Source organism: Schistocerca cancellata, chromosome 1, assembly GCF_023864275.1.
Source record: "Schistocerca cancellata isolate TAMUIC-IGC-003103 chromosome 1, iqSchCanc2.1, whole genome shotgun sequence".
Lineage (NCBI taxonomy): Eukaryota > Metazoa > Arthropoda > Insecta > Orthoptera > Acrididae > Schistocerca > Schistocerca cancellata.
Window position 1 is genome coordinate 971,775,990 of NC_064626.1, and position 1,153,433 is coordinate 972,929,422.

General features: G+C 42.2%; 1 protein-coding gene, 3 non-coding genes and 1 pseudogene across 6 annotated transcripts; 2 read left to right on the forward strand and 3 right to left on the reverse strand.

Annotated features, from left to right (window-relative positions):
• Positions 1 to 43,762: 43,762 nt before the first annotated feature.
• Positions 43,763 to 926,787, reverse strand: LOC126088407 (discoidin domain-containing receptor 2-like). 3 transcript variants are annotated; one of them, XM_049906568.1, is made up of 18 exons: positions 926,637 to 926,787; positions 602,346 to 602,432; positions 418,357 to 418,462; positions 319,565 to 319,796; positions 269,883 to 270,030; positions 251,770 to 251,937; positions 244,842 to 244,981; positions 219,119 to 219,329; positions 184,331 to 184,746; positions 169,570 to 169,699; positions 153,311 to 153,453; positions 137,849 to 138,046; positions 125,527 to 125,636; positions 112,424 to 112,615; positions 101,049 to 101,141; positions 92,653 to 92,794; positions 65,719 to 65,868; positions 43,763 to 45,453 (listed from the first exon to the last, which is right to left on the reverse strand). In XM_049906568.1, the coding sequence occupies exons 2-18, from the start codon at positions 602,410 to 602,412 to the stop codon at positions 45,301 to 45,303; spliced, it is 2,799 nt and encodes a 932-aa protein (XP_049762525.1). In that variant the 5' UTR covers positions 602,413 to 602,432; positions 926,637 to 926,787; the 3' UTR covers positions 43,763 to 45,300. The 3 variants fall into 3 exon arrangements, with proteins under 3 accessions (XP_049762525.1, XP_049762515.1, XP_049762507.1); XM_049906558.1 differs by having other exon boundaries at positions 169,570 to 169,741; XM_049906550.1 differs by having other exon boundaries at positions 169,570 to 169,750.
• Positions 211,618 to 211,735, reverse strand: LOC126102475 (5S ribosomal RNA; annotated as a pseudogene).
• Positions 464,191 to 464,265, reverse strand: Trnat-ugu (transfer RNA threonine (anticodon UGU)). Its single transcript has one exon. It is a non-coding gene; the product is annotated as a tRNA-Thr (tRNA).
• Trnat-ugu (transfer RNA threonine (anticodon UGU)) lies at positions 596,601 to 596,675 on the forward strand. Its single transcript has one exon. It is a non-coding gene; the product is annotated as a tRNA-Thr (tRNA).
• Trnat-ugu (transfer RNA threonine (anticodon UGU)) lies at positions 702,142 to 702,216 on the forward strand. The gene has a single exon. It is a non-coding gene; the product is annotated as a tRNA-Thr (tRNA).
• Positions 926,788 to 1,153,433: the final 226,646 nt, after the last annotated feature.

The window sequence follows — 1,153,433 nt, forward strand, 5'->3', positions numbered from 1 at the left end:
TATATGCATCTGTATCCAGTCTTTCATAGAAACATTTCTTTTTCTCTTAATTTTCTTTTTCGTAATGATTTATCTCCACTAATATTAATACAAAAATGGTGGCGGCTGCTCTGATTTTAACCACGATACTGTAAGCTCCATTTGCCTATCTCACAACGTAACCGTGGTGGAAACACTTCTGCAAGTACTTGCAGCAAGTTCCTTAAATTAACTTGCCAAAGCGACTCGCACAAGGAAACTTGCGTAAGTCTTTGTTCTAATGTAAACAACTCAGCATATGCATGCAGAAGTTACTTGCTGGTGAACACATGCGTTAAGACTGTGAGGACCGTGGTCTTATTCGCAGAAACCAGAACACGTCCTTATTTGGTGAAGAGCGAGGGGGGGGGGGGGGAGGGGCGGGGGGAAATCAGCCGTGTTACACCCACTCATCACTCATTACATTTACATGCGACATATCTTCCGGAAGACGAAAACCGATTTTCGGAAACCCTTTCTCGTTGTTGAGGTTTACATTTTAAGACTTGAAGCGGTCCTGCTAACCCACTCAAATATGGCGTCTGGAAATCGGCTGCTCCAGTTTCTGATTTAGTCAGTACAATCACTATTTCCCTTCCATTAAATATTAGAAGTAGACAGCTTCATGTTCAGTGTAATATTTCAACTTCTCCTTCACTGTGAAAAAAGTCACTCCACACTAGTCGATTTTTTTTAAACAATTCATAACCTGACAGCCAAAGCACAATACAAAAATAGTAGCGCGTTTACATGGTAGCGAAAATCGATTGCGTAAGTAGAAAGCCTGCAGCAAGAAGCGGATTTCCAGAATCCATTCTGGAGTGTTGCTGCGGTTTATTGGTAGAATACTATGGAAGTGCAATCACTCTAGACAAGAGATTGCTTACAAATCACTCTTGTGACCCATCCTAGAATATTGCTCAAGTGTGTGGAACCCATACCAGATAGGACTAACAGGGGATTTTGAAGGTACACAGAGAAGGGCCGCACGAATCGTCACAGGTTTGTTTAATCCGCGGGAGTGTCACAGAGATACTGAAGGAACTAACTGGCAGACTTTTGAAGACAGATGTAAACTATGCCTAGAAAGCATGTTAACAAAGTTTCAAGAACCGACTTTAAACGATTACTCTAGGGATATATTGCAACCCCCTATCTGTCGCTCATCTAGGGATCGTGAGGGTAAGACCAGAATAATTACTGCGCTCCATAGATGAATGGAACAGGAAGAAACCCTAATAACTGGTACAATGGGATATGTCCTCTGCCATGCACCTAACGGTGGTTTGCAGAGTATAACTGCAGTGGCGACTCGTGGGTATACATTCTGTGTGTTTACAAATTTTTGAATCCTGATAAATATGCGAGTGCGAAATTAATAGCATCTGCTGTATAACAGTTAACTTCACTCGTTGTCAATAATAATAACAATAATAATAATAATAATATGCATAACTTGTCCGAAAAAAATGAAGGATGGTTTTTGTGGTATTCTTTTGAACATAATTAAGTACAATTAATGCCAAGAACGAAATAATGTATAAGCTTTCGCTACTTTCCGTTCCGCATTTTTGTGTAAGTGAAGTTTTCGTGCTTTTTTTATTTTTTCGGACAAATTTACAAAATCCCTAATACATGTATTAGTTAAGGAATTAACTTCAGGGCTGAAAATCAGGCATTCTTACATTGCACCCACACAATAATTTACGCTTTTATATTCTTCTTTTGTAAATGTTCGCTTGTAGTCAAGCTTATTTGATTTCGTAACTTTCTCAGACAACGGATCTGGTCTGGGAGGCCCTACTTACTTTGCGGCTAACTTTTCCTGAGAATTTTCTTTCCTGTTAGCGCTTAATAGAGGTTCAACAGAGTTCATGTTGACACTGCACAGGAAAGCAGATTCCTGCACGGTAAACAACCAACTCCAAACACAAATTGCCGTTTGCGGAAATGATTAAATGCGAGTAGTACCACCTACCAACAAGGTTACTTGACTAAAATACGGATGAGGCGCTGAGAACCGTAAGGGCCAAAGGCACACCGTCTTCGACCCTTCATATTTAAGTGAATAGAGGAGAAACCAGTCAGACAGCTTTTCGTGAATGTTCAGATACACGTACAATGCGGACCTACAGTACAGTTCTAGACGCTTCAGTCTGGAACCGCGCGACCGTTACGGTCGCAGGTTTGAATCCTGCCTCGGGCATGGATGTGTGTGATGTCCTTAGGTTAGTTAGGTTTAAGTAGTTTCTAACTTCCAGGGGACTGATGACCTCAGACGTTGAGTCCCGTAGTCCTCAGAGCCTGACACACCGTAAGATCAACCGATGTCGGAAGCATGAATAAATGCTCCAGTCTCACAATCGACGTTGATGTACTTTATGGTACTCAGCGCCTCAAATATATTACTGTATGATAAAATCCAAAACTTAACATACCGTATCTCATTCAGAATCTCACAATATAGGTTCTTCTGTGAGGTTAACTATAACATACACTGATATCCGATCTAATTTTACTTTATAGTGAGTGAATTGGCATATCTGGGGAGTTTGCTATTGCCTAGCGGCACTTTAAGGCCTAACGAACTTTGATAAGTATGCTTCAGTGTAATTCCACCTGGTGGCACTGACGTTAACTTGTAGTTGCGTAGTAAGAGCTAGCAGTGTACGCCATGAACCGTGCACATTGTTTATCAAATCCGTATGTATTTGGCCCTTAAGGCAATTATGTCAGGCCAGTTGCGCATCCGCAGGAGCTCCTAAAAACCTGCACAAGTGAAGGCGTGCTCGCGACTCCGACTCTTATGCCAAGTTTCACCGAGTCTAGAGGAGCAATGTAGCACAGCGCCGTAGATTTATTGCCGTGTATTTCAGATTACCGCATCTTCATTACGTGTAACAGTATTCAAAGAAAAATAACCAATAAATCCGTAAGGTGACAGAAGTCTGAGTGTTCAAGTGCTCTTACACCGCATAGATGTAAGAAAATCTTGAATATGGTCCAGTGTATAGGTATTAGGGTTCTTCCGCTGGAAAGACATATTTAGCTTGGTGATCCTCAAATGCAGACTGATTCCGCAAAGCCGTTGACCGCGTTTCCAGATCCGTTTAAAGTATTGTGACTGTAATCAACTAGATGAATTGCAAGTCCTCGTTAAATGACATAGAGACACTTTTCACAGCTCTATTAATTACAGATATATTGGTATCAACTTCGATTTCTCAAATGGAACTACAGTGTAGTAAAATCTGCAGATAGTGTCGTAGTTATAAAAGAGAGGTGGTCAACGGCGTTTCACTCTTCAAAATTCGATTTCTAGTTTCAAAGTAACTACAATATTTAGAAATTAGAATTTATCTGTTTTGAACATGAAACCGATAGCTGTCTTATTTGGAAGTTCGTGTTGTTTTACGGAATTGTTACGTCAGGCTAACGGAGCGCTTTAGCTTGATGCATCAAGGAGTATCAACTTACAAAAGCGGAATAGTGGAGAAAAGTTTGACTTAAAACTGACACTGTTCACACTTGACTACATGTCGTTTGACCGACACACCAACTAGAAGGTAAAGGACATCGCATCTAAGGATGATAGGATGATTTTCCAGCTAACTAGAGTAGTAAAGTTCTGCTTTTGTTTGAATAGATACATAGTTTATAATCATAAAAATAATACCGTACCGTAACATCCGTAACATACAAAGCAATGAGTCATGTCATAGCATGTGACCAAACACTCTAGCTCTTCTTTCATTATGTCCTTAGACTTTTTTTTTTTTTTTTTTTTTTTACTCGTTCCAGTGCATGTGGGTTCATCACTCGATCAATCCATTGCCCATTCTCGCAACCATACAGATCCGTGCTCCAAACAAAGCTTTTCATATTCATTAATCCTTTTCATATGTCTGTTCATATTTTTGGATGTTTGTGACGCTTTCCAACACCACTTGCAGCACGTCATACGGGCCTCGCGCTGTACCGCAGCAGCTTTGCCCAGTTTTTAAATGGAAAATTAACCGTTATCAGTGCTGAGTTGAAAATAATGAAGTTTCAGATTATGTGCGTATGATGACAGCATTTTTAAATCACCGAAAATAATACATCGCTGACATAAAATTACACGCATTTTCGAACTTTTTGAAGAATGCGGTATATTTGTTGTAATTCGACATTATTAAACCACATTTTAAACATTACGGATTGATATAAAAGTTTCATATACGCATTCTGATCCACTTTGGTCTGCTGTGTGTAATTATAAGCTTGCTTCGCAATTTGTAGTTACAGAGTCTTTGCTTTACATTGTTAGCAAAGCTCGCGTATAAACCATTCTTTTATATAAAATAGTGTATTGCGTTGATTGCAGCGAAATAGAGAATTGAGGTCCACGTAGTCAGAGACAACTATTCGTTTGATAAAAGGTAAGTCACAATCTCGTGTACCGCTGTTTTTACGAATCCTTTTTACACAACTTTCACTAATTTTAAGTTCAGCCAAAGTGGGCTGACAGTTTACAGTATTTCGTCGAATGTCGCAGTGTTTAGACCAGACTTTCCCAACCCGCGTGTCCCGATGTTTAACATTTTTAAATTCTGCTATGGAGTGTGTCGGGAAATTTTGTTCCGCCCCGATGTGTAAACTTTACATGTTTAAAATAAGACATACAGAATTTAACTTTGTAATGTGAACTGTGTTAATTTAAACCATTTTCGAGACAATTAGTACAAGTCAACGGTGGATCTTTATCAGTTACGCCTTCTGGTAATTCGAAGGATGCAAAAAATTTGGATCGGTGACATTTATACTACGAAAAAATTACTTGGTTATTGACAGAGTGCATTGGCGGGACCAGTGTTGCCGGCATGCTCAAGTGGCAGAGTGACATTTCTCCCGTAGCTTTCAAGAAAATTTGGTGTAGAACATGTCATTAGTTTTGTTTGTCCAGAGTATAAAATTTTATTCGAAAGGAACATAAGTCTAAAATGGATACAATTTAACTTAATCAAAAATGATTATGCTTGTCAAGTGCAGTGTTAATATTTGAGCTTAACTTTGTTACACAAGAGACACGAGAATTTTAGTTCCGAGTAAGACTACAGCAGTAGTGACCAACTAAATGATAATTATTTAACTGTAGAGTTGTTTTAATAATACCGGTACAGGAAAATTTTCTCGTTAGTGATGCAACAAATTACTAGATATTCTACATATCACTGTGATACTTTGTTGTTAAAAAAAGGGAGAGCAAATAATCTAGGTTCAACGTGCCACAAAAATTGGGATTAATTAATCCATGAGGGTAAGAAATCCTTAAGCCAAATATGTATATCGACCACTAGACTAACGACATCATGGCACAGTTTACACCCTACATTTTATTCTTGACATAGAACCACTTGTTTCTCTCACAGGAGTGACTTAACTGCAACAGCAGCCAACATTCAGGCTAGTCATAATCAGAATCCTCCTTTTCTTGACCATGTGCATATTGGACAATTAAATATCTGCTTCTTCAGCCTTCATTTTTTTACTAAGTGGCATAAAGAAACTACTTATTTAACTCATTTTGAAGAATGATTGCTCTGATTTAAGTTGGACTCGCTGAGAACTGATGTGTACAGCTCCCAAACATCTGTTTGTAACAGTGAAAACACCACATAACTAGCAACATCGATATAGCAAGTGTAATTAGTGCAACTTTCTTTTTCCATTACTAACACATGACACAAAGAAGTGTTGTCCCACATCATAAGGAATAAAACTGCAAATTGCAACAATGTGCAAAAAGCCAGATTGCTACTTGCCATAAAGAAGATGCATCAAGTGGCAGACAGGCACGACACATACATACAGCTTCTGGCCGCAGCTTTCATCAGTAAAACACACACACACGCAAAAAAAGCAATCAAGCACACCTCATGCACATATAACTGCCAATTCCAGCATAAGCAAGCACATCTCATGCACACATGATCACCAATTCCAATATCTTGGACCGGAATGCAGACACGAATAGGTGCTTGTAACTGCAGTGCTGATTACATGTGCTCTACACACCATGTATTGGAGCAGCTTGTGTCCTGAGACATTGTGGCAGATGCAGGAGGTCTGGCAGCAAACAGCTTAGCGAGTTATCTGTTAACAATCAACATTCCACGAAGCACATCTTTGAGTGTGGTGGCTGAATGTGTGGGAGCCCACCTCTGAATTTACTACAGCTAGAAAAGAAGCACTGGTTTTGAGTCCAAAATAGAAAATTAAGCAAACGTTTGTATGAAAGTTTTACAGAAATAAAAGTAATACCTACACAAGATGACACACAGAGGTGGAACCATGTTCAAGTACAGAAAAAAGGTTATGTTTTACATTAGGCAGTTTTAATAAATAGTGTTAATCTAGCTTTCTCAGCACTGTTCAGCCATGCTCATTTATTCACCATATTCCATGGATCCTACTATTATGCAGAACCATAAAGGATGTAGGAAATACAGATTAACGAAATCAGTCAACTGTTGGAAACTGCATTAAATAATTAATATCTTCAGACTGCTACACACTTTTTGAGCTTTCTACAGCTAAATCTAACCTCAGTTACATTAAATAGCTGTTGAGTTGTATTACTAGATAAATTTAGCTGGTGTTTATGGTACAAAATCCATAATCTATGTACCACAAGAATAGAAGCCTGTTTAACAACGTGCAGCTAAAGCAACCTTCAGTGTGTAAATCTAGATAATCAGGCAATGTATGGAAAGATTACTAATAACAAATATTTGTAATTTATATAGATTTTCAATTTCCTTAATGTATTTCTTCTTAGCATTTATCCAGCACTAGCAGGGTCTGCTTGTGAAAACACATCTGCCTCCATTGGGGTCTGTCATGGGCATCTTCATAGGTAGTATTGATGAATTCCATATCCTTCTTCATATGGTCCATTCATCATGTCTAGCTCCAGCCACAAGGTTGTCAGACATTTATGTTCAGGTGCACAGGTTTTCTTGCCACCAAGTCTTCTTTACTGCACATGATGTGTCTGTACCATCTTAACCTGCTTTCCAGTTGTTTGTCTGAGATGGGTGCAATTTCAAGTCACCATCAAATGTCGATGTTTGTTGCATGGCCAAATTAGGTAAGCCCTAGGAACCACTGAAGCATACGCATTTCTATCAAATGGAGAGCCTGCTCATGATTTGTTGCCGTTGGCCAACACTCTGACCCACAAAGTGCGACTGGGCTTACTACAGTCTTATAAACCGTTGACTTAAGGCGTAAAGGCACAGAGTGATCACACAGGACGCTGATCGCTTGGCACCATTTCATCCAGGTTGTGTTAACACAGGCACGAACATCTGGTAGACTTTCACCATCACTGCATATGAGTAAGCCAAGATGTTTGAATTGTTCCATCTTTCTTCAGGTCTTCTCCATTGACTTTAATGGCACCATCAGTTTGAATAGCACACTCCATGTATTCTGTCCACTTGATATTCAGTTGGAGGCCAAATTTATCAAGTTGTTGATTTCATTGCTGCTTCTGTTCCTAGAGGTCTTCACGGTGTTTGCTTGCCAGTAAAACATTGTCATCATGTAAGAGTTACCAAGGGTGGGGTGACTGTAGGTCATATGTCACAGTGTCTGCACAGAGGATAAATATTAGAGATGACGGTACTGAACCTTGATTTACTCCGACATTGATTGTAAAAGAGGGTGATGTTTCCACTGCAAGTCGGACATTACTAAAGACATTTTGATACAGCAGTTGGACCGATGGGTCATAGGCTTCAAGGATATTGTGAGATCATAATGCTTGCCAAATAAGCAGACGTGAGATACAGCTGAAGGCCTTTTCCAGATCTAGAAATAACATCTGAATATCCGTGTTCTTCTCAAGGTGTTCCTCAATAAGTAACCAAGTGGCATGAGTAGCATCTGTGGTTCACATTCTTTGACAAGCCCCTATTGATCTAGGGTGAAAGAAACAATTGCATCGACCACCCGCTCAAAGATCTTCACGGTGTGACAAAACAGTCGAATTGAATGATACTGTGAGCATTCTGTCTCATCGCCTTTTCCCTTCCAGGTTGGCAATGTGACACTAGTTGTCGAGACTGCTGGGACTATATCCTCATCAATGATTCTGTTGAAGAGGGCAGTAGGAATTGTGGCACCATCATTGACAAGGATCTTCCATACGTTGGCGGGAGTTTCATTGGGGGTAGCAGCCTTCCCATTTTTCATCTTGACCACTTCCTTGCCTTCCTGGATGGTAATTGGTAGTACAGGTCTGGCAACTGGGTCAGCACTCAGTAATGAAGGATGGTCAAATTCCTCATTATTAATTTTGCGGAAATGATCAGTCCATCTCTGGAGAATGTTGAGAGAGTCTCGAAGGAGTTGATGGTTTTTGTCCTTTATGTGTCTGACGTGACCAATTTCCTGGGTGGCTCAGTGGCATGCTTTGGCGAGCCAATACATTTTATTTACTCCTTCAGGTGTGTCTAGTTCATCATACACATGGTCGTAGTTTTGGCTGCTGCAACTGCTCTCACCAGACTTCTTTATTGATTGCTCATTTGCCTGGGTTCATCATGCCAAGACTGTTATTCACTGCACAGTGGGTGTCGCTGGTAATGCTGTCCCATATGCCTGATAATGGCTTGTCTGTGTCTACTTTGATGACCTTAAGAGCAGTGGCGAGCTGAGTTTTATATTTTGACATGTGCCACCATTTGATTCTCTGCACTCCAATGATTTGGGGACCATTTTGGTTGTGGATATTCAACTTGAGGTCCATGACAAGAGACCGGGTAATCTACATCATGTAGAAAACATTTGCATCCAAATAGAGAACATCACTTTGAACCCTAAACCAGGAAGCACCACCTATATGAGGGTGGACCTAAAAGTAACCAGAATCGTAATGCTGCGCTTTGTGTACTTGTAGTACCATGTTGTGTGCCACAGGACTGCTGTAGGACCTCTTTAAGTCATTCTGCCAGATTGCATCACTGGACAGTGACTAGTGTGGTTTCTCTCGCAGTTGTCTGTGAGTGGGTGTATAGAGCAGACATGACCTGAGAAAATGGCTACTTCTTATCAACAATGTGCGGCAGTGAAGTTTTGTATTTTACTCAACGAGAATGCAGTGGAAACTGTTGTGATGATACAAGCAGCTTACAAAAACATGCCCTTGTTAACACTCAAGTGTGCAAATAGTTTTTGTGGTTCACAAAGGGAGGAATGGCCATTAAAGATCAGCCCTGCACTGATCACCCTTTAACTGCTCGAAGTGACGAGAGCATCGGCAAAATCCGTGATCTGATCAACAAGCATCAATGCAGGACAATGGATCAACTCGAGGGCTTTTCCAGGTTGTTCTGGAGCTCAATTCAGCACATTTTGGCCATTGATTTGGGGATGTGAGGAGTGGCAGCAAAGTTCATGCCAAGACATCTCAGCAGAGATCAAAGGCATTTTCAAGTTGAAGCCTGTCATTAAATGAAGAAAGCATTCAAAGACAATCCAGATTTTTTCAATAAAGTCATCATATGGGATAAGTCTGGTGCTATGGGTATGATCCAGAAAATAAACAATAGGCAACACAGTGGAAGTCAAATGGCTCACCTCATCCATAAAAACTTGACAGGTGAAATTGAATGAGAAGACAAAAGAAATTTTTGGTCCCTCCTTGTAGTTTTGTATTGCAGTAGACAGTATGGTATTGTAAATCACAATGTAAGTGATTTTTATTCTTAGCAATAAATATCATTAAGGAATGTATGGATTGGGAAGAGACATCTGCAAGGTATCGGTTGATCTACTTTAAACAGTGCTCTTGCTACTCACGTAAGCTGAATTAATTACTTGTTTACTTCAGGTGTATTGACCTGAAAAATATGAAATAAGCCAGCACCATGGCTTCCGGAGCCACACACAACAAGATCTATTTCTAAGAGAAAAGTATGTCAGACTGACTTTCTTGATAGTTTCACTGTGTGTTGACGATTATATGTTAATCTGTTCTTCTTTTGGAGCATAAGGTATTTTCCACATATTGTTTCCTTTGACATATTATCATTGATGCCTTTCTCCGGCAACAAAAGGTCATTTCTGTTTGTTTGGTATTAAATAATAGTACTCTTTGTAAGATTAATAGTTAAATAATTTACTGTGAACTTGTTCAGTCATTGTCTGAGCTGTGTCCAGTATGGCTGAGTTTGGAACACTTAACTTATGTCATATTCAAACATAATCTATTTCAACAGTCTTTCAAAGTCAGTTGCAGGTTATTTATACAAGTCAAGAACAAACATGGATCCAATATCGTACCTTGTGGAATTCTGCACCATGTTCTTCATACAGAGTGCAGTTATACTTTTGTAGGTATGTATATCAGCATGACCATATGCTTTCTGTAATAAATGTGTAATCTTATCCACGCAAAACAGGTCCCATTAATATCATAGCATCTTCTTGTATGAAGCAGAATTTTAGGGTTCACACTGTGAAACACCTTCTCAAGGACACAGAACATACAGACAGGATAGTTTCTTTTTATCTCTGCCAGCACTACATTTGTGTAAGCATGTGTGGCCTACTCTGCAGAGAATGCTTTTAATGTAATTTCATTTAAAGAATAAAAAAATAATCATAATCAGTTACAACAGTTACCTTTTCTTTTTTAAATTTGTTTTTAGTTAATTTGCCTTTCTTTCCTTCTGTACGTACGAACTTTGTTGTAGAACCTCTTATTTACGTGTGGTAATAAAAATTCATTTACACAGTATTAAGTACATTTAAAATTACGTGAATTCATATTAACTGATTAAGAATATTTAGTTGAGAATTAAATCCTTTACATAATTCGGCCTTGGCACACATTTTCTAAATGCAGTGGTTTTTTTTTTTTTTAATATTTACTGAATTCTTTCCCGGCGTTAGCTATGGAACACAAGACTGTCTCTATTAGCAGAAAATGGTTAAATATTGCCAAGCCAACGTTTAATTATCATTGATAAAACTCACTTCACTATACATTTAAGTTATTTGAAAGAACCAAAATTGTTCAATTTCAACGTTAACTATCCGCCTATGAATGCACAAATGTGAAACTAGTAATAAATTCCGTCAGTGTCAGGATCACTGTAAAAGAAGAACATTTTTTTAATTCACTGCTAATTTTTATCTGTTCCCGATTTACGGGTTTGGTTAATTTTTCTTAGCGGAACAATTTTTTTAATGTGCCGCCGCTGCAAATCGTTCGGTCGCGGCACAGCCCAGCAACACCGCTAAAAATGCTGAAAATTCTTTAAAGAAATATTATAGATGACATGGGCAAGCTAATTTACATTAATAATACACACTTTTGATAAATTGTAATGTATTTAGACCACAACAATAATTCAACTTACATTAGTTTGTAATTTCTCCTCTAATGGCGGCTAAATCTAGATACAGACAAAAGAAGTCTACCCATTCATAAAATGCTACGTCACAGGTTCCTCGCACTTTCAGCTCTACTGGGAGATGACAAAGAACGCACACCATTCAGTGTTATTTATATTATTGCTGACCATTAACATCTCTTTGTAATCTTACAACATTATTTTCCTCTGTGGCTGAATTTTACATTTTTGTTATCGCAGATATTGACACATTTTGCAATTACATTATGACTATAGAAACATTACAATCATGAATACATCGAGAATATTACTACAGAAAATATTACAATAATAACGAATGTCCTTTACACAAAATTCAATAATATTTTTTGTTAAATAATTACAGTATATACAAATTGCTTCATAGCGGCGTATATGGTACAATTAAATTTTAGTTTATTAATAGTGTGAGTTTGCCAGGGAACGTTACATGCTACATGGGAAACAAAAAGCAGTTAGCAAGTTTCGTGTGAAAAACATGTCACTATCTGTCAGAAAATATCTGGGCCATAGAAGATTGCAAGGATCACTCAAAGGTGGTCTTAAGTTAGTAGATTTTAGTATCTGCTAGTAACTCTAAAATAACTGGAAGTACTGCAATTCATTAGTAGGATAATGGTTTGTATAATTTGCTTAGCGGCAGTACAGGATTATTCTAAGTAATGGACCCATTTTCAAAAATTCGTGTGTGTTCAAGTACAAATCCAACATGAAGCTTTACACCAAGGAAAAGAGGAAGTTTCAAAGTTTTTGGTGGGCTGTGGCAGGCGGATGGTGATGGTTTCCGAAGCAGCCAGTAGCGTTCGCACGGCAATAGGGCCATCATTCCATTTCACTGTCAGTTGTGAGTGAGATGGCGACTGTGAAGCACAAGGGTTTCTGCGTTCTTGAGTTCGTAAAAAGTGAATCACAAATTGCAGTGTAGCGGGCATTTTGTACCAAACCTGGTATTCAACCACCACATCACAAAAGCATTATCCATTGTTTTAAGCAAATTAAACATACTGGGAGTGTGTGCAAAGGAAAAAGCACAGGCCGGCGGCATGTGTCAGAGGGTGAAGTCCAACAGATTCAATAAAGTTTTATGCACAGTCCCAGTAAGTCTACCAATAGAGCCAGTTGAGAACTTGGAATACTCCAACCAAATGTATGGAAAGTTCTGAGACAGCATTTGCTGAACAATCTCTACCGATTACAACTTATGCACTCTCTCAAACCCAGTGACAAAGAGAAGCATCTTGTTTTTTGTAGTTGTGTGCTAGCAAAGGCAGAGGATGACGCATTTCCATAGTGTGTAATTTTTAGCGATGAAGCAACGTTCCACCTTAGGGCAAAAGTCAACAGACACAATTTTCACATATGGGGTTTGGAAAATCCACATTCACCATTGCAACATGAAAGAGACTCACCGAAGATTAACGTGTTCTGTGCCGTATCCCGTACAAAGGTTAATGGACCATTTTTCTTTGTGGAAAGAACTGTAACGGGAATCATGTACCTGGGCATGTTGGAACAGTAGCTGTTTGGTCAAGGTGTGAAAGATTCCCAGGACTTTATTTTCCAACAGGATGGAGCTCCGCCCCCTTGGTACTGTGATGGACAAGTCTTTTTGTATGACTTCCTTCCTCAGCACTGGATCCGTTGCAGAGCACTTGAGGACCTGCCTCTGCACTTATGGCCTCCAAGATCTCCCGATCTCACATCCTGCAAGTATTTCTTATCGGGTCAGGTGAAGGAACCTGTTTACGTCCTGCCTCTACCAACCACTCTGAACAATCTGCAGAACCTGATCACTGTTGCCATGAACTCAATAACAGCAGATATGCATTCGTGTGCGTGGGACAAGTTTGGCTACTGTGTCAGTGTTAGCCATGCAGCCAACAGTGGCCACATTGAACATTTATAACATTTATCACATTTTTAATTATTAAGTAATTGTTAAAAAATTATTAATTACAAATTATTAAATTTATCAGTCTGATATCAAACATTATGAAAAGAACCTTCGAAACTTCCTCTTTTCATTGGTATAAAAGCTTGTTCATTTTGGAACTGTACTTGAATAAATATAAAGTTTTGAAAAAGGGTCCATTGTTTAGAATAAACCTGTATTTTGGATTGTAATGTTGTTGTGATACTTTAGTTTCTCCCAGCATATTTGTTGCTCAAACAGTCCACGGGTGTACTGCTTGTCCATAGTGTCCAATGGGCACAATATTTCGGTGATCAGACATGTTGCCATCGTCAGGTGCGATGACGAATTGAGCTCCTGAGGGCGGGCGGCTGTCTTAAATCCCCTCACGAGGCGTTCTCTCCGCGGTCTGTGCCCGTGCGTCAGCAGTCAGTGAGACACTGGCATCGGCATCTGTGGTGGTGTCGGTGTAATTGCCTCCTCCGCCCTAGTCACCTGCTCATTTTCTCTGTTCAGTGAAACAAATGGGTGACTAGAGCAGACGAGGCAATTAAACCAACGCCACCACAGACACTGACGCCAGCATCTCACCGACCGCTGACACATGGACGTGGACCACGGAGAGAACGCCTCGTGAGGGGATTTAAGACGGCCGCCTGCCCTCAGGAGCTCAGTTCGTCAGCGCACCTGACGATGGCGACATGTCTGATTGCCAAAATATTGTGCCTGTTGGACACTATGTTGTTGTTGTTGTTGTTGGTGGTGGTGGTGGTGGTGGTGGCGCTGATGTTTGTCACTAAAATCTGTGGCCAGAGGATCAAAATGTCATAAGAGATAGAGGGATTTTACAATACTTATGATAATGGAGTTTTAACCCTTTATTACAGCTTGTCCTGAGAACTGACTAGAAACTGCTATTCAGGGTACAAGACACTTTAATTCCTAAGTATTTATCTCTTGTCCCTTCTGCTTCAAGTTTACATTTATTTATTTTAGAGAAACCCAGACTCACTGATAAATGGATGTGTTTAAAAAAGAGTTAAACCTCTCCCCCCCCCCCCCCAAAAAAAAAAAAAAAAAAAAAATCAATGCCAAAACCTACATTGTTGTAAACCTCTGCCCATTCACTCCTGTGTATTTGTGAGTGAACGAAATTCATGTTCAAAAAAGTTGAGCTCGAATCCATACAGGTAAAGGAAAGAGCAGAATTAAGTATTGTTTTAGGTTGCTATGAATGTGTTAGACAACACGTATACTTAGAGCAGTGTTTTTATTGTTTACTGTTTACTAATGTCTATATTTCAATAGTGTTGTAAATTCTTACAGAGCATTGTAGTGTCTTGAGCTGTTTGTAGCATGCAGCAGCAGCCTGATTCATTCACCACAATAGATACGCAGTCACAGCTGCCAATCAATGAACATAATGTGGAAGTGGCCTCCTGAACAATTATGAAGGAGCAAGCTTTTGAGAACAGGCACATGGAATTTAAAATGTTTGTTATTGTGCTTCACAATTCTTGCATTAAAGGAGTTTCAACCCTTTATTACAATTTGTCCTACGAAAGAGAAAATAATTAAGCATAGTTTACCTTCACTCATGAGTACAGTAATGGAGACAGGCCACAGGGAGCTAGTTTTAAACTGTGAGTGCTACTAGTACCAGTGGGCATGAGAGGAAGGGTGGGAAAGGGAGAGAGAGAGACAGAGAGAGAGAGAGGAACATGACACAATGTTATGGAAATGGGGGAAAGAAAGTGATGTGACTGACTGAGAAATTAAAAGAGAGAGAAGTGTAACAGGGAAAAGATGGGAGCATTTACTTTACTGTTTGACAGAGGGAAAACAGGCAAATACATTAGTTTTTGAGAAACCATTATGTAGGTGACAGGCAGGTGTGTTTCAGTTTCTTCTTAAGAGCAGCAGAGCATTTAATTGTGTGCAGAAGGAAATGTAGCTTATTCCAGAGGCAGATGACAGCAGCAGGGAAGGAGTTTGCAAACGTTTTTGTTTTATGAGTTGGCACAGCTGGGGTACTAGATAAATGAGACCTTGTATATCAATTATGATGAGATAATATGTACTTAAGCCTGATTCGAGGTATAGGGGTGCTTGTGCACTGAGGACCACTTGAAGTAATCATAATATATGGTAGTTGAGTAGCTGGTCTAGCTGCAACTGATCTAAATGGACACATGGGGCACTAACAGGGTCGTATAGATGGATGTTGTAGATGTAACACAGACAGGTCTTCATAATTAGTTCTAGCCATCTAGTGTTCTCACTACTTTTATCATTTTGGATTAAGTCACAAAAGTGAAGGTTTGGTAGAATGAGTGATTGCACAAATTTATGTTTCACATCCTGTAGAAATATCATCTGAAACTTTTCTTGCATGTGAAGACAATGTTTAATGCCCAGTTGAGATGCCCATCCAAAATTCCATCAAAGTTCTTTGCTGATTTTTGATAAGATACTAGAATACTGCTGAGATGAATAGGAGGCAGTTATTTGCAAAACTGAGCATTTAGTGATTTTTGGTGGGATACTAAACTCATGTGTTACTTTTTCACATTTAGTTTAAGACCCAGGTTTTTTGCCCATCTCACCACTGAAGGGAGATCATCTTTCATGTGGATGGTCACATTATTCATATCTTCAGGTCTAGCACTTAGGTTAAGTTGGAGATCATCATTAAAGAAATTATATTTGCAGGAGGGTGGAACTGACGAGATATCTTGTTGTCATATAAAGAAAATACTTGTGGAACCAGAGCTGACTCCTGAGGCACTCCGAAAGAACATGCTTCCAGAACAACTTTTCATTCCAAAAGACAAGTTGCTGTCCATTTCTCAAGTGCTTTCAAATCATTTCAGCAGATTTCAAGTGTTGGCTTTTTTTGAGCATTATGTCTCAGTTGATGGATCAAACGCTTTGCAGAAGTCAAGCAGTGTCAATATTGGGGCCTCACAGGTGTCCATGGCATATTTCATGTTAAAGGTTATTTTAATTAATGCAGTGTTCCTGCTATGGTTTTAACCAGTCTTTGAACAATTATGAACAGGGTAGATTGCTACTCACCATAAAGATGACATGTTGAGTTGCAGACATGCACAACAAAAGACTGTTACACAGTTGCCTTTTGTCCAAAGGCTTCTTCAGAAAATAAAGGAAAAACACACACACACACACACCCTCCCCTTAGAGAGACTGCCAAGCTGAAACTGCTGGAGATAGTGATCACAGGTGTGCCTGCTTGTGTGAATGTGTTTGTGTTTTCCTTTCTTTCATGAAGAAGGCTTGAGCCGAAAGTTTAGTTTGTAGCAGTCTTTGCATTGTGCCTATCTGCAACTCAGTGTATCCTCTTGGCAGTATCAATCTATCCTTTTCATAATTGTTGATATTCTCCTGTGGGCATTTAAGTGTTTGATCCAGACTGGTCTTTGTCATACAAATTGAAGTTACATAATTATTCTGTAATTTGGTCATAAACAATATATTCCAGGGCTATGGATACAGTGGGTAAGATGCTGATTGGATGGTAATCACAAGGTACTTGTGTGTTTCCATTCTTAGGGACAATTCGGACTACGGTTCTTTTCAGTGGCATGGTGTATGCTCCATTCAGAAGAGAGAAATTAGTTATGTCTTTTGAAACAGATACTAAGCTATCTGCAACATTTTTTGCCATATTTTGTCTGGACCATCATTGCCTGTTGCTTCAGAACACTTGTTGTGTTTGTTGTATTGTGTTTTGCGTGGAAATTGTCATAGTCAGTTATGCAATTTTGTGATTCAGTGGGCTATAGTTTCTTGCAACATAGGGGCTGGGAAAAATTAATTCAGTTCATCAGCTAAGATTTGATATACAGATTTCGATTTTGCCTTTCCCACGCCCACACTAAGAAGCTCTTCCTCAGAGTCATGGGTGTCATATCACTGGACACAAACGAATGAATGTGCCTGATTTTGGCATTGTGAAAGCACTGCTTGGCCATGTCTTGTAGCTTCCTGTATACTACGCAGCATTTTGGTTTCAGATTTGCTTTGGAATGTCTATGAGCAGCATCCCTGTTGTTCACCATTTGACGTTAAGTCAGTTTTCAGCCAAGAAGCAGGACCTTTTCTTACATGGATTGCATATTGTAAGAATGTGTTTGTCATATAGAATTGCAAGTTTTTCAGTAAATTTATGGAGCACTCTGATCATTTTATGCCATTAGGTTTATGAGAAGTCAGCCATTACAGCATCTCAATCTGTATGTTTAATGTTCCTGCAAGTTATGTGATGGAATGTAAGCTGGGGGGGGGGGGGGGGGCTGTGAGAAATACACTGCCATCATGTGCTGTGAGGCCTGGATGCAAGTTTTAACTTATATCTCTTACTTTAATCAAACTTTTTAGTCTCAGTTACATCTGTAAGAATATGACTCGTATTGTGTGGCATCTGGGGTGCAATGGGAGAATGCTCATATTATTGCAACTAGGGAATATTCTTGGTTTATTATGGAGGGAGTGTCTTTCAACAAGTTCATGTCTTCCATTACAACATTACAATTAGGTGAAACTTCCTGGCAGATTAAACTGTGTGCCGGACCGAGACTCGAACTCGGGACCTTTGCCTTTCGCGGGCAAGTGCTCTACCAGGAGAGCTTCTGTAAAGTTTGGAAGGTAGGAGACGAGGTACTGGTGGAAGTAAAGCTGTGAGGACGGGGCGTGAGTTGTGCTTGGGTAGCTCAGTTGGTAGAGCACTTGCCCGCGAAAGGCAAAGGTCCCGAGTTCGAGTCTCGGTCCGGCACACAGTTTTAATCTGCCAGGAAGTTTCGTATCAGTGCACACTCCGCTGCAGAGTGAAAATCTCATTCTGATTACAATCAGGTGTTTGTAATGATGATGGACTGAATGTAATTCCAACTGGAAACACCAGTTAAGCACTTCTGGCTCTGTAGACTTATTTCAGTGAACATGAATTCTACCTGTCTTTCTTGTTATAGCTCAGAATGCTTAAGACTTGTGGATTTGAGGTCAGATTGTTTATCCCCACTGACACCCACCACCACCACCACTGTTTGTTTTGTATATGAGTCCTAAGGAACATGTATCCTGGGTGATTAACAGATACAGGTGATACGTGTGGTTTCACTCAAGGTACAAACATGAGGATTGCATGATTCTTTGACAGTTATTCATAATGTGCTGAGAAGGACTGAATATACAGTGTGGTACTGTAGTCTAATGAAAAAATGATTGCAGTTTGTGCTGGTCACACCGCACAGGCAGGGATTACATCATTGCTGGTTCCAAGTGACAATACGATACACAAATACACGTGATTTTCTCTTGCAGAAAGCTTGTATCCTGCAAATTATGTCTCCCAATTGCTTGTGTATAATTTTTCAGTTACCACCAACATCAGCAATGAAACTTACAACAAATGGAATAAAAGCTCACTACACTCATGTTTAACTTCACATTGGCTATGACATTCACAGCAGAGCCCTGCGAATGCCAATGAATGTTCATTGGCTGTCACAGAATGCAAGACACAGGTGCACAGAACAAGCCTATACTCAGCCACCACTGATCATGACTCCAACAGCTCTGATGCAGGGTTCAAGGCGGCCTGCAGGAGTCTGCTTGACAAGTATGCCTCTACCTGTGATAAAAGAGACTGACCCACATTCCTAGGTTGCACAGAATTTTGTACAATTGATGGTTTTTATCTACAATCACTGAAGGAGAGGAGATAGCAGAGTTAAGATTTTCTGATGTTCCATATGTGTGGGAGAGATAGAAGAATTTCACTGTGAGGAGATATGGCTGAGATAATGAAAAGGATGAAAAAATTAACCCTAGAAATAATTGTTGGAATGTGGTACATTTTACGGGGATCTCAATAATGTTGAGAGTGTTCTTGACAATGAGTGTATATGTATTTACAACACAACAGTTAGTCAGTTCTGTACTGTGAACTTGTTCAGAATGTGAAGAGCAATTTATATTGTATTTACCTTGTTGTTAATAACCATTCTTAACATGGTAATACTCCCTGGTTTTCAGACAAAAAAAGAAGATTGTTGTTCAGAAAAGTAGTGATCTACATCTACATCCATACTCCACAAGCTACCTGACAGTGTGTGATGGAGGGTACCTTTGACAATGAGTGTATATGTATTTACAACACAACAGTTAGTCAGTTCTGTACTGCGAACTTGTTCAGAATGTGAAGAGCAATTTATATTGTATTTACCTTGTTGTTAATAACTATTCTTAACATGGTAATACTCCCTGGTTTTCAGACAAAAAAGAAGATTGTTGTTCAGAAAAGTAGTGATCTACATCTACATCTACATCCATACTCTGCAAGCTACCTGACAGTGTGTGGCGGAGGGTACCTTGAGTACCTCTATTGGTTCTCCCTTCTATTCCAGTCTCGTGTTGTTTGTGGAAAGAAAGATTGTCGGTATGCCTCTGTGTAGGCTCTAATCTCTCTGATTTTATCCTCAAGGTCTCTTCGCGAAATATACGTAGGAGGGAGCAATATACTGTTTGACTCCTTGGTGAAGATATGTTCTCGAAACTTCAACAAAAGCCCATAGCGAGCTACTGACTGTCTCTCCTGCAGACTCTTCCACTGGAGTTTATCTATCATCTCCGTAACACTTTCACAATTACTAAATGATCCTGTAATGAAGCGCGCTGCTCTCTGTTGGATCTTCTCTATCTCGTCTATCAACCTTATCTGGTACGGATCCCACACTGGTGAGCAATATTCAAGCAGTGGGCGAAAAAGTGTACTGTAACCTACTTCCTTTGTTTTTGGATTGCATTTCCTTAGGATTCTTCCAATGAATCTCAGTCTGGCATCTGCTTTACCGATGATCAACTTTATATGATCATTCCATTTTAAATCACTCCTAATGCCTACTCCCAGATAATTTATGGAATTAACTGCTTCCAGTTGCTAAATGATAAGGGATCTTTCTTTCTATGTATTTGTAGCACATTACACTTGTCTACATTGAGATTCAATTGCCATTCCCTGCACCATGCGTCAATTCGCTGCAGATCCTCCTGCATTTCGGTACAATTTTCCATTGCTACAACCTCTCAATATACCACAGCATCATCCGCAAAAAGCCTCAGTGAACTTCCGATGTTATCCCTAAGGTCATTTATGTATATTGTGATCATTGTGAACTAAAACAAAGACTGTTATTTGAAAAGTGTGCTTTGTGAAATTGGATGTGGCTGACATTAAGATGTCAGAGAGTCTGATGGACTGACTGTGAGAACTTGAAAGAGTGAATGTAAACGTATTTCAAAATGAAGTGGCGTCAGGAGCTGGGAAGATGCAGATACGGGGACAAAGAATGAAGTAATGAGTCAAAATCCTGGAAACAGCTACAAGGAAATTGTATGTTAAAACAAAAATAAAAGAACTTGTGAACTAATAATTAAATCAGCAAATGTAAATGTTCTTGATATAAAGTGGGTTTCTATGAGAAAATCAGATAACAGTTGTAAAGCAAGATTGGTTGTAAGGGGAAAATTTGGGAATTTGTGGTAAGGTCTTATGGGACGAAACTGCGGAGGTCATCGGTCCTTAAGCTTACACACTGCTTAATCTAACTTAAACTAACTTACGCTGAGGATGACACACACACCCATGCCTGAGGGAGGACTGGAACCTCCGAAGGGGTGGGGGGGGGGGGGGGGGGGGGGCACATGGACCGTAACAAGATGCTTCAGACTGCACGGCGGTTGTGAGGGGCTTCCAACAAAAAGAAATTGTGGACGATATTTATTGATCAGTTGCTATGACGCAAACATTGAAACTTTTATTGTCTTTCTGCTGTCAGAAGGGTTTAACTGTAGAACAAATGAATGTACAGACTGCATATCTTAAAGGTGATGATTCCTCAGAAATTTATGTAAACCAACCTCCAGGATGTGAGGATGGAAGTGGTAGAATTTGTACATTATTTAACGCATTATAAGGTTTGACAGAGACTCCTCGAGCATGGTGTGATTTTTTGGATGGGTTTTTAAAAGGTCTAGGTTTTAAAAGAGGTAAATATGATTATTGCCCATCTATATTGCTAACCGCATTTTATGGCATCTGTATAATTGTGCTGTAAAAGTAAACAGAAAATTGAAAAAAAGAATATCGAATCTAAGCGATTTAAGATGAATAGGGGGAATACCAAGTGGGCTGAGGTGTGAGTGGCAATTTGGGCTGAGGAGGGAGGAAGCATACTAGGGAGACCGTGTAGCTGTGCAGAGCCACTTTGCTCTGGTAATGTAGTGGCTAGTGCACCTGCCTAATGAGCAGGCGACTCAGTTTCAAATCCTGGCCTTGGTACAATTTTTCATTCATTATTCAGTCTGCATTTATACATAATAGATGTTTGAGACTTGAAAAGGTCTCTGGAACCAGATAGTTTCATTTGATCAAATGGAAGACTCAGGTGAAGGAAAGAATTATTTTGGGATAAATATTGACTATAAGTATGCAAAGAATGTAATTACTTTTAGTCAGGAAAGCTATAATGTACCTCTAACTAAGATATATCAGATTGAACATTCAGAGCCATACACTATCACACCAGTTAAAGTTAATTTGAGATTACAACCAGCACAAGATGCGAGACACACTATTAACTATAGAAACCTGATGGGTTCTCTCCTGTATATTATTTCACTAACATGGCCACATGTAAGTAATAGTATACACTATTTGAATAGATTTCAAAATTGTTGCAGTAACACTTTAATTATGTGTTGTGGGTACTGAAATATTTGTTCCTAACAGAAGTTTGAAATTAACATATGGAAGGTCTGAAAATACTGATTTCTTAGATTGTTTTGTAGATGCGGATTTGGCAGGTGATAGTATAGAACATAAGTCCACGTCAGGTTATGTATGTAGATTACCTGGAATTTGGAATTTTAAGTAATGAGGATGTTCCACAAAATCATCTACTTTTGCTGAGTATGTAGTATTGTCAGAAGCTGTCACTGAGTTTAAGTTAATTCTAAATATTTTGAATATTTCTGATGCGAGGTCCAATGAGCCTGTTAAAGTATGTGAAGACAACTCAGGGACAGTCAGTATGGCTAGATATGTTAACTTTAATAAAAATTCAAAGTATATAAAAGTACACTACAATTTTGTGAAAGAACATTGAGAGTCCTACTAGTACAACACAACAGTCAGTTCCTTGATGTGAAAGACTGATCTATGTTATATTTAACTTGAAGTCATTGAGCTGATTTTTGGTGGCTTGTGGATGGCACCAGTTAAGCACTTCTCGATCTGTAGGCTTATTTCAGTGTGCCTGTCTTTCTTTGTTACGGATCGACACACTTAAGAGTTTAGGTTTTGTCATATTTACACAGCAACACTCCCACCCCATTTGTTTGGTATTTAAGCCATAAGAAACGTATATCTTGGGGAAAAAATGAGCGTATGGCATTGTTGGCTGGGAGGCCCCATCCAGGGAAGTTTGGCTGCAAAGTGCAGGTCTTATTTCAGCTGATGCCACATGGGGCCACTTGTGCGCCAGTGATCAGGATGAAATGATCATGAGGACAACACAATACCCAGTCCTCAAGCGGAGAAAATCTCTTACCCAGCCGGGAATTGAACCTGGGCCCACTGGCCGGGGAAGCGAGCACGTTACCACCTGGCTGAGTAGGCGGACGTATCGTGGGAGCCATGTCTCCGCAATATCCTTTCTTTCAGGAGTGCTAGTTCTGCAAGGTTTGCAGGAGAGCTTCTGTAAAGTTTGGAAGGTAGGAGACGAGGTACTGGCAGAAGTAAAGCTGTGAGTACCGGGCGTGAGTCGTGCTTCGGTAGCTCAGATGGTAGAGCACTTGCCCACGAAAGGCAAAGGTCCCGAGTTTGAGTCTCGGTCGGGCACACAGTTTTAATCTGCCAGGAAGTTTGAAGACGGGAAATGACTGATAGTGGTATAACATACCCTCCACTATGCATCATTTGGTGGCTAGCAGAGTATGTATGTAGATGTACTGGTGCCATTGTTAGTTATTTTACTGACTGTATATCAAAACTTGTCCACTAATTATATAATGTCCTTTTATAATTTCATTTCCTATCGGCAGATAATATGACTGCATTCCATAAAGTTTGGTTTACTTTTGTTGATGTTCATCTTACACTCTCTTTACAGTACACATCTGTTCCCTTCAGCTGATGATGTGAGTCCTTTGTCATCATGTATAGAATTACAGTAACATCAGCAAACTGCAAAGTTTTTATTTCTTCTCCCTGAACTTCATTTCCCTTTCTGTTTTCCTCTTTAGTTTCTTTCACTGCTGGCTCAGTGCACAGATCTAGTAACATGGGAGATATGCTACAACATTGTCTCATTCCCTAATCTATTACGGCTTCCATCAACCCTTGCTACTGTGTCATGTGTCTAATGCTCACAAGGATACATTGAATCTATCCTGCCTGTTACATATGTCCTCCCAGATCTCACATGACTTGTGGAGAGTTGATATGTTTGCTAATATCTTCAGGATGCTATGGTCGTCTACAAATTTGTCTTGTAGAACTGGTCCTGCTATTATTCCCAGCTGATAATATCCTTTGCCATGTGTGGATCATCTTCCCTGAAGATTTCACAAATTAACTGGAAAAAAGAGCTCATTTTGTAACCAGAGTTCCATCAACTCAAACATATATTGTCAGATCAACAATTAACACAATGCACTTTACAATGACCACTAGACTCCTATATGGCCCGTATACAATATGTTTTAAATAGCAGAGTTTGAAAACACTGCTTCAGTTGTAAGATTCTTTTTATTTTTCTGTACTTAATCAGGACTGATTTTGGGCTGTTACATATCCATCATCAGGTGCTATAACTTTTTCCTATGACCCCAAGTGCCTTGATGGACTAGTATCACTAGCAAGCACAGAGCACAGTTTATGTAACATTCATTGCAGATCACAGTTTAAATGACATTCATCGCTAATACATGCTCTTTCGTTATTTCTTGGCTGGCCACCACAACACCTTCCATCAGCGGCTGAGTAGAATAGCACATCTACCACAGCAAGTGACAATGTCTGTTCACCACTCATGCCCATGGGAGGTGCAACTCCTTCCTATATTCTTGCCCTTGCATAAAGAGAAGTCAGAAATAGTGCTTTGCTTCACTCTAGCTTAATTAACTTAAAGTAATAGTGTTTATCTCTGTATTCAAGCGAATATCTCCCATTTCTCGAAGAGCTCAAGGGTGTACCGTGGCATTTCCTAATGAAATGTCATGTTACATTACAACTATAGTCTTGTATGTGTACAATTATAGATAACCTTTTGCTCGCTGTATTTTATCCCTGGTAATTTCATAATTTCAAAGACTCCACTCCTGTCAATGTTGTAATCAGTTTTACTTTGTGAATTTCTACTTTTCTTCCAAATTTAAACTAATCTTCCCCCAAATTGGCTTGTGTCAGTCATTGTATCCTTCTGGAGATAACTCCTAGTAATATTTTACAATCAGAACTTACTGAACTGATAATTCAGTAATGCCAACACCTGCCTATCCTTTGTAATTTCTGATGCAACTGAATTCTTCTACTGTTTTTCTTTATACAAATTCTAAATTGAACTGAAGCTTCTTCCCATATCTGAAGGCTCTGTTAGTCACACACTGACCCAGCTTTCTTTGATTGTATAGTTAATGTCTGTCATAGCCTGACTTAACAGTATTGTCACTAAATTTCATTAATAGCCCATTATGCTCCAAAGTAGCTGTGTTTGATACCTGCATTGTTTGCTTGCTCTATAGTGTTTGTGGTTGCATGGCCTAGCAATGATACTGAGTTTTTACTTCACCTTGTAACTACTTATATTAAATTTTAAATTGTGGGTACTGATCAGACCACATAATGGCCTTTCTTTTGAAAGAGCACTGGTATTTCCCCTGTTTCATACATGCTATGCACTAACTTTAAGAATCTTTTGGCTGCCACTTCCTCTGATGACTGTAGAAATTGCTACTGCCTTGGGCAGTCACATGCCTTCCAAAGATCTGTCAAATCCTGACTCTAACACTAGATTCCTGTGTCTTCAAAATCAACACCATTTCTTCTGATACATTAGCAGATGGTTCCTGCAACCCTCTTAGAGGCCCTCAGTATACTCTTCCCACTTCTGTACTCTCCCCTCTGTGTTTAACAGTGGAGTCTCCATTGCACTCATAATATTGATACATTTGCCTTTGATTTTACAGGAAGTTGTTCTGACTTTTTCTGTATGCTGAATCTCTCCTGACAACCATTAAATTTAAATTTATGATAAAAGTGATATAAATATGATAATCTTCCTGCAGCCATTTTACTTTTAACTTCCCTTCACATCGTATTGGTTTCACTCCTAAGTGACTTATACTGCTGTTTTCCTGCCACTTCCTGAATCTCTTTTTTTAATTGAAGTATTTCTTCTGTTATGAAAAGGTTTCATCACAGTTAACTTCCCAATATCTGTATTTGTTTGTCTTATTTCAGAGATTATCCACTTTAGCGATGTCAGTGTCTGTTTCACTGAACTGCCCACTTTGGTTTTCATCATCTACTGTGTCTACTGCCTCGTTGTTGTTGTTGTTGTTGTTGTTGTTGTGGTCTTAAGTCCTGAGACTGGTTTGATGCAGCTCTCCATGCTACTCTATCCTGTGCAAGTTTCTTCATCTCCCAGTACTTACGGCAACCTACATCCTTCTGAATCTCCTTAGTGTATTCATCTCTTGGTCTCCCTCTACGATTTTTACCCTCCACACTGCCCTCCAATGCTAAATTTGTGATCCCCCGATGCCTCAGAACATGTCCTACCAACCGGTCCCCTCTTCTTGTCAAGTTGTGCCACAAACTCCTCCCCAATTCTATTCAATACCTCCTCATTAGTTATGTGATCGACCCATCTAATCTTCAGCATTCTTCTGTAGCACCACATTTCGAAAGCTTCTATCCTCTTCTTGTCCAAAGTATTTATCATCCATGTTTCACTTCCATACATAGCTGCAATCCATACAAATACTTTCAGAAACGATTTCCTAACACTTAATCTATACTCGATGTTAACAAATTTCTCTTCTTCAGAAACGCTTTCCTTGCCATTGCTAGTCTACATTTTATATCCTCTCTACTTCAACCATCATCAGTTATTATGCTCCCCAAATAGCAAAACTCCATTACTACTTTAAGTGTCTCATTTCCTAATCTAATTCCCTCAGCATCACCCGACTTAATTCGACTACATTCCATTATCCTCGTATAGCTTTTGTTGATGTTCATCTTATATCCTCCTTTCAAGACACTGTCCATTCCATTCAACTGCCCTTCCAAGTCCTTTGCTGTCTCTGACAGAATTACAATGTCATCAGCGAACCTCAAAGTTTTTATTTCTTCCCCATGGATTTTAATACCTACACCAAATTTTTCTTTTGTTTCCTTTACTGCTTGCTCAATATACAGATTGAATAACATTGGGGAGAGGCTACAACCCTGTCTCACTCCCTTCCCAACCACTGCTTCCCTTTCATGCCCCTCGACTCTTATATCTGCCATCTGGTTTTTGTTCAAATTGTAAATAGGCTTTCGCTCCCTGTATTTTACCCCTGCCACCTTTAGAATTTGAAAGAGAGTATTCCAGTCAACATTGTCAAAAGCTTTCTCTAAGTCTACAAATGCTATAAATGTAGGTTTGCCTTTCCTTAACCTTTCTTCTAAGATAAGTCGTAAGGTCAGTATTGCCTCATGTGTTCCAACATTTCTATGGAATCCAAACTGATCCCCGAGGTCGGCTTCTACCAGTTTTTCCATTCGTCTGTAAAGAATTCACGTTAGTATTTTGCATCCATGACTTATTAAGCTGATAGTTTGGTAATTTTCACATCTGTCAACACCTGTTTTCTTTGGGATTGGAATTATTATATTCTTCTTGAAGTGTGAGGGTATTTCGCCTATCTCATAGATCTTGCTCAGCAGATGGTAGAGTTTTGTCAGGACTGGCTCTCCCAAGGCTGTCAGCAGTTTTAATGGAATATTGTCTACTCCTGGGGCCTTGTTTCGACTTAGGTCTTTCAGTGCTCTGTCAAACTCTTCATGCAGTATCGTATCTCCCATTTCATCTTCATCTACATCCTCTTCTATTTCTATGATATTGTCCTCAAGTACATCGCCCTTGTATAGACCCTCTGTATACTCCTTCCACCTTTCTGCTTTCCCTTCTTTGCTTAGAACTGGGTTTCCATCAAAGCTCTTGATATTCAGCTCTTCTCCCCATGTCGAGTCCCATTGAGCACATGTGGGATGCATTAAGGAGATACACTACTGCAAATCCAGCAGTTGTCAGCCATGCTTGTGGAGGAATGGAATACCCTACCCCAAGAACTCCTTACCAACTGCCTTTTGACCAGTATTTGGAGCATCTGTGGTGATCACACATGCTATTAAGAACAATGTGCCACATTTTTTAATGTCTGGGGGACCATAATAGGTCATGGTAATGTCAGTGTAATTATTTGTCTTTGAATAAAAGTGACATCTCTGTTTGTCTCATTGCATATTTCTTTCAGTTCTGTTAGTATTACACCTCCACAGTTCTTTTTATGTATGGTCCATGTTTCATTGAGCTATGTTACTTGGCAGTGACACATCATCTGAAAGTTACTTTCATTCTTAAGTTTTGCACAACAGTGTGGTTCCATATCTGAATCTAGACCCTTCGTCATTCATAACAGAAGTCGTGTGTGTGGTTAAGGATAGTTTTCTATAGAGAATACCATGTATCATATTTTTTATTGTTTCATCATGGTCTGATAATCTCTGGACAGAATAGGGTCAGACATAGCTGGTTAACTATATATATCTTCCAGAATGAAATTTTCATTCTGCAGTAGAATGTGCACTGATATGAAACTTCCTGGCAGATTTAAACTGTGTGCCAGATAGAGATAACATAAAACAATGGAGTGTCTAAATACATGAAGTTAAATACAGGTATGGGGTAGGGGGTACTTCCACCAATGAAACTAAAATTTATATAAATCTTCCTGGCACTTTTGCATTGCATTTCACAGGCAAGTACTCTACCGACTGAGGTACCCCAACTTGGATCATGATCTGTCCTCACAGCTTTATTTTCACCAGTACCTCATCTCCTGCCTTTCAAATTTCACAGAAGTGCTCCTGCGAAATTTGAAGAAGTAGCACAACTGTAAGAAAGGATATTGTGGAGACATGGCTTAGCCGCACCCTGGAGGATTTCATCCTGGTTGTGAGTCATACTTGGGTAACTCAGTCAGTACAGCACTTGCCCATGAAAGGTAAAAGTCCTGAGTTTGAATCTCGATTCAGCTCACAGTTTTAATCTGTCAGGAAGATTTATATAAATTTTAGTTTCATTGGTGGAAGTACCCCCCACCCCATACCTGTAATTTGGTAGCCTGTGAACATTTTAAAATTACATTGGATAAGCCAATAACACAAGTTAATAACATAAAAAAATGGAGTGTCTAAATACATGAAGTTAAATACAACTCAGATTACATAATTTCACATTTCATTTAGTTACTTCGATACTATACTGTAACAGTTCTCTCTATGCATGGTCCAGGTTTCATCAAGCGATGTTACTCAACAGTGACACATCATGTGAAAGTTACTTTTGTCATTTAATTTTGCATATCAGTGTATGATGTGGTTCTTAAAATTAAGCCAGAAACATTTTTGCTGCTTATGTAGGTCTAAATTAGCTCACCGATTTTTCGGAATTTCTGAAACTTTCTGCTTCAAAATAAATTTTTTGTGTGGAAAAGATGTAAAAAAATTATATTAAACCATAGGAATACAAACTATTTTCTGTGTTATACTACATAAATACACAACACTGTCTGTCAGTTCAGAGCATTTTATGAAATCACCATAAAGGTGTCACATGAAAAGTAAAATAATTAGAGCTGGGCCATCATCAGGCCACTGCCACCACCTGTACATACATCCATGACTGGTGGGTTGCCATACTCCAGGCATTGTCCGCCAACACCAGCTTGCATACAGCAACTCTAAATTCTGGTTGAACACATTGTGTAGTCACTAACATTGTCAGATGACAACAGCAACATGCTAATTTGGGTACACTCAGACACCAACAGCAACACATTGCTCTGTGTACACTTAGACGCCAACAGCAACACATTGCTCTGTGTACACACCAGACTCCAGTGGGCTCCATGAGAGGCATTAGCAGCCTGCACATCCTCAGGCACGGCATTGTGAGCACAGCATTATGTTCCATCCACACGTCGTGTATCACTTCACAGGCATACTTCTGCCAGATTATTTAAAATGACATGCAACCACTAATTGACTACATTTATCCACATTCTGAGCTCAATGCAAGCTGTACCCCACAATGCATCTAGTGGTAGCTTTCACCAGCGGCATTCTCAGTGCAGCGAACGACTCTGGTCGGAAACCATTCCAGCCCAGCCCAGGATTCCAACTGGACACCAATCCAGCGTGGCCCATGATTCAAACTGGACTCAATCTTACACAGAAGATGGACACTGCCTCAGACATTGAACCCTAACTGAGCTCTTCTGCATCCTTGAGTCCCTTCGTTTCAAGTCCTGGTCTCCCAACGGCCGCTGATACTCTGTCAATGTCCCATTGGCCAGCCTGCACCTGATCAAGCCAGATACCACCTGGACACCAGCCAACATGGTGTAGGACACCAATTGATGTCTGTGTAGGATTCCTGTTGAGAGACTGTATCACTGTTGAGAGATTGCATTATTTATGTGCTTCACTGCCTTCATGGGAAATGGCTGTTATTACATGGTGCCCTTCCCACCATGTAAGGACAAAAATGTTGGTGATGAGATGGGCCAGCTCCACTGCAACATACCATCTGGCAATGTAGCTATCGACTACAATCACACACACCCATTTTGTCTGCTGCTGCTGTCTTGCCTGGTGACTGTCCTACAAAGGCTGTGCTGATCTGCTCGCACTTTCACCCAAAAGCCTGCAGCCGTGACTGGCCTCTCCTCCATAGGGTGGCTTGACACTCAGGATCCCACCACAAGCTTGCAATAAGTTCTCCATTGGCATTCCCAGGGCGCTCGTCTGGTGCCATCATGTCTGGATGGGATTTTCTCTATCCAGGGGCTGGGTGTTTGTATTGTCACCATCATCATCATCATTTGTGACAGTGGCTAGATTTAACTGTGTAAAAATTGGGACTTTGTATGGGCACTGATGACTGTGCAGTTGAGTGCCTCACAAACTGATCATCATCATGTCTGCACTTGGCTGCTGTTGCATCCTCTCTTGACATCACTACCTGGCCCAGCCTGTCAATACCGTCATGTCACCAAGAGAATTCATGAGCATCCATTGATCCAACCTCCTCTCTCTCATTTAATGCCTTTGCCTGGCTAGCATCCCACCAACCAACCTGCATCCGGCCATACCAAAAGTGTCATGTTGCTCACCACAGTTCCACACTGCCGTTCCAAGTGTCTTCATGCAGTTCCTGGTGCTGCCTCCTCACTAGGACTCTGGTCTCTTCTGCCATTGCTGCGGCTCCTTTTACCACTGGTGCAGTTTTCCCTTGTGCTGTCGAGATGGCCTTCTCTTCTGCTCCCAGCACAGCTCCTGCTGCTGCCAGCAAGGCTTCTTCTGCTTCTGGCATCACCCCTTACCAGATTGGATGCCAAATTCCATACAGGTCTTGAGTTTTCCATTTTTGTGCCTAATCAATACACAGGTTTTCTAGTCTCCTTTTGGTGTCTGTTTCTTCATACGTTCCAATCCAATTCTTCCTTATGCACCAACGGCACCACTGCTTCGAAACAGCTTGTTCATCTCTGACACTTCCACAGCTCAAACCCATCATTCTGCGTATTTTTCTTTTTCAGTGCCCACAGTGAACCCACTGCCCGGGACCCATATCTTTGCCCATCTGGTCATCTCCTCCTTTCCTCCATCCCAGCCCACTGGCAGTTGCCATCATTGAAGCTCACCTTCCAATGGCCGCCAGTGCCTCACCAAAGCCGTAACAGATTCTTGACTCCAGCTGAGTCCATCAGTGCCTTGATGGCTTTGCCATCTTTTTAAAGGGAAAGAGGTAATGTACCCAGGCCAGCCATTGACCACTGCCTCTGCCTGCACATATTGCCATGGCCAGTAGGTTGCCATACTCTAGGTGTCATCTGCTGAAGCCAGCCATGTGGGCAGTCTAAAATCTGGTCAGACATGCCACGTGCTTACTAATCTTGAAGGATCACAACAGCAACACATCACTCTGTGTACACACAAAACTTTGGCAGGCCCCATAAGCAGCAATAACATTGCCCCCCGCAACGCACTCATCTGCAACCACTTTGCTTCAAGCTCAGCATTACACTGCTTCTGTCACATGTCACCTCATAGAAATTCTTCCGTTGTATTATTTAAGATGCTCCACGACCAGTAGCTGACAGCATTTGCTCATGCTCTGGGCTCAATGGGAGATGCACCCCACAGCCCATCTATTGCTGACTTTCACCAGCAGTTGTTCCAGCACAGCCCACGACTCCAACTGAATACAAATCCAGTGCAGCTAATGATTCCAACTGTACTTGTAATGTAGACACCAGCCATACATCGCCTAGGACATTGCCTTCTGCACATTGACACTCTCATGTCCCAGTAGCCATTGCTGGTTCGACTTCAAATCTATCATCAGCCACTGGTGTTTTGCTAATGTCCCACCAACTAGTCTGTGCCTGACTGAGCCAGACACCAAACTGGACACTGGTTGACACGCCATCTGGGACACCAAGGACACTGAGGGTGATTGTATCATTCTACCTGAAGTGGCTGTTATTTATATTCTCACATAAGAACTTTTCATTTATGTGCTTACCAATAAATTTATTTCTTTCATTTTCGCCCTGAGAGTTGGCATTTATTACATGCTGCTGATGTCACCTTATGAGGACACAAAAGAAATTATATGTTGTTGACCATTAAATTGTAATATCACAGAGGTAGCATGCAACATGTATCACATTGGACTGAAGTACCCTACATGTTTGATTATCAAAAATATTAGCATTTCATTACAACCACACATAGTAGAAAGAAATACTGCCATCTACATTCTGTATACAAGAAAACAAGCCAACAGCCATTTGCCAAATGATAACACTAGACACAGCAGTGGCACCACATCATTTTTCCAGATGAGTTTCGATTCTGCACAAGGTATCCAAAGAGAACTAACATTGCTGGATTTTATAGAAGTTGTACACTGTTCACTATTAAAATTTTAACACCATAAAAAACCACGTAGCAAATATCACATTGGAACGTGGTGTGATATACAGGGTGATATTTTCCACCGAGTACAAACTCTAGGGATTGATTGATGAGAGGATACAGAACGAAAAAGTTCTAATGAACTTATGTCCTGATATGCCTAGTTTCCATGGTAGAGACCAGTTACAGACTGTGGTCTAATATGTGCTGTACCATGCACCCACAGTTACAGTATGCATGGTATCCTCCCATGGGCTGGTACTGTTCCTCACACCTCATGCCCTAGCACCCTATGCTGCCATAGTAATTGGTAATGTGTCTGATTCACTTCTCTTGCTGGCTCACCTTACCGTGGATGTGATACAGTGTTGTACACAATGGTTACGTATTCAAATAGCTTGCCAACATGGTGTTTACTTACGGAAAGGCAAATGGCAATGGGCTGGTCATATCAGGAGACCTTTCCCTGTTGACAACCACCACAGTATCCAATGAATGCAACAGTGTTTTGCCTTTGTCTGAGACAGGATCATTTCAGAAAGCAGGAAATCATGAAGAACATATATCCGAAATGTTCGGACACGAGACTTGGAGGTAAATGTGACACGAGACTTGGAGGTAAATGTGATTAACACTATGGAAGGTGACCGCTGCATCAGTACCAGGCAGTTGGCCTGCCAGTACAAGGTAAGCCAGACGACCGTGTGGAATATTCTCCATGACACTGATTACTACACTTATCACTTATAGTCATGCAGGGTTTATTAGCAATAGACTTTTCACATTGGGTGCAGCTTTGCCACAGGTTTCTCCACCAGGAAACCACAATTCTGGGATTTGTGTCATCCATCCTATTAACAGATGAGACCACCTGCACAAAAAGTGGTATCTTCAACTTTTCAACAGTCATCTCTGTGATAATATGCAGAACCCCCAAGGTACGGTGACAGCGAATCATCAGCATCGGTGCAGCCGGGATGTGTGTGCCAGATAATTGGCAACCATATTTACGGACCAGTCTTCCTTACACGTCGCCTAACAGGCCAAGCCATCTGCAGTTCTTGTGGGTGACTTTTCCTGCCCTGCTAGGAGAAGTGCCATTGATGATTCAAAGGGTTATGTGACTGCTACATGATGGTGCTCCAGCCTACTTCACCGTTAATGTCCGGGCGCATCTCAGTTGTGTCTTCCCTGGTCAATGGATCAGATGCGGGGGTCCAGTTGTGTAGCCTACTCATTAACCGGATCTCAACCAGTGTGATTTCTGGTTATGGGGCCATCTCAAAAGTATCATGTATACAGAGCCCATTCCAGATGTGGAGACAGTGGAGCAGCGTATTCATGTTGCCTTTGACACTGTTCAGATGCAGCCTGGCCGATGTGTGATACAGAACATGCTACAGCACGTACACACATGCACTGGGGTACATGGATATTATTTTCAACATGTACTGTAACTGTGGCTGCCTGGTACAGCATGTACTAGACTGCAGTCTCTGTAACAATGTATGATTGAATAAATGGTCTCTAGCATGGAAACCATGCATTTCTGGACATAATATCAGTCGACCTTTTTTGTTCTATATCCTCTCATTGATCAATCCCTAGAGTTTGTAAACGGCGGAAAAAATCACCTTTTATATGGTTGTATGTTGCCAAGAAACCAGCATGCCACCATTACGATTGATGAACTCTGGCACAGGGTTGAAACAGCATGAAATGAGAAAGCCTTATGTCATCTGTGCACTCACAGCAACTCAATGCATAGCCAGGTTGGAAGTCATTTTTCCTGTCAGCGGAGGCAGTTCTGTTTATCTAATTTCAGATTCTGCATACCCCATACCACCTACATATCATGTATTCATCTACTATACCAAATACGCACAATAAGTAAAATTGTTATTTGCTATCCTTATTGGCATTGCAATTTTAATGGGCAACAGTGTATTTTTAAAAAATTAGACAAGAGAAGAGCAATTGTGATAAGTGTTTTGCTTCTGCTGAGGCATGGATAGCTTTGTAACTTTCATTACATTTAAGCTGATGAACAAAATCAATTGACGTTTCAAGACAACAGAGTGGAGGTAAATCCAGTGAGGAAGTGATGCAAGGCATTAAGAAATGAAATTTCGCAAAGGGCAAGTGGAAAAGAGAGTTAAAACTTCGAGGTTCTCAAAATGGAATGAAAAGAAGCAAAATTCAGATTAAAGGAAGGAACCACCAAAGAATGAAAAGAACTTCCCAAAGATTACCCTATGATCATTACAGTTACACTTAATCTCAGTATCATACCTGGAGTAATCATTGTACCAAACTCAATTTGTGTAGAAGGAAATAAATTACTTTTAAAAATAAAATTCAGAGATATGTTTTGGAAGAACTTCATTTATATTCTGTTTTGTATCATCGAAGGTATATATGAAGGTCCCTCACAAATGCAGTAAATTCCCAGAAACTTTAAAATTATAATTTACTGAACAATTAGCATTTTTTTATCCTGTGTACTAATCAGGAACAAATTATGGAAACAAATATCATTTCAGAAATGTTATAGATTCTGATATGTCCACAGAATAACACATAGGAAAATTCCAGGACATGGGATTAGTGCTGAACGCAGAGACCCTACACAGCCTCTTCACTGCATGCTCTACATTGTCTACCAGTACTTTTGTCTCCATAGTGCTATAGGATACTGAAATAGCTTTTACCCTAAAGAGACTCATTGCTGTTAACTAATTTTTGATGGACTGTGTACAGCTTCACAACTGTTGTGTGCCTGCTACTTGAACTTGATAAGGATACTGCAGAACTGCTGATCTCCTTTCTTACATCTACATCTACATTTATACTCCGCAAGCCAACCAACGGTGTGTGGCGGAGGGCACTTTACGTGCCACTGTCATTACCTCCCTTTCCTGTTCCAGTCGCGTATGGTTCGCAGGAAGAACGACTGCTGGGAAGCCTCCGTGCGCGCCCTCGGGAGGTATAAGTAGGGGGAAGCAATATATTCGATACCTCATCCAGAAACGCACCCTCTCAAAACCTGGACAGCAAGCTAAATCGCGATGCAGAGCGCCTCTCTTGCAGATTCTGCCACTTGAGTTTGCTAAACATCTCCATAAAGCTATCACGCTTACCAAATACCCCTGTGACGAAACGCGCCACTCTGCTTTGGATCTTCTCTATCTCCTCCGTCAACCTGACCTGGTACAGATCCCACACTGATGAGCAATACTCAAGTATAGGTCGAATGAGTGTTTTGTAAGCCACCTCCTTTGTTGATGGACTACATTTTCTAAGGACTCTCCCAATGAATCTCAACCTGGCACCTGTCTTACCAACAATTAATTTTGTATGATCATTCCATTTCAAATCGTTCCATACGCATACTCCCAGATATTTTACAGATGTAACTGCTACCAGTGTTTGCCCCACTATCATATAATCATACAATAAAGGATCCTTCTTTCTATGTATTCGCAATACATTACATTTGTCTATGTTAAGGGTCAGTTGCCACTACCTGCACCAGGTGCCTATCCACTGCAAATCTTCCTGCATTACGCTGCAATTTTCTAATGCTGCAACTTCTCTGTATACTACAGCATCATCCACAAAAAGCCGCATGGAACTTCCGACACTATCCACTAGGTCATTTATATACCGGGTGATCAAAAAGTCAGTATAAATTTGAAAACTGAATAAATCACGGAATAATGTAGATAGAGAGGTACAAATTGACACACATGCTTGGAATGACATGGGGTTTTATTAAAACCAAAAAAATACAAAAGTTCACCAAATGTCCGAGAGATGGCACTTCATCTGATCAGAATAGCAATAAATAGCATAACAAAGTAAGACAAAGCAAAGATCCACCATCATTCCTCAACAATAGCTGTAGTCGAGGAATAATGTTGTGTACAGCACTGTAAAGAATGTCTGGAGTTATGGTGAGGCATTGGTGTCGGATGTTGTCTTTCAGCATCCCTAGAGATGTCGGTCAATCACAATATACTTGCGACTTCAGGTAACCCCAAAGCCAATAATCACATGGACTGAGGTCTGGGGACCTGGGAGGCCAAGCATGACAAAAGTGGCGCCTGAGCACACTATCGTCACCAAACGACACGCGCAAGAGATCTTTCATGCGTCTAGCACTTTTTTTTTTTTTTTTTTTCCCCTTCTAATGAAACCCCATGTCATTCCAAGCATGTGTGTCACTGTTTACCTCTCTATCTACATTAATACGTGGTTTATTAAGTTTTCAAATTTATTTGCCACATTCATCAGGAACTGTCATAAATTTAAGAACATAGACATTCATAAATTTTGCCTAGAACAGCATATGGAAGCATGTGCAACAGAATTAGATTTTCACAAAAAATCTTTCATAATATTAAGTGTATATCGAGCACCTGCAGGTAACTTTAATCTGTTTGTAAACCACCTTGAAGCTGTACTGGCCCATTTAACAACCAAAAACAAAGAAATAGTGGTTGCTGGTGATTTCAATGTAGATTTCCTTAAAGATTCTCCCAATAAGAACTTATTTGAGTTAGTAACACTATCATTCAACTTAATTCCCACAGTAAAGTTCCCCACTAGGATAGCCACTTGCTCACAAACAGCCATTGATAATATCTTTATAGAAAAGTCCAATGAACAAAATTATATTACAAAACCAATAGTCAATGGCCTCTCAGACCATGACATGCAGTTCCTTCTCTTAAATGTTAATACTGAACAGGATATAAAATCTGTTAAATCTGAGCTCAAGAGGGTAATCAATAAGCCAAAAATTGAGTATTTTAGGACACTCCTCAGAGACATTCACTGGACTGATGTTTACAGTGCTCATGGCATGAATGAAAAATATAACATTTTTGCTAATAAAGTGCTTACCTTATTTGAACACTGCTTTCTCCCAAAACTTACCAAGGTTAGAGCAAAGTCTACAAAGAAGCCATGGATTACTCGAGGAATAGGGGTATCTTGTAAAACAAAAAGAAAACTGTATCTGTCAATCCGAAACATTTCCAATGTTGATGCTATAGCACATTATAAGAAATACTGCAAAATATTAAAGACTGTAATACGGATGTCAAAGCAAATATATTACAAGGAAAAGATAGTCATATCAGATAACAAAATGAAGACAATATGGGATATAGTGAAGGAGGAGACCGGTAGAACCAGACATGAAGAGGAACAAATAGCATTAAGAGTAAATGATACATTGGTGACAGATGTGTATAGTGTTGCAGAACTTTTTAACAAACATTTTATAACTGTTACTGAAAAGGTGGGGTTGTCAGGTTCGGTAGATGCTGCTATGGATTACCTTAGACCAGACATTTCAAGTAACTTCCATAATATGAATTTGACCCTCACTACCCCAACAGAAATAATGTCCATCATAAAATCTTTAAAATCAAAAACATCTAGTGGGTATGATGAAATATCAACAAAGTTAATTAAAGAATGTGATTCTGAGCTAAGTAACATATTAAGCTATCTGTGTAACCAGTCGTTTATCAGTGGAATATTTCCTGAATGGCTGAAATATGCTGAAGTTAAGCCACTGTTTAAGAAGGGAGATAAAGAAATAGCATCAAATTTCCGTCCAATTTCACTGTTGCCAGCATTCTCAAAAATTTTCGAAAAAGTAATGTACAGTCGTCTTTATAACCATCTTATCTCAAATAACATACTGTCAAAGTCACAGTTTGGATTTCTAAAAGGTTCTGATATTGAGAAGGCTATCTTCACTTACAGTGAAAATGTGCTTAATTCATTAGACAAAAAATTGCAGGCAACTGGTATATTTTGTGATCTGTTCATTTGACTGTGTAAATCACAATATCCTTTTAAGTAAACTAGAATATTATAGTGTATCAGGAAATGCTGCAAAATGGTTCAAATCTTATATCTCTGGCAGGAAACAAAGGGTGTTATTAGGAAAGAGACATGTATCAAGCTATCGGGCATCATCCAACTGGGAACTAATTACATGTGGGGTCCCACAAGGTTCCATTTTGGGGCCCTTACTTTTCCTTGTGTATATCAATGACCTTTCATCAGTAACATTACCAGATGCCAAGTTTGTTTTGTTTGCCGATGATACAAACATTGCAATAAATAGCAAATCAAGTGTAGTCTTAGAAAGATCAGCCAATAAAATATTTGTGGACATTAATCACTGGTTCCTAGCCAATTCTTTGTCACTAAACTTTGAAAAAACACACTACATGCAGTTCAGAACTTGTAAGGGGTGTCACAAGAGTATATGTCTAACATACAATGACAAGAAGATATAAGAAGTGGACAGTGTTAAATTCTTGGGATTACAGCTTGATAATAAATTCAGCTGGGAGGAGCACACCACAGAACTGCTGAAGCGTCTTAACAAATCTCTGTTTGCAATGCGAATTTTGTCAGACATAGGGGATATAAAAATGAAAAAGCTGGCATACTATGCTTACTTTCATTCCATAATGTCATATGGGATTATTTTTTGGGGTAATTCATCAAGCCAAGCTAAAGTTTTCCGGGCACAAAAACGTGCAGTAAGAATTATATGTGGTGTGAACTCAAGAACATCCTGTAGAAGCCTGTTTAGGGAACTAGGGATACTAACTACAGCTTCCCAATATATTTATTCCTTAATGAAATTTGTCATTAAAAATATATCACTTTTTCAAACCAACAGCTCAATTCATGGAATCAATACTAGAAATAAGAATAATCTTCACAAGGATTTAAAGTCACTTAGTCTTGCACAAAAAGGTGTGCATTATTCAGGAACACACATTTTCAATAACTTGCCAGCAGCCATAAAAAGCTTAACAACCAATGAAATTCAGTTTAAGAGAAGCCTAAAGGATTTATTGGTGGCCAACTCCTTCTACTCCATTGATGAATTTCTTAGTAAAACCAGCTGATTTGTATATAAGTACAACATAACTTCTGCACAATTTCAGTGCAGTAATGTGTTCATTGTAAATAAGTATTACAGTAGTTGTATTATATGTTTATTACCTTATAAACAAATAAAAAACTTTTTTATTTTAAATTCAGTGCATTAGTATTTGTAAAATGACTCTTAGTGTTCATTAAAAAATGACGATCATTCCACTTGGGACCTGTGGAATGGTACATTAGCTTATTTGTTTTAGTTGTAAATATTTGTCATGTATTGTTGTTTTTCTGACATGTTCCACATCCTGGAGGACCTCCTCACTATGGATCAATTGGAATGAAAGTAAATCTAATCTAATCTAATACTGACTTTTTGATCACCTGGTATATTGTGAAAAGCAATGGTCCCATAACACTCCACTGTGGCACACCAGAGGTTACTTTAACGTCTGTAGACATCTCACCATTGAGAACAACATGCTGTGTTCTGTTTGCTAAAAATGCTTCAATCCAGGCGCAAAGCTGGTAAAATACTCCATAGGCTCTTTCTTTGTTTATCAGGTGACAGTGCGGAACTGAATAAAAAGCCTTCCGAAAGTCAAGGAAAATGGCATCTACCTGGGAGCCTGTATCTAATATTTTCTGGGTCTCATGATCAAATAAAGCGAGCTGGGTCTCACACGATCGCTGTTTCCAGAATCCATGTTGATTCCTACAGGGTAGATTCTGGGTTTCCAGAAATGACATGGTACGTGAGCAAAAAACATGTTCTAAAATTCTACAACAGATCGATGTCAGTGATATAGGCCTATAGTTTTGCGCATCTGCTCGACGACCCTTCTTGAAAACTGGAACTACCTGTGCTCTTTTCCAATCATTTGGAACCTTCCGTTCCTCTAGAGACTTGCGGTACACGGCTGTTAGAAGGGGGGCAAGTTCTTTCGCGTACTCTGTGTAGAATCAAATTGGTATCCCATCAGGTCCAGTGGACTTTCCTCTGTTGAGTGATTTCAGTTGCTTTTCTATTCCTTGGACACTTATTTCAATATCAACCATTTTTCTGTTCGTGCGAGGATTTAGAGAAGGAACTGCAATGCGGTCTTCCTCTGTGAAACAGCTTTGGAAAAAGGTGTTTAGTATTTCAGCTTTACATGTGTCATCCTCTGTTTCAATGCCATTATCATCCCAGAGCGTCTAGATATGCTGTTTCGATCCACTTACTGATTTAACGTAAGACCAGAACTTCCTAGGATTTTCTGTCAAGTTGGTACATGGAATTTTACTTTCGAATTCACTGAACGCTTCATGCATAGCCCTCCTTATGCTAACTTTGACATCATTTAGCTTCTGTTTGTCTGAGAGGTTTTGGCTGCATTTAAATTTGCAGTGAAGCTCTCTTTGCTTTCGCAGTAGTTTCCTAACTTTGTTGTTGAACCACAGTGTGTTTTTCCCGTCCCTCAGAGTACCTGTCTAAAAAGCATTTTACAGTAGTCTTGAACTTTTTCCATAAATGCTCAACATTGTCAGTGTCGGAACAGAAATTTTCGTTTTGATCTATTAGGTAGTCCGAAATCTGTCTCCTATTACTCTTGCTAAACAGATAAACATCCCTCCCTTTTTTTATATTCCTATTTACTTCCATATTCAGGGATGCTGCAACGGCCTTATGATCACTGTTCTGCACTTAATAAGTCAAAAAGTTCGAGTCTGTTTGTTATCAGTATGTCCAAGATGTTATCTCCACGAGTCAGTTCTCTGTTTAATCACTCGGGGTAATTTTCGGATAGTGCACTCAGTATAATGTCACTCGATGCTCCGTCCCTACCACCCGTCCTAAAAATCTGAGTGTCCCAGTCTATATCTGGTAAATTGAAATCTCCACCTGAGACTATAACATGCTAGGGAAATTTATGTGAAATGTATTCCATATTTTCTCTCAGTTGTTCTGCCACTAACGCTGCTGAGTCGGGAGGTCAGTAAAAGGAGCCAATTATTAACCTAGCTCGGTTGTTCAATATAAACTCCACCCATAATAATTCACAGGAACTATCCAATTCTATTTCACTACAGGATAAACTACTACTAACAACGACAAACACGCCACCACCGGTGGCAGCAATCTATCCTTTCTAAACACCGTCTATGCCTCTGTAAAAATTTTGGCAGAATTTATCTCTGGCTTCAGCCAGTTTTCCGTACCTATAACGATTTCAGCTTTGGTGCGTTCTAGCAGCGCTTGAAGTTCCGGTACTTTACCAACGCAGCTTTGACTGTTTACAGTGACAATACTGATTGCTGCTTGGTCCCCGCATGTCCTGACTTTGCTCCACACCCTTTGAGGCTGTTGCTCTTTCTGTACTTGCCTGAGGCCATCTAACCTAAAAAAACCACCCAGTCCATGCCACACAACCCCTGCTACCCGTGTACCCACCTGCTGTGTGTAGTGGACTCCTGACCTATCCAGCGGAACCTGAAACCCCACCACCCAATGGCGCAAGTCGAGGAATCTGCAGTCCACACAGTTGCAGAACCGTGTCAGCCTTTGATTCAGACCCTCCACTCGGCTCTGTACCAAAAGTCTGCAGTCAGTCCTGTTGACGATGCTGCAGATGGTGAGCTCTGCTTTCATCCCACTAGCGAGACTGGCAGTCTTCACTAAATCAGATAGCCGCCAGAAGCCAGGGAGGATTTCCTCCAATCCATAACAACACACATCACTGGTGCCGACATGAGCGACCACTTGCAGATGGGTGCACCCACCCTGTACCCTTCTGGCATCCGGAAGGATCCTTTCCACATCTGGAATGACACCCCCCCCCCCCCCCCCCCCCGGTATGCACACGGAGTGCACATTGGTTTTCTTCCCCTCCCTTGTAGCCATATCCTTAAGGGGTCCCATTACGTGCCTGACGTTGGAGCTCCCAACTACCAGTAAGCCTACCCTCTGCGACCACCTGGATCTTGCAGACTGAAAGGCAACTTCTGGAACACGACAAGCAGCCATGTCTGGCTGTAGATCAGTATCAGCCTGAGACAGAGTCTGAAACCGGTTTGTCCGACAAACTGGAGAGGCCTTCCGTTCAGCCCTCCGGAATGTCTTTCGCCCCCTGCCACACCTCGAGATGACCTCCCCCTCTACCACAGGTGAGGGGTCAGCCTCAATGTTGGCAGTATCGCGGGCAACCACAGCCATAGTCCGATCGGGGGATGCGTGGGACGAGCTGGCCGTCCCCGACAAACCCCCATCTGGACCCCTACAGTGATGCCCATTGGCAACAGCCTCAAGCTGTGTGACCGAAGCCAACACTACCTGAAGCTGGGAGCGAAGGGATGCCAACTCAGCCTGCATCCGAGCACAGCAGTCACTGTCCCTATCCATGCTAATACTGTTGTGCAAAGAACGCCTGAACTAATCTACAGAGAGCACAAACAATTCAACACAAAATTTAAATGGTTATTAAAATACAAGACTGCCTAGTAAATGCAGTAGTGCTACTACTTGCGCACTGCTGACACACTGCTCGATGGCAGAAGGCTAACTGTACTGTCAGTAACGTACCAAGACTATTTGAAAGAAATAAATTAATGACAGACGACTACGTGTCTTTACACGTCACAGATATTAAAATGCAAATCTGCCCCTGCTTATTAGGAAACTACATAATGATTTGACAGATTAAACTAAACAAGTGCTCTAAGAACACTCAAACAAATTTTCAACTTGACTACTACACTTATATGAACGCTAAATAAGCCACTTGCTGCTACTTGCGCACTGCTGACACAGCTTGGCGGCAAAGGCTAACTGTACTGTCAGTAACGTAATGGCCTAGCTTGAATTTGTCAGGTCTCCATCTAGTAGAGACACAAAATTTAAATTTGCAATATGCAAATGAACTGCCTATGTTTTAGTTATCCTGTTGCTGAGAATTATTATCATACTTACCTACAGCATTAAAATGTACATTGTAATTGACACATCTAGGTGAAACAAGTACCACCTATTATCCTTTCTTTTCAATTACATCAATTTTCATATTTTCAAAATCAATATTACTGATATTGAACAGAAGAAACAAAATGAAAAAGAACGCACCAGAAATACCATCCATTCAGAAATATATTTTCCAAACAGGTTTTCATCAGTTTATCATTTCAGTAATAAAAATCTGTAATATCTGAAAAAACAATAACTAACACATTTTGTAAGTTAACATCTTTCACATTAGGAGATAGTTCTCTTCAACAAGTGCAACATGTAATTGTTGGTCCAAGGAGATCAAGCCAGCTCATCACCATTACAAACTATGCACAATAGAACAAAACCTGTACATAACATTTCGTAAATTTACATACATCCATTGTTATTTTACAATACACAGTTTTAAAACATTCTCTTAGTATAAAATTACTTTACATTTATTTACAAGCATTTATAACATTTATTATTTTGTATATTTTTATACTTATAAGAGGCACATGAAAGAAACGTACACTGAGTAAATTGTGACAAGTATTTCTTCCTGATCATATGGAAATGGAGATTATTATGAAAAAGTGTCATTTTTGTATAAGAATGTAGTTACACTTTGTGCTGCCTGACATTACATTTACAACAGCTTCAGAATAGTGCTCCATACCCAGTGGAAAACCAGTTTTCAAGAGGAAAATCTATTGTCTCATTGTGAAGAAAGAAGGCACAAGGACAGTTCATATCATCTACCCTTTTCTGGTATTTATAAAGGAATGTCAGTATGCACTGAGAAGGGTTTTTGGTATTTCTCATTATAATCCAGTATCCTACTCATTTTTTTCAGTATGTACTGCTAATAGATTGATGATCGCTGACAACTAAAAGGTTGATTAAAGAACATATTCCATCACAGAACCCAGTATGAAAAGAAAACTGGTAAATGGAACAAAAGTTAATTATAATTCAGCCCAAGGGACCAATTTCAGTGTAACACATTGTCATAGAAAACTGAAGAAGACACTGATATAGCAAATACTAATTCAGATTATTTTTTGGACAAAGAAATTAATGCATTGTATCTCATCACAATGCTGTGACTTTTTGAGCATTGAATAACACCAAAAAAAATTCCATCTAAAAGGACTGATAAAAAGTACAAAAATTTTTTACTGAACCTGAAGTAATTGTTGAGGAGTCCCGTAAGACAATACTCTAATATCACTGAATAATAATGAACTCACATGATCCTTGCCAAACAGACAATCATAGCAGCCTTCTTATATTAGACCCAAAATAATCTGTAGTGAAATAACCCTCTACAGTAAAACAGTACTCTTATTACTGACGTTAATGAAAATTTTCAAAAGTTACAAAAAATTTCAGTCTTATTGCAACTCACATCAGGAAATGAATGCCACAACACAGCAATTTCCAACAACTTCACACTATCTGTCTATCAGTAACTGTAAACTGCTTATTTAGCACTGTGTAGTGGGTATCAGACCAAATTAATTTTATGGTGTGAACATCTCACATTTTATGCTATGAGATGATTTTAGTCACAACACATTCTGGTTTGTACCCAACCAGGCTTCTTTGGGTTACTTTGAGCAGATCATATAATTATATTTACAGCTTTCAAACTGCTGAAACACTTTAGGCACGGACTCAAAAATTTAAAATGTCAATTCATTTCTGGCTTGTATCCAAGATTTTTCCTTTGTAGAAACAAATAGATTTCTTGAAAGTTTGGTCGGTCTGATTCATTCCGTTGCCAACATTCACACATTAGGTCATAAATTTCTCTTGGACATTTTATTGGAAGAGGCAAAAGTACCTGTGAAAAAAGAATAAAAGTTGAAACAACAATAGCACACATTGTATGCACAAAATAGCTGTAAAAGGTAAAGCAAGAAACTGTAATGTATATATATATATATATATATATATATATATATATATATATATATATAATTCAGAAATGTTCTAGAGACACTGTTCTCTATTGATATTGACTGGAAGTATTGTCACATTTCAAGCACAATCAAATCCAAATCTGAATGCTGGCTTGTCAGTGACGTAGAAAACTGAACCATATTTATGACCAACATCAACTTATATCCAGAACAGAACTGATTATCTGGGTGGAGAGAGCAATTATTTATACAGACATCGACTCTTCCAAAATGCTAGGCAACCCACAGCATACCAGCTAGTGACAGTAATCATTACACCACAATACATGCATCAAAGCTTGCGGCAATATGACAGCAGCAAATAATCTGAGGCTGGTTTAGTTCAAGGAGTCTGCAAACCGAGACACCTCAAGTTGTTGAAAGAGTGTAGAGGAGTAGCTGTTACTAATGATAATCCTTGAAATATGCATTTACATCTACAAAAATATTGCATCACCACTGTAGAGTGCATGGTGGAAGTGTGCAATTGCAAGTTATTCCCTTTTCCGTTCTATCTGCAAACAGAGCGAGGGGAAAAAATTAATGCCTGTACACCTCTGTATCAGCTCTAACCTCACTTATATTCTCACAGACCTTATGCAAAATGTGTCTTGGAAATAGTAGAATTTTTCTGCAGTCTCTTGGATACACTGGTTCTAAAAACTTGATCAGTAACATTTCAAGAAAAGTGTGTCTTTTACCTTCCAGGAATTCTGATTTGCAAGACATTTGTCAATTCACCATACAAAAAATTCCTCATTGCATACTTTTGCACTTAGATATATTGCAACAAAACAAGTTAATAATTTATTCAGTCATATAATCTCAAACGGTCCCTAGAATAATAAAATTGTAGGACATCATACAGATTATTCACCTGAATTCATTAATTTTGCTTAAAGTCTTATAGTATTCTCCTGGGAAATAAAATGTACTTTTGGTCCAACTTAGTTCAAACTTTGCTATTAATTTGGTAGTAGGAAAGACTGTGAGAACTCTAGCCAGAACATCATTTAAAATCAGAGCTGCAAATGTTGCTGTTGTATAACAACTAAGATAGTATTTTGATTTGATTCTAGTATTTTACTGATGTATTTCACAATTTAAGTTTGACAGAATTGTTTTAGCAAACAATACTATTGTTAAATTGCAGGGTGCCCCACTTCAAATGTTTAGAGATGTGCAGTAGCAGTGTGTTTCATTTATTTGAAGCATCAACTTTGTTTTGCAATTTTCTGGGATGTAATTGACGTATTGTGATGCAATTAACGCCATTCTATTTGTAATTTTTGGTGTTATTGATTACGAAAGAAATAATGTGGGTTTTTCATTTAAAAGAATTAAGTTTGTGTAGAAATTTACATTTGCTTACATTCTAGAATGTCTCATAGTATTAATTTTCATGATCCCATCTTATGTTCATACTAGTGAAAGTCGTTTTTCAATATCTATTTTTATTCCACAGATATTTGCACTGAAAAATTTAAGTGGGCCGCCCTGTAGAGAATGTTATAACGGTAAGCAGATCCATTTTTGGGGAACTAAGTTACCAAATGAATTCATGACACTCCTGCACCATAAATAATTTCTGCAATTTTTTCCCTTTTACTGAACTACTAGTGATATATTTAGACTGATTACATTATATTTATCATTTAATTCTGTTTATGTAATATGCATACTGGTATCATTGGATAAAGACTGAATATACTTAGTAAGCAGTCTGAGGTCAATACTGTACCACATGCATCACAAGCAAACAATAACTGCCAGATTATGTTTAATCTACCAGTTATTGATGGTTTGTGACACAGACTGATCTTTATCGAGTTTCTGTGTAATGTAGTTGAAATTAAATGGGCAGAAAGTGTGATGTACGACTGCAGGCTTGTATGTGAAATTTACTACTATCAACAAACTATGATCTTACACAGTTTCCAGGCCAAGGAGCCTATTTGTATGTCCTACCTCGAATTCCGTTAGAGCAACCCTTTATAGTGTTTATACTTAAAAGAGTTTCACTGAAATGTGTAACTATTTATTTATTATTGCAGTTGTACAAAATTTCCATTTGTCATAAGCTTTGTGTTTGCACACATTGTATGTATCATCTGCCTACAACACATTATTGGAGCGTTCACCATTTTAACATCATTTGCATAAACCAATAAGAGAAAGGGATATCGTACAGTCTTTTGGCACTCAAATAAAAGTTATTTTGGATCTGAACAATGCTCTTCTAGTTTTAATTGATACAAACTGTTTTTTTTTTCACATTGACACTTACATCAACTAATAGCCAGTTCCTCTAATCCAAACTGTTCGGGGAATGGACACCTGAAGCTAGTCCTTTGGGTAGACATGTGGTATATGGCCATACTTCACTGCATCCAAGCCTTGTTTGTTGAGTTGTGGTGACATCCCTTCGTACAAACTTCACAACTCATGGCAAAAAAGGCAAGCTAGCTGCGTATGAAACCCTGCTGCCAGAGCTGCAATACTGCTGAAGCAGTATGGTGGAAGACCCCAGTTTGCCACAGTGGTGAGCTAAATTTCCTCATGCTGTGGCTCAGTGCTGTTCTAGCCTGGTCACTTATGTGACTGAAGGCAGAGCCCACTCACAACAAAGCTGAGAGTAACCACTACAGGTACTTGCCACTCAAACCCTAGTAGTATCTTGTCTTCAACTACTGCTGATCCTGAGATGTACTCCACACCCGCCACTGGTCCATGTGGGACTTACCAACTTTGTCTACATGTAGCCATATTGTACATTAGTCTATCAGCCACTGCTAGATCTGATGACACTGAGGCCTGAGCCAATGCCACCAAGAGGAGACCACCTCCACATGACTTTGGGCAGTCCCTGGGCATTTCCAAGAGAGCTTGATTTGGGATCCATGTGCCTCATGTCTGACTGACTGCTGGAGCAGCCGGCTGTACAGTACAAGTGCAAGTTCCTGCAAAATGCCTGCTGTCAGTTCCGCATTTGCATGGCCACACTAGCTGCTGTCACTTTGCTGAGGCAACACTCCTACCTAGCGTCCTCACACTGCCACAGCCGAGCGTGCGATCATGTGCAATGCTGAGTTAACAGCCACTGCCTTTGGGTCTTTGCATGCCACTGTCTACCTTTGTACGAGAGTCTTACTAAATAAAGAACCTATATTACTAAATGACTATCCCAGATACTGGGGCACGATACTTCTGCCTATTTACAGGTTTCCTATCTAACAGCTTCCAGGGCCAACAAAAATTTTATTTTCAATATTTCACACAATTATTGACCAAACCTAATGTAGTCCTAGTCTAATTATTAAGAGGCATAACCTTATGTTAAAAGTTTAACACAATGAGACAAGTACTACAGTTAGAAACTGTGTTTGCCTTGATGCAGCATATCTGATGGTGCAGAAATGAGAATGAGAGCACTTAGTGACTTCCATCAAACTTAACATACAATTTAAAAACTTTTTCTTGCTGACACTCTCACAAAATGATGAAAGGAAAAATGTTTATCACTTACTGCTTTTCCATGTTTTAATTTATTACTTCTTTGCTTCTAACTCTATTCACAATACACTTTGGTTACAGCATCTACATATATCACTGAATGTACATCCAAAATTATATCTATGTATGACACAGAAGATATGACATCACAAACATTGAGATGCATGATAAACTAGATTCACTTTAAAATGCAGCACAAATTACTCAGTTTATATTCATCCTGGGTTTCATAATGAGAGAACATAGCAAGAGAATTTGATTCTTTAAAGGATTGGGGTTTACTGGTATTATTGCTAACTGAGCTCCTGTTATTCGATAAACACCAGTTAGATGATAACACAGAACCTATCAACCTGGACACACCATGCTGAGACAACTAACCAGACTGGCATTAATGGTGTTCACACCCTGACACCATCACTGTTACAAGCATACAGTCTTTCTCACTGATCTAACAAGAAATTGAAATAACTTAGATTAATACTTCAAGTGAATAATGTACTCATTGTTGCCATGTTCAATAAAATTAATGCATTCGTGAACAAACTGCATCTATTTGAAAGGCAGCTTAGTACAGGAAACTTAATTTTTTTAAATGTCTTTCATCATAACAATTACTTCCAGACATTTTATGGTTTATCAAAAAACATTGTGAAACTGTCAGAATGCTGAGAACTTATGTGACCTAGAAAATGAAGTGAAATTAGTTAACACAAGGTTTTCAGTTGAACCATATACTGAACCTTTGTAAATGCAGTTAAATATGATTGATTTATAAAATTGCACTCTTCATTAGTACATGTGCTGCAGCAGTTCAAATTTGTTATGATAGTATCATAACATAGTTCAAATTTGTTATGATAGTATCATAACATGAATGTATAAATTTTTTATTTGGGACAACTATGTTGTGAACAATTTTCTTTTGCCTTGAGAAGGATAAAAGCTGTAGATAGATCCAAGCACCAGGCCCAATGCTGCAGCAGAAAGGGCCTGGGCACCAAATATTTTGTCACTTGCAAATGAAAACAAATGTCATGTTACACAAATGTAATAAAATTGCTTACTTAACTTGAATTGTTCCTTTATACATCCCGTTAAAATCAGATAAATGTAGTATCCTCACTCGTTACTATTGTCCTGATCAAAGTGTTGGTAACCCAGGCATGAGCTGTTTGCTGGAATCTGCCCATATGTGAGCACTCAACCTAGAACAGTCTAACCTTATGCCTATATTCCTCAAAGTTGCAAGCAACATGCCGATTTTTTTTTTTGTAAAGTCAAAGCATACAACAATACATTTGCTTTCCCCTGTAGTAATAATTATCCATTAATTGCCCATGTAGATGTTGGCTTGTTTTTCCTAGAGACATTCTGAATTTGAAATATTAAACTTGGTTTACTCAGAAAAGTCTGCAACCAATTGAAGATGACTTTCCCAGTTACTGTAGATGTATAATAGTCTACTAGCTACAGAAAACTGGCTAAAACTCAAAATTGACAACAGTCAGATTTTAGGGATAGCTCTAAGAGTATATGGAAAATATAGCTAATGGTGATGGAGGTGGTGTATTTGTCACAGTAGACGAAACTCAAAGCCTCAGAGATAGAAACTGGAGCTGCATGTGACATTGTGCGTAACACTGATGTTAAGGATGGGAATAAACTCATAATGGATACTTCTGTCAGCCACCAGATTCACCCCCCCCCCCCCCCCAAATGGAAATGAAAATCTTGGAGGAAACCTCATCTCTCTAGTACATTTGTTCCCCAACAAAACTATCATCACTGGAGAGAACTCAATCAATTGGGATTGTTGCAGTTTTGCAATGGGATGGCATGACAAGATAGACTAAAAAACAATAGTAAATGCTTCATGTTAGCAGTCTAGATGGTTTTGCATTATTACATGTAAGTCCAACATTATTGTTTTAAATAGTCTTTCTTGGGTCTACTTAGAGCCCCCTTTGGATCTTCCTCACCTTTATTTTTATAATACTTTGGAACATCTGGTTCTTTCCAAAAGTAAATTATCAGTGACAACTGACATCATTGACTTTGACTTCTATTGGTAGTTGTGTCAGTAGTAGCCCTCACTGCACTTTCAAACACAGATTAAGCCATTTAGATAACATAGGACATTAGACCTTGTAAGTAATTATATATGAGTGGTTCATGCCTGGTGTTGTTAATTCACATGCCAGGGAATTTAATTTTGGTGTTTAGAATTATGAAATTAGTATAGCACAGTTCTTATAAAGTTTTGTACAAATGTTCTTTTACAGTATAGCACAGTTCTTATAAAGTTTTGTACAAATATTCTTTTACACAGAAATGGACCTGAGGATGACCCTGAATGTTACACAGCTGGTTCTGCCAGTCTCTTTAAGTGACTACAATAAAACAGGTAATATCACAAATTAGACTCTCAATCAATTTTACCAGCATTTCAACACCTCAGTATATTTTAAATTGTTTTGAGTGTTTTTTTTCAGTATGCACACTGAAAATGATATCAGTGACCACAAGGCAGTTGATGCAACAATGATTTCTGAAATTCAAAGGGGAACCAAACCAAGTAGAAAGATTTATATATTCAGTAAACTAGATGAAGATGCTGTAGTGTCATATGTCAGTGAGGAATGTGGAACAATCAGCTATGGGTATGGGCATTTAGAGAAACTGTGGCTCAAGTTTCCAAGAATAGTAAACCAAGTACTGAATAGATATGTACTTAGCAGAACAATTTGTGATTGAAAGTGCCCTCCACAGTACACAGTCTCTGAAAGAAACAGCATAAGTTTAAAACAAAGTGTGGAGCAATTGACAGAGGTACTGAATGAAATACATTTAGCTGTCAATTCCAGAATCCTTTAATGGCTACCTTACCTGAATGTTGTCAAAACACACTGTAAGTGACACAAAAGATGGTGTGCAGACACTCATGGCTAGCTGGAGTTGAAATTGAGGATAGCAGAGCAAGAGCAGAAGTGCTGAACTTTGTTTTCAAATGTTCATTTACAAAGGATGATTCAGGAGTAATGCCACAGTTTAATTCTCACTCTACTATATAGATAAGTGATACATATATTAGTGTCAGTGGTGTTGGAAAACAGCTGAAATTGCCACAATTGAGCAATTCTGCTGAGTAGACCTCTCTTTTACTATAATATAATGTAGATCCTTGAACAAAAAGGCTTTGCCCAGGAGTTGACTGGAAGCAGAGGCAACAATCATCTACAAGACGGATAGCAAAGTGACCCACATAATAGCTTTAAAATCCACCTGTTGTAGAATCTTAGTACATATTCTGGGCCCAGACCTAATAAGGTATCTCAAACTGAATTACCTACTCCCTATATATAGAGCAATCTTCAACTAGCAACTAGAATTCGTAAGTGATAAGGAAACTATTTGAGATACTGAAAAATTTCGAAGAATTATACTCCAAGGAATCAACAGCACTGCAAATTTTGTACAGAAAACACAGCAACATTCTTTAGTAATTCTGAAAAAACAGTGAATGAATTCGAATTAGCAGGGGTGAAAGTAGGGAATCCTTGAGCTCTTTATTGGGAACTTCATCAATATTTTGAAAGAAGATCAGACAGTTGAATGTAACTTCAGACGATGAATTTAAAATACAATGATGGAGGGTAAAGTATAAAACCCATGAAAAGAAAAATGATACAAGCTACTAGGAGCAGTTGTGTAATGTATATGGCAAACCAGGACTTCTGAAGAGTGACTGTCACCAGTCAGGAGCATGCAGAGATTCATGGACATGTTGTGGACATCGTCAAGGGGGCTATCACAGCAGTTGGCAACATGGGCAAAGTGATTAGTGCAGCAGGGACAATGACTGGTCTCATGGTCGACGTTTTCATTATAGTTCAAGAGGCAGTCGTCATGCAGAATGTCAAGGATGTCAACAGAAAGGTACCAGCATAAGCAGTTTTGTAATGAAGGTAAAACCTATTGTGGTGTGTACAAAGGCTGAGTCAGGTAACAGTGTACAGACAGTAGGTACTGTATAGTGATTCCATAGATCATTTTGTTAATGACAAAAAGTATTTTTCCGCAACCTTAAAAGAGCTTGTGAATGTAAAAACTGTGGATGGTTAAGTTTTGCAAGCTACAAATGTAGGCAATATAATTAGTTGTTTTACAATTATGATGAGATGATTCCAATCAAAATGAAAAATGTATTTGACATGGAAGGCGTGGACAGAAATTTCATTAGATACGCTAAAGTAAAAGAACAATCTAAAATTGTAATCATCGGCTACCTTAGAGGATTTTGATAAAGACAATAACTTACTTGTGATTGCTTTGCAAGTAGATAGGCTGTATAAAATGACAAGTAAATTGCGCAAGCAAGAGATTAATGTAAATAGAGTCAGTAATAAAGATAGCATGTCAGTAAAGAAAAAATAGCATCGTACACGTGGACATGTAAATTGTAACAATTTGAATATGTTGTGTAAACATCAGATAGCAGATGGATTGACGACAAATTTAGAATTGGAATTTATTAAGTGTAAAGTTTGTATTGATAATGAAACACACAGTTTAACTTTTGAAAACAACAGAAGCAGAGCAAAAGAAACATTAGAGATTATTCATACTGGTTTGAACAGACCACACTCAGCTCATGGTTTGCATGGGGGAAGATATTTTCTCACTCTTACTGATGATTACAGTACAACAGTTAGAGGCTACATAATCAAATCTAAAAATCAAGTTTATGATTATTTTGTGGAATATGTTAATGAAACTTAAAAAATTATTAATGAAATTGAGAATTTAACTGATAAAACTATTAAGAAATTGAGATTTGACAATGGGAAACAGTCTGTGTCTCAGCTTACAAGACAGAAAGGAATCATTTTAAATGCATGTCCTCCTTATGAACATGAATTAAATGGTATAGCTGAAAGATACAACAGATCAATTATGAATATTTCAAGAGATGCCTGTTAGTTGAAGCGAGAGTAGATAGGAGAGTTTGGCCTGAAGTAATTTGTGCAGCTGTATACCTTAAAAACAGAACTTTAGCTAATACTATTGAAAGCGAAACTTCTTATGAGATGTTGTTTGGGATAGAGCCTAATGTTAAACATTTAAAGTTGTGTATGAAAGTAGGCTTTTTGCACATGTGCCACAACAGCAGAGAAAGTCAAAGGAGGATTGTAAAACAGACTGGGAATTTTAATAGAATACAATGAAGATGGATACAGCGTACTGATTAACAACAATGTTATCATTGCCAGGCATGTTGATTTGTGGAAGATGACATCAGAGGTATTGATATTAAGGGATATTCAGGGATAGAACATTTTAGCAATTCTGAGTGGAAAAGCATAGACAGTGAATTGGTAAATGAGCAAATGGAAGAAAGGGTTATTGAAGGGTGTCCAAGCAATCATAAAGAAAACCAGGAACAAGAGTTGAGAAGGTCAACTAGAGAATGTAGAATGCCTGATACATTTAATGATTATGTCATGAGTTAACTTCATTTATATAAACTTCTGTAGTGCTGATAAGCCAGAAAACTTTGAGGAGGCAATAATAGTAATGATTCAAATTTGGAAGTGAGCCATGGATAAGGAAATCGAGAGTTTAAATCTAAATAAAGCCTGGAAACTAGTAATTAAACCATTGAATGTAAATGCTATTGATGTAGAGTCATTTTTTTACACGAAAATCAGATAACACTTAAAAGCAAGTGTAGTTGTAAGGGGCTTTCAGCAAAAAGAAATCCTGGACGACATTTATTCGCCAGTTGCTTTGACGCAAAAATTGAAAGTTTTGTAGGCATTCAGTTGTCAAAAGCATTTAATTGTAGAGCAAATGGATGTACAAGCTGCATTTCTTAATGATAAAGTTTTTTCGGAAACTTATTTGAAGCAACTTCCTGGATACAAGGATGGAACAGAAAAGAAATATTTAAGGCATTATATGGCTCAAGGGAAAGTCCCAGAGTATGGTATGATTGTTTGGATGAGTTTATAAAAGGTCTAGGTTTCAAAAGAAGTACATATAGTTATTGACTACATGAACTGATGACAACATATCACATGGTCTATATAATTGTGTTCACTGATGATTTGCTAATTTGTTGTAAAAGTAAAGGCAAAATACGAGAAATCAAAGATAAAAATCTGTTATTCAAGCAGTTTCTGATGAAAAGCTTAGGTGAAGCAAAGAATTATCTTGGGATAAATATTAATTACAATTATGCAAAGATTGTAATGACTCTGAGTCAGGAAAGCTGTTTTCAATGTCTAGCTGAGGAATATCAGATTGAACGTTCAAACTTGTACAATACTCCAATGGAAATAAATTTGAAACTAAAAGTAGCATGAGATAAAAGTTATAATATTATAATATTAATTACAGGAAGTTCGTAGGTGCTCTCCTGTACATTAGCTTAGAAACATGGCCAGATATGAGTTACACTGTGAACTATTTGAGTAGATTTCAAAACTGTTGCATTCTTACTCACTTTAAGTATGCTTTGCAAGTACTTCAATATTTGTATCAAACAGAAGTTTGAAGTTAACATATAAAATGCTGGAATTATCAATTTCTTAGAGTTTTTTGTAGATGAGGATTGGGCTGGCAATTCTGTAGATCATAAGTTCACATCACATTATGAATTAGGTTATTTGGAAATGCAATATTTTGGAAGTCTAAGAAACAATGAAGTGTTACAAAATCTTCTATTTTTGATGAATATGTAGAATTGTCAGAACTGTCTCAGAGATTAAGTTAATTTTAGAAATTTTGAATATTTTTGACATGAAGTCTGACAAGCCTGTTAAAGTATGTGAAGAAGACTCGAGAGCAGTCAGTACTGCTAGATACAGAAAACCATACTAAAGATTCAGAGTACATTAAAGTACTCTTATCATTCTGTGAATGAATGACATATGAATGGAATTTTAGACATGTGCAAAGTAGATTCAGAAAGCAATTTCCTTTTTTATCAAGTCTTTGAGCAAGGATGAATTTTTGAATTTTGAGAAATGGTGAATGTAATTTGATTGTGATGTAAATGTAAGGATGCATGTTGGAGTGTGCTACATTTATGTTGATAGTATCTACTGTGTTGATAGGATTGCAACAAGAATATTACATTTTTACTGCACAACAGTTAGTTAGTTCCATTCCATGAATGTGCTTTTTATGTACAGACATACATTTTTATATACCTTTTTCTAAATAAATATTCTCGACAGCAACATTTCCTGACTGCCAAATATCATTTGACTCACTACCACACCAGAGCTCACTAAAGAAGGGAAGATAATATGGTACATTAAACAAAATTTGAGGAATGCTTACTATGGAGAATGCAGCATTTTATCTTGGACGGAGAGTCATGGCCGGAAGTAGAAGCAAATGCATGCCCCAGATAATTGTATTGGAACCCTTGCTACCCATGTTGTATATTAATGACCTTTCATACAATATTAATAATGGCCTCAGAATTTTTTCAGACGATGCAGTTATCTGTAATGAATTACTATTTGAAAACAGCTGCCCAAATATCCAATCAGATCTTAATATGACTACAAAATGGTGCAAAGATTAGCAACTTGCTTTAAATGTCCATAAATCTAAAACTGTGGAGTTACAAAATACCAAAATGTAGTATCCAATGAATACAGTATCAGTGGGTCACAACTGAAATCACTGAATTCATAGAATTGCTTAGGTGCAACTATTTGTGGGAATATGAAGTGGAACAATAACAAACTCAAAGTTATAGGTAAAACCAAGTAGCAGATTTAGGTTCATTTGTAGAATACTGGGAAAATGCAATCAGTTAACAAAGGAGACTGCTCTTAAAACATTTGTACATCCCATCGTAAAATATTGCTAAGGAGACTCTCAGGGGATATCAAACATATAGAAAGAAGGGAGCATAAATTGTTCGGCTCCTGGGAAAACAACATGGTAGTGCTTGAAAACCTCAACTGGTAAACATTGTCCCATGAAAACATATTTAAAATGTTTCAAGAACCAGTATTGAGTGAGCAATCTAATTGCAGCCCTGTATGTATTGCTCTATTTCATAAAGAGATCTGATTAAGTACAGGGGGGCAGAGACGCACTTAAGTAGCCATTCTTCCCACACTACATATGTGAATGGAACAGGAAGCAGCTGCAGCACTCTTGAACATATTCTAAGTTCAAATGTAATAAGGTTCCTTTACAGAGAAAACCGTATATCCACAAACAATAGGAATTTAAAAAGCTCATGTGGAACTCAGCTTGTCCATTTCTTCCACAATATCCTGCAAGCTATGGATGAAGGGCCACAGGCAGGTTCTGTATTCCTAGATTCTGGAAAGTGTTTTACACAGTACCAGACAGTGAAGGTGATAATATACAAAATAGGTTCTAAGTCACGTGAGTGGCTCAAAGACCTTTTACATAATAGAACAAGGCATGTTGTCCTGGATGGCTGTTCATTGGAAGCTAGGATATCATCAGGCATTCCACAGGAAGTGTAATAGGACTGCTCTTGTTCTCTATACACACAAACAGTCTGGTGGATAGGGTGAGCAGCAGTCTGCAACTGCTGATGAAACTCCAGTATATGTGTCATCGTTGGGTGACTGCAGGTAGATATGGGATATCTTGCATAGTATTTCTATTTCATGAAGAATGACAGCTTTCTCTAAATGTGGAAAATTTTAATGCAGATCAGCATTAAAAATAAACCTGATTTGTTTGAATTCTGTATCAGTGGTGTGATGCCCGAGATAGTTGAATTGATTAAATATCTAGGTGTTATGTTGCAAAGCAACATGAAGTAGGATGAGTACATAAGGTTGGTTTTAGGGAAGGCAAATGGTTCACTTTGGTTTATTGGGAAAATTCTTGGAAAGTGCAGTTCATCTATGAAGGTGTGTGTGAATGGAACACTTGAGGATCCCATTTTTGTGTGCTGGTGAAGTGTTTGGGATCACCTACAGGTCAGATAAAAGGAATACCTCAAAGCATTTCAGAGGCATGCTTCTAGATTTGTTACTGGTAGTTTCAAACAACATGCAAGTATTATGGATGTGCTCCGTGAATTCAAATGGAAATCCATGGAAGGAAGAAGATGTTCTTTTCGCAAAATACTACTGAGAATGTTTAGAAAACCATTGTTTGTGACAGAATGCAGAACTATCGTGCTGCCACCAAAATACATCTTGCATAAGGACCATGAAGACAAGATAAAAGAAATCAGGGCTTGTGCGGAAGCATACAGTGTTGTTTGTCCCTCACTTCAGTTGTGAGTGGAACAAGAAAGGGAAGGCTAGCAATGGTACAAGATACCCTCCATCATGCTCATAGAGGTTTGTGGAGTATGTAGATGCAGAAACCAAGGGTGTGAGTACACTGTTAACTTCTTCACTATACAGTGGTCTGCAGATTATGGATGATTGTATACACAGAATAGAAATTAGTAGGTATTTTTCAGCTCTAGAATTACTGCCTTGTTTTATAATTGGCCTTAAGTGAGCTATTTTTAGTGTATATTGAAAACTGATTGAAAAAAATTTTATTTACTGATGCTGTATTTAACGTGAATGCCTCTACTGGAGAGTATCAAAGTGGTCACTGATGGAGTTTCCAGCAGAAGAAAAATATTCATAAAAATGGAATTTCCTGGCAGATAAAAATGGTTGCAATTTTGTGCTGGAATTTTAGGAAATTGTTGTTTTGGTTAATAGTAAGTCTACCCGATGATTCCTTACAGTCTGTCCAGCTATTTACAATATTTCCAATACCTACACTATGTGATCAAAAGTATCCGGACACCTGGCTGAAAATGACGTATAAGTTTGTGGTGCCCTCCACCACTAATGCTGGAATGCAATTTGGTGTTGGCCCACCATTAGCCTTGATAACAGCTTATATGCAGGCATACATTCGTCAGGTGCTGGAAGATTTCTTGGGGTATGGCAGCCCATTCTGCACAGAGTGCTCTGCACTGAGGAGGGTTATCGATGTCAGTCAGTGAGGCCTGGCACGAATTCAGTGTTCCAAAACATCTCAACAGTGTTGTATAGGATTCAGGTCAGGACTCGGTGCTGGCCAGTCATTACAGGGTTGCTACTGTCGTGTAACCACTCCGCCACAGGCCATGCATTATGAGCAAGTGCTTGATCATGTTGAAAGTTGCAATCACCATCCCCGAATTGCTCTTCAACTATGGGAATCAAGAAGGTGTTTAAAACATCAATGTAGGTCTGTGCTGTGATAATGCCACACAGAACAACAGGAGGTGCAAGCACCTTCCATGAAAAACACAACCACACCATAACACCACCGCCTCCGAATTTTACTGTTGGCACTACACATGCTGGCAGATGACATTCACCAACATTCGCCATACCCACATCCTGCCATTGGATCAACACATTGTGTACCATGATTCGTCACTCCACACAACATTTTTCCACTGTTCAGTCATCCAGTGTGTACGCTCCTTACATCAAGTGATGTGTCGTTTGGCATTTGCCGGTGTGATTTGTGGCGTATGAGCAGCCGCTGGACCAGGGAATCCAAGTTTTCTCACCTACTGCCTAACTGGTACTTGAAATGGATCCTGATGCAGTTTGGAATTCCTGTGTGATGGTCTGGATAGATATCTGCCTATTACACATTATGACCCTCTTCAACTGGCCGCAGTCTATGTCAGTCAACAGTCGAGGTCGGCCTGTACGCTTTTGTGCTGTAGGTGTCCCTACACGTTTCCACTTGACTATCACATTGCAAACCGTGGACCTAGGGATGTTTAGGAGTGTGGAAATCTCGCATACAGATGTATGACCCAAATGACACTCGATCACCTGCCCACATTCGAAGCCCGTGAGTTTTGCAGAGTGCCCCATTCTTCTCTCTCACAATGTCTAATGACTGTGAGGTCACTGATATGGAGTACCTGGCAGTATGTGGCACCACAATGCACCTAATACGAAAAACGTATGTTTTTGGGGGTGTTGAGATACTTTTGATCACATAGTGTACTCCCATGTTCCTTTAATTTCTAACACTGTGACTTAGTCTTTACATATCTTGATAATTCATATATAATGCCTTTAGTCTGTAACTTGCAATATCTTACCACTGCATAGTAGAACAGTCTCAGTGTTCCACGTGTCCTTTTCACTTCATTAATTTGTCAAACTACTTTTTTGTGGTTAGCGACAGTCCTTAACTGGAAGGATCACTTTCAGCACGAAAGGTTAAAGCAGTACTGAAAGTCATATGCATATTTACTAAATGTAATACACCATATTTTTCCAATGTGGTAAGCACATAAAATTGTCACATATGATAGCAGGAATCAATAATAATCTGTCTTCATATCTGGAGAGAAAATCCATATTTTGATTGCCTCTAAAGTATTAACTCATGTAGGCTGTCCTCATGTTCCTGATACGTTAACAAGATAAGAGAGAAACTCCCCTTTTCTCTTCAACTTCATTGTCAAGTAATATTGCACATCTTCCATGCAATTTCACAACAATTGATAGTAGTATACAAATATTATACTTAATGAGGACAAGATCTCATCATTGCTGAAATAAAATGTGACTGAAATATTGGATTCTGTTTGTTATAACTTATGTTGATCTGACTGTACTGCATTTGGCCCAAGATGTCTGCTAGTGTAAAAATTCGATGTACGACTCTGTGAAATAATGTCAATTTGCTACTAAAAAAAAAATCTGTGACAGTTGTAAAGAGGAAATAACAAAGCTGAAAGAAAAAGTGCCTAGATTAGAATATATTATCAGTTCATTGTAAATGGATATCAAGAATGTTGAAGAAGAAAAAAGTGTACTGAACACGACAAAATCGCGGCTTGAAAGCAAAATCATGGCATGAAAGTTCGGTTTTGTCAGAGATTGGATAGAAGTAAAGTTCAAAGACACATGCAAACCACTTTCAAGCTCTTTCTACTATGGATTGTGATAGTGTTGTTAACAGTTTGAGTGTAACACGTGTAAGACAAAATAACTTTGTAAATGATGTAGAATATGGAATATTTCAGCAGCAGTTAAGTAAAAGATCATATGCAAAATTGCTCTCAGAAAATTTGCCACCTATAAGCTGTTTGCCTGAGATGTTATTGACTTATATTAACAAAAAAGACAAAATAAATAGTTATAAACAAGACATCGCGCACAGATAAAAGGTAGAAAGAAAATCAGTAAGCTCTGAACACCAAGTACATGTAAAACTGAGCTGCCAAGGGCTAAGTATAGCCACTTTTCCATCTTCCTAGTAGCAGCAAATGATGTCGCAACGAGGTTTTTTTAGTGTCACATCATGATGACTTGAGAAAATAGTCCTGTGTAAACAAGGAAATTGAAAGTGCAAAAAAAGAGATGCAAAATATTTGCAAGCAGTTTGAAAATGTAACATTAGTGAACAATAGCAATTTGTGGAAAAGATTCCACACAACATACGGTTTTCATCTAAATAAACTTAGAAAATACTTTGTAGTAACGAAAATTTTAGATGTAATAAATAAAATCTCAAATGTGCAGTGTGATGATATAGGAGACTCGAATGTGAAATCTGCTGTCAGCTAAGCTACACCCCTCCAAGACAAATGTGAGATTTTGTTAACGCAAGTGAATGCCCCAAATGCAAGCACTCACAGAATAGCACAGTAGTTGTAGAAGAGCAAACACTTGAAGGAAGTGAAACCAGCAGCACCATCATCATCAGAGGCAGTAGCAGCAGCAGTAACAACAACAACAGTAGCAGTGCAGCACAGCTTAAGGAGGAGCCAAAGGCAAAATACGTCTGTGTCATTCAGTGATAATTTTTCATAGTTGCAAGCCAGGAAGAAAATAAAAATGCGAAAAATCAGCCTGCTAACTCACAGATAAGTCACAGTAACATCTTATTTTTAAACAGTCAGGGTCTTGAAAGTAAAGTAGAAATACTGGAGAAGTCATTGCCATAAAATAAGAACTCTTTCCTGTGTTTATCTGAACATTGGCTTAAACCACGACAGATTGAATACTACATACCAGAAGGTTATAAACATGGAGGCAGTTTTTGCAGATCTGAGTACCATAATGGCAGTACTGTTATCCATGTTTCAAATGATATAGAGTTTACAGCACTAGATCATAGTTTGGCTTGTGTAGAGAAACATTGTGAAATTACTGGGATCATATGTGATGTAATGAAACTTATCTTCGTATGTATTTATCATTCCCCTGATTCAGATGAAAAACACTTTTTTAGACAATTTAGACAGTGTACTCTGCTACATAACAAACTGGAAACAGTATGTAACTATAACTGGGGGAGACTTTAATTCAAGCTTTGATGTAACACGTAACAAACCTGGTGTAATCATAGCGTGTAGGCTTTCACGGCCGTTGTAGACTCACCTCAGATGATGTTGCCCGCAGCTGGCAACGAAACGTCAGGGGAAGTATTTCTACTATTGGACCACGGCCTCTTAGCCCGGAAGTTTTAATTACTGAAACCTGGTGTAAATTATTTACTGAATATGCTAAGGCAGCACAACTTCAATCACATAAGTTCAGCATAGACAAGACTAAAACCATGCTTAGATAATGCTTTTGTCAACTGTGCTGATGATATATACTCCACGAGTGTAAAGGAATTTGATTTCTCAGACCACTGCACGTTATCAGTAGAGTTAATACATTTTATAAACTGGGATGGAAAGAAGACTATACAAAAGTTATCAAAACCTTACACCTTAATACTAACAAAAAACAGTCTCAGAAAACTAACACAGCATCTAAGCATAACTAACCGGAACAAATTATTTCAAAGGTGTGATTCCAGTCACCAAACAGTTTATAAAAAACTCAAGAGCTACTTAATAAGTACATTAAAAACTCATCTTGTTCCAAAGAAATATCATAAAACAAGAAAGGGTAAATTGTGGCATACCAAAGAGTTGGAGAATTTAAAAAATAAGCTACTTCTGTTAAAATGCCTTGGAAAAGTAAATAATTGTAATGAAATTAAGGACTTCAAAATAACCACTAAGAAACCGTATAAGAAATAGCTACAGTTGGCTAAACAAAGATGCAAAACTAATCTCATAAAAAAATAGTAAAAATCTGTGTAAAATAGCCTTGTCAGTAATTAATACTGTTAAAGGTGTAATCAGAAATTTTGTTAAAACAGAGTCAATACCAGAAGATACGTTCAACAAATATTTCGTCAAGAAGTTGATCAGTAAACCCAGTGTAACATATATAGATTATCGTAAGAGCTCAAACCTAAGTCGTAATCATGCCAGACCTTCGTTGAAACACTTCAAAGAGGCATGCCAAGATGCAGTTCTTAAAATTGTTAAAGAAATGAAAAATTGATATAATACAGATATTTTTAACATGTCAAACAATCTACTGAAAAACTAATACATTACACTGCAGCACCATTAACATTTTCCATATACTTCTGTCTCATGGAAGGTTTTTTTTTTTTTTTTTTGTGATACTCTCGAACTATTCAAAGTCTTTAAGAGGGTAGCAAATCTGATCCAGCAAACAACAAGCCAATTTCATTAATTCCAGTCCTAGCCAAAGTCTTTTAATGTATGATGTATCAGCAGATGTATGAGTACCTAGAACTAAATGATATGTTATTTACATCACAGTTTGGTTACAGAAAAGAAAAGTCAACTATATGTGCAATAGAACTCTTTAGTGAGAGACATTTTAGCAGCATTTGAAGACCATGCTCACATACAGGTAACCTTATGTGATCTAAGTAAGGCCTTTGACTGCGCTGACTATTTTTGCTCTGTAAACTTGAATACCATTGAATATGTGACGAAAGTTTAAAACTCGTCAAATCATACTTTAATAAAAGGAAGCAGGTGGTAAGTTCAGGAAGTCATCTGTCAAACACAGATAATGTTCAACATGGAGGGGCGATCTAAATTAGGACCACTTATATTCCTTGTACATATAAACGATTTACTGTGAAACATGGACGTAAAGATGTATATGTATGCAGATGATACAACTTTTCTGTCTGTAAACCATTTATTCGATAACCTTGTTAGTAACACGAATTTGACAAAAAAAAAAAAAAAATGCAAAATTTTTAGGTATCACAGTTGACAAGTAAACTAACATGGAACTTTCATGTTGAACATGTAGAGGTTAGGCTGTCAAGAGTTATATATCTGCTGAAGAGACTAATGTGCTGTGTGGCATATGTAAGGACAGTGTACTTGCTTTTTTTTCCCAAATTGTTTTAAGGTAAGGGTTAATACACTGGGGAAACAGCAAAAAGATACCGTAAGTGAAATTCTGGTTATCCAGAAGAAAGCAATCAGAGTAATGCGAAAGGTGGCTAACAGGACACATTATAAACCATTGTTCATTAAATATAGAATATAAATGGTTATTAATCTGTATATTCTGTATAGTGTTAACTATATATTTGCTGAAGTACCAAATTTAGGTGTAACGAATCACAGGCACAACTACAATTAAGAATCTGTACTCCTGTGCTCTATCAAAAACTAACAATAGCCATAAGTACATGGCAATTAAAATACATAACAAATCGTATAAATATGCCTAAGGCATGCCAGTCAAAGTATTTATGGAAAAGAACTTCTTGTTAACTAACCCATTCTATTCATTAGAAAAGTTTTTAGAAATGCTCAATATCAACTTGTGGCGGCATGCAGTTGGTCGAGTGACCTATCTTTGGACTGCCTTCTTTGGGTTTGTGGCTGATAGTGCGCGAGCCTTCAGTTTGTTGCAGAGATTTAATTGTACTGATTGTGTGTTGATTTATAGCAGTATCAAGTCAATTATTAAAGTACGTGGAATCTTAGCGTATTCATTTAAGCCACCATACCTACTTCCACAAACTTAAATATGTAGAAATGTATTTTATAAAATAAACAGGTTAAGTGAACTGACAAAGTCTATTGCATGTAATAACATTGAATGACTGATAAAGAATCTGAATCTGAGGTACTCAGAGCCAAAAATTGTATTAAAAAAAGTCATCTTTCTATGTGGATTTGTTGGACTCCTGTAGGAAGAAATTGCAGCTTTCTGAAAAACAAGCAGGAATATAGGAGTGAATACTGCTACAAAAGTCATAATTGGCAAACAGCTATTTGTTGAGACTTATGAGTGAAATGTGTTTATAATTAATTATCAGACTTTCATTTATCCTCTGCATTCAGTCAGTAAATTTTGTGTTAGGTATGCAATGAACTATCAGGAAGAGAGATAACATTAAACAGAGCACATATATAAAATAACTGCATCATATGGATAGACGACCCTGTACAAGAAACAACTGGGCACATGGATACGCTACTTTTTCAGATACTAGGTCAAGGCTGGCAGTGTGCTAATAATGGAACAATTAAAGTGTTTCACAACTTTTAAATTATTTTTTTTTTAAATTTGAAAATAGTCAAGACTCAGTTTGACCAGTTCCCTTTATTATTTAAGATAATATAAAAACTCAGAAAAGGAATAACAAAAAGCAAAATTATTGACTGTATCTCATATTTATATTTTTTATGGTCATGAATCATTCAGCAAGTTTCTTTATTGTCTAACTCATTTGTTACATACCTGCTTGCCATCATTTTCATAGAAATGGGTCAAGTTTTCTATGACTTGAGAGTCATTCATGTCTTCGTATGGCTGCTCTCGGGCAAATGTCAGTATTTCCCATAGAGTTACAGCAAATGACCAGACATCACTTTTGGATGTAAACTTCCCCTGAAATATCGATTTTTATTACATCAGATAACTTTAATAAATTTAGTTATATACCTTTGCCAACATCTACAGGGTGTTTCAAAAATGACCGGTATATTTGAAACGGCGATACAAACTAAACGAGCAGCGATAGAAATACACCGATTGTTGCAATATGCTTGGGACAACAGTACATTTTCAGGCAGACAAACTTTCGAAATTACAGTAGTTACAATTGTCAACAACAGATGGCGCTGTGGTCTGGGAAACTCTATAGTACGATATTTTCCACATATCCACCATGCGTAGCAATAATATGGCGTAGTCTCTGAATGAAATTACCCGAAACCTTTGACAACGTGTCTGGCGGAATGGCTTCACATGCAGATGAGATGTACTGCTTCAGCTGTTCAATTGTTTCTGGATTCTGGCGGTACACCTGGTCTTTCAAGTGTCCCCACAGAAAGAAGTCATAGGGGTTCATGTCTGGCGAATAGGGAGGCCAATCCACGCCGCCTCCTGTATGTTTCGGATAGCCCAAAGCAATCACACAATCAACGAAACATTCATTCAGGAAATTAAAGACGTCGGCCGTGCGATGTGGCCGGGCACCATCTTGCATAAACCACGAGGTGTTCGCAGTGTCGTCTAAGGCAGTTTGTACCGCCACAAATTCACGAAGAATGTCCAGATAGCGTGATGCAGTAATCGTTTCGGATCTGCAAAATGGGCCAATGATTCCTTTGGAAGAAATGGCGGCCCAGACCAGTACTTTTTGAGGATGCAGGGACGATGGGACTGCAACATGGGGCTTTTCGGTTCCCCATATGCGCCAGTTCTGTTTATTGACGAAGCCGTCCAGGTAAAAATAAGCTTCGTCAGTAAACCAAATGCTGCCCACATGCATATCGCCGTCATCAATCCTGTGCACTATATCGTTAGCGAATGTCTCTCGTGCAGCAATGGTAGCGGCGCTGAGGGGTTGCCGCGTTTGAATTTTGTATGGATAGAGGTGTAAACTCTGGCGCATGAGACGATACGTGGACGTTGGCGTCATTTGGACCGCAGCTGCAACACGGCGAACGGAAACCCGAGGCCGCTGTTGGATCACCTGCTGCACTAGCTGCGTGTTGCCCTCTGTGGTTGCCGTACGCGGTCGCCCTACCTTTCCAGCATGTTCATCCGTCACGTTCCCAGTCCATTGAAATTTTTCAAACAGATCCTTTATTGTATCGCTTTTCGGTCCTTTGGTTACATTAAACCTCCGTTGAAAACTTCGTCTTGTTGCAACAACACTGTGTTCTAGACGGTGGAAGTCCAACACCAGAAAAATCCTCTGTTCTAAGGAATAAACCATGTTGTCCACAGCACACTTGCACTTTGTGAACAGCACACACTTACAGCAGAAAGACGACGTACAGAATGGCGCACCCACAGACTGCGTTGTCTTCTATATCTTTCACATCACTTGCAGTGCCATCTGTTGTTGAAAATTGTAACTACTGTAATTTCGAAAGTTTGTCCGCCTGAAAATGTACTGTTGTCCCAAGCATATTGCAACAAACGGTGTATTTCTATCGCTGCTCGTTTAGTTTTTATTGCCGTTTCAAATATACCGGTCATTTTTGAAACACGCTGTATAATGTTACATGATAAAACCATACATAAAGTAATAAAAGAATGATGTTGAATTAATTTACAATTTATGAGGCCAGTGAAAAAAATGAAATTAAGATTACTAAATAGCTATTTATTAAGGTGCTGTAGAACATAAAAGCTTTTTTAAATGCATATGTGTTGAATTATGGGCTTACACATTAAAAATTTCACCACAATTGTTCAATTCAGAGTCAGTGGATAAGCAGAGCAGTTTACTACAGAAATGTCCTTGCACTCCACCAGAAAATATCGCGTTCCATTTGTAACACAAAAAATTAGACTGATACTCCCATTTCATGTACTTACCAAACATGTTCAGTCATTGGTAGCCTCCGTCAAAGTAAGACCCATTTGAATCCATGAATAAAAACTCCTTCCATTGCTCAAAACCCTTTGAGTGTCTTTTCAGTAATACTACACAGAAGCTCACATGTTTTTGACTTAGAGTGTAAGAACATTTGTGTAGTAAAGTCCTCATCTTGTGCCATCGAATCAATCTATTTTTATGAAAGCAGTCACTGAATAAGGGCACAGTGAAATGTTGAAAATGAAGTCCCATGCATCATGACAGAGCGTAGGGGAACAATGCGGGAGACCTACACTGCTGTACCAGGCAAGGTCCTAATGGAGGTGGTTTGCTGTTGCCTTCCTCTGACTGTAAAGGGGATGAATGATGATTATGCAGACAGCACAACAACACACAGTTATCTACGGGCAGGTGAAAAACCTGACCCCACCGGAAATCAAACCTGGGACCCCGTGCTCGGGAAGCGAGAATGTGAGACCACAAGTTGCAGATAGTTAAACATTAAGAGCAAGAAACTTCCTGGCAGATTAAAACTGTGTGCTGGACCGAGACTTGAACTCAGGACCTTTGCCTTCCGCAGGCAAGTGCTCTACCACCTGAGCTACCCAAACAGGACTCACGGCCCGTCCTCACAGCTTTACTTTGCGCCAGTACCTTGTCTCCTACCTTCCAAACTTCACAGAAGCTCTCCTGCGAAACTTGCAGAAGTAGCACTCCTGAAAGAAAGGACATTGTGAAGACATGGTTTTCCCACAGCCTGGGGGATTTTTCCAGAAAGGCAAAGGTCCCAAGTTCGAGTCTCAGTCCAGCACACAGTTTTAATCTACCAAGAAGTTTTATATCAGTGCACACGCCACTTCCGAGTGAAAATTTCATTCTGTTGCCATGGAAAATAGTTCATTATTTATATAGTTGATCTCATTTCTCTTTTGTCAAGGTAAGCATATTGGAACACAAATTAAGTTTAACAGCAGGGTAGCCTATTCATTGTAGCAGCCTACTTTTAAGGCAGACTGGCATCAGGTGAAAATATTAAATAGAACATAGCAGATGTAGTGAAATACATAATTTTCATCTTTATTCTACATTCCTTTCTTCGCTTATCTCTCTCATAACTCACACTACTTATCATATTGTAAGAGACAAACAACAGCAGAGCCACAATGGACCAAAGTTTATTTGTCTACTACCTACAAGTGAATAACAGTTGAGAACATGGACACAAACACAGAAACAATCCAGGAACTGATACAAGCAGTTGTTGACAATAACTATGGACACTGTATGAGAGTGAGTGCCTGTTTCATTGGGCTCATAAAGAGGAGGGCTCTGGTAGATAGTATACCATGTGCATAAGTCATGTGGCCCACCACCACAGGTGGTGCTCTCGGATGCCATTGGTGGAACATTCAAAGTGTAGCGCACCGGCAGCATTTATCCAAGTATTGCGTACAGGGTTATAGCACCCCTTCCCCTTTGGGAATGGATGTCCCATCGATTAGGGCATCAGGGCGACTTTTGAAACATCCATAGTCTTTGTGGCAGATGCCACAGGCAATAACGGCCACAATGGAAGGAGATTCTGAGCTAGAACCAGTGAGTAAGGGCAGAAGTGGCACAGCAGTGGACACGCATGGCAGCTGCTCCCCTGCAAAGTAACATAAGACAGAAAGGTGACAAAAGCGTTGGTAGTATTCAGTGCATGGTTCCTCAATGTGGTGGAGGCATGGTCGCTTGGTTAGGGGTGCCAGGGGTGGTGGTGTTGAAGGGTCGAAGCACCAGCCCAGCCAATGGCAAAATCACTGGTGGTAGCAAACCATCATGGAAAGGTGAGGCAGCGGGCACAAGGGGGCTGGACCCCAGAGGAGAGGCAGGAGGCTGTAACATTCACAAGGAGGGCAGGTCCAGCCCCACAGCAGGCACACCCCAGGAGGCCTTGACAGGCACTGAGGGAGGATGTGGTATTGGTGGCCCTGCAGCTCTCACTGTGGCTACAGGACATAGCTGGTTGTGGTGGCATGCCACCAGGCTATCAGTGGTACACACCATACAGAGGCAGCAGCCTCAGCAGCTGTGGACCATGACCAGAATCAACTCTGGTTGGTGACTGATTCCCTGAGCCCTGACCGTGTAGCCAGGAGCAAACTGCAATGAGGCGGTGACAGGCTTTGGTGATGCAGCATGAGTAGATGCAGAAGGGTTCGTGGCTGGCAGCCATGGAGCTGTTTGGCCATACTCTGATCACCCACCAGTGTAAATGTGTAGGAACTCAAGAAGCATGTTAAAGCATTGTCCATGAAGGAGTCCATAATGTTCTTCATTTGAAGCCTGAACATCTAGATGAGACATTCTACCTCATCATTAGATTGGGGATTAAATGGAGGAGCAGCTACATGGTGAATGTCTTGGATGGGTGCAATAATCTGGAATGCTTGAGACACAAACTGTGGACCATTGTCCATCACAAGCACATAAGGCAATCCTCCAATAGAAAAAAAAAATGGAGGGGGCCTGAATCATTGCTGCAGCTGACATCAAAGAATAGTGGAAATTTAGAGAAAACATCAACAACCATGTGAAACAAACATGGACGCATTCCCATGTATGCTGCCATGGGTAGCACACTGAGGGCAGGCTTTGGCAAATGTACAATGTCACTGATGGTGCCAGGCCAGAACACATGCCAATGGGCCAATAACTTGGTAAGTGAGACTCCCAAATGTCCTCAATGTAGGAGTTGAAACATATACCAAAAGGCAGGGACAGAGGGCAAAGTAGTTATGCAAAGGACCAGAAGCCGTGTCTGGAGGCTTGTCCGAGCAACCATGCTAAATGAGATGAACTACCTGACACAAAAGTGGATGGCGGCCAGGATGGAAAGAAGCCAAACAAGAAGCAGAAAGTAATTTAGATTTCAAAAGTGCGAAAGTATGCTCACATGTGAGTGTCCACTGAAAAGGCATGTTCTTGTGGAGTAACTCCAAGAGGGGATGGGCCAATGTGGCTGCACTTGGAATAAATTTGTGATAGTAAGATGTTTTACCTAAAAATGTTTGGAGTTGTCTGACATTTTCAGGGTGATGCACAACTATGACTGTAGTAAAAGGATGATGTAAAAACTCCACACCATCACAAGAATCATCAAACCCCAAACACACAATGAATGGCTGAATAAAGTGTGACTTGGCCGAGTTGCATTTTGACCCTGGAGTACATAAAACCATGAACGACATAAGACAGGGTAAAATGCAAGGCATAGATTACAATGATGTTTTAGTAGTAATCTCTGTCTTACTTATTACCCTGTCTTCCACCTTTAAGCTCTCAGGTTTTCAAATCTCATCCGGTACAGTTTCCAACAATCAGTCTTTTCTTCTCATCCCATCCGGTAAATCTCCACTGACCCTTAGCTCTAGGTGACTCTTCTGAACCGTACCCCTTTCCCTAAAACCCTCCAGTCCTTTTCCTTAAACTCTTCTGCCAGAAAAAGGAGCCACTGGCTCCAAAAGCTTGTAAAAGTTAAATCCTTTTGTGTGTGTATGTGTTCCCCTGCCACCGCTTGGCGAGTAGATTTCTTTATCTATCCATTTACAGTGTTTACATAATTGGCTTCACTATATAGTTCTGGCCAAATTAAAAGTGTACTCTGAACCAGGACTTGAACCTAGACATTTGGCTTTCATGACCAGACCAGTGTTCTAGTAACTGAAGTATTTGGGTATTCCGAGCGACTAACACCAGTTTTTTATTTGCCACTACTTCCTTTCCATATCTCCCAAACTTCAATATGGACAGGCACAAGTTGAGTCCAGATGATGTGGAAATATGGGTCAACTGAATGAACACAGCCTACAAAACATAAATATCCAAGTTTCAGTTGCAATGCTTTTGGCTCTCTGTGCTTAATTTTGGGCAAGCTGGAACTAACAAATAAAACACAATAGATTTTAATTAAATGCATATTGTGTCCATGTGAATATATATAATGCTAGAATGAAGTTACTCTGTACTGACATGCGGGATATGGACATGAGTCTTCCTGGTAACCAACGCAAGATGTGATTGAATTTTTGGATAGCTAATTTAAGTCATTCCAGATTCCACTGTTTCATACATAATGATGAAATGCTCACATTAATCTCAGTGAATACTTTTAGCTCTTACTATTAATTCTGTCCTACATAACTGAGACAGTAGAGATCATCATCATCAACAACAACAACAATAAAATCAACAACAACAACAAAAAACAACAGTGATTGGTGTTTTGCTTTCTCGTATTCTTTTTGCATGCACTTTCCATTTGTTCTTTACTTCAATATTTCTTCATTCAGATTAAATATGTTCAACTGTTTCATGATATCCTCATTTCTCTTCCTATCAATGTGTATCCAGCTAATGTTCTTAGAAATTACATTCATCCACTTTCTATCATTTTGACCTATCATTTAGTAAGTGTTCAACATTCACTTATGTAGTTGAAAGCAAGTTATCTTCTCTGTTACTTTTAAAATGTTGTTTGATAGTGACACCTAAATGCTGGAATTTCTGTAGTTTTTTATTCTGATTATTAATGTGATAATTCTTCTACCAGAAGAAGGAGCCACTGGTTCCAAAAGTTAGCACATTTCCTTAACTTTTATATATGTTTTCTCCAACTGCCACTTGGTGAGCAGATTATTTTTTCCATCCGGTTGTATTAAATTTTCATTATATTCTCATTGATATATCAATGAGGTATGCAAGTAATGTCACAACCAGAGTAAAGGAATTTGTTAACTTGCTCTGTTATTTCATTATTAATGGCTATTTTTTGCCTAAAAAGTTCACATCCTTAACATGCAATCACGTTTGTTTCTGATGGGTGTGGTATTTAAATTTAACACCAGGAAACAACAATACGAGTATTAGGATAGATTGCTACTCAAATAGGCACATTTAACAGTGCAGGCTGTTAGACTTTCAGCTGTCAGACAAAGTCGACCATCATGTGAAGGAAGATACACAACACACGTTTACACATTTGCACCCCCCCCCCCCCCCCCCCCCGCTCCATTTCTCTCTCTCACACAAACACACACAGTGCCATGACCTCATTGGGGCAAGTAGTGATATCAGAAGGGGTGGGCAGAAGTGGGAATAGAAGAGATATCTAGCATTGAGGAGAGGGATATCTGGGTAGGGGTGGGGGAAGATGCTAGGTTGCGTTGCTTTGTACAATATCGGGATGCTGTGCTGGGGAGGGGGGGGAGGTGAAGCAGAGAATTGAAAAAGACTTTGCAGATGAGCTGGTGGGGTTGAAGGCATGCGTAAGGCACTGTGCGAGGCTGGAGTGGAAGCAGGGAAAGACAAAGAGACAGGCACAGGGCATGGACTAGTGAAGGTTGAGGACTGGGGGGAGGGGAGGGGGGGCTTGTCATGAGAGCAAGCATGAAAAGCTGGTGTTGTTGGTGCTGAGGACAAAGATGTAGAACAAAAATGGAAAAAGCTCAAAAGCATCAATCATTTGATATGCCTTAGACAAATATGTTACAAGCCAGATCTTAAGCAGCAGGAAAGATCCACCTTGGTCTGACAACAATGTTAGAAAACTACTGCATAAACCAAGAGAGCTCCATCATAGATGCAAGAGAAGTCTAAACCTAGCTGAATGGAGTGAAAATAAGCATAAGGACAGCAATGAGAAAAGTGTTCAATGACTTGATGAAAGTAAAATTTTTGAAAGCAATCTGACTAAAAATACTAAGAGATTTTGGTCTTAACATAAAATCAGTAAATGGATGAAAATCATCTATTCAGTCACTCGCAGACCATATTGGAGACCAAAATAGGAGATGAAAGGGAGAAGGCTGAAATCGTTTCACTGTATTAGATTGTAATACAGTCCCTCCTTTCAATCAACATATGGACATTGAAATGGCAGATATTGAGATAAGTGATTGCAGAATAGAAAAGCAACTATACTGCATAGTAGTGGAAAGGCATTAAGTCCACATGTGATACCAGTAAAATTATCCAGAGGACATGCGAATGAACTTCCTCCCCTACTAGCTGCAGTTAATCATTGACTGCTGGAGCAATTAAGCATACGTAGTGACTGGAAAAAAATGCAGTTCATTCCTGTTTGCAATAGGGGTCGTAGGACAGATGCACTTAATTATAAGCCTATGTTGCTGACATCATTCTGTTGCAGAATTATGGGACATGTATTATTCCCAAAATCATGACATTTTTGGAGACATACGACCTCCTCCATAAAAAATCAGCATGGATTCCACAAACAGAGATATTGCGAAACTCAGCTCTCTCCATTTCTCCTTGAGATCCACAGTTCTGTTGAAATCAGTGCCCGTATTGATGCCATGTTCCTCGACTTCAGAAAGCCATTTGCCACAATCCCACATTGCCGTTCAGTGAAAAAAAATACAAGCCTACCAAGTATCAAAGCAGATTTACAACTGGTTTGAGACTTCCTTGCTGAGAGAACTCAACATGTCACTCTCAATGGAGCAAAATCAACGGATGTAAAAGTAATTTCTGGAATACCTGAAGGAAATGTTAAAGGACCTTTAATATACAAATGATTTAATAGAAAATGTTGGAAGTTCTACAAGGCTATTTGCAGATGATGTGGTTTCTACAGGAAAATACCAACACCAGAAGATCACAGCAATTTTCCAAAGGACCTACTGACGATTTATGAATGCTGCAGTGACTGTCAGTTGACCCTGAATGTAAATAAATGTAACATATTGCACATACATAGGAAACTATTTTCATTACTGCACAACTAGACCATCATGACAGATTGCTGGAAACAATATGTACTGTCAAGTATCTGGGAGTAATCATCCACAGGAACCATAAGTGAAATGACCACATGAAAATAAATAGTAGGCGAAGCAGATGCTAGATTGATATTCATAGGAAGAATCTTAAGGAAATGTAACTTACGGATGAAAGAAATGGCTTACAAATCAACTTGTTCAACCATTTCTTGAGTATTGCTCATCACTCTGGGACCCTTTCCAGGTATGACTGATAGAAAAGCTAAAGAAGATTCAACGAAGAGCAAAGAAGTGCATTTCATCACATGGTTATTTAGTCAGCACGAGAGCATTGCAGGCATACTCAACAAACTTCAGTGGCAGACACTACAAGAGAGACCTGCATCACAGAGTGATTTATTATTGAGATTCTGAGTGTGACCTCTGAAAAGAGTTAGATAACATACTTCCTGCCACATACGTCATGTGAAATGTGTACAAGAAATAATCAACAATCATTCTTCTCATGCACCATTTGCAAATAGTGCAGGTAAGGGAAGATGGTGGCTTGCAAAGTACTGATATACATGCAGCTAAAGAAGGATCCATATGATGCAGGCTGTGAAACAGGCATTCATGTCAAGCACACCATACTGCGCAGCATGTTGGCCACTGAGTGATCTGTCTCATGGCCACAGTTTGGTGGTGACCAATCATGAGGGCAGCGTGTTAGTGGTCATGTCCACATATGATGATACAAAGTGTTTAGAACTAAGTTGGTAGACTACATGGCTGCTATAACAGGACTGGAGTTATTTGTCCTACATGAAGGTTCTGACTGATTTATTGTTACTGATTGCATTCTCCCATATAACCAAAATTCACTACTACTGTACAGTATTGCCTTTCTTGTCTCCTTTCCTCTGTATCTCTACCTCTTTTATCTCTACCCTCTGAACTCCTTTTGATTTGTGAAGCTGCTGATTCACACCAACCCATTACCTCCTTCTCACCCAGTGTGTCCTTCCCAACTACACCTTTCTCACCTCCATATACTCAGGCAACTGCCCTCAGTTATCAATATTCAAGACAGTCTCACCATAGGCATTAGCATTTGAGTGGTTGTTTGTGTGAATGTATGTACTTTTACTAGAGAAAGAGGAAGGGTTTGAAAGCTAGTGTAAATACTGTATTCTGTTGAATGTTTCTATGTGCCACACAGCGGTCAGCTGTAGGTGAGTTGCTATTTATTTTATTAAGTGTTTTGGTAATGATTTTTACCATTTATTTATGACAAAAATTAAAAAGAGTATGCAATAGGGTGGCCCCTTGTCTAAGTCCTCAGATTAATTCAGATTGTGTCATTCCACTTAAAATTTTTATATGTATGTTCTATCATACGTACTTGCTGCATGTTATGAAATGTGGAAGACCCTGTCCAGTAAAATTTAATGTAATGTGTTTTTTGTTATTTTTTAATGTCGTAAACGTGCAGGCCGGCTACCTTGTATAGCAACGATCATTCTGTGGTAGGGGGTTCGCTTCCTGCTACCTAGGACGTTGGAGGAGCTTTTCAGTTGCTTTTTCATAGTCAATAAAATCAATGTATATAAAATTCTTGATGTTTCTCTGTTAACTGTTTTATGGTGTAAAAACAATCTGTACACAAGTGGACTTGTAAAAACTGTCTGTGCAGCACTTATAACTGCTTCTGCCAGGATATGAATGCTTATCTGTGCTACCTTTGCCTATATTTCATAAGCTGTAAGTAACAAGCACACAGGCCTATAATTTGCTGTTTTAGTTTTCTTGGAGCATCAAACGCTCCTTTGTTAAGCTATCAATATTATCTTGTTCCAAATTTATATTTCTTTGTTCAGATGTGTTTTCCATTACCCTCCCTACTCTTTGTTGGCAGAGATACTGAAGTTATCTTCCTTTAAGAAATAAATTTCTAACATTTCTTCTTATGGCTTATTATCCTCTTGAACTTTCTGCCGTCTGTGAGGGATTGATGATTTCATGATAAGCATTATTGACCTCTTTCCCTCTATATATCCTTGCTTTATATGCTAATTTGACTAATTTCATATATGCTGTAGTGAAGTCAATGCTGGATCTACCACTCTTTGTCCTTCTCATACTCCCTCCCCCTGTCCATCACCTCTTTTCTTCTCCCTCTCTGTCCTTCACCTCCTCTCCCTCTCTTGGCCCTCTCCTCCTCTTCCATTTCTCTGCCCATTTCGAACTCCCCCTCTTTTGTCCACCTCCTCCTCCCCCTTACATATCTTCATCTCCTTTCCCCTCTCTGTCTGTCCATATCTCCTTCCCGACTTCTCTCTCCATGTTATCGCCCCATCCAAATGGGAGATTGCTGGTCCTTACCCCAAAAGAATTTTTTTCCAGATAGCAAGTAATAAGTGCACCAAGTTTGGTTGAAATCAATCCAGGTGTTTAGAAGGAGCTTTTTACTGGTGGCTTTGCCTCATATGCACATGCCACATATTTGTAACATATTTCACCTATAGCTGTAGCAAATATTGCCCTGCAGTTTCGTTTTTATGGTGCTCAGTGTTTACAATGTCATATCTAAGTAACTATGTGTCATACAGTGATATAATTTTACAGGTACATACAGTGGTATAGGGCTGTTTGGACATGACTCGCTGTTCGAGTAGTTTGTCATAGTTTTGAAAATATTGGGTTTTGTCTGCAAAATGTGCTGCGAATAGAGTTATTAGTGAAAAAGTAATAAATTAAAAGGTCATGCCTGTTGTGGCAGTTTTACTGAATAAACAGCAAAAATGTAGTTAGTGATAATTTTGTTTCCTTGCATCATTTTGTGGGGGATGTGAGCGCAGAAAGGTGTTGTAAAGATCTGAAATTATGCATCATGCCTGTTACAAGTCACCAAGTGCTCTCATTCTCAAATACTGGAAGAATATAGTCTGACTATTTGTGCATCACTCCTTTGGGGAGGTAGGTGGTTCTTACCTCTGAAGTAGTTCTTTCCACACAGTAAGTAATAAGTGTACCTAATTTGGTAAAAATTGATCCAATGCTTTAGAAGAAGTGAAACATACATATGTATGTACATATCTGCTACTAAATCTCACTATACACAACAGTTACATTCTGCGGAATCACCGTTCACATCAAATTGATGTAAATTGACAGTCATTTTATAAAACTGTGAAAATAAGAACTATATTCACATGTTAAGTTTAAAATAGCAGTTTCTTAATGTTATTCCCAAAAATAATGATTATCATCTTTCTGGTGTGTATTTTAATGCAAAATTTACACATTTAAAAATTTAACACTGAAATGCATAATAATACACTAAAATCATTTTCATTAAGTCTACACCCTAAATAGCCATCTACATCATATGACTTTGCACCATATACAGTGGCTAGATGTCCTCAATACCTTCACTGCACTATAGCGATGGTGATGTTACTGATGACAGTGCCACCAAAGCAGAGTTACTAAACATGGTTTCCTGCAATTCCTTCACAAAAGAAGACAAAGTAAATGCTCCAGAATTTGAATCAAGAATAACTACCAACAAGAATAAATCAGAGGTAGATATCCTCTGTGTAGCGAAGCAGCTTAAAACACTTAGAAAGGCAAGGCTCATGATCCAGATTATATACAGTCAGATTTCTTTCAGAGTATGCTGATATAATAGTGCCATACTTAGAAAACTTATACAACCACTTGCTCAGAGAAGGGTTCATACCCAAAGAGTGGAATGGTTGTACAAGTCGCACCAATTCCCAAGACAGGAAACAGGAGTAATCCAGTGGATTTTTGGCCCATATCACCAACGTTGATTTGCAGTACAATTCTGGAATACATACTGAGCTTGAACATCATGAATCACCTAGAAGAAAGTGATTTATTGATTTTGATAAGATGATCAAAATGATTTGCAAAATGATTTAGACAGTATATCTATATGGTGCAAAAAGTGGCAATTGAATCTAAATAATGAAAAGTGTGAAGTCATCAACATGTACACTAAAATCAATCTGCCAAATTTCAGTTATATGATAAACCACACAAATCTAAAGGCTGCAAACTCAACTAAATACAGTAGGGTCCTGTTAATCCGAACTAATTGGTACTGTACCTTGTTCGGGTTATAGATTTGTTCGGATTAGCTGGAATTATGGTGACAAGTTTCTAGAATGAAGTATACCAAGCAGATAAGTAGCTCCACCATGGTAACAAATGGGATCAAGTGTGGGAACAATCTCCCTGCCCTTGTTGTTGTGCATTGTTGAGACCTTTGTGGTGTCTTACAGGGGAACCTCCCCATCGCACCCCCCTCAGATTTAGTTGGTACGCACCCCCCTCAGATTTAGTTGGTACAGTGGATAGGCCTTGAAAAACTGAACACAGATAAATCGAGAAAACAAAAAGTAGTTGTGTGGAACTATGAAAAAAATAAGAAAAATATACAAATTGAGTAGTCCATGTGCAAGATAGGCAACATCAAGGATGGAGTGAGCTCAGGAGCACTGTGGTCCCGTGGTTAGCGTGAGCAGCTGCGGAACGAGAGGTCCTTGGTCAAGTCTTCCCTCGAGTGAAAAGTTTAATTTTTTATTTTCAGACAATTATTATCTATCCGTCTGATGCAAGGTAACTGCGCCATAGTATGGGGACGCTACACCTAACCAAACATCGAAACACACGACGTCAGTCGACTACAGCGCATGGAAGAGAGAGTATTCCTGCTAACGAGGCTCCCTGGCTGGCAGTTGACTGTTCGCTACTTTGGACGAGAGTGCATTAAATACATGAGATGGATTCCATGGGCAATATGAATCCAGCAAATATAGCTCGCAACTTCAATAACAAGGTCAATGAATATTTTCCGAACTGTAAGGAAACGGAAAGTTCCTTAAGGGATCGAACTATTGCCGAACATTTGTATGATTATTTCCTACATTTGTTGATAAACAGTACATGTGGTGATGACGATACCTTGCCGATTGCTGCAGGGCTGTATGTACCAGATGATGAGATTGTTGACGATCCGTACAAAGAACACGAAGAAGAAATACTGCGACTTCAATCTGATGGTATTTCTTTGGGTTACATGAAGGAAATGCTCCAATACAGGTTACTCTCCAAACCAATTAAAAGACACAAATATAGATTATGAAGTGAAGCAACAAATAAATTAAAGAAATTTAAAGGTATGGAGGAAAAAAGCACAATTAAATATTGCAAAGATGTCATAGAACGAGGTGGAACCTGAAGACAGAAGTTCAGTGAACTAGAAAACCATGTATATCAACAATTTATTAAAGCCAGATATGAATTAAGTGCAGTGCATGATACAGACCTACAGATTTGGGGATTGCATTACGCTAAACAAATCGACCTGGACTTAAAGGCTTCATCTCATTGGCTTGTCACGTTCAAAAGAAAATACAAAATTACAAGCAGGAAGATTACAAAATATGTAAGCAAGAACTATGTGAATAAACTGGAAGAACTTTCAGAGTGTTCCAAGACGTTTGTTACTGAAACTAACATCAGATTACAACAGTATGAAGACGCATATATTATCAACACAGATCAGTCCGGTTTTAACTATGAAATGAAATCGACCTGTACGTTATCGTTAGTTGGAGAAGGCGACACGGTATGTACTGTAGACCAGCTGCATGCCACTTCACATAGTTATAGCATACAATATGCTCTGAACAAAGCAGGATTTCTTTTACCTACATTTTATTTATGTTTGCAGGGAAAAAAATGGTGTATTTGGACCGCAAGTTCAGTAACAGGTGAATAGGGTACTTGAGCAAACGCCGAATGTCATTGTGAATTGCAATGCGTCAGGAAAAATGGAGAAAAGACTTTAATGAACGTATGATTGCTCCTTACGCGGACAAAGATTTTGCCTCACTCCTTGACAGCTATACAGGACAGAAGGATCAGGCATTGTACAATTTTAGTGTGGGAGTAGATGTGATTACCATTCCTCCAGGTTGTACACCTCTTGTGCAACCGTTAGATGTGTTTGGTTTTCGGCAAGTGAAATACTTTGTGAAAAGATTCTATGATTTTGTGAAGCTACACAGGTACACAGAGCAGTATTGTTTACGTGATCGTGTGTCAGTTATCAAAGTTTAGGCAGTCACACATAATCAACTTCGCTTTCCAAAATTCCAGGACACGTTCAGATTTGTTTGGACATAGGCAGGATTTGACGGTCTACACACAGAAAAATTTGAAAATGTTAAAAACATATGTTTTGACAGAGTACAGGGAAAACTGTGTGACTGTGAAACTGTTGCATTCATTTGTTGCAGTTTATGTGACAAACTCTTATGTTTTCATCACTTTTTTGGGAGTGATTATCACATCCACAAGAAAACCTAAATCGGGCAAGGTAGAAAAATCTTTTTACCCATTTGCCAAGTGTACAAGTTAGGTGGGTCGACAACATATTCCTGTCATGTGACACACAGAATATATCAGACATGTTTTCCTGTGGAGGAATCGGTTGACCTATGACCTTGCGATCAAATATTTTCGGTTCCCATTGGAGAGGCACATCCTTTCGTCTACTAATTGCACGGTTTTGTGGTGCAGTCACAAAACACAGGCACTAAACTTATTACAGTGAACAGAGACGTCAATGAACGAACGGACAGATAATAACTTTGCGAAAATAAAGAAAGTAAACTTTTCACTCGAGGGAAGACTTGAACCAAGGACCTCTCATTCCGCAGCTGCTCACCCTAATCATGGGACCAAGGCGCTCCTGAGCTCCTACTATCCTTGATGGTGCCTATCTTGCACATGGACTACTCAGTTTGTATATTTTGCTTTTTTTTTTTTTTTTTCGTAGTTCAACACAACTTATTCCTGTTTTCTTGATTGATCTGTGTTCAGTTTTTCAAGGCCTATCCGCTGTGCCAACTAATAACTAAATCTGAGGGAGGTGCGATGGGGAGGTTCCCTTGTTAGGTCAGTGCACTGCCAGTTGGCTTGCAAAGTGCTTGGTTACGTTAGTTATCGATTGCTGGCACAGGTAACAGTTGTATTGTATTCGTTCAGGTGTACTGGTGTATGTATTTTCATCATGAGTAAACGGAAACATACAAAGTTAACTCTCAAAGAAAAACTGAATGCTTTGAAGCGGATAGACGGTGGTGACAATGTATCTAAACTGGCAATGGAAATGGGTGTTGGTAAAGCAACCATTTGTGATTGGAAGAAGAACTGAGTGAAGCTTGAACACTCCTGTGCGACATCTTTGGGAAAAACACTCGAAATTCGGCAGTCTTTGAAACAGTCCCAGTACGATAAAGTGGATGAAGCTCTTTTCCTTTGGTTTACGCGGGAAAGAGAAAGAGGAACTCCTTTGAGTGGAGCACTGGTTCAGGAGAAGGCTGTTTACCTGAACAAGTTAATGAATGGTGTTGAGTCTTTTTTAGTGTGAGTACAGGTTTGTTGAACAGATTCAAAAAACGTCATGGAATCAGTCAGCTAACAATTACTGGAGAGCTTTCTTCTGACCATGATGCAGTGAAGAAATACTTGGGTGACCTTGAAAAAATGATAAGAGAGGGAAAGTATTCTCCCCACCAAATTTATAACACTGACGAGACTGGCCTTAATTTAGTGCATTGCCAACAAAAAGCCTGGCATCAAAAGCAGGTGGCGGTTTTAAAATGTGCAAAGATCGTGTGACTCTATTAGCACACAGCAACGCTGCTGGGTAATCACAAGCTGCCTTTAATGCTGATCAGCAAATCTGATAGGCCCAGAGCTTTTAAAAACTGCAACATGAAGCCCCTGCCCGTTTATTATCGCAACCAGAAAAAAGCATGTATGGATGGTAAGCTGTTCAAAGAATGGTTTCACGGCTAGTTTGTTCCCTCTGTTTGACAGTTTTCTGTGGAAAATAATTTCTCTGCCCATGCATCCTTTTCATTGATGACGCGCTATCTCACCCCAGCACTGAGGAATTATGTGATGGGGAAATTGTAGCTAAGTTTTTGCTGCCGAATGTGACACCACTCCTATAGCTGATTGACTAGGGCATACTGCAAACATTAAAACAGATTTACAGATTTTTAAGAATGCTGAACCAAGATGATAGATGGCTTTAGTGGACAAAATAAAAACGACCAATGTGAGGGGCTGCTGAGGCATAGCAGAATATTTCATAAAATACACTCCTGGAAATTGAATTAAGAACACCGTGAATTCATTGTCCCAGGAAGGGGAAACTTTATTGACACATTCCTGGGGTCAGATACATCACATGATCACACTGACAGAACCACAGGCACATAGACACAGGCAACAGAGCATGCACAATGTCGGCACTAGTACAGTGTATATCCACCTTTCGCAGCAATGCAGGCTGCTATTCTCCCATGGAGACGATCGTAGAGATGCTGGATGTAGTCCTGTGGAACGGCTTGCCATGCCATTTCCACCTGGCGCCTCAGTTGGACCAGCGTTCGTGCTGGACGTGCAGACCGCGTGAGACGACGCTTCATCCAGTCCCAAACATGCTCAATGGGGGACAGATCCGGAGATCTTGCTGGCCAGGGTAGTTGACTTACACCTTCTAGAGCACGTTGGGTGGCACGGGATACATGCGGATGTGCATTGTCCTGTTGGAACAGCAAGTTCCCTTGCCAGTCTAGGAATGGTAGAATGATGGGTTCAATGACGGTTTGGATGTACCGTGCACTATTCAGTGTCCCCTCGACGATCACCAGTGGTTTACGGCCAGTGTAGGAGATCGCTCCCCACACCATGATGCCGGGTGTTGGCCCTGTGTGCCTCGGTCGTATGCAGTCCTGATTGTGGCGCTCACCTGCACGGCGCCAAACACGCATACGACCATCATTGGCACCAAGGCAGAAGCGACTCTCATCGCTGAAGACAACAAGTCTCCATTCGTCCCTCCATTCATGCCTGTCGCGACACCACTGGAGGCGGGCTGCACGATGTTGGGGCGTGAGCGGAAGATGGCCTAACGGTGTGCGGGACCGTAGCCCAGCTTCATGGAGACGGTTGCGAATGGTCCTCGCCGATACCCCAGGAGCAACAGTGTCCCTAATTTGCTGGGAAGTGGCGGTGCGGTCCCCTACGGCACTGCGTAGGATCCTACGGTCTTGGCGTGCGTCCGTGCGTCGCTGCGGTCTGGTCCCAGGTCGACGGGCACGTGCACCTTCCGCCGACCACTGGCGACAACATCGATGTACTGTGGAGACCTCACGCCCCACGTGTTGAGCAATTCGGCGGTACGTCCACCCGGCCTCCCGCATGCCCACTATACGCCCTCGCTCAAAGTCCGTCAACTGCACATACAGTTCACGTCCACGCTGTCGCGGCATGCTACCAGTGTTAAAGACTGCGATGGAGCTCTGTATGCCACGGCAAACTGGCTGACACTGACGGCGGCGGTGCACAAATGCTGCGCAGCTAGCGCCATTCGACGGCCAACACCGCGGTTCCTGGTGTGTCCGCTGTGCCGTGCGTGTGATCATTGCTTGTACAGCCCTCTCGCAGTGTCCGGAGCAAGTATGGTGGGTCTGACACACCGGTGTCAATGTGTTCTTTTTTCCATTTCCAGGAGTGTACTTTGATAAAATCACGGAGAAAACTGTGGACATTTCTTGAATTTCAAGTCAACCTATTTGAAAATGAAGAGGAAAATCTACTACAAATGATAGAGACAATCCCTGGATGTGAAGAAGCTAGTGAAGGAGACATAGATGAGTGGATGGCAGCGGATAGGGCATGTGTTGAGAACCTGACAGTGATTTAGTTGCTGCTGTGAAAAAGAAGTGGAAGAAGTGGACTGCTGTGACAGAAGTGACAACGAAGCTGAAAGTGACAAAGGAGAGCTGGTGTGCCACACAGTGAGAGGACTTTGAAAAAGTTCAAAGAATGCTAGTTTATTTTGTATTACCATGAAATGGAGTGAGAGTGCCTTGGACATTACACACAAATTGGGATGGTGGCAGTTATTAAAACAAAGGCATTTTTCATTGCGGCAGGACTTCCTTATGAAATTTCAATCAACAACTTTCTCCTCAGAGTCAGAAAATATTTTTTTGGTGCCCATCTTCTTATGGATAAATGATCACCATAATAATATAACAGAAATCAGAGGTCTGACACAAAGGTTTAAGTGTTCATTTCTCCCACTCATTCTCTGAGAGAGAAGTAGCTTAAAGGTGATTCGATGAACATGCTGTCAGGAACTCTATTGTGAATTGCAGAGTAATCATGTAGATGTAGATGTAGGTGAAGAATTTGGTGATGCTACAGTCCACTTACACTATGTGAGCAAAAGTATCCTGACACCTGGCTGAAAATGACTCAAGTTCTTGGCATCCTTCATTGGTAATGCAGGAATTCAATATGGTGTTGGCCCATCCTTATTCTTGATGACAGCTTCCACTCTCACAGGCATATGGTCAGTCAGGTGCAGGAAGTTTTCTTGGGGTATGGCAGCCCATTCTTCATGGAGTGCTGCACTGAGGAGAGGTATCAATGTCAGTTGGTGGGGCCTGGCATGAAGTCGACTCTCCAAAACATCCCAAAGGTGTTGTATAGGATTCAGGTCAGGACTCTGTGCAGTCCTGTCCATTACAGGGACGTTATTGACATGCAACCACTCCGCCACAGGCCGTGCATTATGAACGTTGCACAATCATGTTGAAAGATGCAATCGCATTCTCCGAAATGCTCTTCAACATTGGGAAGCAAGAAGATGACATTCACTGGGTACTCGCCATACCCACACCTTGCCATCGGATTGCTACATTGTGTACCGTGATTCATAACTCCACACATTTTTCCACTGTTCAGTCATCCAATGTGTATGCTCCTTACACCAAGCGAGGCATTGTTTGGCATTTACTGTTGTGATTTGTGGCTTATGACAGCCGCTCAACCATGAAATCCAAGTTGTCTCACCTCCCACCTAACTGTCATAGTACTTGCAATGTATCCTGATGCAGTTTGGAATTCTTCTGTGATGGTCTGGGTAGATGTCTGCCTATTACACATTATGACTCTCTTCAACAGTTGGCAGTCTCTGTCAGTCAACAGACGACGTCGGCCTGTACGTTTTTGTGCTGTACATGTCCCTTCACATTTCCATTTGACTATCACATCGGAAATAGTGGACCTAGGGATGTTTAGGAGTGTGGAAATCTCGCGTACAAACATATTACACAGGTGGCACCCAATCACCTGACCACGTTCGAAGTCCGTGAGTTCTGCGGAGCGCCCCACTCTGCTCTCTCACAATGTCTAATGACTACAAAGGTCGCTGATATGGAGAATATGGCAGCACAATGCACCTGATATAAAAAATATGTGTTTTGGGGAGATACTTTTAATCACAGTGTAGTTTATGTGAAGAATTTCATTACGTGTAGACCCTTTGTAGCAGAAGTGTTCTAACTAGGCACTTGACATTCATTTGAAGTGTCACACTGTTCTGCCCAGAAATTTTTAATTCCCAGTTTGTAGTCTCCTTTGCTAGTTGATTATACAACTCCTTTAACACTGAAGGGAATGTCAACATCTCTCTTTACTATTGCACATCTTACAGGATCATGTTCCTCAAAAACTGCCATTGCAGTGTCAATCATGCTAAAGGAATCAGCCATTTTCTTCATTGCCTGTTTTCTAATAGGCTGAATTTCCTCATCATCTGCTGCTTCTTTATTACAATTCTTGCTGAAAACTATTAAATCTTGATTGCTCAGATCTTTGGAGTGACACACCAGTGGCCACACACTCTCTTCATCAACATCAGTGAAAGCAATCTGCCATGTTCAGTCCACAATTTCTGACATTGCAATGGTGGTGTTAGTGATCACTTCATGTTCTAGGACTGACACAACATCAGGGCACTGTTTCCTCTATACAATATTCTTACATTTTGGAATGACATTAGCCCATGTGTCCCCAATAACATCAATTGCCATCTTAATATTAAACTGTTGCCATAAGATCTTGATGGTAAGTTTGCCACACGAATCACATTCTTCTATGACAAGAGAAAATTTTATGCAATTAATATGCCTTGAATGTAGAAATAACTCCCTGGTTTACTGGTTGCAAAATAGATGTATTGTTCAATGGTTGATACAGAACCTCACTGTTTTTGTTGGGGTCCATAATGGAAAGTAGGTGGCTGGGAACATTATGAAGAAGAAGAAGAAGAATTTTGAAAGAGGTTTTTTCTTTATCACTGCAGGCCTTCAATACTCTATTTAGTTCATTAAAAATAGTCATTTAAAATAACAGAAGTCATCCAACCTTTTTTATTTCATCTCCAATAAACAACCACCCTGCACTTGTCACAACACTTTAGTGCCGTAGAATTTTGAGAGCAGTAGACCAAAAGAGGTTTTAATATGCAATCCCCTGTAACATTTCCTCCAGGAAGAAGGGCACATCAATCATTGGCAATCTTAAACACTGGAGCTCTTTTTCTTAAATAGAACACATCCCGCAGCTAGGCATTCAATTCAAAAATGAGCTTGGTTCATGAGAATTAAAAACGTGCCTTGTAGCACACTCTTCTTCTGTCACAATTTCTTTAAATATTATTTTAAATTTCTCAGCTGCTGCTTTTTTTTCTGGCGCTCCTGTCATTTACATGTTGTGAAAACCAAAACAAAAGCTTGAAGTGATCAAACCAACCTGAGCTAGCTGAGAAAGGTATTGAACCGTCCCCTTTCATTGAATCTGCATACAAGCTCTTCACTTTAACTTAAGTAGCAGCTGTTGGTTTGGTGCCCAATGCAGTTGCTTAGCCTTTCATACATTCTTTCGATTGCCTCTGAGTGGGATCTGGTCCCTCTAGTCATATTTAAGTTAGTGGAAGATTTAGCAGTTTTTCGAACTGGTTCCTCAGTGTCAGAAATAGCTCTCACAATGGATTCACTAAGTACCAAAGCACGCTGAATGTCACATAACTTCCAACTTTGTTTCTGCTGAGCATGACCTTCATACACACCTCTTTACCATGACAGACAGACTTTCTTTCCTTTTACCAAATTTTTTAAATACAGACACTGTCAAGTGCAATATCACAGCTTTACTGACCTGAACTGAGTATTGACATCCCAACAAATATGACAGAAAAAGTATAAGTATCTTTATGACTACAGTAAGTGCTTGTTATTTTTTAGTCATTGAAACTAAAAAACTTTATCAATGTTCTTGCACTTGAATTTAACACATGCTTACCATTAGGTCCCATAACACTTGGTAAAGGCAAGTTTCTTATTCTAGCATTCGCATCTCCTGCTGTAAGGATGTGGTATTGAGGGTGAATGTTCTCAGCACACCACTCTCCTAGACGCTGTCAGGGTTTTTTCTACTTTGGACCCGGTACTAACCAGTCAAGTAGCTCCTCTCCCCAAGGTATCACCATATTTGCTGATGATGGCCTCATTAGGTAGTGCAGAACCACAGTTAATCCTTGAACACAATGTGACACCATTCATCAGCAAGCCTTGCTCCTGGTCACAGCACCACTCCAACTGCAGCTGCATGGGACAGTAATTCCCTGGTCTGGCTGCTGCTAGTCTCTGACCAATGGTGCAGTACAACACAGAATGCTGCTGGGAGTCCATTACTTGTTCTTAGGTGGCAGTCACTGATGTGAAGAGGTTGTTGTGTACTTGGTGCACAATATGATGCCCCTGTCACATTTGAAAGCCCTAAAAATCTGGATATTGCAGAATTTTACCAGCTGGTGAAATATAGACCCACAATGATGCCCCTTTGAAATTCTTATCAGGTGCTGATAATGCAGTCTCATATGAATACACAGAACCCCCCTTGTCATTCACAGTGATCACTCAACATATAATGCTGTTCACACCTCTTACATACCCTACCAGGCCTCCTAACACTAAGCATGAACAATACTATCAACACTACTGCATTCTGGAGACCATTCTACCAGTCACAGAGAACTGTAACTCTTATCATTTTCATACCGTGTTGTGTACGTGTATGAAGTAATGCTGACATCCAACTATGTGTTCTTGATGCTTTACTTTTTTCATCAGGCAGTGTATTACAAAAAACTTCTTCTTTTCACTCAATTAATTCTAAGATGGCTGCTACAAAGGAAACTTTTGATCGCCCTATAGATCAAACAAGCTAACTAGTGTCAAAATGTTTTTGGGTACAAATTAGCACTTACAAATCTACTGTCCACATCATTACCCTAAGAAAATCTGTAATAACAGTCACTTGTTTGCTACACATTAGTAAGTATGTGTCCAACTGCAATGTGTGCGTAACAGCAGAAATTTCAGTTGTTGGCCCACTTCAATAAAGAAAATGAGACAGAGCCATAAACTATACATGAAAGTATTAAACAAATGTTTACTACCAATCAATAATTAGGTCTATTAATTGATTCACAAATAATGAGTGTTGTTGTTGTTGTTGTTGTTGTGGTGTTCTTCAGTCCTGAGACTGGTTTCAGTCCTGAGACTGCTACTCTATCCTGTGCAAGCTTCTTCATCTCCCAGTACCTACTGCAACCTACATCCTTCTGAATCTGCTTGGTGTATTCATCTCTTGGTCTCCCTCTATGATTTTTACCCTCCACGCTGACCTCCAATACTACATTTGTGATCCCTTGATGCCTCAGAACATGTCCTACCAACCGATCCCTTCTTCTAGTCAAGTTGTGCCACAAACTTCTCTTCTCCCCAATCCTATTCAACACCTCCTCATTAGTTATGTGATCTTCAGCATTCTTCTGTAGCACCACATTTCGAAAGCTTCTTTCTCTTCTTGTCTAAATTATTTATCGTCCATGTTTCACTTCCATACATGGCTACACTCCATACAAATACTTCCTGACACTCAAATCTGTACTCAATGTTAACAAATTTCTCTTCTTCAGAAACGCTTTCCTTCCCATTGCCAGTCTACATTTTATATCCTCTCTACTTCGACCATCATCAGTTATTTTGCTCCCCCAATAGCAAAACTCCTTTACTACTTTAAGTGTCTCATTTCCAAATCTAATTCCCTCAGCATCACCCGACTTAATTCGACTACATTCCATTATCCTCGTTTTGTTTTTGTTGATGTTCATCTCATATCCTCCTTTCAAGACATTATCCATTCCGTTCAACTGCTCTTCCAAGTCCTTTGCTGTCTCTGACAGAATTACAATGTCATCGGCAAACCTCAAAGTTTTTATTTCTTCTCCATGGATTTTAATACCTACTCCGAATTTTTCTTTTGTTTCCTTCACTGCTTGCTCAATATACAGATTGAATAACATTGGGGAGATGCTACAACCCTGTCTCACTCCCTTCCCAACCACTGCTTCCCTTTCATGCCCCTCGACTCTAATAACTGCCATCTGGTTTCTATACAAATTGTAAATAGCCTTTCGCTCCCTATATTTTACCCCTGCCACCTTCAGAATTTGAAAGAGAGTATTCCAGTCAACATTGTCAAAAGCTTTCTCTAAGTCTACAAATGCTAGAAACGTAGGTTTGTCTTTCTTTAATCTAGCTTCTAAGATAAGTCGTAGGGTCAGTATTGCCTCATGTGTTCCACTATTTCTACGGAATCCAAACTGATCATCCCCTAGGTCGGCTTCTACTAGTTTTTCCATTCGTCTGTAAAGAATTCGCATTAGTATTTTGCAGCCGTGACTTATTAAACTAATTGTTCGGTAATTTTCACATCTGTTAACACCTGCTTTCTTTGGGATTGGAATTATTATATTCTTCTTGAAGTCTGAGGGTATTTCGTCTGTCTCATAGATCTTGCTCACCAGATGGTAGAGTTTTGTCAGGACTGGCTCTCCCAAGGCTGTCAGTAGTTCTAATGGAATGTCGTCTACTCCTGGGGCCTTGTTTTGATTCAGGTCTTTCAGTGCTCTGTCAAACTCTTCACGCACTATCAAATCTCCCATTTCATCTTCATCTACATCCTCTTCCATTTCCATAATATTGTCCTCCAGTACGTCGCCTTTGTATAGACCCTCTATATACACCATCCACCTTTCTGCTTTCCCTTCTTTGCTTAGAACTGGGTTTTCATCTGAGCTGTTGATATTCATACAAGTGGTTCTCTTTTCTCCAAAGGTCTCTTTAATTTTCCTGTAGCCAGTATCTATCTTACCCCTAGTGAGGTAAGCCTCTACATCCTTACATTTATCCTCTTGCCATGCCTGCTTAGCCATTTTGCACTTCCTGTCGATCTCATTTCTGAGGCGTTTATATTCCTTTTTGCCTGCTTCATTTACTGCATTTTTATATTTTATCCTTTCATCAATTAAATTTAATATTTCTTCTGTTACCCAAGGATTTCTACTAGCCCTCGACTTTTTACCTACTTGATCCTCTGCTGCCTTCACTACTTCATCCTTCAAAGCTACCCATTCTTCTTCTATTGTATTTCTTTCCCCCATTCCTGCCATTTGTTCCCTTACGATCTCCCTTAAACTCTGTACAACCTCTGGTTTAGTCAGTTTATCCAGGTCCCATCTCCTTAAATTCCCACCTTTTTGCAGTTTCTTCAGTTTTAATCTACAGTTCATAACCAATAGATTGTGGTCAGAGTCCACCTCTGCCCCTGGAAATGTCTTACAATTTAAAACCTGGTTCCTAAATCTCTGTCTTACCATTATATAATCTATCTGAAATCTGTCAGTATCTCCAGGCTTCTTCCATGTATACAATCTTCTTTTATGATTCTTGAACCAAGTGTTAGCTATGATTAAGTTGTGCTCTGTGCAAAATTCTACCAGGCAGCTTCCTCTTTCATTTCTTACCCCCAATTCATATTCACCTACTACGTTTCCTTCTCTCCCTGTTCCTACTACCAAATTCCAGTCACCGATGTCTATTAAATTTTCATCTCCCTTCACTATCTGAATAATTTCTTTTATTTCGTCATACATTTCTTCAATTTCTTCGTCATCTGCAGAGGTAGTTGGCATATAAACTTGTACTACTGTAGTAGGCGTGGGCTTCGTGTCTATCTTGGCCACAATAATGCGTTCACTATGCTGTTTGTAGTAGCTTACCCGCATTCCTATTTTTTTATTCATTATTAAACCTACTCCTGCATTACCCCTATTTGACTTTGTATTTATAACCCTGTATTCGCCTGACCAAAAGTCTTGTTCCTCCTGCCACCGAACTTCGCTAATTCCCACTATATCTGACTTTAATCTGTCCATTTCCTTTTTAAGTTTTCTAACCTACCTGCCCGATTAAGGGATCTGACATTCCACACTCCAATCTGCAGAATGCCAGTTTTCTTTCTCCTGATAACGCCGTCCTCTTGAGTAGTCCCCGCCCGGAGATCCGAATGGGGGACTATTTTACCTCCGGAATATTTTACCCAAGAGGACGCCATCATCATTAACCATACAGTAAAGCTGCATGCTCTCGGGAAAAATTACGGCTGTAGTTTCCCCTTGCTTTCAACTGTTCGCAGTACCAGCACAGCAAGGCTGTTTTGGTTAGTGTTACAAGGTCAGATCAATCAATCATCCAGACTGTTGCCCCTGCAACTACTGAAAAGGCTGCTGCCCCTCTTCAGGAACCGCTCGTTTGTCTGGCCTCTCAACAGATACCCCTCCGTTGTGGTTGCACCTACGGTATGGCTATCTGTATCGCTGAGGCACGCAAGCCTCCCCACCAACGGCAAGGTCCATGGTTCATGGGGGGGGGGGGGGGGGTAATGAGTGTAGGGATAATTATTCCTTACATTTTGAGGAACTGTGCTTTTAATTTCTCTCAGTCCAGGAAAGATAAACAAACCAAGTAAAACGTGAAATTCAATTTCTCTTAAATTGATCCTCCTAGCCCCTATAGATTGTATTTTTCACTGATATTTGAAGATACCCTTGTTCATCAGTTCTTAATCATCTTGCTATTGTATAACTTTACTTGTGCTTTTACTCAGATTATTTTATTTACAACCTGTAAATGTTACCAGCAAAGTCTATGTGTTATCTGTTAAGTTTTGATTCAACAGTTATTGGTTTATACTTACAAGTAATATGCTCTCCCAAGCCATCCATCTTATAGGCAGCATTGCCCAGTCTTCAAGTTTATAGTAGTCTGCTGAATATGGACTGCGGCTCATTCCAAAATAGGAAACTTTGATGTGATAGTTCTTGCCAACTAAGCAGTTTCTAAAATAACAAATATGAATTTATGCTTAACAACACAACTACAACTGAAAACATGAATTTTAAGAAAAGTCACACCTGAATACAACAGTAAATACTGCACAAATGGCATATATTTTATACACGGTAGGCTGAGAAATAACGCAACAAGTATCTAAGAGTGAGCTGGGCCTAAGAGAGAAAGAAAAATGTGCTTTAATACAAATGGCCTACAGCCCTTCCACTTCTGAGTTACAGTCAGTGGTATGTTTACGATGTGTTACAAGTAGCTGTTCCTTGAACTATATCCTCAAATATGTGAAGTGTACTTTTTTATTTCTTCTTGTCCTTTTATGAACCAACTGAGCAACTTAAGGTAGACTTAAGTAAAACTCAACAACTGGCACATGATCACTAGAGTGGAAGAAAAGGAAAGAAGAAAGGTAAGGTTTTAATGTCCCATCAACAATGAGGTTGTAAATAGTCTTCATGGGTTTGCCAGATCACGTTGTGCAAATTCCACAATATATCCTCGGAGCAACTGTCCAACATCTTCAGATGGTTCAACCTTGCTGGTGGCTAGGTACAACTGAAAGTATCCACACGCCCACACCCTGTTTCTAGAACATGCTTAAAAAGAACGTGCAGGTGTTGAAATCATGTATGCATAATGATTTGCAGATAGATGGTGCCATATTCAAACCCCCTCTGCCAAAAATTGCAGAGCGGCTCTCCTGTGCATGCACTGTACGCTGTGTTTGCCAACAGTGTGGCCAGCCGTTACTTACCAACAGCCGTACTAGACCAATGTTATGACGGGCCTGTTAGCAAAGAATCTTCATTTTTCGCTTCATGATTTAATAGCAGCCAATGCAGGGTTCCAGACTGTGCTCAGTTGAAATCCCGCATCCTTGTTGATGAGATTATCAGCTGTACGGATATGTTTTGCTTCCTTAATGATGCAATCCCAGAAAGATAATGCCTTAGATAAAACTTCCGACTTTTCATAAATCATCCGATGTCCTGTATTCAGACAGTGTTCCGTAACTGCCAACTTTTCCGGTTGACAAAGGCTTGTATGACACTGATGTTCATTGCAGCATTCTTGTACTGTGCAGCACATCTGGCCTATATACTTTGCCCCACATTGACAAGGAATCTTGTACACACCACATTTCCTCAGGCCAAGGTCATCCTTAATCAAACCCAACAGATTTCTCAGTTTTGCAGATGGTTGAAAAACACACTTAATTCCATATCTTCCAAGGACTCTTCCGATTCTTGACATCATAGCACCAAAATATGGCTAAAAGGCTAGAGTGGTGGGTGTCTTCATATCTTCATTCTGCCCCATAGGTTAAATTTGAACGTGAAAATGAAGATTCTTTTGTAACAGGATCGTCATAACATTGGTCTAGTGCAGCCGTTGGTGAGTAACATATGGCTGCACGGTTGGTAAATGCAGCATACAGCGCATGCACAGGAGAGCCGCTCTGCGATTTTCGGCAGAGGGAGTTTGAATATGGTACCTATGCAAATCATTGCACATGCACTATTTCTGCACCTGCACATTCTTCAGAAGCATGTTCTACAAATGGGACATCAATGTGCAGATCCCGTCAGTCGTACCTAGTCACCAGAAAGGTTGAACCACCCGAAGATGTCAGACAGTCGCTCCAAGGAGATATTGTGGCATTTGCACAAAGTGATCTAGCGGCAAACCCGTGAAGACTATTTACAGCACATGTGCTGGGAAAGGCTGAAGAGTCACAACAATGAGGTTATAAGAGATGTGTGACAAGCTCAGATAAGGAGGGAGAATGGGGTATATGTGGTACATACATGACTTTTTGGAAGGAACAGTGCTGGTATTCATGCTGATCAGTATACGGAAACCTTGTACACTTACATCAGCTTGGCTAGATAGGAATTTCAATACCTTTCCCCCAAAATGCAGAGTCAGTCTCTTGTACTATGTCTATCAGTCATTGCAGTGTTATATAAAGTCTAATGAGTTTACATGCCAAAGTTAAATTATTAAAAAGAATTCAAGGTTGCTTCCAAGATGTTAAAGGCTGGCGTGGAGATGATGTTCAGAAAGTTACTTTGGTAAAGGAATCTGCTCTCAATGGAAGACTTCTGTACACCTAAAGATTTCAGTACACAACACAAATTTTAACTCTTCCAAGAGAGGACTGATCTGGAATATCTTGGAAGTAGTTCCCAAAATAGTTGTATTTTATTCTCAAATTATGGACAATAACTAGTTAGGAAAAATAACTGTTTTGCATCATTTTTCTGTGCTTGCTGGTACTGAATGACAAATTATGAACAGTGATTTGCCTTTACATTGACAGACTTTCAACTCAAAAATGTTTTCGGATCAGTTATTATCCAATCTAACCAGTAATGAACAGAAACAGTGGTTCTCGGCCTGGGATGCCACACACTGCTGGCACTACCCACCAACATTTGGCACTGGTGGTCATTTTCATGTTCAGCCCAACTCAGCATGGTAGGAAGTTGTAATGAGTAGCTGATATAGCATTATGCTTTCTTTGTCCTAGTTCCTAAGAATAGCACAGCTGACTGGTTATGCATTTAATCTCCAGTATTCAGGTCTTTATCTGCAGGTGGTACAACTTAATTTGCAAATAAAACAGCTTAATATGAAATTTACTGTCTTAATTCATGATTTTGATGGTCTTCCTCATAATTTGTCAGCCAGCAAGTTAGAATTCTGAATGTTGCAGCTGCAACAGAAAAAAGAAGGAAGAAGATTAGGGTTTAATATCTAGGTGACAAGGTGTTTAATAGATACAAAGCACAAGCATGAATTGGAGAAGGATAGGGAAGGAAATCAGCCATGTCTTTTTCAAATGAACCTATCTCAGATATGCCATAAGTGATTTAGGCAAGCAGTAGTAAACCTAGACCTGAATGGTCAGATTTTGATTCAAATTGCTGTCCTGTCTCAGCCTTTTCCCTCAAATGTTTTCTCATAACATTTTCAGCATGTATGTCAGTGCTGTGTCACAGATGTTCTTGAATTACGTCAATATTCCTTACTCTTAGGGCTTCATAAACACCCTCTTGAAACTTCCATTATTATTTACAGGGGTTGGGCAAAAATACAGAAACACCATGAGAGATTCATACTTCAACATAAATGCAGATGCTAGCTTTTTTCACCACAAATAAGTTCTGTGCAATGTCCTCAATACATTACGAGTGTCAGTCATGGTCAAAACATTGTTCTGTGTAGTCGTGAGTGCATCATGTCAGAGTTAATGAATTCGGTCATGGGAAAATGAATGGGCAGATTGTTAGTACTTGTATGAAGGGTGCTTTCATAATCAAAGTAACTGTCGTGTTTTCTGTTTCAAGAGGCACTCTATTGAAGATTTATACCACATGCAGGGAAAGTGGAAAAACATCACCTGCTAAGTCACAACCCAGATGGAAGTGTGTATTGAGTGATCCTGACAAATGGCCATTCATGAGGATTGTGGAGAAAAATAAGATGATGGCAGTTGCAAAAGTCACTGCAGAACTAAATCTCACACTCTTGAACCCTGTCAGCACCAAAACAACTTGGAGGAAGCTCCATAAGCTCAGAATTGCAGGGTAAGCTGAAATTCCAAAACCACACATCAATGATGCCAGTGCCCATAATGAGAAAGAGTAGTGAGTCTTGTTTACATCTTCTGGTTGAGTTTATGTCTGGCATATGCTGCCCGAAAACTTACGATGCACACTGCTTCTTGCCAAGGAAAATAAGGTGGGTGTTTGGTGATGATTTGTACAGCCATATCATGGTATTCTATGGGCCCCACAATTACTCTGCAAAGCTGCATTACTGCCAAGGATTATGTGGCCATTTTGGCTGATCAAATCCATCCCATGGTACAATATTTGTATCCCAATGGTGATACTGTGTTTCAAGATGACTGGGCTCCAGTTCACACAGCTTATTTTGCCAAGGATGTTATGCTCCACTGTGGAGAGAAGGGTGCACATTCGCTATCCACCTCCATCATCATTACCTGAAATTGCCACTATTTTGAATGAAGAATGGCACAAGGTTCCATTGAAAACCTTACAGAACCTGTGTTTATTCATTCCAAGACGACTGAAAGCTGTTTTGAATGCCAATGATTCCTACACTGTTTTATGCATGGTAATGTGTTGTTTTTTGGTGTTTCCACATTTTTGTCAACCCCCTGCATGTGGCAACATCTGTACTTCTATGATAATTGAAAATTCTGGGTGAAGCATAAGTAAATCTCTGAGCAAAGGCAAAAAAATCTCACTTGGAAGAAGTAGAGAGTAGACAGCAATCATATAAGCAAGACATCAGACATAGTAAATCAGTTTTCAAACACACATTCTTACTGACAATGGGTCACATCAAATTTTTGTTGATGTTTGTACAGCTATCAATTATTCAGTATTACTTCTACATGGCATTTGCTTGTCTTGACTCATTCTGTTGTAAATACACTTCCAGTTTATTGAATCAGCTGTATTTATTTGTGCTATGTACTAATAACACTTTTTACAGCAGTATAAACAGATAAAAATTTCCCAAACTTCCTGCTGTGCAAACCGGTTAATTATCTATTAGATTTTGACAGAATGCGCCTTGGCTACTGTCAAGCAGTGACAGTTGCCTCTTGACAATGCTCAAGAAATGCTCTACTAGAAGCTCATGGAAGCCTACAATTGACTTTTAATCTCCTCAGTTCTCATGTACTGTTGATGCTACAGTCAATTTTTATTTTTTTCTAGCTTAGGCTGTTAACTAAACTTGCTGTGCCTGATTGTAGTGTGTGCTTTACACCATGTGCTTTCTGTACATGACTTGTTTTCATTTCTGAAAGCTCCCAGTAAGTTTTAGCACATGACTGAAGAAAGCTGTTTATTACAGTATTAGCATAGCTTTGAGAAATAAAGGCAATTTCTGCTTGTTTTTCACAATCTTGAACTAGAAACTGTTTAGAATATGGTGTAACATGCTTATGTACCCTAGAGTATTGAATAAGTCATTGATTATTTCCTGACAGGAATACAGCGACACTTTTTTTAATGTAGCACTGGTAATGCATTCAGTAATGACCTATACTTTAACATTCACATGGAGGAGAGAATACAAGAGGAAGAAGAGAAAGAATGTAATGTCAAAGATGATGCATTTCCGATAAGGAAACACCCCAGAACACCTAGCTTTTTCCGTAACTAACACAAGTATGTTCCATGCCATGCATCTACCTGAGACGATGAACAAACCCCAGCCAGAAAAGTTATCTCAGATCTCAGTTGCCTGGGTGTAAGTGTTTCACATTTGTGCATTGCACTGAATGCAAAATGTATTTTTGTTTCACAGTAAAAAGGAATCTTCCATTCAGTTCTATAAAAATAAATAGCAGAAAGTGTCATATACATAGGGACTTCAAAAAGTAAAGTTATGTATGTTGTCCCATGCTAAGATCATTGTGCAAAAAGAATGGCACATGTTAGAAGAGAGAACACATCCTTCTTGTGGGCAAAATCTGTTAATTGCACACAGATACTCCATGAAATTCTGGCAGTACATGGACCAAATGCAGTATCACATCCAGCCATAGTGCAGTGGTTCCAATAATTTCATCAAGGCTCCACAGACATGGGTGATGCTGTTCAGGAACAAAGGACATTGACATCAACCAAAGATACCAATATCCTGGCAGTCAAAGGAAGTGATTCACAGCAACTGAAGATTTTCCAATGACGAAGAAATTCACACACCAGTTCTCAAATGGCTTCTTCACCAAGGAGTGGATTTCTATTGTTAAGGAACTGAACAATTCTTAGAACACTTTAGCTGATTTTTACAGGGTCTTGGTGACTAAGCTGAAAAATAATGTTATGTATCGGTGTCACTTTAAGGTGTAGTACAGCATTCAATAAAAGTTACATGACCTACCAGTTAACTTACATTTTGAAGTCCCCTCGTATGAACAATTTTCTGTTGTATGTTTAGATGTAATAACAAATTAATTTTAGTTTTTAGTCTATAAATAAAATTCATCAAAGGTATGCCTGAAAACAAGTCACAAATATTTGAGACCTGACGTAGCACATATGCTACAAGCCCTAGTAACACTCGCCCTTGTACAACCCAAGGGGGGGGGGGGGGGGGGGGGGGACAACAAACACCGTACAAAGGAATTATCTGAACAGGATGGAAATCAGTAGATGTGATGCACATGCACAGATAAAACAATTGATTGCAATTTCAGAAAAATGTATGATTTACTCAAGAGAAAAAGCTTCACAAATTGAGCACATCAGTAACGCATTGGACTACTTCTGGCCCTTTTGCAAGCAATTGTATAGCTTGGTATTTATTCACAGAGTTGTTGGATGTCCTCATGAGGGATATCATGCCAAATTCTGACCAAATGGTGCTAAATTGTCAAAATCCTGAGCTGGTTAAAGGGCCCTGCCCATAATGCTCAAAATGTTCTCAGTTGGGGAGAGATCCAGCTGCCTCATTGATTAAGGTAGGGTTTGGCAGGCATGAAGACAAACAGTGTGCAGGGATTATCTTGCTGAAATGTAGCCCATGTGGTTTGTCATGAAGGGCAACGAAATGGAGCGTAGAATATCGTCAACATACCACTGTGCTGTAAGGGTGCCATGGATGACAATCAAAGGGATCCTGCTATGATAAGAAATGGCGCCCCAGAGCATCATTCCTGGTTGTTAGCCTTATGGTGGGAGACAGTCAAGTTGGTCGCCCACTGTCGTCTGCATGTTTTCAGACATGTTATAGGCCTGGGGTTCAGCAAGCTAATACCCGCACATATGGCAAGTTTCTACTGCTTGTCTTCCTGCTTGCCAAACCTTACCTGAGCCAAAAAGATCATCAGAACTCTCCTCTAATGTGAATGTTTGGAGCATTATTGGCAGGGCTCTTCAACCATCTCAGGATTTTGACACTCTGACACACAAATTGGACAGAAGTTGGCATGTCTCTCACGAGGATATCTAACAACTCTGCCAATCAATGTTAAGCCTAATAACTCCTTGCATAAGGACCAGAGGTGGATCAACATGTTGTTGACTTACTCAATTTGTAAAGTTCTTTCTCTTGAATAAATCATCCATTTTTGTCTGAAATTGTAATCATTTGTTTCTATGTACTTGCAAATCTTATCTACCAATTTCCATCTCATTATTAGGATAATTCCTTCATGGTGTGCCATTTGTTTTGTCTCAAAGTGTATTTTGATGAATTACAATCATTGCTTAAATTCAGTATTTAAATTTTATTTTATCCCAGAGCAGCACACTGACAACCAGTATAAACTTTAAGTTTGCAGAAATTTTTTGGAAAGCTTTGTTAAATCTCAGGATCAAAGTACAACTCCAAAATTCCATTCATAAAAGTAGAAAATGCTTTCTCAGAGGTAGTTAAGCATTTGTTAATTACACTACATGACCTAATGTGTGTTTATATTTTCCCAGTGTTGTAAATTAATACTGAAGGTGACTTATGAGGAACATATTCAGTCCAGTCAGTGAACTCATGTACAGCAGGAAATAAATTTAACTGATACTTTTTTCATGCTCACTTTCCATTTGGGTGTGTGTGGGTGTGGGGGGGGGGGGGGGCGGGGGGGGGGGGGGGGGCGTCAAGAAGACACTACTCTATTATAGCGCCCTGTGTTAACTTAAAACATTGAATTTAAGAGTTTCTGTGAAGATTTTCTTCAGTGAAGTAGAGTTCACCAACAAGAAGTCTTTGAGTTAAACTAGTGGTGGTGGTTATATTTTCATATGGCACTTGACAGCAATACCTGTTGTGCTGGTGATAAAGTTGTTATGATGAGAATGTGATTAAAAATACATAGAGTCATTTGTGAAATGGACCAGGAAAGGATACTGGAAAACAGAAGCAAAAAGTACTCTTAAGACATGACTGACTGAACACAGAAATAAAAATGCATGTGCCAGAAATTCAAAATTTTCAAATTTCAGTTAAAAATAAAATTTGGAGTTGCATGAATTCTGAACTATTTGCATCATCTTTTTCGTGGAAGAATACAATTATTTGATGGATAAAGTATCTTTTCAGATGATAAATGTTATTTTGTTGTTGGAGTAAGTGACTTTTAATGTGCAAACACAAATAAAACAGGCTGTAAGTTCCGCTTGCAGTAGATTTTTATGTGGGCTATTAATAGAAAAATACCCTATGAACAAATACTTTTAAAATACAGAACACACTCACCTGGTTGCTAAGTCTCTGTGGACAATTTTCAGAGACTCAAGATATTTCATTGCTGATGCTATCTGTGTGGCCATATAAATCAGGCATCCAAAACTAAAACAGAAATAAAAGTAAATCGATAATATAAACTTCCATATAAATCACACACAGTGGCAAGGTTTCTTATACCATTCTTTATCACCTCTCTCTCAGAAAAGTTATTTCTCTTTCAAGATTTTTTATTGACACATTTTTGGAAATGAACTGAATTAACTAATCACATAATTTTGAAATATTAAAAAAAATGCATATGAGAGCAAACTGGTGCTAAACAAATTATTATGTGAATCATTGTCATGAAGCTTATGAAAAACTTACATGAGTAGTGGAAGAGCAGTATGGAGAGCATACAGTGAAATAAATACAAAAAAAGAATGTTTAGTAGCTGTGACTTGATTTTATTTGATTTTTTTATTTTGTCCTGTTGATTACTCATTATATAAGTTATGTTCTACTAATATAGGACAAGTCAAGTGAAAGAATACAGAATTACAAGAGCATTTTAGATATCATATGTTTATTGCTTTACCTAATTTGTAAGAAAATTAGTTGCAGATAATTTACAATCTGCAGTTTAGGCTATAGCTTTAAGTGAATGCTTAAAAAAAGAGAATAAATAAAAGTACTCATTTTTATCCTAATGACATAACTAAATAAATTTCTGTTTTTTATTATCATAATTTAAAAATATAACTTGCCTAAAAACATTATGAGCTACTCTTCTTAGAGGGAAAGTGAAGCCATTGCTATTAACCATGAGAATGTGAAAGGGGATAAATATCTGACAGTCCTGAAAATATCACTGGCAAATATATGTTGCAAAGTGAAATGAGTAAAAATTAATACTTATGAATTCCTGTAAAAAAATACATATGAATTTCTGTAAAAGATTTCACATGGTTGAAGAAACATACTTATATTCCTCAAAAATGACAAGAGAAAAGACTGGGAGAGGTCACCTACATAGTATTAAAGTTAAATGAACTAGTAATTAAACTGCAGAGAATATTTATGTACAGATATGGATTCCAGTCATAACCCAGAAGAAAATGAGGTACCATATGGGCTAGTGGAATACTGATAAAAGGGAAAGTAGGCAAAGTGGAAATTAAATGGAGACTATGAGTAATGATCTAAGTAACTGTAAGGAATGCTACATTAAAACTATAGCTATCACAGGAGCTGAAGGGCTTATATAATAAAAAAGAAGTAGAAAAAACTCAGAAACAAAACTCTTGAAAAACTCTGACATATCTACAACAGAAAAAAAATACAGGGTGTTCAAAAAAAAGTGTTGAACACTTTGAGAGGTGGTAGTACTCACTGAAAAAAGAAAAATAAGTCCAATAAACATGGGTCTGGAAACACATACTTTCCAAGATAAACATACTTTACAGATTGTGCTGCACAACACTGATTGCAGATATTAGCACAGTTGTTGCATTGGTGCTCCATCAAATGTGTCGGCAGGGTATTAAGATGTACTCACAGTGCTCTACCTACCATTAAGTGGTTTGCAGTCAGTCTTGTGGTCCGAGTCATGTTGTAGGCTATGTTAGTTTTTGTTGGGTTTGTGTGCCTTATTATACACACTGTCAACCCTGGGTGTGTATCATGGTGTTTAGCATCTTCCAAATGTGGACTCACTTATGTGTTTACTGTTTGTATATACAAATGGTGTAGTACATTTACATTTTCTCTCTTCCACAACTTGTAGCAATGGAAGCCTACTACTCAAGAAGTGAAATGGTGATGTGATATTCTGCTATGGTTTAGCAAATGGACATAGCCTACCAGCCTGTGTCCTTTATGCTGAAAAATATCTGTAGCACAGAGTCCCTCTGATAAGCTGTTTCACAGATTTTTCCAGCATCTTAGGGACACTGGTACCCTTGCACCTCGGAAGACTGACAGTGGACTGTGGAAGACCCTGCACAGTCTGCATGTGTGATATGGAGGAGCCTGTGCTATGTTCAGTGGAAGAAACCTCTAGGACTAGTGTGTGGCAATCAGCAGCAGCAGACACCATGTCCCACTCTCTTATCTGAGGGTTACTTCATGAGCAATTGCTGTACCCATATAATCTACAGTGCATTCAGGCCCTAAGGCCACGCTATCATCATGGCAGATGGTGGTTCTGCCAATAGCTGTTGCAGAAGTATGCTGCAGATCCATTGTTCACATCAAGATATTATTTACCGATGAGGAAGGGTTCACAAGAGACAGTGTTGTGAATTTACTTGACCAGCATGTATAGGCAGATGTAAATCCCCAAGAAATTCAGGAAAGAGGGCATCAACAACGATTCTCAATCAACATATGGGTAGGCGTACTTGGCGAAAGATCAATAGGGCCATATGTGCTATCACAAACATTAAGCGGGGTGTGTTATCTGGACTTTCTCATTAGTATGCTGCCTACCTTGGTATTGGCACTGGAAAGCCTCACTTTACATACAGAAAGAGTTAATTCATTTAGGGTGAAAATAAAAAGTAAAGGTGAAGTATATGAAATGCATTTAGGAAATCTCAGTTGAAAGCATAAGAAAGGGCAGAGAGACAGCAGACACATATTAATGTTTCTTTGCTGGAGAAGGGTTCCATACAGTGATAGAAGACCTGGAAGAAATAGGTAATCTAGTAATGCATTTAGAATTAATGCTCACACAAATTGCCACAATACAGAATAGAGCTACAGAAATCAGTGGGTGGTATAAGAAGTGGAAGTTAATTTGATCTCTGGTTGAGAATCAATGGAACAGATGAGGTACCAGTACAATTTCAGAAACATATTAACATCACACTAGCATACTATACACTAATACATCATCAGATTAACATGTAATAACAATAGCACATTCCACCACTAAATGGTACATTCAAGAAGACGATAGAAACTCTTGAAACCTGGTATTACAGAAAAGTTTGAATATTAAATGGGTAGATTGAGTAGCTAATGAAGACGTACTGAATGAAATCAATGAGAAGAGAAGTTTAAGGCACATTTTGCCAAAATAAGAGGGCAGGCATCAAGAAACAAACATTTGGTAATGTGAGGATGTTTGCGAGGAAAAAATTGTTGAGGAAGACCATTGCTTGGATAGAAACAGTAGGTTGAAAAGGATGTGGTAACTTGCAGTAGTTACGCAAAGAAGAAGAGACCTGCACAGTACACACTAACATGGAGAGCTGCATAAAACCAGTTTTGAGACTGAAGACATCAACAAACAGCAGCAGCACATTGCACTCTACACATACACAAACACACACACAGTGTCTTTTGCAATGTATATGACATATTTGCACAAATTATAGATTATTTTCACAGAGCTTACAGATGGAAGACAATCACCTACAAGTTTTACTACACTGTATCGCCTGATCAAGTGAATTGGCAAATCCTACTCTTCAGTTAAAAATGATAAATGTTCCAACAATGTTGTTTAAGAGTGACAAGACAAATTCTTTAAGTCTCCAAACACTAACACAATATGTAGCTCTTTGGTTCATCTGGGTGGTCACTTGCTGAACTGTTGTACTTCTGTTCACCCGTACACATCACAGCCATTATTCACCCCTGTCATTAGGGCTCATGGTGCACTACAGTTGCCTCGGCATCAGTTTTGGATAGCACCATTTTGCCATGCATGTTATATTTTAACCACAGTGGCACAAGAGCAGTTTACAAACTTAGCTCTTTCGGAAATGCTTCCACCCTTGGCCTAAAAGCCAAAGATCATGCCCTTTTGGACATCAGATAAATCATTCAATTTGTGCTTTGCTGTAACAACTGCTCTGTTTGCTGCATTTCCCAACATGTTTTATATTCCCTCCATTGCTAGTGCAGTCACCTACCGTTTGTGAGAGGTTACTGCACATTGACGTCAAACATAGATGGTGGTCATGTTAATGTGACTGGATTGTTTAGTTTATTATTAGCAACATTAAACATCTAAAATTTACAAGACTATTTCTTGTTATATGCTTGTGGTTTCATCTATCTCATTTTACTTACTGGTTCTCCAATACCATATTGTGTACTTCCTCTATATTTTCATGTATGGTAGAAGATTGTGGTATCCTCCATGTGGATCCACTTTAAGAGAAGTAAGTGTCCATTTGAATCCACTCATTTCTTAACTCTTGAAGATAGCATGGCAGACTCCACATAAATCTTTACAAACTTTGGAATATCATGGCTCTTTGTTTTGTCATTCATTCACCAATGGTTATTCATCCAGTTCTCATTTATGAACAAAACACACACAACTCAATGGCTTTAAAGAGTTATGTACACAGGACCACTCTACAGACCAAACTGACAATTTATGTACATTACTACTCGGAATATACACAATAAAAACAAAACTTCACTGATATAAACACAAGTCTCTGCTATTTCAAAAATATATTTTTTCTTGTTGCTCTCCTAGAAATCAAAACATAAAGTTACCACTATGTGGCACTAAAAATGCAAAAACTCATTTGTACCCATGATGAAAGGATGACTTTAATTTAATGAGAAAATTCTAGAAGATAGCATACCTACTTGGACACCACACAGAAGACTTCAGCATGACATTTTCATGTTTTTGGTCTATTCATATCCACAAAGAGAGTGAAAGAACACAGAAATAAACTGCTAGTGATGCAACTTGCCAGTTCACTTAGAAGAAAAGTGTTAGGAAAATGTTGCAAGAAATTACACAAAAAGATAATGTTCTTTTGTAAAACAAGGCTTGATGTCTTTTGGCAATGAGTAACCAAGGCAGGCTGTAAAATAATTATATTATCTCAATCCTGTATCTCTGAAAAGAGCTAGAGGAACAAGGTACTGATCATAGCATATGTATTGTGGCATAAACAACCTCTTGATTAATTCACAAATAGAATGAAAATGGCAGTGAATAACAGAGGTATGAATTAACAATAATCATGTGCTGTACAGTTACATTTGCTCTTGTGACAACTATTGATAAGTAAAAAGTTTGTTTTATCTATTAATGACTTTCTTTGGGGCAGTCCAATGCCTGGCTTTCCCTCCTGCTGTAACACTCATATTTTCTGTTGTATTGTGTCTAGTTATTTAGTGTCTAATAAATGTATTTCCATCAAAACATGTGTTTTTAGCGACCAGTGTTGCCTTAACTGTGTTAATAACCACAATGATGATCCTGACAACTGTTAGTAACATTAAAAAACTGTGAGTGTTTATGACCTTTGTTTCATATGCTTTGGTTCCCATTGATCACTGGCAACATGGACCATATTAGTCCTTCATGTTCGGACTTCTCCATGCCTACAGTGACTGTGAATCTGCTATCGTATCTATCTCGTCACTCACTGCTAAGGTGGAACTAAATGACTTCATTTCAACAGTTTCTGAGGCCACCAAGCAAGCTTCACCCAGCACAATAAGGCTCCCCTGCTGCCGACCACATCATGCAGAGCAGCCTGCTCATTGACCTTATCCTTATAAAGGTTGTCACCTCGCTGTTCCACTCTGTATCGCTGGCCCATGGACAAGATTGGAGCTAAATGGCCCATTTGGTGAGTCTTCAGCATGCTGCCTCATTCCACTTGGCTCCTCATTCTGCACTGTTCTCATAATCCACACACAGTGCCCCCACCCCCCACCACGATGGACTCCTGTCACATGGTTTTATTTTCACATGCTTACTCGGCGATGACAGTTGCCTCGGCCATGTTGGTCCATCTGCATGCTCACCAGGTATCACATTTTGCCTCTTCCGTGTTGGTTCTGCCACCTGCTTTAGTGGCAACATCAGTTCTCTCCATTGCATCACACACCTGCACCCCTGTGGATCTCACCTCCCACCCACACAGATTTTCGGAGATGCCTGTCACTAATGCCACACCAGATGCCTCCACTCTCACACTTGCTGTGCTTCTCACCTCTCACCCACTGGTCATTCCTGTCATGCCAGACACCTTTGCTCTCACACCTTGCGTGCCAACTTGCTGGCTCCGACTATGGTGCCACTGCCTTGTCCACACTTGCACAGCTTGCTGCTGCTACTGCCCACATGCCCGGCCCTGCTGTTATGGACTACAGCACCCCTGCTCTGCCTGTGCATGCTCTTCCTGCAATGCCCCCGTTGCCAGCGTATCTGTTTGGATCGCACCTGTTCTGGACATTATCGGACTTCAACATGCATACAACTACAAGCCAGGCCAGACTTTTGCTGGTTGAGTCACCGGTTTGATAACAATCCTGTATCACTCAGTCACAATTTCACACCACAGGCCGATATGGCTCCCCTGCCTCAGTGCATGTCAGCTGCTTCCTTGCCCATTTGTAATACTTCCCCTCTGAGGTTTCTTAAAGCGCCAGCCTTGCAAAAAGATAATCCTACAATGTGGTTTGCCCTACTGGACAATATTCTAGATTTCAATGGTATCTCAGATGATAGCATGAAGTTAATTTGCTTAATCAGTCATCTGCATGACTACATCAACCTTGTCAATGATCTACTGCTTGCACCAACTAAGGACTGCAAATATATGTTGGCTAAAATTACTTCATCAAGCGCCTCTCCCATCATCCCATGGAAGCCATACACCACATTATTCACGATGAGCTATTGGGCAAGTGCATGCCGTCCCAGCTCTGGTGGCACCTTCGCTCCCAATTCGACAGTGAAGTTATGCCCGACTTCACTCTCTGGACCCTGTGGCTAGTCAAACTTCCTTACGAGCTACAGCTGCAATTGTTCTCACATATCATGGCCCCTCTGAAGTCACACCTCCATTTCACTGACCAAGCATTCACTATTATTCAACACAGGGAACACATGCCTCGAGCATCATCACTGACCACCGTGGTGGGGGCAGCGTACTCCACAGTACCCTCTCCCCTACACAGTGGCTGCAGCCTTTCCTCCCTGGGCCAGTCTGCTATTGCTATGCCACTGCTGCCTAGTGCCCTCCAGCCTGCACTGCCTGCATCAACAACCCAATGTACACCAACTTCAACTGAAGCCACGCCCAACCGGCACTCGAGCACTCAGCAATGGCCCAGCCCATCCACACGGCATCCCCACACTACTTATTTGTACTGTTGGCTTCAAGCAACATTTGGTGCTGCTGCTCGCAACAGCAGGCCTCCTTGCAGTCACCCAAATGCCAACAACAGGCACGTTTACGTTCCATGTCCCGCCTCGAAGCTACATGGCACCTCCAGCCCAGGTCATACAGCGTCTGCCTCAGGCACACACTCACTGTCTCTGTGTGCATGACATCACGTCTGGCCTCCACTTCCTTGTGGACACAGGAGCAGATGTCAGCATCACCCCAGCCACAGCAATGGCTTCTCTACAGCTTCGTTACCTCTTGCTGTTGCAAACAGGTCACATATCGCCATTCACAGCTGCATCAGGTTATCACTCTGCCTTTCTCACAATAAGTTTTTTCCATGGACTTTGTATGTGTCAGAAATCGATGAACCTGCCATAAGGTTGGACTTCCTCCACCACTATGACCTCTTGCCTGACCTTCAGGCCATCGTACTTCACCATTCTACAGGTGCTTTGATCTCCTGTGACAACTGCCACATACTGCACCCAATGCCTGTACCTTTAGCACTGCAACTGGCAACCCTCATGCAATGCTCTTAGATCATAATCACACTCTCCAATCTCTCGTAAAAGCGCTCTCAGGCAGCAGCCTTCTGTGCACAAAACTTGGAGCTGCTCTCCCATGAACTGTCACGTGTACTTGGAGATTTCTGTTGCCTCTGTACCAACACCTGCGCTTCTGAGCACGATCTTGCCATGACATTTGCAACCTGGGCTGACACATCACTCGCTCCATACACAGCAACTACACAGACACTACTACATGAGGTCCAGCAACTGCACCTGCTTCCACATGACATGCATAGCAATTGCAACATTGTCCTTGCTGCTAGCGTGCCATCACACTTAGCACCTGCCGTCACAGGGCACCTTGCTTGCGATCTCTCGATATCAGCTGACACATCACTTGCACCACTGGCGAACCCAATCCCACCTCCCACATGCCAACAATCCGCCTCCTGTCAATGCTGTGTTTTATCAGCTACCAGTGACCCCCAGCTCATGTCACATGACACCCCCTCCCACCTCATCTGCTGCTTAGGCACCATCACCAGTGGCAACTGTCATAAAATAAATACCACAGAGAGGGCTTCTGTTCAACATAACATCTCAACACGTTCAAGCTATGCTATGCTAAAGAGTCAAAGACTCACTCAGCACAAGTATCCTACAGCCCTCAGGCAGCAACTGGTGCACGCCAGTAAACCTCGTGTTAAAGAAAGGTGGTACGTTCCTTATGTGTGGTGATTACAGAACTCTAAATTCTCATACGGTCATCGATAACTAGCCTATTTAACTACCCTGTTCTCCACATCCAAGACTTCACACAGTTGCTACATGGTGCCTGAGTGTTTTCAGAGCTCAACACCATAAGTCGTACCACCAAATTTCCAAGCACCCACATGACATATCTAAGATTGCTATCATTACATTGTTTGGGCTCTGAGTATCTATTCATGCCATGTGGTGTTAAAAATGCCGCACAAACGCGACATTTTAGTGGCTCAGTGTTGTTTAACTTTCTCCTTTGGTATGCAGGCCTCAAATGATACTCTCATGTTATCATCATCTGTCAGCAAGCATCATCAGCACCTTGAACAAGTTCATGTGGCCATGGAATCAAACAGTGTCAAGATGAAACATGAAAAGTCACAGCTTAGTAGCACCACCATCACTTTCCTGGGTTACACTTTTCCGTCTGATGGTTGACTGGGACAAGCTCATTCCAGCCTGTCCCTCCCAGAAGATGCTCTGTAGACATGGTCAGTTTTTATCACTAAGACCTTCCCCACATAGCTCCCATACAGATACCTTTGACTGACGCACTGATGGGAAGGACACGTCCGGCAAATGACATCTCCCTTGGACAAATGACCTGATTGACGCATTCAACAATCTGAAGTCCGCACTTTCCGAGGCCATTATCCTTGCCCACCCCATCCCAGAAGCACAAGTGTCCCTATCCACATTGTGGTACAGCAGCATATGGGTGATACGACAGAACCACTCCAGTTCCTCTCAAAAAAACTGACAACTTCTCAGTGCAAGTGGTCAGTATTTGATCAACATCTTTTAGCAGTTTATGATTCGATCAAATACTTCCATGCTAATATCAAAGGGTGTCCCTTCACTATATACATGGACATAAACTTCTTGCTGATACCACTCGCAACTCATCTCAGGATCTCCCTCCATGCAGGTTTTGCCACACTGGCCTCATAAGCCAGTATTCCACAGATGCACAACATATCTGCAGGGTAGAGAACATGGTGGTGGACTACCTCTCATGGATCAATATAATCACTGCTCCTATCGACCTTTAGGACCTGATTGATGACTCCTGTGCCCTGCGACACATCAGCATGTAGGGTCCGACCAGTCATCTCGACCAAACTGTGATGTGACATCTTCAATGCCTTACACAACTTGGCCCACCTGAGCATAAGAGCAACCAACACATTGGTAACCAAAAGTTATGTCTGGCCAGGAGTCAAGCATGACTGCCAACTACTGCACATGGGCAAGGGTTTTCACTCCCTGCCAACGTAGAAAGGTTGGCAGGCATGCCTCTCCCCCCGGGGCAGGCTGAGGCATGTCCACATCCATCTTATGGCCCACTCACTCTGTCCAAAGGTTTCAAATACATACTGTCTGCAATGGACCGGGGCACCTGACGGGTTGAGGCAGTTCCACTGGAGGACATCATGGTTGACACTGTTGCCTGCGTGTCATCAACATGTGGATCTCCTGATTTGGATGTCCTTCGTCCCTGGCGATGGACAGTCTAACATGTTTGACTGGCTGTGTGCTCTGTGTGGTGTGTCGAAGTTCCACACCATGCCCTACCACCCGCAGAGCATTGGCATGGTCGAATGCTGGCACTGGTCACTCAAACTGAGCTCATGTGCCACGGTAGTCTCTGGCCCGAGGCACTTCCCTGGGTACTTCTAGCCATATATGGAGAGCACAGGGAAGGCCTGGATGCATCACTCACAGAAACCCTGTATAGTGAGTCACTAATCCTGCCTGCAAAGTTTGTGGATGGCATCCCACCTCCCTCTCAAGACTCACTATTCGTCCTGGTCGAGCATGTACGAGCACATCTCTAACCTTCAAACACCACCACCTAAGCATCACAGCACTCCACACATGTTCCTTAATAAGAACTTGGGCATGTTATGGGATGATTTCGTACATGTGGCTCTTGAACCCCTTACGAGGCCACGTAGATTGCTCGCAAGTGGCATCTTGGTCAATGCCAAACCTTGAACAGTATCATTGCACATGCTTGGACCCTGGGACACTTCCCCAAGGCACTGTCTCCCACATTGCCCCAAGATGATGCTCTCTCAGGCCTCCCCTCAGTGCACAAAAATGATGACAGTGCTCCCTGTGATCTGAGACAAGCTGATGTGCCTCCCATCTCCAGAGCCGGACCCATATTCAACTGCACCTCTGGCATGAGGATTACTACATCTTGCTGCAGCCAGTCTCCTATGCACCTCCATAGGGCCTCCGGATAACCTCTCCGCCATGCTCCGCACTTACCGGTATGTGGGGAGAGGGAGCATGTGGGCCTGGGATGACTACTGATAAGTGAAAAGTGTTTTTTGTCTGAGGATGACTTTCTTTGGACAGTCTGATACCAGTTTTCTCACACACTGTAACACTCATGTTTTCTGCTGTATTGTGTCTAGATTTTCAGAGTTAAAAAGATGTACATTATCTTAACTGCATTAATAACCACACTGCATATGCATGAGGATATAGGTCTACAAGTGATACAGAAAATATTAGGTGTGTTATATTAAATTATTTGTTGATGAAAGAAACAGAACATACAAATAAGTATAAAAGTGACAGGGATTCATGTGACTATCTATTCATTATTATGTTTGAAATTTCTACATATTTCTGAAAGCATAAAAATGACAGAGGAACCATGTAAGAAAGACAGTATGAATGAGGAATACTCCAAGCTATTCCTCCCTCTGAAAGTTTGTGACCCCTACTTGTGTTGCAAATATTTTCCAATACACTGCAGCTTATTTACTCTATAGATCACTGTAGTTTATCTAAGTCATTTTAACACTAGATAGCTGGTCCATAATCTGTTACAAAAACTGCAAAAGTGAATTACGTATATGGATTCAAGATATTTCCTTTTAGCAACATTTACTTAAAAATTAAAGTTTCCTTTTATGGTTACATAAAAATTATCTGCATGCCCTTATCTTACCTCAATGTCTTGGTGGTACGAGGCAGTGATGTGTCAGCAACATGCTCCTGTAGAAATTGATTCAGGTCTCCACAGGAAGAGTACTCAAATACAAGACATGGTGGCTCAGTGGTGAGACTGGCACCTAGTAGTTGCACAATGTTACGATCTTTAAGCCGTGCTAAAATATGTGCTTCACTTTCAAAATCATGCCTGGAAAGAAAAAATGAGAAATGCGCTGAGTTTTATGTTCAGTTAGGGAAGGATCAAAGACTGCAAAAAAATATTGCATGGCTTTTTTAATAATGAATTTTATTATAGTATTATAAATTTTGTGTATTACTGCTGCTGCTGATTATGATGATGAGACATAATATTTCATGTCACCTTCTTAACTTCAGTCTGAAACACTGAAATAGATGCTAGACAGCAACTACCATGTGAAGAGTTTGCACAAACATGTGCAAAGAAATTTTCAGAGGCATTTCTGCAAAATATTACTGTGACGTTCTACATCGATATCTACATCTATACACTGCAGACCACTGTCAGGTCCATGGCAGAGGGTATGTCCTAATGCATCAGTCATTTAAAGCCAGTTCTTGAAACTTTCTTAACAGACTTTCTCGCGACAGTTTATATCTGTCTTAAAGAGTTTCCCAGTTCAGAGGGTCTCTGTACACTCTCAACCGATCAGACAAAAAATGGTATTTGTATGAGTTGGCTAATTCCAACTGTTACTCATTGATATTACAGTCATAAGGTACTACGTTTTTATCATTTTGTGAAGAGTGCAGTTTTACATTTCTCAACATTTAAAGCCAGCTGCCAATCTTTGTACCACTTTGAAATCTTTCTAACATCTGACTGAAATGTATGCAGCTTCTTTTGGGCTGTAGTTCATTGAAGATAACTCCATTGTCTGCAAAAAGTCTGAGGTTGCCATTAATGCCATTAACATTGTTGGCAAGGTCATTAATATACAACATGAACAGCAAGAGTCCCAACACACTTCCCTGGAGCACACCCAAAGTTACTTCTACATCTGACAGTGACTCTCCATCCAAGATACAGGGTGTACATGTGGACTGGGGGAAAAAAAAAAAAAAAAAAAAAAACTCAGATTTTTCCCGGATCTCCCAGTTAAAACAAGCACTTTTTACCACATGAAAGTACACTTCTTCCAAGGTGAAAATACACTTTTTCCACGATAAGCAACAGTATACTTTCCTCCGGAGCTATAAAAATATCAGTTCTTTGAATGGTAGAGATTTTACACACCAGCGTAGAGCTTCTCGACACTTTCGAAAACGATACTCGACAAGGGGAAGAAAAACACATTTTGGAAAGATTTTCGATGCGCTGCAACGTATATGCTCTATATTTTCATATCACGAAAGTATAAATTCGAATTCCACCAAACACAGCACATTATTTTCTGAAGCATTGAATTAGAGACTACGATGCACTTTTGTAAGCTAATCATAGCTCATGTCATATGATCTCGTAATGACAGCAGGTATAGGAGCACAGGACACGTGATGTAGTCAGCCAATAGAAACATCACTGTTAAGTAGCATGAACATATAAATAGGAAAAGTTAATAGTTTAAATTAATATACATAGTGTAGCAACAAGAAAAGCTAAGCTTTCACATATAATATTGGTCTTGAAGATTAATAAACTACAAGAAAAGCTGAGCTTTCCTATACAATATTGGTCATTTTCACGTGTGTTACACTTTAACATACGTCACACAGCTGTACTAATACAATTTTAAACAATGGTATTAATGCCTGGTCTTCTGGGCTCAAAATTATTGTAGGTGGCTGGTCCTCAAAGTGTTCAGTTTTAAATGAGAGTCAAATGCCCTGTGATTTAAGAAATTCATTGCACATTCTCACACTAACGTAATTCATCTTGTGTAAAAGGAAATTTCCTTTGAAAGTAATGCTTTTCAAAGAACCATTCGCAATATTTTCCCGCAACCTCTTAGACATGGGTTTGTTTCAACAGTTGCCAGAGAGCACCAGAAAACACGCGGTACTGCGCGTCGGCAGCTATGATGAGATAGGAAGCCCGTATGTTCGTAGACATGTAACATTAAGAGATCTTACATGACATCATAAAAGAAATAAGACATCAGAGGATACTCCAAGAACATAGTAATTTCGTAAACCAAACTAAAACATGTAATTTGATTTAAAGGGCACATGCATATGTGCAGATCCACAATGAAGTAGGCCTCTTTTCAGGATGCAAATTTTCTTGGAGCACCAGTACTGTACTGTCTCATGTTTGGTTCTTTATTATGATATAGGCTATATGTGCCAGAAGATGAAATGAGCACTTGAAATCCAGTGAACAGTTGAAACTAGCCAACAGTGTGGAATGAAACACTTCATTTCTTATAAATTGACTGCATCTGTGGAAAAGATTAATAAAAGCCACATATATTTAGCAAAACAACAAAAATAACTTCATTGTTGTGCAAGGTGATTACTGCTTGATTGGTAAAAAAACTTTGAAATAAAATAAAATCAGAAAACTGAAACTAATAACATATTTTAGCCTTCTGTAATTTGGGGAATGTATTTTAATTCACTTGTTAGCTCCCAGACCACAGAAATCTGTTTTTGTTAGACTATCAGTTCTTACCAGTCAAAATTACAAAAATCTTCTTATAGGTAGGTGTGATCTGTGCTTTTTTCCAAGACTTGGGCCCAGTTTTTTGTTCAAGGGATCTATGATAGATTAATTTAGAAGAGGGGCTAACTCAGCTTAAAATTCAGTATACAAACTGACAGGGATTCCATCAGGTTCTGGAGATTTGTTCAATTTTAATGATTTCTGCTGTTTCTCAACACCTCTGACCTCTTATTTCATTGATCTTCTCAGTGCTGTGAGGATTAAATTGAGGCAATTCTCCTGTGTTTTTCATTGTTAAAGGAACATTTGAAAACAGAATTAAGCATTGTAGCTTTTGATTTGCTACCCTCTGTTCTAGTTCCTGTCTCATTCACTAGAAACTGGAAACTAACTTTGACAGCCAAACACCTTTCATTGAGCATCTCTCTATCTGTAATCCTGCACTTGGTTTTTACACCTATTTTGCAATAGTCTCTGTTTCTTTAGAATTTTCTTTGCAATAACTGTATTCCATGGAGCATCCCTCCCATTATTAAGTGTTGTTCTGGGTACATTTCTATCCAGTGCATGGTTAACTATTCCTTTAAACTTGAGCCATAGTTCCTCTACGTGCTCCTGCCCTGTGCTGGAAGTTTCAAGTTCCACATTGAGATATGACACTACTGATTTTTTATATAGTTTGCTGAATATATATATATATATATATATATATATATATATATATATATATATATATATATATATATATATATATATATATATATATATATATATATATATTGTTTGGTATTCGTCTTTCCCTCTCCTTCCCTCTTTCCTGATGAGGCAACAGTTTGTTGCGAAAGCTTGAATTTTGTGTGTATGTTTGTGTTCGTTTGTGTGTCTGTCGACCTGCCAGCACTTTCATTTGGTAAGTCACATCATCTTTGTTTTTAGGTATATTTTTCCTTCGTGGAATGTTTCCTTCTATTATAACCATATCATATATATATATATATATATATATAGACTTACCCAACAAAAGCGCTGGCAGGTCGATAGACACACAAATAAACACAAACATACACACAAAACTCTTGCTTTCGCAACCAACGGTTGCCTCGTCAGGAAAGAGGGAAGGAGAAGGAAAGACAAAAGGATTGGGTTTTAAGGGAGAGGGTAAGGAGTCATTCCAATCCCGGGAGCGGAAAGACTTACCTTAGGGGGAAAAAAGGACAGGTTTACACTCGCACACACACACATATCCATCCACACATACACAGACACAAGCAGACATTTGTAAAGGCAAAGAGTTTGGGGCTAAACTCTTTGCCTTTACAAATGTCTGCTTGTGTCTGTGTATGTGTGGATGGATATGTGTGTGTGTGCGAGTGTAAACCTGTCCTTTTTTCCCCCTAAGGTAAGTCTTTCCGCTCCCGGGATTGGAATGACTCCTTACCCTCTCCCTTAAAACCCAATCCTTTTGTCTTTCCTTCTCCTTCCCTCTTTCCTGACGAGGCAACCGTTGGTTGCGAAAGCAAGAGTTTTGTGTGTATGTTTGTGTTTATTTGTGTGTCTATCGACCTGCCAGCGCTTTTGTTGGGTAAGTCTCATCATCTTTCTTTTTAAATATATTTTTCCCACGTGGAATGTTTCCCTCTATTATATATATATATATATATATATATATATATAGTTATAATAGAAGGAAACATTCCACGAAGGAAAAATATATCTAAAAATAAAGATGATGTGACTTACCAAATGAAAGTGCTGGCAGGTCGACAGACACACAAACGAACACAAACATACACACAAAATTCAAGCTTTCGCAACCAACGGTTGCCTCGTCAGGAAAGAGGGAAGGAGAAGGAAAGACAAAAGGATATGGGTTTTAAGGGAGAGGGTAAGGAGTCATTCCAATCCCGGGAGCGGAAAGACTTACCTTAGGGGGAAAAAAGGACAGGTATACACTCGCACACACACACATATCCATCCACACATACACAGACACAAGCTGCTTGTGTCTGTGTATGTGTGGATGGATATGTGTGTGTGTGCGAGTGTATACCTGTCCTTTTTTCCCCCTAAGGTAAGTCTTTCCGCTCCCGGGATTGGAATGACTCCTTACCCTCTCCCTTAAAACCCATATCCTTTTGTCTTTCCTTCTCCTTCCCTCTTTCCTGACGAGGCAACCGTTGGTTGCGAAAGCTTGAATTTTGTGTGTATGTTTGTGTTCGTTTGTGTGTCTGTCGACCTGCCAGCACTTTCATTTGGTAAGTCACATCATCTTTATTTTTAGATATATATATATATATATCGGCTTCTTTTAGTTGTCCTTTGTACTTTGGTAACCATTGCTACCTCAACCACATCACGGTCACTGATACTAGTTGCGATGTGGACATCATCAAAGAGATCAGGTTATTTGTTGCCATCACATCCAATGTATTTCCATCATGAGTGGGGTTCCTAATTATCTGTTCTAGGTAGTTTTGAGAGAAGGTAATTAGTAATGTTCCACAAGATGTCTTATCAAATAATGGAAACTCCAGGTATTAATACCAACATGTAGGAAAAGAAAGATTGCTACTTTCTGTGAAGAAGACACGTTAACTTGCAGACAGGCACAATTAAAAGATACTTAACATACTGAATGGCATATCTGCAGTGACAAAAACTCTCTTCCTCAGTATGCTACAGGTCTCACCAAGGCCTTCATAGACAGGCACTATTCCCCAGACCTAGTCTGCAAACAAATCTCCCAAACCATTTTACCCTCACACCCTCAGTTCTCCCACCACCCCCAAACACCAGCCAAAAAGGAGTGTCCCCTTCATTACTCAGTACCACCCTGGGCTGGAACAACTGAACCACATCTTTTGCCAGGGGTTGATTACCTATCATCACACCCTGAAATGAGGGACATCCTACCTGAGATACTTCCCACCCCGCTTAAAGTGGTGTTCCATCACCCACCCAACCTCCACATCATCCTCATCCATCCCTACACCACTCCCAATCCCAACCCTTGCCACAAGAATCATATCCCAGTGGCAGATGTAGTTGCAAAACCTGCCCAATCCGACCACCCAGCACTTCCTATTACAGTCCTGTCACAGGTTTATCGTAGCCCATCAGGGGCCGGGCCACCTGTGAAAGCAGCCATGTCATTTACCAGCTCTGCTGCAATCATTACACAGCTTTTAATATTGGTATGTCTACCAAACAGCTGCTCACCAAGATGACCAGCCACTGCCAAACTGTGGCCAAGAGCAAAGTGGATCACACTGTGGCACAACATGCTGATGAACATAACACATTTAATTCCAATGGCTGCTTCACTACGCTAGTCATCTGGATCCCACCATCCACCACTAGCTTTTCTGAACTGTGCAGATGGGAGTTATCGTTACAATATGTTCTCCACTCCTGTAATCATCCCAGCCTCAGCCTACAGTAACATACTGTACCCACACCCTCCACACAACCGGCTCCCATCCCCTCTGTCCAGCCATCTCCTTCCCATTCTCATCTCCCAACTTGTTTATTTGTAGCCCTCTGCTACCACATCCGCCCATCTTTCCACGCTCCTCTCCACTTTTGCTCCTTTATTCCCCACCTCCCTGCCCACAACCTCCTGATGCTGCACCTGCTGGCAATCTAGTCCCTGCACACTCCACCAGACAGCATTCATCTCTCTCCCCACTACTATCCCACCCCCTTCCCTGTCCTCTCCAGATTGCTGCTTCCATATCACATGATAGTGTTGCATTCTGGCCCAAGGTGCCGAAGTTAAGGGTCATGTATGCGTGAGGTGTGCTTGCTTGTATGAGTGAATGGTTTGTGTCTCTCTTTTATTGATGAAGGCTGAAAGTTTTATGTAGGTGTCTGCAACTTGTGTCTTCTTTATGGTATGTAGCAATCTGTCTTTTCTTTATGGTATGTAGCAATCTGTCTTTTCCTACAGGATGTCTTATCATGCTCTCCACTAACAGAACGGTAATTTTCCTAATTAATTGTTGGATGATTAAAGTCTCCACTGATGTGTGATACAAGGATTCAGTTATCGTTTTATGCCCACCCCTGATACTGAATCTTCCCCAAACAATCTCACATGCAGCTTCAGTTTCTATCTCGGTGGATTTGAGTTTCTTGTCTACTGCACCAAATACACCACCTCCATTTCCCATTTGCCTATCCTTTTGATATACACTTGAATTTTCCCCAAAAACCTCACTGCTATCAATTTTAGGTTTCGATAAGCTTTCTGTACCTAGTATTATGTGAGCTTGACTGCTTTTCATGAGCACTTCAAACTCTGGCACTTTGTTGCAAATGCTTTGGCAGTTTACCATCAGGATTTTAATATCTTATCTATGGGAGGCATTTCTTTTGCTCTTACACTGATGCTTTGGGTTTCCTACAGCTTTCATTATATGGATTGGTGAGAGTTGCCTAATCTAAGAAACCCTTGTGTAAACCCACGCACAGTCAGCTACCTGAGTAGCAGCCTCCAATGTGTAGTGCACACCTGACTCATATAGAGGGACCCTACAGTTTTCAAACCTATGGCACAAGATAAAAAGACTCAGCCTAGCTTTTCACAGAATCTTCAAAGTCTCTGGTTCAGTCATTCCATTCAACTCAAAACCAATGAGGACAATGCAGCAAATTGTTAGCTTCATTGAAACTCCATGCACAAGGTGGGTCTTCTCAACCTTTTCTGCCCGTCTCTCTAATGACCCAAGTATGACCTCAGAGTGCAGATGACAGGCATCATTTATCCAACACACGCCACAATATGCAGTTGGTTGAATCCCATTCCCACAGTGGCTGCTGGAATAGTCTATTCACCATTTTGAATGAGGCCTCCAATTCATTGGTGTCTTTTGGTGTCCCTTGCTGCTATTTCCCTAATTTTAAGGGAGAACAGTTGAGTGTCAGACTCGAGAGTTGATAGCCTACTACTGCAATAAGGGTGCATAAGTAACAAACTAACAATAACAGCATAATAATACTTTTTTTCTGAAAAGTAGACTGACCCCAAATAGTAGTTGTACCCTCAAATTAGTATTGTGACAGTGTAACATTTCTGACTGGAAGAAAGAAAGATCGCTGCCGTAAGAGGCAAGGAGAGTTAGTATGCTCTACATGCTTATAATGTTTACACAGGTTACGTATACTGTGCCTAGCAATAAACAATCTGGAAATTGTATCTCTATGGTGTGTCACTATCCTGCTATCACACCTATGATACCCCATCTTCCACCGTGGCGAGCCTGAATTTCTGTGCCATGCCGCAATTCTGCTGTTAAGTAGAAAATCTGCCACGTTGGTTGCACCATCAAGAATGCTGCCATTATAAATGGTACAACCTCACTGTTTCTTCGGCAATGTCAACAATATCTCTCAACTTGTGCTTGTGAATTCCATGAACATTCCCTGTGCATATGAACATTCCCTGTGTAAAATTGCTAATTATCTGCCACAGCTTGGATGATACTAGAGTTCTGAATGACATAGCAACAATGCCTTCATTGTTCATGATATCTTTGGATCAACCTTGCTTCACTGCCAATGCCAAGTAGTGAATTATGCTACAATCAGTGTCAAATTACTGAGTGACTTCATGATAAATATTTCGGATTTGATATCAAGTGAATCTATTGCTGGTACTTCAGACAAAAGTGCTGCAGAGAATCACAATAAATTATGGCCACCTGCATCTGTAATGAACATTAATCTAAGAGCCTTCAAGCTTCACACAGGACAAAACATCATGTGTTCCAGTGCTAGTGATTATGAGTGCTATGACACTCATATTAATGACCTGAACCATACGGACGCCTCCCACAATGCCATTACTAATGAACAACAATGGCCTGCATTCCAAGAACATGTTTTTCATAACCTCACATCAGCAAGGTCAGGTACCGCTGCCTCCCAGTTTGAACATCACACCCGTGTCAGCCATGTCGCAAACCAAAAAACTGTATCACCCACCATTTATTCACATTTTATAGTTAAATTAAGCAATCTTTAAAGAATTTAACAGCTTTTATATTGTTAAAATACTTTAAAAAGGAGGTGTAATGAATGTAGATGATGTTGGTAGCACTGCTGAAAAACATTTGCTGGCGAAAAAGGTTTATTTTATTTTTATCTCAACAGAGGGTGTTATGTTTACTGTCAAACTAACTTCACTTTCCTGTTTCCTGTACATGTGCTCAGTACAATGTCTAACCATGACTGTAAAAACTCTGCTGACAAGTTTTGTTATATTTGTGGTGAATTTGTGATTTAAAAACACCAAAGAAACATTACAGACTTTGTGAAAAAGGTTTATCTATCATACTTTGGATCTAAACTTGGTGATCAAAATAAATCTTGGGCGCCACATAAGGTGTTATGTGTATGTTGAAGATCTGAGAAAATGGTCCAAAAAGGAGAAAAAAACCTTTAGATTTGCTGTTCCTATGATATGGAGGGAGCCAAGAAATCATTCTGATGACTGCTACTTTTAGTGTTGATATTATTGGTCATAATTCGAAAAACAAGAGGGTAATAACCTACCCTACCCTATCCTTCCGTCCGCCATCCAACCAGTAGGGCATGGTGTAGATTTTCTGGTTCCTGAACCAACAGATGATTTAAATTCTATTCCAACAGAAGTATTTTCTGATGTACAATCTGATTTAGAAGAATCAGATGATGATGAATTCCATTGTAATAAAGAAAGTCTAGAGCCCAAATTGTTTACTAAGACTGAGCTTAACGATTTGGTTAGGGATTTGGGCTTAACAAAAAGCTTAATTGCTTGACTCTAGATTAAAAGAAATGGCAGCTGTAACCAGCATATACATGTATTGAAAGAGACAGCAGAAATTTTCCAAGTTTTTTCTACAAGAAGGTGATTTAGTGTACTGCTCTGACATTCCCGGTCTGACAAATGAGTTTAGTATTGAATACAAAAAGGAAGATTGGGGCTGTTTATTGATTCATCAAAAACTAGTTTAAACCTGTTTTATTACACAATGGTAATCTATACCTGTTGGACATTCTGTACATATGAATGAAAGCTATGAAAACCTAGAAATATTGCTAAATAAAATAGGCTATTCTGCTCTTGGTTGGATGATATGTGGCGATCTAAAAGTAACATGCATGCTCCTTGGTCAGCAATGCGGCTTTACCAAAGTTCTGTGTTTCTTGTGTGAATGGGACAGTAGTGTTATGGATCAACACTCGTGCAGAAAGAACTGGCCTCTGAGGGAGTGTTTAAAACCTGGTGAGAAGAACATTCTACTCACAAACCTTGTAGATCCAAAAACTGTACTCCTACCACCTCTACATATAAAGTTAGGCCCAATGAAACAGTTTCTAAAGGCTTTGACTAAAGCGAGACAATGTTTTAAGTATCTCTGCCAAAAGTTTCCACACTTTCAGAAGCTACACTAAAAGAAGGCATCTTTGTCATACCTGACATTAGAAAATTGATGTTTGATGTTAACTGTGAATCCATTCTTTTAAGTAAATTGGAATATTATAGTGTAACAGGAAATGCTGCAAAATTGTTCAAATCTTATATCTCTGGGAGGAAACACAGGCTGTTATTAGGAAAGAGACATGTATCAAGCTATCAGGCATCATCCAATTGGGAACTAATTACATGTGGGGTCCAACAAGGTTCCATTTTAGGGCCTTTACTTTTTCTTGTTTATATCAATGACCTTTCATCAGTAACATTACCAGAAGCCAAGTTTGTCTCTGTTGCCGATGATACAAACATTGCAATAAATAGCAAATGAAGTGTAGTCTTAGAAAGGTCAGCTAATAAAATATTTGTGGACATTAATCACTGGTTCCTAGCCAATTCTTTGTCACTAAACTTTGAAAAAACACACTACATGCAGTTCAGAACTTGTAAGGGGTGTCCCACGAGTATATGCCTAACATATGATGACAAGCAGATAGAAGAAGTGGACAGTGTTAAATTCTTGGGATTACAGCTTGATAATAAATTCAACTGGGAGGAGCACACCACAGAACTGCTGAAGTGTCTTAACAAATCTCTATTTGCAATGCGAATTGTGTCAGACATAGGGGATATAAAAATGAGAAAGCTGGCGTACTATGCTTACTTTCATTCCATAATGTCATATGGGATTATTTTTTGGAGCAATTCATCAAGCCAAGCTTAAGTTTTCCAGACACGAAAACGTGCAGTAAGAGTTATACGTGGTGTGAACTCAAGAACATCCTGCAGAAGCCTGTTTAGGGAACTAGGGATACTAACTACTGCTTCCCAATATATTTATTCCTTAATGAAATTTGTCATTAAAAATATATCACTTTTTTCAAACCAACAGTTCAGTTCATATAATCAATACTAGAAATAAGAATCTTCACAAGGATTTGAAGTCACTTAGTCTTGTACAAAAATATATATAAGTAAAATCTAACTTCTGCACCAGTTCAGTGCAGTAATGTTACACGTTTATTACCTTATAAATAAAAAACTTTTTTTATTTTAAATTCAGTGCATTAGTATTTGTAAAATGATTCTTTCATATAGCGTTCATTAAAAAATGACGACCATGCCACTTGGGACCTGTGGAATGGTACATTAGCTTATTTGTATGAGTTGTAAATATGTGTCATGTATTGTTGTTTTTCTGACATTTTCTACATCCTGGAGGACCTCCTCACTACATATCAACTGGAATGAAAGTAAATCTAATCTAATCTAATCCACAATGACCTTAAATGAGAAAGAAGCATGGGTATCATTCAAGCAAGTCATTACAAACTTCTTGGGACATGAAAAAGAACCAAAATATGTTTCTATTATAGCTACAATGTTAAAGAAGTTTAAAACTTTAGGATGTTTAATGAGCCTGAAAGTTCACTTTTTGAACAATCACCTTGATTGCTTCCCAGACAATATGGGAGATGTTAAAGAGGAGCAAGGTGAGCATTTTCACCAGCACATTAAAGTGATGGAAAAATGCTACCAAGGCCGCTGGAACACCACCAGTAGTCCCCCAGATTACTGTTGGTCACTTCACCGAGAAGTTCATCAAGCGACTCATCTTAGAAAAAGCTACATAAGAAGCTTCAATGCAAAAAGAGAAAGAAAATACAAACCAATTCCAGCTAACACGTAAAACCTCTATTAGCACATATCATTGTTTTAAGTAGCTTACTGTAAATACAAACCATGCTTATGTTGTAACAAAGCATTTCATTAATTTCCCCGTTTACGGTATAGCTTAGGATTTTTATACTATATAATAAAAAGCATATTGCTTGAAAACTATGGGTGATACAAAAAAACTAAGGCTACATTTCGATTCAGCTCATAAAAATCTCTGAAGATCAGCTGTCAATGTAAAAAAAGTTTATAAAACAAAAATTTCGTTGGCCTGTGTATTGTAAGCCATAAGGTTATGTGCACTCTCCAATGCCAGTTCAGAAATCTCCTTTTATAACTTGAAAAATCAGAGAGAGGCACTGTGGCTGACACTAAATTAACTTAGTCTTTTATTGTGAACCCAAAAATTTTAAGGTGTCAGCCAAAAATATTAATAGCAATAGGACAGCACGCAACTCAGAGGGTTGTCTGTCTAGGTTTAAGAAGGGAAATGTACGTTTTGATGCCACACTCCAGCAGACATCAGGCATGGAACTGAAAATCTCCAAGCATTAAAAACTTAAGAAAAGAATGCCTTATTAGCCACTACTCCTATAAATTATGAGAATAATGGGATTCAGGTATGAAAAATTTAAAATTATGTTCATCTTAAGTTTTTAACTTTCTCAGTATACAGAGAGCTAACAGTGTTTGTGCTGCATTATATTTATGCTTAGTTTGAAATGTTAGTTAAAAACAGCAGCTGAGTAGTATAAGAGAAAGTACAGAGGCTCCTGGTAAGGAATCTGCTTTTCTCCTAATATAATTATACTTAATTTGTAAATGTAATCAAGAAGTAATTTCCATAATTTTCAGTGAGAATAGACTAGCACATGCCAATGCCCTTGCCGCAGTGGTAACATTGGTTTCCATCAGATCATCAAAGTTAAGCACTGTCGGGCTTGGCTAGAACTTGGATGGGCCACCAACCGCATCTGCCGAGTGCTGTAGGTAAGTGGCAGGGTGCACTCAGCTCTTGTGAGATCAGTTGAGGAGCTGCTTAATTGAGAGGTAGTGACACCAATCACATAAACTGATAACGGCCAGGAGAGTGCTGTGCTGACCATGCGCACCGTCCGTATCTGCATCAGGTGACGTCTAAGGGCTGAGGGTGACACGGTGGCTGGGCCTTCAAGACCCATTTGGACGGTGTTTGTTTGTTGGTTTATTTTAATACATTAGCACTAATTTTAACAGGTTGTTAGTATATTTCACACAAGCAGCTTGCAGTTGCTGTTTCTTGATGGTATTGATGCAATATAAGAAAAACAATAAAGAGAATGGAACTGAGAAAGCATACCGTTTTGATTCTGATGCACCTTGTCTCAAAATCTTCACAGCTACAAGATCATAGTCAGAGCAGTCAGAATTGATGTCCTCTGGATATCTGCTTGTTGTACATAAGTTTATCTGAAATCAAACAGGTTTTATAAGAGAATTGCCCTGTTAAATTCTTATTTAGTTGTTAAAAACATATCCACATTTTTTTTTACATGTTCATCTTGTGTTAATTATTTCTAATATTATTTACTACTTATTTTACCAGCACTTCCACTGAAATATAACATATGTACAATGTTATAAGAAATATGAAGCTCTGCAGATAGAGGGAAAATGCTAAGGAATTCTTTATCTTTCTTTGACACAAATGCCATGTTCAGTTTTTCATTTAGTGTTTGATTATAAGGTATGGTCTTAAATCAAGAAATAGTCTTGTTTTTCTTATAGAAAAAGAACAACAATTGTGCTTCTTAAGTCATGCAATTGTGAGATCATTACAGACAGTAAACAGGCTCAGTTTTAAACACCAGAATATGAATTGGTTAGGCCATTCCACAGGGACTATCATGGCTTTCACATGGAATTAGCAACTCCAGGTTTGAAGTCGGTCTTTAGGAATTCATTGTTTCTGTCTTTGACCAGCTGTTTCATTCAAGTTTTCCACAGACATATACATACACACACACAATGGATGAAAACCATTGTGTACATTTATGTCATACTACATAGTGATAGTCTAATAGCCTCTGCTCCCTGCATTTCAAAACAAATGTATGACTGTCAGTTCTGTACCTTCACAGTATGTGTTTTATCAGGCATCTCTGACTATTTTAATGCTGTTTGTTGATGCACTGTGGAAAGTTATATGATTTGTATTATGTAGTGCCCTGCAATTCTATACAATGAGTTTAATTAAACTTAAACGTGTGAAGTATCAAAGCGATGCAAGTGAGACAACTGTATCTGCTGTGTAATAATTTGACTACGGCTGTATCTACTTTTCTTCATATCCACTTATGGTCACAGAAATTGCAGCACAAGGAAGGCAGCACACAACAAACAAAATTCAACAACAACAGGATCATGGCCTGTTAAGACTGCTGTTTACCATTCCACAACATTCTTGCTCACATCGGTTGGGATGTGATGACTGTCATACCCTACTCCATACCAAATAGGCTCTCAACAACCCCACTTGTCTAGTGGTATAGTGCCAGCTCTTATTGCCATTGTATGGGTGCCATCAGGCACACAACACGATAATGTCTGGTTGACACAGCTGATTACTTGGGTAGCAGCCTTTACATTTCTGAGACCTTAAGCCAGATGGCTGTATCCTATTTCTGGTGTCTCCATGACATTATTTATCAACAAGATAATGTAAGACCACATACTGCCCACACTATCCTGACCTACTTTGATACAGAGAATGTTTGACTGTTACCCTAACCAGGACATTCTTGAAATCTCTCACTCATTTAAAGCATGCAGTTTGCTGAGAGACTGTTATTCCACCACTCACCAAGCACTGAGGCTGATGAATGGACTTAAAGTTGACCTGTATCTGTCATTCAAACCCAGTTTTACTTCATGCCTACCTGTGTTTAAGCCACTGTTGCTGCCAGAGGTGTCAGGTATTTGTACAATATTTCACATTCTGCATACCCTCTAATAACCAATAAATTTCATATGTATTCTTCATGCTATAATATATATGTGCAAGAGATAAAATTTTATTGCTTTCTGTCCTTCCTGACATAGAAATTTTAAAAGCCAGCAGTGAATTTTCTTAAGTCTTCCAAATTCTTCTACTTCTTGAGTTGTGTTGTGTGGTGGTCAAGAGTTGTTTGCACAGGGAAGAAGTTCATAATCACCATGTATGTATGTGCAAGGACAGCACCATTGTTGGGTCTTAGCAGCACTTTATAATCTCATAATTTGTTTAGTTAGAAATCTATGTTCCTATTTACGAGGCAGTTGTTTAGATGAAATCATATTGCTACCTGTTTTTTACAGACTCAAAGGAATGGCAGATACCCTATTTTTTAGTCTCAACATAGTGGTGCACTTTCTGAGGGATGATTTATATCCTATTGTTCGAGTCTCACTTTAAGAGAAACGAAATTCTGTAGCATTGAAAAATTGGGAGTGACTGATACTTTTTAAGCTGCCACAGTTCTTTTACTCATTTTCCTTTGATTGTGTAAGTACACCAACTTAAATGTTGGAAAGGCTAAATATGTTCTAACAAAAAGTATTCCTCTAGTCTTTGATTATCATTAACCAGTTTTAATCTCACCTCAGTGACTCTTTTAGCCTAATGAATAAAATTACTGACAGATAAAAAAAGGTAGAAAATATCATCTCCAAAGCAAAATGAGCAAGTTCAACATCTCGGGTCCCCAGTGTTGCTAATTCTTCTGAGAAACAGAGGATGAATCTTACACTAATGATGATCAAACTCTTCTGGTACCAAGGCAGCAATACGTGCATAATTTATGAAAGACATGTGGAGCCACTAGTCATTTTGAAGAGGAAAAATGTTGCATAGCTACAGGACATGACAAGAATTACAACAGCAATGGAATTCTGTTGCAGGTACCTTTCTTTTTGGGCTGTGCAGTGTGAATTATGTCTTACTGAAATTGGTGATCTGCCCTGTTAATGAGGAGACTTCAGTAATGAGACCTATCAGTGAACAATTCTGTCACACTACTTATTATTACACACATCAAAAAAAGTTTTGCATCACCCCACTTCCCAGAACTCCTGAAGACAGAAGTTGACTGTGGATGTTGTATCACAGACAAAGTCCCTTTGACTGTTTAGACTTGCCCAAAGATGTAAACAACCATGCATGAGCAGCACCTATTAGACAGAGGGGGTCCGACTGCCAATCAGTTCCAGTCATTCCACCAAGGTGGAGGTATGCGGCTCGTGTTGTCTGTAGTTCAACCATGCCTAGACGGTGAATACCACAGTTCAATCATGTCCGCATTGTTACTTTGTGCCAGGAAGGGCTCTCAACAAGGGTAGTGTCCAGACGTCACAGAGTGAACCAAAACGATGTTGTTTGGATGTGGAGGAGATACAGAGAGGCAGGAACTGTCAATTACATGCCTCGCTCAGGCTGCCCAAGGGCTACTACTGCAGTGGATGACCACTACCTACAGATTATGGCTCGAGGGAACCCTGACAACATCTCCACCACGTTGACTAATGCTTTTCATGCAGCCATAGGACATTGTTTTACAACTCAAACTGTGCGCAATAGGCTGCATGACGTGCAACTTCACTCCTGATGTCCATGGCGAAGTCCATCTTTGCAACCATGATACCATGCAGCACCATACAGATGGGCCCAACAACATGCCACATGGACCGCTCAGGATTGGCATCATGTTCTCTTCACCGATGAGTGTCCCATGTGCCTTCAACCAGACAATCGTCGGAGACTTGTTTCAAGGCAACCCAGTCAGGATGAACGCCTTAGACACGCTGTGCAGCAAGGTGGAGGTTTCCTGCTGTTTTGGAGTGGCACTATGTGGGGGTGACGTATGCTGCTGGTGGTCATGGAAGGCGCAGTAACGGCTGTATGGTACATGAAGGCCATCCTGCAACCAATAGTGCAGCCATATTGGCAGCATATTGTTGAGGCATTTGTCTTCATGGATGACAATTCGTACCCTCCATCATGCACATCTTGTGAATGACTTCCTTCAGGATAATGACTTCGCTCGACTACAGTGGCCAGAATGTTCTCCAGACATGAACCCTATCGAACATGCCTGGGATAGACTGAAAAGGGCCATTTATGGATGATGTGACCCACCAACCAGGCTGAGAGATCTACGCTGAATCACCATTGAGGAGTGGAACAATCTGGACTGACAGTGCCTTGATGAACTTGTGGATAGTATGCCACGATGAATACAGGCACACATCAATGCAAGATGACGTGCTACTGGGTGTTACAGGTATTGCTGTGCGCAGCAATCTGGACCACCACCTCTGAACATCTTGCTGTATGGTGGTACAAATTGCAATATATGGTTTTCATGAGCAATAAAAAGGGCAGAAATGATGTTTATGTTGATCTCTATTCCAATTTTCTGTACAGGTTCCAGAACTCTCGGAACTGAGGTGATGCAAAACTTTTTTTGATGTGTGTTCATGGAACTGTAGTGACAAGATGACAAAACTTCAACTGGCTGTGATTTTTCTGTAATCAGTTTTGATAAATCATCTGCAGATAACAGCAGAGTATCCTCTTGGAACATCACTTAGTAACCTCAAGTACATCCAGCTGTATACTGAAAATGAGTGTACAGTGACTTTTTCTGAACATTTATACATTCTATATGCCAGTACAAAGAATATCAAAGTATTTAGCTGAAACATTTATGAGAAATTAAATTGGGAATGTTTGTGAAATTGTAGACTATGGTTTCATTGTGGCAACTTTAATGGGATGCTTAGTCTAACTCTTCCATTGAAGTGCAATGCTAAACAGAGCGTGGCAATTTGTTAGAATAGTGATAGACAATGTGAAATTTAAATTTTACAAGCTAAAGAGAAGAAAAACAGAATGGCCACTGAAAAACTATGACAAACAAATGTTTCACGAAAGATGGAACTTTTTTCATACTCATACTTTAGCTAATCAACAAAAAAGTGAAACACTCAGAGGGGAGAAGGAAACAAAATAGAACTTCATGGGTTTAGAGGGTGTCTGATGTTATTTCAGTGATTACAAAATTGAGTCAAATTTACAAAACCTTTTGGCAGTATGAGCCTGCACAGTTTGACATTGCAACCCCTCTGGCCTGCATGCATACAGTGATTCGATTGGGAAGGGTGTCATAAAGCCATTGCATCTTTTTGTGAGGCCACAACTGCTGAAATTGGTTCTTAACTCTTAACTTACGAGGTGCGGTCTCTCAGACCACGTGAAAATTTTCGGAGTCACTATTCAAAGTCAGTTTTTGCAAAATGCTTCTGTACTCCCTCCTTCCCTTGTTTAACTGCCAATTGTGCAATGTTTTGTTTTTGGATGCAATATTGCCTTCTTTGTTTGTTGCTGTCGTGTTAATCACATGTATTGGGGTCTCCTAGGTTGCACCTCGTAAAATACGTACCCATTTCCTTATGTAGAGTACAAAATGTATTTGCAGGGAAGTGTTAGTTTTAATGATCCTAGGTTTGATAAAATTGTTAGTTGATGGTTGGAGTAAGATGCTTATGATAGAGAGCAAGGAACAGACAAAAAAGATGACAATTTTACAAGACAGTGGTCACAACTGTGCTAGTGGAGGGCAATTCAGAGGAACAACTTCAGGACAATTGTGATGGGGACCTCTCTGTTTCATCAATAAAGTACTTAGTGTTAGTCAAAATCAATTGTGTTCAAAGTGCTGATAGAGGAATATGTGGAACCCAAAGCTGAATGTCAACCTTGCAGGTTTTATTTTTGTCCCTACCAAGTGCTATTTTTAAGTGCATGTTTAATATGTGATATTCAGTTTTATGTGAAAATTCACTTGCTATAGAGCTACTATAATTTATCAGAATGTAATTCATTTCACTTATGTGGACTATTTAAAAATGCACAAAAGAATGTAATTTTGTGTGATGGGAAATAAAATACCACAGGCTTTATTTAGTGCACCAAAATCAACAAAGATTATTTAAACAACACTTAAATAAATGCAAAATTAATGTCATATAACTCAAATTAAAAATTTCAAATGATTTACCCCTTAAATCTCAGTTCAAACATAGGTGTCTGAGAGGCCACACCTCATGATACGAGGTGCATTCAAGTTCTAAGGCCTCCGATTTTTTTTCTCCGGACTGGAAAGAGATAGAAACATGCGCATTGTTTTAAAATGAGGCCGTGTTCATTGTCAATACGTCCCAGAGATGGCAGCACCGTACGGCAGATGGAATTTTACCGCCAGCAGCGAGAATGAGAACTGTTTTAAATACTTAAAATGGCGACGTTTTCCTTACTGGAACAGTGTGCAATCATTCGTTTTCTGAATTTGCGTGGTGTGAAACCAATTGAAATTCATCGACAGTTGAAGGAGACATGTGGTGATGGAGTTATGGATGTGTCGAAAGTGCGTTCATGGGTGCAACAGTTTAATGAAGGCAGAACATTGTGTAACAACAAACCGAAACAACGTCGGGCTCGCACAAGCCGGTCTGACGACATGATCGAGAAAGTGGAGAGAATTGTTTTGGGGGATCGCCAAATGACTGTTGAACAGATCGCCTCCAGAGTTGGCGTTTCTGTGGGTTCTGTGCACACAATCCTGCATGACGACCTGAAAATGCGAAAAGTGTCATCCAGGTGGGTGCCACGAATGCTGACGGACGACCACATGGCTGCCCGTGTGACATGTTGCCAAGCAATGTTGACGTGCAACAACAGCATGAATGGGACTTTCTTTTCATCGGTTGTGACAATGGATGAGACGTGGATGCCATTTTTCAATCCAGAAACAAAGCGCCAGTCAGCTCAATGGAAGCACACAGATTCACCGCCACCAAAAAAATTTCTGGTAACCGCCAGTGCTGAAAAGACGATGGTGTCCATGTTCTGAGACAGCGAGGGCATAATCCTTACCCATTGCATTCCAAAGGGCACTACGGTAACAGGTGCACCCTACGAAAATGTTTTGAAGAACAAATTCCTTCCTGCACTGCAACAAAAACGTCCAGGAAGGGCTGCGCGTGTGCTGTTTCACCAAGAAAATGCACCCGCACATCAAGATAACGTTACGCAACAGTTTCTTCGTGATAACAACTTTGAAGTGATTCCTCATGCTCCCTACTCACCTGACCTGGCTCCTAGTGACTTTTGGCTTTTTCCAACAATGAAAGACACTCTCCGTGGCCGCACATTCACCAGCCGTGCTGCTATTGCCTCAGCGATTTTTCAGTGGTCAAAACAGACTCCTAAAGAAGCCTTCGCCGCTGCCATGGAATCATGGCATCAGTGTTGTGAAAAATGTGTACGTCTGCAGGGCGATTACGTCGAGAAGTAATGCCAGTTTCATCGATTTCGGGTGAGTAGTTAATTAGAAAAAAAATCTGAGGCCTTAGAACTTGAATACACCTCGTATATGTTAGAGAAAGGACACCTCATGAGTTAAGGTTTCATATGCTCAATAACGGCACTGGGGTTCAAACATAAGTGTCTCTGATGTCCAAGCTGGTCTCATGTATACTCTGTCAGGGATTGATTTGGTGATCTTGCTGGCCACAGGAATGCCTCAAAATCATGCAGATAGTTTACAGAGACATGAACAATGTGTGGCCCAGCATTGTCCTGTTGACAAGTGACTCATGAGAGCTAACACATGAGGATGCAGGGTGTTCAAGACATACCATTGTGCCATAAGAGTTCCCTCAACCACTACTACTAGCTATGACCTCAAGTCACATCCAATGCCTCCCCACATCATGACACCAGGAGAAACACCACTGTGCCTCTTCAAGTCATTACAAGAATGGGAGCTTGCTCAGGTCGTCACCATACTTGATGATGGTCATCTGGGGGCAGTAAAGGGCCACACAACACAACAGTCCTGGCACTCCAAATGCAAATGTATTTTTCGTGGTGCTAACAGCAACCTACAAATGGGACAGTAATTCTCTTAGTGTGACTGCTGCAAGGCTTGCTGCTAGTCTTCAACCAGTGGTGAAAGGACATTGCAGGGACACCAGTACTTGTTCTCAGATGGCAGGCATAGAGGTGATGGGGTCACAATGTACTTGGTGCTCAATACGGGAATCTTCCCTTGTGGTGGTCAGATGCAGTAGAGCAGAATCTTAACAACAAGTACACCTGCCCTTATGTTCCCATGCAGTCCACCATCTGAATGACTGACAAATCTGGATAGTGCACAATTCAACCAGTCATCCAAATGGAGACCCACAATGAGGCCCTTTCAAACCCTGTCAGGTGCTGATAACGCTGACATGAGCTGCACCATCTCAATGTCGTTCAAAGTTATCACTCAATATCTGATGCTGCTCATGTCCCTTATGTATGCTACCATGCATAGTAACAACAGTAAACACTAACAACACAAATGCATCCTGGTGTCCACTCTACCTGCCACAGAGAATTGCTACTCTCTCCATCTGCATAAACGCCAATGGTATATATGTGTACAAAGTTACATTGAAATCCAATCATGCCCTCTAGTTACATTGAAATCCAATCATGCCCCCCCCCCCCCCCCCCCCCCCCGTCAATGCATTTGCCTTCTTGTCTCTTGATCTAGGTGAAACTTTCTGTATATCACGTGTGTGTACAGGAGAGTAGAGCATGATGGGATAGAAGAAATTCTGTAGCCTTATTGCAGCAAATAGCACAGAAAAAAGGGTTCTGCTGTTAAGCAACATCTGTAAAGGGATGTAAGCATCCATTGCAGAAGAGATTAGTTCCTGGGTATTAGAACACAATTTTTCAGAAACCTGTGTGTTGGTTTTATTCAGGTAACTAAGTTTACTGAGGTAAAATATTTCCATAATGGTGCTAGAACAGCTGGTGACTTTTGAGAAGCCAGAACTAGGGCAGCTACCAATGTATTAGGTATGACAAACATGAAAGTAATGAATGAACAAATATGCTGTTTTAGGACTCATGGTACCATAATGAATCATGATATGAAAAAATACCAACTTGAGGGACACAGAAATCTGTAAGCTGATGTATTCTGCTGTTGTCTGTTGTCTAAAAGGATAATATTTTGGGAAAATCAAGGGAAAACATTTTTAAGGCTCTCTCTCTCTCTCTCTCTCTCTCTCTCTCTAAAACCATCTATCTCTATCTCTCTACACTGTATGCAACTGTTAAGTGCTTGACAGGGGGTAACTCCCACTGTATCACATATTAGGGTCTCTTCTAATTCCCTTTGTGTATGTAGTGTGGAATGAATTACTGTAATTTGTCTAATATAGTCTTTGTGGTTCCTAAGGCTGCATTAGGTAGGGGGCTGTTCTATATTTCTAGATTCCTCCTTAATATTGATTGTTGAAACCAGGCTCTCATGGGACATTTAGCATATTTGTTCAAATGTCTGTAAGCTCAGTTTCACAAACTGTTACATCCAGGTATTTATAAGTACTATGTTTTGTTTATTATTATTATTATTACTATTATTATTATTATTATTATTATTATTTTGTGAAGTGTACAATCTCATATTTCAGAACATTAAAGCAAGTACTTATGTTTGCATGCTTTGAATTATGATCAAGATCTAACTGGATATTTGTGCATTGTTTTCAAGTAGTTCTTCATTGTAGATAATAACATCACTTGCAAAATGTCTGAAATTATTATTGATATTGTTTGTCAGACAAGTAATATACAATAAGAACAATAATGGTCCCAACACACATCCTTGGGGAACACCTGAGGTTAGTTCTAGGACGTGTGTTTTTTAAGTAAGTACCATTTTGAAATTAAAAATAGACTTGCTAAGATATCTCAATAATTTTATTTTTACATGAAAGCCTGTACCTTACTCTACTTTTCTACATAATTTCTGTCAATATTGAGGCACTTGTCATAATGTTGTACCAGTTTTTGAATACCCCCTCATACAAGTCTGCCACCTGACTTGTTAACCACTCACCACTGTTTTGACTTTGTCATCGTCTTGAAGATGCTGACCGCTCAAGTGTTTCTTCAAGTGCAGGAACAGATGGTAGTCACTGGGCACAAGATTGGGGCTGTACAGGGGATGATCTAGAGTTTCCCATTGAAAAGATGTGATGAGATCTTTGGTCTGATTCACCACATGCAGACGAGCATTGTCTTGCAGCAAAACAATGCTCTTGCTCAACTTCGATGGACTGTTGCTTTGATTCTGGTGTGACGTAGGCCAGCCATGTTTCATCGTCCATAACAATTTGGCTTAAGAAACCATCACCGTCGTTGTGGTACCGCTCAAGGAAAGTCAATGTACTGTCTAAACATTTGGTTTTGTGTACATCCGTCAACATTTTTGGTACCCAACGTGCACACAATATTTTGTAATTCAAGTGCTCAGTCACAATACCATACAAAACACTATGAGAAAAATTAGGAAAGTCATCCTGCAGGGAGGATCGTAAAGCATCTGTTTTTTCTCACCTTATTGTCTACTTCCTGCACCAAGCTTGCTTTCATTAACGACCGAAGGATGCCCACTCCATTGTTCATCACGCACATTTGTGCGGCCATCTTTAAGTGCTCTCACCCACTTTCTTACCATTCCTTCACTCATAATGTTTTCTCTGTAAACTGCACCGATCTCACGATGAATATCGATCGCTTTTAGGCCTTGAGCACTAAGAAATCTTATAACAGCCTGCACTTCACAGTTGGCGGGACTCACGATTATCGGAGGCATCTTAAACACTCAGTACACAACGTAAACAAGGAAGAATCAGACTGTAATGGCAACAGTGTGTAGATTAAGGTACAGGCTTTCAAGTAAAAATAAAATTATTGAGATATCTTAGCGCATCTTTTTTTAATTTCAAAATGGTACTTACTTAAAAAACACACCTCATACATCTGTCAATAATTCTCCACCCAAGAAAGAGTGCTGTGTTTTTCCCACCGAGAAACCCTCAAACCAGTGACAAATTTCATTTGATTCATCATACAACCACACTGTAATTAATAATCACTGGTAATCTACCAAGGCAAACAGTCTTTGGAATTCAAGAAATGCTGCATCCACCTCATTACTTTGACCCACAGCTTTCAGGATGTAATGAGAGAGGAGTGTGATTTGTATTTTACGTGATGTATAATTATGAAATCCATGATGCTTGACATGGAGGAGGTCATTCTGTTTGAGATACCTTTTTACATTTGAGCTCAGAGTATATTCTGTGATTGTAGAACAAATAGATGTAAATGATTTGGACAGTATTTTTGTGAGTCACTTCTATACCCTTCTTCCTGCAATCTGTGTGGCAAGCTATATGTAGATCAATCAGGTAGAGCTACAACTACTACACTGACGTAACTTAGAAGGAATTGGAGACTGAAAAAGAAAGATGTCACCTTTGCTGAGCTTGCTCTGAATGAGTCTCATTTTATGATATTAAATGTTACATTGTCTGTAGAGTAAATAAAGGCAGAAAATTAATGTTACTGGAAACTCTGGCTATCAATAAATACCATTCACAGAATCTTGACTTAACTATTTAATTAACAGATTCAGTTCTACTGTTCACCCTGGCTGAAGTAGTAGCAGCCAGTTGCAATTTTTCTCACTGTAGGACATACACTCAGTGTAAATAGCACAACTATTCTCCATTTCTAATGTTCCATTAAATCCTTTCTCCCCTCTGCCCCTTTTTTGTGTCTGTTCATCACATTCTCCAGTAATTTTGTCCATGCAACATAGATGATGCCCATACACAGTGGTGTACTGTTTTTGCCATTATTTTCAAATACTTTTAATCTTTGAGTGCAATGTAATATACGGTTTATTTGTTCATACCTTCTTTGTGTATATATGCTTATTGAGATGCTTATAACAATTTATCAGATTGTTTATAATGGAGAGACTTTAACCAATATCTGTGTAACTAGTGTAGTTCAATTGTTTATGCCAGTCAGTCACTGGGTTTAGGCATTTATACTCATATTTTTACAGTCTAAAACATTTAGTACATCACTACAGAATATTTCTTGTTTTTGTACCCATGTCATATTGAAGCACTGCAATTTGTGTTTATCAGATACACACATAGTCATAAAAATGATCACATATCTTTGGAAATAACAATCTTTGCATAGTTAGAAGCTCTCACTGATATTGTGTGGACTGCCTGTTCAGTCTTAAGTTGCCTGATGATGGCCTAGAAAGCTGGAAGCTCTTTCAGAACAAAAATACATTAAATATTGTTGTGGGACATTAGTATTGTGTGTTTCAGTCTTTAATGTGCCTATATTTTCCAAGTACCAACAGAACATTCCATAAATGGTACTTTATCAACTAGCAACTTGGGGAAATTGGATGGTAATAATATGTAATATCTGTACAGTACTTAAAATGAAGGAATGGTATTTAACTGTGTTCAAGGATGGTTCCTTTGCATAAGAAATGACATTTTGTATATGTAAAATAATGATTTAATATGTATGGGGATAGGAAAGACATATTTGAGACTATGCAGTATTTTGTTAGTTACTTCATGTCATGGTATGAAAAGAGATTGTAAATTAAATTTAAACCCTATTTAAGTAACCAATCTAAAGTAAAAGGCAGCCACTTTTCTGTAATTTAGACTATTACCAAAAAAAGAAGATAATATACCTCTCCATATTGCCCGACACCTAGTCTTTCAATTACACGTAGCTGATCAAGTGGAAATGCTGGTAACCCTTGTTGCTCTTCCTCATCTTCAGCTTCTGTAGCAGTGGTACCATCATCACATACACTTAAAGAATCTCCACTATAATGCGATGTGATTGGTGGTGGAGGCAATGGTGGCGGAGAAGTTGGAGGAGGGGGCTGAAAAACAAAAACTGATGGTTTACAATGATCTATTAATGAGTTCTGCATCAGCAACTAGAACACTCCTTTTCAAACAACACATGACTCCAGTTTAGAAAATTTAAACAGTTATGATGATGAATTGTATCAACACAGTCATAATAAAAGATTACCACTTTATTACATTTTAAATATTGCACGGAGATGGCTGTTGTAGAATTGTAACAGAGCAAGATGGGAGTATCCTACTTGTTCTCATACCATTCCTGACATCAATATTATTGTTTTCTTTATTTGATTCTGTTTTGTTACTAGTATCTAAACTAGTTCATCATCATTAATTCCATTAATGGGCCTTTAAGGCCTACAGCAGAATAAAAAAAGGACACAAACCACTGTATAAAAAGAACACAACAAACTGCACATCATAAAAATTTGTAAAGCTACACACTACAAAAAGAAAAAAAACACTAGTTAGTCACAATCTCAGTATAGGAGACATTTATCGCAGATGGCAGTCCATCGCTGATGGTCCCCAATCTCTTTTCATTAAAATAGCTCGTTAGTTTGTTAATTATTCAAATTAGCAAGTTCACTTTCTTGATATTTTACTTGTAAACTTTCGGAATCCTCTTTTTGTTAATATTACTCTCCCACAAAATAGTACTGCTGCTTTGATAATTTCCTAATTACACAGCTATTAGTTAAATTTAAGTCACTTTTTATTGTGTCTTTGTCTCTCTTAATTTTCCTGCTTTATGTCATTATTTAACATGTAATAACTGTGTATTTTCCCATTTTGTGATTCCTGTCTTATGAGCATCTATAAATAGGCATGGTGGACAAAGCCTCAGTCAGTCAGAGCTTGACAGTGAATCATGAATAATCTATGTGTCATTAAATCAGAGTTTACGAATCATAATGTGAACTTACTATATTATTCAGTAATTGAAATGGTGACTACTATGTTAATTTGCACTTAAACATCATGTGTTTCTTAGTAAAATGTAATGTCATATGGCTTGCTTGGTTGGGAGACCCTGAGGAGCAGGTTCAGTCATCTAATTGCAAAACTTTTTCCAATCCTTTGAGCACACTGGAAACTTTCCTTCAGGAATTGTGAGACTTGTGTGTTAAGTTTGTCTGCTAAATGACATAAATAAGTAAAGGGTGTGTATGTAATGTAGAGTTATGCTTGCATTGTATGATAATGAGAAAAGGAGGGGGGTGAAACTTCTCCTGGCACACTGCCTACTCCTCTCGAATATCACCAAGGGGCCCATCAAGCTTAATGTCCTAATCTGCTGGACGTGTCACATGTCCTCACATTCCTTGAGGCACTGTGAAAAGGATTGGAATTTAATCCAGGACATTGGCACAAAGTCTAGTGATTGGGACTTTATGCCACCACCCCTCCTCCTTGTCACTGGGAAGACAAAGAGAAAGCTGCCAGCCACCACCCTTACTCCTTGTCACTGGGAAGACAAGGAGAAAGCTGCCAACAGCATGTGGCATACCTTTCCATCCAGGTACTGGTGATGTCCGACATTTCTGAACCTCGGTGATCTGATGGGGACTTCAACAAGGCAAGGCTGTTTGCATGTTTCTCAGTTATTCCACATTAGAGTGTTTGAAATGCAAAGCTACTTAGCATATCAGCATTTTGAGAATTAATACATTAATCTACCACCAGTAAACTTTGTGAATGTTGTTAATGTCTTTAGCTTACCAATCTGGCCAAATATTGAGATTCCTGCATCTTATACAAAGCTGATCATCAGAAAGGGAACATTATGCGTCAATAAATATGCAGAGATGGAATACTATTTGCAGCAGTGTTGTGTACATTCTTTAACAAATGTTAATTAGGCCCCTTTGTAGTAGGAGGTTGATTCAAGATAACAGGTTATGAGTCTAAAGGGCGTGAAGTTCCAGGTCAGGTGAGTTATTAGACAAACAGCAATATTGTCAAGACGAGTGAGATCTTCAGTGAAATGTTTTGTTTAGGAGTCAAATGTTAAGGTATTAAGCACAATGAACTATAGTTTTTGCTGTCTATGGAGTATAGTTATGTCTCATATAGCATCAGCAACTCCAAAATAACGCAAGTCAGCTACATCAGTGTAATGATGCAGCGGAGGACAGCACTACATCAACTGGTGAGGTTTCAGTTACAGACTGTGTAAATCAGGACAAGAAATCTATGTCAGAGGGCTCTGAGATTAGGTTTTTCAGTACAGCCACTACAATAACAATTTGTAAATATGCACAATATTATGAAAAGAAAGTTGCTGCTCACCATGTAGCAGAGATGCTGTGTTGCAGATAGGCACAACAAAAAGACTGTCACAAATATAGCTTTCGGCCAGTAAAGCCTTCATCAAAATTAGATGACAAACACACACATACACAGTCACTCATGCAGATGCAACTCTCACACACAAGGGTGCAGTCTCAGGTTATATTTGTGGCAGTCTTTTTGTTGTGCCTATCTGCGACTCAGTATCTCCGCTATATGGTGAATAGCAACTTTCCTTTTCACATTCCATCCTGGATTGTCCATTGTTTATAAATAAGCACAATGTGTGAGCAGAGTGATTTGTTGATCTGTATATTATAATCCACAATTAAACTCTGACATCTTCTGAAAGTGAAGGAACCTATTTACCATGAGAAACTTGTTCTTTCTGGTACAGATCATCCCATTCAAGGGACAGTCATCTTTGAGAACAGAAATGTCATATTGCAACTCCACTGAACCACTGTCATTCAGTCTGGAAATTCTCTTTTCATTCTTTAACACATCACGTTCTGTCAATCCCATCATGTAGGAGAGCCTTTAGGTATGTGAAACAAGTCAAGTTATATATTAAGATGCTGAAGCAAGCATTGCTAGCGACTTCTATAATGTGTACTGGTAGCAAACCATGACTAGTACTTATCTACTCAAAATTGGTAGTCATGGTAATTACTTGCAGATAACTGAAAGTATATAAGTTTGGAGAGACGTCAACTCTAGCTAAGTTGAACCTTGATAAATTTGAATATTCATCTAGTCCCTACAAAAATCACTGATAAATTAAAGAAATACACACAACAAAATTGAAGTGATTGTTATGACAGACCACCCACAAATACACTGTAATTTGATATCAGCAGCTAACACTCAGTAATTAAAATTATTTCATTGATTGTTCCCATATGTGTTTTGTAATTCAACTCTTCCCTACACTGCTTTGTTTACTCAACAATGTGCAATATATTGCAGTACATAAATCAAGTTTGAAAAATTACTTTAAGGAAATACAAATATTTGACTCTTTTAGAGAAGAAGCAGGTTACTGAGGCTGTGAAATGTGTGGTGAAAGGAAAAGGGAGTAACAAAAACTTTTGAGATTCCATCATCCATGCTGTCCAGAATCATGAAGAACAAAGAGTAGTTTGCTGAAAACATACCATATGAAGGGGTGAGATGGCAATGAGCTCCCATGTCTTCCTGATCACACACTGACTTTTAAAGAATAAAAATGTCATTGTGGAAAACTGAGGAAAGAAAGAATAATGCTGTTGCATACAGTTAACATCGGCAGGTCTCAGAAATGAAACTCTTGCTTAATACCACTAGTTGCTAAACCTAAATTTTTCAATGGTATGAGACGAGTTCCTGAGTCTTACAGCTCCAACTTCAAGTATACGATATCATTTCCTGTATTGTACTGCTACAATAAAAAAGACATGGATGACAGCAGAATTATATAAAGAGTGACATAAGAGGTAACAAAGAAAGGGAAAAAAAAACAGAAGCAAAAATTCTTGTTTTTCCTGGACAATTGGGAATTAACAAGGAGCCACCACCTCCAGATAAAATTAAACTTCATTTTTTCCCTTGTGAAATTGTAATTTAAAAATTACAGTTGTTTGATGAAAGAATGATTCAGAAATTTAAAACTTTTTATGCAAAGAAGTTATGAAGACAGTGTCAGGTAGCATCAAAGATGGTCAGATGCCCAACATAATAGTTTTGGTAGTGTTGCTCTCTCTCTCTCTCTCTCTCTCTCTCTCTCTCTCTCTCTCTCTGTGTGTGTGTGTGTGTGTGTGTGTGGAGTTTATGGGCACTTAATTTTGAGGTTATCAGCACCCTTACACTCATTAAAACAAACAAATGTGGAGAAAATCTCTAATATTGTTGCACACAGTGAGAAGCAAATCTGTAAAGTGATACTCATACACTCGCCCCCACCTAATGTGAATTGACCACAAGATGCTAAGTGAATGGAGAAAGAAAGAAAGATTAAAATACTAGTAAAATGACAAAAAAAGACACATGGAAATTTCACCGACTGGCCATTTACAAAAGACATGAATGAGCCAGTCACATTGTTAACACATTAAAATCATTTCCCTAAAATGTAGGAAAAATGTTGTACAATTCTTAAAATTTAAACTCAACCACATTCATTTGAACATTACTAAAATAGAGGACAGATGCATCAGTAAATGCGCTGCAGCCCACTGGTTGGAAACCTAAAACACAGTCCAATAACGTGTGGCGCATAGTGATCTGTATGCCGCAAGCACTACATATTGGAGGATCCTTTCACCAGAGCAAGAAGTATGCATCACAGGCCTGTGGCCTATGCAAAGATGAGGACCTCGCCCCATTTACATGGCTGGAAGGAAGTACACTACGGTCGTGCTCTGGGCTTTATTAGATGAAGCTTATCATCTGTCCTTTGAAGCACCCATCCTTGCACTGATGCAAGACTCTGGATTTCAACAGTGTGGCTATAGCATGCAGGAGGATGATACACTGAAATAAATTGGTTTCAAATGTTATAGAGAGTGAAGGGCACTGAGAGAATCAGAACAGACAAGAAATTTAACACTAGAAGAACATCTCATCTGCTTCAGTGCCTACAAGATCGCATATAATTCTGTGTTGAAGACAGTAAAGTCTTGTCAGATCTTGAGCCCAACATCTGGGGGAACAACAGAGTAACCAACAGAGTCCCCCTTTTTAGACACATCTGTAAAAACAGCTACATAGTTGTGAGGCTCATATGAAATGTTAAATAATACCACATTAAAAACGGAAGCAGGAGTGCAATCTCTCCTGAACTACCAAATCTAAAATTGCACTGGGCCGACCACAATGACAATTTGGGGTTGGACATGCTCCTCACTGAGTGGCTCCAGCACATGCTGTATGCAGATCCAAAATGGCATTGCTGCTCATGGACCACTGGAGAAAAGGTATTCCAAAGGCAGATGAGCAAGACTATGGTGTGTGGATGAAGTCAGAAATACAAGGAACTTACATGGCCGATGTACCATGAGATGCTCTAAAACAGCTCTGTTTCCCATGAATGATTGGAGAAAAGGCATTTCAGAGTCAGATGAGCAACACTATGGTGTGTGGCTGAAGTCAGAGCTGTGAGGAACTGACATGCCTGATGCACCACGAGGAGCTGTCACCGGATGGTGAGTAGAGGTTCCCCAGCTTCAGTGCAGTGACTGGGTATGGGGCTGGTCTTGTAAGCACCTGAGGCCAGCCTAATATCCTCAAGGTGGAAAGCTTCAATAATCTTCAGGTAGAAGGCCTCATTGACCCTTACACTGAGCACCCACAGTCTAGCAGTGAATGCACAAAAGCTGTACAAAAATGGAGCAGATGCACCCTCTCTGCTCACCAAGACTTGTGAATAAGGCACTTTATGATATTCTGTGGTTTGCAGGCTCTGGCTTTCGGGTCACTCAGTTGTGGTAGCCATGATAATTTGGAGTCAGAAATGAGGCCCAGAAACGTCACTGAATCTTTAAAATGTAGAATGGTGTCCCACAGATGCAAGTCAGGTAAATTAAAAATATGAAGAAAACAAACAGAAAACACACACATGCACACTTATTTGCAGAAAACTGAAAATTAATCTTTGCAGCCCACTCCTCTCCTCTAACTTCCATACTGTAAGTTGCAGCTGATGTGTCACTTTTGCAATGCTGCAGAAAGAACAGAAAACAGCCAGCAAAATCACCCACAATTAATGAGCACTGTACAGGAATCCATGCTAACAGTTAAAACACCTCCCTGAGTAACACCATTCTCCATTTCAAAATGATCTGACAGCACATCACCAACTCAAAACCTAAAAGAGGGATTAGACAGGAAGGACCATATGAAAATGAAGAGCTGGCCACAAAAGCCCTATTGATAGAGTTGCACGAATCACTGATAGGGTCCAGGAACACCTGCTATGACCTTTTCTTTCTCTTGAGCCTTGGCTCTCGTGACTCAGAAGGGAGTGAGGTTGTCTGCTTTTGGGCAGCATTTAAGCGTCTAAGAGCTGCATACCTGTCCCATGCCCCTGAACAGCATTCATCTGTCCACCAAAGTACAGCTTGCCTTCTAAGATGATCTGGAAACTTTTGGATGGATGAGTCATTGGCATGATGGAGCACTTGCGGGAAGTGGTCCACCCATTCCTGGACTCTGCCGCAGTGTTCTAAACCAGCCAGCTGGCTGAACAGTATCCAGTAAGGCCTGTTGATAATTTTGGTGGCTTCTGTTCAAGCCACCCTCCATCCAGTAGGTGAATGCAGAGTGGGAAGTGGTCACTGGATTGAAACTTGTCAATGACTTCCCACTGAGAAGAGTCTGTGAGGGTTGGAGAGCAGAAAGAGAGGTCAGTGGCTGAGACTGACCCTGTCACTGCACACAAATGACTGGGAGTACCTGTGTTGAGAATGCACATCTTGTAAGGTGTCATGAGGCTCTCCATAACCCAACCCCAAGGACAAGTAGATAATGAACTTCACATTATATGATGGGCATTGAGTCACTCAGTTGGAGAATTGGTTGGAGGAGTTGTTCTATATGAGCAGTTAGAGCCTCTGAGTCAATTGCAACATGTGTAGATAAATACAGCAAAGAGACTGTGATCCTGATGGACATGAACTGCGACTGCAAATGTTTGCAGGTTAGTAACTACGGGAGAACACTAGAGTGGTGCACATTATTGACAAACTAAGTGCCCCCTCCCTTGGCCCTTTCCCCAGTCAGGTCATCCTTGCGACAGAGTGTATGGCCACTTAGGAGAGGGGCAGCAGATGGTTCAAAGTGCATTACATGCAAACACAATCAGGGGGGGGGGGGGGGGTCTATGCTAGCAGTTTCAGCTCCTCCACATGTGTCGTGAAACCCATTTATGTTCCACTGTATGTTGGGAGCCATCTATCATGGGGAAAGCACTTTCATCCTGACTTTCTGCCATGCAATGGATGGAGGCTCAGTCTTGGGGCAAGATAATTGCCACAGTCCGACATCAGAGGCCATTGTCTCTAAAGAAGATTTGAGAGGCATCAGAATGGATGACATCAACATCATGAGTCTGTTTACTCCCCAATTCTATCTGTGGTGTAGACATTTGGCCTTTGATTTTTTTGCCCTGGGTAGGATTCGGATCCATAACAATGGCTGTGGTTGTGACAACTCTGGGTGGAGCACCAGACCAAACCAATGGAGAGGCTGGGAGTTCCACAATGTCAGTAACTGCAGATTTTTCTGAAGTTCTGGGGGAAGGACAGGCTTTGAATTGACTGCAGCAGCACAAGTGCATGAAAAAATGCAGATACTAGTGCTGACACTAGCAACCTCTGTTTGTGTAGCAGCATCAGCTTTTAGCACTGGCTGTTTAACAGCCAAAGCAAAGGAGGTAGGGAACATTGGGGGCAGTGTGGCTTTATACATCCTTCTGGTCTCATTATATGGCATGTGCTTCATAGTAAGAACTTATATCTTCCATTCTTCTAGATACATGCTGCAATCCCGACTCCAGACAGGATGAGCTCCAGAGCAATTCACACACTTCAGTGGAGGTGAATAATGGGCACCTTTGTGTGCCATGTAGAGGAAGTTCTGTGGTATTAAATTTCAGGATGAAGGCATCAGAATACACAAGTTCCCCATCCACCCTCTTCATTATATTTTGCACATTGACTATACCTTCTGGAGGCCACTCATCTTTCAGTTCCTCCTTGGGTATGTCCACCAGAACCCTGCATGTTACAACACCTCTGGTGTAATTCAAAGTGGTATACAGCTCAGTTTCAATGGCATATTCTCCAAGGCATTGAACTTTTTGTAGGTTCTTAACTTGTTAGGAGCTAGATGTTTCCACCAACAGTATCCCATTACACAATTGCTTAACTGATTTTAAAATGCCAGCAGTGCCTTCTAACCTTTTTCAAATGCAGAAAGGCAAAACTTTTGTGAAGCTGGCCCATTTCCTTTTTACAATTAAAAACACAATCCGATTGCCAGCATGTGTTCTGATACTAGACCCAAAACTTTTAGCCTTTACTGCTCAGTGAGGAGGACTGGCTACCCAATCCCTCTTATTTGATTGGATATTAGCACCTTTTTAGTGGCCCACTCTTTCCACTGGGAGGAGAAGGGGATAATTTCAAAGGTTCCATATCAGTCCCACACATCCCCACATGTCTAGGTAAGTCTTATAGAACTGAGGTGCAGCAAGATCCCCAGAAGTTGCCTGCTAATGACTGTTCCATGTCAACAGCTATGCATCTTATCTTATGAGCCTGGAGCGCATCTTGAGATTGAGGATTTTTCATAGAGTTTTTTTTTTTTTTTTATGATCCGGGCAGTCAAGCCAAGATCCTCATTCCCTGTGACACACAATGTTCCACTGCTGCACTGTTCAGTTGTTGCTGAAGCATGCCCAGAGCTTACATTGACAGGGACTGGCAGTGTCCACTGGGGGATGAACTGCACAATAACTCTGGGTTCTTCAGTGTGGGGCGGCAGTGGGGTGAGTGGACTGCTGGTAGCCTGTTGTTGGGTTGTGACCCATTGAGGACTGAGGCGGGGACAAAGCCTCTCCGTCGTTTCTAGGTCCCCGTTTCAATACACAACACACACAATCCTAAGTATATTAGCAATCTTGTCTGCAAGTCACCACATTGAGAGATTTCTATGTGCCAAGCAGACAGTCAAGGGCGATTCTAAAAGTCGGTCAAGGGGGAGGGGGTAATGGAATATCGCTTAACAAAAGGAGAGTTGAGGTCCTCCACTGACAAACTGGTAAAATTTGGTCTTGCTTAACGTGGTTTTTGGTAACCGTTTTCGAGTTCAGCGTAAAAAATGTGTATTGATAAATAATATGTTGTGACTCGCCGATCATTCATTACGTGCGTCCTCTACGGGCGGCGCTGTCTGCCAGCCATGCAGCAGCTGCGCCACCTAAGCGGCCAGCCGAGCAGCGGCCGCTAGACTGGGGCTCAGTGCTCATTCAAACGCTAACGTGAACACATGTCATACTTGTCAATGTACTCGGTGACTTACATGTGCTGTTGTGTCGTTCAGAAATGTATGTGTTAAACTTGAAGTTCTAACAATTGGCGACGAGGTAATGGATTTTTCCTTTTCACCGTTGACTCACAGGGTTCCATGGCTACTGTCGAGCAACTATTGCAAAATCTCCTTGAACAGCAAACGCTTCCAACAGCGGCGATTCGCGATTTCGTCGCGGCGTCAAATGCGGGGCGTTTCTCGTCGTTGGCTGTACCTCCTTTCACTCCTTACGACGAGACGGCGGAAGACTGGTCTGATTATGAAAAACGTCTTCGACAGCACTTCTTGGCATTTCATGTCACGGAAGAACAACCATGTAAGTCTCTGTTCCTTTCCTGGATTTCACCTCAAATGTATCGGTTGTTGTCGCAATTGGCTCCTTTGAAGGATCCTGCGTCTTTGTCCTTTGCTGAAATGTGCTCACTTCTATTTTCAAAAGCAAACGCATGTGGTAGCCTCTCGTGTTGCCTTTTATCGTTGTCAAAAACAACCAAATCAATCCTATCGCGCTTGGGCTGCTGAACTTCACGGCCTCAGTCGAAAGTGTCAATTTGTTACTGACGTTCACAAAGAATCCTATGCCGATTCCATGGTACTGGATGCTATTATCCGGTCGGCGCCCGACAAAGAAGTTCGGCAACGTGCCCTTCAGTTGGCGAATCTGACTCTAGATGAAGTTCTCTCCATTGCGCAGTCTTTTGAAATTTCTCGCGCCGCTGGGGCGCAAATCGAGGCGTGGGGTGACGTCGGGGAAATACAACCTCTGTGCGCTGTTGACGACGTGTGCGGCGCGTCCCCGCCGGCCAACGTGGCCGCAGTGCGCTCCCACGCGCAGCCTCGGCCTAGCCGTAAACAACCCGCTAAGAAACTGCAGCAAAACCCCCGGCAACTTCCTTCTTGTCCGCGGTGTTTTACGAAACATTCACGCGAGGATTGTCCCCAATGTTGGGCTGTGTCACAATTGCAAAAAGAAAGGTCATGTGTCTTCCGTTTGCAAATCCGACCGCATACATGATGATCATGATCATGACGCTGATTCTGATTCTGTGTTCTCCGTCAATTGCACTTCTTCCCTTTCAGGGAAGTTATTCCTCACTGTCCAAATCCTTGGTCGAGATGTTCGCATGCAAGTGGATACCGGTTCTGCTGCCACTATAATTAATTCTCAGACGTATCTTCAGCTGGGTTCTCCACTCCTGTCTCCTGTCACTCGGCAATTACGGATGTACAATAAACAGACGATTTCTCTCTTGGGACAGTTTCATGCTGAGGTATCTTACAAATCCGTCGTCCGCACTGTTCCCATAATTGTGGTCGACCAGAGCAACGCAGAAAATCTTTTTGGTTTCGATGCCTTTCGCGTTTTTTGGGTTCTCCATAGATGACTCTGTCAATATTGTCTCTGATGCTATTCCTTATGCTCAACTGGATTCCTTGTCGACGACATTTGCGTCCCTTTTTTCGCCTGGGTTAGGCCGTGCAAACGACTTTGAAGCTCATATCACGCTCAAACCCACTGCTCGGCCTAAGTTTTTTCGGGCTCGGCCCATTCCTGTGACCCTTCGTGATCGGGTAAAAAGGGAGTTGGATCGTCTCACTGCTTCAGGGGTCTTGCTTCCTGTCACTTCCAGTGAGTGGTCCTCTCCTGTCGTTGTAGTTGCTAAGCCAAATGGTGATATTCGTCTCTGTGGCGATTTCAAAGCCACTGTAAATGCTCAATGCCTCATCGACACTTACCCAATGCCCCGTCATGAAGAAGTGTTCACTAAACTTGCTGGAGGCCAGTATTTTTCTAAAATTGACCTGTCAGAAGCTTATCAACTTCCTCTCGACGCTGCTTCCCAGCAGTTTCTGGTCCTTAACACGCCTTTCGGCCTCTATCAATACCAACTCTTGCCGTTCGGGGTTGCTAGCGCCCCTGCTCTCTTTCAGCGATTCTTGAAACAATTATTGCTCCCTGTCCCTGGGTGTATCAATTATATGGCCGACATTGTTGTCACTGGCTCCACCACTGAAGAACATCTTCAAAATCTCCGCACTTTTTCATGTCTTACAGACTGCCGGTCTTAAGTGTAATCTTCAGAAATCACAATTTTTTCAGGCATCTATCACGTACTTGGGGTTTCAACTCTCTCGGGATGGTATTCGTCCGCTTTAACAAACTGTCGCTGCGATCGATGCCCTTCCTCGCTCTACATCTGTTAAGGAACTGCAGGCCTTCTTGGGGAAAATAGCATATTATCACAAGTTTTTACCGTCTGCGGCTTCGGTGGCTCAGCCGTTGCATCGCCTATTGCATAAAAACGTGCCTTTTCACTGGTCCGCATCATGTGAAGCAGCTTTCCAGAAATTGAAGACTATGCTGAAACAGGCCCCGTGCCTGGCTACTTATCATCCTGGCCAACATCTTGTTCTTGCCACAGATGCCTCTCAATACGGGGTCGGTGCAGTCCTTGCGCACCGTTTTTCTGACGGCTCGGAACAACCCATTGCTTATGCCTCCAAAACGCTCACAGATGCCCAACAAAAGTATTCTCAAATTGAGAAAGAAGCTTTGACCATCATTTATGCTCTCCATAAGTTTGGTGTTTTTCTCTATGGCTCAAAATTTCATCTTGTTACGGATCACAAACCACTTGTTTCCTTGTTTCATCCATCAACGTCACTTCCCGACAAGGCTGCACACCGCCTCCAGCGGTGGGCTCTTTACTTGTCCCGTTTCAATTATGAGATTCATTTCCGGCCAACGGCTCAACATGCGAATGCTGATGCTCTGTCTCGCCTTCCCATGGGTCCTGATCAGGCATTCGATAGGGACGAGCTTTTGTGTTTCCACCTGGATGTTGCCGAGCAGCGGGTTGTGGACGGGTTCCCCATCACTGGGGACAGGCTGGCGGCTGCTACGGGTTCTGACCCTACCCTCTCTCGGGTTTTACGCTGTATTCAGAAGGGTTGGCCAGATCGCCCGTCCGCTAAGACTTCTGATCCGTTGCGGAACTACTACACTTTGCGCTACTGCCTCACGGCTAGGAATGGTGTTATCCTCCTCTTCACTGACAATGCTTCGCCGCGTGTTGTGGTACCTGCGTCTTTGCGTGCTTCGGTCTTGCGTCTCCTTCACCAAGGGCACTGGGGTGTGTCTCGCACAAAATCTCTGGCGCGCCGTCATGTGTACTGGCCTGGCATCGACTCTGAAACAGCACACATGGTCGCTGCCTGCGGCCCTTGTGCGTCACAGGCCGCTGCTCCGAAGTCATCTTTGTCACCGTGGCCTTCGCCTGAAAAGCCCTGGGAGCGCATTCATGCTGACTTTGTGGGACCCTTTTTAGGTAATTATTGGCTCCTCGTTATTGACGCCTACTCTAACTTCCCTTTCATTGTCCGTTGCACGTCACCTACCACCGCGGCAATCACCAGCGCTCTCGCCCGCATTTTTTCTTTGGAAGGCCTTCCCTCTACTCTTGTTACTGATAATGGTCCGCAATTTGCCTCTTCCGAATTTTCGAATTTTTGTGCTCGTCACGGCCCCGCCGTTCCATCCACAATCCAACGTTGAGGCTGGTCCGCACATTTAAGGCTCAGATGCGGAAACTTCTGACTTCTTCTGCTGCTGATGATGCGCTTCTCCTGTTTCTGGCGTCTTACCGTTTCACCCCCATGGGCGACCACAGCCCGGCTGAGCTCTTACATGGCCGACAGCCCCGCACGCTACTTCATCTTCTGCGGCCTCCCACCTCACGGCCACGGGTGCCTTCACTTGGCCAGTTCACCGCCAACGACCTCGTCTGGGTACGGCGATATGGCAGGCGGCCAAAATGGAGCCCGGGCCGCATCTTAAGACACCGTGGCAGACGCCTGTATGAAATCCAGACGGAGACGGGTGTTGCAGTGCGTCATTCGGACCAGCTTCGGCCTCGGGTGCCAGCAACGCCTGTTCCGAATGCCGCCACACCACCTTTGGCTCTACCTGACGCTCGGGATCTTGGCATCTCTCAATACTCACAACGCAGCCCTCTCACCATCATCGCGATGCCAGCACCAGAACGGACGCCACCAGGAGACGTGCCCATGCAGGAACCGAAGGACCATCCTCTGTCAGAGGAAATCTACTCGCCTCCTTCTCCAACGGACGCAGACACATCGCCCATGTCTCCTGTCGTATCAACTGGACTTGCCGCAACGGGCAGATTGGTGCATGGGGCCCCAGCAGATTCGACCCCTACGTCTCCTGTCATCTCGACCCATTATCATCGGGAACACTTCCGTCCGTACGGGAAGCCTCCTCCTCGAGACTTTACGGTGAGTCAAACAACGCCCATGGACGTTAGCCATCTCCAGGATACCTCCATCAAGACCGGTGCAACAATTTCAAAGGGGGGAAAAGTGCCGCCGCGCAATTACGCGCGTCCTCTACGTGCGGCGCTGTCTGCCAGCCATGCACCAGCTGCGCCACCTAAGCGGCCAGTCGAGCAGCGGCTGCTAGACTGGGGCTCAGTGCTCATTCGAATGCTAACGTGAACACATGTCTTACTTGTCAATGTACTTAGTGACCTACATGTGGTGTTGTGTCGTTCAGAAATATATGTGTTAAACTTAAAGTTCTAACATAATAAGATGCGTATTTTAAGTTAAATGACATTTATTGGTTTGGATAGTAACCTATTTGCTGCTCTTATTCTTTTGTTACAATGTGTTTGAAATACATTGCAACCCATAATGCTACATAATTATAAAAAAAAATGATTGAATCTGTTGGGATAATATATTCACTGATTTCTGAAGTCATTTTATCCACTGTAATATGATACTCCATTGGGAGGGGGCATAGCACCCATAACCCATCCCCCCTTGCCACCGCCCCTGCAGACAGTATTGTTTCCTGTGCCTGCTAGACGTTGTTGTGTTTAGGCCAGCGAAACTGGCATGTCAGAAAATTCTCCTGGCATTGAACAATACTGGGTGTGGTAGTAGAATATCTGTAACTTCTAAAGATACTTTCCCTTCTCTTTTAAAGAGGTTGATTAAAACACTTTCGCTAAATGTGAAGCTAAACTGAGAAGAAAAACAAGTAGCAGCTATGTGTGCCTGCTGGGCAGAGTATTACTGTTGTTGATTTGAGAAAAAGAGTTTGAGGCAATAAAGCTAAACCAGAAGCTTGTGCATTCAAAGAAATCTGTAGTCTTGTCTGATACTGGTGATTCATCTGAACTTGAAAAAAAAAACAGAAGTAAGGGGTGACTTTGTGGCTACTAGTGACAGTCAGTGGAAAAGAGTATCCAAGAATGATCCAGAAACTCCCTGCTGATTACAAGAAAGGACCTACAGTTAGTTAACTGTATGGTGGTCAGGGACAATCTGGAATGGCCTAATGAAGACAATTTTTTAGACTATGAATAGGAGGCTACAGTCACAAAAATACCGTAACCTCATTCTGAAAAGTTGTCATTGACTTTGTTTGTAAAGTTACATCCTGCAGTTCTTTGCTTTTGATTTTTGTGTTTTGTCCCATAAAATAATTATTTGGGATACTGGTACATAATATTAGCTTTCAGTATATCGAGTAATACCTCTGCTTATGTGACATTATTCCAAAATAGAGCAGTCACCTACTCCCAAAACGCATTAAACATGTTATTTCTAAAAGTACCAGCTCATTCTTACTTGTAATTCTTACATCTAATTGAATATTATCAAATTTTATCCACATTTAAATGGCCAGTATACAACTATAATGTAAAGGAACCCCAAAAAATGAACTAGTCTCACAACAGTTGACAGCGTGCGTTTTGGAGTACTGTTGATTTATAGCTTACTTGTATGACCAAAATATCTGCTAACATCATGAAACAACAGTTACCACATATAAGGAAATTAATATTTTCCTCAATAGCTTACTACACATTTGTAAAACATACCTTACATATTTCAGTAGCAGCATAATATTGCTGTGGTGGTGGAGGAACAGGAGGAGCTTCTGGAAACACTATTCGGTGACTAGGCGGTGGTGTGCGGGTCACGTGTGGTACTGCATAATCTCGTGACACTACATCGGGAACACCTATAAATCAGACTATGTTAAGCAAGTTGGTCAAGAGAATATCATTCCACACTGTCATATACTTTAAAATGTTGAGACTGAGAGGCATGTCAAATTATAATAGGCCTAATGATACTTACAAACCTACCTGGGAGTACAAAAAACAAAATGTATATTGTTTGGATTATGTCATAGATGCACTCTGTAGAACAGTAAATAATGAGAACTGTCCATATGTGTATAAACAGTGCTGTGTCACGTTTTTAAACAACTGTTACGTCTGAAAAAATGAGATGTTTTGAGAGTATTATTTTATCTCTAATGCTCCATTCTGGCAGAGAATGAAAACATAGTCTTTCTTTTTTGCATTTCTAGTGATGTAGTTCTTTCCTTATATTTTCTATTAAGCAGTATTGGCTCTTCAGAGAACAAAGAATGCCTTCTTCTTACTCAGATCAAGCTAATTTTCTATCTTATACATGACAATATTAATAGGGGAAGGATTTCATTACTATATATTACCCTCCCCTTAATGTCACAAACTATTACTTTCCTAACTATATGGCAAAGCAATTAACAGTCTCAATACCATCAGAAATGGAACTGGATGATGATTGTAAAGAGAAGAGAGGGGCTAAATATTACAAAAGACAATTTCTGGGAGATGAATCCAATTTTAGGAGATCAATGTACGTGGAAGAAAAAGTATAGAGAAACATTGTAAGTTGTTACTTTCATTAACAATGTCTTTCAAAAGCAAAATAATCAGTAGTAAACCTCTTTTTCCAGTTTTCAGTATGTATTCCTTGAAACTGGCTCCCCCAACTAATTCCACAAGAAATAAATAAATATAGTAGACTGGTCAACGAATATCCATGTTTCTAGTATTAAACGGTAGGTGGCAGCAGCACTTGTTTTGTTATTGTCTGCAACTTGCAGCAAATTAGTGTGATTCCAACTTTCATTTGGTTATCAGTTACGGAAGAGATTTAATTTTCGTTAAGTAGTTTTTGTTATCGCTTCATTTGTCTAGATTAAGATTTAAAACAGGGAGATGTCAATTTCTCCATATAAGTACGAAATAAATATTTTATTTCACCATGGGGTAACGTTGGCCCAGGTTTTTAGGTTACTTTGGCCCAAAAGATGTTAGGCTTGCAGGTTGTTTATTCTGTTATATACCAGTAATTATTTTAAAGATTCATTACTCTTTTGAACAGAATACTTCCCAACGAGGCTGAAAAATCTTTTTCTTATTTTACAGACAATGCCACGAATACACAAGTAGAAACTTGGTTGTAGATCATACGCAAATTACTCACTGGAGAAGTTGGAAAAATGTTTAGAAGTAATTCATGAACATCAAATGACTCAATGTGAAGCAGAACAAAGGTTTAGGATACCCAGGTCAACCATATAAAACAAGCTTGCTGGCAAGCAATCAAAAGTGTAGGTCAATCTCGACTGTTTACAGATGAGGAAGAACTTTCCTTTCAACAACATAAAGTTGTGCGATTCTGGATTTCCAATTGATGAACTAGACTTTCGTATGGCTGTCAAAAGTTATTTAGATAAAAAGGGTGACAATACTCCTGTGTTCAAGAATAGTTTGCCTGGTTATCAGTGGACAAAATACTTTTTGAAACGCCACAATGAACTCACTGTTAGAATAAGCTCAAACATCAAAAAGCTCAGAGTGAAGAAGTGAAAGATGTTCCACCGTCCAGAATCTGGAATTATGACGAAACGAACCTCTGTGATGACCCAGGAAATAAGAAGGTAATTTGCAAACGAGGTGCAAAATATGTAGAAAACATTTGTAAGTTTACCAGTACTCTGTCAGCTACCAAGAGCTTAACATGTCAAATATTGTGGAAAAGTGGGCCAATGTCACCCCTGCTGACGGTACGCTTTTGGCTAGTTAGACTGACACTTGACAAGTTTCAATTTGTCTGCACCTGGAGCCATGCATTGGCTGGTGTTTTTCGGCAGTCTACTATTGATAAGTGCACTGGCGCGTGTCAAAAGTCTCCGACTTTCGTCAATTCGTGCTTGTGTTGAAAGTTTTAGCGTGTTTCTTGTTCGTACTGCGTGGTTCCATGCCATTTCCATCTATTGGAACTCCTTGGAAATACAGCACGTACAGTGTTTCTCTAAGCGCGACGTAGCCCTGTCGAAACCGACAATGAGAGTGCGGCGCCATGGGCCAAACCAGCGTTGCCAATACCAGAAGATAAAATTATGTCATTTTGTATTTAAAATTATCGTTATTTATCTAAAATTATCGTATATTGATAATCTTAAAAAACAAAAACAATAATGCTGATAATATGACGTACACAATATTTGTTTTCAATCGCGAACGGCAAAGTCTTCTCATCTTTTAAAATTTTTAGCCATAAAACCTCCTAATTACGAACCAAACAGATGTTATGTTCTGCCAAAAGTCCACATAGCAATTTTTCAGCCCTCTTGCCCTGCTTATCAAATGTATCAGACGATTTTGATTGTGATGAAAAGTCAAGTTTCTTTTGTCGAGGCCCGACACATTTTACGGCACTTAAGTGTTTTTTCCCTTCAGCGTGATTTTTTACTACAGACAACTCAGCACTGAATTCACATCTACAAACTTTACACCGAGCTTTATATGCATCATCACTAACAGGTTGTAGCCAATCCTTGATAGATAAATCAGTCAACCATTCCTTTCTGAACTTTTGTTTCAAACGTTTTAATTTCAACTCACCATGCAGCCTCAATTTCTTCTGTGGGGTCCGCGGAGAATCTACATCACTGTTGTCACTTTCTATTATTTATATTTGAATACACTACTACAGTATTTATTTAAAGAACACCACACTTTAATTTCCCTTAAGAACAAAAAATTAATGTTCTTTTAAGAGCACAAAGACAACTACCCGCGCATTCAAGTCCCAATTTCACCAGCAACTGATGACGATGGCCTAGCCCTAATAGCCCATATTGTTGTGAAACAATATTTGTTAGGCGGTAAGGGTATTCCCCGGAAGCGAACATACAGTGTTAAAGAGTCGTTGGACTGTTGCGGGGAGTGGACGAGAGAAAAAGAGGAAATTGCTTATATTGAATGGAGTATGGACTTAAATATATGAAAACAGATTATTAACGTACGAAACTACTACAAGTATCAATTTATTTTCATTTTAAATCTTCACAAAAATTATCGTAGATTCCGCAGTTATCAGCAATGTACTATCGTATATCGTGTTCACGTTGTAATTATCGTATATCGCGATAATTTATCGTATGGTTGGCAACGCTGGCCAAACACTTTCCGCTTGTTGTCGGTACATCAGACAAAGCCGACCTTTTAAGAATTTAACAGTGAAGTTACAACGTACTGTTGTGTTGCTGCAGGGCTTGGACAGGACAGGGGAGAGGGGATAGATGTATCGGAATGTTTTCATTCGATGGCGCCACAGCCTGGTTTCAATCAAAAGCTTTGTCTGGTGCGTCTCGTGTTTTGTCAAGTAGTGCATCTGTGTGTTTTCGAATTAACGTTTCGTGCTCGCGCTATATGCTTTAAAATGTCCTGAGATAAAAGTGGCCAAAAACCAAAACACAATCAGTCGAGTGTCGGTAAAAACTGCTTAACGTGACTACGAGCACGAAACGAAAAAAGAATGTGATCTTGTTGGAACAAAAGCTTTGCACTTCGCAGAGATCTGATGCTGGTGAGCCACCCGCGAAAGTTGCTGCGGATCTGAACGTCGGTAGGAGTACGATTACTAACTGGAAGATAAATCGATAAGAAACTGAAAAATTTTGCTCCATCCAAGCGTGAGGCAGCGCAGTGAAATCTCGTAAAACAGTGGGAAAAGATGCGCATCCTCAGTTAGAAGAGTCCTTATTTTTGTGGCACGAACAAGTAGGAGGCAAAGGTGTGCCAGTTTCAGGTCCTCTACTTCATCAAAAAGCAATGATTTTTTATGAGCTGATTGAAGGAAAGGAGCGAGAATTCCTCGGAAGTGATGGCTGGCTGGATCGGTTCAAGAAGTGGCATGGCATTCATGAAATTGCCATCAGCGGCGAATAATTATCCAGGGATGAAGCCGCTATCGCTGATTTTAAGAAGAAACTGCACACAATCATCGACAAAGGAGGTTATACTGGCGATCAACCTTACAACTGTGATGAAACATGATTGGATTACATAATATTGGCAACAAAAGTACTTGCCTCTAAACAAGAAAAAACGGCATCCGAATAAAAAAAATTAAAAAAAAAGAAACAGTTACTGCCCCACATGCAGTAATGCCACTGGCAATCATAAGCTGTGCCTTACTTTAATTGGCAAATCCAAAAAACCAAGAGCATTTTAACAACAACCAACTGATAAACCTTTGCCATTGTGGTACACGAATCTGTCTAAGGCATGGATGGGTGCCATCTTCAGAGAGTGGTTCCAGGCAGAGTTTGTTCCAGATTTAGAAAAATACATCAAGGAAAATGGACTTCCCCTAAAAGCGCTACTTCTTGCGGACAACGCTCCTTCTCACCCAGATGATCTACACGTTGGGGGTATCAAAGCTGTGTTTCTCCCACCACACGTCGCATCTCTATGTCAACCGGTGGATCAAGGTGTTCTTGAGGCGATGAAAAAATATTACAGACGCAAGGTGGCTGGAATACTTAATCGGTGCGATTGATGCTGAAAAAGATTTTGTGCAAGCTCTTAAAAAATCGATTTTTAAGTGTCATTCATTGGATTGCTGAAGCCTGGAATCTAATTCCTCCAATTTCTCTCGCTATATCTTGGAAGAAACTCTTAGATAATAATGCAAGTCATCAGTGGTGGGAAGAAGGAGGTAACACCGAAACTCAAGCTGAAGTGTCAGAAACGGATGAAAATGACGTAATTTTGGTGAATTTACTGGAGAAGCTACCAGGTTGTGAAGACGTGAACTTCGAAGACATTGAAGAGTGGATGGAAAACGACTTCTTTGATTTGACAGAGGAAGAAATCGTCCAAATTGCGACCAATCAGAAACCGTCAGAAGAATATGTCTCTGATGACGACACAGAGAAAAAGATTCCTCACACCCTCGGTTACGAATAGATCCAAGCCGCCCTGGAATACATCAGCCAACACGAGGCGGCTACTTATACCGAAATCGTTTGTTTCCTACGTTGTAGACATATTGCCGCAACAAAAGTTTCTCAAGCCAAAATAAAAAAAATTACAGACTTTTTTTTATCAAAAAATAAATTGTAATGAAGTGTCTTAGAACTTCAACGTCCGTAAGTTATAATTTTTTGTTTTTTTTCCTTTCCTTTAAAGTTCTTCTAGACAAATTTTTCGTTCTTTTAAGTAATCTCTAGATTTGTTTCGTAATTTTGTACAGTAGTTTATTTTTTATTCAAAAGGGTAGGTAATAAAATTAAAACCCCTGTTTTTACCTGATGTCAAGTAAGGCGGATTTTTTCTGCAAGAACGCAAAATAAACGGGCTTTGTTATTAAACATTTAAAAACTTTGAGTTTTCAATCTTACTTTGGTGCCTTTTTAACACGTAAACACATTTTTTTTAGTCAAAAACATGCAGGCTTATTCACAACCATATTAATAACATTCTACGTACCCTACGCGCGTTTTACGATTATATTGCGCGGTACTGACACAATTCAGGGTGTTTCACGCTTGAAAACAAGGGGACTGTAAGAAATCCCTTAAATAATAAAGAAACAAAGCAAATAAAAATGAGCAGAAATTTCAAAATGCCATCAAAGAAAGCAGTATAGAGATTTACTGATAACACAAAGATACAATTTGGAAAAGGATGGGGTGGATGACCACAGAGGTATGTACAGAAATTATGTGATTCTCATGCTTGAGACATTATTATAACAAAGTAATTGGCACTTCTGATGCAGTTACTACTTATCACTTGACTCTCTGTGCTTTCATTTCATGTGTACAGGCTACAGAAACAGAATAAATCTCCTGTCATTGACCAGGACAAATGTACAAACGAAAACGTTTCTTTATTACGTCATGGATAACAGAGGAAGTGAATGGTTGCTCAGTATTAGAAACATGATAATTGTGAAACACTTACACTGTTGTTTGTAGTCTTATGTTATTTGGCAAAATGCCAAATGATGTAAAACCTGCGTAGCTTTTCTACAAGGCAACTGTTTGTCATCTTCAGGTGCTGATGTGACTGTAGAGAGCTACTGCAGAGACCCATAGCTTCAAACCTTCCAGCAATCAGAGGAAGGGAGTTGATAAAATCATTGTGAAAAAACTTAATTTCCAGGGTACACTGCCAGAGAAGAAATATGGAACTTGCACTGTGTGGTGAGGTAAGCCATTGTACAAGCTGCAAAGTCAGACACGGATTTGGGCTAGTTGTTACTGACTAGCCTGACTATTCTGGCTTTGAGGAACCACTTGCATAGACATGTTAAGCAGTACAGGATTTAGGTTAGCATCTAACTTCTGTAGAGCATTCATCAGTGATTGTCAAATTAAAGAATACAGATACTCACTAATTTGCCTACAGTAACACATGACAGCATATGTGACACAAGCAGAATTTTGTAATAAATACTTTTTTTGAAATAAGTGTATACTGAGCATCTGCAAGAAATTTTAATATATTCATGAATCACATTGAAGCTCTACTAGCTTAGTTAACAATAAAAAAACAAACAAATTGTGGTTGCTTGTGCTTTTAATGTAGATTTTCTTAAAATCTCTTCCAGTAAGAATTGATTATAATCAGCATCATAATCATTCAACTTGAATTCTACTGCAAACTTCTAAACTAGGGTAGCAGTTGCTCAAAAACAGACATTAATTTTTTTATACTAAAATGTCACATGAAGAAAATTATATTACATCCCAATAATAAGTGGATGTTAATACCTTTCAGGATACAAAATTTACCAAATCTGAGTTCATGAGGGCAGTCTGTAAGCAAAAAAATTGAGGAAAAGCTATGGCATTGATGCTACAGCTCATTACAAGACGTATTGATAAATACTGAAGCTAATAAAACAGATATCAAAACAAATGGAATACAAGGAAAAATCATCACATCAGGTAACAAAAAAAAGAGAACATCGTATTTAGTGAAAGAGGAGACTGGCAGAACCAGGAAGAGCAGACAACAATAAGAGTAAATGTTACATTTGTATCAGGTTTGTGCAGTGTTGCAAATTTTTTTAAAAAGCATTTCATAACTGCTGTTGAAAAGATGGGATTGTCAGGCTCAGTAGATGCTGCCTTAGAGTATCTTGGAGCTGTTCTTATTAATACCAATAGTTTCAGTAATACGAACATGATGCTTGTTGTAAGAGTAGAAGTAATAACAACAATAAAATCTGCAAAATAAAAGAATCTAATGATTACATTAAAATACCAAAATAGTCAATTAAAAGGGTATTCTCCATAATTTAGTAACATATTAAGTTATTTGTGTAACAAATTATTTATCAGTGAAACATTTCCCGATTAGCTGAAGTATGCTGATGTTAAATCTCCATATAAGAAAGAAGGTAAAGAAACATAATTAATTTCCATTAAATTAATTTTTTTCCAGTGTCACAAAAATTTTAGAAGTGATGGCAAGTGGCTTCTTCCTCATCAAACTACAGGGCTCTGATATTGAGAAGGCTATTTACACATACAATGGGAATGTATTTAACTCATTAGACAACACATTACAGGCAACTGGTATATTCTATGATCTATGAAAGGCATTTGTGTACATCACAATATCCTTTCAAGTAAATTAGAATATTGTGGTGTAACAACATATTCCATGAAATGGTTCAAATCACATCTTTTGGCTGACAGTATGAAACAAAGGGTGTCAGTAGGAAAGAGTCCAAAATTAAGCTACCAGTCATGATCCAACTGAGAGCTAACTACATGTGGTACCCCACAAAGTTCCATCACGTGCTTGTCACTTTTCTTATGCATGTTAACAACCTTCATCAGTTATAGTATCAGATGCCAAATTTGATTTGATTGCAGATGACATGAACATTGCAACAAATAGTGAATGAAATATAGTTCTAGGAAGTTTGGTTTAAGAAATTATCAAGGCTCTTAAAAATTGTTCCTAGTTACTTCTTTCTCATCAGACTTTGAAAATAGGCACTATATGCAGTTCAGGCTTTCACGGTATTCCCTTCCGCCCAGTACTGTCTATAATGTGATGACACACACGTATAAGAGGTTGACAGCATTAAATTCTTTGGATTAAAACTTGGTAATAAAATCAGACGGGATGAGTGTATCACAGAATCACTGAAGTGTTAACAAATCTTTATTTGCAAAGTGGATGTTGTCAAACAAGCATGCTTTGCTTACTTTCATTCCATAATGTTATATGGGATCAATTTCTGGGTAAGTCATGAAGCCAAGAAAAAGTTTTCCAAGTCCAGAAGGACTTAATACACATTATTTGTGGTGCGAACTTATGAATGAATGTCTTACAGATAGTTCAAGGAACTGAGAAAACTAACTACTGCTTCCCAATATATCTATTCATTAATGAAATTTGCCATAAATAATAAAGCTCTTTTTCAAACCACCAAGGTAGTTCACAGAATCAATACTAGAAATAAGAATCTTCACAAAGATATGCAGTCACTTACTTCGGTACAGAATAGTGTTCATTATTCAGAAACAAACATTTCAAATGACTTGTCCAGCAGCCATAAGTAATTTAACTACCAGTGACACTCAGTTTAGGAAAAGTGTAGGGGATTTACTGGTGGCCAACTACCCCTACACCACTGACGAATTTCTAAATTGAACCAACTATATGTAGATATTTTTAGTAATATCGAAGAATGTAAGTGCTATGTAAAATCTGACTTCTGTACAATCTTCAGGATGTAATGTGATCAGTGTCAATAACTGTTGTAAATAACAGCATAAGAATTAACATAAGCACTTCAGTGCATTGTAAATTACATGTTTTATGACAAGCTTTGTTATTCCCCTGTAAACTAAAATATCTTTAAGGTTCTTTGATTTATTGCACATCCACAAGGATCACTTCACTTCATATCTGTAGGAGGGACATTCTTCTTTTTGTGTAAATGTATATTGTGTATTCTTGTTTTATGGCATGTTCTATGTCCTTGCTGATGGAGTTGTTATGAGAAGCTGTTAGCTACTCAGAGCAGAAGATCTTTTTATTAAAAACTTAAAGGAGAAACCATTGAAATCAGTAGCTCTGTAACACACTAACTTTTGGAGACAAATAGATAATACCTTTATTTTGTGGTGAAGTGAAGTTGCAACACTGTATTTGCTTTTTAACATCAAAACCCTTTCCATCCTGGATAGTTGTTTCGCTAGGGAAGCAGAGAAAAACTGAATGTCTTTCTAGAATGTACCAGTTCATAAACATAAAGATGACTTTTTCATTTGTCGGTTGTACCACAAAGCAACAAAAGCAATCTGTAGCATATATTTTTGAGCTTCCATCACCCATCACAATGCACCAGATTTGCTGTGCATTTTGACATGCACACTGTGCAACTTGATGTGCAAATTTCAGTTTGAGTGAATCTCTTGTTTCATGGAGGCAGTTTCTCTTTCAAAATTGGCAAAGATTTCAAAATGCACTGAATCAAAGGTGTCTTCAATAGTTTGGTTTGATTATTGATATAGCTGAGTTCCATAAAAGACAATATTGACATATGAAGGCTAAAAGTGTATGAGATTCCTTGTTAATGTGACAAATCGAACATCAGCCAGAGCTGTTAAATGGTTAAATGCAGATGCAATGAACACTGATGTCAAACAAAACTAGGTTCCCTAAAAAAAATGCTGTTATAGATTACTTTTTTAAATGTGGCAGGAAATGTAAAGGCACCAATATCCTCAATCTAAATCAGTCAAAATGCATATAGCAAACAAACAAATCACCAAATGTGCAGATTCTCTGAAAAGTGGGCAACAGTTCTGAATTTGTCAGGTCATCAACCACCAAATAAGAATGAATTCAGTGTGAACATACTGAAGAGAGCTTATATATACGACTGGCAAGAAAGGTGCTAGTAAATGGTCTGGGCACATGTTTCTGAATTAATAGTTTTGAGGCTAGCTTCTTGCACCACACTAGCAAAGGGTTGGTTGTTTGTTTCTCTTGCACAGGAATGTACTTGCAAATCACTTTAATGTGGTTCTGTGTAACATCTTTCATGTGCAGGTGAATGGATTGATTGCCTTATTTCAATTGGTATTTGCTGTGTTCCATCCTGCAATTTGCTGTAAAAATACGTTCCAAATTAATTCATTCAGCTGATCATCATCATCATTTAAGACTGATTATGCCTTTCAGCGTTCAGTCTGGAGCATAGCCCCCTTATACACTTCCTCCATGATCCCCTATTCAGTGCTAACATTGGTGCCTCTTCTGAAGTTAAACCTATTACTTCAAAATCATTCTTAACCGAATCCAGGTACCGTCTACTTGGTCTGCCCTGACTCCTCCTACCCTCTGCTGCTGAATCCATGAGTCTCTTGGGTAACCTTGCTTCTCCCATGCGTGTAACATGACCTCACCATCTAAGCCTGTTCGCCCTGACTGCTACATCTATAGAGTTCATTCCCAGTTTTTCTTTGATTTCCTCATTGTGGACACCCTCCTGCCATTGTTTCCATCTACTAGTACCTGCAATCATCCTAGCTACTTTCATATCCGTAACCTCAACCTTGTTGATAAGGTAACCTGAATCCACCCAGCTTTCGCTCCCATACAACAAAGTTGGTCGAAAGATTGAACGGTGCACAGATAACTTAGTCTTGGTACTGACTTCCTTCTTGCAGAAGAGAGTAGATCGTAGCTCTGCGCTCACTGCATTAGCTTTGCTACACCTCGCTTCCAGTTCTTTCACCATGTTGCCATCCTGTGAGAATATGCATCCTAAGTACTTGAAACCGTCCACATGTTCTAACTTTGTTCCTCCTATTTGGCACTCAATCCGTTTATATTTCTTTCCCACTGACATTACTTTCGTTTTGGAGATGCTAATCTCCATACCATAGTCCTTACATTTCTGATCTAGCTCTGAAATATTACTTTGCAAACTTTCAATCGAATCTGATATCACAACTAAGTCATCCGCATATGCAAGACTGCTTATTTTGTGTTCACATATCTTAATCTCACCCAGCCAGTCTATTGTTTTCAACATATGATCCATAAATAATATGAACAACAGTGGAGACAGGTTGCAGCCTTGTCTTACCCCTGAAACTACTCTGAACCATGAACTCAATTTACCGTCAACTCTAACTGCTGCCTGACTATCCATGTAAAGACCTTTAATTGTTTGCAAAAGTTTGCCTCCTATTCCATAATCTTGTAGAACAGACAATAACTTCCTCCTAGGAACCCGGTCATATGCCTTTTCTAGATCTATAAAGCATAGATACAATTCCCTGTTCCACTCATAACACTTCTCCATTATTTGCCGTAAGCTAAAGATCTGGTCCTGACAACCTCTAAGAGGCCTAAACCCACACCGATTTTCATCCAATTGGTCCTCAACTAATACTCGCACTTTCCTTTCAACAATACCTGAGAAGATTTTACCCACAACGCTGATTAAAGAGATACCTCTGTAGCTGTTACAATCTTTTCTGTTTCCATGTTTAAAGATTGGTGTGATTACTGCTTTTGTCCAGTCTGATGGAACCTGTCCCGACTCCCAGGCCATTTCAATTATCCTGTGTAGCCATTTAAGACCTGACATTCCACTGTACTTGATGAGTTCCGACTTAATTTCATCCACCCCAGCCGCTTTATTGCACTGCAATCTATTGACCATTTTTTCCACTTCCTCAAATGTGATCCTATTTCCATCATAATTCCTATCCCATTCTACCTCGAAATCTGAAACATTACTGATAGTATTTTCACCTACATTGAGCAACTCTTCAAAATACTCCCTCCATCTGCCCAAGGCATCCACAAGATTCACCAGCAGTTTTCCTGACCTGTCCAAAACACTGGTCATTTCCTTCGTACCTCCCTTTCGAAGACTGCTAATTACACTCCAGAATGGTTTTCCAGCAGCTTGACCCAAAGTCTCCAACCTGTTTCCAAAGTCTTCCCACGATTTCTTCTTGGATGCTGCAATTATCTGTTTGGCTTTGTTTCTTTCTTCAACATAACTTTCTCTGTCTACCTGGGTTCTGGTATGCAGCCATTTTTGATACGCCTTCTTTTTCCTTTTACAGGCTGCCTTGACTGTATCATTCCACCAAGCTGTTTGCTTCATCCTACTTTTACACACTACTGTTCCAAGACATTCTTTAGCCACTTCTAGTACTGTGTCCCTGTACCTTGTCCATTCCTTTTCCAATGACTGTAATTGACTACATTCAACTAACTGGTACCTTTCTGAGATCGCTGTTATGTACTTGTGCCTGATTTCCTTATCCTGAAGTTTCTCCACTCTTATCCTCCTACATATGGACCTGCCCTCCTGCACTTTCGGCCTCACAATCCCAATTTCACTGCAGATTAAATAATGATCAGTGTCATCAAAGAATCCCCTGAATACACGTGTGTCCCTCACAGCCTTCCTGAATCCCTGATCTGTTATTATATAGTCAATGACAGATCTGATTCCCCTGCCTTCCCAAGTATACCGGTGAATGTTCTTATGTTTAAAAAAGGAGTTTGTGATTACTAAGCCCATACTGGCACAGAAATCCAAGAGTTGTTTCCCATTCCTGTTGGCCTCCATATCCTCTCCAAATTTACCCATAACCTTTTCATACCCTTCTGTTCGATTTCCAATCCTGGTGTTAAAATCACCCATGAGCAGAACACTGTCCTTGTCCTTTACTCTAACAACTACATCACTGAGTGCCTCATAAAAACTATCCATCTTATCTTGATCTGTCCCTTCACAATGCGAATATACTGACACAATCGTAATTTTCTTGCTAGACACTGTCAAATCTATCCACATCAGTCGTTCGTTTACATACCTCATTGCAACTACGCTGGGTTCCATTTCTTTCCTGATGTAAAGCCCGACACCCCATTGTGCTATTCCTGCTTTGACTCCTGACAGGTAGACCTTGTATTCTCCCACTTCCTCTTCTTTCTCACCCCTTACCCGAATGTCACTAACAGCTAAAACGTCCAGCCCCATCTTACTTGCAGCCTCTGCCAGCTCTACCTTCTTCCCAGAGTAGCCCCCATTGATATTAATAGCTCCCCATCTCATTACCATTTGTTTGCCAAGTCGTATCTTAGGAGTCCCTGGTTTGTCAGTTAGAGGTGGGACTCCGTCACCTCCAAAGTTCCGAGGCATTTTGCTCTGATTGTTGCCAGCATCATATTTAAAGTACCAGGGAAGCAGGTTGCTAGCCTTACTTGCCCCGAGTGCCATTGGGTTTTACCCCTAATGGCTGAGGGACTAACCGGTGGATTTGGTAGTCTTTGCCGTATGAGCACAAAGGTGACCACGACTCAGAATATGTCCGAGATGCCCAGCCTTATTCCAAAGTAAATGGTATCCCGACTGTCGGGACCACTTACTTGGCCACTCATACGTTGCCCATGGTTCATGAACTAGGGCATGACTGCAGGAACCCACACCATGAACCACTCATTCAGCTGATAGGTTGAGAAAAATTTGCAGATTCCAAAATGTACTACTTTTTTACAACAATGCTAACAAGCAAATATCTGCTACTGATTTAACTGTGTTCTACACCCAGTTATAAATAAGGAATATTTCCTCTGACTGCACTGGAAATTGTAAATACCAGAGTGTATTTGGAACATAACGTGGGATTATCACAAGCATAAGCACAAATTCAGTAAAGATGTTGTTTATTAATTAATGATTTATCCAGACAGCATTTTGATGAACTTCAAAGAAGAGTTTATGGAGGCTGAATATTCAGAGGAAGGTGAAATCATGAACAGAGGAGGAAAAGAAGATGCAGTAAAATTACAAAAAAGTGGACATGCTGACTATGAAATGTTTAAAAACTATCTTCACGATAAAGTACTGTATGAGAATCATCATGTTAAAACATGGCTGTCTATTTCAGTCAACATTACTCTTGAACAGCAAAGATCAACAGGTGAAAAAGCAATTGTACAAGAACTCTGCACACATTTGGCCATATTATGTGAGCAAAGAAATTAGTGGGAGTAGGATGACTTCAAACTGGTACAAAATGTTTCTGTCCATTGCCACTCTGTGCAACTAAACAAACAGCACACCATAGCAATCTGAATGCAGTGTTGATTTCAATGTGTTGTCTGTCCTACGAGAAAGAGGCAGGGCTTCTTTCCCCTACACATTTCCCCACCCTGCACCAGCTTATGCTGGTGGCATGCCACAACAGAGGGCAAAGTTTTATTGTGCACATACACGGTCCAGTCACATTAATGCGACCACCTCCCGCATTCAACATTTATGTGCAATAACCACTTACCAATGGCAGGTGGCTGCTCCAGTAGTGAAGGGTATATAAAGCATGTCAGCAGCACACAGCAAAAAGTGGAGTCGTCCTAATGCAGAAATTGAGTGATTTATCTGACGTCCAAAAGGGCATGATAATTGGCTTTCGGGTAAAGGATGGAAGCATTTCTGAAATGGCTAAGTCTGTCAACTATTCACATGCCTCTATGGTTAAAATATACAGTGCAGGGCAAAATGCTGCTATCCATCCGGTGCTGAGGCAATTGTGGTGCACCGTGGCCTATAGTTGACAGAGGTGAATGATGACTGTGGAGAGGTGTACGGGCAAGTAGAAATGCAACTGTTGAGCAACTAATCACCCAGTTAAACCAAGGTGCCACCAACAGTGTCTCCTCAATGGCCATTTAGTGAAAGTTGCATATGGGCCTCCACAGCAGGTGCCTGGTTTACCCATTCATGCCGACTGCTGTTCTTTGTCGATGAATGCCACAATTTGCATGTTAATACTGCAACTGAAAGTCCACTGAGTGGCGACAGAAGTTCTTTCCAGATAAGTTACGTTTCATGCTCCACTGGAAAGATGGCTTTTGGCTGGTGTGAAACATCTGAAAACAAACAACTTGCTATCAAGAGGGAGTGTTACGGTCTGGGGAATATTTTTGAGCATTCCCTGGGTGGTGTCGCCATTCTGAAAGGCACAATGGATCAATACATGTTGCATATATCCTTGGGGACTGTGTACATCCCTACATGCAGTTTGTTTTTCCTCGGCACGATGGACTCTACCAACTGGACAATACAATGTGTTACACAGCTCACAGTGTACATGTGGAGTACAAAGAGTACCACAATGGGTTTACCGTACTCACCTAGCCACTAATCCCCCAGTTTAAAACTCAGTCGAGGATCTATGGGACAACCTCGATCATGCTGTTCGCTCCATGGATCCCCAACCAAGAAACCTAGCACAACTAGCAACAGCACTGGAGTCAGCATGGCTCCACATCCTTTCCAGTACCTTCCAGAATCTCACTGACACTCTTCCAGAAGGTCTCACAGGTCCACACTGCAAAAGGTGGCCATTTAAGCTATTGACACGTGGCCGTATTAATGTGACTGGACAGCGTAGCTTTATTTACTAAGGTTTTTTTATCTGACAATAAAAGCATTCGGAGATCAGTTTTAAAAGAAGAGACATGATTACTGTAACTAATTAATCTTTAGAAGCAATTATTCCTTCCAGAAGTGCATTAATTATCAGCATGAAAATGAAAATTTGCGCGTATTGTAACCTACAGCAAATTGTAACCTGTAGAATTCAGATGTGGGTGCGGCAGTCCTAAAGGGCAAATTTTTTTTTGTAACACTGCAGTAGCTCTAACAATGAAATACAGACAAGTAGGAAAGAAACAAAATTCACAGCTTTAACAACAAATTTTAATTTCTGGTTCAGAAATCGCAAGAAGACAAATTTTTACATTTTCGGCCATGGCATAATAGACTTTGGTTATACACTTTTAACGTTGCAAAAATGTTGCTCCACATATTTCACATCTTAGAAGAAAGAAGCAATGATTGTTACACATTGTCATTGGCAACAAGGGAGGCAATTGTATCGATAGTGGGGCAGAATGAGTCTGTTAGTTCACAGTAGTGTGCCGTAACGACTGACCTGAGTACCGGCGTAGTGCTGCGCCAGTAGAGTACAGGTTCTTGGCTGGCCGCTCCCCATGGAAGGCTGGCAGGCTGGCGTCTTCTGCCTTGCTGAGGAGCAGCGGTGGTTCCGGATCATCCAGCGAGACCTGCCCGTACACGCGCCCGTTAGCGCTCACGTTCACCCGCATCTGCAGTTCCTAACGGTGGAGGGGTAGGAGGGAGGGAAGGACAAGGTGCACAAACCAAAACAAAATCAGTGAGTGTTCTGGAGAGACTGGGTGGCAGGGGGAGAAACGGTAGAGAAACACTGCCACCCAAGTGCGTGCAACCAAAACATAAAGTGAAGCAATTAAATCGAGGCAGCTACACATGCAATCGGAAAAAAATAACTGTGAAGATCATACAGGCTAGGAACTAAAATAAGTTAAAATTTTTTGCATGCTAGGAATATGGAAGAATCATGCATATTAAGGAGAGCCCAATTAAATTAAAGTGTTCGAATCACTGTATACTAAAAACTATTCTCGTTATAATTGGTCATTTATTTCAATGACCGCCAAGGGCGCCCATAACCCACCTCCTCCCCCCTCCCCCCTCCCCCCCAAAACCCCGCAGCTCTCAGGGAAAGGAAAAGGTATAGTACAATCAGGTGATTTTTTTCCAAGAAAATTATTTAAAAGTCGGCATTACACAGGTTTTTAACAGGGTCGGAACTGGAAATTTTGTATGTTACTTACAAGTAGCCGTTCGTCTTCCTGTTGTTGTTGGGTGGGTTGGGATGGGTTGCGTTGTTTAGGGGAGGAGACCAGACAGCGAGGTCATAGGTCTTACCGGATTAGGGAAGGAAGGGGAAGGATGTCGGCCATGCCCTTTCAAAGGAACCATCCCGGCATTTGGCTGGAGCGATTTAGGGAAATCACGGAAAACCTAAATCAGGATGGCCGGACGCGGGGTTGAACCGTCGTCCTCCCGAATGCGAATCCAGTGTGCTAACCACTGCGTCGTCTTCCTGAATATTAAAAATAGTTAATACGGCTTGCTCTCCCCCCCCCCCTCCCCATCCTCCCTTACAGACTATCGTATGGGCGCCCTTGATCACACCTACAAGACGGTATAAATGGCCATGACGGTTTATGACATCAGAGGTCTGTGTTCAGATCTGAATTTGTTGATTACATTGCAAAATGTCACGTCCATCACATGGAATGGTTGCGTTGACATATCTCGAAAATAACATGTGTGCCTCTGTGTAACTATTCTTGCCACTACTTCTGTAGTAGCGTTGGTTGAGGTTGGCATTAACACTCAGAGTTTTAATTCATTTGTTATAGAATGTTTGTCATCGAAGAGGGAACGGAAAAAAGTGTACAAACATTGTTAATCAGTCATTTTGTAGATCAACTTTCACTCACTGAAGTACAGATCACTACAATAATAATGTGAAATACCTGCGCTGCGTTCTGCCCCTGACGGACCATTGCAGTGCCCACTGACTGTCGTGCCATGCAGGGTGTGATTTACGCGCAGGTCAGGTAGAACTGAGGCCAAGGTGCCGACAGGTAGAAGAGGAGGAACGATGCCGAGAGATCTCGACCGGTGCTTCTCTTTTCGGTATACTTCGCCACTATTATCCATTTCATAATGACTGACCTCTGGTTTTTTGTGCTCATATTCTGGTTACATCGCATGATGAACATCGATGTGTTTTACCTCACCGGAACTGTGAAAATGTCTACTGTTATTTTGGAGCATGAGTATTACATTTTAGCAGCAAAGGAGGTGACATAAGTGGTAATATTTAAGAAAAAAACGTTCTTTTTCAACCATTTATTGGCGGATTTCAACTTTGAGGAGCCACAGAAGCCAGACCATAATTAGGAGAAAAACTTCCTTTGTACACGTTAAAGATACAACCTTTTTCTATTTTCAGACGAATTTTTGCTGTTTTCTGACTAGTCGTTTCATCATCATGATGTCAAACCCAAGAAACTGCGATTGAGCTTACCGTTGTAGCTATTGCAACGGAGAAGAAACGGATGTAAAGTTTGAATTTTTGTTGGTCAAAATATATGTCAGCACTAACGAATACTCCCTGTATTTCTCAGTTACGAGCTTGTAAATCTGCAATCCATGTGAGGCTGGGTACACCGTAGTTGTCATACAAGTGCACTGTTGTAATGCACAATGTGTTTTCTTACTAGCATGAATGGCGACTTTGCACAAGCATTCCAACACAGCATTGCCGTTTTCGGCAGTTGTTGCGAGTAGAGGGCAATAAAATGAGAAATTGTGAATGAACACTGCATCAAGAGCGCCCTTATGACAGTTTTCTGGGTGGGGATGCGGGAGAGGGGGGAAAGGGGGGGGGGGCGACCAAACCTGGAGGTAAGAAGTACCTCGAGGTAGCCTGAATGAATTTTTCAGGAAACAATGATAAATGAGGTAAAACCTATTTTAATCTCTTTGCTGCTGTCTGTGGTCTCGATCCTGCTACTGAAGTCGTCTACTTCGATCAACGACTGCTATGTCAAGAAAGTGGGCTCTTCATGTATGTCTGTCTTGAAGTTCGTGCACACGATTTACTGATTTCCACCAGGCACTTTGGTGAACACTTTCCGAGTGAAGCCACACAACTGTAAAGTATCATTTATCCTAAAAGTCTCGCAGTGTTGTCCTTGGGTTAAAAATGGTTCAAATGGCTCTGAGCACTATGGGTCTTAACATCTGAGGTCATCAGTGCCCTAGAACTGAGAACTACTTAAACCTAACTAACCTAAGGACATCACACACATCCATGCCCGAGGCAGGATTCGAACATGCGACCGTAGCGGTCGCGCGGTCCAGACTGAAGTGCCTAGAACCGCTCGGCCACACCGGTCGGCTGTCCTTAGGTTAGTTAGGTTTACTTAGTTCTAAGTCTAGGGGACTGATGACGTCATATGTAAAGTCCCATAGTGCTTAGAGCCATTTGAACCTAAAAGTCTTGTTCAGCTTTGCGACCGTGCTCTTGACAAAGGCCCAAGTTAAATGGCATTAAATTCGCGGTGTGCTAAAGGCAACCACAGAAGTTTAATTCGCTATTCCACTGAGAGCAGTGCACTTGCCAAAAGGTGTTCCTCTGGTCTGAAGTGCGTTCGCACGTATTCCAGTAGGTCTGCTTTAGCAAATTCCTCATATGAAATGGCATTAGATAGAAGCTCTATGTTATTACTTTCCAACCATTTAATAACAAAATTCTTCCTCCATATCACTGAAGGATTTCATGATACTGGATTTATCATGGTGTAGCATGGAGCCTGATCTATAACAATTGCAGCTCTATTTGGCAGTTGTTTGAAAACGCTCCTAAACCATTTTTCATTGTGTTTGGCATTCGACTCAAAAGTGATAACTTGCACTTTCTTTTTACCAAGTATAAGACAAGCCAGCTCTTTGTACGAACCCATCTACGTTCTCGATGTGGTACATTATGTTCCTTTTTTTTTTTTTGGACCAAGAAGGTATTTGAATTCCTCCTTTGCAGCCATTCCGCGCATGAACATTTCCATATACACTTTCTGACGCATAAGGCACTCATTGTTTGTGCCATCCAAATGGTGGCAATGATTTGAACCACACTAACTCTCATCAGTGTAATAAATAATCCCTATGGAGTTTCTCAAGCATCTTATTTCCAGCAAGAAATGGTCTCTTCTCCCTGCTAATTGGTTATTCTCCATCAGCACTGATTTCTTGTTGAACCTTTTGTAGCTGAAGCCCAATTTCCGAAAAGCACGCCAAAGGGTTGTTTCATTCGTATCAGGAAATACCGAAACACTTGCATGATTGTCTTCTGGAGCTGCATGGTTAATTTTGAAGTCATGGTCTTGAAACACAGCTTCATTTACATAAACTTTTGTCACCTTTCATAAAATATTTCCATACTACACTTGATTAGTTTCATACCAACTGGAACGTCGACACAACAATAAGGCTTCGTTACGGATGGAGGTCCGTCTGGCTCGTAAGCGAGCATGGAGCAAACGAAGGACGTCATTGCCACCCTGTGTTGTAGGGACGTGAAAGGGGAAATGTTTACTTATTTCCGCCTAGTGCTGACAACCCAGTGGTTCGTGCGCTTCGTCCCGTTCAGCAGCTGTGATGTAAGTTTACGGCAGACGTTAAAAAGCATATCGTAGAGGTGTTCATGCACAAACACATTTGTTACGTCATTTATTTCTGAATTGATACACACAACATAAGACTTAGCCACGCTTCTTACGCACTATTGTTAGATCCTTGATGTTGGCAGCAATCATAAACAGAATACAGTCGACACAAAATGTTCCGACTCTTGCCGACGTTACACCGCAAGTCCTAGTGGACAGTCAAAGTTCTTTCCATAATCAAGCTATAGACGACAGGCCAACATTCAGCAGGCTTTAAAGCAAAAAAGGAATAACTGAAATAATTAATCGAAAGGATAATCAATTATTAAAATTAAAGGATGTGAAAGAAACATGTCTACATCCATAATCGATTACCAGCAAAATTTAATAGCCCATCCCTGTTGCCCATAAACACACACACGCACACACACACACACACACACACACACACACACACACACACACACACACATACACACAAAGAGAACTGCATGTAATTTGAATACATGGAATGCAAGCCAGCAGCACAGTAGCTAGCACAGCGTTTATACGACATTGCAGTACCTGTGTTGTTCCAAAGTAAGATGCAGTATTCCTTCGGACATACATGTATTTATCCCGGTCCGGTAAAAATTTTTGTTTTTGTCGTTCCATTACACAGCTAATAGTTGTCCATACACGCAACTGCGAATACCTTTCATGCATCTTAGTATTCGGTTCACTGAGGGTGATTGTTTCTGTCGCTGGTTGCAAATGAGGTATAGTTGTATTTCTCTTCGATTCGTGCACAAGTTGTCATTGCTTTGGTTATCATTGCGCATGTTAGCTATTATTCTTTTCTGGAAAGTGGTCTATTCAACACGAAGCGGCACGAAGAATCTGGGTGGTGCACAAAATAGGAAAGTAACTACTGAACAAAATAAGAACGTGCCTCTGAAGTTAAAATATTTGGCGAATATTTTTCGAAGCGTGAAAATGCAATTTGAACAATTTGTTCCTCTCGCAGCAATATTTTAAGTAACTACTGAACAAAATAAGAACGTGCCTCTGAAGTTAAAATATTTGGCGAATATTTTTCGAAGCGTGAAAATGCAATTTGAACAATTTGTTCCTCTCGCAGCAATATTAGAATTCAAGGTAAAATTTCATCACCATTTAATGAATGAGTTTACTGTGGTGAAATACGTGGCAGCAGTGGTGATAAAAGTTAGGAGAGGAAGAGACATAGTTAAAGATGAGAGCTTGTGAAGATAGCACAGATTTTCCAACTTTTGAAATGTGGACACTCGAGAACGACAAAGCTAAAAAAAATATAAATGTCGTGTGACTAGGGCCTCCCGTCGGGTAGACCGTTCGCCGGGTGCAAGTCTTTCGATTCGACGCCACTTTGGCGACTTGCGCGTCGATGGGAATGAATTGATGATGGTTAGGACAACACAATACCCAGTCCCTGAGCGGAGAAAATCTCTGACCCAGCTGAGAATCGAACCCGGGGCCTTGGGATTGACATGTTGTAGCGCTGACCACTTTTTTCTTTTTTTGATCTCGTTTTGTTCTGTATTGTTCGTTGAATTTGTTCGGGGCGGACGTCCGATGACACCCGTTTAGGTTCTTCGTTAATCCGTTCACTCAGTTTTTTATTACAGAGGGTAGCTAACCCTCTGACCAAACACGTTCTGGCTCCACTCAGCTACCAGGAGCGGACACGGCAAAACTAATGACAAGAAAAACCAAGTGTGATATGAAAGTCGGCAGTAAACGAAACCTCAGGAGGAGGGCTCGGGAAGGTTTCCGGCCTAGACTGCTACTATTCGTAAATCCGGCCCCAGCCTCAGTCTGATGCTATATTGTAGGTGTGATAACACAACACCCTCCGTGCCGTTATCGGCTTTCCAGATCTTGGAGCCGATACTTCTCACTCAAGAAGCTCCATGACAGAACTGAGCGTGCGCCTTTGTCTTGCCGTCCCCCGTTCTACCAAGAACCGACGGAAGATTCTGTTAATATTAAAAATTCACTTTCTCCCGGATGAAAATACACTTTTTCCGTGTTAAGTGACAGTGTACTCTTCCTGGGCACTGTAAAACTTATCAGTCCTATGGTTTTATACGCAGGAGTAGAATTTCCCGGCACTTTAGAAAACGAAACTCAGATGGGGGAAAACACGTTTTGAAAGACCTTTGATGTGCAGCAATATGTACGCTGCATATTTTCGTATTACGAAGGTATAAATTTGAATTCCTCCAAACACCGTATGTTACTTTCCGAAACATTGAAATCGATATTGCGATGCACTTTTGTAAGACAGTCGTAGCTCCTGTCACGTGATATCGCCAGCTGATGGCAGCTTAGGACATATGATGTAGTGAGCCATCAGCAAGATTACTCTTAAGTAGCGCGAACACACAAATAAGAAAAGTTAATGGTTTAAATTAATATACACAGCATTCACATATAATATTGGTCTCGAAGATTAATAAGCTGGAAGAGAAGCTAACCTTCCACATATAATGTTGATCTTTTTTGCGCGTGTTACACTTTAAGATACATCACACAAATGTGCTAGTAAAACGACGTAAATGTCTGATCTTTTGGACTCTAAATTCTTCTAAATGGTCGTCCTCAAAGAGTTGATTTTTAAATGAGAGTAAAACGCTTTGTGATTTAAGAAATTCATCGTACATTCTCGCACATGCTCATCTTGCGTAAAAGGAAATCTGCTTTGAATGTAACGCTTTTCAAACCACCATTCGCAATATTTTCCCGCGACCTGTTAGAAATAGGTTCGTTTCAGCAGTTGCAAGAGAACGCCAAATAACAGGCGTCACCGCGCTTGCGCAGCTACGATGACGCAGGAAGCCCATATGTTCGTACGTGTAAAAGATTAAAATACCTTACGTACGGCATCAAAGAAACAATACATCAGATGATACTTCAAGAGCGAGCGTCGGAATTTCGTGAACCATACTAAAACGCATAATTCGGCTTAAAATGCACATTCGTATGTAAATTTTCTTGGAGTACCAGTACTGTTTTATGTCATGTTTGGTTCTTTATTATCACATAATGCCATACGTGCACTTGAAATGCAGCGAAGAGTTGAAACTAGCCAGTAGTGTGAAATTAAACACTTCGTTTCAAATAAATTGACTGCCTCAGCAGAAAGATTAACTTTAAGCCAAATCTCTTTACCAAACCGGCAAAAATAACTTCATTGTTCAGTCAGAAAGGTGGAAATAAAATCTAATAACGTATTTTAGCCTTCCGTAATTATGCGAACGTATTTTAATTCATTTGATAGCTCCTGGCCACAAAAATTCGTTTTGTTATCATTTAACGTGAGAGCAATAAACGAAGAGGAAACGACAAAATCACTGAACGTAAACACAGGTCACGTGGACGCTCCCCACCTCCCCACAACAACTAAGACTGCTCTGTGTATCAGCCCCAGATTTACTATATTTCCGAAGGGAGGCAACATTAAGCAGTGGCGCCCAGCCACACTTCTGTAACAAGAAGCGGGAAAAGGTACTACTCATACGAATTCAACTGCGCATGCTCAAGAGCCACCGCGCAACAGCTCAAACGAATCTAATTTAAACAGTTGTCACGTCACGCTCATCGGAGGCAATTTGTTGTTATAAAGCATTCCATAGTCTTCCTAAAGCCTTTGACACACTTTGCTGTTGGCAGACGCTTGTATGAGCACTGTTTTGTTGCTGTATACGGTGCATTTCCTTTGCAGCTTATGTTTTATTTTCGTTTTCTTTTTTCTCTCGTTCATGCTTTGTTTCTGCAGTGTTATTCTGCAGTAGAGTGATACAGTAATATCCTTTGTTAGAGTATTGGTTCTTACCAGTCAAAATCACAAAAATTGAACTGAAAGCTAAAACAATGAAAAATTCCCGGAATTCTAAACAATTTCCGGGTTTTTCCCGGTTTTCTCCCGGATGAAAAAATTCCCGGGTTTTTCCCGCATCTCCCGGTTGTCCCGGGTCGTGTACACCCTGTATCTATTACTTAACGGTGGCAATTCTATCTCTTTAGTGCAAGAGGGCACATGGATAATGCCTCATTACAAGACAAATGATCGTTTACTTGAAACCAGTCAGGCTATAAAGACGTCAATGAGTCAGTTGGTGGCAGTTCATTTACATAAGTGATTCAGTGAAGTTCCAAAACATGGGAAATACTGTCAAATATATGACAGCAAATAAACTATCTTTTTTGTAAGTAGCACATACAAACAACACGCGCATAAAAACAGTCATTGAGTCAGACCTGAGTTTCTCCTGGTGTATACAACTTTCAAATAACTTCCGGCAATTCAGCCAGGTAACACTTATAGCGACCGCCGATATTTCGGCGGGAGAACACCCCGCCATTTTCAAGGCATAGTGCCTTGAAATTGGCGGGGTGTTCTCCCGCCGAAATATTGGCGGTCGCTGAAAGTGTTACCTAGCTGAATTCCCGGAAATTATTTGAAAGCATTCAGTCATCTTACATGTAGACTTGTGTGAAGTTGTAACAACAAGGTGGTTTACAATCTGGCTGCAAAAAAGAAAGCACAAACATGGCCGCATATGAAAGGTAGTTGCCTACAACCACTAATGTAGCGAAAAATTTCACTAGGATTTTCTTTGAACAATGGCCTCAATATAAAACTTATTTGCTCATCGCAGCCACAGCCTCTCCGCCACTGTTCAATGTGCATGATAAATTACCCAGTTATAAAAAAAGATCAAATATGCCTTTGCGTGATCTCTTTCAAAACCGATACGCAAAGTCAATCAAAGCAAGCTATCGAATTAAAATATTCGATTAATAGCAAACGATGAAAATATGGCAGCAAATAAATGGCATCTGCATACATCAGTCCGAAAAACGATCGGTGTCTATTGATACGTGTCGGTATATGCGTCGAAAGTAGAGAAAATACGGACACTAAAAATTGCCTAATATGAATAATTATATGCACTAACGATGACTATTACGTACACCAAACAAATGCTACACTGAATGAAGATTTAAAATACAGTACATCAATAATGTTCGTGAATATCTGTCATAATAATTGACATGGTCGGCGGAAAAAAATGTTAAACCGTGTGTGTAATGTTGAGATACTGCTTGTCCTATGTTTTGTTTAAATTCAAAAGCAAGAAAGCGAGAACATAAATACCGTCTACATCTTATCAGCATACAGTTCATTCGAAAAAATAACAGATTACAAGATCAAATTAATACTTACTAAGCTGTGCATTAGGACTTCTGCCGATCCCTTTCAATTAGACTGTCAATACCTTCAGTTCTCTGGTCAAGGCATTCTAGTCAACAATTCTGTATTTATTGCATTATCATAGGAGAGTGACCATAACCCAATGCTACAACTGGTATTATTATTGGAAAAAATTGTGCAATTCACTGCAGAGGGCCTGGTATTTGTAAACTAAAATATGTGTTTAATAGTTGTGTAGTTTCTTCTGATTTTACCCTTGATTTTATAACGTTTTATTCCGATAGATGTGTAATACAGAAATATTGTGTGCTTTGGTACCAAATTAGCACACATTTCGAAGTTCGGTGGTTCTGAGTCCTAGTAGACTGTATGGCTATGATTTGACATCAGAGACAAGGCAGTTGAATCATTTAATTTATGAACTCATTGCAAAAGATTTCAATTTATAGGCCCTTTTCAGATTTTGGGCTTTCTTTGACTTGCCTTTATGGCGGTAAGCAAGATTCTCTATTGTTATTTGATGTTTACTTGTATTCATGTACTGCATACCACTTCAATATTTTGTGATTGGTCATAATTGATTTTTCGTATCTGTATATTTAGTCATCCTTTGGCTTTGTTACGGCAGCTTGTCTTTTTTTTGATGATCTTCTGTGGGGTCTAGTAATTACTTGGTGAAATTTCTTTTCTTTATATGCAAGAAATGGTTTGTAGAAATTAAAAAAAATCAACATTGAATAGATTTATACAAATGCAGAATGCCATGTTTTCAGGTACTCGCAAATATTGTTTGTTTTTAGGAAAGAAGAACATACTGGTATGTCTTGTTTTCTTTTGTCTTCATATGAAGAGTGCAATCGAAGTAGCATCTTCGTTTGTCGTTGATTAACAGTCTTCAGTTCGGAGATGTAACATTCATAACATCTGATTCAATGGTCATATACAGAAATGAAGATAATTATTGTTTAACGTCCGTCATATGACGGGGTACAAGCTAAACTGAAATCGGCAGTGGGGTCTTCAAAGGGAAACATGGCAGCATTCGCCCAATATATATTTTAGGAAAATCACCCAAAAACTAATCTTTATGTCCACGCAGGAATTTGAAACAAGCTCATCCAAAATGTGAGTCAGTGGCTTAACGATTGTGCCAACCCGCTCAGTGGGATTAAGAGGCGAACCGCTATATTGGCAGTAGAACAAAATAGTTCATATAATCGGCGATAATGTTGTTCGAGAACCATCTCGGCGTTTGTCCTAAGGGATACAGAGAAATAAGGGGAAACCTCTTCCAGAGAGAGGAGTGCTTTGTAATGTACCACTAAAAGTTCGACACATTGATTGTACAGTACTTTATTTGCTGACAAGAGGGCAGCCCTACAGTTGCCTATGGGCTTGACCTCTGTCTTAGTTGATAATGGGTCGAGTATAACAAGGGTTAAAAAAATTTGTGATTTGACTGAACTATTTTCTAAAATATTAAGGCATAGATTTTAATTGGCAGAGAAGTGGTTGCCAATCGAGTATAAATTTAAATGTTAGGAAGTCTTTTTCTGAAGGTATTTCTCTATAGAGTAGCCTTTTACGGAAGTTAAATGTGGAACATAAACTGTTAAGACGAATACAGAAGCTACTGGAGTATGCTACAAGAAAATTCTGAAAATTAGATTGTCAGTTCGGATAACTAATGAAGAGGTACTGAAATGTACTCGGAAGAAATGAAATTTATGGGTCAAACTGAAATCGGCAATGGGGTCTTCAAATGGAAACATCCCAGCATTCGCCCAAAACATTTTAGGAAAACCACCCAAAAACTATTAATCGAGGGAAATGTAGGGGACAAGATTTGTTGAGGTAGAGTAATGCTTGTCTACAGCACACGGGTTCAAATGGACATAAGTCGCAATAATTATGCAGACATGAAGAGGGTTGCATAGGATAGGCTAGCATCGAGAGATCCATCAAATCAATCTTCGAACTAACGAACACATCATCATCTTGTTATGAACACTGTAGGCAACGACAATTACAATAACAAAAACAGCATCCTTTACATGCCCCGACTACAATTAGAGCAAGGCTTGTCTACAGCAGACAGGTTCAAATGGACGTAAGTTGCAATAATTATGCAGACATGAAGAGGGTTGCATAGGAGAGGCTAGCATCGAGAGATGCATCAAATCAATCTTCGAACTAACGAACACATCATCATCATGTTATGAACACTCTAGGCAACGACAGTTACAATAACAAAAACAGCATCCTTTAGATGCCCCGACTACAATTAGAGTTCTCCTCTTCCCGAGCTGGAGTCCACTGTATTAATTACTGCGCTCCCCCACCCTGCTTCAGCATGACAGCTTAAGGAAGACAGAGTGTTAAATTGTATTAACGCTCTGTTTCCTTTTGCTTTTGTATCACTTCGACAGTGACGTTGTCGTTGATGTAGCGTTTACTGAATTGTTAAGATACGGCCGTGAGTTCAAAACACGCCTATATTCCTAGAAAAAGAAGACGCAGAACATCACAATCTGGCTATTGTAATTGCTGTGGCAAGATTTGTCTTGTAAGCTCCGTCAACACATCTGATGCCGTGGCTGGTCCAGCGTGGGTCCTTCCGTTGACGCCTGCTGACAGCGGCATGGTCACTGAATTATACAGGCAGGCTGTATGGTCGATTGACGGTGAATCCGAAAATCAGCAACGGCTAACCTACTTTCACAGGTGAGCGAGCCAATCTGTTAACACGGTAGCCATGGAAACCGCGCTCAGCAATCCCCGCCAAAGAGAACTGAACTGAGTATATCTATCATTAAGTGAGATACGTTAATTTATCAATGATACTGTTGGTTGAGCTCCATGGGTGTGGATTAAATTATATGAAGAAATATAGCAACAAGACATTTTGTATAGCTTTTTTGATCCCGAGATGGATTTCGGATTGTATTATTTCTTAGTCAGAGGGCGAATGCTGTGCTGCATCAGTGAAGCTAAGCATATGTGTAGTATTCATATCAAAGCAAGAGGAGGAGCAACAACTTACAGAATAATAGGAAGCTGCAGACTTCGAGATGTAGTCGACAGAAACGTTTTATTGGTTGGTTGGTTGATTCTTTGGGGGAAGGGGACCAAACAGCGACGTCATCGGTCCCATGGGATTAGGAAAGGACGGGGAAGGAAGTCCGTCAAGCCCTTTCAAAGGAAGCATCGAGGCATTTGCCTGACGCGATTTAGGGAAATCACGGAAAACACAGATGAGGATGGCCGGACGCGGGTCTGCACCGTCGTCCTCCCGAATGCGATCCTGTGTGCTAACCACTGCGCCACCTCACTCGGTACGTTTTATTGATGAACATATAAATATATTAAGATAATTGAAGATGGGTGAAAACGCGAAATGCACCTTGCATAAAAAACTGCATAAAAAGTGTCTGGTTGCAGTATTGCTTTAAATAACTGACAAACTATTGTTTAATGAATAAAATTAACAAACTGCCTTATAGCTGTGATAGTTTTTTTTTAAATTTTTTCATATTGTCATATGCAGGGGAGAAAGGGGCGGATTGGGCTACCAGGGCAGAACGGTCTCGGTGGTCTTAATTTTTTCTAGGTGCGCTCAGATTGACAAATGTGTACCACCAACGTCTCTTACGGTTTAGTAAGGTTGCAAGGCGCACTGGTTTCATAGTCTGTCTACAGAAGTGAGCGAATTCGCTATTATAATTTACCGTACTGTTACAAATGAGGTAAGTTTGTCATAGTTCTTTTCTTCACGATGAACGTTTATTCACTAAACCAGCATGTTCTTAGCCATCTTTGTGTACAATGCAGTTGGGAAAAAATTCTTTACGATGCTTATTAAATATTTTTTCAATAAATGTGCGTTCGGGGAGAAATAATCTCCTGGCATAGTCCGTTTCAACCTGGTCGCCTTTTATTCTTCATCTGACGTTTCTACGGCATGTTCTATCTTTCTCGTTTGCAGATGGTACGTCATTATGTACGGAAAACAGAGTGACAAAACTGGTTCACCGGAAACATTTGGAAAAATTTGGAAATTTGTGATAAGTTCATATGGGACCAAACTGCTAAGGTCATCGGTCCCTACGCTTACATACTACTTAAACTAACTTACGCTAACAAAAATACACACACCCATGCCCGAGGGAGGACTCGAACCTCCGACGGGGGTAGCCGCGCGAACCGTGGCAAGGGCCCCAGACCACCCGGCTACGCCGCGCGGCCAGGAAACATTGAACAAGCTGTTGAATCGGTAATCAGAAAAACGATGACCCACGAAAAATCGTCGAAACGAAGAGTTACATCAGGGCAAACAAGAGAGGCAAAACCGCTGTTGTCACATCTCCCTACTAGAATCGGTCAAAAGATCTCTCTGCACGCTGCAGAAGCTAAACGGAATAGAGCTCGAGAAGGGAAGAAGAAAGAGAAAGGAAAATGAAAAGGTCTTAAGTCAAAGAAGAGTAAGACAAAAGAAAAAGGAAGTGAGTTTATAGAAAATTAAACATCGAAGACGACAAAGATGCGGCATTTATGTGATGCTGGTAATTATATTCCACTTCAGCTGAGGGTTGTATTGCATGTCAGAAGTGGCCTCATAAATCGTGTGCTGGTGTAGATAGTGAGGACGATGAAGCCCAACTTATTTGTAAGACTGAAAGATTTGTTAAAAGAAAAAGAAGAAAAAAGAGAGAGAGAGAGCAATGTCCTTTCCCCCAGTCTGCAAATCCGAACGGACTTAACGACACTTTCTTAGTTTATTGATATAACAAACAAAATAAATTATTTTACGTTACTTCATTTGCGAATTGTAGTACAAAAAGTGTGGATAAACGGTTCCTAATTTTTCTAAAAAAATTTCGTCACTGAGTCCTCATAAAATTTGGTTCAAACGTTAGGCCAGCCGTTCCGCCCCGGCCTCCCCTAACAGAACGAGAAAAAGATAAATGCCACGAGTAATTCATCACTAGTTTTTTAACGCATTGATCGGTTTCGGCAAATGAGGTATCTACGTATGCCTGAACACGATTTTCAATACACTTTTTGCTAATAATGCGTCTGTTAGCCGTCTAGTGTTGGCCCTCCAAGATCTTTCCTGTTTCTCCTGTGTTACGTAATCCGACTTCAGATATTAAATACCAGCCCCTCGCTATATCAACGCCGGTCCGTATTTATTTAGGAACACGCATGTAAAAGACAGGCCGTATCAAACAAGTCAGAAGAGTGATGATACAAAAAAAGAAAGAAAAAATATAAAAGGCAGTCGCGCTGCGTGTCTCCCGATTGTTGACGAAGTAAGTGTAAATGCGATTATGTGTACAGTCTTACGTCATATCTTTCAAGCCGACAGCCCTCGGGAGCGATGTGCTCACCTTGAGCGCTACGGTCTTGTCGCCGTGGACGAAAGGTGCGGTGGCGGCGGAGGCGGCGGCGCCGTTGAAGGGCAGCGCGGAGGCGGCGGGCTGGGCGCCGTGGGCAGCGGCGGCTGCTGCCTTGATACGGCGCTGCCTCAGCACGATCAGCAGGATGGCCGCCGTCAGCAGCACGATCACCGCCGACAGCGCGCCGATCACCGGCCCGATGTAGGCCGGCGCGGGGGCGGGCGCCGCAGCCGCCGAGTCCGCCGCCTCCTGGCGCGGGGGCAGCTGGTCCGCATCGCCGGAGGCGGCCCCAGCAGGAGACGGAGCGACGGGCGCCGTCGGAGGCACTTGCGGCTGTTGCACTTCGTCACGCTGTGGCGAGTCCTCCATGAGCACTTCCGCCGCCGAGAAGTTGCCTGGCACCACCACTGAAACAACAGTACGCACAGATTATTAGTGGATACTTTCATTCAGGTCTTAATCTCTGGAATGTTAACTACTGGAAGACTATCTTGTCATTCTTCTGTAGCTTATCATATAAAGTATCTGTTCTCACCTGCATGGAACAGCTGTTGTAGAGATACACATTAGAAAAACGGTTACTGCTTCTACTGAACCACACCCCCAATTTCGTATTCCGAAACCAATGATGATAATACAACGAATTGGATTCGCATTTTTCGAATCCAGATTGACGCCAGTGATTGTGACACATGAAAATTTTTGTGCCAGACAGGGACTCGAATGCGGATTTCTTGCTTAGCACGAGCGATCATCTTAACTACTTCGGCTCTCAGGGAATGCCTCCAGGAGCGAAACAGACTTCGTACATCATGAAGTCCAGAAAAAATTGCAGTATCTCCATCGTCTCTAGTGCCGCGAGATCAATTCCGTATAACCTCACGAGCACTTCCAGAAACGAATTCTCTGAAAATTATTTCGAGCAATTAGTTCATGAGCCCACTCTAACAGTAAACTGTTGGGAAAACACATTTGACGCCTTAGCGACAAATAATCCTGTGGTAATCACGAACATCAAAACATATACAGCGATTAGTGAACACAGGATTGTCACAGCGAGACTGAATACCCGAACTAATCACATCAAATACATCAAAATACATCAAAAATATAAGAAAAATATAGTTATTCAAAAAAGCAGATAAAAATTCGCTTGACGCTTCCTGAGAGACCATCTCCAATCCTTCCAAATTAATAGTGTAAGTGTAGACCAGATGTGGTTTGAATTCAAAGAAATACTATCGACAGCAGTTGAGAGTCTTGTACCAAATAAATTAACAAACGACGGATCTGATCCCCCGCAGTGCACAAACCGGTCAGAACACTGTTGCACAAACAACCAGATGTGGCTTGAATTCAAAAAAATACTATCGACAGCAAGTGAGAGATTTACACTAAAGCCAAAGAAACTGGTAGACCTGCCTAATATCGTGTAGGACCCCAGCGAGAAGTGCCGCAGCACGATGTGGCATGGACTCGACAATGTCTGAGGCGGTGCTGCAGAGCTGTCCATAAATCCATAAGAGTATGAGGGGGTGGAGATATCTTCTAAGCAGCACGTTGCAAGGCATCCCAGATATGCTCAATAAGGTTCATGTCTCGGGAATTCGGTGGCGAGCGGAAGTGTTTAAACTCAGAAGAGTGTTCCTGGAGCCATTCTGTAGCAATTCTGGACGTGTAGAGTGTCGCATTCTCCCGCTGGAATTGTCCAAGTCCATCGGAATGCACAATGGACATGAATAGATGCACGTGATCAGCCAAGATGCTTATGTACGTGTCGCCTGTAAGAGACGTATCTAGACTATCAGGGGTCCCATATAACTCCAGCTGCACACGCCTCTTACCATTACAGAGCCTCCATCAGCTTGAACAGTCCTCTGCTGATATGCAGGGTCCATATATTCATGAAGTTGTCTCCATACCCGTGCACAACCATCCGCTCGACACAATTTGAAACGAGACTCGTCCGACAAGGCAACAAGTTTCCAGTCATCAACAGTCCGTTGTCGGTGTTGACGGGCCCAGGCGAGGCGTAAAGCTTTGTGTCCTGCAGTTATCAACAGTGCACAGTACACGAGTGAACCTTCAGCTCTGAAAGCCCATGTCGATGATGTTTCGTTGAATGTTTAGCACGCTGACACTTGTTGATGACCCAGCATTTGAATCTGCAGCAATTTGCGGAAGATTTGCACTTCTGTTCAATCGTCGTTGGTACCGTTCTTGCAGGATCTTTTTCCAGCCGCAGCGATGTCGGAAATTTAATGTTTTACCGGACTCCTGACATTCACGGTACACTCGTGAAAAGGTCGTACGGGAAAATCCGCACTTCATCGCTACCTCAGAGATGCTCTGTCCCATCGCTCGTGCGCCGATTATATCACCACGTTCAGACTCACTTAAATCTTGATAACCTGCCATTGTAGCAGCAGTAACCGATCTAACAACTGCACCAGACACTATTCTTTTACATAGGCATTCCCGATCACAGCGCCGTATTCTGACTGTTTACATATCTCTGTATTTGAATACGCATACCTACACCAGTTTCTTTGGCTCTTCAGTGTCTATCAAATGAATTAACAAACGACGGAGCTGATCCACCGTAGTTCACAAAATAGATCAGAACATTGTTGCAGAAACAACGAAAAAAGCATGCCAAATTTAAACGAACGCAAAATCCCCAAGATTGGCAACATTTTACAGAAGCTCGAAATTAAGCGCAGACTTCAACGTGAGATGATTATAACAGTTCCCTTGACGAAACTTGTCAGAAAATTCAAACATATTCTGGTCGCACATAAAGCATGCTAGCGTCAAGCCGCAATCAGTGCCTTCTCTGAGCGATACCAATGGAAATACTATCGATGGTTCAAATGGCTCTGAGCACTATGGGACTTCTAAGGTCATCAGTCCCCCAGAACTTAGAACTACTTAAACCTAACTAACCTAAGGACATCACACACATCCATGCCCGAGGCAGGATTCGAACCTGCGACCGTAGCGGTCACGCGGTTCCAGACTGTAGCGAAATACTATCGATGACAGTGCTGCTAAAGAAGAGTTACTAAACACAGCCTTCTGAAATTCCTTCACCAAACAAGACGAAGTGAATATTCCAGAATTCGAATCAAGAACAGCTGCCAACATGAGAAATTTATAAGTAGATATCTTCGGAGTAGTGAAGCATCTTAAATCACTTAACAAAAGCAAGACTTCCGGTCCAGATTGTATGCCAATTAGGTTCCTTTCAGAGTATGCTGATGCCATAGCTCCATACTTTACAATCTTATACAACCACTCGCTCGACGGAAGATCCGTACCCAATGACTGGAAAGTTGCACAGGTCAGGCCAATCTTCAAGAAAGGCTATTAGACTAATCAATAAATTACAGGCACATATCATTAACGTCGATATGCAGCAGGATTTTGGGACATTATGAATTACCTCGAAGAGAAAGGTCTCTTGACACATAGTCAACACGGATTTAGAAAACATCGTTCTTTAGTCACATGAAGTGCGGGGTGCTATCGACACGGGATTTCAAATTTATTCTGTATTTCTAGATTTCCAGAAGGCTTTTGACTCCGTACCTCACAAGCAGTTAGTAATCAGATTGCGTGCTTTTGGAATATCGTCTCAGTTTCGTGATTGGATTCATGATTTCCTGTCAGAGAGGTCACAGTTCGCAGTAACTGACGAAAACTCATCGAACAAAACAGAAGTGATTTCAGAATTTCACAAGGTAGTGTTATAGGCCCTCTGCTGTTCCTCATCTATACAAGCGATTTAGGAGGCAATCCTAGCATCTCTCTCAGATTGTTTGCAGATGATGCTGTCGTTTATCGTCCAGTATAGTTATCAGAAGCTCAAAACCAATTGCAAAACGATTAAGGTACGATATCTGTATGGTGCGAATATTGGCAACTGACCCTAAATAATGAGAAATGTGAGGTTATCCACCTGAGTGCTACAAGGAATACTAAACTTCGGTTACACTATAAATCAATCAAATCTAAAGACCACAAATTCGATTAAATTCCCAGGAATTACGATAACGAAATACTTAAATTACAAATAGCATATAGAAAATGTTGTGGGGAAGGCGAAACAGAGACTATGTTTCATTGGCAGAACACTTAGAAGATCTACTAAAGAGACTGCCTACACTAATCTTGTCCGTAATCTTTTGGAGTACTGCAGCACTGTGTGAGATACTTACCAGCTAGGATTAACAGAGTACATCGAGAAAGTTCAAAGAGCAGCAGAACGTTTTGTACTATCGAGAAATAGGGAAGAGAGTGTCACTGACATGATACAGGATTTGGGGTGGACATCATTTAAATAAAGGCGTTTCTCGGTGGTACGACCTTCTCACGCAATTTCAGTCACCAACTTTCTCCTCCGAATGCGAAAATATTTTGTCAACGCTGGTCTACACAGGGAGAAACGATTTCATAATGAAAAAAGGGAAATCAGAGCTCGCTCCTAAAGATATAGGTATTCCTTCTTTCCGAGCGCTTTTCGAGCGTGTGAAGTTAGTGTGAAAGTTGTTTGATGAGCCCTCCGCCAGGCACTGAAGTGTGATTTGCAGACTAGATGTAGAAGTATAACGGTAAAGATGTCGATACAGTTAGTATGTGTCATATCTTGGGTCTACTCATCTCTGCCGGACCGTAGCCCATAGGTGATGTTGGGGGGGGGGGGGGGAATTGTTGTTGTTGTTATTGCGGTCTTCAGTCCTGAGACTGGTTTGATGCAGCTCTCCATGCTACTCTATCCTGTGCAAGCTGCTTCATCTCACAGTACCTAATGCAGCCTACATCCTTCTGAATCTGCTTAGTGTAATCACCTCTTGGTCTCCCTCTAGGATTTTTACCCTCCACGCTGCCCTCCAGTACTAAATTGGTGACCCCTTGATGCCTCAGAACATGTCCTACCAACCGATCCCTTCTTCTAGTCAAGTTGTGCCACAAACTCCTCTTCTCCCCAATTCTATTCAATACCTCCACATTAGTTATGTGATCTACCCATCTAATCTTCAGCATTCTTCTGTAGCACCACATTTCGAAAGCTTCTATTCTCTTCTTGTCTAAAATATTTATCGTCCACGTTTCACTTCCATTCATGGCGGGGGGGGGGGGGGGGGGGGGGGGGAAGTAGTGTCATCCAAATATAGGGGCGTTTGGCGCCTGCCGACTTGACCCACGGCAGTTGATATGAGGGAGGCAGCAGAGTGAGTCGCAGGCGAGCGCGGTGTGCACAATCACGCATCGGGGCTGGAAAGCGGTCTCAAACATTCATAACTGTTGATTCACGTTAGTTTTGTACAAACTGGGACAACATATAGTATTTTGCGGCGACCGGACTGAATCAGAAAAGCAATGACTAATGCGACATCGTGTGAATTCTAATGTGCTGTCAATGAACTTTAGACGTTTGCTATGAACTTATATATGTCTGTCTCTGTAGCCGAGTGGTTAGCAAATCTGAGTCTCGTGCGGGCGTCCTGTGTTCAATTTCCGGTACTGCCAGAGATTGTTCTTTGGTGGGAGGAATGGAATGTGGTGCACTCAGGCTCGTGATGCCAACTGATGTGCTATTTGAATGAGACGTAACGGTTCCGAGATCTCAAAAGTTGACAACAGCCGGGAGAGCGGTGTGCTGACCTCATGTCTTTCCTTACTACATCTGCATGACGCCGTGTGGCGATGGATGACATGACGGCTGGTCGACAAAGAGTGGTCTACAGCGCCTGGTCACAGAGTCTAGATTGATTTAGTTTTATAGTATAGTACAGTGCCTAGTACAAACTCTTCTGATTTCAAGTCACCTTTTACATTTTTTTAAATGTGTTACTGACTTACTTATGCGGAGTTATGTAAGAGTTTGATAGGACACGTATCACTTAGGGACACGGTTAGGAACATTATTACCGTGATACGTGTGTCTTGGGAGTGAAGCTATCTACCAGTGCCGTCAAAATCAAGATCTGATGCCAAGTCAATATGACAACAAACTAAAGAGGCCAATATTAAAGAACCAACATTAATCTAAAACCGGCACGGAGCGTTACACACGGCTTCCTACGACAGGACTGAAACGCCATATCTTCAAATGCAACTACTATGGATGAGGAGCGATCTTGGAAACAACCATTGCAAAAAAACAAAAATAATTCATAGCTGAATTACTATGGGTGAAAAACGGAACTAAAAGCAATGGTCGTGCATACATCTAGGGAATAAACGAAGAAGAAAGAAAGAAGAGAGAAGATGACGATGGACTACATGATGAACACACAGTGAAGAATGAGAAATAACATGACCGCACGTAGCAGTCACTATTAGCAGAAAAAGAGAACTGTGTCTGTTGGAAGTGCTATAAGCGTGTAATTAGAGTCGCTGGTAGGCGATTATGTATTTGGAATAGCTGCAGTAGGCGATAATAGTGCCATCATTGCTTGTTACTATCAGTTTAATAAGTCACAGCTGCAAAATACTAACGCGAATTCATTACAGAAGGATGGAAAAACTGGTAGAAGCCGACCTCGGGGAAGATCAGTTTGGATTTCGTAGAAATGTTGGAACACGTGAGGCAATACTGACCCTACGACTTATCTTAGAAGAAAGATTAAGGAAAGGCAAACCTACGTTACTAGCATTTGTAGACTTAGAGAAAGTTTTTGACAATGTTGATTGGAATACTCTCTTTTAAATTCTGAAGGTGGCAGGGGTAAAATACAGGGAGCGAAAGGCTATTTACAATTTGTACAGAAAGCAGATGGCAGTTATAAGAATCGAGGGGTATGAAAGGGAAGCAGTGGTTGGGAAGGGAGTGAGACAGGGTTGTAGCCTATCCCCGATGTTATTCAGTCTGTATATTGAGCAAGCAGTAAAGGAAACAAAAGAAAAGTTCGGAGTAGGTATTAAAATCCATGGAGAAGGAAAAAAATAACTTTGACGTTCGCCGATGACATTGTAATTCTGTCAGAGACAGCAAAGGACTTGGAAGAGCAGTTGAAGGGAATGGACAGTGTCTTGAAATGAGGGTATAAGATGAACATCAACAAAAGCAATCCCGGGTTCGATTCCCGTCGGGGTCAGGGATTTTCTCTGCCTCGTGATGACTGGGTGTTGTGTGATGTCCTTAGGTTAGTTAGGTTTAAGTGGTTCTAAGTTCTAGGGGACTGATGACCATAGATGTTAAGTCCCATAGTGCTCAGAGCCATTTGAACCATTTTTTGAACAAAAGCAAAACGAGGATAATGGAATGTAGTCGAATTAAGTCGGGTGATGCTGAGGGAATTAGATTAGGAAATGAGACACTTAAAGTAGTAAAGGAGTTCTGCTATTTGGGGAGCAAAATAACTAATGATGGTCGAAGCAGAGAGGATATAAAATGTAGACTGGCAATGGCATGGAAAGCGTTTCTGAAGAAGAAAAATTTGTTAACTTCGATTAAATACCAGGAAGTCGTTTCTGAAAGTATTTGTATGGAGTGTAGCTATGTATGGAAGTGAAACATAGACGATAAATAGTTTAGACAAGAAGAGAATAGCAACTTTCGAAATGTGGTGCTACAGAAGAATGCTGATGATTAAATGGGTAGATCACATAACTAATGAGCAGGTATTGAATAGAATTGGGGAGAAGGGGAGTTTGTGGCACAACTTGACTAGAAGAAGGGATCGGTTGGTAGGACATGTTCTGAGGCATCAAGGGATCACCAATTTAGTACTGGAGGGCAGCGTGGAGGGTAAAAATCGTACAGGGAGACCAAGAGATGAATACACTAAGCAGATTCAGAAGGATGTAGGCTGCAGTAGGTACTGGGAGATGAAGAGGCTTGCACAGGATAGAGTAGCATTGAGAGCTGCATCAAAGCAGTCTCAGGACTGAAGATCACAACAACAACAACATTGGTTGTGAAGAAATTTAGTGTAATAAATATATATAATAAGTTACGTTTATTGCGTAATATCTCAGTTCATCTTGGTAGCTGCGCGGCCAGGGCTGCGGATTGCTAAGCGACGGGGCCCGGCTGGATCGGAGATTTTAACCTCTACGGGACTGGGTGTCGTGTTGTCCTTACGTTCGCATCGTCATAACTGACATGCAGCTGTTGTTATGCCTCAATGGGCACGTCACGAAAGCCAACAAATTGAACCAAAAAAAATCTCGGACAAGTGTTTGTGAGCACAGGACAGTAAATAGAAACCTTTAATACTGATAAATGAAATTAAAGATGAGAACATGTCAGATTGGGAGAAGCATCAAATGGGCAATTTAAGTAAAACGGAATTTCAACTAGCAGACAGAACCCGGGACTCAAGCGCGGGAAACGTGAACGCACGGCAAATTGTAAGACAGGAAGAATGAGGGGAAAGTCAAGATGACAGCGAGGTCGAGGGTACAGAACCGCCAAAGACAGGATTAGGAAATAATTTGGCTTCACTAAACATGAGGGCACCAATCAATTTATCAACTGAAGAAAGATTCGACAGGCATGCAATTGATACAAGCTAACCGCCAATGCTGTGAAAATCAAAATTTCGATGCCAAACCAATACGACAGAAAACTACAGAAGCCACTATTCAAGAACCAACGTTAATGTAAACCTTACGTGGGGCTTTACAAAGAAAGGCAATGTGGAGTGTTGTGGGAGCCATCCTTGTCTTGCGTAATGTATTGTAAAACCATTCTTGAGGGTCTTTACGTGGGCCACGATAACATATCCCGAAAATGTTGTACGGCAGCATTGCAGCTACACGGATTGCAGCCATGTACTACGACATTACCCGCCATCATTTCCGATAATGTTTACGGCAATAGATTTCCGGGTCACGGAGGCACACTAATGTCACAAAACGGTCAAACGCGAGCTGGTGGAAGTGCGTGCGGTTCTACTGCTTTTACATCACAAAAGGAACAAAGAATTAAGACGAGAAATGAGGCTTTGTGGGTGGCTTCTTTTTTAAGTAAGCGGTATGAACAGATAGAGAAAGTGTATGAGGATATTGAAAGGGTAAGGCAGTATGTAAAGGGGGACGAAAATCTAATAGTCATGGGCGACTGGAATGCAGTTGTAGGGGAAGGAGTAGAAGGAAAGGTTACAGGAGAATATGGGCTTGGGACAAGGAATGAAAGAGGAGAAAGACTAATTGAGTTCTGTAACACGTTTCAGCTGGTAATAGCGAATACCCTGTTCAAGAATCACAAGAGGAGGAGGTATACTTGGAAAAGGCCGGGAGATACGGGAAGATTTCAATTAGATTACATCATGGTCAGACAGAGATTCCGAAATCAGATACTGGATTGTAAGGCGTACCCAGGAGCAGATATAGACTCAGATCACAATATAGTAGTGATGAAGAGTAGGCTGAAGTTCAAGACATTAGTCAGGAAGAATCAATACGCAAAGAAGTGGGATACTGAAGTACTAAGGAATGACGAGATACGTTTGAGGTTCTCTAACGATATAGGTACAGCAATAAGGAATAGCGCAGTAGGCAGTACAGTTGAAGAGGAATGGACATCTCTAAAAAGGGCCATCACAGTAGTTGGGAAGGAAAACATAGGTACAAAGAAGGTAGCTGCGAAGAAACCATGGGTAACAGAAGAAATACTTCAGTTGATTGATGAAAGGAAGAAGTACAAACATGTTCCGGGAAAATCAGGAATACAGAAATACAAGTCGCTGAGGAATGAAATAAATAGGAAGTGCAGGGAAGCTAAGACGAAATGGCTTCAGGAAAAATGTGAAGACATCGAAAAAGATATGATTGTCGGAAGGACAGACTCAGCATACAGGAAAGTCAAAACAACCTTTGGTGACATTAAAAGCAACGGTGGTAACATTAAGAGTGCAACGGGAATTCCACTGTTAAATGCAGAGGAGAGAGCAGATAGGTGGAAAGAATACATTGAAAACCTCTATGAGGGTCTGCAACACTTTTTTCCTCGATAAATTTCGGTGGAAAAAACACGTAATTTCTTGTGGGACATAGTGAAATATTCCCGCTTCTGCCCCTATAGTTTCATGAAGTTCCCATAGGTCGCGGCCCTGCACGTAGTCTTCAAAATACTGTCTGTACGGTGGTGCGTTTCAAGCAGAGAGCTGTCATTAAGTTTCTTTTGGTGGAAAATCAGACCATCGCAAACGTTCATAGGCGTTTCGTGTCGTGCTGTGATATGCAAATGATTAGCTTTTCAGACATTCACACATGGTTAGCGCCGCGCCGGTGGCGACACCTACAACGTGCTGACATGAGGAAAGTTTCCAACCGATTTCTCATATACAAACTGCAGTTGACCGGCGTTGCCTGGTGAAACGTTGTTGCGAAGCCTCATGTAAGGAGGAGAAATGTGTACCATCAAGTTTCCGACTTTGATAATGGTCGGATTGCGATTTATCGTATTGCGACATTGCTGCTCGTGTTGGTCGAGATCCAATGACTGTTAGCAGAATATGGAATCGGTGGGTTCAAGAGGGTAATACGGAACGCCGTGCTGGATCCCAACGGCCTCGTATCACTAGCAGTTGAGATGAGAGGCATCTTATCCGCATGGCTGTAACGGATCGTGCAGCCACGTCTCGATCCCTGAGTCAACAGATGGGGACGTTAGAAAGACAACAACCAACTGCACGAACAGTTCGACGACGTTTGCAGCAGCATGGACTATCAGCTAGGAGACCATGGCTGCGGTTAGCCTTGACGCTGCATCACAGAGAGGAGCGCCTGCGATTGTGTACTCAACGACGAACCTGGGTGCACGAATGGCGAAAAGTCATTTTTTCGGATGAATCCAGGTTTTGTTTACAGCATCATGATGGTCGCATTCGTGTTTGGCGTCATCGCGGTGAACGCGCATTGGAAGCGTGTATTTGTCATCGCAATACTGGCGTATCACTCGGCATGATGGTATGGGGTGCCATTGGTTACGCGTCTCGGTCACTTCTTGTTCGCATTGACGGCACTTTGAGCAGTGGACGTTACATTTCAGATGTGTTACGATCCGTGGCTCTACCCTTCATTCGATCCCTGCGAAACCCTACATTTCAGCAGGATAATGCACGACCGCATATTGCAGGTCCTGTACGGGCCTTTCTGGATACAGAAAATGTTCGATTTCTGCCCTGGCCAGCACATTCTCCAGATCTCTCACCAATTGAAAACGTCTGGTCAATGGTGGCCGAGCAACTGGCCCGTCACAATACGCCAGTCACTACTCTTGATGAACTGTGGTATTGTGTTGAAGCTGCATGGGCAGCTGTACCTGTACACGCCATCCAAGCTCTGTTTGACTCAATGCCCAGGCGTATCAAGGCCGTTATTACGGCCAGAGGTGGTTGTTCTGGGTACTGGTTTCTCAGGATCTATGCACCAAAATTGGGTGAAAATGTAATCTCATGTCAGTTCTAGTACAATACATTTCTCCAATGAATACCCGTTTATCATCTGCATTTCTTCTTGGTGTAGCAATTTTAATGGCCAATAGTGTACATTGTGTTTGTACCTCATCGTAATAAGATGCTATACATGTGTTCCGTACGTAGCACGTTAGAGCTATTCTCGTAGTACGATGGTGCGCGAAGCTCTTGGCGGTGCCTAAGGCATGCGGATCAATAGAACAAAACCAACAGCACGGCACAGCAGGGCACACGCTCGTTTACCCGGAGGCACGCTGCCACGGCGGATAAATCAGGTTCCGCAGAGTATCGAGTTTGTTTCGGGCGCGCGCGCGCGGGCGCTTTCGCCTTGCTTGCTTCGTTCGCCAGGTCTCGGTTTGCCAGGGCGAGATTTCGCTCTGTATTTGATGCACGTAATCTGGTAAGTGGGTGGGGAGGACGTGGCGCGCGGCCGCCGACCGGAAGGGAGGAAGGAAGGAATACAGATTAAAGGCCCGCAACGGCATGCCGTGGCTAAATGTACAGAGCCGAGTTGGGCGGGGAGGGCACAAGGCGCTCAGGCGTCGCGACGACCGCCGCCGGGAAGGATATTTAAATCAACCGGCTCACTTTTCTGACAACTTTTATAAATACGATAAGGCACCGGCACCGCTGGCGAATTTCCGTTACATTCTTCTTTTCTGAAGCGCGGGTATTAAATTAAAACAAATCTCGGTGGCGTAGCGGGGAATGAGGAACGACGGCTGCTCGGAACGTGAAATGGAAAGCGAGATCGAAAGCGAGACAGATTTTAAATGTCAGGGAGGGAGATATGCAAAACACCGCTATAGCGCCAGTAGATAAAAAAGAAACGGGTCGGTACAGGAAATATGCAGAACGTATCGTTTGCATATTTCGTTCGCCTTGTTCTTGAGCCAATTTCATTTTCGGCTGATGGTATTGCATGTCTCACTTGTTCGGAAGAGCAGGAATAAGATCTCAGGTATTCTGTCTGGAATTTCATAAGGAAGAACATATTTACACAGTCATAAAATCAGACCAATTGTTCGCGAAAAATGTAACTAAGAACACATTAGGTACTTTGTTAATAGATGGGGGAACTATTAATGGTTCACTCTAATAGTGAGTAGACTGTCGGCGCGGTGGCTGACGGGAGTAGCTTGGATGGCTTACGACTTTGAACTGATACTCACTCTCTTCCGGTCACTACAGCTTTTAATCTGTATGCAAGAAGTATCTTTATTGAAACTATCAATAAAGTTAAACCTTTTAGAATATTTCAGTGACATTTAACATTGCGTTATACATTTTATTTCATTTACACATACGCAGCCGTACTGAGCACAACATCGTCTGCTAACTAAGGTTGACTAGATTTACTGTGCTGTAAAAGCAAGAAGGGTCAGAGGACAGATGCACGTAATTACTGGCCTATATCATTGACTTCAGTCTGTTGTGGAATTATGGAACACGTTTTATGCTCAAGAATTGTGACGTTTCTGGAGAACGAAGATCTCCTCTATTAAAACCAACATGGATTCCGCAAACAGAGATCTTGAGAAACTCAGCTCTCTCTGTTCCTCTATGAGATCCATAGCGCTATACACAACGGTGCATAGATTGATGTTGTGTACTTGACTTCAGGAAAAGAGTCGTTGTGCATCATGGAGAGGTTTATTACTGAAATTTCGAGAGAACGTTTTTCAGGAAGAGCCGAGCAACATATTACTCCCTCATACAATGATCACGACGAGAAAATTCGAGAAATTAGAGCAAATACAGAAGCTTACCGACAATCAAAATTCGTGAGTGGAACAGGGTAGGGGGAATCAGTTAGTGGTATCAGAAGTACCCTCCGCCACACACCATTAGGTGTATCGTGGAGTATGATGTAGATTTAGATGCTCACATCTTGGCTGGATTACCTCAGTTTATTTACCAGCCATATCTCATTTACGTGGTCATCCAATACCAGCCTACTAAAAAGCAAATTGTTGAGTATAAATTACGAGCAACATCCACGCATGGGCATGTAACAAGATCATAATTCTTCTGGTATGATACCTTACCGAGTGCAGAAGCTACCACTTCGACCAGAGATATCTCTCCAGCGTAACCAGCGACTGCCACATAGCTTCCTGCGAGATGCTTTATCCTTGTCGGTACTAGCTATTTTCGTCGCTAGTGACCTAGTAGCGTCGATTCCTAGGCCGTCATAAAGTTGGGGCACTTTCATTTGAAACACTAGATTCAACAAACTTGGAAATTCATACCTGTCAGAATTGGCTAACAGGCAGACTTAAATAGGCTCACCATACAAAATATTGGCCGCCCCCTTTAAAAGACCAAACTGGTCGCTTTGGAGACCTGTTGCTGATGCAGAACTGGAACCAGCTGGCCATATGACCCTACATCGCTGACGTAAGTCGTGGCAGTGAAGTGACCCATATATCAGTTGAATAGAATCGGTGCAGTCAGAAGAGTCGACATGAAGACAATGCAGAATGGCGTAAAGTAGCTATCGTGTTAGGACGTGCTCATGAATGAAGTTGCCCAATTTAGTGGTCTACCAATGCAGACTATCCAACTTGTCTACAAGAAATGGTGTACGACTCGCAGACATTTAACGGAGGTGGTAAAAATGTCCTAACCGACAGGGGCCGGATCCGACTGTAAAGTCTTGTCAATGACAATCGGTTTCAAACACGACACGAAAAGCTCCTGACGGTGAACGCAAGACAATCTCAATCAGTCCCCGAGCGTACATTCTTAAGAGGCCTGCTTGGAATGGGCATGTGCAGCCGGTCTCTCGGGAAAGTCCACTGTTAACAGCGGCGCACATACTGCAGTGTCCGCCCCCGGTGGCCGAGTGGGCGCCGGCACGCTAGCTCAGCGTGTTCGGTCAGAGGGTTAGCTGCCCTCTGTAGTAAAAAAAAACTGAGTTAATGGATCAACGACGAATTGTAACGAGTGTCTTGCGACGTCCGCCCCGAGCAGATACAACGAACAGAAACGAACAAAATGAGATAAAAAAAATAGTGGTCAGCGCGACGGACTGTCAATCCTAAGGGCCCAGGTTCGATTCCCGGCTGGGTCGGAGATTTTGCCGCTCAGGAACTGGGTGTTGTGTTGTCCTAATCATCATCATTTCATCCTCATCGACGCGCAAGTCGTCGAAGTGGCGTCAAATCGAAAGACTTGCACCAGGCGAGCGGTCTACCCGACGGGAGGCGCTCGTCACACGCCATAATAATAATGACTGGAGTCCTCGATGGGCCAAACAGCACAGAAACTGTACAGCAGCTGACTGGACGCTTGTAATGTGGTTCAACGCGTAATGACATTGCGATTTTTGTCTCGTTTGAAGCGACGAAATGTCTGGGCAATTAAAAAGGGTCTGTGACAAGGATGCAGTCTTCTTCCCCTCCTATTCAATCTGTAAATTGAAGAAGCAATGAAAGATAGGTTGAGGAGTGGGATTAACATTCAGGTTGAAAGAATGTCAGTGACGAGATCCGCTGATGACATTGCTTTTCCTGGGTGAAAGAGGAATGAAAAGTATAATGAACACACTGTGTGGACTAAGAGTAAATCGAAGAAAGATGGAAGTGATGAGCAAAAGCAGAAATCCGAGTAGCAATAAACTTAACACAAAAATTGGCGACCGCAATGTAGACGACGCGAAGGAGTTCTGCTGCCTTGGAAACAAAATAAGACATGACAGATGAATCAAAGAAGACATGCAAAGCAGACTAGCAGAAGAAAGAGGGTATTCCTGGCCAAAAATATTCTGCTTGAATCATTCATGTTCAAATATGTGTGAATTCCTAAGGGACCAAACTGCTGAGGTCATCGGTCCCTACACTTATACACTACTTAAACTAACTTATGCTAAGAACAACACACACACACCCATGCCCGAGGGAGGACTCGAACCTCCGGCGGGAGGGTCCGTGCAACCCGCGACACGGCACCTCTAACCGCGCGGTCACTCCGCGCGGCGGTATCATTCATCGGTCTTATTTTGGGGAAGAAATTTCGGAATATGTAAATTTTGAGCACAATATCGTTTGGGAGTAAATAAAGGCCTGTGGGAGAAGCCGAAAAGAGGACACTGTAAGCGTTTTAAATGTGGTGCTGCAAAAGGATGTTGAAAATTAATTGGACGGATAAGATAAGAAATGAGGGGGTTCTCCGCAGAATCGAGAAGGAGAGGAACATATGGAAAACATTTACAAGAAGAAGTTAAAGGATGATAGGGCACGCACTAAGACATCGAAGAATAACTTCTATGGTACTTGAGGGGCCTTTAGAGGGTAAAAATGTTAGGGAACGTAGAGACTGAAATATATTATACAACAACTGAGAAAACTAGGTGCAAGTGACACATGGACATCAAGAGACTGGCACAGCAGAAGAATTTGTTGCAGGCCGCATCAAAGCAATCAGACGACTAATGAAGAAGAACATTGGAAATCACGAAAGATATAAATCTGGAACATTGGACGGGCCTTACCCCAGTCCTCCTTAATGCGGTAAAGTGGTTGACATAACGTTGAATGTGGGTCGTAAAATATTATTGAGACTTGGGTAATGGATTAAACTTCAAATGAGGATGTTAACAAATGAGCTCGATACTGAGGTACTCTTTAAAAGTAATATTTATGGTGTTCCGTAGGGAACCACTTTGAAAACAGTAACATCTGAGGCCATACTGTTGCATACCATGTGTTTCTTTAGATCTAAATTATCTGAGGGTTGCTACATCCCAACTTATATAACAATCAGTCCGTTCACATGGATTTTATACTTGAGTAACCATGTCATGTGATAGGAGCTTTCATAAGCAGCGTTGCATCATTACTGTTACGACGAGCTATCGACGGCCAACTGATGTAATGTATACGATGCATCTGCAAATGACAGCTGTCTCCAGCTAAGCTTGCAACTCCATCGTGTCTCTTTATTAATAAGCTGACAGTAAACACAGATTACCTACAGGAGAGTTATGATTTCTTCAGACTTTGCCTATAGGCTTTTCAGAGCAATGTTAGTCTGGAGTCTATATGTGGAAAATACACATCTCTGCCTGATGGAGCTGTTTATAATTTACTCTAGCAGGAGTTCGTTTCCTGTGCTTCTGAGCTGCAAGTGCTCGACTATGTAACCACCCTCATTCTGCCACAGAAACAAATGAAAATATTATATCTGTATACAACAGTAACTTAGCTCTCCTTTCAAGTGATGTACTACTTTAATATCACAGTTTTGTTTTACATTTTAAATTTGCCCTTATTTACATCTCTTTTCTTCCCCTTCAGTGTCATGTTCAGTTTTTATTATAGTCATTATAATTTTTAGCAAGTGACATGGTCGCTCTTGCTGTGATACAGAACAAATTGATACGTAAAACAAAAAGGCTTATGCCAATTGCTATGGGAAATGCAAGCCTAGAAAAAACTAGACACAGTTTCTCAGAATATTTATTTTAATGTTAATTCCTACAAAAATATTCTACTTGCATAACTGGTGGACCAGAGACACTAAAAAGAACATTGCTGGGAAAAGATGGCTGAAATAGAAACAAAAAGTTGATGGTAAATCGCAAGCAATGTGCAGAAGTCAAGTTCTAATGAAAATGTGGAAGGTCATAGCAAATCAAAAGTTGATATCTACAGAATAAAGGAGAGTAAAAACGTATTGTGGTACTTCAATGAAAACAAATCAACAATAACTTTCGGGAAAGTTTCAGAGAAAAGAAAGAGACATCATCCTAATTTCGGTCTACCGTTGCTGCATTCCCTTTAAAGGGAGCTAATGGAATACCATACATAGGAAGGTTTATAAGAAGTAGCACATGTCCAAGTCAACCGACTATGTGTGGGTAACTCTCCGTCGAGGAAGCCCTGTTTAGCCTGCAAAGCTATACAGATCTATTTTGATACAAGAAAGAAACTAAAACTTATTATCATCATCCATTTAACTTTGGCATAACAGACGCTTTAAGATGAGACAGAGTCTACATGTTGATTGGTATAATGTTAGATGAATGCTCAAACCTTCACATCTTGTCACGAAGGAATGTTAAATGAACTAGAAAAATGATATCTTTAACGCAGTTTTAATTTTTATACTGGTCGTTTAGTTGCTGGTTTTATCCCACGAAGTGGCACCGCTCAGCCTCATTTGATTCGTCTCATGAAAAAAATATTGTCAATAACATAAAACATTTTGCTCATGGAGTTTCAAGTCAACCTATTGCTACAAAGTTCAGTATGTTTGTGATGCTCTCAGAAGATATCTTTATGTTCACAGTTCTGCACTGAAGACTCAAGAGAGGCTATGCAAAAGGAATGGCAGTCAGTTCCCAGACCGCATATTAGCAGTAGTAGGGTAGTGGCGGTATCACCCCAATTTTGATATCAAACTGATATGCCAATTAATTAAATTGATTAATTAATTTTCCCCCAACCAGGCTCACCCCCAACCCTGGATGACGTCATGTGTTTTTCTCAGCCTGCATGTGGGGCCCAGACCCCCTTCCCACTGTCCCCTACCTTCGCATTGTGGTGGGAAATATGAATTTTGGCAGGACTTTCGAATTTTGATGGTAATTTCTTTGGCCCAGGACTGTCCTGACGCCCCACGCACCACCCAGGAATTGGTGGGAAATTAAAAATGGCGGACCCTTTCTGGGACTTGAATCCTGTTCCTTCTGGATGGAAAGCCCTATTGCAGGAGAGGAAGGTTAGCTCAGTGTCAAGGGCTACTCGGTCAAGGGGGGCGGTTAATTAGGGGGGAGGGGGTTTGGGGGAATGGAATATCGCTTAACAAAAGGAGAGTTGGGGTCCTCCACCGACAAATTGGTAAAATTTGGTTTTGCTTAAAGTAGTTTTTGGTAACCGTTTTATAGTTCAGGGTAAAAAATGTGTATTAATAAATAGTAAGATGCGCATTTTAAGTTAAATGATATTTATTGATTTAGATACTAAGCTATTTGTTGCTTTTGTTCTTTTGTTAAAATGTGTTTGAAATACATTGCAACCTATATTGCTACATAATTATAAAAAAATGATTAAATATCTTGGAGTGATATATTCACTGATTTCTGAAGTCAATTTATCCAGTGTAATATGATACTCTATTGGAAGGGGCTGTAGTCCCTGTAGCCCCACCCTTGCCACTGCTCCTGGTCAGCGTACTTTATTTGTTTGGGTTGGGAAACTGGTGTAAAGATCAGTCCCAATTATATAATAAATCATCGAGATTGGGTCTAATTATACAAAAGGACTGCATAAAATCGCAATACAGCTCAAAAATTGACGATAACATACGAGTGGTGTTACCCAGTTGGGAAAAAGTTTCACAGTACCACTCAAAACTAGTGACAGACACACTCAAAACTCTACCCTTCACCTACAAGCTGGAGGGAAAATGCTGGGGTGTAAGGTATTACCTTCATTCTTGTTGGCAGGAAATATGTTCAACTGACAAAATGCTCATATTGGACAGAGAGGAGTTTAATAAGTGTATTACCTGTCAGCATACAGCTGAGGACAATATTTATCGTTGTTTGATGTTGCAGTTCGCTACAGATGCCTGCTCAAAAATCACGCTGCAACCCAGGTAATTGAAGTCAATGCACACTACGACAACTGATGGAAAAAATGCATCACTGTTCTAATAACACTTCGAAATTGTCATGAAAAAACAAGCACTCTTAATGAATGGGTCATAATGAAACACATGTACTGGGGAAAATCGTCATCCCAAAAGACTGCAGAGGGGGCGGTAGTTGAATGTGTGTTCTCCTCGATGGCGCTCACAAACTTCCGAAATTCTTCTTGCATTCTCTCAGCCCTCTCCTCCCTCCATCCCTCCCTCCCTCCCTCCCTCCATCCATTCATCCATCCACCTGCGAGAGGGACACAGCCTTTTTCAAATGGCCAGCTGACCCGTAGAGTGCCTCGCGGCAAAAGCTGACGACAGTCGCTGACCACCTTGAGGCGACAGTCCCTCGGCAACACAAAAAGATATATAGTTAACTAGTACCCCAACCGTGGCCTGACAGATGTCTTACGATGTCCGCCCCGAGCAGATGCAACGATCAAAATCGAACAAAGTGAGATCTAAAAAGAGAAAAAAGAAAAAAAAAGAAAAGGGGGTAGCGTCTTTGCTTAGTAATCAAAACATCCCCAGTCCTGGGTTCGAAACCCACCACCAATTAAATTTTGATTATTAATCAGCATTGGCGGCAGAAGACTTCCAGCAAAGGAAGTCAACCTCATTCTGCCAACGGCCTTGTAAAAGGGTAGAGGAGCAGACAGAAGTTCAGGGCACCCTCTTGTCCTTGGGGTGGGAAACTGCCTATGAAGGCAGAAGAATCAGCAATGATCAACGGCATGAGGATGCAGTAGGCAATGGAAACCACTGCATTAAAGACACATAACGTGTATCCACAGGACATGTGACCTGTAATGTGTCGTCATGATCTCTGCATTGGCAAAAGATTCCGGAATAGTCTCCCATTCGAGTCGCTAGGAGGAGACAGCCAATGGGGAGCTGACCAATCATGAGAGAAAGATTGAATAGTCAACGAAAGGAGAATTTTCTATGAGACGGGAGGGGGGGGGGGTGAAATGTCAGGAGCTTGAATGTGGTAAGGAAGCTATAAAATTTAAAAAGGGGAATGCAAAGGCTCAATGTAGATGTAGTAGGGGTCAGTGAAGTGAAATGAAAAGAAGACAAGGATTTCTGGTCAGATAAGTATAGGGTACTATCAAAGGAAGCAGGAAATGGTATAAAGGGAGGAGGATTCATTATGAACAGAAACGTAAGGCAAAAAGTGCGTTCAGCGAACAGTTCAGTGATGGGGTTCTTCGTATCAGAATCGATATCAAATCAACACCGAAAACGGTAGTTGAGGTATACATGGCACACCGCAATCTGAAGATGAACAGATAGAGAAAGTATAAGAGAATATTGAAAGGGTGATACAGTACATAAATGGAGATGAAAATGAAAATCTAATTATCTTGGGGGACTGGAACGCAGTTGTAGGGGAAGGAGTAGAAGAAAAGGTTACAGGAGAATATGGGCTTGGGACAAGGAATGAGAAAAGAAAAAGACTAATTGAGATCTGGAACATATTTCAGCTAGTAATAGCGAATACTCTGTTCATGAATCATAAGAGGAGCAGGTATATTTGGAAAAGACCGGGTGACACAGAAATATTTCAGCTACATTACATCATGATCAGACAGAGATTCCAAAATCAGATACTGGATTGTAAGGCGCACTCAGGAGCAGATATAGACTCACATCACAATAAAGTAGTGATGGAGAGTAGGCTGAAGTTCAAGAGATTTGTTAGGAAGTATCAATACGCAAAGAAGTGGGATAAGGAAGTGCTAATGGATGACGAGACATGCTTGAAGTTCTCTAAGGCTATAGATACAGCAATAAGGAATAACTCAGTAGGCAGTACAGTTGAAAAGGAATGGACATCTCTAAAAAGTGCAATCAGGGCATTTGGAAGGAAAAACGTAGGTACAAAGAAGGTAGCTGCGAAGAAACCATGAGTAACTAGAAGAAATACTTCAGCTGGTCAACGAAAGAAGGAAGCACAAAAAAGGTCTGGTAATTTCAGGAATACAGAAATACAAGTCGCTGAGAAATGAAAAAAATAGGAAGTGCAGGGAAGCTAAGATGAAATGGCTCCATGAAAAATGTGAAGAAATCGAAAAAGGGATGATTGTTGGAAGGACTCACTCAGCATTTACTAACAACATTCGGTAACATTAAAAGCAAGGGCATAAATATAAAGAGTGCAACGGGGATTCCACTGTTAAATGCAGAGGAGAGAGCAGATAAGTGGAAAGAGTATATTGAAGACCTCTGTGAGGGAGAAGATTTCTCTGATGGATAGAAGAAGAAACTGGAGTCAATTTAGAAGAGATATGGGATCCAATATCAGAATCAGAATTTAAGAGAGCTTTGGAGGACGTAAGATCAATAAGACAGAAGGGGTAAATAGCATTCCATCAGAATTTCTAAAATCATTGGGGGAACTGGTAACAAAATGATTCTTCACGTTGGTGAGAATGTATGAGTCTGGCAACATACCATGTGACTTTCGAAAAAGTATCATCCACACCATTCTGAAGACTGCAAGAGTTGACAAGTGTGAGAATTATCGCACAATCAGCTTAACAGCTCATGCATCCAAGTTATTAACAAGGATAATATACAGAAGAATGGAAAAGAAAACTGAGGATGTAGTAGGCTTTAGGAAAGGTAATAGCACCCGGGAGGCCATTCTGAGGTTGCGGTTGATAATGGAAGCAAGACTAAAGAAAAATCAAGACACGCTCATAGGATTTGTCGACCAGGAAAAAGTGTTCAACCGTGTAAAATGATGCAAGATGTTCGAAATTCTGTGAAAAATAGAGATAAGCTATAGGGAGAGACGGGTAATATACAATATCTACAAGAGCCACGAGGGAATAAGAGTGGATGACCAAGAACAAAGTGTTCAGATTAAAAGGGCGTAAGACAGGGATGTATTCCTTTGCCCCTATCATTCAATCTGTACATCGAAGAAGCAATGATGGAAATAAAAGAAAGCTTCTGGAATGGAATTAAAATTCAAGGTGAAAGGGTATCAATGATATGATTTGCTGATGACATTGCTATCCTAAATGAAAGTGAAAAATTACATGATATGCTGAATGGAATAAACAATCTAATGAGTACAGATTATGGATTGAGAGTAAATCGAAGAAAGATGAAAGTAATGAGAAGTTGCAGAAATGAGAACAACAAGAAACTTAACATCAGGACTGATGGTCACGAAGTAGATGAAATTAAGGAATTCTGCTACCTAGGCAGCAAAATAACCAATGATGGCTGAGGCAAGGACATTAAAAACAGACTGGCACTGGCAAAAAGGGTATTCCTGGCCAAGAGAAGTCTATTAGTATCAAACATAGGCCGTAATTTAAGGAAGAATTTTCTGAGAATGTGAGTCAGGAGCACAGCATTGTATGATAGTGGAACATGGACTGTGGGAAAAATCAGTGGCTCCCATCACCCGTTCCTCCCGCTGGTGGATCCAACTTCAGACATAGAACTCATCTCCGGATGTAACGAGTGATGGATCAACCTTCTAACGCTATCCTACGCATGACGTACTGTGGAGCCGTCTCTGAATGACGCTCTACATATAACGCGGGGCGGATCCACTTTCAAATCCTATCCCAGATGTGGCATATTGTTGAACCGCATTCACACATTGCTCATGGTGGATCCACATTCGAACACTAACTAGGGTCTACACCAGGTCATGGGAATCATCTGTGACATATACAGGCATCCAGAAAATAGAGCAAACGCACTGCAGCTGTAGAATATTTGGTTGTCGGTGATTGGATGCATTCGAGAACACTGTTATACTATGCCGTCCGATCAGAAAAATAGTACATTTGCACTAGGTGTTGACATTTGGACTATATTTACAAGCAATTTTAGAATACGTGGTAAGAAGTGACGTCATGATCCTATGGATATATATGACATAAAATCGATAAAATTACAAAAAATGACGAAAAATGCGTAGAAATTGAGGCAAAATACACAAAAATGCAGGGGGGGATTGAGAAGAATGTGTGGGTACGTGTATGTCTTCTGCTTGGTGCAGACAGTCCTTGTGCGTGGGAACGAGAATGCATCATCAAGAGGAATACAAGAAAAAGTTGACATGAAAGCACCTAGAACCAGGGAAACTGTCACTTTTTCGTCGACAGCGATAAGGCGGTTGGGATAGTATGTTTAACGTGGATGACCGTCAAATGTAGAATAAATAAATTTATATATATGTCGGGTCACAAACACAGATGTGAATCCAAAGTTATCAGCAACTGCCTTATAAATTTTTATAAATGTCCTTAGCTAAAGAACCGAGCGAGGTGGCGCAGTGGTTAGACACAGGACTCGCATTCGGGAGGACGACGGTTCAATCCCGCGTCCGGTTATCCTGATTTAGGTTTTCCGTGATTTCCCTAAATCGCTCCAGGCAAATGCCGGGATGGTTCCTTTCAAAGGGCACGGCCGACATCCTTTCCCGTCCTTCCCTAATCCGATGAGACCGATGACCTCGCTGTCTGGTCTCCTTCCCCAAAACAACCAACCAACCTTAGCTAAAGAGCGTTGTATTACCAGCTGGGGTGACTGCGATATACAACTGCAGAATGTATCACGTGTCTGACCGTGTGAAGGACTGTTTAAGTGTTTTAAACTTCAACAAACTTCATTTACAATGTGCTTCTCTGTGCTTTCCGCCAATCAAAGTCATGCGGTGTGAGCTAACAAAAACTTTACAAACAGTTGCTGTGTGGCCTTTTTCTTTAGCAACATTCTACTGTATGTCTATTGACATGATAGTGATACATGGAAGTTGACTGCTGTCTTTGATGTTTTCCTGGAGAAAAAGAGCCATCTGCCTCTAAACTGACATGGATTTGCGTTAAAGGATGATACAAGGTGAATGGATTGATGGGTTGAGAGGTGTTGTAGCGAGGTATGATTTATGGTAGACTGGCGATGCATACTAGGAAGAGGGAGACGTTGTTGCTTGCTATTTATCACGCATTTAATCTTTCTTTCCGTTGTTCTCTCGGGTTGTATCAGTTGTATGGTATATCCTGTGATCGGCTAGTACACACTTGCGTGTTCTGTGTGTGACTTGGAGCAGTATCTGCCTGCAATCATTAAGGGCAAATATCTCCATCCACAGGCATCAGAGGGCTTCCAACGCATGTGTAATGATGAAACATATCCATCAATGGAAAACCTGTTTCGGCGTCCTCACCTACACGAATGAAGATGTATGCGATGTATTCCATTTCTTGGACACATCTTGGACATAAATCGAGTCTTCAGTTTCATATAGGTACGAAGCGGCTGTTACTATACTTTTCATGTTCGTCCTATCCAAAATGCATTCAAGTGGATCATCGGGGAGGGGGCACGACTTTTTAGTACGTTGCTGTATAAGATGTGCAAATATTCTTGAAGAAAATCAGACAGCACATGGGTATGTCAGCAATATGACCATATACTGATCCTTTGCGTCATTCTATGAGAGTGAAACATGGACTGTGGGAAACATCAGTGGCTCCCATCTCCCGTTCCTCCTGCTGGTGGATCCAACTTCGGACACAGAACTCATCTACGGACATAACGTATGATGGATCAACCTTCTAATCCCATCCCAGACATGACGTGTAGTGGATCCGTCTCTGAACGTCGCTCGGGATATAACGCGTGGAAAAAATATGGGAAACGACATAAAATCATTAAAATACGAGGAAAACTATTATACTCATGAGGAATTGATGTGAGATAATTAAAAATTGAGGGAATTAGTATGAAATATCTAAAATCGCGAAAACCTAGTAAAATTATGGAAACTGACTGAGAAGACGTAAAATTAGAGACAAATATCATGAAAGGAATACTGAGCCAAATCAATAAAATTGCATGTTGTGGAGGAGGAGAGTAGACTGATGTTACATATACACACCTTAATAGTGGAGCGAAGAGGCATTCCAGAGAAGTGGTATCAAGGAGAAAAGGCAATAATTATTCTGCACATGAGCAATACCACCTAACATCAGGCCTTAACTTTTGTATGCAAGAGGAAAATTACCGGGGGCAGTGGTAAACTGCGGTAAGACAATTACATCTCCTCTGGCTACTGATCATGGTGTTTATTCCTTCGTATGCATCTTCGGCTGTCGACCATGATTTTGTAGGGCTGTGTAAGCATATCATAATTTATGAACCGTAACCGGGCTTGAAGGCATCATACGCCTCTGTAAATCTTTGTAGTGTTTGTGTTACAAAGAATCTATATTTTCTTTGTTGTGCAAGGTAGTAACTTTATACTTTACAGTTGGTCACCATAGTTTATCGTAGAGAAACTTGGAGGGAGAAAGTATTTCATTCGCCGTGATTACATTTTTTTACATTGGAATATTAACAGCGTTGTATTCCACACAGCTAACAGGTGAGAAGCCGCGCCGCTCTAGCAATACAGTGTGTTTTAACTGCTGAACCGTGTAGCGTTAGGAATGTAAGTGTGTATGTTCCACGATCATTTCTCTCTTGCCAATATCTTCCTGGTAATGACCACAGACACTAGAAAAATACCTCTAAATCGATAGCACAAATGATTTACGTAAAATGCTTCAAACTATATCTGCCTGGAGGTCCGTCATGCACAAAACACACGTTTCTTCTTCAGAAGCGTCTGTTATATCATCACAACACTCTCACATCTGCTATACACCGACAAGGGGTGCTAACCTCCTCGACATGCGCTCATGTGGAGGGATCTTGTACACTTGAATGGGCGCTGTGAGTCCGATTAGTGCAGAACAGTCTTCGCTGAACAGCAGTTATGGACTCAGTTTGCTCTGTTGCATAGTTTGCACAGAGTAACCTCCTACTTCTGGTAAGTTGCAAATTAAATTGGTGACATAGTTTAAGGGAGCGTTCGTCAAAGATAATGCGGGGAGGTCTCTCGATCTACAACCTTATCCTAAGAATGCGAGAATGCTTTGTGACACCCATCCACATAGGGAAATATAGGCAATTGTAATCGTAAATAACACACAATGATCCAAGTACTAGAAATATGTGGATCAGTATGGGACGCTGTTAGGTATACTTTGGTGTATATGTATGTTTGAGAATTAACAATGAATGGACGCACTGCACCATCATCTATCTACATTTGCAGTCTTGTATATAGCACTCGCAAGGTAGTGGAGGGGTGGTTTAGCGATGATACAGAAATTGGGAAGCACACTGCCGCCACATTAGTCGGTTTTGTAATTACAGAAAATCTTGTAATATTGCTAAAACTGGTCGCACCGTCAGTTGTGGTGCTTATTACAGTTAATCGACAACGCCTTTTCCACCCCATCCGCCCACTGGTATGCTGTTGATTACCACATGTTGATTGACTGACATCACTTCTTTGACATGGAGAGAGACTCTTATTGGGAGCAACACCCTTTTAGGAAAGTCTGCACTGAAATAGTGATAGCGTGCATGACTGCAGTATGACGAACCAATCGAAACGGGACACCTAGACATCTGCTACCACGTCACTGTGAATGATAACTTTAAACGTAGAGGTCATCAATCACCCTACGAAAGCGGTTTGGAAACGTCCCACAACTCTGTAAAACTCTACCAGTTTTCATATGTCATGATGTCTTCCACATTTTTTTTGTCCATAAGAAACACTGCCTCTGTCTTTTATTTCAATCACACGGTATGTATTGTGGAAGGAACAGCAGCTTAATTTACACCATGTGATGTCCAGTTTTCTGTGAGGGCCAATAGATCGAGACATATTAATACCCTCTCTTGCGATTCATAGTCTGTGGGATGTGGTCCTTCTACAGGACAGGTGGCGAAACTTTACACTGTGGAAGCGACTTTGATCACGAGCCACCTGCTCTAGTGAACCAATAACTGTATATTTAATAGGATTGCCACATTCGGCCAATGTTGGCATGCAGACTATATTCGTTTTCGATATATCAGAAGACATGGACGCGGTAATATCTTATCGAGTCCCTAACAGATGATGTTGCACTCCGTCTTCCGGCCACGAGTGGCCTATCGGGACCATCCAACCGCCGTGTCATCCTCAGGGGAGGATGCGGATAGGAGGGGCGTGGAGTCAGCACACCGCTCTCCCGGTCGTTATGATGGTATTCTTGACCGAAGCCACTACTTTTCGGTCGACAGGCTCCTCATTTGGCATCACGAGGCTGAGTGCACCCCGAAAAATGGCAACAGCGCATGGCAGCCCGGATGGTCACCCATCCAAGTGCCGACCACGTCCGACAGCGCTTAACTTCTGTGATCTCACGGGAACAGGTGTATCCACTGCGGCAAGGCCGTTGCCACAACAGATGATGTTGGCAGAGTTTTAACAGTTCGTAGTCTTTCTATGTTGGATGGTACAAAAAAAGGTGGGGGAGAATGTTTGGGTAACAGACATGAATGCATCCTGAGACACGCATATCTCCTTAAGATTTCAGTACTTGTATGTAGTTTGGTGGTGGTGGTGGTGGTGGTGGTGGTGGTGGTGTTAAGTTCCTATGGAACCAAAATGCTGAGGTCATCGGTCCCTAGGCTTACACACTACTTAATCCAACTTAAACTAACTTACACTTAGGGTAACACACACATCCATGCCTGAGATATAGTTTGGAGATGTTCCACAGTGTAGTAGCAAAATCTTCGTCCTTCTTCCATGCCGTGTATGATGTGGAGTCTTCCTAATTTTCCAACAAGGAACACCACTGAAACTGCTAGTACTACCTGCAACCTCGTGTTGCAGGGGAAAGCTTCGTTTGGCGCTGACCCTAAACACTGTACATGGTTGGTGGAGCTACGACAACATGTTCTCATTTCCACCGAGTGGTCAAAACACGGTCCTGTCGCATTAACTCAGCTCATCCTATTTCTTCACGGGATGCAGAAGGTCTTAGAGATAGCGCTCTCTGACGTCCGTTCAGGTCCGACTTAAATTGGGACAATCACAGGGAGAATGGGGCAGAGACTGAGGAGCAGTTATAAGATGCAGAGGGACTGTCTAAAAAACTGGAGTTTTTGCTGTACGGGTCCTTAGCAGATAGGTTCGAAAAAGGTGACTCGTATCGAGATATGAGAGTGGCACGAATATGATTCACCAGTTGCTATAATCATTAAAAGTTGTCTCTACAGCATCCAATGTAAGTGTATGGTTGAATGGACAGATTTGATTCCAAATCGCAGACAGCATTTCTACCAGAAAGCATAATGCTATCAGCGACTCCTGTGTGCCTGTAGGCTCAAGACCACTTTTTAACCAGGGTGACAGTCACATAGTTATTACGATTGTGTTTTTAATAGCGCGGTCCTCACACGAAATGTATGTCGCAGGGCGCCGTAGAACCCCTCTGTGGTAAGCTTCAAATGTTGGTTCTCAATAGTGCTCCTCGAAAAGAACTTCGTCTTCCCTCCATGGATACCCATTTAACCTACTTGGTAAGTATAATCCGAATGCTGTAAAAAAATACTCGCCATGCAAAGTGACTCTCATGATCAATTTAATAAATTAGCCTATCAACTTGATAACAATGACGTGCAGTCTGATGGGCAGAAGAGGTGTCTAGGGCACACGGAATGATTCTTGACAGACGTTTCTTTCTTTCTTTCTTTCTTTTTTATTTCGTTGTAGCGATATCCTTTAATGAAATTTCAGTCTCCCACCTACACAGAGTGAGACAGACTCTCACGATTTATTTGGTAAATGTTAGTATGATCGCACTGGTGGAACGGGACTTGTCACAGTGTACAAAACAGCTACGTTCTCTTGAATTGCAACTTGTTGTTGTCGGTCGAAAATTGATTGTGTTTTTTCCGACATGTGATCCAGTGGCGTTAGAGATTGTATTCTCTAATGATATTTCACGTGTCTGAAATATTTGTAATACATATGTGCATGACAGTTTATTTACAGACACACATTTGAACGAAAGAGACGCTCTCAGATCGTGGAATTTGTCCATCAAGCTGAATGCAATTGCACAACATAGATGTTTTTTCTTCAGAGTTGAAATTCTCGCTTTTTCTTTACTCCGATGTAGGTTTCGAAATAACGAAAGCATTCTGCAGTGATCGGTAGTTTTTGCATCAAAATAGTGGAAGTTTTTTTTTCCCGATTTTACGCAGGATCGACATGTCTTTGCTGATCATCTGTAACCGGCGGTAGTGCATTTCGTGGGATGTCACAAAATAATGAGATGCAGTTGAATGTAAAAACTATACCAATTTTTCTCATAAACTAAAAGAAAATTGACTGCACCTCTTTTCGTGGAAAGAAGACATTGATTATCATCGTGATTGTATTTTCCTTTCTTTATAGATGCTTGATTATGGGAGACACGTTGATGTTAAATAGAAATGTTACAGTCCAGTGGTCAGAACGACTGGAGTACTAGAGATTTGGTGGACAAGTTCCATAGGAGGTCGCGGTTGTCTTTTAGACTAACAACCCGCAGTCAGGATAGCTCTCATTTATCGTGATTTTGATCTCAGGGATGCTGGCATCACGTTCTATTGTATGTGTAGCTTTTGTCGGCATCGATAACGCTGACTGCCCAGTAACATGCTCATTGTACTAAAGACATTGCAGTCGCTTCCTATTTCCAAAGCACCCAACTTTTGAAAAAGCTATTTGGAGCATCCTCCGGAATTTCGTTGTTGTTCCAGGGTGTCCAATCTTTCTGAGAAATACGTTTAACAGATTGCAAGAAAGAGTTGCACTGACATTAAATATAACTGTTCTCCATCGCAGAATGGCAGGCTTGTGGGGGTGTGGGGGGTTGGAGCGTGACTCCTGTTGGTTTTCGATGGACACAGGTGGGCTCTGCCCAGGGGGCGGCGCATGGGGCCTGTATCGCTGTATGTTAGATGAACAATTTGCGCTTGGGGTGGCTGTCCTTTTCTCTCCTATTTAGTTGACTATACACGTGTTTGTGTTAGCGAAGGATGGCCGCCTCAAGGTGGTCAGCGACTGTGGCCAGCTTGTTCCACGAGATGCACATCGGAGCAGCTGGCAGTTTGAAAAAGTCTCCCCCCCCCCCCCCCCCTAGTTGGATGTTGGATGGATTGAGGGAGGGAGGGGAGGGATGAGGGGAGGTAAGAGGGCCTTGAATTTCGGAAGTTTGTGAGCGCCTAACGAAGAGAACGCACGTTCACCTACCGCCCCCTCTGCAATCTTTTGGAAAGACGATATCGATAGTATATGTGTTTCATTATGACCCACTCATTGCGAGTGCTGTTTTTTTTTACGACAATTTCGAAGTGTAACTAGAACAGTGATGCATTTTTTCCATCAGTTGTTGTAGCGTGTTTTGACTTCAATTACCTGGCCTGTAGGGTGATTTTTGAGCAGGCATATGTAACGAACTCTGGCATCAAACAACGATAAATACTTTCCTCAGCTGTATCCTTACAGGTAATACACTTATTTAAACTCCTCTCTGTCCAACTCGAGCATCTCGTATTCCCAGCCTTTTTCCCACTAGCATGTAGGTGAAGGGTAGAGTTTTAGTTTCGAGTGGTATTGTGAAATTTTTTCCCAGTGGGATAACCCGGTCGTATGGTATCGTCAATTTTTGAGCTCTATTGCGATTTTAGGCAGTCCTTTTGTGTAATTAGACCTGATATTTATGATTAATTACGTAATTAGTTCCGATCTTTACATCAGTTTCCCAACCAAAATAAATAATGTACACTAACCTAACCTTCCTCTCCTACATCTGGACGGTTTCCATGTGTAGGGGCAGTGGGGGGGGGGGGGTGGACTTGGGCTTTCCATCTAGAAGGACCAGGGCTCAAGTCCCAAAAATGGCACCACCATTTTTAATTTCCAACCAATTCCCGGGTGGTGGGTGGGGTAGGACGTCAGCACAGCCCTGGGCCAAAGAAATTCCCGCGAAAATTCGAAATCCTCGCCAATAGGGTAGGTGGGGGAGGGGTGGACAGGGGGCCTGGGACCCAGGTGCAGGCTGAGAAAAACACACTTGTCGTCATCTGGGGGTGGGGATGGGTGTAGTGAAGGGGGCGGGTAATTAATTGATCAATTTAATTAATTTGCATATCAATTTGATATCCACTAACCTACTACTGTTAACTTTAACGTCATCTTGCCACTGTATGTGCAGTATTGTTGCTCGGGATAACTACAATCTGGATTGGCATTACTTCTGATTTACCAAAGTAACACATTCTAGTTTGTTCTTTTGTTTCAAAACTGAAGTGGAGCACAAGTACGGAATATTTTTACTAGTAATACACTGCCTTCAGTCACAATATTGTGTTTTTCTGCGTAAGTCCAACATGTTTCGTACCAACAACTCATTTTCACGGCGTCACTTCTGATTCAGTTTATCATCAAGGAATAAATGAGCGACAAAGTTGTTAGTTTTACAAAAGCAGCATCTCAGACGAGATTAACGAACAAATGATGTACCCCTACTAGTTACTTTCATTGGATAATTGTCTTCTGAAGTTAACTAAAAACAATCATTTGTTCATTAGTCTCATCTGAAATGCTTTTCACGTAAAACTACCAACTGTGGCGATCTGCTTACTGGTCAATGATAACCTTCAAAAACATCAATAAAGTCAATGAAGGCGGAGTTGTAGCTCCGAAACACTTTTGACGAAAAAAAAATTGTGATAGAAAGACAGCGTATTACTAGCAAAAGTATCCCTAATGTGGGCACTGCAATCACAGACAGCACCCGACAAAATGTCTGTTAATAACAAGTCCTTTACCTGGGAATCTGCTTTCAAATTTAGTTTCCTACGTTTTCGACCATATTTACACACATTAGAGAGGTAACTTTCTTAAGTAATGTTGATTCTATTGTTTTCCTTTGACTTGTAGCAGAAAATCTTACACGATTAACAGCAAACTACCCTCGAAATACTGACGCTTAATTTCATTCTGTAAGTCCAGGTGGAAAACGATTTATGTCGTCTTTTACAGTACGACGACAGCAGACAGAGCAAACAGACACTGTATACCCTCGTGTAGTACCTGTGAAAAGAGTAGAGAGGTTTTCGAACAGACGTAAAAAACAGTATTCCATTTGAGTCCATAGACGGCATTGCACTGAACAGATATTTGAATGTTGTGCAGGGGCAGTTCAATAAGTGAAACAAAACTTCTAATTTTTGTTGTTTATAGATCCCCTAACTCTGACTTACGAGCATTTCTGCTCAAGCTAGAGAGGGTTCTTGATTCACTTTATAAGAAGTACCGGAAATTAATTATACGTGGTGACTACAATATTAGTTTTGTATATGATTGTGCAAGAAAAAGGATGTTAGTAGATCTCCTAAATTCATCTAGGGTGCAGAACAGTAGCACAGCCATAGGCAATACTTTTATTCATTCTTCATTACGAGATGGGCATTTTGTTAGTGAAAGTGTGAATGGCCTTTCAGACCATGATGCACAAATTTTAACTCTAAATGGCTTTTGTACTCAAACAAATGTCACTCATGATTGAAAACTGTGTAGGAAAGTTAATCCAATGGCAATATAGAGTTTTTTAAAATTCGTCAAGGCACAAGAGTGGCAAGATGTTTACAGTGCTGATAACATAGATGAAAAATACAATGCTTTCCTGTAACACGTTTCTCATGCTCTTTGAGAGTTGCTTTCCATTAGAACGCTCTAAATGGGGTACTAGCAGTAAAAGGCAGCCTGGGTGGGATAAGGACATCATGTAGAACAAAGCGGAAATTATATCAAAATGTTAGAAGTAGTCACAATCAAACTACAGTAGCCCAGTACAAACAGTATTGTAAGGTGCTTAAAATGTTATGCATGTGGTACACAAATAGAATAGCTAATTCAAAGAATAAAATTAAACCACATGGTCAATAGTGAAGGAAGTGTCTGGTCAGCAGCACAAGGTCTACGATATAGAGTCAGTTCGTAATAAAAATATTTCTGTTACTGATAGATCAAATACATTTACAGTATTTAACATCATTTTCTTAGCATTGCTGGTGAATTAAATAAAAATTTAGTTTCTACAGGGAATCATCTAACTCTCTTCGCAATTGCCTTTCCGAGATTGATGTCTGAAATACTCCTCTGTCATACAGGCAAAGCGGAGATTGAGTCAATAATAAAATCATTTAAGACTAAGGACTCTCGTGGATATGATGGAGTGCCTAAGAAAATATTAAAGTACTGTGCTGCACTTGTTGGCCCTGTACTTAGCCATATTTGTAATTTTTCCTTTAGGAATGGGCAGCTTCCTGAGCGATTAAACTGCTCAGTAGTAAAGCCGCTTTATAAAAAGGGAGAAAGGGATAATGTAGACAATTTTAGACCTATTCGACCTATTTCTATTCCATCAGTGTTTGCAAAAGTTATTGAAAAGGCTGTGTATGTAAGGATAATTGATCATTTTTAGCACATAATTTGCAATCAAATGTACAGTTCGGCTCTGGAAGTCGTTTAACAACTGAAACTTCTATATTCTCTTTTGTCTGTGAGGTACTGGATGGGTTAAACAAAAGTTTTCGAACACTAGGCATATTTTTTGAGTTAACTGAGGCGTTAGATTGTGTTGGTCACAAAATATTTCTCCAGATGTTGGACCATTACGGAATATGGGGAGTAGCTCACATGTGGTTCACCTCTACTTTAACAACAGACAGGGAAATGTCATTACTCACAGTGTTGAGAATGGCTGTGTGGGGTACAGTCAAATGGGGGGTGTGCCCCAGGGATCAGTGTTGGGGCCACTCCTGTTCCTTATTTATATAAATGATATGCCCTGTAGTATTACAGGCAACTCTAAAGTATTTTTGCTTCATGATGACACTAGCTTGGTAGTAAAGGATGTTGTGTGCAACACTGGCTCGATTTCAAACAGTGCAGCTCATGACATAAGTTCATGGCGTGTAGAAAATAAACTAACGCTAAATCACTGTAAGACTCAGTTTTTACAGTTTCTAACACACAATTCAATAAAATCCGACGTTTTAATTTCACAGAATAGGCATATGATTAGTGAAAATGAACAGTTCAAATTTTTGTCGTTGAAAGCCCACGTTCAGGATATTGTTCAAAGACTTAATGCAGCCATTTTACTATTTGAATGGTATCTGAAGTAAGTGACTGTTCGACAAGTTCTTGTTAACAATATTATATTATTCCCAAGAATAAGCAGCTTACACTCAGTTAATACTCGGCAGAAATCTAACCTGCATTTGGATCGGACTCCCTTAACACTTGTGCGGAAAGGTGTGTAGTATACTGCTGCATCCATTTTCAATAACTAACCACAAGAATTAAAAAATCTTAGCAGTAATCGACCCGTTTTCAAATTGAAACTGAAGAGTTTCCTCGTGGGTCACTCTTTTTCCTTGAAAAATTAAGCTGATTCTTATATTGTTGATTGAGCGTACTTAAACTAATGGCTTGACTTTTTTGGCTTCATAAACATTTTATTTTCATCTGTTATTACATATATGTTGTAATTTCATGTACTGACACGTTGCATGACCGTGGAGATTTGCTCCTCAAATTGGTCGTATGGAACTTAAAGTGAAAATAAAATAACAATTCATTTAATATCTTCTGCGTGTTTGACATTCTGAACTATTCCGAATATACCTCTAGACATTTCCACAGTGATTGCCTAGCGCTTTCAACCAAGAATATTTGCTAACTGAAACTTAAATCTTCATTTCTGAGAGTACTTACCCGAGTCGAATGAGACCTCGCTGAGCAGTATCCAAGAAGCAGCGAAGTAGAGCTGTAGGCGCAGGAAGCGGCCGATGCGGTGGTGCAGCTTAACCGTGACGTCACGCGGATTGTCCATGAGCAGGTCAGCCACGTACGAGAAGGCCACCGGCTCCGTGGACATATGCTGCTGCTCCGACACACTGACGAACGCCTTCGCGTGCGAGAATACCTGCAAAAGTCGTGAGAGTAGTCAATGATCATGGAACTGTGAGTAGGTCACAGAATGTCGGATAACAAAATGCAAATGGCTCTTAGCACTATGGGACTCAGCATCTGAGGTCATCAGTCGCCTAGAACTGAGAACTACTTAAACCTAACTAACCTAAGGACATCACACACATCCATGCCCGAGGCAGGATTCGAACCTGCGACCGGCACGGTCGCGCGGTTCCAGACTGAATCGCCTAGAACCGCTCCGCCACATCGGCCGGCTGTCGGATAACAGATTGTCCACACACTAGCAACGACAGTATTTATGAAATAACGAAATTTGTTAACATTGAATATAAATTTAATTGTTAGGAATTCTTTTCAGATGGTGTTTGTCTGGAGTTTACACTTGTACTAAAGTAAAACATAAACGACAACCAGTTCAGACAAGAAAAAAATGTAGCTTTTGAAATGTAGTGCTGCTGAACAATGGTGAAGATTCGATGAGTGAACAGGATAAATAATGAAGATCTACATGTGCATCCACATGATTACTCTGCATTTCGCAATTAAGTGCGTGGCAGAGGGTTCATCGGACCGCCTTCAAGCTATTTCTCTACCGTTCCACTCTCGAATAGAACGATGGAAAAAATGAACCATTAAATCTTTCCGTGCGAGCTCTCATTTCTTTTATTTTATTATGATTTCGCCCTATATAGGTGGGCACCAGGAAAATACTTTCACACTCTGAGGAGAAATTTGGTGACTGAAGTTTCATGATAAGATCCCGCCGCATTGGAAAACGACTTTGTTTTAATGGCTGCCATTCTAATTCACGTATCAAATCCGTGGCGCTCTCCCCCATATTTCGCGACAGTACAAAACGAGCTGCCCTTCTTTGATCTTTTCCAGTGTCCTCCGTCGAACCTATCTGATGTGGATTCTACGCCGTGTAGCAGTACTCCAGAAGAGGACGATCGTTGCAGCTTGTGTTATTCGTTATTGTCATCCCAAGGTATTTAGCTGAATTTGTAGCCGTTAGATTTGTGTGACTTATCGTGTAACCGAAATTTAGTGGATTCCTTTTGGTACTGATGTGGATGTCTTCATGCTTTTCATTATTTAGAATCAATTGCCACTTTTCGCGCCATACAGTACCTTGTCTAACTCGTTTTGCAATTTGTTTAGATCATCTGATAACTTTATACGACGGTAAATCAGATAAGTTTATAAGACGTAAACGACAGCATCATCTGCAAAAAGTCTAAGATGCCTGCTCAGATTGTCTCCTAAATCGTTTATGTAGATCAGGAACAACAGAGGGTCTGCAACACTTCCTTGGGGAACGACATATATTATTCCTGTTTTATTCAATGACTTTCCGTCAGTTACTAGGAGCTGTGACCTTTCTGACAGAAAATCACGAATAAACTGAGGTGGTAGTCCATAGATGTGAAATTTGATCAGAAGTCGCTTGTGAGGTACGGTGTCAAAAGCCTTCAGAAAAACTAAAAATATGGAATCAATGTGACATTCCCAGAGAATAAACAGATAGTTGTGTTTCACAAGAACTATATTTTCTGAATCCGTGTTGGCTGTTTGTCAATAAATCGTTATCTTCGAGATAACTCATATTGTTCGAACACAATATACATTATGTGATCAAAAGTATCAGGACACCCCCCGAAACATATGCTCTTCATATTAGGTGCATTGTGCTACCACCTACTGCCAGGTACTCCATATCAGCGACCTCAGTAGTCATTAGACATCGTCAGAGAGCAGAATGGGGCACTCCGCGGAACTCAAGGACTCCGAACGTGGTCAGGTGATTGGGTGTCACTTGTGTCTTACGCCTGTACGCAAGATTTCCATACTTCCTAACATCCCTAGATCCACTGTTTTTGATGTGATAGTGAAGTGAAAGCGTGAAGGGACACGTACAGCGCAAAAGCGTACAGGCCGACCTCGTCTGTTGACTGACAGTGACCGCCGACAGTTGAAGAGGGTTGTAATGTGTAATAGGCAGACATCTATCCAGACCATCACACAGGAATTCCAAACTGCATCAGGATCCACTGCAAGTACTATGACAGACGGGAGGTGAGAAAACTTGGATTTCATGGTCGAGCGGTTGCTCATAAGCCACACATCACGCCGGTAAATGCCAAACGACGCCTCGCTTGGTGTGAGGAGCATAAACATTGGACGACTGAGCACTGGAAATACGTTGTGTGGAGTGACAAATCACGGTACACGTGTGGCGATCCGACGGCAGGGTGTCGGTATGGCGAATGACCGGTGAACCTCATCTAAAAATGGCTCTGAGCACTATGGGACGTAACATCTATGGTCATCAGTCCCCTAGAACTTAGAACTACTTAAACCTAACTAACCGAAGGACATCACACACATCCATGTCCGAGGCAGTATTCGAACCTGCGGCCGTAGCAGTCCCACGGTTCCGGACTGAGCGCCTAGAACCGCGAGACACCCGCGCCGGCGAACCTCATTTCTCAGCGTTTGTAGTGCCAACAGTAAAATTCGAAGGCGGTAGTGTTATGGTGTGGTCATGTTTTACATGGAGGGGGCTTGCAACCCTTGTTGTTTCGCATGGCACTATCACAACATAGACCTACATTGATGTATTAAGTACTTTCTTGCTTCCCACTGTTGAAGAGCATTTCGGGGATGGCGATTGTATCTTTCAACATGATGGAGCACCTGTTAATAATGCACGGCCTGTGGCTGATCGGTTACACGACAATAACATCCCTGTAATGGACTGGCCTGCACAGAGTCTTGACCTGAATCCTATAGAACATGTTTGTGATGTTTTGGAACGCCGACTTCGTGCCAAGCTTCACCGACCGACATCGATACCTCTCTTTAGTGCAGCACTCCGTGAAGAATCGGCTGTTATAGCCCAAAAAACCTTCCAGCACCTGACTAAACGTATGCCTACGAGAGTGGAAGGTGTCATCAAGGCTAAGGGTGTGCCAACACCATATAATTCCAGTATTACCGATGGAGGGCGCCACGAACTTTGAAGTCATTTTCAGCCAGGTGTCCGGATACTTTTGATCACGTAGTGTATGTTCCAAAATTCTACTGCAAATCGACGTTAGCCGTATGGGTAAGAAATTTAGCGCATTAATCCTATTTCTTTTCTTGGGTACTGGTAAGGCTTATGAAAATTTCCAGGTGCGGAGCTTTCAACGAGTGATCGGTTTTATATGATTGCTACACATTGAGCTATTGTGTAAGATTAACTGAAACGAAGCGGTGAGAAAAGAAACTTAAGGCACAAAGTGACTAACAGAAGGGATCGGTTGACGGCACATACCGTCAATTTTGTAATACACTCCTGGAAATGGAAAAAAGAACACATTGACACCGGTGTGTCAGACCCACCATACTTGCTCCGGACACTGCGAGAGGGCTGTACAAGCAATGATCACACGCACGGCACAGCGGACACACCAGGAACCGCGGTGTTGGCCGTCGAATGGCGCTAGCTGCGCAGCATTTGTGCACCGCCGCCGTCAGTGTCAGCCAGTTTGCCGTGGCATACGGAGCTCCATCGCAGTCTTTAACACTGGTAGCATGCCGCGACAGCGTGGACGTGAACCGTATGTGCAGTTGACGGACTTTGAGCGAGGGCGTATAGTGGGCATGCGGGAGGCCGGGTGGACGTACCGCCGAATTGCTCAACACGTGGGGCGTGAGGTCTCCACAGTACATCGATGTTGTCGCCAGTGGTCGGCGGAAGGTGCACGTGCCCGTCGACCTGGGACCGGACCGCAGCGACGCACGGATGCACGCCAAGACCGTAGGATCCTACGCAGTGCCGTAGGGGACCGCACCGCCACTTCCCAGCAAAGTAGGGACACTGTTGCTCCTGGGGTATCGGCGAGGACCATTCGCAACCGTCTCCATGAAGCTGGGCTACGGTCCCGCACACCGTTAGGCCGTCTTCCGCTCACGCCCCAACATCGTGCAGCCCGCCTCCAGTGGTGTCGCGACAGGCGTGAATGGAGGGACGAATGGAGACGTGTCGTCTTCAGCGATGAGAGTCGCTTCTGCCTTGGTGCCAATGATGGTCGTATGCGTGTTTGGCGCCGTGCAGGTGAGCGCCACAATCAGGACTGCATACGACCGAGGCACACAGGGCCAACACCCGGCATCATGGTGTGGGGAGCGATCTCCTACACTGGCCGTACACCACTGGTGATCGTCGAGGGGACACTGAATAGTGCACGGCACATCCAAACCGTCATCGAACCCATCGTTCTACCATTCCTAGACCGGCAAGGGAACTTGCTGTTCCAACAGGACAATGCACGTCCGCATGTATCCCGTGCCACCCAACGTGCTCTAGAAGGTGTAAGTCAACTACCCTGGCCAGCAAGATCTCCGGATCTGTCCCCCATTGAGCATGTTTGGGACTGGATGAAGCGTCGTCTCACGCGGTCTGCACGTCCAGCACGAACGCTGGTCCAACTGAGGCGCCAGGTGGAAATGGCATGGCAAGCCGTTCCACAGGACTACATCCAGCATCTCTACGATCGTCTCCATGGGAGAATAGCAGCCTGCATTGCTGCGAAAGGTGGATATACACTGTACTAAAAAATGGCTCTGAGCACTATGGGACTCAACTGCTGAGGTCATTAGTCCCCTAGAACTTAGAACTAGTTAAACCTAACTAACCTAAGGACAACACAAACATCCATGCCCGAGGCAGGATTCGAACCTGCGACCGTAGCGGTCTTGCGGTTCCAGACTGCAGCGCCTTTAACCGCACGGCCACTTCGGCCGGCTACACTGTACTAGTGCCGACATTGTGCATGCTCTGTTGCCTGTGTCTATGTGCCTGTGGTTCTGTCAGTGTGATCATGTGATGTATCTGACCCCAGGAATGTGTCAATAAAGTTTCCCCTTCCTGGGACAATGAATTCACGGTGTTCTTATTTCAATTTCCAGGAGTGTAGAACGAACTGTAGGGAAGGGGGCGGGGGGTACTGGGGGCAGAGGTTAAAACCGTAGAGGGAGACCAATAGTTGACTGGAGTAAGTAGGTTCAAACGGATGTTGAATGCAGTAGTTATGCAGAGATGAAGATGCTGCCATAGGACAGACTAGCGTGGAGAGTTGCATCTAACTTATCTTCTGACTGTAGACCACCACCACCACAACAACAACAACAACAACAACAACAACAACAGAGTGTAGAGAATTTGGGACTTGCACCCCGTAGCGAAGGCTACACGGAAAAGAACCTGTGCCAAAGTGAACCGCGTCTCTGACAGGGGCACAACGCCTGTTCTTCAGCTTACAGTTCATGCGTCGTTTGATAGCAGAAAAGATCACTGAATCATTCATTCAGGGTCACAATGGAGATTTATTTCTGGAATGATATTTCTTACCTCCTTCTTCCTTCTTTCAAATACGTGAATAAAATTCGCTGACGCAATAAATAGCGCGTACATTCCATTTCTGGTGGTGATGACCACGACATGGAGAGCAGGTTTCCAATTGACCATAAAGTTTAAAGACCACCTTTAATTAGTGTGTATCTTGACCGTGTTATTTAGGCCTTTTAGCTGGACGAAATCTGTTCGCTTGCTGCTTCCACTTCATTGATTTCCCTTTACGTTGCAGCAACGCTGAAAGCCTTTTTCTTTTCGATATAGCTGCTGTCTTGGGGAGCGACCTTCTGCCGCCTCGGCGAATGGAAGTACTTGACTGTTATCATGCGATATGGATGTTGTCGTGCCTTGCTAAAGCCGTCAGCTTAGCACTCGAGTAGGAATTCGCCGCAGACCGTGGCTGCACGACGCATTGCACCATTTGCAAACCACACAGGCACTGGGTATTTCAAACGCCATCAGGTCAAGGGTGTATCGTGAGTGGCCCGATTCAGTAAGAACCACTGCCGCTTGAGTTCAGCTGCCGTGGGCAAAAAACGTGATGACCGGGAGGGTCGGCCTCTACTATCGCGAGATCTAACAGCAGGTGGATGAGCAACAGTTCATCAGCGAATCAGTCTCCATTTCAGTGCTGGACAACCACAATAACCTTTGGGCAACCACACTATCCAGAACTATCTTCTTACCAAGAAGTACAGAAGCCGTGTCCAACAAATGCGTACTTGTGCTCAGGGAAGAAAGTGGGGCACAGACATTACTATGTGTGAGGGGATTGCTCGCTATGAACGTCTGTAAGTACTTTCATGAAGCTTATTCGAACTAATGGTCAGCTGTTTTTGATGATTCTGATATTCGCTTTCAGAATAAAGCAAACTTTAGTGATTATTTCTTAAAAAGTAGTTTCCCGCACCGCCATTTCGTCGTAGCTGTATTGTAGTGCCTAAGCAATTTGTTGATTTGCACTTTAAACGTTTCATACAGTCTCAATTCATATACCTACGCGTGTAAATTAATAGAGGAAACAAATTGCAAAACATGCAAGGGGTGAAAATCTTAATCTATCTACAAGGTATTAAAACAGACTCCGAACCAGACATCGGAGTATGATAAAAGACTGTCCTGCTCTTGAAATATAACGTTATTTTCATCGCAATGAGGTGTATACATTGGTTCAGAGCATTTTCTTTTACTATTTATTAATTTTTAGTGCATAGGAAACATGCCGAATTAAGCTCGAACGTACAATCATTCCGTCCTTTGCAGTAACCGTGGCTTCTCCCTCTTTAGCTTCAGTTTTTTGGACAACTGACTCCGTCCTCAACGCCTGAACAATTTTCAATTTCCTATCGCTGTTGTAAGAATATAGAAAGAAAGTTTGTTGATTATGAGCAGAGATTTTCCATAGATTCAGTCTTTTCATCTTCAGAAGATTATAGTGTAAGATATAGAGAAATAGTCTACATTGCTAAAATGGCTACTAACTTAAGCTCCCTGAACATATTTACAGAAAGCAAACGGATGTTCATAACTACAGAGAAGTAACAGCAATTTTGAGCTAGTCTAACATGGATTACCATTCCATCGAAGTAAATCCTGGGAACAACCTTTGCTGACCATGATTTGTATTTTTTTTACATTGTTCTTCCTGCTGTAGGCCTTAAAGGCCCGATAAGGCAATAAATGATGATGATGATGATGATGATTGTTTAATCTTTAATGTGACAGAAGTAACTTAGAGACCAGCTGCAACGATAAAAGAAAACGAAATACTTACGTAAGAATATACTTCGGCAGGGAAAGGATACTGTTAGGAGACATATAGAAAATAATACAAAAATGTAAATATTGTCTTTAGAGAATGTCTTACCATAATACCTTTTACCTACCGAAACAATGTAGATTACTAATCTGTAGAGGTTTCCCCAATCATCGTTCACTTCACAGAACCGCCAGGTTTTACCAGTCGGTAGCTTTTATTGCGTGTGATTGCTGTTTACTTCTATTACTGATCCCACTTTGCTACGTGCGTCACCCACTGTTTGTCAAGTCATCAAAGTGCAATGCCCGGAAACCAATGCAACTACCGGATTAAAACAGACACACGAACTGTCTGCTCTATTTTGACTATAAAATGCTCATTATCGCATCTGGGTTAATGCATGCCACGCTTCACTCCGACAAATCAACACATAAGACATATCATCCAAAATGCAAACCACCGCCACCATTAACCTGACAGACATGTGAACGTTATCCAGATGTGTTATTCGATTTGTCGAGTGTGAAATGACGAGTACGTCGTGTCGCAGCATTCCCAAGAGCTGACGCAATAACACGTTGCAATATGAGCTTCGCTGTTCTGCATGTACATTGAAAAGAGCAAAGCGGGGTTTAACTCATGCATTGCAACATGTACTAATATAATGATAGGATTTCATTCTGTTTATTGCTCCAAAACGCGGATTATTTTAAGGGCTTTTTTCCTCAGGTGACTGCGCAGCAGTGGATTAGGTCAGCAGCTCCGACAGATGGTGACTAGGACAAACTACTTAGAGCATCATGTGAAATATCATAACATAAAAGTGTGCGATATAGCTGGGGCTTTAGGCACTTAATATGAACGAGTGCACATTAGCCTCCACGACAAACGGCCGATGAACAGACTGTGCACGCTGTGATCGACAAAAAATGCATCGGGAAAAACGTTGCACTGCAGTATTAGGCAACGTGAAATTGTAATCCGTAAAAGTATTTACCTATATTCGTGACAAGGGATGAAATCTGGGTGCGTCGCTACACATGCGAGTTGAAACAACAGTCAAAACGATCGACAAAGACGGATGAAAATACTCCAAAGAAGACAAATGCGAGTACACTTTTTCTTCAGGAGGTATCGTGGAGGTACTGTTTTCGGGATTGTACTTCTACATCTGACATTCGGAACTCACCTTACGATGCGTGGCGGACTGTACTTCCAGCATTAAACGCCTCTCCTTTCCTGTTTCATTCGCTGGTGCATGATAAGAATCACAGTCGGTTAGCATCCATTATTTCCTTCTTTCTTTCTTTCTTTCTTTGGACATCAGTCTTCTGACTGGTTTGATGCTGACCGTCTCGAATTTCTTTCTTGTGCCATCCTTATTCACAACTGTTTGCTGGGTGTATTCCTGTCTGTGTCTTCGCCTACAATTTTTACACTTTCAGCCCCCTCTATTACTACAGAAGTTACTCCCTGATGTCTTAACAAGTGTCCTATCATCCTGCCCTCCTCCTTGTCAGTTTTTCAGATATATTTCTTTCCTCACCTATTCTGCGGAGAACCTCCTCATTTAGAACCTTACTAAAAATGTTCAAATGTGTGTGAATTACTAAGGGACCAAACTGCTGTGGTCATCGGTTCCTAGACTTACACACTACTTAAACTAACTTAACGCTAAAGACAACACTCACAGGACTCGAACCTCTGGCGTGTACCTTATCAGTCCACCTAATTTTCAACATTCTTCTGCAGTACTACATCTCAGATGCTTGGATTCTCTTCTGTTTCGATTCTCTCACAATCCATCCATTCGTAAAACTTCACAGAATCGAGCACATATCTCATTAGGTTCAAATTCTTAATATATAATGTTTGTAGATTAAAAGCACATATATAGTCTTCAAGAACTACGTAAAGAATAAGTGTTGTCCGTTAAGGTTCAATGACGGGTCTTTTGAAATATAAGTTGAAAAAATAACTACCAAGATAGTCACGCTAAATGTGCCCCTTAACCAGAGCATTATCCCAATAATTTGTTCCTATTTTTCAACCTGAACACTAGAGTTGCCTGTAAGATATCAAAAAATGGTAGTTGACGTCAAAGGTTATCTTCCCAATGGAATGAAAACCATTGGAAATTATTTCCTCCAATAGTACATGACGCTACTGAGAAACCGTGGTCATACTGGGTTTTATTACAACATAGCAGGCCATGTTGATAACACAGTTGTTTTACTGGTTGCTGGTTTAGACTCAATGGCACAAGCGAAAATGTCTCTGTGAGACTCGAAACCAGTAATCAATAAAACAGTTGCATGATTAAATTGGACTTTTATCTTGGTTGGCTAAAAGTGGGGAGAGACTTAACCTACCAAAATACAGATTGACAAGAAAAAGAACCTGTAAAAATGGAAATTGTTTGGAAGAATATTATACTTGTCGGAAAATCATATGAAGCTATATGCTGCAAGTCGATGGAAGGCATAGCATGCGACGCCAGGACGCAAAACCGCTGGAGTGGGGACGTCAGAGCTGCGTGAGTAGCGTCACAACGGAAGAGAGAGGTGTAGGACATCGTCAGTGTTGGACATAAGAGTGACTACGGCGAAGGATATGGAAGAGCTGTAGGTATATTAAGATAATTAACAGTTTAGACCGAGTACTGAGGGCACAAGATAGGTGAAACTCTTGAACAAAAAAATTACCAAACAAGTTTATTTTAACAATGTGATGAACAGAATTAAATAACGTGGTGCAATCAATGGTAAGATTACATGGTACCAGTTGACGCTGAAAAATGTTGGAAATGACAAGTGATAACTGTAAATTATTAACTCTAGGTGTAGTATTTCATTTAATCACTTATCTATGGATCAACGCAAGAGAAGATTGACGCTCTCGACCTGAGTTCACTGTCATCTTAAAGATAACAAAAAAGTGTTCAAATGTGTGTGAAATCTTATGGGACTCAACTGCTAAGGTCATCAGTCCCTAAGCTTACACACTACGAAGCCTAAATTATCCTAAGGACAAACACACATACCCATGCCCGAGGGAGGACTCGAACCTCCGTCGGGACTAGCCGCACAGACCATGACTGCAGCGCCCTAGACCGCTCGGCTAATCTCACGCGGCTTAAAGGTAACGCACGGCAGATTATACGCATGTGTAGCAGAACACCGTTTCGAAATAAATATTCAGAAAGTCAACAAACAAAAAACTTGCACGTAGTAGAATATTTCACCAAGATTGCATAGCAGTCAGACTACATCTTATGAATAGATATAAGAAATCGTTACGCAAATAAACATTTAATAATAGACCGCTCGGCTAATCTCACGCGGCTTAAAGGTAACGCACGGCAGATTATACGCATGTGTAGCAGAACACCGTTTCGAAATAAATATTCAGAAAGTCAACAAACAAAAAATTTGCACGTAGTAGAATATTTCACCAAGATTGCATAGCAGTCAGACTACATCTTATGAATAGATATAAGAAATCGTTACGCAAATAAACATTTAATAATTATCACTTAAAAGTTCAAAAATATTAAAAACCAGTAGCAGGCACGTTATATTTGATTTCCTTTGCCAGGATAGGCCCACGTTATACATGACTTCTCGTGTCAGGATTTTAACAGGTACAAACAACGCAAACAGCTTATTAACGAAAGGCCAGGATTAACCAATCAGACATTTTAAAAATTCTCCGATATTTTTTTTACTTGTACTGTGAAGCCTTTCCTCTTGTCAAAATTCATGATTCTACGTCAGAGAAAAGTACGTATAGGTTTTAATGAGTGACTTTTCGAGTATCAAAATATTTGACGTACGTTGCCGTATCTTTTTATTGCATTGACTTAGAAGCTTAAGATTTTTACACAACTTAATATGATTCGTTCCTGAGAAAAAGGGGTCGTAACAGACGCGAAGAATGACAGTCTCAGAACGGACGAAAAAGAATTTCGTGTGATATAAGTAATTACATATTGACAATTTTTGGATTTTTTCCTTTGATTGTCGAGTGAAATCTTGATCCTTGGCAAATTTCATAGTTCTAGGTCAACGGGAAGTATCCCGCACGTTTCATGACTCAGTCAGCGTGTATCAAATTATGAGACGTAAATGACTGTATCTTTTGATTGCATTAACTTAGAAGCTTCGCTTTGTTACGTCGTCAAAGGCCTGTAGACCTTAATACGTGACATGAATTTCAACTTGATACGTCTATCCGTTCCACAGAAAAAAAGGGTCTTAACAGACAGACGGTCGAACATACAGAGTTTCATAAGAAAAGACAAAGCAATTTTTCTTTTTCTTGTGGTATGATTACAAATTCACGCCCCATGAACCGTGGACCTTGCCGTTGGTGGGGAGGCTTGCGTGCCTCAGCGATACAGATAGCCGTACCGTAGGTACAACCACAACGGAGGGGTATCTGTTGAGAGGCCAGACAAACGTGTGGTTCCTCAAGAGGGGCAGCAGCCTTTTCAATAGTTGCAAGGGCAACAGTCTGGATGATTGACTGATCTGGCCTTGTAACAACAACCAAAACGGCCTCGCTGTGCTGGTACTGCGAACGGCTGAAAGCAAGGGGAAACTACGGCCGTAATTTTTCCCGAGGGCATGCAGCTTTATTGTATGATTAAATGATGATGGTGTCCTCTTGGGTAAAATATTCCGGAGGTAAAATAGTCCCCCATTCGGATCTCCGGGCGGGGACTACTCAAGAGGATGTCGTTATCAGGAGAAAGAAAACTGGCGTTCTACGGATCGGAGCGTGGAATGTCAGATCCCTTAATCGGGCAGGTAGGTTAGAAAATTTAAAAAGGGAAATGGATAGGTTAAAGTTAGATATAGTGGGAATCAGTGACGTTCGGTGGCAGGAGGAACAAGACTTCTGGTCAGGTGACTACAGGGTTATAAACACAAAGTCAAATAGGGGTAATGCAGGAGTAGGTTTAATAATGAGTAGGAAAATAGGAATGCGGGTAAGCTACTACAAACAGCATAGAGAACGCATTATTGTGGCCAAGATAGATACGAAGCCCACACCTACTACAGTACTACATGTTTATATGTCAACTAGCTCTGCAGATGACGAAGAAATTGAAGAAATGTATGATGAAATAAAAGAAATTATTCAGATAGTGAAGGGAGACGAAAATTTAATAGTCATGGGTGACTGGAATTCGAGTGTAGGAAAAGGGAGAGAAGGAAACGTAGTAGGTCAATATGGATTGGGGCTAAGAAATGAAAGAGGAATTCGCCTGGTAAAATTTTGCACAGAGCACAACTTAATCATAGCTAACACTTGGTTTAAGAATCATGATAGAAGGTTGTATACATGGAAGAACCCTGGAGATACTAAAAGGTATCAGATAGATTATATAATGGTAAGACAGAGATTTAGGAACCAGGTTTTAAATTTTAAGACATTTCCAGGGGCAGATGTGGACTCTGACCACAATCTATTGGTTATGACCTGTAGATTAAAACTGAAGAAACTGCAAAAAGGTGGGAATTTAAGGAGATGGGACCTGGATAAACTGAAAGAACCAGAGGTAGTACAGAGTTTCAGGGAGAGCATAAGGGAACAATTGACAGGAATGGGGGAAAGAAATACAGTAGAAGAAGAATGGGTAGCTTTGAGGGATAAAGTAGTGAAGGCAGCAGAGGACCAAGTAGGTAAAAAGACGAGGGCTAGTAGAAATCCTTGGGTAACAGAAGAAATATTGAATTTAATTGATGAAAGGAGAAAATATAAAAATGCAGTAAATGAAGCAGGCGAAAAGGAATACAAACGTCTCAAAAATGAGATCAACAGGAAGTGTAAAATGGCTAAGCAGGCATGGCTAGAGGACAAATGTAAGGATGTAGAGGCTTATCTCACTAGGGGTAAGATAGATACTGCCTACAGGAAAATTAAAGAGACCTTTGGAGATAAGAGAACCACTTGTATGAACATCAAGAGCTCAGATGGAAACCCAGTTCTAAGCAAAGAAGGGAAAGCAGAAAGGTGGAAGGAGTATATAGAGGGTCTATACAAGGGCGATGTACTTGAGGACAATATTATGGAAATGGAAGAGGATGTAGATGAAGATGAAATGGTAGATACGATACTGCGTGAAGAGTTTGACAGAGCACTGAAAGACCTGAGTCGAAACAAGGCCCCCGGAGTAGATAACATTCCATTGGAACTACTGACGGCACTGGGAGAGCCAGTCCTGACAAAACTCTACCATCTGGTGAGCAAGATGTATGATACAGGCGAAATACCCTCAGACTTCAAGAAGAATATAATAATTCCAATCCCAAAGAAAGCAGGTGTTGACAGATGTGAAAATTACCGAACAATCAGTTTAATAAGCCACAGCTGCGAAATACTAACACGAATTCTTTACAGACGAATGGAAAAACTAGTAGAAGCCGACATCGGGGAAGATCAGTTTGGATTCCGTAGAAATACTGGAACACGTGAGGCAATACTGACCTTACGACTTATCTTAGAAGATTAAGGAAAGGCAAACCTACGTTTCTAGCATTTGTAGACTTAGAGAAAGCTTTTGACAATGTTGACTGGAATACTCTCTTTCAAATTCTAAAGGTGGCAGGGGTAAAATACAGGGAGCGAAAGGCTATTTACAATTTGTACAGAAACCAGATGGCAGTTATAAGAGTCGAGGGACAAGAAAGGGAAGCAGTGGTTGGGAAGGAAGTAAGACAGGGTTGTAGCCTCTCCCCGATGTTATTCAATCTGTATACTGAGCAAGCAGTAAAGGAAACGAAAGAAAAATTCGGAGTAGGTATTAAAATCCATGGAGAAGAAATAAAAACTTTGAGGTTCGCCGATGACATTGTAATTCTGTCAGAGACAGCAAAGGACTTGGGAGAGCAGTTGAACGGAATGGATGGTGTCTTGAAGGGAGGATATAAGATGAACATCAACAAAAGCAAAACGAGGATAATGGAATGTAGTCGAATTAAGTCGGGTGATGTTGAGGGTATTAGATTAGGAAATAAGACACTTAAAGTAGTAAAGGAGTTTTGCTATTTGAGGAGCAAAATAACTGATGATGGTCGAAGTAGAGAGGATATAAAATGTAGATTGGCAATGGCAAGGAAAGCGTTTCTGAAGAAGAGAAATTTGTTAACATCGAGTATAGATTTAAGTGTCAGGAAGTCATTTCTGAAAGTATTTGTATTGAGTGTAGCCATGTATGGAAGTGAAACATGGACGGTAAATAGTTTGGACAAGAAGAGAATAGAAGCTTCCGAAATGTGGTGCTACAGAAGAATGCAGAAGATTAGATGGGTAGATCACATAACTAATGAGGAAGTATTGAATAGGATTGGGGAGAAGAGAAGTTTGTGGCACAACTTGACCAGAAGAAGGGATCGGTTGGTAGAACATGTTCTGAGGCATCAAGGGATCACCAATTTAGTATTGGAGGGCAGCGTGGAGGGTAAAAATCGTAGGGGGAGACCAAGAGGTGAATACACTAAGCAGATTCAGAAGGATGTAGGTTGCAGTAGGTACTGGGAGATGAAGAAGCTTGCACAGGATAGAGTAGCATGGAGAGCTGCATCAAACCAGTGTCAGGACTGAAGACCCCAACAACAACAACATGATTACAAATTAAGAATTTTCGAATTTTTTCCTTTGATCGTAGTATGAAACATTGCTTCTTTGAAAATTTCATGATTCTAGGTCAACGGAAAGTACTCTGTAGGTTTTGATGACCGAGTATGCGAATATCGAAATATGTGACATAAATGGCCGTGTCTTTTGAATGCATTGACTTAGTAGCTTCAACTTTTTAGCATCGCCAAGTGACCGTAGACTTCAATATGTGACATAAATTTCAACTTGATACATCTACCCGTTCCTCGTAAAACATATTTCGGGCTGTCGGACAGACAGACAACAAAGTGATCCTACAAGTGTTTCATTTTTACCGATTGTATACGTGATACTACAGTAAACGCGTCGCAACTGGAATAGGCCGACTCATACAAATATTTTATAGAAAAATGAATTGGAAGGTTCACGTAGGCTCGATCGTAGATAAAGTAGGTGGTAGACTGCGGTTCATTGATAGAATGATAGGGAAATGCAATCTGCCTACAAAACACTCCTTCTACCCATACTAGAGTATTGCTCAAGTATGTGGAACCCGTTCCAAGTAGGACTGACGGGGGATATTGAGTGAATACAGAGAAAGGCAGCACGAATGATTACAGGTTTTTCCGACCCGTGGGAGAGTCTCACGGAGTTGTTGAAGAGACTGAACTGGCAGTCACTTGAAGATAGAGGCGACACTGTTGATCGATGACAGTACTGCAGCTGTCTGTTGCTATCTGTGTGTGATGGCGAGGTTTATCATGAAATGCTCTTTGCTCCCTAATGTAATACGGCTCCTTTGATCAGGGTACATGAACTCGCTGAACAGTCAGCACTGGAGTTCTGAAAATCCTCATCTGTTTCATCAAAAGCCTCTACATGTTATGAAAACCAGGGTAGGGTGTACAATTAGTACGGCAAGAATTACTGGACCGATCTTTTTCCACTAAACGAAATCGAGCTATTTTTTTTGTTTTGTTTCAAAAAGCTAAGAAACAACGAAAAGACCTGTGTTTAGTTCATGCAGAACAGTGCAAGAGTACACACCGCCAATGCATCTACGGCAGTATTTCGTGTTGTGCTTGATGACAGGTATCCAGCTTAAATTGCTCAGGCGATGCCCTACCCCTAGTTTGCAAGTTTTCAGTTTAGTCTATGCACAGCTCTGAGAGCATTTGCTACCAACACACTGCTCTGAAGTGATAAATGGCACACTGATTTTCCCTGACTTCTTTCCTGGCTCAGTTAAAACCTATACTACATTACGAGAAATCGGACATCAGCTGCCTACACGCATTGGAATAAATCACTGGAGAATGTTGAAAATCTGTACCAAACCAGGACTCGAATCCGGTTTCTCTGATTGTCTGGAACAATTACCCAAACTGCCTAGGCCATCCGCACTCGCTTCCCGTCCAACCGAAATTCTCAATCTGTCACGTGCAAGCAGTGACCCTCATTCATTAGCCTCAGTGCTTGTAGCATTCAGTAAGTCCCGCAGGGCTTCGGAAGATACGAAGCATCCACACTCAGTTGGACTTCAAATGTGTCCGGATGGCCGAGGCGGTTTAGGCAACAGTTCTAGAGAAGTGGAGCTTCCTGTTTCGGGTCACGGTCAGACAAAACTTTTCAGCCTTCACCATTATTTCAATGCTCTTAGCCGGCTGAAGTCCTGATTTCTTGTAATATACACTGGTGTCTAAAATTAAAGCAACAAATGGAAATTTTGCAAGGTTGCGTTTATTTTGCGACAAAACAGTACAAACAGGTGATAGTAAAGTAGAAAGAATTTACAGAATACAGAACGTAAACAGCTGCAACATGCATAATGGGACAAAAATGTTCTTCATTTTTTCAGTTTAACGGATTTGCACACACATTTCGACAACTTGTTAATGTTCTCAATATGGGGTGTGACCACCTCTGGCAGCAATATAGGCCTGACAACGACGAGGCATGCTATGAATGATACCATAACGCCGACTCCTCGTGCGGAGTTGATCACAAGTCTTGGAGAGTGGCTGGTGGATGCTGACGTGATGCAACCCGTCTCCATAGTGCATTCCAGACGTGCTCTATTGGATTCAAATCGGGAGAGCGAGCAGGCCATGTCAGGGGTGCAATATCTTCTGTTTTCAAGAAAACATCAACCACCCGTGCCCTATGGGGTCGAACATTATCGTCCATCGATGCGAGGTCTGGGCCCACAGCACCTCGCAACAACCGCACATGAGGTCCGAGGATTTAGTCACGGTACCTGACAGCAGTTAAATCTTGTCGATTCACCCGTACAATTTCAAGAGATGGTGTTCAAGTGTTCAACACAATCCCTGCCCACGCCATTATTGATCCTCTTCAATATCGGTTTCTTTCTAAAACGTTTTGGTCCCGAAATCTATGTTTCCTCCTGATCCAAATCCGTCGAGAATCACTTTCCAGATCAAATAGGGACACATCTGTGAAAAAAAAAAAAAAAAACATTGGCGCAATTTCTGGCCGTCCATGTGGCATGTTGACGGCTCCACTCTAGACGTTCCCTTCTGTGAAGACGCGTCAGAGGTATACATACAGCAGGTCTCCTAGAATAAAGGCCGCTCTACTGAAACCTGTACACCGTTTGCCTCGATACAACACGTCCATTGGATGGTGAGAGGTCAGATGCCAATTGCCGTGCAGTATTAATGCGGTACCGTCGTGTACTTACAGCCAAATAATGGTCCCCTCATTCTGATGTCACACGTAGTCGTTCCTGCCTTGGTCTTTGAGATACAGTTTCATTCTCTATAAACTGTCGCCTTATCCGACAAACAACAGAACGATTGATATTAAACTATCGGGCCACATCAGTTTACATCTATCCTGCTTCTAGCTTCCCATGGGCCTCCATTGCAAAGAGTCTGGTAGGTGTCTTCTCTGTGCCATTGTGCACTATCTGTGACAGTGTACACAGCGGAACTACCCGGCAAACGCTATCCCGTTTGATAGGTGCCACGACCCCATTACCTGCGTGGTTGTGCGTTGACCGGAATGCCCCTTCCGTGCAGAACACAATCGTACGGACATATGTTGAATATTGTTTGATTATACCGTGAATTAAACACAGGACGGGGAAATGGTGGTATATTGCTTTAATTTTGGACACCAGTGTACTTTCTTTACGGCCGCTGTGCTACAAGTGGTGTCTGTTCTGCCGGACATATCCGGCATGTCGATATATATATATGAGCGAGGATGGCTCTAGGTGCTTTCAGTGCGGCTGCACCTTATTTTCTGAGCTCCTGCGGGACTTATCGAGTGCTACGAGCAATGGGACTAATGAATTGGCGCGCAAATTTTCGGTAATAGGTTGACAATTTGGGTTGGCGGGAAGTGTGTCCGGATGGCCGAGGTCTTTAGGGCAACCTGTCTAGAGAAGCAGAGCATTCGGGTTCGAATACCGGTCCGGCACAAATTTTCAACCTTCACCATTGATTTATTTCAATGCATTCATTTATTTCAATGCATTTCTCGTAATATAGTTTCTTTATGGCCACTGTTCCACCAGACACAACATATCCATAAAACTGATACGCCGCCTGCCAAAGCCTGAGGAACGGACCGAAAGGTATGCTCCTGTGAGCCTGCTCGCCCAATATCCGTTCTCGTGCAACGCAGGACAAGCGTTTGTATCGTAAGTGTAACACTGTATGAGGGGAAGTAAGCAGATACAAAGGGCTACAGGCCCGAAATTTCATTAATTATTCAATAGGCCATAAGATAACTTGAAACTTGCCAGCTTGCAATGAAGTGTAGACACCACAAAAAGTGGTGAAACACGCACTACACCCGTCTCGTCGTGACTAGCAGGTAGCCACTTGTCGAAACAAGATCGGCGTCCAAGGTAAACAAGCACGAGGGCGTGCTGTTAAAGCTGTCAGTTATTACCAAAGGACGGGTAGCAGGCGTGTTTCGTGTATGCGCGCTGTCTAGCTGCCTACTACTGTCATTTTTTTGTGACGCACAATTAAGGCTGGTACGAGAACGGCGAGCAAAGCGCCGCTCGCTCCTCCGTGAAATGAAGCGCTCGCCCGCACGTCACTCCATTCGGCGCCGCAAGGCAACGCCGCCGCTGAGTGCAGTCAGCCGGGACCCGACTGGCAAAGTAGGGGCCATCCGTCTCAATCCGCGCAGGCCCGCTCGCCTCTACACGAAATGCGCGCGTCGGCCTGCCACTTCTCGCTCGATCAGTCTTCATTTTTTCCCTCTTTTTTTTACCATCGTACCAGAGTCATGTACAAGAGCTAGTGGACACGTTGGCTCTCTTGAATTCCACTGCGACGCGCCTAGCTGCCAGCAAAGCGCTGCGCTAATGAGGCCATTTCCGTCCGTAACCCCTGCTTACCTCTGCAAAAATCGCTGCGAGCGTTGCTAAATGGCAGCGTGCTCTGTGATAGCCGCCGGCGGTGATGGCACAGAGCGGAAAGGCATTGTCCCATGTTTCCGTAGCCCACGCCCGTACTAAGCTGGGCTCTGAGCACTATGCGACTTAACTTCTGAGGTCATCAGTCGCCTAGAACTTAGAACTAATTAAACCTAACTAACCTAAGGACATCACACACATCCATGCCCGAGGCAGGATTCGAACCTGCGACCGTAGCGGTCACGCGGTTCCAGACTGAAGCGCCTTTAACCGCACGGCCACACCGGCCGGCCCATACTAAGCGTTACGCCACATATAACACTGTACCAGCTACAATCAAAGCGTTACGCCACATATAACACTGTACCAGCTACAATCTTGTGATTCTTCTGTTTTCCGATGCATTCTGTTGTAAAGTATTTAAGACTAGCGGAGAAACCCAGCGTTGCCCAGGTATTTATTTATAGCTGTGTGTCCATGCCCGTACCACGCAGCGTCTGGCCTTGTGCTTAATGTTTATGACGCCGTTATCTTCTGAAATGTGTGTCGTACAATGATGTATTTTCGTAGGTACATTCAGCGAGTATGTGGATACTGTCTGGAAAATGTGTTGACAATAGAGTTAGTGGCAGAGAAGTAATAAATTTATACGTCATGCACGATGTTGTAGTTTTTCACGCATCTCATTGTTTATGACGACATATGTTCAAATGTATGTGAATTCCTAAGGGACCGAACTTCTGAGGTCATCGGTCCTTAGACTTACGTACCGTTAAACAAACTTATGCTAAGAACAACACACACACACACACATGCCCGAGGGAGGACTCGAACCTACGGCGGGAGGGGTCGCGCAATCCGTGACATGGTGCCTCAAACCCCGCGGCCATTCCACGTGGCATATCTCCAGAACTGTGAGTCATACAATGATATAATTTTGCATTTACATTGAATGGTATTTGTGCATACTGCCTGTAAAATGTGTTGCGAATGCAGTTAGTGTTAAAGAAGTAATAAATTGTAACGTCATGCCTCATTCTGTACTTTTGAAGCACAAACAGCGGGAAAGTACCAAGCATAAACATTTTTCGTTTCATCATTTTTTAGGAGTTGCCAGGGAGAAAAAATTTCGTGGAGGTTCGAAAATATGTGTAAAATTTGTTTCAAGTCACTAACTGCTCTCATTCTCAAATAGTGGAGGAATAAAGTCTGGGAATTCACGCGTCGTGGGATACCAAGTTTGGTTGAAATTGGTCCAGTGGTTTAGGAGGAGATGTGAAACACACAACGCAACACACATTTTTATAATACGTACGGATTATCGTCAGTCTTTAGATGTGTTTCGTGTTGTTCTCTACAACTCGTGTACTGTTGTTTTCATCACTGCCCATTCACAATACTCGTCGCTTTCAATAAGCAAGTTCATATATTTTTAAGATGCGTACACAGTTGTGAGGCGAGGGGCTCATCAAAGCTCACGAGCATGTTGCTTGCAAATATGGACGTTGCTGGCGAACGGCTCGTGCTGGAAGCCATGTGCTCTTGGTTGTCCGTTGAATACAAAGGGACGCTCAGGCTTGATGTGGACGCCACTGTTCCATACTAGTAAGTGGCAACTGATGTGTGTGAAATCTTATAGGACTTAACTGCTAAGGTCATCATTCCCTAAGCTTACGCACCACTTAACCTAAATTATCCTAAGGACACACACACCCATGCCCGAGGGAGGACTCGAACCTCCGCCGGGACCAGCCGCACAGTCCATGACTGCAGCGCCTGAGACCGCTCGGCTAATCCCGCGCGACGGCAACTGATGACCCCGTAGTTTGGTCCCTTTGCCCTCCAGACCAACCAACCAACTAGTAAGTATGTACTCGCTCGCAGAATGTTCCGACGAGTCTCTCCGAGACAATATTTCACCAAAGCGGCTCATGAGCCGCTACTGATGTTGCTGAAAGTGTACGCTTATAACAGTAGCCTGCCGTGAAACAAGGTAACGTTACCCTCTGAGAGGATTTCGAATTTTGACCACGCGCGTATCTAATGGACAAAGGTATCAAACTATAATTTTGAATATGGTGAAATTAACAGAAAAAATAAACGGACTTGAGAGTTAATGAAAGGGGTAAAAATCATATGTGAATGAAAAAACGAGCAATCACCAGCCCAATTAGGCACATTAATTTGGAAATATATGTTTAAGAAAATTGAACATTGGTTGTTGAAGTTACTTTCATTAGTATTTCTCTTTGAATAGCCCACAGTAAATCAACTGACACAGGGCACTCTGAACTGAATGTAGCAGCAGTTACCAATAATGCACACACAAGTAATCATAGAAAGCAAATTTGCACCAAGCTCGTACTAACTCAAGCCACACTCAAGATCATTACTTAAACCAATACTGAAATGTTACCGTATATAGTGTAGAACTAAATCTGGACATGAGGGGCGTCTGTCTTAACTGACATGAAAAAAAAAAAACACAAATAAAGGCCATAAATACACTGTTTAAACTCCTCTACATATATCAGTTTTCCTTAGCAGCAGTGTTAGTGTTAGTTAAATAAACTAGTATAGTGTCACTAGTCAAGCTCTAAGATTATTTCAGCGGAAAAGGCTAATTCAAACAAAGCTATCCTTCACTTCACTTGGAGTAGTTCATACTTTACTTTGCAAAAACTTCAACACTGAGATTAATTATCTTCGAAAAAGGAATAATTCATGATAGAAATCAAGACCACACTATTTTTAAAACTTTTTCGTCTTTTTTTATCACCTGATAAGCAGGTATTTTAGACAATAACATTCACACAATCCGGCACTGTATTCTCGCATAACTATACTTTGCAGTAAACTGAGAGTTCTTTAGCCAAATCCTATCTCACTTCACTTGTTGTTTTACATTATGTAACTGTGTATCTGAAATTATGGAGTGTGTATTCTATGTTATTTAAAGTAATTGATTTGTTATAAAAAATTATATATGGAAAAAGCAAAACGATTTGTAAAAATAATGAATAATTAATAATTATAGTATGTGTATGTTTATAAAAAAAATAATGTTTATTGAAAGCTGGTTCATGCTTAGGGAACTTGTATTCGTAATATATAAAAGACGTAGGGAAGTCCCTCCACAACGGAAATGGCATGGCGCGATGTAAAAGGTGGTTTTGGCGGCCGAACTGGGTGGCTCCTTGGTGTGAACGGTACGCAGAATGTGGCTAGGCGTAGCACGGTACACTTCGACGGTGTTAAGACAGGCAACTGGAAGCTGCTTTGCAAGGAATTTTTGCCTTGGATGTGGATCTGGCCTTTATTGGTATTACCGAGAATACCAATTTTTTATAACAAATCAATTACTTTAAATAACATAGAATACACACTCCATAATTTCAGATACACAGTTACGTAATGTAAACCTACTTCTAATCGATATAAGTGTTACACACTCACCTGTTGTCGTTGTCTGCAAATGGCATAGTATCCTCTACAGTTCCATCCATTGACGATTCTGTATCGCCTTGCAAATATTTTACTAACGTGTCTGTAATTTCGCTCATTATTTCACAGATGTCTTTCTTTATCTGTTTTTCCGTTTTTGATAGCAGCCCTACAACTGTTGTTGTAAAAAGGAAAACCTCATCTTCTAAATGATGTAGTCCACCTGAAGGAACATATGATTGGAAAAATCAGAGAAAACTGAGTGAGATACCCAAAAGGGGTAGCCACAAATAAATAAATGGTGCTTACGATTTATAGCCGCACAGCTTTGTAACATGGTCTTTCGATCTAAACTGTTTATACTGCTTTTCCCGTTAAAATCATGGCACGGCTATAAAAGTATAACGTGACAGTTAATGGATTTTTAATGTTTTTGGACTTTTCAATGTTCATTTGCGTCACGGATTTTCATATCTGTTCATACATGTGGTTTGACTGTTATGCAATATTCGTGAAAGAATCTGCTACATGCAAGATTTAATTTTGATTACAGAATTTCCTGAATCATTATACTGAAACAGCGTTCTGATACAGATGCATGTAACCTACTCTGTGTTACACGTCAGATGACGGTGAGCTTAGCTTAAGGGCGTCGATCATTTCTTGATGTTGATTTGCAGGTAAGTGATTAAATACTATAATAGACCTAACACTCGCCTATCTTTCGGCGTCGTCACTTATGTTCAATACCCTGAATGTCTGAAGCCTCTCTGTTCTGTTGTCATACTAATGGCGTTGATCTGGCGTCCCTTCTCCAGCGGTTTAATGTCTTGGCATCGCATGCTATGCTTTTCGCAGACTTGCACGACACGGTTTCATATGTTTTGCGATGACTACAATTATCTTAAGGTGCTTTTTCTTACGAAATTTCCACATAAAAATGGGGTTGATTATTCGTCAATTAACCAAAATCGAACGTTTCAGAAGATATGGTTACCTTACAAATCCCCAATTCACAGCTTCCGTTACTGTGATGCAGTATCGTAATTTGAATAACCTGCAGAAAGTATATATTACGAACAATTAGTACATCCTGAGGATGAAATTGTACTGTATCAAATATCGCCAAATTTGAATACTTTGGCAATTCTACCTTTGCTATTTCAAACTTGTTATTCGACAGTTACTCACAGATAAAAATTAGGTAGTGGTGATGTCGTTTTTGATCGCAGCCATACGATTTTCTTCACCTCTGCCAGTGCAGTGTATGCTTTAATTCAATACTGCATCAAGGAACTACTGCATTAAGGAAGTTTGTGGTGACCACGTAAGTTAATGCTTTGTCTGAGCAACACAAGTGCTAAGATAATCGTTTCATGCACCTACAGAAGAAAACTTTGCACTTAATCGATGACGCCATATTGAAACAGAAAATATTCTAGTGCATTAAAACGCGGTGAAGAAAGAAGAAAGGAGATTAAGTTTTAACGTTCCATCGAGGTTGGTGGTAACCATCGACGGTGTCAAAGCTTGGGCTGGGGGAAAGAAATCGGCCATGTCCTTTTCGAAGAAACCATTTCGGCGCAAGCCTTAAGTCTTTTAGGGAAATCGCAGAAAAACTAAATGTAAATAATGTATTTGCCTGTGACCTGCCTTATAAAGAAGCAGGTAATGGCGCAATGGTTCCCGTAATTCTACGAAGAAGGTTTTGCACGTTCCTCGCCACATGTGACGGATGTCGTTCAGTTGAAATACGTCATGCGGAGTTGCAGGAAGCAGAGGCAGTGCCTTGAACTCTCAAAACCTTCCTCATGTGGCGGTAGCTTTTTCCGTAGCCTTTAATAACTACGTGTAGAGATCGCGTTTTGTATAAAACATCGCCTCACACCTGGCGTTTGTCAAGTATGCCGTTCAATAACGCAGGCTGCCAGATTGGGGTCGCTACAATGGTGGCCATCTCTGTAGGATGGACAGAAATAAAACACTACATTTTGCAACTCAGCGCGCCGGCATCGTATTCGCGAATCCTTGCAGTCGAGGCGCTGTCGGTTTCTGGACGGTGGTAGCCTACTACGCAATCGCCAACAAGAACATTTCGCAGCGGATGACGTCGAACCGTCGACTCATCCTGATGCACACTCGCTTGACACTGTCTGACTTGGTAATGTAACCCAAGATATTCCTAAGTAACGTACCAGGCTCTGCATCAAATACTCCGGAAACATTAGGAAGAACAACGGACTTCGTTGATGGAATTGATCCACATTTAAGTTAAGTTTTAATTAAAAAATACAAAATGAGACAAACTTTTCTTCGATAATACAATACTCATCAACATCAAAATTCTTCCTATAGCGGTCGGCAAAGAGCTGTTTGCCACCGTTGGAATGAGTGTCTACACATAAGCAAAAGCAAATTACCCAGTTTTTTTTTATGCAAGACAGCCAGGCACTTCACAACGTGCATTTCTGAAGTCTATAAACATTTTTTAAAAAGAAAGAAACTGTTAGGTTGTTAAAATCTTTGATCCAGTAAATGGCGGTGCATGATATCTAATTTTTGAATTTGGATGACCTAAGTTTCTATTCATACAGTATACGACATGCCTTACTGTCTCCCAATGACGATCGTATGGAAGATGTAAGTCTTTTGTTCTAAGGAAACAGAATTAATGCAAGTGGTGCTAGACTAGTTTTGGATTTGGTCTGGCTTCACAAACTGAATTTAGAAGTTTTTTAATGCATCGAGTGGTTTGAGACGTTGATGTAGGTACTAAAAGTTGAGGAACGTAGAACTTTTACCTTTGAGGTATTATTAGGAATGAAGAGTTTGTACCCTGAATAGGAGGCGAGAATATTCCCTCTGAGACACTCACCTGCACGTCCTTGCTGAACTGGTTGTTGGCGTGTAGGTGCACCGCCGAGAAGTTTCTCACGTGGTCGAACTCAAACAGCATCTCCACGGGACTGCCCTCCATGCCAGGCGTGTCGTTGCGCCAGCCCACCCAGCCGTGGTCTGCAGAGCCGTAAACAAACAAAGCTCGTCTGAACTCTTGCACAGGCCGAGAAATTACGAATTAGACGAAATTACTGGTTTCTAGAAATTTTTGTGATGTGTGGAAATGAAAAGACGAATACTGACAGAACTGCAGCATTGTAAGTGGGCAGCAGGTCTTGCCTGGAAGGTTCATTCGAATGGAGCATCGTCCACGAAAGCCATTGTTCCGGTACGGCGCAAAGTTTTAATATGTCAAGAACGTGTAGTGTGAAATCTTTCAACAGCACCGCTGAATAAACACCATTCCCTTTCGTGGTCAGACCACATACACGAGATCGCTCATGTTTGCTGTCGATCCGGTGAAAACGAGTTCGAATCCATGTGGCGGAAGAAAATTTTACCGACGGAGTTTGGTCGCTGCGTAGAACGAAAGGGAGGCGACAACAGAGCGTGGCCTATAACTACTAGCGAACCCGGCAATGCTTCACAATTGCTGAATATGCATGGGAGTTGTAAATATGTTCTGAACTCCTTTCCCTTACCCCTCTTTCTGTCCATCTCTCCCTCCCACTGTCATTGCCCATCTCCTCCTCTCCCCTCCCCACTTATTGTCCCTCTCTGACTCCTACTTTCTCCCCCTCTTTCTGTCGATCTCTTCCACCCCCTGTCTTTGCCCATTTCCTCCTCTCCCCCCCCCCCCTCTCATTGTCCATCTCCGACTCCTCTCTTCTCTCACTGTCTACCTTGTCCCCCCCCCCTCCCGCCAATCTCTCTCTATGTCCTCACTCCCCTCTCTGTCCATCCCCTTCTTCCTTCTCTCTGTCCATCTCCTCGTATCCTCTTTCTCCGACCTTGAGCCTTGTTTATTGTTATTGCAAACGAAACCTTTATTGGGAAATGAAGTCACTTATAATGAATCGATAAACTGGCTGGGATCATTAACATAAGGGGTACAGGGGAGACCTGTATGAGGATAGTAGTTCTAATGAAAGTATTTCCCTTACTTTTAACCTGTGGAAGGATAGGACTGCAAAGTTTGGGATGATTCAGATTTCGTAGTAGGTTCTAACCATAAGCTGTAAGTGTAATTTTCTTCTTTCCGCTTAATTCTGATTTCGAGGAAGAAAGCAAAACAGCTCACTCTTGTTTATGCAGTTTTTGTTTGAAATTATCTACAAAGAGAAGATATATAAGTATTGACTGCCTACACTATACTTGTCCGTCCTCTTTTAGAATACTGCTGTGCAGTGTGGGATCCTTATCAGATAGGGCTGACGGAGTACATCGAAAAAGTTCAAAGAAAGGCAGCACGTTTTGTATTATCGCGAAATATGGGAGAGAGTGTCACCGAAATGATACAGGATTTGGGCTGGAAATCATTAAAAGAAAGGCGTTTTTCGTTGCGACGGAACCTTCTCACGAAATTCCAATCACCAACTTTCTCCTCCGAATGCGAAAATATTTTGTTGACACCGACCTACGTAGGGAGGAACGATCACCACGATAAAATAAGGGAAATCAGAGCTCGTACCGAAAGATATAGGTACTCATTCTTTCCGCGCACTATACGAGACGGGAATAATAGAGAATTGTGAAGGTGATTCAATGAACCCTCTGCCAGGCACTTAAATATGATTTGCAGAGTATCCATGTAGATGTAGATGTAGAAGAAGGAATTTGTCTAATGGTTTAAATGTCCTGATATCTGAATCAAAACTGACCGTGAAGAAGAAAATAAAAATGCACATCTTCACAGTACAGCATTTTCGCGCTTGTAGTCGAATTTAACAGAAAATTTATGTCATTTTGAATGTTAGTAGAGTATCGTGTAAAAATCTGAAGTGATTTTTGCTAGTGACGTTTCTCCTTTATGTATTAAATATATTTTTACATATTACATATATTTAAAAAATATGCAACCAATGTCTGTGTTTTTATTAGAGCAATGTGTAACAATGTGCAACAAACTGGTCAAGAACTTTTCGAGATTTTTATCAACAAGTTTTCTCCCTTATGTATTACACACATATTTATGTGCCATATATAATAAAAATTTGTAGCCTATGTTAGGTCTAACGTTTAGTGGAGTATCGTGTAAAAATTTGAGGTAAATCGGTAAAAAGTTTTTCGAAATTTTTGGTGATATCGTTAAACTACAACATGTCTTTATATAGTAGTGTAGATTATCATCAGATTGTGTGCTAAACAACGCCGCAGGGTGTCACTGAATTACATTGTGGAAACAGCAAAGATTTTCCAGAATGAGATTTTCACTCTGCAGCGGAGTGTGCGCTGATATGAAACTTCCTGGCAGATTAAAACTGTGTGCCGGGCCGAGACTCGAACTTGGGACCTTTGCCTTTCGTGGGCAAGTGCTCTAACAACTGAGCCACCCAAGCACGACTCACGCCCCGTCCTCACAGCTTTACTTCTGCCAGTACCTCGTCTCCTACCTTCCAAACTTACAGAAGTTCTCCTGCGAACCTTGCAGAACTAGCACTCCTGAAAGAAAGGATATTGGGGAGACATGGCTTAGCCACAGCCTGGGGGATGTTTCAAGAATGAGATTTTCACTCTGCAGCGGAGTGAGCGATGATTTGAAACTTCCTGGCAGATTAAAACTGTGTGCCGGGGCGAGACTCGAACTTGGGACCTTTGCCTTTCGTGGGAAAGTGCTCTACCAACTGAGCCACCCAAGCACGACTCACGCCCCGTCCTCACAGCTTTACTTCTGCCAGTACCTCGTCTCCTACCTTCCAAACTTACAGAAGTTCTCCTGTGTTCGCAGACAAGGTACTGGCAGAAGAAAAGCTGTGAGGACGGGGCGTGAGTCGTGCTTGGGTAGCTCAGTTGGTAGAGCACTTGCCCGCGAAAGGCAAAGGTCCCAAGTTCGAGTCTCGGCCCGGCACACAGTTTTAATCTGCCAGGAAGTTTCAGCAAAGATTTTCTCCCTCTATTCTTCTGTCATCGTGATTACTACCCTAGCCATATTTCAACATGGAATGAAGTACTGTACTTCCGTTCTTAACAGTTATTAATGCAAGGGCATCAACCGACCTTGTTAACTAGAAGCCGACAGTGATTACTTCCCACAAACATCAAACTTTTAAGATACTACCCCAGATACGATTGATACATTGGACTGCGAATACCAAATAAATTCAGTACACAACTGGTAGTTTGTTCGAAAATTGTAGCAAATTTTGTAACTTTCCTTCGAGTTTTATGATTGTAACGAGAGTTCGAAATTACTTATGTATCCTACTTTACATGGCTGACGTCGTCTTGAACAATTCGGAACCTGCATAATCCTATTGGGGTAGGATGGATGGAGATATAGAATTTGTTTGCAATCTCGAGGAGAGCTTCCCAAACAAATACAGATCGTAGTTAACTGTTCAAGTGGACTTTTCTCTCACTGATTTATAGGCATACAAGGGTTAATGACAATTATGGTTATCGCACGATACTTATTCCCAGATTCCCAGCTTTTGTTACCCTTTACCGTCAGTGATATGTATTTCCTGGAGCACTGTGTTACGGAAGTCGTGTGTTATTCACTCGATGTTCAAATGGCTATTTATTTATTTGTTTAACCTGATCTGATGAGGACAATGTCCATAGTGGCAATATGAGTAAATAATAATATGAAACAATAAATTTAAACTGGCAGTACTTGTTCGAAATACTGTTGGTGTTGCCACTGACAGTGATAACAGTAATAATAATGGCATTAATAACCACAATAACAGTGGCAAATATAAAAAGAATTTATAGGTGTACTAAACAGATGTTTTCTAATATATCTACTTCTGGGGAAAGGAAATCTAGAGAGACTACGCCAGCTAAGAATACTGGTAAATGAGGTACGTTTGGCCGGAAAGAAGGATGTACAGGAGTAAGGGGTGTATACAGGGACACTGGTAATCACTGTTGCTGCTTTAGTACATACGTCATTAACTGTATCTGAAGCTGGAGATGCTATTTAGTTCTCTAATATAGCGCGGGAGATTATCACACCGTCTGATTCCTGCTACTACCAAAAACTTCTAGAAAGTGGCTGATCGAGGGAGTGGGAGAGAAAGTATTTTCCTCTGATGGGGATGGGTGTTTCTGTCATTTTGTTCAGACAAGAGCGTTAAGGTCGAGAAGAGAGATGAGAATAGTATCTCTAAATGACTTATGTTACCTTAAGTGCAAAAGACGATACAATTTTCGTATTCTTGAAGCAAGAGCACGTATGAATCGCTACTGATTCAATTTTGCGTCTATTGGATCCATTTTCTAATCGATCCGCAATCATTTTCTCTTCTTACTGAGTTATAACGATGGTCATAATTTTGACAATCTTTCATAGGGCATCCTCTGTGCTTAATTCGACCTTTGGTTTCTGCAATTTACATCCTTTGTTGTAATGTTCCGCTTCCCCCTCTACGTCCAAGTTTCTCATTCTATTTCTCCTATAGATACCCAATAATTACATTTAAAATGTCATTTGAATAACATGGATTCTGTTTTTGACCTTCACTTTAAACTCATTGCTCCTTACAACTGTTGTGCTGTAGAGTTTCATTACTGACCTTTCGTAGTTCTCTTGACCCATATTCCAAATCAAGTTTTGAAATATTTAAGTCTATGGTGGACATTCCCGTTTTACATGTGTGGTAGCAAGCAAACTGGAAAACTGAAATGATTAATATGTGCAAAGTATTAGTTCCGAGAGCTGGCTTGAGTAGTACCAATCAGGATCCTATGAAGGACGTTACTTTTGTTTGAGGTATAGGAGTTTTTGAAATTCTACGTTAATATACTCTTATATGATTGATAAGGTCCCAATGTGGCGGTCTTTTCGAATGCCTAGGTTGCTAGCGTGCTCCACAATGCTGTCTCAGGGACTACTGACTTTCCCACGAATGTAGGTGTTTCCTCGCATCTATCAGGAACAAACTTTTGAAACGGCACGGCAGGAAGCAGCACCTTTTCGGGGATTCCTATTAGAGGGAACAGGAACTGCTGAATGAAATTACTGTATTTCTGTTCCTGATATTCATAAATTGAAAGGATTAAGTGTCAACAGAAATTTCGTGGAGCGGATTGTAATATGTGAAATCGAAAAGTGAGCTGACAGCCCTCGGGGCTTCATGCTGTGTGGGCCCTATGGAGCGGAGGTGGTGATGTAGGAGTGTTTATCAGTGTGGAATCGGTAGTTAGCGATCCATAAAGTGTTTCTTTCTTTCAGTAAGCCTATAAAAATCCACAAGTACGCTCCCATGTGCATGATGAGAGTTCCGATTAGACATTTCCCACTATATAGGCGACTGTTGACAGCCAGACTACTTGTGATTTGTCGGAATGGGTTTCGTACCAATTAGTGGTGTGGTTAGCTAACTGGAGGTGGTGTTTGCTGCAACAGATGAACTTGACTACGTCTAATTGAAGCAATAAATTACAATTGAGGCGCTGAGAACCATAAGGGCCTAAAGCACACAGTCATCGATTTTGAGATTATAGGATGTATGCATGCTCCTGGTATCTGCTAATCTTATAGTGAACCCGTTTTATCTATATCTGTAGCCCCACACCGTTTATCAGAACATTCACGAAAACCTGTCTCACCAATTTTTCCGATATTCTTTTCCACATGGGCCTAAAGCACAAAATATAATATCGTTGCTCTGCATTGCTTAATTGTTTGCTAGGAATGCCAACATAATTTAGTGTCTACATCATGTACGTAGTAGTAGTGTTTCGTAATTTGAAGTATACTGGCAATTTTATATAAGCCCCATGCCACAGAATATGTTCAATAAAAATTATAATAATAAGGATCTTAATGTGTTGGAATAGGTCACAATTTTGCATATTGTGCATGTAGTATCTCTTTTTTATTTCTGATTCTAGCTTCACATTAATTACAAACTTAAGTACTGTCAAAAGACACTATTGTCGCTAGCCTGGATACGGAAATTTTGTGAATTAACATTAGAAAAAACATCATCCTAAATATTAATAATATTTCATATCATCAAGTAGATTTATTATTTTTCATAGGAAATGTAGGGTGTTGAGAGTTGATTAGAAAATAGGTAAGACTCTGAGGCCTGTGGATTGCCTAAACGTTTGACCTCCATAAACATATGTTTTTCTCAAAACATAGCGTCTATGCTTTGTGTTCTTATGGTTCTCAGTGCCTCAGCTGCTTACGTGGAAATTAGAAATGTAGTGTTTTAGTACGACTTTTGATCTGTTATCTATTTTTGTCATGGTGAGGATAACCGGTGAAGATGCTAGGGATTACCTGGAAGCTGTATATGAAATGTTAGCAGCGTAAATTTTCCAGTACAGTGGTCGGATCTTGGAATCCTTCTAACAGTAGATTGGTACAGACCTTTTATTAGTGGGGTGAAAGCGAGGCTGGCTGCCCTGACAGGCTCATTTCATACGTGTAAAAGTGCAGAAAACTAATCTGGGTCCACTAATATGCGTTTCAGATTTGCTCTGGAAATTGCCGTAATTTGTTTCACGAGTTGCACACCGCTAAAAGTGTGTGGATTTTGGCGCAGCAGCGGCGAGTGGAATTCATGCGACAGTACCGTCGCTTCAAATAAGGGACGTACGGAACGTTTCAGTCTCAACACCATCACCCTATCAAGCGATCAGTACTTCCTTATATGAGAAAAGTAAGACACTAACTTATAAGAGGAAGTGGAAAATTTTCCTCAAAAATTGTCAAGCAAAGTATTTATTTGCACCGTCAGATTTTGCAACGGGCGGGTGGAGGCGGCAGGTTGTGGAGACGGTCTTACCAGCGTCGCCTTGCGTGGGGTTCAGGCTGGACAGCAGCTCGTGCGCCTTCCTGCCGTCGGAGAGCGTCCCCAGGCCGGCCGACAGGTGTCCCGCCGCCTCCCTGCCGTCGTACAGGCGGTCCGTGAAGCCCCGCGCGCCCTGCGCCACGCTGTAGCTCAGCAGGCCCTCTGCAAAGAGAGCGCCGGCGTCCGTCATACTGTGGAATAACGCTGACAGCGGATCATGTCAGAGAAAGGGCGACATTAATTGATTTACTTCCTGCGCTATAGATTCAAATACACTGCATCACTAGACCAAGCGCCGTTCCTGTAACCTATCTGAAGTGAACGCATTCTGTTAGGAAACATCATAATCTGTTTGGTGAAATGTCACCGTTGTCGTCGCAAACGTTACCGCGAAGTATTGGAAAAGACTAAGCGCAGCTTCGTCTATGTTTGATTTTCAATTTTGCGTCACAAATTCACAAGCCGCAATCCAAATTGTAGTTTCGAAGCAGTAGACCAAGCGCCACTTACCAGTTTCTGATTTTGTGATGGTAAACGAAACATGTAGCATCGCTGGTTCACAACGCTCGCTGTTTGCACAGCCCAAGCAAAACGCCTGTGAGCTGAGTGGTATTCACGGACTTAATACTATGTCATGTGCTACAACGCCGTGAATGTTATGAGTACCAGGTGCGATGATGAATGTTTTCAAAATAATGACACAACTGACTATTGAAAGTGGAACAATGATGTGAAATCGATTTAAAGTTTGTGTGTGTGAAATCTTATGGGACTTAACTGCTAAGGTCATCAGTCCCTAAGCTTACACACTACTTAACCTAATTTATCCTAAGGACAAACACAAACACCCATGCCCGAAGGAGGACTCGAACCTCCGCCGGGACCAGCTGCACAGTCCATGACTGCAGCACCCTAGACCGCTCGGCTAATCCCGCGCCGGATTTAAAGTTTCTTTTGGAGGGTAATCTCAAAACCAATCCTTAAAGATCAAAACAAAAGTCAAAAACCTTACGTATTCCGTTCTTCTTTAACTGAAGACATTACGATATTCCCCAAATATAAATCTTTAGTCTTATTTCCATTGTTGCAATTGTTTTGTATTTCCTAACAGTCAATAAAAGACACGATATAATTAAATTTTCCTCAACACATTTCGTTCACATTGAAGCAAAGCAAGCTAGGTATTTCATTCCGGCTAGGTCTCGGGTGCAAGGTAATCCGTCTTCAGAACGCCAGTGAAGAAACGGAAGAATTATTCTGAATATTTGAAAAAAGCAAAATATAGTTGAGAAGATTGACGCGTTTTGTGCAGGTAACTGTATTACCAACTTTGGTGGGCGCAAGAGGGCAGAAACAAACAATGTTTATTCCAAACTGACCAGTGTTCTGAAGATGAATATTCAAGGCATCGGCCGCGCAGCCCATGTGGTACATAGTGGAGTTCAAACGAGTGCAGACATTCTTCCCACTGACACAGAAACAATAGGTAATAAAATTATTCAATATTTTCACATTTACACTGCTTGTGTGGAGGAACTGAAATCATTCTGTGATTCCGTTGAGAATGATACAAGCAACTAGACGGTTGTCATTGTTGCCAAGAGTTACAAGAGCTAACGCTATGTTTTTGGAAATTTGTGGTAAGTTTCTTTTGTGACTTATTTATAAATGTGGACTCCCCCTTTCAATCTCTGAAATCATTTCATTGGATAACACTGAAAAAGTCTGTTTCTTGGAATGAACTTTTAAACTGTCTGAAAATTCTTGAGGCAGTAGATACATGTGCAACATTTCAAGCAGATGAAGATGGATTGTTTGATGAGATAGAATGCATAAATAACATTGTATCCAAGAAACTTGAGGAATGGGAAAAAGCTAATCTGGAAACAGATGAGACTTAATACGATTTATTCTGTACTCTTAAAAGTACAGGTACTTCATGAAAAAATACAGAGCTTTGTTCTTGCTGTGGCAGGCACAAATGCTGTTGTGGAAAGAGTATTTTCAATTGTGAATTCCCTTTGGATTGATAAGAAAAAAACCGTTTTGCCACTGAAACTATTGAAGCAGCCATACTAGTTAAGAATCATTATCGAGACCTTACCTGCAAGGAGTTCTACAACTTGCTGTTAACCAGTTCAAAGCTTTTGGAAGTTATTAGGTCTTCTGATTCGTTCAAAGTTAGTAGCAAGGTTCTTGATACAGTAGCTAAAAGGTTCACGGATTTTTTTATGTCTGCACTAGTGTTCATTTGTTAGATATCATTCTATCAATTTCTCAATATTTTGAATTATTCAGTTCCTGGAAAAACAATGAATTGTCATATGATGCAGTGCCATTACAACCATGTTTTTAAGTGTCTTGTAAAAGTATATGCTTTTTTATGTGTATAGTTATTTTAGTAATGCAGTACAGTCCAATATGCAGAATATTTTCTTTTTGTGTAGTGCCCCTTTGTACCCCATTTTTTAATCCAAATTTTTCGCATATCTCCTGTTTTTTCAGGTGGAAAATCTGGTCACCCTAGCTTAAGGGCAAATAACAAGAGGCTTGCGCAGCAAACTTTTAAGTTTTGAATTGCTGCAATGGCAAAGAATCACAAATCAAATTGCTGCTAAGTAGTATATCGCCTTGTGGCTTTGCTCATAGGCAGAAATGGAAATCAAATGACGAACTTAGCAACTGCAAAATTGGCATAATGTCCAAATAAAGCTGTGTTTCATTGGTAAGCCAAAAAAAAATATTAATTACAAGCAGGTGCAGTACATTAAGGGGACTACAAATTTTACAAACACTGAACTTCAGTGGTATTCAGGTATGTAAGGACATGTTCAAATTAAATGAATTAACGGAGGGTGGCCACACGAATAAGACTAGAGTCGATAAAGATGCTTTAACGTTTACCTGAAATTCCCAAAAATACAATGAATCCATTAGTAACTAAAGTGAAATTTACGTTGCAATGGTCAAGTAAGCACTAGGCGGAACTTGTAATAATGGTCGCCTCTAAGTGGCGTTTCTTTACTTAAAAAAATATATTTCCTTATAATTTGAATAACTGAAAATTCAAGTGAGATAAGCCGTCATAGTAATTACAGAAACAATTACATATTAAGAACATTAATACTAAAACTAACATTATAGTCAGAGCCAAATTTTAAAGTTTACTGACAAGGAACTTTAATGGTATTTCAAAACAAATGCGTGTACTGAATTAACGTCTGGGGGCCATGTAAACAAGCTTTACAACTGGTGAATGTGATTTAAGATTTATCTGGAATTTGGTGAAAACTTAAGAAGCCCATAAGTAACTATAAAATAGGTTCCTGCGTCACAGTGCATATTATAAGGCATTAGGCTAAACTTACACACTACTGGAGACCCTTAGGCCGTATTTCTTCGATTTACTAAAAGGTTTAAACACACGTTAGAAAGCCGGCCGCGGTGGTCTCGCGGTTCTAGGCGCGCAGTCAGGAACCGCGCGACTGCTACGGTCGCAGGTTCGAATCCTGCCTCGGGCATGGATGTGTGTGATGTCCTTAGGTTAGTTACGTTTAAGTAGTTCTAAGTTCTAGGGGACTGATCACCACAGCTGTTAAGTCCCATAGTGCTCAGAGCCATTTGAGCCACACGTTAGAAAACAAACGTGAACTTCATGCGCTGTGTACGGCGACAAAGTGTTCACTTAAATTGACTCGTATTTTTTTCCAGAACATATGAATCTCTTCTCAAATAAGTATCAGATGAGAAGAGCCGTGTAGTCCATTGAAGAGAGAGAACGATTGTGTTTTGCGGTGTGGAGTGCAAACAGCCCTTCTTCCGCAGCGATATGTTTACCTTCCTCTGTTTGTAGTTTATTCGTATTTATAAAGGAAGTTATGCTGCTAGAAGTTCTCGAAGAAACTGCCTAATAGGTGCTTCCTTTTGTTTATGTGCTGCGTTATATCGGCATGTCCTCCATGTTCAATAGAAAAACTAAACGACATAATGTACATTCTACCTCAGTACTCGTGGTTTCCTTCGAGAAAGGGAACTTCTATTTCATGGTTCTCGAGAAAGACAACATTCTTTTCTTCATACTAACGGACACGAGTTAGATTCACGCACACGGCACAGCAAACAACAGACGAGGGTGCGCCCTAAGGCGAGCTTGCCGAACCCATTCTTGAAACTGCAGGCTACTTCTCATTGTTGTCTGTAACAGTCAGAAGACATCGCGTCCGTTGCATCCACTGCAAATGTCATCTAACGGTGAATAGCTAATTCACAACTACAAAGCATTGACTGTAACGTTCTTCAACGAAAACTTGTAACATCCGCCCGTCATTTTCGCGTGGAAAATGATTGATGCGAATCGCGAAGCTCGCGCGTAAGTCACTGTCACTGAGGGTGATGACGGAAAGTTTTCTGTTCACAACTGTCCTCCTCCTGTGACCAAAATAATGTTTCTCTATTCCATCTTTGCGTTCAAAATAAAGTAAGACTCATGAAAATGTAAAAAAAAACCATGTCTATGACGCAAAATTGACGTAAAAATAAATAAAAACGCACAAAAAGGGTAGGGTTACTGCTGATTACGAAAAAAACGGGACATTTGGCGTCCCCTGAATATCTTGCGGGACAAAGAACGAAAAAGGGATAGTCCTGTTAACAGGACGCCTTGTCACCCTACCTTGTCAGTAACTGGGTGATACGTTTCGGATCTCCTCACTATGATTTGGAATATCTCAAATGCGCTGAACTGATGGATCCTGGACAATGAGATCTTTTTAATCAACGATATCGAGGCTCTAGGCAATTACTACAATTCATATTTATCTCGGTCATATGGCCGTAGTAGCGGCTAAACAAACATCGTCCAAGCAGATAATTCGCGGTCATGCAACAAGACTCACCCATATTTTTACGTAGAAGCTTATCAATAACAAATTAAAGAGACGTTAAGAAACAATAAAACAATAGTCTTTACTTAATCGAAATAAATCATTATTAGCACTTATATGTGTTTACACTGATACATACATCCTGACAGACCAAGGACGCAAGAAGAAAAGCTAACGAAGGATTTGTCAGAAGAAGAAAGACAAACAAATTTGTAAGGAATAACTGCTGTGAAGTACATCTTTACCACACATCAGGAGTGTGAAAAAGTCAGAATTATAAAATAGGTTGTGCAAACTGTTGACATTTCGCCAAACCCATTCAGCCGCAGCCGAGAGAAAGTTTTTTAATTAGTGAAGTGAGATAAGTAATCAAAATCCTTAGCCGATCAGTCTTAAATTTGTAAAAGACACTCTTTCTTTCGCTACTATTGCGGCTTACAACAAAGAAGCGAAATACATTTCACTTCACTAATAAACGCGTCACAAAAACGCAGAGAGAACATTTTGCCTAAATGATAAAAAGATGATAAAACACTACCACTTTCCTCACAAGACAAAATTATTTTTACTGAATTACTTCACAGCCATGTAAGAATGAACTGCAGATTGTTCCAGAAGCTCTTCAGCAAAAGACCGCAAACTGAAATTGACAGTTCCGACTTCCGACCCTTGTTAGGAATATGTCATTCTTTGATCCAGTAGCAGTCGACGGTATGGCTGCTAATTTATTACATCAAACAGACATTAAATGATGAAATCCCATCTATTACCGAATGTACGATAGCACTGTAGATATTGTTTATTGCCAATTTACGCAGAGAGAACTTATGCTTCAATTGAAGAACGCCGCTGTCTCGTCTGCATTTCACTGGCGTATTCTACATTTTTCAGAATGAATCTATGGCTGTCGTAAACCAATTCCTGCTAGCATATGAGAAGACGTGAAGTTATATTCAAGACACTTACTCATCTAACCAACGTGCTGGTGACAGGCACCTGTAGGTTTGATTGCCCTTCTTTTGTTTTCTGTTCATAAAGTAGTTCGTTTTGAATAAGTAAGTTTGATTATTAATTTTTGTTTTCTGATTATATTTCATTAATTCTTAGTATAATAAGTACAGTTATTTCTTTTTAAGTATTATTAGCCGCTAATTGGTTATAAAAACTACGCAACTTGTATAACCGAAATTTTTCACAAATATTGTGTAGATTACAGCCCGTTTTAGATAACAAGGCTACGCATTTAATAAAAACAGCAGTGAATAAATAAATAAAAGACCAAGACCTGAATCCGGGCCTTCGCCTTTCCAATGCAATTCCCTAACCAACTCAACTATCTACGCCCGACTTATTACTCCAACTGTAAGGAACACAGTTCTAGTATTAGGAAATTCCATTCTGAAATTGTTTTATTATATGAGATATTTGCATATTGACGTTCGTTCTTACGCCATTTAATGTCTGATTTGTGCTCTATATCTATTTGGAAATCAACGCAACATATATTTAAATGGCTATTGTAATTACATCCGCCAATGGAGCAGGAGGATAAGACTGTCCTCTCTAGTACAGTAGCGTACGACAACTTGTCAGTGACACACTAACTCAACGCTGGATAAGACGCGCGGGACCCACTGTCGTGTCATCTTGGCCTCCAGTATCTCTAAACCTGATTCTACGCAACGTTTCCTTGAGTGATATATGAAGAATTGTATTTACGTTTTCCCATTTAACTTGAGACATAAATGAGTTTACAGACAGAATAACAGGAGCGGTCATTTCTGTCGATGAATAAATGTTATACAAATTGCATGATGAATTGAGCTGTTATCTAGAAGATGTCTACTTGACTACTGATTAGCACGTAGAGCTTCTATATTAATACAGGAAAAATGGATTTTTGGGTTATTTTCATTTAGCTCCTTTTTCGTAGCATACTTCATCAATAAATATGAATGGTTAGAATCAGGTCGTTTGTTGTTAATAGCCGTTTGTCTGTATGTTAGAACTCATATTGCACATTCTTATGAACAATAGGTTATGTAAAACATTTTCTTTCACTTCTTAATGCATGCAGAATGTATCACTGAAACTTTCTCGAAAGTTAACAAGTTAAATGAAATAACGAACATCCCAAAAAATTCACAAACGTTTGCAGTAATTGTGCTAAAGCGTCTGCTGAAAGTCATTTACGGCTTATCATAATATAAGTTTTTTAAAAATAAAACTAAAAGAGTAAAACGTTTGTTAAATAAACACCATACGTTTCACCTGTACCTCAGGCGATGATATAAATATGACGAACTGTATCACCTCAGCTTCACAGGACGGTGTAGACCTGTCACAACAGGCGAGGTAAACTCAAGGGTGCCTAGTGCCTGCCGCAGCGTGTGTGCAGTCATGCATTTTTCATATGTGCTCAAGTTAAACTCTCCGGAATGCCCAGTTCAGACACTAAAATAAAATCTGCTGTTTACCCGTGTGCAGACACCTGTTGTAAACTCGTAGTGGCGGTAACGAGGTACTCTCTGCTGGAATACAAATACGTGGAAGGATGTAGAGACTATGGTTAGCATGAACAAAGTTAACAATAAATAGAAACGATATTCCAGGAAACTGTATTAACTGAATTGCGATTCATATGCGAAAGTATCGCGGTTGCAATTTTGGTATAGATCTTTTTAGTTATATTTGAGGCAACTTTTCCGTGTCAATATGTATGTTTGTTTTACTCCAACCATCTGTTTTTGTTGCTTATATGAACTATATGTTACTGATTACGGTGTTAAATCATCCACATAACCATCGAATCAATCGACTTGGGAACTGTGAGCAATGAAACAGCACACATACAAAAGATGCGCTGTGCCATCCCACGATATGTTTATATTGATGTCGATCTACGGAATATAGAGATACGTGCGCCTGTCTGACACACACACACACACACACACACACACACACACACACACACACACACACACTCCAAAGCACGTCTGGCGAACATCAAGACAACTTGAGATCTCTAGCGATTCATTGCACAAGCTTTAGATAACTAACAAACACTGAGGTTACAAAAGTCGTGGTGTACCTCGTTATACCGTGTCGGACCTCCTTTCGCCCAGCGTAGTTCAGCAACTAGACGTCACAAGGATTCTACAAGTCGTTGGAAGTCGCTGCAGAAATACTGAGTTATCCTGCCTCTACAGCCGTCCATAATTGGGAAAGTGTTAGCGCAGGATTTTGTGTGCGAACTGACCTCTCGATAATGTCCCATAAATGTTCGGGCGATCTTGGTGGCCAAATCATTCACTCGAATTGTCCAGAATTTTCTTCAAACCAGTCGCAAACAGTTGTGTCAACCATAAAAATTCCATCGTTGTTTGGGAACATGAAGTCCATGAATGGCTGCAAATTGTCTCCAAGTAGCCGAACATAGCCATTTCCAATCATGGGTTCAGTTGGACCACCAGATCCTGATCGGTTCACTGGGACCCGCAGATCCAGTAAATACTGTCCACACCATTATGCAGCCTCCATCCACTCGCACAGTGCCTTGTTGACAACTTGGGTCCATGGCTTACTGGGGCCTGCGTCGCACTATAACTCTACCATCAGTTCTTACCAACTGCAGTCGGCACTTATCTGAAACAGCCCACTGTTTCCAGTTGTCTAGGTTCCAACCGACATGATCACGAACCCAGGAGAGACGCATAACGCGATGTCGCCCTGTTAGCAAAATACACTCACTTCGGTCGTCCGCTGCCATAGAGCGCTAAGAACAAATTTCAAAGCTCTGTCCTAACGGATACGTTCATCGTACGTCCCACAGTGTCTTCTGCGGCTATTTCACCCAGTGTTGCTTCTCTGTTAGCACTGACAACTCTACGCCAACGACGCTGCTCTCGATCGTTAAGTGAAGGCCGTCGGTCACGGCGTTGTACGTGGTGAGAGATAACGCATGAAATTTGGTATTTTCCGCACATTCCTGATACTATGGATCTCGAAATTCCCTAACATCTAGCTCCAACTACCATTGCGCGTTCGGAGTCTGTTAATTCCTGCCGTGCGGCCATAATCACGTCGGAAAGATTTTCATGTGATTCACCTCAGTACAAATGACAGCATCGCCAACGCACTTCCATTTTATACCTAGTGTACGCAATTCTACTGCCGTCTGTATATGCGCATATCGCTACCACTTGACTTCTGTCACCTCACTGTAGAAGCATGTATTACACAGGCCAAATATCGACAATGTGGTAACTTCTATTAAAAATTTCTATGTTATATGTAGCTGAGAAACAAACCGCATGGTGGTTTGGAGTTCATAGATGTAGATAAAGAAATTTTAAACCGTGCGAAGTGGCGCAGTGGTTAGCATACTGGACTCGCATTCGGGAGGACGACCGTTCAATCGCGCGTCCGGCCATCCTGATTTAGTTTTTCCGTGATTTCCCTAAATCGCTTCAGGGCACTTTGAAAGAGCACGGCCGATTTCCTTCCCCATTCTTCCCTAATCCGATGGGATCGATGACCTCGCAGTTTGGCCCCGTCCCCCAAAACAATCAATGAACTAACCAAAGAAATTTTAATTCGTGGAGTAGATGCTGTTAAATAAACACTAGAAACTGGCCTAAGAGGTAAAGCAATAGCATATATGAAATTCTCTAGAAACTTCCTTCGCTGAGATATCTATGTAGTAATAGTGACATATACCTTCACTGAATTCGGTGAGGTGAGTTTAAGTTGAAATTGGTAAGATTGAGATAAACGCAACCTATTCTCTACTTTTCGTAGGACTCAAGTAAATAGCACTAGCTTTAGAAATAATATGAAGACAACAGACAAGATATTCCCTTCAAGAAAAGATTGCTACGTCTTAGTTTCAGCACTGGAGTCACGAAATTACTTTTCATGACGATTCTACAATAACACAACGACCAAAGTTACTAGGCGGCTTTTGACAAGTAAACTATGTTTAACTACGAGGATCCTGCAGTAAGTAATGTAACACATTTTTTCTTTAGACCAATTTGCTGTGGGATATCGTGGAATATTACCTCTTCATTGCCTAAAGTTTCATGAAGTTCCTACAGGCAACGGCGCTATACGTAGTCTTCAAAACGACGTCTGTAGCGGAGCGGCGTTACAAGCAGAGAACTGTGATTGGATTTCTTTTGGCGGAATAATAGGGCATTGCAGATATTCGTCAGCACTTGCTGATTGTCTACTAGACCCGGCACTGAAGAAAAGCACGGTAAGTCATTAGGCGAGGCGCAACAAGGTCGCGCAAATCTGCTCAATCTCCCGTGCGCTGGGCGGCCGCGCACAGCTGTCACTCCTGTGATGTTGGAACGTGCGGACACTCTCATCCGAGGTGATCGAGGGATCACAATGAAACAACTCGCTACTTAACTGGACGTCTCTGTTGATAGTGCTGACACACTCGTCTACCAGCTGGGCTAGTCAGAGGTGTGTGCCATCTAAGAGAAGATCAAGAAGAGCAACAAAGTCTGTACGTAGTAGATTTGGGTTACGAGGTTGATCGTGATAATTTTTGGTCGAACATCGCTACAGACTATGAAACATGGGTCCATCACGTCCAACAGGAAACAAAGCGGCAGACCATGAAGTGGCGCCACACCATTTCTCCCTGAAGAAAAAGTTCAAAGCCGCACACTCAGCCGGTACATTCATGGCGACGGTCTTCAGAGTCTGAAGACGTTATCCTGTTTGATGTCCTCCATCATGGTGCAACAGTCAATTCAGAGGTGTATCGTGCTACCCTCAGGAAACGGAAGAAACGACTTCAGCCTGTTCGTCGCCACAAAAAATGCAAAAGAACTTCTCCTTCTCCATTACAATGCAAGGCCTCACACAAGGGTGCTCATCCGAAGGAAGCTCACAAAAGTTCATTCGACTGTTATTCCATATCCAGTCTACAGCCCGGATCTCGCACCTTTCGACTTCCATCTGTTTGGCCCAATGAAGGTTGCACTCCGTGGGACCAGTACGTGGGTGATTGGGAAGTTATTTATGCAGAAAGACGTTGTCTTCGACGTCGACCAGCATAGACATACGATGCGGGCGTACAGGCCATCCCAGAAAAGTGGCGCAATGCCGTCGCGCTCAACGGAGATTGAAAACAGTGTATATGGTGTACTGGAATCCAGAAGAAAACAAACCTGCTTCCAGAAAAAAAAGTGTCGCATTAGTTATTGAACGCCCCTCGTATATTCCGTGTTTTTGTACTTACTACCACCGCCACACCTTCCAACTTCATTGACAGATTGGTGATGCCATTTTTATTTCCTCTCTGATGCGTTACAGGAGTACACGATTAAAACTGCTTTCTTAGTTATTTGAGACCCTGCTGTTGTCAAAGATCCTTCTGAATTAGGATTTTGAGCAATTTGTGCCGTGAGAACTACTAAAAATGTGACGTCCATTATGTTCTCCGTCAAATTTGTTTGTGGACAGTATTTCATTGTTCATAAACGTTCGACTCCCGCACACAGTTCTAACAAGCGCTACTAGTTCAATCCGAACGTCCCGCGCATAGGCAGCCGTTCACACGACAATTTAGACGGCTGCGGGAAGCATACACTGCCGACAAGTGGTGTCACACCGTTTTCAGCGATGAATCCCCAGGTTTTCTACCTCGACTGACCATTGTCAGCAAGTATGACGGCACCGATGGGAGATAATTTACAAGTAGTCTGCCAGTGTTTTGGAAATCAAATACGCATGGGCATTATCTTATGGTCGTGGTGTGTAAAACATCAGATGTAACTTTAAACACCTTTGGAGTGATTCAGTGAACCCTGACCACAAAGCGGTAAGGCACAGTCATTGTGTGCCCTGATTTTTTACGTCTTATGACACAGAACTGCGAGAGCATCCTTCTATAGTACAACGCTCGACCAGACACGACAAGAGTCTCTATGAGCTGTCTCCATAACACTGGTACTCCTTTGATCAGAGATATTAAGCAGTTCCTGCCTGACACGTGTGTAGGGCCAACTTGGTTTCAACTTTATTCAAGTGCCAGTATACAGAGTATGTATGATCGGTTACAATATTTGTGGCCAGCTTACTCCAGGAGAGTTTAAAATTGCGCACGACAGCTATCCCAGTCGAGTCAGTACATGCGGCAGGGTCTGACACGAGTAGCGCGCTCGTAATGTCAATTTTGTCTTCCATTCACCTGATTTTGTAATCATCGAAACAAACACACATATCGTCTGAGCATATGAATCTTCATTTCACTTCTTCCTCTCTTTCTAGGCATTTAACCTTTTATGTCAGTGTGTGCATGTAGGCGGTTCCACTGGACGCTTTTTTTTGTCCTGTCCTCATGGACAAGAAACTCAATCCCACTTGCATCCTGGTGGCAGTCATTTTAATATTGAGACTTGGACTTACGCAATAAGTCAGTAACGGGCTCATTTTGGGGATGCCTCTGTTGAGAAAGTAAAGGTGTGGATGTCAGTATTATCTCATTTATTCAAAAAAACGCCTTGTAGGTGTTAGTCGTCAAACTCACTAAGCTACAAGTAGGATGTGGCTCAAATGGCTCTGAGCACTTAACTGCTGAGGTCATCAGTCCCCTAGAACTTAGAACTACTTAAACCTAACTAACCTAAGGACATCACACACATCCATGCCCGAGGCAGGATTCGAAACTGCGACCGTAGCGGTCGCGCGGTTCCGGACTGAAGCGCCTAGCACCGCTCGGCCACTCCGACCGGCCAAGTAGGATGTAAGCAGCACCTATTTTATACATCTGGGGAAACATACACCATGTGATCAAAAGTATCCGGACACCTGGCTGAAAATGACTTACAAGTTCGTGACGCCCTCCATCGGTAATGCTGGAATTCAATACGGTGTTGGCCCACCCTTAGCCTTGATGACAGCTTCCACTCTTGTAGGCTTGCGTTCAATCAGGTGCTGGAAGGTTTCTTGGGGAATGGCAGCCCATTCTTCACGGAGTGCTGCACTGAGGATGTCGTTCGGTGAAGCTTGCCACAAAGTCGGCGTTCCAAAACATCCAAAAGGTGTTCTACAGGATTCAGGTCAGGACTCTGTGCAGGCCAGTCCATTACAGGGATGTTATTGTCGTATAACCACTCCGCCACAGGCCGTGCATTATGAACAGGTGCTCGATCGTGTTGAAAGATGCAATCGCCATCCCCAAATTGATCTTCAACAGTGGGAAGCAAGAAGGTGCTTAAAACATCAATGTAGGCCTGTGCTGTGATAGTGCCACGCAAAACAACAAGGGGTGCAAGCCCCCTCCATGAAAAACACGACCACACATTAGCACCACCGCCTCCGAATTTTACTGTTGGCACTACGCACGCTGGCAGATTACGTTCACTGGCATTCGCCACACCCACACCCTGCCATCGGATCGCCACATTGTGTACAGTGATTCGTCACTCCACACAATTTTCACTGTTCTGTTGTGCAATGTTCACGCTCTTTACACCAAGCGAAGTGCCGTTTGGCATTTACCGACGTGATATGTGCTTATGAGCAGCCGCTCGACCATGAAATCCATGTTTTCGCACCTTCCACGAACTGTCATAGTACTTGCAGTGGATCCTGATGCAGTTTGGAATTCCTGTGTGATGGTCTGGACAGATGTCTGCATATTACACAATACAACCCTCTTCAACAGTCGGCGGTCTCTGTCAGTCAACAGACGAGGTCGGTCTTTACGCTTTTTTACTGTACCTATCCCTTTACGTTTCCACTTCATTACCACATTGGAAACAGTGTAGCTAGGGACGTTTAGAAGTGTGAAAATCTCGCGTACAGACACAAGTGACACCCAAACACCTGACCACGTTCGAAGTCCGTGAGTTCCACGGAGCGCCCCATTCTGCTCTCAACGATGTCTAATTACTACTGAGGTCGCTGATATGGAGTACCTGGCAGTAGGTGGCAGCACGATGCACTTAATTTGAAAAACGTATGTTTTGGGGGGATGTCCGGATACTTTTGATCACATAGTGTAAGAATTTTCAGATTTAATATGTTACCTGTAGCCTATCTAGGAGAGGCGGCTAGCGCATAGGCACTTTGGAACTGCTGCACCTCAGGGCTCCACTTGAAGCTGTCAATAACATTTACTGTAATGAATCCTTTTTCCTTTAATTCTTTCTTTATACTTCTCCAATTTATAATCCTGAAGCTCTATGTCAGCGCCCATCCTCCAGTTTATGAAAAGACACGAAAATCTCTGTATGGAACTGTGCACTTCAGAGTTTCTGCAGCGTGGTGTTGGGGTATTGCGCGCAGGAGTACACAGGAACCCGCGAGCGAGATCGCGGGGGAAGGTGGTGCTGTCTTTCCTACAGTGCAGAAAGGGTAAGGAAGGAAGGTTAAAGTTTAACGTACTTTGACATCGAGGCCATTAGAGACAGAAAACAAGTTCGGACTGTTTCAAGGATGGGAAAGGAAATCGGCTGTGCCCTTTCAGAGGAACCATCCCAGTATTCGCCTGGAACGATTTTGTGAAACCACTGAATACCTAAATATGAATGGCCGGACGCGGATTTGAGCTGCTGTCCTCCCGAATGCGAGTCCAGTGTGCTAACCACTGCGCCACCTCACTTGGTCGAAAAGGAAGAGCACATAGAGCCACTGCCGTCAAGGTACAGATAGTATACAGCTGTGAATTGATACTTCAGTCTTAAACACTGTATAGAGTTAGCTTTAACACCTGCTTCTCGTTTATTATTGTACTAGCTGAGTACCATACTTTGCCTGAGTATATATTTATTCCAGTCTTCTACTAACTCATCATCCTACTCTCTCTGTCCATCTCCACCTCTCTTTCTCTCTCTCTGTCCATCTCCTCCTCCCCCTCTCTCCATCCATTTCCTCCTCCTCTTGTCCATCTCCTTGTCCCCCTCTCCCTGTTTATCTCCTTCTCTTTTTCTTTGTGTCCATCTCTTCCTCTCACCTCTCACTGTCCATCTCCTCCTTTTCCTTTTCTTTGTTCATTTCCCCCTCTACATCTGTCTCTTCATCTCCCCTCCTCCAATCTCTCTGCCTCTCTCTTCCTTTTCTTGTCTCTGCTCATATCCTCTTCTTTCTCTTCTCCGTTCATCTCCTCCTCTCCTGTCTCTCTGTCCATTTTCCCCTTCCCTGTCCCTGTCAATTTCATCCTAGTTCTATCTGTGCCTATCTCCTCCTTTCTCCTCGGTATCTGTCCAGCTCCTTGACCTACCTTTCTCTCTCCAAGTTATCACACACCAATACGAGGCTGGTGGTTTTTATCCTACAAAAATTCTTTCCAGGCTGCAACTGATGTGTGTTCCAAATTTGACTAGTACAGTAGTCATTTATGACGTTATATCTCCTGAAATAAATATTGTACAGTGATGTAATTTTTCTGAATATTATGTGATCTATGTGAATTCTTCTCTGTAAATTGTATCACGAATACAGTTAGTAGTAAATCAGTAATAAATTCATTCATGTGACATTTTTACTGTACGAACAGTGAAAAAGTAGGTAGCAATATACTTTTTTTCGCTATTACGGGGGATTCGTCAACGACAAAAAGTGCTGTAAAGGTTTGAAATGATGTGTAGTTTCTTGCAAGTGCTCTCATTATCAAATACTGGATGACTAAAGTATGAGCTACACTGCACTTTCACACTCAGACCCCTTCTCTTTGATGGATAGGTGGTTCTTACCCCTACAGTGATTCTTTCCACGCAATTAATGATACGTGTACCATGTTTGGTTGAAAGCGATCCAGTGATTTAGGAGGATATGTGGACCATACATATATACACACATACATACATACATCCATTTTTATAATTTTTATGGATACTTGGATATTTTACTCGTTCCGGAACTTACGGAGAACGAATGAATGACTGGATGAATGGAATACGAATTACAGTCCAGCAGGGCGATGCAGGTCGTTCGCAAGGATAGGAACTCTGTTTCGTACTCTTCACAGCATTTTCTTCTCGTTACGTAGTAGAGATGACAAAGAGGCTAACCTGAAGTATGTGTGCACGATTCTGTACCAGTAATCAAGAATTTGTGTGCAGTGCGTTCTTGAACTGTGATGTTCTGCATCGGAAGATTTAAATCTAGTTCCCGGATCGCATTTTGGTTTTACAACTACATTATATTGTGCTATTGTCTTGAGAAGCCTTGAGAGGCTGATCTAGTAAGGCTGCTGGTAGTGTAGACTTTTCGCCGTCCTGCCTTAGCAGTCCGTTGCCCGGAGTACACCATCTTCAAGGTTGTCTTTACCTCGCACCCTCTGCTGTTAGTCGGCTTCAACCATTAGATGTTGAACTATGATTAAATGTATCTGCCTTTTTAAACTTGCCATTATATCAGTCAAAGCAGTCAGTAATATGAAGTTAGTAATTTTCACAATTTAAAAATGTGTATAAAATTAGTGCCAAAAAGTAAAACTAAAGTATCTGTAAATACTTAACTAGACATATATCTAAAATTAAACTTTGTGTACTTGTCAATGTTTGCTGTTGTTTCCATACGGTAAATAAAAATAAATAAATAAATAAATAAATAAACTAAATTATGTCTCAAACGGCTCTCTTCTAAGGATGTTATTCTCTAAAGAGAGGAGGGGAGGAGCGAGGAGGAGGAGGAGGAGGAGGAGGAGGAGGAGGGAGGAGGATAATTTCAGTATAGGCGTTTACACTAGAGATGGGGGATCCGCTCTTGAACTGATTCATAGAGTTGAATCTTTCAAAGGAGTGAACAATCAGTGATTCAGAAAAAAAAAGAACGGTAGCTCCAAACGTTTCCCACGGCAGAGAGAGAGAGAGAGAGAGAGAGAGACGGAGCATATCAGCAGCGCCTCTGCTGGTCACAGCACAGTGCACGCCACACAACACAGCCAGCGCCGGCCTCTGCCCTGCTTCTACCTTGGCTGCCCGCATTGTGCAGTGCCCCATTGGATTTTGTGTTTCACATATGCCGTGCCGTCTCTGTGCGTCGTCTGCCGCGTGCAGTGTCTGGCGCAGCTTAACTTCGCATCGCACTCTGTCGGCGATCGTTTCAGTTGCACGTCCTGCCCTCTGGGCAGTTGATGCGAGCAACAGGACAGAGAGCCACCTAGCGGATAACATAGGAACTACTTGCAACAACCTGCTCGCAAGGGAACGGACGATTTGTCTCGGAGCGGGTGAGTTCACTGCTCCCCCCGCCCTCGGAACTCGCCCGCTCAACGCTCACCCCACCGTTCTCGACTCTAGCCAGAGCGTTGAGCAAAGCAACTCAGGTGTCACTCTGGTCTCTGCGGTCTTAGCTCACACAGTAATACAGCTCGCGGCTCGACCTGCTCGACTCAGTGCTTCTGCATCAGAGTTTGTCTCTACTGGATATTGTTCTTCGTAGTAATACCGCTATGTATATTACATTATTATGTTATGTATACATCATATGTTTTTATTTTATTTTTATTTGTTTAAACTGATCAGATTAGGTTCCTGACGACTCCTCTTACTATAGGATTTTTATTATGGACACTCGAATTTACGCTTTAATTACGAGCGAACCGATAAACGTATCGCAAAATGTGATACACCAATATTCTCCTTGTTTTATTCTGCGTAAGGCTATATGCAGCACGTTCGTTTTACAGTCAAATTTATATATTTTTTCCTTATTCTGGTACGGATTTTGCGATTTTAGGCGTCTTCGGAAGGAAACGTTCACTTTAAAAATATATGGCTTGCGATGTATTTGTATGAGGTTAATGAAATTTTAATACATTATAGCCAAATATATTGTTAATGTAAATCTCAAGTTACAACATTTTCCGATCACCCAAAAAACCATGATAGTGCAAAATAAATCAATAATCAAAAACTTTGTCATATCGTGGAAATTTCAGTAAACAATACAAAATTCTTACTCATTATCTGTGTTACTTCAAAATAGGATCAAATAAGATCAAAATACAGGTATAGTACTGGAATAAACCAAGTTTAAAGGGCAATGTGCCTTCCATTTATTTTCTATTGTAAATGAGTGGTGAGTCATGAAAAAGAGCTAATTCATTTCAGGGAGTGAACAGTTCTGATCTGATCTCTGAAAAGAACAGTTTTGCCCATCTCTAGTTTACACCTTGTGTTTAGAAAGAAAGAATTATTGTTCCTTCGTGTAAAAAAAAAAAAAAACTTGAATGAACAAGTGTCTTCCGTTTACCTGTGTTCTTGCATCCGACCAGCTCGAGTCTTACACAGACGGTCCTCATATGCTCACTGAAGGGCACCACTCGCACCCTGGTTGCTATCACCGGAGGTTGAAGCCGTCGCTCCACCACAGTGGTCGTGTCGCCGTTCCCCACTAGAACCTGCACATGGTGACATTAGGACAAAAATTAGCTTTTACACGTTCTAAAAGTACATTGATTACTATCGTAAACACTCTTTTGGATGAAAAATGCATGAGGAATACCAACTATTTGCTGGTAGTATGCATACCTTAGAAAAACTAGATGAATAAATATGAAGTATTAACGAACTGCTTGACCATGAGGGACATATATGTTACTTTGGACGACTTACTATAACTTTGTTCTTGTTGTTGATACCATTCCTTTCTACAATTTGGTGCACACCTTTGTTGAAATTCCCCATTTTGGTATTAATAAACAAACAGCATTGCTCGAAAGACAGATCTTACAGTGTGTACAGTCAGTAGGATTTCTTGTTGTTACTGATTTGGGGATGCATGGTGCTCCTTCAGGGTCTTGTATGCTCCTTAACATTCTCAGTGAATCTTCTGTTTCCGGAAAATGCTTCCTTGATGCAAAGTGCTCTGCTACAATTGAATTTCCATGTCGCCACAAAGACTATTTCCTTCTAGTCAGTTTCCTTGCATTCCAATCACGGACAATCTAAGTCCACAAGACATATGCATTATAAGCAACAACATCAAGAATACATTAAAAAAACCGTCATGAGCCATCTACTGGTTTTTCATTTGCATGTATATGTACCTGTTAGCTGATCGTACATAACTACAGCCCCTTTGGTTGACTATTATCTAAAATCATTTTTGGCTTCTTATCAACCGTCACTGTTTTCCCTGTCATGCTGGAGAGTGCTTGTAAGTGCAGCATTCTTATTTCTCTCAGGAATATAATTGGCCACAGTAGTGTCATTTGTAAAATAAAATGAAGAGCTATGAAACTCCTTGTTAGTCATAATTCATGGAAGCTCTGGCTTATTTTTCCGTATCCTTCCTAACATTGTAAGTTTGCTTTTCAGGAGCAGCTGTCCTACATTGTATGATGCAAAAAAGTGTCACATGTTATATTATGACCTTGAAAATCAGAGGCGAGATGAGGAAATTCATTACCTGATTTTTTTTTCTGGTGCCGCTCTGCTCTCCTTTCCTGTAACAATTTGGGCTTTCAGTACATATGAAGATTTGCTGTCACGAAATGTCCAGATTTTGATCCCATATTTTGCCGGTTTGCTTTAGATGTACTGCTTGAATGAACAACGGCCTCTGAATGCTACTAATTGCTCGTCAACCTTCACAATTTCTCCTGGATTATACAGCTTAAGGAGTACTTCTAACCAATTCTCCCAGCTACTAAGAATTGCGGCAAGTTTATCATTACATCGTCTTTCCTCTCTTGTGGATTTCTTAACAAATTGCGAGATACTCAATATTTTACAGAGTGTTTCAAGGGACATTGTTCCTCGAAATATGTTCCGCCCAGTATCCTTATTCCACAATCTTTTTTTGAAATCCCCATGAGATCTATATACACCCGCAAGGAATAAGAGCCTCAAATATGCGTGAAAAACAGAATCATCAATGTTTGTCCAATGTTGACCATAAACTCGTAGCCCCTCAATATTTAACATCTCTGTTACCTCATTCTGAAGCGCTGTACAAAATACCATTCAAATGAGCTTGCCTACCAGGTAACTCATCGGGTGTTCTCGATTACGTTCGAAGTGGGTAGGCGGCCTTGTTGTGCTGGTGGTTGCAATTTCTAATCAATGTTCCTAGTTTTGGAAATGGAAATCTGCACACCATTTTGTACAGGCTGTGGACTGTCGTCACTGTCATCAGAATACTCGTTTTCAGGCGCATTACTGACATGATCATCCAACTCGGTAAGTGATGCTTAGTCTGCTGAAGTATTAACTAATTCTTCCGACTCAGCATCAATCTTTGATGTAATCGCCATGACGTCGCAATTCAGACTGATCACGAATGATAGTGTTCAATCTCACAATCCAAACTGAGCAGAAACAATGTATAGCTCGAACAGTTGATAAGTGCTAATAACAAGTTCAATGTTGTAAACGAAGCGCCTTCGTTGATTTGTTGAATATGGAGAGTAAGTATGAACAATAAAAGTAATTACTACTATAAAATACAACAGAACACCAGAAGATATTTGGCATTAAAGTAATCATATGAATTTCGGGTCACTATGGCCAGAATGTTAAGTTACGTATGTAACTATTTAGGTTTATGACCAAACGACGTAAAATATTTTGAAACTTTTAAGAGCAGGAGTTATGTAGTTTGCAATTAATTGTTCATTTCTAACGCCCTGCGGCTGTGTAAGAGAAGAAAAGCGGGGTGCACAAGGAAGTGTATAGTCATCCGCGATACAGTGTTCAGTGGGTTTGCGGAGTGCGTAAGTAAATGTAGAAGGAACGTTGGTGACAATTAACGACAAACCCACCTCATACTGGAAACTTTAGTCAGTCCCGCGTATTACGAACAGCGATAAAAAATTTAACTCTTTTCAGCACTTCTAATTAAAAGTGAAATCGCGTGACGCTTTCGATTTAAATCGTTCATTCATATTTCAGAACTTAACGCTTCGATTTAATTTGTGAAAGAAAACGCAAGCTGAAAGGAACAACTGGAGCAGTGAAAGCTACAAAAGTTTCACTTCGTTCGATATCGTCTGGCAAACGGGCTCGCTCGTCATAATTAAGGCAAATGTTATTGAAATGGGAACACAATAAATAAATTCTGGGCTAAAGACATACGTTGCGTCGTCCGTCAATACGTAAGAATTTTACTATTTTATAATTGTGCGTATTAACCATGCTTACCTATATGTATTCTGATGCGCCCTCTATTTAAAATCAGTTATTAGTAACTGTACTCCTTCTTTGAGTACTGCTTTCTACCGTAGTTATCGTAACGGCCATTCAGACACCGTCAGTGTGACAGGGAATAAGAGTTGCAAGGTTAATGCGAAGCTTTTCTCTGCCTCACTCTTTTCCTCTTCCTCCGCCTTGCATAGTGCACTAAGCGGTACTTCACGAGACCAAGATGCGGGCAAGAACGAGCGAATCTGTGCATTTTCTGTTAAGAAAAGAGTGACAGAGCGTAGATGTGGTAAGTTAAGATGTGCTGTAATAAGTTATAAAGTAATTCCCTCACTATTCAACGAAATGTCAACTACTTCTTCTATTTCACTGATAATGTACTTTGAAAATGTTTCTCACTCTCTTCCCATGCAAATGCACAGGTTGTATTAGGAAGAAACTTCAAAAACATACTGCCTCACCGACACTCTTAGTTTTGTCTGCATTTTGCCCTACTAAACGAATTGGTAGTCTACAGTTTACTAATTACGTGCATCTTGATACATTTGATTTCTTCTGACGCTTTCCTGAAAACCAAAAAACCTGCTAGTGAAGCCTTGTTTGCGACGAATTTCTGCATTCCTAATTCTGTGCAAAATCGTGGGTTTTTTCTTGTAACAATGGTTCATCTGCGGGAATATTTTTATCGGTGGTTAATTTGTTAATTACACTTTCCATAGATCATTTGAACGATTCTTTTATCGAAATGATGTGGAACGTATCATTCTAAGGAGAGGCATAGATGATCAGTGTTAACATTAATGAACACATTATTATTTTTAGTCCTACTCATGCAGTTAAACGTTTTTTTTTACTGGTTACCAATTTTTAATTAGAAATTCGTCAATAGGATAGGAGCTGTCCAGGAGAAATGATTTTAAATAAGATTTAAAACTTGTTTCGTTACCTGTGAGACATTTTATGTTATTGCGCAAATGATCAAAAATTTTTATTGTTGCATATTGAACTCTCTGTGTTTTTGGGCAATCAGTATTTTCCCTCTAAGTGAGGAGTTACCCCAGAAAATTATTATTGATTGATCCGTTCCATGGAGGCTTTCCTTGTCACGAAATTCAACAGCAGTTCGGTTTATCCTGATATATCCATGTTCCACAGAACTCTGTGACCGCAATCTTTGTCTTCTTTGACCTGTTTATAATTGAACTGAGAGTAGTCATACTCACTTCGTGTTTCACTTGGCAAGTCGCCGTGTTGGAACGGACGTACATCTTTAGGTTTATCACCTAACAAAATATCTTCAATTTTTCCCTTGGACATCCTGAGAACGAGATGTATGGCCTTCATCTAGGGCAATCTCGCTTACTGAGATCCTGGTACTTAAAAGACTACGACATATTGGGGTCTCTATCTTGTGAGTAACAGAGAGCTGAGGAGATGAAAATGATGGACACTGGCGATTAGTTGAACTTAAGTTTTCTCACATATGCAAATTCGACTGTACTGATGAAGGCATGCAATTATTTATGAAACGAATGTGAATTAACCGGAGAATAAACGTTTCACACGTTTACGCTTTAGTTACCAATGTTGGCCTTGCCTTTTCTGAAAAGATTTCAAGAAATGAATAAAATTTTTTAGATGTTTTACCAGTTTGTGCATTAAGAATCTCATAACTTATTTACTGAAACAGTACATCCGGGTGTGCATGGCGGTCAGACCGTCCCTTCAACCGAGAACTTAGTCACATGAATTCACCAAAAGTCTCTGGTTATCCACCAAATGGCTATATCTCATCTCTAAATCTTTGTGGTCCCGAATGGACGTCGGTGCCTAGCAAGGCACAGGTCGTGGAGCGCCCGTACGTATATGCTGTATACCAGCACGGTTCTGAAGTATGTATGGTGTTTCTAAATTCCAATTACAATGAAAACGCAGCAGAATAATCACAGTTAATGCCTTTCAAAATATAATCGAGACTTCCATGTAACTTGCGTCAGTATGGCCGAACTGTAGAATTACAATTAAAAAAACTAACTGGAAAATAAAAAAAGTTTATTTTGTAGAGGGGGGTTCTGTTGGATATGTCTATTATTCCTACTGTTCAGAAATGACGTTCTTATATATGCTACTGATATCGATATGAAGAGCGAACGTGAACGGAAAGTCATCTCATTAATCAACGGGTGAAGTAGGAAACAGATCAGTATTCGATAGCCTGTTTGAGGATAACGACATTCGGTAGTTACTTGAAAGTAAGTGCAGAATTTAAATAAAAGTAAGAACCGAATGCTAGTCGTAGATTCGCACTAGGGACCTTACGGTTACACGACTTATTCTCTATACGCTCAGTTACCACCGACTTTGGTAAAACAGTCGAAGTTTTTTATATTTAACAACTCTCTGATATCTCGAAAGCTTCAAGCCGTGTCTTTGTTGTACATGTTATTCGTCATGGAAGCAAGATAGGCGAAAATTTACACTTCCTGAATCAAGGAACAGTCTCCATTAAAAAAAAAAAAAAAGACTTCCAGCAGAAAGTTTCAGTAATAAACTCTATATTTTCAAATCTAAGATGAAGCGTTCCTTGCGGCACACACTTATTTTGTACAGGGATTCGTCACCATATTTTACACTTTACAGGAGGAACAAAAATAAAAATTAAATGAAAAATAAAAGATTTTTTAAAAGAAGTTGTGTCCGTCAGTTACCGTAGGAAATTACAACTTCAATTTCGGAATTAAGTACGTCATCAAAGGATGCGCTGCAGACGATTGTGCTTCAGCCCACGTCTAACATTAAAATCCCCCGACATGCATATGTTATCGTCGTATCCGAGCCTTATAACTGTAAGCATACAGCAACATCAAATGAGCGCAAGACTGCGTAGTAGTAAAAACGATGTAAATTACATAAAATAATACAAATGTTGGCCTCCGTAACACGAATCTCAATGGGTGCAATTGTGGGAAGAACTTTCTGCTACAGATGGCGAATATCATTTTTAAAAATTTCTATACGGCTGCTAACCCCGGCCATGAGAAGGTAATAAAAAGTAAAAGAAGACGGCATGAGGATGGTTCCAACACAGTGTCCACAAAGAACAAAAGTCATGCGATGCTTTGATGTTTGCATGATGATCACGATGTGACGAACGCATACGGATTACGTTATTGCTTCTAAGTAAAATGCAAGTAAACTGAATTTCTAGAGATTGAAGACAATTTGCTAAATTTTCAGTTTCCTTCTCGTTCAACTATCCGCGAGCAGCAGGTCATTAGATACAAATAATAGTTTTAAATATAAGAGTACTAGTCCTCATTAAACACTAACTCCACTATTTTAAATACTGCATGGTTAAAATTAAAGTGCAGCTACTCACGGAGGTTGAGTGTGGATGTAATTAGCGTATGACAATTAGACTTGGTAGATACTGTAGAGCGTTAATGAGTAACCAATTTAAGCTGGAAAAAAATTAGTTACGAATTTGGCCACCAGCTACAAGCCTGGCGCTGTACAGCATCTATTCGACGTCTCTGGTGTTCATATTGAGCAGTGTGTGTACGCAGTGGTTAATTGTAAAATCAACAGTTGTGTGACCTTTTCTGCCCACGTCCCATTCCTAAATATAATCCTTTACGTATGGAAACATTTCTGTACCGGTATGTGTTTCTTGCTGCTTTGCACCTGGTGAACAAAATTGGAACAATTTTTTTTCAGCGTATATCGGTCCTGCATTAACGCATCAGAATATCTACCAAGCTTCTCTGCCCACACTGGACCCACCTGTGAGTAGCTGCACTTTAATTGTAAACACCCGGTACGTCCTGTTATAAAGACCCGAGAACCTTTATGAACAGTGCGTGTTTTACTAGAGATGGTTCTATGAGAAGTGCTATTCCTTGCTTTCTTCTGACCTATGAAACTTACTGACCCGATCAGTTCTAGTGGGACTAAGCCACAGTCAACCCGTGGTACTGATTCATATTTGGCATAGGTCTTTATTTTAGTCGAATGCAAATACTTCTTTCTAGGATACGTGGTTAACGTTTCGTGCATTCGTGTTTAAGTCAAGGTCATTCCATCTATGAGAAGGGAAAAGTTAGTGGTGGGGGGTGGGGGAGGGCGTATTTGCTTCGACATCCAGGAATCGTTGATTTCATACTGAAAGGAGCAAGCAGTATGGGGGTTTTTAATAGCGATTATCTGGGTTATATTAGGTACGTAAATATTGAAAGCTCAGCAACTGATGTAAAACCACTCAGCATAACAGTTCATTACGTAATGTCACACGTGATGCTTCGCCTATTGTTGTCCATTCCAACTAGCGGCTCATTTCTAATGGCGTTGCTGTTGACGAGACTTCAAAGTACATTGTTCCTTTCTGGAGAGGAAAAAAAATCTTTTTTCCTGTTGACAGTCGCCACACTTGGGATTTTTTTTATATCTCCATTACCGAAATTATTTAATGCAGTATAACGTTTTGATTGCATTTTATCATATATAATAACGCGAAACTTCGTAATTCGCAGCCATTAAACTATTGGTAGAGTTTGCGAATACCAGCACATGTTCCTCACGACCTCTTTCAAACGCAAAGCCGGCTACTTCGGCTAGTTACGCTAGTGACATTCTCTTCATCTAAAATCAAAGAATTTTTGCTCCATGCCCTGTCTGTCTTTGCTTTACACCCACTGTTTTACAGACGAAACTAAATATAAGAGTTCTGATTGTGATAAGTTTTACATTGGTCAATCAGGCAGAGTATTGCAACCTAAGCTGACTGAACATAAACGCAGCATCTGGAGGTTGCAGAATTGTGACTTTACATTTTCTGAGCATGTACCGAGTGGGGCCCATAACTACCAGCCAATGTCCCAAGTCTTTCACTTAGCAAACAAAGGCCAAAAACTTAGACTCCTGGAAGCCAACAACCCAGATTTAATTATAATGTTCAAACTGAGCTTAACACTTCCGCTCTTCTAAACTTCACACAATCCTCTCCGTATTCAATTACTTCTTAGACTGTCTGTTCCTTCATATCCCTCCGTTTACTCTTATTTCATGGTTTCCTTTAAGTTATTGAGTTTGCCTATGTACTTCATATATTCGGTTGTTACAACTGTTAATAGTTTCTTTTAATTGGCTTCTGTGTTACCATCCACGTTTAATACCTTTTGAAGAAGTTTCGTTAAGTACTAATTTTGTTTTATTTGGTTTGTTTATTTGATGTAAACTGTTACGTCAGCACGATTTTTTCAGTTTAGTGTTTTTTCCTGTTTGGTTCCTTTATATTTACTTATTGTTTAACTTTTTAACTTTTAAATTGCAGTATTACATTGTCAAGGGCGTCATTTACTGTATTTTTGTGCCTCAGTCTAGACGTGAAACATCTTTTCCAATGTTATTTACAAGCATTGTAACTTATTTGGCGACAATAGTCAGTTAAAGTCTGATGACGGCCTTGTAAACCGAAAACCGGTTATCGCAATAAATTAATCCAGTAGAACGTAAGCTAGATAGTGCTTTTTATTTATTAACTTCCTTTCTTGTGCCAACCGGCAAATACTGAACAGTCCAAACAATTGATAGGTAAATAGCAGGTAATAAGTCACGAACCTAACATCTCCGAATTCTATGTAAAGTAATTAACTCATTTTGGTATCGTTTTAAAATCATACATCTCAAATACACGGAAGCGCCAAAGAAACTGGTATAGGCATGCATACAGAGATATGTAAACAGACAGAATACGGCGCTGCGGTCGGTAACGCCTCTGCAAGATAACAAGTGTCTGGCGCACTTTTTAGATCGGTTACTCCTGCTACAATGACAGATTATCAAAACTGAAGTGTGTTTGAACGTGGCGTTATTGCCGGCGCACGAGCGATTTGGCGCAGCATCTCCGAGGTACCGATAAAGAGGGGATTTTCCCGTACGACCATTTCACGAGGGTACTGATTCGGTAAAACATCAAATCTCCGACATCGCTGCGGCCGGAAAAAGATCCTGCAAGAACGGGACCAACGACGACTGAAGAGAATCGCTCAGCGTGACAGAAATGCAACCCTTCCGCAAATTGCTGCATATTTCAATGCTGGGTCATCAAGTGTCAGCGTGCGAACCATTCAACGAAACATCATCGATACGGGCTTTCGGAGCCGAAGGCTCACTGTCGTATACTCTTGATGACTACACGACACAAAGCTTTCGCCTCGCCTGGGCCCGTCAGTACCGACATTGGACTGTTGATGACTGGAAACACGTTGGCTGGTCGGTTGAGTCTCGTTTAAACTGTATCGAGCGGATGGACGTGTACGGATACGGAGACAACCTCATGAATCCATGGACCCTGCACGTCAACGGGGAACTGTTCAAGCTGATGGAGGCTCTGTAATGGTGTGGGGCGTGTGCATTTGAGTGATATGTGACCCCTGATACGTCCAGATACGACTCTGACAGGTAACACGTACGTAAACAACCTGTCTGATCACCTGCATCATTCATATCCATTGTGCATTCCGACGGATTTGGACAACTCCAGCTGGGCAATGGGGCGCCCCACACGTCCAGAATTGCTTGACGTGGCTCGAGGAACACTCTTTTGAGTTTAAACACTTCCGCTGGCCACCAAGCTCTCCAGACATGAACATTATTGAGCATATCTGGGATGCATTGCAACGAGCTGTTCAGAAGAGATCTCCACTCCCTCGTACTCGTACGGATTTATGGACAGCCCTGCAGGATTCATGGTGTCAGTTCTCTCCAGCACTACTTCAGACAGTAGTCGAGACCATGTCACGTCGTGTTGCGGCACTTCTGAGTGCTCGTGGGGGCCCTAGACGTTATTAGGCAGTTGTATCAATTTCTCCGGCCCATCAGTGTAATCTGAACTTCGTGTCTTGCGGCGAGATGAAAGTATGTATTCTTTATTAAATCACATACACTGATTGGAAAATGAAATCAGAATGTTCCATCGTGTACAATTTTTCCGGAAAAGTACGCCACATATACCAATTTCGAGAAACTTAGAAATGACCAGTAACAGTACACGAGGTATCTGTAGTTGATTAATATACAGATCATATAACAAAAATAATTGTTTGTATTACAAAACATAAAATAAAATGAAAAAAGTACGAGACAGTTGAACAAGGCTTGAAACGCACTTACAAGTTAAAAACTTTCCTGGAAAATTCCCGTTTGTGAGTGGATGGTGAAACTTCTTGCAGAACTGTCCAGCAGTAATCTGCCAAAATCTTAATCACCTTCCCTATATCGCCTTTCCATGGCGGCGGTATCTTGGTGAAATCACTCATCATGTTCGTCACTGACATATCCAAGATTAGGTTGGAAAAAATCCAAATTGGAATGAAGGAAATGTAATTTCAGATACATGTTTCAGCCCTTACCCTTGTAACAGTCCAGCATGTGTTCTGTCAATTCCCTGCTACTGGCTCTGAGCACTATGGGACTCAACTGCTGAGGTCATTAGTCCCCTAGAACTTAGAACTAGTTAAACCTAACTAACCTAAGGACATCACAAACATCCATGCCCGAGGCAGGATTCGAACCTGCGACCGTAGCGGTCTTGCGGTTCCAGACTGCAGCGCCTTTAACCGCACGGCCACTTCGGCCGGCTCCCTGCTACTCTCAGACGTTACATTTGCTAAGAAATTGTAGCATACGTCTTTAAAAACAAGTCAAGCTCAGTTCTCAGTATCTGTTAGCAATTTTTGAAAGGTAATATCAGAAGAGACCTCCATTCCCTCGCACTCGTGCGGATTTATGGACAGCCCTGCAGCATTCATGGTGTCAGTTCTCTCCAGCACTACTTCAGACATTAGTTGAGACCATGCCACGGCATGTTGCGGATTCACGGAACATTCTGATTTCATTTTCCAATCAGCGTATGTGATTTAATAAAGAAGTTGTGAAGTCACGGATCTGGGGGCCAAAGAAAATTCCATCTTTAATTTTTGCAGTTGTAACCGCAGGAAATTTAGACAATAAAAATTGAAAAATCCGGCCTTCTCTGTCCATTGGTTTCACAAAACCCTTCATAAAGCCCAATTTCAGATGGAACCTTTGACAACAAGGGTTTCATGCAACACAGTTTTTTCACCAGGACTGAAAATTTCAAACTCTCTGTCATTGAGAAAAAATTAAAAGACCAAGCTGTCGTTTACGGAATGTAATACCAATGTTTGGTATGTAACAGGTTCTTTTCTTGAAGACGAGACTCGAGTAATTCTGTTTGCCTCTTTGAAAGATTTAGATCTCTTACAAGATCGCTAAGTTCTCCCTGTGACCATGGCTGTGGTTTTGGCCGTGCTGCAGATGGTGAGTATTCAAGATCTTCATAATCTGTTGGTGTGTCACTATCATCATCTGTTTCATCTTCCTGTGTCCATTCCACTGATGGTTTCTGAACTGGGGGAAAATCAGAATGCGGAACTGGGCGAATTGCAGATTCCAAATTTGCATAAGAAACTGTGTGTTTTGATTTACTTGAGATTTCTTTTACTTTCGTTAAAAAAGGTTTCAATGTGTAATGTCGGCTCTAGGCGCCCTCCAGAATTGTGGTACGACAAATGGCATAGATGGTTGGATTCTGTGCAACCAGCTTCTTAAACAGCGGGAACAACGTGAGCAGCAGTTCTGAGGTGCACAGCACTTAACCCTCATCTACTTTTGCGATATCTTTGGGACTTCGTCGTAAACTCGCCACACACATAATAGAAAAGGTCTGGTGACTTAGCACACTTCCTAGACATCGCTGAGTATAAGAAACGCGTGAAAACTCATAAACAACATTCTTCACGTTAGCGGATGTACACACGTCAAAAATCGATGCCATGTGATCTCATAGTGAGATAGTCATTGGTAGAGAGTCAATGGATTGGTGCACCTGCAACTTTCCTTTACTTACCACAAGTGGCTATCTCCTCCTCCCCTCTCTACTTTCACCACTACTAATAATATTCTTAGGAATGCAACGTGATACGCGCCGCGATAACATATATAAAGCAGCCGAGGGCAGATAAAATTGCGTTTCCAGAAGGAAGTGTAGATGATAGTGAACAATGGTTTTCACCATTGTCATCAGGGCACTGGACTACATTACAACCAAATATTTGGGTTTTGCAGCAAATTTCATCGTCGCACTCTGTTATTTCTTAAAGGACGACGAGAGAAATGACAGACATAAATCCTGCCGCTTCTGGCCAGAAAATTCCAGGTGTACCTCGCTTGAAGCGAACAACAATGAAAGGCGAGTTATTCTCGGGGCCTCCCATTGTGCGTAAGGATCGGCTGTAAGCAAGCGCGAGCAGGGCGCGCCCTGCGCAGGCGCACCGCCGCGGGAGGCTTCAAAAGTTCCGGCGCGCGTCAACAGGAGCCTTTGTTCTTGGAGCGAACTAATGCACTTCCATAGGCAGGAAAGCCGCTTTGGCATCTTTTGATGTGGCACACGTTCGCGGCGAGGACAAAGAGGCTTAACCGGCTTTGTAAGTGATCCCGCGATACGGGGCCGGCGCGCCCGTTCCAGGCCGTGTACAAAGACTGCGTGGCGTCACCTGATAAGGCCAGTCTTTCCAGCCAGTCACCGTCATTCATACCGCTGTGGCAGCCGCCGTCCGCCTACTCCGACAGGCAAGGGCTACGGGCAATTGTAGCTGTGCTCTGTAGGTGTAAAGAGCAGGTGTCAAACGCCGGCCCAAGTAGTGAGGGCCATCTGCGGATATACACAAATTAGTCTGACTTTTTCCCTTCCGTTCCTTCTTAATTTAGTTTCTATTTATTCTCCATCACCTCCCATTGCACCTGTCCCCTGAACGAGTCTTGAAGAAACACAAATGGTGAACAGTTAGGCCATATCAATTTTCGGTGCATATCTTACACCATTTTACATGTTTCGGATAGTAGCATCGAAAGAATGCTACAAGGCATATACCGTATTTATTTTAATTTGGATGTGTCGAATGTTCTGATGTATATACATTGCCCAAGAAATTAGAGGGACAACATCCTAAACACCTGCAATTTTTTTTTTTTAAGGAATGTCTGTAGTGAAACAGACTTTTGTTCTGGAAAACGAAACCTTTATTTTCCAGGAATCTACATACCCTATTCTCTTCTCATCACAAATGTTGGTGCTGTGACCAGAAATTCAACATACTTAAGGAACAAAACCTAACATTCCAATATCTGGTAGTTCCTCCATGTGCCCATGTTACTGACTCACGTCTTCGAGGAATGCTCCTGACAAGTCTGCTAACATTTTCTTGTGGAATTTTGTCGCACTCCTAAAAAGGACCTCTGCAAGTTGTTCAAGAGTCTGAAGTCCTACAGCATGGGCCCGAAGTTGTCTGTCCAACATGTCCCTTAAATGCTCAGTAGGACTGAGGTCACGACTCACAACAGGCCTGTCTAATGTTTGAATTGCGAGGTCCTGCAATGTTTCTATGTTGGCTGAATGCGCTCTGGCATTATCTTCCTGCAGCATAAACTCGGGTCCTCTTACAACTACAACGGGTATAAAGTGTCCCAATAGAGTCTCGTTGATTTAGTCGGCCTTTGAATACCTGAAGGTCCAACCGGCCATCAGTTGTGAAGCCACCGCACACCATGGCTGAGCCACAGCAAAATCTGTCAATTTCCTGGACTGTTGCTTCATAAAGCAGCATGACGACAATATACAAATATACGGCCTACGAACCGTGTTAGACGAAAGCGGGGCTTTGTAAATAACGCACTGCGCCAGTAGCGCAGCTCCAGGGCCAAAGTTCCTCAGCAAATGGAAGTCGGTTGCTCTCGGAGTCTGTTGCGTATTGTTTGGTCACTGGTACTACAATCAGTTGCTGCTCTTAGACCATTTTTATGTCCCGGGAAGTGGCAGTGCGCCGGCGGAGAGAACTGTTAACCACATATTGGTCGTTTTTGGCACATGTTGTCCGTTTTCTCTCTTGCCCTGGCCTCCCACTTTCACGAAATCAATTCCAAACCCTCCTAACAACAGATGAAGTCAGATTAAGCTCTGTAGGCACTGCACGAATAGTCCTACTTCTCTGCAATAATGTCACTGCCCGAACACATTCTGCCTGAGTCAAATGCATCTAGTTGACTGATGAAACGTACACAAAGAGTACAGAGACGCAAACGTTACTTACACTCACTAGATGGCAGAGTGAGACATTGCTCGTCCATTTCACTCTTAGGCATAGTGCGATACAGTTGAATATTGCCACTGACTAAGGCGTGGCTCTCAAACGCATTGTGGAGAACTGTCCTCATTATCTTAAACACAGACTACGTACATGGTGCACTCTATCAAATTCTTGTCCCTCTAATTGTTTTGAGCAGTGTACAGTATTTTCAATCTAGACTGAACGTTGGTGTGACTGTATGGTCTGTTCACGGCTCATGTTCTATCAAGAACCATTTATGGGTCTAGAGGGGTAGTAATAAGGCGCTGGTCGTATGGTATGTACACCACTCACAAATAAGAGAATGGAAAATGTTTATATCATTGTTGATCTCGATCTGGAGTTTTTATCCTACTCTGTGCTGCTGATGCAATTTATAGAAATTGTACAAACATTATTCTTAACGTTGCATCATTAATTCCAGAATCTGCATCGTCACCACTTTCCTTTACTCAACCCTCCAATCGAGCAACGCGACATACAATTGCAGAAGCAAGGTTCAACTGTAACGTCCCGCCCACGACGATTTTGTAGGAGAAGCTGTAGCTTATCTATACATATACATCTACATCTATACCCCGCAAGCCACTTTGCAGTGTTTGGCACAGGGTACTCTGTGAACCAGTGTCACAACTCCCTTTTCCCGTTCATGGTTCGTGGGAGGAACGATTGCTGATAAGTGTCCGCATGGGCTCGAATCTGTTTGGTTTTATATTCATGATCTGTTCGCGAGATATACATTGGAGGATGCAAGATATTGTTTGACTCTACTAGGAACGTACGCTCTCGGAACTTTTAACAGCAGACCATACCGTGATGCTGATCGCCTTCCTTGCAGCGTCTGCCACATCTCCGTGACGCTTTCGCGCTTACTAAAGGAATCAGTAACGAAACGTGCTGCTCTTCTTTGCATCTTCCCTATTTCCTCTATCAAACCTACCTGATACAGATTCCACACTGAGGAACAATATTCAAGTATTGGTCGAACGACTGTTTTTCAAGCTACTTCCTTTCTCGAGGATTCTAGTAAAGAATCTCCGCCTGGTATCTGCTTAATAGCGATTAATTTTATGTGGTAGTTCCACTTCAAATCCCTCCGTATGAAAACTTATATACAATATATACTATGGAAGTAACTGCTTCCAGCGATTGTTCCGCAGTTGTGTAATCAAACAATAAAGGGTCTTTCTGTCTGTGTGTTCGCAGTTCATTACATTTGTCATGTTGAGGGTCAATTCTTACTCCCTGCACCAAGCGTCCCTCTGCAGGTCTTCGTGCATTTCGCTACAATTTTCTAGCGTCGCATCTTCTCTACACAGAACAGTTTTAGCGAAAAGCCTCATGGAACTTCGACGTTTTCTACTGGGTCACTCATCTATGTACCAGAATGAAATAAGGCGACTATTTCCTAGGCAGAGTGATGGATGTAAAAGAACCGAACTATCTTATCGACTTATCTGGCAGCTTCAAAGACATTTAAATTAAATCACATTCACATATTTACGCTTTTAATCTACCCGTAGAAATTTTAACTCCACCAGAAAAACTTTTTTCACTATTACATGTATGCCGTTCAGCCATATGATATATATTTTTTTACTACGGCTGGCGAATCTTCTGGATTTTGGGCAGAGGATCAGGGACTTTTGCCAATAAATTGCAAGATGTAGTTGTGGCAACACACTGTAGCTAAGAGAGGTCACTGCGCTGGGGAAGTAGGCTTAACTCGTTAAAAAGCGCGAATGTCAAGATGTTTTATTTTAAATGTCTTTGAGACTGCCAGATACGTCGAAAAGGTAGTTTCCTTCTTTTACATCCGCAACTCTGCCCAGGACACACATACATTTTTTGTGCTACGGTAGGAGCATGTTTCTTTCAGGTTCTCAACTTTTACTCTACCATAACTTTGTCGTCATAGTTTGGCATCCGATGTAGATTTTTGTTTACTCGGGATATGACTGATCCGGTATATCTTTTTTTTATTGTCTTTGGAGCTATGTTGCTTATGTCGTAGCAACGGGTAAAGCTTTCGGAAACAACAGGACGACCGTTAATTATATTTATTTATCTACCATCTTACAAAATTTTAAACTGATTCGCAGAAGTCTGAAACACAGTTCACTTAAGAACGAATTTTACATGCTATATTTAGCTTGACTTTAAACCGTTCGTATCTAGACAATGGATGAAAATTATTTGATAAAGAATTTTTCGTTTTAATTTTATCTATTAATCCACTTCGTGCAAAGTTCGAACTGATTCATTCAAAGTTAAAGAACAGAAGTGGTGCGTTACGAAAACATCCCAAAGAAACGTGTTCTTTGCACGTAAAATCCAAACGGGTGGGCAAAATTTGAACCATCACTTCTGCTCCAGTCCGAAGTTATTTAAGGGTGACTCGTTTTGCACTTAAATTCTGAACGAGGGTGACTGTTGTTGCTCGTGAAATTCGAACGGTGCACATACAAAAGGTGCCATTAGCATTTCAGCCCAACGGTGCACATACAAATGGTGCCATTAGCGTTTCAGCCCAACTAAAGTCTTTGGCAAAAGAAATTAACCCAATCGCACAATTTGCCTGGACGCCAGCTCCGGGCTATCATTCAAACTTTGTTTAACATACTGTAACATAAGATACATTAGGCCAGATGTTGAAATTGGCTATACAAATGGCCGTTGGTCCCGACTAAATCAAAAACTTTTTAAAAATTTTTGACGTATCAAAAACTTTTTACACTATGTTCCTCGATCAAATAGGAACCGAGCACTAAGACCACCAGAGCCAACCGCGATTCCGCGCTGTAACGAGCGTTGGTCCTATAATACAGCTCTGAGGCACGCCGTAAGATACTTTTACCTCTCAAGACTTTTCTCCATTCAGAAACAGATATCGTATTCTATTTGCTAGAAACTCTTCAATGAAGCTTAGAGCCAAGGAGTGTCCTCATCTCGCTGAAAGAACCATCCCACCATTGAACTGATATGATTTTAGGGACACTGCGGAAAGCGTATATCGCTCTGGTCGGAAGTAGGATTGTGAACTGAGTATCATAACTACTGCTTCACCGCACAAGGTGCAAAGTGAAAATCATTACAATGAACTCACACAGGAGCAGTGGGACTGAATGCCCAGAAACTTAATTAACGCTTGCAGTGTTTCACTAACGTGCTAAAAAGCAGCGACGAGTCTCTGCAACTGAATATTCTGGGATTGATGTCATTCACCCTGCCCATAGATAAAGCTACGTTTACGAGAGGCGGGATCGTCAACCTTCACAACACCCACGTGTGGGTTGTCATGCTGTGGTCGCAGCGAACCATCAGCACAGGCTCAGCCAGCCTCACTGTGATTGAGGTGATTATTGGCGGCTGTCTCGTCGGACCAGACACCCTTCGGCAGCGCCTCGCAAGCGAGACATATCTGTACTTCCTGCAGGTGACGCCGCTTCCCCTCTGAAAGACGTGCCCTTGGTGGTACGAAAGGTTATGTGTGTATTACCTGATGGTAGTCCAACTCACTGACCTCTTGAGTGTGTAGCTGAAACGTCAGTGCTTCTGGCCATACGTCGATATGATATTTTTTCCTCCTTACCCTCTGAGGGGTCATTTCCTGCAGTTTGCACCCGTATATCTCTGCAACTATGCTGCTATGCTGTCCTAACAGTGAAACTTCGTTATCTACATAAATAAAAATGAAGGTTTTTTTTAGTATTTTTGTCCTCTATGCGTTCCTAAATCATTCATACGATTGAGAAAAAACTTCGGTGAGTTGTTCTCCGCACGCCCACAAAGATGCCCGCCGACCCCACGCACAAAAAAAAGGGGGTACGACACACAATCCAGAAGATACGAGAACTGCCGCGTCAGGCATGACGTTTTGTTGTGTTACTTTTTTGCTACTAAAGCTATTCATAAAACATTTCGCAAAGGAATTTAAAAAAGTATAGAAGGCCAAGAGCGTATTCCAGTGCAAACGTTGTCAAAATTTTGTGTCAAAATTTCAAATCAGTCGGTCAAGAACTTACTGAGATTTACGATTAGGGACATTTACATTTTATATTCGTTTGTTCTTAATAGAAAATCGGGAGATTTTTTGACCGATTGATTTGCAATTTTAACACAACGTTGCATTCTAATATGTGGCTTAGTGAATGTAATATATTATTAACTGAGAACAGCGATCTCAGTGGCATCAATTACAGCATTCAAAACAAAATGCCGTGCGAGACAACAAGTTCATCGATACTGGAATGAATCGAGACGCTGTTGTAAATTATGTGACTGAATTCTTGAATTCACTTGATACACTGGGGTTACCGTAACACGTGTTGATATTAAAAACTGGAATGCCTCTCAGCCATCTCAGAAATATCAATCCACCATGGCTTTTCAGTGGTACCACACTTTCAGCGAAAAAGATAATGAACAATATCATCGAAGCGACAATATTAAGGAGGAATTTTAAAAGGAGAAGATGTACTGTTACCACGCATCCCAATGATTCCAGAAGATGTGCCATTCAAGTTCAAATTCTTGTAGTAAGTAGTAGGGCAAAGTATGTACGGCCCCACTCTGCATTGTTGCCAAATTTATTCAATATGGTGGGTCCAAGATGGCGGCCATAGATGTGGCAAAGTCACAGTGACATAATGGCGGGAAGTTCAAATTCTGGCGGGAAATTGGGTCAGTTGGGCTACCTCCACTGCCCTAATGCCCCTCTACTCTCCTCCCTCTCCCATCCCCACCTAGAAATTGGATGGCAAAGCATTAAGTCTGTGCTGGGCTGCCAGATAGGATAGATGTAAGTCTATTTTGTATGCATTGTTTATTTAAACGATTTGATTGGTCATAGACAATACCTCCAGCCATTGTGTTCACTGTTAGGTGTTGAGTCCAGCTGACCTAGCTCACAGTACCACCACCAGAAGGCGCTGTCGTCCCTTTACCTCTCGTCTCCTGTGACATAATGCTAGATGGGAATCTGGGGAAAAGTAGTGGGAAAAGGACTCAATCTGTGTCTAGCTGCTGGACTTGGGAGGTTGGACATAATTGTTTACTGTGTTCAAAGGATGAGATCAAAGTCTGTGTCAGGTTCTAAACTGACATTAACACGTTTTGATCCATTGCTGTGACTGAAACCTAGACATCACACGATGTAAATTTTGCTACTGCTCCCAAAACAAACTGCTCCCAAAACAAACACACGATATTAAGTAAAACACAGTCACAACATATTGAAACCGGAAGAGTTTTGCGGTGTTGTGGAGCGTTTCCAAACATCTCTCCGAAGGTAATTGATAGCTCCTAGATTTAAAGTCAGCTTTCGCAGTGACGGAACAGCTGATGGCTCGGTGTCCATTTCGATTGATTCCTCATATTGCAGTCATGTATGCGATCACTGTATTGGTGCTAGCCATCCCCAGAAGAAGAGAGGAAGGAGAGTGGAGGGGCATTAGGTTAGTGGAGGTAGCCCAATTGACCCAATTTTCCGCCAAAATTTGAACTTCCCGCCATGATGTCACAGTGACTTTGCCACATCTATGGCTGCCATCTTGGATCCATCATATTGAATAAATTTGGCAACAGTGCAGAGTGAGGCCATACATACTTTGCCCTACTACTTACTACAAGCAAATCTTTCTCCATCTCGCCCCTCCACCACTTTGCAATTAGCATGTACTAGATTGCGAAGGTAGATAGATGATTGACGCAGTACTCCCCTCCATTATTAATTCTCGAACATATACACCAAACTATACCAAACGGCGATCAATAATTTCTAGCACTTTGATCATAGTGCGTATTTTACGATTACCATTGCCCATCTTCCTCTATATGGATGGGAGTCACAGAGCATTCCTGCATTCTTAGGATAACGTTAGAGACTGAAAGATCTCCTCACACTGTCTTTGACGAATGCCCCCTGCAACACTGTCATTGATTAATTTGCAGCTGACCAGAAGTAGACCACTACATTCTAAGTCTCAGGAAAGAGCAGAGCAAGCCATCAGAGGAGTTCCATCTGACATGTGATGGTAATGATGAAGCACGTACATCCTGTTTTGGCAACCTCCTCTGGACGAATGAAGATTTATGCAGCGTACGCCACTCCACTCCCCTGTCACATCTTGGACATAAAATCGAGACTAAGTTAGTGACAGGTATTTGTGAGGTACTGCAATCCTGTATACACATATGATTGACAGATGTCATATTTACGGAGTTAGTGGCAGCATAACTGCTACTAAGCATTTGTCTAGTTCCTTGTGAGAGGAATTCTGTGTTACTAACGATCATTTTTTTATAGGACTGTTGCCAGCGTAGTATAATTTCTGAATCGTGATCGGATGTGAGCAGGGGTGCTACACACCTCTAGAAAGCTATATTGTGCACGTATCACAAAGAATCGATGTTTTACGGAAGTGGTTTTTCATTTTAAGGGTTGTCACTATAGTTTGTCGTAGAGAAACGTGCAAGGAGAATATATGTCATGCATTGGAAATCCGATTCTTACATTGGGATATTAACAGTGTCGCATTCCACATGACTAATTGGTCGGAAACAGCACCGCTCTAATATTATTGAGTGTTTTGTAAGTGCAGAACCATATAGCCTTAGGACTGCGTGTGTTTATGTTCTCTCTTACAATACTTTCTTGGTGCTGACCCCAGACACTAAAACAATACTTTAGAATTGATAGCGCAGTTGATTTATATAAACTGCTTCAAACTCCATCCGTCTGAAGCTCCATCATGAGCAAAAACCGCACGTTTCTTCTTCTTAACCGTTTGTTATACCAGTTATACCTCCTCGAAATGCGCGCATCTGGAGAAATCTTGTGCACTTGGATGGGTGCCGTGAGTAAGATTGGTGCGGATCGGAAGTTACGGACATGGCTTGCTCTGCTCCTTCATGAGACGTGGAATGTAGTGGCATACTTCTGGTCAGCTGCAAATTTAATCAGTAACAGTGTTGCATGGGCCCAGAACGATTGACATTTCCGGCTTACGGCAGGATCCGTCCGAACTGGATGGGCTGGATTGCAGAAATGTAGCTGACCTAACTGTGTCGTCCTCCAGACGGCTGAATAGCGAACTAACACTCGGTATGTGTCGGGTAGCCATCATGATCGCATGTGTTCTCCGTGGAAATCTGAGAAGATTCACTACGGGCGTGTGTTTCCACTGCACAGTTATTCCCTCCCATGTAAATTGACGACTGCGGCACATTCCCCGCCTTTATTTGAATGAGATAACAACGATTGTGGTGTGTGAATCTGGATGGCGAAAAAAAAAGCTGGAAGAGACATTTGCTGGTTCTCTACACATGAGATACACCTGAGTTGACTACCTAAAGTAGAAGTATCATTTGGAATCTATTATTTCACTGACATCGGTATTTGTTAAAAAAATACGAGTGGAACAATTAGTTTCATCTATTGTTTCGAGTTTTTGGGTAAGGATCTTCGCAGCCAAAATGAGTTTCTAATTACTCAGTGATTTGCAGCACTTTCCACCTCACTGCCCTTGGCTAAAGTTTCGGGTCTCTAGAGGTATAATTTCAGTCTTCATTTTCGGAATTATACTGCGCAAACGATCCGTAGCATATTGCTTGATATCGAAGACTATCGCATAAATGGTAAGATATTCTGGCAAAACATGTGAAAGTGCATATGTTCTTGCAATCCCAGAGTTTGGAGATGGCTGTAGAAAGCATGGCAGCAAACAAGTATGGTGGGGCCGGAAACAGTATAGTCTTTGTGCCAAGGGGAACCGGCCCAACTTTTGTACACCAGTTCGGAGAAAGACCGCGGTCCCCTGAGGGCTCCCTGATCGCGCGTGGGGCCAGTGTGCATGCAGGGGCAGCCACGGTAGATGACCGATCGAGCTCGCGGGAAATATCTAATGCTGCGAAGACTATATACAGTGCATGTGCTTATGATTTTTGGGATCTGTCTGTCTGTATGGTATATGTACGAGTTTCTGGTGGTTGATATGTAGGATGCAGGAGTGATGATTTTGTATGGTACAGGATAGGAATTGTTTTACTACATCGGTATGGTATGTGGTGATATAGTACGGTTGGAGATGGGTTTCAACTGAAAATTTCAAGCTTTCCTCGACAGTGTAATTGAAGAAGTGTCTTTGGCGGTAGTTTCCTATTTCATGATCTGTAGACCACTTTTGCAGAGTTTAACTGTCAGTACTGCATGCTTTTTTCGATTTGTATAAAATAGTTTTGCCGCTGAAAGTCTCGTAATTTGTCTGTCTGCAGAAAAAAATGGCGGACACTGCTGCCACACTGGTAGTAGCAGCAGTTTGGCGGGTTTCACACCGAAAAATTCAAGCTTTCCTCGACAGTAGCAGAGCAGTGTAATAGAGAAAGTGTCTTTGGCGATAGTTTCCGTATTTCATAGCATATTCAATTGGATTTAATAACTCCTGAAGCAGCTCATGCTGAAAGACAGCGATACCTCGCACAAAGCACGCGAAGTGTCTCAAGGATGGATTAAAAGTGTGCCATGATATTTTTTCAGAGTAGGTGTTCAAGAGTGGAAGTATTCCTCAGAAAAAATATGTGCAATTGTTTAAATATTCTTGCGTCACCCTTTCTCTCTCTCTCTCTCTCTCTCTCTCTCTCTCTCTCTCTCTCTCTCTGTTATAGTTCCTTAATTCCTGTGACATGTTCAAGTTACACAAATGACAATATACTTGTAACGCCGGAAATGCATATCCTCCTATTTCCATCTATTGCACTGCAAAACTTTTTCCTTATTTTGTTACCTGAAGATATAACATTTCTGTGTCTTTGTATATTGTAATTGTTTTACTATTTCTATATATATGCATTTATGTCGATTTATAATTGGTTTGTTTTGTAAATATTATTTGTATTTTTACGCTGGGTCTGGCCTAGGGAAAACTATGCTATCGAACGAATACATCGATAGGTCGTGTGGAGAACCAAAGTGTTTAGGATCTTTGGTAGTGTTAACTCTGCCGCGTGGAGCGCGGGCAGAGCAGAGTCTGGCTGGGGTGGTGCAGTGGAGCAGGTGTGTTGTGTGACGCTCCCGCGAGTTGCCTCGCTTTCGGGATTGGGCAGCATGTAATTGCGCTCGACTTGCTATGATAGTTTCTGACACGGTGTCGCGAACGGGAAGCATTAGCTGGCGCACATCAAGAGCCCGTTTCGCCTGGTGACCGTGTCGAGAAGAAGGCGCGCCAACATCCAGCTTCTGCAACAGCGACGGCCGACAATGAGTGACTGTCGCCACCTCCTCGATCGACGGCTTCAAACCTTCAATCAACCAACAAGGAAGACTGGAAGCACGTAAAGTTTTAGAACTGTATGGCAGACCTCAGCTTTTCAAACTGTTCCATTTTCATAACTAAATTACAGCAACGTAGCATGAACCTTTGTTGCTCATTGTCCCAATTGCATTACCAAGCAGGGTCCCTTCCTTTTCTGGAATGAACCCGAGTGTCGTTGAAATTCAAACGCCAGCATCATTCGATTTCACTGCTTTAATTTCAAAGTTCAGTTAAGGTATTCATAGCTGGCTACAATATTTAGATTACACAAGCACAAATTAAGAGTGCGAGTTTTGTTACCGTATTTTAGCTTACCTGTGACTGCAGCTCAGCTTGGTATGTACTAAATTTTACTATTGTTAATTGTTCAGAATCATTTAATTCAAGTTCAAAGTTAAATCTCTTATTTCTAAATTGCGTAGATTCAAGTAGCTTTTGAAATGATTGTTGAGGTAGTCCAAGACTAACCGTATTTTACTGAATTTCGATGTGCTTCAGAAAGAAAGCTCACTATTAACTTCAGTCACTAAATTAACTTTCGATTATCCGGTTTTATTAATTCTTTTGCTAAATTAAGTCAGAGTGTAGCGAAATTTATTACTTCTGACAAACTTTCAGTTTTCACACTACACGTGTCAACCTTCAGTTGCCACGCTTTTAGTGCTAATTATATGTGCAATAACCTTTCTTTTTCAGTTATTATAGTAGTTGTCCATAGGACTGGCGACCGTAATTTTCCCCAAATCTCAAATATCTAATTAGCGCCAATTAATTGTTAGCGTGACGACCGCACATTTACTTTCTTTATTAACTTTACCCCTTTTCAAAATTAATTTCCACCAGTTTCATTTGCATTTTTCCTTTCATTTAGATGTAACCCTTTCCTCCCTCTTTACCGACAAATTAACTTCGGTGACGATTGCTTTTCCCAAATTTCCATTAGGTACACGCGATTTAATTTTTCACTGTCATTAAGGTCGATAAGTGAGGGGGAGGTCACATACTGCAACATCAAATGTAATAACTCCTGAAGCAATTTGTGTTGAATGACAAAAGGAATACATGTGCTGATGATGGGAAGGACGAGGAAGGCCGCAGGTATTTACAGTGTGACAGGAAGTATGTGGCCGCGAGTACCACATGGCCATGCCGTAAGCTGGCGAGTGGCCTCTCTTCCATCGAAGAACGCACACCTGAGTGAAGGTCTTGCCTCTTGCACTTCCGATGACTGACTGGCCTTTTATCGAATGATCTACTGTTACAGCACATGCATGGGTTGCAATGTGTAACTTAGCCCCATCCTGCTGCATCTTCATTATTTCATGAAAGGTATTTGTCTTCACCAAATAACATTGCTATGGACACAGTCCGCAGGTGTATGGTAACAGCTAATATACTCCTCCTCCTCCTCCTCCTCCTCCTCCAGCACAGACGTCTCATCCTCTGAACACAGTAAACAATTACATCCATCCTCCCAAGTCCAGCAGCTAGACACAGACTGAGTCCTTTTCCCGCCATTTTCCCCCAGACCTCTATATTGGATTATGTCATACGAGGGGAGTGGGGAAGGAAGACAGCGCCTTCTAGTGGTTGTACTGTGCACTAGGTCAGTTGGACTCCAGACCTCATGGTGAAAACAGTGGATGGATGTACTGTCAATGACAAATCAAATTTCTTAAGTAAACACTGCATCCAAAATAAAGACTTACATCCATCCTATCCGGCAGCTCAGCACAAACTGAGTCCTTTTTTCACCAATTTCCTGATTTTTTTTGGGGGGGGGGGGGCGGGGAAGGGGAGGGGAGAAATGTACACAAAAATATCCAGCAGCCAACACAGACCTAATAGTTTTTCCACAAATTTACGGGAGGGGAGAGGTGTTAAGTTAGTGGAGGTAGCCCAATTGACCTATTTTTCCGCCAAAATTTGAATCCCCCTCCATGACGTCACTGCTACATTGCCACATCTATGGCTGCCATTTTGTATTAATTTGGCAGCAATGCAGAATGGGGCCATTCATACTTTTCGTTACTACTGTAGTATCCGCTGTGACTCGCATTTTCAGTGACCATCAAGAAGGCGCAGAAACAGTCGCTACAAGTGCGTGGACTGAATTTGGCTCAAAAATGGCTCTGAGCACTATGGGACTTAACATCTATGGTCATCAGTCCCCTAGAACTTAGAACTACTTAAACCTAACTAACCTAAGGACATCCCACAACACCCAGTCATCACGAGGCAGAGAAAATCCCTGACCCCGCCGGGAATCGAACCCGGGAACCCGGGCGTGGGAAGGACTGAATTTGGGAAATCCATGTTTCGCACATGGAAAACTGTTACATGCTGACTCGTCGGGAAATCGTCTGACTTATTCGTGTATGCACCAGACGAAAAAAAAAACCGTAATATTGTGTATCCAAAAGCGCTTCAACAAACAGGTTATAAAACCAAAAACGGTTTTTTTTCTTTCCGTCGCACTGCAACGCTTGTTGGGTAGGGCTATTTTTATGTATTTCTTTGTGTTGCAGTTTTAATGGCTTGCAGTGTCGTTTCATTTTTTCACCACCAGTATGTTAAAGTACTGAACCAGTTCACTGCCCTGTACGCGCTCCTGGCCCCCCAGAGCTCTCACGAAAAGTGCGATGCTGTACAACTAGCCTAGTTGTGCTGTCTCTTATCTTGCATTGCCCCGGTATCGGCCACCCCGCTGTGCCACGGCGGCCAGTATCGGTGGAGGCAGCCGTGGAGAATGCCGCGAGAGCATTCCGCGCGTTGCGTCCCCCTGCAGGCGGCGTGTTATCCGGCCGGCATGCTGTTCCCTCTCTCTCTCTCTCTCTCTCTCTCTCTCTCTCTCTCTCACACACACACACACACACACACACCTGCACACTCACCCCGGGCATGTCTGCTGGCCGACTGCTCTTATCCCGCCTACTTAAGCTGAAATTATCCGATATACAGATCACACAGCTAGAGAGGCTTTGGGACGCCGTAAAAGAGCTCTTAATTTTGTGGTTTCTACTACCTTCGTTTTTTAATCAGACACAGTTTTATGACTCTGTCATTCTTTAGTAAAAATATCACTTTTATTCGTTATTTGAAGACATTAACCCTTAACGTGTGAGGTACTTATGTTGAGACATCGTTTGTGAGCTGAGATCTACAAGATCACTTTGCTTTATGCTTCCCTCTGATATATAGAAACCTCAAATCTGATATCCTGATTGTTGTTGTCGTGGTCTTCAGTCCTGAGAATAGATTGTTCCAGCTCTCCATGCTACTCTATCCTGTCTGTGCAAGCTTCTTCATCTCCCAGTACGTACTGCAACCTACATCCTTCTGAATCTGCTTACTGTATTCATTTCTTGGGCTCCCTCTACGATTTTTACCCTCCACGCTGCCCTGCAATGCTAAATTTGTGATCCCTTGATGCCTCAGCACATGTCCTACCAACCGGTCCCTTCTTCTTGTCAAGTTGTGCTACAAACTCCTCTCCAATTCTATTCAATACCTCCTCATTAGTTATGTGATCAGCCCATCTAATCTTCAGCATTCTTCTGATTGTACAGAGTAGTATTTAAGTGACACACCAATTAATACAATATTCTATGTTGACACTACTCTATGTACGTATGTATTGAAAGGTCTCTGTTGGATTCCTTTCATGTTTAATTTCTTAAATCTGTTGCCATTTATGGAATAAATTCCTCTTCTAAATGTATTGTGGCGTTTCTGACTATCTGGGAGGAGACTGAGCAGTGGAACGTGTTACTTTTACACATAAACAAGAACGATCTGTCACACTACTACACTTTAAAGCACAGTTTATATGTAATTCTTATATGTAATTCATGTCACACAGTCTCATACGGAACCTACATCCACTTTCTTTTATATACTGTATATGATAAGATACTGTCATCCCCCTTCCCTTTTGTGTGAGAGGATGAATGAGCATATGTATTTCTAGTTGCATGCTTGAGGGTAGCAGACAAGGCTGTCTGCTAGAGAACAGTAGGACCAACGTCGGAACAGGTAGCTACGCTTCCTAAAAGCAAAGAGGTTTCTATTCTTAGTATGGTCCTGTCCGTCCGTTGTCATGTTGGTATAGGAAGCTGCCCCTCTGGCCACTTCCGTTGGTCTTTGTGAGCCACCCCTCAGGAAGCACGCTCGGCGGTAGGGCAGTTGCTGTGTGGCCGTGGCGAGCGTCTGAAGTGGTAAGATCTCCGGCTAAGCGCGTGTCTGTTAAGTCCGTAGGACAATGGATTTCTTAAGTTCAGCCTAACTGAAAATTTAATCACCTTTATTTCGGGTTTAGGTCTAAAATATCCGATGTTATCTTAAATTGCAGCGCAGTATTATTCTCGTGTGAAGTTCAGATTAGTTTCCGGTAGTTGCTTTGTTACTACTTTGTGAGTAAAGTGGAACTACGTGTTGATCAGTAACTGTAACTAAGATCAATCTTAAATGCGAATGCTTGTGTGATTATAACGTCTCGTCTTGACTATATTTTCAATATAGCAACTTTTCTTTATGTTCAGCCCACGTGGGGTGTACTTTGCGAGACCACTACCACGTGCTTATATAACTGTTTGACCCATCAGGTTAATAGTAAGACGTTAGTAACCAGTTCAAGGTTTTTCTTTTGTCAATTTCTTTTCGATCTAATGTATTTTAATTATCAAAATTATTGTGGAGTTGTACGCTTTGTGTAAACCAAGTTGACCACGTGGAGCATGTGGTGTAATCATCAAAGTAGCCCTCAGCTATTCTTTTTGCGAAGACTTCACAAAGAGTTAATATGAATTTAGTATACCAGTGTGTGGTAATTACATGACGGACAGGATTGTGGTATGAACGTAATTTCTTTGGGTAAAAAACTGAATCTGTTGGTTGTGGTTAATTTCTTCTTGCTTATGTTTCAATGTTCTTCGTGTGTTATTTTATGAATGCAGTGTGGTATGCAGTCTCCCAATCTTGGCTCCATATTTTATGTGTTCCGTAAGATTACAATCTCACATTTTTTCAATCGTAAATAAGGCACCAGCTCAGTTATAACTCACGTATAATATGCTGAAATTTCAATGAACAATCTTAAAATAAATTTCCAAATATAAACTGATTTCTTTCCTTTTATTTAAATTCTCCTTTTTATATATATATATTACCGGTTTTGTCTGCTTGGTAAACCTAGACTAAATATCTGATGAAACAGTTGCCCAGTAATCCACGGTTAACATCCCCAGACAGATCACGGCTTTTAACCCAGCTTTTATTGTCTATTAGCACCGATCTCAGCATAAGAAAAATAAAGTTACAATATTACACATGGCGACCCTGTTCTGTGATTCCGCTAGACTCTGGAATCTCTGAAATGTTAGATTGCGAGCGTGTTATAATCTTAATTTTTTTTCCTACAGCGCTCAAACAACTTCTGCGTTGTTTCCGAGCAGACTTTCAAAAGATTCACGGCGTTGTTGATCGGCGTTGCGTTGTTTGTCTTGTTTTGTTTTTTATATTTGTGTGTTTTATATGTCTGTGTGCTTTTTTTTCTCGCTTGTAAATTCCACTGTTTCGATCAAAGATAAAAATTTGTTTTGGGTGTGAAAAAGTGTGTACTAAGTTGGGTATCTTTCGTGTGACTGTCGTAATTTTTGTGGGACACATTTATTTTGATTAGTGTGTCGCATACCGGTTATAAATTGCACTAATGCAGACACGTAACCAAACTAAAAGTAAGCGGTCCGACAACCTAACCAACATGGACCAAGGGGATAATTTAATTTCGAATGTTAACGCGTCGGGCGGTTCCGAAAATGCAATGGGGAATACTTCAGACGAAATGCAAGACAGGACGAACGGGCTCACATCAGAGCCACAAATTAATTTGCCTCCAACTAACCAAATTGATTTGGTAGAACTCATGAAAGCCTTATTGCAACAAAATAAAGAATCATTTGAAAAATCGTTCCGAGAACAAAAAGAATCATCCGAAAAATCGATCCGCGAGCTAGGCGAACAAATAGACGAAAAACTAATGCAGCAGACAAATAAAGTCGACAAGTCGATGCAGAGAGTGTCCGATGATATCTCACAAAGAATAAACAATCTGGCAAGTGAGATAAAAAGTGATATTATGAAAGAATTAGGCCGTACATTTGAACAAATCGATGATCGTCTGCAAGCTTTAGAACAGAGCAAGCGGAGGGGCGATACCGAATCTAAAGAAAGCGAAGAACGGCTACTTATGAATTTCCAAGAGCTGCGGGAAGAATGCCAAAGGGAACACCAGCAGGTAATCTCGAGGCTCCAAGAGGCGGAAACACATTGTCCCACGTCCGTTAGCAACACAATAGCGGCCAACAGTTTAGCGATCCACGCGTTGGAACAGCAAATAGAACAATTGAAGCAGACTGGGGCGGAGGACAAGAGACAAATTGATGATAAGATTGCGGCATTAGCGGACACTGTAGGCACGATGAAGCTGACGGAAAGCGAGAACAATACTACACCGGTAGCGGCCGCAGAGACCGAAGAAGTGCGTTCGCTTCTTAGATTTCAGAAGGGACAGTTCGAAGTGAACAGGCAAAACAGAGCTGTAACAGGCGAATTACAAGAACGCGTGGCGCATCTGGAAAACCGCATGGCGTGTGATTCCGAACTCGCCAATAGCACTAAAAATAGCCGTACGAACAGTGCAGAGAGGGACTCCGGCCACGAAGGAGATTTTGACGACAGGGAAGAATGTAATTTGAGGGGCAGACATGAGAATAATAGAAACATTCAAGGGCCTCGCCAGGAGGAAATGCGGGGATTTGATTTCAAACATTTCCTTACGGTGAGAAAGTTTGAGATATTCCGAAATTCGCAAAAAGGAATACATCCACGAGCATGGCTCGAGCAATTTGAGTTCTGTCTTCCTCCAGACTGGGCAAGTTCACATAAGATAGAATATATGTGTGGCTATTTGGAAGGCGAACCGGCGATTCGCATGAGGTCGGCAGCGCGTCACTGCAACTCCACTCGGGAGTTTCGACAAGCCTTTCTGTCCGCCTATTGGTCGGAAGCGGCACAAGATAGGGTAAAGCATGGCATAATTATGCTGCCAAATTTGAACCAGTCTGGTTTCGGCAGCCCTGCACGCCTATTCGACCACATGCTGCAGGCAAATCAATTTTTATACGACCCATACGGGCCTGCGGAACTAATTAGGATATGCATCACCAAATTGCCGATGCACTTGCGGCACGTCAATCTTGCGGGACGATGCAAAGAGGACGTGGAAACGTTTAAAACACTTCTCCAAGAGTTGGAATACAATACAGCAGAATGCCCGCCTAATCAGGCACAAAGTTATTACGGGGCACAGCAGCGCGATCGCAGTCGTGGCCGTAGTACTAATCAACGGCGTGACTGGTCGTCGCGACGCGAACGGAACAATAATCGGGACAGGCCGTATAGAAACTGGGGTGACAGTCGCGAACACAGGTGGAACAACAGAAATGATCGAGGACGTGGACAGGATCGTGAACGCTACAGGTACGGCAACCAGAATCGACACTATGATGAATACGGAGGGAATAGGACTGTAGGCGGAGCACCTCATGATGTTGAAATTCGGCCGGCTAACCCTAGACATAATCCAGCAAATGGAAATGAACGAAACCGGCAATGACAAACGATCAGCGCAGAAGGCGCCCAATCGGAACAAATGAGCGACATGGCAAATGAGTAGAAAGGACAGTGAGAAGTAGAGAGGACGGTGAGGAGAAATAATTGATTAGTTTAAATTTGTCACGTATGCATTTTGAATAATATGTTAGTAAAAATAATGATAAAGCTGTTTCTATGTGATTGATTGAAGTGACGTTTTTAGTTATTTTTCTTTCCTTGTGCAATTAGGATTTAGTTTGATTCAAACGTGAAGATAAAAGGTTTCTTTGTGAACGAGTAAAATGCTGTTTATGTTTTTTTTTTGTGTGTAAATTGAAAAGAGTCGCTCCTGAGGAAAGCAAGATCGTTGCTGAATTAGTGCATAAACTCAGGGGAATATCCGATCTGTGGGTATTATGGGTCTGGCAAACCCAGGTCCCCAGCTGTTAGTAGCCTTGTTTCCGATTTTCTGCTTTCAGTGCTACTATCTATCTATTACTATTCTATATCTGTCAGTATAAATGAGGATCTCTTACTATAGTATGCGTGCTGTATGAATATTTTAAGATAGGAGAACTCTGAGAAAGGAATGAGTAAGTTTGGAATCTTGAAAACAGGATGCGATAATACGATTGTTGAACCATTGGCTTCCAATATGCGATGATATGTTAATATTGATGATATATGTCTTTTTTGTTCTTTATAGCTGAGTACGTAAAGTGCTGTCTGTGGATTTCGTAAGTATATCGATTCCCTTCAAGGTGAAAGAAGAATTGTGGTTTGTGTAATTTACGTGGCTCTGAAATATTATTGTGGTAGTCAAATACGAGCAGCTTTTCAGCAAATGGAGAATGGAACGAAAATATGGATCCTTTTTGTAGTCTTGATTGATGTTGAGCCAAAGCCTAAAAAATTATTCTGCGTTAATACTTGTCCTAGAAAAGCGACGTTTATGTGTTTTGCTGATGCTGTGAGCATTACAGCTTACTGTTTTCGCTGGTGCGGGATGCACTGCAGCCTATATGATTTGTACTGAGGAAATTTCCCTCTTGAAGGTAGAGGATGATTAAATAATTTTGATTATGGGAACGAAGGAAAGCTTGGTTTAAGGTAATAAGGATAAAGCAAAACATTTGTCATTTAAACTACAGGAGGATTCGGATCTTTTGTGTCTGTTGTAAGTTCAATATGTTAAGATGATACTGTTTTACAGAATAGAGGTGACCACAATTTTGCCATTCATGAGAAATGAATCCAGAATAACCACCACAGGCGAAATAACTGATTTGGAAGCGAAAGGTAACGTAAAGAAGGAACGAAATCGCAGCAAAATGGGTAAGAAAATGTAATATAACCTGTATAATGCAAATATTTTTAACTTTCTCAGAGTCATCTGCGTGATTAATTGTTGTGATAACGTAATTTTAGGTGAAATTTTCTTACTGTTTTATGTGTGAATATATGAGTATGATAAATGTATAATTGCGAGTCTCTTTTCAGGTGTGCGAACTGGTATAAATGTTTTGGTGTGTAAATAACCATTGTTCTTTTTAATGTGTATGTTTAAGGAAAGTTCTCCATATTTATCATGTGACAAGACGTATGCCGCGAGCGTCAAGAAGAGGACGAATTAGAACAATGTTGTAGTGGTATATACACGGTGTTGAAATAGCATTGAAGTAGCTTATTGGCTTAACTAGTAGTGGATAGAAGTAGAATATTGAGTAATGCATGTTTATGGGTAGTTAGTTTGTAGAATAGACAACAGGTGTGCATGTATGTGTGTGTAAATAACATGTGAACCCTATGCTGTCCTGACCTATACTTGCACAAGGCATAATGCTATTCATTTTAGTGAATTAATAAATAGCATTTGATTTATTAAAACGTAAGTGAACCACATTAGTGATGTGGATTTAAATATTATATTGTCAGTTCATTTAAATTTTTATTTTTATACTGTCAAGTCATTTCACTTTTATTTTTTTTACATTGTCAAGTCATTTAAATTTTATTTTATGTTGTCGATTCATCTAATTTTTTTATTTAAAAAAAATATTAAGTCTCACTTTGTTCTTAAAAATTGTGAAAGACAATACTAAGTGGTATTATGTATGACATTGTGTAATCACATAAGGATGATAAAAAAATTTCTGTGAATGCAGTTGAGAACATGAAAGCGAACCGGCAAAACTCTTAAGAGACAGTGGGAGCAGCCGGACTAGTTGTAAACTGGCGGGTTTCCCAGCAGGACACGCTGTCAGCCAGGCCACTTTGGGAGCGCGGCCGACAACAAAAGAAGGTACGCGGCAAACACTTTCCCTTGTACCTGGAGCTAATGGGCGGCCGACCCGGGCGACCCTTCCTCGAGGCGATGACCTGAGATGGGCGAGCGGTCCACCGCGCGGAAATCCATCTGCTGGCAACGCACCACACACACGCGACCGTGACGAGACGGCCGCGGTGAAACAACGCAAGGGGCGTGGAGCCTTTTGACAGGTACTGCCCAGAGAAACTTGCAGACGTCAACGACGCCTATCGACATTTCCTGATGGATGCCTACTGTCAAGCGACAGTAAATCATGGTTCGATGTTCTCTGGTCGCTAAGGGTGGCGCAAAAGAAGAGCCATTAAGTGTCATCCTTGCCCAGGAATATCAAACCGGCGAGCCAATTGAGGATAACCCAAGAATGTAACAACACAAAGGGCATGGAGCCTTTTGACACATACTGTCCAGAGTAACTGGCAGACTTCAATGACGCCTATCAACATCTCCTGACGGATGCCCACTGTCAAGTGACAGTAAATCATGGTTCGATGTTCTCTGGTCGCTAAGGGTGGCACAAAAGAAGAGCCATTAAGTGTCATCCTTGCCCAGGAATATCAACCTGGCGTGTCAAACGAGGATACCGCACGAATCTGACAACACAAACATGGAACCAAATCGAGATGACGTGACACGGGAGAAACTTCACGAGAGGGCAGAGACGGCGGGATCGCACGCAACAGATGGACAAAAAAATCCCTACTGACAGCTGCGGCGACGAACCCCCCCCCCTCTTTCCCCTATATTGTGCCTCGGAACAGTGGAAGTACTGAGTGTGTCAGTGAACAGTGATTATAAGGTTCTTAGTCCAGTGCATATACGTGTGTTTCTGTCAGAGAAACTCTGACTCGTGTGTTTTGCAGGAGTTCGATTTATTGGTGTTTATTAGACTGACTCTTGTATTTTGCAGGTGTTCTATTTATCTTCTTTAGACTTTGACTCTTGTATTTTGCAGGTGTTTTATTTATAGGTGTTTTTTTTTTGTTTTAGATGTTGACTATTGTACTGTTTTATTTATCAATGTTTGTTTTTGTGTGATGTATTAGATTTGTGATATTTTGTTTCGTAAATTCATTGCTGTGGCATTGCTTCGTTTATCAGTCAGATAGCTTTTTATTCTCATTGAACTGTGATCGATTAGCCTTTGCATGGGGCATATTTACTGTGAGGAACCCCTTAAGGGTAACAATCACATAATTATTGTAGTTTCAGTATAATGACACAGTGCTCATTGTTTGCTAGTTAATTGAAATATAGTAGAGTGATTAAATGAGTGCCACATAGTTATTTTAATTCTACAAATTATTAGTTTTGTACGATATAGAATTTTTTTTGCGATAACCACTTTGTAAAACATGTTTTTTCTCTTATCATTTTTTGCTTTTGCAGATTGTGCATTGTTATGTTCTGCTTTTTAATACCGATGTTATTTGATGTTCTTTTTTTAATTGCTGTGGCACCTTTGCTATTTTCATAAATTTTGCTTGTTAATAAACAGTCATAAATTTTCCTGTGATCAGTTGGCTCTTGCAATGAGCAAATACTGGTGAACTCCATAAGGGTAACAACCAGAAATTGTTTTCATATTAATGACACAGGAACCATTGTTTTTACTTGCTGACCGAATTAGGTCTACACTACCTTTTAAATAGGTGTCACAGATTGTGTTCTTTTTTTTCTGTTTGAAATTGGTAGATTCTAAAGATGTGTTGAAATTATTGTGTTTTAGCAAGTAGCTGGTGTCCTTTTGCCTTTTCTTTTACACTTTTGGTTTAAGTAGGGTGTGAGAAGCCTGCTTGGGAATGTCCTAGCATGGCCATAAAATTCCCTGCACAGTCTTTTCCCGGAGCGTTGGGGTTATGAAAGGTCTCTGTTGGATTCCTTTCATGTTTAATTTCTTAAATCTGTTGCCATTTATGGAATAAATTCCTCTTCTAAATGTATTGTGGCGTTTCTGACTTTCTGGGAGGAGACTGAGCAGTGGAACGTGTTACTTTTACACATAAACAAGAACGATCTGTCACACTACTACACTTTAAAGCACAGTTTATATGTAATTCTTATATGTAATTCATGTCACACAGTCTCATACGGAACCTACATCCACTTTCTTTTATATACTGTATATGATAAGATACTGTCATCCCCCTTCCCTTTTGTGTGAGAGGATGAATGAGCATATGTATTTCTAGTTGCATGCTTGAGGGTAGCAGACAAGGCTGTCTGCTAGAGAACAGTAGGACCAACGTCGGAACAGGTAGCTACGCTTCCTAAAAGCAAAGAGGTTTCTATTCTTAGTATGGTCCTGTCCGTCCGTTGTCATGTTGGTATAGGAAGCTGCCCCTCTGGCCACTTCCGTTGGTCTTTGTGAGCCACCCCTCAGGAAGCACGCTCGGCGGTAGGGCAGTTGCTGTGTGGCCGTGGCGAGCGTCTGAAGTGGTAAGATCTCCGGCTAAGCGCGTGTCTGTTAAGTCCGTAGGACAATGGATTTCTTAAGTTCAGCCTAACTGAAAATTTAATCACCTTTATTTCGGGTTTAGGTCTAAAATATCCGATGTTATCTTAAATTGCAGCGCAGTATTATTCTCGTGTGAAGTTCAGATTAGTTTCCGGTAGTTGCTTTGTTACTACTTTGTGAGTAAAGTGGAACTACGTGTTGATCAGTAACTGTAACTAAGATCAATCTTAAATGCGAATGCTTGTGTGATTATAACGTCTCGTCTTGACTATATTTTCAATATAGCAACTTTTCTTTATGTTCAGCCCACGTGGGGTGTACTTTGCGAGACCACTACCACGTGCTTATATAACTGTTTGACCCATCAGGTTAATAGTAAGACGTTAGTAACCAGTTCAAGGTTTTTCTTTTGTCAATTTCTTTTCGATCTAATGTATTTTAATTATCAAAATTATTGTGGAGTTGTACGCTTTGTGTAAACCAAGTTGACCACGTGGAGCATGTGGTGTAATCATCAAAGTAGCCCTCAGCTATTCTTTTTGCGAAGACTTCACAAAGAGTTAATATGAATTTAGTATACCAGTGTGTGGTAATTACATGACGGACAGGATTGTGGTATGAACGTAATTTCTTTGGGTAAAAAACTGAATCTGTTGGTTGTGGTTAATTTCTTCTTGCTTATGTTTCAATGTTCTTCGTGTGTTATTTTATGAATGCAGTGTGGTATGCAGTCTCCCAATCTTGGCTCCATATTTTATGTGTTCCGTAAGATTACAATCTCACATTTTTTCAATCGTAAATAAGGCACCAGCTCAGTTATAACTCACGTATAATATGCTGAAATTTCAATGAACAATCTTAAAATAAATTTCCAAATATAAACTGATTTCTTTCCTTTTATTTAAATTCTCCTTTTTATATATATATATTACCGGTTTTGTCTGCTTGGTAAACCTAGACTAAATATCTGATGAAACAGTTGCCCAGTAATCCACGGTTAACGTCCCCAGACAGATCACGGCTTTTAACCCAGCTTTTATTGTCTATTAGCACCGATCTCAGCATAAGAAAAATAAAGTTACAATATTACACATGGCGACCCTGTTCTGTGATTCCGCTAGACTCTGGAATCTCTGAAATGTTAGATTGCGAGCGTGTTATAATCTTAATTTTTTTTCCTACAGCGCTCAAACAACTTCTGCGTTGTTTCCGAGCAGACTTTCAAAAGATTCACGGCGTTGTTGATCGGCGTTGCGTTGTTTGTCTTGTTTTGTTTTTTATATTTGTGTGTTTTATATGTCTGTGTGCTTTTTTTTCTCGCTTGTAAATTCCACTGTTTCGATCAAAGATAAAAATTTGTTTTGGGTGTGAAAAAGTGTGTACTAAGTTGGGTATCTTTCGTGTGACTGTCGTAATTTTTGTGGGACACATTTATTTTGATTAGTGTGTCGCATACCGGTTATAAATTGCACTAATGCAGACACGTAACCAAACTAAAAGTAAGCGGTCCGACAACCTAACCAACATGGACCAAGGGGATAATTTAATTTCGAATGTTAACGCGTCGGGCGGTTCCGAAAATGCAATGGGGAATACTTCAGACGAAATGCAAGACAGGACGAACGGGCTCACATCAGAGCCACAAATTAATTTGCCTCCAACTAACCAAATTGATTTGGCAGAACTCATGAAAGCCTTATTGCAACAAAATAAAGAATCATTTGGAAAATCGTTCTGAGAACAAAAAGAATCATCCGAAAAATCGATCCGCGAGCTAGGCGAACAAATAGACGAAAAACTAATGCAGCAGACAAATAAAGTCGACAAGTCGATGCAGAGAGTGTCCGATGATATCTCACAAAGAATAAACAATCTGGCAAGTGAGATAAAAAGTGATATTATGAAAGAATTAGGCCGTACATTTGAACAAATCGATGATCGTCTGCAAGCTTTAGAACAGAGCAAGCGGAGGGGCGATACCGAATCTAAAGAAAGCGAAGAACGGCTACTTATGAATTTCCAAGAGCTGCGGGAAGAATGCCAAAGGGAACACCAGCAGGTAATCTCGAGGCTCCAAGAGGCGGAAACACATTGTCCCACGTCCGTTAGCAACACAATAGCGGCCAACAGTTTAGCGATCCACGCGTTGGAACAGCAAATAGAACAATTGAAGCAGACTGGGGCGGAGGACAAGAGACAAATTGATAAGATTGCGGCATTAGCGGACACTGTAGGCACGATGAAGCTGACGGAAAGCGAGAACAATACTACACCGGTAGCGGCCGCAGAGACCGAAGAAGTGCGTTCGCTTCTTAGATTTCAGAAGGGACAGTTCGAAGTGAACAGGCAAAACAGAGCTGTAACAGGCGAATTACAAGAACGCGTGGCGCATCTGGAAAACCGCATGGCGTGTGATTCCGAACTCGCCAATAGCACTAAAAATAGCCGTACGAACAGTGCAGAGAGGGACTCCGGCCACGAAGGAGATTTTGACGACAGGGAAGAATGTAATTTGAGGGGCAGACATGAGAATAATAGAAACATTCAAGGGCCTCGCCAGGAGGAAATGCGGGGATTTGATTTCAAACATTTCCTTACGGTGAGAAAGTTTGAGATATTTCGAAATTCGCAAAAAGGAATACATCCACGAGCATGGCTCGAGCAATTTGAGTTCTGTCTTCCTCCAGACTGGGCAAGTTCACATAAGATAGAATATATGTGTGGCTATTTGGAAGGCGAACCGGCGATTCGCATGAGGTCGGCAGCGCGTCACTGCAACTCCACTCGGGAGTTTCGACAAGCCTTTCTGTCCGCCTATTGGTCGGAAGCGGCACAAGATAGGGTAAAGCATGGCATAATTATGCTGCCAAATTTGAACCAGTCTGGTTTCGGCAGCCCTGCACGCCTATTCGACCACATGCTGCAGGCAAATCAATTTTTATACGACCCATACGGGCCTGCGGAACTAATTAGGATATGCATCACCAAATTGCCGATGCACTTGCGGCACGTCAATCTTGCGGGACGATGCAAAGAGGACGTGGAAACGTTTAAAACACTTCTCCAAGAGTTGGAATACAATACAGCAGAATGCCCGCCTAATCAGGCACAAAGTTATTACGGGGCACAGCAGCGCGATCGCAGTCGTGGCCGTAGTACTAATCAACGGCGTGACTGGTCGTCGCGACGCGAACGGAACAATAATCGGGACAGGCCGTATAGAAACTGGGGTGACAGTCGCGAACACAGGTGGAACAACAGAAATGATCGAGGACGTGGACAGGATCGTGAACGCTACAGGTACGGCAACCAGAATCGACACTATGATGAATACGGAGGGAATAGGACTGTAGGCGGAGCACCTCATGATGTTGAAATTCGGCCGGCTAACCCTAGACATAATCCAGCAAATGGAAATGAACGAAACCGGCAATGACAAACGATCAGCGCAGAAGGCGCCCAATCGGAACAAATGAGCGACATGGCAAATGAGTAGAAAGGACAGTGAGAAGTAGAGAGGACGGTGAGGAGAAATAATTGATTAGTTTAAATTTGTCACGTATGCATTTTGAATAATATGTTAGTAAAAATAATGATAAAGCTGTTTCTATGTGATTGATTGAAGTGACGTTTTTAGTTATTTTTCTTTCCTTGTGCAATTAGGATTTAGTTTGATTCAAACGTGAAGATAAAAGGTTTCTTTGTGAACGAGTAAAATGCTGTTTATGTTTTTTTTGTGTGTAAATTGAAAAGAGTCGCTCCTGAGGAAAGCAAGATCGTTGCTGAATTAGTGCATAAACTCAGGGGAATATCCGATCTGTGGGTATTATGGGTCTGGCAAACCCAGGTCCCCAGCTGTTAGTAGCCTTGTTTCCGATTTTCTGCTTTCAGTGCTACTATCTATCTATTACTATTCTATATCTGTCAGTATAAATGAGGATCTCTTACTATAGTATGCGTGCTGTATGAATATTTTAAGATAGGAGAACTCTGAGAAAGGAATGAGTAAGTTTGGAATCTTGAAAACAGGATGCGATAATACGATTGTTGAACCATTGGCTTCCAATATGCGATGATATGTTAATATTGATGATATATGTCTTTTTTGTTCTTTATAGCTGAGTACGTAAAGTGCTGTCTGTGGATTTCGTAAGTATATCGATTCCCTTCAAGGTGAAAGAAGAATTGTGGTTTGTGTAATTTACGTGGCTCTGAAATATTATTGTGGTAGTCAAATACGAGCAGCTTTTCAGCAAATGGAGAATGGAACGAAAATATGGATCCTTTTTGTAGTCTTGATTGATGTTGAGCCAAAGCCTAAAAAATTATTCTGCGTTAATACTTGTCCTAGAAAAGCGACGTTTATGTGTTTTGCTGATGCTGTGAGCATTACAGCTTACTGTTTTCGCTGGTGCGGGATGCACTGCAGCCTATATGATTTGTACTGAGGAAATTTCCCTCTTGAAGGTAGAGGATGATTAAATAATTTTGATTATGGGAACGAAGGAAAGCTTGGTTTAAGGTAATAAGGATAAAGCAAAACATTTGTCATTTAAACTACAGGAGGATTCGGATCTTTTGTGTCTGTTGTAAGTTCAATATGTTAAGATGATACTGTTTTACAGAATAGAGGTGACCACAATTTTGCCATTCATGAGAAATGAATCCAGAATAACCACCACAGGCGAAATAACTGATTTGGAAGCGAAAGGTAACGTAAAGAAGGAACGAAATCGCAGCAAAATGGGTAAGAAAATGTAATATAACCTGTATAATGCAAATATTTTTAACTTTCTCAGAGTCATCTGCGTGATTAATTGTTGTGATAACGTAATTTTAGGTGAAATTTTCTTACTGTTTTATGTGTGAATATATGAGTATGATAAATGTATAATTGCGAGTCTCTTTTCAGGTGTGCGAACTGGTATAAATGTTTTGGTGTGTAAATAACCATTGTTCTTTTTAATGTGTATGTTTAAGGAAAGTTCTCCATATTTATCATGTGACAAGACGTATGCCGCGAGCGTCAAGAAGAGGACGAATTAGAACAATGTTGTAGTGGTATATACACGGTGTTGAAATAGCATTGAAGTAGCTTATTGGCTTAACTAGTAGTGGATAGAAGTAGAATATTGAGTAATGCATGTTTATGGGTAGTTAGTTTGTAGAATAGACAACAGGTGTGCATGTATGTGTGTGTAAATAACATGTGAACCCTATGCTGTCCTGACCTATACTTGCACAAGGCATAATGCTATTCATTTTAGTGAATTAATAAATAGCATTTGATTTATTAAAACGTAAGTGAACCACATTAGTGATGTGGATTTAAATATTATATTGTCAGTTCATTTAAATTTTTATTTTTATACTGTCAAGTCATTTCACTTTTATTTTTTTTACATTGTCAAGTCATTTAAATTTTATTTTATGTTGTCGATTCATCTAATTTTTTTATTTAAAAAAAAATATTAAGTCTCACTTTGTTCTTAAAAATTGTGAAAGACAATACTAAGTGGTATTATGTATGACATTGTGTAATCACATAAGGATGATAAAAAAATTTCTGTGAATGCAGTTGAGAACATGAAAGCGAACCGGCAAAACTCTTAAGAGACAGTGGGAGCAGCCGGACTAGTTGTAAACTGGCGGGTTTCCCAGCAGGACACGCTGTCAGCCAGGCCACTTTGGGAGCGCGGCCGACAACAAAAGAAGGTACGCGGCAAACACTTTCCCTTGTACCTGGAGCTAATGGGCGGCCGACCCGGGCGACCCTTCCTCGAGGCGATGACCTGAGATGGGCGAGCGGTCCACCGCGCAGAAATCCATCTGCTGGCAACGCACCACACACACGCGACCGTGACGAGACGGCCGCGGTGAAACAACACAAGGGGCGTGGAGCCTTTTGACAGGTACTGCCCAGAGAAACTTGCAGACGTCAACGACGCCTATCGACATTTCCTGATGGATGCCTACTGTCAAGCGACAGTAAATCATGGTTCGATGTTCTCTGGTCGCTAAGGGTGGCGCAAAAGAAGAGCCATTAAGTGTCATCCTTGCCCAGGAATATCAAACCGGCGAGCCAATTGAGGATAACCCAAGAATGTAACAACACAAAGGGCATGGAGCCTTTTGACACATACTGTCCAGAGTAACTGGCAGACTTCAATGACGCCTATCAACATCTCCTGACGGATGCCCACTGTCAAGCGACAGTAAATCATGGTTCGATGTTCTCTGGTCGCTAAGGGTGGCACAAAAGAAGAGCCATTAAGTGTCATCCTTGCCCAGGAATATCAACCTGGCGTGTCAAACGAGGATACCGCACGAATCTGACAACACAAACATGGAACCAAATCGAGATGACGTGACACGGGAGAAACTTCACGAGAGGGGGCAGAGACGGCGGGATCGCACACAACAGATGGACAAAAAAATCCCTACTGACAGCTGCGGCGACGAACCCCCCCCCCCCTCTTTCCCCTATATTGTGCCTCGGAACTGTGGAAGTACTGAGTGTGTCAGCGAACAGTGATTATAAGGTTCTTAGTCCAGTGCATATACGTGTGTTTCTGTCAGAGAAACTCTGACTCGTGTGTTTTGCAGGAGTTCGATTTATTGGTGTTTATTAGACTGACTCTTGTATTTTGCAGGTGTTCTATTTATCTTCTTTAGACTTTGACTCTTGTATTTTGCAGGTGTTTTATTTATAGGTGTTTTTTTTTGTTTTAGATGTTGACTATTGTACTGTTTTATTTATCAATGTTTGTTTTTGTGTGATGTATTAGATTTGTGATATTTTGTTTCGTAAATTCATTGCTGTGGCATTGCTTCGTTTATCAGTCAGATAGCTTTTTATTCTCATTGAACTGTGATCGATTAGCCTTTGCATGGGGCATATTTACTGTGAGGAACCCCTTAAGGGTAACAATCACATAATTATTGTAGTTTCAGTATAATGACACAGTGCTCATTGTTTGCTAGCTAATTGAAATATAGTAGAGTGATTAAATGAGTGCCACATAGTTATTTTAATTCTACAAATTATTAGTTTTGTACGATATAGAATTTCTTTTGCGATAACCACTTTGTAAAACATGTTTTTTCTCTTATCATTTTTTGCTTTTGCAGATTGTGCATTGTTATGTTCTGCTTTTTAATACCGATGTTATTTGATGTTCTTTTTTTAATTGCTGTGGCACCTTTGCTATTTTCATAAATTTTGCTTGTTAATAAACAGTCATAAATTTTCCTGTGATCAGTTGGCTCTTGCAATGAGCAAATACTGGTGAACTCCATAAGGGTAACAACCAGAAATTGTTTTCATATTAATGACACAGGAACCATTGTTTTTACTTGCTGACCGAATTAGGTCTACACTACCTTTTAAATAGGTGTCACAGATTGTGTTCTTTTTTTTCTGTTTGAAATTGGTAGATTCTAAAGATGTGTTGAAATTATTGTGTTTTAGCAAGTAGCTGGTGTCCTTTTGCCTTTTCTTTTACACTTTTGGTTTAAGTAGGGTGTGAGAAGCCTGCTTGGGAATGTCCTAGCATGGCCATAAAATTCTCTGCACAGTCTTTTCCCGGAGCGTTGGGGTTATGAAAGGTCTCTGTTGGATTCCTTTCATGTTTAATTTCTTAAATCTGTTGCCATTTATGGAATAAATTCCTCTTCTAAATGTATTGTGGCGTTTCTGACTATCTGGGAGGAGACTGAGCAGTGGAACGTGTTACTTTTACACATAAACAAGAACGATCTGTCACACTACTACACTTTAAAGCACAGTTTATATGTAATTCTTATATGTAATTCATGTCACACAGTCTCATACGGAACCTACATCCACTTTCTTTTATATACTGTATATGATAAGATACTGTCATCCCCCTTCCCTTTTGTGTGAGAGGATGAATGAGCATATGTATTTCTAGTTGCATGCTTGAGGGTAGCAGACAAGGCTGTCTGCTAGAGAACAGTAGGACCAACGTTGGAACAGGTAGCTACGCTTCCTAAAAGCAAAGAGGTTTCTATTCTTAGTATGGTCCTGTCCGTCCGTTGTCATGTTGGTATAGGAAGCTGCCCCTCTGGCCACTTCCGTTGGTCTTTGTGAGCCACCCCTCAGGAAGCACGCTCGGCGGTAGGGCAGTTGCTGTGTGGCCGTGGCGAGCGTCTGAAGTGGTAAGATCTCCGGCTAAGCGCGTGTCTGTTAAGTCCGTAGGACAATGGATTTCTTAAGTTCAGCCTAACTGAAAATTTAATCACCTTTATTTCGGGTTTAGGTCTAAAATATCCGATGTTATCTTAAATTGCAGCGCAGTATTATTCTCGTGTGAAGTTCAGATTAGTTTCCGGTAGTTGCTTTGTTACTACTTTGTGAGTAAAGTGGAACTACGTGTTGATCAGTAACTGTAACTAAGATCAATCTTAAATGCGAATGCTTGTGTGATTATAACGTCTCGTCTTGACTATATTTTCAATATAGCAACTTTTCTTTATGTTCAGCCCACGTGGGGTGTACTTTGCGAGACCACTACCACGTGCTTATATAACTGTTTGACCCATCAGGTTAATAGTAAGACGTTAGTAACCAGTTCAAGGTTTTTCTTTTGTCAATTTCTTTTCGATCTAATGTATTTTAATTATCAAAATTATTGTGGAGTTGTACGCTTTGTGTAAACCAAGTTGACCACGTGGAGCATGTGGTGTAATCATCAAAGTAGCCCTCAGCTATTCTTTTTGCGAAGACTTCACAAAGAGTTAATATGAATTTAGTATACCAGTGTGTGGTAATTACATGACGGACAGGATTGTGGTATGAACGTAATTTCTTTGGGTAAAAAACTGAATCTGTTGGTTGTGGTTAATTTCTTCTTGCTTATGTTTCAATGTTCTTCGTGTGTTATTTTATGAATGCAGTGTGGTATGCAGTCTCCCAATCTTGGCTCCATATTTTATGTGTTCCGTAAGATTACAATCTCACATTTTTTCAATCGTAAATAAGGCACCAGCTCAGTTATAACTCACGTATAATATGCTGAAATTTCAATGAACAATCTTAAAATAAATTTCCAAATATAAACTGATTTCTTTCCTTTTATTTAAATTCTCCTTTTTATATATATATATTACCGGTTTTGTCTGCTTGGTAAACCTAGACTAAATATCTGATGAAACAGTTGCCCAGTAATCCACGGTTAACGTCCCCAGACAGATCACGGCTTTTAACCCAGCTTTTATTGTCTATTAGCACCGATCTCAGCATAACAAAATTAAAGTAACAATATTACACATCAGCATACAAAATTAAAGTAACAACGTTACAGTATGCTTTATACAAGTTGCTTTAATTCAACTTTAAATATTAAGGGAAAATACTCTTATTGATTCCATCCCTTCTAGTAAGTGGATTAGTAAAAACATTAAGCAATTGATTGCAAATACAGACATTAATGGGTCAAAGTGAACCATTAAAACCTGGATATGACATTGTATTTTTTTTTACATTTGTACATTATTGCAAGTATTTGTTACCGATTATGCTCAACAGTGATATTTTGTAAAGAAGCGTACGTGATCGACCCTTTATATCTGGCAATTGAGGAACAATAGTATGTTTTTGCGCCCTGTTTTCTGCCATAAAAGGTTTACATGACCACTTGTACCCTTTTTTCCCATAACAAGCCCTCTTATGATCATTGCTTATTGCAACATCTCTTTCATTGCCAGAAATTTCAGAATCTGAATCATCATCGCATATCTACGTGCAGCTGTCTTCCTCACACTCGTCAACACCACTCGCGTAATTTAGCCATGAATGTACAGGGTGTTTATAAATGAATATCGGGGTTTTAACGCTTTATAATATTTATTATATTAAACTTACAGTTATAGATCGTATGTCTAATGAAAGAGCAACTCAGACAGTTTTACGAAGAACCTTATAAATGTTCAGTGTGAGCACCATTTGTCAAATGGCACACATAAAGTCTATAGCCGAGTTCTTTACAAACGTTGATACGTGTGTCTTCAATGAAAATCCGGTTTCTTAATTCAGGGAAGTCTGCTGGTAGCGGAGGCACGTACACACGATCCTTGATGAAGCCCCAAAGGAAAAAAATCGCATAGCGAAGGAAGCGATTGGATGAACTTCAATGTACCCAAGCGCTGGATAGGCCGCAAGGGGCCCAATGACACGGCTTGCTTCGCATGGCCTCCACGTTCACCCGACCTAACGTCATGCGATTTTTTCCATGGCACAGAATGTGTCCTATCAACCAATCCCTTCTGTTAGTCAAGTAGTGCCACGAATTTCTTTCTCCCCAATTCTGCTCAGACCTCCTCATTAGTTACGCGATCTACCGATCCAATCTTCAGCATTTTCTGCAGCACCGCATCCCAAAAGCTTTATCATCTTCTTGTCTAAACTGTTCATCGTCCATGTTTCACTTTCATTCATGGCAACGCGTCAGCAGATACCTTCAGAAAAGACTACATAACACTTAAAGTCTATACTCGATGTTAACAAATGTCTCTTCTTCAGAAACGCTTTTCTTGCCATTCCCAACCGACAGTACATCTTCTCTACTTTGGCCATCAGTAATTTTGTGGCCCAAATAGCAAAACCTGTCTACTATTTTAAGTGTCTCGTGGCCTAACATAATTTCCTCAGCGTCGCCTGATTTGATTCGACTATATTCCATTAGCTTGTTTACTCCAGTGGCTTTGTTTCGACTTAGGTCCTTCAGTACGCTGTCAAATTCTTCTCGCAGTATCATATCTCCCATTTCATCTTCATCTACGTCGTCCTCTATTTCTATAATACTGCCTTCAAGTTCACCGGCCTCATATAGATCCTGTATATACTCCTTCCACCTTTCAGATTTCTCTTCCTTGCTTATTTCTGGTTTTGCATCTTTTCCGCTTATAAACATAAAAACAGGTTTTAGTGTGGCTGCTGAAATTAATATTAATATACACACATTAGAACCACTTTTTATATCTACTAGGTGCCATGTTAAAACAAATGCTTATATATCAAAACACAAGATTTGAGGTATACTAAGAGTACATTCAAGAAAATTACAACACAAATGAAGTGGATTCAAATTAATGTCAGTTCGATTACATTGCCTACAATTCTTGTTATTCAAGAAATCTACTTCCTGTGTAAATTTATTCCCTCCGGCTTTAAAGCATACTTTCGTAACTAATGTAAACAATATTATTCGTCTCCTCTAGCGCAATTTACCAGGGTGACCTTTATTCGGTACAGCTTACAAACTGTGACTAAAAATGCATCACTCACATTACACTAAGAAAGCATAATCGCAAGAGCAACACGATCACTATTGCGAAACTTGCACGAACAAGAAATCATCTGTCGAGGAAAAAGTAGCTATTATTTCATAGCCACTTTGCAAAAGAAAACTTTACTTCTTTCTTTTCCATAATATTTATCCCATCCAGCACGGGGTCTGAGTTTTTCAGGAGTTGGAAAATTTTGTTACATTGTATTTAACTGTGTGTGAATTTACACGAACAGGAAACTTTGTAAAGGAGAACATGCTGTCATTTCAAGAAACGTAACAAAGAATGCCTCTTGTCAAATTCAGTACTTAACTGATACACATTAAGTTTAACATTTGCAACAAAATATTCAGATTATATTTTCGGCCTAAACCTTGACATTCAACTCCTGCTACAAGTGAACCACACTTTAACAGAAATAAATCGAGGCCCACATATGACAGCCCACAGATGCAACCATCTGTGGGTAACAAAACGGAATGAAAAACAGTTTATGTTTCGAGGAAAGTGGAACCATAAAAGTCACACATTTCAGTGTGACAACTGAAATTAATACTAATATCCAGATATTAGAAACATTTTTTATTCTACTAGGTGCCGTGGTAAAACAAATGCTTATATATCTGTACACAAGATTAGAGATATTCATTTTGATTGGTGATTGAGGTATTCATTTCATTTTGATATTATATCTCCCCATTTGCACGTGTTTGCTTTCTAATGAATAGGTGCTGAAAATGAATTTGCCTTGAGCAAACACAATTTCATTCTTTTTCATCCAAATATATTTCTGCAAAGTTTCATCATCGTCATTCGGTTCAGTTTTATCTTCTTAATAGCACATACTGATGCTCCTGTAGCTGTCTATCGTTGGCTCAAATGGTTCAAATGGCTCTGAGCACTATGGGACTTAACATCGGAGGTCATCAGTCCCCTAGAGCGTAGAACTACTTAAACCTAACTAACCTAAGGACATCACACACATCCATGCCCGAGGCAGCATTCGAACCTGCGACCGTAGCGGTCGTGCGGTTCCGAACTGAAGCGCCTAGAACCACTCGGGCACCGCGGCCGTCTTGTCGTTGGCAGTACATCTCTATGACCATCAGTATGTGCTACTGAGAAAATAAAAATGAACGATGCTGAAACTTTAGCCAAATGCGTGTGAGTGAAAATGAAGAAAATTGTGGTTGCTCAAGGCAGCATCTTTTGCGAGACCTACATTGTGAGTCAGCTCCACCTATCGAGCCGGCCGCGGTGACCGTGCGGTTCTAGGCGCTGCAGTCCGGAACCGCGGGACTGCTACGCTCGCAGGTTCGAATCCTGCCTTGGGCATGGATGTGTGTGATGTCCTTAGGTTAGTTAGGTTTAAGTAGTTCTAAGTTTGTAAGTAGGCTGTTTATGTTTTCTTTATGTAAGTAGGCTGTTTATGTTTTCTTAATGGCAACGTTACGTAGCGCTCTGTATGAAAATCACTGGCTGTACTGTGTGCAGTCTGTGGCTAGTTTGCATTGTTGTCTGCCATTGTAGTGTTGGGCAGCGGCAGCTGGATGTGAACAGCGCGTAGCGTTGCGCAGTTGGAGGTGAGCCGCCAGCAGTGGTGGATGTGGGGAGAGAAATGGCGGAGTTTCGAAATTACATATATTATGACTATTAAGGTAAATACATTGTTTGTTCTCTATTAATATCTTTCATTTGCTAACTATCCCTATCAGTAGTTAGTGCCTTCCGTAGTTTGAATCTTTTATTTAGCTGGCAGTAGTGGCGCCCGCTGTATTGCAGTAGTTCGAGTAATGAAGATTTTTGTGAGGTAAGTGATTTCTGAAAGGTATAGTTTAATGTTACTCAGGGCCATTCTTTTGCAGGGATCTTTGATAGTCAGATTGCGTTGCGCTAAAAATATTGTGTGTCAGTTTAAGCACAGTCGTGTATAAATTTTTCAAAGGGGACGTTTCAAGTTCTAGGGGACTGATGACCTAAGATGTTAAGTCCCATAGTGCTCAGAACCATTTGAACCACCTATCGATTCTTTTTTATGCAACCCGCAACACCTTCAAAAACCACGAGTGAGATTTTCGTATTCTCTGGCTCGCTATGTGCAAACTGTTAGTCCTACAGAAAAAAATAACAGAGCCTTTTTGTAATTAATGTACTGTACTTAAATTTTGTACTGGAAAACGTTTTCGTTGGAGGCCAAAGTTTTCAAGTTATTCAAGAAACACGTCTTTGAAGATCACTTTTGTACGTTTATTTGAATAATTCGAAAACGACGGCCTCTAGCGAAAACATAGACCAGTACAAAATTTATCTGTATTAAATTCCCTACAAAAATGTCCTGTTCATTTTTTTCTGTTGGACTAATAGTTTATACGTATCTAGAGAGAGAGTATGACAGTCTTGGACGTGGTTTTCGATGGCACTGCATGTTGTATTAAAACAACATCAGTAGTGGCATCTGAATCACCCTGTCCTGTATAGTATTTTTGTCAGTGGTAGTATCAGCAATGAGAGCCTAGGTGCCCGTCTCACCTTGTTGCCTATCTTGTCCTTCCACCTGGTCCAGGAGTGGAGCCCCGGTCGCCAGTAGTCGAGCAGGTAGTTCTCGGCGTACTCCTGGCCGCGGCCGTGGTCGTAGCGGCCCTGTGTGCGCACCGCCGTGACGGCGTGCAGCGAGTGCAGCTCCACCTGCAGCCACTCCTCGGCGGCCCGCGTCACCATGTTGCGGGGGCACCACGCGCCGCCGCCGGTCTCACTGTGCAGCCTGCGGGAAGACACCAACTCTGCATCTCTGACTTACTCTACAAATACAGACACTATCTGATCACAAGTATCCGGACACCCCTATGTAATACGGAACTGACCACTAGATGACACATGAGGCGGAACCACCAGTATAAAAGAATGCGGGAAATTCTGTGTTGGCAGTACAGAAGCAATAACATCAGAATGGGACAGTCGTGTGAGCTCAGTGGCTTCGAATGTGGGCTAGTCACTGTATGTTACCTGACAAACAATTCCATCAGGGACATTTTAACCCTTCTAAAGCTGCCTTGCCCAACTGTTAGTGATTTTGCTGGGAAGTGGGAACGCGAAGGAACAACCACTGCTAGACGAAGATCAGGCAGTCCTTATGTACTGACGGACAGGGAATGTCGAGCATTGCACAGGATGGCCGTAAAAAACCGCATGAAATCAGCGGAATCCAGAGTGCTACCAGCGATCTAGCTAGCGCACTGACAGTGTGACGGATTTAAAAAGAATAGGATACAGTGCTTGAGCATCTCCTCGTAAAGCGTTGAGCGTGCCGAGTTTCTGACGTCATAGCGTGGAACACCACGTTTGGGAGTCTTTCCGATCGTGCAGAGCAATATCTGGCATGTCAGATATTCTGAGCGTGCGTCAGTGCGTTGACCAATGAGATGACACAACGCCACCAACGTCACACGCACGCCGTCTCCTTTCAGTACAAACTTGTTAGGCGCCATATTGGCCTTGGTTCAAATGGCTCTGAGCACTATGGTACTTAACATCTGAAGTCATCAGTCCCCTACAACTTAGAACTACTTAAACCTAACTAACCTAAGGACATCACACACATCCATGCCCGAGACAGGATTGGAACCTGCGACCGTAGCGGTCGCGTGGTTCCAGACTGAAGCGCCTAGAACCGCTCGGCCACACCGGCCGGCCATACTGGCATTCATTTCAAACCTATATGTATATACGCCGTTTCTGAGCACCAGCAAACGGAGAATCACTGGAAAACCCGTTGTTAGTTATGTGATTCGTTCCAATAAAATAATGAGAAACATCATATACGTGGCAAAAGAATTATTATAACTTGCGTATTATGAGAGTAGGCTATTTTAAGGCAGCGACACACTGAGGATCCACGAAAACGCATTGTTCTTGGTACAATTTGTTATAATTAAATTTCAATTAGTAACATAAGTATCTACGATTAACGTTTTTAGAAGGGGTAAGACAATGTGATTAAATCCTAGGCGCCTGTTGTAGGTTTAGCGTAATGACTAGCGTTGTTAGTTGTGTGATTCGTTCCAATAAAATAATGAGAAACATCATATTCGTGGCAAAAGAATTATTATAACTTGCGTATTATGAGAGTAGGCTATTTTAAGGCAGCGACACACTGAAGATCCACCCAAAACGCATTGTTCTTGGTACAATTTGTTATAATTAAATTTCAGTTAGTAACATAAGTATCTACAATTAACGTTTTTAGAAGGGGTAAGACAATGTGATTAAATCCTAGGCGCCTGTTGTAGGTTTAGCTGCCGGCACGGTAACTCAGCGTGTTCGATCAGAAAGCCGGTTGGCTTTTGTAATAAAAAAACTGAGTGCAACGATCAACAAACGAACTTGAACGGATATCATTGTGACGTCCGCAACGAACAAAATGAAAAAAAGCCTAATGACTAGCGTCTCTGTCCGGTAATGAGTCTTTATTGGGGCAGTGCTTCGCGTCCTAACACTTCCAGATCATTTTTACTAATAATCGCGTTTTTATTACGCACTGATACATTTTTATTAGTTTAATATAAGTATATGCTATAATATTTGATGTTATGTAAATATAAGTTCACCTTTCTTTGAGGGGTGACTTCGATTGGCTCAATCTACAGGACAGCTTGCGCTACTTGTTTAAAGATATTTTGCTCTTTTTTCTTTTACGCTTCGTAATTCACAAGTTGCAAAGATTCTGCTACTGGTGATCAAGTAAGACTGACCTTGGGGTTTTACTAAAATGTGGGAATGATGAAATAATGTTTATCTTATTCGGAGAAGTATTCCAAATTTGTAGCGCACTGTTTGTAATGGAACTTTTATAAGCCTGTGTCATTGATTGTACATGGTACTTTCCTTTTCGTGGACGATGGAGGAAATGTGCGTTTTAATAGAGCTAACGTGGGAATTTTACGCGCGCCCGTTGAGTAAACAGTGTGATTTACGAACTAGAAGCAACCCTCAACTGCCGCTGGAGTGCGTTGCGATCGCGTATACCACGCTGGGGCCCACGTACCGTATGCACAAGTCGCATCGTTCCTGAGCGTTCTGCAGCACGTTGAACTTGGCACGCTCGACGTTAACGTTCCACAGCACGGTCCGTGTGCCGACGGCTTAAGGTAAATATCTCTGCCGTCCTAAGCGACGCCTGAGGTAGTATAAAGAACGGCGCCATGAGCGAGTAATTTGGAGTGATTAATCGCGCTATACATTGTGACAGCCCGTGCCGGCCGGAGTGGCCGTGCGGTTCTAGGCGCTACAGTCTGCAGCCGAGCGACCGCTACGGTCGCAGGTTCGAATCCTGCCTAGGGCATGGATGTGTGTGATGTCCTTAGGTTAGTTAGGTTTACTTAGTTCTAAGTTCTAGGCGACTGATGACCTCAGGAGTTACGTCGCATAGTGCTCAGAGCCATTTGAACCATTTTGTGACAGCCCGATGGAAGGTTTTGGGTCTAGGTAATGCTTGGAGTACGTTTCTGGGCACCAGTGAAGTACAGGGGAGGCGGTGCTACGCTATACGGGTAGTTTATGTGATTAAGGTGTGTTTCCTATATCGCGCTTGAAGAAACTCTAAATGTAGAAGTGTGTGAATACATGTTACAGCATTATGTCCTATATCGCGCTTAAAGAAACTAAAGAAACTCTAAATGTAGAAGTGTGTGAATACATGTTACAGCATTATGTACTGCACACAGAAGAGGAACCTAAAACGTTTATTTGAAACCACAAACGGTCTTCAAGCCACAGTCACTAAAACAACAAAATTTTAAAAGGTTACATAACTAGTTTCGGCGCATTGAGTCGTCATTTTCAAATGTCATCACAAACCTGGACAACTACATTAACAATTAGAACCACACTTCTTTCAAATATTAGGAAAGATACAATAAAACCAGTAAACTGAAGCAAAGGCTGCAGAAACGAGTTACAAGACGTCATGACAATTTTTGGTTGATCGGTCATTTCACACTCTCATGTAGTGTAGATGAAAACTGCATCAGGATTCAAGGTGTTATATGCAATTGCATTACGCCCAGTAGTGATGCGTCGATCATTTTGCAAACAAAGGCTCGCGTTTCATAATCTTATAATGTGCAGCAAGCCCAAAATAAGGCCCAAAATAAGTGTATGCAATATCTTGCATCCTAATGCAGTTTTCATCTACACTGCATTAAGGTGTGAAATGACTGATCAATCAAAAATTGTCATGACGTCTTGTAACCCGTTTCTGCTACCTTTGCTTCAGTTTGATCGTTTTAGTGTATCTCTCGTTATATCTGTAAGACGTGTGGTTGAAATTATTATTGCTGTTGTCCAGGTTTGTGATTACATTTGAAAATGACGACTCATTGCGTTGAAACTACAGTAGTTATGTAATCTTTCAAAAATTTCATTGCTTTAGTGACTGTGGCTTAACGACCGTTTTTGCTGTCAAATTAATATTTTAAATTTCATTCAGTCACACACCTTGATGACTGTTATGTCGAAATACAAAAAAAAGAGGAGGAACCGTTTGGGATAGATGACTGTTTCAGGGAGTAGGAACAAATGATGAATTTAGCAGGCAGGTTTCATTTCCTCCAGTGCCCTCAAGATCGCGGATAGTTCGGCACGCATGAAAAGAAACGAATGTGGATAACTCCGTCCGAACAGGACACGAAGGCCCAACTGTACCGACCTGCCGCCGTGTCATCCTCAGCCCACAGGCGTCACTGGATGCGGATATGGAGGGGCATGTGGTCAGCACACCGCTGTGCCGGCCGTATGTCAGTTTACGAGACTGGAGCTGTTACTTCTCAATCAAGTAGCTCCTCAGTTTGCCTCACAAGGGCTGAGTGCACCCCGCTTGCCAACAGCGCTCGGCAGACTGGATGGTCACCCATCCAAGTGCTAGCCTAGCCCGATAGCGCTTAACTTCATTGATCAGACGAGAACCGGTATTACACTGCGGCAAGGCCGTTGGCCGAATGTGGTTAAAATTACGAAAGTAGTTGACGCACAGTGAGAAGGAAACCTATAAAATGACACTGATGCTCTCACTCCCACCTCACTCACTTTGACCTACACAATCACTATATTTCACACGTATTAAGACAAAGGAGAAAGGGGGAATGCTACATCTGGGATTAAAACACAAGTAAAACGACAGAAAGGCACAGGGAAATGTGACTGGCTGACAACTTAAAAAAAAAACCACAGGTGAGCCAGTCATCCTGTTAACACGTTAAAAACTTCTCCCTAAGATTTTTGGAAACAAGTTGGAGAAACCATATAACGTTAAAAAAACGCTCACCATATTCGTTTGGACGTTTCCTAAACTGGAGGGCAAATCTGCCGCTGATCGCTGGTTGGACACAGTCTAATAAAATGTGGCGTCCAGCGATCTGCACGTCACAGGCGCCACACATTGGAAGGTCCTCTCGTCGAAGCAAGAAGCCATGCTTTATAGGGCTGTGACCTATGCGAAGACGAGTAAGGAGAACCTAGTCCAGTCCGCGTGGCTGGAAGGAGGTACACCAAGGCTGCGTTGTGGGCTTTACCGGACGGAGGTTGTTGTCTGTTCCAGACACTCATTTTCACATCGAAACATCAACAGTGAGATGACAGCATGCTGGGTGTTGGTACTCTGAACTAACCGATTGTATCTGCCCTTTAGTTTCCTGCAATACCCATGTGTGCTGGCACCCAGCAGAAAGGACATCATCTTCCCAAGCCTTTGTATCCAGAGCAAGGTGTCCTGGACTACTTTAGCAGCTGAGTACAAACGTGACTGAAGGTCTCTCAGGGAGTCGGAATAGATGAGGAATTTAGCAGGCATGGCATATTTCATTTGCTCCAGTGTCCTCAAGATTGCGGGTAGTTCTACATCGATTACAGTAATCTCTGGAAGCAACTTCTGTGAGGACATGATGCGGGAAAACGACAGAGCAACCAACGGAGCCCCCTGTTTTGACCCATCTGTGAATACAGCTATATAATCAGGGTGCTCATTTAAAATGTTGGAAAAAAGCATATTAAAAATAGAAGCTAGAGTGCGGTCTCTCCTGTACTGCACAAAATCTAAAATTACTCTGGGGTCTTCTGTAACCAAGGTGGCAGTTGGTTAAAACCCCAGTTTTGAGCCAATTCGTGCCCCGCGGCAAAGGACAGCAACATACATTTCACACGGTTTCCAAACGGTTACATTGCTCGTGGACGATTGGCAAAGAGACATTCCATAGCTGGAACTGAGTGTAGTGAGGAACTCATATGCCTGACGTACCATGAGAAGCTGCTGCCGGATGGTAAGTGGTGGTTCCGCAGCCCAGCACGGAGAACGGGGAAGGCGCTGGTCCTGTATGGGACCCTGACCAGCCTGATTCCCTCATGGTATACAGCGTCAGTGATCTTCAGATGTGAAGACCTCACTGACTCGTACACTGTGTACTCGTAGTCCAGCCGTGATCACACGAGAGCCTTGTAAAATTTGAGCAGATGCGCCCTATGCTTTCCCCAAGACCTGTGGCTAAGACACTTCAAAATTTTCAGTGCCTTCAGGGACAAAGCCTTCCAGTCCTTTAGATGTGGTAACAAAAACAGTTTGGAGTAAAAATGGAGGCCGTAGATCGCACAGATTCTTTAAAAGGGAGAATGGTGTTCCATATACGCAATTCAGGTAAATTAAAAATGCGGCGATAACGATTAAAATGAACACACACATACTTCTCTGCAGAAAATAAAAAAGCATTCGTTGCAGCCCACACCTCCAGCTTCTTCACTGTAAGCTACAACGGACAAGTCGCTTTTGCACTACTGGAGGAGAAACAGAAAACTACAAAATCGTCCACAAATAAGGAGCATTGTAGGACTCCTTACCATAAACGTGATATTGTTTATGGATACGGTAAAGAAGGTAACAATTAAAACACTGCCCTGAGGAACACTATTCTCCATCTCGAAACTGTTCAACAGTGTATCACCAACTCGGTAACGTAAAAAGCACTTTTATAGGAAGGACGAAATGAAGATGGGGAGATGGTGGAGCTGCTGTAGAATACTGAATCGCCAAGAAGTATCATACACCTTACTGATATCAAAAAATACACCTATTCAATGCTATTTACGTAGGAAAGCCTGCTGAATAAGTGCCTCTAGAAGGGCCAGGTTGTCGACAGTGGATCTAAATTTTATGAATTCACACTAAGCGCGACTTAGGAGGTGCCTGGCCTCTAACATCCAGATCAGACGACGGTTAATCATTCATTCCCAGCTCTTTCCTACACAGCTCGTTAAGGCGACGCTCTGGTAACTATTAGACACATTCGGTCCTTCCTCAGTTTGAGAAGAGATATCAAAATTGCTTCCCTCCACGAATCGGGAAAGTTGCCTTTATGCCATATCGAGTTAAAACGTTGTAGTAGGACTTCCTTTAACGCATGTTTCAAGTTCCGCTCTGTGATATATCACATCACGCAGACAGCCGCGGACAGTGCCGAATCCAGCTCCCACCTAGAGAATGGGCAGTTTTAGAACTCTGAACTGTTAGACCTGAAGTTCAACTCACCACTTTCCTTGTTGGCACAGTACGACGGAACACTTGCTCCTGGCTGGTAGTGAGTACTCAGTGCAAAATGCTCTGCCATTGTCTGTGTAATACTTCCAGGTGTTGTTCGGAGACACCCCTGAGTCAACAGCATTGCGATATACCTATACCTACATAGTGAATTTACCAGAAATCATCCCAATGGCTTCTCATACTATAGTAAAAGTAGTGGAACGGTTGATACAGAGTTCAGGAACACTTGCCAAGACCTTTTCTTGCTGTCCTTGGTGCTGCGTTGAGCCTTTGCTCTCGCTAATCGAAAGGCTGGGCCATAAGACTGCATGCCAAGGAGAAGGAACCCTGCCTTAACGTACTCTGGAAGTTTCGTGTTACTGAAAGTCAGTGTAAACGAGGCGGATTTGATAAGATCCGTATCCACCCTTTTCATGATGTTCAGCATATAAGCTATTCCTTCTTTGGCCCACTCAACTTTCAGTTTGGAATATCCGCCACATCCCGGCATGTTACAACACGTTTGATATAATTCAACGTGGTGTGGGACACAGTTTCAGTGGCATGTTCCCCAAAGAATCTGCCTTTCTGCAGGTTCGCTGTTTGCTGGTATTAGACGTTGCGACCAATTAGTGCCCCACTGCGTAACTACTTGACCGATTTCAATGTCCGTGGAATGCCCTCTAAACTCAAGACTTTCTGAACGTTTCTGTTTGTTCTTTTAGCTATCAAAAGTACATTCTGACCAGCAGCGTGCATTCTGCTACTAATTACTGAACTACTCTTAACAACTCTAGAATCTGGAGGGCTCATTACACGAGGACTGGGTATTGGTATTTACCAGCGGCACACCTATTCCGCTGGGAGGACGAGAAGAAGATTTCGAGGGGTCCCTCTCAGTACCTTGAGCAGCTAGGGGAATGGAAGTACACCTAGACAGAGCCCCGAGTGCCTCACACAACTGAGGTGCGGTAGGTTCCCCAGAGGTTGTCCGCTAACGACTGTTTCAAATGGTTCAAATGGCTCTGAGCACTATGGGACTTAACTTCTATGTCATCAGTCCCCTAGAACTTAGAACTACTTAAACCTAACTAACCTAAGGACATCACACACATCCATGCCCGAGGCAGGATTCGAACCTGCGACCGTAGCAGTCCCGCGGTTCCGGACTGCGCGCCTAGAACCACTAGACCACCGCGGCCGGCGACTGTTTCACCTCAATAGCCATGCACCTTGCCAACGAGCAGCACACCCTGAGATTGCGGGTGTTTTTTGTAGAAGTTTTTACAGTCCTCGCAATTCGGGCGGTCAAGACAAGATTCCCATTCCCTAAGACACACAACGTTCTTCTGTCGCGGCGTACAATGGTCGCTGAAGCATGCCCAGAGCTTACAGCGACGGAGGACTGACGGCGCTTAGCAGTCGTCAGCTGACGAACCCCGGCGTCGCCAAGCCCGAACCCAGCAAATTAATGCTGAGCCCCTGAGGGCGGTCCACACTAAAGTTCAAGTTGTCACGGAGGTGAATGGTGGACACATCTCATATTAATGGCTAGTAATACATGTCCAGATGTTTGTTGTCAGGTAGAATATGTTGTGAATACTTCGATATGTAAGACACAGGAAATTCCTCAAAACAATCGACGCCACTTACTATTAAATCATACATAAATTTTCTACCGGTTCACTTAGTCTAGGTATACAAAATATTTTCTGTATGTGTATACGGGCTATAATAATTAATAGCGGAAATTGACACGGGTGGAAATACAGTAGAGCCAGAAACCTTCCAGTAAACGTGCATCTACAAACTAACCATTTGAGATAATTGAGAACATGCGGTTACTAGCCGCCACTAACTTCGTATCAAATATTCTCCTAGCTAACAAAAATGTATCTGAAATGTAAACCTTTCGATTACGTCATCGTGTAATGGGGCTTCAATTTCACTCATTGCCCATGGTTGCTAAACCGTGGAAGTTGTACGATGAGGCATTGCATATTTTGCTACTGATGTAGGACGACAATAACGCTACGGTATTGTCCAAGGTGGATAAGTCGATCAAAAAACGTGCAGCACTCCAGTTTGTGCGGTTGAAGAACTGGAGGGCCGAATGGTACAGTGTTCTCAAGATTTAAGAGATGATCCAGATGGGTTCGAAATAATTCATAGTTCACTGCAGACACTAGAGTAGTATTATGTCTCAGTTCGGCGACGACATGTGGAACACCCCCTGTAACAGGTACAAGTGTACAGTAAATTGTAATACTGTATCTAACGTCCTCAAGCAACATGGTTTATTTTTAAGGTAGGCAATTGGTAAGATTTGACCGCAATTAAATGGGAGCGTAATAGAAAAGTTTACGCTTCAAATAAATTTTGTACTAACTAGAGCAATGTTTGGTACTGAAGTCGGTGGCTGCTCATAACCACACATTCATAATTGTTTAGCAAACGGCTAGTTTATGGACACACGTTTAATGGAACATTTTCATTTCTTTTATCGTAAATGATCATCCATGTTAATGTTCGCTGTTAACTGTCATACACGCTGTATACTAAGTAACAAAAAAATTTCGGCCAACTTCGAGGAACATAACAGTTGTGAGGAGGTGTTGTCTGGAAACATCGTCCAGCGACGTTAGAGGAGTTAGGGAAACACTTTCCACTAGATCCCCCTTCTGTAGAAGATGTACACTGTGACGCTGACCGAGTGCCAGTCGAACTCGTTGCAATGAACTTGACACAATGCAGGAGCGCAAGCGAAGTCTGATATATCCACGCTTGTCAGAATAGTGTAGAGACCGCTAAGCGCAGAGACGGCAGAGGCGTCCATATCACAATTCAGGTACCAGGATGGGTAACCGCCTGAGCACGCCATGTGCTGTTGGAGGAAGGGTAAATTTCCTGATCACCTGACTTAGCACCAATGCTCTGAATTAAATTCCAAACCTCTCTGTAGTGCCTCCTGAAGTGAGCGCATGCGACACTGTTTATGGTGATCCGTCTATCGGATGTGGACTTAAGCTAGGTGGACTCCTTGCTGCAGTTCGTGAGGAATAGGTATGTGCTGACACTGGGACCAACCCTGTCTCTTCTCTCATCACTATCCACTAACAAACATGACACCACACTGTACACACCCATTACAGTCACCTACACTTATCAGCTACACTTAAACAAAAAACTATCACACTTGGCGAACGAAAGGTGCCATTACGCCCTTCGGTGTTTCCCAGTCAAGATGGCATACAAGTTTACTTTTTTAACGGTAGTTTTCCGTCATACCTTCATCTCTCTGTAGCGTCGCTCGATAAAGCTTCTACACATACGTTCCTATCCTCAATTTCTTCCTCCAGACACCGTATACTCTTTAGAATCCCTAGAACTTTTGTAACAGACATATCTGACAAAAAGAGATTAGAAGTTTTTGAAATGTAATGCTACAGAAAAATGTTGAAGATTAGATGGATAGATGGGATAACTAATAAATGGGGGTACAGTGTAGCATCAGTCACAACTTGACTGAGAGAAGTTATCGTTTGATATGACACATTTGCAGCGTCAAGGATTAGGCAATTTGGTAATGGAAGAAAGCACTGGGGTTCGAGGGGGGGGGGGGAGAATTCGGAATTATGCAGGAGGCCAAGGCTTGACTACTGCAGTTAGTATATTCAGATGGATGAACGAGGGCGCGCTGAAAAGTAATCCCACAGATTTTTGATCTGAAACACTTTATGCTTTTTAAATAAAACAACCATTATTAATATTCTACATCTTCATTCTTCATGTCCGCATATTTGTTTCTCAAAACTGTCACACAACGAACGCATTTCTCACAACGAGAGACGAGTTTGTCGATACCGTCACTGTAGAATGTTTTGAGTTTATTGACGGAGCCGAAACCTCACTTTTGCTTGTAGCGTTTCATCACTATCAAAATGAAGTTCTCGAAGGGTGTTTATTAAGTTTTGGAAACAGATGAAAACTGGATGGGGCCAAGTCGGGGCTGTATGGAGGATGATCGATGACAGTGAGCACAAGGGTCGGATTATTGCAGATGTCGCATGTCTCGTGTGTGGTCTGGCACTGGCATCCGAATGAGAGGGTTGCCCATGTGTGGACGGGAGGAGAGGGCGCTCCATATGTGGACGAACTCTTCAAATTCGAAGGTTGATCACAGCATGTTGTTTCCCATGCCCCAACATAGTGATGTTACACACCGCCATGTTGCATGCTACAATGCGGAGTCGTTTCGCGTCAGAGGGCTGTTATGTGGACATGAAGAATAAGAATGTAGTAGAATGTTAATAACGTTTATTTTATTTAAAAAGCTTTTAGAGTTAAAAAAATCGGATGCTTTACTTTTCAGCACGCCCCCGTAGTATACTAGACTACATGGGACAGAGAGAGTTGTCTGACAGTAGATTAATATATGTTGCACTTTTGTTGACCGTTAACACGAGGTGGTGCAGGAAGCAGAGGAAGCAATCTCTGCTAAGCACCCTCACTTCCGTAACAAGCACAATAAGCCATGTCACGAATCGCGTGGCCCCTTCCGCCGGAGGTTCGAGTCCTCCCTTGGGCATGGTGTGTGTGTGTTGTCCTTAGCGTAAGCTAATTTAAGTAGTGTGTAAGACCAGGGATCGATGACCTCAGCAGTTTGGTCCCTTAGGAATTCACACACATTTGAACATTTGAACCCAAGCACAATACACGTGCGCTTTGTGCTTCGTGACGAGAATCTACGAAAGGAGAACTGACACCCGTGGACGACAAAGTCGTTAGAGAAGGAACACAAGTTTGGGTAGGGTGGGGATAGGAAAGGAGTACGGCCGTGTCCTTTTTAAAGGAACCATCCTGGTACGCGCATTAATTTATTTATGGAAACAACGTAAAATTAAATGACGATGACAAGATAGTGATTTGGACTCTGCTTCTCTCGAATAAGAGTCCACTGTGTTAACCACAGCGTCACCTCGCTCGGTAACAGCGTGTAACAGTTTCGTGAAAGTCGAAGGTAGGAACAGACTTGCTTCGTTGCTTATATTAATCCTACACACACTCGTGGATTTAGTACACTGAGCTTACCCTCCATAGATGTTCCTCGATCTTCGTCTTTCCTTACCCTGCCTTCCATTGCCCCAGCTTCTATCACATCTCCATTATCCCTTCCGTATACACGTAACAGTGAAGGATAAGTACCCTTATTCAAGACACAAAGGGATTAATGACACCAGCTGCCAGTGGGCATTGATTTAAATCAATTTGTTGAAAATTTGTTCTGGACCGGTATTTGAATATGGATCTTCTGCTTACTGGGTAGATGAGCTGACCACTGCACTATTCTTACACAATGGTCATCGCACCTACACGGTCTACCTTACCATGCTTCCCGTCAGACCCAAATTCGCAACTTATCCGCACACTACGGATGCATTGTCCCTTGACCATTGTGCTCTTTACCCGTGGTATTTCTCCGATTCCCATAAGAGTCTGAACGGGGCTTGCATTCGCATTGAAGCGATCATAGACCGTCCTCGCCTTAATTGTAAATGTGGTGTCTCTTCTTTAAGGCTTTATTATGTCAGTTTCCAGGAATAATCGGAGCAAATGTGGACATGTTCGAAAGAACTGACACTACATATGCAAAGACTACTCCACGAAACTGACATAATAATGGCAGAGTATATGAATATGTGAAGAGATTCGTGATACAGTGAATTTAAATAGGCGTGTTCAAAACAATATGTATTCATTACTGAATACTATGTGCTCCACGAAACTCGAAATATCTATTAGGACATAATAATTTCGAAAGAGGACATTCAAAGCCAAAATATTTCTCTAAACACAGTTGTCCGAAATGTGTGAAAACTTAGTAAAACTATAACGTGTTTCTGATACATCACACCACATTTGTAAAAATTTTAACACATTTCAGAGACGGGATACACAAAAGTTCTATGTGTTGAAAGATTCTGACAATGTTAGAGACATTCATCGTTTCAACTTCTGTTGCCTCGGGAAGATACTTTGCGTGTAGGGCGATGAGTGTTCAGCCTGCTAAAGAACTCCTGAAGCAAGTCCCAAAAGTGAGGTTGTAACGCTGAATAAAGATGAAAGAGGAAAATCACATTTCCCAACGACTTAGAAGATCATACATTTATTTACTGTAAGTACTACTTACTGATACAGGTTTCGCTGTAAATACTCAGTAAATTTCCAGAATAATATTCTATATACAATAGTTATTGAAATAAGGCTCCTGATGTGCTAATATTCTCTTTCAGTTGCAAAGCATCGATTAATTTCAGTCGTTACCTTATGTTTTGAATGAAGTCCCAATTCACTTAAATACATTTTCTGAGTACTGAGAACGCTGAGAATTTTTCAGTCCACGCATAACGACTTCCTTTTGAGGTAACAAGAATGTACATAACTTATTAATTTAATTCTTATATTGTCTCGTACCATGTTCATACAAAACCCATAACGTAACGTATTATAGTTTGTCAGTTTATTATCTCAGCAGCATAATTTAAAAAATTATGTTTTCTGAGGGAAAGAGTGGCATGATCTGGCAGGAGTTGGTATGTCTCTGATTCAAGGTACCATCAAGACACATTCACATAAAACTTAGCAAATATTAATGACAAATTCTTGTTGAAAAAAATCAGTAACTTAAGCAAGTTTGTTTAGTATATCTTCTTGACATTTACTAAAGGAAGTGAGGAAATAAACTAGTACATGTGCCTCTTTGCTTTTAACTTTTCTATTGCGTTTACTTATTTTTCAGTGGCGTAAGTTTTGAAGTAGAACTCGAGTCTATGTAAAAGAAATAATTTAATTTTGATACATGACTGCACAAAGAAGGTTGTTTGCATTATTTAATTCTCGGTCTGCTACCCAATGTCAAATCTCTCGGTCTGCTACCCATGCCTAATCGTGTCGAGGATAGCCTCTACCCTCTTAAGTCAAGAATGAAACTGTTGTTTGATGTATCTTGGCTTCATCATTAGGAAAGTCTCTGAAAATTTGTGTTAGTATTCTGTTCTCCACAAACAGTGCCGATTTGTGGATTACTACTAATACTGATGAAACCAGACGGGGTGAGCTAGCGATCCACGTGAGACCATTCAGACGGTGACTTTGCTTACCTTCTAACGAGAATAACTGCACAGTTAAAGCATCAAAGCTATTTCGCGGGTGCTAAGGGAGGTATAAGCTATTTAACCTCCTCTGAATACTGGGCCGTACTTTAGATGTTGAGTGATTATCTAATCAATTTGTTACCCCTCTGGATGAACAATTTCTGTGAGTAATTTATGCTATTCGTCCAATTTTTAGGATGGGATCTTTACGTAGTTATATTAAATAGATTTCGTGGAAGTAAACCTTTCTCTTATTTGCACGTGTACAGGTACTATGTTTATATGAAATATATATAACTGTGAAATTGTTCGTAATCGTAGCTTTCTGTGATTTAAAGGTAATACACTGAAACAGATGTAGCTCTCAAAAACATCTTTCCTGCCCTTTAAAATGGAATTATTGCTACGACACACATTGTACACAAAATATTTTGACTTAAGAGAGTATGTTATTATTGAAATTATTTTAAATATTCTTTCTTACTCGATACGCGGGGCGACATCACTAATGCATGTATGCACGGTGGCTGTGATCTAAGAAAATTCTTGTGGTGAAAGAAATCTTCAGAGCAAGTATTCGGTCAGCAACGGGAGGCGATAAAAATAAAGCTGTCATCCAACCGAAGGTTAGTTCGAGAAACGACTGTCTATATGTCTATATGAGCTCTAATTTCCCTTATCTTGGTGGTCCTTACGCGCATTGTACGTGGCGGAAGGAGAACCGTTCTCCAGTTAGCTTCAAATGCCGGTTCTCTAAATTTTCTCAGTAATACTTCGCGAAAAGAACGTCGTCTTCCCTCCAGGGCTTCACAAAGCATCTCCGTACTAGTCGCGTCTTGATCGAACCTACCGGTAATGAATATGGTGGTGGATTCCAAACTGCATGGAAGTTGGTATACTCACACTGTCAGCAGCATTAGGGAAATCGGCTTATTTTGCCCATATCGGAAAAAAATGTCGCACTCTGTGAACCTTCCACAGCTCAAAATATTACAAGGATTCTCGTGACATCACGGGAACTTTTATGGTAGCTAGTTCTCCAAACTCGGTTACGACTTGTCTCCTCCAATCGACTGCACTGTATACAGAGATTATTCGAATGGAGAGCAAGTAAGACGGCTGGTGTATTGTGCGTTCTGCGCAGTGAGGACAGAGTACAAGGTGACAATTATTTAACTATACGAAAAAAACGTAAATTAGTTACTAACTACGGCGTGCACACGCTTTATTCAACGTGTAAATGTCACGACAGATATTCGGGTTTAGGTTATGACACATTCGATATGCCTGCCATCATTGGCGATGATGTGGCGCAGAGAAATAGCTAAATTCTTCATGACCCGCTGAAGCGTCTGAACATCGATGCTGTCGATGACCTCCTGAATGGCTGTTTTCAGCACAGTAATGGTTTTGGGGTTATTGTTGTACATCGTGTCATTAATACAGCCCCACGAAAAGGAGTCGCATGTGTTCAGAACCGGAGAATATGGCGGACAATAGAGGCCCATGCCAGAATGTGGTCCCAAAGTGCTCTTCCAAGACATCACTGTCCTGCTTCGATGGGCTCGAGTTCCGCCTTGCATGAACCACGTCTTGTCGAGCAAGTAGCTGTGCATATGCCTGAACTTTAAATGACATGACGAACTGCTTTGTTCTGGATATGGATTTTGAGACCCAACACTAAGGAAAGTATTCGTGCCCGACCGACATTAGATCACAGCACTGATCGTCATTGCTGAGTAGCTTCAAAGAGATATGATATAATACATGTCAGTATCAGTTAGTAAATCTACACTTTAATTTACAATAAGACATTTTGCGCTGGTTCGGGACAACTATCCATTAACTGTTGGCCCTGTTAACAAACCACAAAAGCTGTTAAATATGGCTTCATTCCCAAGTAACGAACTTGACATGACGTGATATAAGTGCTGGATGACGATTTGACTCCAGCACCTAATATGACTGTTATGTAAGCACAGTCAGATTCAAGATATCGAATTTTCTCAGCAGTGGCGAGATGTCTGGAACTGCAGTGACGAGAAAATTAATAATTTATGCCCTTCTTGGACTCGAACCCGTCACCTATCGCCGTTGTTTTCTAGGCAAGAATGGGCATTAAATATCTGTCTGTTTCACCAGAAACGATATGTGCGTTTGTTTGAACATGAAGCGACGTGACGAAGAGTACAGTGATGACCGGGGACCGAATTCCGCACATATCGCTGTTGACTACGCAAGAAGATGCATTAACCACCCAATTTTTTTCACCTTTGCTGGGAGTGAACGTGAACTTGAAATGATGAGACGAAAATATCTGTGTCTCTCTGTGAGACAAAACCGTCACATACTGTTATTGACAGTGAATGAAGATATGATAAACATAAAAATATATTTCCGTAACAGTTAAGTGTGCTCATGCTAAAGCCGGAAAGGACATTATGAAAACTTTTGTAAAGAGCTAGGATTCGGCGAAAGTTTTTAATACGCACTAGTAGATCCTGTTTTACCCCTGATTACGCCAATGAGGAACACAGACTGCACCGTGGTTGCAAATGCACATTAAACGTGATGGCCCTTCGATTCAGATTACACATTAGGTTGGGCAATGACAGAGGGGTAAATGGCAGCATGTAGAAACTCATCAGTAACCTTTGTTACACTAGTGTTTTATTTTAGTTAAAGAACCAAACGCCATGTAAGGGCTCAGGGCGCTTATTCTGTCTTTTCTTTCAGCTTGAAGTGTTGAATATACTGGTTCTGGTTCCACGAGATTTGGTCACTTCGTGACGACTTAGTGCCACCAGTTCGTTGTTTGCCCAAGTTTTCGAACGCCTCAAGTTCTCCACGTAATGCGCGTGTCATGGTTCGAATTCTAGCCTTTTACAAAAATTTTCATAATGTTCTTTCAGGCTTTAACGTGAGCACACCTAACTGTTGAAGGAAATATATTTTAATTTTTACCATCTCTTCATTCATTGCCAGTAACGATATGTGACGGCTTTGTCTCACAGAGAAACACAGATCTTTTCGTCACATCATTTCAAGTTCACACACGCTACTCCTAGCTGAAGGTGAAGAAGAATTGGGTGGTAAATGTGTCTTCGTGTGTAGTCAACAACGATATATGCGGGATTCGGTTCCCAGTCATCACTGTGCTCCTCGTCACGTCGCTTCATGTTCAAACAAACGCACATATCACTTCTGGTGAAACAAACCTATATTTAATGCCCATTCTTCCAGAGAAAACAATGGCGATAGGTGAAGGGTTGGAATCGCGAGAAGGCATAAATTATCAGTTTTCTCGTCACTGCAACTCCAAACACCACGCTACTGCTGAATAAATCCGATATCTTGAATCTGACTACGCTTACATAACAGTCAGATTAGGTGCTGGATTCGAATCGTCATCCAACGCTTACATGTGGTACCTCTGTTTTCAGTTGTAGCTGCCCGGTAAAGTTCCAAAAAATCGTCAACAACAGTGGACAAGTGTCTATAGCCATACTCATCTTTGGTTTCCTACGACAATTCATGTTTTGCTTGTGTGCTAGGTCTAACTGTTTGCTCTCATTTTTACAACAGTTTGTTGTGGGTAATTACTTGTGATTATTACAATGATCAGGAATTACAAAGAAAAATTCAGTGTGGAAGAGATTTTAGAAATTCTCGAAACTAGTGATATATCTGATACTGAAGAACTTGAATATGATGACGATTTTTCTTCAGTGGCTCACAGCGATGATGAACTTTTCCAGACAATGGATTATCTTGAGGAGGATGATATAGATGAAGATAATCATTACGGTCAGCCTGAGTTTGGTATGAAATGTTAACACGAGAATTTATGCGCGAGGTTATGGGCATTGATTTTGCTGTAATAATAACAACGTGGTTTGACAATAGCTCAATCGCTTTGCTGCTCAAACTTCAAAGTCACTGGAACGAAAGATATCTGTAGACGTTGGGATAAAAAAATTAATTGTACATTAATGTTATGAGACTTGAAGTTGCGAATCTGTACAAGATTGTCACGTGGTGTTGACAGGGTTTGAATTCAATATATAAAACACTTATTCTATCAGTTCATGGCCGGAGTGCGTGCATGAGCAAAACGCCTTGGGCTTCCTGAAAAAGAAAACTTTTTCGTCAATATATTATAGAGTCGTAGATTATAACACGAAACCTGACAATAAAGAAAAGCAGACCTTCACATGAAGCTAGCCTAGCATATGTGCTGCAAAGCGTAGACATTAACTGAAACCAGTTGAAGACATCACATATGATTCTTTGGACCATTTAGCACGCTTTTATCGGCAGGAATCGGGATCTAGATGCAAAAATCCTGGCTGCATATCTAAAATGCACATGCATTGTGCCAAATGCAGGCTCCATTTTTGTATAACGATGGGGTACAACTGGTTTCTACAATTTCATATAAAATAAACTTCACGTGAAAAAATAGTGTCACCAGCATCAGTTCACTTTGTAAAGATCTTCTAATAAAATTTTCATAACTATTTTACCAGAGTATTATTGAAACGTTCCATTCATTTGAAAAACAGATATCACAATAAGTTTAGAGATAAATAAAAAATGTAAATGTCGTGTGACTAGGGCCTTCCGTCGGGTAGACCGTTCGCTGGATGCAAGTCTTTCGATTTGACGCCACTTCGGCGGTTTGTGCGTCAATAGGGATGAAATGATGATGATTAGGACAACACAACACCCAGTCCCTGAGCGGAAAAAATCTCCGACCCAGCCAGGAATCGAACCCGGGCAACTTGGGACTGAGAGTCTGTCGCGCTGACCACGCCGCTACCGTGGGCGGATAGTTTAGAGATTAAAAATACACAATAAAACATTCTGAAAGCTATGAAGAATAATGCCTGTAAGTCACAGTGTCCTATGTAGTAAACCATCCATAATTTGGGTAGTTCAACTTTTGTTTGTACTATGTGAAAATTTTTGTAAAAGTAAGTTCTGCTAGGATACCAAATCAACAAATTTTCTTTCCAGAAATGAAAAAGAATGACTGAAAGGGATAAGCTTGATACAGTGTTAACCGGTGACGTCTTGATGGTCGCTTCACCAAAACTAGTCATCTGCGAATAACTATAGAGGTGATTCGGGTATTATGGATCAGTCAGACAATAAGGAATACCATGCTCTCTCTTCTGTTAGCTGCTACAGCCTGGGGGGAATATCGTAGGTCTACATAACTTGTGAGGGCTCTCATGAAGCTCTGTAGCGAGTGTCGATCTCTTGCCAGCATTATTTTGTCCGGTGCTCAGTGAAGTTTATATTTCAGTTTCGTAAAATTTCTGCAGATAGATTTCCAAAATTGGGGAGAAGAGGAATTTGTGGGACAACTTGACTATAAGAAGGGATCGGTTGGTAGGACATGTTCTGAGGCATCAAGGGATCACCAATTTAGTATTGGAGGGCAGCGTGGAGGGTGAAAATGGGAGAGGGAAACCAAGAGAAGAATACCCTAAGCAGATTCAGAAGGATGTAGGCTGCAGTAGTTACTTGGAGATGAAGAAGCTTGCACAGGATAGAGGAGCATGGAGAGCTGCATGAAACCAGTCCCTGGACTGAAGACTACTACTACAACAGCAACAACAACGACAAAAACAGTTTTCCAAAAAGGTTTAGTAACTACTAGATATGTATCTCAGGCACTGAGGTGAGTGTAATGCACATACAAAGAGTATTAATTTATTGTGCACTACCCTTTTGTTTAGTTGACGACTTTTTCTTTTTTGATAGAAACTATGTTTTTTCTAGAGGGTGTGTCGCATTATATGGAAGAAATCTGACTTGTGAAGCAACTGTTCCTTGTTGTTCTAAGTGTTCTTATGAAGACGCTCCTGGTCCATCGAAAATTTTGGTTCTACACTTGGAGACGTCACCACCACCGAAAAAGATGTCCAGTGGTGATCGAACTGCTGAGGCGTTGGCCAAGCCAACCTACTCTCCACACAAAAGTCGAATAGAGATCGAACGAAAAGCTAAGCATCAGTTCAAACGCAAAATAGTTCCTAAGGGTGAAAACCTAAATTTCAAAGAACCAGAACCTCCCAATACAGGAAACTCTTCAGGGAATTAGAATTTTCTTCCAAGGACAACTCAAGTGACTGCGATAAATCTTTCCAGTGTGATGTCTGGTCGAGATGGGCTTCGTACTATCTACTGTAGCGGAAAACGACGAGGCTGGATGTCTCCGACGGCAATTTTTTTCAAAGTGAGACAAGAAGTTAACTGCATGCTACGTTTCACCTGATCTCCTTGTGTCCAGCTTGATTGCACTGGCACCAAGAAGGAAGATTATATTTGCGATTTCTGCAAGAAAAATACGTGAAGGTGCCTTAGTAAATTGCAAAACTATTTTGAATTGTGCTGTCATAATGTGTTGCCTAAGTCTTATTGCATTATTTTTTTTTTGGTCAAATATATTGTCTTTTGTGTACTTTCTACCCTCTACTCCTTCTTACATGACTGTTTCGTGTTATTTCCCCATCTGACACTTCCTTTATTTAATTTCTATTTAGTAAGAAATTTTTTGCAAATTCGTTTTTAACTCTATACAAGTAGTCAAAATTAGTCACTATATCTGTTTGTTTTTGATTTGGGTATTTTAATCACTCTTTTTTGCTCAGAAATGTAAATGGTATTCCATAATAACCGAAATCTTCTCTACGCAACGTTATTTGGAGGTTCCGTAGTGCTGGCCGGCCGCGGTGGCCGTGCGGTTCTGGCGCTGCAGTCCGGAATCGCGGGACTGCTACGGTCGCAGGTTCGAATCCTGCCTCGGGCATGGGTGTGTGTGATGTCCTTAGGTTAGTTAGGTTTAAGTAGTTCTAAGTTCTAGGGGACTTATGACCTAAGATGTTGAGTCCCATAGTGCTCAGAGCCATTTGAACCGTAGTGCTGCCCTTTGTGTAATGGAAATTAAGAAATACATTGTGTGCATTAAGGACAGGAAAGTGTCCTGAACTAGACTTCCTCCTGAAGCGAACGCAGGTCTCCTGAACCCTAGTGAGATCAAGTGTATGTAGTAGTTTAGATTTCTACAACCCTGTAGCGGAATGCACATGATTCCCGCTTCAGTTATTACATATTAGTTCGCCATTGCGTGTTTTTACTACAAAAAAATGCTTATTTGTGCTACATTTTTCATTAATTGACTTGTTATTGACAGTTAAGCCTTTTAATATGTATGTTTTCTTGAATAGGACGTTTTTACGGTAACGATCATTTAGATGTTTGCTCACAAATTTATTCTGTTAATGAATTGTGGACTCTCGTCGCGTAATGTGGAACCCATTCTGACTTGCATAAACCCGACCCCTCAATTTTTCGTGTTTGAAGTCTGCCTGTATTAGTACACACACTTATCCTACAGGAATTCTCCCGCAAATTCCAAGAGAATAATGAGGAAGGTTGATCAAAGACAGTAGAGTCCGTCTAAAATGACTGAAGCTATTGATGATGCAGTTAAGAAGAAGAAGAAGGTGGTTTGGAAGAACACCAGTAAACAGTTTAATGTTCGAAAAATTAATCTTATGAGTTTATCCAATATGAAGTGGAGTACACTTGAGGAAGCAGCAAAAACAAAAAGAAGCACACCTACCGTTTCGGATAAAGATCTCTATTGTCTTGCTATGAAAGCTTCTTTCTTTAGGCTTACTAGCGACTTGACTTGCGAAGGCTGGCCATACCAGTGTCAGAGAGAAAAAAAGTGAACACCCTTCCAAAGATCAAATTGCTGGAAAAAGTGGGTTAGTCTTTCTCAGAAACGCCACAAAAACAAGCCGTCAAGGATAAGCCTACAGATACATGATAAGAGGGGACCTAGCTGCTTCAATCCCCATTATACCTTCTTAATCAAAATTCTGGCTTGCGAACATGTTCGCGCTCTTTTTACTGAAAGAGAGTAGCAGAGATGCGGTGACGATGGGAGGGAGAAGAGGCAGTGCCAGTGAGAGGAAGTTTGATGGTCAGTGGGAGACAGTGGCAGTAGAAAGGAAAAAGAGATGGAGATAGACGCGGTGGGAGGAAAAGAGAGAGGAGATAGTGGCATTGGGATACACTGTAAATTAGCGGGGGGAAAACTAGACAGTGGGATATATATATAGACACACACACAGAGGCTTAACTGCAAAAGGAGACTGGGTACAAGGATTTAGAATGTTCTGTGTTAAAAGAGCGCGAATGCCTTTGAATTCCAAAATTTTCGTTCAGGAAAGCGGAATGAGGATTGAGGCAGCTGGTTTCCCACTTTTATGTCAGAGTCTTTTAAAGGGGAACATATTCGCCCTGTTTGTCCTCCGACAGGAACATTTTCCAATGGTTCCGTAATAACTGGATCTTCTGTACACAACATGTTTTGGAGGTTCCCGGATTCTGTTCTTTGTGCAATCAAAATTAAGAAGTATCTTGTCCACGTCAAGTGCGCTGTCTTAAAAGCAGCAGAAGTCGAATCCTTTATTGTTTGGTTAGCGGAAAAAAGCGAGTAACGATTAGAAAGGCCGAAGTGGGGCTGACAGAATCAACAGTGACAAGCTTCATTACTCTCCATCTCCGCAGCACCACGCAAGGCCGCGGAGCCCGTGGCCAGCGGCGCTGTAAATCGCGAGTCGCTGCCGCTGCGGGGAGTGACGTATTTGCCAATTATTCCGCCGGGGGCGGGTTCCGTCTGGCCGGACGCCGCCGGCGCTCCATTGTCCAGACTGGCCGGGCGAGCACAATGGGCCGAGCCGGGCTGCAGCCGCGTTTCTGCTGATCGGCTTTCGCTCTTTATGTGTGTCTGCTGAACCCTAATTGGAGCCTCGACTTCCCGGGCTTTTATCAAACAGAGCGAGGGCACGGCATCCTGAAGACGCCGCCCGCGCCCGCCGGCGGCGCTAGTTCCGAGCGCAAGGAAACCGTTCATTGTGCCGCAGGACACAGCAGTCAGCGGAGAGGACGGTCGCAGAGGGGACAAAAGTCCGAAATAAACTTTCTGTGATGAGCTTGAGCGGGACGGCAAGTCATTCGTTTCCCTTTTCTGAAGGCAGGCAGTCAGAGATAGAAAATGATATTTTAATGACATCCTTTGGAGAGTGAGCCGAGGCAAAACTATTCCACCTCGTATGCAAGATACAGCAAACAGGCGAAATAATCTCGGATTTCTGTAAGAATGTAATAATTCCGATTTCAAAAAAGGCTGGTACTGGCGGATGTGAATATTACCGAACTATCAGTTCAATAAGTTCTGGTTACAAATATTGACACAGATTATTTACGATAGAATGGAAAAAGTGGTAGAAGTTGACCTCGGGGAAGATCAGTTTGGTTCCCGGAGAAGTGAAGAAACACGCGAAGACATATTGACCCTAGAGTCTATCGTGGAATATAAACCCAAGGCAGACAGACGTACGTTTATACGTAGCATTTGTAAATTTAGGGAAGGTGTTCGGTAATTTTGACTGTAATCCACGCTTTGAAAGTAGCATGGATTAAAACAAGGAGCGAAGAGTTGTCTACAACTAGTACAGAAGCCGGACTGGAGCTATAAAAGTCGAAGGACATGACAGGGAAGCAGTGAACGACTGAGACACGGATGTAGAGTCTCCCAATCTTAATTAATCTATACATCTAGCACGCAGTGAAGGAAACCAAGGAGAAACTTTGAAAGGGAACTAAAGTTCAGAGAGATGAAATGAAACTTTACGGTTTGCCAACGAAATTGTAATTCTCGCAGCGAAGGCAGAGGAGTTAGAACAGTGGGTGTAACCAGTTGATTGTGTCTTGAAAAGAGATTCTAAGATGAAGATCAACAAATGTAACACAATAACAATGGACTTCAGTACAGTTAAATCATATAATACTGAGGAAACTAGATTAGACACAGAAAGTAGTTCATTAGTTTTGCTATTGGGTCAGCAAAATGACTGATTGTAGCAGAAGTATACAGGATGTAAGAAGCCGAACGGCAATAGCATGAAAATCGGTCCTGAAAAACAGAAATTTTCTATCATCGAATATATATTTAACTATTACGAAGTCTTCTGTGAAGGTATTTCCCAGGAATGTAGCCTTGTTACGGAAGTGAAACGTGGACGGTAAGCATTTCAGACAAGAAGAGAAGTTTTTGAAATGTGGTGCTACAGAAGAATGTGAAAATTAGATATCTACATATTCGACTTATTTTCTCCACCCTCTGCCACTTCTACATCCCAAAGTCCTCCAACATTCTGGATTGTACATGTATATGTGCCATGAAGGAGGGCACTCTATGCACGCAAAACACTTCATCAATTTTCTCCTCGGATCTTTGTCCATATTGCTACAGAAAACTCCTTTTCTTACAAAATGCTTCTTTCGCCATTACTCTTCTGGTTTTAATTTCTGTGCTACCCTTCCAGATGCTCTCTATTCTGCTTTCAAGGTTTTTCAATTAATAGTTATTTCCTTTAGCTTCAATGTCGTAGACTATTTCCTGAAATTCTTTTTCATCTGTTACTAGAATGATCATGTCGTCTGCAAACGTCAAACACCACATTCTTCTTCCACCAGTGTGTACCCCTTATCATCTAGCAGCAGTGATTAGTCATATACAGGGCAAGCAGATGAAAGTAGCCTAGGGAACAGAGTACCAGGGTACAAAGAAACAGCAGTGAAAGGAAATACAGTACCAATATGAGTACAGTAGATGTTCAAAGTAACCACCATTCATCTCTTGGCACTTCTGGGCCCTGGTCAGCAATTTGCTGAAGGCGGATCGGAGCAGGACTGCTGCAATTTGCTGGAATTGCAGCAATCTCATCCGAAATGTTCTACTGCATTTCTTGAAAACTATGAAGGTTGTTGAGATATACCTTACACTTGAGCCCCTCCCCGCCCTCCCCCCAACAAAAAGTAATCACACACTGACAGATCAGGTGACCTTGGTGACGGCTAGGACCGCTACCAGCCTGACCTCTGCTAACAAGATTGTGTATATGTGCTCGCCTAACGTTCGGCCGACTGTAGGCGCAATTACTCCCTCCTACTGTAGGTCTTTTCCTCCTCCGTTAATGCTGCCACAAATTCACGTACACTTGTATCCACTTGTATCCACTCGTCCGCTCCACTTTTATTTGCCTTACCCGGTACTATACATAAGGTGGAAAAGGATAGGAGACCGACAGCAGCATTTTCCTAATAATTCAGTCCACTTACTGAAAATATGAGTTTGAAATCGCTCACTTTTCCAGTGCACACTCTGTTATAATTGTAATCTTGTCCAAACCATATTTTCTAATGCCTTTCCCAGGTTTATAAAATTAATGTATAAGTCTCCTTTCTAAATACCTCTCTCTCCTAAAATTTGCAAGAGCCCTATTACATCTCTTGCACTTGTATTCCTTCGAAAATCAGATTGCACCTCTGTAAAATTCTCCTCTGTTACTTTTTCCAGTCTTTTATTAGTAGGGCCCGGATTTTAATTACCTAAAAAACAGTGAAATATGCAAGCATTTATGACCTAAAACTTACATAAATATGACCTTAAAAAATAAAATATAACTTAACAGAAGTTTATTTAAAGCATTATTGTCTTTTATTCACCATAAAGTAATATAAAATTCACTTTTCAAAATTTAGTAAGTATAGTTCTTTCTTTCTGTAGGGTTTGTAGCTAACTTACACCTATTTTTTGAATGTCTGAATGTTTTATTTTCTAAACACAAAGTACAGTGAAAAGATCATCTATCGAAACAGTAAAACAATGTTTGTATTTCTACATAGTATTTAAAGCGTTTCACATTATTTAATACCGTATGTCAATCTTCAGTATCTGCAAAGTTGCACTGGATCACAAGGTGCATTTTCAGGTTTTCCATTGTCAAAGATCTACAGTTGTCGCTGAGGATAGTTATGTACCTGGAAAAGCTCCTCTCCACTTCACAAGACGTCACTGGAGCGTATTTGTAGGCAGCCAGGTCACTGGAGTTCAGCTTTGTTTCAGTGTCTTCAAATGTTGCGGCATTCCCTGAAAGATTGTCACTAATTTTGCACAGTGTAGAACATCCAGGATTCCGTTGGAGAACACGTTGCAATTTGGTTTTCACTTTATGTCAGCCACGTGACCACGAGCTCGACCCAACTCACTCTGCACATGTTGCACAATACTCAGGGCCTCACATAGCTGAGTGCCAACAGCTTCCAGTCGTTTGATGGCTTTCGATATCACTGAAAAATTGGCGTGGATGAATGCCAAGTTTCGAGACAATATATCTGTAAAAACTTCTTTCACAATTTTGATAGCACTTGATTCATCGCTATCAAGCTCACAGAAGATTGTCTTTATTTGGGTGTAGTTGGTGCAGTAATACTCAGCAGCATTAATCCAAGAACCCCATCGTGTAAGAACTGGTTTAGGTGGGAAGGGCGTTGAAGGTGCTTATTCCTTGAATTTCTGCACCCGTAGCGGAACCTTCACGTAGATTTTCTTGCCACAGGAAATTAATTTGCCCACGTCAGGGTAATTTGATCGCACCTCTTCGGCAACTCTGTGCTACGCATGTGCATGGCAAGTGGCGTACACCATACTGGGGTAGAGAATCTGAAGCCCTTTGGCTGCTTTAGCCATATATGAAGCACCGTCTGTTACAAGCAGCAAAACGTTGTCTCTTTTCACACCATCCGGCCACAGTAGCTTTATAGAATTGTCAAACAACATAGCAATCGTCGAATTGTTTACTCTATCGAGAGCTTCACACGTAGAAGGAACATATCTTCAGGGCCATCAACTTTTAGAACACCAACAACAACATTTGCAATATATCGCCCACTAATATCCGTAGTTTCGTCTATCGACAGCCAGATCTTTTGCTCAGCAATAATAATTCGTATTTTGTTGAGCACATCATTGTAGCATACGGATAAATAGTTCTTTCTCAGTGTAGATTCATCAGGAACTGGATGTGTTGTGTACTTATCCAAGAACCGTCTGAAGCGTGGATTCTTCAGCTTTTCCAATGGGATGCTGCAGGACACCATTATCTCACACAAATCCTTGCAAAATGATTGCACGGTTGACTACTGACCTGTCTGTTCAAATAACAGCGTTTGCCTGCTGTTATTTTCAGCACTTCGTTTCACACAGCTGCTGTGTTTAGCGATATTACAGTGTTGTTGCACATTAAAGCGCTTTTCTGCACTAACTTTAACTTCACACGGTTTACAAAATAATATTTTCCCATCAGTACTAAAGAACTTCTCTCAAAACTCTCGAACATATCCTCGCAACTTCACGCTGTCGGAGCACTTTGCTTTAGGCATGTTGAACAAGACAAAGGATGTATTCAAACTTGTTACTGGGAACACCTGTGCGACTGCGATGATTATTACGGCAGAAGCCGCCTTTGTTGGCTCTGAGAGCATACTGTATATCGACTCTGCGCAACAGTATTTTATGTTCGCGAAACAACTGTTGTGGTACACCGATTTTCTGCTACAGTCCGCAGCTCGTGGTCGTGCGGTAGCGTCTCGCTTCCCGCGCCCGGGTTCCCGGGTTCGATTCCCGGCGGGGTCAGGGATTTTCTCTGCCTCGTGATGACTGGGTGTTGTGTGATGTCCTTACGTTAGTTAGGTTTAAGTAGTTCTAAGTTCTAGGGGACTGATGACCATAGATGTTAAGTCCCATAGTGCTCAGAGCCATTTTTCTGCTACAGTCCTGAGAAGTAAAGCTGTGTACTAATTTATCTGTTTATCTTTCATAATAGCACGTTAAATATCGTCTCGTGAGCAACATATTCATTTTCTTATTCGTGTGTCCCGTAAGATAGGAGAAAAACGGTATATGCATTTTTGACAAAAGTAGACGGAAATATGACGTATTATATTAAAAGTTGAAATATGACTTTATATGCACAATCAAAATACATTTTTCGACACTAAAATGCCTAGATTTGTGTATAAATTGTTCTAAAATTCACCCTATAGTTCAGAAAAAAATATGACTTGTTATTAAAATCCGGGCCCTAGTAATAATAGTGGGACAGATTGGAGTATATTTCTATTCCATGGCGTGGGGTGTGCTCCATTCACAAGAGGGAAGTTAGACCCGTCTATTAAGACAGGTACTAAGCTATCTGAAACATTCGTGATCATGGATATGCTGATACCATTGTTATCACTTCAGAATAGATTCACATTATTGCTTTTCTCGTTGTGTTTATTGTAATTTGTTTTAGGTGGAAAGTGTTGGGATTGATTATGTATGTCTGGGACTTCTTCGGATGATAGTCTTTCCAGCATGTGATTTTACTGGTCCTGAGAAAAATTGATTCAGTTCGTGAGCTGAGACCTTAAAAACAGTTTCTGAATTTGCCTTTGAGAAAAAATTCTACGACAGAATCGCGGGTGTTACATCGCTGCACACAAAGAGACGAGCGTGCCTGACTTCGGCCTTGCAAACTCATTGCTTTACCTGATTTCGGGGCTTTCTGTATTCCTCGCAGAGTTCTGGTTTCGGATTTACGTTGAAACGTCTGCTGACAGCATCCATTCCATTTATCATTTGACGTGAGTTGTCAGCCAGGTACAGGATTTTTTCTTATACGGACTGTACGTACATGAGTGTGTTTGCATAGAGAACCGTGAGCTTATCAGTAAGCCATCATTTGTGGGCGCACTTATTATTTGATGCCATTGCCTTACCGAGCTGGTAATTGATAGAGCGTCACGATCTCTATATTTTAAGCTCCTACGGACCACGTGACGCGATTAAACCACCATCTTGCCGAGATGTTACTTCTGAAGAGGAACCCCGCCACATCAGTGGTCCTAGGAGCAGTTTAAGTTGTCTCGTCTACATCTACCTCTATACTGTGCAAGTCACCTTACGTGTATGGCGGACGATACTTCTGGTAAAACTATCAATTCCGCCTTCCCAGTTTGATCCGCGAATGGTGCACGGGAAGAACGACTAATTCCTCCAATTTTCTCGTCGTGGTCAGTTCGCGAGACATATGTGGAAGAAATTAATGCAATGCCTGACCAAACAGCGAAGCACCCAGAAGGGGATGAGAAAACCAAATTCAACTTCACGGGTTTAGATGGTATGTGACAGATTGTGATAGCCCGGAGGCTCGGCGCGAGCATTTCGGAAACTGCACGACTTGTCGGGTGTTCGAGGAGTGCTACGGTGAGTGTCTTCAACACGTGGTGAAACTAAGGTGAAACCGCGTCCAGACGTCGTGGGGCTGGGCGGCCATCCCGCATTACACATGTCGGACGTCATAGACTGGGCAGACTCGTAAAACAGGACAGGGGGCGAATTGTGGCGGGACTTTAATGGTGGGCAGAGTAAAAGTGTGTCTGAACACACAATGCACTGAACACTCCTGACGATGGGCCTCCGCAACCGACGATCCATGCATGTGCCAATGTTAACTCTACGACATCAGGTCTACGACTGAAATGGGCACTTGAGCATCAGAGCACTGGATGTTGGCGCAGTGGCAGAGTGATGCATGGTCTGAAGAATCCCGATACCTACTTCATCATGCTGATGGGGGAGGGGGAGGGGGGAAGGGGGCTGGTGTGTGTGGGGGGCGGGGCGCAAATGCGTCGTCCTCCAGGGGAACAGTTCCTTGATACCTGTACCGTGAGACGGAGACAAGCACGTGGCGCCTCCATTATACTTTCTGGAGCATTAACGTGGGCATCTATGGGTCTGGGGGAGCTCTTGAAAGGCACCATGACGGCCAAGAAGTACGGAAGTATCGTACAGTGGTTGGAGACCACGTACATCCCTTCATGATTATCGTGTTACCCGACAGCAGTGGAACTTTTCAACAAGATAATGCGCCATGTCAAAAGGCCAGGAATGCGATGGAGTGGTTCGAGGAACACAATGGCAACTTCCAATTGATGTACGCCCTTCCCCCCTCCCCCTCCCCCCCCAGATCTGAACCCAACTAAAAATAGTGGCGTCAGAGTTCATCGCCCCCCTCCCCCCGCCCCCGGAATTTAAGTGAATCAAGTCATTTGTGGATGCACATGTGGTGCCAACTCCCTCCAGCTACCTACCAAGGCCTCATTGCTTCCATGCCACGACGAGTCACCGCCGTTATCCGTGCCAAAGATGGACATATCGACTATTAGGTAGGTAGTCATAATGTTCTGGTTGATCAGTGTAAATCAGTATGTGCTGAAGGTGAGCGATAGTAGCGACCCAGTGTTATAAATTCGTGTGCGCGGCCGCTTCTCCAGTAGGAAAACACATCCAAGCATCAGCAAGTGCGCAGCGCGACTGAGCACCTCATGTATGTTATCAAGGAATCAAAATCAGTCGCCAGCCGCGGTGGTCTAGCGGTTCTAGGCGCGCAGTCCGGAACCGCGCGACTGCTACGGTCGCAGGTTCGAATCCTGCCTCGGGCATGGATGTGTGTGATGTCCTTAGGTTAGTTATATTTAAGTAGTTCTAAGTTCTAGGGGACTGATGACCACAGATGTTAAGTCCCATAGTGCTCAGAGCCATTTGAACCATTTTTTCAAAATCAGTCGTGTCGGGCATGTGTTGACGTTCAAAGTGTTTTTCTACTGGCCGCGCATACGAATTTCTCACACTGAGCTGCTATCATCGTTCACCCCCCCCCCCCCCTCCAGCGTGTGCTGATTTATTTTTGCTAAGGTATATAAGCTGATGGGCTATACTTTAAGAGGAGTTGATGATTACAAGTGAAATGAGTATGAAATTATTGAATTTTATGTTTTGGTCTTTTTTAAAACTTTTATGTATTAATGTCACCACTGTCAGGACTTTGCGTGGATTAACGTTGGTATAAGTATGCTATGCAGTGAGGATTCTTGTGCGTAGATATGTTCCTTAGAAAACAATTAAATAAGTGGTTCTGCATTGTGTGTGGCTGAGCCTACATTTTACCTTTGAAGATGAGAGTACAACGACGACTTCACGTCTACTCATGAATAAATTCAAATTCAGCCAAAAGTTCAGCGGTAATGCAGCTGGTGAGCAACGATATGGACGTTTGAATGTGATCACTTCGACATGAAAGCAGTGATAATGCAGAAGTAAAACATTCGAAAAAGATTTACGTCGGCATGTAGCTCATGTAAACATGTGTGTGGCTTGGCGCGGATCTACCGCTGCCCCCTGCAGGTACTTGAAACGGATTAACGTTTCCGCGGATTGTGGGCCCACTCGGATGATCGTCCGCCGGAACAACGTGCTCGACCACGAGTCGTATTAATTTTCATAACCACTCGGTACGCTGTGGCCCCGTAAACACTCTGCTATTACCCCGGCCGACAGGAGACATGAAATTAACCGGTGTGCAATTTCACTGCGTCACGGCTCTTAATTCGTGGTAAATTACACGCCCAATTGAAACGTTGTTGTGCATTTCGCATATATCGGTAATTTCGCCTCTCCTAAATAATTGCTCTATTAGTCAATTAACCGTCAATTTTCCGCGAACAGACAATTTACACTCGCAAGTGGACAGAGTAATTATTGGACTTCAACATATGCGACGTCGATATGGCAAACAGCGGTTGAATGAAAACCGACACAGGTCGCTCCCGTCGCAGAGGTCAATCTCACCCCTGACAACAGTTTTCGGATTTGCGGTACCGGTAAAGAAATCCGCATTGGAATTTTTGTTCACGTGACTATTCTACAAAAACATCTCATTTTATCCTCACTTGGCTGTAGAAACATCCACAGAAGAGAATCTTGGTCGTTTTTACTGCGTTGAACACATTACTCCTTAACTAGTAAGAAGAATTTCGAAAGACTGGCATATTCAAAACAAAGTGGGGTATCCGGATGGGAAAGATTTAAGTACAAATAATATTTTCAATTCACAGTACTTTTTCCGCAACGTGATATAGGGTTAATGAAATATTTAATTAGTTAATATTTTCACTAATACCCCAAATAAATATATGATATTATGAGTACCTCAAATACCGATGTTAGACATTCTGACGTTTGTATCTGATATATGCCGGCAAGCGAAAACTTCTACCATTTTTGCACTTGTCTGAAGTCTAATTTCACGAAAGTGTTTTACAGAACTAATAGAACTCAGTGGTCAGAATCAGCCTAAGCAGCTGCAATGCTTCCCGTACAAACTGTAGTGAAATGATCCGTATAAGAGAATTTTTGTGGTTTGTAGTCATTATCAAATGAGATTACAGTTGAAACTTCCTGGCAGATTAAAACTGTGTGCCGGACCGAGACTCGAACTCGGGACCTTTGCCTTTCGCGGGCAAGTGCTCTACCAACTGAGCAATCCAAGCACGACTCACGCCCCGTCCTCACAGCTTTACTTCTGCCAGTACCTCGTCTCCTACCTTCCAAACTTTACAGAAGCTCTCCTGCGAACCTTGAAGAACTGGGACTCCTGAAAGAAAGGATTTTGCTGAGACATTGCTTAGCCACAGCCTGGGGGATGTTTCCAGAATGAGATTTTCACTCTGCAGCGGAGTGTGCGCTGATATGAATTTTCCTGGCAGATAAAACTGTGTGCCGGACCTAGACTCCGCTGCAGAGTGAAAATCTCATTCTGGAAACATCCCCCAGGCTGTGGCTAAGCAATGTCTCAGCAAAATCCTTTCTTTCAGGAGTCCCAGTTCTTCAAGGTTCGCAGGAGAGCTTCTGTAAAGTTTGGAAGGTAGGAGACGAGGTACTGGCAGAAGTAAAGCTGTGAGTACGGGGCGTGAGTCGTGCTTGGGTTGCTCAGTTGGTTGCCGCCACGGTAGCTCAGCGTGTTCGGTCAGAGGGTTTAGCTACCCTCTGTAATAAAAAACTGAGTGAACGGATCAACGAAAAACCTAAACGAGTGTCATCGGACGTCCGTCACGAACAAAGTCAACGAACAATAAAGAACAAAATGAGATTAAAAAAAAGTTGGTTGAGCACTTGCCCGCGAAAGACAAAGGTCTCGAGTTCGAGTCTCGGTCCGGCATACAGTTTTAATCTGCCAGGAAATTTCATATAATCTGCCAGGAAATTTCATATCAACGCACTCTCCACTGCAGAGTGAAAATCTCATTCTGGAGATTACAGTTGCCTGTAATCAATTCTTATGAGTGAGTAAATCATTTAATGTTTTTGGAGAGGCTGATACGTATAATTTATGTACATGAAAATCTAACGAAACCCACTCAGTAATTGTGAAAGAATGTGACGGACCAAACGTAAATCACATTCTTCTCCTTTGGCAAATGTGTGACTTACGTGTCTTAGCTGAGATAACTATCACATGAGACGTGTATTTTGATGTGTTGATAAATATTCAGCGCAAATTAGCGGAAAGTTCGGTTACTGTTTGATAACACGATTGCCCAACATTCGTTGGAAATAATCAAATCAATACATATCTGGGAGAGTGCGTACCCAGCGGTTTATAGTGGAACGATGACATAAAACTAGTCTTAGGAAAGGCTGATACGACATTGATGTTCCTCAGGACGATGGAAGTAGTTTACAAAACAGTCGTTCGATTTTTCCGGCTACAAGCGATATAGAAAATAGAGAACATACAAAGAAATGCAGAGCACCTCGCCGAGGGTTCATTTAACAAGCGAGAAAGTGCCAGGGAGATGCTCATTCATCTCCGGCGGCAGACGCTGCAAGAGAGACATCGCGTGTCAAGAGGTATGGTTTGCCGTTAAAATCCCGGGAACATACGTTAATTTTAGAAGCGTTAACTAATACGTTCCTACCGGAATGGATTATTGCCTTTCCGCGGATTCGACGTCAATTTGAAACCTACTAATCACGATCACAGCTTTACTTCCTCTATTACCCCTCTACTTTTCAAACGTCTCAGAAGTTAGAAATTGACAAAATACTACTGACAGAAAGAATAATAATGAAGACATACATAAATAAATAATATCACGTAAAGAGGCATTGGAGAGTAGCTTCAGATGAAACAGTATATAAAAAATAGAGCCAATACTGAGCGCGATCAAGAGGAAACGTATCACATTCTTTGATCATCTGGTGAGAACAACAGAAAACAGAATTAGTAAGGGAATAAGAGAAAAATGTGGAATGGTAAGAGCAACATTAAATGGATCACAGAAATTAAGGAATATATGTGCAAGAGACAGTAGAGGACCTAAAAAACAAAACAGAGAAAAGTAGAATACTGCAAGACACACAAACCAGACCACAAACGAAGATCATTAAAGGGTCTACAGGAAGAGTGATCTCAGATAAAGAAAGATAGAAAATATCTGAAATGGGCATACAGAAGAACAAAACACCCTTCATGTATAAGTAATAATAAATTATAATATCTTTGTGTAATAACTGTACTGTTGAATTGTCTTACTCAATTATTACTGAGCTGAACTGCATTACTGAGTCGGAACAATTTGTATAAACCTTTGTATAACCGACTAGAATGCTCAAATGAATGCATAAAATAAAAAAACAACGACCGCGCTTAGTGGCCGAGCGGTTTGAGGCGCCATGTCACGGACTGCGCGGCCCCTCCCGCCGGAGGTTCGAGTCCTCCCTCGGGCACGGGTGTATGTGTTGTTCTTAGCATAAACTAGTTTAAGTAGTGTGTAAGTCTAGCGACCGATGACCTCAGCAGTTTGGTCCCTTAGAAATTCACACACATCTGAACATTTGAAAAAACAAGGAATCGCCGGGACACAGTTATATTGTCAGAAAGTTTCAAATCAGTGCACATTCTGCAGCAGAGTGATAATTCTTTCCGGAAACATACCATATGCTGTGGCTAAGCCTTTTGTGTGGACACAGATTGTTAATGCTACTATTCAAAATGGCTCTGAGCAAAAAATGGTTCAAATGGCTCTGAGCACTATGGGACTTAACTGCTCAGGTCATCAGTCCCCTAGAACTTAGAACTACTTAAACCTAACTAACTTAAGGACCTCACACACATCCATGCCCGAGGCAGGATTCGAACCTGCGACCGTAGCCGTCGCGCGGTTCCAGACTGAAGCGCCTAGAACCGCTCAGCCTTACCGGCCGGCTGAAAAAAAAAAAAAAGCTTACCGACTATCGTATCGGATTTGCGACTGGATTAAAGACTTTCTTGCAGATAGAAGTCAACACGCTGCTCTTAACACAACAAAATCGAAAGATGCAAATGTAATTTCCGGCATACCCTTAGGAAATGTGGTAGAACTGTTACTGTTTACAATGTGTATAAGAAAGCGTCGGAAGTTCTTTAAGACTGTATGTCGATAATACGGTTGTCTGTAATGAAGGAACAACATCAGAAGGCAGTATCAGTTTGCAGAATGACCTGCAGAGGACTGATGAATGTTGCAGGCTCTGGCAGCTGACTCTCATCGTAAGTAAACGTAACGTACCGTGCACACATAGGAAAAGAAATCCACTACTACACAACTACACTGTTGATGGCAACATTATCTATGTAAAATATCTCGAAGTAACTATCCGAAGCGACCTTAAATGGAATGACCACATAAAGCAAAACATAGTAGGAAAATCAGATGCTAGACTGAGATTCATAAGAAGAATCTTGAGTGAATGTAATTCATCCATGAAAGAAATGACTTACAAGGCGCTTTTTCAACTGATTCTTCAGTATTGTTCATCAGTCTGGAATCCCCACCAGGGAGGACTAATACACTCCTGGAAATGGAAAAAAGAACACATTGACACCGGTGTGTCAGACCCACCATACTTGCTCCGGACACTGCGAGAGGGCTGTACAAGCAATGATCACACGCACGGCACAGCGGACACACCAGGAACCGCGGTGTTGGCCGTCGAATGGCGCTAGCTGCGCAGCATTTGTGCACCGCCGCCGTCAGTGTCAGCCAGTTTGCCGTGGCATACGGAGCTCCATCGCAGTCTTTAACACTGGTAGCATGCCGCGACAGCGTGGACGTGAACCGTATGTGCAGTTGACGGACTTTGAGCGAGGGCGTGTAGTGGGCATGTGGGAGGCCGGGTGGACGTACCGCCGAATTGCTCAACACGTGGGGCGTGAGGTCTCCACAGTACATCGATGTTGTCGCCAGTGGTCGGCGGAAGGTGCACGTGCCCGTCGACCTGGGACCGGACCGCAGCGACGCACGGATGCACGCCAAGACCGTAGGATCCTACGCAGTGCCGTAGGGGACCGCACCGCCACTTCCCAGCAAATTAGGGACACTGTTGCTCCTGGGGTATCGGCGAGGACCATTCGCAACCATCTCCATGAAGCTGGGCTACGGTCCCGCACACCGTTAGGCCGTCTTCCGCTCACGCCCCAACATCGTGCAGCCCGCCTCCAGTGGTGTCGCGACAGGCGTGAATGGAGGGACGAATGGAGACGTGTCGTCTTCAGCGATGAGAGTCGCTTCTGCCTTGGTGCCAATGATGGTCGTATGCGTGTTTGGCGCCGTGCAGGTGAGCGCCACAATCAGGACTGCATACGACCGAGGCACACAGGGCCAACACCCGACATCATGGTGTGGGGAGCGATCTCCTACACTGGCCGTACACCACTGGTGATCGTCGAGGGGACACTGAATAGTGCACGGTACATCCAAACCGTCATCGAACCCATCGTTCTACCATTCCTAGACCGGCAAGGGAACTTGCTGTTCCAACAGGACAATGCACGTCCGCATGTATCCCGTGCCACCCAACGTGCTCTAGAAGGTGTAAGTCAACTACCCTGGCCAGCAAGATCTCCGGATCTGTCCCCCATTGAGCATGTTTGGGACTGGATGAAGCGTCGTCTCACGCGGTCTGCACGTCCAGCACGAACGCTGGTCCAACTGAGGCGCCAGGTGGAAATGGCATGGCAAGCCGTTCCACAGGACTACATCCAGCATCTCTACGATCGTCTCCATGGGAGAATAGCAGCCTGCATTGCTGCGAAAGGTGGATATACACTGTACTAGTGCCGACATTGTGCATGCTCTGTTGCCTGTGTCTATGTGCCTGTGGTTCTGTCAGTGTGATCATGTGATGTATCTGACCCCAGGAATGTGTCAATAAAGTTTCCCCTTCCTGGGACAATGAATTCACGGTGTTCTTATTTCAATTTCCAGGAGTGTAGAAGAGGGAGAGGGACAGGGAGAGAGAGAGAGAGAGAGAGAGAGAGAGAGAGAGAGAGAGAAGATTCACCAAAGAGCGGCGCGTTTCATCACGGTATCGTGTAGTCGGCGAGAAACGGTGTTATGGAGATGCTCAACAAACTCTAGTGGCGACGTTACAAGAGAGGCGTTGTGCATCACGGCGAGGTTCACTACTGAAATTCCGAGAGAGCACTCTCGGGGAACAGTGGGACAACATACTGCTTCCGGCCATATACATCTCATGAAGTAATCCCAACGAGAAAATTCGAGAATTACAGCTAGTACAGAGGTTTATCGACAATCATTTTTCTCACGCGCCATTTGCGAGTGGAACAGGGAAGGGGGAAACAGTTAGTGGTACCAGTAATTCCCTCCGCCACACACCGTTAGGTGGCTTGCGGAGTGTGTTGTAGAAGTAGATGTCGACTGTGGAGGAACCACTCAGGTCTAAAAACGTGCGAGAATACCTAAACCGTGGATTGGCAGACCGGTGAAATGGTCGTCCATGAACTTGACGATTTTCATAGTATGTTATTTATTTAAGATCGATGGTGGTAAAAGTGTGGTTTTACGAAATAATCCAGTAATTTCTGAGCCCTCTGTTTAACGCATACATGAGAAATATTTCAAATGATCATCACCGATGTCTGTACATTTACCAATACTAAGTATGAAATTTTTCTCAGATGGTGAAAATTTTCTATCAGTCTTCTCAACCACTGTCATCACCTCTTGAATCTCCATGCCTCCCAGCTTTAGTAAAAAGTGAAAGTTACTTGGTGTTAGATTTGGAGCATATGATAGCTGCACTTACAGTTTTCCACGCGAAGTTCATTATCGTGTAGTAAACAAATTCTGCCCGGTGGCGAATCTAAGAATTCGATTTCAATAGGTCGACGCAGTAAAGCACCACTGTAGGCTTCAGCACTGACGAAAAAGTGTCTTTTACTGTATATTAATAATAAAAAAAGAGAGAAATTGAAGTTCTGAAATTTTCTTTGATGCTATTCCAGAGGATGCTAGCTGCCAGGTGCATAGGACGTAACGGATATAAGTGCAGATAATTTTGTATGTGGTACCTTAATATGCACAGCTGCCAACGGCCTTGCCATAGTGGTAACACCGGCTTTCGTCAAATCACGTTAGTTACGCCCTGTCACGCTTGGCTAGTGCTTGGATGATTGAGCGTCCAGGTGTGCCGAGCGATGTTAGTAAGCGGCATGCAATCAGCCCTTGTGAGGCCAGTTGAGGAGGTACTCGACTGACGAGTAGGTGCTCTAGTCACGAAAACTGAAAACGGGCGGGAGAGCGTTGTGCTGACCACGTGCCCCTCCATATCCGCATCCAGTGAAGCCTAAGGGCTGAGGGTGACACTGCGGTCGGCCGGTCCCACTGGGCCTTGGAGGGCTGTTCGGACGGAGATAATTTCTTTTAATACGCACACACATCAGTGTGTTGGTTACTTTTTTCTCTGCGTCATAAGTCTTCCCACAAAAACGTCACACACATTACAAACTGTCTTGTGCATGGTCGTAGCTGCATCACTAAAGGGATTACGCTTGTCAGTATAGAATAACCGTGTTTTTTTCCACGTGTTCACACTTCGACAACTGATCTGCTGACAAGGGGAGAAGAAGCAATAATGGCTTGCTCTTGCCAAAGGTACCTGGAGATACCACCAAATCTAAAAATATACTACGTATAATAACTATAATTATTAGTCTGGAAATAAGGTAAATACTGGTGTTATCTTGTTCAGAACACCGTCCTCAGTCGCCTATAGAAATATCTGCACTTATACCCGTTTCGTCATGTATGTGGAAAGCTAATTATATCACATCAAATGTACAACTGCAGACCACGTTTGTTTGTCACCCGGCCCCGGAAAGATCATTACACTGCAGAATATGGAGGAAAATAATTATTTTTATCTCGCTTTGGATACCCAGTTGTCGAATGGTGACTGGTGGCAAGAGAATGACGAAGGAAGATACAGCCTCAACATCACGCCGACGATAAGGACATTGTTGTTGTTGTTGTTGTGGTCTTCAGTCTAGAGACTGGTTTGATGCATCTCTCCATGCTACTCTATCCTTTGCAAGCTTCTTCATCTCCCAGTACCTACTGCAACCTACATCTTTCTGAATCTGCTTAGTGTATTCATCTCTTGGACTCCCTCTACGATTTTTACCCTCCACGCTGCCCTCCAATACTAAATTGGTGATCCCTTGATGCCTCAGAATATGACCTACCAACCGATCCCTTCTTCTAGTCAAGTTGTGCCACAAATTTCTCTTCTCTCCAATTCTATTCAATACCTCCTCATTAGTTACGTGATCTACCCATCTAATCTTCAGCATTCTTCTGTAGCACCACATTTCGAAAGCTTCTATTCTCTTCTTGTCGAAACTATTTATCGTCCATGTTTCACTTCCATAGATGGCTACACTCCATACAAATACTTTCAGAAATGACTACATGACACTGAAATCTATACTCGATATTTGCCATTGCCAGTCTACATTTTATATCCTCTACACTTCGACCATCATCAGTATTTTGCTCCCCAAACAGCAAAACTCATTTACTACTTTAAACGTCTCATTTCCTAATCTAATTCCCGCAGCTTCACCCGATTTAATTTGACTACATTCCATTATTCTCGTTTTGCTTTTGTTGATGTTTATCTTATATCCTCCTTTCAAGACACGGTCCATTCCTTTCAGCTGCTCTTCCAGGTCCTTTACTGTCTCTGCCAGAATTACACTCCTGGAAATTGAAATAAGAACACCGTGAATTCATTGTCCCAGGAAGGGGAAACTTTATTGACACATTCCTGGGGTCAGATACATCACATGATCACACTGACAGAACCACAGGCACATAGACACAGGCAACAGAGCATGCACAATGTCGGCACTAGTACAGTGTATATCCACCTTTCGCAGCAATGCAGGCTGCTATTCTCCCATGGAGACGATCGTAGAGATGCTGGATGTAGTCCTGTGGAACGGCTTGCCATGCCATTTCCACCTGGCGCCTCAGTTGGACCAGCGTTCGTGCTGGACGTGCAGACCGCGTGAGACGACGCTTCATCCAGTCCCAAACATGCTCAATGGGGGACAGATCCGGAAATCTTGCTGGCCAGGGTAGTTGACTTACACCTTCTAGAGCACGTTGGGTGGCACGGGATACATGCGGACGTGCATTGTCCTGTTGGAACAGCAAGTTCCCTTGCCGGTCTAGGAATGGTAGAACGATGGGTTCGATGACGGTTTGGATGTACCGTGCACTATTCAGTGTCCCCTCGCCGATCACCAGTGGTGTACGGCCAGTGTAGGAGATCGCTCCCTACACCATGATGCCGGGTGTTGGCCCTATGTGCCTCGGTCGTATGCAGTCCTGATTGTGGCGCTCACCTGCACGGCGCCAAACACGCATACGACCATCATTGGCACCAAGGCAGAAGCGACTCTCATCGCTGAAAACGACACGTCTCCATTCGTCCCTCCATTCACGCCTGTCGCGACACCACTGGAGGCGGGCTGCACGATGTTGGGGCGTGAGCGGAAGACGGCCTAACGGTGTGCGGGACCGTAGCCCAGCTTCATGGAGACGGTTGCGAATGGTCCTCGCCGATACCCCAGGAGCAACAGTGTCCCTAATTTGCTGGGAAGTGGCGGTGCGGTCCCCAACGGCACTGCGTAGCATCCTACGGTCTTGGCGTGCATCCGTGCGTCGCTGCGGTCCGGTCCCAGGTCGTCGGGCACGTGCACCTTCCGTCGACCACTGGCGACAACATCGATGTACTGTGGAGACCTCACGCCCCACGTGTTGAGCAATTCGGCGGTACGTCCACCCGGCCTCCCGCATGCCCACTATACGCCCTCGCTCAAAGTCCGTCAACTGCACATACGGTTCACGTCCACGCTGTCGCGGCATGCTACCAGTGTTAAAGACTGCGATGGAGCTCCGTATGCCACGGCAAACTGGCTGACACTGACGGCGGCGGTGCACAAATGCTGCGCAGCTAGCGCCATTCGACGGCCAACACCGCGGTTCCTGGTGTGTCCGCTGTGCGGTGCGTGTGATCATTGCTTGTACAGCCCTCTCGCAGTGTCCGGAGCAAGTATGGTGGGTCTGACACACCGGTGTCAATGTGTTCTTTTTTCCATTTCCAGGAGTGTACAATGTCATTGGCGAACCTCAAAGCTTTTATTTCTTCTCCATTGATTTTAATTCCAACTCCGAATTTTTCTTTTGTTTCCTTTACTGCTTGCTCAATATACAGATTGAATAACATCGGGGAGAGGCTACAAACCTGCCTCACTCCCTTCCCAACCACTGCTTCCCTTTCATGTCCCTCGACTCTTATAACTGCCATCTGGTTTCTGTACAAATTGTAAATAGCCTTTCGCTCCATGTATTGTACCCCTGCCACCTTCAGAATTTGAAAGAGAGTATTCCAGTCAACATTATCAAAAGCTTTCTCTAAGTCTACAAATGCTAGAAACGTAGGTTTGCCTTTCAAAATGGTTGAAATGGCTCTGAGCACTATGGGACTCAACATCTTAGGTCATAAGTCCCCTAGAACTTAGAACTACTTAAACCTAACTAACCTAAGGACATCACACACATCCATGCCCGAGGCAGGATTCGAATCTGCGACCGTAGCAGTCCCGCGGTTCCGGACTGCAGCGCCAGAACCGCTAGACCACCGCGGCCGGCATTTGCCTTTCCTTAATCTATTTTCTAAGATAAGTCGTAGGTCAGTATTGCCTCACGTGTTCCAACATTTCTACGGAATCCAAACTGATCTTCCCCGAGGTCGGCTTCTACCAGTTTTTCCATTCGTCTGTTAAGAATTCGTGTTAGTATTTGGCAGCCGTGACTTATTAAACTGAGAGTTCGGTAATTTTCACATCTGTTAATACCTGCTTTCTTTGGGTTTCGAATTACTATATTCTTCTTTAATTTCGCCTGTCTCATACATCTTGCTCACTAGATGGTAGAGTTTTGTTAGCTCTCTGAAGGCTATCAGTAGTTCTAATGGAATGTTGTCTACTCCCAGGGCCTTGTTTCGAGTTAGGTCTTTCAGTGCTCTGTCAAACTCTTCACGCAGTATCATATATCCCATTTCATCTTCATCTACATCCTCTTCCATTTCCATAATATTGTCCTCAAGAACACCGTCCTTGTATAGACCTTCTATATACTCTTTCCACCTTTCTGCTTTCCCTTTTTTGCTTAGAACTGGGTTTCCATCTGACTTCTTGATATTCATGCAAGTGGATCTCTTTTCTCCAAAGGTCTCTTTAATTTTCCTGTAGACAGTATCTATCTTACCCCTAATGATATGTTCCTCTACATCCTTACATTTGTCCTCTAGCCATTGCTGCTTAGCCATTTTGCACTTCCTGTCGATCTGATTTTTGAGACGTTTGTATTCCTTTTTGCCTGCTTCATTTACTGCATTTTTATATTTTCTCCTTTCATCAATTAAATTCAATATCTCTTCTGTTACCCAAGGATTTCTATTAGTCCTAGTCTTTTTACCTACTTGTTCCTCTGCTACCTTCACTATTTCGTCTCTCAAAGCTACCCATTCTTCTTCTACTGTATTCCTTTCCCCCATTCTTGTCAATCGTTTCCTGATGCTCTCCCTGAAGCTCTATACAACCTCTGGTTCTTTCAGTTTATCCAGGTCTCATCTCCTCAAATTCTCACCTTTTTGGAGTTTCTTCAGTTTTAGTCTACAGTTCATAACCAGTAGATTGTGGTCAGAGTCCACATCTGCCCCTGGAAACGTCTTACAATGTAAACCTGGTCCCTAAATCTTTATCTAACCATTATATAATCTATCTGATACCTTCTAGTATCTCCAGGATTCTTCCATGTATACAACCTTCTTTCATGTTTCTTGAACCAAGTGGTAGCTATGATTAAGTTATGCTCCGTGCAAAATTCTACCAGACGGCTTCCTCTTTCATTTCTTCCCCCCAATCCATATTCACCTACTACGTTTCCTTCTCTCCCTTTTCCTACTATCGAATTCCAGTCACCCATGTCTATTAAATTTTCGCCTCCCTTCACTATCTGAATAATTTCTTTTATCTCATCATACATTTCATCAATCTCTTCGTCATCTGCGGAGCTAGTTGGCATATAAACTTGTACTTTTGTGGTAGGCGTGGGCTTCGTATCTATCTTGACCACAATAATGCTTTCAGTATGCTGTTTGTAGTAGCTTACCCGCATTCCTATTTTCCTATTCATTATTAAACCTACTCCTGCATTACCCATAAGGTCATTAGAGATGTGAAACTTCAAAGCAGACTGCAGTTCATCTATGGAAATATAATTATTTTTTAGGCTTCCTTCTCAAAAGTAATTCTTGTAATTATTGTGCAAAAGATCGGTATCAAAGAAATAAGATAAATGCGGTCACGACTGGGTATATTAACTAGCTGCAGATTCTTGTAAAGGTATGTGTAGTAGGTATATTTTCCGCGATGTCTTTGTTATAGGGCTCAAGGTGTTTTGGCAGCCCGTTAATAACTACTGGAATTTTTTTTTTAATCGTCTGTCTTCTGACTGGTTTGGTGTGGCCCACAACAAATTCCTCTCCTGCGCCGACCTCTTCATCTCGGAGTAGCACTTGCAATCCACCTCCTCAATTATTTAATGGAAGTATTACTATCTCTGTCTTCCTCCACAGTTTTTATCCTCTACAGGCTCCCTCTGGTACCATGGAAGTTATTCCGAGTTGCTTAACAGAAGTCCTATCATCCTATCCCCTCTTCTTGCCATTGTTTTTCATATACACCTTTCTTCGCCGATTCTCCGGAGAAACTCATCATTTCTTATCTTGTCAGTCCACATGATTTTCAACATTCTTCTCAAACATCTCAAACGCTTCAAAGTCTTTTCCCTGTTTTCCCACCGTCCATGATTCACTAACAGACAACGCTGTACTCCAAACGTACGTTCACAGAAATTTCTTCCTCATATTGAGGCCTATGCTTAATAACAGTAGATTTATCTTGGACAGGAATGCCTTTTTGCCAGTGCTAGTCCTCTTTTTATGTCCTCCTTGCTTCGTCGGTCATGGTTATTTTGCTTATAAGGTAGCAGACTTTTTTATTTCCGTTTACTTCGTGACGACCGATTTTTACGTTAACGTTCTACTCTCACTTCCATACTTCTCATTTCTGCTACTTCTCATTACTTTTGTCTTTTTCCGGTTTATTCTCAATCCATATTTTTCAGTAATTTGACAGTTCATAACATTGAGCAGATCCTGTTACTCTTCTTCACTTTCACTGAGGATAGCAATTTCATCAGCGAATCTTATCGTTGATGTCATTTTACACTGAATTTGAGTCCCACTCTTGAACCTTTCTTCTATTTCCTCATTGCGTCATCGATGTATAGATTGAATCTTGGAGGCGAAAGACGGAATCCCCGTCTTACACACTTGTTAATTCGAACACTGCGTTCTTGCTTTTCCAATGTTATTGTTCGCTCTGGGGTCTTCAGCATACTGTATCTCACCCTTCTTTCCCCTAGTTTACTCCTATTTTACTCTATTTCGAACATCTTGCCCTATCCTACCTTGTCAGACGCTTGTTCTAGGTTGGCAAATCCTATGAGTGTGTCTCGATTTTTCTTCAGTCTTGCTTCCATTATGAAGCACGTCTGAACTACCTTCTTGGTGCCATTAGCCTTCTTAAAGCCATAGTAACTGTCATCTAAGAGATCCTCAAATTTCTTTTTCATGCTACTGTACTAGTCTGCAGCTTGGATGCATAAACTGTTAAACAGGTTGTCCAATATCTTTCGCACTTATATACTACTGCTGTCTCTGGAACTGTGTGGAATTGTGAGTCTGATGGTACGTCGCCAGTCTCATAGATTTTTCACACCAACTTGAACAGTCGTTTTCTTGCCCCCCCCCCCCCCCCCCCCGCCGCAAGTGTTTTTAGAAATTCCTATCGAATGTAATTTATCTTCTGCTCTATTTGATCTCAAGTCTTCCACAGCTCTTTTATGTTCTCATTCCCGTAGCAGGTCTCCCACCTCTTCCTTATCGACTTCAATTCCTTCTTCTATCAAGTTGTCAGTTAAGTCTGCTCCCTCAGAGAGGCCTTCAGTATACTCTTTCCATCCATCCGCTACTTCCTATGCGTGTAACAGTTGAACTCCCATTGCACTCGTTATGTTAACATCCTAGATTTTAATCTCACCAAAGATTGTTTTGAATTCTCTGTGTGCTGAATCAGTCCCTCCTACAGTCTATTCTGTTTCTATTTCTTACATTTTTCATGCAGCCATTTCGCCTTGGCTTCCCTGTGTTTCTTACTTATTTCATTCCTAAGTGGTTTATATTGGTGGGTTCCTGCCTTTCCCTGAACGTTTTTTTACTGTCTTCTTTCGTCGAACAATTGAAATACTTCTTCTGTTTCCATACGTTTCCTAGGAATCCCATGTCTGTCATTGCTCTTTATAGATATGTCCACTTCCCATCAACTGAACTGTTTACTGAGATCTTCCTTATCGCAGTATCAACATCTTTAGTGAACTTCAAAAGCGTCTGATCATACTTCATACTTCAGTACCTCACTTTCTTCCAAACTGATTCTACTGCACGATTCTGTTGAACTTCAGTTTCCTCCTCATGATTACTAAATTGTGATCTGAGTCTATATCTGCTCCTGGCTATGGCCTACAATCCAGTATCTGATTTCAGAATCTGTGTCTGACCATGATGTAATCTTCCCGTATTCCCACCCCTTTTACATACTGAATTACCCGTTAATATTCTCATTACTTTCTCTATCTCTTCACGTTCTGGTTGTGACGTCGACATGTATATCTGAACTATCGTTGTCGACGTTAGTTTGGTTTCGAATCTGATAAGAATAACCCTATGACTGAACTGTTCACAGTAGTTGAATCTCTTCCCTTCGTTGCTATTCATAACGAATCCTACTGCCGTTATACCTTTTTCTGCTGATGTTGATATTATCAAACCACAAATCCTTATCTTCTTTCCATTCCACAAAACTATTAGCGGCAGTAAACTGCTCATCTATGTAATCTGAGAAAAAAATACAGCTCGATTTAGAAATTAACGTAACATGAAGCCGCTCTGTTAAACAAGAATTGTTTCGAAAGGTATATTGTACTATTTATCAAGAAGTGCATCACTTATCTCTAGCGGGCGAGAGTGGCCGAGCGGCTCTAGGCGCTACAGTCTGGAACCGCACGACCGCTACGGCCGCAGGTTCGAATCCTGCCTCGGGCATGGATATGTGTGATGTCCTTAGGTTAGTTACGTTTAAGTAGTTCTAAGTTCTAGGGGACTGATGACCTCATCAGTTAAGTCCCATAGTGCTCAGAGCTATTTGAACCAACTTATCTCTACCCACAATGAAACCAGAGGAAATCTGCCACAGACACTGTGCTCGGAAAGGCATTAAAATTTCGGCAGTTTTCTGCCTGGTCGCTTGTCAAGCGGCTTTAATTTTCGTCCGCATGTTGTGAAACCACGTCTGGGCAGGGTTAGCAATGCGAATATGAGGCATTGTATTGTAAGACAGTCTCCCTTTAAAGAAATTGAGTGTGTGTGCACTATAGGATGAATTTTGTTCCCAAAAATGCCCACTTAATCCTAGCAGTGATTTTTACTTGGTGAGTAAGAAGATGACCAATAGAATACGATGAAATTTCATCTCACGTTGTGACGCTGCTAGTCCCATATTCAACGGTTGGCAGAGAACAGTCCTACATTTCTTTGAACATTTGTCATACATGATTCTCACTTGTTGGCGAATCAGAATCACTCTCTTCCAGCAACCGTTGGCCCAAACTGCTGGGTCTCGGTACCACTAAAATCCATTATTAGCACTGATTTGGCGATTGCTAAGAGACCCCAGAAGTACGTGAGACAGGAGGAACAGGTTAGTTACTGAGCGGTGACGCGTGAAGTGTAATTGTCTCTTACATTTACTGCAACAATTCGCTTCACTGATCGAGTATCTCAGTTGCCGAGAATATATCACTGTTTCAGCCTTACTACGAGTCTTCGGTATACTGACTGAAACTAGTTAATCTTACCCCCCCAAGAGCTGGTGATGACCCATTGATTGGAGTAGAATTGCCTTCAGTGATGAGTCCCGCTTCGAACTGAGCCCCCAGACAGCGGTGGGATACCAACCTCTCACCCGCCATACGCTCTGACAACTAGGAGTGATGACCTGAAGCGCCGTTTTTTTCATACTAGGAAACCTTTCATTGTTATTCGCGGCACGCTTACATCACAGCGGTACGTCGGCGGTATCCTAAGTCCCGTTTTGTTACGTTTCGTGACAAATGATCCTGGGCAAATATTTCAGCAAGATAATACCCGCCCGCACACGGTCAGAGTTTCTACTGCTTGCCTGCGTGCTTGATAAACCCTACCTTGGTGAGCTAGGTCGCTGGAACGTTTGAAGCAATACGGGCAAAGTCCTCCAACCAGTTCCTGATTTTGACGCTGTAACGCGCCAATTGGACTGGATTTGGTGCAATATCCCTTCACGAGGGCATCCAACAACTCTATCAATCAATGCCAAGTCGAATAACTGCTGACATAAGGACCAAATGTGGACTTGCCTGACTTGCTCAGTTTGTGAAGCTCTTTGTCTTGAACAAATCATCTAATTTTTTTGAAATTTTAATTATTTGTATGTCTCTACATTTACATCAAATCTGCCGATTTCCGTCCCAGCCCATTCGGATGATTCCTTCGTGGCGCGTAGCTTTTTTTTTTTTTTTTTTGTCTTAAGAGTGTATTTGTGGCTGGCTTCTTCTTAGTATACTGTTTATCTTGCCTTAATAGTGAAACATACACAAGCATATAGCCTCAAGAAATAAGAATTTAGTAACTGGCTTGCATACCGCATTCTGGTGGCATGTTGGAAATAGCAGTAATAGTTGCATATTGGGCTCTGAGAAGCAACTGTAAAGAGCTGAAAACAAGTAAGTCGCCAGGTCCGGATGAAACCACAATTCAGTTTTATAAAGAGTACGCATCGGCGTTGTTCCATTGAATGTTGTGTGTTGTATGTTAACGGGGGACCTAGAAATGACGGAAAGGCTCCGTCCTCGCTACAGCTGCAGTGGTCCACAACCCCACGACGACTACCGCAGTCCATTTCACCTCTCCGCGGCCCCCACCGAACCCTCGCCAGGGAACGTCTCACAACACCAGACGAGTGTAACCCCTATGTTTGCGTGGTAGAGTAATGGGTGTACGCGTACGTGGAGAACTTGTTTGCGCAGCAATCGTCGACATAGTGTAGGTGAGGCGGAATGAGGGGAACCAGCCCGCATTCGTCAAGGCAGATGGAAAACCACCTCAAAAACCATCCACAGACTGGCCGGCTCACCGGACCTCGACACAAGTCCGCCGGGTGGATTCGTGCCGGGGACCAGGCGCTCCTTCCCACTCCGGAAAGTCGTACATTAGACCGCTCGGCTAACCGGGTGGGGTTGTTCCATTACTTACCTTGCATTTATCACGTATCTCTCACCCAGTGCAAAGTCCCAAGCGACTGGAAAAAAGGCGCAGGTGACTCGTGTATATAAGAAGGGTAAATGCAAGTACTCGCAGAATTACAGAGCAATATGCTCGTACATAGCATAGGTCTGCTGCAAAATTCTCGAGCATATTCAAAATTCGAACAGCAATCGGCACAGATTTTGAAAACATCGCTCGTGCGAAACCGAGCTTGCCCTTTTCTCCCACGATATCCTGCGAACCATGGATGTAGGTAAACAGGCAAGTGTCATATTCCCAGATTTTCGGAAAGCATTCGTTACAATGTCCCACTGGAGACCGTTAACTAAGTTCCCAGTGAACGGAATAGGTTTCCAGACGTGTGAATAGCTCAAAGACTTTCAGTAATAGAATCCAGTACGTTGTGTGTTCATCAGAGACAAAGCATCGAGCAGAATGACCCTGGGATGTGTGATGGGATCGCTCTAGTTCTCACTGATGGTTAGGGTGAGAGGAATCAGCGACTGTTCTCTGATGACGCTGTAGTGTACGGTAAAGTGGTGTTGCATGACTGCAGGAGGACACAGGTCTGACGAATGGCAGCTTGCTCTAAATGTAGAAAAACATAAGTTAATGCGGATGATTAGGAAAAAAATCGTGTAATGTTCGAATACAGTGCTAGTGCACTGCACTGCAAAGTGACGTGAAATGTAACGAGCACGTGAGGTCGGTAGTAGAGAAGAAGAATGATTTTCGTTTATTGGGTGAATTCTAAGAAAGTAGTGCTCACTGAGTACTGATTCTGTGTATGGGATCCACACTAGGTCGGTTTAAAGGAAGAAATCGAGGCAATTCGAAAGCACGCTGCTAGATTTGTTAGCCGTAGGTTACTTTTAAGTATTACAGAGACACTTCGGGAGCTCAGATGGGACGCTATCGAGGGAAGACGGCGTTTCTTCTGCGTAAAGTTACAGTGAAAATATAGAGAACCGACGTATGCTACCGACTGCAGAGAGGTCTTATTGTGGCCACCGTACATTTCGCAAGGACCAGGAAGACAAGTGGCGGTGCCTTGCGGAGTATGCATGTAGACGTAGAGGGGGAAAAATTATTTTTCTCTTCAAAAGAAAGAAAAAAGCTTGCATTGGCAGGTCAGATGGGTAAACTAGTAGTGAGATCGTAGTGGTACAGAATATACGTGTCACAGGCAGAGAACCTTCTGAAATAGGAGCATTTCATTAATACTCTCAACGGCGCTCTCCAAAATGCTGCATGTCCGCCTTCGCCCAGCGGGCGCAATAAACATATAAAATTTCGTTAATTTAATAAGCTAATGATTTTAATAAGCTAAATTAGGACCGCAAATATAATCCGACCGCAATTCCATTGATTGTAATTTAAATTACCCCCATCAGATTTGAATTTTATTTCAGCTCTGCAAATGAGTTTCCTGCTTTCCCTTTGTTTTTATAAATTTGTTACAAGAGTTATCAAGTAAATTTAACCACTCGTTTCTGGCAACATACAAACAGTCGTATATATCTCGTGACAATGTATGTATTTAATTTATACTAACTTAGCTTTGTCTATAACTAATTCAAAGTAAAACCTAGTAACATAAATTTCGTACAAGAAACTGAAGGGTTGAAATGCTTTACAGGACTAAACTACGTTGTCATCAGTCCCTTTGGCAGCGTAAAGAAAAACGCCATCACTGAAACGAAGGAAAAACAATGGCTGTTTGCCATTCTAGGATTCTGCACTAAAGGAAACGGAATGTTACACATGAACACTTTGATCGAACTCTAACACTGATATTCCAAAACAACTCCTGTGAAATGTCGTGATTAAAATTTTTCCTTTTGCGAACTCTTATTTTCACCATCCTTAATGCAGAAAAATCCGTTCTTACAACGGAACAATGAATAGATGATTGCTACAGGATGTGATAACGTTCCGTTGCTTGAACATTCTAGGTGGACGTCACAACACTACATGTGCAGAGGACATATTATCATGATCTTTCGAATTTGTATGGAGAACCAGTATTCGTGGAAGTTCGCAACAATTCTGCTTTCTCCACCGCGTAATACGTGGGATTATGTGAATGTGAAGAGAGTGATGGGGACACGTACAGAGGTATACAGGCAACAAGTTTCAACTGGTTGTAAGCATCCTCCAACGAATTCATGTCAGAACATACGTGTGTGTGTGTGTGTGTGTGTGTTTGTGTGTGTGTGTGTGTGTGTGGCTTTTTTACGACTGTCGTCGTCTTCCGCTTCTCAGCTTTCATAGTTTCCCATCCGGTCTCCTTCCTCACGACCCCCTGAGTTCGTCGAATCTCAAAATCTTCCATCCATCTTCTAGGTGGTCAGCCACGTTTTCTTCGCTCTCTGAGTCCATTCATAGATTCTTTTCTGCTACTGGTTACCATCCATTCGTTGAGGGTGGCCGTACGGTATTTTTACGTCTATGGCATACAGAATGGTGTATATTTCTCATAAAGTGTCATGCATTTTGTCACTGATGACGTGTTTCAATTTGGAGATGCGACACGTTTTTCGTCAAAAATCCTTCTCAGTTTATATTCCTCCTTTTTGGCAAGCTACCATATTTCAGCGCCATATGTGGTGATACCCTCTACGATTGTCTTGCACAGCCTTCGTAATTTTGTCACTCCATAGCAAGGAGTTAGGTTGACCAATTAGTATTTTTTGTTGCCGAGTTTTATTTGCGATATCTTGTATGCTTCTTCCGTTCGTTCTAAAAGTGGCGCTCAAGTATTTAAATGTACAGATATTCATAAATTTTCAGAATCCTACCTCCAAATCGTCCCGACATCTTCACCCACTACCATGTACTCCATCTTTTTTGTATTTATGTCAACATATACCACAGGTAACTCCATTTACTTGCTTCCTGAGGAAGGTGTCTACGTGATGGATGCGATATGCTTCAGTTATATAGTCTTGAGAGACGAATCCATCACCGAAAGTTGTCTGTAATGTGCACAGTAGGTTGGAGGATCGTGTTTCAGCACTACACAGCCCTCAAATCGCCGTCGACAGCGATGAGAGGGACGGTCAGTAGGTACAGTAACACTCTTTCTTCTGAAAGCGGGTTAATTTATTCAGGGTTCCAATGCACCATTTTGTTCCCAACTCTTTGGTTACAAAACCCCGTTTTTCAACATAATCTCCGCTCTATGCGACGGCCTTATGCCACCTTACTGGGAGGCCTATATGCCCGTATGGTACCACTCTCTACTGGTTGACGTCGGAGCCAACGTCTTACTGCATTAATAATCTCCCCATCACCTACGTACTGCCTCCCGCGGAGTGGACTCTTCATTGGGCCAAACAGGTAGAAGTCGGAATGTGCGAGATCTGGGCCGTGGGGTGGATGGGGAAGAACAGTCGTATAAAGTTTTGTGAGCTCTTCGAGGGCGCGCAGACATGTATGAGGCCCTGCGTTATCATGGAGAAGTAGAAGATCGATTGCTTTTTTGTGGCGACAAGCGCGGTGAAGTCGTTTCACCAGTTTCCTGAGAGTAGCACAGTACACTTCAGAGTTGATCGTTACACCTTGAGGGAGGACATCAGACTAATCCCTTCAGAGTCACAGAAGACAGTCGCTACGGCTTCACGGGCTGAGGGTGCGGTTTGGAACTGTTTCTTCGGAGGAGAGGTGGTGTGACGCCACTCGATGGATTGCAATTTTGTTTCCAGTTCCAACGATGAACCCGTATTTCACCACCTGTAACGATATTCGACAAGAACTTTTGAAGCGATCAGCCTCGAAAAGCGCAAGCAATTCCGCGCAGATGGTCCTTCGCAGATCTTTACAGTCTTCTGTTAGGCGGCGAGGAGTCCACCGAGCACAAACTTTTGAGCACCCCAACCTGTAGACAAGTACGCCAGCACTACCAACAGAGACGTCCGCTTGAGCAGTAACGTGTTTGATTGAGATCCGTCGATGACCTCGAATGAGAGTGTCCGCACGTTCCGTTCCAACACAGTCGTGTGCGGCTGGCACGCCAGAGATCGGATAGGCTTACGCGGCCTTGTTGCGATGTGGACAGACGTCTCGCCGAACGACTCACCATGCAATTGTCCACTGCTGGGTCTCCGTAGACATTCTGGAAGCGCTTACGAATATCTGCGATTCTCTGCTTTTCAAACAAATGAAACTCGATGACAGTTCTCTACTTGGAACGAATTTCCATTACAGATGCCATTTTGAAGACTACGCATAGCGCCGCCACCCATCGGAACTTCGTGAAACTGTAGGAGCTGAAGCGGGAATATTCCAAGATCTCCCACAACTAATTTCGCATCTTTTCTACGGAAATTGGCTGAGAAAACATATGTTGCATTACTTATTGAACGCCCCTTGTAATAACAGTCCAATACATGGCTTATCAACCTCCGCGCCGAACCATCGGACTGGATGTGTGAGACGTGCCATCAAAACTCTTATCCTATGAAGATTAGACGTGGCAACCGTACTTGCCGTAAAGTAGCAACCTACGCTTCAAGCACGTTGAGAGTACACAAGCCGTAGAGTTCCACTGACGACTGAAAGTACACCTTCATCTGCTGAACGGTACAGAGGATGCAGGTTTACTTCTGCCCCCGTTTCACAAGCGGTTATACGTACGTATTTCCGTAGTCAAAAAAGTATCGAGAAAGAGGTTTCCGATCGTAAAAAACGCTATGTAAGTCATGTTGATGATGCATTACTATTTTCGGGCAGTTTATATGTAATTATGCTAATCACCCTTGCTATATTGTTACATAGATGTAATACAAACACATCTGTTTCCGAAGGAGTGGACGTCACTAGGCTCTCATTCTTGTGGCAGGTTTGGACTGACTGACTTTCCTTTACGAGTAGAGATTGTTCTGCAGCCTTCACGGCGTGTTTTATAGTGAAATCCCTTCCTGCAGCACTTACAAATTTTATTAGCCGTTCACATATGTTACGGAGACTTGATTTTCGCCAACACGCTTGTTGTTGACACAGTAGCCAACTTTCACAAAGCTGTGTACAAACTTTCATCCTCAGTCTTTCCAAAAAATGGTTCAAATGGCTCTGAGCACTATGGGACTTAACTTCTGACGTCATCAGTCCTCTAGAACTTAGAACTACTTAAACCTAACTAACCTAAGGAGATCACACACATCCATGTCCGAGGCAGGATTCGAACCTGCGACCGTAGCGGTCGCGCGGTTCCATACTGTAGCGCCTAGAACCGCTCGTCCACCCCGGCTGACTCAGTCTTTCTAGCACTATCTTTTTGGGAGTACAGAAGTTGGTTATTCGTGGTCAATGTTTTGTCTAGGGTTAAATGTTGAGTTCCTAGTGCTACTAAATTTTGATACTTTGATCCATAGCTTACTGTCCAGCTGCGCTGCTCTCTATAAAACTTTAGCTTGATTTGAAATGTTGGATGACGACGTGATGTGGTAATTGTACGAGGGGTATTTGATTAGATGACTGCCACTTTGTTTCATTCTAACCTGCAATAATTCTCATCACATACTGAGTTTAGATACTAACGCATGACTCAGACAACTTATCAGCTTCCATGACTACCGTGACCTGTTTCGTTTGATGTGGTGTCTATATCCTCTGGTCTCGACATTGTGCGGAGTGATCACGAGCCACAAATGTCAGTAATGTCCAAATGCAGTAATAGTTCTGCGTAAGCTTTCCACATGGAGACAATAATTTTCTATCTGTACCCTCCCATGCGTTGACTTTCCCTTTCAGTTCTTCGCAGTGCTTCTTTAATCACAGGATACTGTCGAGTTTAACAGCAGGTCACAGAGCTGTCGGAATTGGTGTGAGCAATGCAGCTGTTGCAAACAGACCTGACCGCCACTGTGTGAAAGAATTAACAGTGTCACCACCACTCTCGTGCAAACGCGCGGACGTATCCCTCCCCCTCCCCCCATCCGTAACTCCCCCCTCCCTCCCCCTCCCCCACACACACACCTGTGTGTGCACCTGGACCTCCTCTCCCTGTTATTGAATTCCGATAGGGTGACGGGAGGCGGCGAGAGGGCAGAGACGGGCCGACACCATCCTCCCCCAATCCCACCCCCTCCCCCTCCTCTTACCACTGGCCCCAGGAATTCGATACGCCTGCAGGCCTAAATCAGGGGCTGAATGCACGACTGGCCATACTGCTGCACGCACTGGAATGCCGCTGCTACTGTTCCCGACAATTAAATGCTCTCCGGGATCGAACTCCCCCCACAGTGGAAATTAGGTGGAACTTAGCAACAAAGCTAAAATTTGTAGAGTTTACTTCATAATTAGTATGACGTCTGAACATTAATTTGCTTGAGTCTGAAGTACGGGAACCATCTGGAAAGTAACTTTCTTCAGGCTATAAATATAATATCGGAATACTTCACAAAAAGTTTACAAATGACTTAAATCTATTGTTTTGTATTGCTAATCAATATAATCGTCATTCAAATTTAAGCACTTATCATAAATCATAGTGACCTGACAAATTTCCTAACTGGAATATCGTACCATCGATTCAGCCAGTTCTTGGGAGAGTTTTGAAGTTCATCGTTGGAGTCAAAGAATGAACAGAGCAAAGTCATTTTTTGTGCATGAGCAGGTATTACTAGCATGGACCAAAGTATGGGCTCTACAGTGGATGTTCACAAAAAACACACGCATCAATGCTTGTCTCTGAGGGCTAGAGTGTGGTGGACCACCGTTCTTCGGAAACAGGGCACCAATAATCAAGCATCTAAAATACTTATTTGTATTGCCTGTCTTAATGTCTCACAGCGAGATTCACCACTGTTTAGTTTTCCAAGTACCATTAAATCCGAGAAATTAAATTCCTTCTGAGTAATCAGTCTCCTACTGGTCCGATGCAACCCGCCAACCTGTGCCAACCTCTTCATCACAGAGTAACCCTTGCATCCTACGTCCTCAGTTATTTGTTGGATGTATTCCAGTCTCTGTCTTCCCCCGCATTTTTTACCCTCTACAGCCCTCTCTAGTACCATCGAAGTTATTCCCTGACGTCTAAACACATATTACACATATTATATCATTTCGTCCCTTCTTCCCCATCTGTTTGTTTCTTCACCGAGTCTGCAGAGAACCTCCTCAGTCCTCATCAGTCCACCTTATTTTCAACATCCGTCAATAGCAACACATCATAAATGCTTAGATTCTCTACTTTTCCGGTTTTCCCATATTCCATCGTTCACTACCATATAATTCAGTGCTCCGAACGTACATACTCATAAATTTCTTCCTGAAATTAGGGCCTATCTTTGATACTAACAGACTTCTTTTGGCCAGAAACGGCCCCTGTGCCTGTGCTAGTCTGCTTTTTACGTCCTCCTTTCTTCGTCGGTCATACGTTATTTTCCACCCAAAACAGCAGAATTCCTTCACTTCTACTACTTCGTGATTTCCATTTCTGATATTAAGTTTACTGCTAATCTCATTCATGCTAGTGAAATAGATTTTCCCTTCGTACCCTAAAAACACAGCAACAATTTTTCTGGCTGAAGTGGTGGCTTTTATTTCATCTTTTGTTGATATTCTTTGAGTTTTGTGGTTCTCAGAAAGGAATTTTGAAATGCAATGCAGGATTGTGGTACCCTAATGGTTTGGACGGGATCCCATATAAAACAGGCTAAAAATTGCTGGGAGGTTGTTGGACAGATGACGTATTGTAAAACGCTGATTTACACAATTTTTTTACCCTTCGGTAGCCAACTATAGACGCACAGCAATTTCTGTCACTATGAGCTTCCCACATTTGAAAACCGCAATACAGAACGAATCGCGATTCTGAAAGGATTTGTAATTGCAATGTTCACCTTGAACGGCTCGTATGTTACCTTATACATAAATGATGATTATGCAGACGCGTAATACATAGGTATTTGTCGAATAGAATCAACTAAGCACTCCGGTACAATTAATTATTCATAGATTAACGGAGAATAATTTCCAGATAACCTTCAAGTAATCAATATCATATTTACTAATAGATTTAACATTACGTGTTGTGTTACTGTTACCTCGTCAAGAAAACGCAGAATTTGAGACTTCAGTCAATTACATAACTTAAGGATTGTGCGATGACTGCACCGTTTGCATCCAAACTGGAAACAATTATTACTGTAAAAAACTGGTTTCCTTAAGTTTTCCGAACTAAATTTGCATCCTCGTACAATGTAATTATTTAAATGCTCTTTGATAGCTGTTCCTTCGGGTATATTTACATATATCCTTACACATGTATGAGAATACACAACAGAAGTTCTAGTGAACACAGAAAAGAATAACAGGCAAAAGCGGAGTTGTTTTACTAATAAATGACACATAGAAAAAGGCAATAGTAGCTCACGAATAATTACCAGAGACTTAAGTCCATATAAGACTTAACAGCAAGTGATGAGGTAGAGTCTTCTTTTTCTGCAAGGGCATATACTTCTGAAGAAGGTACCTTAAAAGAAGGTACCTATAAAGAATTCCAAAATTATTTGATCAGAAATTATAATAGCAGGAGATTTCAATGCCAAAACAATCAACTTGTAGAATATAAAAAAGAATAGTTATGGGGAAATACTAAGAGATTTTGTGGCTTGGAACAAAATAAAACTAAGGAACACTTTCTTGAGACTTTAAAAATTATAAATACGCATTACAAGAAGCAAAACTTCAATAACGGATTGTAGATTATTTCCTAAATGATGGAAAAATAGGGAAAACAATTGAAGATGGTATGTACAGTGATCATTATCTTCTTATGTAACCAGTGGAACTTTGAGGACATACAGGACATCAGTACAAATAAAGGCGTGGGAAAATTAATTTATTACTGAAAGAAATAGTTAGATATTTATGGCATAAATGATTGTTACAGCTCTTAATAACAGTAGTCTACCCAGGAAGGACAGATAGCGAAGAGACTAGTATTCATGACGATATTGATAAGAAAAAGAAAACTTGCTGAGGCTCCCAGGAAAATTTGTAACAAGAACCAGCAAAAGTGAAAAATGCAGCCTACAAAGAAACGGTACAAAGGAAAATACAGGAAAAAAAATCAAAAGGTTCCGTGCATCTCAAACAAGGGTTAACTAGGAAGGCGGTTCGTACAATATACATTGTATGTAGGCAAGTATACACTGTATGTAGACACGGATGTTCATGTGCGACAAAGCATGGCTTACAAAAACCCAAAATATCCAAGTCGATAAACAAAATACAACGTGAGGAAAGGAGTAATGTGTGAATTCCAGTGACTCGAGTCCTAAAAAAATAATTGTAGGGTTGAGAGAATGAAAAAGCGTCGGAGTTAGACATGAAGAAACAATCTACCGTAAACAGAACGGAAATCTGAGAAATAGTAGTCCGAGAGAACTAAAAAACAGGTAATTAGCAAAAGTGGAAACACGAAGAGAGAACAGTTGATAATGAAACCGCTTACGCTGATAATTCGGTAGATTATAAAAACACATGTATAGATGAAAACATGTACAATAAGAATGGAGAGAAGGTATAGTTCTCCCTATATAGAAAAGTAATCCGCTTTGTTCGTGTTTATGTTACAGTAGTTTATTATATGCTGGCTAAAAATATCGGGAAAGGTGGTTAGAAGAAGGGATGCAAAGATACAATGAAGAACCAAAGAAACACAAGAGTAGGCCTTCGGCTCCAAAACCCCATATCGATGATGTTTCGTTGAATGGTTCGCACACTGACACTAGTTGATGGACCAGCATTTAAATCTGCGGCAATTTACGGAAGGGTTGCACTTCTGTCGCATTGAATGATTCTCTTCAGTCGTCGTTGGTCCCGTTCTTGCAGGATCGTGAAATGGTCGTACAGGAAAATCCCCACTTCATCGCTACCTCGGAGATGCTGTGTCCCACCGCTCGTACGCCGACTATAACACCACGTTCGAACTGACTTAAATCTTGATAACCTGCCATTGTAGAAGCAGTAACCATTCTACTAACTGTGCTAGACACTTTTTGTCTTATACAGCGTTGCCGACCGCAGCGTCGTGTTCTGCCTGTTTACTTATCTCTGTATTTGAATATGCATGCTTTTACGAATTTCTTTGGCTCTTCAGTGTATATTACCTTATAGAAGTATCCGGACGCATATTGGTGAACATTAATATGGGGGTGTCCACTCTTCACCTTTATGACCGATTAATACATTCAGTGTGGCGTCTGCAAGCTTGCGGAGCGATGGCAGCCAATTGTGACTCAAATTTCGAAACCAGAGAAAGTAGCGATGTTGGACGCTGGGTTCTGGAGCACAGTCGATGTTATAACTCATCCCAAAAGTGTTCTATTGGGTTCAGGTCCGGACTCTCGGCAGGCCAGTCCATTTTAAGAGGCCGGCCTGAATGGGCGAGCGGTTGTAGGCGCTACAGTCTGGAACCGCGCGACCGCTACGGTCGCAGGTTCGAATCCTACCTCGGGCATGGATGTGTGTGATGTCCTTAGGTTAGTTAGGTTTAAGTAGTTCTAAGTTCTAGGGGACTGATGACGTCAGAAGTTAAGTCCCATAGTGCTCAGAGCCATTTGAACCAACCATTTTAAGAATATTATGGTGCACAAACCATTGACTCACATATGCTGATTTATGACAAGGCGCATTTTCATGCTGATATACACAATCATCGTCTCCGAACCGTTTCTCTACTGTAAGGCGTACATAATCTTGTAAAATGTGTCCATATCCTTTCGCATTTGGTGTTTCCTTAAGCGTGATATGAGGAACATACCGTATGCACGAAAAGGAACCAACTGTTCCATACTTCACTATTAGCACTACGCGAAGTGGCAAGTAACGTAGTCCAAGAATTCACAAAACCAGAACCTTCCGTCAGACTGCCACATGGTACAGAGTGAGACGTCAGTCTAAATCATTCGTTTCCAGTCGTCTACTGTCCATGGTGTCGTTGTTTACACTACCTCAAGCGTCGCTTAACATTGACTACAGGAATACTTGGCTAATGACGTGTTCGTCCATTGTACTCCATTCGTTTTAACTCCCTATGCACAGTCATTGTGCTAACTGTCCTGCTTTTAGCACTTTGGAACTCAGGAGTGATTCCTTCCGCTGTTTTCATTCAGTACACCCTCGGTAATGCTCGACGGTCCCTGTCCGTCAGCACACGAAGTCTGCCTGTTATTGGCTTAGTTTTGGTTGTTCCTTGGCGTTTCCACTTCACGATCTCATCACCAGCAATCAACTCAGGCAGCTTTAGAAGGATCGAAATGCCACTGATGGATTTGTTTCTCAGGTGACATCCAATGACAAGTTCACGTTCAAAGTCACTTGGCTCTCCTGACCAACACCTTATGCACTTCTTCTGACAACACAATACGAGTTCTTTTATCCTGGCGGTTCCACCTCTCGTGACATCCAGTGGTCTGTTTCGCACTACGTAGGGGAATCCGGATATTTCTGATGAGATAATGTCTGTACCTGAGACAATCACAGGAAAAAAATGATGTTGTAGGAAGGGAAGAAGTTGAACAGATAATTATGAAAGGAGTAAATAAAAGAAGAAACGTTGTCAATAAAGTAAAGGATCTTACAGCTTGCTCAGACATAACGTAAAAAAAACAATCGATCCAATTTGGAAATTTGTGGTAAATTCCTATGGGACCAAACTGCTGAGGTCATCGGCGCCTAGGCTTACACACTACTTAATCTAACTTAAATTTACTTACGCTAAGGAAAACATACACACCGATGCCCGGGGGAGAATTCGAACCTCAGACGGGAGGAGCCGCGCGAACCGTGGCAAGGCGTCCAAGACCGCGCGGCTACCAAGCGTGGCAGTTGATCTAATATAGCGAGCACAAGGTAGCGACATAATGGAAAATAGAGGATTGGGGTGCAGTTGACCAGAAGTATTACGTAATGTATAATATATATGCATTATGTAACAGTGATTTCTTGAGGAACAAAATAATGATGGGATTGTCTGGAAACGTTACTCAAAGACACAGAGGAAACAGCCTACTGCTAGGCCAACCTCTCGGCAGCAGACGTAAGCTGCAACGCCGATGCGTCTGCCGTCACGGCGTTGGTTAGGTTAGGTTAGGTTAGAGAGGTTTCTACACTGCTGGGACAGGCGTGGATGCATTAGATGCCGTACGACGTGCTGAATATTATCACACTCATCGCGAAGAGTACAGCTTTTGGAGGGACAGAGATTTGTAGCGCTGTTCTTTTTTGATAAAATTCTAAATACGTTACATCGAAGACTTCTTCAAAGGCTTTTTCTAATACCATAGAAAAAGTACATATTCCCATTTAAAAAATACGAAGGTAATGAGATTTTCTCTGATATGTTTACAATATGTTTATTTTTCATACTGTTAAAAAAAATCTAGTACTTTCCGCGTTCTCTTAAGTCGGTCGACAAGCGATTTTCAGTGCAGGGCTATTTATAGGATAAAATCTACAGCAGCGATCCTCGCCTCGGAAGGAGTGACGGTGAATAGTTACTGCGACGTCAAGGGACCTGATTCGTGTGGGTTATACGTCAAACCTATTACTCGCGCACAAAAATTGGCTTTTACAAAAATGTACTTTAACTTTTTGTTGTCTTAGGGGATAGAAATTTATTCTGCAAGATCAAAAAGTAAGAGTTTTTTGTTAAGTTGGTAATAAATTGTGGTGTACAAAACTTGAAATACTCTAAGTTGCTCGAAATAATTTAGTTATTAACATGATTCACAACAAATAATGAAACTTTCAAAATGTCTGTAGACGTTACATGTCTAATAATCTGTTCAAACAGGTCTTGCTCCATCCTCAAAACTTATACAGTTCGTGTGGTTTTTAATATCGTAAATCTGTTTATCAATGCAGAAAATTATTACGTAAATGCACTCACGCAAAGAAGGTAAAAGTCAACATTCAGACGGGCGTTTGTCTTCGACCACGCACGCAGTGACGCTTTGCGGCAAGAAGGGTTACCAGCACGGCAGGTTGCCTGCTGAACTGCCGTTTACTATTTTTGAATAGTAAATACAGAAGTGCCTGGTCGTGGAGAGGATGCTGTAGTTCCTTTTAAAAAAGTTCGAGTTGTTAACCACAATTGGCATATGGCACAGAATGAGTTACCTTCAGTCAAGCGATTTCTTTCAGAACGAAACGTATCAGGAGAGTATATAAAGAGAGGAAACAGAAAACGATCTAAGAGCCAAATCTCAGCTTTGTCAGGAGGACGAAAAAGAATGAATCTCTGTTTGTACAGAACTGGTATGTATCCAAAAAATTGAGAATGTTTTCTGATACCACAGAATTATGCTGCTGACTGCATCACGGCAAAATCTAATGAGACGAATTAATAAATAAGTACTTTAAAGACAGTTCTAAGTTCCACGTCAGGAAACTGACTGGTTGTAAGTGCCAATGCCGGCCGCGGTGGCTGAACGGTTCTAGGCAATTCAGTCCGGAACTGCTCCGTCGCAGGTTCGAATCGTGCTTCGGGCATGGATGTGTGTGATGTCCTTAGGTTAATTAGGTTTAAGTAGTTCTAAGTTCTAGGGGGCTGATGACCTCAGATGTTAAATCCCATAGTGCTCAGAGCCATTTGAACCATTTGTAAGTGCCAATAAGAAAGTTTTTACAAGCTGATTTTTTCAAACCCAATGTTGATAACGCTGTTTATGGACACAAATAGCGCCGTTACTGATTTCGAACCTACAGCTTTCTCTTCGGGTGACCATTTATATTTCTTGTTGTTAACATTAGTTGTTGGAAAAACTGCTGTTTTTTCAGATGTTGTAATGATAGTTCATCACACAGGTCGAAGTTAAAACTCGGTTCTTTGAAGAACAAATGGCTCTGAGCACTATGCGAGTTAACTTCTGAGGTCACCAGTCGTTTAGAACTTAGAACTAATTAAACCTAACTAACCTAAGGACATCACACACATCAATGCCCGAAGCAGGATTCGAACCTGCGACCGTAGCGGTCGCTCGGCTCCAGACTGTAGCGCCTAGAACCGCACGGCCACTTCGGCCGGCTCTTTGAAGAACAGCTTTTGTACAGTTTGAGAAAGTAGTTGGTAGGAAATGAAATTCTTAGGCAGGCTGTGAAGTGCGTGTGGATGACTCAGTTGTTTGGGAAGGGAAAAAAATCGTAGTTCAAGTCCCGACTTGGCGTGCAGCTTTAATCTATTAGAAAATTACCAGGCTTAGATCCGTTTATAGTATATCTCTCATAACATAAGTATAAACTGACAAGGGCACCACATTGCAACCAGATTTTTGTAATTTTTCATATTCAGAACTCAAATATTAATCACCCAAAATACTTCGATACAACTCTGAAAAATTCTAGAGCAAATCGTATTTGAAATTTTGTCGTTAAAAGGGTGAAGAAAGGTCGATTTTTCTCAACAGGGCGCGTGGCTGTGTGGCAGACTGTTCGCCTGTCACGTGGGAGTTTTGGGTTCCATTCGCAGCTGATGCAAATTTTTAAACTGTATGGTGTCGTACAATTTCGCACCACATCAGGCAGAGTAATGTATCCCGAGGTTGGCAGTGCACCATGTAACGGCGTCGCCAATCCACGGCGGCCCTGAAGCCACACGTCCGGCTGTACGCCCATGTACGGCCACCTCCGAGCCAGCATAAGAAGAAGCTGCAACAAGACAAGGCCAGCCCAGTCCGCTACCAGACCGCGAGCGTAGTCAGCCGAGGCTTCAGCATTTTGTAGTAGCTATCTGTGATTCTGATAATGCTTGACGACTGGACTCTCATTAGTGGACTCCGTCTCCGACTTGCTGTTCAAGCTAAGTTAGTGTGCCATTCAGATTATGTGTCCTTCTAATCATTACTGCTCCCTGTCCAGCACCCAACTATTCCTTCGCATTCATCTCTGCCGGATCCAACAAGCTGCAAGCTCTACAAGCAGTTCCGTGTAATTTAAAATACATAAAGACGGAAAAATATCAGTAGCAATCGAGGCTGGTAATCGCTGGTTCGTGTGCCGTTTCGCTCGTTTTTATTTTACTTTTTTTCGTTAGTAAAGGATACCTATGTCTTTCAAATATAGCCGTCCGCTGTAGCCGAGCGGTTCTAGGTGCTTCAGTCCGGAACCGCGCTGCTGCTGCTGTCGCAGGTTCGAATCCTGCCTCGGGCATGGATGTGTGTGATATCCTTAGGTTAGTTGGGTTTAAGTAGTTCTAAGTCTAGGGGATTGATGACGTCAGATGTTAAGTCCCATAGTGCTCAGAGCCATTTGAACCATTTTTTTAAATATAAAATTTATCAAATATATTCTAAATAACAGACATCTACATGATTTTTTTAATGAAAATACAGGTATTGTTATTTCTAACTATATAAAGTGTCCCAAGAAAAACACCGACAAGCTTTAGGGACAGGTTCCTTACACCAAAACAAGAAAAAAATGTTTAGCAAACATGGGCTCTTTTTAATGCTTACCTTAGGAGCTATGAGCACTTGTTCGTCTTCGATACTATGAAATATTTCTCTTCTACTTCAACCTCTTTGCTTCTCTTATTTTGGGAAGAGGTTGTATTGAACAAAACAAGAAAAAAGGTCTAGTAAGCATGGGCATTAAAATGCATCCCTTAAGAGCTAGGAGCAGTTGTTCAGAAGAAGAGATGGTTTCACACTAACGAAGATGAACTAGTGCTTGTAGCTCATGAAGTACGCATTTTAGACTCCATGTTTACTGGACTTCTTTTCAAAGGTTTAAATGGCTCTGAGCACTATGGGACTTAACTTCTGAGGTCATCAGTACCCTAGAACTTAGAACTACTCAAACCTAACTAACCTAAGGAAAACACACACATCTATGCCCGAAGCAGGATTCGAACCTGCGACCGTAGCGGTCGCGCGGTTCCAGACTGTAGCGCCAAGAACCGCCTGCCCAACCCGGCCGGCGGACTTCTTTTTATTTGGTCCATATGACCTCCTCCCAAAATATGGAAGGTAAAGTCCTTGTAATTGAAGAGGTGTTGTAACCTCCCCACAAAAATTTAAAAAGAAAATATTTAATAAAAATGGGACCAAGTGAAACCTTCCCACAAAAATGTTGACCGGACAATAATTTGAATGTTAACAAGAATACAACCTAACGTAATCTCCCAGCAAATCAATTCAATGACAATGACCATTAGACAAAAATTAGCAATCTGACCCAAGTATAAATTCCTCACAAAACAAAATGAAAGTCAATTCAGTGATAAGAAAATCTCAGTGATAATGAAATTTCAATTAAACCGAAATATCGGTCTTTGGCCCTGTGCAAATCAGAATTAAATTCTTACCTCATTGTAACTGCTAGTCACATTTCTGCTCTTATTCTTGCGCACAGCTTGGAGGAACTGCATTGCAAATAATAATATTCCTTTTTTTTTTTTTTTTAATTTAACTGAGACTTTTGTTTAAGGGAAGTGGAACTTCAATTAAATAATTTTTTTTTTTTTTGTAAAATTGCTTTTGAAATCAAAATTATTATTGGGGCACTTGTTGGAAATTAATTACAATAAATAAACTTTACATTATCTGATGATTACCTTAATTAACAATATACCTCATTCAGCATCTTGACCAGTGTTGCCGAGAGACTACATCACACAACCGCACTGGGTTGCTACTACTGACCGACCGCTCTGCACGACGACTACTAGCGTACTCCACGACGACTACCACTGTACTGCCCTCAACTAGACAGAGCTACAGACTCGCAACGACTGACTGACAGACTGAGAACCGCTCGCAACACTCGCGCGGTCAAGCGCATACTCTCTGGTCACAGATGCTACAATGCCTCGCCATCGCTGCTATGTTACATACGTGTTTCATAACCCTCCACTGGGGGGGGCAAAAATTTGGCAGCGATGGTGAGTCATTTGGACTTGCCAAGCGCGGCAAAATTTTTTTTTAATTAACAAACTTCTACAACTTACAGAATATTTAGATGTAGTACATGAATTAAATGTTGTGCACACGCACTAAGTACAAAATATATCAGACAAAGACAAAATGTGAGTACAAAACATAGTAGCAAATCAGAAAAATGTATATACAAATTATTTGACAGATAACAAAGTGCACAGGCACTGAAAAAATTCTTTAGCATATTCAGAACAAATAAACAGACTGGCAAAAAATATTATGTTGACAAGTGACATGAGTGCACATGCACTGCAGTTGAGAACATATCAGTAAATGATGAAATGTATATACAATTAGTAACAAATGACATAAGTGCATACGCATTGAAGTAATGAATATACAGAATAGTACAAATCATATTGAAAAATGAGAAAAGTGCACAGGCACTGGAGTTCAGTAGAAAACATATTAATACACAACATAAGTGCACATGCACTGTAGTTCAGAACATCATTAAAATAAAATACTAAAAAATTGTATATACAATATAAAAGACAAGAGTGCACATACTGTACTTGAGAACAAATCGAAAAAATGTCTTAGGTATTTTTGCAATAAATAAACATAATGGCAAAAATCATATCGACAAGTGACATAACTGTACTCGCACTGGAGTTCAGCGAATCAAAAAAAAAAAAAAAATGTATAGTCATGAACATAAATAATGTTAGCAAAAAATTATTTTCACTATGTGACAAGAATTAGGATAGGAAAGGGAAGGAATGCATCATGGTTGTAGCACTTTAGATTGCACACAGCTGTTCTGAAAGTCCATATCTTTCCACAGAAGTACAACACCAAGTGACACAATTTGCAGTACTTTTCCCATCAGAATTCATCAGTGTAGCCAAGACACTGAACTCTCGTAGTAATATTTCATGTTCTCATTTTGGCAGTACATTAGGTACACCAAACAGTGGGACCATAATAACGTCTTCATCGCTCATGGTGGTGGACAGCATGTCGTGTCAACACCACGCTTTTACAAGGCACACCAACGTAGAAGTAGTGCAAACCCAAAGGTAGTGCTCCATGATCACTAGGATAGACAGGACAATGGACATTGCAGTAATTCAGGGTAGTTAGCTCATGAGGTGAAGGACATTAAGTCACATAATATTGACAATTACAGTTTTCGTTTGGGGCATTCATAGCCCAGTGTTGAACATTTCTGTACCATGAATGTAGTATTACAGAAAAATGTTCACAAAATTAAATTATTGGCATCATGGGTAATCGTATTACAATAAACAGTGGCAGTCCTTGGACGGTTACAAAGCCTATTTAGTATGACAGAATAATGTTAATTATTGGCACTCAGTGGCCAGCAAGTATTGAATAGTACAGAACATTACACTAATTCTTGGCACTCAGTGGCCAGCAAGTACTGAATAGTACAAAACATTACACTCAATCATTGGCACTCAGTGGCCCAGCAATTACTGAATAGTACAAAACATTACACTCAATCATTGGCACTCAGTGGCCAGCAATTACTGAATAGTACAAAACATTACACTCATCATTGGCACTCAGTGGCCCAGCAATTACTGAATAGTACAAAACATTACACTCATCATTGGCACTCAGTGGCCCAGCAAATATTGAATAGTATAAAACATTGTTCCTCATTCAGTATTATTCAGATCATTAAGAAGTAATAACAATTCATTGAGTGACATTCAGATCACTATGAAGTCATTATTAAAAATCAGCTAATTACAGTCATAGCATTAATAATCATGGGCATTATAAGTAGTCTCATTACAATAAACAGTGGCAGTTATTAGCCAGTTACAAAGCATTATTTTATACATATATTTTTTTTTGTATCATTACGAAGTCATTACTGAAGTGACATACTATTCAGAGTTGATCAGTATTATTCAGAACTTTCTCAAACTGGTATCACTATTTTGGACTGGTAATACATTTTTTTTTGGTTGGCAATGCATTGCGTTTGGTAATTATAAGAGAAAGCAAGAAGAGAAAAAAAGAAAAGAAAATTGGTAGTGGGTTGTTCCTGTAAATGAAAAATGTGTAACGTCATTCGTCATGAGTCAGCTGTAGCAAGATTATGTAACAAGGCAGTATATGTGATCACATTTGTAAATGATAAACACAAATGGGTTAAAAAATGCAAGTACTAGAACAGGTATAATAAGTAACAGGTTTAGTATGTATCATGAAAAACTTCTCCTGGAAAAAATACAAAATGGATTATTGACCGCCGGCCGCGGTGGTCTAGCGGTTCTGGCGCTGCAGTCCGGAACCGCGGGACTGCTACGGTCGCAGGTTCGAATCCTGCCTCGGGCATGGGTGTGTGTGATGTCCTTAGGTTAGTTAGGTTTAAGTAGTTCTAAGTTCTAGGGGACTTATGACCTAAGATGTTGAGTCCCATAGTGCTCAGAGCCATTTGAACCATTTTTGATTATTGACCTGAAAGAAGAAACGCACACTATGCTGAAAAGTAGTGAACTTCGAATTAACAAGTAGTGAAATGTGTATAAAATGTGTTCCATAGCTGTCCTTTCCAAAACTTTCCGTCATCCTACTATGCAATATAACACCTGCTGTCAGAACAAACTGCAACAAATACTTAAACAACTACGTAGTATAAATACATAACTTCAACATTATCCTCATCTGTAAAGAAAAAACTTCATTATTCATCACTTCATTATTCATAACTCCATCATTATCATCACCTGTAAAGAAAAACTTCATTATCCATAGTAGCACACTCTTCATCATTATTCATCATCACTCATTATCATCTGCAAAAAATCACTTCATTACTCATTACACAACTATTCCTTATCTCTAGCATATTTCATCACTAAAACTAAGATGTGTAGTTCTGTCTGACAGCCTGCATCAATCGCCTTGTATTCTGAAAGAAAAAATTAGTTAAGACTGCTATTCTGCGATGTGTATTGTATATTCTTGTTAATGCTTGTTAATCCTGATCCATTTACTCTTCCTCATAAAGTTATTGCATCTTCTATCGTTTATTCCGTAGGTGAAATTCCCATTTCCGTTTAATTTATTTCGCTTACACGTTATTTCTCTCTGAAAATGATGAACAGAAATTAACGTCTTGCATTTAAATCATATACCCATTAAGTAATTACTGATTAACGGTAATATAATTAAGCATAAAGCATAACATGACAGAAAACGTAATATGTCGAAAGCATAGGCAGTGTTCAAAGGCAAAAATGTACACGGAATATCACAATGCAGCAGCAAAAAAAAAATGTAAAAGTCACGATGTTGAGATGTCATAAGGCCAAAAAAAAAAATGTCAAAGTCGACTGGTGTGTTCTATATCTTAACTATTTCACAGTGCATATAGACAAAACTGGAATACAATCGTACATAAAAAAGTGGAAAATGTGCATGGTCTGATGTGTAACGACAAGAAAAGCGACCTGCCAACCTCACCTTGCCGAGCACTTGCCAAGAAAAATACGATAATTATCAGTTAATTAGTCAGGTGAAATAATTGCATTAGTAAATGGCATCATAGTATGTTACATCATAAAGTGATTTCATTCAATAAACGGTTTAATGTTTGAGATATGGTGATTGCCTTTCGATTTTCTGGTTCTCAACGTTTCGACGTGTACAACATTGGGGTGAGGGATGCTGCGAATCCGATATGGACCTGCGTATAGAAGTTCAAATTTACTGCACTTACCTTTTAATTTGCTGGATAAATGGTGTGTACGTACTAATATTTTCTGTCCAACGTGAAAGTCGCGGCGTGTACAAACCTGTTTTTGCTGTCTTCTCCGGCGCTCTGCGGCACGTTTGATGTTGTTCAGCGCAATGTCAATTATTTCACGGTGTCTTAGTCGACGACAGGTAGGGAAGTTGACTAATTCTTTAATTTTGTTTGGTGGTTCAACGTTTTTCAGTATAACAGACGGAGATAGCATAGTGGATTCATTTGGAATCGAATTAATTACATCTTGGAATGAGAGTATGTGTGTATCCCAATCAATATGTCTTTTGTGGCAGTATATTCGGCACAGCTTACCAATTTCTTTCATTAACCGTTCACAGGGGTTCGAAGAAGCGTGGTACTTGGATATATAGATCGGAGAAATGTTTCTAGCTCGTAACATACGTGTCCATATTGCAGATCGAAACTGTGGTCCATTGTCGGAAATTACTTTCATCACATGCCCTACATGAAATAAAAAATGCTTTACAAATGCTTTTGAAACAGTTTTAGCAGTAGCTTTGCGTAACGGAGTGAAAGTAACAAATTTTGAAGTGAGCTCAACAGCGACAAAGATGTAGCAAAAACCTCTGTCAGTTCTCGGAATCGGACCAAAAATATCTACTGCGGCCATGTGTCTTAATTTAACAGGTACAATGGGATATAAAGGAGGAATATGTGAAGTGGTGTCTGATTTAGCTTTCTGGCAAATTTTACAAGACGCTAAAACTCGTCGTATTCGTTTCTCCATGTTGTTAAAATAACAGTTCTGTCTCAGTATAAGAAAACATTTTCGTGCTCCGTAATGTGCGTAACTTAAATGAGTGTACCAGATTAATTTGTTAACAAGTTCGTCAGCGATGCATAATAACCAATTGTTGCTGTCAGGATGAGAACGGCGAAACAGAATGTCATTGCGTACAGTGTAATGGTTTCTAATCGTAACATTATTCTTATCTTGCCAAAGCCGTTTAATTTCTTTCCACACGTTGTCTTTATTTTGTTCTTGTGCTATGTCCTGTAATGACGATGAAATAAAATTTTCAAATGCTACTTGCTGAATGTACATGACACTGAAGTTTGTTTTGCAGAAGTTGGTTGCTACGTCTTGCTGATTGTTGCCGAGAGAACGCGATAGTGCGTCTGCTATAACATTTTGCGTACCGGGAATGTGAACTATTGTAAAATTAAATTCCTGTAAATAAAGTTTCCATCTACTTAATCTATCGTGAGTGAATTTAGCTGAAAGTAAAAATTGTATCGCTCTGTGGTCTGTGTAAACTGTAGTGTGTCTTCCATAAAGAAAGTGCCGAAATCTCGTAAAAGCCCATACAACACATAATGTTTCCAATTCTGTAACGGAGTAATTTCGTTCAGCGGGTGACAAAATGCGGCTTGCAAATGCGATGTTTTTAATTACTATCGAACCATCTTCTTCAATTTCCTGGAAAATGTGTACGCCTAAAGCTGTGTTGGAACTGTCGGTGGCAATGGAAAAATTTCTGGTAAGATCTGGGTGCGATAAAAGTGGAGCATTCAACAAAGCATGTTTCAAGTTCACAAATTCAGAATGTGCTTGCTTATCCCAAGACCAAATACTGTTTTTACCTGTCAGTTGACATAATCTAGGTGTGTCTAAAGCAGAGTGATGAATAAATTTTCGAAAAAAGTTAATTAAGCCCAAGAAACTGCGTAGATGCTTTTTTGTCGTAGGAACAGTAATGTCACGTAGAGCTTGAAGTTTTTCCGGATCAGGTGCAATACCTTCCGCTGAAATTACGTGTCCAAGAAATTTTATAGAAGTTTTGCCAAAATGCGATTTACTGAGGTTAACTGTGAGTCCTTGCGCATGAAAAGTTTGCAACAGTCGTTCTAGAATCAGATTGTGTTCAGTCCAGTTAGCTTCTGCGATAAGAATGTCATCTACGTACGTCGTAATTCTGTCTTTAAGTTCTGTCGGAAGTATTGTGTTCAAACCGCGAATAAAAGCTGCAGAAGAAATAGTTAAGCCGAATGGTAATTTGCAAAACTGATAACAGTCGCCGAAACAGAGAAAAGCTGTATATTTTCTGCAATTTGGATGAAGTTGAATTTGCCAAAATCCCGATTTCAAATCTAATGTAGAATAAATAGCAGTACCGTGAAATTTCTGTAGCAGTTCCTCTAGTGTCTGTGGTCGATCTGTTTCATTAATAATAATGTCATTAATGTGACGTGAATCAAGTACAAGGCGAAGTGAGCCATCTTTTTTCTTAACAATATGTAGCGGGTTTATGTACGGACTAACTGCTGGTTCTATAATTCCTTGATCAAGCATATCCTGCAATTCTTTTTTAACTTGTTCTCTGTGAATATATGGAATGGGATAATGTTTTGCTTTAAATGTGTCGTGCTGTTTCACTTGAAATTCATACATAAAACCGGACATAGTACCAGGAATGTTGTCAAAAACTGGAGCTTGCTGTAAAAGAATTTTGTGTAGTTGCGTGCGTTCGTCGTCTGTAGTTGCACTGCTTTGTCTAACTTTATCGGAAATCATTTGCATTACGTCGTAGTCAGCTTCGTCTGGGGTGTTATAGTTATGTACGTACGTATCCGTGAACAATGTGGAATTACAGTCTATGCCACGTGATACGGAAATGACCTCTGTGCGATTAATTGTTTGTTCTTCCGCAGATAAAGAGTGCTGAAATTCTAAAGCCAATTGTACATTTTCATCTTTTAACATTAAGTAAGAATTTTGAAAATCGATAACTGCATCGTGCTGTACCAGAAAATTCGTACCTAAAATTACGTCTGTTGTCAATAAAGGAACAATCCAAAAATTAGAGTGGAAAATATGACCTCCAATACAAAATGATAAATGTGTCTGCAATTTAACGTCTACTCCTTTACTCGATACTGCTCCTTTCACTTTTGTTTTGCCTAAAGGTAATGTCGGATAAGTATTCTCTTTGTTGCACTCGTTAAAAGTCTCCTCATTTATTACTGATATAGGTGATCCAGAATCAATTACTGCTGAGAATTTTGATGAACCAATTTTAATTTCGATGACAGGATGTGAAATAGTTTTCTGAACAAATGGTCTTTCCTGCAAGAGAGTGTCTCTAATATCGTCAAAAGTAATTACATTCTCGTGAACAACATTTTGCGTGTCAAACGTAGTGCTTGTGTTATTGGAAGATGCGATCTGTACATTATCTAGTCAGATTCTGTCTGACGTGTTATTATTATTAGGAGGATTCTGTGGCATTTCTACTATTTGAACCGTTCTATTACTTCTTCCAGACGTGTTACGCTCTGGATGATACCTACTGTCGGGTTCATTCATGAGAATAGGTTCTTGTGTAAAATTTTGCTGTTGGTATGTCCGACTGTTGTTAGATGTACGCTGAAAATTGTTCTCATTATTTTTACGCCTGTCGTAATAGTCATTCCTATACGGTGTATTGCGATAGGAATTGTAATACTGTCTTCTCTGTACATAGTTATTTCCTTGCTGTCGTGCGTTACTATTTGTTGTATCAGGGGCTATACGTGCTCGCGGCGGAACATTAAAGCCTCGTTGACCTTGTGCATTCCATTGTTGGTTAGGTATGCTAACCGGCTGGTTTTGATGTTGTTGTTGTGAAATACCTCTATTGTTACTACAGTGTGGTTCCTGTTGCTGAAAATTTTGACGATATTGATAATCTGAATTTTGTCTGTGATTTAAGTTCTGGTAGTTGTCGTTCCTAAAGCGTCTGTTACTTTTCCTATTGAAATTACTTCCCTGATCATAATTACTGTAAGTTTGTTGACCTTGATTATTGTACGAAAAGTTTTTGTTTACAAATGAATAATCAGATTGCTGTACTTCTAAAAGCTGCAAAAGATCCCTGAATGCTGAAATGTTTTCTTTTTGCTGACCAGTTAAAAGTGACACTCGTAACGACCGTGGTAATTTAGAGATGCATAATTGTATAAGTGCGGATTTACTGTACGGTTCACTTAGGTATTGGTTTTGTTGTACCATGTGCTCAAAAAATTGCGTTACACTGGGAAAATTTGAGTTTTCATAGTTTGGCAAACTAATTAGTTGGTCTTTAATTCCGCGCTGTGTCGTCTTCGACCAGTACGCTGATAGAAAGGCATTCTGAAATTCCTCTACTGAATAACATTGTCTCGCGATCGGTCTCATACGAGTTGCCGGTTCGCCTTCCAGAAAACTGCAAATAAATTCAAGTTTATGCGTAACAGGCCAAGTCGGTGGAAGAGCAAAGCTAAATTGTTGAATCCAGTCCAGTGGGTGAATCTGCGTTCTATCGTTTTTAAAAACTTTAAACTTTCTCACTGACAGAAAATGTTTGTAATCGAAATTATCATCTCTGTATGATGCAACAGGTTCAGGATCGTAAGAGTATCTATTGAACTGTGGTTGTTCGGCATCTAAGTCTCGTACTCTCTGTAGATTACTCAAATTATACGCGCTGCGTGAGTCTGACAAATGTTCATAAAGTGGCGTCTGTTGTGGTATGTTATTAACTGAAATGTTTTTCATCTCTGTTACTTCTTGTTGTAAATTTGACAACTTCCTACGTAACGTGTTGTTAGATGAATCGATCTCATTAATTGTCTGCTGTAAATTCTGAAATTCTGGTGTTTGGTTAAAGGAAACCGGTGCAGTATCGTCTGATTTATTATCAATAGCACTTTCGATAGCATCAATACGACTGGCTAATTCATCATATTTTTCAGTTAGTATTTTTGCCTGATCATCGGTTTTAGAATCAGACGCATTAATCTGTTTCTGCAACTTACGCGTAGTTTCGCTCAGTTTTCTAACATCAGCTTTGATAACATCGCAATCCTGCGTTAGTTCTAATTGTTCGAATCTGTCTGTCACTGTTTGAATATCTACTGTGTGTGTATCTGTTTTTGATTTAAGATCAGAAATTTCATTCCGTAATTCCGCGTTCAACTGTTCTATGGTATTAATTTTGTCGGACACTGTAGTAATATTATTGTCTACATACGTCTTCGCTTTCGCGAACATTTTACGTTTGTCTTCTTGTCTTTGTGCAGTGATTGTTTCCATGACCTGACGTTTGACTTTATTTTGATCCTGAATAAATTTGCGGAAACGCGTATTACTGTTTTCTATGTGCTGATTAAAGCGCTCGTTAATCTGAGTGTTCTGCTGTTCGAATTTCGCGTCTATCTTTTCATCCATTGTGCGCGAAAGTTCTGCTGTCATTGCTTTAAACTCGTCGCGTAATTGTGTAGCTTTTTCAGAGCATTGTTTAGCGACTCCGCTAATTTCGTCTCTGAGTGTTTCTGTTGCGGCTGTTTGCATTTCCCTTAATTCTTGCGCAACAGACTTAATCTCTTCGCTATTTTTACGTGAACAAGCCTCAATTTCCACGCGCAACTGTTCCTTAGTGTCATGGCACTGCGCGGCAACGGCTCTAATTTGTTCACTAAGCTGTCTGGAATTGTCGTCTAATTTTTCATTTAAGTGTCTGGAATTGTCGTCTAATTTTTCATTTAAGTATTGTTTGAGTTTTTCGTTATCTTGTTTGACCTGTTCACTAAGTTTGTCTTGTTTTTCGTTCTGTTGTTTGAAATTCTCTTTAAATTGTTTGTTATCTTCGCTATTTTTGTCTAATTTTTCATTAAACTGCTTAGTCATTTGTAGCAACAATGCCATAATTGGATTCGACCCAAAGTCAGCATTTCTATTCTCTCCACTGTTTAGTGGTGTACCTGCAATTGTCTCGTTTTGCGTGACCATTTGGTCATTCTGTAATTTACAAAAAGGATTATCATTCGGATGTACACTGTCAGACACTATTTCGGAATTAAATAAATCCGTCGTACTTTCACTACACTGACCATTTTCATTAGACAAATTTGTCTGTACGTTACTTGAATTTTCCAAATCGGGTGCGTTAAGCTGGGCAGCGCTCATTACTATAGACCGCTCCGCGTCATCAATTGTCGTCAAATTCACAGAGGAGACAATTGAGTTGGCTTGTTCATCATTAAGAAAAAAGTCATCATTAATGGTTGGAGTGCACTGATTGTTAGTGAACGCAGGATTGTCATCATTACACTGCGTGTCACAATTACTTTCGGTTAAGTTGTTTGAGTCAGTAATTTCGTTCACAATACCTCGCGATACACTATTCACAGTCTTTCGCGGCATTTTTACAATAGTCACAAATATTCACAAAACAAATAAGAACAAATGCAAAAACAACACACAAATACAACAGAGCAACGAATTGCCGTTGACCTGTAGAAAGAAAGTCACAAGATTAGTAAAAGCGTAGCGCCAAATCCTAATTATATCTAAGCAAATAAGAGCAGATATCTGACTGTTTTTCGGAAGACTCCCAACGAAATACGATCCTGGACTGGGTGTCGCCAAGTGTAACCTCCCCACAAAAATTTAAAAAGAAAATATTTAATAAAAATGGGACCAAGTGAAACCTTCCCACAAAAATGTTGACCGGACAATAATTTGAATGTTAACAAGAATACAACCTAACGTAATCTCCCAGCAAATCAATTCAATGACAATGACCATTAGACAAAAATTAGCAATCTGACCCAAGTATAAATTCCTCACAAAACAAAATGAAAGTCAATTCAGTGATAAGAAAATCTCAGTGATAATGAAATTTCAATTAAACCGAAATATCGGTCTTTGGCCCTGTGCAAATCAGAATTAAATTCTTACCTCATTGTAACTGCTAGTCACATTTCTGCTCTTATTCTTGCGCACAGCTTGGAGGAACTGCATTGCAAATAATAATATTCCTTTTTTTTTTTTTTTAATTTAACTGAGACTTTTGTTTAAGGGAAGTGGAACTTCAATTAAATAATTTTTTTTTTTTTGTAAAATTGCTTTTGAAATCAAAATTATTATTGGGGCACTTGTTGGAAATTAATTACAATAAATAAACTTTACATTATCTGATGATTACCTTAATTAACAATATACCTCATTCAGCATCTTGACCAGTGTTGCCGAGAGACTACATCACACAACCGCACTGGGCTGCTACTACTGACCGACCGCTCTGCACGACGACTACTAGCGTACTCCACGACGACTACCACTGTACTGCCCTCAACTAGACAGAGCTACAGACTCGCAACGACTGACTGACAGACTGAGAACCGCTCGCAACACTCGCGCGGTCAAGCGCATACTCTCTGGTCACAGATGCTACAATGCCTCGCCATCGCTGCTATGTTACATACGTGTTTCAGTGTGTTTAATAGTATCGAAGATAAACATGTGCTCATAGCTCTTAAGGTAGCATTTTAGAGTCAACGTTACAAGACCTTTTTCCTTGTTTTGTGTAAGAAACCTGTCCCTAAGCTTGTCGGAGTTTTTTTCTGTGATACCCTGTATATCACACACAGAAATCCAGTTTTCGTTGTAAATATAAATTCTAATTACTGATCTTGTATAAAACATCGTTGAAATGAAAAAAACATTACATATTAAATACCTTTTCATCCTGAAGTACATTTTGCTTCAGGAAAATCTTCATGGAACATTTTTCCAGGGTTGGGAATAGAACACGCGCCACACACATGGCAGGCTATCATTCTGCCACGAAGCCACACGAGCTGTCGAGAAAAACCGACCTTGTTTTAGCATATTAAAGAAGGCCGGTTTTCTCGGTAATTTTAAGATTTACATCGAACTGCTTTTGCTGACTCATATTTGAGTCCCGAACTTCACGCAGCACAAATATAAAAAGTACAAAAATCCGATTGACAAGTGGCCCCCTTGCGAGACAATGTCAGGTACCTGTCATATAAATGTCAGCTGATTCTGAGGAAGAATTTGCTACCCAAGTTTTTATATTTGTTTGCATCAACAGTTCAAAGTAGAGTGCAGCAGTGTGAAGCCTGAATATGTTTCTCAGATATTTCCTTAGCCCTCCGGAAGGACTAAGAAAGGAGCTCTGTGGCTCACAAAAGTCTTACATGTATGATTTCAGCGCCTTCTATTTCCTCGGCGCCTTCCAGCACCATGAGCATTTACACTATGAATATTCAAAGAGAAGCCAACTCATTTCTAAAAGATACAACCAAATTTGCATATAAATTGTCGAACAACGCAGGCCACCTCCTTGTGCTTTCAGGCGGTCGCTCTCTGCGAATGCAGATGAGTCTGTGCGGCCATCACACACAAAGCACTGCGTGACCTCGGGAAGTCAGCCTGCGTGTTTCACTATGTTACTGGGGATAAAACAATAGGAAATTCTTTTCTGGGTTAACATTAGGTTTCCTCATCATGATATCCAGTTTTGGTTAAGGCGTCCCAGCCCGTTCCAGTTTCAAATAGGCTGCATCTTTCCATCTCTTCTTAGACGGTCGACATCTCTGTTCCCTTGAGGAGTATACTTGTATATTAATTTAGTTATTCGTTCGTCTGGCATACTTTGAATGTATTCATGCAATTCTTCTCTGTACTACCCTACTGTCAGATATGTGCTTTCGACGCCCAGTTCATTTCTAGTTTCACTATTCTTTAACTGATTTATGAGTTTGTAACCAGCCAGTGGTCCAAGGAGTCTCTTCTTAACAGTCTCTTCTGTGATCCTTCTCCGTTCACTGCCCTTTGGAGTCCAAGTTTCTGACCCATAGATCAGTACTCGTATTGGTATCACATTATACAATTTTGTTACCGTTTTTTTACTATCTTTTAAATGCGATTTATAGTACCTACCAGTTGTTGAAACTTCTGCAATTCGCATTTTGATCATTGGACGTAGTACGTGTGATGTCACATCCCAGGTACTTAAAAATATTTATTGTCCTGAGTTATTATTTTTGTTGTTAAATGATTCCTACCACGGAATTCCATTCCTTTGATTTCATTTTTAGATACTGCCACATTATAATCATTTACTACCTTGCCTAAGGACCAAATTGGTCTGTAGTTTTTTTTGCGAGTCCGGTAAGATTATTGAATTATTTACACACAAGAGCGTATTTATAACTTTTTAATGCTTATAATGGTGCATTACTTTATTCTGCCATGCGTTTAGGACGTAGTCTATGTATATATTAAATGAAGGTCGCCCTTGTCTCACTCCTTGAGAGACGTGTCTCACAAACGAACATACTTTTTGTACTTTGATTTTGTTGCCTATGTACATACTTCGAGTTACACGTAGTAAATATTGAGGTCAATTAATATTTTCTAAAATTTTGCATATTTTAACTATGTCAACGTTTTCCAGACCTTTCTCATAGTCGTTAAAGGCAATGTACGTGATATGATTGCGTTCTATATGCTTTCAATAATTTGGCACACTGGAAAAACAATGTCTGAGCAAGAACTTCCTACCCGAAACACATTATATTCTTCTGTAAAAAAACATCCTGAAAGTATCTTTCCTCTATTTTTTTGGTTTCGCAGATTTCTAAAGACTAATACCTTGATAAACGTCAGACAAGTTGCAGTCGCATTTTTTAAATAATGTGATAACAACTGCTGGTGTATTGCTGAACATCCAACAAGAATTCCTGCAAAATTTAATAGCGTTTAGACTAACGATTCCGAACTATATTTAAATAGCACTACATTTAGGTTGTCTGCCCTGGGGATTTTCTGTTTTTGGGTGTCTTTAATACAGACTTTAGATTTTCCACTGATATAATGTCAACGTGCTCGTCACTAGCTGCGGTTTTCACATTTCCCTTGCCACCTTGCCATAAACTTTGGAAATATTCCAGCGACTCATTTTCTGAAATGGACTTAGTTTGAGTAATTTCTCTCATCTTTATTAGGTTGTTCTAGGCTTTAATTTGTTGCCCTTGTACATCATGCTGCATTATACACACAAAATTTTCCCAGCTTTGTTGCATTTTCCTTGTCTCTCTACTGACCACTTCCGTGCGCCGCTTCCTGCGCGACTAAATACTTGCGTCTTAATCATATCCTTCAGTGGTATTTGTATAGCTACGCTCACTATTCCCGTTTGTTTAACTTTGAGAGTTTCATTTCATTAAGCGAGGTCCCAGAATAGCCAAGAAAATGGAATCATGTTGCAGGGAATTCCACCTCCTTTACTTGTCTGAATATCCCAGCATGTCTCGTGTGATTTCTTCAAGACGATTCAGGAGAACATCAAAACGGCCGACTTTGTAGCTCCACTTGTCCTGCTGAAACAGCACTTAGTCTGATGAATTCGATGTCGAACAGATCTCAAACACTTTCTAGTATTTTTTAAGATATAATGTTCGCTGCTGACTGCAGAAAGGCTTTATTTTCAGAACTGCAATTTCGGCCTGAAGGCCACTGTCAAGTGTTGTACTGTAGACGACTGTGCTTCAGTGCAAGTCAGAAATTAGAACCCTCCACTATGTTCACACGTCATCATCGTATCTGAGCCTTATAACTGTAAGAATACAGCAACATTAAGCAAAAGCGCAACTACATAAGTTGCGAGAAAATAATATAACAAATGTTGACAACTCAACACGAATCCCAACGAATCATCTTCGTCATATCTAGTGTCGCCCAGAAGCGTTCCGCCACAGTCATAACATTTCGCATTGGTCAACATACACGGTCCAGCCATACTAATGTGACCACTGCCCGTGTTCAACATCCAATAGCCAGTCACAGAGGGCAGGTCGCAAAACTAGCAACGGAGGGTATACTAAGCGTTTACTTGGTGGGGGGGTGGGGGGGGGGGGGACACGCGTGTAACAGTCAGTCCTTGTCGCAAAGCGGAAACAAAGCGATTCATCTGACCTCCGACAAAGCAAGAGTGGAAGCATTTCGGAAATGGCTAAGTTTAACTGTCCGCGTGAAGCCGTGGATAAGTATACCGTGCAGAGCAGAATAACGCTATCCAAAACCGTCTCCGTGGCATCTGTGCTACACCGCGGGCCACAGATCACAACCGTTCAGTGAACGTTCCTGCGCCTGAGCTTCTGCAGCGGGCGCCATGTTCGTGCGCCAATGCTGACTGCTGCTCGTCACGAAGAAGGCTGGAATTTCCACGCCAGTACCGCACCTAGACGTCCACTGAGTGCCTAAGGTGACCTTTTCAGATAAATCATGTTTTACGCTCCATCAGACAAATGACCTTTGATGTGTACGGCCCTGCATCAATGTCGAAAGGGTCCACGCCGAAGGAGGGAGCGTTATGATCCGGAGAATGTTTTCGTGGCATTTCCTGGGTGATCTCGCCATTCTGCAAGGCACAATGGGTCAGTACAAGTATGCATCTAGCCTTGGGGACCATGACCAACACTACTTGCAGGGTTTCTTTTTTTTTTTTTTTTTTTTTTTTTTTTTTTTTTTTTTTTTTTTTTTTTTTTTTTTTTTCTGCGCGATGGCAACTACCAGCGGCAAAATGAAAATGTCACGTAGATCGCAGGGTACGTGCGTGGGTCTCAGAGCACCAGGTTGAGTTTACTCTATTCTTTTGGCCATCAGGATTTAGTACCAATGGAAAATCTGTGGGACTATCTTGATCGGATTGTTCACGCCATGGATCCGCAACCGAGAAACCTAGCGTTGGTAGCCACGTCCCTGGAGCAACGCCACCTAGGAGTCGGCAATGCTCCACACGGCTGTCGGATTTCTGCCAGAATTGATTCTCTTCCTGCGTGTCCGCGCTGCAAAATGTGGTTAATCACGCTTTTGGTAGATGATCACATTAATGGAGTGGACCGTGTACAACGCCGACACTGAGTAGGGCCTAACACCGGTTCTAGCCTTGATAATGACCTAAATTCGGCGAGTGAGGGGGACACAAGTTTTTTCAGGTATGCCGTATCACTTTGAAGCCACTCGGTGATGATTAGACCGCCTAGGCCTACCACGTAACTGGCACGTTGATTGGTACTTTATACGCACTGTTCCGAGGACTCCCCCAGATATAATCTACGTGACTGACGTCAGATAATTTAGCGCGCCGGTACGATAGGGTGCCTGAGTCTTTGTCAAAACGGGAACATATGGATACAGAGCATTACAACATGCTTCTCACGAAGATGTAGAAGAAATGACGACACTTGGTCAACGTGAATTTCGAAATAAACATCTGGGTTCACGTTCACGGTAACCAGAATGACTGGGCTTAAGCCAAGGTACAAAAACTCTCCAAACACATATCAGGTTCAACCGGGCAACATCATTTCATGGTGGGATTATGGGCATGTCCAAACACGTCGACCTATCTTCCTGCGCTGATTCCCTATAATCGATTGGCAAAACATCCTGCTTCAATGCCATGACGTACATCTGCGGCGGAGCCTCACACGACCTCCTGGTAGCAGTTCTATACTAAGTACAACGACCCAAGGAGACCAGTGTGCTCTTTTAAGGGAATCACCAATATTTCGTCCACTAAGCTTGTTATCAGGTACATTCTGCTGACAGTATTCCACAGCTCTTAAACAATTAAAAAAAGACATCTTAAACCTGTCAAAATCTGTTATATGAATATTTTCTATTTCTTCAATTCCTAAAACGTCGGAACGTTAATCTATTTGTTAACCTGGCGGTCATTTAAGATATAAACTTTTCAGATATATTAATAGCAATAATTATTATTATTACTGTTAATTTTTTGTGAAAGCAGGTTGATTTTATTCAGGATTCCAATACACTACATTATTCCCCAACCCTTAGTCTAAAAAACTTTATTTTTCTTCGTTCAATGCGACGGCCTTTAGCTACCATACTGGGAAGGGCAGTATTTCTGCATGGTACGTCTCTATTGGTAGATGCCGGAGCCAACGTGTTCATGCATTCCCCCCCCCCTCCCTCCTATCCCTAAAAAAAATCATCCACTTGTTGCTTCCCGCGAAGTGGATTCATCATCAAGCTAAACAGATGGAAGTCGGAAGATACAAAATCCGAATGAGGAAGTTTTGTGAGCTTCTCTCAGGTGCGCAGAATTGTGTGAGGCTTTGCGTTATCGTGGAGAAGAGTAATTCTTTTTTACATATTAGTGGCGACGACCGAGCAAGATGGTGCAGTGATTAGCACACTTATTCGCTTTCGCGAGGACGATGGTTCGAACCCGCGACCGGCCATCCAGGTTTAGGTTTTCCGTGGTTTCCCTAAATCGCTACTCGCAAACGCCGGGATGGTTCCTTTGTAAGGGCACGGCCGATTTCCTTGCCCGTCCTTGACACAATCCGAGCTTGTGCTCCGTCTCTAATGACCTCGATGTCGACGAGACGTTAAACCCAATCTTCCTTCCTTCCTTTTGTGGCGACGAACACGCTGTAGTCATTTCTTCAGTTTCTTGAGGGTAGCACAATACACCAGAGTTGCACCATTAGGGAGGACAACAAACAGAATAATTCCTTCAGAGTCCCAGAAGGCCGCCGCTATGACTTTATCGCCTGAGGCTGCAGCTTTTATCTTTTTCTTCGGAGGAGAGGTGGTGTCCCGCGCACCTCATGGACTGCCGTTTTGGTTCCGGTTGGAATAATGAACCCATGTTTCATCACCTGTGACAATGTTCGACAAAATATTGTAACGGATCAGTCTCGTAACGCGCAAGAAATTCCACGAAGATATTCTTTCGCTGGTCTTTACGGTCTTCTGTTATGAGGCGAAGGCCGCAGGGGGCACACACTTTTGAGTACCCAACTGGTGTACGAGTGTGTCATCACTACCAAGAGAAACGTAGAAGTTGTGCAGCGAGGTGTTTTATTATGATCCGTCGATCACCCAGAATGAGTGTCCGCACACTCCCGGGGGAGTCAAAGCTCTGTGCGGTCCGCAGTTGCGCGGGAGATCGGACAGGTTTGCGCGACCTTATTGTGATGATAACAAACGCTTCGCCCAACGGCTCACTGTGGTTTTATTCCCTGCCAGGTCTCCGTAGCTCCGTAGACATTCTGCAAGAGCCTATGATTATCTGCGATGCTTTGATTTTCCGTTGCAGACGCCGCTTTAAAGGCTTCGCATAGAGGCGCCGCCTATTAGGACTTCATGAAACTATAGGGACTGAAGCGGGAATATTCCTCGATGTTCCCATAGAAAATTCCGCATTTTTTCAAACGAAATTGGCTGAGAAAGAAAAGTGTTGCATTACTTACTTAAAGGCCCTCTTATCTGTAGCCGTTTTTCTCAGCTACCGAAGATAATGTCAGTTATGTTCTGTCATAAAGATACGAAAATTTCCGTCTTTTGCAACTGAAATTTATTTTTGAGTATCAGACACATTTCACCTATTCATGTTAGTCATTTTCAGATATATAAAATTATTTTATTATACACGTTTTGATGTGAAATTTTCCGTGATTCTTTTTTAGTTTGCTTACATCTAGCATTTCTATCTACAATTGTATGTTTTTGTTTTATACTAAATTCATTTTAATGCCCTTTCATAAATCATTAATTAAGTGAAATAGTTATTAAGATAACTGTAAGAAGTCATTTGTGAATTCCACAAGGAGTCTCAACATGTGTTTACAAACGTAATGCATTACCGTATCCGAACTAAGTAGCATGTACGTACAGTTTTTGACCCATGAGATTACAATTTCACAGGGTCAAAATAGTCTATTTCTGTATATCATGGGTGGAATCGAAAGAGTGGCGCAATGCCTATTAAAGAGATATCTCACTGGGTTGATTTATTTACACCAAATGTGACACTCAGATGCAACGTAATTTCTAAACGCGACGTGGAAACAGAGCACTCTTACAGTTTTACATCAGCCAGCAATTTCATGCCAGCGAGCAGTGTGGCTAAGACGCATAATTCTGGCTGACCAATGACAAGAGGCGCTAATACAGAAAGAAAAGTCGGATTTCCAGCATTTACCAGACGACAGTCTTCGCTCGACTTCTCAAGAGCTACAAATCCATACGTCTACCGTGCCCAGAGTCCTTCAACAACGTTAACGGTCGTTCAGCCGTCGTGTGGAAACCTGTTGAGAAGCCACAACAAACGGAATTTTCGACCGACATACTCGTACTTGAGCATGCACGTGAGAAAGTGTATTTCCGACTTTCGCGCGTGCTGTATGAGACGCAGAAATGACAGTCGCTTTTGATAACACATGATAGCCATAAACTGAATTTCCGATCTTATTTGATCTTTGATAGAGCTATTGAATCATTAGTTCTTTTTCATTAAATAAAACTTGAAATGCCTTTCACCTATTTTAACGCGCTGCAGGTGTACACATGGCAAAATTATCTGACAGTCAATCAAAAGCCTATACAATGGCGCACCACCTCACTGCGAGATACCTTGGATCAAGCGTTACCAGAATTCTGAGATCGTGTGATTCCTAGTCTCATAAGGCACGCAACGTTACGCTCTGGCACTTTTCCCTGTGGTTTTGCCAAGAATCAAGTTATCCAAATGCCTGTGAACGACATCAGTGATTAAACTGCCCAAATCACTGATATCGTCACCGTTAACTGAAGCGTGGTGCGTCCGTGTGGATGGAGCCATTATACACACATCATAAAAAGTTTTGCTTCACCCCGGTTCTCAGAACTCCTGAAGATAGACGTTGACTGTGAATATTGTATCACAGACACAGTCTCTTTGACTGTTCAGAGATGTCACTAAACCCGCCCAAAGATGTAAACAATCACGCATGAGCAGCGCCTATTAGACGGAGGGGGCTCGACAGCCGAGGAGCTCCAGTCATTCCATCAGGAAGGAGGTACACGGCTCGTGTTGTCCGTAGTTCAATCATGCCTAGGCGGTCAATACCGCGCTTTGTTCGCGTCCGCATTGATACTTTGTGCCAGGAAGGGCTCTCAACAAGGGAAGTATCCAGGCGTCTCGGAGTGAACCAAAGCGATGTTGTTCGGACATGGAGGGGAGAGAGAGAGACAGGAACGGTCGATGACATGCCTCGCTCAGGCCGTCCAAGGGCTACTACTGCAGTGGATGACCGCTACCTACGGATTATGGCTCGGAGGAGCCCTGACAGCAACACTACCATGTTGAATATTGCGTTTCGTGCAGCCACAGGACGTCGTGGTAAAACTCAAAACTGAGCGCAGCAGGCTGCATGATGCGCAACTTCACTCCCATGGCGAGGTCCATCTTTGCAACCACGACACCATGCAGTGCGGTACAGATGGGCCCAACAACATGGCGAATGGAACGCTCAGGATTGACATCACGTTCTCTACACCGATAAGTGGCGCATATCCCTTCAACCAGACAAGTCGGAGACGTGTTTGGAGGCAAACCGGTCAGGCTGAGTGCCTTAGACACACTGTCCAGCGAGTGCAGTAAGGTGGACGTTCCCTGCTGTTTTGGCGTGGCATTATGTGGAGCCAATGTAAGCCGCTGGTCCTCATGGAAGGCGCCGTAAAGGCTGTACGATACGTGAATGCCATTCTACGACCGACACTGCAACCATATCGGCAGCATATTGGCGACGCATTCGTCTTCATGGATGACATTTCGCTCCCCCAATGTGCACATCTTGTGAATGACTTGCTTCAGGATAACGACATCGCTCGACTAGAGTGGCCAGCATGTTCTCCAGACATGAACCCTATCGAATTTGCCTGGGCTAGACTGAAAAGAGCTGTTTACGGACGACGTGACCCACCAATCACTCTGCGTAATCTACGCCGAATCGCCGTTGAGGAGTGGGACAATCTGGGCCAACAGTGCCTTGATAAACTTGTGGATAGTACGTCACGACGAATACAGGCATGCAATGCAGGAGGACGTGCTACTGGGTATTTGAGTTACCGGTGTGTATAGCAATCTGGACCACCACCTCTGAAGGTCTGTCTGTATTGTGGTACAACATGCAACATGTAACTTTCGTGGGCAATAAAAATGGCGGAAATGATGTTTATGTTGACCTCTATTCCTCTTTTCTGTACAGGTTCCGGAACTCTCGGCACCGAGGTGTTGCAAAACTTTTTTGATGTGTACAAGCCACTAAAGAGCAGATGTTCATATAAGCACTTTCGAGTTAGTGTATAAAATAAAATAAAAACCTTTCGTGCATATCACTTGTTCATGTACCAACGCACGTCGCTTATTTACGTGGATACAAATCGCTATCCGCGACTGGGCAACCGTGAATGGACTTGTCTTGAAGGTGCATTGGCAGATGGAGCGCTCGAGAATGTCGTTCGCATTTCTATTGTCTGTGTACTTGGTTCTACTTCACGTGTTTGAGTCTATTTCATTGCAGCCCACTTCTCAATCTGCATTTGCCGTATTGCGTTTCCTATGCTTCCGCCTGACACTGAAGCATCTGAAACCACTTATCTCGCTCGGCTGCCAGCTGTTCAGACTTACAGTAGCTCATAGAAAACACTTCACTATTCCATATTCCTAAGCCTCTCCTTCAGTCACCATCCTATTTGCAGCTCATCATTCAAATGGTTCAAATGGCTCTGAGCACTATGCGACTTAACTGCTGAGGTCATCAGTCGCCTAGAACTTAGAACTAATTAAACCTAACTAACCTAAGGACATCACACACATCCATGCCCGAGGCAGTATTCGAACCTGCGACCGGAGCCGTCGCTCGGCCCCAGACTGTAGCGCCCAGAACCGCACGGCCACTCCGGCCGGCTAGCTCATCATTAACGAAAGGTAGTAATGAAATTTATTCATCCAGGAATCAAACGAGAAGAACACAGATGGTCGTCCGCCGACTTGATGGGGGGAACCATCACGGAATTTTCTTGAAATGATGTCTGAAAACCATGGGAAACCTAAATCAAGGTGGCCAGAGAGAGCATTAAACTCCATCCCCCCCCCCCCCCCCCCAAGCTGAAGCCAGTGTACTATGTCGTTCGGTTTATACGGAATGTGCAGTTTTCATTTGTTTATATATACTTTCAACAAGATGATAAAGAAATGACCTTTCTCCCTTTCCATAACTGTTTTTTTTACTCATGCCTATATTAATCTACACGAAAACTAACCACATCTGATAGATACATTGCACTTGTCACGGATTACACCTCTTTTATTTTGGGCACTGATCATCATAAGCATCATACAACGCAGAAAATCTTAACTCTTCAGTGAATTGATAATTTACTTAATTTCCTCCTTACCTTTGTTCCATCAGAAAGCGATATACACAAAAACAGGATGCTCTTTATAGAAGTTTACAGAGTGCAAGGCGGTTTGCTTAAATGTCAAAAGATTGCAGAAGTCAAAGCCTTCGATTCACCTTCTGAATCATTTCACTGTGTTATTCTGTCATTAATGACTGAATGCAACTTTCCTTAACATTCTCAAAATGGTGTTGAAAAATTTCGAGAAGTTAAAACTGAGTGGTACATTAGAATCTGGTTACGGAGAGAAACTGAACCACTCGGAATCAAATTACAAGCTGTTCCTTTCCAGGATGAAGAGAATCAAATGAAACTTCGGCAAGTTGAAATTTTGAGACAATCTTGATGCTGTGCTCGGATGGCGCAATTTGAAAAGAGCTGACCTCGGAGTGCTGTTGTCTGGATTCGGTCTTGGTCTGGGAAATAATGTGGTTACGTCAGAAATGTCCACTGAAAAAAAAAAGTCGCCACGGAACAATCCTTTCACATCATTATCAAATGTATTTGTTCCAGCTTTTTAAAAAAATTACATGTTTTCTCACAGTTCGTAGTACAAGAAATAATTTGCATAAAAACACACATAAAAGTTATACTGTGAAATCTGTATCTAGATCAAGCGGACACAATCACAGCACGTAATATGAAAACGATGTGAAAAGACGAAATTGCTGTGACTGTGAAAGATGCTGTTTTGGAAGACAATCGGGAAAAACGTAGCTTGTGGCAATAATGGCGATTATTTAAATGAAATCTGAGATTTTCAATATTGGAAGAAGGTAAGCTTCTCACAAAACTATTTTAATTTTGAAGTATGACCCCAAAACAGAACTAAAACCAATACCCGATATTAAATTCTACAGTAGTTACAAAGCCAACATCTGCTGCCGTAGCCGACAAAGAAATACAATATGCCTCGTCTGATAAATATCTGGCGTCTGGCATCAGTTAATAAAATTCGCCAGACTAGATATAAACCCCAACAACTCCACGTTCTTTTCTATTATTTACGAATTATTTATTTTTTATTTTTTAATATCAGTCATTCGTTTTCATTGCGATGCGTGCAGCGATTAACTCATCCTCCATCGGCTGAATTCGGACGATGAAGTGAGGAATCACTAGATACCGTCCGGAAATTTGATACCTGGGTACATATGAAGGGCAGGAAAAAACAATCCGAGTTTGTTAATATATTATAAGGGACAGTCAAATGAGAACGATACGGATGGAAAAAGGTAAGTGAACTGTTTATTTTGTCAAAAGTATCGCCATGATAGTTAATAGATTTATCCCAATGTGAGGGAAGTCGATCAATGCCTTCATAGAAAAATGTTTGCGGTTTCCTATGGAACCAAGGTTGTACCGAGGCATACACCTCTTCTAATCTACATCTACGTCGATAATCCACAATCCACCTTACGACGCGTGGCGAAGGGTACCCCGTACCACTAACAGCCGTTTCCTTTCCTGTTCCATTCGCAAAATACAACGAGGAAAAAACGCTTCTCTTTATGCCTCCGATGAGCCGAAATTTCTCGTATCTTATCTTCGTAGTCTTTACTATGCGGAGTGTATGTTGGACACAAGAGAATCTAAATTTTCTCAGTAGCGTTTCTCGAAAAGAACGTCGCCTTCCCTCCAGGGATTCCTATTCCATTTCCCGAAGCATCTCAGTAACACTTGAGTGTTGTTCGAAACTACCAGCAACAAATCTAGCAGACCCCCTCTGAATTGCTTCGATGTCTTCCCTTAATACGACCTGATACGGATCCCAAACACTGGAGCAATACTCAAGAATAGGTCGCACTAGCGTCCTATATGCGGTCTCCTTTACAGAAGAACCACACTTTCCTAGACTACTGTATCCGAAAACTACGGGTTTGCTTTTTTGACTCATCCGCGTTACATGGCATTTATCTACATTTTGAGCTAGCTCCCACTCATCACACCAACTAGAAATTTTGCCTAAATCATCTTACATCCTCCTGCAGTCACTCAACTTCGCCACCTTACCGCTCACCACAGAATCATCAGCAAACAACCGCAGATTGCTGTCCACCCTGTCCGCCAAATCATTTATGTATATAGAGAATAACAGCGGTCCTATCACACTTCCCTGGGCACTCGTGAAGACACCCTTGTCTCTGATGAACACTCGCCGTCGGAGTCGAGATACTGGATTCTAAACCTTAAGAAGACTTCGAGTCACTCACATATCTCTTAACCTATTCCACATGCCCGTACTTTCTTTAACAGCCTGTAACTGGCCACCGTGTGAAACGCTTTCTGGGAGTCTAGAAATACGGAATCTTCCTGTTGCCCTTCATCCATAGTTCGCAGTATATCGTGCGAGAAAAGAGGGCAAGCTGAATTTCGCAAGAGCGATGCTTTGTAAAACCATGCAGATTCGTGGACATAAAGATTCTCGGTCTGAAGAAAATTTATTGTATTCGAACTGAGAATATGTTCAAGGATTCTGCAGCAAACAGATGCTAGGGATAGGGTCTGTCCTTTTGCGGGTCCGTTCTTTTGCCCTTCTTATAAACAGGAGTAACCTGCGTTTTTTTCCAGAGACTTAGGACTTTGCGCTGGGCTAGAGATTCACGATAAATGCAAGCTAAGTAAGGGGCCAGTACCGAAGAGTGTGCTTTGAACAACCGGACTGGGATTCGATCAGGACCTGGTGACTTTTTTGTTTCCAACTCCTTCAGTTTGTTCTCTACGCCAGCGATGCTTATTACCATGTCGTCCATACGGGAGTCCGTTCGATGGTCAGATGACGGTATGTTTGTACGATTCTCCTGCGTGAACGACTTCTTGAACGTGAAATTAAAAACTTCGGATTTCGGTTTGCTATCTTGAACTGCCACACCAGACTGGTCAACAAGTGACTGGATGAAAGTAGACGCACTTAGCGATTTCAAATAGAACTATAATTATCTCGTGTTCTCTGCCAGATCTTTTGCTAATGTGTGAAGTTGTAGTTGTATGTTTCGCGCATAGATCTTTCCACAGACGCACGAATCTCTACCAACCTTTGCTTGTCGTCATTTTCACGTTCTCTTTTGAACCGAGAATTCAACAGCCTCTGCTTCCTCAGCATTCTCCCAATCTCATTGTTAATCCACTTACTGAGTAATTTTCCAGATCACGATTTACAGTCTGCTTAAACTTGGCCATAACTCCTCTACATCCGTCTTACCGGAACTAAGTGATGTCAATTCACTGTCTAAATGAGGAGCTAACAATTGCTTATATGCTCTTTCTGAAAGAAACACTCTCCTAACCTTTTTAACTGCTCTCTTAAATTTCGTAACCAATAGTTGCCATAATGGAATCGAGATCGCTGATCCATGTTTCTATTCTGACGTTGTCGAGACTGTGTCGCCTGTTTGTAGCTACAAGGTGTAAGATCCTTTCATTGCGTGTGAGCTGTCGAACTAGCTGCTCGAGATAGTTTTCAGAAAACGCGTTCAAAAGTAATTCGCATGGGTGCCTATCTGTACCCCATGCAATGAATCCGTAGAAATTCCTGTCTATATTCAGTAGGTTAATGTTGCCTTCAACTAGTAATGCATGATCTGCGTAATTATGCGCTCCTGACCATAGGAATTCTTTGAATGACTCCGGGACTGTCACAGCAAAGTCGAGTGTCCGGTAAAAACATCCAACAATTAGCTTGCTTTCCACCAAACCTATTATACGCGACTAGATAACTTCACTGTTACACTCAACTTCAACCTCAATAGAGACAATATTTTTGTCAAATCCAACGAACACGCCCCCTTCTGTGCCCTCATATTTGTCTTTCCGATATACTCGCTAAATATCTAAGACCTTTCCACTTCGGGTTTCGGCCAGCTCACGATCCCGAGAATAATTTAAGTGCGAGAAGTTTCCTGTAGGAACTTAGTGACGAATACTTCTAAAATTTACTGATAGCATTTTTAATCGAAGTATCTTTATATATGTTTAAAATACATGTTTGGCGTCAGCTGCTTTTATTTTGAGCCCAAAATATCGTCTGGTTTGAGTCATGGACCATCTTCACGGATAAGGGTTAAAGTGGTTTAAGCCAGAACATTACATTTGTGTCTTCTCTCTGAATAACTTCCCTTCCTGCATATTGACTAGTGAGAATTCATCAGAGTACCTCAAAATACCGCCTAGCCTAAAGAATCCTTATGAGTACTCCCAAGCACTTTGCTGTCTGAGTAGCTGTTTCCTTTGTGTAGTACATCCCTGACCTATCAAGGGGAGTCCTACAAATTCCCAACCGTAACAGAGTCGACGAAGCCTTTGGTTGAGACCCTACATTCGGCTCCAAACAAAAAAAAAAACCGATCAACTCTGGGAACAATGCTGCAAATTGCGAGCTCTGCTTGCATCCCACGTGTGAGGCCAGCAGCCTTTACCGCTTCCGCCAGCCAGTTGTATGAACTAAGGATGACCTCAGAACTCACGCGACATAACTTGAAGACGACTGCTCCCTGCACGCTCGATGGCCACAGGCAAGCCCGCCTCCACATCTTGGATGAGGTCACCCGTAGACATACCGAGTGCACACTGACTTTCTTTCCAGCCCTGAACGCTATCTGCCTAAGGGGCTCCATAACGCGCCTAGCCTTAGAGCTCCCGATAGCTAGTAACACCCCCACCCCCACCCGTTGGCCTGCTCGGACCCTGCTGAAGGAGCGGCCACCTGTCCGCTCACAGGGTGAATGGGTGACGCCAAGCGGCCCTCCGCCTCCAGCGACAAGAACGATTTACCACCGACACTCACCCTGCTGTGAAGGCGCATCACCACCTCGGGTGCACCAGGAGGTGCCCCGGAAGCAGAGCCCATGGGCAAAAGAAGCGGTACCTGCAGTGTCCCATGCAACGCGGCAGATTCACCTCCACAACTACACCCCGAGGCAGCAGCCTGAAGATGACTGACCGTAGCCAAAAGCGCATTTAGCTGTTCGCGAACTGTGGTCAGGTCCTCCTGCATCCGCACACAGCATACACCAGCATACACACATCCTACTAATCCTAGCAAGACTAACAGAAGAAGTAAACAATCAAAATAGAAAGAGTTCTTCATATGCAACTTCCTACCCCTCTGATGTGTCACCAATGGATGCTGATACCGCAGTGAGCTATGTAGCTGGCTGTTCAGAAGAAATTAAAACTGCCCTACAGACTCGAATTTACACTTACGACTTGCAAGCTGACACCTCTTAAACGGAAACAAGCACGAAATTTAATAAAAATAATTTAATAAATAAAGGCAGGAAAAGATAAAAACTTGACATGCCGCTCTGCAATCTGTATCAGCCGAGAGCTTGAGCCTCGTCGTTTGAAGCACATTGACGGCCATGAATCCCTTTCATCAGGGCTCCAAAAATATTGAAATCGCATGGGGATGGATCTATATGAAGGATGTGTGAGGGCTTCCCAGTGAAATTTCTGCAGCGTACTCGAAACATCCTTGCCAACATGTGGGCACAAACTATTTCATGCTTGCGTTCCTACAGTCACTACAACTATTTCAAAGTGACACGGAATCCACGCTGTGGATCATTATATAAGAAAAAGTAACAGATAGAAAGTTATCACGTTTCTTGCAATTTCTTTAATTGTAAACTACGTAAATAAGCTGAAAACTGAACATCGCCATATAAAGAGCATTACTGTGAGCTTTGTGACTAACTATCCAAAAACGTGTAAAACTTTTTGTGTGCAAAATATTGCTATTTCTTGTTTTGTCGAAAATATAAACCTGAACAGTTGCCTGATCATTTACCTGTCGGTTCAAAAGTGGTAACGTTATTAAGAGTAGCTGAATGCCATAGTTATTTTATTGTAAAAATTAATCTTTAGTTCCAACTTCTCGCTGCATTATTACTACAAATGCTTCATGTGCAAATAGCTAAAGAAAAATGGCTCCAGATATACATCTCATGTTCTTCCAGATCATGAGAATAAATATGGATATATATGAAAATTACCGGATGACTGGTATGACAAGTCACGCTTGTAAACTGATGATTGGAATACCATACCAAAGAACGGAAAGAAAAACTGAAGTCAAATGGGAAAAATTAGCTTCATTTCTGGAGGGAAAAGATACCAGTGACGTGATTCTGACATTGTGCATAATAATGGAATTAAAATCCGGATACCTCCCTGTCAGTTGCAGACAAAGAGAGAGAATCAGTAAGAGACAAAAAGTGAGACTTCAACAGTGCAAGGCGAAAAAGGATTTGTACAATCTTCGGAAGACTGGGTTAAAGTACAGTGACTAATGCGGAATACGCATCACCTACAGAACCTATATGTTAGTCGAGAAATTGGCAGCAGCAGCTGGCCGAGACAGACGCATCAACAGGGAAGGAACAGATTTTGTGACTTTTACGAGTTCCTAACCAGGAGCGAATTGTGTAACTTCATCTGTGTGCTTTGATAATTTAGTTTCTTGAGTTTCTGCGTGTTAATTTAATGCCTAATAGCCACAGTTCTCGCGTTTTCGTTTCCGTCCGAAAGTAAACAGATTTTGTGACATATTACAAGTTCCTAATCAGGGGCGAATTATTTGGTTTCAGTTGAGTGCTTCGGTAGTCAGGTTTGTGAATTTCTGCATATTAATCTAATTTATTAGACACAGTTATTGTGTTTTCAGCAGGGTCTACAGCAGAGTTCTACAGCATGTACCAATTGTCTGTTACTTGGGTAGTTTAGTTTTCCATGGTCTTTAATACGGATAGGGACTGTGATTGCCCGCATCTCGTGGTCGTGCGGTAGCGTTTTCGCTTCCCACGCCCGGGTTCCAGGGTTCGATTCCCGGCGGGGTCAGGGATTTTCTCTGCCTCGTGATGGCTGGGTGTTGTGTGCTGTCCTTAGGTTAGTTAGGTTTAAGTAGTTCTAAGTTCTAGGGGACTGATGACCATAGATGTTAAGTCCCATAGTGCTCAGAGCCATTTGAACCATTTTTTTTTGACTGTGATTGTTGTGTGCAGAAGCGAGCCAAGTTGGTGACACTTCGCTCTCATCTCCAGGCTGTGATGGCTTCGGCTACACAGCTTGAAGCTGCAGTGGATAGGCACCACTATTGTTGGTTGGCCTTGGGGATTCAACGGACGTCCAGCACGTCAAAGTCCTCCGATCAGTCCCCAGTGGTGGCCTGCCCAGTTATTGCTCACACTGAGGTTAATCCCTCATCTGTGGTTGAGTGGGAGGTCGCTTCAGGGCTCCAGGACGTAGGAGGCGGCGAAAGACTTCCCAAAGAGCCGTAAGGTCTCTCAGTTAGTCTGACAAACAGGTTCCAGGTGCTGTCTGTGGCTGACATTGTCGCTCAGCCAGAGGCCGTCGCCTGTCCTGTCTCAGATGAATCAAGATCCGGGCAATCATGTAGAGTGAGATTATTGATAGTTTGGAGCTCCAACGCTAGGCGAGTTATGGGTCCCCTTAGGGACATGGCTGCCAAGAAGGGAAAGAAATCCAATGTGCACTCCGTGTGCATACTGAGTGGAGTCATTCCAGATGTGGAACGGGTCCTACCCGATGCCATGAAGAGCACAGGGTGCAGCCAACAGCACGTGGTGACTCACGTCCGTAACAGTGATGTGTGTCACTTTGGATCGGAAGAGAGTCTCTCTGGTTTGGAGCGGCTTGTAGTCTTGCTTGCGAGATGAAAGCAGAGCTGACTACTTGCTGCAATAGCCGACAGGACCGATTGCGGACGTCGGGTACAGAGCCGAGTGTAGGCTGCAGATTCTTCGACTTGCGCCATGGGGTGGTTGGGATTCGAGCTCTGCTGAATAAATTAGGAGTCCACTACACACAAGAGGCGGCTACACGGGTAGCAGGGGCTGTATGGCGTGGATTGGGCGGTTTTTTAGGTTAGAGGGTCTGAGGGAAATACAAATGGCTAATGGTTCGAATGGCTCCGAGAACTATGGGACTTAACATCTGAGGTCATCAGTCCCCTAGAACTTAGAACTGCTTAAACCTAACTAACCTAAGGACATCACACACATCCATGCCCGAGGCAGCATTCGAACCTGCGACCGTAGCGGTCGCGCGGTTCCAGACTGTAGCGCCTAGAACCGCTCGGCCACACTGGCCGGCAGGGAAATACAAAAAGGGCTTCAGTCACAAAGGGTGCAGGCCGACCACAGGAAGAACGGAGATACAGGAACCATCGGTATAACAGTTGTAAATTGTCGTAGCTGTGAAACTTACTGACAGATTGAAACTGTATGCCGAACCAAGACTCGAACTCGGGACCTTTGCCTTTCGCGGGCAAGTGCTCTACCATCTAAGCTACCCAAGCACGACTCACGCCCCGTCCTCACAGCTTTACTTCTGCCAATACCTCGTCTCCTACTTGCGGAGACATGGCTTAGCCACAGCCTGGGGGATGTTTCCAGAACGAGATTTTCACTCTGCAGCGGAGTGTGCGCTGATATGAAACTTCTGTTCTGCAAGGTTTCTTCAGTTTCCATTTCCATGATGGACCGAATACTTATTCATAAAGCAAATCAACTCTCGTAAGCACGGTAGCGATCACGGGGCTATGAGGTGTGCTAATGGCAACGTGGTCGCTGGCCGAAATAATGTGCCGGTTGGATACTGACGTTCGGCCGTTCACCAGTGCAACTATTTCGTCGTGAAGTACGCCGGGAGAAGCTGAAGAATCAAAACTTTATTCATATTTTAAGATCATACAAACTAATTAACGCGAGGAGTTACTTTTGCCACTGGTACAATTTTTTTAACGAAATCTGGAAATAATTTATGTAGCAATAACAATTATATTTACTCGTGCTAGTAATGTAATTGTAAGCCATTTTAACAAACAGTAAGTAATGCTTTTTAAAAATTAAGAACAGTGAAATGACACTTATTGCATGCAACGCTGAGGATAGATGGCTGTTGCTCTCTCTGGTGTACTTCGACCTTGTGTAAAAATGTCACAGTCTAAGCATATTTTTTGACCGTTGGCTGTTCCCGTTTTTTTATAACGACTATATTTACGTCTGTGGAAAAGATCCGTTTGGCAGTGGCATTTCAGATACATGAAGTGCTTCAAAATGTGCTGCTACATGCAGTATGTGATGTGCACGATAACATCTGCAGATTTTCGACGACTTGTGTGTGTGTGTGTGTGTGTGTGTGTGTATGTGTGTGTGTGTGTGTGTGTGTGTGTGTGTGTGTGTGTGTGTCTAAAGAGAAGATTACCAGGTACTAAATACTACGCATACTTCACAAGTGCAACCATAGGAAGTGTAACAGCAAATGTAATATGCAAAGTGCAACCATGTTAAGTAAGTATTTTATATTATAGCTTTGTCGATAGTGTTACTGCAGGTATTTGACAGTGGCCATAGGCCGAAATTGACCAGTAATGCAATGTAATATATGATCCAAAAAATGTCATCTTTATAAAGAATTTAATAGCTTACAGCGGATATTTAAAGTGCACTCCTGGAAATTGAAATAAGAACATCGTGAATTCATTGTCCCAGGAAGGGGAAACTTTATTGACACATTCCTGGGGTCAGATACATCACATGATCACACTGACAGAACCACAGGCACATAGACACAGGCAACAGAGCATGCACAATGTCGGCACTAGTACAGTGTATATCCACCTTTCGCAGCAATGCAGGCTGCTATTCTCCCATGGAGACGATCCTAGAGATGCTGGATGTAGTCCTGTGGAACGGCTTGCCATGCCATTTCCACCTGGCGCCTCAGTTGGACCAGCGTTCGTGCTGAACGTGCAGACCGCGTGAGACGACGCTTCATCCAGTCCCAAACATGCTCAACGGGGGACAGATCCGGAGATCTTGCTGGCCAGGGTAGTTGACTTACACCTTCTAGAGCACGTTGGGTGGCACGGGATACATGCGGACGTGCATTGTCCTGTTGGAACAGCAAGTTCCCTTGCCGGTCTAGGAATGGTAGAACGATGGGTTCGATGACGGTTTGGATGTACCGTGCACTATTCAGTGTCCCCTCGACGATCACCAGTGGTGTACGGCCAGTGTAGGAGATCGCTCCCCACACCATGATGCCGGGTGTTGGCCCTGTGTGCCTCGGTCGTATGCAGTTCTGATTGTGGCGCTCACCTGCACGGCGCCAAACACGCATACGACCATCATTGGAACCAAGGCAGAAGCGACTCCCATCGCTGAAGACGACACGTCTCCATTCGTCCCTCCATTCACGCCTGTCGCGACACCACTGGAGGCGGGCTGCACGATGTTGGGGCGTGAGCGGAAGACGGCCTAACGGTGTGCGGGACCGTAGCCCAGCTTCATGGAGACGGTTGCGAATGGTCCTCGCCGATACCCCAGGAGCAACAGTGTCCCTAATTTGCTGGGAAGTGGCGGTGCGGTCCCCTACGGCACTACGTAGGATCCTACGGTCTTGGCGTGCATCCGTGCGTCGCTGCGGTCCGGTCCCAGGTCGACGGGCACGTGCACCTTCCGCCGACCACTGGCGACAACATCGATGTACTGTGGAGACCTCACGCCCCACGTGTTGAGCAATTCGGCGGTACGTCCACCCGGCCTCCCACATGCCCACTATACGCCCTCGCTCAAAGTCCGTCAACTGCACATACGGTTCACGTCCACGCTGTCGCGGCATGCTACCAGTGTTAAAGACTGCGATGGAGCTCCGTATGCCACGGCAAACTGGCTGACACTGACTGCAAAAATGCTGCGCAGCTAGCGCCATTCGACGGCCAACACCGCGGTCCCTGGTGTGTCCGCTGTGCCGTGCGTGTGATCATTGCTTGTACAGCCCTCTCGCAGTGTCCGGAGCAAGTATGGTGGGTCTGACACACCGGTGTCAATGTGTTCTTTTTTCCATTTCCAGGAGTGTAGTTTAGTCATTTAGAAATTACGTCAAGGCTGTGGACCCATACATAAGCAAATCAACGGTTCACGACGAATAAGCAAGTCCCAAGTAGTTCGTTGTCAGTACACGACGAATGAGGAATTGTACACAAGTGGTGAGGAAGCTTTTCGAAACATAATTTGTGAGACTTTTTCCAATATGCCAAGTAGGGCATGGACATCCACAGATTTCTGCGTAAGGTACTATGGTGTACACAGAGGTCCTCTAGACCTGGTTGCAGGGTCCCATGGGATGTCAACACCTGACATCCCATGGGACCCTGCAACCCATGTGTACAGTGGTCCGGTGCGTGCGGAGTCTTACCTTGCGTTCCTGGCGCCCACGAGGCTGGAATCGTGTGATGAGCTAGCCGTTATATCAGCGTCAGAGATCCGACCAGACTCCATTCCAAGAGGTTCCGCGCACCGCTCTGAAACACAACACCAGTGTCGTACTCACAGGACTGAAATGAAGCATTACAAGTATAATTTAACTGTTTCAAGCAAGGATTAGATCCATAGATCCATGTCACGTCTAACGGACAGCGCACTTCGCCTGTGTTATAAGCACCCATTACTCTTTGACGTAAATCTAAAGAGGTTTTTTATGTGGTTGTGAATATACTCGTATGTAACAGCTGTAGCTTGGTGCGGAATGCGGTGGGGACGAGCTAGATCTTGACATTAACATCAACAGTACTTTGTCTCAAAATGAGGTAAATGACACAAAGTTCGGCGAAAACTGGGCTATTTTGAACAAAATTACTTCATACGACAGCTGCAATATTTTAGCACTGAAAATGGAAATGAAGTCCCATGCTTCTTTACAGAGCGTAGGAGAACGATGCGGGAGACCCGCACCGCCTTACTAGGCAAGGTCCTAATGGAGGTGGTTTGCCGTTGCCTTCCTCCGACCGTGGCTGCGCAGCGTGTGAAAAAATAGGCTCTGGAAAAGAAGACTATACCGGCTGTTCGCGTTGAACCTCTCACGTGTAAGACTGAAAAGAGTGTATCTTCCCTTCAAGTTGGCTTTAAGCCAATTTGTAAGACGACTAGCTCGATTGATTTTGAAATCGGGTTTAACCTTTACTCTGGTGAACTACACTGAAATTACCGAGACTTGTGTTCTGTTGGTTACTCAGAGTTTGCGAGGAATGCTTTGTCGCTAACAAGGCTAATATTGACGGAAGGTAGGCAGACCTACAACTACCAGTGATAGAGACAGAGAGATGTCTACTACCTCCTGGAGCTAACGCAATACTCGGAAGTTTGCTTGCGATCTGGCACTTTGACATTTCCGCGATAAAGGCATTCCCTCTCAACAAGATAACAAGCTGCATTTTACACGACCGCAGCAGCAACAACTGTAAAACGAAGGACGTGGTTCAGGCAAATGCTACACTAGCTCCTTAGTGAAGCATTCGTCACTGCAGACGTACAATGGTTCAATAGTAACTTTCAGGCGGCAAACGTAAAAAAAAACGTGTAAGATCCTGTACTTATGTGGTAATCTCCGTTACGCTGTAGAACGGACATTCATGTTTCGAATAAGAAAACTCCGTTTTCTTTCGGTGGTATTTCTTTACCATTATTGTACGAAGACCGAACATGTATGATGTAAATTACTATGTTGTGTTCAACATTCGTTATATAAAAGAGGTGGAACGAAGTTAGAACCGATCACTACAAAATACACTATGTGATCAAAAGTATCCAGACACACACAAAAACATACGTTTTTCATATTAGGTGCATTGTGCTGCCACCTGATGCCAGGTACTCTGTATCAGCTACCTCGGTAGTCATCAGACATGGTGAGAGAACAGAATGGGACGCTCCGCGCAAGTCACGGACTTCGAACGTGGTCATGTTATTGGGTGTCACTTGTGTCATACGACTGTACGCGAGATTTCCACACTCCTAAATATCTCTGTATCCACTGTTGACGATGTGATAGTGAAGTGGAAACGTGAAGGGACACACATACACCACAAAAGTGTACAGGCCGACCTCGCCTGTTGACTGACAGAGACCGGTGACAGTTGAAGAGAGTCGTAATGTGTAATAGGCTGATGTCTATCCAGACCATCACACAGGAATTCCAAACTGCACCAGGATTCACTGCAAGTACTATGGCAGTTAGGCGGGAGGCGAGAAAACTTGGATTTCATAAGCTGCACATCACGCCGGTAAATGCCAAAAGGCCTCGCTTGGTGTTAGGAGCGTAAACGTTGGACGATTGAACAGTGGAAAAACGTTGTGTGGAGTGATGGCTCTGAGCACTATGCGACTTAACTTCTGAGGTCATCAGTCGTCTAGAACTTAGAACTAATTAAACCTAAGGACATCACACACATCCATGTCCGAGGCAGGATTCGAACCTGCGACCATAGCGGTCGCTCGGTTCCAGACTGTAGTGCCTAGAACCGCCGGCCGGCGTGTGGAGTGACAAATCATCCCAAAGACCTGACTGAACGTATGCCTGCGAGAGTGGTTCAGAATGGTTCAAATGGCTCTGAGCACTATGGGACGTAACTTCTGAGGTCATCAGTCCCCTAGAACTTAGAACTTAGAACTACTTAAACCTAACTAATCTAAGGACATCACACACTTCCATGCCCGAGGCAGCATTCGAACCTGCGACCGTAGCGGTCTCGCGGTTCCTGACTGAAGCGCCTAGAACCGCTCAGCCACACCGACCGGCTATTCACTATCAGCTTCCCTTATAACTTGGATATACAAAAGGCAGTCGCTCTTACTTTGTTTCTCAGGCAGCGCGCAATGGCATCTGCGACACTGTGCGTTTGCAGGAACACCTCTTCGCCGACCGCTACTCACGTATGCTGGTCGCAGAGACAGTACGCATCGTGTAATCGTGAAATGAGCCACGGCCGAGAAATCGGCATGGCAAGAATGACGAAAATTGATCACTATTGAGGAAATTGATTTTATAACATCTTTACTGCGATAGAGAAAGATTTTTTTGATTGATTTGATGAAAACTCCATAATAAAGTAATAATTCATTTTCTTTGCTTTAATTGCGTGCGAACTCCTGCATACACACCTTTATAACAATTTAGTTTCCAACGCAGAAAGCAGTCCACTCTTCTTAATTAAGTAACATTAGCGACAATTCAGGAAAGATTAACTCAGTTAGCGAAACCTTTGAAATCTAGGATGAATATGTATATTATGTAATATCATTTCTATGCAATTCTTGATTATACCAAAGAATACTTTTGTAAAGTGACTTTTCTAAAAATGCAAATACACCTTTTAAAAGAATTGGCATAACCGCAATTTAGCACGCCATCATCCATTTCCGAATCTTTGTCATTCACTAGATAAAGTTTCACAACTGCAATTTAAATTGCAGACACATTACGCGGGTTCATTGCACACGGACTTCATCTGTAGTTAGTTTGCCACTTAGTAAATGAGGCGCGCCTTTTTAATAGCCTTCAGTAGCGGCAGCAGCAGTTTTCAGAGACCAGTTGCCCGAACGTTATTCATTGCCACAGATAAGCCGAAAGGAGAAAAAGTTACATTTCAGATTTCAAGGGACTTCATTTCATTCGACCACAAATCATTTAAGGTTTTGTCAAATTTCGCGCCAGAGATGTAAAGAAGTATGAAACAGAGTGCTACGATTTTTATAGGGAACTTAGGTAGAATCTGGTTTTCTTTTTTAGGCGACTCAGTACACTGTCCTGGAAATTATGCAGTCACATTATCTACTGCTTCGATTCATTGTTTGCAACAGATCCAGATTCTCAAACAACCTTTCAGACAGTTCAAGCAAAGCAACTGCCAATGCAAAAATCAATAAATAGAAACTATCAGTAAAAGTAACAATTTTTTAAAAGAAATTTTCAGTCTGAATCGAAATGAATCAGTAAACAACGTGTAGGGATTATTTGGGACTCTAGCACAGCTTCTATAAGTTCGTAGTCCATTTCAGTGCGCACTGACCTACCCTCTCGTTGTTGATATTGAACAGACATTTGCCATTAACTTCACATGTACCAACACACCATATGCTTTCTACAATGCGGCGTGGCTAGCTATGTTTTCTTCTGTAGTAAGTGGAAGATTCATACAATAATAGAATAGTTTATTAACAGCTACATCAAATGATAAGGTTTGGTTTAAAGCTGTTCTTCTCCACTTTTTTTTGTGCCTGTTTATAAGCTCTACTTACTTCGTAAGCTATATGAAAAACCAGTAACATTGTTTTCGTCTTCCTACTTGGTTCTTACTTTGTCGTGTAGATACTTTTCTCGTGAAATTTCCGTGTCGTAGTATGTTTCAACCCAATTATCTAGTAATGTTTTCAGTGTAACTCAGGTATATAATGATGCTCATATTTGTCCAACCACCACATTTTTACCGTTTGTCTGTAGCAACACATTTTGGAAGTTTCACTAGATTTCCATTTCGGAATTTCAAAACATTCAAATCCCATTTCGTAAAGCAAAATATTCCAGAGAAAAGTATTTATTTGATTTTTACTGATACCTACTCAACCTTAGGAGCTTCCTCCAATTATTGAAGATTGGTTAATAATGCCCAAAATTTTCTTTTTTACTGATACCATCAGGTTTTCTATGCTCGTTTAGGCACACGCTGGGCTGGTCCTCCAATTTGCACCTCAGAAAAATACGATACACAAACAGGTGTAATCTTCTTCTTCTTCGCGGATGGATCACTTAGGACCACGCGTAATCAACATTTGTTGGCCTACCTTTTCGCCCAGTATTCCTTCATAAACAACGAATGGGCTAGCTTTCGTTGCGTAGACCATGTATGTCGGTTAGTTTTTCTCTCTTCTTCCTCAAAACCCCGTGTGTTTGTGATTTTTCTGATTTCATTTCTATCATGTAGATTTGGAGACCCTAATTCTCTCAGGTCTTTTTCCGTCTGTTTGTACCAGTTCGGTCTTGTAGTTTTGTTCTTTAAAAACGTATGGATTTTGTGCGTTAACATGTTTGAGTCCATTCTTTCTAAGTGTCCCATGAATTTGATTCTTCTCATGCGCAGTGTGTCTGTTATTTTGGAGATATTTTTATATATTTCTACATTGGGTTTTGGATAATGTACCCAATCTTTAGTTCTTGGTCCTAGGATTTTCCTCATTATCTTATGTTCTTTCACTTCTAATTCCTCTTTTAGTGTTCTGTGTTGAAAGTTTAGTGTCTCAGATGCGTAGAGAGCTTCGGGTCTAATTACTGTTGTGTATTGTCGTATTTTGCAGTTCCACGAGAGAGTCTTTTTGTTGTAAATGTTTTTTGTTAACTGAAACGCCGTCTCCATTTTCTGGACTCTTGATCTGACAGATTTCTTTTCATTACAATTTTCTGCAATCCGTTCACCTAAATATTTAAATTCTTTTACTCGAGAGATGTAGTTATTACCAATTTTGAGATCAGAAGGTGCATCTTTGACGTCAGTCATAAATTTTGTTTTTTCAAATGAAATTTGTAATCCTATTTTAGCTTCCTGTTCTTGTAATAATTCTAGCTGTTTCTGTGCATCGGTAATGTCTTGTGCGATCAGTGCCATGTCATCAGCAAATGCTAAACAGTGTAATTCTATGCCCTTATGTCTTGGTCCCAGTCTGTGTGCTGGTGCACCTGCTTTTTTCCATTCTCTAACAGCTTTTTCAAGAGCACAATTGAAGAGCACTGGGGACAGTACATCCCCTTGTCGTACTCCTGTGTCTATTTCAAATTCTGTGCTCAATTCTCCCATAAATTTTACTTTGGATTTGGTCTCCGTGAGTGTTTCTTTTATGATGTTTGTTGTCTTTTGATCTAGTCCAAATTCTGCTAATACTTCAAAAAGGAGTTCTCGGTCTATACTGTCATATGCTTTTTTAAAGTCGACAAACGTGATGACATAACTTTTGTTTGAAGTACTATGTAAATATTTCATTGAGTTTTTCAAGTTAAGAATTTGTTCTACGCAAGATCGACCTTTTCTGAACCCACCTTGGTATTCGCCTAGTTTTGAATCCAGCTGAGGTTCTGCGCGGTTTAGTAGGGCTTTAGACAGAATTTTGTATGTTATTTACAATAAAGAGATTCCGCGATAGTTGTTGGGGTCTGTTTTACTTCCTTTTTTGTACAGAGGATGTATGATCGCAGTCTTCCAATCTGTGGGGATTTTTTCAGTTTTCCAGGTTTCATGTATAATTTCTTCGAGTTTTGCAATAAGATTTTCTCCTGCATTTTTCCATAGTTCTGCGATGATTTGGTCTTCTCCTGATGCTTTGTTATTTTTCAGTGACTGAATTATCTCTTTAATCTCTTGTAAACTTGGTGACTTTGAGTCTGGGTTTCGTTGTGTACGATGGAACTCAAATTTTTCTGCAGGCTTTTCACAGCTCAGTGATTTAGAAAAGTATTTTGCAAGAATTTCACAGTTTTCGTTGTTGGTATGAGCAATTTCCCCATGGTCATTTTTGAACTGGAGTGATGGAGGAGAGTACTTTGTTAATTTTTGTTTGAATACTCTGTAGAAATTTTGTTTGAATACTCTGTAGAAATTTCGGGAATTGTTTTTCTTGAAATCATTTTCTATGTCTTGCAATTTTTTTGTCTTCGTGTTGTTTACGGACTGTTCGTATTGCTTTTGTGACTGTTTTCCTGGTATCTTTGAGATCTTCCAGGGTCTTTTGATTTTTGTTGCACAACCAATTTTGCCACGCCTGTTATCTGAGATTTATCAGTTGGTCACACTCATCTGTCCACCATGGGTGTTTACGTGTTCTTATTTGCGGTGCTACAGTTTCAGCTGCATTTAAAAGTCCTGTTTGCAGTTGTTGCCAATTTTGTGGTTTTAAATTTTGCGTTTCTTTTGTAAATTGTTCATTGCCATTTATCTTTTGTACATCATATTTACGGTGTGGAGATTTCTTAGTGAATTTTCTTTTTTCTGGAATGACATCTAGGGAGAATTTTGTTGGGTAATGGTCGGAATCTAGATCTAGTCCATTAAGGACTTTAAGTTTCATGATTTCTACTGTATTTACTGATATTCACCTAGTAATGGATTAGGTGAGATCCAAGTTTTCGTTTTCGAGGCTCTTTTCTTGAAAAATGTTGATTTGAAAAATAGGTCATGGTTTTTGCAGATTTCAATGAGTCGCATGCCATTCCGGTTGGTCTGTGTATGCCCTGACCATTTACCTACCCAATATCGATATTTCTTTTCTTTACCGATTTGTGCATTGAAATCGCCCATAAGGATTTTGACATGGTTATTTGGGATTTTTTGGAGAATATTATCTAATTGGTTCCAGAATTCTTCTACTTCTTCTATTTTGTTTTTGTTAGTGATGTTAGTTGGTGCATGTCCGTTGATTAGGGTGTATATCTTATTAGCTGATTTTATTGTCATCGTGGAGAGCCGACCCGAGTAAGATTTGAAAGTTGCGACTGAATCAAGTATTGATGTATCTACTATAAATCCAGTTCCAAATTGTGGACAATTTGCCATGGCTCGTTTTCCAGGTTTTCCTTTGTATATCCTGTATCCTTCCGAATCAAAAGAATTTTCATCTGTATATCATGATTCCTGAAATGCAATAATTTTGATTTTACGTTCTCTGGATTTGTCCAGGATGTTTTTTAGTTTTCCCATTTTTAAGAGAGAATTTACATTAAATGTTATTAGCCAAATTCTAGATTTTGGTTTGATTTTGTTATTACGGGGTTTTGAGGTACTCCGATTTACCTCCATGCACACATCTGTGGTCTCCCCAGAATCCGAATAGACCACTTGCGGTTTTTCAACCGTGGGATTTGACCCACTGGGGTAATTTGTCCTTGAAGGTGCTGTATCCATGTTGATTTAATTGGACTGGGTTTGTGACTGAAATTGAGATTTTAGTCTGGTTGAGCTCAGAGTTCCACTTCTGAGTTTTATAGATCAGCCGCCACTAACATGTGGAACACACGCTGTAGGGTTACCGCCACTAACCTGTGGAACCGTCATGCCCTTTGTCCAAATAACCTTGGACGATAGCTTTTATAGTATCCCAAAAAGCAAGGTTGCCTCTTCCGCCAGTTCCGCCGTACCGATGATCTTCATCTCCGCCTTCACTGCCGTTGAGGTCTTCACCGTGTCCCTGGCAAGGGGCCCTCACGAGGTACTATCACCCGGGCCAGGTGAACCAAGGTTTTTTTATGAGGTGTTACTCCTCCCCCTCCTCCTTTTTCAACCGGGCTTGGGACCGGCTATGGCGGTGTAATATCTATTTTATTTCAATTTATTGGGTGTCAGTCTGTGCCCACTCAGAAATCTCAGAAACTGAAAGACAATACGACAGTGTAGTAAAGATGATATCCTAGTCAGGTACGTCGATACGAACGTAAGGATGTCACAACACCCAGTCCCTTGAGCGGAGAAAATCCCCGACCCAGGCAGGAATCCAACCCAGACCCCTTCGGTTAGCAATATGGGGCGCTGACCCCGCAGCCACCGAGCCGGACAACAGTTTGAATACGATCATACACACAGACTGAAGTTTACACAATTCACAGACAGGCGGCGCACACTTCCTTCTCTTGGGTCACTGAGGACTGCGGTGACAAGGGAACCTGGCCGCAAAGTTAATTGAAATAAATTTGACTGAACTTGAATACAGCGGGTCCCATACTAAACGGGAATAACGCTAAACAGAAGAAGAAGAAGAAGAAGAAGAAGAAGAAGAAGAAGAAAAAGTGGGTATCATCAGAATGTTACGCAATTCGAAATAAGTAAATTCTTGCACAACATCAAATCATCATCTCCTTCAGGAAATTATTAACTGGTATTCAGATTTTGCAAGTGTAAGAGTTTTCGGTACTAATTTTTTCTTGTATTAACTTCATGCCGACCAATAAATGTGTCATTTATTCTTCAAATTCTGCAAGAGAAAAAGCAATATGCATCTTTTTTCTTGAAGAGTGTGAACTGTTCCCGTTCCTCCTGAGCTTAGTTTCTTCTGGTGTGGAACGTTTCCAATGTAGGTATTGAAGTAGTGTCAATGGAAGAACGCATCCCTATCTAACATCTTTCTTGGTTGTTTATGTTGTTCACATTTCACTATTAACAAATGTTCTTTACACATTCCAGACAGACACCATTATCATCATCATCATCGCGCGAGGTGGCGCTGTGGCTACCTCACTGAGCACACATTCAGGAGGACGACGGTTCAATTCCCCATTGGGCCATCCAGATTTAGATTTTCCATGATTTCCCTCAACCGCTTAGCATAAGTGCCTGGATGGTTCTATTGAAAGGTTCTTCCCCACCCTTCCCCAACTCGAGCTTGTGTTCTGTCTCTAGTGACCTCGTTGTCGGTGGAGTGTTAAAATCTGATATTCTTTCTTCCCTACCATCACTGCCATCATCATTAGCAGCAGCAGCATAAATCATTCCTGGTTTGTTCCGACCTCGAAAGTTTTAGTTCAGTCGTCTTTTATTCAGTAGCTCGGATCCTAATTTTCTGCTTATGTTACAGTAGTATCTTTGATTATCTCTATTTTCACCATGTATAATTTTTATATTAAGGTTTTCCCAAACATTACGCTCTGAGTTCGTCCACTATGCCACTCAAAACTATAGACTGACGGATTATGGTCACAGCACTAACGTTTGAGCAGTATGAAGCAATCACTTAGGGTAGTGTTACGCCACAGAAAGATAAACTGGGCTAATGTAAAAAAGAAATTAATGTTTCCTCCGGGCAGCGCTGAGACACCACCAAGATAGTCTTGGGAACCATGTCACAACCAGAATGACAAACAAGAAAGCATTGGAAGAAAATGAAACACCTACAGCCGTTCTTATGTTGTCATTTATGTTGTAGCTACCAGTTTCGGCTCTTCCGGTCTGTATGTATAAACAGTGATAATAGCATTACCAACTTATCAACCATGCAACACAAAGACAGATTAACAACAGAATGAGAATCAATGGCAAGATTCTACAAGTGAATTTACAGTAATCATTTGGTAGAACGAACAGATACATCCATTGCCACATACCTAAAGTATATCATAACAAATTTCCACCCATTCCATCGCACAAATGTAATATTTATTAATAACTTCATTAAAGAGATGTTACATGACTTTTATTGGCCAGTCGGACGATACATTATCTGCACAACCCTTAAGTAACCTACTGAACGACAAGATAGCTGTAGAAAATGATAAATGTATGAAAGAGACTACAACCTCGGAAACAACTAGGCGAGGAACATGATCTATGTGTTCTGAAAGTATAAAACGCTGAGGTGTAAACCGTTGAGGGGCACACTTATACATAAAATGAATGTACAGGACGTGACAGAGGACCAAATTTAGAACACCGGCTATAACATATGTAGAACATATGAAAAACCCCCACAAGAACTGTTCCGGGTGAACAACATTCATGTGCGAAAGCATCCATATATTATGTACTGCCATGAAACAATAACACATAAGGACATCAACTAGCCTGCGATGATGTAGTACACTATAAAGGATGACTCAAGAGTATCTGTTCAAGAAGGATCACAAAAGCTTTCTGACTATCAAACCACAAAAAATGTACTCATATGTATCACACACAAGTGAACAAAAAAAAATTGAAATCTAAAATTACATACACTTACGACCAGATGTTCTGTACCAGTACACACCTTGGTCTTACCACCACATTTAAATCAAAAGCCATTACATCCATGCAATAAAAATTTCAAAAGAAACATGCCGGCTATACATATCGTCGAAAAGACAAACCACCTTATTAATTTCCCATGTAGGAGGCCACACAACAAGCCAGTAATTAAATCGTATGTAAATCAATCATAAGTAAATTTATCATTCTTCGATATTTGTTTTGTCGTTTCAGTAGGTTATTTTAGGTTTGTGCAGATAACGTGTTGTCCAACTGGCCAATAAAAATCACGGAATATCTCTTTAATGAAGTTATTAATAAATAGTATACTTGTACAGTGTAATGAGTGGAAATTCATTATGATATACTTAGGTATGTGACAATGGATGTATCTGTTCGTTGTACCAAATGATTACTATAAATACACAAGTAGAATTTTGTCATTGATTCTTATTCTGTTTTTAATCCGTCTTTGTATTGCATTGTTGATAAGTTGGTAATGCTGTCAGTACTGTTTATGCATACAGGCCTGGGCCAGCCGCTGTGGCCGAGCGGTTCTAGGCGCTACAGACCGGAACCGCGCTGCTGCTGCGGTCGCAGGTTCAAATCCTGCCTCGGGCATGGATGTGTGTGATGTCCTTAGGTTAGTTAGGTTTAAGTGGTTCTAAGCATAGGGGACTGATGACCTCATATGTTAAGTCCCATAGTGCTTAGAGCCATTTGAACCATACAGGGTGGGTTGAAGCGGCGAAACTGGTAACTACACAATAAATGACAACAAACGGACGGCTGTAGGTACTTCATTTACTTACAATAGTGAACGGCCGTAGTCCCCCAGACCTCCTGGCACAAGGATGGACATACAAAAGCAAGAAAGAGAGCCCATACTGCAATACCGTGACACACAACCGCCTCTTGCCACATATCGCTCCAGTGAGATGTCTGAATCACCAATTCAGCAAGATGACCTCATTGTGGCAGGCACACAACATCATTATGACAGCGCTGCAAGGTGCCATAACTATATGCAAATCTGACATAAGAACGCCTTTCAGCCTGTTTTTTATTTACATCTACATCTACATTTATACTCCGCAAGCCACCCAACGGTGTGTGGCGGAGGGCACTTTACGTGCAACTGTCATTACCTCCCTTTCCTGTTCCAGTCGCGTATGGTTCGCGGGAAGAACGACTGCCGGAAACCTCCGTGCGCGCTCGAATCTCTCTAATTTTACATTCGTGATCTCCTCGGGGCGTATAAGTAGGGGGAAGCAATATATTCGATATCTCATCCAGAAACGCACCCTCTCGAAATCTGGACAGCAAGCTACACCGCGTTGCAGAGCGCCTCTCTTGCAGAGTCTGCCACTTGAGTTTGATAAACATCTCCGTAACGCTATCACGCTTACCAAGTATCCCTGTGACGAAACGCGCCGCTCTTCTTTGGACCTTCTCTATCTCCTCTGTCAGCCCGACCTGGTACGGATCCCACACTAATGAGCAATACTCAAGTATAGGTCGAACGAGTGTTTTGTAAGCCACCTCCTTTGTTGATGGACCACATTTTCTACGGACTCTCCCAATGAATCTCAACCTGGCACCCGCCTTACCAACAATTGATCTTATATGTTCATTCCACTTCAAATCGTTCCGTACACATACTCCCAGATATTTTACAGAAGTAACTGCTACCAGAGTTTGTTCCGCTATCATATAATCATACAATAAAGGATCCTTCTTTCTATGCATTCGCAATACGTTACATTTGTCTATGTTAAGGGCCAGTTGCCACTCCCTGCACCAAGTGCCTATACGCTGCAGATCTTCCTGCATTTCGCTGCAATTTTGTAATGCTGCAACTTCTCTGTATACTACAGCATCATCCGCGAAAAGCCGCAGGGCAGAAACATGCAAAACTGAAGCTCTGACAGCCACAGATGAGACGCTGAGGTGTAGTGAAGACCACTGATGAACCCACATTCGATCATCTTCGCCGAGACATAACGTCATTGCCTCGGACAGACAGACTTGGGTTCTCTACCCCTTCTATTCCCCTGCTGCTGCAGTGTGCCAGAATCGAGGCAGGATCTGTGATGTGCTGCCTACCATTCGCCAAATGCCTACTACCTACGAGACTGCAACACAGCCTACTCTGCTGGACTTAGTTGCTATGAGCTGCCAATCTCTCTTCCACTGATGCGAAGACTTGGAGCCTTCTACCACCAGCTCGCTGGGGGCCAAGCTATTGACGCACTATCACACTGTTGCTGTACTTTGAAGCACGGTAGCTGCTGCTACTGCCCCTTACTCACATTCAGGTGGGGACACTGGAGTCTATGGCCTTCCTCTGGTGGAGAGGCCACACCGTAACCTCTGCACTACCATCGCTGTCTCGTGCAGAGCAGTTGAAAGCTTATTGGGACACTCGCTACAAGGTCTACGTATGTGGCCTAGTCAAAAAGGTCGTTGAGGTGTTTGGCGTCATCGCTGGAAAAGCAACACCTGCCACCAGCTACCCTGGCAACATTGCCCACACTGCGTGAACAGCTGTGACCTAGCCGACGGCCTCTAGAGACTGCTCAGTGTGCACGTCGGCGCATTCTACTCTGCTTGCTGTATCCACAGCTCTGCTGCCACAGAGAAGACGATTCAGTTATAAACTGAATGTATAATGCATAATTCGAAATTCTGTCTCATATGCACACCACCTTACAGACCCCCACCACCATGCTCTACTTTTTGTCATCCTGAATTCTTCAGGCTCGCAGCTCACCGACCCTTACAATATGTTGGAACTGGACTCATTTTTGGACTAATTTTTCTCTTCAACACATTCGTGACAGGGACCACGTGTCCATTGCAGTCTGAGGCGATTTTTGTATCCAGAGAGTGGAAGCCAAAGCAATGACAGATGTGCTATCAGATGTCCCGAAAACAGATGGTACCAAACTATCGAGGTGAAAAGGTATACAACCGTCACATAGCTTCAGCTTCGAGAAAAGGTTCTGTCAAAAAACCTTCTTGTATGTCAAGTAGCGGGTCGTTACTGTGTACGACGCTCTCGCCATCCATTCATTGCACTGACGTAGCAGTACGAACTGTACAATCCGAAATGTTACAGTATGACCAATATAATTCCCGGATATTGCTAATTCTGACCACTTTTGACTCGCTCACATCCCGATATCGCGCCCACTGACAGAGAAGAGACAGGCTGAACAGTGTTTTTCATGGATTAGTGTAACATAAACCTTTCGGATCATGTGGAACTACATTTATGACATCTCTCGGAAATGTGAATCACTCGTCCATTGTTGTACAAATACTGCGAGTCTGGATACACTCGATTCAATCCTTTTATTCTGCAATAGAAATACAGCAAAACATAAATGTTTCGAGGACTCCCGAAGCAGCTTTCGGCTCTACCTGAGGAAAATGCCTAGAGCACTGACGATCGCCAGTCAAAGATGCAATATTAACAGTGACAAGGGCCACAAGCTGCCAGTCTGTTACTGACTTATCAGGGTTACTTTTGCACACCCAATATAAGTTACAACACGGCCCTTCTGCTGCCACACAACGAGAGCAGCCCAAGAAAACCTTAATTGAACTCTACTGGGATGCACATAATATATCTTCCCAGCAGAACTTCTTATGGGAAACAATCATTGCAGCAGATTATCAAAGCCATTTTGGTATACATGACCAGTTGGTCACACTTTTGTTGGTTATAAGCATTGGTCTTTGTGATCCATGTACCAAGGTATATTGTATTACATTATTTATTAATTATGTGATAAGGTATAGCCGTAAGAGTTTACTTAATTTTATTCCTCTGATTACAGAGAGTTAAGCATTTATTTTTTGGTCAAAAGCGAAAAATTTTTGCTAGTCTCTATTGGATGCTCTTTAAGACATTCCATTTGTTTAGTTGCTTTCGTTTTGGGTAGTGCATGACACACAGCTGTCTATTTTATTATTACAAGTAGATTCCGTTATCAACTACCTTCACGGTACAAGCAATCACGTTAGTTAAAATGTCATGTCAATCTTCGACATAGCAACGTTAGACCCATGTATCTCATCAGAAAAAGGAGGCTGTCCATCAGGCGATTCGTAATCTATATGAAGTACAATGGTAATGTATAACGGGCAATCAAAAGGTTTCCGTTCAGAGGCCATACAGTCCAGAATCTGTATGCCAATCAGGCAACATTGCCGTAAACATTGGTGCTATCATCCCACCGACGCATCAGATTTGAGATACTCATTCGATAAGACACTAAGTTTTGCGTTGCGACATTTGCGATATGGGTACGTGCGCTATCATGAAGCAGCAGCACCCCTTCTACCAGTTTTCCCTGACGTTTCGCCTTAATGCAGACCATAATTTCTCCAGTATTGCGCAGTGCCGATCCCCAATGATGGAGACACCATGTTCCTTTAAATCAAGAAGCAATGGTCACCGAGAACCAAAGAACAGGTTGAGAAACACCTTTCCAGCTGATGGCTGGCTCTTGAACTTCTTGGGACGAGGGGACGATGGATGACACCAATCCATCGTTGCCGCTTTCGACTCTGGTTCCCATTTGTGGCACCAGCTTCCGTCACCTGCAACAATGCGCTTAATGAACCTATTGCCCTCAATAATGAAACGCAACAGGTCTTTCAGGCAAACAGCCATCTGGTTTTTTGTTCGGCATTCAGCGCCCGGGGCATTTACTGCCTGCAGACCTTACGGTCCCCTATCTCCTGCTGCATAATGTGTTGCACCGCTACCGAAGGTGATGTCGAGATCATTGGATAGTGGACAAATGGTTATGAGGCTGGCTTCCCAGATCTTCTGGCGTACTTTGCTGAATCATGACCAGCACAGAACTTGGTGCACCATTCGACAATGGTGGTTATCGACAGACATGCAGCTCCACAGACATTCTTCAATTTCCGATGGATGTCTACTGGTGTTTGTCCTTTGGCAGAAAAAAAAAAAAAAGAGGACGCAATTGGTAAGAACGTCGCCATAGATCACGTTTCTGCAAGTACCACATACGCGTCGGAAGAACACGAATTCCACTCTAATCCCTTGCCTACAAGTCGATGCTTACGTGCCCGCATTGGAGTCGCGCTACATTACATATCCGTTGCAGCAACGCTATCAAACGGTTACTTTTCGGTCGCCTCTTATATGTGGAGGCATAATCCAATGTCTCATTCTCCAAAACTACTGTCGATGAACCACCGTATGAGCTGTAATGTATGATTTTCTCCTTGTGGTCATTTCGCGAGACGTATATGAGAGGAAGTAGTATCTTGCCCACCTCACCTTCGAAAGTACGCTCTCCCTATATCAACAGTAAACCACTCTGTAATGCACAACTTAGCCCTGGTAACGTCTGTCAATGGACTTTGTATGTCATCTCCATAACGCTCTCGCGCCTACTAAAAGATACCGCAACAAAGCGTGCCAGTCTTCGTTTGATTTTATCTCTCCTCCCCATTAATCCAAGCCCCAGGTTGTGAGCAGTACTCAACAATCAGTCGAACAGGTGTTTTGTAAGCCACTTCTTTCGAGACTGGATTGCTGTTCCTTAAGAGTCTTCATGTATAACTCAGCCTACCATCTATGTTTTAGTTTTACTAGGTCATTGCACTTATGAGTCACTCCGAACGGTTATTCCTAGGAACTTAAATTTTTAATTTTAAATTTATCCATGTTATATGGATGTTGTTTCAGATCTGCGACTGTATTATAAGATTATGTGGAAGAATTTATACTGCTGCAGTAAATACTAAAAAGTGACTGCAGCAGTATAAATTATTCCACATAAACTTTACTGTTGTTGCTGTTTCCAGTACTTTTCGGCAGCCCAACTGCGTAGTCGAGAAGTATGGATTTTTTCACCTGTTTATGCACAATACGTTACATTTATTTGCGTTCAGGATCAAGTGACAATCGTTGCACCAGTAACCGATCTTCTGCATGTTTCCCTGCATTTCGATACAGAATTCTGGCGATGCTACCTTGCTATCGACAACAGTATCATTTCTGAACAGTCTAACTGAGCCTCTGATGTTACCCACTAGAATGTTTGTTTACACTGTAATCACTAAATCTCCTATAGCACTTTCTTGGGATACTCCCGAAATTAGCATTACATTGGCAAACTTATTAGCTCTGTCTGATACGAGGTAATAAATCTTTCTCCGCAAGCCCGTACAGGACTGGTTCGAGGTAAGTTTTCCAAACAAGCGACTTACCATTTGGCGTCCGCTCCACCTCACGTCCCCCTTTACATTGGGTACTCTTAACTCATGTCAGTTTTCGCTGCCAGTAGTGATACTACAGACCTGCATTTGGGCGTCGTTATCACCTTGGCGCCGCTCCCCAAGCGGTGGCTTGTGTCACTTGTGGCTTCATTAGGCCCTGAGCTCGTATAATGAAACTCTACAAAATATTTAATTGAGTTCTTCCTTACGCGTTCCTGCACTTGTCATTTTCAAAGAAACAGATCACGTTTTATAAGAAGGTAAAAAACACCTCTCCGGCTGCAGAAAGATCTTTATTTAAACGTCGGCCAGTCCCACGCCCATTTTGGCGCATCGTTAGGTAACATAAACTGTATCTACGAGATTATTTTACGCTGTCCTAAAGCCATTCCCCGTCCTTCACGTCGGTGATAAATTAAAACCCGCTAGAAGCGTTTGTTAAATTGATCAAAAGGAGAGTGTACCGTATTCTCAGTTGTAGACTGTGCGGCCACGACCATAAGGAACACTGAACCACAGGACAGAATAAAATAATGTTGTAGAAACAGTTTATATTACCTGTGGATGAGTCTAAATTGGCGTCAAACCGGCCGTGGTTTTCATAAAAGAACTTTTATAACCAGAGTGGCGTTTTTTGCCTTCTTACAAAAATGGGGACATTTGGCTGCAGTTGCCCGCAATTCAAAATTGTATGAACAAATCACTGTTGATCCGGAGTGCAATCAGTATTTTATGGCTAAGACGAGAGTTTCTTACAAGTGGTCTACTTGACCGGCACGTCTCATAAAGCTTTATGGCATACTTATCCTTGAGTTCTTATTTTGTACTATATACCACAATGAATTGAAGATATGATACTGTGAGAAGAATTTGACAGAGCACTGAAAGACCTAAGTCGGAAAAAGGGCCCAGGATTAAACGAGATTCTGTAGAGTATAAGACCGAAATAACCCCAGATTTCAAGAAGAATATAATAACTCCAATTCCAAAGAAAGCAGGTGCTGACAGGTGTAATTATTATCGAACGATCAGTTTAATAAATCGGGTTGCAAAATACTAACACGAATTCTTTACAAAATAATGGAAATATTAATTGAAGCCAACCTCCGGGAAGATCAGTGTGGATTTTGGAGAAACGGAGGAACACGCGAGACAATGTTAATCCTACGACTCCTCTTAGAAGATACGTTAAGGAAAGGCAAACCTACGTTTATAGCATTCGTAGGCGAAGAGAAAGTTTTTGCCAACGTTGACTGGAATACTCTCTTTGAAATTCTCAGGGTATCAGCGGTAAAATACAGTGTGCGAAAGGCTTATTGTCAATTTGTACAGAAACCAGCTGGCATTGTACGAGTCGAGGGGTATGAGAAGGAGTCCGTGGTTGAGAAAGGAGTGAGGCAGAGTTGTAGCCTATCATCGATATCATTCAATTTGTACATTGAACAACCAGCAAAGGAAAGCAAGGAAAAAATTGCAGTAGAAAGTCCAGAGAAAAGAAATGAAAACTATGATATTTGCCGATGATATTGTAATTCTGTGAGAGACAGCAAAGGACTTGGAAGAGCAGTTGAACGGAATGGACAGTGTCTTGAAAGGAGCATATAAGATGAACATAAAAAAAGCAAAGGGAGGATAATGGAATGTAGTCGAATTAAATCAGCTGATGCTGAGGGAAATACACTACGAATGTTTATTAGCTGACGGCGTGGAACCACCTTCCGGAAGTCAAGAAATAATGTTGAGTGTAGCGTTACATAGGAGAATTCGGAAGTAACGATACAGTCAATTACAACACTGACGGAAGGAACGTGAAAAATACGCGGGTCAGCAATGAAGATACAGCTTGTGCGTGGCGGACTGGCGACTGGGTACTGCGGCAGAGCAGGCGCAGGCACGCGGCGGACACAAAGGGCAGCCTCGCATTCCGCGGCCGACATCAAAGCGCGAGGCGCGGGCGTCAGGCAGGCGCCGGGCGTCGCGACGCCCCCGTTGCACCGGCGGGCAGCGCGGCGCCGCTCCGCGCCAGGCCCCATGCATTTTGCAGCGCCGCGGGCTGCCTTCCTAAAGGGGAACAGGCGCGGCCCGCGACGGGTGCAGCTGCAGCGACATTGCATAGGGCAGTCGGCTGCTAGAGCTCAACTGGGAGGTACCAATGGCTGCAGACGAAACCAGTAGTCGCCTATAGAGTTGCGACAACGCTGAGACGTTGCCGTAGAGGTGTACACGAATTCGCATTATGTGGCTGATTGAGGCTGACGTGCGAAGCAGCCTCATCAAGCCCTATGAAGCTATCAGGGAACTCATCTCACTGACTTTACTATAAGTTGATCATCGCCCTATCTCTTCTCTTGTCGTCGTTTTTCAGCCACAGCCCAAGCGAAGCTTTTGTTTCTTTTTTGATTCATTGGCCTTTTGATTAGTTTGATGCTGCCCGCCACGAATTCCTCTCCTGTGTCAACTTCTTCATCTTAGAGTAGCACTTGCAACCTACGTCCTCAATTATTTGCAGAATACATTCCAGTCTCTGTCTTCCTCTACAGTGTTTACCCTCTACAGTACATGGAATTTATTCCCTGATGTCTTAAGATATATCCTACCATCCCGTCCCTGTTTTGTCAGTGTTTTCCAAATATTTCCTTCCTCGTCGATTCTGCGGAGAACCCGCTCATTGCATACCTCACCAGTCCACCTATTTTTCAACTTTCGTCTGCAACAGCACATCTCAAATGCTTCGATTCTCTTCGGCCTATATCTCATACTAATAGAATCTCTTGGCAAGGAACCAGTTTTTTCCAGTGCTAATCCGAGTATTGTGTCCTCACTGCTAAGTCCATCATGGGTTGTTTTGCTGCTCAGGTAGAAGAAGTTCTTACCTTCGTCATATCACTGATATCCTTATACCTTGAATTTTAATTCCAGTCTTAAACCTTTCTTTTATTTCCGTCATTATTTCTTCGAAGTACAGATTGAACAGTAGGGGCGAATGACTACATCCCTGTCTTACACCCTTTTTAATCCGAGCACTTCTTTCTTGGTTTTCCACCCATATTGTTTCCTCTTGGCTGTTGTATATAGGGCTATTTTTCCCATCGTGTACAAACTATAGGGATTGATCGATAAACGGATATGGAATAAAAGGTCTAATAAACTTATATCAGCAAATGTGTGGTTTCCATGCTAGGGACCATTTATTCAATCATACTTTGTTACAGACACTGCGGTCTAATACGCGTTGTACCATGCAGCCACAGTTGCAGTATGCGTGGTTTCCTCCTAGAGAGTGGCACTGTTCCTCATACGTCTTGCCCAAGCGTCCTTTCCTGCCGTAGTAAATGGTAATGTTGTGTCCGATTCACTAATCTCGTCCACTCACGTAGTAGTGTATGTAATAAAGCGTTGTACACAATGGTTTCGTATTCGAATAGAGAGCCTGTCGACATGGTGTTTACTTACGGAAAGGCAAATGACAACGGGCGCCGGACATCAAGGTTGTATCAGGAGACCTGTCCCCGCCGACAACCACCACAGCATTCTATGTCAGCAATAGTGTTGCGCCGTTTGTCTGATACAGGGTCGCTTCAGCAAACAGGAAGTCATGAAGGACGTTCCCGAAATGTCCGGACATGAGACTTGAAGAAAAATGTGATTAACACTCTAGAAGGCGATCGCCTTTCCAGTACTAGACAGTTGGCCCGCCATTACAGCGTAAGCCAGACGATCTGTGGAACATTATCCACGATAATTGCTGCTACACTTATCACTTACAGCGTGTGCTGGACTTACTAGCGACAGACTTTCCTCATCGGGAGCAGTTGTGTCACTGGTTTCTTCATGAGGCAACCATGATTCCGGGATTTGCGTCATTCATCCTATTCACAGATGAGGCCACCTTTACGCAGAGTGGTATCTTCAACTTTCATAACAGTCATCTGTGGGATAGTATGCAGAACCCCTATAGTATGGCGACAGCGAATAAACATCGGTGCAGGCGGAGGGTGTAGGCCTGGATAATTGACGACCGCATTTTTGGACCAGTCTTCCTTCCTCGTCGCCTAACACGCCGGAACGATCGGCATTTCTTGCGGGTGACTCTGCCTCCCCTGCTGGAAGAAGTGCCATTGACGATTCGAAGGGTTATGTGGCTGCTACATGACGGTGCTCCAGCCCACTTCGCCGTTAACGTCCGGACGCATCTCAATCGCGCCTTCCCTGGTCGATGGATCGGATGAGAGGGTCAGGTGCATGGCCTGTTCGTACATCGGACCTCAACCCGTGCCATTTCTGGTTATGGGGCCATCTCAAAAGTATCGTGTAGGCAGCACTCTTTCCAGATGTGGAGACACTGGAGCAGCGTATTCACGGCGCCTTTAACACTGTTTGGATGCAGCCTGGCCGATGTGAACGCGTGAGACAGGACGTGCTATGGCCCGTACACGCATGCGTTGAGGCATTTGGATACCATTTTGAACACATACTGCAACTGTGGCTGCATGGTACAGAGCATATTAGACCGCAGTCTCTGTAACAGTGTATGATGAATAAATGGTCTAGAGCATGGAAACTATGTATTTTCGGACATTAGTTCATTAGACCTCTTTTGTTCCGTATCCTCTCACAGATCAATCCCTAGAGTTTGTACACGTTGGAAAAAATTACCCTGTACATTGTATATTACCCGTCTTTCGGTGCAAGATGTTGGAAATAGGGAAAGACGGATAGTATGTAATACGTACAATAACCAAGAGGGAACAATAAGAGTGGGCGACCAAGAACGACGTGTTCTGATTAAAAAGGGTATAAGCAGACGAATATAGTCTTTCGTACCTACTGTTACGTCTGTATATGGAAGAAAAAATGACGAAAACATAAGAAAGGTTCAGAAAATGTGTGTGAAATCTTATGGGACTTAACTGCTAAGGTCATCAGTCCCTAAGCTTACACACTACTTAACCTAAAGTATCCTAAGGACAAACACACACACCCATGCCCGAGGGAGGACTCGAACCTCCGCTGGGACCAGCCGCACATTCCATGACTCCAGCGTCTAAGACCTCTCGGCTAATCCCGCGCGGCATTTGAAAGGTTCAAGAGTGGGAATAAACCTCTAGATGAAAGGATGTCAGTGACGAGATTCGCTGAAGACACTCATGTCGTCGCCGGCCGCGGTGGCCGTGCGGTTCTAGGCGGAGCCGCGTTGCTGCTACGGTCGCAGGTTCGAATCCTGCCTCGGGCATGGATGTGTGTGATGTCCTTAGGTTAGTTAGGTTTAAGTAGTTCTAAGTTCTAGGGGACTAATGACCACAGCAGTTGAGTCCCATAGTTCTCAGAGCCATTTGAACCATTTGAACTCATGTCGTCAGTGAAAATGAAGAATAAATACAGGATCTGTTGAATTAAATGCACCCTCTAATGAGTACAGAATATAAAGTGAGAGTAAATCGAAGAAAGACAAAAGTAATGAGAAGTGGCAGAAATGAGAACATCGAAGAACTGAACCTCGGAATTGGGGATCACGAGGTAGACGACTCGCACTTACGAAAAGGGCGTTCCTGGCCATGAGAAGTCACCATAAAACAAAGGATTTAATTTGGTGAATACATTTCTGAGAATGTACTTTGGAGCACAGTACTGTATAGTAGTGAAACAGCCGGCCGGAGTGGCCGAGCGGTTCTAGACGCTACAGTCTGGAATCGCACGACCGCTACGGTAGCAGGTTCGAATCCTGCCTCGGGCATGGATGTGTGTGATGTCTTTAGCTTAGTTAGATTTAAGTAGTTCTAAGTTCTAGGGGGCTGATGACCTCAGAAGTTAAGTCCCATAGTGCTCAGAGCCATTTGAACCATTTTTTAGTAGTGAAACATGGACTGTGGGAAAACCGGAACAGATGAGAATAGAAGCATTTTGGATGTGGTGCTACAGACGAACGTCAAAAATCAAGTGAACCAATAAGGTAAGGAATGAGAGGGTGTTCCGCAGAATCGGCGAGGAAAGGGATATACGCAAAACACCGACAAGAAGAAGGGACTGGATGATAGGACATCTGTTAAGACGTATGGGAGTAACTTTCGTGGTGCTAGAGGGAGCTATAGCGGGTAGAAACTATAGGGGAAGACAGATATCGGAAGACAGTGAACAAACAATTGAGGACATTGGTTGCAGTTGCTATTTTGATATTTAAAAGGTTGGCACAGGAGAGGAATTCTAGGTGAGCCGCATCAAACGAGTCAGAAGACTGATGAAAGGATCTCTCAAAAAAATTTTTAAAGGAGCTCAAGGGTTTTCTGGGTCACACATCCCGCCTCATAACGCTGACACCCCGGGAATATTGTATGCCGTGCGAGACACTGCTCTCCTTAGACCTCTTTCATCTTGCGATAAATTTGTGAAGCATGTCCCCTTTCGCGCCAAGCCCTTTGCACTGATCTGGGGGAATCAGTCGTGCTTCTCACTGCGTAAACAGCTGTCCAGAAATGAGGAAATTGCTGTGAAGCCGTTAACTTCGCTTGTGCACCTGGGAATCTCATTCACCTACTGAGATTACATGCAATACCGCTACAGCAAGGTCTCCTTTGCAATTGGGCATTCATTATAGTTCTGGTGTGTTTCGCAACATTAATCAAGGTGTGACCGTAACAGTGGAACAGAATCGAATCACAACACTGTACAAGTTAGCGTTAGCTGCTCCAAAATTATTTTCCGTCCCTCACCAATGGTTCTATGTATCACATTAGTCACTATTCGCTGTTATATTCGCGTATTGGAAGGTTGTGCTGTCTTCAATCCGAAGGTTTGAATAGCATGAGGGCATCGTTGTGATAGAACTAATGTCGCCGTATATCCCTCCAATATTTGAATCGACTTATCCAGCTATTACAAGCGCATGCTGGAAAGTAAAGCCTCCAATTTTTTTTACCTGAAAACGCTTAAAGCTTCTTAAATAAAACAAATGATATTAACATTATCCGTTTTTTATTCTTCATGTTTACATATTGCGGCCCTGTGCCGCTAGAGGGCTCGTAACTGTAGCATGTAACAGCGGCGTGTAACGTAGCTATGTCAGTACGCGAGAAACAGCGCTCTTCAATAGAGTTTCGAATTTGAAGAATTCTTCCACACAAAGAACACGCTCTTCTAAGCAGGTCAACGCTAGACCACACGTGAGCGCAGCGACAACTGCAGCAATCCGACGCTTGTCCCTATCATCTTCCATACAGTCCTGACTTGGCCCCATCCGATTGTCACGTGTTTCCAAAATTTAAAAAGCACCTTCGAGGACTGCACTTTGATACTGATGAAGCGGTGCATGCGTAGGTGAGGTTGTGGCTGCGCCAACAAGTCAAATTTTGTATAGTGACGGTACCAACAAACTGCTCTCTCGCTGGAGAAATATGTTCGTCGATACTGCTGCGGTCGCAGGTTCGAATCCTGCCTCGGGCATGGATGTGTGTGATGTCCTTAGGTTAGTTAGGTTTAAGTAGTTCTAAGTTCTAGGGGACTGATGACCACAGATGTTGAGTCCCATAGTGCTCAGAGCCATTTGAACCATTTTTTTGTTCGTCGATACGGTGACTATGTTGAGAAATAAATATGTAGACGTGAAGATTAAGACGTAGAATGTTAATAACCTTTGTTTTATTTTAAAAGGTTTAAGAGTTATCACATATAACGTTCGGAAGCATTACTTTTCAGCACGCCATCGTAATAAGCACACGGTTGCAAAAAGTTAAATTTCGTCAATAGACTCGTCTATTTTGCTCCGATCATAGTCATTCATTTCACACTATCAGCTCCTTTCGGTGATGTCCCACTTTGTAGTTATTAGTCTTATGCTTGTCATTTTGCACTGTAATTTCAATACCGAGTGTTTGTAATTTTAGTGCAGCTACTCGCAAAGGTACAGTGTGAGCTCCAAGTATCATATGTCAGCGAAGCTTGGTAGATATATTAGTGCGTTAATGCGGAACCGATTTACGCTGAAAAAAAAAATAGTTCCAACTTTGGCCATTAGATGTAAATCTGGCGCTGTGGAGCATCTCGTCGACGTCTCCGGTGCTCATACTGAACATATTGTGTAATGATGATGATGATGATGATGATGATATCAACATTATTCCTTTATCACTTGTATGATATTTTCTGTACACGTCCAGTTCCTAATCCATTACAAATGGAAACATTTCTATACGTCTTTCTTCCATTTACAGCGCCAGATTTGCACCTAGCGGTCAAAATTGGAACTAATTTTTTCACTATAAACACCTTGGAATATGTACCAAGTTTCGCTGCCATACGATAATTAACTCCTTCAGACCTGAATTTTTTTCTGTAGGAAGGAAAATTTTTTCATGTGGTAATGCTCTTAGGTGATTTTTCATGATTTTAGATGCAAAATTTATACAAAAATATGTATCCGCTTTCAAAACATAATTTGTACACTTTGCTTCATTTTATGGACTATAATAACTAATTACGAAATATTCTCTGTTGTAATAAATAGTCAAATGATCATTCAATAATTATCATACAAGATAACAAAACCAATATTCAATTATACTGCGGAATATAGCGAGCCTGTCACATCCGTGTATTCTGGTGGTCACGAGCTGCTGCGGACTGCTACACTGACTTGCTGATATTTTCATAGTGATGCCCAACAGTTGGCAGCACTTGCGCATGATAGAAATGTTGAACATTCACAAATGTGTACGTCAGGTTTCCATTGTGAAAAAATACTTTTGTTGCAGCTAAGATACCATAAAAGTTAATGTACACCATTGTAGCCAGAGGGTCTGAAATGTTTAAGAGAACACTGTATCTCTCTGAGTAGCTGCACTTTAATTATAACCAACCGGTATATAACTACTGCCTTAGTTTACTAGAATAAGAACGTCAACGATTTAGGTAACACTACTACCGTAGACGCACAGCAGCACAAAATTCCCTACTCAACCCGACAATGTGCTGTGTGTCTACAAGCCTCATCCTCTACGGGAGGTGAAGCTGCTTGTTTTTACTATACCGAAATTTTCCATTTTAACGCTTCTGAATATATCTGTAACATTTTCGTTTTGGGTATACGACACCTCTGAATTCCTTCGACATCTATCAGAACCATACGATAAGGACACCAACCACTGGAGTGCTACAGAGTGGCCGCGATGATGCGATATTCACAAATAACGCATTAGTACAAAAAAGATTTAGTGCCTCGACAATGACGAAGCCATTAAAGGGGGATTACAAGCTTGATTAGAGGAATTAACGGGAAATGCAATGAGCAGTTTTCTTTTCAAGGTGCCCGCCCTGGCAATTGTCTTCATCGATTTTTGAAAAAAAAAAAGGTTAAATTTGGACGGACATGTGAAGATTTGAATCTTGCTCCTTACGAATACTTCCAGCGCCTTAGTCTCAGCGCCATCTAGTCGTTTCGTTTCTTGGGTTATGTATTTTTAAGTAACTTTGTGAAATAATATGAAAGAGGAGTAATATGCCAAATTAATAATTGAGAAGACTTAACATTTGTTGAAAGGATTCTGGGAGAGTGTGGTTCATTTTTAAAGGTCTCGCTATTCGCAGTAGCCGGCCGGAGTGGCCGAGCGGTTAAAGGCGATACAGTCTGGAACCGCACGACCGCTACGGTCGCAGGTTCGAATCCTGCCTCGGGCATGGATGTGTGTGATGTCCTTAGGTTAGTTAGGTTTAAGTAGTTCTAAGTTCTAGGGGACTTACGACCACAGCATTGAGTCCCATAGTGCTCAGAGCCATTTGAACCATTTTTATTGGCAGTAAGACTGCTATATTGCTTTCCTGTTTGAAATCTTATTCGCTTAGACGTGATACCAAAAATCGGTCGGATACAGAAACATGCCGCTTGGATCGTATCAGCCTATAAGAAACCGTAGCTGATATGCTCAGATAATCTTTGGCAGAAACATTACAGGATAAGTGTAGCGCAAGATCGATGGCCTAAGATCATCGCTGCTAAACACGTCACCGACCGCTGCGAGACGCCCCAAGAAGATTAGCAAATGGGCAGAACCACGGACGTCAAACGGCTAATATAATAACTCGTCGTCCAGCGGAGCAACATCACTTCGGACAGGGCGGTGCTTTCGAGTCCGACTTTCACCAATAACGTGCTCCGTTCTACCTGGCTTCGATTTAGGACACTTATGGTTATTTCTTCTGTTTTGACTGATGGCTGACTGGACTCTGGCACATCTACGGTCTTTCTGAGTGAATCTTTAGCTTGCTTGCTAGCTATCAGTGTAATTTTGCTATGTAAAGTGTTGTGAAATAAATCGATTTTGTTACGCTGATGCCACGAGTTACATATAAAGGAGTAGTCGAGGAAGACAAAGTAATTTTCTTGTGTCCATTGCATATCACAGGTAAGGACCGTGAGGATAATAGGAATGAGATAGCGCGTGTACCAAGCTGTATAGGTTGGAAATTATTCCTTGCACCATTTCAGTAGAATAAAGCAGAAAGTCACCTGCACTGTCATCCATCATGCAGCATTCAGTGTCTTGCCGGGTACGCAGGGTGGACCATTTTAACCCATAATGGGGAATAATTCGGGCTAGAGATGAAGTAAAGCAAAATGTTACAGACAGAAGTTATAGATGGCAAAGAGGGTCACGTATTGCTGCTAATGGCCGTGGCCTTGAGAATGACTTTCGAAGTGATGTAGAGATTAAAATGATTTTTTATATATGCGAACCCTAATACTTGATCTAATATTTGCAAATAGCAGCAAACTTTACGTGTAAAATAATACATTATTCTTGGTCACGGAAAGGTTCAATGAAGGTGAAATAAGCAAATATGTCTTTAGTTCTACAGAGGTTTAGCTCGGAACAGAGAAGGGATATAGCAAAGTACAATATTAAATACAAACTGGAAGGGGAAGAGGAATTAAAGGCGAGGGGACTCACTCAAGGGCTCGTAAATCAATGCTCTACACTAGTGGACATTAAAATTGCTATACCACGAAGATGACGTGCTACAGACGCGAAATTTAACCGACAGGAAGAAGATGCTGTGACATGCAAATGATTAGCTTTTCAGAGCATTCGCACAAGGTTGGCGCCGGTGGCGACACCTACAACTTGCTGACATGAGGAAAGTTCCCAACCGATTTCTAATACACAAACAGCAGTTGACCGGCGTTGCCTGGTGAAACGTTGTTGTGATGCCTCGTGTAAGGAGGGGAAATGCGTACCATCACGTTTTCGACTTTGATAAAGGTCGGATTGTAGCTTGTCGCGATTGCGGTTTATCGTATCGCGACATTGCTTCTCGCGTTGGTCGAGGTCCAATTACTGTTAGCAGAATATTGAATCGGTGGGTTCAGGAGTGTAATACGGAACGCAGTGCTGAATCCCAACGGCCTCGTATCACTAGCAGTCGAGATGACAGGCATCTTGTCCGCATGGCTGTAGCGGATCGTGCAGCCACGTCTCGATCCCTGAGTCAACAGATGGAAACGTTTGCACGACAACAACCATCTGCACGAACAGTTCGACGACGTTTGCAGCAGCATGGACCTTCAGCTCGGACACCATGGCTGCGGTTACCCTTGACGCTGCATCACAGACAGGAGCGCCTGCGATGGTGTACTGAACGACGAACCTGGGTGCACGAATGGCAAAACGTCATTTTTTCGGATGAATCCAGGTTCTGTTTACAGCATCATGATGGTCGCATCCGTGTTTGGCGTCATCGCCGTGAACGCACATTGGAAGCGTGTATTCGTTATCGCCATACTGACGTATCATCCGGCGTGATGGTATGGGGTGCCATTTATTACACGTCTCGGTCACCTCTTGTTCGCATTGACATTACTTTGAACAGTTGACGTTACATTTCAGATGTGTTACGACCCGTGGCTTTACCCTTCATTCGATTAATGCCAAACCTTACATTTCAGGAGGATAATGCACGACCGCATATTGCAGGTCCTGTACTGGCCTTTCTGGATACAGAAAATGTTCGACTGCTGCCCTGGCCAGCACCAGCACATTTTCCAGATCGCTCAGCAATTGAAAACGTCTGGTCAATGGTGGCCGAGCAACTGGCTCGTCACAATACGCCAGTCACTACTCTTGATGAACTGTGGTATTGTGTTGAAGCTGCATGGGCAGCTGTACCTGTACACGCCATCCAAGCTCTGTTAGACTCAATGCCCAACGTATCGAGGCCGTTATTAGGTTCAAAATGGTTCAAATGGCTCTGAGCACTATGGGACTTAACATCTTAGGTCATCAGTCCCCTAGAACTTAGAACTACTTAAACCTAACTAACCTAAGGACATCACGCAACACCCAGCCATCACGAGGCAGAGAAAATCCCTGACCCCGCCGGGAATCGAACCCGGGAACTCGGGTGTGGGAAGCGAGAACGCTACCGCACGACCACGAGATGCGGGCGCCGTTATTAGGGCCAGAGATGGTTGTTCTGCGTACTGATTTCTCAGGATCTATGCACCCAAACTGCGTGAAAAAGTAATCACATCTCAGTTCTAGTATAATATATTTGTCCAATGAATACCCGTTTATCATCTGCATTTCTTCTTGGTGTAGCAATTTTAATGGCCAGTAGTGTACATTTTATTTATGTTTGCTTTGTCTTGCAAATGTAAAAATAACATTTATACGTTGTGATGTATTTACTTTTGCAAATAAACACGTTTTTAATACTTTAAGTTCAAATCTCTCTTCCTCTTTTCAAATCCGACGTCACCGTTAAGAATTTGCAATGTGATGTTTATAGAAGTCGCGGGTGTCCGGCCGGGCCACTTCGTAATTCCTCAACGATATTTAGGCAAACAGACACGCTGCCATCTTCAGGTGGTCCTTGGTGAATACTGCGCTGCTCCTCGCGGCGTCCTATATATGTTGGCTGTTACCCACTCCACCACCTGGTTCCGCTCACCGTCTGCGCGGCCGCCGCGCTTAACGGTGGCGGTGGTGGGGGAAATACGGCGTGACCCGGCCGGATACCCGAGAATTCTATGAATTATAAACAGGGATTTCGATGAAACAAAAGTCAACCTTTGAATGGCTTTCGATAATTACCTATATGATTATGGTTACTGGTGATGATACGTGGCCCGTATGTTTGCTTCAGTTTGTATCTTGCTGTATCCCTCCTCTATTCCAAGTTAATCCTTACCTGAACTAAAAACATATTTGCTTATTTGACCCACATTGAACCTTTACGTAACCTTGAATAATGTGTCATTTTCTATGTAGAACTTGCCACTCACTTCTAGTCTTAAATCAAATATTAGGGTTTCCATTTCGAAAAATCACCCTGAAAAGCGCCTTCAAGGTCACGGCCATTAATAGCAATGAGTGACCCTCTTTGTCACCTATTACTTATACATAAAACATTTTGCTGTATCTCGCGCCGATGCCGAGTTATTTCCCATTGTGGATTAAAATGGTCCACCCTATATATTTAATTGGAGATCATGTGGTAACATTCCACACTAATAGAAACGTGGCCGGCCGGAGTGGTCGTGCGGTTCTAGGCGCTGCAGTTTGGAACCGAGCGACCGCTACGGTCGCATGTTCGAATCCTGCCTCGGGCATGGATGTGTGTGATGTCCTTAGGTTAGTTAGGTTTAATTAGTTCTAAGTGCTAGGCGACTGATGACCTCAGAAGTTAAGCCGCATAGTGCTCAGAGCCATTTTAAAAGAAACGTGAAATGCCTGTTACTGCTGTGATCTTCAGTCTGAAGACTAATTTGATTCGGCTCTTCATGGTAGTCTTTCCTGTGTAACTTCACCTCTTCGTAAAATCAGACATTCTCTGCTTAACTACTGCAACTTACATCCATTTGAACCTCCTCACTGTAGTCAAATCTTAAATTCTCCCTATAATTCGCGTCTACACTTCCTGTCCCAATACACATACGCTCCTACACTACCCAAACGACAATTCCTTGATGCTTCAGTATGTGTCCAATAAATCGATCCCTTCTCTTTCTCAATCTGTTGCGTAAGTTTCTGTTGTCCCCAGTTTAATTAAATAACTCTTCATTAGTTATCCTATCTCCCAGTCTAATCTACAACATTCTTCTGTAACACCACATTTCAAAAGCTAATACTCTCTTCTTATCTGAACTGGTTATCGTTCACGTTTCATCATCCAGCGTTCACGTTTGGTTGAAGCTGCACTCCAGAGAAATACTTTCGCGACATTGAACTCCAGAGAAAACTAGCACGACTTACTAACATTCAAATTTGTACTCTGTAACAAATTTCTCTTTTCTTACTACGCCCCTTTACTTTTTACATCCTCTGACCATTGCATGTATTACAGGTGTAAATAACTATTTATAATTTAACTTTCAGGTCATTCTTAAAGGCACCAAATTAGGAGATCCCATTACAAATATGTGCAATTGTTGTAATAGATCAGGACTGTGAGGAATGGAAGTAAGTGCCGTTCCCCACATCAAGGGATTATTGGTAGCCACTTCGTACTGAACACCTGTTTTTCTAAAGACAAAATAAATGATAAACTTTATGGTAGCAACTACCACTTGGTCACAGTTATTGTGCACCGTTAATTGGTTGCTTTAACAAGACATGGAATTCTGTCTCAGTTGACAGGAATGCAACTGACTTTCTCCTCCTGTCGAACTGATATGGAATTTCAAGCCAAGTTCCACACTCTGCAGTTCTCTCTCGCTTCTACGGCATCCCGCTCTCAGTAGCTCAATAGCGCTGCAGCACAATAGTCTACTCCATCCCCGTGTCGCTCGCTCCTGCTACTTATGACGTTTCAGAATTTTGATTATGAGAAGCTGTCGCTGTCGCACCGGCAGAGGACAACCACTCTCTAGAACTGTCGTGGTACCTTGTACGTCAGCGCGTTTTAACTTCTGGATATCATCAACATATGGAACTTGCGCTCCCTCAATCCTCAAAAGAATAATTAACCTTCCGAAACGCAACAGATTTGACTCAATCCTAATAGCTTTCTCAACGCGGAGGCAAAAGATTTGTGTACTATAGAGAAGTACCCTATACCTATGCAGAACATTCTTTTGATTCAGTTACACCGAAATAGCTTTTGAGAAGCCTTCGCGCTAATTTATCAGATACTGATATGACTCAGTTGTTCATGAAACTTGGTAAACAGTAATGCTGGGTTTTTTAATTTTGTTTCTTCAATAAAATTTCCATTTGCCTACATGTTTTGATATTCATTTATTTCATATTATGGAGATTTCTGCTTTATAGCCACTGTCAAGTGCTAGATGAAACATCACGAAACGTCCGACATGTCTGAATGACAAAGAAAAAAAATGGTTCAAATGGCTCTGAGCACTATGGGACTTAACATCTGTGGTCATCAGTCCCCTAGAACTTAGACCTACTTAAACCTAACTAACCAAAGGACATCACACAATCATGCCCGAGGCAGGATTCGAACCTGCGACCGTAGCGGTCACGCGGCTCCAGACTGAAGCGCCTAGAACCGCACGGCCACACCGGCCGGCTCTGAATGACATCTCATCGTCGAATTACTACAAGAGTTTGGTCCCAAACGATGGAAAAATCATGTAAGATGTTGTTCACCACGGGGCTTCATATTTGCTACCTAGCAAATCAACCAAATTTTCTACGAATCGACAATTTAATGGTCTTAGTTTTTTAGACGTAGGGAATACGAGTACTGTCACGTTTCTACAGAGAAGTCCTGTTTCTGCAGCATTTTCATTAAGTGAGAAAAATGCTAGTGACTAATTTCCCCCCCCCCCCCCCTGTAAATCCATGAATTATTTCTATCCTGAACCAACACTAATAATCGAATCGTAAGCTAAACAGCCCTAGAGCACGAAACCACTTTACGGAATTTTGTTGTCTCTCCATACAATTCACCATGTATTCGCCTTCGCCAGATCCATACAAACCACCCTATGGTAGCATATTATGTGATTCATCTCTGCTATATACCCTGTTCGCTATTTCAAAGTCGTTGTTACTTGTATCACTCCAAAGGCGTAATATATTCGTGTCACTGATCAGTACCTTACGGGCTACATAATCGTCATCAAAACCCTATGTGCTCACCTCTCCTCGGATCGTCGAACGTTGACCTAAATCCTGAAGATGAAACCAAATTTCTGTACAACAGCTGTCGAGGATGTGTGATTATCGCTTTCCAGTTCGATTACTTAGATCAGCAGTTACTTTCTTAGGCTTACACAGCGTACTACTCGGGCTTTCGATAAAAACGTCGGTCTTACGTCATCGTACTCAGCCAATCATTTCAGATATCAATCTGGGGAGCTGTAAAAAGCTAGTAGATCTCTGCTCTCTTTTCCAGGAGTAGCGGTAAATCGGTTTCTTGACACACTTTCCATAATTCGGATACTTTAAATGTGACTATTGGCGTCATGATGGGTTAACTAAGTGTGTAATACAAAAATAATTAAATAAAAATATTTTTTGGGGGGGTGGGGGGTCTCGAACTATTACTTGATGTTCTTTCCTACCTGATTTTGGGCCCCAGTAATTTAAACGGTGGCGTCATATGACAAGAGATCAGTTAGACAAACTCTCGAAAGACAAGCAACAATTTTAATTCCTCAGAAAATTGTTGGAGCGTGAACCCAGGTCACACTGAAAGCTTCTCTGTCAAGCCACATTTCATACACTAGAAAACGTGACGAAAAATGCGAAACAATAATGTGTTCGGAAAAGATTGTTATACAGCTAGAATTTCTTGTTTCAGCCAATATAGTCTTTCAATGCTGATACGGGGTTTAAAAGTTGAAGAAACACCTACTTGTAAAACACACAATGTTAAGAGATATTCCTCCACCCATGCATAGATATAAAGTTCTGTTTCGGAGCACACTGTGCATGGTAAAGGAGAAAAGTTTATTTAATTTTTGTGCCATCTGACGTAACGCTCAAGTGGAAGGAATTATAACGAGAGAAATACCGAAGCCCTCACTTGAATTTCTTTGTAAAGCTACCAGTTGCAGAGAGAAAAGGACCATCTGGGAAACTTGAGATTCTTCTAGACAAGTTGGGCGTATTAGAAGAAGCTTCTATAGCTTCAGGCGTTCAAAGCAGAGATTTTTAACCTACGAATAATTTCTTGTCGTATGGGAGTTAGAGTATCGATCAATGAATTTGCATTAAGTGTGAGAAATGCCACGAATTGAACAATAATAGCAAGTGGCACATGACGCATCTGACTGATCGGTATACGAATTATTAGGCGCCTTCATCTTGCACGTCTATTTGGAAGGGGGTGAAGGTAAAATACTTAAAATTGAGTATTTTGTGTCTGAATGAATAAAAAACATTTCTAACAAATGAAATGTGTGTTTGTCAGTAATCACAGATGTCGTTTCCCTAATCTGAATGTTTAATGGAGATAGCTGTGGTATAAGGCCTCAGAAACAGGAAATGGTAAACTAATAACGTTGTAATTTCTGTATACTCTAGAGGTTGTACCATTGATTAGAAAGTAATATGTCCCAGGCTCGATACCGGCTACGACGAAACTTAAACACACTGAAAAACGAACAATTTCAAGAGATGAGATTATTCTGTCAAAATATACGAGTAAGCTGGAGGTGCTAAAGGATACAAATGAAAAGGTTATGGAACATTGTTGTTCTAAAGACAAACATCTTTTGGGATAGATAAATAAAATGATCTCTTTGCTATTTTCTTCCTGTAAATTCTGGAGGCTTATGGCACGTCCAGTCGAACAGTTGCCGCTGTTTGGGAGATGTTACTAAGATCCGATTTAGCCAACGGTATGCTAGGAACAGCTTGGTATGTCGCAACGAACTTTATGCCAAAATTGAAAATTCGGAAAGGTAGAAGGTATTGTATGTGTAAATAAACTTATACGGAAGAATGTAGTCTGTAGTGTTCCTCGTTAGAACATCATATGCAATAGATGATTGTCAATGGGTCTGAAGTAGAACGCAAGCACTGGCCGCTATTGTAAAGGTTTGCGTTTTACACTTCCACTCAAAAGGTAAAGCTTCAACAGTTGGGCATTGGATGTGAAACCTGGAGAGGGAAATGATTGAACTGTAGAAGAAAAAAGACTCCTGGGAAGGGCTGAAAAGGCAGAAATACTTTTGAGTTTTTTTGTGTAAGGTTCAGCTTGGCACAGCACATATCCTCTTCAATAGAATAAGATCATCTTGGGTATTGATAACCGCTTCAGCTGTATTTGGTCCTTTATTACTGCACCACTACCGGTTTCGTGGCGCTAAGAGCTGCATCTTTAGGTGAGCACATGATTAAACATTAGAACGGAAAAGCTCGGAATGTTTTTTCCCCAACATTCGTTGTCCGTCAAAACAAAACACCGCTAAAGGATGGTATGTCATGGATTAAAAACTGCCAGATTCCAATATAGTGGATGAATCCAAAACAAATCGTACAAGAGCGATCGTTTCTCCAATCTATATGGAACCGCGTACAGGGGACGAGTCAGCGTGCTCTGTTATCAGTAAGTAGTGGTTCAGTAATAAAGAACCAAATGCAACTGAAGCGGTTATTAATACCGAAGATGAATACTCATAGCTGTGGTTGCCCCACTTACAGGGTTGTCTGCAGGACAGGATCAACTTGGAGAAGACCAGAGGACATAAGACGGTAGTGTCTGCGTTATGTAGAAGTTAAAAATTCAGGAACAAGATACTGAAATGTCAGAAATACTCAAAAATGCAGAAAAATCATATAAACTAACAGTGTTGAATGGTATGAACAATTCAAAAGAATAAAGAACAATGAATATAATACAGGGCGTTCCAAAAAGAATATACGTATTTCGAATGAATATATTTATTAAACTTTAAGACATACGAATATGAAACTTTAGACACATCTTTACGAACCTCTCAAGTTCAGATCACGGATGTCCAAAATGTCCTCCATCAGCGAGACGAACGACATCACATCGATACTCAAATTCCTCCCATAATCGGGCATACATATCATTCGTCACTGATGTTATGGCAGTACGGATCCAATTCTTCAACTCTTGTAGGTTCTGTAGGAGTGGTGGTACGTAAACGTTGTCTTTAACGAAACCCCATAGGAAGAAGTCAGAGGGTGTCGAATCCGGTGACCGTGGAGCCCAGCTGAAACTTGCTAAGTTTTCTTCAGGAATACGAGGGTGGCCAGGCTCTTTCCTTTACATACACATCCTGTATCTAAAAACTGTCGATACCATCTGCGAATGTTCCACAATTCGGAGGATCAAGTTGGTACCTCAACCTGAAACGTCTTTGCACTGTAATCACGGAATTGCACTTTGCAAACTCGAGAACACACAATGATTTCTGCTGCGGAGTAGCCATTCTAAACATATGAAGTTACCAAGCAAAAGAGAAGACAACTGACATTTAGCGCCTATTAATAAAAACTAGACTAGGTATTCGTTTCTCCAATAGCCGAGCCGAGGCGCAGCGATCGATAGTTTGGACAAAATAATACTTTGTAATACGTATATTCTTTTTGAAACAACCAGTTAAAGCACGAGGGATAAGGAAAAATTTAGGAGACACTAAAAGCATTCGAAATTCAGCGAGAGCACGCATCGTCTGCAGGAGAAACAGCAACTGTTAAAATTAAGTTTTTTGGGGTAGTTACAAGTCGCAGTCAACATTTTTTATTGAAAAGTCAGTTTAACAAGAACATCGTCAGAAACAAATTTACAGTCGAAAGTTGTTGGCTGATTACATTGCCAAAAACCAACACATGCATTCCATGGAACAGAATACTTTTCGCGGATGTTTGGCCTCTTGGGGGCTATTAGTACTGACGTTTCCTTTTATGCCAAACTTGCTCCGGAACATCAAAAACAAATGTCGAATAATTATTTCACCTGGAATCTGGTTACTGCGCAGTACAGCTTGTCTGTCCATAGGACACAGATTCAGTGTTGCAACATCTGAAAGAAGTCTCACGCTACAGGCGTGCAGCCGTCTTTTAAATGCTGTCGTGCAATCGAAACCACTGCCATTTGGCTGTTAAATGCGCTTGGTCCGATAGCGCGCGGCATTTCGCGTGGGGTAACACATTTCCGGTGTGGCGCTGGTGGAGCCGGCCCCGATCCCACGCCCCTAACGCCCGCTGACTTGGCGCAATCTTTTAGGCGCCAGCGGGTCGCAACCTCACTCGGGGCCACGCCTCGGATCGCCGGCGCGAGAAGGTTACGTCGAGAGCGATCACAGCCGCGGAAGGGAAAGGTTACCGCCGGCGTGTGGAGCGCGCGTCCTCCAGAGCTTTTAAGAGTTGAGCCCCAGACCAAGTAAGCGTTGCCAGCTGATGCGACAGCCCTCAAACGCGCCTCCTGACCCCGGCAGTCGGTTCACTTAACTCTCAAACCACACTTAGAAAAAAGTTTCAGATCAATCTTCTTCTGAGTAGGGACAAATTAATACCGGTGTTCCACATGGCTCACTTCTGAAATAAATCGTATTCGTGCTGTACACAGAGTATTATAATTAATATCGGAAACCGACATGTATTAAACTATACGCTACTGGAAGCATAAAAGTTCCAGTAACTCTACAAAGCCTTCTGTGAGATAATTTCCAATGAGAGGTTATGTGCCGCCACTGACTTCAGTATGAAAAATTGCCCTATTTAGTACATATGTATTTTACATATAAACTTTTCGATTATGCCTCATTTGATTGAGCTCAAATTTCATTCATGAGATAATCGTCAAGGTCACAATATTGTAACATGTGACCAATGGGTACATACAAAAAACCAAAAAGCTGGAAGGATTTGGACTGCGACGACACGGAAGTAATGTAAATATTTAAGAAGGAATGCCATATATAAGTATGAATTAATAACTCTTATCATAGAGAGTTCCTAGATAACAGAACGCAGCATGTCATACTCAATTGAGAGAAGTCTTCCGAAGTAAGAGTGATTTCAGGTGTGCCGCAGGGAGTGTCATAGGACCGTTGCTATTCACAATATATATATAAAAATGACCTCGTGGATAACATCGGAAGTTCACTGAAGCTTTCTGCGGATGATGCTGTAGTATATCGAGAGGTTGTAACAATGGAAAATTGCACTGAAATGCAGGATGATCTGCAACGGATTGGCGCATGGTGCAGGGGATGGCAACTGAATCTCAATATAGACAAGTGTAATGTGCTGCGAATACACAGAAAGAAAGATCCTTTACCATTTAGCTACAATATAGCAGGTCAGCAACTGGAAGCAGTTAATCCCATAAATTATCTGGGAGTAGGCATTAGGAGTGATCTAAAATAGAATGACCATATAAAGTTGATCGTCGGTAAAGCAGATGCCAGACTGAGATTCATTGGAAGAATCCTAAGGAAATGCAGTCCGAAAACAAAGGAAGTAGGTTACAGTACACTTGTTTGCCCACTGCTTGAATACTGCTCACCGGTGTGGGTTCCGTACCAGATATGGTTGATAGAAGAGATAGAGAAGATCCAACGGAGAGCAGCGCGCTTCGTTACAGTATCATTTAGTAATCGCGAAAGCGTTACGGAGATGATAGATAGACTTCAGTGGAAGACTGTGCAAGACAGACGCTCAGTAGCTCGGTACGGGCTTTTGTTGAAGTTTCGAGAACATACCTTCACCGAGGAGTCAAGCAGTCTATTGCTCCCTCCTACGTATATCTCGCGAAGAGACCATGAGGATAAAATCAGAGAGATTAGAGCCCACACAGAGGCATACCGACACTATTTCTTTCCACGAACAATACGAGAGTGGAACAGAAGGGAGAATCTATAGAGGTACTCAAGGTACCCTCCGCCACACATCGTCAGGTGGCTTGCGGAGTATAGATGTAGATGTAGACACTGCGCTAAGGTACTCAGAAATAGTTAAATTGATGACAGATGGAGCAATTAAAGGCTGAAACGAAGATCAGAGTGTGCAGCACATTTTGCATAGTATGCATTTCAGAGAGATTTAAAGATTAGTACAAGATAGGATCAGATTTAAGATAAAGCTATCTTTAATCCGCAGACTGAAATGAAAACTATAAATCTAACTAGCCGCTGTACTATTATACGTGGCATAACCAGGAGGGCGTAAAAAGCTGTCGAATGGGTAATAGCAAAGAACGAGAAAATAGGCGATTACATGAAGCAGAGCAGGCCGAAGTGGCCGTGCGGTTCTAGGCGCTGCAGCCTGGAACCGCGAGACCGCTATGGTCGCAGGTTTGAATCCTGCCTCGGGCATGGATGTGTGTGATGTCCTTAGGTTAGTTAGGTTTAATTAGTTCTAAGTTCTAGGGGACTAATGACCTCAGAAGTTGAGTCCCATAGTGCTCAGAGCCATTTGAACCATTTTGAGCCATGAAGCAGAATTACCACCCACGAATTTCTGATATTCTTATCTGCAACAAGTGCCTTCGGGCGCTGTGGGAGGATCAGTGAATAACTCATTCTAGCATTATGTTCAACAGCAGAACGGCCAACGACATGAGGTACAGAATAAATTCTTGCAGTTTTTCCCGATTTATGAATAATGGTAGTGCTACATATATTTCATTGTATCTGTGACAAAAACTATGTTATTCTTTACAGTCTACCCTTGATTTGTTGCATGAATACAGTTTCTTAAAATCTGTATTGTATTATAGGTTAAGCCAGCGACTGATCAAAATCGAATGACAAAACACACTGCATATTACCATTAGTGTCATTTACTTGTTTCGAAGCTTTTTACTCCACCTTCAGGTGGGGATAAACATTTAATATTACTGAACTCGAGGTAGTGCTGATTTTAGCCGTTTCTGAGAAGCGCTTCATGTTTGTTTTTGGCGCTGCTACAAATATGACAACACCTAATTACCTTAAGTGACCTGTGATGTTCCACAGCAGCTGCAATTAACTACCATAGCACATCTTATGAAAGAGAGAGATCACGTTTTGAACAATACTGACAATGAGAACGCGGAATTGCAATAGCATGTAATGACTCTCAAAACCAGTCTTGAAGACGTAATCTCCCATGCTCTGTCCTTAGGCGCGGTGCGGCCTGGCGTGATCGGCTCGCCATAGACGTCAAACAGGCCGCAGTCGCTGGCACATTTGCGAAGTGCAACGAATTTTTCCCCAGTTGCCGCCACCTTGAGCAAATAAACGAAGTCTCTCAAAATGATGGCATCCGAATTTAGACTCCAGTATAATGCTCCTCAGTAAGTCAGGAATCAATCTGCTACGGTCTCGCTTCTCTCTGAATTTTAAATCAGGGGTAAATTTGGTGTCTGGGAAACACTGGAATAAAACTGATAACGTCGTAAGTAGCTCACCGATGAGTCACATGTTGTAACAGAGTTTGGAATCTGCAATAACATTTAATTACATACTAAGACAAAGAGAAAATGACGCATCATAAAAGAATTATCTGAATGGGACGGAAGGAGGTAGATGTGACGTACATGTATAGACAAACAAATCATACAACTTCATAAAAACTGGACAGTTAGTTCAGGAGAAAGAGAATCATAAATTGTGCAAGTCAGTAACACGTTCGTCGACCTCTGGCTCTTATGCAAGCAGTTATTCAGCTTGGCATTGATTGATAAAGTTATTGGGATACCGTCCTGATAGGATATCCTGCCAAATTCTGTTCAATTGGCGCTTTAGATCTTCAAAATCCAAGACTGGTTGGAGAGCTCGTCCGTAATGCTACAAATGTTCTCAATTCGACTGAGATTCGGCGATATTGATGACCAAGGCAGGATTGGCAAGCACGGAGACAGACAGTAGAAACACTCGCCGTGTGCGGGTGGGCATTATTTCCCTAAACTGTAAGCCCAGGATGGCTTGCCATGAAGGGCAACAAAACAGAGAGTAGAATATCATCGACGTACCGCTATGCTGTAAGGGTGCCGCGATTGACATCCAAGTCCTGGTACGAAAAAAAAAGAAAAAAAAACGATCGCACCCCAGATCATCACTCCTGGTTGGCGGGCGATAGTCAGGTTGCTATCCAACCGCTGTTCGGGATGACTCCGGATACGTCTTCATCCTGGTATCTCATTTTTTTGATAGAAGTACAATTGTCTCCCACTTCGAATTGAGCCCCGATGGCTACAGAAAACTTGTCTGGAGATGCCCCGGACAGTGGTGGGATGCCAGCCTTGCTGGGATTCTTTCCATAGCAGGACCCGTTTGGTTGGTTATCATCCGTGGCACCCTTTACGGGACATTGGTACGTCGACGATATTTTACGCCCCGTTTTGTTGCCCTTCACAGCGAGCCATCCTAGGCTTACATTTCAGCAAGATAATGCCCGCGGTGAGAATTTCTACTGCTTGTTTTCGTACTTGCAAAACCCTATCTTGGTCAGTAAGGTCGCAAGATCTTTCGCCAATTGAAAACGTTTGGAGCGTTGTAGGCACGGTGCTGTAGCCAGCTCTGGATATTCAAGGTCTAATGCGCCAGTTGGACAGAATTCGGCACGATGTCTCTCAGGGGGACATCCATTAACCCTACCAATCAATGTCAAGGCGAATAACTGCTTGCATAAGGACCAGAGATGGACCAAATTGTTACTGACTTGCTCAATTTCTGAAGTTCTTTGTCTTGAATAAAAGATCAAATTTTTCTTAAATTGGCGGTACATAACATCTACAGATTTCCGTCCCATATTGATAATTATTTCGCGGTGCTTCGGTTGTTTTTTTTTTTTTCTTGGAGTGTAGTTGGTGTTTCTTTCCATGTTAATGCTGTGTCGGGAAAGCACAAGCACATGACGGGCCTCTTCAGGGTTATGTCGTCACAAAGACTTACTAAATGGGAAAAATACTCATTAAGTCTTTTCAAGAACTTCCTAAGTATGTTGTATAAAATATAGTAATGTAACAGTGTACATAAGACAATGTATAAAGTTATAGTATCCCATTTTACCACTATATATATGTGAAATGGAAAATACAATCAATGTGTGCCCTACTCATAAACAAAATCCCACATTAAAGAGTAAATCCGTATCGTAGTAAAATATTTCGGATGTTGTTCACGAAAATGTCCTGAGTATTTTGCCATAAAGGACCCGTTATCTTCGTTACAGAGTAATTGCATTTCGTTTGGTATCTTACCACTGTTTACCTTTGTATCTGTAATCCATTGGTAATATGAGCACTGAAGTAAAAGTGTCGACGGTATGCGCTGTGTCGCTTGTTTGGATACAAACTTGTTCCGTTCAATCACGGTACTCGTTGTTGAAAACAGTAGTACAGATTTAAATCTTCGCCCTCCAAAAGAATGGTTCAAATGGCTCGGAGCACTATGGGACTTAACTGCTGAGGTCACCAGCCCCTAGAACTTAGAACTACTTAAACCTAACTAACCTAAGGACATCACACACATCCATGCCCGAGGCAGGATTCGAACCTGCGACCGTATCAGTCGCGCGATTCCGGACTGAAGCGCCTAGAGCCGCTCGGCCACACCGGCCGGCAATCTTCGCCCTCCAACTTGCATTCAGTATTGGTCGGTTCTGTCTAGGGTTTGTTTCCCCTGCAGTGTTAACTGCATGTTGAGGAATGTGGATGGGTTTACTGCTGAAACGTTGATCTACATGTGTGTCGTGCGTAGTTTCGTTGAATGCAGTGGAAGAGAGGCACAATGACCCTATGGTTAGGCTGTTGCCGCAGCGGCGGCAACTACACCACACACTTCTGAAGAGAGGTTTGTTGCCTTTCCCTGTGTTTTGTGTTGCACTTTCTGGTAAATGCATATTACTAGCTTTTTCTCTGGTATGATGTTATTCCCTTATACACAACGACTCAGAAAAAATTCCTAAGCAACCTCTGAAACTTTGTCGGCGGATCTTGACCCACCCTCTACATAAACAAGTAACTTATTTACCACACAAAACCTATAAACTACGATGATTACTATTAATATGTATTTATGTTCTTATAGTTATACATTGGGTGTTTCGTAAGTAAACGACAGGCAATATTAATGCAGTTAATGTAGACATCATTTGTTTGTGAGACTATGTAACAAATACACTGACGGAAAAAAATCGCAACACCAAGAAGGAGTTGTGAGACATAAACGAAAGTTGGCCGTCGTGTTTCTTCAGATTTCGAGCCAGTTGCGTAAGAGAGGCGCTAGTAGCGCCACTATGAGGATACAAATCAGGTTTGCTTTAAATACACGCTGTAATGGTCGTGAACGTAAGTTACCTTTGAGATTGGACGTGGTGAGTTGATAGTAGTCAAGAATACCTTTAAGGTGACAAAGACGCCATTGTCAACACCTGAGATTGACCGTGGAAGTTTAAAGGGCTGTGAGAAGCTAGATGTTCCTTCTGCGAAATTGTAGAAAGACTTGGCAAGAAAGCAGCGCCAGTGTACATGGCTACTGGCAGCGGTGGACAGGAAACTGTTCTTTCGCAAGAAGACCGAATTCTGGACGGTCACGTGCCGCTTTGAGGTATTGGTCTATCGCATCGTACTGCATTTGCTGGAGCAATTTGGCACCACGATGATACACGAACTGTTACAAATCGGTTACTTCAAGGACAGCTCCGAACCAGACGGCCTGTAGCGTGCATTCCACTGACCTCAAACCACAATCATTTGCGACTTCAGTGGAGTCAAATTTGAGCTCAGTGGAAGGCAGGGTGGAGGTCTGTTGCGTTTTCGGATGAAACCTCGTTCTGCCTCGATGCCAGTAATGGCCGTTTGTACGTTAGAAGGAGGCCATTTGAGCGACCGGCAACTAATCAGTGTGCCTTAGGCACACTGGATCTACACCTGGAGTTATGACCTGGTGTGCGATTTCGTACGCCAGCAGGAGCACTCTAACTGCAAAATTTGTACGTCGGTCTGGTGATTAGACTGTTGTGCTGCCATTTATGAACAACATTCCAGGGAGTGTTTTCCAAGAGGATAACGCTCACCCACATACCGCTGTTGTAACTGAACATGTTGTCGACATGTTGCCTTGGTCTGCTCGATAATCAGATCTGCCTCCAATCGAACACGTATGGGTCATCATCGGACGACAACCCCAGCGTCATTCACAAACAGTGAAGTGCACCAAGTGCAACAGGCATGGAACTAAAGCCCACAAACTGGCATGCGACACCCGAACAACACAATGTAGCACGTTTGCGTGCCTGTATTCAACATTCTGGAGTTTACAACCGTTATTAATGTACCAGCATTCCACATTTGCAATGGCTTATCCCGCGCTTACATTAACTTCTGTTATTGCAACGTTAATCACGTAAATATTTTACCTAGACATATGTAACGCCGGAAGTTCATTACTCTAAATTAATCATTTCTTCCGTTATATTAGGTATCATTTCGCATAAAATGGCCTTATTACGAACGTCACCCTCATATCGCTAATACGACACTTCCATCAGTTTTTAATAATATCCACTTGTAGGTGGAGGAGTAAAGAACCCTAGAAACGTTTCATCGGAAAATGTATGGTGTTTCACGTATCATTCAATTTATTTTGGCAGAGGGATATTAAAGTTTTTACGAAAAAGATGTTCAGAATGTTCTTGTCAACACACTACATTTACAGCGTCACTTATTACAATGTCGCTCTTCCCTGACGTCTAGGTAAGATGTTGCCCTGGTGAAGCCCGCACCAGCGGCGGCTCCGCCTACAGTACCTGGCCGACGGCCTGCAGAGGCGATAACGATCGTGACGAGATTAGCCGCCTGGACCGATTGCCCCTCCCGTGACAGCTCTCCTATCGATCACAGCACAGAATTCACTCTCTCGCCTGACGCCCCTGTGTCCTCTGCATTCCTAATGCCTACGTTATCCCGCTGTTGCTTCACTCGATGACCTCTCGTGGATCAACCGAAAGAGACGGCGTTTAGCTTTTCCGTGGTTCTCTTCAACTGATTAAGGTGAGTTCTTCGTCAGTCTTCTTGAAAAATGACACGACTGATATTCTTTCGTATCCTTATCCTAAATTTAAACACAGGAAAAAAGATTTTAAAGTAAAATACAGATTAATTAAAAATTCAGTGCCTTTGGTGATCGATAACTGCTAATACGCCACAGACTTAATCGTGTACTTACAAATTCTGAAACTGACGCTTGTGTAAATTTTACCTCACAAGCCCATTGAGTTTTAACAGCATAAAACTATCAATTAATTTTTTTACTTTATATGGCATGCTTACTACGAAGATTCTGTGCGCGTAAGGATTAGGTTTAGATTGAACTGTAAACATAATTGGTTTTTACAAAAAGTCTTATTTCTTACATTAACTTCGCGGTGAAGTTTAGATCAACAATGTTAACGAAACAGCCGACTATGCTGGTGGCATAATATCCCAGTCAATGCAGAACAAAAAAGGACGAATATGGGAAATAATTCAAGTCGTCGCAAATTTTTGTACACTGGTAGGAGGGAGGGCCAAGAACAACATACTGAAAAACCTGGCCGGTGGGGTGTGTGTGTGGGGGTGGCGGTGCGTTTGACGGTCTTTTTGTACGTTTTTCTTGAATAACTCGGAAACCGCGCGACCTCTAGCGAAAACGTCTACTACCACAAAATTGAACTACTTTAAATTTCCTCTAAGAAGTCTTACAGATTTTTGTCTCTCTGTCAGAAAAATGTTTGCGCGAAGGTAGGGAGAGAGAATATTAAAATCTCGCGCGACGCGCATGTGCTATAGTTTAGGTGGCTGTAGTAGGCCAATCTGAGGTAGTTTCCGGAGAAGTTACATTCCTCACAGAAACCACGTTTATTGAGGACACACGAAAGTGCAAATGGTGCTCAAATGCACTGCCTCCTGTTTATAAATTCCTTAAATAGGCAAGCCCCAGAATCATCCAGAAATTACAAATCTTAAATGGAAAGTAACTACAGGAAACAAAAAGAAGCAAGATAGGAGTTTAACGTCCCGTCATCGTCACGGTCATTATAGAAAGCAGCACAAGCTCGGATTACGCATGGATGGGAAAGTACCTCGGCTGTGCCCTGTTCAAAGGAACCATCTCGGCATTTAAGAAATTTAGGCAAAACACGGAAAGCCTAAGTCCGGGTGGCCGGATAGGAATAAGAAATATATGAAGATGGGATCTGTTCTTTCGGACATGTCCGAAAGAACAGATACCATCGGTGACCATGCAACTCTCTTAGAATGAAACGATAATGAAACCAAGAGCTTAAGCTGTCGACAAGTGTTGATATACATCAACGGGGACAGTTGAAAATGTGTGGCCCGACCGGGACTCGAACCCGGGATCTCCTGCTTACATGGCAGACGCTCTATCCATCTGAGCCACCGAGGGCACAGAGCATAGTACGACTGCAGGGATTTATCTCTTGCACGCTCCCCGTGAGACTCACATTCCCAACTTAATGTCCACACAGTACATTCGTAGTGGCCCGGCCCATTACACTCATTACTCGCGGCAGACAATCTTACCGAGTCCCGTAAGAGTTCGGGTGGTGGTGGTGGTGGGCCGGCCGCGGTGGTCTAGCGGTTCCGGCGCTGCAGTCCGGAACCGCGGGACTGCTACGGTCGCAGGTTCGAATCCTGCCTCGGGCATGGGTGTGTGTGATGTCCTTAGGTTAGTTAGGTTTAAGTAGTTCTAAGTTCTAGGGGACTTATGACCTAAGATGTTGAGTCCCATAGTGCTCAGAGCCATTTGGTGGTGGTGGTGGTTGTTGGGATGTTTAAGGGGGACTAAACAGCGAAGGTCATCAGTCCCCCAAGTTCGGGCAATGTGTGTGCATCCAGCACAGAAGAAGGAGGTCAATGGCCGGTTAGTCTTAACTATATGAAGGTGGTATCTGTTCTTTCTGTCATGTCTGTGTAGCAATGTGAATTTCAACTTATTCCAGTTTCACAGACGAAGGAGCTGGTTTATTGCGATTGATTTAGGCTGAAGGAAACTGTAGCTATAAGCCGCAGAATGCTAAAAGTTTCTTTTCAAGAGCAAAGTTAAAACGAAATTACAACGTTTAAATGATTTACGTGGTCATAGATGATTCAGACAGTGTGTGAACATCAAAAGAAAAGAAAGTCATCATTCCAATCCCTTAAAAGGGAACACTAGACCCTCTGGAGATATGTAAATGGTGTAGATCTGGTATTCTACCAGGCGCTCACTTGATCCTACACCGCTGACGTTAGGTCATGGTAGTGAAGTAGTATGTATGTGCTTGTCGCTTGTACCGAAACAGCGCATCAACATGGATCGCTATGAAACGTGATACAACGCCAGAAAAAAAAAATACAATGTAACGAAATAAAACACCTATCGTGTTTTGCGCGTGATCATAACGACACCGAAACTAAAGTTGTCCGTTTTGTTGGTGTGTTAAGTCTCCAATAAACGGCACATTGTGTTACTCGCAGCCAAGTAATACGGAGAAAAGGCAGTGCTCGCAGAAAGGTTCTAAAGATAGAGACTTTAAATGAGTGTTCTGCATTGTCAACAACGGTTTCAAACCTGACATGAATGCAGGTCAATCTCAACCAGTTTCCGAGCGAAAATTGAGAATAAATGCATGCAACGATCATTTGGAGTCTTGTACTCGCAATAGGCCGCTGCTAACGGCAGCGCATAAAACTGCGCGTCTAAAATGGACCAGGCAGTATAGAAACTGTACAATACCTGACTAGAGGTGTGTACTGTGGTCCCATGTGTCGCGATTGGGTGTCTGTTCAAATGATGTAGCATGAATGATCCATAGACACAACCGGGCCTTTAACCTGCACTGTGTGGACAGTATAATACAGGCTGGAGGTGGTTCTGTGTTGGGATGGCGATGATTTTGGTATCGTGACTTTGGCCCACTCACTCAGGTTACCGTGAACATGAACAACGACGTACATATGCAGACTGAAGCGACGAATGAAAATTTGTGCCTAGACCAAGAGTCGAAACCGGATCTCCTGCTCAGTGGGCAGATGCGCAACCACTACGCCACCCAGACACAGTGGCTTTGCACAACTGCAAGGACTAATCCTAGCACGCCTCTCTCCTCAATCCAAATTCCCATTCACACCTTAGCCCGTTTGTTACTTCCCCTAAACTAGAACAGCATTACAGAGGCTCTCCAACTGTACTGGAGTAGCACCTCAGCTTCGAACGAAAAGGGGAATCCTGCCCGAAATCCAGGCAGAGGTGCTGTTAATGAACCAGGATGTTTATTTTAAGATTCTTTTGGTGACCACATGTTGCTCTTTCTTCCAAATCTTCATGTTGAGTATTATGTAGAAACTCCTGTCTTACAACATAACAACTACTTTGTTCACAGGGCTCTAAACATATTTCCCTGGTCTCACGAACACTCAGGTAACCTACTGCACCTCGACGGACCACCGAATCATCCGATCTCGGATTGTCTCGAACAGCGGGTGAAAGTTAGCAACCAACATCCCAGCAATTTGCTAGTCGTGTGGCATGTAATCGTCAATGATTACCTTCAGTTGAACATGGCGTGTCTGAAGAAACTCGGGCTCTCTCTTCCTCGCCAAAGTGAGGCCACTGCGGACGCTAGAGGCGGCGTTACACGGTGATGTTTTCTATGAGTAGCAAATGATTTGCCCGGTGTGTCCCGTAAAGGGATTCTGACGAATTCTTCTCCATTCACTCTACTCGGATGACCTTGACGCTTGCGATTTCCAATTCGTCCGGAAAATAAATTTTCCGTAGAAATCACGGCTTTTTATCTCCACTGTAGAAATAAGCCGACATCGTAACAGTTACAGAATAGAACAGCGGACATCACTCTGCGCAAAAGGTCTGCAAATAGGTTACAATACTAGTCCCTTAGAGTGACGGCAGATTGAGAGCGGAAGTAAATTTTATTGTTTCTACCGATATTTTCTCAGAAATCGATGCCCTAATGTGGATGAAGTAGTAGTCGAAATTTTTGTTGGAATTCGAGTAACAAATTTAGCCTCAAAGATTTAGTAGCCTACGAGAAACGTGGACCAGATATACATGAACTCTCTGTTGCAATTCAGGGACTTATTGCTCATTAAAAAACTTTCGGCAAATTTTGTAAGTTAAATGATACTTTCAGAATCTTGGGCAGTTACGACGTAAAATCGGTGGCACAATGACGAAGATTTTGGTACGTGTTCTGATGGAGGTATTAATAGCATTTACGGCTGATTCTCTCGCAGATAGCACAGTATTGCTGCTGAAATGAAGGTTACCCGAAAAGACAAGGACAAAAGGCACGCGAGATCGTAAATCCTTGTCTGGCGGCTAGGAAGGTGGTTATTTTTCAAGCGTGTGTTAGAATACTTTTTCACTAGTATGCCGTGACACGGCTTTACAATTTAACGACGTGTTACTTCCATTCTTGGAATAAGAATTTCACTGCCGACAAGTTCTGTAACTAAAAACTATAAACTACAAAAGAAAATTGTTAGTTTAGGACGACTCGGGACATTCACTAGATTTGCAGCCAAGCTTTACAAGTTTTGACGATGCATCCAAACGGTATACTGACAGTGTTAGTATTTATTTTAGTTACTTTCCACTCTTTTTTGTTAATTAGACTCATATTACGAAACGAGACGATTAAAAACGGTAATACGCGAAATTACTGCCTGTCTTTAGGTCACCAACGTGCGAACAATGAAATTTCTTACGGCAGCGCATAGGATTAGGATTAAAAACTAACTGAAGGTGAACTAATCATTTTTGAGCAGATATTCTTCACTTTCCGTATTAGATCCTTCAGTGACTCTAGCTTAAATATCTTAATTCTTCTCTTTGAATTATATCGTTACATTTTGGGAAAAACCTACCAAACAGTATTTCCGAAAAACGCTTGTAAATCAAATGCTGAAATACGAGAGATCCATATTAAGCAAACTAGTGGTAGTGTTAATGGTCACAATCTTGTCTGAAAGATTATCACAGAAATACTAGAAACGACATCCATCATCCAAAAAATAATACCTAAAAACTATCTTCAGACTCATATGCACAAATATTTTTCAGCACGCCCATTGAAATAACAAAACGAAATTTTTATTAATAACAGCTTGCATGGACGCAGTAAGCTGTTATTTTACCGTACTTCAGTCGTTATGGAACGAGAAGAAACCTTAATATAAACATATAAAAAAAAGTTTTGCATCACCCCGGTTCCCAGAACTCCTTTCCCGGGTTCGATTCCCGGCGGGGTCGGGGATTTTCTCTGCCTCGTGATGACTGGGTGTTGTGTGATGTCCTTAGGTTAGTTAGGTTTAAGTAGTTCTATGTTCTAGGGGACTGATGACCATAGATGTTAAGTCCCATAGTGCTCAGAGCCAGAGCCAGAACTCCTGAAGATAGACGTTGACTGTGGATATTATATCACAGACACAGTCCCTTTGACTGTGCAGAGATGTCACTAAACACGCCCAAAGATGTAAACAACCATGAAGAGCGCCTATTAGACGAAGGGGGTCCGACAGCCCATCCGTTCCAGTCATTCCATCAGGAGGGAGGTACACGGTTCGTGTTGTCCGTAGTTCAACCACGCCTAGACGGTCAATACCACAGTTCGATCGCGTCCGCATTATTACTTTGTGCCAGGAAGGGCTCTCAGCAAGAGAAGTGTCTCGGAGTGAACAAAAAGCCATGTTGTTCGTACATGGAGGAGATACAGAGAGACAGGAACTGTCGGTGACATGCCTCGCTGAAGCCACCCAAGGGCTACTACTGCAGTGGATGACCGCTACCTACGGATTATGTCTCGGAGAAACCCTGACAGCAACGACACCATGTTGAATGATGCTTTTCGTGCAGCCACAGAACGTCGTGCTACGACTCAAACTGCGCGCAGTAAGCTCCATGATGCGCAACTTCACTCCCGACGTCCATGGCGAGGTCCATCTTTGCACCAACACCATGCAACAACATGCCGAATGGACCGGTCAGGAATGTCATCACATTCACTTCACCGTTGAGTCTCGCATATGCCTTGGGATACGTGTTTGGAGACAACCCGGTCAGGCTGAACGCCTTAGACACACTGTCCAGCGAGTGCAGCCTGTTGGACGTTCCCTGCTATTTTGAGGTGGCATTATGTGTGGGCGACGTACGTCGCTGGTGATCATGGAAGGCGCCGTAACGGCTGTACGATACATTAATGCCATTCTCCGACCGATAGTGCAACCATATCGGCAGCATATTGGCCAGGCGTTCGTCTTCATAGACGACAATTCGCACCCCCATCGTGCACATCTTGCGGGTGACTTCCTTCAGGAAAACAACATCACGCGACTAGAGTGCCCAGCATGTTCTCCACACATGAACCCTATCGAACATGCCTGGGATAGATCGAAAAGGGCTGTTTATGGACGACATGACCCACCAACCAGTCTGAGGGATCTTTGCCGAATCGCCGTTGAAGAGTGGGGCAACCTGGACCAACAGTGCCTTGATGAACTTGTGGATAGTATGCCACGACGAATACAGGCATGCATCAATGCAAGAGGACGTGCTACTGGGTATTAGAGGTACCGATGTGTACAGAAACCTGGACCACCACCTCTGAAGATCTCGCTGTATGGTGGTACAACATGCAATATGTGGTTTTCATGAGCAATAAAAAGGGCCGAAATGATGTTTATGTTGATCTCTATTCCAGTTTCCTGTACAGGTTTCGGAACTCTCGGAACCGAGGTAATGCAAAACTTTTTTTTTATGTGTGTGTATTACTGTAAACGTTACTCACAACCATCGACCTATGGCTATTTCCACAGTATGTAAGAATAATTTTCGCATGACTCATGTGCAGTCGGTTGTCAGGCTACGAGCAGGAAGGGCCTTAGGTGATTGTAAACGGACTGTGGGAGCTGCTAGCGTGGGCTCCGAGTGTTACTGCACTGTATATGATGTGGGGCGACGCAGTCGCGTGACTGTTTACGACGGTACTTCCAGCGGATAGTTCGTTTTCATCTGTCCTGCAATTTGGAGTAAGGCCCGGCGGTGTGGATGATCGAAACCGAACATCTCAACGAAATCTTCTAGCATTTATTTGAGAATACTCTAATTTCATGGAGGGAATTTGTTTTGGATAGATGCAGTCTGTTCATCGAAATGTAGAATGCAAGGGGTACGCTCTCATTGTTACCAACGGCAGACTGCTTACTTGTAGACTGTTTTTCAGATGAATCAACTCCAATACCTTGTGGACTTGGATCTGCCAGAGTGTTCCGTAGATTCGTTTCTAGACTCCTGGAGTTGAACTGGACTGAATCGCAACCGGCGCCGTTCCTATTTGGTCATAGTCATTACGGAAGCATATAGGTACGCATTGGGGTCAATGATCACGAAGCTTCTTGCTTCTGCGGGTGGGCTGCTTGGAGCATACTGTTACTGATGTTATTCATTATATGTGACATGTTACATAACAAACAATATAATTATGACGATGGCTTGGGGGTTTCAAAGTTAAGTGGAACTCCACATGCCAATTATTTTGGGTAGTGTTATTTCTTTGTGCAAGTTAAACTTTAAACTCTGAGCTAGGAAGGTGTTGCGCACATGCTAATCATTTTATGAAGTATTATTTGATTATACACTAGCGTAATGTCTTTCCTTAAAATTTCGACTCTGAAGTGTGTTAGTAGGATATGAACTATTTTAATTATGTGTTTAAAAGGAATTGTATTATTACTTTTATGAAATCTTCTGTCTTGGTTCAATCCTAATGTGATTTTTTTTTTCAAATAAAAGTGTATTCGTTGTATATAACATTTTGTGGATGGTGACAAACGGCCCTAACAAGGAACCCCTTGAGTGCGAGGTCGCAAAATGCCAATGATGTTTACGACATTCGACTCTCTACATACCGTCTACCATGCAACCACTATACAGGCGACTAATGGCAACGGGGAACTGGAGGTATCCAAATGTGAGCATAGCATGAGGCTATGGAGCGTAAACGAACTGCTTAATCTTCAAGTAACTCACAACAGTGCTAGTGGTGTTGATACGAAGCAGAGCAATGGCAAAGTTAAGCAAAGCAAACATTGCATTATATCTAACACAACAATTGCCGAAATTGACATTTAAGTCAGAAAGGATCCCAAGGAACGTCTCAGAGTGAGAAAGAAGTGGCATATGAAATATAAGCGTATCTGCAAGATGAGTCCGTGGAATGTGTGGTGTCGTATACTCTCGACTGTGCGGACGCTGACATGAGGAGTGCAATGATGACGATACGTGTTTAGTAAGTGAAAATGATTTTGAAACAGGTGTCGTCCCATGTAGTTCATTATCCTTGTGAGACAGGGAGCCACAAACCACGTCTCCAGTGAAACATAACAAAGCACAATAGTTGTCCCAGGAGCACATAATTATGTATATAGAAGATCAGCCGCAGCGTAGTAAAAGAAAAAATGTGAACAGATTTCGAATAAGTCCGCAACGATATGACCGTGTAGAGCATAAGAAAAACTTCCGATATTCAAGGCAGAATGAAGCGAACTTGTTACAAAAATTGGCGTTCGCGCGTTTCAAATGGTTCAAATGGCTCTGAGCACTATGGGACTCAACATTTGAGGTCATCAGTCCCCTAGAACGTAGAACTGCTTAAACCTAACTAACCTAAGTACATCACACACATCCATGCCCAAGCCAGACTGAAGCTCCTAGAACCTCTCAGCCACAACGTCCGGCTCGCGCGTTTCGAGGATGTTCGATACAACTTAAAGGATGTGTATGATAGTGACCTAATACATCATAAACATCAAATCGCGCGATATAGATTACAATGATTTCAAGGGAAGCAGTGTATGGTTGCGTAACTTCAAACATCAGTACAGAATTGGAAGACGTAAGATAACGAAATTTCAAACAAAGCGTCAATTTGACGATGCACAGCAAACTGTGGAATCGGCCCGAAAATTAGTAGATGAGACAAACATATTCTATCGGTCAGTAAGGAATTTGTTTTCAACTCCGACAAATCGGGATTTGTAGAGTAAATGTATATGAGAGGAACCATGGAAATTAGACGTAGCAAGATAGTTGTATCAACATCAATACCTTAACATATCAGTATGCAATTATGCTGACTGATAATCTGGAAGCTAAATTGGCTGGAAAGTTATTTGATGTGTTGTGAAAAGTTGAAGGTGTTCTGCCCCTACGATTCTTTCTCGTGTGCGCAATCTTGCAACAGCAGCAGGGAATATTTATGTCATAGCAAGCAAGGGTAAGAAAACGGTCTTAGGAGAAATACAACTATGGTACGATCACTGCTTTTGGCCGGCAGCTGGTCGAAACAACTTGCTTTTGCTTGATTCCTGTTCTGCATATAATAATCATATTCCTTTAGAACAAAATATTCCTCCTAAAGGTGTGTGATTTTGCAATTCATGCCAGCTAGGACCACTGGACGAATTCAACCTCTGGATGTTTGTTTTTTCCATGCTTGCATATTATCGTACTATCTACAGTTAAGCATTAAAGGACAGCCAGTTTCACTATAAGCTCCAACACAGACTGTTTTGCACTCGGTGGCATGCCATCGCATTCCGTCAGTTCCCATCACCCTGTTGCACCAATATGATTCTACATACATTCTTTAAGAGTGGATGCCTAGCTGACCGTCTTACAAGGTTTGTAACTCGCAAGGAGTTCGCACTCGATATCGAGGGTGCGAACTTTTGTGATCACTATGGCGCGCCATTTTTCAAAAAAAATGGTTCAAATGGCTCTGAGCACTATGGGACTCAACTGCTGAGGTCATTAGTCCCCTAGAACTTAGAACTAGTTAAACCTAACTAACCTAAGGACATCACAAACATCCATGCCCGAGGCAGGATTCGAACCTGCGACCGTAGCGGTCTTGCGGTTCCAGACTGCAGCGCCTTTAACCGCACGGCCACTTCGGCCGGCGCGCCATTTTTCATTCGGTGCTCGTGGTGCAAGTTAATGGTTTGTTTCGAAAATTTCTCGAATGCTCACCACACTCATTTTGTCAAGTGTAAAACATATGACCCGTAGTAGGTTGATGTCTGCACTTTTCGAACACTCATTTTCTATTACCCTCCTGCTGCACATGGTGAGTCATTAGCAGCTAATATTTTTCCTGTAATAGCTGTTGTCCGCAGCTCGTGGTCGTGCGGTAGCGTTCTCGCTTCCCACGCCAGGGTTCCCGGGTTCGATTCCCGGCGGGTCAGGGATTTTCTCTGCCTCGTGATGACTGGGTGTTGTGTGATGTCTTTAGGTTAGTTAGGTTTAAGTAGTTCTAAGTTCTAGGGGACTGATGACCATAGATGTTAAGTCCCATAGTGCTCAGAGCCATTTTTTTTTTTTTTTTGTAATAGCTGTTAACACAACACTTTCAAATGAGCATTACTAAAGATTGAAGTTGCATCCTCGTACTCAGTGGGTTCATTCTAGTTATTTGCTGACTGTAACTAGTGAAGGAAAGTTTTTTTGATTTTTGTAAAGTGTGATTACATAAGTAAATGGTAGAAATCGGTTTATGTATACCATCAGGGTTCTTATGGACAATTGTAACCTCAAAATGAATGGAAATCATGTTTGTGACATATCTTAAACAAAAACACGTTACGTGTAAAGTTACCCTGCCCAAGGGGGTAATTTTACATACTTAGCAAGATATGCGACACTATTGCTTCGTAATGGGTAACTTCGTCCGGAAATTTTAAATGGGAAGTACACAGAAATATGGTGTGACACTTGTCATGACTTTACTGACTTGTCAGAATCATTACAAGAATAAATGGAATATGCTGAACCATTTCAATTTTTATGTTTTTATGAAGTAAACTACAACAATGTTTCTGCTGCGTCCGGAGGACGACTTTCTCACTCTTCACTTTTATGGCACTTCAGCGGCAGCGTGATTGCGGGTGTTCTTTGAAACTCACAGACGTTCTTCGTAATATCCTAGGTTTATCAAGTAGGCCCACAAGTCCCTGGTAATTGATTTCTGAGATATCTTCAACACAGGATCATACAAATGAGTCTGTTGAGTCGCCTGTCATCTTCGCAAACTTAACTTGTCTCTCATCATGTCTATTTATTCAATAAAGATCTTAGCTTTCTTCTTTTCTGTTTTTGTTTGCATCTGACAGCTTGTGTAAAGTTAGCCACACCCGAGCGAGTCGTACGCCTTCGGTTTCTCGGCTTGCTAGTAACATGTCTCAACAAAAAATGACTTCCGCCCACTATTTCCTCCTCTTGAGGCCTTACTGAAGCACGTTTTATGCAAACGAAAACAACAGCAAGAACATAACTATGACATCGCAATGAAAGTTTCTAGGAAACGTAAAATACACGAAAGATACATACGCCCAGTTAATTGCGTTTATCATACAGAAGGATGATGCACGAAAAATGCAGTCACCTTTCTCCTACCAGTAAAGTTCACTACGTCTTATCTAAGCAGCCATTTCATTCAGAACTTCCAAAACCGGCCAGGTGCAGCTCCCGATAGAGCTTAGTGGGAAGCGGGTAAAGTAACACGTGTTGTGTAAAGTAACCCTGGTTGATGGCACGTCCTTAATAATTCATAATAATTCTTTAGATAGCTGAAGAAATGAAAAAAAACATTATTTAATGATAAACAAATGACATTTTATAGTAAAATAGTTTAAGGGATCTTACCGTAAAATCCTGTTCTCAGAATATGGAGCTCAATATCTCATTCATTGTGATTAGGTGCTTAGTTATCTTTTTCAAACGGGTTAGGGGGGGGGGGGCTAATGAATTAGTGATTAAAAAAAATGGTTTCCTTGTACAGTTAGGATGACATGTTGTATTTTATAAATGACCTGTGAATGAATAAACAACTAACTAATCTGCGCCTCTTAGGGCGAGCTTAGGGTTTTACCACAAGTTCTCTTGGTTGGAGATCGGCAGACTGGCAGCAGTTCTATGGAGTGCCCTTTCGCTTCTGCGTGGAGCGCTGACCCCAACTTGGCCACCCTTTGTGTCGAATGTAACTCGCCATCTGGGGGCGGAAACTTAGTCCCGACACTGGCGAGGCACAATAGCTCCAGCACGCAGAAATGCCTGGTACCCCTTTGTGAGTTAGGGTCAGACGTTGATCCGCTCAAGGCGCGAACAATTACTTGGTGAAGGCAATGCGGACTGACGATCGTAATCAATAGGCGTCTGGAAGTACAAGCCAGCTGCTGAAGTGTCAAATGCACAGGGATTGTCTTAAATTAGCGACGACCTTATAGGTAATTTCGTAGATTACGTGTCCTGATTTAAGTTCTGCTACTGTTATAACTGGTGTTGAAATCTAAAGTATTTCATAGACACGTAATGTGCTTAAGTATATGAGAGAGCAGGGGGGAAAAGAATACCATGCCTGGGAGGCAAAATGAAGCTTTTAAGTCATTCCAAATGTATCTTAACAGCACGATAAGGATTAACATTGAAAACCTGTAGATAAAATACTCTCCACTTTCAATTGCACAAGCTTCGCTTTATTTTGAAACATGTAAATCTACAATAGCGTTCATTTTGGGTTACAATCTGCAAAACTTGCATTTCTATACGGCGACGAGATTCCTCCGTTCTGTCGATAAGAAAAGGTAAGGTCACTTGTAGACGTGCACTAGGTTGTCACTGTAATTACCTTTCATCAGTGCGAAACGCTAGGGAAATGCATCCGAAAACAGGAGGTGAAAATTTCGCAAGAGAAGTACAGGGTGCTCATAATCAAAGTCCCAGTTGCAAGACGCCGTCGAAAGAGGAACACAGCCCACAATGACATCAAATTTGAACTGCATATTATTGAAGCAGGGGGAATCGTCATGGAACAAAAAAAAAATTAGCGAAAATTTTACTAATAGACGGCGCTATAAGCGTCCTAACGCAAATGGGGTTGGCTACAAATGTCAGATAAACCGCAATACGATGGCTATGGTTTGAGTTGGACATTACACTATCCATACTGTTCAATGTGCATGACTGCACAAGTTCGGCAGTCAACACTTGTGGCATTGTTAATTAGGTAGCCTAAACAACATGGTAAAATCGTACCACATCGGATGGGAAAAATCGATTTTTAATTGTCCTGAGGTCAAAAACAGAATAAAAAAGCACAATGACGTCGGTTTCTATCTTTCGCGAAACTGACGCAAGGCATGTTTAATGTTCTGTCCACCGCTTTCTGCCACAAGTTGAAATCAAGAAACAGCATGTTGCGTAACAGATCAGAGAGACTCGGGAGTCGCGTCAGAATGCGTTGCGCAATGCGTGCCTTCAATTCAGCTACGTTAATTGGGGTACTGAACACAACATCTTTCAGGTAATTCCACGGTCAGAAGTCACACGGATTTAAGATCAGGCGATATAGACGGTCAGGCATAAGGAAACGGCGGCTGATAATTTTAGCATTACCTAAATGCGTCTACAGCAGCCGCTTCTTTATCTGTGAGATGTGAGGATGAGCGCCATCGTGCATGAAAATGATTCTATCCACACGTCCGCGCTGTTGAAGGGTTGATTTGACATCGGTGCGCAAAATACTCTCATAATGTCTACCAGTGGCCATTCGACACCCACTTCCACGTGAGCAATAAATTCCAGGGCGAACGTTTATCATGCTGGCAGGTCAGCAGGAAGCAACTCCTGAACAGGGTGATTTTGTATGAATAAATGCAGCATCTTTCGTGGGACTTTATAGACCATGCTTGCAGGCATGTCCGGGAAATTCCCCGTGCACTGCATATTTGCACACATCTTGATCCTTCTTGCAGTGATGTGGCCACATCTTCTACAGACGTCGGAGTAGCCGCTTTCCTTTCTCTCCTACATAGTCATTTTCTCCAGACCCTTAGCAGCCATCGCACCAGTGCTTCTTTTCATACCACTGAGTGTCCGGAACTTATGGTGGGCTACAGGCGCACACAGTTACCGTTCTTGTAAAAGAGCTCTACCATCAGCGCGATCGTTTACGGAGACAGTCGTACTGGGCGTCTAGGATGCAACTTGAGGAACAGCTGTGTACTGCGCGTCTGTTGGTGTGCACGTTCCAATTTAGGGCGCCATCTAGTGGTCACATTTTCGTGTTTTCTCCCCTCTCTATGACGTTTCACCTGCATCAATAATATGCTGTACAAATTTGATGTCATTTTGAAGACTGATTCTCTCTCTGCAGCGTTTTGAAAATGGAACATCAGTTATGGACACCGTGTATATTGCATGTAAGTCTGCTTTTCTATGAGAGATGGGGTATTCGGTAAAATATTCGACAAAATAGAAAATAAAAGCTTCACACGCAGCAGCCACGATATCAGGTATCCAAGACGTTGCAAAAACATTCATCCGATTTTACAAGACTAAATTCTACATAAAATACTGCCCGATTCGTTTCACATGACCGTGTAATACTAAATGACATGTATCGCAACCAGTCACAATGCTTAAGACTATTAATCTCATGGCATTAATTTATTAGCGACGCTTTTCGAGCCACTAGTGCTCGGCATCAAGGCGTACAAATCATTTGAACATTACTGATACTACGGCGGCCGATGTCGCCGAGCGGTTCTAGGCGCTTGAGTCTGGAACCGCGCGACCGCTACGGTCGCAAGTTCGAATCCTATCTCGGGCATGGATGTGTGTAATGTCCTTAGGTTAGTTAGGTTTAAGTAGTTCTAAGTTCTAGGGGACTGATGACCTCAAAAACTAAGTCCCATGGTGCTCACAGCCATTTGAACCATTTGAACTAATGCTACGCACACTATTAAATATATTATCGGTAATTTCTTCGGCTGCCAGAGTTTTCATTAAGTCTAGGGCATATGCCTCTCTACATAAAAATAAAAAAAGTTCATGGCGTATTTCTTGACTTAGTGCATGTATGTATACTGGGTGCTGCGGTGGTCGAGGATCTGCCCTCGTTTCTGCAGAACTTTTGTTGCACTGATTTCAATCATTTTTCACTTGCCTAAAAATTAAATGAGAACGTGGGTGTTCCCATCTTCATGGTCCGAGACGTGATGATGCGATCGCACTACGTTTCACGATCGCCGCTGTCCATCGATGCCTGCCTCTTCAGCTTTCCGTCGCACCAGTCCAGACAGAACTCTCGTGCTTTTCTTAAGCCTCGTCCTATTACAGGCCAGTAAATCTGTTGTGTCATAGGACATGTGCCTGTAGTGTGCAAACCAGAAATCTGAAACTATGTTTTGGATTCATTCACAGGTACACACACGTGTATATGTATTTCATATATTCAGTATCTAGTAGACCTTATAACCACGATCAAAAATATTTTGTTATCGGAAGTAGACGTTTGCACGATAGGAGTTTAGCTTAAAAATACTACGTACGAGTTTGACTCAAAGGCATTACATTTTGAATACATTGTGGGACTGAACAGTGATCAGTGTGTTACAATATTTACTATCAAAACAGTCTTGATCACAATTTATTTACTATGGTGACTCAAGTAGTGATTTACCACCAAAAGAAGGTTCTCACTCATTGGTCTGAAGATGAGCACAGTAGTGGCCGAAACCGGTCACCGTAATAAATAAATTGTGATCAAGACTGTTTTTGATAGTAAATAAAAAGGCATTACAGCCATCTGCGGCTGTGTAAATGATTACTAACGCAATTCTCTGTGACAGGTAGAACGGTCATAAGAGCATTGCCAGAGTGTTGTTTCCATGCCTGGGAGGGCATATAAGGGGCGTCAACAGCGTCAGATGTTGAGTGAAAGACGTTGTCCTCGATGGTGAGTGTTCATCGGAGGTGAGGGTATCATCTGTAGTACCCCAGAGAAGTGTGGTAGGTCCGCTGTTGTTTTGTATCTACATAAATGATCTTGTGGGTAGGGTGGATAGCAATGTGCGGCTGTTTGCTGATGATGCTGTGGTGTACGGGAAGGTGTCGTCGTTGAGTGACTGTAGGAGGATACAAGATGACTTGGACAGGATTTGCGATTGGTGTAAAGAATGGCAGCTAACTATAAATATAGATAAATGTAAATTAATGCAGATGAATAGGAAAAAGAATCCTGTAATGTTTGAATACTCCATTAGTAGTGTAGCGCTTGACACAGTCACGTCGATTAAATATTTGGGCGTAACATTGCAGAGCGATATGAAGTGGGACAAGCAGGTAAATGGCAGTTGTGGGGAAGGCGGATAGTCGTCTTCGGTTCATTGGTAGAATTTCGGGAAGATGTGTTTCATCTGTAAAGGAGACCGCTTATAAAACACTAATACGACCTATTCTTGAGTACTGCTCGAGCGTTTGGGATCCCTATCAGGTCGGATTGAGGGCGGACATAGAAGCAATTCAGAGGCTTGCTGCTAGATTTGTTACTGGTAGGTTTGATCATCACGCGAGTGTTACGGAAATGCTTCAGGAACTCGGGTGGGAGTCTCTGGAGGAAAGGAGGCGTTCTTTTCGTGAATCGCTACTGAGGAAATTTAGAGGACCAGCATTTGAGGCTGACTGCAGTACAGTTTTACTGCCGCCAACTTATATTTCGCGGAAAGACCACAAAGATAAGAGAGATTAGGGCACGTACAGAGGCATATAGGCAGCCATTTTTCCCTCGTTCTGTTTGGGAGTGGAACAGGGACAGAAGATGCTAGTTGACGTACGAGGTACCCTCCGTCACGCACCGTATGGTGGATTGCGGAGTATGTATGTAGATGTAGATGTATATGTAGTGAAAGACAACGGAAAAGCCGTTTACTCTTGTGAGGAACCATTATCGGAACTGAAAGAGTTTGAAAGGGGCCTCATTGTGCATTTCCATTTGGCCGGCTGATGGAATCGTGCGACATACAGTTTTGTAGGACATCCGGATGTGACGGTAGCCCGATGAACTGCAGGGGAGTGTGATGGCAGGCATAGTCGTCGTCACAGTTCCAGTCGACCACGTTTGACCGCCACAAGGGAGGATCGCCGTGTTGTGCACCAGGCACGTCATAACCCCTTCACATATGCGGCTGCCGTCCGAGAACAAGAAATGGACTCCCTGAAACATTCTGCGCCACTCCGCACCATTGCGGTCTACAACTACATCTACATGATTACTCTGCAATTCACATTTAAGTGCTTGGCAGAGGGTTCATCGAACCACAATCATACTATCTCTCTACAATTCCACTCTCGAACAGCGCGCGGGGAAAACGAACACCTAAACCTTTCTGTTCGAGCTCTGATTTCTCTTATTTTATTTTGATGATCATTCCTACCTATGTAGGTTGGGCTCAACAAAATGTTTTCGCATTCGGAAGAGAAAGTTGGTGACTGAAATTTCGTAAATAGATCTCGCCGCGACGAAAAACGTCTTTGCTTTAATGACTTCCATCCCAACTCGCGTATCATATCTGCCACACTCTCTCCCCTATTACGTGATAATACAAAACGAGCTGCCCTTTTTTGCACCTTTTCGATGGCCTCCGTCAATCCCACCTGGTAAGGATCCCACTTCGCGCAGCAATATTCTAACAGAGGACGAACGAGTGTAGTGCAACCTGTCTCTTTAGTGGACTTGTTGCATCTTCTAAGTGTCCTGCCAATGAAACACAATCTTTGGCTCGCCTTCCACACAATATTATCTATGTGGTCTTTCCAAGTTGTTCGTAATTTTAACACCCAGGTACTTAGTTGAATTGACAGCCTTGAGAATTGTACTATTTATCGAGTAATCGAATTCCAACGGATTTCTTTTGGAACTCATGTGGATCACCTCACACTTTTCGTTATTTAGCGTCAACTGCCACCTGCCACACCATAAAGCAATCTTTTCTAAATCGCTTTGCAACTGATACTGGTCTTCGGATGACCTTACTAGACGGTAAATTACAGCATCATCTGCGAACAGCCTCAGAGAACTGCTCAGATTGTCACCCAGGTCATTTATATAGATCAGGAACAGCAGAGGTCCCAGGACGCTTCCCTGGGGAACACCTGACATCACTTCAGTTTTACTTGATGATTTGCCTTCTATTATTATGAACTGCGACCTTCCTGACAGGAAATCACGAATCCAGTCGCACAACTGAGACTATACCCCATAGGCCCGCAGCTTGATTAGAAGTCGCTTGTGAGGAACGGTGTCAAAAGCTTTCCGGAAATCTAGAAATACGGAATCAACTTGAGATCCCCTGTCGATAGCGGCCATTACTTCGTGCGAATAAAGAGCTAGCTGCGTTGAAAAGAACGATGTTTTCTGAAACCATGCTGATTACGTATCAATAGCTCGTTCCCTTAGAGGTGATTCATAATGTTTGAATACAGTATATGCTCCAAAACCCTCCTGCAAACCGACGTCAATGATATAGGTCTGTAGTTCGATGGATTACACCTACTACCCTTCTTAAACACTGGTGCGACCTGGGTAATTTTCCAATCTGTAGGTACAGATCTATCAGTGAGCGAGCGGTTGTATATGATTGGTAAGTAGGGAGCTATTGTATCAGCGTAATCTGAAAGGAACCTAATCTGTATACATTCTGGACCTGAAGACTTGCCCGTATCAAGCGATTTGAGTTACTTCGCAACCCTTAAGGTATCTACTTCTAAGAAACTCATGCTAGCAGCTGTTCGTGTTTCAAATTCTGGAATATTCCATTCGTCTTCCCTGGTGAAGGAATTTCGGAAAACTGCGTTCAATAACTCCGCTTTAGCGGCACAGTCGTCGGTAACAGTACCATCGGCACTGCGCAGCGAAGGTATTGACTGCGTCTTGCCGCTTGTGTACTTTACATACGACCAGAATTTCTTCGGATTTTCTACCAAATTTCGAGACAATGTTTCGTTGTGGAACCTATTAAAGGCATCTCGCATTGAAGTGCGTGCCAAATTTCGCGCGTCTGTAAATTTTAGCCAATCTTCGGGATTTCGCTTTCTTCTGAACTTCGCATGCTTTTTTTGTTGCCTCTGCAACAGCGTTCGGACCTGTTTTGTGTACCATGGGGGATCAGTTCCATCTCTTACCAATTTATGAGGTATGAATCTCTCAATTGCTGTTGCTACTATATCTTTGAATTTGAGCCACATCTCGTCTACATTTGCGTAGTGAGTTCGGAAGGAATGGAGATTGTCTCTTAGGAAGGCTTCTAGTGGCACTTTATCCGCTTTTTTAAATAAAATTATTTTGCGTTTGTTTCTGGTGGATTTGGAAGAAACGGTATTGAGCCTAGCTGCAACGACCTTGTGATCACTAATCCCTGTATCAGTCATGATGCTCTCTATTAGCTCTGGATTGTTTGCGGCTAAGAGGTCAAGTTTGTTTTCGCAACCATTTACAATTCGCGTGGGTTCGTGGACTAACTGCTCGAAATAATTTTCGGAGAAAGCATTTAGGACAATCTCGGAAGATGTTTTTTGCCTACCACCGGTTTTGAACAAGTATTTTTGCCAACATATCGAGGGAAGGTTGAAGTCCCCACCAACTATAACCGTATGAGTGGGTTATTTATTTGTTACGAAATTTTGTCTGAACTGTTCAGCAACTATATCATCGGAGTCTGTGGGTCGGTAGAAGGAGCCAATTATTAACTTAGTTCGGCTCTTAAGTATAACCTCCACCCATACCAATTCGCACCGAGTATCTACTTAGACTTCATTACAAGATAAACCACTACTGACAGACACAAACACTCCACCACCAATTCTGCCTAATCTATCTTTCCTGAACACCGACTGAAATTTCGTAAAAATTTCTGAAGAACTTATTTCAGGCTTTAGCCAGCTTTCTGTACCTATAACAATTTCAGCTTCTGTGCTTTCTATTAGCGCTTGAAGCTCAGGGACTTTCCCAGCACAACTACAACAATTTACAACTACAATTCCGACTGTTCCTTGATCCAAGCACGTCCTGTAATTGCCATGCACCCTTTGAGATTGCAGCCCACCCCGTACTTTCCCGAGGCCTTCTAACTTAAAAAACCGCCCAGTTCACGCCACACAGCCTCCGCTACCCGTGTAGCCGCCAGCTGAGTGTAGTGAACTCCTGACCTATTCAGCGGGACCCAAAACGCCACCACCCTGTGGCGCAACTCAAGGAATCTGCAGCCAACATGGTCGCAAAACCGTCTGAGCCTGTGATTCAGACCCTCCACCCGGCTCTGCACCAAAGGTCCGCAGTCGCTTCTGTCAATGATGCTGCAGATGGTGAGCTCTGCCTTCATCTCGTAAGCAAGTCTTTCGCTGCCTGCCACGCCTTGGAACGACCTCCCAATCAACCACAGGCGAGGACTCAGCCCCACTGCGGGCAGCAACTGGAGCAACCACAGAGGCAGACCGATCTGGGGACAGACGGGACGAGGTTGACATCCCCGTGATACCCAAGTCCGGCTCCCAACAGTGGTGCCCATTGGCAACAGCCTCAAGCTGCGCGACCGAAGTCAGTGCCGCCTGCAGCTGTGAGCAAAGGGATGCCAACTCAGCCGTCATCCGAACACAGCAATCTCAGTCCCTGTCCATTCTAATCGATGTTGAACAACAGTTACTGAAACACGAGTCCGTGCCTAGATAATGCAAGGGAAACACGCAAAGAACGTATGAACTAACCAGTACAAATGCCTAACGACTGCACTACAATCTTCCTGAATTTACGATTACGGTAATCAAAACTCGAAATTACACCTCCTATACGACACTCACACGCAGTTTAAGTAAGAATCTACGAAGTAAACACAGAAAAGAAGCTTTTATACGTATCTTTCTGCGCTGTCGATGTGCACCAACTGGGAGCTCAGGCCAATGGCTGCGTTAGGAGTGATGCCATGACCGAGATGCACGCACTGATGATGAATTGCATCGCATTGTGTTCTGCAACGGATCTCAGTTTTTCACTATCCCACATGACGTTCATCGGCGCGTATGGCAGCGATATGTGGATAGGTCCCCTCCTTCCAACATTTTGGAGAGGTACAGCGGTGTTACTGCTGGCGTCATTGTTTGAGTTGCCATCTGCTGTGATTCCAGGTACTAGTTGAGTGAACTCTGATGGCGCAATGGTGTGTCACGGACACCCTGCGTCCTCACGTGTTACCTGTAATGCGACAGTATGTTGGAGCAACTTTTTAACAGGACAATTCTCGTCCACATATGAGACCTGTCTGTACGAACTGCGTGCTTGATGTTGAGATACTTCCGTGGCCAGCAAGTGCCGCAGATCTGTCCACGATAGAACGTGTGTGGGACCAGCGCAAACGTCAACTCCGTCCCAACAGCAGTATCCAGTATATTAGGGACCAGTTATTATAATGTTGGCCGACCAGCGTCAGCAGAAGATACAAGGGTTTTATCACAACATTCTGAACGGAATCAGTGCATGCATCCAGGCGAGAGGTACTGCAACGACACAGTGGTAAACGGGCTCACACAGTCAAGTTTTGTAAATTTGACTCGAATTTGCAATCAGTTACGTATCCCATGAAGTTTCATTTCATTTTCAGCTCCTCTTTTGGGTGCTTCACTTTTTCTACTTTTTCTTAGTCAGGCAGTGTATTTCATTCTCTGAGACGACAAGGCAGCTTCCTCTTCAGTGTGAAAGCTGTTCTGAGTCCTCAAACATGATGACAGATGACGATGAAAACTCAATGTAGCTGTGCTTCGTCAAGACACCACGAACGTTTCAATTAATAACGGGTTGTAAGCAGCCCCTACCATTTTATTGTTTTTATTCGTAAATAAAGTTAACTAATACTTGCTGTAGTCTAGCTTGTTAACAGCCTGTTACAGACGGCGAACTTACTCCGAAAGTACGTGTGCCGAACCGCACTGCAGCTACAGTCGCAGGTTTGAATCCTGCCTCGGGATGACTGGGTGTTGTGTGATGTCCTTAGGTTAGTTAGGTTTAAGTAGTTCTAAGTCTAGGGGACTGACGACCTCAGATGTTATGTCCCATAGTCCTTAGAGCCATTTGAACAATTTTGAACATGTGCCGATAACTAAAGTTCTGATCGTGATTTTAAGACGAATGTCTCGTTTGTTTCCCCTAGACTATACTATGATTCTATTCCTTTCAAAATATCCTACTAATAACGAAGACGTTATGCTATGTGAAGACTTTCGTACGATATTCCACTTTAAATTCAAATAGCAAGTTCCTACTGGTTCAAATTACACTCACACTGCAATTGCGGCCAGTCATTTATTACACGCTTGTATGAACTTGCCGTTGCCGGTTCATTAGTGTGACATCATCTTTTCATTACGTTACGAATACGATTCTCAGCTTCGAAATTCTAATTTTGCTGACACATGCATCCTAATCGCGTTTTAACTCTGGTGCGACTATCATTAAAATCTTTCACTTTCATGCGGAAATCGAGGAGTGCAGACACTCGGAATATGCCCCGTAAGCATGCTCCCGCTCGATTGCCAATATTCTGCAATATCACAAAACTAATCCACTTTTTTTTTTAAAGCGCGATGCGCGGAGCATGAGCTCCCAGGACCTGCCCTGCGGGATTGTTCAGGCTCGACTGACCTCCACGCCAAGAGATCTCCAGGCGCCAATTTCTCCGTTCTAAAACGAAGGCGCATCCTCGTCAGCGGTGTCGCTGCGCTATTCCAAAAGTACGTAAGGGTAGATTTAATCCTTAACGTATAGGATCGATGTTTGTATCCTTACGAGGCTTCTCTCGGAGATGCGCTTAGATTTAGTTTCTTACATAAATTAATGCTCGTGCTACGCTGGCATATCATTTCCATCCACGACATCCTTTTCTTTTTGAGTCATCAGTCTTCTGACTGATTTGATGCGGCCGGCCAGGAGTTCCTCTTCATCTCGGGGTAGACCTTGCAACCTACGTCCTAAATTATTTGCTGGATGTGTTTCAATCTATTTCTTCCTCTGCTGTTTTTCCCCTCTAGCACAGATCGTTCTAGCACCATGAAAGCTACTCTCTCATGTCTTAACATATGTCCCGTCATCCTTTTCTTTCTTCTTATCAGTGTTTTTCATATACTCCTTTCCTCTACTATCCTGCAGAGAACCTCATCATTCATTACCTTTTCAGTCCACCTGATTTTCATCATTCTTCTCTAGCACTGAATATCAGAAACTTCGATTCTCTTCTCTTACCGTTTTTCCCACAGTCCACGTTTCACTACCATACAATGCTGTCTCCAGATGTACATTCTCAGAAATTTCTTCATCAAATTAAGGTCTATGTTTGATATAAGCAGACTTCTCTTGGCCAGGAGTGCCCTTTTCGTCAGTGCTAGTCTGCTTTTAATGTCCTCCTTCCTCCGTCGGTCATCGGTTATTTTGCTGCCTATGTAGCAGAATCCTTAACTTCATCTACTTCGTGATCACCAATCCTGATACTAAGTTTCCTGCTGTTCTTATTTCTACTACTTCTCTCAATACTTTCGTCTTTCTTCGGTTTATTCTCATCCATATTTTGTTCTCATTAGATAATTCATTCCATTCAGCAGATCCTGTAATTTTTCTTAATTTTCACTGAGGATAGCGAATCCTATCATTGACATCCTTTCACCTTTAATTTTAATTCTACTCTAGAACCTTTCTTTTATTTCCGCTACTCCTTCTTCGATGTATAGATTGAACGGTAGAGGCATCCTTTTTAATCTGACCATTTCTTTGTTGGTGTTTGACTCTTACTGTGTCCGCCCCCCGGAAGCTGACTGGTCAGCGCGACAGAATGTCAATCCTAAGGGCCCGGATTCGATTCCCGACTGGGTCGGAGATTTTTTCCGCTCAGGGACTGGATGTTGTGTCATCATTTCATCCCCATCGACGCACAAGTCACCGAAGTGGCGTCAAATCGAAAGACTTGCACCCGGCGAACGGTCTACCCGACGGGAGGCCCCAGTCACACGACATTTTTTACTCTTACTGTTCCCTGTTGATTCTCGTACATATTGTATATTACTTGAGTTTCCCTGTAATTTACCCGTATTTGTCTCAAAATTTCGAACATTTTGCATCATTTGACATTGTCAAACGCTTTTTCCAGATCAACAAATCCTAACAGTGTGTCCTACCTCTATTATCAACCGCCACATCAGTACAGCCTCTCTGGTGCCTTTACGTTTTCTAAACCCAAACCGTCCTTCCTCTAACACATCACCCAGCAAACATATATAGCCGAGAAATATGAGGAGCTAATCTTATTGAGGTCCTGATGACAGCTATACACGCATTTCCATTTTATAGTAAGCTAGAGATTTTAACCCAGAGCGAGAGAGTATGGGACGAATGGTGGCAGCACGACTGGAGAAAAAATGCAGGGAAGGGTGAGCCAGTTGTCAAACACGCTACTGGAGGAAAGTCGGACCCCGTGCAGGGACAACACAAATGTTTGAGGAACGGAAATGCGGTCGCGCGGTTAAGCGACGTATGGTTGCTGACGAATCGCAGAGCGGCCTCCCAATGTTTGTGGCATCGACGTCAAACACAACGGAAGCCGCGGGGATTCGGCAGCCGCGGCTGCGCCTTGGGGAACGGCCTGATAAAATGGCGGGATGCGCGGTGGGGCGGGGCGGTGTTTGGACGCGGCGTCGTGCGTGGGCGGCCGTCTCCTGCGACGCGGCGGCGGGAACCCCTCTGGACGGGGCGGCAAACAAACACGGCCATCTGCCGTGTCTCACGCACTGACACGCTCTCCGCTTACCCTCTACAAACGATACACCACCCCGGGGCGTGGCCGCTGCCACGGCTGCCAGCTAAGCTTAATGAGATCAAGCGAGCTTCGCAGGCTGGACACGGCGCTTGTCAGGATCAGTTGCTCGACGTGCAACATGTCCTCCTGTAGACTAGGACAATCGGCAGTGACGTTGTGCTGTCGCAGTGACTGGCATGAAATCAGTAACATCAAAACTGTTCTCCGTGGCAATTCGCGGCATCAGTGTCTCAAAGCTGCCCTGTGACTCGATGGTTAGAGGTTGTTAGTGTTCTTATGTAGTCTAGTACTCGTGACGTATCTGATTACTGCGCAGTTTTATTTTCCTCTACAGTCTATACCAGACAGCTTCTTTTACAAACAACCAACAGTTTATGATGTGGTTATTCGCTGTGCACGCATTTCCATACAGGGTGAGCCATTTATTTTGATCATTGTAACCTCCCCACAAAATTTCTTAGACAATTATTTAATATAAATGGAGCCAAATGTAACCTCCCACAATAATGTAAGAGAAGAAAGACAATAGTGTAACCTCCCAGAGAAATTTTCTTAAAAATGACAATAATTTGAAATGACAATTATAATCGTGCTAAGTGTAACCTCTTCAAAAAAAATGAAAGTCAATTTAATAAGAAATGAAATAAATCTCAGTGACAATGGAAACACAAAATAGACCGAAATGTCGATCTTTAGGCCCTGATTAAACTCAAATTCTTACCTCAGTAAAACTGGATCTGCTCTTATTTTTTTCCATAGCTTGGAGGAAATGCTTCGTAAAAATTCTTTGAACTTAAGTAAAAACTTTTCTTTAGGGAAATCCAAGGGAAATGTTATTTCAAAAAAGGATTGTTTGTTAAAAATGGTTAGTTTCAAAACGAAATTATTATTGGGGCGTTTCTTGAACAAATTAATTACACTTAAGATTCATTACAATACATTATTAGGTCATTACCTTATTTATAAATATACCTCGTCCTGAATCTTGACCAGAGCCATGTCCGCGTCCGCCGACTCGTCACACAACTCGACTATCTCTCGCGCGCTACTAGCACTGACTGCTTACATGCAACTGCACTGTAAACTCGCAACCGACTGACTACTCTCGCGGCTCGCTACTAACTCTCTCGCAGCAGAACTGAACTCTATGCTCTCTGGTCAGAGATTGTGCAATGCCTCACCATCGCTGCGTACGCGTTTCACCATCCAAAATAACCTTTCGACCACAAAAAAAAGTGTATCAAGACAATGTAATTTAGCGACCACGAATGCATTAACCAGAATGATTGATTGCCTTTCTTGTAAATTTGTTTGTTACGAAGATAACAACGGCAGTACGTCTTTTTTGAATAGCACCGTATACTTTTTGAATAAGATGTTCTCGAGTTTCCAATCGCGTCAATTGGTTAAAACTACACGAGCTTTCGGCCAAGCTCTCCATGGCCATTGTCAAGTGTTATGACTGCCAGTGGGCTGTTGGTGCGCCCTTATATACGCTAGCTGCCGGCTGTGACGTCACTAGTGCCCGTGACATTGCCATATATGGGCATGTTTTGAGTCGGCGTTCGATGTGCCCTCTTCAACCGCGCGATTGCTGTATCCCACGGAGCGCTGAGCTGTAAGCCACCGTCTCTACTCAGGGTATTTGTGGTAATTTTTATTTCAATAGCTTCCTTTATTAAACTGTCCCAGAAGCCGTTGGTGCGAGCCACGACAGAGGTATCGCCAAATTTTATGTGGTGACCGTTTTCTAACGCATGCTCAGCTAACGCAGATTTCTCTGGATAGCGTAGGCGATAATACCTCTCATGTTCTTTCCTGCGTTGTTCCACAGTGCGCACTGTTTGTCCGATGTACTTCTGGCCACACTCACAAGATATTTCGTAGACTCCAGCTGTTCTGAGACCTACAGCGTTTTTAATTGGTCTCAGTAATTGACGGATTTTCGTTAGAGGCCTGAAGATTGATTTGATCTTGTGTCTTTTCAACAGGCGGCTTATCTTGCCCGACACAGAGCCACAGAATGGCAGAAAAGCAAGTTTCTTTTCCTGCACTTCGTCGCTGGTCTTATTCTGATATTTCCAAGAAATCACTTCTTTCACTTGATGGGTGCTGTAGCCGTTATTCCTGAAAACCTTGCGTAGGTTGTCGTCGTCTGATATTACTCTCGCACGATGCACCAGTGTTTGCAACACTGAGCGCTTCTGTGCTGGATGATGATGGCTGGTGGCGTGCAGGTACAGGTCTGTGTGGGTAGGTTTTCTGTAGTGGCCAAGGAACCCATTTAGTTTACGGTGGACAAGGACGTCGTGGAAGTTCAATGCATTTTATTCAATGCTATCGCTGCGAGACTCTGCATTCATACATTACTGTACATTTTTATTCGGTAGTCCACTTACAGACTCACCTCGAGACCTGTTCAGAAGCGTATCACAATCTACCATTCACGCAAACATAACGTTATTAAAAACGTAACATGAAACTCACCTTCATTCTCCTTTACTAGGATAGAATGCAAGTATCCGCAGTAACGTGACTCATCTACTTTCTGGAGTTGACGGTAAACAAAAAACCCTGTATACCTTATTTGCAACTAGGTGAAAGGAGAAGCCCCTTTAACGGATGAATAAAAATCAGATTTACGTAATGAAATAAGGATTTCATCATCAAAGATATACACTGAGGTGACAAAAGGGTACCCCCTAATGTCGGACCTCTTTTGCCTGGCGTTTAAGGCAGCAACTCGAAGTAGGATGGACTGAATAAGTCGCCAGAAGCCGCTGCAGAAATATTGTACCGTCCTTCCTCTCTAGCAGTCCATAATTTGGAAAGTGTTACCGGTGCAGGACCTCTCGATTATATTCAATAAATATTGGATGGGTGGCCAAATCATTCGCTCGAATTGCCCACAATGTTCTTCGCTCGAATTGTCCAGAATGTCCTTCAAGCCAGTCGTGAACAATTGTGGCCCGGAGACATGGCGCATTCTATCGTTGTTTGGGAACATAAAGTCCATGAATGGCTGCAAATGGTCTCCAGATGACCGAACATTACCATTTCCAGTCAATAATCGGTTCACCTGGACCAGAGCGCCCAGTCCGTTCCATGTTAACACAGTCCAAACTATTATGGAACCACCACCAGCTTATATAGTACCTTGTTGACAGCCTAGGTTAATGGCTTCGTGGTGTTTGCGCCACACTCGAACCCTACCATCAGCTTTTACGAACTGAAATCGGGAGGCCACTGTTTTCCAGTTATCTAGGATGCAACCGATACGATCATGAGGCCAGGAGAGGCGCTGCAGACGATCTCGTGTTGTTAGCAAGGGCACTCGCGTAGGTCGTCTGTTGCCGTAGCCCATTAACGCCAGATTTCACCACACTGTTCTCACGGAACTTTCGTCGTACGTTCCACATTGATTCCTGCGGCTATTTCACGCAGCATTGCTTGTCCGTTAGCACTGACAACTCTACTAAAACGCCGCAGCTCTCTGTCGTTAAGTGAGGGCCATCGGCCACTGCCGTATCTGTCGGGAGTGGTTATGCTTGAAATTTGGTATTCTCAGCATTCTCTTGACGCTGTCGTTATCGAAATATTGAATTCCCTAACGATTTCCGAAATGGAATGTTTCATGCGTCTTGCTCCATCTACTATTTCGTGTTGAAAGTCTGGTAATTCCCGTCGAGCGGACATAATCGCTTGGGAAACTTGTGCACATGCAGCACCTGAGTACAAATGACAGCTCCACCTAGACACTGCCCTTTTATGGCCTGTGTACGCTTTACTGCAGCCATGTGTATATGTGCATATCGCTATTCTGTGTCTTTTGTCACCTCACACAACGATTTTTGGTCTACAGCTGCCGGAAAAAATGCTGTTTCATATGATTGTCATTGTTCTCGATGGCATTATAAAAAGGACTACATGCAAAAACAGTAACATTAAGGTTTTAATGTCCCTTCGACGACAAAGTCATTAGAGGGTTGGAGGAGGATGGGAAGGAAATCTGCATGCCTCTTTGAAAGGAGCCACACCGACAATGTGGAAATCACAGAAAACCCAGATCTGGACGACCACACGGGGATTTTAACCGCCTTCTTCCCAAATGCGAATCCATTCTCGTGAGTCGAGTTGATAGAGCCGTCTGATGTTTATGTGGCAAGATGTTGTGGTTCACAAAGAAATACGATGAATAATTGGTATTTCAAGCAGCAACTGAGCAACTAATGAAGCCTCAAAAGGCGATAAAAAAACCATCCAGTTCGAAAGATGCGGAATTCTCTTAAAGCATATCTTCCTCAGTGCATAAGATGTCACAAGGGAGACACAATAACCACATCAGAGATCTAAAACGTCGTAGAAATAGACGGAAAATTTTAGCAGCGCGTTTAAAACAGTTTAAGTACATACGTCACTTCAAGAAAGTGATAAAAAAACCTTCCAGTTCGAAAGATGCGTGATTCTCTTAAAGCATATCTTCCTCAGTGTGGAAGATGTCACAAGGGGGACACAATAACCACATCAGAGATCTAAAACGTCGTAGAAATACACGGAAAATTTTAGCAGCGCGTTTAAAACAGTTGAAGTACATACGTCACTTCAAGAAAGTGTCTATACATCGGAACAGAACTAAAGAAATGGAGCAGTTCTTTACATCTGAAAATGACTGCAAAATGAATTAAAGGGGTCTGCCTTCTTGCACGGGCGCAGTTTAGTTTTATTTCCTAAACATGTTTGACCACAGTGGTGCCCTCTTCATTGGTTTTTTTTCTTTTGTTCTTTGACCCTGAAAGGTATATATACAGTTCTTCTTATGTATATTATGGATATGTGACATCAAATTTTATTAATGTTGTTGTTTAGATTTGCGTTAGTTTGACTTTACCTTTTTTACATTATGAGTGTCCTGTGGCTGTCAGACGAAATCAGTCAAAAGTTTACATTAATACAGCATATCGACGGCAACACAGGGAGGGTAAGGCAGCATCTCTATTGAATTTTTGCCTAGAACACAACATCAGAAATAAGCATATGTGTAAAAAGATGATGTACACCCCATTTCACTCTTTACCATTGCTGCAGCTGATCTGCTGTGAGCTGTATTTTATTATTATTCCCACTAAGTGTGTTGTTTTTGTTGTTACTTTGTATTTAGAACGCTCTTTGGGCGTCAGTAATAATTTGTTTGTTTTTGTTTTGGAAAACTATTTGATACATTATGCTGTTTATAGACTGTTTTGTGGATTTATAATACCGCTTACTTCCGTTTTCTCACATTCATTGGCGAATTCTGGTTATTACTTCATCGCTGAGGCTTACATGCACTTTTATATTTGGTTACATGCACTTTTTTATATTTGGGTTGGGGTTGTTTGGGGGAAGAGACCACACAGCGAGGTCATCGGTCTCATCGGATTAGGGAAGGATAGGGAAGGATGGGAAAGGAAGTCGACTGTGCCCTTTCAAAGGAACCATCCCGGCACTTGCCTGGAGCGATTTAGGGAAATCACGGAAAACCTAAATCAGGATGGGCGGACGCGGGATGAACCGTCGTCCTCCCGAATGCGAGTCCAGTGTGCTTTTATATTTCTAGCAACCTACGGTTATCAGTAAAATCTCGTAACCTTTTGTTTTGGTAAACTATTTGGTTTGATGTGTTATTTACAGACTGTGCTGTGGATTTATAATAATGGGCACTTATATTTTCTAGTACTTGTTAGTGAATTCTGATTGTTACGTCACTCCTGTGGCATACACGCATCCAAAAAGATATTACACAGCACAAAAAACTGATCGTTGAAAACCAAAAAGAACTGTGCAGCAGAACATTATTCAATATACTAAGAGAAGTATCAAACAACACACACACACACACACACACACACACACACAAACACACACACACAAGCACTCACACAGAGAGAGAGTGAGACAGTGGCGTTGTTATGCTGAGGAAGAGGGTGCTCGGTGTGTGGACGAGCTCTGCGAATTTTAAACTCTATTACAGCACGATGTTCATCACGCACCGGCATAGTTACGCCACACACCATCACATTACACGCGACAACTCACATCCCTCTAGCGGCAGACGGATGTAGATATGAATATTAATAATGTTTGTTTCATTTAAAAGCCTTTAAGAGTTTTCTCACAAATTCGGAGGCATTACTTTTCAGCAGGTCCTCGTAGTATATACCATTCGCAGAAAAGTTGGCCAAAGGGACACTGACGTCAATCTTGGAATGAAAAATCTTGTAGATGAAGTACTGAGCGAGCTAAACAATGTTTTTCTTCCGGCGCTATATATAAAACTGGGACTTGAGAAAATTTTTGTGAAACTATGAAGTGTAAATGAGTCTGTATTCACTTTCTTACAACCAAAGTTCCACAAGCTCTGTTTTCGAAAACGTAAAAGCATACCTGTATGTGAAATAAGTTGTTGTAGCTCCGTCATAAGTTGCAATGAGAAGTATCTTCTTTTATTTCTTGGTGGTGACTAGTTTCGCGCACCTGTGTCCATTTACAAACGATCCGTATTGTGTGACAATACAGGCGATAGCCTATGTATAAAAACTGCGTCTGCAGTGATGATTAAAGCGGCACTATGACCGACTCAACAACAGTAAACAGATCACATAGGACGCATGTATTGGCACACTTAAGAAACGGATGGTTTGAAAATGGACACCGCTGTACGAAACTAGTCACCATCAAGAAATAAAAGAAGAGACTTCTCATTGTAACTTACGACGGAGCTACAACCATTTATTTCAATTATAAAACAAGTTGCGAACCACTTTTTCACCTGCAGGGTGCTACAAGTTCGCAAATGTGTTTATCGGTTCGCGGACCTGAGAATGTTTTATAAGACTGTTAGTTTGAATACGTGCTAAAGGGCAAGCAGAAAACGGTACAGAAATCCTGTAATGTTTCGAATAATTTTCTGATAAACTACAAAGCAGAAAATTTAAAAGAAAAAAACGTGTGCACGATGTGGTGCTCTTTTATGAAAAACTTTGTAACATCTCATTTTTGCAGTCACACGTGTAATTTCTCCTGCCAGTTTCTGAGGATGAGAGCGATGAAACTGGTGAGGGTTTTCACCTGAAGATTTCAAGGTGCTGCTATGTTACGTGATTATTATTGGATCGTGATAACGGACGCTCCTCCAACACATTACCAGACGGAAATCAAAAATGGACACCTTTCATATACGGTATTTAATATTTTTTCACTTTTTCTTGTAAGATACATAATATAAATGTCAGTATTGCAACAAAGCATCTGGCGAGGACGAGTTGCTGCAGAACTGAAAGAATTGGTCGAAAAACCTTAAAGACTGGAGGACTGCAGTGATACACCCACTATGTAAGAGGAGACAGAGCGGATGTTAATAATTATGAAAGGATTTCTCTTCTTCCTACCCCATACAAAATGTCAGGGTCTCCTGAACCGAGCGCAGCAACAGCTTGAATGCAAACTTGCCGAGTGTCCATAAGGTTTCAGACCGAACAGATCGCAGCCCAGAACAGTTGTGAAACTTATTCTAAGGCATCGAAAAAAATACAATACGTAATTAGATCGTGCCTTCGTTTATTTGAAAAGTGGACCTGAAGCCTCTTTTCCATATTATGAAAGAGCAAGGTCTAGATCCCACAATCGCAGCAGTTATTAGTGACAAAGTAAAAAGCAAGGTTTAGATCCCACAATCACAGCAGTTATTAGGGACAAAGTAAAAGGTACAAAATGTAAGGCAAAATATGCTGAAATTAAAACAGGAGCTAGACAAAGTGATGAAATCTCTCTCTCTCTCTCTCTCTCTCTCTCTCTTTCTCTCTTACTTTTCAGCTGTATCTGTATCTGTCAGGATATTCAAACAGCACGAAAGGACCAGCAACGACCTGGTACCCAAAATTCTAAAAACCAAGTATGGAAAAATCGAGAGAATTTCACACTATTTCTCCACGCATAGCTACGAAACAGGGAGCATTTTGGAAATATCTTCCGTATCACCACGTAGACCGGCCTCTCAATATTTTACGTGTCTACACGAACAGGTTGGCTTACCGCTCACTACTGCGCCATACACACTTGCCTCTGTCTCGTCGTCGTTGCTCGTCCCACGAATACGGCAACACATTACTGCAGTCTGACAGGGACATCGCCCTCCGCTTGACTTCTGGCTGTTGCGATGACGAATGTGTCCTGTGAGAGAACTTTGTGCGCCACGAGTTACCCTGCAAGTTGTTCCGCAGGCAGCTTTTGTGGACAGCATCGGCTGCGCTGAACAACTAAAAGTTCTCCTTTATGCCTGTTTATGTGACAGCTCGGGACTCAGACGGGGAAAGCGGATTCCCGACGCACGTAACAGCGACGTGAGCCTGACAAAACACTGTCGGTAGCAGGAACAGAGCACGGACTATTGTTATTATTAGATAACGTGCACCATCCCGGAGCAAAAAGAGAGAAGAGTCTTGACAGAAATATTTGTCTTTTTTCTCCTTTTTGTTTTTCCGAACGGGACATCGAGTTCACAAAAGAAGACATTTTATGACTAAAGTATAAACTTGATAGCAATATCAATAACGACTTTAGCTTATCGGTCTGGAATCGCCAAATGTTATCACATATGACCAGTTTCGTTTTTACAAACACTCCTGTTTCACATCTATATTTGTTATAAAGTAATTCGTTAGTTTAGGGTCTAAGTGCAAACTACATGGCAAAAGAAACTGAGGTGTCTTTCCAGATACAGTTAATGAATACGAATTTTATGTTTCACGAACGTCACTTATTATCAAGTACATGTATTCTTTTCTGTTTTAGGTGGCGAAACAAATTCGGTAATCGGCGAGTTCTGTTTTGATACATTACGAAGTATATTTCCTACACACGTAGAGTAGTTGTAATATTGAGTACGAAGCCATGTCTGGAAACGAACAGTTTCTACGGCACAGGACAAAATTTTTAAATAAGTCATTCTAGTATCCGTCTGTTCTGGGTGAAATACGGACATCAGTCAGCTGTGGCTATGTTAACTGACCAGCTACCTTGGTATCAAAGCTCCATATGAAGGGATAGATGAAACACCCGGTGTTCACGAACTGTATTACACACTCGGTGCCTTTTCGTCCACTGATGAACCGTGTAGAGTTCCACCACCACAACAGCGGCTAGCACTGGAAGTTGTTACCATTTTATATAGTACGGATCAAACGAAGTTCCACTGATCGGAGATGGATCAAACAGTTATTGGATAATACCGTGGTCAATGGTATTCTTCCATATCACTTTGAAAGTCGCCTGTGAGGTATGTCAACTGTCGCTTCTCATATTTTCCGCGCGTGCTAACTAGCGAAAAATTTTGCAAAGATGATTTGTGCCCACTAATGGATGTCTGCGATGAAGATAGACTTTACTCAGTCGAGATGGGGGATTCAAGCTGAATGTCTCGGCCAATAGGAAATCAGCGCGGCTACATTGTCATATACCTGTTCCACACTACAGCTCGTCACATGAGTGGAATGAGGATTTCTTTTCTCAAACGCGAAAGGAATGCTGTAAATCGTTTTCATCAAGACACTGCACATGTTGAGTGCCACATCGCAAGTCGTCTCAACTACCCCTCAAGATGATTGCATCTGCTTGTCTTTTTAAACGTCACATAGTTTCGAAGGAAAGAAACCAAAAATTTTTAGCAAGAGCGTTATATTCATCAGCACAAGTGTTTTTTTTAATACACGTAATGGTGTAATAAACGTAAAACGCGTAAACGGCCTTCTTACCATAATTAAGTTAATGACCTCAGTCAAATATGGTAAATACTTATTTCTTCATGAGTTTGGAAGAGTTTAGCATCCTGGCGACGACGAGGTCTTTTAGTCTTCTGAATGGTTTAATGGAATGCATCTCCTGTGTCAGCCTTTTCATCTCAGAGTAAGACTTGCAATCTACGTCCTCAATCTATTTGCTTGACGTATTCCAGTCTCTGTCTCTCTCTACAGTTTTTACCCTCTATAACTAACTGTAAGGCCATGGAAGTTATACCCTGATGTCTTAACAGATGTCCAGCAATCCTGTCACTTCTTCTTTTCAGTGTTTTCCATACATTCATTTCCTCGCCGATTCTGTAGGGAACCTCCTCACTACTTACCTTATCAATGTACCTAATTTTCAACATTCTTCTGTAGCACCACGTCACAAATACTTCGATTCTCTTTGATTCTCTTCCGGTTTTCTCACAGTCCATGTTTCACTACCATAAAATGCTGTGCTACAAATGTACAGACTCAGAAATATCTTCCTCAAATTAAGGCTTATATTTGATGCTAGTAGACTTCTCTTGGCCAGGAACGCCCTTTTTGTGGGGTCCTGCCCACTCTTCGCTTATAGGATTGTAAGAGGTCCGAGCAGATGTAATTTCGATGTATTGCTCATGCGCTGCCTGCGATATGCAAGGTATAAGAGAATCGCTGCCCAGAGGGCAGTGTTGACTGCAGTAGGAACTGTGTAGCTGTAGCAGTAAGTTGTGGCTAGTCTGGAGTCTGCTCTGGTCTGGTATGGTGTATCGTGTTGGCTGGCCCGGTCGCGGTGCAGCGATGTCGGAGCCTGAGTATTATTGTATAAGGTAAAAAAGCAGCCTCGCGCATATGTAGTAATGTTATCTCAAGTCGCATGTAAATGTTTTAAAACTCTCGAAATAATAATTTTCCTTATAAAAGGTAACTTTTAACGACCATTCATTTCAATTTAAAGGATTTACTAATTTCTCCCATCCATGATCATCCCGATTATTGCAATAGAAAAATCGGTTGCTTTCTTTCATAAATGAGAGATATATCGGCCAGCATTGCACAGAGCTGTGCCGGAAAAATTTATTGTAAGAGCAGATATATCCGGCGACTTTATTGAGTTAAGAATTTTTCCTTTTTTTATTTAGAATGATCTTTCAGGGCCATGACACAGCACTGCTGTCGTCCAAAATTTACCAGGTTAAATTCACAGTGAATTATTGAAAAGTCATAAGTCAGCGACAATTTAATTGAGAGGTTAGTTACATTGTTTTTATTACTAGGTTACTGAATTTATTTTTTTATTGGGACGTTACACTGAATGTGAACGACATAATTATAATTTTTACTGTTGAGAGGTTTAGGAATTTTTCTTTTGTGAGGTTACGCTAAGTGTGAATGAATTTTGAGATTAGATTAAATCAGAAAGAATTTTGTGTGGGAGGTCAAATGAGAAAGAATTTTGTGGGGAGGTTACACTAAAATAGAATCATACTCATATTATTGTTTATTTAAAATTGTTGTGGGGAGGTTACAGGGTGCTTAAAGGATTCTGCGTTCTCCGATAGCTATTCAACAATTGAAGCAAATCACATTAATATTTTTTATTACAATACGGAAGATTGACATCGCAAGCGATAGGCGACAAGCAAACAGTCGTCTTTTGCTAAAGACAAAGTCCCTACAGGAAATGGATATGGATCACTAATAACTGCTATCGTAGCGCTCTCTGCTAGACCGGGTCTAGTACTGTGCGGCCGACTATGACAGGAGCGGCGCTTTTATTCACTTCTTGTAGAGGCCGCTCCTGTCGTGGTGCGTTCATAGTCAGCCGTTGGCTGACGTCATCACACGGCCTTCTTTGCTCTTGTGTTCTTCATCTTCGTGCCGGAGTTTGTCGATACTCCGGAACACTTTTTTCCAGAGCTAGTCTACTTTGTATGCCTTCCGTGCTTCGTCTATCATGGGTTATATTGCTGCCTGGGTAGCAGAATTCATTAAAATCGTCTAATTCTTGATCCCCATTTCCGATGCTAAGTTTCTCGCTGTTCTCATTTCTGTGACTTCCCATTACTTTCGTCTTTCTTCGATGTACTCTCAGTCCGTATTCTGCACTCATTACACTGCTGATTCCATTCAACACATCCTATGATTGATCCCTTTCACTGAGGATAGCAACGTCACTAACAAACCTTATCACTGATATCCTTTCAGCCAGAATTTTATTCCCGCTCTTGAACCGTTGGTCATTAGAGATGGAAAAACTTGCTGGATCTGGAAGGAAGAAAATCCGCCGTATCTTTTTTTAACGGAACTATTTGAACATTTGCCTGGAGCGATTAAGGAAACCTCGGGATACCTACATCTGGATGACGCGCCGGGGATTTGAGCAGGATTTATCCTAAATGCGAGTTGGTTATCGTAACTACCACTCCGCAACCTGGCTTGATGTTACTCTTAACTGAAGACAGATATTTAAACGTACATGAACAGATGAAGCAGCTGCGAAGATGCCAGTGTACACATTGAAAAACTTTATATTAAGAAAAGCACCTCACACTTTTTGCTGCTGGAGAGTCCTAAATAGTTTGATCTCCATTTTTTATCTCCCATGTTAGTGTGTACGCTGCTCACGAATACGGTATTGAATATTTTACTTGCGTTTTTCAATCATTACTAGATAACTGTTGTAAAAGGAGTACATAGCATAAACAAATAGAATGCGCATGCCTATTTTACTCAACTGTCTTCATAATTTGGTCTGCCCTTACTGGGCATACATTCTGACTGAGTGAAACTATGATAAACTTAAATGTAGATGGCGTGACCGGCTTTCAAACTCTACTCATCTCAAAAATAATCAGATTTCTTAACCTTTGAGTGATTTATCTAGATTCAGGAAGTCATATAAATAGAATGAAAGTCTAGAAAAATGTACGCCAGAAAATACGGTACATTACCTTTAGCATTTTATTGATGAACTGTCATCATGAAGTTTTAGACGTTCTTTCACATAAATTCCGGAGCTACTGCTAAATGCGGAACTAATTATCTACCACCATCAGCTTTATTTTCCTTTCTATGTAGCGGGAGCTCATCGTACATCTTCTTGTAACCAACACAATAGTCTCTGTTTCTGATTATTCGAATTATCCTGCTGCTTCGTTGGTATTAGCCGCACATGTAAGTGATAGGTACTATTGGTGAAGCGTCATATTGTGTATCCTGTGGTAGGAGGCTGTGTTCCGTTTTCTGACGAACAGTTCCAGACAGCTCGTTCGCAGAACTCCGCCGCTGACTCAGAGTAAATATTGAGTTTTCAGTGACCTCGATTGCGAACGTCTGCGCTAACACACACACACACACACACACACACACACACACACACACACACCACACACACACACACACATGAAAGCAAATAGATAGACAGAAAGGATTCTGCACCATCGACATTGCCGTTGTTGACCTTGCCTTTCAGTTAAGCAAACAGTTCGAATAATAACTCTTCTTGTAAACAAAGAGCTGGCACCAACATATACCTGTTGTGTTTACTCATTTATTTCTAAGTTTTGATGCCACCAGAATTTGATTTCAAAATAGTTTCAATAACGAATCCTTCGAAATATTAAATGAGAGAGAACACCGGCATCCAATATCGTCTGATGTCAAGGAAGTACAAGAAGGATACGTCAGATAGCCACTGGCAGTCACCATGTTTTCCCGACGACGCGCAGACTGTACATTTAGGCAGCGTCGGAACATGAAGTCAGCTACCGACTATTTCAAGACAAGGATTTGACATTTCATGCCAAAGCAACACTTCTAGCTCATTATTTGGTATGTGGCAGAAGAAAATACCGTTCCAATGTGACTATACATTTAATGTGGAGTAAACTAAAAGGTCTGACGAGCGCCGTAAATAATCCTATTTAGCAAGTTATTACAGTTTTCTTGAGGTTTGGTAAATCATGAGAATCAACCAAAAAACTTTTATCTGTTAATCTTGAGGCCCTGAAGCGATTTCTGGATTTACTGATGGAATAATCATCGCTGAAATTAGTACTTAAAACAATTCAGACCTTAGGCAGGACAGGCAGCATCAAAAGCCCATGGCCGACTTCATACCCCATATTTGAGCAGTTCGAGCTTGCTCCTAGAATGACGTCATCGGTCTTATGTTAATTCCAAATATTTCCTCATGTATTTTACATAAACTGAATTCAGTTAAAGAAAAGGAAAGACAAGAAGCCCGATTAACCTATGTAAATTGATAAGGCATATTCTAACGACCCCCGGCCGGCCGGAGTGGCCGTGCGGTTCTGGGAGCTACAGTCTGGAGCCGAGAGACCGCTACGGTCGCCGGTTCGAATCCTGCCTCGGGCATGGATGTGTGTGATGTCCTTAGGTTAGTTAGGTTTAATTAGTTCTAAGTTCTAGGTGACTGATGACCTCAGCAGTTAAGTCGCATAGTGCTCAGAGCCATTTGAACCTAACGACCCCCAATTGATGAGAATAACAGTTGCACTAAAATTACAAAAACGAAATCTGCATTTTCTGTCATGGAGCAGAAAATTTTTTAATCACATCTTCCAAGGCACCAAACTGTCTGCTACTGATGGTATTTTCTCTCAAATTTTTCTATTACTTGCTCAGAACGTTTTGACTGCAAACGAAAAGATTTACAGTCACTTTCACGTTGTCTGATAATGCGTGAGACCTTTGACAGTAGCCTATTGATCTCTCTGTTTCGGGGCGCTTATCCTATCATGCGGAATTCGCTGTTTTTGATGATCTGGCAGATTTATCTAACTTCTTGACTCTATGCTCTCCCGGACGTCACTATTATCGTGTGATCTAAAGTAGGCCAGAAGTCGCTTGGAAGCTTGAAGCGTCCCTTCCCCCCCCCCCCCCCCCCACGCCTTCCTTCCTTCCCTGTCCTACTTGAGAGCCAGATGAGGCGTTACTAAAACGGGCGGCAAGAATTTAACTTGCAAACAGCCGCGGCATGTAGGCAACCTTTATTGGGGACGGATAATTTTATTAAAAAGAGCACAATGTGCTACGTCACAGGAAAGGTCCCTGCTTTTATACAATAATTTACCTTAATGAACTCCAACCTCTTTATTTTTATTTTCGGATCTGCGTGGTATTAGGCCACTGAGTAGGCTGGCAGACCTCATTGTTCGGAAACGGAAACCAATCAGACCTGTGCAATTTTAATTGCAAAATATTGCATACAGCCTACAAATGATCGGAATAAATATCTCATGTGGATTCAAGACTTAATTGAAAAGTAATTAACGAAAGGACACTAATTATGTCCGATCCTTCGTGTCCGAAAAATCCGCCGCCAACTTCCCATATTTTTATTTGAACGCGTGGTGGCTATTCCTTCGAAATAACAGGCGCCACGTAGATCCCGCAGTTGTGAAACACTATTATGTAAACTGAAGAGGGATCACTGCTGTCAGCTGCAGTGGGACATAATGGACAGGGGCTGCGGATAGGTGTCCCTCGGTGGGAATGTTGATCGGCTGTGAGGCGTACCGAGATAGTCCGTGCAGTTGCGATAACGCTGTGTCCCGGATGGCACAATGGTTACCGCACCTGCATAGTGAGCAGGAGATTTCGGGTTCGAATCCCGGTCCAGTACACATTTTCACTCGCCGCCGCTGATCCCGCTTAATGTCCCGCTGCAACTGACAGACGGAGAAAACAGCATAAATGATTAAAAGACAAGGTAATGGCTTGAATTAATAACGGAGCCGACACAACAGTTAGATACAAATAACCTTCATCGAATAAATAAAGTCAAAACTACAACACTTACATCCGCTCTGCTCGAGCTCCAAATGACGAAGGATGACAGTACAAGAAGGAGATAAAAGAAAAGTGCTCTTTCATTTATTTATTTACAGTGGCTTTGCATTCATTACGTTTACAACTTATGGAAGTTTCGGCAGGTTAAATGCAATCTTTGAACATTTAAGGGGGGTAGGACGTCAAACGGGCCGACTTGGAGCAGGAGAGGCACCTCAGGACATTTCAATTTCCACTGTCTATACTTTTAGAAATAAATTTATAAAACTTTGTCAGCATGACCAGGAAGGATTCAGAATTCACACTCTTAGAAGTGGAAGTTGTAAAACATAACGAAATAATTTTTTTTTACATGTGAAATTTCATCATTTTTTTCACTTACTAATGGTGTAAGTAGGCTGTTTAGGTTTTTATGTTGGTAACGTCACCTAGCGCTCTGTATGAAAATCACTGGCTGTGCTGTGTCCAGTGTGTAGCTGGGCTGGCATTGTTGGAATATTCGCTATTGTAGTGTTGGGCAGTAGGATGTGACCAACGCGTAGCGTTGCGCAGTTGGAGGTGAGCCACCAGCAGTGGTGGATGTGGGGAGAGAGATGGCGGAGTTTTGAGAGCGGATGATATGAACGTGTGTCCATCAGAGAGAGTAAATTTGAAAGACTGGATGTCATGAACTGATATATATATAGTGACTTTTGAACACTATTAAGGTAAATACATTGTTTGTTCTCCATCAAAATCTTTCATTTGCTAACTATGCCTATCAGTAGTTAGTGCCTTCAGTAGCTAGAATCTTTTATTTAGCTGGGAGTAGTGGCGCTCGCTGTATTGCGGTAGTTCGAGTAACGAAGATTTTTGTGAGGTAAGTGATTCATAAATAGTATAGGTTATTGTTAGTCAGGGCCATTCTTTTGTAGGGATTATTGACAGTCAGACTGCGTTGCGCTAAAAATATTGTGTGTCTGTTTAGTGTTGATCAGAATAAGTAAAGAGCGAAACGTCTGAGTACGTTCGTTTCTGCTTAGCTGTTTGAAAATCAAATAATGTAAGAGGTTTATCAGCACAGACATTCATAAATTTCTCAAAGGGGACCTTTCAATGGCAGCATTTGTTGCTATAGGTACACTTTTCTTCATAAGTAAGAGAGATTCTTCGATGAATTTTGCACAGCATACAAACCATACTTAAAGGTGTATGGAACTCTAGAATTTTCCAAATCTTTTAAAAACTGTGGTAAAAACTGAGGTAATTAACTACAAAATTTGTGTTTTTTTCTAAACATGAAGTTTAAAATACAACAGCTCATTCGTTTTTTCATAAATTAAATAAATTCTAGAGTTTCATACACCTGTAAGTATGGTATGTATGCTGTGCAAAATTCATCAAAGAATCTCTCTAACTTATGAAGAAAAGTGTACCTATAGCAACAAATACAGCCGTTAGTAAGTAAATAAATGATGAAATTTCACACGTAAAAATAAATTTATTTTGTTATGTTTTCGAACTTCCGCTGCAATGAGTGTGAATCCTGAATCCTTCCTGGTCATGCTGACAAAGTTTTATGAATTTATTTGTAAAACTATAGACAGTGGAAATTAAAGTGTCCTGTGGTGCCTCTCCTGCTCCAAGTCGGCCCGTTTGACGTCCTACTTCTCTTAACAAAATGCAGCTTCTTTGTCATTAGAATATAATTTTCTTTTTTTACACGTCGTTACGATATAAATTATGAGGATAAAAATTAGACCAAAAGAGAATGAAACGTTTTGAGCTGTATAATCCCTTTATTTCAGCCAGCATTTCGCAGTGCAACTCAGACCCAGGTACTTTGGCAGCCCTCGACCGATGACCCCTGCTGTAGTAGGACTCCAACCGCTGTTACGTTATCGCTGCTCAGGCGTGGATCGACTTTGCGTATCAATGGTCCTGGCCGTGGCCGCTCAGCATCAGACTGCTGACCCAGGGGACAGTAAGAACTTCTCCGCACCAATACGATTCATATTGGCAGGGACTGTGGCGCACGACTAGGATGTAAACAGGAAGACGCAGCACTCAGCCGTTTCCGAGAAAATCGGGTTTCAAAATTGGAGGTGCGGTTATACATGAAACCAACAGAACTGCAGGGACGGATTCCTGACTGGAAATGGAGGAAAAAAAGGTTCTATGAACGTGAGTCCGGAAATGGACGGTGTGCGTGCAACGACAACACATCGACCCAGCACAGTACTGAGCTGCATCGCATCCAGGTCACAACAGATGTTCAAAGTGGTCTCCATGGGTTGGAATGCAATAGTTCACCCATCGTGTCGTGCATTGCCGCGCTCTTTCGCACGTTCCGGCCTCTCTCCGATTAGTGTCAGTGTTGAAAGGTCTGTACGTCATAAAATTGTTCACCATACACAACGACAAAAATCCAGATAGTTTGTGTCCGGTGATCTAGCACACCACGCAACAGGGTCTCCGCGTCCTACCCAGCGCCCGGAAAAGATATTCAGGTGTCGGTGAATTGTAATGCTGAAATGGGGTGGTGCTCCATCATGCAGAAACCACATAACCTGTCGTATGGCCAAAGGCACATCCTGAAGCAGCCCAGGCAGAGTATTCGGCAGAAGGCTCCGTCGAGGCGTTGTGGAACAATAACTGATCCAAGTATGTGGTCTCCAAGATCCCTGGTGCATCGATGCTGATGAGACCCCTCAACCATTCACCGAGGATTGTCTGTACCTCACAGATTACGATAATGCACATTCATGCTTGTTGGCAAAGGGGACTAACGACAGGAATCCCATAATTGTGATGGTCTGATGCAAAAACCAAAATCCTTCCTGTAGAGGGAAATCCGCTGCTGATAATGCTTGCGCTCGTTGCAGGTGACAGGGATAGTAGCGGTTGTCCTGCAGGATACACATAATCTTACTTTGGCCTACACCATGTTAGCGGGCCATTTGCCTGGAGCTTGTACTAGGTTTCGTCGCAGTATGCTTTAGAACCCGGTCCTCCAAATACGCTCTTCGCTGAGTCCACCGCCTCTCTGCAGGTTCGCCTGTCTGAAGGGACCCACGATCACACAAACGCCCAAAAAGAGCTTCAAATGTTGTGTGATGTGGTTGGTGTCTGTGAGGGTTCTTGTTTTCGTATAGCCTTGCTGCCTCTCGACCGTCTCCATCTGCTTGGTCGTACACAAACACCATCTCATCTTGTTCCTACCAGACCATTCTGCTACTTACAGTATGCTCTGTTAAATCACACAGCTTGCAACACACAAAGAACACACGGCACGTGCTCAGACAAACTTCTATTCGTCAGCGCCATCTGCCCTTGGTAACGATGCATTTCCGGACACATGTTCATACGACCTTTCTTCCTCCATTTCCGGCCAGGAATCCGCCCCTGCAGTTTTTCGGTTTTATTGATGTTCTTCTTGTATGTTTTGTCGGCTCGCTGGTATTCAACATATTCGTAGACGAGCGAGCAAGCGCTTCATTTCATCAGTGCGAGGTGTCTGGTTCGAATCTCGCTGCTGGCAAGTTTTTTTTCATTTCCACATACACTCCTGGAAATTGAAATAAGAACACCGTGAATTCATTGTCCCAGGAAGGGGAAACTTTATTGACACATTCCTGGGGTCAGATACATCACATGATCACACTGACAGAACCACAGGCACATAGACACAGGCAACAGAGCATGCACAATGTCGGCACTAGTACAGTGGATATTCACCTTTCGCAGCAATGCAGGCTGCTATTCTCCCATGGAGACGATCGTAGAGATGCTGGATGTAGTCCTGTGGAACGGCTTGCCATGCCATTTCCACCTGGCGCCTCAGTTGGACCAGCGTTCGTGCTGGACGTGCAGACCGCGTGAGACGACGCTTCATCCAGTCCCAAACATGCTCAATGGGGGACAGATCCGGAGATCTTGCTGGCCAGGGTAGTTGACTTACACCTTCTAGAGCACGTTGGGTGGCACGGGATACATGCGGACGTGCATTGTCCTGTTGGAACAGCAAGTTCCCTTGCCGGTCTAGGAATGGTAGAACGATGGGTTCGATGACGGTTTGGATGTACCGTGCACTATTCAGTGTCCCCTCGACGATCACCAGTGGTGTACGGCCAGTGTAGGAGATCGCTCCCCACACCATGATGCCGGGTGTTCGCCCTGTGTGCCTCGGTCGTATGCAGTCCTGATTGTGGCGCTCACCTGCACGGCACCAAACACGCATACGACCATCATTGGCACCAAGGCAGAAGCGACTCTCATCGCTGAAGACGACACGTCTCCATTCGTCCCTCCATTCACGCCTGTCGCGACACCACTGGAGGCGGGCTGCACGATGTTGGGGCGTGAGCGGAAGACGGCCTAACGGTGTGCGGGACCGTAGCCCAGCTTCATGGAGACGGTTGCGAATGGTCCTCGCCGATACCCCAGGAGCAACAGTGTCCCTAATTTGCTGGGAAGTGGCGGTGCGGTCCCCTACGGCACTGCGTAGGATCCTACGGTCTTGGCGTGCATCCGTGCGTCGCTGCGGTCCGGTCCCAGGTCGACGGGCAGGTGCACCTTCCGCCGACCACTGGCGACAACATCGATGTACTGTGGAGACCTCACGCCCCACGTGTTGAGCAATTCGGCGGTACGTCCACCCGGCCTCCCGCATGCCCACTATACGCCCTCGCTCAAAGTCCGTCAACTGCACATACGGTTCACGTCCACGCTGTCGCGGCATGCTACCAGTGTTAAAGACTGCGATGGAGCTCCGTATGCCACGGCAAACTGGCTGACACTGACGGCGGCGGTGCACAAATGCTGCGCAGCTAGCGCCATTCGACGGCCAACACCGCGGTTCCTGGTGTGTCCGCTGTGCCGTGCGTGTGATCATTGCTTGTACAGCCCTCTCGCAGTGTCCGGAGCAAGTATGGTGGGTCTGACACACCGGTGTCAATGTGTTCTTTTTTCCATTTCCAGGAGTGTAGTTCTAACAAAAGATTAACTATGACTCTGCAAATTATCACTATTTAATGATTCATTTATTTTTTTTATTATCTCCATCCTGAAAAAGAACAAAAATTTTTTTTCGTAAAGGGATTGGAAAACAGAAAAGGATACACGAGAAATTTCAATCAAATCAACATACTCATTTTACTTATGTAATATGTGCGTGCAACCTGTAAAAAACTGCACGAATCAGTATTGTACTTATAGTGAAGACATAGAAAGCGATATATTGAATAGATGTAAAGAACGCCGAATACGGTTGTAATAACATCCTGCTTCATAAATTTTAGAGAGAAATCCGATTTCACAGGGTGAAGACTATGAAAATAGTAAATGTTTCATTAGAAATTACAAGTTGCAGAATCATAATGAAACTATTGTTAGAATTACGTAAGAACTAAAAAAATTACCAGGAGCGAGATTCAATCAAAAGACCTCGGGCTTATGAAACTAAGCGCTTGCTGCGAGCGCTTTCAACACTATCGACCATATAAAACATTCGTCTGAAGTTTTAAAACTCGGTTTTCTCGAGAATGTTTGAGAGATGCATCTTCCTGTTTACATATCTGACGTTCTAGTCGTGCGCTACACGCCCTGTCAGTATCGATGAAATCGGTGAGGGAAAGTTGGTACGATCCCCTTGTGATATTGTGATACTGAGCGCCTCCCAACCTTGGCAAGTGAGGCGCCCAGGCGTCCAGCGAGCGGCGGCAGGCTGGCGGCGGCTGGCACTGGCAAGCGCCCAGTGGCTCGCTGGCTAGGAGGCTCTCAGTTCGACCCTCGGTCCATTCGGCGACGGCTGGGCCATCTTGGCAGGCGGTCCTGTGAGGATGGCGGCAGGGAAACAGAGCAACAGTTGACTACTTGTGACTCGCTACGTCGACAAATCTGCGTAGTTTTGTGTCAAGCAGCAGTAGAGTGTTACCATATTATAACTATACTTTTTATTGTAACGAATGGCTATATTGAACGTGCAGCTACTCACAGAGGTTCAGTGTCGGCTGTTATGGCAGCGAAACTTGGTAGAGATTCCAATGCGTTAATGCGGAACCGATTTATGCTCGAAAATTTAGTTCCAGTTTTAGCTACCACGTGCAAATCTGGCGCTGTGAAAGCAAAAAAGACATATAGATTTTTCCATATATTACTGATTAGGAATGGGGTGTGGACAGAAAAAGCTAAACAAGTTAGAGAGGCATCACGCTGATTTTATTATTAACTCCAGCTTACACAATTTGTTCAATATGAGCACCGGAGATGTCGATGAGATACTACACAGCGCCAGATTTGTACCTGGTGGCCGAAACTGGAACTAATTTATTCCAGAGTAAATCGATTCTACATTAACGCATTAGCATATCTACCAAGTTTAAGTGCCATACAATAATTACACCCCACACTGGATCTCTGTGAGTAGCTGCCCTTCAGTTATAGCCACTGAGACGAAGAATGAGGAACAGCCCAACATTTGTCTGAACGAGACTCCACCTAGTCTCGGTTAGTGTACCGATATACACTCCTGGAAATGGAAAAAAGAACACATTGACACCGGTGTGTCAGACCCACCATACTTGCTCCGGACACTGCGAGAGGGCTGTACAAGCAATGATCACACGCACGGCACAGCGGACACACCAGGAACCGCGGTGTTGGCCGTCGAATGGCGCTAGCTGCGCAGCATTTGTGCACCGCCGCCGTCAGTGTCAGCCAGTTTGCCGTGGCATACGGAGCTCCATCGCAGTCTTTAACACTGGTAGCATGCCGCGACAGCGTGGACGTGAACCGTATGTGCAGTTGACGGACTTTGAGCGAGGGCGTATAGTGGGCATGCGGGAGGGCCGGGTGGACGTACCGCCGAATTGCTCAACACGTGGGGCGTGAGGTCTCCACAGCACATCGATGTTGTCGCCAGTGGTCGGCGGAAGGTGCACGTGCCCGTCGACCTGGGACCGGACCGCAGCGACGCACGGATGCATGCCAAGACCGTAGGATCCTACGCAGTGCCGTAGGGGACCGCACCGCCACTTCCCAGCAAATTAGGGACACTGTTGCTCCTGGGGTATCGGCGAGGACCATTCGCAACCGTCTCCATGAAGCTGGGCTACGGTCCCGCACACCGTTAGGCCGTCTTCCGCTCACGCCCCAACATCGTGCAGCCCGCCTCCAGTGGTGTCGCGACAGGCGTGAATGGAGGGACGAATGGAGACGTGTCGTCTTCAGCGATGAGAGTCGCTTCTGCCTTGGTGCCAATGATGGTCGTATGCGTGTTTGGCGCCGTGCAGGTGAGCGCCACAATCAGGACTGCATACGACCGAGGCACACAGGGCCAACACCCGGCATCATGGTGTGGGGAGCGATCTCCTACACTGGCCGTACACCACTGGTGATCGTCGAGGGGACACTGAATAGTGCACGGTACATCCAAACCGTCATCGAACCCATCGTTCTACCATTCCTAGGCCGGCAAGGGAACTTGCTGTTCCAACAGGACAACGCACGTCCGCATGTATCCCGTGCCACCCAACGTGCTCTAGAAGGTGTAAGTCAACTACCCTGGCCAGCAAGATCTCCGGATCTGTCCCCCATTGAGCATGTTTGGGACTGGATGAAGCGTCGTCTCACGCGGTCTGCACGTCCAGCACGAACGCTGGTCCAACTGAGGCGCTAGGTGGAAATGGCATGGCAAGCCGTTCCACAGGACTACATCCAGCATCTCTACGATCGTCTCCATGGGAGAATAGCAGTCTGCATTGCTGCGAAAGGTGGATATACACTGTACTAGTGCCGACATTGTGGATACTCTGTTGCCTGTGTCTATGTGCCTGTGGTTCTGTCAGTGTGATCATGTGATGTATCTGACCCCAGGAATGTGTCAATAAAGTTTCCCCTTCCTGGGACAATGAATTCACGGTGTTCTTATTTCAATTTCCAGGAGTGTATTACGTCACTCAGATGCGGCAAGTTGAAAAGCCGCGCAAATAGAGTTGCGGACGCGACACCGGAGGGCGCTCTTAGCTATAGTGCCGCGACACCTGCGCTGGTGCGCGTCTGTGTGCGGGCCCAGTTGGACACGTCGTGCAGAACTGGGAGAAAATTCCGTGCTAACAGGTCTCGGAAGACCCAACTGACGGCCGGTCGTGCCATCCTCAGCCGACAGGCGGCACTGGATGCGTATATGGAGGGGCACACCGATCTAGAACTGGGAGTACGACCGATCGAATAGCGACAGAGGGAACACTGCAGTACCACCGAACTGCCGGACAGGACGGATTTGATGTGAAGCCTGGATAGGATTATTCTAACCGGTAGCCGATAAGAGAAATGTGCTGTGCGAGCAGTGGAAGTACCGCACATCCAGTGCTGTTTGCTGTAGAGCAATCTGTTCTTGGGGCTCCTGGAAGGCACACATAGAAGCAGCGCATTGAGCTGCGTGAGTGTGTTGTCATACCGCACTTCCCTAACTTCTGGAGCAAGTAGCTGTTGACTTTCCATATGTGACCAATATCATGCTTATCATGTTCAATCTATACATCGAAGAAGCAATGAGGGAAATGAAAGAGAGGGACAAGAGTGGGATGTAAATTCAGGATGAACGGATATCAGTGATAAGATTCGCTGATGACTTTACTATTCTCAGTGTAAAGTGAAGAAGAATTACACGATTTGTTGAATGCACAATCTAATGAGTAACTGTGTAGGCTTCCGCGGCCAGTCAGTCGACATAAAAGTTTTCTGGGTATGGTATCGCGTCATAATGAGATGTAGCAGAAGTAAGACAGTGAGAAACTTAACACCAGAATTAGAGATCACAAAGTAGGCGAAGATAAGGAATTCTACTACCTAGGCTGCAAAATAACTCATAATGGACGGAGCAATCACAACATGGCAAAAAAAGCATTCCTGGCCAAGAGAAGTTTGAAACACAGGTTTCAAATTGAGGAAGAAACTTCTGGGGATGTGAGTCTGGAACACGCTTTTATATTAGTGAAACCTGGACTGTGGGGAAACCAAAACAAGATAATCGAAGCCTTTGGCATGTGGTGCTACAGAAAAATGTTGAAAATTACGTGCACTGATAAGGTAAGGAATGTGGATGTTCTACGAAGAATCGAAGAAGAAATGAACATTTGGAAAAGAAACTTACAAGAAGAAGGGACAAGATGATAGCATATCTTTTAAGAATGAGGGAATAACTTGCATGGTACTACAGGGAGCCGTAGAGGGCTAATGATGTAGAGGAAGAAAGGGATTGGAATACATCCAGCAAACACGGGACGTAGGTTGCAAATAATACTCTGAGATGAAAACGTTGACACAGGAAACGAATTTGTGGTGGGTCGCACTGTATCAAACCCAATTAGAAGACTGGCGAGTAAAAAAAAAAAAAATGTGATTAGAGCCATTTGAACCATTCGCTACGGTCGCAAGTTCGAATCCTGCCTCGGGCAAGTATTTGTGTGATGTCCTTAGGTTAGTTAGGTTTAAGTAGTTCTACGTTCTAGGGGACTGATGACCTCAGATGTTAAGTTCCATAGTGCTCAGAGCCATTTGAACCATTTTATATATGTTCTCATGTTACAATAAGATTGTATTTAGTGCTGTGGCCCCTGTGCACTCGATTCGTTTTTAATTTAGGATATTTTTTTATTGTTCTGATTCCGTGGGTTGCCAACTGTAATTTTACTATGTTATTTTGTTCTGATATTGTGGTTAGTGTCTTTGGGGCCTGTTAACTGGCTTTGGATTGTAATTAATTGTGATGGTTCTTGCGTTATTGAGAGGGTATTAATCTATTATTGAACATTTTTTGTCATTCACTCACTTCTTGGGTTTTAACGTATTAATCTTACAAGCGTTTTTTTATATTGGTTGTAATGTACAATCTCTGTCACGATGTTAAATAAACGTTTATCACTCACCGCTCAAGCCAGCCCTGCAACTTCCTGTTATGATATAGTCAACATACTAAACGAACGATCTTTAATTCGCTGCGCAGATTCGATCCAGGTCTAGTTCTCCTTGCTTCGGAAGCTGGCGTTCTGCGCGTTAAGCTATGCGAGCAAGTCGGCAATTACCCTCTGATTACAGAAGAAATTATCATCAGGTTACCCTCCATTCAGAGGCTGCTGCACGCAGCGACCGTTATTTTGATTTGTAAATAATAGATTTCAGGTATCAGTCGTCCTTTGGAATCTAGATCTGCCAATAAAAATTCCAAAGCACGACTGATAGCTGAAATCTATTATTTACAAAGCAGAAATTATTCTGTTTTAGTGTGAGTGAGAAGACTGCAGCTAAATGCAAGATAGATGACGTGCAGGGACTGGCAGTTGAACCTGAACGTATGTATATGTAGCGTATCATGCATAAGTAGGCGAAGAGACTTATTACTGTCCTATTGCACTACTGGCGATTAATCTCTGGAAAAAGGAACAATCGTAAGAAACCTAAGTGTAACTGTCTGGAGCGACTTAAATTGGAAGCCCACATAAATATTAATTGCAGGAATAGCAGAATGCTAGGTTGTTATTCAGGGGAAGAATCTTAAGAAAATGAAATTAATGTTAGGAAGATGCGGCTTACCAAGCACTTCTAAGGCCGTTTCTTGAGTACTTAATGAAATAAAACACCTGCAGTTGTCGTTTTGATGTTATTTTGTTATACTGTAATCAGTTTCGTTGACTCAGGCCTTAACTGGCGCTGAGAGGATAAGGCATAAAGATGGAGTCACCAAAACTGGTTGCAATAGAGTAAAGTAACATCAAAACGATGGGTGCAGATGTTTCTTATTATTAAGGAAGCGAATGGCTGAAGTTTCTCAGACCATCTGTCGCAAGGATGGGACATGAGAAAGTTCCTGGAGTATGTCTCACCAGTGTGATTGGCTTACCGGGTTCGATAAATAGAAGTAACGGAGACGATCCAACGGAGATCTATATGTTTCTTTAGGCGGTCTTTTAGTAAGAGTGAGAGCCTACAGAGACGCTTAACGAATTACGTTGGCATACGTTACAAGAGAGGCTTCTACATCACGAAGCGAGGGCTATTCGAACAAGAGTCAGGCAAGATGTTATTTTCTCATACGTATGTCTTGCAAAATGACCACGACGAGCAACTGAGAGAAATTAAATATCATGCGGAGGTTTATCATCGGTCGTTCTTCCCACTCACAATTTGAGACTGGAAGAAGGAAAAAGGGAGCGAGGATAGAGGGAGGAGGGGATGCTAGTCTTATCGAAAGAAATCCACCACACACTGTAAACTAGCTTGCGTAATACAGATGTATGTGTAGATTTTTTTCGGACAGCTATCAAATTCTTACGTCTGTGCACACAGTGGTAACACAATCTCATCAACTGCCTAGAGTGGTAGACTAGAGTCTGCGCTTATTGGGGGGTCTGTGTTTCGAGCGGCAGGAAGACATTTCCAGGTCATTCGGAATCGATGTCTTCCGCCATAAAACGGCCGAGTAGCCAGCGAGGGCAAGACCCGCTTGGCAGCCCGCCACGGCGGAGAAGTTGCGCGCGGATTCTTTCCGCAAACTGGCGTCGGCGTCGGAATGAGGGCACATCAGCGATCGGCGTCTCTGCTACCGCGGGGGGACGCGCCACGCCGCCCATCGATCCTCCCTCCCCCACCCCTCCCCTACCCCAGCACAACTTGTCCCTGCGCCTCTCACCCCTTCCGGGGAAAGTTGGCCGGCGGGCCCCGTCTTGGCGCAGTTTGGCCCCCCGCCCTAAATACCTCCGCGTCATCCCGCGGGAGATTACGGCGTTGACGGCGTCACTCGTCGCCGCTGAATACCGTGGCGAGCGGCAGCCGATAGAGCAAACGCGTGGCCAACTTCCGCTGACGCCCGGTGCTCTTCTGTTCCCACCAGCTGAAGCCGAGGCGACAGGGCCGACAAGTCTGAGCCTCGCGAAACATCGACTTCTCTCCTTATACACTCTGTCATCGAGGCACTTCACTACTGTCCTTCAACTTCTTCTCACTTTGAGAAAACTGTAGCGAAATGCAGGCAGAACCATAGAGGATCAACGCTTAGTGCTGCTTGGCAGCTGACTCTCACAATAAAAAAATAAAAAATAAGCGGAAAGACTTAGTATTATACGACTGTCGAACAGACACTGAAAGCGACCGCATCGATTAAATAGCTGGTATTATGTCTACGGAAAGATTTGAAGTGCAATGGCCAAATACCAGAAAAAGCAGATGCCAGACAAAGTGCACAGATATGATTCTGAGGAAATGCAGTCGACCACAAGGTAGCTTACAAGACCATCGATCGGTAGTTATTTAAGTACTGCGTGTCACTCTGGGGCCCTTACCATGTAGTACTGATAGAAGAAATAGAGTATCGAAAGAAGGTCAACACTTTTTATCAGAGGTAGGTCTACATTTAGAATCGCGAACACTTTAGCGAGGTGCTTATCCGATTCATGTGGCAGACGCTACAAGAGAAGCGTTGTGAATCACGACTACTGTTAAATATCCGAGACCGGATCTTCCTACAGGAGTCCTACGTGTACCTCACGACAAGATCATGAAGGTAAAGTTAGATTGGAGTTCACATGGAAACTTACGAATCGTTCTTTCGTCGTGCCAAGGAAAAACTCAACTTGGAAATTGCGCTATAAATGTATAACACATGTTCTAACCAATTACGGGAATCCAACCACGTGACGCCTTTGCCAAAGACAGATACTACGACAGGTGTCTGTTTCAAGACATAAATGCGGCGAGAGAGCGTTGGGCAAGGGAATTTAAGTCCTCGGTAGCCGGGGTAAATGGAGAAACATTACACACACTGTAAATCCTAGCGTCAGTACACAGCCAAAAATGTCCTACGTTAGAAGTTATCGATACTGAATATTATCGGGTTAGGGCATAAATTCGTAGCGTGTTTCCATAAGTTTAATAAACGCAACAGATAGATATGACAGAGACATTAGTCATCAGTAATGTATTCTCCTTTACTATTTATAACAGTCTGTCAACGCTGGGTAACTGGTTTTTGAGGCGGAGAACTCGACGAATAATGTTCGGAGCCCATTTTCACCCGGAAAGGAAGTTCCTTGAAGGTGTTCGGTAGAGAGCGGAGAAAGTGAATATCTTAGGGCGCAATATCATGAGAATGAGGTGGGCGCGGAATGACTTCCCATCCAAACTCTTGAATAGCGTTTCTCGTCAGTCAAGCAGAATGCGGGCAGGAACTCTTGCAAAGTAGCATCACCTCACGCAGTCTTCCTGGTCGTTGTTCTTGGATTGTGTCTACATGACGTCTCAGTTGTTGGCAATAAATGTCAGCAATGATGGCTACAGCTCGGGAAAGCAATTCGTAGTATACCACATCGTCGCTGTTCCACCAGACGAGTAACATTGTCTTTTGTGGATGCTGCTTTGTCTGAGGTCAAATATTCCTTTCTTTTCCGTATGTTAGCATAAATACACCATTTCTCGTCACCAGTAAACAGTAACGATACAGAATAGGACTGGTCGGTGTTGTTCACGAGTCAATTGATGACACGCAACCAGAGATGAACGTATTGCCACCTGCAGATTTTTGTGATTTTGGCTTACATCATGCATTATCCATACATCCGATTTTTGAACCTTCCCCTTAGCTTGCAAATGTCGCATGACGGTGGAATGACCACAGTTCATCACATTTGCCAGTTCTCGACTGGAGCACTGAGATGGATCATCGTGGATTAATGTGTTTAAATGATGTTCATAAAACCCCGTAGTGCTTCCTGGAGAGCCATGAACGTCAAAACAGTACTCCTTAAAACTAGAGAACCGTTTTCTTGCAGTGCTCTGCCAACAGCATTAACCACATATGCGGTGCAAACGTTTCTAAGACGCAACGGAATTACAGACATTGGCTGCGAATGGATATTGATTTAAATTAATGGGGAAAGTTGAAACTTTGTGCCAGATCGAGGTTCGAACCCGTGTCTCCTGCACGTGCAGTTGCGATGACCATTGTGTCTGGATGGCTTAGTGGTCAGAGCATCTACCTGCTAAGCAGGAAACACTGTTTGGAATCCCGAGCCTGGCACACGTTTTCAATTTTTCCCATTGATTTACATCAAATCCCATTCGCAGCCAATGTCCGTAATTCCTTTTTGTCTTAATTCACAATGGCTGCTGGAACAAAATGGTGTCTGTTCTTTCGGGCATGTCCGAAAGAACAGACACCACATGTATATACATAACTGAGACGAGGACGGCCAGTGGCCTTTTCAATACGGGTGTACACCAAGCCCGATCTTATACGGGAATTGGCGAAATACCGCGAGTAATCAGGATGACGGCAGTGGACACTACATTCGTAGTATGTGGGTAAGTTGAGAATGTGGGTCTGACGGGAGGCGTGCGCGGGTAGTCAGTGCAGTTGCCATGACCACTGTGTCCCGATGGCTCGCCGGTACGGTAGCATAGCGTGTTCGGTCAGAGGGTTAGCTGCCCTCTGTAATAATAACAATAAAAAACCAGAGTGAACATATCAACGATGAACTTGGGCAGGTGCATGGGGCGTCCGCCCCGGACAAATGCAACGAACATTAACGAAAAAAAAGAGGTCGGAAAAAAAGATGGCTTAGTGTTTAGAGCATGTGCCTAGTAAGCGTGAGACCCGGGTTCGAATCCCGGTCCGGCATAAATTTTCAACTTTCCCCAAAAATTTAAAACAATGCCCTTCGCGGCCAGTATCTGTAATTCCTACGTGTCTTAATTCATAGTGGCTGCTGAATCAAAATGGTGCCTGTCGATATTGAAAAAGAAATGTTCCGATTTTTCCACTTGGTATTACATTTTCTAGCGTCCGCAGCTCCACTCACTATCTCCAAATGACGAAACGACAATACATAAATTGAAACAGCAACAATAAACTACAAATTAAAAAAATTACAATCTATGATTAAACCCATAGCAACCGTAATAGCAACACGCAAAACAAAACCGCTAGGAACATGCACCAACCTATTAATTACGAACGGATGAACAAGGAGCAGTAACTCGGGCCTTTTGCACCTAGATCTGTTGGTCGTCCTACGGAACAATACAATACAGAGATCCTATGGTGCACTTCCAGCTATTGGGATAGTGCTGTGTAGCAATTAGTTCAGATTAAATTAGCACGTGACCTTACAAACCAAAACTGAGGTTTTTACTTAAATACCCCGCCTACAGTCGGTTCGAATTGCCTTGCAGAGCGTTTTCTCGTTGCATTTGCACCTTGAAAATGATTAGGTTCTCAGCTGTAGAAACATCGGAAATTGCGGAAGACTTTGCCCGTCTGCATTCCCGTAATTTGTTTGAACGTTTTATACGCCGGGAGAAACTCAAATATACGACACGTGCTTACAGTGTGTGTATTGCAATTTCTATTGAAGCTTACGTTTCTCCGTGTATTGATAAACGTTTCACTGCTCATGTTTTTATAATCACTGTCACGAACACCCAGAGCTGAAAGTGGGCCACGATTTCCGTTTACATATACAACAACTTGAATTTACGTTAACATCATGTATTCTACATGCATTGATAGCAAGCGAAGATACTACAAAGCAAACTGTTTACAGCAGTGTCAGAGATGAGTTGGAAGACATTAGAATAAAATCGGTTGACAATAAAAAATATAGAATGTAATCGGCAGCAGAACTAAATAAACATGTTTCTGTTATACCAGATCTGCACAGGCGCTATATTCGACATTCTTCTGAAACCAACAAAAGAAAAAAGTTCTTTTGTGCAACTGGTTTGTAATATCTCTTTATATTCGATGAATTATTCGAATACAATGCTACCCTTGAATGACGTTTACTAATTTTCTATCTTCATACTCGCAGAATCCATGAGCAAAGAAGTTTCATACAGTAGCTATGCCATGAGCGCATAATTATTCTTTGTAGTACTCTCTCTGGTGGTTGTTAGATAGAGCTTCCGAGATTGTCTTCGTGCCGATTATCCTGAGCTTTGTTTGAAGAATTGTAATCTGAATATTGAGATTTATGACAAAAGATAACTGATACGAAATTGTACGATTAAAAGGGAAATATATATATAAAATGTCAAATACACGAATGAGAATTTCACTCTGCAGCGGAGTGTGCGCTGATATGAAACTTCCTGGCAGATTAAAACTGTGTGCCCGACCGAGACTCGAACTCGGGACCTTTGCCTTTCGCGGGCAAGCGCTCTACCATCTGAGCTACCGAAGCACGACTCACGCCCGGTCTCACAGCTTTACTTCTGCCAGTATCTCGTCTCCTCCTCCCACAGTTTTAATCTGCCAGGAAGTTTCATATCAGCGCACACTCCGCTGCAGAGTGAAATTCTCATTCTGGAAACATCCCCCAGGCTGTGGCTAAGCCATGACTTCGCAATATCCTTTCTTTCAGGAGTGCTAGTTCTGCAAGGTTCGCAGGAGAGCTTCTGTAAAGTTTGGAAGGTAGGAGACGAGATACTGGCAGAAGTAAAGCTGTGAGACCGGGCGTGAGTCGTGCTTCGGTAGCTCAGATGGTAGAGTGCTTGCCCGCGAAAGGCAAAGGTCCCGAGTTCGAGTCTCGGTCGGGCACACAGTTTTAATCTGCCAGGAAGTTTCATATCAAATACACATTTGACATTTGAGAATTAATGATATTAATCGATATATTGCGTATTTGTTAATCAGAAGGGAACTTCCGAAAGACTGGATACGAACCTGCATTTAATAATCCAAGAGCACCATTACTTCTTCGGAAGGTTAAACTTCATCAAAGCCAAATATCCGCTCGATCTGAGTTTTCCCGACTGATTATACAACGCTCCCAAAAATTACGAGGCATTTTATTTGTACAGAGTAGCAGACTGCCGCAAAGCACGAGCCTGCAGAAAAGAAAAATCATCGCCTGATTTCATTCTAACAAGTAAAATTTCTGAATCATTTTGAGTGACTGAGTTATGACTGTGTTTCCTATTATGAATGATTGATTGCTCGAACGAATTGAGAACTACATAACTACATGATTACATAGATAGGAGGAAAAATTACAGGTTGCTGACTATTTAAACAAATAGTACAGAAGTTGTAGCGTAATATTAACTTTCTCTGTGATATATGTTGTTATTAATATATTACTCTTGCATCCTACTCACTAGAATCACTTTGATATTTGCAGTTTACAAGTAGAAATTCAAAATGTGTGTCGGTTATTCTTATTTGTTACCTTTCATTTACATTAGGTATTACATATTATTACAGATAGTGGATCTTTGAAAAATACTTCGAATACATTTTTGAGAAAATAATGTCTTGTACTTCATGTTTGGTTAAATATGGGTATTAGCAGAAACAAATGACAAAGTTTGTGTTGGAACCTGGCGGTTTTTATTTTTGCTTCCTGTGGGAGAGCAGTCTAAGCTTAAAAAGTAAGCGTCTTTAGCTTGGTGATGAGTTTTTATTTATAAATTTTTAGGGTATTAATAATACTGCTCCCGTCAGCATAGCGAAGTAGTTGGCTTTCACAGTTTCTCTTCATGTTTGTTTCTCTTCATTAATGTGAGCAGTAAATGTAAAATTGCTTAAACTGTGTATCCGAAGTGCAAGGAGACGATCCTTAAATCTCATCTTGAACTTTCTGCATGTCTGGTCTGTGTAGTGTTTGATAAAGATGCAAATTTTGGTTTGTATGTACCAGACTTTTTGTTGCGATGGGTGGAGGCACTTAATTGAAAACAGACTGATGTTGCAGCTTATTCTTTGTAAAGATACTTATTCTGGCGTTTTCACTTACAGGTGTATATTTGCAAATAGTTTCAACGGTTTGTTTTGGCAGGTTCTATTGGTAATAGAGGGGTGGTATAGGTGTCACGTCTAGAAGTTTGTCAATAGCGGTCAAATTACAACCATTGTTCATCGTTACTATTTCAGTAATATTAATTTATTTTAGTTCTGTTTTATCCAATGTGACCATACTCCTTAGATTCTGCATTGTTCTGAAATGTGGTGTTTTATGTTGAATTGGATGACAAGAACTGTTTTTTATGCTTACATCAGTAGTTGTTGGCTTCCTCCTCATTCCAAGCTGCTGTTTCTGATTCCTGTTAATAATCGTCATGTTGAGGAAATTTATGTCTTTAGTATTTTCATGTTCTACAGTGAAGGTGAATAATAAAAGCGTAACAAACAGTTTCTGAGGGCGCTATAAGTGTCAATGTATGCTAACTAAATCCGTGTGCTGATAAAAAAAGGTGTAAATTCATATCGCACATGAGCCACATGAAAGAACTGGAAGCTATGCACGGAGCAACGATTTCTCCGTCTCTATCGTATTCGAAAGATTGCTCGCATGACAAATGTTAAATCACAGAATATGTGATGGCCTCAGCCTGTGAAACTCTTTCGACACCGTTCCGCACTGCTGAAAACTAGAAATCAACTTTTGACATATAATACAGAGTTGTCCACTTTCGTTTCTTGTTATCAAATTTTTTAAACGCATGTGTAACACTGGACTTATGCCGACAGCACAGTAACTGCTGCCTTTAAAGTGAAACATGTGATATTTTATTATTAACATGTATGCAATCATTCAGAATAATTACCCTGAGGCTACATATTAACAATCGTATATTTTGCTATAGTATATTATTAACAATTTTTTAACACGAAATAATTTTGATTCGGCAAGTTACAGGATTGGAAAACTAAACACTTGTCTGTACCCGTAGAGCAGTTTTAGTCTATTTTTTTAAGGCAACACCAAGTGATTCTTATGAAGCGTCTCGGCGTTTAACGTTTTGGGAAGAGCTTTATAATCTCACTAAAGAAACCGCAGGTACTACTTGCTTTGTAGTAAAGAAGTTTCTATTCTGTCTCCAGACATGGGTCCTTGCTATACTCACGTCAACCCTTCTGTCAAACCACTCTTCTTTATTTTTGTCTTGTTTCTCCAAGGTTTGCCTTACAGGTCTATACAACTCTGTATTTACTAGTCCTGTTTAAGATATTTTTTCCAGAATTTCGTGTCAGATTTTTTATGTCAGAAACGCTGTTTTATTGAAAGATATTTTCCTGATATCTTCTTGCTTCTGTCTGACTGTGCTATCCTCCTACCCAGGTAGATGCTCTCGAGTTTTGTCAGTACCTACTATTTTTGAACATTTATTTTAGGGCTAATTATTAGCTTGGACACCACAGAAATAGATTAACGATAGTGAAAGTGCAGCATACTATACAGTCCATTCCAAGTCTCTGGATCATCCACTATAGCGTGCGTAAACCTTTACAGTGGTGCTTCTTGCAATTTTAATATGTTTCGTTATTGACCTATTCCATTTTTAAATGCTTTTTCCATGCAAAGTTAAAAAGTTGCAAAATGCAGAAACCTTGATTTAAGCGACTTTTAAGACACACTCGCGATTCTTGTGTTAGAAATTCACCTTGTTTCTGTAGTCTACACCACATTTACTAAAGAATTAGTAATAAGGTCGGAAATCGGTAGATCTGTTGTATATGTAAAGCGAAAGAAACGACTACAGTTTCACAAAAATTGGATGATTTATTCAAGAGAAAGAACTTCACGAACCGAGCACGTCAACAACATGTTGGTCCACGTCTGGCCCTTACGCAAGCAGCTATTCGGCTTGGCATTGATTTGTAGAGTTGCTGGATGTTAAGGGATATCGTGGCGCCTTAGATCCTCGAAGTCCCGACATGGTTGGAGGGCCCTGCCCATAATGCTCCAAACGTATTCAGTTGGGGAGCGATCCGGCGACCTTGCTTGTCAAAGTAGGGCGTGGCAAGCAAGATAAGCAGTAGAAACTCTCGCCGTGTGGTCGGGCATTATCTTGCTGAAACGTAAGCCCAGATGACATTAGACGAAGGACGACAAAACTGGGCGTAGAGTATTGTCGATGCTCGCTGTTGCTGTAAGGATGTCGCGGATGACAACCAAAAGAGTCCTGCCATGAAAAGAAATGACACATCAGACCATCACTCTACGCTGTCGGGCCTTACGTCGGGCGACATCGATGTTGGCATCCCCTGCTGTTCGGAGTGTCTCCAGACACGTGTTCTTTCCTCACCTACGTTCAGTTCGGAGCGGGACTCATCACTAAAGGCTGTTCTACTATTGTCAGTGGGATTCCAGGCTGTAGATGTGTGGGATACCAACCCGAACGTCGCCCACAGTACGGCCCGACAACCCGGATTGATGGTCTGGGGTGCCACTCCTTTTTGTAGCGGGACCCCTTTGGTTGTCATCCACGGCAACCTTGCAGCACAGCGGTACGTCGATGCTGTTCTACACCCCGTCTTGTTGCCCTTCATGGCAAGCCATCATGGGCTTACATTAAAGCAAGATATTGCCTCCCGCACACGGCGACAGTTTCTACTGCTTGTCTTCGTGCTTGTCAAAGCCTACCTTGGCCAGCAACGTCTCCGAAGCTGTTCGCGAATGAGAACGTTTGGAGCATTATGGGCAGGGCCCTTTAACCATCTCGGGATTTTGACGATCTAACAAACCAATTAGAATTGGCGCTCTATCTCTCAGCAGCACCTCCAACAGCTCTATAAATCAAAGCCAAGCCGAATAACTGCTGGCATAAGGACCAGTGGCGGAACTATGCGTCAATGGCTTCCTCAATTTGTGGAGCCCCTTCTCTTGAACATGTCATTCAATTTTTTTCTGAAACTGTAATAATTTTTTTGTCTGTATATGTAGATCACATCTACCGAATCTCCCCCATCTCTCTCCCACAATTCGGATAACTACTTCGTGATGTGTCGTTTTTTATCTTAGAGTGTACCTATTGATGTGTATGAGAAAATCAACGACGTACTACTCAGACTTTCGTTTATGAAGAAATTATTGGTATTCTGTCCCGTCTCACAAATGACTATTAGGAAGTGTGTATAACTGACTCGCATGTAAAATGATCAAAGATTTCATGAAGCTGTTTTGTCCAACCGAAGCACGTTGATGGAAAGATGCAAGAACAGGTTCAGCGAAACGAAGGTCGTAGCTTTCGAAATGCGGTAATTGCTCTGGGCTTGGCCAGCAGGGATATTTGGAGCGTTCATCACGAAAAAGTCACTCTTTACACAACACCAATCACTGATGGGCAATTCCGAAACATATATGGTTGGTTGGTTGATTTGAGGGAGGAAGCAAACAGCGATGCCATATGTCACGTCAGATTAGGGAAGGATAAGGAAGGAAGTAAGTCGATCGTGCCCTTTCAAAGGAACCATCCCGACATAACAACAATTATGTGTGATTGCAAATTCTTCTACTTTTTTATAAATAGTAGCCACGAATTTCAGAGATATTCATCACGAAAGCGCTTAAATTGGACAATACTATTTCCTGCAGTAACCAAATGTGGTTTCCTACAGTAATTTAAATGTACTCCTGCCACAGTCTCATTTATCAAAGGCTACCAGTTTCGGAAAATTAACCCTCCACTTTCAGGCATCTGTTGCACGCAAAACAAAACTGAAGTGGAGCGGGGGGGGGGGGGGGGGGGGGGGGTCAGACTTTTGAAACCTGTTGCCTTTAATAAAGGACATTGTGGGAGAAGAGAATTTTATTTATAGTAATTAATAAATGCCACGGATTACTTGATTAAGCGTCACCCTGAGTGTGTCACCCTTTTTCTGTGGAATTAGGAAGAATGGCACAGCAACTCTGACGTTTTAAGACTACGGCAATGTATGTGTATGTGGTTTGAGGGGAAAAATCTCATTTAGTTTGAAAATAGGTGTGCTATAAACAGAGCGTTCCTCTACCGACAGGTGCACTAAAATTGCCGACCATTGAGGGAGAAAGAACTGCATTCCCTTCTTTTGAAGCGTTTACGCCTACCTCGAGAGCTTTTACTCGTTAAAGGCCTTCCATGGATAGAAGAAAAAAAAGGCTCCCTTGCGGCGTGACTCGCTTTTCAGATGCTGAACATTTCTTTTTTACATAAAACATCCGCGAGACAATGGCGTCTCATTAGCGCCGCTTAATCGCTGCATTAAGGCTCCACCGGCAGCCGCGTGCTGTCCTGTCCTGTGCGAAGTGGATGCACGTTTGCGCGACTCCCGCGGAGGGACGAGATTGCAGTTTCATGACGACAGCACCACCGCTATGTTGAAATTCGGAGTATATAAGCTACGGAACAGCCATTTATTGATTACCCAATATACAGGGCTATAACAAATGATTGAAGCGATTTCATAAATTCACTGTAGCTCCATTCATTGGCATATGGTCACGACACACTGCAGATACGTAGAAAAACTCATAAAGTTTTGTTCGGCTGAAGCCGCACATCAGGTTTCTGCCGCCAGAGCGCTCGACAGCGCAGTGAGACAAAATGGCGACAGGAGCCGAGAAAGCGTATGTCGTGCTTGAAATGCACTCACATCAGTCAGTCATAACAGTGCAACGACACTTCAGGACGAAGTTCAACAAAGATACACCAACTGCTAACTCCATTCGGTGATGGTATGCGCAGTTTAAAGCTTCTGGATGCCTCTGTAAGGGGAAATCAACGGGTCGGCCTGCAGTGAGCGAAGAAACGGTTGAACGCGTGCGGGCAAGTTTCACGCGTAGCCCGCGGAAGTCGACGAATAAAGCAAGCAGGGAGCTAAACGTACGACAGCCGACGGTTTGGAAAATCTTACGGAAAAGGCTAAAGCAGAAGCCTTACCGTTTACAATTGCTACAAGCCCTGACACCCGATGACAAAGTCAAACGCTTTGAATTTTCGGCGCGGTTGCAACAGCTCATGGAAGAGGATACGTTCAGCGCGAAACTTGTTTTCAGTGATGAAGCAACATTTTTTCTTAATGGTGAAGTGAACAGACACAATGTGCGAATCTGGGCGGTAGAGAATCCTCACGCATTCGTGCAGCAAATTCGCAATTCACCAAAAGTTAACGTGTTTTGTGCAATCTCACGGTTTAAAGTTTACGGCCCCTTTTTCTTCTGCGGAAAAAACGTTACAGGACACGTGTATCTGTACATGCTGGAAAATAGGCTAATGCCACAACTGGAGACCGACAGCGCCGACTTCATCTTTCAACAGGATGGTACTCCACCGCAATTCCATCATGATGTTCGGCATTTCTTAAACAGGAGATTGGAAAACCGATGGATCGGTCGTGGTGGAGATCATGATCAGCAATTCATGTCATGGCCTCCACGCTCTCCCGACTTAACCCCATGCGATTTCTTTCTGTGGGGTTATAGGAAAGATTCAAACCTCCTCTACCAAGAAACGTGCCAGAACTGCGAGCTCGCATCAACGATGCTTTCGAACTCATTGATGGGGACATGCTGCACCGAGTGTGGGAGGAACTTGATTATCGGCTTGATGTCTGCCGAATCACTAAAGGGGCACATATCGAACATTTTTGAATGCCTAAAAAAACTTTTTAAGTTTTTGTATGTGTGTGCAAAGCATTGTGAAAATATCTCAAATAATAAAGTTATTGTAGAGCTGTGAAATCGCTTCAATCATTTGTAATAACCTTGTAGTGTGACAATTTTAGACTAGGAAAAGATATGATTCAGGTAATTTTGCTGCCTAGGTAATAAAATTACTTTACTTCGTCTACTTCGTGACCATCAATCCTGATGTTAATTTTCTTCCCGGTTCTCATTTCTGCTACTTCTAATTACTTCGATTTACTCTCAGCCCATATTCTGTACTCATTAGACTGTTCATTTCAATCAGCAGATCATGTAATTCTTCTTCATTTTCACTCAGGATAGCAATTCTTGCGAATCTTATCATTGATATCCTTTCACCTCGAATTTTTGTGCCACCCCTGAACCTTTCCTTTATTTCATTGCTTCTTCGATGTAGAGATTGAAAAGTAGGGGCGAAAGACTACAACTTGTGTCTTACACACTTGATAAACTGTGCACTTCGTTCTTTGTCGCCCACTCACATTATTTCCTCTTGGCTCTTGTAAATGAAGTATATTACCCGTCTCTCCCTATAGCTTACCCCTTATTTCTCTCAGTATTTCAAACATCTTGCTCCATATTACAATGTCGAACGCTTTTTCCAGTTCGACAAAGCCTATGAACGTGTCTTGATTTTTCTTTAGTCTTGCTTCCATTATCAACCGCAACGTCATAACTGCCTCTCTGGTGCTTTTACCTGTCCTGAAGCCAAACTGGTCGTCATTTAACACATCCTCAGTTTTTTCCATTCTTCTGTATATTATTCTTGTCAGCAACTTGGACGCATGAGCCGTTAAGCTGATTGTGCAATAATTCTCGCACTTGAACGCTCTTGCAGTCTTCGGAATTGTGTGGGTGATATTTTTCTGAAAGTCAGATGGTATGTCGCCGGACTTACACAGTCTTCATACCAACGTGAATAGTCGTTCTATTGCCACTTCCACCAATGAATTTAGAAATTCAGATGGAATGTTATCTATCGCTTTTGCCTTATTTGATCTTAAGTCCCCCAAAGCTCTCTAAAATTATGATTCTAATACTGGGTCCCTTGTCTCTTCTAAATCGACTCCTGTTTCTTCTTCTATCACATCAGACAAATCTTCCGCTTCATACAGGCTTTCAATGTACTCTTTCCACCCATCCACTCTCCCCTGCCGGCCGGAGTGGCCGTGCGGTTCTAGGCGCTTCAGTTTGGAACCGCGTGACCGCTACGGACGCAGGTTCGAATCCTGCCTCGGGCACGGATGTGTGTGATGTCTTTAGGTTAGTTAGGTTTAAGTAGTTCTAAGTTTTAGGGGACTGATGACCTCAGATGTTAAGTCCAGTAGTGCTCAGAGCCATTTGAACCACTCTCCCCTCAGCATTTAGCAGTGGAATTCCCATTGCACTCTTAATGTTACCACCCTTTCTTTTAATTTCACCGAAGATTGTTTTGACTTTCCTAGATGCTGAGTCACCCCTTCCGACAATCATTTCTTTTTCGATTTCTTCACAGTTTTCATGCAGCCATTTCGTGTTAGCTTCCCTGCACTTCCTATTTATTTCATTTCTCAGCGACTTGTATTTCTGGATTCCTGAATTTACCTGAACATTTTTGTACTTCCTTCTTTCATCGATCAACTGAAGCATTTCTTCTGTTACCCTTGGTTTCTTTGCAGTTACCTTCTTTGTACCAAAGCTTTTCTTTCCAGCTTCTGTGATTGCCCTTTTTAGAGATGTCCATTCCCCTTCAAATGTACTTCCTGCTGAGCTATTCCTTAATCTGTATTTAGGGTATCTCGTCATTCCTTAATGTTTCCGTATCCCACTTCTTTGTGTATTGATCCTTCCTGATTAATCTCTTAAACTTCAGACTACTCGTCATTACTACTAAATTGTGGTCTGAGTCTATATCTGCCACTGGGTACGCCTTGCAATCCAGTATCTGACTTCGGAATCTCTGTCCGACCATGATGTAATCTAACTAAAATCTTCTCGTATCACCCGGCTTTTTTCAAGTATACCTCTTCCTCTTGTGATTCTGAACAGCGTATTCGCTGTTACTAGCTGAAGTTTGTTACAGAACTCAATTAGTCTTTCTGATCTCTCATTCCTTTCCCAAGCCCATATTCTCCTGTAACCTTTCTTTTTCTCGTTCCTCTGTAACTGTAATCCAATCCAGGGTACTGTATTATGCTTTCAATATCCTCATACACTTTCTCTGTCTCTTCATCTTCAGCTTGCGACGTTGGCATGCATACCTGAACTGTCGTTGTTGGTGTTGGTTTGCTGTCGATTCTGATAAGAACAACGCTATCACTGAACTGTTCATAGTAACACATTATCTGCTCTACCTTCCTATTCATAAAGAATCCTACTCCCATTTTCTGCTGCTGTTGACATTACCCTACACTCCTCTGACCAGAAATCCTTGTCTTCTTTGCATTTTACTTCACTGACGCCTACTATATGTAGATTGAGCTTTTGCAGTTCCCTTTTCACGTTTTCTAGCTTCCCTACCACATTCAAGATTCTGACGTTTCACATCCCAACTCGTAGAGCGTTATCCTTTCGTTGGTCACTGAATCATTCTCTCATGGTCACCTCCCTCTTGGCAGTCCTCTTCTGGAGATCCGAATGAGGGATTATTCCTGAATGTTTTGCCAATGCAGAGACCATCATGACATTTTTTCACTTACAGGCCACATGTCCTGTGGATATACGTTATGTGTCTTTGAAGCAGTGGTTTCATTGCCTTCTGCGTCCGCATGCCGTTGATCATTGTTGATTATTTCACCTTTGGGGGCACTTTCCCACCTCAATGACCAGTGTGTGCTCTGAACCTCTGTCCACTCCGCCGCTTCTTTGACAAGGCCGTTGACAGAGTGTCGGAAGTCTTCGGCCGCCAATACTGATTATTAATCAAAATTTAAGAAGTGGCGGGTTTCAAACTCGGGACCGAGCATATTTTGATTGCTAATCAAAGACACTACCCCTAGAACACGCGTGCTTCACAGATTCAGCAAGTGAACAACGCATTCATCCACCTCTGGGCCTTATGCAAGTAGTTATTCGGCTCTGCATTGATTGGATGTCCTCTTAAGAGATATCGTGCCATCGCTGGTCAGCGGAGCTCATTTCGAAGGGGGACTCATCATGGAAGACAATAATACTCCAGTCAAAGAGATTCCAGACATTTCTGGAGACGCACCGGACAGCGGTGGGATACCAACATGCCTGTCGCCCACCATACGGCCCGAAAAACCAGAAGCGATGGTCTGGGATGCCACTTGATTTCAAAGCAGCACCTCTTTGACTGACATCCGCGGCCCGCGGCACCCTTACAGCACAGCGGTGCGCCGCGGTTATTCTAGGCATCGGTATGTCACCCTTAATGGCAAGCCATTCTGCGCTTACATTTCAGAAAGATAATGTCACTCCTCAAACGGCGAGAGTTTCCACTGCTTGTCTTCACCGCTTGCCAAATCTTACCTTGGCCAGCAAGGCCTCCAGATCTTTCCCCAATTGAGAACGTTTGGGGCAATAATGGCAGGGCCTTCTAACCGGCGCGCGATTTTGACAACCAGACGTGACAGTTGGACTGAATTTGGCATATCTCTCAATAGCACACACACAACATCTCTGTCAATCAATCAATTTGTCCCGGGCGTGGAGCAGGCCTAACGCCAGCACGATGATGATAATTTCTGTAGTAGATCGAAATCTGGTTATCCGCAAATAAAAAGTAATAATTTATACGCGACCACGGCCGTGTTTGCTAAATAAATTATAAATTTAGATAGTGGTTTCCTATTCCAGATATTTCTATCAATCAATGCCAAACCGAAAAGTGTGTGCGTAAGTGCCTGAAGTGGACCAACGCGTTAATGGCTTGCTCAATCCGTGAAGCTCTTTCTCCTGAACAAGTCGTCCATTTTTCAAAATCGTAATCATTTGTTTGTCTGTAGATGTGCATGACATCTACCGTCTTCCGTCCTATTCGCATAATTCCTTCGTGGTGCGTTTTTTCCTTGTCTTAGAGTGTATACGTGAGTAGGACATATGACAAGAGAATGGAAATATGGACGTTGAAAGTGTGAAAAAAAGTAATTTACAAGCCCACCAGGAAGATACAGGAATACCTTAAGTCTGCCAAGGGCGCTCGCAAACCATTGGAAAAAGCTGGAGTGTATAGGATCCCATGCAGCTGTGGAGATGTTTATGTGGGTACCACTGAAGAAACTGCAAAAAGGTGGGAATTTAAGGAGATGGGACTTGGATAAACTGAAAGAACCAGAGGTTGTACAGAGTTTCAGGGAGAGCATAAGGGAACAATTGAAAGGCATGGGGGAAAGAAATACAGTAGAAGAAGAATGGGTAGCTCTGAGGGATGAAGTAGTAAAGGCAGCAGAGGATCAAGTAGGTAAAAGGAAGAGGGTTAGCAGAAATCCTTGGGTAACAGAAGAAATATTGAATTTAATTGATGAAAGGAGAAAATATAAAAATGCAGTAAATGAAGCAGGCAGAAAGAAATACAAACGTCTCAAAAATGAGATCGACAGGAAGTGCAAAATGGCTAAGCAGACATGGCTAGAGGACAAATGTAAGGATGTAGAGGCTTATCTCACTAGGGGTAAGATAGATACTGCCTACAGGAAAATTAAAGAGACCTTTGGAGATAAGAGAACCACATGTATGAACATCAAGAGCTCAGATGGAAACCCAGTTCTAAGCAAAGAAGGGAAAGCAGAAAGGTGGAAGGAGTATATAGAGGGTCTATACAAGAGCTATGCACTTGAGGACAATATTATGGAAATGGAAGAGGATGTAGATGAAGATTAAATGGGAGATACGATACTGCGTGAAGAGTTTGACAGAGCACTGAAAGACCTGAGTCGAAACAAGGCCCCCGGAGTAGACAACATTCCATTGGAACTACTGACGGCCTTGGGAGAGCCAGTCCTGACAAAACTCTACCACCTGGTGAGCAAGATGTATGAAACAGGCGAAATACCCTCAGACTTCAAGAAGAATATCATAATTCCAATTCCAAAGAAAGCAGGTGTTGACAGAAGTGAAATTTACCGAACAATCAGTTTAATAAGCCACAGCTGCAAAGTACTAACACGAATTCTTTACAGACGAATGGAAAAACTAGTAGAAGCCGACCTCGGGGAAGATCAGTTTGGATTCCGTAGAAATACCGGAACACGTGAGGCAATACTGACCTTACGACTTATCTTAGAAGAAAGATTAAGGAAAGGCAAACCTACATTTCTAGCATTTGTAGACTTAGAGAAAGCTTTTGATAATGTTGACTGGAATACTCTCTTTCAAATTCTAAAGGTGGCAGGGGTAAAATACAGGGAGCGAAAGGCTATTTACAACTTGTACAGAAACCAGATGGCAGTTATAAGAGTTGAGGGACATGAAAGGGAAGCAGTGGTTGGGAAGGGAGTAAGACAGGGTTGTAGCCTCTCCCCGATGTTATTCAATCTCTACACTGAGCAAGCAGTAAAGGAAACAAAAGAAAAATTTGGAGTAGGTATTAAAATCCATGGAGAAGAAATAAAAACTTTGAGGTTCGCCGATGACATTGTAATTCTGTCAGAGACAGCAAAGGACTTGGAAGAGCAGTTGAACGGAATGGATGGTGTCTTGAAAGGAGGATATAAGATGAACATCAACAAAAGCAAAACGAGGATAATGGAATGTAGTCGAATTAAGTCGGGTGATGCTGAGGGTATTAGATTAGGAAATGAGACACTTACAGTAGTAAAGGAGTTTTGCTATTTGGGGAGCAAAATAACTGATGATGGACGAAGTAGAGGAGATATAAAATGTAGACTGGCAATGGCAAGGAAAGCGTTTCTGAAGAAGAGAAATTTGTTAACATCGAGTATAGATTTAAGTGTCAGGAAGTCATTTCTGAAAGTATTTGTATGGAGTGTAGCCATGTATGGAAGTGAGGCATGGACGGTAAATAGTTTGGACAAGAAGAGAATAGAAGCTTTTGAAATGTGGTGCTACATAAGAATGCTGAAGATTAGATGGGTAGATCACATAACTAATGAGGAAGTATTGAATAGGATTGGGGAGAAGAGAAGTTTGTGGCACAACTTGACCAGAAGAAGGGATAGGTTGGTAGGACATGTTCTGAGGCATCAAGGGATCACCAATTTAGCATTGGAGGGCAGCGTGGAGGGTAAAAATCATAGGGGGAGACCAAGAGATGAATACACTAAGCAGATTCAGAAGGATGTAGGTTGCAGTAGGTACTGGGAGATGAAGAAGCTTGCACAGGATAGAGTAGCATGGAGAGCTGCATCAAACCAGTCTCAGGACTGAAGACCACAACAACAACAACAACAACAACAACAACAACCACTAAAAGAAGATTTCAAAACGTTTGGAAAAGCAGAAGGGCAATAGTAGAGGAGGAGAAACGAAACGATCAGCTGTTGCGGAGCATGCTTTCCAGCCAGGGAACCACCATATTCGTTTCCAGGAGACGCAAGTGTTACCGGCCACAAGGGGATATTACGAAAGGCTCTACAGGGAGGCAATCGAAATCGCTAAACACCCTAATAATTTCAATCGTAAGGAGGAGGGCGTGAAATTAAACGGTATATGGATGCCGGTGTTAAAGAAGATGTGTACCACCCGTCCACTACTGGATAATGGCAACGGCGATCGACGGCAACGGACAGCGGCCAGTTGCACTGACGTTTTCAAAACACGTGACGTCACGTCGCGGCGCGGGAGCGCGCGGACACGGAATTTAGCGGCAGTCAGTAGCGGGCCAGAGGGTGTGTTGAACCTTCCATCGAGCTACAGACCCCCTTGAAGATGTCTTCCGCAGACGGGGACGAAACGTTGGGAATTGACACTGAATTCATCAACCGACCACGGCATAACAGCCCGGATAATTATAATGGACATGAAAAAAAGTAAGTCTGTGATCCAAGTTACGCTAATAAGTTGCACTTTGTTTTTAGAAATACACTCCTGGAAATTGAAATAAGAACACCGTGAATTCATTGTCCCAGGAAGGGGAAACTTTATTGACACATTCCTGGGGTCAGATACATCACATGATCACACTGACAGAACCACAGGCACATAGACACAGGCAACAGAGCATGCACAATGTCGGCACTAGTACAGTGTATATCCACCTTTCGCAGCAATGCAGGCTGCTATTCTCCCATGGAGACGATCGTAGAGATGCTGGATGTAGTCCTGTGGAACGGCTTGCCATGCCATTTCCACCTGGCGCCTCAGTTGGACCAGCGTTCGTGCTGGACGTGCAGACCGCGTGAGACGACGCTTCATCCAGTCCCAAACATGCTCAATGGGGGACAGATCCGGAGATCTTGCTGGCCAGGGTAGTTGACTTACACCTTCTAGAGCACGTTGGGTGGCACGGGATACATGCGGACGTGCATTGTCCTGTTGGAACAGCAAGTTCCCTTGCCGGTCTAGGAATGGTAGAACGATGGGTTCGATGACGGTTTGGATGTACCGTGCACTATTCAGTGTCCCCTCGACGATCACCAGTGGTGTACGGCCAGTGTAGGAGATCGCTCCCCACACCATGATGCCGGGTGTTGGCCCTGTGTGCCTCGGTCGTATGCAGTCCTGATTGTGGCGCTCACCTGCACGGCGCCAAACACGCATACGACCATCATTGGCACCAAGGCAGAAGCGACTCTTATCGCTGAAGACGACACGTCTCCATTCGTCCCTCCATTCACGCCTGTCGCGACACCACTGGAGGCGGGCTGCACGATGTTGGGGCGTGAGCGGAAGACGGCCTAACGGTGTGCGGGACCGTAGCCCAGCTTCATGGAGACGGTTGCGAATGGTCCTCGCCGATACCCCAGGAGCAACAGTGTCCCTAATTTGCTGGGAAGTGGCGGTGCTGTCCCCTACGGCACTGCGTAGGATCCTACGGTCTTGGCGTCCATCCGTGCGTCGCTGCGGTCCGGTCCCAGGTCGACGGGCACGTGCACCTTCCGCCGACCACTGGCGACAACATCGATGTACTGTGGAGACCTTGTCTTGTGACAGCGGCCGGCCGAAGTGGCCGTGCGGTTAAAGGCGCTGCAGTCTGGAACCGCAAGACCGCTACGGTCGCAGGTTCGAATCCTGCATGGGGCATGGATGTTTGTGATGTCCTTAGGTTAGTTAGGTTTAACTAGTTCTAAGTTCTAGGGGACTAATGACCTCAGCAGTTGAGTCCCATAGTGCTCAGAGCCATTTTTTTGTGACAGCGAGAGCGAGAGCACCAGCAGCAGCACAGTACTGTTTGTATAAAGCGTTTATCTTGCATTTTGTTTACGACCTTCCACTAAGGAAGGGATTCTATTTGTGTTTATCTGCTCTGCATAGTAACTAACAGTTCTTGATAAAACTTTACGTAGTTTTCGTGTTAGATTTCTTAGTGTTTTCTTGATCGTTTAGAACAGAAAGCGCCCTAAAACCGTCTTTGTTTGTTTCGCGGCCGTTAGCCACTAGTCACTTGAATCAGCAGTTGTCTTGTGACAGCCAGAGCGAGAGCACCAGCAGCAGCGAGTACTGTTTGTATAAAGCGTTTTTGTACTTATTTGCTGCGCTTAGCTTTTAAATAGTTTTTCTGGGAAAACCTAGCGTAGTTTTCGCGTCTCGTATTTCAGTGAGTGTTTCTTGATTATCAGAGTAGCTCATCAGAAGATTATCTTGGGAATTTGTCACCGTATAGGGTAGGGTAAACATAGTCATGTGTAGGGACTGTGGTTGTTGTGAGCGGACGCAAGGAGAATTGGCCACTCTTCGGGGGCAGGTGGAGGCTTTGTCTGTTAGGCTCATCGAGCTCGAGGCGCAGGCGTCGGCTCGTAGTGGCGTTGGGGCAACTGTGGTGAGACCTATGCCTACTTCGGTGGCCTTGGAATCACCTGGAACCCCTGATGTCGCTGCGTCTTCCGGCAGTGAGCATCTTACCGGTCAGCCATCACTCCAGGGTGAATGGCGGACAGTGGTGGGCTCTCGCGTGCCTGGCCGAAAGGCGAAGGTGGGATCTGGCCGCGTGGCAGCTGCCTTACCCCTTTCCAACAGGTACGGGGTGCTTCCTAGTGGTGATGACATCGTTTCCGAGCCACCACAGGATGCCTCGCCTGTTGGGCCAGTGGCCGATTCTCCGGCAAGGTCCCGACAGTCACAGAGGGCGGGCCTATTAGTTATAGGGAGCTCCAACGTTAGGCGGGTTATGGAGCCCCTCAGGAAAATAGCGGGTAGGTCGGGGAAGAATGCCAGTGTGCACTCGGTGTGCTTGCCGGGGGGTCTCGTCCGTAATGTGGAGGAGGCCCTTCCGGCAGCTATTGAACGCACTGGGTGTGACCGGCTGCAGATAGTAGCACATGTCGGAACGAATGACGCCTGCCGCTTGGGTTCTGAGGCCATCCTTGGTTCCTTCCGGCGGCTGGCTGATTTGGTGAAGACAACCAGCATCGCACGCGGAGTGCAAGCTGAGCTTAATATCTGCAGCATAGTGCCCAGAGTCGATCGCGGTCCTCTGGTTTGGAGCCGTGTGGAGGGTCTAAACCAGAGGCTCAGACGACTCTGCGACTATAATGGTTGCAAATTCATCGACCTCCGTTATTGGGTGGAGAACTGTAGGGCCCCCCTAGACAGGTCAGGCGTGCACTACACACCGGAAGCAGCTACTAGGGTAGCAGAGTACGTGTGGCGTGCACACGGGGGTTTTTTAGGTTAGAGGGACCCCCCCCTTGGGCGAAACGATAAAATACCTGACGGCTTACCAGAGAGGACATTATCATCGTTGATAAAGAACGTCCGTCCTCAGAGACCAAAAACAGGAAAAGTTAACGTAATATTGGTAAACTGCAGGAGTATCCAGGGCAAGGTTCCTGAATTAGTATCTCTTATTGAAGGAAATAGTGCGCATATAGTATTAGGAACGGAAAGTTGGTTAAAACCGGAAGTGAACAGTAACGAAATCCTAGACACAGAATGGAATATATACCGCAAGGATAGGATAAACGCCAATGGTGGAGGAGTATTTATAGCAGTAAAGAATTCAATAATATCCAGTGAAGTTATTAGCGAATGCGAATGTGAAATAATCTGGGTTAAGCTAAGTATCAAAGGTGGGTCAGATATGATAGTCGGATGCTTCTATAGACCACCTGCATCAGCAACCGTAGTAGTTGAGCGCCTCAGAGAGAACCTGCAGAACGTCGTGAAGAAGTTTCGTGATCATACTATTGTAATAGGGGGAGACTTCAATCTACCAGGTATAGAATGGGATAGTCACACAATCAGAACTGGAGCCAGGGACAGAGACTCTTGTGACATTATCCTGACTGCCTTGTCCGAGAATTACTTCGAGCAGATAGTTAGAGAACCAACTCGTGAAGCTAACGTTTTAGACCTCATAGCAACAAATAGACCGGAACTTTTCGACTCCGTGAATGTAGAAGAGGGTATCAGTGATCATAAGTCAGTGGTTGCATCAATGACTACAAGTGTAATAAGAAATGCCAAGAAAGGAAGGAAAATATATTTGCTTAACAAGAGTGATAGGGCACAAATCGCAGAATATCTGAGTGACCACCATCAAACGTTCATTTCTGAGGAAGAGGATGTGGAATAAAAATGGAAAAAATTCAGAAACATCGTCCAGTACGCCTTAGATAAGTTCGTACCGACTAAGGTCCAAAGCGAGGGGAAAGATCCACCGTGGTATAACAATCATGTACGAAAGGTACTACGGAAACAAAGAAAGCTTCATCATAGGTTTAAGAGTAGTCGAATCATAGCTGATAAGGAAAAGCTGAACGAAGCGAAAAAGAGCGTAAAGAGAGCAATGAGAGAAGCATTCAACGAATTCGAACATAAAACATTGGCAAACAATCTAAACAAGAACCCTAAAAAGTTTTGGTCATATGTAAAATCGGTAAGCGGATCTAAATCCCCTATTCAGTCACTCGTTGACCACGATGGCACCGAAACAGAGGACGACCGAAGAAAGGCAGAAATACTGAATTCAGTGTTCCGAAACTGTTTCACTGCGGAAAATCGTAACACGGTCCCTGACTTCAGCCGTCGCACGGACGCCAAAATGGAAAAAATTGAAATAAACGATATCGGAATTGAAAAACAACTGCTATCACTTAGTAGCGGAAAAGCATCCGGACCAGACGAGATACCCTTAAGATTCTACAGTGATTATGCTAAAGAACTTGCCCCCTTTCTATCAGCAATTTATCGTAGATCGCTGGAAGAACGTAAAGTACCTAGCGACTGGAAGAAAGCGCAGGTCGTTCCCATTTTCAAGAAGGGTCATAAATCAGATGCGAATAATTATAGGCCTATTTCGCTTACGTCAGTCTGTTGTAGAATAATGGAACATGTTTTGTGTTCTCGTATTATGACGTTCTTAGATAATACAAATCTCCTTCATCATAACCAACATGGATTCCGCAAACAGAGATCATGTGAAACTCAGCTCGCCCTATTTGCCCAAGAAATTCACAGTGCCGTAGACACTGGCGAGCAGATTGATGCCGTATTCCTGGACTTCAGGAAGGCATTTGATACGGTTCCGCACTTACGTTTAATGAAAAAAATACGAGCTTACGGAATATCGGACCAGGTTTGTGATTGGATTCAGGATTTCCTAGAAGAAAGAACACAACATGTCATTCTTAACGGTTCAAAATCTGCAGATGTAGAGGTAATTTCGGGAGTACCGCAAGGAAGCGTGATAGGACCTTTATTGTTTACAATATACATAAATGACTTAGTTGACAACATCGGTAGCTCCGTGAGGCTATTTGCAGATGACACGGTTGTCTACAAGAAAGTAGCAACATCAGAAGACTCGTACGTACTCCAGGAAGACCTGCAGAGGATTAATGCATGGTGCGACAGCTGGCAGCTTTCCCTAAACGTAGATAAATGTAATATAATGCGCATACATAGGGGCAGAAATCCATTCCAGTACGATTATGCCATAGGTGGTAAATCATTGGAAGCGGTAACGACCGTAAAATACTTAGGAGTTACTATCCGGAGCGATCTGAAGTGGAATGATCACATAAAACAAATAGTGGGAAAAGCAGGCGCCAGGTTGAGATTCATAGGAAGAATTCTAAGAAAATGTGACTCATCGACGAAAGAAGTAGCTTACAAAACGCTTGTTCGTCCGATTCTTGAGTATTGCTCATCAGTATGGGACCCTTACCAGGTTGGATTAATAGAAGAGATAGACATGATCCAGCGAAAAGCAGCGCGATTCGTCATGGGGACATTTAGTCAGCGCGAGAGCGTTACGGAGATGCTGAACAAGCTCCAGTGGCGGACACGTCAAGAAAGGCGTTACGCAATACGGAGAGGTTTATTATCGAAATTACGAGAGAGCACATTCCGGGAAGAGATGGGCAACATATTACTACCGCCCACATATATCTCGCGTAATGATCACAACGAAAAGATCCGAGAAATTAGAGCAAATACGGAGACTTACAAGCAGTCGTTCTTCCCACGCACAATTCGTGAATGGAACAGGGAAGGGGGGATCAGATAGTGGTACAATAAGTACCCTCCGCCACACACCGTAAGGTGGCTCGCGGAGTATAGATGTAGATGTAGATGTAGATGTAGACCTCACGCCCCACGTGTTGAGCAATTCGGCGGTACGTCCAACCGGCCTCCCGCATGCCCACTATACGCCCTCGCTCAAAGTCCGTCAACTGCACATACGGTTCACGTCCACGCTGTCGCGGCATGCTACCAGTGTTAAAGACTGCTATGGAGCTCCGTATGCCACGGCAAACTGGCTGACACTGACGGCGGCGGTGCACAAATGCTGCGCAGCTAGCGCCATTCGACGGCCAACACCGCGGTTCCTAGTGTGTCCGCTGAGCCGTGCGTGTGATCATTGCTTGTACAGCCCTCTCGCAGTGTCCGGAGCAAGTATGGTGGGTCTGACACACCGGTGTCAATATGTTCTTTTTTCCATTTCCAGGAGTGTATATTATGAGAAAAATAATGAATTGGGAACTCAAATACAGATGCGCATGGCCAATGACTGACAGGTCACACTAAAAGGACGCAAACGTACTTATCCACCTATATCAATAATTATGTGAGCTGAAGGCTTTTACTGCTAGTTTCACGACTATATAAAACAAGTGGAAGAACATAAAAGAAATTATAACCAGGTTACATCGTGAGAAGGGTACATATTACACTCGATGAATATTTCCCTATTGCCACATTTTATAGTTATTGTACTACAACATTCCGCACGTTCCGAGCGTTTCTTAGCGTTTCAGGCAGAAACACAAAGGTGATCGAGAGTTGTAGCTTGTCGCACCCCTGACGATAAGGTCTGGGATGGAACCAGTGTGTCTTGGACGAATGTACTCTACGAGACAGCGCTCACCAGGTCTACATCGTCCGCGCGAACAATCTTCACTTGAGTGCAGGCAAAATCTGCCTTCATCGATGAAGATCACTGCGCGCCATTCCATCTTCCAAGTGATTCTCTGACAGTACCTCGCGACAGTTCACGTTGACACACATGGGCTCACAAACTCTCTTACATGTACTGTGGTAGCTTTACGATCTAGAATGAGATTTTCGCTCTGCAGCGGAATGTGCGCTGATATCAGACTTCCTGGCAGATTAAAACTGTGTGCCGAACCGAGACTCGAACTCGGGACCTTTGCCTTTCACGGGCAAGTGCTCTTCCATGTGAGCCACCGAAGCACGACTCACTACCCGTCCTCACAGCTTCAATTCTGCCAGTACCTCGTCTCCTACCTTCCAAACTTCACAGAAGCTCTTCTGCGAACAGCAATTGCCCGCGAAAGGCAAAGGTCCCGACTTCGATTCTCGGTCCGGCACACAGTTTTAATCTGCCAGGAACTTTCTTATCAGCGCACACTCCGCTCCAGAGTGAAAATCTCATTCTGGAAACATCCCCCAGGCTGTGGCTAAGCCATGTCTCCGCAATATCCTTTCTTCCAGGAGTGCTAGTTCTGCAAGGTTCGCAGGAGAGCTGCTGTAAAGTTTACAATGTAGGAGACGAGGTACTGGCAGATGTGAAGCTGTGACGACTGGCCGTGAGTCGTGCTTGGCTAGCTCAGATGGTAGAGCACTTGCCCGAGAAAGGCAATGGTCCCGAGTTCGAGTCTCGGTCCGGTACACAGTTTTAATCTGCCAGGAAGTTTCAGGTTTACAATATGCCACTGCTGCCCTTACAGTACGACGATACGGGCGGGCGTTTGTTCTGCGTGGACGTCCAGAACCTCGTCTACGGGTATGAGAACGTTCACGTGACCAATGATACCATAATCACTGACAACTGACGCAGCACGGCCAGCTAGTCTGGCAATTCTCTGAAAGGACCATCCGGCCGCTCGAAAGGCCACAATATGACCCATTTCAATCTCGCTCAGTTGGCTGTAGGAAGCACGAATGCGTCTCCATGGCATGGTTGCCCGCTTGCTTCACATGTTTGCACCACACAGAGCCTTCCGGCTGTGAGTATTCCCTAATAAAGGGTAATCATCCTTTTTCGACAAGTTAGAGTTTCGGCCAGGGAAACAGTTTCAGCTTGTCGCACAATGTTCATCGCAACGTAAATCCGCTAAATGGTAAGAACCTGTAATTCGAAGTATTACTGAAATGATTATTTATTCACTACTGATACCGTTGTGGTTTCCTCTTAGTAAACATTTATTATACGGCTGCTGCAGTTCGCTACATTTTCGATCATATTTGCTTAGTGGGGCGCTCGACTGCACGGTTATCAGCGTCCGTACAAATTCCCAATCTTTTCACTGCCCAGTCTCGCCACTTTGAGGATGAGGATGAAATGATGAGGACAACACCCAGTTCCCGTGCGGAGGAAATCCCCGACCCGGCCGGGAATCGGACCCGGGACCCCGTGATCCAGAGGCAGCAACGCTAGCCACTAGACCACGAGCCGCAGACGTTATATTTTTGTATATCCCGCATTATTGTGATCACAATATTTTAATATACCGTCTAGTTTATCAAAAACGTTTTTCTTCATCCGCAGACGTTACATTTTTGTATATCCCGCATTATTGTGATCACAATATTTTAATATACCGTCTAGTTTATCAAAAACGTTTTTCTTCATTGGTTTTCGAGTCATCTGACGAAAAAACCTTCTCGTAGGATTATAGAAACATCAGAAAATTCTGTCGGGCTATAAGAAACTCCATATTCCCATCATAACGAAGTATCGCTGTACAGACCGCAAAGAGATAAAAAAAAAAACAAGGCAGTAACACGTCTATAATTTCAGATTTGAGGTATATACATCGAACAGTGAAACAACTGGTAATTTATTACACGATGCACACTGCACGAACACGTATGTACATATTGTGGTCGGATTCGACTTTTATATGTAATCTACAGGCCTAAGTTATGGACTGTTAGACGAGTATACAATGCCTTGTCTCCACATTCTGATATGGTGGCTTGTGGAGTATGTGTTTGACGCAGATGTAGAGCAGGCACTCTCTCTGGTCACCTTATACTCCCGCACTTCGTACTGCTCTGAAAGTGCTGTTTCCTGCCAGTAGCGCTCGCTACTTTATTTTCAGCTTAAAATGCGGCAGAGAAAAACTTGAACCGACCTAGCAGGCACCGACCACAACACACTTTACGCGGATTAAGGAAAATCCACCCCATCAGCTGTGGCGAGCAGAGCCCATTTTTGCCTGACGCCTGCTTTTGCGTCCCTAACAAACAAGAGGACGTCGCCAATGTGGGTGAATTTCCAAGCGAATAAAACCATTCCCCCTATTAAAATCTTAATCTAATAATTGTTCTTCCGAACACATGTCTCAAAAGACTGTGGTATGCTGCAAGTGTTCTTGAAACATCGCAATAGAGCAGCGCCTCTTCATCAACAGGCATCGACCGTTCAAGAGAACGCCAGTTGAAGACGAAACTTCTAATTGATTACAATACTTGATTTCGACCGCTCTGTTGAGATGTTCTGCAAGAGTCTTCTGATGTCCCTGCTTGTTTTTCTTCTTTCGGTGAGAACGGTCACGAAATCCTGACGGTGCTTATCTGAGTGAAACCGATAGAATATTTCATCATCTTTTGGGTGTGCCAGAGGGTAGTAAATCACATCGTTGTTGTCCACAAGCGATTGGACAGATTTTTCTCTGCTCTGTTAAACTCAAGGACGAAGTAGATAAACTAACATAAAATATTAACAACTCGGCTGAAATGAATGAAGCTGCGGTATCGCGTTGCCAGAGGTTTCCCAATCGCACACAGACAGCTGGACATCACAGTGCTTGAGGTCAGCGTGACTACAGCGTCAAATGGGGCTGAACCCGCAACATGAGACAGTTGAAGGAACGGGAAAACAGTGTGTGTTAATCAGCCAGCAATTACTGTGCACTGTGGTGTTCTTCAGTACAACATGGTCCAGAGACAATATGTGGATGGCTTCACCAGGGGAAGAATCATCGGGAAACTGGAAGGAGGACGAAGTGTGACGTGTGCTGCTCATGAGTTTAGTATTGCTCACAACATTGTTTCACGTGCATGGAGCGTTTCCAACCACAGGCACTGCTGCCCGAAGGAGAGGAGGAGGTGGTCGACCACGGTCAACCATAGCAGCAGATGACCGCTACAAGTGTGCAACAGGCAAGACGGAACCTACGTGAAACGGGAGGCACAACCGCAGCCACATTTAACGGGACTGCAAGGCACACTATCTCATGCTTCACAGGGGCACGGCGACCACGGGAAGGTGGTGTCTTTACCCAACGACCGGTATGTTGTGTTCCATTGCCAGCAGCACATCGGCGGCATCGTTCACAATAGCGCCAAGAGCATAGAGACTGAACCAACGAGGCGTGGGTTGCGTGTTCTTTTCGGGTGAGGGCAAATTCAGTTTGAGTAGTGATTTTGGACATGCCATTATATGGTGAGAGGTGGCAGCTCGTAATGCACTCGGAAACATTGTCAAACATGACCGTTTTGACGATCCAACTGTAATGGTGAGGGAGGCATAATGTTGCATGGGCATCGTGACGTTCAAATCTATGAACACAGTACACTCAACGGTCAGTGCTGTTGTGACACTGAACTTCTTCCACATGAGCGTTGTTTCAGGGGTGCATTCGGTCCCGACTTGATTTTTATTGATTATAATGCGAAATTCGCAGTTGATGGCGTTCTTGGATTGACTTTCCCTTGCCTCGACTTAAATCCCATCGAGAACGTGCGAAATATGTTGGGAAGACATACTGCAGCACTAGGTGTCAAACGAACTGGTGAAGTAATGTAACGCCCTGCCACCTGAACTTCTTAACAACCTCGTGGCCAGCATGGGCGCCTGCTGCAGAGCATACATTGCCATCTATGGTTATCACACACCCTACTAAGAACCATGTCCCGCTTTTTGTAATGTCCAAGGGACCATCATAAATCGCGTTGATTTCAGTGTAATTATTGTCTTTGAATAAAAATATTATTTTTGTTCATCTCATTGCTTGTTTCTTTCAGTTACCATTTGTACTATACCGTATCAGGTCTTTCTATGTATGGCATACGTTTCTTCGAGCTATGTTACTTGGCAGTGACATGCCATGTGAAAGATACTTTCAAGTTTTGGGTACCGCTGTAGTTCCAATCTCAGGATTTTCGCAGATGATACGGTAACGCTAAGTAAAATGTATTCGGTAAAGATGCAGTAGGTCTATTATCAATTTCCCGTCAGTGTGGAGAAACGCAAAAGTGGAGTATTGTCTGAGTAGCGGATTAATGTGTTGTGTCACGAATACATGCCAGGTGCGCTTGTTTAACGTTGTTTACAAGTATCTCAAAAAATTCTTGAGCAACTGACACGATTATTTGGTAGGTCAATGTTTAGAGATTTTGTCGATATCGAGGCGTAAATACGGTAACCAGGTTCAAATGGATATAGCTTTTTGTAGTTGTTCAGATATAAAGCGGCTTTCAATGGACAGAGTAGTGTGGTGAGCTACATCGATCCAGTCCTTGGACTGAAGATCACTATAACCACAACCAGGTACTAACAGTAACAGGCAACAGTGCTTGGGTGGCGAGAGAGCGCGGCGGAAATATTAACTAACTGACCTCCTACGAGTTGTGTATCTCCCGAGCACATACTTTGAATACTTCAAGCCCATTCACGGTCTAAACTATGAACATGCTTCAGCTTTTTACATATACATATATCTTGAAGAGATCGTGCAGATAAATGTACATACGCATCTATATGGATACTATGCAAATCACATTTAAGTGCCTGGCAGAGGGTTCATCGAACCATCTTCACAATACTCTATTATTCCAATCTCGTATAGCGCGCGGAAAGAACGAACACCTATATCTTTCCGTACGAGCTCTGATTTCGCTTATTTTATCGTGGTGTTCGTTCCATTGGTTGCATTGGCTCTGAGCACTATGCGACTTAACTTCTGAGGTCATAAGTCGCCTAGAACTTAGAACTAATTAAACCTAACTAACCTAAGGACATCACACACATCCATACCCGAGGCAGGATTCGAACCTGCGACCGTAGCGGTCGCTCGGCTATAGACTGCAGCGCCCAGAACCGCACGGCCACTCCGGCCGGCGGTGGTCGTTCCTCCCTATGTAGGTCGGTGTGAACAAAATACTTTCGCATTCGGAGGAGAAAGTTGCTGATTGGAATTTCTTGAGAAGTTTCCGTCGCAACGAAAAACGTCTTTCTTTTAATGATGTCCAGCCCAAATCCTGTATCATTTCAGTGACACTCTCTCCCATATTTCGCGATAATTCAAAACGTGCTTCGTCAGTCCTATCTGGTAAGGATCCCACATCGTGCAGCACTATTCTAAAAAGACGACGGACAAGTGTAGTGCGGGCAGTCTCCTTAGTAGATCTGTTACATTTTCTAAGTATCCTGCCAATAAAACGCAGTCTTTGGTTAGCCTTCCCCACAACATTTTCTGTGTGTTCCTTCCAATTTAAGTTGTTCGTAATTGTAATTCCTAGATATTTAGTTGAATTTACGGCCTTTATATTTGACTGATTCATCGTATAACCTAAGTTTAACGGATTTCTTTTAGCACTCATGTGGATAACCCCACACTTTTCGTTATTTAGGGTCAACTGCCAATTTTCGCACTATTCAGATATCTTTTCTAAGATGTTTTGCAAGTTGTTTTGATCTTCTGATGACTTTATTCGTCGATAAACGACAGCGTCATCTGCAGACAACCGAAGACGGCTGCTCAGTAGTCTGTAGTCAAGAGCTCGCATTGAAGTGGAGGCCGGCATTTTTCCCAAGTTCAGTGTGGTTGGTGGACTCGACAGAAACCATAATCCCTACAACTGTATAAAGCCAAGTCGTTTTTCTCCGTTATTTCGAAAACATGACCGCATTACATCAAATTTTTACATGATATATAGGGGAAACGACATTAGCAAAACTCTCGAAAAGATTTTGATCGTACAATGTAGGCTTTCACGGCCAGCGTCCTTTTCAATCAGAACCACGAAAAGAAGTGTTAATACTCGCATAGCCGAACACAAAAGGAACTGTCGTCTAGGACACACCGAAAAATCGACCGCTGAAGAACACGTTTTTCTAGATGGGAACCACAAAATTAAATTCAGTGAGACATCACATTATCACGCACTCATTTCCAGAGAAGCAGTAGAGGTTCATAAACACCATGATAATTTAAATAGAAAAGACGAAGGTTTAAAGTTAGATAAAATATCGATGTCGACTTTGCACCAACAGAATGACAATCGATTACTTTTAATCGAGAATGATGATGCCATCCAGGAATAATCACACAGTCGGCATTACGCGACATATGGTGATGCCTTCTATAAATGCGGGAGCCTCTCAAGTCGGTGGACGTCTTCCGTATCTGGAGACGAGCGTCAGGAAGCAATTTCATACATCGACCACGGCCTCTCAGCCCGGAAATTTTAACTTACGTTCTTCACTGGTCCACTTCAAATTTCTATAACATTCAAACGGACACAGGCTGTTTAACTTTTTAAATAACAACGTACAGATTTTCTGTTGAAACCGACTGCGAGAAGAAAATGCTGTTCTGTGAAAGCGTGTGGTTTCGTTTTCTCGCAGTCAGTTTCCACTGCAATATACAATAGTACGTGGCTTCAGAGCTCATCGCCCACCTTACAGGTATTTATGGGAATTGCGAGACTTGTGTATGGAAATATAGTGCCAAGTCCCTCAAAAATGTTCAAATGTGTGTGAAATCTTATGGGACTTAACTGCTAAGGTCATCAGTCCCTAAACTTACACACTACTTAATCTAAATTATCCTAAGGACAAACACACACACCCATGCCTGAGGGAGGACTCGAACCTCCGCCGGGAGGGAGCTCCAACTGATTCCTGCCTCTGCTGAAATTTGGTAGATCGTTTGGCGACGATCTGTTCTCCTCATCGCGATGTTGAAGGGCGTCCAGAACGAGCTTGGTCTTCAACACACATCTCACCACGTTTAAAGCGCCCAAACGACTCGACAAACTGTGTGCGGCTCATAGCGTCCTCCTGGAAAGCTTCCTGAAGCATTTGGTGTGTCTCCGTTGCAGTTTTTTTAAGCAGGAAACAAAATTTCACACACACTCTTTGTTGTTTTAAAGTTCCCATAACTAACACCATCTAGCGTGAGACCTCTGCACTACGTCTACGAGTGGCAGCGCCCTCGGAGTCCGGTTTCTTTTGGGTGCCCCCTCGTATATCAGATTCGCAAATAAACCACGGAATAACGTAGATAGAGAGGTAAAAATTGACACACATGCTTGGAATGACATGGGGTTTTATTAGAACAAAAAAAAACCATATTGCTAGACGCGTGAAAGATCTCTTGCGCGCGTCGTTTGGTGACGATCGTGTGCTCAGCCGTCCCTTTCGTCATGCTTGGCCTCCCAGATCCCAGACCTCAGTCCGTGCGGTTATTGGCTTTGGGGTTACCTGAAGTCGCAAGTGTATCGTGATCGATCGACATCTCTAGGGATGCTGAAAGACAACATCCGACGCCAATGCCTCACCATAACTCCGGACATGCTTTACAGTGCTGTTAACAACTTTATTCCTCGACTACAGCTATTGTTGAGGAATGATGGTGGACGTACTGAGCATTTGCTGTAAAGAACATCATCTTTGCTTTGTCTTACTTTGTTATGCTAATTATTGCTATTCTGATCAGATGGAGCGCCATCTATAGGACATTTTTTGAGCTTTAATCTTCTTATGGTTCTAATAAAACCCTATGTCATTCCAAGCATGTGTGTCAATTTGTACCTCTCTATCTACATTATTCCGTGATTTATTAAGTTTTCAAATTTATACTGACTTTTTGATCACCCGGTATTTCGTAATTACGAAGCACTGTCAGCTACGCTAGTATACGTTACAACAATTAGTGCAAAAAAAAAAAAATGGTTCAAATGGCTCTGAGCACTATGGGACGTAACTGCTGAGGTCATCAGTCCCCTAGAACTTAGAACTACTTAAACCTAACTAACCTAAGGACATCACACACATCCATGCCCGAGGCAGGATTCGAACCTGCGACCGTAGCGGTCGCGCGGTTCCAGATAGCGCCTAGTACTTACGAAGCACTGTCAGCTACGCTAGTATATGTTACAACAATTAGTGCGATCCACAGTAATTCGCAGCGTATGGATGTAGATATAGAAAATTGTTACTGACACAGAAACATTTTCTGCTTAAATGGCTCTCATCAGTCTGTCGCACTGGCACTGAAACGGTTATTTAGTTAAAAGAAGTGGGTGCTCTTTCGATAGGCAGAGAGAGCGCTGAAGTGGCTGTGGGAGCGGCCGTCGGCGGCGGGCGTCCGTTTTCACGCCCCACATCGCCGCTCGCGCCGTGCTGGCCGGACCGCAACGGCCAAGTTGCGTGTAGGCGGGCAGGCGAAGGCAGCCTCCGGAGGCGGCGAGGCGCGGCGCGGCGCTGCGGGCGTCCGCCACGCCGCCGCCTCTAATTCCGGGCAACGAGTGTGAGAGGGGGCAGGGCGGCCAGAGTGCAGATAAAGTTTAATAAGTCCATTAGCGGCCCCAAACGGTGCGGCGCCGGGCGGGTGGGGGCGGGCGGGGTGGCGAGGCGAGCGGAGGCGGCTCCGTGCACGGCGCGGCCGCCCGCTATCTGGCGGCAGGGTGGCACGGCCGCACAGTGGCGTGCGTGATTTCTGCCGCGGCGGCGGCGGCGGCGGTGGCTCCTCATTTAATTAGCGGCCGACAACAGGCGGGCCGCGAGCTAACACCGTGACCACGCCCTCGCCCCGCTGTGGATCCACAACATTTCAAATGTTACAGTGTTTTATTAGTATCGATGAACAGTTTTAATTCGCGATTTACGAAGAGCAGTATATAAACTGATCAGCCAGAACACTAAGACCACCGACCTACTATCGATATAAAGCCGTCCACGCGATAGCAGCACCGCCTGTCGAGGAATGACTGCTAGTCGGACACACGCACAGTGCAGGGGGATAAAGGTTAAAGGCGCTACAGTCTGAAACCGCACGACCGCTACGGTCGCAGGTTCGAATCCTGCCTCGGGCATGGATGTGTGTGCTGTCCTTAGGTTAGTTAGGTTTAAGTAGTTCTAAGTTCTAGGGGACTTATGACCACAGCAGTTGAGTCCCGTAGTGCTCAGAGCCATTTGAACCAGTGCAGGGGGAGGCACGCGATTATGTTGGCCCGGAGGCTCGGCGCGAGTACTTGGAAAACTGCACGGCTTGGTGTTCGAGGAGTGCTGTGGTGAAAGTATTCAACACATGGTGAAACCAAGGTGAATCAAAGATCAGACGCCGTGAGTTTGGGCGGCCACGCCCCATTACAGATGTCAGACGTGGACTGGGCAGCCTGGTAAAACAGGAGAGGTGGCGAAATGTGGCGGAACTAACATCACATTTTAAAGCTTGGTAGAGTAGAAGTGTGTCTCAAAACATAGAGCACTGAACACTCTTAACGAAGGGTCACCGCCAGTGCCCATCGGCACTGGGCGTTGGCGCAGTGGCAGGGCGTTAAATTTGTCTGATGAATCCCGATACCTTCTTCATCATGCGATGAGAGGGCGCGAATCCGTCGTATTCCAGGGTAACAGGTCCTTGACACCTGTACTGCGAGACGGAGCCAGGCTGGCGGAAGCTCCACACACATTCACGTGGGCATCCGTGGGTGCAGTGGACCTCGTGTAAGGCACAGTGACAGTCAAAGAGCATTGTACACCGTTTACAGATCAGACATCACAGTCATGTATCCTGCAGTCAGCGGCATTTTTCAACAAGGCCAAGAGTGTGATGCAGTGGTTCGAGAAATACAGTGGCGATTCCAGTCGATGTGCTGGTACCCCCGGCCGAGGCGGCCGAGCGCTTCTAGCCGCTACAGTCTGGAACCGCGCGACCGCTACGGTCGCAAGTTCGTATCCTGCCTCGGGCATGGATGTGTGTGATGTCCTTAGGTTAGTTAGGTTTAAGTAGTTCTAAGTTCTAGGGGACTGATGACCTCAGAAGTTGAGTCCCATAGTACTCGGGGCTTTTTTTTGCTGGTCCCCCAACTCGCCAGATCTGAACCCAATCGAATACACCTGAGATGTGATTGACGTGGCTTCAGAGCTCATCGCCCACCTTTCAAGAATTTATGAGAATTACGTGACTTGTGTATGCAAATATGGTGCCAAGTCCCTCAAAAATGTTCAGATGTGTGTGAAATCTTATGGGACTTAACTGCTAAGGTTATCAGTCCCTAAGCTTACACACTACTTAATCTAAACTATCCTAAGGACAAACACACACACCCATGCCCCAGGGAGAACTCGAACCTTCGCCGGGACCAGCCGCACACTCCATGACTGCAGCGCCCCAGACCGCTCGGCTAATCCCGCGCGGCACTAAGTCCCTCCAGCGACATATCAAGGCCTCATTGCTTCCATGCCACGACACGTCGGATCTGTTATCCGTGCCAAAGTTGGATGTTCCGGCTATTGGGAACGTGGACATAATGTTCTTACTGATCAGTGTTCACCCTCCGCCACACACCGTCAGGTGGCTTGCGGAGTATGGATGTAGATGTAGATGTAGACTGAGACTACGCGATGTATTACAACTTAACTATAATCTAAACTCCCGCTAATCCGACCCTCAGTAGTCCGCCCAACATCCAGCCTGTATCCCAGCGGCGATCAAAATTTTTTTACTCAATAGTGAAAACTGACATTGTAGGTCGCTAAGTACTGATCTTGTTAACATATGGTAACCAACGGACACTGATCAACCAAAACATTATAACTGTTCCGCTTGCATGTGGCCTATGGTAGTCATCGAAGACACGCTGACAGCTACGAACCACCTGCATCCCTTCAGGCTTGATGTCTTCCCCGACCGCGATGTCATCTTTGAGCAGTATAATTGTCTAATCAGAATCGAAAGCAGACCAACACCGACAACGATAGTTCAGGTATACATGCCGACGTCGCAAGCTGAAGATGAACAGATAGAGAAAGTGTATGAGGATATTGAAAGGGTAATGCAGTATGTAAAGGGGGACGAAAATCTAATAGTCATGGGCGACTGGAATGCAGTTGTAGGGGAAGGAGTAGAAGAAAAGGTTACAGGAGAATATGGGCTTGGGACAAGGAATGAAAGAGGAGAAAGACTAATTGAGTTCTGTAACAAGTTTCAGCTAGTAATAGCGAATACCCTGTTCAAGAATCACAAGAGGAGGAGGTATACTTGGAAAAGGCCGGGAGATACGGGAAGATTTCAATTAGATTACATCATGGTCAGACAGAGATTCCGAAATCAGACACTGGATTGTAAGGCGTACCCAGGAGCAGATATAGACTCAAATCACAATATACACTCCTGGAAATTGAAATAAGAACACCGTGAATTCATTGTCCCAGGAAGGGGAAACTTTATTGACACATTCCTGGGGTCAGATACATCACATGATCACACTGACAGAACCACAGGCACATAGACACAGGCAACAGAGCATGCACAATGTCGGCACTAGTACAGTGTATATCCACCTTTCGCAGCAATGCAGGCTGCTATTCTCCCATGGAGACGATCGTAGAGATGCTGGATGTAGTCCTGTGGAACGGCTTGCCATGCCATTTCCACCTGGCGCCTCAGTTGGACCAGCGTTCGTGCTGGACGTGCAGACCGCGTGAGACGACGCTTCATCCAGTCCCAAACATGCTCAATGGGGGACAGATCCGGAGATCTTGCTGGCCAGGGTAGTTGACTTACACCTTCTAGAGCACGTTGGGTGGCACGGGATACATGCGGACGTGCATTGTCCTGTTGGAACAGCAAGTTCCCTTGCCGGTCTAGGAATGGTAGAACGATGGGTTCGATGACGGTTTGGATGTACCGTGCACTATTCAGTGTCCCCTCGACGATCACCAGTGGTGTACGGCCAGTGTAGGAGATCGCTCCCCACACCATGATGCCGGGTGTTGGCCCTGTGTGCCTCGGTCGTATGCAGTCCTGATTGTGGCGCTCACCTGCACGGCGCCAAACACGCATACGACCATCATTGGCACCAAGGCAGAAGCGACTCTCATCGCTGAAGACGACACGTCTCCATTCGTCCCTCCATTCACGCCTGTCGCGACACCACTGGAGGCGGGCTGCACGATGTTGGGGCGTGAGCGGAAGACGGCCTAACGGTGTGCGGGACCGTAGCCCAGCTTCATGGAGACGGTTGCGAATGGTCCTCGCCGATACCCCAGGAGCAACAGTGTCCCTATTTTGCTGGGAAGTGGCGGTGCGGTCCCCTACGGCACTGCGTAGGATCCTACGGTCTTGGCGTGCATGCGTGCGTCGCTGCGGTCCGGTCCCAGGTCGACGGGCACGTGCACCTTCCGCCGACCACTGGCGACAACATCGATGTACTGTGGAGACCTCACGCCCCACGTGTTGAGCAATTCGGCGGTACGTCCACCCGGCCTCCCGCATGCCCACTATACGCCCTCGCTCAAAGTCCGTCAACTGCACATACGGTTCACGTCCACGCTGTCGCGGCATGCTACCAGTGTTAAAGACTGCGATGGAGCTCCGTATGCCACGGCAAACTGGCTGACACTGACGGCGGCGGTGCACAAATGCTGCGCAGCTAGCGCCATTCGACGGCCAACACCGCGGTTCCTGGTGTGTCCGCTGTGCCGTGCGTGTGATCATTGCTTGTACAGCCCTCCCGCAGTGTCCGGAGCAAGTATGGTGGGTCTGACACACCGGTGTCAATGTGTTCTTTTTTACATTTCCAGGAGTGTAGTAGTGATGAAGAGTAGGCTGAAATTCAAGATATTAGTCAGGAAGAATCAATACGCAAAGAAGTGGGATACGGAAGTTCTAAGGAATGACGAGATACGTTTGAAGTTCTCTAACGCTATAGATACAGCAATAATGAATAGCGCAGTAGGCAGTACAGTTGAAGAGGAATGGACATCTCTAAAAAGGGCCATCACAGAAGCTGGGAAGGAAAACATAGGTACAAAGAAGGTAGCTGCGAAGAAACCATGGGTAACAGAAGAAATACTTCAGTTGATGGATGAAAGGAGGAAGTACAGACATGTTCCGGGAAAATCAGGAATTCAGAAATACAAGTCGCTGAGGAATGAAATAAATAGGAAGTGCAGGGAAGCTAAGACGAAATGGCTGCAGGAAAAATGTGAAGACATCGAAAAAGATATGATTGTCGGAAGGACAGACTCAGCATACAGGAAAGTCAAAACAACCTTTGGTGACATTAAAAGCAACGGTGATAACATTAAGAGTGCAACGGGAATTCCACTGTTAAATGCAGAAGAGAGAGCAGATAGGTGGAAAGAATACATTGAAAGCCTCTATGAGGGTGAAAATTTGTCTGATGTGATAGAAGAAGAATCAGGAATCGATTTAGAAGAGATAGGGGATCCAGTATTAGAATCGGAATTTAAAAGAGCTTTGGAGGACTTACGGTCAAATAAGGCAGAAGGGATAGATAACATTCCATCAGAATTTCTAAAATCATTAGGGGAAGTGGCAACAGAACGACTATTCACGTTGGTGTGTAGAATATATGAGTCTGGCGATATACCATCTGACTTTCGGAAAAGCATCATCCACACAATTCCGAAGACGGCAAGAGCTGACAAGTGCGAGAATTATCGCACAATCAGCTTAACAGCTCATGCATCGAAGCTGCTTACAAGAATAATATACAGAAGAATGGAAAAGAAAATTGAGAATGCGCTAGGTGATGATCAGTTTAGCTTTAAGAAAAGCAAAGGGACGAGAGAGGCAATTCTGATGTTACGGCTAATAATGGAAGCAAGGCTAAAGAAAAATCAAGACACTTTCATAGGATTTGTCGACCTGGAAAAAGCGTTCGACAATATAAAATGGTGCAAGCTGTTCGAGATTCTGAAAAAAGTAGGGCTAAGCTATAGGGAGAGACGGGTCATATACAATATGTACAACAACCAAGAGGGAATAATAAGTGTGGACGATCAAGAACGAAGTGCTCGTATTAAGAAGAGTGTAAGACAAGGCTGTAGCCTTTCGCCCCTACTCTTCAATCTCGACATCGAGGAAGCAATGATGGAAATAAAAGAAAGGTTCAGGAGTGGAATTAAAATACAAGGTGAAAGGATATCAATGATACGATTCGCTGATGACATTGCTATCCTGAGTGAAAGTGAAGAAGATTTAAATGATCTGCTGAACTTACTGAACAGTCTAATGAGTACACATTATGGTTTGAGAGTAAATCGGAGAAAGACGAAGGTAATGAGAAGTAGTAGAAATGAGAACAGCGAGAAACTTAACATCAGGATTGATGGTCACGAAGTCAATGAAGTTAAGGAATTCTGCTACCTAGGCAGTAAAATAACCAATGTCGGACGGAGCAAGGAGGACATCAAAAGCAGACTCGCTATGGCAAAAAAGGCATTTCTGGCCAAGAGAAGTCTACTAATATCAAATACCGGCCTTAATTTGAGGAAGAAATTTCTGAGGATGTACGTCTGGAGTACAGCATTGTATGGTAGTGAAACATGGACTGTGGGAAAACCGGAACAGAAGAGAATCGAAGCATTTGAGATGTGGTGCTATAGACGAATGTTGAAAATTAGGTGGACTGATAAGGTAAGGAATGAGGAGGTTCTACGCAGAATCGGAGAGGAAAGGAATATGTTGAAAACACTGATAAGGAGAAGGGACAGGATGATAGGACATCTGCTAAGACATGAGGGAATGACTTCCATGGTACTAGAGGGAGCTGTAGAGGGCAAAAACTTTAGAGGAAGACATAGATTGGAATACGTCAAGCAAATAATTGAGGACGTAGGTTGCAAGTGCTACTCTGAGATGAAGAGGTTAGCACAAGAAAGGAATTCGTGGCGGGCCGCATCAAGCCAGTCAGTAGACTGATGACCAAAAAAAAAAAAAAAGTGTCTGTGTCTCGGAGCCATAACCGTGCTACAGTGGTTTGAGGAGCACTATAGTGAACTCACACTGATCTCTCAGCGTCAAACTCGCCTGATGTAAATCATAAGGAATGCCTCTGGGATGCTATCTGGCGCCATTACTACGTACGCAATTTAGCGGTCCGTTATTTACGCGGATTACCTGACATGTGCGTTGACATCTAATGCCACATTCCTCAACAAATCTAACAACGAACAGTCGGATCCCTTATATGCAGAACCATTGATGTTTTTCATTCGAAAGACGGACAAACAAGCTATTAAGCAGGTGGTCATAATATTTTGGCGCATCAGTGTAAATTAATATGTTATGAACCTCCAACAGACTGACCATACTAACGTCGCGATAAGTTTGCCCGCGTGTCTACAGTCCTCTATTTCACATTAGTGTCACCCTCAGCGATCACAAAGTTTTTCTCTTTAGTCGTCTGTCTTCTGACTGGTTTATGCTACCTTTCACGAATTTCTCTCCTGTGATCTCTTCTCTCACAGTAGCACTTGCACCGTATGTCCTCAATTATTTACTGGATTATTTCAATCTCTGTCTTACCCTACAGTTGTTACCACCTGAAGTTCCTCTGGTCCTAGTACCATGGACGTTACTGGCTGGTTCAAATGGCTCTCAGCACTATGGGACTTAACTTCTAAGGTCATCAGTCCCCTAGAACTTAGAACTAATTAAACCTAACTAAACTAAGGGCATCACAAACATCAATGCCCGAGGCAGGATTCGAACCTGCGACCGTAGTGGTCGCGCGGTTCCAGACTGTAGCGCCTAGAACCGGTCGGCCACCCCGGCCGACCCATGAAGGTTATTCACTGACGCCTTAACCCATGGCTCGTCATCTTGTCCCCCCTCCTTGTCGGTCTCTTCTATACGCTCCTTTCGTCGCCGTTTCTGCGGAGAACTTCCTCATTCCTTATCAGTCCACCTGATTTCCAAAGTTCTTCTGCAGCAGGTGATTACTAAAAGTTTTGAATGCCATTTTTCGTCCACTCAATAGTGCGCATTTACGAATCCATGTCACTTCCGTACCAAAATGTATACCATAACCACTGACAGAGATGAGTCGTGCACGTCCGTGAGTTGTCAGTAATGTAAGACCAACAATAAAACATTAATCCTTTTACGTCCTGTAACTGCGCAGTGGCCCGCTACTTATCCCTCTGCCCATGAGGTAAGCGGCCAACTTTACTTAACTCACGTCAGAATTCACCAACGTCAGTTGAAACCGAGCACATCTGAAAATATTAATTTCTCTGTAAGTATTTCTGTTTGTTACTGAGAGGAAAATTACACTCGTTAGAAGATTTTAAAGTTAGTTGACTTTTTGAAGTCGGCTGTTAATTGCTAGATACACATTGTTATAAATCATGACTGAGGATAGTGGGGCCGCAGGAATACTTGGTTCGGGCTGCAAGTGGACAGCACGCCGCAGTTTGACGACCACTTCTCTACTAGCTCAAGCAGAAATGACCCATACAATAATGAACGGTCGTGTTAACAATGTTGTAAGTTAATTACAATCTTAAACGATGCTGTAAATGTTCGAAATTGTGCTTTCTTTACGGTTCAATATCATGGCTTCTAAAAGAAAACACGTTATGCTAAACCTCAAACGGAAACTCGAAACTTGGCTCTGAGCACTATGGGACTCAACATCTTAGGTCATAAGTCCCCTAGAACTTAGAACTACTTAAACCTAACTAACCTAAGGACATCACACACACCCATGCCCGAGGCAGGATTCGAACCTGCGACCGTAGCAGTCCCGCGGTTCCGGACTGCAGCGCCAGAACCGCTAGACCACCGCGGCCGGCAAAACTCGAAACGTCCGCAGCTCGTGGTCGTGCGGTAGCGTTCTCGCTTCCCGCGCCCGGAATCCCGGGTTCGATTCCCGGCGGGGTCAGGGATTTTCTTTGCCTCGTGATGACTGGGTGTTGTGTGCTGTCCTTAGGTTAGTTAGGTTTAAGTAGTTCTAAGTTCTAAGGGACTGATGACAATAGATGTTAAGTCCCATAGTGCTCAGAACCATTTTAAACTCGAAATCAGATGTAAGTTGAACTGACGTTCTTGGCTGAAAGCGACTGCTGTTGAGTACAATGGTGGGCGAGCGACTGTTTATGACCAACTATAACAGACGAAGGGATAATCAAAAGGGTACAGGAATATCATAACGAAAGTGATGAAGAAGTCGACCTAGGAGGAGAGAACGTGAAGATAGCCCACACTGATGACGCTGAAGCTGCAGAAATCATCTTGGAGTTCATTATACAACAATCAGAAACATGCAGTACCGATATAATGTTTGTAAAGCCGTTGTGTAGTAAGGCAAATTGCCGTCGAGTGTCATAATTGCGACAACTAAAAATTTGGGACACGTTTCATAGTGAGAGTTACTACTGTAGATGTACACACTCGAGGGCTAAGTTTTGTAAGAGAGAGTATCTATGGATTTAATAAAGTATACTCCTGTTGTGTTTGCACAAAATTTAAGACACTGTCAATAATCCGACACTTGCACTAATTCGGCAGCCTTATGTGCAAGGAATTCCCGGATTAGCAATAGTCCGAATCTAGTGCATCTGCAAATGGGACAATGATAATGACTTTCAGAAGAAAGAATACAGTCACATAGACAACAATATTAAATGAGAACATTTTAGAACAAATATCCCACTTCAATTATATAGGATGTGATATTAATTATCAAAGATCGTCTCAAGAACGTCACCAAATATGAAGCTAACTGCGGAAGAACTTTAGGAAGGAAAACAAGAAAAGAAACAAAAATGAAATTCTGTAAAGTTATTACTGTACGTATTCTTGTAGATGATTCCGAACCATAGACAGTAACAAAATCACATTTACAAGCAGCTGAGATGAAGTTCATGAAATATGTAAGAGGCTGTAATAAAATGGATAAAATGAGGAATGAAACAATAAGATCAGATTTAAAAATCTTCTCAGTTAATGAGAAGACAGAAGAGAATAGAATGAAATAGAAAGATCATGTTGATACAATGATAGAAAACAGACCGCCAAAAAAGACGAATTATTGGTCGAGTGGAAGGAGAGAACTAGATAGACTTCGTAAGATATGGACGGATGAATAATAATGATGATGATGATGATGATGATTAATCGGCCTCCGCAGAAACCAGTGTTCGATTCAGAAGTATTATTTGACCGAGTTATCCGTTAAAATTGCAACGGCATGAATACAACAAGTAGCAGATGTCAAACTGGCATGTAGTGTACTACGTGCTTGATATGCAAATTAGAATTTCAGGGCAACCGCACATATTAGGTAGTACAGGGCCGGCCAAATGCTGCACAGTGTGCAGACGTGGGAGTACTGCACATGTGCGCACGTGTGCGACAGGGAGCGACAGCGACATCTGTTATTAGACATGTGTCCTAAATGAACGGCGGCGGCTCCACTTCCCCTGTTTATATGGTACAAGCAAGAGGAAAATTGGTCATTAAACCGATTGTTTCAATGTATACTTACATTTAGGTTTTTTTTAAATATGTGAAGGGCTACGCTCAGCTGAAGTCGATAAAACATAACATTCATCTAATTGTCGGTTATTATGCAGATTTCATACGGAACTGATGAAAGATGTAGCAATAATGGTATTGAAATAACAGGTGATCAGCGAGAGGTCTGCGGTTATGATTCTGTTCAGAGGTCAGTGACACAGAAATTATGTGAGTGTAACTGAGGGCACCGAGAATTAGTTATAGGAAACCTTGCATTAGTTTAATGTTATTTGAAATAACGAATAAGGTTCGTTGGAAGTCGTTAAGTGCTCTCTTTCTTAAATACTAGCTCAAAAACATCACGCGTATTTACGTACCGTCAGTCAAGCTGCCTTAATAAAAACCCACGGTTGTTAACTGTATTACATGTCTTTCTGGGTTAGACTGTTAACATAATAGTAGATGCTTCAATGAGTAGACTGTGATAGTATTTTAAATGTTTAATACGCGAAATACCTTCCCATGGTTAGCTTGCAAGCTGTGGAAAGAGCAATAGATTGCGCCGGTACAGAGTATCCCAGCAAGTGGAGAAAGCGACATCTGTGCGTAGAAACATGCACTACATGAACGCTGACGGCTGCGGCGTGCACGCTGTGACCCAGAAGTTGCACATGTGCAGGAGCACCGCACGCGTGCAGAATTTCTGGCCGGCCCTGAGGTAGTAGTACCGCCATCTTCTTGTTCTTCTTCCGAAATTTCCGTATTTGGCCAACTGCGGTCTGTTACTGTTGCCACTTTTTCTCGGTCTACCAGGATCTCTTTTCCCTTTTGATTTATAGTTCATTAACTATAGTGGTAGTATCCCTGGATCAATTCTTTGTAGAAGTTCATTCAATTTCTTTTTGCTTTCATCCAATTTTTGTATCGCACTCCTAATTTACAAATTTCGAACATCTTCATTTCATATTTAACCTATTCTTTTACATTAATTCACCGCTCTAAGCTATCACATTTCTCTTCCTTGTATTTGTTTTTCTGGGCATTTATTCAATACCCACTATTCACTTCCATATAACAGGGGTAGCAATGCGAATGTTTCATAAAAACTCAGTCGTGTATTGCCCTTGAAAGTGCTGTTTATAGTTCCACACATTATGCAAAATTTATTCAACTCAACCTGCGTATCTTCTTTGTATTCAAACGATACTTTACACCCACGATAAGTTTTAATTAAAATACGGGGGCTATTCGGAAAGTATGGCCCGATCGGTCGTGAAATGGAAACAACTGTGAAAATCAATAATGTTCTATTTTCAACAGTTAGCTACATCTTCCATCTACTTCTTAACATAGTCGCCGCGCCGACTTAGACATTCGTTATAGCGTTGTATCAACTTTCCAATACCCTTGTCGTAGAAGGCAGCCGCCTGCGTGTTCTGCCAATTCTCTACGCTTTTGTGCAACTCGTTGTCTGTGCCAGAATGACCAGTGGTTCATGTAAACAGAGATGAAACTCAGGGGGAGCCAATTACGTGCTGCATTGTGGGTGATAATGGAAAACTCTGCAGGAGCATCTTCATTGCCCCTGCTGAGTGTGGCCGAGAATTATGATAAAGAAGGAAATACATGACAATTACATTACGTGGGATGCGTGACGTCCGGCGAAATCTGCCGTTAGGCTCCCATACATTACGCGAGACACTATTTTCAAGGCACCTTTAGGTACTCACAGTGCGCTCAGAACCGAAAACAGCGACGCAATGCCATCGACGGGCATCTCGGACGTTACTTTCTGAATAGCCCTCCAATTTTACCCGTTCGTGAATTGCTTGTTTTCACTGAATATTTTCCACAAAATGCCACGGACATAGATTTATATATGGAATGAAGTCCCATTCTTCTTGACTGAGCGTAGGAGAACGATGCGGGAGACCCGCGCCGCCGTACTAGGCATGCTGACACTTGTTGATGACCCAACACTGAAATCCGCAGCAATTTTCGGAAGGGTCGCTCATCTATCACGATGAACGATTCTCTTCGGTCGTCGTTGGTTCCGTTCATGTAGGATCTTTTTCCAGCCGCAGCGATGTCGGCGATGTTTTGCCGGATTCCTGATATTCACGGTACACTCGTGGAATGGTCGTACGGGAAAATCCCCACTTCATCGCTATCTTGGAGACCCTGTTCCCATCGCTCGTGCGCCGACTATAACACCACGTTCACACTCACTTAAATCTTGATAACCTGCCATTGCAGCAGTAACCGATCTTACAACTGCGCTAAACACTTGTTGTCTTATATAGGCGTTGCCGACCGCAGCGTTTATATATCTGCCTGTGTATATATCTCTGTATTTGAATACGCGTGCCTAATTCAGTTTCTCTGGGGCTTCAGTGTATGTATGCATCGGTTCTGCATATATGTCTTCCACATCTAAAATTCCAGATGCTTCTTTATGCAGACTTTTGATAGCTGATATAAGCTGTAAAGGGTAACGTTTGAGCTCCACCATCCTGCGTAACTTTTCCCTAACCAAATTATCGAAAGTCTTCTTAAAATCTACAAAAGCAATGTGTGACTCTTTTTTCGAGTAAAATTCCCTCTGCATTTCCACAAGCTGTCGTAAAATAAAAACTGCATCAGTCTTTGATCCTCTCGTTCTTGATCCGACCTTTTCTTTCATTAGTAAACATTCTGCTATTGTCTTCGTCGTGTTTAAAACTCCTGCATTAAGTAGCACCATCCACAAAAAAAAAAGGTTCAAATGGCTCTGAGCTCTATGGGACTTAACATCTGAGGTCATCAGTCCCCTAGAACTTAGAACTACTTAAACGTAACTAACCTAAGGACATCACACACATCCATGCCCGAGGCAGGATTCGAACCTGCAACCGTAGCGGAGGCGTGGTTCCAGACTGAAGCGCATAGAACCGCTCGGCCACCGCGGCCGGCCACCATCCACATTCTGTATATTAAGAAAGATTACACAGCAGGATTCTCATACAGAAATCACATTTGAATCTTTGTTGATTGTGGTTATACTTCGTGCAAGAAGGAGTGATGTATACCAGCATACGTCGAAATTTAACAGCAGCAACTAGAAGGGTGACGTCCCAGTCCTTAATAGTAAGGCTGAGCCTTCAGTCAACTGTGGCCTCACTATCTACAGCATGTTCCTTCGGCCTGTAATGGACTACACAAGTGTTCTTTGGGACAACGGGGCTACGACTCACATACAGAGGCTCCGCATCCTACAAAATAAGACGGTGCGGAGGACATTCCAGGTGCCGACCAACTTCCCAGTGCACTATTTACACGAAACCACTGAAGAGGTGAAGTCCTAGAAAAACATCTGTAAAGTTATGCAAGCATACAATAACGTCAAAAAGCATGTTAATCCGGCAGCTAGTAAGGCCAGACGACAACCAAAACCGCAACAACCGGCTAGTGGCTCAACTAAACAGATAGTACACACAATCCCCGGAGAAAAATTATCAACTAAATTATCCCGAAATCCAAACACCAAATAAATAAACAGATGTTTCCTAAAGTTACACTCATACGATCCTAGCAATAAATGTCTAATCACTATTACACCTCGCTGGATGTGACGTCGACAGTCGTACAGAATGAGTTGCACATTACCAAAACTACGGTTCGGTACTTTTGGCGCAGCACTTAAATGACGAAGTAAAAGGTAGCATTACCCGTAGTATTGAAACATAAATGAACTTTCTATTTAGCTTTAACAATGCAATTCTGTACGAAGCTGGAAGGCGATCGTGCTATATCTTTGATTCATAAATTGTTATCAAGAAATTTTTCTCTCTTATGAAATGCTTATGAGATAAAACATAGAGTATTTCATAAATTATGTTAATAAATGTCTTTCATAAAGTATGTCTATTCCAAATTACAGTTCTCTGTGATTTCGGCTGGTGAGATTTGAATTATATCACTGAAAATATTTGACTGTGTCGCCTATCAGGAAAATCAACGAACTTCTTTAACTTAATGTCGAAAATTGTAGACTACTCTTTTCAGATACGCAGAATTGTTAAATTTCGGTGAAGTCACCTCAAAACTCTCCCACAAAAATTTTGTCTTATGCCAGTTGTCTCACAATATCTTTAAAATTAAGTTGCGACTGAGATCGCATAAATAATAACCACGACCTTGAATAACAGTTTGCTTTCGAATTATATTTTCAGTATACACTTACATTAATTCAGCTGTGAACAGTAGTAAGAATCAGAATCAAATCAGCAAAGGAATGCAATGCGAATGACAAATTAAATGCTAATGAAACAGTCTACATTATTTCGTCACTTGTTAATTGTGAGAAAAAATTATCGTAAAGTTATGAAGTAGTTTGTATTATGTCTCTACGCTTTAGTTTCTCTTTGCTATTACATAATCTTAGCCACTGTGCATGAATATTAGCTATTATTACTAATATGGAACTGAGAAACCGTAAAAACTCAAACTTAAGAAAAGAGGCGCCACACTGTGGAAATAAGAAACTGGCAGCCAACAGTTTCTCTTTGTTTGTTTGTTTTGCACATAATTAGACTCGCACATCGTTCTATGTTGAATTTTATAAATAATAAAAATAAATTGATGGCTTTGTAATTAAAGTAATTACTTCTGATACAAGGGCAATTTACATGAACAAACACCAAACATCTATATAATTATCGTTGTTATTTTGTATTCGGCAGGAAGTTCTTTCTCATGACAAGGCAAGGGTTTCTTGTTATTAATGATAAATGCGGAAGTTGTTTACGAACATCAGGAACACAGAAGCACAGTTTACCTGAACTTGACGAGGGACTAAAGCGATGTTTCATGTAATCTGGTTTTGCGTTTTTTTAGATTTAACTTCTTTGAGGAAATTGCGTATTCTAGCGCTGTACGATAAATCCGTATTGTTTTCTTATTTTTACTGCAACATTTCTCTGTTTCACGTTACGAACAAAGAACTTTAAAATAAAACCTGAATTAAACATGCACATTTCCATTTTGCTACAGTTTATTTTTATTTTTAAGTAACAGACAGGAGGATAATTATGTAGCATAAAAATGTTACAAATTTTCACATGTTCAGTTTGCTGCTATTGAAGAAGATAACAAATACAATAAAATGGATATACATTTCATGATATGAAGTAACGTAAATATGACTACACATTGTGAAAATCACTCATGAATGTTACTTTATTTACCTGTAAACAAAACGTAATTAACATTGTGTCCTTTCAATCATATAACAGTCGTCATTAAATTCTTCATTTGCGTGGCCATATTGTCCGTAGTTGCTTTACAGTATTTGAGGGTATTGTCGTTCTGTCGTTGCAACTACAAAAAATGCGTGTTTTTTTCACCAGACGCGTTTCGCTTTATTGGGGTAAAGCATCATCAGTGGTCTGTAATTAAGTTATTTACATTTTGATTTGCTTTAAGATCGAAAAACTGTTTGTTCACAATGCTGGTTTTTACTTATGGCGATTTCCCTTTGATTTCTCGCGGGAAACGCCGCCTACTAGCAGATTGTTGATCTTTTCATTCTTCAGACACGGATTGTTGTGGTCTAGTTTTTAGTTTCTCTGCAGCACTAAGCATTTTTTATGTTTTACACTACACACATTTTCGCACTCGACTGTTTTCTGTTTCTTTTCATACTTCCAAGTATGTATTGTGGTTTGTGTTTTGTAGTGGTGACAACATAACCTCGCCACCGGTCTTTGACTATGCTCTTTTTTTAGTTTTCTGCATGTGTATATTGTACTTAATTTCTAGAAAATGATAGAACACGTTAAGAGACATTAATATCCCTGGCACAGCAACACTGCTCTCCTTTGATGTAGAAAGTATGTACAGTTGCATCCCTGTTCACGAAACCATAAAAAAATTGAAGAAAACCTGAAAACATACAACCAGCTACCTCATGAACACACAGATGAAACAATAAAATTATTACAGTTAATAACACAACAAAATTATTTCGAATTCAATCAAAAATACTACATACAAGAAGAAGGGTTACCCATGGGTTGACGTATTTCAGGAACATTGGCCAACATTTTCATGAATGATATAGAAAAATTAATATCTAAAGACATAGTAACAAAAAAGAGTTAAATCACCATCTATGGGTGCAGAAACCTGGATGACATAAAGACTTAAATACTGTGTACAAAAACATAAAGTTCACAGTAGAAGAAGAACAAGAAAACTCACTAAACTTTCTAGATATAACAATAAGAAAAGACAACAACAAACACACACTTGACATATACGGCAAAACCTAAAACAACTGTCTCTATCTTAAAGGCAACACCAAACCACCCACAGAATCACAAACAGACTGCAATCAGAGCTAGCCATTATAAAACAAATAGCATTAAACATGGACAAAAAAACAAAGATAGACAAACTAAACCAAAAAATAAAGACACAAGTAATTAAAAAAACTAACCAAAGCACATCAACACACACAACCTGCACTACTACAAAAATGGTATACAATGACCTACTACAACGAATTCATACATAAAATAGCTAACATGTCCACAAAAAAAACAAAGCATAAACATTACTCACAAAACAAAACATTCAGTGCAAAGGCACATCCCAAAACTGAAATGAAAACCAGATACCAACAATCTGGTATATATCAGCTCAGTTGCAGAGACTGTGAAAAGATACACATTGGAATGACTGGCAGAACTTTCGACGTACGATATAAAGAACACGTCAGAGCATTTAAATACAGTACAAACCATTCAACATTTGCAGATCATCTAAAACAAGAACACCATAGACCAAGTAATATTGAAAATGATATGAACACTATAAGAATCAGTAAAGACACAAACCTCCTCCCCTTCCAAGAAAATTTCCACACACATAAAGTAAACAGTTGCTCAATGACCAAATAAATATTGGAAACCAAACTCGATATAAAATAACTGATAAAATTACGTGAAAAAGAACAGAGTCGTTTCCATCCTTCGCCCTCTCGGACTCTCCCACTCAAAAACCCCCCCTCCCCCCCCCCCCAATCCCAATTTCATTTCACTCTTGCTCCTCACCTTATTCTCCAAACTCACACTCCACCACACTACTATACGCTTATGTCCACTTATCATGGCTTCTCCCTAACCCACAAAAAAATCTTCCATCATTATTCCTTCCCTACTCTTACACAGTACATAAATACGCAGTAACATAATTGAATAGTAGTATACACATACAATAAAATAAAAAAGAGTGTAGGTCAAAGATAAACTAGTTTTTAGCAACATTACAAAACAAGAAGTATGAAAATCGTACGTCGGTAGCTCAGTGGTGGTAAGTTCCTATGGAACCAAACTGTTGAGGTCATCGGTCCCTAGGCATACGCACCACTGAATCTAACTTAAACTAACTTACGCTAAGGGCAACACACACACCCATGCCCAAGGGAGGACTCGAACGCCCGACGCGGGGTACCGCGCGATCCGTGGCAAGGCGACCTGAGACCGCGCGGCGGTAGCTCATGCGGTAGACACCAGCGGAAGCCAAAGACCCCAAGTATGAGTCCCGGTCTGGTATGGAGATTCCATAGACAATCCTTCAAATGTCAGGAAAGACAACGCGTGTGGCGCAACAAGTAACGTCTCCTTTACAAGTTCTGCCGGCGTCGTTGTTCTTGCTCGCTTGATTTTTCCGATTAAAAAAAATGAATGCCTACAAGAAACAGAATTAACTGCAACCATAAATCGGAGAGCAACTGGGCTCCTTCTACAGAGTGATTCACGAAGATATGCAAATTTTTAGTATGTTATTCTACAAGTAATACTAAAGAGGAAAAATTAATGTAAACATAGGTCCGCAACTGTTTAGTTACGGAGTTAACGGCTAATACAAGAATTTGCCTGAAATTTAGCACCTTCGCTAATACGAGGCCATCGCAAAACTATGAGGTTAAAGTAAAGCACGATTTCCATTTGTTTTGTTGTTACTGATCTGGTGAATCTAATAAAACATGTCCCAGAACGTGAGTCTGCAGTAGTTTTCCAGAAAATCCAGAGAACCAAAGATGTAATTTCGTAAAATTCTTAATTTATTAACTACTTGGCCCAATTTGTTTTTTAAATTTCAGAAAACTGCACAAAGTTTCCAACATAAGTTGTAGAGAATTTAATTTTCGAAAAATTATGGTAATAACTTTAACTGAAACTGTATGAATGTGTGAGATAATCAACTTTTGTTAATGCCGTAGCACACGTGAATTCATGTTAAACCGAAAAAAAAACAAATCTCAGTGTTAAGGAAGTTGTGCAGTGTACATACAATTTCACAAGACATTCACAATAAATCTTCAAAAATGTTTCCACCTAGTTCATTGCATTTAGCAGCACTTGTATGAACAGATTTTGTTGCTCGTTTGAGTTTCACAGGGTTGTTCTTAATTTCGTCTATTGCATTCATAATGCGAGCAAGTAATGATTCACGTGTATTAACTTTGTCCTCATAAACTATGTCTTTCATCCATCCCTATACATAAAAACCTATTGGGGTTAAATCGGGCGATCTGGGTGTCCACAGACGTATAGCACCACGACCAATCTATTTTTGGGGCAATGTTCATAAAATGTGTACTAACGGCGTTTGTGAAATGTGGAGGAGCGCCGTCATGTTGAAAATACATTTGCAGTAGCGTAGCAAATGGAACATCTACGAACAAGCGGGGCATTTCTTCTTGAAGGAATATTAAGTACGTCTCGCCAGTGAGACGTTCTGGGAAAATGAATGGTCCAATAGAGTGTGTGCTGATTATACCACACCACACATTTATACTAAATCGCTGCTTGAATCTGCATTGCACTGTTGCGTCTGGGATTTGCTTCAGACCATACTGCTCGTTATATAAATGGTTTGCACCATCTCGAGTAAACTGCGCCTGACCAATAAATAAAATGTATTTGTGTAACAGCCGATTAGTATTTAACTAGTTGCACACCTCCAAGCGAAGGGCAGGATCTCCCGGATGAAGCACTTTTTGTTTGTGGTAAGGATACAGATTATCGTACTTCAGTGTACCGTAGATTGTGAAATGCGTAATCGTTTAGGGATAATGACATGTACTGGTATCCGGGCTACGTTGTACAGCATCCATAACATCCTATCATCGTCTTCACGTATCGAGCGCTCGTACTGATTACGAACGCCAGGTAGAGAACCTGTCTCCCGTAACATTCAAAATACTCCGCTAATTGTTCGTCTATTCGGAATCCTCCGAGCTGGATAACGTACGCGCTATTCGTTAACCGCAGCCGTAGCATTACCATCACACTTGACATAAATAAGCACCATATCGACGTATTCCTCTGTCGTAAATTTGAAAGGCACCCCTATTTCATAAATGATTTACGGCAGTTACTATGTGGTTTCACTTAAATACACTGTTGTTATTAAGTTCTTTCACTGCACAATACAGAAAACTAACTCGTTTCAAGGTTAGGAAACGACTGAAACAACTCACTAACGGTTGCAAACAATGACATAAACGTTTCTATATTCATAATGGAAAGGAAACAAATTTACTTGAATAATAATCTTTGCTTCTCTGTATGTTTTGGAAACCTACTGCAGATATACGTCTGGGGCATGTTTTATTAGATGCACCAGATCAGTAACAACAAAATAAATGGAAATCGTGCTTTACTTTAACTTCGTACAGTTTTGCGATGTCTTCATTTTGCTAAATTTCATGTAAAATCATTTACTGGCCGTAACTCCACAACTAAAAATTTGCGGGCCTATGTTTACATGAACGTTTTTCTTTAGTTTTACTTGTAGAATAACATATTAAAATGTTTGCATATCTTCGTGAACAAAGCTGTATATAGCTGAAGTGCCTGTGTTCCATCTGCTACAGTTCTTTGTTGAAGATTTTGAATACTCGAATACTTCATTTTGCAAAGCAGTGTCAGTCACATTTTTGCATCATTGTTCGAATTTCCAGCATTATTCAAATTCGCGTCCCGTGATTCTCTATTCTATTTTAGTTCTTACTTTTAGGCAAATCATTTCAAAAATTTTTTTTTGTAAAATAACACGGCAATACACTCAGAATAATTATAATAAAACTGATAGTGACCACGGATGCCTACGTATTTATGCCACTTTCAGACTATTTCCCTATCATTCCATTCTCGAAAAACGCATGGGAAAAATCAAAATCTTTCCGTGCGAGTTCTCTTATTTTGTCACAATGGTCATTTCTCCCTATGTAGGTGGGTCGCCAAAAAAATTTACTGACATTCGGAAGAAAATGCTGGCGACTGAAACTTCGTGAGCACCTTTGTATTAATGATTACCACCCCAACTCGCTAACCATATTTGCGAAACACTCTTCCCTAGACCGTGATAATGCAAAACTACCCGTCCTAAATCGACATTTTTCAGTGTTCTCCTTAAATCTTGCGCGATAAGCACTCCAAACTGCACGGTAATAACCCACAAGAGGACAGACAAATGTAGTGTAGGCAACATAATTAGTACATTTGTTGCACCGGCTTATCAGTGTTAAGCAAAACCAAAAACACAGTCTTTCGTACGCCTTTCCTACAATATTATCTATGCGGTCGCTCTGTTTTAAACTGGTCGTAATTGTATCCTGAAGTATTAAGTTAAATCAAAGAGCATTAAAGTCATGTGATTTATCTGTAACCGAAATTTAACGCAACTTACTTAGCGCGTACTCTCGATTGCGCACTTTCATTCACTGCTTCAGAACAGTCCGTGCACGGCAGTGCAAACTACCAATACGTTCAAAAAGCGGTGCGCGAAAATGCGATTTTTCCGGGGGTCACACAACGGGCTCTATTGATCACAGAGATAAGGGGTCAAGTGTTTTGGCTAGCCCTTGTCCTACTGGCCATTTGTACTCCTGTCCGAAGAACGGGCATGCTGGAGCATTTAACATTACATACTTACTCCCGCCCAGATAAATTCAGCACATCAGTGGGTTCCTTTTCATTAGGTGTGCTCTAGGGTGGACCTTAGGCGGCTTGTGAAAGCACCATTTGTTCGAGGGCGGTTCCCAAGAAAACCTCGGAAAAACAAGACTTTTGAGTACGAAAAGTACCAGTTGTGGGGCTGGCCACTTCTGTAATTTCTATTCATGGCAGATCACCGAATTTTTTTGCATATGTACTTAAAATAACGTACTCAGGGAACCTTGAAACTTTTCCGATATCATTATTTGTGATCGAGATCTAGAGATTCAAAGTTACCGTAGAATATACACATAATGTCCGGTCTGAGGCGTAAATGTAGGTTTAAGTGACACAGTGAACACATGTAAAGTGTTCTAGTTCATCGCAAGGGTTCTGAGGTCATAGAACTGTATTTTTAGTCAGAATTTTTTCAGTAATAAACTTTATGACGTGCTGCCTCTGTTCAAAGGGCACTCCACGCCTATACAATATACCCAAAGTGGTACTTAAGTGACACAAAATTACCTAAATAGGGTCGTAACATGCCTGAATAGAACTTAAAATACCTGCCGAAAGTTCTGTAAAATTGGGAAGACCGCAAATTCAGTAAAATTATTTCTAATAACACCTTTATTATTTTAAGATATGAACCATAAGCCGGTCTTTGTTGATGAACTGAGATCGGTGAACAAAGCATACCGAAAAAAACGTACGCAAATAAGTTTTATGTTATGCGTAATTATTTGTTGTTTATATATGTTAAAGTATATAGATATGTCGAAGTATATAAAGAAACTGTCAAAACATTGCTGACCTACAGAATTTGTTTTACGTAAGCAGCATACCCTGATGCAGCAGGGAAATGAAGGGAACCAGCGGAAAAATGACCGAGTCTGACTACAAAATTAGCGAATATGTTCCTTTTTAAAAGACCCTGACACAAAAGTGGGAAACTAGCTACCTCAATCCGTCTTCCTCACTAAAAATGTTGTTATCTTACCATATAGGCGCATTTTTCTACTGAGAGCAGCAGAGGGACAGTGACGGCGGAAGAGAAAGGATACAGTGTCAGTGGGAGAGAAAGAGAGAGGAGACAGTAATGATGGGACACAGTGTCAGTGAAAGAAAAAGAGAGATGGATGGAAGCAGCAGTGGGAGCCAAAGAGGGAGGAGATATTGAGTGAGTAACAGACAGTGGCAATAAAAGAGGAAGGAGATGGGCGGAGTACTAGCAGTGGGAGCAAAAGAGAGAAGAGGCAGAGGAAATGAAAAAGAAAGATAAGTGAACACCACAAATAAGCTTCGGGGTTCTGGAACCCCCACCCCTTTCTCCCTCCCAGACCGGCGAACTTTAACATGTAGGTACTGGGGAGGGCGCATTTTTAGACGGAAGTGTTAAACACGTGGATACAGATTAAGGAAGAGGAACGGGAAGGAGTATGTCGGGAAATAGGTCATTCCTTGGATACAGGAGATCGGCAGAGGCATGGAGGACCACAAGGGAGATGAAAACGGCTAGCAATCCCGCACCCTCGATACAGCCTATATCTATTAGACAGTGGAAAAGCACTTTGAAGAACTTCTGGTAGGAAAAAGATGAGACTACGTAATAGAAGTCTACAACGAAAGCAGTACTTAATGTAATATACAACCATTACTAGAGGAAGAGATAAAAGAGACGCTGAAAAAGACATTAAATGGAAAGGCAAGTAAACTGGGAAGAGGTGATTTGCTCAGTCAGATTGTGGATGAAGATGATGATGTTTGGTGTGTGGGGCGCTCAACTGCACAGATTGTGGAAGAAGAGGAATTACCAAGAGAGTGTTGTATGTCATACATACATGCCATCTACAAACAAGGAAACAAGATGCACCCAAACAATTATAGGGCAATTAGCGTTATAGCTTCTATCAGCAGATTTTTCAGCGCTGCACTAAAAAAACTAGCGGGATAAAGAGATTGGGGGAAAGATGTGAGAGAAACAGGCAAGTTTTACAGTTGGACTTTTTTGCATGGATCATATTTTTAGCATTAGACAAAGAAGTGAGAAGGTGTGTTCTAAGAGTCACGAAATACACCTAATATTTGTGGATTTAGAAAATGCGCATGGTGCTGTATCCATCAGTGGACTAGGGGAAGCGATGAAGTATGTAGGTACAGAAACACAGCAGACATCCCTAATTCAAAGAATATACCATCATTCGTACACAGCAGTTAAAGTAGGGAGAAAATTGAGGGAGACATTCCAATCATCGAAAGGACATATACAGGGTGTTACAAAAAGGTACGGCCAAACATTCAGGAAACATTCCTCACACACAAAGAAAGAAACTATGTTATGTGGACATGTGTCCGGAAACGCTTACTTTCCATGTTGTTTGTTGTTGTTGTGGTCATCAGTCCTGAGACCGGCCTGATGCAGCTCTCCATGCTACCCTATCCTGTGCAAGCTTCTTCATCTCCCAGTACTTACTGCAACGCACATCCTTCTGAATCTGCTTAGTGTATTCATCTCTTGGTCTCCCTCTATGATTTTTACCCTCCACGCTGCCATCCAATGCTAAATTTGTGATCCCTTGATGCCTCAGAACTTGTCCTACTAACTGGTCCCTTCTTTTTGTCAAGTTGTGCCACATACTCCTCCTCTCCCCAATTCTATTCAATACTTCATCATTAGTTATGTGATCTACCCATCTAATCTTCAGCATTCTCCTATAGAATCACATTTCGAAAGCTTCTATTCTCTTCCTGTCCAAACTATTTATTGTCCACGATTCACTTCCATACATGGCTACACTCCATACAAATACTTTCAGAAACGACTTCCTGACATTTAAATCTATACTCGATGTTACTTTCCATGTTAGAGCTCATTTTATTACTTCTCTTCAAATCACATTAATCATGGAATGGAAACACACTGCAACAGAACGTACCAGCGTGACTTCAAACACTTTGTTACAGGAAATGTTCAAAATGTCCTTCGTTAGCGAGGATACGTGCATCCACCCTCCGTCGCATGGAATTCGTGATGCAGTGATGCAGCCCTGGAGAATGGCGTATTGTATCACAGCCGTCCACAATACGAGCACGATGAGTCTCTACATTCGGTACCGGGGTTGCGTAGACAAGAGCTTTCAAATGCCCCCATAAATGAAAGTCAAGAGGGTTGAGGTCAGGAGAGCGTGGAGGCCATGGAATTGGTCCGCCGCTACCAATCCATCGGTCACAGAATCTGTTGTTGAGAAGCGTACGGAGTCTTCGACTGAAATGTGCAGGAGCTCCATCGTGCATGAACCACATGTTATGTCGTATTTGTAAAGGCACATGTTGTAGCAGCACAGGTAGTGTATCCCGTATGAGATCGTGATAACGTGCTCCATTGAGCGTAGGTGGGCGAAACTAAAGTGAGCTCTAACATGGAAACTAAGCGTTTCCGGACACATGTCCACATAACATCTTTTCTTTATTTGTGTGTGAGGAATGTTTGGCCGTACATTTTTGTAACACACTGTATATGCAGTATACATTGGAACGGTAGAATCAGTCATGCTAAGGTATGGGAAATCCAGCATGGTACCATCTACTCATTATTATTTGCCGATGATCAGCTACTCACAGTGCAAGGTAAACAGGATGTGAAATATATGATAAAGAAGTTGATGCAATGTATTTGAACGATGTGGGCTTATAATAAATATGAGCAAAAGAGAATATGTAGTAGTGGTCGGAGTTCGAAGATATATAGTACTACCGCAAGGAACCATTAAAGCTGTAAAGCAGTTTCAGTACTTATGATCGATTAGCCATTCTTCGGGAAGCTGTAAGGGAGATGTTGAACGCAGAATTTAGCTGCCAGGAGGAGCAATTAAAACGCTAAATGGAGTTCTCTGGAGTCGAGCAATATCAAAAGAAACAAGGAAGAGGATTCTGGAAAAGATAATGGAAAATATGGTAACATACGGTGCAGAATGATGGACCTTGCGGAGAGGGGGGGGGGGCGGAGAAGCGGCAGAGAAATAGAGTACTCTACAGATAGCAGAGATGAATGGAATAAGGAGGGTAGCCAGGATATCCAGGACAGAATGGAGAACAAATAACGAAATTAGGGAGATAATGAATAAGGAACAACCAGTCCTGCAAAAAAATGGAATACACGGAAACTGCTGAATAGTGGAGAAGCATTTAGAAGTAAGTGGGATGTACGGGAGTACGAGAAAAAAGAAGTTGCCTCGTCCACAGAATTTTGAACTGCCGAGGTAAAAAGGAGTCAAAGGCTGTGGAAAAGAAAGACGACAGGAAACGGTATAAATGAAATTGGAGGCACTGGCAGTGTGATATACTATAAATCAATGGGAGGAGAAGCTTAACTACAAACAGATACTGGGTTAAAGAATTTCGAATGTTTTGTCTCGAATTATGATTGAGGCACCTGGGTTCCCACTTTTCTGTCAGTCTTTTAAAGAGGAACATATTCGCCCATTTTGATGTCCGACACGGCATTTTTCCACTGGTTTAAGCATATTTCATCGCAAAAATCACACGGCAAATATTTGGATCCAAAAGAGACAGCAATAAGAATGACTGGAGAATACTACACTGTAATGGGGCTCATAATTTATTCAAAGAACTAGATATAGCAAACATTAACTCCAAAAGATTATAAAAGACAGGGCATGACACTAGAACGCTACCAAAACGTATCTTCAAGAGATAGAAAAGTAAAATTGCATTATATTAGAAGTGATTGAAAAAATACAGAATAGTGACTGCAAAATCATGTGTAAGGACAAAAGCCGGCCTCGGTGGTCTAGCGGTTCTAGGCGCACAGTCGGGAACCGCGTGTCCGCTCCGGTCGCAGGTTCGAATCCTGCCTCTGGCATGGATGTGTGTGATGTCCTTAGGTTAGTTAGGTTTAAGTAGTTCTAAGTTCTAGGGGACTGATGACCTCAGAAGTTAAGTCCCATAGTACTCAGAGGCATTTGAACCATTTTGTAAGGACAAAGTGAAAAAATCAGTATTGTTTCTGTGGCAGCGAAGAACCTTCATGGATTTAAAGCTTTACAGTAATTATGACTGACCAATTTAATTAGAGACAGAAGTCATGACTGATAACTGACGCCACATATCAGATGATAAAATACGTCCTCTGTATAACGAATTGCTGCACACTTTGGTACGTGTTTCACGCCGTGGTTGCTAATGACACTATTAAGCAATGACTTCATAGCTTTCCATTTGGGAGGACGACGGTTCAAACTCGCGTCCGACCATCCTGATTTAGGTTTTCCGTGATTTTCGTAAATCGCTTCCGGCATATGCCGCGATGGTTCCTTTGAAACGGCACGGCCGATTTCCTTCCTCATCCTCCCCTAATCCAATGGGACAGATGACCTCGCTGGTTGGTCCCCTCCCCAAAACCAACCAACCAACCATCTTCGTAGCTCTGTGGAAATAACTCTCATTGTTCTGGTTGTTAAGGCACCTTCACATGCTGAGGGATTCGGGCCCTGATATTCGCTCATGTCACTAAATACCGTAGCAGAAATAACTCTACAACACAGTTTGATGTAGTTTTGCGCTTTGATACAATGAGAAGAGCTCTATTTGGTCTTTGCTCATATGGTTATTTTATGGAAATATCAGATTCATAAAAAAGTTTAAGTCATAATGATATACATGGATGTGCTCTTATTATCGGAGTTACGTGGAAACAGACGAAAGCGAGAGTGGGCAGCAACAGCAGTGAGAGTTGAGATGGGACAATCCTGCACTGGCTGCGGTGGCACACTCCCCGCCCCGCCCCCTACCCGGTCCCCCATACTAAAGCTCATACAAGGTCCCCCGTGCCGACCGCGAAACTTGTCCCGCGGGTCCTCAATTAATTAGCGGTTAGCTCGCAGCAGCCGCGCCACAATCCCCTCGTCCATCCTGTAGCCGTGCAAAGTTAATAAATGGGAACACAGCACAATAAACAGGACGCGGGAACACAAGTATAAACTCACAACTGGTCCCACTGTTGGTGGTGCGGTCTGCAATGAAAGAAAGTAAGCTCGCTGGACAAAATGTCAGTCATCTATTTAAAGGAGCACGCTGATCGCTTCTGAACGCAGTACATGGTGTACAGGTGGTGCAGTGGTGAGGAGGTAGCATGTGAGACCCCCCCCCCCCCACCTCCCAGCCACCGCTGACGCTGACAGAAGAGATGGCAGTGAAGTGGAGCGTGTGTGACAGAGCGTGTGTGACAGTTTGTTGTGGAATCGGTAGAGGAGGATGGCTAATTGTGGAGAAGTGAGAGAATGGAGGACAGGAGCTATTGTGTTTGGAAGTGACCACGGCCACGCCGTGAAGGAAGTAGACCCATTTGTTGATGTATCATTGCTGACTGTCCAACGTGTCTACAATGACTGGTGTACCACTCTTGGCCACGTAAAAAGTCGTAAGAACAGCTGTCGCAAAAAGATCCCAACTGATGGGAACTGGAGGCGAGTGTCCCACATTGCCAGTGCCAGTGTTATAGCATAGAATAGTAAGGAGTAGTAACTTAGAAATTTTTATGAAAACTCATTCGCATTGCCAGAGGCAATATCCAGTTAAGTCAGATACAAGGCTGAAGCACGACGCGTGCCGGTATGCCACAAGTGGGTCAGGCCTTCGACACATTACACCACATCCGTCCACTGCGAATATGCATTCAGAAGACAGAAGACTGCGACAGAAAACCAAGGAACTGCGACAAGGGTATTCATTAGCCCGTAAGAGATGGTGCAAGAAACTCTATCTCTAGCATGTAGCGAGGAACTGATACGGCAGTTAACAATCTGTTAAGTGAATATGGCAGAATAAGGAGGACACACGCAGTCATTGCAAACCGAGCCTCGCGTCAAAGCCTTGCACTAGCTCCCTTTAAATAGTTCAGTTTTCCATCTCACGGCGGTTGATCATTGGGGTCCATGATATTCACAGTAACAGCATTCGATTCTACGATTACGACACTCTAATGAACCTTTGTCCCAGATGCTCCAGTACAGTCTACGAACCAGCCAAAGATGTACTTGAGGTGATGGCCCTCACCTAGGTAACTTCATGCTGCTTGCTGACAACGCAACACTACACCGCAGAGTGCTGCCAGCACTGAACTCCAACGCAGAAGCCAGCAATAGGGCCCCTTGGGCACCACATTCTTATCCAAAATTCAGGTGCATCCGGGTGCTGAAACTTACCAGGCCGGTAGGGAGGAGATCAAGCGACCACACGACTATCGACACCAGGTGCATCACTGATGGATCATCAAGGGTCAACGTAGAATTCGGAGTGGGACTGAGGACACTCCAGCAGCCAGCGGTAGATCACTTCGTGCTGGGCAACGGCCGCGCCTGCTCACCAACAACGCGCTGTGGCACCAATGTTGCTAACACCTTCTCCTGGGCATGCAGACACTGAGCTGAGTGGACAGACGTCAGCTAGAATCTAACACGCACCTTAATCAAGCAATACCTGAGGCAGGCGCAGGAGAGTAACGAATTGTAAACAGAGTGAATAAATGATTAATAATGTTTTAGTAGCGTCGAAGACGCTTCACATGTTCCCACCAGCTATCCTTACTTCACGCAGAGGTGTCCCCGCTTCGCCCTAAGGTTAGTCCCAGCAGAATTACTGTAGCCTGTGAATGCAAGCGAATCTCCACCGGGAACAGCATGCAATGGACATTTGGATTCGACTATCTCGCAAAAGGTCGTTGTTCACAGCGGCACATATAGTTGCACGTTTTCAACAGTATCATTTACGAACAGTTCCATGGAGTTCCACGCTGCCTCCTACAACGCTTCTATCGTCATGCATCCGAGGCTGTGTTCCGTAGGGTCCGGTTAGTAGCAGATGTGTGGATGAGTTCTGTTCTCTTATAGTGAAGAGGAGATTCTGTATAATACGGTTATTCACCAACTACTATTGTGCGGTAGTTAACTGATAAATGATTTGATTCGTAGTAGCCTTCATATGCTGTTGCAATCCACAAAAGTCGCTGTCGAACCTTTTCAGCAAAACATTGTTCCAAGACGGTGGGTCCTAGTGAAGACGGCTTTGCCCAAATAGGGGTATTTACGGTACACCCTGCACGATATTATAGATAGAGTTTTCCATGCATCGGGCATTCATATTTATGGTTGCGATAAAATACGCTGACATCGAGCATTTTACCCATCCTGAGCTCGACTGTCACGCCGACAGCGGGTGAAAGATGTGGCAACATTCCAGTCCACTGCACAGTAACCGTGTTTACTATCCAATATAGCAGTGTCACCTTAACCAAATGTAAGCATTCGCCAGAAGATGGAATGAGGGAACATGCCTTCTGAAATTTTGCGGACACACTGTGGATCGACGCGGCTAGAAAACCAGGAAGATTTTATTGGAGAGTGGCCGAGCGGTTCTAGGCGCTTCAGTCTGGAACCGCGCGACAGCTAAGGTCGCAAGTTCGAATCCTGCGTGGGGCATGAATGTGTGTGATGTCCTTAGGTTAGTTAGGTTTAAGTAGTTCTAAGTTCTAGGGGACTGATGACCTCAGCTGTTAAGTCCCATAGGGCTCAGAGCCATTTGAACCATTTTTATTGGAGAGAGAAACTCATTTACATGAGCTTAGAGTAAATTCACAGATTGACGAGTGAATCTAAAATCTTGAAATCGTGTTTAATCTCCAACATCACTATCTGTCCTAATATTTTTGCGATAAAGATAGAAAAATAAAAGGTCATGATAAGTCTTGTTCGCAAGTTTTGATCATATGCTTAAAGAGCCACTGAAGCTACAGTTCTAGAGAAATCATAACATAGTACATTTAACGACTCCTGAAGTTAACATTATATTTGAGTATAAATATGCAACCAGCTGCTTTTTTACATTTTTCATCCAATTTATTGTCTGTACCATGAAGTAGTTTTCGAGCCATTGCAGGCCCATCATGAGATGAAGGTGTTACGGGAACGTTATCTGGATGATGTGCACTTAGACGCCGTGGTCGTGGTGCTGGCGGATATTTCGTTATCGGTAACGAAAAGTTCGTGAAACGAAAAGGTTGTTACGTTTTGTGGGCGGTTACAGTGTACTGCCTCGTAGTATCCAAGTCAAATCCATTCTGAAAACGTACAGTTTTCGATTTAGTGTTTACACTTATTCACTGAAAGAAAACAATGAATATGTGTATAATAGGTATCACCCTTTGCCACGTCGTGAGCTTCGGCCTGAGATGCATTGTATTACAGAATAAATATTTATAAGTATGAATAATGGATGTAAGTAAATTTTTATAGCTGCAGGTATTTTCTTACGCTGGCAGTAGGTGTGTAATGTACATTTAAAAAATACAAAAAGGATAAAGAAATAGAGTGAAATACAGGGTGTTTCAAAAATGACCGGTATATTTGAAACGGCAATAAAAACTAAACGAGCAGCGATAGAAATACACCGTTTGTTGCAATATGCTTGGGACAACAGTACATTTTCAGGCAGACAAACTTTCGAAATTACAGTAGTTACAATTTTCAACAACAGATGGCGCTGCGGTCTGGGAAACTCTATAGTACGATATTTTCCACATACCCACCATGCGTAGCAATAATATGGCGTAGTCTCTGAATGAAATTACCCGAAACCTTTGACAACGTGTCTGGCGGAATGGCTTCACATGCAGATGAGATGTACTGCTTCAGCTGTTCAATTGTTTCTGGATTCTGGCGGTACGCCTGGTCTTTCAAGTGTCCCCACAGAAAGAAGTCACAGGGGTTCATGTCTGGCGAATAGGGAGGCCAACCCACGCCGCCTCCTGCATGTTTCGGATAGCCCAAAGCAATCACACGATCATCGAAATATTCATTCAGGAAATTAAAGACGTCGGCCGTGCGATGTGGCCAGGCACCATCTTGCATAAACCACGAGGTGTTCGCAGTGTCGTCTAAGGCAGTTTGTACCGCCACAAATTCACGAAGAATGTCCAGATAGCGTGATGCAGTAATCGTTTCGGATCTGAAAAATGGGCCAATGATTCCTTTGGAAGAAATGGCGGCCCAGACCAGTACTTTTTGAGGATGCAGGGACGATGGGACTGCAACATGGGGCTTTTCGGTTCCCCATATGCGCCAGTTCTGTTTATTGACGAAGCCGTCCAGGTAAAAATAAGCTTCATCAGTAAACCAAATGCTGCCCACATGCATATCGCCGTCATCAATCCTGTGCACTATATCGTTAGCGAATGTCTCTCGTGCAGCAATGGTAGCGGCGCTGAGGGGTTGCCGCGTTTGAATTTTGTATGGATAGAGGTGTAAACTCTGGCGCATGAGACGATACGTGGACGTTGGCGTCATTTGAACCGCAGCTGCAACACGGCGAAGGGAAACCCGAGGCCGCTGTTGGATCACCTGCTGCACTAGCTGCGCGTTGCCCTCTGTGGTTGCCGTACGCGGTCGCCCTACCTTTCCAGCACGTTCATCCGTCACGTTCCCAGTCCGTTGAAATTTTTCAAACAGATCCTTTATTGTATCGCTTTTCGGTCCTTTGGTTACATTAAACCTCCGTTGAAAACTTCGTCTTGTTGCAACAACACTGTGTTCTAGGCGGTGGAATTCCAACACCAGAAAAATCCTCTGTTCTAAGGAATAAACCATGTTGTCTACAGCACACTTGCATTTTGTGAACAGCACACGCTTACAGCAGAAAGACGACGTACAGAATGGCGCACCCACAGACTGCGTTGTCTTCTATATCTTTCACATCACTTGCAGCGCCATCTGTTGTTGAAAATTGTAACTACTGTAATTTCGAAAGTTTGTCCGCCTGAAAATGTACTGTTGTCCCAAGCATATTGCAACAAACGGTGTATTTCTATCGCTGCTCGTTTAGTTTTTATTGCGGTTTCAAATATACCGGTCATTTTTGAAACACCCTGTATATACTAAGTAACTGAAGAGTGAATGAGTTACTACCGAATCACCACAAAACTTTTTCTTTCAGAATTTCCATGACACCCAGGCACCAAAACAAAAAAGACAATGTTAAGATATACTCTTGTCCTGCACAAAATTATTATACTCTTATGCATGTAACAAGTATGGTTATCTGTCTGATTGCTCATAACTGTTTTCTCTTTATTATTTATATTACCATGGTCACATGAAGAAAAGATATCACAGAAGTTAGTAAATCCTTCGCTCTTTGATTACATAGTAAATAGTTCACCTTTTTGTAACTGTTAAACAATATTACATGTACAGGGTGAAGAAAAATTCGCGCACTCGGACTTCGCAGCGTGATTCTTCACATATTAGCGATACAAAAATGTCTGTCACAAGATTTCGTCCCGTACATGTTTTGGACATTAAACTGCTCTCAAACACTGGTAATCTGGCAACACCTTAATCATGTGTACGGTAACTACCTATGTCAGGCTATAGCAGTAACACTGTGCAGTCGGTGCAGTAGGTAGAGTTTTGGGTTAGTACGCAAGAGGTCGAGTGTTCGATTCTGTGTCGAGGGTGATTTGTTTCCGTTTGCTAAACGTTTGTCTGCGCTGTACAGTATCTGGCGCCTTAATCGTCAAGCAGAGTTTACAGTGGGTCTTCCACAAAACATTTGTAGTTACGTACTACGAACAATGGAAATACTATAGTTTTCACTAGTCAGCTTTTAGAGGAGCCTCTTGCACGTCGTGGATGCGAATTGTTTCACGCCACTGCATCTACTGGATTCCAAACCTATTTTGTGTGTACCCTCCCCTAATGGTTCCATCGATTAATACCAACTATTATTCTTGCCACGTTCAGGTCCATTACATTTCGTTAGGGCCATACGTCAACAGTAGGGCTAGCGAAGTGCTTTACAAACAATTTCGATGGGAACACTGGTTGTGGATACACAGAAAACAGGTTTGGAATCTAGTAGATGCAGTGGCGCGAAGCAATTCGAGTCGACGACGTGCAAAAGGCTTGTTTAAAAGCTGACCAATGGAAACGAGTGTGCTTTTTCTGTGTTCGTAGTACATAAATGCAAATTATTTGTAGAAGACTCACTGTTAATCGCTGCATGACGTTTAAGACGTCAGATATCGTACCACGCAGATTCGTTTAGTAAATAAAAACAAATATGCCTCGACCCAGAAACGAACCCTCGACCTCCTTCGTGCTAACCCAAAACGTTATCCACAGCAGCAACTGCACCGCCCTAATCTGTTGGCTGACAGAGATTACCGTAGTTGTGATTACAGTGTTGCCATATTGCCTATCTTTAACGTTCATTTACTGCTCGAAATATGCGCAAGACGAAATTTTGAGAAACAATATTTTTGTATTGCTAGTATGTGAGGAATCTCGCTGCGAAGTCCGAGTGCAGCAACTTTTCTTTACCCTGTATATTAGCAATGTAATAATATGCATCTCAGGCCAAAGATCATAATGTTCTTTATATTTACATTCGGTGTTCACTTAATGTGAATAAAGTGCACCTAAATACTATCTATGTGTGTGTCTAGCCGGAAAAGGTAAATTATCGGAACGTATTTGTCATGGATACCACCCGACATTACACTGTAAGTGCCCAAAACGTAACAACCTTTTCGTTTCATAAACTTTTCGTTACCGATAACTAAATTCTCGGCATTTCCGCCAGCACCGCTACCAAAAGCATCCACCTGCACACGGTCCAGATAATATTCCTGCACATTGTCTATCTGACGATGAGCCTGCAGTGACTCGAAAACTAGTTAATGGTACAGAAAAAAATCTATATCAAAAATCCAAAACAGCGATTGGTAGCATATTTATGCCCAAATAAATCGGCAATTTAAATCACAAATGCAGTTCCTCATCCATAATAGATGTACTGAAATAAATACATTCTAAAACTCGTTCTATTGTTCCCATGCACACCATAAACTGTTATTGTCATGATTTCAGTAGTGCGGTTTCTGTGAACAGTTAGGAGCGTTAATGTTGCTGTTCACTTCCTGCTAAACTGTAAAAGGACAGGAGAACAAACGTTGGTTATTGAGCTTTTGTTTGTATCGCTGTTTGTAAAGCGAACAACGAAGTTGCGGTGAATGCACCAATACATCGAAGTGTAATTAAACCGAGCTTATGGACGCATTGGGAATCAATAAGAATTTTTTTTCAAAAAGTATTTCGGATCCATTTTCAATTAAGTTGTGAACGGCAATATTGTCCACAAAGCACACAATCAAAAGGAAAACATTCCAAGAGAGTTTAGGAATGCGTAATTTTTTTTCGCCTCCAGATAGACAGAATTCCTTCGTGCACAGTTTGTCATTAATTACATTCTGTTGACAAATTCTCTTTTACATTCTGTTGGCTTTAGTAAAGACATTTAACCAGTGGTGACCACAAATCCGATATCGACAATGTGGTTTGAAAGCACGCCTACGGAAACCAGTCAAACATCGCCGACAAAAATATTTATTTCTGCAGAAAATAATGTGGAAAGTATCAGAAAGCCTAACTACTGAGCGACAGAGTGTATAATAAAACCTAAAGAAACCGTATCTGCATTCAATTCAGCATTTTCTGATGATTTTCATTATTATTATTATTTATATTTTTTGTGTCCTTCTGTGCGTTAGATCCGACGCGTTCCCGTGTCTGGTGTTCTATAGAAGTTTGAAAAATAAATCGAATGCGATTTGACACTTTGCCTAAGTTTCTCAAACAGCGCGCACGTGACTGTCGTGCCGTGTCTAATGCTCGTATCGCGAAGGCCACTGCGCGGAAGTTTCTGATTGAATTCATGGCACTGACTGACGCCAGTAATGACGACCTGGCATACATTTAACATCATTCTTGCGCCACTGGTCAAATTCCGTAATGAAATGTCTCCAAATCAATCGTCACCATTAACGTAAAGCACTCGGTTTAAAAGAGACGGAATAAGTTGGAAGGTTGTCTGGTTGGAACGTTAAAACAACAGAAATGTGCATTAAATTCTAAGTGATAAACCTTTACAGCAAATTAATTGTTGCTCGACAGTTAGCAAATTAATTGTTGCTCGACAGTTAGGGAATTTTGCTAGAGATTCGAAGACTTGTTACTCCCCATTTAGAAGTGATAGGGGGGACGATGACTTCGCAGAAAAGTGTATAAAAATTCTATACATGGAGAAGGCAATGGGAAGACTTAAGAGCCAATACTGGTACGAGGCGCTCTCTGTTACACACCATCCAGTGAGCTGCGCAATACCGACGCACCAGCGACTCTGTAGGTCTGACAATAGAGCTGCAAAATGTGATTAAATGAACAAAAAACAAAAAGTCGCCTGGCACTGATAGTGTAAAAATGGAACTGATAAAATATGCATCTGATCAACTAAAGCAAAGACTTAAATTTTGTGAATGTTTGCCGGCTCAGTGGACATGTACCAGACGAGTGGAATGAAGCTTTGGTATGCCCCGCTTAGAAGTAACGCGACAAATCATAAGAAATCACTTAAGGAATTGGGAGTTCCAGCACATCTGATTACGGCCATTCAGCCATTATACAAAAATAATAAACTGATCCATTCTGTGAGGAATGGGACAGTATCTGCCGGTATCAGTCAAGGAATCAGACAAAGCTGCCCACAATCTAACACCCCCCCCCTCCCTCACACACACACACCTTTTATTGTTTACATTGAGGATTTCATTCGGAAATGGTTGATTTTATTAAATGACACATTAAGAAGTGATAGTTTTAATTTTATGACGATGCTATTTGCTGATGCTCAGATTATAATAGGAGAATCTAAAGAAAGGGTTCGAATTTCAGTACACAATTTGAGTCAAATTGTCGCTAAATACGCAATGGAAAGCTCAACAGGTGAAACAAAAGTGATGGAATTTCACGGAGTGGAAATAAAAGCCAAAACTGTTATCGATGGAAAATCTACATCTACATCTACATAGGTTCTCTGCAAATCCATTTAAGTGCCTGGCAGAGGGTGATAAATAAACAAATAAGAGCGTTTAAATATTTACGGTAAATTTACATAGCCAGATGATTTGCCCTGAAGATGAAGATTTATGCCTCCAAACCGGTCGTGGAATAAATTAAGAAATTTCTGGCTTTATGCTTCGAAACAGGTCGTGAAACAAATTACGCAATTACTAGCAACTGAAGAAGATTTTTATTCTGTAAAGATGTTCGTCAATTGCGGATGTGCACTTGATAAAATATTTTGTGAATGGGATTGACAGCATCTTGTAAAAACGCTATAAGATGAACACCAACAAAAGTAAAGCGAAGTTAATGGAATGTCGTCGGATTAAAACATGATGCTGAAGAAACTCGATTACGGAATGAGACACTAAAAGTGGTAGATGGGTTCTGCCGTTTGGGCAGTAAAATATCTGAATCGTATTGAGGAAAAATGAAATTTGTGGTACAGCTTGACTAAAAGAAGGAATTGATTGATATGACACATCCTGAGGCATGGAGAAAGCGTCAATTTAGCAATGGAGAAAAGAGTAGGGGGAAAATTATAGAGTGACACAAAGGCATTAATACAGCTAGTAGGTTCAAATGGATGTGGACTGAAATGATTATGAGGTGAAGCGGCTTGCAGAGGATAAAGTAGCTTGGAGACCTGCATCAGACCAGTATTCGAACTGAAGGCCACAACAAAAATACTCTTTCAATGAATCTCAGTCTAGCATGCCCTCTTCTGACAGTTAATTTTGTGGCCATTCTACTTTAGATTGCTCTGTATGGTTACTCCCAGGTATTTTACCGTTGTTACTGCTTGCCAAATATACCCAAATCTTTGTCTTTCCTTCTACAACTCCTGTATTACTACGGAGGTTATTCTCGAAAAGATTTAACATAAGGCCTATCAGCTTGCCTTCTTCAAGTTACGAGTTCGCCGCGTATGCCTGTCCTCGCGAGATACTATGCACAACCTCCTCAGTTCGTCTCTTATTAGTCTCATAATTATCATTCTGTAAAAACCCGTCTCAAACGCTTGGCTTCCCTTCGTTTCCCGTTTCTTTCACACTGCCTGTGATTCACTTCGATACAAAGCCGTGTTCTAGATGTACATTCTTAGGAATTTCTTCAAATTTAACCCTATTTTTTATATCTCAGGATTTTTTCGTTGACAAAAACTGCCTTTACCTGTGATAAGAGCAGACTCTGCCCTCCTTGCTACGTTCGTCATGCGTTATTCTGCTTCCAAGGTCGTAGATGGTTCAAATGGCTCTGAGCACTATGAGACTTAACTTCTAAGGTCATCAGTCCCCTAGAACTTAGAACTAATTAAGCCTAACTATCCTAAGGACATCACACACATCCATGCCCGAAGCAGGATTCGAACCTGCGACCGTAGCGGTCGCGCGGTTCCAGACTGTAGCGCCTAGAACCGCTCGGCCACCCCGGCCGGCAAGGTCGTAGAATTCGTTCACTTCGTCTACTACGTGATTTCCAATGTTGATGTTAAGTTTATCACGAATCTCAGCTACACTACGTATACTTTTGTCTTTTGTTGGTCGTCTCTTGGTAGATTTTCTGTGCTCCGTAGAATTCTTTCTATCTAACAAATCCTGCAAATCTTCATCACTGTCACGGAGAATAGCAAGATGATCAGTGAATCTTAGCACCAATATCCTTTTACCCGCAATTTTAATCCCATTTCTGAACCTTTTTTTAATTTTCATAATTTTCGTCGATATACATGCTGCACAGTAGAGGAGAACAACATCCCTGCGTTTCGACCCATTTTAATCCGAGCACTTCTGTCTTAGCTTTGCATTCCTATTCTACCCTCTTGGCTCCAATGTATGTTACCCACCTTTTCCTAAACTGCCTGTATATTTTCTGACAAAATGAAACACCATGAAAAATTTTACATTGTGATATGTTGTTTCTACGTTACGAAATTCTACAAGGATATCTTCTACGTTATGAACTTCTACAAGGATATCTTAATTTTTCTTGCCTCTGTTATCAGACGCAAAGTGGGAACTGCCTTCTGGTGCCTTTAGATTCCTAAATCCAAAGTCGTAGTCGTCTAAGAAACGTACAGTTTTCTTTTCCATTCCATTCTTTTGTATTTGTTAACGGCTTCGATGCAGGAGCCGTCAAACTTGTTGCGCCATTAATCGTCGCAGTGTGTGTGTGTGTGTGTGTGTGTGTGTGTGTGCAGGAGAGTGGTGCAGTTTTACTCAAATTCTGTAGACGCTAAAATAATACTAATCTAATGCAATTACAAAAAGGACAGTCCTTCAAAACAAATTTTTTTCGCATTTATCTTCACGGTACCTTTCATTTATTTCATTCATTTACTGTATCTCACTCACTTCCAAACTAATTATACAGGTGAGATGTTTACTGAGCTGTGCAAAAATATCCTGTGGCCTATATGGCGTAATTTATTAATACGACTCAGTCAACGAAGGTAATAGTAAATGAATATCGTTCATACAGATATTACTTCAGGCCAACTGAATTACAGGAATGATCTCAGATTTTATTTTCTTGTTGAGAGACGGTTACCGGTTTACAGGCAACATTTAGATGAAACGGATGGCCGCTTCTGCACTGAATCATTATATGACGAAAATCTTTTAACGCTTGAATGTTGCTCGTAATAACATATAAATGAGAGAAGAAGTGCACCCTAAGAGCGATGGTCGCGCCCAGAAGGAAGTTTCGATCGCATGCAATGGTGGATAAATGTTAGGTTTCGATCGGCTCACTTTTGCCATACATAACTGTGTAACAATAAACACTTCTTCGGGGCTACGAGGATTGCAACGTTATTCTCACATTTCACGTTCAAATTATCTATTAGGGCAGAAAGCTGATCCCGAAAACACAACCGTCTGTAAGAGTAATGCTTAAGTTTATTAGTTACTTAGATTACTGTGCGAAATCGTCTACAAACTGCGAAACTACCGTGAAACTTAATGCCATATTTGCAATTAGTTCCATTTCTCTCATTTCGTATGGGATTCTCAAGAATCGCTCATTTCACAACGACAACTGTGCCGTTAAGAATAAACTTCCCTTCATCCTTAACTGTATCAACATACAGTGTATGGCACATGGCACGTTTCTTGTTTTCCTTCCACACATTGAGCGCCTGAAGAATGATGCCTGTCGGCCTCTGTAAGAACCTTCAGCAACCTAATTTTGTTTGTGCCGGCTCTAAAGCAACAGTGTGCAGAGGACAGATGGATTTTCGTAACTGCCGACAAGAAAATAAGTGATGCAGTTTTTAAAAAGATATTCGGAATGTATCAACTTTCGATGGTTTTCACCTGAGACATCTTGTATTTCAGTTATATTATCCTGTCAGGTAAAGTAGCCTGTAATCATTCGAGTTTGTTCCCCTCGTGTGTTCTAACAAACGCTCGTCTGCTGTTGATCGGAAATTATATTTACCTTATGCAAGTTTTGTCTTCCTCGATTTCCCAGTACTTTAACAATATAACACCATCATGTACGTCTGTATCCCGAAAGCAGTTTACAGTACTTGGTGAAAAGTAATTCGGGTGTCTATCACATCTTCAGCTCATGTATTTACTGTTCTGTTCACGAAGATGATCGAGAACGATAACTGTCAGTATACCTTCATACGAGTTAAGTAAATCTTCGTACATCAAGCGAAAATTACTTTCGTCCTTAAGTTTCGCACCCTAGTATATTTACTCGTTCTCGTTATATTTCAGGAGACCTGTTCTAGCTGCTAGCCCTTAGTAATTATTGCTTACCCAGTAACATATTTATCATTGTTATCTTTCCACATATGTGTAAAACGCAATCAATGGATTTTCCTCCAAAATAACTGATTAATACGAAATTCGCCTGCATTCTGTGTTTTCCACGTTTTATGCTCTGCTGGCATATAACCAGTCAATCACATTATCTCTCCAACTGTAGCTAAGAATGTTTCTCCGGAACCTTCTTAATACCTACATACGATTACAATAAAACAGCAAGGGCTAGAGCTAAAATGACAAGTCAGGGAAGTGTGGCTAGTTGGTCGCTTGGAAACTAACCGATATTCCGCGATCTCCTCTGAATATCAAATCTAATCAAATAACAAATGGCGTAATGTAATCTCTGCGTCAGAAGCATAGCATTCGGAGCGCACTCGCACGGGAACAGACACCAGTGCGACTTGGGACTGTGCCTTCTGCGTAGACGAGCAGACTGTCTTCACCTCAGCTAGGAGGCGAAGAGGAGACACGCCTGGGCTCATTTCTTGACCTCACTAGCCACAGCTTAATTCCCGTCCTTTCCAGGCACTCTTCTTCCCGCCAGTGTATAGCTGTTCGTCCACAGCAAGGACATAACTTGGGCCACTAGATTTGTAGTACCTGCGTCTTTGGCTGGCTTTGATAATGTAGCCGTCAAAAGTGATCCGAAAATACTCGGTTGCAACGACTGTCTCTATTTTTTTCCTTAAGAAACGTAAGTAAAATTCATTTTCCGCAAATATATTGGTCACTGGAGATAGTTTCAAGTACTATATTAATTTGTTACCTCACATACAAGTGATAGACGGCTGATAATAGGTAAAAAAAATCTTACCTACGAGCACACACTACCTGACAAAAGAAGTCAACCACCCAGCAGGGGAAGAGAGACGAACTGCAACTTCAAGAGCTGTGAGTGTATGTGATGTTTTTCCAATGATTACAAATTCGTCACCAGTTCACAAAGAACTTGCAGCATGATCCCACTATCAGTATGACACTGTGCCCCCTCTGTACTGGATGTATGCACTGATTCTGTTGGGAAGGGTGTAATAAAACCGATGTATCCTCCCCTGGTACAAGATGCGGCCACGACTATTGTAGCTGGACCTTGATATCCTGGATACTGTCACTGGGACGGAGTTGACGTCCCACACAGGTTCTATGGGGCATACATATGCGGATCTTGCCGGCCAGGGGAGTACCTCATCATCACGTAGACAATTCATACAGACAGGTACCATGTGAATGAGCATTGTCCTGTTCAAAAGCCGCACCACTGTACTGTCACATTAGAGGTAATACAGAACGAGGCAGGATGTCCATGACGTAACGTTGTGCAGTCAGAGGTCCCTCAATAACTGCCAACCATGACCTCATGTCATACCAGATGATTCCAGATAGCTTGACTCCAGGAGTGACATCGCTGTACTTTTCCAAAATAATGGAAGAATCGGATCCCTCCCTAGATCTCCGCCGTACTCTCTGGCGATAGTCATCCGGGGTAGCGTAGATCCGTGATTTATCGTTGAACACAATGCGATCCCACACATTAGCAGTCCATGCTTCTCGGTCGCGGCACCACACCAAACGAAGCCGTTTGCATTGTGGTGTTAACGGCAGCCTGCGCACGGGACAGTACTTCCCTAGTCCTGCTGCTGTGAAAGCCCACCAATAGTGCCAGATGACTTGCTCTCGGATTACAGACGCACATGTGAAGGGTTTATGAGAAAAAGTACCACCATAGCCGTGTCTTGGGACTAGTTTCGGCGGCACATTACCACCATCCTCAGACACCACCACTGCCAAAAGAGTATGTGATATCCTTGGTGCATTTACAGCGGGATCCTTGTTACTAGCACACGTGGGCTAGCTTTCATTAGGAGTCTATACTGGACACCGTGTTGTCTCCAGTGCGCAACACGGTGTCGAGTATACGATCCCAATATAAATGTCCCAAGGAAATCAAATACTCTTTTGGCAGTGGCTGGGCCTGATGATAGCGGTAATGTGCCGCCCAAACTAGTCATGTGATAGAATAAAGACATTCTCAAGATACAGCTGTGATGGTACTTTTCTCATACATACGGTATCATAAGCTGAAGTCCCTCGTCCATGCAAATAAGATGGACATCTATAAAATTGAAAGGTTTATAATGTGCTTGGTGCACGATTCAGCGACGCTCCCTTGTAGTGGTCAGATGTGATCGACTGTAACCTTGATGAGTATGCCTGCCCGGATGTTTCCTTGCAGTCCAACATTGGGCCATGAATGGCGCAATTCGACTAGACGGTTAAATGGAGAAGACCCACAATAAGGCCCCTTTCAAAATATGTCAGCTGCTGAAATTGCTGTCTCACTCGAGTACGCAGCATCTCCGTGTCTTTCACAGTGATCACCAAACATCTGACATTGCTCACGCCTCTCATATATTTACGAGACCTAGTAGCAACACTAACGCGAACAACACTAACGCACTGTGGTGGTAGTTCTACCTATCACAGAGAATTGCAACTCTGATCTCTTACTTACCCGCCAATAGTGTGTACATGTACAAAATTACATTGGCATTCGACCGTGTCTTCTGAGTGCTTCACTTCTTTTGTCAGGCAGTGTAATTAATGAAGTATCTGCGCTAGAAGAATAGAAATGCGGAAAACACAAGTCCGAAAACAATTTATTGGACTCACTAAAACGAAACAATAATACAATCTCCAAAAGAACAACAGACTCGATCCAAACTGCGGATCATCACAAATATAAGATAACAAATAATAATAGAAAAGACTCGACTCTTCACGGGGAGAGATCACAGTAAAACAATTCTTCAGTGTCAAGATGTTCGTCGACTATAGCCAGTCATTCAGCAAGAGATCGGCCAGCTAGAAGAGGTCCTTGGCCGTTGCTGCCGGGGTAGCAGCTCTGTGTATCTCCAAAAGGTGCATCGAACTGCCCTTTGCTGGCAGTGCTCCGTCCTATACAGCCCATTTGGCGGATGTATCTGCCGGAATTATTTGCGATCACGTGCCTGGCGTATCACAGTAGTTCCTGGGCTAGCTGCGACCTCTGGTGAAGCTGTTCTGTAGGCTCCGTGAACGGGTAGCGGTCCCTGGCGGCCACTGGTGGAGACCTGGTGTTGTGTTGTGTTGTGGCCGCTGGTAAATATTTTTGTTGGCAATACAGACGACGTAGATTTTCCTGGTGAATAAACGTTCTGTGACGCAGGCATCCCGTCTTGGTGGGACGTGAAGTGGGATGCCGATGCAGTAGGCACTACGATGTATGAAGTGAGCGGCCACAGCAATTACAAAACTATATTTTTGTACGTTTTGTATTGATAGGCTATTTTTTGGGGTTCACATGGTTAGAGAAAATGTAATTAGTAAATCGGTATCAACCTTACGTCCATGATCATTAAACTAATGTAAGAGTGATCTTTAAACATGCTCCTTGTAGTGTCTTAAGTATAAGCATAATTTACAGAATATACTCTTAGTGGGACTCCACAGCCGTTACCTTTATTAGCTAAATAAAGGAACGTTGAAATTACAACAGCAGGGGATTTCATTCACCATGAACCAAGCATCATTCACGTCAATGTTCTACCTTGTGCCTCTGTCAGATAGGCGACAGATACGAATTTAGAGGCTCTGAATGATGTGACGCACAATATATTGAATTCTCGAAGGCAAAATTCATTGTGTACTGCCATATACCTAATATGACATACAAAATGTGTTAAACAGAAATTTTCTTAAAGTGCTTGGGAGTGGAGCACTGCTTCCTTCTTAAGATCGGAAGATGGTCGATGATGGCCCGTTATTGTTCCGGAAAAATGAACCATTTTTAAAAATTTATTGAAATCATCAGTAACCAGCTGCAAAAAAAAAAAAGATTTTCCTTTACTGATTTTGGACCCGTAATTCCCTTCTCCACAAGGTTATAATCACTGCATTATTTGTGTAAAAAACAAGAAGTTTGCAGCATGTTGTCTTGGTCATGTGGTGCATAAAATAATCTCAACACTTACTGTTGTCTGTAGTATTACGACTACATGAATTCATCTGTAGTCATACAATATCCAGTGTGCTACCAGCCCTGAAGCATATGTCTGATACTGCACATTAACAAAACTGTGAAAGAGCAGATTTAAACCCTGCTGAGAAAAGGATGTAAATGTAGGTGACACATGTATCATTTAGCTTTATATTTTTTTCTACTTTTTTCTAAGCTTATACTCACGCATTCCAGTAATCTTTTATTCCAATGGTTATAACAAAGCAGATGTGTAACAATCGATCCGATGTGGTGGAAAAAACACCGATGCACGGTGCGCTGCCTTGAAGTCGTGTAACGACAGGAACAGAAATAGAATATCAGCTCAGATAATTTTATTTTATCAAAAACTTTAGAGTAATGTCACTGACAAAAGACTAAAAAATACCTCATACATGAAGTCCAAGCCCGGTAACTTTTCCCAATTCTACCAAAAAAAACGACATCAGTCCGACGTATTGCATAATAACCGTAGCGCTTATCTTTGAAAAACAATTACAACAAATACGATAGAGTTTGCATGGATTGACGAGCTTAGAGGCTTGTGAATATAATTAAATTTCACACTGCAAAAAGCTTTGTCGCAGAGTCGGGTAAAGCAGTTATTTGCCAAGAGAAATTAAAGCAAAAATGTGAAAAACGCGTATTACGCGTCAGCCCTCCCTTCTGAAACGAAAGAGGGAACGAACGTTCACATTTTACATTGCACCTAAAGAGAATTGCGGCTTTCTATTAAAAGAACTTTTAGACTGAAACAGACGTCTCCCCGGTACAACAATAATGTTGTTGTGAGAAAATCATTATTTAGCCAGTGATACACAGACGTTAGCTTCATAATTATGCAGAATATCGGAAGAGCCCCGACATATATGTAACTGACTTTTCAGAGAAAGCACTCACAGATTCTGGAACGAAAAATCTCAGTAATACAGTCTACCAAATTTCCAACGAAGTCTTTTTATTGAAATTACAATGAAATCCAGACTGTTAGCTGCTTACAAGCGTTGATAAATATCAAAAGGGACAGCTGAAAATGTGTGCCACGACTGGGATTCGAACCCGGGATCTCCTGCTTACATGGCAGGACGCATTGAGGACGCAGAGGATAGTGTGACTGCAGAGACTTATATCTCTGGCACGCTCCCCGTGAGACCCAAATTTCAAACTTACTGTCCACACTCTTTACTTGCAACAGTCAGGTTATCGCCTCCCGTAAGGGTTTGAGCAATGTGAGTGCATCCTCAATGGAGAAGATCATTGGTCGGTAAGCCTTATCTATATGAAGAGAGTATCTGCTCTTTCGGACGTGAAAGAACAGATACCATTAGTGATCTTGCAGCTCTCGAAGAATGAAATTCCAATCAAATCCAGACCATTAGCTACTTATATGCGTTGATAAATATCAATGGGGACATTGGATTTCTTTGGAATTTCATTCTTCGAGGGCTGCAAGAACACTAACGGTATCTGTTCTTTCGGACATGTCCAGAAAAACAGATACCCTCTTCATGTAGATAAGTCTTACCGGCCAATGACCTTTTTCAGTGCGGATGCACTCACATTGCTCAAACTCTTACGGGAATCGGTAGATTGATGTCGCGAGTAATGAGTATAGTGGGCAGGGACAGTACAAACGCTGTGTGGAGACAGTAAGTTGGAAGTGTGGGTATCACGGCGAGCGTGCCAGAGATACGTCGCTGCAGTCACACTATCCTCTGTGTCCTCGATGGCTCAGTCGGATAGAGCGTCTGCCTTGTAGTCAGGACATCCCGGGTTTGAGTCCCGGTCGGGGCACACATTTTCAACTGTGCTCGTTGATATTTATCAACGCCTGTCAGCAGCTAGTGGTCTGGATTTCATTGGAATTTCATTCTTCGAAAGCTGCAAGATCACTAATGGTATCTGTTCTTTCATGTCCGAAAGAACAGATACCATCTTCATATTCATATAAGGCTTTTTATTGTCTGATGATACCTCGCCCTCACTTGGGAAGCTACAGCCGTAACAACTACGAAGATGATTTGTTTTAGCAACTGATTTAGAGCTTTACTATGAAACCAATGCAAGCGATACCCACTCGTTATCACATTTTAAATCTGCATATTATATATAATTCCACTCATTATTTGGCCACTGTGCACAATATAAACACCAGCACATTTAAAACCTCAACTTGGAGCACACATGGTTATATTTGTTAAATAAGGATCGCCTAACCATAGCAGAAGTCACAGGAAATAGCATTCAAAAATGGAAAATGATTTCAGGATTAACAAACTTTATTAAGTTTTGAAAACAAACATGAAATCTTGCTGCAATGTTACTCTTCAAAATAAAAATAAAGGAAACTAAGATGAAAAACCAAAACTAATTATGTGTAACTGTGGTTGAAATCGTTAGGAAAAATGAAAGAGGAAAAAATAAGAGTTCTTCATCTGGCCAGTTCGCATTTTCCAATTGACAAGAGAAATAACACAATGAGGCCGCGTTCTAGATGCACAAATGAATAAATTAAAGGCGAGCTCCTCCTAAAACTCTGTACTGCCCTCTTCCATTTGAGGAATAAATGTGAAACGATGTGTATCAATCATTTCAAAACTAATGCACACCTATATTCGCATGAGCAAAACAACTTTAAAAAATTATAGTATATTTTATACAGACAGTGTATCAAGTTGAAAATATATTGGGATTAAACGTAATTATTGATGCTGAAGGCTCCATCTTTTTTATCTGAAATGATTTCACAAAAATAACTGAACATATATAGATTGAGAGTATTATTAATCACGAATCATTGTATGACTACATTTATAGAATGAGTGCGTAAGTTTCCGAGGTCACTGTCAACCTTAATAAACTCCTTTGGTCAAAATCATCGTGTAAAACGAGAAGGTCGTTTTATAGTTGCCGTATAAATTTACAGAATGTCGTGAGCTAATGCCAAAAAGTAGTTTATTCAAATATATTCTCAATAGTACATTGTACAGGTACCAGCCGAAAGATTCGTTAATGAATAACGTACAGTGTTCGTAAGTATGACTAGTTATCCAACAAATATACTTCATTTTCATATAAATCCTGACGTCATGAGTCACGGATAGCTCATTTATGAAGGAAATATTCTGCCTCAATCTCAGTTCACAAAGCCTCATCATGGTTGAATAAAAATAAGTCAGTTTTTTGCAGTGTTTTGTGGAAGTTAGATTCGTAGTAACTCTTGCGAAATCGTAAATTGTAACTTTGGACTCAGATAACAATAAACAACCGTTATTAACTACCAAACGATATAGTGCGTGAAGTTCATGTAGTGGTTTGGTAATGATGGTTAAACTGCGATAAAATGGAAAAAGAATCAAAAACTAAATATGTTTAGTTAACACTTAACTTCCAGAGATACACGGCGTGTGGTGGAGGGTATGGTACATACTGTGTCAACCGCGTTTTGCCTTCCTACTATGGTGGTAGTGAGACGGTTGTTTCACGTCCCGTTTGGTCGCAAAAGACACTGCTTTTAGAGTCGCGGTCATTAGGCGAGGTGTATATTGGGGAAAAGACAAATTTTGGAACGTGGGACCTCAGGATTATGGTAGGCACATAACATGGGATAGCCGTTGGTCCGCCACATGAAATTAATAGCCGGCCAAGCGGTTGGGTTTGTAGTTCGTACATCACCTTTGAAGTCTTTGTTGTGCTGAAGTGCGAATGCGGCTTGTACCTTGCTGTTTTGGATCTGGACTTTGATCTGGAACTCAGTTTGATCGTGTGTTGTTACGTGTTTAAAATGCCAATGGATTCTCCACCGAAATTACTATCTTTTAGAAGAATGAAACAGAAATAAAAACACGTTAATAGTGGATTTATTTGGCATTAAAGTTTTATTATGTAGAGAAAAAGCAAGTAAGCCATGTCAGACATGTCGGAAAGAACAGACACCATATCCATATAAGTTTATAGTTCTGGCAACAACACCAGCCATGACCTCCTCCTTCTGTGCGGATGCACACATATTCCCCGAACTCTTACGGGGCTTGGTAAGAATGTGTTCCACGAGCACTAAGTGTGTTGGGGTGGGACACTACGAATGTAGTGTGTGGACATACAAGGTGAGAATGTGGGTCTCGCTGGTGGCGTGCGCGAGATAGTCCGTGCAGTCGCGCTATCCTCTCTGCCCTGGGTGGTTCAGATGGATAGAGCGTCTGCCATGTAAGCAGGAGATCCCGGGTTCGAGACCCGGTCAGGGCACACATTTTCACCTGTCCTCGTTGATATACAGGGTGGTCCATTGATAGTGACCGGGCCAAATATCTCACGAAATAAGCATCAAACGAAAAAACTACAAAGAACGAAACTCGTCTAGCTTGAAGGGGGAAACCAGATGGCGCTATGGTTGGCCCGCTAGATGGCGCTGCCATAGGTCAAACGGATATCAACTGTTTTTTTTTTTAATAGGAACCCCCATTTTTAATTACATATTCGTGAGTACGTAAAGAAATATGAATGTAAGTTGGTCCTTGGTATGACAAGCGAACAGGTGTGTCACACACTGAAATCTACCGTGATTTCAGGGCTCTGGTAAAGAGTAAATTGCGATCCGTCTGCCTGATCACTAGACCATGAGATTTTGCGTTTCTTTTGTGGCCGCGATCGATTCACAGGTGCTACCTTACGCCTCGCCTCCGCCGCACACATCTCGCCAGCTGCAAGTTACAGCGCTGCATGAAGCAAACAGGGTAATGTACTGCTGCTCCGGCCTTGACAGGGCGTACAAATCCCAATCGCCACCTGCTCTCAGCTGTACCTATATAGACTTCTGTAGATTGTCGATCAAAGTCTAAAAAATGGTTCAAATGGCTCTGAGCACTATGGGACTTAACATCTATGGTCATCAGTCCCCTAGAACTTAGAACTACTTAAACCTAACTAACCTAAGGACAGCACACAACACCCAGCCATCACGAGGCAGAGAAAATCCCTGATCCCGCCGGGAATCGAACCCGGGAACCCGGGCGTGGGAAGCGAGAACGCTACCACACGACCACGAGATGCGGGCCGATCAAAGTCTGCTCAGCGTCAAATCAATTGCGTTATCCACATTTATTGGGCCAGAGTACGTGACTCACTTCTGCCACCCAGCATCCTTGCCCATTGTAGTCTTAAACCACCTGTTAGTTGTTCACGATGTCCTATCATAATGTGTTTAGCATAAATTATGTCTGTCTTTGTTTCTGGGGAAATAAATGTTGTCAGTAAACTAGATTTTGCGTACATTCTCAATTTTTTCATCCTGTCCAAAACAGGTTAACTTTAACAGTTGCAGACGTTCCTTTTTCAATATTGAAATTGATCTAAATTTCCTTTTTCAAGACCCTTTGGGAGCCAAAGTGGCGATTTGTTCTTAAGGTTTTGGCAGAGTAATTCTTTTAATTAGTACAAGACCAAATTGCTTTAAATAAGAAATGTCTTACCTTATTATCTTGCCATTTGTATTTATTACGGATTTCTTGTGTGTGGCTTGGGTCCTTTGATCGGTGACTTAAACAGATTATTTATTTAAAAAAAAGAGTCCTGTTGCTCATTCTTTGACATGGTTAATATTGTATTTCGTTTATTAGTGTAATGTGTTCTGGAAATAAATGTAAACCTTCAAAGGAAAAATGATTGCCGTGGGTCCACCCTTCCATGTATCCCTTTTCTTCCCCATCTTATGTTAAGAGGATTTTAAATAATATTGTACTTCAGTTAAAACTTCCGGGCTGATAGGCCCTGAAAGACCCCCTGACGTTTCTATTCCGATGGCAGGAGATATCTTCGGAGGTAAAACGGCAACGGAGAGGAAGTAGTTTTATGTATTGACCATTGCCCATCAACCCGGATGTTTTAACTGCAACAGATACCGGCCATGAAATCCTACACTGTGTGAATAATATTGTAGTTAGAAACGAGAGGAATAACCTGACGTGTCCTGTGACTGTGATGTCAAACAACGCACTCGCTCTCGGCAGTACAGACGGGAACAGGCTGGCCAAGAGATGCAAAAACACTGAAACTGATCACTAGATCGTGGCAGCCTGACGCTTGAGATAGTATTTCCAAAGTGGCCAGGCACGGGTTTATCACGAGTCTTCGTTTCAGTGGAGTACCGTCAGTAGTTTTAATTCCAGTAAATCCCCATCGCCCAATTCAACTACTGTGGGCAAAAAAAAGTGTTGATGGGAGAGGTAACCGTAGTCAAATAGGGACTGTAACAATAGATAGACGGGCTACAGTGCAGCTGATTATGTATCAGTTCAATGCCGGGTACATGTTGATTCACGCTTGAGGTAGATTACAATTACGTGCAAAACCATATGCGTCGAAAATATTCGCTTCCAGCAGAGTGATTACCGTATTCTGAATGCTTACACGAGATGAAAGACGCCCAGTACATATAGGTATTCATCTCTTTTCTGTGAACGATACAGGAATGTAGTGTTATAATGTGCATCCGTTTGTGGATGTACGCATCTCGCAGACTATATGTACCTTCAACAAGAAACAGCCCGTCCCCAGCCCGACCCTGTCGCTACCGAGTTATGTCAAAATGGTTTGAAGAAAAATCCTTAGAGGCCAGAATGTTTATATGGTAGATAACCAGGCTTTCAACTGACTACAAATATCAGGGACGCCATCGAGTGAGATCGTAGGATTTTTAATATTATCAGAATAATAAAACATAGTTAACAGCGTCCCCAACTAATGACTGATAATATCCGAAATGGGAATCAGTAAATATTCACCAAACTGCTAGAAAAAGTACGAGACGAGATTTTAAAAAAATGCATAGCTCTTTGCATCTAAAAGGGAAAATAACTAATGCCTGGCTAAGTAAGTAGTACGATATGAATACGGCATGGTGGGAGGTTTGGATTGTGAAATGGCACCTCCCTTGGCGTGCAAGTACCTTGAAAGCTAAGACCTTCTTAAAATCTAGTAAATTGCGGACAGTGACCATAATGACAAATGGTTCAAATGGCTCCGAGCACTATGGGACTTAACATCTGAAGTCATCAGTCCCCTAGAACTTAGAACTACTTAAACCTAACTAACCTGAGGACATCACACACATCCATGCCCGAGACAGGATTCGAACCTGCGACCGTAGCGATCGCGCGGTTCCAGACTGAAGCGCCTAGAACCGCTCGGCCACAGCCATATTGACAAGATAAATTAAAAATCACATACTGTTAATCACTAAAACCGTGAAAAGCTACAGTCATCCCACAACTCAGTGTTTTGAATTGACTACTTACCAAATTAGATGCGAGTGTCATGATTCACTTTCAGATGCGTTCATAAGAAATTCTGAAAATATTACAAGAGTCGCTCTTCTCTGTTCACATTTTCGTCCACCACTGGAACAAGCTACTTAGGACCTAACGCTTCAGCACTGACTTTTTGTGCACTTATGTGAAAACTGTGCACGAGCTGAAACTTTGGCATATTTGAAAACAGCTCAAAAGCTGAAACTTTGCCATCATCCAGTGAATGTATGGTTACCCTAAATCATTTGAGGACAGTCTTGGAATTTCGTACGGCAATGTCATAATGATATTCCTGTTCCATCCTTATCGCAGTTAGTTACTACTTCATATGAAATGAGTTTTTCGTCGCCAAAATGTTAAACTATAGCATTCATTTTAGTGTATGCGATCCAAACTGCGTGTAATCATTCCGGAGCCAACTAATCCGCCGCTCAAAGAAACGTACGAATGTGTTGAGATGATCATCTCGAAACATCCACACATGTTATGTACAGAAATTATGATCAGAAGCGGTTACTGTGAATGAGCGAGTGCTGTTTCGCTTTACTGATTTCGATTCATAGCTTCTTTAGCCTGGCAAGTATCGTGATCATTGGAAGTATCAGTGTTAGTAGGATAAGGGAGCAGACTTCAGCAACAGCACTAGCTACGTGGATGTTGAGGTTGTTCTTAACAGTCGTGTCTACAGCCGGCTAGCGGATCCAATAAACAAAGTTGGTAGCTTTTCTTCGCTGGGCCAGACCATAGCTCATTGTCTGCAGAGTCGTGTCTCGAATTGATGGAAACTTCTCGTTTCAAAAAGAGTGACTCCATTAATTCTTATGTTCCGATTTATACGGTCTTGGTTGTGAAGCTCTTATATTGCGTTATTGAGTGTAGCCTTTTAGTAATTCAGGACACGTCATAGACGACATTGGCTCGTGCATCACAAAAAAGTAATTATTAGGTTGGCTCAGAGCATCAAAAATAGAAAAGAATGGAATGGCACCTTTAGCAGTGCTTCCTAACGACTTTCCTTGGAATATAGTTCAGGAGTCGAACCTTGTGGCACTTGAGCGCTGCAGACGTAAAAAAATTCAGGACTACAAGAATCTCATCTACATTGATAGCTCGTATGAGCCAAGTAATAAAACTCCAGGCTAGTGGTGGATCTCAGAGAAGTATTTCAAACAGAAAATCGATCTCCTCTTGAAACTCGTACAGTCCACCCGTCTCCACACCGCCCATTTTGATATTTTACTTGTGACTACTACACAAAAGGACACAAAAACATTTTAAATCTTTTGTCACCATACCTAATCGCAGTAATTCTGGGAGATGTTGATACATGTCTTCATATATGTGGTATAGCTCATTGTCATTGGAGCATTATTTTAAACTATTTAGATTAATAGAAGTCGCTACGTGTTTCGAGCCTCAGCTCGCAAAATTTAGGTTAAAATCAATGTAATAATTTAATATATAAGTTTATGTTAAGCCTAGTATATAAATACAACATTCATTCGAATGAGCAACTGCTGACGAGCTGAGGCCCCAAGGGTGTAGCAACATGTATTAATCTGCATTGTTTAAGAACAAAGCTTCAGTAGTGACTGGTACCAGAGCGAATAAAACTTAATAAATTTTTGTCGTCCAGTCACGGACCCTCAATCACGTAACATAATAATAAATTCTCTCGCACAACTTTTCTTCCAATTACAAATTCATCTTAATTAGTTAGATTCACTGAGTTCCCATATTCAACGAATTCATGTGACAGTAATTGCATCCAGCACCAGTTAATGGTCTTCATACTTTCTTTCAAATACTGAGATGGATAATTCAGTGAGTTACATAAAACACCACATCTCTGATTACTAAAACTTCGTAATTTTACAGTATTCGGGGATGAAGCAAATGAGATACCTGTAGGTGATTACAATACTATGTAGATGCGTAATCTAACAACACGTACTAACTAAAATACATGTTATATTTTCGGGTGGATGGCAATGTCTACCAAAAACCTTGCCAAACACAATACTTTTGTTGGTAAGAGCTCTGACGGCGAATTCTATTGCTAATAGACACGAAGTAAGGTTAAACCATTAGAGCTCAAAACTGTCAACTGAACTGGTATTATTTCCCAAAACAACATTTTTTTTTACTTCAACAGAAGGAAGTACTCCTATATTGACCAATGATTTTGTTAAGCATAACACGGATAATAAAACTGCATATAATAGTATTTTCTATACTCTAACATCGGACTTGTTCGGAACTACATACAACACCCTTCTGTTGTACTTTGATCATACCACAAAACTCTTGAAACTTTCTTTGTCTTTTAAGCCGGTTGTGTGATAGAAGATAAATCAAAGAATTTATTTTTGTTATTCTGGGCACAAATTTTAACAGCGTGATTCACGCTTAGCCCTAAACAAACCATCAGCGAGAAACTTGAGAGAATGTAAATAGAATAGATGGTTATCTGGGAATTTACCACAGACACGAGAGAAACAATGTGCTCAAACAGCGTTGATAACCTGATCGTGTTTGCACGATACTCCCATATTCAGGCTCGACTGTTCGCTTAGCAAAGTTTCAGCGTCGGGAAGCGCTAGTCACTTACCGAGTCGGAGAGAGTGCGCCAGGGCCGCCAACATAAGCAGCAGGCTGCCGGCGACTATCGGCGCCATCTACAGTCACGTCACGTCATCTGAAACAAATTACATTAATCGGGTGAGTACCCTGAGATTTTTCCTTTACCCATCACAGTAAAATGGTGTCTGATTTTTAAATTAACTCTATAAAAAATAAAATTCACGAAGATACAAAGTGAAGGATTATGGAGACGATGTACTCCGTTGCTGGAGAGACTATCTGCTTGTTTTTATTTATAATGATGGTATTACTAAAAGACAGACAAAGGAGTTATATCATTTCGTAGTGTGAATAGTTCTTGGAGCGTCTCTCTGCTGTACATAAATCAGTCATGTTGAGGCAAGATGAGACAGCATTATCTAAGAGCAATATTGTTTGTAAACTACTCTGAATTCATAGTCATCGAACATTGAAGGAGCCTGTTCCAGATAAGAGCAATCTAATGTCTCATGAGTAACAGCAGAATTCACTGACGGCGCAGAAAAAGAAAAGAAAAAAGAAAAAAAAACCGGCCCCGATGGTCTCTGCATATGTGGGTTGAAATAGGGACGCGAAGACTTAGAGCATTCTGAATGAAGAACGAAAAGCTAGAAAAAAAAGTAACATTAGTTCGTCTTTTTCACCATTTTCTAAAACGTTATGGAAAATGTGCAATGAAAATTATTCCCCAAACGTATGATTTCAATTACGATATATTTGGTGTTGACACCAAGAGACTGTGTAGGCATTTTTTGCTCGTAACCAACGCACACATCTTTTAACGAGTTAAACTTACCAGTGGTCATGATTCCCTACAACATAAACATTATTACCTAACAATTTCCAGATACCTGTTCGCCAACACTCTCAGCCACAGCTACTGGTACATGTTTACAGTACCATTCAAACAACTCGGTCCCTAATAGTGAAGTTAGCTAACGCTATATTTATAATGCACGTTTTGTTAAATAAACAGTAATTTCTCACAAAACTAGTTACAATAGTATCAGCCTCACTTTTCATGGAATTAAATGCTGAACAGTTAAACACTAGAGACGGTCATTAAACTACTTTCTCGTATTGGTAGAGTGACCGACACCGGCATATATACTCAAGTCACAGATTCTGCGATAATGAATGTCCCAATAGACATTTCAGCTGAAGAGGAGTGGACATATCTAAAAATGACAGTCACATAAGATGGACAAACATATGTACAAGGAAGGTAACTGCGAAGAAAATTTTGGTAACAGCAAAAAATAAATTGATCAACGAACGAATGAAGTAGAAAATGTTCAAGAAATTCAGGAATACAGAAATATAAGTCAGGCAAGCCACGGTGCATGTAAACCATGAAGCCATGGCTAAATGGCTGCAGAAAAATGTGAAGGTATCGAAATAGGAATGGTCTTCGGCAGGACTCATTCAGCGTATAGGAAAGTAAAAACAATCATCGGTGAAGTAAGGTCGGAAACATTAAGAGTGCAACGGATTTCACTGTTAAGCACTGAGGACAGATCAGATAGGTGGAAACAGTACATTGAAGGCCTTTACATGGGGGAGGACTTGCCTGACGACGTGATTGAGGAACAAATGCAGGTTGATATGGAAGATGTAGGAGATCAACTATTAAGAGTCAGAGTTTAATAGAGTTGTGAACGACTTACGATCGAATAATGCGGGAGAGATAGTTTTGAGTCATCAGTCTTCTGACTGGTTAGATGAGGCTCCTGTGCCCACCTTTTCATTTCAGAATAGCAAGTGCATCCCACGTCCTCAATTATTTGCTGAATCTATCCGAATCTCTGTCCTTCTCGACAGTTTTTCCTCTCTACAGCTCCCTCTAGTACCATGGAAGTCATTTCCTGATGTCTCAGCAAATGTCCTATCATCATGTCCCTTCTTCTTGTCAGTGTTTTCCATGTATTCCTCTAGTTGACGATCCTGCAGAGAACTCCCACATTTCTTACCTTATCAGTCCACCTAACTTGCAACCTTCTGATGTCGCACCACATCTCATATGCTTCTGTTCTCTTCTGTTCCGGTTTCCCCACAGTCCATGTCTCACCACCATACAACTGTGTACTCCAAACGTACATTCTTAGAAATTTCTTCCTCAAGATCTGTGTTTGACATTAGTAGACTTCTCTTGCCCAGGAATGCCCTTTTTGCTGGTTCTAGTCTGCTTTTTATGTCCTCCTTCTTCGTCCGTCATGGGTTATTTTGCTGTCTAGGTTGCCAGAAATCCTTATCTTCATCTACTTCTTCATCATCAATCATGATAAGTTTCTCGCTATTCTCATTTCTGCTACTTCTAATTACTTTCGTCTTTCTTCGATTTACTCTCAGTCCATTTCTGTATTCATTAGACTGCTCATTCCGCTCAACAGATCTCCTGTTATTTTTCTTCACTTTCACTGAGGACAGCAATGTCACCAGCGAATCTTAACATTGATATCTTTTCATCTTGAATTTTAATCTCGCTCTTGAACTTTTCTTTCATTTCCGACATTGGTTCTTTGACGTATAGACTGAGCAGCAGGGGCGAAAGATTACAGCCCTGTCATATATCCCTTTTCAACTCATACACTTTGTTCTTGGATTTCAAATCTTATTCTTCTCTGTTGGTTCTTGTACATATAGTACAAGCCTTTCCCTAGGGCTTATCCCACTTTTTTCGGAATTTCTAACCTCTTGAACCATTTTTTTAGTCGAACGCTTTTTCAGGTCGATTTTGGTATAGTCCTACTTGTATTATCAGCCGCAATGTCATATCTGCCTCAACAGATCCTCTATGTTCTTTTCCATTCCATTGTCTATTATTCTTGTCAGCAACGTGGACGCATGAGCTGTAAGTCCGAAGATAGCAAAGGCAAACACGTGCGAGAACTATCGCAGAATCAGCTTAACAGCTCATGCATCCAAATTACTGACAAGAATAATATACCGAAGAATGAAAATAATATTGAGGATCTGTTAGACGACGATAAATTTGGCTTTCGGATAGGTATGGGCACCAGAGCGACAATTCTGACGTTTCGATCGGTAAGGCAAGCAGAACTGAAGAAAAATTAAGAAACGTCGTCTTGTAAGATGATGCAATATGTTTTAAATTCTGATAAAAAACATGGTTAAGCATTAGGGAAACACAGATAATATACAATTTGGTTCAAAAATGGTTCAAATGGCTCTGAGCACTATGGGACTCAACATCTTAGGTCATAAGTCCCCTAGAACTTAGAACTACTTAAACCTAACTAACCTAAGGACATCACACAGACCCATGCCCGAGGCAGGATTCGAACCTGCGACCGTAGCAGTCCCGCGGTTCCGGACCGCAGCGCCAGAATATACAATTTGTACACGAACCAAGAGATAACAGCAAGAATGAAAGAGCAAGAGTGAAGTTCTCGGATTAAAAAGGGTGTATGACAGGATGTAGTCTTTCACCCCCGCTGTTAAATCTACACACGGAAGAAGCAACGACAGAAGCAAAAGAACTGTTCAAGAGTGGGATTAAAATTCAGAGCGAAAACGTGTCGATGATACGACTGACTGATGACATTCCTCAGGAAGAATTTTAGGGCGTCTAACGACAAGAGAATATCGATTGGGAGTAAACCAGAGAAAGACGAGTAGTAGTAGTAGTAGTAGTAGTAGTAGTAGTAGCAGCAATGAGATTAACTATAAACTTAAAAACAAAATTGGTGAGCACGAAGTTGACGAAATTAAGGTATCCGCTACTCTGTATGGCAATCAAGACATTTTGCCGAAGGAAGGCATTCCTGCGCGAGAGATGTCTACTAGTGTCAAACATCGGCCATAATCTGTGAAAGAAATTCCTGAGCATGTACGCTTAGAGCACAGCACTGTATGATGGTGAATCATGGGCTCAATAAAAACCAGAAAAAGAGGAGAATCGAAGCGTTCTAGATGTGAGATGTTGTGCCATAGAATGACGAAAATCTGGAGGACTGGTAAGATACGTAATGAGGAGGTTTTCCGCAGATTGGGAGAAGACGAGAACATTATACGGAAAACACCGACGAGGAGAACAGACAGGATGGTAGACATTTGTTAAGGCATCAGGTAATAACCTCCATGGTAGTAGAGGAAGCTGTAGAGGGTACAAACTGCAGAGGAAGGCAGAGATTCGGATACATCCAATAAATAATTGAGGACGTAGGGTAAAAGATAAAAAGACTGGCACAAGAGAGGAATTCCTGGAGGGCATCGATCCCCTCAGAGAACAGTTGAATTTATAAAAATTTACAATTCTGCCCATTAAAATTGTAACGCTAGGAAGGATAGCATACCAGTTTTACGTGAAGTGAGTATATAATATGCTAGAAAGAATTCATTGATTATATTTGTAGGGGGGGGGGTATATAGAGTACGAAATATGGTACACACCCCTGACCTTTCAGACAGCAGCTGTGTTTCTAACCAGGCTAGGTATTAAGTTCTGAGCACTATGGGACTTAACATCTATGGTCATCAGTCCTAGGTATTAAGTCAAAAGACCTTGGCTGACAGATACGGGTACGTCAGTCCATGTTGCTTCGTCTCTATGCCACAGTTCGTCAATGGTAATGGCTGGCAAGTGGTGAAGAACCAGTCTCAACAATCCAAAAGCACATATTTTCAACGGGTGAGATGTGGACAACGTGATGGATAGGACAACTCCTCTGTATCGAGACAGCCAACAGAGCATGGTCAGCATGCGGTCCTACTGTATGTTGTTGAAAGGTAACATCACAGAGAGCTGGAAGACAAGGATTTGTAACGGCTGCTGTCCACATTACAGGCTGTGGGAACCAGAAATGACGCATTATATATTGGATGGCACTATCCTGTGCTGGAGAAATCGGCCGTGGCAGAGCACGCACTGAATGAGACCGACCACGCAATAAAATTCTCCGACACGGAAGTTTTGGCTGTAGAGAAGCACTATCACACCCGCTTGTTCAGAGAAGCTGTAGAAATACAAAAACACGCGAACAGTTTCAACAAGAAAGAGGAACGCCTTAAGATAAACGGATCCTGGCTTCCCGTACTGCAGCAAACGATTGTCGCAGGTAGCAAGAGGAGAACCGCACCGGAAATGACGGAGGAGAAGCCCTCGACGTTGGCGCGCGAGGTACATATAGTCTGCGGCCGCGAGCTCAGCTCCAGTTCACCACTGGCAATGGAGGGTGAAGCTTTGACAATGCCAGCCACTCGTGCTGGTGAAACGTCAGTAAAATCATAGATGAACATCGGCCGAAGAACCCGAGACAGAAGCCAATAGGCAGTTTGGCATACTATATATGCGTGAAAATATAAGTACCATAAATAACATGTGCTGGACAAATATTATAAAAAAGTTAAAATGTACAGTACCATAAATAACATGTGCTGGATAAAAATTGTAAAAAGTTAAAATGTACAACATATGAAAATAGTTTAAAAACTGGAGTAAATCATCAAAAAAGTTGACTGTAAAAGTTAGCTGTAAATGAAGGAAAAAATAGTTTATTGTATTTTCTCTCTTTCACACTTCATATACGCTTGCGAATGTGTGAGTGCATGTGCAAACAGTTTTTAATTTTCACCTGCCACTAGCTGTTGAAGTCATACTACTTTTAAGTGAGTTTCACTCGGTTCATTTTAGTGCAAGAGTTTTGGATGAACATTTTAGGGCAATCTCCTTCATTGTATTATTCCATCTGCTTGAGGGTGAAAATGTTTAGAGCAACCCAGCTCAACCTACAAATTAATTCTTCTTTGTGGGTGACATTCCACAAGTAATAGTAATAGTATTAGTGTAGAGAAACTGTACCTCTGCAATAGCTGTAATCAGTACTGCAATGTAAAGGAAGAAATTTTTTCAGCCAGTACTATGAACTGTAAAATCAAGAACTGCGAATAAACAAAATTCAAACAGTAACTAGAACTACCAATTTAAAAGCAATATTACTTCGTGTATTGTAAAAACAACAATATTTGTGAATCTAAAGCTGTAGTACTACTGCAAATATTAATGCCTTAATAAAGAAAATGTTATTCGTTACCATATGTCTTTGTTGTTATTTCACAAATCCCTACCCTTACAAAAGGATATAAAGGCTGTGCAAGATACACAAGGAATTAGTTTGAAGCGTGAGAGAGGTAACGTTTAAGTTGGAGAACAACAAAGTATATGTAATGATTGCATTGGATTTTGCCTATCGTGCCACGTGTATAGGCTGTTGGTAACAGGTGGTGCGTAATCATGTCTGCTTGCAAAGACATATAGCAAACATGTCCGAAATTACATCACCTGTGCTTGAAGAAAACTACAGGTGTAGGATCTGGGCACATCTACATAATATCTAAGTAGGAGCTAGGTAGCGAGAAAGAAAAACACAGAATGTGACGTAAAACGTTCATTTATTTCCATTAATCCAACTTAAAAGTAATATTACATATTCATAATCAGAAACAACACTATTTTCACAAATCTTCTAGTTGTTGAGCTGATGGATAGCAGGGCACCTGTAGATTCCCAGGTACTGAATAGATGAAAACTTGAAGATCTGGTGCATCCTTTGACGTAGATGGTGGTATCAGGACGATCGAATATTCGAAGTGACGTCATCATACCTCTATAAGGTATACCAGGGTCGTTACAGTGGAACCCCTGAAATAAACGTGTTAATCAGTTTGCACTCCTACGTGTTTTAACACAATTCACATCCTTGAAAGGTCTGGGTGATGCAGTTCTTGCTGAGAATGTCTACATTATGCCAGCATCTCCTGTATGTGCTATGAAAGCATCTTAAAAATGAATTTCTATACTTGTCATTGTAGAAACCTTGAATGTCATTCATTTATGCAGCACACTGCACAACACCAGTACGGAGATAACTCTGCAACGTCCCTAGACACAGCTTTAACACTAGGCAGCCATCTGTTCTATCTTCGCAACACAAAGGATAACGCCATCTGTAGACTGAACAAGTTTGTAACGCTGGAGCACTGCAGACAAATGCATGTCAACCAATTTCATCATCGTACACTATTGTAGTGGACAGAGTTAGAGCGGCACAGTAAATGTCCAGAAGAGGATGGGTCGGATGATACTGGGCATTCAGCTGCTGCTTGATTAGGCTTTTGACCGACACATTCCATCCCATTCCACCTCCATAAACCGCATTTTACCACTTTTAGCTGCATTCTTGATCTCTATCGCAACAAGCCAATCTCTGTCCGTGGATGCTTCTATATCAATATGTAAATGCTTCGAACCACTAGCGGTTAAATTATACATTGAAGTGAAAACTAGTTGTGCACAGGGTTTAACTGGTATCTTCTCATCCTCTATATCCTCATTTTGTCCGACAGTATCACTGAAAATTCTGCAATGTCGCATCTGACGAGGTCCAGTACTGACCTGTGTAACACTAATTAGGACCCCCAGTGCACTTCTGTGAGTAAGGGGTTGGTTGGGTGTCTTCAGTCAACAGTAACAGCTCATTGTCCTGCTCCAACAAGCTGACAAGGTGTGTGTCAGGAACCCAAGGTGCTGCTGCTGCGGATCCCAAAGGGCTGGGACACGTCGCTGCTGCAGACCCCAACAGGCTGGAGGACGTTGCATCCACTGATGAGCAAGGAAGAAAAACCATTTCAAGAGATAATACCAGCAAAAAGACTTCATCTTCCTCACATAACAGTAAACACAGACATTAAGAAGGGGAAACTTACCATTTCGTGGCTACTTCCTGTTCCCCTGCTGCTGTGGCTGGGCACAACTGAACGATCTCAGTTAGTGCTTCATGCTGATTGACAGACTGCAACTGAGGCTGCAGAGCTGTTGGGCCCTCCTTATATCCTGATGTCATTGGATGCTGGGTTCTTATCGGCTACTACCAATTTCGTGTACCCTGGTAGTATAATTGTGTTGAGGGGTGCATTTGGTCTTTCCATTCAGAAGGACTGGGATTTGAGTTCTAGGGAGGGCACTGCCATTTTGGATTTCACACCAATTCCCAGGTGGGAGGTCAGTTGGGGAGCCATTTCTGAAATATTTGCCATTTTTAAATTCTCGTCAAAATTCGAAATGCCCACCAATAGGGTCAATGGGGAACGGAGAAGGGTGGGGAAGGGGAGGGGTTGGGGAAGGGATGGGGGTGGGGACCCATGTGGTGGTTGGGAAAACATGTGACATCTGGGGGTGGCGGTGGGTGTGGTGGTAATTATTTGGTCAATTTAATTAATTTGCATATCAATTTGACATCAAAATTGGGGTCATGCCGCCCTTACCCTACTACTAACAATGTATTGATAGCTTACTGGCTTATGATTCGAATACTACAACAGAATCTGAACTTGTAAAAACAATAAACAAGGCTCAAGGTCAGCGCCAAGGGAAGAGGAGATCGACAGAAGGAGGGGAAGGGGCAAAGGACAGAGGGACAGAGAGAGGGGGGAGAGACAGGAAAGAGGAGATTGAGAAAAAGAGGGAGGAAAATAAGGACAGAGAGATGGGGGATGAGGTGATGGACAGAGGGAGGGGAGAGGTGGGGGTACAGGAGGTGATGGACAAAGAGAAGGCGAGGACGGAATGGACAGAGACAGGGGAGAGGAGGAGATTTCGACGTACAACCAATTCCCTTGCATATTTGAAACGTGTGCATCCTCTTTTCTTTCTTTTCCCTTTAACCAGACTGAGCCGCAGCAACGCGTCGCCGGGAATAGCAAACTAATAATAAAATCCGTACACATGCGGCCCGAGATGCTACCCCATAATGTCAGTATTGCCTTCAGAACAAAAACGTTTGAGGACCACTGCTCTATAATATCACGTATGCAAAAGTGAAATAGATATGTTAATTGATACATATGTTATTGACAGTACCAAATGGCTCTGAGCACTATGGGACTTAACATCTGTGGTCATCAGTCCCCTAGAACTTAGAACTACTTAAACCTAACAAACCTATGGACATCACACACATCCATGCCCGAGGCAGGATTCGAACCTGCGACCGTAGCAGTCGCGCGGTTCCGGACTGAAGCGCCTAGAACCGCTCGACCACCGCGGCCGGCTGACAGTACCAAACTTGGTTCATTTTAGTATAGGAAAACGTTTGCTGGCACGACGTCTGGCGCCAGTGAAAATCTCGGCCGTGTAGTATTTACGTTCGAGCTTATCTTCACTATTGTCTCGACAGATGTCAGTGATTCTTACACAGTGCGCCCGTCGAAAGGCAATAAAACAATTCTTGTTATCACAGAGGAAAGAATTCAGTGTCTAGTTCACTGACCATACAAGTGGAAACATTTATCTACTGAAGCTGATGAAATGCTGCGTGAACATGGATGGAGATAGTACTGAAGAACGATATGCAACCGGGACCGTTAGGTGCACTGATGAATCTAAACATTCCGCCTACCTGCTTAATAGCGTGTTGATAGACCTTACAGGGGCGTTTCTTCATGGTATGTATTCAATAAGTCAACTGTAGGTACCTGGATGTATTTGGTCCCAGATGTCCAGGTCACTCAATATCCCTCAAATTACGGGCTGGTGATTTATGGACGCTAAACTGGCGTCCAACAGAGATGCAGTTGTATGCCACTGGGTTCATATCAGGTGAATTTGCTAGCCAGGAAATCAACGTCAGTTATCTTACATCCTCCTTAAATTAATGTAACACAATTCTGACCTTCTGACATGGAAAATTATTCTGCTGGAAGTTGCCACTGCCTTCAGAGAAGACATAAAGCATGATGGATGCACGTGGTCCGTAATACTGTTCACTTAGGCAAAAATAGTCATGGTGGCTTCGATTACTACTGGAAATGCCGTGGAAGGCCAGATGAATGTCCGCCTCAACTTAATATTGCCCACACTAGCGGTGCGATGCATGTTTCGAGCAACTGTTCGTTTCGATGAGGACGTAGTCGGATACGACCGTCGACTTGGTGTAGCTGCAAACGTGATTCATCAGACAGGTGACGTTCCCATTGATCTACTTTCGACGGTTCCATGCCCACTGTAGTCGTAACTGACGATGTGGCTAGGTCAACATGAGAACAACTAAGGCTCATCTACTGCGGATCTCCGTGTTCAACAGAGTGTGCTGCTCTGAAATACTTGTGCCTGCACCAGCGTTATTCTCTGTCGTCAGATCTGCCGATCCTATTTTCCAGATCCCCCGATCTCAATGTTCTGTGAAGAGGAGTGGACGTCCAAAGCACCCTGCCACCTACTCGTGACAATACCATCCATCACCAAGTTTCCATAGATGCTCACGACACAGGCGTCGTCCCCAAATAAAAAAACCAGTTCTCATGCTTTGTTTGCACTCCTTGCAGTAGATGTATGGTCGCCAAAGTCAACCAGTCGTGTCACACAGTGCAAGAGCAGTATCGTCCACTGACGCCATACGAAGCGACCATGCGTGACGAGATGAGCCTCTGAAATCGATATGCGTGGGAATCGGCTTTTGGCGGCGATGTGACACGCGTTACGTCGCCACAGCTGTTCACAGAAGCGACCCAATTAACTGCTGCTTGTGCTCACATCTGCTTCTGATCACTGCGGGCCCACTACCGAACGCTATTTATCTCGGGAATAGTCCCGCACGATTGTCTCTGTTTTGGAGTTGCTATGAGTGAATGTATACTTGAGGTCAAAACCACTCTGCGTTTCAAAAAGATTCATCCGCTTTCACAAGGCTATAATTTATATTTGAAGGAAGACAGAAACTTGGGATAAGTTTTAATTTAGCATAGAACTACAATTTTTTCTAATTTTGAAAGAACGCTCTAGTTTTAGAAGAATATATCTATTACATACACATACATACAACCTCCGGACATTTTAAAAAAATTACGTTTAGGATCGAAGTTTTCATTTATTTACCTTCCACAATTTTTAGTTAGTTAGTTCCCCCGCCCCTCCCACCATGAACCATGGACTTTGCCGTTGGTGGGGAGGCTTGCGTGCCTCAGCGATACAGATAGCCGTACCGTAGGTGCAACCACAACGGAGGGGTATCTGTTGAGAGGCCAGACAAACGTGTGGTTCCTGAAGAGGGGCAGCAGCCTTTTCAGTAGTTGCAGGGGAAACACTTTAGATGATTGACTGATCTGGCCTTGTAACACTAACCAAAACGGCCTTGCTGTTGTGGTACTGCGAACGGCTGAAAGCAAGGGGAAACTACAGCCGTAATTTTTCCCGAGGGCAAGCAGCTTTACTGTATGGTTAAATGATGATGGCGTCCTCTTGAGTAAAATATTCCGGAGGTAAAATAGTCCCCCATTCGGATCTCCGGGCGAGGACTACTCAGGAGGACATCGTTATCAGGAGAAAGAAAACTGGCGTTCTACGGATTGGAGTGTGGAATGTCAGATCCCTTAATCGAGCAGGTAGGTTAGAAAATTTAAAAAGGGAAATGGATAGCTTAAAGTTAGGTATAGTAGGAAGTTCGGTGGCAGAAGGAACAAGACTTCTGGTCAGGTGAATACAGGGTTATAAATACAAAATCAAATAGTAGTAATGCAGGAGTAGGTATAATAATGAATGAAAAAATAGGAGTGCGGGTAAGCTACTACAAACAGCATAGTGACCGCATTATTGTGGCCACGATAGACACGAAGCCCACGCCTACCACAGTAGTGCAAGTTTATATGCCAACTAGCTCCGCAGATGACGAAGAGATTGATGAAATGTATGATGAGATAAAAGAAGTTCTTCAGATAGTGAAGGGACACAAAAATTTAATAGTCATGGGTCACTGGAATTCGATAGTAGGAAAATGGAGAGAAGGAAACGTAGTAGGTAAATATGGATTGGGGGGAAGAAATGAAAGAGGAAGCCGCCTGGTAGAATTTTGCACAGAGCATAACTTAATCATAGTAATTTTACCAGCTGACAAGGGTAACGCCACTGTTCTTATGCCTGCTACATTTTATCTTGGCAAGATGATGGACCTACTACAGGATACAGCGTATCGTCGTCTCCAGAAAGATTCGACGGATGCCGTACAGCGGAAGACATCCGCTCTCCTTAAATCCAGCCAACTTCCCGACCATCTGAAGAAGAGTTTAAGAGAACGAGCACCAGTTCCTCCACGACTGTATGGCCTGCCAAAGATACATAAGGAGAATGTTCCGCTTCGCCCTATCGTCAGTAATATAGGTGCCCCAACATACCACCTAGCTAAACATCTGGCTTCTCTTCTGAGTCCCATGGTGGGGAAATGTGAACACCATATTCGAAACTCAGAAGATTTTATACGGCGTCTGAAGAACCTGCGTCTTGAATCTACCGACTTACTAGTGAGTTTCGATGTGGTTTCCTTGTTCACACGGATGCCTCTGATGGACTCATTACAACTCATAGGAGCTAAGCTGGAAGAGGACGTCTTACACCTTTTCAAAGACGTGCTTACCTCGACTTACTTTTTATTTAACGACCAGTATTTTGAGCAGACTGACGGTGTTGCTATGGGTAGCCCTCTGTCTCCCATAGTAGCAAATCTTTTTATGGAAGAATTCGAGGACAAAGCACTTCAGACGGCGGTTCTGAAACCCAAATGTTTTTGGAGATATGTAGATGATACGTTTGTGGTATGGCCGCATGGGACAGCAACGCTTCCTTCTTTCCTGGAACATCTGAACTCCCTCCATCCAAGCATCTGTTTTACCATGGAGGTAGAAAAAGGTGGTGAGCTCCCGTTTCTGGATGTTTTGGTTCGTAGAAAAGGAGACGGATCCTTGGGTCACAGTGTGTTCCGGAAGCCTACGCACACATACTTGTATTTACAAGCTACGAGCTGTCATCATCCCTCACAGCGCAGCGGTGTATTACGGACGCTAGTGCATAGGGCTAGAGCCATCTCAGATCAGGACAGCTTATCGGCAGAGCTTAGCCATCTCCGCTCTGTGTTTGCCCAGAACGGGTACTCCGAGAAGCAGGTCCGGAACGCATTTCGACCAGCACGCTCCAAACCTCAAGAACAACCTGAAGAAGCAGAGAACACCACGGGGTTGGTTATTCTACCGTATGTCGGTGGCATGTCTTTTAAGATGGGCAGAATTTTCAAGAAATACCGGATTAAATGTGTTTTCCGGCCGCCAGCAAAAGTGCAATCAATACTGGGCTCTGTTAAAGACAACCTCGGCCTGAGGAGACCAGGAATATACAAAATCCCGTGCCAATGTGGGAAATCTTATATTGGCCAGACGTGTCGTACGGTCAAAAACAGATGCGACGAACATAAACGTCACACGAGGTTGGGTCAGCCAGAGAAATCTGCGGTTGCTGAACACTGCCTTGACACGGGACAAGGCATGAATTATGAAGAAACCAAGATCTCTCCACATACTGGGACTCCATCATCAAAGAGGCGGTCGAAATACGTATAAACAGTGACCTAATAAACAGAGTCACGGGGTTTCACCTGAGCAAAGCCTGGGAGCCAGCCTTGGCGGCACTAAGGAATCGTCAGCCACAGATTAGCAACCGCACCGAGTCAACGCAGGTGGGAAGCCTTAGCGCAGATGCTTAAATCGCGCGCCAACACCTCGCGCGCGCGAACGGGGTCCGTCGCTCCCGGCCGCATTTCCCGCGCCGCGGCGCGCTTCCGCAGACGGCGACCCGTTTCTCCAGCAGAGGGCTCTGGTATTCGACGCTGTCTACGATTGGTCTTCGATGACGTTATGCCCCGCTGGCGCCTGCGCTGTTTTAGAAAGCCAACATATAAATTGGTGAGCTTCTCAGCGACGCGACAGTAGCACCTGAAGATGGCGGGCAGTTGTCTCGCTGAAATATTGTGCGGTTTCTACAATATTATCCGGCGTAATTCCTGGGAACCTATCAAGCAGTATGACATTATCCATTGGTATGCTATATCATCAATTGGTATGCTATATCAATCAATCAGTTTTAATCTGCCAGAAAGTTCCACTTGTATCGTTTCCACTATGAGTTTGCTACACCTCATTTCGCGTAACCAAAGTTATTTTATATGGATGCAGATAGCTTCATCTACTGGGTGAAGTACTGCGATCCATATGAAATAATTAGGTAGTGTCACGGTAATGAATATGAGTCATCGGGACATGCAGCTGATAATCCTGATGGTATTGTTCCTCATAACAAGAAGGTTATCGGCTTAATGAAAGATGAGACGGATTGATTGCCGACTGTGGAGTTTGTGGGTCTAAGATCCAACTTGTCTGCATATCTTACAATAGAGGGAGCCACCCAAGGCGGGCTAAGGGTGTGGGACGTGCGTCATCACATGTCCTCAAGGTTGAAGACTACTTGCAATGCCTGTACGGCGGAGTTCACGGTACTCCACCACGAGCTCCGCATTTGGTACAGCAAACTAGTATTCGATCGCAAGATTCCATGGTGCACGCTGTGCTGCAGTCCAAGGTCCGACTCGTGACGATAAAAGAGCCATTTGTGATGGTGGGATCGCAACCCACTCGTACTCACACTATTTACTTGAAGTGCGAGAGCGGGTGGGGGACTCCTATGGTGTGAATGAGAGAGATAGTCAGTGAGTGAGTCACTGGCTGAGTGAGACCTTGTACCTAATAGTACGGCTCTTTTATCATACCGTAGTTTAAATATTCTATGTGGGATGTATGGCATGCCTGCATGTATAAGTGCTTATGTGGGTCTGTGTGTATGCTTGTGAGTGTGTTTGAGAGTGGATGTCTGTGCAAATGTGTTTTACATTCGGATTGTCCTGTTTGAATGCTACAATTAAGTTAGCATTATCCCTCACCAGCTGTTTTGGGATTCTGGAACGTGTCTGACTCAGATAAAATACATCACAGGCATATGGTGACCGAAACAGAAATATGCCTGATTTGATCTTGGTTTTCTACAGCAACATCGTCAAATATGAACATTGCGATTGGCTTTACTTTTTCTGGTGGGAGGATATCCCTGCTCTCACTGAATGTCATGTGTCACACCATCAACACCCTGCATAATCTCCTGTAATAGTTGGTACTTGGGCTGAAACAGTGCTTTTGAAAATACATGCTCAAAGCGGACTCCATCCGGATGTGTTTGCAGCGACATGAGAACATTTGTCTTGCTGCAGTTGGATGGACCTACAATTATTGCACGTATGCGGGAAGGAGCGAGCTATTCTTCTTCTTCCGGTCTTCTCGTGCACTGTCACAGCTCCAGTCACTTACAAAGACTTGATGCTTCACCCACCCTGTCATGATACCTATTACGTTAGGTACAGGCGTGCAATGGGCTCTTACGGAGTAGTTAGTTAAATGACGTAATTTTCTGCTGTTGCAGAAGCCTCTTCCATGGCTTCTTCGGATACCGTTGCTGCTGTGGCTGGACGGCGCTGGACGATCTCGACTGGCGCTTCATTCTGGGTGACTAACTGCAACTGAGGCTGCAGAGCTACTGGGTCCGCCTTATATCCCCGTTGTGATCGGATGCTGCGTTCCTATTGGCTACTATCAATTCCAAGCGCCTCTGGTGTTATAGTTGTGTTGTGGAGGGTACACTTAGGCTTTCCATCCAGTAGTATGAGGGTTCGAGTCCCGGAAACGGCACCGCCATTTTTAATTTCCAGTCAGTGCCAAGCACCTCTGATGGTTTAATTGCGTTAGGGGGGAGGCTTTCCTCCCAGAAGGATCAGGGTTCGAGTACCAGAAAGAGAACCACCAATTTTAATTTCCCGACATATCCTGGGTGGAGGTGGGGTGAGACGTCAGCACAGCCCAGGGACAAAGATATACCCGACAGAATTCAAAATTTCCGCCAATAGGGTTGTCTGGGGTAGTGGATGGGTGGGGAAGTGGGGGGAGAAAAACACGTGACGTCATTGGGGGGTGAGGGTGGGCGTGTACGGGGATGGGCATGGACAGGGGAGGGGGTGGTCGGGGGCGGGGGTGATTAATTGATCATTAATTTTAATTTTAATTACCCACAGCCTCAGTTGCACCGTTTACCTAGAATTTACCTAGGTTTCAGTCCGGGTAAACCAACCTTCTTCAGAATAAAAGTAACTACCGTTTGTCCATAGTGGACATCGTCAAGCTAAAACTACAAATCCATAAATTATCGTCGGGGTTGCACCGTTTACCTGGAATTTACCTAGGTTTCAGTCGGGATAACCCGACCTTCTTCAGAATAAAAGTGACTACCGTTTGTCCATAGTGGACATCGTCAAGCTAAAACTACAAATCCATAAATTATCATCGGGTTATTCCGACTGAAACCTAGGTAAATTCTAGGTAAACGGTGCAACTGAGGCTGTGGGTAATTAAAATTAATATTTATACAGTTGCTGACAGGGCCGCCAAATGTTGAAAATAATTAGTTGATCAATTTCAATAATTTTCATATCTTTTTGATATCAAAAGTGTCCTGACGCCGCCATTACCCTAATATTATTTAGTGCTTTTTAACTCTGATAATTGGCATTTCCTAACGACTTATATGTGATAAGCTTAGAGCTGCACAGTCGTCATATGCTAAAGAGAATCTGATGTACGATTGTTACAAGTAAAGCCAGTCATAGTGTAAGTACCAATATCAGTCACAAGGAAAACAAGTCCGTCACAGAGTTCCCATAACTGAATTAGCGAGATAACGTACACGACGATGTTAACAGCAAACAAAGTACCAGCTGTTAAGTGTCTCATTGGGCTCCACGGAAGCTGAATGCCGACCAGAGGAAATGGACCTAGATGACCGGCAGAGGGCAAGTATCGACGCAGCGCCACGCTCTCACAGTGAGCGCACCGCTCGTGTCACCACGTGAACACGCTAGCCAATAGTGTTTCTCGCAGCCTGTATACACCGAGGTGACAAAAGTCATGAGATTCCTCCTAATATTGTGTTGGACCTGCTTTTACCCTGCTTAGTGTAGCCACTCGACGTGGCACGGAATCAACAACTCGTTTGAAGTCTTGAAGTCTCCTGCAGAAATAGCGAGCCTTGCTGCCTCTACAGCCGTCGATATTTGCGAAAGTGGATGGCCAAATCATTCTCTCGAATGGTCCAGAAAGTTCATCAAACAGTTCGCGAACAACTGCGGCCCAGTGACAAGGCGCATTCTCATCCATAAAACTTCCATCGTTGCTTAGGAAAAATAAGTTCGTGAAAGGCTCCAAGTAGCCAAAAATAACCACTTCCGGTCAATATTCGCTTCAGCTTCAGTTGGACCAGAGGTCCCAGTCCATTCCGTGCAATCACAGCCCACACCATCAAGGAGCCTCCACCAGCTTGAACAATACTTATTGACAATTTGGGTCCATGACTTCGTGGGGTGTACGCCACACTCGTACCCTACTTTCAGCGAAATCGGCCACCGTTTTCCAGTCGTCGTAAGATCCAACCGATATTGTCACAAGCCCAGGACAGGCGCTGCAGGCGATGTCGTGGCGTTAGCAAAGGCACTCGTTTCAGTCATCTGCTGCCATTAATGCCAAATTTCGCAACGCTGTCCTGGCGAATACATTCGTCATAGTGCCACATTGATTTCTGCGGTTATTTAACGCAGTGTTGCTTGTCTGTTAGCGCTGACATCTCTACGCAACCGCCGCTGCTTTCGTTCGTTAAGTGAAGGCCGTCGGACACCGCGTTTTTCGTGGTGAGAGGTAATGCCTGAAATTTGGTATTCTCAGCACAAGCTCTACACTGTGGAACCTGGAATACTGAATTATCTAACGATTTCCAAAGTGGACTGTGCTCTGCGTCTAGCTCTAACTACCATTTCGCGTTCAAAGTCTGTTAATTCCTGTCATGCGACAATAATCACATCGAAAATCTTTTCAGGTGAACCACCTGAGTACAAATGGCAGTTCCGCCAAATGCACCACCGTGTTATACAAAGCGTACGCGAAAATATCATCATCTGTATTCGTGCATATCGCTATCCAATGATTTATGCCGCTTCGATGTAAATGCGGCCACCCAGCGAACGGCCAGTCGCGTGTCATATTGGCGGCTACTATCACAGCTGTACTACGTACTATGGGATAACAATCTCGTATGGTACTTGGTTCTGCTCCCTAGTCGCGCTTCGCCTTGTTTCTCTCTTTGTTCTTGGCTTGTTGATATCGTTGTAGCGAAGGTTTTCGCTTTGCATCTCTTTGTTGCATCGGTTGCTCTGTTCTTGCCGCAGTCTGTGTCTTTCCTGCTGTCAATCAGTTGTGTTTAGCTCGACTACCGCTCGGTGTCATGCTCCCTTCCAAAGATGGTCTTTCCGCCCTGTGGTTCAAATGGCTCTGAGCACTATGGGACTTAACTTCTGAGGTCATCAGTCCCCTACAACTTAGAACTACTTAAACCTAACTAACCTAAGGACATCACACACATCCATGTCCGAGGCAGGATTCGAACCTGCGACCTTAGCGGTTACGCGGTTCCAGACTGTAGCGCCTAGAACCGCTTGGCCATCCCGGCCGGCTTTCCGCCCTGTGGCTTCACCCGTTTCTCTCCTGGGTCCTGACGCTTGTGCTGATAACCTACTACTCGCGGGTGTAGCTGTAAGCTGTTCGTTTTCCTCCATTGATCATTTCGTAATGTTATTTTTGGTAACATGTAATTTATCGCAGATAGTTAATGTAAAAGAAATGCTGATTTAAAACATGTTGTAGTTGTTCTAAAATAATCTGAGTCACAAGTAGCATATAACGCAGCGCAGATTTTCACGTACGAAAACTCTTTGCTCATTTAAGACTGACGCGAGACATGACTTGGCACTAAATCGGACGTGGTGAGCTGATGGTAGTCAAGACCGCTTTTAAGGCTACAAAGAGCTGTTATCAACATCTCACTGAGTTTTAACGAGGTCTTGTAATAGGGCTACGACGAGCTGGACGTTCCTTCTGCGATATTGAAAAACGCCTTGGCAGGACGGCCACATGGCACCATCGAGAGGGAAGACCATCGTGTTCGGCGTGTGGCGCTGGCGCATTGTAGTGTATCTGCAATAGCAATTTGAGCAGCAGATGGCGCCACAGTGACAAAACGAACTGTTACAAATCGGTTACTTCAAGGACGCCCTTGACGTGCATTCCACTGACCCCAAACCACTGACAGTGGCGACTTCAATGGTGTAAAGCAAGAGCTCATTGGAGGGCAGGATCAGGTGAAAGCTGCTTATGGCTCGGTGCCAGAAATGTCCGTGTGTTGGTTAGAAGGAGGCCAGTCGAGGGGCTGCAATCAATTTGCCTGCGTGCTAGAGCCACTGGACCTACCTTGGAGTTGTGGTCCGGGGTGCGATTTCGTATAACAGCAGGGGCACTGTCATGGTTATCCCACGCAAGCTGTCTGCAAAACTGTACATGAATGCATTACTCTAGATTAATTATTTTTGGGTGTTACGATATTTGTTCCGTCAGTGCAGAAGTAGGACGTTTGTTGTTCGCTAACAGTGCAGGGTTGGAACATCCAGTAAGCTCAGATTGTTTGGTCAAGTTTTGGCGCCTTCTGCGGACAAGATGGCTCGCGCGGCGTGTGCTCAGCTGCGGCGGTGCCGGCGGTAATTCCGGGCTCCGCCGGCTGTAAAAGCCCGCAGGCGGGGAGACGCCGATACGCGGGTGATTAATCGGCGACGGCGGGCCACGCTGCCACTGTGTGGAGGGAAGGGGCTGCGCCAATCCCCCGCGACAAAGGCGGCTGGGCAGCAGGGCACGCCGCGCGGGCCAGATTACCAGCCGCGAAGGAGGGGCAGGCGACCCTGCTGAGAGACAGCCGCGTCCACCACGTGTTTGCTTTGTTTGTCGCCTACAGCAATTCTTTTCCTACCGAATCTTTTTGTCAGCATCAGTTAGGCCTCCGAAAAAAGGGCGTTACATTTGTTCGTATTCAGGGTGTCCAGAGTTATTGCTTTGAGAATCTACTAGTATCCTATACGTTCAATTACAATGTAGGAGACCGTCCAAAGTTATGTCATCAGAAATATGTGTACGAAAGAAATCGAGCATGGTTTTGTAGGATGAACAATCTAGCTTTCGCTCGAAATGGTGGAGCAAAATAATAATTAATAGGTGAACGACACCAGGACAGGCGAACAGTGATTTTACTCATCTCCTTTCTATATGAAGTAAGAAAAGGTTACTTTTAAAAAAGGCGTTAGCGATTTACATTACATACATTTGCAGAACTACAAGGGGCGTTCAGTAAGTAAAGCAACACTTTTTTCATGAGAGCAGGTTGGTTTTATTGAGGGTTCCTAAACAACACATTATTCCCCACGCTCCTGGCTCCAAAACCTTGTTTTTCATCATAATCTCTGTTCAATACGACGGCCTTACGCTACCTTACTGGTAGGGCCTATATGCCCGCACGGTACCACTCTACTGGTAGACGTCGGAGCCAGCGTCTTGCTACATCAGTAACCTTCCCATCATTCACTTACTGCTTCCCGCAGAGTGCATCCTTCATTGGGCCAAACAGATGGCAACCGGGAAGTGCGAGGTCTGAGCTGTAGGGTGAATGAGGAAGAACAGACCAATGCAGTTTTGTGAGCTCCTTTCGGTGCGCTTGTATGAGGCTTTGCGTTGTCATGCAGACGGAAAAGTTCTTTGGCATTTTTGTGGCAGCGAACACGCTGAAATTGTTTCTTCAGTTTCCTGAGGGTAGCAGAATAATTTCAGAGATGATCGTTACACCATGAGGGAGGATATCAAACAGAAAACCCTTCAGTGTCGCAGAAGACAATTTCCATGCCTTTAACGGCTGAGGATCTGAGGGTGCAGCTTTGAATCTTTTCTTTGTAGGATAAGTGCCCGTCAATAGACTGCCATTTTGTCTCCGATTCGCAGTGACGAACCCAAGTTTCATAGGCTGTGACGATATTCGACCAAAAATTGTCAACTGCCACGTCAGACTCGTGACGCGTAAGCAGTTACGCACAGATGGTCCTTCGTTGCTCTTTATGATCTTCTATTAGGTGGCGAGAAACTCAGCAGGCACACGCCTTCAAGTACCCCGGCTGGTGGGCAAGTGTGTCAGCTTTCCCAACACAGACATCCAGTTGTACAGCTAGGTGCTTGATTGTGGCCCGTCGATTATCTCAACTGATCATGTGCGCACGTTCCAACATTGCAGGGGTCACAGCTGTGTACGGAGGGCCGACACGTGGAAGATGGGACACGTTTGCGCGATCTTGTTGCGACGATAACACACGCCTCGCCTAACGACTCGCCGTGCTTTTGTTAACTGCCAGGTGTCCGACGACATTTTGCAAGCGCCTAAGAATATTTGCGAACCTCTGGTTTTCCGTCAAAAGAAACTCAATGACAGCTGCTCTGCCTAGAACTTACATCAACTACGGACGCCACTCTTAAAGTTACGTATAGTGCAGCCACCTGTCGTAACTTCATGAAACCATAGTGGCTCAAGTGGGAATATTTCACAATGTCCCACAAGAAATTCCGCATTTTTCAACCGAAACAGGTCGAGGAAAAAAAGTGTTGCATTACTTATTGAACGCACCCTGTACATGTTAAGTAAAATAATTTTAATTAAAGGTAACTGTGTATATCATTCACTTTACTTATGGGCATACAATTATCACGAAATTATCTACCCTTATCACAAAATCGAGGACATTAGAGGCGATGAGAAAAGCGAAGGCAAGTACAAACAAGAGTGAAATCCAGCAATCGAGATGTCCCAACGAAGAGCAGTTTCAGGTTGTCCATATTCGCAACTGTGTATACATTTAATGTATTGCATAACGGCGGTAGTCGCCGCAGTGCTTGTTCCTTCGGACATGCACGGATATCAGAAGGAACTTTGCATCGTAACTCGGAATAGGCACTGGAATATCGTATTCTTGGGTACGTGTCGAGTGTTTGGGATCCTCACCAGTTCGGATTAAAGAGAGACATCGAAACAATTCAGAGGCGGGTTGCTAGATTTGTTACCGGTAAGCTCGAACAACATGCAAGTGCTACAGAAATGGTTTGGGAACTCAAATGGGAGTCCCTGGAGAAAGGACGAAGTTCTTTTCGAGTAACGCTACTGAGAAAATTTAGAGAACGGGCATTTGAAGCTGACTGCAGTACGACCCTACTGCTGCTAACATAATTTTTGCGTGTGAGGACCACGAAGATGAGATACGAGAAATTAGGGCTCGCACGGAGGCTTATAGTCAGTTGTTTCCCTTGCTCTACCTGCAAGTGGAAGAGGAAGAGCAGGAAAGGAGACGACTAATAGTGGTAAAAGGCACCATCAGCCACGCAGTGTACGGTGGCTCGTGGAGAACGTATGTAGATGTAGGTGTAGGTGCTTCATGTGAATAGGGCTTTGTCGAATTCCTTCCCTACCCTTCCCACAATCCACCATACGAAATGACATAGTCGTCGACGGTAAAATAAAGTCTAGTTTTCCTTCTTTCTCAATTAACATCCAAGAACGCGAATAATGAATGGTAGATGTAGTGTAGGAGTCAAGTCAGTGTTAAGAGGGGGTGTAACCGAAAATGTAACGATTTATTTAAAAATTCGTTAGTATTTAGTGTATAAATCTCAAACTTTGCATGTGTAAAGAAAAATACCTATATTTTAACGGCAGGATATAATAAATGACGTAGGATTAATATTTCGCCAGAAATTTGAATTTTTAATTTTATTGTCTTTTTTTTGTAAAAAGCCATAACTCAAATTCTAATCATGGAGTGAATTTGAAAACGGTATTGTAGAGTCCTAAGAAGTTTATAAGACGACTGAACTACATTCATTAATTTATGGTATAAATTTTGTTATTAACACTGTTTTGAATGTCACTCATCCAAAAATAAAGTTTTTTTTTCTAAATTCAGTCCTATAAAAATCAGGATGTAGTTACAGGATCTCGTATTTTTTTTATTTCCAACGAAACATTTTCATAGCATTAGCGCATAATCTTTTTGAGAATAGGCTTCTAATAACGCGAAAAATTTAAAACCGGAGAAACGGGGTTCAAAGATTTTCTTCTCATACTTCTACATGTAATAAATTTATCTCAATTTTAATATCCTCCATACTGATACTTCTCATCTTCAAAATTTCTCTTTTTCCCCTTTGAATTTGCCTGACCTGTATTTTTAGGTAGGACAGTGATCGTCAGTTTGCTTGACCCTGCTGTCATTGATGGTGTAAAATACTTTTGTTGTAAACACACCTGAATCTATTACAGTTCTCTTCAAAACTTTAATTCTGCCATTATTTCCGTTATTAAAACATAAAACTGAATCATACACACCTATTTTGGGTGCTTCTCCACGAATTGTCCTTTTTGGGCATCTAATCCAAATTAAATTATTGAAGCTAACATTTGCATTCTGTGTCTTCCCTTAAAGACACTTCCTTAGTAAATCAAAAAACCTGAATGTGGGTCAATTGCATTCATAACAGGTTCTGGTAATGAGTGTGTATGTGAATGCGTCTCATTTGTTCTGTTGTACTTACACCAATCGTCTTTCGGACCGAACGAGGTGGCGCAGTGGCTAACACACATGACCTCGCTGTCTGGTCTCCTCACCTAAACAACCCAACCCCAACCCGTCTTTCGGACACAGATTATGCAATGGTGTTTGGTCCGTGGATAGTTAGTATAAAAAAACTGCCCACAGAGCACGCCTCATTGTCTCTAAATTATTTGTGTTTTTCCTGATAGCTCTCCCGGAGAATCAGTTTCTTTCAGCGTAAGACTGCCTTTTCCTCCTAGTGGTTTTCCATCCGCAAGCGCTTCAAAATGAAAATAAACCACATGCATGAAACTTTTCAGCCAAAAAATATAGATGTCTACCAGAGATATCGAAAGAAAATAGCCTTTACACTCACAAAAATTTTGCTGAAGCAGTCAGTTTCGTAAATGTCGGAAAAAGGTGGGAGTAGCTACCAATGCACATTAAACAGTTTAACATTTCAAAGGCATCTATAATGCTGCTATCATGATAAAATTCATACACAACATAGATCAAACTCTGTAGATTAAGAAAATAATATTTTTTGAAAATTCAATTTTTTGTACACAAATAGATTACTCCCCACCCCCTTAAAGTGATGGATTCACGAGCGAGGTCTGCTACCCGCGTCTTCACTTTCTCCTTCTGTGCTGCTCATGGATTTCTTCCAAAAGATTCTTCCGTGGTGTGATGACTGAGCTGTGCAAACTGAGAGTGTTGTCAACCTCGACAGATAATTCTCGGAGTCAGAGAAGAATGTAGTACTGACGGTCTTCCGAAGGGCATCACAATGGGAGATGATACGTATGTGGCTCTGCACAGACCTGTCGAAGTACGACGAAAGCATAGCGCCACTATATACTTCTGTAACAGAAATTAATCTCTCACTTGAATAATTACTGTCCTCGGATTTCTGCTTCGTAATGTCTGTGCTGCCATATGCTGAGGGACAATGAAACACTTCCACAGATTTTCGAAACAACCAGCAAAAAATCTTGCAGCGGAGAATTTGTTTACTATACAAATATCAGTTTCCGTGTTGCACTGGAACCAGGGAAGTCCTTTGGGTATGGAGTTCTAACCCATCCCTGTTATAGAGTACATCTTGCACCAAACGACTTTCACTTCCTTTTCTAGAAACTTTGGTGGAACCGATTTTTCAGATGATGATGATGTTAGAGATACGGATGTAAAGGGGTTGACTGAATAAACACTACACTTTCCTAACGATGACATAAAAAACCTTGCTCTCTGGCTCACAAAATATATAAACATGAATGTTGGTGATGTGGAGAAGTAGCTAAGATTACCGGATGCAATTATGGTACCCTAAGCCTCTGCGGAATTAGGACAGAAAACGGGATATTTCATATTAAAATGAAGTTTAAAAGAAGTGGGATCATTAGGCGAGCTCGTGTAGCTCTCATGGTAAATTTTCACCCTTTCACCTTGTATAACAGAATAAACTACGAGTGTTATACATTAAAAAACAAAACTTTACGACTATCACTTACTAATCATTGTGGCGTATCATCTAGCTAACAGGAAAAAAGATATCCTCATTCAAGGCAATGGAGATTCAGTTCGGTCGAGACGGAAAAGACATTCCGAAACCGTCGATGTATATTTGAATAATTCCAGCAACTCTTCTCATTGTCGCATCGCACTGCAAGATTTCGTTATCACATCAATACCACTCAGGAGCTGGTCAAACGAGAATTTTGTAAACGATGTTGTTCAGACTTGCTCAGCAGTTTTCGATAGAATCCAGTTCTACCATATTCATATAGCCTGAAGCAGCTTAGCACCAGCTTCAAATTATTTCATGAAACCACAGAAAATCTAAATCAGATAACTGGACTGAGATTTGATACTCGCCCCTCCCAAATACTCTATGTTCTTTTGGTTGGATTCTATGTGTTTTGTTTCACGTATAATCTTGCTTATGGTACAGAATGAAATTTCTGTAAAATCTACGCGAATTTTTGATGTACTTATGTAACTACTGAGAGCTGGTTATATAAATCTGTCATTAATCGTACTCTTCGACATCTTCCTCGTCATTCGCACTGGATTCATACGGACTCTTACAAAGGTGGACATGTACATGTTGTAAAAATTAACGAAAACCGTAAAAACTACCTTCACTTGTCTCCAAAACGGTAGGTAAATACAGCCAGTATATTTATTGGAACAGTCTGAATAGAAATTCTGTTAGATTCCATAATTCAGTTCCTATCAGTTACTTCTCTCAAAAAGATAGAATTATTACAATTATTGCTTAGGCAGTGTCTAACTGTAAGATCAAAAACGCACATTTGAATGGAAAATACACGAAATTAGAACCTTAAGTTTTAAATAGTCCAAGAGAATTCATTCTTCAGAATAACTCGTCTCTAAGCACCCTCATAAACTAGTGTCTAATGATAGTGCATTTTGACGTGCAGTTTTCTGGAGTCAATACTTACGAAAAGCTTTCAATTCTATTTATTGCACGCATTTTAGTCTACAAAGATATGTAGATGCACGTTGTGGAGTCTGCGATGGGGATGTAGATTCTCTTCTAACATTATACCTATACAATGAGGTTTAAATGAAACGCAAGTAGATGACTACCTAAATAATGAATCAATTGGATTATTTCAGAAATATGTATTACCTCATGACACATGCACCTTGCCATGGTGGAATGTATTGCGTACCTCAACGGTACAGACAGACGTACAGTATGTGCCACCAGGGCTAAATAGTATCTGTTGATAGGGCAGACAAACGTGTGGTTCCTGAAGAGAAGGAACAAACTGTTCAGTAGTTTCAGGGCAACAGTATGGATGATTGACTGCTCTGGCCTTGTAACATCAGCAAACATGACCTACTGTGCAAGTTCTGCAAATGGCTGAAAGCAAAGGGAAATTACAGCCGTTGTTTTTCCCAAGGGCATGCAGCTCCACTGTATGGTTAAATGATGATGGCATATCTTTAGTCAAACATTCCTGAGACAAATTGGTCTCCCATTCGGATCTCTGGCTGAGGACTGCTTAGAAGGACATCGTCATCACGAATACCAAAAGTAACCAGGCAGAAGAATGGTTGAAATGGCTCTAAGCACTATGGGACTTAAAATCTGAGGTCATCAGTCCCCTAGACTTAGAACTGCTTAAACATAACTAACCTAAGGACATTACACACATCCACGCCCAAGGCAGGATTCGAGGAGGAGAGGAGGAGGAGATTAGTGTTTAACGTCCCGTCGACAACGAGGTCATTCGAGACGGAGCGCAAGCTCGGGTGAGGGAAGGATGGAGAAGGAAATCGGCCGTGTCCTTTCAAAGGAATCATCCCGGCTTTTCCTGAAGAGATTTAGGGAAATCACGGAAAACCTAAATCAGGATGGCCGGAGACGGGATTGAACCGTCGTCCTCCAGAATGCGAGTCCAGCGTGCTAACCACTGCGCCACCTCGCTCGGTGGCAGGATTCGAATCTGAGACCGTAGCAACAGCGCAGTTCCGGACTGAAGCGCCTAGAAACGCTCCGCCACAGCGGCCGACGGCAGAAGAATGTTGGATCCCTTAATCGGGCAGGTTGGTTAGAAAATTTATAAAGGGAAGTGAATAGATTTAGTGAGAATTAGTGAGGTTCGGTGGCAGGAGACAGCAGACTTCTGGTCAGATGGGTATAGTGTTATAAATACAAAATCAAATGGGGTAATGCAATAGAGGGTTTAATAATGAACAAGAAAGTAGGAATGCGTGTGAGCTACTATGATCAGCATAGTGAGAGCATTGTTCTAACTGACATGGACAAAAAGCCAACACCCACCACAGTAGCACAAGTATATATGTCAACTGGCTCCGCAGATCACGAGGAAATTGAAAAAAAAATGTGTGATGACATAAATCAGACTGTAGGAAAAAGGAAGAGAAGGAAAAACAGTAGGATGATGTGGATGGGAGAAATGAATGAAGGAAGAGGACACCTCGTAAAATTTTGCACAGAGCATAATTTTCTCATTGTTCTTGGTTTCAGAATCATGAAAGAAATCTGCATGCGTGGGAGGGACCTGGTGACACCGGTAGGTTTTCGATTGGTAATATAATGGTAAGACTGAGATTTCGGAACCAGATTTTAAACTCTAAGATATTTACAGAGACAGACGTGGACTTTGACAAAGGATTACTGATTATGAAGTGCAGAGTAAAACTGAAGATATTAAAAAAAAGGCAGGAAATTAAGAAGGGACCTGGATAAGTAGAAAGAATCAGAGATTGATGAGAGTTTCAGAGGGCGCATAAGGGAACGTCTGATTGAGACAGGGGGAAGGCATACAGCAGAACACAAATCGTTAGCTTTGAGAAATGAACTACTGAAGACAGAAGAGAATCAAATGGGTTAAAAGGCAAGTCTGATTAGAAATCCTTGGATATCAAACGAGATAATGAATTTAATTAATGAAAGGAGAAAATGTAACAATGCAGCAGGGAGAAGGAGTAAAAACTTTCAGTTTACCGATGATATTGTACGAGGATTGCCCAGAAAGTAATGCACCGCATTTTTTCTTCAACAATTCTTCATGGAACATAAAGAGAATTGCACACGCGAAAGAATGGTGTCTTCATCTACACACCCTATTTTTCCACGTAATCTCCATCCCGTTCTACGGCCTTCGTCCAGCGCGAAACAAGGGCGTGTATGCCCTGTCGGTACCATTCCTTGTCCTGGTGTCGGAGCCAGTGCTTCTCTACGTGAACTTCCTTTGCCGGCCGCGGTGGTCTAGCGGTTCTAGGCGCTCAGTCCGGAACTGCGCTGTTACTACGGTCTCAGATTCGAATCCTGCCTCGGGCATGGATGTGTGTGATGTCCTTAGGTTAGTTAGGTTTAAGTAGTTCTAAGTTCTAGGGGACTGATGACCATAAATGTTAAGTCCCATAGTGCTCAGAGCCATTTGAACCATTTCGCTGACAGCACGTTGCTTGGAACGTACATCACCTACGGACGCCATTTTGAAACTGTCCCACCACAGCTACACTATCTGTCGGAAGTGACGGAAACTGGGCACTCTCACTCAGGAGACCTCAAATAATACATACGTCACGTTTCGCATCCGTGGCATTGTTTTCGGCTGAGAAAAAAAAATGCGGTGCATTACTTTCTGGGCAACCCTCGTAATTTTGTCACAGACAGCAAAAGACTTCGAAGAGCAACTGAACGGAAGGGGCAGTGTCTCGACAGGAGGATACAAAACGACCTTCAATAATAGCAAAACAAGCGTAATGGAATGTAGTCGAATTAAATTAGGGATGTTGAGGGAATTAGTTTAGAAAATGAGACACTACTATACGGGATTTTTTATTTGGGCAGTAAAATAACTGATGGGCGAAGTAGAGAGGATATACATGTAGACCGGCAATGGCAAGAAATGTATGTCTAAAGAAGATAACACCGAATTTAGAATTAAACGTTAGTAAAACTTTTCTGAAGATATTCGTCTGGACTGTAGCATTTTATGGAAGTGAAACATGGACGACATACAATTCAGACAAGAAGAGGAGTCTTTGAAATATGGTACTAGAGAAGAGTGTTGAAAATAAGATGGGTAGAACAAGTAATTAATGCGGAGGTTCGATCCCGTCCGCATTTTTATTTTGTGCCAGGAAGGGCTCTCAACAAGGGAAGTGTCCAGGCGTCTCGGAGTGAACCAAAGCGATGTTGTTCGGACATGGAGGCCCAAAGGCTACTACTGCAGTGGATCACCGCTACCTACGGAATATGGCTCGGAGGAACCCTGATGGCAACGCCACCATGTTGAATAATGCTTTTCGACACACCCACAGGACGTCGTGTTACGACTCAAACTGTGCGCAATAGGCTGCATGATGCGCAACTTCACTCTCGACGACTATGGGGAGGTCCATCTTTGCAGCCACGACACTATGCAGCGCGGTACACATGGGCCCAACAACATGCCGAATGGACCGTTCAGGATTGGCATCACGTTCTTTTCACCGATGACTGTCGCGCATGTCTTCAACCAGACAATAATCGGAGACGTGTTTGGAGGCAACCCGGTCAGGCTGAGCGCCTTAGACACACTGTCCAGCGAGTGCAGCAAGGTGGAGGTTCCCTGCTCTTTTGGGGTGGCATTATGTGGGGGTCGACGCTGGTGGTCATGGAAGGCGCCATAACGGCTGTACGATACGTGAATGCCATCCTCCGATCGATAGTGCAACCATATCGGCAGCATATTGGCGAGGCATTAGTCTTCATGTACGACAATTCGCACCCCCATCGTGCACATCTTGTGAATGACTTCCATCAGGATAACGACATCGCTCGACTACAGTGGCCAGCATGTTCTCCAGACATGAACCCTATCGAACATGCCTGGGATAGATTGAAAAGGGCTGTTTATGGATGACGTGACCCACCAACCATTCTGAGGGATCTAGGCCGAATCGCCATTGAGGAATGGGACAATCTGGACCAACAGTGCCTTGATGAACTTGTGGATAGTATGCTACGACGAATACAGGCATGCATCAATGCAAGATGACGTGCTACTGGGTATTAGAGGTACCGATGTGTACAGCAATCTGGATCACTGCCTCTGAAGATCTCGCTGTATGGTGGTACAACATGCAATATGTGTTTTTCATGAGCAATAAAAAGGCGGAAAAGATGTTTATGTTGATCTCTATTCCAATTTTCTGTACAGGTTCCGGAACTCTTGGAATCGAGGTGATGCAAAACTTTTTTTTCATGTGTGTCGATTCGGGAGAGAAAAGAAGACTATAGATACGACGTCAACAGAAGTCCCACACGCTAAAATCTTATGGACATTTGTTGACTGCCTTTTGCCATGAATCCACATCTCTGTGCTAAGATAGCCATGATTATCAATTACTATTTCAGTTAGCTGCGCGGGATTAGCGGAGCGGTCTAAGGCACTGCAGTCATGGACTGTGCGGCTGGTCCCGGCGGAGGTTCAAGTCCTCCCTCGGGCATGGGTGTGTGTGTGTGTGTGTGCGTTTGTCCTTAGGATAATTTAGGTTAAGTAGTGTGTAAGCTTAGGGACTGATGACCTTAGCAGTTAGGTCCCATAAGGTGTCATACACATTTGAACATTTGAACTATTTCAGTTATGTTTGTTATGTAGAGAAGAAAAATTTTTGCAGCTGTTCTTAACCAAAAATGTTTCGCCTGTTCACAATAGGATTCGTCAATGGTCTATAATATAAACGATATTATTTAAGTATACGTATTTCGTTTGGAGTTCAGTAGCCATTGTTGACAGCTCATTTAAATTATTTAATTATTTATAAAAACATGTTTTTTTAAATATTTATCTTACTTTCATTCTTCTATACTTTCATATAGCCACACGTTCTTCTATAGGTACTACATACACACGTACTGATTTGCAGTTGTTTTATTACATTTATACATTTCAGTTCACATATCCTATCTTGTCCTACATTGTACACAGTCTTGCTTAAATATTAACAATATAATTACTATTTCACTAATTACACTTTAAAATGATTGAAGTCAGAAGGCCAGTGTTATTCGTATATGTTATATAATCATATCTCCTCTTTCTTTACATTTTCACTACGAACAGTCCAAATTAATAGTTATTTCAAATATTTCGCATAAGAAACACTAGAAGAAACTTTACATAACGTTTAAAGAGCCATTGTGTTACTGCTTTGTCCAGCAATGAGGTATAATTTTACTTGCGAATTAAGTATGGCAGAGATCTGATACAAATACACGCAGTTTGTGTAGGGAGCAGTTAATAATACAACAGGTCCAACTGCGTAACGTATTTCCCATGATATATACAGCATCCTATTGCTATTTCACGAGAGGATACAATGGGGAGTGTCGTATTGCATCGATGAATTCATGAAAAAACGGAGAACGGGATGGGAGGAATTACTGTAAAGAGAAAATTATTAGGGACTTCGGTCCATGTGAAGTAGTCGGATGACGTAAATGGTTGCTCGATGCCCGTGAAAAGTAAGGATCCGTGTTTGAAATGGCTCTGAGCACTATGGGACTTAACATCTTAGGTCATCAGTCCCCTAGAACTTAGAACTACTTAAACCTAACTAACCTAAGCACATCACACACATCCATGCCTGAGGCAGGAGTCGAACCTGCGACCGTAGCAGTCAAGCGGTTCCGGACTGAAGCGCCTAGAACCGCTCGGCCACCGCGGCCGGCTCCGTGTTTGAACTCCAGCCCGATGCACATTTATCAAATACATTCCAAATGGATTAAGATTGCTACCGTGTAATCAATATTGCAAGTCAATTACCGTGGAAATAGTATGCTTGTACTTATAGAGGCTCTAAGAAAAATATTCAAACAACTGGTCATCTGAATGTCACTCGCAGACGGGGAGATACTGAATATAAACGAAATTATATCTGTTCAAGTACTTTGCAACTAAGTAAACTCTTTTTTTGTATGGTTGTCTTTTGCGAATCGTAAACGAGACAGCTAAATGAGAACCTTAGTCTGTTACTTGTGTTACCGGAATACGTGGGCTATAGGTAGGAATGAGGTCGAGGAGACCCGGAGTGCTGTTGCGTTTATGTTCTACGGAGAAGGGCTGACCTCATTAGCTGGCCTCTCTCCCTCTTCCCGCCCCCCCCCCCCCCCCATCCATAGAGGTGTTCCCGCAGGAGAACTGCAAGGAAAGAAACTGTCAGATAAGAACGTTGGCCGCGTTTCCCCATTTTTGCGAAAGTACAGAGAATACCCACCGAAGCTCATCTCGTGTCAGTCCACTCTTTTCACTTTTGCGATACAGCAGCACGTTTATTCAAAATCACACTTCACGGTATGGCTACAAAGTACAGGATACTGCAACTACTGTTTCACAACCGTTGCGGTACGAAGACAACAATTAATACGAGGTACAGACACATACAAGAACCGCATCACTTTTCGTTTTGATTTTGAAGATTTGACGGATCTAGATTGAATTTAGTGATGCGCACCGCCTCATTGTTCGCATGAGAGATATTCTGGTGGTGCTATGTTTTGGAAAAGATTGTCAGTACCAAACGCAGCTTGGAGAACGGTGTACTCATTAGACGACAGATAGCGTAAGTGATTTGCATTGTTAATGACGGACATCAACAATGAGGGATGAGAAGAATATCAGACGATACAAAATTATTGTTTTAGTGAACTCTAATTTTTGAAAGCTATCTTCCAAAAAAATATGAATAGTAATGGAGGTATAGACATTCTTTGGCTGTTTGTAAGATGTTGGAGGATTGTTAAATGTATGGTTCTTTTTTTCGGTACTGAAGAAGGAAAGGTGTGTAAAAACGACAGTTGTATATCGAAGAAGATGGTACTACTAACTTCTTTTTAATAAAACTTAATCCTGATTTGTAATATTTGGCCTATTAACGCGTTAGTTGTGGAGAAAGCTGAGTGGAAATTGCAGTTCTGAAGTTCATTAGCTGTAATGTTCTGGGGAAATAATTTGAATAGAGATAAAAGCTAAGCCATATAACTGAAAATTATGTCGTAGCACAGGTTTTTCACCTACATCGACTTTATTAACCAACAACCAATAGAAAGAAAATGGAGCCCCATTCCGCAGTGATAGTTAAATGAATACGAAACTGCAGAAAAGGATACTTCCGCAGGCAACACTTTTCTCTTCGTCTAGCAGGGCAAAGTCGCACACGAAAAGAGGAAATAGGGCAAAAATTCGCTATTTTATAACTGCATTATTACACAAGTTACACACTGGTCTTCAGCCCAGGATCAAACATAAAACTTCGGACCATTGTTTAGCAGAATTACAATTTTTTTTTTACTGCCAGTGAATGACAACAGACAAGTTCCATAAAACCAAACCAGCACAGCCGTTTGCAAGTGTCCAAAAGGAGACTGGCTGTGTGTAAGACCCTATGCTAAACAGGACTAACATGAGATACTTACATCCCCCTTCATGGACAGGCTTATAGCCTATGTTGACCTCAGAATTCATACCAGCTTTTCATCGGACAACATGCTTCCAGTAGGTTAATAACGGGGAGCAAGTTTGAGGAATCTCGTGCTACCCACCCTCTGTACGTGGTCTTTCAATTTACTCTTCTGTGAGATATTGTCATTCAATAAAAATAACTTTTATTTCTATCTAATTTCTTCATTTATTTTCCTGTAATTTGGGGAGCTCATTTCACATTCCTTGTAAGGTGCCTCTTACGTGAGGAAGACAAATGGATCAAATGGCTCTGAGCACTATGCGACTTAACTCCTGAGGTCATCAGTCGCCTAGAACTTAGAACTAATTAAACCTAACTAACCTAAGGACATCACACACATCCATGCCCGAGGCAGGATTCGAACCCGCGACCGTAGCGGTCGCTCGGCTCCAGACTGTAGCGCCTAGAACCGCACGGCCACTCCGGCCGGCTGAGGAAGACATTTTTTACCAGTTTTAATAAATTATTGTTTCTTATTGATGTATTCACGATAGTTAGGAAGTGCTGTAGTCCGTAGCCGGCCATGAGTCGGAGAGCATTTCCCACGCTGGCTGGCTAGGTGACGAAGCGACCATATGTCGCGCGTAGTGGGGTGGGGCTCGGCGCTGGACCTTAGCAACAAGCGCCAGCCTGGGAAATATACATGACGGGAAGTACCGCCATCTTGGCGCCAAAGTCACCGATTTTGTTTATTTATATTAAATAATTAAAGTCATTGATGACAACATGAATACTAGGAGGAGCCTCTGGATGTTTAAAGCTATTTATCATAATTTTGCCTCGTTAAAATTCACAACCGTTCATTAACAAATGCATATCCTCGCAAGTATGAACTTGATCGGAAATGCACGAACTGTGACGAAACTGGTATGAGATACGGACTGCGCGCCAAAGTCGGCAGTCGGCGTTAAGAGCTCTTCCTGTCTTGTTCGATGGTAGCCACGCTCTCGGTTACGAGTAGTTAGTGACATGAGTGTTTCATTATTGATCTAATAGGAATAAAAGTGATATTACGGCATTCTGAATGTTAATTTCGAGTAAATATATACCCCAAAGTTGATCGACAGCAATTTCAGATAATTAGCTTCCACCGACAGAGACATTCAATCGCCAATGAAGAATCTGCACGGGACAACATTTACGAGAGCTGCACCGCGCACAGGTAGGAGGAAATCCACACGACCCACCAAGGCGGATCAAGGAAGGTCCGACTTGCACTCGCAAATTCCGGGTGGAAATGCTGACTAGTTGTACTGTACGTCACATATACCACCCTCTACGGACTCGCGGCTAAGCTGAGTAATAAGAGTATCAGCTTAGAAACGAGGGGATCTCGCAGCCTGTATTTTATTTCTTTCGCCCACATACAGCCATAGTTTTATGTAGCTTAAACAAAACCTTCTCTTGTATTTTACCTTTCAGTGTATGTCAGAATTTCCGCAAATACATTGTTGGAAAAAAGTCGTAGCACCAAGAAGGAACTGTGCGACATAAAAAAAGTTGGTTGGCGCGTTTCTACATCTGAAAGATGATGTCTGTTCAGCTTTTACGTCAGTCGCGCAAGAGTGACGCTAGCAGCGCCACTACAAGGATGCAAATCAAGCTTGCTTTAAATACCTTTGAGACTAGGAGTGATGAGTTCGTGTTAGTCAAGAATGCCTGTAATGCGACAAAGATGCCATTATCAGCACCTCCCCGAGTTTAAACGAGGTCGTGCAATAGGGCTACGAGAAGCTGAATGTTACTTCTGCGATATTCCAGAAAGACTTGGCATGAATGAAGCCACCGTACGTGACTGCTAGCAGAATGTATGGTCATAAGAAGATCGGGCTCCGGGCGGCCATGTCTCACTACCGAGATGGAAAGCCATCGTGTTTGGCGTGTGGTTCTGGCGCCTTTATACCGCGCCTGCACCAGCAATTTGAGTAGCAGTTGTCACCACAGTGACCTGTTACTAATCGGTTGCTTGAAGGAGTGCTCCAAGTCATGTGCCCTGTAGCGTGAATTCCACTGACCCCAAACCACCGCCATTTGCGACTGCAGTGGTATCAAGTGAGAGCTCATTGGAGGGCAAGGTGGAGCAACTGGTTTTCCTTCAATGCAACTGATGGCCGTTTGATGGTTAGAAGGAGGCCAGGTGAGAGCCTGCAACCAACCTGGACCTACAACTGGAGTTATGCGATTTCCTATCACAGCAGGAGCACTCTCGTGGTTATCCCACATACCCTGACTACAGATATGTATGTCATTCTCGTGATTCGACTTGTTGTGCTACCATTCATGAATAGCATGCCAGGGATGTTTTCCAACAGGATAATGTTCCTCCACGTACCACTGTTGTAAGCGAAATTGCTCTACACAGTGTCTTTTTTCACCTGGCCGACGTCATTAAAAGATACTTCACAACTTAGGTACGTAAAATTGGAAAGCTGTTGTACAGGATCATTGTCTTTTATAACAGGCTCCGCAGCGGAGGTCGCTGACGCACGTCTGTAGTGTTGCGCTCGACTCGGAGGTACGCCGACTCGAATCCCGGAAATACATAAAAAAATTTCTGCCAGCATTTGGCCAGTCAGGGCAAAATAGGTGGTGATGTAATTTTCTGATTATCGGTCCTTCCATCAATGTACTGCATTAATTTCCAAATGTCTCCGCAGTGTCGCATGAAATGAGGGCATGTGACACTGTTGATGGTGATTCGTGAAGATGTCAAACTCGGCGGCACCCTCGGTGCTATTTGCGAGGAGTAAGCTATGTGACAGAGACGGGCTTCACCCTCTCCCTCCTTCTCTCATCATCATCATCATCATCATGACCACCACACAACACAAACGTAACACAACACTACACATGCATCCGTTGTACTCACCTGTACTCTACAAAATATACATACAGTACATCTCTCACACATACACAAGTCAAGGAGACAATGTGCACGGAGGAAGAACACTCTCTCAGCTAGGCAGTGTGACCCAGCCACTGGGATTTTCCAGCCAACAATGCCAAACAACACTTAATTTAATCTAGCTGTTGGTATCTTAGATCTAATAAAATGATTCTCTTGTCGTGCCATAAGTTCAGTGAACACGTACAAAGAAGGGCAGCACGAATGGTCACAGGATAGTTTGACCCACAGGAGGGCGTGTCAGAAAGGGTGAAAAACCTTAAATGAAAGGCACTTCAAGATAGACATTAATCATCTCACGAAAACCTGATAACTATGGTTCAAGAACAACAGTTAAGTGGGGAATCCAGTAACATATTACATACCCCTTTGTACCGTTTCTAAAGGGGCTATGAAGACAAGAGAAAAGTAGAATAATTAAAGTACGAACAGAAGGTTTGAAGTAGTCATTCTTCCCGCGCTCTACACGCAAATGGAACGGAAAGAAACAGTAACATCCATAAAATGGGAAGTACTCTATGCCATGCACTTCGAAGTGGTGTTGCAAATTACTGATGTAAATGTCATGCCATCTTTCTATGTCTTAAATACACTCCTGGAAATTGAAATAAGAACACCGTGAATTCATTGTCCCAGGAAGGGGAAACTTTATTGACACATTCCTGGGGTCAGATACATCACATGATCACACTGACAGAACCACAGGCACATAGACACAGGCAACAGAGCATGCACAATGTCGGCACTAGTACAGTGTATATCCACCTTTCGCAGCAATGCAGGCTGCTATTCTCCCATGGAGACGATCGTAGAGATGCTGGATGTAGTCCTGTGGAACGGCTTGCCATGCCATTTCCACCTGGCGCCTCAGTTGGACCAGCGTTCGTGCTGGACGTGCAGACCGCGTGAGACGACGCTTCATCCAGTCCCAAACATGCTCAATGGGGGACAGATCCGGAGATCTTGCTGGCCAGGGTAGTTGACTTACACCTTCTAGAGCACGTTGGGTGGCACGGGATACATGCGGACGTGCATTGTCCTGTTGGAACAGCAAGTTCCCTTGCCGGTCTACGAATGGTAGAACGATGGGTTCGATGACGGTTTGGTTGTACCGTGCACTATTCAGTGTCCCCTCGACGATCACCAGTGGTGTACGGCCAGTGTAGGAGATCGCTCCCCACACCATGATGCCGGGTGTTGGCCCTGTGTGCCTCGGTCGTATGCAGTCCTGATTGTGGCGCTCACCTGCACGGCGCCAAACACGCATACGACCATCATTGGCACCAAGGCAGAAGCGACTCTCATCGCTGAAGACGACACGTCTCCATTCGTCCCTCCATTCACGCCTGTCGCGACACCACTGGAGGCGGGTTGCACGATGTTGGGGCGTGAGCGGAAGACGGCCTAACGGTGTGCGGGACCGTAGCCCAGCTTCATGGAGACGGTTGCGAATGGTCCTCGCCGATACCCCAGGAGCAACAGTGTCCCTAATTTGCTGGGAAGTGGCGGTGCGGTCCCCTACGGCACTGCGTAGGATCCTACGGTCTTGGCGTGCATCCGTGCGTCGCTGCGGTCCGGTCCCAGGTCGACGGGCACGTGCACCTTCCGCCGACCACTGGCGACAACATCGATGTACTGTGGAGACCTCACGCCCCACGTGTTGAGCAATTCGGCGGTACGTCCACCCGGCCTCCCGCATGCCCACTATACGCCCTCGCTCAAAGTCCGTCAACTGCACATACGGTTCACGTCCACGCTGTCGCGGCATGCTACCAGTGTTAAAGACTGCGATGGAGCTCCGTATGCCACGGCAAACTGGCTGACACTAACGGCGGCGGTGCACAAATGCTGCGCAGCTAGCGCCATTCGACGGCCAACACCGCGGTTCCTGGTGTGTCCGCTGTGCCGTGCGTGTGATCATTGCTTGTACAGCCCTCTCGCAGTGTCCGGAGCAAGTATGGTGGGTCTGACACACCGGTGTCAATGTGTTCTTTTTTCCATTTCCATGAGTGTAGTTCACGTAGCCAACACACGGGGAAACCGATGAGACTTTTCAACCAGATTTCGGCAGATACTGTACTTCGTGCACAGATATCTGTACAGTGTATCGACAAATCAATTTCAAGGTCAGTTGGAACTTGAATTTTTAGCACAGGTCATCCATTACAAAATTTTTGTCCTGCAGTGGAATGTGATCTGTTTTGAAGCTTACTGACAGATTAAAACTTTGTGTCAGGCGCTGATTCAATCCTAGAACCTTCCCCATAGCGAGCGATGCTCTCACCGCGAGAGCGTTTCACGCCCAACTCATGACCTACCCACAAAGATTCAGCTCTGCCATTAAGCTTCAAGAAAGCGCACTCTCCGCTGACGAGCGAAAGGTTCGATCTGGAAAACAACCCATTGTCTAAGTCATTTCTGCGTGACACTGACTTCTAGGATTGCTGCGGAATAGTATGCACGAGAGATTTTGTGTAGTTTGGAAAGTTGCACTGGCAGAATGGAAGCTGCGAAAGCGAGGAACTGGGTTGCGCCTGATTGATCAATTGGTAAGAGAATTTTTCGCAAAGCACAAATAAAAAAAATAGTCATAGTCATTACGGTAGGCCAAGATGTAATAATGGAACGTGAGGAAATATCTACTTACCTTTAACATTCGACGCCTTGCGTCATTTGCCAAAATTAGGGGCGTCGGACCACATTACACGCCTCCAATCAAAAGCCGTCCATATTATGTGTTGTTTGGTCCACTGAAGACATGCATCTTTACAATGAGGTGAGAAAAATTATGGGTTAGCGATATGCACATATACAGATGACAGTAGCATCGCGTACACAAGGTATAAAAGGGCAGCGCATTGAAAGAACTATTCTCTGATTCATATGAAATGGTTTATAACGTGATTGTGGGCGCACGACGGGAATTAACAGACTTTGAACGTGGAATGGAAGTTGGAGACGTATAGGACAATCCATTACGGAAATCGTTGGGGAATTCAATATTCCCACATTTTGAGTGTCAATGGTGTGTCGAGAATACAAAAATTCAGCCATCACCTCTTACCACGGACAACACAGTGACCTAAGGCCTCCACTTAACGATCGGGGGCAGCGGCGTTTGCGTAGAGTTGTCTGTGCTGAGAAATAATCGAAGAAATCGATGTGGGACGTACGACGAACGTACCCTTTCCGACAGTGCTGCGAAATTTGGCGTTAACGGGCTGTGGCAGCAGATGACCGACGCAAGTGCCTTTGCTAACAGCAGGAAATCGCCTTTAACGCTGCTCCTGGGGTCCTGACAATATCGTCTGGACCCCAGACGACTGAAAAACCGGAGCCTGGTCAGAAGAGTCCCAGTTTCAGTTGGTAAGAGCTGATGGTAGGGTTCGCGTGTGGCGCTGATCCCACAGAGCCATGGAGCCAAGTTAGAACAAAGTACTGTGCAAGCTGCTGTTGCCTCCACAACTGTGTGGGCTGTGTTTATGTGGAACGGACTGCGTCCTCTGGTCCAAATGAATCGGTCATTGACTTTAAATGATTATGTTCGGCTACTTGGAGACAATTTTCAACCGTTCCAGTCCCTAATGTTCCACCGGCCGGTGTGGCCGAGCGGTTCTAGGCGTTCAGTCTGGAACGGTCGCAGGTTCGAATCCTGCCTCGGGCATGGATTTGTGTGATGTCCTTAGATTATATGGTTTAATTAGTTATAAGTTCTAGGGGACTTATGACCTCAGATGTCAAGTCCCATAGTGCTCAGAGCCATTTGAACCTAATGTTCCCAAAGAAGGACGCGCCGTGTTACCGGTCCGCAACTGTTCGCGATTGGTTTGAAGGACATTCTGGGCAGGTCGAGCGAATGCTTTGGCTATCCAGATCTCCCGACATGAATCCCATGAAACACTTATGGAACATAATCTAAAGATTATTTCGTGCACAAAATCCTGCAATGACAACACTTTCGCACTTATGGTCGGCTATAGAAGACGCATGGCTCAATATTTCTGCAGGGTCTTCTAATGACTTGTTCAGTCCATGCCACGTCGAATGGCTGCACTACACCGAGAAAAAGAGGTCCGAACAATATTCGGACGTATCCCACGATTTTTGTCAGCTCAGTGTAGTGTCGCTGTGAGCAACAACCTCATGCGAAGCCCCCGACTTCAAACGTCCATTTGATACAGTTCCCTTCTCAGTCTTCGCTCGGAAACTGTGTTGCACCTGCATTCAGTGGCACCATCAGTTCCTGTCGGATCTAAAACTGATTGCCATTAATAAAGAGTGACACTCATTTACAATCCCTGTCGGTTAGGATCGTTTTTCGACCACTGTTCTTACACAGTATACGTAGCTGCGATTGGTATGCCGTTGACTGTAGACCCGCTGGACAGTCTGTGTTCATACACCAGCAAATCACGCACGTTGAGTCACAGTGTGGTCATGGGCACGTCTAAACACCATAGCTCCTTCCTCCCATTCCATCACGTCTCCGAGTAGGCCCACCATATGTGTTGATTCCATACAACCGACTGGAACATGCAAGTCAGATTACTGCCACGGCTTACGTCAGCAGCAGAGGATCACATGAGCACCTCTTATTATGTACACCATCTACAGTCCCTCCAAAGCGACTGGTGCGTCAAGGGTGCGACTAATATTTCATCCAGTGAGCTTATATTGTGCACATTTTGAGAATAACTGCAACCAGCACGAACAAGATACGCGCCAGCGCGAAAGGACACATAGCGTGATATACATATTTTTTTAAAAAAGGAGAGAGAGAAGGAGAAAAAAGGAGATATGGAAGCAGATAAAAGTATGGCGTGTAGCAGGCATGGTTTTTGCATATATGAGCGGCGAGTTATAGCGCCGAGGTTGGTTCCGCGGCGGGCAGCTGAAAATATCTCCAGGGGAGGAGGCCGGAATGCGCTGGCGAGCTGCCCGCACCGCATATGAATGAGGCGAACATTAATACGGCCGCCGTCAGCTGCCACTCACGCTTTTTGATATCGCGAGAACTGACCTCTTTCCTGGCGACGAGGAGGGCTCCGAAGAAACGCGCGATAAGATCTCACAACGAACACTGTAATAGCACGGAAACAAATACTCAAACGTCATTAGCATTATCTGACACTAGCCTCTGTTCTCGAATAAATAATGAGAGTTGGCAGTGTACACGGCCAAAACGTTTGAATATCTCTCGAACGATTGCTGCAACAGGTTTATGGAAGTCTCCTGACCAAAATATGTGAGACAGGCAACGGAGTTTCGCCACAGACGTTACGGCAGGTAACACGTAACACGGCTGAGTGTGTTAGCATAAATGCTTCAAGAAACGCGGGTAGAGCGGGTTCTGGCAAAGTTCCATCAGCGCATGTCAGTGGGGTGTAACATTTCAGAACAAGCAAATGTGCTAACGTAGACGCTATTAAAACCGCATAATTATTACACGTTTCATTAGTAAGTTCTTAACACATGTCGTACTATAATATTTGCATAGTAATTGCTTGTCTACCGTGATCTGAAAGCGAAAAAAAGGAAAAAAGTATTTCTGGAAGTATACCACGGAAAGGGAGCTGTTTAGTAGCGACTGTCGGTGAAAGTCCATGACACTAAATTCGATACTCCGCGTGTTTTGTAATTGTGAACTTATGCAGTGAATATTTTCAAAATAGTTCGGAACCACATAGTTTTAATAATTCGGACCTACATCGTTCTATTAGCAAAGTTTATTTAATGTAAATGAGAAGCAAGATGTTCTTAGATCAACTTTTTTTCGTTGATATTCAACGCTAACGACTGTTGGAGGCTACTGGGATTCCGATGTAACTGCAGCTTTTTAATGAATCCTGACATACCTGCCTCACATTCTTCTGAGATTAACCGTTTCGATTCTTATTTCAAGAGTGTTTAATCTTCTCCTTACTCCGCACAATAAGGAGGAAGTCTGGACCCACCTTTAACTCAATCTTCACTATTTTCGCTGCATCCAATAACCAAAATAAAATCATCGCTCATGTTATTCAACTATTTCTCCTATACCACTTTTTTGTTCCCATTTTGTTACTGTTATTCATTCAAAAGTTCTGCAGTCATCTGTGCTGAAGCATTTCAACTGATCAATCTTGAGCTGTTGTAAAAATGTCGCTCAGCTTACAAGCCGAGGAAGAATCCTTTGGCACGAATTACCCACTGGAACTTATGCCAATATTACGATCTGATGGTGGCAAGGAACTGATGAGAACAATAGCAGAAATGTTTCTCGGAAACGAACACACAAACTTAGTGTGGGGCTTCCAACTTCAAACAGATCGAATGATGGAACACAATACACCATACACCACAACTGCGGAGAAAAATAAAGTATACACGTACATTATTGACTTGGCAATTCAGATGCTAGCAGAGTTGACGAGAAACAACCTGAAAAACTTGTAAGATACGAGGAGTAGAAAACTGAACTACAGCGACTCTGGCATAAACTAGTGAAGTAGTTCCAGTACTCGACACACTGGGAACAGTGCCAAGAGATCTTAGAGGGCACTTCAAATTAGACAAAGTGGACGGACAGCGTTATTATCTGCCGATAGATATCGCAGCCCAAGGCACCTGGGAAGTGACCGATTATGGATAAAATACGAAATCCAGCGTAGTCATCCCATCTGTTGTGTTTACTATCATACGAGTAAAGTTCGTTCTCTCAAAGTCACCATTATATCTGTGATAAACGTTATAACTTCCTTATATATGCCTTCCTTTTCCTATTTAATATAGATGCCATTTTTCTGTGTCTTACATTCCGTTGTTGTTCAATATCTTTTCGTTAAATGCATAGTACCATATTTTTCATCTCGTCTAAGGGTGAACTGTGTATCGTCTGCCTCTCTGTAGCAACTAATATTTTGACATGTTGTTGATACAGTATAGAAATTTCGAAGAACTTTCATGGCCCTGGAAATGTTCTAAGGTCATCAATTTAGATTCCTTGCCGAACAATCGCAGAATACTATCATTTATTTATTTAACCCGATCTAATTAGGGCCAACAAGCCCTCTTTGACATCGGACCAGGGTTTAACAAGTATTGTTGTTGTGGTCTTCCGTGTAAAAACTAGTTTGATGCAGCTCTCTGTTCTACTCTACCTTGTGCAAGCCTCATCATCTCCGAGTAACCACTGCAGCCTGCATCCCTCTGAATCTGCTTAGTGTATTCATCTCTTCGATTTCTGCCCCCACGCTTCCCTCCAGTACTAAATTGGTAATCCCTTGATGCCTCAGAATGGGTCCTACCAAACGATCCCTTCTTTTAATCAGGTTGTACCACAAATTTCTCCCCTGCCCAGTTTTATTCAGTACCTCCTCATTAGTTACGTGATCTACCCATCTAATCTTCAGCATTCTTCTATAGCACCACATTTCAAAAGCTTCTATTCTCTTCTTGTCTAAACTGTTTATCGTCCATGCTTCACTTCCATACATGGCTACAGTCCACACAAATACTTTCAGAAAGGACTTCCTGACAAATCTATAATCCATGTTAACAAATTTCTCTTCTTCAGAAATGCTTTTCTTGCCATTGCCAGTCTACATTTTATACCCTCCATACTTCGACCATCATCAGTTATTTTGCTTCCAAAATACCAAAACTCATTTACTACTTTAAATGTCTCATTTTCTAATCTAATTTCCTCATAATCAACGGATTTAATTCGTCTACATTCCATTATCCTCGTTTTGCTTTTTTATGTTTATCTTATATCCTCCTTTCAAGATACTGTCCATTCCGTTCAGTGGCTCTTTCAAGTCATTTGCTGTCTCCGACAGAATTACAAATTCATCGGCAAATCTCAAAGTTTTTATTTCTCCTCCATCGACATTCCTACTACAACTTTTTCTTTCGTTGCCTTTACTGCTTGCTCAATATTCAGGTTGAATAACATCGGGGGTAGGTTACAGTCCTGTCTCACTCCCCTCGCAACCACTACTCTCCTTTCATGCCCCTCGACTCTTATAACTGCCATCTGGTTTTTGTACAAATTGTAAATAGTCTTCCGCTGCCTGTATTTTACCCCTGCCACCTTTAGAATTAGAAAAAGAGTACTCCTGTCAACACTGTCAAAGGCTTTCTCTAAGTCTACAAATGCTATAAAGGTGGATCTGTCTATCCTTAACCTAAGTCGTATGAGAAGTCGTAGGGTCAGTGTTGCCTCGCGTGTTCCTACATTTCCCCGTAACCCAAACTGATCCTCTCTGATGTTGGCCTCTATCAATTTCTCCATTCAGTTTCACACATACAATATCTACTGTATCATAATTATCTAAGAAATAACAATTTTAATATGACAATTAGTTCAAATGGTTCAAATGGCTCTGAGCACTATGGGACTTAACATTTGAGGTCATCAGTCCCCTATAACTTAGAACTACTTAAACCTAACCAACCTAAGGACATCATACACAGCAATGCCGAGGCAGGATTCGAACCTGCGGCCGTAGCAGTCGCGCGGTTCCGGACTGAAGCGCCTAGAACCGCTCGGCCACCGCGGCCGGCATGACAATTAGTATTTAAATGATTGAAGTGTCTGAAGCGGCAGTGTGAATGAATTATGCTACGAAATAACAAAGTTAATACTGGCATCACTTATACTACTGCAGCTGCAGCCACTATAAGTGAATAATAATAATAATAATGACAATAACAACAATAATGATAGCAGCGGATACAATAATTTATAGGTCTACAAAACAGATGTTTTCTGGTGCAGTGAGTTTTGGGGTAAGGAAATTTAAGGGGACTAAATAGGCTGAGAATACCGGGAAATGAGGAAGATCAGATAGGAAAGGGGAATGTACAGGGTAACAAGTGCGTTCGGGGACAATGGTAATCTTGTTGTAGTAGTAGTAGATATGTCATTACCTGTCTTCTGAAGCTCGAGATGTTATTTAGATCTGTAATATAATGCGGGAGGTTGTTCCAGAGTAGGGTTCCTGCTACTGAAAAGGAGTTCGAGAAGCTGGCTGAACGATGGATTGGGACAGAAAGGATATGGCTTTGAGAGGAACAGGAGTTTCTGCTACGATGTTCAGGCAAGAGCGTTAAGGTCGAGAAGACTAAGACACATATCTCAGGAGTACCAGTCCAACCAAACTATCTCACTGAGTCGAATTTATAGACAATATCACTAAATTTTCTCCAACTATTTTAACAACAGTAACGTTTAACATAAGAGACAGATTATGCCAACAGCATTCAGGAACAAAATACATACAAGCTGAAATAATATTGGAAACACACACAATGTCGCATCAGCGTCTGCACATCACAAGCGCACTTATTAAGAAAATATTATGCTTAAGAGAAACATTTACATAGTAAATACGAGTTTGTAGTGCTGTGAATTGTGGCCAATGGAAACTGAACTGCAGCATCTGATGGCCAGTAATGAGGAATGTATAAAGCAGCCAACGTGCAATGCATTGGATTTTTATAATGAGTCAGTTTACTAGTGGAAGTAAGAATGAGCAAATACAGTAACTTGAAATTACGCTAAATTTCAAGTGACCGTGAAAAATGGGATTTTGTTCACTGAGTCGGAATGGGTACTTGACCGACAACAAAAATTCAAGAAACGTTTATCGCTTCTTGAATTGCTGAACTTAGTGAAGTGAGTGCGGGCTTTTACAAGCTCATGCTCGTACAGCACAACGCGCAGCGCGCTAACATCAAACAGGGAGCCGACAGTGGGACAGACCCAGTTTGAAACCGCGCTGCGGCTTAAGTCGTCGGCAGACGGACCGTGCTGTCGAACGTTAACGTTGAGCGTGCCAAGTTCAACGTGCTGCTGAACGCTCAGGAACGATGCGACTTGTGCATGCGGTACGTGGGCCCCAACGTGGTATACGCGATCGCAACGCACTCCAGCAGCAGTTGAAGGATGTTTCTAATAAATCACACTGTTTACTCAACGGGCGCGCGTAAAATTCCAACGTGAGCTCTATTAAAACGCACATTTCCTCCATCGTCCACGAAAAGGAAAGTACCATGTCCAATCAGTAAGCACACAGGCTTATAAAACTTCCATTACAAACAGCGCGGTACAAATTTGGAATACTTCTCTGCATAAGTTAAACATTATTTCATCATTCCCACATTTTAGTAAAACCCCAAGGTCAGTCTTACTTGACCACTGTTCCTAGCCAGTAGCAGAATCTTTGTAACATGTGAATTACGAGGCGTAAAAGAAAAAGGAGCAAAACATCTTTATACAAGTAGCGCAAGCTGTCCTGTAGATTAAGCCAATCGAACAAAGTCACCCCTCAATAAAAGGTGAACTTATATTTACATAACATCAAATATTACAGCATATACTTATATGAAACTAATAATAAAGTATCAGAACCTAATAAAAACCCGAATGTTAGGAAAAAAGGATTTAGAAGTGTTAAGACGCGAACCACCGCCCCCAACAAAATGTCATTCATGGACAAAGACGCTCCTCATCACGCTAAACCAACAACTCCCTGCATGTACTTAACCATATTGTGTTACCCCTTGCTAAAAACGTTAATCGTAGATAATTATGTTACTAACTGAAATTTAATTATAAGAAATTGTAACAAGAACAATGCATTTTTGGTGGATCTTCAGTGTGTCGCTGCCTTCAAATAGCCTACTCTCATAATACGCAAGTTACAATAATTCTTTTGCCACGAATATGATGTTTCTCATTATTTTATTGGAACGAATCACACAACTAACAACGGGTTTTTCCAATGATTCTCAATTTTCTGGTGCTCAGAAACGGCATATATATATATAGGCTTGAAATGAACGCCAATATGGCGCCTCACAACTCTGTACTGAAGGGAGACGGCGTGCGTATGACGTAGGTGGCGTTGTGCCATCTCACTGGTCAACGCTCAGACGCACGCTCAGGAAATCTGACATGCCAGATATTGCTCTGCACGTTCGGAAAGACTCCCGAACGTGCTATTCCACGCTATGACGTCAGAAACTCGGCACGCTCAACGCTCAACGTTCGGATGCACGGTCCGTGTGCCGACGGCTTTAGACACCGCTCGTCTGTTACAACGGACAGCGTGAGTGTGGTTTTTAGGTGGGTATCCCCGTATAATGAAATACAGAACACAGTTAAAGAACGTTAAGACGCAAAACAAGGACTACGAAATTCATAGTTAGATGGCTGACAGATAGTTAACTGACGATTGGAGTGAATGGACAGGCATCCGACTACACTAGAAAAGGGAGAGAATTTGCAGACTCAGGTTTAAGTAAATCTAAGTCTAGGGGATAGTGCTCAGGGCCATTTGAACCAGTTCAGTGTCTTAGTAGTAAAAGCATAAGTGTATTAACATTTCATGCATGACTGGGCATTTTTTCACACATCTCAGTGTTGATGACGTCACTTCTCTTGAACTATATGTCGTATAATGATATATTTGCGTAAGTACATTCAGCAGCATATGTGGATACGGTTTGAGAAATTTTCTTACAAATGGGGTGAGTAGCATTGAAATAATAAATTTCAAAGTCATGCATGCTGCGGCAGTTATTCTCGCAGCTTATTGTTTATGACGTCACATCTCGTAAACTATGATACGTAGGTGGTTCCTACCCCACAGTTATTATTGTCTGACACTAAGGTATTTGACTGAGCGATATTTCCGCCATTTGACTGTATAACTTCTTTATTTTATATTATTTTCACGGCTTCTGCCTTGCGCCATTGTCAAGTACAACAAAGTTGCATATAATTAGACTTTGTTAAGTTAAGTCATCGTCAGCAGCTATTGAACTGGGTATTCCAATATGTAGATAAGTACAAAATCATTGAAATGTATCGTAGACAGGTAGTAAACATGTCTTCCATCCATAAAAGAACTAAGCCACAGAATGAACATCAATACAGTAGTTACATGTGCAGCGAACATGATCTGAAAATATATTACGGTAGTTACTGGTTGACTAGTGGTCAAAGTTGATGTACCTGAAAATGCCTTAAGGCTGCAATTATTATAGTAATACAAAATAAAGAAATTGTACACTCAAATGGTGGAAATATCATTCAAACATTATTATGTGACTGTGGCCCAAAAATATCAAAATATTACTAAGGGATATGCGTACTAAGTTTGGCTGAAATCAATCCAGTGGTTTAGGAGTAGTGAGGAGGAGATGTCGAACATACATAACCCCCGCCCCCCTCCACATCTACATACGTGCATGCAGTTTTACGATATGAATGGATAAAGTTCGTAGTTCTTTTGCATCAAAATTGTATACAGGGCTTAGGTTGTAATTATACGTCCTCAGAGACGCGTAGATTCTCATGAACTTGCGCAACTTTATGCCGGGTGGCTGATTACACAACAGTGTAATTTTCGAAGACAAATTGTGCTATTAGAGCACGAGTAAGGAGAGGATGTCGTCACCAGAAGCAATTTAAACGCACCCTTTCCAACGACTACCTCTGACAAACCTAGCTCGTGGAAGCCGACTGACTACAGCAGACAAATTGCGACAATCAACTTGTCCTGCAGTCGACAGCAGTATCCAGTGACTCAGTAAACGATTCTACGAAGGGGCATTAGCAACGCGGAAGTTGACCCGAGAAACTCATTAAGCCACGTGCTTTACGTTTGGTGCTCTCCATCATTGCACTCACGGTTCAAACGACCCACTCTCTAATTTGCTTAGTATGAGCAGAACCTCAGTCTAGAACGTAAAAAGTTGTAGCAACATCAAGCACTTGATAGAATTTCGGCGATGGAAAAAGGCGTATCGAAACATTACGCTTGTTGGTGCACAAACGACAAATATTTACCTCGATAGTTTCACAGCTAAGGAAATTCATTACTGAATTCATAACTGAATAGCTCTGTAACGGATCATCAGAAGAGAATAAGTCATAGTTTCCGTGCGTTACGTAAGTATGAAATCCTGCATAATCTGTGCTATAAAAACACGTTTATTTCTCAGGAACAAATGCGTATTTCTACCACCTACATAGTAACAAACAGTCATAGCTATTCAGGAGTATTTTTGATCGCTCTCTCTCTCTCTTACCTCTATTAAATTGCGGATATTAGATTTTGTGCGTTTTGTTACTAGATTTAATATCAGGACAATACAATCTTCCTAAAGTATATTAGAACTTACCAGTTTTTACTTAAATAGCGACACAATAAGTTATGGGTATCAAGTGCAAACACATGGACAAAGAGTAATTCAAAAACCAGAGGTCTAAACGATGTATTTTTACAGTTCATAGCTTGACTTCCTATTCCGATATAACCGGATAGTTAAAATGGTTGTTACTAATAATGACAGTTAAAGAGTTTTAATTTCCAGCCAGACTTCTGAAGGCACTATAATTTACAAACATTAATAGCGGTTTTCATCATTGGCCAAATATGTAACAACACACTGCAGTGTAGGTAACATTAGGTAACCAAGAACGAAACAATCATTATTCACAAGAAGTTCTCTAGCTTTCACCTCGGTGAACACTCTGAAAACGTTCGACGTTCCGATGCGTGTTCCTCATCATCATCATCATCATCCGGCGATGGCTAGAAACGTCATCTGATGCCGTCTTGCCTCTCCGCCGAAAGCTGATGAAAGCGATATTAATCGAAACGTCGCATCTTTTTCACGAGGTTACTCGGTTGGAATCCCGAAAAGTTTATATTAATTCAAATGAGCGGGCAAGATACCAAGATCATGCGTTACTTACTATCAATCAGTTTCTAAATTTATCTCTTGGGCTCAGATCAAAACGCTATTTTGAATTTGAGCTGATGCAGCTCTACTTTCTTGGAAACGAGCAGAAAGTTGTCGATTTGTTTTATAGTTATTGCATACCTTTTACATAGACAGCTCTGAAGCAGTCTAAGAGCAACTGCCATTTTTTTATTTTTATTTTTTACAAATTCATCCACAAGTACAAGTTCTTTTCCTGCATGAGCAAGCAATAAAGGAAATCAGTGTGACTTTGAAAAGGCAATTAATGTTCAGGGAGAAATAATAAAAGCCTTAATGTTGGTCGACGATACTGTAATTTTGTTCGCGATAGCAAAGGACGTGTAAGATCAGTTGCATGAAATGTGAGTTGTATTGAAAAGATATTACGCGGTGAATATCAACAAAAGCAAAACAAAGGGTTACGAAACGTATCCGAATTAAATCAGGCGATTCTAAGCGAATTAGATTAGGAAATGAGACGCTAGAAGTAGTAGACCAGTTTTACTATTTGGGCGGCGAAATAACCGACGAATGTCGTAGTAGGGAGTTTTATATTGCAGACTGGTAATTACAGAAAAGCATTTCTGAAAAAGATACGTCCGTAACAGTGTGTATAAATGTGTTAGGACGAAAAGCAGTTCGGAGAATAAATGAAAAGAAGCTTTTGAAATGTGGTGCTATAGAAGAACGCTGACAATTAGTTGGGTATGTAGGATAACTACTGAAGAGGTAACGAACCGAACAGCCGAGAAAAAAACACTTTGGCTCAACTTGACTCAAAGAAGAGATGTGTTGGTAGGGCACATCCAGAGGCATTAAGAAATCGTCACATTAGTACAGGAGGAAAGTGAGGACGACGTCCGGGGTACAAATTATTGTAGAGGGTGACCAATGCTGTTATAATAAGCTAGTTCAAGTGTAAACGTTCACTAGTTGTAGGGACTTATATAAGACTCTATAAGGATAGATTAGCATGGAGAGTTGCATCAAGCCAGCACATAACAATAACAAAATGTGCACGGAACTGTGAATTGCAATGCGCTACTATACAAACTGATTTTGGGTAAATTGATAACGTAACTGGAAAAGCTAAGTATCTGTTTTTCTTATTTAAAAATTAAGAAGCCAATACCATTGTGCAATCCTATAAAATGCTCTTCTTTCTATTGGCAATAACTGGAATTACTGACAATTAATATTTCATGTTTGTTTCCAGTCATCCGCTAAAATGAAATTTGGAGTCTCAGATGAATAACGCAGGAGGTGTAATGGCGGGATTGTGTACGATATGGTTCTCAGTGCCCTGTTCACAGCTGCAAAACGTTTTTGCTTGAGGACAAAGAGAACGCAGTCCATACAGTTCGGATTTTCCTTGGTGAATAAATACCTGAGCTGTCAACCAGAGCCATTACACCGGAGTCCACAGGAAACAAGAACGTCAAGTGTGTAAGTTTTCCGATGCAAGTCGCGTCCAAGATCTTCACAGATTTAATGCCCGTACCAGTGAGATCCGCGTACGTTTTAAGCTGGAGACGGAAACTTTGGAAACTCATAAGAGCTGAAACTTTCGCGTTAAAGCGGTGTAGTCGTAAATAACCAAGTTTTTTGGAAGTTTGAGTTGAGCTATTAAGGAACGTGAGCGGCGGTTTGTGCAGACCGTAAGAGGATTAGGCGGGCGCGGCGTTTTGCTTTATTTTATCTCGTACATCCTGTCCTCCGTTTTGTCCTCCCTCCCCCAACCCTCCCACCCCCTATTCAGTCTTCTTCGCGTCTTTTCATTCGCGTGGCTTGGTGCGCGGACACGAGCGCGCAGGGCCACGATTCCTCTGGGTAAGGCGACGTAACGGAGCGCGGCCGTCGCCGAAGTATCCCCGGCAGCGGAGTGCGATAGGCATCAGCAATTAGCACGCCACTCCGCCCCTGGCGCCTATCTGCGCGGACGGATCTCCGCGGAGGAAATGCCTCCTGACAGCGGGCTACCGCCGGCCCAGCGGCCAGCCTGCACTTGCCACTTGCTGTTTCGCGGGCGGTGGGTTCACAAAGAACGAATGCGTTCCGAGAGTCTACGACGACTGAACGTCTACCAAATGGCTTGACAGCTCTCGGCCCAGCAACTGGGAGTCCCATCACAACCGACCAAAGGCTGTAATGATGCAGATGTTACGCTGTATCACAGAGTAGTTTCCCGCCTACCCCTGTGTGTTATTGTGTATAGGGTGTTTCAAAAATACATTTACAAATGCAGGTTCCTTACACCAAAAGAAGGAAAAAGTTCAAAAAAACAAATATCCAAAAATCCTTCGTTTTCTAATTATTAGTGGAAGTTAACAATTCATGTGATTGGAGCTCATCTACACATAAATCCCAAATGAATGTTCGTACCGTCTTCCTCTCCCTTCTAAACACACATGCTCTCGTTGAATCATGAACTGTTGCATCTTTTTAAATACTTCCCGAGAGTTTCAGACGATTTTGCAGGCCTCCATGAAATCTCCGTGAACACTTTCTGCATCCGGGCGGTCTGCCGCATAGAGCAATTGTTTAAAGTGCCTCCATAGATAATAATCCAAAGCAGGGCTTCCCAACGTGTAGTCCGCGGACCCCTTAGGGGTCCGCCGGCTCTTTCTAGAGAGTCCGCAGCCACCATTCACCAAATCGTGTAAAATAATGAGTAAAATTATTGAATAAAAATGAGAAAATCAAATTTACCACTATTTTTTTTTCGTGTGAAAAACATGTGTACTTTTACTTCAGGTCGTATTCCCAAGCAGCCTTTGCGGTTCCTAAGTGAGAACGTATACACAGTTTAGTGCCGGAGAATGCGGCTTCTCTGATCGACTGTTTAGCAACAATACGGGGGTCGTTGGTGCGCCGGCTCACGGCGCTAGATGCGCTGAAAACTTTTACGCATCCGCGAAGCGAGCTTTGTCGACCAATCTCAGCGCTCGCTGGCACGTATGAGGCCCCAGGCATCGTTAAATGTTAAACTTGCTTGGTCAGTACACTACCTATTTCATAAGTCGATTTTTGACCAGTTTAATACTTCTAACATGGATCCGTGGATGAAGTCAGAAAGTTGAACATGTCATTGAAGAAGGGTGCGGTTTCTCCATTGCCTTCACAAAAAGGGAAGTTTCCAGTTGAAATGAATGATGAGGGAGGACGACCAAAGGAAGAACAATCACAAGAAGCTCCAAAGACTATTGATACTTCGGGTGGTGGTGGGGGGGGGGGGTCATTGGGAACTTAGCACTTGCATTAAGAAGCTTTCAGTTCCCATGGGTTTCGCTCTGAAATTTAAAGTTACTGTGCTCTTGACTGACTAGGGGTCCGCCATGGATTTTCGACTGAAGAAGGGGTCCGCCAGCTGAAAAGGTTGGGAAGCCCTGATCCAAAGCATTAACGTCGAGGGAATTTGCACGCCACAGAACTGTTCCTCCCCTGCCTATGCATCTCTCTGTAGATACCAGCCAGTGCATCTCGAACAATGAGGCTGAAATGTGCTGGAGATTAAATGAGCATAAACCACATGTTATGTGCAGGAGCACATCTAGTAGGTCTTCGAGGGTGTTGTGGATAGGTCCTTAAAGCACCTGCAAGACGTATTGGGAGTATGTAAGGCCGTAGCAGACAGTCACATACATTCTCACCCCACACATTAATCTTAAACTGATCTGATGTGTAGCGTGCACTGCAAATTTGTTACTCCATCTCTACACACATTGCCTCGTCCGTCTACAAAACTGAAGAGACAAACAACGGATTGACAGTTTGTGCAACGAACCGTTGGCAAAAGCTCACTCGTGGTGGGTGGCCGTCACCTGCACATGTTGAGTATGATATGGATACACGAGTTACTCGTGAAGGATCCTCCATGTTTAACTTGGAGATCTACCACATACCAGATCCGCTTGTCTAGCGCTGATATCCCGCTCTTATCAGCCCGTACAAAGTACTCTTCCTGATCAGATGTACGAGCAACACATGGTCTTCCTTGATCAGCAGTGTGTGGCGCTACGGGTCCTGTCAAGCCAACGTGACGATACACAACACCAGAGGTAGGATGACATGACTATATTCGGTCTGGAAACGCCGTCTGATACAGTCGTGTAGCCTCGGCCCATTATCATTCGGGCGACCGTGCATAAAAATGTCTGCCTGCTCCCAAATTAATATCCTTCGCATGTTTGAATGGGCCACTTCCAGTTAACTCACTGCTTGGAGTATATGTACATAATGGACACGTTGAAGATAGACAAATGACGAACGTAAACTAGTTTCCCTGGCAACACAACGTTACCAAGTATACAATGAAGCCGGGTGCAGAAATAAGTGAAGTAATTTTGGGGTGAACTTGGAAAGCCGTTGAACGTCAGCTTTCATTAATGAAGCTTCGAAAACGAAGGATTTTTGAACAGGTTTCTTGAAATTACTGCAAGCAGTCGCCTTTTCTTTTCTTCTGATTTTTTTTATCATTATATTGCCGATTTTGAACCGCCTAGTGATTCATCATCATATGGTACATATTTATTAATTGTCTTCAGCATCATGCACCTTTTGTAAGATGTATAAATGAAACATGTAAGCACTGAGTGTGGCGAGAATTACCCACATACCCGTTGGTTGGATGTTGGCGTACACAGTATTCTGGATAACATAGTGAATGTTTTCCAGTAACGTTCATTGTAAACACGTTCCACATGCTTTACGAAACGTAAATAAACCAAAGAGTATGGCTAAAATTATGTCAAAGAGTTGGTGTTAGGACAGAGAGTCTCTTTCTTCAGCTCTTTTAATACACACTGGGAAGTATATGTATCTATTTATCTATTGTAAAGTAACATGTAGCTGTATGGTAAAGTTGCCATGTGCTAGTTATAAAATCTATTAAACAATGAGTTTGGAAGAGAACACAACTATAATTTTAGCACTGTAATTTCGACTGGTATTTCATTTGTCTTTCGTTTAACTAACATCGATCAACACTTATGAAATTAACAATAAACATCTCAGCATAACTTTTTTTTAATAATCGACTGTTAAGCTAGGTGGTGTGTGGAAGGAGGTGTGTGTGTGTGTGTGTGTGTGTGTGTGTGTGTGTGTGTGTGTGGTGTGTGTGTGTGGCGGCGGGAGGACCAATCACACAGAGGCCACAAAACGATGCAATGAAGCTTACTTCTCCGTCCCAAACTCCCTATTTTCAAAAAATCTCTCACGCTGGCCAGGCGGCGGTGCAGCGATTCAATCTCTGATGTTCATACGGAAAAAACAAAAATGTAACACTCAATGATTCTCTGGGACAGCAGTGGCGGCACGGCATCCACCGCCCTCGGCTAGGCCAGGCAACGGCTCTGCCCACAAAACCACGAATCAAGCGGCAGCCTCACTTCCACGAAAACCCTCCATCTCCCTCGGGAGCCTCGGTTCTCCTAATGAGATACACTGATTGCCTTCTGCCAACAACAGGACTCTGAGACCACAAGTGTGTGCACCTTCCCAGTGATAAAAACACAAAGCCTTTCTGCCAAGCCCACATGTACAATAGTCTCAACAAAATAATCACCAAATAGTGGCAGAATACGGCAAAATATTGTTTTGCACTGTTTGGTAGTAACGTCACAATTCTTCGTTACATGGTCAAACATTGTATACCGCTGATCGAACTAAATCATAAAAAGTGTTTCATGAAACATAAATAATATTACAGATATCCTTCTCAGGTTTGCCGCCGGATCGTTTGTGTAAATCCCACAATATTTCATCGATACAACTGCTCGACAACTTCAGGTCGTGGTAGTTGGTGCTGTCACTGTTACAAGACGCGACTGATAGTCACTTCTTGTAGCAGTGACAGCAGCAACTACCACCACGTGAAGAAGTCGAGCATTTGCATCGATGAAATATTGTGGGATTTAGACAACACGGACCGGCGGCAAACCCGAGAAGTGTATTTGCAACAGATCCGTCGGGAAAATTTGAAAAGTCACACAAATAATATTCACTGAATTATGTACACTAACTTGAATACTCAAGAAAAGGTTGTTTCAGTTGTTCCTATTTTGCAATTCTTATCAACTGCTTAAATCCATATGGGAAAGTTGTTGAATTTTGAGAAATCATTTAAGTAAGAAGAATACGACTACTTTGACGATTTACATTTACAAAAGAATAGTTTTGTGTTCCAAAAACATGAAAGAGATACAAACTGTTTGTTAATGATTACTTTACAGGCATATTACATGGAATATTTTGCCGGCCGCGGTGGTCGAGCGGTTCTAGGCGCTTCAGTCTGGAACCGCGCGACTGCTACGGTCGCAGGTTCGAATCCTGCCTCGGGCATGGATGTTTGTGATGTCCTTAGGTTAGTTAAGTTTAAGTAGTTCTAAGTTCTAGGGGACTGATGAGCTCAGACGTTAAGTCCTATAGTGCTCAGAGCCATTTTTTGGAATATGTTTCTATGGTATATTAATGTTCAAGAATATTAATTTCAAGTGCAATTTCTAGCACAGATATCGATGATTCGCAGAGTGTGTTGAGCACCTGCTTAAACAATATTGCTGGTTCTCTGGGCGATGGAGAAGATCTTTAATTGAATTTTACGGCAATTTCTCAAAGCGACAACAGAAAATAGTTTATTTTCTTTAGGGTATTCTTTCTCAAATGAGGCGACGTCGCAGTTATTCGCGAAATTAACGACAGACCCCTCTTGGACTACCACGTTAACTTAGTGAGGACATCTGTGTACCTCAATGGGTCACAGAGTAGCTGACGTGAGCTATGCTTCTGGTAGGGTAAGCCCTTACAGACTGGTCTGCAGGTGAGAACGCTCCCTTCTTTGGAGTATGCGGGAGGAACCAAAAGGGCCATAACTCATTTTAAGTCTCACAGTGCTTCCACGTATTTTTGGGAGACTTCTGCTTTCTTTTCTGTTATCCTCCCTAGGTCAACTCTTACTTTTTTCAACCTCAAAGGTAGGCTACTAGGTTTCGAGGCCCGAGGGTGTTTATAATTTTCCTCTTCATCTTCTACTTCTCCAGGTTTTACTGGGAGAGAGTCCTTTTCCCAGAGTGACGGGTAAAGACTAACGATCTGCAAGGCGATGTGAGACCACGTGGTCACCACTGAGGCTTAAGAGCGGAAACAGCAGCCCTTCCTTGTCCCGGTCACATAAAAGGAACTTCACTCATAAGCCTCAAGTAATAAGAAACCCAGACAGATTTAACGGATACAGTCTCGGTGAAGATAAGGTCAAATGAATTGAAATAGCAGACAGACCTAATTTAGAAACCAGAAGTGTCAAGCATGTACATAAGAGAAGTTGAACTACGGAATAAATAACGAAAAAAGGAAGTTAACTGTAACAGTACTAAGTGAAACAAGAAAGAAATTACGAGGAACAGAATAGATACAAGAAAATACATTGTTACGTAGCGGTGTGGAACAAACCGTGACAGCTCAAGCAGAATTGCCTTAAAGGTAGACCAGAAATGAAAGAAAATAGTTCAAATGGCTCTGAGCACTATGGGACACAACATCTGAGATCATCAGTCCCCTAGAACTTAGAACTACTTAAACCTAACTAACCTAAGCACATCACACGCACCAATGCCCGAGGAAAGATTCGAACCTGTGACCGTAGCGGTCGCGCGGTTCCAGACTGAAGCGCCTAGAACCGCTCGGTTACCAGGACCGGCAGGAATGGGAGAAAACTATACTAGCGTATACCTTTTGCAGTGAGAGACTAATGTCAGTTCGTTTTTAAAGTACCTAGAGGACATATGCCGGTAGTACGTGTTTCTAGTTCAGAAGAAGAGAGAAAATGGAAAAATTTTACAAAAATTACAATCTCATCAAAGCAGTTAACAAAACAGGAATTGATACCTTTGTGGAGACTGGATGCCCGAGTTAGGAACATTACTACCAAGTTCACTGTAGAAAAGATCGGGAAAGCCAGAATTAACACTAATGTCGTGAAGATGAGAGAATATTGCGCGTGTAATGCCTTGAAGGTAAGTAATTCATTTTACAGGAAAAGAGATACACTTGGAGCAACAGAGCTTCTAGATCAGTCATAGACTATACGGTAGCTAATAGAAAAGGAGAGTCTCTATTGAATGATGTAACAGTGTACAGAGGATGTGATATACACCTAATTGCTGGTTGTGTCCACGTGCGGCACTGATAACAGCGGCGGCGCGTCGTTGCGTGGAGGCAATGAGGCCTTGGTAGGTCGCTGGAGAGAGTTGACACCACATCTGCACACACAAGTCACTAATTTCCATAAAATCCGGGGAGGGCAGCGATGAGCTTTGACGCCACGTTCTATCACATCCCAGATGAGTTCGAACGGGTTCAGATCTGGCGATTTGGGAGGCCAGCACAACAACTGGAAATAGCCACGGTGTTCCTCGAACCACTCCATCACACTCTGGCTCTTGTGACATGGCGCATTATCTTTCTGAAAAATGCCACTGCCGTCGTGAAACATGATCTTCATCAAGGGATGTCCGTGGTCTGCAACCAATGTACGATACTCCTTGGTTGTCGTGGCGTCGTGCACGACCTACACTGGATCCATGAATGTCCACATGAATGTTCCCAACAGCATAATGGAGCCGCCGCCAACTTGTCTCTGCCCCGCAGTATAGATGTCAAAAAAACTGTTCCACGATTCGTGCCCTCCCATCGACTTGATGTAGAAGGTATCGTGATTCATGCAAAGCTCCACCACTGCGCCAACGTCCAGTGCCGATGGTCACGTGCCCAATTAAGTCGTAGTTGCCGATGTCGTGGTTTTAACATTGGCATGTGCATGGGTCTTCGGTTGCGGAGGCCCATCGTTGCGAGTGCTCAGTGCACTGTGTGTTCAGACACAGTTCGCCGCCTGTTCTGTTTTACCAGTCTGCCCAACCTACGACGTCCGACATGTGTAATGAGTGGTGGCCGCCCAACCCCAAGACGTCTGGACGTGGTTTCACCTTAATTTCGCCACATGTTGAAGGCACTTACCACAACACTCCTCGAACACACGACAATTCGTGCAGTTTCCGACATGCTCGTGTTGAGCCTCCGGGCCATCACAATTTGCCCTCGCTCAAACTCAGATCGACCGCGCGCCTACCCCATTCTACACGCGAACAGCAGGATCACTGATACTACAAGCACCGTTTGTGTCTCTGACTAGCAGCCATTCCTTGCCAGATGACGCTGCTATCGCCTGGAGGGGTTTAGATCGACAGTAGATCGATGATCATACTGTTCTGGCTGACCCAGTATATACAGCGACCATTATCTGCTGAGGGCCAAAATAATGTATTTGGAAGAACTAGATGGTCTAAACTCAGAAACAAAGTAATGCTAGGAAAGAAAATTACATTGTCGAAAGAAAAATAAGTATGAGACATCTATCAGCAATGATTAAACCGATACTCGGTAGAAAACGAAACAGATAAGGATGTTAATGAAGAATGACAGGGGGTAAAGAACTGTACGGAAAGAGCAGCGGATAAAGTATTGGGTAAACAAACCACACGCAAACGAATAAGAGGTTTGAGAGTATGGAATCATGAAATAGAAAAGACCCTCAGGGAAAAGCAAATAGTGTATGAAACGTACCTATTGTTAAAAACAGTGCATGATAGACAACAGTATACAGTCGCTAGAAACACTGCAAAGTCTCTAGTAAGAAACAAACATATATACAGTTGAGAATAATCCGTCAGCGAAGTGGAAAACTCTATACATGCGGGAGACAAGAGAAAACGTCCGAATAGGAGTGATAAAACATGAAGAATGGATTGATCATTCTTAAAGCACATGTTTTAATTCTGAGGCAGACATTTCTACTGAACCTGAACATAAGGCCGGAGAACTAGTGAAATATAATGATTTACTTATTTTAGGAGAGTTAGAAGCAGTAATAAGAAAAAAGAGGGCATAAATACGGAAATCATAAAGAATGAAGGACTTTTATTCAAACTCCGCTTTTTTCATCCATTAAGCACCTGCTGGCCTACAGTGAGCACCCCTGATACGTGGTTAACGGCAGCTGTTTTTTTCTGTATTTAGAAAGGACAGTTAAGTACACAAACTAACTATAGAGTATAAGTGCATTAAATTCAACGTATCGACTATAGGCTGGAATGTTAAAAACACAGCTAAAGCCAATAGCGAGAAGAAAAGAATGGATTTCGAAAAGGGAGAGGTTGTATTGCAACGTATTGACTAGGTAACAGCCAATAAAGAAAAGAAGGGAACGCAATTTGCCCGCCTAAATGGTGTTTGTAGAGCTAGATAAGGCCTTCGATAAGGTAAATAGGTAGAAACTATGGAGCATAATGGCTCAACGGGGCTACCATGAACTCGTAATAATGTGTATAAAAAGTGTGTATAAAGGCACCTGCTTCAGACTCAATTTATTGAAATAAGCGAACGCAGCATTTGTCTGCAGGGGAACAGCGACCGTTAAAAATTGAAAGTGTAGAGCAACCACAAGTCACATGTAACTTTTTTTATCTTTACATGTTTCATGTTTTGTAATGTGTGACCCTCGGCTAAGTAGTTTCTTAAGATCCTCACGTTGGTCGAGTGAAACATGTAATTTTTTAGAAATTTGTGGTAAGTTACTGTGGGACCAAACTGCTGAGGTCATCGGTCCCTAGGCTTGTACACTACTTAGTCTAACTTAAACCAGATTACGCTAAGGACAACACACACACCCACGCCCGAGGGAGGATTCGAAACTCCGACGGGGAGAGCCGCGTGAATCGTGGCCTCAGACCATGTGCCTTCCACTTGTGGCGACACGTGTAAAAATAAAGAAGTTATATGAGACTTGTAGCTGCTCTAAAATTTTAATTAGATTATTACAATGGGGGAACATAGTTATTAATCAAGGAGTAAAAGAATGGTTGTGTTTCATCACCCACGCTTTTTAAGCTTTTTAACATTATGTGGAAGATATCTCACACAGATGAACGGAACGGCACCAACTCGTATTAAGTTAAGAAGGACTTCTTTAAATGTGTTAGCATATGCTGCTGACTTTGAGAATATGCAGAAAACTGAATATCATCTTCAAAAACTATTTATTTATTACGTAAGACGTGTAAAGAATATAACATTAAAATTTCTATTTCAAAATCAGTAAGCATAGCATTCCAGAGCAAACACGGAATAAGAGCGTACATTATTTTGAATGTCAGAGTTTTATAGCCGGCCGCGGTGGTCTAGCGGTTCTGGCGCTGCAGTCCGGAACCGCGGGACTGCTACGGTCGCAGGCTCGAATCCTGCCTCGGGCATGGGTGAGTGTGATGTCCTTAGGTTAGTTCGGTTTAAGTAGTTCTAAGTTCTAGGGGACTTATGACCTAAGATGTTGAGTCCCATAGTGCTCAGAGCCATTTGAACCATTTGAACCAAGAGTTTTATAACAGGTTCAATATTTTCATTATGTAAGCCGTGATATCTCCTAAAATTACAGTGAGATATAAATAATACGTAAGGAAGATACCAGGCAATGTTTTGGAACTACTCGTTACAGCCTGTCCCAGGAGGAATGGTCGGTATTCAAGGATATGACGGGAGCGATCATTCGAAACAAGAAAGTCTAGTGAACGTGGGCTCTAGAACGCATGCCTCAAAGAGATGCTAGCACTACTTCAACTTCGATACTGTAAAACAAATCTCTTCTACTGCAAGTCCTTCGCCTTACATATTTCGGTAGGAGGTTGTATGGAGCAAGCCAAGAGAACTGTCCACTAAGCACTGGCTCTAGAGTTCACACCTTAAAAGCTATGGGCACTGGTTCATTTTCGCCAATGTGGAACACATCTCTTATACTGAACAAGTGCTAATAGCTCTTAATTTGCATTTTAGAGTTCATTTTTACACAAGATCCGTATTTTCTAAACTACTTTCAGTCTCCCCTCGGGCCACCAACTTTAATACCAAGATTTTCTGCATTGCAAGCACTCTCCTACTATGAAATTATCTTCTCCATAGCATAACAGAAGGCATGACTTTTGGTTTCTCCTACAACATGCATAGTACTCCGTTCTCTAGTTACATACGTCGCTTTCCAGTCTCGATATTGTTGGCCAAGATCTTACATCTGCTTTAACTTTTTGCATCCTTTATCGTCTTCTCCTTATTGTCGTCTCTTTTTCTTTCTATTCTTTTTGTTAGTCTTGATTTTCTATTATACACTGAAGAGCCAAAGAACCTAGTACACCTGCCTAATATCGTGTAGGGCCCCCGCGAGCACGCAGAAGTGCAGCAACACGACCTGGCAATAATGCATGTAGTGCTGCAGGGAATTGACACCATGAATCCTTCAGGGCTGTCCATAAATCCGTAATAGTACGAAGGGGTGGAGATCTCTTCTGTACAGCACGTTGCAAGGCATCCCAGATATGCTCAATAATGTTCACGTCTTGCGAGTCTGGTGGCCAGCGGAAGTGTTTAAAAACAGAAGAGTGTTCCTGGAGCCACTCTGTAGCAATTCTGGACGTGTGGGGTGTCGCATTGTTCTGCTGAAAATCTCCAAGTCCATCGGAATCCACAATGGACATGAAAGGATGCAGGTGATCAGACAGGATGCTTAAGATTGCTCTCAGAGTCGTATCTAGACGTACATGTGGGGATGGGGGGTCCTATATCACTCCAAATGAGGCTCGTCCGACCAGGCAGCATGTTTCTAGTCATCAACAGTCCTATGTTGACGGGCCTCATGTGAGGCGTAAAGCTTTGTGTCGTACATTCATCATGGGTACACGAGTGGGCCTTCGGCTGTGAAACGCCATATCGATGATGTTTCGTTGAATGGTTCACACGCTGACACTTGTTGATGGTCCAGATTGAAATCTGCAGCAATTTGCAGAAGGGTTGCACTTCTGTCACGCTGAACGAATCTCTTCAGTCCGCGTTGGCCCCGTTCTTGCACGATCTTCTTCCGGCCGCAGCGATGTCGAAGATTTGATCTTTTACCGGATTCCTGATATTCACGGTACGCTCGCGAAATTGTCGTATGGGAAAATCCACACTTCAGCGCTACCTCGGAGATACTGTGTCCCATCGCTCGTGTGCCGTCTATAACACCACGTTCAAACTCACTTAAATCCTGATAACCTGCCATTGTAGCAGTAGTATTCTAACTAACAACTGCGCCAGACACTTGTCTTATATATGCATTGCTGATCGCAGCGCCGTATTCTACCTGTTACATATCTGTATTTGAATACGCATGCCCATACCAGTTTCTCTGGCGCTTTAGTGTAATTATTGTACGTAAGAATATTATTGTAATAGAATTATCGAGATCCTTGACAGACAATACCACGACAAATCTCTTCCATCTGGTATGCAAGATAAATGAAAGAAACTCTCAGGCTTTAAGAAGAGTGAAATTATTCCATTTCCAAAGAAGGCTGGTGCTAAGAGAAGCCAGTAGTACCACAGCAAAAGTTTTGTGAGTCACAGCTGCAAAATACTAACACCAATTATTTATAGCAGAATGGCAGACTGGTAGAAGCCAACCTCGTGGAAGAAGTTTGGTTTCCGGACAAATCTAGGAACACGCGAGGCAGTACTGACATTACGCCTTACCCTAGGGGAGAGACTGAAGAGTCTGTACATTTCAAAAAATTTAGCGAAAGCTATTGACAGTTTTAACTGGGATACACTCTTTGAAACACTGAACGTAGCAGAGATAAAATGAATGGAGCAAGAAGTCATCTAAAATTTGTACAGAAATCAGACTGTAGTAAAAACAGTCGATGGACATGAAAGGGAAAGAAAAGTCGAGGAAAAGGGTGAGTTCAGTTTGAAGCCTATTCATGATATTATTCAATCTGTACATTGATTAGGTACATAGAAATGTTGAAAGGGAATTAAAGTTCAGGTGTGAAAATAAAAATTTTTGAGGTCTGGAGATGACATTGTAATTCCGTCATGGACAGTGAAAGATGAGAAAGAGCAGTTATTCTAAATGGATAACTTATTGAAGCGAGGTCATAACGTGAACTCAAAGAAAGGTAAACAAGGTAATGTAACGTACTCGAAATAAATCAGGTGATGCTGAAGGAATTAGGTTAGGAAGACAGTAATAGTACTAGATGAGTTTTGCTAAGTATTTGATGGTAGCCAAACTATACGTAATTTAAAATGCAGACTGGCAATACCAAGAAAAGCATTTTGCAAAAAGAGAAATTTGTTAACATCGAATACAAATTGTAGTATCAGAAAATCTTTTCTGAAACTATTTGTCTGTAATGTACCCTTGTACGGAAGTGAAACGTGCACGATAAACAGCTGAGACGGGAAGAAAATACAAGCTCTAGAATATGGGGATACAAAAGAATGCTGAAAATTAGATGGGTAGAATAGATAACTACGGAAGAGGTACTGTACAGTGTTAGGGAGAATAGAAATTGATGACACAGCTTGCCTAAAAGGAGGGATCGGTTGACAAACACATGCAGAATGCAGTGGTCCCTTTGGCATTGGAGCATAGCGTTGGGTATAAAAATCATAGGTTACCAAGGTTTGACTGCGATACGTAAGTCGAAATGAATATTCGATGGAATATTTAAGCAGAGATGAAGGGGCTTGCATAGTGTAGACTAGCATGGCGAGCTGCATAAAACTAATCTTCATACTGAAGAGCACAAAAACAAAAAATTGCTAATGGAAGAATATCCTCTTCAGAATGTAAAACTGGTATTTTACTTATGACGGTGACATTAATTTTCACTTGAGTCATGAAATTCGGCAGTAGAGGAAAAATAAATTATCTGTTGTGCTTTACACATCTTTTACATCCTCTCCAGAATAACGGAAATGCTTGAAATGAGTAGTGACAGGCATGGGCAGGTGGCAGCACTGCGTGTTCGTGACAGCGAGTCAACAGACCGCCATTTCCGTAATCACGGATCAGTGGAACGGACAACAGCGTGCGTCAGCCATAAAAATGTTTTTTTCTGTAAAAACAATGATAGTTTTGTAGCGGCGCAGAGGAAGTTTCGGCGTTATTATAATTTAGGACGTCATGATGACGTTCCGTCGAAACACGCGGTAAATGTTAGATTAATAACTTTAAAGAGTTTGTATCTGCCCTCAAGAAGAAACCAACAGGACGACCAAGAAATGTGCGTTCTCCTGCGAACAAAGATGTTGTACGCGAGTCTGCCTTACGGAGCCCACAGCGTTCAATTCGTAAGCAAGCAGCAGTGGTTGGCCGGCCGGAGTGGCCGAGCGGTTCTAGGCGCTACAGTCTGGAACCGCGCAACCGCTACGGTCGCAGGTTCGAATCCTGCCTCGGGCATGGATGTGTGTGATGTCTTTAGGTTAGTTAGGTTTAAGTATTTCTAAGTTCTAGGGGACTGATGACCTCAGCAGTTAAGTCCCATAGCGCTCAGAGCCAATTGAACCAGCAGTGGTTGGGATGTCCCAGGAGAGTGTTCGCAGAATTCTTAATCTTGATTTAAAATTTCATCCGTAAAAACTACAGATGGTGCAGCAACTGAAGGACAACGATTACCGGTTAAGATTAGGATTCTGTCAACAAATGATAACGAAAATAAACAATGACGATGAATTTCTAAACAAGTTGTGATTGTCATATGAGGCACATTTTCATCTCACAGGTTATGTGAATAAACAGAACTACCGTTGCTAGGCAAACACAAATCCTATTGACGTTCATGAGCGCCCTCTACATGCTAGTAAGTAGTGTTCCATCACATGGGATTACCGGACCGCATTTTTTGCAAATGAACAGGGAAACATAATAACTGTCAATCTACATCTACATCTACATCTACATCCATACTCCGCAAGCCACCTGACGGTGTGTGGCGGAGGGTACCTTCAGTACCTCTATCGGTTCTCCCTTCTATTCCAGTCTCGTATTGTTCGTGGAAAGAAGGATTGTCGGTATGCCTCTGTGTGGGCTCTAATCTCTCTGATTTTATCCTCATCGTCTCTTCGCGAGATATACGTAGGAGGGAGCAATATACTGCTTGACTCTTCGGTGAAGGTATGTTCTCGAAAATTTGACAAAAGCCCGTACCGAGCTACTGAGCGTCTCTCCTGCAGAGTCTTCCACTGGAGTTTATCTATCATCTCCGCAACGCTTTCGCGATTACTAAATGATCCTGTAACGAAGCGCGCTGCTCTCCGTTGGATCTTCTCTATCTCTTCTATCAACCCTATCTGGTACGGATCCCACACTGCTGAGCAGTATTCAAGCAGTGGGCGAACAAGCGTACTGTAACCTACTTCCTTTGTTTTCGGATTGCATTTCCTTAGGATTCTTCCAATGAATCTCAGTCTGGCATCTGCTTTACCGACGATCAACATTATATGATCATTCCATTTTAAATCACTCCTAATGCGTACTCCCAGATAATTTATGGTATTAACTGCTTCCAGTTGCTGACCTGCTATATTGTAGCTAAATGATAAAGGATCTATCTTTCTGTGTATTCGCAGCACATTACACTTGTCTACATTGAGATTCAATTGCCATTCCCTGCACCATGCGTCAATTCGCTGCAGATCCTCCTGCATTTCAGTACAATTTTCCATTGTTACAACATCTCGATACACCACAGCATCATCTGCAAAAAGCCTCAGTGAACTTCCGATGTCATCCACCATGTCATTTATGTATATTGTGAATAGCAACGGTCCTATGACACTCCCCTGCGGCACACCTGAAATCACTCTTACTTCGGAAGACTTCTCTCCATTGAGAATGAAATGGTGCGTCCTGTTATCTAGGAACTCCTCAATCCAATCACACAATTGGTCTGATAGTCCATATGCTCTTACTTTGTTCATTAAACGACTGTGGGGAACTGTATCGAACGCCTTGCGGAAGTCAAGAAACACGGCATCTACCTGTGAACCCGTGTCTATGGCCCTCTGAGTCTCGTGGACGAATAGCGCGAGCTGGGTTTCACATGACCGTCTTTTTCGAAACCCATGCTGATTCCTACAGAGTAGATTTCTAGTCTCCAGAAAAGTCATTGTACTCGAACACAATACGTGTTCCAAAATTCTACAACTGATCGACGTTAGAGATACAATGCCGATCGTTACTTGGAAATGTCACGAACTTTCGTTACAGCTGCATTGAACTACTTTCCAAACGTTAAAGAAGCTTAGTTTCAACAGAACGGAGCGGCATCACACACTGCACGGCACAGTGATGAGGCGAGAATTCTTTGGCAACTGTGTGATCTCACGATTCGGTAACACTCCCTAGGTCCCTCGATCGCCAGAATTATCCAAATGGTTCAAATGGCTCTGAGCACTATGGGACTTAACATCTAGGGTCATCAGTCCCCTAGAACTTAGAACTACTTAAACCTAACTAACCTAAGGACAACACACAACACCCAGTCATCACGAGGCAGAGAAAATCCCTGACCCCGCCGGGAATCGAACCCGGGAACCCGGGCGTGGGAAGCGAGAACGCTACCGCACGACCACTAGCTGCGGACCCCAGAATTATCCGTTTGCGATTTTTTCTTGTGGGGCTACCTCAAGAGCAAAGTCAACACGGCTCGACCAAGGACCCTGGATGAGTTAAAGCAGTAAATTCGGGATGCAATTCACAGTATCCCAGCTGAGATGTTGCAGCGGTCAATGAGGAACCTCAGCAGCAGATTTCACGAATGTATTCGTACAGGACGCCATTAAGGGACGCAATTTTTTAAAAATGATGAATGCCATCAATGTTTCGTAAATGACGAAGTTGCAAGGTTTCAGTTACTATGAATGCAATTTTTTTCCTTCATTACTTCTAATTTTATTGGATTGTGGACATGTTCCCGTCTTTCTGTCACCCTGTACATGATGGGTGGTTATAATTAAAGTGCACCTACTCACGGAGATTCAGTGTGCGCTGTAAGCATAGCACAGTAGTGAAACTTGTAGATATGCTAATGTGTTAATGCGGAACCGATTTGTGGTTGAAAAAAATTAGTTCCAATTTAGGCTACCAGGTGCAAATCTGGTGCTGTACACCGTTTTTATAACAGTATGAACGGCAGCAATTACAGTGCTGCATTGAGAGTGTATCGCCGACTGAAAGGTCTCACGTTGTGAACGAGGAGCACTCGACATATGGGACTGTATGGTGTGGTTTCATACACACCCTTATTCTCGGTCCGTTCTTCTTAAAAGAGAATTCACCCGAGCGCCTGAAGGTGCACTGTGATGTCTGCAGGTCATCGAATCCTCCTTGTGCAGCATGTCATTCCCGCTATCGAAGTACCCAACTGTTTGGAAACCACTGTTTTCATGCAAGATATGGCAACATCTCATTTCCCTCGCCCAGTCAAACATCTGCTTAATGCAACCTTCCAAGAACGTGTTTTCTCCAGAGGTTGTGTAGATACACGGTCTGCAAGATCGCCTGATCGAAACCCATGTGGCTTTAGGCTCAGGGGATATCTAAATGAATGCGTTTACCGGGGACATGTTCGGCCTGTGCCTGATCTGGAGGTCAGGATATAGGAATGTGTTACTCAAATTGCACCGGAATTGCTGCGAGCAACTATTGATCACATCGTTATACGGTTGTAGCATCTCGTCGATGTCTCCGATGCTCATACAGAGCAAATTGTGTACGTGGCGGTTAATAAAAAAATCAACATTACACTTTTCTCACTTGTCTGGCTTTTTTTACACGTCTTTCCTGCATTCACAGCGCCAGATTTGCACTTGGTAGGCAAAATTGGAAGAAATTTTTTCCAACGTAAATTGGTTCCGCATTAACGGATTAGAATATCCACCAAGCTCGCTGCGATACGACAATTAAAACCCACACTGGACGTCTGCGAGTAGGTGCACTTTAATAATAGCCACCCCGTAGATGCTTATCTGCTACTCCTGCTTCCTCTTCCTTGCCTTATCCCGTGTCCCAGCGGGGTCCGCATGTTAATTCGGAGTTAACAATGTTAGTGGTAGTGAGTGGCGAGGTGCCCTTCATGTCGCCACCACTTTCCGCCGGAACAGAGTCTGTGTACCCTATCTGTCTGTGTCCAGTGTCGTCTCCTGTGCATGTGTGAGAACGTTTTTCATAATGTTTGCGAATCGTGCAACTGAGGCATGGCCTGGGTACCACAGCCCGGTATTCATCTAGTCAGATGTGGGAAACCGCCTAAAAGCCACATCAGACTGGCCGGTGTACCGGCTGTCGTAGTTAATCTGCTGGTTGGATTCAATCCTGGACCGGCGCACCTCTCTATGTCCCGGGAGCGGACTGTTTAACGCGTACGGCTTTCGGGCGGGACCTTTGTGTCTGCTATTACCACTGTTATTATTTTTATTATTATTATTAGCAGCAGCAGCGGCGGCGGCGGCGGCAGCAGTAGCAGTAGTAACTGCATTATCAACGCTATTTCTTAGAAGATACATTGAAAACCTTGTTCCACATCATTTGTAGTTCTTTTACTACAATTGAGGACTATTTATCACATTAAAAATACTATATCTTTTATGTGTTGTTGCTGTGATCTCCATTTCAAAGACTGATTTCATGCACCTCTCCACAGTAGTCTCTGCGTCAAATGGAGCACATGGCTCTGAGCACTATGGGACTCAACTGCTGTGGTCATTAGTCCCCTAGAACTTAGAACTACTTAAACCTAACTAACCTAAGGACATCACACACACCCATGCCCGAGGCAGGATTCGAACCTGCGACCGTAGCAGCAGCGCGGCTCCGGACTGGAGCGCCTAGAACCGCACGGCCACCGCGGCCGGCCAGTCTCTGCGTCAGAGCTCCTCATCTATGCAACCTATCTCCATTACTGCTTACTGTATTCGTCCCTTGGCCTTCCCTCCACTACAAAAATGGCTATTGCTTGACGCTTCTGGACATGTCCTATCAAACAGCCTGTTGTTTTTTTTTTAAGCTGCCCCATAAATTTCTTTTTTCCCCATTGTGGTTCAGTATCTCCTCATTAGTTATTCGATGTACGCACCTAATCTTCAGGATTCTTCTGTAGCACCACAGTTCAAAAGCTTCTATTCCCTTCTTGTATGCGTTGTTATAATCCACATTTCACTTCCTCACAAGGCTGAAGTCCAGGTAAATAAATTCAGCAAACAATCCCTAACATTCAAACTTGTATTAGAATTTACCAAATTGCGCTTACTGGGACATGATTTTCTCGCTAGTGCCAGTACGAATTTCGTACACCCTCTTCTTTGGATATCATCAGTTACTTTGCTTCTCAAGTAAAAAACCTGATCTACTGCGTTCAGTGCGTCATTTTGCAATCTAACCCCCTTATCACTGCCTTATTTAATTTGACTGAACTGCATTACCTTCTTTTCTTTTGTTTATATTAATCAAAGAACCTCTTTTCAAGGCACTATCCATTCCGTTACAGTGATGCTCCAAGTCCCATGCTGTGTCTGATAGCATTACGTTATCATGAGGTAAGTGATGGCGGTCAGTATTACTCCGCATGTTGCTACAGTGCTCCGGAATCTAGACACGCGATTTCTGTAAGTTTTACATTCCTCTATGTATAATTCGTGTCATAGTACATGGCGAAAAAAGTACTGTATGTCCAAAACTGTAGTCCGATGCAAGACAATTCTGAATGATCCCACTCCATTGACTTAAATACAGAGATAAATAAGAAATAAACATCATCTGAAGCCGATTTCAAACAGCCGCTAAGCATTTAATTAAATGGATGAAGTATGTCCTGAATTGTAAAAAAATGGTTCAAATGGCTCTACGCACTATGGGACTTAACACATGAGGTCATCAGTTCCCTAGACTTAGAACTACTTAAACCTAACTAACCTAAGGACATCACACACATCCATGGCCGAGGCAGGATTCGAACCTGCGACCGTAGCAGCAGCGTGGTTCCGGACTGAAGCGCCTAGAACCGCTCGGAAACAGACGCCGGTTGTAAAAACCGAATTCGATCACTGTGATAAACATCGTAACTGTGTATTAACGTCTGACACTCCTACTCTTGAGCAAGGATACCAGTTCGTTCTATTAATATTCAGCAGTACTGTTTAATAACACTGTCATGTTAATGTGATATGACAGAAAGTCACTCGGAAATAATATATAGACTTTTATATTGTGGTGATGCTTATCAACCGAACCCATAGCGACAATACAGGGCATATAGAAGGCTGTGTGACAAGCATTTCACAAAAATGAATAAATTCGTTTCAGCTGGCTACCTGTCGCGGAAGGCCTCAGTGAGCCGGTAGGGTGAAGAGGAATATTTGTCTCACGGATACGATGTCGGTACGGATTCCTCTCCTCGTATGACAGGGACGGCACCCCGAACCCGACGCCGCTGGAGCGGTGGGCGCGCTGACCTCCCGCCGAGGGCAAACAAGATAGCGTGCAGGGCGGGGCAGACCGCCACGTGTGGCGTGGCGTAGGGCTTCAAGGGCCACGCGTATCGCCAGATAGCCTATGTCAACTGTGCTCGCTGCGGCCACATAATTACTCAGCTATCTGTCGCTTTTGTGGCTGCGGGCCGTTTGTTTGTATTGCCCGAGCTCTGGCTTGAAGTCTGTATGATATTCCGGTCTATCTGGTCAAAAGGTGGATATCTGAAGGTACGTTAGCAGAGTGATCGACATCGCTGTAAGCTCTTCGCACTGCATTCACAAAAATTTGCTCACTTCCCTAGTTAATCCCATCCACCATCCACCATCTCGTTTGCGTTGGAACCATGTGTCGCATACGCTTCGGCCCACTAATCACACAGTGGCAGGTGTCGTGTCGACTTTACCCGAACTAGACAAGTTTTGGTTCAGCTTGGAAATAAATCTGAGAAAACCGTTGAACCACAAAGCACATCAGAATTGTGTGTCAGTTACATACGCTAACGGAACTGTGCTCAAAAGCAAACTGTGCAAAAGCAAATTGATCAAAAGCATCCGGATACCCCTGTGTAATGCGGAACTGACCATTACATGCCACGAGAGGCTGACCTGCCAGTATTTGAAAGAGGCATCTGGTACTGCATTGTCAGTAGAGAACCAGTGACAGCAAAGTGGTTCCGTCAGGGATATCAATGACGTGTACTAGTCATTGGATGTCACCTGAGTAATAGGTTCACCAGGGGCCTTTAAACCCCTCTAAATTTGCCCAAGTCGACAATTGTTGATGAGATTGTGAGGTGGAAACAGTGAGAAACAACCACAGCTAAACCAAGCCAGGCAGATTTCATGTACTGATGGACAGGGGCTGACAAGCATTGCAGAGGGTGCTGCAAGAATATCACATGAAATAAGCGGAAGGAATCACTCGAGAGTTCCAGGTAGTATCAGTAGGCCACTTACCACAATGACTGCGCGTAAGGAGTTAAAAAGAACGGGATACAATGGCCGAGTAGCTGCTCATAAGCCACGGATTTCTGTAGGCGATGCTAAGCGACACACGAGTTGGTGTAAAGAGCGACGCCACTGTACAGAGGATCAATGGATGACAGTATAAGAGTGGTTTGGTTTGGAGCGACGAATCACTCTACACCCAGTGGCAGTCCGATTGATGGGTTTTGGTTTGTCGAATGCACGGGAAACGTTACCTGCCATCACGTGTAGTGCAAACAGTGAAGTCTGGAGGCCGGCCGGAGTGGCCGAGCGGTTAAAGGCGCTACAGTCTGGAACCGCGCGACCGCTACGGTCGAAAGGTTCGGATCCTGCCTCGGGCATGGATGTGTGTAATGTCCTTAGGTTAGTTAGGTTTAAGTAGTTCTAAGTTCTAGGGGACTTATGACCACAGCAGTTGAGTCCCATAGTGGGGGTTGGGGTTGTGTTGTTCGGGGAAGGAGACAGGCAGCGAGGTCATCGGTCTCATCGGATTAGGGAAGGACGGGGAAGGAAGTCGGCCGTGCCCTTTGAAAGGAACCATCCCGGCATTTACCTGGAGCGATTTAGGGAAATCACGGAAAACCTAAATCAGGATGACCAGACGCGGGATTGAACCGTCGTCCTCCCGAATGCGAGTCCAGTGTCTAACCACTGCGCCACCTCGCTCGGTGAGTCCCATAGTGCTCAGAGCCATTTGAACCACTTTTTTTTAAGTCTGGAGGAGTTGAAGTTACGGTATGGGAGTGTTTTTTGTGGTTAGGTTATGGTCCGCGTAGTGCACTTAAGAAAACGCTGAATGATAAAGGATACGAACACATTTTACAGCATCGTGTGCTATCTGCACTAGAGGAACAAAGATATTGTTTTATCAGCATGGGCCGGCCGCTGTGACCGAGTGGTTCTAGGAACTTCAGTTTGGAGCCGCGTGACCGTTACGGTCGCAGGTTCGAATCCTCCCTCGGGCACGGTTGTGTGTGATGTCCTTAGGTTAGTTAGGTTTAAGTAGTTCTAAGTTCTAGGGGATTGATGACCTCCGATGTAAAGTCCCATAGTGCTCAGAGCAATTTTTTATCAGCATGACAGTGCACCCTGTCGTAAAACAGCATCTGTGAGGCGGTGGATGGTGCACAGTAACGTACTTGAAATGGAGTGGTCTGCCCAGAGTCCCGACCTTAACGCAATGGAACACCTTTTGAATGAGTTAGGAAATTTACTTCGCTCCAGACCCCAGCGTCCAGCAGCATTGCCATCTCCGGTTTCGCCTTTTGAGGAAGAACTGGCTGTCAGTCATGTAGAGACATTTAAAGACATTCTTAACAGGGTCCTCTGCAGAGTTGAAGCCGCCATCAACACTCAGTCGCGCTGGATCTGCGAGGTCCGCACGTTCGATTTTTGACCGTACGGGGCAAGTGTTATCTGTCTTCCTTTTTTTTTTTTTTACTTTTGTCCATTCTTTCAATAAACATATGAAGAATAACAGTCACTTCTTATGTTCCATCTTTTGACTGAGAAATCCACTAGTTTTGTCCAAATTATCAATTTTCCTCGTCTTGACCTCTCCATTTCCCTGTTTAAATTTTCTAACCTGACTGCCCGATTAATGGATCCGATATTCCACGATCCAATCCGTAGAACGCCAGTTTTCTTCCTACTGATAACGACGTCCTCCTGAGTAGGCCCTGCCCGGAAATGCGAATGGGATACTATTTTACCTCCGGAATACTTTGCCTAAGAGGATGCTATCATCACAGTAAAGCTGCATGCCCTCGGGAAACATTATGGTTGTAGTTTCCCCTTGCTTTCAACCTTCTCAGTACCAGCACAGGAAGGCCGTTTTGGTTAGTGTTACGAGGCCAGATCAGTCAATCATCCTGCCTGTTGCACCTGCAACTACTGGAAAGGCTGCTGCCCCTCTTCAGGAAACAAACGCCTGTCTGGCCTCTCAATGGATACCCCTCCGTTGTGGTTGCATCTACGGTACGGCTACACAACATGTAAAATGATCGGACAGTTGTGCTCTTGATTCTGCATATGAATGTACGTCTCGTATCATGGGCGTTCAACTTACAAGAGCTTCAAAAAGTCTACTTCAGCTTTCTCAAGTTCCTGTGACGTGTTGTTAAGGCATTTCAGCAGATGTATTGCCCCCTTCATAGCTGAGTGGTCAGGGTGGCAGAAGGCCATGGGAGGGGCTCTCGTTCGATTCCCCGCAGGGTAGGAGATTTTCTCCACTCACGTATTGGGTATTGTGTTGTCTTCATCAACATTTCATCCTCATCAAAATGCAAGTCTCCACAATAGTGTTAATAAAAGGAACTGCACCAGGCGACCAGTCTACATGACAGGAGATCCCAGGCACATGGCATTTCATTTCAGTAGATGAGTAGTGTACCCATTTCATGTCATTCCAGAGTTTTCTGTGTCACTATTATTGTACAGAATTAGATTTTAACTCTGCAGCGGAGTGTGCGCTGATATGAAACTTCCTGGCAGATTAAAACTGTGTGCCGAACCGAGACTCGAACTCGGGACCTTTGCCTTTCGCGGGCAAGTGCTCTACCAACTGAGCTACCCAAGCACAACTCACGCCCCGTCCTCACAGCTTTAATTCTGCCAGTACCTCGTCTCCTACCTTCCAAACTTAACAGAAGCGAAAGGCAAAGGTCCCGAGTTCGAGTCTCGGTCCGGCACACAGTTTTAATCTGCCAGGAAGTTTCATATTATTGTACAGCTGATGCCAAATCGTATTAGCAATTGCTTATAAATCTCTTCCATCTAATTATTTTTCTAATCACCATTGACATGTTCTTTAGATAATATGGAAGAGTTGCAGGCTGACTTCGATCAGTAAAGTCAAATAAAGTGTACTTACAATAAAGACTAACACATGAAGAACTTGAGCAGAGGTTATGTGTAGGGTAATCTTAATAACGTGGCTCTTATATGTACTGTGAGTGCACTCTTTGGAGACCCTTGGCGTGGTGTCCAATGGTGGCTAGCTGAGTTTATACAAATCGAAGGTACTAGCCTGATATCATTAGCCGTCAGCACTGAATTTAGCATGCCATCTACTTTTGTTTACGAAAACAGACGTGACATATGTAGTTAACGACACACAAAATCAAACTCAACTCAGCGAAGACAGCACAGAATGTCGACAGTATACATTGGATAGCGTACTGTGCTATGTTTGGTACTGACCCAAAACTAGATAATACTGGTTCATAATTGAACACTGTCTTGTGACTTACATTAATTCTGCTACTACTTTCCGCTACAGCGCCGAGTGTCTTCCTGGAATCTGCGTTTAATATAACATTAAGCGCAAACTACGAGTTTTCGTTGAAGTTAATTTGAAGCATGTACCACGTAAATTAAACATTTAAGTTGCTAAAAAGTTACATTTTCAAATGGCTTGCCTTCATGCGATCGTCCGGAGAGGAACAAGGAACAGCCTTGACTACAGCACCTGTTGAACAGAGCCAAATCGATTTTCGGTAGAACGATAGCAGTCTGCGCAGTGACATTGTGGTAACGCTGCTCCCTATTACGAGGGATATCCCCCCATTTTATCTGGGAACCTGCCTTTTGTTAGTCTCTGAAAAGAGAAACTATAACCAAGTACGGGCTCGCGCTACAGCCTGCTAACAGCCGCGCCGCAGCAGCAGATGTCGTTTGATGCCCCACGCTGAGATGACGTGCCGCCGCAAAAAACACACGGCATCACGTGTTGTATGCACTCTTTTTTTTCCGCAAAGCCCTCTTGCAGTGAAGCAAACTGATTCTGCGCTCGCTATCTAAAGTGTTACCGGCACCGATCCGATACTGAAGTTCAACTGTTCGTCGGAAACTGAAGCTCTATCGCAGTGGTGCACATTGGGAGAGCGAAACAGAATGTGGGCATCTGTTTGTTACTCTATGAATAGTAAGTGACTGAGGTTTCGAGAAGGAAAGGGCGGAATTAAATGAATCATCAACAATAATGGCAATAAAGCGTAACTCTAAATCTTTTGCAGAAGCAAAGGCCTTACCAAATGAATGAAGCTGGCATAAAATATGTAAAATCGATCAGCTGCTGAAATTCACTCCTTCCGATCATCTGAGGACAAGATGGCGATAGGAATAAGTAAAAAAGAAATCGGTACGAGGGGCGTTCACTAAGTAATTCAACGCGTTTCTTTCTGAAAGCAAGTTGGTGTAACTCAGGATTTCAATACACTACATTATTCCCTACTATTTTGGCTACAAAACCCTATTTTTCAACATAATCTCCGTTTTATGTGACGGCCTTATGCCACCTTACTGGGAGGCTCTGTATAGCTGCATGGTACCACTCTACTGGTAGACGCCGGAGCCAACGTCTTGCAGCATCAATAACCTCCCCATCATCCACGTACTCCTTCCCGGGAAGTGCATCCTTCATTGGATGGAAGTCGGAAGGTGCGAGATCCAGACTGTAGGGTGGATGCGGAAGAAGAGTCCAATGAAGTATTGTGAGCTCCCGTCGGGTGCGCAGACTTCCATAGGCACTTGCGTTGTCATGGAGAAGGAGAAAGTCGTTTGCGTTTTTGTGGTGACGAATAAGCATAATACACTTCAGAGTTCATGGTTGCACCGCCATTATGGTGGACATCAAACAGAATAACAGAGTACCAGACGTCCGTCGCCATGAGTTTACCGGCTGAGGTTATGGCTCGGAACTACACTACTGGCCATTGAAATTGCTACACCAATAAGAAATGCAGGTGATAAACGGGTATTCATTGGACAAATGTATCATACTAGAACTGACATGTGATTACATTTTCACGCAATTTGGGTGCATAGATCCTGATAAATCAGTACCCAGAACAACAACTTTTGACCGTAATAATGGCCTTGATACGCTTGGGTATAGAGTCAAACAGAGTTTGGATGGCGTGTACAGGTACAGCTGCCCATGCAACTTCAACACCATACCACAGTTCATCAAGAGTAGTGACTGGCGTATTGTGACGAGCCAGTTGTTCGGCCACCATTGACCAGACGTTTTCAATTGGTCAGAGATCTGGAGAATGTACTGGCCAGGGCAGCAGTCGAACATTTTCTGTATCCAGAAAGGCCCGTACAGGACCTGCAACATGCGGTCGTGGATTATCCTGCTGACATTTAGGGTTCTGCAGGGATCGAATGAAGGGTAGAGCCACGGGTCGTAACACATCTGAAATGTAACGTCCACTGTTCAAAGTGCCGTCAATGCGAACAAGAGGTGACCGAGACGTGTAAGCAATGGCACCCCATACAATCACGGCGGGTGATACACCAGTACGGCGATGACGAATACACGATTCCAGTGTGCGTTCACCGCGATGTCGTGAAACACGGATGCGACCATCATGATGCTGTAAACAGAACCTGGATTCATCCGAAAAAATGACGTTTTGCCATTCGTGCACCCAGGTTCGTCGTTGAGTACACCATCGCAGGCGCTCCTGTTTGCTTTGCAGCGTCAGGGGTAACCGCAGCCATGCTGCTGCAAACGTCGTCGAACTGTTCGTGCAGATGGTTGTTGTCTTGCAAACGTCCCCATCTGTTGACTCAGGGATCGAGACGTGGCTGCACGATCCGTTACAGCCATGCGGATAAGATACCTGTCATCTCGACTGCTAGTGATACGAGGCCGTTGGGATCCAGCACGGCGTTCCGTATCACCCACCTGAACCCACAGATTCCATATTCTGCTAACAGTCATTGGATCTCGACCAACGCGAGCAGCATTGTTGGGATACGATAAACCGGAATCGCGATAGGCTACAATCCGACCTTTATCAAAGTCGGAAACCTAATGGTACGCATTTCTCCTCCTTACACGAGGCATCACAACAACGTTTCACCAGGCAACGCTGGTCAACTGCTGTTTGTATATGAGAAATCGGTTATAGGTTCGCCATCGGCGCCAACCTTGTGTGAAAGCTCTGAAAAGCTAATCATTTGCATATCAGAGCATCTTCTTCCTGTCGGTTAAATTTCGCGTCTGTCGCATGTCATCTCCGTGGTGTAGCAATTTTAATGGCCAGTAGTGTATTTCTTCGAAGGGGCTGTGGTGTGGCGCCACTCCGTGGATTGCCATGTTGTTTCCTGATCGAAGTGATGAACCCATTTTCATCGCCTGTGACGATGTTCGATAAAAATTGTAGTGATCAGTTCCGCACACCTTTGGGTAAGCCAATTGGTGGAAGAGCGTGTCAGCACTGCGAACAGAGAGGTCAAGTTGTGCAATGAGGTGTTTGGTTTTCATCCGTCGACCTTGTAGAATGAGAGTGTCCCCACGTTCCAACATTGCATGAGTCGTAGCTGTGTGCGGCCGGCGGCGCAAGGGAGATGGGACAGGTTTGCGCGACCTTGTTGCGATGATGTCAACCGCCTCGTCCATGCTTTTTTGTTCACTGTCAGGTCTCCGTAGACATTCTGCAAGTGCCGATGAATATCTGCATTGCTCTGGTTTTCCGCGACAAGAAACTCAGTGAAGTACGTACAGCATTACACTTCCTTTCCGTTGCCGAGGTCGCTACTGCAAGATGCCGTAGCGGCATACGACGGGAAGGTAAGCCGCTTCGAAATCTGGTGATGGACAAAATATTCATCATCAATCTTGTAGCCCCTTATGTAGGCCGTGTTTATCGACAATCTTATGCTCGGGGAAGGAAATGCACTCTTAGAATTGTAGACTAACATTTGCACCATCAGTCTACCAGAGGATCCCAGAGAAGCTTCCAAGATCGAACATTATAACGTTCCCAGAGGAAATGAAACCTATGTCAGAAAATAATCACGGCACCATTCGCGTGAAATACAGCTAAGTTCTTTCTTGCACGATGTCTAGAAGATAGCACATGCAGGTGAACAAGTAGATTCTGTACTACAATGCAGACTAATAACCAATAAACATTCATCCGTAGTATCCGCACGGATGTGTGACTGCCTTAAAGAATTTCCGGCCGCAGTGGCCGAGCGGTTCTAAGCGCTTCAGCCTGGAACCGCGCGGCCGCTACAGTCGCAGGTTCGAGTCCTGCCTCGGGCATGGATGTGTGTGATGTCCTTAGGTTAGGTAGGTTAAAGTAGTTCTAAGTTCTAGGGGACTGATGACCTCAGAAGTTAAGTCCCATAGTGCTCAGAGCCATTTGAATCATTTGAACCTTAAGGAATTCAGCCCAACACAACACAGTACGTTACAGACAACAGCGAACGCCCAACGGAAATGAAAGCATCATAGGGTGTGGCACAAGTAAGCAATAGGGACACTTATGTTCTCAATAGACAAACGACTGACAAGAAAGAGTCATTGCTGTTCTGAGTTTCTCCACTGACGATTCAGTTCGCCTACAAGAAACAGCGTAGAGTTTTCTTGTTTGGGGAGGCAAATAAAAGTGTCATTAATGAATATCTTCATAGTCATCTCCAACGTTCACAGCGGGACACAAAGAATAAGAGCATCTTTGGTCGGAATTTAAAGGTATTGTCCACCACGAGCTAGAGAAATATGTACCTAGCAAAAATGTAGGGGAGGGAAAGGATCCACCTTGGTTCAACAAATATATTAGGAAGTTGCTGGGAAAGGAGCGAATTTTGCATAGTCGTTTTAAACGTACTCACTGCCCTGCTGACGAACAGGAATTATGCGAAATGAAAGCAGCTGTCAAACGGTCAATGAGAGATTTTTTTAACGAATTTGAAAGCAATATTTTATCTGCAGATTCTAAAAAATAACCCCAAAAAATTTTGGTCGTGCGTAAAATCTATGAACGCTACAAATAATTCAATACCTTCTCTTGCTGACAGTACGGGTAATGGCCGGCCTGGGTAGCCGAGCAGTTCTAGGCGCTTCAGTCTGTAACCGCGCGACCGCTACGGTCGCAGGTTCGAACCCTGCCTTTAAAAAACTCGTTTACGATAGAGGACTGCAGCACCATTCCCTCTTTCATTTATCGAACAAACGCAAGGATGGCTGACATAGTGTTTAGTGTATCTGGGCTTGTAAAACAGTTAAGGTACTTAGACGCCAGGCAGGCAACTGGCCCAGACGGTATCCACTAAGATTATATGTAGACTATGCTACAAATATAGCACCATTCTTATCCATTATCTGTCAGATATCATTGGAACAGCGGAGAGTTCCACGGGACTGGAAGAAGCCCCAGGTCATAACAATCTATAAAAAAGGGTAGAAAATCGGATGCACATAATTACCGGCCAATTTCACTGACATCCATTTGTTTTAGAATCATGGAAAATATTTTGTGTTCAAACATAATGACCTTTCTAGACTCTGAGAAGCTTATCTGCAGAAACCAGCACGGTTTTAGGAAAAAGCGGTCATGCGAGACACAGTTGGTCCTCTTTGCGCATGATATACAACAGGCTCTAGATACCGGCTCCAAGGATGATGCCACATTCCTCGACTTTCGAAAGGTGTTGCCGGCCGGTGTGGCCGTGCGGTTCCAGGCGCTTCAGTCGGAGGTTCGAATCCTGACTCGGGCATGAGTGTGTGTGATGTCCTTAGGTTAGTTAGGTTTAAGTGTAATGACTGGTAGTTATCTCTCAATATTAGTAAATGTAACGTACTGCGTATAACAAAGTGAAAAATCCCCGTTAATGTACGAGTACAAAATAAATGCCCACTCTTTGGAAGCGGTAACATCCGTCAAGTATCTCGGTGTGACTATTCGAAATGATCTCAAATGGAACGATCAAATTACACAAGTAACGGGTAAGGTGGACTCTAGATTGCGGTTTATTGGTAGAATCCTGAAGCGATACAGTCCTTCAACAAAGGGAATTGCTTACAATACGTTAGTTCGTCCAGTCTTAGAGTGTTGTTCGTCCGTATGGGACCCTTACCAGTTGGGTCTGACTCAAGGGATTGAGAAGGTCCAAAGATGAGCGGCAAGGTTCGTGACTGGTACATTAGCCATCGCGAAAGCGTTACAAGTTTCATACAAAGTTTGAAGTGGGACACACCTGCAGATAGACGACGCGCTAAACGGAAGGGGCTGCTCACTAAATTCCAAACTCCGATCTTTGCCGAGGATGTAGAGCATATATTATTACAACCTACTATGAAATCGTGCAATTATCACCATTCAAAGATAAGGGAAATTAAAGCTCATACTGAGGCGTTCAGACAGTCGTTTTCCCCTTGCGCGATCCGCGAGTGGAACAGATGGTGAGGGGGGGGGGGGGGGGATATGACTTCGGCGCGAATAGTGCGCTCCGCCACACAGCGCTTGGTGGCTAGTGGAGTATATATGTAGATCTAGATGTAGGAAGTAACGGCTCTGGATGACCGTATGGAAGTGCACAACCCTTTAAAATGTGGAAGCGACGAAATATGTCTACGGCTGAGTCATATTGTTACGATGTGAACTCAACTTGGGTAGGACTGGGAGCTACTGTTGATTTGACTTACTATGTAAGTGGTGTTAATATGATGTTCGCTTTATGACCAGAAGTCACGTAATGTAACTACCACAGGATAATCATGAATCACTTGGAAACGGCCGTACAGCCACAATTTCAATAGTATCCAAAAGGAAATAAAAGATTTTGTGACATATTACAAGTTCCTAATTAGGGGCGAGTTATTTAGTTTCACCTGACTGCTTCGGTAGTTAGATTTTTGAATATCTGTGTATTGTTGGACACAGTTCCTGCGTTTACGTCGAGGTCTGCAGTAGATTTCCGTAGCGCGAGTCGATAGTCGTTTGCTTGCTTGTTTTGAAACCTAGTGACCGCTTGTTGCCGTTAGTCAGGCATTCAGTCAGTCAGGCAGTAGTAGCCGACCGAGACAGACGCAGCAACAGGGAAGTAACCGGTTTTGTGACATTTACGAGTTCCTAACCACGAGCAACTTTTATTATATCATTTTGTGCTTTAATAGTTTAGTTTCTTGAGTTCCTGCGTGTAAATTTAATATCTAATAGCCACAGTCCTCGCGTTTTCGTTTGCGTCGGAAATTAAAGCGATTTTGTGACATTACAAGTTCCTAATCAGGGGCGAATTATTTAGTTGCACCTGAGTGCTTCGATAGTTACGTTTTTGAATATCTGCGTATTATTAGACAGAGTTCCTTCGCTTTCGTCACGGTCTACAGAAGAGTTTCGCAGCAAGTGCCGACAGTCCGTTTATCTGCATAGTTTAGTTTTCCACGGTCTTTAGTATGGACAGGGACTGCGATTGTTGCGTGCGGATACGAGCCGAGTTGGTGACACTGCGCTCTCAGCTTCAGGCTGTGATGGCTTCGGTTACACAGCTTGAGGCTGCAGTGGATGGGCACCACTGTTGTGGGCCGGCCGTGAGGATCTAACGGACGTCCAGCACGTCCGAGTCCTTCGATCGGTCCTCACCGGTGGGCAACCCAGTTACTGCTCGCACTGAGGTTGACTCCTCACTTGTGGTCGAGTGGAAGGTCGCTCCGGGGCGAAGCAGGTGGCGAAAGACTTCCCAGGCGGCCGCACCTAAGGGATCCCCTGACAAACAGGTTCCAGATGCTGTCTGTGGCTGTCACTGTCGTTGAGCCAGATGCTGTTGCCTGTCCTGTTTCAGAGGAAACCACTCAGCCTGCAAGATCCGGGCAATCACGGAGGGTGGAGTTATTGGTAGTTGGGAGCTCCAACGTTAGGCGCCTTATGGGGCCTCTTAGGGACTTGGCTGAGAAGAAGGAAAAAAAAAAACCAATGTGCACATCATGTGCATACCGGACGAGTAATTTCAGATGCGGAAAGGGTCCTCCTGGATGCCATGAAGAGCACAGGATGCAGCCAACTGCAGGTGGTTGCTCACGTCGGTACCAATGATGTGTGTCACTTTGGATCACAAGAGATTCTCTCTGCTTTCGAGCGGCTAACAGAAGTGGTAAAGGCTGCCAGACTTGCTTGCAAGATGAAAGCAGAACTGACCATTTGCAGCATAGTCGACAGGACCGCTTGCGGACCTCTGGTACAGAGCAGAGTGGAGGGTCTGAATCAAAGGCTCAGACGATTCTGCGACCGTGTCGATTGCACATTCCTCAAAAATAATAATAATAATAATAATAATAATAATAATAATAATAATAATAATGGTTCAAACGGCTCTGAGCACTATGGCACTTAACTTCTGAGGTCATCAGTCCCCTAGAACTTGGAACTACTTAAACCTAACTAACCTAAGGACGTCACACACATCCATGCCCGAGGCAGGATTCGAACCTGCGACCGTAGTGGTTCCTGACTGACTGTAGCGCCACACTGGCCGGCGTACATTCCTCCACTTGCGTCAAAGGGTGGTTGGATTTCGGGTTCCACTGAATAGGTCAGGTATCCACTATACTCAGGAGACGGTTACACGGGTAGCAGGGGCTGTGTGGCCTGCACTGGGTGGTTTTTTAGGTTAGAGGGTCTCGGGAAAACACAACAAGGGCTCAGTCACAGGAAGAGCGTAGATACAGGAACAAATGGTACAACAGTTGTAAATTGTCGAGGCTGTGTTGGGAAAGTACCAGAGCTCCAAGCGCTAACAGAAAGCACTGATGATCAAATCGTTATAGGCACTGAAAACTGGCTAAAGCCGGATATAATCTCAATCGAAATTTTTGAGAAGAACATAACGATGTTCCGAAAGGATAGGCTAAACACGGTTGGCGGTGGCGTGTTCGTGGCTGTTAGAAGTAGTTTAACTTGTCGCGAAACTGAAGTAGATACTTTCTGTGAGGAATAAAATAATAATAGGATCCTTTTACCGACCTCCCAATTCAAATGATTCAGTTGCTGAAAGGTTCAAAGAAAACTTGTGTTTGATTTCAAACACGTACCCGACTCATACGATGATAGCCGGTGGTGACTTTAATTTACCCTCGATATGTTGGAGGAAATACATGTTTAATTCCGGAGGTATGCATAAAATGTCATCCAAAATTGTGCTAAACGCATTCTCTGAAAATTATTTCGAGCAGTTAGTACATGAGCCATAGCGAATAGTAAACGGTTGTGAAAACACACTTGACCTCTTAGCAACAAATAATCCTGAGTTAACAACGAGCATCAAAACCGATACAGGGATTAGTGAACACAGGGTAGTCGTAGCGAGACTGAATATTGTAATCCCCAAATCCTTCAAAAATAAGCGAAAAATACACCTATTTAAAAAAGCAGATACAAATTCACTTGACGCCTTCCTAAGAGACAATATCCACTCATTATAAATTAATATTATAAGTGTAGACCAGATGTAGCTTAAATTCAAAGAAATAGTATCGGCAGCAATTGAGAGATTTATACCAAATAAATTAACAAACGACGGAGCTGATCCTCCTTGGCACACAAAACGGGCCAGAATACTGATGTAGAAACAACGAAACCAACAGGCCAAATTTAAACAGACGCAAAACCCCCATGATTGGCGATCTTTTACAGAAGCACGAAATTTAGCGCGGACTTCTGTGCGAGATGCTTAGAACAGTTTCCACCACGAAGCTTTGTCTCGAAACCTGGCAGAAAATCCAAAGAGACTGTGGTCGTATGTGACATATGTTAGCGTCAAGAAACAATCAATGACTTCTCTGCACGATAGCAGTGAGGATACTATTGAAGACAGTGCTGCCAAAGCAGAGTTACTAAACACAGCCTTCCGAAATGCCTTCACAAAAGAAGACGAAATAAATATTCCAGAATTCGAATCAAGAACAGCTGCCAACATGAGTAACGTAGAAGTAAATATACTGGGAGTAGTGAAGCAACTTAAATCAGTTAATAAAAGCAAGTCTTCTGCTCCAGACTGTATACCAATCAGGTTCCTTTCGGAGTATGCTGATGCATTAGCTCCATACTTAACAGTCATATTCAACTGTTCGCTCGACGAAAGATCCGTACCCAAAGACTGGAAAGTTGCGCAGGTCACACCAATATTCAAGAAAGGTAGTAGGAGTAAACCACTAAATTACAGGCCCATATCGTTAACGTCGATATGCAGCAGGATTTTGGAACATATATTGTGTTCACACACTATGAATTACCTCGAAGAAAAGAAAACTGTCTATTGACACACATTCAACATGGGTTTAGAAAACATCGTTCCTGTGCAACACAACTAGCTCTTTATTCACATGAAGTGTTGAGTGCTATTGACAAGGGATTTCAGATCGATTCCGTATTCCTGGATTACCGGAAGGCTTTTGACACCGTATCACACAAGCGGCTTGTAGTGAAATTGCGTGCTTACGGAAAATCGTCTCAAATGTGTGACTGGATTTGTGATTTCCTGTCAGAGAGGTTCGTAGTAACTGGCGGAAAGTCATCGAGTAAAACAGAAGTGATTTCTGGTGTACCCCAAGGTAGTGTTATAGGCCCTTTGCTGTTTCATATCTATATAAACGATTTGGGAGACAATCTGAGCAGCCGTCTTCGTTTGTCTGCAGATGACGCTGTCGTTTATCGACTAATAAAGTCATCAGAACATCAAAAAAAGTTGCAAAACGATTTAGAAAAGATGTCTGAATGATGCGAAAATTGGCAGTTGACCCTAAATAACGAAGAGTGTGAGGTCATCCACATGAGTGCTAAAAGGAATTCGTTAATCTTCGGTTACGCGATATATTAGTCTAATCTAAAAGCCGCAAATTCAACTAAATACCCAGGTATTACAATTACGAACAACTTAAATTGAAAGGAACACACAGAAAATGTTATGGGGAAGGCTAACCAAAGACTGCGTTTTATTGGCAGGACACTTGAAAGATGTAACAGATCTACTAAGGAGACTGCCAACACTACGCTTGTCCGTCCTCTTTTCGAATATTGCTGCACGGTGTGGGATCCTTACCAGATAGGACTGACGGAGTACATCAAAAAAGTTCAAAGAAGGTAGTACGTTTTGTATTATCGCGAAATATGGGAGAGAGTGTCACTGTAATGATACAGGATTTGGACTAGATATCATTGAAATAAAGGCGTTTTTCGTTGTGCCAGAATCTTCTCAAGAAATTGCAATCACCAACTTTCTCCTCCGAATGCGAAAATATTTTGTTGACACCGACCTACACAGGGAGAAACGATCACCACGATAAAATAGGGGAAATCAGAACTCGTACGGAAAGATACAGGTGTTCTTTCTTTCCGCGCTCTATACGAGATTGGAATAATAGAGAATTGTGAAAGTGGTTCGATGAACCCTCTGCCAGGCACTTAAAAGTGCTCTGCAGAGTATCGATGTAGATGTAGAGCTGTGAAGTGGTGGAAGGGTTACAGTGCAGATGCAGGCACACAGTCGGGCAGTTTTCCGTCTGTACACCAAATAACAGAATATGGCAGAAACTCGTTGATGCTGGCACAGAGTAGTAGGCTCACCCCACCCCTCCCTCCCCACCACCACCACTCCCTGCAAACAAACTACATTGGCAAAGTGCAAGGGAGCAAGGGAGGAGGGATGGTGGCGTTTGGTTGCTAATCATCAGATACTGCACCAAGTCTTCAAATCTTGAGTTAGATGCCAGTCTTATATGAATTGTGCCATGGATGGCTGCATGATACGCTTTGGAGCGCAACATTCTTCGATTTGTTATCCACACGATACATCTACCACTCAAAGGTAACTGCAGTTATCTCTTTTAGTACCTTACGGGATTCTCGCGTTGTCCCAGGCTTATCTGACCAACTTGGAGTTTGCTTCACGCAACATGTGATCCGTTTCAACAGGTGCATCCACTTTAGGCAAGTGATGATCTTTTAAGAGATATTTCGCGTACGAATAGAGGTACTACAATGAAATAAAATGTTCATATGCACAGTTTAAATAGTGTCCTGTGTTGCCACATTGTGTTGTTCCTGCATGCGTGAACATAGGCGAGCTGTCGACCCTGATCTTTTACTTTTAAGGTTAATACCTTTATCCAAAGATCCTAAAACAGCCAGCCAATAACTGTACATTTCAGCACCGTAGAGCACTGAGTAGTTCGCTTTCATCGTGCATACACAATGACGCCATCGTCGCGTAAAGAAATTCTGTATTGTATATAACGTCGAGAATACGGCGTTCGTGATGCCACCTCAATGAGAGCTGCCGCGATTACGGCACATAAACACGAAACGACGAGAATACTGCTAACGTGTTATGGAGATAATCTTTCCTCTCGGTCACTGGAAACACTTACGACGCCGTGAGCAGCAGACAGAGGTTTCAGTCCAAAGGGCTTTAAAGAGAGGAGGAACGCCTTTGTCTCGGTACGCTATGTTGCAGAACTGCAGCATTTATCAGTCACGCTGCTAGTTTTTTTTTTTCTGTGACAACACTTTATGGCCGTTTGCAAGTCTTAACTTCTTAACTTTCTTCTGCATTTAGTAGGAAAAACGCCAGTCCCACTGAAACACAGTTATTTACCTCAACATTGGAGGAAAACTGGAATACGCCGTCTGCCTGCGAGTGGACTAAATTCTGTAGGTGTCAGTATTTTAACTCAGTGTTGCACGTGAGATGGAAACGGGAAGCAAGCCATGAGAACTACAATCGAACTCAACGATCGTTAAGCAGTTGTGAGACTGGAGAGGACTAGTCAATATACCAGCTTGCAAGTTACTAATTTTTCTCTGTAGCCTCGCGACTATCGGCTGCCACGAAAACCTGGAAGGCAAGACTGTATCGTCACTTCTATAACAGAGAAGAGAATGACCCTAACAAAGGAAAGAAAAAGTAGCAAGATAGGTAAGAACAAAGGGGAGATAAAATAAGGAGACTGGTGAGAAACCACTGGAGATAGAGGTTTTTTAATATGATACCATAGTAATAAGACAAAAAGGGAATTGCACTTGACGTGTCGACAACTGCAGATAGGTCTACATACGAACGTACCTCCCAAAGGCACCCGTATGGTGCGTGGCGGAGGGTACCCTGTATCACTACTAATCGTTTCCTTTCCTGCTCCACTCGCAAATAGAGCGAGGGAGAAACGTCTGTCTATACACCTTCATATGAGCCTTATTTCTCCTCGTGGTCCTTACATGAAATTTGTGTTGGTGGCAGTAGTTCTGCTGCCAGTTTGAAATGTCGAAATTTTCTGATTACTGTTCCTCGAAAAGAACGTAGTCTTCTCTCCAGGGATTCCCATTTGAGTTTCTGAAGCGTCTTCGTATTACTTGCGGGTTTTCGAACCGACCGGTAGTAAATCTAGCAGTGCGGCTTTGAATTGCTTCAACCTCTTCCTTTAATCCGACCTGGTACAGACACCAAACTCTCGAGCAGTACTAAAGAACAGTTCGTAAGAGCGTCCTAAATGTGGTCTCCTTTACAGGTGAACCACACTTTTCTAAAATTCTTTCAGTAAACCGAAGTCGACCATTCGCCTTCCCTACCACAGTTTCTCAAAAGTTCGTTCCATTTCATATCGCTTTGCAGGAATACGCCAAGATATTCACACGACTTGACAGTGTCAAGCAGGACACTACTAATGCTGTATCCGAAAATTAGAGGGTTGTTTTTCCTACTCATTCGCATTAAATTATGATTTTCTACATTTAGAGCTAGCTGCCCTTCATCAGACCGATTAGAAATTTTGTCGAATCGTCTTGTATCCGCCTACAGTCGTTCAAACCCGCCCGGCTAGCCGCTCGGTCTAACGCGCTGCTTTGCGGAATCCGCGTGGCGGATTAGTGTCGAGGACCGGTGTGCCGGCCAGCCTGTGGATGGTTTTTTAAGGTGATTTTCCGTCTGCCTCGGTGAATGCTGGCTGGTTCCCCTTATTCTGCCTCAGTTACACTATGTAGGCAATTGTTGTGCAAACACTGTCTCCCTGTACGCGTGCACCGTGATTACTCTACCACTCTAACCTTTGAGGTTACACTCGTCTGGTATGAGACGTTTCTGGGGGTGGGGGTCCACTGGGGGCCGAACCGCACAAAAGCTCTGGGTTCGGTGTGGGGCGGTGGTGGGGTGGGTGGACTGCTGTGGCCTGTTGTGGGGTTGTGAACCATTGATGACTACGGTGGGACGAAACCTCTCCGTCGTTTCTGGGTCACCGGTTCAATACACACGCAATCACAATACTCACACACACAGCCACTCAACTTCGACACTTTCGTGTACACTACATTTATCGAGGTAGCGCTCAGTACTGACGTTAGATCTTTGGCCAGCTGGCACATAGGTTGCTCACAACAGGCCGCAAACGGATGTCCTGTCTGTGACGTTTTGGTAAGCTGTAGCAGCAGTCCATAGTTAGAGCTTTATGATGATTTCCTTCTACAGGGTTTAGTGTAGAAGCTCGATGGTCTTCCTTTTCATGCTACTGTCGGGTCTCCTTTTAATTTAATGTATGCTGGATCCTCAAGTCTGTTGTACATTATACGATTGTGCTCTGACAGCGGAAATACTACAGTGGTATTTCCTTTGTCCTCGTCAGTACGCTGTAGTATCCCTCTAGAATAGCGCACCGGCCTGTTCTCCGGGTCGTCTTACTGTACACGTCGTCAGATTAACTTTTAAAGCACACCCGGAGGAAGAGCCCCCCGCATTCCGATGCCCGCTGTGGCTTCCCGCGGTCGGGTGGGGGCGGGAACTGTCGGGGGCGGAGATCTTCTTCGGGCGGGCGGCCGCTCGTGCTGCTCCTTTTGGGGGCGGGTTCGGCGCCAAGGTAAGCAGTTTGGCGAACTGCGGCGGGTCAGACGCGATCGACCGCACCGCGCCGGCTGCGGTCCCGCTTAATTGGATGGCGAGCGACTCGGCGCACCGCGAGGAGACGCGACTAGCGAGAAGAGACGAGGCAACGCCACGACCAGGACGCGCCGCGCCGGCTGCGCTGGGGTGTCGCCCGCCACAGCGGCCGCTGCCGGCGCCGGCGGCGTCTGCCTGGCTGCCAGCGGTCACGCAGGCTCCCAGCACAGAGGCTGCGGGAGGCTGCCGAGGTGGCAGCAGCATCCGTGCCCCAACTTCGGGGTTCCCTAAAGCAAAGCAAACAGGAGCGCCTGCGATGGTGTACTCAACGACGAACCTGGGTGCACGAAAGGCAAAACGTCATTTTTTCGGATGAATCCAGATTCTGTTTACAGCATCATGAGGGTCGCATCCGTGTTTGGCGACATCACGGTGAACGCACATTGGAAGCGTGCATTCGTCATCGCCATACTGGCGTACACCCGGCGTGATGGTATGGGGTGCCATTGGTTACACGTCTCGGTCACCTCTTGTTCGCATTGGCGGCACTTTGAACATTGGACGTTACATTTCAGATGTGTTACGACCCGTGGCTCTACCCTTCATTCGATCCCTGCGAAACCCTAGATTTCAGCAGGATAATGCACGACCGCATGTTGCAGGTCCTGCACAGGCCTTTCTGGATACAGAAAATATTCGACTGTAGCCCTGGCCAGCACATTCTCCAGATTTATCACCAATTGAAAACGTCTGGTCAATAGTGGCCGAGCCACTGGCTCGTCACAATACGCCAGTCACTACTCTTGATGAACTGTTGTATCGTGATGAATCTACATGGGCAGCTGTACCTGTATACGCCATCCAAGCTCTGTTTGACTCAATGCTCAGGCGTATTAAGGCCGTTATTACGGCCAGAGGTGGTTGTTCTGGGTACTGATTTCTCAGGATCTATGCACCAAAATTGCGTGAAAATGTAATCACATGTAAGTTCTAGTATAATATATTTGTCCAATGAATACCCGTTTATCATCTGCATTCATTCTTGGTGTAGCAATTTTAATGGCCAGTAGTGTATGAATAAAATCCAGAAAAAAACGTTAAGAAAATGAATATCATCACTTTCATGTAACTTACGAGATGCGAGCAGGGCACGTCAGGAAATCTGTCTGGAGGCATTAATTTCGTGTGTTCCATCTTGAATTGGCGTTTGGAGTGGCACCTAGAGATAATGTGGGTGCACATGGTGATGTAAGTGATATGTTCACAACCAACGGGAATATTGTATGTGAATCATGAGTGAGTGCGTGAGTGTTCACAACCAACGGGAATATTGTATGTGAATCATGAGTGAGTGCGTGAGTGTGTGTGTGTGTGTGTGTGTGTGTGTGTGTGTGTGTGCGCGCGTGTGCGTGTGTGTGTGAATGATTCAACAAGTCTCCGAGGCTGGCTGAGGTAGCATAAATAGAAGAAAAAATAAGTAAAAACACGCACGATCTACTTGTTTAGCTCATTTTACAGCACTCATCTAGTGAAGCTCAGTAGGCCTACGCACCGTGATGCGTTTAGAGACTAATTGAGCCAGTAATTTGTGCGGATTCTTCATGGCAGATTTCTTCTTCGTGCCACGAAAAGAATCGTTTCAACATCTAGGTTTGATTCATGAAAAGCATAAACTTAAAAGTTAAGTCATCTGCTGCGCTCCTGTAAGAACGTACTGTAGTATGTAAACGAAGTATAGTTGCTGAAGCAGTTTTTCGGGAAACGTTTTACTTGTAGCATAAAAAACAGCAAACATTTTGGATTCGCAAGTAAATCGCTAAGCAGTTGTTCTCAAATGATTTCAGGAAAATTATTCTTCAAAAATATTTGATTATATCAAACTGTAAGTTTCACATCACAGCCTGATGATATGGCCGTTAGCGTTTCGTTATTGCTCACATGTATTATCGTATTTTGAAGTTCAGTGATTCACTACCCATTGTCCGAAGAGTTTCCAGTGAATTAAGGGAGCGAATTTCAATGGATACTCTGAGGGAATCAGAAATTGGCAATCTGCAATTATGGGCATATTTCGAAATGCGTCCCTCAACCATTCGTAGAAGTGTTTCGAATCTTTATGTATTTATCCGCAAGAAATTTCTGAATACCATTCAAGAAGATCTCGTCCACGTCTTTATAGCTTTTAAAAGGCCTAAATCTCTTTCTTGCCTATGGAAACTCGTTTACTAGTCTTCCGTATAATTCGAAAGTGTCCAAACAAATAATCTCTTTCGCCCCATCACGCAGAGATTCGTGGTCGCATTGAAACTTCTCCTTTGAATGTAAAGAATGACAGTGCTGGAAAAACTCTTACGTTATTTGGTTTTCAAACAGATGAGCAAACCTCAACGTACTCAGACAGTTTTCTCTTTACTTATTCTGATCATCACTAAACTGACACACAATATTTTAGCGCAACGCACTCTGACTACATAATCCCTACAAAAGAATGGCCCTGACTAACAATAACTTATACCTTTCGTGAATCACTACTACTGAAGGCACTAACTACTGATAGGCATAGTTAGCAAATGAATTATTTTGACAGAGAACAAACAATGTATTTACATTAATAGCGTTCAACTTTTGAATATATAATTTTGTGATGTCCAATTAAACAAATTTCCCTTTTCTGACGGACACACGTCCAGAACGTCCGCTCATAGTAACTTCTCAAAACTCTGGCATCTCTCTTCCAACATCCACCACTGCTGGCAGCTCACCTCCAACTGCCCAACACTACGCGCTGTTCACACCCAAGTGACCCAACTGCTCAACACTACACAAGCAAATATTCCAACAATGAGTCCAACCAGCCACAGACTGCACACAGCGCAGTCAGCGATTTTCATACAGAGCACTACGTGGCGTTACCAACATAAAAACCTAATCAGCCTACTTACAGCATCTATTCAAGGAAAGCAGAAAAGCGAACGTTGAGTCATCTGACGCACTGGTGAAAAAGTTACTTTATTAAGCGAAGCAAAACCTTTATCCCATACTAAAGTATTTTTCAGAAAATATTTTACTTTATGCATAAAGAACTGAAAACCACAGGCTTTCGGTTCGCATGTTTTTTCGCAATGCAGTTTTTTGAAAGAAGTAATCCAAAGCGTGAAATGGGAGCTACAGTGCAATGCGGAACCTGAACCACATTTCGTTTCTGGCCAATCTCCACATCATTAAGAGGTGAATGCTAGGTTAAAAGGCAAGTGGAAAAAAGTGACTCAGCCGGGTTCGAAGCTCTCAGTTTTAAGCCGCACGCTCTATCTTTAGATTACTACATCAGATGTGAATTTGGTTCCGCTTGATGCACCCTCGAGTCACTGATGCTCTCTCGAATTATGGCGGCTGTTCGCTAGGTGGGAATGACATCGTTTTCACAGCTTAACGTGAAATCATTATAACTCAGGCAATCTGTACGAAATATTTATAAAATGTATACACAAAGCTTCATCGTGAATCAGCGTATTTATTAGCGAAAAGCGGATCAAAATTACAACAGCAGTTCCTAAGATCAGCCTGCATATACAGACGGACGTGAAAAGGTGAGTTCAATTTATTTATACAGAGATAGTGGTAAGAACTAGTCACTTTATACCACAACGCTTCTCTTCGTGCTGTTATTTCAGTGAGTTTAAACAAATCAATATCATTCGTGGCTTTTCACTATGATAAGCAGCCCCAGAGGTTCGTGTCGAAACTACACTCCTGGAAATGGAAAAAAGAACACATTGACACCGGTGTGTCAGACCCACCATACTTGCTCCGGATACTGCGAGAGGGCTGTACAAGCAATGATCACACGCACGGCACAGCGGGCACACCAGGTACCGCGGTGTTGGCCGTCGAATGGCGCTAGCTGCGCAGCATTTGTGCACCGCCGCCGTCAGTGTCAGCCAGTTTGCCGTGGCATACGGAGCTCCATCACAGTCTTTGACACTGGTAGCATGCCGCGACAGCGTGGACGTGAACCGTATGTGCAGTTGACAGACTTTGAGCGAGGGCGTATAGTGGGCATGCGGGAGGCCGGGTGCCGAATTGCTCAACACGTCGGGCGTGAGGTCTCCACAGTACATCGATGTTGTCGCCAGTGGTCGGCGGAAGGTGCACGTGCCCGTCGACCTGGGACCGGACCGCAGCGACGCACGGATGCACGCCAAGACCGTAGGATCCTACGCAGTGCCGTAGGGGACCGCACCGCCACTTCCCAGCAAATTAGGGACACTGTTGCTCCTGGGGTATCGGCGAGGACCATTCGCAACCGTCTCCATGAAGCTGGGCTACGGTCCCGCACACCGTTAGGCCGTCTTCCGCTCACGCCCCGACATCGTGCAGCCCGCCTCCAGTGGTGTCGCGACAGGCGTGAATGGAGGGACGAATGGAGACGTGTCGTCTTCAGCGATGAGAGTCACTTCTGCCTTGGTGCCAATGATGGTCGTATGCGTGTTTGACGCCGTGCAGGTGAGCGCCACAATCAGGACTGCATACGACCGAGGCACACAGGGCCAACACCCGGCATCATGGTGTGGGGAGCGATCTCCTACACTGGCCGTACACCACTGGTGATCGTCGAGGGGACACTGAATAGTGCACGGTACATCCAAACCGTCATCGAACCCATCGTTCTACCATTCCTAGACCGGCAAGGGAACTTGCTGTTCCAACAGGACAATGCACGTCCGCATGTATCCCGTGCCACCCAACGTGCTCTAGAAGGTGTAAGTCAACTACCCTGGCCAGCAAGATCTCCGGATCTGTCCCCCATTGAGCATGTTTGGGACTGGATGAAGCGTCGTCTCACGCGGTCTGCACGTCCAGCACGAACGCTGGTCCAACTGAGGCGCCAGGTGGAAATGGCATGGCAAGCCGTTCTACAGGACGACATCCAGCATCTCTACGATCGTCTCCATGGGAGAATAGCAGCCTGCATTGCTGCGAAAGGTGGATATACACTGTACTAGTGCCGACATTGTGCATGCTCTGTTGCCTGTGTCTATGTGCCTGTGGTTCTGTCAGTGTGATCATGTGATGTATCTGACCCCAGGAATGTGTCAATAAAGTTTCCCCTTCCTGGGACAATGAATTCACGGTGTTCTTATTTCAGTTTCCAGGAGTGTATTTGCGTACTTGCAAATTGTTCGTTCCTCCGGAACTTCCTAGCACAGCCGTCTGTTACTGATGGCCATGTCTGGCCAGGGTGTTACTCGCGGTAGCACCGTATTCGTTCCTTCGCTAACAGGAGGAGACTGCTGAATACTGGAGTCGTCAATTGCACTGGAGTCTCCAACGTGGAAGCCAAGACACGCCCACAGATCAAAGTTTGTTGTGCGTTCTTGGCAGCAGTGTTGAACTCGCACATTATGCGAATGAGGTATACTATAGGAAAGTGAAATGTAGATGTTTTACATTCAATTTTGTACGTAGTTGCGTGTGGTTGTCAGTAATGAATTAAGGACAGGAATGTAGTTGTTTGCGTGGTATTTTTCTGTAAGGGATGAACCTAAAAAAATTCCAGGGTCCGTTGTTGAGTTGTGAGAAACTGCTATGAACGTGCTGTAAGAGTTACACAACTTTCATTGTTTTTAGATGTCCACGTAACTGTTAGCAAGCAATCGGTTTCAGCTATAATAAGCAGTCCTCTTTCAGTACGCAATAAGCCTCATGGAATCTCATCTTTAATTCTGCTACTGTGATTACTGGATGTAGTGAACAGTTGTTAAATAAATCCTAACCACTCTGTAGAAGTTACTTTTCATTATCACCACTTTTATTAACACTCAAGTCGCTTTCAATGGTCGGCTTTGTTGTTCAAATGGTTCAAATGGCTCTGAGCACTATGGGACTTAACATCTGTGGTCATCAGTCCCCTAGAACTACGGAATAATGTAGATAGAGAGGTAAAAATTGACACACATGCTTGTAATGACATGGGATTTTATTAGAACCACACCATATTCCTAAACGCCTGAAAGTCCTCTTGCGCGCGTCGTTTGGTGATGGTCGTGTGCTCAGCCCTCACTTTCATCATGCTTGGTCTCCCAAATCCCCAGACCTCAGTCCGTGCGATTATTGGCTTTGGGGTTACCTGAAGTCGCAAGTGCATCGTGATCGACCGACATCTCTAGGGATGCTGAATGACAACATCCGACGCCAAAGCCTCACCACAACTCCGGACATGCTTTACAGTGCTGTTCACAACATTATTCCTCGACTACAGCTGTTGCTGAGTAATGATGGTGGACATATTGAGCATTTCCTGTAAAGAACATCATCTTTACTTTGTCTTACTTTGTTCTGCTAATTATTGCTAATCTGATCAGATGAAGCGCCATCTGTCGGACTTTTTTGAACTTTTATATTTTTTTGGTTCTAATAAAACCCCATGTCATTCCAAGCATGTGTGTCAACTTGTACCTCTCTATCTGCATTAATCCGTGATTTATTCAGTTTTCAAATTTATACTGACTTTTTGATCATCCGGTATATCTGGTTTGCAGTTATCGTTAAGTTATGAGTATTTCTTTATATAAAATGTTAAATAAAATGAACTAAATGTGCTGTTGTCATCATCAGACTGTAAATTATACTGAGAATAAGGAAGTTTAGCGAAATACTGCATGATTAAGAACTTAGAAACTTTTGTGTACACATGGTATATGCATTGCGTGTACAATGGAAGAAAGAGGAAAACATTACTTATTTAAGTCCAATTGTAGCAATTGGAGCTATCCAACCTTCCTACGTCTCAATCCATTCTGAAGATGTATCGGTTTTGTGCGCCTTCTGTTCGTACACTTATGTGTTCTAGATCTTTTTTACCGGCGCATTTTGTGCATGGAACGCGACTATAAAAGCGAAACCTACGCCTGGCCTTATTCTCTGTAATTTCCGCAAGTTTAGAATACAGTTCTTGTTTGATCTCTTTAACATAGATGCTTTTCTAAGTTGAGCCCAGAGTGTTGTGTAAGTTAATTCTCTCTTTTCGTTCTAGGAAACATATTTAGGGACAATAAGACCCTCAGCTGCAAATGGACATATCATCTTGATGATAACTCTACGATGATAAATTTTGGTAAGTTGTTTGTCGTGCTTTGTGAGTTCTGGAAAGAAATTTCTTAAAAAGGTAGGCAGGATTAAACGGCTGGCGAAGTAGTGCCGGTTTCTCTGTTGTACTTTTGATGATGAGACTTCGAATGTGAGCTGTTTCGCAGTGCGAGTTTAGCTGCGTATTCGGTTCGGGTGCGCTTCATTGCAGAAGCTCCCTACAGACCCGGCGGCCAGCAGCCAGCTGCATGTGCGGCGTCTTCTGGAGACGGAGACAGCCACTTACGGAGGCCATTTCCGCGCCAGCAGTCTGCCGAGCACACAGCACAGGGGGCGCCCATTATCAGCTCAGGTAGGGCGCTCGACTCAACGTGGGCGTCATCTGTGCGTGTGTGTGGAGCGCCAGCAGGGAGACTGCGCCTCCCACACGCTGTAAACTACCCACAGAAATTCTGAGGGGTACACTTTCCTGCCCGTCAGTGTCAAACCAATGTTTTTTTGGCCACCAGTCCTCCGACCCGTCTGATGCGGTCCACCACGACTTCTTCGTTCCTCTCCTCTGCTAACCTTCTCATCTCCACAGTAGTTTTTACCTTTACGGCTCCCTCAGGCATCGATGCCGTTACTGGCTTCAACCAACTTACTGTTCCTGATACTATCTGTGCGTTATAGCCTTCAGTAAGCGATATTAATTCTGGGACCTTCCCGTGTATGCTCCTGCGGTTTGTCGCTGTGACTAATTGAACAGGCAAATCGTCTTTGCTCCCAAGGGAGGGGTCCTCTAATCTAAAAAAGCCCCATGTGCACGTCACATGTACTCCGCTACCCTAGTAGCCGCTTCCTGCGTGTAGTGCACGCCTGACCTATTAAGGGGAACCCTAGAAATCTGCACCCGGTAGCGGAGGTCGACAAATTCGCATCCGATACCGTCGCAGAGTCGTCTGAGCCTCTGGTTTAGACCTTTCACTCTTCTGCAAACCAGACGACCGCGATCAACCCTGGGTAGGATGCTACAGATAGACAGCTTAGCCTGCACCCCGCGTGCGTCGCTAGTTGCCTTCACCAAATCAGCCAGCCGCCGAAAGAAGCCGAACATGGCCTCGGAACTCAAGCGGCAGGCGTCATTCGTGCCGACATGTGCCATTACATGCAGCCGGTAGCACCCAGTGCACTCGATAGCCGCCGGCAGGGCCTCCTCCCCATCACGGATGAGACCTCCGGGCAAACATAGCGAATACACACTGGAATTTTTTCCCGCCTTGCCTGCTATCTCCCTGAAGGCCTCCATCACTCGCCTAACATTGGAGCTCCCAATGACTAGAATACCCACCCTGTGTACTCGTTCGGACTGGGCAGGAAAATCTTCCACATTCCGTAGCATACGACAACCTTATTTACGTTTTTCTGTACATTAATACTGCACGTCTCAAGTTGCCTTGGAATCTCTCATCCATCTCTAGAAAATAGCGTTTGCACATACTCAGTACTGCCATTTAATTCACATTCAAGCGCAGTTATAAACCAGAGGATGAAGTATTGCTTCAGAACATTGCAGAAACCCCTGACGAGTCTCATCTAAGTTTTGTGACCGATAGTGTGAAATAACCTCCTCCGCTTGTTCAGCTTTTATTAGACAATCGACCCAATGTTTACAGAGATGAAATGCGCGCGGCGATGATAAATTATTTGTTCTTTTCGTCATTACCTAAAATTAAAAACTTTTATTTCCATGTAGTACATACATTTTATAAAGAATTCCTCACTAACCTGTTTGGGTGCTGGGACAGTTTATCCCCTAGTACTGAAGAAGGGTCCTTCCAACTCTTATCGTTTTAAATGATGACTAACTGACAACCTCATTTGCCGGCAGGTGTTGTTGTTATACCTCGATGTGGACAGCTGAAAATGTATGCCCCGACCGAGACTCGAACCCGGGAACTCCTGCTTACATGGGAGACGCTCTATCCATCTCTTTTTTTTTTCTCTCTCTCTCCATTTTGTTCGTTGTTGATCGTTGTGTTTGTTCGTTGCGGACGTCACATGACACCCGGTCAAGTTCGTATGTTGATCGTTTCACTCAGTTTTTTTATTACAGAGGCCAACCCGCTCTCTGACCGAACTCGCTGAGCTACCGTGCCGGCAGCCATCTGAGCCACCGAGGACACAGATGAATAGCGCGACTGCAGGGACTTATCCCTTGCACGCCTCCCTTGAGACTCACATTCCCAACTGTCCACAATTCTACATATGTATTGTACCTTATAGATATTTGCCCACCCACTCATTACACGCGCGCGCTTTGGCGATTCCCGTTCTTTCGAGAACACGTTACTGTCTTCGTATATATAGTTAAAAAGGCTACCCAGCCATTGACCTTCGTCTGTGCGAATGCGCACAGGTTGCCCAAACTCTTACGGGAATCGCCAAAGCGTGCGCGAGTAATGAGTGGGTGGGCAAATGTCTTATAAGGTACAATAGATATGTAGAATTGTGGACAGTTGGGAATGTGAGTCTCACGGGAGGAGTGCAAGGGATAAGTCCCTGCAGTCGCGCTATTCATCTGTGCCCTCGGTGGCTCAGATGGATAGAGCGTCTGCCATGTAAGCAGGAGATCCCGGGTTCGAGTCCCGGTCGGGGCACACATTTTCAGCTGTCCACATCGAGGTATAACAACAACACTTGTCGGCAGCTGAGGTTGTCAGTTAGTCTTCATTTATTCCAGGGAAAGCTGCACGGTCATCAACAGTAACTGTTCTTTCGAGAACAAATTACTGTCTTCGTATATACAGTATCTTATCGTTTTAACAATACAAATATGTCGTGCACGATCTAGACCATTTTTTCAGTTGGTACATATACTGAACACTCTGAAGAGCGTTTAGGGAGTCCGAGCAGATGATAAAATCGTTGTATCGATTACGTCTCCCAAATCTGGTATCTTTAGGACCGTACAGATCTTGGAGTCTGCTAATTTACGGGGATCATAAGCCGACAGTCGAGCAGATAACTAGCCCTGCTTGCTTCCTTTCGTCAGTGCAGATGAGGTGTCTGTGCAATCGTGGTTTCCACTCAGATGCCGTCTAAAACAGATCATAAACGCTTTCGTTACAGAGCTCGACCTGAACTGTGTAGTTATCTTTTGCAGGTCGAGAGTGTTTTTTCCCCGCCGCACAAGCTATTTTCAACGTAGGGTTGCGGCGCATTCGAACCTCTACAAACGTGTGACGCCACCTGAACACGCACCGCATGAAAGCGAGTCGCCACTAGATCAAAGGACTGATCCTCTCCGCTGCAGTAAACGTTCTTGGCGCTACCCGTTGACTTTGCAGCTGTCTTCTGCCAACACGGAAAATAAACGCGCGCGCTGAAAGACTCGTGCGAAAACAGCTGGCGTGAAAGTATTCGTCTAGACGTTCAGATGGAATAAATAAGAAATGTGGTAAATTATGTGTCCGGATTACATGTAGCATAAAAGCAGGACAACAAATGAAAGATGTTCAAATGGTTCAAATGGCTCTGAGCACTATGGGACTCAACTGCTGTGGTCATAAGTCCCCTAGAACTTAGAACTACTTAAACCTAACTAACCTAAGGACAGCACACAACACCCAGCCATCACGAGGCAGAGAAAATCCCTGACCCCGCCGGGAATCGAACCCGGGAACCCGGGCGTGGGAAGCGAGAACGCTACCGCACGACCACGAGATGCGGGCAAATGAAAGATGTTCTGCGAGGCACTTCACTTTAAACGTCTCTACGAATAAGGGGTAAAACAACATTTCTCACATTTGTAACCAACAACTGTAATCGGCAGACCGAATTAACAAAGAATAGCATCACCGGTGTTTTCGTAATAGAAACGTGTGTTGACTCATATTTTAACAGAGACGCAAGAACGGATGCCTGCAGAAACTGATCTAACAATGAAAGGGGGTAGATTGTAAAACTGCCACTAAAAAAGGTGCATTCAAGGTGCATTCAAGTTCTAAGGCCTCCGATTTCTTTTCTAAATAACTACTCACCCGAAATCGATGAAACTGGCGTTACTTCTCGACGTAATCGCCCTGCAGACGTACACATTTTTCACAACGCTGACGCCATGATTCCATGGCAGCGGCGAAGGCTTCTTTAGGAGTCTGTTTTGACCACTGGAAAATCGCTGAGGCAATAGCAGCACGGCTGGTGAATGTACGGCCACGGAGAGTGTCTTTCATTGTTGGAAAAAGCCAAAAGTCACTAGGAGCCAGGTCAGGTGAGTAGGGAGCATGAGGAATCACTTCAAAAGTTGTTATCACGAAGAAACTGTTGCGTAACGTTAGCTCGATGTGCGGGTGCGTTGTTTTGGTGAAACAGCACACGCGCAGCCCTTCCCGGACGTTTTTGTTGCAGTGCAGGAAGGAATTTGTTCTTCAAAACATTTTCGTAGGATGCACTTGTTACCGTAGTGCCCTTTGGAACGCAATGGGTAAGGATTACGCCCTCGCTGTCCCAGAACATGGACACCATCATTTTTCAGCACTGGCGGTTACCCGAAGTTATTTTGGTGGCGGTGAATCTGTGTGCTTCCATTGAGCTGACTGACGCTTTGTTTCTGGATTGAAAAATGGCATCCACGTCTCATCCATTGTAACAACCGACGAAAAGAAAGTCCCATTCATGTTGTCGTTGCGCGTCAACATTGCTTGGCATCATGCCACACGGGCAGCCATGTGGTCGTCCGTCAGCATTCGTGGCACCCACCGGGATGACACTTTTTGCATTTTCAGGTCGTCATGCAGGATTGTGTGCACAGAACCCACAGAAATGCCAACTCTGCAGGCGATCTGTTCAACAGTCATTCGGCGATCCCCCAAAACAATTCTCTCCACTTTCTCGATCATGTCGTCAGACCGGCTTGTGCGAGCCCGAGGTTGTTTCGGTTTGTTGTCACACGATGTTCTGCCTTCATTAAACTGTCGCACCCACGAACGCACTTTCGACAGATTCATAACTCCATAACCACATGTCTCCTTCAACTGTCGATGAATTTCAATTGGTTTCACACCACGCAAATTCAGAAAACGAATGATTGCACACTGTTCAAGTAAGGAAAACGTCGCAATTTTAAGTATTTAAAACAGTTCTCATTCTCGCCGCTGGCGGTAAAATTCCATCTGCTGTACGGTGCTGCCATCTCTGGGACGTATTGACAATGAACGTGGCCTCATTTTAAAACAATGCGCATGTTTCTATCTCTTTCCAGTCCGGAGGAAAAAAATCGGAGGCCTTAAAACTTGAATGCACTTCGTACATGATTCGGTGAATTTGAGGATCAATCGAACTCCAGGATCTAAATTTTTCAAAAGCTCCATAACACCTGCTACATCCTAAACGACTGTAACTAATCCATTCGTTATATATTTTGAGATAGATGATTTTGATACATAAAATGTAACAATTGTATCAGCAGAGTGGATATTTTTATACTAATAAAATAACTACGAATGTCACGATTTTTCAGTTAGTGGTCTGAAGTTCAAATGGTTCAAATGGCTCTGAGCACTATGCGACTTAACTTCTAAGGTCATCAGTCGCCTAGAACTTAGAACTAATTAAACCTAACTAACCTAAGGACATCACACACATCCACGCCCGAGGCAGGATTCGAACCTGCGACCGTAGCGGTCAAGCGGTTCCAGACTGAAGCGCCTTTAACCGCACGGCCACACCGGCCGGCTGGTCTGAAGTATTATCCCCATATGTTTCAAGCAACCGTATCAAATGTGTTAAGAAATGAAATCAGAAAATATTAAAAACAAATATTTTTATTCATTCCCAATAACGTTCGGCTGCAGTAAAAATTTCAAATTTGCGGTAGAAAGAAAATCACCCAGAAAAAAACCCAGAGAAAATGATATTCATTAAAACTCTTCAGAGTGGAGAAATATATACCAAACTTTAAAAATACCTCATACAACCCTGATCCCATTTATAACACACCGCTTACAAATCTTCACATCCGATCACGTTAACCAAGACTTTGGCTTCTATTTTTTCATTTTATTTTCGTTAAAGAAAAACTTCTTTGTAAGCTACATTTTTCAGTTAAGTAAAGAGTAACCAAGGGTCAGCATTCGACTAGATGTATGTAGGAAATATCGTCTGTGCTAAATCTGCGGTCTAGCAGAGTCGCAGAAAATCATTCCTGGAAATGCGTGACAGCTATGCCATGAACTCTTAGCCTGTACCGAATATTCGAGGAGGGAGCAACTGCCCCCTCTTACCTTCCCTCTACCGTTCTCAGCAGACGTCTACAGGTGCAAGCGGCTGTTGCGTTGTTGGGAAACTGGAACTCAAGCCTGTCTGTAGGTCATCAGTTAATAAACGAGATCTTGCCGTTCACAAGATTTTCGTGACAGCCGTACATTGGTAGAATCAAACCTAAATAAGAACTGCACGCTCACTACCGTCAGACCAATATGAAAGGGTTGTCGTTACTTAAATCATCCTCAACTTTCTTATTGCCCATTTCGTAGAAATAATTATCGGTGAAATATTACTTTCGTACGAATTATGAGTCTATCACTCCTTTCTGTTCCGTGACACACAGTACCCTGACTGAAAACGACGGCCTACACGTTTTACAGCTGCTGGATCGGGTATATCTTCATAACAAATAAACAAATAACTTAAATCTATGAAACACTATTCTTTAACCCTCAACCCTCAATTTGTGCTTTTAATTTCCTCTAAGAGTTGAAGTACTCTTCCACTTAACAGACGGCATGACCTTGAAAGACACTACGAAACACGAAATCAGAATAACAAAGAACAAGTGAGCTTGTATGTAGCTCTTACGTACGGAAAGAATACGTGACTTACAAAAAGGAAGACGCCAGAAAAAGACAAATTATATTTGCTGAAGTAAGTCGCGAAGCGTTGGCAATGACATAAGCGTCATATGAAACTATTTTAGCATTAGTAAAAATGAGATAAACTTATTTCTGATGAGGAAGATAAACTTCGTCTCCAAATACCTGTACGCCATCCTGATAATAAGGGTACTGAAATAAAAGCGAAAAAACTGCTACATCAAAGAAGCAAGTAACGAGACCAAATGAGGAATTCTCTCAGGACGTATCTCAGCAACTGGAAGACCTTGTCCATTCTTATATTTTCCTCTAACTTTGGACAGATCAATGGACACATCTGATGTTGCCCAGTATATCATTTTTATAATTATATTTAATGCTAATTTTAATGTATTCAAAGATCTTGCCACTTTGGAGAAATATCTGAAAAACTAAAATTATGCCTACAAAGACTAAAAATAATATTATAGTTAAGTCATCAATTTGTGTACTGTCAGAGAGCCGTCAATGATTGGTATAATAAACGGCACTGCAACTTTGCTCAAAAACTTTTTAAATCATTCAGTACTAAAATATTACTGCTTTATACACCAAGAGTCACTGTGTGGAAAAAACGTAAAACCTTAAATACGCAGCATATTACGATACCGGTTCTGAAATGTGTGACTAAACCTAGAGCTAAGGCACTAACTACAAGAGAATTCTGAGGTCACTGTGAATTGACGGATTTGGAGTATGCTGAACTTTTACACGCTGTGAGACGCAGTATTTCTAAAGGAAAGCTTCTGAATACATTTTGGAGCTTGAGAAATGCTGATCCTGATTTTTTAGAACTACCTGAAAAATAAACAGTATGATATGACTGCAAGCAACTTGATTAGGCATTTTTAGTTAAATTTGGTTGCCACCTCACAGCCTAAATTTAAAACTAGAAGGCAAAAGCATGAATCCATTTAAAATCACATTAAAACTGATCATATCTCACTTATAAAATGAGGATTTCGGTCAATTTCCATACCTGAAAGAACAAAGTGAATGTGCTGCGGATAACAGCAATTTGACGAAATATACTGAAGAATGTAAATATTGCAAGGGTCATTGGGAAGTGGTTTTCGTAAGTTTTGAACCTATTTTTAGTTAGTGAACAAAATACGGTGCAGATTCATAGTGACACAGAAATACAGCTGATTAGTTTAAAAACAACTTCATCACCAAATTTAAATCTGATAAACATTTTTCAAAACGAAATGATTCTGCCGTAATTAATTTCTGGCATTCATTATGCAGTGAACATATCCTACAGCTAAGATCATTTATACGTAGTTGTATTGGCATATGTCTCTTTGAGATGACTTACAGATGAGTGGGACGCTTTTCTGCCATGACGTTTATTGAAGGCAAAACAATGTACAGATAAAAGAATCAAGTTAATTGTATGCAAGGTTCCTGAGCTGTAACAGATATTGTTTAAATACATTCATTAAATCACTTAAAATATTAATTAATTCTACAAACAAAACTTTTCTTTAGGCTATTAAGCATCGGCTGCGACTGCTTCTAGTGAACGCAGACAACAGACAACTCCAATTTACAAGCTCTCGGTCCTCCATATCGCTCCGAGCGCTCTCTCTCTCTCTCTCTCTCTCTCTCTCTCTCTCTCTCTCTCTCTTGCCTCACTCTCATCCACTCACTCACTCCCCCTTCGTATCCAGAAATTAAAAACAAGAAATGAAACAAATAATATGCGAAATCTTTCTCAATTTTATCAATGGGCTGCACCATTTTCTTTTAGCTGCTCTAGCCTTGTTTTACGGACTACGGAAGGGAGACTCATTCAGCGTGAATCAGCGCTGCAGACATCAATCTCCAAATAAACAGAAAATTGATTATATTTTACTTTTGTCGAAGTGATAAAACTTTACGTCTACACCTAATTCACAGATGCTCGTGTTTGTTTCTCAACAACAAACTTGCCTCTCCACTCCTATGTGTAAAACAACTTATAGCGTCTAATTATCTTACAAATAATTTAAACTGTTAAATGTTTGATTTAAGGATATACACTAGGAAAAAGATTAGAAAAGGTCTGAGATCACGTTTGAAGACTGCTGAAAGTCACTAAGTGCTCTCATTATCAAACACTGGACGAGTATAGTCTGGCTACATAATTTGTGCTCGGTTTTAAGCGAAAGCTAGTTTATCATGTATCGCAATGTTTACTATGTTATGTCTTCTGTACTATGTGATGTACAATGACGTAATTTAGCTGGTACACTCAGTGTTACATGTGGTTACTGTCTGCAAAATGTGCTGAGAATAGAATTAAGAGTACAGAAGTAATACAATAAAACGCCGTGCCTGATGCTGACGTTTTACTGCACGAGCAGCAAAAATGTAGTAACTGATTATCTTCTGTTTCTTTTCATCATTTTGTGGGGGTGTGTTAGCGAAAAAAAGATCTTAAATTATGTGTAAAGTCCGTTGGAAGTTGCTAAGTGCTCTCATTCTAATAATGAATGAGTACGATATGTGTAATTAGCGCACCATGAGCGACGCTGCTTCAATACATGTTCACTGTTTCTAAGCTCACCGGAGAAAAAAATAGTCATCGCTAGAGATATCATTGCACGCATCATTTAATATCGCGTAATTTCACCACTGGACTTGAAAACCGGCTGGATTCAGTTAGGAAGTGAGTTGATAATGTTGCGCAGTTATGTCGTAGCCAGGTTAAGCAACTCCATGTAGATGTAGGCGTTTTACCCGCTCTTTCGACATGTCCCACAGATTTTCTATGGGATACAGGTTAGTTAATTTTGTAGGCCACTTCAGATGTAATAGGGTGCGGGGGGGGGGGGGTGTCAGAAAACCGGTGACATGTTCTTCCAGTTCAGTAAACTTCACTGTTGTCATCTTGAAAAATAGAGGTATCAATTGCATACTCCTGATGCAGATCTTGATTGAAAGGCAACATCTGATCACTGAGAATATTTAAACAAGCCCCAATGAGTGGCCCATTTATGACAAGAAAAACACCTCCAAAATACCACAGAAGCTTCTAACCTAGCACACATCAGGATGGAATGCTTCATTTGGTCTTCGGTGCACTCGAAGACATGGGCCGTTTGAATGTAGGCAAGTCAAAATGGCTCTGAGCACTATGGGACTTAACTTCTGAGGTCATCAGTCCCCTAGAACTTAGAACTACTTAAACCTAACTAACCTAAGGACATCACACACATCATTGCCCCATGCAGGATTTGAACCTGCGACCGTAGCGGTCCCGCGGTTCCAGACTTTAGCGCCTAGAACCACTCGGCCACTCTGGCCGGCAATGTAGGCAAGTCAGTTGCCGTCCATGTTCGATGATTTCTAGCTCATTGAGGACAGACAGCTTTTTGTGGCCGTGTGACCAATGGCCTCTTGCGAGGTGACCGATTCCAAACGTTCATTGCATGCAGTTCCTGTCGCAATATTTTCTCGCTAACAGGTTGGGATGGGTCTTCAGTCATTGCCACCGAGCGAGCTGGCGCAGCGGTTAACACACTGGAATCGCATTCGGGTGGACGACGGTAACGCGCGTCCGGCCATCCTGATTTAGGTTTTTCGTGATTTGCCTAAATCGCTTCAGGCAAATGCCTGGCTGGTTCCTTTGAAAGGCCACAGCCGATTTCCTTCCCCATCCTTCCCTAATCCGAGCTCGTGCTCCATCTCTTATGACCTCGTTGTCGACGGGGCGTTAAATACTGATTTGCTCCTCCTCCCCTCTTTCATTCACTGTCTTCAGCAATTCCAGTCGAGTTTGGAAGAGATTTTGATTCACAAGCCGTGAAATGCGTCCCCAATCAGTCTGTCTGGTTCTCTTTCCGACCACAGTTCTGACGTCGTGTTTGTGGCCACGTGTGTCACACCGACGCTTGTAATGGTCACGTTGAGCAGTCCGCCGCGAAACACCAACAAATCCAGCAACTTCACACAAGGTATGGTCATAGGCACGGCCACTGTGTCCCTTTCTTGCATTTACCCATGTTTACGTACAACCTCCGCTTGAAACATCGGGGCCGTGCGCGAGCGGTTAAGCACGTGACCCAAACGCTGTTCCATCTGTAAATGCTTGACGATTAATTATCCGTGCGTACAGGGGTGACAGTTTTTTTTTCTCGGGAAGTTTAACTGTAACACTTGTCTTACTGCGACAAACAATTAACAGAAGGTTATAACCTTTAATAAGTAGTTTATGACAGCATTTTAAATTTTTAAAGTCGTTCAATAATTGTATGGAGCATTGAAAATAAATTTTTCTTTGCTACTGGTAGCCGTTAGGATGACAGCCTGCAACTGGAACTGTGCACCAGGCACCGGATTAACCGTTTAGTACTGTAATATCGATATACAGATGCTAAATCAACATAAAAACTGGTATCAGCAACCATGACGCGGCTGTGGCAACAATGATTACCAATGTACAAAGGGCAACTAAAACAAGCAGAAAGATATATATTTTCAGTTAACCACATAAAACATCAGTAGCGTCATATCTCAGTGAGGAACTTGAAACTTTCAGTACAGGGCAGGAGCGTGTAGAGGAACTCTGGCCAAAATTTAAAAGTCGACCATGCACTACATAGACATGTACCCAGCAGAATAGTTCATAATAATAGGGAACCTCCACGGTTCATAGTAACTCTAAATAAACTTCTAAAGAAACAGAGGTTACTGCACAATAGATGTAAAGCAAAGCTTAGTGCTATAGACAGAGAGATGCTGAAGAAACCCTTTTGGCTCTCAAGAGAGCAATGCGTGAATCCTTCAATGACTACCGTAGCAAAATATTATCAAGTGATCTTTCACAAAACCCAAAGAAATTCTGGTTGTATGTAAAGGCTGTTAGAGGCACCAAAGTTAGTGTCCAGTCCCTAGCGAATGAGACAGGAACTGCAATTGAGGGTAGCAAAGCAAAAGCTGAAATGCGTAACTCCGTTCCTTTACAAAGGAAAACCAAGGAGAATTGCCCCAATTTTATCCTCGTACCACTAAAAGATGAATGAAATAAGTATTAGTGTCAGTCGTATTGAGAGACAGCTGAAATCATTGAAACTGAACAAAGCTCCAGGTCCCGATGGAATCCCTGGTAGATTTTATATTGAATTTGCGGTTAAGTTAGTCCCTCTTCTAACTGTAATCTATCGTAGATTCCTCGAGCAAAATGCCGCGCCCAGTTCTTGGAAAAAGGCACAGGTCACACCCGTCTGCAAGAAGAGTAGTAGAAGTGATCAACAAACCTACCGTCCAATATCTTCGAAATCGTAGAATCTTAGAACATATTCTGAGCTCAAACATAATGAGGTATCTTGATCAGAATGACCTTCTTAATGCCAACCAGCATGTATTTCCGAAACATCGATCATGTGAAACCACACTCGCATTTTCTCATATGACATACTGAAAGCTCTGGATCAATGTAACGAGGTAGATGCAGTATTTCCTGATTTCCGAAAAACGTTTGACTCAGTATCGCACCTACGCATATTGTCAAAAGTACGATTATATGGAGTATCAAGTGAAATTTGTGACTGGATTAATGATTTTTTAGCAGGGAGGACACAGCATGTTATCTTGGATGGCGAGTCATCGTCAGATGTAGAAGTCCCAACACACTTCTCTTGGGCAGACCCGAATGTACCCTAGAGAAATCTGTTGGGAACCTCGCTGTTCATATTGGACATTAACGACCTTGCAGACAATATTAACAGTAAAATCAGGCTTTTTGTCGATGATGCAGTTATTCATAATGAAGCAGTAACTGAAAGAAACTGCATAAATATTCAGTCAGATCTTGATAAGATTTCAACGTGGTGCAGAGACTGGCAACTTGCTCTAAATGTTCAGAAATATAAAATTTTCCACTTCACAATAGGAAAAAAACGTAGTACCCTATGACCACAATATCAATGAGTCACTGCTGAAATCGGCCAACTCATACAAATATCTGGGTGTAACACTTTGTAGGGATATGAAATGGAATGATTACATACTTCGGTAAAGGGTAAAGCAGGTTTGTTGGTAGACTACTGGGGAAGTACAATTGGTCTACAAAGGAGATTACTTACAAATCTCCCGTGTGACCGATTCTTCAATATTGCTCAAGTATGTGGGACCTGTACTAAATTGGACTAATAGGGGATATTGAACATATACAGAAAAGGGCATTACGAATGGTCACAGGTTTGTTTAATCCGTGGGAGAGAGTCACAGAGAAACTGAAGGAACGAAACTGGGATACTCTGGAGGACAGAGGTAAACAATCCCGAGAAAGTCTATTAACAAAGTATCTAGAACTGGCTTGAAATGATTATGATTACTATAGAAATATACTACAACCGCCTACGTATCGCTCACATAGGGGTCGTGAGGGTAAGATTAGAGTAATTACTGCATGCACAGAGGCATTCAAACAATCATTCTTCCCGCGCTTGATTCGTGAAAGGAATGGAACAGGAAGAAACCCTAATAATTCTAACAATGGGACGTATCGTCTGCCCCGCACCTCACGGTGGTTTGTAGAGCACAGACGCAGAAGTTGATGTAGTTATAGTGGCCTCTCAGTAATGCTAAGAGTCTGAACGTGATCTGTTTTGAATGTTACGGGCAGAGGTAACATGTAATACACTTTTGTTAGAAGTTTATGTGGCTTAACGCTTGTATTCGGCATGTGGAAACTTTTTCTCTTTGAAGAAACGTTCTTTTTGCCTCATTACGTAATTTTTCTCCTTCGGTCCCTTCTGTTACTTAACGCGGTATCTGCGCCTTGTTTATCGATACAAAGGCGGTGACGGTTCATCAAAGAACATTCTGGTCCAAGGATAAACCGCCATCGCAAAAGAAATGGCAAAGCCAAGAGCAAGTCACTCTCTTTACGTAACTCAAAAATCAAGAAATCTTGCTCTAGCAGCTGCTAAGAGAACAAGCTTAATATTTTAGTGTTCTACTATCTAACTACAAACCTCTCCTATAAATTTTGCTCTCCAGTAGGAAGTAGTACACTAGTTAAATCATTATCACCAGACACACATTAATTTTCCTACAGCAAAGCGTTAGTTCTTTTCGCAATCAGTCTGCAGTGTCTGATATTTCTTATTCACTGATATTCACAACTGCTGCCTTTCTTCAGCTTGCTTTCACTTCGATTTTGTTCCCAACAGTGAGAAAATTAACATGGTATGAAACTCTATAGATAACTTGTTCGTGGGTGACAATGGTCCCTTTTTATCATGTTGCTGTGTTTCGATGTTCTTTTCCTATTCCAGATAACAATGAGAAGTTCAAAAGTTATTTTCTAAAGGTTAGGATTCGTGATTGTGAGAAATGTTGAGATTTATGATCAGAAGATTAGCATTATATTACTGCCTTACTTTTAAATCTGCTCTGAAACAAAACAATAGCATAGAAAGCAAATATGCAACAGTTGGAATAGAAAATACGGTACTTCTTTAATCTGAACTGAAGATCACAAATAAGAGCTTAACGGTAACACCCAACATGTGCGGTAACTAATTTGGTCACCTACGCAACTTTGTCAGAGCAGCGCCAATCACGCTAATGAACGAAGCCACAAATCATATACCTAAATACGTATCACAAACCATATGTTGTAAAAATGTGGATCACTGAAACCTAGTAACGTTTTAAACAGTTCAGCTAAAAACCCACCTCTACGGAGAGATATCATTTTGAATTATCCCAATTAAGCACGGAAAATTTGCATTTAAGGGCTTGTCGAATAATCCCGTGCCATCAATGAATTATTGTCCGTGTGAACATCGTGGCAGGATATACACTATTTCGACAGCGCACTTCCTGTTGCCGACAGGTTTGTTAAGACACAGAACATCACCATACATTAGAAATGGATGGGGAAGTAACTCGGCACTCTCTATTCCAAAGGAATCATCTCACAATTTAATGTAATCTGTTTAGGGAAATCAGGAAGTACTAAATCTAGATGGCTTTACAGTGATTTCTGTAAACTTGTGCGAATTTGTTGCTTTTACCTGCGTTATCAACAGAAAAATTGTTTTTCTTACTTTTGAAGCCGAAGTCATCAGTTGTATAAGTTATAAGTGAAACACTGTTTCGAGTTGTAACAATTAAGTCTGAAGCACTATATATACTCCGAGTATTTGCATGAACAATAATTTAGAAAATAGTGCGAAGTGAGGTATTGGGAATGTTACTAATTCCGTAATGTATGTAAGAAAGCAGTTTAATGTCGCAAAGGAGCGAAGAAAAACTAAGATTAGGCCTGTCTCTCGAAATGCTTACTTGTAAGAATCACTGAGCGACTACTTTCGCGTTCAACATTTCCATAAGTTTGCTAACTTAGGGATATTTTTGATATTCCATTACGTATGATAATTTTAAGTCTACAGAAACTCATTCACTCAGCTGCCTCAAATAAATTTTTGGACTACGGGGAAATAGAAATGCGTGTCTATTTCCTGCAGATGAATATGTAAATTGAAGAAAATAGATATAGAATTGCCTGACACAAGTTTTAGCAATAATCATATTAGGCATGAAAGATGGCACCTAATGATACCAAATGCAAGCAACTACAGTATACAGAGATCAGCTGAAAAGTGACACTGTATTCCAGTACCGATAAGCTCTAGATTGTTGAAGTTTTGTGTAGATAATCCTCAAATCTATCAATCTTGGGACATATCGTGCATATAATTCATTTGGTCATCCAGACAAACAGAAATCTGACATGTTAGGTAGGAACTAGGGGACTGTGGCAATACTGTCCAGCATACTTGGTAACTTTTCTGAACTGTCATAAAAATGCTGATTACTCCGGAATGATCAGTATCGTGCTCTCACATTAGATAAAACCTAAATTAGCTTCCTCGAACTGAAAAATTAAAAAATTCGCCAACAGGACAAGGCTTCTTTGACACCGACACGAGATCCTCAACGCCTCCATTTCATAGTCAGCCTCCGGCTCAGAGTTTAAATAAATAAAAAGGAAAAACAAGTTTCGTCACACGTGATATCTTGATGAAAGGTGATCTATGTCTCTGAAATAAAACGCTTTCAGTTGTATACGCCAGGTGTCCTTCCTGTCCCCACTCCTTCGCCCCAGGGTGGAATACACGTCTCCCATCTGTATGCGTGTAGTGTAATCCGATGTGAAAGTGTGAGAAGATTTTCGAAATGTTAGCGAATCATATAACGAGGCCGAACTTGGGTATCAGCCCGATATTCAACTTATCGGATGTTGGAAACCGCCGAAAAACCGTATCAAAGGTACCCGGCACCGGCCCCCGTCAATTCGCCGCAAGGATTCGATCTGGGGCCGTCTCGATCCAGGGCTCAGCGCGGCACCTAGTTTCCCGGAAGCGGCGTGGTAAGGCGCGCGGCTTTCCGGGCGGTTCAAAACTACCGAAATTTTATTACTAAAATGAATACCAGAAGAACAGTTTCCAGTTAGCAATGTGTAAAAATTATTGCTAGTCCATGGCTATCCAAAGAATATTGGAGATATAATTCCTGACAATTTTTTTATATTCGAGTGTACGCCACAGCAGACAATTTGAATACGAAATCACTTGTCGCATGAGGATGCATCAAGACACAAAGGAATTACGGACATTGGCTACGAGGAGGCATTGATTGAAATCAATGCGGAAAATTGAAAATTTGTGCCGGACCGGTATCGGAACTCGGGTCTCGTGCTTTACTAGGCAGACCTTTGCACCATCCGGACACAGTGGTCTCGCAATTGCATGGACTACCCTAGCACGCCTTTCGTCAGACTCAAATTCTCAACTTATCCACACTCTACTAATATAGTGCCCCTTGCCCATTACTGGCAGCATTTCGCCAATTCCTGCAAGGGTTCGAGCTTGGTGTGCACCTGAATTGATATGTATATACATCAAGTTTCGTAGGGCCAAATTGAGGAGCAAATCTCCGAGGTCATGGAACGTGTCAGTACATGAAATTACAAGATAAAAGTAATAACAGATAAAAATAAAATGTTTATAAACCCAAAAAAGTCAAGCCATAAGTTTAAGTAAACGCAGTCCCCAATAAACATAAGAATCAGCTTAATTTTTGAAGTAACTCGTCAACAGAATAGAAGCAGTGAGCCATGAGGAAACTCTTCAGTTTCGATTTGAAAGCGCATGGATTACTGCTCATATTTTTGTATTCTTGTGGTAGAGTTCAGAAGTCCAATCCAAATGCAGGTTGGATTTCTGCCAAGTATTAACTGAGTGAAAGCTGCGTATTCTTGAGAATAAGTTGCTATTGTTAACAAGAAACGACAATAAAGAATATATATATATATATATAGGGTCGACAAGAGGTTCGCGAACTTACACCACTTATTGCCCGAACCACCCATTTCTGAGCCAAAAATATCCTTCTAGAATGGGAAGAGTTACCCCAAAATATAATACCATTCGACATAAGCGAATGAAAATAAGCAAAGTAGACTAATTTACTTCAGATACTGTTCGAATACTTAAAGCGGCAGCATTAAGTCTTTGAACAAGATCTTGAACGTGGGCTTTCCACGACAGTTTACTATCTAGCTGAACTGTTCAGTTGCACTAATCATATGCCCATTCCGTGAAATTAAAACGTTGGGTTTTGTTGAATTGTGTGTTAGAAACTGTAAAAACTGAGTCTGACTGTGATTTAGCTTTGGTTTATTTTCTACAAGCCATGAACTTATGTCATGAACTGCACTATTCGAAACCGAGCCAGTGTTGCACACAACATCCTTTACTACCAAGCTAGTGTCATCGGCAAACAGAAATATTTTAGAGTTACCCGTAATACTAGAGGGCATATCCAGTTCTGAGGATTGACTGTGTACCCGAACGGCCCAGGATGTTACAACTACTATGTACAAATCAACGAATCCATTGGAGAACGCTGCTTTGAGGCATTACCTTGTTCTCAAACAATGGCAAAAGTTTTCAGTGAATCAACGTTCCTTCGTTATCCTCGGATTTGCAAGGAATGCGATATCTGGACGTCAGCGTAACAGGATCTGAGGTAGATCATCCATGGCGACTTACCTGAAACAATACAGAAAATAATTATATACTGACTAAATGCTAGCAGCTACAGAAAATTACATGTGGAAAAGATGTGTATGTGACAGGTAATCTAGAGCTTTTTACTTCGCTGTTTTAGATGGCAATGATAGTTTTCTCCAAAGAGACATAATTAACCCTATACTATGCCTGCTAACATGGACTTGATTTTAACAACAGTTCTCTGTAGAATACACGCAGCACACATACATTTCGAGATGGTTCTCGAGTACATACCTTGACTACTTGACTACATTTTCGAAACAAGATTTGGTCGTGCATCGCATTACGTTTAGTGCCTACTGTGTATTAGCCGTGGATATATTTACATACCAGTTGTTCATTTTCTGTATCACCGGCGATAAACGTTTCCGCTTGATTATTATTAGTACAATTTTCACACTGGTTGCTTAACGAAGTACATCGCTGTCAATAACAACATATAGATATTTCAAATAAATCATATTTCTATTCACACTGAAACGTCACAAGACCAGTCGTAGTGGTCTTCAGTCCAAAGACTGGTTTAATACAGTTCTCCAAGCTCCTCTATCCTGTGAAAGGTTCATCATCTCCGAATAACTACTGCAACCTACATCCTTGTGTATCTGCGTACTATATTCATCTCTTAATCTCCCTCTATGATATTTACCTCCCCCCCCTCCCCCCCCCGACCGCCACATTTCAGAAGGCTCTATTCTATTCTTGTCTACATTCTTTATCGTTCATATTTCACTACCACATTTGGCTACACTCCAGACAAATACCTTCCGAAAATACACTCCTGGAAATGGAAAAAAGAACACATTGACACCGGTGTGTCAGACCCACCATACTTGCTCCGGACACTGCGAGAGGGCTGTACAAGCAATGATCACACGCACGGCACAGCGGACACACCAGGAACCGCGGTATTGGCCGTCGAATGGCGCTAGCTGCGCAGCATTTGTGCACCGCCGCCGTCAGTGTCAGCCAGTTTGCCGTGGCATACGGAGCTCCATCGCAGTCTTTAACACTGGTAGCATGCCGCGACAGCGTGGACGTGAACCGTATGTGCAGTTGACGGACTTTGAGCGAGGGCGTATAGTGGGCATGCGGGAGGCCGGGTGGACGTACCGCCGAATTGCTCAACACGTGGGGCGTGAGGTCTCCACAGTACATCGATGTTGTCGCCAGTGGTCGGCGGAAGGTGCACGTGCCCGTCGACCTGGGACCGGACCGCAGCGACGCACTGATGCACACCAAGACCGTAGGATCTTACGCAGTGCCGTAGGGGAAAGCACCGCCACTTCCCAGCAAATTAGGGACACTGTTGCTCCTGGGGTATCGGCGAGGACCATTCGCAATCGTCTCCATGAAACTGGGCTACGGTCCCGCACACCGTTAGGCCGTCTTCCGCTCACGCCCCAACATCGTGCAGCCCGCCTCCAGTGGTGTCGCGACAGGCGTGAATGGAGGGACGAATGGAGACGTGTCGTCTTCAGCGATGAGAGTCGCTTCTACCTTGGTGCCAATGATGGTCGTATGCGTGTTTGGCGCCGTGCAGGTGAGCGCCACAATCAGGACTGCATACGACCGAGGCACACAGGGCCAACACCCGGCATCATGGTGTGGGGAGCGATCTCCTACACTGGCCGTACACCACTGGTGATCGTCGAGGGGACACTGAATAGTGCACGGTACATCCAAACCGTCATCGAACCCATCGTTCTACCATTCCTAGACCGGCAAGGGAACTTGCTGTTCCAACAGGACAATGCACGTCCGCATGTATCCCGTGCCACCCAACGTGCTCTAGAAGGTGTAAGTCAACTACCCTGGCCAGCAAGATCTCCGGATCTGTCCCCCATTGAGCATGTTTGGGACTGGATGAAGCGTCGTCTCACGCGGTCTGCACGTCCAGCACGAACGCTGGTCCAACTGAGGCGCCAGGTGGAAATGGCATGGCAAGCCGTTCCGCAGGACTACATCCAGCATCTCTACGATCGTCTCCATGGGAGAATAGCAGCCTGCATTGCTGCGAAAGGTGGATTTACACTGTACTAGTGCCGACATTGTGCATGCTCTGTTGCCTGTGTCTATGTGCCTGTGGTTCTGTCAGTGTGATCATGTGATGTATCTGACCCCAGGAATGTGTCAATAAAGTTTCCCCTTCCTGGGACAATGAATTCACGGTGATCTTATTTCAATTTCCAGGAGTGTATTTCCTAAAGCTTAAATCTATATTCGACGTTAACAAATTTCTCATCTTCAGAAACACTTTTCTTGCCATTGCCAGTCTAAATTATATATACTCTTTATATCGGCCACCACCTAATACTTTTCGTGTCTCGTTTCCTTATCTAATTCCCTCAGGATCACCTTATTTAATCCAACTACATTCCACTTTTTTTGTTTTCCTTTTGTTGATATTCATCTCATATTTTCCTTTAAAGCCACTATCTATTCCGTTCAACAGCTCTTCCAAGTCCTTTGTTGTCTCTGACAGAAATACAGTGTGAACGGCAAACCTCAAAGTTTTTATTTCTTCTCCCTGAACTTTAATTCCTACTGCAAACTTTTCTTTGGTTTCCTTTACTGCCGGCTCAGTGTACAGACTGAATAACATCGGGGAAAGGTTACAGTCCTGTGTTAGTCCCTTCTGAACCACTGTTTCCCTTTCATGCCCTTGGACTCTTGTGACTGCCGCCTGGTTTCTGTACTTGCAATTTGCCTTTCGCTTCCAGTATTTTACCCCTGCTATCTTCAGAATATCAAGAGAGTGTATGCCAGTCAACACTATCAAGAGTTCTCTCTAAGTCTATAAATGTTATAAACGTAGGTTTGCCTTTCCTTAACCTATTTTCTAAGGAAAGTCGCAAGTTCAGTATTACATCGCGTGTTGCAAAACTTCTCCGTAAGCCAAACATTTTCCCCCAGATCGGCTTCTACCAGTATTTCCATTATTCTGCAGAGAATTCGTGTTAGTATTTGGCAGCTATGACTTATTAAAGCGGTATTTCGGTAATCTAAATGTTTCCAACGATACAACGTCTTGATTTACGTAAGGCAAAAATCACGCCAATTTCATTGCCAACTTCGTCACACTGCTATCGAATTGAAAGTAGGCACCGCAATACGCGAAGGCAGAATAGAGAACGCTATGGACTGAAATTGCACACCATCCCCCCATGCATCCCCAAAAGGAAAAATCGTCAGGTCTTTAACTTTCCCAACGAAACAAATGATTCCTGCTGTGATAGCAGTACATCTTCATAGCGTCTTTTCCTTGTAAATATCTAAGATCAAACATACAGCAGCGCGAGCTGAGATATTAGTAGAGGAAATACACTTCCTGTCTGGAATGAATTACATGCACTCCGTAACGAAAACTTCACTAAAAATACTTCTGACTCGAGACGTTTCGGTCAACGAAGCACGTCTTCGAAACCACGTGTGACTGTAGCTATCCTGCCGACTTTGTCGGCGGCAGCCAGGGAGGCACCACGTGCTATCTGTTAGATCGCAGACAGCCGGCAGCCATCCGGCTGTTAACGCCGGGCAGCGAAAATTCCGGAGCGCGCCGTCAGCCGCAAGCGGAGCAGATTGGCCCGCCAGAATTTCACCTGCGGTTCACTGACAGCAGACAATTTAATAAGCCGTGGTATACGACCGCAGACATCCGCATATCAAGATAAGATCTACGTGTCATGCGGGGCTAATTTAAGGGAAATGTTTGTGCTCACCAAACACGAAAATACGGACTGGGGAATGAGCTGTTTAATCCCCGGGAAACTCGTCAATCTTGCGAAAGCTTTTCTGTGCATAACGGGTTTCGAGTTCAGTAAGTATCGCATAATCGAGTGCCCGTTATTCCGAAAGCCATATTTTAAACTATGCGCTGTCAACAGAAAGTTTCGCAGCTAATAGCGTGTCATGTCTGTCTAAGGCAAAGAAATTGTGCAACTAACAGCGCTTTTAATGATCGACCACGACGTAAATCATGCTTCTTTATTGTACCATTTTATCTCTCAAGCATGGCATTTTCTTTTTTCCATATACTATTTCTACTCTTGGAGGTCAGCACATGACAGATCACTCGTTTAGTTTGAAACGTATATCTACTGTGGCGAGATTGACTTCCTGTCGCCAGTCCGATGAACTGAGACAGAAGGGAATAGCATGTAGGCTGTCAATGTCCAGCGTAAATTTTGCTATGTATGTTCCTGTGTTTTGTTTGTGAGCCAAGAGTAATACGTTTGTACATTTTGTTTCTTATAGATTAAAAACAGTATTCCTTTATAAAATCAGTGTTCTTTTTACTGACGTTGTTTCTGCCTCTTGTTCACACTTTCTGCAAACCACTGCTTTTTCCTTCGTTGTTAACGGAGGTTGAAGTTGAAAGAAACATGGTTGTACATTCACATTTGGCAATTTTCTGCCTTTTTTGAAAGCACTTTTCTTACGCTGCATTGATGTTACCTCCACTTCACCCGAATTTTGAAATAGAATTACGTGGTTTACCAAATGTGGGAGTTTTCACGTAGGGTTAGAAAGTTTTTGTTGTTGTTTCTGTTTTCTGTCCTTATGATTTCCATGTCTGCGTCCTTGGTGGTATTTTTATGCAGGTACTAGTGTAAGTGTTCTACAAAAGCGGAATCATTTGTTCCATATTTCCATGGTCTTACACGCACTCTGCATCATGTGCCTAACATTCTCCTCGTTTGACCTACGTATCTTCCATGACATGTATTACGTTCTCCTGAACTAACCTGTGTATCTTCCATCTCATGTATTACAGTATTTTCAGTGGGTATATACAGCGCTCAGAATTGTAGAGCATAGCATGACAGCATGTAACTTAACTATGTCAGTGTGTGAGAAACAGCCTGCTGTAATCGAGTTTCGAATTTGAAGAGTTTGTCCACACATGGAACACTCTCCCTTTCAGCATGACATACACTGTCACATCTGCAGAAATCTAACGCCTTGGGTTCACTGTAGTCGATCATCCACTATACTGTCGTAATTTGTCCCTGGCTGATTTTCATTTCCAAAACTTAAAGAACACATTCGAGGACTTCACTTTGAGAGTGATGAAGCGGTGCAAGTAAAGGTGTGGTTGTGGTTCCATCAGCGAAGTAAAACATTCTGCACTGACGGTTAGCAGCAAACAGTTCTCTCGTTGGGATAAATGTTTGTTCATCGCCAGGGTGACTATGTTAAGAAATAAATATGCAGACATAAACAATAAAGATGTAGAATGTTAACAGCGTCTGTTTCATTTAAAAAGCCTTAAGTGTTTTCATATAAAAAATTCGGAGGCGTTACTCCTCAGCACGCCCTTTCAGATCTGTTTCGCTATTGTTTTTGGAAAGTACTTTGATTTGAGATGTTGTTTAGCTGGAGGATTTTCACGCCATTGTGTTTGAAAATACTGTGTATTTTGAGTTTGTAATTGTTGGTTGTAAGAAGCTGCATATCAGTTTTCGTTTTCTGTTTCTTTCTCCCTTTTTGTTGTTCCCGTTACGTATTGTGCCTTTGTTTGTGAGAGACTCTATACTTGTGTTGATGATAGTTGGGCGTTTGCTCTATTCTTTTTTTTTAGTTTACTGATCAGTTTTCTTACTAAGTTTTCTTTGTATATATTGTTTGTGGCTGTCAGTAATAGGGTATTCATTTATTTCTGGTAGTTGTCAGTGTCTAATGGTACTGTGTATAGTCTGTGGGACATAAGGTATATGTAAGTGCTGCTTGTTTGTTAGAGCTCAGATGATTTTATTTCTGTTGTTGTTGTTTCTTGGTACATGTCAAGTGTGTTTAGGTTTTTCTGAATATTAGTGGTAATGTCTAAGAAATTTAACTGCCTATTTTTCTCCTTTTCTATCTTAGAATGTGCCTTATCAAGAACAGAATTTATGTCTGTCCGTAATGGTCAATTTTATTGCTTGGCTCATCTGTCAATCACACGAAGTCATTCGCATATCCAATTCAATCCAATACAGGAAGTTGTATCTATTTTGCACTACACAGATCAGCCAGAATATTATGACCACATAATAGCCGGTATGTCCACCTTTCGTAAGGATAACAGTGACGACGCGTCGTGGCATGGAAGCAATGAGGCGTTGGTAGGTCACTGGAGGGAGCTGGCGCCACATCTGCACACAAAGGTCACATAATTCCCGTAAATTCCGTGGAGAGGACGATGGACTCTGACGCCACGTTCAATCGTATCCCAGATGCGTTCGATCGGGCTCAGATCTGCCGAGTCGGGCGGCCAGCACATCAACTGGACTCCTCACTGTTTTCCTCGAACTATTCCATAACACTTCTGGTCTTTTGAGGTGGTGCATTATCTTGTTGAAAAATGCCACTGCCGTTGGGAAACATGATCGTCATGTGTCCGTGTCCGTGGTCTGCAACGAGTGTAAGTTACACCTTTGTTGCCATGGTGCCTTGCACGAGCTCCATTGGAGCCATGGATGCCCACGTGAATATTTCCCAGAGCATAATAGAATTACCGCCAGATTGTTTCCGTCCCGCAGTACAGATGTCAAGGAGCTGTTCTCCTGGAAGAGGACGGGTTCGCGCCCTCGCATCGGCATGATGAAGAAAGTATTGAGATTCAACAGACAACGCAACGCTCTGCCACTGCGGAAACGTCCAGTGACGACGGTCACGTGCCCATTTCATTCCCGACGTCGTGGTCTTTACATTGGCACGTGCATGGGTCATCGACTGTGGAGGCCCAACGTTAGGAGTGTTCAGTGCATTGTGTGTTCAGACACACTTGTACTCTGCCCAGCATTAAAGTCTGAAGTTACACTACAGGCCATTAAAATTGCTACACCACGAAGATGACGTGCTACAGACGCGAAATTTAACTGACGGGAAGAAGATGCTGTGATATGCAAATGATTAGCTTTTCAGAGCATTCACACAAGGTTGGCGCCGGTGGCGACACCTACAACGTGCTGACATAAGGAAAGTTTCCAACCGATTTCTCATACACAAACAGCAGTTGACCGGCGTTGCCTGGTGAAACCTTGTTGTGATGCCTCGTGTAAGAAGGAGAAATGTGTACCATCACGTTTCCGACTTTGAGGTCGGTTTGTAGCCAATCGTGATTGCGGTTTATCGTATCGCGACATTTCTGCTCGCGTTGGTCGAGATCCAATGACTGCTAGCAGAATATGGAATCGGTGAGTTCAGGAGGGTAATACGGAACGCCGTGCTGGATCCCAACGGCCTCCTATCACTAGCCGTCGAGATGACAGGCATCTGTAACGGATCGTGCAGCCACGTTTCGACCCTTGAGTAAACAGATGGGGACGTTTGCAAGCCAAGAACCATCTCCACAAACAGTTCGACGACCTTTGCAGCAGCATGGACTATCAGCTCGGAGACCATGGCTGCGGTTACCCTTGACGCTGCATCACAGACAGGAGCGCCTGCGATGGTGTACTCAACGACGAACCTGGGTGCACGAATGGCAAAACGTTATTTTTTCGGATGAATCCAGGTTCTGCTTACAGCATCATGATGGTTGCATCCGTGTTTGGCGACATCGCGGTGAACGCACATTGGAAGCGTGTATTCGTCATCGCCATACTGGCATATCACCTGGCGTGATGGTATGGGGTGCCATTGGTTACACGTCTCGGTCACCTCTTGTTCGCATTGACGGCACTTTGAACAGTGGTTGTTACATTTCAGATGTGTTACGACCCCTGGCTCTACCCTTTATTCGATCCCTGCGAAACCGTAGATTCCAGCAGGATAATGCACGACCGCATGTTGCAGGTCCTGTACGGGCCTTTCTGGATACAGAAAATGTTCAACTGCTGCCCTGCCCAGCACATCTCCAGATCTCCCACCAACTGGAACCGTCTGGTCAATGGTGGCAGAGCAGCTGACTCGTCACAAAACGCCAGTCACTACTCTTGATGAACTGTGGTATCGTGTTGAAGCTGCATAGACAGCTGTACCTGTACACGCCATCCACGCTCTGTTTGGCTCAATGCCCAGGCGTATCCAGGCCGTTATCATGGCCGGAGGTGGTTGTTCTGGGTACTGATTTCTCAGGATCTATGCACCCAAAGTGCGTGAAAATGTAATCACTTGTCAGTTCTCTTATAATATATTTGTCCAATGAATTCCCGTTTAATCATCTGCATTTCTTCTTGGTGTAGCAATTTTAAAGGCCAGTAGTGTAGTTCCACCACAATTCGCCGTCTGTCTGTTTTATCAGTCTAACCAGGCTACGACGTTCAACATCTGCAATGAATGTAATGAATGGCGGCCGCCCTACTCCACGAAGTCTGGACGTGTTTTCACCTTGGTTTCGCCACAGCTCTCCTGCGGTTTCCGAAATGCTCGTACCGAATCTCCGGGCCTTCACGGTCTCCCATCGTTCAGACTCAGACAGATCGTGTGCCTTCCCCATTCTACACACGGGCAGCACGCTCACTGATACTACATGCACCTTACGTATGTCTGACTAGCAGTCATTCTTCGCCAGGTGAAGCTGCTATCGCCTGGACGGATTTATATCGATAGTAGGTCGGTGGTCATATTGCTCTCGCTGACCAGTTTATTTTATTTAAAGTGATCTGTTCTACATGGTTCACAAATATGTTTGCTACGGTTTCAGATTGGGTCATTCCATTGGTAATCCTTCATGTTGTAATTAAAATTCGTTATTGACCTGGAAATAGTTCTGTTCTGTCATTAGCTATAGCAGCTTGACTGTTTCATTGATGTATTCATGTGTAAGTATACTATGTGTCTTAAGATTTTGTTTATAATGTTAATTGTCGCAATTATTCGTACATTGGAATACACGTTCTCTACATCAAATGAGAGTAGGATGGCCTTGTCTGGAACCTGTGTGTCTTTTATGTACTGAATCAACTGTGTGGAATTTCTTACAGTTCCGTCTTCTTGTAATTTCTAGTTCTGTGATAATATCTTCAACATGTCTTTTACCACTGAGTATGTGGGAGCGTTCTTTTAATTTACAGTAACTCTGACTGTGAAATCTTTCTCCAGTAGATTTAGTAGGCTCTGGGGGAAACACGCACTGGGATTTGTCTACAATATTTTTCTTTTTCTTCTTGTGTTTGTTCAATATCTTTCACAGTGTTTCTCCACTCAGTTTGGAACTTATTAGTTAGATTTTATTTTAGTTTCGTAATTTTATTTTGTGTGAGGAATTCTTGTGTCTTACTGATGTACTGCTCTTTATTCTTGAGGACCTCAATATTCCCTTTATCCGCTCTTGTAATGATGTTGTTGTGTTCATGCACTTTGTTTTTAAATTTTGTCAGCGTTATGGAGTGTACATCATTTGGTTTCCTGTCCTTTCTTTCATCTGTGTTATCATGTTTATCGTTTCATTGCTTACTAGCTCTCTCGCCAGACCAATGTTTACCTCATTTGTTCAGTTTCTGTTTTTCTGTATGAGAATGCTTTCCGGATCAACAGTGAGGTTTTATAATTATTATCCGTCTGTTTGTGTAATGATATTATGTTTCAGACGTTTCTCGAGCAGTTTTATTTCTTTTGTGTGGAACACAGTGTCAATGAGGTTTATCAGTCTCGTACAGAAGTGATGTGTTCCGTTCGACAGAAAGTAATCTGTGGCTGTCTTCCGTGTTTGTTTAGCGTTTAAAATGGAAATCTTTTTTCTGTGGAATCTTTTAATTTTTTCCTGTCACTGTATATCTACAGCTTTCAAACTTACTAACAAGTTGTGAGAAAACAGAAACATTATTCAGAAGTTTCTTCAGATTAAGATGTGCTTTCTATATCCTTCATTATGGGCTTGCTTTTTAGCATAAAGAGAATTGACTTCGTTGTTTAGCTGGATTTTTTGAAGTATTTATTTCGTCTTTTTGTGCACTGGCAGAACTGATTTTAACTTGTACATTTATATGTTTAAGTAAAATATTATTTCATCTGCAAACGCTAACCTTTATATGTTGGACAGTTTTAAGTACGTTGAGATGTATCGCTCTAAACTACATTGTTTGCAGAATTTCCGGACAATAGGCAGAAACACCGTAAATGAATCGCTCATCACCATTAAAAAGAAGTATTGTTTTGAATCTATAACAGCCAAAATGTAAAACCATATTATGTATCCATATTTTGAGAATGACAACAGAATAAGCTTTTTAAATAAAAGCGAAAATAATCTGATGTAAAATTATCTTTAATTAATTACTGCGGGTAAGGGCAATGCAAACAAACGCATTATGCTTTAGAACATTTTATTTTTTATTCTATGCAGTTACTGTGTGTATTTTTGTGTCTCATTACGATTAGCTTTGTACTACCGTCCCCTTTTTTTATTTTGCTAGATATCGATTTGAACACAACCTATAAGAAAGACCGAAACCAGTAATCCGACTAAACGTAAAAAGTTATGATCCAGACGGAGTTAATCTTGCTCCGTGTCGTGTTTCAAGCAACTCCCGAAAAGTATTATCTCTACACCGCACAGGCTTATGTGCTTGCAAAAGCTACACCATATGGTTGTAGCAATTTAGACATACGAGAATTACTGTCTCACCACAATTCATTAGCGTACGTAGGTAAGTAATTCAGAATCATATTAATCAATGCGTTGTCGTTATAACGTTGTTACAAGTAGTACTTACTTCAGCGCAGTTGTAAAAAAGACAGAAAGTAATACAACTCGTTAACGTGTGCGAAGTTATCTCTTTAATATATCGTGCTCCGTAGTGGGGTTACTAATGAGCTGAAATGACGTATGCCTTTCCGCACGTGTGTAGTAAGGCAGAGGTCACTGAGAACAATGTACCGGCTATAAGGTGAACAATAGCCTTTCACTTCAAATCACTGGTAATTCTGTCCTTTTTGTGCAAGTCGTGCTCAGCACTAGAGGAATTGGGGGGGGGGGGGCTCTAACAATTGAAACAGAAAGACTGTTTCGAGTCTTTTTATTCTTCTTCTTCTCTGCGTACAGATTAAAAGATCTTTTCGCACTGATTTAGAGACGAAAAAAATTTAGTTAATACAATATAAATGTGTCAACAGAGGGAAGACGACAGCATATGTTGGGATACCTGTAAGATACTATGTAAGGAATGTGAAAAAATTTCAACTCCCCTTCTATCGACAATTTATCGTAGGTCACTAAGGCAACGAAGCGTTCTAATGACCAAGAGTCAGGTGCTTGTCATTCGCTCTTTCAAGAAGGGTCATCAGACAGATATACGTAACTATAGGATTACGTCGCTTAGACTTCCAAAAATGCGCTTTATACTTACTTTTATTAATTCAGAGACTGAAAATCAATTAATATTTGGGGAACAATGATTCTGTACATAAGCTGCTCTATTTGTACATGTGATCCAGACGGTAGTAAGTAGTGGTGACAACACTGATGCCGAGTTCCTGGACTTCAATTTCAGAAGAAGCAAGCAAGAAACGCAGGGACTGGGACTGGAATCTCAACGTAAACAAATTTAATGTGTTACACATAAGTAGATGGCAAGAGGGTTAATGTAACTTTATGGGAGATGAAAACTGTGCGCGGATCAGGACTCGTACTCAGAACCTTCTGTTTCGTTGGTGGTGCTCTCACTGAATGTGTTACGCAGACACAACTCACGTGCCATCATCACAGCTTGCCTTCTGTCAGTACCTGTCTCTTGCGCTCCGCGCTTCAGTAATCACCTCCATACCTCACTTTGCTGGCGCTCCAAGATGAGACAATATTGCAAAGTGGAAGATTCATTCTGAAAGAATATTATTTTTTTAACTGCAGACACTGCAAATATCTACAACTGTAAAACGATTTGGGTATATGCTTTCAGGCTGACATAATACAGAAGAACGCGTATAAAACTGGCTGAAGTACAACCAAATGCCAGGCTGAGATTCACTGGAAAAATCCAAAGGAGATGAACGATGGCGTGCTGAGAAGTAACGCATCCGAGTTTTTTGTGTGTAAACTCTGAAAGCTTTTTAAATAAAACAAACGTTACTAACATTCCACATCTTTATTCTTCATATCTACATATTTGCACCCTCTATCGCTGGAGGGTTCCGATTTGTAGCGTGTAACATGGCTGTAACCTAACTATTTTGGCGCACCAGAAACAGCGTGCTGTAATCGAGTTTCGAGCTGGAAGAGTTCGTCTAAACATGGAGCACCTTCTCCTCCGGCACGACATAGCAGAACACACACGAGCGCAGCGAAATCTGCAAGAATCCGACGCCTTGAGTTCACAGTCATCGACCATCCTCCGTACAGTTCCAACTTGACCCCATCCGATTTTCATCTCTTCCAGAAACTTAAAGAACACGTTCGTGGTCATCACTTTGACACTGATGAAGCGGTGCAAGTAGAAGTGACGTTGTGACTCCGTCAACAAAGTCAAATATTTTACAGTGACGGTATCAACAAACTGGTCTCTCGTTGGGAGGAATGTGTTAGTTCTCTCGTGCGGTAGCGTTCTCGCTTCTCGCGCCTGGGTTCCCGGGTTCGATTCCCGGCGGGGTCAGGGATTTTCTCTGCCTCGTGATGACTGGGTGATGTTTGTTGTCCTTAGGTTAGTTAGGTTTAAGTAGTTCTAAGTTCTAGGGGACTGATGAACATAGATGTTAAGTCCCATAGTGCTCAGAGACATTTTTGTTAGTTCTCACGGTGATTCCGTTGAAAAATAAATATATATAGTCATGAAGAATAAATATGTGCAATGTTAATAGCTTTAGTTTTATTTAAAAACTTCAAGAATTTTCATCTAAGGAAAATGCGGAGGCAGTTACTTTTCAGCACTACTTTGTAATTCAACCAAAAAGAGGTAGTTACAGAACCTCACATAACACTCTTTCGGCCTATTTTTGAGTGTAATTCTACAGTCGGATCTTTTAGGAGCTAGGATTAATAGACAAGATCCAAAGAAAATCAACACGTTTGATAGCTATAATGTTACTTAAAATCCGTCTTGATTGCAAATTTTTTTATTATTCATATGACCGGTTTCGGTTCATTCAGAACCATCTTCAGATCTGTAACAATAATTACGCTAATTTACTATTTCACGAAAGCAAATCTTTTTCATCCTATCTAATCGACATCAAATGTACCAGAACGTACCTGATATTTCAGTTACAGGAGTAACCCGTCCAAATCCAGCAAAGTTGCTGGATTTGGACGGGTTACTCCTGTAACTGAAATATCAGATACGTTCTGGTACATTTGATGTCGATTAGATAGGATGAAAAAGATTTGCTTTCGTGAAATAGTAAATTAGCGTAATTATTGTTACAGATCTGAAGATGGTTCCGAATGAACCGAAACCGGTCATATGAATAATAAAAAAATTTGCAATCAAGACGGATTTTAAGTAACATTATAAAATCACTGATTGCGGTTATCCCGTAAGACATTATGTCTGTTTTTGCAACGTTTGATAGCATGATAAACGAGACATTTTGAAAGAGGTGGACAACCAACTACAGTGGCAGGAGTTGCAAGAGAGGGTTTGAACTCAAGTAGAAGTTCATTGCTAAAATTCCGAGAACGCACATTCCAAGAAGAGTCAAGCAATGGATCATGCCAGTGAAATTAGAGAAACTTGATTTCATAAGGAGGATTCCAGGAAGTTGTTCGTCCCGTACGCCATTGAGGAATGAGACGAGGGAGGGCGGAAGCGGAATCCGAAGTACCTCCTTCCTTCACAGGTGGCTCGCATAAATGTTGATACGATCTTTATTAATTTTTTCGTGCGACATGTTCTTCTGTTATTTCTTTTTGTTATGTGGTGAATTAGACGAAGGTTGTGTTGGTAAAATTGCTGTTGCTTCACCAAACCATTATTCTAACAACAAAATACGCAACACAATATGTGTAAGCAGTTCAGTAAAAAATTCATGTCCCTTCGATATTATAGTATCTTATCTCTCTTATCTCCACCCAAACGTCGTTCAGTTATGGAGCTTCAGTGTCGTTCGATCTATGGTAAAATCGCTTGAATTCTGAGGGTATGGTACAGTGCCCATAATCACTAAATTTTGCAGTAACTACCTCACCTTTATATTGTAGGGGTACCTCCTATATTACAATTATTATTACTAAACAGTAAACATCACTATGCTGGATCTTGTATTTTTTCACTAATCGGACACTTTCCAAGTGTCAAATGGTTCAAATGGCTCTGAGCACTATGCGACTTAACTTCTGAGGTCATCAGTCGCCTAGAACTTAGAACTAATTAAACCTAACTAACCTAAGGACATCACACACATCCATGCCCGAGGCAGGATTCGAACCTGCGACCGTAGCGGTCGCCCGGCTCCAGACTGTAGCGCCTAGAACCGCACGGCCACTCCGGCTGGCTTCCAAGTGTCCAGGATTGCGTTGCGTATAGGTGGATAATTCGTGCACATCCTAGTAAAGTAGCTTGTTGTAGAGGCCGATGGGTATTTTATCAGAGGCAATGGTTTCCAAGTGACCGCAATTACCGTTTCGGACTGCTCAGGGATTGCCGAGGGTATCACTCTGACTTTCACTAGTTTCAAGTCCTCGTATTTGATAAGTTTCTTCAGTTGTGTCTCGTCGATTCTAATACCACCTGGGATGGCAATGTCAATAACAAACACATTCTCTCTCTCTACGATAGTGATGTATAGTGTGCTGCGTTCCAGAAATCTATTTGTCTGAATCTGGAAGTCCCAAAGTAATTTGGGACATTCGTTTTCGACAACTTTTTCTGGATTGTGGTCCCATCAGTTCTTTGCCACCGGCAAATGGTAATTTTAGCATAAGATCCTGTGGATCATTTGTGCCTCTAAGCGATCTTTTTACAGCAGCTCAAGGTGATGTCGATTGTTTCCTCAGCTTCTTTGCATAATCTGGAATTTGGGTGTTCTGATGATTGGCTTCGATGGTATTCGTTCCGACTGCTTCTCCCTGTACAGCAAAAATCAGCCCTTAAGCTTCCTTCTTTAGGGCTCCGCTGGTCAGCCAAGTCTAGGGTATTTTTCCTTGTCTGTGTTGTATCGTCTGCCATAACTGCACATTAATTGCTTTATGGCGAGACCTGTCAGTTCGGCCTTGGATGGCAGCTTTCCACTATTGATTCCAAGTTTGTTTTCTGATGTTGACTTCAATCAGTTCCGATTCTTGAGTATTTTTCACATAGTATATCGATGTCTACTTCTCTGCTTTCACTGCCTGCCTTACTTGCACCGTCTGTTTTCTTGGGAAAGTAAAGACTGTCGATGTCACTGTGAAGTTGAAGGGCATGGCGAATTGTCATGAGTTGTTGTTTTCCTATCCAGATCTACACGGTAACTGCGGTGTATCTGATGACCGATATGGCCTTGGTTGCCTTGACAGTATTCCCGCCACTCAGTTTCCTTTAGTTTTTTCTGGATCTTAGGGAGTGCTGTTTGATTATTATTATTATTATTACTATTATTATACACTTGAATATAAGATAAAAAGTTAACTTCTCTAAGAAAGAATACTCAGAAGCCATCAAGAGCTACTGATGAGATGAATCTTTATTAACTACCGGTTTCGATCAGCCGATCATCTTCAGGTAGCAGAAAATTATTTACATTAGTCTGTACGGTTTCGTTCTTACTGCAGTAGCTTAGTGCGCTATCCACATCCAAGTTCCATGATTCTGTGAGACGCGAAGTTTATACAGTCTCGACGAACAATACATGTTACGATAAACATTAAACATAACATTATGTAAGTAGTATTCCCTTAATTTTCTGCGCTTATTTCCATTCATAGCGTAATCTATTTTCATTCCGTGCTCACAATATTGACTCTTTACACGTACTATCAAAATAATGAAGTAAACCCATCTTCGCAATAGACTGTGGAGTTTTGTTCACTTCAGTACTCTAGCAAACGGAAAACCTCCACTTCTTATAGTATCACTGGCTTTATAAGACTATACAATCAGATGATGTGCCATTAATAATCAGAAATTAATGGACGGAATTAAAATATCACATCACAAGTATTTCTATTGCGAGAATCTTATTTTTTATGGCCAAAATGTCACCATCGATTGCGCAGCCTATTATTTCAAATATTTTACACCGGACCGGTGTCGAGTCACACTCACATCTTCAGCGGCGCGCTAAAGTATCGTTTGCCATTTGAACATTTTTTAATACACTTACTGCAAACGATCGTATGTACATGGATGGCATGCTTCAGATGGTGGCCAACGATACGAACGTCCATAGAGTTGTTCTTGCCGCTGAAGATAGAGTGCAGCCCGATAGCGATCTGCCATAATGACTTTAAAATAAATCCTATGCAGCCGGTATTGACATTTTAATCGTCAAAAATGACGTTCCTGTCTTTCCTGCAGCTGGCAGCGTATCGAACGTACAAAATATTTCGTACTTTCCAAGTTACAGCTTAGTGCTGACTTCTGTGTTGCTATTATCACAATTACTGAAAGTAAGTTAACGTTCGGTGTGGAGATATTAACAGCAAATTCATGTGGTAGCACTTAAAGAATTTCATGTCATGAAACGCCTCGTCCGAACGTAATTTAGTGAAATGTTATTCGTTACGTTGTACAATTTGTTTTTGTCTTATTGGCGAGGTTTTAAAACTATATGTACGCAGACAACTGTCTACGGAATACCGAGACAAGAAGTACGCAGGAGCTGTATTCCTCAGTGCGAGAGACAAATGTTCGTCAACCTTGTCTCGTTCCTCAGAGCGTGGTGGCGCTGTGGTTAAGACAGTGGGAATTCGCGAGGAACGGGCTTCGATTCCCGGTTTTAGGTTTTCCCTGGTTCCAAGATCGTTCAATGCAAATGCAGCCATGGTACCTTTGAAAAGGAAACGACTGATTTCCTTTGCTAGCCTTGTGAAATCTTCGATTGTGCTCAGTATTTAATGACGTCATTGCCGAAGAGACGTTAAACAGTAATAGTTCCTTTCTCTATCTACAACCATCCCGTTAATATCAACAAGTTGCACCTTAAGAGAAGTGCCTGGTTTATACACTTATGAGCCAAAAAGTTATGACCACATATATAATAGCGTGCTGTTTCACTTTGCAAACACAGTACAACTGTGATTCTCCTCGGTATGGATTCTACAAGTCCTTGGCACGATTCCAGAAGTATGTGGCATCAAATGTCTCCGCACAGGGCAAGCAATTCTCGCAACTTACGGAATGATGGTTTACGGGAACGCAGCTGTTGCCCGATGTGTGCTCCAACGGGTGTAAATCAGGCACATTTGATGGTCAAGACGTCAATGTAGTTCACTGTAATGTCCGTCAAACGACAGTAGCACGATTCTGACATTGTAACACGGACTGTTATTCTCTGGAAGATGTCATAGCCGCAAGGGGGGGGGGGGGGGGGGGGGGGCTTAAAGCATTAATTCATGCAGGTTGTCCGGAATAATGTTCTCGTAGTTCACTGCTGTCTTGGTGCCTTAGCTTACCATCAGAGATCCCATATAAGCCCAACTCAATGTAATCCATAGTATAACTCTGCCCTCACCGGCCTGCATCTGTGGCGCGGTGCAAGTTCCGTGCAGCCATTCGCCTGGATGAAGACTTATAAGGACCGAGCCGTCGACCTAGTGTAACAGGAAATTCGATTCATTCGACAGGCGACACGTTTCTACATCTACATCTACATACATACTCCTCAATCCACCATACGGTGCGTGGCGGAGGGTACCTCGTACCACAACTAGCATCTTCTCTCCCTGTTCCATTTCCAAACAGAACGAGGGAAAAATGACTGCCTATATGCCTCTGTACGAGCCCTAATCTCTCTTATCTTATCTTTGTGGTCTTTCCGCGAAATATAAGTTGGCAGCAGTAAAATTGTACTGCAGTCAACCTCAAATGCTGGTTCTCTAAATTTCCTCAGTAGCGATTCACGAAAAGGACGCGTCCTTTCCTCCAGAGACTCCCACCTGAATTCTTGAACAATTTCCGTAACGCTCGCGTGATGATCAAACCTACCAGTAATCAATCTAGCAGCCCGCCTCTGAATTGCTTCTATGTCCTCCCTCAATCCGACCTGATAAGGATCCCAAACGCTTGAGCAGTACTCAAGAATAGGTAGTATTAGTGTTTTATAAGCGATCTCCTTTACAGATGAACCACATCTTCCCAAAATTCTACCAATGAACCGAAGACGACTACCTGCCTTCCCCACAACTGCCATTACATGCTTGTCCCACTTTATATCGCTCTGCAGTGTTACGCCCAAATGTTTAATCGACGTGACTGTGTCAAGCGCTACACTACTAATGGAGTATTCAAACATTACAGGATTCTTTTTCCTATTCATCTGCATTAATTTACATTTATCTATATTTAGAGTTAGGTGCCATTCTTTACACCAATCATAAATCCTGTCCAAGTCATCTTGTCTCCTCCTACAGTCACTCAACGACGACACCTTCCCGTACACCACAGCATCATCAGCAAACAGCCGCACATTGCTATCCACCCTATCCAAAAGATCATATATGTAGATAGAAAACTCAGTGATACACGGAGAAAACTCAGTGATACACGGAGAAAACTCAGTGATGCTCTGCCCACGGCAATCGTAACTGACGGTGTCGTTGGGTCGATATAGAAACACCAGGGAGCAGAGTGATGTGGACCTCCATGTTCAACAATGGTCTCTGAACAATGTGCTCCGAAACATTGGTGCCCTGCAACAGCATTGTACTCTGTCGTGAGATCTGCCACAGATCGCTGCCTATTCTGCGTTACACAGTGAGAGATCCTCCGACCTCTACGTTTTGTGATCACACGTGGTAGTCCAATACCATACGGCCTACGCGTTACTTCATCATCCTTCAACCACTTTTAATAGGTCGTCACGACAGTATCACGCCAACAAGTGACCATCTTCGCCATTTTACAGATTTTCCTTTCCAACCGCAGAGCCACAACAATGTGCCCTTTCTCAAAACGTCTCATATCAGTGGATTTCCGCATTTGCTGCCCGTATCTCCGCTGTAACGATTGTCCATTCGTCTCTATTCCGCTTACATTCTTTCCTTACTGCGACACGTATCCCCAACACCTTTAGCAGACATTCAACCTCGCGGTGGGCAGTGAGCATAATGTTTTGGCTCATTAGTGATCAGACACTCGTAAAATTGCACACTGTATGATTCCTTGAGCTTCAAATTGCGTAGAATTAATCTCCCGGAGTGCGTAATGTAATTTCCTCTATTGAGTTACTGGAATTAATTTGTCACTTTTGGCGATTTAGATCATCACGCTGTTGACTCATGGCGATCAAAGTTCAGCGATCTCCCGACAGAACAAAGAGGGATTATTTCACTATTTCGTAAGCTGGTTAATTAACGCCACCAGCGATCGGCTTCCCCTCTAATTATTGCCGCGGACATGAGGGAACGCCGATAAAGCCGGAATTTTATAGCACGGCTTGGCCGTAACTCAGATAGAGTCGACGTTATTACAGACTGACACACACATGTACGTGAAATACACTGGCAAACAAACAAAAAACTTAAGCTTCTTTTTATCTTAGCTCGTCTCAGTTGGCATCTTTCTACCATTGTAAAATTCGTATGCTAAAGGAGATGATAAAATATACAGAAAATTTGAAAATGTAGTTTTCCATAAAACCCGCAGTGAAACAGTGATCTATTTTGCACTGTTGTTATCAACTTCAGTTAACAGTTGTTGATGTGAGCTGAAGGAAATGGGCACTGTTTTCCCTAGTCGTCTTATTTTCCTTACCGTGGGATGTTTCACCACTTCCTTATATTATGGTTCTACAGCGTTTGTTTCAGGTATCAGCACTTCCGTACATGAACTTTCACTATACAGTGAATATACACTAAGGTTACAAAAGTCATATAAGGTACCTCCTAATATCGTGCCGGACTTCCTTTTGCCCGGCGTAGTGCAGCAATTCGAAATGGAAAGGACTCAACAAGTTGTTTGAAGTCCCCTGCAGAAATAATGAGCCATGCTGCCTCTACAGCCGTTCATAATTGCGAAAGTGTTGCCGGTGCGGGATTTTGTGCACGAACTGAGCTCTCGACTATGTCCCATAAACGTTCGATGGGATACATGTTGGACGATCTGGACGGCAAAACCATTCGCTCGAATTGTCCACAATGTTCTTCAAACTAGTTGCGAACAATTTGGCCTGGTGACATGGCGCATTGTCATCCATAAGAACTCCATCGTTGTTTGACAACATGCGTCCACGAGTGGCTGCAAATGGTCTCCAAGTAGCCGAACGTCAGCTGCACCTAGACCATTCCACTTAAACACATCGCACGTCGTTATGGAGACGCCACCAGCGTGCACAGCGCCTTGCTGAACACTTGGGTCCATGGCTTCGTGGGGTCTACACCACACTCTAAACCACCATCAGCTCTTACCAACTGAAATCAGGACTCATCTGACCAGGCCATGGTTTTCCAGTCGCCTAGGATACAACTAATATGGTCGCGAGCAAAGGAAAGGCACTGCAAGTGATGTCGTGCTGTTAGCAAAGGCCCTCTCGTCAGTCGTCTGCTGCCATAGCCCATTAACGCCAAATTTCGCAGCACTGTTCTAACGGATACGTTGGTCGTACGTCCCACAATGATTTCTGCGGTTATTTCACGCAGAGTTGTTTGTCTGTTACCACTGACAACTGTATACAAACAAAGCTGCTCGCGGTAGTTAAGTGAAGGCCGTCGGCCACTGTGTTGTCCATCGTGAGAGGTAATACCTGAAATTTGGTCTTCTCTGTACACGCTTGACACTGTTGATCGTGCCATGTTGAATTCTCTAACGATTTCCGACATGGAATGTTCCATGCTTCCAACTCCAACTACCATTGTACGTTCAATCTGTTAATTCCCGTCGCAAACCTTTTCACATGAATCACCTGAGTACAAATTACAGCTCCATCAATTCACTGCCCTTTTACACTTTGTGTACACGATACTGGCGCCATCTGTGTATTTGCATGTCGCTGACCCATGTCTTTTGTCACCCCAATGTAGCATTAGCGTAGTTAAACATAACTTCTTTCCATGCTGATGGCAGTACATGTGCTCAGTACCCGTATGTACGACTCAGATCTTGCGTGCATATCTGATAGCCAGCCTTCGGCGACAACAGTAAGCACATAATAGACGATGAAAAGATGTAGACACAGTTTCTGTGGTACAGCTGGCTCCCCGATAATTCTGATAACGCAGGGAATTCAGAGAATTAAATATGGACGCATGTAACTCCTTGTAACAGGCAACGGACTCAGGCAGCCACGTAGATATAAAACGAGGAAGATGTTGGGCATGGATTTTTTTGGGAGTTCAAATGTCATTACCTTTTGGGAAACAAAACGTAAATCGAGGAAAAAACACTGTTGTGGATTGAATAACAAAAAAAAAAAAATTAAAGAGACTAATAATATAATGGCGCTGCTTGACATTCTACAAAAATCAAAAGTCCTAGCTGTTTACGAGTACTACTTCTACAACTCTACACAACAACTTCTTAAAAGACGATTTCTAGAGAAACCTACTACACCGTCAAATGGAAAAAAAAAACAGACGTCAAGGGCTTCATCAAAAAGGCTATCCAGTACGAAGTATTTCGTCTACCATTATTTTAGTTTACTGATTATGACACTAAGGATGAACGATTTTTAAATTATGGGTACATTATATTATAGAAGGTATATGAATATCGAATGCACCTTCCGAGTAACGTGTTTTGATACACGAACATAACAGCCATGTGTTATGAACACTATAGAGCTAAGACGTCTACGTCTACACCCATTATCTACAAAACGCCGTGAAATGCATGGCAGAGGATACTTCCCATTCTACCACGAATAAAGCTTAGTTCCCGTTCCATTAACGAATACAGCGCGCCAATAATGAATGATTACTTAAATGGCTCGGAGTGCGCTGTAATTAGTCTAATTTTGTCTTCGCAGGCCTTACGGAAGGACACCTTGGGATTCCGAAATTTCTCAGTGGTCCACTTCTTGAAACTTTGTAAGTGGGTTTTCAAGTGTATGCCAGGTTAGCATCTACAGGGCGACAATTATTGAAGTATATGAAATAAAATCGTCATAACTTCTAAACGGTTTGCGTTAGGACGTTCAAACTGCATGGTTGGCCGCGGGGTATGATGGGAATTAGTAAGGTTTAGTTTAGCGACGAAGCCCTCTTTTGTGTGGATGGGTCCGTCAAAAAGCAAAACTGGAGCATTTGTGGGACTGAGAAACCACATTTCGCGACCGAGAAGTTTATTCGCCCTCAATGGGTGACTGTGTGGTGAGCTATGTCCACTCACGGAATAATCGGTGTGATATTCCTTAATGGAACGGTGACTACCGAACGGTTCGTGAAGGTTTTGGAAGATGATTTCATCTCCATTATCCAAAGTAACCCTGATTTTGACAAGATATGGTTCATGCAGGACGGAGTGCGACGCCATCTAAGCAGGTGAGGAGCACTTTGGGGACCGCATTCTGGCTCTGGGGTACACAGAACCCACTGGCCTGGACCTCGATTGGTCGCCGTATCCTCCCAATCTGAACACAGGCAACTCCTTTTTGTGGGGCTATATTAAAGACGGGGTGTACAGCAATAATCCCAAAACCATTGCTGAGCTTGAAACAGCCATTCAGGAGGTCATCGACGGCATCGATGTTCTGACACTTCAGCTTGTCATGCAGAACTTCGCTATTTGTCTGCGCCACATCATCGCCAATGATTCCAGGCACATCGAACGTGTCGTAACCTAAATCCGAATATTTGTAGTGATGTTTGTATGTTGAATAAAGTATGTGCACCTGTCAGCATTCGTTTTGCTCATCTCTGTATACATCAGAAATTCCCTGTTAGTCGTGTCTGGTACGGGTCCCCCTCACCTGAGCAATATTCTTGGATGGATCGCAATATACTGTGTAGCCTCTTTGTACTGGGTGGTTATTACTGAAGTGCAGCTACGGACAGAGTTACAATGTGGGCTGTAATTATCGTATGGCAGCGAAATTTGGTAGGTATTCTAATACGTTAATGCAGAATCGATGTACGCTGAAAAAAATTAGTTACAACTTTGTCCACCAGGTAGAAATCTGGCGCTGTGAATACAAGAAAGACATAGAGAAATGTTGCCATACGTATATTATTCACCGACGCTTACCAATTTGTTCAATATGAGCACCGGAGCCGTCGAAGAGACGCTGTAAAAAACTGAAAATAATTTTTTGCAACCTAAATCGGTTCGGCATTTACGCATTAACACATCTGCCAAGTTTCGCTACCACGTGACAATTGCAACCAAAACTGGACCTCCCTGAGTAGCTGCACTTTAATTACAACCACCCAGTATACTCCAAGTATCCTACCCATGGACCGAGGACTACTACCTACTTTACCTACGACTGAACCTAGGCGATCATCCTATTTTATGTCTCTACAAATAGGTACACCCAGAGTTGACTGATTCCAGTTGAGACTCACTGACATTGGAGCCATATAGCTACTATTACGAGTTTCGTTTTGTGAAGTGCACAATTTTATATTTTGACATGTTTGAACATTTAAAGTAAGTTGCCAATATTTACAAAATCTTGAAATCTTAACGAGATCTGATCGAATATCTGCGCAGGTTCTCTCAGACACTACTTCATATAGAAAGTTGCATCATCTGAAGGAAGTTTGAGGCTATTATTTTCTGACCTAGAGCCATTAGCTACTGTTATTTTGATTCCCAGTGATTCGTTCGGTAGCAGTTCCCGCATTTGCGTATGAATAAATTAAGAATAATACCAAATAATAAAATATCGCTGTTGTGATTATTAAACTATATGTTTTACGACATATAAATTGAAAAATTTCCATTATGCAGAAACAGAATAAGTTACAGGATTTAGCAGAATTTTGTGTAAAGAATACTACAATAGTAATCGTCCAATGCCGATTAATGACGTTAGAATGAGCAATTTGGGGGCGAAGGTGCGTGGGACAGGTCTATATTTAATTTTTTGCGATTTGAATTCTCATGCCCTCTTGGTTCTTATGAGTTAACTTACAGAGGATATTTGTAGACTAACAAGAAATATACGGAATTGGTTTCTGGTAAAAATTATCATTAATTTTTTCCTCTACGTAACACATTGTGTTCAAGGGTATTACGTTTTCATTTGCAGTAACTTATCCAAAGAATAAGCTCTCACAATAAAATACAATAAACATCTAAACAGGTTCCTTGCTTGTCTCTTCGCATGAGAACAGGGTTAATGTCTAGAAGGCTACTGTGTATGTTGTCATTGTCACTATTTGGCAATGTCACTGTTCACTCTTTAAGTGAAATGCACACATATTTCTAATTACGCTGTTAATTATTAAATTACTATTTTTCCATCGATATAAACAGCACTGTGTTGTGGCGTCAGAGCCTCCTGGCGTACCGGGATATCTATGCCAACATGACGAAAAAAAAATGTTTGATCGTAGAACGCCCAGGCCGCCTTGCGCGATGTCATAAATCACGTAGAGCTTCCATCAATTTTGTGGTTAGGTAATCCGTAATCAGTCAAGTCTGTCACACCACGAGAAGTGGTCGCATATATTGTCGTCCCTATCTGGATTAATTACTTTTTAACGAGCCATAAATTAAATGAGTGAAATATGTGACAAATAAAGCATTCTGTGTGGCCACTGCGACCGATATGCATTGTCATATACAGGACAACACACACACACACACACACACACAAGCAAAAGAAGTAAATGCGGCTTTTAAAGACAAGTAACAAGACAAGAAATTCAACGAATGCTTCCTAACTTTCAGATATTAATTTATATGACTTTTAACTCTCGTAGAAGCTAAGAAGCCTAGAAATATTCATGGTTTTTTCGTCTGACGGATAATCGTTCTATTTATATCACAAAAAATTATAAAATTATTCACGATGCATATGTGTGCTTGAAAACCTACATCTCTACTTAGACGACATTTAAATAGAAAATGCACTGGAGTCACTCAGTGTTAGCGAAGGAAGAGATATTTCACATTTTAATTTATTAAGGCGAAAAAATACATAAATATTTCAGCTTAAACTATGGAAATTGTATATATGTACATCAGTAATAGAGACAGCATCTTAGATGTGGTGTATATGAGGAGCGGTCCAAAAGTTTCTAGTTCGAGTTAGTTACCGTAATGTCTCGCACAAACACCACAACCTACTTTTCTGGTAACCCTTTGTAGTTATGCAAGCCAAATTTCGCGACGTCAGCTTTGCCGCTAGGATGCGTTGTATACCGTACTGTAAGAAAACCGACGAACATAGAGAGAATCAAGAACCGTGCTGGGACTATCTTCATTTGAAGGGAATGACGCCCAAGGATATTGTGGAGGACATGCGGAATACACTTAAGGGCAGTGCTCAGTCTTTTGCAACAGTGAAAACTGGATGCCTGATTTCAAACGTGGAAGAAAAAGTGTGGAAGATGCCTCAAGGAGCGGAAGGCCTGTCACTATTGCCACTGATGAAACAGTGACTGCAGTTTACGATATGATTTTGCAGGATCTCCGAACAACGTTTGGAATCTCCCATGGGCGGGCTCATGACATTGTTGTGGATATTTTGGGTATGTGGAAAGTTTCATCTCGGCCGGTTTCGAAAGACTTGAATGCAGAACAGAGATGGGAGCGTGTGCAGACTTGTGAAGAAATCGTCCGCCAATTTGAAGCGGAAGGGCTTTCTTGCAAGGTATGTGACAATGGACGAAACTTGGGTTCACCACTTTCATCCTGAGACAAAACAACAGTCACAACAATGGAAACCTCCGTCATCCCCTACCCAAAAAATCCGGGTGCAAAAATCAGCTGGTAAGGTGGTGACATTAGTGTTCTGGGAGGCAGAAGGGGTAATTATGGTGGATTACTTGCAAAAGTGCGCAACTATCAATGCTTCGTGCTATTGCACCCTCCTGCACCTTTTGTGAGAAGAGACAAAAAAAAAAAGACGTGGAAAATTGGCGCGCGGAATTCTTTTGCACCAGGACACCGCACCGGCGCACAAAGCCCTCGCAACACTGGAAACTCTGCGTCACTGAACTGTTACGTCATCCGCCATATTCACCAGATTTGGCTCCATCTGATTTTTTCGTTTCCCAAACCTAAAAAAAAAACCCTGAAAGGTCGACGATTTGACAATGATAATGCAGTGATCGATGTATGAACGCTTGGTTGGACTCGAAATCGAAGAAGACCTTTAATTTGAGCGGTATGAAGAAGTTATCTGAGCGTGCCCGCAATTGTATTAGTGTACGTGGATATTACACTGAAAAATAATTTAGTATTATGCAACTTCTTTCATTCTTTATTTGTAAGACTAGAAACTTTTCGACCCCCCCCCCCTTCCCCGTATACACCAGTGTCAGTTCAAAGATGTTCTGTTCCTCGCGGATAATAGACAGGAAGAATAAAGGTTGATACGCTTTCGACTGTGCCAAGTTTTCTCAAGTTCAACGTCATCATCAATACGTGAAGTGTACTTCGAACGAAATATTATACACTGAAAGAATAAGAAGGTAGGATCTGTGCGTATACAGCATGGGAAGAATAAATTTTAGGTTTTTATGTGATCAGGGGACTCATAGAGCGAGAAATTTATTACACAGAGCAGCCAGCTCTCGCAGCGATGTCTCTAGTCCGAGACATACTGTACTTGGATCATCGAGATGTACTGTACTTGGATGACACGTACTGTTTCGACATTTTATGCCGCTTCAACTCTATGGTGGAACTGATCAAGTATAGAGGCTGGGTAGTGGTGGCAAGCAATGCGCTGGGCATCTAATGACAAGATGAAAAACTTCCTCGCACACCATTGAAAGTGTCTGCGTGACGGGGACTCGAAGGAAGGAAGAAAGGAGGGAAGATTGGGTTTAACGTCCCGTAGACATCGAGATCTTAGAGATGGAACACAAGCTCGAATTGTGTGGAGGATGAGGATGGAAATCGGCCCTGCCCTTTCAAAGGAACTAACCTGGCATTTGTCTGGAGATATTTAAGAAAAATCATGGAAAAACTATATCTGGATGGCCGGACGCGGGTTTGAACCGCGTCGTCGTGCTACCGAATGCGAGTCTCGTGTGCTCACCACTGCGCCACCTCGACTGGTAATGGGGGTCTTCACCTTTCCGGGGTAGGTGCTCTACCAACTGAACCATCTGAGCACGACTCATGAATCGCCCTTGCAGATTTAATGTTGCTGGTACCTGATTTCCTACGTTCCAAAATACACAATGTGGTACTCCTGCAAACCTTGCGGAACTAGCACTCCTGTGAGAAAGGATATTCATCACAGTTAAATTTAGTACTTTTTTTTCTTTTGAGTCATTAGTCTTCTATTTGGTTTCATGCAGCCCGTCACGAATTCCTCTGCTGTGCCAACCTTTTCGTCTCAGAGTAGCACTTGCATCCCACGTCCTAAATTATTTGCTGGATGTATTCCTACCTCTGTCTGCCTCTACAGCTGCCTCTGGTACCATGAAGTTACTCCCCAATGTCTTAACAGATGTCAGTGCTTTCCACATAGTCCACCTCTCGCCGATTCTGCGAAGAACCTCCTCATGCCTTACCTTGTCAGTCTACGTAATTTTCAACATTCTTCTGTAGCACTACATTTCAAATGCTTCGACTCTCTTCTTTTCCGGTTTTCCCACAGTTCATGTTTCAATACCATGCAATGCTGTGCTCCATAGGTACATTTTCTAAAATTTCTTCTTCAAATTTAGACATATGTTCTATACTAGTTGACTTCTCTTGGGCAGGAATGCCCTTTTCACCAGTGCTAGTCCCCTGCCGTTTATGTCCTTGCTCCATCCATAATTATTTTGCTATTTAGGTAGCAGAATTCTTTATAATCCTCAAATCTTTTATCTTTTCTGCTGGTTCTAAATACTTCAGTCCTTCATCGGTTTACTATCAATCCATATTCTGTACTCATTAGACCGTTTATTCCTTTCAACAGATCCTGTAATTCTTCACTTTCACTTAGGATAGCCATATCATCAGCGAATCTTATCATTGATATTCTTTGCCCATAAATTTTTATTCCATTCTTGAATCTTTCTTTTATTTTCTTCATTGTTTCTTCGAAGTGCAGATTAAACAATAGAGGCGAAAGGCTACATCCCTGTAATACAACAATTTTAATCCGAGCCCTTCGATTTTGGCCTTACACACTTATTATTCCCTCTTAGTTCTTCTACATAGGCCTGTTGTATATTACCCGTCTATCCCTATAGCTTACTTCCATTTTTCTCAGAATTTCGAACATCTTAAACTATTTTGCAGTGGTGAACGCTTTTTACAGAACGACAAATCGTACGAACGTGTCATGATTTTTCTTGAGTTTTACTTCCTCTAATTTAGCATAGAGCACACTATGCCTAGGAGTGTACTCCTGAACTATGTGTTTCAGAAGTCAAGTTCCCATCATATGGCTGTCTGCGTTAACTTTTAATAACCTTACTGTTAAGAAGCACATGAAGTCATAAAATAAAATCAAAGTAAGTCGGAAATAACGCCCTCTATTTGCTTTTAATAACGGCAACACCAGATTGTCTGTTCCGGTTATCCATTTTACCGGCCACGCACCAAAGCGTTTCTTTCCTGTAGCAGGTCCTAGAAGGTGTCTTCCCGTGCACCGGCTAGTTCTAAACACAATAACTAATCACTCCACACGAAGGCACGTTTTAGTAAGCTGAAGTGGCTGGTGCTATAGGACAGAAATGCTTTGGTGAGCTGCCAATTTTATGTACAGTTAAGTGCCCTAGAAATATTTAATAGAGTGGTACACTGCGCAACAGTGAAAGAACAAATGAAGCTTGGGGAGTTAAATATAAAACGTTAGCTAATATTAATCTTGCAGTGACCATCCACAGAGACACATTTGTCATTCTGTTGTGGTGGACTGGAAAGCTGAAAGTGTTTTGTTTTAAAATGTTCCTCACCTGATTAAATTTTCTTTGGGGCTTTTCTCCCGGTGTAGTGAACAAAGTGGACTACTGCTAACGTTCTACGCACAGCTGCCATCGTTCTGCCACTAGCCCGACCACGACAAAAGGAAAACACTACAATGTCTCCATCGAAACAGTTGAATTACAGTTCTAAGAGTTTTGCGGCTAGTCAGCCTTAAAGTCACAGGGCCTGGATCACATACTAAGGCGAGACTGCCCACACAGCGCTCTTAAAGCGGGCAGCTGGGACAGGTCGCCCACTCCAACGTGACACGACAGCACTCGTTGCTAAAGATACAACGTGCAAAGATACAACGGAGTCAAGACATTTGTGGTAGTAGGTACATTAACCGATAAACGACTCTTATACTTTGGTACGTTACTATTGTCATTCTGGTGGTAGGCAGGCTATTGTGTAATCTAATACGACGGATCTTCTCACTTAATTAAATACATGACATTTATTTGTTTAAAAAGTGAGCTATAAGAATTTCTAAGAAGCACTGAGCATCTGGAGGTCTTCCTCAATTTTTAATATTTCATTACTATTTGCGAAACAATACTACACACACACACGCACACACACACATACACACACACACACACACACACACACACACATACATACACACACACACACGCACACACACACACACACACACACACACACACACACAGGCGTGGGCGCGCGCCTGGGCGCGCACGCACACAAACACAGATATTTACGTAATACGCAATGTTCCGGAAGCTATCCGGATGTGAAGAAGCATGCGTCAAATACATCCTCTGAGAATTACAAAGAAAAAAAGCGAAGTGAGGTCACTGTTCGCTGAATCGACATTAATCCCATCCATGTAAGGATTCGCTCTGACTCAGAATGTAAACTGCGGCCGATAGAGGTGAATAAAACTGATCAGAAATATCTGATATACCTACTCTCTCTCTCTCTCTCTCTCTCTCTCTCTCTCTCTCTGTGTGTGTGTGTGTGTGTGTGTGTGTGTGTGTGTGTGTGTGTATTTATTTGCGCAGTCCGCTGCATATTAGCCCAAGGATGCAGAATATCCACAAATTTTTGTTTTATTTGTGAAAATGGACTCTCGGTGAGAAACGAGTTTCACCATGTTACTGTTGGGAAAAGAAAGAATTTAAACTCGAGGCAAACTGATGTGTCCATTAATTGTTCAAATGGCTCTGAGCACTATGGGACTTAACATATGAGGTCATCAGTCCCCTAGAACTTAGAACTACTTAAACCTAACTAACCTAAGGACATCACACGCATCCATGCCCTAGGCAGGATTCAAACCGGCGATCGTAGCAGTCGCGCGGTTCCGGACTGAAGCGCCTAGAACCGCTCGGCCACAGCTGTGTCCACTAATCTGAAACGAATTGTCCAGTGCCTGTAAACTTGTAGATCCTTGAAAATTCCGGGCCGATTAAAGTTCTGCGTCGAACCGAGACTCGAACCCGAAGCCTTATTTTTTGTGGACAATGCTTTTAAACTTAGCTCACACTCAGTTACAAACAGTCGTTCTGGAATCAAAGCCTTTGGGGTAGCTGACCCATTTCTACGCGAAATCCTTTCTTCCAGGAGTGCTAGTACCGCCTGATGTGCAACAAAACCTCTGTTAAATTTGGTATGTAGAAATGAAGTGCTGGCGGAAGTACAGCTGTGAGAGTCATTCCTGAGTAGTGCTTGGATAGCTCAGTTGGTAAGAGAATTGACCATGAACGCAAGGTTCCGTGTTATATTCACGGCCCAACACACTTTTTCCCTGCCGGGAAAATACCCTTAAGAGTGAAAGATTCATTTTGGTTGTATCCCATCAATTCAAAAAGTTTGAAGACTGGATTACTAAAAAATTAAGAAAACAATTAAGATGGAGGTTTTAATGCTACTTTCCCCACCCCAATCTGAGTACAACGCACAGAACGCTTATACAACCATGTGAAACAATTAGAAATTCCTTCTTTGGGATGTAGTTCAAATCACTGCGACGTGGGTTATGTTGTCAAAGCAGTGGCCCCTCATATAAATTATGCACTTTGTCGTTTTGTGGTAGGTTCGTTTTGGAAGCGAACAAGATTTCTTAACAGAAAAGACTTGTCCTCATCTTGCATTAGCATCAAGTCGCGGCTCGCGTCCACACGTCGTTATTTTTGCAGGGGAGTCAACTTGTGTGGGACAAACTTTGCGAATATGTTTTTCTATTTCAAAACATACTAGAACACTTGATTTAGACACATTGCTCCGTGCTGTTTGTAACACAAGAATGTTGACATCCATAATTTTTTTGACAGAATGTGTACATTATTTCTTGACACACAACGAGGATAGGGGAAAGGAATGAAGGGGTTGAAGATACTTAAATTTTTCTTTCCTATTTTCTAAATGCTGTTTCCTAGACTAAAGGTACGTTGATCCTTAATACTCTAAGAAACAATCTACAGGCGGCATTGTTACGCAATAGAATCTGTGTTATTTGCGAATGAAGAAAGAAAAAAAAAGGCCAGATTTTAACGTTTTGTCGACATCTTGGTTTAAAGACCGAGTACAAGACAGGACTAAACGTTAGTGGGGAAGAAACACGGATGTAGCAATTTAAGTGACAATCTCGGTATCAGCTGCAAATCCTGCAAAGAATACACAGGAACACTAAGTTTCGATGGTTTCTTGTGGATTTGAAGCACATTTATCTCGAATGCGAATCGAGCAAGCAGTGAATACAATATATCCTTTTATTTTCGTCACTTCCCTAATTTTGTAATTGGTTCACATTAATCTCGTGACATTAACAAAGAACATAATTACAAAACTGTGTGTGATTTACGAAATAAATAAGGGCGGATATCATCCTAACTGTATTACCCTTAGGCTACGGCTGTGACTGGTGACGAACGGAACTGTTAACCAGGTTGAGATGACGGTCTTAAAATTTGACTTGGTAACAGGTAAAATACAATACTTATCTACATCAGTTGCAGTCGCTAAAGATCCATTAATATTTCGTACGTCATCTGTTGTTACCTAGTGGAACAAGAAAAATGTTATAAATGAAGTTGTGACGTATTAGAATTAATTATTGCAGTCGTTCACGCTTTCGATAGATGTCTAACAACCTCGGCCAGATCTGATTCCAAGAACTGTAAATTCCTATTAAGCGATCCAAGGCAACAACGGAAAACCCAAACCTGTATACCGACTCAGGTTTGAAACTCGCCTCCCCTGGAATACGAATATATCGTCTCTTGTTCACAATGTCGTTGTTAGATACAACAATGAATTGTCTGCATTGCGTTTTCAATTATTACATGTAAACGAGATGGAATTAAAAAACACTGCTACAGGGTAATTAAAAATAAATTGTGTTAGAGACTACAGAGAGAAGAAACAGAAACGCCTTTGGAAGCTGTTTTCTCGTTTTCGTGAGATTCCAGCAGCCGGCCGACAGGTAACAGCCGAAAATAGTTTCGCTATAAGACTGAATGGCTCCAAAGATTGTTTGCGGGTAGACTTCGGCGTATTTTACAGAGTTCGATCATTAATCACAAGTTGTGTTCACACCAAGCAACGAAAGCTGTAACACTGGTACAGGCAATTTACTTCTCTCCTCTAAATAAACTTGTCAATCGCACAGCCTCACCTCTTCCTGCTGTGAAAATAGCCTCTTTCAGCAGCCAAAATGACGTGGACAAGAGAGCGACAAGGTTGTTAACCGGAAGCGTACTTACAAGATTCAGGTGTGAATGGAACCCTGGCTATACCCAAAAGTCAAACGGTAAATTTACATCTAAAGACACTTAACATCATATATAAAACTTAGTATTTGACTGGAACGAAGGTAAAGGAGTAAAAAAGGAGAATTATCCGATGCGCTGTCGACAAGCGCATTAGTACAACTCTCGTTTGGTACTTTATTTCCATGAACTTGTCAACTCAAGTTAAAAATTTGGGGTGCAATTTATTTGGTACAAATGCAGGAATTTCACAGTGGTAACTGAGCGAGGCGGCGCAGGGTAAGCAGACTGGACCCTCTTTCGGGAGGACGATGGTTCAAACACACATCCGGCCATCCTGATTTAGGTTTTCCATGATTTCGCTAAATCGCTACAGGGAAATGCCGGGATGGTTCCTTTGAAAGGGTACGGCTGATTTCCTTCCCCACCCTTCCCTAATCTGATGGAGCCGATGACCTCGCTGTTTGGTCCTTTCCCACAAAATCAACCAACCAGCCACCGTGCCGACATTCCTTAAATCTCCTCAGTACTCTGCCGTGGCAGGACATTAAAATTCCAATCCTCCGCCATTGTCAAATGGTAATAAACCGTACCAGCTATGTAATTATCATAATTATTGTTAGATAAGACGTCGCTGGTGCATAGCACGTCACTATAAGAGATAATATTTGTCTTCTCAGCATCAATCTTGCAATGGCTTTTCCTCTCAGCAAGGAAGTATTTTTTTTTTTCTTTTCAGCATCGTCATTTAAAGGCTTTTCACAGAATTTATCTGGGACAAGTTATCAGAAGTATTTCATCGTACACTTCTTTTTTATTTTATAAACAATCACAGATTGTGATTACAATAATAACTTGGTCAAAGTTGGTCAACTACGGACTTTTTACGTCACAGGCGACATTTTATGTACAAAGCGTTCGCGACAATGCGTTATTGTAAACATATAGTGTGATTATATCTACGAGCGTTGTTTGAAAAGTTCTCGGAACGGAACAGAAAAAAGTACTTACATCACTGAAACGTTTTTTTTAATTTTTCAATGTAGTCTCCTTGTAGATTGATGCAATTGGTCCAACGATGTTCCAATGCCTTGATCCCATCTCGGAAATGAGTTTCCTCCAGGCCTGCAAAATAGTTGTCAACTCCGGCTATCAGTTCTTCGTTTGAAGTGAATCTTCGCCCACCAAGAAAAATTTTCAGTTTTAGGAAGTGATGGAAGTCTGACGGAGACACATCAGGTGAATAAGGCGGGTGTGGTAACAATTCCCACCTCATTTCGTGTAATTTTGCCATGGTGACGGCACATGTATGCGGGCGCGCATTGTCGTGATGGAAGATGTCTTCCTTCTTTGCTAAATCTGACCATTTTTCGCTTATCTTTTGTTGCAATTTGTCCAGGAGGCTAGCATAGTACTCTGCAGCAATTTTTTGCCCAGTGGGGAGATAATCTACAATCAGAATCATCTTCGCATTCTAGAACAATGATGTCATGACCTTTCCCGACGAAGGAATTGCCTTTGCTTTCTTTGGTGACGGAGAATCAGCGTGTTTCCACTGCTTTGATTGTTGTTTTGTCTCTGGGGCTAAAACGGGCCAAACATTGTTCCGATATGTCCATTCTCACGGGTTTTTGATCCAGCGTCAAGAGTCGCGGCACCCATCTTGCAGATATTTTTAATTTATAATTCTTCAGTTAAAATGTGATATACCCTTTCAGATGACATCTGGCAAGCGTGAGAAATTTCACGCACTTTCAATTGGCGATCCTCCATGACAATTTTGTGCACTTTCGCAATGATTTCTGGAGTAGTGACACATCTTGGCCGGCAACTGTCCAGATCATCATCTAAGCTCTCCCGACCAAATTTAAATTCATTTGTCCACTTGGCAACAGTTGAATTTGAAGGAGCAGACTCCCCCAGTGTATTCTGGAAATCGGCATGAATATCCTTTGCTTTCACACCTCTCTTTACGAAGTACTTAAGCACTTCTCGAATCTCAATTTTTTCCATCTTCGCAAATCACTACGCGGGAACAACAACAGAGCCACGTCACCGCCACCGTTCTCTTCCAAGAGCACTGACGTGGCACGTGTTTACAGGCAACAGTCCAATGAATACCACGTGAACAACTCGTTGCGCTGGCGCTGACATCTCGTGGTGATTCCGAGAACTTTTCAAACCACCTTCGTAAAATAAGAAGGAGTGTAATACGTCAATCACTCCTTTGCATAGAGATTTGTAGTGCCACTATCTGTGATTTGGTAGTTGACCCAGTATTAACAAAGCTGCAGCACAGCGGAACAGTCGTAGGCGTAGGTGATACGCAGACTATATGATGATTCTTGTGAAGGGAAATACCAGAAGTAATCAGGTACAATGACGTAACAAAGTGCTTCAAGAATTACATCGGTAGTACCAAGGAGTCAGACTGTGTGTTCCTACTACTAAATGGGGATCTTTGGAGAAAAATGAAATTAAGGGACACGTCCTTAGGAAGAAACGCCATAATCAGACGCCTAGGCGTATGTATGAGCGACAGTATTATAGTGCGCACATCCATGTGAGACAGAGCCAAGAAACTCTTGAACAAAATTATTAACCTAGAAAGTGATGACTACAAACTACCGATGCGAAACATGAGAACCTCTCGTGGGCGTATCCTGGCGGCGATAATGGGGTATTGTGCGAGTGCCTGGGCGCACAGACACCATAAAACCAGCCCATGTAGTTAACAGCATGGAACACAGAATACTTCGTTTGATGTGAGCTTCTAGCACTATCAGTTAGCGCACTGCATGTAACACCTGGAATATTTCCACGTCATCTGCAGACACGAAAGAAATGATAATGTATTGGATGAAGTGAGAAGAATCCCTTCATGTGCTGAATGTAATAGGAATACGGGCAACAAGAAAACATAAAATTCGCAATCAGTTCCGCCTCCTGCGACAAAAATGGCAGAACGATGCCCAGACAAGAAGCACTTAGGGTTTTCCTCCGTATAAAATAAATGATGGAAATGAGAGCATCAATTAACGTACAGATTTTACGTCCCTTCGACCGCGAGGTCATTACAGATGACGAACAAGATAGGGCTGGGAATGTAAATCTTCAACGCCATATATGGGAATCACGGAAAACCAAACTCTAGATGGACGGTCGGGGACTTGAACCACCATCCTTCCGAATACGAAACTGGTGTCTGACGAGAATTCACTCATTGGCTGGAAAAGAGACACCTAAATCCCTCGATAGAAAAGACACAGGAATCTACTCCACTGGCCATTAAAATTGCTACACCAAGAAGAAATGCAATGATAAACGGGTATTCATTGGACAAATATATTATACTAGAACTGACAACAACCTCTGGCCGTAATAACGGCCTTGATGCGCCTGGATATTGAGTCAAACAGAGCTTGGATGCGTGTACAGGTAGAGCTGCCCATGCAGCTTCAACACGATACCACAGTTCATCAAGAGTAGTGACTGGCGTATTCCGACAAGCCAGTTGCTCGGCCACCATTGACCAGACGTTTTCAATTGGTGAGACATCTGGAGAATGTGCTGGCCAGGGCAGCAGTCGAACATTTTCCGTATTCACAAAGGCCCGTACAGAACCTGCAACATGCGGTCGTGCATTATCCTGCTGAAATGTAGGGTTTCGCAGAGATCGAATGAAGGGTAGAGACATGGGTCGTAACACATCTAAAATGTAACGTCCACTGTTCAAAGTGCCGTCAATGCGAACAAGAGGTGACCGAGACATGTAACCAATGGCAGCCCATACCATCACGCCGGGTGATACGCCAGTATAGCGATGACGAATACACGCTTCCAATGTGCGTTCACCACGATGTCGCCAAACACGGATACGACCATCATGATGCCGTAAAAAGAACCTGGATTCATCCAAAAAATGACGATTTGCCATTCATGCACCCAGGTTCGTCGCGCTCCTGTCTGTGATGCAGCGTCAAGGGTAACTGCAGCCATGGTCTCCGAGCTGATAGTCCATGCTGCTGCAAACGTCGTCGAACTGTTCGTGCAGATGGTTGTTGTCATGCAAACGTCCCCATCTGTTGACTCAGGGATCGAGACGTGGCTGCACGATCAGTTACAGCCACACGGATAAGATTCCTGTCATCTCGACTGCTAGCGATACGAGGCCGTTGGGATCCAGCACGGCTTTCCGTATTACCCTCCTGAACCCACCGAATCCATATTCTGCTAACAGTCACTGGATCTCGACCAACGCGAGCAGCAATGTCGCGATACGATAAACCGCAATCGCGATAGGTTACAATCCGACCTTTATCAAAGTCGGAAACGTGATGGTACGCATTTCTCCTCCTTACACGAGGCATCACAACGTTTCACCAGGCAACACCGGTCAACTGCCGTTTGTGTATGAGAAATCGGATGGAAAATTTCCTCATGTCAGCACGTTGTAGGTGTCGCCACCGGCGCCAACCTTGTGAGAATGCTCTGAAAAGCTAATAATTTGCGTATCACAGCATCATCTTCCTGTCGGTTAAATTTCGCGTCTGTAGCACGTCATCTTCGTGGTGTAGCAATTTTAATGGCCAGTAGTGTAACTGGAAAAGGCTAACCTCCAAATGTACCTTTCGCGAAGAAGACACCGTATAACATATCACACTGTCGGAAAAAATTAGTACATCCTTTTAGGGGTTTCCACTTCAATCATGATTTATTGTTGTAACAGTGCGTAGGGAGTACATGAAAGGGCTGCATTTACGGATCAACGGCACAAGCGGTTCCAAGGCACTAGTTATCGACACATGCTGAAACACACATATTAGTACGTGGTGTAGCCTCCACCAGCTGCAATGCAGGCGCTGAGTCTGGCATCGAGTAGACCGTACGGATGGAGAATACTGTCCCTGGATACATTACGCCACGTAACCTCGCCGTGTTCTCGTAGTTCTGGAGGAGCTGTTGTTTGACGAGGCCCACAAGTCACTTCTCGACGCCTCATCTCCCACACGTGCTCGATTGGAGACAAGTCACGAGATCGTGCTGGCCGGGGAAGTTTCTGCACGTATTGCAGAGCACGATGAGTTTCACGGGCTGTGTGTTGGCGAGCACAATCCTGATGGAACAACCCATCACTTCCCTTTCGCAAGAACAGGTTTAACAACATTCTGTACGTACTGAGCGCTGGTTAGCGTCCCCTCCGGAAACACCAAAGGTGTACTTGAGTATCACAACCTAGACCATAAGGTCTGAGGTGGGGCCAGTGTGTCTTGGACGAATGCGATCTACGAGACAGCGGTCACCAGATCTACGTCGTACGCGCAAACGACCATCACATGCGTGCAGGCAGAATCTGCTTTCATCTTTAAAGATCGCAACGCGCCACTCCATCTTACAAGTGATCCTCTGACGGCACCAACAGAGCGGCGAATGGAAAATGAGCTAACGGTGTGCATGTCCGCAGTCCCACTGTTAATACCCTGTTCCCAAGAGTTCGTGTTGACACGTCTGGATTCACAAGGCCTGTTATCTGTGCTGTGGTAGCTGTACGATCTGTCACTGCCGGCCTTACAATGCGACGATCCTTAGGGGCGTCTGTGCTGCGTGGACGTCCATAACCTCATCTACGGGTGTGACAATGTTCACCTGTACAGTGATACCAGCACCGTTGCAAAACTGACGTAATAAATCCAACTTGTGGGGCGGTTTTCCTAAAGGACCATCTCACCATTCGGAAGTCCACAATATGAGCCCTTTCAAACTTGGTCAGTTCGCTGTAGGAAGCACGAGTGCGTTTCCGCGGCACTGTTGCCAGCTTGCTTCACACGTTTGCACTATTCTGAGCCTTCTGGCTCTGAGCATTTCCTACTAAATGGTAGACACAGATGGCGCTCCGGCAGCTATGTCATTAAGATATATGTTGGCGGACCACGCTCAAACTACACTCCTGGAAATTGAAATAAGAACACCGTGAATTCATTGTCCCAGGAAGGGGAAACTTTATTGACACATTCCTGGGGTCAGATACATCACATGATCACACTGACAGAACCACAGGCACATAGACACAGGCAACAGAGCATGCACAATGTCGGCACTAGTACAGTGTATATCCACCTTTCGCAGCAATGCAGGCTGCTATTCTCCCATGGAGACGATCGTAGAGATGCTGGATGTAGTCCTGTGGAACGGCTTGCCATGACATTTCCACCTGGCGCCTCAGTTGGACCAGCGTTCGTGCTGGACGTGCAGACCGCGTGAGACGACGCTTCATCCAGTCCCAAACATGCTCAATAGGGGACAGATCCGGAGATCTTGCTGGCCAGGGTAGTTGACTTACACCTTCTAGAGCGCGTTGGGTGGCACGGGATACATGCGGACGTGCATTGTCCTGTTGGAACAGCAAGTTCCCTTGCCGGTCTAGGAATGGTAGAACGATGGGTTCGATGACGGTTTGGATGTACCGTGCACTATTCTGTGTCCCCTCGACGATCACCAGTGGTGTACGGCCAGTGTAGGAGATCGCTCCCCACACCATGATGCCGGGTGTTGGCCCTGTGTGCCTCGGTCGTATGCAGTCCTGATTGTGGCGCTCACCTGCACGGCGCCAAACACGCATACGACCATCATTGGCACCAAGGTAGAAGCGACTCTCATCGCTGAAGACGACACGTCTCCATTCGTCCCTCCATTCACGCCTGTCGCGACACCACTGGAGGCGGGCTGCACGATGTTGGGGCGTGAGTGGAAGACGGCCTAACGGTGTGCGGGACCGTAGCCCAGCTTCATGGAGACGGTTGCGAATGGTCCTCGCCGATACCCCAGGAGCAACAGTGTCCCTAATTTGCTGGGAAGTGGCGGTGCGGTCCCCTACGGCACTGCGTAGGATCCTACGGTGTTGGCGTGCATTCGTGCGTCGCTGCGGTCCGGTCCCAGGTCGACGGGCACGTGCATCTTCCGCCGACCACTGGCGACAACATCGATGTACTGTGGAGACCTCACGCCCCACGTGTTGAGCAATTCGGCGGTACGTCCACCCGGCCTCCCGCATGCCCACTATACGCCCTCGCTCAAAGTCCGTCAACTGCACATACGGTTCACGTCCACGGTGTTGCGGCATGCTACCAGTGTTAAAGACTGCGATGGAGCTCCGTATGCCACGGCAAACTGGCTGACACTGACGGCGGCGGTGCACAAATGCAGAGCAGCTAGCGCCATTCGACGGCCAACACCGCGGTTCCTGGTGTGTCCGCTGTGCCGTGCGTGTGATCATTGCTTGTACAGCCCTCTCGCAGTGTCCGGAGCAAGTATGGTGGGTCTGACACACCGGTGTCAATGTGTTCTTTTTTCCATTTCCAGGAGTGTATAATCAGTACATCAACTACCCCAAAGGTGGCAAATGCCGCCATTGCACCAGAATCGAAATCCTCTTTCCAGGGGCTCAGTCATCAGTCTTCTGACTGATTTGATGCTGCCAGCCACGAATTCCTTTCCTGTGTCAACCTCTTCATCTGGACCTAGCACCTGAACCTACGTTCTCAATTATTTGTTGGATGTTTTCCAATCTCTCTCTAACACTGTATAGCTACCTCTAGTATCATGGCAGCTATTCCCTGATATCTTAAGGATTGTCCTATCATCCTGTAGCCGCGCGGTTTGGGGCGTCCTGTCATGGGCTGCGCGGCCACTCCCGCCGGAGGTTCGAGTCCTCCCTCGGGCATGTGTGTGTGTGTGTGTGTGTGTGTGTGTGTGTGTGTGTGTGTGTGTGTGTGTGTGTTTGTGCGCGTGTGTATGTGTTGTTCTTAGCGTAAGCGTAAGTTAAACTTAGTTTCAGTACTTTGTAGGTCTAGGGAGCGATGACCTATGCAGTTTGGTTCGTTAGGAATTCACACACATTTCAACAACCTGTCCCTTCTTCTTGACAGCGTTTTCCAATATTCCTTTCCTCGCCAATTCTCTGTAGAACCCCCTCATTCCTTACTTACAGGTTCACCTAATTTTCAACACTCTTCTGTAGCACCACATCTCAAATACTTCGATTCCCTTTTTTTCCTATTGTCCCACAGTTCATGTTTCGCTACCGTACAATGTTGTGTTCCAAACGTACATTTTCGGAAACTTCTTCCTAAAATTAAAGACTATTTATAATTCCAGTAGAATTCCTTTGGCCAGAATGCCCTTTTTGTCATTCCTAGTCTGCTTTATTATGTCATCCTCGCTCCATCCGGCGTAGGTTATTTGCTACCTACGTAGCAGAATTTTCTAATTTCATCTACTTAGTAATCATCAACCCCGATCTTAAGTTTCTTCCTGTTCTCATTTTTGCTATTTCACATTACTTTCGTCTTTCGTCGATTTACTCTCAGTCCATTGTCTGTACACATTAGACTTTTCATTTCATTCAAAACATCCTATAATTCTTCTTCACTTTCACTGAGGATAGCAATGTCATCATCGAATCTCGTCATTGATATCCTCTCATCTTAAATTGTAACTCCACTTAATAACGTTTGTTTTACCTCCGTAATTGCAACTTCGATGTACAGACTGACCATATGGGGCGACAGACTACATCTCTGCCTTACACTTTTTTAATGTGAGTTCTTCATTCTTCGTCTCCCTCTTTTATTGTTACCTCTTGGTTCTCGTATATTCTGTATTACCCATATTTCCCTATAGTTTACCACTTTTTCCCCCTCAGAATTTCGAACATCTAGCACCATTTTACATTGTTGAACGCTTTTTCCAGATCGACAAATACTACGAAAGTGTCATGATTTTTCTTTAGTCTTGCTTCCATTATAAGCTGCATTGTCAGACGAGAAAACTGGTAGAGCCTAAATAACATCGACAACGCGATTTTGAGGATGGATTGAGTAGAGCAGACACTATCAAGCAAGCGCCATCTGCTGCACTATGCAAGCACTACGGAGCACAAGCTCGAACTGTTTTAAGGGTGGGGAAGGAAATTACCGCGACTTTCAAAGGAACCATCCCAGCATCTGCTTGGAGCGATTTAGGGAAATCGCGGAAAAGATAATCGAGATGGTCGGATGCCGATTTGAGCCGTCGCCCTCCCGAATGAAGGTCCATCGTTGAACATCCCGAGTTCATTTTGTCGTTGATAAATCGTAGCTCTGTGTTTGATGTGCCTTTAATTGCCTTGTGGTCTACTGTGCTTCCAGAACATTTAAAATAGTGAAAACAGTGCGTAAATCAAATGAAGTTTTACGTTCGAAAGACGTACTTATTCAACAGTGTAGCAGGGAACGAAACGGCAGGGAATCACTTTTGCAACAGACGCGTTACACAGTTACAATGCGTCATGAATATTCATACACGATTTAGCTGGAAAAAATTACTCTGCTATATGCACGAACTGTGTTTTACTAAACGACGACATTCAACTCCCGAAAGTTGTGAACGACACGAGCTGTATAAAGATGAAGTACCGAATCAGTTTGTTTCTCTGTTCTACGCCATGGAGCATTATTCAACACGAGAGTATTTATGCGCGCTTGTGCCAATGAATATAACATCGCTTTAAAATGTCCCGAGTGGAAGGACAGAGCGGCCGCGAAGAGTAAAATTAAACGTTCCGGCGCGGCGGCGCGCGCAAGTAAGCCGCTGCGGAAAGCGGATTAGGGCGGCGCCGGGCCTCGCGGTGGCCGAGCACTCGGCGCGCGGCCGCCGCCAGCGCCACTGCCGCCGTGGCCGCCGCAGACGCCGGCCCGACCATAAACAACGGCGCGGCCCTCCCTCAGCCACTGTGCGCAGAGCACAGCGCTGCGTTGCGGCGCGGCCCGCAAATTAAATCGGCCACTCTGTGGCTGGCGATGGCAGGGTTGAGGGAGCGCCACCCGCGCTCAAGTTGCGCGGCCGTCTGTGCGCCAGCGTGAGGCCCGCAGTGTAATGCTCCGACCTGCACACACTTCGCTTCACCTTGTGAGGTGCCTCTTACGTGAGGAAGACATTTTTACCAGTTTTAATAAATTATTGTCTCTTATTGATGTATTCACGATAGTTAGGAAGTGCTGTAGTCCGTAGCCGGCCATGAGCCGGAGAGCATTTCCCCCGCTGGCTGGCTAGGTGACGAAGCGACCATATGTCGCGCGTAGTGGAGTGGAGCTCGGCGCTGGACTGTAGCAAACAAGCGTCAACCTGGGAAGTACCGCCATCTTGGCGCCAAAGTCACCGATTCTGTTTATTTATATTTAATAATTAAACATGAATTATGACAACATGAATACTAGGAGGAGTCTCTGGATGTTTAAAACTATTTATCATAATTTTGCCTCGTTAAAATTCACACCCGTTCATTAAAAAATGCATATCTTAGTTAAGTACGAACTTGGTCGGAAATCCACGAACTGTGACGAAACTAGTAAGAGATACGGGTTGCGCGCCAAAGTCGGCAGTCGGCGTTAAGAGCTTTTCCTGTCTTGTTCGATGGTAGCCATGCTCTCGGTTACGAGTAGTTTGTGACATGAGTGTTTCAAATCAAATGGCTCTGAGCACTATGGGACTTAACATCTATGGTCATCAGTCCCCTAGAACTGAGAACTACTTAAACCTAACTAACCTAAGGACACCACACAACACCCAGTCATCACGAGGCAGAGAAAATCCCTGACCCCGCCGGGAATCGCACCAGGGAACCCGGACGCGGGAAGCGAGAACGCTACCGCACGACCACGAGCTGTGGACTCCATGAGTGTTTCATTATTGATTTAATATAAATAGAAGTGATATTACGCCATTCTGAATGTTAATTTCGAGTAAATAGATACCCCAAAGTTGATCGACAGCACATAATTAGCTTCCACCGACAGAGACAGCCGATGCGCCAATGAAGAATCTGCACGGGACGACATTTACGAGAGCTGCACCGCGCACAGGTAGGAGGAAATCCGACGACACGACCCACCAAGGCGGATCAGGAAGGTCCGACTTAAACGCTCGCAAATTCCGGGTGGAAATGCTGACCAGTTATACTGTACGTCACATATATCACCCTCTACGGACTCGCGGCTAAGCTGAGTAATAACAGTATCGGTTTAGAAGCGAGGGGATCTTGCAACCTCTGTGTGCAGAAATCTTGAATTAGTAGATCTAGAAAAAGCTCCTGCCAATTTCGACTGAAATACACACTACCGAATTCTGAAGTTATAAGGGTTTCAAATATAGGGAGTGGACGGATAACTGTAGCTTGCACAGCCACCTTGTTGTAGTTCTAAGGGTCCCAGGTCTTCAAATGGAGACAACAGTTCAAAATGAAGCAAGACAGGCGAGAAAGTGTATCCAGGACATTAGCTAATGTGCAGCAAGATGTAGTTTGGAGAGGGCAACCCATCTGAGTTTCGTGGTGATCGGTGAAATAGCCATGAGATTTCACGACAGTTGCGTCTGGATTATCTGCATTATTAAACAACTAACCCTGGGTGCAGATCCAGTCCCCTTGACCGTCTAACAGCTTCCGCAGTAAAAAAATTTGATCTTCAGTATTTCATATACTATAGATATCGACACAATTTAAAATCTTAAAATGCTTACATAATCTACTCATTATGATCTATAATCTTATGTTAAAGGTTTAGCAAATTACATAAAGTATTACAATCAGAAACTGTGTACATGTCGTGAGGCAACGTAACTCACGGCGAACTACAGGGTGAATCACCTAAAACTTGCACCACAATTGCCGCGTTTCCCGGAAAAGCATACAGCGCTAAATATTAGTGAGGCGTTAGATAACATGATTTCAAAATGGAACATTGAAAACAAAGTTGTAAGCATCACAACTGACAACACCAGTAACATGACGGCAGCCGTACAACTTATTCACAGTTGCAACATAGATATGCAACACGTGCCTTGCTTAGCACACACCATCAATTTAGTTGTGATTAGTTCTTTGAACACCAACAGTGAGCTCTGTATAATGCGGGAAAAGGCCAGAAAAATTGTTAGCTATTTTAAAACAAGTTGCAATGCTAATGAAAAACTCTATGAGATCCAGGATCTAATGAAAAAACCTGTTCATAAATTGATTCAGGAAACCGAAACCCGATGGAACAGTACGTTTTATATGCTACGACGTCTAGTGGAACAAAAGGAATGCATTGCAGCCTGTTTATCAACTTTGTATTCAGGTGTAGAGAACCTCACAGCTGACGAGTGGCGAATTTTGGGCGAATTTTTGTGTACTAGAGCCATTTGAAGTGGTAACAAGTGAAATCTCAACTGAAAACTATACCTCTGTTTCGAAAGCTATTCCAATAATCAGACAGCTAATCGTAACCGTATGCAATGGGAAGTGGGCTACCACGACAGCGCAAGAGCTACAGCAACATCTGCACAACTCACTAATAGCCTGGCTAGGATTAATAGAAACAAACAAAGTACATGCCGTTGCCACAGTTCTCGACCCAAGATTTAAAACGTTACCATTTACGAATCCCATTCATTCACAACATGCCGTTGTAAGCCTAATTGCAGAGTGCACAAACGTAGTAGAGACCGTACGATCTACTCATTCGCCTGCTAACGACAGTAGCCACGAGTACCATTTCGTATAAAACGCCATTATTTCCTTATGGACTTCTTTCGATGAAGAGGTTTCCAATAAAAATCTAATGAAAAGCGGTTGCGACAGAATAGACCTGGAGGTACAACGATATTTGGAAGAACCGTACCTACTACGCACGGATAATTCTTTACACTACGGAAAAAAAATGAAAACAGTTACCAAGGTCTAGCTGTCGTGGCAAAAAAAACATCTTGCAATTCCTGCAACGTCTGTTCCCAGTGAAATAATATTTTCGAAAACAAGGCTACTTATAAACAAACAAAAAGGCAGACTTAAAGGCCAATTGGTTAATAAAATCATATTTCTAAACAAAAATCGACGGCAGTGTAGCAATGGAATGTAAAAATGCCTTCTGATGAACAACTTTTGTTTCCTTTCTTTCTTCAGTAAGTAAACGCAAGTACGCAGTTTCTGTATATAAAAGGCTATAGCACTTCTCTTTTACGTTTAAGCATGCATCCATACATGCAGAATGTACAAGGTAATTTATTTTGTAAGAATAGAGCTTCTGTTTTATGCGAATTCTGTGCTTTGTTTTAAACAACAATTCTATGATTATTGCCTTATGAGACATATACTAATACTTCCGTACACATCAATAACGGTAGTACAGTTGATATCAATAATAGAATTTCAAAGTTTTCCGAGCACGTACATACGACGAGTACGACCGCTGCGGCTCAGTGCTTCGTGTACTGAAGGTTTGCGCAATTTCTCAGAGAGCGCAACACTGTCAACTTCTCGAGCGTACCCGAGAAATTCTCGAGAAATTGCCTTTGCGTCGCGCGTTTCTCGAGCGCGATCATAGCCCATCCCTAAGTAGCACACACTAAAGAACAACACAGGTGCATACACTAGCTAAGTGGATTCTGACCAATGACGAGACAATTGATCACGACAGGTTGTGTTCAGGATGACCACCGACAGCGGAAATACGCGCTTCCAGTCGGGTGTCGAACGACTGCAGCACACGTGCTACCATTTCAACTGAGATGTTCGAGCAGGCTGCAGAAGAACGTCGTCGCAATCATCGGGTATAGTTGGTATGTCCTTGAAGGCGCGTCTTTCAGCTTTCCCCACAGGAAAAAGGTCTAGAGGTGTCAAATCCGGGGAACGGGCTGGCCAAGACAAGGTTCATCTGCGTACAACCAACGATTTGGAAACATTTCGTGGAGGCATGCTATAGTACTTCGTGTACTATGGGCTGGACAGCCATCGTTTTGGTACCACAGGTACCACCTAGTCTGCAAAGGAACGTCTTTTATCATCCGTTGAAGACGATCCGTTAGGAGGCTAAAATATTACTACACGTTCAGCATTCTGTTTATGAAAAACGATCCTATGTGCTGATGGTTTACTTTCCCGCACCACACGTTAACACACCATGGACGCTGACAGTCCACCTGACGAAGCGAACGGTAATTGTCAACAGACCAATAGTTGATGTGTCGGTGGTTTACCTGGCCATGATTGATAAACGTGGCTTCTTCACTACAGAAGGTATGTGACACATCTGGAGTGTCCTGTCTTAAAGCTCATGTACAGAAGTTAACATGATTTTCATAAACATTTCAATGCAGCTCTTGATGGAGAGAAATGTGGTAGGGATGGAGCGTCTACGCGGTCTAGGCTTTACACTGCCACTTCCATGTAAATGGTTGAAGAGGTTGATAAATAACTGCCGAGATGGTTGACGTCTGTTCCGATATGTTGCCGCATGCACCTTACGAGGATGAACTGCGTTCTTCCTACACGCTCCACACATCATGAGAATGTCAGCTTTTTTTCTATTGATAAATCCCATCGTCCACTCAATACCTACAGCTTGGACTGTCACACACTCTCGTAAACGACTCGCACTAAAAGCCTGAAACAAACATCAATAACAATCTTATTTACGCTACTTTTAGTTTTTATAATATCAATCGGCTTTGTTCCATTTAAAAAGTATATGCACAAAAAACACACTTTCTAAGTATTATTACAATCTGCGTCATGGCTAACATTACGAGCTCTTGACCACCAGCGCATTCTGTGAAAATGGCACATCAATACCACTTTCCATTTCTGCAATATTTGAGCTGTAAGTTTAAAGTGACTCATCCTGTATATTCATCCAGTATTTGAGAATTAGAGCACTTAGCGTCTTCCAAACTTTACACACACTTTTTCAACCTTTATGAAACTTTTTCTTGCTGATACCCCAAACGAAATAATGGAAGGAAAATGATATCTCGTTGGCCATTTTCGATGTTCATGCACTGCAACTACAGCATCAAGCAAGACGTTTTCATTTACTACTTCTTCACTAATAACCGTATTGGCAACACACCTCGCCCACAGCATGCGAAGATACACTGACCGTACCTGCAAATCATATTATTATAACACGTAGTTCAGCAGATACAATGTCGCATACATGAGTGAAAACGAAACTGCAGGGTGAAAATACTAGAGATGCAAGAGAAATATATTTATAAATGTGTGAAATATGTTAAATGCGAAAGTGTGTAGGCGAACAATATACACGGGAATTTGATTCTTTAAACAATGGCAAACAGAGATTTACTATTCAGTATCCATTACGTCTTATCTTTCTTAAAACTACATCTACAGCGATACTCTGCAAATCACATCTAAGTGCCTGGCAGAGGGTTCATCGAACCACCTTCACAATTCTCTGTTATTCCAATATCGTACAGCGCGCGGAAAGAATGAACACCTATATCATTCCGTACGAGCTCTGATTTCCCTTATTTTAGCGTGGTGATCGTTTCTTCCTATGTAGGTCGGTGTCAACAAAATATTTTCGCATTCGGAGGAGAAAGTTGGTGATTGCAATTTCATGAGAAGATTCCGTGGCAGCGAAAAACGTCTTTCTTTTAATGATGTCCAGCCCACATCCTGTTTCATTTCAGTGAGACCCTCTCCCATATTTCGCGATAATACAAAACATGTTGCTCTTTCTTGAACTTTTTCGATGTACTCCGTCAGTCCTATCTGGTAAGTACCCCACACCGTGCAGCAGTATTCTAAAAAGAGGACGGGCAAGCGTAGTGTAGGCAGTCTCCTTAATAGATCTGCTATATTTTCTAAGAGTTCTGCCAACTAAACGCAGTCTTTGTTTAGCCTTCCTCACAACATTTTCTATGTGTACCTTTCAATTTAAGTTGTTCGTAACTGTAAACCTAGGTATTTAGTTGAATTTACGGCTTTTAGATTAGACTGATTTATCATTTAACCGAAGTTTAACGAATTCCTTTTAGCACTCATGTGGATGACCTCACACTTTTTTCATTTAGGGTCGACTGCCAATTTTCGCACCATTCAGATATCTTTTATAGATCGTTTTGCAATTTGTTTTGCTCTTCTGATGACTTTATTAGTCGATAAACGACAGCGTCATCTGCAAACAACCTAACATGCCTGCTCAGATTGGCTCCCAAATCGTATCGATAAGGAACAGCAAAGGGCTTAAAACACTACCTTGGGGAACGCCAGAAAGCACTTCTGTTTTACTCAACCAACTTTGACCTCTCTGACAGGAAATCGCAAATCCAGTCACATACCTGAGACTGTGTTCCATAAGCAGGCAATTTCACTACAAGCAGCTTGTGTGTCAAAAGCCTTCCGGAAATCCAGAAATATGAAATTAATCAGAAATCCCTTGTCAATAGCACTCAACACTTCATGTGAATAAAGAGGTAGTTGTGTTTCACAGGAACGGTGTTTTCTAAACCCATATTGAATGTGTGTCAATAGACCGTTTTCTTCGAGTTAATGCGAACACAATATATGTTCCAAAATCCTGCTGCATATCGACGTTAATGCTATGGGCCTGTAATTAAGTGGATTACTCCTACTACCTTTCTTGGATGTTGGTGTGACCTGTGCAACTTTCCAGTCTTTGGGTACGGATCTTTCCTCGAGGGAACGGTTGTTTATGATCCTTAAGTATGGAGCTAACGCATCAGAATACTCTGAAAGGAACCTAATTGGTATGCAGTCTGGACCAGAAGACTTGCTTTTATTAAGTGATTTTAGTTGCTTCACTACTCCGAGTGTATTTACTTCTACGTTCCTTATGTTGGCAGCTGTTTCTGATTCGAATTCTGGAATATTTAATTCGTCTTCTTTTGTGAAGGCATTTCGGAAGGCTGTGTTTAATAACTCTGCTTTGTCAGCGCTGTCTCCCATAGTATCCCCATAGCTATCGCGCAGAGAAGGTATTGATTGTTTGTTGCCGCTAACATACTTACCAGAATCTCTTTGGATTTTCTGCCAGGTTTCGAGAAGACGAAGTTTTGTTGTTTGAAACTGTTCGAAGAATCTCGCACTAAAGTCCGAGCTGAATTTCGAGCTTCTGTAAAAGATCGCCAATCTTGGGGGTTCTGCGTCTGTTTAAATTTGGCATGTTTGTTTCGTTGTTTCTGCAACGGTGTTCTTACCCGTTTTATGTGCCAAGGACGATCAGCTCCGTCGTTTGTTCATTTATTTGGTATAAATCTCTCATATGCTGCCGATACTATTTCTTTGAATTCAAGCCACATCTGGTCTACACTTATATTACTAACTTGGAAGGAGTGGAGATTGTCTCTCAGAAGGCATCAAGTGAATTTTTATCGGCTATTTTGAATAGGTAAATTTTTCGTTTATTTTTGGAGGATTTCAGTCTTACAATATTCAATCTCGCTACGACAACCCTGTGTTCACTAATCCCTGTATCCGTTTTGATGCTCGTTATTAAGTCAGGATTATTTTTTGCTAAGAGGTCAAGTGTGTTTTCACAATCATTTTCTATTCGCGTGGGCTCATGAACTAACTACTCGAAATAATTTTCAGAGAATGCGTTTAGCACCATTTCTGATGACGTTTCATGCGTAACTTCGGAATTACACATGTATTTTCGCCAACATATCGTGGGTAAATTAAAGCCACCACCAGCTATAATTGTATGAGTCGGGTACGTGTTTGAAATCAAACTCAAATTTTGTTTGAACCTTTCAGCAACTGTATCATCTGAATTGGGAGGTCGGTGAAACTCATATTTAAATGATACGTGTGGTGGGGCCGGATCCGATCTCGGTTGGCCAAGTTTTTTTCTTGATTTTTATGGAGGGGGGAAGGGCGGCCACCACTTCAGACCCCTCCCAGGTCCCTTGCTAAGTATGCGCTTGCATCTACATCCACATGTCTACGCTTCAATTCGCGCTTAATTACCTGGAAAAGTGTTCATCAAACCACTTTCAGACAATTTCTAAGTGGTCTGCTCTCGAATAGCGCGAGAGGAAAACTAAATATTTCCGTGTGAGTTTTAATTTTGCTTATTTTATTAGACTGATCATTTCTCCATATGTAGCTTGGCACCGGCAAAATATTTTGGTATTCATAGGAGAAAGAGGTTGTAGGTAATCGCCGCTTGTTTTTCAACCTATGCAACAGGTCTTAAGTCAAAGGTATAAGAGTTTTGAGCAGTGAACGTCGTCGGGGATGAAAGCGAACCCCGCGATCCTTATCAAAATCTTTTATCGAGTGCTGGCTTCTACACTGTTGACTTGGGACGACCGATAAATGTTACCGTGTGGTCGACACTAACAGGTGGTTTTTGTAATTGCATATTTTTACTTCTCTTTTTCCCACATCTTTTTTTATCGTGTACATGCTTCTACACTGTTGACTTGGGTCGACTGATAAATGTTACCCTGTGGTCGACAGTAGCGGGTGGGTTTTGTAATTGCGTATTGTTGCTGCTCTTTTTCCTACATCTTTATTTTATCGAGTGCATGCTTCTACACTGTTGACTTGGGTCGATCGATAAATGTTACCGTATGGTCGACACTAACGGGTGGTTTTTGTAATTGCGTATTGTTGCTTCTCTTTTTCCCACATATCTTAGAGAACTGTACCACAGCTCTTAGCTGCCTTTCGTTGGGTTCTTTATCATCAGTATCACTACCACTACTACCAAGACCACCACTACCAACGTGAGATCAATGTCATCATTATGAGATCATCATCATCGTGTACCTCACCGGTCGGTCTTCTTTTGGTAGCTGCTCTTTGCTCGTTCAGAGCTGCAATTGAGCCACTGTTTCCTCTTAGTCTTTTTTTCTAGTATTGAGAAGATCTTCAGGTCTCCTCTTAATTTTTCATTGTCGATGTGTTCTGTTAATAACTTCGATTGCTTTATTTCTGCGACCTGAACTCGGTTCACTTTAGCACGTTCATAGAAGCGCATGTAATAACAAAATGTCGTGGTCCAAGAGAAGATTTTAGTTTGTCACATGCAATTAGGGCAAACTGAAAGTAGTTGCCACAAGTTAGTCTTAGTATAGTGTAGGTGATTTTGGTGGAAGATTTATGGAGATAATGAATGAGGCCAAGACTTCTGTAACAATACAATATGTGAAAATAGGCGGATTGTACCACTGCTGCCCAATCACTGCAATCAGGAGCATAGTCAAACATTCAGGGGTACTATGAGGAAGGTGGATGTCACATTGATAATCACAAGGGGAGTGACAGGAAGTTCAAATCGTTCAGGCATGAGGTCGCTGAATAAAGTCTGACTGTACCGATTCTCGGGTGTTTACTTAACTATTGACAAGATGAATTAACGGAAGACTTAGAAAAGAGTTACAGAACAAACTTATGATTTGTCACGGGATTGTTTGACGTCGGAGTACATTACTTGTCTCTTAAGTCAACTGAGAGGCACTACAAGAGACATTTACGAGGGTAGTTTGGTAAGTCTGGTAAATTTACATGAAAAAATGGAACACTTTTATTGCACCTTCATAATCGGTAAGCTTGATTATTCAAAGGATCATATAAAGAATTTCAACGATGTACAGTATACAGTTCATTTTGAAAGCAGTCTAAACTGGTCAATGTGTCGACTGCGACTGAAACAGGAGAAAACCGAGTTTCGTGCTGTTATTAATCATTTTCATTTGAAGGGTTGGACTGTCACACAAATAAAAACAGAATTGGATGAAATTCACGTGGATTCTGCACCATCACTGAAGACCATCTACTTCTGGATTAATAAATTTAAACGTGGTTAGACAAGTACAGGAGACGAAGAGCGCTCCGGCCGCCCAATTGAGGTCACCACAAAGGAAACCATTGACAAAATCCATCACATGGAAATGCATGACCGCAAAACAAAAATTCGTGAGATTGCTGAGACTGTAGGAGCTTCAACTCCGCGAGTGCATAATATCCTGCATGACGACTGACTATGAAGAAGTTGTGTGTCAGGTGGATGAAGCGATCGCTGAAACTCGACCAAAAGCGAATCCGGAATAAATCTCAACACTATGACTGGCGATGTATGATCGCAATCCGCAAGACTTTTGCGTCAGTTTGTGACTGTTAATGAATCTAAATCCATCACTTTACATCAGAGTCCAAACGGGAGGGAAAACAGTGTAAAAAGGCTAACGAAAGTGCAAAGACCATCTTGTCACCTGCTTAAGGGGTGGCCACTGGTTTTTGGGAGTATCAAGGAATAATCGTCATGTATTACTGGGAAAAAGCAGGACCACAACTTGGCAGTATTATGGTTCATTGCTGGATCGTTTGAAACTTGCGTTGACTGAAAAAAGATCAAAGTTGGCAAACAAAACAGCAATATCAGCGACAACAGCTGCGAAAGTGCAGTGAATAGGGCTGGCTTTGAAATGGTTCTTTATCCAACCTGTTCACCAGTCTTAGCCTAAAGTGTCTTCTCTAAACTGAAACTTGGGCTTGTTGGGAAGAAATTTTCATCAGATGAGGAAGTGATAGTTGCTCAACAAGTATTTTTCAGAGTTTCACAGAACTTATTTTTCCGATGGGATGAAAAAGCTTGAGAATCGATGGGCGACTCAAAGGAGATTACCCGGCCGATGTGGCCGAGCGGTTCTAAGCGCTTCAGTCCGGAACCGCGCGACTGCTACGGTCGCAGGTTCGAATCCTGCCTCGGGCATGGACGTGTGTGATGTCTTTAGGTTAGTTAGTTCTAAGTTCTAGGGGATTGATGGCCTCAGATGTTAAGTCCCATAATGCTCAGAGCCATTTGAACCATTCAAAGGAAATTATGTTGAGAAGTAAGGCGAGCTGTTTACGTAACAAATATTATTTCTTACTTTTTACCATACTTTGGCAGTTATAAGAGTCGAGGGGCATGAGAGGGAAGCAGCGGTTGGGAAGGGAGTGAGACAGGGTTGTAGCCTCTCCCCAATGTTATTCAATCTGTATATTGAGCAAGCAGTAAAGGAAACAAAAGAAAAATTTGGAGTAGGTATTAAAATCCATGGAGAAGAAATAAAACCTTTGAGGTTCGCCGATGACATTGTAATTCTGTCAGAGACAGCAAAGGACTTGGAAGAGCAGTTGAATGGAATGGATGGTGTCTTGAAGGGAGGATATAAGATGAACATCAACAAAAGCAAAACGAGGATAATGGAATGTAGTCGAATTAAGTCGGGTGATGCTGAGGGAATTAGATTAGGAAATGAGACACTTAAAGTAGTAAAGGAGTTTTGCTATTTATTATTATTATTATTATTAAGCATTACAATCCATGAAGGCTTTTTGCTGCAGAATGGACAATGTTGAACCACTTTGCTCTGTCTTTACAAGTAATTTGCCACTGTCTGTCATGTCCTAGTTTTCTGAGATCGTCTTGAATATTGTCCAAGTTTTGCTATTTGGGGAGCAAAATAACTGATGATGGTCGAAGTAGAGAGGATATAAAATGTAGACTGGCAATGGCAAGGAAAGCGTTTCTGAAGAAGAGAAATTTGTTAACATCGAGTATAGATTTAAGTGTCAGGAAGTTATTTCTGAAAGTATTTGTATGGAGTGTAGCCATGTATGGAAGTGAAACATGGACGGTAAATAGTTTGGACAAGAAGAGAATAGAAGCTTTTGAAATGTGGTGCTACAGAAGAATGCTGAAGATTAGATGGGTAGATCACATAACTAATGAGGAAGTATTGAATAGGATTGGGGAGAAGAGAAGTTTGTGGCACAACTTGACCAGAAGAAGGGATCGGTTGGTAGGACATGTTCTGAGGCATCAAGGGATCACCAATTTAGTATTGGAAGGCAGCGTGGAGGGTAAAAATCGCAGGGGGATACCAAGAGATGAATACACTAAGCAGATTCAGAAGGATGTAGGTTGCAGTAGGTACTGGGAGATGAAGAAGCTTGCACAGGATAGAGTAGCATGGAGAGCTGCATCAAACCAGTCTCAGGACTGAAGACAACAACAACAACAAACAACATCAAACTACCCTCGTATTTATCCGAAAATACTTCTCGCCCGCGATATTATTGCACTTAGTCTCTCGTGACCGTTATTCGTTATTGCCCAGGTGCAATAATATTGTGGTCGACTATCAGCTTCAGAATTCAAAATGCAGGCGTATCATTACGAGGCATAAAATATATCTCCTCTGGCACTCACTTCGCATAATGGTCAAAACAGTCAAATTAGAAGAATTCAGGAAAATGCGGTGGTGCATAGGATATCGGTCTCCCTGCACTATGCACGTGTGGGACTGTGATAGGCCAAATGGCACTAATGCAGTATACACTAAGATGAAAGAGGTCATGGGATAGCGATAGCCACATATACAGATGGTGGTAGTATCCCGCACACAAGTATAAAAGGGGAATGCATTGGCGGAGCTGTCATTTGTACTCAGGTGATTGATGTTAAACGATTTCGAAATCGACTGACGGACGCAAGAAGGAAATTAGCTGACTTTGGAAGCGGGCCCGTAGTTGTAACTAGATGCATGAGACATTCCATTTAGGTAATCGTTAGGGAATTCTGTATTCTGAGATCTACAGGGTCAAGAATGTGCTGAGAATACCGGTTTCAGGCATTCAATTAACGACTGACGGTAGCGGCATTTGAGCAGAGTTGTCAGTGCTAACACAAAGCAACACTGCGTGAAATAACCACAGAAATAACTGTTGGACGTACAGTGCGGAGAAATTTAGAGTTAATGGGCTACGGCAGCATACGACCGACGCGAGTGTCTTTGCTAATAGCACGCTATAGCCTGCAGCTCCTCTCCTGAGCTCGTTACCGTTTCAGTCGGCACGTAGCCGACTGGAAAATTATGGCCTGGTCAGAATTCCGATTTCATTTGGTAAACGCTAATGGTGGGGTCTTACTGTGGGGCACAACTCACGAAGACATGGACGTAAGATATCAACAACGCTGCGCAAGCTGGTGATGGCTCCATAATGGTGTGGGCTGTGTTTATGTGAAATGTACTGGCTCCTTTATTTCTACTGAACCGATCATTGTCTGGAAATGATTATGTTCGGCTACTTAGAGACTATTTTCAGCCATTCATGGACATCATGTTTCCAAGCAACGACGAGATTTTTATGGATGACAGTGCGCCATGGCACCGGCCATTGTTGTTAGCGATTTCTTTGAAGAACGTTCTGGACATTTGGAGCAAATGATTTGGAGAGTCAGATAGCCCCACACGAATCCCATCGAACATTTATGGGCATAATAGAGACGTTATCTCGTGCACAAAATTCTGCACCGGCAACACTTTCGTAATTCAATATTTTAGAGACAGGATGGTTCAGTATTTCTGCAGGGGACTTTCAGCGACTTGTTGGTTCCACACCACGTCGCTTTTCTGCACCACGCTGGGCAAAAGTAGGTCTGGAAAGGTATATGGAAGCATCCCGTGACTTTAGCCATCTCCGTGTATCTGCAGATTGGCTTAATGTATTTACACTACTGGCCATTAAAACTGCTACACCACGAAGATGATGTGCTACAGACCGACAGGTAATATGCTGTAATATGCAAATGATTACCTGTTCAGAGCATTCACACAAGGTTTGCGCCGGTGGCGACACCTACAACGTGGTGACATGAGGAAAGTTTCCAACCGATTTCTCATACACAAACAGCAATTGACCGGCGTTGCCTGGTGAAACGTTTTTGTGGTGCCTCGTGTAAGGGGGAGAAATGCGTACCATCACGTTTCCGACTTGATAAAGGGCGGATTGTAGCCTATCGCGATTACGGTTTATCGTATCGCGACATTTCTGCTCGCGTTGGTCGAGATCCAATGACTGTTAGCAGAATATGGAATCGGTGGGTTCAGGAGGGTAATACGGAACGCCGTGCTGGTCCCAACGGCCTCCTATCACTAGCAGTCGAGATGACAGGCATCTTATCCGCATGGCTGTAACGGATCGTGCAGCCACGTCTCGATCCCTGAGTCAACAGATGGGTACGTTTGCAAGACAACAACCATCAGCACGAACAGTTCGACGACGTTTCCAGCAGCATGGACTATGAGCTCGGAGACCATGGCTGCGGTTACCCTTGACGCTGCATCACAGACAGGAGCGCCTGTGATGGTGTACTCAACGACGAACCTGGGTGCACGAATGGCAAAACGTCATTTTTTCGGATGAATCGACGTTCTGTTTACAGCATCATGATTGTCGCATCCGTGTTTGGCGACAACGCGGTGAATGCACATTGGAAGCGTCTATTCGTCATCGCCATACTGGCGTATCACCCGGCGTGATGGTATGGGGTGCCATTGGTTACACGTCACCTCTTGTTCGCATTGACGGCACTTTGAACAGTGGACGTTACATTTAAGATGTGTTACGACCCGTGGCTCTACCCTTCATTCGATCCCTGCGAAACCCCACATTTCAGCAGGATAATGCACGACCGCATGTTGCAGGTCCAGTACGGGCCTTTCTGGATACATAAAATGTTCGACTGCTGCCTGACCAGCACATTCTCCAGATCTCTCACCAATTGAAAACATCTGGGCAATGGTGGCCGAGCAACTGGCTCGTCAAATTACGCCAGTCACTACTCTTGATGAACCGTGGTATCGTGTTGAAGCTGCATGGGCAGCTGTACCTGTACACGCCATCCAAGCTCTGTTTGACTCAATGCCCAGGCGTATCAAGGCCGTTATTACGGCCAAAGATGGTTGTTCTGGGTACTGATTTCTCAGGATCTATGCACACAAACTGCGTGAAAAAGTAATCACATGTCAGTTCTAGTATAATATATTTGTCCAATGAATACCCGTTTATCATCTGCATTTCTTCTTTTGTAGCAATTTTAATGGCCAGTAGTGTATTTTAGCCGTAATGTGAAATCAATGAGGAAGGCTCTATAGAGGCAAGTGATATTATTTGTGACATCCAACAGCGCGCAACTTATTTCACGAATTGCATATCTAGTCTTGTAGTACTCGACTAGACAAATGAAATTTTCTGCATGTCTGCAGCGGCTATAGCGACGCCAGAATCCTTTGCCGTGGCGTGCCGGGCACCGCTTTCGGCGGTATTGCGCGCTGTTTCGCGCGGCGCCGGGAGGAGCGGCTAACTGCTCATCTGTAGTCATCTGATCAGCTAACAGCGCCATTTTACGTGCTCCTGCATATGTAAGAGATCGGCGGAGGCGAGGCGGCGGCCGGCCGTAACGATCGGCCGCCCAGGAGCCGTAAATTGGAGCCCGCGGTGCGACGCGCTGCCACAGCGCCGCGCTAGGACTGCGCTTCGCTGTGCGAGCCTGTGTAGAAGCCCACCGTGCACGCCTAGGTAGGGCCCCACAGACACAGAGCCCGCCACTCCCCACCCACTCCAGGGCCTGCCGAGGAATGTAGCATCCGGTACAAGCGGCTCTTTGAGACAGACAGTCATACTCGATTCAAATGGTTCAAATGGCTCTGAGCACTATCGGACTTAACATCTATGGTCATCAGCCCCCTAGAACTTAGAACTACGTAAACCTAACTAACCTAAGGACAGCACACAACACCCAGTCATCACGAGGCAGAGAAAATCCCTGACCCCAGTCATACTCGGTTGTACCGTGTGTTCCTATCTCCCTTTAATATGCTGAGCAAAAACTTAAATGTTGCAAGCTGAAGGTTTCTACCTTATTTTTGGTGTTCCATTAAGCTGATGTAATCTCTATTTTCATTTGATATGCCATACTTCATATCTGTGTAATGGATATTTTTCGAACGGACGATTTCAAAGCCGCCGGTGTGGCCGAGCGGTTCTAAGCGCTTCAGTCTGGAACCGCACGACCGCTACGGTCGCAGGTTCGAATCATGCCTCGGGCATGGATGTGTGTAATGTCCTTAAGTTAGTTAGGTTTATGTAGATCTAAATTCTAGGGGACTGATGACCTCAGATGTTAAGTCCCATAGTGCTCAGAGCCATTTGAACCATTTTTGAACGATTTCAAAAGCTGATATGTTATGCCAGAGAGAGGTACTGCAAGAAACCCGTCGAGTGCGAGGTCGTAAAAGGCCAATGATGTTTACCGCATTCGATGGCACACTTTCCGGCCGGTGTAGCCGAGCGGTTCTAGGCGCTTCAGTCAGGAACCGCGTGACCGCTACGGTCGCAGGTTCGAATCCTGCCTCGGGCATGGATGTGTGTGATGTCCTTAGGTTAGTTCTAAGTTCTAGGGGATTGATGACCTCAGATGTTAAGTCCCATAGTGCTCAGAGCCATTTGAACCATTTTAACGGCACACATACTGTGTGCCATGCAACCACAATATTGACTGTTAATGGTAACAGATGGCGATACTGGAGGTATCCAATGGTGAGCACAGCATGAGGCTACGGAGCTGCTTAGTCGAAAAGATTGTCACTACACTACTACAGTGTTAGTGGTATTATACGAGAGTTGCTCATAAAGTAACGCACTGCATTTTTTTTTCTCAGCCGAAAACAATGATCTGAATGCGAAACGTTATGTATGTATTATTTGAAGTCTCCAGAGTGAGCGCTCCAAGTTCCCGTCACTTGCGACAGATAGCATAGCTACACGACACTTTCAAAATGGCGTCTGTAGGTGAAGGGCGTTTCAAGCAACGTGGCGTCATTGAATTTCTCACTGTAGAGAAAGAAAACGTGGGCGATAATCAGAAACGCTAGTGCGAAGTATATGGAGCATTTGCTGTCGACAAAAGTACAGTTAGTCGCTGGGCACGGAGGGCGAGGTCATCAGAAGGCGATTTGGCGGAGCTCCACGATTTGCAGCGGTCGGGGATACCATCCACGGCTGTCTCACGTGACATGCTGCAGCGAGCTGGTGTTGCTTGGGCCATTAAAGGATGCCATTCGTGGAAGACATTTTGAGGACAGCGAGAAAGTGATACACACAGAGAAGCACTGGCTCCGCCACCAGGCCAAGGAATGGTATCGACAGGGCATACACGCCTTTGACTACCGCTGGAGGAAGCCCATAGAACGGGACGGAGATTACGTGCAAAAATAGGGTGAGTTGGTAAAACACCATTCTTTCGTGTGTGTAATTCACATTATGTTCGATAAAGAACTGTGGATGAAAAAAGTGCGTTGCATTGCTTTCTGGGTAACCTTCGTACAAAGCAGAGCAAAGGCAACGATAAACGAGGTACACATTGCATTACATCTAAAACAGTTACCGAAGTTGACATTCTGTGCCGGCCGGAGTGACTGAGCGGTTCTAGGCGCTACAGTCTGGAACCGCGCGACCGCTACGGTCACAGGTTCGAATCCGCCTCGGGCATGGATGTGTGATGTCCTTAGTTTAGTTAGGTTTAAGTAGTTCTAAATTCTAGGGGACTTATGACCTCAGATGTTAAGTCTCATAGTGCTCAGAGCCATTTGAACTATTTTTTTGACATTCCGTCAGAAAGGAACCCAAGGAATTTCTCAGAGTGAGAAACAAGTGGCAGATGAAATATTAGAGTTTCTTCAAGATATGTAAGAGGAACGAGTGGTGCCGTATACGCTCGACTGTGAGGACAATACGCATGAGGAGTACAATTACGAAGTTAAGTCCTTAACACGTGAAAATGATATTGAAATTGGTGTCGAGCCATCATCCTTGTCTAACAGGGAGGCACAAATCCTGTCTCCAATGAAACTCAGTAATGGAAAATTGTTGTCCAAGGAACGGATACTGAACATAATTACGTACATGGAAGACCATCCACAGCACAGTAAAAAACAAAACAAATAAAGAACGGATTTCTAGTAAGTCCGCAGCAATATGCCAGTGTGAATAACAAGGCTCACTTGTTACGAAAACCGGTTTTTGCTCGTTTGAGAGATGCTCGATACAGTTTACAGGATGTGTATGTAGTGACCTGCTATGCTCCGCATATTAAATTGCGCGCGACACAGGTTAGCCATTAAAGGGAAGCAGTGCATGGCTGCATAACTTCAAACAGTGCTACAGAACTGGAAAACGAAATTTCAAACAAAGCATGAACTTGACGATGCCCATCAAACGGCGGAATCAACCCTACAATTTGTGGATGACATAAACAAACTTATTCCATCGTCCACTAAGGAATTTGTTTTCTACTCCGACTATTCGGGATTTTAAGAGGAAATGAATATCAAAAGAATCCTGTAAATTAGAGGTACGAAGATCAACTAACATCAATGCCTTAACGCATTCCTATACAATTATGCCACCTGTTAAACTGGATGGTAAATTGGCTGGAAAGTTATTTACTTTTCTGGGAGAAGTTGGAGGTTCTCTGCCCCCTACGATTCTTTCTCGTGTGCGTGATGTTGCCGGGGGAGATGGAATATTTATGTCACAGGAAGCAAAAATGGGAAAATGGGCGTAAGAGAAATACAACTACGGTATGAGCACTGCTTTTGGCCAATAACTGGTCAAAATACCTTGCTTTTACTTGATTCCTCATCTGAGTATAAAATCGTACTCCTTTACACAAACTATTCCTCCTGAAAAGTGTGTAACGTTGCACTTCGTACCACCTGCAACCACTGGAGAATTGTGGCCTCTGGATATTTGTTTTTTCCGTGCCTATGAAACATATTGTCACATTATCTGCCTTAAAGGAGAGCCAGTGTCACGAAAAGATCTACGACAGCCAGTTTCACATTCGACTGCATGCCATCACATTCCAGCAGTTCTCATCACCCCGTCATACCAAAATGATTCTAAATGTATTCCGTAAGAGTGGATACCTTGCTGAACGTCCTGTACGGTTTGTAACTCCCAAGGAGTTCGTCTTCTATCTCAATGGTGCGAACCTTTGTGATCACTGTGGTGTACCATTTTTCATTCGGTGCTCATGGCGCACATTAATGGTTTGTTTCGACCATTTCTTGACTGTCGAAGAAGTCCAGTTTGTGAAGTGAAATGCATACAATTCACAGAATGTTGATCTCTGCACCTCCCAAACACTCTTTCCGTGTCGCCTTATTGATGCACCTGGTGAGTCATTAGCATCTAAGAATTTTCCTGTCATAATAGTAAACAAAACATGTTCAAATGAGCCTTGCTAAAGACTGCACTTGCGACCGTACTCAAGGGGTTCTTTATGAGTACAACCAATGTAACCTTTGGTTACTAGTATCTTTGCCGTTGCTATAGCATTCTAAGAGAAGCTAGAGAGTGAGTCCGGAGTTGATCATTCTACTGAGCGGTCTGGAAATACTCGTAGCTTGAGAGCACAGGAATAAAGATACATAGGATGTTGAATGCTACAAATATAATTTGGTAAAGATTAATTCGAATAGTGAAGATTTCTGGGTACTAATGGTGCTACACTGCTTGCCTGCGCGTAATTAATGACGCACTTGGAAAATAGAAAGTTAGTAGGATTATTCTTTATTGGTTTGGGTTAGTTTCATTGTTCAGACGTGATAAAGTAATCACTGCACATAACTTGCACGCAGAAGTTACAAATTAATCACGCCTTTACCACTTCAGTAATTCATAGCAGAGTAATATCTTTATAAATAAAAAAAAAATTGACGACTGTACGAAAGATGATCACCCGAGAGCGGCTTGACAGACTTTTTTTTTCGGGGCAATGTTTGTATGAAAGAAACTTTTTGTAAAATGCAACGGAAAATTAGAAAATTAAAGTCAATTGTGGAAGACCATCACTTGAGAATGGCTGTACCGCTTTGGTTGATTTCTTTCTTTGTTTTACTTTTTGTGTTCGTAATTTTGGGTGGTAATGATATTTTTGGCACGAGAAAGAAAAGAAAAAAAAAAATGCGTTCAGTTTGACAGCTCCGCTGTCACATGTAGAGGAAACGTTGCTACCGAAAATCTCGAAAAAATTTTGACCGATTTACTAAAAATTTTTCACGGTACTCTAAAGAACGTTTGGATGCACATAAGCTATATATTTTTGTAAACACATAATATGTACATTTGTATGTAATATATACAGGGGCAGCGTAGTTACCACGAATCTCGAAAACTTCTTGACCGATTTACTTCCAGCTTTATATGATACTTTAATGAACGTTCGGACCATCATAGGCTACAAGTTTGTGTAATATATTACATACATAAATACATATGTAATACATGAAGAGGAAACGTTGTTACCAAAAATCTCCAGGAGATCTTGACCGATTTACTTTACATTTTTACACGATACTCTACTGAACATTCATTCTGAGATGGACAAAGAGGAGGAGATGGACAGGGATGCAAGGGAGGAGATTACGTACAGAGACATGGGGTGGGGGGGGGGGAGGGAAGATATGTACAGAGAGAGAGAGAGAGGAGGAATGAGGAGATGGGGGAGAGAGGGGGTAGGGGCAAGGAATTTTGGAAGCATTGTCGCTAGCTTGTTATAAAAAGCAATTTTTTTAAAAGATAATTGTAATTGTCAAAGAATGATTTTCAGTATTCGCAGTATAGTATTTTAAGGGTTAGTTTCCTTTCGGTCGTCCAGAAAGTTTAAATTCTGCCACTTTCTCCCAGAGAATTTTTATTTTCTGATTGTGTGTGCCGTCGCATTGCATTGTGCACAACACAGTGATTGAAGCAATATCTGCTTAGAATAGTTGCACGTCCTTGAATTGCACAGCAAAAGCCTTTCTTCCTTATTTGGTCCACAACCCCACGACGACTACCGCAGTCCACTTCTACCCTCCGCCGCCCCACACCGAACCACTCTTGCAGGGTTATTGTGGGGTTCGGCCCTCGGTGGAGGCCCCTCCCTTCCCCCCAGGGAACGTCTCACACCAGACGAGTGGAAATCCTATATTTGCGTGGTAGAGTAATGGTGGTGTACGTGTACGTGGAGAACTTGTTTGCGCAGCAGTCGCCGACATAGTGTAACTGAGGCGGAATCCGCATCCGCCGAGGCAGATGGAAAACCGCCTAAAAACCCTCCACAGACTGGCCGGCTCACCGCACCTCGACACAAGTCCGCTGGGCGGATTCGTGCCACGGACCAGGGGCTCCTTCCCAATCCGGAAAACCGTGCGTTAGGCCGCACGGCTAACCGGGCGGGCATAGTTGCCTTTAGTAGTATGTCGATAACACCTGCAAACTTTGTGGCCATTAGAGTGGATGATAGTGAATAATAAATTACATTCTCATCTGTGACGCAGAACTTATAGCAAACCAACATACGAAATGTAGTTAGCGACGAACTTTTTCCATTTACACTTTTTTTATGGGGGACGAAACCGAGAAAAAGTTTTAGAAAAGTTTGAATTTATTTTTACAGTTTGTTGGAAGTCTGTGAGTGCTGCAGGTTATCCTAGATGAGTGCAATATTGTGTGATTCATTGGCACGACGCGAGTTCCAGCGCGCTGCGAGGATCATTTTAGTAGGCTCGGGGCAGTGCGGCGCTGCACAGTGAGCGGAGAAAACGAAGGCCAAAATGCAGTGCAGTACTAGATCTAAAAATTGTTCATTTTGTCACACTATAGGTACATGGAACTTAGGGAAGACAATGAAGAGTTATATTGTTGTGAAGAGTACTGAGAAAGTGCAGAGGAGTCAGACAAATGTTCTCACATAGTGAAGAAGGAGCTTGCAACAGTTTAGTGACAAAACATTTGCTTGAAGATGGGAACAAGTTTAAGGTATTTTTGAGATTCACACCCAACCAGTTTTATTGTCTTCTGTTAGGCGACGTGACGTAGTATCCATTGTTATACGTTGGCTGGTTGATTTGGGGGAGGGGACCAAACAGCGAGGTCATCGGTCCCATCGGATTTGGGAAGGATGGGGCACGAAATAGACCGTGCCTTTTCTGAGGAACCATCCCGGAATTTGCCTGAAGCAATTTAGGGAAATCACGGGAAACCTAAATCAGGATGGTTGGACGCGGGTTTGAACCGTCATCCTTCCGAATGCGAGTCCAGTGTGGTAACCACTGCGCCACCTCGCTCGGTATGTTATATATACTGGTTGGGCACGGCTGCTGTAGAATACATGCCGGCTTGCCGAACTTTTGATACGTATAACGAAGGCGTTGATTGAACTTCCCATTCAATCTAATTAAAGTGGACATACATGTAGCTTTTAGTCTTTACAGAGGCAGGGAACGGGACTGAGTATGGGACAAAAATGAAAGAAATATATTGCAACAGAGAGAAAGAAAATAATACTATATGGCATAATATAAAAGCATGTTCGACTTATTGTTCTATGTCAATCGTAATGTTGCAAATTAGTGTTTTGGTTTCGCATATGTAGCCGAGCCTAAATTTTTTGACTGTTACTGCCATGGATGTAAAGAAAGAATCAGCTTCGACCTCAATTTCAGGTTTCACTAGTCTCTTGATAAATTTCGAAATAATGTGTCAGTCGTCATGTCTTTCTTCAACGAATGGCTATAGTAAACTTTTGCTCGCAAGTTCTGTTTTTTACCCCTGCGTTTCCAACAACGAGCAGAGAGAGCTGTCAATTTCTCCTCCAACTGAAGAATCTGCAACATGTGAGACAGACTACTCCTGAAGCACGCAAGCTTTTCCTACAGGCAGAACCCAAAGAGGCACTGCGTTGTCCGCATCTACATCTACATCTACATCCATACTCCGCAAGCCACCTGACGGTGTGTGGCGGAGGGTACCTTGAGTATCTCTATCGGTTCTCCCTTCTATTCCAGTCTCGTATTGTTCGTGGAAAGAAGGATTGTCGGTATGCCTCTGTGTGGGCTCTAATCTCTCTAATTTTATCCTCGTGGTCTCTTCGCGAGATATACTTAGGAGGGAGCAATATACTGCTTGACTCCTCGGTGAAGGTATCTTCTGGAAACTTCAACAAAAGCCCCTACCGAGCTACTGAGCGTCTCTCCTGCAGAGTCTTCCACTGGAGATTATCTATCATCTCCGTAACGCTTTCGCGATTACTAAATGATCCTGTAACGAAGCGCTGTGCTCTCTGTTGGATCTTCTCTATCTCTTCCATCAACTCTATCTGGTACGGATCCCACACTGCTGAGCAGTATTCAAGCAGTGGGCGAACAAGTGTACTGTAACCTACTTCCTTAGTTTTCGGATTACATTTCCTTAGGATTCTTCCAATGAATCTCAGTCTGGCATCTGCTTTACCGACGATCAACCTTATATGATCATTCCATTTTAAATCACTCCTAATGCGTACTCCCAGATAATTTATGGATTTAACTGCTTCCAGTTGCTGACCTGCTATATTGTAGCTAAATGATAAGGGATCTTTCTTTCTATTTATTCGCAGCACATTACACTTGTCTACATTGAGATTCAATTGCCATTCCCTGCACCATGCGTCAATTCGCTGCAGATCCTCCTGCATTTCAGTACATTTTTCCATTATTACAACCTCTCGATATACTACAGCATCATCCGCAAAAAGCCTCAGTGAACTTCCGATGTCATCCACAATGTAATTTATGTATATTGTGAATAGCACAGGTCCTACGACACTCCCCTGTGGCACACCTGAAATCACTCTTACTTCGAAAGACTTCTCTCCATTGAGAATGACATGCTGCGTTCTGTTATCTAGGAAGTCTTCAATCCAATCACACAATTGGTCTCATAGTCCATATGCTCTTACTTTGTTCATTAAACGACTGTGGGGAACTGTATCGAACGCCTTGTGGAAGTCAAGAAACACGGCATCTACCTGGGAACCCCTGTCTATGGCCCTCTGAGTCTCGTGGACGAATAGCGCGAGCTGGGTTTCACACGATCGTCTTTTTCGAAACCCATGCTGATTCCTACAGAGTAGATTTCTAGTCTCCAGAAAAGTCATTATACTCGAACATAATACGTGTTCCAAAATTCTACATCGACGTTAGAGATATAGGTCTATAGTTCTGCACATCTGTTCGACGTCCCTTCTTGAAAACGTGGATGACTTGTGCCCTTTTCCAATCCTTTGGAACGCTACGATCCTCTAGAGATCTACGGTACACTGCTGCAATAAGGGGGGCAAGTTCCTTCGTGTACTCTGTGTAAAATCGGACTGGTATCCCATCAGGTCCAGCGGCCTTTCCTCTTTTGAGCGATTTTTACTGTTTCTCTATCCCTCTGTCGTCTATTTCGATATCTACCATTTTGTCATCTGTGCGACAATCTAGAGAAGGAACTACAGTGCAGTCTTCCTCTGTGAAACAGCTTTGGAAAAAGACAGTTAGTATTTCGGCCTTTAGTCTGTCATCCTCCGTTTCAGTATCATTTTGGTCACAGAGCGTCTGGACATTTTATTTTGATCCACCCACCGCTTTGACATAAGACCAAAATTTCTTAGGATTTTCTGCCAAGTCAGTACATAGAACTTTACATTCGAATTCATTGAACGCCTCTCGCATAGCCCTCCTCACACTACATTTCGCTTCGCGTAATTTTTGTTAGGCTGCAAGGCTTTGGCTATGTTTATGTTTGCTGTGAAGTTCCCTTTGCTTCGGCAGCAGTTTTCTAACTCGGTTGTTGTACCACGGTGGCTCTTTTCCATGTCTTACGATCTTGCTTGGCACATACTCATCTAACGCATAATGTACGATGGTTTCGAACTTTGTCCACTGATTTTCAACACTACCTGTACTTGAGACAAAACTTTTGTGTTGAGCCGTCAGGTACTCTGAAATCTGCTTTTTGTCACTTTTGCTAAACAGAAAAATCTTCCTACCTTTTTTAATATTTCTATTTACGGCTGAAATCATCGATGCAGTAACAGCTTTATGATCGCTGATTCCCTGTTCTGCGTTAACTGTTTCAAATAGTTCGGGTCTGTTTGTCACCAGAAGGCCTAATATGTTATCGCCACGAGTCGGTTCTCTGTTTAACTGCTCAAGGTAGTTTTCAGATAAAGCACTTAAAAAAATTTCACTGGATTCTTTGTCCCTGCCAACCGTTATGAACATTTAAGTCTCCCAGTCTATTTCCGGCAAATTAATATCTCCACGCAGAACTATAACATGGTGGGGAAATCTACTCGAAATATTTTCCAAATTATCCTTCAGGTGCTCAGCCACAACAGGTGCTGAGCCAGGGGGCCTATAGACACATCCAATTACTATGTCTGAGCCTGCTTTAAACGTGACCTTCACCCAAATTATTTCACATTTCGGATCTCCGTCAATTTCCTTCGATGCTATTGCACTTCTTATCGCTATAAACACGCCTTCCCCTTCACTGTCCAGCCTGTCTCTACGGTATACTTTCCAATCTGAGATTAGAATTTCATTACTGTTTACATCTGGTTTCAGTCAACTTTCTGTCCCTAGTACTATGTGGCATTGTGACCGTTTATTAATGAGAGCAGTTTTGGGACCTTTCTATAGTCGCTCCTGGATCCTGCATCCTGCATCCTAGGAAACAATCTCGTATGTTCGGATCGTGCGAGTGGGGACCACAGTCTGGCTAGCATTTTACACAGCGTGTTGCGGGAAATTCCCACAGCTAGAAAACTTAGCTCAACCAAGATGCTGTCGCAGCACTGTTGTCCTGTAGGCCACATCATCAACGCTGATTAGGTGACACTCTTCTGTTACGCGTCGAGAAATGCGACAGTGAACTATGAAGGAGCGAAAAGTATCGACAAATGGAAAAGAAAAACAAAGAATTACTGTTATGTTGGCATTTAATGCAGAAAGAGGAAGAAAATCTACAGCCCATCTCCCCCTTTTGTTATTCTGAAGCATAAAACTTTGTCCAAGGGAATTATCGCTAAATAAGGGTGCATGTCAACAGCATTAATGGACTGGTTACCTACTGTTTGCAATCGCTTGGTGCGCTGATCAGTACGATAGCTATGGTAGAGTGCTGGATGCATTTAAGGGTCACCTCACCTGTATTAAAAAAATGTTGCTTCTATGTACACGAATCTAGTTGTTAAACTTGGAGGTAAGCAAGAGATTTATGTCGTCGCAAACAAATCATTTAATGATCGTGTCTGAACACACTGTTCAGTTTGGCTTTTAGGAGGAAATCATATCTTGTGAGATTAAAGAACCACCAGTAAGCCTTATGTGATGATGATGTTTGGTTTGTGGGGCGCTCAACTGCGTGGTTATCAGCGCCCGTACAATTACCCAGTCTTTGCTCAGTCCAATTTCGCCACTTTCCTGGATGATGATGAAATGATGAGGACAACACAAACACCCAGTCATCTCGAGGCAGGTGAAAATCCCTGACCCCCGCCGGGAATCGAACCCGGGACCCCGTGCTCGGGAAGCGAGAACGCTACCGCGAGACCACGAGCGGCGGACAGTAAGCCTTATGTGTAGCTGTATTATCTTTTCATGGCCCCCTGTATCATCAGATTTTACCATCAAATCCCAGTATCATCAGATTTTATTATCAAATGGTTCGATAAGCGCTGCGTGTAAAGTAGCCTGTATGGTAGCGAGGACCACGTATTTTGGAAGGAGTGACAATGTTGAAACATATACCAGTCGTTAAGCTGATAATAACGTCAGTGAGGATATTAATAAGAAGACTGGTGTCTCTGAATAATTTCTCCACTTTACTACATCAAAATGGTTCAAATGGCTCTGAGTACCATGGGACTTAACTTCTGAGGTCATCAGTCCCCTAGAACTTAGAACTACTTAAATATAACTAACCTAAGGACATCACACACATCGATGCCCGAGGCAGGATTCGAACCTGCGACCGTAGCGGTTGCGCGGTTCGAGACTATAGCGCCGAGAACCGCTCGGCCACTCTGGCCGGCTTTACTACATCAAAAGAATGTTATTAACGATGTCTATATACCGTTAGTGAACAATTTTCATAAATGGGTAATTTAACATTAAATTTTCTCCACTGAGTTAACGGTCTTACATTCTCGTGCAGGGCAATAGGGTACGAACGAAACGGAATGTGGATACGGTTGAAGAATCATTTTCCGCTTGATTTGGCACGATTTTCTACAGCATAAACTGTTATTTCCGTCAGGGACCAGGCAGAGTTCGACGAGTAAGCAACGCGTTGGGGGCCGCGAAACGGCGCTAACGACGGCGGGTGCAGATAGGGGGGGGGGGGGGGGGGCACAGAGGCCAGGGTGCCAGGGGTGGGTGGAGGGAGGAGCATGGGGCGGCCACCCCAGGGCCGCTGCCCCGGGAATTTACAGCGTGGTTGGGGCGGCGGGCTGTGGGCGGTGGGCGGCGGGTGCGCTGCCAAGAACGCCGGCACTTACACAGTCTGCTGCCCGCGGCGCCGCCCAGGCCGCCGCCTCCCAGTCTCGCCGCAGCAGCCGGCGGGGCGGGGCGGGGCGGGCCGCCGCCCCCACTGGGTCACGCGCACACTGGCCACTCAACTGCCGGAATGTCACGAAAGCAATACCGAGCGTCCGGATTTAAATGTCGACCTTGTGAGATTTTCACCGACAAATTATAAACCTGTGCCAGAGCAACGTTCTTTCGTAGGACACCAATGAACAGACCGATCTTTAAGTGCCGAAATAACCCCGATCCGGATAGCTTACCCGGGAAGTATGGGCACTAACGTAGCACAGAAGGCACCACAGATTAGGTCACACCTTCAGAGTGTACTGCTATTTCAGTTTAATTTCGCCTGTAATATATATTTAATACTTCGGACTATTTTTTTTCCTTAATGAAGCGAGAATCGAGATGCAACAATGAGCCACAACATTATAACCACTGCCCACCGAGATGTTGGATGCAGCCTAGTGGCGTTGCAGACACGTGACGCGGTAACAAAAATAAGTAAACGGAGCAGACACGGACGGGGCATCACATTAGCGAAGATACGGGCTGCAGATGGGGAAATCTTTTGACAAACGGCAGATTATTATCACGCAGAGTCTGTGAACGAATATATCGAAAACTGCGAAGCTGGTCTTATGTTCAAGTGTTGTGTCGTAAGCATCTATGGAAAGAGGCAGAAGGATCGTGGAACTACCGCTAGGCACAAGATGGTTGGATGTCCACGACTCTCCACAGTATTTGGGGTTCGGAGGCTTTTCTGCTCTGCAAAGTAGGGAAGATGGTGGTCTGTGGTATCTCTGCCGAAAGAGCACAATGCTGATGCAGGCACAAGTGTTTCGGAGTGCACCGTTCATCGTAGATTGTTGAACATGGAGCTCCGCAGCAGACTACTCCTACGTGTTCACATGTGGACCCAACGACATTACGATTGCAGTGAGCACGGGACCGTCGATCAATAGAAACGCGTTGGCTCTTCGGGCGAATCACATTTCTGCTACACTAGGTCGGTTGTCGTCTGCACAAACGCTGTCAACGAGGTGAACGGCGGTTCCAAACGTGCAGCGATCCACGGACGTAGAGTGGTGGAAGCAGTACTATGCTATGGGAGACATCCTCCTGCGCTTGCACGGGACCTGAGGTAGTAATCGAGGATACGCTGACAGCTTAGAACTACCCGCATCTCTTCATGCTTGATGTCTTCCCCGGCGACGATGTCAACTTTCAGCAGCATAATTGTCCGTGTCTCGGAGCCAGAACAGTGCTACAGTTGTTTGAGGAGCATTACAGTGAACTCATGTTGATGTCTCGGCCACCAAATTCGCCTGATGTAAATCCTATGGAACCCATTAGGGTCGCTATCGGGTGCCATCACTGCGTACGCAAATCAGCAGCTCGTTATTTACGCGAATTACAAGAACCATGCATAGACACGTAATGCCACATAGCTCCACAAACCTACCACCAAATTGTCGGGTTGCTGATATGCAGAATCAGTGGTGTGTTTCGTTCCAAAGACGGACAGATGAGCTATTTGGTAGGTTGTCATAATGCTTTGCCTCATCAGTGTATATCGTATATTCCAGAATATAAACCGCACTTTTTCTTCAAAATGAGTTCACGAAAATTAGGGTGCGGCCTATCTGCGCTACCCTACCAATATAGGTATATTCTCGCAGAATAGAAAGTTTTAGTTCTAAACGGAACAAAAATAAGACTGGTATTTGGAAGTTAACAGCTGCAGGCGAGCGGAGGGGACAAAGTGTCATAGCGAAGCTGGAGTTGCCTTTAAAAAAAAAAAAAATAAACTAGCCACTGCCCAGGAATTTCTTGAAGCAAGATCAGAAAGATGGCATATTGCTCGAGGATTGACCCAGTGTCGATCGTTCATTGGGCGACATTGCACTGAGGAATGATCAGCACGCCAATGACGAAGATGATACGTTCCGAAATCCAGTGCCACGAAGGACAGAATGGGGACAAATTAATAAAATTGCCAAACACGGACATCCTTTTGCTATATCGATGTGACTGAATTTTCTCATGTTGAGAATTGCGAAGGAGCGACCTGTTTTCGTGATGAAACAACTTTGTATAGTCAAGCTCTAATAAATACTTCTTTATTTTTGAGAACTGCTTTCGATAGACTTTGCTGTTAGCTTCTGATCTTCAAGAATTTTAGTTACAAAACGTGCTGATTATGAGGTGGAACGTCTTTCCATATTAGTGCTACATTCTATCCACTAAAATTACAACTTGGCATGAGGTTCCACCTCACAATGAACACGTTTTGTAAACTGAAATTTTTGAAGACCACAAGATGATAGCAAACTCTGTCAAAAATAAAGAAGTATTTATACGATCTTGGTTGTAGACAGTTTTTACCAAATAAATCCTTGAGTTGTATCTGTCAGATCCGTCTGGGGTTCTTTTCGATGAGGAATCACAAATGAGTCATAGGATTCTGAAAGAGTCCGCGGATTTGCATGCTGTCTCACATCAAGCATTCTGGCTTTGCTTCTAGAGGAATGTCAGCCTACTTTCTACTTAGTTTTCTGGCCACTAAATTCATTCCGATGTTATCACTATGCAACATTCTTATTTTCCATTTTGTGTCGGGTGGTTTTTCTTGCAGTCTGAAGCTTGAATCTTTAAGCATCTGATTGTGTTTCCCTTATCTGACTTTACTTACCAAATATTACACTGATACAGCTCCTGCAGTCTATTTATTGTTGACAACAGACGCCAAGAGCATGTTGGAAGCCAGCGAACTATCTGCGCCTGATGAGGACAATAGCACCGCATCGGCCTATGGACAGCCGTTTTACCCGGATAGCGCTTACGCAGGAAGCATGAGACGAGGGACAGGTTAAGCGGCCCAGAGTTTTCCCTCAAAAGCTATAGTACATGGAAATGGAAGATGTCAACTGTCAACCAATGAGCACAGAACTACAAAGGAGATTCAACGGAAGATCGACATGTTACACCGATTTCATGCCAGTCACCCACGTATTCATGTAGTACCAGAATGAGATTTTTCACTCTGCAGCGGAGTGTGCGCTGATATGAAACTTCCTGGCAGATTAAAATTGTGTGCCCGACCGAGACTCGAACTCGGGACCCTTGCCTTTCGCAGGCAAGTGCTCTACCGTCTGAGCTACCGAAGCACGACTCACGCCCGGTCCCACAGCTTTACTTCTGCCAGTAGCTCGTCTCCTACCTTCCAAACTTTACAGAAGCTCCCCTGCGAACCTTGCAGAACTAGCACTCCTGAAAGAAAGGATATTGCGGAGACATGGCTTAGCCACAGCCTTGGGGATGTTTCCAGAATGAGATTTTTCACTCTGCAGCGGAGTGTGCGCTGATATGAAACTTCCTTTCTTTCAGGAGTGCTAGTTCTGCAAGGTTCGCAGGAGAGCTTCTGTAAAATTTGGAAGGTAGGAGACGAGATACTGGCAGAAGTAAAGCTGTGGGACCGGGCGTGAGTCGTGCTACGGTAGCTCAGACGGTAGAGCACTTGCCCGCGAAAGGCAAGGGTCCCGAGTTCGAGTCTCGGTCGGGCACACAGGCACACAGTTTTAATCTGCCATGTAGTACCAACTGTATCATGAGATGGGGTGCTTTATCCCCCTCCCTCTACATGCCAAATTACTGAGTCGTATATATGTACAGTCAGATAGACCATTCTTCACTTTTGTACTGATGATTTGCGAAAGATTATATTAAATATATATGAATCCATCTCATAATTAATTAGAGTTTTACATAATTCTGGCGCTCAGAGACAGGTCACATGTTACTACAGCAACACTTGTTATATGGCAGTCTATGCTCAATATGTCACGTCACATATTTTTGTAATGTTCAATCCCAGTTGTCAGTATAATCAGTTCTTTAATGCTGCACGAAAATTGCAGATAATATCCACTATTGCCAATGAGTGCACTGCTAATTACTCCTTCTTTTCCTTACCTTTTAATACAGTGAGGGACACCTGTTACTTCTGCAGCCTTGGAGGCTTTCTTTACCTGACTCACGACAGGGAAGTTAACTTAGGAGGACGGAGGTATCATGAAAGCCGTCTCCTCACATATACAGAACATGGAAATGGGAGTCTCCCTTTCTGTACAACAAGACCGTAGGTGAGCGTGATGTGTTCTATAAAAACTGCATTGTACGACACACCAAAAGGAATCCTTTTTGAGTAGGTAAGATGCGAGAGCTAGGTGAAAACACTGTGCTTCAGACGTGGGAAGAGCCACTGGATGTTGCCGTGCCATGCGGGAATGTTCATTTAAATTCAAGTAAGGGGCACTGTGACTGGCTGACAGTAATTATTCCAGTAGGAGGCGCAGTTTCTCGCATGTGCGTACATGCAAAACTTTTGGTTGGTCATGGCTAGAAAATGAGACGTAGCCGGACAGATTTTCTGCCGTATTTCCCACACAAGACCATTACTGGTTAACCATGACAAAGTCCAAAGAGTGGAAAATTGTTAAACCTGTTTATAAAAGGCCGACCAGAGTGGCCGTGCGGTTCTAGGCGCTACAGTCTAAAACTGAGCGACCGCTACGGTCGCAGGTTCGAATCCTGCCTCGGGCATGGATGTGTGTGATGTCCTTAGGCTAGTTAGGTTTAATTAGTTCTAAGTTCTAAGCGACTGATGACCTCAGAAGTTAAGTCGCATAGTGCTCAGAGCCATTTGAACCATTTTTTTGTTTATAAAATTGTTATTAGTCGGAACAAACAACGACTGCTGCAGTTAGATGGTAAGACTGAGACAGTGGCAGAACCAGATAATTATCGGAGAGCAAAGTCAGAATACACTTGCGGCAGGGATATCGAAGAGCACAGTTGCTTCAGGAACACTGAAGAATATATTTTCGGGAGAGAGATGATGTCTCTGACATAGAGCAAAGTACAAAAGTCGAGCTGGACTCAGAATTAACTATTACTGCAGCCATCTTCCAAACCATGTAAGAGTGGTTAATCATGAGCCGTCGGTGCAGGCACCAAGGCTAGAGAGACACAAAGATAGTTCATTTGCATCGGAATTTCATTGTGCAAATATAATATTTACAGCCAGCCAGTTGCACCTATCATGGACTTTGACTAAAGTGTCGGTGTTCGTTCTTGTGTTTCCGGGAATATAATTTTCACAGTCATTGGCCACATCCGTCGTAAAGTTTCATAATATGCTTTCACGGGTCCAGCTGCCTGCGTGAAGGCTACAGTTCGTATTTACAATCTACTGTTCACTTATTAAATACTTATATGCTTGCTTCAATGGGTAAATAATTTTTTGATGCCTTATGACAATAAATCAAATTATTGTGTTGATCGCTGGTTTCCTTTTGTAGTTTCATGAGTCTTTTCATTAACATATCTGTGTGAGATGTGCTATCCATACTTTCGTGCTCAATTGGGCTACACCTACTAATTTTCTTATAACAAGATGTTATCCATTGTGTGATATTATATCCCCTAATTTACAAGATGTTATGGGAAGCCCCCCTTCCCTGTAAGTTACGGGAGATTGGGCCTGTAGCATCATAGGTGTTTGCTAAACAGTTCAACTAACACCATACACATTGTTATTTGCCGCACACCCCCCACCCCACCTCCCCACCACCACCTACCTGCTCCCTAGTATCTATGTCATAGTTAGTTGTGTTAGAAACAGGGGCTAATTAACCCTGCAGCTAGAAATGAAGTTTGATACTCTGTGTTCCTGGAAGAAGAGTCTGTTTCGATGCGCAGTTAACCCACGGTAGCAGTATTACAACAGGTTATAAAACAACTCTGTGCAGGCGCCCTGACTTCACCGAACTAAGAAGAAATCACAGCGCCTTATTGGCACGTCGGCTCCGCGCCAGCGCTACAGCCTGAACTACTGCCCATAATTGAGAGGGACGCGTGCGACAGAAATGCATCAGTGCATCGGATGTTCACTGTGATGTCCTCCAGACAGAGTAGTATGTACCATTCTAAAAACATTGTCATAAATGCATTTACGTCTACATTGTAACTGTGACTGACGTGAAGAGTTTCAACTGAAGTAAATGTGTTAAATCGTTTCACGTGTTCAGTGCACTGATACAGGGAGGTAACCCACTCAATTTTATGATGGAAAATTTAAGTGAACAACGGGAGTTGTTTTGTTTTCTTCTAGGTAAAGTTTTAATGTTGAAAACAGCTTATTAAGACGACGCAATGGGAAAAAGACAAGTGTACGAGTTGTTTACTAGATTTAAAAATGGCGACTTGCCCACTGGTGACAAACCTCATTCTGGACGTCCATCAACTGCCCGAATCAACGAAAATATTGAAAAAATTCGAAGGATTATGCTCACAGACCGTCGACGGACAACTGATCAACTGTCAGAGAATAATAGGTTATCTCGGAGCTCGGTTTAGTGAATTTGTGACAGGCAGGAGATTAGTTCTTCCATCGCGACAACGCACCTGCACACACAACCATCTTGGCTAAAAAAAGGCATGGTTCCGTTGCCCCATGCACCTTACTCGCCTGACCTGGCTCCGTGCGACGTTTTCTTATTTACACGCATGAAATGGGGCGTGAAAGGACAGCGATTTGACAACACTGAAGAAGTCAGGAAAAAAACGAGGGACAATCTGTCAGCCATTTCTAAAGATGACTACAAAATATGTTTCGAACAGTGGAACTACCGGTGGGACAGAGGTATTAGTTGTAATGGAGAGTATTTTGAAGGAAATAAGGTTCAATTCAAATGGTTCAAATGGCTCTGAGCACTATGGGACTTAACATCTGTGGTCATCAGTCCCCTAGAACTTAGAACTACTTAAACCTAACTAACCTAAGGACATCACACACATCCAGGCCCGAGGCAGGATTCGAACCTGCGACCGTAGCGGTCACGCGGTTCCAGACTGTAGCGCCTAGAACCGCACGGCCACAAGGAAATAAGGTTGTTTTGTAAACAATTTGAAAATATATAGGATTTAAAAAATAATTCGGGTTTCTTTAGGTACTCCCTCGTACTTTCGAAATCATTTTACTGAAATTCTCCATCCGTGTTTTACCTGCTATCAGTAGTTTGTTAAGCTGGTACTATACATGCAACAACTGAAAAGCGATTTTTCTTCACGATACACTTTTCGTTTAATTCAGTTTAAGCATCCTGAATGGTAAGGGTTTCTCGTCCATTTCTGTATTGCAGTGTCTGCTTATACTCTGACTACAATTTTCTCCATTCACAAAGGGTGTGTACAAAACAAGTACAATAAATTGGGAAACCAAAAGGCGAACTTACAGGCACACTTCTCTGACTTCTCTGCCACCTACTGTACCAACGCTGGCCTGCCTGTTGTGTCATATATATATCAGAGGTCTGTAGACACCGGTTATTTTATTGTGGCTGCTGCGATTACCACTCGCAAGGACCTGATGATTATGTAAAGTAACGCCAGGACCGGTAACTTAATAAAGAGTTCAGAAATTTACGACTGACGGTATACTGATATTTACTTCAAATTGATCAGCTGACGTCGCAACCAATATCTTCTACAAAGATGGACAGGCAAATACTTGTCGTATAACTGTTTGGTGCTGAAAACCGTCTCCACGCAGATATACGAATAAGGAAACGCCAGTCTCTCGTGTCTACACTGGGGGAACATAGGAGAGGGCCGACCATATTCCACTGAAACTGCATTGTGTGAGGTGCTAAACGGAAACCTTTTTGTCTAGATAAGATCTGAAGGGCAGGTCAAAAAAAGGAACTTCAGACCGCAGGACCAGCCGTTGGAAACTGCCACGCGATGCAGTAATGTTCGTTTAAATCTGAGTAAGGGGTTCTGTAACTGGCCCACAGTAATTATTTCAGTAGAAGAAGCAGTTACCCATACATGCCTATGTGTAATGCTGTCCGTTGGTCGTGGCTGGAAACCTAACGTAGTGGGAGAAATTTTTTTCTTTCCCTCCTACTCCACACCATTATAGGTTACGTTTGCTTATAAAATAATTATTGATCGGAACTCCCAAGGTCTGCTACAATTGGCCGGAGAGATTCTTATGCTGACAGAACCAGCGAAGTTTCGTAGGGCAAAAGTCAGAACACATTTGAGGAAGAGACATTGAAGGGTACATGTACTGCAGGGGCATCAAATAGTAAGACTTACTCCAGATTGTGGCAGGGAGATGTCCAACTTGAGCAGAGTACGGAGGCCGAGCTGGACTCCCAATTTCCAGCTGCTTCTGCAGCCATCTTCTAAACTCGCATCTTTTAAGGATGGTAGGCATGTCCTATTAAGCAGCCATCGAGGCGGGGGGGATTCTAGGCTAGTTAATTTGCACCAGGGCCTCATTGATCACATTCATCTTCACAGCAAGCTAGTTGCAACCATCATATGCTTTGGCCAAACTATTGGAATTCATTCTTATTTTTCCGGTAATCTTTATGTAAATGATTAGCCACTTCCAGCGTCACTGGCCGTACCTGCGATGCAGTTTCATTTCTGCATTCATGTATCCACCCCCCTGTGCCAAGGTTATAGTTCGCATTTATGATTTCTTGTACATTTATTGCCGCGCAGGATTAGCCGAGCGGTCTGAGGCGCTGCAGTCATGGATTGTACAGCTGATCCCGGCGGAGGTTCGAGTCCTCCCTCGGGCATGGGTGTGTGTGTTTGTCTTTAGGATAATTTAGGTTAAGTAGTGTTTAAGCTTAGGGGCTGATGACCTTAGCAGTTAAGTCCCATAAGATTTCACACACATTTGAACATTTGATTTTGTACATTTATGAAATGTTTATCTGCTTGATTTAGTAGGGAAATCATTTTGTCTCATGTATTATGGCAGTAAACTAAATTGTTATAGTGTCTTCTAGTTTCCTTTTGTGGTTTGATGAACTCCCTCATTACTATATCTACGTGAGGTGTGGTACCCATACTTCCATGCTTATTGGGCCGCCCCTAGCTAATCTAATTTAATAAGACAGTATCCATTGCTGAACATAATTTCTCTTAAATTTGCATGAACTTATATGGAGTTTCCCGTTCCTGGTAAGCTTTTTCTCTAGCATCTAAGGTACTATCTCAAATACTCTTGAGAAAATTTGTACGAACAGGTATAAAAAATTAAAATTTATAATTCGTACATCACAATTTGACACTAGTTCATAGATACACAGTGTGCCTGATTCACTAGCGGATTTTGTACGCTTCTCCTCAACGTAGTACTTCAGGTGGTTTTTTTGAAAGATTAGAAATGGCAGATAACGAATTAAATTATCATCATGTATGATGGGCAGTTGAGTGAAATGTATAGTTTCTTGAAAAGAGGTTACAAGATGAACATCAAAGAAAATGAAACAGGGGAATGGAATGTAGAATTCAATCAAACTAAGCTCAGAAAATTACATTAGGAAATGAGATATAAAAAGTACTAGACAGCAAAGTAACTGACGATGGAAGGCGCAGAGGATGTATCAAATGCAGACTAGTAATAGCACGAAAAACTTTTCTGAAAAAGGGAAGCTTCTCAACATCTCTATAAGGAGCGTTCAATAAGTACAGCAACACATTTTTTTCTCGAACATTTTTGGTTGAAAAATACAGACTTTGTTGTGAGACATCGGGGAATATTCCCGCTTCAGCCCCTGTAGTTTCGTCAAGTACCGACGGGCGACGCCGAAATATGTAGCCTTCAAAATGGCTTCTGTAAAGGAGGTGCGTTTCAAGCACAGAGCTGTGATTGAGTTTCTTTTTGCAGAAACTCAGAGCATCGCGGATATTCATAGGCTCTTGCAGGATGTCTACGGGGAAATGGCAGATGAACAAAAGCAAGGTGAGGTCGCGGAAAACCTGTCAGATCTCCAGCGTGCCGGCCGACCGCACACAGCAATGAGTCCTACAATGCTGGAACGTGCAGCCACTCTTATTCGAGGTCACTGGCAGATCATAACCAAACATCTCGCTGCGAAACTGGACGTCTCAGTTGGTAGTGCTGACACAAATCTGCACACCCGAGATGAGCTCACAGAACTTCAAGGGATTGTTTTTCTTCATCCACCCTACAGCCCGGATCTCGCACCTTCCGACTTCCATTTGTTTGGACCAATAAAGGATTCACTCTGCGGGTACAGTGCGTGGATGAAGGAGAGGTTATTGATGCAATAAAATGTTGGCTCCGACGTCGACCATTAAGGTGCATACGTGCATACAGGCCCTCCCATTAAGGTGGCATACGGCCGTCACACTGAATGAAGATGATGCTTACAGCTAGGGTTTTCTAGCCAAAACAGTGGGAAATAATATGGTTTATTGAAATCCTGAATAAAACCAACTTGCCTTCAGAAAAAAAGTGTTGCATTACTTACAGAACGTCATTCTTATATACACTACTGGCCATTAAAATTGCTACACCACGAAGATGACGTGCTACAGACGCGAAATTTAACCGCCAGGAAGAAGATGCTGTGATAAGCAAATGATTAGCTTTTCAGAGCATTCACACAAGGTTGGCGCCGGTGGCGACATCTACAACGTGCTGATACGAGGAAAGTTTCCAACCGATTTCTCAAACACAAACAGCATTTAACCGGCGTTGCCTGGTGAAACGTTGTTGTGATGCCTCGTGTAAGGAGGAGAAATCCGTACCATCACGTTTCCGACTGTCGGATTGTAGCCTATCGCGATTGCGGTTTATCGTATCGCGACATTGCTGTTAATCGATCCCTGAGCCAACAGATGGGGTCGTTTGCAAGACAACAACCATCTGCACGAACAGTTCGACGACGCATGCAGCAGCATGGACTATTAGCTCGGAGACCATGGCTGCGGTTACTCTTGACGCTGCATCAGAGACAGGAAGCGCCTGTGATGGTGTACTCAACTACGAAACTGGATGCACGAATGGCAAAACGTTATTTTTTTCGGATGAATTCAGGTTCTGTTTACAGCATCATGCTGGTCGCATCCGTGTTTGGCGACATCGCGGTGAACGCACATTGGAAGCGTGCATTCGTCATCGCCATACTGGCGTATCACCCAGCGTGATGGTATGGGGTGCCATTGGTTACACGTCTCGGTCACCTCTTGTTCGCATTGACGGCACTTTGAACAGTGGACGTTACATTTCAGATGTGTTACGACCCGTGGCTCTACCCTTCATTCGATCCCTGCGAAACCCTACATTTCGGCAGGATAATGCACGATCGCATGTTGCAGGTCCTGTACGGGCCTTTCGGGGTACAGAAAATGTTCGACTGCTGCCCTGGACAGCACATACTCCAGATCTCTCACCAACTGAAAACGTCTCGTCAATGGTGGCCCAGAAACTGGCTCGTCACAATACGCCAGTTACTACTCTTGACGAACTGTGGTATCGTGTTGAAGCTGCATGGGCAGCTGTACCTGTACACGCCATCCAAGCTCTGTTTGACTCAATGCCCAGGCGTATCAAGGTCGTTATTACGGCCAGAGGTGGTTGTTCTGGGTACTGATTTATCAGGATCTATGCACCCAAATTGCGTGAAAATGTAATCACATGTCAGTTCTAAAAAATGTTTCAAATGGCTCTGAGCACTATGCGACTTAACTTCTGAGGCCATCAGTCGCCTAGAACTTAGAACTAATTAAACCTAACTAACCTAAGGACATCACACACATCCATGCCCGAGGCAGGATTCGAACCTGCGACCGCAGCGGTCACGCGGTTCCAGACTGAAGCTCCTTTAACCGCACGGCCACACCGGCCGGCAACATGTCAGTTCTAGTATAATACATTTGGCCAATGAATAGCCGTTTATCATCTGCATTTCTTCTTGGTGTAGCAGTTTTAATGGCCAGTAGTGTACAAACTGAACTTTCCTGCTCGAAGTATGTGTTTGTGTGTGTGTGTGTGTGTGTGTGTGTGTGTGTGTGTGTGTTCGGACAAAACTGTAGGGATTTTCATTCGAATTCGGTTTTGACTGATAAATAGACTGATTCATGAGGTAGGTCGTGAACATAACTTAATGAATATTTCATATTAATTGGCTGAATAAGACGAATTAACGTCCGACGCCGCTGTGAAAAACGATTACATTGCCATCTAGCAGTCTCCAGACAAGAGCGAAGCTTGAGCACAATCCGAGCTGGATCTGGTGGTTTACTGGTAAAGAACGCGCCTGAAAACCGAAAGGTCGTGGTGTCGAATCCTGTTGGACTACAGGTTTATCAATGTGTTCTAATCCAGCATTGACCCCTCAGTGATGTGGATAGTCGCCAGAAGCAGAACGTGGTTTTGATTTCGTGTTAAACTGAAAGTATCATTTTCAAAGGTAGAATCGAAATCAGCGTTGATGGGCTAGTGGTGAAGTGCATGCTTTAAAATGGAAACTTCGTGAGATTGAATCCCAGCCGGATCACGAATTCTTTAAATTTTACTTTTTTAAGCCAGGATTCACCTCTCTATAATGTGGAGATTCAACACAGAGGTAACGTGTTTTGGATTCCACCTTAAACGGTAGGCCGCCCTTTCCCGGTAGGATAACTGGCTAGGGAGACGCAATTCGCCAAAGTGACTCCAACTGAAACGCTTACGCCACGATATTGAGACGTACGAAGGAATCTATACATACATACAGTCATTTTCTTTCTATACATGCTATATATTGAAGTACGCCGTCGTGTATTTCTACCCATATATGATGGCTAATCCCAGGACTACTCTAGGGATTTTGGTAAGGTTTTCACTTGAAGGCACACTGATTCATGAGGAAGGTCGTGTATATACTTTATAAATACCTAGTGCGACTTGTGTATGTTCCGGCGTAAACTCAAGCGCCGGCACGCCATGCAAGAACGTTAGAGCAGAGAGGACTGTGAAGACGACGTCAGCCAATAGGACGCTGACCGACCCCTCTCTAGGACGACAACGAGACAGTAGCGCCATCTACGCGAAGAGAACGTAAACGCCGCTCCACCTGGCCAAAGCCGAGATGAAGACGAGACGTTCTACGAACGCTGCAGCTGCGCTTGTATTACGAGTTGTATACAGGGTGTTACAAAAAGGTACGGCCCAACTTTCAGGACATTCCTCACACACAAATAAAGAAAAGACGTTACGTGGACATGTGTCCGGAAACGCTTAATTTCCATGTTAGAGCTCATTTTAGTTTCATCAGAATGTACTGTACTTCCTCGATTGGCCGCCAGTTGGCCCAATTGAAGGAAGGTAATGTTGACTTCGGTGCTTGTGTTGACATGCGACTCATTGCTCTACAGTACTACCATCAAGCACATCAGTACGTAGCATCAACAGGTTAGTGTTCATCACGAACGTGGTTTTGCAGTCAGTCCAATGTTTACAAATGCGGAGTTGGCAGATGCCCATCACTTGAAAGCTCTTGTCTACGCAACCCCGGTACCAATGTAGAGACTCTTCGTGCTCGTATTGTGGACGGCTGTGATACAGTACGCCATTCTCCAGGGCTGCATCAGCGCATCAGGGATTCCATGCGACGGAGGGTGGATGCACGTATCCTCGCTAACGGAGGACATTTTGAACATTTCCTGTAACAAAGTGTTTGAAGTCACGCTGGTACGTTCTGTTGCTGTGTGTTTCCATTCCATGATTAATGTGATTTGAAGAGAAGTAATAAAATGAGCTCTAACATGGAAAGTAAGCGTTCCCGGCATATGTCCACATAACATATTTTCTTTCTTTGTGTGTGAGGAATGTTTTCTGAAAGTTTGGCCGTATCTTTTTGTATACTGAAGAGACTTCTTATTTGATTGTCGCCATTTGCTTGGGACACCAGTGTAAATTGTCAAAGTTAAATATTGCTAATTATCTTGATGTAATAAAATTCATTACTACGATTTTCTTGAATTGTTGTCTAGCGATCCGAGAAAGCAGGTTTCCTAGGCACCCTACATTAGAGGAGTGGGCAGGACACAATAGGGTAAACTATGGTGATCTGCATTCTCACCCCACCCCCCGCTCCTTGCCTTTTTCTGTCTGTATGTGAATGCTACTCTCAGGACGTGCTATACTCATTATGGTGCTCGCAGCGCGATAGCGATCCCGCCCCGTCGACAAACTGGCGCCACGGAGTCTTTGATACACAGCTCGAATGTTGGCGGTTTGGGGTAGGGTTATCCGTTCACGCGCTTAGGCGCTGCAGTACGCCAGCAAGTAGTGTGTGCTGCTTAACCCTACGATGCGAACTTCCATTGCAGTGGACAGCTGTTGATGTGGCTTCTTTGGCGTTTTTAATCGGTCCTGAGGCTGCAAGTGCACGCAGGACGCAGCACCAGGAGGGAGTATCCACTGGAGTGGACTGCGTGGATTTTCAGCCTCAGGACATTAAAAAACGCCTAAGAAGCGACATTAACAGCTGTGCACTACAGGGGGAAGCTCCACCAAAAAGTGTGATTTATACGAAAGAGGTGACATTTAGCTACTTAACGTTGTTCTCTGATTTCTCATTTACACAGAAGCATCTCAACGGCAGACAAGTCATGCGGCTGTAGATACCTACAACGGAAACTCTCCTCCGTTGCACACCCCTCATATTTAGTGGTAAGATGGCCTAGTGAACAGCCCGTCAAAAACTGAACGTAGATCAAGCATGGAAACAAAAAATGGTTCAAATGGCTCTGAGCACTATGCGACTTAACTTCTGAGGTCATCAGTCGCGTAGAACTTAGAACTAATTAAACCTAACTAACCTAAGGACATCACACACATCCATGCCCGAGGTAGGATTCGAACCTGCGACCGTAGCGGTCACGCGGCTCCAGACTGAAGCGCCTAGAACTGCACCGCCACACCGGCCGGCTAGCATGGAAACAGGAAGAAGTTGTACTGAACTGTGAAAGAAAAAGCAAAATAGAAACTGTGAACGGTCCAAGGACAACAAGTGAAATGCAGTATGAAACAGCAATGTTGTCTTGCGTAAGTGGTCATGGTCTTAGGTTGTCACACGGGCGAGCCGTGTTCGACATTCCGTATTGCCATTTATTTATTTATTTTTCAGAACACTATGAACTGTCTATCCGTTCACCGAAATGTTTGTTCTCCTTCCGCGGTTTTGCAGTTGTCATATTATACACTGGTTATAGAATATGAGACACGTGGTAAGAAACTAAGAATACATTACCGTCGCAAGCAAATGTGATGAATAATGAGAGCAGGCGAGATACCATATAGACGTCTCACAGAAGTGAAAACAACAATTAAACGGGTGTGAACTATGTTACAACAAAGCAATTCCAGAGTCAAGACTTCCAAAACAGAATGCAACTTCAAAGACGTTAAAAACATCTGTTTTGACCGAGCACAGAGAACGTGTGTGATTATGAAAGTGTTGCGTTCATTTGTTGCAGCTTATATGACAAACTATTAGGATCTCATCATTTCCTTGGGCGTGATCACATTCACAGTAATACGGACACCTATATCGGACAAGGAGGCATATCTCCCTCACTTACCAGTCGTACAAATTAGGTACTGTAGATCGTGTAACTAATGAAGAGGCAATGAATCGAATTGGTGAAAACAGAAATTTGTGGCACAGCTTGACTAAAAGAAGGGGTCTGTTGATGAGACGCAACCTGAAGTGTCATGGAATCGTCAGTTTGGCAGTGAATTGTGAAGGGCAAAAATTGTAGTGGGAGACCAAGACGTCAGTGTAATAAGTAGTGGAGATTAGTTTCATTGAGTGTACCGCTGTGGAGGTGGCAGTGCGTCTACGAAGACGTTGGTCACTTATACAAAAAAAAAAAAGAAAAACTGATGTTTGTCTCTGAAAAGTTATTGATAACATTGCAAGGTACGTATACCGTAGAAACCCTGGAAATAAATCTCTACCACAAAAAACCTGCACTGACCACAGGAAATTCAAGTCTATCAAAGAAAGGAACCATTTCATATGTCGTCTGACGCAAGCCAGTGAATCTGAGAAAAGAGCGTTGGTGGACATTGGCGAAAGCGAACTAATTTAAGGAACCACGGCCCTCGGTAAGAGCGAAGAGAATCGTTGGGAGAGAGGTGTTTTCCTCAGCCAAAGCTCGTGCGACGACCGTGTGCTAAGTGCTGCTGGAGGCGTCCTAAACGGAAGGCACCGTTCCCTTCAAGACAACTTGAATGCATTACTCGTCTCTTCAGCAACGCTTTTGTACCGTTCATGCAACACATGAGAGTGAAAACTGCTGAATTTTTGTTATCAATAATCATTTTGTGGTACAAAACGAAACGAAACGGACTAAGTCATTTGCTTCATGGTGAACTGCTCGACGGAAAGTAAAGACGGTCTTTCGTTTTGTACAACACTTCAGCGACAGTTGAAACAGTCATTGAAGAAAAAATAACAGAACTGATCAACCTTTCGCTACTATAAAAATCATGAAAAAGGATGAACGATGGGGAGTTATTGTCCGTTAGTGACGAGGCTGTTACTGGCAGAACACACGCTCCGATCGGACAACGACATGGCACCCAAGCAGCCTCGCTCCAATCGACTGCGAGACCACTGCTTTATCCACTGCATCACCTAATCGTGTCGTCCGGTAGAGAGCGTTATTAAACTTTTTAATGTCTAGTTGCTTTTGACTAAGCTCAGGTATTACAAACACGTGATTTAAAACATATTCAGCTACAATTGACTGTATTTCAAGTCCTTTTTCTAGTTAAAATGTTTCTTAATGCTCAATAAAGATTGTGAAGTCTCGTAAAGAACTGTTTAAAGACACAGGCAACTGTGATTTATGAAGTGAACGAAGGCAGATGATATTTTCATCTGTGTTATTCCCACAAGCACAGGTTAAACCCACAGACATTATACAAGGCATGGATCCACCAATAATTCGCAACTTCCGCCCCTTCCGATTTGCCAGTCGCAGCAACACGAGAAAACGAACATTGCATTGCTTGCAAGCAAAAACGTAAAACGGTAATGTAGGGAACATTCCCTAAGCGAACTGCAACGTGTTGTAAGATGCATTAATTCAAGATACCTTTGCTGGCACATGAGATTCGTTTAGCATTAACAAATTCTATTTTTTCATTATCTGAAGGGCATTTTAACTTTTTCTTTATTTATTTTGCCCAGTTAAGGCAACGTCTTCACGGTATTTTCCTCTCAACATCTTTGTAACTGACTACTATGCTTTTTTACACATTATTCTGACCTCTACCCCCCACTTTGTGAGATGACCTCAGCAAATTTATTTATTTTTATTGTTACGGTTCAGAATTATGTTTTATCTTGCAGAATTTCTTTATGAACGCCAAATTTCTTTCGATCGTCATTAATTTCTGTTAGCAAAGTGTTGCAATTTTCCCCCGCTCGTGTTGCATTAAGTACTTACCAAATGTGGGTATGTAGGCTTGCTATCCAGGTTTCGAGAGGGTGCGTTTCTGGATGAGGTATCGAATATATTGCTTCCTCCTACTTATACCTCCCGAGGAGATCATGAATGTAAAATTAGAGAGATTCGAGCGCGCAATGAGGCTTTCCGGCAGTCGTTCTTCCCGCGAACCATACGCGTCTGGAACAGGAAAGGGAGGTAATGACAGTGGCACGTAAAGTGCCCTCCGCCACACACCGTTGGGTGGCTTGCGGAGTATAAATGTAGATGTAGATCGATACTGGAAGTTACTCTCAAATCATGTGCTAGCATATAGAGGCATCTTTTCTGGAACAATAAACTTCTAATTTTGTTGTTGTTGTGATTAATTACCTTGATTTCGACTGTGTAAAAAAAAAAAAAAATGCTCAAATGGCTCTGAGCACTATGGGACTCAACATCTGCGGTCATAAGTCCCCTAGAATTTAGAACTACTTAAACCTAACTAACCTAAGGATTCACACACATCCATGCCCGAGGCAGGATTGGAACCTGCGACCGTAGCGGTCGCGCGGTTCCAGACTGAAGCGCCTAGAACCACTCGGCCACAACGGCCGGCTCCGCTGTGTAGTTCCGTCAAATAAATGCAGTATTTCACTAAGACGAGGTCACGAACTCAACATAAATATCTTAGCACTTATTTTAATAAAAGCTTATAACAGTAGTATCAGCTGTAGGTGCACTAATACGTTTGGATTCTCTCTACCTCATTTCGACGATAGAGCACGATTGTTTTGAAACATTTTCGTGCGAACTTTCGGCACAACGGTTAAAAGATGAAAACGAAAGACCGAATGTCGTAGCTACATAATATATTTTGTCTCACTAACATTAGTCAACAGAATGATTCGTCCAATAATTGTCGACTCTGTGTTTTGCTAAGAACCTCCAGGGTGACTTGGAAACTTACCAGCTTCTAATAGTCTTTGGGGGAAACGAACTAAGTTGCACGCAAAGAAGAATTCAGTGGCCAGCTTTTCGCTCGACGTGCGACCATCGTTCGGGGAAATGACTAGGAGGGGGGAAAAAGCGTTCCATCCCGACGTCCCTCCCTCCGCCACAGCGGTCCAGCTCGCCATCCACAGATAGGCGGCAGCCAGCAGTTTCATTTCACTGACAAAATCAGAGCCGGCTCGGAACGTCCCGTGGGTCGATACCAGTTAGCGCACGCCGTTCGTTCTGCCCCCTGATGAAACGCGTGCACCCATTCCGCGATAGGACACTTCTCACCCGGTGCGGAACGTCCTCGAGCGGCCGAACGACACTGCTGCCGACTGACAGAGAACCGAGTATTTTCGACATTTTAAGTAAAACAGGCTATACTATACTGGTTCCTTAATATATATGCTTATTTACATTTTCGTAATATTTAAAGAGCTGCAGGAGACAAAAATTTCCGATTACAATCTTAATCTGCACATATAAGAATCTATGTACAGATCACTGATGGCAGCTTTGGAAACTAGACTCCCAGCAGCCTCTGAATCTCACAGCTTGAGAACGACACCAACAGTTCACATGCTGATCACTTGCCTTGACGACCTTTCGGCCAATAATGCCATTTAGCAGTCAGTCAATGTACGACTCGTTATAAATTCAACACTAGTCCGGAGGATTGCGTCAGTGACCAACAGGTGTTCTGGAGGACAGTTGTCTGTTATAGAACGGTAAATTGAAGCGTACTAGCTCTGATATTTTGTGTTTGAATTCCACGAAACTGTTGCCTCTGAAATGTTTACTATCGCCAGGAGAATGCTTGGTTTGAGACTAACAATCTAGCAATGAGTGTCGTTTTTCAGACAGTGGGATTTGAAAAAACTTGCGAGTAATGGAAAATAACTGTTTTCAGAAAATGGTCTCACACGAATGAAGTTTATTTTTCCATATGTTATGCAGATTTTACTGTGAAAGAAAGACTGTCTTAGTCAAAGATTTATGTGCAGTGTATAGTTTCCTCTAGATGTGTTCATACATAGAGACGATCGTATGTCATCCTGTGAGATATTTTTCCATCAAAATTTTAACTGCTGTAGTAACTGATCATGAAATTATTCCGGTAATTCAAAGAAGACCAGATGGCGTCGTATCATTTACTCTGTGATGAACAGCTCAAGAGAATGTACGAGGTGCATTCAAGTTCTAAGGCCTCCAATTTTTTTTCTCCGGACTGGAAAGAGATAGAAATATGAGCATTGTTTTAAAATGAGGCCGCGTTCATTGTCAATACGTCCCAGAGATGGCAGCACTGTACGGCAGATGGAATTTTACGCCAGCGGAGAGAATGAGAACTGTTTTAAATACTTAAAATGGCGACGTTTGAACAGCGTGCAATCATTCGTTTTCTGAATTTGCGTGGTGTGAAACCAGTTGAAATTCATCAACAGTTAAAGGAGACATGTGGTGATGGAGTTATGGATGTGTCGAAAGTGCGTTCGTGGGTGTGACAGTTTAATGAAGGCAGAACATCGTGTGACAACAAACCGAAACAACCTCTGGCTCGCACAAGCCGGTCTGACGACATGATTGAGAAAGTGGAGAGAATTGGTTTGGGGGATCACCAAATGACTGTTGAACAGATCGCCTCCAGAGTTGACATTTCTGTGGGTTCTGTGCACACAATCCTGCATGACGACCTGAAAATGCGAAAAGTGTCATCCAGGTGGGTGCCACGAATGCTGACGGACGACCACATGGCTGCCCGTGTGGCATGTTGCCAAGCAATGTTGACGCGCAACGACAGCATGAATGGGACTTTCTTTTCGTCGGTCGTGACAATGGATGAGACGTGGATGCCATTTTTTAATCCAGAAACAAAGCGCCGGTCAGCTCAATGGAAGCACACAGATTCATCGCCACCAAAAAAATTTCGGGTAAGCGCCAGTGCTGAAAAAATCGTGGTGTCCATGTTCTGGGACAGCGAGGGCGTAATCCTTACCCATTGCATTCCTAAGGGCGCTGCGGTAACAGGTGCATCCTACGAAAATGTTTTCAAGAATAAATTTCTTCCTGCACTGCAACAAAAACGTCTGGGAAGAGCTGCGCGTGTGCTGTTTCACCAAGACAACGCACCCGCACATCGAGCTAATGTTACGCAACAGTTTCTTCGTGATAACAACTTTGAAGTGATTCCTCATGCTCCCTACTCATCTGACCTGGCTCCTAGTGACTTTTGGCTTTTCCAACAATGAAAGACACTCTCTGTGGCCGCAGATTCACCAGCCGTGCTGCTATTGCCTCAGCGATTTTCCAGTGGTCAAAACAGACTCCTAAAGAAGCCTTCGCCGCTGCCATGGAATCATGGCGTCAGCGTTGTGAAAAAAGTGTACGTCTGCAGGGCGATTACGTCGAGAAGTGACGCCAGTTTCATAGATTTCGGGTGAGTAGTTAATTAGAAAAAAAATCGGAGGCCTTAGAACTTGAATGCACCTCGTACTTGCAATCAGGGTAGGACCAGTAGCAGAGTAGGCATTACTTTTTAGCATTCTCCATACAAATACAAGACAGTTGCAGTCATAGTAGTTTGTCACTACTGACACCATGACGACCTGAGATAGTACTGCATGCCTCTATCGTATAGGACTATTATCCTGCAGTTATTGATTTCACAGCCGACACTCTCGCGGTCGCGTTCTCGCTTCCCGAGAACGGGGTCGTGGGTTCGATTCCCGGCGGGGTCAGGGCATTTCATCTGCCTCGAGAGGACTGGGTGTTTCTGTTGTCCTCATCATTTCATCATCATTCCTGAAAGTGGCGAGTCTGGACTGAGCAGAGGTTGGGAATTTGTACGGGTGCTGATAACCGCGCAGTTGAGCGCCCCACAAATCAATCATCATCTTTATCATCATCATCATCATCACAGTCGACACCACATTCATGGACAACTGTCATTGGCACATGGCTATGGCCCCACTTCATGCCAGTATTTACACGGCGAGTTGCAAAGCTTTATAGTGAAGATTGCACCGGTAGGGGATTCTGAATGCAATATTTTGAGTTTTCAGACAATAGAAAGTAATTTGTGATAAGTTTCTACGGGCCAAGCTGCTGAGGTCATCGGTCTCTAGTTGTACACAGAACTTAATCTAACTTACGCTAAGGACAACACACACGCTCATGCCCGAGGGAGGACTCGAACCTCATCGGTGGGAGCCGCGTGAACCGTGGCGCGGCTACACCGAGCGGCTCATTATGAAGATTTGGATGAACTGTATATATGTTGTTGTGGTGGTCTACAGTCCAGAGACTGACTTGATGCAGCTCTCCATGCTACTCTATCCTGTGCAAGCCTCTTCAAGTACCTACTGTAACCTACATCCTTCTGAATCTGCTTAGTGTATTTTTCTCTTGGTTTCCCTATACGATTTTTACCCTCCACGCTGCCCTCCAATCCTAAACTGGTGATCCCTCGATGCCTAAGAACATGTCCTACCAACCGATTCCTTTTTCTCGTCAAGTTGTGCCACAAATACTTCTTCTCCACAATTCTATTCAGTACCTCCTCATTAGTTATGTGATCTACCCACCTAATTTTCAGCATTCTTCTGTAGCACCACATTTCGAAAAATTCTATTCTCTTCTTGTCTAAACTATGTATCGTCCATGTTTCACTTCCATACATGGCTACACTCCATACAAATACTTTCAGAAACGACTTCCCGTCACTTAAATCTATACTCGATGTTAACAAAATTCCCTTCTTCAGAAACGCTCTCCTTGCCATTGCCAGTCTACATTTTATATCCTCTCTACTTCGGTCATCATCAGTTATTTTGCTCCCCGAATAGCAAAACTCCTTTACAGCTTTAAGTGTCTCATTTCCTGACGTAATTCCCTCAGAATCACCAGACTTAATTGGACTACATTCCATTATCTTCGTTTTGCTTTTGTTGATGTTCATCTTATATCCTCCTTTCAAGACACTGTCCATTCCATTCAGTTGTTCTTCTTCCAAGTCCTTTACTGTCTCTGACAGAATTACAATGTCATCGGCGAACCTCAAAGTTTTTATTTCTTCTCCATGGATTTTAATTCCTACTCCGAATTTTTCTTTTGTTTCCTTTACTGCTTGCTCAATATACAGATTGAATAACATCGGGGATAGGCTACAACCCTGTCTCACTCCCTCCCGACCACTGCTTCCCTCTCATGCTCCTCGACTCCTATACCCATCATCTGGTTTCTGTACAAATCGTAAATAGCCTTTAGCTCCCTGTATTTGACTCTTGCCACCTTCAGAATTTAAAAGAGAATATTCCACTCAACATTGTCAAAAGCTTTCTCTAAGTCTACAAATGCTAGAAAAGTAGGTTTGCCTTTCCTTAATCTATCTTCTAAGATAAGTCGTAAGGTCAGTATTGCCTCACGTGTTCCAATATTTCTACGGAATCCAAACTGATCTTCCCCGAGGTCAGTTTCTACCAGTTTTTCCATTCGTCTGTAAAGAATTCGCGTTAGTATTTTGCAGCCGTGACTTATTAAACTGATAGTTCGTCAACACATGCTTTCTTTGAGATCGGAGTTATTATATTCTTCTTGAAGTCTGAGGGTATTTCGTCTGTCTCATACGTCTTGCTCACCAGATGGTAGAGTTTTGTGATGACTGGCACTCCGAAGCCAATCAGTAGTTCTAATGTTATGTTGTCTAGTCCCGGGGCCTTGTTTCGACTTAGGTCTTTTAGTGCTCTGTCAAACTCTTCACGCAGTATCATATTTCCCATTTCATCTTCATCGACGTCTCCTTCCATCTCCACAACATTGCCCTCAAGTACATCGCCCTTGTATAGATCCTCCATATACACCTTCCACCTTTCTGCTTTCTCTTCTTTGCTTAGTACTGGTTTTCCATCTGAGCTCTTGATATTCATTCAAGTAGTTCTCTTTTCTCCAAAGGTCTCTTTAATTTTCTTGTAGGCAGTATCTATCTTACCCCTCGTGATATATTCCTCTACATCCTTACATTTATCCTCTACCCACCCTTGCTTAGCCATTTTGCACTTCCTGCCGATACATTTTTGAGACGTTTGTATTCCTTTTTGTCTGCTTCATTTATTGCATTTTTATATTTTCTCCTTTCAGCAATTAAATATCAATTACTCTTCTGTTACCCAAGGATTTCTACTAGCCCTCGTGTTTTTGCCAACTTGACCCGCTGCTGCCTTGACTATTTCATCTCTCAAATCTACCCACTCTTCTTCTACCGTATTTCTTTGCCCCGTTCTTGTCATTCGTTCCCTAATGCTCTCTCTAAACTCTCTACTACCTCTGGTTCTGTCAGTTTATCCAGGCCCCATCTTCTTAAACTCCTACCTTCTTGCAGTGTCATAGCCAATAGACTGTAGTCAGGGTCCCCATCTGTCCCTGGAAATGTCTTACAATTTAAATCTGGTCCCTAAATCTCTGTCTTACCATTACATAATCTATTTGATACCTTTCAGTGCCTCCAGGCCTCTTCCACGTATATAACCTTCTTTTATGATTCTTAAACCAAGTTTTATCTCTGATTAAGTTATGCTCTGTGCAAAATTTTGCCAGGTGGCTTCCTCTTTCATTCCTTACCCTCACTCCATATTCACCTACTACTTTTCCTTCTCTTTCTTTTCCTATATCGGATTCCAGTCCCCCATGAATATTAAATTTTCGTGCCCCTTCACTATCTGAAGAATTTATTTTATCTCATCATACATTTCTTCAATCTCTTCGTCATCTGCGGAGCTAGTTGGCATATATACTTGTACTACTGTGGTAGGCGTAGGCTTCGTGTCTATCTGGGCTACAATGATGCGTTCACTATGCTGTTCGTAGTAGCTTACCCGCGCTCCTATTTTTTATTCATTATTAAACCTACTCCCGCATTACCCCTATTTGATTTTGTATTTATAACCATGTATTCACCTGACCAGAAGTCTTGTTCCTCCAACCACCAAACTTTACTAATTCTCACTATATGTAACTGTGATCTATCCATTTCCCTTTTTAAATTTTCTTGCCCGATTAAGGGATCTGACATTCCGCGCTCCGATCGGCAGAACACCAGTTTTGTTTCTCCTGGTAACAACGTCCTCCTGAGTAGTCCCCGCCCAGAGATCTGGATGGGGGACTATTTTACGTCCGGAATATTTTGCCCAAGAGGACAGCATCGTCATTTAACCATACAGTAAAGCTGCATGCTCTCGGAAAAAATTATGGCTGTAGTTTCCTCTTCCTTTCAGCCGTTTGCAGTGCCAGCACAGCAAGGCTGTTTCGGTTAATGTTACAAGGCCCCTGCAACTACTGAGAAGGCTGCTGCTCCTCTTCAGGAGCCACACGTTTGTCTGGTTTCTCAGCAGATACCTCTACGTTATGGTTGCACCTACGGTACGGCTATCTGTATTGCTGAGGCACGCAATCATCCCCACCAACGGCAAGGTCAATGGTTCATGGGGGGAAACTACGCTTATAGTTTACATATACGCGTTGTTCATCAAAATCTCAGCTCGTCTGCTCTCCCCTACCCTCTTTCCGCCCGTCTACTCCTACCCCTCCCTCTGTTCATCTCCTCCTCCCCAATCTTTCTGTACATTACCTCTAGTCCTTCTCTTTCTACCCATTCCCTCCAGCCTCCCTCTCCCTTTTTCTATCTCTTCCCCCATCCACCTTAATCTTTCCACTGGTATACCCGTCTCCACTTGAGCAAGGCAGCCTTTATGGCACAGACTCAATAACGCGCATGTCTCATATATAAAGCTAAGCGTATGTATAAATGTGTAAGAAATCGTCCCAGGCCCCTGGACCAAAGTAGTTTTGCACAAACTCTTTGCCTCGAGAGGACCAAAAAATGGGGCTGTATAACGCTCCAGCTCTAATATGTATGGAGATAAAGACATGCCTGTTACTGAGTCACTGTCATATAGGCTGCCCTGTGGGAACGCTATCGATGTGCTTTACTGACTTGCTGCACAGGGCATCGGGGAAAGAAATTGTTTTTCCAGCCCTCAACGTGTTGGGAGCCCAGCACAACAGGTGGATTGTGAGAATAGTACTAGCCTGCTTTATCGACCTCTTTTGCATGGGCAGAAATAGGAGAGGGAAGAGCAGATGGGCTGAGAGATGGAAAGACAAGTTGGACACATAACGAGGTGAGGAGCTGACGAGCAGAGAGGGGGTAAGAGGAGATGGATCAAGAAATGTCCATATCATATGTGACATAAGTGTACACATCTGAAGCCACAGGGAAAAGTGTAGTATATTTTTAACAATCTACCGCCTGCTGCTTCAGTGCTTGCAGTATCACCTATAAAAATATTACACATTCGCCTGTGGTGTGTCCACAGTGGACTTATACGACTTTAACGATTTAGGACTGGTTGTCAAAGATGACGTAGGAGAGCAGGAGAGCTTCTGTGAAGTTTGGAAGGTAGGAGACGAGGTACTGGCGGAATTAAAGCTGTGAGGACGGGGCGTGAGTCGTGCTTGGGTAGCTCAGTTGGTAGAGCACTTGCCCGCGAAAGACAAAGATCCCGAGTTCGAGTCTCGGTCCGGCACACCGTTTTAATCTGCCAGGAAGTTTTATGAAGTAGTACTGTTTACAGAAAAGTGACTTTTTTGGGAGATGATCAATGACTTTCAATTGCAAAATTAATATTTTCTTTGACGTAGTCACAAAAATGCTACCACTGGCCAACGATAGAACGATTGAAAGCAGCATCAGATGGGCACCAAATAACTTAGTCATAAACATGTAGACACGCATTAATGCATTTAATGTGTGCTACAGCAGTACAGCCCAAAAGTCGAAAACATGTATGTATAAACCTTTCAAAACAGGAATGTCCTAATTGGAAGAAATACACTCTGAGACAAAACAAAAAATGATGCACTATAAAGGATTTACGAAAACTGGCTACAAATTGATACTCATACAGGTGTCGATGGAATATGCAAAACTGTAAACTCTGCGGCCAATGGTTGAATGTGTGACATTGCAGAGCAATTTCACAGCGCCGCTGGCGAGGATAGTACACAGAGGACATGTCAATACCTGGACATAAAGTATTTGAAAATTTCATTCAGCGTACTCAGTTGGACCATAACTGTACAGGCGCGTGAATAATATACGTGGATGTCAGTTTCTGAGAGAGGATGTGTAGTTCGGCTCAAAAAACCCGGTTGGAGTAATCGGCCAATCGCTCGAGATACGAACAGGAGCGATGGCACTATTCGACGACGATGGCAGGAATGGGCGAACCACGGCCGAACACAGCGTCAAATGTAGTAGGAAGCGGTGGTTCTAGAGAAACGACAAAACGTGAGGACCAGGCAATCGTCAGAGAGACATTCAGAGCCCCAGGTTCATCATTATCTTTTATCCGACGTGCAACTGGTGGTTCAATGACCATAAGGACCATTAATAGGCGACTATCGGAAAAGGGGTGAGACCACGGTGCTCCTTGCACCGACTACCATTGTCTTCTGTACACCGACAAACCCATTTGCAGTGGTGCCTAGCACATTCGGCCTAGAATCTCACTGACTGGATTAGAATTGTCGTCAGAGATAAGTTTCATTTCGATCTGAACCCCGATGATTGGTGAAGACGTGTCTGGAGAGGGTCCAGGCAGTGGCGGGATACCAACGTGACCTTCATCTGAGGCTTACATTACAGGAAGGTAACTCCCTCTCGCACACGGGGAGAGTTTCTAACGCTTGTCTTCGTGCTTGCCAAACCCTACTTTGGCCGTATAGGTCGCCGCATCTCTTCCCAATTCAGAACGAGATCGGGATTTTGACGATCTAATGCAACAACTGGACAGAATTTAGCACGATATCCCTCAGGATGACATCCAACAACACTGTCAATTAATGACAATCTGAATAACTGCGTGCATAAGGGCCACAAGTGGCACAACGCGTTGCTGACTCTCTCAGTTTATGAATCTCTTTTTCTTGAAGAAATCGTTCAATCTTTCTGAAATTATAATCATTTGTTTGTCTGTACATTTACAGGACATCTACCGACTTCCATTTCATTCTGACGAATCTTGCGCAGTGCTTTTTTTTTCTTACAGTGTATATTACCGTAGAGAGAAACGTACAGAAAGCTGGTTAATACAATCTCCAGAGAGCTAACCAAGGCTCACGATAGAGAACTGCTCACACCTTACCGTCTGAGACAATGTCTGATTATGTGCCTAATGATTCATCAATAAGCATCTCAATACGTCCGTGAATTTCGAATTCTGGCCGTCCCCTTTCAGTTCTCACTTCTTCTTGCGGCCCGCACTGACACCTTCCAAGGGACGCTTGCAACTGCTAATTCCTTTGGCATGCCCAAACCGTTGAAGACTTTTATTCTCCAGTCTGCCCGTTATTCACTGTGTCACTTAGATTTTTTGCCATTTTTATAGATTGTGATTACAACTTCAAGCGTGACCTGCACACATTTTCTCACAAAATATAGCTCCACTGTCCCGATCTTGGCCTTATTTTATTAGTATGTGGTAACATTCCTGCGTCAGTAATAACTGAGTTCTCTGTAATACTATGGCTAGTCCTTTTTTGGTCTCTTGACTAATACTATTGTTCATCCCATTAGTCTCGGTTACTGCAAACGTAAACTGTTAGTCCCAATTACTGCAATCGTAAACCGTTAACCCCTTGTCTTCCACTGTACGACCACGGACTTGTTACGGCATCTCTCAGATACACAGATACATTCTAATATAAAATGCGCACTGGGGTTGAGTCTGTAGAATAATTAATTCACAGAAGTTTAGTTTATGCTTGGGGTTCGATTAATTCATTGATCAGGGCACCACAGTGCTTGCTAGAAGCTAATTAAACCATTCCGTTATGTGCATGAAATCCTGAAATGAAGACGTAGGAATGTGATACAGAAATGTGGAGTATCAAAAAGTGAAACACAAATATTGGCAAGCACACGTGTTGAACCACTGAAAATAATCATAAACGAAATGACCAAACTTTTACAACAGGTGACTGACAGAAAAATATATGTTGATCAGTAGCTCAGAAACAGGTCGTTTCCGCAGGCAACACTAAAGTCAGGTGTTATATGAGATCTTAGTTTCTGGTTTACAGCGAAAAGCAGAATATTTCTGCTGGGATCTGTCCTCCTGGTCGATACAACCCTTAATGTATCGACCTTTAATGACTGCACGATACAAAGCTTTACGCCACGCCTGGGGCCTTCAACGCCGATATTGGACTGTTGATGGCTGGAATCATGTTGTCTGGTCGGACGAGTCTCGTTTCAAATTGTATTGTGCGGATGGAGGTGTGCAGGTTTTGAGACAAACTCATGAATCCATGGACCCTGCAGTCATCAGGGACTGTTCAAGCTGGTGTAGGCTCTGTAATAGTGTGGGGCGTGTGCAGATCGAGAGATATGGGACCCCGATACGTCTAGATAAGACTGACAGGTGAGACGTACGTAAGCACCACGTCTAACCACCTGCGTCCATTCATGTCCATTGTGCGTTCCGACGGACTTCGGCAATTGCAGGAGGACAATGCGACACCCCACACGTCCAAAATTGCTACAGAGTGGCGCCAGGAACATTCCTCTGAGGTTAAACACTTTCGCTGGTCACCGAACTCGCCAGACATGGACATTATTAAGAACATCTGGAGTGCCTTGCAACGTGCTGTTCAGAGATCTCCATCCCATCGCACTCTTATGAGTTTATGGACAGCCCTTCACGATTTATGGTGTCAATTCCCTCCGGCACTACTTCTGACATTAGTCGATTCCATGCCACGTCGTTTTGCGGCACTTCTGCCTGCTCGCGTGGGTCCTATACGATTACGATATTAGGCAGGTGTACTAGTTCCTTTGGCTCTTCAGTGTATTTGGGAAAAAGTCTTATTTCGTAACCGGCAACTGCTTATAATTATAGAAATTTAAAATAAGTATGAGTTTCTACCAAATGGTTATTATAAGACATCACTGACTTATTTAAAGCAGCCTGTGAGGTGGCGTGTGGCGTCAAATAAAACTTAAAGAAAGCAACCTGCGACACTGCTGGCAACAGTAAAATATAATATACAGTCAACAATCCATTTTGCTGTTGATCGGATGCAGTGAAATGCAAACTTCAGTGGGCATGAACGGTCGACTTATTAAAATATTCCGGGTTAACTGTGGTCGAGTAGATTAGGGTTTCCCCAAGAACTTCACCCGACTATGGTATAATGTCCCGGAATACTTTTATAAGTGTGGCCGTACACCGAATTTTACTATTGAGGGCGTGGTACAGTAAGAACGATGCCGTACGGGCAATTGTAAGCAATTTTATGATACCTGACGATCATCAGATGACCGAACCGGTAGTTAATAAATATTTAATCATCAGCTCTTGATTGTTCAGATACACGTATTAATTTTACCGCGCACCCGTTAACCACAGCGCGCACAGAATTCACGCAACGTACGGAATGGATGCGTCGGCGGGACTCCACGAACGCCCGCGCACGTGATACTAGCCTCGCCAGCGACAAATAAGCCGTTTGTAGAGGGCGGCGCGGCGCGGCGGTGTGGCCTGCTCGATCCGGCGCAGGCTTGCCAATAGCGCATTAAACTTTAGCGCCGCTGACGCTGCGGGTACGCACTTGCCGATTAAATTAATATTGATTTACTACCACTTCCCGCAGCTAAATTATTAGTCTGCGCAAAGTGCGCCGGTCCTAGCCCGTCCGACTAGGCGCACCGAGCGCAGCTGTAAACGCAGCGGGACTCAAAATAGCGCCGCGCACCATCGAGGGCCTTGTTTTACGTTCGGCTCATTTGCATTTTATGATTGAAGATCTCGCCGGTTTAATATGGAGATCAACCGCTGCCAGCACTATGAAGGCGATATTTGCGCCCTGGTGTTGTTTGGGGCAGCCAGTACGGCTGAACATGAGGCATTTCTGCACGGAATATGCCCTCGTCACCAAGAGCACCTGTGCTGATGCTGCGTATAATCATACAGTGTGTGTGTGTGTGTGTGTATGTGTGTGTGTGTGTGTGTGTATCTGCAATGTTTGTGTCAATATATCTTGTTGTTAAAACAGATTCCATTACCACAGGGATTTGACCTGAGGGGTGCGCCCATGAGGTAACTTGTCACCGGATGTTGCACCAATGCCCTGGATTAAATTCCAAATACCTTTGAGGCAGTACTGACCCTACGAGTTATTCAAAAGAAAAGTTAACGAAAGGTAAACCTACGTTTACAGGTGTAATGAAATGGAACACGTACAACCGTCCTTGCCGGCCGCTGTGGCCGAGCTGTTCTAGGCGCTTCAGGCCGGAACCGCGCGCATGCTACGGTCGCAGGTTCGAATCCTGCCTCGGGCATCGATGTGTGTGATGTCCTTACGTTAGTTAGACTTAAGAAGTTCTAAGTCGAGGGGACTGATGTCCTCAGCTGTTAACACTCACAGTGCTTAGAGCTATTTGAACAATTTTTTCAACCGTCCTTACGATGCTATTTATTATAAGTCAACCAGTTTCGGTGCTTCAAAGCAGCGTCTTCAGGCCTTAACTGACGCTGAGGGGTAACTCCATCCGTATACACTATTCATCAGTGGCTAATGTCTGTGAACTGGTTTTCGCAGACTACCTGTAACAACGATGATGTGTCTCCAACAAAAAAAAAATTCTTAATAGTTCACATCAGTTCCATATGGGTCAATATATCGAGATTACAGTCTATCTGTACAGTATTAATAACGACATGTACTGATTACTATGTCAGCTAATTCCAAACATTCAAGGCACAAACTATGGTCTAGGAGCTTAAACAATTACAAAAACAGCCATGGAATAGTTTATTCTTTGACTTAGTCCGTTCGTTCAGCAAACGGTTTCGTTCTTCGTGGGAATGGATATAAATTTGGTGGTTCGTGGTTGAAGGCACAACATCGTTGTTACAGGTAGTCTGCGAAAACCAGTTCATAGATGTTGGCCACTGATGAATCGTTTATATGGATGAAGCGTCAGTTAACGCCTGAATATGGTGCACTGAAGAACCGAAACTGGTAGCTATGTAATAAATAACATCGTACGGGCGGCTGTGGGGTTCCATTTTATAAACGGCTGAAGTCTCTCATACCTCCAGTCACAAGGTTCAAAAATGGCTTTGATCACTGTGGGACTTAACTTCTAAGGTCACCAGTCCCCTAGAACTTAGAACTACTTAAACCTAACTAACCTAAGGACATCACACACATGCATGCCCGAGGCAGGATTCGAACCTGCGCCCGTAGCGGTCGCGCGGTTCCAGACTGTAGCGCCTAGAACCGTTTATTTCTTAAAACCGGTTTCATAGTCACCTCTTTATTTCCATGTAATGTACTAATATAGTTCTCGGTACTGAATATCTCTCACTTACTTCCCTGATTATCTGCGGCGAAACTGAACTTTGTCCATGGCTTCTTTCCTGTTATTTTGCTGCATTTTCATCGTTACTTCTCCATCTTTTCCTGTTAATGGAAAAACCGTGGTGATTTAAGTTTTTGTGCTATTTATTTTATAAATTATAACCTGAAATTGTGTTGAACGATACAGTACTGACGCACCACTGTGGTACTTTAATATTTCCACTGTTATTACTTGCGTAAGACTTTGTCACAACCTGCAATATAAAGGACAAAATCAATTGTATCTAAAGATACAATAAAAAGTGATATTAATTACTTACAAACAATACGCAATTTCGTGCACCGAAAAACTCACGAGAAAGCAATAACGTGTTGCCACTCGGAAAATCACTGTTGTCATGATTGAAAATCGCGTGAGCGTTCTTGTTCCTCCGTAGTTTATACTGCGGTGACGCGACAGTTGCTTCCACTGGCGCTAGAGTTTAGAAACACCTCTTGTCCGGATTACTCGACCTATCCCTACAAAGATCAGCAAGAGTGCAGAAACACCGCTATGAGACACGCTCTTTTGGAAAAATTGTTGTCAGGATTGAAGAGTAGACAGTGATACGAACCAGTGAAGTGATGTGGATACGTCAGACTAATTGCGGCGACGCGTCCCTTTCGTAAACAGGACGTACTGCGGCAGGTGGCTGAGGAGTTTTGGTGCTGGGGTGTAATGCAGATCACTATTTTGTTGACTCTCTTTGATACCCAGTGACCTTTGTACACGAAGATCCCGAACTCCACAGTGAAAATTTTGGAAGATGTTTAATGTTTTGGAGGTCGTTCAGATATATTTTCTGTGTATTTTGGTACAAGGAAAACATCATCTCCGATGGCTCGTTACAGAGTGTTAATGTATTTTATTATAACAAGTTACCATCGACTCTGTTAAAATATCTTCAAAACAGTGAGAAAGTCTGTAATACGCAATCACCAAAACGTATAAAATGTGTAAAACAAATCAATGGTATTGCAATAAACCCCAGACGAAACATGTACACTTTAATCACAGTCGCTGCAGAAGCAATTCATCATAATTTCAGTCCACTGAGTGATTCCATGCAAGAGAAGCATACTTTTCAGTTCTTCATTACAGTGATCTGGCTCGTCCGATGCAGCCCGACAAGACTTTACCTGCAGTGCCAACCTCGTCATTTCTAACTCTTGCACCATACGTCCTCATCTACTTGTCAGATGTGATCTAATCTCTGTTTTCGGCTACATTTTTTATCTTCTTCTAGGCCCTCAAGTACATGGAAGTTATTCATTGATGTCTCTGCACATGTTCTACTAAATTGTTCCTTTTTCTTGTCAGTGCTGTCTAGATGTTCCATTCCTCGCCAGTTTTTCGGAAAATCTCCTCATTTCTTATTAGTACAAATAACTTTCAACATTCTTGTAGTACGTCTCAGACACGTCGATACTCTGCGTTCCCGGTTTTCGCATAGTCCAAGTTTCACTACCATACAATGCTGGGCTCCAAACAAACATACATTCTCAAAACTTTCTTCCTCAAATGTAGGCCAATATTTGATACCAGATGTCTTCTTTTGCCCAGGTAAGCCCTTTTTACCAGTATTTGTCTACTTTTTATGTCGTTTTGCTTCATGTGATTTTTTTCATGCAAAGTAGTAGTTTTCCTTAGCTTCGACTACTTTGCGGTCACCAATTTTGATATTAAGTTTATTACTAACCTCATTTCTGCTATTTCTCACTACTTTTGTATTTCTTCAGTATCCCCTCAATGCGCATTCTTTACCATTAGACTGTCTTATTCACTTTCTCTAAGGAGAGCACTGACATCAGCGAATATTACTATTTTTAATCCACTAAAGAGATTACCTACTCTATGCTTCTCCATCCTCTGCTAGAGTATTGCCGTGCGGTATGGCATCATTGCCAAAATGTTTGAGGAAGACATGGAAAAAGTTTAAAGAATTGCAGCTCTTTTTATACTCTCACGAAATAAGTGAAAGAGTGTCAAGGATATGATACGCGAGTTCGGATGGCAATCATTAAATCAAAGGCGTTTTTCGATGCAAAGCGATCACCTCACGAAATATCGATCTTCGGATTTCTGCCACGAATGCAAAATTATTTTATTGCCGCCCACTTATATTGTCGCCCACTTACGTAGGGGAAAATGATAGTCGGATTAAGCTAAGAGAAATCACAGCTCGATCGGAAAGATTTAAGCGTGTTTTTCCAGCGCGCTTTATGACAGTGGAACGGTAGAGAAATAGTACGAAAGTGAAACTTCTTGACAGATTAAAACTGTGCGGCGGACCGAGACTCGAACTCGGGACCTTTGTTTCTCGTGGGCAAGTGCTCCACTCAGCTACCCAAAAATGACTCACGCGACTCGTCCTCGAAGCTTCACTTCAACCAGTACTTCGTCTCCTACCTCCCTAATTTCACAGAAGCTGTCCTGCGAACCTTGATAGACTAGCAGTCCTGGAAGAAAGGATACTGCGGAGACATGAAGTGCTGGCCTTGCGAAGTTCGCAGGAGAACTTCTGTGAAGTTAGGAAGGCAGGAGTCATGCTGGCGGAAGTAACGGTGTGACGACGGCTCCTGAGTTGTGCTTGGGTAGCTCAGTCGGTAGAGCACTACACCTTGAAAGGCAAAGGTTCCGATTTCGAGTCTCGGTCCGACACACAGTTTTAATCTTCCAGGAAGTTTCATATCAGCGCACACTCCACTGCAGAGCGAAAATTTTGTTCTGGAATGTGAATGTGCTTCGATGATCCCTCTGCCAGGCACTTAAATGTGAATTGCAGAGTACTGATGTAGATTTAGAGGTGCCACTGTTAACGTGCGACTAACACTGCCGGAAGTACAAACCCGAGAGAGAACCGAGTTGTGCTGATTGCAAGCTTACGGGTGGAAAAATGGTTCAAATGGCTCTGAGCACTATGGGACTCAACTGCTGAGGTCATTAGTCCCCTAGAACTTAGAACTAGTTAAACCTAACTAACCTAAAGACATCACACACATCCATGCCCGAGGCAGGATTCGAACCTGCGACCGTAGTGGTCTCGCGGTTCCAGACTGCAGCGCCAGAACCGCGCGGCCACTTCGGCCGGCTTACGGGTGGAGAGTAGGGTGGGTGTTACTGCAGTCATTTGCATGAACCGTAAGCGAATGGAACAAGTTAGTTTCCTAATAAGATACATAACGTATGCCCTCGACAATTGCAGGGCAGTGTAAATATTTTAAGTGCAATACTGACACAAAGCTATCAAACGAAATTCAGTTACGCTGTAACCGCCCGTCGAATAACACGGATCCATTAGATTAAAATAGAAAATATCCCTGAACAACCTCGGGAATTCTGTAAGAAAAATTCACCCTGTATGTCAAAAGAATTTCTGAGGTGAATGAGTAAATTGGGAATCACTATATATTTCAAGTCCATGTGGGGCGACAACGCATGAAAATATCACAAAGTAAGTGAGGAATATGTCGGAAATAACTCTTTCGGTATTTCGGTGAGCCGCTCATCAGGTGAAAGTGCAGCTGCTATTTCAGATGAGAGGTGGCGGCGTTTAGCCCGGCACAGGCCGCCCACTCGCCACCGCCGTGTGTAACCAGAGTGGCGCAACATCCACCCCCACCTCCCCCCCGGCAACCCGCCACCACTCCCACCTCCGCCTCGCCTATACCGGCCGGAAGCGCGATTTTCCAGCGGCGCACGCGAACACAGTGGTAAACCGCGCAGAGCGGCGTGATAAGGCAGAAACTGCCTGAATATTCACTCCGAGTGCCGCCATTAACCTCACGACCCCGACTAAAAAGCATGCACGGCCATTCTGTTACGCCACGCACCCGCTAGCCGGCGCCTTGCGAAATTCTGTTCCGCGTTATCCCATCGCATTTATTTCACTGATATGTCAGCTCTGAGCTCTAGATGTAAGGGTAGGCGGAGAAGTAAAACCGACTGCGTTCGTCTGAAATCTCAAATGTACTTCACAAAGGGCGTTTCTACGACTTTACGGTTGCCATATCGTACTGTGCGCACTCCTAAATTAATTACGTATGACCACCGCCAAGATGTGACGACTATCGCGAGTGCTTCAACCCACTGTCACAGTAAGAGGTATCTCGACAAGAATTACCTCTTCCATGCCAACCATCCTGGATTCCGAAATAATCACTAGTGCGAAATCAAGCTGGTGTTTCTCTCACATGACAACCTTAAAGCCATGGATCAAGGCAACCATGTGGATGCTGCATCTCTTGACTTTCGGAAACATTTGATTCGGTACCACACCAACGTCTGTTAACAGAAATACGGTCACAAGAGTCACGAGAGATATCAAGCGAAATTTGGGACTGTATTGATTCTTTTGGCAAGGGGGGGGGGGGGGTTGTAGTTAGTAAACTCACACTTTTATTGTGAAGATAACAGCAGTAAAACACCAGATATTTAAGGCTTGTACAGAAACCATTCGGATCTTGTAAGAGTTTAAGAGAATGAAAAAGAACCAATCGTTGATAAGGGACTGACACAGGGCTGTGGCCTATCCCATATGTTATTCAATTTGCACATTGGTCAAGCAGCAAAGGAAACTGAAGGAAAATGTGGAGACGTAATTAAGATTCAAGAAGAAGAAATAAAAACTCGAGGTTTGCCGATGACATTGTAATTCTGACAAAGACAACAAAGGACTTGGGAGAACAGTTGAATTGAATGAGCAGTGTTTTGAAAGAAGGATATAAGACGAACATTAACAAAAACAAAACAAGGGTGATGGAATGTAGTAGAATTAAATCAGTCGATGCTGAGGAAATTAGATTAAGAAACGAGATACTTTAAGTAGTAGACGAGTTTTGCTGTTTGGGCGGTAAAATAACTTATGATGGCCGAAGTAGAGAGGATGACAATGGTAAGAAAAGCGTTTCTGAAGAAGAGAATTTGTTAACATCAAATACAAGTGTTAGGGAAGTCTTTTCTGAAGGAATTTGGAGTGTAGCCTTGTATGGAAGTGAAACGTGGAAGATAAGCAGTTCAGACAAGAAGATAATAGCAGGTTTCGAAATGTTGTGGCAGAGAAGAATTTTGAAGAAGATTAGATCACGTGTGTAATAAGGTAACGAATACAATTTAGAGAAAAATTTATGGCACAATTTGGTTAAAAGGAGGTCAAAGTGCTGCATAAACAGGTTGGCTATAACTGAAGCTAACGGGCTCCTAAAGAGGCATAAAACCGATTCTCTCTTCAGGGTTCCAACAAAAACTCGACAATTCATGAGGCCTGAGACGATGTAGGGCTTAGAACGCCAGGAGTATGTAAAATACTATGTGGGTGTGGACAGTTTTACGTCGGACAGCCGGCCGGTGTGGCCGAGCGGTTCTTGGCGCTTCAGTCTGGAACCGCGCGACCGCTGTGTTCGCAGGTTCGAATCCTGCCTCGGGCATGGTTGTGTGTGATGTCCTTAGGTTAGTTAGGTTTAAGTAGTTCTAAGTTCTACGGAACTGATGACCTCAGATGTTAAGTCCCATAGTGCTCAGAGCCATTTGAACCATTTTTATGTCGGACAGACAGCGCATAGTATTGAATAGCGCCGTGTAGAGCAAGAGAGACGCTTTCGCCTTCAGTAACCTGACGAATCAGCGATAGCAAGAATATTCTAGAAAACGGACATCGTATTTCATTCGATGAGATGTCTGTTATAACACAGATTAACAATTCCTGGGTTAGCATAATACAAAAAGCGATCGAGAAAAAATTGTGTCAGTACACTCAACCAAGGCAGCTGCCTGCAGAGCACGGCTTCGGGCCCGGACATCGAAAGTTTGGAACTGGCGCGGCGGCCAGTGGACATCACATTAGGCAGCGCGGCTGCGTAAGGACGGTAGCAGCAACCAAATGACAGTTATCACTTGACAATGACCGAGGAGTACTCGGTCCAGAGCACGTGGATTTGAAACAACCTTACGTGGCTGGAAGCTCGAGGGAACTTTGTTAGTAGAAATCGCCAGGAAACCATGCATTCGTAAATCATATATTTGTTTGACACTCGGGAGAGAACAACGGAAAAAGCTAAGGTGACCGCTTGAAGATAGACGACGATTGTACTGAGAAAGCCTATTTATATAGTTTCAAGAACGAGTATTTGCCTATTAACGATAGTTTTTTTTTAATTCCCTTCAGTACCATTCATTTATATCCAAACAGCAAGAACAACGCAGTATTTTCAAGTACTACAACAACAGTTTTTGAGAATTTTAAAATTTTAGTTCCAACCCGAAAGGGGAATTTGTGACCAACGTACTCATGAAAATTACACTGTCATGGAAAAGAAAGTGCTATTACCGTATTCAGCACTCACCAGCAATCAAGAAAAAGCAATGTAAGCCTCGAAGTACAACGCCTTTCTGCCTCAAAAACTCAGGCACTTGTGATAATAAGTCGTGAGTGGAGCACGAAAATGAGCAGTGTTCAACACAAAGTACGTACGTATCCCTGCTATACACAGCTTTTGAAAGCAATGAACTTCCCACTTTTCTACAAGAATCGCAGATGGCTTAACTAGACGGATTAAAGTATGTGATAGTCAAATGGCGACCATCGTAGCTAAAGGGTTAAATGAAGAATCTGGAAATATATTTCAGCTCTCTTAGGGATTGCAAAGGTAAGCTCTGACAAAGAACAGCGCGCGCAGAGGCTCCCGCTTGTCATACGTAAATGCAGCGGGAAGAATTATCCCTTGCGAATCCCAAAAGACAGTCGTCATAAACTTTCCGGCCGAAGGAATGGTCTTCGCCTTTCTTGGTGCAGATTCTCCCTTGGTAACCCATTGTTTAGATTGTTGTTTGGTCTCAGGACTATAGTAATGTATTCATGTTTCATCCACAGTGACGAAACGACGCTTAAATTCCTGCGGAATCTTCCTGAACAGCTGCAAACCATCCTTGCAACACTTCACACGATTCCGTTTTTGGTCAAGCGTGAGCAATCGCGGAACCCATGTTGCGAATAACTTTCTCATGTCCAAAGGTTTATGCAAAATATTATACGAGGTGCATTCAAGTTCTAAGGCCTCCGATTTTTTTTCTCCGGACTGGAAATGGATAGAAACACGCGCATTGTTTTAAAATGAGGCCGCGTTCATTGTCAATACGTCCCAGAGATGGCAGCACCGTACGGCAGATGGAATTTTACCGCCAGCGGCGAGAATGAGAACTGTTTTAAATACTTAAAATGGTGACGTTTTCCTTACTTGAACAGCGTGCAATCATTCGTTTTCTGAATTTACGTGGTGTGAAACCAATTGAAATTCATCGACAGTTGAAGGAGACATGTGGTGATGGAGTTACGGATGTGTCGAAAGTGCGTTCGTGGGTGCGACAGTTTAATGAAGGCAGAACATCGTGTGACAACAAACTGAAACAACCTCGGGCTTGCACAAGCCGGTCTGACGACATGATTGAGAAAGTGGAGAGAATTGTTTTGGGGGATCGCCGAATGACTGTTGAACAGATCACCTAAAGAATTGGCATTTCTGTGGGTTCTGTGCACACAATCCTGCATGACGACCTGAAAATGCGAAAAGTGTCATCCAGGTGGGTGCCACGAATGCTGACGGATGACCACATGGCTGCCCGTGTGGCATGTTGCCAAGAAATGTTGACGCGCAGCGACACCATGAATGGGACTTTCTTTTTGTCGGTTGTTACAATGGATGAGACGTGGATGCCATTTTTCAATCCAGAAACAAAGTGCTAGTCAGCTCAATGGAAGCACACAGATTCACCGCCACCAAAAAAATTTCGGGTAACCGCCAGTGCTGGAAAAATGATGGTGTCCATGTTCTGGGACAGCGAGGGCGTAATCCTTACCCATTGCGTTCCAAAGGGCACTACGGTAACAGGTGCATCCTGCGAAAATGTTTTGAAGAACAAATTCCTTCCTGCACTGCAACAAAAACGTCCGGGAAGGGCTGCGCGTGTGCTGTTTCACCAAGACAACGCACCCGCACATCGAGCTAACGTTACGCAACAGTTTCTTCGTGATAACAACTTTGAAGTGATTCCTCATGCTCCGTACTCACCTGACCTGGCTCCTAGTGACTTTTGGCTTTTTCCAACAATGAAAGACACTCTCCATGGCCGCACATTCACCAGCCGTGCTGCTATTGCCTCAGCGATTTTCCAGTGGTCAAAACAGACTCCTAAAGAAGCCTTCGCCGCTGCCATGGAATCATGGCGTCAGTGTTGTGAGAATTGTGTACGTCTGGAGTGCGATTACGTCGAGAAGTAACGCCAGTTTCATCGATTTCGGGTGAGTAGTTAATTAGAAAAAAAATCGGAGGCCTTAGAACTTGAATGCACCTCGTATACCCATTCATTCGAGATTCCCACAGCACTAGCAATCTCACACACCTTAACACTTCTGTCATCCATCACCATATCATGGATTTTACTAATGATTTCTGGAGTCGTAACCTCCACAAGGCGTCCAGAACGTTCAGCCCATAAGGTCACTCCGAAAATTTTTATACCACTTATAAACTGTTCTAATTGAAGGTGCAGTCACCGTAATGTTTATCAAGCTTCTCTTTAGTCTCCGGAGGCGTTTTGCCTTTCATAAAGTAATGTTTAATCACCACACGAAATTCTTTTTCGTCCATTTTTTGACAATCACTTGACTACCTTCGTTCACACGAATGCCAAACACAAAGTAATAGACCAATATGGCAGAAACTAGGTATGTGTTCTTTCCAAAGATGCTACTAACTAAACATGACCTTGATACGCGCCGGTGGTGCCATCTCATGGAATTTGCAGGGACTTTTCAAACGCCCCTCGTATTCGCGCTCTTTTTAACATGCTAATCACCTCTCACTGCTACGAGCTACCCTAACTTCAACTCGCTCACTCCCACCAGTCCATCGCTGTATGTCACTCATATCCATCCACTCTCACTTGTCTATTCTCATTCATCCGTTCATTCACCCCATCTCGTTGTCATTTTCTCTACCTGTCTCTGTCACTGTCTCCTGTTTCACAGTCACAGTCTTCTTCGTTTTCGCCTGCTGCTACTGCCTCCTCTCACTGTCTCGCTCTAGCTCTCTCTTACTCCTACTATCTCATTCATTGCTTCCCACTGCTCCTGGCGGTAGCGTCCTCGCTTCCCGCGCCCGGGTTCCCGGGTTCGATTCCCGGCGGGGTCAGGGATCTTCTGTGCCTCGTGATGACTGGGTGTTGTGTGCTGGCCTCAGGTTAGTTAGGTTTAAGTAGCTCTAAGTTCAAGGAACTAATGACCATAGATGTTAAGTCCCATAGTGCTCAGAGCCATTTGAACCATTTTGAACCCACTGCTCCTGTCGCTTCTCACAGTCACTATCTCTCTCTTCGTCGTTGTCATTGTCATAGAACCTGTCTCTCATTATCACTGGCTCTCACCCACTTCCACCTTCTCCGTCTCTTTATTCCTCTCCCACTGGCACTGCTTGCTTCACTCTTTACCGAACACTGTTCTGTCACTGTCGACTATGTGCCACTGCCACTATGTCCCTCTCTTTTTCGCACACTCCCATTGTCTCCCTCGCTCTTTCTACATCACAACCATTGTCTACTATCATCCAGCATTCATTACTTTCCCGTCTCTTTTCCTCTACCACTGTGTGCTACTCTCTCAGCAAAAAAGGGCGATTATATATGAATGCCAGGAGACGAAGTACTGGTTGAAGTGAAGCTTCGAGGACGAGTCGCGTGAGTAATTGACCTATGTGAAACTTAAATAATGCAGAACTAATTTTACACCTCAGACAGGATTTTACGTGCACAAAGATTTTGCACTTGATACAGCAATACAACACAGGGTTCCCAGAATCCTTCGGATGATAACGGAGACACTTTATACAGCATATTTCTCCTTGCTTCGTCACTTTATAAAATACGTTTTCGCCTCACACCGGATTTTACGTGTACAGGTGGTATAACTATGAACCTTTGTATATCTGACATGGATACTGAATTCAAGAAAAGTTTCAAGGTTGTTCGAAATCGCGATCTTAGGAACATATTGTAAAAATTTCAGCCATTTGTTGTCCATTTATATCTGATATCTTCATACCTAATTATTTGATTAACGTTTAGAATTTGCTTTGGCCAGGATCTGCTACTCTAAATACAGGTTATCTACGAATATAATAAGACTGTAAATGACCGATGACTGTACGCAGGATGTATTTAAGAAAATTAATATGAGGCGTCTTTAGAACAGCAATAGAAGCCAAAACAATTATTTTTAGAGTTTTTCATTGTTTGTCTGTCCGTCCGTATGTTACTACGCGCAGCAGGCAAAAACTACTGGATGTGTTTTTAACAGTTGTATTGTTGGAGGTCTAACATAAAATCTGGTATATGTTTCATATTGATATGCCGCCCAAAATCCGAGTTATCTATGAATATAGAGTGTTTTCTGTAACTGGATCAGCACGGGGAAATCAGATCCATAGGAGATCTTTACGGGTTTTTTTTGTGAAAACTTTGCCGTCATCAAATTTTTGGTGAAGCACAAGTGGTTCATGAAAAGCAGTAAATCTAGCAAAAACATTTTTATGTGGATCGACTCATTTTCGTGTAAGGATCATTTCACTATATTGGAAGAAAAAATAGGGACAGCAGAAGTTTTATAAAACTAAACTAAATAAACCAGGATGGAAATTACATAATCCGTAAAAAATAGTATCCTGGAATATTTTATCATCATAATTATAACGTTAACAGGTTAATTCCGTTATCCATAGATATACTTGAATTTCATCGTGAATAGGGCTAACTATTATCGTTGATAAGTTTGTCGAGTTGATTCTACTATTATCGTTGATAAGTTTGTGGAGGTGACTCTAAAAATCTAATATCGTTGGTATGGCCAAAACATCAAACGTTGTATTTAACGAAGTTCTTCAATTTTCGTAATTTGTTCAAATAGAACACTACGCTTTTCCAGGTGTATTTGTATTTCATACTTCAAATATGTGTATCTATTCTTACAAACACACCAATTCGGTGGCATTATGCCCTTTTAGTAGCTTCATCTTCACTTTCAATCTGTTTTTCTCACTTATAATAAGCTTCAAGATTTTTCAAAATTCATGCAGGTTCTAGGTCCACGCAGATGAAATCGAGGGTAAAAGTTAGTTTTTATTAAAATCGTAGGTGTCTATGACACATTGAAAGTGTGAATGGCCGCAAGTAATACTCGTACCTCCAATGAAGGTGGGAATTTTGGAGTGGGATTGGATACAGTAACTGTGATCCTGGTACTAAAATTTAGACGTTCACGGCCGGAAATATCATGTCCATTATAATTATCCGGGCTGTTATGTCGTGGTCGGTTGATGAATTCTGTGTCGATTCCCAACGTTTCGTCTCCGAGTGCGGGAGACATCTTCAAGGTGGTCCGTAGCTCAATGGAAGGTCCAACACACCCACTGGCTCGCTACTGACTGTAGCTAAGATCATCAATCTTAAATGCGAATGTGTATGAGATTATAACGTCTCGTCTTGACAATGTTTTTCAATATAGCAACTTTTCTTTATGTTCAACCCACGTGGGGTGTACTTTGTGAGACCAGTACCACGTGCTTATACAATTGTTTGACTCATCAGGTTAATAGTAAGACGATAGTAACCAGTTTGAGGTTTTTCTTTTGTAAATTGCGTTTCGATGTAATTTATTTTAATTATCAAAATTATTGTGAAGTTACACTCTTTGTTTAAACCAAATTGACCACGTGAAGCATGTGGTGTAATCATCAAAGTAGCCCTCAGCTATTCTTTTCGGGAATATTTCACAGAGAGTTAGTATGAATTTGGTATACCAGTGTATGGTAATTTCATGACAGACAGGATTGCGCTAAGAACATAACTTCTTTGGGTGAAAACTGAAGCGGTTGGTTGTGGTTAATTTCCACTTGCATATGTTTCAACGTTCTTCGTGTGTTATTTTATGAGTGCAGTGTTGTATGCAGTCTCCCAATCTTGGCTCCATATTTGATGTGTTACGTAAGATTACAAACTTACATTTTCACAATCCTAAATTAGGCACGAGTTTAGCTATGAATCAAGTTCAATATGCTGAAATTTTAACGGAACAATGACCAATGTTAAAGTAAATGTCCAAATATAAACTGATTTATTTCTTTTTACTTAAATTATATATATATATATATATATATATATATATATATATATATATATATACTCCTGGAAATTGAAATAAGAACACCGTGAATTCATTGTCCCAGGAAGGGGAAACTTTATTGACACATTCCTGGGGTCAGATACATCACATGATCACACTGACAGAACCACAGGCACATAGACACAGGCAACAGAGCATGCACAATGTCGGCACTAGTACAGTGTATATCCACCTTTTGCAGCAATGCAGGCTGCTATTCTCCCATGGAGACGATCGTAGAGATGCTGGATGTAGTCCTGTGGAACGGCTTGCCATGCCATTTCCACCTGGCGCCTCAGTTGGACCAGCGTTCGTGCTGGACGTGCAGACCGCGTGAGACGACGCTTCATCCAGTCCCAAACATGCTCAATGGGGGACAGATCCGGAGATCTTGCTGGCCAGGGTAGTTGACTTACACCTTCTAGAGCACGTTGGGTGGCACGGGATACATGCGGACGTGCATTGTCCTGTTGGAACAGCAAGTTCCCTTGCCGGTCTAGGAATGGTAGAACGATGGGTTCGATGACGGTTTGGATGTACCGTGCACTATTCAGTGTCCCCTCGACGATCACCAGTGGTGTACGCCCAGTGTAGGAGATCGCTCCCCACACCATGATGCCGGGTGTTGGCCCTGTGTGCCTCGGTCGTATGCAGTCCTGATTGTGGCGCTCACCTGCACGGCGCCAAACACGCATACGACCATCATTGGCACCAAGGCAGAAGCGACTCTCATCGCTGAAGACGACACGTCTCCATTCGTCCCTCCATTCACGCCTGTCGCGACACCACTGGAGGCGGGCTGCACGATGTTGGGGCGTGAGCGGAAGACGGCCTAACGGTGTGCGGGACCATAGCCCAGCTTCATGGAGACGGTTGCGAATGGTCCTCGCCGATACCCCAGGAGCAACAGTGTCCCTAATTTGCTGGGAAGTGGCAGTGCGGTCCGCTACGGCACTGCGTAGGATCCTACGGTCTTGGCGTGCATCCGTGCGTCGCTGCGGTCCGGTCCCAGGTCGACGGGCACGTGCACCTTCCGCCGACCACTGGCGACAACATTGATGTACTGTGGGGACCTCACTCCCCACGTGTTGAGCAATTCGGCGGTACGTCCACCCGGCCTCCCGCATGCCCACTATACGCCCTCGCTCAAAGTCCGTCAACTGCACATACGGTTCACGTCCACGCTGTCGCGGCATGCTACCAGTGTTAAAGACTGCGATGGAGCTCCGTATGCCACGGAAAACTGGCTGACACTGACGGCGGCGGTGCACAAATGCTGCGCAGCTAGCGCCATTCGACGGCCAACACCGCGGTTCCTGGTGTGTCCGCTGTGCCGTGCGTGTGATCATTGCTTGTACAGCCCTCTCGCAGTGTCCGGAGCAAGTATGGTGGGTCTGACACACCGGTGTCAATATGTTCTTTTTTCCATTTCCAGGAGTGTTTATTGTCTTGAATATCAGCACCGCTTTCAGAACAACTTAATGCATCAACATTACACCGTGAGAGCGTGCTTATGTAATCGTAAAACGATGCCAGTGAACACTAACAGAGCTCCCATTCATTACAGGTAGCAGCAGAAAATAAGCTGCGCCCACGGATGTAAAGTGATAGCTTTCAAGAAACACAGCACTTTCGGCATCCACTTAATAAAACACAGCCTGTCATTTAAGCCTTTGCGTCAGACAGCATGCGCATGGCGTGTTGTGTCGATTCACAAGCGTTTTACGGTAGATTTTTCTTCTCCCTCGAAGGTGAACGTATCGCTTTTGGCAAGGCAGTGTGACGAGTGGAGCTAATTTGCGGTGGTACGTGAGCGGCGGAAGGCGTGGGAGCGGAGCGGCGCCACGCGGAGGCTGTTACGGAAATAGGCGCGCAGAATCTGAGGCCCCGTGGCCGGCCCGCGCCCGCACGGTTCATTTGCTGGCGTCTGGCGCTGCGGAACACGATGGGATAGGACGGGACGGGACGGGATGGTATGGCATGGCATGGCATGGTATGGCATGGGATAGGATAGGATGGGGTAGGATGGGAGGGCTTGGCCATGCAGCGGCGGCGGTAGCAACACCGGCAGCGGCAGCGACAGCGACAGCAGCTGCTGACGCAGGGTATGCAAATGGCGCGGCCACGCAAAGTACACACGCGGTGCGCCCACGGCAGCCGGCCGGACGGGTAGCCAGTTGCCGGTAGGTGCGTTGCGCCCTCACGCAAGGCGCCACTGGCTTTCTGGACTCACTCCCTGGGACCCTCTTCGTAAACTAGTCTAGTCACTCCTTATCTTTCAGGATGAAGAAGGGCTCTGTTTTGAACGACCCTGACCTTTTACAGCTTTTTTTAAAAAAATGTTCATCCTCATTCCAGAAGGGAGAGGCGGCCTGGTGGGAAAGCAAGAGCCATTTCAGACATAGGTTTTGGTTATTCTGTTTCGGCACAATTTATTTATTGTTTGGGAAGTAGAGTTAGTTACATTTTACTTGCTTGTTTTGTAGTCTTTTCATTTTATTTTATTCATTTCATCTATGATTTGTTATGATCAGCTTGTTTCTTCTTATTTCTTTTGGATCAGTTCATTATCTTCTTTGATTTGCTCTAGCACTTGTCGTTTTTGTCTGAGGGGGGAATATAATCCTGGCGTTTGGCTTACGGACACCGGCCGTTGTGGACGAGCGGTTCTAGGCGCTTCAGTCCGGAACTGCGCTGCTGCTACGGTGGCAGGTTCGAATCCCGCCTCGGGCATGGATGTGTGTTATGTCCTTAGGTTAGTTAGGTTTAAGTAGTTCTAAGTCTAGGGGACTGATGACCTCAGCAGTTAAGTCCCATAGTGCTTAGAGCCATTTGAACCATTTGCCTTACGGGCAAGAAAATCTATAGAACCTCACCTGGGATTATTAATTTGTATTTGATTTCTTCACTCTTTATATTTTAGCTTTTTTTAGACTATTGTTTCTCTTTCCTTGACGCTAATCTATTTGTTTTCTAGTCTTTTTGTGGCAAATAATTTCTGTATCCTCATACACTGTACTTTGTATTTTTTCGGTTTTATTCTTCCTTAGATTAGTATTTGATTGATATTGTTGGTAAATCCAGTTGGTAGGTCAACAGGGATTCCATTTTCTTCTGCGTCTCTGATACGTTGTGCTATGCTGTGCGGAGGGTATGGGCATTCGAACTCCGAAAGCTGAAGGTGATGATATTATTCTTGAGGATTTCTGTAGTTAGTATATTTGTGTTTATACTTTTCGTCCAATTTTGACTGTTAGCTTGGTGAGTGTGTTGTAGTGGTTTGACATTTGCTAAGTCGTAAATGGCGTTATTTTTTGTTCCTAGGCTGGATCTTGTGGCTACTCGTAGGAGGTTTCTTTCTATGCCTAGATTATGCTTGTCTGGCATGGGTTTGTCAACCATAGAGGTGCTACATATTCTGGAACAGGTCGGATTAGTATTCTGTACGTGTGCACTAGGGTGTTTTTTTTAGGCTCCGTTTATGCGCCCTTATATGAGTTTATTAGTCCAAGTCCTCTTCTGGCTTTTGTTATGGTATAATCTATGTGGGGTTTCCAGGATAATGTTGAGCCCATATTTTGTCTGAGGTACTTGGTGTTAGTTTTTGGTGTGATTTCTTGTTCCCACAGTCTTAATTTTACATTGTCTGGTGTTTGCTCTTTGTTACCTCTGCAATTTTTAGGTCAATAGACTAGATGGCTTTTTTGGGCATTTGGTTTTATGTCTAAAGACGACTAGTTGGCTTTTTTGGGGCATTTGCATGTTTGTGCGTTGCTATTAGTTTGTTGTTTTTCCGTCATACCAGAAAACTGTGTTATCAATTTACAATGCTAAACCTTCGTTCCATCTCGTAGATTGAGGCATGTCCGCCGTATACATGCTGTATAGCAGAGGTGACACTATGGCTCCTTGGGGAAAAGATGTCTGGAGGTTGCCGTCTACCGATACTGTTGAGTGTCTGTTGTTTAGGATGGTTCTCAATAGCTGTATAAGGTAAAGAGGGATGACGAAAGTCCTCAGTTTGTGGTATACCCCTGCGTGTCGGACTATATCGACAGCCCTTTCTATATCCAGATAGGGGGCTGATGCAGTATTTGTAATGTTAACAGCTCTTGTTATACTGCTGCACATCCTTAGAGTTGGGAATGATTTTTTGTTCTTTTGTGTATTGTTGTAGGTGTGTGTTGAGCTGTGCGATGCTGCAACCTCGTTGCTCGCACATCTCCGGCACGGCCCACTGAGTCTTATCACAGCATTTAAGCTGCCGCATCGGTGCTCCCCGCAGTGCTCGCTAGATCTCCGCAAGGCGAAATACGAATATGACCTTTGTTTTGAGCCGCGACCATCGCCACCCGTCCGGAAACTGTAGTTGTGATTGGCAATTTGAAGGTCACCCTGGCAGCGCCGTTGTTCGCAAATCTGCTCCACGTTTAAAGAGGTCCTCATACTCCGTACATCCCCATCTACATTCATACTTGGTAAACCACTGTGAAATGCAGGCAAATGTATTGCACCACATTTTAAGATTTCTTCCTGTTCGATTCGAGTACGACGCAGGGTAGAAATGACTGTTTAAATATCTCTGTGGAAGCTGTAATTAGTTTAATCTTGCCTCCGTGGTCCCTGCAAGAAGGATAAGTATGCGCGAACCGTATTCCTCGATTCCTCACTTAATATTGGTACTATTTCCAGAGTAGTATTTCGCGAGATTTCTAGCTTCAAACATCTCGAAGCTCAGGTTTCGTTGTGTAGCTGTGACGCTCTCCTGTTAATTAAACAGACATGTCAACATTAGTACTGCCCTTCTTTGCATGGGTTGGATATCTCCTGCTGGTCCTATTTGGTACAGATCCCACACACTTTAGGAATATTCTGTGATGTGTCGCAGGAGTATCTTGTTCTCAGTCTCGTTTGTAGACTGACTGCATTTTCCCAGTATCTTACCAACGAAACCACTAAACGCCGGTAATAATGTTTGTTGTGTGCTTACAAGATAACATCGAGAGACAAAACCAAAAGTGAAAATTTTAACAGAAACTTATTTCAGCTGTTGTTGGACGCAAAGCTATCTGCTTCCAGCCGTAGCGAGCTGCGATGGTGCATGTTAAATCCGCGAGTAAGTCTTTGGGCTTGTTTCACCTCAGCTGTGTGATGCCGGTGAGATGCGACCAGCTAGTTTGCAGCATAAACGCACCTTCTATAATTTCTAGGTCTGACTCACCACCCTTCCATCACAAACTTTCTTTCAGGAGCCCTAGTAACTGTAAGTATTCAGAATTTCTCTGAATATGAAATTTGCGGAACTGAAGCTGTTCGGATGGATCACACGTGGTTCCTGCATAGCTCAGTTGATAAAATCATTGCCAACAAAAGGTAAGGGTCTGCATTCATTTCCCAGCCCATCACACAGTTTTAATCTGTCAGAATGTCCTCATTTTGAGATAACAAATTTAACTGTGTCCGAGCCACAAATATTGGTGATTTGTAAGTATTTTCCTTTAGATACTTAATAGACCCGTTGAATTTTTGAATAACAGGACCCATTACACTATAACGGATGGTGAATGTTCAACAGAAAAGAAAGTAACGTTGGGTGTGACTCAAGAAAGCGCAAAGCGACAACTCATGTTATCAATTTCTGTACATAAACAGCTGTAATTATAACTTTCCAGATTTAACCATGATTTATTTCCAAGCCACGGAGCTCTACCTTCATGGTATAAACGGAGGTGACTTTAGGGGGTAAATTCTAACGCCCCTGAATGCAGTGGCCTACATGCAGTGATAGGAGGCTAGTTCAAAACAACTCAATTAACATTTGTACATTATTACCGGATCGTGGCAATATCGTGCACTGCATTTAAGTGCTAATCTGTATTACAGTTAATTAACTGTGGTTAGCATTTCCATTTTCCACTGGCTGCAGTAAAGCAAGGTCTGGTTTATTAAAATGCAGAATGACGATACGAAACATTTATAAATTAAACACATGCAATTTGGAAGTTAAAAATTCTAAGAAAGTAAGCTTATATGCCACGAGATAGAGAAAGATGCCGTCAATACTTAAGCTCCACAGTACCTACTCAGTTTTTTTTTTTTTTTTTTGGTCATCAGTCTACTGACTGGTTTGATGCGGCCCGCCACGAATTCCTTTCCTGTGCTAACCTCTTCATCTCAAAGTAGCACTTGGAACCTACGTCCTCAATTATTTGCTTGACGTATTCCAATCTCTGTCTTCCTCTACAGTTTTTGCCCTCTACAGCTCCCTCTAGTACCATGGAAGTCATTCCCTCATGTCTTAGAAGATCTATGATGCTGTCCCTTCTCCTTATCAGTGTTTTCCACATATTCCTTTCCTCTCCGATTCTGTGTAGAACCTCCTCATTCCTTACCTTATCAGTCCACCTAATTTTCAACATTCGTCTATAGCACCACATCTCAAATGCTTCCATTCTCTTCTGTTCCGGTTTTCCCACAGTCCATGTTTCACTACCATACAATGCTGTACTCCAGACGTACATCCTCAGAAATTTCTTCCTCAAATTAAGGCCGGTATTTGATATTGGTAGACTTCTCTTGGCCAGAAATGCCTTTTTTGCCATAGCGAGTCTGCTTTTGATGTCCTCCTTGCTCCGTCCGTCATCGGTCATTTTACTGCCTAGGTAGCAGAATTCCTTAACTTCATTGACTTGGTGACCATCAATCCTGATGTTAAGTTTCTCGCTGTTCTCATTTCTACTACTTCTCATTACCTTCGTCTTTCTCCGATTTACTCTCAAACCATACTGTGTACTCATTAGACTGTTCATTCCGTTCAGCAGATCATTTAATTCTTCTTCACTTTCACTCAGGATAGCAATGTCATCAGCTAATCGTATCATTGATATCCTTTCACCTTGTATTTTAATTCCACTCATGAACATTTCTTTTATTTCCATCATTGCTTCCTCGATGTACAGATTGAAGAGTAGGGGCGAAAGGCTACAGCCTTGTCTTACACCCTTCTTAATACGAGCACTTCGTCTTTGATCGTCCACTCTTATTATTCCCTCTTGGTTGTTGCACATATTATATATGACTCGTCTCTCCCTATACCTTACCCCTACTTTTTTCAGAATCTCGAACAGCTTGCACCATTTTATATTGTCGAACGCTTTTTCCAGGTCGACAAATCCTATGAAAGTGTCTTGATTTTTCTTTAGCCTTGCTTCATTATTAGCCGTAACGTCAGAATTGCCTCTCTCGTCCCTTTACTTTTCCTAAAGCCAAACTGATCGTCACCTAGCGCATTCTCAATTTTCTTTTCCATTCTTCTGTATGTTATTCTTGTAAGCAGCTTTGATGCATGAGCTGTTAAGCTGATTGTGCGATAATTCTCGCACTAGTCAGCTCTTGCCGTCTTCGGCATTGTGTGGATGATACTTTTCCGAAAGTCAGATGGTATATCGCCAGACTCATATATTCTACACACCAACGTGAATAGTCGTTTTGTTGCCACTTCCCCCAATAATTTTAGAAATTCTTATGGAATGTTATCTATCCCTGCTGCCTTATTTGACCGTAAGTCCTCCAAAGCTCTTTAAATTCCGATTCTAATACTGGATCCGCTATCTCTTCTAAATCGATTCCTGATTCTTCTTCTATCACATCAGAGAAATCAGTTACAGGTTACGTAAGAAAATGACTCTGGTCATCTGAAAAACAAACAATATTAGCACTGGCCAAGACAGAAGATTACAGTTGCACCTGAATCTGTTAATATCTTTCCAGCTCCACCCCAGAGGGATATTATGATCAAACCGCAACTCGAAGGATACATTAACAAACTCGCAAACCATACTCCATAAAATAATTATTATATAGGGAGAATATGCATTTAAAACAAAACTCAGATCACGGCTCAACATTTAACAAGCATCTCAATAAAATAACTTAAAATTACTCCATGTTAGATTACTGTCGTGTGTAGCCCCACTTACATTCTAAAGCCCAAAAGGCAACTCAGTAGATATTAAATAACTTACAGGATCGACCTACTAACTACAAAATATTCCTTACAATACAATGCATCACATTTTTATGTCATACTCCCTGACCACCATCATGGTCCAGAATATTGAAGTACATCATGAACTAGGGAAAAAGATACCACTTCTTACAATTTATCCGTAGAATACTAACGCCCGATATTGACAGTGGCAACAAGTTCATAAACACAAGCCCAAGTGCCTACGTAGTTACTCCAGTAACGGCCACTACCGAACTGGAGGCGCCACCAGTGATCTCTGAAAATTTTCCATATGCATTTAAAACAAAACTCAGATCACGGCTCAACATTTAACAAGCATCTCAATAAAATAACTTAAAATTACTCCATGTTAGATTACTGTCGTGTGTAGCCCCACTTACATTCTAAAGCCCAAAAGGCAACTCAGTAGATATTAAATAACTTACAGGATCGACCTACTAACTACAAAATATTCCTTACAATACAATGCATCACATTTTTATGTCATACTCCCTGACCACCATCATGGTCCAGAATATTGAAGTACATCATGAACTAGGGAAAAAGATACCACTTCTTACAATTTATCCGTAGAATACTAACGCCCGATATTGACAGTGGCAACAAGTTCATAAACACAAGCCCAAGTGCCTACGTAGTTACTCCAGTAACGGCCACTACCGAACTGGAGGCGCCACCAGTGATCTCTGAAAATTTTCCATATGTAAGTCGAACCACGCGAGCTCGGAACGAAGCCTCAAAACAAGTATTATGTAAAATACAATCTCGGAGAAGGAATATACTCGAGCACAGTGTACTTCACTTATATTCCATATTCGTCGGAACGCCGTGCACCCACTCACGAAAGGTTTTCGGATTCTGAAAAATCAGCTGTACTCGTATAACACTCCAAGGTCAAGGGTGTCCATATCCCCCTCCTCCCCTAACTTTCGGGGAAAGGATAAAAATACAGGGTAGTCAGGTGTTTTTCTTTCAAGAAAATGATTTAACAGTCTGTGTTTTGCAGTTTTTATAAGCTCTGAAACGGGACCTTTTTTGTGGCTACTTACAAGTCGTTCGTCTGCGAGGTCTAGCTCTCCTCCCTCCCCCTCACCCCTTAGGTACCACCGTATGGGCGTCCTTGTCCAAGGTATCGTAACATACAGTACTGAGCGATAATCTCGATTATAATGCAAATGCCACCCAACAATGTGCTGTCGAATATGTGGCCAAGAGTCAGACCACTATATTGCACACTTCCACAGTTCCGCCAGCTGACTGCAGCCGGCAGTTTACAAGTACGGCAACTACCTTCCTGGTCACACACACACGAAAGGCTGCCTGTCCCGACCTCTATGGGCACTCTACACGGCGACCGCTTGCAGGAGGCACCATCACTCGGAGCCAAATACAATGTGTCGCCAAGCGGCACAGCATCGTCATATGCAACTGACATTTACAATAGTCAACATTTTGTTGTTACGTTCGGTCTTCAAAAAATGGCTCTGAGCACTATGGGACTCAATTGCTGAGGTCGTTAGTCCCCTAGAACTTAGAACTAGATAAACCTAACTAACCTAAGGACATCACAAACATCCATGCCCGAGGCAGGATTCGAACCTGCGACCGTAGCGGTCTTGCGGTTCCAGACTGCAGCGCCTTTAACCGCACGGCCACTTCGGCCGGCTAACGTTCGGTCTGTATATCTTTCGCTTCACCCAACAGCTAATACACGTCAGTAAAGCGTTTCCCTTCAACTCTTCTTTTATTCTGCCTTTTCCCACACTGGCGCAGAGTTGGCATTGTTTTTAACGGATCACCACTCCGTAACCCCCTGGGACGAATAATGCGTACCTCAACAGTCACGCCGGCCGCGGTGGCCGTGCGGTTCTGGCGCTGCAGTCCGGAACCGCGGGACTGCTACGGTCGCAAGTTCGAATCCTGCCTCGGGCATGGGTGTGTGTGATGTCCTTAGGTTAGTTAGGTTTAAGTAGTTCTAAGTTCTAAGGGACTTATGACCTAAGATGTTGAGTCCCATAGTGCTCAGAGCCATTTGAACCATCAACAGTCAGCGTGTAGAGTTATTCATGTGAAAGCGAAGGAAGTTTTGTAAATGTTTGCGAAGCGTTTGACTGAGGTGGGGCTTGGGTACCATCTGGGTATTCACCTAGTGGGATGTGGGACAACCGCCTAAAGCGATATCCAGACTGGCTAGCACGCCGAGCGTCGTCGTTAATGCGCCAGCCCGGCATACCGGAAGCGGCGCTTTAACACGCATGGCTATCCGGGAGGGCCGAAGCATATATGTTCAATTGCTCTTTGCGTAACAACTACAGCAAACATAACTGAGATACTTGTCCACATACCCATTTAGTATAGCACAGAATTAGCTTATCAGTAATCGTCTTTGTAGCAGAGCTCTCTAACATTTATATACAGGTTTAACGGGTATAAGTCTATATGTTTTTGTGTGTGGTACTTTAATATGTACACACGAGTGTGTTGGTTGTTTTTTTTGTGCCGTACAATTGCCCTTCAAACACATCACATAATTTACTACCTGACTTTTTTTTCTGCGTGGTCGTAACTGCACCACTATTTGGAGTACGGTCGTCAGTACAGACCAAACGTCTTGCTTCCACGCGTCCGCACTACAGGTAACCAGGGGAAGAAAGCATTAATGGCTCGCTCTTGCCACGTGCACTTGGAGGTGCAAACCAACCATAACGCACTGCTCCTAATAGCTATAATTATTAGTCTGCAAATGAAATAAATACTGATCTAATGTTGTTCAGTACACCGTTCTCAGTAATCATTAGCAATATCTGCACTTATACCTGTACTACCCTGTATTTATATCTGTGTAGGTATTTTTTGGTTCTGTTTTGTAAGCGTGACTACGGGTGCGTGTGTATGTGCCTTGCTCAGCTCAGTCAGGCGTTAAGGGAAAGATAGCAGTAAGACGATATCAGAGAATTTTTATTTAGTCGGATCTGAAGCATGTTGAGATAAGCCAATCCATTCAAACAGGAATGTGGTACTTCGAGAAAATTTTGGTCAGCATGGTGGTGCTGTACCCACGTCGTGCATTACAGTATTAAGTATCTTTGATAGTAGCATGAACTCTTGTTATCAGAGCATTATAGTAAGGCAAAGATATTAAAAGCGTTCATATTAGTCAGTTAGAGTCGGAGGTATCTTAGATTACCTCTACGACCCTCAAGCTAAACTGTCTTTTACAAAACTGTCTTAACTGATCATGCAGCCATAGGTAAAATGTGAGGCAATCAGTCGCAGTTGGGATCGCTTTAGGTGTACATCATCAAGTACTTGAAGTCAAATTTGTAAATGGACAAATCACCATATGATGGTTTTCCTCACAAGGAACTTCCAAATTTTGTTGCGTGAAGTCTCAGTTTGTCGGCACTGTGTTACGTGGATATTCTGAGGACTTACTATCTCCTACACAGGAATAAGACAGACAATTACTAACAAATAGCTCCTTTCGTATCGCAAGGCCTATAGCGATCTAGCATCACGCTAAAAACCAAGAAACTAGTTGATTATGTGTGGACCTGCTGAGAATTAAGATCTGAATAGCATGAGACTTCCTTAGAGCGCTGACTTAAACTAGGCAGTAAAGATCTATACTGATTTCTGCCCTCCTAGCCATTCCCCTGCACGATGGGTTGGCGCGCTCGATTCAATCTAGGATACTGTAAATTGCTCGATGGACGAAAAAAACAATGAAAACGTAACACTGAATCAAGAGAAAATTTCTCGCAGTACTTTAGTGCATTCACAGAGCGAAAGAATAGAGTACTTAGAGACTAGCTCGCATAAACTACGCAATTCATCAAGATCAGTTGGAAAAATTGAATGAAATTCTTACTCGCTGACTGCATTTGAATTAAAAATCTACGAAGGGTGTGTTCGTATCCATCATGGTTTCATGTTACTGCTAGATTTTTCGACGGCCGTACTTACTGCCCCGTCAGTCTTGGCGAACACATGAGAGACGGTGCAGTAGGGGAATTAAGGATGACGGAGGGAATTCGCGCTCGCCATTTTGAGAATTCTAATGAAACGCTGTGAAGAAACCGTGGAGACACATAAATAAGGTTTTGTAGACGAAGATTTGAACATCGATCCACACGAATTTGTGTACAGGTCTTCACAACTGTACCACCTCGAGCTATCACATCATAAAGTAAAATGATGGAGCTGTGGCGACATTGAAACAGCTAATAAAAGCTGGTTGTTAAATCGACAATTTCAATACCAAAATTTTACCTTTTCTATATGTCCATTACTTCATGAAGTAGTTATCGCAGAATTACTGCAAACACGATTCCGTACATAGTATCGACAACAAACAGTAGTTATCGTTGGAGATTATCTCTGTGAGGTTTTTGGGAAACATGGTCAGCACTTCTAATGTACGGGCCAATGAACGCGTCGTCCGCTCACAAAGTATGATGGAACTAGTTTCCAAACACGGTACTGTGGCGTGTTCCGTGGCAAAGGCAAGCCTCGCTGTGGTGCCGAATGCAGCTGGTCGCTGAATTACTGTTGGGTCAGATGGTTGTATGTAACTGAGTTGTGTGCACGCAATTAACATCTGTAAAACCGTTTCGGTAGTCAGTTATCGCGTATTCGCATGTTTAAATTTTTGATTGATTCACGTAACGAACTAGGTATGGCTAACGCGTGTGGACTAGTATTTCACGTGACTTTCCCGACTTCTTCTTTCTTTGTGTGAGCAGCAGTTAAAAAGCTTGGTACAAAATCTGCTTAAATACAATCAATTAGAGTAGTGTTACAGTTACTTCAATCACTCTTGCTTTCAGTTTAACCTTTTATACGGTCTGTGTTGGAACTGTTTGCCGGCCTTTGGTGGCCGAGCGGTTCTAGGCGCTTCAGTCTGGAACCGCGCGACAGCTACGGTCGCAGGTTCGAATCCTGCCTCGGGCCTGGGTGTGTGCGATGTCCTTAGGTTAGTTAGGTTTAAGTAGTTATAAGTTCTAGGGGACTGATGACCTCAGATGTTAAGTCCCATAGTGCTCAGAGCCATTTGAGCAATTTTTTTGGAACTGTTTGTATGATGATTAAGTATTTGAACTTCATCTGCTACGTGTTTCTTGTGCACTCATAGGACGCATATTACGTTGATCTGATAGTCTAAGGTCAATTATATGTCGTGGTATCTAAGTATTGTCTCTCATTTCTATTTCCCTACCAACTTACTTACTACTTAAATGCCTCTACGAGGCTTGCATTCTCCAGCCATGATATGGTCGCGTGTCACAGAACGCAACCTATACACCCGGTATGTGACACAATTGACAATTTTCGTCTGGGATCTGGTTGAAATGGCTCTGAGCACTATGGGACTTAACATCTATGGTCATCAGTCCCCTAGAACTTAGAACTACTTAAACCTAACTAACCTAATGACATCACACAACACCCAGGTCTGGGATCTCACATCAAAGCTAGTAGTCACTATTGTGAATAACATTTATCACATTCTCTGCACGATCTTTTTGCAAACAAGTTAAGTCGTAACTAAATGAGCACAATTTTCCAAATTAAGACGTGTAGGAATCACAGGCACTAATAATCCAATTTTAAACCAAGCAAAAAATTTGCACTAGGAACGAAAAGAGTAATACGTCTGTTTCTTGTCAGAATCCCGTGTATTCAATGTGGGAGGTCAGAAGTCGGGAACAAAAAATGAGGTTATGCGAGACTAAATGAGGAGACCAAACGCATCTGGTGCAATCTGGTTTAACTGCAGTAGCGAACTACGGTCTCCAGCCGTAAAAATTAATAATAGCGGTAATAATATTTATGGCCACTAACTATGCCCCTGCTTAACAGGGCTGACCGCCAAATCAGTAGTTTGTTCAGTCGCGAAGAATTTATCGTCATACCATGGTTTACATCCTGAACGTGATGGAATGTATTAAGTAAATGACAGAAGTTCTTAACAGTAAAAGGTTCCACGAGAAAATGAAACCGTTCATCAAGAGTATAGGTTCGAACCACGACTGTTTTTAGAGCTTTCTTGCATCCGTGCTAACCAGAAAAAAAAAGTTACTTCCGAAGCCGATATAACACACACTCATACGTCGAGAAAGTCACACACTTTGGCTTAATATAAAGGCAACACGCTACTTACAGAGAGCAGCATCGCTCGCAATACTCGTAGGACAGACTAGAAGTTCTTCAACCAATGCATCTTATTATCTACATCTACATGGATGCTCTGCACATCACACTTAAGTTCCTGGCAGAGGGTTCATCGAACCACCTTCACAATAATTCTCCATTGTTCCAATCTTGAACAGCACGCTTAAGAAACGAGCAACTACATCTCCCCGTCCGAGCTTTTATTTCCCTTATTTTATTATGATGATCGTTCCTGCCTGCGTATATCGGAGTCAACAAAATATTTTCGCATTCGAAGGAGAAAGAAAGTGATTGAAATTTCGTGAGAAGACTCCGTCGCAACGAAAAACGCCTTTGGCTTAACGACGTCCACGCCAAGTCCTGCAACAAAGTTAGGAAACTACTGCGAAAGCAAAGAGAGCTTCACTCAAGGTATAAACGCAGCCAAAACCTCTCAGACAAACAGAAGCTAAACGATGTCAAAGTTAGGGTAAGGAGGGCTATGCGTGAAGCGTTCAGTGAATTCGAAAGTAAAATTCTATGTACCGACTTGACAGAAAATCCTAGGAAGTTCTGGTCTTACGTTAAATCAGTAAGTGGATCGAAACAGCATATCCAGACGCTCCGGGATGATGAAGGCATTGAAACAGAGGATGACACGCGTAAAGCTGAAATACTAAACACCTTTTTCCAAAGCTGTTTCACAGAGGAAGACCGCACTGCAGTTCCTTCTCTAAATCCTCGCACAAACGAAAATATGGCTGACATCGATATAAGTGTCCAAGGAATAGAAAAGCAACTGGAATCACTCAACAGAGGAAAGTCCACTGGACCTGACGGGATACCAATTCGATTCTACACAGAGTACGCGAAAGAACTTGCCCCCCTTCTAACAGCCGTGTACCGCAAGTCTCTAGAGGAACGGAAGGTTCCAAATGATTGGAAAAGAGCACAGGTAGTCCCAGTCTTCAAGAAGGGTCGTCGAGCAGATGCGCAAAACTATAGACCTATATCTCTAACGTCGGTCTGTTGTAGAATTTTAGAACATGTTTTTTGCTCGTGTATCATGTCGTTTTTGGAAACCCAGAATCTACTATGTAGGAATCAACATGGATTCCGGAAACAGCGATCGTGTGACACAATATATATAAATGACCTAGTAGATAGTGTCGGAAGTTCCATGCGGCTTTTCGCGGATGATGCTGTAATATACAGAGAAGTTGCAGCATTAGAAAATTGTAGCGAAATGCAGGAAGATCTGCAGCGGATAAGCACTTGGTGCAGGGAGTGGCAACTGACCCTTAACATAGACAAATGTAATGTATTGCGAATACATAGAAAGAAGGATCCTTTATTGTATGATTATATGATAGCAGAACAAACACTGGTAGCAGTTACTTCTGTAAAATATCTGGTAGTATGCGTGCGGAACGATTTGAAGTGGAATGATCATATAAAATTAATTGTTGGTAAGGCGCGTACCAGGTTGAGATTAATTGGGAGAGTCCTTAGAAAATGTAGTCCATCAACAAAGGAGGTGGCTTACAAAACACTCGTTCGACCTATACTTGAGTATTGCGCATCTGTGTGGGATCCGTACCAGATCGGGTTGACGGAGGAGATAGAGAAGATCCAAAGAAGAGCGGCGCGTTTCGTCACAGGGTTATTTGGTAACCGTGATAGCGTTACGGAGATGTTTAACAAAGTCAAGTGGCAGACTCTGCAAGAGAGGCGCTCTGCATCGCGGTGTAGCTTGCTCGCCAGGTTTCGAGAGGGTGCGTTTCTGGATGAGGTATCGAATATATTGCTTCCCCCTACTTATACCTCCCGAGGAGATCACGAATGTAAAATTAGAGAGAGGCTTTCAGACAGTCGTTCTTCCCGCGAACCATACGCGACTGGAACAGGAAAGGGAGGTAATGACAGTGGCACGTAAAGTGCCCTCCGCCACACACCGTTGGGTGGCTTGCGGAGTATAAATGTAGATGTAGATGTAGTTGTAGATGCATCATTTCAGTGACACTCTCTCCTCTAATTCGCGGTAATACAAAACATGCTGCCCTTCTTTGAACTTTCTCGATGTACTCCGTCAATCCTATCTGGCAAGGATCCTACAGCTCGCAGAAGTATTCTAAAAGAGGACGAATGAGGGTAGTGTAGGCAGTCTTACCTTAGCTAAATGTCCTGCCAATAAAACGCAGTCTCTGGTTTGCCTTCTCCACGACATTTTCTATGTGTTCTTACCTATTTAAGTCGTTCCTGATTCTAATTGCTAGGTATTTACTTGAATTTGCGGCCTTTAAATTTGACTGATTTATCGTGTACCCTAAGTTTAACGGATTACTTTTAGCACTCATTTGGACGACCTTGCACACCTTCAGTTATTTTGAGTCAATTGTCAATTTTGCATCACACAGATATCTTTTCTAAATCGTTTTGCTATTTTTTTTACCTTCTGATGACTCTAATAGTCGATAAACGACAGCGTCATCTGCAAACAACCTAAGACGGCTGCCCAGATTGTTTCCCAAATCGTTTTTAAAGATAAGGAGCAGCAAAGGGCCTGTAGCACTACCTTGGGGAACGCCAGAAATCACTTCTGTTTTACTCGATGACTTTCTGTCAAGTACTACGAACTGTGATCTCCCTGACAGGAAATCACGAATCCAGTCACATAACTCAGACGGTATTCCATAAGCACGCAATTTCTCTACAAGCCGCTTGTGTGGCACAGTGTTAAAGGCATTTAGAAAAACTATAAATACATAATCAATTTCAAATCCCTTCTCAATAGCACTCAACACTTCATGCGAATAAAGAGCTAGTTGTGTGTCACAAGAACGGTGTTTTCTAAATTCGCGCTGACTGTGTGTCAATTTACCGTTCTCTTCGAGGTAATTCGTAATGTTCGAACACAATATGTGTTTTAAAATCGACCTGCCTGTCGACGTTAGTGATATAGGCCTCTAATTTAGTGGATTACTGCTATAGACTTTCTTGAATATTGGTGTGAGCTGCCCAACGTTCCAGTCTTTATGTACGGATCTTTCGTCAAGCGAGCGGTTGTATATGATTGTGAAGTATGGAGCTCTTGTATTAACATGCTCTAAAAGTTGCCTAACTAGTATTCAGTCTGGACCGGAAGACTTGCTTTTGTTAAGTGGTTTAAATTGCTTCATTTTTCCAAGGATATCTGCTTCTACGTTTCTCATGTTGGCAGCTGTTCTTGACTCCAATTCTGGAATATTTACTTCGTCTTCTTTGGGGAAGGAATTTCGGAAGGCTGTGTTTAGTAACTTTGCTTTGGCAGCACTGTCTTCGATAGTATTTCCATTCCTATCACGTAGAGATGCGTCTAGCAAACTTCACATGCAACCAGAATCTCTTAGGTTTTTCTGCCAGGTTTCAACTGTAACAACTACAGTCTAATTCCACCAGTTTCGTAAGCCAAAAATGTTCCCAACGTAACCCACACATAGTTCTTCAGGCATTAAATCTCTTCAGCATTAGCGCAAAAGAACAGCAGGCCCAAAGGGTGATGAATATTTTTTCCAGTTACTTTTGTTAAAATGAAGCTAACTGTAACAGGAAGTCACTAATCTTTGACAATAATGGCCGCTTGTACCAGCAAAATTTTAATTTCTCAGTAACACATCCCTTCCTGAAAAAATTTCCAGCTTTGCCACAAGTAAGTGTTAACTCGTTGTCGGCGGAAGCTTGAATAATTTGACGTGAAGCCCGTGAGCCCTGTCTTGACGAAGGGTTTAGTGGAACCCGGAAACGACGTGCTGTGAGGGAGACGTGAACGGATGAAGCTGAATTTTTCACCGCGGTGGTTATTCAAGTTTCACAGAATACGTTTACTCCCTAAGCCACTGTCAGTAACTTGTTAAATAAGGGACGACTTGCTCCGAGAGAATTATGAAATAGCTGCTAAATGATGCAACGCGCTCTTTTGGGAGAGTTATAAACGAATCCTATTTCCGTTTAACTCTAGTATTTTACTGCAGTTATCACGAGGCGTAACGCGATGAATACTTCTTATTTATGTAAGAACGTTCTCGTTTAGGAACTTTAATTCGCTTAGTTTTATTTGAACCACGAACCAAGAGAAAATGTTCCTATTAAAAAGAGTATGCATTTTCGTCAAGATACATGTCGGATGAAATCAGTTAAAGGAGACTGAAAACGGGGTCATTTGCTGTAGCCATTACCTGATTTAAGAAAAATGTTTACGAATCATATAGTACACAGTGTTAAAACAAAAGAAATATAGCTCCTAACGTTTGCACTTTAGACCTCATGTTTACTGGACAGTTTTTTCTTGTTTTGGTCCATGCTGCCATCTCTAAAAATATGGAAAGCAAAGAGCTCGTAGTCGATGTCTCTCACAGTAGCGAAGATGAACTAGTGCTCGTGGTTCTTAACGTTTCCATTTGAAAGCCCATGTTTATTGGACTTTTCTTCTTTTGGTCCGTACTACACCCTCTGAAAGTATTCGACGTTTCCTTTTTGACACCCTGTATATCAGGGCAGTATTGCCCGTAAAGGTACATTATAGGCTTGTAGTCTTCATGCAGTCCGTGGTTTTTTTGTTCTTTGTGATTGATGTTCTCTTCTTTGGACTATAGTAGCAGATAATATCGTACATGTTGCACAGAATATCTTAATACTACACAACGAACCAAAAAACTTATAATTTCAATTTGTTTGCCTCGGAAGGGGACATCCAACTCGACCCGCCACCCAACACGGTGTGTGAGTGGCGGGGAGCAACTTCGAAATCTTAAAACGGAACCCCCATCTTTTATTGCAGATTACGATTCCACTGCAAAATCTACATCCGTTTCGTCTGAAGCATTTTCTTCGTTTCGCCACAGATGGTGCTGTAAGCGGAGGAATAGAAATGGGCACAGAACCGTAATTTACGACTGATGCTCAGTGGCCCTTGAATGTCCGGTGGCAAGAGGGACCCACCTCCATGCTGAGAAGGTAAAACAGGGCAGTGTTTCACAACTTCTGATTGGAAACCCCATTCGCAACGTTGTATCCCTCCAAGATATCGGACAGGGGACAACTCGACGCGCCACGTGGCTGTACAATAGCGAACCACGACGTTTGCAAGCGGAGCTCACGTATCGTAGAACAGACAGTACCTCTGAATATTACAATACTTGTTTATTGCCTGCAGACCTGTCTACCATTTGGAGAACAGACGTGCAAGTGGACGATGAATAATGTTGCAACAACAGAAGAAAAAATGGAAATTATCATGATTTCAAATGGTTCAAATGGCTCTGAGCACTATGGGACTTAACATCTGAGGTCATCAGTCCCCTAGAACTTAGAACTACTTAAACCTAACTAACATAAGGACATCACACACAACCACGCCGGAGGCAGGATTCGAATCTGCGACCGTAGCACTCGCGCGGTTGCAGACTGAAGCGCCTAGAACCGCTCGGCCACAAACGCCGGCTGATCATTATTTACTGAGAATGTAGGGGAAATGTGGAATCTGCTGTTGCCTTGTATGCCGAGCGTTTTCCAGAGAAAGATCAGTCTCGTTCATTGTTTTACAAGGTTATGAAAGACTTAATGTCTGATGGCAGCGTACAGACCGCCAAAAGGTAACGAAGCAAACGTGATACAGGAGGAGCTAATGAAATGGCTGTACTAACGGCAGTGCAACACAACCCACGGATAAACAGCCTGCGGTTACACCGCGATTCCGGCATGTCCGTAGGTCGTATTATTACAATATTGCATCGTCATAAGTACCATCCATACCACTTGTCCATAACCAGGTAGTGTTTAGTGAATGGGCACATCAACAGATGCGAACTATCTCCCTGTGAGTCTACATTCACATACCATAGTAGCGTTAACTGGCATCATATGTATTACTGGAGTGTAGACAATCCCCACTGGTTTGGGCAAGTTAACCATGTACATCCTTGGTCGATTAAAGTATGTTGCATCGTGTGGAACAAACTCATTGATCCGTATTTTATCGACGGCACTTCGAATGGGTGCAGATATTGAACGTTTTTGGAACAGGAACTAGCGGTACTACTGCAAGATGTTTGCCTGGATCTTCGACAACGTATGTGGTTCAAATGGCTCTGAGCACTATGGGACTCAACTGCTGTGGTCATCAGTCCCCTAGAACTTAGAACTACTTAAACCTAACTAACCTAAGGACATTACTTACAACCATGCCCGAGGCAGGATTCGAACCTGCGACCGTAGCAACAGCGCGGCTCCGGGCTGGAGCGCCTAGAACCGCACGGCCGCCGCGGCCGGCGACAACGTATGTGGTTTCAGCATGATGGTTGCGCAGCGCATTACGCAACTTAAGCACGATAGGTATTAGACCAAGTTTGGACTAGACGGTGGATCGGCATAGGTTGTCCTATTAATTGGCCCCCTAACTCGCCAGATTTTACGTCGCCGGATTTCTTTCTGTGGGGCTATTTAAAAGACGAGATGCATCAGAAAGCCCCAACAGGCCATGAAGACATGGTCGACGCTATCAGAAACGCCTGAGCTGACATTCCCGCAGATATTCTTCCGTCCTGTGTACTGTTAGGTGAAAGGCGGATCACTAAGTGTACTGAAGTAGGCTGTACTACATTGGAATACTCTCTAAAGTAGAGTTCCGTTCTCCTCGTGCCACAGCCATATTGACGCTTCGAGTAGTCCCTGTTCGATATGTCGGAGAAATACAACGTTGCGAATGGGGTTTCCAATTAGAAGTTATGAAATACTGGCCTCTCCCACCCTCGCAGCATGGAGGTGAGGTCTCACGTGCCACTGGTTATTCAAGGGTCGTTGAGCAGCATGTCGTAAATTACGATTGTGTAGCCTTTTCTATTCCTCCGATTACAACACAATATGTGGCGGGCGAAACGAAGAAAAAAAAAAGTTCTTCAGACGAAACGTATGTAGATCCTGCCGTAGAATCGTAATCTGCACTATAAGACGGGAGTTCTCACTGAAGTTTTGAAAGTTGCCCTCCGCCACCCAGCGTGGGCTGGGCAGGCGGGTCGAGTGTGGTGTCGTTGAATGTCCCCCTCCGAGACAAACAAATTGGAATTATAACATTTTTTGATCCGACGTATAGTTCTCGAGATATTTTAATCTCTTCAGTTAAATCGAACACCCTGTATACGAAGGATACAAGATGACTTGGACAGGATTTGTGATTGGTGTAAAGAATGGCAGCTAACTATAAATATAGATAAATGTAAATTAATGCAGAAGAATAGGGAAAGGAATCCTGTAATGTTTGAATACTCCATTAGTAGTGTAGCGCTTGACACAGAAACGTAGATTAAATATTTGGGCGTAACATTGCAGAGCGATATGAAGTGGCACAAGCATGTAATGGCAGTTGTGGGGACGGCGGATAGTCGTCTTCGGTTCATTGATAGAATTTTGGAAAGATGTGGATCATCTGTAAAGGAGACCGCTTATAAAACACTAATACGTCCTATTCTTGAGTACTTCTCGAGCGTTTGGGATCCCTATCAGGTCGGATTGAGGGAGGATATAGAAGCAATTCAGAGGCGGGCTGCTAGATTTGTTACTGGTAGGTTTGATCATCACGCGAGTGTTCCGGAAATGCTTCAGGAACTCGAGTGGGAGTCTCTAGAGGAAAGGAGGCGTTCTTTTCGCCAATCGCTACTGAGGAAATTTAGAGAACCAGAATTTGAGGTTGACTGCAGTACAATTTTACTGCCGCCAACTCACATTTCGCGGAAAGACCACAAATATAAGAGAGATTAGGGCTCGTACAAAAGCATATAGGCAATCATTTTTCCCTCGTTCTATTTGGGAGTGGAACAGGGAGAGAAGATGCTAGTTGTGGTACGAGGTACCCTCCGCCACGCACCGTATGGTGGATTGCAGAGTATGTATGTAGATGTAGATGAATAAATTAGCATGTGAATTATGGTTCAGAACCCACGTAAAACTGTAGGTCCTACTTTAAATGGCTTAGTTAATCATTTCGCAACTCGAGTGTAGGGAACGGCATTTCACCTTAAGTAGTGCCATGCACCACGTGGTGTTCAACACTCAGGTTAAGACAACTTCTACTTTCTTCACTAGAACTTTTAGGTATGCGTCCTATTTGTAACGTTTTTATGCGGTGAGGTAATGAAGCAACAACTTTCTTAAGCAGAGTGATATAGCTCTTTGAACAGCATCAGATCGCTTGAAGATACGAGTGCAGTGATATGACACACGCAACATTTGTTAACAAAACTGGGTTGTTTTGGAAATCAGCCTTATGCAATCACAATTAGTTTATTTTTATATTTCCCGAGACATGTTTCGACACCAATTTGTCATCTTCTGTGGGTTAAATTTTTTTTATTTCTGTAAAAAACAGTATCACATTTGTAATAATTTAACTACTGTAGGTCTAGGAAATGCAATATTTGCAATTTGCTTCGTTTTGTTTTTGACACTCCCCTTAAAATTACATAGCTAATTGAACTGTATTATTATACATCGATTTTAGTGCTCGTTTTCGTCGTTTTTTTGACAGCATGTCATCTGCAAACTAGCCGTGAAGAAAATTATTGCATATTTGTGGAGAGCTGTTCTGAGGGTAGAGGTTATGTACGTTTTTGTACTTACATTTTCCGTCCTGTTTCGTGTCCCTGGTTGGTGTCTCGATCAGCTACTATTTAGTGCATTGCTTTCGCCCAGGTTTTCTTGAATTTCCGCTCACTACTTCGCCTCACATGCACTTCAAAGAGGAACTTCAAACCTTAGTAAAATGAGTAACACTTATTGTCGAACAGTCAGCCAACACAGATGCTGGAAGAAAGTGTTCTAAAAATTAAGTTCCCTTTTATGTGGATCAAACTCCATTGCACGATGCGATCATTACGCAACAGTGAAGGAAAAAAAATCACACTGCTAGCAAACCTGGGACTAACATTCTGATTCGTTTTTGCAAAATGTTCCTGGAAACGGTTCGTAAGCATTGTATCACCGCTTATACCATTTTTTAAAGGACGTAATTGTTTCAGTATTTCTAAGGCTTTATCTGCTGGTATTAAAAATACTACGAAATAGTAGACGTAGGGTGATCTATCAAGTTCTGAAAACTTTTTCCGCATCTTGAGTCATTATCATAAATCACCATATTGCATAGGACACTCTGAATGGAACTGTTTTGTCTTGTGTAAGCTGTACACACCATGATTTGAACACACACGCTGAGTACGTTGTTACAATACTGTTGTTCTTGTGTTCATTACTGATTTTTTTTGGCAGAATACGTGACATTATTTTAACTGAAACATCTTATTGTTAACTGGAAGAAAGTATTTTTGTGTACTTTGTGTTCCAGGGTTCTTGCTTTATTACACAGGGTGAGGACCTAATGCAAGGAACTGAATCAACGACTTCGGGAATTTATTTAAAATACCATGCAATTTCAGGATTCAAACAATAAAGAATTCGTTTTATCTTTCGTTTTATATAGTTATATCTTCCACGCCAAGTGTAAAACTGTTGCCTGAATTAAAAAAATAGTGTAAAAATACAAACTCAATTGAAATTATTGCTTTGCGCACTAACTGGAACTTATTAAGGAACGCAGTTGAACGGCTTTAAGCCATGGGCGCACTCTACGCAGTTATCACCAGTCCCAAGCCTGCATTCCGTGGCACTAGGACCTCGGACGCGAAAAATCGTAAGGGTAACAAAATGAAGAAAGAAAGAAAAATTAGAGTTCTACGTCTCTGCAATGACCTGATGAACAGGAAGCATTAACTACACATATTTGGTGAAACAGAATTTTCATCTTTTTACAACTATCTGTAAATTCGTTTTAAGCGTTTCAAATACAAGACGGAAAGCTTAAATCTGAAAGTGTGAACATTGATTTGAATCCAGGTCCTGCAAACAGTAAATTTGTTGCCTTACTCACTATGCCACGTCGCCTTGCAGTGTGAGGTTACAGCACAATGGTTAAGACAATAGCAGCCGCCAACGCCCTAACTAAACTTTGCAGCTGTTACGAGAATAATACAGTAGGCCGATGCCTTAACTAATTATTAAATGTTTCATCAACTTGAATGCTGATTTTATCATTGCAGTGCTATCAAGTCAGGGCCACAAGGGACATCATGATTTTCGCTTCATCTAACGTTTGATTTGACATACCCATTTATAAACGGACCTGCAGTTTAACGCGGATTCCGAATCATGGTGCGACCTGCCGTTTTTCACATGAACAAATCGTTACCAGAAATGAAAGAAGAGAAATCACTCGCTGAGAATAACTAAATACTGTCATCGAGACACAAATAATCAGTGACACTAGCTAGCAGTAGGGATTGATTTATTTCAAGGGGGAAAGTTGAAAATATGTGCCGGGCCGGTATTCGAACCCAAGTCTCCTGCTTACTAAGCAGATGCACTGACCACTGCGCCATCTGGACACAGCGGTCGTCTCAACTACTCTAATACGCTTCCCGTCAGTCCCAAATTCTTAACTTACCCACACACTACTGATGTAGTGCCCATTGCCCATTATCCTCATTACTCGCGGCTTTCCGCCGATTCCTGTAAAAGTTCGAGCGTGCTATGCATCTGCACTGAAGTGATCGATTGGTCGTCCGCGCCTTTATTACATATGCGGAGTCTGTTCCTTCGGACATGTCCGCAAGAACAGATACCACATGGGACTGCTGTAAATACTGTTATCGTTTGGCTACATATACATCTACATTTACACTCCGCAAGCCACCCAACGATGTGTGGCGGAGGGCACTTTACGTGCCACTGTCATTACCTCCCTTTCCTGTTCCAGTCGCGTATGGTCCGCGGGCAGAACGACTGCCGGAAAGCCTCTGTGCGCGCTCGAATCTCTCTAATTTTACATTCGTGATCTCCTCGGGAGGAATAAGTAGGGGAAAGCAATATATTCGATACGTCATCCAGCAACACACCCTCTCGAAACCTGGACAGCAAGCTACACCGCGATGCAGAGCGCCTCTCTTGCAGAGTCTGCACTTGAGTTTGCTAAACATCTCCGTAACGCTATCACGCTTTCCAAATAACCCTGTGACGAAACGCGCCGCTCTTCTTTGGATCTTCTCTATTTCCTCCGTCAATCCGACCTGGTACGGATCCTACACTGATGAGCAATACTCAAGTATAGATCGAACGAGTGTTTTGTAAGCCACCTCCATTGTTGATGGACTACATTTTCTAAGGACTCTCCCAATGAATCTCAACCTGGCACCCGCCTTACCAACAATTAATTTTATATGATCATTCCACTTCAAATCGTTCCGTACGCTCATTCCCAGATATTTTACAGAAGTAACTGCTACCAGAGTTTGTTCCTTCTATGTATTCGCAATACATTACATTTGTCTATGTTAAGGGTCAGTTGCCACTCCCTGCACCAAGTGCCTATCCGCTGCAGATCTTCCTGCATTTCGCTGCAATTTTCTAATGCTGCTACTTGTCTATATACTACAGCATCATCCGCGAAAAGCCGTATGGAACTTCCGATCATTTATATATATTGTGAAAAGCAATGGTCCCATAACACTCCCCTGTGGCACGCCAGAGGTTACTTTAACGTTTGTAGACGTCTCTCCATTGAGAACAACATGCTGTGTTCTGTTTGCTAAAAACTCTTGAATCTGTTATTACGTAGGATCTTACATTGTTTATCAGGCGACAGTGCGGAACTGTATCGAACGCCTTCCGGAAGTCAAGGAAAATGGCATCTACCTGGGAGCCTGTATCTAATATTTTCTGGGTCTCATGAACAAATAAAGCGAGTTGGGTCTCACACGATCGCTGTTTCCGGAATCCATGTTGATTCCTAAAGAGTAGATTCTGGGTTTCCAGAAATGGCATGATACGCGAGCAAAAAACATGTTCTAAAATTCTACAACAGATCGATGTCAGAGATATAGGCCTATAGTTTTGCGCACCTGCTCTACGACCCTTCTTGAAAACTGGGACTACCTGTGCTCTTTTTCAATCATTAGGAACATTCCGTTCCTCTAGAGACTTGCGGTACACGGCTGTTAGAAGGGGGGCAAGTTCTTTCGCGTACTCTGTGTAGAATCGAATTCGTATCCCTTCAGGTCCAGTGGACTTTCTTCTGTTGAGTGATTCTAGTTGCTTTTCTATTCCTTGGACACTTATGTCGATTTTTTCGTTCGTGCGAGGATTTAGAGAAGGAACTGCAGTGCGGTCTTGCTCTGTGAAACAGCTTTGGCTGCTGCAAATCGTTAATTAGTTACACCGTGTTTTGATGACAGGAAACTAAATTAAAGTTATATCCCTTCATAAGAAAAACACTAAAATTCAGTTTTGAAAATTATCTATACATTTTTTTAACGCTAAGAACTTACAGTGAAACGTTAAGGTTTTACAAAAACACTTTATAAATGCGTAGGCTTCCGTGGCCTCAGTCAGTCGACATAAAAGTTTTCTGGATTTGATACCGCGTCATAACGTAAAAATTACTGCTGCTATAGAAACGTTGGCTTTTCTATAGCAGCAGTAGTTTTTACATTATGACGCGGTACCAAACCCAGAAAACTTTCATGTCGAAAAACACTTTTATTGATTAAATGAAAATCGCGTGCTTTTGTAGCACAAAACGTCTGAAACCTTGCTACATCTCCGCTATATTCCTACACTGTAATCAACTATCGGCGCGATCAGGCCAGGAGGATTGGGTCATGTCGACCGACCGGCCAACTGGCGTCAAGATGATGCGGTCTGGAGGAGACATGGGATCAGCACGCCGCTCTCACGGCCGTTATTCGCTTTCTACGCCTTCGAGCCGCTACTTCTCAATGAGCTAGCTTCTCAGTTGGCATCAGGTGGCTGAATGCACCCCGTTCCAATCCTTCCATGAAGCGAAAGTCCGTGGCAGTACTGGGAAATGAACCCGGCTTCTTCACATGGCAATCCAGGGCGCTGAGCGGTCGCTCACAGAGGACATTCCTACATTGTATATGGACAAAATTAAAACTGTAATCAAAAGGAAACTCACTTTCTTTTTATGACTTTTCAGATCGAAAAAATCATTTTTCTTCGTCCTCATCCACTCTTCCCCTCTCCTTCTTCCCCTGTTCTTTTTCCTTTCTCATTTTTCCGTCGTCTCAAAACTGAGCCATTGTGGAAAATGGCGTCCAGGCCATGTGCTTCGGCTGACAGTGGGAAGAACAAAATGTCAAGAAAAAATTGATGCACAAAAAGACAGCAATTTGGTGCAAAGATTGGTTGTAGAGCGCAGGTGAGAAATATTATCAGTGCATTTGCAACCAGTCGGTGGGAGAATTTTTGTAACTGTTAGGGAAACAAAAACTGTTCAGAGAAATGTAATGTTGTAGAAGAGCCGTGTAAAATCGTGCTGACAGGAAAGTAATTCTTTCAGGATACAGGTTGGCGTACCGGTGGATGTGAGCGCCCGGCGTCTCTTTGAGTGCGGCGTCGCGGACAAAGCACGCGGACGGCGGCGGCGGCGCCAAGGCCCGCCGGAAACACGTCGCCCGCCTCAGCTCGCCGCTGCCCCCTGGTCCCCTGTCCCCCGGTGCTGCCTCGAATGTTGATCGCCGCGTCGCGCCACACCGTACGGCCGCGACCGACCGCGGACCGACCGCGACGGAAAATCGATCCGGCAGCGTGCCCCCTCCCCCACCCCCTGGCAGCACGGGGTGGGCGGCCTGTCTGCGCCCCGCCGGACTTCCACAGGCTGCCAGGACGCCGCCACCTGCGGCCACCCGCCGTCCCTGCCGTTCCGGTAAACACCGCCGAGGTCGCGTGTGAGCCAAGCGGTGGTACGTCGGATAGCGTCCGGAGGCACCGTGCAACAAACGTGATTACACCACAGCTGGCCATGTTCATCCAGCGAACTACAGATAGTCTTTAAAAGGAGAACAGGCGTATCGCGAAATGTAATATTCTTGACAAAACACTGCAAGATTGTTTGGCCGTATCTCGGTATCCCGTTGAGATGGGTCGTTCGCGAACTACGGCCGGTATTACACTATCAAATTTCTTTGTCAAAGATATGATCGAAGATGTGATCAAATATTCCGTCAAATATATTTGACAAAGATCTTTGAAGTAGCGCTTGAAGGGGTATTACACTGTCATCATATTTTTCGTCAATGTGCAAGATGGCTGACAACAACAACTTGTTATTAACCGCAGCAGTTGCATGTACCACAATTGCAGTGTGTGCATATGCGCAAGAGAAGCGGGGGGAAAAAAAGCAAAACATACCTGGGTGAAGCCGTGGGTTTTACGACGACGTGATAAAAGCATTCAACAAAACTTGTTACGTGAGCTTATAGTGGAGGACGTCAAGTCGTACATCAATTACTTAAGAATGGATGAGCATACATTTCTGTATGTGCTCAATGAAGTGTATCCTAATATCACAATTCACAATATTCATTTAAGAACTGCTACATCTGCAGAACCCGGCTCACTGTAATACTCCGCTTCCTTGCTACAGGAGAGGGTTAGGTTAGGTCAGGTCTCCAATCTTCGTAATCTAGTTTTGTATTCAGCGTGCCTCACGTTGTAAAGCGCCTCATCAGCTTCATAAATCTCTATTAATTTTGTAGTTGTCAGCACACACCAATTGTATTTACCTGCAATTTTTTTAAACACTTCAGACGACAGAATGCAGCGATGCTAGCGCTCCATATGGTAGCATGTAACATTGCAGGAACAGAAGACAAGCGTCTTCTTTGGTCAAATCTACAGCGAGGCACTAAATTTGATCAAATATTGGACGACATTTGACAAAGTTCCCTATTACACCATCAAATATCTTTCACAAAGATATTGGACAAAGATATTTGACAAAGAAATTTGATAGTGTAATACCAGCCTAACGGGTCCAAAGGAACGGTTCATCAAGATGAACGGAATGAGCGACGAACGAATTCTAAGGAACGGTCTTTCATAGTTCACTTCAGTCACAGTTTTCTATTTATAGTTCCCAGGAATGGGAAACGGTCAGTCCCGTTCCAACCTTGATCCCGTTCCTGTCGGTCTCGGTCGCGGCTTTCTACTTATAGTTCCCAGGAATGGGAAACGGTCAGTCTCGTTCCAGCCTCGATCTCGTTCCCGTCGGTCTCGGTTGCGGCTTTCTACTTATAGTTTGCAGGAACGGGAAACTGTCGGTCTCGTTCCAGCCTCAGTCCCATTCCCGTTGGTCTCGGTCGCGGCTTTCTACTTATAGTTCCCAGGAACGGGAAATGGTCGGTCTCGTTCCAGCCTCGGTCCCGCTCCGGTCGGTCTCGGTCGCGGTTTTCGACTTATTGTTCCCAGGAATGGGAAACGGTTGGTCTCGTTCCACACTTAGTCCCATTCCTGTCGGTCTCGGTCGCGGCTTTCTACTTATTGTTCCCAGGAATGGGAAACGGTCGGTTCCATTCCAGCCTCGGTCCCGTTCCCGTCGGTCTCGGTCGCGGCTTTCTACTTATAGTTCCCAGGAACGGGAAACGGTCAGTCTCGTTCCAGCCTCGGTCCCATTCCCGTCGGTCTCGATCGCGGCTTTCTACTTATAGTTCCCAGGAACGGGAAACGGTCGATCTCGTTCCAGCCTCGGTCTCGTTCCTGTCGGTCTCGGTGTGGCTTTCTACTTATTGTTCCCAGGAACGGGAAACTGTCGGTCTCGTTCCTGTCTCGGTCCCGTTCCCGTCGGTCTCGGTCGGGGCTTTCTACTTATAGTTCCCAGGAATGGGAAACGGTCGGTCTCGTTCTAGCCTCGGTCCCGTTCCCGTCGGTCTCGGTCGTGGCATTCTACTTATTGTTCCCAGGAACGGGAAACTGTCGGTCTCGTTCCTGTCTCGGTCCCGTTCCCGTCGGTCTCGGTCACGGCTTTCTACTTATAGTTCCCAGGAATGGGAAACGGTCGGTCTCATTCCAGCCTCAGTCCCGTTCCCGTCGGTCTCGGTCGCGGCTTTCTACTTATAGTTCCCAGCAACGGGAAACGATCGGTCTTGTTCCAGCCTCAGTCCCGTTCCCGTCGGTCTCGGTCGCGGCTTTCTACTTATAGTTCCCAGGAACGGGAAACGGTCGGTCTCGTTCCAGCCTTGGTCCCGTTCCCGTCGGTCTCGGTCGTGGCTTTCTACTTATTGTTCCCAGGAACGGGAAACGGTCGGTCTCGTTCCAGCCTTGGTCCCGTTCCCGTCGGTCTCGGTCGTGGCTTTCTACTTATTGTTCCCAGGAACGGGAAACGGTCGGTCTCGTTCCTGTCTCGGTCCCGTTCCCGTCGGTCTCGGTCGCGGCTTTCTACTTATTGTACCCAGGAACGGGAAACGGTCGGTCTCGTTCCTGTCTCGGTCCCGTTCCCGTCGGTCTCGGTCACGGCTTTCTACTTATAGTTCCCAGGAACAGGAAACGGACGGTCTCATTCCAGCCTCGGTCCCGTTGCCGTCGGTCTCGGTCGCGGCTTTCTACTTATAGATCCCAGGAAAGGGAAACGGTCGGTCTCGTTCCAGCCTCGGTCCCGTTCCCGTCGGTCTCGGTCTCGTTCGGCGGGACTCGTCCTTCTTCGTGTGGCCACACATTGCAGTTCCACTGCCGACTGCTTCTAGTTAGTACAGAATCGACTTGTTTTTCGTTTCGTTTGCTGCGCACGCTCATTCTAGATCTGTTTCAAACCTTTTTTGAACTCTAAACTTCTGAGTCTTTTCGTGTTCTATTTATCGTCCATGACCAGTAATTAAAAGGTATTTTATAATTACGTAAATTACATAAAATTACGTGGTATGTAATACATACATCTTTTCAGGTAACAAAACAGCGTATCAGCTTACTTCACTATTTCGATAAACAGCAGATTAAATATTTGTAAAAAGGCAAGATGTTTTCACTACACACGCAAAATAAGTAGCCATTTTCCGTCTTTTTTTGATCCAAGGTAAAAGAGCATGTTCATTGTTATGGAAGGCAGACCAACTTACAACCGAATGAAGTCCGCGTTCCATAATCGAGTGTATAGTGTCACATTTTGCAAAGAGAATATGATAACTTCTACAATATTATTTCAGTGGTACAGGGTGGCGCACGAAAATTGGCCCCGAGTACTAGAATACTCATTGTCGCCTACCAATCGTCATCTATTGTTTCGAAGTTGTTGTTTGCATTACCTTATTTGTTATTTCTTCACTGCCTAATTATTACATGTTCATCTATTTTGCTCGTAGGGGTGAAAAAAGTGCGTAATTGGCGAGCAGTCTGTACTCGGGGCCGGTTTTTGGTTCTCCACCTTATATTACTACACTGCGATCAGCCACAAAACGCTACAGTTGGATACACGAGAGGTTTTGCAGAATCACAAAAATTACAAGTGTGTGAGAATTCTGTTATGAATAAAAACTCTGTACTCCAGGGCGGAGACAAGTGCCCCTCTTGCGCCTTCTTTCTTCAGTCACCTATGCTACTAATTTTCAATTTTTCATAAGAACCATATACCAAGCACAAATGAACGGTGAACGAGTAAAAATGAACGGTTCCAAAAAGAGAGCGATCACCAATGAACTAGTTTCCAAGGATGAACGGGTTTTCTCATCTCTAGTATCCAGGCACCACGACACCATACATAATGCATCAAAGGTTTATTTCATTTCACAGTGATATACAGGGTTTCTGATAATGGGGACAAAATGCAGGAAACTACCCCTGAGATGATTGGAGCAAAACAAGGTCATGTGGACATCTGGCCAGAAATACACTGAGGTGACAAAAGTCATACTACACCCGGTAATATCATGTCGGACCTCCTTTTGCCCAACATAGCGCAGCATCTCGACGTGGCATGGACTCAACAAGTCGTTCCCCCTATAGAAATATTGAGCCATGCTGCCTCTATAGCCGCCATTGTTTGAGTACATTGTTTGGGTACAAGGCTGCAAATGGTCTATAAGTAACTGAACATAACCATTCCCAGTCCATGATCGGTTCAGTTGAACCAGGGGACCCTGTCCATTCCATGTAAACATAGCCAACACCATTGTGGAGGGAACACCAGCTTGCACAGCGCCTTGCTGACAACTGAGGTCCATAGCTTCATGCCGTCTGCGCCACACTCGAACCTTCCCATCAGTCCATACCAAATGAAATCGGGATTCATCTGACAAGGCCACGGTTTTCCAGTCGTCTGGGGTTCAACTGATACTGTCACAGGCCCAGGAGAGGCGCTGCAGGTGATGTCATGCTGTTTGCAAATGCAGTCGCGTCGGTCGTTTGCTGCTGTCGCCCATTAACGCCAAATTTCGCCTCACGTTTTAACGGACACGTTCGCCATACGTCCCACATTGATTTGTGCGATTATCTCGAGTACTGTAGCTTGTCTGTTAACACTGTCAACTCTACGCAAACGCCGCTGCCCTCGTCCGTCAAGTGAAAGCCGTCGGCCACTGCGTTGTCCGTGGTAAGAGACAATGTCTGGAACTTAACTTGGTATTCTCGGCACACTCTCGAGATTGTGGATCACAGAATACTGAATTCTGTAACGATTGCCAAAATGGAATGTCTAATGCGTCTAGCTCCAACTGTCGTTCTGCATTCAAAATCTGTTAATTGCCGACGTGCGGCCATAATCACGACAGAAACTTTACCACATCGAACACCAGAGTGGAAATGACGGCTCCGCCAATGCACTGTCCTTTTATACCTTCTGTACGCCATATTATCCCCATCTGTATATGCGCAGATCACTATCACATGGCTGTTATCACCTCAGTGTATATTCGAATGGAAGTACTTACTTGAAGGTGGAGGTAAGAGATTGAAAGCATACATTAAAACGCGGCATGCAAGTGTGAATTTCCAATCTGTGTTAGTGCTTTATCTCCACACTCAAGATGTCAGTTTTTCTACAACACAATCATTTAGTAGCCACATTACCCTTTTGATCACCAGAGGCAGCTCTTCCAGCATAGGAAGCAGGGTCACCAGCAGGAAGTGCAGATACGCCTTGCCTGTGAGGCGATGTGTAATGACGACTTGCCCCAGCGTCCTATAAAGTGCACCCACTGAAATCTGCATCAAGTGAAATTTGCATCCATTTACCCGCCATTCCAACTCCTCGACACGACAGGTCCTGGTATAGTGGTTGAAAATCCCACAGATTTGTGGTCAGTTGCAGTTATCATATATCCATTGGTCCCAAGACGCAGTCATCAATTATCCCCTCCCCTGATGGCTTGCTGCCACACTGGGGATTGTCCATAGATTTCAGATGGGTGTTGTGTTGATTCATGATATAGCCTCTGGTAAAAGTAGCCTCATACGTGTATACGATGAATGACAGAAATCCCAGCATCATGGTGGCTTGTGGGATGAACCACAGAGGTAACCTTGTATGTAATGACCTCTGTATGCGTTGTGTGTGATACGGATAGTGGTAGCTGCCGTGGTTAATGTCTCACTCTGGCGAGCCATCTTAAAAAGTGTATGTCTACCTAGGAACGTATTTCTGTACATATGTCCGTATGACTTTTTTTTTTTTTTTTTTGGCTCTTTATCCCCTGAGGAACAGTCTTCCGCAGTTAAACCCATTTCATAAATCAACCTTGTATACAGCGTGAACCACTACTCCACCGACAAAATGTAGGAGGTCGTTCAAGGAGGTCAATGCAAACTGATAACGCACAAATCAGTCAAATTTATGATCACTGTTGACCTGTTAATGAAACGGAACTATTAAAAATTATATTGTCTGAAAATATTCTTAACCAGGTCAAAGGAGACTTGATATCAGCTATGTTCATCTCAGCTGTGATTCGCCGGTTCCAGTCTTGGTTATTAACAGGAAGTAACGGGACTCTGTGCCCACTCAGTACAGTAAAATCTGTTTGATAGTTTTTCTTTCATAGTTTTGGGAGTTTCATTTTGGAGTGTATTTATTGCTTCATGTAAGTCTTTCTTCCATTTATACAGTGCCCGATCAAATTTGACGAAGCAAAACTGGGTTTGTACATTGCTTAACACTAAGCTTCAAACACCATGAGTATTATTCATTTTTATCTCCATTATTAACACTAACGCTACTGCAAAAGCAACTGGTAATTATTATCGATAAGTGAGTTGCAAATTCGAGCGAATAGTAATTGAAATTTGCCTTACAAATTACGATCGCGCCGGGTCGTGTTATTTGTTTACCGATGCAAAAAAAAAAAAATGGCTCTGAGCACTATGGGACTTAACTTGTGAGGTCATCGTCCACTAGAACTTAGAACTACTTAAACCTAACTAACCGAAGGACATCACACATCCATGCCCGAGGCAGGATTCGAACCTGCGACCGTAGCCGTCGCGCGGTTCCAGACTGAAGCGACTAGAACCGCTCGGCCACCCCGGCCGGCTTACCCACGCACCAACCAAGGATGTGCGCCGGCCATGCTGCACATGTGCAGTACGCCACAGCTCCGGTAGGGGTGTACATGTCTCCAGCCGCCTGGCGAACTACGAACTTCGCAGTTCTCAACATTTCTTTAAAAAATTGTAGTGTGTCTGAGCAGCTAAAATTCTGACAAAGTCTTATAGGACATATTTCGACATGTCGGACTGGACCATAACCTTGTACGAGGAATCATTATATTCTATACATTCTATATTTCTTTCAGTGTATCACTGAATATACATATAATAATAAATATCTGCTGCTAGATTTTACAGCTCTGTTGGCGGAAAAATGTTGATAAAGAGAGCAAAGAGGGTTAAGCAGAATTATAAGAAAAATCCGGAATACAGAACAACTCTCTGCCACTATTCCGTTGCAGTATTAATCAGCATTGCTCTCAAGATTGCTGACGATTCACTCTAAATTTATTTTCTTATATGCCTATAATAAACTAATAGCGCACTGGAGCCTCAGCATTACCATTTGTGCTCATAGGTCTAAAATTTTATTGTTCAAAATGTATGTGAAATCTTATGGGACTTAACTGCTAAGGTCATCAGTCCCTAAGATTACACACTACTTAACCTAAATTATCCTAAGGACAAACACACACACACCCATGCCCGATGGAGGACTCGAACCTCCGCCGGGACAAGCCGTAAAATTTTATTGATGTGCTGATTAAATACTTGTTATTTGAACTGAACACACAGTAGCACTGGTTAGCGTACCCTTCACTGTTCCACTCCGTCTCATCATCATCATCATCATCATCTCATCTATCCGACCACGCAAAGTGTGATGAGCTTTCCTCATCACTTCTCGGTTGTGAACTCCTTCTCCAGGTCGTTCTGATGTTGCTGTTCTTCTTGTACACATACGCTCCTAACCAAATTAATCTTGCTTCTTTTTTTTCCCAGATATATTGTCTCATACTTTGGCATTGATATACCTAAGTTCCTATTGTAAAACTGATTCTGTAGTGGTCTTGATAGTCTGCTAGCAAGAAACTTCCAACCTTTGGTACTGTACCTTGTGCGGCTCAAAGCATTCGACGATGGCACCAGCAATTTTTAGACACTGATTGTCTATGTAAGGACAAATCCACATGTCCCCAAGAGTATCCTAGACGTTGAGCGCGTTCAGTAGATTTTTCCACGTAGTCTACAGAAATGTACTAACTCGTATCAGGTGAGAGTTTGCCATTCCATATGTCTGTGCACGTCCTGTTTTGCAGTACGCTAGTGTATCAAACCGTACAATGTTCAGTTACAACAAGCTCTTCGTGACTGAGATAGCCAACAACATGTACGGTTTTGGGACTTCATTTAGGGCCTTCTGATGGAGGCAACAGTTTCTTTCCACTTTCGATGTCCAACATCGTTTCATCAGCACAAACGGGTAAAAATTACTGACGTACTTAAAGTCGTTCTATGTAAAAATGTTGGATCGAATAGCAGGCAAAAAATATTTAGACGCCCTAATACACGCTGAAGAGTAAAGGCTTAGCTACGGTGTGAAGGCGAATGTCACCATCTTGAGAACGTGATGGGCGCAACGTGAAACTGATTCCTCCATGTACAGTTCGATCGGTAGACATACTGTATAAGAATACATAAGAATAAAAACACCGTATTGCAGTTTCACTGTTGTGGGCAAATTATGCCTGACATTATTGTTGGTAAGGCTCAAAGCACATTGTAAAAAAATCGATAAATAAGTTAGTTTCCTGAACACATCTGGTTATTGCATATGACGTAAGGATTTCCGAAGCTTGCTGATATTTGTGCTTGGTGAGTCTGAAACCGAACCTGTGTCGTACAGATTGTGTGGATTTCAAAGACTGGCTGTCAGGACCCGGACTTCCCTGTACGCAGAAGCTTTGTTGTAGGGTTAAGGTATTGACATAGATATTAGTGACGACCCACAGTTTTCATGGCCTGCAATAGCTATAATGTTATCCACTCAAAAATTGAGAACCACGCACGGGTATTCTGATGCACTTCTGGGGAATAAATAATACAACAAAGATGTTACGAGCATCACTCCTCGGAACTATTGCAACTCCTAAAGCCTCAAGAATCATCAAATCCTACAGCAGAAATAAGGAATTCTACTTAAATGAAGAACTAATGCGACGAAATAAATCCCGGGTGAACAGCCTGGTATGAGCGTGTCCTACGCACACTCATACCAGGCTGTTCACCCGAGATTTATTTCGTCATAAAATACGCCTGGAGAAATTAAAGAATCACAAGAACTAATGCTCTTACAGTGAGAGAACGAGGCTAAAATTAAAAAGTGATTAATATCATTACAGATGTCAAATGAATGGAGGTACAAGCAGGAGAGCAATACAGAGATTATAAAATAACTGCAGAAGGAAGGCTGTGTTCCCCCATACACACTCCCGAAGAGCTTCATCTGTATGCCCGACATCCAGCGGCGAGGGACACTGCATCGCAGCCGTACACTGACGCATATCACACATGATATCTTCTGTCATCGTCGTTGTGAGGGCCACACACGTCATTGTAGCTTTGCATCACAGAGGTTGAGGTCTTCTGCCCGCTGGGTAGAAGAATAAATGACCGCCTCAACAAACTGTTAACCAGGCCATAAGGTACTCTCCAAAAATTTTCGCGCATTGGCATATAAGAACACGGCGAGAAATGCCTGCTTGAACGTAAATGCATATGCTAGCAAAACCTGCAAGTTGCGCTATTGTATTCGACACGAATGGCAATGTTCTAAACACTTTGCAAGTGTCAGTCGTTGTCAGAACAGTGTTCTAAGTAATTACGAGTTCATTCTGTCGGAGCTAAATGAATGCGAACGTGGCCAGACGGTTGGCGCTTGTATGGTGTGTGCTTCCGTGACAAGGCAGCCGAAGCGTTTGGTGTTTCAAGAGGCACCGTGTCGAGGATTTATACTGCATACGGGGAAAGCGGAATAATATCGTCTGCTATGTCCCAGCGCGGGCGGCAGTGTATGGTGAGTCATCTTGACAGACGGTCGGTGAAGAAGGCTGCAACTAAAAATAAGAGGACGACAGCTGCAGAAATCACTGGAGAACTGAATGTCGCAATCGCGAATGCTCTCAGCAACAAAACAAGCTGAAGAGAGCTCCAGAAACACGGGAATGCAAGGCGGCCTGAAGTTCCAATACCACCCATCAGTGATGTTCTCGCTTCCCACGCCCGGGTTCCCGGGTTCGATTCCCTGCGAGGTCAGGGATTTTCTCTGCCTCGTGATGACTGGGTGTTGTGTGCTGTCCTTAGGTTAGTTAGGTTTAAGTAGTTCTACGTTCTAGGGGACTGATGACCATAGATGTTAAGTCCCATAGTGCTCAGAGCCATCAGTGGTGCATATGCCCGTAACAGGAAAATGTGGTGCCGAAGCTATAAAACAGCTACAAAACTTGGGCTATCAAGCAATGGAAGAAAATCATTTCGTCAGATTTCTCTTGTTTCACACTTTTTCTAACTCCCGGTCGTGTTTACGTCCCAAGAGTGAAACTATTTGAATATCGTACTGAAACTAAAACCCTCTGTAAACTTTGACGAAGCCAATTGTATGAAAAATACTGAAAGGCTAATAAAAAATATTCTATTCTATTCATACCGGGTTTCAGTGATGGTTTGGGCAACCACGCCGTTGTATTCTACGGGCTCCATAGTTACTCTGCAAGGCTCCATCACAGTCAAGGATTATGTTGGCTGACAGGTCCTTTCCACGGTACAATGTTTGTTCCCCAATGGTGATGATGTATTCCAAAACGACAGACGCTCGCATAATTGAGAACATGTTTTGTGGGCAGGAGGATGAAATGTCGCATTCGCCCTTGCCACCACATCTCAATATCGTTGAGCTTTTCCTGGTCTACTTTGAGAGAAATGTGCATGATTGCTACCCACTTCCATCATCGTTAGCCGAATTTGCTTCTATTTTCTAGGAAGATTTATTTAAGATTCCTTTAAAATCCTGTATTTATCCATTCCGAGACGACTGGAAGCTGTTCTGAACGCCAATGGGTTTCCTACACCGTATTAGAAACGGTAAGGTGGTGTGTGTTCAGGTGTTTCCATATTTTTGTCCAACGCTTGTATTTCTGGAAGATCAGTCATGGATGTCCAGAGAACCGTCGGCTTTTAGCTGCTAAAAGTTGGCTCGCTTTGTTCCAGATTTACTAGAGTTGATCGATCAAGAATGGCACAAAGTTGATGGTCTAGATGTTAATGTACCACCTGGCTCATGGGTAGAAATATCGAACGAGTCTCCACTGAAGCTTCTTCTTTGCGGGCGGTACTAAGAGCGACAACAACTTCGCTTTTTAAGACACACTTAACACTATCAGTTCACGTGATGATTCTCCTTGTAGAGTGTCTGGTGTAAAAAGGCACAAGGTGGCGAAGCACGGTTTCAATCGTGCGTATGGCACCATCTGAGAACCGATGCGTCAGAGCGTTATCTTTTTTCTTATTTTGACATTTGATGGCTAGATAAGCTTTTCTTCATTTCGGCTTGATAGCCTGTGTCTGTGGAATTGGACCAGTGTGTATAAACCGTCTGTCAGAGTTTCTTTCCATTTACGATAGTTTAGCAGCAACGACGAATATCTACATCACTTCATTGGACAGTGTTCTCTGTATTTCTGTTTCGTCCATTAAATTTATGTGACGACAGAGAACTGGGATGGATCAGCAACCGGCATGTGCCAAAAGCGCAGGCAATCACAGATTATATAAGCTGTCTACCATATAACTTTCCCCTGTGATCAAGCACCGTCCTCGTGTTAGCTGCTCTAATATGCAGCCACTATACAATCACCGTCTCAAATACAGCTATCCCATGGCAAGGAGGTTGTATCACAGCTATCGTAATGCAAGGAGTCTATAACAAGGCCATCTCAACGCGAGGAGGATGTCAGAGGATTGTTGAAATGTCAATTGACTTGATGAAACACGGTTGGTTCGAACGGATTCATGCGTTAATTTTAATTTTAATAATTAACAGCTTCAGTTGCACAGTTTACCTACAATTTACCTAGGTTTCAGTCGGGATAACCCAACCTTCTTCAGAATAACAGTAACTACCGTTTGGAGTTCCAGTACAGCACTACTGGCTGCTGCATCGCGGTCGCGAAGTGGGGCCGGGCAGTTCCTGATAAGTTTTATAGTCTGACGATGATTTATGGATTTGCAGTTTTAGCTTGACGATGTCCACTATGGACAAACGGTAGTTACTGTTATACTGAAGAATGTTGGGTTATTCCGAATGAAACCTAAGTAAATTCTAGGTAAACGGTGCAACTGAGGCTGTTAATTATTAAAATTAAAATTAATATTTACACAGTTGCTGACAGGGCTACGAAATGTTCAAGATATGGATTCATGCGAATTTTACGTTAATTTATGTATCCACCGCGGATCGTATTCAGGGAGTAGCCGAATGAAAGGGCACGCAAGTTGTGAAGCACATACACAAAGCATGAGACTGAAGCAGTAGCACTCGGTTGATTTCTGTAACGCAATCTCTTTGTGGATTGGATATATTTATAATTTTCGCCTTTGTAGTAAACAGAGACTGGTTCATTTTTTATTAGTATTTTCTGCCACTGTAGTGCCAGTCACGAAAATAGACACCTCAAGGTCAAAAAAATGGTTCAAATGCCTCTGAGCATAATGGGACTTGACTTCTGAGGTCATGAGTCCCCTAGAACTTAGAACTACTTAAACCTAACTAACCTAAGGACATCACACACATCCATGCCCAAGGCAGGATTCGAACCTGGGACCGACCTCAAGGTCATCTCACCGTCCTACAGCATTGCCAGTTAGTGATAATTTCAAAGCTACTACAATCCCGAAAAAAATATTACATAGCTCTGATTTTAGTCTAGAACATTATGGAATGCTTTGCAAACGAAAATTCTTGCCCTCTGGTACGAAAAAAACTAAAGTTACGAGAAATTGCTTACAAAAATACACTCCTGGAAATGGAAAAAAGAACACATTGACACCGGTGTGTCAGACCCACCATACTTGCTCCGGACACTGCGAGAGGGCTGTACAAGCAATGATCACACGCACGGCACAGCGGACACACCAGGAACCGCGGTGTTGGCCGTCGAATGGCGCTAGCTGTGCAGCATTTGTGCACCGCCGCCGTCAGTGTCAGCCAGTTTGCCGTGGCATACGGAGCTCCACCGCAGTCTTTAACACTGGTAGCATGCCGCGACAGCGTGGACGTGAACCGTATGTGCAGTTGACGTACTTTGAGCGAGGGCGTATAGTGGGCATGCGGGAGGCCGGGTGGACGTACCGCCGAATTGCTCAACACGTGGGGCGTGAGGTCTCCACAGTACATCGATGTTGTCGCCAGTGGTTGGCGGAAGGTGCACGTGCCCGTCGACCTGGGACCGGACCGCAGCGACGCACGGATGCACGCCAAGACCGTAGGATCCTATGCAGTGCCGTAGGGGACCGCACCGCCACTTCCCAGCAAATTAGGGACACTGTTGCTCCTGGGGTATCGGCGAGGACCATTCGCAACCGTCTCCATGAAGCTGGGCTATGGTCCCGCACACCGTTAGGCCGTCTTCCGCTCACGCCCCAACATCGTGCAGCCCGCCTCCAGTGGTGCCGCGACAGGCGTGAATGGAGGGACGAATGGAGACGTGTCGTCTTCAGCGATGAGAGTCGCTTCTGCCTTGGTGCCAATGATGGTCGTATGCGTGTTTGGCGCCGTGCAGGTGAGCGCCACAATCAGGACTGCATACGACTGAGGCACACAGGGCTAACACCCGGCATCATGGTGTGGGGAGCGATCTCCTACACTGGCCGTACACCACTGGTGATCGTCAAGGGGACACTGAATAGTGCACGGTACATCCAAATTGTCATCGAACCCATCGTTCTACCATTCCTAGACCGGCAAGGGAACTTGCTGTTCCAACAGGACAATGCACGTCCGCATGTAACCCGTGCCACCCAACGTGCTCTAGAAGGTGTAAGTCAACTACCCTGGCCAGCAAGATCTCCGGATCTGTCCCCCATTGAGCATGTTTGGGACTGGATGAAGCGTCGTCTCATGCGGTCTGCACGTCCAGCACGAACGCTGGTCCAACTGAGGCGCCAGGTGGAAATGGCATGGCAAGCCGTTCCACAGGACTACATCCAGCATCTCTACGATCGTCTCCATGGGAGAATAGCAGCCTGCATTGCTGCGAAAGGTGGATATACACTGTACTAGTGCCGACATTGTGCATGCTCTGTTGCCTGTGTCTATGTGCCTGTGGTTCTGTCAGTGTGATCATGTGATGTATCTGACCCCAGGAATGTGTCAATAAAGTTTCCCCTTCCTGGGACAATGAATTCACGGTGTTCTTATTTCAATTTCCAGGAGTGTATTTCTTACTCCGACCTGAGGAAAAGCAGACATATTTCGACTGAAAATAATATATGAACATTCTCAAAGTTTTAAGTTTATAGGTGCGTATGATACATATCTTATTGTGAAAACATAAAAGTACTCCGAGATCAAAAATAAAATACCGCAAAAGGTGTGAAATTGTTCCGTCAGTGTGATGAATTTGAGTTATTTTGGACCTTGTTGACACTTTCAGCGAGAAAGTTGTTAAGAAAAGTATGAAATTAATTTTAGTAACACCTGAGACATCGTTACTGTATCGCGTCACTTACGAGCGCATTTTATTTTCGAGGGACTCCGTGCGCGAGAGAGCGCGCGAGCACTGGTAAGCCGCTGCCAGGGTTGTAGTTCCGGCGGCTCGTCTTAATACGACCGATTACATTCCCTACCTCCAGAAAAATTTCCATTTGCTTCTCTAACTAGCCTTCGTAAGTGCACCCAGCAGCCATATCGCCGATATGTGCAATGCAGAAGTAACTGTATTTTCTTTCAGGCCAATATTTCTGTGTAAGTCGAGCAAAATACACCTTCGCTCTGGTTTTGTGAAACAACAAGTTTTAGCGAAGTATATTAGAAGGCTATTGTCCTTAGCACGCAGAAAGTGCATTTTACACAAAAGAACGTAATGCCTCTTCATGTCATTAACATTTCTGGCTGAAAAACCGAGTGAGTGGACGAGACAAAGAACGGGGGTCTTTGATCCAGAATAATTTTTTTCACGGAGACCTCTCTGCATTTTTCTAGCCGTCGGAGACTCTCTTCTGTCGTAATGTGGACGTATAGTTCCATCCACTAACGTTTTAGTAAAATCGTCTAATTCTGTTAATTTCTGTTTTCATTTACAGCCCTTTCTTGGAATATCATAACACATGCACACATATAGAGATTCTGCCTATGTTACTGCACTATTAATACGGAATGCAGTCGATTCGAAAATACCACAATGTTTTGTTTTCATTTTATTAACGTGCGTGAAATTTATATTACTCCTAGCTTGTCAAATGTCAAATGTGAGTGAATTTCTAAGGGACCAAACCGCTAAGGTCATCAGTCCCTAGACTTACACATTACGTAAACTAACTTATGCTAAGAAGAACACACACACCAATGCCCGAGGAAGGACTCGAACCTCCGGCGGGAGGGGCCGCGCCATCCGTGACAAGGCACCCCGAACGGAAAAAAAACATCAGAACGCTCGATACGCTAATTTCGGATTGTTTTTAAACGTCTGTTCTCCCTTTACACACACTGACCGCACCAGCACTACGCATAAGCCCTTGCTCCTGCATTTGGCTCACTATCAAACAAAGACTGAAACCACACGTGAACACGATATCTCTTGGCTACACAGAACATTCAACTGGCGCTGATCTACTGCACTTTTGATCCTTACATTACCGAGGTAATATTTGTTACATGCAATAGCAAAAGAAGATAGGTTTAGAGGCCCAGAAAGAAAGTGGCGATTTAATTGGTCATAACGCAAGTTTATTTACTTCTAATAACACTGAGAACACTTAGAATTGCTTAGACATTTTTTGTATACTGGAAATACAAAATTAAATTGTAGTAGCAACAGTATCAACAAATCATAAAATTCACTTTGTATAATAATTTTCTAGAAACGTTCACAACTGTGTTCTCTTATAAAAAAACAACTATGTAATTTCAGTCCACTATACGAAGCACACAGAATTTACAGGCTCATTCTGGAGACCGCTACGGTCGCAGGTTCGAATCCTGCCTCCGGCATGGATGTGTGCGATGTCCTTAGTTAGGTTTAAGTAGTTCTAAGTTCTAGGGGACTGATGACCTCAGATGTCAAATCCCATAGTGTTCAGAGCCATTTGAACCATTATGTTAGTCTTTTTTGACTCTTCTCTGATCACTCCTTCTGAGTGATAAATCGAAAGCATCAACAGCAGGTGCTTTGCTTTCTCACGGACTAGAGTTGATGGGAGAGTAAACGGTGGCATCTGAGCTTGAGGGTCAGCATATGACGTGCGCACACTGCAGTCAGTTGTAGTCTTCAGCTCTTCACGTATGTGTCGTCTTTTCGACCGCAAAGTGCCAACAAGTGCGAGGTAAAAATCATTCCATAGAGCCACAGCAAGCTCAGCTTACGTGCAGTACTGATCTGTGGTAACAAAGCGGCCCGATTTCTCAATCGGTTTTATCCATTGGCCCATAAAAACATTGCCTACTCACGTCACTTGTTCAACGGCAGCAGAAACAATGAAATTAAAATTGGTCGACTTCACAAAAATATGTTTAAAGACAACAATGCGAAAGTTCGTTTCGTCTTCAAAATTTTAAACCGAAGTCTCAACCACCGTCTTCAAAATTTAAAACCAGTGTCTCAAGCACATTAAATTTTTCCTTGGTATACCAGTGGAGGGAGAGGGGGCGGGGGAGGTGTCCCAAGGAAGATGGAGAGTAAAATAAAATAAATTAATTTTAATTAACAAATTCTATATTCACTCAATCGTAGATTTAAGTGTGCATACGGCAACAAAACGATGAGGTGGGCGAATTATAGTGCTTGGTTTGCAGGGATCGGGTGTTACCTTGAGTTGTCTAATTTCGTGCGCCAGTCAATTTTATTTATTTTATGTTCAATGAAACATAATGCAATACGTTTCGAACATGTTCTGCCCATATTCTGGCGTTACTGGATACAGAAAATCGTTACTTAAAAATAAATTATCTTTCATCAGAATAACATAGAACTTTTTGTTTACTGTTCGCTGCTGAAGGAGTTCTTCGTGGTAGTTTTATGGATGGGAGGGCGGCAGTGGTTGGCCAGAAATTGATATACAGCGATGTATTCTGCTGGAGTTGAGCTGTTTCTCGTTTATTATGATAGACATCACAGCGTGAGTGGATATGTATAGTTTTGCATCAGTTATTATGTTGCGAAAATTGTGACACACTTTTCTGGATGACAGCTGTTTACTTGTTATTTTGGTGTCCCAAAGCTTCGTTTTTCATCATTGGCGCACTGGCGGAGCTGCTGTGTAACAATGTACTTAGTACTATTTATTTTGTCACTATTTTGACGTAATTCGCTATACAAACATTTCTACATACTTGTAAACACTGACACACAGTACTATATGGCGGCCTTGTAGCGTAAGTGAGAATAGATTATAGCTTTTTACAGCGATATTCACGATACTGACCGTGTGGTATCCATTTGTTTCACACTGGTACACATTAAATCTATTGAATTAGAAAAGGCTTAAGACTACTGGCTACAAGACCACCATACTGTATTTAGTGTACAGTGCTTACGTGCACGTAGAAAAATTGATGCAATGAACTACGTTCAAAAAGCGACAAAATAAATAGTACAATGTGTAATGTGACAACTGCTTCGCCAGTGGACCAAAGACTATAGACGGAACTTTGGGACGACAAAATCGTAACTGAGCAACTGTCACATAGAGAAGTGTATTGCACGATTTTCTCAACATAATAACTTATGCAAGACTATCTGCACCCCAAACAGGTTGCGGTGTCAATAGTAATAAACAACGAGAGACAGCTCCACACCAGAGGAAGACATCAATGGACATCAATTTATGGCCAACACTGCCTCCCTCCACCTCCCACCAAGTACTACAAGAACTTTTTAGGAGTGAACAGTGAACAAAAAGTGATATGTTAATCTGGTGTAAGACAAAAACATAAAACAAATGATTGACTGACAGCGGAAAGTACAAATAAATACAAATAAATAACTGCTCCACACAGTCACGTTGCCCTGACATAGCCAGTATGGCCACAATTAATTAAAGACATCGTATCTTTCAAGACGACTACGCACTAACCCAACATCGCATTTCTTCACGTAGGAGTGGTTTTAAAAGTATAAGTCACTTTGAATGACCTTCTTCCCGCCTATTTTGGTGTGTCCCCCCCCCCCCCTCTCAACCACACGTATCAGATTCCAGTCCTACTACAGAATTTGTTGCACAAGACGAATCAGCGAGATCGATCACTTCCAGTCATATCTGCATAGGCATAGCTGGCCTTCTCGGGGTTGATAAGAGTACGTGACCTATCGATAATTCTAAAATGTCTTATCGCCGCAATACGAAAGGGAGAGAAGGATCTACACAAATTTAGATACGTAAAAATGACAGGTCCACGACAGATCCATTTGGATTCTAGGTAACTACCGGCAAATTATTATGAGATAATGTTGTTAAGGTGATATGCATCATTAATACCGTGCATATCTGATGTACACTGGGGTGTCGCAGTCAGAGTTTAATTTATCAAATGGTTCAAATGGCTCTGAGCACTATGGGACTTAACTTCTAAGGTCATCAGTCCCCTAGAACTTAGAACTATTTAAATCTAACTAACCTAAGGATATCTCACATATCCATGCCCGAGGCAGGATTCGAACCTGCGACTGTAACGGTCGCGCAGTTCCAGGCTGTAGCGCCTAGAACCGCTCGGCCACTCTGGCCGGCAATTTATCGTTAGTCTAGTAATTGATTTTAAGTAACTTATATTATTACTGACAGACCGAACACATCTGGTATAGAACACAATGCATGTTCCAAAATGGTTTACTATCTCGTGATAGCGCAGTTTTAAATACTGAATTACGCCGCAGTGTTTAACTGCTAGCGTTAATCTTTCTGTAAGAATTTTCTGCGTTTGTTCATTGGACCGGAAACTACTACAGTTCACTAATAGAGGCCCATAAACCGTTTGCTCTGGGTTGTAGTATACATAACTTGCGCTTTAAGTTCCTCACAGGAAACTGTTTTCTTTATTTACTCTTACCCGAAACCCGTTCGGAGTTCAGTTACTCTCAGTAAAAATTTTATTTCCACCAGAATTTTAACGAATGAATTTTGTAGCTAATGTACTCTGAGCCCTATACAATCATACAAACGTTTGTCCAGCAGTAATGGAATCTTGCAAATTATTACTGCGTCAATGGCAGATCTCTATATGCATACATTATTCCATAGCAGCATTACAAGATTTGTGCAAATCGAACATATAAGTTCTGTCACTTACATGTACATGAAAACGGAAAACTTACTTTCACTGGCAATAATTTTAGGAAAGCGTGTATTTAGTTCCTATAAACAAGTGTACCCAACCTTTCGTTTTCCTTAAACGCAAAATGTGCTGGAAATATTTAACCTGTAGCGAAATTCACGCAGCGTTAGAATTTGAGTTGTTGAAACTGGGTGCCGGGTCGGAGACTAAACGCGACCACTGTTTTTCGCGTCCAGTGCTCTCACCAATTAAGTCAGGAGTCCCTCACGGACCAGCTGCAAATTAACACTGCATGCATTCCTGGTAAATACTGCACAGGATCTTCCTCGCAGGCGTGAATACAAGGGAGGGGAAGGGAAGGAGGTCGTGGAGGTCATGACCGCACCCCCTCCCAAAAAAACATTTTACTATAAGCGTTTAAATTTTTACGTACAGCAGTTTTCAAATTTCATCAACCTACTTTCGTAGAACGAAGTAACGTGAAAACTTGATGTCTCGAACAGGGCAACGAATTGCGGAAAACTACAGGCTGCGTCTGACGCTTACATGCCCAAGGTATAGGTTTAATGTCTCCCTGGAACTAGGTTGAGTTAATTGATGTACAGATGTACTGAACCTAACTGGTTCACGATCCTGTAGTATCTTTATTTTTATTAATTTGTATCCCAGCTCTATACTACGGTTATATTGGCCACATTACGTAACATTTTATACAACGACACATAGTGACTTTATAATGTCCCTATGATAAAATGATACGAAATTGTCTTCATATTTTAATAATGTAGTAATGGCAGGTTTTTAATCTGACATGGATGATTTACTCTGCAGTCTACCATTTAATAAATGTGGTTACGTTTTTCCTGCCGTGTTGCAGCTCTGTTGGTTAATATCTGCTTCATAGACATCATTCACATCATGTACGTCGAAATACATCCAGTAATATTATTCTCATGTGACATTTATGATTAATGTCACTACTGGTTTCCAAAAATATATTGATGTTCTGGGTGGTATCTTTGTTGACAAAGATTCCGATGCGTGCCAGCCTTGACTAGAATATACGACCTATAGTCTTTGAAGTGCAGATTATCGTGCAGATTATCGTTGTTTGCCGTAATCTTTGACAACACAGTGTTTGATATTCAGCTTACAGTATACACCTTTTTTAGTTTGAAATAATCTGTTGTAAAATCTAAGGATTACGTTTTATACAATATTGTATTGGAGAAAATAATTTTAGTTCACCTGAGTTTATGGAGCAATTGTATGCACATATATCGAATTTGATTCGAAGATAATGTATTCGTCACCTGTCATTGTAAAGCTTTGTAAGTACTTTCTATTGTCTGTGTACACTACAAGTGTTTTTTTCTGTTCCTAATTTTATGGTCCTTCTGTGAGGATGGTTATTTAACCGAAACCGGTAGAGAATAAAGGTGTATCTGTACAGCTGATGACTCAGAGTCGTACTTCTTCAAGTATTTGACAGCTGCAAACAGTTACCGCATGAAACTTCTAACAGAGAACACTTCTTAGTTGCTTGTCTGAGGACTGGCCTACATGTGTGAGCATGCGATCTAGCTGGTTGCAGAAACCATTCCAGACTGGAAAGGGCGCCCATTTAAACACTCGCCACATCTGCTGTCTATAACAAATGCATGATTCGTGAGTCTTACAAAGTAAAGCCGGGAATACACACAAGTTCTGAAGGACAAACTGAATGGGGAAGATCCTCCACTTTTTCGAGTTCAGGTTTCATCGTCAGAAAGAAACAGCAACATCACCTCCCCCCCCCCCCCCCCCAATTCCTCTCTCCCACTTTCCACTCATATACACGATCGCTTAGCCCTAGTCCTTAGACCTGTGTTCACGATTGTAGTGCACATGCAGGGTGGAGAAAATAAAAGTGGCCCGGACGACTGGAAACGATTGGACACTATTGTATGCTTATAGCCACACACGCCCGTCATGTGATCTACACCGGTTCAGAACGTGGTGCGAGCTGTGTCAGTGTGAGTGGAGCAGTGCAAAGGAAACGATGGTGCACCGGAGTAGCAGGTGTTCGTTGTGGAAAGTTACGTAACCAAAAGTCTTGGAGACATTGCGGTCAGTTGTTTGCTGAGAAGTTTAATGGTGCCAAAGTGCCAGTAAAGAGTGCCTTGCAGAGCTCAGTCTGAAAATATGGTCACACGGGGTCTGTTTCGAACAAGTCTAAAAACATTCCGAAACGTGCATGCACACCATAAAATGTGGTGCAGTTCACCAAAAAGGATTTGGGTCATATCAAATCAACCTGTCGCAAGAGACCGGCATATCACATCGAGCATGCGGACGAATAATCCACCACTAACGCCACCCTGGCACAGTGAGTTTGTGCAACAGCACGGAATATCCTAGCACGCCTCCCTCCTCAATCCGAATTCCCATTCAAGCCTTAGCCCACTTGTTGGTGTCCGCTTAGTATACGGTGGCCGATGCACAGTGGCCAGCATCGGTTGAAGTGCTGGCTGAGTTCTTTCGTCTGTTTGCAAAGGAAGGTCGCTAATGTTTGCCCTCTTTCGTCCTGTTGGCGACGACAGAAGCGAGGCGCACGCTCTGTCATCTTTCTCAGACAATTTTACAAGAACTACTTGGTAAAAAAAAATATTTTTGCAATACAATGGAAAATCCAGGATGGAATGTAACAATATTATGAGAAGGAAAGTTGCTGCTCACGGCATAGGAGAGATGCTACGTTGCAGATAGGCACAACAAAAAGACTCTCACAATTATAGCTTTCGGCCATTAAGGCTTTCGTCAACAATGTGACGAAGGCCATAATGGCCGAAAGCTATAATTGTGACAGTCTTCTTGTTGTGCCTGTCTGCGACTCAGCATCTCCGCTATATGATGAGAAGAAACTTTCATTTTCATAATACCGTTACGTTTTTGGAAGACAGCTTTATACGTCAGTTTCATGGTGATCTGCCCATCACTTAGTTAATAATCATAATTGTTGTGATATTTGCATAAGTAAGGCAGTGTACGAAATTCGAAGAAATTAGCAGTGAAAAGGAGGGGTCGCTATGGTTTTGCTTTTGGTGAATGTTACATTATACGTTGTCGCGTATGAAATTGAATTTTTCTTTAGACTTGGATGAAGGTATCCGCTTTCACCAATCTCGAGACAGCTAGTCTGATGTAGCGCACTCATTTACGATCGCGCGCACCAGCAATAAAGCCGAAGTAAAATATTCATAATATTCCTCGTATTTCATAAATGGTATGAGATATCGAAACGAGGCTTTGACAAACGACGGCACGCAAAGAAAAGAGTATTTAGATATTAACAAAAGTAGAAATTACAGATCTTTTTGAGTGGTCACCGTGCAAATGTGGGCGTGGGGGAGCTTCACTTAATTTTTGCAAAAAAATGTGAGGTAGGCTTCAGTTTAGAACGGCACTTCTCCAGCACTCGCCATTTCCCCTACTTCCCCTACAGTGACTGCTACTAACGCAACACAACTATCGCTCTCCCCACTTGTGCTGCTGATTACGCATCTACTGACACGTTGTTCTGATCACACTCTATTTCCCCTAAACGCCAACAGCATTGCAGCCGTTCTCCAACTGTATTGGATTAACACCGCAGCAATGAAACAAATGAGGGCTACTGCCTGAAACCCAGGCATAGGTGTTTTAATCAAATGGAACAATATGGTTCAAGAGACATTTTCAAGCCACAGGCATCTATGACGTTTAGGCATATATGCAGACTGAAGCTATGAATGAAAATTTGTACTAAGGCCAGGATTCGAACCAAGGTCTCCTGCTCACTAGGCAGATGAGCTAACCACTACTTCACCTTGGCACAATGGCTTCGCACAGCTACGCAGACTGCCCTAACATGCCTCCCTGCTCAATCCAAATTCCCATTCACCCCTCAGCCCACTTGTTCGAGTTGCAGGGGAATACCAAGTGTGCTGAGGCGTGAATGGTAATTTGACTTGAGGAGGGATGCGTGCTAGCGCAGCCTGAGCAGTTGTGCTAAGCCACCGTGGCGAGGCGAAGTAGTGGTTAGCTCATCTGCCTAGTGGGCCAGAGACCCGGGTTAGAACCCTGGCATTGGAACAAGTTTCATTCATAGCTTCAGTCTACATATATACATAATTATATTCTTTCTCTACAGCTCCTCAAGACAGCTTCATAGATAACACTGCAGTGATGCGTGAAATGTTATTGTTACTTAATTCTTGTAAGTACTTATTCAGGTCCTGATTTCTTGGGTAAAAAATATTTGACTATCATCAAGAACTGATACTCATTTGACGAATATACTTACTGACTGTTACCATTCAGTCACCAATTACCGCGCAGATGGCTCTGAGCACTATGGGACTTAACTTCTGTGGTCATCAGTCCCCTAGAACTTAGAAATACAAACCTATCTAACCTAAGGACATCACACACATCCATGCCCGAGGCAGGATTTGAACCTGCGACCGTAGCTTACCGCGCAGGGTAACACTGGATTGACAGGTCACAATACAAGCTCACTCATCAGTGCAATGGTGGTCATCAATAACTCTCGCTGAGCTGCAATAACAACCGAAAATACCTCTTCACCGGGGCGTACATAAGCTGTCACCTCACTCGTTTAACAATAATAATAATAATAATAATAATAATATGTTTACTCCAGTGCTTGGTAAACATTACCACAAACTTCAAGAAGATGCTATTCACTGAAATACATCATTTTTCCGAAAATTTGAAAAGTACAGTTGGTTCGCAATATATTTCATGTATAACATAGCAACAACCTTTAATAGTTTTGGTAACCTCATAAATTAGAAGATATAAAATCGAACTGTACATTCGCCGTCATCGGTATTTCACTTTAGCGGGGCTTGGTTTAGCTGTCCTCTTCCACGATGCAGGATATTACATTTAGCGAATCTCCCACAAAAGCACGATATGTTAACACACGCATTGCGAAACACTGGTAATGAGATGTAAAGAACAGATTCGTCATTTAAATATGAAGTGACTGTGGCAATCACAGTGAGAACTATAATTAAACTTCCTTTGTTAGCAATTCAACAGGCTCGCTATTATGTCTTACAAGTATGCTAGCTAACGGCTGACGTACACGAACAAGACATTACTTTCTATGCATGTAATAAGCTTGACTCTCTTGCTAACGACAACCTTAACACAAATACTGCTGAGTAATAGAACAGTTTTCAGTGTATTTACCTTAGTGTTCCCATCTGAACGACACAAATTTCTGTGGTGGTTACGATGATCTCAGAATGTATTATTGTGTACAATTATCTTGCATTAATCCATTTTAATCAAAGCTTTTATTAACTCATACATCTGCATAACTACTCTACAATTCGCAATGAAACGCATGGCAGAGGGTTCATCGAACCACCTTTAAGATACTTCCATACCGTTCCAGTCTATAACAGAGCGCGGAAAAAACGAACACTTTAATGTTTCCGTGCGAGCTCTGATTTCTCTTATTTTATTTTGATGATAATTTCTCCACGTGTAAGTGGGCGCCAATAAAATATATTCTCACTTTGAGAAGAAAGTTGGCGATTGAAATAACACGAGAAGGCCATGCCGTAGCGAAAAACGCCTTTGTTTTAATTGCTGCGACCCCAATTCGTCTATCATATCTGTGGCACTCTCTCCCTTATTTCGTAATGATACAACGAGCTGCCCTTCCTTGAGCTTTTTCGATGTCCTCCGTCAACGCTATCTGATGCAGATCCAACACCGCACAGCATCCATCAGAAGAGGGCGCACAAGCATAGTGAAAACAGTGTCTCTACTAGACTTGTTACATTTTCTAAGTGTTCTGCCAATAAATCGCAGTCTTTGGTCTGCTTGCCCCACAGAATTATCTATATGATCATTCCAACTGGGGCACTGGGCGGAGCTGCTGTGTAACATTGTCACACTTCACTATACAAACATTTAGACATACTAGTAAACACTGACACTTAGTACTATATGGTGGCCTTGTAGTGTATGTGAGAATAGATTTTCGCATTTTACAGCGATATTCACGATATTGAGAGTGTCGAAGCCGTTTGTTTCGCACTGGTACACATTAAATCTATTGCATTAGAAAAGGCTTAAGACTACTGGCTACAAGAACACCACACTATATTTAGTGTACAGTGCTTACATGCACGTAGAAAAATTTATGCAATGAATTACGTTAAAAAAAAACGACAAAATAAATAGAAAACTGTGTAATGTGACAACTGCTCCGCTAGTGTACCAAAGATGAAAAACGGATCTTTGGGACCCCAAAATCGTAACTGAACAACTGTCACATAGAAAAGTGTATTACACGATTTTCGCAACATAATAACTGATGCAAGACTATCTGCACCCCAAACAGGCTGTGGTGTCAATCGTAATAAACAAAGAGAGAGAGCTCCACACCAGCAGAAATCACTGGACATCAATTTATGACCAACCACTGCCTCCCTCCCACCAAGTACCACAAGAGCTTTATTAGCAGCGAACAGTGAACAAAAAGTGCTATGTTAATGTAGTGTAAGACAGTTTATTTTTAAGTAACACTTTTCTGTATGCATAAACTCCTAAAGATTGGCAGAACATGCTCGAAACGTGTTGCGTTATGTTAAATAAGCATAAAACAAATCAGTGACTGACAGCGGAAAATACAAATAAATAACTGTTCCACACAGTCACGTTTCCCTGACAGCAAGTATGGCCACAATTAAGTAAAGTGATCGTATGTTTCAAGACGGCGACGCACTAACCTAACATCGCATTTCTGCTTGTAGGAGTGGTGTTAAATCACACTGAATGACATTCATCGCACCCATTTTGGTGTCTCCCTCCCCCCTTCCTTCCCAGTCAAAAGTATCCATTCCAGCAGTAACACAGGAGAGGGCGCACAAGTGTAGTGAAAGCAGTCTCTTTACTACGCTTGTTACATTTTCTAAGTATTCTGCCAATAAGTCGCAGTCTTTGGTCTGCTTGCCCCACACCATTATCTATGTGATCGTTCAAATTTACGCTACTGTTAACTGTAAGTATTTAGAGGCGTTTACAGCCTTTAGATTTGTGTGATTTATCGTGTAACTGAAATTTGCAGGATTTCTTTTACTACTCATGTGGTAATTGACAGCTGCATCTGCAAACAGTCTGAAGTGACGTATTTGACCCAGAAACGAGCCTGTGGCCACTGAAGTCACTCTATTTAAATTATTTTACTTTCACAATTACATTTACAAACTGCCTATTGGCTTCTGTCTCGGGTTCTTCGGCCGACGTTTATCTAACGATTTTTCTGACGTTTCGCCAGCACGAGTGGCTGGCATTGTCAAGGCTTCCCCCTCCATTGTCGGTGGTGAACGTCGGCCGAAGAACCCGAGACAGAAGCCAATAGGCAGTTTGTCAACAAGTGGCCACGAAAGCCTTAACAATTTTGAATTACATTTACGTTCAGCCTTTCGTCACAGACCTCCAAAGAGCCACGTTCTGAAATAGCGTTTCCTCTTCTTCTACTAGAAAGTGCCACAGGTCACCTTAAAGTCGTAATACAACGTACATGTGCCACAATACACATAAATCACTTGACAATGGCGCTTTTAAAACTGTGAAACTCCTTGTTGAGACAGTTAAACGGTGACTGGTAACGGTATAACTTATTTCATTCATATCAAGGAATCGTTTTTATTTTTAATCTACTCATAGTGTGGCAATTACGTCCCATGCTGACCCACATTTTATTGCATTTCATCATACAGTATCGGAAGGTTTATACAGCTCGACGCCAGCAAGCACGTAAGATCGGTAGCAATGCCCACCCCATAAAACAACAGTCGGTCACAGTGCATGAATAGAGACGCGAGTAGGAACTGTGTCATACTGGAGCGTAAGAGAACGCGGTGATTCACACTGAGTGATTTAGCGGCGAACGCGTAACATTGTTTACTAATATTAACTCTTTACATGTTTATGAACGCCTCCAAACAGACTGTCGACACTATCAACACTGACAGCTACCTAACCACGATATCAGTGGCTTCAAAATCAAGCTCACATTGTTGTTAGAATTTTGTACATAGTTGTTAATCATTGGCCGATTAAACTTACCAATCACAAACGCACCATTTGCAGATAAGCACGAAGCACTGAAGCAAGATTCAGGCAGTTTAGAAGGAACTATCAAGCAGTGCACTGAACAGTATTCAAACCGACAACACGTTCTTACTGTAAGTGGATATTTTATCTTATTCAACTTAACTGATAACATTATTAGGCCTTAGTAAACGTTTATGTGTGACCTTGCCTGACCATTGGAATCGTGTGTTGATTAGTTAGCTTGCACTGGTTCTGGAGATTAGATTTCGCGAACTTAGATTCAAGTATAACCATTAGAATGGCTCTAAAAACTGTTACTTATCTTAGTTTGATTAAAAACAAGCTGACTTCGTTTCATTTCGAGACTTACATTGAACTAGCTTTGAGACTTTCCCAGTCAAAAATACGTAAACCTATTGTCTCTCTCTGTAGTTGTTTTTCTGTTGTCAAAGTTCGACATGCAGACTGAATTCTAATATTCGTGGAACATTTTCCTCTAAAGAGAAACATTCAGTTTTTGACTTTTGAGTATATATCTTAATACTAATTGTATTTCGTGAAAGCTGAAATCCAGACGAATTAGATGAATTTAGTCTTTGGTCAAGTCTGCTATAAGAATCAAATATTCTTTCTGGATATTTAAAAATCTCTGAGTTCACAAATTGAAACAAACACAATCATAACCATCACAGAAGCCTTCTCTTTTGAATATGGGATGTGTGTGTACAAAAAAGGAAAACAGTCCGATAGGCTGATTTAATGTCAGTCTTACCGCTTATCTACGCTGACTGCGGTACAAATTATAATACAAATACAGTATTTGCTTTTGTATCCTGAAGAGCGCCAGTAAGGGTTTTATGCAACACTATAGACGTTCCGATATTGCTAAGTCTTTTGAAGGAGACGATGACGCTCAACTCCCTGAGCCTCTGATGAGCTCAATAACGGTAAATGCAGACTAAGCCATGTAATTAATAAGAAGCTAATAGGGTGCGGTTACTTTCTCTTACATCAAAGGCTTCTAGATCCCTATAAACGAAGCGCTTTAAATAAAAGCTCTTAACATATTATTAACCCGTAACTGGTACACCTATAAATTGTAACACATAAGGTACATCTGGGTCCTCGGGACCCACCCAAGTTTTGAGTATATTTTGGTAAAAAAAACACATTTAAATGAAATTTAAATATGAAACTTTTATTAATGTTTTGTTACTAATGTTTTAAAACCACATTCCTCATTTATGGTCATACCTTAAAGATGTTACAAAAAAGGACAATAAACTGCATAAAATACGAAATGTGAAAAATATACTTTTGGAAAGTCCTGCACATCAGTTACAAATAGTAAGATAGACAACTGAAACTTCACGTTTAAACACAAAATGTACTATGCTTCACAACAGTAAGCCAGAAGAAAAGTTCAAAATCAATATAAAAATTTCTGCAGGCACAACTTTTGGATAAATTTTAGTACATTTCTCAGCTAAATGACTATGTGATCTTTGAAAATAGCAGAAATTATGACAAAATATTAGGTTTCAATTATACAGCATCTTCACCAGTCCATTTCAGTTATTTCATTCATCCAGACTACCGAAACAGTTTGGACATAAAGCAGTGGAACATTCCAAACATAATGGTGTTCGACATCTGGCACACGCCCGGGATGCTTTCCTGTCTTTTTTAGATGGGCACACTGAGCATCTTTTCCTCTTCGATTTAGTAGCACCAGCTTCACTGTGAACCTGGGATGTTCCTGATGCCTTGGAGGGGGTCATGCCTAGAATATCACAAATGGAATTTCGGATATCTTTTCTCAAAAATGGAGAATCCAATCTTCTTTTCATACAATCACTTATGAGTTGTGTACCTAGTTCAATGAGGAATTCTCTGCGTGTCACATCATCAGTATCTTCTTTCCCATGGTACAAAACAAAAGCATTTACACCTGCTATATCTAGCATAGTGTAGAAGACTGCCATAGGCCACCGCCTTGTTCTTCTAGAAGTCGTGTAATTATGCGTCTTTTCGTCAAGTGCGTCAACTCCACCTTTTGTTTTATTGTAGTCATGGATTATTTCAGGCTTATTTTCCACCATACATTCTCCATGGTGCATTGTCGATATCAGGTTGACAACCTTGTTCTTTTTGGGGACGTGTGAAAGTATTGTTACAGAACCAGAGTATCCGTAGATTGAAGAAGACACATTTCTGCCCTTTGCTGTTGAAAAGCTTGGTGGTAGCTCAGCCTTGTTCTTTCTCATGGTGCCAATATAAGTCAAATTACAGTTCGACAACTCATTGACCAACTCCACACTTGAGAACCAGTTGTCCCCTGTCACATTTCTGTTACTTCCCTTGATTGGTTCAACCAACCGCATGACAACAGCTGTTGGTAAGAGGACACGGCGCGGGATGGCTACAGCTGATTTTCCCGAATATATCTCTGCATTCAAACAGTAGTGCATTTTGGCATCAGCTAGAATAAATATTTTTATACCGTATTTCCGTGGCTTGGATGGAATGTACATCCTAAATGGACATCTACCACGGAATCCTACAAGCATTTCGTCAACAGTGACGTACTCTCCGACTGAATAGTTTTCTTGACAAGCTTCTATCAATGAATTGAAGAGCCAAGAGATGTGGTACAGTTTATCTGTGAGTTTCCTTGCGTCACGGGTTGCTGCATCATCAAAACGAAGGCAACGTAATAAAAACAGCAAACGTTTCAAGGGCATAGTTGCCCTAAAAATTGGTCTACCAGTGCCGTTTGTAGCATATAAACCATTCAGATCTTCGTTGTTTGACTTGAAGGCTCCCCACAAATAACAAAGACCTATGACAGCTTTTATTTCAGTACTGTCTGTTAGATTTGAAAAAGAATTCTTTTTTGACTCAGGTGGCAATGACATAATCTTTTCATTGGTTCTGAGTACTACCTCTGCAATCATTTCTTTGCTGAAAAGTAGTTCCCAAAATGCTAGAGGGGTCTTTTCTGTTACCTGTCTAGCTGCATTACGTATGCCAGGAAAGTGAATTGGAGCAATGATGTTGGTTTGAGAGGTTCTTCCACGTATGCTGGGTGTTGTTGACCACTTGAATCTGTTTCTTCCATAGATATAATTAGTTCCAGATTGTTCGTTGTTACTGTCTCCATCATCACTTTCATCACTTCCAGTTTCATGTTCACTAATTTCATAGTCACTGTCGCTTCCACTTATGTCTTCAATATCACTGTCCAATGGTTCGTTCAGATTATCTGTAGTATCTTCCTCGCTCATTTTTCTGAAGCACTACACCGTAAATCCAAGATACCGGAAATAATGCCACGAAAAGAAAACTTTCACTAACGGTACACCTGGGTCCACGGGACCCGATCACCTTTATAGAAACAAAACTAACAAAGAAACGCCTGCAACAATGTTGTGGGCTGGTAGCCAGTTGATTGTTAGGAGAGTACAGGGAGAGGGAAGTCAGTGCTACCACACACATCACGGAGCTGGAAAAAAGAAATTTCGCTCGGGTCCCTGGGACCCAGGTGTACCAGTTACGGGTTAAATCAAAGCTTTGGAGAAAGTGGCTACAGCTGGAATGATCTCTACTTACCATGAGCAACTAGTTACACAGAAAACAGAAAAAGTGTGCTTAATTCGAGTAGATACGACAAAATGTGTAGTCTGTTAATTAAGATTCTGGTCGGGTTAACCAGAAGAAAAAATTATTTGACAACTAACGAAAACATGTACATATATCACGTTCGAACAACAGAGAAATGCAACTACAATTAATAATATGTCCAGTCATCCGCAGCGTCAATAATTGCTTGGCATCTCCGAGACATGCTTGAAAGAAAGTTTTCAGCGTAATCACGTGGAAGACATCTCCAAATGCGTAGAATTTGGGTTGACAGCTGTGTCAAAGTGAATAAATTTTTTCCTTGCAATGTCTTTTAAGACTACACATTTTCAATAGAATCAGCGAGTGTGAGGGCCAATCCAGTGCCTGCACGCCTTTCTCCTTTTTTCCTATCGCTGCAAAGCCTACTGCGGTGCTTCGAAACATTGTCCTTCTGAAGAATCAAATCTTATTTTTTCCATGAACCAACGTTGGGCAGTCGGCATCATACATCGTTGACAAAATTCTGTGCGTTTAAATATCAGTCAAGAATGGGGTAACGGAATGCTTTATGGATATTGCATGAAGGAGGATATCTTTTATCATCTGTGTGTTATGCCGACCAAGCTCTTACGTAACAGACTGTATGATGCTTCTCAAGTGGAACTCGACATTTTTCTAGAACTACAGCGAAAGCTATGAACGTCGTCAGTACACACTGCAGCAGATAAAATAATGGTAATTTCATAGTTTCCACACGAGAAGTATAATTCCAGAATGAGATTTTCACTCTGCAACGGAGTGTGCGCTGATATGAAACTTCCTGGCAGATTAAAACTGTGTGGCGGACCGAGACTCGAACTCGGGACCTTTGCCTTTCGCGGGCAAGTGCTCTACCAACTGAGCTACCCAAGCCCGCGAAAGGCAAAGGTCCCGAGTTCGAGTCTCGGTCCAGCACACAGTTTTAATCTGCCAGGAAGTTTCAGAAGTATAATTGCTGAATATTTTTAAAGAAGTAAAAAACACCTAGCCTCTCCCTGAAACGTATTATATAAAGTTATAGTTCACTCTTGCACCACAGCAAACAAGCAAAAAATGTACCCTCCTCTCGAAATACTCTCATAATAAGCAATTCAACACACTTAACGTTATGGCTAAGACGTAGTGACAGACGATGAACTGCTCGAAAACGGATTCAAACTCCAGCAATGCCTTCGTTGCTTGTTTTCGTCATGGTGTCCTTTTCTTGATCATCCAAGGAGAATGTATGAACTGATCTTCCAACAGAACGACCGCAGATTACTTCCCTTGCTTTTTGTGTCTTCGGCCATCCCATCTAGCTCTTATATTTAGTCAGCTGTAATAACAAAGGAAAGCACTACGATTAACACAGAAACATTTGGTGAAACACGAAATTTTACGTCAATTTATCAATATTAAACACTAGATCAAAATCTGCGTTAACCAATGGAGGGCACTGACATTAGATATCATAGATCAGAGGACTGGAATCGTTTTAGGATAAAAACATATGCAAAAAAGTGGTTCAAATGGTTCTAAGCACTATGGGACTTAACATCTGAGGTCATCTGTCCCAAAAATATATGCAACCGGTGTCTGTTGGAGGAAAGGGTGCCGATTAATAGAAGATGCGTAAACAAGCCAGGAACTGGCTAAGAAATAACATCAACATTTGTCAAAGGAGAAACACCAAGAAGTGAATTTTATGTTGCACAGGATCTCCGAAAATTTATTATCGTGTGACGCACACGAGTGATGCGATCAAAGCCTACGTGGTATTGAAGACGACATGGATGTATTTTTATAGGGACTCTTCTTTCTTGAGGCTTCTATGCCTGTTCACTATACGCCAGGAGTATTAATTGGAGAACCGTAACCAACGGCGTCTCATATACATTCGATGACAAGCATTTCACGGGCATAAAATTCCTTAATTCAAAGCTGACTTTATCATCTCTCGCCACATGCAACAGAGGATGGTCGAATTGTGATACAGAATGTCAAATTGTCTGAAGTATGTAGAGTACCTAATGCTTTGATACCTTCCAGATTGCTGATCAAATTATCATCCAATTGCTGCTCGAACCACCATACTTGGTGTGCATCCACTATGGCGTTCAATAATGCAGGCTACAAGATTTCGTACGTAATACACAGCCTCATCTGTACGTTGTAATTTATTGACGATCGGTTCCAGATGGCAAGCATCATTAACAAGTTACAGGATTTCGATACCTACGGTGTGTCTGACACTTGTGAGGTCGTTACTGTAGGAAAGTCTGAAGCTGGAATTCACATCTATTAGAATTGTTTCTATATTTAGCAAGTCACATCACAATGCATGATAGAGGATACCTTGCTTTTTGCTGCCACTCATCCTCTTTCCTGTTCCAGCACGAATGGCGCAAAGGAAGAATGACTGATTGTAAGCCTCCATGTTAACTCAGTTCTTATTTTACCTTTATGGAGTTTTAGCGAGATCTACATAGCAGGGATCAATATACTGGCTGACACTGCTATGAAAATACGATCTGGAAATTTTAACGGTAAACTGTGATGCACGACGCATATCTTGTACCGTCTTCAGGTGAATTCGGGTGAGCTTCTGCCTAACATTGCCACACTTACAGTTAATAAACAAAGCTGTAACGAGACGTGCTACTCTTCTTTGGGTCCTCTGCGTTAATGGTCCAACACGGACGAGTAATATTGAAATATTGGTCGACGTAAGGTTTTGTAAACTACCTCCTCTTTTGTGGACTATGCAACTTCAACAGTCTGCCAACGAATCTGTCTGGCATCTACCTTTCCTATGGCTCGTTTTTTGTGGTCATTTCACTTTAAACAGCTCCATAAAAACGGAAGACATCACATATGTCATTCTTTAGCTTTCCCGTGGACCATGCGAGATAGGAACATCACTTTACAAGATTTTTTAGTGACGATGCCTTGTGGTCTAGGCACTGAGTGATGATTTACATTTCTTTCTAGGAGCAATAAGTAGTATGCAAATAGTATTAGGCATACATGGATACAGCAACACAATGAAATGAAGTTCTGTGCGCTAAACTTCGAGCCAAACCAGTGTGCCGACTCAAAAGTCGCTACTGTTGCGATGCATTCGCACTCCTGCGGGTGCATCCCAGCCACGCGCTGTGCTCCAAGCCGTGTTTCCACTTTTAGGGATTTCGCCTTTTCCTTTTACAGCGAAACGTCTTGTATGTGGTTTAGGGCTATTTTATTTTTACGGACATTTAAAGTAAAATCTAACTTAACGTGGAAACCCTATTATTTATAGCAGGCACAACTAAATGTATCACTTTATTCTACGGCCACACCGATTTATTGAAGGAGACTCCCTCAAAGTCGTATTAAATGTAATCCACCTAATTTAGATTACTATATTAATGGTAGTATTTCCGTTGTTAAGGACGACATCAGAACCTGGTCGTATTATACCCACAGCAGTCGCATGAAAAGTTGACCGATTACAATGGGGCGTGTTAAAATAAATTGAAATGCAGTTATGATGCGGGACGCGAGAAGGAAAATATTTTCTTGTCTGTTCCAGGCTGAAAACTGATCCAATGGCAAAAATAACACATGTAAGTAACGTTGACTTGTGAGTGTGACTCTTCAAACGTGGCAATTATTGGTAGGAAGGAATGTGAAATTCCAATGATGCTGTTGTAACGCCATACTCAATAGAAGAAATGAATAAATTTTATACAAGTTATCAGGAATTTTACGCGGAAATAATATTGCAGATGCAACAGCGGTTCGACTTGGATGAGAAACCTTTCGCTTTATTGAAATATTTAGATCCCAACGTAGCACGAAATATGGAGAAACAGCCTGCGAAAGACGTGTTCAGACATTTCAATTTCTTGGTGACAAGAAAAAAAAAAAAAAAGAGAAGCAGGCAATGAATGGAGACGTCAAGCTCTCATCGAAACCAAGGATTTTGTGGTTGAAGGCAAGGGAGAAATTTAGAAGAAATCCCAGATGAAGCTTGAAAAGATATTGTTGTTGTTGTGGTCTTCAGTCCTGAGACTGGTTTGATGCAGCTCTCCATGCTACTCTATCCTGTGCAAGCTTCTTCATCTCCCAGTACCTATTGCAACCTACATCCTTCTGAATCTGCTTAGTGTATTGATCTCTTGGTCTCCCTCTACGATTTTTACCCTCCACGCTGCCCTCCAATGCTAAATTTGTGATCCCTCGATGCCTCAGAACATGTCCTACCAACCGATCCCTTCTTCTAGTCAAGTTGTGCCACAAACTTCTCTTCTCCCCAATCCTATTCAACACCTCCTCATTAGTTACGTGATCTACCCACCTTATCTTCAGCATTCTTCTGTAGCACCACATTTCGAAAGCTTCTATTCTCTTCTTGTCCAAACTAGTTATCGTCCATGTCTCACTTCCATACATGGCTACACTCCATACAAATACTTTCAGAAACGACTTCCTGGCACCTAAATCTATATTCGATGTTAACAAATTTCTCTTCTTGAGAAACGCTTTCCTTGCCATTGCCAGTCTACATTTTATATCCTCTCTACTTCGACCATCATCGGTTATTTTACTCCCTAAATAGCAAAACTCCTTTACTACTTTAAGTGTCTCATTTCCTAATCTAATTCCCTCAGCATCACCCGACTTAATTCGACTACATTCCATTATCCTCGTTTTGCTTTTGTTGATGTTCATCTTATATCCTCCTTTCAAGACACTGTCCATTCCGTTCAACTGCTCTTCCAAGTCCTTTGCTGTCTCTGACAGAATTACAATGTCATCGGCGAACCTCAAAGTTTTTACTTCTTCTCCATGAATTTTAATACCTACTCCGAATTTTTCTTTTGTTTCCTTTACTGCTTGCTCAATATACAGATTGAATAACATCGGGGAGAGGCTACAACCCTGTCTCACTCCTTTCCCAACCACTGCTTCCCTTTCATGCCCCTCGATTCTTATAACTGCCATCTGGTTTCTGTACAAATTGTAAATAGCCTTTCGCTCCCTGTATTTTACCCCTGCCACCTTCAGAATTTGAAAGAGAGTATTCCAGTCAACATTGTCAAAAGCTTTCTCTAAGTCTACAAATGCTAGAAACGTAGGTTTGCCTTTTCTTAATCTTTCTTCCAAGATAAGTCGTAAGGTCAGTATTGCCTCACGTGTTCCAACATTTCTACGGAATCCAAACTGATCTTCCCCGAGGTCGGCTTCTACCAGTTTTTCCATTCGTCTGTAAAGAATTCGCGTTAGTATTTTGCAGCTGTGACTTATTAAACTGATAGTTCGGTAACTTTCACATCTGTCAACACCTGCTTTCTTTCGGATTGGAATTATTATATTCTTCTTAAAGTCTGAGGGTATTTCGCCTGTCTCATACATCGTGCTGACCAGATGGTAGAGTTTTGTCATGACTGGCTCTCCCGAGGCCATCAGTAGTTCTAATGGAATGTTGTCTACTCCCGGGGCCTTGTTTCGACTCAGGTCTTTCAGTGCTCTGTCAAACTCTTCACGCAGTATCTTATATCCCATTTCATCTTCATCTACATCCTCTTCCATTTCCATAATATTGTCCTCAAGTACATCGCCCTTGTATAAACCCTCTATATACTCCTTCCACCTTTCTGCTTTCCCTTCTTTGCTTAGAACTGGGTTGCCATCTGAGCTCTTGATATTCATACAAGTGGTTCTCTTCTCTCCAAAGGTCTCTTTAATTTTCCTGTAGGCAGTATCTATCTTACCCCTAGTGAGACAAGCCTCTACATCCTTACATTTGTCCTCTAGCCATCCCTGCTTAGCCATTTTGCACTTCCTGTCGATTTCATTTTTGAGACGTTTGTATTCCTTTTTGCCTGCTTCATTTACTGCATTTTTATATTTTCTCCTTTCATCAATTAAATTCAATATTTCTTCTCTTACCCAAGGATTTCTATTAGCCCGCGTCTTTTTACCTACTTGATCGTCTGCTGCCTTCACCACTTCATCCCTCAGAGCTACCCATTCTTCTTCTACTGTATTTCTTTCCCCCATTCCTGTCAATTGTTCCCTAATGCTCTCCCTGAAACTCTCTACAACCTCTGGTTCTTTCAGTTTATCCAGGTCCCATCTCTTTAAATTCCCACCTTTTTGCAGTTTCTTCAGTTTCAATCTGCAGTTCATAACCAATAGATTGTGGTCAGAATCTACATCTGCCCCAGGAAATGTCTTACAATTTAAAACCTGGTTCCTAAATCTCTGTCTTACCATTATATAATCTATCTGAAACCTGTCAGTATCTCCAGGCTTCTTCCATGTATACAGCCTCCTTTCATGATTCTTGAACCAAGTGTTAGCTATGATTAAGTTATGCTCTGTGCAAAATTCTACAAGGCGGCTTCCTCTTTCATCCATATTCACCTACTATGTTTCCTTCTCTCCCTTTTCCTACTGACGAATTCCAGTCACCCATGACTATTAAATTTTCGTCTCCCTTCACTACCTGAATAATTTCTTTTATCTCGTCATACATTTCACCTATTTCTTCATCATCTGCAGAGCTAGTTGGCATATAAACTTGTACTACTGTAGTAGGCATGGGCTTTGTGTCTATCTTGGCCACAATAATGCGTTCACTATGCTGTTTGTAGTAGCTAACCCGCACTCCTATTTTTTTATTCATTATTAAACCTACTCCTGCATTACCCCTATTTGATTTTGTATTTATAACCCTGTAATCACCTGACCAAAAGTCTTGTTCCTCCTGCCACCGAACTTCACTAATTCCCACTATATCTAACTTTAACCTATCCATCTCCCTTTTTAAATTTTCTAACCTACCTGCCCGATTAAGTGATCTGACATTCCACGCTCCGATCCGTAGAACGCCAGTTTTCTTTCTCCTGATAACGACGTCCTCCTGAGTAGTCCCCGCCCGGAGATCCGAATGGGGGACTAATTTACCTCCGGAATATTTTACCCAAGAGGACGCCATCATCATTTAATCATACAGTAGAGCTGCATGTCCTCGGGAAAAATTACGGCTGTAGTTTCCCCTTGCTTTCAGCCGTTCGCAGTACCAGCACAGCAAGGCCGTTTTGGTTAATGTTACAAGGCCAGATCAGTCAATCATCCAGACTGTTGCCCCTGCAACTACTGAGAAGGCTGTTGCCCCTCTTCAGGAACCACACGTTTGTCTGGCCTCTCAACAGATACCCCTCCGTTGTGGTTGCACCTACGGTACGGCCATCTGTATCGCTGAGGCACGCAAGCCTCCCCACCAACGGCAAGGTCCATGGTTCATGGGGGGAGGAAAAGATATTAAGTGCGTGAAATAGTCTGTTGTTCTTTGTTATAATTATAGGCCCTAATTTTATGTTTTTCTAAAATTTACCACGTGGAAACGTTGGTTGGGCGGCGCTGGGGACGATGCGACTATGGTGCCTCCTAAACGAAGCTGCCTGCAGTCCGCTACGGAGTGACATCGGCAGTTCTCATCCGCCACCAGCCTGGAACCTGAAGCGACCATCGGCGGATCCACTCCGCTAGAGCCCTGGACGTGTTTGTTTTTCTGACTCTGTGTCGTCAACGGCGGCTACCATCGAGTGATCCAGTGTGCTAATGGTCACCTGTTCGGGGTTGTGAACCCTGGTGTACCTCGTTGCATGCGCAAAAGTGCTGGGTGGCCTTATTTGTTATGCAGAAAGGCTCTAGTCGTGGTCCAAAAAGCAATTGGTGTGGCATACCGAAGGCAAGTTGGTTGTCGTAAGTTTATAAGCTCCGACACCTATAATGTTGTTGGGTTGCTGCATTTAATGGGAGGTCAGTTAGAGGACAAGTCATAATGTTGTACAGTTTTTATTAACTGTGTTCACAAATGTGGATGGTTGTTGCCTATAACAAAAAAACAAAAAATGCTTTATAGAGGCTTAATGCCATTCATGTCGCACCAGTATTTTCCGTGCATGGATAATGGGGAATTTATCAATTTGTTTTATTATGGTGCCTCCTCATAAATTACTGTAGTTGCACTTTGTAACTGCTGAGGAAGTCGTGGAGTAACGTCCATCTAATTTGCTTGGATGAGAGTTATTAATATTATTGTTTTCTCTGAATGGGAGTGTTTTTGAAGTAAAAGTGTAATCTATTTTGAAGAAATGTATCACACTCATATCAAACTAGCCCTTCCACGTACTGACTTACTGCACCAGGTTATGAGCACGCAAAACTGGTATGGAATGCAATATGAAATACGCCACCACAGTTCTCCCTGAAGTGGAAATGATTAAATGGCGTCGAGTTTTAATAATAAAATGTCAAACAATAATAGTGTTTACCGATGCAGAAGAAATTTTTGAGCCAGAAACATGTCGTCATTACAGACGTATGTTGAATTTGAAGTAAGTAGGTTAAATGAAATTGCCAACTTGTTGGAAAATCGAGTAAAGAGTAAGAATGTGTAAATCATTAGACCCTGCGCTAAACTATCACGTGAAAAGAGAAGTGCCCAACATGAATACAATATCAAAAAAGTATCATAGAAACCAAGTGAGGAGAGACGAGTATGTTTAAAAATGGACTTAGGTAATGGGGAAAGATTGTTAAACCAGACCACGACGTCACTGAAGGGAGGGGCAAGATGGAAATAGAAAATAAGTTCAAAATTATTTCTCATGAATATGTGACAGCTTAAAAATGGTTCAAATGGCTCTGAGCACTATGAGACTTAGCATCTGAGGTCATCAGTCCCCTAGACTTAGAACTACTTAAACCTAACTAACCTAAGGACATCACACACATCCATGCCCGAGGCAGGATTCGAACCTGCGACAGTAGTGGTCGCGCGGATCCAGACTGAAGCGCCTAGAACAGCTCGGCCACAGCACCCGGCAACATAGATTCGCCCATGGCACCAACAGGACTGCTGTACGACGAGGGCAGTCGTTCATCGTACTAAGATTATCAGGTACGTTATGAATCAGGTCAGTGCAAGCACTGCATAATATACCCATCAGACACAGCTGTTCAATTCCGGGCTGTACCCTACTTAATAAAGATGAGTACATGTGAAATAGTAACAGAATTTATTCGAACACCAATTACAGACAGACGTCAACTCAAACAGTGGTGAATGGACGACTGGCAAAGGGAACGGGAGCAAGCGGTAACAGACAAAGAGTCTACCATTTCTTCCCCGATGACAGTGAGTGGGGAAGAATGAAACACGTGAATTCTAGTAGAGATATGATTTTTTTTTCCTTTCAGCCATCAGTCTTCTGACTGCTTTGATGCGGCCGCTGCGAATTCCTCTCTAGTGCCAGTCTTTTCATCTCAGAGTAGCAACTGCAACCTATATCCTCAATTATTTGCAGGATGTCTTTCAATCCCTGTCTTCCTCTACAGTTTTTACCGTCTACAGCTCCCTCTAGTACCATAGAAATTATTGCATGATGTCTGGTCCTTCTTATTGTCAGTGTTTGCCATATATTCCTTTCCTCAACGATATGGTACACTTCCCTCAAATACGCATGAATCCGTAAGGAGTTTGAATGGACGTGTGAGAATTTAGGATCCCCTAAACGCATTATTCTGTGCTATACAGAAAGCTAACCCACAGGAACGTGAGACACGGCATATGGTAGAGTGCGGAAGCAAGTGGTCTCACCTCAAGACACTTGTGAAATTATCACCTTATTACACAAAGAGTACAAGTATGCCCATACGCTCGCTACATATGACAACTCGAAATGCTGACACCAGTGCTGACAGTGACTCTGACCGCACCACGTAAACATGAAAAGGCGGGACCACTACGACTCAGGGAAACGCACTTACACGCCATATGCGTAGAACAGATTGTTATTAGCTATTCTTGTGGCGAGGTTATGTGTTAAACATACAAAAAGTTGATGTAGAATGTGACTGGTTACTGTAATCGCATTGCGAGGTAAAAAGAGTAAACTAATACCGAGAATAAGCACAAATACACAATTAACAGCAATTAACTACAACATAGGAACAGCAGATAAATTATTACCCTGAAGGGATTTATGAGAATATTGGCCATAGCTTTGCTATATCAGATTAAGAGGCTGCCAACCAAAGACCTGTCTTCGTCTTTCCTTCCTTATCGCACTACATCTTTTGAGCCAACATCCTCCGTTTTCTTTACGTAATTTACAATTTATAATCTACTTAATTTCCTATGAAATTCTTTACTATTACTTCTATGTATTAAGAAATCTAAGAATTTGCAAATAAAATTAAAACTGATAAAGGAACAAGCTTCCTGTTAAGCCGTCGGCACACGGGCCGTGCATCCGAACGTTGAGCTTTGAGCGTGCCGAGTTTCTGACGTCATAGCGTGGAATAGCACGTTCGGGAGTCTTTCTGAACGTGCAGCAATATCTGGCATATCAGATATTCTGAGCGGGCGTCTAAGCGTTGACCAATAAGATGGCACAACGCCACCTACGTCACACGCTCGCCGTCTTCCTTCAGTACAGGGTTGTGAGGCGCCATATTGGCGTTCATTTCAAGCCTATATGTATATATGCCGTTTCTGAGCACCAGAAAATTGAGAATCACTGGAAAACCCGTTGTTAACTGTGTGATTCGTTCCAATACAATAATGAGAAACATCATATTCGTGGCAAAAGAATTATTGAAACTTGCGTATTATGAGAGTAGGCTACTTGAAGGCAGCGACACACTGAAGATCCACCCAAAACGCATTGTTCTTGGTACAATTTGTTATAATTATATTGCAATTAGTAACATATCTACGATTAAGGTTTTCAGCAAGGGCTAGGATACTATTATTAACTGCAAAGGATGTGTCATTGGTTCAGTTGTGTTGTTGGTTTAGCGTAATGAGTAGCGTCACTCTCCCGTAATAAGAAATTTATAGCCGGTACGGTAGCTCAGCGTGTTCGGTCAGAGGGTTAGCTGCCTTCTGTAATAAAAAAACTGAGTTATTGGATCAACGATGAACTACAACAAGCGTCATGGGACGTCCGCCCCGAACAATTACAACGAACATTAACGATCAAAATGAGATGAAAAAAAGTGTAACGCATAGCGTCAGTGACTTGTATTGAGTTGTTTGTTGGGGCGGTGGTTCGCGTCTTCACACTTTCAAATTTTTTTCCTAACATTCACGTTTTATTAGCTTCTGATTCTTTATTATTGGTTTAATATAACTATATACTATAATATTTGATGTTATGTAAATATAAGTTCACTTTTTTGGGGGGTGACTTTGTTCGATTGACTTAATCTACTGGACAGCTTGCGCTACTTGTATAAAGATATTTTGCTCCTTTTACACTTCGTAATTCACATGTTGCAAAGATTCTGCTGCTGGGCAGGAACAGTCATCAAGTAAGACTGACCTTGGGATTTTACTAAAATGTAGGAATGACGAAATAATGTTTATCTTATGCGGAGAAGTATTCCAAATTTGTACCGCACAATTTGTAATGGCACTTTCATAAGCCTGTGTCCTTACTGATCGGACATGGTATTTTCCTTTTCGTGGGCGATGGAGGAAAAGTTCGTTTTAATGGAGCTAACGTGGGAATTTTACGCGCGCCTGTTGTGTAAACAGTGTGATTTACGAACTAGAAACATCCCTCAACTGCCGCTGGAGTGCGTTGCGATCGCGTATGCCACATTGGGGCCCACGTACCGTATGCACAAGTCGCATCGTTCCTGAGCGTACGTTGAACTTGGCACGCTCAACGTCAACGTTCGACAGCACGGTCCGTGTGCCGACGGACTTAGCAGATCGACGACTTGAGGATCGGTTCCGGAAGCAAGCGTCGGGAACCCTGCCCCAGTATGCGACGTAACGGATCACCGCCAATCTAATATGGCTCAGCATTCAAGTAACGCGATGCGTGACGCAAAAGGAGTGTGGGGCGCGTGTTGCGGGTTTGGCAGACTGGTCGCCGCTTCCGGCCTCTGATGTGTTTTGTCCGTTATCGTGACGTGAGCACATGCGCGTGACCCCTTCCCTCAAACGCGATGCGCGATGCGTGATAGCTCTGCCAACAAACACAGCAAGTCCTGTAATACTCCACTCTGCTCTGAGCTCTTCTTCCTTCCTCAGTGAACCGTTTTGGCATTTCATTGCGATCAATGATTCTAGTATTTCCTTACACATAGAACTGTAGTCCTCCAGTTACTGGTTTTTGTAACGGGAAATGGAACGTAAATGTGATCTGATACTTTGCTTTTGTACCTTTTTTTCTGATCGAAAAAGTCATAATGATATCACGTAAAATATTTAAATGCGCGAGGCTGTTAAATACTAACGCCTGTTGAATGCTGCGCAGTGTTCAGCAAATATAGTACAGTCTACTGCGATGAGTGAATCTTGAGTGTACATAAAACTTGCTCCCCTAGTATGAAGATATAAAGGCAGTAAAAGCCAGACTCATAGTTATCTAACGTATCCTAAATTTTCTTTTCTGTTCTTCTATACAGGGTGGTCAATTGATCGTGACCGGGCCAAATATCTCATGAAATAAGCGTCAAACGAAAAAACTACAAAGAACGAAACTTGTCTAGCTTTAATGGGGAAACCAGATGGCGCTATGGTTGGCCCGCTAGATGGCGCTGCCATAGCTCAAACAGATATCAACTGCGTTTTTTAAAATAGGAACCCCCATTTTTTATAACATATTCGTGTGGTACGTGAAGAAACAAGAATGTTTTGGTTGGACCACTTTTTTCGCTTTGTGATAGGCGGCGCTGTAATAGTCACAAACATACGGCTCAAAAATTTTAGACGAACAGTTGGTAACAGGTAGGTTTTTTAAATTAAAATACAGAACGTAGGTACGTCTGAACATTTCATTTCGGTTGTTCCAATGTGATACATGTACCTTTGTGAACTTGTCATTTCTGAGAACGCATGATTTTACTGCGTGATTACTGTAAATATCACATTAATGCAATAAATGCTCAAAATTATGTCCGTCAAGCTCAATATAATTGGCAATACCTGTAACGACATTCCTCTCAACAGCGAGTAGCTCGAATTCCGTAATGTCCGCACATGCATTGACAATGCGCTGACGCATGTTGTCAGGCGTTGTCGGTGGATGACGATAGCAAATATCCTTCAACTTTCCCCACAGAAAAATATCCGGGGACGTCAGATCCGGTGAACCTGCGGGCCATGGTATGGTGCTTCGACGACCAATCCACCTGTCATCAAATATGCTATTCAATGCCGTTCCAACCGCAGGCGAGCTATGTGCCGGACATCCGTCATGTTGGAAGTACATCGCCATTCTGTCATGCAGTGAAACATTTGTAGTAACATCGGTAGAACATTACGTAGGAAATCAGCATACATTGCACCACTTAGATTGCCACCGATAATATGGGGGCCAATTATCGTTCCTTCCATAATGCCGCACGATACATTAACCTGCCAAGGTCGGTGATGTTCCACTTGTCGCAGCCATCGTGGATTTTCCGTTGCCCAATAATGCATATTATGTCGGTTTACGTTACCGCTGTTGGTGAATGACGCTTCGTCGCTAAATAGAACGCGTGCAAAAAATCTGCCATCGTCCCGTAATTTCTCCTGTGCCCAGTGGCAGAACTGTACACGACGTGCAAAGTCGTCGCCATGCAATTCCTGGTGCACATAACTATGGTACGGGTGCAATCGATGTTGATGTAGCATTCTCAACACCGACGTTTTTGAGATTCCCGATTCTCGCGCAGTTTGTCTGCTGCTGATGTGCGGATTAGCCACGATAGCAGCTAAAACACCTACTTGGGCATCATCATTTGTTGCAGGTCGTGGTTGACGTTTTACATGTGGCTGAACACTCCTGTTTCCTTAAATAGCGTAACTATCCGGCGAACGGTCCGGACACTTGGATGATGTCGTCCAGGATATCAAGCAGCATACATAGCACACGCCCGTTGGGCATTTTGTTCACAGTAGCCATACATCAGCACGATATCGACCTTTTCCCCAGTTGGTAAACGGTCCATTTTAACACGGGTAATGTATCACGAAGCAAATACCGTCCGCACTGACGGAATGTCACGTGATACCACGTACTTATACGTTTGTGACTATTACAGCGCCATCTATCACAAAGCGAAAAAAGTGGTCCAAATAAAACATTCATATTTCTTTACGTACTACACGAATATGTAATAAAAATGTTTAAAAAACCGCTTTTGATATCCGTTTGACCCATGGCAGCGCCATCTAGCGGGCCAACCATAGCGCCATCTGGTTTCCTCCTTCCAGCTAGGCGAGTTTCGTTCTTTGTAGTTTTTTCGTTTGATGCTTATTTCGTGAGATATTTGGCCTGGTCACTATCAATGGACCACCCTGTATATAATTCTTATCGGCAACTTGGGTGCTTGAGCTGTTAAGCAGATTCTGCAATAATTCTCGCATTTGTCGGCTCTTGCTATCTTCAAAACTATGTGAATGATTTTCCAAAAGTCTGATGGTAGGCGCCTGTCTTATATATTCTATATACCAACATGAGTAGTCGTTTTGTTGCAACTTCCCCTAATGATTTTAGAAATTGCGATATAACATTATCCATCCCTTTTGCCTTACTTGATCTTATGTCCTCCAAAGCTCCTTTAAATGATGATTCCAATACGGGATCCCCTGTCTTTTCTCTGTCGAATCATGTTTCTTCTTCTGTCACGTCATCAGATCAGTTTTCCCCCTTGCAGTGACCTTCAATGTACTCTTTCCACCTACCGGCCCTGTCCTCTGCATTTAACAGCGGAATTCCTATTGCACTCTTAATGTTACCGCCTTTATTTTTAATTTCATGATGAGTCAGTCCTTCCTACAATCATTTTCTTTTCAATTTCTTCACATTTTTCGTGCAGTCTTTTTGCCTTAGTTTCCCTAAACTTCCTATTTATTTCATTGTTTAGTAACTTGCATTTCTGTATTCCTTAATTTCCGTGAACATTTTTTGTACTTCTTTCTTTAGCCGATCAGCCGGAGTACTTCTCTTACCCATAGTTTCTTCGCAGTTACCTTGCTTGTACCTACTGTTTGACATTTTCGTCTCCCTTTACGTAAAGGTGGCCAACACAGACGGGCCTCCCCCACGCGAACGATGCCTACTATCATCAAGGAATGTAGAGCTATTGACGATCTCTGTATAAGATCGAAACTGATCATCTAAAAATAAAAAGTAACAACTTATTTGCGATCACGACTGTCTTTACTAAATAAGCTACACAATTCTCTGTTGCTGTTGATACTACCATATAGTCATCTGACCAGAAATCCTTGTCTTCTTTCTATTTGACTCCACTGAGACCCACTAAATCTAGACGGAGCCTCTGCATTTCCCTTTTCAGATTTTATAGGTTCCCTACCAGTTTCAAACTTCTGACATTCCACGCTCCAACTCATGGAATGTTAGCCTTTCGTTGGTTATTCAGTCCTTGGCAGTCCCCTCGAGATCGGAATGCCGGACTAGTCTAGAATTTTTTGTCAATGAAGAGATCATAATGACACTTTTCAGTTGTTGCTCCTACTAGATGTTATTTAAAGGATGTTCGAGCTGTCATGCATAACCATCAAACAAATATCTACCGTTAGTTGTGTATGCATGGTCTATGGCTACTTAACCCGAGGTTTTATCGCATGACGCCCATATCACGTGGAACTGTGCAAGTTATGTCCATTTTTTTATTTTATTTCTGAAGGTACTGGCAGTCTCCTCCTTTCGTAGTCACTTAGTGAAAGGATGCTTAAAAGGCTTGTGAGCGTTTAAAGATTATTCATCCATCTCTCTTTCGATATGGACCAAATACTTCCAGCGTCATTTTTGCTTTATAGTTTCACCATTTATTTCTGTCAATTTCACAGCATATGCAACCATCTTTTGTTTGATCTTCCTAGATATCTTCTTCCATCTAGTTTCACTTTTCTTTGGGTATCTGATATCAACTTTTTACCGTATGTCTATAAAGTTATTGTAAGTAACAATTTCAATACTTCATGGGTGCACTCATTATCGCCACCAAAACGTAATACAATCACAATCATTCTAAAATTTCAAACTTCATTCTAATCTAGTCTCATTCTTCTGTCTTCTTATGTGCTGTGCTTAATTAAAACTGAAATTTTACTTTGTTCTTTTCTAAACGTCACCCATAATAAGTTACAAGCTCCAAATAACTGAGATGTTATTGTGAAGGACAACTGGTGGAGAATGCAACCGGTCGGTTGATACAACAATGAAAAACAGCCAGTGACTTTAACAAGAGCCAGCACGGATAAAACAATGACATTTTTAATTCTTGTGGTGGTTCTCGCAGTAAATACCTACCTTACCTTTTTTAAAAGTGTTTTGTTTCCGTAAGTCATGCATATATGTGTAACTGGTGTAGAGTCTTTGTATGTGATCTTCATTTTCCTATGTTTTGACAACGTCGTCAGCGTGGAGTAAAACATTAATATATGTGTTGCAGTTCTTTTGAAAACGATCTGCAGCACTTATATACGGATGTAAGTGCACATCGTCAAACGGAGTTTGAATTGGCAACTTCGTTCTTTGCAAGGTGGAGGGGGGGGGGGGGGCGGATGGAGCGGGAGGGAGGGGGAGAGGGAGGGAAAGAGAGAGAGAGAGAGAGAGAGAGCTGCAAAAGATAAGCGCAATACTAAAACAGGAGACTGGAACAATTTCTCCTCCAATTCGGAACTGTGCTATTTGCGTAGGAAATCAGTACTCACTGCTTCTAATTGATGAGCTACTCAAAGAAAATGAAGAATATGGCGTTAGACCTATCACTACTCAGTCGTTTCAGCACTTCTATTGTGAGCATAGTGTTGTACCACAAAGATACAATAATACGAGGGTGAGTCAAATGAAAACCTTAAATATTTTTTAAAATATTATTTATTGTGCAGAAGTGGTACAAAGCTGTACCACTTTTCGACATAATCTCCCCGACGCTCAATGCAAGTCCTCCAGCGCTTACCGAGTGCATAAATTCCTTTATAAAAAAAGTCTTTTGGTAGTACGCGCAACCACTCATGCACCGCGTGGCGTACCTCTTCATCAGAACGGTACTTCTTTCCTTCCATTGCGTCTTTGAGTGGCCCAAACACCTGGAAATCACTTGGGGCAAGGTCTGGTGAGTATGGTGGATGAGGAAGAAGACACTCAAAATGCAGGTCTGTGATTGTTGCAACTGTTGTACGGATAGTGTGGGGTCTTGCATTGTCATGTTGCAAAAGGACACCTGCTGACAGCAATCCACGTCGCTTTGATTTGATTGCAGGCAGCAGATAATTTTTTAGGAGATCTGTGTATGATGCACTGGTGACAGTGGTCCCTGTAGGCATGTAATGCTCCAAAATGACCCTTTTTAGTCCCAAAAGAGAGCCAGCATAACCTGCCCTCCTAATGGTTCTTTTTCAAATTTCTTTGGTTTTGGTGATGAGGAATGGCGCCATTTCTTGTTCGTTCTCTTCGTTTCCGGTTGGTGGAAGTGAACCCAGGTTTCATCCCCAGTAACGATTCTTGCAAGGAAGCCATCACCTTCTCGTTCAAAGCGCCGAAGAAGTTCTTCACAAGAACCAACACGTCGTTCTCTCATTTCAGAAGTCAACTGCCGTGGTACCCATCTTGCAGACACTTTGTGAAACTGGAGCACATCATGCACAATGTAGTGTACTGACCCATGAGTAATCTGTAAACATGTTGCAATGTCATTCAGTGTCACTCGGCGGTTTTCCTTCACTATGGCTACAACTGCTGCAATGATCTGTGGAGTCACAACTCGTTGTGCCTAACCTGGACGAGGAGCATCTTCCACTGAAGTCACACCATTCGCGAACTTTCTACTCCATTCTTAGACTTGCTGCTGTGACAAACATGCATCACCGTACTGAAACTTAATTCGTCAATGAATTTCACTAGGTTTCACACCTTCACTACGCAAAAACCGAATAACAGAACGTTGTTCTTCCTCGGTGCAAGTCGCAAGTGGGGCGGCCATCTTTATACTGATACTGCGACAGTATGTGTGCATCCGCACTATGCTGCCACCTACAGGCCATTCTGCACGCTGTCTGTAGTAAGCATACCAACTTACAGGATGTTGTTGTTGTTGTTGTTGAGGTCTTCAGTCCTGAGACTGGTTTGATGCAGCTTTCCATGTTACTCTATCCTGTGCAAGCTGCTTCACCTCACAGTACTTACTGCAACCTACATCCTTCTGAATCTGTTTAGTGTATTCATCTCTTGGTCTCCCTCTACGATTTTACCCTCCACGCTGCCCTCCAATACTAAATTGGTGATCCGTTGATGCCTCAGAATATGCCCTACCAACCGATCCCTTCTTCTAGTCACGTTGTGCCACAAATTCCTCTTCTCTCCAATTCTGTTCAGTGCCTCCTCATTAGTTATATCATCTACCCATCTAATCTTCAGCATTCTTATGTAGCACCACATTTCGAAAGATTCTATTCTCTTCTTGTCTAAACTATTTATCGTGCAAATTTCACTTCCATACATGGTTACACTCCATACAAATACTTTCGGAAACGACTTCCTGACTCTTAAATCTATACTCGAAGTTAACAAATTTCTCTTCTTCAGAAACGCTTTCCTTGCCATTGGCAGTCTACATTTTATATCCCCTCTACTTCGACCATCATCAGTTATCTTCCTCACCAAATAGCATAACTCATTTACTACTTTAAGCGTCTCATTTCCTAATCTAATTCCCGTAGCATCACCCGATTTAATTCGACTACGTTCCATTATCCTCGTTTTGCTTTTGTTGATGTTCATCTTATATCCTCCTTTCAAGACACTGTCCATTCCGTTCAGCTGCTCTTGCAGGTCCTTTGCTGTCTCTGACAGATTTACAATGTCATCCGCGAACCTCAAAGTTTTTATGTCTTCTCCATGGATTTTAATTCCTACTCCGAATTTTTCTTTTGTTTTCTTTACTGCTTGCTCAATATATAGATTTAATAACATCGGCGATAGGCTACAACCCTGTCTCACTCCCTTCCAACCACTGCTTCCCTTTCATGCCCCTCGACTCTTATAACTGCCATCTGGTTTCTGTACAAATTGTAAATAGCCTTTCGCTCCCTGTATTTTACCCCTGCCACCTTCAGAATTTGAAAGAGAGTATTCCAGTCAACAATGTAGAAAGCTTTCTCTATGTCTACAAATGCTAGAAACGTAGGTTTGCTTTTCTTAATCTATTTTCTAAGTCGTAAGGTCAGTATTGCCTCACGTGTTCCAGTATTTCTACGGAATCCAAACTGATCTTCCCTGAGGTCAGCTTCTACCAGTTTTTCCATTCATCTGTAAAGAATTCGTGTTCGTATTTTACAAGCGAGACTTATTAAACTGATAGTTCGGTAATTTTCCCATCTGTCACCACCTGCTTTCCTTGGGATTGGATAACGGCGCGAAATTTCGATTTGTTAATACAAATTTAAGGTTTTTATTTGGCTCACCCTCGTATTTGGACCTCTAAAGTCTAGCAGAAACTGACCGCAGTTTCAGCAGCGTTGCACGTGTGTTGTGTATGCTACAAAGTATTATTTTAATGTTTTGGCGAAGGTTCGGAGCCACAGGGAATATTCCTCGTGGTCGATAAAGAGCAATCACTCCACGACAGCAACGGCAGTTGGCCTTAGCTTCGCAATGAAATACCGCCAACAGTTGACGTCGAGTTTCTTTCCCGGCTGACCTAGCATCGTGCATTCAGAGTGGTTAGTCTATATGGCATACATCCAACAATGTGTGTCCCACTCACAGCGGAAGAGAGTGGAATTTGTTTTATCTGAGGCCCGCAACATTGAGACTGGGGTGTAGCCGAGTGAAGAAATGCGTCCTTGGCAGGTGAGGAATGATTCTCATCACAAATTCATCTGGCGGGAACACGGCAGCCGATATAATCTCAGGAATATCGTGGTCCCAGATATGTTGGCTGTGTGTGTGTGTGTGTGTGTGTGTGTGTGTGTGTGTGTGTGTGTGTGTGTGTCTGTGTGTGGATGAGAGGCGGCGGGGGCTGTCAGCTGTAGTTAGCCATACCCACTACTAACAGCTTAGTTGCTTCTATCTTTTTAATTCATTAAATGTTTATCTTCGGCTTCAGAACTTTTCTAACTGCTTGTTTTGAGACCACTGTACGCCAAAAGTTGGGTCATCATCAAGCTTCTTTTCTAACGGCCTGTTTTGAACACAGCTATAGACCGAAAGTCGGGTCATCAAGCCTCATCTCGTAAGGTAACTATTACATGTTCTGTTCAGGAAATATATGCCCATTTCTAGATCAACATAAGGGAGCTAGTGTAATATGGGCTCCTCTACTGCACATCTACAAGAACGCTGCAGACAAACTTACCAGAAACTAAGAGTTGGTAAGAGGGCGTTTCAGTTAAAATTTTCTATTTTTTGGACAGTACACCATTATCAGTGGATACACTGGTCAAACCAAATCAGATCAAAACTGGTATCAGAAATAATGCAAACATGAAAAATTTACTCATTCAGTAGTGTTTGATTCTGATCAAGATGCAATAATTCTTCTAACCAGAGTTCTAAAAGTTTTCAGTAAAACCCAATATCGGTGGACAGAGGAAGTGGGAAGGAGGCACCGCTCACAGTATTTGCGTGATTCCTCAATATGAGACCCTGTATTCACAAAAAGAAAAGAACTGTCAGTGGCTTGCACGTATTTTAAGGGGGGGAAAATGATGATGATCTCATCCCGACTGATGGCTTGGGGAACAGTTCTAGAAGTAAGCAGAGTTAGTGAACTAATGGGTCTACTACAAACCAGTACGATTTAGCATTCAAGTAATTCCATGAATGAATCATTCTGGGTATAGTGGAGGTCTGCACACTTGCGAATACTGATTCCTGCTTAAGCCGTAATTCCACATCCACAAAATTGGAATGCTTCGCACAGAAGTTTCGCATTTCGCTCTCTCCAGACGTAAACAAGACAGATGCAGATCACGACACATTTTACAACTCTGTAGAAAGGAAAAGATACTTTTCTATGTTGTGACCCATCCACAATACCTCACTGACCAAGTCTTCGTACGCTACAATGTTTTATTGACGTTTCAGGGTGAGGAAGTTGACATAGGGCATCCAAAATATATCCGTAATGGATTAATATATCTGGGTTAGGTTTTTACCAAGTTAAAGCGGGCAATATGGCTAATGTACTGACGTTTGCAAACAATTTTTGTCGTTTACAGGTGCCGAATTATGGTACCGACTTTGTGTTTTGTCCTGCTGGAGGTGTATACTTTTTCTGCTTCTGAGAGAGCTTCAACGACATGACATGTATGATCCTTAATCGTGTAATATCAAAATAATAGCGCTGTAAACCACTGTCCCGCCGTCAGGAGAAGAGATTTCACAAACATTTGCCCTATTATACTACATGTAAGCAAACAGGTGACTCAGGTATGGTTCGTGTGTTTATTATCACCGCTGTCATACCATAATGAAAATACTGAAACGCTGTAAATTGATTCACGATAAAAAGTTCTGCAGGGTGAACATCAAGAACTAGCGGCAGCACAGGCCCCTCTTATGAGGCATTTTACGCCTTCGGGAGTCGTATGTTTCCTAACAGACCTCTTGATCTAATTTTCGCCACAGGTAAAAAAAGTACAGAAGTGTTAAGCTTGGTGAAAGTGCACACCATTTTGCGTTTCCCGTAACGAAATTCCAGTGCTGCCCTAATGTTCTCTTACGTGGGGCTGTTATTACGTGTGCTAAATGGGAGGGACCTCCAGCGTGTTGTTACCACACTGATTGCCTTATGTCCAGTGAGATGTCATCCAATGACTGTGGAAGCAGTATGTCTTAGGAACTCGAGACACTAGAGTATTTTGAGTCTCATCAGTAAAACAGGAACTAATGGTGCAGCTCATTGAAAAACACGGACCAAACGTTGATAGACGAAGAGCGTTGTATTTATCCACTTTTTTGAGTCAGCGTGCATTTTCATCTGACGATAGTGCATAATGCGAAGACTGACTTCCATGGTTTGTAAACGATGCTTCTTCGTGATACAAAATTTTGCATAGATACGCCGCATCACTTCACGCTTTTCGTAGAATAACATTCGGAGAATTGTAATCAGTTTTGGAAGTCAATGCCGTGAAGTTGTAGATGGAGCGAAAAGTGAAGAGGATGAAATATGATGGCATGTAGTTTCCGCAGAATACTCTTTTAGTTGATCCCTCTTGTACTTCCGAGTTGCCTCTTAGTGACATTTGCACTGTGTGTTGGTGCCGCTAAAATGTTAGTTTCATTTCTTTCCTCAGTTGCTTTCCTTTCTCTTTGGCGGATTTTATTCTCCACACTTAAGTTTCTAGGACTTTTCTTTTCATTGTTTATAAAGATAAAAAGTGAATGTCTGCCATAATCTGGATACTCTCCAGCATACAACCGCAACGCTGCTCTAATGGTTAGTCGACATTCGCCATGAACGATATTCACTTGTACGACTGTTCTTTACATTGTGAATGTCTCACTAGCTTTTTACGAGCAAGTTCTCTGATTGCCACGCCAGCAGTACACAGGCTCAAAGGCTCGAAGGGCACAGGTAAACACAAGAACTATACCTGAGTTAAGCGTCTGCTTACATTTAGTATAATAGGGCAGACATTTGTGGAATCTCTTCTCCTGACTGACAGTGGTTTGCCGAGCAGTTATCTTGACAGTATTTGATCAAGTCTCATACAACTTGCGTTGCTGAAGTTCTCTTAGACATCTCTTTCAAATGTCGCAGAATAACGTATATACAGTTCCATTAGAAAAAAAATTAAGTCGATATTGTAATTTGGCGACTATAAACGATAAAAACCACTTGCGTACGTCTGGAAATTTGACATATTGTACACTATACCTTAGCGAAAACACACCACTATATATTTGTTTATTCTGGATATATACGTGGGGTGGCCTGTCTCAGCTGCCTCATGCTCTATGAATATGTTTCGATAACGAGCTTACTAAACAATGGATGTGTAAAATAAAACAGGATGTTGAAGCTTAAAATTTAGCTGCAACTTCCTGTGCGTATGCTCTGGACATAGGTTTTGTCGCTGCTGACATCAGAAGCTGCCGGAAGACCTACTGTAACAAATCGCGACGGATTGTCTCTTTAACATTTTTGAAGGAACTGAAACTGCGGTGCAGTCGTGACGTTATTTTTCTCCGTCGTCATTTCTTTAACTCCCATCGATTATCTCTCCTCACACCCGGAGCTCTGAGAAAAGAAGGAACGAAAACTTCGAAACTTCCGCCCCACTGACGGCATTTACCGAACTAGAGAGCTCAGAAGTTTCTCTAGAACATCCAGCCGAGTACAGTGGCGAAATAGCGCAGAGATTCAAAGAGTTGCTCACTTACCGTCTTCAGACTGAGAAACCAAGTAAAATCATCTCACTGAGCTGTAGTTCGCGAATGCATTAAAAGTGCCAGACATAATGATTCTTCAAATATAACTGTGGCTTCTTGTTAAACAAAAAAAAAAGAGCCTTTCAGAGTTAGTCCATATGTGTATCATCACGCGAGAGACATGGTCATCGAGAGCTACATTACGTTCCTTTTCCTGAATGTTTGTTCACTTTTGAAGTAAATTTTCAGTGACAGTAGGCCACCTGAACCATGTAACTATTATTATTCTGATGTCACGTAACCTCCCTGTCACTACAACGGAAGGTTCCTCTAAGGACTTCCATGTGAGTATTCGTGTATTAACTGCTTGTGGGCTGTTTCTAAGGCGATGGCGGGGAAACGAACCAAGAACTAGTCCCGATAATTATGTAAAACAGAAGATACAAAACAGGATGACATGCGTATTAGAACGATTTACGTTAACAGAGAATGGTGATTCGATCCAGACCCGACTATCTCCAAATCTCGCAAACCAGCACATCAAGATGAGCGCCTTTGCAAGTCGGTCTCAACTTGCAAAGACTCCTTTGGATAATTTAGGAACACATTTTAACACAGACAAATAAAGAACCTGTTGAGTCACTAGTGATGCACGGCAACTAAAACAATTTGGCACGAATAGTAAAACTCCCAGGCGATTCAGGCATGAATGCTTGCATAAAATGCAACTATAAAATTTGTGCTTCTGATCTTAGACTCAGAATGCCGATAATGTGCCTTGTTCGCGGCTTCAGGCTGCACATTTCTAAGTATAGCTGTACTAAGTGTTGATGTTTTTCAGAACTTTGCGACTGATTACAGGGAGATGATGTCGTCAATGCTACTGTTGTGGTCTCCAGTCCCAAATTTGTTTGCTGCAGCTCTCCATGTTAGTCTATCCTTTGCAAGCCTCTTCAACTCTGTTCAGCTAACACCACCGACATCCCTGATAATTCCTTGATGCCCCTGAATGTGTTCTATCAACCTTTTTTCCTCAGTTCTATTCAGTACCTCCTCATTTGTTATTCCGTCTGTTCATCTAATCTTCAGCACTTTTCTACATCACATTTAAAAGCCTCTGTTTCCATTTTGTCTGAAATGCTTACCGTTCTAGTTTCACTTCCATAGAGGGCTACACTCCTGACTTCCCAGCACTTAAATTGACATTAGATGTTAACAAATTGCTTTCTTACTACTGCCAGTTTGCATTTTATATTCTCTCCTCTTTGGCCATAATCGGTTATTTTCGTGCCCAAAAATAAAAACTCATCTCCTGTTTTTAGTTTACCTTTAGAAAATATAATTCCCTCAGCGAATTCGGCTGATTTCCATTGCCTTGTTTTATTTTTGTCGATGTTCTTCTTATAATCTCTTTGCAATAAACTATCAATTCCGTCCAGTTGCTTTTCCAAGCCCTATGCTGTCTCGAACACAATTATGCTCTCTTTCCAAATTCCTCCTTGGTTTCATAAACATCTTGTTAATGTGCAGACTGAATTACATCAGAGAGGGGATACAGCTCTGTCTGTCTCGCTTCTGAACTACGGCATCCATTTTTGCATGTTCTTTGGCCATGTTAATTGCAGTTTGATTTCAAAAAGTCCATCCACCATTGAGAAATGTTTTCTCTAAATCTACAGATACTATAACCGTGGATTTGCCTTTATTCTACCTGTCTCCTGGAATAAGTAATATGTTTGTATTACCTCACGTGTTCCTACATTTCCCCGAAACCCGAAGTGATATTCCCCTAGATGGGCTGCCAACAGGTTTTCCATTCTTCTGTAAATGATTATTGTCAGTATTTTGTAACCAAGACTTATTAAACTGCTACCGTGATAATATTCACAACTGTCAGCACCTGCCTTCTTTGTAAGTGGAATTACTACAATCTTCCTAAAGTCTGAGAGCGTTTCGCCTGTTTCTCGTATCGTGCACATCAGGTGGAATAATTCTGTCACATTTGGCTCTCCCAGCAATATCAGTAATTCTGTGGGATTGTCGTCTACTCCAGGGGCCACGTAGGTCTTTCATTGTTGTATTAAATTCTTCTCCCAGGATCATATCTCCCATCTTATCTTCACCTCCTTCCTTTTCCCTTCTATAAAACTGTTCTCGAGCCTGTCTCCGTCAAATACACCTTCTATATACTGCTCCATCTTTCTTTTCTTTGATTAGTAGTGGCGTACCCTCTAAGCTCGTGATATTCGTATAACACTTCTTTCCCCCAAACGTCTCTCTAAATTTTCCTGTAGGCAGCATCAGTGCTGTATTCCTAACAAAGATAGTGGGTCGACTCACCTAAAGAAAATCCCATATGCTGGAGTACCGGTCAGGCTACGGCACGTGTAGATTAGCCTTCTTGCCTTGGTTGTCCTCGGTATGCCTGTGAGTGTTGATCCATACTTCGATGTAATCCTTGGTGTTCCAGAGATGTAGCGGAGACCCCACAATTTATATAAACATTAAGGATGAGAGATGGCAAACAGGAAGCGCATTCTACAGTGTTGCCATTAACTAAGTTCATCGTTCTGAAGCCTCTTTGACGGTCCGATGTGCTCATAGGTAGTGTATCAACACAAAAAGTGATTTCAGGTTTGCAGGAATGTTCTCTCCACTGTTGCTTCTACAATCTCAGAAACCTTTCTCACACTTGGATAAGAAAGAAGAAAACGGTCAAATATTTTTCTTGGATTCTCTTTTCCTTCTAGCCATGAGCGTACAATGTCATAGGGCAGTTTTTTACTGTCCAAAACATCGATCTCTTTCATGAAGGATCTCAATTATTCACTGTCATTAAAAATTAGCCTTCGCCTCAGACTATCGCTAAGGTTCCGACAGAACTGTTTCCTATTAATCTGGGTAACACTCTGCTTGATTATCGTCTGGGAACCAGTGAAACGTCTTTGAAGCACTCTTCAAAAATAGCTTTCTCTGTTTCCTTTATGTAAGCACCTGACATTTCCTTCACTTGTTTAATGGCTCTTATTGACCTCGTAATTGCCCTATATGGTGAGGGAATATTACCACTGTCCTTTTGGAGACACTGTGAGAGGATATTAATCTTTTCAAGAACATCAGAAAACAGTGTAATGTTGCTCACGTACTCATGCTTGATAGCGTTTTCTGCAATCCCTTGAGCTCTTCCCTTATAACTGATTTTCGACTCACGTCCTCCTACATCTATTGGAATGATCATTCAGAGCCTGGTAGGACTTCCATACCGCTTGCAATACTCTAAAGCTTGAGGCCACCCAACGAACTGAGAATACTTTAGATATCTTCGTAAGTACTGCACCTAACTCTTGTGCAACAGCTGATAGTTCATGATGATTCTTTGGGGATTGATGATAAAAAACGCATACAGCTTGTTAAAAAAATGATAATCTGATTCATGCCAGGAACCTCTTCGATTGAGTGAGCAACACATAATTCAAGTCCGCAGCTCGTGGTCTAGTGACTACCGTTGCTGCCTCTGGATGGCGGAGTCCCTGGTTCGATTGCCGGCCGTGTTGGGGACTTTCTCTGCCCAGAGACTGGATGTTTGTGTTGTCCTCACCATTTCATCATCTTCATCATCATTCGTGACAGTGGCTAGATTGGACTGTATAAAAAAACTTGGACTGTGTAAAAATTGGGACTTTGTACAGGCGCTGATGACTGCGGAGTCGAGCGCCCCACAAACCAAACATCATCATCATCGCCATAATTCATTTCGTTGGCACAAACAATGTCATTTAAATAGTTTGTTGTACTTGTTCTTAAGTTGTTGTAGAACATCTGAATTCCAACCTAGCTAGTGTAATACACTAGCATCATCACTGGTTACTGCACTCAAATTGTGATTCAAATAACTTGAAGAAAAACCATGCTTCGAGAGGCATTTCAGAAGTTCTGCATCTGTTGTTTCTGCATCTGATCTTTTAAGTTCGATAATATCCAAAAAGAAGGTATTTACGTAACCATCACTGATTTCAGACCTTAAATACACTATTACAATTGATTGTGATGCAACAGATGTAGACTCATCAATCAGTACAGAGACCTTGGAATTCTTGGATATTATGGATGAACCGAGCTTCTTCCTCATAGCGTCCGCAATGCAGTCTATGATGTTGGCACAACTGAGTTTACCCTACAGTGTTTTGCCAATGTGGAGACCATTTTGAATTCCCAAATCCACAAGCTTGTGAAAATTTAAATATGGTTTGATATTTTTTGCTACAAAATATGCTGTGCGAAACACTTTCCTTGTGCTTTCAAAAATGTTTATCAACTGCAAGGTTATACAGAACTTTGTCTTGTCTCTCTTTTCGTTGTCTGTATTCATTTAAATGGGCTTCGGAATTCCTATGTTTATCAATTTTTTCTCAATGATGATGTCTGAGCTTGTTTACTTCCACAAGCTGGACCCACCGAAATACTACTCCATTCTTTAGACATGTACACTCCCTGTGATTTACTCACTCCAATATTCTGCACATCTTTACACAATGAGCAACCCAACTTGCCTTCCCTACACACTAAACTAACCACTCGTATTTCATCTTAAATTCTTTCCTTTTTCTGTCGTTCCAACAAACAGGACAATTAAATATATTTTGGGAAGCCAAATAACTTACTTACAATACTTCAAATGATTGGCTCTCCTCTTCAACAATACTTGTTACGGTGCTACTATTCGTATATGAAGCAGATGGGCCATAATCAGCTCCACGTTTCTCCGAACCACACTGACCATTTTCTGTAGTTGAACCACGGAATTAGATTTACTGGAATAATCTACTATAGTGCGTTTCATACTGAAAAATTACGCCTTTAAATTACTAGCACAGTTTATACACTTTTCAACTAAAATCGTAATACGCCAGACTTTAAAACGGTAAAGTAATAGTAGAACCGAAGGAGTCAACAGGGCTGTTTACTACAACGCCTGCTCCACTGAAAAGAAATCTGATAACCAGTACCCGTGCCGGCCGTGCAGTGGCTAACGATTAATGCTGTTAATAATCTGACTGTAAACGCAGAAACGGACGACTCCAAGTAATAAGTAGGTCTACTGTAATAATATCATAGCAAAGATTCAAGTCAAGAGCCGACATTCGATATTGTTGATGGATCATTGAAGATTGCTATATCATCATAAGAAAGGGAGAAATGTTTTTATTTTACTTATGTCTTATCTTACAGATTAGGTTTCTGATAGGAGTCAGGTTTTGTTGTAATAGTAGCCATCAGACGCTCGCGCAATTTGAAGCAACGTCGGCGCCCGCACGCCGGCATTTACATCGCCACGAATTGGTTTCCGTGATCGAATGCCCATACATTATTACATCGGGCTAGAGAGTCAAATCAATCAGTGTGAAGGTCACGTGCCATAAGGTGAGTCGATAGATAACCAGGGAATACCTGAGAATCAAGCGTGTAAATAGTTACGTGTTGAATAGGCGGTGTAAATACCGCCCACGCTAGAGCCCGAAGGTTAAAGAATACAAAATCAGTGTGTGGAAGAAGAGAATTAAGTGTTTTCAGACTTTATTATGATGTCACGCTATGTGAGCATTTAAAGGCGAGTAGCAGGCCGGCGCAGAGCAGCTCAGAACAGCCAAGAATGGGGCTAGGTCTTTGTAGATGCCCAGCAATGCTCCAATGTGCGCCCGCGCGTCCGTGTGTGTGTGCGTGCGTGTGTGTGTCTATAATAACCGGAAACGACAAATGCAACTCCAAACTGAGCGCGCATTTCATTCGATGTTCCGACTCTGTGAGACATAACTCAGAACCGACGATAATTTAATTTAGAGACCAATGCCAGCGTCCACCCACGTTCCCACTCCATTATAGCCCTGGGGGACATCTATCTTCGCGCTAGTTACCCAGGCTTCTAAAGTCTTGCATTTGCCTTCTAGTCATTCCTGCTTAGCCGTTTTGCACTTTCTGCAGTGTCATTTTTAGATGTCTGTATTCCCTTTCGCTTGCTTCATTTACTACATTGTTATATTTTCTCCTATTGCCAATTAAAATCAGTTTGTCCTGCGTTATCCAGGGATTCTACAAGGCCTTGCCATTTTATACATATGATCTTCCACTGCCTTCCCTATTTCATCTTTCAAAGCTACCTACTCGTCTTCTGCTGTTTTATTTTCCCCTCTTTCAGTCAGTCGTTGTCTAACGCTCCCTCTTAAACTTTCAACAACCTCTGGTTCCTTCAATTTATCTAGGCTCTATCTCATTAACTTCCTATCTTATTGCAAATTCTTCAGTTTTAATCTACAGTTCATAACTAATAAATTATGATCAGAGTCCCTATCAGCCCATGGAAATGTCTTACAGCTTAAATCTGGATCGGAAATCTGTCTTGCCGTTATATAGTCCACATGAAACCTTACAGTGCCTCCAGGTCTCTTCCACGTGTAAAACCTCCTTTCATGATTCACAAACCGAGTGACAACGATTAAATTATGCTGTGTGGCAAAATTCTATCAAGCGGCTTTCTCTTTCATCCCTTTCCCCAGTGAACGTTCTCCAACTGCTTTCTCTTTCCTGCTACCGAATTCCAGTCACCAATCACAATTTATTGCCGGCTAACGGACGTAATCATATATACTACTGTATTATTTTTGAGTCACATACAAATATTCGACTTATACCTGTCCACATGTATCAGCAACGTATTACAATGTTAAATGAAGCGTACAGCTTAAGATATGTGCGTGAAACTGGGAAATTTTACGGGAAGTAAAAAGAATACAGCCTATTACTTGGACCATGTTTTCATTCTCAAAACACGTTGAGGCTGTGGACCGTCCCCACCCCTCCAAAAAAATAAAAATAGATTTTAGTGCCCCTTAAATAACTGAATAATTTCCTTTACACCATCATACTTTTTTTTGCAATCTCTTCATCACCTGTAGGGCTAGTTGGCATATAAGCTTATACTAGTGCGATGGATGTTGGCTCCTTGTCAGTCGTGGATACCAAAGTGCGTTCAGTAGTAGTTCACAGCAGCTTAACAGAATTCCTATTTTCTTATTCCTTATTAGGCCTATTCCTCCATTTGTGTTCATTACCCTGTACTTTCGTGGCCAGAAATCATGTTCTTCCTGCCACCACGACTACTATCTAACTTCAAACTATCCAGTTCAGTTTTTAAATTCTCTAACCTATGCATCCAACAAAGGGATCGAAAATTCCACATACCGAACCGTAGGGTGTCGGTTTTGCTTTTCCTTATGACGAGATTCTCCTGAGTAGTTCCCGCCTGGAGATCCGGATGGGGGGACTATTTTACCAAAGAGGAGCCATCAACATTGAGTCATTCAGTAGAGCTGGATGCATGTGGGAAAAAAATAGCGGCTGTAATTTCCCCTTGCTTTCATCTGTTCAAAGTACCAGCAGAGCGTGACCATACAGGCTGTTGCCCCTGCAACTACAGAAAGAGCAGCTTCCCCTCACCAGAAATCGGGGTTAATGTAGCATCTCCATACATACACTACTGCGTTGTGGTTGCGTCTAATGTACAGTTATCTGTATTGCTGAGACATGCAAACTATCAAACGTCGGCGAGGTCCGTGAACAAAATCTTTTTTCTCCTTATTAGCGTTGGTCGTGCTATCAAGAGATTCGCCTGAGTGCGATTCACAGTATCATGATTTGCAACCGGATTGTCTGCTAATTGAAGTAAGACGTGCATGTCGTTTAGCCAAAAACGTTATAAGTGAGGTTCTCGGTATATTATCGTATTTTACCTGTTTGTGTATTGCGTATTCTGATGCATGGATCATGAAAGAAAAATGAGACGATAGAGAATGCTGATTTCAGGTTCTGTCTTTCCTTCACCCTTTCTCTCCTAACTGGGGCCAGCCCTGCTCTTGCTTATACCATCGTGGAAACTGCTTGAAAGCCAGACTCGTGCTGGCTGGAACACCAAACCAAAGGCCGTTAATCCTGCGCGTGCGAATTCGATCTGGATCTGGCTCACAATGTCGCTTAGGCCAGCTGGCTGCGTGTAAGACTACACCAGTAGGTGTATGTATATATAAAAAACATGTCAGTTTGGGTTCCATTAGGAATCGTTCTCAGCCGTAAAATGATTAATATCAGGGATGAACAAAACAAGCAATCGCTTGTCAATCTGCACTTCCTTGCGGATCTAGGTAGACGTCAGCTACAGTATAGCTATCCTCAGTGCGTTTAGTAGTGAGTCATATAGACCCAGAGAACATGAATAAACACATGTTGTTAAAACGACCTTAACAGTAGTTAACTCAATTCACACTCCATGTGAACTGAGCAATGAAAGTTTAAGTCGTTTAAACGACATTAGAATATACATGTTTTCTGCGTCTATATGACTCGCTACTACACGCACTGATGATGGCTATAACGTAGCGTAAGTCTAGTTAGATCTGCAATAAAATGCAGACTGTTTGCTATGTTCCTCTCTGATTATAGTCCTTTGTGTGTTCAAATCATGATTATCGTACGCTGAGAACGATGAATATGTACACAAAAGTTACACTAATGGCCATAAAAATGGCTACACCACGAAGATGACGTGCTACAGACGCGAAATGTAGCCGACAGGAAGAAGATGCTGTGGTATGCAAATGATTAGCTTTTCAGAGCATTCACACAAGGTTGGCGCCGGTGGCGACACCTACAACGTGCTGACATGAGGAAAGTTTCCAACCGACTTCTCATACACAAACAGCAGTTGACCGGCGTTGCCTGGTGAAACGTTGTTGTGATGCCTCGTGTAAGGAGGAGAAATGCGTACCATCACGTTTCCAAATTTGATGAAGATCAGATTGTAGCCTATGGCGATTGCGGTTTATCGTATTGCCACATTGCTACTCGCGTTGGTCGAGATCCAATGACTGTTAGCAGACTATGGAATCGGTGGGTTCAGGAGGGTAATACGGAACGCCGTGCTGGATCCCAACGGCCTCCTATCACTAGCAGTCGAGATGACAGGCATCTTATCCGCATGGCTGTAACGGATCGTGCAGCCACGTCTCGATCCCTGAGTCAACAGATGGGGACGTTTGCAAGATAACAACCATCTGCACGAACAGTTCTACGACGTTTGCAGCAGCATGGACTATCGGCTCGGAGACCATGGCTGCGGTTACCCTTGACGCTGCATCACAGACAGGAGCGCCTGCGATAGTGTACTCAACGACGAGCCTGGGTGCACGAATGGCGAAACGTAATTTTTTCGGATGAATCCAGGTCCTGTTTACAGCATCATGATGGTCGTATCCGTGTTTGGCGACATCGCGATGAACGCACGTTGGAAGCTTGTATTCGCCATCGCCATACTGGCGAATCACCCGGCGTGATGGTATGGGGTGCCATTGGTTACACGTCTCGGCCACCTCTTGTTCGCATTGACGGCGCTTTGAACAGTGGACGTTACATTTCAGATGTGTTACGACCCGTGGCTCTACACTTCATTCGATCCCTGCGAAACCCTACATTTCAGCAGGATAATGCACGACCGCATGTTGCAGGTCCTGTATGGGCCTTTCTGGATACAGAAAATGTTCGACTGCTGCCCTGGCCAGCACATTCTCCAGATCTCTCACCAACTGAAAACTTCTGGTCAATGGTGGCCGAGCAACTGGCTCGTCACAACACGCCAGTCACTACTCTTGATGAACTGTGGTATCGTGCTGAAGCTGCATGGGCAGCTGTATCTGCACACGGCATCCAAGCTCTGTTTGACTCAATGCCCAGGCGAATCAAGGCCGTTATTACGGCCAGGGGTGGTTGTTCTGGGTACTGATTTCTCAGGATCTATACACCCAAATTGCGTGAAAATGTAATCACATGTCAGTTCTAGTATAATATATTTGTCCAATGAATACCCGTTTATCATCTGCATTTCTCCTTGGTGTAGCAATTTTAATGGCCAGTAGTGTATTTTACGTGCTTCTTTTGCCGTTCATCGAATGCTCTCAGTTTTGTATCGACTTGAAAAAGATGCAAAAGGAAATTCCTCCCAAAAATGTGCAGTAGCAGATTACATAACGGTTTATTTCGTTGGTAGACAGTCAAATAAGTACGAAGCAGTAGGAAATAAGTTAAGTAAACTGTTCATTACTTCAAAATTAATCACCATTGCTGCTGATACTTTTATCCCGCTGTGGGATGGCTTACATGTTGCCAAGGTTGTTTCCACTACGCCACAGAAGATTCTGTGGGAAGCCCTTACACATCCTCCACACAGTCCCGATCTCTCCCCATGCGATTTCCATATTTTTGGAGCCCTGAAGAAACACATTCGTGGCCATCGATTTCCTTCGTACGAAGAGGTGCACGTCTGGGTACAATAATGGTTCTGCAGGCAACGGCAAACATTTATCCATGAAGGCGTTGACTACCTTGTCTCATATTGGGGTAAATGTATTAACAGTTATGGGATTACTTTTGAAATGGTAAATCGTTTACTTACTTTTTTCCATTTGTCTCTTTTTCATTTGACTGCCCGTTATGTGTGTGGCACTGGTGAAAGTTTGTCATTTGTCTTTGAGACAGAAGGTAGCAACGTTATCTGCGGAATTTAATACATATCATAAAAACATAAGATAGGGACATTATTTTCCTCACTAAAAGACTTGCCTTAGATACGCCAGTATAGGTGGTTCATCACAAATAATAATTCTACCAACGTACCATTTAAGCAGGGAACGTCAACGCGCTACCTTCGCAGTTTTAAAGAGAATATGACCGACACCACGGCGGCGCTCCGACTCTCGCGTAAGTTCGCAAAGTGAGCATTCCTGCAAGCTAACAGACACCGTAGACGGGTGGATACGGGGAAAGCCCACAGAAGCGACACTAAGGCAGACAGTGACACCGAGTGTACACGGTGACGAGCTGTGTATTTGTTATTCCTAACAGTGAGGGCGTCGACAAGGAAGCTTTGCTTGTACGACGCGAGCGGACCCCAAACAATAGTCAATCATGGAATTCTGTAAACTCACTACGGATTCCGGAATGCTCTCCTGCTATGGTACACAAATGACATGCAGAAGAAAACAAACATTCTAAGAGAACTCCGAGAATAAAATTAATTCCATCTTTCCAGCATTATCAGAGGTAAACGTTGAAATGGAATGTCCTTTAACGCTTTGTTTCTGCCCTCTGCAGCTGCTCTCTGTAATGATTCTTGAAAAGCTGGCTACTCGCATAAGCAGAACCACCCAAAACTTTTCTATTAGACGCAAGGCGTAAGATGATGGGCCACTTACGTTGTTATTTAATTTGCTCCGTACCTTAAATGTAGGTACTTGCAACTGTAGGATGTGATTTCACACCTGTTAATACCACAAAGTAAAAGTGGTTTCCCAATAGTTATTATATTACATTTATAAATTAGAACGGTTTTGTGTCCAGATAGTTGTTAAATGAGATTTCATTTGGGATATGAATTGTAAGAACGAAAAGAAATCGTTTGGAAAGGATGCAATGACGTATCTGTAACCTCAGTGTGTATAATGCTGTTAAAGACTGTTAAAATTTCAGGTTAGCGACTTAAAGTGGGAATTTGACCACTAATAAACTACTAGCACCAACATAGTGAACCGAACCCGCACCGATAGCGCAGACTCAAGTAATTCTGATCGTTGGACGCCGGACATTCTAATACAAATAATGGAGCACACAGGTAGACTGTTTTCGAGATGGATAAAGTTTATCCAAAATTGTCGGCAATACCTCGAGAATTGCTCGTGTGGATCAAAGAAGAAATAATTTCAACAACATGAGTCCAGAACTGTTTAGTATTCGAGTCACCAGACTGTCACTCGCGGTGTCTCTGTTGAAGGTCTGTTGATTATCCTTGTCATTTGGTGTATTTTACGAAATATTCGCAACACTTCAGACAAAATGTACTAGCAAAACTTTTCTGATTATCTGGGTCGCTTTTCAGTGACAGTCCTTTGAGGTATGTGCTTCATTCACAACGGCACTACTGCACAATCCAGTGAAGCATAATGCACACTGCACTGGTAACTTGATAGCCAGATGTGTAATAATACCTTCGTCTCCTCCTTAGTCTCATATCGATCGATTGGTTTCCACTGTGCGAGGTTAATTCAAGCATACATTTAGGCGAATCTGCCAATAATAAAGCCGCAACTGACTGCCTTCTTGTTGATACGAGACTATCTTCTGATTTTTCTTAAAGAATTCGAGCCCTAATGTTATACCTTATTTTCGGTAAACCCTCTACACTAAACCAATGGTGGTAATGCAGTGAAAGATTTATTTTTCTCCTTGCACATCCATTCAATGATTAGTAATCTGTAGTTCATCCACTCATTTTTGTTCGTTCCGTGTAATCTCATTGTAGAACAGCAGCTTTCACAAATACCTGGAAGCTAAAGGTATCCATAAAGTTTACATGTATTACTGTGTTCAATAAAAGCTAAGTAATGCTAATAATGTGAATTGTTGTGACATCCATTACAATCCCAGATGGTTGTTTAAGTACATGGATTAAGGAAAATAAATAAAAAGTTATAGCAATTACATCTGCCTTAAACTAAGCCACTATGATCATGTATGCAACATAATTACTAACAAAATTAATTTCCTCCCACATTAAGCAAAACTATCGTCAGAGCGATAGCTTCCACGCTGCATCGTGGTAGGGTCTCTAAATGACATCTTTTTTTCAGAGGAAATAATATTGCATTCGACGGCCTAGTAACACTAGGAGAGAAGCAAAGAATTTGACAACATGCACATGTGTTTCTTACGCGTGTCACGTCCATCTATTCCTGATGTCAATCCGGCTGATTCAACAGCTCACGAAGTACTATATTGTTTACGAATCACTTTTATGGCAACGCTGAGTCACAAAAAAAATTACAACAGAGGTAGCACATAATGCGCAGAAAACTCTTAAAGAGCCACTTATACATCGTTCAAAATATGATGTATGTGAATTTCAAAACAGATTCGAACAGTGACAACATTTGATGAAGCGAACTTACCACTAAGAAACGGCAGTCTCGACCTTCTGCGGTCCGTTGCTGGAGTCCACCGCACAACGCACGAGTCACACAGTTCCGCACGCAACACGCACGCGACTGGGCTGAAGAGCGCGGACACACAATACACTACTTACTTCCGCCCGGTACCACGGCTTAGCGCCGACTGAAGCCGGACGACGTTCGTGCGGAGCGCGCTTCCTGCACTGCCATCTCGCGGCGGTTGGTCAAAGCTTTCTCTTGCCGCTAGCCGAAATCCGCACCGGAACCGTGAGTATCCGAGCAACCTCTAAACAAGACATACGCCGTCTCGATTGCTAGATGTCTTGCTAATGTATTTTGTCGATCTAAACTTAAGCTGTCAGCTGAGAAGAGATTCAAGTTCTGGAGAAAGGGGTTTCTTAATGTGTGAACACAGAACTTCAGCTGCTTTTCGTAGTCCATGGATCTTCCTTCACTGCTTGTAAAAATAAATGACTTATTAATGTGAAGAGAGCAAATACAAAATGTACATGACTGCAAAAAACTGATTAGTTGCCAGCGTGAAAAAAATAACACTTGACTTGCCCATTACGCCTACATGTGTAGGGAAGATTCGGGAAACTATAGGAAAAATATACTTGTTTTCCGTCAAAAAACTTAGGTATCTGCATCAGGCACATTGTTAATGCCAGTATCAGGAACTATCGGAAAAATATATTTGTTTTCTGTAAAAAAAAAAAGACCTCTTTTTTCCTGCGTCAGCCACATTGTTAAGATCAGGTTTAGTACAACGCGTTTCGGTAGCATACTGCTATCATCAGGTGTGTGTCTGCTAATAATATGTTACTTTGTCTATCTATTTGCGAGAAGGGCGATGTCTTTGTTTTTGTTGGGTGTGGCAGTGAAGGTGGCATAAACAACAAGAAAAGTCGCACTATTGGAAAACTTAATGACAACATAGTGTGTAAATGGTTCAAATGGCCCTACGCACTATGGGACTTAAAATCTGAGGTCATCAGTCCCCTAGACTTAGAACTACTTAAACCTAACTAACTTAAGGACATCACACACATCCACGCCCGAGGCATGATTCGAACCTGCGACCGCAGCAAATGTGTAAATAATTAGTAGATAGACCCCGTGAGGTCGAAACACTGGTGTTAAAAACGTGACTGAAAAACCAAAGTGTTTTCTCTATAAGATACGTAAGATAGCCTTAGACTTGACCCAGTCTGAAACAACATGCATACATTTGATTGTTCAAATGGTTCAAATGACTCTGAGCACGGGGGGGCTTAACATCTGAGGTCATCAGTCCCCTAGAACTTAGAACTACTTAGACCTAACTGCCCGAGGCAGGATTCGAACCTGCGACCGTAGCGGTCGCGCGGTTCCAGACGGAAGCGCCTAGAACCGCTCGGCCACACCGGCTGGCTACATTTGGTTCTATTTGTTTATATTCCAGCTCTATCTGAGAACTGCAAGCAGGGTGGGTCAGAGGCTAAACTCCGGTTACAGTGGCATCCGTATCAGGGAATTTTTATGGTACCAAGCTGTCATCTAAGGTTTAACCGACCACATCGAGTGAACACAATCAGCATTGTGGGGTGGTAGGCATGATTGAAATACTCGTATTTCTTCGGCGTCTTCGAGGGATGCTCCCATACGTCAAGAGACGGGTGAGAAAAGTTTACAATAGGATTCCAAATACCATAACAGAGACATATGCTGAAAGTAGTAATAGTTTTATTCATACGTAGGTTTCTTTTACAAGGTTATTAGATGCGTCTTGGCACTACAAGTTAAGGACAATAAAGATTAAGTAATTCACATATACAGACATTTACGTAATCGCAGGTCTAGTTTGACAAAGATGGGACCACAAGTAGTCGGCGGTGGCTTTAAAGTAGGAATCGTCCTGGCATTGGCTGAAATAATTTCGGGAAACCACGAAAAACCTAAATCAGGATGGCTGTATGAAAAGTGGAGCCTCCATCCTCTTTAATACAAGGCCAATCCGTTTAAAACAGTGCTATCTTATTCGGTTTCTCTCTAGCGTACAACACTGTATTACAAATAAGTTATTTAATAACGTAAAAGTAAATGCTTAAGATCCCCCCTCCTTTTTAGAGACTAAGAGTAGTTATCTACTTAAAATAATACAAATGATCAAAATGATTCTTAGTATAATCAAATAACAAGTAATTCCATGACTGAATTTTCAATACATTAATACAATGAGATAAATTTCTGAACAGAAAATATTTAATACTGTCTATATGGTAACGAATTTGAACGTGCCATTAGTTTACTGATGTCATCATTTCATTGTCTTTGCTGTGTAACTTTACTCTGGTATGTGGTAATACTCGGTTACATTTACAGCTTCTGTATCTTTTACGTAGTTGTGAAGTAGACAAACGTATCTTGCGTCAGACGTTAGTGTTATCGTCACAAAGCGCCTTTAGTTTTGTGGATTTTCATCTTCTAACTACAATCAGTAGTAAATCTGGATGTGAATTGTGAAATCTTAAGAAATAAAGGGCAAGAGCCAGAAATCAGTTGGAGGGCAGCAAGTTGCAGTTCTCACAGGTAGTCGGACGGCAGTGAAATCTTTTGCCACAGGTTCCGCAGCAGTGGAGGAAAGTGAAATGGTGATGGGGGGCCACGTCAGTAGATGGGCTGGACCTAGAAACACACTTGTAGTTTTTAGCGCCAGAACGGGATCTATTGAATGTAAATATTGAACAAAACAGGCAGCGGCAACAAATTTGGACCAAAGGCTAAATCTTCGTATAAATTTTCTTATTAATTCTATTTTTAATTAATTGTAAATCAAAAGTTTAGCGAAAGAACTTCCACCGCGATGTCGAACCGGAAGCTGCAAAAAGATTGTTCAAATACTAATGTCGATATTTAGCTCGACAGGAGATCGGTCTTGCGTCAGGTTTGGTCTTAGAAATAATACAGCCTCTTGAGATGAAATGGTTATTAAAATTTGGTTTTGTGTGAAATTAAATTATTCGTTACTTAAGAGCGAACAGGTGGTTTGGAATTTCATCAAAGCACAAGTGATTTTGTTTAATATACTTAGCTATAGTGATGCTAGGCAAAGTCATGAGAATTTTATGAGTCATTCAAGTGGATGGTACGTTTGACTAAACCGAATAAAAATCAATTAGGATACGTATTTTTTGTTATTCAAAACGGCTCTACTTCAACCCACTAATCATACGGCCCATTAGATCCAAGTGTAGCTGTTTTCAGCTAATAAGCGCAACATCTATGAAGGACAAGAAGGGACAGACGAGGATATGCGCTTGACGTCGAGAATAGACCGACGCCGCCTCAGGCCTTTGTATACTTAAGGACGGTACCCAATCAGCGGCTCCCTGTGTGACGCATCCGCCAGAGCATCGTCTCAGCATACGAATAACACGGTGGGGTATTTACACTATCTAAAAAAAAAAAAAAAAAGTCAGACATATTAATGGCAATTAAAATGGGGTCCGTCCACCCTCCCGCCTTTATGATGGTTTGTGCTCTACAGGGAACACTTTCAGTGAGGCATCTGAATCTCTGGAGAAACGTCAGCACATTCTTCCCTAAGAGCCGAAACCAGTGAAGGTAATGATGTTGCACGTTGGTGTCTGGAGAGACATCGACGTTCTACTCCATCCCAGAGGTGTTCCATTGGGCTTACGTCAGGACTCTGCGCAGGCCAGTCCATTACAGGAATGTTATTATCGAGAAACCATTGCCTCAGAGATGCTGCTTACGACAGGGAGCACTGTCATGCTCATACACTCAACGTCCTCGAACAATTCCTCTACTGTAGGCAATACACAACTGTGTAAAATCGTCCATAGGCCACACCCTAACCACAAAAAACACTCCCAAATCGCAAAACTATCTCTGTACTTCGCTGTTGGCACTACACGTGACGGTAGGAAACACCTTCCAGGCATTCACCAAACCCAAATACTTCTGTCGGATATCCACAGAGTATAGCATGATTCTCCACTAAAAATTACTCGTCTCTAGTCATGCACCGTCCTGTGGCGTTTATTTTTAGACCACCTCAAGCGAGACTTAGCATAGACTACAGGAATATATGACTTCCAAGAACCTGCTCGAATATTATACACTATTCTTTTTTACTCCCTATGAGCAAACATTGTGTTAGCTGTACTGCTGGTAGCACTTTGAAACTCACGAGTGATTACTTCGTCTGATTTCACGCGGTTTTTTAAAATCACTCTCCGCATTGCTGATGGTCTCTGTCAGTACATGATGTCTGCCTGTCTTGGTTATCTGTGGTTTTTTCTTCGCATTTCCACTTCACTCATATCACCAACACTCAGTTTGGGTAGTTGTAGAAGGGTTTAAATGCCGCTGATGGATTTGTCACTCGAGTGCCTTCCGTTTAGTAGTCCACGGTCGATGTCAGTGACCGCTGACCGACCCATTCTACTGTTACAGGTTTTTCCACTGACAACACAGTACTTACCTCCTCCTTTTACACTGATCAGTCAGAACATTATGACCACCGATCTACTGTCTGTATAAACCCATCCAGGGGATAGCAGCGGCACCTGGCGAGGAATGACTGCTAGTCACTCTCACAGTACATGCATGTATCGGTAGGTATATTCTCCGTGTGTAAAATGAGAAAGGCGCGCGATGTATCTGAGTTTGACCGAGGGCAGATTGTGATTTTTCGTGCGTTTCGGAAACTGCATGACTTGTCGGGAGTTAGAGGAGTGCTGTGGTGAGTGTCTTCAATACATAGCGAAACCTACATCTACATCTACATCTATACTCCGCGAGCCACCTTACGGTGTGTGGCGGAGGGTACTTATTGTACCACTATCTGATCCCCCCTTCCCTGTTCCATTCACGAATTGTGCGTGGGAAGAACGACTGCTTGTAAGTCTCCGTATTTGCTGTAATTTCTCGGATCTTTTCGTTGTGATCATTACGCGAGATATATGTGGGCGGTAGTAATATGTTGCCCATCTCTTCCCGGAATGTGCTCTCTCGTAATTTCGATAATAAACCTCTCCGTATTGCGTAACGCCTTTCTTGAAGTGTCCGCCACTGGAGCTTGTTCAGCATCTCCGTAACGCTCTCGCGCTGACTAAATGTCCCCATGACGAATCGCGCTGCTTTTCGCTGGATCATGTCTATCTCTTCTATTAATCCAACCTGGTAAGGGTCCCATACTGATGAGCAATACTCAAGAATCGGACGAACAAGCGTTTTGTAAGCTACTTCTTTCGTCGATGAGTCACATTTTCTTAGAATTCTTCCTATGAATCTCAACCTGGCGCCTGCTTTTCCCACTATTTGTTTTATGTGATCATTCCACTTCAGATCGCTCCGGATAGTAACTCCTAAGTATTTTACGGTCGTTACCGCTTCCAATGATTTACCACCTATGGCATAATCGTACTGGAATGGATTTCTGCCCCTATGTATGCGCATTATATTACATTTATCTACGTTTAGGGAAAGCTGCCAGCTGTCGCACCATGCATTAATCCTCTGCAGGTCTTCCTGGAGTACGTACGAGTCTTCTGATGTTGCTACTTTCTTGTAGACAACCGTGTCATCTGCAAATAGCCTCACGGAGCTACCGATGTTGTCAACTAAGTCATTCATGTATATTGTAAACAATAAAGGTCCTATCACGCTTCCTTGCGGTACTCCCGAAATTACCTCTACATCTGCAGATTTTGAACCGTTAAGAATGACATGTTGTGTTCTTTCTTCTAGGAAATCCTGAATCCAATCACAAACCTGGTCCGATATTCCGTAAGCTCGTATTTTTTTCACTAAACGTAAGTGCGGAACCGTACTATGTCCAGATGTCGTGGGGTTGGATGGCCAGCCTGGGCAGACTGGTGTAACAGGACAGGCGGTGAACGGCGGTGGAGCTAACACCAGACGTTAATGCTGGGCAGAGTACAATACGGGAAACAATGGGCCTCCACAGCCGACGACCCATGCATGTGTCAATGGTAACACCACGACATCTCAACTAAGGCTGAAATGGGCACGTGACCATCGGCACTGGACGTTGGCGCAGTGACAGAGCGTTGCATGGTGTAATGAATCCCATCATGCAGATGATTCCAGTGTAACAGTTCCCTGACAAGGTGACTGTGGCTCCATTATGCTCTGGGGAACATTCATGTGGCCATCCATGGGTCCACTGGAGCTCGTGCAAGACACCACGACGGCCAAGGGTATAGCACACTCGTTGCAGACCACGCACACCCCGTCATGAGGATCACGTTTCCCGACGGCTGTGGCATTTTTGGACAAGATAGTGCGCCAGCCACGTCAAAACGCCGGGAGCGTGGTGAAGTGATTCGAGAAACACAGTGGCAAGTTCCAGTTGCTGTGCTCGCCGCCCAGCTCACCAAATCTGAACCCGATCGAACACATATGGGATGTGATTAACGCTGCGTGAGATCTCATCGTCCCCCCCCCCCCTTTCTGTCCAGAATTTACGGGAATTAGGTGACTTGTGTGTGCAGAACTGGTACCAACACTCTCCAGCCACCTACCAAGAACTCATTGCTTCTATGCTACGAAGCGTCGCCGCTGTTATACTTGCTGAAGATGGACACACCGGCTATTAGGTAGATGCTCATAATGTTGTGTCTCATCAGTATATATTTATTTCGTGACATGTAGAGGCCAATTCCACGTTACATAATGGTGTACTCCTGATCGGATAGTGTACGTGACCGACCACAGCGGCAGCTCACACAATGCATCCTGGACATAACTACAGTCCCATCGAGATGCTTCTTTATTTTTGCAAAGATTTCGAAAGCAGTTCGATTACTCATCTTCCAGTAAAAAAGGCCTTCTCTGGATATCTGATAATGTCGACTAATAACGCGTCTAATAGAATATAGTAGCATTAAACATTCATTTAGTATACAGGGTGTATTACAATTCGTGTTACAGGCTTCTAGGGAAATATACTATTCGGAGATAAAACAAGTTTGAAGAACTGATTATTTACAAATCTCCCTCTTCACGATACAGTACGTAACGGCTGTGCCGCACAATGCATGTATCAAGAACGTGTTCCGGATCGCCTCAGTCGACTACAATTTTCGACCGACCACAACAATGGCTGCGAGAAAAATGTAAGTTCGCCATTAGGAGGGCTAACTGTGTTCTCCATGCACGCGGACCGGTGTTTGTTGACAGCAAATGTGAAAGTATGCGTAGCAGGTACTCAGTGTGCAGGATCGTCGCGTGCAGCAGCTCTTGTAGATCACACTGGTTGAAGTTTATTGTCTCCGCTGTGTGCGTACTGTGAAGTGGGAGATTTGGAAGTGATCGGATGTTCAAACGGTGCATCTCTGGACATGGGTTCCTTATCAGTGGTTTATGTACTAACTCATTCTGCAACCATACAAGCCTGTAATAGGAATAATAAAACACGATGTACATATTTTCCATTCAGTTCGTACATTACTGACACCACCCCAACTTTACAATGTGTGATGGTGTATGAGATCGTAACAATATAGGAAAAGAAACTTGTGCGTGCTGCACATAGTGCCTACAGTTATTCAAAAGTTGTAATGCAGCACACACATGCCTTATTATTCCGTATAACTCCACCTGATGGCGGACGTTCAAACCTCCGCAACGCTCTGTGGTAATAAATAAATAGTAACTGATAACAGTTTAGTTGTTGTTCCATTCAATATCAGTAACAGTCACAGTAGAACCTAATACACTGTAGCATCCTGTAACAGAAATTCCGCAACAGTCAGTGTATGTTTCCCTGGCATCAGTAATGCCACAAACATCAATTAAGAACACATTTCTTGTAGCTATAATACATAATTCCAAATTCAATGCGTCTTCTTACGCAGATGTGTGTTTCGCTATTGCCTCCAACAGGATTAAGAAACTTTGACAAACGATGGAAATCACTCGCAAACTTTTGATGATTCGTTTCCGAGCCCGCATGGAAGATGCAAATAACTCATTTATTTTAAGGAAACGGCTCCCAGTTTCCTTTTGAACCGTGAGGTTTTAAGAAGACCATCCCGTAATACACCGAAAGCAGATTTGTTGCCATGTATGTCCTTCTAAAGGAAGTGCATCAGGTTTCTAACGTTATCATTATAATTACTTATCTTTTCGCCATCCTTAAATTTACACGTGCGAGTGAGGAAAACTCACGCAGTAAAGTTTATTCTGACTGTTCTTCAAGATTATATGTGTTGCTGATTTAACCGATTCGGCTTCAGCGACAACGTCGCTGAAACTTGAAAACCGCTGAAATCAGAGCCTACAATTTTTTTTCAGTTTTTATCAAGTTTGCAGAGTATCAGGGAATTACTTAATCAGAAAAGCTGTTTCAACATGTAACACTTTAAATTCAAAGCAACGATACAAACGAAACTGTAAACTTTACGCCGGCCGGAGTGGCCGAGCGGTTCTAGGCGCTACAGTCTGGAGCCGCGCGACCGCTACGGTCGCAGGTTCGAATCCTGCCTCGGGCATGGATGTGTGTGATGTCCTTAGGTTAGTTCGGTTTAAGTAGTTCTAAGTTCTAGGGGACTGATGACCTCAGAAGTTAAGTCCCATAGTGCTCAGAGCCATTTTTTGTAAACTTTACTATGATATAGTACAGATAACAAGTTCTCAGTTTACTTCTTTTCTTTTTGCTTAGGATCTCCGTCAAGAATAGCCAGCAGGCACAGCCGTCGGACCATGTCGACAGCCAGTTCAAGATCTGCAGATGTCCCCCATATCATTCGCTTATTCTGGCGTTTGATACTCTTATAAAGAACCCATCCAATACTGATCCATTACCGTGCAGTAAGCACAAATAAACTCTACTTGGTATGATCCTCTGATGGTCTCTGGTCTGGTTGCAGGGTATCGCTGTTACCGACCATAGCCTTAGCGCGGTCCTCAGGCATGAGTTCGTGAAAATGGAGTTTTGAGATACGTTCTACGGTTTTTTCCCACGCTTTAGAATCGCATTAGAGCACTAACACTGAAATTCGATATGTGGAGCCTAATACACTGACTCTCATCGGGGACAACTACGGTTCAAATTCCCGTTCTCATATTCAATTTCCCTAAGTACGTTAAGACAAACACCCGGAAATTTCCATAGAAAAGGACAAAACGGTAATTTCTTCCCCATCGTCCCCAACTGTGCAGCCGGCCGCTGTGGCCGAGCGGTTCTAGGCGCTTCAGTCCGGAACCGCGCTGCTGCTACAGTCGCAGGTTCGAATCCTGCCTCGGGCATGGATGTGTGTGATGTCCTTAGGTTAGTTAGGTTTAAATAGTTCTAAGTCTAGGGGACTGATGACCTCAGATGTTAAGTCCCATAGTGCTCAGAGCGATTTCATTTCAACCCAACTGTGCTCCGTCTTTAACGACTTCTCAATCGTCAGGACGACAAAAGAGTTGACGAGAGATCCAGATAGCCTCACATGCCCTGAGGCTGCCTTTCTGATATTTTACTTGAAAATATCTACAACTACGACGTATATCTGGTCAACAACTCTAGAGATGAACTGAGGTGGCCAGCACAAGCTGTGACTCAAATTGTACAGGATGTCCCAGGAGGAATGATCAATGTTCAGGGATATGACAGAAACGATCATTCGAAGCAAAACGTCTAGAAAACATTGGCTCTCAAATGAGTACTTCAAGAGCAATGAACACTTCTTCATCTTCGATAAAGTGAATTATATCTCTTCTACTGCAAGCTGTTACTTTCCGTATTTTGAGAGCTGGTAGTATGGACCAAAACGAAGAAAAAAAATTTCGATTAAACGTGGGCTCTAAAAGTGCATACCTTCATAGCTATGAGCTCATCTTCATTGCTCATCTTCATTGTCATGAAACACATCTCGTCTACTGAACAAGTGCTCATAGCTCTTCAGGTATGCATTTTAGAGCCCATGTTTACCAGATGTTTTTGTTTCGTTTGATAGTTTCTGCCATATCACTGAATATTGACCATTCCTCCTGGGACATCCTGAATAAGCAGCAAATCACATCTCACGTCAGCTACATAAAAATTATATGTCTCTGTACCTGGTATCTGCGAAATTTTGCAACAATGTCGACAAGTGTCGAAAGTTATCGAGACATCAGGAGATCCATATAAAGTAAACAGATCGATAAAGAACATGTGCAACATGTTCACAACCACGTTGAGTAGAAGGCTTCACAGTGGATAATTTCTACCGGCTATTTTGTTCCTAATGATGTTTTCAAGAGCTGTGCAACATACAATGTGGCGTAGCTGTTAGCATTACTGGCCGACGTACTACAGATCGCCATTTCAAATTCAATAGCCACCAAATGTTGGATACTCAGTTTTATTATTGTTAGACGCTTCTCGATTTTTCTTATGTTCTTAATGTTTTCATATCCAAGAAAATTCGATGTTTGTATAATTATCAGCACTCTCCGTCTTGGAGGCAGTTCTGTACTGTCCGTGGTTAGATACCCATGATAAACTTGCTTTCTGTTCTGTTGTAGTTCATGGACGACTCTGCTTTCAGATTTGGACTTGACTGTGGCCACGACGTGAGAGAATTGTTATGAATTAAGCAACGTGCGCTTGCCTACAGACCGAATGGTGTTTCACTTCCAACCTCTAAGGTCTGCGATTATCCAAATGCCATTTTTTTTTATTCTCTAACAGAATACGACAAATGTCACAGAAAGTTGTGCGGACAAAACTCCTTCTTCTTTCTTCTTGCGAATTATCTACGGCTGGCGCCGCTTCTCCGATCCCCAGTCGCTGTGTTCTTCTGTCTTGACTTTCCTCGATGTTCATATTCCTTGCTTCATTGCCTCTTCCATATCATTTTGCCAGTTGTGTATTGGGTGACCTCATTTCTTCCCATGGGGTGGTATCCATCGTAGTATCCTATTTGGTACCGTGTCTTCATTCATTTTATTCATATGGCCAAAACAGATCAGCTGTTTTTGTTGGACGTCGTCACAGATATCCCTATCCATTTCCATCCTTCGTCGGATTATGTCATTTCTTATCCTAACAACCTACAAGAGTTTGAGCTTCGTCTCAAGTTATTCATTCCAGTGGCAAAAAGTTTATTCTTATTTTTTTGCTTCCGTCACAGGCTTCTGCTCCTTAGAAAACTATACTCTGAACTGTAGTCTTATACATTCTCTTGTTGTTCTCATCTTTTTGTTCCACAGAACAGAGTTCGTTGTCCTTTTTACTGCTCGTCTTTTATTAATCCTACCAGTGACTTCATTATTACTTGTGCCCCGTTTATTAAGTAATATCCCAAGATATTTTGCCCTTCCACACCTTCAGCTTCTTCTCTATCTATCCCCAGATTACTTACTTTTTCCGTTCCAACGGCCAAGTACTCACGCTTTTTCATGTTCGTGTTGCGGCCAGTCTTATTATATTCCACTTTAAGTTATCTTATCTTGTAGCTCAGATCATCTTCTTCTGCTGGTAGAATCTGGCCATCTACAAAATCAAGGTTAAATATCTTGCTGTCCTCTAGTGTCAGACCCCTAACCTGTAGTTTCCTATGATAAAACGTGCAAGATTGCTCCCAGAAACAGCTTAAAGAGGTTGGTGACAGCTCACATCTCTGTAAATTCTTCTGTCAAACTATTCCCAATCCTTATTTTAACTGTGTTATTTTCCTATAATTTCATAACAGAAAAAAATAGTGAAACTTGGAACAGTAGGATTCAAGATTAATTGCAAAAAGACATACAAACGTCGTCTCGACCGTGAATCCATAAAATGGAACACCTTACTCTGTTTACAGATCTCATCAGAACTATTTTCTGCAAGGAGAGAATGCGTGCAGTTGATACTTCATTTTATGTCCACTTTTGTGTCCAATCTGTTCGTGTGGAATAAAACTGTTACAAACTACTAGTTTAGCACATGCTTAATTGCGTACTGGTACTCTTTTGGGGCACAGTACAGCAGAGATTCTGCGTGGAATGGATTGGACAAATAATTGGTAGGTTTCTGGAGCTATGTTGCACCAGATGTCTTCGCAAAATTCACACAGTTCACACAAATTACGGGCCGGTGGTTTTTGGGTGCAGAGCTGGCGCCGAATAGTGTCCCAGGTGTGTTCCATCGGCTTCAGCTCATGTCCATTTGGTGACGAAGATATCAACGTGAGCTCACTATCACGCAACTCGAAGCAACGTAGTACGATTCTGGCGTCAGGTCACGGACTGTTATCCCGCTGGAAGATGCCATCGCGGTCGGGCAAGATATCCGGCAAGAAGAGAGGCAGGTGGTCCGCAGTAACGTGCAAGTAATCCTCAGCTGTTATGATGCCTTCGACTACTACCACAGACCCCACGGAAGCCCATGTCCCCCGTAGTATTATACTGCCCCCACTGGGCTGAGGCCGTGGCGCAGCGCAGCTTGCGAGCAAACATTCGCCTGAATGATGGCGTATTCGGACACAACCTTTGACCATGTGTAACAAGAAACGAGATTCATCCGATCAGACGACATGTTTCCATTGCTCCATGGACCTGTCACGTATCCATTGCAATCGTACTTGACTGTATCGATGGATCAACATAGGAACACGAAGAGATCGTCTGCTGCTGGACACCATGTTCAACAATGTGCGCTAGATGGTGTGCTCCCAGACACTTGTGTCTGTACCAGCACTGTACTCTGTCGTCAGATCTGTCAGAGATAGCCACTTGTCATGCTTTACAGAACCGCCGATCTTCACGTTCTGTAATGGCACTTGAACGTCCAGTACATGGTCGCCTACTCGTGGTGCCACCGTCGTTCAACCATTTTGCGAAGAGGCTCACGACAGTGGCGTGCGAAGAGCCGACGAATTTCCCCGTTTCGAAAACGCTCGTTCTCAGGTCCCGACCGTAACAATCTTCCCTTGTCAATGTCGCTTATTTCTGTGGATTTCCCCACTTGTAGTCCGTCTCGATGTTAGAATGATTCCCCATTCGTCTTTGCTCCGCTTTTATTCGTATGATTTTCTTACCACGTCGCGGGGTCGCAACATCACCAACCGGCGTTCATGCTCCCGGTGGACAGTGGTCATCGGGGCTCAGTTCGAAGCGGGACTCGTCATTGAAGATAATTCTACTCCAGTCTATGAGATTAGAGGCCGAATGCGTGGGGCTGGAGACCCCCACCCCCACCCCCGGACACCGGTGGCCATACAGCCCGACAACTAGGAATGAAGGTCTGGGGTGCCATTTTACTTCATAGCAGAACCTGCTGATTTCCTCCTTTCTCCTATCTCTGTCCATCTACTCCTCCCATCTCGCTTTCCATCCCCTAGTTCCCCCTCCTGTATGATCATTTCTTTTCCCATCTCTGTCCACCCCCTTATCTCTTTTTGTTTATTGGTGTTGCAAAGGAAAACTTGATTAGTAGATAACGTCATTTAAAATGAATGGGTAAATCGGTTGGAATCTTTGGTATACGTCGTATGAGAGAGACCTCCCACCTGCTGGATCTCTGAGGGTAGTACCTTCAATGACACTATTTTGTATAGTTTTAATCTATGAACAGGTAAGATTAGAAAGTTTCGCACGTTTCAGATTCCGTAAAAAATAAATTAATAAGCCATACATATAGCTTCCCTGTTTCCTGTTAAAAACGGCAAATTTTTGTTTACACACTTTTGTTTAACATTGTATTTATGGTTAAAGAATAAATGTAGGAGAAACAATTTGTGCAATAGTTTAAATGACCTGATATCGTAATTAAAACTGAACACGTGAAAGAAAACTAAACCGCACATCTTCACAGCACAGCAGCAAATCGCTAAGCACGTCCGACGTTAGCTGAATGACACCATTCCAAGATGATGGGTTGGAAGAAGAAGAAGGGAACATGACCTTCATCGCCGGTGACCTTCCAGGGCTCCAAACCTCACACATTGTGACTTTTATCTACGGGGTTACGTAACAGATCGCATTTTTGTCCCCCCTATGAACATCAACAAAAGCAAAACGAGCATAGCGGAATGTAGTATAATTAAGTAGGTCGATGCTGAGGGAATTAGATTAGGAAATGAGACACTTAAAGTAGTAAAGGATTTTTGCTATTTGGGGAGCAAAATAACTGATGATGGTCGAAGTAGAGAGGATATAAAATGTAGACTGGCAATGTCAAGGAAAGCGTTTCTGAAGAAGAAAAATTTGTTAACATCGAGTATAGATTTAAATGTCAGGAAGTCGATCCTGAAAGTATTTGTATGGAGTGTAACCATCTATGAAAGTGGACGACAAATAGTTTAGACAAGAAGAGAATAGAAGCTTTCGAAAGGTGGTGCTACAGAAGAACGCTGAAGATTAGATGGGTAGATCACATAACTAATGAGGAGGTATTGAATAGAATTGGGGAGAAGAGGAGCTTGTGGCACAACTTGACTAGAAGAAGGGATCGGTTGGTAGGACATGTTCTGAGACATCGAGGGATCACCAATTTAGTATTGGAGGGCAGCGTGGAGGGTAAAAATCGTAGAGGGAGATCAAGAGATGAATACACTAAGCAGATTCAGAAGGATGTAGGCTGCAGTAGGTACTGGGAGATGAAGAAGCTTGCACAGGATAGAGTAGCATGGAGAGCTGCATCAAACCAGTCTCAGGACTGAAGACCACAACAACAAAACAATGCCTGACACTCTTGGAAGTCTGCGATATTGCAGTGTTGAAGCTGTGACTTCGATAACGAGAGACCAGCTGCTTCCTGTGTGGCAGGAAATGAGCCACCGTTTTGATATTTGTCGTGTACCACATGGTGCTCGTATTGAACGCCTAAAAATTTGAACTTTTCTCTTTTCAGGAACGTTGGAATCGTGTTTCTATCTTTTGTAGTTTGGAAGCAATAAATGTTTGAAATCTGTTCCTAATTTTTGAATAGCCCTTTATGATCGGTCAAGAACTTTCCGAGGTTATCTGTAACAATGTTAATCAAACCTTGTCCTTATGTGGTAGCAGTATACATTAAAAATATATAGCGTATGTCCGTCCAAAGTTTTTTGGAGTTTTGTGGAAAAATTTGAAGTGTATCGGCCAAGAGCTTCTAGAGATTTTTGCTAACAATATTTCCAGTTTATACGGTCTACACACATTTACATACCTTCTACATTTGAAAAATATGTAGCCTGAGTCCCCTGAACGTTTATTAGGATCCACGTAGAAATTTGAAGTAAATCTGTCAAGAACATTTCGAGATTTTTGCTAATACGTTTCTTTTTATATAGTATGTATATAGTTATGTATCATATATATTTAAAAAATATATAACATATATCCATGTCGTTTATTAGAACATCAATCTGAAGTAAATCTGTGAGAGAACTTTTCGAGATTTTTGCTGAAAACTCTTCTCTCATATAATATAAATGTATTTATATACCATACATTTGAAAGAAAATGTATCGTAGATCCGTCAGTAATTAGATTAATGATCTTTCTTTTACTGAAAAAATAATGGTACTAATAAAGTTTTCAAATGATAACACAGGCCCCATCTGTCTGTATTTTCTTATTATTTTCAGTATCGTGAATTCGGATCTTCAAGCATTATCAAGTGCAACTGTTCTAATTTAGACCTGTTTTATACACATTACGGCATTTCATTTTCCAACATAATACAGCAGCCGGCCGCGGTGGTCTAGCGGTTCTGGCGCTGCAATCCGGAACCGCGGGACTGCTACGGTCGCAGGTTCGAATCCTGCCTCGGGCATGGGTGTGTGTGATGTCCTTAGGTTAGTTAGGTTAAAAAACAATAGACTACAGTTTTGTTATTTTTTACTCTCTGCCACTATCACAACATATTTCACTGAAATGACTGCATTCATCAACGGCGGTGATCTTCATATCGATAAAAACAAAGGAATTGAAGTTTTGTTACACTTTGAAATATGACTGTTTTCTTTAATATATAGTACGGAGGGGCAATAGATATTTTTAAGAATGCGACTTGGAAATAAGGAAATTTCTTAGTAATCGTTGTTGTGCAGTAAAAAATTGTAGTTCAAACATGCGCCACTCAAAAGAGTTCATATCATATTGTATTATAGAGCAGGGTGTATTACTCATTCGCTCTTTCATGTACTGAGGATGGCTTATGTGGCTTAGAATGTAACAAACATATCTATATGGAGAAGATTGTTTTTTACTTCCCCTTTGTAATTTTGCCACGCTGTTGCCACTAGGACTCTCAATATGGTACAGGGTTTGTTTATTAAAACCGATATATAAGATGTTGTCGCTATTGTACTAGTCTACAGTGTGGTCACCCTGAAAAATACCGCTGCTTATCGCTATGCTTTCATATGTCATTTACTTGTATTATAACAATTTTTTCCATCTAAACATGTTTTTAAAAATTACGAAAACATTGTTTGAGTTTGTTTTTGTAGACTTCTATATTACCGTTATCGGTTGAAGTTCGTTATATCTGTGAAATTTATGAGGCCGTACAAGTAAATGAATACTGCTAACGGTAAAGCGAAGGCGCAGAAAAAAAACGAAAAGCAGGGTAACAGACCTAGTCTGGTATACAATTTTAATCCGTGAAGAAGATATTTTAATGAAGTTTTTGGTGATGCTCCTAAACAATCCGAGATGAATACTGATGGCCTCCTTACCCAACATTACATACATTACCCGCTGTTTTATTCGACAATGAACACATCTACAGAAAGCTGTTCATATGATTATTGATTGTGTGAAGTACTGTGATTATAGAGGTTTTATTCCTGCTTTGAAACTTAATAGGAACTGTATTTGAGAAAAACCACAGTTATTTGCGTGTGTAGGGAGGAATAGAACTAACAAAAAATAAATCACAATAAAACATTTTAATTTACCTGTGTCCATAGTATGCGCTTCAAGTGAACGAGGTTTGTGAAAAACGCTATGATCTTTTAAAAGCTGTCTGATTAGAAAGTGGTGCAAACACCGATAATGTAAAACTAAACTATTTTAACCCTAATTTTAACATCTGATCAGTTCTAGAACGGTTCGTTCTACCCACTTGGTTAGAGAAAGGAAGGTGCAAAGAGGATCAAATAATGAAACAGAACCTATTAAGATGTGAAGAAATTCGTCCCGAAGATATGCAACAACTCGTGTTAGTCTCTCCAGATGATTCATCACTTAAAGAGATCTACTTAAACGTAATGTATCATCGGATTACGAAAAAAAAATTCATCTCTGTGTGTTAATTATTAGTTGTCATCAGATATCGGGGATAACATTCCACTGTACCCGAATCCTCCCACAAAACTGAGAGACTTTACATGTACAAAAGAAAAGCAGTAATTTAGAGTGCAAACTCTGCGACTTAGGCCTAAAATAACTGATTTTCATTTCAAAATAATATTGCAGCTGTATTATTTCATTTGCGTTGATATTTACTGAGAACTTTTTACGGATAGTGTTGCTGTTCTTGAGTACGACCGATTGAACTACATGCACTGAACGGAAGTGCGTGATTCAGCGGTAATCAGATTTGTTGTCTTCCTGTCAATAACCTCAGGTAAGATATGTCTGTTGAGCTGACAAGTTAGCGCGATATGGAAAATGAAAATGAAGGAAAATACACATTTTACTCTGAAATTGGGTACACGTGCGAAGCGACGTACTTAGAGTGATACAGAAAGTGAAAAGTTCCAACGATTTCCCTCATTGCATAACGTAGCTTTGGCACAGCCAATGAGTGCACGAATTCTGAGGATAGAAATTGGAAGAAATAGGATGAAGAAATGTAGTGAAACAGGAACGGTTACTTTTACGAACGTTGTTTAAAATCCTGAGATTTGTTTTTGCACAATATTGTGAGCCACGCTAAACAATAGCATATAATTTTTTGTCTATGTATGGATACTAATTTCCAAGGACATAGTAAAACGCTTGACGAAGTACCCGTAACGACATCAGCAATTTTTAAATTTTATTACTGATATCTAATTACGGGCCTTGCGTGTCATACGACGATAAAAAACATCGAGCGCTTGCACCAAATTGGATTTGGTGCCTCTCGCCCATCCCTGACATTTCGTTATAAATTCATTTAGTTCGCAAGCGAAATGAAATATCTGTTCGCTAATTACGCGTGACAAATGCAGCGTCAGGAGGATAGCGTGTGTAGCTGAGGCCCGGACTGAACAGATATGTATTAATTAGGGCAATTGTCTACTCAGCCTCACTGCTAAACGTTATTTAATCGTTTTTACTGCGATTCACCAGAATTATTCTTAGTTTTTTCAATAGTTGGTGTGAATGGAATCAAGGTATGACTACATTTAACAAATTCTTATCATTTAATAGTAAAATGTTTTGGGCACATCTTAAAATGTGCCAAGTCTGACGCAATAAAAGCACCTCTGTAACAGTTCTCTCTACTGCCCGCATCTCGTGGTCGTGCGGTAGCGTTCTCGCTTCCCACGCCCGGGTTCCCGGGTTCGATTCCCGGCGGGGTCAGGGATTTTCTCTGCCTCGTGATGGCTGGGTGTTGTGTGCTGTCCTTAGGTTAGTTAGGTTTAAGTAGTTCTAAGTTCTAGGGGACTTATGACCACAGCAGTTGAGTCCCATAGTGCTCAGAGCCATTTCTCTCTACAAATGAGTTGTAGACTGCAGAGTGAAAGGCCTACTACGTAGGGGATTTAGCTCTCTACAAGTGACAGTTGCGAGTAATTAAGGACAGTTATAAGACTCCATCTCTTCGACAAGTCACGTGGAGGTTCACCTACCAGAGGTTTTGGATGACAGTGCCCAATACGTTAAATGCAACCTTAGACGATTGACAATTTCTCTGAATGAAATAGAAAATAACGACTTACCACAATGAAATTTCTTAATTTTTCTATGACGTTGCCTGTACACTAATGCACTCGGTCCAGTGATGTTCCAGTGCCTTGATCCCCTCTCAAAAATCAGATTCCTCCAGCCCTGCAAAATACCCATCAATTTCGGTTGTCAATACTTCGTCTGAAGAGAATCTCATCCCCGAACAACATTTAGAGGTTGAGGAAGATCTAGAGTCAAATCAGGCGAAACTGGTGGGTGTGCTAACAGTTCGTATACTAGTTAATTTATTTTTGCCACGGCAGCGACGTTTGTGTGTGCTCGCGCATTGTCTTGATGAAGGATGAATTTCTCCCTTGCCAATCTGACCTTTTTTCGAGTATCTTTTGCTATAGTTGGTCCAGGAGGCTAGCGTGGCATTGTCCCGTGACTGTTAAACAAGTGGGAAGATAATTCATCCTTCGTACTCTAGAAAACTGACTTTCAGACCGGCTGACCGTATTTCCTTTACTTTCTTTGGTTATGGTGGTGGTGGATCAACATGTTTACATTGTTTTGACTGTTGTTTTCTTCCTGGAGATCCACGATTCTCTGTGGTCACAAAATCTTGTTAGTTCCTCTGAAAATGGGTCAAACGTTATTCGAACATTTACATTCTGATGAGTCTCTGATCTTGCGTTAAGAGTCCTGGCACCAATCTAGCAGATAATTTTCTCATATCCAATTCCACTATTAAAATGTGATATGTCCGATGAGATGACATCCCTGCAGCTTCGGTAGTTTCTCGCACTTCCTCCATAACTGTTTCATTATCTTCAGCAATAATTTCTGGAGTGGTCTCACATCATGGCCAACCAACACGTAGGTAATTTTCTCACTTCACCCGACCAAATTTAAACTCTTTTGTACATTTAGTAACAGGTGACAATGAAGTAGCAAAGTCTCTAAGGTATTTCTGAATAGCGGCATGAATTTCCTTTGCTTTCCTTCCTTCCTATGCTAAGTACTTATCAATTCTCGAATCTCGATTTTTTCCCTATTCTTAAATCGCTACACGGGAACAGTAACAAAGAGACATCTGCAAAACGGACCTCTGCCTAGAGCATTGACGTGTCACGTGTTTACTGATAAGGATGACGTATTACTACGTCAGAACCTTGCTGCGCTAGCGCTGACATCTTCTGACGGTTTCGAGAGCTTTGCGAGCTAGTCTCATACTTAACTAACTGTAATTTGAGTTCAAATGGGTTCAAATGGCTCTGAGCACTATGGGACTTAACAGCTATGGTCATCAGTCCCCTAGAACTTAGAACTACTTAAACCTAACTAACCTAAGGACATCACACAACACCCAGGCATCACGAGGCAGAGAAAATCCCTGACCCCGCCGGGAATCGAACCCGGGAACCCGGGCGTGGGAAGCGAGAACGCTACCGCACGTCCACGAGCTGCGGCCAGTTTGAGTTCACCTCTGAACCAGAAACTACACGCAACTGAACATTACAAGACTAAGAGGTAGTTATGACTCTGTAGAACCTATTGTAATGGACTCCATCCACTGGATGCTACGGCACATGTGACGTACACGCAGCAGCGCAGCTTGATAATTTCTGCCGTGTACGGGTCGGCCTACTCATGATATGGTATTGCATTACATAAAGCGTAGTTCATGCATATCAGGAAGATACTTTATTGTTATTTGGCAAAACACTAAACAATTTAATTAGTAGTTTCAATTATTACTATTATTATTATTATTATTATCGTCAATTCCCCGTTAAGGAGATCGCTAAAACACAAACAATTTTCATGGTATTTTTTATCTTCCTTTTGTCTTCCCAAAAACCTCTCATATATTCAGTGTGTTTCCTTTTCCTGCCTTCTGTCCACTTTTTTTCTGTTTTCTTCTGTTTGGGCTGAAATTTCTTCTCTTTTGGCTGAAATTTCTGTTTCCTGATTTTTTTTTTCTCTGTATATTTCCCTGTCTGTCGTGTCTTCTGTGGAGATGTTCAGTTTCTTGAGTCTTCCATGGTTTCCTTTACCATTTCGTTTTCGCTGTATTAGTTGCCACTATGTTAAAAATTTGCTTGGTCAATCTACTGCATTTTCGTTCATTCTGTATATACGTCCGTAGAACTTTGGCCTTCTTTTTCTGATGTTGTTTGTAATCTTTTCTGCCTGTTCGTAGAGTTCTTTTTGTCGGTCTCTTTATTCAGATCTCCTCATTTAGAACTGGTCCATAGATCTTTCTCAGTATTTTTATCTCTTGTTATTCTATCTCCTTGATTGCAATTGTTTCTGAGGCATACATGCCATCTGGTAAGACTACTGTACTGTAGTGTCTTAATTTGACATTAATGGAAATACTTCTTTTGTTGTAATGGTTCCATGTAAGTTTGTATGCTTTTTGTAGTTTTGTGATCCTTTGTTCATTAGATGTATTTCAGTTCTGTTTTCTGTACATTCTCCCTCTGGTATTTGACACTTTCTACTTGGGTTATTTTTCCGTACTTTATTACCAATGAGTATTTGTTTGTGGATTTTATGTCAAAGTACTGGATTTGTAGCGCTGTTTTGGCTCAGATTTCGTGTAGTGGCTCTAGGGCTTCCTTGGCTTCTGTTCTGGTATTTGTTATGTTAGCAATGTCATCGGCAAAGGCCAGACATTTTATGTTGACGGTTCCACCCTTGTGTCTCCGCATCATTATCCCATTGATTCCTATGTCCCATTTCCTGACTATTTTCTCTAAAATCGAGTTAAAAGAATAACTGACAGACCATCTTCCTGACTCACTCCTGTCATGATTTCGAACAGTTCCGAGCTCTCTCCCGTAAGCTTCACTTTGGATGTTTTATGTGCTGCCTCCCAGTGTGTATTATGGAGTCATAGGCCTTCCTGAAGTCTACGAATGTTATTGTAGTGTTCCTGGACTTTGTAGTGTTAATTTTTTTTTCTCTCAGGAACCAGATATGTCCTCTGCATGATAGTCCCTTTCTGAGCCCTCCTTGGTATTCTCCTATCTTTGGATCTTTTTGAGACTCTAGCCGATTTAACAAATATTTTGATAAAATTCTGTATGACGCAGGCAGTAGTGAAACTTCTTCTTAGTTCTCAGGGTCCACTTCGTCTCCTTTCCTGTGGATTAAGTTATTATCGCTGACTTCAGTTCTTATTGTATCTTTTCTGCTTCCCAGATGTTTTTAATGATTCTGTGTATTTTGGGTAGTCTAATTTCCAGATTTCCGCAATCAGTCCGTCTTCTCCAGGTGCTCTGTTATTTTTCAATGATTTTATTATTTTCACGATTCCCTCATGTGTGGACGGTTTGGAATCGAGGTTGGGTTCTGCCTTCTCGAACTGTGGGATCTGCTTCGGGTTATCACAGCTCATTAGTGTGTCAAAGTATTGCGTTAATATTTCACAGTTATTTTTCTGGTTTGTCTCCAGAGTTCAGTCTTGTCTTTTGAAGCATAAGTGTTGTTTTTGTTGAAATCCTCTTCTGTTTCTTTCAGTCTTATGTTTTCGTCGCTTCTTTTTTCTCTACGGATTATTTTCGAAGTGGTCTCCTGTACGCTATTGAATTCTTCCTATTTTTCGGATGTTCTAAGACAGTTAAAAAATTTACAGGCTCGTATTCAGTCTTCTGTACCTTTCTCACCTGTCATATTCCAGCCGGCCGCGGTGGTCTCGTGGTTCTAGGCGCGCAGTCCGGAACCGCGCGATTGCTACGGTCGCAGGTTCGAATCCTGTCTCGGGAATGGATGTGTGTGATGTCCTTAGGTTAGTTAGGTTTAAGTAGTTCTACGTTCTAGGGGACTGATGACCACAGCTGTTAAGTCCCATAGTGCTCAGAGCCATTTGAACCATTTTTGTCGTATTCCGCCATCTACGTTTCCTGTCTCTCGGTGGTTGCCCCAATTTTATCAGTTCCTTAACTTTTCCTGGCAGTTCTGTTCAGTCGTTACTTTCGATTTTTAATTCTTCTATTATTTCGTTCTTGATTTGTCTATTGGGTACAAATTTCACTTTAATTTGCAGTAGGTGATGATCAAATTCGAAAAAGCTTTTCCTTGTTCTTCTACTCATAGCTCTTTTGGTGCTTTCGTGAATATCACTTTGTGCTGTATCTGAAATTCTCCTATGACGTTGTTGGGGGATTTCCAAGTTCGTAGTTTCTTGTGTGGTAACTGGAATTGCGTAGACATGATTTTGAGGTCGAAATACCAGCAGAAGTTTATCAGGTTCTCTCCATTCTTGTTTGTCCACCTGTGGGCCGTGCATTTTCCCGTTGTGTCTTTGAATTTTCTGTATCTTCCTAACTGGGCATCTCCTAGTAACACTTCCAAGCGCTTCGTGGGGTTTTTGTTGATAGTTTCTTCGGGATCTTCCCAGAAATCTATCATCTGTGAGTTTTTCTTGTAGTTGTTTGTGGGGGCATGTGCTTTCTTTCCAGATCGTATCGTGACTGTAGATACTTTTTTTCTGTTTTTGAAGTGAATCAAATTGTGTTCTACAAATCAATTTGACTACTACAAATCCTGTTTCGAAGAGTTTGAGATTTCTTCCTGGAATAACTATAGCTGATTTCTCGTTGTATTTTCTATAGTTTACCGAGTAAAATTGGTTCTCATCTGAGAATCGTATTTCCTGTGTTGCCAGAATTTTGATAATGGATTTGTCCATAGTGCTTAGTCCATATTGCTTATGAGTTGCCGCGCGGGATTAGCCGAGCGGTCCAGCCGGCACGGTAGCTCAGCGTGTTCGGTTAGAGGGGTAGCTGCCCTCTGTAATAAAAAAATCTGCGTGAATGGATCAATAACGAACTTCAGTGGGTATGAGGGGACGTCCGTGACGAACAATTGCAACGAACTACACTCCTGGAAATTGAAATAAGAACACCGTGAATTCATTGTCCCAGGAAGGGGAAACTTTATTGACACATTCCTGGGGTCAGATACATCACATGATGACACTGACAGAACCACAGGCACATAGACACAGGCAACAGAGCATGCACAATGTCGGCACTAGTACAGTGTATATCCACCTTTCGCAGCAATACAGGCTGCTATTCTCCCAAGGAGACGATCGTAGAGATGCTGGATGTAGTCCTGTGGAACGGCTTGCCATGCCATTTCCACCTGGCGCCTCAGTTGGACCAGCGTTCGTGCTGGACGTGCAGACCGCGTGAGACGACGCTTCATCCAGTCCCAAACATGCTCAATGGTGGACAGATCCGGAGATCTTGCTGGCCAGGGTAGTTGACTTACACCTTCTAGAGCACGTTGGGTGGCACGGGATACATGCGGACGTGCATTGTCCTGTTGGAACAGCAAGTTCCCTTGCCGGTCTAGGAATGGTAGAACGATGGGTTCGATGACGGTTTGGATGTACCGTGCACTATTCAGTGTCCCCTCGACGATCACCAGTGGTGTACGGCCAGTGTAGGAGATCGCTCCCCACACCATGATGCCGGATGTTGGCCCTGTGTGCCTCGGTCGTATGCAGTCCTGATTCCATTCACGCCTGTCGCGACACCACTGGAGGCGGGCTGCACGATGTTGGGGCGTGAGCGGAAGACGGCCTAACGGTGTGCGGGACCGTAGCCCAGCTTCATGGAGACGGTTGCGAATGGTCCTCGCCGATACCCCAGGAGCAACAGTGTCCCTAATTTGCTGGGAAGTGGCGCTGCGGTCCCCTACGGCACTGCGTAGGATCCTACGGTCTTGGCGTGCATCCGTGCGTCGCTGCGGTCCGGTCCCAGGTCGACAGGCACATGCACCTTCCGCCGACCACTGGCGACAACATCGATGTACTGTGCAGACCTCACGCCCCACGTGTTGAGCAATTCGGCGGTACGTCCACCCGGCCTCCCGCATGCCCACTATACGCCCTCGCCCAAAGTCCGTCAACTGCACATACGGTTCACGTCCACGCTGTCGCGGCATGCTACCAGTGTTAAAGACTGCGATGGAGCTCCGTATGCCACGGCAAACTGGCTGACACTGACGGCGGCGGTGCACAAATGCTGCGCAGCTAGCGCCATTCGACGGCCAACACCGCGGTTCCTGGTGTGTCCGCTGTGCCGTGCGTGTGATCATTGCTTGTACAGCCCTCTCGCAGTGTCCGGAGCAAGTATGGTGGGTCTGACAAACCGGTGTCAATGTGTTCTTTTTTCCATTTCCAGGAGTGTATAACGAACAAAAGAGATTAAAAAAAAAGCTGTCTAAGGCGCTGCAGTGATAGTGCGGCTGATCCCGGCGGAGGTTCGAGTCCTCCCTCGGGCATGGGTGTGCGTGTTTGTCCTTAGGATAATTTAGGTTAAGTAGTGTGTAAGCTTAGGGACTAATGATCTTAACAGTTAAGTCCCATAAGATTTCACACACTTTTTTGCTTATCAGTTGTTGCAATTTACCTGGTTTCAATAGTGCGTTCGTGTTGAGTGTTCCGAAGTAAAACATATTCTTAGTTTTGAGGGTTTTTGAGAAGCACCCATTCTTCTCTTCATGACTCGCCTGATCACCTGCAATCCGATGATCAGTTCTACCACCCGGTCTTAGTGACTGGGGCCCAGTGTAGTGGCTTCTTTCCCATTGTTCTGTCATGATTATTGGTTTGTGCTGAGGTTCGACTGGAGTTTTGAATTTCAGATAATTCAGTAACAGCCGAACTCACAGCGGCAGTACACGCTGACCGGAGTGCCGGTGGCTGCCACCTAGACGTGTCTGGTTTCTGGGGTTTCACCTGCAGCCCTAGGCCAGGGCCCTCACAGGGTGCTACCATTCGGAGCCAGATGGACCCAGGCTTTTTTTTAATGAAGTTGTTTCTCCCGCTCCTTCTACTTCCTCATTACGTGCAAGATGAGACCACGGGCTTGGGACCGGCAATGGCGGTGTTAGTACACTACTGGCCATTAAAATGGCTACACCACGAAGATAACGTGCTACAGACTCGAAATTAAACCGACAGGAAGAGGATGCTGTGATATGCAAATGATTAGCTTTTCAGAGCATTCACACAAGGTTGGCGCCGGTAGCGACACCTACAACGTGCTGACACGAGGAAAGTTTCCAACCGACTTCTCATACACAAACAGCAGTTGACCGGCGTTGCCTGGTTAAAAGTTGTTGTGACGCCTCGTGTGAGGAGGAGAAATGCGTACCATCAAATTTTGGGACTTTGATAAAGGTCGGATTGTAGCCTATCGCGATTGCGGTTTATCGTATCGTGATATTGCTGCTCGCGTTGGTCGAGATCCGATGACTGTTAGCAGGATATGTAATCGGTGGGTTCAGGAGGGTAATACGGAACGCCGTGCTGGATACCAACGGCCTCGTAACACTAGCAGTCGAGATGACAGGCATCTTATCCGCATGGCTGTAACGGATCGTGCACCCACGTCTCGATGCCTGAGTCGACAGATGGAGACGTTTGCAAGATAACAACCATCTGCACGATCAGTTCGACGACGTTTGCAGCAGCATGGACTGTCAGCTCGGGGACCATGGTTGCGGCGACGAACATGGGTGCTCGAATGATCAAACTTAATTTTTTCGGATGAATCCGTGTTCTGTTTACAGCGTCTACATCTACGTGATTAGTCTGTAATTCACAATAAAGTGCCTGGCAGAGGCTTCAATGAACCACCTTCATGCTGTCTCTCTACCGTTCTACTCTCGAACGGCACGCGGGAAAAACGAGCACTTACATTTTTCCGTGCGAGCCCTAATTTCTCTTACTTTATCGTGATGATCATTTCTCCCTGTGTAGGTGGGTGCCAACAGAATGTTTTCGCAATCGGAGGAGAAAACTGGTGATTGAAATTTCATGAGATGATCCCGTCGCAACGAAAAACGCCTTTGTTTTAATGATTGCCACTCCAATTCACGTATAATGTCTGTGACACTATCTCCACTATTTTGCGATAATACAAAACGAGCTCCCGTTTTTTGTACTTTTTCGATGTCATCCGTCAGTCCCACCTGATGCGGATTCCACACCGCACAGCACTACTCCAGAATAGGGCGGACAAGCTTAGTGCAAGCAGTCTCTTTGGCAGACCTGTTGCACCTTCTAAGTGTTCTGCCAATGAATCGCAGTCTTTGGTTTGCTCTACCCACAACTTTATCTATGTGATCGTTCCAGTTTAGGTTATTTGTAATTGTAATCCCTAAGTATTTACTTGAATTTACAGCCCTCAGATTTGTGTGACTTATCGCGTAGTCGAAATTTAGCTGATTTCTTTTATAACTCACGTGAATAACTTCGCACTTTTCTGTATTAAGGGGCAATTGCCACATTTCGCAGCATACAGATATCTTATCTAAATCATTTTGCAAGTCGTTTTGATCACCTGATGACTTTACAAGACGGTAAATGACAGCATCATCTGCAAACAATTTAAGACGGCTACTCAGATTGTCTCCTATGTCGTTAATATAGATCAGCAACAATAGAGGGCTTGTAACACTTCCTTGGGGTACGCCGGATATTACTTCGGTTTTACTCGATGACTTTCCGTCTATTACTACGAACTGTGAACTTTCTGTCAGGAAACGGATCCAGCCGCACAACTGAGGCGATACTCCGTAGGCAAGCAGTTTGATGAAAAGTCGCTTGTGAGGAACGGTGGCGAAAGCCTTCTGGAATCTAAAAATATGGAATCAATTTGGCATCCCCTGTCGATAGCACTTATTACTTCATGACTATAAAGAGCTAGTTGTCTTTCACAAGAACGATATTTTCTGAATCCGTGCTGACTATTTGTCGATAAATCGTTTTCTTCGAGGTACTTCATAATGTTAGAATACAGTATATGTTCTGAAACCCTACTGCAAATCGACGTTAGTGTTATAGGCCTGTAATTCAGCGGATTACTCCTACTGCCCTTTGTGGGTATTTGTGTGACTTGAGCAATTTTCCAGTCCTTAGGTACGTATCTTTCTGTGAGCGAGTGGTTGTATATAATTGCTAAATATGGAGCTATCTTATCAGCATATTCTGAGAGGAACCTGACTGGTATACAATCTGGACCGGAGGCCGTGCCTTTATTAAGTGATTTAAGCTGCTTTGTTACACCGAGGCTATCTACTTCTATGTTTCTCATCTTGGCAGTTGTTCTTGATTGGAATTCAGGAATATTTACTTCGTCTTCTTTGGTGAAGGAGTATCGAAAAAACGTGTTTAATATTGTGTCTTGCCACTGGTGTGCTTTATGTATGACCAGAATCTCTTCGGGTTTTGTGCCAGATTTCGAGACAGAATTTCGTTGTGGAAATTATTAAAAGCATCTCGCATTGAAGTACACGCCATATTTCGAACTTCTCTAAAAATTAGCCAATTTTGGTGATTTTGCTTTCTTTTAAATTAGGCATGTTTTTTTCGTTGCTTCTGCAACAACGATCTGACCCGTTTTGTGTACCATGGGGGATCAGTACCATCACTTATTAATTTATGTGGTATATATCTCTCAATTGCTGTTGATACTATCTCTTTGAAAACATTCCACAACTTTTCTGCACCTACATGATCAGATGGGAAGGAGTGAAGACTGTCTCTTAAAACGTCGTTAAGAGCATTTTTATCAGCTTTTTTTAAATAGATATACTTTGCGTTTCTTTTTGATGGTTGTAGGTGTTATGGTATTCAGCCTAGCAGCAACTGCCTTGTGGTCGCTAATCCCTGTATTCGTCACAGCACTCACTATTTGTCCACGATTATTTGTTGCTAAAAGGTCAAGTATGCTTTCGCAACCATTTACGCTTCGAGTGGGCTCATGAACTAATTGTGAAACACGTATGTATTCAATGTATTCATTGACAGCGATGGCGAGGCATGTCAGAATCTCTGACCAGAGAGTTATTTATCGTTGGTGGTCTGCGCTTGACCGCGCGAGTGTTCTGTAGCGAGTCGGCAGGAATAGTCGGCAGTTGCGTGTAGCGAGTAGTCAGTCAGTAGTTGTGAGTGAGTCGGCGGGCGTCGACATGGGTCTCTGGTCACGGTCCTGGACGAGGTATATTGTTATCGAAGGTAATGAAGCAGCATTGCGCTCAGCTAACAACATATGTTAATTGTAATTAATTTGTTCAAGAATTGCCCCAATAATAATTTTCTTTTAAAGTAACTGTTTTAAACAAAAAGATTCATTTCAAGTTAAATAATATTTCCTATGCATTTCCTCCAAGAATCAGAATTAAATATACGCCAGCATTGCACGAAGCTGTGCTGAAAAATAAGAGCAGATAAACATACAGTTTTACTGTGGTAAGAATTTATCAGGTTTGATTATTTCACAGGGCCATAGGTCAGCGCTGCTGTGCCTATAAAGTTTATCAGGTTTAATTATTGCTGTTCAGATGTTACATTCAGTTCATGCTTCATTATTTAATTAACATTATTGGGGGTTTAATGATCAATCATCATTTCTTAATTTTTGTATGGAATTTACATTTGGGCAATTTTTATTCTTTAATTTTGCAACGAGGTTACGTTTGGCACATTTTATTATTCAGTTAGTATTGACAAAATCATAATTGCGGGGAGGCTACACTTGGCGACATCCGGACCAGGATCGTATTTCTTTGAGAATCTTTTGAGAAGTAGTCAGATATCTGCCCTTAATTACTTAAATATAATTAGCATTTGGCGCAACGCTTTTACTAATTTTGTGACTTTCTCTCACTGGTCATCAGCAATTTGTTGCTCTTTGTAGTATTTGTTTGTTGCATTTTGTATTGTCTTTGTTTCATTGTGAATAATTGTGACTAGTGTAAAAATGCCGCGAAAGACTGTTAATAGTGCATCGCGAGGTATAACGAGTGAAATAACCGACTTAAACAACTTGACCGATAGTACTTGCGACACGCAGTGTAATGATGACAATCCTCCATTTGTAGACAATCAGTGTGTACCGACCACTAATATTGTTTTGGATGTTAGTGATGAACAGACAAATTCAATTGTGTCCTTTGTTAATTTAACGACAATGGATGACGCGGGGCGTTCTGTTGCAATGAGCGCTGCGCAACTTAACACACCCGGTTTACAGGATTTACGTGACGAAAGAACAGATTTTTTAAATGAAAACGAACAGTGTAACCAGAGTACGACGGACGTATTTAATTCCGGTGTAGTGACTAACAGTGCACATCCGATTGGGAAACATTTTCAAGAATCACAGAATAACCAAATGGTTACACAAAACGTGACAATTCCAGGTACGTCATCAAACAGCACAGAGAATAGAGCCAGTAATATTGACTTGGTACAAATTATGGCAAGATTGCTACAACAACAATTTAGTGAACAGAACAAAAAACTTAATGAAATTAATGAACGTATTGAGAAACTAGATAACAATTCCAAACAACAGAATGAAAGACAAGATTACAATCACGAACAACTTAATGAAAAACTAGACAACACTTCCAAACAGTTAAATGAAAAATTAGACAACAATTCCAGACAGCTTAGTGAACAGATTAGAGCCGTTGCCGCGCAGTGTCACGATACTAAAGAACAATTACGTGAAGAAATTGAGGCTTGCGCTAGGAAAAGTATTGAAGAAATTAGATCTGTTGCGCAAGAATTAAGGGATATGCAAACTGCTGCAACAGAAACACTTAGAGACGAAATTAGTGGAGTCGCTAAACAATGCTCCGAAAGAGCAACACAATTACGCGACGAGTTTAAATTAATGACAGCAGAACTTTCGCGCACAATGGATGCAAAGATAGACGCGAAATTCGACCAACAGAACACACAAATTGACGAACGTTTTAATCAACACCTACAAAACAGTGATACGCGTTTCCGTAAATTTATACAGGATCAAAATAAAGTAAAACGACAAGTAATGGAAACAATCACCGCACAGAGACAGGAAGACAAACGTAAATTGTTTGCGAAAGCAAAAACATACGTAGACAACAATATTGCTACAGTATCGGACAAAATTAATACCATCGAACAGTTGAACACCGAATTGCGTGATGAAATTTCCGATCTTTAATCGAAAACAGACACACACACAACAGATATTCAGACAGCCAGACAGACTCGAACAAATAGAACTAACATAGGATTCCGATGACATCAAAGCTGACGTTAAAAAACTGAACGAAACCACACGTAAAATGCAAAAACAGATTAATGCCTCTGACACTAAAACCGATGATCAGGTAAAAATACTGACTGAAAAATATGATGAATTGGCCAGTCGTATTGATGTTATCGAAAGTAATAATGACAACAAATCAGACGATACTGCACCGATTTCGTTTAACCAAACACCTGAATCCCAAAATTTACAGCAGACAATCAATGAGATCGATTCGTCTAATAACACATTACGTAGAAAATTGTCAAGTTTACAGCAAGAGGTAACAGAGATACAAATATTTCAGTTAATAATACATCACAGCAGACGCCACTTTGCGAACATTTTTCAGACTCACGCAGCGCGTATAATTTAGGTAATCTACAGAGAGTACGTGAGTTAGATTCAGAACAGCCACAGTCAAACAGATTCCCATACAATCCTGAACCTGTTCCGTCATACAGAGATGATAATTTTGATTACAAACATTTTCTGTCAGTGAGAAAATTTAAAGTGTTTAAAAATGACAGAACACAGATTCACCTACTGGTTTGGATACAACAATTTAGCTTTGCTTTTCCACCGACTTGGCCCGTAACGCATAAACTTGAGTTTATTTGCCGTTTTTTGGAAGGCGAACCGGCAACTCGTATGAGACCGATCGCGAGGCAATGCTATTCGGTAGAAGAGTTTCAGAATGCTTTTCTGTCAGCGTATTGGTCGAAGACGACACAGCGTGGAATTAAAGATCAAGTAATTAGTTTACCAAATTATGAGAACACAAATTTTCCCAGTGTCACGCAATTTTTTGAGCATATGGTACAACAAAACCAGTACTTAAGTGAACCATATAGTGAATCTGCACTCATTCAATTATGCATTTCTAAATTGCCACGATCATTAAGAGTGTCACTTTTAACGGGTCAGCAAAAAGAAAATATTTCGGCATTCAGGGATCTGTTGCAGCTTTTAGAAGTGCAGCAATCAGATTATTCCTTCGTGAACAAAAATTTTTCATATAACAACCAAGGCCAACAAACTTACAGTAATTACGATCAACCACGTAATTTCAATAGCAAAGCTAATAGACGCTTTAGGAACGACAACCACCAGAACTTTAATAGCAGACAAAATTTTGATTATCAGTATCGTCAAAATTATCAGCAGGAACAGGAACCACATTTTAGTAACAATAGAGGTTTTTCACAACAACAGCAACAAAACCAGCCGGTTAGCATACCTAACCAACAATGTAATGCACAAGGTCAACCTAACTTTAATGTTTCGCCGCGTGGACGTATAGTCCCTGGTACAACAAATAGTAACGTACGGCAGCAAAGGAACAGCTACGTACAGAAAACAAGTATTTCAATCCCTATCGCAATGCACCGTATAGGAATGACTATTACGACAGACGTAAAAATAATGAGAACAATTTTCAGCGTACGTTTAATAACAGTCGGTCTTACCAGCAGCAAAATGATCAGCAACAACATATTCTCATGAATGAACCCGACAGTAGGTATCATCCAGAGCGTAATACGTCTGAAAGAAATAACAGAACAGTTCAAATAGTGGAAATGCCACAGAATCCTCCTGATAATAATAACACGTCAGATAGAATCTGACTAGATACTGTACAGGTCGCATCTTCCAGTAATACAAGCACTACTTTTGACATGCAGAATGTTGTTCACGAAAATGTAATTACTTTCGACGACATCCGAGACACTCTTTTACAGGAAAGACCAGTTGTTCAAAAAGCATTTCACACCCTGTCATCGAAATTAAAATTGGTTCATCGAAATTTTCAGCAGTAATCGATTCTGGATCACCTATGTCAGTAATAAATGAAGAAACTTTCAACGAGTGTAACAAAGAGAATGCCTATCCTACATTACCATTAGGCAAAACGAAAGTGAAGGGAGCAGTATCGAGTAAAGGAGTAGATGTTAAATTACAGACGCATTTATCATTTTGTATTGCAGGTCATACTTTTCACTCAAATTTTTGGATTGTTCCTTTATTGACAACAGACGTTATTTTAGGTACTAATTTTCTGGTACAACACGGCGCAGGTATTGATTGTCAAAATTCCTATTTAATGTTGAAGGATGAAAATATACAATTGGCTTTAGAATTTCAGCATTCTTTATCTGCGGAAGAACAAACAATTAATCGTACAGAGGTCATTTGTGCATCACGTAACATGGACTGTAATTCCACATTGTTCACGGATACGTACGTACATAACTATAATACTCCAGACGAAGCTGACTACGACGTAATGCAGATGATTTCTGATAAAGTTAAACAAAGCAGTGCAAATACAGACGACGAACACATGCAACTACACAACATTCTTTTACAGCAAGCTCCAGTTTTTGACAACGTTCCTGGCACTATGTCCGGTTTTATGTATGAATTTCAAGTCAAACAGCACGACACATTTAAAGCCAAGCATTATCCCATTCCATATATCCATAGAGAACAAGTTAAGAAAGAATTGCAAGATATGCTTGACCAAGGAATTATTGAACCGGCAGTTAGTCCGTACATAAACCCGCTCCATATTGTTAAGAAAAAAGATGGTTCACTTCGCCTCGTGCTTGATTCACGTCACGTCAATGACATAATTATTAATGAAACAGATCGACTACAGACGCTAGAGGAACTACTACAGAAATTTCACGGTACTGCTATTTATTCTACATTAGATCTGAAATCGGGATTTTGGCAAATTCAGCTCCATCGGAATTGCAGAAAGTACACAGCTTTTCTCTGTTTTGGTGACTGTTATCAATTTTGTAAATTACCATTCGGTTTAACTATTTCTTCAGCAGCTTTTATTCGCGGTTTGAATACAATACTTCCGACAGAACTTAAAGACAGAATCACAACGTACGTAGACGACATTCTCATTGCAGAAGCTAACTGGTCTGAACACAATCTGATTCTTGAACAACTGTTGCAAACTTTTCGTGCACAAGGACTCACAGTTAATCTCAGTAAATCGCACTTTGGCAAAACATCTATTAAATTTCTTGGACATGTAATTTCAGCAGAAGGCATTGCGCCTGACCCAGAAAAACTTCAAGCTTTACGTGACATTACTGTTCCTACGACGAAAAGACAACTACGCACCTTTTTGGGCTTAATTAACTTTTTTCATAAATTTATTCATTACTCTGCTTTAGACACACCTAGATTATGTCAATTGACAGGAAAAAACACTATTTGGTCCTGGGATAAGCAAACACATTCTGAATTTGTGAACTTGAAAGAAGCCTTGTTGAATGCACCACTTTTATCGCACCCAGATCTTACCAGAAATTTTTCCATTGCTACCGACAGTTCTAACACCGCTTTAGGCGTACATATTTTCCAGGAAATTGAAGAAGATGGTTCTACAATAATTAAAAACATCGCATTTGCAAGTCGCATTCTATCACCTGCTGAACGAAATTATTCTGTTACAGAACTAGAAACATTATGTGTTGTTTGGGCTTTTACAAGATTTAGGCATTTTCTTTATGGAAGACATACCACCGTTTACACAGACCACAGAGCGATACAATTTTTACTTTCGGCTAAATTTACACACGACAGATTAAGTAGATGGAAACTTTATTTACAGGAATTTAATTTTACAATTGTTCACATTGCCGGCACACAAAATGTTGTAGCAGACGCACTATCTCGTTCTCTTAGCAACAATCAGCAAGACGTCGCAGCCAACTTCTGCAAAACAAATTCCAGCGTCATGTACATTCAACAAGTTGCATTTGAAAATTTTATTTCGTCGTCATTACAGGACATAGCACAAGAGCAAAGTAAGGACAACGTGTGGAAAGAGATTAAACACCTCTGGCAAGATAGGAATAATGTTAAGATTAGAAATCATTACACTGTATGCAATGACATTCTGTTTCGCCGCTCTCACCCTGACAGCAACAATTGGTTATTATGCATTCCTGACGAACTTGTTAACAAATTAATCTGGTATACTCATTTAAGTTACGCACATTACGGAGCCAGAAAATGTTTTCTTATACTGAGACAGAACTGTTATTTTACCAATATGGAGAAACGTATTCGACGAGTTTTAGCGTCATGTAAAATCTGCCAGAAAGCTAAGTCAGACACAACTTCACATATTCCTCCACTACATCCCATTGTATCTGTTAAATTAAGACATATGGCCGCTGTAGACATTTTTGGTCCGATTCCCAGAACAAATAGAGGTTTTTGCTACATCTTTGTCGCTGTTGAAAGTAATTTCCGACAATGGACCACAGTTTCGATCTGCTATATGGACACGTATATTACGAGCTAGAAACATTACTCGATCTATATATCCAGGTACCACGCTTCTTCGAACCCTTGTGAACGATTGATGAAAGAAATTGGTAAACTGTGTAGAATATACTGCCATAAAAGACATATTGATTGGGAGACACACATACACTCATTCCAGGATGTAATTAATTCATACCAAATGAATCCACTATGCTATCTCCGTCTGTTATACCGAAAAATGTTGAACCACCTAACAAAATTAAAGAATTAGTAAACTTTCCTACATCTCGTCGACTACGACACCATGAAATAATTGACATTGCGCTGAACAACATCAAACGTGCCGCAGAGCGCCGGAGAAGACAACAAAAACAGGTTTGTATACGCCGTGACTTTCACGTTGGACAGAAGATATTAGTACGTACACACTATTTATCCAACAAAATAAAAGATAGGTGCAGTAAATTTGAACTTCTATACTCAGGTCCATATCGGATTCGCAGCGTTCCTCACCCCAATGTTGTACACGTCGAAACTTTGAGAACCAGAAAAAGTAAAGGCAATCACCATGTCTCCAATATTAAACTCTTTATTGAATGAACATACTTTATGATTTATCACACTGTAATGCCATTTGCAGGTATTTATATGAACACTTACTGATGAGTATCGTATTTTTTTCTTGGCAAGTGCCCGGCAAGGTAAGGTTAGCAGGTCTCTTTACTTGTCCTTACACATCAGACTGTGCACATTTTCCATCTTTTTTTATGTATGTGTGATTGTTTTTCTGTTTGTTTGTATGCATTATGAAATAGTTAAGATATAGCAAACACCAGTTGACTTTGACATTTTTGCCCTATGATATCTCAACATCATGACTATTTTTACATTTTTTGCTGCTGCATTGTGATACGCTGTGTACATTTTTGCCTCTGAACACTGTCTATGTTTTTGACATATTACGTTTTCTGTCATGCTATGCTGTATGCTCAATTATGTTACTATAAACCAGTTTTTATTTAATGGGTATATGATTTAAATGCAAGACATTAATCTTTCTTCATCATTTTCAGAAAGAAATAACGTGTAAAGGAAATAAATTAAACAGAAATGGGAATTTCACCTACGGAATAGACGAAAGAAGATACAAAAACCTTATGAGGAAGAGTAAATGGATCAGAATTGACAAGTATTAACAAGAATATACTATACACATCGTAGAATAGCAGTCTTAACTATTTTTTTCTTTCAGAATACGAGGCGATTGATGCAGGCTGTCAGACAGAACTACACATCTTAGTTTTAGTGATGAAATATGCTAGAGATAAGGAATAGTTGTATAATGAGTAATGAAGTGATTTTTTTTGCAGATGATAATGAATGCTGATGAATAATGAAGAAGAATATGCTACTATGGATAATGAAGTTTTTCTTTACAGGTGATGATGATAATGGAGTTATGATAATATAGATAATGAAGTGATGGATAATGAAGTTTTTTTTTCTTTACAGATGAGGGTAATGTTGAAGTTATGTATTTATGCTATGTAGTTATTTAAGTATTTGTTGGAGTTCGTTTTGACAGTATGTGTTATATTGCATAGTACGATGACTGAAGGTTTTGGAAAGGTCAGCTATGGAACACATTTTTATACACATTTCACTACCTGTTAATTCGAAGTTCACTACTTTTCAGCATAAAATGCGTTTCTTCTTTCAGTTTAATATTCCATTTTTGTATATTTTTGCAGGAGAAATTACTTATGAAATTAATGTGCTATAAGCAGTTGTTTATTAAGTCTATGTCATTTATGAATGTGATTACATATACTCTACTTATTTCATAATCTTGCTACAGCTGACTCATGACGAATGACGTTACACATTTTCATTTACAGCAGCATCCCAAAAGCAATTTTTTTTCTGTCCCCTGTAATTACCCAACGCAATGCATTGCTAGCACACACACACACACACACACACACACACACACACACACACACACACACACACAAAAAAAGGTAATGAGTAATACTGAATGATGTTTTCCAACCACAGACTTTGAGTAATAGTTACAGTATAATAATAATGCTTTGTAACTGGGAAACGAATGCTACTGATTACTGTATTGAGATGACCAATGATTAATTATGAACATTATTCTGTAATACTATGCTATTGACTACATCCTGTTTTATGCTTTGTAACTGGAAATGAATGCTACTGATTACTGTATTGAGATAATCAATGATTAATTATGAACATTATTCTGTAATACTATGTTTTGACTACCTCCTGTTTTATGCTTTGTAACTGGAAATGAATGCTACTGATTACTGTATTGAGATGACCAATGACTAATTATGAACATTATTCTGTAATACTATGTTATTGACTACGTCCTGTTTTATGTAATGACTTCTGATGATTTGTAATTAGGGAATGAGTGCCAATGTTCTCTGTAAAACACCACATGAATATAATTATGTAATGACTTCTGATGATTTGCAATTAAGGAATGAGTTCCAATGTTCTCTGTAATACGCCACATGAATATTATTATGTAATATAATTAGGCAATGAGTGCCAATGTTCTCTGTAAAACGCCAATCTATGAACACTATTCTGTAATACTACATACATGGTACAGAAATGTTCAATAACTGGGCAATGAATGTCGCAAACTACTAATGTAATTCTCAGTGAAGACTAGTATGTGACTTAATGTCCTTCACCTTCTGACCTAATTACCTGAATTACTGCAATATGCGTTTGTCCTGTGTATCCTCATGATCATGGAGCACTATATTTGATTTTTGCACTAATTGTACGTTGGTGTACCTTACAAGGACGTGGTGTTGACACGACATGCTGTCCACCACCTTGAGTGATGGAGATGTTAGTATGGTCCCACTGTTTGGTGTACCTAATGTACTGCCAAAATGATAACGTGGAATATTACTACGACATTTCAGTGTTTTGGCTACACTGATTAATACTTGAAGGAAAAGAACTTCAGATTGTTTCACTTGGTGTTACGCTCCAGTAGAAAGATATGGACTTTCAGTGCAGCTGCGTGCAACCTAAAGTGCTACAACCATGATGCAATCCTTCCCTTTCCTATCCTAATTCTTGTAACATAGTAAAGAAAAGTATATACAGTACATGTACATTTGTGTCATTTTGTTAATATGATTTGTATCCACTGTCTATACATTTTTTGATTTGCTGATATGTTTTGTACTGAACTCCAGTGCCTGTGCACTTTTATCATTTCTCAATATGATTTGTACTCGTTGTCTATACATTTGTCATTTCCTGATATGTTCACTACTTCAGTGCGTGTGCACCTTTGTCATTTTTCTAACATGATTTCTACTCATTATATGTACATTTTTTTTTGATTTGCTGATATGTTTTGAACTACAGTACATGTGCACTTATGTCGTTTGTCAAGAGATTTGTACTCATTATGTCTATTTGTTGTGAAAAATTTGAAGAATTTTTCAGTGCATGTGCACTTATGTCATTTGTTAATTTTGTACTCAAATTTTGATATTGCCTAATATGTTTTGTACTTGGTGCATGTGCACCATATTTACTTCATGCTCTACATTTGTATATTCTCTAATTGTAAAGTCAATTAATTATGAAAAAATTTGTTGCTCATGGCAAGTCCAAATGACTCACCATCGCTTTCAAATTTTTGCCCTCCCAGTGGAGGGTTATGAAACGCGTACGTTTCCTATGTATTCATTACCAGCGATGGCGAGGCATGACAGAATCTCTGACCAGAGAGTCCTTTATCGTTGCTAGTCTGCGCTTGACCGCGCAAGTGTGGAGTAGCACTCTGTCTGCAGTAGTAGTCAGTCAGTAGTTGTGAGTGAGGAGTCGGCGGGGGTCGACATGGGTGTCTGGTCACGGTTCTGGACGAGGTATATTGTTATCGAAGGTAATGAAGCAGCATTGCGCTCAGCTAACAACATATGTTAATTGTAATTAATTTGTTCAAGAATTGCCCCAATAATAATTTTCTTTTAAAATAACTGTTTTAAACAAAAAGATTCATTTCAAGTTAAATAATATTTCCTATGCGTTTCCTCCAAGAATCAGAATTAAATATACGCCAGCATTGCACGAAGCTGTGCCGAAAAATAAGAGCAGATAAACATACAGTTTTACTGTGGTAAGAATTTATCAGGTTTGATTATTTCACAGGGCCATAGGTCAGCTCTGCTGTGCCTATAAAATTTATCAGGTTTAATTATTGCTGTTCAGATGTTAGATTCAGTTCATGCTTCATTATTTAATTAACATTATTGTGGGTTTAATGAGCAATCTTCATTTCTTAATGTTAATTTTGTGAGGAGTTAACATACTGGCTCATTTGTTATTCAGTTAATATTGACATATTTTTCACGGGGAGCTTACACTTGGCTTATTTTATTATTCAGTTGGTATTGACCCAATATTATTGCGGGGAGGTTACAATTGTTCAAAATAATTTTCTGAGAAAGCATTCAGTACAATTTCGGATGATGTTTTATGCCTGCCGCCGGTTTTAAACGTATAATTTTTCCAGCATATCGAGGGTTGATTGAAGTCACCACCGACTGTAATTGTATGAGCGGGGTTCTTATTTGAAATGTGACTCAACTTTTCTTTGAACTGTTCAGCAACTATATCTTCTGAGTCGGGGGTTCGGTAAAATGATTCAATTAATAGTTTAGTCCGATTGTCAGGCATAACCTCTACCCATACTATTTCACATGAACTATCTACTTCAATTTCGCTACAAGGCGAACTAACTCTGACAGCAATAAATACTCCACCACCAACTGTATTTAATCTATCCTATCTGAGCACTGTTAGATCGTTTGAAAAAATTTCTGCTGAACTTATTTTCGGCTTTAGCCAGCTCTCTGTACCTACAGCTATTTGAGCTTCAGTGCTTTCTATTAGGGCTTGGAGCTTTGGTTCTTTCCCATCACAGCTACGACAATTTACAACTACAATACCAATCGTTTCTACAATTACCTTACTGTGTTTTACCTGCCCACTTTTAGATGGACGCCCCTTCTGTGGTTACCTGAGATCCTCTAACCTAAGAAACCACCCAGTCCCTTCCACACAGTCCCCACTACCCGTGTAGCCACCTCCTGTGTGCAGTGGACTCCAGACCTATTAAGCGGAGTTTGGGAACCCACCACCCAATGGCGCAAGTCAAGGAATCTGCAGCCTACACGGTTACAGAACCGCCTGAGCCTCTAATTCAGATCCTCCACTCGGCTCTGCACCAAAGGACCACATTCGGTTCTATCGACCATGCTGCAGACGGCGAGCTCCGCCTTAATCTCGGAAGCAAGACTGGCAGTCTTTACCATTTCTGCTATCGCCCGAAACCAGACAGAATCTGCTCCGATCCAAAGCGACACACGTCATTGGTACCAACATGAGCCACCACCTACATCATGATGGTCGCATCCGTGTTTGGCGACATCGTGGTGAACGCACATTGGAAGCGTGTATTCGTCATACTGGCGTATCACCCTGCGTGATGGTATGGGGTGCCATTGGTTACACGTCTCGGTCACCTCTTGTTCTCACAGACGGCACTTTGAACAGTGGACGTTACATTTCAGATGTGTTACGACCCATGGCTCTACCCTTCATTCGATCCCTGCGAAACACTACATTTCAGCAGGATAATGCACGACCTCATGTTCCAGGTCCTGAACGGGCCTTTCTGGATACAGAAAATGTTCGACTGCTGTTATGGCCAGCACATTCTCCAGATCTCTCACCAACTGAAAACGGCTGGTCAATGGTGGCCGAGCAACTGGCTCGTCACAATACACCAGTCACTACTCTTGATGAATTGCGGTATTGTGTTGGAGCTGCATGGGCAGCTGTACCTTACACGCCATCCTACCTCTGTTTGACTCAATGCCCAGGCGCATCAAGGACGTTATTACGGCCAGATGTGGTTGTTCTGGGTACTGATTTCTCAGGATCTGTGCACACAACTTGCGTGAAAATGTAATCACATGACAGTTCTAGTATAATATATTTGTACAATGAATACCCGTTTATCATCTGCATTTCTTCTTGGTATACCAATTTTAATGTCCGGTAGTGTAGTTTTAACATTAATTATATATTATGTTAATGCAATTACTTTGAAAATTTTATGTAAAGTTACCCATCATTGGAATGGATGAAATTTCCCAATAGAAAATTATTTAATTTAGTTCGTATACTCTACTACATTACTCACAAGACATTTAACATGCTCTTTAAGATTGTTGAACATAGTGTACGAATACACATTTTTTTCCATACCAAACTTGCATGATTTGCACCATTATTAGATGATAAGAAATAATGGAAATAACGTAGCACATTAATAAATATTTGCACTTTGAAGCAGTTGAGAAGATATCACGTTACTTAACCTGGCGCTGCAGGATTTTCTAAAACTTATAACAGGTATAATATTTAACGCGCTTCTGTACACTAGGTATTATCCATGTAGGCCACTTCCTTGAAAATGTTATTCTGTAATTTATTTATGTACTGAAACATGCATAATAAATTAGTGTATTCATTATTAAATCACCTGTAGTTCTAATCATACAAACTACAAATCTATCTAAACTGATTAATTAAATTTAGAATGAGACTGCTATAATTACAGCTGTGGTCTGTTTTCTATCCCAGAAGCCTAACAGTATCTACTTTCACTGCTAGAGTATACTTTTTATCTTAACAGTCATGTCAAATATTTTTTTTAGTTACCTCCAAAATACTGATTACGGCTGACGGTGGCTACGTGTTTGTGAAGCGCTGCTGAACTAGCTGTGTTTGTCACATCGTTTACTGTACAGTGGTGGCCGCTGAAAGAAGAAGCCATAACGAATATACATGCAAAGGTTTTTCTGACAGAAATGACAAGGACGAAGAATAATTAGTGACTAAAGTCTCAACAGAGACAAAGCAAATGTTTTCATCGTACCGAGATAGCGTTTTCAAAGTCAACGAATGTCTCTAAACTTTCCATTGAATCTGTTGTCGATCAGACTGTATAAAATAAATAAAATAAAAAATATTATTTAAATATTAATTTTTCTATCTGTATGATGGTGATTGTGATTGTAATTGTAATTAATATTTGCTTATCTGGAACGTGGACGTTTAATTATTCGGTATCAGACGCTTGACATTGGCTTTCTCGTAAAGGCAATGTTACTCGTAGTTGACCATGAAATAAAACTGAAATAATCGGACTTCGTAAATAAATCGTTTCCAAAGACTGCTGCGGTAGGTGCGGACTCATAATCTAAATCTCAATATTTCAATAATTTGCCAGCCATGCCAATACGTCGTACAGAGGTGATTGTCTACTAAACATAAAAAAGTTACACAGTTAGTTAAATCAGATATATTCAATGAATAAGCCTACAGTTCATAATCCTACTTACTTTTATAAATATAAATTCTTTACAGAATCGAGTGCCTAGTCTGGTTGCAACTCGCAGTATTCTTCTATAACATGAAATATGGCGGTGTGCCAGACAATAGAATAAAATACGTGCTTCTCGCACCACTTCTACCAGAGCTCTCCCTTTTCTTAATCAAACATAAGAGTAACGTAATTGTGCTTTTGTTTTATCAGCGACACAGCGCTGCAGTTGTGTGCCATAGGCTTTATTTATTTGTCACTGATTATTTATTTAATTAATATTTCGCGTTTCCGAGGAAACTCACGCTCGGCATGCAAATGTGCCTTTATATTGCCCCCTGAATTGCGAGGCGAAAGGACACACCTGCAGGCGAGCAATTCACCTAAAGGCACAAGAAAATCTAAGTTATCTACAACTATTTACATGACCTACATTATACACATTATATACAAAATTTGAATGACGCGGGTGCGCCGTAAAAGTTCTTATGTTGGCAGATAGAGTGCGCGCATGCGCAGAAGCGTCTGTGTGACTCCGGCACTGCCGTTATATCGTACAGTTAGATCACGCGGCACAGTATTGCAGTTCATATTGTTCGTGTGCGCGTGTTTCTCAGTCGTTGCACAAAGAAAATATTCAACCAAGATTACATATGAAGACTACATTCTATGACAGGTAACTTAGTTTTAAATTTACAATATTTGTTATCACACAATACAACTTAGATTGTTGAATGTTCTTAGTTACATAGTATTGTTTTGAAATACTTCAAAGAAAAATGTCCGTATGTTTCAGGTGCGTTGACCTATACACATCGTGTCGTTATTACAGTTCATATTCATCTGCTGCACAATAATTTTTTTTTATAGGTTAGTATCGTCGTGGTAAAGCTTTTTTTTGATCACAGTAACATCGTTGTATAACAACGTGATTAATACATAAGCTTGTCCATTTCCCATTTCCATTATAGTCGTTGTGATGCAGTTCGTTGTGACTAAAGGCATTGCTCATTACAGATCAGACGTGACCCGTCGAGTAATTGGTCCACGTGCAGTTCGTTTTTTTTTTTACATTCCGTGGAAGCTTGGTTGCAGAACCTCGGACGGCACATAGCTGGCGTCGTTCCTTGGACAGTCCAGGTAAGAGTGTCCGTCACATTTCAAGAACATTTCATTCCCTGAAGTTTCAACCAAAATTCTTCCACCCGTCGTGTTGTTTTCTGGACAGGCACTTTGTGTCCATTTAATCCAGTTAACATCTTGAAGTTAGGTACTGTAGTATTTTTGCTTAATATAGCTCACCTAAATGTTCGTAGTTATTAATCAAAGAAATCATTCATCGCGTTTACATAGATACGCTGCATAATGAATGGCATTAACCGTTTCTTTCACATAGGTTTCTGCGTAGTTGCAGAGTTAGTAATGTTCGTTAATGTCCGTGAACAGAGATTCACTATGCAATGTCTTTTTGGCACTCGTTTTGTTCAAATTTTTACATAGTAACAGTTACATGATACATCAGTTAAAAAAATAAGTAATTATACATACACACGTCACATATTTTCTTAGCATAAACATAATACAGTTGCACATAAACATGTTTGCATCATCATTACATAGCTATAGGTTATTACATTGTGTCACGTGATGTCATCTGAAATTAAGATAGGTTAGACACAACATTCATTACATCAGTAGGCAAGACCAAGCGTTTTCACTACTCAATAAATATTCAAAATAGTAAGAGAGAGAAAATGTTCGATTCCTCGCGTTTTGTGCATGTGTGTAGAGTGTCTGTGTGGCCTTGACTACTGATAGATGCTTTTCGTGTTGAGAGATGTGCGTCTAATCTATTTCTCAAAGTAAAAGATCGCTTCATAGATGACATCTGTCGGTTCGTCAGGTGTCATACCAAGTCAGTGGTACCTACAATAACAAATGTTCCGTGAAAAATTAATATATCATTCACTGCTACGTAATCATAAATTTTATTTTGATATTCCGTCTTCCAGGTGGTGGCGCGCGCTGAAAGAAGAGTTCTTCTGCCTTCAACTGCGACTCTGGAACCGCTGAAAAGAAAATTTCTACACTACTTATTATCTGTGTTGTAACAACAGAGTTTTTCGAGTTGCTTAGCAATATTTTGATGGGTATGACTTTGACATTATTCAGCATGAAATGCTCTAAGATCTCGGTGTGCGTATTTTTCTAAAATTCTTTGAAGTGTGCCAACGTGTTCCTTCCAAGACTGTGTAGCTATCAGTATATCATCTACATAGTGTGTGACTGTCTCAACTAAATCGTCGCCAAACACGGTATCCAGGGCTGTAATGAATACCCCAGAGCTGACATTCAGTCCGAAAGGTAGAACACAAAACTGATAGGTTCGCCCCCCGAACATAAATGCAGTATATTTCCGTGAATCAGGAGTGATACCCACCTGCCAAAACGAATTAGCGAGATCTATTGTGGAAAAATATTTTGCATCTAGAAATTTCTGTAATTGCTCTTCTAAATTTTCGGGTTTTGTGTGAACCGGTAAAATTATTTCATTAATTGCTCGTGCGTCTAACACTAACCTAATGCTTCCATTTGATTTTTTGACAACAAGTAGAGGACTACAATAAGGTGAGGTGGATGGTTCAATGACCTTCCAGTCTAACATTTGTTTTAATTCTTGCCACACAGCAGGTCGTTGAGATAACGGTACGTTATATGTCTTGTGGTAGAAGATTTTGTGAGGCTTAACTTCAATCTTGTACACATACGTGTTGATAACACCTAATCGTTTGGTAAAAACTTGTAAATATTTGGATAACACTTCCTGTAGTTTTATACGTTCATGTACACTGAGAGCTGTAGCTTCACTTATCTTATGATCAAGCAATGTTTTCAAGTCCAATAGCTCTGTGTCAGATGAGTGTGTTTGCATATCTTGAATGTCATTGTCAAGTACTAACTGAACCTTGTACCCTGTACAGTGTTTGTCATGCTTTAGAGTTCTCCTGTCCAAATCAATAATAATTACACTGCCTTTATCATTTAAAATACATTTACCTTTGGAGAAGTCTATAATAGAGTCCTTCTCGCTCATAATATCTATTCCTAATATGCAATTTGTCGCAAGGTTTTGTACAACCAGGAATGGCCATTGTACGGTTCCATTACCTATTTTAATGTTTACAAAAACTTGCTTCATAACCCTACATGACTTATTACCTAGTGCAGTAGTTATTTTACAGTTTTGGGCAGGAAACTCAGGCACAGGTTCCAATTCACATATCTTTTTATAGAAATTAAAAGACAAAACGCTCACACCTGCACCTGTATCTAGGATAATAGTAGTTGGAATCCCACCTACTACACCAGTAGTAGATGCTAAAACAATTTCATTTGTGTTTGAACGACATTGTGTACTGTCTTGTAAAAGTTCATCTGATATATTCTCATTGTGGTTGTATCTTATAAATAAAACAGGTAATTTTTGTTTAGAATTATTCGGCATATCATTATTCTGTTGTTCAAGTGTGGTGTCAAATAACTGATTAACATTGCAGTCGCCCCGCAAGAATTCTTCAGCCACGACCTGGGGCATAGAAGTGATTGTTTCTAGTTTGTTGGATTAGCATTTGTACTAGGTACTGACACAGATTGAGGTTGTACATCAGGTGTCATTTCTATTATATTCACATTCGGATATTGCCTATTATGATCTCCAAACTTTTGCGGTTGTTGTTGCTGTTGCGCATTATAACTTACCTGTCGGTCGTAAGGTATGCTCCAATTTTGTCCTGGTGGATGCTGTGGTAAAGCAGAGTTTGAATGGAAGTACTGATCGTTACGAGTCCAACCTTGATGCTGTCTTGGCTCGTAGTTATTATTATTTCTATTTCTGTTTGTGTTTTTGTTGTTGCCTTTGTATCCGTTGTTACCGTTGTAGTTATTACCGCGGTGCCTTTTGTATGGATTGCCGCATGAAGTGTTATTACTGTTGTAACTATTGTTTGTATTGGAATACGCGTGTTGATTTTGATTTTCGTATTGAAACGGCATGTGAGTTTGCTGTTTTTGCTGTACCGCGTATCCAACTGTGGGCGCGCCAGAATTGAGTTGGCAAGCCTGCATGTTTTGCATACCACTAGTGTAAACATTGTGGCTGCTGTTTTGCCGCGCGAAGCGCTGATCTTCAAGTAACATGTCAACCGAATCTAAGGCTGTTAAAAAATAATCTGAATCGTCATCCGGGATATGTAGGAGTTTTTCTTTAATGTTGAAAGGCAATTTGGCCTTCAACGCACGGAGTATATCACGCGTTGCGACTTGTTCGTCTAAAAAGTGTCCCATGTTCAAGTATTTTTCAAAATATCTGCGTAAGTTGCCATTTTTACTGTTAAAAGTTTCAGGTTCTAAAATTTGTCTTCTGAGTCGCTCCTGGACGGATTGCGACCAGAATTTGTTCAGAAAAGCACGCTCAAACTCACTGTACGTGGTACATACGTCAGCTTGACTGTATGCCCAGACAGCTGCATCGCCTTGGATGTAACCGACAATATATGAAATCTTTTTCCGGTCACTCCAAGTGCGTGGAAATGCGTTACTAAAAGATTTAAGAAAAATCACCGGATGAATGGTTCGTTTTTCTGGGATAAAAATCTGAAATTGCCTGTGTTTCATTAAGCTTTCTTCTTCCTTCGTATTGTGATATGGATTTATTCCACTGTAATTACTGGTATGTTCAGCTGGCGAGTAATTACGATAATGTTGCTGTGGTTTACCATGATAATAGCTTGTGTTTGTGTTTGCACATCGTGGTATGTGTTGTAGTCGTGGTGTGTTTTGTTCTTGTGTGTTTGTCGTGTGCGGTATGTGTGTGTCATACTCGAATGTATATTGGTTCCTGAACTGTGCATTTTGACTGATATTTTCGTTACATTCAGACTGTGGTCGATCGGTGAATTGTCTCATGGGTGCAGTGACGGATTGTACTGCGTCACTGATCAGCTGTTTGTTATTAGTAATGTATTGCGCTACGGAGTCGTGCACAATTGTTGGTAAATTTTCACGTAAGCATCTATCAAAATGTTTGTCTTTGTTCACTACCCAATCATGAAATTCTTTATTAATATTTTGAAAATGAGCTGTGGCATCAGATTGTAAGATGTCAGTCAGGTGTTGTTCAACATTGTCAAATTTATTCTGTACGTCAGTAATTCGTTTTTCAAGGTTGTCATGTACTGAAGGATATGTTTGAATTTGTTCAGTAAGAACTTCACACGTGACATTAAGGTTTTTTACTTGTGTCTGTAAAAGTGCTACGTCAGTTGTAGTCTTTTCTTGTCTCGTATTAAGCTGGGAAAATTTAGTACTGAGTTCAGTCATATGTTCGGTCAGTGTGGCCTCTATAAGTTCCACACGTTTACATAAAGTGTCATTACCTGTCTTGAGTGCTATGAGGTCAGATTTAATTGCGTCATTTTGTGTCTGTAAGGTTGCCATGTTTTCGGCGTTTTGTTTCATTAGCATTTGTAACATGTCGGCAATGTTTACTGTTTGCAAGGTCTGTGCCCCCGTCGCGTCATTAGACGTGACGTCATGCATCAACATGGGCTCTGACTGAGACTTTGAAATTTTTGTAGTGGACGGCCTATTGCCAAAATTTCCGTCAACACTTGCGTCAATGTTTGATAAATCGTCACTACCGGTTGCTGTCGTAAAGTCATTTTCTAACATTTGTCTCTCGTCCGAGTCGGATTGCGTCTGAATAGTACGTCTTTGCTGTTCCATTTTTGCGTATTGATTTCTAGTTATTACCATGCCACACGTGATATATGTTTCAAGAAAATATTTGGCACTGATTTTAAAATAAAATGCAGTTGAGCATGAATCGCTCGTAGCAACAATGGCTGTCTGTTAATTTAAAAATATAAACTGAATTTGAGATTATTGGTAATGGCTGCTGTCCATGTTACTACGTATCGTACAGAAGTCGGCCATATTGTACACTCGTGTATTGGTATTGTTGCATACGTTATTGTTTAAGGAAAAGTACTGAGAATGAAATTTATCACTGAAAACTGTTATGCACGAAAGAAACACTACAGAATCTACTGAAAAGCTAATACACTGAATTATACGTCTGGTCAAGCCTGCTAATGCAAAGATGCTGCGTCTTACCTTATTTTGCTGGAAGTTTCATTGCGTCTTCCCGCAAAATTTTAGAATTGGAAAATATCTTCAGATTTTTTGTTATCTCTCATACATTCACGTCCAGGTCCAGAAAGTTGATTTTTCACATGAAACAAAGAGAACAATGTAACAAATGACAAAATAACAAGTCCGACACGCAGTCGCCAATATAAAATAAATAAAATAAAAAATATTTTATTTAAATATTAATTTTTCTATCTGTATGATGGTGATTGTGATTGTAATTGTAATTAATATTTGCTTATCTGGAACGTGGACGTTTAATTATTCGGTATCAGACGCTTGACATTGGCTTTCTCGTAAAGGCAATGTTACTCGTAGTTGACCGTGAAATAAAACTGAAATAATCGGACTTCGTAAATAAATCGTTTCCAAAGACTGCTGCGGTAGGTGCGGACTCATAATCTAAATCTCAATATTTCAATAATTTGCCAGCCATGCCAATACGTCGTACAGAGGTGATTGTCTACTAAACATAAAAAAGTTACACAGTTAGTTAAATCAGATATATTCAATGAATAAGCCTACAGTTCATAATCCTACTTACTTTTATAAATATAAATTCTTTACAGAATCGAGTGCCTAGTCTGGTTGCAACTCGCAGTATTCTTCTATAACATGAAATATGGCGGTGTGCCAGACAATAGAATAAAATACGTGCTTCTCGCACCACTTCTACCAGAGCTCTCCCTTTTCTTAATCAAACATAAGAGTAACGTAATTGTGCTTTTGTTTTATCAGCGACACAGCGCTGCAGTTGTGTGCCATAGGCTTTATTTATTTGTCACTGATTATTTATTTAATTAATATTTCGCGTTTCCGAGGAAACTCACGCTCGGCATGCAAATGTGCCTTTATAACTGGTAAAGAATCAGAATACAACCGACAGAAAAAAGAAACGTAAAATGCGGCGCTTGAAACGCCTACACCTAGTACTGTCATACTTCCGTAGCATCGTTTAACCTCCACAACAATTCGTAAATAGCTGATACTGAAACAAGCTGGCATGGGAAAACAATGGAAAATACTTATCTATAACAAGATGCAAGCCGCCTATAGATTTCCTGCTACGTATTATATTGTGTACGCGGCTAAATTAGCTCTTTTGTAGCTCACTACTCAAGAGTCCATGACGCAGCGATTGACTGCACGCGACAAGTAACGATCGATGGTCCCTTCTGTTCTTAAGATGTTAAGAGAACTAATACACAGAATTACTCGCCAACAGCCCTAACGTTTTTCCGGTGGAAGACCGTAGATCGTATATTAAGCTCGAACATCGTGATATTTTTCGAAGTAAGAGAACGTCCACCACAGAGCTAGCTCGGGCTCACGAAACACACAACGTGCAAAACTCATTCACTTCGTTTCACACGCGATGTCATACACGTGCTAGACGTAGGACAAAAAATGGATTGTTTCTTCACATTTTATAGAAAAGCGTTGACGTTTACCACGCTGTCGAGTGACACGACGTATCTTCAAGAGATATTGAATGTGTGGCTAATTTCTGTCAGAAATGTCACACTTCGTAGTAATTGACGGGAAGTCTTCGAGTAAAACGGAAGGGATGTCTGGAGTTTCCCACGGAAGTGCTATGAGCCCTCTGCTGTTGCTGATCTGTATAAACGATCTGGGAGACAATAAGACCAGCCTTCTTAGATTGTTTGTAGATGATGCTGTCATTTATCGTCTCGTAAAGTCATCAGATGATCAAAACCAATTGCGAAATGATTTAGACAAGATATCTGTATGGCGAAAAAAGTGCCAATTGAGCTTAAATAATGAAAAGTGTGAGATCTTCTACATGAGCACTAAAATGAATCCGTTAAATTTTGGTTACACGATAAACCACATATATCCAAAGGTTTTTATTTCAACTAAACACTAAGAGTTACAGTTACGAGCAACTTAAATCGTGTGGCCGAGCGGTTCTGGGCGCTACAGTCTGGAACCGCGCGACCGCTACGGTCGCAGGTTCAAATCCTGCCGCGGGCATGGATGTGTGTGATGTCCTTAGGTTAGTTAGGTAAGTAGTTCTAAGTTCTAGGGGAATGATAACCTCAGATGTTGAGTCCCATAGTGCTCAGAGCCATTTGAACCATTTTTGAACTTAAATTGGAACGATCGCACAGAAAAGTTTGTGGACAGGCAAACCAAAGATTGCGTTTTATCAGCAGAACACATACTGTTAGAAGGTGCGACAGAGCTACTAAAGACACTATCTACACCACGCTTGTCCGTCCTCGCTTTTTACCATCACGAAAAACTATAGAGAGAGTGTCACGGAAATGATGTAGACATGTAACCATGTAACCATAAGTTATACTTTTTTTTATTATTACATAGCTGTAAGAGTGACCATTTACTGCATATTATTATAAACCTCGACCTTTTCTTCAACTTATTTCATCACTGCAATACATGAGATAGGTGTTAAGTTGATAGACATATTCAAGACGGTGTGACACACCTCCGTATGTGGGGGGACATCATCTCTGTGTATCTACTGTATAGTTTACCATGGGCTCTTTGTAATAGGATTTTCCGAAGTGACATGTCCACGTTAATCACTGTGCAGTCATAACATGTCGTCGAGTGCGATGGTAAAATGGTTCAAATGGCTCTGAGCACTATGGGACTTAACATCTGAGGTCATCAGTCCCCTAGAACTTAGAACTACTTAAACCTAACTAACCTAAGGACATCACACACATCCATGCCCGAGGCAGGATTCGAACCTGCGACCGTAGCGATCGCGCAGCTCCAGACTGAAGCGCCTAGAACGCTCGGCCACCCCGGCCGGCAGTGCGATGGTACATTGAACTATATATAATTTTAAATGTGTGACGTGCACCAATATTAACGGTGCCAATGGCTCTGTTTTACAACAACGCCAACATTTACGCTCACAAGCACAATGCCAGTGGACGCCATTCAAATATAACATGCGTAAAGAAAACTAAGGTGTAATAAGCCATTCCTGAATATCTTTATTAAACGTAACACACGTTATCATCTAATTTGTCATTGTGTTTAACTTTTAAAAGATTGTTAATGCATTGAAGTCCTGTTCCTTCCGTTTAGCAGGAAATTTGCAAATGGTCTAAGGCCGAAATCGTACAATAGCACACAAACGCAGAAAAAAATGACAGCTACAGGCATTATCAAATCACTCAGTTTGTCGTAACTGCGGAACCAAATTTTTTTTTTTTGAGTTATCAGTCTGCTGAATGAGTTGATGCGATCCGTCACGAATTCCTCTCCTGTGCCGACCTCATCATCTCAGGGTAGCACTTGCAATCTACGTCCTCAGTTATTTGCTGGATGCATTCCAGTCTTTGTCTTCCTCTTCTGTTTTTATCCTGTGGACCTTGCTCTAGAACCAAGGAAGTTAAACCATGTTGACTTAACAGATATCCTGTCATCCTGTCCCTTCTTCTCGCCAGTGTTTTTTAGTCTTCTCTTCCTCACCGATTCTGTGGAGAATTACCTCATACTCACCTTATAAGTCCACCTGATTTTCAACATTATTCTGTTGCACCACATCCCAGCAGCTTAGATTTTCTTCTGATCCAGTTTTCCCACAGTGCATGTTTTACTACCGTACAATGATGTACTCCAAACGTAAATCCTCAGAAATTTCTTCCTCAAATGAAGACTATGTTTGATATTGATAGATTTCTCTTGGACAGATATGTCCTTTTTGCCACTGCTACTCTGACTTTTATGTCCTCCGTGCTCCATCCGTCGTAGGTTATTCTGCTGCCTAGGTAGCGGAATTTCTTATCGCAATTCTGCTCCACTTTCATTGAGGATAGCAATGTCATCACTGAACCTTATCATTGATATCCTTTCACGTTGAATTTAAATCCCATTCTTTAACCTTTCTTTTATTAGAGTCACTGCTTCTTCGATGTACAGATTGAACAGCAGGAGCGAAAGACTACAGCCCTTTCTTTCACCATTTTTAATCCTAGCACTTCGTTCTGGCTCTGCCACTCTTATTGTTTCCACTTGGTTCTTCAACATATTGTATATTTCGAACATCTTGCAGCATTTAACATTGTCGAAGGCTTTTTCCAGATCGACAACTTCTATGAACGTATCGTGATTTTTCTTCAGCCTTGCTTTCATTATAAACAGCAATCAGAACCGCCTCTTTGGGCCTTTGCCTTCCCTAAAGCCAAACTGATTGTCATCTAAGAGATCCTCAATTTTCTTTTCCGAGACCACACTGAAGAATAACTAAAGAATATGTTGGCTCTACACACCAATTTCTTGTCCTTTAGGAAATGTGGTCATAGCGTTTTAATCAGGTTACTTACATTTTACTCGTAGCTAAGAAGGATGAGACCATAAAAAAATAGTATTTGTGTTGTGTTAAAGTGCAATTACTCGTAAGTCATACCACTGAGAGATGACTTACTCTTAGGTAACGATGTGTTCATGACGAGTAGGCGACGGCTGAGCGGATTAGTGCGTTGCGCGGCGCAGCTGATGAATTTTGAGAAGGCCACTCACCCGCCGTCACGCGAGATCCTGCCGCTGCGTACGTGCGTCGCCGGACGTGAGTCACGCGTCCTCTCGGAAGACAGCCACACTTGCGGCCTACTCAGCAGGGCGTCGCAGCTGCAACCCAGTGTCGAAGACCTGCTGGGGGCCACCTCCAAGGCAGCACGCATCAGCGCCGAACTGGGCGCAGCTTTAAGACGTAGATTTTGCATAAAAAAACGGCTGTTAGACCGCTAGTCAAAACTACAGGTACTATACATGGCACAGTGATTTGAAAGGCAGTCCTTGTAGACGTATGGGGCACGGCAACGATCAGAATGAGCTAGTTTTAAAATGTTATGTAGAACGGTCTCGATCGAATAAAAACACTTTTTGGTAACCGGTTTCGACCTGATGTGGATTATCTTCGGACCATACTCCAGTGTTGATGTATACACGGGGCATGAAAGTGAGAAAACCCCCACACTGATATCGACCGCGAATGGGTGATATCCACAGATCCTGCTCCATGCCATCCTCTCCACACGCCTACAGTGGATTATGGCCCGAAGATGGGGTGCAAATTTAAAACGTAGATTTTTGTGTGACATCAAAACTGATAGACCGTTGGTGAAAGCTATGGGAGTCTGCAAATGCAACAGTGATATGAAAGATTTTCCAGTTTCTACTGTTCTATTTGTCACCGTCCACTTGGAATCAGTTGTAAACGTTCCTAGAAAGGCGATCAAAAATACGAGGGTAATCCCAAAAGTAAAGTCTATTTTTTTGTAGGTACAGAACTCTCTTTGTGTGGCAGTTTGTCACACTGTTATGAAGAGTGCTTCACGCGCTATGTGTAAACATACGCACGCCGCTCTGAGGCGCTCAGTCTTGGCTTGGCAGCCGTTGAGAATGGAGCTCCCGTTGGATGTTACCGCCAAGTGCGAATTGCGCGCAGTTATTAGGTTTTCGAACGCAAAGGGCACTGCGCCGATTGAAATCCATGGTCAATTGACGAAAGTGTATGGTGAGTCGTGCATGGACTTCAAAAATGTTCGTAAATGGTGTAGAGAGTTTGCAGCTGGTCGGACCGAAATTCACGACGAACAAAGGAGCGGGAGAGCGTCAATTTCTGAGGAGATAGTTTTGAAGGTTGAGCAAAGCATGCGTGAAAATCGACGGATCACCCTGGATGATCTCTGCACCTTGGTTCCTGAGGTTTTCCGAAGCACCGCTCACAGAATTTTAACGGAAACATTGAACTACCGGAAGGTGTGTGCACCTGGGTGCCACGCATGCTGGCTGATGACCACATGCGGCAACGATTTGATGCTACCCGCGCATTTCTTCACCGCCTTGCAGCCGAACAGGACAACTTTCTGGGCTCAATTGTCACGGGTGACGAAACCTGGGCATATCACTTTACACCTGAGACCAAGCAACAATCACGCCAGTGGCGGCATCCTTCTTCGCGCAAGCCGCGGAAATTCGAACAAACGCAGTCTGCCGGTAAATTCATGACAACCGTTTTTTGGGATCGGAAAGGAGTATTGGTGGTCGACTATATGCCCACTGAGACTACAATTAACGCTGACACGTACTGTGAGACTCTGAAAAACTCAAACGGGCAGTTCGGAACCGAAAAAGAGAAATGTTGAGCAAGGGCGTACACATTCTCCATGACAACGCTCGCCCATACATCGCTCGGCAAACCGTTGCTCTCCTACAACGGTTTCAATGGAACATAATCACCCACCAGCCTATAGTCCTGACTTGGCGCCCAGTGACTATCACCTGTTACCTGTTCCCTAGGTTAAAAGAACATTTGGCCGGAAAGAAATTCAGCTCCGATGAAGAGGTGAAAGAAGAGGTTCATAACTTTCTGAACGGCATGGCGGCGAGCTGGTATGACATGGGCATACAAAAACTGCAACAGCGTCTACAAAAATTCATCCACAGAAATAATGATTATGTCGAAAAATGGCATAATGATTATGTAGAAAAATGGCTAAATGTTCAAGCTGTTAACTGATGTAAACCATTGTAGAAATAAACATGTCTATGTACTAATAAAAAATACGAGACCTTCCTTTTGGGATTACCCTCGTAACTCTCCACTCTCCAGAATGAGGTCTGGATACGAATTTGAAGTTTCTATTTTCCTGATGAATGTTGCGATTGTCGGCTTCCTCAAGAACTGCGAGCTATGGTCTCTACTTAACATTAAACCGCATTGTGAGGAATTCTCGATGCCGTGCTGCTACTTATACGCAAACCCGGATAGTGGTGCCTGTTACGTCCTTGAATCCTACTTGTTTTCCGGATCCATTACCAGCGTGTTTGCAAACATACGTCCCTTCGACACTCTCATTACTAGTAATTCTGCGTTTATTGCTGTGCCGCACAGTCGTTTATCGGGAAAAACACGTGCTTACCGAGTATGGTACTGGACTTATGAGTTATTACCAAATAGAATGCACCACATCATTCTCATTTCAACAAGATCGCTTGACGTAACAGTAATTTCGGGATTACTGCAAGGGAGTGTTATACGGCAGTTATTGTTTACAGCATATACAGGGTTAACGAACTGCAGCGACAAAATTTCGGAGGCTCTTCAGGGATATTTTCTCACTATTTTGCTGTAAGAAACCTGTGGTCATAGGCTGCTGATCAACAGTAACCGCATTACATTTGATATCACCCCAATGTGTCTTGGTGTCCACTGGTATATGGCACTGAAAATATCTACAAAATGTCGACGGTGTGCGCTGTGTTTCTTGTTTGAGAACAAACTTACTCCATTCGCTGAACCTACTCGCTGCTGATAATAGCACTGACCACTTTAGTCGTGGCCCTCAAGTTTGCATTCAGTACTACACGGTTCTGATTCTTGCTAGATTTCCGTGTTAGCTGTGCGTTAACAGTGATAGCCCACACTACGGATAGGCTTAATGATGGAAAGTTGGCGCTCCTTGTATGAGTTTGCAATGTTCCAGTAGCGATCGTAACTTCATCAAAATACTGTAGCAGATGAGAGTCCTGCCAGTACTCTGTCTTTAGAGTTGTACGTTTTGATGTTTCCACATTACATCTTTATGACTGTTTTGAACACAGTAACAAAGGTGATTTGGGGTAACTAATCGCATGCATTATAATTGTATTATTACTCAGTAACAAACCAGAATAGACGACGGGTCCCTTACACTACTCGGGAACTTTCGCTGGAAACTCTCCGAAATTTTGTTGGTGAGAACTATTAAGTTGCCCGATCGAGCAATGTGAATGATTTCAGACCAATTGGTTTCAAAGGCATACGACGTTTTCTAAATGGGCAGGTCGCTTACCTCTTTTGTAACGGCGGTTATTTCCGAACTATGACAATGGTGTCCCGTTATCATTGGTATGAGAAGCTCCTGTGATCTTGTTTATTTGTAGATAAGCACTTTGTGCTATTTCTTCGAATTCAGACGCTTAACCTTTTCGTGTATAGTCTCGATATCGTCTACGTCAAGAAAGATCGCTATTGTGGAATCCGACGTGCAGCTTGTCCAGTATGATTCGAGTCGATAGTGCGAGCAGAAGAGATGTACACTCAGCGCACCTGAAGAATGCAGCTAGTGAAACTGTTGAATGTCATGGGAAAAATGATCAGTTCAGCTTTACTTCAGACTTAACTCTGAGACCACTCGCAACTAAACGTCGTTGAAAAGGTTTTTGTTGTCGCTGAGCCACAGTCATGCAGTACTTTGTAAAAGTATAAACGGCCATTTGATTGTGTATTATTATAATTATCTTTTGTATTATACAGATTTCGGTTTTTATGCCGTTATCAAGTACAATGATAAAAGTTGTTTGACCGTTAGTAAGTCATCTCTGTTTTGGGCTATGGATTGCCTTAACAGATATGACTTAATAATGCTTTAACAACTTTTAGCATTGTGCTAGATAACGGCATAAAAGCCAAAATCTGTATATTTCAAAAGATAAATAATAATGTACAGTCAAATGGCGGTTTCTTGTTTTAAAAAAGAAACATTTTTTGATTTCTTTTCACGTTGAAAATGTGAAACTGTTCCACCAAGAGGCTACAAGAGGATCCAGTAACTTCGCCAACTCCAAAGATTAAGAATATCTAGAACTTTCAGAAGCTTGATTGCGGATTCTTGCTATCGAACTGATTCTTAAGATGCGAAACTATTGTAGAGAAATATAATACCACTTTCCGCGCTTAAACAGGATGTTCAGCTTTCGAAAAGATCCTCCTTATCGTGACCGCTAATATGTAGCAAAATTACAAGCTCAATGGCAACCAAAACGTTCGTAGTTTCATTACTAGAGACCGGATTATATGCATTTGCATGTTGCAATTGCATTTGCATATTTGGCTCCTTTTTACCGGTTATTGCATATTTTAACTAAATAACAGTGACGCTGCATATTTTCGCTCTATGTTTACAAGATTTTAAAAATTTTGACGGGTGGTCTCTAGCTCGATCTAGTTTTGATGTCTCACAGATTGACCGCGACCTAGAACTGAGTGCAACCGCTAACCGAGAGGCCACTGCCTAGCGAAATCATTACAGAAGAGGAACAGGAACAGGCGGACAGAGTCAATGCTCCTGCGCCCGCGCCCCGGTTAATCCCCTCTGCTGTCATACAGTACGCGTCGGCAACAAGCTTTCTGTCGCACGTCCATTCTTTCAGTTTAGCTTTCTATTTACTTGTTCACCGTTGAACGTGTTTACGACGCGTAGTGTGTAACGTAGGCCGTGACGCCCGAAAAAAACAAACGTCGTTTCGTGGATAGCTGACCATTCTGGAACATGTACATATGTTGTCGAGTTTGCGAGAACAACGTTTCGTGCAAAAAAGAGTTTCAAATAGACCAGCATCTCACGACAAGTATTCATGTGGCAGGAATGCAGAAGAAAGGACCATGACAACAGCTTCTGACAACAGTAAGTTACAGTAGCAGCGATTTATCCAAAGGTAACCAAAAAAGTCGGTTTAACATGGACCTAGGTGAAGCATTCATTGCAAGCAATATTCCTCTTCACAAACTTACAAACCCTTTCCTCAAAGGCTTCCTCCGCAAATATGGCTTAAATCAAAATATACCAGGTGAATCGACGTTGTGTAAAACTTACATACCGAAAATTTACGTAGTTGTTCTGGAAGAAATACTTAATGAACTCAAGGACAGCATTATCTGGATTTCAGTTGACAAAACTACAGACACTTGTGGCCGTTGCATTGCAAATTTTGTTGTTAGTGCTTTTAAAAAAAGAGCCTTCTTCTTCCTATTTAGCGGCCTGCAGAGAACTTGAAAAAGTAAATCATTCTACGATCGCCAGATTTGTGAATGAGGGTATTTACAGAATCCAGAAGCCCTCCGGTATTTTACCGCAATTTGATTCATGTGACGTGCTTTACTCGTGGAGTACATCACCTTACTGAAGAAGTACGTTCCACGTTTCTGAATGTAAGTAAACTGATTTCATCCACAAAGAAAGTGTTTCTAAAGGCTCCTGATCGCATCAAGACCTACAAAGAAGAAATACCAAATGTGCTTTTACTTCCCAAACCAGAAGTAACTCTTTGGGGTCATGGACTGAAGTTGTGTTGTTTTACAACGAACATTTCAAGGCCATTAGAGGGGTAGTAAACAACGTCGATAGTGCAGAGGTTTTGGCAGTTTGCCAGTGCAAGGAAGCTTTTAATGATTCCGGTATTAAAAAAGACACTCGTGTGATTAGCACTCTTTTCTCCCATATACCTGCAAGTATTATAAAGCTTGCAACTCAAGAAATCTATTCAATTAATTAATAAAATAATTCTAGTCAATTCTACATTGTCGGAGGTATTCCCAAGAAAACTTAAAGAAAAGTTTGAAAAAATTTTAAACAATGACCCAGGCTTGGAAACCTTGTGCTAAATTGATAGTTTTATTAATGGGACGGGTGAACTTCTACCAGAAATAATAAGGGCCAACACAGCACCCAAATTCAAAGACGCCCAGTTACCTCAGTTGATGTAGAACGGTCCTTTCTGCTTATAAAAATGTTTTGAGTGATCGAAGACACAATATTACTAGCGAACATTAGGAACAGTACTTGGTCGTTTATGTTTACTACAGTAGAAAAATGTAAAATAAATTGTAAATGATGCTTTGGTCCTATTGTATTAATTAAAAATTAATGCTGTTCAAAAAATTCATAATTGTATGTTGTGTTTTAAATAAAATATTACGGAGTTTTTGAGCGTGCCCCTCTGCGTGCGATATATCTCGAAGTTGGTCCTGTACGTATCCACTGTTTTCGCTGCGACGTACTCTCATCGCATACGCTTGTTACCGACGACAATAGCAAAGAAGTAACAATTCTTGAAACACGGTATGCGTCCTCATTTTAGAAAATAAATCCAGATAGCATCCTTCCTAACCTCTACCAAAAAGTGTTCAGAAAATGATATCAACGTTCTAACTTTACCGATTATTCGCGTGGCTGGCGCTGTTTCTCGTAATTGATATGCACAGGTTCGACTTTGAGATATAATGCACGCAGTAACTACCATGTTTTTTTTATTATTTGATCTAGGATATGTCGACACTTTTCATGCATTTTTAAGCGTTTTTCATTCATATTTGCATGTTTATTTTAAGGTTTTTATGATGCATATAATCCGGTAGCTATTCATTACATATACAGATACAGGAATATTTTACTAAGATGCACGCGCTAGGGCTATTGCCTTTCAGGATTGCTGCTTTACTGTCTGGTTGCTGCGTAATTGGAAGTGTATCATGGGTAATCTCCTGGTTATTACTACGCTCTTACAATTCGTTAGTGTGAAGTTCCGAAACCGAAACCAGCCAGCGGGTGTAGCCTAGCGGTTCTAGGCACTTCAGTCTGTAACCGCGCAACTGCTACGGTCACAGATACGAATCCTGCCTCGGCAATGGATGTGTGTGATGTCTTTAGGTTAGTTAGGTTTAAGTAGTTCTAAGTTCTAGTGGACCGATGACCTCAGATGTTAAGTCCCATACTGCTCAGAGCCATTGGAACCATTTGATTTGAAACCGAAACTACCACTTCTCCATCACATAATTACCGAACTGTTCTTACGGAGCAATCATTCTTCAAGATATAAGGAGAAAGGTGCACTGAACCCGGGAATCTCTACTTGCCATACAGACTGGCGACTTTTTATTCCTCTGTGGTAAAGGCATATTAAAAACTTACGAACGCGGAGGGCGTGGAATCAACTGGAAATAATTGTTAACACATTAATTTCGTTTCCTCCTTTGTTTGTTCCTTAACTTTCGAATCTTATCGCCTGACTTAATTTTTTTCTCTGCGCCATTAATTTTGTTTGCTTCGTTGGTTAACCTTTTATGATCTCTGGTGGTTAATAACTACAATTCACCACTCTAAACAAAATTATTTGGAATGTATGACATTCCTGAATAGTCACCAAGCATCGAAATACCAAGAGAAATCTTCTTTAAAAATCAGGGCCGTACGAGTCCATTCCCTTTTTGTGTTCGCAAGGAACCCTGCGAAATTATTCGGCATTCTGCATAAAAGAACAGCAAAGAGTTGTGTAACCGGGATGATACGCCATTATGAGAATATTACTTGTCACAAAATTTTATGCATTAATATACAAGAAACGTTACTGGGTAACTTTCTCCAAAAGGAGAATACATCAAGTTATACAATATCAGACCATTCTTAGCATGTTTAGCTCAGCAAATATCTTTTCTACAGTCGAGAATACAGAATAATCCATACAGCATTCAGTGCAAATAAATATCAGAAATCTTACACATTCTAACACAATCCTTTGTTTGCTGCGTGACGCGTTTTAAGTCCAGAAATAACTTTCCTAGAAAACTTTGAAGGAACATCGTAAATGGAATTATTAAATTAAAGTATTTCAATAAACAAATTATTACTTCATATTGTCTCTCACAATGGTGTTCAGTTTCACTTTTGTCCTTATTTTCCTTCTCAGATGAGCCACCACCGGAATTTACATTCTTTATTCGTTGTTCTTTTCTTTTCTTTAGTACTCTCCTGTCTGTTCATTGCGTTTTTTCTTCCAGTTTTCTGACCACTTCAGATTAGGTTTTTACTCTCTTTCCATGGAATCCTTCCATATTCAGTACTTTTACCGTAAACACTTCGATGCCAGTTGTTTTTCAGCTTTTACATTATTTTGTTTCTAACTCTTTTTTAATTTATGGATCCAATTTACTGTAGACTTTCTATCCCACAGATATTTGAAGACCTTTTTGTTAATCTGCTGTCTTGCATTCGACATAAATGCCCAAAAAGACCAGTCATCTTTTTCTCATTACTTCTGATGTTTTCTGTGTTTTGTTAAGTTTCATTGCTACTTCGTAATTTCGAACTTTCTACAGTTTTTTGTGCGCCTAATATTTTCCTAGCGATCCGCCTTTCTAGTACTTGTTATATTTATGTAAATTATAGTTTAATGCTAGAAATTCGCTTACATGTAGACATTCTTGTTCCACTATTGAATTTATTTTTGCAATTTGAGGCAGATTTTTTATTGTAAAGGTCTTTAGATATGCAGTATGCTACACACAATCCGCCCGTCAAGTATTTTTTATATGACGATACGAGGACGATGGAATCTCGTCTGTTATATATGCACTAGGCAATGGGGCATGCCTGAAACGAGTGGTAGGAATAAAGTCGAATGAATGCTTAATTTATTTCCTTTCTTATGTAGTGGATGTAACAAGGCATCCTTCCACTTTCCTGGGATTTTTTTCTATTCTCCAGATATCTTCGAAGATCAATTTTAGCTCAATTTATTTGTTCCAAAGTTACGATGAAAATCTTTCTTCTCCGACAGCATTTTTTTAAAGGTTTTACTTACTTTTTCAATTTCTTTCATAGGCGAAAGCCTTCTTCTAGATTTTCATTAGTGCTTGAGAATTCCAGCTTATGAATTGGTACTGGACAATTAAGAAGCTGATCAAAATAATTTGCAAGTATTTAGCAATTATTTTGTTGCTTAACCCAAGTCCGCCACTTCTCATTTACGAAGCAGACGCTTGGATTTGGTATCTTTTCAGTCGGTTCGTCAATCTATGATTTATGCTAAAAATCACAGGTGTAATGTTTTTGAAAAGTCTTCCCCTCTTCTGAAAATATCTTTTAGTTCTTCTAATTATCCTTGCTGTTTATTTTATTTTATTCCTTGTTGTTTGCTTTCTTTGCTATTTAAATTGATCATAGTGTTAAATTTTCCTTGAGCGTTTTCACTATGTCTAGCTTTTGGTTTCCTTTGTAAAAGCATCTTCGCATATTTCATTCCAACTTTTTTTTTTACTTTATGAGTGACCAAATGTTTTCTGTGCAGAATTATTAATTCATTTAGATAATTCTTGCCAGTTGACATGATTAGCTGTTTTAATTTCGTCATGATGTCTTTTGTTGTAAATCTGCCTGTATTATATCTTATTAATTTTTGTGACTTTCTTTGTATTTTATTAGGTAGGAGTTTAACCTTAATTCTGGAGAGATAATGAACACAATCAAATACACCATCCAGTATTACGTTCACTTTCGCTGTTTCCTATGTACTACTTTTAGAAAAAGGTACATCATCTAACTGAAGTTCTCCGATGTTACTAAAGTTAGTTCCTCTCCCTGTTTGAGGACGACGGTTCAATCCCGCGTCCGGCCATCCTGATTTAGGTTTTCCGTGATTTCCCTAAATCGCTCCAGGCAAATGCTGGGATGGTTCCTTTGAAAGGGCACGGCCGACTTCCTTCCCCGTCCTTCCCTAATCCGATGAGACCGATGACCTCTCTTTTTGGTCTCTTCCCCTAAACAACCCAACCCTCTTCCTATTTGAGCATTGAAGTCACCCAAACGTAATGTGGTGTTCATATTCGGACGCTATTTCTAAAAGATTCATAAATTCTTCCCTTATTTCCGTATTTTTCTTGTTGTCTTCATTTATCGGTACATCGCAATCAAGAAGTGTGGGTTTTTTTTTCATTTAGTTGATACGACAGATAGTTTTTCTGAGGCTGATTTAAATTCTGTTACATTCCGTGTTATTCTTTTATGAACACAGAAAGCTGCTCCCAGTAATGGCATCCCTTTCATAATTCTAATTTACCCTTGATGACGTAGTTACGAATATCTGCTACAGGTTTCTTTCACTGCTAGAACCCTTATTTTTCCCTAAAACGTAGCATACATAAAGTATCTCGCCAGAAGTCGCGTTTACTCACTTCCATCTGTTAATTTTTTTTTCCAGACATCAGTCTTCTGACTGCTCTGATGCGGCACTCTACAAATTTCTTTCTTGTGTCAACCTCTTCATCTCAGACTAGCATTTGCAACCTACGTCCTCAGAGACTGTATTTGATGGATGTATTCCAGTCTCGGCCTCCCTTTACAGTTTTAGCCCTCTACAGTTCCCTCCAGTGCTAAGTGAGTCATTCCCTGATGTCTTATCAGGTGTCCTGTCATCCTGTCTCTTCTCCTTGTCAGTGCTTTCCGCATATCCGTTTCCTCTCCGATTATGTGCAGAACCTCCTCATTCCTTACCTTATTAGTCCACCTAATTTTCTATATTCGTCTGTAGCACCACACCTCAAATGCTGTTCCAGTTTTCTCGCAGTCCACGTTTCACTGCGATACAAAGCTGTGTTCTCAGAAATTTCTTCCTCAAATTAAGGCCTATGTTTGATACTAGTAAACTTCTCTTGGTCAGGAACGCCCTTTTTGCCAGTGGTAGTCTGCTTTTGATGTCCTCCTTGCTCCATTCGGAATTCATTATTTTGCTGCCTATGTGGAAGAATTCTTTAACTTCATCTACTTCGTGACCAACAATCCTGATAAGTTTCTCGCTGTTCTCATTTCTGCTACTTCTCATTACTTTCGTCTTTTTTCGATTTACTCTCAATCCATATTCTGCAGGCATTAGACGGTTCATTCTATTCAGCAGATCATATAATTCTTCTTCACTTTCACTCCGGAGTCGTATCATTGATATCCTTTCACCTTGAATTTTAGTTCCACTGCTGAAACTTTCTATTATTTCTATCATTGCTTCTTCGATGTACAGACTGAACGGTATGGGCGAAAGACTACAACCCCGTCTTACACCCTTTTTAATGCGAGCACTTCGCCCATCACCTCTTATTATTCCCTCTTAGCTCTTGTACATATTGTATGTTGCTTGTGTCTCCCTATAGCATATCCCTATTTTTCTCAAAATTTCGAACATCTTGCACCATTTTACATCATCGAAAGCTTTTTCCAGCTCGACAAATCGTAGAAACGTGTCTTGATTCTTTTTTAGTCAGATGGTATGTCACCATACACACCAAAGTGTGTTTTTTTGTTGCCACATCGCCCAATGATGGAATGTTATCTTGTCCTTTTTGCCTTATTTGATCTTAAGTCCTCCAAAGCTCTCTTAAAATCTGGTTCTAATATTGGATCCCCTATCACTTCTAAATCGACTCCTGTTTCTTATTCTATTATATCAGACAAATCTCCCTCTCATACAGGTATTCAGTGTTCTCCTTCTACCTTCCTTTTTTGATTCCTCCACATTTTTCATGCAGCCAGTTCGTCTTAACTTCAGCAGCGATTTGTATTTCTGTACTCCTGAATTTCCCTGAACATTTTTGTGATTCCTTCTTTCATCGATCAACTGAAGTATTTCTTCCGTTCCCTATGGTTTCGTCACAGTTACCTTATGGGCACGTACGTTTTTCTTTCCAACTTCTGTGATGCCCTCTTTAGAGACGTCCATTCCTACTCTACTGTACTGCCTACTGAGCTACTCCTTGTTGTTGTATCTATTGCCGTAGAGAACTTTAAGCGTGTCTCGTCATTTCTTAGTATGTCCGTATTCCACTTCTTTAGGTATTCTACATCCACACCCAATCAAAAAGCTTGATATGAATCAAGGTAAAAAACTCTACTATTATCTACAAGAATTTTATCGTTCCAATAATCATTATAATCCTTGCAACCATTTCATAAAAAAAAATTACTGACCGAGAAAAAAGATTACCATTTGAGTGTGGATTAATCCAACATTTACATCTACATTTATACTCTGCAAACCACCGTGAGGTGCATGGGAGAAGTTATGTCCCATTGTTCGAGTTATTAGAATTTCTTCCTGTTCCAACCACGTATGGAGCATGAGAAGAATGATTGTTTGAATGCCTCTGTGCATTCAGTAATTATTCTAATCTTATCCTCACGATTCCTGTGTGAGCAATACGTAGGGGGTTGTAGTATATTGCTAGAGTAATCATTTAAACACACTTCTTGAAACTTTGTTAATAGTTTGTTTCGGGAGAGTTTGTTTCTGTCTTCAAGAGTCTACCATTTCAGTTTCCTCAGTATCTCTGTGACACTCTGCCATGGATTAAACAAATCTGTGAGCATTCGTACTGCCATTCTCTGTGTACCTTCAGTATCCTCTGTTAGTCCTATCTGGTACGGGTCCCACAAACTTCACCAATATTCCAGACCCGGCCGCACGAGTGAATTGTAAACAATCTCTTTTGTAGACTGATTGCACTTCCCCAGTATTCTACCAATAAACCGAACTCTACCACCCACCTGCTTTACCGACGACTGAACCTATGCGATCATTTCATTTCAATCGCTATAGTGATACACCAAGGTACTTTATGAGCTGGCCGATACCAAGAGTAATTCATTGATGCTATAGTCATAGGATACTACGTTTTTTCGTTTTGTGAAGTGCAAAATTTTACGTTTCTGAACATTTAGAGCAAGTTGCCAATCTCTGCACCATGTTGAAACATTATCAACATTTGAATGAATATTAATGCTGCTTCTCCCAGATAGTATTTCATATAGATAACCATCACTGCAAAAAGCCTGATTTTACTATTAATATGGTCTATAAAGTGATTAATATGCAACATGAACAGCATAGGTCCCAACACACTTCCCCGGGGCACACCTGAAGTTACTTATACATCTGACAGAGACTCTCCATCCAAGATAACATGTTGTGTCCTCCCTACCAGAAAGTCCTTAATTCAGTCACGAATTTCACTATGATTGTAGTTTTGATAAGCGTAGGTGCGGTACTGAGTGAAATGCTTATCGGAAAACAAGAAAAACTGCATCTGCATGGTTGCCTTGATCCAAAGCTTTCAATATGTTATGTGAGAAAAGTGCAGTTGGATTCCACATGATCGATGTTTTCGAAAACCACGTTGGTTGGTATTAAGGAGTCAATCTGTTCAAGGCACCTCATTATGTTTGGGCCCAGAATATGTTCTAAGATTCTATAACAAATCGATGTCAAGCATATAGGACGGCAGACTTCTTGTAGACAGGTGTGACCTGTTCGTTTCTCCAACAAATGGGAACGATTTTTTGTTCGAGGAATCTACTATAGTGAGAAGAGGGGCAAACGCTCTAAATTTAGTATAGAATCTGCCTTGGATTTCATCTGGGCCCGGAACTTTGTTCAGTTTCAACTATTTCAGGTGTTGATCAACACCACAGACGTTATTATTTATTTCATTCATCTTTTCAGTGGTACGAGGATAAAACTGGCGCAAATCTCCTTGGTTTTCCTTTGTAAAAGAACATCTGAAAACGGATTTAAGCACTGCAGCTTTCCTTTGCTGCCCTCAAATTCAGTTCCTGTCTCATTCGCTATGGCCTGGACACTAACTTTGGTGCCACTGACAGCCTTTACATAAGACCAGAATTTCTTTGGATTTTGTGAAATGTCATTTGACGATATTCTGCTACGGTAGTCATTGAAGGCATCACGCATTGCTCTCTTGACAGCCGAAGGTGTTTCATTCAGCGTCTCTCTAGCCCTACGCTTTGTTTCACGCCTATTATGCAGTAATCTCTGTTCCCATAGAAGTTTCTTTACAGTGACTGTATACCACGGAGGTTCCCTCCCATTCTGAACTGTGCTACTGGGTACATATCTACCCAGTGCGTGGTCAACTATTCTTTTAAACTTGAGCCAGAGTTCCTCTACATGCTCCCGACTTGTGTTGAAAGTTTCAAGTTCCTCACTTAGATGTGACATTAATGATTGCTTATCTAGACTACTGAACATATGTATCTTTCTATGTTTTAGTTGTACTTTGATAATCATTGTTGCCACAGTCGCCTCATGGTCACTGATATCAGTTTAGAAGTGATCATCCTCAGTGTATTCTTCCTGACCAGTCTCTTAAACATCAGCCTACTCTTCATCATTACTACGTTGTGATGTGAGTCTTTGTCTGATTCTGGGTAAGCCTTACAATCCAGTATATCAAACTTTTTTACACTACTGGTCATTAAAATTGCTACAACACGAAGATGACGTGCTACAGACTCGAAATTTAACCGACAGGAAGAAGATGCTGTGATATGCAAATGATTAGCTTTTCAGAGCATTCACACAAGGTTGGCGCCGGTGGTGACACCTACAACGTGCTGACATGAGGAAAGTTTCCAACTGATTTCTCATACGCCAACAGCAGTTGACCGTCGTTGCCTGGTGAAACGTTGTTGTGATGGCTCGTGCAACGAGGAGAAATCCGTACCATCACCTTTCCGACTACGATAAAGATCGGATTGTAGCCTGTCGCGATTGCGGTTCATCGTATCGCGACATTGTTGCTCGCGTTGGTCGAGATCCAATGACTGTTAGCAGAATATGGAATCGGTGGGTTCAGGAGGGTAATACGGAACACCGCGCTGGATCCCAACGGCCTCGTATCACTAGTAGTCGAGATGACAGGCATCTTATCCTTATGGCTGTAACGGATCGTGCAGCCACGTCCCGATCCCTGAGTCAACAGATGGGGACGTTTGCAAGACAACAACCATCTGTAAGAACAGTTCGACGACGTTTGCAGCAGCGTGGACTATTAGCTCGGAGACCATGGCTACGGTTACCCTTAACGCCGCATCACTGACAGGAGCGTCTGGGATGGTGTACTCAACGACGAACCTGGGTACACGAATGGCAAGACGTCATTTTTTAAGGTGAATCCAGATTCTGTTTACAGCACCATGATGTTCGCATCCGTGTTTGGCGACATCGCAGTGAACGCATATTGGAAGCGTGTATTAGTCATCGCCATACTGGCGTATCGCCTGGCGTAATGGTACGGGGTGCCATTGGTTACACGTCTCGGTCACCTCTTGTTCGCAATGACGGCACTTTGAACAGTGGACGTTACATTTCAGATGTGTTACGACCCGTGGCTCTACACTTTATTCGATCCCTGCGAAACCCTACATTTCAGCAGCATAATGCACGACCGCATGTTGCAGGTCATGTACAGGCCTTTCTGGATACAGAAAATGTTCGACTGCTGCCCTGGCCAGCACATTCTCCAGATCTCCCACCAATTGAAAACGTCTGGTCAATGGTGGCTGAGCAAATGGCTCGTCACAATACGCCAATCAATACTCTTGATGGACTGTTGTATCGTGTCGAAGCTGCATGAGCAGCTGTACCTGTACACGCCATCCAAGCTCTGTTTGACTCAATGCCCAGGCGTATCAAGGCCGTTAGTACGGCCAAAGGTAGTTGTTCTGGTTACTGATTTCTCAGGATCTGTGCACCCAAATTGCGTGAAAATGTAATCACATGTCAGTTCTAGTATAATATATTTGTCCAATGAATACCCGCTTATCATCTGCATTTCTTCTTGATGTAGCAATTTTAATGGCCAGTAGTGTATATTCCTGGCAACCACAGCTGTTGAAAGGCTTGATATTAGGAAGAACTACGCTTACAGCTGGTGAAATTGTTGTTTATTTAACACGACCGGTGTCGCGGCTTTAAGTCGCGTTGTCAGATGGATCTATGTGGTGTAAGGCAAAGTACAGTGTCACCAAATTTTTCAGATATTAAAATTAGGAAAAGAATGTCTAAAATATACACACAACGTTAAAAGATCATAGGTATACACATAGCTCCTAGTCAACATTTGCTGTTCAGAGAATATTATCAATAATATGGCGACCGAAAGGTAAAGAGGGAGTGCCCCATTCTTTAAAATTCGCCTGCGCCTAAAAAGAAAAAAAGAAAATATTTTATAGTGAGCGGGCGATAAATTTTTTTTGGAAAAGAGGCTCGTCTGGCGATAAAGAATTGTCGCAGTTAACATGATTGGTTGCGTCACACACAATGAAGAAAGAATCAGATGGCAGTGTCTTACCATGGTAGCTCAGTGCAGGACAAGGCAAGAGCGGCCCGATCGAGAGACAAAGAGAGAGTAGCTGGCTATCGGGAACGGAAGCCGTCTACATCTACATCTACATCCATACTCCGCAAGCCACCTGACGGTGTGTGGCGGAGGGTACCTTCAGTACCTCTATCGGTTCTCCCTTCTATTCCAGTCTCGTATTGTTCGTGGAAAGAAGGATTGTCGGTATGCCTCTGTGTGGGCTCTAATCTCTCTGATTTTATTCTCATGGTCTCTTCGCGAGATATATGTAGGAGGGAGCAATATACTGCTTGACTCTTCGGTGAAGGTATGTTCTCGAAACTTTGACAAAAGCCCGTACCGAGCTACTGAGCGTCTCTCCTGCAGAGTCTTCCACTGGAGTTTATCTATCATCTCCGTAACGCTTTCGCGATTACTGAATGATCCTGTAACGAAGCGCGCTGCTCTCCGTTGGATCTTCTCTATATCTTCTATCAACCCTATCTGGTACGGATCCCACACTGCTGAGCAGTATTCAAGCAGTGGGCGAACAAGCGTACTGTAACCTACTTCCTTTGTTTTCGGATTGCATTTCCTTAGGATTCTTCCAATGAATCTCAGTCTGGCATCTGCTTTACCGACGCTCAACATTATATGATCATTCCATTTTAAATCACTCCTAATGCGTCATGTGGTGTTCCTCCTAACATCAATCCAGTATTGATTTCGGAACCTCTGTCTGACCATAATGTAATATAACTGAAATCTTCCCATATCACCCAGCCTCTTCCAAGTATATCTCCTCGTCGTATGATTCTTCAACAGAGTATTCGCTTTTGCTAATTGAAATTTATTACAGGACTCAGTATTTCTCGTCTCTCATTCCTTGTCCCAAGCTCATATCCTCTGTGCTTCTTCTTCTACTCCTTCCCCTATAATGAATTCAAGCCCCTCCATGACTATTAGATTTTTATCTCCTTTTACGTCTATATTACCCTGTATGCGTGGTCTTGGTACCTTAGTGTCAATGGGAAGCAAGTATGCCGGTCACTTCTTCACAGGATTAATCTCGCAGACACCCGGTTATGTTTCGACTGTGATGTTATGGACACAGACGAGCACCACCTGGTGTGCAGATCGGCGAGAGATGTCTGGTTCTTGGTGCGACAGATGTTGTCCCTAATTAGCCGTATGACTGCTCGTCAGATACCTACTCAACTGCTGCTCTTTCCGGACACGGGATACTTCCCGCAAGCGAAGACGAACTCTGTGAATTGGATTTGTGGACAGGCAGCACACTACTTGTCTGCTGGTGGCGAGAAAAGTATCCTTGTCTTTTGCCAGTTCCTTAATGAACGCCATTGTGCAGTTGTCTGCAATCCAAAATACAGACAATTTTTCTCCAATTTCCTTTGTTGTGTCTTCCTTAAGCCAGTCCACAGCAGAGGTGTTCCTGTCATGAAGAGTTGATCCTGGCCTCTTCCACACTTAGAACCGATATTTTCACTGTTCATCGGAATGTTCTTCTCGGAAGAACTATATGTTGATAGTCTCAATTAATCTACGTCATGTTACACCCCTCTCCTTGCGTGCCGCCGGTTTCTTGATGACTCGGTGGTATTCATGACAAATAAAAATAAATAAATAAATAAAAATAAAAAGAACAAAAAGAAAAATAAATAAATAAACGATGTTCATTGTACCTCTTCTCCACATTCCCTACGCTTTCCTTGGTTCCTGAGATCCCTGCCCACTTTGCCCCCATCACTCCCTTGTAGCGCCGGAAAGGTTCCTTCAGTATATATAGCGTATCTGATCAACAATCAAACCGTCCTCGGCCCCGGGTTCGAAACCCGCCACCACTTAAGTTTTGATTAATAATCAGCATTGGCAGCCAAAGACTTCCAGCATAACAAGTCACACTCGTTTTGCCAACAGCCTCGTCAAAGAGGGCAGAGGAGCGCAACAGCCTCGTCAAAGTGGGCAGAGGAGCGAACAGAGATTCAGGGCACTCTCTTGCCTTGGGTTGGGAAACTAACCCTAAAGGCGGAAGAATAAGCAATGGACGGCATGAGGACGCAGAAGGCAATGGAAACCACTACCAAAGTGGAGGTGACCATGAGAAAAAGACTGAATAACCAACGAAGGGATAACGTTCTATGAGTACGGGTATGGAACGTCAGAAGCTTGAACGTGATAGGGAAGCTATAAAATCTCGAAAGGGAAATGGAAAGGCTCATTCTAGGTATAGTAGGTGTCAGTGAAGTGAAACGGAAAGAAGAAAAGGCTTTCTGGCCAGATGAGTATAGGGTAATATCAGCAGCAGCAGAAAAAGGAATAGCGGGAGTAGGATTGTTTATGAAGAGGAAGGTAGGGCACTGAATGTGTTAGTATGAACAGTTCAGTCATAGGGTTGTTCTTATAAGAATCGATAACAAACAGACACCGACAACTATAGTTCAGGTATACATTCCGACGTCGCAAGCTGAAGATAATGATATAGAGAAAGTATATGAGGATACTGAAAGGGTAGTACAGTACGTACAGGGAGATGAAAATCTAATAGTCATGGGGATATTGGAATGCAGTTGTAGAGGAAGGAGAAGAAGAAAAGGTTACAGGAGAATATGGGCTTGGGGCAAGGAATGAGACAGGGGAAAGACTAATTGAGTTCTGTAACAAATTTCAGCGAGTAACAGCGAGTACTGTGTTCAAGAATCACAAGAGGAAGAGGTATACTTGAAAAAGGGTGGGTGATACGGAACGATTTCCGTTAGATTACATCATGGTGAGTCAGAGATTCCGAAATCAGATACTGGATTGTGAGGCGTACCCAGGAGCAGCTATAGACTCAGATCACAATGCAGTAGTGGTTAAGGGAAGCTGAAGTTTAGCAGATTAGTCAGAAGGAACCAACACGTAGAGAAGTGGGATATCGAAGTACTAAGGAATGACGAGATACGCTTGGAGTTCTCTAACGCTATAGATACAACGATAAGGAATAGCTCAGTGGGCAGTACAGTTGAAGAGGAATGGACATCTCTGGAAATGTTCAGGAAATTTAGGCATACAGAAATTCAAGTTGCTGACGAATGAAATAAACAGCAAATGCAGGAAAGCTAATTCGAAATGGTAGCATGAAAAATTTGAAGCAGTCGAAAAATAAATGATTGCGCGTAGGACAGACTCAACGGTTAGGAAAGTAAAAATAATATTCAGTGGTAACATTAAGAGTACAACGGGAATTCCACTGTTAAATACAGAGGAGAGGGTAGAGAGGTTGAAAGAGTACACTGAAGGCTCTTTGAGGGGAAGATTTGTCTGCTATGATAGAAGAAGAAACAGGAGTCGATTTAGAAGAGATAGCCGATCCAGTATTAGAATTTAAGAGAGCTTTGGAGGACTTAAGATCAGATAAGGCAGAAGGGACAGATAACATTCCATCAGAATTTCTAAAATTATTGGGGGAAGTGGAAACAAAGCGACTATTCACGTTGGTGAGTGGAATGTATGAGTCTGGCAACGTACCAACATACCATAACTTTCGGAAAAATATCTTGCATACAATTCCAAAGTCTGCAAGAGCTGACAAGTGCGAGAATTATCGTGCAATTAGCTTAACAGCTTATGCATCCAAGTTGCTGACAAGACTAATACACAGAAGAATGGAAAAGAAAATTGAGGATGTGTTAGATAATGACTAGTTTGGCTTTTGAAAAGGTAAAGCCACCAGAGAGGCAATGCTGACGTTGTGGTTGATAATGGAAGCAGGACTGAAGAAAAATCAAGACACGTTCATAGTATTTGTCGACTTGGAAAAAGAGTTCGACAGAGTAAAATGGTGCAAGATATTGGAAATTCTGAGAAAAATAGAGGTAAGGTACAGGTAGAGAAGGGTAGTATACAATATGTGCAAGAGCCAAGTGGGAATAATAAAAGTGGACGATCAAGAACGATGTTCTCGGATAAAAAAGGGTGTAGAATCGCTCAAAAGAGGAAAGGCCTCTGGACCTGATGGGATACCAGTTCAATTTTACACAGAGTACGCGAATGAACTTGGCCCCCTTCTTGCAGCGGTGTACCGTAGGTCTCTAGAAGAGCGTAGCGTTCCAAAGGATTGGAAAAAAGCACAGGTCATCCCCGTTTTCAAGAAGGGACGTCGAACACATGTGCAGAACTATAGACCTATATCTCTAACGTCGATCAGTTGCAGAATTTTGGAACACGTATTGTGTTCGAGTATAATGACTTTTCTGGAGACTAGAAATCTACTCTGTAGGAATCAGCATGGGTTTCGAAAAAGACGGTCATGTGAAACCCAGCTGGCGCTATTCGTCCACGAGACTCAGAGGGCCATAGACACGGGTTCACAGGTAGATGCCGTGTTTCTTGACTTCCGCAAGGCGTTCGATACAGTTCCCCACAGTCGTTTAATGAACAAAGTAAGAGCATATGGACTATCAGACCAATTGTGTGATTGGATTGAGGAGTTCCTAGATAACAGGACGCAGCATGTTATTCTCAATGGAGAGAAGTCTTCCGAAGTAAGAGTGATTTCAGGTGTGCCGCAGGGGAGTGTCATAGGACCGTTGCTATTCACAATATACGTAAATGACCTGGTGGATGACATCGGAAGTTCACTGAGGCTTTTTGCAGATGATGCTGTGGTGTACCGAGAGGTTGTAACAATGGAAAATTGTACTGAAATGCAGGAGGATCTGCAGCGAATTGACGCATGGTGCAGGGAATGGCAATTGAATCTTAATGTAGACAAGTGTAATGTGCTGCGAATATACAGAAAGATAGATCCTTTATCATTTAGCTACAAAATAGCAGGTCAGCAACTGGAAGCAGTTAATACCATAAATTATCTGGGAGTACGCATTAGGAGTGATTTAAAATGGAATGATCATATAATGTTGATCGTCGGTAAAGCAGATGCCAGACTGAGATTCATTGGAAGAATCCTAAGGAAATGCAATCCGAAAACAAAGGAAGTAGGTTACAGTACGCTTGTTCGCCCACTGCTTGAATACTGCTCAGCAGTGTGGGATCCGTACCAGATAGGGTTGATAGAAGAGATAGAGAAGATCCAACGGAGAGCAGCGCGCTTCGTTACAGGATCATTTAGTAATCGCGAAAGCGTTACGGAGATGATAGATAAACTCCAGTGGAAGACTCTGCAGGAGAGACGCTCAGTAGCTCGGTACGGGCTTTTATTGAAGTTTCGAGAACATACCTTCACCGAAGAGTCAAGCAGTATATTGCTCCCTCCTACGTATATCTCGCGAAGAGACCATGAGGATAAAATCAGAGAGATTAGAGCCCACACAGAGGCTTACCGACAATCCTTCTTTCCACGAACAATACGAGACTGGAATAGAAGGGAGAACCGATAGAGGTACTGAAGGTACCCTCCGCCACACACCGTCAGGTGGCTTGCGGAGTATGGACGTAGATGTAGATGTAGATGTAGTCTTTTCGCCTACCATTGAATGTGTGCATATAAGAAGTAGCGATGGAAATAAAAGGAAGGTTCAGAAGCGAAATTAAAACTCGCGGGTGAAAGAATCTCAATGATGCGATTCACTGATGACATTGCTATCCTGAGTGAAAGTGAAGAAGAATTACATGATTTGCTGAAAGGAATGAAGAGTCCAATGAGTGCAGAATATGGGTTGAGAGTAAATGGAATAAAGACGAAAGCAATGACAAGTTACAGAAACGAGAGAAGCGAGAAACTTAACATCAGGTCACGAAGTAGATGAAGTTAAGGAATCCTGTTACCTAGGCATCAAAATAACCAATGATGTATGGAACAAGGCGGACAGCAGAAGAAAACTAGTACCGGCAAAAAAGGCTTTCCTGGCCAAGAGAAGTCTACTAGTATCAAACATGAGCCTTAATTTGAGGAAGAAATTTTTGAGAGCACAACATTGTATGGTAGTGAAACATGGACTGGGGAAGAATGAGATTTTCACTCTGCAGCGGAGTGTGCGCTGATATGAAACTTCCTGGCAGATTAAAACTGTGTGCCCGACCGAGACTCGAACTCGGGACCTTTGCCTTTCGCGGGCAAGTGCTCTACCAACTGAGCTACCGAAGCACGACTCACGTCCGGTACCCACAGCTTTACTTCTGCCAGTACCTCGTCTCCTACCTTCCAAACTTTACAGAAGCTCTCCTGCGAACCTTGCAGAACTAGCACTCCTGAAAGAAAGGATATTGCGGAGACATGGCTTAGCCACAGCCTGGGGGATGTTTCCAGAATGAGATTTTCACTCTGCAGCGGAGTGTGCGCTGATATGAAACTTCCTGGCAGATTAAAACTGTGTGCCCGACCGAGACTCGAACTCGGGACCTTTGCCTTTCGCGGGCAAGTGCTCTACCAACTGAGCTACCGAAGCACGACTCACGTCCGGTACCCACAGCTTTACTTCTGCCAGTACCTCGTCTCCTACCTTCCAAACTTTACAGAAGCTCTCCTGCGAACCTTGCAGAACTAGCACTCCTGAAAGAAAGGATATTGCGGAGACATGGCTTAGCCACAGCCTGGGGGATGTTTCCAGAATGAGATTTTCACTCTGCAGCGGAGTGTGCGCTGATATGAAACTTCCTGGCAGATTAAAACTGTGTGCCCGACCGAGACTCGAACTCGGGACCTTTGCCTTTCGCGGGCAAGTGCTCTACCAACTGAGCTACCGAAGCACGACTCACGTCCGGTACCCACAGCTTTACTTCTGCCAGTACCTCGTCTCCTACCTTCCAAACTTTACAGAAGCTCTCCTGCGAACCTTGCAGAACTAGCACTCCTGAAAGAAAGGATATTGCGGAGACATGGCTTAGCCACAGCCTGGGGGATGTTTCCAGAATGAGATTTTCACTCTGCAGCGGAGTGTGCGCTGATATGAAACTTCCTGGCAGATTAAAACTGTGTGCCCGACCGAGACTCGAACTCGGGACCTTTGCCTTTCGCGGGCAAGTGCTCTACCAACTGAGCTACCGAAGCACGACTCACGTCCGGTACCCACAGCTTTACTTCTGCCAGTACCTCGTCTCCTACCTTCCAAACTTTACAGAAGCTCTCCTGCGAACCTTGCAGAACTAGCACTCCTGAAAGAAAGGATATTGCGGAGACATGGCTTAGCCACAGCCTGGGGGATGTTTCCAGAATGAGATTTTCACTCTGCAGCGGAGTGTGCGCTGATATGAAACTTCCTGGCAGATTAAAACTGTGTGCCCGACCGAGACTCGAACTCGGGACCTTTGCCTTTCGCGGGCAAGTGCTCTACCAACTGAGCTACCGAAGCACGACTCACGTCCGGTACCCACAGCTTTACTTCTGCCAGTACCTCGTCTCCTACCTTCCAAACTTTACAGAAGCTCTCCTGCGAACCTTGCAGAACTAGCACTCCTGAAAGAAAGGATATTGCGGAGACATGGCTTAGCCACAGCCTGGGGGATGTTTCCAGAATGAGATTTTCACTCTGCAGCGGAGTGTGCGCTGATATGAAACTTCCTGGCAGATTAAAACTGTGTGCCCAACCGAGACTCGAACTCGGGACCTTTGCCTTTCGCGGGCAAGTGCTTTACCAACTGAGCTACCGAAGCACGACTCACGTTCGGTACCCACAGCTTTACTTCTGCCAGTACCTCGTCTCCTACCTTCCAAACTTTACAGAAGCTCTCCTGCGAACCTTGCAGAACTAGCACTCCTGAAAGAAAGGATATTGCGGAGACATGGCTTAGCCACAGCCTGGGGGATGTTTCCAGAATGAGATTTTCACTCTGCAGCGGAGTGTGCGCTGATATGAAACTTCCTGGCAGATTAGCACTTGCCCGCGAAAGGCAAAGGTCCCGAGTTCGAGTCTCGGTCGGGCACACAGTTTTAATCTGCCAGGAAGTTTCATATCAGCGCACACTCCGCTGCAGAGTGAAAATCTCATTCTGGAAACATCCCCCAGGCTGTGGCTAAGCCATGTCTCCGCAATATCCTTTCTTTCAGGAGTGCTAGTTCTGCAAGGTTCGCAGGAGAGCTTCTGTAAAGTTTGGAAGGTAGGAGACGAGGTACTGGCAGAAGTAAAGCTGTGGGTACCGGACGTGAGTCGTGCTTCGGTAGCTCAGTTGGTAGAGCACTTGCCCGCGAAAGGCAAAGGTCCCGAGTTCGAGTCTCGGTCGGGCACACAGTTTTAATCTGCCAGGAAGTTTCATATCAGCGCACACTCCGCTGCAGAGTGAAAATCTCATTCTGGAAACATCCCCCAGGCTGTGGCTAAGCCATGTCTCCGCAATATCCTTTCTTTCAGGAGTGCTAGTTCTGCAAGGTTCGCAGGAGAGCTTCTGTAAAGTTTGGAAGGTAGGAGACGAGGTACGGGCAGAAGTAAAGCTGTGGGTACCGGACGTGAGTCGTGCTTCGGTAGCTCAGTTGGTAGAGCACTTGCCCGCGAAAGGCAAAGGTCCCGAGTTCGAGTCTCGGTCGGGCACACAGTTTTAATCTGCCAGGAAGTTTCATGGACTGGGGAAAATTGGAATATAGGAGAATCGAAGCAATTGATATGTGGTGCTACAGACGAATGTTGAAAATTAGGTCGACTGATAAGGAAAGAAACGAGAAGGTTCTGCGCTGAATCGGAGTGGAAACTAATATATGGAAAACACTGACAAAGAGAAGGGACAGGATGATAGGACATCTGTTAAGACATCAGGGAATGACTTATATGGCAGTAGACGGAGCTGTAGCGGGTAAAAACAGTAGAGGGAGACAGAGATTGGAATACATTCCAGCAAATAATTGAGGACGCAGGTTGCTAGTGCTACTCTGAGACAGGTTGGCATGGATAGAAAATCATGTAGGCCGTAGGGCCACGTCAAAACGGTCAGAAGACTGAAGACTTAAAAAAAAAGTTCACCCTTTCAATATCATCTTGACCTCTCTTTTTTTCTATCACTTTATCTTCAGCTTGCGACGTCGGCATGTAGCTCTTAACTGTCGATGTCGGTGTTGGTTTGCTGTAGATTTTGATACGATTTACCCTACCACTAAGCTGTTCACAGTAACACACTCTGTGCCCTACCTTTCTATTCAAAACGAATCCTACTCCCGTTATACTCTACTGCTGCTAATATTATCCTATACTCATCTGACTAGAAATCCTCGTCTTCTTTCCGTTTCAGTTCATTCACCCCCACTATATCTAGACTGAGCCTTTGCATTTTTCTTTTTAGATCTTCTAGCTGCCCTGTCACGTTCAAGCTTCTGACATTCCACACCGCGATTCGTAGAATGTTATCCTTTCGCTAGTTGTTCAATCGTTCTCTCATTATCACCTCCACCTTGGGAGTGCCCTCCCAGGTATCCGAGTGGAGGACTCTTCCGGAATCTTTGGCCAGTTTCAGTTGCAGACAACATGTGTTGTGGGCACAAGTTATGTGTTTTTAATGCAATGGTTTTCATTGCCTTCTGCATCCTCATGCCGTTGATCATTGCTGATTCTTCCGTATTTTAGGGCAATTTCCCACCCCAAGGATAAGATAGTGACCTGGACCTCTGTTTGCTGCTCTGCCGTCTTTGACAAGGACGTTGGCAGAATGAGGGAGACTTCTTATGCCTGTAGCCTTCGGCCGCCAATGCTGACTGTTAATCAAGATTTAAGCCACCGAGGACGTTTTGATTGCTAATCGAACGCATTACCCCTAAACCACGGTAGGGATTCAGTGTGTGCAGAGCCTGAACAACTCTCCGATATAGGCGACTGAACCCATTCCGTGGAATTTTCCAGACAACAATTCCATAATCATTTAATTTTACAGCAGGAATTAAAAAATTTACGAACTTCGGGCACTCGTTTAGCGGTATGTGTAATGCAGAGTTATGCCACGTAGTTGGCCTGAAATAAACTAGGCACAGCTGCTTTGTTTGTACCTAGAATAGTTTTCTAGGTGTGGTACGCCGTGCTGGTTTCCCAAAATTTAAAGTTCAGTGCACTGACTGTGTGTCATGCGACGTACAGCCAAACTGGAATCTGGACTTAGCCATTAGGAGGGTAGAGGGAGGTGTGGGGAATTGAAGAAGAAAGCTAGGAGGTACACAGAAGCACTTGAGGGATTTGTGTTCTCGTTTGGTAACAGTTAATCAAGCTGCTAGTACCATCCTACCTGCATCATCAATAAACAAGAAGTGACGGAAATATTGGCTCTACGGATATTCTTTTATGTGATGAGATAAATGGAATTTTATTAACTTCTGAAACTCCGCTATTGTCAGTGTTGCCTTTCCATCTAATATTAAGCACGTAGTACATACTATTTTTTTCCTACTTTCAATGTAAATTAAAATTCTTCACTTCATAAAACCCCACTTCGCTCTGTTGTACACCAAAATAATTACTCATTTTGGGTAATTTAGGTCCAGAAGCTTTTGTGCATTTTGTCGGTGGTGTCGTCAACAGAATGAGATAACACTGTGCAGTGATATATTGTTTATAGCTTTTGTGGAACCAATAAAATGTTTTATACAGTAAGAGGATCCAGAATGTAAATGTACATTGCTATTTTCTATTTGTTCTGTAGTTAATAACTAACATCAACAGTTAAACCTACGTCGTGGATTTCAAAACAAGCTTCGTAAATAAATTATATAAATTCTGAAAGCGTGAGTTCTCTTTTTGGTCATAAGAGTGCAGTGTCTGTCTGTGTGTGTGTGTGTGTGTGTGTGTGTGTGTGTGTGTACCAGGATGGCATTGACCGCCTAATGTTATTAAGCTGATCAGAAGAGTGCAGTTACTCATTTCTGAGAGGATTTTGTTCACACCTCGCAACATGGAGCAAACTAATTAAATTATGATACATTGGTGATCTTGCAGCCCTCGGAGAATGAAATTACTATGAAATCCAGACATTTATCTGCTTACAGGCGTTGATAAATATCAACAGGTGCAGCTGAAAATGTGGGCCTCCATCGGGACTCGAACGTGAGATCTCCTACTTACATGGCAGAAGCTCTATCCGTCTGAGCCACCGAGGACACAGAGGATAGGGCGACTTCAGGGACTTATCTCTGGCACGCTCCCCGTAAGACCCACATTCCCAACTTACTGTGAACACACTACATTTATGGTGCCCCTGCCCACTATACTCATTACTCGCGGCAGTCATTCTACCGATTCCGATAAGAGTTCCGGCAATGTGAGTTCATTCGCACTGAAGAAGATCATTGGCCAGAAAGCCTTATCTATATGAAGATGGTATATGTTCTTTCTGACATGTCTGAAAGAACAGATATCACTGGTGATCTCGCAGCTCTCGAAGAATGAAATTACAATGAAATCCAGATCTGTAGCTGCTTCATATAGATAAAATATCCTGATTTGCACAGAAAAACTTTCAGCGTAAGTGGAACACTTTACTAAGAAGTTATATCTTGAACCTCTTCCTACATGCACTTTCCAGTACATCTATTATGTTATGGCTTATCTAAATTGAAGCTTCCTTAAAATAATTTCAATAGAATAATCAATAATTAGAGCGATGGGTGATGTATACAGACCTCAGAGCCAATATCATTTACATTAAATAAATCAAATTACTATCAAATTCACCTTCATCAACAGTATTTCACCATCAAGTCCGTAATGAACAAAAATCTATTGTAACCCACCTCCTCTTAATTATAAGCTGCACCTTGGGCTGAAATATTTTATAATTATAAATCCTTAGAATTATGGTTGTAAAAAGATTCTCTGATAACAGAGATATACAAACAAGTAAATTAAGTATAGTAAATCGTGTATTATCATTTATTTGAACCATTAGTATTCTAAGAATCATTATTGGAGCAATAGGAGGTTTAAATCAAACATCATTGCAACAAATTTTAACATATTCTTCAATCAGACATTTAGGATGAATAATTAGATCATTAATGGTTACAGAAAACTCTTGAGAACTATATTTTATTATTTATTCTTTGCTAAGATTAATTATAGTTTTATTATTTAAGCAAATAAAGGTATTCTTTATAAACCAAATTTATTCAGTGACAAATATCAAAACTTAAATTACATTTATAATATTCTTATCACTTTCATCCTTAGGGGGTTTACCACCATTTCTTGGGTTTCTACCAAAATGGATTGTTATACAATCACTTTTAGAAAACAACATAATAACCATAGTAACATTCATAGATGTATTAACCACAGTTACACTTTATTATTATATATGACTTAGATTTTCAGCACTAATTGTATCATACACCGAAAATTCGTGCTAAATAAAAATAAAGTTACAAAAATCAAGATTTAGTCTTCCTATAACTGTTATAATCTCAACAATAGTATTAATTTCAACATCAACCCTAATTTCAATATACTAAGGACTTAAGTTAATCAAACTAATAACTTTCAGAGTTATAATTAAAAGAATAATCGTTTACATCTTAGTAAAAGTTTACACCTCTAGAATTGCAGTCTAGAATCATAATTGAATATAAGACCAATCAATGGTAAGAGAGAAAATACCTCATTAGTAGCTTTACAGTCTATCACCTATAACTTCAGCCGTCTTACTGCATAAATGATTATTCTCAACAAACCCTAAGGAAATTGGTACTTTATATTTTCTATTTGGAGCCTGGGCAGCAATAGTAGGAACATCAATAAGAATACTTATTTGTGCCAAACTGGGTCAAACAGGATCACTAATCAGGAATGACCAAATTTATAATGTTATAATTACATCCCATGCATTTGTAATAATTTCCTTAATAGTAATGGGCATTATAATTGGTGGATTTGGTAACTGGCTTGTACCACTAATAATTGGAGCACCAGATATAGCGTTTCCATAAACAAATAATTTAAGTTTTCCATTATTACCTCCTTCATTAATCCTTCTTCTTCCATCTTCCATGGTAGATAATGGTGCTGGGACAGGGTGGACAGTTTACCCTCCACTAGCGGGAGCTATCGCACATGGGGGTGCATCAGTAGATCTAGATATTTTCTCATTACAAGTGTCATCCATTCTTGGTGCAGTAAACGTTATTACAACAGCAATTAATATAAACTCAGAAAGTATAACTTTAGACCAAACACCTCTATTTGTTTGGTCTGTTGCCATTACAGCTCTCCTTCTTCCACTTCCCGTTTTAGCAGGAGCTATTACCATATTATCAACAGACCGAAAGACAGTTACCATCTTCATATAGACAGGGCTTACCGGCCAATGATCTTCTTCAGTGCGGATGTACTCACATTGCCCGAACTCTTACTGGAATCGGTAGAGTGACTGCTGTGAGTAATGAGTACAGTGGCCAGGGGCACAACAAATGTAGTGTGTGGATAGTAAGTTGGGAATGTGGGTCTTACAGGGAGCGTGGCAGAGATAAGTCCCTGCAATCGCGCTGTCCTCTGCATACTCGGGGGCTCAGACAGATGGAGCATCTGCCATGTAAGCAGGAGATCCCAGATTCGAGTCCTGGTGGAGGCACACCAACTGTCCCCGATGATATTTATCGACGCCTGAAAGCAGCTAAATGTCTGGATTTCATTGTAATTTCAACTAATTAGATGGTGTAAAAGCACATTGGTTGTTTCTTCTTAATTATCATTTTAGTGCATGCCAGATCTTTTTCCAACCTTTCCGGCCTTTTTGTAATTGAATAAACTGAAATATTAACTTAAGTAGATGAATACAGCGTATTTGGCACCTTGGCTAAGATAATGATATAACTGTTGCCGATTATTCTCGCATATGGTACATTTATCTTTCAGCTGTTAGTTTGACACGATAAAGAAGCCTGTATCGCACCCTTTCTTGCGAGAATTTCATTGTTGGAGACGTGGCAAAAAATTACTTATTATTGTCTAACAACGTTACGACACAGTCACAAAAGTGTTAGGTTCAAATGGCTCTGAGCACTATGGGACTTAACATCTGAGGTCATCAGTCCCCTAGACTTTTTTTTTTGTCATCAGTCTACTGACTGGTTTGATGCGGCCCGCCACAAATTCCTTTCCTGTGCTAACCTCTTCATCTCGGAGTAGCACTTGCAACCTACGTCCTCAATTATTTGCTTGACGTATTCCAATCTCTGTCTTCCTCTACAGTTTCTGCCCTCTACAGCTCCCTCTAGTACCATGGAAGTTATTCCCTCATATCTTAGCAGGTGTCCTATCATCCTGTCCCGTCTCCTTATCAGTGTTTTCCACATATTCCTTCCCTCTCCGATTCTGCGTAGAACCTCCTCATTCCTTACCTTATCAGTCCACCTAATTTTCAACATTCGTCTATAGCATCACATCTCAAATGCTTCGATTCTCTTCTGTCCCCTAGACTTAGAGCTACCTAAACCTAACTAACCTACTTACAGCACACACTCCCATGCCCGAAGCGGGATTCGAACTTGAGACCGTAGCGGTCGCGCGGTTCTGGACGGAAGCGCCTAGAACCGTTCGGCCACAACGGCCGGCTGTTTCACAGAGGACATCTTAAACTCAGTAACAGCCTGTGATCAATGCAGTTTTCTGAGGAATGGATAGAGCAACAAGTGCAAAAAAATAACATAAATACTAAATAACGGACATGAAGTGAAACTGAACCATATGCTTGGAGTGCTCGACAAAGATTACCGCTAAACGAGTGCCCGAAGTTCGTAAATTTTTTAATTCCTGCTGTAAAATTAAATGATTATGGAATTGTTGTCTGGAAAATTCCACGGAATGGGTTCAGTCGCCTATATCGGAGAGTTGTTGAGCCTCTTAACACATTGAATCATTACCTTGCGACTATGTGAGGGTTTGTCATATACACAGATCAGCCAGAACATAATGGCCACCTATCTAATAGCCGGTATATCTACTTATGGCACGGATAACAGCGGCAACCCGTCGTGGAATGGAAGCAATGAGAACTTGGTAAGTCGCTAGAGGGAGTTGGCACTACATCTGCACACACAAGTCATCTAAATTCCGGGGAGGGCACATCCCAAATGTGTTCGATCGGATTCAGTCACACTCCTGGCCTTGTGACACGGCGCATTATCTTGCTGAAAAATGTCACTGCCGTCGGGATACATGTGGTCATGAATGGGTGTACGTGGTGTGCAGCCACTGTACGAGGCTCCTTGGCCGTGACGGTGCCTTGCGCGAGCTCCACTGTACACATAGATGCCCACATGAATGTTCCCCAGAGCATAATGGAGCCGCTGTCACGTTGTCTCCATCCCGTAGTACGGGTGTCAAGGAGCTGTTCTTCCGGAAAACGACGGATTCGCGCCCTCCCTTCGGCATTATGAAGAAGGTATCGGTATTTACCAGACCATACAACGCTCTGCCACTACGCCAACGTCCAGTGCCGATGGTCATGTGCCCATTTGTGTCGTATCGCCGATGTCTTGGTATTAACATTGGCAAATGCATGGGTCGTCGGCTGCGGAGGCCTATCGTTATGAGAGTTCGGTACGCTCTGTGTTCAGACACACTTGTACTATGCCCAGCATTAAAGTCTAATGGTAGTTCCGCCACAGTTCGCCGTCTATGCTGTCTTACCAGTCTGCCCAGCCTACAACGTTCGACATCTGTGTTGAGAAGTGGCCTCCCAACGCCATTGACGTCTGGAAGTGGTTTCAGCTTGCTTTCGGCTCGTGTTGAAGACATTCACCATGCCATTCCTCGACCAGCCGACCAGCGCAGTTTCTGACATGCTCGTGCCGAGTCTCCAGACCGTCATAATCTGTCCTGGGTCAAATTCATATACATCGCGCGCCTTCCATGTTCTACACACGGACAGCACGCTGACTGATAGCACATGTTCCGAGCCAGGTAACGCTGCGATCGCCTGGACGGGTTTATATCGAAAGCAGGTAGGTGGTCATAATGTTCTGGCTGATCGCTGCACACATAATAGATAATAGATGTACGAGTAGGGGTTGCAAATACGCCGCTGGCGACGTGTGGAAGTTTGGAGCTGAGCATGAGTCACATTTGGATAGCCAAACGTAAGGCGACCTTTCGCGATAAGCGGGAAGTCCGAGTTCGAGTCCCCGACCGGCATATATTTTCCTTCTCGTCATTCCATTATACAGCTTATTGTTGTACATATTTGCAACCGCGAATACGTTTCATGTATCGAATAACATCGGTTATGTGAACCTGTTAATTCTGAAAGTACAAAAATATTTATGTATTTGCGATACAAGGTTAAAAAGATGTATGAGGAGTCTTGGCGAAGAGTTACCACAGCATTTAATGACTCACTCAGAGTGGGAGAAAGTGGAACTGGAAGAAGGAAATGAAGCTGATAGGTGCGAAAACTATAAAAAAGTTTTATTTTTCACTTCATATATAGTTACAAATACGTCCTTCATAATGAGGTCAGGACAACGATTTAAAATTTACTTGCTACAGCAGTTTTGCAAAGGCACTAACCCATGATCACAACAGAAGTAGTCTGAAAAGTGAACTCTGCCACATTTGCCGCTTTTGTACCCTCTAGTTTCGCCTGCAGACATACTTGTCACTGACATATGAGAGTGTCTTTAAAATTGTGAGTGAAAAATCCTCACGTAATTGTGAAGTAGACATGTTGTAACTACAAGGTGAGTCTGAAACGTTCGGTGAATGGTCTCAGAAAATTAAGGAAACAAGGGTCACAAATAACGTACCTTTATTGGCCTCCAAAATAATCACTGTTAGCTACAACACACTTCTGACACCGGTTGTGAAGCTGTTGCAAACTCTCAGCACGCGTCTTGTGGAATCGCTCGAAGAACCGTACTCACGCGTTGTTGGGTACGCGAATGTTCCTGAACAACAACTTTTAGACTATCTTTGCTTATTTTCAACCGTTCCACTCTCATTCTCAAAGACACCAGCCGATCGTCAGCAAGCATCCGTCGCACTCGTTCGATTTCGTCTGGGATTGTGCGTGTGGACACGAACGCCGCTTATCCTCGACGTCGACCTTTCCATCCATATAGCGTTTAAACCACTCAGACACACACTTTCCACTCACTACCTCAGGACCGTACACTGACACTAATATTGTATGAGTCTCCGTCCCCTTTTTCCGTAATTTTAAATTTGAAGCAAAACTTTATGTTAAACCGTTGCTGCGATTTGCGCACAATTTTGCAATAACGCGGGTGCCACAGATGCTTGAGGATGATCGTCGTCTGTCTTTGAGTGTGAGAGCAAAAGAATTGAAGGTAAGAAAAAGGCAGTGTAAACGCTGTTGTCCACTAACATTCACAGACGTTGTGAATATCCGCAACGCCTGGTCGCAGTACTCAGAGTGAGTTCATAAGAAATGTTTGCTGACAGTTTCCAACAGATTTACAATCCCTGTCAGAAGTGTATTGTAGCTAAAAATAAATATACGCCAGTAAATATTTATTATGAATGTCTACCAGACACTCTGATCTTCAAACAGTTTTTATTTCATAAATCACTCACGATAAGCCCATTTTGGCATCTTACCAAAATAAAGTGCTCTGTAAATACATAAGTAACTGATGGTCTTAATGTAATGGTAGCCGGCATGGTAGCTCAGCGTGTTCGGTAAGAGAGCTGATTGGCCTCTGTATAAAAAAAAACTCAGTGTAAGGATCAACAAACGAACTTGAACGGATGTTGTGTGACGTCCGCAATGACCAAACACAACGATCAACAATGGAAAAAGAAAGAAGATGGTCTGTAACTGTGGTTGCAGTACTCATACATTCGTTTCGTGTTTTTACCCTTCAGGTAATATCGTTACTGCCGCGTCCTGTCATAATTACAGACCATTACATTAAGACCATCACTTACTTACGTACATACAACAAAAAACATTTTGTGTCACCCCAGTTCCAAGAACTGAACATAGACGTTGACTGTGGATATTGTATCACAGACACAGTCGCTCTGACTGTTCAGAGATGTCACTGAACCCGCCCAAAGATGTAAACAACCATGCATGAGCAGCGCCTATTAGACGGAGAGGGTCCGACAGACGATCAGTTCCAGTCATTCCACCAGGAAGGAGGTATACGGCTGGTGTTGTCTATAGTTCAACCATGCCTAGGCGGTCAGTACCGCGGTTCGATCGCGTCCGCATTGTTACTTTGTACCAAGAAGGGCTCTCAACAGTGGAAGTTTCCAGGCGCCTTGGAGTGAACCAAAGCGATGTTTTTCGGACATGAGGAGATACAGAGAATCAGGAACTGTCGATGACGTACCTCGCTCGGGCCGCCCAAGAGCTACTACTGCAGTGGATGATCGCTATCTACGAATTATGGCTCAGAGGAACCGTGACACCAACGCCAATATGTCGAATAATGCATTTTGTGCAGCCACAGAACGTTGTGTTCCGACTCAAACTGGGTGCAATAGGCTGCATGATGCGCAACTTCACTCCCGACGTCCCGAGGTCTATCGCCAGCTGCGGTGGCCGAGCGGTTCTAGGTGCTTCATTCCGGAACCGCGCGACTGCTACGGTCGCAGGTTCGAATCCTGCCTAGGACATGGATGCGTGTGATGTCCTTAGGTTAGTTAGGTTTAAGTAGTTCGAAGTTCTAGGGGACTGATGACCTCAGATGTTAAGTCCCATAGTGCTCAGAGCCATTTGAACCATTTGAGGTCCATCTTTGCAACCACGACACCATGCAGCTCAGTACACATGGGCCAACAAGATGTCGAATGGACCACTCAGGACTGGCATCTCGTTCTCTCCACCGATGAGTGTCGCATATTCCTTCAACCGAACAATCGTCGGAGACGTGTTTGGAGGCAACCCAGTCAGGCTGAACGCCTTAGACACTCCGCCCAGCGAGTGCAGCAAGGTGGAGGTTCCCTGATGTGCTGTTTCGGGGTGGCATTACGTGGGGCCGACGTACGCCTCTGGTAGTCATGGGAAGGCGCCGTAACGGCTGTACGATACGTGAATGCCGTCCTCCGACCGACAGTGCTACCATATTGGCAGCATATGAGCGAGGCAATCGTCTTCATGGACGACAATTCGCGCCCCCATCGTGCACATTTTGTGAATAACTTCCTTCACGATAACGGCATCGCTCGACTACAGTGACCAGCATGTTGTTCAGACATGAACCCTATCGAACATGCATGGGATGGATTGAAAAGGGCCGTTTATGAACGATGTGACGCACCAACCACTCAGAGGGATCTAAGCCGACTCGCGGTTGAGAGTGGGACAATCTGGAAAAACAGTGCCTTCATGAACTTGTGGCTAGTATTCCACGACGAATGCAGGCATGCATCAACACACGTGATACTGTGTATTACAGGTACCGGTGTGTACAGCAGTGTGGATCACCAGCTCTGAAGGTCTCGCTGTATGGTGGTACAACATGAAATGTGTGGTTTTCATGAGCAGTAAGAAGGGCGGAAATGATGTTTATGTTGATCTCTATTCCAATTTTCTGTACAGGTTCCGTAACTCTCGGAACCGAGGCGATGCAAAACTTTTGTTGATGTGTTTATTTACAGAACACCTGATGATGGCAATAAACTGAAATGGGCTCATCGTGAGCGAGTAGAGTAGCGATACATTTAAAGAGCAGTGCAGCCGGCTGATGTTCATAGTAATCATGTCACTAAAGGACGTATTTTGCACTGCTGGCCCCAAAGAACAAAAACCAGTAAATGTCCTTTGCAACACTTGTTTATTTTCTTGGACTATTCGCCGAACTTTTCAGATGAACCCTATTCAGTGTTAACCAGTTCAACGCTCCCATCTGTCCGCCAATGCAAAATCCACCATTGACTTGCTAAAATGCGAAATGCACATTCAACAAAACGAGTAGTTGTTAATAAACTGTAGTTGAAAAGTTTTTTTAGGCTCTAGGTTTTGTTTCTGGTAAAGGCCTTAGGGTGTTATGATATGAAGCAAATGCCTTATCACCCACAAATACAAATGGTAGAGACGTACAGTAGGACGTTATGGTAGAGATTTCAACTGAGGTAAATTTAATATCTGTCCCTGAAGTTTTATTTCTAGGACAGTTATTTTGAAAAAAAATTGAATTTCCTTCATAGCCATAGTCTCGCACACCAATGTATCTACAACAGTAATTGCTGCCTGCCAGAGCTACTAGAACAAGCGGAAAGAACAATCCCCGATCACTGTATTTCTTTTAGAAATGTAACAAACGTTAGTTCAAAGTACAAACACTTGAATGACACAGAGTCTCATAAATGTCACATAGCAACATGGAGGTTTTGTAGCTCGCAGAAACGTCTAGGAGCGCAAAGATATGGACATTGACTATACTTTAGTTCCTCGAAATAGGACATAAAGCTATTTATGCTGCCGCCGAGCAAGACCTTATCGTCACGCCATAAATCTCTACGCGGGGGGAATTGTCCTGTATTGTTCTCGTTTATCTCGCTTGCGCCTTGCGGGAGAGACAGAATGAGGTTCCATACCTGCTTTCATGAGACATTGTGAAACAGGGATAATTACAAGATCGATAGTTATGCGAGCGCAGTTTGCGATATCTAAATGGACTATCGTGCAGCAATATGTTACGATGTCGACGTCTTAGCAAGGTGACGCTCGGTGAATTGAAACGCAGCGTACCGTAGTCGGTATAAACACATTAACCTGAAAGAACTGTGTCTGTAATTTTGTGTCACAGCACGTATTACGCTCTTTTATCGGGGAAAGATTGTGAATTTTGCCACGATGTTATCAAGGAGACCAGATGTGGATAGAACTATATTGCGTAGGCAGAATCGATGAAGTGAATGGATTAACTCGTTGCAAGCGAGTTAAAAACTACAATTCCGAGTTGTGAAACTGAAGGAGGCAGACTTCACAGTAGATATCCCAACATCAATATGTCAACAAGCGATCATGAAAATTGTAGTACCTTGCCCGCTCGTATAATATAGGGTGCCTAGGAAGCTGTTTTCTCGGATCGCTAGACAATAATTCAAGCAAATCGTATTAATGGAGTTCGTTACAGTAAGTTGAATTGACAATACTCAACTTTGCATATTCACAAAGGTGTGTTGCAAGCGAATGGCGACACGCAAATAACCAATGTCATGTGGCATATACAATTTTAATGCAAGCAAAACAATTCAGTTCGTAAGTCACTACTGTAGCGATTGTATGATGGCTTGTCTTCCACTGCGTCCGCGGCTTAGCGGCGCGGCGCTTATATTCTCTTATAAACATAAAAATGCCGCTCCTGTCTTTGTTTTGGTGTGCGGACATTTTCCAAGCTGGACATTTGCCACGCCAGACACTTGCCACGATTTTACCTGCTCGGAAGGGTTGGGTCCCTTGTCTCCCCCTCCTCCTCCTCATCGCTGTCGCGCAGTAAAGGTACTTACTGAGCCTTTCAGCTGGTTTACTTAACAAAGGAGCAGAATCTCTTTGGATTTTCTGCCACATTTTTAGAGAGACTTTCGTTGTGGAAACTATTAAATGCATCTCGCTTTGAAATCCGCACCAAATTTCTGGCCTCAGTAATACTATTTCTTTGAACTTAAGCCACATATGGTCTTCACTTACATAGTTTGGAAGGATTGGAGCCGGCTCTTAGAAAGACGTCAACCGAATTTTTAGCTATATATATATATATATATATATATATATATATATATATATATATATATATCGCGTTTAGCTTTGGTGAATTTCTTTGTTACGGAATTGAGCCTCGCTCGACTGTGTGTTCACTAATCCCTGTATCCGTCGTGATGATCAGGATTATTTGTGGCTACGAGGTCAAGTGTGTTTCCGTTGCCATTTACAATTTGAATGGCCTCGTGAAGTAATTGTTCAAAATAATTTAAAAAAAAAGCATTTAGAACAATTAGGCAAGTTGATTTCTATCTACAGTAGGGTCTGAAAATGTATTTTTGTCAACATACAGAAGGTAGATTGAAGTCACTGCCAACTATAATTGTATGAGTAGCGTACCTATTTGTGATGAGACTCAAGTTTTCTTTGAACTGTTCAGCAACTGTTTCATCTGAGGCCGGGGGTCGGTAAAAGGAGCCAGTTATTAATTTATTCCGGTTGTCGAATATAACCTCTGCCCATACTAAGTCACAGGAACTATTTGCTTCAATGTCGCTTGTGATCTGAAACACACATTACATTATTTTTCTTTAAGTTGGGCTTCTTGTTTCTGGTTTAGTGCAGATCACTACAATTACGGGTTTTCCCTCCTAAACCTAGGATGCTTTCTCTGTGACCCTGTAAATTCCAGAGTTAAATACTGTAAAATAGCAACGTACATTACAAGCATAGCATTCTGTATTATTTCATTTCTTTATTTCTAACATTTTAAAATTATACGTCGACTTTAGATGACATGTCAATCATAGATGTTCTTATCTGTATTTAGTGAACGTATTTTCAGTCATGTTTTGAACATTGTCCCGCTACACATTATTAACTAATGTTTCGCCGCAAGGGATATCAGATTTTAGAGAGTAAATTAATATGGGGTATGTCGTTCTTCTTTTCAAACATTCACATTCCCACTTCTTCTTTCCTTATTGTCTTTTGGGCATGCAGTTGTAATTAAAGTAGGCACAAAAGGAAATGATTACTGTACATTCGCATTCTCTTTACAACGTTCCTTTCTTGTTGCTCCCATGCCGATTGACTGTTTCTATCGCAATCAGTAAACGTGAAGGAAGCTACCCTTCAGAGAGAGGGACCTATATTTATACTTAGCAGAACTAATTACATACTGACATAATCGTCGGTATTGATTTCGTTTCCGAAAAGTTATAAATATTTCGATTTCGGAAAGGAAGCTCTGTATTTGACCAGGACGTCGAAAAAGAAGGTCCCGTACGTACTGGTCGTATCGAGTAAGATGTGGAGACGGCGGTTTGAAAGCGGACGGAAGTAGTACGAGGAAGGGCGTCCCTTACGTGAGGGATCGCTACCTGGCGAAGGGGCAAGTGTGGCAAATGTCCGGCATGGCAAATGTCCGGCATTCCTTTGTGTTATCCTGGCCAGCGTACTATCAGCTGAAGTCGCCTCACAGCCCTCTTTGCTGTAACGTTCCAGGCCGACGTGCCGGCGCTCGATGTTAAGCTGGAACAAAAATCGCAATAATTTTGTAGAAGAAGTTAGTTTGAATGTGAAGAAGCTGCTTTTTGGATTGACTAGTATTTCCTCAGATTTGCATGTAGATTAAAAGAATACATCCGGACATTTTGTTTGATGATTGTTAAGACCTCCTATTTTTTACTCATTGTATTTCGACGTGTACTTCACAGCTCATTTTGTACTACTAAAACTCATCATTTCCAACATTCTTTATCCAACACTGTAGCAGCCAAAAACTGCTAATTACTGCAACAGTTACTTAACAAAAATACTACAGCGGAATAGTGAACCAAGTTCGACAGAGAGCGTTAAAAACTGACTGCAGAATTATTAACTCTCTCCGGTCAATGTACGTTACAAATACTGTTAGCGGTACGTGATAAATTTTTAGGTATCTCTCATTGTTGACGTCTGTAACTTGCTTAAAATATTGACCATTTTTAGCGTACTGTTCCACGTTCAGTCTGATGTATTAATAGTGTCTAACATCCTTCTGAAAAAGAGTCGGTGAGTTCTGTTCGTAACAGGAATCCGCGTGAAAGATAGGACATAAAACTGAGAACAGTTTCATAACCTCCTCAACACACAGGTCCTTCAAATTCCCTAATGCTCATAAATTACTGTCAATCAAACGGCGGCATTTAGTAATTTGGAGGATGTATATACCAGGGAGGTTATGAAACAGCTCGCAGCTTTTATGGAATACAACCATTTCAAGGGAAGATATATGTCAGCAGAATATAGGTTTAGCTATGGGCTCTCCTTTACTCGCTACATTAGCGAGCAAACTTGTGCCATACTTAGAGGAATGCTCTTTGGTGAACACCAACAGTTCAGAGACAAAATGATGGTATATAGGAGACTGATGACGTAATTCTCATTTATGTTGGAGACAAGGACCAGCGTTTGGATATGTAATACTAACTTTACTACTGGGTTCCCGCCAGTTGGTGTTTTGCCTTATCCGGAACTGTTGCTTACTTTACATGACGATGATATTGTCTTCAACATTTATCGTAAACAAACCACGACCGATACGTTGATAAATGCCTATGCGCCCTAGAGCTCACAAACTGGTGCCCTTTGGATCTATGATTCACAAGTTACACGATGTCCCGCTTAATAAAAAATACACCCATGGAAATTGAAATAAGAACACCGTGAATTCATTGTCCCAGGAAGGGGAAACTTTATTGACACATTCCTGGGGTCAGATACATCACATGATCACACTGACAGAACCACAGGCACACAGACACAGGCAACAGAGCATGCACAATGTCGGCACTAGTACAGTGTATATCCACCTTTCGCAGCAATGCAGGCTGCTATTCTCCCATGGAGACGATCGTAGAGATGCTGGATGTAGTCCTGTGGAACGGCTTGCCATGCCATTTCCACCTGGCGCCTCAGTTGGACCAGCGTTCGTGCTGGACGTGCAGACCGCGTGACACGACGCTTCATCCAGTCCCAAACATGCTCAATGGGGGACAGATCCGGAGATCTTGCTGGCCAGGGTAGTTGACTTACACCTTCTAGAGCACGTTGGGTGGCACGGGATACATGCTGACGTGCATTGTCCTGTTGGAACAGCAAGTTCCCTTGCCGGTCTAGGAATGGTAGAACGATGGGTTCGATGACGGTTTGGATGTACCGTGCACTATTCAGTGTCCCCTCGACGATCACCAGTGGTGTACGGCCAGTGTAGGAGATCGCTCCCCACACCATGAAGCTGGGTGTTGGCCCTGTGTGCCTCGGTCGTATGCAGTCCTGATTGTGGCGCTCACCTGCACGGCGCCAAACACGCATACGACTATCATTGGCACCAAGGCAGAAGCGACTCTCATCGCTGAAGACGACACGTCTCCATTCGTCCCTCCATTGACGCCTGTCGCGACACCACTGGAGGCGGGCTGCACGATGTTGGGGCGTGAGCGGAAGACGGCCTAACGGTGTGCGGGACCGTAGCCCAGCTTCATGGAGACGGTTGCGAATGGTCCTCGCCGATACCCCAGGAGCAACAGTGTCCCTAATTTGCTGGGAAGTGGCGGTGCGGTCCCCTACGGCACTGCGTAGGATCCTACGGTCTTGGCGTGCATCCGTGCGTCGCTGCGGTCCGGTCCCAGGTCGACGGGCACGTGCACCTTCCGCCGACCACTGGCGACAACATCGATGTACTGTGGAGACCTCACGCCCCACGTGTTGAGCAATTCGGCGGTACGTCCACCCGGCCTCCCGCATGCCCACTATACGCCCTCGCTCAAAGTCCGTCAACTGCACATACGGTTCACGTCCACGCTGTCGCGGCATGCTACCAGTGTTAAAGACTGCGATGGAGCTCCGTATGCCACGGCAAACTGGCTGACACTGACGGCGGCGGTGCACAAATGCTGCGCAGCTAGCGCCATTCGACGGCCAACACCGCGGTTCCTGGTGTGTCCGCTGTGCCGTGCGTGTGATCATTGCTTGTACAGCCCTCTCGCAGTGTCCGGAGCAAGTATGGTGGGTCTGACACACCGGTGTCAATGTGTTCTTTTTTCCATTCCCAGGAGTGTATGTTAGTAAGGAATGTGGCACTATAAGACTTTTGGCATACGCGATTGGTTATCCAGTTAATGTTGTGGGAAATATTCACAGGCAAGTGACCAAAAAGGTTAGTAATAAAGAATGGGCTTAAGAGATGTGCTCTCATTGCGCAGGATTTACTGCGTTAGGTTTTCCCATTATGGTAATATTTAGGATGAAGTACGATTCTGGCTGAGGGATCTAAACTTTATACCTGCATTCTGAATTGCTAATAATAACCAACGACGTTTTATACGGCATGAATACAGGAATTACCAGTCACATAATAAAACGGGTATTTATTGCAGTACAAGCTTAGCGCCCGGTGCTTAAGCTGGCCATAGGTTGTGTTCCAAAAATGAACAGCATAGAGACAGAACTGATGACACTTTCTGCAGGAACTGACCATCATTTTGCAGGACAATGCTCAAGCACGTACAATGCAAGCTGTTACTGATTTGTGTGACTGATGGGGCTGCTAAATGCTATACCACCTACTGCACTCCCCTGACTTAGCCCTCGTAAGTTCAACTCGGTTTCTAAGCTGAAGGAAACACTTCACGGCACTCGTTTCAGAATTGCTACAAACTCGTCGGGCAATATACTGTGCCGCTCGAACTGTCAACACAACTGGCACCGCTAAGAGCATCTTACGACTTCCACATAGCTGGTAACGTGTTATACACAATGCTGGTGACTACTTTGAAGGTCAGTAAAACTATGAAATATGTATCTATTTTGTACGAGCTGTGAATAAATAGTTGCCACTATTAAAGTTCCAACCCTCGTAAATGACCTGGACAACAGATTATTTCAAGCAAACTAGGACATAGAATAGAAAACAATACAGGGTGAGTCACTAACTATTGCCACCAAGAATAACTCTGAAAGTATGATAGAAGATGTAGGAGATGAAAAGTTTGTGGGACAAAAGTTGCATGTGACAACAGGGGCCATAATATTGAAACGCGTATGTATTCAGTAGCAGTGATGGCGAGGCATGACAGAATCTCTGACCAGAGAGTTATTTATTGTTGCTAGTCTGCGCTTGACTGCGCGAGAGTTCAGTTGGAGAGTAGTAGTCAGTAGAGTAGTGTGTGAGGAGTCGGCGGCGGTCGACGTGGGTCTCTGGTCACGATTTAGGACGAGGTATATTGTTAAATAAGGTAATGAAGCAGCATTGCGCTCATCTGATAATGTAATGGATCTTAAGTGTAATTAATTTGTTCAAGAATCGCCCCAATAATAATTTTGTTTTCAAACCAAGCATTTTAACAAAACAAACATTTTATTGAAAGAAAATTTCCCATGCATTTCCTTAAAAAAAATTTACTTAAGTTCAAAGAATTTTTGCGATGCATTTCCTCCAAGCTATTGCGAAAAAAATAAGAGCAGATGCAATTTTACTGAGGTAAGAACAGGGCCTAAGATCGACATTTCGGTCTATTTGCGTTTTCATTGTCACTGAGATTTCATTTTTTTTATTGAATTGACTTTCATTTTTGTGGGAGCTTACACATGGGTCAGATTGCTAGTTCTCATTTAATTGTCATTGTCAATAAATTATTTTATTTGCTGGTAGGTTACACTAGGTTCTATTCTCGTTAACATTTAAGTAATTGTCTTCCGAAATTTTGCGGGGAGGTTACAATATGACGTTGGTTTTTTGTTGCTAGGTGGGTCGCTTTAGAGATATGAAGGTCAAATTTGTTTTTTCTACATGGAACGCTATTGTCTGGTATTTATTTTCTGATAGCGGCTGTTGAGACGAATCCAGTGATGTGTGAAGGTCAACGAAGCTCACAAAGGTGGCATGAACGTCCATTTACAGGTGTTCGAAGTGATGACGAATGGTATCAATGCAGTGCTGCAGTCTTCTTATCATGGATTGAGTGGTATTCCTTATCACATCGGCACTTATCGAAGCACATGCTCTGACAGTTCTCTCTCGCATATCTTCAGGTGTAGTTGGAATGTCTTTATAAACAATGTCTTTTACGAATACCCACAAGAAAAAAGTACAGCGGCGTCAAGTCTGGCGAACGAGCCGGCCAGGACATATCTCCGCATCCAATCCTACGATTTGGGAATTGTCTCTGGGACTCATTTCTGGCCACCAGCGAAATATGTGCCGGGCGCCCATCGTGTTAATACCACACTCTGTTCCTTGTTCCTAAAGGTATTACTATCAATAACGGACCTACTGTTTCTTTCAGGAATGTGGTGTACTTCCTACCATTAAAAATTCCTTCGATGAAACAGGGGTATATAAGCCTCTCCTCCTGAATCCCACACCATACATTCACCGACCACGGTTTTTGGTGTGCAACTTTCCACAGCCAACATGGATTTTCAGTTGTCCAGTAATGAATGTTAGGCAAATTACCGTTTCCATTGTTTGTGACTGTAGCCTCATCAGTAAATAAAATCAAAGTAATAAATGTGTCATCCGTCTGAATCTGAAGTTGAGGTCATCGGCAGAATTCAGTTTTACACATACAATCTGTACCTGTTATTTCTTCATGGAGACTGACGTGGTAAAGATGATATTAACGGCGATGGAGAACACGAACAACACTACTCTGGCTCATGCCAGATTCCCTTGCGATTTGACGTGAACTAACACAAGGATCTCGAACCACAGTGGCAAGAGTACCAATTTCCATTTCCTCATTCGTAACTTTATTTTGCCGGATATGTTTCCGATGCATTCGTTGAAATTCGACATTTTCTGTTTTCTACTCCATAATGCACTTTGGACTTCCCTGAACATTTTGGTGTATAATACATTAAAATCAGACAATTGTGATACCTTCAAATAATATTTTGAATGTTGACGTGTGACTGTCAAATTTCGCTGTCACAGTTGAGCAGTCATGTCTTGGAAGCTACACAGTCTAGAAGCCTGTGAATTGCTTTGTTTTGTGGCTACTGCTAGTCTCAGAAGTTGACTTTTTGAATAAAAAAATCAGTCCTTCGCTTCTGATACTAGTTTTCGTTGAACGTAGTGTGATTATCTGCTATTTTTGTACTAAGCTAACTTCTACTGCTTTCTATACGTAAATGAAATGATTATGCTTAGGCCATTAGAGATAACTGTGACAATTTACAGAAGATGAAAAGAGCTGTGCGGAGCACTTTGTTTCATCGAATATCAACCGATGAAAAGCCATGTCATGCTTTGTGTCCACCTCCACCAAACACCTGATGTAAATACAGGCAAGCTGAATTTTCTGGCACCCTGCATGAATTTACACATAAACATTCTCTTCCTTTGGCAGTAATGGAGGCAACCAAATCTATTTACAGAGATTTGGCATATCCTCAGCTACTAAAGAAGTGTTTACATTGAATACCCAGGATGTGAATGAGCCCTTCAATAATGTTGTGTGGTGCCGTGTGCCCAAAAAAGTATTTGTTGGACTTATGACTCTAAAGTTAGAAGTGTCTGATGCTGTAATAACTTTTAAGGGTGAGAACTGTGAAAGACTTAAGGTTCTGGAGAAGTTAGGGGTAAGATCTGGACAGAACACAGCTAAAGGCTGCGGGAACTGGATGAGCTTCGTGTACATGAAGCAGAGTTAGCTGCTCAGAAAATGACAAAAGAAGCAAGAAAGAAAAGGAGGAGGCAAGGACTGAGCTGTTGTGACACTGAAGAAGACACAGACTATGGGCCAGGGCAATTCTAGTGCATGAAATACGGAGAAACGTAAGTCTGTATAAGAATTTGTACTATAAAAAGTTTTAAACTTCAAGATAACATGCCGCACAATACAATTTTAGTAATAATTCTAGTTCAGTATATCTAGAAAGGTCATTCAATAATTATGGAAAATTGTAAGTTGGTTTCTTAAAAAGTTTCCGAGATAATGGGTCACAAAGTTCGGTAATTTAACATTGGCGGCACAGGATATACAATGTTCCCGTAAAGATCCAGTTGTTCTCAATTTATCACACATGTACGACGTGTAAGCCGAGTACACTGAGGATATCTTTCAGTGTATAAATCTCTAGCTCTCACTGAATGTCGTTGACATTCTCTGTAAATGAGAAGCTTATCGACTTGTTCTTCGAAGGAATACATCATTTACATTCGCTTGATTCGACGATACTAGTCCTACCATTCCTATTACATCTACATCTACATCTACATCTATACTCCGCGAGCCACCTTACGGTGTGTGGCGGAGGGTACTTATTGTACCACCATCTGATCCCCCCTTCCCTGTTCCATTCACGAATTGTGCGTGGGAAGAACGACTGCTTGTAAGTCTCCGTATTTGCTCTAATTTCTCGGATCTTTTCGTTGTGATCATTACGCGAGATATATGTGGGCGGTAGTAATATGTTGCCCATCTCTTCCCGGAATGTGCTCTCTCGTAATTTCGATAATAAACCTCTCCGTATTGCGTAACGCCTTTCTTGAAGTGTCCGCCACTGGAGCTTGTTCAGCATCTCCGTAACGCTCTCGCGCTGACTAAATGTCCCCATGACGAATTGCGCTGCTTTTCGCTGGATCATGTCTATCTCTTCTATCAATCCAACCTGGTAAGGGTCCCATACTGATGAGCAATACTCAAGAATCGGACGAACAAGCGTTTTGTAAGCTACTTCTTTCGTCGATGAGTCACATTTTCTTAGAATTCTTCCTATGAATCTCAACCTGGCGCCTGCTTTTCCCACTATTTGTTTTATGTGATCATTCCACTTCAGATCGCTCCGGATAGTAACTCCTAAGTATTTTACGGTCGTTACCGCTTCCAATGATTTACCACCTATGGCATAATCGTACTGGAATGGATTTCTGCCCCTATGTATGCGCATTATATTACATTTATCTACGTTTAGGGAAAGCTGCCAGCTGTCGCACCATGCATTAATCCTCTGCAGGTCTTCCTGGAGTACGTACGAGTCTTCTGATGTTGCTACTTTCTTGTAGACAACCGTGTCATCTGCAAATAGCCTCACGGAGTTACCGATGTTGTCAACTAAGTCATTTATGTATATTGTAAACAATAAAGGTCCTATCACGCTTCCTTGCGGTACTCCCGAAATTACCTCTACATCTGCAGATTTTGAACCGTTAAGAATGACATGTTGTGTTCTTTCTTCTAGGAAATCCTGAATCCAATCACAAACCTGGTCCGATATTCCGTAAGCTCGTATTTTTTTCACTAAACGTAAGTGCGGAACCGTATCAAATGCCTTCCTGAAGTCCAGGAATACGGCATCAATCTGCTCGCCAGTGTCTACGGCACTGTGAATTTCTTGGGCAAATAGGGCGAGCTGAGTTTCACATGATCTCTGTTTGCGGAATCCATGTTGGTTATGATGAAGGAGATTTGTATTATCTAAGAACGTCATAATACGAGAACACAAAACATGTTCCATTATTCTACAACAGATTGACGTAAGCGAAATAGGCCTATAATTATTCGCATCTGATTTATGACCCTTCTTGAAAATGGGAACGACCTGCGCTTTCTTCCAGTCGCTAGGTAGTGTTGTATTGCGAAACCGTAGAATGGTGTTTACATGTCAATGCCACGTTAGATGGATACGCCGTATTCGGCGAATATTTACTATTTGCACGATATGCGGGAGGGAATAATCAGAGCATGTGCTTCGATCATTGCCGAAGTGATAAGGAATACCACTCAATCCTTGATAAGAAGATTGCAACACTGCATTGATACCAATGGTCATCACTTCGAACACCTTCTGTAAATGGACGTTCATGCCATCTTTTTGACCTTTGCTGACCTTCAAAGATCTTGCTGTTACACATCATTGGATTCGTCTCGATAGTCGCTATCAGATAAAAGTACCAAACTATAGCATCCCACTTAAAAAAAAAAAACAACCTTGCAACAAAAAACCGACGTCATGCTATGGCCCCCGTTGTCCCATGCAACATTTGTCCCACAAACGTTTCAGCTGCTATCATACTTTCGGAGTTACTCTAGGTACCAATAGTTAGTAATTCACCCTGTATATTACAAAAGAGATATGTCAATGTCTTTATTCTATTGCTCAAAGGCAACGCCGGTGAAATACAAGGGGCCGGTCATTCTAGAAAAAGATAAAAGCATTACCTTTCTGGACCTAGTATTTTCTACAACTTACAGGGGTCAAGGAATAGGTATACACAAAAAAGCAATCTACACTGACGTGATCGTAAATGCAAAATCATGTCATCCCCGAATATAATACGCTTTCTTCACGTCTATTGAATGAAGACAAGACTGCGAAAGAGCGTCAAATAATTATGCAAATAGGTTGTACAAATGGATACAGGAATAGTGACATCATCACAATATACGAAAAAATAAATACAGACACTTTACTTGACCCGGGAGGCATCAAAATTATAAAATACAGCGGTTCGCATTCCATAAACGTTATTACACCTCTGAGAGAGCTAATGCCAGCATAGGCTTTAAAATCAGAGGGAGAATAGGACATAGGTTGCGCTACTGACTGGAAACAGATGCGACAGGTACAGTGACACATAAAATAAGCTCCAACGATTGTGAAAAGATTTATATAGGACGAAATGGAAGGAAATTCATGACAAGGTTTAGGGAACGCTCTTACAATGGGAACAGTATCGCATTGATGATGCACTTAACAAAGCAGAAGCATAATTTAGGCCATATAAGTGGAAATATGTAAGTATTGCACAGAGCTGCAACAGGCATTGCTTGAAACATTCTGGGGGACGTAGAAATTTTTATCCACGAAAACAAAACTCCTCAAGCTATTTTGCATAAACAGGGTGAGCTGAGGTCCAACTGGTTTTCCTCTTGTGTGGTGGATCGCCGGAGTTCCCGCTGGTGCGCATCAAACTACCTGCCTCGTTAGGCAAGCTGGTGCTTCAACTACAAGACGGAGTTGACATCCAAGATACTTTAATTTTATAATCTGATTGTCCTATTATTTACAATCGGTTTTACAAGTATTGTTTGTCTATGTTTTAGGTCACACGGTATAGCTTTCATCAGATGCGCATGACAGCTAGTTTTTTATAATGGCAACATTCTGTCAAAAGTGCATTTAATACCAAAGTTCATGCCGCTGTTATAGAGATATTATTGTATAGCAGGTTCTATGAATGCTCGTTGTTAATTTAATGACTTCTACTTGGGAAAATGGGCGACATCTATTTAAATGCTAATTTGATGAGCATGCAACTATACTCACTTAAATTGGATGTATAATTTGACTTTGCATGTTTATATTTGAAAAAGATCTGACTTTTTATAAAAGCGAAGACAGAGAAAAACATAAATACCAAAAAAAATTAGAAGGTAACGTTACCCACAGCAGCGCTATCTGTCGGTAAGTACTTACATCTTACAAGGCACCCATTAAGTGCGAGGTTGCAAGTTCAGTCTTTTGTAAGAGTTGTGTTAACAATTGTGGCAGGCAAAATATTAGCTGCTAATGAGCCATCATGTGTATCAGGAGGTTCAAATGGCTCTGAGCACTATGGGACTTAACTGCTGAGGTCATCAGTCCCCTAGAACTTAGAACTACTTAAACCTAACTAAGCTAAGGACATCACACACATCCATGCCCGAGGCAGGATTCGAACCTGCGACCGTAGCGGTCGCGCGTTTCCAGACTGTAGCGCCTAGAACCGCTCGTATCAGGAGGCCGACGGAAAATTAGTATCCGTGAGGTACAGAGATCAACCTTCTACGGGAGGATTTTTTATTACACTTCACAAAATCGACATCGTTGACATTCAAGAAATGTTCGAAACAAACCATTAACTTGCACAAGGAATACCGAATAGAAAAACAGTGATCACAAAGCACCATCAAGATAGAAGGTGAACTCCTTGGGAGTTACGAACGATGCAGAACGTTCAGCTAGGTACCCACTCTTAAAGAATGCATATAGGATTATATCGGTGCAACGGTGTGATTAGAGCTGATGGAATATGATGGCATGCAACCAAATGCGAAACAGTCTGTCGTGGAGTTTATCATGAAACTGGCTTTCGTTTAAGGTGAACTTCCAGATAGTGCGATAATATGTTTCATAGGCACGCAAAGAAACAAACTTCCAGAGGCTGAATTTGTCTAATGGTTTCAGGTGGTGTGAATTGCAATATCACACACTTTTCAGGAGTGACAGTTTGCTCTAAAGGAGTTTGATTTTATACTCAAACCAGGAATCAAGCGAAATAAAGTTACTTTGAACAGCTGTTGGTCAAAAGCAGTGCTCATACCATAGTTCTACTCCTCTTACGCCCATTTTTCCATTCCTGCTCGCTGTGACGTAAATATTCCCTACTGATCTTGTAAGACCATGCACACCAGAGAGAAGGATAGGGGGCAGAGCACTTTCAACGCCTCTAAGCATGATAAATAACGTTCCAACGAATTTACCATCCAGGTTAACACTCGGCATAATGGCATACGAATGGGTTAAGGCATTGATACAAAGCTTTTGGTACCTCTAATTTACAATGTTCCTTTCATATGCATTTCCTCTTCAAATCCCGATTGGTTGGAGTTGAAAACAAATTCCTTACTGAACGATGGGATAAGTTTCATTATCTACAAATTTTCGAGCTGATCCCGCAGTTTGCTGTACGTCAATTTGACGTTTTGTTTGAAATTTCGTTACCTCACGTCTTCCAATTCTGTAGCACTATTTGAAGTTGTGCAATCCTTCACTGCTACCCTTGAAATTACTGTAATCTAACTCGTGTGCATAAAGTAGTAAGTCACCCGCATGCATATCCTGTAAATCGAGCAACCCTGAAACACGCAAATACCACTTTTTATAACATGTGCGCTATATCCTTTATTGTACATGGAATATCCGTAGTTTTTCGTATAAAGTACTCGGTCGTACTGCTGCGGACTTATTCGCAATCTTTTCATACCGACTATTATTATTATTATTATCATTATTATTGTTACTACTATGCTGCGTATGATCTTCCATGTACGTAGCTTAGTAGCCTCTCCTTGGACAACGAATGTCCTCTGCTACGTTTCACTGGAGACGGGATTTGTGGGTCCCTGTCCCACAAGGATGATGAACAACATGGTTCGTCACCTGTTTTAGTATCAAGTACATATCGTCATCCTTGTACTCCTCATGCACATTGTCCGCACAGTCGAGTATATACAGCACCAAATATTCCACTGACTCATCTTGCAGAAACGGTAATATGTCATCTGCCACTTCATTCTCACCTTCATTCTTCCTTGGGTTCCTTTTCGACGAAATGTCAACTTCGACAAATATTGTTTAGCTATAATGCAATGTTTGCTTTATTTATCTTTGCCATTGCTCTGCTTTCTATCGACACAACTTACACTGTAGCAGTGTTGTCAGCTAGCCGTCAACTAAGCAGTTCATTTACGCTGCATCGACTCATGCCGCGCCCACTTCCAGTCCCGCCTGCTCTTGCCGTTAGCAGCGAATATCGTGGCTGTATGGCAGACAATATGAGAGGCGTCGAATGCCGTAAACATCAATGGCATTTTGCGACCTCGCACTCATGGGGTTCCTTGTTAGCAAAAATTTTTGAACCGTCTATTAGTTGATGCCCCGATTAGGGACACTTTTAAAACTGACACTGAACCTGGTTCTGCAAGTCCTACGCTTTTGGTGAGTGTATTTTTGAAAATGTTTTTTAACCTCTAACTTTTAATTTTTACCTTTTTTACGTTGTTGTTGTATAACAAACGGCTGTAGTTTTTTTATGTCCTTCTAATCTTATTTGCAGATATATGACGATGGCAGTAGTCGAAATGGCGTAATAAATAGAGGAAAAATTTAATAGCTATCTAGATGGTTCTGTTCACAAAATATTCATAGTGGTTGCAGACTCGTACAGGACATCGATTCCCTTTATTAATACTTGAACGTAGATGCTTTAATTCAATATGTTATCAGATAGGTGCAGTGTATTCAATATGTTATGAGATAGGTGCAGTGTTAAGTTGAGATCAAGCCTAATAACAATATGTCGGGACTGTCTGCATATATGACGATATAACTCCTAACCGGAGTTGATTAATTGTAATGCAGTTTTCACTTAAGTGTGGCTAATGATATATTTACTTCTGTAAGGTACTTCTCATTTTAGAGTTGCTGTCAGTTGAATTTGAGCTGTAGTTATACTTCGCAGGACGCGGACGCCGTATTTGTAATCTCTAACGTTCAAACGAAGTTACATCATCTGTAATCTCATTTACTACTTTCACGCAGCGTATTTAGCAAACATATTCCGTTGGTGACTTCTGTCGGTGAAGAATGGAAAAATATCATACAGTGTGAAAAAAATTCCGTTCCGTAATGCCATCTGATTGTCAAATTCTCACTGTGAGAAAATTTATATGCAGCTAATTCATTTGATATTCGGAATAACACTTTCAGTTATTTCCTAAAGGAATTGCTGGCACTCTTGATTGAATTTTATGATGTTTATCTGTTATTTGGCTAAAGATTCTTTCTTTTATTACACTCTACAAACAAAGATGGTGATGGGTTTTTAAGTCACCGATATACTCACTTGTCTAAAGTAGTGTTGCCGGGCCGTGGCGGAAGTTTTCTGGAGACAGCGCCCTCTGTTCTTGATGGTCGCGTTAAGGGAAGCGCAATAAAATAAAATTCTATGGTTGTTCCGACGTGTGAGTAGCAGCAAAACACATAGTAAAGAAAAAAAGTCTTCAAACTGTTCCCAAAAGGATGCCGGTCTGGATTCCATCGGGTTAGTATTATAGAAGAAGAATTTCACATTCAACAACGCGAATGCCTGACTGTGTATTTAAATAGCGAGCCATTCGTTGCGTATTACTTCACTCAGAATAAGTAATCGGAAGTTTGTGTCCCACACTGCGAAAAGACACTTTAGAAAACAGTCCACAGTTCAAAGCGCAGAACAATGTTGTTCTGTCTCGACTTGTAACACTGTAGAACAATAAAATTCACAGTCTCAGTTTTGCCCTAAATATAACGGAAAGTAGTTATATTCACTGCTCAAATAAATCATGGAGTAATTACATAGTGTCTTCCACGATGATCTTGTGTAAGTAGGCTGTTTATGTTTTCTTTATGTAAGTAGGCTGTTTAGGTTCTTATATTGGTAACGCCGCCGCCACGTGGCGCTCTCTGTATGAAAATGAAATCACTGGCTGTGCTGTGTGCAGTCTGTGGCTAGTTTGCATTGTTGTCTGCCATTGTAGAGGGGCAGCTGGATGTTAACAGCGCGTAGCGTTGCGCAGTTGGAGGTGAGCCGCCAGCAGTGGTGGATGTGGGGAGAGCGATGGCGGAGTTTTGATAATCTGTAAGACTGGATGTCAATTATGAATAGTAAGGTAAATACATTGTTTGGTCTCTATTAATATCTTTCATTTGCTAACTATCTCTATCAGTAGTTAGTGCCTTCCGTACTTTGAATCTGTTATTTAGCTGGCAGTAGTGGCGCTCGCTGTATTGCAGTAGTTCGAGCAATGAAGATTTTTGTGAGGTAAGTGATTTCTGAAAGGTATAGTTTAATGTTACTCAGGGCCATTCTTTTGCAGGGATTTTTGATAGTCAGATTGCGTTGCGCTAAAAATATTGTGTGTCAGTTTCAGCACAGTCTTGTATAAATTGTTGTAAGGGGACGTTTCATATGTCGACCCTTAGCCTAGGATACCTCACTGGAATCTTCTGATTTTTTCTTGTAGTTTGTGTATTTAGTGTAGCTTTTGTTTATTGCTAGCGCGTAATTGTAGAGAGAATCTCCTTTGTAGTTGCAGTCTTTCATTGTTGTACTGTAAAACAGTTGTGGCATGCATGTAGATTTGCACCAAGTATTTCGCAGCTGCGCTTGTAATTAACTACATATTATTTTCAGTGCTATGTTAATGTGTTCTCTTATTTTTGCTATTCAAATTGTGCTTTTCTGTGTTATCGTGTGAAATATTGTGACAATAATGGCGTGTGAAAAAAGTAACACTCGGCTCCAAAGTAAACTGAGAAATGACAGTGAAGACGAAAGCAGTGTGTTGGCCCCACCATGTAATGAATTAACTAATATTCAAAGTAGTAATTTGGTAACTGTGCATAGGGAAATGGAGCGGGCGTCAAACAATGGCGTAGGCAGTGAAACAGGTAGTGAACAGGGAAGCATTATCGATCGATCGGTCGGCAACAGCTCGCCTCAGGAATCCGAAATGATAGGACACAATTTTGCAAATACTGTAGATTCAGGTTTTGCGTCCTCACTGTCTTCTCAAATGAGTCAAGACACATTTTCCGCTTGTCAAAATGTGAATGTTGCCGGTGCAAATTCACTGCCGAAAAGCACTGAGGAACATGTTTCAGACACCAGTGCATTGTTATTACAGTTAATGCAACAAATGGGACAAAGGCTACAAAAGTTAGACACAACGCTTGAACAAAATCAGAAACAAATGGAACAAAACCAGAGACAAACACAGCAACAGTTACACACAATGGAACAAAATCAGAGACAAACACAGCAAAAGCTTCAAAAGTTAGACTCATTGGAACAAACTCTCGAACAAACACGTGAAGATTTAACTGCGGAGTTACATAACATTGAATCGAAATGTCAGAAAGTGTGTAATGACGTAAAAACACAAATTTGTGAGCATTTTTAACCTATTTTTTCGCGGCATGAAAATGCATTACAGAATCACGAAGCAGCCATAAAAGAACTGCAAACCATTGTTCATGAAAATCATGAGACCTTGTGGGCTAAAATTGACTCAGTTGCATCTACCGATTCGGTTACGCAACTTGCAAAAACTCAGGAAAACTTAAAGGACACAGTAGATTCGATTTCAACACAAATGGACACTCTGAAGCTTGGTTCAGAAAAACACACTGAGGAAATGTGTTCATTATCAGAGAAAGTAGTTGAACTTTCGGATCAGCTAAATAATTTATCTACGAAGGTAGATGATAATCTGAATGACGCAAAACCGGTAGTCTTTAATGACACAGAACAGAGCGAACAAATTAGGAAACTGAAACAAAATCTGAATCAAATTGATACGCAACACCAAAGAGAAATCCGGGAAGTACAAGATCAGCTGACACAGGTAATACAAGAACTACGTATTTCAGAAGACACTCGCGCTCCAACACGGGAAGAGGAACTTAGAAATACGCAAAAGCCACAAAATAATAACACAGGGCATTTCGGTAATTATGAAAGAAATTGGCAAGGTACACCGAATTTTGAGATCGAACCGCCGACACGACGTAACAATGACCGAGATGCTACTCGCCGACACGATGATTTTGACTATAAGCTGTTCATTACTACACGTAAATTCAAAACGTTTAAGAATTCTGCCAACGACATTCATCCACAAGCGTGGCTCCATCAATTCTCTCATTGTTTCCCTCCCAACTGGTCATTGGAGCACAGGTTAGAATTTATGTGTGGCTACTTAGAGAATGAACCAGGTGTAAGAATGCGATCGGTCATTCACGATTGTCACAGTGAAGGAGATTTTTATCATGCCTTCCTCTCAGCGTATTGGTCTCAAGCTACACAAGACCGTGTAAAACATAACATCATAATGATGAAACACTTCGAACAATCTGAATTTTCCAGTCTTGTGAAATATTTTGAAGACATGTTGCACAAGAATCAATACCTGTCAAACCCATACAGCCCCTCAGAACTCATCCGCATTTGCTTAATCAAACTGCCTGAACATTTACGACATATTATTTTAGCAGGACGTTGCAAAGACGACATTTAAGCTTTTCAGGGACTGTTACAAGAATTAGAAATTGACACAGACAGTCGCGGGATGCGAAAACAGAAAAACAATCACTACAGGTCACATCCGTCACAATTCCGTGACGACAGAAACGATAACTGGACGCGACAAGGCTATTCTCACCACACAAATCGTGACCAAAATAGACACCACCCGTATGACAACCGTTGGCAGAGTAGTAATAATTACAGGGAAAGATCACCTCTCCGCAGTAATGACTATCACAGAATGAAATTTTAATGCAACATTTTGGTTTACTTGAAAATACATTCCGGATTTAAAGTACTTTCTGTGAGATACCAGATGAGACAATGGTTAGTTTATGTGACAGCTACACGATTTTATCAAGACGCTACTAATGAGTGACAATTTACAATGTTGATTTTGCGGTTTTTCTGTTTTATATCTGCACAGTTTTTCTGTATTATTCTGGAAAGTAAAACATGTTTTAGTAGTAACTTTTATGGTATAGCTACAAGGAGACAGCCTTTTCTGTAGCACAACAATACGTTACAGCACAGTACTTTCTTCATCACGGCAATAAGCGTAATAAGTATGATATCTATACGCAAAGCATTTCACTTTGTTTATCATGAGGTCAGTACATTGACTTCTGCAGAACTTAGCTTTGGGGGACGATAACTACGACACTTCCACAGAGATTATCTTACAGCAAGACGCATGTTTAGCGCTACAGGACACGTATTTGAGTGATCAATTTTGTACTAAAAACATTTATTTTCAAAGATATTTGAAATACAATGATACAAAGGTTTTCCGTAATACATTTCATTCCATTCTTGTAATCTGTAACACCTGAGGGTATAATTACAATAAACCTCAGGGGGGTACACGCCTACTTTGTGTACCATGTGTTTGGCAAGCACAAGGAGCCCTAGCTAATATGGTATTTGCTTATACAATTTAACACATCGGTACCATATTTCTCTAACACATAAATTACACAGCTATCTGATCATTTAACAGAGAAACAAACTTTTTTATTACGTCAGTGACACATGTTTACGCAATTACAGACTTGGATAACTTCACACTTACGAAATTGTATTTTGTCTGTACTGTGTGAACTGTTCATATTTTTTTGGTACCATTGTGATACTATGAGAGCTTTGAATGATGTATTTGGTAAGGGAGCATGATTTTAAAGTACGTTTGAGGTAGATGACACTATTGACATGAGCAGAGAATTTTCTTTAGGTTTTGAAATTATTGCAGAAAGCTACGACGATTTTGAGATTTGACTGAGGTGTTATGATGTTATTTTTACGACGACGATGTGTATTATGCTGTTGAGGTATGTTTATGTCAATAAGATGATGCTACCATATATGAGGAATGTGATTACGTGTTTATGTGTATATGAATAATGAAAGAAGTTAAGGACTCTTGACTTGTGAAAAAGGATGTTGGAAACCGAGAATCGTACTTTAAGAGTTATGAAATGTGCGTGTAAATGCGTGAATGTATCACAATGGCGGCGAAAATTTTTTTGGACAATGTTATATTCATAGGATTTTGTTTCTACACATTTGCAACGTAAATTCTCGACCTGTGAAATTTTTATATGAGACTGTCACTGTAGCGGAAACTGCTGTCGTAAATATTTCCGTAAGAAAGTTAAGTGACCACCTGCACGTGCGTCGTCGGCACACAGCTGTGTCAGACACCTGGAGAACAAGCCATTAGGGTGTGCCTTTCCAGAGGCACAGGTGGAAGAGAAGGAAAAGGGAGGCCATTAAACTCGCTGTTGACATTCCTTTGTAGAGGGCATCGCTAATGCGACACGCTCGTTACTTGAAAACATATGATTTTTGTAATGCGTTGTGGGCACACAGCTGCGTCAAACACCTGGAGAACAAGCCATTAGGGTGTGCCTTTCATCGCTAATGCGACACCCTCGTTACTTGAAAACATATGATTACTCGCACTTTGTGCTAATTACTGAAATGCTTATGAATTGATGGGAAATATTCATACATCTGCACACCTGATTATGACAAATGTCTTTCTCCGAGAGTTGAGCGCTACTGACTTACGAAATGCCACATGACTATTGAATGATATTTTTATGCTTTGCTTTTCATAGTTGCTTATTTCATTTGATGTCTGGTTTCCAGCTGTGTTGCAGCATTGCTTTTATAAAATGAAATGCATTTGCTAATGTGAACACTTTCTGTCAACAGATCTATTAAATAATTATTTTATGATCCACATTCTTTAAAAAAGGAGCACTTGGAAAGGAAAGAACAATAAGAAGGAACTAGTAACAGTAACACATAATTTTCTTTTCAAGTACATGGTAATATTTTTTTACAATAAGTTGTTATGGTGCACCACTTTAATTACATAGACATTAAGATGTGAATATACATTTCCCTTGTCTGCATTATCGTCTTTAGTGTAATATTTTTTCTGCTTGCGCTATGTAATGTTTAGGTATAAGTTGCTGCTGTTTGCCAGGCATAGTGTTATTGAATTTGACTTTTGCTAATTTATGCTGCTAGCTTTGCCAATTTGCATTTTTTGTCATTGCTGTTTGTGTTAATTTGTTATGTGATGCTGCATTGCCTCGTCCCTTGGTATATATATCTCTGAGCTCAGTAGATTTAAGTTAGCTTAAGAGGGGGTAGACTATATAAGAAACTGACTATGGAGAATAGGTAAAGAATGCATTGCGAAGTTATATGAAAAAGATTTGGGCTCCAATGAGTATTGTACAATCAGACATAATTGTTTTGAAAGAAATATGAATAGAATACAGGAAGGAGGTATAGATAGGACTTTTTGGGAATAATGATGAATGAAGGGAGATCTCCGAGAAGTAAAGAAAGTTTTGTTTGCAAAATACTGCAGTAAAACAAACCCTGTCCTTTCCTTCTATTATTCCGCTATATGTTTGTGTACCCTTATGTATTTGTGTTTTTCCTGTCTTTATGTGTTTAGCTGATGAGAGCTATGTTGTAGAATTTTTCTAATTCTCTGTTATTTTCTTTGTAAAGATGCTTAGACATTATTTATTCTGTTTTGTTTTAGTGCTCATGTGTGAAGTTGACGTTTCAAAAGTGATTCTGATCTTTTATTTTTGTACTCATGTCATCATTCCTGTAACACTGATGTATATGTTTATTTCTATTCTTTTGTAAAGCCCCTATTACTACAAATGTTATCTGTATTGTTATGTTTTTAATGATGTATTTTGTATCTTTGTAATTGTATTCTTATGTTATATAATTGTAATTGACGCCAGTTAATCAAATTAAGTAACTTGTAAGCATTCATTTCACTGCACACATTTCTGTTGGTCGTAGTATATGGACAATATGTGAGAAGTAGGGACTGATAGTGTTTGCACGTGTGTTAATAATTCAGCAAGGCACTGGATAACAGCATTGCTGGGTCTAAGGACAATTCCACAAACTTTGTGAGTGCACAAGTGGGGGTATATGGACTTGCTATCTTCTCTGCAAGACTCTTCGATGGTGATTGTGCACCTGCACAGTCGCAACAGATGGCTGCTGGCCATCTCTACAAGGACTACAGTGGGTCTGCATCTCTGATGACCCACCAATACCATTATTTCTACAAGGACTACAGTGGGTCTGCACCTCTGGTGGCCCACCAATACTCTCTATCAGGACAGCAGTGGGTCTGCTCCGTGATGACCTACCTACCAATATTCATCAACTTCGACTGACTCTGCTGTGGGTTTGCTCCATTGTGGCCCATTACCTGTCTGCATGTCAAGAGTCAGCACTGTCTTTCCGTTGGAAGGACAACACTACTTCTTCAAGACTGAATGGAAATCCACTACTTCTGTGTGCAATTTCTTTTACTAATGAGACTTTGTGAAAAACAAAAACTGTAATTACTATTATGATGAACAATATGGACTGTCTTTATGGACTGTGAGAAAATTTTAGCTTTTGACCAACATTGTATAAATAAGTGTGTGCATTTTATATCTTTGTTACTGTAATTGTGAAAAATTTTTTCAAATCTGTATTGGCCAGTGCCCAACACCATTTGTAAAATTTTTTGTGGGGAGCATGGGGGCTATGTAAGTAGGCTGTTTATGTTTTCTTTATGTAAGTAGGCTGTTTAGGTTCTTATATTGGTAACGCCGCCGCCACATGGCGCTCTCTGTATGAAAATGAAATCACTGGCTGTGCTGTGTGCAGTCTGTGGCTAGTTTGCATTGTTGTCTGCCATTGTAGAGGGGCAGCTGGATGTTAACAGCGCGTAGCGTTGCGCAGTTGGAGGTGAGCCGCCAGCAGTGGTGGATGTGGGGAGAGAGATGGCGGAGTTTTGATAATCTGTAAGACTGGATGTCAATTATGAATAGTAAGGTAAATACATTGTTTGGTCTCTATTAATATCTTTCATTTGCTAACTATCTCTATCAGTAGTTAGTGCCTTCCGTACTTTGAATCTGTTATTTAGCTGGCAGTAGTGGCGCTCGCTGTATTGCAGTAGTTCGAGCAATGAAGATTTTTGTGAGGTAAGTGATTTCTGAAAGGTATAGTTTAATGTTACTCAGGGCCATTCTTTTGCAGGGATTTTTGATAGTCAGATTGCGTTGCGCTAAAAATATTGTGTTTCAGTTTCAGCACAGTCTTGTATAAATTGTTCTAAGGGGACGTTTCATACTTGAAATAGATCTTTTTGTCGGGAGTTTCTTCTCTCTTCTCCAAGATCTTCAGCTCTTGCGATTTACCCTTCCACGTCGATCTTCGAAAACAAAATATTCTTCTTGAATTGAAGACCATTTTAACAAAACTCAACAAAAGCTGTTTATAGATTTTAAAGAAGAGGAATTTATTAGCTGTATAAAACATTTTAGACTCAAAAAATTTCAGGAATATAATACTGGTCACCCTTGTAGATAGGGATACGTGAATGAATAACTGAAGTTCATCACAAACAGCCTTTATTGAGAAAAAAGTTTACAACTTATAAATTTTTACAAAACTCCACATATTTAGTTTTTCATACCTCATTCTTCTTTATTTTATCAAGCCAGGTGGTGTAAATACACATTATAATCATTTAAATTTAGTACATTCTTAAGTATATTACTTTTTTAGATAATATCAAAATAAGAAGTCAGCAATGTATTAGTAAATTTATATTTTTCTTGTACTTTAACCTATGAACAGGAGTTTCCACAGTAACAGAATGATTTCAGATGTTATCTATCGTGAAACTCATAGTGATGTGTTTAAATGACAGCTAAAGCAAAAGTACCTATTTTAACATAATATTTAGATTTAATGCTGTGTGAAGTCCAAAACAATACTGAAACACAGTCCTTTTTCAAAGTAAAAATTCTCCGTAATATAGAATTCTGTCTTCATTTTATCAGCATCCCCTTCAACAATTTTTTAATAGAACACTTTACTTTCCTCTGAATCATTTTCAGAATAAGACATCAACCCCTTCACGTCATTAGCTTTATTTTTGCTTACGTGATTCGCTGATGGAAGTTCTGTTTCAAATATTATTGAAGAACTTCTCTTTCCAGGTTTCATCACCTCAACGTTATCGGTGAAGCAAACTAAATATTTTGAAGAAATTATTATTCCCTGGTCTTAGATATTTTTCCATTAACGCAGTAATTTTGCCTCAGATGTCTTAAAAATTAATTTGGATTTCCTTACGCTTTTGTAGAGTGATATAATATCATAACCATACCAGTCTTTAGCGCAAACGTTATTCCCCAAACCTTCCCAAAATGTCATCATATTCTGAGGCCAGAGCAGTTGTTTCATGTTTTCATAGTTCATCTTCAATAAGGCCTAAAACCATGTAAGGAGGCAAATACAATACAATGGGAAATAATGCTGAATTCCCTAAAATATCTTTGATCTTTCCATTTCTCATCATTGTGTGGTTTTTGTTTTTGAAGCCACAAGAAAAATGGTCTGAGCCTAAGATTTTCTGTATCTTCTTTTATTACACTGTGCTCTAGAAAATGTAAATAGTCTCTCACAGCAGATACAATTTACTGGCCCATACGTTCCCGAGTCAGCCCCAAGCCAGGTGTAGTTAACTCCTTTGTACGCTTCCTTTTGTAAATATTTTACAGCAGACCAGTCTGGAGTAAAATACTTCTCCAGTAGACAGTTCGGATTATGGTTTATTCTGCTGGCAGTCAAAACAAACTGTACACTATTGTTTTTATTTTCATTTAAAAAACTGAAAGACATTTTTGCACTTATTTTGTACAAATCTGTCATCTACTCTTATATTATTTTTTAATTCCAAATCTTAAGCTGACTTTACAGCAAAGTGTGCGAAAACTGAGAAACTATCAGTATGAGAATTTACAAAGCCCAGGTTGAAAAATTTGTAAAACATCTTTTGTACTTTGAAGGAGAGCTGCCGAACTAACCTTGTTTAGCTAGAGAAGCATTATACATATCATGCTTTTTCTAAAGATTTAACTGAGCTGGAAGATTTGACCACTCAAATTTATTTATAGAGTGATGAGAAGATCCACACTTATACTTATGTATATCTTTATTAATGAAATTCGACTGCTCTTCGTCCTTTTTCTGCAGTTTGAGTGCTATTCCACCTCAATTCTCCTTAGGTAGTATACCTTCCAGCTTTTTATCTTTTGACAAAACACCTGATTCCTTCTGTGGACACTCCTGGAAAAAGACATATGAAATTAACATAAACCATTAAGACAATTATTTACCTTCTACAAACTTTCTCTTTAGACTATAAATAAAATCAAACTTACCCAAACTGAATGTCGAAGCACATAAAACAATCTCTCGGCCTTCTTTTTCTCTTATATAGCATGATCCTGACACAAATCTTTGTTCGCTTTTATTGTCTTCCTTCCCTCTGCGTCTTTTAGGCAAGTTCATTCTCATGCATCGTAGTAAGAAATTGTCCTGTTCAACTTTTTTTATTCATGTACAGACTACCTCTAAAATGAATAAAATCATTGAAATACAAAATTATGCTTTACATGTTATTTCATTTGTTCTTTCAATATGATTACAATCTGTACGCACATCTTCATTTCAGGGTGCAATCGTCCATTTCTTACTCTTTTGACGTTAGCGACTTCTGCTTTGTTTTTCACTTTTCGCTTCATGGATTCTTTCAGAATATTCTCTGAATCATCTAACATCTTAAGAGATCTAATAATGTTCGAAAAAGAATATTCTACAAAAGCTGCTAGTCTTATAGTTAAACAATGACTGAACGTGAAAGAGAATTACATGGGACAATACGCACTGTTGTCTAACAAACGCTTAGCAGACAGCTGTTCTGTCTTGCGGGATGTTGTATGACAAGCCAACAATGGACACAGGCATGAGCTAAGGTTGAAAAATTTAACTTTTTTATTTTATATTATAAGGTAAAAACCGTGCAACATGTGTCAAGTATTCTAGTTGAGTTTTGTGTAATCTGGAAATGTGGTGTTTTCTGAACATTTCATGCGCCTTTTACAACAGCAAGTAATCAATTTCTTTCTTATTTTCTTTTATTCTATTAGCTATAGTGTGAGGTTCATATCAAAGCTCCAGAAACGCATTTTGAGAAAACTAGCGTTTGTTGAATTTTGTTAAAACGGTCCTCTCTTATTAGCAAAGTATAGCAACTACAGTGCAAATCTCATCTTCCAACATGTACCAAATTCTGTCCGCCTTTCCTTGTAAAATAACAGCATTTCCTACCTCACGATTCTGTCTCTGATATCTTCCAAGTGTCCTCCTCACAACACTACTGAAACTATTCTTCCTTCCACAAATTAATTAACATTTTACAAATTTATTCTGCGGTCTCGCCCAACCACTTTAACACACTCGAGTCCTACCGTGAACTCTCTGTTCTTCCAAATCATCGTTCTCTTCTTCCGGACTTCATTTCCCGCTCGTTACTATCAATAAAAATTTAGCCATACAAAATGCAACTGTTTTTTCTACCAATTTCTTCACATTCTGTTATCATTCTTAATGCTGCCGCACCTCGAACTAATCTCTCATCATCTGTCTCTTCTTCGCTCACAATATTTTGCTAAACAGATAAATTATTCCCCACCAGGTGGAAGCTTATAGAAATACAGACAATAAAAATATGTAAATTGAAAGGAATATTACAACCCAAATTACCTAACTAATTTACGTAACAGTTTCTGGTTATATTTTCACATACATAAAATCGCAAAGTAGAAAAAAAATTCAAAACAAGGAAGACGGAAAAATTATGTGTGTATACATTTTTCAATATATTTCAACGAAATATTAAATTGGAGGGAGGCTGCTGCGTAAGCAAAGGGGCTACGTTTTGCCCATCCTGATAGTGTGTCTCTTTTGTGGCAGTCGCCAGTCTTAGTTACACAGCGTGATTCTGTGTGCCCACTTTGCTATGGGCCAGTACAATACAGCCCCAAATCATTTTGGAAACAGATTAAAGTTTTTTTCCCAGTGTATTTTGGTGCTACTGGCTGATATTGTGATATTTGTTTCTTGATTGGTGCCCACTTGTAATGTCACCTGAGCGGAATAAGATTATAGCTTCAGAATATTTAATTTGATTAGAATAATTTTGTCTATTATTTTCGTGTGTCCATTTTAAGCAACTGTTATTGCTGCATAGAATAATGATTTTTAATTTTTGAACATGCTTCTCTTGATTTTTAGCTTCTACATTCTAATATGTAGCTGTAAATAAAAGTGATTCAAAAATAAACCACATTCAAACTGCCCGCAGCGCAAACCCGACTCCACCCAAGTACTGCACTACAGCTCCTCTGAATAGTTAGAAGCCATCCTTTCCCTCTTTCCACACTGTGTTAATCTTCTTATCTGTGCATTACCGAACTCAAATTCTTTAACTTCTCACTGCCTAGAATTAATGTCCAGTGCTACTCTTTCCTAACTACATCTAGATTCTTTGATAAACACTCTGTTAACTCGCGTAATAAATCGGAGCCTTTAAGATCTCGTTTCTCGCTCTTTTTCCTAATAGTACCTTAATTATTCTGTAGCACTGTAATTCAAATGCTTTTAATTTCTTCTTCCCCCAACATATACCTTTCAGTTCCTATTCTTCAAAGAATTGTTTCAAAAGTATCTTCTTCAATTCAAACACATAAATTGCAGAATGATCACTTCACATGTTGCCAATCTGCTTGCGATGTTAAACAGATTTATAAACGGTAGCTCTCCCTTTTCTTCTGCTGTTTTCTCAGTTCGATGTATATCGTCATTATCACTTTTTCTTTGTTATCATTTACTCCAAATTTGTGTTTAGTTGAATGTAAATACCATACAACCATTCTTAAAGTTTTTTGTACTGTCTGCTGGACAGCTACCTCATCTCTATTTAGTGTAATACCTGCGCCTTCACTACCTTAATTGCTTCTTCAAAATGTGAGTGAACAATACTGACAGCAGGAATATAATTGCAACTTTTGACCAAATTTGACCTTTTAATTTGATGTTGATCTTAACCACCTAATCACCTACACATCCACACCCCTCCTTCTCCTCTCCCGCTCCGTCTCTCCTCTCCCATCCCCCATTTCTACACCTCACTTCTTCCACTCCCCTCCCTTTCCTAAGTCCCATGCCATTTCAGGGTACTGGCCAGTCAGAGGCCTTCTTAGCCAATCAAGTATTTTGCGCTCCCATTAATAGTTCAATAATTTACGTATGTATCAGCTTCTCAAATTATATTTTTAACGTCTTTCAAGCCACGGCCTTTTCTAAATAATAGCTCAACCCTAGAGCTCATACTAAGTGCTCCCAATAACAGGTCAGTATTTTACTGCCATATTATCTCATCTAATCACATTTTTCAACTCTGTTTTAATACATACTTCTTTCCTGGAAAAAGATAAATTAGAGGGCTTCTAAACCAGTTGTGTTACAACTATCTACCAATCACAGTTCATTATTTTGCTGCCAGAAAAAATAAAAAGTCAGCCATGTAGCTTCCATAGCAGTAAGGTGGGTGGGACTAGACAGTATTTTCCTCCGATGTGAATGATAATTACAAAACTGGTTGCCCTGCAGTGAGACAGGCACGTACATTGCTGGTCTGCATGAATACAAGTCCTTACACATTCACTGTTTGAAGGCTATCACATGAAATAATCCAGGCAGTAGTATACGTTCAGGTTCAAACTAGCCAAATAGGTAGAGATTAACATAAAAACAAGGGTATGTAGCTCTTAATACATTATGGAAGCATTTCATTATATTTTCATAACACTTCAAAAAAGTGGTTCAAATGGCTCTGAGCACTATGGAACTCAACTGCTGTGGTCATAAGTCCCCTAGAACTTAGAACTACTTAAACCTAACTAACCTAAGGACATCACACACATCCATGCCCGAGGCAGGATTCGAACCTGCGACCGTAGCGGTAGTGCGGTTCCAGACTGTAGCGCCTGTAACCGCTCGGCCACTTCGGCCGGAAAAACTTCAAATGCAAATATTTTGCATTAATAATCAGTATGTTACAATTAGATTTGCATAATATATTTATATTGCGTCAAGTCGACAGAGTAGAGACGTTCAGCCTGAAAAACTATTTATTAATGAAGAGAAACATTTAACTTGTGTAGCAGCTGCAGAAACATTTAACTTGTATAGCAGCTGCAGAAAATATGTGGGCCCCTAGTGGCATCGTGCTTGGCAGCACTGGCTGACTGCTATGCTTCTGGTAGCGTCTGTGCACCAGCCTTGAGCCTCACGGTTTGAGGTATCGATGAGTCCACAATTTACAATTAATGTGTTACATTTTCATTACTATACCACATGTATAACGCATAGATAACAATTACATTTTCATAATGCATTTACAACCAGTGTGTTCCATTTAAAGAGTGGAGCATCACGTCATTCTCACCCAATTTTGATGACAATTGCCTAAATGTCTGACGCTACCCATGTTGGAGCAGGCAGGTTGACATGCAGGAATGTGCAGCTCAGCTACCGCAGATTGTCAAAATGAGACGCATATACGATGGATGAGTCTCATTTAGATAACACACACGTGTATCTGCTAATCACTCCAGACACAAGAAACAAAACTTGGCATTTACAATTTTTGATCAGCTCCAGAACTCTGTTTATACATTCAACCTCATTTGAAATCGAATACGATCTCTCTGTCCTTGTTCCTAAGGTCCAAATGATGGTGTTTGATATATGGAATTCCATGTCATATTTCTTCGTGAATTATTTCCAACTCTTTCGAATCTGAGGCTGTCTTCCAGTTGACGAAAAGTTGATTGAACTTTCTCATGTTGAGAAATAAGAAGGAGCGATCTATTTTACTAGTTAAAAACTTTATAAAGCCATGTTTGCATTACATTTCTTTATTTACAACAAGCTGTTCCGGCGAACTTTACTATCTTCAGGTCTGTAGCGTAAGCATATACATGGAGTATATCTCGTATCATGAGTTATGACACAATTTTTGAGATAAAAGTTTTTTGTCTGGAGTATAAGAAACGGAAATGGGATTGTATGTAAATGTCCACACTTCTTTAAGCAAATGCTTGGCTAATCCCCACTTTTTGCATCATAAAACACGATACACGAGTAACTGAAATACAATTCAGATCACACACACCCATGCCCGAGACAGGATTCGAACCTGCGACTGTATCAGCAGCCGGGTTCCGGACTGAAGCGCCTAGAACCGCTCGGCCACAGAGGCCGGACTGAAATACAATGACATACACAACTAAAGGTTACATAATTCACAGATGGATGGCACAGACAATTTCCACCCTTTAGGTAACTGATGATCATGGTGGCAGGAAAGGAATCTGACCGCACATTTAAATAAAAATAAATTTGTTGCAACTTGCATAGAGCAGATCCCGTGACAGGGCGGGATAAACGCTAACGAAAAGGAGAAGAAGTAATGTGTATTCTAAACATTCATGTATCGCCACTCAAAAATGGTACTGACACCGCAGACGCGCTTAGAAAATTATACAGAAAAAGAATTGGCGAGGGTAAGGAATTTTCCGACGTTCATTACAAGAAACTTATGTAGAAACATAATATTATTCACCGGTCACCATTTCTTAGTTTGAAAGCTTTCGTTGGGGAACGATTAATTAGATGTTTAAACGTTTCACAACTCAAAGTTCTTTCAAATAGATTAATGTACTGCAAGATCTGGTAAGTCAACGTAATCATACAAAAATGGAACATTTAATGTAAATTCTGATAATGTGAGGGGTAACAGAGTTTTGTCTGCTATGTAAATTAAGACCAAGATGATAGATCCACAAAAATCTAAATTGAAATATGTTGATTTTGTTGGAATTAGTGAACATGTGATAAATTTCAAAAAAGGATTCACTCCAAACTGGTGTATCGATATAAAAGAAAATTCGACAAGTTCAAGGAAAAAAATGTAAGAATTTATCTGCTGGAGGATTACTTGTCGCGATCTGTAGCAGAAGGGTGTCTATAGCAAAGAGTTAGGTAAAACAAAATATCGATCTATAATCTAATTGAAAAAAAAACATATAAAGAAAAAGAAACAAAGTTTCCTTGAAGTGGCTGGGTTTTACTAGGACACGTAATTCCTAGATTACTTTGTAATGTGGTGCATATCTAAGGAATTGGTTGTATATTGACACGTAAAAAATGGGCGTGCTCCTGCCTGTAAGTTGGACAATTCCGAAACTGTCATCAACACTGGATGACAGTGATTTAATGTCCCCTCGACCATTATTTTTGTAGGAATATGTGGATAGCTTTTTCATCTTGGTAGCAGTAAAATACTGTGCTGTGATTGGGAGATTTAAATATGACTAACGCAACTGTTTTGGAAACTCTCTGATTCGCCTATTTCCAAGAAAGTGGCTCTGTTTACGAAGATGCTGAACTATATGACACTAAAATTCCGAGTTGACTGGGAGTGCTCAATATGTGTAACACGACTGGCTTATCCTCTCTGAGTGGCCTATTTCCAAGAGAAGATACGTGGGTTCAGGAATTGAAAACTGTGGTTGAACGAGCTGAAGTAATATGAAACTACTGCGCTGTTATTGCGAGAGCTTAAGATTTGTGTTGGTTCAGAAGCTCTATGGAGTGGGGAAGGCGAATGGCGATAGGGGGATAGGAGGGGAGTATCACGAGAGATGAGGGGAGAGGGTCAAGATCAATGTCAAAGGTACAATTTGGTGCAAAGTCTCTATGGCATTCCTACTATTGGCGATAAGCTGCAACTCTCCCACCCCCTCTTAAACTACCTGTACAGTCGAGAGGACGACGGTTCTAACCCGCGTCCGACCATCCTGATTTAGGTTTTCCGTGATTTCCCTGAACCGATTCGTGCAAATGCCGGAATGTTTCCTTTGACAGGGCACGGCTGATTTCCCTCCACATCCGTCCCCAATCCGAGATTCTACTCCGTCTCTAATGACCCTGTTGTCGACGGTTCGTTAAACACTAATCTCGTCTTCCTCCTCCCACTACCTTAATTTAAAGTTGTTGCTTTTTTTCTCTTTTGCAACCAACATTTCAGTTTTGTAGTTACTCTATACATGTCTCATTTTTACATCGTATGCTGTCTAAGACATCCGACTCATCCACAAAATGCCATGAAGGTATTTCACTTTCCTCTGCTGTTACCCTCATCACTAATGATTATAACTGGAGGATGTTCTTTTTTTAATGGCAAATGATTGATTTACACATAACAGGAAATGTAAAGTGGCTTGTTACTTTAAAAAAGGAGAAAAAGGCAGCATTCATCCTCCCATCTGCCTGCAGTACTAGTGCGACCACTTGCATTAAAGAAGATAACTGCTGAACTGGACGAACAAGCTCTTTCCTTCCTCTTAGAAGTATGTTTCGCTGTCGGAAGAGCGGTATACTCAAGCTGGTAAATGATTAAGATTTTAGAAGTTATATGAAGTTTAACTGGGTTTAAGCACCGGAACAATAATAGTGGCAATAGCGCTCAGTGAACCGCAATGGATGACAGCAAAATTGGAATGGTTGTGTATTTGTGTTTGTAGCGGGGAGATACAAAAAGAGAAAGAGACTCCTTACACTAAATCGGAAAGGGAATACTATTAGCGGTGGCTCCGCTAATGGCTTTGTGGCTACGCGCACACCGACATTAACTTCGGCTGCTGTGTCACCACAGAGAGGACCATTCGCGGGAGGCAACGAGCGCATGAAACTGCATTAGAAGTGGTAGTAACTGCAAAAACCAGTTATGTGTAAACGCGTTACGCTATTACAATATCTCCCCCCCCCCTTTCCCGCACCCCCCAACTGCTATATTTATCGAAAGAGGATTTGCATTAACGTAAATGTACCTTGTGCGTAACTTATAGTGCACACGCTGTTTTTGAAACATTTTTTAGGCTATTAACGTACACACACAATCTGGATAATGAAAGGTACTTCAAAAACTACTATGACTTTCAATATTCAGTTAGACCCAGTCACAACTGAAAACTAGGACGAGTTGTGTTCCATAGAAATTTCTTGTTGTAAAATGCTACCTCTTCGCTCTGTTGTTCCTATCAATAACAATCGTGTGTAACAGTTAGCGGCAACGCATATTTCAAGATAATTCTTCACTCAGCATTCAACAGGGCGTTGCAATTTTTTTTCACATGTTACAGATGTACGTTTTTCATACTGCCATACATTTTTGATGATGCATCCATCGGGAATCGGTGATCTCGTAGGTACTATTCTACGATAATGGGTTTCACTGCCGCTCCCCCACGTTCCCCGTAAGTTAGTTTCCATTATGATGTACTAATAAGCACTATGCTACACTGCTATACTGCATAAGCAGTCTTCACATTCATCTGCATGCAGCAGAACTAGGTTGAAACCTCATAACGAACCCAACAGATCCTCTTCCAGAACCGAGAAGGGAAAGATTAAACGCCCCAGTGACATAGGGATCATCAGTAACGGAGCATGCTTGCTTAATGGACGAGGATGGAACAGGGAATTGGTAGCGGCCATCTTTTATATTTTGAAGGAGCCGTCCTGGAATTCTCGTAATATTGTATAGAGAAATAGCTGTTGTTAGACACTTCTTTAGTATAGGCAACTATATCAACTACAAGAAACCTGAAGCTACTATCAACCTTGTCTGCCAGATCATTAATATAAATATGGGCAGCATGCGTAGTTGGAACACGCTTGAAGTTACTTCTAAATCGGCTGATTAGTCTCCATCCAAGAGAACAAGTGCCGTCTTCCCTACCAGGGAATCCTCAATCTAGTGAAAAATTCTGACCCTGGTTTGATTCATGGGTTTTTAGGACGGCATATGTGAAAAGCCCGGGTTGGGTTTCACTTGACTGATGACAGAAGTATCCATACGGGTTTGAGTGTGGGAGGTCACTCTCTTAGAGACAGGACATTATGTGTGACCTAATGATGTGTTGCAAGACTCTGCATCAGACCGATGCCAATGAGATTGGACGCTAATATATCACCTCTGCTACCCTTCCTCTACAGTTGTGCAACCTTCGCTTACGTCCTACTACTGGACACAGATCTTTGTTCAAGGCATCTACGATATATTAAGATTAAAAGAGGGACCGACTCAGACGTAAATTCTGTATACAATGTGAAAGTAGTAGCACGGAGCCATAAACCTCTGCTCAGTTCACCGATTTCGGTGTTTCTCTACACTAATGGCACTAACATGTACACTAAAGAGCCAAAGAAACTGGTACACCTGTCTAATACCGTGTAGGGACCCCGCGAGCACACAGAATTGCCGCAACACGACGTGGAATGGAATCGACTAATGTCTGAAATAGTGCTGGAGGGAATCGACAACGTGAATCCTGCAGGGCTGTCCATAAATCCGTAAGAGTACGATGGGGTGGAGATCTCTTCCGAACATCACTTTGCAAGGCACCCCCAGATGTGCTCAATAATGTTCATGTCTGGGGAGTTCGGTGGCCAGCGGAAGAGTTTAAACTCAGATAAGTGTTCCTGGGGCCACTCTGTATTAATTCTGGACGTGTGGGGTGTCGCATTGTCCTGCTGCAATTGCCCAAGTCCATCGGAATGCACAATAGACATGAGTGATCAAACAGGATGATTACGTACATGTCACCGGTGATAGTTGTATCTAGACGTATCAGGGGTCCCTTATCACTCCAAATGTACATGCCCCACATCCTTACAGAGCCTTCATCATCTTCAACAGTCGGCTGCTGACATGCAGGGCCCATGGATTCATGAGGTTGGCTCCATAACCGTACACGTCGACCCAGTCGATACAATTTGAAACGAGACTCGTCCGAGCGGGCAACATGTTTGCAGTCATCAACAGTCCAATGTAGGTATTCACGGGCCCAGGCGAGGTGTAAAGCCTTGTGTCGCGCATTCGTCAAAGGTACACGAGTGGGTCTTCGGCTTCGAAACCCCGCATGGATGATGAGATTTAATTTCTCCCGAAATTTTGTGGAACATGTGGATGATGTTTCGTTGAATGGTTCGCACGCAGACACTTGTTGACGGCCGAGTACTGAAATCTGCAGCAATTTGCGGAAAGGTTGCACTTCTGTCACGTTGAACAATTCTCTTGTCGTCGTTGGTCCCGTTCTTGCAGGATCTTTTTGCGGCCTCAACGACATCGGAGATTTGATGTTATATCGTATTCCTGATATTCACGGTACACTCGTGAAATGGTCGTATGGGAAAATCCGCACTTCATCACTACCTCGGAGATGCTCCCATAGCTCGTCCCCCGACTACAATATCACGTTCAAACTCACTTAAATCTTGATAACCTGCCATTGTAACAGCAGTAACCGCCAGACATGTGTTGTCTTATACAGACGTTTCCGACCGCAGTGCCGCATTCTGCCTGTTCACATATCTCTGTATTTGAATACGCATGCCTATACCAGTTTCTTTGGCACTTCAGTGTATGACACTCATTTTTGCAGTAGTACGAGAGTTAAACTCTAATGGTACTCCTGAATTTTACTTTGTAAAGGAACATTTGAAAATTGTATTCAGTGTTTCTGCTTTTACTTTGTTGTCATCGATATCAGTTGCCTTGGACGGACATCAACTTTGGTAAAACTGATAGCTTTCATGTTGAATTAGAATTTCTTTGCTTTTGGGAGGGGTCTCTCTATAAGATTGTGCTACGGACGTCATTGAAAGCTTCACGCATTGCTCATTTGACAGCCGGAGCGTTTCCTTTAGCAGTTCTCCATACATAGATCTTTTGCCATGCAGTAGTCGCTGTCTCGTTAGAAATTTCTTTACAGAGACTGTATATTATAGTTTTCCATTCAGCACGGTTATAATAATGGATGGTGACGATGATATAGAATGGCTACTAGCATACAAGAGATGCTTACACATGAATTTACTTTCAAAGAAATGTCCTGGAAGATATTGTCTTCTTTGTTGAATGCGCCCTTCGCACATAGAGACATTATCCACGTCTACGGATAATGATTTCGAGAACAATAATAATGGCGTCAAGAAGGTAACAAAATGGACATTGATCACTTGTTTAAGTAACGAAAGGTATTTCTCTTCAGTTAGGGGTAAAAAGAGACAGGTTGCTGAAGGATTCAAGCAAATGAAACGCCCACAGGTTTCTTACGATCGGAAAAAATAACTGAGTTACAGATTATTAGTTCGTAATTAAATTCTAATCTCTGTTCACGGGTTATTTCTCTTATTTCACTCAGTTAAATTGTTATTGAGCTAAATTATAAATAAAAGAACACAGCCGACGGTTTGTTCTCCAAAAATGAAATAAATATAACTCCACATATGCAACATGTAATAAAATATAGAATTTGATATGCTGTAAAGTGTCATTCAGAATCCTATATTATATGAAAAGCGGAATTCTGCGTTTCCCCACAACTTAGGTACAGTATCATTTTTTCTTAGTTCTGTGTCAGTAATTCGTTTGGGTTGGTGCGCCACAATTTCCCCAGCTCCTTTATTTTCTTCTCAATTCTATGGTCGACGGAGTAATGTAAATTGCGTCACCAATCATACACAGAGATGTGAAGTTGCAACCTGACTACTGTATCGCTTGAGTTTATTAGCCCTAATTGAATCATGGCGGCTGGAGACGACTTGAACCGTGCCCATTTTGCTGTTCTTTTACCTGGTACGTCGTCTCAGCTACATTTAATAGCTAGGAGAAACTTTTAGTCCAAAATCCAATGGCGTCGTCACATGCTTTGTTATGTATGCATACTAAAAGTCAAGATGCGTGCGTATTTTAGATACTTCTCGTTGAGAACACACAACTGCGCAGGCTAAGTAAGTCTGGAACACAGCGTTAACACTCAGACGGTCAGAAGAAGGACGGGAGGTTGGGTTTAACGTCCTGTCGACGTCGAGAATATTGAAACAGAGCGCAAGTATTTTTCTTTCTTCATATTGCCGCAGACGCAGCATTTCCAAGTGAATCAGACAGTTCGTCAGTGAAGACACTCATTAGATTTACGAATTGATACATTCTTTTCAACTCAATTTATATCTTATTTGCAGCAAAACTAAGTTTTCCTGTTACACTTTCCATCACTCTCATACCACGCGTTACGCGCCGCTGCTTGTTCAGTCGTACCATCGAACGATCGATCCACGGATGATTTCTCTGTGTAGCGAAAACTCCGTATACTGAGAAGCTGCTTTGTGTATCTCGCGTGCTCTGAATCACGACGGACAGATGAGATCAGAAGGGAAACACATTGAGCCTCGTAGTTCCATGCCTCGTCCGGTAACCAAAACAAACAATCTTCCTCAGAAATCCTGCGTCACTGGCCGACTCTGAGAAACGACGCCCCTTAACAACGTAATGCATTTTACACGCAATATTCACCAATGTGGACCTACGCTTTTGTTTCGGAAACCAACGTATTAGTGCCGTCAGAAGAAGATTTCGCAGCGGCTGCAACTGCTAAATGAAATACATTGCGGAGAATATTTCGTTACGGAATATCGTGTTTGTAAGCTCCTGTGCGAATCGCGTTAATAAAGCCTTTTAATCTCAGGAACGTGACTTCTACATTCTATTACAGTACTTCTTTAGTTTCTCTCCCAGATAATCCACTTGTCACATCCATATCGCTGAGAGATGATGGCCACGGCTTTGAAGAACATCAAAGTCGTTTCGTTAACAACTTACTTTCGTCGGTCTATTTGCTGTTTGGATCAGGCAGGTCCATCTTCCAGCTGTCACACACCAGTCGTTCGTTTCTTTCCAGAAAGCTTTGATCTTTCATTTCCTAAAGCAACACAGTCTGATGAATTTTCTCTGATCGCTTTACCTCTCTTTATTTTCTTTCCAACTCGTATCTGTTTTCACTGATCTTCTATTTCTAGATCCTTCGAAATGCTTCAATTAGAATACAAAGTTCTCCTATAGATCTTCAAGAGATAGGAGAACGTATTTTGTTTCCCCACGTTATTCAAGGTATCTGACGTACACTGACAAACGTCGCTATAAAAATAGTGATCTTATTTGAAATTTGCTGTTATGAAGTTGGACCTCTTAACGAACTGCTAAATCAGCGATAAAATTTTCTGCGTAAAACAGAGTTTATGTCTACATAACGAATTAATATTATATATATTTTTGACATGGCGTCAGTCGTTTGCGGCAATATGAAGGTTATATTGCTCTTGAAGAATCAAGTTTGCCAACATCGTTCGTAATTCTTTTTACGAGGTACATTCAAGTTCTAAGGCCTCCGATTTTTTTTTCTCCGGACTGGAAAGAGATAGAAACATGCGCATTGTTTTAAAATGAGGCCGCGTTCATTGTCAATACGTACCAGAGATGGCAGCACCGTACGGCAGATGGAATTTTACCGCCAGCGACGAGAATGAGAACTGTTTTAAATACTTAAAATGGCTACGTTTTCCTTACTTGAACAGCGTGCAATCATTCGTTTTCTGAATTTGCGTGGTGTGAAAACAATTGAAATTCATCGACAGTTGAAGGAGACATGTGGTGATGGAGATTTGGATGTGTCGAAAGTGCGTTCGTGGGTGCGACAGTTTAATGAAGGCAGAACATCGTGTGACAACAAACCGAAACAACCTCAGACTCGCACAAGCCGGTCTGACGACATGATCGAGAAAGTGGAGAGAATTGTTTTGGGGGATCGCCGAATGACTGTTGAACAGATCGCCTGCAGAGTTGGCATTTCTGTGGGTTCTGTGCACACAATCGTGCATGACGACCTGAAAATGCGAAAAGTGCCATCCAGATGGGTGCCACGAATGCTGACGGATGACCACATGGCTGCCCGTGTGGCATGTTGCCAAGTTATGTTGACGCGCAACGACAGCTCAAATGGGACTTCCTTTTCGTCGTTGTGACAATGGATGAGACGTGGATGCCAATTTTCAATCCAGAAACAAAGCGCCAGTCAGCTCAATGGAAGCACACAGATTCACCGCCACCAAAAAAATTTCGTGTAACCGCCAGTGCTGAAAAAATGATGGTGTCTATGTTCTATGGAACCCATTGCGTTCCAAAGGTCACTACAGTAACAGGTGAATCCTACGAAAATGTTTTGAAGAATAAATTCCTTCCTAACGTTACGCGACAGTTTCTTCGTGATAACAACTTTGAAGTGATTCCTCATGCTCCCTACTCACCTGACATGGCTCCTAGTGACTTTTGGCTTTTTCCAACAATGAAAGACAAAATTGTTGAGGCTTTTGTGGCCACTTGTTGACAAACTGCCTATTGGCTTCTGTCTCGGGTTCTTCGGCCGACGTTCATCTAATGATTTTTCTGACACTCTCCGTGGCCGCACATTCACCAGCCGTGCTGCTATTACCTCAGCGATTTTCCAGTGGTCAAAACAGACTCCTAAAGAAGCCTTCGCCGCTGCCATGGAATCATGGCGTCAGCGTTGTGAAAAATGTGTACGTCTGCAGGGGGATTACGTCGAGAAGTAACGCCAGTTTCATCAATTTCGGGTGAGTAGTTAATTAGAAAAAAAATCGGAGGCCTTAGAACTTGAATGCACCTCGTATTATTGTGAACCGTTTCGACAGATGCACGCTGTCATCATAGGATCTGGAAGTTGCAAGAACATCCCAAGTGAAGGTGGCTTAAACATATACTATTTCATATAACCACTTTGTGTACTACTGCTACATCAGAACGTACCTTGTAAGATGATCAGATGTACATGCTGTTTACAATACTGAAAGTCATATACTGATGTAATGTCAAATTGTAATAAAAACTGGCAAGGAAAACTAGAATGTCACAAATAAAATATTACACAATTAAAACGTACAACAGGTTGTGCAAGTGTCCCAGCATACGCTAATCACTTGACACCACAATGACAACATAGTTATTGGAAGCACAAGTTTCTGGAGATAAATATACAGTTGTTTACATGATGGTATCCGATATTCGATAAATTGCAATTGAATGTTTTCTCCAATCCAGCCCAAAAGCATGTACATCCAATAACGGTACAATGTACGTTCTAATGTCGTAGTAGTACATACAGATGTTATGTGAAATCGTATATGTTTGAGTCACCTTCGATTGGGACGATTGTTTTTGTAACTTTCAGATCCGATGATGACAGCGTAGATCTGTCGAAACCGGTCATAGTAATAAAAAGAATCACGAGCGATATTGGAAAGCTTCATTATTCAATACTAATAGTATTAATATCTTTTTTAAATAAATCTGAACGACGAGTTATCGTCCCCTCTACCTTTTTACCCGCAGCCATTGGACTATCATGTCATGTAATTAGTGCACTCTTGATAACAGTTTGCATAAATGATTGTGACTTAATTATGTTTCATTTGAAGGCGCTATATACATAACTCTGATGAAATCTTTTATGTATTAACCAGACTGAAAAATTAGTTGGAACCGATTGGTTCGGTGACGCTAGTATCGCGTGCTGTAAGAGCACCATAGTTTCCAATTTCCAACGCAGATCATTCAAACCTGCAGTTTATAATGTTCACGAAGTCATATAATTATTAGTGATCTCATGGAAATCATTCTTTGCATTGAAACCTAACACAAAACACGGTTTGGTGCCACCACGTTTTTCCACTCTCCAACGACGACTTCTGTACCAGTTCACAAAGGTAGGAGGTACTTAATCAAGTTAGCGTAATAGACGCAGTAGAAGGACTTCCATACTAATTGATTAATTCCAAAGCATACAGTTCGTGATTTCATAGTTCTCTCGTCGGCCGACCAGGGTGGCCGAGCGGTTCTAGGCGCTACAGTCTGGAACCGCGCGACCGCTACGGTCGCAGGTTCGAATCCTGCCTCGGACATGATGTGTGTGATGTCCTTAGGTTAGTTAGGTTTAAGTAGTTCTAAGTCTAGGGGACTGATGGCCTCAGATGTTAAGTTTCACAGTGCTTAGAGTCATTAGAACCCTTTGTTCTCTCGTCGTCGTCTTGTTTTGTAAACATTTTACTTCCGATGCTAAAATATTTTTAAAAACCCGTACTTCTCGAAACAAGGAGGCACTACACTTCACAGTTTGGTGTTCCAGAGGTTTTCTGCCACTTTGTGCACATATAAATAAATTTGTTTCATTCTCTTTTGACACAATTAACATGAAACAGAAACATGTATGCATTTAACTGTATGAAGATACTACGAGCCTCGTTAGTAAAATGTTGCTCTTTAAGAGTAATTTAGGGTAGTTTTGTGAAGAGATCAAGTAAATATTTCGTTTAAATTCTAGAAAAAGGAAGCAACATTAATGTTGGATAAAGCTGACTCTGCTACAATTACACTTACACTCGTGGAAATTGAAATAAGAACACCGTGAATTCATTGTCCCAGGAATTGGAAACTTTATTGACACATTCCTGGGGTCAGATACATCACATGATCACACTGACAGAACCACAGGCACATAGACACAGGCAACAGAGCATGCACAATGTCGGCACTAGTACAGTGTATATCCACCTTTCGCAGCAATGCAGGCTGCTATTCTCCCATGGAGACGATCGCAGAGATGCTGGATGTAGTCCTGTGGAACGGCTTGCCATGCCATTTCCACCTGGCGCCTCAGTTGGACCAGCGTTCGTGCTGGACGTGCAGACCGCGTGAGACGACGCTTCATCCAGTACCAAACATGCTCAATGGGGGACAGATCCGGAGATCTTGCTGGCCAGGGTAGTTGACTTACACCTTCTAGAGCACGTTGGGTGGCACGGGATACATGCGGACGTGCATTGTCCTGTTGGAACAGCAAGTTCCCTTGCCGGTCTAGGAATGGTAGAACGATGGGTTCGATGACGGTTTGGATGTACCGTGCAGTATTCAGTGTCCCCTCGACGATCACCAGTGGTGTACGGCCAGTGTAGGAGATCGCTCCCCACACCATAATGCCGGGTGTTGGCCCTGTGTGCCTCGGTCGTATGCAGTCCTGATTGTGGCGCTCACCTGCACGGCGCCAAACACGCATACGACCATCATTGGCACCAAGGCAGAAGCGACTCTCATCGCTGAAGACGACACGTCTCCATTCGTCCCTCCTTTTACGCCTGTCGCGACACCACTGGAGGCGGGCTGCACGATGTTGGGGCGTGAGCGGAAGACGGCCTAACGGTGTGCGGGACCGTAGCCCAGCTTCATGGAGACGGTTGCGAATGGTCCTCGCCGATACCCCAGGAGCAACAGTGTCCCTAATTTGCTGGGAAGTGGCGGTGCGGTCCCCTACGGCACTGCGTAGGATCCTACGGTCTTGGCGTGCATTCGTGCGTCGCTGCGGTCCGGTCCCAGGTCGACGGGCACGTGCACCTTCCGCCGACCACTGGTGACAACATCGATGTACTGTGGAGACCTCACGCCCCACGTGTTGAGCAATTCGGCGGTACGTTCACCCGGCCTCCCGCATGCCCACTATACGCCCTCGCTCAAAGTCCGTCAACTGCACATACGGTGCACGTCCACGCTGTCGCGGCATGCTACCAGTGTTAAAGACTGCGATGGAGCTCCGTATGCCACGGCAAACTGGCTGACACTGACGGCGGCGGTGCACAAATGCTGCGCAGCTAGCGCCATTCGACGGCCAACACCGCGGTTCCTGGTGTGTCCGCTGTGCCGTGCGTGTGATCATTGCTTGTACAGCCCTCTCGCAGTGTCCGGAGCAAGTATGGTGGGTCTGACACACCGGTGTCAATGTGTTCTTTTTTCCATTTCCAGGAGTGTAGATAAGTGGAAAGCAGTTTGATGTAGACACTGGACTAGATGGTATAGAGCTCAATTTCTTGTGGTAGTAAAATAGAAGAAATGAGTGAGAAAATATGTTGACTCGGAACTATCCTTTAAGTGACCGATCTGTCTCAGTTCGATGAGTCACTGTGATGCCAACTGCTGCTCAAATTGCTGCTGCAGATGCAGTACGATGCGCCAGATCCATACGCCGAACACTAGGGTCTTCCCTCTCGGTGGTGCCACGTGGCCGTCTGGAGCCCGGTCTTCTTCTGTCCGTACATTCTCGTGACCTCCGCTAACAGCAGTCATGTACAGTGGCTACATTCCTGTCAAGCCTTTGCGCAATATCGCAAAAGGAACAAGCAGTTTCTCATAGCCGTATTACACGACCTCGTTAGAACTCAGTGAGGTGTTAATAATGACGTCTTTGTCGCCTGAAAGGCATTCTTAACTAACATCAACTCACTATGAGAAATATCAAAAGTAGTCGACGTTCATGAGCGTTGCAGCGTGTGTTTAAAGCAAACCCTACTTGCAGCGCCACTATTATACGACAGGCGCGTAATTGAAGTAGAAATCATCGTTCAGATGCTGAAACACGCTCACCAACTTTCATTTATGTCGCACAACTCCTGTCAAGTATTTAAGCAGGAGGGCACTTAATGACTTCCAAGAAACTCCGCAAACAGTTTCAAACATTTTCGAATATATATGGCTGGGTCACGTAAGACGTAACAACCGTTTTATCACACACATCGAAACGCAGTTTTCGGAAAATATTAGAGCATCGAGGGGAACGTATTTTTTTGTTTGGTTAATGTTTGTAGCGCTGGTATCAACGGAGATATTGATGTAAGTAGGTTTTTTTCTTGGAACCGTATACGTTTCATAAATGCATTCGATAGCTCTTGAGAAGACAATTACAGTAATATGGCGTTTGTTATTGTTGACGTTGAAACCTGTCGTAAAAAATTCGAGAAATGCCCAAAAATTTAGACGTAGGCCGAATCGGCATTAGTGGAACAAACACCACCAAGCAGAGCTCACGTGCTGCGCTGTGTCAGAATGTCAACACATGTGCCTGTCTGCCGTCCGGTGTGGCCGTGCGGTTCTAAGCGCGTCAGCTTGGAACCGCGTGACCGCTACGGTCGCAGGTTCGAATCCTGCCTCAGGCATGGATGTGTGTGATGTACTTAGGTTAGTTAGGGTTAAGTAGTTCTAAGTTCTAGGGGACTGATGACCTCAGTAGTTAAGTCCCATAGTGCTCAGAGCCATTTGAACCATGTGCCTGTTGAAACGTCCCCTTAGAAAAATTGTACAAGACTGTGCTGAACCTGACATACAATATTTTTAGCGCAACGCAATCTGACTATCAAAGATCCCTGCAAAAGAATGGCCCTGAGTAACATTAAACTATACCTTTCAGAAATCACTTACCTCACAAAAATCTTCATTACTCGAACTACTGCAATACAGCGAGCGCCACTACTGCCAGCTAAATAAAAGATTCAAACTACTGAAGGCACTAACTACTGATAGGGATAGTTAGCAAATGAAAGATTTTAATAGAGAACAAACAATGTATTTACCTTAATAGTCATAATAGATATAGCATCCAGTCTTACAAATTTCAAATCTCCGCCATCTCTCTCCCCACATCCACCACTGCTGGTGGCTCATCTCCAACTGCGCAACGCTACGCGCTGTTCACATCCAGCTGCCGCTGCCAAACACTACAATGGCAGACAACAATGCACACAGACCACAGACTACACACAGCGCAGCCAGTGATTTTCATACAGAACGCTATGTAACGTTGCCAATAAGAAAACATAAACAGCCTACTTACACTGTCTACTTGTCTCCACTGTAGGGGGCTCATTTCTATTTCAACATTCGTTTCGTGCAGACATGTACACCAGTGTGGAGAAATAGATATACTAATTTTATATGGTGAATATAAAAAAATGGCGTGAAACAGTAGAGCGGTATAGGGCTGTCTATCAGAATCGCCCATGTCCCATGCGCCAGGCAAGTGCATGAATAATTAAGACAGTAGTGCGGAAAGACTGCTTGAACGTAAGAAAGAGGACGAGAAAGCAGACTGTAACTAACAGAGCATACGAAAACGCTGTTCTGGCTACGACGCTAATGAATCTTCACAGTGGTACGAGACATATCGCCAAGGAATGTGAAATCAGACAGAAGAGTCTCATTCGCATCCTGCATGAACAGAATTTCCATCTCTGTCATCTGTCACTACTTCAAGCACTCGACGACCGTGATACTGAACGTCGTACAGAATTCTGTCGGTTTGTCCAACTGAGAGACGACCGTACTATTTTATAACGCGTTCTCATAACCGATGTAGCTACGTTTACTAAGCACACTAATGTAAATTTGCATAAATGTATGCTGCGGGATCATAGAAAATTTCTTTGTGGGACCTTACTTCATCTCAGGCGTTCTAAATGGACATTCGTATGCACACTTTCTAGAGAACATTCTGCCGGTTCTTCTAGAAGAGGTACCACTGGCTAAACGACAGTGTATGTGGCTGCATCACGACGGTTGTGCAGCTCACTCGTGCCACGTTACAACGAAAATACTGTATGAGAACTTTCCGAGATTTTGGATAGGACGATATTCTGTTGTCAAACGGCTTACGAACTCCCACGATTTGTCTACTTTTGATTTCTTTCTTTTGGAAGCACTGAAAGATACAATCTATGACGAAGCCCTAACTACGCCAGACGATATGCATCGTCGAATCGCCAGTGCATGCTCTACCATATCATCCACTGTAATTGTATCTGTTCATCGGTCTTTCGAATGGAAAATGTGAATTTTGCTCTCAGTTCATGGTCAACAGGTTGAATTTATGCTTAAATAAGGGACAAAGGCCGGCCGCTGTGGCCGAGAGGTTCTAGGCGCTTCAGTAGGAACCGCGCTGCTGCTACGGTCGCTAATTCTGCCTCGGGCATGGATGTGTGTGCTGTCCTTAGGTTACTTAGGTTTAAGTAGTTCTAAGTCTAGGGGACTGATGACCTCATATGTTAAGTCCCATAGTGCTTAGAACCATTTGAACCAACCTGGTCTGAGACACCTACTTGGCATTGTTTACACCGCAAATGCCGTTTCCGGCTACCGTGGCCTCACATTCTGTAACATTTCTCGAATTTTTTATGACAGGTTTCAACGTCAGCATTAACAAACGCTATATCACTGTAACTGTCTTCTCAAGAGCTATCGAATGCTGTTATAAAAAGAACAAGGTTCCATTTAAAAAAGGAACGTACATTCTTCAGTATCTCAGTTGATATTAGCGCTAAAAATACTAACCAAACAGAAACACACGTGTCCGTCCACGCTCTAACATTTGCCGAAAACAGCGTTTCGATATGTGTAACCGTTCACGAAATAAAAGGGTTGTTATATCTTACGCGACTCACCCTGTAGATATAGCGTGTAAGTGCAGAAATATGTATTGGTGACTGCGGACGGTGTACTGAACAACAGTGTGATGTACTACGAATTGCTTCCCCGACCTGTAAGTATCGATGCTGACATTTATTATCAACACTGAGGCGCCTTTCAGACACAGTCCAAGAACATCTACCACGAAGACTGTGTGCAGCGATGCTGCTCCACGATAATTTCCACCCGTATTCTGTAGACTGATAAAAAACATTATACAGTAGTTGGGGCCCAGTTTATTCATCTGATCATGCGCCCTCAGATCTTCACCTTTTCTGATCTCTATCAAACATCCTTTAAAAACTACCTTTCCGGGTGAAAATGCACTCCGAATATGGCTCGACGAGTTCTTCGCCTCAAAATTACGTGATTTCTACAGTCGCGGAATCAAAATGTTATCCCAGAGTTCGCAGACTTTTGTGTGAAGGAGACTACATTATTGATGTCTAAAGTCTCTGCTATGGGTATCTGTTGCGTTTATTAAACTTTTGGAATAACTCTACGAACTTATCCTCCAACGTAATATTTACCTGATGGTTGTATCTGCTTCAAAGTATGGTCATCCGAAGTTCCTTTCCCAATTAATTATTTTCTCTGTGGCAAAACAACGACAAAGCATTAGAGGAGATTTTTCGTATACAGAGAAACGGTTCTTTTAGTGACTGGAAGCAGTGAGAAACTGGAGGAATGGCAGCCTAGTCATTTTTATGAGCATGTTCAAGATACGACACTCCTATAGACCAGCAATCCAATCAGATGCTGCACAGGAAACATGTCCTGGTACGTCACTACACTTTCATTACGTGGTTAACAGTTTTCCAACTTTCACAGATCCGTGACTCTTTACATCCTCACTCAGTTATCACTGATCGGAGTACAACAAAATATACGGCCTGTACATGGATTATTAAATACTAATTTTTTGGTTTTGCTTTTTATGTCTGTTCTTGTAGTGTTTGTTCTCCAATCCAAGTGCCTAATCCCACACCATAAAAACTGTTTGTTGTATGCATATGCAATCCAGTTGTCACCAAAATAATTTACAGCACGCTTAGAAAATTCCTCTAGAAGTTAAGACTGAAATAAGAAAATCAATTTAAGTTGCAAGGAAAGAACTTAAACCAACTGAGATTGACAAACGAAATAGTACATAGTCCGAATGAACTGCAGGAGATACTACAATAAAACGCCGGCCGCTGTGGCCGAGAGGTTCTAGGCGCTTCAGTACGGAACCACGCTGCTGCTACGGTCGCAGGTTCGAATCCTGCCTCGGGCATGGATGTGTGTGATGTCCTTAGATTAGTTAGGTTTAGGTAGTTCTAAGTCTAGGGGACTGATGACCTCAGATGTTAAGTCCCATAGTGCTTAGAGCAATTTTAGAATAAACCAATGAAGTGAGTAAGCAAGCTCGTCTAAATACAAATCTATGAAAAACAAAGAACCACTGATACAGGTAAACAGCCCGCAACTTTAAGACACATAGTAGTATACGTATTCATACCTAGGGTAAGTCCTATCGTCCAATAACATTCAGCAACTGGACGTTGATAACGAGAACGAATACACGGAGCTTGAGGTCTGTAATAAGGGAAACCTATCGGTAGGACTGAAAGAAAAAACTACAATTCGTGTCTCAACCAGACTTCACATTTTGTTTCCAGACCTGGTCTTCCATGTATAAACAGAAAAATACAGAGATAGAGAATGTCGGAAGGTGATATGTTAAATATAGCACGAAGAGGAAGAATCAGAAATCAAGACTTGACCAAACAGAAGTAAACGAGACGCTGACATGGGATAAATGCTACGATGGCAATGAGGTTGTAGGTCTGTTCGAAAAATTCCGGAACATTCGAAATTTAGCGTCAGTAGTGTGTTGGAGCGAAATATGGTTGGCATCCCTGCACACTCCTGTGTTTAATGTGTAACTGCCGGAAGTTCCACTGTCGTATGTCACTTATTGTTCAGTGCTTTATTGAGCAGAACGTTGTGTCGCACAGATTGCAAATTTTGAGATGGGAGAGGTAGAGGAACAGCGCGTCTGTGTGAAATTTTGCAGGAGACACGCCAAATGATGCAGGGAGCCTACAGTGATGACTGCTTATATCGTACTGGGTGTTACGAATGGTTCACACGGTTTAAAATAGCCGGACGGAAGTTAAAGATGACCGTCGTTCAGGACGTCCTTCGACGTCTGCCGACGACGCTCATATCAGGAAAGTGAACGAAATTGTGCGTGCCAATCGAAGACTTACTGTCCAAGAGGTTGCAGAAGAGTGTAACATTTTAGTTGGATCACGTCATGAAATCCTGACACAGCGTCTTAGAATGTTGCCGCCCCACGGCTCATGGGTCAAGACCAGAAAGACCTTCGCCTCGCAATCTGCGAAGAGCTTTTGGATAGCGCAAATGAGAATTCCTTAAGAGAATCGTAAATGGTGATGAGACTAGGATCTACGGTTGTGATACGGAGACGAAGGTTCAATTTTCACAGTGGGTAGGGAAAGGTCCTCCAAGCCCAAAAAAAAAACCTCGTCAGGTCCGGCAGGTCGAATGTGAAAGCCAAGCTGATAGTTTTCTTTGACTTTGAAGGATTAGCTCATCATGAATTCGTGCCACAGAGACAAACTGTTAATCGATTGTACTATCGGGAGGCGTTGCGACCCCTCCGAGGAAATGGGAGAAGGAAGTGGCCTGAAATATGGAGAGACAGTTGATGGCTCTTACATTACGATAACGCACCCCGCACAATTATTCATCCCTGCTGGTGCGTGACTGAACTAAGTTTGAAAACAAGCGGGAAGGATGTATCTACACACTGTAAAACTTTCACACATGCAGAATGAAAACTGTATTTATACAAAAATAGTGTGCATTTCTTTTGGAGTGTCCCTCGTACGACTTGTCTCAGCATGTGGGCTTCTTCTTCCCATGGTACATCTAGTAAATTGTAAACAACACTGACCTCCAAACGTGTGTTTTGTTTACTGACGAGTCTGCCTTTATAAGGGAAAGAATATTCAGCAGGCACAATAGCTATGTCTGGGAACTGGAATATCCTGAAGCAACTTTTGTGTTCCAATATCAACCGAGATTTACCATGAATGAATGGGAAAGTGTATTGTTCACGACCATCTGATTGGGCCCTATATGCTGCCTAACACGTCCGGTGGAAGAATTTACCATATCTTTCTGTGTGAAGTACTACCGGAAATTTCAGGAAATACCCCAGTACTAGATAACTACTTGGACCGCATCAAGTCGGGATCCCACCGTACTTTGTAGTCTAACTCATAGAACGTTCAGTGTTTCCCCAGTTGTTCGATTGGAATTGTGGTGGCCACCACGTTTTGTCAGCATCACTCCTACGACTTTATTTTTGTGGGAGGAGATGAAGCGGTTGGTGTACGAGACACCGATGAATACCCTTATAGAGCTGGTTGCCCACTCGACTGATGCTGCAGCCATTATTCACGAAACTCTTGTTTGTTTTGAGCATGTTAGACAATCATCAGCACGCCCATATCAGTTGAACATTAACGTAGAAGGACGACATTTTCGGTAACATCTCTGAAAAAATAGTCATCACACGGCAGCTTGAAATCAGTCTCTGAGTATCACTAGCGTCAAAACCTCCATGCACCTCTAACGGGAAAAAAGGTGCACCTGTGATATGTTCCGTCACATGAGAAACACGTTATTCTTTTATTTCCTGTATGTACTAAAAATTACATACGTAGGTTTTTACGTATATTTACTTCGAATTTAATACGTTACAGCAGCCGCATGACATTTTCAGACAATGACACCGTAAGAATTTCTCACACACCAACAGAATGTTTATATGTCGTAGCAATGATACATCACCGTATTGTACTCTCGAGGAGCACTGAAAGAAGTCGACAAGCACAATGAACTTAGCCGCAGCAGTGCACAATTTTAATTTGGTTTTCCTTTCCGCTGGCGCTCCGAGGTACGTAGCAGACAGGCCCTGTTGTGAGACAGTCGTTTCACGTCCGAAGCGCAGCCGGCAGGAACACGCGCCTCGCTGTTGCTGCCTTTCTCTGTGTAGGTTCCACACGAGGCGGGGTTTGGACGGGGGGACGGCCGGGCGCCGTGCATACTGAGAATATCATTTCGAGAAGGCAGACCAACCGGCTCCAGCTGACTTTTTTCCCTCTCGCGTTTTTCCTCCTTTCGCTCGCCGCTGAAAGAGCAGATAAGACGCGGAAGCACACAAAGGCAGCTGGCGCCGCCACAGGACTTGCGAAATACTTGGGGCGCCGCGACGCAGCTTAGCCTCCAGTGCCGGCGTCTGGAGCCTCCAGGCTCCGGTTACACAGCAGCCTGCCTCCGCATCCAGACTCCAGCCAGGTCGAAACCTGAACCACGGCTGTTCAGTCTGAATTAGTTCCCACCTCCTAGAGCGAACGCAATTTCGAAACAGTGGAACAGTGTCAGTTTCCTAGTTGTGTTAGGATCGATTTTATACCAGGTGTACCGGTACGAAATGAGCGTTTTTTTGTGAAAATGAAGCACTAATTTTGAATTGAAAATTAAAACATTTTATTCAAAGTGCTGACCATTGCTGTCTATACATTTTGACCACCTTTCTGGTAATTTGTGGACACCAAGCCAATAGAAATGTTCGTCTTTTGAAGAAAACCAATCGGACATCCAATTTTCGACTTCTTCGTAGGAATCGAAGTGTTTCTCAGCCAATGCGTGTCCCATTGATGAAAAAAAAATGGTAGTCGGAAGGGGCCAAGTCTGGTGAATACGGCGGGTGGGTTAGCAGCTCCCATCCATGTGTTTTGATTCTATCCTGAACCAGTTTTGCTTTGTGTGCAGGTGCTTTGTCGTGTAAAAACATTACTTTGCCATGTCTTCTGGCCCATTCTGGTCTTTTTTCGATCAATGCATAGTTCAAATTGATCATTTGTTGTCTGTAGCGATTAGTATTCACCGTTTCACCGGGTTTTAGAAGCTCATGATACACCACACCTTTCTGATCCCACCAAACACAGAGCATTGTCTTCTTGCCGAATCGATCTGGTTTTGCAATCGATGTTGATGGTTGTTCCCATGATTTTTCCCTTTTAGGATTCTTAAAATAAATCCATTTTTCATCGCCAGTAACAATTCGATGCAAAATTGATTTTCTTTCATGTCTTTGAAGCAAAATTTTAACAAATGGTTTTTCGGTTTTCCATCTGTCTTTCATTCAATTCATGTGGCACCCATTTTCCACACTTTTGGATCATTTCAATAGCTTTCAAACGGTCGGAAATTGTTTGTTGTGCGACGTTTAGCGCTACTGCCATTTGCTTCTGACTCAAAGTATCATCTTCATCCAATATTGCTTGCAATTCGGCGTCTTCGAACTTTTTTAGTGGTCTTCCACGTCCTTCATTTCTTACATCAAAATCATCATTTCTGAACCGTTGAAACCATCTTTTGTATGTTGCTTCTGACAGCGCATGATCACCATATGCCTCGACAAGCATTCGATGCGACTCTGCACCACTTTTTTTCAAATGACAACAAAAAAATTTATGCTTTCCGCAAATCATCACTTTCTGGTACAAAATTCGACGTTGTTAACACGATGAAAACATATGATGTTGTTTGTTCCATGACTTGATGTATACTAAATATCTTTGGCAGATGTCATACCAACCAATCAAAAAAAAAATTAAGGCTTGTTCACAACAAATGTTCCCTATCGACACATTTGTATCTTAACGCTCATTTCATACCGGTACACATGGTAAATTTTAATTACTGGTGAAAAATTTCAACCTTAGTTCAGAACAAGAACTATGTTCACGAATTCGTTAATTTGTTATTTAATATTAAATCTGGATCCAATGAACGAGGTTCAGTATTGATCTAAAACAACACGAAATGCAATTGGCACTTTCGCGAAATCGATAACCGACATGTTTATCCCGCTTCGACTGTACATATTAATCATACATCGTACGCAAAATAATTATTATTTAGATTTCATGTCGTAAAAAGATGGAGGTAAAGAGGCAAAAGAAGGCGCATTTTGCCGAAAAAAATTTGTTGCTAAAAATTGTCTTAAGCCAGTAAAAAGACATATCTTAAGGCAAAAAACTGATACAGTACCATTGGCCAATAAAGAAGTTACGGTTGGCTTTCATGCACAAAATATGGGAACAAATCGTGAGTGAAAAAATTTGGAAACGTTTTCCTGCAACGCAAAGAAAATGACGTAGACAGCATTTATGCAGCACAAGATATAGTTTTAAGATGTGATATACAATACAGAGACGCATCAAGTAGGGCAAGGTCGCAATCAATGGGCACATAAAGAAGATGAGTAACAGCAGCCTCGGATGTTGTAATAAATATTTTATGGTCAGTCTAACTTGAACCTTACCTTTTCATTACATTATAATATACATAGAAGTCATAAATATTCGCGTTTAATGAAATATTTGAAAAATAAGAACAAGTGTCATCGTCTGAGTCAAGGCGACTGGTTTCCTCCATTGGGTTAGACAGTTTCCGTGTGTGGGCAATAGTGTAATATTTGTTAGATACTGTACACATCTACACAAGGGTGAATATAGTTCAGATTTTTTGGTCGTACTTTCCAATGAGGGCTGCAGAAATTTAGTCAATACTCTCATGTCACTACGATGTTTCAGTCACTAATACTAGTCACTTACAGGAACGTACTCCAAATTCTACCTTTTTCAACTTTAGCTTTGTGTTCTCGTGCAACAACTCACGACTGAGATAACGAGTGTTTGGCAACACGGGATTTAGTTAATGATCGGCAGTGTGCATCTTTTGCCAGTATCTACAGAGAAATCTAATCGAGCCATCGAAAGAGCCAGCCAATTGATAGCACAATTCCTCTGTCTGTAAAGATCAGCTGAAACTTTCATATAAATACAACATAACGTAAACGATAATAATGTAATTGTTTACCTACTTACACATCTACACACATACTCCGCAACCATTCTACGGCGCGTAGCGGAGGTTACCCCCTACCGATACTGGTCATTTCCTTTCCTGTTCCATTCGCAAAAAGGGAAAAACGAATGTCTGTGTGCCCCCGTATGAGCTCTAATTTTTTGTACCTCATCTTCGAGGCCCTACCGATACCAAATCTAGGGTCCGCCTTTGAATTGCTTCGAGGTCTTCCTTCAGTCCCATCTAGTGCAGATGCCACGCACTCGAGCAGAACTCAAGAATAGTCACACTAAGTCCTATATGCGATCTCCTTTACAGATGAACCACGCTTTCCCAAAATTTTACCAATACACCGAAGTCGAAAATTCACCTTGCCTACCGCAATCCACATATACTCGCTTTACAGCGTTACGTCCAGATATTTCAGCGACGTGACTGTGCCAAGCAGCACACTACTAATGTATCCGAACATAACGGGTTTGTTTTTCCTACTCTTTGGCAACAATTTGCATTTTTCTACATTTAGAGCTTGGCCCTGGGTCGTGGAGACTGCTGGTAATAATAAAATCTTACCCTTCCTAGCATCAGGATGTAATTGTGTTGCAAATCAGATTCCAATGTCAAAGCTTTGCAGATGAAGCAGTCAAAAGAACTGTGAACGTTGGCATACGGGAAGTCCGAAGCCAAACACTTCACGCGCGCTTAGCGACGAAACGGTGCACATATGACCTTTCTGACACTCAATAGAATTGTTTCTTTTTATCCCCTCTAATAATTCAACTGATTTATATGAACAGATTTTTTGCACTCTGTATATTAAATTTTGTGAGGATGTTCATCACATACCGTGTATTAAATGATTAAACGTTCGTTTCATTTGGAACGAATGTCCACATTCAGTATCGGTATAAGGCTATCAGGCATCATGAAACGGGACAAGACGTCAGTTTAAAACAGGTCAAATGAACAAAGAACATATCACTATAGCTGATAAAAATTTGTAGTAATCAATCGAGTCCAGCTGCAGCATAGACCTTCACAGGGTACAGGGCATTGTTGCTAAATTTATTTAAGATGGGGGATCCAAGATGACAGCGATAGATGTGGCAATGTCGCAATGATGTCATGGTGGGAAGTTCAAATTTTGGCGGGAAAATAGGTCAATTGAGCTACCTCCACTAACCTAACCCCTCTCCCCCCAAGAACATGGCGGGAAGTTCCAATTTTAGAGGGAAAAAAGGTCACTTGGACTGCCTCCACTAACTAAGAAAATATTGGAAAAATTTTGGCAGGAAAATAGGTCACTTGGGTTACCTCCACTAACCTAAGTCATCCAACCACCACATCTTCCTTGGAATGCATGTGTTGCATCCAGTTCTGTGTGCATGTATCTTGGATGTGGAAGTGGGTGATTAGATGACCTTGAAAAGTAGTTGAAACTAGGCAATTGAAATAGCAACAACTCCCTTTTTCTTACCTATATGATGTTGAGTCTTCCTAAATATCCCGATAAGAAACACGACCGTAACTGCTCGCACAGTCTTCATACTACTTCGTTTTGCATGAGCGAGCTTCGTTTGGCGCTTTACACATCGTACACAGTTGGCACAGTACGACAACATGTTCCCATTTCCATCGAATGGTCAAAATACGCTCCTGTCATACCAACTCAGCTTAGCCTGTTTCTATATGGGTTGCAGAATGTGGTACATACAGCTCTCTCCGATTTCTACTCAGTTCTGACTTAAATTGGAACAATTACATGCGCAAAGCTGCAAGGATGGCAGCGCAGAGTCTGAGGAGCAATCGCAAGATGCATAGGGACTATGTAAAACCACGTTGGTATTTTACTGTAACAGATAGGTTCGAAAAAGGTGACTCGTTTCGAGATATGAGAGTGCCAGAAATATGATTCACTAGTGGCTGTAAACATTAAAAGACCTCTCCATACGATCCAATGCGTAACATTATACATCCAAAAGCTAGTGTACGTTTCTTACGACGTCAATCTGCACACCATCTACTGTATGTGATTATTCTCAATCAACTATCACCTATATATAAGTGGACATATTGCAGAATCTCAGACGTGGCATTGAGACAGAATGAGTTAGAAATACTGGAGAAACACCTAGCGGCGGCGAGAAGGAGTTGCAAATACCAGCTTCATACCGCATTCCTTGGCTGAATCACTTTCTAAATTCGATGATTTTATTACGAGATTACACCGTCGGCGACGTGTAACCGCGCTGTCGGTCTATTAATATACACTCCGGCGATCGCCGGCCGGTGTGGCCGTGCGGTTCTAAGCGCTTCTGTTTGGAACCGCGTGACCGCTACGGTCGCAGGTTCGAATCCTGCCTCGGGCATGGATGTGTGTGATGTCCTTAGGTTAGTTAGGTTTAAGTAGTTCTAAGTTCTAGGGGAATGATGACCACAGCAGTTACGTCCCATAGTGCTCAGAGCCATTTTTTGAACTCCGGCGATCGTCGTCTATATTCAGTGTCGCGGTGTTTGTCTGGAAAAACCACTTCATTTGAAGGTAACGCCATACCTCGATTTATACAGCCAGTATACGTTTTAATATGGATACGTGTGTGCGCCAGTAGAACCAATACTTACTGTGACAGTAACATGGTCGTTGTAATCGTGTTTTTAACATCTGATGGCTTGTAAGATGATTACGCCTCTCTTTCTAAGACACAGTGGTACCACTCGCAAGAAAAACTTCTGAGCCATGTCCACCCATCGCTGATTTTCGGCCAGTCTCGTCTGCATTCAGTTATTGGCGAAGTATTATACTTAGTAGTACGGGGTGCCTGACAGATTCGCATTGAGCATCAGCAGTATAAAGTATGTGCAAAGAAAATGACTATGTGCAGTCGTAAGGAAGGTATGGATTTGATATTTAATTGTAAGTATAGCGATCAAGTATATATGTATCCGGTTTCCTAGGACGATTCTTTTGGGGGGGAGGGGGGGGGGAGGATGCGTGGGTTGAGGAGGCAGTGGCCTGTGGAGGGAATTATTCACGTTTCCAGCTAATGGCAGAAGCTGTCCGAATGGAAGGGCCTGTCGGGATACAGGAATGCCTCAGAACTAACCATGTCGTCCTCTAGACGACTGAGTAGCGAACTAATACTCAGTATGTGTTGGACAGCCTTCGTAATCGCATGTGTTCCTCAAGGAAATTTGAGAAGATTCAAGATTCAAATGGACGTGTGTTTGTGCTGCACCATTATTCCCTCCCATGTAAGTTGTCCGGTTAACCGCTTCTGCACGTTTCACGTATTTATTTGGTTGAAAGAACATCCATTATAGTGTGTATTGTGTGCAAAATGGTTCAAATGGCACTGAGCACCATGGGACTTAACATCTGAGGTCATCAGTCCCCTAGAACTTAGAACTACTTAAACCTAACTAACCTAAGGACATCACACACAGCCATGCCCGAGGCAGGATTCGAACCTGCGACCGTAGCGGTCACGCGGTTCCAGACTGAAGCGCCTAGAACTGCACGGCCACACCGGCCGGCTGTGTTGTGTGCATCTAGCAGGTGAAAGACGGGTGGAAGACACGTTTGCTGGTTCTCTAGAGATGAGAAACACCTTAGTTGATTTTGTAAATTATGAGGATGTTTTCACGTAGAAGTGTTCACAGACGAGATAAGTTTCTAGTTACTCAGTGGTTTACAGCACGTCCCACCTCACTAAAGTTTCGGGTTTCTAGAGAAATAATTTCCAGTCTGTATCTTCGGAATTATACTGTGCAAGCGATACTGCTAAGCAGGCGATATTGCTATGTGCTTGATATCGAGAAGTATCGCGAAAATGTTATGATTTTCCGGTAAACCATGTGAAAATACATAAGCTCTTGTAATCCCAGAGTCTGGCGATGGGTGTAAAAAGCAAGCAAGCAAGCAGGTCGGGGCCAGAAACAGTGACGCCTTTGTGCCGAGGGGAACCGACCCAGCCTTTGTACAACAGTTTGGGGAGTGGGTGCTCTGGTCACACGTCAGGTCAGTATGTGTGCAGGGGCAGATGACTTGTGACCATCGGTTGAGGCGGATGACCGACCGAGCTCGCGGGAAGGATCCAGTGCTGCCCAGACAGTATACGATCCATGTGCTTATGTTGTCTGTCTTTGCAGTGTGTCTGATGGTCCATATCTGAATGCAGGATGCAGAAGTGGTGATTTTGAAAGCTGCAGGATGCGAATTGTGTGTTTACATCGATAAGTTATGTGGCGATATACTAGCAGGGTTGGAGATCAGTTTCATGCTGAAATATTCAAGCTTTGGTCGTCAGTGGCAGAGCAGTGTAATTGAGGAAGTATCTTTCAGTATTTGTCAATCTGTAGACCGCTTTTGCAGGGTTTACGTGTCAGTGCAATATGGCAATCTGTACAAAGTAGTTTTGCCACTGAAAGTCTCATCTACAGAAAAAAAAAAGCAGTCAGTCCTCCCTCACTGGTGGCAGCAGCAGTTTTGGAGGGTAAATTTAGTAAGAGACAATCAGAATGCTCCATTCATTCACAATACATCCTTTGCACTGGGACATATGAGCCGCTACAGACCAGTTTGAACAAGATGTGGGCAAGGTATCTGTGGAAAATTCTGAGAGTAACGTGATGTCTTCTATGCTCAAGTGTTCAAAGACCATCCATCTCTGGTGGGATGCTGTCCCTCATCCACCATTGTGGAATTAGGACATCTCCAGACCAGTAGCTATAGGACACCGAAAATTCCAGATATTTTTCTCTTCTTTAGGACAGTGCTTCGAATTCTGTTTTCATAAATGTTCTGTTTTCCCCATCTGTGCTTAGGCAGTGTTCTCTCCAAACAACAAGAATTCTTTTATGATTAACAGTGTTTTTGCAAGCATGCACAGACATGACGGAGGCTGATAGAGGTGAGAACATGAGCAAAATAGTTACCGTTTTGGAGACATTTATTGAAAGCATGACATCATGATTTCCAGGAGGGGTAACATGTGATGGACGGGGTGCCTCATTAATACCACAAGGAAGAATGCAATCAGTGTTAGTCTGGGCTATTTTCGTGAACATGTCCTGTTGGGACAAGAATTTCCTTGCAGGCAAACTGAGACATCACATAAGCTCCTACAATAACAAAAGCGGCTGTTAACTATTTCTGTGACACTTTGCTATTTCTCAGAGGGAGACTTGGCTCTTATTGACATAGACATGTGACATAAGTATAACACTGACAACCTTCTAGCTGCGCCTGTGAGGGTGAGCCGCTATGCAAACATCTCGCTCGGCACTGGACTCACAGCTATGAAAGCTATGCGTCAGCCACAATGGCTAGGTGAACATGTGAATGGCCAGAGGCGTCTCGCATGTGGGACGAGGTGTCCCATTAGGATCGCTAGGAAGAATACATCTGGTCACAATTCTGCCTTAGAACTCTTTGGGGAACAGTTCGCTGATACGTCACGGTCGAATTTCTTAATGATACTCCAATAGCGTTTTTACATGCAATGATTGTTTGTGCACTGCATTATTTTGGCTATTTTAAGTATTGTGAGGGTGTTTGCAGAGTGATACAGATAAATTATTTTGCTAGTTTTACGTTTAGTGAACGTGTCTGTGCATCAGTGCCCTGCTTTATTTTAAGAACATGTCTGTAGGCTGTTTACAATTAGTGAGCGTGTTTGCAGAGCAATATGCTTGCATTATTTTCACAATTTACGAGTTTCTTTTGTGTCTGTGCATCATTGTACTACATGATTTCAGTGATTTACTCGTACTTTGCAGGTCTGTAGGCTCTGCAACGCATTCTTTCAACAGTTTTGAATTAGTGAGCGTGTTTACAGAAAATTTTACATGCATTATTTTGACAATTTACGAGTTGTTTGCGTGTCTGTACATCAGTGTACTGCATTACTTCGGTAATTTACGAGTAGTGTGCTGGTCTGTAGACTCTGATAGTTGCCCCAAGCACGTCAGGGGGAGTGTTTTGTATCAGCGTAATAAATAAATAAACTATGTGAAATCTGTCCCTAAATAAATTTTTCCAACTTCCTACTGAAGTAAATAAAGTACGCTCCTTCCTCTCTCCAGCAGCTGGACAGAGATTGAGTCTTTTTCCCGCCATTTTTCCCCCAGACCACCATCTTGGATTATATCATGGGAAGGACGACAGCACTCTCTGGTAGCGGTACTGTGTACTAGGTCAGTTGGATTCTGGACTACATTGTGAACACACTGGATGGAGCTACTGCCTGTGACAGTTCAAATTGTTTAAGTAAACACTGCATGCAGAATAAAGACTTATGTCTGTCCTATCCAGCAGCCCAGCACAGGCTGAGTCCTTTTCCCACCAATTTCAAGGAAGAAGTAATGGTTAGATGACAGGTTATTGAAGGTAGCCCAAGCGACCTTTTTTTCCACCAAAATTTTCCCACCGTTTTCGTAGGTTAGTGGAGGTAGCCCAAGTGACCTATTTCCAGTTAAAATTTGAACTTCCCATCATGACGTCATTGTGACGTTGTCACATCTACTGTCATCTTGGATCCGCCACCTTGAATAAATTTGGCAACATTGCAGAGTGGGGTGACGCTGCTGTTGCCTTGCTGCTAATCCACTGTTAAAAGTTGTCTCCCTGTGTTTGCCTACATTTTCCGAAGTATGATCTAGCAGCTTAAAACAGTTAATAAAGACAAGACCTCTGGTCCAAATATTATACCAGTCAGGTTCCTTTCAGCTGATACAATAGCTCCATACTTAGCAACCATATACAACCATTCGCTTGTCACGAGACCTGTACCTAAATACTGGAATGTTGCACAAAGCATGCCAATACCCACGGAAGGAGATAGGAGTAATCCGCTGAATTACAGACCCATATCGTTAACATCGATTTGCAATAGGATTTTGGAATATATGCTATGTTAGAACATTATAAATTACTTCGAAAATAACGAATTATTGACAGACAGCCAAGACTGATTCTGAAAATATCGTTCCTGTGAAACACAAAAAGCTCTTGATTCTCACGAAGTGCTATCGACAGAGGATGTCAAATTCATTCCATATTTTTACATTTCCTGAAGGCTTATGACACTGTTCCTCACAAGCGACTCCAAATCAAATTCTGTGCTATGGGGTATCGTCTCAGTTATGCGACTGGATTCGCGATTTCTTATCAGAAAAGTCCCAAAATTCAAATGATCCCAAGCACTATGGGAATTAACATTCGAGGTCATCAGTCCCCTAGACTTAGAACTACTTAAACCTAACTAACCTAAGAACATCACACACATCCATGCCCGAGGCGGGATTCGAATCTGCGACCGTAGCAGCGCGGTTCCGGACTGAAGCGCCTAGAACCGCTCGGTCACAGCGGGTGGCCAGAAAAGTTACAGTAATTGACAGAAAGTCATCGAGTAAAAGAAGAGTAATATCTAGCGTTCCCCAAAGAAGTGAAAGACTCTTTGCTGTTCCTTATTTAGATAAACGATTTAGGAGACAATCTGAGCAGGTGCCTTAGATTGTTTGCGGATGATGCTGTCATCAGATGATCAAAAAAATGGCAGGTAGACTTCGACAAGACATATACTGTATATGGTGTGAAAAGTGGTAATGACTCTAAATAATGAAACGTGTGAAGTCACCTACATGAGTTCTGTAAAGAATCCGCTTAATTTTGGTTATAGCATAAAACACACAAATACCAAGGCTATTAATTTAACTAAATACTTGAGGTTTACAATTGCGAATAACCGAAAATGGAACAATCACAAAGATAAAGTTGTAAGGAAAGCAAACTAAAGACTGCGATTTATCGACAGAACACATAGAAAATGCAACAGGTCCACTAAAGAGACTGCCAGCACTACGCTTGTTCGACTTGTTCTGGAGTAATGCTGTGCAGTGTGGGATCCGCATCAGATAGGATCTACGGAGGACATCGAAAAAGTTCAAAGAAGGGCAGCTCGCTTATGTTATCGCGAACTGCCGTCGCAGTGATTAAAACAAAGGGGTTTATCGTTGCAGCAGGAACTTTTCATGAAATTTCAATCAACTAATTTCTCCTGAGAGTGTCGAAATATTTTGTTCAAGATAACCTGCATAAGGAGCAATGATTACCCTAATAAAATAAGAGAAATCAGCATTCGCGCAGAAAGAGTTAAAGGTTCGTTTTTACCGCGTGATGTTCGAGAGTAGAAGGCTAAGGAAGTTGCTGTAAGGCGGTTCGATGATCCCACTACCAGGCATTTAATCATTAACTACAGAGTAATCGTGTAGATGCAGATGTAGTGTATCCATCGGTTTCCTAACGTGACCCGTACACACCTCGAAATCTCCTCGAGCCTGTTTTCCCGCAGAGTGCCCACCAACGTTCACTTTGAACGACTGTGTCTGACTACCTGAAAGGACAAACCTGACACCCTGCCGCTTGGTGGGACAACCGAAAACAAGCCGTCCCGTTTGGAATGCTGCCGCACACACGCCCACCGGCGTCGGCTCTTTAGATTTCGGTCAGTTCCTGGCGGCTACCCAAAGTGTATTTTCAGCCATCCGTCACGACATTCCATACGTCCGGTGGTCAACAGCTTCACAGCATGCATAAAACATTAAGTCTGGAAGTGACGTTTTCATTTCGCGGCCGGTATGTAATTACGACCGCTTTTCCAGAGCTGAACTTAAACGACAACATTTTTAACATTCATCAGCGTCTGTTATCTCCATCGACTTCATTCCTTTACACAAAACACGTGGTCACCATCCCTCAAAAGTATAAGAGTCTTAGGTAATCACCTGCGCAAAAACATACTAAAAAGGTCAGTCCGATAAAAAAACACTGCGTTTATTACGAGCGAGATTAATGCATTTAGAATAACTACATATTTGTATTTTACAATTGTTTATTTTTAACACTAAATTTATATTCATGGACTACGCAACAACATTTATGCTTTGCGCACGCGCGCGCGCGCGCGCGCACACACACACACACACACACACACACACACACAATACACATAGTGTATAGTTTAACTTGGAACAAGAAGATATCTGGAAAAATAGGCATCGCACGAAAAAGATATTCCGGAAGGGAACATCTGTCTGTGCTAAAACTGGACAGATCCTAACACCTCATCCCCAATGGGTATCAACTTTTTGTTTTCAAATGGGATTTTTATTGCAGATTCGGCTTCTTCGCCAAAAATTACCTAGGGTTTACCAAAAGCACTTTTGTCATTCGTAGTAGATGGCTCCGTAATCGGTGTAAGAGTTACCGCAGTTGAACAGAAGAACGTCAGTCACACTGATGATGTGATTCGAGGCGACGCTACAAGCTCAAGCATTTTTCAATCAACCAGAAGGGAATAGAAAACTACGTTAGCCTCAAATGTTGCTTCTTTGCCGTTCTCTTAAATGTTGAAAGCTAAAAAGTTTTACTGTACAATGAAATTTGCAAAAATAAATTAAATATTTGACAATAACTATCTTTTTTCTCGAAAATACAAGGTAAAATAAAATAAATCGGTTCTTAAATGTAAAAACTGGATCATTCGTTTACAGAGCCATCTACCACGAATGGAAAAAATGTTTTTTTTAGACGCTAGGTTTTTTTGCTTTTGGAGTAGAATCTGAATCTGCAAATAAAAATAAGAGTACCTATTTGAAAATAAAAGGTTGATCCCCCATGAGATGTGCATTACGGCGTGGCCAGTTTTAGCAGATAGAAGTCCCCCTTGAAAATATTAACTTCACATCTGGAAATTTTTTTTCGATATATTTAGTTCCGCCAAGTTAAAACAAACATTCCGCACACCATTTTCAATTACTGCCCTTTAGGAGAGTGTGTGAACTTGTCAGTTACAGCCTCATTTCCATTCCCTCTTTCCTTCTCTTCCCAAAACCTCTTCATTAAATCACTGTCCTGTCCTCCGTCCACACTTTTTCCTTGTTGGTTCTTTTCTCGAGACATGTTCAGTTTTCTTTTTTCTGGTTTTATTTCTGAATTGTTTCCCTTCCTTAATTTTTTCCTCTGAGTTTACCAGTCTTTCCATGTATTCTGAAGTTTCTTTTACGCAAGAGGTCTTTAATTTATTTGCATTAACGACGTTAAAAATTCTTTTAGTTAGTATTTTAATCCATCCTACTTAGGTGTCCGTAGAACTGTGGGTGTCGTTTCCTAAATTTATCTGTGATATTGTATCTGTTTTTGTAGAGTTGCCTTGTATGTCGTCTGACCGAAATTCTGTCTCGAAGAACTGTGCTGTGAATTTTTCTAAGAATCTTCTGTTCTTGTTTCTCTACGTCATGAATTTACGGCCGGCCGGGGTGGAGGAGTGGTTCTAGGCGCTACAGTCTGGAAGCGCGCGACCGCTAAGGTCGCAGGTTCGAATCCTGCCTCGGGAATGGATGTGTGTGATGTCCTTAGGTTAGTTAGGTTTAAGTAGTTCTAAGTTCTAGGGGACTGATGACCTCAGAACTTAAGTTCCACAGTGCTCAGAGCCATTTGAACCATTTTTTGAATTTGCGTCATCTCTAAAATTACTGTGGTTTATGCTACACAAAAGCTTCTCGTGAAAAAACCGCGTTGTTGTTTCGCATTTCGAGATTCTAATCCTTTCTAGTAGAGATTCCATGCCACTTTCTATGCCTTTTGCAGTTTGAATATTCGTTCAGTACTATGGTTCGGATGGTTTCTCCTGAGTGCCCTCTGAGGTTTTTCCATTCTGTGTTTTCAGTGGAGACAGTGTTGTCTGTTCCATATTGAATTGGTATCTGGGGTAACATCTCGTGGTAATGAAGGGAGGTACACTGATGAGCCAAAAGCAAGGTTTTATGCTGCCAGAAAGTGCTGAGGGCACGTGACGCGGTTTTATATGAGCGGAGCAGAGACGGATGGGGATTCATTCTAGCGACGGTAAGTGGCGCAAATGCGAAAATCCGCCGATTTCAGCGTCTTTGACAATAGCGAGATTGTTGTGGCCCAGTGTCTGGGGGTGGGCATCTCGCAAACGGCGAAGCTGGTCAGTTGTTCGCTTGCTGCTGTTGTGAACATTCATGGAAAGTGGTTGAAGAATGTTGAAACCACGAGTAGGCGACAAGAAGCTGGATCTGTATACCTCACCACAGAACATAAGGATCAGAAGCTTGCCCGCTCTCTAAAGCAGTATAGGCAGCGATCTGTGGCACATCTAACGACAGAGTTCAATGCTGACGCAGGCACAAGTGTTTTGAAGCACAAAGTTCAGCGCACAGTGTTGAATATGGTGTTCTGCAGCAGAAGGCCGTTACGTGTTCCCATGCTGACCCAACAACATCGTCAGTTATGATTACAGCAGGAATGGGATAATCGAGAATGGACCAAAGATCGATGAAATTGTGTCGCCTGGTCGGATGAATCCACTTAATTATCAAACCAGGTCGATGGTCGTGTTCAGATACGCCCTCATCCAGGTAGACGGCTGCTCGGAAATGTAGAGCGCCAGAGACGCAGGCCGGTGGAAGCAGTATTATGTTATGGGGGCCATGAGCCACAAATTTTCCTATTACAAATAGATATGAAATATTTAGTTCACTAAGTCTAGAAATGAGTTTTGGTAATTAATATACGTATGTTTTACGTAGTTGCAGAGGATATATGAAATCACTGACAAATTATATAAGTACTGAACATACAAAGGTAATTATGAATATTAAGAATCAGGTAAAGTCACATGCACTGTATAAGTCTTTAGTATCTTTTATAAGAAGAAAGTGAGGAATGGAAAGGATAGCATCATGGTTGTAGCACAATGGGTTGCACATAGCTGCATTGAGAAGTGTGTATCTTTTCACAGAAGCACAACGCCAGGTGTGACTATCTGAAGGTCTCTTTTCCGAAGCATTTATGTGCAATCAAGACACTGAAATGTAGTATTAATATTGTATGTTGCCGTTTTGGTAGTACATTAGGTACACCAAGCAGTAGGCCCATGATAACATCTCCATTGGTCAGTGTGGTGGACAGCTTGATGTGTCAACACCAAATTCTTGTAGAGTCCATAACCTGTACATCAACGCATAATTAGTGCAAAAAATCCAAATAGAGTGCTCCATGAATATGAGGATGGGCAGAATATAGGAAAGTCTCATTAATTGGTGATAATTGGGTTAGAAGTTGAAGGATACATTTAGTCTTATAACATTTTGTGAAAATTATATTATTGACATCAGTCCAAAGTTACAAAGTATAAGTCGAGTTTCTGTCCCATAATATATGTGAGGTAAGCCCACATGAGCGTTCCATTGGCGATTTTGAACAGATATATCCTTGATTTGACATAATAACTAGAGCAAGAAATTTTTTTATGTTACTCATTTATGTGTTTTTTAGGGAGCTTCACATGACAATTTTGCAAAACGTTGTGACGTTCAAAGGTCAAACAAAATTAAAACATTAAATAAGCGTAACATGGGAATCATCAGCAGCAATCTTATATATTTTTAGCCGGAGAAGTCTTGGCACTCAGTGGCCTGTCAAAATATCATTAACTGATACAGATGATATAAAAATCATTGTGCAGAAATATGTGTTATTACTTGTAGCGTTTAGCTACTAGTAAGTACATATAATATTGTGCAAGTGACATAAGAGATACTTAAAATGTATGACATTTAACCTAGTGATCAAGGTGCCTAGTCTAATGATAGATACAGGTAATGGAGTCTCTACATAAGACAAGAACGGAATTTTTCAATATATTTTGGACTAGCAATGCATTGCTTTGGGATTAATGGTTAATTGATTTGATTTACTGGTGGAAATAAAATGATTATCGTCATTTGTCATTCCTCATGAGTCAGCTGCGGCAAGGTTATCAAATAAGTAAAGCATATGTGATCACATTCATGAATGACAGAAAGAAGTAGGTAAAATACAGGTAGTGGAGCAGGATTAATAGCTAAGTGTCTATACCATATAACGTAAAAAACATATTTCCAAAGTGATTCTGATGACATGAAATGTTATTCCTCGAAAAAATACAAAGTGGATTATTAAGCTGAAAGAAGAAATGTATGCCTATTATGCAGAAAAGTAATAAACTCTGAATTAACAGGTAATGAAAAATTGTGTTTTATATGAATGTATTCTAGCTGTCTCTCACAAAAATATTCCTTCATTATACTATGCGATATATGACATACTGTCAGAAAAACTACAAAACATACTTAACTAACTATATAGTATCTCATAACTAAAGGAAGAACTTTATCATTATCATCATGTGCAAAAAAAAAAAAAATAAAGACTTCAGTATTCATCACCATCATTTGTTTGTGTCAGCTCAAGGCATGACTTCTCTAGGATAATTTTCTTCGTATAACATTATGACCATCATCATTCTCTTTCATATTACTTCATTCTCATCATAATTTCACATATTAAAGAGTTTCTTACATCTAACATTCCTCATCACTAATATTAACGTATATACACTACTGACCATTAAAATTGATACACCAAGAAGAAATGCATATGATAAACGGGTATTCAGTGGACAGATATATTATACTAGAACTGACATGTAATTACATTTTCACGCAATTTGGGTGCATAGATCCTGAGAAATCAGTACCCAGAACAACCACCTCAGGCCTAATAACGGCCTTGATACGCCTGGGCATTGAGTCAAACGGAGTTTGAATGGCGTGTACAGGTACAGCTGATCATGCCGTTTCTACACGATACCACAGTTCATCAAGAGTAGTGACAAGCGTATTGTGACGAGCCAGTTGCTCGACCACCATTGACCAGACGTTTTAAATTGGTACGAGATCTGGAGAATGTGCTGGCCAGGGCAGCAGTCGAGCAATTCCTGTATCCACAAAGGCCGTACAGCACCTGTAACATGCGGTGTGCATTATTCTGCTGAAATGTACGGTTTCGCAGGGATCGAATGAAGGGTAGAGCCACGGGTCGTAACACATCTGAAATAAAACGTCCACTGTTCAAAGTGCCATCAATGCAAACAAGAGGTGACCGAGACGCGTAACGAATGGCACGCCATACCATCATGCCGGGTGATACGCCAGTATGGCGATAACGAATACACGCTTCCAATGTGCGTTCACCGCGATGTCGCCAAACACGGATGCGACCATCATGATGCTGTAAACAGAACCTGGATTCATCCGACAAAATGCCATTCGTGCACCCAGGTTCGTCGTTGAGTACGCCATCGCAGGCGCTCCTGTCTGTGATGCAGCGTCAAGGGTAAACGCAGCCATGGTCTCCGAGCTGATAGTCCGTGCTGCCGCAAACGTCATCGAACTGTGTGCAGAAGGTTGTTGTCTCGATAACGTCCCCATCTGTTCGTTGAGTCAGGGATCGAGACGTGGCTGGAAGATCCGTTACAGCCATGCGGATAAGATGCCTGTCATCTCGACTGCTAGTGTTACGAGGCCGTTGGGATCCAGCACGGCGTTCCGTATTACCCTCCTGAACCCACCGATTCCAATATTCTGCTAACAGTCATTGGATCTCGACCAACGCGAGCAGCAATGTCGTGATACGATAAACCGCTATCGTAATAGGCTACAATCCGACCTTTATTCTGAAAAGCTAATCATTTGCGTATCACAGCATCTTCTTCCTGTCGGTTAAATTTTGCGTCTGTAGCACGTCATCTTCGTGGTGTAGCAGTTTTAATGGCCAGTAGTGTCGTTTTACTTGATAGTCTGCCATAATTGCTTCATATTCTGAAAGAAAAATAATTAGTCCAGATACTATCATACGGTGTGTATAGTATATTCTTGTTAATGGTTGTTAATTCCTGTCCAATTACTTTTCATGGCAAAGTGTTGCATTTTCTCTCTTTCACTCTGATGGTAAAATATCCAAATCTGTTTACAGTAAACACTATGGTTATTTAATTTATTTCTTTTACAGGGTATTGCTTTCTGAATGAATATGGATTAATATCTAGCATTTACATTATATACACATTAAGGCAAAACTTATTTCTAAAGATATGATCAAATATAACATAGCAATTATGTTTTTTGTTTCATGACATCTACATCTACATCTACATTTATACTCCGCAAGCCACCCAACGGTGTTTGGCGGAGGGCACTTTACGTGCCACTGTCATTACCTCCCTTTCCTGTTCCAGTCGCGTATGGTTCGCGGGAAGAACGACTGTCTGAAAGCCTCTGTGCGCGCTCTAATCTCTCTAATTTTACATTCGTGATCTCCCCGGGAGGTATAAGTAGGGGGAAGCAATATATTCGATACCTCATCCAGAACCGCACCCTCTCGAAACCTGGCGAGCAAGCTACACCGCGATGCAGAGCGCCTCTCTTGCAGAGTCTGCCACTCGAGTTTGTTAAACATCTCCGTAACGCTATCACGGTTACCAAATAACCCTGTGACGAAACGCGCCGCTCTTCTTTGGATCTTCTCTATCTCCTCCGTCAACCCGATCTGGTACGAATCCCACACTGATGAGCAATACTCAAGTATAGGTCGAACGAGTGTTTTGTAAGCCATCTCCTTTGTTGATGGACCACTATTTCTAAGGACTCTCCCAATGAATCTCAACCTGGTACCCGCCTTACCAATAATTAATTTTATATGATCATTCCACTTCAAATCGTTCCGCACGCATACTCCCAGATATTTTACAGAAGTAACTGCTACCAGTGTTTGTTCCGCTATCATATAATCATACAATAAAGGATCCTTCTTTCTATGTATTCGCAATACATTACATTTGTCTATGTTAAGGGTCAGTTGCCACTCCCTGCACCAAGTGCCTATCCGCTGCAGATCTTCCTGCATTTCGCTACAATTTTCTAATGCTGCAACTTCTCTGTATACTACAGCATCATCCGCGAATAGCCGCATGGAACTTCCGACACTATCTACTAGGTCATTTATATATATTGTGAAAAGCAATGGTCCCATAACACTCCCCTGTGGCACGCCAGAGGTTACTTTAATGTCTGTAGACGTCTCTCCGTTGATAACAACATGCTGTGTTCTGTTTGCTAAAAACTCTTCAATCCAGCGACACAGCTGGTCTGATATTCCGTAGGCTCTTACTTTGTTTATCAGGCGACAGTGCGGAACTGTATCGAACGCCTTCCGGAAGTCAAGAAAAATAGCATCTACCTGGGAGCCTGTATCTAATATTTTCTGGGTCTCATGAACAAATAAAGCGAGTTGGGTCTCACACGATCGCTGTTTCCGGAATCCATGTTGATTCCTACATAGTAGATTCTGAGTTTCCAAAAACGACATGATACTCGAGCAAAACACATGTTCTAAAATTCTACAACAGATCGACGTCAGAGATATAGGTCTATAGTTTTGCGCATCTGCTCGACGACCCTTCTTGAAGACTGGGACTACCTGTGCTCTTTTCCAATCATTTGGAACCTCCTGTTCCTCTAGAGACTTGCGGTACACGGCTGTTAGAAGGGGGGCAAGTTCTTTCGCGTACTCTGTGTAGAATCGAATTGGTATCCCGTCAGGTCCAGTGGACTTCCCTCTGTTGAGTGATTCCAGTTGCTTTTCTATTCCTTGGACACTTATTTCGATGTCTGCCATTTTTTCGTTGGTGCGAGGATTTAGAGAAGGAACTGCAGTGCGGTCTTCCTCTGTGAAACAGCTTTGGAAAAAGGTGTTTAGTATTTCAGCTTTACGCTTGTCATCCTCTGTTTCAATGCCATCATCATCCCGGAGTGTCTGGACATGATGTTTCGAGCCACCTACTGATTTAACGTAAGACCAGAACTTCCTAGGATTTTCTGTCAAGTCGGTACCTAGTATTTTACTTTCGATTTCACTGAACGCTTCACGCATAGCCCTCCTTACTCTAACTTTGACATCGTTTAGCTTCTGTTTGTCTGAGATGTTTTGGCTGCGTTTAAACTTGGAGTGAAGCTCTCTTTGCTTTCGCAGTAGTTTCCTAACTTTGTTGTTGTACCACGGTGGGTTTTTCTCGTCCCTCACAGTTTTACTCGGCACGTACCTGTCTAAAACGCATTTTACGATTGCCTTGAACTTTTTCCATAAACACTCAACATTGTCAGTGTCGAAACAGAAATTTTCGTTTTGATCTGTTAGGTAGTCTGAAATCTGCCTTCTATTACTCTTGCTAAACAGATAAACCTTCCTCCCTTTTTTTATATTCCTATTAACTTCCATATTCAGGGATGCTGCAACGGCTTTATGATCACTGATTCCCTGTTGTGCACTTACAGAGTCGAAAAGTTCGGGTCTGTTTGTTATCAGTAGGTCCAAGATGTTATCTCCACGAGTCGGTTCTCTGTTTAATTGCTCGAGGTAATTTTCGGATAGTGCACTCAGTATAATGTCACTCGATGCTCTGTCCCTACCACCCGTCCTAAACATCTGAGTGTCCCAGTCTATATCTGGTAAATTGAAATCTCCACCTAAGACCATAACATGCTGAGAAAATTTATGTGAAATGTATTCCAAATTTTCTCTCAGTTGTTCTGCCACTAATGCTGCTGAGTCGGGGGGTCGGTAAAAGGAGCCAATTATTAACCTAGCTCGGTTGTTGAGTGTAACCTCCACCCATAATAATTCACAGAAACTATCCACTTCTACTTCACTACAGGATAAACTACTACTAACAGCGACGAACACTCCACCACCGGTTGCATGCAATCTATCCTTTCTAAACACCGTCTGTGCCTTTGTAAAAATTTCGGCAGAATTTATCTCTGGCTTCAGCCAGCTTTCTGTACCTATAACGATTTCAGCTTCGGTGCTTTCTATCAGCGCTTGAAGTTCCGGTACTTTACCAACGCAGCTTCGACAGTTTACAATTACAATACCGATTGCTGCTTGGTCCCCACATGTCCTGACTTTGCCCCGCACCCGTTGAGGCTGTTGCCCTTTCTGCACTTGCCCGAGGCCATCTAACCTAAAAAACCGCCCAGCCCACGCCACACAACCGCTGCTACCCGTGTAGTCGCTTGTTGCGTGTAGTGGACTCCTGACCTGTCCAGCGGAACCCGAAACCCCACCACCCTATGGCGCAAGTCGAGGAATATGCAGCCCACACAGTCGCAGAACCGTCTCAGCCTCTGATTCAGACCCTCCACTCGGCTCTGTACCAAAGGTCCGCAGTCAGTCCTGTCGACGATGCTGCAGATGGTGAGCTCTGCTTTAATCCCGCTAGCGAGACTGGCAGTCTTCACCAATTCAGATAGCCGCCGGAAGCCAGAGAGGATTTCCTCCGATCCATAGCGACACACATCATTGGTGCCAACATGAGCGACCAGCTGCAGATGGGTGCACCCTGTACCCTTCATGGCATCCGGAAGGACCCATTCCACATCTGGAATGACTCCCCCCGGTATGCACACGGAGTGCACTTCGGTTTTCTTCCCCTCCCTTGCTGCCATATCCCTAAGGGGCCCCATTACGCGCCTGACGTTGGAGCTCCCAACTACCAGTAAGCCCACCCTCTGCGACTGCCCGGATCTTGCAGACTGAGGGGCAACCTCTGGAACAGGACAAGCAGCCATGTCAGGCCGAAGATCAGTATCAGCCTGAGACAGAGCCTGAAACCGGTTCGTCAGACAAACTGGAGAGGCCTTCCGTTCAGCCCTCCGGAATGTCTTTCGCCCCCTGCCACACCTTGAGACGACCTCCCACTCTACCACAGGTGAGGGATCAGCCTCAATGCGGGCAGTATCCCGGGCAACCACAGTCGTAGTCTGATCGGGGGATGCGTGGGACGAGCTGGCCGTCCCCGACAAACCCCCATCCGGACCCCCACAGTGATGCCCACTGGCAACAGCCTCAAGCTGTGTGACAGAAGCCAACACTGCCTGAAGCTGGGAGCGAAGGGATGCCAACTCAGCCTGCATCCAAACACAGCAGTTGCAGTTCCTATCCATGCTAAAGACTGTTGTGCAAAGAAAGTCTGAACTAATCTACAGAGTGCGCAAACAAAACGACACAAAATTGAAACGGTTATTAAAATACAAGATCGCCTAGTAAATGCAGTAATGCTGCCACTTGTGCACTGCTGACACACTGCTCAGCGGCGGAAGGAGACTACGCGATTTAACACTATTCGAGTACTAAAACGCGATGCTACAACTCTCAAATACTATAATACGCCCGAAATTTATGAATTAAACAATGCAAGTACCAAAAACACGCAAAGAAATTAAGAATTAAACTATGTAACAAATGAGTGAGCTAGGAGTATACGACTTGCTGCTGCAGCTGCTTATCCATCGGCGGCAGGGATCACATACATCACATACATCAAGGTATGTGCATGTGGCATAGCATAATAGAAAAATGTGGTAGGTGCAAATCCATAGACAAGAATATTATAAAGTGCAGAAACGCATACACAATACCACAATGTAATGCATATAGAAATATGCATTAAACAAGGTAGTGGGATATCATAATGCAAAAATGTCAAAGTGAACTGGTGGTTGTTATATCTTAAAAACTACATAGTATATACAGAGAATATTCTATTCTCTATAGGAAAACCATCATATGTACTTTATTAAGTGGAATGTGCTAGGTCTGTGATACAGTAAGTGAACTCACTACTAAATTCATGTTACTGGAAATTTGCCAAGAAAAATTATGTTATTTATAAAATGTGCACTGTCTGATATTACGAAAACAAAAACGAGCTGCTAACCTCATCTTTCCGGGCATTTTCCAAGAAAAATACAATCATAATCCGTGTGTGGAGATATAAATGTAAATGTAACTGGAAATGACATTACTGTGTGACAAATCATTACACAATATGATTCTATAAAGGCTTTGACGTTGGAAATGTGGTGGTTATGTTTTGACTTTCTCGATAGTAAAGTTTCGTTATGTACTACATTGGGGTGAGGAATGCTGCGGATTCTATATGGGCCAGCGTATAGAAGTTGAAATTTACTGCATCTACTCTTTCGTCTGTTGGATAAATAATGTGTCTGTACCAATATCTTCTGTCCTATGCGAAATTCACGGAGTGTACAAACCTGTTTTTGCTGTCTTTTGCGACGCTGTGCGGCACGCTTGATATTATTGAGGACAATCTCAATTATTTCATGGTGATGTAGTCCACGTGATGTAGGAAAAGATACCAGTTCATTAATTTTATTGGGTGGTTCATCGTTCTTCAAAATAACTGTAGCAGATAACATAGTGGATTCGTTTGGTATAGAATTAATTACATCTTGGAATGAAAAATGTGTGTGTCCCAATCAATAGGTTTCTTATGGCAGTATATTCAACATAATTTACCAATATCCTTCATCCAACGTTCAGAAGGGTTGGAAGAAGCATGATATTTGAATATATAAATCAGAGAAATGTTTCTAGCTTTTCTAACATATGCGTCCATGTTGCAGATTGAAGTAGTGGTCCATTTTCGGAAATTACTTTCAGTACATGAGCTAAATGACGTAGAAAATGTTTTACGAATGCATTTGAAACAGATTTAGCAGTAGCTTTGTGAAGCCGAGTAAAGGTAACAAATTTCGAAGTGAGTTCACAGCAACAAAGATGTAACAAAAACCTCTATTAGATCTAGGAATCGGTCCAAAGATGTCTACAGCGGCCATATGCCATAATTTAACGGGTACAATAGAATATAACGGTGGAATATGTGAAGTAGTGGATGATTTAGTTTTCTGGCAGATTTTGCATGACGCTAAAACATATGTTTTTCCATGTTGGCAAAATAACAATTCTGTCTTAGGTTGAGAAAACATTTTCTGGCTCCATAATGGGCGCGGCTTAAATGAGTCTGTCAGATTAATCTGTTAACAAGGTCTTCAGGAATGCAGAGCAACTAATTGTTGCTGTAAGAGAGAGAGTGGCGAAAGAAAATGTTGTTGTATACAGTATAATTGTTTCTAATGGTAACATTATTCGTATCTTGCCAAAGGTATTTAATTTCTGTCCATACATTATCTTTGTTCTGTTCTTTCGCAATGTCTCATAGTGAGGACGAAACGAAATTTTCAAGTGCAACTTGTTGAATATACATGAGGCTGAAATTTGCTTGGCAGAAGTTGGCTGCGACATATTCCTGATTGTTGCTGAGAGAACGGAATAGTGCGTCTGCTACAATATTTTTCGCACGGGAAATGTGAACAATTGTAAAATCAAATTCCCGTAAATAAAGTTACCATCTACTTAATCTGTCATGTGTGAATTTGGCGGAAAGTAAAAACTGTATAGCTCTCTATGGTCTGTCTAAACGGTTGTACGGCTTCCATAGCGAAAATGCCCATACAACACATAATGTTTCAAGCTCTGCAACTGAATAATGCCGTTCAGCAGGTGATAGAATGCGATGTTTTTTATTACTTTACTACCATCTTCTTCGATTTCCTGAAAAATGTGTACGCCTAGCGCGGTGTTAGAACTGTCTGTAGCAATGGAAAAATTTGTGGTGGAATCTGGTGTGATAAAAGTGGTGCGTTCATTAAGGCATGTTTCAAATTAATAAATTCAGAACGTGCTTGGTTATCCCACGACGAAATAGTGTTTTTGTCTGTCAATTGGCATAATCTACGGGTGCCCAAAGCAGAGTAATGAATAAAATTACAAAAAATTTAATTAATCTTAGAAAACTACGGAGTTGTTTCATAGTCTTTGGAACAGTAATATCACATAAAGCTTGAAGTTTTTCAGGGTCAGGCGCAATGCCGTCTGCTGAGATTACATGTCCAAGAAATTTTATGGAGGTTTTGCCAAAGTGCGATTTGCTAAGTTTGACTGTGAGTCCTCGTGCACGAAAAGTTTTTAACAGTTGTTCAAGAATGAAATTATTTTGAGACTAATTAGCTTCTGCTATAAGTATGTCGTCTTCGTACGTTGTGATTATATCTTGAAGTTCTTTCGGAATTATTGTGTTCGTGCCACGAATAAAATGCTGCTGAATAAATTTTTAAGCCAAACGGTAATTTGCAAAATAGATAACAATCACCAAAACAGAGAAAAGCTGTGTACCTTCTCCAGTTCGTATGGAGCTGAATCTGCCAAAACCCGCATTTTAAATCTAAGGTGGAATAGATAGCAGTACCATGAAATTTCTGAAGAAGTTCTAGTGTCTGTGGGCGATCTGTTTCATTAATGATAATCTCATTAACGTGACGAGAATCAAGTACAAGGCGAAGTGAGCCGTCTTTTTTCTTAACAATGTGAAGCGGGTTTATATATGGACTAACTGCCGGTTCGATATGTCTTGGTCTATCATAGCTTGTAGTTCTTTCTTGACTTGTTCTCCATTGATATAAGGAATAGGATAATGTTTGGCTTTAAATGTGCCGTGATATTTAACTCGAAATTCATACATCAAACCGGACTTAGTACCAGGGATGTTAACAAAATCTGGGGCTTACTGTAAAAGAATATTGCGTAGTTGACTACGTTCGTCACCTGTATTTGAGTTGCTCTGTTTTACTTTCTCAGAAATCGTTTGTATTACGTCGTAATCAAGTTCGTCTGGTGTATCGCAGTTGTGTACATACATATCTGTGAAAAAGGTGGAATGCCAGTCTATGTTACAGGATGTAGAAATCACTTCCCTTCGATTAATTGCCTGTTCTTCTGCTGATAATGTGTGCTGAAATTTCAATGCAAGCTGTTGTTTTCCATGTTTTAACATCAAATAAGACTTTTTGAAATCGATAATTGCATCGTGTTGTACCAAAAAATTCGTGCCTAAAATAACGTCTATTGTCAATAAAGCAACAATCCAAAAGTTTGTGGGAAACGTATGACCTGCAATAAAAAATGATAAGTCTGTCTGTAGTTCTGCATCTACTTCTTTACCGGATACTGCACCACTCACTTTAGTTTCTCCTGGTGGTAACGTAGGATTACTGTTTTCGTTGTTACGTTTGTTGAAAGTCTCTTCATTTATTACCGAAATATGTGATACAGAATCGATTACTGCTGAAAATGTGAATGATCAAATTTTTACTTCAATAACAGGTTGGGAAATAGTTCTTTGTACAACCGGTTTTTCATGTAAAAGCGTATCTCGGGTATCGTCAAAAATAATGACATTATCGTGACCAAAATCTTGTGTATCACAGGTGTTGCTCACGTTACTGGAAGATGTAACCGATACTGTATCTAGTCATATTCTTTCTGGAGGGAGGATGCTGTGGCATTTCAACTATCTGTACTGTTCTGTTACTTCGTCCTGAAGTACTAGGTTGAGGATAATATCGTATAATCTTTTTGTAATTTTCAATGGTTTGTTTGATCGACCTGTCGTGTTTTTCATTCGTCAGTTTGAAATTTTCATAAAGTTGTTTGTTCGACCCATTAAGTTGTAGCAATATTGCCATAACTTGATCAACGTCAAAATTAGCGACTCTGTTTTTTATGCTGTGTGATAGTGTATCTGCATTTAATACTTGTTTGTACTGTTTTTTATGCTGTGTGATAGTGTATCTGCATTTAATACTTGTTTGTAACCATTTGGTCATTTTCTGATTCATGAAAAGGTCTGCTGATTGGTTGTGCACTATTGGTCACTACATCGGAACCAAATAACTCCGACGCATTTTGAGTAAATTGCTCGTCTTCATTAGTAACATTTAGCTGCTCACTGTGTAAATTCTGCATATCCGATGTGTGTAACTGGGCAGCGTTCGTTGTAGTGGAACGCGCCGCGTCATCAATTAATGTTACATTTGCTGTGGACGTAATCTGATCTGTTTGTTCATCGTTTGAATTTGAAATGTTACTGGTGGTTGACACACACTGATTATCTAAACTTGAAGAATTAGAACTGTGAGACTCTAGTATCATCAGTTTTAACTATTCAAATGGTTGTTTTCATTCATTGCACTTCGCGATATACTGTTTGCTGTTTTTCGCGGCATTTTCATAAGTCAAAGGTGGACATAAAATTAAACAAAGACAAAGAGGACACAAAGTGAAGCAAGTACAATGACAATAAAGAGCCAAAAAGTGCCGATGAACTGCGATAAAGTAAGACAAATTAGCAAATGCGTTGCGTCAAATTCAAACTTAACACTGGGTAAATAAGAGCAGATATATAGGTGACTATTTCCCAAAAAAATTCTCAAAATTACGATCCTGGCCGGATATCGCCAAGTGTAACCTCGTACAAAAATAATAAAAATGATATTTTTTTGTTAATATCTTAACTCATGAAAACATAAATTTTGACGTAAGCAGCGCACTGTGAAATCAGTCTGAATGTGTCCGTGAGAAATAAACTGAAAAATTCTTAACTCATGATGGTGTCGCCGGATAACGCCGTCTATATATATGCTCGTAAATGGCATAGCTTGGTGCAGTGCTGGTCTATCTACTAATACTGGGTAACAGTTGTCTGAGATCTGAATTATTAGAAAAACTGACTGCTTATTGACACACCGGCACAGCTGGTCGTCTGATTACTAAAGAACACATGAGTATGATCTGCGAAAATTTCTGAAATATTTAAATTTAAACCAATAACTGGATCGGGACTGGTAATGACTTAGGGCAAAATTATTTCTTGCTTATTTGTAGACTGGTAAAAACTGTACTCTGAAAATGCTTTACTTTTTTTTTTTCAATCGTATTGACCAACTAGTATCACGTTAGCAACTTCAGTTCCTCTTCTTCCTTTGTTGTTGTTTCCTATTTTTCCAGTATTCCCTCATTTTCTCCCCATGAAGTCTCTTCCTTTCTTCTGTCCATGTTGTTACCGATTTTTTATTTCTTCTGCTTTGAAAGCCTTCCAAATCTAGTATTTCGTTTTTAAAACGGTTTATTTCTGCTATTTCTGATTCTTTGATGTTTTTTTCTTTCAAGATCTTTTCTCACTTCTGTAATCCACTGCTGTTTAAATTATTGATAAAGATCTGCAATGCATTATATGAAAAATTGGATATTACAAATCTGGGTCAACTGGTGCTGACGAATCACAAAAAGATTGAAACAAATTCATATTAACATCTCAGACAAGTGACTTAATTATGCGCATGCCAATAAAAATAATAAAATATAATAAAATTTACCTTACTATACAATACCAGCAACAGACAACTGCCCTGTAGCAGCGAGTGACTGCAACTACTACCGAGACTGCTCTGACTTGCGACTCTATTGCAGCAAAGATATTTTCTGTCGTAGACAGCGCGTGAGCAATACGTCGAAATTACATTTGCTCCAGCAACCCCTTACACACTCACAAAGCAAAACAGTATTGTGCAATATATCTTGGATAAATATGTGCCGAGCAAAGCAGTAACATACTGGAAAGACCTGTTGTATTTCAACAGGGTTGTTGCTAAGCTGCTCTGAAAGCAAAGCGATCTTAACCGCAGAATGAAGCCAAAATTTAGCCCAAGGAGTACCACACGTGAAGCGTTCAGCAAACTAGAAAGTAAAATTCTGACAATAAAAGCCTAAAAATCTGAGTGTATTGTTAAAGCAGTAAGCTGATCAAAGCCGTCTGTCCAGATATTCAGTGACAGTAACAGTCTGGAAATAAAAGATGAAAGAGAGAATTCGGAAATACTAAATTCATTTTTTTTTCTTTCGCTGAGGAGGATTATGATATTGCGGTTTCGCATTTGGATCGAACCACGAACATCAAAATGACAGATACGAAATAAATGAGTGTAAGAAAGAAAATCAAACGAAATGCTAAGTAGATGGGTTGCCAATACGATTCTACATACAACATGCGAAACAACTTGCTTCTCTTCTAGCACCAGTGTATCGTAGGTCACTACAGGAACGAAGCATTCATATTGATTGGAAAAAACGTACAGATTATTCCCACCTTCTGGAGGGTTCGTCGAACACCCGCACGTAACTATAGGTATATATCACTGACATTAGTCTGTTGTACATTTGTGGAACACTTTTTATGCTTGTGTACTACATTTCTGGAGACCGAAAATCACTCTGTAAAAACGAACATGAAATCCTCAAATAATGAGTATATGAAACCCAGCTCTTTTTCATATCAGTTTGTAGTCTCCAACTACTGATATCAATTAGAATAAACTCATTTAAATCATTTTGCGTGTTAGAACGTGTCATTTAGTTTTTTTATAATGATACATCCCAACACCCGAAATGATTTTATTTAAACTCGCTCTGTTCGTCTACGAGACCAAGAAAGCAGTAGATACGAGCACCTAAGTTAATGCCTTGATAACGAGATGCATATATATATATATATATATATATATATATATATATATATATATATATATATATATATATATATGACCAATGAAGTTGAAGTTTCCAACGCAGATTGGTCGTAAATGATGCTGTTCTATACAGAGAAGCCGCAGCACTAGAAAATTGTAAAAAAAGATGCAGGAAAACCTGCAGATGATTTTGTATAAATACGCAGAAAGACTCATAACTGCATGATGACAGTTGCAAAACACTCACTGGAAGCAGTCATAACCATTAAATATCAGGGAGTAGGAGTACGCAGCGATTTAAAGAGGAACGATGACATAAAACTTATCGCAGATGCCAGACTGAAATCATTGGTTGGGGCTGGTAAGAGTATATAGGGAGAAGAGCAGCGCATTTCGCCACAGATTCATATAGCGAGAGCAGAAGCATCACAGTGACCTTCGCCCAGTTTCAGCGCCAGGCGCAGTGAGAGAGGGTTGTAGATCGCGGTGTGGTTTACTGTTATAATTCGAAAGAGGGTACAGTTCGAGAAGGTAACCTATCATTACAACGCTTCATAGTTCTTCTATTTCGTGAAAAGTCTTTGAAGGTAACATTTGTGTTCACACATACGCTTGTTAACAACTGAATTTCCGCGTACTATTGGCGCCTGGAGTTCAGATATAGACGTAGATTATGACGGGATCACAGCCGATTGCGTCCATATAATATGTGGCAGGCAGCATATGATGAGTGAAGCACATGCTGAAAACAGTATGAAAAGCATGTTGTCATTATTGGTTACGATGGTTATAATGATGGTGAGAACTACTTTTTGAGATTTTGGGACGTCACTAACAGACGTCACAAGCAGAGGAAGCGATGGCAGGGGATATGTCTTGTCCTTAGCAGCAAGATGGGCCGACAGCGAAGGAAGCTAGCCTCGGCAGCCTTCTACGAGGAACGTTCGATAAGTAACGCAACAATTTTTCTGTCAGCCAGTTTAGTACGAAAAACGAAGAATTTGTTGTGAGATATCGTGGAAAATTCGCGCTTCTGCTCCTAGAGTTTCAGAAAGTTTCGATTGATGGTGGCGCTATATGTAGCCTTCAAAATGGCGTCTGTAACGGGGATCCGTTCAAAGCATAGGGCTGCCATTGAGGTTCTTTCGGTGGAAACCTAGAGCACTACAGATATTCAAAGGCGCTTGCAGTGAATGAAAGTACCGTGGGTCATCGGGCAAGGCATCTGTTGCCACCGGAATAAAGCGCGCAAGCACGTCCGACCTCCTATGTAGCCGTCCGCTGTGGCCGAGCGGTTCTAGGCGCTTCAGTCTGGAACCACGCGACCGCTACGGTCGCAGGTTCGAATCCTGCCTCGGGCATGGATATGTGTGATGTCCTTAGGTTAGTTAGGTTTAAGTAGTTCGAAGTTCTAGGGAACTGATGACGTCAGATGTTAAGTCCCATAGTGCGCAGAGCCATTTGAGCCACTTGAACTCCCTACGTGCTGGCCTCGCTTTCGAGGTGATCAATGGATGCAATCAGACACCTTGCTGCGAAACCAGACTTTTCTGCTGGTACTGATGACACACCCGTCCACCAGCTGGGCTACTCAACGTGTGTGCCCGCTGGATTCCTCGCCGCCTAACACTATACCATACGGGGCAACGAAGGACTGTGTCAATTCAGCGCCACAGAGAAGTTACGCGCCTGACAGTAGCTCACAAAACTTCACTGCACCGTTTTGCCTGAGGCACCGTACAGCCCGGATCTTGCACCTTCCGACTCCCTTCTGTATGGACCAATCAGGGATGCACTCCACGGGAAACAGCACGTGAAGGTTGCCTGGGTTATTGATGCTCCAAGACGGTGTCTCCGACGTCGACGATTAGCGTGATCCATGCAGGCATACAGGCCCTCCAAATATGGTGGCTTAAGGCCGTCGTCATGAAAAGAGATTATTTTGAAAAATAGGAGGTTGTAGCCAAAAGAGTGGGGAATAATGTGGTGTACTCAGATCCTGAATAAAACGAACAAGCTTCCAGAAAAAAATTTGTTGCATTAGTTATTGGACGCCCCTCATAATACGGCTGTAGAAATTTCAGCAAAACATCACATAAATGCGCTACAGTAAAACCAAAGACACCACAAAGACCTCACTGATGAGATCATTGCAGCAAAGTATTGGTGCAAGGGTGATTCTGAGCCACTCTGCATTGTTGTCAGATGTATCCAAGATGGTGGCAATGATGTCATCCAAGATGGGGCGTGTAGACTTGGTAACAGCAGATGACGTTATCAAAGATGGCATTCATGATGTCATTCAAGATGGCGGATTTTGGCGAGAAATTTTAATTTTTGTGGGAAGAAGGTCAACTGGGTTACCTCCACTAACTTAACCCTCTCTCCCCCAGAAAAATGGCAGGAAGTTCAAATTCCAACAGGACAATGCAACACACCTCTAGTAACATAACAAAATGGCAGGAAGAAAAGTCACTTGGGCTACCTACACTAACCTAGGTCACACGACTGCCACCTCTTCCCAGGAACTGGCGCCAAGTTTGAATTTTGGTGGTAAAGAAAGGTCAATTCGAGTATCTCTACTAAGCTAAACAAATGGCGTGAAAGAAGGGACACTTGGACTACCTCCACTAATCTGTCACCTTCTATGAATTGATGCCACGTTTGAATTTTGGTGGTAAATAAAGGTCACTTGGGCTTTCTCTAGCAACCTATGAAAATTGTGGGAAACAAAGCTCACCTCCACTACCCTGAGGTCTGAGCCTGCACTGGGCTGGTGGAAAGAGGAAGGAGATTACTTTATTTATTTTGGAACAATTTATTTAGGGATGGAGCATATTTATCACAGTGATACAGAACATACGCTCTGCCATGCTACACAGCATATTGACCTGCAAAATACTCCTAAATAATTCACATATAATGCTCTACATATGCACTTGCTAATTGTAAACTGTCAAAGTAACGCATTGCACAGCCTGCAGACCTGCAAACCACTAGTAAATAATGTAATACATTTATGTCCAAGGAGACAAACAACTCGTGAATTGTCAAAATAATAATCCATCTAAAAGACCCTGCAAACATGCTTGCTAATTTCCAGCTGTCAAAATCGTGCACCAGTCCTTATTTGAAAAATTTGAGCCACTGCTGCCATCCAGTGGCTCGCCACGAGGTCCAGAGCCCAAATGACCTAGTACACAGTATCACAACAAGAGAGTGCTGTCACCTGTTCTGTGACGTAATCCAAGATGGCAGCCATGACGTCAGCTGACAACGCAAGTACCATTGTCGAAGATGGCGGCCAACAGTGTGTTCACCGCGAGGTCTGGAGCTAGTACAAGGTACTTCAGCCAGAGGGTGCTCTCATCCATGAGTTAATCTAAGATGGCAGAGGAAAATGGCGGGAAACAGTGTCATCACCAAAATATCTAGAGTCCAACTGACCTAGTACACAGTACTGCCGCCAGAGGGCGCTTTTTCTGTTCTATGACATAACCAAAGATGGAGGATTGGGGAGAGGGAAAATGATGGGAAAACGACTCTGCACACAAGTCTTTATTTTGCAGGCAATGTCTCCACCATGAGATCTAGAGTCCAACTGACCAAGTACACAGTACTGCCACCAGAGGATGGTGTTATCCCTCCTGTGATGTAATTCAAGATGGTAGTCTGGAGGAGGAAAATGGTGTGAAAATAACTCAGCCAGCGATGGGCTGCTGTGGAGAGTAAGGAAGGAGTGTATTTATTTTTAAACATTTTATTTAGGGATGGAGTATATTTTTCAAACTGATACAAAACATATAGTCTGACATGCTTGGGGTCACGCCACACAGCCCACAGATCTGTAAACTACTCCTAAGCAATGCTATGCCAACACGCAAATAACTCCTAAATTACCAAGATTATTTCAGTACAGACATGCAAGCCCCTTCTAAATAATGCAGTACACTGATGTGCAAACACGAAATCGTAAACTGTCCACATAACACATAGCACAGCCTACAGATCTGATCGCAAAATAATGCAACAGACATGCAATCAATGCATGCAAATACCGTCCGCCACCCGCTGTCCACTAGACCGTACAGGAGCCTACAGGCAGCCCCAGAGAAGTGACATGGCCGTCAACAGTCAAATCATGCACAGCTGCCCCCTCAAGCATGAGGTGGCGACATCACTTTCATACTTAGTACTTGAGAAATTCCTCTCGAAATACGTGATCACCTACTCTCTACTTGCGGTCAGGTGAAGGGCTAATTGCCGAGCGACGCTGCAGAAATTCATTCCAGAATAGCACAGACTGCTTTCCCCCTAGCGATTCAAAAAAATTGGTTCAAATTGTTCTGAGCACTATGGGACTTAACATCTGAGGTCATCACTACCCTAGACTTAGAACTACTTAAACCTAACTAACGAAAGGACATCACACACCTCCATGCCCAAGGTAGGATTGGACCTGCAACCGTAGCAACACCGCAGCTCTGGACTGAAGCACCTAGAACCGCTTGGCCACAGAGGCCAGCCCTAGCGATTCTAATGGGCCATGAGTGACGTGTGGCTGATGCATCGCCACGCAAAACTACAAGCAAAAATAGCAACGTTCTCAATGCTATACTGAAGCCGCATGGTTATCTAAAATACGAACCAAGTCAAACTGTAGTATTTTGTATAGTGTCCCAGAAATAGTAAATGGTTGCTTGTAAGAGCTGTCCCGATGTCTCGGCTTATATACACGGAAATTCTGATCCTAACAGACCCTGTTTACGAAAATAGCGCGTAATAACAAGATGTGAAGTGTAGTGGTCTTCTTCTGGACGGTTGCAAATTAAGATGGTAACGGTGCTGCATGGCAGGTTGGTTAATAACAGTGTGAGGAGGGTCTTTCACTCTCTAATTTTACCCTAACACAGCGAGAATGCTCTGTGACTCCCATAAGCAGAGATATAGATCATAAATTAAGCACTATGCTCGAGGTAATAGAAATATGTGGAGCACTGTCTGATATACTTTGATGATTTATGTGTTTGAGAATTAACGCTGAGTGTGCACACTGCACAGTCATCTATCAATGTTTGCAGTGATACAAAGTGGAGAAGGGGTGGTTTAGCTATGATACTGAAATTGAGGGAAACATGCTGTCACATCATTGGCCTCTGTTGAAGTTACTGTAAAATTGCTAAAATAGTTCCCGCTATCAACTGTGTTACTTATTACAGTACATCGGCGGTGTCTTTTCCATCCCATCCATGCATTGGTGCGCTGTTGGTTACCGCATAATGATTGACTGACAGCGCTTGTTTTAGTTGGGGAATGAGTTTTGTGGATGGGTGACACCTTCTGGCGGTTGCTAGCAGCGAGGCAGTGATGGCGTACATGTCTGCAATGTGAGGGATCAGTCAAAACAGGATGTAGAGTTATAAGCTATTCCATCAGTGTGAGAGACGAGTCTAAATGTAGAGCTCGTGAATCACCTTTGGACGGTAATTTGGAGACTCTACACAACGCGAGCAAACTCTTCCAGTTTCCTTTTGTTGTAACTATCTTTTGTTTAAAATCAGCCAATGTGTGGCATGTTATGGTATCTGTCGTAAGAACTTGATTTAGACCATACAACATCTATTTTCCTGCGAAATGCGGTGGATAAGAACTTCGTAATGTCAGTTTAGAACCTGACATAGGACTGGAAATTGTGGCAGAAAAAACATTATGTATGGCAGTGTACAAAGTGTGTTAGAAAACAACGTTTCAAACAACGACACAGGGTCACAGGGATCATCTCTTGCGACTTACAGTATAGTCTATGGGATATGGTCATCATCCTTCAGTACAGGTGATGAAACTTCAAACTGTCCTCAGCAATAGATCAAAAGCTGTATATTTAATAGGATTGTCCTGCATAGGCAGCAGCAGCAGTTTGACAGGATGGGGTGACCCTGAAGGTATGATATTCTGGGGAGCACTGCGAAATCTCTTTTTCTACATAGAACTGCACTGCAGCTATGCGTCGTTGCGCCAGCATCGGTGCCTAGGTGACTTCTATTTCGTAAGAAGTTAGTGGAGCTTTTATAGTTCGTAATTTTTCTCCGTTGGGGGGTAGAGAATAACGATGATAGCATGTTGGGCTGATTGATTTGAATGGATGCGGATCTGCTTCGGACTATAGTATCTGTATCTAGTTTGGAGACTTACCACATAGCACGCATTTCCGCCAAATGGTCAAAACATGGTCCTGTTGCACTAACTCAGGTCGTTCTGTTTCTACACGACTTGCAGAAGGTGGTGGACATGTCTTTCTCTGACTTCTGCTCAGTTCTGATTTAAATTGGACCGATCACATGTGGAAATCTGTAGAATTGGGATCAGTTGCAAGAGGCACAGGGGGTGACTAAAACCACGTTGGAATTTTACAGTAGAGCTATATTCGGGAAAGGTGACTCATTTCGAGATATGGGAGTGCCGGAAATATGATTGAGTAGTGGTTGTAATCGTTAAAGGGACTGTCAATAGGATCCAGTGCAGGTATGTGCTTGAAAGGAAAGACCTGTTTGCAAATCCCAGACATCATTTATAGTGGATAGCGTAACACTAGAGATCTGAGAAGCTAGTGTACATTTTCCTACAACCTCAATCAGCACACCATCTACTACTTTTTGTGATCCTTCTCAATCAACCATTGCCTATAGCTCAGTGGATATAACACGAACCTCTGACAAGGGATCGAGACAGAATGCGCTACAAATGTTGTAGAAATATCTAGTTGTGGTGGCGTGAGGGATTCGCAAATACCAGTTTCATACCACTTTCCATAGTCGAACCACTTTCTAAATTGAGTAATTTTATTATGAAGTTGCACAGACGTGTTGGTCTGATAGTATATACTCCTACTATCGCCATCACAGTATTTGTCTGGGCAGAAAACCACCTCATTCAGAGGTAATGTCATACCTCGATTTGTAAAGTGGGTATAGCTTTTAACATTGATACTTTTATGCGTCTATAGAACCAAGACCACTTGTGACAGCAAAAAGAAGAGTATGTCAATTCATAAGAATGTTACTGATATTTGTATTTCCAGAGCCATAGCTGTCAACAGGATGTATTTCCGATACTTTGCTCATTGTCGAATGTTGTTCAACTGAGACTGCAATCGTAACATTTAGTTGTAAGTACAGCAATGAAATATATATGTGACCGATTTCTTAGGATTATTGATTCTACCTGCGTGTGCTCGGCCTGCAGCGTTGGCGACCTGTGTGTGGGTTATTCACATTTCCATTTAATGGTAGGAGCTGTCAGAATGGAGAGGCCTGTTGGAGTGTAGGAATGTAGATGAATTAAGGTGTTGTCCCCTAGCCTATCGAATAGCAAACTAATACTTAGTATGTGTTCGATAGCTTTCGAGATAATGTGGAAATCTGAGAATGAATATGGAGGTGTGCTTGTGCTGAACCATTACTCTTTCCCATGTAAATTGTTTGGTTGACTGCTTCTACACATTTCGCGCCTTTATTTAGTTGACAGAAGATCGATTGTGGGGTGTGCATCTAGCATGTGGAAGACATGTTTGCCTGTTCTCTAGACATGAGAAACACCTTAGTTAACCTTGTAAATTAAAGGGATGACTTCAAGTCTGTTACATCACCGAGATCGATATTTGCAGGTGGAAATATCATTTTTCGTCTGTTTTTTTCTAATTATTCAGTGATGTAGAGCACGCTCCACCTAGCTAAAGTTTCGGTTTTGTGTAGAAATAATTCCCAGTCTATATCTTCAAAATTATGTTGCGTGAGCGATTGGTTGGATACTGCTGTGTGAAAAAAAAAATCATGTGAAATTAGATATGTTCTTGTAATCCCAGAGTCTGGAGATGGGTGTAGAAATGCGAGCAAGCAGGCAGGTCCTGACCAGAAACAGTAATGCGTTTGTACCTAGGGGTGGAAACAAGCCAGTCTTTGCACAACAGTTCTGAGAGTGAGTTCGATCCATTGACGGCTTTCTGATGTAAAAGGGATGATTTTGTATGGCAGAGGATATGACTTTTATGTTTACTACATCGACACTGTACAACGTGATATATTGCTGGGTTGGATATCAGTTTCACGCTCTAATATTCATGCTTGAGGGGGAGCTGTGCATGGTTTGATAGCTGATGGCTGTGTCACTTCACTGGGGATGCCTGTAGCCTCCTGTGCAGTCTAGTGGACAGGGGGTGGCGGAGGGTGCTTGCACACATTGTCTGCATGTCTGTTGCATTATTTTGTGAGCAGGTCTGTAAGCTGTGCTATACATTATTTAGACAGTTTACGATTTCGTGTATGCACATCTGTGTACTGCATTACTTAGGATGAGTTTGCATGTCTGTACTGAAATTATTTTGGTAATTTATGAGTTATTTGCGTGTCTGCAGAGCATTATTAAGGAGTAGTTTACAGATCTGTGGGCTGTGTGGCGTGACCCCAGGCATGTCAGAGCACGTGTTTTGTATCAGTGTGATAAGTACATCTCATTCCTAAATAAAATGTTCCAAAAAAAAATAGTGCGCTCCTTCCTTACTCTCCCCAGCAGGCTGAGTTATTTTCGTGCCATCTTCCCCCTCCAGACTACCATCTTGGATTACAGCATCCTCAGGTGGCAGTACTGTTTACTGGGTCAGTCGGACTCCAGATCTCATGGTAAAGTGGTAGAGATATTGCCTGCAAAATAAAGACTTGTCTGCAGAGTCGTTTTCCCACCATTTGTCCCCACCCCAGACCGCCATCTTTGGTTACATCACAGAACAGACGACAGCGTCTTCTGGTGGCATTACTGTATGCTAGGTCAGTTGGACTCTAGATATTTTGGTGAAGACACTGTTTCCCGCCATTTTGCTCTGCCATCTAGGATTACATCACGGATGAGAGCACCCTCTGGCTGCAGTACTGTGTAGTAGGTCCAGACCTCGCGGGGAACACACTGTTGGCCGCCATCTTGGACAACGGTACTTGCGTCATCAGCTGAAGTCATGGCTGCCATCCTGGATTATGTCACAGAATGGGTGACAGCGCTTTCTGATGGTGATGCTGTGTACTAGGTCGTTTGAGTTCTGTACCTCGTGGTGAGCACACTGGATGGCGGCAGTGGCTGAAATTGTTTAAATAAAGACTGGTGCATGATTTTGACAATTGACTATTAGGAAGCATGTTTGGAAAGTCTTTTAGATGGATTATTATATTGACAATTTAGGAGTTGTTTGGCTCTCTGGACGTAAATGTATTTCATTACTTGTAGTTTGCTGTGCAATGCATTATTTTGACAGTTTACAATTAGAAAGTGCACGTGAAGAGCATCATATGCCAGTTATTTAGGAGTATTTTGCAGGTCTGTATGATGTGTGGCATGTCAAAGCATGTGTTCTGTATCATTGTGATAAATATACTCCATACCTAAATAAATTGTTCCAAACGAAGTAAAGTAGACTCCTTTCTCTCTCTCCACCATCCCAGTGCATGCTGAGACCTGTACCAACCAAGCTCTAGGAAGAGGTGGCAGTCGGGTGACTTAGGTTAGTGGAGGTGAGCTTTGTTGACCTGCAGTTTTCTTAGGTTGGCAGAGAAACCCCAAGTGACCTTTCTTTACCACCAAAATTCGAACTTGGGCCAGCTCCTTGGAGAAGGTGGCGGTCAGGTGATTTAGGTTACTGGAGGTAGTCCAAGTGTCCCTTCTTTCACACCATTTTCTTAGCTTAGTAGAGATACGCGAATTGACCTTTCTTTACCACCAAAATTCAAACTTGGCGCCAGTTCCTAGGAAGAGGTGGTGGTCGGGTGACTTAAGTTACTTGGGGTAGTCCAAGTGACCTATCTTCCCGCGATTTTCTTAGGTTACTACAGGTGTGATGCATTATCCTGTTGGAATTTGAACTTCCCACCATTTTTCTGGAGGAAGGGAGGGGAGGGGCGGTTAGGTTAGTGGAGGTAGCCCAACTGACCTATCTTCGTGCCAAAATTCAAACTTCCCGCCAAAATCTGCTATCCTGAATGACATAATAGGCGCCATCTTGGATGACATTGTGGGATGTTGCCTAGTCTACATGCCGCCATCTTGGATGACGTCATCGCCGCCATCTTGGATACATGTGGCAACAATGCAGAGTGGCTCAGAGTCACCCTTGCCCCAATTCTCAGCATACATCAATTTTACAATAATTAGTATAAAAATACAAATGATTGAGATTAAGAATATTAGATAGGCATCGTCATTAACAAATACTTAACACTGTATCAGCATAAGATGTGTCAATTAAAATGTGACGATTTGAGCAACAATAATAAAAAATCACACTTCATTTGTTTCTCCTTCTCCATCTTCTTCTCGGCTCTGTAGCTCTTGATGGTCCTTGGCCTTCTCCAGGACATAATTCCATTTGTCCTTGTCCAGCATCTTCCGTCTCCAACCTCTGCCACCAATAATTTTCTTGCATGTCATCCAAGTATCATAGTCTTGGTGTTGCCTGCTCCTTCGTCCCAGTGGGTTTTGAAGCAGTGCTCTATTTGCTGTGTTCTCATGTTCCATGCAAAAAACTTGATGGACCCATTTCAGGCAGTTAATTTTAATGATGTGTTGCTTGAGGCTTTCCCGACAGACATGTTGTATGTATGGTTCTCGGGCGAGACCTCGGATGTCATAGTGAGAACTCCACAATATTTCATCAGCGCAACTGGCTGACATCTTCAGGTGCGGTGAACACACTGTGTTGGCAGTGTGTTCGCCACACTTGAAAATATCAGCCAGTTGCACTGATGAAATATTGTGGAGTTTTCGCTATGACTTTCGACGTCTCGCCCGAGAACCATATATACATATTTTAATGATCTTAATGATTTTAAGATCTTTATATTATCTGTAAATTTAAAAATTATATCGTCTATGTCATGCTCTATTTCATTAGTTGCCCCATAGGTTTTGGGTAACACCTTTCGTTCAAAACATCCTATTAGCTCTTCACACTGTTGTGTCAGTGTCCTGACTTCTGTGCTGAACGTTATACTGAACTTCTTAAAATTGACCTTGGTTCATCTGGACATATTTCTTGACTTAAGTTGTGGGACCAGCCCATAAAAGCATTTGTTACCTAGGTAGATGCACCGCTTTATTTCCATACCTTATAATTCTGTGATGTTACCAGTGTTCCGTACTGGTAATTCACTAACAGATCCTATTAGCACATGGTGAATTTCTGGCATTGCACTTAGTTCTGGTCGTATTATTGATTAGTATTTTACTGATGTTCTCTTCCAGTAGCATACCTAATGCTGCAACTAAGGCAGCCTATATGTTTCTTTAGCAGATAGTTCTGTTCTTGCAATAATCCGCATCATCTGTATAGGCCTGAAGCTGCACCATTTTATTGTATATAGTGCCTATTGTGTTGACTTGAGCTGTTGTCCTTACTTCTCTAGTGCTATGTTAAAAAGCATAATGAGAGAGCATCCCCTTGCCTGGTCCAAGTTAATTTCAAAACTTAGTGTTAAATTTCCTTGTATTCGTACTTTATGTACAACTTTCTCCATAGTCAAACTTATGAGGTGTATTAATTATTGTGGTACGCCTAGTTCATATATGGCTTCAGGAAGCTTATTTCTTTTTATGGTGTCATATGCTGCTTTAAAATAAACAATTATATGATGTGTTTCTCTATTGTTTTCCCTTTTTTTCAGTATCTGCCCCAGGGTGGATATTTGGTCAATAGTTGATTTACCAGAGCTAAAACCTGTGCGATATGTCCCAGTTGCTTTCTCTGCAAAAGCCTTTACATGGGTACGAAGTGGGAAGGAGAATATTTCATATATCGTTCAGTAACATCATTCCCCTACAGTTTGTACATTCCAGTATGTCCCCTTTCTTATGTATACCAGTATACAACACAAGACGCCATTATTCCAATCATCTGGGATGACTTTTTGCGCCCACATGTCTCAGAACACAGAGTGTATCCATCTAACGAGATTTGATCCACCATATTTAATAAGCTCAGCTGGTAGACCGTCATTTCCAGATGACTTAGTGTTGGCTAGCTTCTTTAGCTAGCCGAACCTCTTGCATCGAGGGCATCCCGTTTTCCTCCTCTTCCACTTGTTGGTTTTGAGTTAGTTCCCATGCTTCAGCATTCTCTGACCAACGATGTACCACCCCTTCCTGGTGTTGTTTTTGGCTGAAATTCTTTTCTAAGGTTATTGATCTTTCTGTAGCATTTCCTGCTTTCATTAGCGTCATTCAGTGATTCAGTGCCCTGCAGCCCTCTTCCGAAAAAGCTTCTTTGCTTTTAGAATCTGCCCTTTTCCCTTGTAGTCATCCACAAGCATTCTTGTTCTTTGGCCTGCATCTTTTTCTATATTTAATTTCTTTGGTGTTGTTGCCTCCTCACACTCTTTATCATAACACTGATTTTTTCCTGATCTGCAGTTCCATACCAATCATCTCTTCTGCAGCTGCCTGTATTTCCTTTTTTATTTTGTTCCACTGCTCATTTATGTTATGAGTGTAGTTCTGCAGGGTTCCTGTCAGGCAGTTTCCCAATCTAATAGCTAGGTGTTCAGCCTTCCTTGGGTCCTTAAGTTCTGAGACATTATTTTTTCTTTCTTTTTAACTTTATGTCCATTTGAAATTCTCCCTCTAATTTTTGCTATGAAGAGGTAATGATCAGCACCCATATTAGTAATTCTGAAACTACGGCAGTCTAGTACATCAGAGCCATGTCTGGTGTCTGTTGATAAATGATCAATTTGGTTTCTAGTATTGTTACATGGTGACATCCAGGTCATTTTACGTATATTCTTGTGCTGGGACGATGTACAAGAAACTATCATGTGAAGTGATGCTGCAAAATTTATCAGGCGGAGTCCGCTGTTATTAATCTCTTTATGGAGACTGTATCTACCACCGGTAAGGGAGAAGACCCGCTCCTTCACATTCTTATCTCCAACCACAATTTTTGTACCATTTTTTGGACACTGTCGATAAGCTTGCTTCACTTTCTCATAGAAGATCTCTTCTGATGTTTTCAATAGCGGTATGTAAATTTAGGGGACTGTAGCTAAAGAATTTCCCATTAATTCCCACATAAAATTTCCTTGGACTTATTGCTTTTATCCTATCACTAATTGTTCAGTACTTTGGTTGACTATAAATCACACACCAAATATGTGTTCATTATTACGGCCGCTGCAGTACATAGTAACTTCTGTTTCTGGAAGGTACCCTGTCCAGTCCATCTTATCTCTTGCGCGGCTATGATATCTGCCTTGCATGTTTTCACTATTTCAGTGAGGCTTCCAAGGGCGTCTGTACATTCTACGATCCAATTCTCATTTTCCTTTTTAGTATGCCATGTCTCTGCCTTAGGGCCCATCCGGCTTTATTTCCTTAAGCTTCCGCAATAAGACTTTTTTCTGGGTATGTATTATCAGCCCATAGCCCAGCCCCCTATTCTTCGGAGGATCATTTCTCTCGCTCTTGGCCCTGTTTCTCACTGGGGTTAGGCATCTTATCTTCCACAGGGTTGTTCAGGTTCTCGGGGTTCACCAACTTGGAGGTGAGAGACGGGACTGAGTAGGAGAGGCTAAGAGACTTTTACTTGCTTACAGTGATATTTGACGCATCAGTACCCCATTTGAACCCCTTTCGTTTGTTTCATTCGTGTGAAAATTTACAGCCTATTTTATAACGGCATAATTACGCAAATGTGCCATTACGCTGCGGTCGCCACAGCTACAAGTAATACGAAGGCAGCATGAGTTACTCAATTCCTTTCTAATTATCCAAGATGATAAATATTTAAAGTGTAAGTTTATTTAATCATAACTGTATTTATTACGCAAATGACCATTAATAAATTCATTAAGTAAATAATAGACGTCCTTGATACGACGCACGTCAGGCGCCAGTACCTCTTCCTTGTAGTATCATCTTTGCCATCTATTTCGCTTTGGCCGGCCGCGAGTCAGTTGTCCATCGTGGTTTCGGCTATTTAAGTCTGCAGCGCCGAGGCAGCGGGAGTCACGGTGTGGTCTATCGGTTGCGGTCAAAACGGGGTCGGGGGTTGTCCTTTAGATGGTGCGCATGCTCATTGCGGTGGTATTACTGGAGTGCTGCAGCCGGAGACGGCGGAAAGGTTTGGGTTCCGGCATGAGGCGTGGTGTTCGGCTTTTCTCGACACGCAGCGCATGTTGAGAAGAGCTCGCCGGAGCGTCGCCTGGCATTAACCTTTCGCTTAGACATTTAATGTGTCTTTGATTTAAAAACGGGTGCAATTGTGTGCCTATCTATATTTGTTAATGGTTAACTAATGTTGTCTTCAGTGTGAACTTGGTGACGAGTCTGATACGTGAAACTTATCTCATACGTGGCATGATAACGGGGCTTGGGCTTTCCATCTTAGTTTCCTACCACTTGATGAAGGACCTGCAGCTATATGCAACGAAGCCCGGTGAGCTGCTCTTGATTGAGTCATTGTGTATCTAAAGTTGTTATAACCTTGGTGATTAAGTACCAAAGCGCCTTAGTTTACGAGTAAGCAAATACTAAGCTGTCTCATAAAACTACATGAGGCTCCATGAAAGTGTAGTTCTGGTGAGCGGGCTCTTGCCCGTTTTAAGTAATACCCAGCTGTTAATATCACGTTTAAAGGAACAATCTTACCTACGCGTGTATTGTAGGATTTAAATGAATTCTTAAGTGTTGAGTTGAAATTTTTTTTTGCGAGCTTTTATGTTTTAATGTTATGTTTTATTCTTTTATGTGATATGAATGTGCAATTGGAAGTGCGTTGTTGTAGTTGAGTTATGTTTCAGTTGTGCGGAGCGCCGTGTATTTCGTCCGGTACGGTGAGGAGTGGCACCGGGGCTTGACGACTTGGCTGTTGCCAGTTTAACTGTGATTCGTTACACCGTACACCGTGCTCTGTCTCGTCCTGAAGTTGGTTTTTGCTGTTCTGTTCGTTCCTGGCTCTGTCAGGGCGTTAAGCTTTGTTGCTCGTCCCTCCGCCGCTTTGGCGATTGCACCTTTCGCTCGAAATATGAATTTAAACCTGTAAAACTGGGTTTCATTCTGTAATTAGTGCCCGATCAGATTGCTGTAGCCTCCGCCTTATTAATTCTGTACTCCCTTATCAGCCATTTGTTTATTATATTTGTACCTTGTGTGCTGGTTCTGAAGTTTAATTTTTATAAAGGAAGGTTTCATGTGCGTATGTTCTCAGGGAATGTTTAGGCATTTCTAACTCATTTAATTAAAGAGATAATCAATTTCAAAAACTGTATATTTTGGGACAACCTGTATATTAACTGGGATTATTTGCATGCTACATTATCCTCTGCTCACCCCATTTGTTTGTGGTGGTCAGCATTGAACTTGAATAATTATTTAAGTGTGCAAATTGGCGCGCACGATGTCTTTTGATCTTTTTCGTTCAGGTTTTGACAGCAGTCTTTCTTGGTGAATCTTTCCGGTAAATACGCGAAAGGTTGTATTTGGGGATAGCTTCCGAGCGGCGACGTGGTCATGCGGGTTAATAGTTGTTCTGAGTGCAGATTGTTGTTTAGTGTAATTTTACCTGAAGTGAAGCTCGTTCTTTAACTTTGTGAGGGACTTAAAATATTGTAAACGCAATTTCAGCGACTGATTTCAGTGCGAACTGTAACTTTTCGTTTGAGACAAGCGAGGCAGATTGTTTTGCTGCAGTTTGTGTTTGTAGTTGCCGGTGATAAAGAGTAATAAACAATATTTTACTCCCCCTTTAGCGAAGGATCAGTGCTTCTGGAATTATAATGTTTGCTCATGTATGTTTATAGTTAATATTTTGATAATGGAAGCCTGCACGCTTGTGTTTCCCATTTAAGCTACGTTGCTGCAATTTATTAGCGATTGCTTGTTAAAAACTGTAATCTGAATCTGCTCTGATGCAAGGCTACAATTCGCTAATAATTTCTACAAATATTTATTTGTAATCCTGTTGTTAGTCAACATTATTAATCCTATTTTAGTTATTTTGCTCAAACTTCTTTTTATTTTATAATTCGCTAACGTGTCTATAAATCACCACATCGTATGTATTTCCAACGGCAATAAAGCACTTGGGTACGATCAACGTCTATTACGTAGAAAGGCGAGCCATCAATTAATCAAGTTGGTGCTTTTGCCCGGTATTCAGGTCTTGCGCCATAGAAAAGCTGCCTCCGGGAGGCATACTTCCTAAATTAGCTGGAAGGTGATGACTGCAACTGCAGTCCGGCTGCAAGATGTACTGCAGCACTACAGCTGCATGTTCGGGGCAGTATCCCCGTGGGTCCTAACGTTTTACAAAAGACAATATGAAACCAATGGTAAATGCTGATCATTAATTCAGCCCACAGTTCCATGAGTACCATGGTATAATGAGATATAAACGTCGAGGTGCTTCGCGACAGCGATAGTATGGCTGAAATTTAATCATTGTTGTTCTTCCGAACAGCTGTATCAGCTTCACTTAAACGCCACCCCTCTATATGTTTGCGGAGAGCAAGAAAATCCGAACCATATATTCCTACAATGTTCTCGGAACATGTGTCACATAAACGTACTTGCTAGTAATCTTGGGGGTCGTAATCAGCAATTCCCAAGTAGCCTCCAAAACTTGTTCGCATCCAAATAGAGAGCAAGGCATGAAATATTCTAGGAGTTTGTCAACGATGCCAACACCCATGTGTATATATAGGTCCCAGCGCTGCTAATCCAATGCTCTTTTTAATCGGAAGGCCAGCGGAAGACCAAAGCGTGAGTAACTGACTATATTCGCACCTGCTACTCTGCAGGGTGTGGTATGTATCTCACTAAGTAACTTCTATAAATATGTTTCTGTATACTGGAGTATCTCTACGTATGGCTGCAATACCCAAATCTGGTTCATGTAAACTTTCTTATATTCTGTCTAGATGATACTATAAAACCTCCACAGGTATTCAATTCTCTGTCCGTAGCTTTTGAAACAGTTCTTACGGGACATACAAAAGAACATTTTAGAGCTAATTTAGATACATAGTTATTAACATGAATTGAATTGAGAATATCCCAAATGTACAGCGACGGCGATTTATCGTTTCTTATGGTGATAGCAGTACCATTTTTATAGCTTACTGCCTCGGAATGTCCTCTGTTACATTGTCGTCTTGTTTACCTGTTTCAGTGTACTGTGGATATAAAATTTGTTTTACGTCGAAAAAATGGCTCTGAGCACTATGGGACTTAACAGCTGTGGTCATCAGTCCCATAGAACTTAGAACTACTCAAACCTAACTAGCCTAAGGACATCACACACATCCCTGCCCGAGGCAGGATTCGAACCTGCGACCGTAGCAGTCGCGCGGTTCCGGACTGGGCGCCTAGAACCGCTAGACCACCGCGGCCGGCTTTTACGTCGAGATAAGTCTTTTGTCAACCCTATGTAATGTAGTACCATGGAATGACTTAAACTACTGAGTACTCTGAATTGTCGAAATAAACTTTAGTATAACATTTGCAGTGTCGAGACGACGGTATGGGCACGTTCCGAAAGCCAGTAAATTAAAAAAGATCGCTGCCAATCACTTGCGTTAATCTTCATATCATCTCCTCTAAGGGTTGTAAATTAACTGTTCGTTCATGCTACTTGCTTGAGGAATGTATTATCCTATGACTAAGAGAATCACAAGTTCTGACAATAACGAACACGCTTGGCGCCTCATCGAACGTTACATCGGAGCTCATACATAATTTCTGATCATCTACAGAAATTACTCTTGGACATTATTATTATCTTCATCTACTGGAAGAGGATACACAGCAACAACGTTCATTTTCTTAAGAGATGAAAATGTTGTAAAAATGTGCGGTACATTACGTGCCCACAACATTAGTTTGAAGCACACATTTCCTGCGTTACTTGTCGGTGAATTAATCGCGAAAGATGACTAGAATACATCGTCGAAGAGACCTGAACATCCTAAGCGTTGAGGATGAACTGCGCTTTTGCAGGATCGTCTAACGACTGCTGCTGCATGTGCAGTACCATACTTTTCGGTAAGAGACGGCTGCGAAATTTATTTCAAGCACATTTCAGCCAGCAGCAAGATAATACGTGTGGCGTGGAGCAGCAGCCATCCAGGTCTCTAGTGTGTGCACAAACGCAGATGAACAGACAAACAGTGTCCGCCCCAGCGCGACCTGTTCTGCTTACCTGAGCTGTGTGCGCGTCTGCTGTTTCCTCATTACACACGTGCGCTGCAGTTTCGCTGCACAGTCGGCATGTTCACACAGTAGACTGTTTCCAAAAGATTTAGCTGACTTCACACGACTGCAGCTTCCGTCTTCATGAATACATACAGACACTTGGAGTGTGCCTTAATATACTCACCGAAACTAAAATTATGCCTTATTGCCAGTGGTAAGAGGCCAGTTTACTTGGCAGTAGGTGTCTCTCTGGTGCAGCTGGTTCGCTGGATTTGGCTTTTCACACAACTGCGAGAACGTTCCGAAAATTTCAATTTTCAACAGAAAGGAGCACCTCGTTACTGGCCCGCCCTTGTAAAAGCATTTTTCAACCCAAAAGTACCATCTGGCCACGATATTATTGCTCTTGGCCTCCCGTGGCCGTTATCAGTAATACGCAGAGACGATAAACAAGTACAGTGGCGACTAAGGAAAGAGCATCGCAGTGTGAGACATTTCAAGACAGTTGTACATATATTATCAAGTGGTTCAGCATGTCCTCGTGGAATATCACGATAAAAACTCAAGATAAGTGTCCTCATTCGCATGTTCAGAATACTGTGGTCGACTAATATCCGCCCCTATTTTTGTTGCTTTACTGCACGCGTGTTCCAAATCCGCACTTTAGGACCCAAAATTAGGTAACTGCGGCTATTTATGGTTGTTGTAGACTTACAGTGAGCTCAGCTTTTAAAAAATGGTTCAGCAAAGAAAGGTTCAGCAGTTAAACATAATAAGTAGCAATAAATGCGACGGCTGATGCCGGCGGAGGTTCGAGTCCTCAGTCGGGCGTGTGTGTGTTTGTCCTTAGGATAATTTAGGTTAAGTAGTGTGTAAGCTTAGGGACTGATGACCTTAGCAGTTAAGTCGCATAAGATTTCACACACATTTTGAATAAATGCGAATCGAAACTTTACCATACCAAGCAAGATCGCAAAAAAATTGAAAAATTCAGGCGACTGTCAAAGGCATCGATATACTTGGAGAAATAAACTCTGCTGTCTTACAGTAGATTTATTCACAGCCGGCCGGTTCCGATCATTGATCATCTTCACAGTGAAAAAATATTATGACAAGTTCACATGTCATACATGCTGTTTAACCAGAAAAGAAGCCATAGCTGACTTGCAATCAACAGAAAAAGATACTTCACGCCATAATACCGGTTTAAGCAAACAGAAAACATTGAAAAGTGAAACCATGTGACAGCAGTAAGTGCACGGCATCCCTACTGCTGCCTCTGTGCACCTACTGCTCTTACATGGTTTCATTTTTCAATATTTTATGATTGCTTAAGCCGGTATTATCTTTTTCTGATGATTGCAAGTCAGCTATGGCTTCTTTCCTGGTTAAACAGAATGTACGGCTTGTGAAGTTGTCACAAAATGTTTTCTTCCACTGTGAAGATGAGCAATGATTTCTCCACGTAGGTTTGCAAACTTCACTGATATGACAGGTGAAAGGCCAAGGTTGGGCAACACAGTTTCTTCGAAGAATAAGCGAAAATGGAGAAGTGGTGTGTGCAGTACACCAGCGAGAATATTTAAAGGTTATTAATGAGCTACTTCAACGATGGATCATTCATAAGGGGCGAACGGATCTCGCTTTGCACCGTTGCCCTCCAAAGTCGCCTGGTCTCACAGCATGAGTCTTTACGGGAGGGAGGGGTAGGCTGTGAAACACTTCGTCTGTGCGCCTATGTTCCCACCAACTTTGTGTAAATGCGACGTCGGTTAGCAAAAGCAGTTAATGGAGTAACCTGTGAATATGCTCGTAAGGCTCTAGACGAGTCTGAATAACGTCTTGATGTATGTCTGGTGGAGGGTACGTGATACGTTTCGTTCAGTTACATCAAACTTTGACTTTAATTGTAATACATACGAATCTTGCCTCGGGGATGGTTGTGTGTGATGTCCTTAGGTTAGTTAGGTTTAAGTAGTTCTAAGTTCTAGGGGACTGATGACCACAGATGTTAAGTCACATAGTGCTCAGAGCCATTTGTAATACATACGTATTACAGAAGTGTACGTATATAGGTATGTATGCATGTGTGTATGTTCCACATCTTCTAAACCACTGGACCGATTTTAACCAAAGTTGATGCAAATGTCCCTTACTACCAGGCAACAACATCTGTTGGATAAGGATCACCTACGCATCATGGCGTCATAAAAAATGAGAAGCGTGGAAAATTTGAGCATCATGCTTGACGTTTAAATTTATTACTTCTGTGCTGCTAAGTCGATTCGCAACAAATTTCGCAGACAGTATCCACATGCCGCTAAATGCACGTACAAAATTATGTTATGGTGTCACCTATAGTTCAAGAGACATGACGTCATAAACACTGATATGCGTGAAAAACTGTCCCATCATGCATGACCACATTTATTACTTCTTTGCTACTGACTATACTCGCAACGTATATCGCATACAATATCCAAAGATGCCACTGAATGTACCGTACACAAATATATAATTATACGACACAGTTCAAGATGTATGACGACATAAAGACTGAGACGCTTGGAAAAAAAAGGAAAAAGAGAAAAAAAAGCTGCTGCAATTTGTCTAGAATAGTAACAGTAGTAGCTCATTTCCGCGATGGAGGGTACACTGTTGGCAAAGTTGGGGAAAAACCGAACAGTCGACGTTCTTGAAAATTCTATAAATTTTCGCACACAAAGCTGCGTTACGTGCATGCTACATAAAATGACGCAGTGAATACATGGGAGTTCTCAAAGCTTTTATGAAACAGACTTAAAGTTTGATACGTACTGTATACTCCTGTTTCTTGTGTCTCTTTATCTTCATGATTGTTTCAAAATCATGTCGTTGTCGTTTTTGTAAAAGCAGTTGCATAAGGAACATTTAGTATATTTGTAGAATAATGCAAATTTTAGATAATGTCTTTGGAACCTGAAAACTCATGTCACAAATGTTTTCGCGCAGCTTTTTGTTGTGGCGACATGCTTGTGATAAAGATGGTATCGTGTACAGAAAATTTACCTGTATGAACGACGAAGCAGATTTTCGCAAAATTCGGCTATTAAATCCTTTAATTCCGCTGTTCTTTGTTTTCCGTTCAGGCTCATGTCTTTTCCATTTATTTAACAATATAACTTCCCTCAGATGCGGCTGTTTCACCAGGTCAAATTGAAAAGCTTCAATTAAACTTGTGAACAGTGCATACGGAGCTTTTAAATACGTGCAGGTCAGTAAAAAAAAACGAAATGGAGACAGTTGGCGGACTTCCATTCATAAAATATGTATATTACACTGGCCAAATGATCCCACTATGGATTTGTTAAAAAAATAAAATATTAAACCGTGTGCTGATTAGTATCAGGAACCTGTTCATTACGTTTGGCCCTATACGCTAACAGTTTTTACACGTCAGATGAATTTCGTTCAACGTTAACCCAATGCACAGTTAAATCATACTGCCTTGTCAAAGTAATTTTAACGTATAGAATTTAATTCGCAAAGCGGCCCATCTGCGTGCATGTCAATTTAATGAGGTAGCTTTCTCGTCCTTTGTATTTACTTTGTAAGTAATTTCGGCGGGATCTTTTTACGAAATTTCAATCATCAAATTTCTCCTCCGAATACGAAAATATTTTGTTGACGCCGACCTACATAGGGAGAAATTATCATCGTAATAAAACAAGTTCGAAATCAGAGATCGCACGAAAAGATGTAGGTCTTCTTTTTCTCCGCGTGCTGTTAAAGAGTGGAATAACAGAGAATTATTGCGAAGGTGGTTCGGTGAACTCTCTTCCAAGCATTTAAGTTTGATGTAGATGTAGATTTAGATACAGATATTGCCAAGAGGTGCAAAATTTCGAGGAGTTGAGCTTAGCGGAGTGATGATACGGGAACAGACAGTCGGTGAGGCAGTGCAGAAGCAAGAGAACATGGGTGCTCTTCCATCCATCACCTACACCCGCCTCATGACACTGTCATACCGCTGCTTTGGCTACGGCACCATTCGGCGACTACGCTAGACCGTACCGGAGCCTCGCTGTAAAGCCCCATGTCGCCGATGAGAGGTGCCGACTCACCGCCGCTACTACGGAAAAACTACGAGGCGACTCGCTGTACACACCCAGCATCTGCCGCCGCCATCACCACTTGACAAATGTCCTTAATACTGAGCCATATCTACACCCAGCCAAATCAAACCAGAGATTTGTAATTTTTCTGTGTTGCAAGAGGCACTGAAAGATTGGAGTCATTTCAAATATCATTCATCCGAACAATCTGTTCCATTTACTTATCCAATCCCCTAATCTCCTAAACTTTGGCCTTTTGATTTCACTTAAGTATTGCCGTCGCTTAATATTTGCTTCCCTACATGGGGTGATATCATGGGTAATTTGCATACTATGCTATATCAGAGAGTTTTGAAAGATGCACTACATTTTTAGTACCCATTATGGACAATATAAATAGTAATTTGCATGTCATTTTATGCAAGAGATTAAGGAGCTCTCTGTTTACTATCTCTCTCTCTCTCTCTCTCTCTCTCTCTCTCTCTCTCTCTCTCTCTATATATATATATATATATATATATATGTGTGTGTGTGTGTGTGTTTTAGCAATTTCGTTTCTTTAGCTAGATTTAGACCAAACTAGTACTGCTCATTTCGTCTTTCATGCAACGCACAGCGTCGGTGGAAAACGTCGATTTGTTTCTCATTAAAAACAAAATTATTTCTAAAGTGCAAGTTTCCATGCCCATTCGACAGAGCGGTCCCATATTAATCTAGTGCAGTATTCGTTTTGTCGATGTTTATCAACAGGGACAGTAAAACAATAAGTAGTACTGCTGAGAATTCTTCCGGGTTGTACGCCGTGGCCCATGGAACTCTTCTATTCCTGACGTTTCGTCCAAAGCTACGTTGGACATCTTCGGAGGTACTCCTGGTTGTGCTGGACGAAACGTCAGGAATAGAAGAGTTCCATGGACCACGGCCATACAACCTGGAAGAATTCTCGGCAGCTGAAACATCCGGTCGTGAAAGCCTTCAATGTATGAATAACTAGCACTCCACCAGCGACAGTGCCGCCCTAGCCAGCACAGACTGCTACCGCAGTGCGGGAGTGCTGCCCAGTCGCTGCTGGTGTACTAGGTTGTTTTTCTTTATACCGTTCCGCCGCGCGGGATTAGCCGAGCGGTCTCAGGCGTTGCAGTCATGGACTGTGCGGCTGGTCCCAGCGGAGGTTCGAGTCCTCCCTCGGGCATGAGTGTGTGTGTGTTTGTCCTTAGGATACTTGAGGCTAAGTAGTGTGTAAGCTTAGCGACTGGTGACCTTAGCAGTTAAGTCCCATAAGATTTCACACACATTTGAAGATTTTTCTTTATACCGTTCCTGTTAATATGTCTTTCAAATATATTCAGAACTGGACTAATTTCAGATCACTCTATCGAATGGGTACAAAAAATTCTGTTTTGGAAATCATTTTGCTCATAACAGGAAACAAACCAACAGTTTGTGTGGGCACTGGGCGTCACATGAAAGAGCTGAAGAGCAGTATTTGTCTGGGCTGACTCCAGTTATACATTGCAAAAAAGAAACTGCAGGTAACTGCTGAACCCCCAGGGAAAATATGTCTGACGACTCTCGGGAGAGAAAGCCTTTATGTACAAAGGGTGAAGAAAAAAAAATGCCGCACCTGGAGGGTAGCATGTGATTCCTCAAGCAGATTTAAGTTTGTCCAGCAATGCTGCGCGGAGTAGCCGCGTGGTTTAACGCGCCATATCACGGATTGCGCGGCCCCTTCCGCCAGAGGTTCTAGTCCTCCCTCAGGCATGGGTGTGTATGTTGTTCTTAGAATAAGTTAGTTTAAGTTTTGTGTAAGTCTAGGGAGAGATGCCCTCAGCATTTTTTTATGCAGCAATATTGTGAATTTGGAAAACACACGTATGAAAACGGAGCTGGCAACACTCTCACAGCACTGTCACATCTTGCAGCAGATCGGAACATACAGAGGAACTTGTATCACCCTGCACTGTCCCACTAGCCGTCGTAGTTCACTGAGTAGACTGATGGCATACCAAATCCACTTCCACAATGGAGCTACGATTCGTCTCCCAAGAGTTCAGGTACATGCCGTGGATATGAATGAAAGTAGAAACTTAACAATGCAACAAGAACTACACAATGCCTTTGTAGAAAATTACACTCGACTTTACACTGCAATGGATACCGATATGGCAGCCATTACCGAAGTTACACATACGGTTTTCGAAACCAACGAGCCAGAGGTGGTAGCACAACTGCTGGACCCCCCCAGGGGGTCCACAACTCTTTTGTGGATACGTGCGTAGCGAGCAAGGGACCCCGAGCTAATATGGCCTTCCTTCCTTTCCGGGCTGCATACCTTCCCTTTCCGCATCCTTCCCCATCCCCCAGCTTCACATCCCCCTCACTTCCGCCTCTTCCCTTCCCTTTCTCCCCCTCTGGGAGTATGTTTTGTGCCTACGTCCGGAGACGGACGCTCGAAAATGTAACACATTCTTTGCTTTCTCTGCTTGCAAGTCTTCGTCCTCCCTTGTCCTTCTCTTTTCCTTACCTCTTCTCTTTGCCCTTTTCTCCGCTGCGGCGTTTGAGACCACTCTTCCTTCCTTTCCCTTTGTTTTTTTCCTTTCTCTTTTTTCCTTCCTGTGCGTGTCTGAAGGCCGACTCACGAATTTCCATGCATAGCTGGTGAAGGGGTAACGCGTAATTCCCCACCCCGGGTAGACAGGTAGGACACGTACGTACTCCCTGGTAATGGCCAGGCCCAGGGAGGGGTGATTACCCGAGCTGATACCTTCCGAAAGTGCCGATTGGTCCCTCAGTCATTTGAATCTCTTTTTGGGGACAACAAGCCTCTTCTATAGTGGTTTTTTAAGGTTTCCTTCTACACTCCTGGAAATGGAAAAAAGAACACATTGACACCGGTGTGTCAGACCCACCATACTTGCTCCGGACACTGCGAGAGGGCTGTACAAGCAATGATCACACGCACGGCACAGCGGACACACCAGGAACCGCGGTGTTGGCCGTCGAATGGCGCTGGCTGCGCAGCATTTGTGCACCGCCGCCGTCAGTGTCAGCCAGTTTGCCGTGGCATACGGAGCTCCATCGCAGTCTTTAACACTGGTAGCATGCCGCGACAGCGTGGACGTGAACCGTATGTGCAGTTGACGGACTTTGAGCGAGGGCGTATAGTGGGCATGCGGGAGGCCGGGTGGACGTACCGCCGAATTGCTCAACACGTGGGGCGTGAGGTCTCCACAGTACATCGATGTTGTCGCCAGTGGTCGGCGGAAGGTGCACGTGCCCGTCGACCTGCGACCGGACCGCAGCGACGCACGGATGCACGCCAAGACCGTAGGATCCTACGCAGTGCCGTAGGGGACCGCACCGCCACTTCCCAGCAAATTAGGGACACTGTTGCTCCTGGGGTATCGGCGAGGACCATTCGCAACCGTCTCCATGAAGCTGGGCTACGGTCCCGCACACCGTTAGGCCGTCTTCCGCTCACGCCCCAACATCGTGCAGCCCGCCTCCAGTGGTGTCGCGACAGGCGTGAATGGAGGGACGAATGGAGACGTGTCGTCTTCAGCGATGAGAGTCGCTTCTGCCTTGGTGCCAATGATGGTCGTATGCGTGTTTGGCGCCGTGCAGGTGAGCGCCACAATCAGGACTGCATACGACCGAGGCACACAGGGCCAACACCCGGCATCATGGTGTGGGGAGCGATCTCCTACACTGGCCGTACACCACTGGTGATCGTCGAGGGGACACTGAATAGTGCGCAGTACATCGAAACCGTCATCGAACCCATCGTTCTACCATTCCTAGACCGGCAAGGGAACTTGATGTTCCAACAGGACAATGCACGTCCGCATGTATCCCGTGCCACCCAACGTGCTCTAGAAGGTGTAAGTCAACTACCCTGGCCAGCAAGATCTCCGGATCTGTCCCCCATTGAGCATGTTTGGGACTGGATGAAGCGTCGTCTCACGCGGTCTGCACGTCCAGCACAAACGCTGGTCCAACTGAGGCGCCAGGTGGAAATGGCATGGCAAGCCGTTCCACAGGACTACATCCAGCATCTCTACGATCGTCTCCATGGGAGAATAGCAGCCTGCATTGCTGCGAAAGGTGGATATACACTGTACTAGTGCCGACATTGTGCATGCTCTGTTGCCTGTGTCTATGTGCCTGTGGTTCTGTCAGTGTGATCATGTGATGTATCTGACCCCAGGAATGTGTCAATAAAGTTTCCCCTTCCTGGGACAATGAATTCACGGTGTTCTTATTTCAATTTCCAAGAGTGTATTTTTAGTTCCTCCAATTTTTTGAGTTTCGTTCCCATTTCTGTCTTTTCCTAAGTCACAGACTGGGCGCTAATGACCGTAGCAGTTTTGCGCCCTAAAACCACAACAAAAAAAAAAAACTGATGGAGGAGATAATAGAGGAGGAAGTGGTGGAGGTCATTGGTAGGGGAGGGATGGGCTTCCTTCGGAACTCGATAGGACAATTATCTATATGATGGGCACCCCGATGGACTGCGATCTGCTGCGAATTGATGTCTCCTGACGCACGCTTTCCGCCGGCTTTTGTTGGAGGGCTGATTATCCCGATAGACAAACTCTCGGCTGGCACACGGATACGGGACTACCCACCACTGACGCTCCTTAACAGCGACTTCTAAATATTTAACAGACTATTGACAGCACGCCTCCGAAGAGTATTGCGCCAGGTGATCTCACTCGATCAAACGTCACTCGGGGGAGTAACAACATCCAGACGGTGCTCGGTTAATGCGCGATTTGATCTCTCTAGCAGTCCGCCCTTGGTAGCTGAGTGGTCAGCGTGACGGAATGTCATACTTATCGGCCCGGGTTCGATTCCCGACTGGGTCTGAGATTTTCTCTGCTCAGGGACTGAGTGTTGTGTTGTCCTTATCATCATCATTTCATCCCCATCGACACGAAAGTCGCCGAAGTGACGTCAGCTCGAAAGACTTGCACCAGGCGAATGGTCTACCCGACGTGAAGCCTTAGCCACACGACATTTTATATGTCTCTAGCAAAGACGTGTCGCCCCCATGGGATACTGAAGTCGACAGATTTTGATAAAGCCTTTGATAGAGTGAGCCATACATATCTTGCAGAAGCCCTGACGCTCATGCGGTTTGCACTACCATTTATCACTGTCGTGATGCGGCTACTCCACAATGCCTCCTCTAAATTGTTCATCAGAGGACGTACGACAAAGTCTCTCATCGTAGCGAGCTCGATCAGACAAAGATGTCCCTCATCTACGATATCGTTTGCTCTGGCTCTCGACACATTACTCTGCGACCTTTGTCACAGCTTCACAGGATTGACTTTGCGCGGATATAAATTTAAGAGTAAAGCGTCTGCGGATGACTTGGTGCTGTTAGTGCGGAATGAAAACGACATGCCGGTGGCTTTATATTGGATTTGCAAATATGGAACGGTCACTGGCAGCTGCGAAATGTGGGCTAGTCTGTGGAGATGAATATGGGCGTTAGACTAGCAAAAGAACGGGTAGCACCTTTACGACACATGGATACCTTCAAATGCCTTGGGATTGTGTTACCAACGATGTACGTCGCACAGCAGCATACAACTGTAGGAGTCCGGACAAGCGTCAAAGGGAACATCACACTGGTATTAGGCATACTCCAGCGGGTCACGTATGTTAACAACTACCTATCAGCATGAATTCCGCACTTTGCCGTTGACGATAGCAGGACGCATACTGGTGGTGTTCGGGTCCTTCGTGAGTGAAGGTCTACCATTTAAATAAAAGTAAGATAGACTTACCCCCACACTTGGTAAGGGTTGATTTGGTCTTGCGAATGTACACGATCGAGTGGCGCCGTTATATATCAGTACGATGTTAGAACTGTGGAGACGACATCAAACATGTCTGACAGCAAACTTAATAGAAGAACTGCGAGTAGCACCACTTTCTCGAGCGGCGCCAGTGGCGGTCCAGCACATTTCCCAGTCGCTTCGCCATATACGCGCTTTTTTTTTTTTGTCGAGTACAGCTACGTTCAGATGGCTCTGCCGGTAACCAAACCTGCAACAGCGCGCGACATCGATCGGATATTAACGATCGGATGACGTAGCAGTCGTATTGAGAGGAAGCATCCACATAGCAGCTGGCACGTACTATGCCGATCGGTACATCATCTTTCTTTAGACACAGGGACACGTGCAGTGTGGTACCTAACAGTTAATGGTAAAAATGTCACCAGATATAGACTTCATGTGATTCATATAACGGATTCACCATTATGCCCTCAGTGCTTAACTCTGGACAACTATGAATACCGCGTCATAAGCGGCCCCTCGGCAGAAGTGTGATGTCTGGTGACGCAAATGAACGTTTTCTTTCTTCGAATGGGACAATACAACGTTGGTCTGGGGAGTGTATTCTTCCCGGACGGGACTTAATATCCATGTACTAAGACGAATGCAGTAACTTGACTTCGAGGCCAGACAGTGCTATATTTGTTCAGAGAAGGCCCGAAGAATGTGACGGAGTTTTGTACAGGAATGACATCTGAAGATCGTGAGCAATCCAAAATACCAATAGTATTTCTCTAACTTCCTGTGGAGTGCGTTTCAAGACCCCCCCCCCTCTCCACAGATATGTGGGATGACAAGGGTACGAGAAATTAAAATTATCGATGCGGTGAAAGAGTGAATAGTTAAGAATCGGTGAATACCATATACATATGAGGAGACATACCCGGATGAAAGTGTAACGGGAGACTGGAAATCAAATTCGTCATTATGCTGCGTGTTTCTTGGTTTATGTTAACCGAGATAGTGTTAAGCCTATAGAGCTTTTTCGCAATACAGAAATATTATTTGTGGTATGGCAATAAAGTGGTTGTTAGTGAAATTCAACTTAACTGTTCTATGTGTAATAGGATTTGATTTAATATGTTACAGATTAAAATTTGAGGCGTAGTTGATTACTGTGTTTTTCAATGTTTAAGGTGTGCTTAACTTTCCAAAGCATACTACTTTATTACAATGTTACTTTATGTCAGTCTGGTTTACTGTTATACTGTTAAGCTTTATATAAAACAATTGTTAATCGCATTCTGTAAACTGCAAAGATAAAGGCAGATTTATTATTCTCTTTTGTCCCTGTTTAAATATTTATGTAATTTTCTGAAGAAGGAAAATAAAATTACCTGCAGATGAGTAAATACTCTGTCTCTAGTTTAAGTAAAACCATCTGAAAGATGTTCTTTCTTTGAATTGGCATGTGAACATGTAAATAGAATGACCCTAAAGTTATGTGGCAATCGACCACCGTCGAACAAGGAATTATCGGCTGGCTAAAGCCCCGCAACGGCAGGAAAGTACATTTGCGCTTATTAATGTGGGCACCAGCAAGGCGACAAAAGAAACGCCATGTGTCCTTGAGCCATGATATATCGTCGGTATTTCGTACTAAAAGCATGACGTAATCGGCGTTCTCTCAATATAGTCTAACCACGTTGTTGCATGGTTATATTTCGAAGCAAGGGCTCTAAGAAAACAAAACAGAGGGACATGGATATGGGGGCTTCCCTGGGTCGACTCCGTTAGATTTAGATCGAAATCGGAGGGCGGGGGGGCTAAGGTGACCGTTCACAAGTGAGTAAAGCCCAAAGCGATTAATACATTCACCAAAAAACTAAAAAACTGTGACAGATTCGGTCAAATGCCTTGTGGAAGTCGAAAAACAGCAAGGCCCCCGAGATGTTAGTGGCCGCAGCCACTGAAACGACATCTCGACATTCGATAACAGAAGTTAGTGTCGAGAGTGTAGGAACGCAACTTTGGTGAACGACAATTACTCGTATTTTGTCGAACGACTTAGAGAGACGGGTGCTTATAGTTCGAGCGATAATTTTACAGTCGAAGTTTAGGGGAGTTACCGAACGAAGTGAGTCAAGATCAGGCCGACACTTGGATTTCTGGATGAGGACCATTTTACTTTCCTTGAAAGTAAATGCACGTCCGAAGTAACAGGCATTGCGGCGACAATAGCTGTTATGAAATACATTAAATGTATTCGCAGTTACGAATATGGACAACCATCTTGACTGTCATATCATATTTATCCACCGACACCGGGCAAGCGACTTTCAAGTAAAAATGTCTCCCCTGTTCCGGAATATACATAATGGATGTAAGTTATGATCTGGCCGTGATTCATGCACGGATAGCCAGGAGATAACGCGACTGCTCGCAATAAGCGGGAAATCTAGGTTCGAGTCTTGGTCGAGCACAAATTTTCAATGGCGTCAGTCCATTCTGCAGCTGATGGTTGTACATACTCGCAATTGTGAATACATTTAATGTAACTGGTACAGAGGTGGTCGCTCGGATTACAAATAAAGCGTGCCCCACGTAAATAATACGAACCCAATTGCCACATACCTGCAAGTGAGAGGGAATATTTTGTTTAATCACCATTTCTGTCGATCGGACACCACTATAAATGTGGAAGCGTTGCTGAGCAGGCCAACGTTCTCTTCGAATATGTTGTACATCTACATAATGAAGCAGTATGGACCTCAGAAAACAGTCATATTTCTCAGGCGGAAGATTAAAAACCTGAACATTTGTATAGAATACTAGGGTCTTGCTAATGAACCATCACGATGTAAAGGGGACCTGTGTACTATGGCGCAATAATATCCCGTCAATCTGAAGCAGGTCAAGAAATTTAACAAAAAAAAAAAAAAACCATACAATTTCGTATCAAATTATGCAGTATGCACTTCATCTTCAACAAACTTGATCTAGTTCACCAGCTAGTCGTCTATCTCTAAAGAGCCAGGCAGCACATGCCGCGTTCGTTTATCGACACTGAAGCTGACCGTATTTGTACGTGGGATAGACGTAGGAAGCACGTGGCTGGCCACCACGTGCCCAACTCCACGCTTGCAGGTAACACGCGGGCCAAGGTCCGACCTGTCACTCGGCTTTGCTCGGTCCTTTTAGGAAGTACCCGGAACAGCGCGACATTTCATTTAGCGTTGCGGTGCGGCATTCTGCGGTCGGCACAACTTTCGGAGTACGGCGGAACCTTGCTGTCAGCGCCCTTTAACCTTCGCAATTTGTTCGTAGTATATAGGACGTTCGCAGGTCCAGTAAAAGAAGCAGTCCGGTGATGTGTCTTCACAGTTTTTTAAAATGAATGAGAATGACAGAAGAGAGGGACGAGAATTCGCATTAGCTACTGGTATTGCTCATTTTATATCAAACGACATTACAGTGCAGAAAGAATTTAAAGATTTCGTTGACAATAAAAGAGTACCAAATTACAATGACTTATACATCAAAAAGCACTCTGTACTAAATTTACAGGTCTAGTGCACGTGAAGAAATTTATTGCACGCATAGTCGCAAACATTTTTCCATTGACAATTGCTACAGTTTTCAATCGAAGTGAATGAAGAGCATGGAGACTTCACGCATTGCTGCAGAGTACGTTGGTTAAGTGAAGAGGTATACCTGGAACGATTTTTCGATTTAAAACTCGCTATTGTTGAATTTATGAAGGAAAAAGGAGAGCGAGAACAAATATTAGAACATCCGGAATGGACAGCAGACTTGACTCCCCACTGCCCACAGTAAGACATAGCAAGGTAACTTCTTGTTGATTTGATGGGGGTGCATTTAAGAAGAAAATCGCTTTGAAAGGACACATTCTGACAAAACAGTCCAACTCCTTAAGATCACTGGCGTTGATGAAAATGGAAGTTTTGAAGAATTCATTGTGGCCTTGAAACAATTATAAGTATAGTTTCATAAATATTTTGAGGACACCGTAAACCTTACATCTGTTCCTGAGCTTTTATGGATACAGTTCGCCGTTTAAGTTGAAATCGACCGTGTGCATGTGCATACCAAATGATTGACCTGCAAGGTAATTCCAGTTTTAATGACAAATCTTTTTAGATGAAAACTGTCCAGAACGGAGGAGAAGGAGATTACTGTTTAACGTCATGTCGACAGTGAGTTCATTAGAGAGGAAGCAGAAGCTCAGATTAGGAAAGGAAGGAGAGGGAATGCGGCACTTACAAAGAGGCCAGGGTGAGGTGAGGTGCCCTCTCTCTACCTATTTATTTAAATAATTCATATAAATAATGAAAAGGAGCGCTAAAGGGATCAAAATTGATGGTAAAATTCCATTATATTTATTTTGCTGAAGATATAATAGCCTCATCAGATTTAGAAAAGGACATGAAGTCTATGTTCAAAATTTTGTCTGACAGCTTGGATAACAACAAACTAAAACAATGGTGACAGATAAATCTAACAGACAATTAAGGGCAATAATTAAGATTGGATATAAAATGCTAATCCAAGAAAACGAATTTAGTTTCTTGGGAAATACAATAACGGATGAAGTACAATAACAGAAATATAACTGATATTAAAATAGAATTGAAATTACTAAACAAGCAGTCAGAAATAAGAGTGATTTACTAAAAACAACCACCTTAATATGGGAAGAATGTAGATATTCATCAAAACATTTATTTGAAGTATTTTATGCTACAATTTCGAAGGTGGGCTCTGGGGCAACAAGAAAAGAAAAAAATTAGAAGCAATAGTTACGTTTATGCTACAATTTTGAAGGTGGGCTCTGGGGCAACAAGAAAAGAAAAAAATTAGAAGCAATAGTTATGTTTATGCGGAGAAGAGCCGTGAAATGTCGGATTCCCCGTACTCTACTTCACAGATTGCTCAATGTACAGATTGAATATCAATCTATAAAAATGAAAAAATTAATGTTCGTTTTTTTCAAAATCGTATATCTCTGAAAATTCTACATCGATTGCTTCAAAATTTTGACACTACTTTGCATTCGAATACACCCCTGTTTTCTCAAACCTTTTTTAAGTATGTACTATATTAATAAATACGTAATTTATAAGGGGGAAATTAATACCAAAAATCTTGAAAAGATCTTGACCGATTAACTTCAAATTTTTTACAATGCTCTAATGAACATTCGGATGGGAAATAAGCCGAACTTTCCGATGGACATAGGCTATATACACTCCTGGAAATTGAAATAAGAACACCGTGAATTCATTGTCCCAGGAAGGGGAAACTTTATTGACACATTCCTGGGGTCAGATACATCACATGATCACACTGACAGAACCACAGGCACATAGACACAGGCAACAGAGCATGCACAATGTCGGCACTAGTACAGTGTATATCCACCTTTCGCAGCAATGCAGGCTGCTATTCTCCCATGGAGATGCTGGATGTAGTCCTGTGGAACGGCTTGCCATGCCATTTCCACCTGGCGCCTCAGTTGGACCAGCGTTCGTGCTGGACGTGCAGACCGCGTGAGACGACGCTTCATCCAGTCCCAAACATGCTCAATGGGGGACAGATCCGGAGATCTTGCTGGCCAGGGTAGTTGACTTACACCTTCTAGAGCACGTTGGGTGGCACGGGATACATGCGGACGTGCATTGTCCTGTTGGAACAGCAAGTTCCCTTGCCGGTCTAGGAATGGTAGAACGATGGGTTCGATGACGGTTTGGATGTACCGTGCACTATTCGGTGTCCCCTCGACGATCACCAGTGGTGTACGGCCAGTGTAGGAGATCGCTCCCCACACCATGATGCCGGGTGTTGGCCCTGTGTGCCTCGGTCGTATGCAGTCCTGATTGTGGCGCTCACCTGCACGGCGCCAAACACGCATACGACCATCATTGGCACCAAGGCAGAAGCGACTCTCATCGCTGAAGACGACACGTCTCCATTCGTCCCTCCATTCACGCCTGTCGCGACACCACTGGAGGCGGGCTGCACGATGTTGGGGCGTGAGCGGAAGACGGCCTAACGGTGTGCGGGACCGTAGCCCAGCTTCATGGAGACGGTTGCGAATGGTCCTCGCCGATACCCCAGGAGCAACAGTGTCCCTAATTTGGTGGGAAGTGGCGGTGCGGTCCCCTACGGCACTGCGTAGGATCCTACGGTCTTGGCGTGCATCCGTGCGTCGCTGCGGTCCGGTCCCAGGTCGACGGGCACGTGCACCTTCCGCCGACCACTGGCGACAACATCGATGTACTGTGGAGACCTCACGCCCCACGTGTTGAGCAATTCGGCGGTACGTCCACCCGGCCTCCCGCATGCCCACTATACGCCCTCGCTCAAAGTCCGTCAACTGCACATACGGTTCACGTCCACGCTGTCGCGGCATGCTACCAGTGTTAAAGACTGCGATGGAGCTCCGTATGCCACGGCAAACTGGCTGACACTGACGGCGGCGGTGCACAAATGCTGCGCAGCTAGCGCCATTCGACGGCCAACACCGCGGTTCCTGGTGTGTCCGCTGTGCCGTGCGTGTGATCATTGCTTGTACAGCCCTCTCGCAGTGTCCGGAGCAAGTATGGTGGGTCTGACACACCGGTGTCAATGTGTTCTTTTTTCCATTTCCAGGAGTGTATTTTTAATATATGTAACATAAATATACGGGGTGTGTTCACAGTTTATGTTACGTACTTCTAGAAGTTGTTGAGGTGACTTAGCAGATCAACTTTTACGTAGGAACTCATGTCCGGAAACGCATGTAAGCTCGCTACAGAGCGACGATGCTATACGCGCCGGCGCCAGTAAATGTATGTTTTTACAGTGTGATTCCGTGATGACGTTACAAATTTTGATTGATTCATGTTTGAGAAGGATAAATGTACTAATTCTAGTTAAGGATCCATGTACTGGCAACGAATGAGTCGAAAGCTATATGTGAAAGCTCCTCTGATACCTCTGACAGTGGAGCACGTGTACAGTACTGTTGTTGCTAAGATTCTAGAGTAGGCAACTTTCAGAGGTGGTATTGTGGACGGAAACAAGAAAATATGTCTAGTAGACATGGGCTCTAACATGCATACCTGAGTAGCTATGAGCACTTGTTCAATAGACGTCATGTGTTTCGCACTAGCGAATATGAACAAGTGCTCATAGCTCCTCAGGTATGTATTTTAGAGCCCATTTTTACTAGATATTATTTCTTGTCTTGGTCCATACCGCCACCTCTGAAAGCTGCATATCCTACACTCTTACCATGAATTTTACCGTCAGAGAGGTATCAGAATGATCTTCGTCTATAACTTTCGACTCGTTCGTTTCCGAACCAGTGACCCTTTCCTCAAATTGATACATTTATCCACCACCACCATGCTTGAAGGTTTGTAACATCATCACGGAATCACCCTATAGATAAATACATTTATAGGCGTCGGTATCTGTAGCTCTAATACTCTGTAGCGTCGTTGGATGACATTTCCGGACATGTTAGGCTTCTCCTAAGTCCCCTCAACAACTTCGCGAAGTGTGTAACATGAATTGTGAAACACTCTGTATATATAATATACAGAGTGTAAAAAAAAAATGTACGGCACAACCTGTAGGACAAATTCCTCACACATAGACGGATGAATTATGTTACATGAACATAGGTATGGAAATACTTTGCTTCTATGTTAAAACTCATTTTCTCGAACTTATTAATCGTGGGGAGCACACACAAACAGAATGCACCAGCGTAGCACATCAGCTCTTTCTCTCAGGAGATGTCCAGTATGCCCTCCGTGTGCAGTGACACATGCATCAACCCGTTGTCGTAGTGAATCTCGGATGAGTTGATGTATCCCTAGAGTGTTGCGTATGGTTTTTCAACCTTCCGTAATACGGGAACGGAGACTCGTACTGGGGTTCCATACACATCAGCTTTCAAATACACCCACAAATAAAAGTCCATTGCGTTTAGGTCTGGCGAGCGTAGAGGCCAGGCAACTGGTCCATCGATGCCTATCCATCTGTCACCGAATCTGTTATTCAGAAGCCGACGGACATTAAAACTAAAATGAGGAGTTGCTACGTCCTGCATAGAGTACATGTTTTGTCGTATAGCTAAAAGCACGTCTGCTAACAGATCAGGTAGTAAATTCTCTACATAATTATGGTAACTTTGTCCGCTGAGGCTGTGAGGAAGAAAGCGAGGAATGTGTCCTCAAGATATACTCGACCGATTTACTTCAAATTTACACGCCAATTTAATAAGCATTTGTTACTACAGCAACAGTTAATAGGGCTAGCAAAACGAAACAGGAAAGTTGACTTGACACCTTATCGGCTTATGATTAGAAAACTATTACAAAAAAATGAGTCTACGAGAATTTCACGAGTGTACTGTGAATATCAGGAATCTGGTAAAACATCAAATCTCCGACATCGATGCCGCCGGAAAAAGATGCTGCATGACCGTGACCAACGACGACTAAAGAGAATAGTTCAACGTAACAGAAGTGCAACCGATATGCAAATTGCTGTAGATTTCAATGCTGGTCATCAACAAGTGTCAGCGTGCTTACCATTCAACGAAACATCATCGGAGCCGAAGGCCCACTCGGTACCCTTGATGACTACACGACACAAAGCTTTACGCCTCGCCTGGGCCCGCCGTACCGACATTGGACTGTTAAAGAAAAATGTCGTGTGACTAGGGCCTCCCGTCGGGTAGACCGTTCGCCGGGTGCAAGTCTTTCGATTTGACGCGACTTCGGCGACTTGCGCATCGATGGGGATGAAATGATGATGATTAGGACAACACAACACCCAGTCCCTGAGCGGAGAAAATCCCCGACCCAGCCGGAGATCGAACCTGGGCCCTTAGGATTGACATTCTGTCGCGCTGACCACACAGCAATCCGGGGGCGGACATTGGACTCTTGATGACTGGAAACATGTCGCCTGATCGGACGAGTCTCGTTTCAAATTGTATCGTGTGGATGGACGTGTACGGGTATGGAGAAAAACTCATGAATCCATGGACCCTGCAGTCAGCAGGGACTGTTCAAGCTGGTGTAGGCTCTGTAATGGTGCGGGGCGTGTGCAGTTAGAGTGATATGGGACCCTTGACACGTCTGGATAAGACTTGACAGGTGACACGTACCTAAGGACCCTGTCTAATCACCTGCATCCATTCATGTCCATTGTGCGTTCCGACGGACTTGGGCAGTTCCAGCTGGACAATGCGACACCCCACACGTCCAGAATTAGTACAGAGTGGCTCCAGGAACACTTCCATTGGCCACCAACCTCCCGAGACATGAACATTATTGAGCATCTGGGATGCCTTGCAGACAAGGTCTCCACCCCCTCGTACTCTTATGGATTTATGGAGAGCCCCGTAGGATTCATGGGATCAATCCATTCCGGCACTACTTCAGACATTAGTCGAGTCCATGCCACTCCGTGTTGTGATACTTCCGCGTGCTCGCGGGGCCGCTACAAGATATTAGACAGGTAAACCAGTTTCTTTGCCTCTTCAGTGTATATCTAATTCCTTTTCCATTTTACCAGTTTAAGCCACAGCAACGCGTGGCCGGGAACAGCTAGTAAATAAAGCAAGTAGATCTGTTGCAGGGACGGAGGGTTGGCTGCACACCTCTTTATACTGCTGTCAACTGATTCCATTATTGTGAACTGACACAAGTTCAACAGCAGAGCGAAACTCTACTGCAGTATCCAGCCTTGCCTGTGGCTTCCACCGACCACGCCGATGGAACATGGGGAGGCCGCTACGACCAGGTTTATCGCCACATAAACATTCGGCACGACGGAGTCTAGAATAGAAGGCAGCAAACAGTTGAGGCTTTTTCTGTTCACCGCGTATTTCTGTCTTCCTATGGCGTGTCATGTGAAATAAAACGGATTGCTGACAGATGAGTGGATAGTTTCAGTACTGGTTATTACACATTTTGTATGTGTATACGAAAGAATATATGTGAGACGTTTTTGAATCTTAGAGCGCTGTATTAGAGATTTCCCTTCTATTCATGACGGTACTCATCTTTGTTCGTGAGGTGAGTAGTTATTTCTCTGATAGTAAGTTTGCTGAACTTCATTTCAGGCGTGGGCCGTTTATGAAAATGAAAAATTATATCGCCGGTATTGAAGACCTTAAAATCTTCGCCGTTTGCTAACCCCAGTCAAAATTACTTCCCAATAACCTAAATTCTGTTTCTACATCGCTCGTTGCAGAGTTCATTGGGATGTTGTGTATCATTTCGCTAGTCTTCTTTACTGTAAAAAGCTTGAATTCATTAGTGACACCACAGACTCAGTTTCTTTATATGGTAACTGTTTCACAACTGATGTTAATGAACATTAGCTTCTCATACTTAAGTACATTATCAATACGAACTCAGTTTTCGTCGTCCATTCCTACGTGTATTTTCCGTAAGCTACCACATAACACCCGTTTATACGTACTTATGTTTCTAGTTTTTATTTATCTTTATCTTCTTGCAAAGTGTTATGTCGTCGGATGTGGAAAAAAAGGGCCGATTACATTAGAACGTTGTGAGGACTAAATTTAGGGCATATTAATGTAACACTTCCGATTGTATGCTCACACTGAATTTAGGACAAAGAAATGCATAACTACGGATCTTGCACAGTGTTTGGTTCTACTGGAAACGAAATCCCTCTTATACGGAACTCACAGAAAGAATGTAAAGCTTTTAGAAAAGATTGGCTTAGTTGAAAATATTATCCGTAAACCGGCAGTTTCCAGTTACGTAACGACGTTTCTGAGAATAACAGCAGAAGAGGAGCATCTAGCGGGCCACCTTTATAATGCTCTAGGTCAGGCTCATCCAAGAATTGCGCCCGGCGGGTGCGCCCGCGCCCCGCGGGCGCAAGACAGTGTAGTTCAGCGCCCCGTCCGCGACCGTGTGTCGCTAGTGTCGCCATAGAAGCGAGCGAGCGAGCGAGAGCGAGAGAGAGAGAGAGAGAGAGAGAGAGAGACCGCACAGCACTGCTCTGCGCTGGACTGTCCCGCGGTCAGATCTAACGTAAATAAAATATTCTATTTTAGAAATAATTTTATTTAAGGGATATAGAGTCTCATTCTTACTGTTAGTAGTTACAAGTAAGTATTTTTTGTTATACTTCGTGCTACAACTTTTTGTATACCTTTTCAGAGCTTAGAAATCTGATCCTTTGTTTGCTGTTTTGTACATAATAATTTTAACTGACAAAGTTTGAAAACTTATTAAAATAGAATTAAGGTTATAAAGCTCTTTTATTCTTACAGTCAACATTGTTAACGAAGACAATTAGCATTTTACAAGTTTTTCTTTTTCGAGGAAACGATTTTGTCTAGGCTTGGTACAATACTCCGTGAGACTGCTAACCTCAAAGAATTGGTCAAATTTTTATCGCCAAGGAATGAACGGTTCTTAGGTTTAGGAAGTTACACATAAGAAAGCGGTCCTTCAGGCGGATATGGCACTGTAGGTCAATCAGCTCTAGTTGAAGCGTCCGCAGCTCGTGGTCGCGCGGTAGCGTTCTCGCATCCCACGCCCGGGTTCCCGGGTTCGATTCCCGGCGGGGTCAGGGATTTTCTCTGCCTCGTGATGACTGCGTGTTGTGTGATGTCCTTAGGTTAGTTAGGTTTAAGTAGTTCTAAGTTCTAGGGGACTGATGACCATAGATGTTAAGTCCCATAGTGCTCAGAGCCATTTTTTTTTCTAGTTGAAGCACTTGTGAGACGTCCTCTGCCCAAAGGGAAAACGGGCGAACAAATACACCTATTGGCTGGCGTTCGGGCGCTCCGCACGGCCGGCTAAGCGGCACGGCTCGGCCACTGCAGCAACATACGAATTCGTCCGGGGTGCTGGCCGCGGGCGATCGCGGGCGCTAGCGCCCCAGGGGGCACAGTTTGGACGAGCCTGCTCTACGTAAAAAGGCAAAATAAGTTCCCGCGATGTGGCCCAATACGGTGCAACCGGACCCGACCGCCGGCAGATCCTCTGCCCATGGCGTCCTCGGAGGTGGTAAACGGGGGCGTATGGTCGGCACACTGCTGTAGTGGTCGTTGTCGGTTTTCCTCAACTTGAAACAGCTACTAATCAGTCGAGTAGCTCTTCAGTCGGCCTCATGAGGCTCAGTGCACCCCGTACCAATCTTCCCGCTAACGAAAAATTCCTGACAGTACCGGGAATCGAACCCAGATCCCCTACACTGACCACTCACCCATTGAGGATAACGTTACAGACGTGAAAAAATCATTCTGCATATTCAGCACCAACTTCACGATTTATTTATTTTTATTTTAGTACTTTTTAGTCTTCTGACTGGTTTCATGCAACCAGCCACGAATTCGTTCTTTGTTCCAACCTTTTCATCTCAGAGTAGATATTGCACCATCATGTATTTGTTGGGTGTATCTCTATCTCTGTCCACAGTTTTTACCTTCTACAGCTCCCTCTAATACCACGGAAGCTACTCCCTGAAATCCTAATACATGTTCTACCATCCTGTCCCCTCTTCTCGTGACTATTTCCCATGTATTCCTTTCATCGCCCATTATGCAGAGGACCCTCTCGTCCTTACCTTATCAATCGACTTAATTTTCAACATTCTTCTGTAGCACACCGTCTCAAACGCTGCATTCTCTTCCTTTCCGGTTTTCCGCAGTCCATGACTCATTACCATACAATGCTGTGCTTCAGAAGTGCATTATCAGTAATTTTTTCCTCAAATTAAGGCCTATATTTGATACTAGTAGAGCTCTTTTGGCCTGAGCTAGTCTGCTTTTTATGTCATTGCTGCGTCTATCAAGGATTATTTTGCTTCCAACGTAGCTGTGTACTTTAAATTCGTCTACTTCGTGCTCATCAGTTTCGATTTTAAGCTTCTCGCTGTTCTCACTTCCGCTACTTCTCAGTACTTTCGTCTTTCTTCGGTTACTCTCAGTCTATGTTCTGTACTCACCTTCTCTAAGAATAGAAATACCATCAGCGAATCTTATCGTTCATATCCTTTCAACGTGAATTTTAATCCCCCTATTGAATCTTTTATTTTATTTTCGTCGTTGCTTCTTAGTTGTACAGATTGAACGGTATGGTGAAAGACGGCATCCCTTATGTTACATAATTTTTAATCGAAGTACTTCGTTCTGGGTCTTCCAGTATTATTGTCCCCTCTTGGATCTCTTGTATTACCCGTCTTTCCCTACTGCTTACTCCTGTTTCTTCAGAATTTCGAATATATTGCACCATTTTACATCGCCAAACACTTTTTCCAAATCGACAAATCCTATGAAAGAATCTTCATATTTCTTCAGTCATGCTTCCATTATCCAGCACATCAGTAATACCTAAATCCAAACTGATTATCATCCAACAGATCCTCAGTTTCATTATTTATTATTCTGTACGTTACTCTTGTAATCAATGCACGAGCTATTAAGCCATTGGTATCTTCAGGGTTCTGTGGATGTCATTTTTCCAAAACTCTCATGGTTTGTTGCTATTCTCATATATTACACAAACCAACTAGAATAGTTGTTTGGTTGCCTAATGATTTTAGGAATTCCGTTGGAATGTTATCTGTCTTCCTGATTTGATCTGAAGTCTTGCGGATCCCTTTTTAAATCCGGTTCTATTCCTGGATCCACAATGTTTTACACAGACACTCCAATTTCTTGTTGTATCACTATTCCTTCCCCACATAGTGGCCTTCAGTATACTTTTTCCACCTAACTGCGTTTAAGATCAGAATTCTGATTGCGCTCTTAGTATTACCACCACTAGTTTTAATTTCACTGAAGGTTATTTTGACTTTTTTATATGCTGAGACAACCCTCCCAACGATCGTCTCTTCTTCGATTTCTTCAAATCTCTCTTACAGACATTTCTCCTTGTCACCCTGCTCTTCCCATTCATTTCATTCTTAAGAGATTTCTGTTGCGGTTTTCCTATCTTTCCCCAAACATTTATGTGCTTCCTTCTTTAGTTGATCAGTAGAAGTATTTCTTCTGTTACCTACGGCTTCTTCGCAATTACCTTTCTTGTACCTAAGTTTTTGTTTCAAACTTCAATGAATGCACTTTTTAGAGATGTCTATTCCTGTACAGCTGAACTGCCTACTGAGCTATTCACTATCATAATATCTTTAGCCTCAGAGAACTTCAATCGTACCTCTTCATTCCTTATTACCTCCGTATCACACTTCTTTTCGCATTGACGATTGCTGACTAGTCCTTTAAATTTCAGATTTCTCTTTATCATTCCTCATGTGTGAGCTGAGTCAACAGCTGTTCCTCGGTATGCTTTACAATCCAGTAGCCGATTTCGAAATATCTGTCAGTCCGTGATGTAATCCAAATGGAATCTTCCTGTTCTCCAGGCCTTTTACTAACTGAAATTTATTGCAGAACTCAATTAGCCTTTCTCCTCTGTCCTCCTACTAGTAAGCCCATATTCTCTAGTAATCCTTTCTTCTGTTCCTTCTCCTACAACAGCATTCCAGTCCCCTATGACTATTAGATTTTCATTTCCCTCTACATACTGAATTACTTGTCGAATACCCTCATATACTTTCTCTCTCTTTTCATCTTCTGCTCGCGACGTCGGCATGTATACTTGTATTATTATTGTCGGTGGTGGTGTGATAGCAGCTCTGATGAGAACTGCCCTACCAATGTACTGTTCTGAATAATTCGTCCTCTGTCCTACTTTCCTGTTCATAACGAATCCCACTTCAGTTATAACATTTTCTACTGCTGTTGATGTGACAATATATTCATGCCTACCTTTATAGTGTAGTTTATTTACAAAATTGTTCGAACTACACATTCCACAAAAATTCACAGAATGGAGATATTAATGGTGCCAGTTATGCATGAATCGATGTATCTATTTGACTATAACGATGAGTGTATAGGGGCCTCAAGATGGCACTAATGATATACGACTGTTCGGCGAGTTTTCTGTGGTAAATAACTGATCTGCCATTGTCCCGTACCCACAATGGGTCAACAGAGATGAATGAATTGCGTCCCAACGTGGTACAACACAGAGCATCGACTGGTAGTCGTTCCTATTGCAAATAGATTGGTACACTTTCATAACTCTTGTGAACTTACGAGACTAAATCTTAAGTTATCCTTCCTCTATCTAGATTAGTCTCCTTCAAATGACTTACTGTAGTCTGTATACTATGATGACTTAAGGCTTACATTGATAAATAGGTAACACCAGTGTCAATCTGAATATTTATCCAAAGATGTTTACTCAACTTGGACCAAACAAAAAGTACAAATAAACGTTTCAGTATTTTTTCCAAGTAATTCCTCTAGGAAACTATCTGATAAACCACAGGTTCCTATTCTGTGCAGATAATTGCACAGAATACTGAAAGTTTTTGTTGCCATCTCAGTCGGTAGATATCTGGATACTTTAGACTATTAATGTATTGTATGTGGCCGCTTTCTTCCTTAGTGGTTCAAAAAATCTGTACGCACGTAACAGACAGAGTTTCAGAGTAGTATTATTGGGCGGTCTGTGATACAATAAGTGGTGAAGCATTTCTTGGTCCAAATTGAAACCGACTGTTCAAAAGAAGGTTAGACATTTAGTACAAAGTGTAGAAAACAGGTATGGTGGCTGCATTGCGTGAGAGGTAGGATTTGCTGCTACCCTAATCGCTTCCCTACCTGTTACATGCTTCATAAAAGGCACCTACTGATGTTGCACAGTTAACAAGGCACTAGCCTCGCATTGGGAAGGAACGGGGCTCAACTCCTCATGAGGCCTTGCTGCTTCACTTTTCCGTGGTATCCCTAACTCGCTTAAGGAGCATTCCATGGCGATACTTTTAAAAAGGACGCTGTTGATGGTCATTTTAACCCTTTGCAGCGTAGATATAAATTGTCAGAAGAGCTATTATTCAAGCCGCATTTCAGTAAAAAGAGAAATTTTACGGCAGACCACTGTAATCATCGTCACGAGCTTGAGCCTCAGCGAAGTTTTCCAGACTAGACGGAAGATGGCACACTCTCTTTGTCAACAACCTAAAGTCCTGGCTTAGCGGGGCGGTAGGGTATCATTCTGTACGCGTGGTATTTCGAGTGTTTCTCATAACACTACGTGTAAATTTTTCTAGGAGTTAGTTTCCCAAGTTCCATCACGAATGTCATTCTGGTTTTTAGAGGGGCTAAAATTTAAGACTTCATTTCCAATTGATGTCAATAACTCGATTCTACAGTCAATTCACCCTGTTCAACAAACACGTCCAGCGAAACTGAGAGAACAAAAGTCGTTATTTATTTATTGCCGCGCCTGTTAAATTCGTTGTTCTGTTGTCTTCCACGATTTGTATTCTACCTAATGTGTTTGACGAATTTACATCATAAAAGTTTCAACCAATTGACAGCTAAGAGTATTTTAATTTTTTTAATGCTGGGGAATACTGAAATAAAATTAGAAAATAATAACCGAGAACCAACATTGCTCTTGTTGTTGTCTTCAGTCCTAAGACTGGTTTGATGCAGCTCTCCATGCTACTCTATCCTGTGAAAGCTTCTTCATCTCCCAGTACCTACTGCAACCTACATCCTTCTGAATCTGATTAGCATATTCATCTCTTGGTCTCCCTCTACGATTTTTACCCTCCACGCTGCCCTCCAATACTAAACTGGTGATCCCTTGATGCCTCAGAGCATGTCCTACCAACCGATCCCTTCTTGTAGTCAAGTTGTGCCACAAACTCCTCTTCTCCCCAATTCTATTCAATACCTCCTCATTAGTTATGTGATCTACCCATCTAATCTTCAGCATTAATAACTTAAAATCAAGCCCGACCATGAATAGAAAACCACAAGAATGCTAACAGACGGGAAAGAAGGAAAGCGTGTTGCAGATATAGGAACGAACGACCAAACTGCGTCAATCTTTAACTATGTTCATGGAATTCGGAATTTTAAATTGTACACGTGTATAAAGAATTACAGACGAGTATATGAAAAGTTTATATGCAAATGTTCTAATACTATAAATCACCCACAGTTACACGTAGTCCGAAGGCAGTATGAATTTCCCGGAGCCTTAACTAATATTCCTAGAGTATTTTACGAGCTCCTAATTAGAAATGAGATACCTAATTCGTTTTGCCTGTGTGCTTCTGTAGTTTAATTCTCAAATTGCTGACTTTTTGTGTAGTATAGGTTTCCATCGTCTTTAGTGTGGATGAGGACTATGAATTTGCATACGAGCTCAGTTGATGTGGCGATGCAAGGGGTACCACTTTCGTCATAGAAGTCCGTAAATTACTCAACTGATAGTATTTTTCAGTACAGGTATTTCGTTCATTCCAAGCAAGTACCATCGTCCAGACATGAGTTGACAGTAATCTGAATCCGTTTTAGCAGACTACTAGTTTGCCGGCCGGGGTGGCCAAGCGGTTAAAGGCGCTACAGTCTGGAACCGCGAGGCCGCTACGGTCGCAGGTTCGAATCCTGCCTCGGGCATGGATGTGTGTGATGTCCTTAGGTTAGTTAGGTTTAAGTAGTTCTAAGTTCTAGGGGACTGATGACCTTAGAAGTTAAGTCCCATAGTACTCAGAGCCATAGACTACTAGTTTCTTTCACGGGATAAAATTTTATTGACTATGGAATACAAGTTCTTGAAGTTTATTTAGAACAAGAAATGTTTATCTAGTAATTGCATGCCGTAATTTATCTGTTTAATATAAAGGTGTTTTGATTTTTGTATGTATGTAAAAAGTGTGAATTTATGCGCGGCTTTTACTCTTAGACGAGTTACCACTTAGAGTGCTGAAAGTGCGCGTGTATAGTTCGCTGACCTGTGCAGTGAATTTCATTTTGTGATTCTGAGCCGAATAGAGACAAATCCAGTTTCATTTAGACATTACGTGAGATAGACTCATCACGTTATTACAAAAAGTCGTTTAGCCCATCAGGGAAAATTGAAACCTGCGCCCTCGATTTGAAACACGTTATATGCTAGTGCATGATTGAGCTTTCCATTAAATCGCGTATAATAATTGCAAACGTGCTTGGACTTAATGCACGAAGTTTGAAATCACTTTTCGAGACAAATACTGATTTTTGATAAAAACGAACCGAAAATTTATTCAAAATGTCGAGGTTCTGTTTTAATTAACACATCACCTTGTTGATCACGTGGCTTAGCAACTCTGTAATGCAAATCAATTCATTCATTAGAACGATTTGCGACGTAGTAAGCCCCATTACACACACAAACTGTTACACAGAAATTGCTGATCAAATGAGAGTATAAGAGTGTTCTTTTCCAGAAATTCCAATAAACCAGCGGTTTCCAAAGTTTTATTACCAACTGTTGTGTAACTTCATTGATATTGCATTTCACTGACGAACAATATTCTTATTGATAAATGAACGTTAATTGCAAGCAGATTTTGAATACTCACTGACACTGCCAAGCATCAGTTCGCATCACAACCAGTAATAAATGTCAATATAACCGAACGGGCAGCTCTGCACTAAAACAGAGCAACCAGCTTCCAATTCTAGGATAAACTGTACCAGGTGGAATTATTAAAATCTTGTGGAGGTGTAATAAGGTTTATCTGAACACTGTTATCATACATTATTACTTCACATTAACTGGACAGATTATTAGTCGGAAACGAATTCACCCACAACAGATTGTCCCACGCCGCTACTAAACTATTATCGTGACTCTCCGCAAGAGATCTCAAGAAGACGGGATCACGAAATAAGAAAAGAAGAGACATCGCTATAGTGAATCCTCGCCCACAGCTCCAGTCAGTGATGGGTTCTGTCACACAGCTTGAGGCTGTTGCAAATGGATATCACTGGAGGGAAGAACTGTACTACAGCTTCCTTTTTGTGATTAGTATGGGGCAGGGTATCTCTGCAAATGGTTCATGTGGCTTTACGTCGAACACACATTTAAAATTGTTAGCTTACTTGACTTTTCAGAAAATACTCTTCTAGCACTTCTCTTTGTTCTTGCCTTTGACACTTACTTACAGCTTATACTTGACTAATGATCTCCCCAACTCATTATTCATCTCTTTGTATGCTGCTGCTGAGTCACATTTTTCCTCCCTTACCCATTTCTCCTCATCTACCTACAGTACTGCTTGAATCAATCAATAGTCCATTACATTGTGCGTTAACCGATTTGTGTTTTTCTCAGTACCAATACTACTTCGTAACGGTCGTTAACTCCGTCAATAATTTATTTCTGTGCTGGCTCTATGTTGGTGTCACTAATAAATGTGCTTCCTCCTCTTAGAGTTGTACTTCATTGATGACTCTGCCTTCAAATTTCTACTTGTTGTTTAGACGTGACTGTCATGAGCCTTGAATGTAGCCCCCCCATGTCAAAGATTCGGTCGTCAACTGCGTCCTCAGTTTCCTAGAAATTCCCATCATCGCCTCTGGACTGTCTTCTGCATAAAGGGCCATAATTCTTCACTTTTGTCTTCTGGACAAACGGTCACAATTCTCTAGTACCTATATGACATCTGACAAGTGAAGAAGGTATGATACAGCTTGAAGTAGCACATTAGTAACTTTTGTGATTGTTCCACTTTCTGCACAGGCGTCAAAATCCATACCAGTACCGTCTTCCGGACTGTATATCACTGGTCGGCGCTTAGTATTATAACCCTCTCAGTATTTTTCCTGGGCGTCGAGAGTCCGCATGTGAGCCAGCTGTTTTGCTTCTTTGCTCCTGGTGATGAGGTGTTTCACGATGTCATCGTATCGCCTGGTGGAAATTGGAACAGTGTATCCACTGTCGTTTCAGCGTCGCGATTGTGGGGTAGAAAGAATGACATGAAAACTGTAATATCTTCTTTCAGTGTATTGTATACCGTTGTCATGAATGCCAGTATTGTATCTCAATTCTTCTGTTCGGCATCAACGCACATCGAGAGAATATCTGCCAACGTCTTATTAAAGTATTCGTGTGTGTATGAACGTTAATCAATTGTTATACTGTTGGTGATGTTGCAACTTGGAATTAACAGCTGATATTAGTTAACTTTGTTACGTAAATGAATAAAAGATTATCTCTGACAAAATTCTTTGGCACTGAATTGCTTGATAATGTACGACTGTTATTGACTATTAAACTATCACATGGTGCACTGCTATATTTAAATGAATAAATTCATCAGAAACTTTAACAGTCACCTTGGTCCTGTAGTGTGATGTTGACTCCTTCGTATGAGGTCTCTAACTGGGCCAGTGTCGTATCATATAGAGATTTCTTTGCCACACCAAAGTTGGCAATGCGATCGCTGTACAGTATCACACCATCGATTGTCTACTTCGGGACCCTTCCTAAGAGATCTATTCAAATTCGGTGGAATGGCTCGAATGCATGTGGGATTGGTACGAGGTGCCACAGAAGCAGTAGTGGCATGTGCTCCCGTCATTGACATTCCTTACAGGGGCTTATCTAGTGTATAATGGAATGGTAGAGATCTAGCCAGCGTTATCTTTGTCTCATTCTGTCTAGAATCGTCACAAACCACAGTGGCCAGATGTAGAAGTGTCATGGAAATATTTCAGTTAAAAGGCCGTAGGAAAGCTGAAATGACTGTTCTTTAACACAATGCTGCGTTTATTAATTGGAAATCCCCTTTGGTCGACTCCTCCTTTTCCAAGGATTCTACGATTTTCAGTAGTGCTGGGTCTTCCCTCTGTTCAGCACTAATGCCTTTTAATGCAGCGATGACTGGTGTTTTCCGCCAAAGGATCTCTTGACCAGTCGACCCGACTTTCTTCAGGTCAGTCAGCCAGCATAGAGAATGATGATCTGTAACAACGGTGAATGGTTTGTCAAATAAATATGGTCGTAACTTGTTTATGACCAAAACGAGTAGGAGACACTCTCTCTCGGTTGTAGAGTAGTTCATCTGGACTTGCAGATTACTCTGGAAACATAAGCAGTCACGTTTCCAGCATCTTCTTGAATTTGCTCTAGAACTGTAGCATGAGTATAAAGTTCTGTCGCGGCATTCTTGTCATACGATGCTAGACCCGGAGAGGAACTTTACAACTCTTCAGTGACAAGGAAAGATCTGTCTTGTACCAATTTCCAGGAAAATACAGCGTTTCCCTGCAGTACTTCATGAAAGGGACATGTCTCAGTAAGGATTTTTTTGTGAATAGCCGGTGGTACGAGCACATTCTCACGTCCCCAATGTGGCAAGGAGTCGGAAAATCTGTGACTGCGCTTTTCTCTGGATCTGGATGGGTTCCATCTCCATTTTCATTCCTCGGGAGACAAAAGAGAACTTTTTCAGATCAAGACTAATTCCTGTAGTTTGGGAATATTCAGATCTTTGCGAGGTGGCGTTGGTGTTCTTCAAATGTCGTCGAAAAACGACACCGTCATCCAGGTAGGAAAATAGGTCGTCAGTTTGTCTAGAAGCAGTTGTCCATCATACTTTGGAACGTGGCCAAAATCTTAAACATTCCAAACGATAAAACTCACAGAAGCCATCAGCAGTTATGCAATCTTTCGACCTAGATTTGTCAGTAACCAGTCTCCAACACCATAGCTGAGAATTCTTTGCTCTTTTCAAGCTTTCTACAGCCCCATCATGTGGGGCAATAGATAGATGTCTTTCTTTGTGATTATGTTCAATCACAAGTAGTCGACACAGAAACGCCAGGAACACCGGAGAGGACCAAAGACTGTCTGAAGTTTCAATAATGTCATCTTTCAGCATCTTCTTCACTTCCTCTGAGATAATCCTTCGTTCAGCTGGTGACACTCTATTTGAGCTTGGGCGAAATGGTAGATGATCCCCAGAGTCGATACATTGTTTTATCATGGGCTGCTTGGTATATCTTTTCTCCACTCTGGATTAAAAACATACAACAATTGATGCAGAATGGCTATCAGTCAACAATGTTGTTCTGCGCTCAGGCCAGATCCCACTGGCGGTTGGAGATTATCTTCTTCCCCTGTGTTGTCTGTAGCGATAGCGGAGCGCGATTCTTCGTCGCTGACACTAAACCGCCCTTCCTGGACTGGTTCGGCTGCCTCTATGCACATACCTTTCGGATGAGCTACAGCTGCTCATGATACGAATGCCCATGATAACTGTAACTAATGACGGTAGGGTAAGTCTTCAACGGCCAACAGTCGCCTAGACCAATCTTTTTTATGTCTGTTTGTTGGAGCAGCTTTGTCAGTGTGGAGTTTTGATCACCCACAGTGTATGGCTGCTTGTTATGGCTGCAAGAAGTCTCATCCGAGAATAACGTTATGACGACATTCAATTAAAAGGACAAATTCGAAGATATTCATGCAATGCAGGTTTATGCTGGTGGAATATATTTCCATTTACAACTTTCAGTACAATCACTTTCATATCATGGAATACAGTCCTCTTTAGCTGACAACATTGTGGAAAAGAAGGCCGATGACTTGACTAGTGGACGGATTGGCCATCGATTTTCATGTTTGTGAGATTTCCAGACATTTTGAAGACTGTCGTCCATGGCATCTGTGGCTGTCTCACCTCCACAGGTGGTCGCATCGCCTAATGCGAGGGTTGTCCAGAAAGTAAGTTCCGATTGGCCGCTAAATGGAAACCACAGTGAAAATCAGAAACATTTTACTTGCAAGAGTTAGCTACACTTTCCACATACTTCTCTACATAATCACCGCTCCAACTTAGACATTTGTCGAAGCGTTATATCAATTTTCCAACACCATCATCATAGAGGGCAGCTGCCTGCACTTTCCGATAACTCTCCACGCTGTGTAGCGTGCGCCAAAGTGTTGTCTTCATATCCAGCGTATTATGTGAACAGAGATAATACTCAGGACGAGCCAATTAGAGCTGTGTTGTGGGTGATCGAGCACTTCCCATTGAAAAGGCTGCAGGAACGCCTTCAGTGCCCCTGCAGAGTGCGGCTGAGAATTGCCATGAAGAAGGAAGTGCGTGGCAGTTGTGTTAGGTGGGCTGCATTCATTAAGGCGAAGCCTTTCAGCGGGCCCTCCTTGGCGAGAGACATCGTTGTTCTAGGCACCTTGTAACATCCCCTTAGAAAAATTTATAAATGACTGTGCTGGAAAACCCGTACGTTATTTGATTTTCAAACAGCTGAGCAAAACTGAACGTACTCAGACATTTCTCTCTTTACTTATTCTGATCAACACTAAAATGATACACAATATTTTTAGCGCAATGCACTCTAACTTTCAATAATCCCTACAAAAGAATGGCCCTGACTAACAATAACCTATACCTTTCGTGAATCAATTACCTCAAAAAAATCTTCGTTACTCGAACTACTGCAATACAGCGGGCGTCAATACTGCCAGCGAAATAAAAGATTCTAACTACTGAAGGCACTAACTACTGATAGGCATAGTTAGCAAATGAAAGATTTTGATGGAGAACAAACATTTTATTTACCTTAATAGGGTTAAAAAGTCATTATATATATATATATATATATATCAGTTCGTGACATCCAGTCTTACAAATTTCCCTTTTCTGACGTCCGCTCCCAAAACTCTGCCATCTCTTTCCCCACATCCACCACTGCTCACCTCCAACTGCGCAACACTACAATAGCAAATATTCCAACAATGCAAACCAGCCACAGACTGCACACAGCACAGACAGTGATTTTCATACAGAGTGCTACATGGTGTTACCAACATAAAAACCTAAACAGCCTACTTACAACATTTACTTGCTCACAGTGCGCTCACAACTGAAAAGAGGGTCTTGATACGATCGATGGTCATATTAGAGACACTACTCAACACGTCTGTGCAAAGCTTCATCTAGTTTTCACTGTGGTGTCCATCTCGTGACCGATCGGAACTTACTTTCTGGACAACCCTCGTATTCCTGAAGTCGGCGGCTGGGCGAGCAGCTGGTGCCTGTGTGCGGCGACGGGGGAAAGGCTACGGAATGCTGCGGAGCGACCTCGTTCAGGGTACGGCTATGGGCTTCGCCACACAGGTCGATTGTAGTCGTCTGCAGTCTAGTAGCATGCACTGTCGCGATGGTTGAGGTCTGATGGCGTAGCAGTCGCCGAAAACTCGCATTATTTCTCTGCAGTAGTGTAACGTGTCCAGGGCATCCACAGTGGAAACACAATGGCGTGTTTTCCTCTCTCCTCCGTATGTCTGTTCTTGTACAGTGTGCTGTACATGGCCTAAGAGTGCGGTGTTGTCGTTTTATAGATACGGCATAAGTTAGAGTAGGCCCCGATCTTCCTTCCTGGCGTGTTCGGCAGGTAGCAGAGCTTAAAGATAAAGACCGATACGTTTCTTTTTCAGCTTCTCTATTACCCCTCACATAAGTGGTTGACATTGATGAATGCTGTCTCTAGTGTACTCGAGACGACATTTCTGGTCGTCATGTACTGCTCCATCTTTTCTGTTAGTATCTGACGTACGAGAAAGGCGAGCTCACAGAGGTCTTCCTCAACTTCCTTAGGGACCATATTCAGCCCTCGCTCATACTTCTTTCATCAGAGTCGTTTCTATCACATTTCCTCAACACGCTGGCACCACTTGTCGTGACATCCCTTACAAAAAGAGCTTGATACATGACTTCTGCTACCCCTCCATCAGTGTGAGATTTTGTCGTCCTCTATCATATTGCGGTTAATGATCTGATGTATGTAAGACAGCGTCATTTTACCATGGCGTTGGCCCCTATTTTTTAGTCGTTCTTCTGCCAAGCAGTCTTGCTGCTGATTTTTGCCAAAGGTTTCTTTCAGTTTGGCCTGAATTTTTTGCCAGGTATTGAGCTTATCTTCGTCGTTCTCGAACCACTGCTGGACTGTGTTGTCGAGGTAAAGGAAAAATTTGCCAACCATATTACGCCATACCAGTTGCTGTATCTGGCGTGTCGGTCTAACCCTTTCAACCGTTTCATCGAGTCCTGACCACTGTCTCTGGAAAATACTGATGAATGCCTGATGCACAGCAGATTTGGGTCAATCTGTCTCCTGAAGGTACGTATCTTAGGAAGGCTGTGCTGCTTATATTCTGGTTCCTGTCTGTACATGACGACTTTTATGTTGCCTAATTGGAGCCACGGTGATGTACAGTCGTGGACAAAACGAGCGAGAACCCTCGCCTTTTCCTTATGCTGATCCGCACAGCTTTAAAGTCTGCTACACAGCATAACAGGCGAGGAGAGGAAGTGCTACCAACATACTATGCACAGGGGTGAAACTGAAAAACTATCCGAACTATGTCAGACTGTTTTCAATCATGTGTAAGACTATATTAATGCTGATTAGTGTGTTAAACAAAACACGTAAATATAAGATATAAATGAAGGAAGAAACGCTAATTAGTATGAACTCTACTAATAAAAATGAATTTCAGCTCATCGAGATAACATAACTGTTTTAGTAATACAACGTACCCCAGATCGTTACGAATTAGCAAAATAATATGCGCATTCGGCCGCGAAACGGTCTCTGTCAACGTTCAGATCAGTCATACTGCATTACCGCTGCTAACCTACCATGAAAGTGTGCAAATTTAGCAATGCGTGAAGATTCATAACGAAATTCAGCTAAAAATCATTAAGGCCCACTTAATTCAATTATTGACAGAAGCGGAAAAAGTAGGCAGTAACAAGTATGAAATTTTACGAGAATTTCATATTGAGATCCACAGGGCGCCGGTACAGAATAAAGGTAGCAATAAAACGTATTGGGAGCGCGAGAATTTCTTAAATTTACTGTTAGTCTATCTGCCTCCATCGAGATCAGAACCGAAAACAAATCAGACCTCCCTTGCAGTAGCATACACCTTTCACTACGCTAGCAGACAACCCAGGCCAACAGCCCTCTATTATTACCCCAGACATGAATAAGTCGACAATTTCGCAATGAAAATGGCAAAATGATCTGCAGTTTCTGTTGCATAGAGCTTTCTGGACTCAAAAACATGAATTTTCTACCTTTATGTCACCGCTTATGTGACAATCATTCTGGATGTTTATCGAAAGAACAAAATACTGTTATTAGCGAGTAATTTTAGTAGGATAATTCTGAACCACCCCCAAGAAATAAAAGGCTACATAGCTGCCAAAATAAGTAACAGTATGGTTTCAGAAAACATCGTTTTTGTGCAACGCAGCTACCTCTTTATTCGCACGAAGTAATGGCCGCTGTCGACAGGGGATCTCAAGTTGATTCCGTATTTCTGGATTTCCGGAGGGCTTTTGACACCGTTCCTCACAAGCGACTTCTAATCAAGCTGCGGGCCTATGGGGTATCGTCTCATTTGTGCGACTGGATTCGTGATTTCCTCTCAGGAAGGTCGCAGTTCGTAGTAATAGACGGCAAATAATCGACTAAAACTGAAGTGATCTCAGGTGTTCCCCAGGGAAGCGTCCTGGGACCTCTGCTGTTCCTGATCTATATAAATGACCTGGGTGACAATCTGAGCAGTTCTCTTAGGTTGTTCGCAGATGATGCTGTAATTTACCGTCTAGTAAGGTCATCCGAAGACCAGTATCAGTTGCAAAGCGATTTAGAAAAGACTGCTGTATGGTGTGGCAGGTGGCAGTTGACGCTTAATAACGAAAAGTGTGAGGTGATCCACATGAGTTCCAAAGGAAATCCGTTGGAATTCGATTACTCGATAAATAGTACAATTCTCAAGGCTGTCAATTCAACTAAGTACCTGGGTGTTAAAATTACGAACAACTTCAGTTGGAATGACCACATAGATAATATTGCGTGGAAGGTGAGCCAAAGGTTTCGTTTCTTTGGCAGGACACTTAGAAGATGCAACAAGTCCACTAAAGAGACAGCTTACACTACACTCGTTCGTCCTCTGTTAGAATATTGCTGCCCGGTGTGGGATCCTTACCAGGTGGGATTGACGGAGGACATCGAAAGGGTGCAAAAAAGGGCAGCTCGTTTTGTATTATCACGTAATAGGGGAGAGAGTGTGGCAGATATGATACGCGAATTGGGATGGAAGGCATTAAAGCAAAGACGTTTTTCGTCGCGGCGAGATCTATTTACGAAATTTCGGTCACCAACTTTCTCTTCCGAATGCGAAAATATTTTGTTGAACCCAACCTGCATAGGTAGTAATGATCATCAAAATAAAATAAGAGAAATCAGAGCTCGAACAGAAAGGTTTAGGTGTTCGTTTTTTCCGCGCGCTGTTCGGGAGTGGAATGGTAGACAGATAGTATGATTGTGGTTCGATGAACACTCTGCCAAGCACTTAAATGTGAATTGCAGAGTAGTCATGTAGATGTAGATGTAGATGTAGATGTAGATGTAGATGTAGATGTAATTCTCCATTAGACTCACCACAGCAAGAAAACGTTCATTAGCCGAAGTGTTTCTTAAGAAATTTCTAAAACGCGGTGGCATTAATTTTGGGATCTGAATTACCAAGTGTATAGGCAAATAGATTTTATTTGCATTCCTGTAAACGTGATTTGGATCGAAAGCATAGCTACGAGTAATATGCTGATGTATCGACTGCAACTAGAACATTTCGAATAAAGAGTAGGGGTAATTATTTATGCGGCCCTCATCTTGAATAACTGTCGTAGCTATTTTCGTGACCTAAATCGTTAAAAATGGAACCCTACTAGTCTCACTTTCTTGACTGTTTATCTGTATACTCAACCCTTAAAACCCGTTTACTTCAAGTACGGGTAGACATAATAAGCGGAAATGATTCACACTTCCTGCGGTATATGGTCCCTTGGTGGTGTAAAAAAGTGAGCTTCTATGTCAACGCAATCTTAAGATAAGGCCGTTTATGTAAAGAAAATTTACGCGAAAGGTCAAAAAATGGCTCTAAGGACTATGCGACCAAACTGCTTAGGTCATCAGTCCACTAGACCTAGAACTACTTAAACCCACCTAACCTAAGGACATCACACACATTCATGCCCGTGGTAGGATTCCAACCTGCGACTGAAGCAGCCGCGCGGTTCGTGACTCAAGCGCCTAGAACGCCGGCACGGTAGCTCAGCGTGTCCGGTCAGAGAGCTAGTTAGCCTCTGTAATAATAATAAAAAAAAAACTGAGTGGAAGGATCAACAAACGAACTTTAACGGATGTCTTGTGACGTCCGCGACGACCAAACGCAACGAACAAGATGAAAAGAAAACAGAACCACTCGGTCACCGCACCCGGTGAAACCCTTTTCACCGCATGCATAATGATAATATATACTATCTAGTGAGGATAAACTGTATTCGCCAGCAGCTCAGATCGTTTGATCACGGGACTTCTACGAAACTACATTCAAATTTTGTTCGAAGTGTTATAAACACCCTAGGAACGTCGTATGCGATATCCACTTCTGAAGACGCGGGCAGATACTATAGTACTATAACAAGCAGTTAAGAATTTATTGTTATTGGTCCATGCACGACACTTTATTTCAGTATCAATGTAACTCACCTAGGTGTGTGTCTATGGCTGAAAATAGTGAACAAAAAATAAATAAACAGCAAACAACTTCGATGTTCAAATCAAATGTAACTTACATGTCGCAATCACAACATAATTTCGTTATTACATCTACATGACTACATCTACAGGATTTCTTTGCAATCCAGACTTATGTGCCTGGCAGAGGGTTCATCGAACCAACTTCGGACTATTTCCCTACCGCCCCACTCTTAGACTATCAGTAAAGCAATTTTGAGAAATTCTCGCGCCCCCCAGTACCTTTGTTCTGTACCGACGCCCTGTG

Coding starts and splice junctions, on each gene's coding strand:
- LOC126088407 (XM_049906550.1), bottom strand. CDS start 602,412: ATGGCGCCGATAGTCGCCGGCAGCCTGCTGCTTATGTTGGCGGCCCTG. Junction 270,031..319,564: donor AGGACAAGATAGGCAACAAG/GTGAGACGGGCA, acceptor CACCATGTGCAG/GTTCTAGTGGGGAACGGCGA. Junction 101,142..112,423: donor CGTACCACCAAGACATTGAG/GTAAGATAAGGG, acceptor TTTCTGTTTTAG/TTTTGGATGCCTGATTTATA.